The 1093041-nt window shown below is 52.3% G+C and overlaps 2 protein-coding genes across 2 annotated transcripts; both read left to right on the forward strand.

The window, feature by feature from the left end:
* The first annotated feature begins 82020 nt into the window (after window positions 1–82020).
* Window positions 82021–168803, forward strand: LOC138517053 (zinc finger protein 615-like). Its single transcript, XM_069632565.1, has 3 exons — window positions 82021–82404; window positions 116389–116452; window positions 165788–168803. Exon 3 carries the CDS (start codon window positions 166525–166527, stop codon window positions 168154–168156), a length of 1632 nt encoding a protein of 543 aa, XP_069488666.1. The 5' UTR covers window positions 82021–82404; window positions 116389–116452; window positions 165788–166524; the 3' UTR covers window positions 168157–168803.
* Window positions 168804–360080: 191277 nt separating this feature from the next.
* On the forward strand, window positions 360081–974869 carry LOC138517058 (zinc finger protein 585A-like). Its single transcript, XM_069632568.1, has 5 exons — window positions 360081–360935; window positions 362769–362835; window positions 402780–402856; window positions 406214–407998; window positions 970563–974869. Exons 4-5 carry the CDS (start codon window positions 406813–406815, stop codon window positions 972182–972184), a joined length of 2808 nt encoding a protein of 935 aa, XP_069488669.1. The 5' UTR covers window positions 360081–360935; window positions 362769–362835; window positions 402780–402856; window positions 406214–406812; the 3' UTR covers window positions 972185–974869.
* Window positions 974870–1093041: the final 118172 nt, after the last annotated feature.

Below are 1093041 nucleotides of genomic sequence, written 5' to 3' on the forward strand. Positions count from 1 at the left end.
TGGTACCTCAGGGTTTGGGCGCACAACAAATGCAATAAATAAAATAAATAAATAAAATATGGGTCCCTATGGCCGGGGTGCTGCTTCAGAGCATCATATAGCGCCATATGTTAGGGGTGCTGTTGTTAGGTAGAATTACATGCAGTACCCTTTGGGAACACTACACTCAATTAAGACTAAAAGTGTGAGTACAATTTCACCTTTGGTACAAGCCTGTACTACACAGTAAAGTGGTAGCGATGGCTGAGCAGCCAGACTTATCTCAAGGAAAGTGAGCAGTAGAACAGGTTACACAAATGACTAGCAATCATAGTTGTTCAACCAAACACTCAAGGTTTCTTGGTAAACCAATATTCATTTATTTACACATTCATTTAGAAAACATTCCACTAGCAATAAGCAGCTCAATATCACACTATAATACACTCCAGTAGCAAACCAATAAGTTTCTGAACAAGTTAGGCTCCCCTGAAGTGGGAGCAAAATGGCACTTCCGTAACATTAAAAAGGGGTAAAAAGACACAGGTTATAAGAATTAAACACAAATACTTTCATAGGCAGGGCAAGTAGTGTCAGTTCACTACAACCAGCAATTCAATTCAATAGACTTGGGCCAAAGTCAATGGTTCAGAGTCTTGGATAGGATAGCACAGTTCTGGTAGTAACGGTTAAGTCTTTGCCAATGTTCTTAGAAGTGGTTTGCACAAAAAAGAGTTATATGTCGGATTAGAAGCGAACAAAACTCCAAAGTTTGGGAAATGTTAACATGGATTTCTGAACTCTGACCTGGAGGGGCAGAGGTTCAGAAGGCCAGCCTAGTTTCTTGGAACAGGGTAACCTCTGGACAAACCAGACCAATCAAGGGTGCTATGGCAGGCGGTCAAGAATAAGAGCCTCTTTCCTAGTAGGGCGGTAAGGAGTTAACGGCGCCGGTAAGGATGCCGGTGCCGTTAACCCCTTACCAACCTTAATCCGAGGTCCTTCAGTGGGTCCCGCCCTTAGCGGGAGCCGCTAAAGGGACAGGGAGCTAAAAACGGGCCTGTTATTAGCTCCCTCCCCATTCCCATTGAGCCCTATGGGGGCTCGAGTGGGAATGAAGATGGCTTCCGTGAATGGGGAAATACCGGGTCCTCAAAGGTTGGAATGACCCAGTAAGTCCCCATTCAGGGAACCCGGACCCGAGTTTGGAAGAAGCCATGCCGCAAATAGCGGCATTCCTACCTCCAAACTCGTAATGAGGCCCAAAGTCTCAGGAGGGGTGAGGGTGACTGAAAGACCTCAATGAGTACACAAAGCAAAGACACTTACAAATTACTCCCAGACAGGTGTTATATCAAAAATATAGACACATTTATTACAAGGCCTTTGTAACTCAGACCATAGCAAAAGAATCACAACAATACTAAGTAAATCAACACAACACTATCAATACAATATATTACATGGCCACGGTAGTGGCCATGTAATTATGGTTAAGTTGCTGTTTCCATAGAAAGAGCACTTTTTGGGCTGCTTATAACTTCGCTCTCCCTGGACGGATCCTCACCAAACTTTGCAAAAAAAGTAGTTGGGTCACTCTGAATTTCTTTGCAAAGTTTGGTGAGGATTCGTCCAGGGGGGGAAAAGTTATACTTTGCGCACGGCTACAGTCCGAACCGCTGGACGGATTTACACCAAATTTGCGGCAGGAGCGGCGGCATGGTCCCAAAAGCGTGCTTTTGTAAATTTGGTGTAAATCTGTCCAGTAGTTTATTTAAAAATGACCAAAATGTAAGGCAAAAAAATTAGTGATATCTGCGTTCGCTTCGCGGACGGACTTCCCTGTTCGCTCCGCGGACAGCACCCTGATTGGCCCATGGGCTTGCGTCATGTCCGCGGACATGGGACGTGTTCGCTGATTGGACGGCGAGGGGCGTGGAGCGCATCAGATTTTCTGTGGCGCCCGCCATCTTGTATTCGCAGTCGACCGCGTACAGCGCAGTGAAACGTGGATAAAAAATTGTATTTAGTGCCGTGTGTTGGTGTGTAAGAGTGTTTGGGGAGGGTGGGGGACTATGAGATAGGTTCAATGTTTTGTTTTTTTATGTGCTAGACCTTTTTGTTGCGTTCGATTTGTCCGCGGAGAACACGGCTGTTCTGACATTTTGTAAATAAACTAAATGGTGGGGTGTTTAGAGGACAGAGTATGTGTCATTTTTGTTCGCAAGGAAGGTAAAAATGAGCTATGAACACTCGCGGTGTACTTAATTGTTCGTAAATACACAAACTGGGGGTGTCCTCAGGACGCTGTCCGTATTGTAATCTGTCTAGTTGAATGTGTCCCGAAATGGTTGCAATTACACAAAATGGGGGTGTTCTGAGAACGTTGTTTGTATTGTTCGTTGTCAGGGTGAAAGTGTTTTAAGAGCACTCCTTTTGTTCGCTAATAGTACAATTTCCTAGGGGCGTCAACCGACTTTTTGTCCACTAAAGAAACGATAAATCCGGCTGGTGTGCGCCGACATTATGTGATAATCCTATGACTGGCGCTATTGACCTGGCTGACTTGCTTTTGCAACACTAAATCATATCTCCCGCCCCTAAGCCTGATATTATCAAAGCATTCATATTCCCCGCCTTTCTCCATGACGTTACAGGGTGCGTAATGAAACGCGCCCAGTCGTCTCCAGTATTACGCGACTTTACACAGAACCCGGAAGACAACACACATTATGTCACAACACAACACAGAGACTGTCCTGAGCTGACCAGAGCCCAGGGCCACCCCCCTGCCTGTCTCCTATGAGGTGTGAGTAATCTTGTCTCACCTACCTTCCACCTCAGCATTTTAAATCGACTGCTTTTTGGCCCTATCTGCAAAAATCGAACCTAGGTATTCCTGAACTATGCATTTGAACTTATGCCCTCTGCAGTGATTTATGTTGCGCCCTATGGTCGCTAATGGACTTCATTTGATTTATGTTGCACCCTATAGTCGCTAATGGACTACATTTGATTTATGTTGCACCCTATGTTGCACCCTATGGTCTCTAATCGACTACATTTGATTAATGTTGCACCCTATAGTCGCTAATGGACTACATTTGATCTATGTTGCACCCTATAGTCGCTAATGGACTACATTTGATGTATGTTGCACCCTATGGTCGCTAATGGACTACATTTGATTTATGTTGCACCCTATAGTCGCTAATGGACTACATTTGATCTATGTTGCACCCTATGGTCGCTAATGGACTACATTTGATCTATGTTGCACCCTATGGTCGCTAATGGACTACATTTGATTTATGTTGCACCCTATGGTCGCTAATGGACTACATTTGATTTATGTTGCACCCTATGGACTACATTTGATCTATGTTGCACCCTATGGTCGCTAATGGACTACATTTGATCTATGTTGTACCCTATGGTCGCTAATGGACTACATTTGATCTATGTTGCACCCTATGGTCGCTAATGGACTACATTTGATTTATGTTGCACCCTATAGTCGCTAATGGACTACATTTGATTTATGCTGCACACTGTTTTTGTTCACTGTTTTTGCCCCATTGCTGGATTTTCAAACCCAGGTAAGCCGCAATAGCTGCCTCAATCCACCTACACATTGCTCTGTACCCTTTTTATGACCTCCTCACTGAGTTAACAAAATGTTCCTCCCAGGCATCTATTCAATTCTGCTGAGAATCATTCTCCACCTCTTCAAATCCGCATGCCCGCATAGCTCTGCCCCCAGCACTGTCTGCCCAGACTACACCTTACCCCACCTCATAGAGCCCAGCAACACCTTCATGCCTCCACAATTCTTTCCTCCACGCCTATCAGATAGGCTCACTAGATTACGGTCCAGACTACCTAGACGACACGAGCCCCGAGCCAGAGATTCCACCCAACCCAACCTCACCAACCCAACCACCATCAGCACATGCGCCAACCACACACTAAAAAACTCACACTAAAAAACTCAAACCTCAGTCACTCAACGCTATTACTAGCAAAAACAAAGCACGCATTACAGCGACTACCCCCACCCCTACAAAAACCACCACACCTCTGATTAAAGGGGCCCTCATCAATGCACGTTCCATAATTGCCCATGCAACGGACATCGCAGACCTCATCATAGCCGAAGACCTAGACTTCCTAGCCATAACAGAGTCCTGGCTCCATGCAGCCGCAGGCCCTGCCCTATCGCTAGCCATCCCCAAAGACTATACCATCATCCGAGCAGATAGAACTGAATCTAGAGGCGGAGGCCTGGCCATCATCGCCAAAACCTACCTCAACATCAGACTAGACTCCGCTTCACACCTTCCATCATGCGAAGCACTCACAGCCAAGCTACCCACTGCTAACTCGCAAACAATATCCATTCACCTACTTTATAGACCACCTGGACGCCTGGGATCCTTCGAGGAAGACCTCAGTGCTATCCTCACCGATAACCTAAAAAAATCCTCGCAATGCCTCCTCCTAGGAGATTTTAACCTAGGCTACAAAGACCCCAAAGACCACCAGGCCACCGTCATTAACAACACCTTGTCCGAACTAGGTTTCACACAAAAAGTATCCAGCCCTACCCACAACAAAGGAAGAACCCTCGACTGGGTAGCAGACCATAACAGCGCTGCACTCATCACCAATAACTCACCTCAATCTTGGTCTGACCATCACCTCCTCTCCTTCTCGCTTGAAGCCTCAAGCCCCATAACCAACTTAACATTAGCCGAAGCCATCCCCACGAGAAGCAAAAAAAATATCACAGCGGAAAAACTGATCCCACTCATCCTCCCCACGGTCAACCGACAGATGGCTTTACACAGAATGTTGCAAAGTAAGAATTTATGCTCGTTCACAGTGAAGGTCAGCTGCTTCCATTTTTTTTCTCGGGCCCCGGAGAGGCTCACGAAGCGGATACACTTCCCTGTTCGCTCCGCGGAAAGTGTCCTGATTGGCCAATCGTCTTGCGTGATGTTCGCGGACATGCAAAGTGTTTGCTGATTGGACGGCGTGGAGCATGAAGCGTGTCAGATTTTTTGGTAGCGCCCGCCATATTGGATTCGCGGACGTCCCCGGACAGCGCAGTGAAACTTTGTTCAAAATGTGTATTTTGTAGAGTGTGTTGGTGTGTAGGAGTGTTTGGGGAGGGTGGGAGTGTATGAGATAGGATGAAAGTTGTGTTTTTTATGTGTTAGACGTTCTTTTTGTGTTCGATTTGTTTGCGGCCATCACGGGTGTTCTGAAATGTTCTAAATAAACTGACTACGGGGTGTTCTAAGGAGTCAATATGTGTCCGTTTTGTTCGCAAGCAAAGTGATACTGTTCTAAGAACACTTGCAGTGTCCGGGGAGTGTTCGTAGGTGGTGTCCTGAGGACGCTGTCCGCATTGTTCTCTGTCAAGTTGAATGTGTTCTAAGAACACGCGCGGTGTCCTGAAATGTTCGCAAATAAACAAAATGGGGGTGTTCTGAAGACGTTTTTGAGAACACTCCCGGTGTCCTGAAATGTTTGTAGGGGTTGTTCTGAGGACGCTGTCCGTATTGTTCTCTGTCAAGTTGAATGTGTTCTAAGAACACTCGCGGTGTCCTGAAATGTTCGCAAATAAACAAAATGGGGGTGTTCTGAAGACGCTTCTAAGAACACTCGCGGTGTCCGGGGAGTGGTCGTAGGGGGTGTCCTAAGGACGCTGTCCGTATTGTTCTCTGTCAAGTTGAATGTGTCCTAAGAACACTCGCGGTGTCCTGAAATGTTCGCAAATAACAAAATGGGGGTGTTCTGAAGACGCTTCTAAGAACACTCGCGGTGTCTGGGGAGTGTTCGTAGGGGGTGTCCTGAGGACGCTGTCCGTATTGTTCTTTGTCAAGTTGAATGTGTCCTAAGAACACTCGCGGTGTCCTGAAATGTTCGCAAATAAACAAGATGGTGGTGTTCTGAAGACGCTTCTAAGAACACTCCCGGTGTCCGGGGAGTGTTCTTAGGGGGTGTCCTGAGGACGCTGTCCGTATTGTTCTTTGTCAAGTTGAATGTGTCCTAAGAACACTCGCGGTGTCCTGAAATGTTCGCAAATAAACAAGATGGTGGTGTTCTGAAGACGCTTCTAAGAACATTCCCGGTGTCCTGGAATGTTCGTAGGGGGTGTCCTTAGGACGCTGGCTGTATTGTTCGTTGTTAAGTTGAAAGTGTTGTAAGAACTATCGCATTGTTCTGAAATGTTCGTAGGGGGTGTCCTGAAAACGGTGTCCGTATTGTTCGCTGGCAAGTTCAAAGAGTTCTAAGAACACTCACATTGTTCGCGGACATTAAAAGTTTCCCATAGATCATAGTTGAAATGTTTGACTCTATGGATGTGATATGCTGCCGTGGTTGTTGCCAGGGCATAGAGTCTTGGGTGCATGGCCATTTGGCCATGCACCCAAGATTGTATGCCCTGGCAACAACCACCGCAGCATATCACATTCATATTTGCTTATAACTTTGGGTGAAAAACAAATGTATAAGGAACAAAGGTATTAGATACTATGGATGTGATATGCTGCTATGGTTGTCCTTATTATTGTATACTTACTGTTTGGTCTAGTAATGGGAGTCCATGTTTTTCTTCTTAATTTCTGTGATAAAAGAAAATAGCATGTTAGTATTAGTATTTTGTAATGATTTATTACATTGTATAAGCAATATACTTTTATTTTTTTTCGACCCTCATATTTAGTAGAGTACAAATCAGAGTACTGTGCAATTTGCTCAGTTTCTGTATTTGTTGCTAAAATCATTGGGTCTGTGGGAGAAAAAAATCCATGTTGGATTAAAAAAAAAAAACTTTTTCTGTTATGCTACAGTTTATTTGTTTGTTTGTTTTCAGTGTTCACTTGTTGTTTCTGGCTAATGCTTTATACTTTGCTTTGTTGTATTTTTTTTTTGGAGCAGTAACAGATTCTTCATTTGTTTTGATATTATAAAATTTTGGAGCAGTTAGATACTAATTGGCATATTCTAACTGTCTATTTTTCTAATATATTTTAGTGGTTTTGATTTACCTATTTGGATATTGTTAAATTTTGGGACAGTTAGATACCAATTGGCGTATTCTAACTGTGTATTTTTTGGCCTAATTAGTGGTATTCATTTATCTGATTAGTTGTAGAATCTTTGAGCTGTTAGATAGCTTTTGGAGTATTCTAACAGTTTATATTATTTTAACACAAATGTATAATTTTGGGACAGTTAGATACTAATTGGCATATTCTAACTGTGTATTTCTTGGTCTAATTTAGTGGTATTCATTTATCTGATTAGTTGTTGTAGAATCTTTGAGCAGTTAGATAGCTTTTGGGGTATTCTAACAGTTTATATTTTTGTAACACAAATTTACTTAAAGGTTTAAATACAGTTTATTTATCAAATTTTGGTTTTAAGAACATCAAATACGCATTTGTAAGATTTGCTGGTAATCTCTGCTTTAGAGTAACGGTACTATCATTACATTCAAACCATCCACATTTCTTTTTTATGTATGCAGTGTAGTGCCCTGAATTGGTTGTGGCTCCTGCGTGGTAGATTATACCTATTGTTGTGAAGGTTTTCTTACCAAGTGATATTTGACCATGTGTGAATCCAGTCAGCTTGCAGTTGTTTTTGGTACCATCTGCATTGTAACGTAGAAGCATTAGTATTACGTATTTACTATGTGTTTGTATTACTAACATGGAGCGATTATCTGAATTACAGGTAGAGCATAATCTACCATGGTTTGCATTTTGTACAAGTTGGTGAAATGGAATGGATTCACAATTTGGTATTGATATATATATGAAGCGTTCATTGGGGATTTCTTCTTGTGTCACATTGTTGCAGAGAGTGCATGTATGTTTCCACATGTATGAAATCTGAAAGATTTCATTTATAGTTATGTTTTTGTTTTCCAGTACTTGTAGTAAGTACATTAGAAATTCTTGTGGATCTTCCTGTGAGTTTATAGTGAATTTCACCATTCCAGCACAGTAGTCCAATTGTCGTCTTATTCCAAAAACACTATGGGGGTAATTCATAGAATTCAGCACACAAGTGGCGCACGCAGCTGGCGCACAGTGTGCGCGTGCAAATCCCTGCGCCAGCCGCGTGCGCTAAAATCCATTTCCGCGCACAGCGTATTCATGGATTCCAGCCACCAAAACCAGCCGTGGCGCACAGTGGCGCAGCGACCCTGCAGCAGCGCCAGTTACGCCCCCAAGAACACCTCTCGCGCAGGGAAAAGCCATCAATATACCCAATCCAGCGCAAAGGGCTGCGCTAACCCTGTACCAGCACGGCAAGCGGGCTACGTGTATCACTGGTGTGCGCGGGAAGTTCCTCACGCGATTGGCCCCGTGCGAGCAGGGTACGCATATTTCAGGGGTGCGCGGGAAGTTCCACGCGCGATTTCCACAGGGTACGCGTATCTCAGGGGTGCGCGGGAAGTGCCACACGCGATTTCAGCAGGGTACATGTTTTTCAGGGGTGCGCGTGAAATTCCACACGCGATTGGGCCCGTGCGAGCAGGGTACGCGTATCTCAGGGGTGCGCGGGAAGTGCCACACGCGATTTCAGCAGGGTACGTGTATTTCAGGGGTGCGCGGGAAATTCCACACGTGATTGGGCCCGTGCGAGCAGGGTACGCATATCTCAGGGGTGCGCGGGAAGTGCCACACGCGATTGCAGCAGGGTACGTGTATTTCAGGGGTGCGCGTGAATTTCCACACGCGATTTCATCATGGTACGTGTATTTTGGGGTGCAGGGGAAGTTTCACACGCGACACCAGCAGGGCATGTGTATTTCAGGGGTGCGCGGGAAGTTCCACACGCGATTCCATCAGGGTACGTGTATTACAGGGGTGTGCGGGGAGCACCACACGTGAATTGCACGTGTGGGTCCTCCCAGGTGTTCCCTCTACACCCTCGACGGCCCCTGCAGGTGGCTCACACCACAGGGGCCTACCCTGCACATGTCCTGCAGGCACACCATCCACCATGGCCATGACCCCCAGCCAACCCACATGTGAACTTGCTCTACTGCCCACCAACGCATGTCCCCCTGCACACCCAGTCACCAGGGGCAGCCTCCACCAGGCACCCACCCATGTCTCCCACCATCCCCACCCCCCTAGCACTGTGGGGCACCCACCACCAGGCCTCCACCCATGTCTCCCAGCACCCCACACCCCAGCAGTGCAGGGGCAGCCTCCACCAGGCCCCAACCCATGTCTCCCAGCACCCCCACCCCCCAGCCACCAGGGGCAGCCTCCACCAGGCCCCCACCCATGTCTCCCAGCACCCCCACCCCCCAGCAGTGCAGGGGCAGCCTCCAGCAGGCCCCCACCCATGTCTCCCACCACCTTCACCCCCCAGCACTGTGGGGCACCTGCCAGCAGGCCCCCACCCATGTGCAACTCATGTTCCCCAGCCAACATGTCATCACAATCTAGATCCCTGGTCCCTATGGTCAGCCTCCAAATGCAAAACACCCACCCGAGTATTGCATCCACCCACTCATAATTTGCAATTACATCACAGAACACCAATTGCAAGTTCCGAAACAAACACATTTCCCTCACATACACCCAATGGGTGTCAGTGAATCTCAAAACACATATCATGAAATGCATGAAACCAATGAGATACCACACATTGAAGTTCACCAAAAAAAATATGTATTAAAGGAAACATAAATAGAATCAAACATGAAGAAACAGAAATGTGAATGTACAAAAATTAAAAGAAGCATGTCCGTGAAAAAAAGCAAAACCAAAAATAAAATTCCAAAGTAATGTTGTCCAAAGTCAATGTCCACAAAACAAAATCCAATGGGAAATAAAAAAGAAAGCCATTGCTCCATGGTTAAAATGTGAAAAAATAAATACAATCCAACAGTGAACTATGTACATGGGAAGAAGCCAGGGTCCATTATCCCAACAAAAGAAAGGAAACCTATCTAACTACACTAACTAATAAAATAAACTATATACAAAAATGTGGCCAATGTCCGAAAGGTCCAAATAAAATCAAAACAAAAATGAAACCTAACACTACCTACATAACTATGTACAAGGGCAGCGGGCTAGTTTCACAGCTCACTTGTGGATGTCCCGGGCCAGGGCATCATCGAACTCCTCCTCAATGTCCCGGAGGCGGTCCTCCTCCATGGCCCTGAGGGTCCGCAGGGCCGTCGACGTGTCCACCTCCAAACCCCTGCGGATTGCCTCGAGGCACTCTGCCCGCCTCAGGGCCCTGCGCATGGAGTTCTCCGCCCTGATCATTGTGAGCCGTGCCTCTTCCGCCCGCTGCCGCTCTGCATCTATGGCGTGGCCCAACCGCTGCCACACGGAAGACACTCTCTGTCCTGGGTCCTCCTGCCCTCCGGCCGATGCCTGCCCCTCTGATGTTGAAGGCCCCGAGCCTTCATGGCTCCCACCACGTTGCTGCTGCTGCTGTGCCTCTGCCCGTGCACTGCCTCCTGCTGCCTGCACATCCTCCACCGGTTGGGGTGCAGTCGTAGATGTGGCCACCCCTGCTGGACGTCCGACTCCCGACTGTGGCAGGGATGCCTCCTCCACCAGCCTGGCCGCACCGTCAGAGGCAGCTCCACAGGGCACCCAGGTGACTGATGGGTGGGAAGATGGCACGGAGGACGACTGGTGCGTAGGGGGTCCAGTTGAGGAGGGGGTCGTAGCAAGCCCCATCAGACGGAGGAATCCGGCCTGGGTGACCTGTCCCAGCAGGCTGACGTGGTCAACGAGCCATTCGAGATGACGTGCAGTCTCCTCATGAAAAGACTGCAGGTCACCTCACATGGCCCGTTGACGCAACGCCACACCAGCCAGGACAGGCTCAACCCGGACCCGGATAGCCACGTCCGCAGGCAGAGGAAGGCCAGTTGACGTGAGCTCATCCCCTGCCTGAAAACGAGTCTGGACGTAGGCATCCCTGCTGGTGCAAGATGATGCAGGGACAGGATCAGGTGTGCTGCCTCCTGTCCCTGGTCCTGCACTGCACCACTAGCACCAGTGGGATCCCCACCTCCAGACCCCGTCTCTGGTGCTTGCACGGCCTCCTCCTCCACCAAACCCCCCACCAACAACCTGGATGACTCTGTGCCATCTTCCCCTGTTGGGCGCAGTGGGGTCCCAGCTGCCCCTTCTGCTGCCGAGGAGTCCAACTCCAACCTCCGCCTCTTGGACCTCCCCCCGACAGCTGCGGCCTGGGACACGGCACCGGACTCCTCACTCCCCGACGAGATCACAACATGGGAGGGGAGCCGGGCCTTGCGTCTCCGGCTGGCGGTGGGATCCCCGCCGCTGTGCTCCACAGCACCTTCTCCGCCCTCTTCATTAGTTGACGCTGCAGACAGGGAGAAACAGAACACAGGCATCAGGGCACTGTACAATGGACACATTGTCACAAGTGCTGGGATATAACGAAGAATCCTCCAAATCAGATAAGTCTATGTCCACCTCCCCTTTCTCCTCACCTGTCTCTTCCAGAAGACTTCCTCGTCTGTAGGACTTGTCCTTTGGTTTTTTCTTCTTTGTGAAGAGATACGGTCGTCCGCGGGAAGAAGCCACCCTGATTCCCTGATAAACAGGGAAGCAGTCGGCCCCTGTCCCGAAGATGCCAGGTAGAGAGGAAAAAAGCAGCCGCTTAAAAAAAACCTCTCACTGGATGTTGTTGTCAGTGCCGGAGGAGTTGACTGGTGAGTCCGGAATGCAGGTGAAAACAGGAAAGTCTTTCCGATGAAGTCAAAGCTGTAGTATTAGTCCGGGATAGTAGAAGTTGAAGCAGGAGAAGCCCGAGGAACCGGGATGGAAGTACACACCACTGCCAGATACCGGAACGAGATCCGGAAAACAGGAAGGGATATAGGAGCCCCGAAAGGCACGGGAACCGATAGAACGGAAAAAACAGGGAAATTCAAGGAAGGGAAAGAAGCAGTAGAAAGGAATACTGCTTTAGGTACTGAGTAAATCAGGCAAAAGGCAAAAGTACTGGAAACACAGCAGCACGGCAACAAAGTGAAAGACACAAAGTTGCAACGCACAGAGCCCAGAGAGGGGCGTGGTTAAATACGGAAACAAGAGAAAAGGCTAGACCGTTAAACCAGGAAGTGAAAAGAAAGACACACAGAAGAAAAAGACTAGACCGCCAAACCAGGAAGTGAAAGAAAAAACACACAGAACTTCTAATGGCGCCGCCAACGCCAAGCCTTCCATAACCGCCAGCGACCACCAAAAGACGGCGGCATGACACACATACACACATGACAGTTGTACATGAGTGGCATTGGCAAACCTCAGACATGTCATCACAATCCCCAACACACATGTCATTTCAACTCGCACATATGAGCCATACCACAGCCATATCACAACTGCCAGCACCATCCATACACATACAACAGCATGAGCAGTCAAAGGTGAGCCAGACATCACATGCAACACAGGAAGTGCACCACACATGTACACACACCACCACACTTGCATGCATGTGTACACCTCTGCCAAGTGTCGCAGTGTTCAGACGGGCATCCATGTCACATCTGCCAATCAGGCTTCCACATACCGCTGTCACATGCATCCATGTTGCATCACTGTTGCACCCTTGTCAAATACACACACATGCACATGTACACAGTGCTGATACATGCAGCCGAAAACAGCATACATGCGTGACATCACGGACATGTCTACTTACATACACATTCATCCAAACATGTGTGCCCACACAACTGCATTTGGCATGCAAGTCTACACACACAAGCACCATCCATGTCTCGCACATACCAGCCCTCGCATGTGTTAGCCCCACGGCCCTGTACACCCCCACCCATACTCGACCCCATACAAACAGATGTGCAACCTGCACACTACTGAATAATCACCACACGCACTGCTCACAATCAGGAAGCATGTACACTCACCGCTCGACTCCAGACGGGTCTGCCTCTCAAGGACCTGGACGTGGAGCGCTGGGGATATGCGTTCCAGGACCCTCATCTGTTCTTCCGACAAGTGGCCCCGGCGCCCCTTGGCATCCGCTGCCTTCAAGAGGCGCCGGGCCTTGTTCAGGGTCCTGGACCTGAAGTCCTCCCAGTGCTTTTTGACATGTTGTAAGTCGTGGACTGCCACCCCCTTCCGCGTTGATGGCAGTCACGATGTCAGTCGAGATCCGAGTCCGTCCTTCCTTGTCGGCGCGGGAACTTCCGAAGAGGGCATCATACTGCCCCAGGACTTGCTCCACCAGGACACCAACTTCGGTGGCACTGAAGCTGGTGCCCCTCTGCCTCTCTGGCCGGGGGTTGTCAGTGGTCTCAGATGGTGTTTGCCCCGACATGACAACCCCAGAGGCAGGAGTGGGTGGGCAACTGGGTCCTGGGGCTGGGCTGTTGGGCGATGGAATCCCAGTCGGGAGTCTTCGGTTCCAGCAGGGGTGGTCACAGCAACAGCACCCCTGGCTGATGTGCAGGCAGCAAATGGCAGGGCACGTGGGCAGCAGGCAGTCAGGCAGCAGCAGATGGCAGGTGGGAGCGTGCTCGGGGCTCTGGGGGGCAGTAGTTCGGCCTTCTGGGCAGGAGCGTGGTCTTCCGTGTGCTTACGCGTGGCCAGCTTGATACGGAGTGATTTGGCACGTGAAAAATCTGCACGTCAGCATGTAATTCGAGGAAAGGCCCTTAGCGCGTAAGCGCGTCTGCACGCATACGCATTTTCATTGGACAGAAGGCCCCTCAAGCGCAAGCGCCCTGTGACGTGACGCGTACACACGTGCATGGGCATTTCAGCGTGCGTGAAAAACTGCACGTCCGCGTGTAATACGAGGAAAGGGCCCATGCGCGTAAGCGCGCATGGAAAACTGCACATCCGCGTGCAATACGAGGAAAGGGCCTATGCGCATAAGCGTGCGTGGAAAACTGCACGTCCGCGTGTAATACGAGGAAAGTGCCCATGCGCGTAAGTGACGTGACGCGCGCGTGCATTTCCCTCAGCACGGGTTAAAGGTGAGCGGGCCCAGCAGTTCGCTGTACGTGCCTTTCGTGGAGACCGACGTGTGTTGCTGCTTCCTGTTGTTTTGCGCGCCATCACAACTTCACAGCTATCAAGGACGTATCTCTTCTTTTGGCGGGGGTATTGGCTACGTGTGTTTTTCTGCATCGCGCTAGTCAGACGGTGAGTCGCACACGCTCTTTTTTCCACTGCGGGTGCCCCTGTGTATCGCACCCATTTTCGATGTCACAGTAGCCTGCGTGTCCCACGCGTACGCGTTATTCGTGTTACTGGGTGCCACCGCGTACTGCGGGAGGTTGAATCCACGCACGTAGGCTGCAGGGTTGCGTGCACGGTTTTACTGCAGTTTTGGGGTGCCTGAGCGTTGCGTGACCCGTCACCACATCACCGGGGTAACATACAGCCTTGCAGGTGCAGGGGGGCTGTTAACATCTTGCTTCCCACCCCCTTCACCCCAATTGCCCAGGTCAATTGTGGTGTACACCTCCCATTGGCACCACTCCATCTGTGCCAGCACTACTACATCTGTGCCATGGTTGGGAGGCCACCAAAGGTGAGGGGCGCCTCAGCTGGGCGTCTTCCTCGTGGCAGGCGTGGTCGGGGACGTGGCCATGGTGACCAGGGAGTAGGGGGACTCCAGGGTGTCCAGGGCAGCCACAGAGGGGGAAGAGGCAGGGGTGCGCCACTTGAGCACAATGTTGTGCCATGTGTCGGTGCAGCCATGCCACCACCCCCTGTGGTTCCGGGGGATGCAGCTCCTGCATCTGGCACTGGCACCGGCACCCGTATGACCCGGCAGTCCGTTCCATCGACTGCCACGGGCCCAAGGGTAGTGGTAGCTGCAGGTGCAGCTGTGGACACCGCCACCCAGGCTCAGGGTCTGCCAGCGCAGGCTGCATTGGCACTTGAAGAGCCCTTGGTAGATCTCCAACAGGCCAGGGGGGAAACCATAGGGGCACGCCGGGCTGCTCAGACCAAGACATGTGTCCCTGGGGCAGTCATGTCATCTGCTGCCCGAACAGCCGGGTGTTGGCAAGTGCAGGGGCAGATGCACCCAACAGCACCCCGGTTGTGAGTCTGCCAACCAGGACCGTTGCGGTCAATGACCCTGCCACAGCTGATGTGTCTGCGCAGGGTCCATTAGTGGGCACCCAGCTGCCACTGACACAAGTCAGGCCTTTGGTCATCCCTCCACCTGCCACTCCCTTGGCTCAATCCACCGAACCCACTGGCCATACTGGTCAGGGCGACATTAGCCAGCCAGGGTCTGCGCCACAGTCCAAGAGGAGGAAGGTTGCACCTGCAGCACAGGCTGGGACCCCACACACAGCCACGACCTCCTGCACGTCGAGGAAGAAGCCTTTCTGTAAGCAGGAACTGGACTTCCTCGTGGACTACGTGCGGGGCCACAGCCGTGACATGCTAGTGGGTGCCAATAGTCAGACTACGGCTGACCAACGTGACACCCACTGGAAGCATGTTGCGGAACATGTCAGTTCATACGGCCATGAGGTGCGCACAGCGCAGGAGTGCAAAAAGCGTTGGAATGACATCAAGCGCAGCACTAAGGCTAAGCGTGCCTCAAATTACAACTTGACTCTGGTGACTGGCGGTGGGCCTGCACCAGAGGAGGAAGAACTCACTCCGCATGAGGCTCTCGTTGCGGAGTTCATACCACCTGAATTGGTCGAAGGAGTGGGAGAGATGCTGGAGTTTGATGCCTAGTCCAGTGAGTGTTGATGCGTGTTTGTTGAGGACGTGTTTGTTTCACTTGTGGGATGTGTTGTGCATGATTGCTGCTACATGTGACGTGTACATGGTTCTGATGTGTAAGTAATGCAATGCTACCGTCATGCATGTCTCCTCTGCCTGCATGCGGCACTCCATGTGGGCATGCTCCCTTGCCCCTCCTCCGCCACTCTGCACCCCAGTTCCACCTTTGCACTGGTCTGCTTCAATCTTGCCAATGTGTAGTTTCTTGTTCATGTGTCCTGTGTAGATGCTAACTTCCAGCGTAGAAACTGCCAGACATATGCCGTGTGGTACAGCCTTAGTACTCGATGCAGGGTATCCCACTTGTACTGTGCGTGGGTCAGATGTCCCGCAGGGACATGAGTGCCCATTCATGCTCCATGTGCATTGCACGCATGCCCCTATGTGTCCTTGACTGGATGATCACTGTAATATGAGTCCTTGGTTACATACATTGCCTGCCATCTCATCGGCCTCCCCATGTCAACTGTGGCTCAGTCCTGCGTTGCACACATGTTTAGGCTCTGACAATCTGTGTGGCTCACAGGCCTCAGCCTGTTCAATGGCCAATGACTCTGTCCAACTCTTGTTGTGTCTTCTTCACACGTGGGCGGCCTCCGGAGTTTTCATCATGTGTCCTGCCCACAGTCCCAGCATCATTTGCAGTGTTGTAATTTGAATCACATTAAGCTGTTGATGCCAGTCAACACTGCCTGTCAATACACAGGTGTATGGTCAGCCTTTTGATACCATGCTATGCATTCCTACTTTGTTACTAGGATGGAGAGATGCTAGGCTTGTAGACATGGTATATATTGAATGCACAATGCACGTGATGTGTGAATTTGACATTGCACTGCCTTCACATTTCCTGGCACACACCATGGAGTGCTTGTACATGTAGGTAGTGAGTGGCGTACACATTTTCTGCACTGCATAGACCCAATTCCATTGAAACTGCCACCTTTCAACATGTCTGATCACATAAGCTATTCAAAGTAGACCCAGCATGCATGCCAGGTCATATGTTGTGTGTCACATGTATTCTGGATGCCTTTGCTGTCGGTGTGTGTGTGTCGTGTGCTTCTGACATGTGTAGTGACCTTTTTCTCTCTATTTTTCAGGTGATGACGCAATGGAGGCGGAGGATGGTGTTGTCATGCCAGACACAGGGTTGGTAAGACCACATCCACCCGGCACTAGTGGGGATCGTGGGGTGGTAGGCCACGAAAACCCCCATGTGCTGCAGTCCATCTTGTCTCTGGCTGCCTATGAGTCCAGCCTTGATGACGACTCTGACGTCTATGTTGAGTTGGATGAGCATCAAGTCCATGTGTCAGGGGTGAGTGATTCTGATGTGGACACTCCTCTGTTTGCGACACCTGCACTGAGGAATCAGACAGTCTTGGTTCCTCCGCCCGTGGTGGATCGGGACGCAGGGTCACCCTCCACACCAGTCACTGATGTGCCTGGGACATCACGTCGACGGGGGCATGTAGTTGTGCAGCCGCAGGCGGTGCCAACACAGCGAGGACCCCCGGTCCTTGGGTCCCGCAGGGGTCAAGCCCGGCAATGCGGTCGCTGCGCGCAACCGCTGTATACTGAGTGGGAGCAAGACATGACTGCCAATTCCGAACGGCAGGGGGCAGCAATGGAGAACATCGCTGAGAGCATGGAGCGTGTGGCCCGATCTGTGCTCCCCCCTGCTAGGCAGGTGCTTCTCCAGCAGCAGGCGGCACGGTCCACGGCCCGCTCGCTCAGGCTGGGCATGGCGGCCTCAGACAGGGCACGCCAGGCTGAAATGTCGTCTCTGCGTCAAGCAATTGCTGCTCACGCAGAGGCGCACATGGATGCCCTGAGGGAGGAGTATGCCTCCCTCAGATCCACTCTGGGTGTCCTTATGATGTCCCAGAGGCAGCAGGCAGAGGAGAGGTTTGCACAGCTTGAGCGTACCATCTCGGCTGAGCTACAGGCTTGCCGGGAGGTGCAGCGGTTGTCCAGCCAGGCCTTGCAGGAGGAACTCTGTGTTACACGTGATACCTTGCAAGAGGAAGCACGTGTATCACGTGAGGTTCTGCATGCAGACCTATGTCACATCGCCACACAGAACCAGGCTCACCCGTCCGGCAGACTTGCTGCCGACGAGGGGCAAGCTGCGGCTAGGCATGGCCAGGCTACTGTGCCACGTCCTCCTTTACAGGATGAGCCAGACTCGGACGACCATCTGTCTCCCACATAGGTCGGGCTGTGCAGGCGTTGAGCCCATGGAGGATTTTTTTTTTGGCTCAGCATCATCGCATGTGGATGTTGAGCAGCACCCTGTACCTCCCCCCTCCTGGGTGCCTCCCCTCCCCCCGGGTCGTATGTGGCCATTTTTGATTTTTCTTTTAGTTTAGTTAGTTAAGTTTCTGTTTGATAGTTAGTTTAAATAGGTAATGTAGGTTTTCCATTGTTAGTGTAATTAGTTAATAGTTGAGTTACTTTAAAATTGCTAGTCTATTGTGCTTTCATGTGACGGTGCGGTGCTTTGTGGCTTTTGAAGGCATCCACTGTCTGTTCCAGCTGGGCCCTTCATGGTTGTCTTGTGTATGTGTTTGCTGCTTGGGGTCCTTGACTCACATATGCCACTCCTGCCTCCCTTATCCATGGGCTCGCAAGGATGGTTCGGTGTTACAGAATATTACACAAGGGCTTTGGACTGTCATATCTGTGGCATGTCTGGTGCTGTGTGACTTGTGTTGACACCCCTAGTGGGGATGATTTAGGTGTCATTGTCCACTGTTCAGCTTTTGCTAGATGGGTTGTGTCATGATTAATGTGTACATTGATTGCTATGCATTGTGTAGTATGTTTCATATCTTTCCTGTACACGTGTTTGTTGCAATTCATGCTGTAGATAGTGTTCCACACTTTGGAGGTGAAAGACGGACTGATGGTGTGATTTGTGATGTGACTCTCTGACATGGTCAAGTAATGAGATGCCTGATGAGACACACACAGATGACTTTGAAGCATTAATCATGTGTTTCATGCCCTTTCTGCAGGGGCATGAGCCTCCAGAGCACCTTTGCCAGCAGACATGGCCCATTGGACGACGGAATTCTGGACCCGTTTGTTGGTGCCCACATGCACATGTGTGCACAAGCAGATGCACAGTGATTGCAGACCCACATCCTAGAACTGCTGACATGTTCCAAGGAACTCCAGGCAAGGTGAGCATCACAGGGGGGCCACGACACAGCAAAGCTTGCACCAGGCGAGTTGCACATGCAGGCTTAGTCACAGCACTGAGGGTGAGCTTAGACGAATATTGGTGTTGAAGCACACAATGCAGCTCAGATGTGTTTGTGGACTGATGGCTGTTGATAGTAGGGTTGTCTGGGACACCTGCAGGGGCAGTGGCACATACCTTCCGGTACACCAAGGTCCATTGAGGCACTTGTATCAACCATGTAGCCTTCCGAGACATGGAAAGGGGCAGCTCACAGGGACATACAGCAAGGGACATACTCGGGTGCAGTGCATGTCTTTTCCACGTACTTCATGCTAAATGCACTGCCAACTTTGTTTCGGTCATGGTGGTACGCAACTTGCTCTGTAGTCATGGCTTGCTATATGGGTCTGTCTGCTTACCCAGGGAACATTGCATGTTGTGTGAATTGTGACACATTGGTGTTCCATTTGCCACGCACCCACCAGCGGCTGACTTACTGCATTGACTGTGTATGACCCGTCACAGGGGTGATGTTATATATGGGCACGAAGCATCGACCACAGATTGTCTGTTTGTAGAGTAGTTTGTTGCTATGGGGCATGTTTGGTGTTGTGTTTTTGTGTAATTGGCACGTACAGGTTGTTGACTGTGGCTCTCTTTGCAGCATTGCAGTGCTCCTGTAACCGGACCTGAGAGTGCGCAGGCAGGAGGCCAGCACCCAAAACCAGAGCTAAGTGTCTTGTTGTTTTTCTTTCGAACTGCTCTGCATAGGCTTGCTGGGGAGTGTACTGATGCATGGATGTATGTGTGGTTCAATTTGGTATGTTTTTTCTCCCTAATCACCCGTGTTCCTATGCAATTTTGAAACCTGTACCCTCTACCCAGTGTTCCTGCTTCCCATACCTATCCAAGCAACGTTCCCTGACCCTCTTTCCCCACTGGGGTTGCGGATGCCTGTGTAAGCCCCGAACTTGCAGGCGCCAAAACCCTAGAGGGGGTGGTTGGTTCGTACCACTCCTGAGCCTGGACTACAGAAGGCCATGACAATGATGTCCAAGTTTGTTTGGATTGTGTATGTGTTCATGCAGGTTGTACATTTTCGTGCATTCTCTAGTTTCATGTGTCATTCCTCCTCCCCTCTCCTGCCACTCATTCCAGTCATCCAGTGTGTCAACACCTGTCCCGACTGCATATCCCTGAACCTCCTTCCCCACCAGGGTCTCAGGGGCCTGTGTGAGTTTGACCTTGCAGGCACCCTGCACATGGTGGGGGTGGTTGTTTCGTGACACTCCCGTGCCTGTACAGGGGACCTGTGACAGTACACATCCATTCATGGTGCATCATCCTATGTCATGTACCACACATGTCTCACATCCTGTCGTGACATTGTTTTGCTGTGCTACCTTGGTTGTTGCATCATTGTGGTAGTACTTGGCCTTTGTGAGGTACTGCTACGTCAAGTCATCTACTGGAGGGTGTTCGGGTTCGTTTTTATGCCTTGGATTTTGTGATTTTGGAAATGAGTGTGGATTCTGAGGGTTCAGGCATCTTTTTACACACAAGGTGGGAGATGGTGACGAAGGGTAAAGGTGATCCTGTGGCCAGGTGGAATTGAGGTTTGGAGGCTCCATGCCCCAGGTGCAGTTGTTCAGTGGGTCATGGTCATTTGTGAGGGAGGGGGGGTTGTTGTTGATAGTTGCCTTGCCCTGCAGTGTGATGGGAACTCTGACATAGTAATGGTGGTATCCTATGTACATGTTGTGTTCTGCTGATCAATGCCTGTTCATGTGTTGTGTTTTCCTTTCAGGTGCGAGGGGATAGTTGTGGTTTGACATGCTGGGGTGTACACATGGTGGATGTTCACATGTGATGTGTAGGTCACTTGAGTGCACATGCATATGTGGAGTGCATGTCCTTGCAGAACCACACACTTGCACTCTGATGCACTACATGTACTCCCACCCTTGCATATCCACGTATACACTGTTTGCCTTCTGGTGCCCACTGTGTCCCGGCAGCACATGTTCTGTGACCGATTATGGATCCAGTACATGCCTTATTTGATGTTTGATGTGGTCTGTCACTTAGATGTGATGCTCAGGGTGTGCATCACACACAATGGCTGTTCACTGTGCAGCGCGCTGAGCAGTGTGATGCAGGAGTAGGACACTGCACACATGAGCTGCAGTGTTGATTTTGCAATGCATAATGTGCATGTAGACAGGCATTCATTGTTATGTTACGTCTACGTCTATGGGTGGGAAATTTTGTTGGTCTGTCATATCATCTGATTCCGGGTCAGGCATCATTGTCCGATGCCACTGTACATTTAGGACATGGCAATGTGTAGCTTATCGTTACTGTGTTGGTGTATGGGTATTGCTTGCCATGTCATGTTGATGTTTGGGAGGGTTTGAGTGACATGACAGTGATGGCCATGGCCTGTTTTGCAGGTGTGTGTGATGCACACCTTGCATGTCCGGGTCATCCGCTTCTCAGAGCAACTAGCTGGGGGTAGATTTCTCTCCGCAGCAGGGCCCTCCCCCTGGAACAGACTTCCTGCCTGACTTGAACTTGAGGGGAACCATCTCCAGTTCTGGAAGCACCTCAAGACCTTCCTGTTTGCTTCTGCTTACTCTCTGCCTCTCCCTTGCAGAATTCTTCACTGGAACTGCACAGGAGCTGCAACTGGGCCACTCTCACCGACCTCGGTCCCTGGCCCAGCCACTCTCCACTTGCACTGTCTCCCTGGAAACCCCTGCACTGCAGTACTGTCTCTCTATCCCTACAGCCCTCCCTTCCCAGCACTTGTCTGCACTTACCTTTGCAGTTGCCACCAGCCGACCTATGTATTATTTTTTGGGGCTACTTCCCCTGTACTGGACTCCCCCCCACCCTTCCCCTTGCACTTTTCCCTTCCCCCTACCCCTGCACTTGCACAATCTCAATGACACCTGGCCTAGTAGTACCGTTGTCTGTCTTCCCTTGTTCCCCCCTCCCTGCCTCATTGCGCCTTGAAATACTTGTGTATGGCCCATATCATGTCATATGTCATATGTGTGCCTTTTGGTCACACAGGATAGCTTGTGTTTAAGTAGCTAGGGATGCAGACGATGTGGCACTTCCATGGCAACTATCTCAGGGTGGTAGGGTTGTGACAGTTGACTGTCTCTTTGTCATCATCGATTGTCACCTGGTATGTGCCAGGCCGGTGTGCACTCCGCAGGGGTGGGAGTTTAGGTGAAAAATGTGGCCACAAGCTGGGTCCGGGCTTCCTTGCCACGTGCCCTGTCCCCTCCCATGGGCAGCGCCTGTGCCTGTGGTTGGGGATGTGGGGGCACCACCATGTCCACCGGGACGCCCTGCCGTGTTGCAATATTGTGCAGGACACATGCTGCCACAATGATCCTGCACACTACTGGTGGTGCATAGAGTAGTTGCCCACCAGAGCGGTCAAGGGAGCAGAAACTTGACTTGAGCACTCCGAATGTGCGCTCCACTATGCCCCTGGTTGCAATGTGGGCGGCGTTGTATCTTACCTGGGGTGGTGTGGTGGGGTTCCGGATTGACGTCATCATGTGGTTGCTCAGAGGGTAGGCACTGTCCCCTGGGGAGGTGATAATAGTTGAGATCATTAGGGTTTGGATATTTGTCTGTGTGTGACTTGCATGCATGTGCAAGGGCATTTGTACTGACCTAGGAGCCATGTGTCGCCATGCTGCCCAGCTTCCAGGGCCCGGCTCAGGGCGGACATTCTGTATATGAAACTGTCATGGGTGGAGCCAGGGTAGTTTGCATAGACAGAGGTGATGATTCCCTTTGCATCACATACCACCTGTACATTGATGGAATGCCAGTGCTTGCGGTTTCGGTAGATGTGCTCAATGGCCCTAGGTGGACGTAGGGCCACATGGGTGCAATCTATGGCACCGAGCACTTTGGGGAAGTGTGCCACCCTGAAAAAATCCAGGACAACGGCCTGCCTTTCTGCGGGTGTTCTGGGCATGCATATGTGCCTGCGGATTTAGGGGCGCGCTGTCATGATTGCCAGTACCTGGTGTAGGCAGCGTGACTGCGTGGCCTGTGAGACCCCCCCCCACTATGGCAGTGGTCCGCTGAAATGACCCAGTGGCCAAAAAATGCAGGACATTGAGCAGCTTCTTCAAGGGGCTCAATGCTTGGGAGCAAAGGGTGGGGGATGTGAGGTCGTCTTCCCACTCCCTGACCAGGTCTAGGATGATATGGGGTGGAAACCTATACCTGCCGTAGACCTGGTTGTCAGGCATCCCAAAAAGGCTTGTCCGTAGTGCGAAAATGCGTGCCCTGGCTATTCTCCGCCTCCTGCGGTGTCCCACGATCAGTGCAGCGACAAATGGGGCATTCATCGTAGCTGTATATACGCATTTGTTGTTTGCGCGCACTTTTATGCTGTGCGCGGGGACGCCTCCGCCTGCCTTCGTGTGGGCGGACGCGTTGACGCCTGTGCACGTCTTTTGCCGTGCGCGGATTTCCCGTATTCGGATACGTGGTAAGACTGTAGGTCCGAGTGTCATCGTGTGTGATCGGAGGGGAGTGAGCGTACACGCGATTGGCCTGGGTACGTGTGTTTCGGGGTGCGCGGGAAGTTCCACACGCGATTAGCCTGGGTACGTGTGTTCCGGGGTGCCGGGAACTTTCACACGCGATTGGTGGAAATCCACGTGTGTTCTGTCATTACGTGCAATGAGGGAAACACCTGCGCGCGTCACGTCACAGACGCGCTCACGCGCTAAGGGCCTTTGGTCCAATGAAATCGCATATGCGTGCTGCCGTGCATACGCGCTAAGGGCCTTTCCTCGTATTACACGCGGACGTGCAGTTTTTCACGCGCGCTGAAATGCCCATGCACGTGTGTACGCGTCACGTCACAGGGCGCTTGCGCTTGAGGGGCTTCTGTCCAATGAAAATGCGTATGCGTGCAGACTCGCTTACGCGCTAAGGGCCTTTCCTCGAATTACACGCTGACGTGCAGATTTTTCACGTGCCAAATCACTCCGTATCAAGCTGGCCACGCGTAAGCACACGGAAGACCACGCTCCTGCCCAGAAGGCCGAACTACTGCCCCCCAGAGCCCCGAGCACCCTCCCACCTGCCATCTGCTGCTGCCTGACTGCCTGCTGCCCACGTGCCCTGCAATTTGCTGCCTGCACATCAGCCAGGGGTGCTGTTGCTGTGACCACCCCTGCTGGAACCGAAGACTCCCGACTGGGATTCCATCGCTCCACAGCCCAGCCCCAGGACCCAGTTGCCCACCCACTCCTGCCTCTGGGGTTGTCATGTCGGGGCAAACACCATCTGAGACCACTGACAACCCCCGGCCAAAGAGGCAGAGGGGCACCAGCTTCAGTGCCACCGAAGTTGGTGTCCTGGTGGAGCAAGTCCTGGGGCAGTATGATGCCCTCTTTGGAAGTTCCCGCGCCGACAAGGAAGGACGGACTCGGATCTGGACTGACGTCGTGACTGCCATCAACACGGAGGGGGTGGCAGTCCGCGACTTACAACATGTCAAGAAGCGCTGGGAGGACTTCAGGTCCAGGACCCTGAACAAGGCCCGGCGCCTCTTGAAGGCAGCGGATGCCAAGGGGCGCCGGGGCCACTTGTCAGAAGAACAGATGAGGGTCCTGGAACGCATATCCCCAGCGCTCCACGTCCAGGTCCTTGAGAGGCAGTCCTGTCTGGAGTCGAGCGGTGAGTGTACATGCTTCCTGATTGTGAGCAGTGCGTGTGGTGATTATTCAGTAGTGTACAGGTTGCACATCTGTTTGTATGGGGTCGAGTATGGGTGGGGGTGTACAGGGCCGTGGGGCTAACACATGTGAGGGCTGGTATGTGTGAGACATGGATGGTGCTTGTGTGTGTAGACTTGCATGCCAAATGCAGTTGTGTGGGCACACATGTTTGGATGAATGTGTATGTAAGTAGACATGTCCGTGATGTCACGCATGTATGTTGTTTTCGGCTGCATGTATCAGCACTGTGTACATGTGCATGTGTGTGTATTTGACAAGGGTGCAACAGTGATGCAACATGGATGCATGTGACAGCGGTATGTGGAAGCCTGATTGGCAGATGTGACATGGATGCCCGTCTGAACACTGCGACACTTGGCAGAGGTGTACACATGCATGCAAGTGTGGTGGTGTGTGTACATGTGTGGTACACTTCCTGTGTTGCATGTGATGTCTGGCTCACCTTTGGCTGCTCATGCTGTTGTATGTGTATGGATGGTGCTGGCAGTTGCGATATGGCTGTGGTATGGCTCATGTGTGCGAGTTGAAATGACATGTGTGTTGGGGATTGTGATGACATGTCTGAGGTTTGCCAATGACACTCATGTACAACTGTCATGTGTGTATGTGTCCATTGTACAGTGCCCTGATGCCTGTGTTCTGTTTCTCCCTGTCTGCAGCGTCAACTGATGAAGAGGGCGGAGAAGGTGCTGTGGAGCACAGCGGCGGGGATCCCACCGCCAGCCGGAGACGCAAGGCCCGGCTCCCCTCCCATGTTGTGATCTCGTCTGGGAGTGAGGAGTCCGGTGCCATGTCCCAGGCCGCAGCTGCCGGGGGGAGGTCCAAGAGGCGGAGGTTGGAGTTGGACTCCTCGGCAGCAGAAGGGGCAGCTGGGACCCCACAGGGCCCAACAGGGGAAGATGGCACAGAGTCATCCAGGTTGGTGGGGGGTTTGGTGGAGGAGGAGGCCGTGCAAGCACCAGAGACGGGGTCTGGAGGTGGGGATCCCACTGGTGCTAGTGGTGCCTATGTGCAATCCTGTCCCTGCATCATCTTGCACCAGCAGGGATGCCTACGTCCAGACCCGTTTTCAGGCAGGGGATGAGCTCACGTCAACTGGCCTTCCTCTGCCTGCGGACGTGGCTATCCGGGTCCGGGTTGAGCCTGTCCTGGCTGGTGTGGCGTTGCATCAACGGGCCATGCGAGGTGACCTGCAGTCTTTTCATGAGGAGACTCCACGTCATCTCGAATGGCTCGTTCACCACGTCAGCCTGCTGGGACAGGTCACCCAGGCCGGATTCCTCCATCTGATGGGGCTTGCTACGACCCCATCCTCAACTGGACCTCCTACGCGCCAGTCGTCCTCCGTGCCATCTTCCCACCCATCAGTCACCTGGGTGCCCTGTGGAGCTGCCTCTGACGGTGCGGCCAGGCTGGTGGAGGAGGCATCCCTGCCACAGTCGGGAGTCGGACGTCCAGCAGGGGTGGCCACATCTTCGACTGCACCCCAGCCTGCGGAGGATGTGCAGGCAGCAGGAGGCAGTGCACGGGCAGAGGCACAGCAGCAGCAGCAATGTGGTGGGAGCCATGAAGGCTCGGGGCCTTCAACATCGGAGGGGCAGGCATCGGCCGGAGGGCAGGAGGACCCAGGACAGAGAGTGTCTTCCGTGTGGCAGCGGTTGGGCCACGCCATAGATGCGGAGCGGCACCGGGCGGAAGAGGCACGGCTCACAATGGTCAGGGCGGAGAACTCCATGCGGAGGGCCCTGAGGCGGGCCGAGTGCCTCGAGGCAATCCGCAGGGGTTTGGAGGTGGACACGTCGATGGCCCTGCGGACCCTCAGGGCCATGGAGGAGGACCGCCTCCGGGACATTGAGGAGGAGTTTGATGATGCCCTGGCCCGGGACATCCACAAGTGAGCCGTGAAACTAGCCCGCTGCCCTTGTACATAGTTATGTAGGTAGTGTTAGGTTTCATTTTTGTTTTGATTTTATTTGGACCTTTCGGACATTGGCCACATTTTTGTATATAGTTTATTTTATTAGTTAGTGTAGTTAGATAGGTTTCCTTTCTTTTGTTGGGATAATGGACCCTGGCTTATTCCCATGTACATAGTTCACTGTTGGATTGTTTTTTTTTTTCACATTTTAACCATGGAGCAATGGCTTTCTTTTTTATTTCCCATTGGATTTTATTTTGTGGACATTGACTTTGGACAACATTACTTTGGAATTTTATTTTTGGTTTTGTTTTTTTTCACGGACATGCTTCTTTTAATTTTTGTACATTCACATTTCTGTTTCTTCATTTTTGATTCTATTTATGTTTCCTTTAATACATATTTTTTTTGGTGAACTTCAATGTGTGGTATCTCATTGGTTTCATGCATTTCATGATATGTGTTTTGAGATTCACTGACACCCATTGGGTGTATGTGAGGGAAATGTGTTTGTTTCGGAACTTGCAATTGGTGTTCTGTGATGTAATTGCAAATTATGAGTGGGTGGATGCAATACTCGGGTGGGTGTTTTGCATTTGGAGGCTGACCATAGGGACCAGGGATCTAGATTGTGATGACATGTTGGCTGGGGAACATGAGTTGCACATGGGTGGGGGCCTGCTGGCAGGTTCCCCACAGTGCTGGGGGGTGGGGGTGGTGGGAGACATGGGTGGGGGCCTGCTGGAGGCTGCCCCTGCACTGCTGGGGGGTGGGGTGCTGGGAGAAATGGGTGGGGGCCTGGTGGTGGGTGCCCCTGGTGGCTGGGGTGTGGGGGTGGTGGGAGACATGGGTGGGGGCCTGGTGGAGGCTGCCCCTGGTGACTGGGGGGTGGGGGTGGTGGGAGACATGGGTGGGGGCCTGCTGGAGGCTGCCCCTGGTGACTGGGGGGTGGGGGTGGTGGGAGACATGGGTGGGTGCCTGGTGGAGGCTGCCCCTGGTGACTGGGGGGTGGGGGTGGTGGGAGACATGGGTGGGGGCCTGCTGGAGGCTGCCCCTGGTGACTGGGGGGTGGGGGTGGTGGGAGACATGGGTGGGTGCCTGGTGGAGGCTGCCCCTGGTGACTGGGGGGTGGGGGTGGTGGGAGACATGGGTGGGGGCCTGGTGGAGGCTGCCCCTGGTGGCTGGGGTGTGGGGGTGCTGGGAGACATGGGTGGGTGCCTGGTGGTGGGTGCCCCTGGTGGCTGGGGGGTGGGGATAGTGGGAGACATGGGTGGGGGCCTGGTGGAGGGTGCCCCTGGTGGCTGGGGGTGCAGGGGGACATGCGTTGGTGGGCAGTAGTGCAAGTTGACATGTGGGTTGGCTGGGGGGCATGGCCATGGTGGATGGAGTGCCTGCAGGACATGTGCAGGGTAGGCCCCTGTGGTGTGAGCCACCTGCAGGGGCCGTGGAGGGTGTAGAGGGAACACCTGGGAGGACCCACACGTGCAATTCACGTGTGCTGCTCCCCGCGCACCCCTGTAATACAGGTACCCTGATGAGATCGCGTGTGGAACTTCCCGCGCACCCCTGTAATACACGTACCCTGATGGAATTGCGTGTGGAACTTCCCGCGCACCCCTGGAATACACGTACCCTGCTGATGTTGCGTGGGATACTTCCCCCGCACCCCGAAATACACGTACCCTGATGAGATCGCGTGTGTAACTTCCCGCAAACCCCCAAAATACACGTACCCTGATGTGATCGCGTGTGTAACTTCCCGCGCACCCCCGAAATACACGTACCCCGCTCAATCGCGTGTGTAACTTCCCTCGCACCCCCGAAATACACATACCCCGCTTAATCGCGTGTGTAATTTCCCACGCACCCCCGAAATACACATACCCCGCTCAATCGCGTGTGTAACTTCCCGCGCACACCTGAAATACACGTACCCCGCTCAATCGCGTGTGTAACTTCCCGCGCACCCCTGAAATACACGTACCCAGCTCAATCGCGTGTGTAACTACACCCGCACCCCCGAAATACACGTACCCCGCTCAATCGCATGTGTAACTTCCCGCGCACCCCCGAAATACACGTACCCCGCTCAATCGCGTGTGTAACTTTCCGCGCACCCCCGAAATACATGTGCCCCGCTCGCACAGGCCCAATTGCTGTATGTTGCAACTTTTGTGATGCGCTGAGACTCTACCGCCTGCCTTCGTGTGGCGGACGTGTTTCAGCTTGTGCGTGTCTTTGGCTGTGCGTGGCTTTGCCCTATTCGATCCATGAATACGTGTGGTTTGAGTGCGTGTGGGCGTTCCGTCTGCTTCCCTGCAGTACATCCCCAGTTACGCCCTTATTTTCGCGCGTTGTTCCCCATTCCGCGCGTTACGCCCCGTGTCCCGCCCACTTTCTGGTGTAAGCGCCGAGGTTGTGCGCTTTCACTGTGCACGTCGCGCACGCCTTTCGGGATGTTGCAGTGACTTGTGCGCCATGCACGGGTTTGGCGCACATCCCGAGGTGAACACGCGCAGGGACTTCCATGAATCGCATGTGCGCCTGTTTTTTTCCGCTTGCGCCTGCTTGCGCGAAGATTTTCGGCGCACGTTTGTTCCATGAATCGGCCCCTATATGTGTTGTCAGGATTGCTTGCTGCATTTCTGTGAAGTACTAACATTTGCAAACACAATGGGTCTGTACTGTGTGATTAAATGTTGTCAACAATTGGTGGTAATTGACATAGAATATTCATTGCTACATTTGCATAGCAACTTACACCAACTATATTTGAGAATTTAAATGGTCCAGGTAGTTCTGTATCTAACTGCTTTTTTTGGAGTTTGTTTACCTTCTTTAAAGAAGTACCTGGTTTACTTTCTCTAATTGATTCTTTTTTGTTTGTGGTACTTGATGAAGTATTAGTTTCTTTTACTCTCTTTAGAGGATTTGCAGTGACGTCCTGTTGCATTTCTGTTTGATTTAGTTTTCTTTTACAACGTTTTAGTTTTTGTGGAACAGAATATGTGTTTGGATGGGGGGTGTATAGTGAGCGAAGTCTATTATATTTTAAAATGCAAGGAATATCAGCGTTTACTTTACTTGCATCAAAGTTGATTAGAAATAGACCGTCAAGTGTACGTAAGCGTGATAGTGCTACGTAGCTCATGCCTTCTTTAAAGACTGTGTTACCAATATCTATCATTGCTTTGTCTAGGGTAAGACCTTGTGATTTATGAATTGTGACTGCGTATGCAAGAGTTAGAGAAAATTGTTCTCTGCGTACATACATATCTTTGAAGAGAAGGAATCGAGCTGCTGAGCGTCCTATCCGTTTTACTTCTGAAAGTTTGTCAAAGAGTATATTGACAAACTGAATTGTGTTGTCATGTGGGTATGTTTGAAAGCCAACAACTGTACCCAGTGCTCCATTAACTAGTCCTTGGTCCACGTCAAGGTTACGTTTCAGCATTACTCTGCAATTTAAGGATCATTTTAATATCTTTACCAAGCCTGCTGTGTTTGAGATTGATTTTTCTAAACTATTTGGGGGCCGATTCATGGAACAAACGTGCGCCGAAAATCTACGCGCAAGCAGGCGCAAGTAGGCGCAAGCAGGGGCAAGCGGAAAAAAAGAGGCGCACTGCGCACGCGTGCGATTCATGGAAGTCCCTGCGCGTGTCTTCCTCGGGATGTGCGCCAAACCCGTGCATGGCGCACACGTAACTGCAACATCCCGAAAGACGTGCGCGACGCGCACAGTGAAAGCGCACAACCTCTGCGCATACACTAGAAAGTGGGCGGAACACAGGGCGTAACGCGCGGAATGGGGAACAACTCGCGAAAACAAGGGCGTAACTGGGGATGTACTACAGGGAAGCAGACGGAACGCCCACACGCACCCGAACCACACGTATTCATGGAATCGAATAGGGCAAAGCCACGCACAGCGAAAGACACGCACAAGCCCAAACACGTCCGCCACACGAAGGCAGGCGGTAGCGTCCCTGCGCATTACAAAAGTGGCAACATACAGCAATAGTGCCTGTGCGAGCGGGGCACGTGTATTTCGGGGTTGTGCGGGAAGTTACACACGCGATCGGGCCTGGGGGAGCGGGCTACGTGTATTTCAGGGGTTCGCGTGAAGTTTCTCACGAGATCGGGCCTGGGGGAGCGGGCTACGTGTATTTCAGGGGTTCGCGTGAAGTTTCTCACGCGATCGGGCCTGGGGGAGCGGGCTACGTGTATTTCAGGGGTTCGCGTGAAGTTTCTCACGCGATCGGGCTGGGGGAGCGTGCTACGTGTATTTCAGGGGTTCGCGTGAACTTTTTCACGCGATCGGGCCTGGGGGAGCGTGCTACGTGTATTTCAGGGGTTCGCGTGAACTTTTTCACGCGATCGGGCCTGGGGGAGCGTGCTACGTGTATTTCAGGGGTTCGCGTGAACTTTTTCACGCGATCGGGCCTGGGGGAGCGTGCTACGTGTATTTCAGGGGTTCGCGTGAAGTTTCTCACGCGATCGGGCCTGGGGGAGCGGGCTACGTGTATTTCAGGGGTTCGCGTGAACTTTTTCACGCGATCGGGCCTGGGAGAGCGTGCTACGTGTATTTCAGGGGTTCGCGTGAACTTTTTCATGCGATCGGGCCTGGGGGAGTGTGCTACGTGTATTTCAGGGGTTCGCGTGAACTTTTTCACGTGATCGGGTCTGGGGGAGCGTGCTACGTGTATTTCAGGGGTTCGCGTGAAGTTTCTCACGCGATCGGGCCTGGGGGAGCGGGGTACCACTCACCGTCTGCCTTGCGTGTAGAAGAACGCGTAGCCAACACCTGCTGTGAAGTAATAGCGTGTGAACCCCAACGGATGGAAAACACACGCACCGCACGAAAAGCACGTACAGAACATAAAGGCACGCGGGATCTCCAAGCCCTGCCAGGGCAACGCCCGTGCGCAAAACATCACAGACGCGCTTACGCTGTAAGGGCCTTTGGTCCAATGAAATCGCGTACGCATGCTGACGCGCTTACGCGCTAAGGGCCTTTCCTCGATTTTCACGCTGACGTGCAGGATTTTCACGTGCCAAATCACTCCGTATCAAGCTGGCCACGCGAAAACACACAGAAGACCACGCTCCTGCCCAGAAGGCCGAATTACTGCCCCCCAGTGCCCCGAGCAGCCTCCCACGTGCCATCTGCTGCTGCCTGCCTGCCTGCTGCCACCGTGCCCTGCCATTTGGTGCCTGCACATCAGCCATCTGCAGGTGTCCAGTTGCTGTGTCCACCCCTGCTGGAACAGAAGACACCCGACTCGGATAACATCGCTCCACAGCCCAGCCCCAGGACCCAGTTGCCCACCCACTCCTGCCCCTGGGGTTGCCATGTCGGGCACATCAACATCTGGCACCAGTGGCAACCCCCGGCCAGAGGGGCAGAGGGGCACCAGCTTCACTGCCACCGAAGTTGGTGTCCTGGTGGAGCAAGTCCTGGGGCAGTATGATGCCCTCTTCGGATCGTCCCGCGCCAACAGGGAAGGACGGGAGAGGATCTGGGCCGACTGTGTGGTTGCCATCAACGCGGAGGGGGTGGCAACCCGCACCATCCAGAAGGTCAAGAAGCGCTGGGAGGACTTGAGGTCCAGGACCCTCATGAAGGCCCGGCGCCTCGTGGAGGGGGGCCGGGGCCGCATGAGTTCCATCCAGTTGAGGGTCCTGGAACACGCACACCCAGCGCTCCACGCCCAGGTCCTTGAGAGGGAGACCCGTCTGGAGTTGAGCGGTAAGTGGCCAAGCATTGCTGTGTGAGACAGGGCATGTTGCAGTGTGCTGGTTGTCTGATACTTGCCTGCATGTGTGACATAGGCCATGTACGCATGTATGTGTGCAGGGACATCATGGGAATGCATGTGCGACCTGTAATGTGTGAACCGCACGGTTGTTGCATGTGTTTGAATGCGACATGGGGAGCCCTGTGCAGATTGCACACATGAGAGCATGGCAGTCTCTGTTCCTGGACATGGGTGGGGGCGAGGGATGGGTGCTGATGCCAGATACATATGTGGTATCCATGTCTGTGTGCCTGACCTGCGTGTCTGTGACTTGTGAGTGCCATGGATGCATGACACATGTCTGTGACAATGCACAGATTCACTGATGCAGCCTAGTCATCCTTGTATGCACTGTGATTGGGGTGTACGGGGCCAGATGGATGTGACTGAGGTGAAGTGTGTGCATGTGATATGCATGACCCATGATGCATGTGAGTCCCATTACATTGTATGATTCGAGAGTCCATTGGACATGCATTGAAATGTCCATGGCACGCACCATGACTGTCACTGTGTGTGTTTTGCCTGGACTGACACATGTGTTGTGGTGTGACATGATGGAAGTGTACTTTGACAGTGGCACTCATCTGCTATTGCTTCCTGTCTAGGGGACCATTGTACAGTACCCTGATGCTTGCGTTCTATGTCTCCCTCTACGCAGCGGCTAGTGAAGGAGAGGGCGGAGACGGCGCTGTGGAGCAAGGCGGCGGGGATGCCCCCACGGCTGCAGCGGAAGGGGTGGGTGAGCCCCCACAGGGGCCTGCTACGGCGGTAGACGGCGAGGAGCCATCCAGGTTGGTGGTTTCCACAGAGGAGGAGGAGGCCACCACTGAGGCGCACATGGGGCCTGGTGGGGGCATCCCTGCTGGTGCAAGTGGTGCAGTCCAGGGGCAGGGGCAGGAGGCAGCACAGGTCACCGTGGAGGGGCCTGTGCATGTCGCTGTCCCTGAACCTGTGGGTGCACCACCTTGTACCAGCAGGGATGCCCCGTCCCAGGCCCGTCCGCAGGTAGAGGGGATGTCCATGTCATCTGACTCCCCTCCACCTGCGGACGATGGGACCCCTGGCCGTGTGGAGAAGGTCCTGATTGGGGTCGCGATGCGCACGGCTGTGATTCGTGATGCCGTGCGTGCTTCCCAGGAGGAGCACGCACGTCATCACGAAGAGCACCGTGCCGACGTGGCCCAATTGGGATTGGCCATGTTCGGGGGTTTCCTGCATGTGTCGGCCAATCTGGCGGCCCTCTCCTCCTCTGTGGAGACTATACGCCAGTTGTTCTCCTTGCCGTCTTCCGGCCCAGATGCCACCAGGGCCCCCTGTGGACCTGCCCTGACCAATGCAGCCAGCTCGGTGGGGATCCCATCCCTGCCACAGTCGGGAGTCAGAGGTCCAGCAGGGGTGGACAACACAGAAACTGGACCCCAGCAGATGGAGGATGTGACGGCATCATCGGGCAGGGCACGTGCACAACGGCGTTGGTGGTTTCCATCATCCTGGATGCCGTCGTGCTGGCAGAGGCAGTGGCGTCGGAGGCAGCAGCAGGCTCGACGTGGGAGGCATCATGGCTCGGGGCCATCAAGATCAGAGGGGCAGGCATCGGCCGGAGGGCAGGAGAACCCTGAGATGGTAGTGTCTTCCGTGTGGGAGCAGTTGGTCCAGCGGATAGGTGCGGAGCGGCAGCAGGCGGAAGAGGAGCGGCTCACCATGGTCAGGGCAGAGTTCTCCATGCGTCGGGCGTTGAGGCGGGCTGAGTGCCTCGAGGAAGCTCGCAGGGAGATTGAGGTGAACATGGGGTTATCCCTGCGAGACCTCGGGGCCAGGACAGAGTCCCGCCTCCAGGACATCGACATGGAGTTCGATGATGCCGTGGCCGGCAACATCACAGAGTGAGCCGCAGGACTTGCCCGCTGCCATTGTATATAGTTCTTTAGTTAGTTAGTGTTAGGTTTCCTTTATTTTTGGAGATTTTTTTGGACCGCTCGGACAATGGCCACTTTTCTGTATATAGTTTTTTTATTAGGTAGTAGTAGGTTTCATTTATAGTGTTGGGCTCATGGACCCTGGAATATTCTTGTGTATAGTTGGATTTTTTAAAATACATTTTTTTGATTCATATTTGTGTTCACCATGAGGCAATGGTTTTTCCTTATTTTTTTTCACCATGATTTTGCTTTGGACAACATTAGTTTTTGGATTCCTTTGTTTTTTGGATTTTTACATTTGTTCTCGGACATGGACAATTTATTTTGTTATCCCCATTGTTGTATGTTTGATTAGTTTACTTCATTTTCTTCGAGAATACATGTTTTTCTAACTTTCTTTTGTGGTATTTTCTCATTGGTTTCATGCATGTCATGATATGGGTTTTGACATTCACTTGCACCCATTGTGTATGTGTGTGTGACGGACATGTGTTCATTTACATACTTGCCATTGGGGTTGTATCATGTAATTGCATTTGCTATGTGGGTGGATGCAATCCTTGGCTGGGTGTTTGTGCTGGGTATGCTGCCCATTACTGCCATGATTGTGTATCGTCAGGACCTGGGGCAGGGGGACATGGTTGGGGGCCTGCTGGCAGGTGCCCCACAGTGCTGGGGGGTGGGGGTGCAAGGGGACATGAGTGGGACATGAGTGGGGGCCTGCTGGCAGGTGCCACACAGTGCTGGGGGGTGGGGGTGGTGGGAGACATGTGTTGGACATGGGTGGGGGCCTGCTGGCAGGTGCCCCACAGTGCTGGGGGGTGGGGGTGGTGGGAAACAAGGGTGGGGGCCTGGTGGAGGCTGCCCCTGGTGACTGGAGGGGTGGGGGGTGCTGGGAGACATGGGTGGGGGCCTGGTGGAGGCTGCCCCTGGTGACTGGGGGGGTGGGGCTGGTGGGCGACATGGGTGGGGGCCTGGTGGAGGCTGCCCCTGGTGACTGGGGGGGGTGGGGGTGCTGGGAGACATGGGTGGGGGCCTGCTGGCAGGTGCCCCGCAATGCTGGGGGTGGGGGTGCAAGGGGACATGAGTTGGTGATCATTGGTGCAAGGAGACATGTGCCTTTGCTGGGGGGCATGCCCATGTTGGGTGGGCTGCCTGCGGGACATGACCAGGGATGCAGGGTAGTCCCCTGTGGTGTGGGCTGCCTGCAGGGGCCGTGGAGGGTGTACAGGGAACACCTGGGAGGACCCACACTGGCAAATCACATGTAGGACTCCCCGGCACCCCTGAAATACACGTACCCTGCTGAAATCGCGTGTAAAACTTCGTGCGCACCCCTGTAATACCCGCACGCAGCCCAATCGCGTGTAAAACTTTGCGCGCACCCCTTTAATACCCGCACGCAGCCCAATCGCGTGTGAAAATGTGCGTGCACCCCTGTAATACCCGCACGCAGCCCAATCGCGTGTAAATCTTCGCGCGCACCCCTAATACCCGCACGCAGCCCAATCGCGTGTGAAACTTTGCGTGCACCCCTGTAATACCCCACGCAGCCCAATCGCGTGTAAATCTTCGCGCGCACCCCTAATACCCGCACGCAGCCCAATCGCGTGTGAAACTTTGCGCGCACCCCTAATACCCGCACGCAGCCCAATCGCGTGTGGAACTTCCCGCGCACCCCTGAAATACATGCGCCCAGGCCAATCGCGTGTGGAACTTCCCGCGCACCCCTGAAATACACGCGCCCAGGCCAATCGCGTGTGGAACTTCCCGCGCACCCCTGAAATACACGCGCCCAGGCCGATCGCGTGTGGAACTTCCCGCGCACCCTTGAAATACACGCGCCCAGGCCAGCAGGCCAATCGCGTGTGGAACTTCCCGCGCACCCCTGAAATACACGCGCCCAGGCCAATCGCGTGTGGAACTTCCCGCGCACCCCTGAAATACACGCGCCCAGGCCAATCGCGTGTGGAACTTCCCGCGCACCCCTGAAATACACGCGCCCAGGCCAATCGCGTGTGGAACTTCCCGCGCACCCCTGAAATACACGCGCCCAGGCCAATCGCGTGTAGAACTTCCCGCGCACCCCTGAAATACACGCGCCCCGGCCAATCGCGTGTGGAACTTCCCGCGCACCCCTGAAATACACGCGCCCAGGCCAATCGCGTCTGGAACTTCTCACGCACCCCTGAAATACACGTAGCCTGCTCCCCCAGGCCCGATCGCGTGAGAAACTTCACGCGAACCCCTGAAATACACGTAGCCCGCTCCCCCAGGCCCGATCGCGTGAAAAAGTTCACGCGAACCCCTGAAATACACGTAGCACGCTCCCCCAGGCCCGATCGCGTGAAAAAGTTCACGCGAACCTCTGAAATACACGTAGCACGCTCCCCCAGGCCCGATCGCGTGAGAAACTTCACGCGAACCCCTGAAATACACGTACCCCGCTCCGCCAGGCCCGATCGCGTGAGAAACTTCACGCGAACCCCTGAAATACACGTAGCCCGCTCCCCCAGGCCCGATCGAGTGAGAAACTTCACGCGAACCCCTGAAATACACGTAGCCCGCTCCCCCAGGCCCGATCGCGTGAGAAACTTCACGCGAACCCCTGAAATACACGTAGCCCGCTCCCCCAGGCCCGATCGCGTGAAAAAGTTCACGCGAACCCCTGAAATACACGTAGCACACTCCCCCAGGCCCGATCGCGTGAAAAAGTTCACGCGAACCCCTGAAATACACGTAGCCCGCTTGCCGTGCTGGTACAGGGTTAGCGCAGCCCTTTGCGCTGGATTGGGGATTTTGATGGCTTTTCCCTGCGCGGAAGGCTTTCTTGGGGGCATAACTGGCGCTGCTGCAAGGTCGCTGCGCCACTGTGCGCCACGGCTGGTTTTGGTGGCTGGAATCCATGAATACGCTGTGCGCGGAAATGGGTTTTGGCACACGCGGCTGGCGCAGGGATTCGCACGCGCACACTGTGCGCCAGCCGCGTGCGCCACTTGTGCGCTGAATTCTATGAATTACCCCCTTATTCTTGTTGTGGCTTGGTCACACAGGGGTAGTGTCACACCATGTACATCTAGTTTGTCTGTGGCGCTAATTTCCATTATTGGTTGCATTTCTTTACTTAGCATGGTTTCATTGAATTTGAAACAGCTTGCAAGAGTTGGCATTAAGGCCATACAATTGACATTTTTGTGGGCTAATTGTTCCATAACATCTGTAGCACATGCATTATCGCCATAAAGTGCATTAATGTGCCGGGTTTTCAATGTTGCTTCTGCTTCTTTAGAAAGTATACCAACTCTCAAACTTTTTAAAATGTTGGCATAAGTTAGATCTGCAGATTGGCGCATGTTTTCTGTTAATTCTCTGTATTGGAAATGTTGCCAAAGGTTGACATTTCCAATGCTGCCAACAGTTTTACGGCAGAGTTTGTGCCCTAATGTTTTAAAAATAGGTTCACCTTTTACTGGTGTTAATTGAAGCAGATCTCCAAAAACAATAATGTGTTTTCCTGCAAAGAGCTCTTCATAGTCTGTTTTGAGTACTTCTTGTAATCTGAGGTGAATCAAAGCTAACATCAGGTTGGAGACCATGCTCACTTCATCTATTAGTAGCATTTTCATTTGTTTCAATACTCTGCGTAATTCCATTGCAGCTTCTGCAGAAAGTTTGTAATAGTCTAATTTGTTCTGGTGTTCTACTGGTAATAGTGTCAGGATTAATCAGGTGAGTACAAAGGCAGCGAATATGGCAAGGGAAATGTGCACAAAATCGCGCAGTGAATAACCTTGAATCAAACAACGTGCACACAAGAACCACGACTCATAATACCAAAACCCAGGAGTGCAGATAGAGTGAAACACAAATACCTATATATGAAAAGGGATGTGGGGTAAGCACTTAGAACCTCCTTATGACTGAAAGGAAAGTTGGCACACTCCTTACCCACTATGCTCTTTCAGATACTGACAGCGCTAAGCCCACGTAGAGGGCAAGCAAGGACATGATCTGTGTGCTGACACTCTGGATGATACTGAATAAGGAACTTAGAAACAGTACTCATGAGAACCGGAAAGACCACTTGAATGTCAGTAAACCCACAAACCCAGTTGATCAAACAAGGACCCAGAAGGCTATAACAGCAATGGGTGGAGGATAACTAAATACCTAAGACCTAAGTCAAGGAGCAAGTAGGAATTGTGATTAAAGAAATAGTGAGGAAAACAAAAGGCATTCACACAGGGACTAGTTACTAAAGCACCCCACACCTAAATAATCAAATGGGAAATAAATGCAGAAGTGAAATGGAAAACATGGCATGGATCCCAATAGGAAGTAAGGATCAGGAGCAGGGAAAATGATATCACAAAAGGAAACCTTACCCACCCATCCAAGGAGAAAAGGCAGGAAACTAAATCTAAAAAAGGAAAGACTAATGCATCAAGTTTTTCAGTAGCAAAGGACAGCATCAAAGAAATAGAAAACACAGGCAAATTGGGCTGCATCAAAGGGTAAAGCACAGAGAAAGGCTGCCTGCAGACAGAGGAAGACAGAAAGGGAAATCCAGAAAGCAGGAATCAATTAAGCACATGAATCTGAAATCCAGGGCGGAGGAACAAGAAACAGGAACTAGGAACTAGGCACAAAAGCTAGGAACAAGGAACAAGGGACTAGTCACAACAGGAACACTGCAACGATGACCAGCGCTGGACTGAAGTAAACTGAGGCTTTTAAAGCTGGTTAACGAGCACACCCCTCAGGTGTGCCGCCTGCTGCACCTGCAGCCACAGGTGTTGCCTATCCTCCACCCAACCTTGTCCTGCAAGGGAGGAGGTGAAGCAGTGAGCCAGGCATTCTGGGAAGCATAGTCATTTGAGTAAAGTAGCATGCTGGCTGCCAAAAACCTGGAATGGATCCGGAAGGGAAGTAACTTGGAAAATAAGGTTTTAACACTCCCAATTCATCACAGCACTGTAGCATTAGGTTCGGAGGAAATGTCCAGTAGGGAATAAACCCCAAAACATGCCCCCAAGTGGCGGGAACGGGAGCGAAGGGAGCGAGTCGTGACAGTATACCCCCTTCCACGGCCGTCTCCAGGCGACCGTCACCCGCACAAAACATCTTCCTTCTATGATAGGAGCGCTTTGTCTTTGGAGGTGGCACTAATGGAAACAGTGGCCTGTGGGCAAAAGCAGATGGACTGGAATGAATAGAATCAAGCTGCAGTCTAGAAGAGTCATAGGCAGGCTTCTGGTGAGGAAGAGACTCATGGTTCGAAGAAAGGCATGAAGGACTTGCAGGACCTGAAGCAGAGTTGGAAGGTCCAGGAAGCTCAGTCACTGGGAGTGGACACTTATAAGTCTTTGAGGAGGGAAACAGGCTGGTGTAACATGCCTTAGACAGTGGTAGAAGCCCTGTTAGCCCTTCTGCCGAGAGTGGACACGCAGGAGATGAGGAAACTGCAGGTTTCAGGAAATGTTTATGTTCAGAAAAAGAAGGTGGCGGCCGAGGTAGAGGTTCGGATCCTCTTCTGTCATCCATCTGGGAAAAGGCTTGTGGTTGAAAGTGACTAAGGTTTGACTGCATATGTTCCATGCCTTGGAGGCCTGGAAGTCCTATGGGTTGTTCAAGGCTGGCACTCCCGGTGACAGTCGTGTAGCCACCTTGTTGCACGTGGGATACAGCCGCAGGGACGTTTGGCATACTGATAGGAGTGATAGACGCAGTACTTAGTACATCAGGCACACTCACAGCAGGAGCAATAACAGGCACATCTTGAACTGCAGCAGTCATTCCCTTCCTTTGGCTACTTGCACCCGACTGGTGCTGCTGCTGGGGGGCTGTGCCCGTCCCCTCCCTCAGGCTCATGTGTGATCCGGCAAAAAAAAGCTGTCAAGCAGCTGATCCAAACCGGCCCCCAAATGCAAACCATCCAGCCCGCTATCCTGGTCGGCTACTTGTTCGGTGACTGGGCCGAGGCGGATGGTATCCGTCTCCCTCTCGTAACACTCCAGGCAAGTCCAATGGCCTCGCATGTAAGGCTCTCCCGAGTCGTGATCCAGCTTGATGTTTCTGAAGTGAGAGCTGGCAGAAGTTTCAAACTCAGATGTTGCATATTCGGGAGGCTCTGATGCTACAGTCAAGCAGTTGGGAGAATCGTCTTGTGTAAAAGGCAGGCATTCTGGTGATCCCCCTGAAGCATAAGAAAGGCACGCTGGACGTTCATCGGTAATAAATGGTTGGGATTCAGGAGGAATCTCTGAAGTAGAAGAATATGCAGCAGGATCTGACAGTGTAGACAGGTACGCCTCCGATATTGGCCGCGAGGCTGAGCAGGATACAGGTCTCTCATGAACTGAAGCCAAACTAGCAGTAGGCTCTGGGACCGAAGACATGCACTCAGGATGTGCTACCGGAGGCTCCATGGCTGAAGGATAATCTGCTGGATGAGTCACTGTAGCCGAATACAGGCATGCCAGAGGAAATTCTGAGGTTGAAGGCATGCAAGCTGGAGCCATCTCGTTAGCTGAAGACAAACTTGTCAAGGTATTTGGCACTGACCACGTACATGGTGAAGGCTCTTGAGTGAATGGCAGACATGGCAGTTGTTCATTGATTGAAGACACGTGTGTCAAAGATGACTGCAGAGCTGTGGACTGGATAATAGAATAGTCAATGGTTGTAGGAGGACAGACTGAAGTCCCATAAGTCGACAGACACATTTGTGGCTCAGGAATGGAAAACACCTTTAGGGCAGTTGACTCCTTGGCACCAGTAATCAAAGATTGAGCTGTACCCCTGCAGTCCCTCTCCTTAGTGGATGGCACAGAGTCTCTTCCTTTGTAGAAGTCAATATCAACCAGAGGTATCACCATAGTAAAGTCTCTGTTAATCAGGATTTCGTCAATTGTCCATTCCTCTGTCTTAGCTTCTGAAAGTGGCAGATTAACAATGAACAGTTCAGGAATCGTCTGCCAGGTTTTTGGTTCAGTATACTGTGGAATGAGTCCATCAAAATCTGAAATCTGTACTGTCTCTGACTGTTCGTTGTGACAAAAATTGGCAGAAGGAAGAGCGAACACAGAGGTAGCATCGTTTTCCACATCAACTTGAACGTCTACTTCAGTCTCAGCAGCAAGATCAAGGGCAGAACCTAAGCCTACAGTAGTAGCTGATTCTGTGTATGTCACCATTGTGGATTGTGTTTGGAAATCAGAAGCATGTATGTGTTCAAGCTCAGAATTATGACAAACTGCTACACAGGAAATTTTAGGTAAAGGAGTGGCTTGTAAATCTTCAGCTAACTGCAATCCCTGACAAACAGCAGAACAATTGTCAGAAACTGTGCCCAGATTAAGCGCTGTGCTAGAGGAAAGACTTTCACTCCCAATAGATCTAACATATTGACAAATATGGTTTACCAAAGTCTTTGCACTCAGGGGCTGAACAGTGTTCACTTCATCAACATCAACGGATAAAGTCTGAGGTGTATTCAGTAAAGAGTGCAAGGTCTTATTCTCTTCTTGTAAAGAAATGAATTCTTGTCTTAACTCCTCAAGCTTAGCTCTTAGCATGCCCTGCATTAACTGTACATCACTATCAGTAGGCACATGGGGAGGCATAGTGGCATCAGGGCTGGATCCTGCACTAGCAATCTGGATGTGCACCGATTGTCATCTACTGCTTGCAGGTTCTGAGATTTATACTTTCTCTTACCAACTTGGTCTGTGTTTCCCTTAAGCAAACTATTGACATTAGACCTCTTGGCATTAGGGACTACAGTATGTACTTGTGCAAAGGAGTATGCTTTAGACTGAGGGTAGAAAACAGAAGTTATGCAAGGAACCCCTCCATTCTTTATGTTTGTACCATGAAACTGTTCAATCTGAGGTGAAGCACAACTGGAATCATGGGGTTCAACAACAGAGGTACTCTTGTATAATAAGTCTAACAGTGTGTTGTTTTCTGCTGCTAAGGCTTGTGCTGACATAGAATCTGGATCAGAATAAAAGACAGAACTAGGATCAGGCAATGTAAGATGTGCCATCCTGTGGGAAAAATACTCTGCGCGTAAACGCCCATTCGTGACAAGGAGTTCATTCAAGCCAGGACTAGTGATTTGATTGTCACAGGTAAATGTAGGGGAAGCTTTCTGTACAAATTTGTTAGAGGCCTTGCTGCCTTTCTTTCTTAAACTTGCCATATTCAATGGGAATTTAGGGCTGGTCATTCTGTCAGGATTAATCAGGTGAGTACAAAGGCAGCGAATATGGCAAGGGAAATGTGCACAAAATCGCACAGTGAATAACCTTGAATCAAACAACGTGCACACAAGAACCATAACTCATAATACCAAAACCCAGGAGTGCAGATAGAGTGAAACACAAATACCTATATATGAAAAGGGATGTGGGGTAAGCACTTAGAACCTCCTTATGACTGAAAGGAAAGTCGGCAAACTCCTTACCCACTATGCTCTTACAGATACTGACAGCGCTAAGCCCACGTAGAGGGCAAGCAAGGACATGATCTGTGTGCTGACACTCTGGATGTTACTGAATAAGGAACTTAGAAACAGCACTCATGAGAACCGGAAAGACCACTTGAATGTCAGTAAACCACCGAACCCAGTTGATCAAACAAGGACCCAGAAGGCTATAACAGCAATGGGTGGAGGATAACTAAATACCTAAGACCTAAGTCAAGGAGCAAGTAGGAATTGTGATTAAAGAAATAGTGGGGAAAACAAAAGGCAGTCACACAGGGACTAGTTACTACAGCACCCCACACCTAAATAATCAAATGGGAAATAAAAGCAGAAGTGAAATGGAAAACATGGCATGGATCCCAATAGGAAGTAAGGATCAGGAGCAGGGAAAATGATATCACAAAAGGAAACCTTACCCACCCATCCAAGGAGAAAAGGCAGGAAGCTAAATCTAAAAAAGGAAAGACTAATGCATCAAGTTTTTCAGTAGCAAAGGACAGCATCAAAGAAATAGAAACACAGGCAAATTGGGCTGCATCAAAGGGTAAAGCACAGAGAAAGGCTGCCTGCAGACAGAGGAAGACAGAAAGGGAAATCCAGAAAGCAGAAATCAATTTAGCACATGAATCCGAAATCCAGGGCGGAGGAACAAGAAACAGGAACTAGGAACTAGGCACAAAAGCTAGGAACAAGGAACAAGGGACTAGTCACAACAGGAACACTGCAACGATGACCAGCGCTGGACTGAAGTAAACTGAGGCTTTTAAAGCTGCTTAACGAGCACACCCCTCAGGTGCACCTGCAGCCACAGGTGTTGCCTATCCTCCACCCAACCTTGTCCTGCAAGGGAGGAGGTGAAGCAGTGAGCCAGGCATTCTGGGAAGCATAGTCATTTGAGTAAAGTAGCATGCTGGCTGCCAAAAACCTGGAATGGATCCGGAAGGGAAGTAACTTGGAAAATAAGGTTTTAGAGCTCCCAATTCATCACAGCACTGTAGCATTAGGTTCGGAGGAAATGTCCAGTAGGGAATAAACCCCAAAACATGCCCCCAAGTGGCGGGAACGTGAGCGAAGGGAGCAAGTCGTGACAAATAGTAGTAATCGGTGTAATGTAACACCACCTGTGTTGTAGGCAGCTAAACCTGTGGGGGCAGTGACAACAGCTGACAGTTTGTTGTTTGTCAATTGTTGAAGGAACTTACTAATGATTTTGATTAGGAATGTTTTGCCAGAACCAGCTTCACCACTGATGTACAGTAGTATAGGTTTATAATTATGGCAGGAACATTCTTTATTTTCATGTTTTACACCATGTGCAATTTGTTTTGTTACTTCTTGAAAAATGCTACTTTGGCCATTGTTTAGTTTTGATTGTAGTATAGTTAAGTCTTCCTTATCTTCATACTGACACATGGTGTTTTCTACTTCTATCATAGCTAATTCTGCCTCATTTGTTATTAGTGGTTCTCCCAGTGGTTCTTGGCTTCCTGTTACAGAAGGTTGACTACTGTCAGGAGTATTCTTATCTAGTTGGCCTTGGAGTTCTTCTTCATGTTGCTGTTCATTGTGCAACATTGTTTTGTACTGTGTAAAGTTTACATCATTTATAGTGCTTTCATTTGCTTTGAAAGCATCCTCATATGAGTCACAGTTATCTAGTAATTGTTCTTTTATTCTCCATGGTTTGAAGAGTTGTAGCAGGGACATGTAATATACTTCTTTATGTTGAGGAGTCTTCAATGACAATTTGATATGATTAATTAAATTTGGTTTAGTGAGTTTAACTAAGCTGCCTTCACAGTCTGTCACTCTATATTTACCTTTTTTTTCATCGGGTTTCATATTATTTTTGTATGTGTAGTTTTGGGCTATTTGGTATAGACACATGTTTTCCAAAGTATTACTTCTGTTTGGGTAGTATGTGTCCAATAAATTGTTTTTTAAAATGGCTGTTGGGATCATGTTTGGCTATTGTTTCTATATCTTCATATGATTTTAGAACTCTTTTTCTAGATTTAGCTGGACCAAGATTTAGCCATACTATATTTTCAGATTTACCATACAATGAAGTACCAGTTAAACGATCAGCTGCTTCATAAGATCCACATTCTCTATGGGTGAGCATTTTTATGCCCAAGCTGTATCATTTCTGAGGTACTGTTTTATCTGATGACAGGTCATTCCAGAGGTCTTGGAGCTCTGTCTTTTCTGCTTTAGTTAAGTATGCTGTGACATATCGTGCAACTGCAGTAGAATTGTCTGCAATGTACTGCACATCTATTTTTGCATTCCATAAGTGGCCAATGATTGCATTATAATCATTGATATATATTTCTTCTTCTTTTCTTTTTATGTAATATGTATTTTTAGGTGACTTTCCTTTAACAGTATGTCTAACTGAAGACATGAGGTTGTTTACTTGAACTGTATTTGTAACTGGTCTAGGGAAACCAAATCGGCATTTGGTGTAGTATTTGCCTTTGTTTTTGTATTTGCGACGACAATATTTTCCACATTTGTGTCTTTGAATTGTAAAATTTGTGCACGAAGATCACTATTTGTGGCTTCTGATGGAATTTCACAAGTGACATATTTTTCAATAAACTGTAAAACAGTGGCATCACTGTCTTGACCAAATTTAGGAGCATCTTTAATCCATAAAAGCATGTGGATATGTGGTGCTCCTATGGCTTGGTATTCTTTTCTCCAAAAGAAGTGTTGCACTTCTCCAAGGGGAGGAACAGTTTTATTACAAATAAAATGTAGCATAGCAATGTAGCGATGGTGAAAATATCTTGAAACATTAACAGGATCCAAAGAACAAAGTTCTCCAGGTGTTAGAATATCTATGTTTGTTTTGTTTTTATTTGATATGCGTAGGAAATCATGTAAATCTTCCCATGCATATTCTGCACAACTTAATGTACCAAAAAGTGGGTGGGCCAAGGTTTCTGATCATACAACGTACATCTCCATGACGTCGAAACCAGTACTCTTTAGTACCACGCATATTTGCTAATAGATTTGTAATATTTGATTGTAAAACCTCATCCTTTTGTTGCACTTTCTCTAATAATTGTGTAGTTGTCATATTTTGAAAGTGTGATCCTGATTTTAATATGTGTGCAACTCCGTAACATAAAGTTGCTAGTTCACTTTCCAAGAGTAGGTGGAATATGTATTCCACATTTTGTCCAAATCTGGGATCTTCAGAATACATCCGTAATGAGCGGTATTCTGAAGCTAATATTTGAATAGGTCTATCATCATACCTTCCTCCTTTGCCAGTAGGAAAGAGTAGAGGAAAAGCACGTGCTTCTATACTTTTTTCCCATATACTGATTGGCGATCCTTTTGTTTGACGCATTTGGTAAGTTTCTAGTACATCTTGTACGGTGTCATTACAGTGCAAAGGATGAATTGTATAATGGTCTTAAGTATTTGATATTGTAGCAGGATCTAGTAGCTCAAATTGACCAGCTTCTTGTGTTTCTTGAATTATTTCAGTTGTATCTTTCAGGTTTTCTTCAATATTAATTTCTATGTAAAATTCATTATTCTCTTTAAGATATTGGAAGGCTTGTCTAACTTTATATAAATCTACCAGCTGTTGCCATATTTTTTTGTCTTTTGTAGGTACTCCATTTACTAATATAATTAAAGATTGCTGCATTGGACGTTGCACTCCTAGAGTATGCACATTTTTCTTTTAGATTTAATGGTAAATAAACTACTTTTCCACAAATGCCTTTTACCAATTCAGAGGGAGGTAATTTTGCTGTTTTTGGTTGAAGGCGTATTATTGCTTGAAATGTGTGTACTGTTTGAATTATGATGCTCTCATATAAATTAAGTTGTTGTAGAGATTTTGGTACTGGGTATAATTTCAAATTATTTGTGATAGAACGTGAAGGAGTTTGGTTGTTGTCAAGTTTTGTAGGGCAATAACTGCAAAGTATTAAGGGCTCAGTTATTTCATATTTGTTTTCTGCTAGAAGGTAGAGAGCTAATTCAAACCATTTAGAATCTTCATTGTCTTCTATTTTGTATGATAGGTCCACAGTTTTTGTGTTACTTTTATAAAAAATTCTACGGCAACATACACATACATGGTTTGGTACTTCAGCTGATGTACTTTTAAATTTTAGTATTTCTTTTTTGTATGTGTTTAGCAAAAGGTTGCCATGTGTAGAATTGTTGCTTAATTGGTTTAAAGCTATTTCATTCTGTAAATGGCTTTCACTTAAAATATATTTTCTGGATATAGTGAATTTCTTCAAGTAGGTCTTTTGCTGTACCATGTAGAAGGATGTTATTTAACTTTGCTAGTGCTAAAGCAGGACTTTTAGCATAGTACAGTTTATAGACTAGATTTCTTATAGTTGAATGATGTGTTGATATCCTTTTGATATTATGGAAAGTGGTTTTACAAGTAGGTCCTGTAATGCAGGCCAATGAATGTCCTTGTAGTCCTGTGTACTTGCGCACTGGACAGGTATCTATATTTTGCAGTAATTTAATTTTGATTTTGTCTTTGCTTTTTACATATTTATTGAGGAATTGGTGTAAAGATTTGAAACCTTGTTTGGGAATGTTACACATTGACGTGCATGGCCATTTGTACACTAGACGTTCTGATTCAGTTGAATGGAGGGGTAATTCTAAGTTTTCAGGGCATATTTTTGTAAGGAGTACTTCTTGTTCCATTATGGTATTATTCACTTTTTCATAACCTCGACCACTGCTATTTATGGCAATTGTATTCGTTTGCTTTTGTTTGTACGCTTCTTCATTAAAATATGGTTCTGTGCTCGTAGTGTGATTCCATTCACCTCCGCAGATACTTAAGAAGTTCTTTCTGTTGACATTTTGCTTATTGAGAAGTCTTTTTTGTAATTTAGTTATTAGTTTTGTTAGTGGTTTCATTTTGTTTAACAGCAAAATAAATACATTTCTTTTGAGAAGAATTGCACTGTCCATCAATGCTTCTAAGATTAATTTCCTATGATAGGTTTTAAGCTTTGAACCTGATTTCTCTCCTGTTTTTATAAGATTTTGAAGGACTTTGTGACGGTATATTTTGGCTAAAATACTTTTCTTGGTATGCTTACTTTGCACTATATTAAAATTTGAAGAAGTCATTTTATCTGTACTGATAGCTGATTTTCTGTTAATAGTTTTTTGGTTTGTTTTACATTTTGATAGAGGAAGCGAAGTTGTTGTACTTGAAACTTCTTGTGTTTCACTAAAAGATTGTATTAGCTGTTTTGTTTCAACTTTTTTTTACAAATTCTGCTAGAGATGGATGCTTATGTTGGACACCTTTATTTTCATTTGCTCTAATTTTGTGTTGCTGTCTACGGAGTTGTCTTTTGGTAGGCATTCTTCAGGGTCTGTTGAAAGAAATAAAGAAGATATGGGTTGGGGTGTTCTGGAATGTATGTGTGCTGTGTGCATGAGTGTTTGAGTAAGATGATAAAGATGTAAGTAATGGTGTGTGATTGTGCATTGGGAACTAAAACTAGTAGGGATAGGTATTCTTGAATTTATGTGTTACTAAACTGGGGTTCAGATGACAAAAAAAAGTAAGCTAGTGGTGTGGAAAAGTACAAATAGTAAATCTAATGTATACAATTAAAACAGTTGTTTGTTCTATAATATGTAAATTGTAGTGGTTCAGTTGGCTAATTTGTGTGTCCAAAAATAGAAATTTGTGGGCCATTCTGGTTGTAAATCGCTGTTTACGACATGGAAATTTTTGGACAAAATGGTACAAAATCTCTATTTTAAGAAACCAAAATAGCTGGTATTAATGTTACAGTATATTTGATTAATAATATAAATATTATGGTGATATTTTACTTACTTTTTTTTTTAAATTAACAGGTAACTTCTTAGTTTTTCTTTCTTCTTCGAATTCGACTGCTTCTTTTCAGGAAACTGGTCTTCACTGCAACTGTAAAAGCTTCAAATTAGTAACTTTGTTTGTATATAGCACTGTTTTTAATTTAGATATTGATTTTTTTAATTGAAATCCTCAGTGCCTTCTGTAAAACCATTAAACTAATTTATTTACATAAGATACATTGCATCAGTTCAGTACATATGATATGTTCTTAATGAACAAATTGTATTGAATGACTAACTGTAGCAAAAATAAAATATCTTTACTATGTCTTGTGAAATTTATAATATATTAGTGAATACTACTATTTCTGTAAGTAAACTGTTCTAGGTAATAGTGCCTCAATGTCATGTCTGATATAAAGTAATTAAGTAAATAAATAAATAAAAACAAAAAATATGAAATTGTATAAGTATTTTTATAAAGGTTTAAACATAGATTGTGTTTGCATGCAATTTTGTTTGAATATATGTAGTCTATATATTTCATTGAAAAAATGTTAGTTTAACATGATTTGAGTGTGTGTGTTTAAAGAAAGTAAAAAGTATAAAGGTGTATAAGTGATAGTTGATTTTAGGAAATTGAAAAAAGTACAGTAAATTCATTTTACAGATTTTACAAGGTAAAAGTCTGTTTGAAAATGTGTTCATCTACCATAGCTCTCAACTCACACGCTTTTGGCGGGTGTCACACGCCTTGTAAAGGGCAGACTCACCCGCCAAGCCTCCTGCACGCCCATTCATTCCAATGGGCGTCTCACCCGCCAAAAACAAAATCGGGTGATTTCACCCGCCTGTAAAACAAAAATGGTTGAGAGCTATGTCATGTACTATACAGAAAATATGCATACCTGAAGTTTGTGTTCATGCATATGGATATGCATGGAGCTGCAAGTAGAAATCTTGAAGACTTGTACAGTATTTCTGGTAGATGCTGCTTGCCAATGATATGACACTTGTACGCAGAGAGATTCAGAGTACATTTGCAGTGCTGATCTATGATGATGCAGTTAGATGTAGAGGTCTTGAATGCTATTGGTGCATGGTCATGTGATTTTTGAGGTACATCCAATGAGGGAATGGCAGAGAGATAGTGTAGTGGAAATGGTAGAAGGGCTGTTCATGTTACGATATGTCCGCGGACATGGCGGTAGTTCCCGGACATCGGGAGTTACATCCGGGGATTTTTGGGTTCAGAAGTCATGCAAATGAGAATAAGCACTGAAAGGGATTGGTCAGGAAAGTTTGGTGGGTGTGTTGTGCCAGGAGAGATTTTCTGAGATACTCTTTTTGCTGAGAGAAGAAAAGATAGCTCTGGGGGTGTGTTTCAGAAAACAGATTGTTTGGGTTTTAGGAGATTTGTGGATAAATTGGTTGAAGGTGCATGCAGAAAGCTGTGGAGTAGCTGTAGATCTTGGATTCCCACATGTGGAAGTACACTGGCATGGAGTACGTGGAATGAAGTGGTTGGATTTGCTACCTCTCTGTGCTACTTTGGAGACAGAGCAACATCCAGACATAATTGTAATTCATTGTGGAGGGAACAGTTTAGGGCATGTGACTGGAATTGTTTTGCAATTTGCTATGAAAGAAGGACTGAGGAAGGTTATGGACATGTTTCCTAATTCTCAAGTGATATTTTCACGGATTGCGCAGAGACAAATGTAGCTTCGTTCTTCTTCATTTGGTCCACAAATGGAAAAAGCAAGGCGCAATGTTAATAAGGCTGTTTGTGGCTTTCTAAGAGATTTTGGCATGTCTTCTTTTCACAATGAAAATATTATGTTTTGTAGTACATACATTTTTCGCAGAGATGGAGTCCATTTTACTTATGCTGGCAATCAGATTTTTCTGAGAAATGTACAAAATGCATTGCGACCTTTTTTGGAATTACAACAACGATTTTGAAGTAGATGTTAAGCATTTACAATTTTTGACTTACAAACACCACCCAAAGGCTCTTTTCAGAGCCACCACTTCTTTCCAGAGAAAATTACAATGTTTGTGATGGAGTAGTAACCCGATTTTTTTAATGTTCGCGAACTGTCCGCGGACTTCTAAAAAATACAAAGAGCCCTGCTTCATTATTTTCACAATTTTTTAACTGGGAAAGGCGGCTCTGAAAAGAGCCTTATTTTTTTTTGATTTTTGTAATTTTGTATTTTTTTTGGTTTTTCAGACACGACACACTAGGAGAGGAGGGTAAAGGAGGGTAAAGGTGGGGACACCAACCACAGGGATAAGAAAGGGCGAGCTGAGAGAGGAAGATGTAGAGTGGGTTTTATTTGGGTAGTGAGCAGGTCTTCTCGTGCTCTGAGACGATAGTCTCAAAAGCACTCCGAAGTCGCTCCCCCCTGCAGAGTACTGTGTCACAGTACATACATACAACTGTGATCCTCGAAAGGTAAGGGTCATCAGCATTCTGTATGGCCTGTGAGGCAGCTTGAGAAAGACGCTGTCCCACAGAGGTGGTCCTTGTGGTGACAGGATCAGAAACAGAGGATGAAGTAGAGGAAATCAACCTGCTACGTTCTTCGCAAGGTACAACCCTGCGAATAGCCCCAGAGTGAAATGACCTCAGGTGTCGCTTCCTAGTAGTGGTCCCAAAGCTGAAGTTACCGTGCTTCCCGCGACTGAGTATCATTTTGCACTCATTGCAGGTAACATGGTTCGCACGAGCCTTAGGACCATTCCCATGAATGGTAAATAACCGCCACACCCAAGACTCAGGCCTAGTGCGGGTAGTAGGGTTTTCCTCTGCCTCATTCTCATCATCCTCTTCTTCCTCCTCCGCATCCTCAGTCCTGTTCCCCTCTTCAGGCCCTTGGGGAGGTGGTGGTGGTGGAGGGGGTGGTGGTGGTGCTGAAGCAGGTGCAGCACCAAGTGGCAGTTCAGCAGCCAAGGATGCCATGTCGATGATGGTGTAGTCTGCAGGTGGCAGCAAAAATCACTGTGTTCTGAAGAATAACCAGAAACACAATGGGAATAAGCTCTTGGGCGTGGTCTTTTATTGGGGTGCTTGTGCGCGGTCCGCGGACATGCGCACTGTGCGCAGACAGATCGAACACAAAAAAAGGATCGGAAAGTTTCAAAAGGTATATAGAAACTCAAGATTGCTATGTGGGACTTGTGGCATGGTGAGATTTTATTGAAAAATATTATGGATTAACTGAAAATGTACTTTTAAATTGTTCGGGGACACGAACAGTGTCCGCATTTCAGGACACACGATGAGCGTGGGCACGGTCATATGATCTGTTTGCGAACTAGTCTGCGAAGGAAGCAACTGTCCGCAGGACACCAAGTGCACGGAGATTGGTTAGCGCATGCGCATTGATGTCCTACGGACACTGTTCGGGTTCTGAAGTAATTAAAAGTGCGTCACACGTGAAACGAATATTTCAGGACACCGCGTGTGTTCTTAGAACAGTTTAAACTTAGTAGCGAACAGTAAGGACAGATATAGTGTTCTTCAGGACACGTGTAATTTAGTTTATGTACGAACATTTCAGGACACCAATTGTGTTCTTAGAACACTTTCAATTGGGTAGCGAACACTACGAACAGTTGTACTGTTGTTCAGGACACATCATTTTGTTTATTTACGAACATTTCAGGACACCAATTGTGTTCTTAGGACAGTTTTAAGTTGATAGCGAACATTACGGACAGATATAGTGTTCTTTAGAACACTTTAATTTTTGTTTCTTTACGAACATTTCAGGACACTACGAGTGTTCTTAGTACATTTTGAACTTGCATGAGAACATTACGGACAGATGTAGTGTCCTCAGGACAGTTACATTCTAGTTTCTTTACAAACATTTCCGAACAACCGCGGTGTCCGTGGACACCTAAATTGGTTTTATTACAAGGAACTGAAAGTAATTACAACACAATATAAAAAAGTAACTTTATTAAACATATATAAACAATTTATGACTGAGAAGATGGGGCAGAAACGGAAACAAAAACAGGAGAATTAGGGTTTTCAATATTGGTGGGATCAGGTGAAGAAGGGATGCAAATCTCATCAAAACGTTGTGGTCCATGGAGAGAGTTTGGGGATAAATGAATGGGATATGGTGAGGGGAGACAAGTACAGGTGGGACAATGGTATGTTGTTGGTGGTTTTAGGTGATCTTCCACAAAGTTCTTTAAATCCATAAAATTTGCCATAAGTTGGTCAATTTTGTGGGTAATGTGTTCAAGAGTGTTATCCACCACTTCTTTTTCTTTGGAAGTTGCAATTTTTGTAGGGTCTGTAAAAAAAAATGTATATGTTGAATGTATACAAAATAATATTTATCAATTGGTTTATACAGTAAAGTGTGTACCATTAGGTGGACTATCTTCTAACATTTCGTCTCGTGGGAAATGGTCCTCTAGCCAGTCCAGAGTACTACACATTTCTGTGAGAAAACAAAGAAGTGATATGTTTTTTTTTCTAATATAGAAAGTTTATAAATATATGAGTAAAAAGAAGTGCACTTACTATGTCTGGTGAGATATGTAATCAGTAGTGTATACGTCTGGTCTTGCTGTTGGTTGTGGAGCGTCTGTGAGGTAATTATGGTGGAAACCACTTTATCTTCTTTTGGTATATTCCATTTTAAAACATATTGTATTTACATGAATGGTTAGTGTGTTACATATATGGGTAACATTTTTTAAGTATTACTACATATACTTTGTATGTGTGCTGCTTTGTGAATTTGATAAATGTTCCTATGTTATGATATAACTATTACACATCATACCTCCCCAGAGTTTTTAGGTGGTGGTACTGTTCTCCGAACATGTCCGCGAACATTAAATAAGTTCGCGGACATCAAGTTCATAAGAAGAGATCTAGTCAGTTCCATATGACATGTATATAAAGTCAAAGTCATTATTGTTAAGTTGTGCTACTAAAAAACTATGAAATTCAGTGAAAAAACTTTGTTAAAGGGACGTTATGGTTAAGTTGCGCTACTAAAAACCTATGAAATTCAGTGAAAAAAACTTTGTTAAAGGGACGTTATGGTTAAGTTGCGCTACTAAAAACCTATGAAATTCAGTGAAAAAACTTTGTTAAAGGGACGTTATGGTTCCAAGTAAAACCAAAAAACCCTTGAAATTCGCCAGTTATGGTAAGCTAAGCAACCATAACTCACGCCACCACCGTGCACTGCTAAGACTAACACCCAGGACATCAAAGATGACATCACAAATGTCATTGATGACATCACTGATGACATCACATGTCTGGCTCACTATTTTTTCTTTTGCTGACATATCTAGGCCACATGGTTTTCTTCAGTAACAGTCAAAAACTAAGAATTTTATTTTATTTGTAGACGTATCCTTCTAGTAGGTTCTTACAGTAATTCCCTTAGAGTACAGTCACATCATATGAAACATATACATATGGGAAAACACAAGCTTGAAAGACAGCAATCCTTTTTGTGCATAAAGATAATCACTAGACTTATGAGCACTTCCTGATAGTTCTGTTGTTTTTTTTTTTTATGGCTGTACTTTCCCTGTGGGTCCAATCACATCAAGTGATACATATACATAGGGTAAATAGCAGCTTTGAAACAGAGCAATCATTTATTTGCATGAAACTAATCAGTTAAGTTATGAATTGTTTCTGCTACTACTTGTGCTTTTTTGCTAACTTCACTTTCCCTGTATATACCCATATTGGTATGTGTTCTTGTGTCTTTGTGTTTTGTCTATAGTAATGCAATTATGTAATACATGGGTTTTATTAGCTACTTATTACATATTTCACAGTACACAAAAATCTATTAAGAAAACAATTATCATTTCATTATTCAACATATTAACATTACGAATATCATACTTTCATCTTGTGCGCTGCACACAATGTTATGTTTCTGTATGAGTAGCTTAGTATACTAGATAGAACCCCATAATAGGATGCTATTTATATCAATGCATCGTTCAATGCACTTATTAGGGTATATTTCTTGCAATGATTCTTGACACAGGTGGTTCTCATCCTCCCCCCACCCCCGCTCATGCCATGTTTGTCTCTCTCCCTCCCCTCCACCCCCACACATGCCCTGTCTCTCTCTCCCCTTCCCAGCACCTCCCGCTCATGCCCCGTGTGTCTCGCTCCCTCCCCCCACCCCCGCTCATGCCCCGTGGGTCTCTCCCCCTCCTGCCCGCCCACCCCCCGCTCATGCCCCGTGTGTCTCTCTCCCCTTCCCCCCCACCCCCCGCTCATGCCCCATGTGTCTCTTTACCCTATGTATATGTATCACTTGATGTGATTGGATCCTAAGGAAAGTAGTGTGAGTACAATGTATACAAATATGACCATATACAGGGAAAGTACAGCCATAAAAAAAACACAGAACTTTCAGAAAGTGCTCATAAGTCTAGTGATTATCTTTATGCACAAAAAGGATTGCTGTCTTTCAAGCTTGTGTCTTCCCGTATGTATATGCTTCATATGATGTGACTGTACTCTAAGGGAATTACTGTAAGAACCTACTAGAAGGATACGTCTACAAATAAAATAAAATTCTTAGTTTTTGACTGTTACTGAAGAAAACCATGTGGCCTAGATATGTCAGCAAAAGAAAAAATAGTGAGCCAGACATGTGATGTCATCAGTGATGTCATCAATGACATTTGTGATGTCATCTTTGATGTCCTGGGTGTTAGTCTTAGCAGTGCACGGTGGTGGCGTGAGTTATGGTTGCTTAGCTTACCATAACTGGCGAATTTCAAGGGTTTTTCGGTTTTACTTGGAACCATAACGTCCCTTTAACAAAGTTTTTTCACTGAATTTCATAGGTTTTTAGTAGTGCAACTTAACCATAACGTCCCTTTAACAAAGTTTTTTTCACTGAATTTCATAGGTTTTTAGTAGCGCAACTTAACCATAACGTCCCTTTAAGAAAGTTTTTATATATACAAGACCATTGGGGTCTAAAGAGTTAAATGCACGAAATATGTCGACAACCTAGATGGGAAGGAAACAGGCAGTGCAGGTAGTCTTTAGGCCCCTTCGACATCAGCAACACACCTAAGAGGCAGTCCAAGCCCTACGAAGAGAGGAGCCTTGTGCTCAATAGTACTTGCACACGGTTGTTCCAATGGGCAAAACGGGGTCTCTTCAGGGGTCTCTTGCAGCTCAGGAAGGACTAGCACATGCATCCCTGAACACTGACACAGGTGGTGCAGAGGACTAGCACATGTATCCCTGAATACTGACACAGGTGCCTTAGAGGACTAGCGCATGCATCCCTGAATACTGACACAGGTGGTGCAGAGGACTAGCACATGCATCCCTAAACACTGACACAGGTGTCTCAGAGGACTAGCACATGCATCACTGAATACTGACACAGGTGGTGCAGAGGACTAGCACATGCATCCCTGAATACTGACACAGGTGGCTAAGGACTAGCACATGCATCCCTGAATACTGACACAGGTGGCAGAGGACTAGCACATGCATACCTGAACACTGACACAGGTGGCTCAGAGGACTAGCACATGCATCCCTGAATACTGACACAGGTAGCTCAGAAGACTAGCACATGCATCCCTGAATACTAACACAGGTGGCTCAGAGGACTAGCACATGCATCCCTGAATACTGACACAGGTGGTGCAGAGGACTAGCACATGCATCCCTGAATATGATATGATATGATATGATATGGCATTTGTAACGTGCCTATACACAAGTGTTTCAAGGCGCGACGAGGCAGGGAGGGGGGAACAGGGGGAAGACAGACAACGATCCTACTAGGCCAGGTGTCATTCAGATCACGCAAGTGCAGGGGTAGGGGGAAGGGAAGAAGTGCAAGGGGTCAGGGGGGAAGTGCAAGGGGGGAGGGGGAAGTGCAGTACAAGGTAAGTAGAATAAAATAAATAATAAATAAATAAATAAGGAGGGCCAGCTGGTGGCAAGTGCAAGGTAAGTGCAGGTAAGTGCTGGGATGGGGGGGCTGGAGGGATACAGAGACAGTCCCGCAGTGCAGGGGTTGCCAGGGAGGCAGTGCAAGTGGAGAGTGGCTGGGCCCAGGGTCGGGGAGAGTGGCCCAGTTGCAGATTCAGTGCAGTTTCAGCGAAGAATTAGCAGGGGAGAGGGAGAGAGAAAGCAGAAGCAAAGAGGAAGGTTTTGAGGTGCTTCCTGAACCGGAGATGGATCTCCTAAAGTTTCAGGGAGGCAGGAAGGCTGTTCCAGAGGGAGTCCCCTGCCGCAGAGAGAGATCTACCCCCAGCACGTTGCTTCGAGAAGCGGCTGACCCTGAGGGAGTTGGAGACGGATGAGCGAAGGGATCGGGAAGGAAGATATTTAGGAAGAGAGAGTTGAAGGTATTTAGGCCCCAGGCCCCAGAAGGCCTTGTGGACAATGCAGAGGGTTTTGAACTTTATCCTCGCAGCCACTGGGAGCCAGTGTAGAGATTTCAGTCCTCGAGAGATACGGTCCCTGGGCTTGAGGCCAAGGACAAGTCTCGCAGCTCTGTTCTGGATGAGTTGCAGAGGGCGGATAGTGGAGGCAGGCAGATTAAGATAGAGGCTGTTACAGTAGTCCAGCTTCGAGAGAACCAGGGCTCGGGAGACAGTGAGCTTCTGGGGGAAGGAGAGGAAGGGAAGAATACCTCTGAGGAGGTGCAGCTGGTAGTGTGACTTCTTAGAGATGTCGGATATATGCGGACAGAAGGAGAGTGTGGAGTCGAAGATAACCCCGGGGTTTTTTGCCTTGCAGGTAGGAACAGGAAGAGGGCCAAGAGAGGCCGGCCACAGAGCTGCAGGGAAGGAGGGGGTGGGTCTGCCGATGAGTAGATTCTCAGTCTTACTGGCATTAAGGCAGAGGTCATTGGCGGCACACCATTCCTGGATAGCAGACAGACTGTCAGAGATGAGGGAAGGAGAGGAGGAGGCCGAGGGTAGCCTGAAAATGAGCTGGGTATCGTCCGTATAGCACTGAAAGTTGGGGCAGAGAGCGGCGATGAAGTGGGTAAGGAGTGCCAGATACTGGTTGAACAGCCAGGGAGAAAATTTAGATCCCTGGGGGACACCACAGGTTGAGAAAAAGATGTCAGAGAGGAAGGACCCCAGTTGGACCTGGGAGGGTCGATTGGAGAGGAAAGAAGTCAGCCACGCCAGAGCCTGACCAGTGATACCCAGATTATCAAGGAGACGGTTGAGCAGGATGGCATGGTTGACAGTGTCAAAGGCAGAGGAGAGATCGAGCAGGATGAGAACACACGGAGTGTTGGAGTCGAGATTCAAGAGCAGGTCCTCACGGATGTTCAGGAGAGCAGTTTCCGTGCTTCTGGCAGCTCTGAAGCCAGATTGATGGTCATGAAGACTTCCAACAGATTCAGCATGGAGGTTAAGCTGACACAGGTGGCAGAGGACAAGCACATGCATCCCTGAATACTGACAAGGTGGCTCAGAGGACTAGCACATGCATCCCTGAATAATGACACAGGTGGCTTGGAGGATCAGCACATGCATCCCTGAATACTGACACAGGTGGCTCAGAGGACTAGCACATGCATCTCTGAATTCTGACACAGGTGGCTCAGAGGACTGGCGCATGCATCCCTGAATACTGACACATGTGGCTCAGAGGACTAGCACATGCATCCCTGAATACTGACACAGGTGGCTCAGAAGACTAGCACATGCATCCCTGAATACTGACACAGGTGGCTCAGAGGACTAGCACATGCATCCCTGAATACGGACACAGGTGGTGCAGACGACTAGCACATGCATCCCTGAATACTGACACAGGTGGCTCAGAGGACTAGCACATGCATCCCTGAATACTGACACTGGTGGCTGAGGACTAGCGCATGCATCCCTGAATACTGACACAGGTAGCTCAGAGGACTAGCACATGCATCCCTGAATACTGACACAGGTGATTCAGAGGACTAGCACACGCATCCCTGAATACTGACGCAGGTGACTCAGAGGACTAGCACATGCATCCCTGAATACTGACACAGGTGTCTCAGAGGACTAGCACATTCATCCCTGACTACTAACACGTGTGGGTCAGAGGACTAGCACATGCATCCCTGAACACTGACACAGGTGGTGCAGAGGACTAGCACATGCATCCCTGAACACTGACACAGGTGTCTCAGAGGACTAGCACATGCATCACTGAATACTTACACAGGTGGTGCAGAGGACTAGCACATGCATCCCTGAATACTGACACAGGTGGCTCAGAGGACTAGCACATGCATCCCTGAATACTGACACAGGTGGCTCAGAGGACTAGCGCATGCATCCCTGAATACTGACACATGTGGCTCAGAGGACTAGCACATGCATCCCTGAATACTGACACAGGTGGCTCAGAGGACTAGCACATGCATCCCTGAATACTGACACAGGTGGCCGAGGACTAGCACATGCATCCCTGAATACTGACCCAGGTGGCTCAGAGGACTAGCACATGCATCCCTGAATACTGACACAGGTGGCTCAGAGGACTAGCACATGCATCCCTGAATACTGACACAGGTGGCTCAGAGGACTAGCACATGCATCCCTGAATACTGACACAGGTGGCTCAGAGGACTAGCACATGCATCCCTGAATACGGACACAGATGGTACAGAGGACTAGCACATGCATCCCTGAATACTGACACAGGTGGCTCAGAGGACTAGCACATGCATCCCTGAATACTGACACAGGTGGCTGAGGACTAGCGCATGCATCCCTGAATACTGACACAGGTAGCTCAGAGGACTAGCACACCCATCCCTGAATACTGACACAGGTGACTCAGAGGACTAGCACATGCATCCCTGAATACTGACACAGGTTGCTCAGAGGACTAGCACATGCATCCCTGAATACGGACACAGATGGTGCAGAGGACTAGCACATGCATCCCTGAATACTGACACAGGTGGCTCAGAGGACTAGCACATGCATCCCTGAATACTGACACAGGTGGCTGAGGACTAGCGCATGCATCCCTGAATACTGACACAGGTGGCTCAGAGGACTAGCACACCCATCCCTGAATTCTGACACAGGTGACTCAGAGGACTAGCACACCCATCCCTGAATACTGACACAGGTGACTCAGAGGACTAGCACATGCATCCCTGAATACTGACACAGGTGGCTCAGAGGACTAGCACATGCATCCCTGAATACGGACACAGATGGTGCAGAGGACTAGCACATGCATCCCTGAATACTGACACAGGTGGCTCAGAGGACTAGCACATGCATCCCTGAATACTGACACAGGTGGCTGAGGACTAGCGCATGCATCCCTGAATACTGACACAGGTGGCTCAGAGGACTAGCACACCCATCCCTGAATACTGACACAGGTGACTCAGAGGACTAGCACATGCATCCCTGAATACTGACACAGGTGGCTCAGAGGACTAGCGCATGCATCCCTGAATACTGACACAGGTAGCTCAGAGGACTAGCACACCCATCCCTGAATACTGACACAGGTGACTCAGAGGACTAGCACACGCATCCCTGAATACTGACACAGGTGGCTCAGAGGACTAGCACATGCATCCCTGAACACTGACACAGGTGGTGCAGAGGACTAGCACATGTATCCCTGAATACTGACACAGGTGCCTTAGAGGACTAGCGCATGCATCCCTGAATACTGGCACAGGTGGCGCAGAGGACTAGCGCATGCATCCCTGAATACTGGCACAGGTGGCGCAGAGGACTAGCACATGCATCCCTGAACACTGACACAGGTGTCTCAGAGGACTAGCACATGCATCCCTGAATACTGACACATGTGGCTCAGAGGACTAGCACATGCATCCCTGAATACTGACACAGGTGGCTCAGAGGACTAGCACATGCATCCCTGAATACTGACACAGGTGGCCGAGGACTAGCACGTGCATCCCTGAATACTGACCCAGGTGGCTCAGAGGACTAGCACATGCATCCCTGAATACTGACACAGGTGGTGCAGAGGATTAGCACATGCATGCCTGAATACTGACACAGGTGGCAGAGGACAAGCACATGCATCCCTGAATACTGACACAGGTGGCTCAGAGGACTAGCACATGCATCCCTGAATACTGACACAGGTGGCTCGGAGGACCAGCACATGCATCCCTGAACACTGACACAGGTGACACAGAGGACTAGCACATGCATCCCTGAATACTGACACAGGTGGCTTGGAGGACCAGCACATGCATCCCTGAATACTGACACAGGTGACTCAGAGGACTAGCACATGCATCCCTGAATACTGACACAGGTGGCTCAGAGGACTAGCACATGCATCCCTGAATACTGACATAGGTGGCTCAGAGGACTAGCGCATGCATCCCTGAATACTGACACAGGTGGCTCAGAGGACTAGCACATGCATCCCTGAATACTGACACAGGTGGCCGAGGACTAGCACATGCATCCCTGAATACTGACCCAGGTGGCTCAGAGGACTAGCACATGCATCCCTGAATACTGACACAGGTGGTGCAGAGGACTAGCACATGCATGCCTGAATACTGACACAGGTGGCAGAGGACAAGCACATGCATCCCTGAATACTGACACAGGTGGCTCAGAGGACTAGCACATGCATCCCTGAATACTGACACAGGTGGCTCGGAGGACCAGCACATGCATCCCTGAACACTGACACAGGTGACACAGAGGACTAGCACATGCATCCCTGAATACTGACACAGGTGGCTCAGAGGACTAGCACATGCATCCCTGAATACTGACACATGTGGCTCAGAGGACTAGCGCATGCTTCCCTGAATACTGACACATGTGGCTCAGAGGACTAGCACATGCATCCCTGAATACTGACACAGGTGGCTCAGAGGACTAGCACATGCATCCCTGAATACTGACACAGGTGGCCGAGGACTAGCACATGCATCCCTGAATACTGACCCAGGTGGCTCAGAGGACTAGCACATGCATCCCTGAATACTGACACTGGTGGTGCAGAGGACTAGCACATGCATGCCTGAATACTGACACAGGTGGCAGAGGACAAGCACATGCATCCCTGAATACTGACACAGGTGGCTCAGAGGACTAGCACATGCATCCCTGAATACTGACACAGGTGGCTCGGAGGACCAGCACATGCATCCCTGAACACTGACACAGGTGACACAGAGGACTAGCACATGCATCCCTGAATACTGACACAGGTGGCTTGGAGGACCAGCACATGCATCCCTGAATACTGACACAGGTGACTCAGAGGACTAGCACATGCATCCCTGAATACTGACACAGGTGGCTCAGAGGACTAGCACATGCATCCCTGAATACTGACACAGGTGGCTCAGAGGACTAGCGCATGCATCCCTGAATACTGACACAAGTGGCTCAGAGAACTAGCACATGCATCCCTGAATACCGACACAGGTGGTGCAGAGGACTAGCACATGCATCCCTGAATACTAACACAGGTGGCTCAGAGGACTAGCACATGCTTCCCTGAATACCGATACAGGTGGCTCAGAGGACTAACACATGCATCCCTGAATACTGACACAGGTGGCTCAGAGGACTAGCACATGCATCCCTGAATACGGACACAGGTGGTGCAGAGGACTAGCACATGCATCCCTGAATACTGACACAGGTGGCTCAGAGGACTAGCACATGCATCCCTGAATACTGACACAGGTGGCTGAGGACTAGCACATGCATCCCTGAATACTGACACAGGTAGCTCAGAGGACTAGCACATACATCCCTGAATACTGACAGAGGTGGCTCAGAGGACTAGCACTCCCATCCCTGAATACTGACACAGGTGGCTCAGAGGACTAGCACATGCATCCCTGAATACTGACACAGGTGGCTCAGAGGACTAGCACATTCATCCCTGACTACTGACATATGTGGCTCAGAGGACTAGCACATGCATCCCTAAACACTTACACAGGTGGTGCAGAGGACTAGCACATGTATCCCTGAATACTGACACAGGTGGTTCAGAGGACTAGCGCATGCATCCCTGAATACTGGCACAGGTGACGCAGAGGACTAGCGCATTCATCCCTGAATACTGGCACAGGTGGCGAAGAGGACTAGCGCATGCATCCCTGAATACTGGCACAGGTGGCGCAGAGGACTAGCGCATTCATCCCTGAATACTGGCACAGGTGGCGAAGAGGACTAGCGTATGCATCCCTGAATACTGACACAGGTGGCTCAGAGGACTAGCACATGCATCCCTGAACACTGACACAGGTGGCACAGAGGACTAGCACATGCATCACTGAACACTGACACAGGTGGCGCAGAGGACTAGCACATGCATCCCTGAATACTGACACAGGTGGCTCAGAGGACTAGCACATGCATCCCTGAATACTGACACAGGTGGCCGAGGAGTAGCACATGCATCCCTGAATACTGACCCAGGTGGCTCAGAGGACTAGCACATGCATCCCTGAATACTGACACAGGTGGTGCAGAGGACTAGCACATGCATGCCTGAATACTGACACAGGTGGCAGAGGACAAGCACATGCATCCCTGAATACTGACACAGGTGGCTCAGAGGACTAGCACATGCATCCCTGAATACTGACACAGGTGGCTCGGAGGACCAGCACATGCATCCCTGAACACTGACACAGGTGACACAGAGGACTAGCACATGCATCCCTGAATACTGACACAGGTGGCTTGGAGGACCAGCACATGCATCCCTGAATACTGACACAGGTGACTCAGAGGACTAGCACATGCATCCCTGAATACTGACACAGGTGGCTCAGAGGACTAGCACATGCATCCCTGAATACTGACACAGGTGGCTCAGAGGACTAGCGCATGCATCCCTGAATACTGACACAAGTGGGTCAGAGAACTAGCACATGCATCCCTGAATACCGACACAGGTGGTGCAGAGGACTAGCACATGCATCCCTGAATACTAACACAGGTGGCTCAGAGGACTAGCACATGCTTCCCTGAATACCGATACAGGTGGCTCAGAGGACTAGCACATGCATCCCTGAATACTGACACAGGTGGCTCAGAGGACTAGCACATGCATCCCTGAATACGGACACAGGTGGTGCAGAGGACTAGCACATGCATCCCTGAATACTGACACAGGTGGCTCAGAGGACTAGCACATGCATCCCTGAATACTGACACAGGTGGCTGAGGACTAGCACATGCATCCCTGAATACTGACACAGGTAGCTCAGAGGACTAGCACATACATCCCTGAATACTGACAGAGGTGGCTCAGAGGACTAGCACTCCCATCCCTGAATACTGACACAGGTGGCTCAGAGGACTAGCACATGCATCCCTGAATACTGACACAGGTGGCTCAGAGGACTAGCACATTCATCCCTGACTACTGACATATGTGGCTCAGAGGACTAGCACATGCATCCCTAAACACTTACACAGGTGGTGCAGAGGACTAGCACATGTATCCCTGAATACTGACACAGGTGGTTCAGAGGACTAGCGCATGCATCCCTGAATACTGGCACAGGTGACGCAGAGGACTAGCGCATTCATCCCTGAATACTGGCACAGGTGGCGAAGAGGACTAGCGCATGCATCCCTGAATACTGGCACAGGTGGCGCAGAGGACTAGCGCATTCATCCCTGAATACTGGCACAGGTGGCGAAGAGGACTAGCTTATGCATCCCTGAATACTGACACAGGTGGCTCAGAGGACTAGCACATGCATCCCTGAACACTGACACAGGTGGCACAGAGGACTAGCACATGCATCACTGAACACTGACACAGGTGGCGCAGAGGACTAGCACATGCATCCCTGAATACTGACACAGGTGGCTCAGAGGACTAGCACATGCATCCCTGAATACTGACACAGGTGGCTCAGAGGACTAGCGCATGCATCCCTGAATACTGACACATGTGGCTCAGAGGACTAGCACATGCATCCCTGAATACTGACACAGGTGGCTCAGAGGACTAGCACATGCATCCCTGAATACTGACACAGGTGGCTGAGGACTAGCACATGCATCCCTGAATACTGACCCAGGTGGCTCAGAGGACTAGCACATGCATCCCTGAATACTGACACAGGTTGTGCAGAGGACTAGCACATGCACCCCTGATTACTGACACAGGTGGCGGAGGACTAGCACATGCATCCCTGAATACTGACACAGGTGGCACAGAGGACTAGCACATGTATCCCTGAATACTGACACAGGTGGCTCGGAGGACCAGCACATGCATCCCTGAATACTGACACAGGTGGTTCAGAGGACTGGCACATGCATCCCTGAATACTGACACAGGTGGCTCAGAGGACTAGCGCATGCATCCCTGAATACTGACACAGGTGGCTCAGAGGACTAGCACATGCATCCCTGAATTCTGACACAGGTGGTTCAGAGGACTTGCACATGCATCCCTGAATACTGACACAGGTGGCTCAGAGGACTAGCGCATGCAACCCTGAATACTGACACAGGTGGCTGAGGACTAGCACATGCATCCCTGAATACTGACACAGGTGTCTCAGAGGACTAGCACATGCATCCCTGAATACTGACACAGGTGGCTCAGAGGACTAGCACATGCATCCCTGAATACTAACACAGGTGGCTCAGAGGACTAGCTAGCACATGCATCCCTGAATACTGACACAGGTGGCTCAGAGGACTAGCACATGCATCCCTGAATACTGACACAGGTGGCTCAGAGGAGTAGCACATGCATCCCTGAATACTGACACAGGTGGCTCAGAGTAGAATAATAGACTTCAAAAATAGACTCCAACATTACAAGATTCCTCAAACCTTCATAAATTTTCACTTTGTAACCCTTAACCCAACCATCTAAGTTTTTCAAACATTCACACACCCAGGTAGCCCAAGGGGTACCATCATGCTTTTTGAGGGTTCTAAACCTCCTAAGATACTGGGAAGGGGTCTTCCCAAATCTAGCTATTAATGCTAGCTTCACACACTCATAATCCTGCTTATCCTCCTCCCCCAACTCCATTACAGCATCACTAGCAACAGGGGGGAACCTAGAGAAAAGCCAAGGAATCAGCTGATTCCCTGAGATACCTTGAATCCCATGATTGTACTCAAACATTGCTAACCAATCCAAAACATCAGGTTTAGTCTCATACATACTAATCATTTCCTTTGGCATACGGGGTCTCTTAGGGCTGGCAGACCTAGAAGACTATGGGAGAGTACCATTTTCCACAGACAATTTCTTCATCTCTAGTTCATGATTCAGCTCCATTTCTCTGAGCCTTAATTCCTTATGTTTCATGGCAGTTTGTGCATCAATACGTTTCACTTCTAATTCAAGTCTCATTTTCTCAAGTGCAATAAATTAAGGAGTAAGTGTAGGACCTGTGGGGGTCCAGGTGGTTGTGCTTTCTGAGCAAGCAAAGGAGTTGTAGGGTTACCTAACAAGGACTTATCTACTTCTTCCAAATCAACACTCTCAGAATCAGAAACATCAGTATCCACATTTGCATGAGGGGTAGGCCCTTATGACCCACTCTCCAGACTTTGTTTTCCTATTAACTTTGCAATCAATTCAGATGTATTTCCTTTACCAGAGAGACTCCTCTCTCTACACATGGTTCTCAAAGCCTCAGCAGTGTAGTTCAAGAGACCCTCTTCAGTGTAGCTTTCCATATTTGACATGATTTCTCAGTAAAATAGAATTTAGTGGTGTTAGCCTTGTGGTTAGTTGAACCCAAGCAATAGCAGCACTCTAAGTGTACTCACTCTACTTCCAAATCCTCACCGCTGTACACCAGTGTTAGGCAGAATCCTGTGCAGTGCCCTTAGGGACCACTACACACAATTAAGACTACATGTGGCAATACAAGTTTTACCTTTGGTACAAGCCAGTAGTACTATGTTAAAGTGGTAGCGGGAGCGGAGCATCCAGGCTTATCCCAAGAGTATATGAGCAGTAGAAGAGATTACACAAAGGAAAGGGACCACAGTTACTGTGACTCAAGCAAACACTGACTCAAGGTTTCAGGTAGAAAAATATAAGTACATTTATTTTAAAACCATTCGTTATCAACACAACACTTCTATTAAATTTTAAACCACAAGTTAAGTACACTACAACTGACCAATTCACTTTGTACGGTAGGAATCAAGGTAAGTACCCTGTGTTTGAGAGAACCGGTATTATGGAACAATACACGTTACCGTGAATACTATTGCGATCACTTTTTGACAGTTTGGTCTACTAAATAAATGCGTATTCACGACAAGAAATGCTACCGGGGCAAAAACACACTTAGCACCTGAGATACCCAGAGAGAGTTGGGGGCAAAAATCATAGGCAATATGTTAGTTAGGCAAACAGAATCAAAGAACACTCATGGACAGAAATGCAAGAGTCAAGAGGCCAGAGCCAGTGTCAAGTGGAACCGGGTTCGATGCCCAGACATTTCATCGAAAACAATTGGTCGACAGGACATTTGGTCGACGTAATTTTGTCGAAAACCAAATGGTCGAATTTTTTTTTTAATTTATATATTTATTTTTAAGGTTGTAGTTTAGGGGGACAAAAAGGGTTTTTTAGAAAAAAAAGGGGGTTGGGGGGGCCCAAGAAAATAAAAGGGGTAAAAATAAAAAAATTAAAAAATTCGACCATTTGGTTTTTGACGAAATTGGTTCGACCATTTGTCCAGTCGACCAATTTTTTTCAATGAAATGTCTGGTAACCACCGGGTTCCTGTGTCGAGGATCACGCATTGGATAGTTCGCAATTCAAAGTTGCCAAGAGTACTTTAGATATTGTCAAATGTTCGGAAGCAAAAGTTATAAGAAGGAGGGAAAAATAAGGGCAAGCCATATAAGCGAGAAATAGGGATTTCACCCAAGATTCCTCAAGCAGGACACAGTACCTTTTCAAAGAAGAAGCTGGTGCCACGGCAGTTGTTCCTGGTAGTTTCCTGTAGACCCACGATTCCTGGCTTCGGCACGAAGAAGGACGATGAAGGGGATCTACACCACACAGGGATGAGGCCGGCAGCAGCGACGATGAATAAAAGTTGTGCTCCTTAAAAACAGGAGAGGCTCTTCGGGTGGCTATCCAGACCACTATAGCAGTGTGCAGCGATTTCGACCACGAAAGGGACCTCTGGCTGAAGAAGATGAGCTGGTTATCCCCACCAGGCTCAAGGGAAGAAGACTCCGGACTGGATCTTCTCTTAGTCGTTGAAGGTTAGATAGCTCAGGACTGCAGCAGGGCTTCACCGTGATGGGATAGTTGCAGCAGTCGACCTCTCCTCCACTTCTCTTCAGTTCCTTGTAGTTCCAGTGGCAACTCTCTGACTTCCAGCCCAAGAGACCTGCCTTTTATGTGAAAATCCCGCATTCACACTGTTAGGCAGAACCCTGTGCAGTTCCCTTAGGGACCACTGAAAAAGACTTAGGACTACGGGTGTTGGCAGTAAACCCAATTGGTAGCAGTCCGCACCACCCAGATTTACCTGGTAGCTGTGGCTGAGCAGTCAGACTTCTATCAAGAAGAGTTAGACAGTATATAGAGTATACACATTAGGTATCAAAGTACAGCAGCACAAGCAAACACTGACAAGAGCTTTGGTATAAAAGTATATAATTATTTATTTAAAAACACACTTGTAAAAATACACTAACACTAATATGGCAAGCAAGTTCAAAACACAGTCACTATCAATATATATACATCCCTGATTACTTATTGAACAAGTGTTAGTTAAAACACCACTTATTTGCAGACAGAGGTGAGCGCTCAACCTAAGATGGCACTCCAATAAGTTAATTAAAAAGGGAGGGAAAAGGCAGAATTAGAAAGAACACAATACCAACACTTTAAAGAGAACCACAGCAAGGCAAGAAAGGCGGAGTCTACTGTAGAGCAAGAATGAGTCCAAGATCACACAGTTGAATTGTACTTTAAAAGTCTTTGCTGATAGTTCAAAAAGGAGTTGGGTCAGTTCGGAAAACGTTAGTTAGCAGGTCCCAGGTCACCCCAGGATAGAGAGTCAAGGATTTATGGGACACCTTGAACAGTCTGTTGCAAGGGAGACCAGGCGGGATGCAGTACCTGAAATGGTGAGGAAGCTACAATGGGGGCAGTTGTTCCTGGCAGCGGGTGCAAGTCGGTGCTTCATCCAGGGGAAGAGAAGATCTCGACGTGGAGGAAAGCTGGAGGTCGTTGCACTGCCAGGGAAGAAACCAGCCGCAGAGTTTCCAGATTAAAAGGTACGATCCTTTCATTCGCGGTAGTGGTGAAGCGTGGCTATCCGGCTGCCGGGGTGCTTGGCACGGTTGATTCGACCACAGGACGATCCAGGAGGCAAAAAAGAGGCGAACTGGTTAACCCCACCAGTTCAAAGGAAGAAGACTCTCCGGGATGAAGATCTTCTCTGTCATTGGGAAATGGTGAGACGGTTCAGCAGGTCTCCACCGGTGGTATTGTCGTTGCAGGTCGGCTCTACTTCTCCCTCTTTGGATTCTTTAGGTCCTGTGGTGACTTCTGAAGTTCCAGTCCCCAAAGCCCTACTTTTATGCAGAAAACCCCCATTCACCAGTCCTAGCTGTCAATCAAACATTCTAAGTGGTAAGCCGGGCGGCTCACCACTGGGCCAATCACACAAGGTGTGAATTGAGTTGCCAAGGCAACTCAGTCCAGGGTGCCTAAACCCCCCTCCCACACATCCTGTAGACCCAGACAGAGTGGCACCACTTGTGGAGGCTTCTGTGCAGAAGCCTGCCAAAAGTGGAACAAAGGGCTCGACTTGGGTTGGAGTAACAGAGGCGAACACAAACGCCATTTTAAAACCGACTCCTGGCAAAAAGATCCAACCGGGGAATAATTATTAAATAAATAACCCGGCAGTATCTTTAACATTGCACCAAAAAGTGGTGCGCTTTAAAATGAATGGGAAAATCCCATAGTAAATATTCTTAAGGAATATTTTGCGTGGTAACCACTGCCACCAGCCAGAAACTCGACAAGGGGGGACTGCACAGTGCCCCCTTGAAAACAGAACCAGGGGTAATCTAATTAACCCCTTGCAGTACTTCCACAATATGATGGTTTGTACTGGTTCTGTTCACAAATTTGGACTAATAAAGCCAGTGGTGACTTTACATGCCCTGGGAGACAGTAGTCAGTCCAGGGTATGGAGTCTATGTTTGGGGGTCACTATGACACCCCTGTGTTACTGCACTGAGGGTGCTGTGTAACACACATGCAAAAACACACATGAAGCCCTATGGAGTAAAAGACCCCATAGCCCATAAAACATATACAAAGTCAAAGGACATTCTCAAATCATGCCTAAGAGTGGGAGAAAAAGAGTCTCACTCTTATCAGGAGAAAAAAATAAACCCCAAAAATCCAGCAAAGCTGCTGGGGGACTCACTAGATTTGGAAAATTAGCCTTAACAAAGAATTCTCCCTAACACACCCCCTCCCGGACTAAGGGACAGGAGGATTTAATCCACTCCTGGGTGAATCTCATACCTCTAGTCGGTCATAAACACCCTAGAGAGACCATCAGCATTTTGGTGGAGACACCCTTACTTGTGTCTCATGGTCACACCAAAGATTTTCCTTTGTAAGCTATATGACCTACAAACCCTTTGAGGAACATCAGTCTGTTTAAAGTTATAGGGGATCTGGTTGACCAGTCCCTCAGAAGTTGGTACAACTCCTGAACCTGTGTTAGGCTTTTTCAAGGGGTCCTTATAAAGGATTCCCTTAGATCTAGAGGGGCCTCCAGAGGTCCTCACCACCTCTCTGTTGGGAGAAGGTTGGGTTTTAGGCCTCTTGGTTGGGGGTGATGGAGATAGGCAAGGCCCATGCTTCTCCTTCCTCTTAGATCTATCCTTACCTATTTTAGGAGTTTCCCGTTAAGACTAGGAATTGAGTTGGAGCCTTCTGTGGAAGGTCCAACAGTCTGAAGGTTTTTGGCCTCAGACTTTTCTTTTCTGGTTTTCCACCAGCACTGAGACTTACCAGTTCTCTTAGGCCCAGTTAGGGGTCTAGTAGGTCTATCCACCTCTTCCTCAGAAGCAGGGGGAGTCAAAGACTCTAAAAATGGGGGTACAATGATGGAGCTTGGTTGGGGCTCCCATTTCCCTAACATTTTATCCTGAAATGTGCTGAGTCAGAGGTCAACTTACCAACACCAGGGCTTGTAGTGGGGTTCTCAGTAGAGGTTCCCATAGGCTTAGAGTGGTTCCTTAAGGTGGCCTCTCTAGCTTATTTGGTTTGGTTCTGGGTCTCCATACTGGGAGGCCTGGGCTACTGGATACTACTCCTAGAGTTTTTAGATCATTCCCCAACAGGACTCTCCCAGGCACCTCAGTCTGAACACTGACAGGAATCAACACTGTCCTGTCATTACACTGAATGAGGGCTGGTAGAATTGGAACCATTTGGACAGGGCCTCCAGACATCTTAGTGGGACCTTTGGGTGCCTTAGCAACATCCTCAGGCCTGAAAAAGCTTTCATCCACTACTGTTCTGCTGGCCCCAGAGTCTCGCCTGGCAGGAGTATCCTGGCCACTGACAAGAACACTGTCCACAAAATAAACTTTAGAGTTTTCTTGTATGGAGGCATACACACTCCTATTCTGATCACTATCCCGATCCATGGACTCTACTGTTACACTTGCTTGAAACCCAAAGGTTCTTCAGCAAAGACTTCAAAGTGAGCACTAGACATTTGGACTTCCTCCTCAGGAGTGAAGGCTAAGGAGACTGTGCTGATCCCTGTAGGTTTACCCTTACATTTTGGATCTCCTTTGATATGGTCAGTTGCCCCACAGAGATAGCATGTTCCAAATGCTCTCTGGAAGGGTGGCTTGGTCTGACCTCCTTCTGATTTGTGACCAGAAGGTACATTAGCCTGTTGTGGTTACCCTTGGGACTTACCCTGGTTATTTTGTTGTTTGGGGCCCTCTTTGGGTTGGGAGGTATCAGAAATCTATTGGTTCCCTTTTGGTGGCTGCTCTCCCTCATCCTTTTTCTGAGTGACCCCTGAATCCTTGTGAGTGGCCCTGTTGGCAACCCACAAGTCAGCAGCCTTAGCTAGCTTCCTGGAATCCAATTCCTTTGAATCAGCCAAGTGCTGTCTGAGCTCAGGAGAGCAGGTATCATAAATCATTCCCTCATAGGCGTTCACCTTGTAACCCTTAATCTATCCCTCTACGTTTTTCAAACTTTCACTCACCCAGATAGCCCAAGAGGATCCATCATTCTTTTTGAGGGTCCTAAACCTCTTAAGGTACTGGGAAGGGGTCTTCCCAAATCTAGCTATCAAAGCTAGCATCACACATTAATAATCCTTCCTATCCTCCTCCCCCAACTCCATTACCACATCAGTTGCAACAGGGGGAGCCTAGAGAACAACCAGGAAAGTAACTCATTTCCTGTGATGTTCTGGAGCCCATGATTATATTCAAACAGACTCAACCAATCCAACACATCCAACTTAGGCTCATACATCCCCACCAACTCCTTAGGCATCCGGGGTCTTTTGAGACTGGAACTCCTAGAGGATCTGGAGAGAGAAGCATTTGCAACAGACAATTTCTTCATCTCTAGCTCATGATTGAGCTCCATTTCTCTGAGCCTTAGTTCTTTTTCTGTTTGAGCATTAATTCTTTGGATTTCTAGTTCTTGGTGCCTTTGTTCTGTTTGCGAATTAAGTCTCTTAAACTCCAATTCAAGCTTCATTTTCTCTAGTTCAATACTTTGAGGACTAGGTGTGGGACCTGGCAAAGGTCCAGTAGGTACAGCTGGTAGAGCAGATAGAGGCCCAGGGGGGACAGTTACAACAGCCTTACCCTCCTCTTCCGACTCTACCTCAAGACTTTCAATACTTTGGTTCATATCAACATCATCACTGTTATCTACATTTGCTGGAGTGGTAGGTTCCTCTATACCAAAATCCAGACTTTGGTTTGCTAACAACCTTTCTATTAGCTCAATTTTCTTGCCTTTAGTCAGGAGATTCTTATGCTTACAGAGAACTCTTAATCAGCAGTTTTTGTAGCAAGGGACTCTTGACTATAACTTTCCATAGTTGACAGGTTTAGAAAATAAACTTTTTAGTGTTAAGCTTTGTGGTTAGTTGCACTAAGGTATCTATAAGCACACTAAAATGCATACTCAATACAAATCCCACCGCTGTACACCAGTGTTAGGCAGAAACCTGTGCAGTTCCCTCGGGGACCACTGCAAAAGGCTTAGGACTACAGGTGTTGGCAGTAAACCCAATTGGTAGCAGTCCGCACCACCCAGATTTACCTGGTAGCTATGGCTGAGCAGTCAGACTTCTCTCAAGAAGAGTTAGACAGTATATAGAGTATACACATTAGGTACCAAAGTACAGTAGCACAAGCAAACACTGACCAGAGCTTTGGTATAAAAGTATATAATTATTTATTTAAAAACACACTTGTAAAAATACACTAACACTAATATGGCAAGAAAGTTCAAAACACAGTCACTATCAATATATATACATCCCTGATTACTTATTGAACAAGTCTTAGTTAAAACACCACTTATTTGCAGACAGAGGTGAGTGCTTAACCTAAGATGGCACTCCAATAAGTTAATTAAAAAGGGAGGGAAAAGGCAGAATTAGAAAGCTCACAATACCAACACTTTAAAGAGAACCACAGCAAGGCAAGAAAGGCAGAGTCTACTGTAGAGCAGGAATGTGTCCAAGATCACACAGTTGAATTGTACTTTAAAAGTATTTGCAGATAGTTCAAAAAGGAGTTGGATCACTTCAGAAAAAGTTAGTTAGCAGGTCCCAGGTCACCCCAGGATAGAGCGTCAAGGATTTACGGGACACCTTGAACAGTCTGTTGCAATGGAGACCAGGGGGGACACAGTACCTGAAATGGTGAGGAAGCTCCAGCGGGGGCAGTTGTTCCTGGCAGCGGGTGCAGGTCAGTGCTTCATCCAGGGGAAGAGAAGATCTGAACGTGCAGGAAAGCTGGAGGTCGTTGCACTGCCAGGGAAGAAACCAGCCGCTGAGTTTCCAGATTAAAAGGTACAATCCTTTTATTCGCAGTAGTGGTGAAGCGTGACTATGCGGCCGCCGGGGTGCTTGGCACGGGTGATTCGACCAGGGGACGATCCAGGAGGCAAAAAAGCGGCGAACTGGTTAACCCCACCAGTTCAAAGGAAGAAGACTCTCCGGGATGAAGATCTTCTCAGTCGTTGGTAAGTGGTGAGACGGTTCAGCTGGGCTCCACCGGTGGTGTCGTCATTGCAGGTCGGCTCTGCTTCTCCCTCTTCAGATTCTTTAGGTACTGTGGCGACTATTGAAGTTCCAGTCCCCAAAGCCCTGCTTTTATGCAGAAAACCCCCATTCACCAGTCCTAGCTGTCAATCAAACATGCTAAGTGGTGAGCCGGGCGACTCACCACTGGGCCAATCACACAAAAGTGCGACTTGAGTTGCCAAGGCAACTCAGTCCAGGGTGCCTAAACCCCCTCCCACATATCCTGTAGACCCAGACGGAGTGGCACCACTTTTGGAGGCTTTTGTGCAGAAGCCCGCCAAAAGTGGAACAAAGGGCTCGACTTGGGTTGGAGTTACAGAGGCAAACACAAACGCCATTTTAAAACTGAGTCCTGGCAAAAAGACCCAACTGGGAAATAAATATTAAATAAATAACCCAGCGGTATCTTTAACATTGCACCAAAAAGTGGTGCGCTTTAAAATGAATGGGAAAATCCCATAGTAAATATTCTTAAGGAATATTTTGCGTGGTAACCACTGCCACCAGCCAGAAACTCGACAAGGGGGGACTGCACAGTGCCCCCTTGAAAACAGACCCAGGGGTAATCTAATTAACCCCTTCCAGTACTTCCACAATATGATGGTTTGTACTGGTTCTGTTCACAAATTTGGACTAATAAAGCCAATGGTGTCTTTACATGCCCTGGGAGACAGTAGTCAGTCCCAGGGTATGGAGTCTATGTTTGGGGGTCACTATGACACCCCTGTGTTACTGCACTGAGGGTGCTGTGTAACACACATACAAAAAAAACACATGAAGCCCTATGGAGTAAAAGACCCCATAGCCCATACAACACATACAAAGTCAAAGGACATTCTCAAATCATGCCTAAGAGTGGGAGAAAAAGAGTCTCACTCTTATCAGGAGAAAAAAATAAACCCCAAAAATCCAGCAAAGTTGATGGGGGACTCACTAGGTTTGGGAAATTAGCCTTAACAGAGAATTCTCCCTAACACACACAGCCTGGCTGTCAATCCCCCAGCAGGGGGCTTGTCCAGCCCGGACAACCACCTCAGCCAATCATGAAAAAGTACGACTTGGGTTTCCTAGGATACCCTGTGCAGGGGGTGACTACATCCCTCCCTCACATTCAGCCCACCTAGACACCCAGGCGCCTTGAGGAGGGCTTCTTGGCAGAAGCCCGCCATAAGACAGTGAACAAAGAAGGCAAACCTGGTTTGCCGCACAAAATAAAACACAAGAAGGAGTTTAACAAAAAGAAATGGCGAATAAACTGCACCGGAGCCAAAAGAAAAAGTATTTGGTCAAGCGGGTTTAAGTTCGAGGCTAATACGATAGCCTACAATATTACCATGGTTATATAAGATAACCGCGGTAGATAATTAGGGTAGATACCACTGCCATCAGCCGTGTCTAAATGTTAAAAGATGCTCTAGGAGGTACAGATAAAAAGGGCTAAGAGTTAACCCTTCCAGTACTCCATGTAAAATGGGGTGTACTGGATCTGTGGTTAATTTGACTAAGTAAAGTTAATGGTAGCTTTACCCTTTTCGGGGGGGGGGGGCAGTAGGCAACCTCAGAAATGGAGTGGGTGGGAAATCTGAACGACAACCCTGTGTCACTACACAGAACGTGCTGGGTTACACACAAGAGAAGGGGGCTACTTAAGTGGTGTACTCCAGAGTCCACAATCACCAACAACAGGTAAAAACACATAGCAAAACACAAGTAAGTGTGGGGGAAAAGCTCACACTCTTACCAAGTGGAAAGAACTAACTCCAGAGATCCAGCAAAGCTGATGAGGGACTCACTAGGTAAGGGAAATTAGCCATAAAATGAGAATTCTCCCTAACAAGGTGGCTGCCTGTGGGGGTGTCACAGTTGAGGGGAGCTGAGGGGTGGTGTCCAGTCTGGATGGGGCTGGCGGTGGTGTCCGGTCTGGAGGGTGCTGTCTGGGGGGGTCACAGGTGAGGGGGATTGGGGTTAGTGTCCAGTCTAGAGAGGGCTGGCTGAGAAGGGTCACGGGTGAGGGGGGCTGGGGATTGGTATCCCGTTTGTGGGGTCTGGGGGGTGTCTAGTCTGGTGGGGGTTGCCTGGGGGGTGTCACAGGTGAGGGGGGCTGGTGTACAGTCTGAAGGGGGTTGGGGGTTGTGTCGAGTCTGGAGGGGGCAGCCTGGGGGGTTGTCACAGGTAAGGGGCCTGGAGGGCAGTGTCCAGCCTGGAGGGTGCTTCCTGGGGGGGTAACACAGGTGATGGGGGTTGGGGTTAGTGTCCCGTACAGAAGGGGCTGCCTGGGGGGTGTCACAGGTGATGGGGCTGGGGCTGGTGTCCAGTCTGGAGGGGGCTGCCTGGGGGCTTCACAGGTGATGGGGGTTGGGGGATAGTGTCCAGTCTGGAGGGGGCTACCTTGACGGGTGTCACAGGTGAGGGGGGCTGGGGGTGGTGTCCAGTCTGAGGGTGCAGCCTGGGCTTGCATGGGAGGGCCTGTGTTTTCACTGGGGTGCAGCCGGGGCTTGTGAGGTGAGGTGTGCAATTTTGCTCGGGTGCAATCTGGCTTTGCGAGGGTGGGCCTGCATTTTTCACTGTGGTGCAGTCTGGGCTTGCAATGTGAGATGCACGATTTAGCAGGGGTGCAACCTGGGTTTACGGGACAGGGCGTGCCTTCTCACAGGGGTACTGGATGGTGGTTCAGAGGTGGACACGGAGGCTTGCGCCTGGTGTGGACTTTAGATTGCTTTTTGTTGTGTGTGGGGGCGTGTTGTGAACGTTCTGCGCTCAGCTTGTTTTTAATTGCACGACTAGTAATGCACCTTTGAATCCATGAATACGCAGGAGGCGCAATAGTTTTTCTGCGCCACGGCTCGCGGAGGGTCCTTCTCGGCACTCGGGCCTTGCAGCATTTCTGCGCCTCATTCCATGAATCAGGCAGGTTCTTAACCCAAGGACTGGTTTTAATGGAAGAACCAGCTATATCAAAAGCAGCATATCTAGGATCCATTTTTATTTGCGGACAGCCCAGCGCTCCCTCCGCATCCACCTTTCACTTTCCAACTGCTGCCCTCATCACCACATCCCCCGTTCTACTCACTCATTCCAATCATAACATTCTCAGCATCCGCACTCTGAAGGGAGTGCCAGCCCAACATAAGGAATAACAATGAGAGTACAACAGGATCCATAACAATTTTTATTAATGTGTAGTGACACTCATCAATACACAAGGACCTGCATCTATGAGAGATCAGTGTGTCTCGGATGATGACCGGAGTCCCGATCAGTTCTAAAGATCTGATAGCCACTGGGTACAGCGGTGGCAGCAGCGTGAGAGCCACGTCTCAGTAAGGCATAATACATCAAGAGGCTGAGTAAGATAAGGTCAGAAACCTCGCCTGCATGTTTCAACAGGGAGCGGGTGTTCAGAAGCCCAACATGCAAGCCAGGAGAAACAAAGCCTTTATCCCCAGCGCAATGGACAAAAGGAGAGTTATTAATACTCGCTAGTAGTTTCCGGCCGTACAAAGGAGGATGTAATAGCAAAGTGACTGGAAATTATGACAATCGAGATCATTTGAAAAACAGCTATTAAGTGGCTAAGGCAAAGGTAGCTGAGAAGGCGGGGAGTAATCAGGACAATAGCGAGACTACTAAGATGCTTGCAGAAAGGCTACAGCCAGAGACACCTGGGCAAAGGTGCCAAGGGCTATAGCCAGCGACACCTGGGCATAGGTGCCAAGGCTACAGCCAGCGACACCTGGGCATAGGTGTCAAGGCTACAGCCAGCCACACCTGGGCAAAGGTGCCAAGGCTACAGCCAGCGACACCTGGGCATAGGCCCTAAGGCTACAGCCAGCCACACCTGGGCATAGGTGCCAGGGTTACAGCCAGTAGCATCTGGGCATAGGTGCCAGGGGTTATAGCCAGCGACACGTGGGGATAGGTGCCAAGGCTACAGCCAGTGACACCTGGGCATAGGTGCCAGGGGCTACAGCCCGTGACACCTAGTGTTAGGGAGAATTCTCTGTTTAGGCTGAATTTCCTAACCTAGTGAGTCCCCCAGCAGCTTTGCTGGATTTCTGGAGTTTGTTTTTTTCATCCTGCCAAGAGTGAGACTCTTTTTCTCCCACTCTTGGACATGATTTGTGGAATTTCTTTGAATGTTAATGTGTTCTATGGGCTCTTTTACTCCATAGGGTTTCATGTGTTTTGCTATGTGTGTTACACAGCACCCTCTGTGCCGTAACACTGGGGTGTCCTAGGTGACCCCCACCATAGACTCTATACCCTGGGACTGACTACTGTCTCCCAGGGCATGTAAAGTCACCATTGGCTTTACTAGACCTAAATTTACTAACAGAACCAGTACAAACCATCCTATTGTGGACGTACTGGTAGGGGCAATTCGATTACCCCTGGATCTGTTGTTCGAGGGGGCAATGTCCCGTCCCCCCTCGTCGAGTTTTGGCTGGTGGCAGTGGATACTACTTTTTTATATTTGACCGCAAATATATTCCTATGGGATTTTCCCATTGTTCGAGGCTAATGCTTTTTCTATGTAGCCTGGGTGTGGGAGGGGGTTTATGCACCTGAACTGAGTTGCCTTGCCAACTCAAGTCACACTCTGGTGTGATTGGCCCAAGTAGTGAGCCGCCCCGCTCACCACTTATCATGTTTGATTGACAGCTAGGCTGAATGAATGGGGGTTTTCTGCAAAAAAGCAGGGCTTTGGGGACTGGAACTTCAGAAGTCACCACAGGGCCTAAGAATCCGACGAGGGAGAAGCTGAGCCGACCTGTGGAGCCCTGCTGTACTGACTCACCACTTCCCAATGACAGAGGAGATCTCCCTGCTGGAGCCCTGCTGTACCGACTCACCGCTTCCCAACGACAGAGGAGATCTCCCTGCTGGAGAGTCTTCTCCCCTTTGACTGGTGGGAACAACCAGTGCCTTGCTTTTTCTTCGCTTCCAGGACGTCTAGTTGTCGAATTGCCCGTGCTGAGCACCCCGGCATCGGGATAGCCACTAACCACTGTACCGCGATCAAAAGGTGGTGCCTTGTGACTGAGCACTCCGCGGCTGGTCTCTTCCCCGGTGGTGCAACTATCTTCAACTTTCCTCTACGACGAGATCATCTCTTCTTCTGGCAAAGCCCCGACTTGCATCCACCACCAGAAACAACTGCCCCCGCCGGAGCTGTCTCTTCACTTTCAAGGTACTGTGTCCGCCTGGCTTCCCTTGTGACGGTTAGCGTGAGGTGTCTTAAATCCTTACCTTTCCACTGGGTCGCCTCCAGACCTTCTTAACTTTTGTTCTAAAACTGGTCCAACCTTTCTGTGACATTTTGCTACAAAGACTTGAAGTGCATTTCCACTGTGGTATTTTTGGGACATACTGCCTTGCCTCTCTCCGAGTGGGCCTGGCCTCTGAACTTTGTGATCTACAGTAGACCCTGCCTTGCTTGCCTTGCATTTGCTTCGTAAAAGTGTTGGTACTGAGTTGGTTTCATACCCTGCCTTTTTCTCTCCCTCTCTAACAAATACTAAAGTGCCATCTAGGTTAAGCACTCACCTCTGTCTGCAAATAAGTGGTGTCTTTGAACCTAGACTTGTCGAAATATTGTTATGGGATTGATATATACTTATAGTAACTGTGATTGAAGTTGTTTGCCATATTAGTGCCAGTGTGTTTTTCATAGATGTGTTTTTAAATAAATAATTATATATCTTTACCCCCAAGCACTGATCCGTGTCTGCTTGTTCTACTGTGTAAATTGCCCTATCTTGTATACTCTATATACTGCCTAACTCGTCTTGAGAGAAGTCTGACTGCTCATCCACAGCTACCAGGTAAATCTGGGTGGTGCAGACTGCTACCAATTGGCTTTACTGCTAACTCCTGTAGTCTTAAACTTTTTGCAGTGGTCCCAGAGGGAACTGCACAGGTTTCTGCCTAACACCTGGGCATAGGTGCCAGGAGTTATAGCCAGAGACACGTGGACATAGGTGCCAAGGCTACAGCCAGCGACACCTGGGCATAGGTGCCAGGGGCTACAGCCAGCGACAGCTGGGCATAGGTGCCAGGGGTTATAGCCAGAGACACATGGGCATAGGTGCTAAGGCTACAGCCAGAGACATCTGGGCATAGGCGCCAGGGGCTACAGCCAGCAACACCTGGGCATACATGCCATGGCTACAGCCAGCGACACCTGGGCATAGGTGCCAGGGGTTATAGCCAGAGACACGTGGGCATAGGGGCCAACGCTACAGCCAGCGACACCTGGGCATAGGTGACAGGGACTACAGCCAGCGACACCTGGGCATGGATGCCAGGTGCTACAGCCCGCGACACCTGGGCATACGTGCCATGGCTACAGCCAGCGACACCTGGGCATATGTGCCTGGGCTACAGTCAGCGACACCTGGGCATAGGTGCCAAGGCTACAGCCAGCGACACCTGCACATAGGTGCCATGGCTACAGCCAGCGACACCTGCGCATAGGTGTCATGGCTACAGCCAGCGACACCTGGGCATAGGTGCCAGGGTTTATAGCCAGAGACACATGGGCATAGGTGCCAAGGCTACAGCCAGAGACATCTGGGCATAGGCGCCAGGGGCTACAGCCAGCAACACCTGGGCATACATGCCATGGCTACAGCCAGCGACACCTGGGCATAGGTGCCAGGGGTTATAGCCAGAGACACATGGGCATAGGGGCCAACGCTACAGCCAGCGACACCTGGGCATAGGTGACAGGGACTACAGCCCGCGACACCTGGGCATGGGTGCCAGGGCTACAGCCAGCGACACCTGGGCATACATGCCATGGCTACAGCCAGCGACACCTGGGCATATGTGCCTGGGCTACAGTCAGCGACACCTGGGCATAGGTGCCAGGGCTACAGCCAGCAGCACTTGGGCATAGGTGCCATAGCTACAGCCAGCGACACCTTGGCATATGTGCCTGGGCTACAGCCAGCGACACCTGGGCATAGGTGCCAGGGACATAATGTGCAAGGAGGCTGCATGCCAGTACTGCAACAAGCAAGACCTGCAGGATCTGAATAATATGACCAAATATGCGAATGATTCTGTGGACATTGCAATACTTGCTTTTATTTTAGTCATTCAAATAAGAAATGATTGTGTTGGGGACTCCTCGCTGAGCATCAGCGATTTATAATTTTCTAGGTCTGCCTTGGGGGTAGATTCTAACTGCGCATGCGCAAGTACGTTTACTGTCTGCACATGCTCTCTAGAGTTCCCGTATCATCACGTGCTATTCGTCACCTCGTGCTCTTTCCGCTATCCCTCCTATGCGCATGCTCTGTTTCCTCTCTGCGCATGCTCTCTAGAGTCCCCCGTCCGTGCCTGCTGTCTCCGGTATCATTCCTCTGCGCATGCTCTGGTTCCTCTCTGCGCATGCTCTCTAGAGCCTGCCTAAGGGCGCGCTGTTCGTCACCTCGTCACCTCGTTCTGTTTCCGGTATCCCTCCTATGCGCATGCGTTCGCTCCTGTCTGCGCATGCTCTCTAGAGTCCCCCGTCAGTGCCTGCTGTCTCCGGTATCCCTCCTCTGCGCATGCTCTCTAGAGGTACCGCGTCACGCGTGGAATCTCCACCGTCCCTCTTCTGCGCATGCTCCCAGAATCAGTGCCTTACAGGGCCCGTGTCTGTACCGGCTCTGCAGCCCGGCTCCAGTGATTGGGGCTGATCGCTCAGGCATATTCAGTCACTCTGGGGAGTTCTGAGAGCGCTCTCCGGGGGTCCGAGTGATGGACGTGTAAACTAAATCCTCATTCCTGTTCTGTCCACGTTGGGAGCACTTCTTCATTGCGCATGCTCATTCCTGTCCGCAAGCCCTGTCCCGGTACCTCCTTAATGCGCATGCTCCTATAACCAGTGTCTCTTCACTGCGCATGTGCAGCCCGGATTCCACTCATCCCAGAGCTCGACCACCACCAGTCTTTCTGCAGGGCCCTGAGTGATGGTGGAGGTGCTCCTGGGGGGCCCTGAGTGATGGTGGAGGTGCTCCTGGGGGGCCCTGAGTGATGGTGGAGGTGTTCCTGGGGGCCCTGAGTGATGGTGGAGGTGCTCCTGGGGGGCCCTGAGTGATGGTGGATGTGCTCCTGGGGGGCCCTGAGTGATGGTGGAGGTGTCCCCGGGGGCCCTGAGTGATGGTGGAGGTGTCCATGGGGGGCCCTGAGTGATAGTGGAGGTGCTCCTGGGTCTCCCCTCGGTCTCTCACTTATTTACTGAAATGGAAAACGCCCCCCAGACGATGCAGTGCTCATGCCATAATGTACTGCAGGTGAGTGACAGGTGATGTTCCTCTCTCTGAAGCTTTTAATGTCTCCTGTGCATGGGGGGGTGGGTTTTGGTGGTGGGGGCTGGAGACGGGGGGGGGGGGGGGAATCGGCAGCTCCTCCTTTGCACTTTGATGTTGTTTCCTGGTGGCAGTTGGAGACCAAACACAGACCAGCTGTGGAGCCAGGTGTATAAAAGCCAGGTAAGCTTTATTCACTTATCACCTTGCTTGGGGTCCAGTTACTCTTGAGGTGTTTGCAACCGGGCGCATACTCTTAACAACATGTTACAATAAACAGTAATTACACAGTAAGTTTACACAAATATACAGCATATATACATATACAGAAGGGTACCATTAGCAGAATATAGTACAAGTCCAGAGCGAGGTGAATATATATGTCCTATATCACATAGGGAGACTAGACTGGGTGAGGGTCTCATAGTTCTTGGGAGAACAGCCATGTTTTAGCATTGTTCTTGAAGGGGTGGAACAAAGGTTCAGTTCTGATGGGCGTGGGCAGAGTGTTCCAAAGTTTGGAAGCTAGGACAGGGAAGCTCACCCCGCCAGCTTTTTGGAGTTTGTATCTAGGCACAGTGAGGCTGTATGTTTGGGCTGATCTAATGGGTCGAGAGGATGTGTGGAGTGTGAGGCGAGCGGACAGGTAAGGTGGGGCATTGTTGTTCAGGCATTTGTGAGTCAAGGCTAGTGTTTTCAGGGCAATTCTTTCTTTTACTGGGAGCCAACGTAAGTCCGATCTGACAGAGGAGATATGGGAACGTCTCGGGATGTTTAAGGCTGCCCTTAAGGCATTATTTTGTACAGTTTGCAATTTATTAAGGTTCGACTGGCTGGTCCCTAGGTAGAGAGCATTGCAGTAGTCGATTTTGGCCATAACGAGTGTTCTTGCGAGGGTGATGCAGTTGGTAGAGTGTAGGAAGGGTCTACAGGCGCTGATAAGTTTGCAAGTATAGGCAGATGCCAACCTAACTGCATTTGTTTGTCTGTTCAGGGAGAGCGTGGAGTCGAGATAGACACCTAGAGTCTTAGTGTCTTTGGAGACTTTAATATTGTTGCCGTCGATAATGAAGGACTTGTAAGCTTGATCTAAATTGTTAAGCCGATGGTTTGATCCTAGAAGTAGGAGCTCGGTCTTATCATCGTTAAGGCAAAGTTTGTGATGTGCCATCCAGGCCTGAATGACCAAGTAGACGCCGTTGAGGGCTTTGGTGTCAGCTGTGTAGTCTCCCGTGATAGGGCTGAGTATCCGGGTGTCATCCGCGTAGTTGGTGTAGGAGACACCCAGATAGTCAAGCACATCGAAGAGGGGCTTAGTGAATACCTTATACAACGTAGGGGATACACACGAGCCTTGAGGAACGCCACAATGAATGGGGGAGGGGTCTGCTGAAGCCGTAGGTGAGAAGACTCTCATAGATCTGTTGCTCAGGAATGAATGGATCTAGGCATTGGCAGAGTCAGAGAAGTGGGCTGCAGATTTGAGATGTTGGCAGAGTATTTGGTGGTTGACCAAATCAAAAGCCGCGGAGAGGTCGAGGAGAAAGAGAAGAGCTAACTTCCCCTTGTCCTTTAGTGTCTCCATCTGTGTTTTCAGGTCAATCAGGGCTGATTCCGTGCTGTGTTTAGGGCAGAACCCTGATTGTCTTAAGCCTAGAAGATTGTTTAGTTCAAGATAATCCTGAATCTGCAAGTAAGCTGCACGGTCCAGAATCTTGAGCAGGAATGGGACTGTAGTGATTGGTCTGAAGTTTGTCGGGATATTAGGGTCAAGGGAGGGTTTTTTGAGGAGTGGGATAATCCATGCATCCTTTAGGTTATCAGGGACATTACCCATCTTGAAAGAAGCATTTATGAATGCTGTGATGAACGGGGCTAAATTGTGAGGTGCTTCCTTGATAATAGGTGCTGGGCAAGGGTCACCTTGACAGTTGGATGGTTTTAAGTTGTTTATGATGCCTTCTACTTGGAGGGTGGTGAGCGGGGAGAAGGAGAAAGGTTTATGAGAGGGATTGGCTTGGTGAGTATTAAGTGTGGGGGTGTCGGTGGTTGGTCGGGCTGTAGGGATTTCTGTTTGTCTCTGATTTTAGATTGGAGGGTGGCATAGTTCTGAAATCATGTGGGTTACAGAACTATGAGGAGTTGTGAGCTGAGGCTATAAGAGGGTGCACCCACCTGGGGGCTCTCATTAAATAAATGCTGGAAAATTAATAAGTCATTTTGAGTCGAGTGATGCTTTATAACAAATTGGTGACGAGGAAAACTACTACTGATGAGAGCCCTCAACAAGAATCCAAGGACATGAGAACCTACGCGACTACCTATATGGCTGTTTCGTATGACAGAGCGCAACATAAAAGGACAGAGAACTGTCAGTGCGGACATCGAAGAAGAGAGGAATTTGTCCCACGGGCACCAAGACTTCATAAAGTTACAGTGGGAGTTTGATATCCAAAGGGAAATTAAACATATACATCTGTGCGCATTTTTGCATTTTATAAAAGCCACAACGTGCACAGGCAACGGCAGCTGATGATCGTAGAGGTAAGGACCTTAAAAAACATCCTCTACATTGCATCCATATTGTTGATCAGTGGAAAGTTACCAAGGCAATCGTCTATAGAGAGATGCACCGAACAGAAAGAATTTCTTTGTTTGCAACAATGTTAACAGTGATGTAGATTGATGCGAAACAGCAATTGAACACCAGGGGGAGAGCAAAGTTGTTACTTTAGCAAGGTTAGACATTTTTTTACAAACTGTTGTCCATGCAAATCATTCGGTACGATAAATGGATGCAGTTCATAACAATAAAAACATTGAATGAGGGTGATTATCCACAACTCCTACCCATAGCAATGACTTAAAGAATGGAAATGAACAAGAAAATATCATTTTTTTTGTTTAAAGGCACAAGACTGTGCATCCATACAGCACATAACAACAATGAAAAGACTCAAGAAATCCAAAGACATTGTCGAAGGAGCATTATAGTAGTGATCATACATCATGCAAAACACTTCAGCACTGATTCATTTTCTTCCAAACCCGGAAAATCCCACCAACTCGTGGGAACAATGGATAGATGGGTTTCAGGTATATTTAAGAGCAATAGGAGGTGCTAAATTCAATGACGATTTAAAGGAGGCTACGGTACAGAAGCTCTTCAAATATTTCGCACACTACCTGATCAGAATGATACAGATGGGAGTTCAGGAGATTCGACTGGCCCTTGCAGTGGTAGAAGATATGAGAATTCTCTAAATAAGATACCTAAACATTTTGGAAATAAAACTAACATTGTCCTTGAAAGATACCATTTCTTCTCCAGACGCCAGAACAAGGGAGAATCTGTAGATGCTTACATTGCGGTGCTGAGAGGCCGAATTTCAACATGAACATTTACAGAAGTTGCTGATGAATATCTGAGGGACCAATTAGTACTACATATTGCAGATCCCTGCATACAATAGAGGTTATGGCAAGCCAAAGACCCGACTTTGGAACAGGCAATTGAATTAGCTAGAACAATGGAACTAGGTGATACATTTATGAGAGAGATTCAAAGCAGGACTGAGATTAAAGAAATTAGATCTGTTGAAGTTAAGAAAGAAGAGAACAAGGAGGAGACACTCATAGCGTTAGTGAAGAAAATGACAATGAACAACATCAAACAGAACCCCAGGAAAGAGTGGGATCCTGCCAACAAAATACAAGGCCGATGTTACAGTGTGGTAGGAGCAGACATATAAACGTAGAGAGAGAATGCCCAGCATATTCTGCAGAGTGTTTCAAATGTGGCTACACATGACATTTTAGCAAGGCTTGCCAACATGTCAGAGACAGAGGAAGGTTTGGGTCACACCCTGCCAACAGAATGCAGAATGAAGGAAATTGTCTTACAAGTGCAAATAGCACAAATACCAAGGCATTGGAAGAAATTGGGGGCCTGAGTAGTTTATTATCACAGATGAGATAGAGGAGGAAGTCCAGATATTAGCTATCACATGACGTGCGAAGAATCAAGGACCTTGGGTGCCCATGGAAATAAATGGAGTGCAGTTGCAAGTCATGGCGGATACAGGATCACCATACACCATGGTGGATGCAGAGACTTATGTCAAGGATTTGAAAGGCAGGAGGGAAGATTTACAAATCACAAGAGTGAGGGCCACGGGATATGGCAAGACTAGCTTCACTGGCTAAAAATTGAAGATAGGGTGCACATCAAGACCCTAACTATTGTCCATAAATGCATCCACAGAAAAGCACCAACATACCTAAAAACGAGAATCAGACCATACGTTCCAAATAGAACACTGAGATCATCTCAACTCGGCAAAATTGCAATAGCCCCACATAAAATTAAAAGCGGCCTAGGCAGAGCCTTTCCGTCCCTCGCAGCCAATCTCTGGAACAACCTCCCGGACCACCTAAGAATAGAGCCTAATTACATCCGCTTCCGCAAATCGCTAAAAACCCACATCTTCAAATTAATTACCATATGTCCAAATTCCAGCTGGAGTAATCTCTGCATGTTTCTGTCCCGTCTCTGCTGTTTGTTCTTGTCCGTCTGTCTATCGTGTTCTTGTCTATGCGCCCCGAGGCTTGCGAGCTACCGGCGCAATACAAATATTAAATAAAATAAAATAAAATAAATATACCTGGGTACATCTATGTTTTGAAGGAAGGAAAACATACTGCAAGCTGTATGTTGCAGGAAACGGCTCATCCATCGTAGGGTGGTGGGAGCAAGCTGCATTACAAGTCTGAATACATCCTGGAGAAAATATTCCCATTCTGAGCATATCTGAAGGCAGATGTGATACGGGTGAGAAGCCTGCCAAGAGTTTTCCCAGAGTGTTCAACAAGACCATTGGTGTATTAAAAGTTTTCAAACACAGAATCATATTGAAAAAGGGGGCCAGGCCAGTTTCGAACAGAGTAAGAAATATTCCTATAGGGACAAGAGAAGCATTACAGAAAGAACGTACAAGGCTTTGTGAACAAAATGTCATTGAACCAATTGAAAGTTCATAGTGGCTTTCCCCGATTGTGATCGTGCGCAACAGATCGGTCCATTAGAATGTGTGTGGATCTAAAGGAGTTGAATGCAAACATTTGGGTGGACAGACACCCTCTACCTAACATCGGAGAGATGTTGGCAACAATGAAACCAGCAACATTTTTTACAACTCTCGATTTATCTTCAGCTTATCATCAGGTTATGTTAGATGAGGAATCGAGACACCTCACTTCTTTTGTCACACCTCTGGGAGCTTTCAGATACAAAAGGTTGCTGTTTGGTTTAGCATCAGCGGCAGCTGTATTTCAAAGGCTAATGCATCAATTGTTTGGTGGTCTCAAGGGTGTCTACTATTTTCAAGATGACATTTTGATTTCAGTGTTGACAGAGGAAGAGCACAATGCAAAATTATTGGGATTGCTGCATGCTAGGCCGAAACCTGTGCAGTTCCCTTTGGGAACACTGCAAACGATTTAGGACTACAGCTGTTAGCAGTAAACCCACTTGGTAGCAGTCTGTACCACCCAGATTTACCTGGTAGCTGTGGCTGAGCAGTCAGACTTCCCTCAATAATAGTTAGGCAGTATGCAAAGTCTACACAATAGGCACTCAGATACAATAATACAAGCAAACACTGACCAGAGCTTTGGTATCAAAGTATATAATTATTTATTTAAAAACACACTGTTTGAAACACTCCAGCACTCTTATTGTAAAACACTCTAAACACAGTTACTATTATAATATATACATCCCTTATTCCTTATCAGATAAGTCTTAGTTAACACCACTTATTTCCATACAGAGGTGAGCGCTTAACTATAGATGGCACTCCAATAAGTTCATGAAGAAGGGAGGGAAAAAGACAGAATATGGAAAGATACACCACTCTAAGATTTAGGAACACTATTAGCAAGGCAGAAGAGCAAAAGTCACTTGTGAGCCAAAGTCCATAGGCTGGGCCCACTCTTAGGGAGAGCATAGCACAAATGCGCCCAAGATCACACAGTTACACTAGGCTTAGAAAGTCTTGCAGAGAGTTCGAAAAGAGCTTAGAGAGGCTCAGAAAAGTTTAGCCAGGGTGTCCCAGGCAAAGCCAGGTTCGAAAGCCGGGGGCTAAATCTACCCTGTACAGTCTGTGGCAAGGGAAGCCAGGCGGGACATGGTACCTTAAGTGGGAAGGATCCTCCAGCGGTGGCAGTTGTTCCTGGCAGCGGGTGAAAGTCTCGTCGTCGTCCAGGGGAAGAGAAGATCTCGACTTGGAGGAAAGATGAAGGTCATTGCACTGCCAGGGAAGAAACCAGCCACAGAGTTTTCTGGTTAAAGGTATTACCCTTTATGTCGTGGTAAAATGTGGTATTCCGGTTGCCGGGGTGCTTGGCACAGGGAAGGCGGCCACGAGATGCGTCGGGAAGGTGAAAAGACGGTGAAACTGGTTATCCCCAAAAGTCAAAGGCAGAAGACTCTCCGGCGGGAGATCTCCTCTGTCGTTGGGAAAAGTGGTGAGACGGGAAAAGTGGTGAGACGGTCCAGCAGGGCTCCACCGGTGGTGTCATCGTGGCAGGTTGGCTCAGCTTCTACCTCGTCGGATTCTTAGGTCCTGTGGCGACTTCTGAAGTTCAAGTCCCCAAAGCCCTGCTTTTATGCAGAAAACCCACATTCACTCAGCCTAGCTGTCACTCAAACATGCTAGGTGGTGAGCCGGCCAGCTCACCATTTGGGCCAATCAGGACGGAGTGCGACTTGAGTTGCCTAGGCAACTCAGACCAGGGTGCCTAAATCCCCTCCACCCCTCCTAAGTACCCCAGACAGAGTGGCACCACTTTGGAGGGCTTCTGTGGAGAAGTGGAAAAAAGTGGAACAAAGGGCTCGACTTGGGTTGGAGTCACAGAAGAGAACACAAACGCCATTTTAGAACCGAGTTTTGGCAAAAAAATACCAACCAGAGAATTAATAATAATTAAATAAACCGGCGGTATGTTCGAGGCTATCGTAATTAAATAAATATAGTAGCCTCGAACAATGGGAAAATCCCATAGAGAATTATTCGCGGTTGAATATAAAAAGTAGTATCCATTGCCACCAGCCAAAACTCGATCAGGGGGGACGGAGACATGCCCCCTCGACTAACAGACAAAAGTTGTAAGTTCTTAGTAGTGATGTAATAGCAAGGTTGTGGGTTGGCATAGTTCTGGAATCATGGGTGTTCCAGAACTATGTGGAGTTGTGAGCTGAGGCTATAAGAGGGTGCACCCAACTGGGAGCTCTAGTTAAATAAATACTGAAATACTACACTCAAAGTCACCAACATTCAGTGTGCACAGATTACCAGCAGGACATGGCAAGACAATATTAAGACTTCACAATAGTTTACATTACCTCCACGTCCCTCTTCCTCATCACAGTACTCCCCAATGAGGCCCGCCTCCACTACAGTAACTTCTTCCTCCCCAGAGGTATAACCTCCCACTTACCCACAATACACCTGTTCATTTTCACCCGTCTCCGACAGGGTCTGGTTATTCCTGGAGTGGATCTCTGGGGGACGTCGTCGGGAGAGTCTTCCATTGTGGCTTTCTCCTGCAGGGCAGTGGCGTGAACCCAGTAAGATGCGGCCTCCCTCCGCGGGTGGGGCCCGGTTGAGCAGTTCTTTCTGGTGAGGACCTCCTGCGGGGCTTGGGGTCCTTCTGCCTCTTGGTTTCTTTGTTGTGCCGCTCAGCCGCCTTTTTCTTTGGCTTTGCCGCTCCCCATGTTTTGTGTCCTCCAGCCCCCTCCCCTCTTCCAGGGGTGCCTGATTGAGGGCAGGGTTTTTTCCTCTCCTTGTTCAGGCTACTGGGAATTTGATGGCCTGACTGGGTGGGGGCTTTTTTTTCTGTGTGGATTTCCGCATCTCTGTGTTTTTTCTTCCTTTGAGGCTCTGTTGCTTGGTAATGGCGTCCGCTACATTGGGCTGCATTCTGCTTGGGTTTCAGCGTTTCCGATGCTGTAAGAGAGTATGGGCAAGCAGTCTGAGAAGAGGAGCCATGCAAACTCTCCTGATTCTAGGAGTCCTGAACGTCGCATGCCAGGAAAAAACACAAGAAACCCATAGCTTTGAAGTTTTCCTTGTTGCAGAAGGAGATCAGTGTCCTTATGATGCAGGCCATTGATGAGCATGAGTGTTCTAGGGGCAGGCACAGCCATAGGGCCTGTCCCTCCTCTTCGGCTTCTTCTTCCTCTGTCATGATCTCTGCTTCCAAAAGGTCAGGGTTTTCCCAACTCCCTTGGAAGCAGATCCATAACCCAGGTTCCGAGTGCCAACCAGTCCCAATTGGGACCTTTTGGACCCAGTCCTGGCGCCAGTGGCACCAGGCTCATAAATATGCCCAGTCCCAGCGCTGGAAGCGCCGGGCTCATAATGCTTGGGTGGACTTACCTGCAGCAGACCATGCTGCTTACTTGCCTGCCAGTTGAGCCTCTGATCCTCTTCTGTTTGGAACTACTTTTCCTGTTGGGTGGGGCAGGAGCCACTCCCTAGATTCAGAACACTGGAACTCGTCTGGAAAGCAGGAACTCTTTTCTTACCTAGGCGTGGCTGTGGAAGGAGACACCTAAGCAGGAGGCTATTTAAACCACATCCGATGGATGAATCTTGCTTTGCGTTATTCTGCATCCTCTGCAGCAGAACGCTCATCGTGTCTTCTGCATCTGATCCTGGGCCTAAGGAAAAAGGCTTACCATCCTGAATCCAGTCTTCAGCAACACCTATAAAGACAAGAAAGAACAGGTTAGCATTACGGTCTTCAGTGACAGCTCTTCACTTACCTGGTCCATCGGCTGTCACCAACGCCTAGCGCTGCATTCCGGCATCTGAAAGACAAAAGCTTACCAACTCTTCGCACGCTCCGGAGGCCTTCGGCGCTGCATCACGCATCTGAAAGACAAAACAAGGTGCGTTTAAAGACATTGGGGAACTTTAATACTCACGTGCCATTACTCCTTTCCACATCTAACCCAGTGGGTATTCCGGCACCCTGCAGCCGCTCCGAACTTGTACCTGCAAAATAAAAAGACAGTTAGAGCGCATCGTGAAGCAGGCAACAAGCGCTTACTTACGTGCTTCCAGGCGCTTCTATTCATCACACGGGCTCCATCTTCAACTCACTTCAGCCCGTCATCCGCCATCGCCGGAACCCTGCAAAACAAGAAACATCATTACTAAAGACTTTAAAGACATTAGAATTACTCGAAACTTACCGTTTGTGCAGTAAACGACGGACAGCAGTCCTCTGAAGTCAAGAGGCCTGCTCCCCTTATCCAGTGAAGAAACTGGTTACAGCACCCTGCCCTGAGGCAGATGGAGAGCACGGCGTTCACTTACCTAAGGTGAGAGCGTTAACCTTTGGGGTTCTACAGGAGAAGAGAAAGGGAAGAAGAGAGAGACATTCAATAACCCAGTTCCTTAATCCCATGTTTTCTATCTGCAGACATCTTACCCTTCGAGTCAGACATACAGTGCACAGAGGTCCAGCCCAAAGAGCCAGCCGTGTGTTACACATCACCTTTGAAGATACGGTATACGCCCAGTCAAGACCGGCGCCTCTACGGGAATCAGGTGAGCGTTACAGAACGCAAAGCCTACCACAAAACTCCCGTCCAGGCGCTATGGAAACCTCGGATACCGACCAGCTAGCCCAGTTACTTGGGGAACTAAGGGCAGAAGTGCATGCAGCCCGTCAGGAAACGAACGCTCTAAGAAGGGAACTGATTATTTCCAAGGAGCGAACAGATGATCTCGCTAGACAATTGCTACAGTCACAAGCCGGACAGACCCTGTTACCTGCATCTGGGGGAAATCTTCCTTCTACATCCTCTATGAATCCAGTGCAGATCAACCTACCTGGGAATGTACCTCTGGCTCCGCCCGAACGATTTTCTGGTGACCCAAAGAGGTTTGCAGTATTTATCAATCAGTGCCGGTTGCATTTCTTATGCCGGCCAGCAGCCTTTCCAACTGATCAAGCTAAAGTAGCTTTTGTGCTTTCGTACCTTAGTGGCAATGCGGCAGACTGGTCGATCCCTCTAGTAAATCAAGATGATCCGGTCCTCCATGATTTTCAAGCTTTTCAGCTCAGTATGGAAAAACTGTTCTCCAGACATTCACAGGGGCAGGCCTTGGACAATGAGCTTCTTTTGTTGCGACAAGGTAATCAAGACCTTTTGGCTTATATTGCGTCTTTCAACAGACTGATAGTGGAAACTCAATGGCCTGAGGACAAAAGGATTACGCTGTTTTATAGAGGTCTACGTGGAGAGCTCAAAGATTTGTTAGCCCAAGTAGTGAATCCCCACAAGATTGTTCAGACTATATAGACTTAGTTGTTCAAATAGATCACAGACTGCAGAACAGGAAGGCCGATCGTTCCAAGTTTGATGCTCGAGTATTTTCCAAACCGCCAACTCCTTCCAAAGGAGTAGACTCCGGGGAACCCATGCAAATAGGGGGTCTGAAAGGTCCTCTAACACAAAAGGAGCGGGAAAGGAGAAAACAGTTGCAATTATGCCTCTATTGCGGAAACTCAGGGCACTTTCTTCGAGACTGTCCGGTGAAACCTGCCAAGAAGGCAGTAGGAGCTGCAGTTACCAAAGTTACAAACTCTGAGCAGGGAAACGACCTCGCCCGACAAGAATAGAGGTCCTCTTGCCGAGCGTGAAAACCAGTTCCGTGACCTCGCATTTCGTGATACCTATGGTCCTCATTAGCCCTGATAATCCGGATCGATTACATGCAATTGAAGCTTACGTCAACAGCGGTGCCATCGGCAATTATGTGGATCATGAAATGGTTTTGAGGATGAATCTAACTCTTTGTCCCAAGGCTGTAAAGGACGTCATTACTACGGTGGATGGTACGGAGATAGCCTCCGGGCCAGTAACGCATACCACTCAAGAGGTGACGCTAGTAAGTCAAGATGGACACCATGAGAAGATCGTGTTCGATGTGATCAAGGCCCCTCAGTTTCAGATTATTCTAGGAATACCTTGGTTAGAGAAACACAATCCTCTGATCGATTGGCGAGCAAGAACGGTCCAGTTTCCAGAATGTGTCTCTACTTGTCACCCTCCACCTGGTGTTGCACTGGCAGCAATTTCTTCAGAGACTCCCCAGTTACCTCCCGAATACCAAGATGTTTTCCGGAAGGATCAGGCTAACTCTCTACCTCCTCATAGGTCTTATGACTGCCAGATAGACCTGATACCTGGATCTACTCCTCCTTGTAGTAGAATTTATGCCCTCACCGAGCCTGAGAACCTTCACCTTCGACAATACCTGGATCAATACCTGGCAAATGGGTTTATTCGTCCTTCCAAGTCCCCTGCTTCTTCAGCTTTGTTCTTCATTCCAAAAAAGGAAGGAGACCTTAGAACTTGTATAGATTATCGCTCCCTGAACCAGATCACCGTTAAGAATAGATATCCGTTACCTTTGATCCCTGAACTCCTGGACCAAGTCAGAAAAGCATGCATATATACAAAGCTGGATCTTAGAGGAGCTTACCACTTGGTACGAGTAAAAGAGGGCGATGAATGGAAGACGGCCTTCCGCACCAAGTATGGGCTATTTGAATATCAGGTCATGCCCTTCGGACTTTGCAATGCCCCGGCCACCTTTCAATATTTTATGAACGATGTCCTCAGAGAGCTCATAGATGTGTGTGTTGTTGTTTACATTGACGACATCCTCGTTTATTCTTCATCGGAATCTGAACATCGGAAACACGTGAAAATGGTCCTCGAAAGATTGCGTCAACACAAACTTTTCGCTAAATTGGAAAAATGTGTTTTCAACGTGACTGAAGTTGAATTCTTGGGATTCATATTATCACCTGGCGGAGTGCGTATGGATTCAAAGAAGGTCGATGCAGTTCTCAAATGGCCATCACCATCCTCCGTAAAAGGTGTGCAAAGCATGTTAGGCTTCGCTAACTTTTACCGCAGGTTTATCCCCGAATTCTCTCGAATAGTCCAGCCCATCACTGCCTTCTTAAAGAAAAACAAACGTTTTGAATGGTCTACCGAGGCGGAACAAGCTTTCCAGGATTTGAAGACTAAATTTATCTCTGCACCAATCTTAAAACACCCTCGCCCCGAACTCCCCTACATCGTGGAAACTGATGCTTCAAGCCTTGCCATGGGGGCAGTTCTATCACAAAAGGACCCGGTAACCAATCAGTTGCATCCCGTGGCATTTTGGTCCCGCAAATTCTCGCCTCCAGAAATCAATTACACGATTACTGACAAGGAACTTCTGGCTATCAAGTCTGCCTTTAAGGCTTGGCGGCATTATCTGCTGGGGGCCCGACACACCGTTACTGTGATTACGGATCACCAAAACCTGCAATATTTGAAAACCGCAAAAGCCTAATCCTCTAGACAACTCCGTTGGGCATTATTCTTTGCCGAGTTTGACTTCATAATTACCTATCGACCTGGTAATAAGAACGGTAAAGCTGATGCCCTTTCTCGGATGGGAGTGGAAGAACACTTGATCAACCCTAAACCTGTACCAATCATTCCCGAACAAAGAATTCTGGGTGTAATCGCCACAGAATCCATAGAGGAAGTTAAGGATAAAACCAGGCAACTTGTAACTCCAGCAGACATACAGAATTGGCATCTGCAGGGAAAGGACTTTGCAGTAAAGGACAACTTATTGTATTTCCAAGAACGATTATACCTACCCAGCACAGATTTACAGAAAAAAGTAATCTCTTGTTATCACGATTCTTTAATGGAAGGACATCCCGGTATGGCCAAGACCTCAGAAAAGATCAAGCGCTACTTCTGGTGGCCGTCTTGGAAAAAAGATATCAGAGACTTTATAATGTCCTGTGGAGTATGCGCCCAAAACAAGAGTCAAAAGGAAAGACCAGCAGGCCTCTTACGCCCTATTGACATCCCACCTCGCCCTTGGCATACGCTTTCTATGGACTTCATCACCGATCTACCTCCATGCTCCGGATACAATACGATTCTAGTAATCGTGGACTTATTCTCCAAGATGGCGCATTTCTTTCCGCTCAAAGGCTTGCCAACAGCAGCAACTCTGGCCCGAGAATTTCTCGAAAACATCGTCCGACTGCACGGTTTTCCTTCGGTTTTAATTTCGGATCGAGGTAGTCAATTTATTTCTCATTTTTGGCGAAGTTGCTGTCGGTCGGCTCAAATTGATGTGAGACTATCGACGAGTCACCACCCTCAGACCGACGGACAAACCGAGAGGACCAATCAAACTCTGGAACATATCATATCATATCATATCATATCATATTTACGCTGCATGCTGCAACAAACTGAAAACACTTGGAAAGACATCCTTTGGATAGCCGAATATGCCTACAATAACTCTGTCCATTCGGGAACTGGGAAAACCCCGTTTTTTCTTTTGTACGGCAGTCACCCTCGAACCTCGGAGTTGGATCCCCTCCAAGATCTTGAAACACCAGCAGTAGACTACCTGCATTCTACAATCACCCAAGCCTTTAAGGAAGCTGTTTCTCACCTTCAAAGGGCTAAAGAACAATACAAGAAAGGAGCAGATCAACATCGGAAGGAAGCCCCTCAATATCAAGTAGGGGATCAAGTCTGGTTATCCACCAAATATCTACCTCTAAAAGGGCCACGCACATTCAACCCAAGATACCTTGGTCCCTATTCCATCACTACCATAGTAAACCCAGTAGCGGTCAAGTTGGACTTGCCCACGCACATGAAGATACATCCGGTCTTCCACGTCTCTCTATTAAAACCCGCGCAACCTTAAACCCGACTAACTAAATCTCCAAAACCTATCCTAGTTGATGGAGAACTATAGTTTGAAGTCAAAAGCATTCTGGACTCCAAGATCTCCAAATCTAAACTATTTTACCTAATTGACTGGAAAGGCTACGGCCCCCAAGAGAGATCCTGGGAACCTGCTGAATATGTCCACGCTCCTCGCCTAATCAAAAGATTTCACCGAACATTTCCTGACAAGCCAAAACCCCCGGAGAAGCCCGGTTTGGGAGGGGCCTTGAGGGGGGGTACTGTCATGATCTCTGCTTCCAAAAGGTCAGGGTTTTCCCAACTCCCTTGGAAGCAGATCCATAACCCAGGTTCCGAGTGCCAACCAGTCCCAATTGGGACCTTTTGGACCCAGTCCTGGCGCCAGTGGCACCAGGCTCATAAATATGCCCAGTCCCAGCGCTGGAAGCGCCGGGCTCATAATGCTTGGGTGGACTTACCTGCAGCAGACCATGCTGCTTACTTGCCTGCCAGTTGAGCCTCTGATCCTCTTCTGTTTGGAACTACTTTTCCTGTTGGGTGGGGCAGGAGCCACTCCCTAGATTCAGAACACTGGAACTCTTCTGGAAAGCAGGAACTCTTTTCTTACCTAGGCGTGGCTGTGGAAGGAGACACCTAAGCACTACAGGAGGCTATTTAAACCACACCCAATGGATGAATCTTGCTTTGCGTTATTCTGCATCCTCTGCAGCAGAACGCTCATCGTGTCTTCTGCATCTGATCCTGGGCCTAAGGAAAAAGGCTTACCATCCTGAATCCAGTCTTCAGCAACACCTATAAAGACACAGGTTAGCATTACGGTCTTCAGTGACAGCTCTTCACTTACCTGGTCCATCGGCTGTCACCAACGCCTCGCGCTGCATTCCGGCATCTGAAAGACAAAGGCTTACCTACTCTTCGTGCGCTCCGGAGGTCTTCACACTGCATTCCGGCATCTGAAAGACAAAAGCTTACCAACTCTTCGCACGCTCCGGAGGCCTTCGGCGCTGCATCCCGCATCTGAAAGACAAAACAAGGTGCGTTTAAAGACATTGGGGAACTTTAATACTCACGTGCCATTACTCCTTTCCACATCTAACCCAGTGGGTATTCCGGCACCCTGCAGCCGCTCCGAACTTGTACCTGCAAAATAAAAAGACAGTTAGAGCGCATCGTGAAGCAGGCAACAAGCGCTTACTTACGTGCTTCCAGGCGCTTCTATTCATCACACGGGCTCCATCTTCAACTCACTTCAGCCCGTCATCCACCATCGCCGGAACCCTGCAAAACAAGAAACATCATTACTAAAGACTTTAAAGACATTAGAATTACTCGAAACTTACCGTTCGTGCAGTAAACGACGGACAGCAGTCCTCTGAAGTCAAGAGGCCTGCTCCCCTTATCCAGTGAAGAAACTGGTTACAGCACCCTGCCCTGAGGCAGATGGAGAGCACGGCGTTCACTTACCTAAGGTGAGAGCGTTAACCTTTGGGGTTCTACAGGAGAAGAGAAAGGGAGAAGAGAGAGACATTCAATAACCCAGTTCCTTAATCCCATATTTTCTATCTGCAGACATCTTACCCTTCGAGTCAGACATACAGTGCACAGAGGTCCAGCCCAAAGAGCCAGCCGTGTGTTACACATCACCTTTGAAGATACGGTATACGCCCAGTCAAGACCGGCGCCTCTACGGGAATCAGGTGAGCGTTACATCCTCGTCCTCCTCCTCGGCCTCCACTGCCTCTGCCCGTTCTTCGATGGTGTCTGACTCTGATGATGAGGCTGAAGGCAACTATCTCCCGGGATGAGGTTGAGACTATGATTTCTCTGGTTTGGGCCTCCATGGGGTTCTCTGTCCTGGTGGAGGGGGAGTGCTCCTCCTCTGACCCCAAGGCAAGACACTTTAAGCACACCCCAAAGGTGGGGCTCCCCTGATCCCTGATATTAAGATGAAGGTGCTCTGTGAGTGGAAAGAGCCGGAGCACGTTTCCATGACACTCTTCATGGCACGTTTCTATCCTCTAAAAGGTGCTGTGGATTTTTTCACGGACACAGTGGATGATAACCTGTCCAGTTTGTTGGGCCATTTCTCCATGGCTGCTGAGGATGCTGCCCTTCGGGACCCGGTGGACCATAAATCTAATGCTGCTTTTCTAGGGTTCTCATCTTGCACTCCAGGCCAATGTCTATGGTTCTTATACACCTGAGACGGTTTGGGGGATTTCCAGCTTGTCCATAAGGCAATGGAAGAAGGGTCGGGTGGTGCTCCTTTGCTTTATGAAATGCAGCGCCTGGTCCAACTCCTTTCTGATCTTTTTTATGATGGCGTCAGGGGCACCACCATGGCCAGGGGTGGTTGCATTTCTGCTCGTCGTCAGCTTCATCTGTGGGACTGGAAGTCCAACAACTCCCAGAAAGCTGCCACTATTCAGCTTCCATTTATGGGCGGTAAGCATTTTGGGGACTCTCTGGAGTACAAGGTTCATCAGGTGTCCCGGGCCGACATGCACGCTGACAGGTTGCGGCATAAGCCTGCTCCTCCGGTTCGGCGACCTTTCGGGAGCAGTGGTTTGGAGCTGTGTGTGTGGGGGCAGGCATGGCCCATTTTATTGTTCCTGGGGCTTCTGTCCCAGGCTAGGGGGTCCTAAGCCAGCGGAAGGCCATCAGAAGTCCTGACAATCACTGTGGGCCAGTAGGGGGCCATCTCCAGCATTATTTTCCCTGTGTAGGAGCAGTGGTTCTCCGATGCTTGGGTCCTGAAGATTGCCCGGGAGGGTTACCGGGTGGACTTTCTGTCTCCTACTCTTCAACAGTCCTGGATCATGACTACGCTACCCAGGGACTCTGCCAAGAGAGCGGCCATAACCTCAGCCATTTCTGAGCTTCTGTCCCAGGGGGGCCATAGTGGCCATGCCCCGGCTTCAGTGGGGACTGGGGTTCTACTCTCGGGTGTTCTTGGTACCGAAACCTCAGGGGAAATTTCATCTTATCCTGGATTAGAAGCTGCTGAATGCCTTTGGCAGCAGTGTTTTATTTCGGATTGAGTCTTTGCAGAAAATTATTCCTCTGGTCCAGCGCGGGCACTGGATGGTCTCCCTGGATCTGCAGAATGCCTATTATCATGTATTTGTATTTGTATTTTGTTGATTTATATTGCGCAGCCTGCCCAAGGGCATCAGGGCGCATGTTTGGAAAGGTGGTTACAGGAAAGTGTTACAGAAGGCAGTTACAGATTACAGATTATATATACAAAGACATCATATATACATACAATTTACAAGGGGCTGTTGGTCAGATACAGAAAGAACAAGGTAATCGAGAAGGCGCAGCAGGCAGCAAGTGTCACAGAAGGGGGTCGGGAACATCGTCTTGCTCATAGAGCCATTGTTTAGTTCTGTTTTTGAAGGATTGGAGGGATGGGACATTCCTAAGATCATTTGGTAAGGAGTTCCAAAGCTTCGCTGCCAGGACTGGGAAGCTTGAGCCTCTAGCAGTTTGCAGTTTGTAGCTGGGAATGATGAGTGTGTGCGCTTGTGCAGATCTTATAGGTCTGGATGCTTTGTGTCGCGTGAAGCGCGCTGACAGGTAGGCCGGAGCCGCATTTTTCTGTGCTTTGTGGCTTAACACAAGTGTTTTAAGGGCAATACGCCGTGAGATGGGAAGCCAGTGTATGTTGCGTCTGACGGATGAGATATGGGCACGCCTGGGTATGTTAAGAGCGGCCCAGATATCGTTATTCTGGGTTACCTGGAGCTTGTCAATGTTTCTTTGGCTCGTTCCGAGGTAGAGGGCATTGCAGTAATCAATTTTTGATAAGATGAGGGTTCTGGCGAGGATCAAGCAGTTGTCCGTTGTTAAGAAGGGACGGCAAGCTGTGATTAATTTGCATGTATACGCAGATGCTGAGACTACTGAATTGGTTTGTCTGTTGAGAGAGAGGGTGGAGTCTAGGTAGATTCCGAGGGTTTTAGTGACCTTGGTGACCTTGATGATGTTGCCATCAATGATGAAGGCCTCATATTTCTTGTCAAGTTTAGAGAGTTTTGCCTGAGAACCTAGGATGAGTAACTCAGTTTTCTCATCGTTGAGGCAGAGCCCGTGGTGGGCCATCCACGCCTGGATGACGGCGTAGACTGCATTGAGTGCTTTGACGTCCGTTACATAATCACCTGTGATAGGGATGAGTATCTGGGTGTCATCCGCATAATTTGTGTAGGTGACACCCAGATGGTCAAGAATATCAAAGAGTGGTTTAGTAAACACGTTATATAGCGTAGGAGATACACACGAACCTTGTGGGACTCCACATGGGACGTGAGATGGGTCAGCGGTGGCAAGCGGTGAAAAGACCCTCATGGATCTGTTTGCAAGGAATGAGCTGATCCAGGAGGTAGCTGCTTCAGAAAAGTGGGCGGCAATTTTGAGGTGCTGGCACAGGATTTGGTGGTCAACCAGATCGAAAGCCGCGGAAAGATCCAGTAAAAGTAGGAGCGCTTGTTTGCCCTTGTCTTTCAGATCCTCAATTTGAGTTTTTAGATCTATCACGGCTGTCTCTGTGCCATGTCTCGCCGGAAGCCAGATTGCCTGAGTCCTAATAAGTTGTTAGTGTCGAGATAATCTTGAATTTGGAGATATGCAGCAGGGTCCAAAATTTTAAGGAGGTAAAGCAGTGTGGTGATAGGCCTATAGTTGGTAGGGTTGCTAGGGCCTAAGTTAGGTTTCTTGATTAGGGGGATTACCCAAGCATCCTTGAGGTTGTTTGGTACTATGCCAGATTTAAAGGAGAAGTTGATAAAGGAGGTGATGGAAGGAGCGAGGTCAGTCGCTGCTTCCTTTACAACCTTTGCTGGGCAGGCGTCACCTTGACAATTGGATGGTTTTAACTTCAGGATGATATTTTCCACTTCCTTAATGGTGAGTGGTGAGAAGCTGAAGGGTTTGAAGGAATGTTTGTGGGATGGTATGTTGTAGGATTGGGTATTACCTGCTGAGTCCAGGCGATAGTTTTTTTTAGTATTGATTTTAGCCTGTAGTGTGGTAATTTTGTTTAGTAGTGCTTTTTGTATGTTGGCACACACATCGGAGTCTGGGGTACATGAGTCAAGGGGGGCGACAGGAGACTCTAGTTCCTTGAGGATTTTAAAGAGTTCCTTAGTATTAGATTGTGCTTGTATGATCCTGTTATTATAAACTTCTTTTATGCCCATTCACCCATTGCATCAGCAGGTCCTCTGTGGGGCAGGGTGCCATTATCAGTTCCAGGTCCTTCCTTTTGGTTTCAAGACTGCACCACAAGTGTTTATGATCGTGGTGGCTCTGTTGGTGGCTCATTTACATCTGCGGGGGGTCCAGCTGTTCTCATACTTGGGACGACTGGCTTATTAAGGCGTATCTCCACTGCACTGTCCAATCTCACCTTCTCTTTGACTGTCAGTCGCTTCTGCAGTGGGGTTTCCTGATCAACTGGGGGAAGTCTCAGTTGGCACCTTCCCAGGACCTGGTGTTCATAGGGGCGTGATTTTGACCCTGGAGGGGGAAGGTTCTTCTGCCCAGGGCCAGGGCACTCTGGCTCCAGACGCTCCTTCGCAAGGTCCTTCACTGTGCTTTTGCTCGGGAGCTGCTGGTGGTCCAGGGGCACATGGCCTCTTGTGTTTTCCTGTTTCCGTGGGCTTGCCTCCATCTGTGTCTCCTGGTGCGTCATCCTCTGCTTCACTGGTCCCCCTCCTTGCAGTCTCTCGAGCTGCTGATCCTGATTTTGTGTGACCTTTGGGTTTCTGTGGGTAGGTGGTTGAGAAGTTCCTCCCTTCTGATGGGGGTGGATTTGGATCATCCTTCTCGGGTGGTTCTGACCACCGACGCCAGTGGCTTGGGGTGGGGGGACTCCCTGGGGTCTCTTTCTGCTGAAGAGCAGTGGGGTGGGGAGGTTCTCCATCGTTCCTTGAATTGGAGGGAGTTGGCGGCCATTCATCAGGCTCTCCTGTGGTTTTGCGGGGCTGGACTGTTGGTTCAGACAGACGATTCCTCTGTCAACAATCAAGGGGGTTCAGGGTCCAGGGCCCTGAATTCTCTGGGAGGTTGCATCAGGGTTTGGGCCGAACAGCATTTGCTTTTCCTGGAGGCGGTACACATTCGGGGGCGGAGAATGTGGTTGCCGATCGTCTCAGTTGGGTGTTCCTGCCTGCCCGGAGTTGATGTCTGATAAGGTGTTTAATGCCGATTCAGAACACTAGTGTTGGATCTGTTTGCTTCCCCCTCCTCTGGCAAGGTTCCCAGGTTTTGCTCGGTTGCTGTCGTTTAGGGTGTGGGGGAAGGACACCTTTAATATAGAGTGGCCGGGGTCTCCAATAAGCTTTCCCTCCTCTTGCTCACATTTCTCAGGTGGTTCCAAAAATCCACCAGAGTTCTTCTCTGATGGTTTTGTTGGTTCCCTTTTGGCCTTGCAGGGGGTGGTACCAGTTGCTCATGGATCTACAGTTGCTGGAGGTGTGGAGGATTCCCAGTTGGCCATGCCCTCTACAGGGGTTCTGGGGGTGGAGGTGACTGTGATCTGCTGATCAGCTTGGCTCCTGAGAGGGCAAGGTTTTTGAGTTTGGGTTTCTCGGCTCCGGTCGTGGAGACCATGTTCCATTCCAGGCGGCCTAGTATATTGAAGGCCTATGATATAGGCATTGGGTACATTTTCTCATCTGGTGTGGTGTGGCCGGTATTTCCCCCCAACAATTCACAACTCAAAATCCCTCGATACAAAAGAGAGAAATCGGGGGGGGGGGCTCAAGCAGCTTCAAAGTCCTTCCTCCTAGACACTGGAACTCCCTACCTACCAATATCAAGAATGAAACATCCTACCCACAATGCAAAAAATCACTGAAAACTTGGTTATTCAATCAATATTAAACTGAACAAAGACCCCAACCTGCCTGACTAGACCTCCACCTTCCGTTGTATATACACCGTATGTATACACTGCCATTGTTTTATTGTATTCTCGTATTATAATATAAAGATTGTATTTACCCATTGTCTGTAACTACGTTGTGATACCTCCGGGTCTGGGCGTATTATAAATGTAATAAATAAATAAAATAAATAAGGTTGTGGTGTCCCGGGGTTGTTGCAGCATGGTTTCAATAAATGGTTGGCAGTGGGGACTGTGAGAAACCTGAAGGTGTCTCGGTAACTACTCCCCAGGGATCTGCCTTCCTGGTGGCCAGCACACAGCCATCACTATTGGATCCAGTTCCTGGGGGTGGACCAGTGGGGGAGGATCACCTGGATGGGGGGTCTTCGGGGAGTGGAAGTGGGACACTGACAGGTGAGATGCGGTATCCCCCTTCCTATAACTCCTTTTTACCATTCTGCCACGTAGGATATTCCGAAACACTGCCTGCCCTTTTCCAACACAAACACTTTCACACACGACAGACAACGGTCTAACACTGAACCGTTTGCCTGACATGTCCCAACACAAGGGTCAGGCAAAGTCAGGCAAAAGGTTTTGACCAACAAGTAAAGGAAAGCTAAGGGTAACAAATCCTGCATGGCAAAAGAAAAGATTGGCAAATAGTGAACACGGAAGAGGGATGCCGATGAAAAGGGACGAAGCCTAATGCCTCAAGGAACATTTTGTGTTAACAAGAGTGAACCCGTGGAAGAGAGGTTCACAGTGAATTATTTAAAAAGACATTAAGAATTGTGAATGTGAAGAAAGTTACAGTGAACCTGAACGAGGGCTGCCGACATATGGGGGCCAAAGTCTAAGTCACGAAATACAGTGTATTGACAAGAATGAACCCGGCAGAGGGATGTCCACAGTGAACTGTACAAAAGACATTTTACAAAAGTCACTAGATAGGTTGCATTGAAAAACATAGTGTACCCAATCGAGGGAGGTGAACAGTTAAGTAAGATCTGAGCCCGGAAGAGGGGGATCCAAGGGTGAAAAGACAACACCCACGACCTGTGACCGTAACAAATCAAAATACAAGAGGGGTCTGAGCCCAGAAGAGGGAAACCCAGGGGTGAAGAACTATCACCCATATACAGTGAAGAGCTTTTGTTGTACATTTTGTTTGATTATTTGAACTATCAGATCCTCGGAAGCAGGAGAGACAACCTCTGAAGTTCCTGATATTGATTCAAACTTTCTAAGGATCTGCACCTAGAAGAGGGGGATCCAGAGGTGAAAGATATCACCTGATGTATCCGTGAAAAGGACCTCTTTGCTTATTATTTGCATATATCAGGCCGACGGCGGCAAGAGACCTTTGATAGAAAATAGACTTAACCACCGAGTGCCCAGATTGCTGAAAGCGGAACTGTTAACTTGAGCTGGGGAAAGCTCGAGCGTGTGCTGTGCTCCAAAGTCCTCCCTTGTCCAGTGCTGAAAACGTGTGGAAGGTAGACCTCCAGTACTGCATCCTAACTTATCATTTGTGAACACTTCCTTCTTTCTTAAGAACATTATCCCACACTTCTTTTTGAATTTAGCGTAAGGATTAGCAATAGGTTTTTCTTAGTATAGGCCCTTTCATTTTTGACACAACACCATTAGTACTGCCTTATTATGATTTGATGGTCGAAACTTGCTCCCATCTTAGATTTAGGTTTATTTATTTATTCATTCATTCATTTATAGAGCGCTCAAAGCCCAAAGGCAACTAGGCGCTGATACAAACTTATGAAGATGGTTACAGGTTTTTTAGAACATAGCGTCATAGTTACAGAGTCGCATGATTGCACATTACATATACACATTTATATACACAAGTAGTACAGATATTCAACCAAGGCCTATGAAGCTACTGTGGTGTATCTGTCTTAAAGAGGAGGGTTTTTAGATTTTTTCTAAATGACCAGAAGGAGGTGTCGTTTCTGAGGTGGGTGGGGAGGGCATTCCACGATTGAGGAGCTATTGTAGGGAAACCTGATCCTCCTGCTTTCTCTCTTCTGTACTTGGGGGTGATGAGCAAGTTGGTGTACGGGGAGCGGCTTGGTCTGTTAGATTGGACTTTGTGGATAAGGATACGGAGGTATAGGGGGGCCTTGTTTGCAGTGCGTTTGTGAGAGAGCGTGAGGATTCTGAAGTTGATTCTGTCCTGGACATGGAGCCAGTGGATCTTCCTCCTGATGGTAGAAATGTGTTCGTGTCTAGGAATGTTTAAGATAGCTCTGATGGCGTTGTTTTGAACAACCTGTCATTTTTTTATATTTCTTGAGCTGGTTTCTGCAAGTAGTGAGTTGCAGTAGTCGATCCTGGATAACATCAAGGCTCTGGCCAGTGTGATAGAGATATCCGTGGAGAGGAACAGTCTGCTGGCTCTTACCAGTTTGGCCATGTAGGCTGCTGAGGAGACGACAGCATTGACCTGTCTATATAAGGTAAGAGAGGAGTCGATATACACCCCCAATGTTTTTATTTCATTAGCGACTGAGATAGTGTTACCATCACGGTATGAATGGTTTGTATGTCTGGGGGAGGTTACTGAGTTTAGTTTTGTTTCCAATGAGGATTAGCTCAGTCTTATCTTCGTTAAGACACAATTCATTGAGTGCTATCCAAGCCTGGATGGCCAGGTCACAGGGATTGGAAGGGCTGCAGAGTTGTCAGAAAAGACCCTCATGGTTCAATTGGTCAGAAATGATTTAATCCATTTGATGGAATCTGATGAGAATTGGGAAGCAGTCTCAAGGTGTTGGCACAGAATGTCGTGATTGACCAGATCGAAGGCTGCAGAGTGATTTAGGAGAAGGAAGATGGACAGTTTCCCTTTGTCTTTGTATTGATCCATTTGTGTTTTCAAATCTAATACAGCGGTCTCTGTGCCATGATCTGGTCTGAAGCCTGATTGTCTAGACCCAGGAGGTGATTATCTTACACATGTTTTTGGATCTGCAAATAGGCTGCACGATGGAGTATTTCTTTTTTTTTAAACTTTGGTTTTATTGGTAATTTTTCAGAAAAAGAAACAATGACAACACCGGGAGCAGTATGATTATCACATTTAGCATCATCATCAAACCCCCGTAGTCTCCTCCCCTCCTAACCCCCCTCCGCACTCCAACCCTCCCCCCAGATCAGTGTCCTTTTGTGAAACCAATTGCAGGGGTCATCATCAGTACTCGTAGTTCGGTGCCTTGGAGCCGTGCTATGCGTTCCCTTAATAGCTGGCTTAGGCGAATCCGCTGTCTCGCGGGCCGTGGGCTACACCATTGTTCTTGAGTGGTTCTCTCTGGGCTCCATCGCCCTCACGCTTCGTGTTGTTCACATAATGTCAGTGGGCCTCCCACCCCATGCCTGGTAAACCCCATACCAATTTGCCTGGAAGGTGCTCGATTCATTGTTTACCATGGCCGTCAGTTTGTCCATGAGGAACATGTTCTTCAGCTTTTTTAGCCAGTCTTCCTTAGAGGGGTCTCTGGGCTTTTCCACCTTTCCACTAGGGCCACCCTTGCTGCTCGCAACATGCTCTCCCACATTCTTGGGTACCTATTATATTTCCGCCTCCTCCGGTGGGAGGCCCAGTAACATCGTCAGTGGATTGAGTGGGAGTAGTTCCTCGATGACCTCCGCCATCCATCCCCGTACCTTCTCCCAGAACCCCTGTACCTTAGGGCAGAACCATCACATGTGACCCCTCGTCCCCACTTGGCCGCATCCTCTTGGGCATCTGGGGGACACCCCCGAGAACATCTTGGACAACTTCAAAGGGTCTCTATGCCAACCCTGTAAAATCTTAAAGTTGTGCTCCATGTCCGACGTGAACAGGTTCCCATGGAAAGCTATTTTAAACACCCTGGACCATGCGTCCTCCGAGAGAGCCTCTCCTGCCAGGTCATTCCAGAACCCACGAAACCCTCTCCTCCCTTCCAAGTTCACAGTGTTCAATATTTGGTACATTTTAGATACTACCCCATTTCTCGTTGTGGCTGTGTCTAATAACTTTTCAAAGGGGGTCAGCTGTCTCCGCAGATTCAGGCCCCAAGTCTGGTCACAGAGGATGCCCTTCAGGCGCAAATATTCAAAGACTGAAAGAGACCCCCGCCCAAGCGCATCTCGCAGCTCCTCGTATTCGAGGAACTCGCCCTCCTTGAACAGCTGCCCCGCCCATTCCAGCCCCCCATCCGACCAGGACTGGGCATTCCTGAATCCCCTGCTACCTAGTTTGAGCGGGTGGCCCCAGAGCGAAGACATCGGGGAGGGCCATGAAGTAAAGTGTGTGGTTGTGGGTCCTTCTTTGCAGATCGACCATAGTATTCCCAGGGTTGGGTGAGTCTGCAGTCTATTTGGGATGTGTTTACGCGGCAGCCACAGAAGGTCGCACACTTTCAGATGGTGGGCATCCATGTCCTCCAGATAAGACCAATAGGTGCCCATCCCCTCCCTCATATGTTCCAACAGGACCCTTAGTTGGGCGCCCGGTAGTAGAGAAGGAAGTCCGGCAGCCCGAAACCACCCTCCTCCCTTGGTAACGTTAGAATGGCCTTCCCTATCCTCGGGTTCCGCCCTTGCCAAACAAACTCTCGGACTGCCCTCTGTAGGTCTCGAAACATCTGGTCGGGGACCCCCGTTGGGAGTGCCGTGAAAAGATACAGCAGTCTTGGGAGGATGTTCATTTTCACCGCTGTCATGTGCCCGTACCAGGACAGGATCATACCTCCCAAACTCCTCAGGTCTGATTTTATCTCTGCCATAATGGGCCCAGAATTCGCCGAAGCAAGTTTTGAGAGATCCCTCGTGAGGAGTACACCCAAGTACCTGATGGAGTCACCCCCCACCACAATCCCCGCACACCTATCCCGGTGGTCCAGCCCCGGGTCCCGAACCCTCATTGGTAGTAATACTGATTTTGATGCGTTTATTTTCAGCCCTGAGAATTGCCCGAAGGTCGTCATCAGGGACAGGAGGTGGGGGGGGCGAGGTGCTGGGCTCCACCAGGTATGCTAGAATGTCGTCAGCCAACAGGGAGAGCTTGAACTCCACCTCTCCTCTTTTAATCCCTTGGATGTTGGGGTGAGCTCGGACCGCTATGGCCAGGGGCTCCATCGTCAGGACATATATTAAAGGGGAGAGTGGGCATCCCTGCCGCGTCCCCCACGTGAGAGGGAATGAGTCGGAAAGTTCTCCATTCACCTGCACTCCCGCCATTGGGGCCCGTATAGGGCGGAAACCCAGTTCCTGATGTGAGCCCCGAAGCCCATTCGACAGAGGAGGAGTTGCATGTACCTCCACTCCACCCTGTCAAAAGCTTTCTCGGAGTCCAGGCAAAGCAGACTTGCCTCGAGGTCTGATTCTTGGGCATGGTGGATTAGGTCTATCGTCTTCCTGATGTTATCAGAGCCTTGCCTGCCCCCTATAAACCCCACTTGGTCCCTGTGAACCAGCTTGGGCATTATCCCCTTCATCCGTTTGCCTATCACCTTGGCCAGGATCTTAACATCTATATTGAGGAGGGAGATTGGTCGATAGGAGGAGCATTCAGTGGGGTCTTTGCCCTCTTTGGGCAGGACCACAATTATGGCCCTCATCATGGTATCCGGCAGGGAGCCCCCCTCTAACACCCCGTTAAATGCCCTCACCAGATATGGGGCTAGGATAGCCCGCAACCTCTTGTAGAAGTACACAGAGAAGCCGTCTTCCCCCGGGGACGTTCCCACCTTCATCCCACTGATCGCGTGCTCCACCTCCTCTTCCGTCACCCAGCCCTCTAGACCCTCCGCCATTTCACCTGTCAAGGACGGGATCTGGATAGAGTCCAGGAAACCCTCAATCTGAGTGTCATCCCCATCATATTCTGACGAGTATAGCCTTTCATAATAACGGCGAAAGGCTGCCCCGATGTTGGGGGTGTCGTGATCTAAGGATCCCCGATCATTCTTCACTGCTTTCACCGTTCTGTTCCTTTGAATCTCTCTGAGTTTCCAGGCCAGGATTTTGTCAGCTCTGTCCCCCTTCTCATAATATCTCTGTTTCACTAGCTGGAGGCTTCGCTCGGTCTTATGAAACAGGAGGTCTTTCAACTGGAGTTTATAGTTTTCCAGGGACGCAATCTGATCTCTTTCCAGGGGAGCCTGCGGGAGGTCACCCGGCTGGAGGTGGGCTATCTTTTCCCGCAGGGACTTTTCCTGTGCCTCCCTCTCCCTCTTTTTCTGGGCTCCCATTCTAATGAGGACACCGCGTAAGGTCGCCTTGAAGGCGTCCCACAGCACGTGTGTGCCCACCTCGCCGTTGTCGTTCAACTCGAAGTACTCCAAGATCGCGTCCTGCACTTCCTGTACTAGAACTTCGTCCTTCAGCAGGGAGTCATTACACTTCCATCGCCCTCTACTGCCACTCCGCCATCCCCCTACTATGGTGGTGCGGACCAAGTCGTGGTCTGACCAAGGAACCGGGTCAACCCTGTGGCCAGAGACATGTGGAAGGAGGGGTTCGTCTACCAGGATATAGTCTATACGGGAGTATGATGTGTGGATTGCTGAGTAGTATGTGAAGGAGGGGAGGCCTGTCCTGGGAGTTGGGATGGTGTCCACAAGGCCCAGCTCCGCGTTGACCCTCTGGAATATACGGGCCATGGTTTCATCTGCGGCCCTGGTGAGCTGAGGCCCCAGGCGTTTTCTATCCGCGGTTGGGTCTAGGACCATATTGAAGTCCCCCCCACCACCAACATCCTGTGAACAAACAATTTCAATTTGTCCTTCACTCCCTCCCAGAATTGCGCCGGGCCTTCGTTAGGGCCGTACATGACTGCCAGAGTCAGGGGGGGACCCCGCAAAGAACCCTTTGCCAGCAGATAACGGTCCTCTGGGTCCTTCACCGTGGCTTCCACTTCAAAGCCAACATCCCTTGCTAGCAGTATGGCTACCCCCCTTTTCTTGGTTCTGTGGGATGCGCTAAGGACCTCCCCGATCCCGCCCCCTTGCAATTTCGGTACCTTCCCCCAGGCCCAGTGTGTTTCCTGAAGAAAGAGCAGGTCAAGCTTTGCCCTCCTAAATTCCCTGCAGACCAAGGATCTCTTGGTTGGGGTGTTCAACCCCCGCATGTTAACGGAACCCATGCCCAGGGCAGGCAGATCCTCAGCCATTGTCTAGAATCAACATTTTACTGGGTAGCTGACTCGTGGCACTTTTCCTTTCCTGCTCCTTTTGTGTTATAACCTGATCTCCCCTACCCCCTTCCCCCTCCCCCCAGGTGGGCCTTAAACCTGTTCCCAACTGTCCCCTGGTCCCACCTCTGAACTGAACAACCCCAACTGTTCCTTCAACCCCCACCCCCCACCCCGGCGTCCAGCCAAATAGTTCCACCATTGCTGGTAATTGGCCGGACCACCAGCCTACCGCCTCCGGCTGGGCTGATGTCGAAAATCACTCCTCCTTGAGCCCCCCCTTTAACCCCCCTGCCCCCCCCCCCACCAGGCCCCCGTCCCCAAGCAACCGGTATACTTGCTGTTCTGGGGGGCCCCTTACGTGCTTAGACCCCATAGTCCTGGGAATCTACTCGTCCTTGGGCCGGGCCGGACATTGTGATCATGCATTGAGTTCTTTGCCCGGTTTGCCCATACCCTTTTGCACTTCCGGATTAGTTTTCCAGCTACCAGGCTACCCCAGGTTCGACCGGCCCGCTCCTCCATGACCGGGGTCGGCGTCTTCCCTGTCCGTCGTCGGGGACGGCGGGTTCAGTTTCTTAAATTTCCGTGGACCCGTCTTCTTTCTCCTCTCTCCTTGTGACCTGCGTTCCCTGGCTCCTTCCGCTGCAAATCCCGTGGGTTCTCTCCAAGGGGCCGGGTCTGACACATACTCTTGGATGGCTCCCCTTATGTCCTCCTCTGTAATCAGGGTCGACTGTTGACCCTCGTACTCGAACGAGAGGGAGAAGGGATACCCCCATCTATAGCGCACCCCCTTCTCTTTTAGCATTTGTGTCAGAGGGCGGCACATCCTGCGTTTGGCCAGCGTGTATGAAGAGAGGTCCTGGAAAATGGACACTTGTGCTTTGTTATAAGTTATCTCTCGTGTCTTTCTGGCCTCCTCCAGAACCTTCGCCTTCTCGGTGTAGTAATGAAAGCGGACCAGGATCGACTGTGGGCCCCCAGCTCTGCCCCCCGCTCTGTGGACCCGGTCGAACGTTGGTTCGGTCGTCATCTCGTCCGAGAAAAGGAGGGTCATGTCTCTCACCAGCCGGTTCAGTTCTCTTTCCGTTTCTCCCTCCGACTCCGGGACCCCAAAAATTCTGAGGTTGTTCCTCCGTTCCCTATTTTCGAAGTCATCCATTTGTCTGGCCCTCTCCTTGTCTCTTTTTTCTAGAGCAGCTATTCTCATGTACATGTCCATCTCTTGGGTCATTGTTGAGGACTGGTTGGTCTCCAACTGCAACAGTCTGTCCTCCACCTTGTCCACCCTGCGGTCCATGTTCTCCATTTTCTGGGCAATGTCCGCCCGCATGTCTCTAATCTCCTGCAGGACCGAGGCAAAGCCCTTTTCCATTGTAAGGAAGGGCGGGGGCGAGGTCTCGGGCTGGAATATTCTAGTCGTCCGAACCAGGCCGCTAATCTCCCTTCTGGCGTCCTGGTAACGATACTCCTGGAGGGTTTGGCGCCAGCTCATCCGATCTCCCTATCTCTCCCTCCGGCCGGTGGTCTCCGGGGGCCAAGAGCGAGGATCCTGCTGGGCGACCGCCCTCACTCCTCCGGGCAAAACCGCTCCACGTGGGGCTATCTTTGAGCAGGCACACGCCCCGCCAGTCTCCGGCGGGGGCCTCTCACTCTCTACACACCCTTTTCCCGCTGCTTGTGGTCGTCTGTCCCTGTGTTGGGGGGGTGGCGACGATGAGTAGCAAATTGTAGTCGAATGAGGGTCCAGACTAGGCTTGCTGGTTAGGTACTATCGGCCATGTTTCCTTCTGAGTTCGTCTCCGGGCGGGCACTCGCCCTGGGACGGAGCCCAGGGGCCACCACCTGTAGTAGTCCCTCACCTCCTTCTCCGGCCGTGCTCCGCTATTGTTCGCGGTACACTGCTCTGGTGGCCCTCGTCAGGGACCGTTGGTCGGGGTCCCGGCACCCCTGTTGTTCGACTCTGTGATCGAGAGCTCGGGTCAAGCGGGCTGCCTCTCTTCTGGTGGATTTGGGATCGCGGCTCGAGTCACCACCACCAGGGGCTTCCGCTCTGGGCTGGTCGGTCCTCCCGTGCCGCGGGGCCCCAACGGTGGAGTCCCCGCCGAAGCGCCGGCGTGTTCGGTGGCCGGGGTAGAGTGGAGGGGTCAGGCGCGCTTACAGGCCTCAACAGCTACTGTGTATCACCACTCCCCGCGCAGCTCTGGTAGCGGGCGGGGCCTCCCGCGTATTCTCTCGTTGGGCCGCGGGGCCTCGTTCTTGGGCTTCCGAGGGTCTTTCGGTGTCGCTCTTTCGCCCAGGGGGTCCCCCGGGGTTCGCCGCCACTGAGAACCGCAGCTATTTCGTGGTGGTCGCGGGGGGGGCTCAATCCCTCAACATGGCCCAGTTTCGGCGGGAGCGGCGTCTTCAGGCAGCCATCGCCTGTGCGCCCCCTGGTGGCCTCCACGATGGAGTATTTTTAATAAGAACGGTACAGTAGCGATGGGATGGAAATTAGTGGGGATGTTGGGGGCTAGTGTTTTTTAATAGGGGTAGACCCGAATCTGTTTTTAGATCTTTCGGTGCTGTATTAGAGGCACATGAGCTGTTGAAGAGGCTGGTGCCAAAGGGTGCAAGTTCTGATGCACATTCTTTTACCAGGGTTGCCGGGCAGATGTCAACCTTTGCATCTAGAAGGTTTTAAGCTTTTGATAATATTAATAGTATCAGAGATGGAAAGTGGTGAGAATGAGAATTTGTTAGCCTCCATTGAGGGAGGTGAGGTTGGCTGTGTTTGGATAAGGCAACGTTTAGATTTCTTTTCTTCTATTTTTCGTTGAAGTGAAGAGACTTTCTCTGCTAAGACATTTTGAATGTTGGAGCACCATTGTTCTTCTTTGACAGTATGAACCGGAGTGGGTGCTGGGGATTCTAATTCACGGAGAATGGTGAATTGTTCTCTGGTGTTGGATTGGGCATTGGATATTCTCTGGTTATAAACTTCACTTTTGGCTGAGAGGATTTCTTTTTTGTAGTTATTCGCTGCTGCCTGAAAAGGCTTTTGTTCTGTATAGTTGGTGATTTGCGCTAGTTATTTTCTGCAGATCTTTTGGAACCACGCATTGTTCTGAGTTCTGGGGTGAACCAGGGGTTAATATGTGCTGAGCATTTGGGTTTTTTTCTTTTTAGGGGAGCAACTTTTTCAATAACATCTGACATGATTTTGTTGTATTGACATATTAGAGTTGATGAGTCATTGTCTAGATGCGTCCAGTCGAGAAAGGGCGTTAGGAGAGGTAGCATGTTGTCTTTATTCATATTCTTACAGCTTCTAGAAGGAGCCATAAGTGCTGGTGATGGAAGGATATGATTTTTTAGTAATAATAGTGGAGGTGAGGATTATGGTGTTGTGGTCTGACCAGGGTGTGGGGATATGATATGATAGGTTATTTATAACAGGCTTAATACCCAGAGGTTTCTAAGCGCGGACCCGGGGATCAAACCTGTGGTGCTCCGTGTCGTAATGCTTCCAAGGCGAGCACGTTGTCCCTGAGCTATCCTCCTTAGACGTAATATTAGATTGTATGTTAGTGGTACAGTTAGTTCCGCTAACCAAGCCAAAGTACATCCTTTTTTCGTCGGTAGGGGCATAGATCCTTTGGGTGAACCATTGGGCTTCCATAGATTTGGCTTAGAGGTCTGCGTGGATGTCTGAAGGGTCATTCAAACCGAAGTTGAAATCACCCATGATAATTGCTTTGGAGTGAGGTTTCATGTTGTGTACCAGAAGTGACGTAATGTCATCTTCGAAGGTGGAGATGGCGCCAGGGGGCCTGTAGAAGATGTGAAGAGTGAGTGTGCAGGAGGGTGTAAGGGATATTTTTAAGGTGATGACATCACCTGCACTGAAGGGGAGATCGGAGGAGATCCATATATTTAGCGTGTCCTTAGCTAGTTCGGCTACTCCTCCTCCTCCTGATGTATCATTATCCTTTCTAAAGATGGTGTACCCCTCTGGGATGTCTAGGGAGAGCTGTGGTGAATGTAGCCAATTTCTGTAGCTGCTAAGAAGTCAAGGTCGTTGGATGTGATAACGTCTGCGATATCCAGAGCGTGCGCAGTGATGGATCTGGCGTTGATGAGTGCCCCTTTTTATTGTGGTTGCATTCATGCTGGCAGAGGCCTGACTAGAGGTTGCTTTGTGGAGTTGAGTCATTTGGTCTGTGTGGGAGTGGTGTGACAAGGTTGGTGGCGGTGAGGATAGGTGATTGATTTGACCGTAGGTGTGAGCGTGAGGAGAGTCTGTGCTCTCATCAGTCCCATGGTGGGACGTGAGTGCAGAGGAGTGGTGGTGGCTGGGAAGTCTGTATACAGGGAGTTCTGTGTGTAATGGATTGAGGTATCATATGCGTGTCTCTGCCCTGTTCTTGCAGAAAGACGGTAAAGAAGGTTCATCTGGGGGCAATGCAGTTAATGGGAGGTCATTGGTGTGGGATAGTGGTCTAGTCAAGCCTTTGATGGAAGAGCAGATGTTAGTGGGAGGTGAGATGAAGGGAAAGGTGCAATTTTGTTGAGGAAAGGAGTAGGGCAAGGGATAGGGTAATGACAGGTGCAACGTAAGCGGGCTATGCCCTTTCCTAATTGGATATAGTTTAGATTAGGTTTTTTCCAACTTACCTTGTTTAATAAAAAACCCTTGAACTGTAATCACTTGTCTGTCTATTCTTGATACCATGCCTTCCTTACAGTACTTTGCGGGCTCAGTGGGCTGCGTTGAGGGTTGTGGTGTTCCTCTGTTGGATTTGGGTCTGGTGGGCCAGTTCCTTAGGAGCCTAGCGTCTTCTAGTCCTCATGTGTGTTCGGGTTCCCCTTCATGGGTTCTGCCCCTGGTTTTACGCTTTATTCAGTCAGCTCCTTTTGAACTGATTGGGCTTATGGATCTTAAACACCTTACGCTCAAGACAGCCTTTCTGGGTGCAATCTCCTCTGCGGTGTGGCTGGGGGAGATTGGGGCTCTCTTGTGCCGTTCTCACTTTCTTTGTGTCTTGCCTGACTGCTTGCTTTTGAGGTGTGATCCACGGTTCTTGCCCAAAGTTGCCTCTAAGCTCCATCTGACTTAGGAAGTGTTCCTCTTGTTTTTTTTCCTGACCCTTTGTCCCCAGAGGAGGTGTCTTGGCACTCCCTTGATGTGCGTTGTACGGTCCTGGAGTACCTGACCAGAACGAAAACTGTTTAGCGTTCAGACAGTCTTCTGGTTACCTTTGGTGCGGCTGGGGCGGGAATAAGGCTTTGGTTGTTTCCATTAGTAGCTGTATCAAGTTGGTGATCGCTGTGGCATATTTGTCCTCCGGTCTTTCTGTCCCTTTGGGTTGTCAAGGGTGCTCGTCCAGGGGTATGGCTGCTTCCGTGGCAGATGCTTAGGGTGTTCAGTTGCATGAGATTTGCAGAGCCGCTATCTCGGTGGATCCCAATACCTTTATTACACATTATAGGCTTAATGTGGGCAGTTCTAGGGATAGTTCTTTTGGTGTGGGGCTGCTGTCCGGGGCCCAGCTGTGATGTTCTGTTGATCAATTGCTCATTAAACCTGGTATGTTTTCATTGATCCTGGGTGTCCTCTTGCTTCCTGCTTTCCTTTGGGCCCTTCCACTTGGTTTGGCTTGGGTATGCTTCATTGGTGAGTACTGGGATGAGGAAGAGGGACGTGGAGGTAATGCTCAGATTACGTACCGGTAATCTTCATTACTCCTAGTCCAACTTTCCTCATCACAGTACTACCGACCCTCTGCGCCCTCCCGTGGTGTGGAAGGTCCCAGTGTCTGTACAGGCTTGCAAAGTACTGGTGTATTGTGGGAAAGTGGGAGGTTATACCTCCGCGGGAGCGGGGCCTCATTGGTGAGTACTGTGACGAAGCATAGGACTAGAAGTAATGAAGATTACCAGTAAGTAATCTTAGCATTATACATTTTCTCTTCTTGTCATGTAACTGCTGGAAGTATTTAATTTAGATCACTCCTGTTGTAGATTATTTAATCATATGATAATGTTTGCTTTCTCCAGACCTGAATACATTATTGGTGTGTCCTCGTGTTCAGCAAAAAATAAGGAGCAAAGGCTACAAAAGGTAAATAAATGCTGTGATATATGTATGCCTCTCTGCACACGTTGTTCTTTGCTTCTGTCTCCCAACCTGCGTACCCATGTCCTCCCTGTACTTTCTTCTCTTTCTCTACTCTTTTTCCTCCCCTTGTGGCCAGGCGTGGACTAGGAACCATAAATGCCCTGGAAAAAGTTGTTAAAGTGGCCATATGTTGCACTGATCAATGAGGGATAACAAGCGACCCCCAAACCCTCAACAGAGAGTAATAAGGATTGCAAGCAACCCCATCCCCTCAACAGAGAGCAAGAAGGATAGCAAGCACCCATATCCCCTCAAAAGAGAGCAAGGAGGATAGCAAGCAACCCCAACCACTCAACAGAGAGCAGCAAGCAACCCCAACCCCTCATCAGAGAGCAGCAAGCAACCCCAACCCCTCACCAGAGAGCAGCAAGCAACCCCAACCGCTCAACAGAGAGCAACAAGCAACCCCAACCGCTCAACAGAGAGCAACAAGCAACCCCAACCCATCAACCGAGAGCAGCAAGCAACCCCCAACCCCTTAACAGAGAGCATGGACTAAGGTAAACGTGTGGATTTTATAGTACGTTTACCTATAAAGCATGATTAAAAAGTCACGTTTGAAACTTTTTCAACGATCCTGTACATATACATTTGCCTTATCATCCAATCAAAAGAAATGTAGAAATCCAAGAATCTCTGTTCTCAAACCCTTTCACAATCCATTGCTTAATAAGATGAACTGACAGTAATCAAAACGAGCCCACTGGGAGTCCCCTGAACCCCTCACCCATGCTGGACACAGAATAATGAACAGATTACTTTTCAAGGGCAACCATAGCATTCCACAATGAGGGTATGTGCCTTCTAGCATAGGCACAGGACCCGGTCTAATAATGGCAGGTACAAGGCAGATGTGCAGGCGGTAGTATAGCTGTAGGGCACAGCGCAGGTACACCTTCCCCTGCTTAGGCACATCCTCAAGGAATGTTTAAGTGCAACGTGGAAGATACACATACCATGGCATAAGTAGAGGATATGGCAGCAACATGGAAGATATGCATGCAGTAGCACAAGTAGAAGGATATGGCAGCAACATGGAAGATGCACATACCGCAGCATAAGTGGAGGCTATGGCAGCAGCATGTATGAAACACATACCATGGCATAAGTAGAGGATATGGCAGCAACATGGAAGATGCACATACCGTAGCATAAGTGTGGGATATGGCAGCATCATGAAAGATATGCATGCAGTAGCACAAGTAGAAGGATATGGCAGCAACATGGAAGATGCACATACCGTAGTATAAGTACAGGCTATGGCAGCATCATGAAAGATACACATGCCATACCTCAGACATCCCCCTCTCTAACCCTCTCACCACTCCTCTGTCTTGGATGGACCAAGTTCTACTCTCCTCTCATCTGAAACTCTCTATCCCTCAGGCAAAGCTCCCCTCCCCCTGCCCCAGCACTCTTCTCTGTCATTCACCGCATGAAGCGCGTGTCAGTGGATGCCTTTGCTTCTAGTTTCTCTGCTCCTCCTACTCATGCGCTGACTTGCACCCTGACACAGCCCTTTCCAACTGCATCTTTCTATTTCCAACACCCTGGACATCCTTGCCCCTGTCATGAGAATCCGGCTGAAGCCTACATCCAAGTGCAACTCTTGGTATGATTCCGACCTCGCTGTCCTGAAAAACAAGTGCCGGGTGGCTGAGAGGAAGTGAGGGCTTCGAGTGCATCCTCTGACAAACTGGCCTGCTGCCTGCTCCAAAGGCAACACACACTCTCTCAGCAGAGAAGAGAAGCACACATTCAATCCCACATCTCTGCGGCCTCTAACAACAAGGCCAAACTTTTTAAAATCTGCAAGGAACTAGCCAATCCTGTTGCAGTCTTTACATCTCCTGTTCCCTCCAAGGCTCTCTGTACCGCTCTGGCCTCTCATTTCTCAGCTAAAACCCAGGACATCCTATCCTTTATCTCCTCTTCCTCTCTCTGCCAACCTTTGACCATCTCTCACTCTCCTCCTCCTTTCTCATCTTTCTCTCTGACCTCACCTGGCGAGGTTGCTAGACAAGTCCGATCTATGAAAGTGTCGTCAAAACAGGTGCTCCCCTGCTCCTCCAGAACCATCAAGCAGCCTGATTGACAACCTCGCTCCAACCTTGGGTGATTTCTGTAATCACTCTGTCGCCACTGAAACTTTCCACTCTCCCCTTAAGCACTCACTTGTTTAGCCCCTGCTCAAGAAGCCGTCTGCCGATCCTACCCGCCCGGGAAAACCTTCGCCCAATCTCCATCACGTCTTTCCCGGGCAAACTCTTGGAAAAGCTGACCATCTCCCAGCTTACTCTCCACACTGAATCTGTTTGTTGTCTCCATGACCATCGGTCTGGCTTCACAGCTTCCTGAGGCACGGAACCTGCTCTCCAGAACACCTTTGAAGATCTGCTCTCTAATCTTGATTCTAGCAATCCTTCTGTCCTCCTCCTCCTTGATCTTTCCTCTGCTTTCGACACAGTCAGCCACGCCATCCTGATCAATTTTCTCTGTGAGAACCTGGGCATCACGGATAATGCCCTGGAGTGGCTGACCTCCTTCCTCTTGGACCGCCCATCCCAGGTCCAACTTGGTCCCTTTCTCTCAGCCACCTCTCTCTCTATCTGTGGCATTCCCCGGGCTCTATACTATCACTCTGGTTTTTCAATGTCTACTTGGTCCCTTTGGCCCACCTGATCTCTACCTTCTCCTCTAACTTTCAGTGTTATGAAGATGGCACTCAGCTTTCCTTCAGGCTCCCCTCAGCCTCCTCTCCTCCCTGCTCATTCCTGACTGTCTACCCGCAATACAGGATTGGTGCGCCATCAACGATCTCTGCCATAATGTCAGTAACATGGAGATCCTCCTCATTGGGACCCCTGCTCCTGCTTTCCCTCTCTCACTCTGGCCGCCCTCCTTGGTCCCTCTTCCTTCGCCTTCCTGCGAAGAAATAAACCTTGGTGTTATCTTTGACTCTACTCTCTCTTTCTCTCCTCATATCTCTGACGTCGCCAAGAAGTCCCACTACCAGTTGCACCGCCTCGAAGGGTCCCTTCCCTTTCTCACTTTCCCCCAGAAGCTCACTGTCTCCAGAACCATGGTTCTCTCTAGGCTGGACTACTGCAACAGATTCGGTCTCAATCTGCCTTCCTCTACTTTCCACCCTCTTCAACTAATCCAGAACAGGATTGCAAAACGTATCCTTGGCCTCAAGCCCAGAGACCGTATTTCTCCAGCCCTGAAATCTCTCCACTGGCTCCCGGTGGCTGCAATGATCAAGTACAAGACCCTTTGCACTACATCCAACGCTCCCTTCCAAAATGCCTTCCTTCTCGAGCCCTTCGCTCATCTACCTCCAACTCTCTAAGGGTTAGACGCTTCTCCGGGCAGAGAGTGGGGGGCAGATCTATCTCCTCTGCAGGCGCCTCCCTCCGGAATGGACTCCCTGCCCCTCTGTAAGGAACACATGGTGGCAACAGTAAAGACTGACACAAGTGATCAGGGTGTTTATTAAACTGGAAATGCCGGGTGGAAAAACACCTAATCTAAATCTAAGGTAGGAGCAAGCTTCGACCGTCAAAGGAAAAATAAGGCAGTCCTTGTGGCAGCGTGTCAAAACAAAAGGGCCCCTACTAAGAAAAACGTATTGTCAATTCCTTACAACTAATTACACAAAGAGTGTGGGATAAGGGTTCAATAAAGAAAGAAGTGTTCACAAATAATAAGTCAGGATGTGATTGCCAGGGGCCTGCCTTCCCGACGTTTTCAGCCCAGGATAAGGTGGGACCTTCGAGCACAGCACAGGTTCGAGCTTTCTCAGCACGAGCTAACAGTTCTGTTCCAGCTATCAGGTTCTTTGATGGTTAAGTCTCTTTTTAATAAGTCTCTTGCTTTCGAGGGCTTTATGTATTCAACAAAAAAACAAAAGGTTCTGTCCCACGTATGGCTTTGGGTGACGGCTTCACCCTTGGGTCCCCCTCTTCCGAGAGCAAACCCCTCTAAAAAATCATATTCGACAAATCAACTAAACAGTTCCTTTTTCAATGAACTTTGGGGGATAACTTTCCACCTCTGGATCTCCCTCTTTCGGGTTCAGACCCCTTTCAGACGTCAGCCTCCCTCCTACGGGTTCGCTATGGCCTTTCTTGCTTTCACGGGTCTTAATGTCTTTTAAACAGTTCTTCAGGCTTTGTTCCTGATTTTCGGCTTCCCTCTAGGGGTTCACTCTCGCCAACTGTTATAGACAGTTGATCGGGTTTACATTGCTCCACACACTATTCGGGTTGTTAGCTTCCCTCTCACCAACTGTGATGCTGGAAATGCTTTGGAGGGACAGAGCCGCCCTGTCCTTGTCCTGTAGACCTTTTTCATATGTGTTCTTTGATAATTTCTGCACAGGAGTCCATGTGGGACTCCTGGCAGTGCAGCTCCTCCTATTTTTGGTCATGGTGAACAGACCCATGGGATACCCTTATGGCACCCATGGGTGGGGGTACCACCGTGTACCCCTAGTGTATGTTTTTGGGCCCCTATGGGTGGCCCACAGAGCAGGGTATGGGCTGGTGGCAGCTCCATGCTGAATTTGACAGGTGCTCTGAGTATCCTCTTTTTTGGGATACCCAGGCCCTGCCATTGGAATCTGTTAATTCCTGATAGGAAACAAGATGGCCCTGTGGCCTATTGCTTTCTATTTCCTGTTACCTTGTATTCCCAAAGTCCTAGGAAGCCCTGACTCTGTCCCTTCCCGTGACTGGCTGTTGGGCGGAAGTTCCCTATATGGTAGTGCCCTCTGACTGGCTGTTGGGTGGAAGTTCCCTATATGGTAGTGCCCTCTGACTGGCTGTTAGGTGGAATCTCCATATATGGTGTTGTGGGAAAGTCCAGGCCAGACCGGCTGGAGCCTTCCCAGTGACTGTATGTTGTGGGTACACCCTTGGGGTGGCACCTGGTTCAATGGAGTGTGTGACCAATATGCACTTCTTGTTGTGGATGTCTAGTTTCTGGTATGTGACACAAAGAATGAGACAGCCCTGGCCAAAACTGGCATGAATGCAGTGTTTATTGCTGAATGGCTGGCTTCTTGTCCCAATACACATTCCTTGTTGTGAGTGTCTGAGAGGGAGGCGAATGGCCTGAATGCACTGTGCACCTTATTGGCTGCCTGCCTGCCTGAATGCCCTTCTGAGTGATTGGTTGCCCGAGTGTGACCCAGCAGAATGAACGAGAGACAGAACAGTATATTTGGGAGCCTCTCACTGCTAGAAATCATTCAGAAGCTGAAGTTGATACTTGATGCTCATCCTGAAGCCCAGCTGGAAGAAGAAGACTTGCTGTTGCGTTTGGCTTTGACCTGATCCAAAAGCAGGCGAGTTTGTCGAGGACTGATCCGAGAGAGGACCTGCTAAGGAGACCTCTGCCCGAGCTATGAGAGAACATCGTGCAAACCGCCAATCTTCGTGTTGCCCAGAAGCGAGAACCGCTTGACGCCGTTCCGCTGACAACCAGAGCCGCAATGCTCCACAATTAAGAACATTTGAATCTAAGAACTCCCTTGTCCACACCGTCAACCGCTTTGTCCCGCAGGAGAAAGTCGAGGATGCCGATGCACCAAGGTGAATCCGCCGGTGTGTTTCCTGCCACCCGAAGACCACAAAGACCCTGACGGCCTTTCTAGGCCAAAGTTCTTCAGTAACTTTTGCGGCAATGAACCATCATCGTCGAGGTGCACTGTACGCCTCATCCTTGCAGGATGTCCCCGACCATTGGCCGACTAGATCTGTCTGGATCGAAGCTGCTGCCTCAACGCCATCAAACTGTTCATCGAGGCCTCTTGGAGCCAGGTTCACCTTCTTTGACGACTATCAACGATCCGTGCCTTAAAGGGGGCCACTCAAGAAGGATCCATCGACGCCTCTTCGAAGAATTCTGCCATTCCAGGTACATTGGGGTTGTAGAACTATTTAGAAGGAAATAAGACTCATATTGAACAATATATGGACTGGGCTTGTAGTATATATTTATTTACATGTTTCCCAGGTGGGGGGATCCTCATACTGAACTGTCCCTAGTGGTAGGGGCTCAGGATTCTTTTTTTATTTTTTTTCTTAGTTTTTAGTTTGTCAGCACATATTTACAACACTTAAAACACATCTTGTTTTTCATGTATACAAAAACAATCATATAGCATAACAGATTTACATCACATGAATTATCGAATTTAATTTCAAACATATACCCAATTTTACAGTTTTTCAGTTTTATACAATTTGTTTTCAAAGTTCATTTGACCTCCTCAATTGCCAGCATATGAGTCAGCCTTCTTTCTATTAAGTACTCACTTTTTTTTAGTACTTTCTACTAAGTTATGTTATCTCATATAATTCATGATGGCAGAGCCCTACTTCAATTTCACACTATAAGTTATCTCTAGATTCATCTAGAAAATGATAGAATTTCATTTTAGACTTCTTTAGAAATCGCCATCAACTGTAATTTAATTGCAAGTTCCTAGTTGATTTTACCAAGTGTTATAAGATGCGTCACGAGAGCTTAAATTACCTTTCCTTACTGGAGAGCGCTGAGTTGAGGCTGCCAGTATGTCGATGAATCACAGCCGAGGAAAGTGCAACGCTAGGAACCGACCCAACCCCCTCCTGACGATTAACGAGAGGATGGGACTGAATCAGCTCCCAACGCCACGAGGGGTCCTTCTCTGTATTAGCGTGACGTTGAGACAGTGTTACCACTGACAGAGAAGGCCAAGCAGAGTCCAGTAAGCAGATCCAAAAGCGAGTCTTCAGAACTCCTCCGGAAGGTAGAGCACAGATACCGGCAGGGCACAGCACAGGCAGAAGGAGGCAGGAAGAACAGCCCACCCAGGGAAGAAAACTCCAAGAAGAGGGAGCAGGGGAAGGAAGACCCAGACAGGCCAGCTAGAACCCCAGTAATAGAATCAGGGGGCAGGCAAGGGGTAGAGGAAGGGCAGTAGGCAGGAAGGACTGGGACTGGGGACCCAAGAAGAATACAGAGAAGCAGGCTAGGCAGGTAAGCACAATCAGGAAGGGAACTGGAGGCAGAGACAAGCAAGGCTCCAGCAGCGTACACACGGAAGAATCACGTTGAGACGCAAGTCTCCGTGTGTACGGAGCCTCTTTAAAGTTCCGGGCCAAGACGAGGCTTGGAACGCAAGCACCCGCTACTGCGCATGCGCGGAACGTCGGATACTGACGATCCGCGCATGCGCAGAACATTCAAGATGGCCGCGCCCATGGAGCCGACCCGGACCGCGGGGCGTCGCGAGGGAAGACGCCAGCGCGGATACAGTCTCCACGAGGGAGACCCTCGTGGCCGAAGAACCGGGACCCCAGAACAGGTAAGTGGCGCGCGCGAGCGTAGCGTGACACCAAGTAGCCGTGTTAACAGAAAAATAACCTTGTTTTGCAATCCCCACGTACATGTATTCCACAACCATTCCCTAGCTGGGACAGTATCACCTAGTCACTCACTGCCAAATATCTGAATACAAAGATGTTCAAAGTAAGGACAATAAATGATTAAATGTTTTGCTGTTTCTTTCAGCGTCACAACCCTACAAAATCTACAGTAGCTCTTATCAAAATTTCTTAAATCGGAATACCAATTCTTAATTCGCTCCAGTGTTGGAGTTTGGTTCAGTTTGAATCTTAGGTAACTACCCGTATTTTACTACACGAAAATTGGAGTATATACAATTGGCGGGTAAACGTTTTGTTATGAATTTTGTGTTTTCTTTGTAAGAAGCCAATGAGGCAATTCAATCCGTAGTGTGACACCAATCAAGTTCAAAGAGTTTTTGCTTAACATGACCAAGCCTGTATTCCAAATCCTCTGGCTTCAGCCCCATTTCCCATAATATAGCTACCATTCTGTCATAGTAGTTGGCAACTGAAGGGGGGTTGCGCTCCCTTATCATATCTCCCATATTCTCATATAATGAGTTGGCCGGTGGATACAACATCTTGGCCAAATTTGCTAGGGAACGCTAATGGAACCTCGCTGATAAAGATTAAAGGCCCAACCCATGCCTGAGAATTACATTTGGTAGCACATTTGCTAATCTTAGAGTATGTTTCCACAACCCCCCCTTTAATTGATTAAGTATGTTGTCTATCTGTGTTAGACATGTATCCAACCCATACAGGATGACTGCCTCTACCTTGAGTGTATAGAACTCAATGAAGGGTACTAGTGAATATTTGCAGTACTTAAGATAGTCTATATGCATCCGACTATTTAAAGAAATCGCCTTTTCTTTCAGCACAGCTTTCCACATTTTTGCAGAATTGCAGTCAACAAATTGTCCCCCAGATATTTTGTACATACAGCACGTGGTATACATATTTCATTTATTGACCATCGATGCACATGCATTTTTTCTTCAGGTTACGAAATATAATCGCCCTAGATTTTTTGGCGTTAAATTGTAGGTTGTGGGCCTGTGCAAATAGGTTCAGCTTAGCCTGAAGACCAAAATGCGTTCTATCAAATATCAAGATGTCGTCTGCAAAGGCGAGCCACTGCAGCTTCAGATGACCAATCCGTGCAGGAACGCTGATACCCTGCGCCCATATATCATCAATATTACAGAGGTATAAGTGAACAGGGTTGCAGCCAAGTTGCAACCCTGTTTAACTCCAACCCCCGTCGGTATTGGATCAGTCGTTGCCCCATTCTGATTCACTCTTACCAGGTTAGCAGTTTCCTGATGTAGTTTTGCAATAAGAATAATCAGATGCGATGGAATACCCAACCGGGCCATGTTATCCCAGAGCAGCATGCGGATTACACAGTCAAATGCCACTGTGAGATCTATAGAGGGGCCAGCATTACGCACGTTTGTTTGTACAAGAAGATGGGCCAATCTGATTGCATTTAAGGTTGTTCCCATCTGGGCGTGAAAACCGATCTGAAATCATGACATGATGTTCTTGTGGTTTACATGTGCTTGTAGGTCTCTCAAAAGCAAGATGGAAAATACTTTGGCGGCTGCATCTAGCAGTGCAATTGGTCGAAAGTTGCGGGGATCTGCAGGACTCCCTTTTTAAAATATCGCAACCACTATCGAGTGTAGCCATGATGCAGGTAGTTTTTATGTTTGCATGATGTTATCAAATTACGTTTTTAGAATTTTAACCCAAAATTGTGGATTTCGTTTTAGCACACAGGGCGGTATGTGGTCAGAGCCGGCTCCTTTAGAATAATTCAAAGATCGTATTGCTTGTTCGATTGCCACTAGAGACCATGGTGCTGTAATGCCAGGTAACAATAATGAACTCCACGGACTTGTGGAAACAAAAGCACTGGGTAACAGAAATTTGCTAGAAAAAAATAATTTCCATGTTTCTGCAGATATGTTTACAGATGGTTTTTACTGTGTTTTGTTGTATCAGCCCTGAGCATAGCCCATATGGATCGGCGATCATTGCGACATAAGTTGGCAATCATTTTTTGTTATTCCGATTATGAATTATATGCTTGAGTTTGATACAGCTATTTCGATAGGCATTGCAAATCATTTTTTTCTTCATAGAGAACTCTTAGATAGGTGTACTTTTAGATTTAAATTTTCTCCGTTCCCGATTTTTCTCTCACTTTGCAGCTGCCATCTCATTACTATAATTTGGCAAGTGATTTGCTTTTCTTAATTCATAAAAGTTTGCTAGTTTTGTGAGTTCATTTCGAATTATAATAATATGCCTATTTGCTCTTTGTTGTAATGTGCCGAAAGATAGGCCCCTTGCTGTATCATACTCCAATTGTTTAACAATCATAGTATTTAATTTGTCGCAAAGAAAGGTGCTCCATCGCAGGGAAATGCCCAGGTGGTCACTTTCTAAAAATACTTGATTAGAATCATTTGCCAGGGCCACGACCCTCTGTTCGGTTGTCAGACAGATCATAAGGTGGTCACCAACACCAGGCTCGGTGGTCGTTACCTGGCTACAAAGACCCAGCAGGTTTGAAGATGCTGCAAAGAAATTGATACGCAAACTTCTTGTGCCACTTCTCCATGTGACCTGCAGAGTTAACTGATCAAAGCCCACAAACGAGATGCCCCAGTGAGGCAAGTACTCCGCCCAATGCTTCCCTCAAATGGTATTTGTAGCATAGTCATCCAGGGCATAGATAGAGGATGAAGTATCATGAAGTTTGATACACCATGCGTTAAGGTCACCTCCTATGATTATTCTGCATTCAGGGTTATGACTTAACACCTCTTCAACAAGGAGTGCGATGAGATTAAACCTGGTATTCAGCGGGACGCTAGCCGGGCTCTAATGCATTGATATTACACGATAGGATTCATGAGCTCCATCATGAATGCCAGAAGTAGAAAGGAATTTTGTACAATATAGGTTTTCACATCAAGATTAGTATTAACAAAGATTGCAATACCACCACTGGTAATCGTGCCGGAAATCGGCAAATTTGCCGCGGATTTGCCCCCAGCTAATAGCTGGGGGGAAATCCGCCAAAGCCATGATCTGGCGGACCCTTAAATGCAGCGGTAATAGCGCTACCACCGCATTTAAGGGTTACCGCCAGACTCGTGATGAGGCTCCTAGTAAAACATCAATGAATTTATGAGATTTAGGAATGGACAGCTTCCGTTCCTGAGTGTGCTCGCTCAAAAAAACCTTTTCCGAGTTTTATCTGGTTTTTCAATCCATTTGTTTGCTTAATTCCAATATTTTTTGTAGTGTAATCATTGATTCACAATTCTATATATGATTATTCAAGTGTTATTCTTTATTCCTGACTCCTCAATGTCGCATCATTGTTCGCCAATGCATTTCGGACTTCCGTCCATCGTCAGGGCTATTGACACTGTCAATTGTTTAACATTACTGATTCAATAATTCCACATAAATATACAAATACAAATCAATCCCCAGTGACCATCATTTTGTGAGTTTCAACAATAAGTAAATCATGAGAACACATACCCAGTAGTAGTTGTAGTCCAAGGTGAGATCTGGGGAAAAAGACAAACAAAAAAGGAGAATTCATTCTAATGCATTGTCATGTAAGTTATTGACTGTTGTATAATCATATAATTGGGATCTAAGATTGGCGACCTGTTGTGCTTCAATCAGCCAGAGATTCCCGAGTATTTCAATCTGCACACAAGCCCTCTTGAGCAGCTTGCACATTCTGTCGGGTTAAAGCACTTTCAATGAGTTCCCCATTCTGCTCTGCAGGCCTTTCTTATATCATGGTCACTGTTCTCTTCCACCTCTTCCCTCCACTTCTCTGGACCGCGTGTCCTAACACTGATCTTCTTGCGCATGCGCGTAGCGTTCCTCGCTTGCTTTTTTAATTCTGACCTCCGTTGTTAATATATGTGTATACATACTCATTGATCTTATACCTACCTCCTAGGTTGTCGATATGTCCTTCCTGCCTCCAAATTAGGGACTTTTTGGACAATTACACTAATTTCGCAGGATGATGTTTAGAGCGTATGCGCGCCCATTGTGTATTACTCGTTTGGCATCTGCGCATGCGTGCGAACCAAAATTGTAGTGTCACCTATTGCCTCATCATTTCTACATGTTCCATTTATCAATGCTGCGGTCTCTCGTTACATTGACAATTAATTTGCATGTGACTCGTATTCTGCATGTTAAGCAACGTACATGCGCGCGTGCTGATAATAGTGTTGTGTATTGGCATTTATAAAAATATTCCACCTATTTCTACATCTAACATACTCTGGGTTATAGTTATTAATTTGTCATGCTATCTCTCAAATTTAATAATCCATTCTCCATAGTGCCATCTTTATTATAGTCTGTGAGATCTTAATGTCAATTATAAACCTTATTATATATAGAAAGATGGATTGCTATGCCCCCCATCTTCCGGGACTTTGTATAGCATGCATATTTTTTCAGTTCATCAAGTTAACCACCTCCTTTATTTGCGTTGCCGCAGTCAACCGTCAATCAAGTTCCACATATCGGCAGTGTTCCCACTGCCTTGCGTCCCACAGGGCATTTTTACACCACGCATACAAATTGGAGAATCCTCAAGAGTTCCATGAGGCAATCCTTAGCAAAGATTTGTCACTATGTTAGGTTAGATTTCTGGCGAGGGTTCAGACTAACCGCAAGCGAGGTTAACCATGACCAGTCTTTGCTAATATTTGACAGAGCCACCAATTGCGTAATTACTGACTGGTCAAGAGGGCCGCCCCTTGGTAGACTACCTACCCCGAGGTCTCCCGGTGCTATAACAGCTTCCTGTGTTTCATTGAAAGAGATTGCCTCTTCAATCGTGTCAAATATATAAGGTGTAAACCCAATACATTTTAAATCACTCTTGTGTTTCATCACCAATTTTGTGATAATTATGGATTCAAATATCCACACCATCCAGTGATTATTTATTGCCGGTAACGTGATCCAATCAATATCACGTGAGATGAGTGTTCTAAGTGCCGGCATTCTATGAAAAGCCTGTAAGACAAATGATAGATTAAGCCTTTTGTTCCCATTTATCTCGGCATTACTGACCCATCAATCCAGAGAGATGCCATGGAGAAATGGAGATGCCATTTGTTGATTTTCGTTGGTGCTGAACTGTTAGTCTTTCACAGCACCAACAAATACTTGTGGTAAATTCACTGTGTTATTATTTGGAGGGTTAACCCCTGTTATTAATGGATAACTTTTTGATTGCTCTATTGAAGGTTGTGCAGCTATGGGCAGCTTTAGTTGGCTAGTGGGGCTGCTCCCTTTTTGTTGCTCGGTTTCCCGTTCAAATCCTCCCATGTTTGTTTTTTTTTTATTTCCCATCTGTTTATAAAACATAGACAATTGGGTTTGCTGCGGGGTGACCACATTATTATTGGATTCGATATGTTTCACAGAATTTGGGACTGCCACCTTAATATCAAGTTAGTTAAATTAGTAGCCGGTGTTGTCCCCTCATCAGCAGCTTGACCAACCGGGCCTGTCAATGTCAATTTAGTAACCAGCCTTTTAGCAAGGTGTAACGCTTTTTTACTTTCTTCTGAAAGTTCAGTTAGGTCAATGATTGCCTCTATGTTTTCAGGTGTGCCCGTTCCATTTATATTTCCCCCCATTCATTTTTTATTTTGTATCTAGTGGTTTTTTGGGTTTGTTGGCCATCGCCTGTTGAGCTACCAATCGGTTGGCTTTGCATTTTAGAGCACGTAGGTGCATTTGTTTGTCTTTCCTTGATACAAACTGGACTCCCGTGTCAGGACTACTGGTCGCCCCGCAACACGCAGTCTTCACTTGTTGCGTAGGTCTACATTGCGCCTCAGCTTCAATTAAATTGGTGAGGGCTGCCGGACTATTATGTTGTACCGCTATTAGGATAACTGAATTTAGAGAGTCGGGTGGCTGCTGTGCCCTGAGTAGGATTTTCTTCCTGAATAAAGAACTGGATTTGATCCATTATTTCACTGTTTTCAATTAATTTATGCTGTAATTGCACATAGTCCATTGTGTGGAGATCATTAGGAACTCCATTTGCCCCTGGGACATGCACGTAGGTTCTAAACGGGATATTTAGAGGAGGTGGTATGCTCTATGCTTGTGTAGTTTGATCAATGTTGATTGTGGTATCTGTTTGTAAGCCAATTGATTTTCTTATTAGAAGTGGCCAAGATGGGGCTTGTAAAACAACCACCCTCCTGCCTCTATTTCTCAGCAAATATATATCCTTCTAATTTGTTTAATTTTGACAGAACCTCAGATAAAGATGTTTTTATGTCTCTTAATTCGTAGTGAGTGTAATCATGCCCCTTATCCAGCAAATGTAACACCTTTGATAACACTGGGTGTGAGGCCTCTAATTGTAATAAGTCCTCAGTTGGATTTAATTGAGCCGCCAGCGAGAGGGAAGTGCCATTCATTTGGGAGGAACTCTGTGATGGTTCCTCAACGGTCTCAATATTCATGTCATCATTTATAGTAGGACTGCTACTAGGTGAACGTGCTGAGGGCATGGACATCATCTGCTTTCTTGGGGCAGTTTTGTCATGGAAGGGGTGCGATCCACTAACACTGGGAGCGTCTCCAAAATGCAAGTGGACATTTTCTGTTTTGCCCGCTGCTGCTGTGGCTGGTGTGGAAGGTCCCACTGATAGTCGTACACGTTTTTCCAGTACCGCCATCACAGCAGGGGCAAGAATTGAGATGGCCGAAGGAGGCCCTTTACAGCTTTCCACACTTTCATTCACTCATGTACCCATTAAGTTATCACATATGCTTAGGAAACTTTTTATGGGCCTATTCTTGTAGTCACCCATCTCCTCTTTTTCTATATCCTGTAAGCCCAATCGCGCTGGTGAACACTGTTCTTTCTGCGCTTTGAGGTGTATAAGCGTTTCATCGTGGCCAAGGACGTTTACATCAGGCTGAATAGATAACTTTAAATAAACATACGATCCGTCATTCACCAGCGAGCCGGGTATGTAATTTAAGGCACTATCAATTTGTTTTGATTCTAAAGTGCCATAGTCATTAAGAATCGATGTGGTAGTCTGTTGTTGTTTCTTCGTTTTTGCTACCCGCCCGCTTCTCGGGTTGGAAGCCATATTCCTATTGCTAAAATAGCAATAGACAGAATTCAGTTACTACAAAAATAACATGTATGCTTCTTGTATATACATGTGGTGGTAGGCACAATATACTTCTATTTTATGGCAACCACCAGTCGAAATTATTTCACAATATGCACACCACCGTCAATCACTCCTAGCAGAGGTGAAAACCACCGTTATGGTAACCCTCACATCTACTGTGCGTCGTTAGCAGAAATGAGTCCACAGATCAATGACTGTACCACAACAGCTATGTTAAAGCTTATTCGTGTGCCCAAAGAAACAAATTACCTCAACAGAACTTGTCCCTATAATACACTTACAAGTATGTGTTCAGGGGTGGCTCACCACTCGCACCCGAACAGCCAAGCAGTCAGTGCACTTCCAACTCACTTTACATGCGCGTGCACAGGAGCTGAAATAGAGGCTGCTAGGTTCAGGTGGGCGGAGCTAGAGCACACTAACCAACAGGAAACCAAGTGATAAAGAAAGGGACCTTAGTTAATCGTCACCAACAAGGCCCACAGAGTCAAAGGACTCAAGACAACCATATATAAGTCCTCATGGATAATTACTTGCAGTAACTCCATTGGCATTTCGCCATGTAGTAGATGAAAATCTTCCTCTTGCACATGCAATGTCCACTTTGGCATTCAGGTGAAGCAGGAAGTAGCAAGGTAAAGACCCACACCAGGTTCAGCACGACCAGAGCACCCAGCCAAACAGCCAGTGCACTTCCAGCGCACTTCAGGATTCTGCCAATTGTTCTAACCAACTGCTTTCCATCTATGTATATTGTTGGTTCCCTTTATTAAATGATTTGTGTGCCATTTGACTACTGTACAGTTGATGCACTTTAATAAAACCTGATGGTAATTGTGGTACCACGTAGAACTGTGTATATTTGCCATTGTAGATTAACTGAGCACAATGTAAGTTATTGTGTTTGTGTATATAACCTTGCACCTTAATTATATAAAGACTGTGTTTTCACTAATACAGTGTATGGACATTCCTTTGGGGGTGCTTGGGGACTACACTGTACTTAAGAACCAGCCTGCATTACCTCCTGAGAGCTAGTCCATGATTGCTCGCCCACGTTTACCAAATAGAGAACCTGGCTGGGGTCCTCTGTGCCTCTCCTCTGCCATATAGAGAGCAGGAGTACAGATACCCCCCTCCAGTCTTTACACTGGTGGAAGCGGTGTGATGCTAATGGTTTTAAGAATCAGCGTGTAACCTTGCCACTTACAAAATATCTACACTTTGTTGAATTGAGGTTTTTAGTTGTGTACTAGATAACTACATCACAAGCAATGGAGTATATTGCAAATGGTAAATTGACTACGATGAGCTTAGAGGCTCTCCAGAGTGCTTGTGAAGCCAGTGAGTTAGACTTTGAGGATAAGTCTAGGTCTGAGCTGATAGCTGCCCTGGTGGACTACCAGACTGATTGTAAAGCTCTTGAAGGGGGGGATGTAACCAATGAGGGCCCTACCCCTGGGGGTGCTGTTGAATCTGATTCTGGGAATGACGCCATTCCTGCTGCCTCTGTCCTGAATCCCAGCACTGCTCTTCAGGAGGAAGCCCTGAAGATTGAACTTTTAAAATTGGAGCTACAACAGGAACAGTTAGCCTTTCAATCCAAAAAGTTGGAAACAGAAGCAGAGTTGAAGAAAGAGGTGTTTGCGCAACCAGTGATACTCAAGGATAGGGACATTGAGCACCAGAAAATTCAGCTGGAGAGAGCTAGAGTGGAGACTTCAGCAAAACCAGTTGAGAGTGTAAGGTCCCCAGCCACCAAGTTTATGAAAGATTTGGTTGGTGTGTATGCAGAGGGTTCTGATATCCTCCAATGGATTGAAGCGTTTGAGATGGCTTGTGCAATTCATGATGTTGATAAAAGAGATAGGGCTAAGTGTTTGTTAAGCAGAGTGCCTCAGACCGGGTATGACTTCAGGATTCTGCCTCTCAGTATTCTCAGTTTTTGAAACTGAGTGTGGAAGAAAGGGGTCAGTATGAGTGCATTAAGTCTGCTTTGATAGACAAGTTTGGCAAGACCTCTACCCAATACCTGAAAAGGTTCAGAGAATTTAAGAAGAGAGAGCATGTGTCTTGGGTTGACTGGGTGAGTGCTGCACATATGAACATGATGGGGTGGATTGATGGTTACAAAGTGAAAACGTTCGTTGAATTGTCCCACCTTTTTGTTTTTTGAGCATTTATCTGAAGCCTGTTCACCAGAGCTGCGTCAGTATGTTGCTAACCAGAACATTTTGGATCCCTTTAAGCTGGCCAGGCTGGCTGATAAGTGGTTCTCCCACCGGGTGACCCCTTGGAGCCCAGTGGGAAGGACAAGGATAAAGAAAAGGGGACCTCTCAGAAGGCTGAGTCGTCCCAGAACCAATCACAGTCGAGTAAACCAAAACCTTCCTCTCCTAAGACCCATAAATCTAGTGGGAGTAAGAGTAGTGGTCCACCTGCTGCAAAGCAGGCTCCAAGTGGTTCCAGTATTGTACCCCGAATTCCTGGCACTTGTTGGGACTGTGGGGCTCTGGATCACAAATAGGGTGACCCCAAGTGTAAAGTTAAGGCACTTGGAGTCCAGGCTGTCCGCCTGACCTACCCTTACCCCATGCCTGAGGTGGAGGCCACTGTCCTCCCCTCCTCTACAAGGATCACATTCGGTGCTCCCGTGGAGATTTCCCTAGTGTCCCTTGGGGCCTGGGACCAATACACAGAAGTACTGGCGACAATCCCACAGAACTCCCGTAGGTTTTTTAGAAGTGTTCTCCTGAATGGCCAGCCTTCTACTGGTTTGAGAGACACTGGGGCAAGCATGACAGTGGTGGACAGGACCCTGCTCAAGCCAGAGGACTATGTAGGTGCTCCTCTGAGAACTATCAGGTTATCTGGTGGGCCTCCCAAATTATCGCCTGTAGCTTTAGTCAACATTACAATTGGAGACAAGACAGCAAAGCTTCCTGTCCTGGTACTTAGATGACATTTCCTTCTACAGTTCCACCTGGGAAGAGCTTTTGACACATCTGGATAAAGTGTTGCAGGCCTTTAAAAAGGGCTAGCCTCACTATCAAGGCCGCTAAGTGCCAGATAGCTTAGGTGTAAGTCACTTATCTTGGTCATGAGGTAGGAGGGGGTCAAATGCAACCTCTTTCCAGTAAAGTACATGACTGGACGACTCCCACTACTCAAACCCAGGTGAGAGCCTTTTTGGGCCTCACTTGGTATTACCGCAACTTCATGGCAGACTATGGAACTATAGCTGCCCCCCTGACAGCGCTGACTTCACCCAAACAACCAAGAAAGGTTAATTGGACTGAAGACTGTCAGAGGGCCTTTGATGGCTTGAAAGAAAGTCTAAGTAGGGCACCTGTGTTATGTGTGCCTGATTACAGCAAACCCTTTATCGTCCAGACGGTTGCCTGCGACACCGGAATTGGAGCTGTCTTGTCCCAGTTAGATGACAAAGGGAGGGAACATCCAATCGTATTCATCAGTAGACAACTCAAGGGTAGAGAACTTAGGTGGGCTACAGTTGAAAAGGAATGTTTCAGCATAGTTTGGACCCTTAGGCATTTTAGGCCCTACTTTACAGGGTCTACCTTTTAAGGTCCAAACAGACCATTAGCCCCTGAAGGGGCTTATGCAGATGAAGGGTGAACATCTGAAACTGCTCTGGTGGTCCATTAGCCTGCAAGGGCTAGACTTCACCATTGAGCATAGACCCGGGAAGAGCCATTATAATGCAGATGGCCTTTCCAGAAGGCATGTTGACTGTCTGGATGAGAGTGTCAATCTTGTGGGAGATTAGACACCCTAACCTCAGTCTGGGGGGGGCGACTGTGATGCTGGAAATGCATTGGAGGGACAGGTCCTCCCTGTCCTTTTCATGTAGTTTTTTCAAATGTGTTCTGTGATATGTCCTGCACAGGAATCCATATGGGACGTCTGGCAGTGCAGTTCTTCCTATTTTTGGCCATGGTGAACAGACCCATGGGATACCCTTATGGCACCCGTGGGTGGGGGTACAACCCTGTACCACTAGTGTGTGTTTTTGGGCACATGCGTATGGCCCACATAGGAGGGTATGGGATGGTGACAGCTCCATGCTGAATTTGACAGGTGCTCTGTGTATCCTCCATTTTGGGATACCAAGCCCCTGCCCGAAACGGGTATGAATGCATTGTGGAGTGCTGAATGGCTGGGTACTTGTCCCAATCCACATTCCTTGTTGTGGGTGTCTGAGAGGGAGGAGTATAGCATGAATGCACTGTATGCCTGATTGGCTGACTGACTGCATGAATGCCCTTCTGAATGATTGGTTGCCTGAGTGTGACCCAGCAAAATGAATGAGACAGAACCGTATATAACGGGGGGCTCTCACTGCTAGAAATCATTCAGAAGCTGAAGTTGATACTTGATGCTCAACCTTGAAGCCCAGCTGGAAGACGAAGACTTGTGGTTGCATTTGGCTTTGACCCGATCCAAAAGCTGTTGAGTTTGTCGAGGACTGATCCGAGAGAGGACCTGCTAAGAAGACCTCTCCCCGAGCTACGAGGGAACATCGTGCAGACTGCTATTCTTCGCCGAAGCTCCCTCGAAGTCAGACCCTCAAAAGGCTGCCGACCAGGGACGGGGACCGCCGAGGAGAACGAAGAGAAGCGCTGGACATTCCGTCCAGCTGGGTCGCCCAGAAGCGGGAACCGCTTGACGCTGTGCCGCCAACAACCGGAGATGCAACACTCCACCTTTGCCTAAGAACATTTGAATCCAAGGACTCCCTTGTCTGCACCTTCAACCACTTTGTCCCGCCGGACGATAGAAGAACTGATATACACAGGGGCCTCCTTACAGAAAACATAAAAATGACCAGATCATGTCTACATGCTAAGCGGAACGCTGGTCTGGCCGTTCACCAGTGATCAATAGGAACTTCCTGCCAGCTCCACCACCTTTATAGAAACAGCAATACATGAATATCCTAGATTAGGGTCCTTTCACCCCATGTGTAACCTTACACGTGAGATGATGTGTTTAATGAGTTGAGGCTCCCAGAGATAATCCTCTAGCAACAAGAAAGTATATGATTAGTAAACAGCATATTCCAAGGTGTCCCCGAGTGTTGAGGTTCATTGATTGTAGAATTAATATGGGTTCCTCCGGTTATTCCTGAGAGATCGTATTCCCTGAGAAGGACTTTTAACCTTTTTAGAGTCTGGCTTTCGGATCACGGGAACTAGTTCATCTAGCGCCCCCTGCACCCCAACTATGACTAGGTGTGCCAGAGCCACCAGTATGTCTTTGGGAAGGTCTTAGCAGAGGTGAGGTAGCAGTGGTGAGGTCTCAGGAATGGGAGAGTGTCTCCCTTCTTCTCTGAAACTTCTTTTTCTCTGACCCTTAATTACTGAATCTGACCCAACTTTTATTGGGCCTCATTACGAGTCTGGCGGTAGCCGTGTCTGTAATACAGGCACAGCTGCTGCCGGTAATCATCTTTTTCCGGCGCCCAGAAAAGGGCAATTACCGGGTCATTACGGCCTGGCCGGACCCGGTAATTTCTCTTTTCTGGGCGCTGGAAAAAAAATGCCCCCCATTCCCATTTGCGCCCATAGTTAATATTGAACTGCAGGAAAGTCGCTCTTTCAGTGAAAACAAGTGAATGAACTGAACGAGCTTTTACTTGATTAGATCACAAAGTGCTGAAAAGTCTATGAACATTTTGAGTCAATTACACATATCAAGTAACACACTGCTAGAAAAGCACCATTAAAACAAGATGAGGGCCGTATGATGAAAGTGAAGAGTTGTTTATTGAATAGTACTGAGCATTATATCTGGGGAGACTTATGGTTGTGCAACCTGTGATGGGTGGACCGCGCGGTGTGACACCTGGGCCTATGCCAGGACGTTTATTACTATAAAACCCTGCTCCTGGTTATTGCGTATTGAACTATACAAAGACAACTCCTATATATTGAATAATGAACTGCTAGAGGAGAATTCAAGGTCCCTGGTTGCGTGACCTGTGATGGGTGGCCCGTGTAGTCTAATACCTATGCTAGGACCAGAGAACCCCTATATGCTAACAAGGAAACCTGCTATTATGTAGAAAGGGAAACTACTATCGGTGCCTATGACACTTGGGGAAGGGAACCCTGAGCTGTGAAGAATGTTTAAAGTCAGTCTCGGGTGGATAGCTCAGGGGCCACATGCTCGTCTTGGAAGCAAGACGACACGGAGCAACATAGGTTCAATCCCCAGGTCAGCGCTTAGAAACCTCTGGGTATTAAGCGCATTATAAATAACTTATCATATCATAAAGACAAAGCTTCAAGATACTTCTTTTTGTGACATCTTTTGATATTGAGCTTGGGGAAGGTAACCCTGAAACGTGCTGCCCTGCAACTATATATAGGGCGTTCTGACATTTATAAAGGTGTGGATCTCTATTTCCTAACTTTAAATCCAAAAGAAGGTAACCTGAACATTGGGCCTCATTACAAGTTTTCCAGTCCGGTTGTTAGCCCACGTACATGGAAATAAGGCACAATAACCATATACCCAATGTCACGTCAGTCGTGAAGTTCGATTTCCAAACAAGTCTGGTTTTATTCAAAGTATTTCAGTCGGCCGACTGGGTCTCACCGCCTCACGACGTGTGTTCCCAGACACCGTTAGATGCGAGAGAGAGCGGGCAGCGCTCAAGCAGACATATATAAATATATATATATTTATATATATATATTACATGTAGTTATGGTTAAGTTGCTGTTTCCATAGGAAGAGCACTTTTTGGGCGGCTTATAACTTCGCTCCCCCTGGACGAATCCTTTTGAGGATTCGTCCAGGGGGGGGCAAAGTTATAGGTGGGGTCCCAAAACTTTTTTTTTTCCATAGACATAATGGGAAAAAACTGTGCTCACGCCTACAGCCCAAACCGCTGGATGGATTTACACCAAATGTGCGGCAGGAGCGGCGGCTTGGTCCCGAAAGCGTGCTTTGCTTTATTTGGTGTAAATCCGTCCAGTAGTTTTTTAAAAAATGACAAAAATGTAAGTGAAAATAATTAGTGATATCTGTGTTCGCTTCACGGACACACTTTCCTGTTCGCTCCGCGGACAGGACGGTGATTGGGCAAGCAGCTTGCGTGATGTCCGCGGACATCTGACGTGCTCTCTCATTGGATGCGGTGAAAGCGTGCAGTGCGTCTGGCTTCAGAGACGCCTGCCTTCTTTGTTCCTCGCATGAGAGGCTTTGTATCCCGCCTGCACAGTAAGTCCCCCACCCCCGCTCATGCCCGTGTCTGTCTCGTGTTCCTCCCACCCCCCCACCCCCATCATGCCCCGTGTGTCCTTCTTGCCACCGGCCACCCCCGCTCATGTCCGTGTGTCTTTCTCCCTCCCGCCCACCCCCCGCTCATGTCCGTGTGTCTTTCTCCCTCCCGCCCACCCCCCACTCATGCCCGTGTGTCTTTCTCCCTACCGCCCACCCCCCGCTCATGCCCCGCTTGCCTCGCCCACCCCCCGCTCATGCCCCGCTCGTCTCTCCCACCCGCCCACCCCCCGCTCATGTCCGTGTGTCTATCCCCTCCCGCCCACCCCCCGCTTATGTCCCGTGTGTCTCTCCCCACCTGCTGCCCACCTCCCGCTCATGTCCCGTGTGTCTCTCAACTAACCGCCGCCCACCCCCCGCTCATGTCCCATGTGTCTCTCCTCCTCCCCCACCCCCGCTCATGCCCCGTGTCTCTCCCCCTCCCGCCCACCTCCCGCTCATGCCCCGTGTGTCTCTCCCCCTCCCGCCCACCCCCGCTCATGTCCGTGTGTCTCTCCCCTCCCGCCCACCCCCGCTCATGTCTGTGTGTCTCTCCCCTCCCGCCCACCCCCCGCTTATGTCCATGTATCTCTCCCCACCCGCCGCCCACCCCCCGCTCATGTCCCGTGTGTCTCTCCCCACCCCCGCTCATGCCCTGTGTGTCTCTCCCTCCCCCGCTCATGCCCTGTGTGTCTCTCTCCCCCCACCCCCGCTCATGTCCCGTGTGTCTCTCCCCACCCCCGCTCATGCCCTGTGTGTCTCTCTCCCTCCCCCCACCCCCGCTCATGCCCCGTGTGTCTCTCTCCCCCCCACCCCCGCTCTTACCCCGTGTCTTTCCCCCTCCCGCCCACCCCCGCTCTTGCCCCGTGTCTTTCGCCCTCCCGCCCACCCCCGCTCTTGCCCCGTGTCTTCCCCCCTCCCGCCCACCCCTGCTCTTGCCCCGTGTCTTCCCCCCTCCCGCCCACCCCTGCTCTTGCCCCGTGTCTTCCCCCCTCCCGCCCACCCCTGCTCTTGCCCCGTGTCTTCCCCCCTCCCGCCCACCCCTGCTCTTGCCCCGTGTCTTTCCCCTCTCACCCACCCCCACTCTTGCCCTGTCTTCCCCCCTCCCGCCCACCCCCGCTCTTGCCTCGTGTCTTCCCCCGCTCATGCCCCGCTCGTCTCTCCCACCCGCCCACACCCCGCTCATGCCCCACTCGTCTCTCCCACCCGCCCACCCCCGCTCATGTCCCGTGTGTCTCTCCACCCCCCGTGTGTCTCTTCCCTCCCGCCCACCCCCCGCTCATGTCCGTGTGTTTCTCGCCGCCCACCCCCCGCTCATGTCCGTGTGTCTCTCCCCACCCGCAGCCCACCCCCCGCTCATGCCCCGTGTGTCTCTCCCCCCCACCCCCGCTCATGCCCCGTGTGTCTCTCTCTGCTTCCCCCCACCCCCCGCTCATGCCCTGTGTGTCTCTCCCCCTCCCGGCCACCTCCCGCTCATGCCCAGTGTGTCTCTCCCCCTCCCGCCCACCCCCCGCTCACGCCCCGTGTGTCCCTCCACCTCCCGCCCACCCCCCGCTCATGCCACGTGTCTCTCCACCTCCCGCCCACCCCCTGCTCATGCCCCGTGTGTCCCTCTCCCTCCCCTCCACCCCCACTCATGCCCCGTGTCTCTCTCCCCTTCCCCCCACCCCCCGCTCATGCCCCATGTGTCTTTCCTCCTCCCGCCCACCCCGACTCTTGCCCCGTGTGTCTTTCCTCCTCCCGCCCACCCCGGCTCTTGCCCCGTGTGTCTTTCCTCCTCCCGCCCACCCCCGCTCTTGCCCCGTGTGTCTTTCCTCCTCCCGCCCACCCCCGCTCTTGCCCCGTGTGTCTTTCCCCCTCCCGCCCACCACCGCTCTTGCCCTGTGTGTCTTTCCCCCCTCCCACCCACCCCCGCTCTTGCCCCTGTGTCTTTGCCCCTCCAGCCCTCCAGCCCACCCCTGCTCTTGCTGCGGGGCTTCCCCCTCCCGCCCACCTCCGCTCTTGCCCCGTGTCTTCCCCCTCCCGCCCACCCCCGCTCTTGCCCCGTGTCGTCCCCCTCCCACCCACCCCCGCTCTTGCCCCTGTGTCTTTCCCCCTCCCGCCCACCCCCGCTCTTGCCCCGTGTCTTCCCCCTCCCGCCCACCCCCGCTCTTGCCCTGTGTCTTCCCCCTCCCGCCCACCCCGCTCTTGCCCGTGTCTTTCCCCTCCCGCCCACCCCCGCTCTTGCCCCGTGTCTTCCCCCTCCCACCCCTGCTTTTGCCCTGTGTCTTCCCTCTCCCGCCCACCCCCGCTCTTGCCCTGTGTCTTCCCCCTCCCGCCCACCCCCGCTCTTGCACTGTGTCTTCCCCCCTCCCGCCCACCCCCGCTCTTGCCCCGTGTCTTCCCCCTCCCGCCCACCCCCGCTCTTGCCCCGTGTCTTCCCCCCTCCCGCCCACCCCCGCTCTTGCCCCATGTCTTCCCCCTCCCGCCCACCCCCGCTCTTGCCCCGTGTCTTCCCCCCTCCCGCCCCTGCTCTTGCCCCATGTCTTCCCCCCTCCCGCCCACCCCTGCTCTTGCCCCGTGTCTTCCCCCCTCCCACCCCCGCTCTTGCCCCGTGTGTCTCTCCCCCTCCCGCCCACCCCCTGCTCATGCCTCATGTGTCTCTCTCCCTCCCGCTCACGCCCCGTGTGTCTCCCTCCCGCCCACCCCCCGCTCATGCCGCGTGTGTCTCCTGTTCTCCCCACCCCCCGCTCATGCCCAGTATCTGTCTCCTGTTCCCCTCATGTGCTGTGTCTGTCTCCTGTTCTCCCCACCCCCCGCTCATGCCCCGTGTCTGTGTCCTGTTCCCCCCAACCCCCGCTCATGCCCTGTGTCTGTCTCCTGTTCCCTCCCACCCGCTCATGCCCGTGTCTGTCTCCTGTTCCTCCACCCGCTCATGCCCCGTATCTCTCTTTTTGCCCCAACCGCCCGCTCATGCCCCGTGTCTGTCTCCTGTTGCCCCCCACCCCTCGCTCATGCCCCATGTCTCTCCTGTTGCCCCCCACCCCAGCTCATGCCCCGTGTCTGTCTCCTGTTGCCCCCACCCCCGCTCATGCCCCGTGTCTGTCTCCTGTTCTCCCCACCCCCGCTCATGCTCCGTGTGGCCTAGATATGTCAGCAAAAGAAAAAAGAGTGAGCCAGACAAGTGATGTCATTAGTGATGTCATCAATGACATTTGTGATGTCATCTTTGATGTCCTGGGTGTTAGTCTTAGCAGTGTACGGTGGTGGCGCGAATTATGGTTGTTTAGCTTACCATAACTGGCGAATTTCAAGGGTTTTTCGATTTTACTTGGAACCATAACGTCCCTTTAACAAAGTTTTTTTCATTACGTCCCGCCCTTATACATGTCATTCAGGCTAGGGTTCAGTGATTGACAGTTTATGACACGTCTACATTTAGTCTAAACATTAGTTATTCTAGCAAAGGCTGCAGAGACACTTTTCTGTTATGAGGAACATGGAGCACTGTCACAGAAAGCATATCTTGTTCTTAGCACAGAAACATTCCATACAACGGTATCTGTTTGCCGCGGCTCGTGAGCTAAGTGTCAAACAGTTCTGAGGCAGAAATACCATTCTTCGTGAAGGAGCAACCGTTAGTTGCATATAATTCATGTTTAACTGCCTTTTACAACAGAGCTTGCAAGACAAACCAGCACCAGGGCTACTGATTAGGCGTGGCTCTCGCACGGCTTCAAGGCCTCAGTGAGATGGAAAACAATATATTTCTGCATGGCTCTACATTCCTGCCCACGTTAGTATTTCAGAGTTCAAGCTGTGGCCTCGCACCGTGTGTACATAAAATATACTTTGCAAAGCATTTTACAAAAAAGAAAAACAAAATGGCCGGCATTTACAAAATGGACTCCCTATGGTCACATTCAGGTTTCTTGGTTTACGAAGTTTATCACATGATGCGATTGGCTTATGGCCCGTGTGTCTTTCCCCCTCCCGCCCACCCCCGCTCTTGCCCCGTGTGTCTTTCCCCCTCCCGCCCACCCCCGCTCTTGCCCCGTGTGTCTTTGCCCCTCCATCCCACCCCCGCTCTTGCCCCGTGTCTTCCACCCCCGCTCTTGCCCCGTGTCTTCCCCCTCCCGCTCACCCCCGCTCTTGCCCCGTGTCTTCCCCCCTCCCGCCCACCCCCGCTCTTGCCCCGTGTCTTCCCCCCTCCCACCCGCCCCCGCTCTTGCCCCGTGTGTGTCTCCCCCTCCCGCCCACCCCCCGCTCATGTCCCATGTGTCTCTCCCCCTCCTGCTCATGCCCCGTGTGTCTCTCTCCCTCCCGCCCACCCCCCGCTCATGCCCGGTGCGTCTCTCTCCCCCCCGCTCATGCCCCGTGTGTCTCCCTCCCACCCACCCCCCGCTCATGCCCCGTGTGTCTCCCTCCTGCCCACCCCCCGCTCATGCCCCGTGTCTCTCCCTCCCGCCCACCCCCGCTCATGCCCTGTGTCTCTCCCCCTCCCGCCCATCCCCTGCTCATGCCCCGTGTGTCTCTCCCTCCCGCCCACCCCCTGCTCATGCCTCGTGTGTCTCTCTCCCTCCCGCTCATGCCCCGTGTGTCTCCCTCCTGCCCATCCCCCGCTCATGCCCCGTGTGTCTCCCTCCCGCCCACCCCCCGCTCATGCCGCGTGTGTCTCCCTCCCGCCCACCCCCCGCTCATGCCGCGTGTGTCTCCTGTTCTCCCCCCCCCGCTCATGCCCAGGATCTGTCTCCTGTTCCCCTCATGTGCCGTGTCTGTCTCCTGTTCCCCCCACCCCCCGCTCATGCCCTGTGTCTATCTCCTGTTGCCCCCACCCCCGCTCATGCCCTGTGTCTCTCTCTCTCCCTCCCGCCCACCCCCTGCTCATGCCCCGTGTGTCTCTCTCCCTCCCGGTCATGCCCAGTGTGTCTCCCTCCTGCACACCCCCCACTCATGCCCCGTGTGACTCCCTCCCGCCCACCCCTCGCTCATGCCCCGTGTCTCTCTCTCCCTCCCGCCCACCCCCCGCTCATGCCGCGTGTGTCTCCTGTTCTCCCCACCCCCCGCTCATGCCCAGTATCTGTCTCCTGTTCCCCTCATGTGCCGTGTCTGTCTCCTGTTCTCCCCACCCCCCGCTCATGCCCCGTGTCTGTGTCATGTTCCCTCCACCCCCCTCGCTCATGCCCCGTGTCTGTCTCCTGTTGCCCCCCACCCCTCGCTCATGCCCCGTGTCTGTCTCCTGTTCCCCCCACCACCCGCTCATGCCCCGTGTCTCTCCATTTATCATTCTGGGAGGAGGTTTCACAATCATTGCACTAATTGTTTGTACACATTCATTTGTGATCATGGAGTAAATGGCGGGCAAGCATTGTCTGAAACAGCAGAATATGAGGATACCGAATATCATAAGAAAAAGATGTATCCAAACATAACCCGCAGCGTTGCATCGCTGTCGGAAGCGGCTGCCTTTGACGTTGAACGCGGCAGTGCGGCTTGACAACGGTGTATGCGTTCGGAAAGTCTCTTCCTCTAACGCTTCCAGAGGACCAGCGTTTGTTGCCGACAGAGACCGGGGCTAAGGCTTCTCGGAGTCAGAGGCGGAGGTGCTAAAACACGGGAGACGCTGGTAGATGCTGGCAGACAATTCAGCGGTCTCTGCGTCACCACAACACGTGAGTTGCAAAAGGGAGCAGCGGCTGGCTCACTGGTGTGCTGGTGTGCAAGTCTACTTCCTGGACTGGAGGTGAAGTAGAGTGGGGCAGTGGCTTGGCGTTTCCTCCCTTCCCTGCATTACCTGTATTTTCTTCCAGCATAAGTACTGGTGTATTGGCACTTTGGCGGTGAGGTGATTGGACTGGGGGCACCGTTTGATTACTTCTGTTGGCCTTGGACTGCTGTGGTGGCTGGGCGTTCGGTGTAGGGTGTCTCATTTCTGTATTTGCCCCTTCTGGGCGGCTGGTCACCTAGTTGCCACGACCCCTGGTTGTGACTGCGGGCATATTTGCCTTTGAGCAACCAGGGTGTGGCATACTCCTGTATTTGTCCTTGTAGGGTGGTGGGTCACCTGTTCCATTGAATCCTGGTTGTCACTGTGGGATTATTAATCTTGGAGCAACCAGGTCTCTTATCTGGTATATGGTGTGATACCTCTGGCACCTCGGAACCTAGTTGTGAGGGTCGGCGAGTGAAGTCATTCACCATAAGGTGCCTCACTCCAGAGTGAGGAAGTGTAAGACCTGGAATAAGTGGGGCCTCCAGCCATAATAGGGGGACCGTACTTGGACTACGCCTGGTGTACTTGTGATAGCACTGTGTGAAAGGGTGCCAGTAAGGCTCAGTTGGGGGTGTGCTATTACCGCTATTCATAGGAGCGCACAGGGGTGTGTTCTGTACGCACTCTAACTCAATAAACTGACCCAGAATGCCGTCAGGGGGGGAAAAACCCACACAAAGTAAATATAATCTGCGTAAGACAAGGAAGCAACTGGATGCAGATGGCTTGCAGAGTAAGGAGACGGGCATCTTAAAGGATAACAACAAGAAGAATGCCAAGAAGTCTGTCCTCCCTGGACAAGGAACAATTACTGGCTTCTTTCCCCCGAATCCCATACCGGAAATTAATTCCATGATTATTGAGGAATAGGTACTGCCGGATGTTGGTGGAGGAGACCCTATGAGTACCTCAAAATATGACGATATTGATAATTCACTGTTAGAACTTTGCCTGAGCATACAGAGAGGGCTGACTCCCCGGATTCCCAGGCTGTCCGTAGACATTGGTTTGACTCAGGGAAATAATCCATTGGCCTCCCCTGTTAGCGCTCCGGTTCATTCAGCTCCCACAAGTAGACTGTCTGCCTCCCCAAATATGGTAATGATCTCTATGGAAGATGCGCCGGACACAGAGGAAGAAGATTTCACCTCTTCATTCCCGGGGGCAAATGAAATAGCAGAGATTCAATCTTCAGTGGCTTCCCTACAATTTGCCCTAAAGATACTGCTCCAAATGACAGGGTGCATTTTAGCAAACACTAATTCACTGACTGATTGGCTGCTGTAACTACGACTACAACCATTGGCCGCCGGCTGGCAAAGCCGGCCCTCTCACACCAAGGCCCTCGGTAACAAGGCTGGAGCCTGTTCTCTGCCGCGAGTATTTGCAGAACTTCAGCCGATGAGCAGGAGCTCCACCCTCGAGGCCCCGACACTGCAGGAGCAGCGGGCCGGCCCAGGAAAGCATCCCCGGTAAGCGCTGCCATATTGCGCTACGTCCTGCCTTCCATGGTCAATCTTGGAAATTTTGTGCGCATTTACACCTAATTGCCCAGAAGTACGTATGAGGAATCTGAGCCCCTTTTCAGCCCTATACTGGCCCTGTATCCGAAAGAGCATGTTCTTGTGCCTACCTCAGCATTGAGGTACACAACACGATGCGCCCTTCAAAGATGGCCGCCGCTTCCATGCCTGTTTCAAGGTGTGCACCATCAGGCACCCAGCAGTAGCCTCGGCCCTGCTGATTGACTGCTGTAACTACGACTACAGCCATTGGCCGCCGGCTGGCGAAGCCGGCCCTCTCACACCAAGGCCCTCGGGAACAAGGCTGGAGCCTGTTCTCTGCCCACTCTGCCATCTGCCAGAACCCCTGGCCCTCCACAGATGCCTGTTAAGGTAACTTTTTGTGCCTGCTGCTCTGCTGAGAGTACCACTATTCAGTGCCTTCACAACATACTCTGATGCATCTACCTTCATCCTGCACTTAAGCTAATAGACATACTTCAGCCTTGATGTTGCTGTTGATTCCTGTACTTGGCTCTCGTGCACAACGTGGTGAAGTCTACTTGCACCTCACTGTTTTCATATTACTAGCTATCACTTATATTTAGTTATACATTGACTGCATGTCTACATTGTTAACTCTAGTATACTTACCTCCCCTCTTGCCTGATTGATGCCTACCACGTATAATTTGATGTGTCTGCCGTGTTGCACTAACACACTACACTACACTACTCTTGATCATTCACCCGGTCACTTGCTCTCTAGCAGACTATCTGCATCTGTCTGCAAAATGCTCTCCCTACACCCACTGTGATTTTCAAAACTAGAGGTTCTAGTACCCCCATTGTGAAGTTCGAATTTAGGTGCCCCACCGCATCTGTTGAAAATGCTTTTCCAGCGCTCATTATGATTCTCGAACTTAGGTGTCTAGTGACCCACCACATGTTACTTTGCCTCTGCCTGCTAATGTGTACCGTGCAATACTCAGACCGCTATGTCTCACATTATCCACGTTGCCTCGCTCCTTACCTCCCCCGCCTAGCTTTGAGGCAAGCGCCAGTGTACCTGTAGAGCCCAGTTTTTGTGTGTTTCTTGGTCGCTAACAAACCACATCTGATTGTGTTGTGCCTTACGGTGGCTAACAGACCACATTTGATTGTGTTGTGCCTTACGGTCGCTAACAGACCATACTTGATTGTGTTGTGCCTTACGGTAGCTAACAGACCACATTTGATTGTGTTGTGCCTTACAGTCGCTAACAGACCATACTTGATTGTGTTGTGCCTTACGGTAGCTAACAGACCACATTTGATTGTGTTGTGCCTTACGGTCGCTAACAGACCATACTTGATTGTGTTGTGCCTTACGGTAGCTAACAGACCACATTTGATTGTGTTGTGCCTTATGGTAGCTAACTGACCACATTTGAATGTGTTGTGCCTTACGGTCGCTAACAGACCATACTTGATTGTGTTGTGCCTTACGGTAGCTAACAGACCACATTTGATTGTGTTGTGCCTTACAGTCGCTAACAGACCATACTTGATTGTGTTGTGCCTTATGGTAGCTAACTGACCACATTTTGTTGTGCTGTGCCTTATGGTCGCTAACAGACCACATTTGATTGTGTTTTGCCTTATGGTCACTAGCTAGCTGTTACCTTAAATTCACCCGTTAGCCGTGCCATTTACAAGCCACCTTGCAAGCCATATCTGAACTATGCCAGCCTGGCTAGTACTCATCATGTTCCCTTTCTGCATTATGCCCGATTGCACGCCTTGTAGCAGAAATAGTTATACCCCATTTAGTAATGGACTCGCCAAGCTTGGCTTCCCAGACACCACCCCATTCCCTGCCCCACCCCCTTCCTCCCTTCCCGGCCTCCTTACCCCCATAGGGCACCCACAGACAACAGTACTAAAATCAACGTTACTTTTGGTAACCCTCCATATAACATCGTCTCAGATGACCATTCTGACAATATCCAGAACTCACGCAACATCCTAGAGCATCGCCCCACAGCCTACCCTAACCTCATGACCCGGAACGACAGACTAGGCTGTAGACTCCCCACTTTACTTAACAAAATGACCAATAATCCTACAACTAAAGCTACCAATAAAAACATCATTGCAAACAATATGCCACTAAAAGGAGCCTTACTTAATGTTATTTCCATCGTGGCCCACCCCACGGAAATTGCCGACATCATCTGCTCAGCAAACCTGGATTTACTCGCCACCACAGAAACCTGGCTTCACGCCGCAGTAGGTCCCTCCCTAACCCTCGCGGTTCCAGACAATTACTCTATCCTCAGGGCCGACAGACCTAATGCCCGTGGAGGAGGTGTAGCACTCATATTCAAATCCTCGCTTGACATTAGATCTGTGACCTCCCTTCCTCTAAATTCCTGTGAACACTTATCCATTAAAATTCAAACCACCCCTAAGAATACTATCACCCTGGAACTAATATACAAACCCCCGGGTCCCATAGGTTCCTTCGAGGAAGATATAACTTCCCTCATAGCTAGAAAATCTAAACCTTTATCACAGAATATTATTCTTGGCGACTTTAACTTGGGATACAACGATCCTCACGACACTCCAGCATCCTCCATTGCTAATGCACTTTGCATACAGAACTACATTCATCTTAACACCCTACCCACACATCAGAAAGGCAGAACCTTAGACTGGCTCGCTGCCCACAACTGTAACATTATCTGCAAGGACCCCCAACCACTTATATGGACCGACCACTTCCTACTTTCATTTGACATTAGCATTAATAACCCACACTATATACAGTGCCCACCTGTACCAGCATGTCTGACAAGAAATAAGCGGAACATCACTGCTGAACCCATCATCCCACTGGTTCTACCCACTCTAAATATGGTCCCCAACTCATTGGACCTTAATTTACTAGTAGACGCCTACAATAACGCCATGACCAAAGCTATCGACCTTGTGGCCCCTCTAAAACTACGCAAAGGCAAACCCAAAGCACATCTTAACTCCTAGTACACTCCAGAACTTAAAATACTTAGAAACAAAAAGTCCAAAATGGAAACCCTTTGGAAAATGAACCCATCAGAGGAACATAAAATTAATCTCACTAATGCATCCTCCCTTTATAAAAAGAAATAATTTGCACCAAAAAGGAAGCCTACAACATAAGAATAAGTAATGCTAGTTCCAGTACCAAAGAACTATTCACCATCCTGAAGGAGTTAGAACACCCCAATCCACCTACGGACACGTCCGTAAAGGACCAACTCTGGTGTACTAGTATCCAAGATGCCCTTTCGAACAAAATCACTGGCCTACAAACAAAAATTGACAATAAAAGACTACAACTTTCCAATAGTAGCCCCACCCTTAGCCCCCTATCCCTAGCCCACCCACCACCCCTAACACTAACTATGACTTCACCTTCAAAAAAGTAACCGCACTAGAAGTGCAACAAATCATAACCTCAGTTCAAACCGTCAAACTGCAAAGGGGACAGTTGCCCTGCACAGATTATAAAAGATGCAGCAAGAGAGGCCTATTACAACCGTTCCCTTCCTGCTAAAAATCCTCGACAGAGTTGCTTACTTGCAAATTCAGTATTACCTAGAGTCCAACCAATTACTCGGATTGCGTCAGTCTGGCTTCCGGCCTCAACATGGAACAGAAACCGCCCTTGTTGATCTTAAAAGTCAGATCGAACATAAGGGCAAGGCTGCCATCCTACTCCTCTTAGATCTCTCAGCAGCCTTCCACCTGGTTGACCATAAGATTCTCTGCAACCACCTCTCCTCTGCCGCCCACTTTTCCCCAGGATCAATGATATGATATGATATGATATGGCATTTGTAACGCGCCTATACACAAGTGTTTCAAGGCGCGACGAGGCAGGGAGGGGGGAACAGGGGGAGGACAGACAACGATCCTACTAGGCCAGGTGTCATTCAGATCGCGCAAGTGCAGGGATAGGGGGAAGGGAAAAGTGCAGTACAAGGTAAGTAGAATAGAAATAAATAAATAAATAAATAAATAGGGCCAGCTGGTGGCAAGTGCAAGGTAAGTGCAGACAAGTGCTGGGAAGGGAAGACAAGTGCAATGAAATCTTCTCTGTCATTCAGGCATGGATGGCCACACATGGCCACTACCTGAATGACGAGAAGACTGAACTGCTCATTGTTGGCTCACCGAATAACTTATAAAACTAAGTCCCAACTACTCCAACATCATAATTGATGGCAATACAATCCCGGTCGCCAAAAACGTGAAAACACTTGGCTTCTATCTCAATGCCAATATTAACCTCACTGTTAGGCAGAAACCTGTGCAGTTCCCTCTGGGACCACTGAAAAAGATTTAAGACTACAGGTGTTTCGCAGTAAACCCACTTGGTAGCAGTCTGTACCACACAGATTCACTTGGTAGCTGTGGCTGAGCAGTCAGACTTCCCTCAAGAAGAGTTAGGCAGTATACAGAGTATTCACGATAGGTCAAAAGAACACAGTAGAACAAGTAAACACTGACCAGGGCTTGGTGTAAAAGAGATATTATTATTTATTTAAAACCACATATAGAAAACCACACAGGCACCAATAGTAAGCAATTCAAAAACACGGTCACTAAAAGATATACACTCCCTTAGAAGAATATTAGACAAGTCTTAAGTAAAGCCCCACTTATTTTCAGACAGCGGTGAGTACTTAACGCAGATGGCACTCTAATAATTCATTTTAAAAGGGAGAGAAAAGCAGAGAATAACTTGAAACAGATCCCTACACTTTTACAAGAACACAACAACAGAGGAAGGCAAAGTAAAACCGTGAAGTTAGAGTTCAGTAGGCCGGATTCACCTTAAGGGGATCAAAACGAAATGTGTCCAAGGTCACACGGTTGCAGTGCACAAAAGTCTTGAAACGGTTCAAAAAAGAGTTGGACCAAAGAAAGGGACCAGTTCGAATGTCAAGGCGGCCAGCCCAGTCCATAAGGTTAAGGGGTTATTATTACCTTGTAGCAATCTTTAGAAAGAGAGGCCTGGCGGACACGGTACCTTAAAGTGGTGAGAATACTCCAGCGGGGGCAGTTGTTCCTGGCAGCGGATGTAAGTCAGTGCTTCGTCCGGTTGAAGAGAGGAACTCGTCGGGGAGGAAGACAGGAGTCCATTGCACTGCCAGGGAAGAAACCAGCCGCGGAGTTCTCAGGTAAAAGGAGCGGTCCTTTTATTCGCGGTCTAGTGGTAAGTGGCTATCCGGTTGCCGGGGTGCTTGGCACAGGCAATTCGACCACAAGACAGTCTGGGGTGCGAAGAGAAGAAGTTAAACTGGTTGTGCCCACCAGTCAGGGGAAGAAGCCTCTCCAGCCGGGAGATCTTCTCTGTCGTCGGGAAGTGGTGAGTTGGTTCCGCAGGGCTCCATCGGTGGTGTTGTCGTGGCAGGTCGGCTCAGCTTCTCCCTCGTCGGATTCTCAGGTCCTGAGGCGACTTCTGAAGTTCCAGTCCCCAAAGCCCTGCTTTTATGCAGCACACCCCCATTCACTCAGCCTAGCTGTGAATCAAACATGCTAAGTGGTGAGCCGGCCGGCTCACCACTTGGGCCAATCACACAAGAGTGCGACTGGAGTTACCAAGGTAACTCAGTCCAGGGTGCCTAAACCCCCTCCCTCACCCCCTGTGGTACCCAGACAGAGTGGCACCACTTTTGGAGGCTTCTGTGGAGAAGCCCGCCAAAAAGTGGAACAAAAGGCTCGACTTGGGTTGGAGTCACAGAAGAGAACACAAACGCCATTTTAGAATCGAGTCCTTGCAAAAAATACCAACCGGCGAATCAATATTAAATAAATAAACCGGCGGTATGTTCGAGGCTATGAGAATTAAATAATTAAAGTTGGTAGCCTCGAACAATGGGAAAATCCCATAGGAATATATTCACGGTCGAATATAAAAAGTAGTATCCACTGCCACCAGCCAAAACTCGATCAGGGGGGACGGAGACATGCCCCCTCGACTAACAGACCCCGGGGCAATCAAATTGCCCCGACCAGTACGTCCACAATATGATGGTTTGTACTGGTTTCTGTTAATAATTTGGGACTAGTAAAGCCAATGGTGACTTTACATGCCCTGGGAGACAGTAGTCAGTCCCAAGGTATGGAGTCTATGGTGGGGTGTCACTATGACACCCCTGTGTTACTGCACGGAGGGTGCTGTGTAACACACATAGTAAAAACACATGAGACCATATGGAGTAAAGGACCCCATAACCCATGAAACACATTAACAGTGAAAGGAACACCATAAATCATGTCCAAGAGTGGGAGAAAAAGAGTCTCATTCTTGGCAGGAGAAGAAACAAACTCCAGAAATCCATCAAAGCTGCTGGGGGACTCACTAGGTTAGGAAATTCAGCCTAAAGAGAGAATTCTCCCTAACACTCACTAAACAAGTCAAATCGACCGCTTCAGCCATTGCCTATACTGGAAAACTAATTAGGGCCTGTAGACCATTTCCATTTCTTTCCTCTAATAGTTGCCTCACGCTAGCTAGAGCTCTTATATAATCTAAGTTAGACTATTGCAACAGCCTCTACTTAGGTGCTAACCAAGCGATAATTAGTAAACTCCAAGTCCTTCAAAACAATGCACTACGGGCAGCACTAAACATTCCCAGGCGTGAGCACATCTCTGCCACTAGAAATACATGCAAATGGCTCACCATCCAACATAAAATCGATCTAAAGACCCTCTGCCTTACTTACAAAGCTCTCAACCATCTGCCCCCCCACCTTACTAACAAATTCACCATGAAATCATCCATCAGAACCACGAGATCCTTCAATAGCTTATGTCTTATTGTACCTAGATTTACCTCCAAAAGAGCCGGAGGCTCGAGCTTCACTGTCCTCGCCTCCCAGCTCTGGAACACCCTGCCACTGAATATCAAGTCTTCCAAATCCTTCCATTCATTCAGGAAACTTGCTATTGGGTGGCTTCTGACAAAAAGTCAACCTTTAAGTTAGACCTAGCTATAAACTGTACATATTGCACGTCTTATTTTGTCATTATTGGTTGCCATTACCTCTACTGTCTGTATATTTTGTATATATCTGTTGCTCTAATATTACTGCTTATGACCATGTACTGTGCCTTGTAACTTGTACTAAGCGCCCTTTTACTCCCGGGTCCGGAGCGCTATAGAAATAAAATGAACAAACAAACAAACTGACTATGGTCCGGGTACATGCAAATACTGAGGAAGTGGAAGCTGAAGTTGATCCCTCTGAAGCCATTGTTATTGCAGGGGAGATTAATAATATTCAGGATAATGAAGCCTCTGTAATTATGGACCAGAGTAAAGTGGTCTCCTACTCCCGAAAGCAGTGTAAAATGGCGAGGAAGGCCCAAAAGACCTGGAAAACCATCACGCAGGTCTTGGTAGAGGGAGAATCAGAGTTAGTTGGTAATCGCTCAAAGAAAGCTAAAAAAAGGGCGGCCAGAGCCAAGAAAAAGAATAGCTCTGGAGATGGTTGTTTGACCAGCTGGATGATCACCGATCAAGATAAGAAGAAAGAATGGTCCAAAGAGGTGGATCGACCAGGGAGGAATGATCAGAGGGTAGAGGGAAGGACAGATACCCACCACAGAAGAAATGGAAGAACAGGTAGCAGAGTGGGAGCAATTTGAGAGGGAAGTTCAAATCGAGCAAGAAAGATAAGCCTTGAGCCCTGAGAAATCTTCACTTCCCCTGCATACCACTAATGGAGTCAGTAATCCACCAATGAAATCGGGAAAGGTTGGGACTGATATTTCAGACAATAGGATCTGTCTGATTAAGGACCTTTATAAAGACAGTAACCGTAGATGTCCGCTCCGAGTTTCTGATCCGATTGCACTCTGTACCTGAACTACTTGTTTTGAAATCTGATGACTTCCAGTTTGTGGAGCCACTGAAAAGCCCGAATCCCTGTGTCTCTGCTCTCCATTGTACATTCATATCGACTGCCCAGATGATTAGGAAATTTCGGGTTGAGTTGTGGGCAGTGGATGTTGAAATCGACGCTGATCTGAAGGAAATTGACTCCAGTTTCAAATATGAGGATGTAAATGGTCCGGCAAAAGTGAACATTTCCACCCAGCGCTGTCTACACTCTCCTCTGCTGCTCACTTGCACCCTCTATTCTCGTATGGTGAGCGTTACAGAGGTTTACTGTGCTCATCGGCAGCCTCAGTGTTTGCTTCCCCCGCACGCCGATGCTGTATTGTTCCACTGTATTCTGTCACGTAAGCTCCTAAGGCATTATACGAGCGGCTGGCGGGAGCAGGAGTTTGTTTAGACATACTGAGTTATTGGTATTGAACAGCCTGCTTGTATTTGTTGGACTTGCTGGTATTGCTGGACCCGAACTGACAGAATTCCTCGAAAGGGGCGACGAAGGCGGCGTGAGTAATAAAGGCAAAAGTAAAGACAAAGGACATGGTCAAAAGGAGAGCCGAGGGTTTGACTGTAGGGGGCAGCAGACATAACACATTTTCCTGCATGTTTAAGCCAATTTCTGATGTCAATATATTAATCATGGAAATTAAGAACCTACTGTATGAGGCAGTGCGAGGGCAACTGGACATGCAGGAGCTTGGGCCTGAGTTCAGAGGGTGACCATGTGACGAGTGCTTGGAGCAGTCGGGTGCATCAGCAGGGGAGAGGAAGAGAGAAAGCGGAAGTGAAAAGGAAGGTCTTGAGTTGTTCTGGAACCGGAGGTGTTTCTGCTCAAGTTTGAGAAAGGCAGGGAGGCTGTTCCAGAGGGAGGCCCTAGCCGAGGAGATAGATCTGCCCCCAACTCTCTGCTTGGAGAAGCGTCTGACCCTCAGAGAGTTGGAGGTGGGTGAGCAGAGAGCTCGAGAAGGAAGATGTTTTGGAAGAGAAAGTTGGATGTAGTCTGGTTCCCGGCCCCAGAAAGCCATGTGAACGATGCAGAGGTTCTTGAACTTGATCCTTGCAGCCCCAGGGAGCCAGTGAAGAGATTTCAGAGCTTATGTACGCCCTTTTGTATCTTTTGTATCTAACCATGTTGGTTGCAATCATAGGGGAAAAACAAATGTGGTTACATCGAGTTTATTTATTTATTTATTTTATTTATTCATTTGTTAAGCGCACCAAGCCCATATGGTTACAGATTACATTACGAGTAGGACAGAGCATTGCATGTTAAGACATTGAAGAGTCAAATGTACAGTCGTTTTATGCCCAGTAGTTACACAGTACATTGCATGTTGGAACATTAAGCAATAAGTTTACATTGGTTTCAGAAACAGACATTCCATGCTTTTACATATTTGTATATCGAAGCGGTTCTCATCATAGTTTGTATTAGCTTGGGGCTAGGAGACTATTATAAAATGTCCGATCTGAAGAGCAGTTTTGTAAGGTTTCTTCTAAATGACCAGAATGCAGTATAATTTCTCAATTACGGGGGGAATGGCACCTCCAATGCACCAGGCACTATACTATCCCCTGCCCCACGCCATTCCTTAACAAGATTGCCCCTTATCCTCACCTCTCTCCACCACTCAATATTATATCCCTTAACAAGAATGTTACCAATTCTAACCTTCCACCATTTGACCGCCCTCTCTCCTCATAGTCACCAAATGGACCTACTAGACTCATTAAAAGGTGCCCTTACGACTGCTAGATCCATCACAGCTCATGCGTTAGATATCGCAGATGCTATAAAACCAAATGACCAAGATTTCCTAGCAGTAACCGAAACATGGCTCCACACAGCTTCAGGGCCCCTCCTGTCTTTAGCAATCACAGATCCTCCACAAGAGGAGGTGGAGCAGCCCTAATAGCCAAAGAGGCTCTGAACATAAGAATATCCCCTGAACTACCATTTACCTCCGGAGAAGTCACCCTGGCACCTCCTTGCACACGTACAAGTCACATCATCTATAGACCCCAAGGCCCTATCGCTACCTTTGATGATGACGTCACAACACTCTTGGCACAGCATATGCAACCGCATTCTAAAATGATCATTATGGGCGACTTCAACCCAGGCCTAAATGACCCTCCAGACACCTATGCTAGTCTCATGGCGAACTCCATTGGAGCCCAAGGATTTACTCAAAGAATCACTGCACCTACCTATGATAAAGGACGCTCCTTAGATCGGTTAGCTGATACGAACTGCTCCACTAACATCCAAACTAACACCCCATTACCATGGTCTGATCATAACAATATAACATTCACTACCGTCATTAATACCAAGACAGTGAAACAACCTCAACATACACCCTTGGCCCCCTCTAGAACCCCTAAAAATATCAACCGAGACAGTGAATCTAAGTGGGCCTCATTACAACTATGGTTGTACGGTATGAACGGTGCCGGTATGGCACCGGCACCGTTCATACCGTACCGCCATAATATGCGTTTACCTCGCGGGTACCTGACAGCCCGCCAGGTATTCTAATACTAGACAGCTATTTAGCATCCTCCGAGAATTGGAATCTCCAGCGGCCACCCCAGATCACACGGCCAAAGACGAACAATGGTGCTCTAACATTCGGAATGCCCTTGCCGACAAAATCTCTTTACTACAAAGTAAAATAGAACTAAAACAATCTAAACTCAACCTTATCTCATCAACCTCATCGACCACACACCCACACCCTGAAGGCAACCTCTCGCGACCTCAGACACCCATCTAGATGCATTGGGTGATATCTGCCCCGCAGCGTTGGTTAAAGATTGTGCGCTTGAACTTGCACCTTTTGTCATCAGCCTCATTAATAACTCATTTGCCTCCAACACAGTCCCCAATGACCTAAGAACAGCCTGGTCCTACCTTTACTCAGAAAACCAACCTTACATCCCAATATCCCCACTATCTTCTGCCCTAACACCACAGTTCCCGTTTTACTTAAAATACTAGATCGTGCAGCCTATTTACAGATCCAAAAACATTTGGAGGACAATCTCCTGGGATTAAGACAAGTCGGTAAAAAATGTTTCTTAGACTCAGTGGTGTGACTGAGAGCTATTAGCTATTAGCGTTGGGTGGTATGCCGGCAGTACTACTGCCGGGATACCACCCAACTCATTATGAGGCTGATTGTTTTTGTTATATCTGTTGATTGAAAAGTATACCGTTTTAAATAAAATGCACCTCTATGCTGCCTTCCTAGATTTAAAGACTGCATTCGACTCTATGGAAGTCTTAAGACAAATTATGTTGGCACGCCATGCCCCTGTTGATTTGGTTTCTGTTATTTCTGCCTTGTATTCCAGCAACAAGTCCAAAGTTTGTTACGGGTTGGAAGGTGAAATGACACAGAAGTTTGACGTCTGCATGGGCATCAGGCAGGGTTGCGTCCTGGCACCCCTCCTCTTTAACATCTATATTCAAGAAATCTTTGCATTAGAGGAGGGGTGTCTGAACCCGTCTGATTTGGCTTCTGATAAATACCCGTTCTCCAAAAAGTGATGTATATCCCCAAGTGTAGTGGCATTGTCATTGAGCGAGTTTCATGTTATGATTATTTGGGTGTGCGCTAGATCAGCACTACCTTGGGGCAGTACAGTGGTGGCATTTTCTCGTTCTTCTACAAGCACGGGAGCGGTGCTATATCACCGGCCCAGGACTTGTTGAAGAAGCACGCTTTAACAGTGGCCCTTTATGGTTCAGAATTGTGGGGCCCCATTAACTTAAATTAATTGAAGTAAATTAAGTGTCTGTGAAAAACATTTCTTAAACTACTTTAGCTTCCTGTGAGTGCCCCGTCGGCCATCCTTTATCTGGAACCACATTATTTGCCGGTAATAACTCAGGCCTCACTTAAACCTGCCTTATATTGGCTTAAGGTTTGGAATTCTGAGCATTTGGTTGACGTTTGTGAATGGTTATTACTCTTTAGGAGTTTAGCGGGTGGAAGGAGTCTCAAATGGCTGGCACATGTTAAAGCAATTCTTTTGAATTTGGATAGACCGGACCTTTGGGAAAACCCACGGGTGCACTCTATTCAGGGAACTAAGCAGCTGAAAGCGTGTATGACACAGAGAGCTCTGGAAAATCTAATTATGGATGTTGTGTGAGAAACCAGAGGGTCTCTCACCCACTAGTCCCCCGGGGATCTATCTGTCAGGTGGCCAGGGCACAGCCATTGCCTTTGGATCCAGGCCCTGAGGGTGAACTAGTATGGGTGGATCACCTGGGCAAGGGGTCTTCGGGGAGTGGGGGTGAGGCAGCCGATGGTGAAATGCGGTTTTCCCCCATTTTGTGTTCATCTACCCCATCCTATTTTGTAGGATACTCCAAAGTCCCAACCCACCTCCTTTTTACACAAACACTGGGCAAAGGAAGAGAGTGACTGAGAATAACAAGACTAACTCTCGTCCATCATACTGGACATGTCCCATTAATCGAGTCAGGCGAAGACATGTACTTGACGGCAAGTGCATACACCTGATACCCACTCGCTCTCCTCATACGGATAAAAGGCAACACCTAAAGACACACTCTGAGCAAGGCGGAATACAAGTGCGAGCAGAACTTCTGGGACAATGGCACATCTACTGGAACAGAGTGACAGGCCAAGGGACGAGAGCTGCGGGTAGCAAACCACAAGGGTTCCCTACTGAAGGTTGTTGCCTCCGACAGGCCACAAAAGACACATGGAGAAGACCAGATCACACAACTTAAGAATGCATTTTGTTGTAAGTTCACCAGCGACCCTCCCGGGTGGACGGCAGGGTTGGGGAGGCGAGACCAATTCTGTGGTACCAACCTTGACTCGGAAAATACAAATCGCAACACCCAGAAAAAGATGCTAACAGGCAGTGAGTTGGCAAGCGACCTGAGAGACAGTTGTGGGTTAACGTTAGAAATAGAAACAGTATATCGCAAGTGAAGGCTGCACATGTATGGTTAAGACATGAAGAAAGGCAGACCTGTGAGTGAACTTTGATGTAAAGGCTAGCTGTGGAATCAGCGATACTAAGTGCCGAAGTTGTCTGGTGAAAAAAAGTAGCCCACTCAAAAGTCTCTGTGAAAGGTACTTTGTTTAAAGCAAGAAAACGAATGAACAGCAAAGGTGAAATAAAGAAGATTATTTCCTAGAGAAAGGAAGAGTGAAAGTTAAACCGTGAACTTTGAGTCGAAGTGTACCTGCGGTGGTCTGTAAAAGGAAGCCACGCACATTCGAAAGACTTTGACATCCAAAAGTGGTCCGAGCCCGACAGAAGGAGACCCGGTATAGTAAGCTTGGGGAAGGGAGCCACCTTGAAAGTTTGTGTTGAACTTTATCGAGAGAGGTCTGAGCCTGACAGAGGGGGACCTACGAGAACTTTGTGGTGAAAGATCTGAGCGTGACAGAGGGGGACCTACGAGTACTGTGTGGTGAAAGATCTGAGTGCGACAGAGGGGGACCTACGAGTACTGTGTGGTGAAAGATCTGAGTGCGACAGAGGGGGGACCTACGAGTACTGTGTGGTGAAAGATCTGAGTGCGACAGAGGGGGACCTACGAGTACTGTGTGGTGAAAGATCTGAGTGCGACAGAGGGGGACCTACGAGTACTGTGTGGTGAAAGATCTGAGTGCGACAGAGGGGGACCTACGAGTACTGTGTGGTGAAAGATCTGAGTGCGACAGAGGGGGACCTACGAGTACTGTGTGGTGAAAGATCTGAGTGCGACAGAGGGGGACCTACGAGTACTGTGTGGTGAAAGATCTGAGTGCGACAGAGGGGGACCTACGAGTACTGTGTGGTGAAAGATCTGAGTGCGACAGAGGGGGACCTACGAGTACTGTGTGGTGAAAGATCTGAGTGCGACAGAGGGGGACCTACGAGTACTGTGTGGTGAAAGATCTGAGCGCGACAGAGGGGGACCTACGAGTACTGTGTGGTGAAAGATCTGAGCGTGACAGAGGGGGACCTACGAGTACTGTGTGGTGAAAGATCTGAGCGCGACAGAGGGGGACCTACGAGTACTGTGTGGTGAAAGATCTGAGCGCGACAGAGGGGGACCTACGAGTACTGTGTGGTGAAAGATCTGAGTGCGACAGAGGGGGACCTACGAGTACTGTGTGGTGAAAGATCTGAGTGCGACAGAGGGGGACCTACGAGTACTGTGTGGTGAAAGATCTGAGTGCGACAGAGGGGGACCTACGAGTACTGTGTGGTGAAAGATCTGAGTGCGACAGAGGGGGACCTACGAGTACTGTGTGGTGAAAGATCCGAGTGCGACAGAGGGGGACCTACGAGTACTGTGTGGTGAAAGATCCGAGTGCGACAGAGGGGGACCTACGAGTACTGTGTGGTGAAAGATCTGAGCGTGACAGCGGGGGATGTTTTCGTTGAAACATTATTTTTAAATGTCAGAGAAAGTGACTTTATCGTGGAAGGCCAGGCTGGCCTCGATCCACGGTTTTGAACTGTGTATTGTGTTGGAAGCCGCGCCAGAGTGTGTCATCCTGCCTACAGAGACCGACCTTACTCCGTGAGGTTTAACGTGGGAAAGAGAACTGGTTCAACCACATTATCATTTGAACACTGATTTTTCCTTTTGCATACATTTTCTCCTTTACACACTTTCTTTGTACAAGAGATAGGGCAGGCATTAGGTTCTGTTAGCATAGGCCATTTTGTTTTGACGGTCTGCACTAGGACTGCGTTATTTATTATTTGATTGTCAAGAATACGCCCATCCTTGTTATAGGGCAAAATAGGAGTTTCTCCAGCCCCAACAATTTCAATAATACAAATTGTATCCATTGTGTCACTGTCATACTTGTGATACCATGCCTTCCCCACAGTTGCTTCCCTAAAACTCGGCCCAGATTATTTGGAATCCAGATTGGAGTATGGGCCTAAGGCTTATATAGGGCCTCATTATGACTTTCGAGGTAGCCATGCCACAATTTGCGGCATGGCTGCACCCAAAATCGGGTCTGGGTCCGGGTTCCCTGAATGGGGAATTACCGGGCCATTCCGAGTATGGAGGGCCCGATAATTCCTCCTACAGGTAACCCAGGCCGGACCTTCTCCATTCCCATTTCAGCCCCCATAGGGCTCAATGGGAATGGGGGAGGGAGCTAACAACGGGCCGATTACGACCGGCCCGTTGTTGGCTCCCTGGTCCCCTAGCGGGACCCGCTCTGCATGTCTGGTAAACCCAGACGTGCAGATCGGGTCCCGCGAGGGGACCTCGTAATATTGCGGAACGGGTTTAGTGGGTCTGCCACCTTTAGCGGAGCCCGTTAACCCGTTCCGCAATTGTCATAATGAGGCCCATAGAAACGGTCTCCCCACCGCTAGAGCGATCTCTGTACCTTCGGTTTAGATTGGGCATTTTACCTGTATCCGCTTTTACTCTAGCATGGAGACAAGATGCTTCGGTGAGATGCCCCTTGTGTGGCCTTTTTAATGAAACACTTGTGCATTTTAGGAAAAACATGGTGGCTCTGGATTGCTGCGCTAGCCTAAATAGACATGATTTAAATGATCATACGTTTCATTAGCAAGATAAATGTTTGTAGAATTGGTTGACTGCAGTTTTATTCTGTATGATTCAACAGTTCAGCCGTTCAGCCCACAAGTGTTTCATCAATATGTATTTTTCAAGGCTTGTTGATATAATTTTCAGGGTCATTTTCAGTGATTAATAGCGTTCTCACGATTGAAGTAGCTCTCCTGAACATCTGTGAAGACCTGCTCTCTAACCTTGATTCTAATGTCCCCTCTTCCTCATCCTACTTGATCTCTCCTCTGCATTTGACACAGTTAATCATGCCATCCTGCTCAACCAGCTCTGTGATAATTTGGGTATCACTGATCAGGCTCTGGCCTGGTTAACTTCTTTCCTCTCTGACTGACCCTCTAAGGTCCAACTAGGGTCCTTCCTCTCCTCTCTCTCTACACCTGCGGTGTTCCCGAGGGTCTAAACTGTCTCCCTGGTTGTTCAACCAATACCTAGCACCTCTCGCCCACTGCATTGCTGCATTCTGCACCAACTTCCAGTGCTATGCGGATGACACCCAGCTCGCTTTCAGGCTCCCCACAGCCGCCTCTTCTCCTTCTCTCATCCTGGATTGTCTCTCTGCAATCCAAGAGTGTTGCGCCACCAATGATCTCTGCCTGAATGCCGGCAAGACAGAGATCCTCCTCATTGGCACACCTGCACCCGTCTTTCCACTCATTCTCTAGCTGGCCTCCCGTCACCCTCCTCCTGCTCCCACCTGCGAGGCTATGAACCTAGGGCTTATCTTCGACTCCACACTCTCCTCCTCTCCCCACATCTCCGATGTCTCTAAAAAGTACTACCAGCTGCATCTCCTCAGAGGTATTCTCCCTCTCCTCTCCATCCCACAAAAGCTCACTTTTTCTAGAGCTCTGGTCTCTCTAGATTTGACTACTGTAACAGTCTCTTTTTTAAATCTGCCTGCCTCTACTCTCTGTCCTTTGCAACTCAACCAGAACAGGACTGCATGACTTGTCCTTGCCCTCAAGCCTAGGGATCGTATCTCTTCAGCACTGAACTCCCTCCATTGGCTCCCAGTGACTGATAGGATCAAATTCAAGACCCTTTGCATTGTCCACAAGACCTTCTGGGGCCTGGGACCAAAATATCTCCAGCTTTCTCTTCTGAAATATCTTCCTACTCGAGCCCTTTGCTCATCCACCTCCAACTCCTTGAGGGTCAAGTGCTTTTCCAAGCAGCGAGCTGGGAGCAGATCTCTCTCTTCGGCAGGTGTCTCCCTTTGGAACAGCCTCCCTGCCTTTCTGAAACTTGAGCAGAACCATCTCTGGTTCCGTACGCAGCTCAAGACTTTCTTCTTTGCGTCTGCCTTCTTTCTTCCGCTTTCCTGCTGATCTCCTGTTGGATACTGCATTGGTTACCTGGCTACCCTCTGAACCACGGGCCCAGGTCCCTGCCCCTGCCCCCAGCTGCACACCTGCACTGCATCCTGGCAACTCTGCACTTGGGGCAGTATCTGTAACACTACAGTTCCCCTACCTGCACTATATAACACTTGCGTTTTTGCACTTAACCTTGCACTGCCAACTGTTGGCCGCCCTTCTTGTTTCTTGATGTTTAGATCCTATGTCCTGCATTTGCTCCTCCTCCCCTTCCCTCAGCACTTTTCCCCTTTCCTCTCCTCTGCACTTGCGCGATCTCATTGACACTGGGCCTAGTAAGATCGTTGTCTTGTCCCCCTCTGTTCCCCTCCCCTGCCTTGTCGCGCTTTAAAACACTTATGGGCGCAGTATAAATAAAATATATCATATCATATCATATATATGGAGCCCCGAGGCTTATTTGTACAATTCAATTTGAGTATTCAATGGCACAGTGGGCCTCTTTACAACTTTGACGGTCCAGAAACAACAGTGCCGGAAAGGTTACTGGCACCGTTGTTTCCGGACCAGCAAAGTACAAGTCTGCCTGCCGGAGCCGATGTGCCCAACAGGTCAGACCCTGCCCGGCACAGCGGCCACGGTAGGCAGACTGTCACGAAAGCACCGGCAACGGTGCAGGTGCTTCCGTGGTCCCCATTCCCTTGGAATAGGGCGGTAATTCCCCTTTCCACCAAGGCGGTGCCGGTAATTTACCGGCATGGTCCAGGGTGCTAATAGCACCCTGGATTACCGCCTTCCGTGTAATGAGGCCCATATTGTCGAAACACTTGTTGGCTGAAGGGCTGAACTGTTGAATCATACAGAACAAAATTGCAGTCAACCAATTCTACAAAATTTTATCTTGCTAACAAAACTTTTGATCATTTAAATCATGTATATTTAGGCTAGCCCAACAATCCAGAGCCACCCTGTTTTTCCTTATTATTCTCTTGAGGTTAGGAGTAGATCCTCTAGGATAGCCTTGAGGTTAGGGGTAGGTCCTCTAGGATAGCCTTGAGGTTGGGAGTAGATCCTCTAGGTTAGTCTAGAGGTTAGGAGTAGGTCCTCTAGGATATCCTTGAGGTTAGGAGTAGATCCTCTAGGATAGTCTTGAGGTTAGGAGTAGGTCCTCTAGGATAGCCTTGAGGTTAGGAGTAGGTCCTCTAGGATAGCCTTGAGGTTAGGAGTAGGTCTTCTAGGATAGCCTTGAGGTTAGGAGTAGGTCTTCTAGGATAGCCTTGAGGTTAGGAGTAGGTCCTCTAGGATAGCCTTGAGGTTGGGAGTAGAGCCTCTAGGCTCTGGCTGTGCAGCAAGCCCCATTCAACGTTAGGACATCAAGCGCACTGAGAGTCGGATCTACTCACTTCTCTTTAACTGGTGCATTTTATGTTGACATGCGAAAAACTCTTCGTTTGAGGTGTCTATATTTGCGCCAAATCTTTATCGATAAGGGAATTTATCAAGCTGCTTGTGCGTTGAAGTCTTTAAGTCAATGTTTAGCTCCACATGTCACTTATGCAACTGCACGCTATATTTAAAGAGCTTGGTGGCAGAGCAACAAGGCCTTGAATTATGATAAGGTGGGAACCAGGACTGTGCAATATATTTGACTTAAGTTGTCTTATTTTTATGTCACTTTGAAGTATTTTATATTTTAAAGTTTTTAGATACTGTGATTTCTGGAAATTATTGATTTTTAGTAAGGTTTCTTAATTGTATACGAATTTGATTATTTTAGAATGTGTAACTATTGGAATAGAATTGTATTGTCTTGTGAACTTTTATGGGTTTTTTTAGGCGAAATAAAGTATTTTGCCTTAGTGGCTATTGCTTATTTTACTCCTCTGTACCCTCCCGTGTATTGTCTTGGCCAGCCTTGGATTGTTTCAAGCAATTTGCTTCCATCCGCCTTGGGACAGTGTCAAGGGTATGCTTCCCTCGGGGAGAGCCCCCTCGTGTGGGCAGCTCTAGAGCAAAGGCCGAGCAGCCCGGTAACTCCCCAGTGGTCAGATCAGACGGGATCAGACTGGAAATACCAGAATTCTCGTAGGCTTGTATATTCTGTTGCACAATGAATAACCTAGGACTGACAGTCTAACAGACAGGGGGACAGAAGGGGTCCTGAACATCCTGGGCTGACTATGCATACTATTCACACGTACATAAATCATATTCCAGGATCAATGCATATGGGACACAAACAATGTGTGTGATCAATAAATGGTGGCAATCCCTTCTTGGATATAAACAATGTGGGGCTGCATTCCCATTGGTTACTGGCGATGTCATGAAAGCAATCCTTGCCCACAGTAGAGAGGGTACAGGGGCATGTGCAGAGGTTGCCGGGGCATGCCTGAGATGCAACCTAGGGTGCATTGATCAGAAGCCACAGAAAAGGGGTGTGGATCGGGTTATGGGAAACTGGCAAGTAACAGACCCATTTACACCCACTCAACAATAAAACAGAGTGTGGCCCCCTCCTGAACATTACACAGTGGGATATTGAAAAGGGCAACACAAGTGGTATCCCTTTTTGGCCAATTACCTTCAGTGCAAGGCAATCGGGCACATGTATAAGCAATAAGGATGGCAAATGGGACGATGTTGGGTTGTTTGGGGGTCTCACATACACTTATTGACAAAAATGTCATTCCATCTGTCTCTGTGTTTGGGGCAATATACATTTGGCTAAATGTAATGAAGTCATCCGTGATTACTAAATACAAAGGTCAAACATGTGTCCGATTTGTGACAAACTGCTGACCTAGTGCCAAAAACCTTCCTTTATCATTTGTATATGGAAATGTTGAGCTTTCAAGCTAGTTTAGTAATTTCTGAAGAAATTAATTAGTAGAACATATATGCACGGCCCTGCTGCTTAAAATGTTTGGTTGCCCATCCTGTATGTCTCATACTCGTGGATACGAAAATAGTCTTAATAAAAATGAGTCCCACTATTCCTGCTGCATATGGCCTCTAACACTTTATAATGTATCATTGAGAACCACTGAACTGCCACCATTAGGGTGCTTGTCCCCAATAGATGGCTCATGAACGCCTTGTAAGTTACGATGTTAGATAACAATCCCGTCACTACTACTGAGAACCAGTCGCCTGTTACATGTGAGGCCTAAGATTATGAACGCGTTGAAACTTACAATGTGCATCTTCTTTTGTTTTAACAGGTGATTGACGCCCCAGAAATGCAACAACAGTGATTGTTAGATTATCTGGAAAAATGTAGAGAAAAGCTTCAGTGTTAAGAATATTTGCACACACCTTTAGAAGTGTTCACATTCGGGCTCCGGTTGTTTCTTCAGAGTATTCAGGACTGAGACTGAAAAGCCTTTTGGCTACCAGATGGCTTCCGTCCATGCAACCCCTTTGTGGTAACATTCAGTAACCAAGCTTGGTCTTTCTGTCAATCCTGGGGGAGTGGGATATCTGGCATGGAAATGGCAATGTTTCATGTGGAGTAAGAGAAGCATTTTTGTTTTTGCTCTTACTCCTGATAGAAGATATGTGAATGTTATTTTATAGACATTCTGAATGTAAAGGTAGTTTCTTTAAAGCATTTTGTGAAACACTTGTAAATGTCAATGGAAAAAGTGTATCCTTGCGCTGAATATTTTAAAAGCTTTGATCAGAGGAAAAATCGTGTTTCTCACCAGAAATGATCTTCACACGAGAAAGCTAATTTGTGCTCTGAATTTGGGAAAAGATTCAGTGAAATGTGTCCTCTTATTAAGCACCTGACACAATAACCTGACGAAAAACCTTACACATGCACAGAATCTGGCTAGAGTTGCCATTTCAAGAACATACTTATTGCCGACATGAGAACATAGGTAAAAACCCTTATCAGTGCAGTGCATTTTAGAATAGTGTCCATTTGCATGATACACTTGTCCGCCCCCCAAAAATGCATTCAGGTGAGAAACGTCATGTGTGCACTGATTGTGGGAAAGGGTTTGCTCGGAAGGGTCATCTTACTGGCCACCTGAGAACACATACAGGTGAGAAACCTCATGAGTGCACTGAATGTGGGAAAGGGTTTGCTCAGAAGGGAGATCTTAATATCCACCAGAGAACACATACAGGTGAGAAACCTCACATGTGCACTGAATGTGGGAAAAGGTTTTCTGATAAGAGGGATCTTGCTAAACACCAGAGAACACATACAGGTGTGAAACCTCACGTGTGCACTGAATGTGGGAAAGGGTTTGCTCAGAAGGGACCGCTCACTGGCCACCTGAGAACACATACAGGTGAGAAACCTCATGAGTGCACTGAATGTGGGAAAGGATTTGCTCAGAAGGGCCATCTTATTAACCACCAGAGTACACATACAGGTGCGAAACCTCACGTGTGCACTGAATGTGGGAAAGGGTTTGCTCAGAAGGGACAGCTTACTTGCCACCTGAGAACACATACAGGTGTGAAACCTCATGAGTGCACTGAATGTGGGAAAGGGTTTGCTCAGAAGGGCCATCTTATTAACCACCAGAGAAGACATATAGATGAGAAACCTCATGAGTGCACTGAATGTGTGAAAGGGTTTGCTGAGAAGGGAAAGCTTGCTATTCACCAGAGAACACATACAGGTGAGAAACCTCATGAGTGCACTGAATGTGGGAAAGGGTTTGCTGAAAAGGGGCCGCTTACTATCCACGAGAGAACACATAGAGGTGAGAAACCTCATTTGTGTACTGAATGTGGGAAAAGGTTTGCTGTAAAGCATCATCTTACTGGCCACTTGAGAACACATACAGGTGAGAAACCTCATGTGTGTACTGAATGTGGGAAAGGGTTTGCTAAGAAGGGAAATCTTACTAGCCACCTCAGAACACATACAGGTGAGAAACCTCATGAGTGCACTGAATGTGGGAAAGGGTTTGCTGAAAAGGGGTCGCTTACTATCCACGAGAGAACACATAGAGGTGAGAAACCTCATGTGTGCAGTGAATGTGGGAAAGGGTTTGCTCGGAAGTGGCAGCTTACTAGCCACCTGAGAACACATACAGGTGAGAATCCTCATGTGTGCACTGAATGTGGGAAAGGGTTTGCTGATAAGGGACAGCTTATTGGCCACCTGAGAACACATACAGGTGTGAAACATCATGTGTGCACTGAATGTGGGAAAGGGTTTGCTCAGAAGGGACAATTTACTGCCCATCTGAGAACACATACAGGTGAGAAACTTCATGTGTGCACTGAATGTGGGAAAGGGTTTGCTTGGATCGGACCTCTTATTCACCACCAGAGAACACATACAGGCGAGAAACCTCATGTATGCACTGAATGTGGGAAAGGGTTTGCTCAGAAGGGAGATCTTACTATCCACCAGAGAACACATACAGGTGAGAAACCTCATGTGTGCACTGAATGTGGGAAAGGGTTTGCTGAGAACGGAAAGCTTACTATCCACCAGAGAACACATACAGGTGAGAAACCTCATGTGTGCACTGAATGTGGGAAAGGGTTTGCTCAGAAGGGAAACCTTACTAGCCACCAGAGAACACATACAGGTGTGAAACCTCATGTCTGCACTTGATGTGGTAATGGGTTTGCTCAGAAGCGACATTGTATTAGCCACAAAAAAACACACACAGGGGGGAAACCTCATCTGTGCACTGATTGTGGGAAAGGGTTTGCTCAGAAGGGAGATCTTACTATCCACCAACGAACGCATACAGGTGAGGAACCTCATGTGTGCACTGATTGTGGGAAAGGGTTTGCTCAGAAGGGAGATCTTACTAACCACCAGCGAACGCATACAGGTGAGGAACCTCATGTGTGCACTGAACATGGGAAAGGGTTTGCTCAGAAGGGAGATTTTACTATCCACCAGCGAACGCATACAGGTGAGGAACCTCATGTGTGCACTGAATGTGGGAAAGGGTTTGCTCCGAAGGGACAACTTAATAGCCACAAGAGAACACATACAGGTGAGAAACCTCATGTATGCGTTGGCTGTGCAAATTTGGAAATAAAATGCGGCCTTTCTGTCTGAAATGAAAGTCTTGTGGTGTAATGATATAATTGCCGTTATCTCTGAATTCCAAGATGGAATAGTGTATATAAATTATTCCAAAATTAAATTGATCCTGGATAAGCTGACATGTCAAATTTAACTTTACCAACCTGAGTTCATAAACTGTATGAAATACTGATTAAAAGAATATTGAGCTCCTGACAAAATGTCACTGTGTTCTATTGAAAATATATTCTTAGTTGTATCCCCATTCGTATGTTAAGTCTATCTCTTTTTTCTGGCCTCACTCTGGAGTAAACTGCTTCCTGGAGCAGAGGAGATTCATTTGTTTTAAGTAGTGGGTGAGGTCTCAATTTCTCTTTTATGTTGGAATGAATGTGATTTTCACCTTAAAGTTCCTTCTCTTATGTTTGTTATTCCATGAAATGTCCTTGATGTTACACCACTCTGACCACAGCAGGACTAATTGTGGACCCGCAAACAACAATGCTTCTCATGTCACACACCAACCACTGGAACTTGATCCCGGTATTGGCTAAGAATGCCCCCACAGATTGCCAATTCTGCAAATCTGAGAAAACCTTGCTGACCAAGGACTAGTCCCATTAGAAGCACATACCGATGCAAAGACCTCAGCTAACAGTACTGCGCTGTTGTTAAAAGATGCCCGCCCAAACACTGGCCACACAAACATCGTACCGCACTCTGCTTCTCTCAAGCTCGGTCCATGCTTTAAACAATAACATAAAAAAGTTCCAAGGCAGGTAGCAAAAAATATAAATTGAATTACATGTCAAGGTTTTAAATATTCCAATTGAACTTAAAAAAGAGCTGCCCTCAATTACACCAAACTGCACTTCAGTTCATCATGAGCTTTAGGGAATGCCTGATTTACGGAATGCTGTCATTGCTCACTTCTGGTCAAACCGTTGAGACTGTTGAGAACTTTACTGTTTTATATTGTTTTCCATAAAAGTGAGTGCAGACATTGATGGTCTGGCATCTTATACAAGTTACGACTCTCTTCCGTTGACCAACTCTTAATTTTAGTTGGTTGGTTCTGTAATCTCAGGGTTACCGCGGGACTCGGAATGATACCGTATGAACCAGCCCATATACCCGCAAGGCTTTGTCACAAGGTCATGTTGAGAAGGGAGCAAGCCCATCCCACCCCCCTAGGTGCTTTAAGGTGAGACGAACCCCATTGAAAGAACTATAATTGACCGGGGGTGGTCCTAGAAGTCCCTGCACAATCATAATATTGCATGCAATTTAGACATTCAGACATAGTGCATGTATATAAGCGAATGCCATTTTGTAGATATTATTAACCATAGCCAAAGCACAGGGCCTGAAGGGCCATGCAGTATTTAAGGTTTTAGGCACAGGACACAAGTCTGAAAGGGAAATCTGCATAGGCCCAAGCGCTGATGAGAGAGACCCACGCCATCGACTTCCACAGAAACCCTTCTTTGCTTGAAGGTTGTTGCCAATATGTGTATTTTAAAAAGAATGTGCTCTGCAAAGCCAAGAGACAGAGCTGGGCGCCGTGGTATATGTGTTATCACAAACAGGCTGAAGCAGGCCTCCAACCCCCACCCAGCTAACTTCAAGTTATAGCGCCTACAACTGCCCTAGCCCTGAGACCTCTGAATTACCAGTTGACCCCAGACCATCGACCATTAACCAATCAACCAAAAAGATCTGAGAGTATGGTCGCCCCACCTTTTATATCATTTTGAAATGGTTTGTAGTGCGAGGTACAGGAAGGGACACTGTCAGGAATCTGTGGAAAGGCCGAGTACGGCGCTTAGTGCTTGGCAGGAGGAGATAAACTACATTTCCCATTAGGCTTTAGGAAGAGTGTAGTTCTCCTCTATCGCGCGCGGCACCAGCTGCTCATTAGCAGCAACTGTTAAAACCCGCCGCCGCCCGTGCATCGGTGCAGGTAATTACTGATTATCAGCATGGGCGGCAGCAGTGTTGGAGCAGGCATGTGGGAGCATATCTGACGCCGAAGGACTTATTGAGCTTCCCTTCTCCCCGGGCCTCGACGGTAACGCTGAAGAACACAAGAAAGTCTGTCGCGGGCTGCGGCGGTGAAGCGGTTCTTACTACCCGGTGTTGGGCATCGCTCTTCAGGGTCCGGATGTCCTCGTGAGGCATCCGGGCCATCAGTTAAGTGTTTTTGGACCACGTTGCTTACATACGTGGATGTTTATGTATTGATTTATTATCCATTATGCAGTGAGTGTGTGAGGTAACACGCTCTGGGACACACGTCCCGCTTGATACACGCCATGTGAGAGGAGACATGTTATAAGAACTCAGGTCTTTGGAGTCCACTTATCACAAGGGGCCAGTTATGTGTTATGTTTGGTCCCAAAACTCTGTTTGTGGTTTCATTGTGCCCAACGGGCCATGTGTTTTGTATCTTCATGAAAGGGACAACCCTTGTTTGTGCCATTTTGCGCCTAAACCATCTTCTGTGTTTTCATACATTATTGTCCCCAGTAACATGTTACGTTCCAGGTCTGTGTTCTAGGTTATGTTTGTGATATGCAAAGGGAATACATGTAAAGCTACCATGGTTATAATTTAGCAGGTTTACTTCAGGAATAAGAGATTAGGCTAGGTGATTTAGAATTACGGTTTCAGGTACAGGAGGATTTGCTGTTGTATGTATTGGTTTGTTATGTTCCCCTCCTTCCCTTTGTCTCTCCATCCCCTTTCCCTAATCCCATCTTCCCCCCATTGGCTGCCACGTGGCTCCCTGTGATATACGTTCAGGCGCCCGTGCCAACCACGGTGGGAGGGGTCAATCTATTTGGCTTCTGTGGTTCGGAGGAGGGGATCGAGATCCCTACTCTCTATAAGTTTGACAGACACATTATAGTTCAAAAGCGAGGGTGGAAGCCTTGGGAGCTGATGACACGATCGGGAATGAGTGAAGTATGTGTGGGGCAGTTTAACCTCGAGACTCGTCTTGTGCCAGTCCGCGAGCCTACCAGGTGCAATGTATAATGATAGAGTAGCATTGTTCACAAATGTAGCTAATTGCTCCTTCGGCCTTGGTTCTTTGGAGAAGATGAGCCCAGCAGAACGTGATGGAAGGCGAATGGACTGGGCTCAGACCAATGACCTGGCATCCCCTATGGAGCAGGCCGACCATGTATAAGGTTTCACCAACCAGCCAAATGGGTTTTCACTGTATACAATGACGTCACCTATGACAATGTGTCTCCTTATAAGATTCTGCTTGTACATATTTTGGACGAATGTTCCGTGCCAGCCGAGTTCTTTGCTGAGGCAACTATTTTTTTAGAAATAAATACTTGAAAGTGGAGCAAGAGAATGTTTGGCCTTTTTCCCTAGCAGGTTTTATTTTTCTGGTGTGAGCATTTCGGAGCATGCCTTCATTTGTATCCCCAATGTGATGCCAGTGCCCCCCATGCCTGCAGAGGCTTCCAGGCCACTTCTCTGGACGGGCCATGCCCAACTCCGTGACCAGTCCCGAAAAATGCATATTCTCAACAGGTTTTACAGGAGCCGTCTTTGCAGAATTTCTGTCTGCTTTTGGAGCGGTGTGTTCTGAGGAGAGTGCAGGCTCATACTATTGGGACTCCATAACGGAGGAGTTCGGGTGAACACACACATATAAGTATATTCTAGCAAGTGATAACAAGTAGGTGACAGGTATATGGGAAAGTGTGAAGGTTGTGAGCACGCTGGATTTGAGGTTGTTGGTGTGGCGTCGATGTGGTTTGATTTATTTTTTGTATAATGAATTTTTTAAGGAGAATATTGAGGGAAAGGAAAACGGAATGTTGGGGAGCCTTCCCGAGTGAGGGGAGAAGGTGGTACCACTTATATTGTGTAACAGAGGAAAAAGGAAACAAGTAGGCGCCATGCATAATTAGTGGGCTTAGGAATATCAGCTGGTCTTATTTTAGCTTGTTTTGTTTGTGTTTTTATTGAGTAGGGTGGAGGCCAGAGGAGGGGCGGCGTGTAAGTAGTAGTGTGTTTTGAGTATGTGGAGTGTGAGGGTGGGTGTGTGGGAAGGAAAAGGGGTGGTATTTTTGATGGGAGGAGGGGATGAAGGGCTGACTTTTTTGACTGGCAGCTGCAGCGTGCGCGGTGCGCTAGCAAAGGCGTTAAGGCAGTAAGGTGCAAGGACCATTATAAAGGGAAAAGAAACACCCATTGAGTATATGTATAAGGCCCTGCCACTATATCATGACAGAATCGAGAAGTATCACAAGCAATGGGTGGTAGAAACAAGAGGGGTGGATGCGCCGCTCATGGCCAGAACAGGGCTCCCACAATAAGGGTATTCTGGAACATATTTTTGACAGCCAAATATAAGGGGAAACAGTTGCAAAAGAGGAGCGAAATATTAGAACTCTGGAAAATGTTCCAAGATCCAGACGATTCTGAGGAAGGAGGAGTGCAAAATGATAGCCGAGGCGACTGTCCAAGAAAGGAGGGCGAGGCACCAGTGGAACACAGGCGAATATATCCATTGACAGCTCACCCTGCAGTAGGTTATACTAACATGACTTATGTGTCCACCAAAGTGACAGCCTCACCTCCCCCATATGTATCCCCTCCGGATGACCCAGAGCATGCTGATCTCAATAAAAGAGACATAGGGCCTCATTACACGGTAGGCGGTGAGCCATGGCGCTATTAGCGCCATGGCTCATGCCGGTAAAATACCGGCACCGCCTTGGCGGAAAGGGGATTTACCGCCCCATCCCAAGGTTGGAGGGGCGGTAAATCCCCCTTCCGCCATTGCCCTTCCCCATTCCCATTTCTGCCCCATAGGGCTCTATGGGAATGGGGAAGGCGCTAATTACGGCACCGCAATTTTGCGGTGCCGTAATTAGCTCCGAGGTCCCTTAGCGGGTTGGTATTTAACGCCTGCAAAAAGCACTCGTAGTAACTCGTAGTAAGGCGGCAGGGATTTACCGGTACCGGTATTTTACCGGTGCCGGTAAATCCCTACCGCCTACCGTGTAATGAGGCCCATAGAAGTTGCAGTGGCATCGGCACAAACCGAACTGACCAGGTTGTGGACAGCACAGAGTGAATTAAAGACCAACAAGCCAGCAGAGCAAGAACTAGATGGGTGGAAAACAGGAGACTTTTTGTTCAGAATAGATAGCACAGCCATAAAGAACGGGCATATAGAGAAGGAAGGAGGAGGGGGTGAGTGGGTGGACAGCCTCGACTACGAGAATTTAAGATCTTGCAGGGAGGGAGAGGAAAGACGGGTGGAGTACAATTGATGAGTTTGAGGATGATGAGGAAGAGGAGGCAGAGCAAGCGCCAGAACATACTCCCCGGGTGGAGAGTTTGCGGGATGGTAGGTTAAGGAGCAGGATTGGCCGGATCGCAGTAGCAAAGAAAAAAGGACGTGGAAAAAGGATTGAGAGGTATAGGGCAAAGATGCAGATGCCCCTTATACCTAAAGGACCCGGCAGGCCGCAGTTTGTGCCATGGGCGCAGATGGATAAAAATCATTTGATAAAGGTGCTCCCGCCCCTCACGGCGGGAGCGGGTAGGTGGATATATGGATTCAAAAAGCAGAAAGCCGGGGTACCCCTGGTGGTCGGTGACATGAAAAGCTTATTGGTAGCGTCTATTGGTGACCAGGTTGGGGATGTCTGGCTGAAAGCAGGATATCCAGGTGTGAATTTGGGGAACGATGGAGCATTGTTTAACAAGAGTCAGACACAGATATGGGACGCGCTGCGGCAAGCGTTCCCTGACACACCTGACCTACAATCGATAATGCAATGTACTATGGGCGATGACGCAGAACCCTCCAAGTTTATTCTTAAAGTTCAGAAGATGTGGAGAGCGGAGATGGGTGACTCGTGGGACCGGTCAATACCCTTTTTCTATTTCGGTTTTAAAAAGGACCTACCAAAAGTTTCAGGATTCTCAAACATAGGTGTTTTTTCCCCCCTGTCTTAAAATGTGCATTTGGATAGTTCTTTAATCCTGAGTGTTGTCGTCTTGTCCTATTGTCAAACTTCTTGCCTCTCGCTGTCTCATCTGCCTGCACCCTGCCCGGTGTCCTTCCCTAGTGTTCCCCCTCTCCCATCCACCACTCTCCTCTCCCCTCCTACTCGATGGTGCTCTCTGTCTCTCCTATCTTTTCTAAATGCTTCTCTATTGACTAGCCTGCCCTCCTCACTAAATCTGGTAGGAAGAAGTTTAAAAAGGATATCCTGCTCTGAAACCCAGGCTGACACCTATACCAGGGCCTCCTCCAAGGACACTCTCACCGACATCCTCTTTGTCTTTCCCTCGCCAGTCCTATGGACCCTACATATGGTCTCCTTTCTCTTCTTCTCCCATTAATGCCAGCACCCGGTGGGATGCCCTCCTGGCCTCCTTCCATTGCTCTAAAGTCATCATTAATGTTTATTCAAATGGGACCATCCTGGTCCAAGGCCCTCAAACCAACCTTCACCACTTTGATAGACGCTTCCCATGCCTCATCAATTTCCTTTCTTCTCCTGCTGTCCCCTCTCCCCCTCACCCGTCTACTGACTCCTTGCCTCCCCCTGCTGCCTCCTCCTCGGCTACCTTGCCCTCTCATTCCCTCTCTGCCCTCCTCGGGCTCCTTCCACACCTCCGCAGGGCATACCTTTGATCTGTACCCCTCCCCGGAAGTCCTTCAAGGATGGCAACCTTCTCCACATTGCCACTCTTAACGATCGCTCAGCTGTCAAGCACTCCTCTGACATCTGCCGCCTTCTGGAAGAACTTGACCTCGATGTCCTCGGTCTCACCGAGACATGGTTCACAGCCAGCTCTGTCACAAGCTTTGACACGCTCCTCCCTGATGGCTAAAAGATCTTCTCTGTGCCCAGGTCCACCCACTCCGGAAGGGGTGTAGCCCTGATCTTCCCCGAGTGGATTCCTACCTCTTTCATTCCTACAAAGGCCTACTCCTCTTTTGAATGCCTCGTCTGCAGGCTCTCTCTCTCCCCTAGCCATTTCCTTACTGTGGCTACAATCTATCGGCCACCTGGTCAGATTTCCTTCTTCCTCTCTGAGTGGGCGGACCTCTCCTCACTCCTGGCCTCGACCACTCAACTCCTCCTTCTTGGAGACTTCAACATCCACCTGGATGCCTCCTGTCCTCCCTCTGGACTCTTTTGCGACCTCTGCGACTCTCTCTCACTCACTATTTTACCCTGGCCCGACTCACTCTGCAGGGCCCACTCTGGATGTTCTGATCTCCTTAGACCTTCCCCTTTCCATCCCTCTCACCACTCCTCTCTCCTGGAGTGATCACTTTCTCCTTTCCTCCCATCTCACCCTCTCTACCCCACAGGCCAAGCCACTTCCATCACTGCCACTCACCTTCTCGGTCATCCGACCCATGAAGCGCGTATCAGGTGAGGCTTTTGCAGCCACTTTCTTACCCCCCTCCCCCTTTGGCTGACTCTCACCCTGACACAGCTCTCCCCACGCTCCACTCTGCTATATCTGATACTCTTGATATCCTTTCCCCTGTCACGAGGATACGCCTGAAGCCCAAAGCCAAGTGCAACTCCTGGTATGACTCGGACCTCGTCACCCTTAAACGCAAGTGCGGGGTGACCGAGAGGAAATGGCATGCTTCTTGTACATCCTCTGACAAACTGGCCTGCCACCTGCTCCAAAGGCAATACTGGCTCTCTGTCCTCACCAAGAAGAGAGCTCATATCCAAACCCGCGTCTCGGTGGCATCTAACAACTCGGCTGAAATCTTTAAAATCTGCAATGAACTGGCCAATCCTGCCGCAGACTCTACCTCTCCTGTCCCTTCCCGAGCCTTCTGCACGGCACTGGCTTCTCACTTCATCTCTAAAACACAGGACATCCTGTCCTCATTCTCCTCCTTTCCCCTCCCTCCCTATACTCCCTGTTCTTCCCCTGGCCCTTCTGCAGCCACCTCTACTCCCTCCTTCTCTGCCTTTCCCCTGTTCTCTGCAGACGAGTTTTCTAGACAAGTCTGATCTATGAAAGTCACGTCAAAACAGGTTCACCCCTGTGCCTCTAAAATTATCAAGGACCACATTGACACCCTGGCTCCTGCCCTGGCTGACTTCCGCAACCACTCCTTCACCACTGGAGTCTTCCCATCCCCCCAGAAGCACTCCCTTGTGCACCCTCTTTTTAAGAAACCCTCTGCCGATCTCTCCTGCCCGGCTAACTATCACCCAATCTCCATCACTCCTCCCTGGGCAAGCTCCTGGATTAACTGACCATCTCCCAGCTTAATCTCCACAGTGAATCCGTAGGTTGTCTTCATGACCATCAGTCTGGTTTCAGAGCTGCCAGATGCACGGAAACTGCTCTCCTGAACATCTGTGAAGACCTGCTCTCCAACTTTGACTCTAACACCCCCTCTGTCCTCATCTTGCTTGATCTCTCTTCTTCCTTTGACACTGTCAACCATGCCATCTTGCTAAATTGTCTCCTTGTTAACCTAGGTATCACTGGTCAGGCCCTGGCGTGGCTGACTTCCTTCCTCTCTGACCGACCCTCCCAGGTCCAACTTGGGTCCTTCCTCTCTGCTATCTTTTTCTGTACCTGTGTTGTCCCCCAGAGGTCTAACCTCTCTCCCTGGCTGTTCCACCAATACCTGGTACTCCTTGCCCACCGCACTGCTGATCTCTGCCCCAACTTTCAGTACTATGTGGACAACACGCAGCTCATTTTCAGGCTACCTTCGGCCACCTCTTCTCTGCCCCTCATCTCTGACTGTCTGCTATCCAGGAGTGGTGTGCCGCCAATGACCTCTGCCTTAATACCAGTAAGACTGAGATTCTCCTCATCAGCACACCCACTCCCTCCTTTCCTCTTTATAAATCTGCATGCTTCTACTCTCTGCCCTCTGCAACTCATCCAGAACAGGACTGCAAGACTTGTCCTTGGCCTCAAGCCCAGGGATCGTATCTTTCCAGGACTGAAATCTCTGCACTGGCTCCCAGTGGCTGCGAGGATTAAGTTCAAAACCCTCTGCATTGTCCACAAGGCCTTCAGGGGCCTCAATACCTTCAACTCTCTCTTCCTAAATATCTTCTTTCTCGAGCTCTTTGCTCATCCGCCTCCAACTCCCTCAGGGTCAGTCGCTTCTGCAAGCAGCAAGTTGGTGGTAGATCTCTCTCTTCGGCTGTGGCCTCCCTCTGGAACAGCCTCCCTACCTCCCTGAAACTTGAGGAGAACCATCTTCGGTTCCGGAAGCACTTTAAAACCTTCCTCTTTGCTTCTACTTTCTCTCCCCTTTCCCCTGCTGAAGTCCTGGCTGATACCGAGATTGCACTGGTTACCTGGCCACCCATCTAATCTCGAGCCCAAGCCCTGCCAGTTGCACGTCTGCACTGCCTCCCTGGCAACCCCTGCACCTGGGGACTGTTTTCTGTATCCCTATAGTTCCCCCTCCAGCACTTATGTCTGCACTCAACTTATTTTATTATCCCATGTACTGCACTTTCCCCTTCCCCTTCCCCCTGCAAATTTATTTTCCCCCTTCACTTGCAGGATCTGAATAACACCTGGCCTAGTAAGATCGCTCTCTGTCTTCCCTCTGTTCCCCCTCCCTTGCCTCATCGCGCCTTGAAACACTTGTGTATAGGCGCGTTATAAATGCCATATCATAATATATCAAAAGAGGTGCAATAAGCATTAGCCATTGAGGCTAATGGGTGGGCCGAAATACAGAGCATAATAATACACCATTGTGAGAGAATAAAAGAGCATGACAAGGAAACAGCCCAGAGGCGGCAAGCAGAGGAAGCAAAGCTAGTACAAAACAAATTAGCTAAAATTGCCCTAGAGGCGTCAGTGTCCATGCCAGTGCAGATGGAGATGGCAGGAAATGCCTAGGAGTTCGCAAACACTAGAATAGCTGCTGTTTGGTCAGGAGGAGGGCAAGGACTGTGGGCCGGGGATCCACAGTACTCTGGCCCACAGTGGCAACAAGGAGGACAGCAGAGAGGAAGAGGTGGGTTCTGAGGAGCAGGGGAGTTTTCTTTGGAGGAATGGGGCCCAGAGGGTGATGTTTGGAGCCTTCACAATGTTGGAACTGTGGGAAGTGGGGGCATTTTTCAAGAGAATGCAGGAGCAGACCAGAGATGGGGTATAACTATTGAAAGCAAGCGTCCCCAAACAGCACGATCCTCCCCGCAATGAGAGACAATGAAGGACTCTCCCAAAATGGGAATAAGGCCAGGACAGAGTGCGGGTGAGCGTAAATGGGAGTTTATCAATCAGAATTGGGCATGCAAAGAACTCTGCAAACTCCGAGAGCGCTCTGTCTGACAATAGCAAAGACAGGCGTATATATTTACAAAAAACGTCATCAAAACCTACATACTATAGGGGGCACAAGTTCATTGGGATTGGGTGGCGACGACTAACTATAGGTGCTGCTGCGGTGTGGTTGGTCTTGGCTGGAGGACGTCACTGGTCACCCTCGTGGGTTGGGCTGGGCCTGGCAGGTCGGCTTGAGTTCATCCGGGCGGTGTTGGTGTGCTGAGGCGGCCTGTGGCAGAGATGAATGCCTTTCCTGACTTACTTGCCCTCTGCCATGCACCCCGCAGTCATTCAGTCATTTACAGTTCTATTCTCTTTTAGTAAATCTTTCAATAGGTTAAGGCAACACAGGAGGAATGCACCTTGTGAGGGGTCTGGAGATAATATATCGAGGCCTGGTTACTTGTGATCTGTTGACCGGGACCGTAGGTCGAGGGGCTAAGCTTCGGGGACTGGGGCGGGTGGTACAGGTCTTTCTGTCTTGTTAGAAGTGGTTATAGATGTTTCGCTGTGTGTCGTCAAAGTGTTGGGTGTCCTGGTTGCACAGGGCCATAAGTCTGAGACAGTCCGGTGGGTTGTGGGGTTTACAAGGGGACGCTTGAGTTTAAACTAAGGTTTACTGCTATGCTGTAAATGATGCAGGTGGCTGGCCGCGGCCTTGGGTGCTGCAGTGGGGTTACAAGTCTTTGAAGCGGCTCCAGTCAGGTCGGGGGAGGCGTGATAGCGCAGAGCGGGGCTCTGTTCTCATGTCTTGGCAGCCTTCTGAGGGAGGGAGGGGGATACATCGAGACCTTGTACGCTTTCACAAAGGTATCTCCCTCGTGTGTTGCCAAATATAGGTAAAGACATCGCAAACATTTGAATACTTTCTATAATACTTATTTAAAATCACTTCAAAACATGCATTTAACCTTGGCTGGGTGCGTTTCCATTATACCCAGTCCGAGCACCATTTTTGTACATTATATTCTAGCAGCTACAGTGTTTTAGTTACATGCATATACATTTGCAGTAAATGAGGTAGTGGTTAGATCAGTGGAGTACATAGAAAACGATCCGCCCCTGTACGTGACGGTGGTAGCATATGAGGGGCTCAGACATTCACACATGATAAGTGCACTCTTGCGCATTCTTGACATGAGTTCATAGTATAGTTGCATCCGCTTTCTCGCGTACTCTAGCAGCATTAGTTTTAGTTATGGCGCGAAACCATGTGAGGTAGGCTGCCCAGTGATACACGCAACGAACAGATCCCTGGAGCGTCCCTTTATCATTAGCATCCACCTGTAATGGTGCGGGCTCGCTATAGCTTATATCATGGGAGCATACTCTCTCATTTTAATACATTCTACAGGCGTGTATATTTTGTGGAAGAAAGAAATAATGCAAGAGGACTTGACATTCATATATACATATATATGTAAAGACTGTCTGCCATCAGAGGACCATTTTGCTGTTCATTTCACTGTTCAGGCCTGCTGGCTGGGTCATGCTGATAGTGATGGTACACTGCGGGAGGTGAACTGTTACAATGTTAGCGTATTTCGCTAGCTCATGTCCGTCTTGTTCGTGGGAACGTGCTCGCAGCGGATCTGCCAGGGTGCTGCGGCAACAGGGATGTTCTCCAAGGGTGGGGGCCGCGCTACAGTGCGCTGAGCTCACACCATCTTTACCGGGCAGAGAATGGTTTTTGGGCCTAACTAAATTTGTGTTGTAATCAATACATGTGGGCATTCGATACATGCGGGCAATGTCTCCAGTGGGTGAGCCCTCCACCACCTGGGCCCGGGTGGCATGAGGGAACGCCCAATGGGCCATAGCCCTCACCTGGGGAAGAAACGCAGGCGAGAGGGGTCTCCTGGACCAGTCCTCCCCTACATTTCCCCCCTTTCGTTACTAAAGTAACGAATTCTTTAACTCCTCTATCCTCCTACACTCTGCTTCGTCCATCACCGCCTCATCCCATGCAGGAGTTCCTTTGATAGGCATCCATGCTCTGCACACCCCCCTTAAACTCTCACCTCTCCTGGCGTATTCATCTGGAGTACACGTAAGATATATGCACCCACCATCTCCTTCCAAATCTACCCACACTTCCTCGTACCATTCTAGTATGCGGGGCTCTTTGATGGTGGTGTGCCAAAGCTTATCTACAATATCCTTGTCATGGTACATGGGCACCAATTGGTACCTTGGTGTGTTGTCTACCCCTGTTTGTACTTGTGCTTCTTGCACCGTTTTTATTGTACCGTGTGAGTTGCCCATTGTCACCACCATCATTGCACCATTTGGTACTGCGTTAGCACAGACTCGAAGACCCACCTGGCATAGGCAGAAAATCAATAGGAGGAACACCACAGCTGGCATCAAAAATTTCATCGTTGTTCCAAGCCATGAGGGGACCCAGGAGAAGAGGTTATCGAACCATGTACTATCTTCTGCTCCGCCTTCCATCTTCATTTTTTCTCCTAGGTTGTGGACTGCTTCGATCACATGGGACAGGGAGCCGTTTTCTGTGTCTTCAGAAGGTACGAAAGTGCAGCAGGCACTTCCTATTTTTCGGCAAACACCGCCGTCCATCGCCGTCAACAGGTCCAGGACATACCTGTTTTGCATGGTCATCAGTCGCAAGGCTCTTAGTTCGACCTTTATTATGTTAAAACCTCCTTCAGTGTCGTTCACCAGCTGAATTAATTCCCAGCGTGTTATCTGGAGCCATTTTGCGTTAGCCCTTGCTTGGACACTTGATACGAGCGAGGCAAAGAATGTTTCTGCTGAGCTGAATAATCGATATTTGTCTGGGATCTGGGCCAATAGTTCTGATGATGCCTTCGATATATAGTTTGATGCTCGTCTGTTGCGGGTCAGCACCTCTTCCTTGCTTCCAGAAGACAGGACATACATTCGTGGTTCTGCAGTTGGTTGGCCCACACTCTGTTGTGTGCGTTCCTGTGTCCTTTTGCTTCCATCGATGTGGCTTTCTGGTATCACCATTAGAGCTGAGTGCAGAGTGGCCATTGAGCAGCTGCCACTCCACGACGGGGGGAGGTGTAGGTATGCCTGGTTTCCACATACCCAATACGTGTCCATAAGGGCCGCAGTCCCTTTTCTTAGGTCTGGGATAGTGAGGGTTTTGTTGCACTTCTTGTTCGTCCCCATGGACGTTCTCCCCTCTCCTTTGAAACATAGTTCATAGTCTATTTCATTCTGCAACTTGAAAGGCTTTTCAATTGGCGTGACCCAGGTTAGTTTTGAAATGTGTTCTCTCCATACGGGTGTGCATGTTTCTTTTATCCATTGCAATTTCTCCGGTGCCACACCCCTCAGTGCTTCAGCTTTACACATTACTTCTTCATTCTTCCACTTGTTATCAGAAAAAAGTGTCCCTTCGATTGCAAAAAATGGTTCTTTCAGACATACAACCCCTGTCGGTTTTGGGTAGCACGTTTTCTCGTTCTGCAGCATTTGAAAAGTCACTTCATGTGCCTGGAAAGTGTTCTTAATTCTGCACAACGTGAGATGAAGGAGACATTGGGCATCTATAATCGGCAACTCTTTGGGTAACAGTACTTTGGGTGTACCTGATGCGTGAGGGATGAGGGAGCAAACATAACAGCTCTCGTTTGTTGTTTGTTTAGCTGTGGCACTCATATCTGCATACCACTTATTTGTTTGGTGGGGGTGTCGTGGGTCTTCCATCTTATCTAGGCCTAGCCCATAGTACTCATCATACTTCCTCCTCCCTGCTTCCCTCTTCCGTCTATTGTTCTTATTCCTCATATTCTTCCCGATTCCCTGGGCACGAGACAAACTAGACCCCCCTTTCTCATTCGCGCCCCCCTTCACCCAGTCATCATATAATATTTCATGTGTTTCTCTCATTCTTTGATTCTCTATGGTCGTGGGGGCAGGTTGGCTGGTGGGGGTATTATACAACCATGATATGGCAGAGGGATTTCGGTCGTTTAAACTGTGAGCATTGTAATTAGACATCTCAGGTGGGGACAGTGTGTTGTTTTGTCTTTCACTTTTTGGCCCTCCATCGTGTGAGATGACAACATTGGGTGACGTAGTATAGTAGCCCCACACAAGTTTAGTTCCATCCCATATCAAAAAATCACCTTCCCTTGTAGTTGCGTTGACACTTGCAGTTGTATTGGTCCCAATAGTTGTGTTGCTCCCTCCCCCCTCGTTCATCTCGATAGAGATGAACGCTATGAACCAGTATGTAACCAGACCAAATAATAATGTAAAAAACAATATAATGCACGCAGATAGTCCACATTCATATGAATATATACATTTCACAGTTAACCATTCTCTAATTCTAGTAAATTTATCCGTTGCAGGCCGCCCGTTAGATGCCATGGAAGCTCCTGTTTTAGGATATAAAAGTGCATTGAGTGCATACATGTAAACATTTTTGTTGGCACCATCAGTGCCAATATACATGTGACGGGGAATGGAAGCGGGTGGGGATGCGGGGAGGGGTATTCACAGACAAGGGTGTATACACGCTCATAGTTTGGCATTCCATTTAATATATGTATATGATATATTCATACTCAACAAGATCAAAGTTAAAACAAAATTTTCCCCCTTTTTTTTTTTTTTTTTTTGCATCTTTATCAGTTGTGCATTTCTTCAAATTCAGTACCAGCACATACACGCAAGTTCATATTCAGTCATTCTGCTCAGTTGCAGCATTTGCTGTTGTCTGTGCCTCCCCATCTACCTCCTCTTGTACGTTGCTATATGCCTTCCGTACATCGGTCAAGTGCACCCAGTACCTCAACCCTTTGACCTTTACCGCCGTAGGCGTGCAAAATATTACTTCATATGGGCCATGGAATCGTGGTGCATTCCACCGACAAACAAAACTTCTGACATATATCCAGTCGCCTGGCGTTAGCTGTAGTTGTTGCTCTGGCTCCGTGACAGCGCCTGTTACATTTCCCTCTTCTCTAGTGAAGGGTGGGGACAATTGCTTTGCTATCACGCGCGCTGCCCTTGTCAGTTTCTTTAAATAGTCTGTGAACTCATCTCCCAATATCGCGGCGCTTCTGTGAGCGTCTGAGTGTTCGCGCAGTGGTGAATGTGCTGTGTTCATCCGTCTCCCAGTCACGATCTCGTGCGGGGACAAATGGTGGTCTTTGCTTGGCTGGTTTCGCAACTCAAATAGCGCAAGCGGTAGGCAGTAAATCCAATTCTTTTTTAATGAGAAGCATAGTTTTGATAACCTGCCCTTCAACAGTCCGTTCATCTTTTCCACTACGCCATTACTTTGAGGATGATAAATTGAGCATAATTTATGTTTTATTCCCAGCAATGTAGTCACTTCCTTAAAAAGCTCATTCACAAAATGAGTGCCATTGTCTGAGCGGATCATGTCACAAATTCCCCAGCGCGGGAATACTTCCCTTACTAGGAACTTGGCGGCGCTCTTGGCATCGGGTCGCGCGCAGGGTCCTGCTTCCACCCACCTTGAAAATGGGCACACGACCACAATCATGTACCGTGCACCATGACACCTTTCCCCCATGTCTGCGTAATCTATGTGTAGTTCCTTGAATGGGCCAATGGGTTTAGGGATTGTTCCCCGGAGAGTGCGTAATGTCATCCCTGAATTGTATATTTGGCATGTTGTACATTCCATTGCCAACCGAGACACATGCTCCTGAAGACAGGGCACGAACCATTCTTCCTGTATTTCTGCTGCGATGTGTTGTTTGGTGTTATGCGCAGGGAAGTGTAGCTGTTGAAATGCAATCTCTAGTAGCTGAATTGGCATTACCACCTTCCCCGAGTTATTTTGCCTCCACAGCAGGTCTGTTCCTGACTTGCTGCACCCTCGCTTTGTCCACAATAGTTTTTCCTCTGCACTGGCTCCTTCCTGTAATTCTATTATTTGTGGTATGGGCATGATATTATATCCCTCTGGGGGCTCTTCGTTTGTTTTGTCCTTAAGCATGTACTCACCTGTGTCATTTTTCTGAAAATAGGAAGCCTCCTTGGCGGCCGCGTCCGCTGCCGCGTTCCCTAAAGACACAACATCTGTGTTGGACGTATGTGCTTGGCACTTTACTATTGCTACTGCAGTGGGGTTTTGCAGGGCCTCAATTAACTCTTTTAACAATTCTGCATGCTGGACATCTGCCCTCCTAAAGCCCCTCCGCCCCCATCTTGCTAGGCCTCCATGTACTGTCGTTGTCATGTAAGCTGAGTCTGTGTATATCGTCACTGCACAACCCTTTGCTGCATGTAGTGCTTCTATGAGTGCAATCAGTTCTGCTGCCTGCGCGGAGTAATGTGATGGGAGACGATATTGTACCAGTGTTTCATACTCACCGTCTTCTAACCTCACCACTGCCATGCCAACGTGTTTTTCTCCCGTGTCCGCGTCAATTGATGCGGACCCATCCACAAAGTACACTTCCCCTTCGCTTAGAGCGTTCTCACACACCACTGTCTCCTCCCCGCTTCCTCCTGTGTAGGTTGCGCAATCGTGGTTCTGCATGTCTTCGAGCGTGCACGCTTCTGTAATGAATGTGGCGGGGTTCACTGTCTTGCATCTCACTATATGGATGTTGGCACTGGACAGTATAACCTCGTAGGCGGTCGCCCGCTGTGTGGTCAGTGTGCTTTTTGATCTCTCGAGTATTGCAAATAATGAATGTTCCACAAACAATGTCACAGGGCAACCCATTACTATTGTGGCACTTTCCTCAATCGCGAACGCGGCTGCAGCGAGTGATTGCTCGCACGCGAAATGGCCCTGCATCACAGCATCTAAAGTGCCACTATAGTAAGCCAATGGCTTGTGTCCCAAAGATGTTTTTTGTGTCAGGACTGCTGTCATCAGTGTTTCCTTGCAGTGTGAGAATAGGTACAACTCGCGTCCATAATCAGGGTTTGCGAGTACTGGGGTGCTTGAAATCAACTCTTTTAGTGTTTGGAAGGAGGAACTCATCTCTTCTGTCCATTCCATCTTCCTGTTCTCCTGTTGGGCCACCTTTAATGCTTGTAATAAGGGCCTGGTGTATGCCGCATAATCTAATATCCATGCTCGGCAATAATTGCACATTCCCAAAAATGTCTGCATGTCTTTTACTGTTGTGGGTTCTTGTACTGATCTTATGGCTTCTACCCTGTCTGGTATTATTCTTTTCCCATCTCTTGAAATCAGCTGCCCTAGGTACAGGACCTCTGTCAGACAGTACTGTAGCTTTCCCTTGTCCACTTTGTACCCCTTGTTGGCCAGCAAGGTCAACAATGTTACGGAATCTGCTCTGCATGTCTTTTCGTTTCGTGCGCAAACTAGCAAATCGTCTACGTACTGAATAATGGTGCTCTCAACTGATAGGTTTCCTAGGTCTTCATGTAATACACGATTGAAGATGCTCGGGCTCTCGCAGTAACCCTGTGGTAATCTGCAATGCTCATACCTTTTACCCCCCAGTGTGAAGGCGGTAAATTATCTACTCTCTTCAGCCAGGGGTATAGAGAAAAATGCGTTTTTCAAATCCACTACTGTGAAATGTGATGCCTCTTTCGGGATGCTGCATAGTATTGATGCGGGGTTCGGGACTAGAGGGAACTCCTTCTGAATTACATCATTGAGGGGGCGTAGGTCTTGTATCATCCTCCACGACCCCCCTTTTGCTTTTTTGATCGGATAAATGCAAGTATTACATGGGGAGTTTGAAGGCACTATTATCCCTTGTGCTAGTAGGGCATTTATTGTCTCTTTTATCCCTTCTTCAGCTTCACGAGACAGAGGATACTGTTTAACTCGTGGTAAAATTGCTCCTTGCTTTAGCTTTATTACCACAGGCTGTACCCCATGCAACAGTCCCACATCATGGGGGCCTGTCGTCCATAAGCTGTTTGGTACGAGCCTCATGTCGTCATCAAAAAACGACGGTGGTGCTCCTACCACCGTCATCAATTGGACGGGAGTCTCCCTTGCTTGTATTAAAATATCACAGGGCATCGCTATTTCCATCACTATTTCACCATCCCCTTCTGAGTCTGAGAAGAGATCCTCATTTGTTACCTCTCGCAGGGCGATGTTGGCGTTTGTGCATAGCACTGTGCGCCACTCACACCCTTCCTCGTCCACTCCGATCACAGCTATTCTTTTTGCTGACACTTGCACAGCGTGCAAATCTAACGATACCACTGATCCTGGTGCTGCGTTGGGGCATGCTATGGGGCGGAAGAGGAACTCCGCCGGGATCCTCCAGTCCATGCTTCTCAGCTCGGGAATTATGAGGGCCAGAGTCTTCAGCCCTTTGATAAACATTTCCTCATTTTGTGGCAGTCCTCGTATTTCCTGCGTGGTTGTGTAGGCTTGCACTACCAACATTGCACGCAAGGGGCATATCCCGGGTGTGGAACACACTATCCCTCTCTCGGTAAATGATATGGTCATGTTGAGTTTACTCAGGAGATCCCTCCCTAGCAAGTTAATTGGGGAATGTTCGTAATACAATAAGGGTGCCTTCTCAGTCTTACCCCCCACTGTTACATCCAAAGCTTCTGTATAAGGAACTTCAACTACAGCCCCAGAGAACCCCTGCGTCTCTAACTTCCTGTTAGATAACGGGAATCGGCCCTCTCTGATACATGATTTCTCCGCTCCCGAATCAACCATGAATATAAATTGCTTGTCTCCTATCTGCGCCCCTACCAATGGTTCCTCTGCTGCATTGTAGGTGGTGGATAGAACTGGACACGCAAGTGTTCTGTGTGGGCTGTCCTATGCGGGGTATCTCGTCGCCCCTCCCTCATTAAAGACATTTCCGGAAACTACCGACATGCCGCTGTAAGGCGCTGGCGCGGGGGCCCCGTTTGCTGTTGTCGCGAAAGGGTTACCTGGCGTGTATTGCATGCTGTCATTGTTTTGGGGGTGGTTCTGTGTCCTATACTGGTGTCCTTGTTGCTGGCCCGTGGTACCCTGGCCAGGGTTCCTTAGCTGCTGTTGTCCCATTGGGAGACCGTATGGGCTTCCCGGGTGTGGATGACCATAAGCCTCCCCCTCCTGGAACCCATTGTTTTGTCTACTTCTGCATTCCCTGGAGTAATGTCCCCATCTTCCACAGTTCCAGCAACTCCCTTGGGGGCCCCTGGGACCCTGCCATCCATTTCCTCCCATTCCTCCATACCCCTGTCCGCCTCCTCTCCGGCCCCTGTACCCACCTCGTCCCCCTCGAGGGGTCCACTCTTGCCACTGCGGGCTTCCACCTTGCTCTTGCTCAGTCCACTGCCGCTGTGCTGGTCCTGCCCAATTAGTTGCCACCCTTCCTTGGAGTGCTATCAGCCCCTCCTCCTCCTCATCTCCCTCCCTACTATGTGGGAGCGCGGCTACTGCTGCTGCAACCTTCACTAACTTTGACTGTACTAACTTCGCCTCGTCTGCCAATCTTTTCTGCGCCACCTCCGTCTCCCTCTCCTTTATTCTTTTACAATGGTGTACTATTATGCTTTGAATTTCTGGCCATCCTTTTGCTTCAATACCTGCTATCTTGTCAAGCGCCTTCTGCACTTCCTTTGGGAGCCCTCTCTTTATAATAAAATAAAATAAAGATGTCGATTGATACCAGGGCGTGCCCGTTTCTGCTCTCCACATCTCTTGGACCCGGAAAATATAATCATTAGCCTCTTCCCCGTCATTCATTGTACACTGCATCACTGACTGCAAGTCCGGTGTGTCTGGGAATGTTTCGCGTAAGGCATCCCACACCCTGGCACGCACCGTGTTAAATGATGCCCCATCATGGCGGTCACAGTCTAACGTTACTCCCGGGAAACCGGCCTTAACCCATACCCTTTCAGCCTGGTCACCTACCGCTGATACGAGTAGACTTTTCACATCTCCTATGGCTAGGGGTACCCCGGCAGTATGTTTCTCAAAGGCATATATCCACTTACTTGCCCCTCCTGACAACGGGGGCAATAGCTTTAATAAATTGGCTTTATCCATCTGTGCCCATGGGATATAGTTAGGCCTCCCTCCTCCCCTGTGTATCAACGGGAGCTGTAGCCTTCCTTTTGTCGTTCCGTCCGGACCCGTTTGAGCTGTTGATGTCCCCAGTGATGCCATTTTTCCCACTCTGTTCCTTAGTCAGCCCGTCCACTCATCATCCAGGGTTCTCAGCGAACACGTACCTTCCTCCCCCTCGCTTCCCCCTCCTATTGCCATACTCAACCTGTCGCTTTCTTCTACCTCGTCCCTTATATCACACAGCAACTCCTCTCTAAGTCCCCCCCGCCTTTCCTCGCTTGCACCATCTCCCTCTCCGGGCCCTACTTCTATTATTCGCGTTGGTTCTTCCTCAATTCTGAACAAAATCTCGCCCTTTTTCCACCCCTCTTCAGGCTTTCTATTTTCACCTAGCGCTCTGGACGTGCGCCCTGATCTAGTTGCATCTAGTGCTGTCCGTTCGCATATGTCTTTTATCCTCGAGAGCTCATCCTTTGCTATCGTCAGTCTTGATTCTAAATCATCTGTGAGCTTCTCTATATCCACCCTTTGTGCGCCTGCCTGGGCTCGCTCCCTCGTGCTTTCGTATGGCGGAGGTGCCGTGGGCCGGAGGGGTGTAGTATCTCTCGGGGGAGGTATGTAAGTGGGATCACTGTACCCCTCTGCGGGCACAGGCTTCTTTATTATCGGGTACAAGCTTATTACCTCTACTGGTGGCGCTACACTTGAACCTTCTTTGACATCTCTTTGTATTAGCAGTGGATTGTCTGTGGTGGACGGGAGATCAGTATTTAGTACTGGTGTCTTAGGCGGTGGTATCTCTTCAAATAACCTCCAAAGATCTAATATTTCCCTCCTATTTTGCAGCTGCTTTCCTTTGTATTTTAGATAAATGCATGTGGCCACTGTATCCAGGACACTTTTATCAAACAACCCTCCCTCGGGCCAAATCTGAGGTAACCCCTCCCCCTTTAGCTCGGTCACCCATTGGTCATGATATTTTTTAATCCGCTCCACGTATCCCGGGAGATTCTTACAAATATGTGATAAGGGTGTTTCAGCCCCCATCTCTGTGCCCTCCTAGTGCTGATGTGCCTTGTGTGTTTGCAACTACAATGTAACTGTCGTATCAATATTATTCTTTATATATTACCTCACATTCAATGCTGGGTCCCTTTGGGCTCTCCCCCTCCCTGACTGCACAATACAAAACTGGCCGTGCACAATGCCTATTATGTTCTTTTTGAGGGGCACATACAAGAGCAACCCATCCTTTAGTTTGACAATGTCAGACTGGAAATCAAAAAGGTACTCACTCACTCCACTATATTGGCGTTTTCTGAAGAGAGAAAAAACTTTTATCCGACCACACTTATTATGACCATTTAACTATTATGCACTTCCAATCGTTCACACATTCACAACGTCAAAATCTCCTCTAGCACATACGAGGTGCACACACCTCTTGGCACCATTCACCATTCAAGCTGCCCTCCCTTTCCTCCCTAGCCGGCTGTCCCTAATCGCCTTATTTGAGTATCTAGATGCGCATATATATATATATAGATATTAACCTGTTTTCCCCTCCTTCTAATAGGACTTTGTTTCTCTTACTGTCTCCCCAAGTCTGTGCTAATCACAGTTCTTTATTCTCCCCCCTACCCTTAAGAAAAGGAAAAAAGTAATAGCGGTCACTAATGTACTCTCAGTGTCCCCTTTTGCTGAACACTTTTATTTTATACTCCACTTCTTCATATATTCCCAGTACTAGTTAAGATAGCACTATGCGGCGCCGCCTTCCACCCCCTTTCGGAGCTAGGTTCCCGTCACTTTTATCTCTTATTCATCTCTTAATCCTAATGGCCATATGCAAAGAAAAAGCAAGGAAATTTTAAGATGATCTTTAGTAGATCTGCGTACCCCCTCTTTGTTTCCTGTCCTACACTTCACTCCCCACTCCCCTTAAGATCGCTCGCACTCAGTACTCACGTGCCCGTCTTGAACCGATACTCTCCGAAACTGGGTCCGTCCAGGCAGTGTCGCCGTCAGCTCAACAGTCAGCCCCGGCTCCGGCGAGCGGTACTCAAAGGGGATTTTTCAACCGGGATCCCGTACCCCCTCTCTATTGAGTGCGCACTTCTTAGTGTGCCGGTCGCCGTTGGCGGGCCGCCTCCAGGAGCCGGCTCACCGTGCGTATCCCTTTTCGACCGGAGATTCTCGTGCCAAACGGGGACGGTTAGAAGGAGTTTAGGAAGAAATAAAAATCACGCTATCGGGGTGAAAGCAAGCGTCCCCAAACAGCACGATCCTCCCCGCAATGAGAGACAATGAAGGACTCTCCCAAAATGGGAATAAGGCCAGGACAGAGTGCGGGTGAGCGTAAATGGGAGTTTATCAATCAGAATAGGGCATGCAAAGAACTCTGCAAACTCCGAGAGCGCTCTGTCTGACAATAGCAAAGACAGGCGTATATATTTACAAAAAACGTCATCAAAACCTACATACTATAGGGGGCACAAGTTCATTGGGATTGGGTGGCGACGACTAACTATAGGTGCTGCTGCGGTGTGGTTGGTCTTGGCTGGAGGACGTCACTGGGCCTGGCAGGTCGGCTTGAGTTCATCCGGGCGGTGTTGGTGTGCTGAGGCGGCCTGTGGCAGAGATGAATGCCTTTCCTGACTTACTTGCCCTCTGCCATGCACCCCGCAGTCATTCAGTCATTTACAGTTCTATTCTCTTTTAGTAAATCTTTCAATAGGTTAAGGCAACACAGGAGGAATGCACCTTGTGAGGGGTCTGGAGATAATATATCGAGGCCTGGTTACTTGTGATCTGTTGACCGGGACCGTAGGTCGAGGGGCTTTCAATAAGTTAAGGCAACACAGGAGGAATGCACCTTGTGAGGGGTCTGGAGATAATATATCGAGGCCTGGTTACTTGTGATCTGTTGACCGGGACCGTAGGTCGAGGGGCTAAGCTTCGGGGACTGGGGCGGGTGGTACAGGTCTTTCTGTCTTGTTAGAAGTGGTTATAGATGTTTCGCTGTGTGTCGTCAAAGTGTTGGGTGTCCTGGTTGCACAGGGCCATAAGTCTGAGACAGTCCGGTGGGTTGTGGGGTTTACAAGGGGACGCTTGAGTTTAAACTAAGGTTTACTGCTATGCTGTAAATGATGCAGGTGGCTGGCCGCGGCCTTGGGTGCTGCAGTGGGGTTACAAGTCTTTGAAGCGGCTCCAGTCAGGTCGGGGGAGGCGTGATAGCGCAGAGCGGGGCTCTGTTCTCATGTCTTGGCAGCCTTCTGAGGGAGGGAGGGGTATACATCGAGACCTTGTACGCTTTCACAAAGGTATCTCCCTCGTGTGTTGCCAAATATAGGTAAAGACATCGCAAACATTTGAATACTTTCTATAATACTTATTTAAAATCACTTCAAAACATGCATTTAACCTTGGCTGGGTGCGTTTCCATTATACCCAGTCCGAGCACCATTTTTGTACATTATATTCTAGCAGCTACAGTGTTTTAGTTACATGCATATACATTTGCAGTAAATGAGGTAGTGGTTAGATCAGTGGAGTACATAGAAAACGATCCGCCCCTGTACGTGACGGTGGTAGCATATGAGGGGCTCAGACATTCACACATGATAAGTGCACTCTTGCGCATTCTTGACATGAGTTCATAGTATAGTTGCATCCGCTTTCTCGCGTACTCTAGCAGCATTAGTTTTAGTTATGGCGCGAAACCATGTGAGGTAGGCTGCCCAGTGATACATGCAACGAACAGATCCCTGGAGCGTCCCTTTATCATTAGCATCCACCTGTAATGGTGCGGGCTCGCTATAGCTTATATCATGGGAGCATACTCTCTCATTTTAATACATTCTACAGGCGTGTATATTTTGTGGAAGAAAGAAATAATGCAAGAGGACTTGACATTCATATATACATATATATGTAAAGACTGTCTGCCATCAGAGGACCATTTTGCTGTTCATTTCACTGTTCAGGCCTGCTGGCTGGGTCATGCTGATAGTGATGGTACACTGCGGGAGGTGAACTGTTACAATGTTAGCGTATTTCGCTAGCTCATGTCCGTCTTGTTCGTGGGAACGTGCTCGCAGCGGATCTGCCAGGGTGCTGCGGCAACAGGGATGTTCTCCAAGGGTGGGGGCCGCGCTACAGTGCGCTGAGCTCACACCATCTTTACCGGGCAGAGAATGGTTTTTGGGCCTAACTAAATTTGTGTTGTAATCAATACATGTGGGCATTCGATACATGCGGGCAATGTCTCCAGTGGGTGAGCCCTCCACCACCTGGGCCCGGGTGGCATGAGGGAACGCCCAATGGGCCATAGCCCTCACCTGGGGAAGAAACGCAGGCGAGAGGGGTCTCCTGGACCAGTCCTCCCCTACACTATGCCCCATCACCCCAGGGACCCCCATAAGGGCAGATGCCCAGAATTACCTCTACACCCTAGGAGATATATTAGGCATATCTCCAGTTACCCCCACAGATAGCTGGTCCACCCCTTTTCATTTACCAGGACAGACCCATATCCTGCAGGCCCTGCTTCAGGAATGTTCATCTGGGTGGGCCAGGGTTGTGATCAGGGGGGGCCCACATTCCATTGGGTGTGGGTCTATGTGCACCCTAAACAAAGTGCTGGTGCTGATCCATATTTCCCAGATCCAGGATCCAGTAAAACATGTCTTCCCAGATCTGCGAAAGTACATTTGCACCCCTCTATAAAAAAAAACTGCACATAGCAAAAGGGAAGTAAGGAAAATAGTGTTGCAACATCAGTCTAGCTATCTTCCCTTCCCATCTGATCTCCCCTTTCTGTTATATCTGATCCTCCTTCACCTTTCACCGCCCAGTCACCTTCCCTCAACTGCCCTAACCACCATTCCCATTTACCTCCCCTCCCACCTTTTCACACCAGAACCCAGCATGCCTTTCCTGGACTGGCTTGGGAGAATTGAGAGTGATGCCTCCTCCTCCTCTGATAGGGCTGAGCAGTGAGGCCCCCAGTCTTTGTACCATCTCAGATGGTGTCCGCCCAACAATACCTTCCTGAGCACTGTGGCTGCTCCCAGCAAGCCCCGGAGGACATGCTTGTGGTCCCTCCATCTTGTTGTGAAAGATAGACCCACCACCCAGAATACTGAAGCAAGGAATAGGAGATTTTATTTCCTACAAAATTACCTTTCTTTCAAACTTCTTTAAATTTCAAGAACAGTACATACCATGTCCAATCAATACAGATACTCTTGTTGATCTTAACAATATTTTGAGCACAACAACCTCCAATAACATACTCGTGTATACAATCCTCCCTTCACCCACCCATTCCACAACCTCCTCCCCCCTTTCCAACTGAACCCATAGAGTAGTCCCATTCTGAATGTCTCCCATCAATGGTTCATGTCCAAAATTACATTTTAAACACAAAATGTTATTTTTTGTTGCATTTTCGCAGCACATTTTAGTTGCGTTGAGAGGGCAAGGGAGTACTAGAGTTGTAAGGGCCGCATCAGGAGGCAGGCAGTGCAGGATGAGGGGTTTGTGATCTCCTGGTATCGCTCCTGGTGGGGCGTGCCCCTCTACCTCATTGTCTGGTACATACTGTTTACATACTGGTTATAATAACCAATTGTCCATGATGACTCTTTGTTTGATGTGTTTACTTTGATTTGCTATTGAATGAAACAATTGTGTTAAGTAAATGTGGCCTGGATATTTTCAAAGTTAGATGTGTGTGTGTCCTAATCCCTGTGCTGCCATCTATCAAACCATGAGTGAGGCTTTTTGGAATAGCTTATAATGCAAAATGAATCACTTCTAGGGGCACCTAATTTTAACAGGTAAGGCATAGAAAAATTTAAAAATATACCCAGGGTCACACACATCGGTCAAGTGGTAAAGCCATAATTTGAACCTAGCCTGAAATTTAGATACTTGACCACGCATCTTCCGAGCTCAAGTTGATACAAATATGTGTTGAAGTTTGGCTTTGAATACCTAAAATAATACTAAATTGTATACAGATTACTTAAATCATGCACAAGTCACATGATAAACCAACCTGACTATGTATTCATCATTGTAGAAACATGTTGATGAAAAGATTAAGGGGGGCATTTTGTTTTGAATCCTAAATTGCACAGATCGGAATTCTCCTGTTTGCACTTTTTTGCAAAAGGGACCATTCATTAATTGTAATTGTTTCCACCAAGTACTGGAAAAGTAAAGAGTAAAACACAGGTGAAAATCGCCTTTGCTCTTTACTTTACCACTTTATGTCTGGAAAAGTGTAAATCACTTCCACAATTAATGACTGTGGGAGCCACCCACCATGGATTCCTTTGGACTCTGCCTGCTTTTTCCAGGTGTAAAAGTCAGGCAGGTCCCATAGGAATCTATTGGTTTTCCACCAACGTAAAAATACATGCTGGTGGAATACCAATCGGATTGGACAGGGGGACCCTGTTACGTCCGATCTGCTCTCCAACTTCGCCTGCCAAATCATACAAAATCCTGCAGCTCATAAAAAGTGGAGCTACATGCATTTAGCGCCACTTCTTCAACTCCGCTTGACCTGGAAAACAATCTCCTAAGACTGTATCTTTATTTTCCCCATCCTGAATGGAAGCCTACAAGCTCCAGCACAGCAATTAATGAGAACTTACAAAAAATCTCATACAGACTCAAAGTGAAATGAAATGCATATCAAGGTTATTGTTTCACACAGTGTGTTCTGTATCCCTATGCTCACTCCCGCCCATTCTAGCTCATCACCATAGTGAGGCCTATGCTCACCCCCCCCCACCCATTCTAGCCCTTCACCATAGTGATGGCACGAAGCACACATCACCCAACCATTCCCCCTAGTCTGCCGGGCACAAGTGCATCTCTTGGTACGACTTCAACCTCGCCATCCTCAAACGCAAGTGCAGGTTGGCAGAGAGGAAGTGGAGGGCTACAGGTGCACCCTCTGACAAACAGGTCTGCCGCCTGCTCCAAAGGCAGTACAGACTCTCTGTCCTCACCAAGAAGAGAGCTCATATCCAAGCCTGCGTCTCTGCGGCATCCTACAAATCGGTTGAACTCTTTAAAATCTGCAAGGAGCTGGCGAATCCTGCTGCAGTCTCTACCTCTCCTGTTTCCTCCCAGGCTCTCTGCAAGGCCTTGGCCTGTCATTTCTTCACTAAAACTGAAGGCATCCTGTCCACCCTCTCTTCTTCCTCCTCCACCCCTGGCCTGCCTGTGGCCCCCTCGCCCCCTTCCTTCTCTTCCTTTCCCTTCAGCCCAGACAATGTTTCTAGACAAGTCCGATCTATGAAAGTCTTGTCAAAACAGGTTCTTCCAGAATGAATAAGGACCACATTGACACCCTCGCTCCTGCCCTAGCAGATTTTTTGCAATCACTCGTTTGCCACTGGAAACTTCCCCTCCCCCCAAAGCACTCCATTGTGCACCCCCTCATTAAGAAGCCCTCTGCCAATCCTTCCCCTGCGGCTAACTACCACCCGCTCTCTATCACTCCTTTCCTTGGCATATTCTTGGAAAAACTGGCCATCTCCCAGCTTAACTTTTATACTGAATCTGTTGGTTGTCTCCATGACCATGAGTCTGGCTTCAGAGCAGACAAATGCACGGAAACCGCTCTCCTGAACATCCGTGAAGACCTGCTCTTCAACCTTGTCTGTAACTTTCCTTCTGTCCTCATTCTCTTTGATCTTTCTTCTGCTTTTGACACCCTGCATCATGCCAACCTGCTCAAGAGCCTCTGTGATAACCTGGACATCACTGATCAGGCCCTGGCCTGGCTGACCTCCTTTCTCACTGACCAACCCTCCCAGGTCCAACTGGGGTCCTTCCTCTCTTCTATCTCTCTCTACCTATGGTGTTCCCCAGGGGTCCAAACTCTCTCCCTGGCTATTCAACCAATACATGAACACCTCTCACCCACCGCTTCGCTGCTCTCAGTGTTATGCGGATGACCCCAGCTCTCTTTCAGGCTCCCCTCAGCCGCCTCTACTCCTACTCTCCTTCCTGACTGTCCGTCTGCAGTCCAGGAGTGGTGTGCCACTAATGATATCTGCCTTAATGCCAGTAAGACGGAGATCCTCCTTATCGGAACACCCACTCCCTCCTTTCCTCTCTCTCTCTCTGGCCGCCCTCTCTGGGGATTCCATGTGATATTTTCGCTGCAAAAATATCGCGATGCAAAAATATAGCCATATTTTAGCGGCGAAAATAACACATGGACCCTGCCGGGGACACCCCCGACACCCCCGCTCCTAATATTTTCGCCACCAAATATATTGCCTATGGCCGTTCCCGACGACCATATGTACGGCGATAGTTTTGGTGGCAAAAATATTACCTGATACCCTCTCTGGGTCCTCTTCCTGCTCCTATATGTGAGGCTAAGAACCTTCTGTTCATCTTTGAATCCACCCTCTCCTTCTCTCCTCACATCTCCGACGTCTCTAAGAAGTCAAACTATCAGCTGCACCTCCTCAGAGGTATTTTTCCTTTCCTCACTTTCCCCAGATGCTCACTGTCTCTGGAGCTCTGGTCCTCTCAAGGCTTACCTACTGCAACAGTCTCTTTATAAATCTTCCTGCCTCTACTCTCCATCCTCTGTTTTCACAGCCCCGGTATAGACCCCCATGGGTGCTCATTTTACCAAAGCGTCCCCTGTCATCTTTTTATGCCATATTGGCGCGCCTTGTCCTTTCTTTTATCTTCCCCTGCCCTCAGGGTGGGAAGGTCCTTTGTATGATTTCTATCTTCGGTGGGAGATCTCGGTCAAGCCTGCCCCAGCTCCAGAGTGTCTGTGAAGGCAGGAATTGAGTCCACAACACTGCAACTCTTTGTCTTCCAGCCTCCCTGCGAGAATCCAGTATGGTGTACTTTCCTACAACCCTCTCTTCCTCCTAAAATAAGCCTGGCTGCTCTGTCTACACGACCATATACTCTGGTGGTACAGTCTTATACTCAGAGTGGAGTCTTGTACTGTCTCAGTTTAATGGTTTTACTAAGCCCTTAGTCGGACTTCAGAAAAACTGTTGAAAGATCCTGATATCCCAATTTGATGTTCAAAGAGGCAGCACTTGAAGTAGCCTGCAGCATTGGATTGATTGATTGAGCTGAACAGGTGATGTGCTCTGTAGTGTCAGGGCTAGTATGCCCTCTTTGGGTGCAGCCCTTGAGCTGAACAGGTGATGTGCTCTGCAGTGTCAGGGCTAGTATGCCCTCTTTCGGTGCAGCCCTTGAGCTGAACAGGTGATGTGCTCTGCAGTGTCAAGGCTAGTATGTCCTCTTTGGGTGCAGCCCTTGAGCTGAACAGGTGATGTGCTCTGCAGTGTCAAGGCTAGTATGCTCTCTTTGTGTGCAGCCCTTGAGCTGAACAGGTGATGTGCTCTGCAGTGTCAAGGATAGTATCGCCTACTAGCCCTCTTTGGGTGCAGCACTTGAGCTGAAAAGGCGATGTGCTCTGCAGTTTCAAGGCTAGTATGCCCTCTTTGGGTGCAGCCCTTGAGCTGAACAGGCGATGTGCTCTGCAGTGTCAAGGCTAGTATGCCCTCTTTGGGTGCAGCCCTTGAGCTGAACAGGCGATTTGCTCTGCAGTGTCAGGGCTAGCATGCACTCTTTGGGTGCAGCCCTTAAGGCGAACAGGTGATGTGCTCTGCAGTGTCAGGGCTAGTATGCCCTCTTTGGGGGCAGCCCTTGAGCTGAACAGGTGATGTTCTCTGCAGTGTCAGGGCTAGTATGCCCTCTTTGGGTGCAGCCCTTGAGCTGAACAGGTGATGTGCTCTGCAGTGTCAGGGCTTATATGCCCTCTTTGGGTGCAGCCCTTGAGCTGAACAGGTGATGTGCTCTGTAGTGTCAGGACTAGTAAGCCCTCTTTGGGTGCAGCCATTGAGGTGAACAGGTGATGTGCTCTGCAGTATCAGGGCTAGTATGCCCTCTTTGGGTGCAGCCCTTGAGCTGAACAGGTGATGTGCTCTGCAGTGTCAGGGCTAGTATGCCCTCTTTGGGTGCAGCCCTTGAGCTGAACAGGTGATGTGCTCTGCAGTGTCAGGGCTAGTATGCCCTCTTTGGGTGCAGCCCTTGAGCTGAACAGATGATGTGCTCTGCAGTGTCAGGGCTAGTATGCCCTCTTTGGGGGCAGCCCTTGAGCTGAACAGGTGATGTGCTCTGCAGTGTCAGGGCTAGTATGCCCTCTTTGGGTGCAGCCCTTGAGCTGAACAGGTGATGTGATCTGCAGTGTCGAGGCTAGTATGCCCTCTTTGGGTGCAGCACTTGAGCTGAACAGGTGATGTGCTCTATGCCCTCTTTGGGTGCAGCCCTTGAGCTGAACAGGCGATGTGCTCTGCAGTGTCAGGGCTAGTATGCCCTCTTTGGGTGCAGCCCTTGAGCTGAACAGGCGATGTGCTCTGCAGTGTCAAGGCTAGCATGCCCTCTTTCGGTGCAGCCCTTGAGCTGAACAGGCGATGTGGTCTGCAGTGTCAGGGCTAGCATGCCCTCTTTGGGTGCAGCCCTTGAGCTGAACATGTGATGTGCTCTGCAGTGTCAGCGCTAGCATGTCCTCTTTGGGTGCAGCCCTTGATCTGAACAGGTGATGTGCTCTGCAGTGTCAAGGCTAGCATGTTCTCTTTGTGTGCAGCCCTTGAGCTGAACAGGTGATGTGCTCTGCAGTGTCAAGGCTAGTATGCCCTCTTTGGGTGCAGCCCTTGAGCTGAACAGGTGATGTGCTCTGCAGTGTCAGAGGTAGTATGCCCTCTTTGGGTGCAGCCCTTGAGCTGAACAGGTGATGTGCTCTGCAGTGTCAGGGCTAGTATGCCCTCTTTGGGTGCAGCCCTTGAGGTGAACAGGTGATGTGTTCTGCAATGTCAGGGCTAGCATGCCCTCTTTGGGTGCAGCCCTTGAGCTGAACAGGTGATGTGCTCTGCAGTGTCGTGGCTAGCATGCCCTCTTTGGGTGCAGCCCTTGAGCTGAACATGTGATGTGCTCTGCAGTGTCAGGGCTAGCATGCACTCTTTGGGTGCATCCCTTGAGCTGAACAGGTGATGTGCTCTGCAGTGTCAGGGCTAGCAAGCCCTCTTTGGGTGCAGCCCTTGAGCTGAACAGGTGATGTGATCTGCAGTGTCGAGGCTAGTATGCCCTCTTTGGGTGCAGCACTTGAGCTGAACAGGTGATGTGCTCTGCAGTGTCTTTGGGTGCGGCCATTTAGCTGAACAGGTGATGTGCTCTGCAGTGTCAAGGCTAGTATTCCCTCTTTGGGTGCAGCCCTTGAGCTGAACAGGCGATTTGCTCTGCAGTGTCAGGGCTAGTATGCCCTCTTTGGGTGCAGCCCTTGAGCTGAACATGCGATGTGCTCTGCAGTGTCAGCGCTAGTATGCCCTCTTTGGGTGCAGCCCTTGAGGTGAACATGCGATGTGCTCTGCAGTGTCAAGTCTAGTATGCCCTCTTTGGGTGCAGCCCTTGAGCTGAACAGGTGATGTGCTCTGCAGTGTCAGGGCTAGTATGCCCTCTTTGGGTGCAGCCCTTGAGCTGAACAGGTGATGTGCTCTGAAGTGTCAGGGCTAGTATGCCCTCTTTGGGTGCAGCCCTTGAGCTGAACAGGTGATGTGCTCCGCAGTGTCAGGGCTAGTATGCCCTCTTTGGGTGCAGCCCTTGAGCTGAACAGGTGATGTGCTCCGCAGTGTCAGAGGTAGTATGCCCTCTTTGGGTGCAGCCCTTGAGCTGAACAGGTGATGTGCTCTGCAGTGTCAGGGCTAGTATGCCCTCTTTGGGTGCAGCCCTTGAGGTGAACAGGTGATGTGTTCTGCATTGTCAGGGCTAGCATGCCCTCTTTGGGTGCAGCCCTTGAGCTGAACAGGTGATGTGCTCTGCAGTGTCATGGCTAGCATGCCCTCTTTGGGTGCAGCCCTTGAACTGAACAGGTGATGTGCTCTGCAGTGTCAGAGCTAGCATGCCCTCTTTGGGTGCATCCCTTGAGCTGAACAGGTGATGTGTTCTGCAGTGTCAGGGCTAGCAAGCCCTCTTTGGGTGCATCCCTTGAGCTGAACAGGTGATGTGCTCTGCAGTGTCAGGGCTAGCAAGCCCTCTTTGGGTGCATCCCTTGAGCTGAACAGGTGATGTGCTCTGATGTGTCAAGGCTAATATGCCCTCTTTGGGTGCAGCCCTTGAGCTGAACAGGTGATGTGCTCTGCATTGTCAGGGCTAGTATGCCCTCTTTGGGTGCAGCCCTTGAGCTGAACAGGTGATGTGCTCTGCAGTGTCAGGGCTAGTATGCCCCCTTTGGGTGCAGCCCTTGAGCTGAACAGGTGATGTGCTCTGCAGTGCCAAGGCTAGTATGCCCTCTTTGGGTGCAGCCCTTGAGCTGAACAGGTGATGTGCTCTGCAGTGCCAGGGCTAGTATGCCCTCTTTGGGTGCAGCCCTTGAGCTGAACAGGTGACGTGCTCTGCAGTGTCAGGCCTAGCATGCCCTATTTGGGTGCATCCCTTGAGCTGAACAGGTGATGTGCTCTGCAGTGTCAGGGCTAGCAAGCCCTCTTTGGGTGCATCCCTTGAGCTGAACAGGTGATGTGCTCTGCAGTGTCAGGGCTAACATGCACTCTTTGGGTGCATCCCTTGAGCTGAACAGGTGATGTGCTCTGCAGTATCAAGGCTAGTAAGCCCTCTTTGGGTGCATCCCTTGAGCTGAACAGGTGATGTGCTCTGCAGTGTCAGGGCTAGTATGCCCTCTTTGGGTGCAGCCCTTGAGTTGAACAGGTGATGTGCTCTGCAGTGTCAAGTCTAGTAAGCCCTCAGGTGATGTGCTATGACGTGTCAAGGCTAGTATGCCCTCTTTGGGTGCAGCCCTTGAGCTCAACAGGTGATGTGCTATGCACTCTTTGGGTGCGGCCCTTGAGCTGAACAGGTAATGTGCTCTGCAGTGTCTTTGGGTGCGCCCCTTGAGCTGAACAGGTGATGTGCTCTGCAGTGTCAAGGCTAGTATGCCCTCTTTAGGTGCAGCACTTGAGGTAAACAGGTGATATGCTCTACAGTGTCAGGGCTAGTATGCCCTCTTTGGGTGCAGCCCTTGAGCTGTACAGGTGATGTGCTCTGCAGTGTCAAGTCTAGTATGCCCTCTTTGGGTGCAGCCCTTGAGCTCAACAGGTGATGTGCTCTGCAGTGTCAAGACTAGAATGCCCTCTTTGGGTGCAGCCCTTGAGGTGAACAGGTGATGTGCTCTGCACTGTCAGTGCTAGTATGCCCTCTTTGGGTGCAGCCCTTGAGCTCAACAGGTGATGTGCTCTGCAGTGTCAGGGCTAGTATGCCCTCTTTGGGTGCAGCCCTTGAGCTGAACAGGTGAGGTGCTCTGCAGTGTCAGGGCTAGTATGCCCTCTTTGGGTGCAGCCCTTGAGCTGAACACGTGAGGTGCTCTGTAGTGTCAGGGCTAGTATATGCCCTCTTTGGGTGCAGCCCTTCAGGTGAACAGGTGATGTGCTATGACGTGTCAAGGCTAGTATGCCCTCTTTGGGTGCAGCCCTTGAGCTGAACAGGTGATGTGCTCTGCACTCTTTGGGTGCGGCCCTTGAGCTGAACAGGTGATGTGCTCTGCAGTGTCTTTGGGTGCGACCCTTGAGCTGAACAGGTGGTGTGCTCTGCAGTGTCAAGGCTAGTATGCCCTCTTTAGGTGCAGCACTTGAGGTGAACAGGTGATGTGCTCTGCAGTGTCAGGGCTAGTATGCCCTCTTTGGGTGCAGCCCTTGAGCTGAACAGGTGATGTGCTATGACGTGTCAAGGCTAGTATGCCCTCTTTGGGTGCAGCCCTTGAGCTGAACAGGTGATGTGCTCTGCACTCTTTGGGTGCGGCCCTTGAGCTGAACAGGTGATGTGCTCTGCAGTGTCTTTGGGTGCGGCCCTTGAGCTGAACAGGTGATGTGCTCTGCAGTGTCAAGGCTAGTATGCCCTCTTTAGGTGCAGCACTTGAGGTGAACAGGTGATGTGCTCTGCAGTGTCAGGGCTAGTATGCCCTCTTTGGGTGCAGCCCTTGAGCTGTACAAGTGATGTGCTCTGCAGTGTCAAGTCTAGTATGCCCTCTTTGGTGCAGCCCTTGAGCTCAACAGGTGATGTGCTCTGCGGTGTCAAGACTACAATGCCCTCTTTGGGTGCAGCCCTTGAGCTGTACAAGTGATGTGCTCTGCAGTGTCAAGTCTAGTATGCCCTCTTTAGGTGCAGCACTTGAGGTGAACAGGTGATGTGCTCTGCAGTGTCAGGGCTAGTATGCCCTCTTTGGGTGCAGCCCTTGAGCTGTACAAGTGATGTGCTCTGCAGTGTCAGGGCTAGTATGCCCTCTTTGGGTGCAGCCATTGAGCTGAACAGGTGATGTGCTCTGTAGTGTCAGGACTAGTAAGCCCTCTTTGGGTGCAGCCATTGAGGTGAATAGGTGATGTGCTCTGCAGTATCAGGGCTAGTATGCCCTCTTTGGGTGCAGCCCTTGAGCTGAACAGGTGATGTGCTCTGCAGTGTCAGGGCTAGTATGCCCTCTTTGGGTGCAGCCCTTGAGCTGAACAGATGATGTGGTCTGCAGTGTAAGGGCTAGTAAGCCCTCTTTGGGTGCAGCCCTTGAGTTGAACAGGTGATGTGCTCTGCAGTGTCAAGTCTAGTAAGCCCTGAGGTGATGTGCTATGACGTGTCAAGGCTAGTATGCCCTCTTTGGGTGCAGCCCTTGAGCTGAACACGTGATGTGCTATGCACTCTTTGGGTGCGGCCCTTGAGCTGAACAGGTGATGTGCTCTGCAGTGTCTTTGGGTGTGGCCCTTGAGCTGAACAGGTGATGTGCTCTGCAGTGTCAGGGCTAGTATGCCCTCTTTGGGTGCAGCCCTTGAGCTGTACAGGTGATGTGCTCTGCAGTGTCAAGTCTAGTATGCCCTCTTTGGGTGCAGCCCTTGAGCTCAACAGGTGATGTGCTCTGCAGTGTCAAGACTAGAATGCCCTCTTTGGGTGCAGCCCTTGAGGTGAACAGGTGATGTGCTCTGCAGTGTCAGGGCTAGTATGCCCTCTTTGGGTGCAGCCCTTGAGGTGAACAGGTGATGTGCTCTGCAGTGCCAGGGCTAGTATGCCCTCTTTGGGTGCAGCCTTTGAGCTGAACAGGTGATGTGCTCTGTAGTGTCAGGACTAGTGAGCCCTCTTTGGGTGCCGCCATTGAGGTGAAAAGGTGATGTGCTCTGCAGTGTCAGGGCTAGTATGCCCTCTTTGGGTGCAGCCTTTGAGCTGAACAGGTGATGTGCTCTGCAGTGTCAGGACTAGTAAGCCCTCTTTGGGTGCAACCATTGAGCTGAATATGTGATGTGCTCTGCAGTATCAGTGCTAGTATGCCCTCTTTGGGTGAAGCCCTTGAGCTGAACATGTGATGTGCTCTGCAGTGTCAAATCTAGTATGCCCTCTTTGGGTGCAGCCCTTGAGCTCAACAGCTGATGTGCTCTGCAGTGTCAGGGCTAGTATGCCCTCTTTGGGTGCAGCCCTTGAGCTGAACAGGTGAGGTGCTCTGCAGTGTCAGGGCTAGTATGCCCTCTTTGGGTGCAGCCCTTGAGCTGAACAGGTGAGGTGCTCTGTAGTGTCAGGGCTAGTATATGCCCTCTTTGGGTGCAGCCCTTCAGGTGAACAGGTGATGTGCTATGACGTGTCAAGGCTAGTATGCCCTCTTTAGGTGCAGCACTTGAGGTGAACAGGTGATGTGCTCTGCCGTGTCAGGGCTAGTATGCCCTCTTTGGGTGCAGCCCTTGAGCTGAACAGGTGATGTGCTATGACGTGTCAAGGCTAGTATGCCCTCTTTGGGTGCAGCCCTTGAGCTGAACAGGTGATGTGCTCTGCACTCTTTGGGTGCGGCCCTTGAGCTGAACAGGTGATGTGCTCTGCAGTGTCTTTGGGTGCGGCCCTTGAGCTGAACAGGTGATGTGCTCTGCAGTGTCAAGGCTAGTATGCCCTCTTTGGGTGCAGCCCTTGAGCTCAACAGGTGATGTGCTCTGCGGTGTCAAGACTACAATGCCCTCTTTGGGTGCAGCCCTTGAGCTGGACAAGTGATGTGCTCTGCAGTGTCAGGGCTAGTAAGCCCTCTTTGGGTGCATCCCTTGAGCTGAACAGGTGATGTGCTCTGCAGTGTCAGGGCTAGTAAGCCCTCTTTGGGTGCATCCCTTGAGCTGAACAGGTGATGTGCTCTGCAGTGTCAGGGCTAGTATGCCCTCTTTGGGTGCCCTCTTGAGCTGAACAGGTGATGTGCTCTGGAGTGTCAAGTCTAGTAAGCCCTCTTGGGTGCAGCCCTTGAGCCGAACAGGTGATGTGCCCTGACGTGTCAAGGCTATTATGCCCTCTTTGGGTGCAGCCCTTGAGCCGAACATCTGATGTGCTATGCACTCTTTGGGTGCGGCCCTTGAGCTGAACAGGTGATGTGCTCTGCAGTGTCTTTGGGTGCGGCCCTTGAGCTGAACAGGTGATGTGCTCTGCAGTGTCAAGGCTAGTATGCCCTCTTTAGGTGCAGCAGGTGAGGTGAATAGGTGATGTGCTCTGCAGTGTCAAGGCTAGTATGCCCTCTTTAGGTGCAGTAGTTGAGGTGAATAGGTGATGTGCTCTGCGGTGTCAGGGCTAGTATGCCCTCTTTGGGTGCATCACTTGAGGTGAACAGGTGATGTGCTCTGCAGTGTCAGGGCTAGCATGGCCTCTTTGGGTGCAGCCCTTGAGGTGAACAGGTGATGTGCTCTGCAGTGTCAGGGCTTATATGCCCTCTTTGGGTGCAGCCCTTGAGCTGAACAGGTGATGTGCTCTGTAGTGTCAGGACTAGTAAGCCCTCTTTGGGTGCAGCCATTGAGGTGAACAGGTGAGGTGCTCTGCAGTATCAGGGCTAGTATGCCCTCTTTGGTTGCAGCCCTTGAGCTGAACAGGTGATGTGCTCTGCAGTGTCAGGGCTAGTATGCCCTCTTTGGATGCAGCCCTTGAGCTGAACAGGTGATGTGCTCTGCAGTGTCAGGGCTAGTATGCCCTCTTTGGGTGCAGCCCTTGAGCTGAACAGGTGATGTGCTCTGCAGTGTCAGGGCTAGTATGCACTCTTTGGGTGCAGCCATTGAGCTGAACAGGTGATGTACTCTGCAGTGTCAGGGCTAGTATGGACTCTTTGGGTGCAGCCCTTAAGGTGAACAGGTGATGTGCTCTGCAGTGTCAGGGCTAGTATGCCCTCTTTGGGGGCAGCCCTTGAGCTGAACAGGTGATGTGCTCTGCAGTGTCAGGGCTAGTATGCCCTCTTTGGGTGCAGCCCTTGAGCTGAACAGGTGATGTGATCTGCAGTGTCGAGGCTAGTATGCCCTCTTTGGGTGAGCACTTGAGCTGAACAGGTGATGTGCTCTGCAGTGTCTTTGGGTGCAGCCATTTAGCTGAACAGGTGATGTGCTCTGCAGTGTCAAGGCTAGTATGCCCTCTTTGGGTGCAGCCCTTGAGCTGAACAGGTGATGTGCTCTGCAGTGCCAGGGCTAGTATGCCCTCTTTGGGTGCAGCCCTTGAGCTGAACAGGCGATGTGCTCTGCAGTGTCAAGGCTAGCATGCCCTCTTTGGGTGCAGCCCTTGAGCTGAACAGGTGATGTACTCTGCAGTGTCAGGGCTAGCATGCACTCTTTGGGTGCAGCCCTTAAGGCGAACAGGTGATGTGCTCTGCAGTGTCAGGGCTAGTATGCCCTCTTTGGGGGCAGCCCTTGAGCTGAACAGGTGATGTTCTCTGCAGTGTCAGGGCTAGTATGCCCTCTTTGGGTGCAGCCCTTGAGCTGAACAGGTGATGTGCTCTGCAGTGTCAGGGCTTATATGCCCTCTTTGGGTGCAGCCCTTGAGCTGAACAGGTGATGTGCTCTCTAGTGTCAGGACTAGTAAGCCCTCTTTGGGTGCAGCCATTGAGGTGAACAGGTGATGTGCTCTGCAGTATCAGGGCTAGTATGCCCTCTTTGGGTGCAGCCCTTGAGCTGAACAGGTGATGTGCTCTGCAGTGTCAGGGCTAGTATGCCCTCTTTGGGTGCAGCCCTTGAGCTGAACAGGTGATGTGCTCTGCAGTGTCAGGGCTAGTATGCCCTCTTTGGGTGCAGCCCTTGAGCTGAACAGATGATGTGCTCTGCAGTGTCAGGGCTAGTATGCCCTCTTTGGGGGCAGCCCTTGAGCTGAACAGGTGATGTGCTCTGCAGTGTCAGGGCTAGTATGCCCTCTTTGGGTGCAGCCCTTGAGCTGAACAGGTGATGTGATCTGCAGTGTCGAGGCTAGTATGCCCTCTTTGGGTGCAGCACTTGAGCTGAACAGGTGATGTGCTCTATGCCCTCTTTGGGTGCAGCCCTTGAGCTGAACAGGCGATGTGCTCTGCAGTGTCAGGGCTAGTATGCCCTCTTTGGGTGCAGCCCTTGAGCTGAACAGGCGATGTGCTCTGCAGTGTCAAGGCTAGCATGCCCTCTTTCGGTGCAGCCCTTGAGCTGAACAGGCGATGTGCTCTGCAGTGTCAGGGCTAGCATGCCCTCTTTGGGTGCAGCCCTTGAGCTGAACAGGGGATGTGCTCTGCAGTGTCAGGGCTAGCATGCCCTCTTTGGGTGCAGCCCTTGAGCTGAACATGTGATGTGCTCTGCAGTGTCAGCGCTAGAATGTCCTCTTTGGGTGCAGCCCTTGATCTGAACAGGTGATGTGCTCTGCAGTGTCAAGGCTAGTATGCTCTCTTTGTGTGCAGCCCTTGAGCTGAACAGGTGATGTGCTCTGCAGTGTCAAGGCTAGTATGCCCTCTTTGGGTGCAGCCCTTGAGCTGAACAGGTGATGTGCTCTGCAGTGTCAGAGGTAGTATGCCCTCTTTGAGTGCAGCCCTTGAGCTGAACAGGTGATGTGCTCTGCAGTGTCAGGGCTAGTATGCCCTCTTTGGGTGCAGCCCTTGAGGTGAACAGGTGATGTGTTCTGCAATGTCAGGGCTAGCATGCCCTCTTTGGGTGCAGCCCTTGAGCTGAACAGGTGATGTGCTCTGCAGTGTCGTGGCTAGCATGCCCTCTTTGGGTGCAGCCCTTGAGCTGAACATGTGATGTGCTCTGCAGTGTCAGGGCTAGCATGCACTCTTTGGGTGCATCCCTTGAGCTGAACAGGTGATGTGCTCTGCAGTGTCAGGGCTAGCAAGCCCTCTTTGGGTGCATCCCTTGAGCTGAACAGGTGATGTGCTCTGCAGTGTCGAGGCTAGTATGCCCTCTTTGGGTGCAGCACTTGAGCTGAACAGGTGATGTGCTCTGCAGTGTCTTTGGGTGCGGCCATTTAGCTGAACAGGTGATGTGCTCTGCAGTGTCAAGGCTAGTATTCCCTCTTTGGGTGCAGCCCTTGAGCTGAACAGGCGATGTGCTCTGCAGTGTCAGTGCTAGTATGCCCTCTTTGGGTGCAGCCCTTGAGCTGAACAGGCGATTTGCTCTGCAGTGTCAGGGCTAGTATGCCCTCTTTGGGTGCAGCCCTTGAGCTGAACATGCGATGTGCTCTGCAGTGTCAGCGCTAGTATGCCCTCTTTGGGTGCAGCCCTTGAGGTGAACATGCGATGTGCTCTGCAGTGTCAAGTCTAGTATGCCCTCTTTGGGTGCAGCCCTTGAGCTGAACAGGTGATGTGCTCTGCAGTGTCAGGGCTAGTAGGGCTAGCATGCACTCTTTGGGTGCATCCCTTGAGCTGAACAGGTGATGTGCTCTGCAGTGTCAGGGCTAGCAAGCCCTCTTTGGGTGCATCCCTTGAGCTGAACAGGTGATGTGCTCTGCAGTGTCAGGGCTAGCAAGCCCTCTTTGGGTGCATCCCTTGAGCTGAACAGGTGATGTGCTCTGATGTGCCAAGGCTAATATGCCCTCTTTGGGTGCAGCCCTTGAGCTGAACAGGTGATGTGCTCTGCATTGTCAGGGCTAGTATGCCTTCTTTGGGTGCAGCCCTTGAGCTGAACAGGTGATGTGCTCTGCAGTGTCAGGGCTAGTATGCCCCCTTTGGGTGCAGCCCTTGAGCTGAACAGGTGATGTGCTCTGCAGTGCCAAGGCTAGTATGCCCTCTTTGGGTGCAGCCCTTGAGCTGAACAGGTGATGTGCTCTGCAGTGCCAGGGCTAGTATGCCCTCTTTGGGTGCAGCCCTTGAGCTGAACAGGTGACATGCTCTGCAGTGTCAGGCCTAGCATGCCCTATTTGGGTGCATCCCTTGAGCTGAACAGGTGATGTGCTCTGCAGTGTCAGGGCTAGCAAGCCCTCTTTGGGTGCATCCCTTGAGCTGAACAGGTGATGTGCTCTGCAGTGTCAGGGCTAACATGCACTCTTTGGGTGCATCCCTTGAGCTGAACAGGTGATGTGCTCTGCAGTGTCAAGGCTAGTAAGCCCTCTTTGGGTGCATCCCTTGAGCTGAACAGGTGATGTGCTCTGCAGTGTCAGGGCTAGTATGCCCTCTTTGGGTGCAGCCCTTGAGTTGAACAGGTGATGTGCTCTGCAGTGTCAAGTCTAGTAAGCCCTCAGGTGATGTGCTATGACGTGTCAAGGCTAGTATGCCCTCTTTGGGTGCAGCCCTTGAGCTGAACAGGTGATGTGCTATGCACTCTTTGGGTGCGGCCCTTGAGCTGAACAGGTGATGTGCTCTGCAGTGTCTTTGGGTGCGCCCCTTGAGCTGAACAGGTGAATGTGCTCTGCAGTGTCAGGGCTAGTATGCCCTCTTTGGGTGCAGCCCTTGAGCTGTACAGGTGATGTGCTCTGCAGTGTCAAGTCTAGTATGCCCTCTTTGGGTGCAGCCCTTGAGCTCAACAGGTGATGTGCTCTGCAGTGTCAAGACTAGAATGCCCTCTTTGGGTGCAGCCCTTGAGGTGAACAGGTGATGTGCTCTGCAGTGTCAGGGCTAGTATGCCCTCTTTGGGTGCAGCCCTTGAGGTGAACAGGTGATGTGCTCTGCACTGTCAGTGCTAGTATGCCCTCTTTGGGTGCAGCCCTTGAGCTCAACAGGTGATGTGCTCTGCAGTGTCAGGGCTAGTATGCCCTCTTTGGGTGCAGCCCTTGAGCTGAACAGGTGAGGTGCTCTGCAGTGTCAGGGCTAGTATGCCCTCTTTGGGTGCAGCCCTTGAGCTGAACACGTGAGGTGCTCTGTAGTGTCAGGGCTAGTATATGCCCTCTTTGGGTGCAGCCCTTCAGGTGAACAGGTGATGTGCTATGACGTGTCAAGGCTAGTATGCCCTCTTTGGGTGCAGCCCTTGAGCTGAACAGGTGATGTGCTCTGCACTCTTTGGGTGCGGCCCTTGAGCTGAACAGGTGATGTGCTCTGCAGTGTCTTTGGGTGCGGCCCTTGAGCTGAACAGGTGATGTGCTCTGCAGTGTCAAGGCTAGTATGCCCTCTTTAGGTGCAGCACTTGAGGTGAACAGGTGATGTGCTCTGCAGTGTCAGGGCTGGTATGCCCTCTTTGGGTGCAGCCCTTGAGCTGAACAGGTGATGTGCTATGACGTGTCAAGGCTAGTATGCCCTCTTTGGGTGCAGCCCTTGAGCTGAACAGGTGATGTGCTCTGCACTCTTTGGGTGCGGCCCTTGAGCTGAACAGGTGATGTGCTCTGCAGTGTCTTTGGGTGCGGCCCTTGAGCTGAACAGGTGATGTGCTCTGCAGTGTCAAGGCTAGTATGCCCTCTTTAGGTGCAGCACTTGAGGTGAACAGGTGATGTGCTCTGCAGTGTCAGGGCTAGTATGCCCTCTTTGGGTGCAGCCCTTGAGCTGTACAAGTGATGTGCTCTGCAGTGTCAAGTCTAGTATGCCCTCTTTGGTGCAGCCCTTGAGCTCAACAGGTGATGTGCTCTGCGGTGTCAAGACTACAATGCCCTCTTTGGGTGCAGCCCTTGAGCTGTACAAGTGATGTGCTCTGCAGTGTCAAGTCTAGTATGCCCTCTTTAGGTGCAGCACTTGAGGTGAACAGGTGATGTGCTCTGCAGTGTCAGGGCTAGTATGCCCTCTTTGGGTGCAGCCCTTGAGCTGTACAAGTGATGTGCTCTGCAGTGTCAGGGCTAGTATGCCCTCTTTGGGTGCAGCCATTGAGGTGAATAGGTGATGTGCTCTGCAGTATCAGGGCTAGTATGCCCTCTTTGGGTGCAGCCATTGAGCTGAACAGGTGATGTGCTCTGTAGTGTCAGGACTAGTAAGCCCTCTTTGGGTGCAGCCATTGAGGTGAATAGGTGATGTGCTCTGCAGTATCAGGGCTAGTATGCCCTCTTTGGGTGCAGCCCTTGAGCTGAACAGGTGATGTGCTCTGCAGTGTCAGGGCTAGTATGCCCTCTTTGGGTGCAGCCCTTGAGCTGAACAGATGATGTGGTCTGCAGTGTAAGGGCTAGTAAGCCCTCTTTGGGTGCAGCCCTTGAGTTGAACAGGTGATGTGCTCTGCAGTGTCAAGTCTAGTAAGCCCTGAGGTGATGTGCTATGACGTGTCAAGGCTAGTATGCCCTCTTTGGGTGCAGCCCTTGAGCTGAACACGTGATGTGCTATGCACTCTTTGGGTGTGGCCCTTGAGCTGAACAGGTGATGTGCTCTGCAGTGTCTTTGGGTGCAGCCCTTGAGCTGAACAGATGATGTGGTCTGCAGTGTAAGGGCTAGTAAGCCCTCTTTGGGTGCAGCCCTTGAGTTGAACAGGTGATGTGCTCTGCAGTGTCAAGTCTAGTAAGCCCTGAGGTGATGTGCTATGACGTGTCAAGGCTAGTATGCCCTCTTTGGGTGCAGCCCTTGAGCTGAACACGTGATGTGCTATGCCCTCTTTGGGTGCAGCCCTTGAGCTGTACAAGTGATGTGCTCTGCAGTGTCAAGGCTAGTATTCCCTCTTTAGGTGCAGCACTTGAGGTAAACAGGTGATATGCTCTACAGTGTCAGGGCTAGTATGCCCTCTTTGGGTGCAGCCCTTGAGCTGTACAGGTGATGTGCTCTGCAGTGTCAAGTCTAGTATGCCCTCTTTGGGTGCAGCCCTTGAGCTCAACAGGTGATGTGCTCTGCAGTGTCAAGACTAGAATGCCCTCTTTGGGTGCAGCCCTTGAGGTGAACAGGTGATGTGCTCTGCAGTGTCAGGGCTAGTATGCCCTCTTTGGGTGCAGCCCTTGAGGTGAACAGGTGATGTGCTCTGCAGTGTCAGGGCTAGTATGCCCTCTTTGGGTGCAGCCTTTGAGCTGAACAGGTGATGTGCTCTGTAGTGTCAGGACTAGTGAGCCCTCTTTGGGTGCCGCCATTGAGGTGAAAAGGTGATGTGCTCTGCAGTGTCAGGGCTAGTATGCCCTCTTTGGGTGCAGCCTTTGAGCTGAACAGGTGATGTGCTCTGCAGTGTCAGACTAGTAAGCCCTCTTTGGGTGCAACCATTGAGCTGAATATGTGATGTGCTCTGCAGTATCAGTGCTAGTATGCCCTCTTTGGGTGAAGCCCTTGAGCTGAACATGTGATGTGCTCTGCAGTGTCAAATCTAGTATGCCCTCTTTGGGTGCAGCCCTTGAGCTCAACAGCTGATGTGCTCTGCAGTGTCAGGGCTAGTATGCCCTCTTTGGGTGCAGCCCTTGAGCTGAACAGGTGAGGTGCTCTGCAGTGTCAGGGCTAGTATGCCCTCTTTGGGTGCAGCCCTTGAGCTGAACAGGTGAGGTGCTCTGTAGTGTCAGGGCTAGTATATGCCCTCTTTGGGTGCAGCCCTTCAGGTGAACAGGTGATGTGCTATGACGTGTCAAGGCTAGTATGCCCTCTTTAGGTGCAGCACTTGATGTGAACAGGTGATGTGCTCTGCCGTGTCAGGGCTAGTATGCCCTCTTTGGGTGCAGCCCTTGAGCTGAACAGGTGATGTGCTATGACGTGTCAAGGCTAGTATGCCCTCTTTGGGTGCAGCCCTTGAGCTGAACAGGTGATGTGCTCTGCACTCTTTGGGTGCGGCCCTTGAGCTGAACAGGTGATGTGCTCTGCAGTGTCTTTGGGTGCGGCCCTTGAGCTGAACAGGTGATGTGCTCTGCAGTGTCAAGGCTAGTATGCCCTCTTTGGGTGCAGCCCTTGAGCTCAACAGGTGATGTGCTCTGCGGTGTCAAGACTACAATGCCCTCTTTGGGTGCAGCACTTGAGCTGTACAAGTGATGTGCTCTGCAGTGTCAAGTCTAGTATGCCCTCTTTAGGTGCAGCACTTGAGGTGAACAGGTGATGTGCTCTGCAGTGTCAGGGCTAGTATGCCCTCTTTGGGTGCAGCCCTTGAGCTGTACAAGTGATGTGCTCTGCAGTGTCAGGGCTAGTATGCCCTCTTTGGGTGCAGCCATTGACCTGAACAGGTGATGTGCTCTGTAGTGTCAGGACTAGTAAGCCCTCTTTGGGTGCAGCCATCGAGGTGAATAGGTGATGTGCTCTGCAGTATCAGGGTTAGTATGCCCTCTTTGGGTGCAGCCCTTGAGCTGAACAGGTGATGTGCTCTGCAGTGTCAGGGCTAGTATGCCCTCTTTGGGTGCAGCCCTTGAGCTGAACAGGTGATGTAGTCTGCAGTGTAAGGGCTAGTAAGCCCTCTTTGGGTGCAGCCATTGAGGTGAACAGGTGATGTGCTCTGCAGTGTCAGGGCTAGCATGCCCTCTTTGGGTGCAGCCCTTGAGATGAACAGGTGATGTGCTCTGCAGTGTCAGGGCTAGCATGCACTCTTTGGGTGCATCCCTTGAGCTGAACAGGTGATGTGCTCTGCAGTGTCAGGGCTAGTAAGCCCTCTTTGGGTGCATCCCTTGAGCTGAACAGGTGATGTGCTCTGCAGTGTCAGGGCTAGTATGCCCTCTTTGGGTGCCCTCTTGAGCTGAACAGGTGATGTGCTCTGGAGTGTCAAGTCTAGTAAGCCCTCTTGGGTGCAGCCCTTGAGCCGAACAGGTGATGTGCCCTGACGTGTCAAGGCTATTATGCCCTCTTTGGGTGCAGCCCTTGAGCCGAACGTGTGATGTGCTATGCACTCTTTGGGTGTGGCCCTTGAGCTGAACAGGTGATGTGCTCTGCAGTGTCTTTGGGTGCGGCCCTTGAGCTGAACAGGTGATGTGCTCTGCAGTGTCAAGGCTAGTATGCCCTCTTTAGGTGCAGCAGGTGAGGTGAATAGGTGATGTGCTCTGCAGTGTCAAGGCTAGTATGCCCTCTTTAGGTGCAGTAGTTGAGGTGAATAGGTGATGTGCTCTGCGGTGTCAGGGCTACAATGCCCTCTTTGGGTGCAGCACTTGAGCTGTACAAGTGATGTGCTCTGCAGTGTCAAGTCTAGTATGCCCTCTTTAGGTGCAGCACTTGAGGTGAACAGGTGATGTGCTCTGCAGTGTCAGGGCTAGTATGCCCTCTTTGCGTGCAGCCCTTGAGCTGTACAAGTGATGTGCTCTGCAGTGTCAGGGCTAGTATGCCCTCTTTGGGTGCAGCCATTGACCTGAACAGGTGATGTGCTCTGTAGTGTCAGGACTAGTAAGCCCTCTTTGGGTGCAGCCATCGAGGTGAATAGGTGATGTGCTCTGCAGTATCAGGGTTAGTATGCCCTCTTTGGGTGCAGCCCTTGAGCTGAACAGGTGATGTGCTCTGCAGTGTCAGGGCTAGTATGCCCTCTTTGGGTGCAGCCCTTGAGCTGAACAGGTGATGTAGTCTGCAGTGTAAGGGCTAGTAAGCCCTCTTTGGGTGCAGCCATTGAGGTGAACAGGTGATGTGCTCTGCAGTGTCAAGGCTAGCATGCCCTCTTTGGGTGCAGCCCTTGAGATGAACAGGTGATGTGCTCTGCAGTGTCAGGGCTAGCATGCACTCTTTGGGTGCATCCCTTGAGCTGAACAGGTGATGTGCTCTGCAGTGTCAGGGCTAGTAAGCCCTCTTTGGGTGCATCCCTTGAGCTGAACAGGTGATGTGCTCTGCAGTGTCAGGGCTAGTATGCCCTCTTTGGGTGCCCTCTTGAGCTGAACAGGTGATGTGCTCTGGAGTGTCAAGTCTAGTAAGCCCTCTTGGGTGCAGCCCTTGAGCCGAACAGGTGATGTGCCCTGACGTGTCAAGGCTATTATGCCCTCTTTGGGTGCAGCCCTTGAGCCGAACATGTGATGTGCTATGCACTCTTTGGGTGCGGCCCTTGAGCTGAACAGGTGATGTGCTCTGCAGTGTCTTTGGGTGCGGCCCTTGAGCTGAACAGGTGATGTGCTCTGCAGTGTCAAGGCTAGTATGCCCTCTTTAGGTGCAGCAGGTGAGGTGAATAGGTGATGTGCTCTGCAGTGTCAAGGCTAGTATGCCCTCTTTAGGTGCAGTAGTTGAGGTGAATAAGTGATGTGCTCTGCGGTGTCAGGGCTAGTATGCCCTCTTTGGGTGCATCACTTGAGGTGAACAGGTGATGTGCTCTGCAGTGTCAGGGCTAGCATGGCCTCTTTGGGTGCAGCCCTTGAGGTGAACAGGTAATGTGCTCTGCAGTGTCAGGGCTTATATGCCCTCTTTGGGTGCAGCCCTTGAGCTGAACAGGTGATGTACTTTGCAGTGTCAGGGCTAGTATGGACTCTTTGGGTGCAGCCCTTAAGGTGAACAGGTGATGTGCTCTGTAGTGTCAGGACTAGTAAGCCCTCTTTGGGTGCAGCCATTGAGGTGAACAGGTGAGGTGCTCTGCAGTATCAGGGCTAGTATGCCCTCTTTGGTTGCAGCCCTTGAGCTGAACAGGTGATGTGCTCTGCAGTGTCAGGGCTAGTATGCCCTCTTTGGATGCAGCCCTTGAGCTGAACAGGTGATGTGCTCTGCAGTGTCAGGGCTAGTATGCCCTCTTTGGGTGCAGCCCTTGAGCTGAACAGGTGATGTGCTCTGCAGTGTCAGGGCTAGTATGCACTCTTTGGGTGCAGCCATTGAGCTGAACAGGTGATGTACTCTGCAGTGTCAGGGCTAGTATGGACTCTTTGGGTGCAGCCCTTAAGGTGAACAGGTGATGTGCTCTGCAGTGTCAGGGCTAGTATGCCCTCTTTGGGGGCAGCCCTTGAGCTGAACAGGTGATGTGCTCTGCAGTGTCAGGGCTAGTATGCCCTCTTTGGGTGCAGCCCTTGAGCTGAACAGGTGATGTAGTCTGCAGTGTAAGGGCTAGTAAGCCCTCTTTGGGTGCAGCCATTGAGGTGAACAGGTGATGTGCTCTGCAGTGTCAGGGCTAGCATGCCCTCTTTGGTTGCAGCCCTTGAGATGAACAGGTGATGTGCTCTGCAGTGTCAGGGCTAGCATGCACTCTGTGGGTGCATCCCTTGAGCTGAACAGGTGATGTGCTCTGCAGTGTCAGGGCTAGTAAGCCCTCTTTGGGTGCATCCCTTGAGCTGAACAGGTGATGTGCTCTGCAGTGTCAGGGCTAGTATGCCCTCTTTGGGTGCCCTCTTGAGCTGAACAGGTGATGTGCTCTGGAGTGTCAAGTCTAGTAAGCCCTCTTGGGTGCAGCCCTTGAGCCGAACAGGTGATGTGCCCTGACGTGTCAAGGCTATTATGCCCTCTTTGGGTGCAGCCCTTGAGCCGAACATGTGATGTGCTATGCACTCTTTGGGTGCGGCCCTTGAGCTGAACAGGTGATGTGCTCTGCAGTGTCTTTGGGTGCGGCCCTTGAGCTGAACAGGTGATGTGCTCTGCAGTGTCAAGGCTAGTATGCCCTCTTTAGGTGCAGCAGGTGAGGTGAATAGGTGATGTGCTCTGCAGTGTCAAGGCTAGTATGCCCTCTTTAGGTGCAGTAGTTGAGGTGAATAGGTGATGTGCTCTGCGGTGTCAGGGCTAGTATGCCCTCTTTGGGTGCATCACTTGAGGTGAACAGGTGATGTGCTCTGCAGTGTCAGGGCTAGCATGGCCTCTTTGGGTGCAGCCCTTGAGGTGAACAGGTGATGTGCTCTGCAGTGTCAGGGCTTATATGCCCTCTTTGGGTGCAGCCCTTGAGCTGAACAGGTGATGTACTCTGCAGTGTCAGGGCTAGTATGGACTCTTTGGGTGCAGCCCTTAAGGTGAACAGGTGATGTGCTCTGTAGTGTCAGGACTAGTAAGCCCTCTTTGGGTGCAGCCATTGAGGTGAACAGGTGAGGTGCTCTGCAGTATCAGGGCTAGTATGCCCTCTTTGGTTGCAGCCCTTGAGCTGAACAGGTGATGTGCTCTGCAGTGTCAGGGCTAGTATGCCCTCTTTGGATGCAGCCCTTGAGCTGAACAGGTGATGTGCTCTGCAGTGTCAGGGCTAGTATGCCCTCTTTGGGTGCAGCCCTTGAGCTGAACAGGTGATGTGCTCTGCAGTGTCAGGGCTAGTATGCACTCTTTGGGTGCAGCCATTGAGCTGAACAGGTGATGTACTCTGCAGTGTCAGGGCTAGTATGGACTCTTTGGGTGCAGCCCTTAAGGTGAACAGGTGATGTGCTCTGCAGTGTCAGGGCTAGTATGCCCTCTTTGGGGGCAGCCCTTGAGCTGAACAGGTGATGTGCTCTGCAGTGTCAGGGCTAGTATGCCCTCTTTGGGTGCAGCCCTTGAGCTGAACAGGTGATGTGATCTGCAGTGTCGAGGCTAGTATGCCCTCTTTGGGTGAGCACTTGAGCTGAACAGGTGATGTGCTCTGCAGTGTCTTTGGGTGCAGCCATTTAGCTGAACAGGTGATGTGCTCTGCAGTGTCAAGGCTAGTATGCCCTGTTTGGGTGCAGCCCTTGAGCTGAACAGGTGATGTGCTCTGCAGTGCCAGGGCTAGTATGCCCTCTTTGGGTTCAGCCCTTGAGCTGAACAGGCGATGTGCTCTGCAGTGTCAAGGCTAGCATGCCCTCTTTGGGTGCAGCCCTTGAGCTGAACAGGTGATGTACTCTGCAGTGTCAGGGCTAGCATGCACTCCTTGGGTGCAGCCCTTAAGGCGAACAGGTGATGTGCTCTGCAGTGTCAGGGCTAGTATGCCCTCTTTGGGGGCAGCCCTTGAGCTGAACAGGTGAGGTACTCTGCAGTGTCAGGGCTAGTATGCCCTCTTTGGGTGCAGCCCTTGAGCTGAACAGGTGAGGTGCTCTGTAGTGTCGGGGCTAGTATATGCCCTTTTTGGGTGCAGCCCTTTGGGTGAACAGGTGATGTACTGTGCAGAGTCTAGGCTAGTAAGCCCTCTTTGGGTGCAGCCCTTGAGCTGAACAGGTGATGTGCTCTGCAGTGTCAGGGCTATTATGCCCTCTTTGGGTGCACCCCTTGAGTTGAACAGGTGATGTGCTCAGCAGTGTCAAGTCTAGTAAGCCCTCAGGTGATGTGCTATGACGTGTCAAGGCTAGTATGCCCTCTTTGGGTGCAGCCCTTGAGCTGAACAGGTGATGTGCTATGCACTCTTTGGGTGCGGCCCTTGAGCTGAACAGGTGATGTGCTCTGCAGTGTCTTTGGGTGCGGCCCTTGAGCTGAACAGGTGATGTGCTATGCCCTCTTTAGGTGCAGCACTTGAGGTAAACAGGTGATATGCTCTACAGTGTCAGGGCTAGTATGCCCTCTTTGGGTGCAGCCCTTGAGCTGAACATGTGATGTGCTCTGCAGTATCAGTGCTAGTATGCCCTCTTTGGGTGGAGCCCTTGAGCTGAACATGTGATGTGCTCTGCAGTGTCAAATCTAGTATGCCCTCTTTGGGTGCAGCCCTTGAGCTCAACAGGTGATGTGCTCTGCAGTGTCAGGGCTAGTATGCCCTCTTTGGGTGCCCTCTTGAGCTGAACAGGTGATGTGCTCTGGAGTGTCAAGTCTAGTAAGCCCTCTTGGGTGCAGCCCTTGAGCCGAACAGGTGATGTGCCCTGATGTGTCAAGGCTATTATGCCCTCTTTGGGTGCAGCCCTTGAGCCGAACATGTGATGTGCTATGCACTCTTTGGGTGCGGCCCTTGAGCTGAACAGGTGATGTGCTCTGCAGTGTCTTTGGGTGCGGCCCTTGAGCTGAACAGGTGATGTGCTCTGCAGTGTCAAGGCTAGTATGCCCTCTTTAGGTGCAGCAGGTGAGGTGAATAGGTGATGTGCTCTGCAGTGTCAAGGCTAGTATGCCCTCTTTAGGTGCAGTAGTTGAGGTGAATAGGTGATGTGCTCTGCGGTGTCAGGGCTAGTATGCCCTCTTTGGGTGCATCACTTGAGGTGAACAGGTGATGTGCTCTGCAGTGTCAGGGCTAGCATGGCCTCTTTGGGTGCAGCACTTGAGGTGAACAGGTGATGTGCTCTGCAGTGTCAGGGCTTATATGCCCTCTTTGGGTGCAGCCCTTGAGCTGAACAGGTGATGTACTCTGCAGTGTCAGGGCTAGTATGGACTCTTTGGTTGCAGCCCTTGAGCTGAACAGGTGATGTGCTCTGCAGTGTCAGGGCTAGTATGCCCTCTTTGGATGCAGCCCTTGAGCTGAACAGGTGATGTGCTCTGCAGTGTCAGGGCTAGTATGCCCTCTTTGGGTGCAGCCCTTGAGCTGAACAGGTGATGTGCTCTGCAGTGTCAGGGCTAGTATGCACTCTTTGGGTGCAGCCATTGAGCTGAACAGGTGATGTACTCTGCAGTGTCAGGGCTAGTATGGACTCTTTGGGTGCAGCCCTTAAGGTGAACAGGTGATGTGCTCTGCAGTGTCAGGGCTAGTATGCCCTCTGTGGGGGCAGCCCTTGAGCTGAACAGGTGATGTGCTCTGCAGTGTCAGGGCTAGTATGCCCTCTTTGGGTGCAGCCCTTGAGCTGAACAGGTGATGTGCTCCGCAGTATCAGGGCTAGTATGCCCTCTTTGGTTGCAGCCCTTGAGCTGAACAGGTGATGTGCTCTGCAGTGTCAGGGCTAGTATGCCCTCTTTGGATGCAGCCCTTGAGCTGAACAGGTGATGTGCTCTGCAGTGTCAGGGCTAGTATGCCCTCTTTGGGTGCAGCCCTTGAGCTGAACAGGTGATGTGCTCTGCAGTGTCAGGGCTAGTATGCACTCTTTGGGTGCAGCCATTGAGCTGAACAGGTGATGTACTCTGCAGTGTCAGGGCTAGTATGGACTCTTTGGGTGCAGCCCTTAAGGTGAACAGGTGATGTGCTCTGCAGTGTCAGGGCTCGTATGCCCTCTGTGGGGGCAGCCCTTGAGCTGAACAGGTGATGTGCTCTGCAGTGTCAGGGCTAGTATGCCCTCTTTGGGTGCAGCCCTTGAGCTGAACAGGTGATGTGATCTGCAGTGTCGAGGCTAGTATGCCCTCTTTGGGTGAGCACTTGAGCTGAACAGGTGATGTGCTCTGCAGTGTCTTTGGGTGCAGCCATTTAGCTGAACAGGTGATGTGCTCTGCAGTGTCAAGGCTAGTATGCCCTGTTTGGGTGCAGCCCTTGAGCTGAACAGGTGATGTGCTCTGCAGTGCCAGGGCTAGTATGCCCTCTTTGGGTTCAGCCCTTGAGCTGAACAGGCGATGTGCTCTGCAGTGTCAAGGCTAGCATGCCCTCTTTGGGTGCAGCCCTTGAGCTGAACAGGTGATGTACTCTGCAGTGTCAGGGCTAGCATGCACTCTTTGGGTGCAGCCCTTAAGGCGAACAGGTGATGTGCTCTGCAGTGTCAGGGCTAGTATGCCCTCTTTGGGGGCAGCCCTTGAGCTGAACAGGTGATGTTCTCTGCAGTGTCAGGGCTAGTATGCCCTCTTTGGGTGCAGCCCTTGAGCTGAACAGGTGATGTGCTCTGCAGTGTCAGGGCTTATATGCCCTCTTTGGGTGCAGCCCTTGAGCTGAACAGGTGATGTGCTCTGTAGTGTCAGGACTAGTAAGCCCTCTTTGGGTGCAGCCATTGAGATGAACAGGTGATGTGCTCTGCAGTATCAGGGCTAGTATGCCCTCTTTGGGTGCAGCCCTTGAGCTGAACAGGTGATGTGCTCTGCAGTGTCAGGGCTAGTATGCCCTCTTTGGGTGCAGCCCTTGAGCTGAACAGGTGATGTCCTCTGCAGTGTCAGGGCTAGTATGCCCTCTTTGGGTGCAGCCCTTGAGCTGAACAAATGATGTGCTCTGCAGTGTCAGGGCTAGTATGCCCTCTTTGGGGGCAGCCCTTGAGCTGAACAGGTGATGTGCTCTGCAGTGTCAGGGCTAGTATGCCCTCTTTGGGTGCAGCCCTTGAGCTGAACAGGTGATGTGATCTGCAGTGTCGAGGCTAGTATGCCCTCTTTGGGTGCAGCACTTGAGCTGAACAGGTGATGTGCTCTATGCCCTCTTTGGGTGCAGCCCTTGAGCTGAACAGGCGATGTGCTCTGCAGTGTCAGGGCTAGTATGCCCTCTTTGGGTGCAGCCCTTGAGCTGAACAGGCGATGTGCTCTGCAGTGTCAAGGCTAGCATGCCCTCTTTCGGTGCAGCCCTTGAGCTGAACAGGCGATGTGCTCTGCAGTGTCAGGGCTAGCATGCCCTCTATGGGTGCAGCCCTTGAGCTGAACAGGGGATGTGCTCTGCAGTGTCAGGGCTAGCATGCCCTCTTTGGGTGCAGCCCTTGAGCTGAACATGTGATGTGCTCTGCAGTGTCAGCGCTAGCATGTCCTCTTTGGGTGCAGCCCTTGATCTGAACAGGTGATGTGCTCTGCAGTGTCAGGGCTAGTATGCTCTCTTTGTGTGCAGCCCTTGAGCTGAACAGGTGATGTGCTCTGCAGTGTCAAGGCTAGTATGCCCTCTTTGGGTGCAGCCCTTGAGCTGAACAGGTGATGTGCTCTGCAGTGTCAGAGGTAGTATGCCCTCTTTGGGTACAGCCCTTGAGCTGAACAGGTGATGTGCTCTGCAGTGTCAGGGCTAGTATGCCCTCTTTGGGTGCAGCCCTTGAGGTGAACAGGTGATGTGTTCTGCAATGTCAGGGCTAGCATGCCCTCTTTGGGTGCAGCCCTTGAGCTGAACAGGTGATGTGCTCTGCAGTGTCGTGGCTAGCATGCCCTCTTTGGGTGCAGCCCTTGAGCTGAACAGGTGATGTGATCTGCAGTGTCGAGGCTAGTATGCCCTCTTTGGGTGCAGCACTTGAGCTGAACAGGTGATGTGCTCTGCAGTGTCTTTGGGTGCGGCCATTTAGCTGAACAGGTGATGTGCTCTGCAGTGTCAAGGCTAGTATTCCCTCTTTGGTTGCAGCCCTTGAGCTGAACAGGCGATGTGCTCTGCAGTGTCAGGGCTAGTATTCCCTCTTTGGGTGCAGCCCTTGAGCTGAACAGGCGATTTGCTCTGCAGTGTCGGGGCTAGTATGCCCTCTTTGGGTGCAGCCCTTGAGCTGAACATGCGATGTGCTCTGCAGTGTCAGCGCTAGTATGCCCTCTTTGGGTGCAGCCCTTGAGGTGAACATGCGATGTGCTCTGCAGTGTCAAGTCTAGTATGCCCTCTTTGGGTGCAGCCCTTGAGCTGAACAGGTGATGTGCTCCGCAGTGTCAGAGGTAGTATGCCCTCTTTGGGTGCAGCCCTTGAGCTGAACAGGTGATCTGCTCCGCAGTGTCAGGGCTAGTATGCCCTCTTTGGGTGCAGCCCTTGAGGTGAACAGGTGATGTGTTCTGCATTGTCAGGGCTAGCATGCCCTCTTTGGGTGCAGCCCTTGAGCTGAACAGGTGATGTGCTCTGCAGTGTCATGGCTAGCATGCCCTCTTTGGGTGCAGCCCTTGAGCTGAACAGGTGATGTGCTCTGCAGTGTCAGGGCTAGCATGCACTCTTTGGGTGCATCCCTTGAGCTGAACAGGTGATGTGCTCTGCAGTGTCAGGGCTAGCAAGCCCTCTTTGGGTGCATCCCTTGAGCTGAACAGGTGATGTGCTCTGCAGTGTCAGGGCTAGCAAGCCCTCTTTGGGTGCATCCCTTGAGCTGAACAGGTGATGTGCTCTGATGTGTCAAGGCTAATATGCCCTCTTTGGGTGCAGCCCTTGAGCTGAACAGGTGATGTGCTCTGCATTGTCAGGGCTAGTATGCCCTCTTTGGGTGCAGCCCTTGATCTGAACAGGTGATGTGCTCTGCAGTGTCAGGGCTAGTATGCCCCCTTTGGGTGCAGCCCTTGAGCTGAACAGGTGATGTGCTCTGCAGTGCCAAGGCTAGTATGCCCTCTTTGGGTGCAGCCCTTGAGCTGAACAGGTGATGTGCTCTGCAGTGCCAGGGCTAGTATGCCCTCTTTGGGTGCAGCCCTTGAGCTGAACAGGTGACGTGCTCTGCAGTGTCAGGCCTAGCATGCCCTATTTGGGTGCATCCCTTGAGCTGAACAGGTGATGTGCTCTGCAGTGTCAGGGCTAGCAAGCCCTCTTTGGGTGCATCCCTTGAGCTGAACAGGTGATGTGCTCTGCAGTGTCAGGGCTAACATGCACTCTTTGGGTGCATCCCTTGAGCTGAACAGGTGATGTGCTCTGCAGTGTCAAGGCTAGTAAGCCCTCTTTGGGTGCATCCCTTGAGCTGAACAGGTGATGTGCTCTGCAGTGTCAGGGCTAGTATGCCCTCTTTGGGTGCAGCCCTTGAGTTGAACAGGTGATGTGCTCTGCAGTGTCAAGTCTAGTAAGCCCTCAGGTGATGTGCTATGACGTGTCAAGGCTAGTATGCCCTCTTTGGGTGCAGCCCTTGAGCTGAACAGGTGGTGTGCTATGCACTCTTTGGGTGCGGCCCTTGAGCTGAACAGGTGATGTGCTCTGCAGTGTCTTTGGGTGCGCCCCTTGAGCTGAACAGGTGATGTGCTCTGCAGTGTCAAGGCTAGTATGCCCTCTTTAGGTGCAGCACTTGAGGTAAACAGGTGATATGCTCTACAGTGTCAGGGCTAGTATGCCCTCTTTGGGTGCAGCCCTTGAGCTGTACAGGTGATGTGCTCTGCAGTGTCAAGTCTAGTATGCCCTCTTTGGGTGCAGCCCTTGAGCTCAACAGGTGATGTGCTCTGCAGTGTCAAGACTAGAATGCCCTCTTTGGGTGCAGCCCTTGAGGTGAACAGGTGATGTGCTCTGCAGTGTCAGGGCTAGTATGCCCTCTTTGGGTGCAGCCCTTGAGGTGAACAGGTGATGTGCTCTGCACTGTCAGGGATAGTATGCCCTCTTTGGGTGCAGCCTTTGAGCTGAACAGGTGATGTGCTCTGCAGTGTCAGGGCTAGTATGCCCTCTTTGGGTGCAGCCATTGAGGTGAACAGGTGATGTGCTCTGCAGTGTCAGGGCTAGTATGCCCTCTTTGGGTGCAGCCTTTGAGCTGAACAGGTGATGTGCTCTGTAGTGTCAGGACTAGTAAGCCCTCTTTGGGTGCAGCCATTGAGCTGAACATGTGATGTGCTCTGCAGTATCAGTGCTAGTATGCCCTCTTTGGGTGCAGCCCTTGAGCTGAACATGTGATGTGCTCTGCAGTGTCAAATCTAGTATGCCCTCTTTGGGTGCAGCCCTTGAGCTCAACAGGCGATGTGCTCTGCAGTGTCAGGGCTAGCATGCACTCTTTGAGTGAAACCCTTGAGCTGAACATGTGATGTGCTCTGCAGTGTCAACGCTAGCATGCCCTCTTTGGGTGCAGCCCTTGAACTGAACATGTGATGTGCTCTGCAGTGTCAAATCTAGTATGCCCTCTTTGGGTGCAGCCCATGAGCTCTACAGGTGATGTGCTCTGCAGTGCCAGGGCTAGTATGCCCTCTTTGGGTGCAGCCCTTGAGCTGAACAGGTGAGGTACTCTGCAGTGTCAGGGCTAGTATGCCCTCTTTGGGTGCAGCCCTTGAGCTGAACAGGTGAGGTGCTCTGTAGTGTCGGGGCTAGTATATGCCCTTTTTGGGTGCAGCCCTTTGGGTGAACAGGTGATGTACTGTGCAGAGTCTAGGCTAGTAAGCCCTCTTTGGGTGCAGCCCTTGAGCTGAACAGGTGATGTGCTCTGCAGTGTCAGGGCTATTATGCCCTCTTTGGGTGCAGCCCTTGAGTTGAACAGGTGATGTGCTCAGCAGTGTCAAGTCTAGTAAGCCCTCAGGTGATGTGCTATGACGTGTCAAGGCTAGTATGCCCTCTTTGGGTGCAGCCCTTGAGCTGAACAGGTGATGTGCTATGCACTCTTTGGGTGCGGCCCTTGAGCTGAACAGGTGATGTGCTCTGCAGTGTCTTTGGGTGCGGCCCTTGAGCTGAACAGGTGATGTGCTCTGCAGTGTCAAGGCTAGTATGCCCTCTTTAGGTGCAGCACTTGAGGTAAACAGGTGATATGCTCTACAGTGTCAGGGCTAGTATGCCCTCTTTGGGTGCAGCCCTTGAGCTGAACATGTGATGTGCTCTGCAGTATCAGTGCTAGTATGCCCTCTTTGGGTGAAGCCCTTGAGCTGAACATGTGATGTGCTCTGCAGTGTCAAATCTAGTATGCCCTCTTTGGGTGCAGCCCTTGAGCTCAACAAGTGATGTGCTCTGCAGTGTCAGGGCTAGTATGCCCTCTTTGGGTGCAGCCCTTGAGCTGAACAGGTGAGGTGCTCTGCAGTGTCAGGGCTAGTATGCCCTCTTTGGGTGCAGCCCTTGAGCTGAACACGTGAGGTGCTCTGTAGTGTCAGGGCTAGTATATGCCCTCTTTGGGTGCAGCCCTTCAGGTGAACAGGTGATGTGCTATGACGTGTCAAGGCTAGTATGCCCTCTTTGGGTGCAGCCCTTGAGCTGAACAGGTGATGTGCTCTGCACTCTTTGGGTGCGGCCCTTGAGCTGAACAGGTGATGTGCTCTGCAGTGTCTTTGGGTGCGGCCCTTGAGCTGAACAGGTGATGTGCTCTGCAGTGTCAAGGCTAGTATGCCCTCTTTAGGTGCAGCACTTGAGGTGAACAGGTGATGTGCTCTGCAGTGTCAAGGCTAGTATGCCCTCTTTAGGTGCAGCACTTGAGGTAAACAGGTGATATGCTCTACAGTGTCAGGGCTAGTATGCCCTCTTTGGGTGCAGCCCTTGAGCTGTACAGGTGGTGTGCTCTGCAGTGTCAAGTCTAGTATGCCCTCTTTGGGTGCAGCCCTTGAGCTCAACAGGTGATGTGCTCTGCAGTGTCAAGACTAGAATGCCCTCTTTGGGTGCAGCCCTTGAGGTGAACAGGTGATGTGCTCTGCAGTGTCAGGGCTAGTATGCCCTCTTTGGGTGCAGCCCTTGAGGTGAACAGGTGATGTGCTCTGCACTGTCAGGGCTAGTATGCCCTCTTTGGGTGCAGCCTTTGAGCTGAACAGGTGATGTGCTCTGCAGTGTCAGGGCTAGTATGCCCTCTTTGGGTGCAGCCATTGAGGTGAACAGGTGATGTGCTCTGCAGTGTCAGGGCTAGTGTGCCCTCTTTGGGTGCAGCCTTTGAGCTGAACAGGTGATGTGCTCTGTAGTGTCAGGACTAGTAAGCCCTCTTTGGGTGCAGCCATTGAGCTGAACATGTGATGTGCTCTGCAGTATCAGTGCTAGTATGCCCTCTTTGGGTGCAGCCCTTGAGCTGAACATGTGATGTGCTCTGCAGTGTCAAATCTAGTATGCCCTCTTTGGGTGCAGCCCTTGAGCTCAACAGGTGATGTGCTCTGCAGTGTCAGGGCTAGCATGCACTCTTTGGGTGCAGCCCTTGAGCTGAACATGTGATGTGCTCTGCAGTGTCAACGCTAGCATGCCCTCTTTGGGTGCAGCCCTTGAACTGAACATGTGATGTGCTCTGCAGTGTCAAATCTAGTATGCCCTCTTTGGGTGCAGCCCTTGAGCTCTACAGGTGATGTGCTCTGCAGTGCCAGGGCTAGTATGCCCTCTTTGGGTGCAGCCCTTGAGCTGAACAGGTGAGGTACTCTGCAGTGTCAGGGCTAGTATGCCCTCTTTGGGTGCAGCCCTTGAGCTGAACAGGTGAGGTGCTCTGTAGTGGCGGGGCTAGTATATGCCCATTTTGGGTGCAGCCCTTTGGGTGAACAGGTGATGTACTGTGCAGTGTCTAGGCTAGTAAGCCCTCTTTGGGTGCAGCCCTTGAGCTGAACAGGTGATGTGCTCTGCAGTGTCAGGGCTATTATGCCCTCTTTGGCTGCAGCCCTTGAGTTGAACAGGTGATGTGCTCTGCAGTGTCAAGTCTAGTAAGCCCTCAGGTGATGTGCTATGACGTGTCAAGGCTAGTATGCCCTCTTTGGGTGCAGCCCTTGAGCTGAACAGGTGAAGTGCTATGCACTCTTTGGGTGCGGCCCTTGAGCTGAACAGGTGATGTGCTCTGCAGTGTCTTTGGGTGCGGCCCTTGAGCTGAACAGGTGATGTGCTCTGCAGTGTCAAGGCTAGTATGCCCTCTTTAGGTGCAGCACTTGAGGTAAACAGGTGATACGCTCTACAGTGTCAGGGCTAGTATGCCCTCTTTGGGTGCAGCCCTTGAGCTGTACAGGTGATGTGCTCTGCAGTGTCAAGTCTAGTATGCCCTCTTTGGGTGCAGCCCTTGAGCTCAACAGGTGATGTGCTCTGCAGTGTCAAGACTAGAATGCCCTCTTTGGGTGCAGCCCTTGAGGTGAACAGGTGCTGTGCTCTGCAGTGTCAGGGCTAGTATGCCCTCTTTGGGTGCAGCCCTTGAGGTGAACAGGTGATGTGCTCTGCAGTGTCAGGGCTAGTATGCCCTCTTTGGGTGCAGCCTTTGAGCTGAACAGGTGATGTGCTCTGTAGTGTCAGGACTAGTAAGCCCTCTTTGAGTGCAGCCATTGAGGTGAAAAGGTGATGTGCTCTGCAGTGTCAGGGCTAGTATGCCCTCTTTGGGTGCAGCCTTTGAGCTGAACAGGTGATGTGCTCTGCAGTGTCAGGACTAGTAAGCCCTCTTTGGGTGCAGCCATTGAGCTGAACATGTGATGTGCTCTGCAGTATCAGTGCTAGTATGCCCTCTTTGGGTGAAGCCCTTGAGCTGAACATGTGATGTGCTCTGCAGTGTCAAATCTAGTATGCCCTCTTTGGGTGCAGCCCTTGAGCTCAACAGGTGATGTGCTCTGCAGTGTCAGGGCTAGTATGCCCTCTTTGGGTGCAGCCCTTGAGCTGAACAGGTGAGGTGCTCTGCAGTGTCAGGGCTAGTATGCCCTCTTTGGGTGCAGCCCTTGGGCTGAACACGTGAGGTGCTCTGTAGTGTCAGGGCTAGTATATGCCCTCTTTGGGTGCAGCCCTTGAGCTGAACAGGTGATGTGCTCTGCACTCTTTGGGTGCGGCCCTTGAGCTGAACAGGTGATGTGCTCTGCAGTGTCTTTGGGTGCGGCCCTTGAGCTGAACAGGTGAGGTGCTCTGCAGTGTCAGGGCTAGTATGCCCTCTTTGGGTGCAGCCCTTGAGCTGAACACGTGAGGTGCTATGACGTGTCAAGGCTAGTATGCCCTCTTTGGGTGCAGCACTTGAGGTGAACAGGTGATGTGCTCTGCACTCTTTGGGTGCGGCCCTTGAGCTGAACAGGTGATGTGCTCTGCAGTGTCTTTGGGTGCGGCCCTTGAGCTGAACAGGTGATGTGCTCTGCAGTGTCAAGGCTAGTATGCCCTCTTTAGGTGCAGCACTTGAGGTGAACAGGTGATGTGCTCTGCAGTGTCAGGGCTAGTATGCCCTCTTTGGGTGCAGCCCTTGAGCTGAACAGGTGATGTGCTATGACGTGTCAAGGCTAGTATGCCCTCTTTGGGTGCAGCCCTTGAGCTGAACAGGTGATGTGCTCTGCACTCTTTGGGTGCGGCCCTTGAGCTGAACAGGTGATGTGCTCTGCAGTGTCTTTGGGTGCGGCCCTTGAGCTGAACAGGTGATGTGCTCTGCAGTGTCAAGGCTAGTATGCCCTCTTTAGGTGCAGCACTTGAGGTGAACAGGTGATGTGCTCTGCAGTGTCAGGGCTATTATGCCCTCTTTGGGTGCAGCCCTTGAGCTGTACAAGTGATGTGCTCTGCAGTGTCAAGTCTAGTATGCCCTCTTTGGTGCAGCCCTTGAGCTCAACAGGTGATGTGCTCTGCGGTGTCAAGACTACAATGCCCTCTTTGGGTGCAGCCCTTGAGCTGTACAAGTGATGTGCTCTGCAGTGTCAAGTCTAGTATGCCCTCTTTAGGTGCAGCACTTGAGGTGAACAGGTGATGTGCTCTGCAGTGTCAGGGCTAGTATGCCCTCTTTGGGTGCAGCCCTTGAGCTGTACAAGTGATGTGCTCTGCAGTGTCAGGGCTAGTATGCCCTCTTTGGGTGCAGCCATTGAGCTGAACAGGTGATGTGCTCTTTAGTGTCAGGACTAGTAAGCCCTCTTTGGGTGCAGCCATTGAGGTGAATAGGTGATGTGCTCTGCAGTATCAGGGCTAGTATGCCCTCTTTGGGTGCAGCCCTTGAGCTGAACAGGTGATGTGCTCTGCAGTGTCAGGGCTAGTATGCCCTCTTTGGGTGCAGCCCTTGAGCTGAACAGATGATGTGGTCTGCAGTGTAAGGGCTAGTAAGCCCTCTTTGGGTGCAGCCCTTGAGTTTAACAGGTGATGTGCTCTGCAGTGCCAAGTCTAGTAAGCCCTGAGGTGATGTGCTATGACGTGTCAAGGCTAGTATGCCCTCTTTGGGTGCAGCCCTTGAGCTGAACACGTGATGTGCTATGCACTCTTTGGGTGCGGCCCTTGAGCTGAACAGGTGATGTGCTCTGCATTGTCAAGGCTAGTATTCCCTCTTTAGGTGCAGCACTTGAGGTAAACAGGTGATATGCTCTACAGTGTCAGGGCTAGTATGCCCTCTTTGGGTGCAGCCCTTGAGGTGAACAGGTGATGTGCTCTGCAGTGTCAAGGCTAGTATGCCCTCTTTAGGTGCAGCACTTGAGGTAAACAGGTGATATGCTCTACAGTGTCAGGGCTAGTATGCCCTCTTTGGGTGCAGCCCTTGAGCTGTACAGGTGATGTGCTCTGCAGTGTCAAGTCTAGTATGCCCTCTTTGGGTGCAGCCCTTGAGCTCAACAGGTGATGTGCTCTGCAGTGTCAAGACTAGAATGCCCTCTTTGGGTGCAGCCCTTGAGGTGAACAGGTGATGTGCTCTGCAGTGTCAGGGCTAGTATGCCCTCTTTGGGTGCAGCCCTTGAGGTGAACAGGTGATGTGCTCTGCACTGTCAGGGATAGTATGCCCTCTTTGGGTGCAGCCTTTGAGCTGAACAGGTGATGTGCTCTGCAGTGTCAGGGCTAGTATGCCCTCTTTGGGTGCAGCCATTGAGGTGAACAGGTGATGTGCTCTGCAGTGTCAGGGCTAGTATGCCCTCTTTGGGTGCAGCCTTTGAGCTGAACAGGTGATGTGCTCTGTAGTGTCAGGACTAGTAAGCCCTCTTTGGGTGCAGCCATTGAGCTGAACATGTGATGTGCTCTGCAGTATCAGTGCTAGTATGCCCTCTTTGGGTGCAGCCCTTGAGCTGAACATGTGATGTGCTCTGCAGTGTCAAATCTAGTATGCCCTCTTTGGGTGCAGCCCTTGAGCTCAACAGGCGATGTGCTCTGCAGTGTCAGGGCTAGCATGCACTCTTTGAGTGCAGCCCTTGAGCTGAACATGTGATGTGCTCTGCAGTGTCAACGCTAGCATGCCCTCTTTGGGTGCAGCCCTTGAACTGAACATGTGATGTGCTCTGCAGTGTCAAATCTAGTATGCCCTCTTTGGGTGCAGCCCATGAGCTCTACAGGTGATGTGCTCTGCAGTGCCAGGGCTAGTATGCCCTCTTTGGGTGCAGCCCTTGAGCTGAACAGGTGAGGTACTCTGCAGTGTCAGGGCTAGTATGCCCTCTTTGGGTGCAGCCCTTGAGCTGAACAGGTGAGGTGCTCTGTAGTGTCGGGGCTAGTATATGCCCTTTTTGGGTGCAGCCCTTTGGGTGAACAGGTGATGTACTGTGCAGAGTCTAGGCTAGTAAGCCCTCTTTGGGTGCAGCCCTTGAGCTGAACAGGTGATGTGCTCTGCAGTGTCAGGGCTATTATGCCCTCTTTGGGTGCAGCCCTTGAGTTGAACAGGTGATGTGCTCAGCAGTGTCAAGTCTAGTAAGCCCTCAGGTGATGTGCTATGACGTGTCAAGGCTAGTATGCCCTCTTTGGGTGCAGCCCTTGAGCTGAACAGGTGATGTGCTATGCACTCTTTGGGTGCGGCCCTTGAGCTGAACAGGTGATGTGCTCTGCAGTGTCTTTGGGTGCGGCCCTTGAGCTGAACAGGTGATGTGCTCTGCAGTGTCAAGGCTAGTATGCCCTCTTTAGGTGCAGCACTTGAGGTAAACAGGTGATATGCTCTACAGTGTCAGGGCTAGTATGCCCTCTTTGGGTGCAGCCCTTGAGCTGAACATGTGATGTGCTCTGCAGTATCAGTGCTAGTATGCCCTCTTTGGGTGAAGCCCTTGAGCTGAACATGTGATGTGCTCTGCAGTGTCAAATCTAGTATGCCCTCTTTGGGTGCAGCCCTTGAGCTCAACAGGTGATGTGCTCTGCAGTGTCAGGGCTAGTATGCCCTCTTTGGGTGCAGCCCTTGAGCTGAACAGGTGAGGTGCTCTGCAGTGTCAGGGCTAGTATGCCCTCTTTGGGTGCAGCCCTTGAGCTGAACACGTGAGGTGCTCTGTAGTGTCAGGGCTAGTATATGCCCTCTTTGGGTGCAGCCCTTCAGGTGAACAGGTGATGTGCTATGACGTGTCAAGGCTAGTATGCCCTCTTTGGGTGCAGCCCTTGAGCTGAACAGGTGATGTGCTCTGCACTCTTTGGGTGCGGCCCTTGAGCTGAACAGGTGATGTGCTCTGCAGTGTCTTTGGGTGCGGCCCTTGAGCTGAACAGGTGATGTGCTCTGCAGTGTCAAGGCTAGTATGCCCTCTTTAGGTGCAGCACTTGAGGTGAACAGGTGATGTGCTCTGCAGTGTCAAGGCTAGTATGCCCTCTTTAGGTGCAGCACTTGAGGTAAACAGGTGATATGCTCTACAGTGTCAGGGCTAGTATGCCCTCTTTGGGTGCAGCCCTTGAGCTGTACAGGTGGTGTGCTCTGCAGTGTCAAGTCTAGTATGCCCTCTTTGGGTGCAGCCCTTGAGCTCAACAGGTGATGTGCTCTGCAGTGTCAAGACTAGAATGCCCTCTTTGGGTGCAGCCCTTGAGGTGAACAGGTGATGTGCTCTGCAGTGTCAGGGCTAGTATGCCCTCTTTGGGTGCAGCCCTTGAGGTGAACAGGTGATGTGCTCTGCACTGTCAGGGCTAGTATGCCCTCTTTGGGTGCAGCCTTTGAGCTGAACAGGTGATGTGCTCTGCAGTGTCAGGGCTAGTATGCCCTCTTTGGGTGCAGCCATTGAGGTGAACAGGTGATGTGCTCTGCAGTGTCAGGGCTAGTATGCCCTCTTTGGGTGCAGCCTTTGAGCTGAACAGGTGATGTGCTCTGTAGTGTCAGGACTAGTAAGCCCTCTTTGGGTGCAGCCATTGAGCTGAACATGTGATGTGCTCTGCAGTATCAGTGCTAGTATGCCCTCTTTGGGTGCAGCCCTTGAGCTGAACATGTGATGTGCTCTGCAGTGTCAAATCTAGTATGCCCTCTTTGGGTGCAGCCCTTGAGCTCAACAGGTGATGTGCTCTGCAGTGTCAGGGCTAGCATGCACTCTTTGGGTGCAGCCCTTGAGCTGAACATGTGATGTGCTCTGCAGTGTCAACGCTAGCATGCCCTCTTTGGGTGCAGCCCTTGAACTGAACATGTGATATGCTCTGCAGTGTCAAATCTAGTATGCCCTCTTTGGGTGCAGCCCTTGAGCTCTACAGGTGATGTGCTCTGCAGTGCCAGGGCTAGTATGCCCTCTTTGGGTGCAGCCCTTGAGCTGAACAGGTGAGGTACTCTGCAGTGTCAGGGCTAGTATGCCCTCTTTGGGTGCAGCCCTTGAGCTGAACAGGTGAGGTGCTCTGTAGTGTCGGGGCTAGTATATGCCCATTTTGGGTGCAGCCCTTTGGGTGAACAGGTGATGTACTGTGCAGTGTCTAGGCTAGTAAGCCCTCTTTGGGTGCAGCCCTTGAGCTGAACAGGTGATGTGCTCTGCAGTGTCAGGGCTATTATGCCCTCTTTGGCTGCAGCCCTTGAGTTGAACAGGTGATGTGCTCTGCAGTGTCAAGTCTAGTAAGCCCTCAGGTGATGTGCTATGACGTGTCAAGGCTAGTATGCCCTCTTTGGGTGCAGCCCTTGAGCTGAACAGGTGATGTGCTATGCACTCTTTGGGTGCGGCCCTTGAGCTGAACAGGTGATGTGCTCTGCAGTGTCTTTGGGTGCGGCCCTTGAGCTGAACAGGTGATGTGCTCTGCAGTGTCAAGGCTAGTATGCCCTCTTTAGGTGCAGCACTTGAGGTAAACAGGTGATATGCTCTACAGTGTCAGGGCTAGTATGCCCTCTTTGGGTGCAGCCCTTGAGCTGTACAGGTGATGTGCTCTGCAGTGTCAAGTCTAGTATGCCCTCTTTGGGTGCAGCCCTTGAGCTCAACAGGTGATGTGCTCTGCAGTGTCAAGACTAGAATGCCCTCTTTGGGTGCAGCCCTTGAGGTGAACAGGTGATGTGCTCTGCAGTGTCAGGGCTAGTATGCCCTCTTTGGGTGCAGCCCTTGAGGTGAACAGGTGATGTGCTCTGCAGTGTCAGGGCTAGTATGCCCTCTTTGGGTGCAGCCTTTGAGCTGAACAGGTGATGTGCTCTGCAGTGTCAGGACTAGTAAGCCCTCTTTGGGTGCAGCCATTGAGCTGAACATGTGATGTGCTCTGCAGTATCAGTGCTAGTATGCCCTCTTTGGGTGAAGCCCTTGAGCTGAACATGTGATGTGCTCTGCAGTGTCAAATCTAGTATGCCCTCTTTGGGTGCAGCCCTTGAGCTCAACAGGTGATGTGCTCTGCAGTGTCAGGGCTAGTATGCCCTCTTTGGGTGCAGCCCTTGAGCTGAACAGGTGAGGTGCTCTGCAGTGTCAGGGCTAGTATGCCCTCTTTGGGTGCAGCCCTTGGGCTGAACACGTGAGGTGCTCTGTAGTGTCAGGGCTAGTATATGCCCTCTTTGGGTGCAGCCCTTGAGCTGAACAGGTGATGTGCTCTGCACTCTTTGGGTGCGGCCCTTGAGCTGAACAGGTGATGTGCTCTGCAGTGTCTTTGGGTGCGGCCCTTGAGCTGAACAGGTGAGGTGCTCTGCAGTGTCAGGGCTAGTATGCCCTCTTTGGGTGCAGCCCTTGAGCTGAACACGTGAGGTGCTATGACGTGTCAAGGCTAGTATGCCCTCTTTGGGTGCAGCCCTTGAGCTGAACAGGTGATGTGCTCTGTACTCTTTGGGTGCGGCCCTTGAGCTGAACAGGTGATGTGCTCTGCAGTGTCTTTGGGTGCGGCCCTTGAGCTTAACAGGTGATGTGCTCTGCAGTGTCAAGGCTAGTATGCCCTCTTTAGGTGCAGCACTTGAGGTGAACAGGTGATGTGCTCTGCAGTGTCAGGGCTAGTATGCCCTCTTTGGGTGCAGCCCTTGAGCTGAACAGGTGATGTGCTATGACGTGTCAAGGCTAGTATGCCCTCTTTGGGTGCAGCCCTTGAGCTGAACAGGTGATGTGCTCTGCACTCTTTGGGTGCGGCCCTTGAGCTGAACAGGTGATGTGCTCTGCAGTGTCTTTGGGTGCGGCCCTTGAGCTGAACAGGTGATGTGCTCTGCAGTGTCAAGGCTAGTATGCCCTCTTTAGGTGCAGCACTTGAGGTGAACAGGTGATGTGCTCTGCAGTGTCAGGGCTATTATGCCCTCTTTGGGTGCAGCCCTTGAGCTGTACAAGTGATGTGCTCTGCAGTGTCAAGTCTAGTATGCCCTCTTTGGTGCAGCCCTTGAGCTCAACAGGTGATGTGCTCTGCGGTGTCAAGACTACAATGCCCTCTTTGGGTGCAGCCCTTGAGCTGTACAAGTGATGTGCTCTGCAGTGTCAAGTCTAGTATGCCCTCTTTAGGTGCAGCACTTGAGGTGAACAGGTGATGTGCTCTGCAGTGTCAGGGCTAGTATGCCCTCTTTGGGTGCAGCCCTTGAGCTGTACAAGTGATGTGCTCTGCAGTGTCAGGGCTAGTATGCCCTCTTTGGGTGCAGCCATTGAGCTGAACAGGTGATGTGCTCTGTAGTGTCAGGACTAGTAAGCCCTCTTTGGGTGCAGCCATTGAGGTGAATAGGTGATGTGCTCTGCAGTATCAGGGCTAGTATGCCCTCTTTGGGTGCAGCCCTTGAGCTGAACAGGTGATGTGCTCTGCAGTGTCAGGGCTAGTATGCCCTCTTTGGGTGCAGCCCTTGAGCTGAACAGATGATGTGGTCTGCAGTGTAAGGGCTAGTAAGCCCTCTTTGGGTGCAGCCCTTGAGTTGAACAGGTGATGTGCTCTGCAGTGTCAAGTCTAGTAAGCCCTGAGGTGATGTGCTATGACGTGTCAAGGCTAGTATGCCCTCTTTGGGTGCAGCCCTTGAGCTGAACACGTGATGTGCTATGCACTCTTTGGGTGCGGCCCTTGAGCTGAACAGGTGATGTGCTCTGCAGTGTCAAGGCTAGTATTCCCTCTTTAGGTGCAGCACTTGAGGTAAACAGGTGATATGCTCTACAGTGTCAGGGCTAGTATGCCCTCTTTGGGTGCAGCCCTTGAGGTGAACAGGTGATGTGCTCTGCAGTGTCAGGGCTAGTATGCCCTCTTTGGGTGCAGCCCTTGAGGTGAACAGGTGATGTGCTCTGCAGTGTCAGGGCTAGTATGCCCTCTTTGGGTGCAGCCTTTGAGCTGAACAGGTGATGTGCTCTGTAGTGTCAGGACTAGTGAGCCCTCTTTGGGTGCCGCCATTGAGGTGAAAAGGTGATGTGCTCTGCAGTGTCAGGGCTAGTATGCCCTCTTTGGGTGCAGCCTTTGAGCTGAACAGGTGATGTGCTCTGCAGTGTCAGGACTAGTAAGCCCTCTTTGGGTGCAACCATTGAGCTGAATATGTGATGTGCTCTGCAGTATCAGTGCTAGTATGCCCTCTTTGGGTGAAGCCCTTGAGCTGAACATGTGATGTGCTCTGCAGTGTCAAATCTAGTATGCCCTCTTTGGGTGCAGCCCTTGAGCTCAACAGCTGATGTGCTCTGCAGTGTCAGGGCTAGTATGCCCTCTTTGGGTGCAGCCCTTGAGCTGAACAGGTGAGGTGCTCTGCAGTGTCAGGGCTAGTATGCCCTCTTTGGGTGCAGCCCTTGAGCTGAACAGGTGAGGTGCTCTGTAGTGTCAGGGCTAGTATATGCCCTCTTTGGGAGCAGCCCTTCAGGTGAACAGGTGATGTGCTATGACATGTCAAGGCTAGTATGCCTTCTTTAGGTGCAAACTTGAGGTGAACAGGTGATGTGCTCTGCCTTGTCAGGGCTAGTATGCCCTCTTTGGGTGCAGCCCTTGAGCTGAACAGGTGATGTGCTATGACGTGTCAAGGCTAGTATGCCCTCTTTGGGTGCAGCCCTTGAGCTGAACAGGTGATGTGCTCTGCACTCTTTGGGTGCGGCCCTTGAGCTGAACAGGTGATGTGCTCTGCAGTGTCTTTGGGTGCGGCCCTTGAGCTGAACAGGTGATGTGCTCTGCAGTGTCAAGGCTAGTATGCCCTCTTTGGGTGCAGCCCTTGAGCTCAACAGGTGATGTGCTCTGCAGTGTCAGGGCTAGTATGCCCTCTTTAGGTGCAGCACTTGAGGTGAACAGGTGATGTGCTCTGCAGTGTCAGGGCTAGTATGCCCTCTTTGGGTGCAGCCCTTGAGCTGTACAAGTGATGTGCTCTGCAGTGTCAGGGCTAGTATGCCCTCTTTGGGTGCAGCCATTGACCTGAACAGGTGATGTGCTCTGTAGTGTCAGGACTAGTAAGCCCTCTTTGGGTGCAGCCATCGAGGTGAATAGGTGATGTGCTCTGCAGTATCAGGGTTAGTATGCCCTCTTTGGGTGCAGCCCTTGAGCTGAACAGGTGATGTGCTCTGCAGTGTCAGGGCTAGTATGCCCTCTTTGGGTGCAGCCCTTGAGCTGAACAGGTGATGTAGTCTGCAGTGTAAGGGCTAGTAAGCCCTCTTTGGGTGCAGCCATTGAGGTGAACAGGTGATGTGCTCTGCAGTGTCAGGGCTAGCATGCCCTCTTTGGGTGCAGCCCTTGAGATGAACAGGTGATGTGCTCTGCAGTGTCAGGGCTAGCATGCACTCTTTGGGTGCATCCCTTGAGCTGAACAGGTGATGTGCTCTGCAGTGTCAGGGCTAGTAAGCCCTCTTTGGGTGCATCCCTTGAGCTGAACAGGTGATGTGCTCTGCAGTGTCAGGGCTAGTATGCCCTCTTTGGGTGCCCTCTTGAGCTGAACAGGTGATGTGCTCTGGAGTGTCAAGTCTAGTAAGCCCTCTTGGGTGCAGCCCTTGAGCCGAACAGGTGATGTGCCCTGACGTGTCAAGGCTATTATGCCCTCTTTGGGTGCAGCCCTTGAGCCGAACATGTGATGTGCTATGCACTCTTTGGGTGCGGCCCTTGAGCTGAACAGGTGATGTGCTCTGCAGTGTCTTTGGGTGCGGCCCTTGAGCTGAACAGGTGATGTGCTCTGCAGTGTCAAGGCTAGTATGCCCTCTTTAGGTGCAGCAGGTGAGGTGAATAGGTGATGTGCTCTGCAGTGTCAAGGCTAGTATGCCCTCTTTAGGTGCAGTAGTTGAGGTGAATAGGTGATGTGCTCTGCGGTGTCTGGGCTAGTATGCCCTCTTTGGGTGCATCACTTGAGGTGAACAGGTGATGTGCTCTGCAGTGTCAGGGCTAGCATGGCCTCTTTGGGTGCAGCCCTTGAGGTGAACAGGTGATGTGCTCTGCAGTGTCAGGGCTTATATGCCCTCTTTGGGTGCAGCCCTTGAGCTGAACAGGTGATGTGCTCTGTAGTGTCAGGACTAGTAAGCCCTCTTTGGGTGCAGCCATTGAGGTGAACAGGTGAGGTGCTCTGCAGTATCAGGGCTAGTATGCCCTCTTTGGTTGCAGCCCTTGAGCTGAACAGGTGATGTGCTCTGCAGTGTCAGGACTAGTATGCCCTCTTTGGATGCAGCCCTTGAGCTGAACAGGTGATGTGCTCTGCAGTGTCAGGGCTAGTATGCCCTCTTTGGGTGCAGCCCTTGAGCTGAACAGGTGATGTGCTCTGCAGTGTCAGGGCTAGTATGCACTCTTTGGGTGCAGCCATTGAGCTGAACAGGTGATGTACTCTGCAGTGTCAGGGCTAGTATGGACTCTTTGGGTGCAGCCCTTAAGGTGAACAGGTGATGTGCTCTGCAGTGTCAGGGCTAGTATGCCCTCTTTGGGGGCAGCCCTTGAGCTGAACAGGTGATGTGCTCTGCAGTGTCAGGGCTAGTATGCTCTTTGGGTGCAGCCCTTGAGCTGAACAGGTGATGTGATCTGCAGTGTCGAGGCTAGTATGCCCTCTTTGGGTGAGCACTTGAGCTGAACAGGTGATGTGCTCTGCAGTGTCTTTGGGTGCAGCCATTTAGCTGAACAGGTGATGTGCTCTGCAGTGTCAAGGCTAGTATGCCCTCTTTGGGTGCAGCCCTTGAGCTGAACAGGTGATGTGCTCTGCAGTGCCAGGGCTAGTATGCCCTCTTTGGGTGCAGCCCTTGAGCTGAACAGGCGATGTGCTCTGCAGTGTCAAGGCTAGCATGCCCTCTTTGGGTGCAGCCCTTGAGCTGAACAGGTGATGTACTCTGCAGTGTCAGGGCTAGCATGCACTCTTTGAGTGCAGCCCTTAAGGCGAACAGGTGATGTGCTCTGCAGTGTCAGGGCTAGTATGCCCTCTTTGGGGGCAGCCCTTGAGCTGAACAGGTGATGTGCTCTGCAGTGTCAGGGCTAGTATGCCCTCTTTGGGTGCAGCCCTTGAGCTGAACAGGTGATGTGCTCTGCAGTGTCAGGGCTTATATGCCCTCTTTGGGTGCAGCCCTTGAGCTGAACAGGTGATGTGCTCTGTAGTGTCAGGACTAGTAAGCCCTCTTTGGGTGCAGCCATTGAGGTGAACAGGTGATGTGCTCTGCAGTATCAGGGCTAGTATGCCCTCTTTGGGTGCAGCCCTTGAGCTGAACAGGTGATGTGCTCTGCAGTGTCAGGGCTAGTATGCCCTCTTTGGGTGCAGCCCTTGAGCTGAACAGGTGATGTGCTCTGCAGTGTCAGGGCTAGTATGCCCTCTTTGGGTGCAGCCCTTGAGCTGAACAGATGATGTGCTCTGCAGTGTCAGGGCTAGTATGCCCTCTTTGGGGGCAGCCCTTGAGCTGAACAGGTGATGTGCTCTGCAGTGTCAGGGCTAGTATGCCCTCTTTGGGTGCAGCCCTTGAGCTGAACAGGTGATGTGATCTGCAGTGTCGAGGCTAGTATGCCCTCTTTGGGTGCAGCACTTGAGCTGAACAGGTGATGTGCTCTATGCCCTCTTTGGGTGCAGCCCTTGAGCTGAACAGGTGATGTGCTCTGCAGTGTCAGGGCTAGTATGCCCTCTTTGGGTGCAGCCCTTGAGCTGAACAGGCGATGTGCTCTGCAGTGTCAAGGCTAGCATGCCCTCTTTCGGTGCAGCCCTTGAGCTGAACAGGCGATGTGCTCTGCAGTGTCAGGGCTAGCATGCCCTCTTTGGGTGCAGCCCTTGAGCTGAACAGGGGATGTGCTCTGTGTTAGGGAGAATTCTCTGCTTAGGCTGAATTTCCTAACCTAGTGAGTCCCCCAGCAGCTTTGCTGGATTTCTGGAGTTTGTTTTTTCCATCCTGCCAAGAGTGTGACCCTTTTCCTCTCACTCTTGGAAATGTATGTGTGTAATTCCTTTGAGCCGTCAATGTGTTTCGATGGGCTATGGGGTCTTTTACTCCATAGGGTCTCATAAGTTTTTCTATGTGTGTCACTCTGCACCCTACGTGTCGTGACACGGGGGCGCCCTAGCAGGTCCCCCCACCATAGACTCCATACCCGGGGACTGACTACTGTCTCCCCGGGCATGTAAAGTCACCATTGGCTTTACTAGACCTAAATTTGCTAACAGAACTAGTACCAACCATCTTATTGTGGACGTGCTAGTAGGGGTAATACGATTACTCCTGGATCTGTTACTCGAGGGGGCACTGTCCCGTCCCCCCTCGTCGAGTTTTGGCTGGTGGCAGTGGAAACTACTTGTTATGTTCGGCCCCGAGCATAACCCTATGGGATTCGTCCCATTGTTGAAGATTGATACTGTTTTTCGTTAATCTCCAACGTACCACCGATCTACTTATCTTAAATAGGTTTATCGAGTGGTATTTTCTGCCAGAACTCGGGTTGTAAAATGGCGTCTGTGTTTTTCTCTGTGACTCCTAAACCAAAGGTTGAGCCCTTTGTTCCACTTTTGGCGGGCCTCTGGACAGAGACCCTCGAAGGTGGCGCCATTCTGTCTGGGTTACCTCAGGGGTGTGGGAGGGGGTTTAGACCCCCTGGACCGAGTTGCCTTGCCAACTCAGGTCGCACTCTGAAGTGATTGGCCCAGGTGGTGAGCCTTCCCGCTCACCACTTAGCATGTGTTGATTGACAAGCTAGGCTGAATGAATGGGGGACGTCTGCATAAAAGCAGGGTCTTTGGGACTGGATCTTCAGGAAGTCGCCACTGGACCTAAAGAATCCGACGAGGGTAACGCTGAGTCGACCTGCACGACAACACCTCCGGTGAAGCCCTGCGGAATCGTCTCACAATCTCCCGACGACAGAAGAGATCTCCCTGCCGGAGAGTCTCTTTCCCTGGCTGGTGGGAACAACCAGTCTTCTTCTTCTTTGTGCTTTTTGGTCGCCCAGGACGCAGTGGTCGAATTGCCCGTGCAGAGCACCCGGCAACCGGATAGCCACTACTCCTGCACCGTGATCGAAAGGTGGTGCCTTGTGACGGAGCACTCCGCGGCTGGTTTCTTCCCTGGTGGTGCACCGGACATCTTCTCTTCGACGACGAGAGCATCTCTTCTCTTGGCCAAGACCCGTCGTGCATCCACCACCGGGAACAACTGCCCCCGTCGGAGCTGTCTTCCACAACAAGGTACCGTAACCGCCTGGCTTCCCTTTTCGATCGGTTCGTGTGAGGGATCTGATTCCTCTCCGTTCCGTTGGGTTGCCTCCAAGCTTTATTCACTCTTTGTTCTGAACTGGTTCAACCTGTCGCTAACCAATTTGCTAAACAAGACTTGAATGCATCATCCGTAGAGACTTTCCAGGACATCGTGCCTCGCCTCTCACCGAGTGGGCCTGGCCGCCGAACTGTATGATCTAGTGTGATTAATGCCTTCTTGCCTTGCATTTTTACCCGCTTCAGTACGAACCATGTTGACTTCATTACCTGCCTTTCGCTTCCCTCCCTTCCTCACTAAATATTCGAGTGTCATCTGGGTTGAGGTATACACCTCTGTCTGAAAATAAGTGGTGCCGTAGAACCTAGAGTTGTCGATATTGTGTTTCGGGGGGTTGAGCTTTATTCCATTCTGCAGAGTAATTGTATTTTGAGTTGTTTGCCGTGATTCGCTTTAGTATTTTTCGTAGACGTTCTGTTATCAATAAATAACTTACTATCTTTATACTAAAGCCTGGTTGCGTGTTTACTCGTTTTGCTGCGAAGAATTACCCTATCTTGTATACTCCCTATACTGACCAACTTTTCTTGAGAGAAGTCTGACTGCTCAGCCACAGCTACCAATTGAATCTGTGTGGTACAGACTGCTACCAAGTGGGTTCATCGCAACACCTGTAGTCCTAAATCTTTTGCAGTGGTCCCAGAGGGAACTGCACAGGTTTCCGCCTAACACTGGTGCACAGCGGTGGGATTAGTATCGAGTATACAGTTTAGAGTGTTTTTCGACGCTGTAGGACGACTAACCACAAAACTTTACAAAAGCAACTTTCAAAAAACATGTCTATGATGGAAATTTACAGCCAAGAGTCTTTGTCGGATAAAAATACTGAGAGTCTGCGAGCTCTCTGTAGACAAGAGAATCTTTCTGTAAAAGGCAAGAAGTTAGAACTAATAGAGAGATTGCTGGCGAACCAAAGTCTGGGTACTGGTTCAGAGGAACCAAACTCTCCAGCAACTGTAGATAACAGTAATGGTGTTGATCTGAATCGTAATTCTGATGATAGCGATGAAGAGGCTGACGAGGACGGCGAGGCTAGCGAAACGGTCTCCCCCGCTCCTCTATCTGCCTTACCAACTGTGCCTACGGGGCCCATACCAGGTCCCACAAGTAACCCTGCTTATTTTGAACTTGAAAAAATGAAGCTCGAATTAGAATATAAACGGTTCTTGGCTCAAGCTGAACGAAACCAAGAGCTCGAGTTCAGACGAATGAATGCCCAGGCTGAGCAGAAACAAGCTGAGTTAAGACTCAGGGAAATAGAGCTTAATCATGAGTTACAAATGAAAAAGTTGTCTATGGAAAATGCTTCTCTCTCCTCTGGTTCCTCTAGGAGCTCCAGTCCCAAAAGACCCCGGATGCCGAAGGAATTAGTGGGTATGTACGAACCGAGATTGGATGTGTTGGATTGGTTGAAACTGTTTGAATACAATCATGGGCTCCAGGACATCACCGGGAATGCGTTGCTTCCCTGGTTGTTCTCTAGGCTTCCTCCTGTTGCGACTGATGTGGTAATGGAATTGGGGGAGGTGGATAAGACGGATTACGAAAGTTTGAAACTAGCTTTGATAGCTAGATTCGGGAAGACCCCTTCCCAGTATCTTAAGAGGTTTAGAACCCTCAAAAAGCATGATGGTACCCCTTGGGCTACCTGGGTGAGTGAAGGGTTGAAAAACTTAGAGGGATGGGTTAAGGGTTACAAAGTTGACACTTACGAGGGTATGCGAAATCTTTTTATGTTGGAGTCGATTTATGATGCCTGTTCTCCTGAGCTCAGACAGCACTTGGCTGATTCGAAGGAATTAGATTCCAGGGCTCTAGCTAAGGCTGCTGACTTGTGGGTTGCCAACAGGGCTACTCACAAGGATTCTGGGGCAACTCAGAAAAAGGACGAGGGAAAACAGCCTAAAAAAGACTCAAAGGAGAATTCGAATAACTCACATTCCAAAGAGGGCCCCAAACAAAACCAGAAGGGTAAGCCACCGGGAAAACCACAGCAGAATAGTGTGTCTTCTGGTGCCAAACCGGAAGGAGGTCAGAACAAGCCACCATTCCAGAAAGCATTCGGGAAATGCTTTGTTTGTGGCTCGACTGATCACGTGAAAGGAGATCCCAGATGTAAGGGTAAACCTTCAGGGGTCCAGCTTGTCTCCTTAGCCTTCGCTCCAGAGGAGGAAGTCCAAATGGCAAGTGGAAACTTTCTACTGCTAGCTGACGAACCCATTGGAGTCTCAGCCAGCGTTTCTTTAGTATCTCTGGGGTTGTGGGAACAACAGAATTTAGATGTCTATAATTCTATCCCCGATAATACTAAAGAGTATTATAAGGACAGTGTCCAGGTGAATGGTCAGGAGACGCCTGCCATTAGGGACACTGGGGCCAGCATAACTGTGGTGGATAAATCGTTTTTTCAGGCTGAGGATGTTGCTAAGGCACCCAAACGCCTCACCAAGTTAGCTGGAGGGCCTGTGCAGATGCTTCCCCAATTACCAGTTCTCATCCAGTGTAACGACATGACTGTAAAGATACCTGTCAGCATACAGAGTGAGGTACCAGGACGCGTACTGTTGGGTAACGATTTGAAAACTCTCGGAGTTGTATCGCATACTCCCAGACCTCCTAGTAAACGGTTACAGGAGCTAACCAGACCTGCAAGAGAGAGGACCCTGCGCGGTACTCTCGGGGAGATGATGAAGAAAGAAATCACTCCTGCTCCATTGGAAATGGCGGCCGCTGTCTCTAGGAACACAGAAGTCAAAGGGAAACCTAAAACTTCTAAACCGAAACCAACAGCCCACATTCCGATGCAGCCGACACGGACTTCCCCGCGGTTGTCCAACGTCACACCCGTAACTCCACCTCCAGCTGAGGCTGAGGGGGAAGTACAACCCTGTATGGTAGAATTAGACTCTGAAGAAGAGCTAATGGAAGGCCAGGAACTCATTGGAGATCTGGATCCTGTTGACCATCCTGAGCTGCAGTCGTTACTGGCAGAAGGTGGACCCAGCAGGGCAGACTTCAGTAAGGGACAGAGAGAATGTCCAACTCTGGAAGGTCTTCGCCGTCAGGCAGAAACTCAGGCTGAAGGGCAAGAGCCTGGGAAACATAGGTTGCACTGGGAAGATGGCCTCTTCTATAGTGAACCGACCGAGTCTGCACCTGGAGACTACAAACGCCTTGTAGTACCCCAAGAGAACAGACCACAGTTCTTGCAGTTAGCCCACGAGATTCCTTTGGCTGGTCACTTGAGTTTCAAGAAGACTAAGGAACGGCTCTCACTCTACTTCTATTGGCCAAAAATGGGGGCCGAAGTAGAAAAACACTGCAGAAGCTGCCATACCTGCCAGATCTCTGGTAAGGTTGGGTCCAAGAATGTGGCACCGTTAGTGCCTCTTCCCGTTGTGGGAGTCCCATTTGAGAGAGTAGGGATTGATATCGTTGGTCCCCTTGATCCTCCAACCTCCTCAGGCAACAGGTTTATACTTGTTGTAGTAGACCATGCTACTAGGTATCCAGAGGCAATTCCTATGAGGACTGTTACAGCTCCGGCTGTGGCTAAGGCCCTCCTTGGTATTTTTACTAGGGTCGGATTTCCTAAGGAAGTTATCTCTGACAGGGGGTCAAATTTTATGTCCCACTACATGAAAGCCATGTGGAAAACCTGCGGGGTAACTTACAAGTTCTCAACGGCTTACCACCCACAAACCAATGGGTTGGTAGAACGGTTCAACCGAACCATGAAGAGCATGATAGGTGCTCTAGAAGAACCCCTTAAGCGTAAGTGGGACCTTCTATTGCCATGCCTTCTTTTTTCTTATAGAGAAGTCCCTCAGGAGGGAATAGGCTACTCTCCCTTCGAACTGCTCTATGGTCATCCCGTCAGAGGTCCATTGGCCCTGATTAAGGAGGGGTTGGAGAGTGCTCCTTCCCCCAAGCCAGTCAGAGTGACTGACTACGTGATAGGTCTCCGGAGGAGAATGTCGCACCTGATGACAGAAGCAAGCGCTAACTTGAAAGCTGGACAAGCATTGGTCAAGCACTGGCACGATCAAAAGGCTAACATGGTTGAGTTCGCTCAAAACCAGCTTGTTCTTGTTATGATCCCCACAAGGCAGAGGGCCTTGCAAGATAAATGGATGGGACCCTACCGAGTAGTGGGTAAGCTCGGTGAGGTTAACTATCTGGTGGACTTGGGCAACCCCAAGGAGGCTCCGACAGTCTTTCACACCAACCGACTTAAAGCGTATGTCTCACGACCTGACGTAGGAGCGTTGCTTCTAGCATCGGCCGAGGAAGAAGAAGAGAGTGAAGCTCTTCCGGATCTCCTCAGAGGCTTACCTTTAGATGAAAAAATTGAAGGAGTAAATCTCTCCTCCAATCTGACACCCGAGCAACAAGAAGAGTGCAAGTCTATGTTGAATCAGTTTGCCTCTCTGTTCTCGCTCTCACCAGGCTTGACCCCTTGGGGCCAGCACGAGATACTCACTGGTGACTGTCTGCCTGTCAAAAGCAGAGGATATCGCATGTCAGAAAACGTAAGAACCCACATCAAAGGTGAGGTCAGCAAGATGCTTGATCTCGGGGTAATAGAGCCCTCTACTAGTCCATGGTCTAGCCCAGTTGTGTTAGTACCAAAGGCCGGATCTAAAGAACTTAGATTCTGCGTGGATTATAGAGCTCTTAACGCAGTCACCACGACTGATGCCCATCCTTTGCCAAGAACAGATGAGTTGGTGGATAAACTTGGCGCCGCCAAGTTCCTCAGCACATTTGACTTGACGTCAGGCTATTGGCAAATAGCCCTGACCAACCATGCCAAGGAGAAAACTGCATTTTCTACCCCCGTTGGTTTATACCAGTTTACGGTAATGCCTTTCGGACTAAAAAATGCACCTGCTACGTTTCAACGGATGGTAAACCAGGTTCTAACCGGGATGGAGGACTTCTGCATGGCATACTTGGATGACATAGCAGTGTTCAGCAATTCCTGGGACGAACATGTAACCCACCTGAGAGATGTTTTGCAGGCTCCTGGACGAGCCAATCTGACCATAAAGGCGAGTAAATGCCAAATTGGACAGAGTACGGTAGTCTACCTTGGGCATGAGGTAGGCGGTGGAGAAATAAGGCCTTTGCTCAGTAAGATTGAAGCTGTGCAAAATTGGACAACACCGACTACTCAGACTCAGGTGAGAGCCTTCCTAGGCCTCACCGGGTATTACAGGAATTTCATAGAGAACTATGGGACCATAGCTTCTCCACTGAATGTCATCTCCTCGCCCAAATTCCCTAAAAAGGTTAAATGGAACGAGGAGTGCAATCAGGCTTTTGAAAACCTGAAAAAGGCTCTTTGCCAAGCCCCAGTACTCAGAGCTCCTGATTACCGCCAACACTTCATTGTGCAGACAGACGCTTCCAATGTAGGGATAGGTGCCGTACTCAGTCAACTGGATGGGAAAGGTAGGGAGCACCCCGTTTGCTACATCAGCCGCAAGCTGAAGGATCCTGAAACAAGGTGGGCAACAATCGAAAGAGAATGCTTTGCTATCGTGTGGGCTCTGAAGAAGTTTAGGCCGTACTTGTATGGTTCTACTTTTGTTATTCAGACTGACCACCAACCCTTGAGATGGTTAATGCAAATGAAAGGGGAAAACCCAAAACTACTGAGATGGTCGATCTGCCTGCAAGGGTTCGATTTCACCATTGAGCACAGGTCAGGGTGTCACCACCAAAATGCTGATGGTCTCTCTAGGATGTATATCATCGACTAGAGGTATGAGATTCATCCAGGAGTGGATTAAATCCTCCTGTCCCTTAGTCTAGGGGGGGGCGAGTGTTAGGGAGAATTCTCTGCTTAGGCTGAATTTCCTAACCTAGTGAGTCCCCCAGCAGCTTTGCTGGATTTCTGGAGTTTGTTTTTTCCATCCTGCCAAGAGTGTGACCCTTTTCCTCTCACTCTTGGACATGTATGTGTGTAATTCCTTTGAGCCGTCAATGTGTTTCGATGGGCTATGGGGTCTTTTACTCCATAGGGTCTCATAAGTTTTTCTATGTGTGTCACTCTGCACCCTACGTGTCGTGACACGGGGGCGCCCTAGCAGGTTCCCCCACCATAGACTCCATACCCGGGGACTGACTACTGTCTCCCCGGGCATGTAAAGTCACCATTGGCTTTACTAGACCTAAATTTGCTAACAGAACTAGTACCAACCATCTTATTGTGGACGTGCTAGTAGGGGTAATACGATTACTCCTGGATCTGTTACTCGAGGGGGCACTGTCCCGTCCCCCCTCGTCGAGTTTTGGCTGGTGGCAGTGGAAACTACTTGTTATGTTCGGCCCCGAGCATAACCCTATCGGATTCGTCCCATTGTTGAAGATTGATACTGTTTTTCGTTAATCTCCAACGTACCACCGATCTACTTATCTTAAATAGGTTTATCGAGTGGTATTTTCTGCCAGAACTCGGGTTGTAAAATGGCGTCTGTGTTTTTCTCTGTGACTCCTAAACCAAAGGTTGAGCCCTTTGTTCCACTTTTGGCGGGCCTCTGGACAGAGACCCTCGAAGGTGGCGCCATTCTGTCTGGGTTACCTCAGGGGTGTGGGAGGGGGTTTAGACCCCCTGGACCGAGTTGCCTTGCCAACTCAGGTCGCACTCTGAAGTGATTGGCCCAGGTGGTGAGCCTTCCCGCTCACCACTTAGCATGTGTTGATTGACAAGCTAGGCTGAATGAATGGGGGACGTCTGCATAAAAGCAGGGTCTTTGGGACTGGATCTTCAGGAAGTCGCCACTGGACCTAAAGAATCCGACGAGGGTAACGCTGAGTCGACCTGCACGACGAAACCTCCGGTGGAGCCCTGCGGAATCGTCTCACAATCTCCCGACGACAGAAGAGATCTCCCTGCCGGAGAGGCTCTTTCCCTGGCTGGTGGGAACAACCAGTCTTCTTCTTCTTTGTGCTTTTTGGTCGCCCAGGATGCAGTGGTCGAATTGCCCGTGCAGAGCACCCGGCAACCGGATAGCCACTACTCCTGCACCGTGATCGAAAGGTGGTGCCTTGTGACGGAGCACTCCGCGGCTGGTTTCTTCCCTGGTGGTGCACCGGACATCTTCTCTTCGACAACGAGAGCATCTCTTCTCTTGGCCAAGACCCGTCGTGCATCCACCACCAGGAACAACTGCCCCCGTCGGAGCTGTCTTCCACAACAAGGTACCGTAACCGCCTGGCTTCCCTTTTCGATCGGTTCGTGTGAGGGATCTGATTCATCTCCGTTCCGTTGGGTTGCCTCCAAGCTTTATTCACTCTTTGTTCTGAACTGGTTCAACCTGTCGCTAACCAATTTGCTAAACAAGACTTGAATGCATCATCCGTAGAGACTTTCCAGGACATCGTGCCTCGCCTCTCACCAAGTGGGCCTGGCCGCCGAACTGTATGATCTAGTGTGATTAATGCCTTCTTGCCTTGCATTTTTACCCGCTTCAGTACGAACCGTGTTGACTTCATTACCTGCCTTTCTCTTCCCTCCCTTCCTCACTAAATATTCGAGTATCATCTGGGTTGAGGTATACACCTCTGTCTGAAAATAAGTGGTGCCGTAGAACCTAGAGTTGTCGATATTGTGTTTCGGGGGGTTGAGCTTTATTCCATTCTGCAGAGTAATTGTATTTTGAGTTGTTTGCCGTGATTCGCTTTAGTATTTTTCGTAGACGTTCTGTTATCAATAAATAACTTACTATCTTTATACTAAAGCCTGGTTGCGTGTTTACTCGTTTTGCTGCGAAGAATTACCCTATCTTGTATACTCCCTATACTGACCAACTTTTCTTGAGAGAAGTCTGACTGCTCAGCCACAGCTACCAATTGAATCTGTGTGGTACAGACTGCTACCAAGTGGGTTCATCGCAACACCTGTAGTCCTAAATCTTTTGCAGTGGTCCCAGAGGGAACTGCACAGGTTTCCGCCTAACACTCTGCAGTGTCAGGGCTAGCATGCCCTCTTTGGGTGCAGCCCTTGAGCTGAACATGTGATGTGCTCTGCAGTGTCAGCGCTAGCATGTCCTCTTTGGGTGCAGCCCTTGATCTGAACAGGTGATGTGCTCTGCAGTGTCAAGGCTAGTATGCTCTCTTTGTGTGCAGCCCTTGAGCTGAACAGGTGATGTGCTCTGCAGTGTCAAGGCTAGTATGCCCTCTTTGGGTGCAGCCCTTGAGCTGAACAGGTGATGTGCTCTGCAGTGTCAGAGGTAGTATGCCCTCTTTGGGTGCAGCCCTTGAGCTGAACAGGTGATGTGCTCTGCAGTGTCAGGGCTAGTATGCCCTCTTTGGGAGCAGCCCTTGAGGTGAACAGGTGATGTGTTCTGCAATGTCAGGGCTAGCATGCCCTCTTTGGGTGCAGCCCTTGAGCTGAACAGGTGATGTGCTCTGCAGTGTCAGAGGTAGTATGCCCTCTTTGGGTGCAGCCCTTGAGCTGAACAGGTGATGTGCTCTGCAGTGTCAGGGCTAGTATGCCCTCTTTGGGAGCAGCCCTTGAGGTGAACAGGTGATGTGTTCTGCAATGTCAGGGCTAGCATGCCCTCTTTGGGTGCAGCCCTTGAGCTGAACAGGTGATGTGCTCTGCAGTGTCGTGGCTAGCATGCCCTCTTTGGGTGCAGCCCTTGAGCTGAACATGTGATGTGCTCTGCAGTGTCAGGGCTAGCATGCACTCTTTGGGTGCATCCCTTGAGCTGAACAGGTGATGTGCTCTGCAGTGTCAGGGCTAGCAAGCCCTCTTTGGGTGCAGCCCTTGAGCTGAACAGGTGATGTGCTCTGCAGTGTCAGGGCTAGCAAGCCCTCTTTGGGTGAAGCCCTTGAGCTGAACAGGTGATGTGATCTGCAGTGTCGAGGCTAGTATGCCCTCTTTGGGTGCAGCACTTGAGCTGAACAGGTGATGTGCTCTACAGTGTCTTTGGGTGCGGCCATTTAGCTGAACAGGTGATGTGCTCTGCAGTGTCAAGGCTAGTATTCCCTCTTTGGGTGCAGCCCTTTAGCTGAACAGGCGATGTGCTCTGCAGTGTCAGGGCTAGTATGCCCTCTTTGGGTGCAGCCCTTGAGCTGAACAGGCGATTTGCTCTGCAGTGTCAGGGCTAGTATGCCCTCTTTGGGTGCAGCCCTTGAGCTGAACATGCGATGTGCTCTGCAGTGTCAGCGCTAGTATGCCCTCTTTGGGTGCAGCCCTTGAGGTGAACATGCGATGTGCTCTGCAGTGTCAAGTCTAGTATGCCCTCTTTGGGTGCAGCCCTTGAGCTGAACAGGTGATGTGCTCTGCAGTGTCAGGGCTAGTATGCCCTCTTTGGGTGCAGCCCTTGAGCTGAACAGGTGATGTGCTCTGAAGTGTCAGGGCTAGTATGCCCTCTTTGGGTGCAGCCCTTGAGCTGAACAGGTGATGTGCTCCGCAGTGTCAGGGCTAGTATGCCCTCTTTGGGTGCAGCCCTTGAGCTGAACAGGTGATGTGCTCCGCAGTGTCAGAGGTAGTATGCCCTCTTTGGGTGCAGCCCTTGAGCTGAACAGGTGATGTGCTCAACAGTGTCAGGGCTAGCAAGCCCTCTTTGGGTGCATCCCTTGAGCTGAACAGGTGATGTGCTCTGATGTGTCAAGGCTAATATGCCCTCTTTGGGTGCAGCCCTTGAGCTGAACAGGTGATGTGCTCTGCATTGTCAGGGCTAGTATGCCCTCTTTGGGTGCAGCCCTTGAGCTGAACAGGTGATGTGCTCTGCAGTGTCAGGGCTAGTATGCCCCCTTTGGGTGCAGCCCTTGAGCTGAACAGGTGATGTGCTCTGCAGTGCCAAGGCTAGTATGCTCTCTTTGGGTGCAGCCCTTGAGCTGAACAGGTGATGTGCTCTGCAGTGCCAGGGCTAGTATGCCCTCTTTGGGTGCAGCCCTTGAGCTGAACAGGTGACGTGCTCTGCAGTGTCAGGCCTAGCATGCCCTATTTGGGTGCATCCCTTGAGCTGAACAGGTGACGTGCTCTGCAGTGTCAGGGCTAGCAAGCCCTCTTTGGGTGCATCCCTTGAGCTGAACAGGTGATGTGCTCTGCAGTGTCAGGGCTAACATGCACTCTTTGGGTGCATCCCTTGAGCTGAACAGGTGATGTGCTCTGCAGTGTCAAGGCTAGTAAGCCCTCTTTGGGTGCATCCCTTGAGCTGAACAGGTGATGTGCTCTGCAGTGTCAGGGCTAGTATGCCCTCTTTGGGTGCAACCCTTGAGCTGAACAGGTGATGTGCTCTGCAGTGTCAAGTCTAGTAAGCCCTCTTGGGTGCAGCCCTTGAGCTGAACAGGTGATGTGCTCTGACGTGTCAAGGCTATTATGCCCTCTTTGGGTGCAGCCCTTGAGCTGAACAGGTGATGTGCTATGCAATCTTTGGGTGCGGCCCTTGAGCAGAACAGGTGATGTGCTCTGCAGTGTCTTTGGGTGCGGCCCTTGAGCTGTACAGGTGATGTGCTCTGCAGTGTCAAGTATAGTATTCCCTCTTTGGGTGCAGCCCTTGAGCTAAACAGGTGATGTGCTCTGCAGTGTCAAGACTAGTATGCCCTCTTTGGGTGCAGCCCTTGAGGTGAACAGGCGATTTGCTCTGACGTATCAATGGCTAGTATGCCCTCTTTGGGTGCAGCCCTTGAGCTGAACAGGTGATGTGCTATGCATTGTCAGGGCTAGCATGCACTCTTTGGGTGCATCCCTTGAGCTGAACAGGTGATGTGCTCTGCAGTGTCAGGGCTAGCTAGCCCTCTTTGGGTGCATCCCTTGAGCTGAACAGGTGATGTGCTCTGCAGTGTCAGGGCTAGTATGCCCTCTTTGGGCGCAGCCCTTGAGCTGAACAGGCGATTTGCTCTGACGTGTCAAGGCTAGTATGCCCTCTTTGGGTGCAGCCCTTGAGCTGAACAGGTGATGTGCTCTGCAGTGTCAAGGCTAGTATGCCCTCTTTGGGTGCAGCCCTTGAGCTGAACAGGCGATTTGCTCTGACGTGTCAAGGCTAGTATGCCCTCTTTGGGTGCAGCCCTTGAGCTGAACAGGTGATGTGCTCTGCAGTGTCATGGCTAGCATGCCCTCTTTGGGTGCAGCCCTTGAGCTGAACAGGTGATGTGCTCTGCAGTGTCAGGGCTAGTATGCACTCTTTGGGTGCATCCCTTGAGCTGAACAGGTGATGTGCTCTGCAGTGTCAGGGCTAGCAAGCCCTCTTTGGGTGCATCCCTTGAGCTGAACAGGTGATGTGATCTGCAGTGTCAGGGCTAGCAAGCCCTCTTTGGGTGCATCCCTTGAGCTGAACAGGTGATGTGCTCTGCAGTGTCAAGGCTAGCATGCCCTCTTTGGGTGCAGCCCTTGAGCTGAACAGGCGATTTGCTCTGACGTGTCAAGGCTAGTATGCCCTCTTTGGGTGCAGCCCTTGAGCTGAACAGGTGATGTGCTCTGCATTGTCAGGGCTAGTATGCCCTCTTTGGGTGCAGCCCTTGAGCTGAACAGGTGATGTGCTCTGCATTGTCAGGGCTAGTATGCCCCCTTTGGGTGCAGCCCTTGAGCTGAACAGGTGATGTGCTCTGCAGTGTCAAGGCTAGCATGCCCTCTTTCGGTGCAGCCCTTGAGCTGAACAGGCGATGTGCTCTGCAGTGTCAGGGCTAGCATGCCCTCTTTGGGTGCAGCCCTTGAGCTGAACAGGGGATGTGCTCTGCAGTGTCAGGGCTAGCATGCCCTCTTTGGGTGCAGCCCTTGAGCTGAACATGTGACGTGCTCTGCAGTGTCAGCGCTAGCATGCCCTCTTTGGGTGCAGCCCTTGAGCTGAACAGGTGACGTGCTCTGCAGTGTCAAATCTAGCATGCCCTCTTTGGGTGCAGCCCTTGAGCTCAACAGGTGACGTGCTCTGCAGTGTCAGGGCTAGCATGCCCTCTTTGGGTGCAGCCCTTGAGCTGAACAGGTGAGGTGCTCTGCAGTGTCAGGGCTAGTATACCCTCTTTGGGTGCAGCCCTTGAGCTGAACAGGTGATGTGCTCTGCAGTGTCAGGGCTAGTATGCCCCCTTTGGGTGCAGCCCTTGAGCTGAAAAGGTGATGTGCTCTGCAGAGTCAGGGCTAGCATGCCCTCTTTGGATGCAGCCCTTGAGCTGAACAGGTGAGGTGCTCTGCAGTGTCAGGGCTAGTATACCCTCTTTGGGTGCAGCCCTTGAGCTGAACAGGTGATGTGCTCTGCAGTGTCAGGGCTAGTATGCCCCCTTTGGGTGCAGCCCTTGAGCTGAAAAGGTGATGTGCTCTGCAGAGTCAGGGCTAGCATGCCCTCTTTGGATGCAGCCCTTGAGATGAACAGGTGATGTGCTCTGCAGTTTCAGGGCTAGCATGCACTATTTGGGTGCATCCCTTGAGCTGAACAGGTGATGTGCTCTGCAGTGTCAGGGCTAGCAAGCCCTCTTTGGGTGCATCCCTTGAGCTGAACAGGTGATGTGCTCTGCAGTGTCAGGGCTAGCATGCACTCTTTGGGTGCATCCCTTGAGCTGAACAGGTGATGTGCTCTGCAGTGTCAGGGCTAGTAAGCCCTCTTTAGGTGCATCCCTTGAGCTGAACAGGTGATGTGCTCTGCAGTGTCAGGGCTAGTATGCCCTCTTTGGGTGCAGCCCTTGAGCTGAACATGTGATGTGCTCTGCAGTGTCAAGTCGAGTAAGCCCTCTTGGGTGCAGCCCTTGAGCCGAACAGGTGATGTGCTCTGACGTGTCAAGGCTATTATGCCCTCTTTGGGTGCAGCCCTTGAGCTGAACAGGTGATGTGCTATGCACTCTTTGGGTGCGGCCCTTGAGCTGAACAGGTGATGTGCTCTGCAGTGTCTTTGGGTGCGGCCCTTGAGCTGTACAGGTGATGTGCTCTGCAGTGTCAAGTCTAGTATATCCTCTTTGGGTGCAGCCCTTGAGCTAAACAGGTGATGTGCTCTGCAGTGTCAAGACTCTTATGCCCTCTTTGGGTGCAGCCCTTGAGCTGAACAGGTGATGTGCTCTGCATTGTCAGGGCTAGCATGCACTCTTTGGGTGCATCCCTTGAGCTGAACAGGTGATGTGCTCTGCAGTGTCAGGGCTAGCAAGCCCTCTTTGGGTACATCCCTTGAGCTGAACAGGTGATGAGCTCTGCAGTGTCAGGGCTAGTATGCCCTCTTTGGGTGCAGCCCTTGAGCTGAACAGGCGATTTGCTCTGACGTGTCAAGGCTAGTATGCCCTCTTTGGGTGCAGCCCTTGAGCTGAACAGGTGATGTGCTCTGCAGTGTCAGGGCTAGTATGCCCTCTTTGGGTGCAGCCCTTGAGCTGAACAGGCGATTTGCTCTGACGTGTCAAGGCTAGTATGCCCTCTTTGGGTGCAGCCCTTGAGCTGAACAGGTGATGTGCTCTGCAGTGTCAGGGCTAGCATGCCCTCTTTGGGTGCAGCCCTTGAGCTGAATAGGCGATGTGCTCTGCAGTGTCAAGGCTAGCATGCCCTCTTTCGGTGCAGCCCTTGAGCTGAACAGGCGATGTGCTCTGCAGTGTCAGGGCTAGCATGCCCTCTTTGGGTGCAGCCCTTGAGCTGAACAGGGGATGTGCTCTGCAGTGTCAGGGCTAGCATGCCCTCTTTGGGTGCAGCCCTTGAGCTGAACAGGTGATGTGCTCTGCAGTGTCAGGGCTAGCATGCACTCTTTGGGTGCATCCCTTGAGCTGAACAGGTGATGTGCTCTGCAGTGTCAGGGCTAGCAAGCCCTCTTTGGGTGCATCCCTTGAGCTGAACAGGTGATGTGCTCTGCAGTGTCAGGGCTAGCAAGCCCTCTTTGGGTGCATCCCTTGAGCTGAACAGGTGATGTGCTCTGATGTGTCAAGGCTAATATGCCCTCTTTGGGTGCAGCCCTTGAGCTGAACAGGTGATGTGCTCTGCATTGTCAGGGCTAGTATGCCCTCTTTGGGTGCAGCCCTTGAGCTGAACAGGTGATGTGCTCTGCAGTGTCAGGGCTAGTATGCCCCCTTTGGGTGCAGCCCTTGAGCTGAACAGGTGATGTGCTCTGCAGTGCCAAGGCTAGTATGCCCTCTTTGGGTGCAGCCCTTGAGCTGAACAGGTGATGTGCTCTGCAGTGCCAGGGCTAGTATGCCCTCTTTGGGTGCAGCCCTTGAGCTGAACAGGTGACGTGCTCTGCAGTGTCAGGCCTAGCATGCCCTATTTGGGTGCATCCCTTGAGCTGAACATGTGATGTGCTCTGCAGTGTCAGGGCTAGCAAGCCCTCTTTTGGTGCATCCCTTGAGCTGAACAGGTGATGTGCTCTGCAGTGTCAGGGCTAACATGCACTCTTTGGGTGCATCCCTTGAGCTGAACAGGTGATGTGCTCTGCAGTGTCAAGGCTAGTAAGCCCTCTTTGGGTGCATCCCTTGAGCTGAACAGGTGATGTGCTCTGCAGTGTCAGGGCTAGTATGCCCTCTTTGGGTGCAGCCCTTGAGCTGAACAGGTGATGTGCTCTGCAGTGTCAAGTCTAGTAAGCCCTCTTGGGTGCAGCCCTTGAGCTGAACAGGTGATGTGCTCTGACGTGTCAAGGCTATTATGCCCTCTTTGGGTGCAGCCCTTGAGCTGAACAGGTGATGTGCTATGCACTCTTTGGGTGCGGCCCTTGAGCAGAACAGGTGATGTGCTCTGCAGTGTCTTTGGGTGCGGCCCTTGAGCTGTACAGGTGATGTGCTCTGCAGTGTCAAGTCTAGAATACCCTCTTTGGGTGCAGCCCTTGAGCTAAACAGGTGATGTGCTCTGCAGTGTCAAGACTAGTATGCCCTCTTTGGGTGCAGCCCTTGAGGTGAACAGGCGATTTGCTCTGACGTGTCAAGGCTAGTATGCCCTCTTTGGGTGCAGCCCTTGAGCTGAACAGGTGATGTGCTATGCATTGTCAGGGCTAGCATGCACTCTTTGGGTGCATCCCTTGAGCTGAACAGGTGATGTGCTCTGCAGTGTCAGGGCTAGCAAGCCCTCTTTGGGTGCAGCCCTTGAGCTGAACAGGTGATGTGCTCTGCAGTGTCAAGGCTAGTATGCCCTCTTTGGGTGCAGCCCTTGAGCTGAACAGGCGATTTGCTCTGACGTGTCAAGGCTAGTATGCCCTCTTTGGGTGCAGCCCTTGAGCTGAACAGGTGATGTGCTCTGCAGTGTCATGGCTAGCATGCCCTCTTTGGGTGCAGCCCTTGAGCTGAACAGGTGATGTGCTCTGCAGTGTCAGGGCTAGTATGCCCTCTTTGGGTGCATCCCTTGAGCTGAACAGGTGATGTGCTCTGCAGTGTCAGGGCTAGCAAGCCCTCTTTGGGTGCATCCCTTGAGCTGAACAGGTGATGTGCTCTGCAGTGTCAGGGCTAGCAAGCCCTCTTTGGGTGCATCCCTTGAGCTGAACAGGCGATTTGCTCAGACGTGTCAAGGCTAGTATGCCCTCTTTGGGTGCAGCCCTTGAGCTGAACAGGTGATGTGCTCTGCATTGTCAGGGCTAGTATGCCCTCTTTGGGTGCAGCCCTTGAGCTGAACAGGTGATGTGCTCTGCATTGTCAGGGCTAGTATGCCCCCTTTGGGTGCAGCCCTTGAGCTGAACAGGTGATGTGCTCTGCAGTGCCAAGGCTAGTATGCCCTCTTTGGGTGCAGCCCTTGAGCTGAACAGGCGATGTGCTCTGCATTGTCAAGGCTAGCATGCCCTCTTTCGGTGCAGCCCTTGAGCTGAACAGGCGATGTGCTCTGCAGTGTCAGGGCTAGCATGCCCTCTTTGGGTGCAGCCCTTGAGCTGAACAGGGGATGTGCTCTGCAGTGTCAGGGCTAGCATGCCCTCTTTGGGTGCAGCCCTTGAGCTGAACATGTGACGTGCTCTGCAGTGTCAGCGCTAGCATGCCCTCTTTGGGTGCAGCCCTTGAGCTGAACAGGTGATGTGCTCTGCAGTGTCAAATCTAGCATGCCCTCTTTGGGTGCAGCCCTTGAGCTCAACAGGTGACGTGCTCTGCAGTGTCAGGGCTAGCATGCCCTCTTTGGGTGCAGCCCTTGAGCTGAACAGGTGAGGTGCTCTGCAGTGTCAGGGCTAGTATACCCTCTTTGGGTGCAGCCCTTGAGCTGAACAGGTGATGTGCTCTGCTGTGTCAGGGCTAGTATGCCCCATTTGGGTGCAGCCCTTGAGCTGAAAAGGTGATGTGCTCTGCAGAGTCAGGGCTAGCATGCCCTCTTTGGGTGCAGCCCTTGAGATGAACAGGTGATGTGCTCTGCAGTTTCAGGGCTAGCATGCACTATTTGGGTGCATCCCTTGAGCTGAACAGGTGATGTGCTCTGCAGTGTCAGGGCTAGCAAGCCCTCTTTGGGTGCATCCCTTGAGCTGAACAGGTGATGTGCTCTGCAGTGTCAGGGCTAGCATGCACTCTTTGGGTGCATCCCTTGAGCTGAACAGGTGATGTGCTCTGCAGTGTCAGGGCTAGTAAGCCCTCTTTAGGTGCATCCCTTGAGCTGAACAGGTGATGTGCTCTGCAGTGTCAGGGCTAGTATGCCCTCTTTGGGTGCAGCCCTTGAGCTGAACAGGTGATGTGCTCTGCAGTGTCAAGTCGAGTAAGCCCTCTTGGGTGCAGCCCTTGAGCCGAACAGGTGATGTGCTCTGACGTGTCAAGGCTATTATGCCCTCTTTGGGTGCAGCCCTTGAGCTGAACAGGTGATGTGCTATGCACTCTTTGGGTGCGGCCCTTGAGTTGAACAGGTGATGTGCTCTGCAGTGTCTTTGGGTGCGGCCCTTGAGCTGAACAGGTGATGTGCTCTGCAGTGTCAAGGCTAGTATGCCCTCTTTGGGTGCAGCCCTTGAGCTCAACAGGTGATGTGCTCTGCAGTGTCAGGGCTAGTATGCCCTCTTTAGGTGCAGCACTTGAGCTGAACAGGTGATGTGCTCTGCAGTGTCAAGACTAGTATGCCCTCTTTGGGTGCAGCCCTTGAGGTGAACAGGCGATTTGCTCTGACGTGTCAAGGCTAGTATGCCCTCTTTGGGTGCAGCCCTTGAGCTGAACAGGTGATGTGCTCTGCATTGTCAGGGCTAGCATGCACTCTTTGGGTGCATCCCTTGAGCTGAACAGGTGATGTGCTCTGCAGTGTCAGGGCTAGCAAGCCCTCTTTGGGTGCATCCCTTGAGCTGAACAGGTGATGAGCTCTGCAGTGTCAGGGCTAGTATGCCCTCTTTGGGTGCAGCCCTTGAGCTGAACAGGCGATTTACTCTGACGTGTCAAGGCTAGTATGCCCTCTTTGGGTGCAGCCCTTGAGCTGAACAGGTGATGTGCTCTGCAGTGTCAGGGCTAGTATGCCCTCTTTGGGTGCAGCCCTTGAGCTGAACAAGCGATTTGCTCTGACGTGTCAAGGCTAGTATGCCCTCTTTGGGTGCAGCCCTTGAGCTGAACAGGTGATGTGCTCTGCAGTGTCAGGGCTAGCATGCCCTCTTTGGGTGCAGCCCTTGAGCTGAATAGGCGATGTGCTCTGCAGTGTCAAGGCTAGCATGCCCTCTTTCGGTGCAGCCCTTGAGCTGAACAGGCGATGTGCTCTGATGTGTCAAGGCTAATATGCCCTCTTTGGGTGCAGCCCTTGAGCTGAACAGGTGATGTGCTCTGCATTGTCAGGGCTAGTATGCCCTCTTTGGGTGCAGCCCTTGAGCTGAACAGGTGATGTGCTCTGCAGTGTCAGGGCTAGTATGCCCCCTTTGGGTGCAGCCCTTGAGCTGAACAGGTGATGTGCTCTGCAGTGCCAAGGCTAGTATGCCCTCTTTGGGTGCAGCCCTTGAGCTGAACAGGTGATGTGCTCTGCAGTGCCAGGGCTAGTATGCCCTCTTTGGGTGCAGCCCTTGAGCTGAACAGGTGACGTGCTCTGCAGTGTCAGGCCTAGCATGCCCTATTTGGGTGCATCCCTTGAGCTGAACATGTGATGTGCTCTGCAGTGTCAGGGCTAGCAAGCCCTCTTTTGGTGCATCCCTTGAGCTGAACAGGTGATGTGCTCTGCAGTGTCAGGGCTAACATGCACTCTTTGGGTGCATCCCTTGAGCTGAACAGGTGATGTGCTCTGCAGTGTCAAGGCTAGTAAGCCCTCTTTGGGTGCATCCCTTGAGCTGAACAGGTGATGTGCTCTGCAGTGTCAGGGCTAGTATGCCCTCTTTGGGTGCAGCCCTTGAGCTGAACAGGTGATGTGCTCTGCAGTGTCAAGTCTAGTAAGCCCTCTTGGGTGCAGCCCTTGAGCTGAACAGGTGATGTGCTCTGACGTGTCAAGGCTATTATGCCCTCTTTGGGTGCAGCCCTTGAGCTGAACAGGTGATGTGCTATGCACTCTTTGGGTGCGGCCCTTGAGCAGAACAGGTGATGTGCTCTGCAGTGTCTTTGGGTGCGGCCCTTGAGCTGTACAGGTGATGTGCTCTGCAGTGTCAAGTCTAGTATACCCTCTTTGGGTGCAGCCCTTGAGCTAAACAGGTGATGTGCTCTGCAGTGTCAAGACTAGTATGCCCTCTTTGGGTGCAGCCCTTGAGGTGAACAGGCGATTTGCTCTGACGTGTCAAGGCTAGTATGCCCTCTTTGGGTGCAGCCCTTGAGCTGAACAGGTGATGTGCTATGCATTGTCAGGGCTAGCATGCACTCTTTGGGTGCATCCCTTGAGCTGAACAGGTGATGTGCTCTGCAGTGTCAGGGCTAGCAAGCCCTCTTTGGGTGCAGCCCTTGAGCTGAACAGGTGATGTGCTCTGCAGTGTCAAGGCTAGTATGCCCTCTTTGGGTGCAGCCCTTGAGCTGAACAGGCGATTTGCTCTGACGTGTCAAGGCTAGTATGCCCTCTTTGGGTGCAGCCCTTGAGCTGAACAGGTGATGTGCTCTGCAGTGTCATGGCTAGCATGCCCTCTTTGGGTGCAGCCCTTGAGCTGAACAGGTGATGTGCTCTGCAGTGTCAGGGCTAGTATGCCCTCTTTGGGTGCATCCCTTGAGCTGAACAGGTGATGTGCTCTGCAGTGTCAGGGCTAGCAAGCCCTCTTTGGGTGCATCCCTTGAGCTGAACAGGTGATGTGCTCTGCCGTGTCAGGGCTAGCAAGCCCTCTTTGGGTGCATCCCTTGAGCTGAACAGGTGATGTGCTCTGCAGTGTCAAGGCTAGTATGCCCTCTTTGGGTGCAGCCCTTGAGCTGAACAGGTGATGTGCTCTGCATTGTCAGGGCTAGTATGCCCTCTTTGGGTGCAGCCCTTGAGCTGAACAGGTGATGTGCTCTGCATTGTCAGGGCTAGTATGCCCCCTTTGGGTGCAGCCCTTGAGCTGAACAGGTGATGTGCTCTGCAGTGCCAAGGCTAGTATGCCCTCTTTGGGTGCAGCCCTTGAGCTGAACAGGCGATGTGCTCTGCAGTGTCAAGGCTAGCATGCCCTCTTTCGGTGCAGCCCTTGAGCTGAACAGGCGATGTGCTCTGCAGTGTCAGGGCTAGCATGCCCTCTTTGGGTGCAGCCCTTGAGCTGAACAGGGGATGTGCTCTGCAGTGTCAGGGCTAGCATGCCCTCTTTGGGTGCAGCCCTTGAGCTGAACATGTGACGTGCTCTGCAGTGTCAGCGCTAGCATGCCCTCTTTGGGTGCAGCCCTTGAGCTGAACAGGTGACGTGCTCTGCAGTGTCAAATCTAGCATGCCCTCTTTGGGTGCAGCCCTTGAGCTCAACAGGTGACGTGCTCTGCAGTGTCAGGGCTAGTATGCCCTCTTTGGGTGCAGCCCTTGAGCTGAACAGGTGAGGTGCTCTGCAGTGTCAGGGCTAGTATACCCTCTTTGGGTGCAGCCCTTGAGCTGAACAGGTGATGTGCTCTGCAGTGTCAGGGCTAGTATGCCCCCTTTGGGTGCAGCCCTTGAGCTGAAAAGGTGATGTGCTCTGCAGAGTCAGGGCTAGCATGCCCTCTTTGGGTGCAGCCCTTGAGATGAACAGGTGATGTGCTCTGCAGTTTCAGGGCTAGCATGCACTATTTGGGTGCATCCCTTGAGCTGAACAGGTGATGTGCTCTGCAGTGTCAGGGCTAGCAAGCCCTCTTTGGGTGCATCCCTTGAGCTGAACAGGTGATGTGCTCTGCAGTGTCAGGGCTAGCATGCACTCTTTGGGTGCATCCCTTGAGCTGAACAGGTGATGTGCTCTGCAGTGTCAGGGCTAGTAAGCCCTCTTTAGGTGCATCCATTGAGCTGAACAGGTGATGTGCTCTGCAGTGTCAGGGCTAGTATGCCCTCTTTGGGTGCAGCCCTTGAGCTGAACAGGTGATGTGCTCTGCAGTGTCAAGTCGAGTAAGCCCTCTTGGGTGCAGCCCTTGAGCCGAACAGGTGATGTGCTCTGACGTGTCAAGGCTATTATGCCCTCTTTGGGTGCGGCCCTTGAGCTGAACAGGTGATGTGCTATGCACTCTTTGGGTGCGGCCCTTGAGCTGAACAGGTGATGTGCTCTGCAGTGTCTTTGGGTGCGGCCCTTGAGCTGTACAGGTGATGTGCTCTGCAGTGTCAAGTCTAGGATATCCTCTTTGGGTGCAGCCCTTGAGCTAAACAGGTGATGTGCTCTGCAGTGTCAAGACTAGTATGCCCTCTTTGGGTGCAGCCCTTGAGGTGAACAGGCGATTTGCTCTGACGTGTCAAGGCTAGTATGCCCTCTTTGGGTGCAGCCCTTGAGCTGAACAGGTGATGTGCTATGCACTCTTTGGGTGCGGCCCTTAAGCTGAACAGGTGATGTGCTCTGCAGTGTCTTTGGGTGCGGCCCTTGAGCTGAACAGGTGATGTGCTCTGCAGTGTCAAGGCTAGTATGCCCTCTTTGGGTGCAGCCCTTGAGCTCAACAGGTGATGTGCTCTGCAGTGTCAGGGCTAGTATGCCCTCTTTAGGTGCAGCACTTGAGCTGAACAGGTGATGTGCTCTGCAGTGTCAAGACTAGTATGCCCTCTTTGGGTGCAGCCCTTGAGGTGAACAGGCGATTTGCTCTGACGTGTCAAGGCTAGTATGCCCTCTTTGGGTGCAGCCCTTGAGCTGAACAGGTGATGTGCTCTGCATTGTCAGGGCTAGCATGCACTCTTTGGGTGCATCCCTTGAGCTGAACAGGTGATGTGCTCTGCAGTGTCAGGGCTAGCAAGCCCTCTTTGGGTGCATCCCTTGAGCTGAACAGGTGATGAGCTCTGCAGTGTCAGGGCTAGTATGCCCTCTTTGGGTGCAGCCCTTGAGCTGAACAGGCGATTTGCTCTGACGTGTCAAGGCTAGTATGCCCTCTTTGGGTGCAGCCCTTGAGCTGAACAGGTGATGTGCTCTGCAGTGTCAGGGCTAGTATGCCCTCTTTGGGTGCAGCCCTTGAGCTGAACAGGTGATGTGCTCTGCAGTGTCAGGGCTAGTATGCCCTCTTTGGGTGCATCCCTTGAGCTGAACAGGTGATGTGCTCTGCAGTGTCAGGGCTAGCAAGCCCTCTTTGGGTGCAGCCCTTAAGCTGAATAGGCGATGTGCTCTGCAGTGTCAAGGCTAGCATGCCCTCTTTCGGTGCAGCCCTTGAGCTGAACAGGCGATGTGCTCTGATGTGTCAAGGCTAATATGCCCTCTTTGGGTGCAGCCCTTGAGCTGAACAGGTGATGTGCTCTGCATTGTCAGGGCTAGTATGCCCTCTTTGGGTGCAGCCCTTGAGCTGAACAGGTGATGTGCTCTGCAGTGTCAGGGCTAGTATGCCCCCTTTGGGTGCAGCCCTTGAGCTGAACAGGTGATGTGCTCTGCAGTGCCAAGGCTAGTATGCCCTCTTTGGGTGCAGCCCTTGAGCTGAACAGGTGATGTGCTCTGCAGTGCCAGGGCTAGTATGCCCTCTTTGGGTGCAGCCCTTGAGCTGAACAGGTGACGTGCTCTGCAGTGTCAGGCCTAGCATGCCCTATTTGGGTGCATCCCTTGAGCTGAACATGTGATGTGCTCTGCAGTGTCAGGGCTAGCAAGCCCTCTTTTGGTGCATCCCTTGAGCTGAACAGGTGATGTGCTCTGCAGTGTCAGGGCTAACATGCACTCTTTGGGTGCATCCCTTGAGCTGAACAGGTGATGTGCTCTGCAGTGTCAAGGCTAGTAAGCCCTCTTTGGGTGCATCCCTTGAGCTGAACAGGTGATGTGCTCTACAGTGTCAGGGCTAGTATGCCCTCTTTGGGTGCAGCCCTTGAGCTGAACAGGTGATGTGCTCTGCAGTGTCAAGTCTAGTAAGCCCTCTTGGGTGCAGCCCTTGAGCTGAACAGGTGATGTGCTCTGACGTGTCAAGGCTATTATGCCCTCTTTGGGTGCAGCCCTTGAGCTGAACAGGTGATGTGCTATGCACTCTTTGGGTGCGGCCCTTGAGCAGAACAGGTGATGTGCTCTGCAGTGTCTTTGGGTGCGGCCCTTGAGCTGTACAGGTGATGTGCTCTGCAGTGTCAAGTCTAGTATACCCTCTTTGGGTGCAGCCCTTGAGCTAAACAGGTGATGTGCTCTGCAGTGTCAAGACTAGTATGCCCTCTTTGGGTGCAGCCCTTGAGGTGAACAGGCGATTTGCTCTGACGTGTCAAGGCTAGTATGCCCTCTTTGGGTGCAGCCCTTGAGCTGAACAGGTGATGTGCTATGCATTGTCAGGGCTAGCATGCACTCTTTGGGTGCATCCCTTGAGCTGAACAGGTGATGTGCTCTGCAGTGTCAGGGCTAGCAAGCCCTCTTTGGGTGCAGCCCTTGAGCTGAACAGGTGATGTGCTCTGCAGTGTCAAGGCTAGTATGCCCTCTTTGGGTGCAGCCCTTGAGCTGAAAAGGCGATTTGCTCTGACGTGTCAAGGCTAGTATGCCCTCTTTGGGTGCAGCCCTTGAGCTGAACAGGTGATGTGCTCTGCAGTGTCATGGCTAGCATGCCCTCTTTGGGTGCAGCCCTTGAGCTGAACAGGTGATGTGCTCTGCAGTGTCAGGGCTAGTATGCCCTCTTTGGGTGCATCCCTTGAGCTGAACAGGTGATGTGCTCTGCAGTGTCAGGGCTAGCAAGCCCTCTTTGGGTGCATCCCTTGAGCTGAACAGGTGATGTGCTCTGCCGTGTCAGGGCTAGCAAGCCCTCTTTGGGTGCATCCCTTGAGCTGAACAGGTGATGTGCTCTGCAGTGTCAAGGCTAGTATGCCCTCTTTGGGTGCAGCCCTTGAGCTGAACAGGTGATGTGCTCTGCATTGTCAGGGCTAGTATGCCCTCTTTGGGTGCAGCCCTTGAGCTGAACAGGTGATGTGCTCTGCATTGTCAGGGCTAGTATGCCCCCTTTGGGTGCAGCCCTTGAGCTGAACAGGTGATGTGCTCTGCAGTGCCAAGGCTAGTATGCCCTCTTTGGGTGCAGCCCTTGAGCTGAACAGGCGATGTGCTCTGCAGTGTCAAGGCTAGCATGCCCTCTTTCGGTGCAGCCCTTGAGCTGAACAGGCGATGTGCTCTGCAGTGTCAGGGCTAGCATGCCCTCTTTGGGTGCAGCCCTTGAGCTGAACAGGGGATGTGCTCTGCAGTGTCAGGGCTAGCATGCCCTCTTTGGGTGCAGCCCTTGAGCTGAACATGTGACGTGCTCTGCAGTGTCAGCGCTAGCATGCCCTCTTTGGGTGCAGCCCTTGAGCTGAACAGGTGACGTGCTCTGCAGTGTCAAATCTAGCATGCCCTCTTTGGGTGCAGCCCTTGAGCTCAACAGGTGACGTGCTCTGCAGTGTCAGGGCTAGTATGCCCTCTTTGGGTGCAGCCCTTGAGCTGAACAGGTGAGGTGCTCTGCAGTGTCAGGGCTAGTATACCCTCTTTGGGTGCAGCCCTTGAGCTGAACAGGTGATGTGCTCTGCAGTGTCAGGGCTAGTATGCCCCCTTTGGGTGCAGCCCTTGAGCTGAAAAGGTGATGTGCTCTGCAGAGTCAGGGCTAGCATGCCCTCTTTGGGTGCAGCCCTTGAGATGAACAGGTGATGTGCTCTGCAGTTTCAGGGCTAGCATGCACTATTTGGGTGCATCCCTTGAGCTGAACAGGTGATGTGCTCTGCAGTGTCAGGGCTAGCAAGCCCTCTTTGGGTGCATCCCTTGAGCTGAACAGGTGATGTGCTCTGCAGTGTCAGGGCTAGCATGCACTCTTTGGGTGCATCCCTTGAGCTGAACAGGTGATGTGCTCTGCAGTGTCAGGGCTAGTAAGCCCTCTTTAGGTGCATCCATTGAGCTGAACAGGTGATGTGCTCTGCAGTGTCAGGGCTAGTATGCCCTCTTTGGGTGCAGCCCTTGAGCTGAACAGGTGATGTGCTCTGCAGTGTCAAGTCGAGTAAGCCCTCTTGGGTGCAGCCCTTGAGCCGAACAGGTGATGTGCTCTGACGTGTCAAGGCTATTATGCCCTCTTTGGGTGCGGCCCTTGAGCTGAACAGGTGATGTGCTATGCACTCTTTGGGTGCGGCCCTTGAGCTGAACAGGTGATGTGCTCTGCAGTGTCTTTGGGTGCGGCCCTTGAGCTGTACAGGTGATGTGCTCTGCAGTGTCAAGTCTAGTATATCCTCTTTGGGTGCAGCCCTTGAGCTAAACAGGTGATGTGCTCTGCAGTGTCAAGACTAGTATGCCCTCTTTGGGTGCAGCCCTTGAGGTGAACAGGCGATTTGCTCTGACGTGTCAAGGCTAGTATGCCCTCTTTGGGTGCAGCCCTTGAGCTGAACAGTTGATGTGCTCTGCATTGTCAGGGCTAGCATGCACTCTTTGGGTGCATCCCTTGAGCTGAACAGCTGATGTGCTCTGCAGTGTCAGGGCTAGCAAGCCCTCTTTGGGTGCATCCCTTGAGCTGAACAGGTGATGAGCTCTGCAGTGTCAGGGCTAGTATGCCCTCTTTGGGTGCAGCCCTTGAGCTGAACAGGCGATTTGCTCTGACGTGTCAAGGCTAGTATGCCCTCTTTGGGTGCAGCCCTTGAGCTGAACAGGTGATGTGCTCTGCAGTGTCAGGGCTAGTATGCCCTCTTTGGGTGCAGCCCTTGAGCTGAACAGGCGATTTGCTCTGACGTGTCAAGGCTAGTATGCCCTCTTTGGGTGCAGCCCTTGAGCTGAACAGGTGATGTGCTCTGCAGTGTCAGGGCTAGCATGCCCTCTTTGGGTGCAGCCCTTGAGCTGAATAGGCGATGTGCTCTGCAGTGTCAAGGCTAGCATGCCCTCTTTCGGTGCAGCCCTTGAGCTGAACAGGCGATGTGCTCTGCAGTGTCAGGGCTAGCATGCCCTCTTTGGGTGCAGCCCTTGAGCTGAACAGGGGATGTGCTCTGCAGTGTCAGGGCTAGCATGCCCTCTTTGGGTGCAGCCCTTGAGCTGAACAGGTGATGTGCTCTGCAGTGTCAGGGCTAGCATGCACTCTTTGGGTGCATCCCTTGAGCTGAACAGGTGATGTGCTCTGCAGTGTCAGGGCTAGCAAGCCCTCTTTGGGTGCATCCCTTGAGCTGAACAGGTGATGTGCTCTGCAGTGTAAGGGCTAGCAAGCCCTCTTTGGGTGCATCCCTTGAGCTGAACAGGTGATGTGCTCTGATGTGTCAAGGCTAATATGCCCTCTTTGGGTGCAGCCCTTGAGCTGAACAGGTGATGTGCTCTGCATTGTCAGGGCTAGTATGCCCTCTTTGGGTGCAGCCCTTGAGCTGAACAGGTGATGTGCTCTGCAGTGTCAGGGCTAGTATGCCCCCTTTGGGTGCAGCCCTTGAGCTGAACAGGTGATGTGCTCTGCAGTGCCAAGGCTAGTATGCCCTCTTTGGGTGCAGCCCTTGAGCTGAACAGGTGATGTGCTCTGCAGTGCCAGGGCTAGTATGCCCTCTTTGGGTGCAGCCCTTGAGCTGAACAGGTGACGTGCTCTGCAGTGTCAGGCCTAGCATGCCCTATTTGGGTGCATCCCTTGAGCTGAACATGTGATGTGCTCTGCAGTGTCAGGGCTAGCAAGCCCTCTTTTGGTGCATCCCTTGAGCTGAACAGGTGATGTGCTCTGCAGTGTCAGGGCTAACATGCACTCTTTGGGTGCATCCCTTGAGCTGAACAGGTGATGTGCTCTGCAGTGTCAAGGCTAGTAAGCCCTCTTTGGGTGCATCCCTTGAGCTGAACAGGTGATGTGCTCTGCAGTGTCAGGGCTAGTATGCCCTCTTTGGGTGCAGCCCTTGAGCTGAACAGGTGATGTGCTATGCAGTGTCAAGTCTAGTAAGCCCTCTTGGGTGCAGCCCTTGAGCTGAACAGGTGATGTTCTCTGACGTGTCAAGGCTATTATGCCCTCTTTGGGTGCAGTCCTTGAGCTGAACAGGTGATGTGCTATGCACTCTTTGGGTGCGGCCCTTGAGCAGAACAGGTGATGTGCTCTGCAGTGTCTTTGGGTGAGGCCCTTGAGCTGTACAGGTGATGTGCTCTGCAGTGTCAAGTCTAGTATACCCTCTTTGGGTGCAGCCCTTGAGCTAAACAGGTGATGTGCTCTGCAGTGTCAAGACTAGTATGCCCTCTTTGGGTGCAGCCCTTGAGGTGAACAGGCGATTTGCTCTGACATGTCAAGGCTAGTATGCCCTCTTTGGGTGCAGCCCTTGAGCTGAACAGGTGATGTGCTATGCATTGTCAGGGCTAGCATGCACTCCTTGGGTGCATCCCTTGAGCTGAACAGGTGATGTGCTCTGCAGTGTCAGGGCTAGCAAGCCCTCTTTGGGTGCATCCCTTGAGCTGAACAGGTGATGTGCTCTGCAGTGTCAGGGCTAGTATGCCCTCTTTGGGCGCAGCCCTTGAGCTGAACAGGCGATTTGCTCTGACGTGTCAAGGCTAGTATGCCCTCTTTGGGTGCAGCCCTTGAGCTGAACAGGTGATGTGCTCTGCAGTGTCAAGGCTAGTATGCCCTCTTTGTGTGCAGCCCTTGAGCTGAACAGGCGATTTGCTCTGACGTGTCAAGGCTAGTATGCCCTCTTTGGGTGCAGCCCTTGAGCTGAACAGGTGATGTGCTCTGCAGTGTCATGGCTAGCATGCCCTCTTTGGGTGCAGCCCTTGAGCTGAACAGGTGATGTGCTCTGCAGTGTCAGGGCTAGCATGCACTCTTTGGGTGCATCCCTTGAGCTGAACAGGTGATGTGCTCTGCAGTGTCAGGGCTAGCAAGCCCTCTTTGGGTGCATCCCTTGAGCTGAACAGGTGATGTGCTCTGCAGTGTCAGGGCTAGCAAGCCCTCTTTGGGTGCATCCCTTGAGCTGAACATGTGATGTGCTCTGCAGTGTCAAGGCTAGCATGCCCTCTTTGGGTGCAGCCCTTGAGCTGAACAGGCGATTTGCTCTGACGTGTCAAGGCTAGTATGCCCTCTTTGGGTGCAGCCCTTGAGCTGAACAGGTGATGTGCTCTGCATTGTCAGGGCTAGTATGCCCTCTTTGGGTGCAGCCCTTGAGCTGAACAGGTGATGTGCTCTGCAGTGTCAGGGCTAGTATGCCCCCTTTGGGTGCAGCCCTTGAGCTGAACAGGTGATGTGCTCTGCAGTGCCAAGGCTAGTATGCCCTCTTTGGGTGCAGCCCTTGAGCTGAACAGGCGATGTGCTCTGCAATGTCAAGGCTAGCATGCCCTCTTTCGGTGCAGCCCTTGAGCTGAACAGGCGATGTGCTCTGCAGTGTCAGGGCTAGCATGCCCTCTTTGGGTGCAGCCCTTGAGCTGAACAGGGGATGTGCTCTGCAGTGTCAGGGCTAGCATGCCCTCTTTGGGTGCAGCCCTTGAGCTGAACATGTGACGTGCTCTGCAGTGTCAGCGCTAGCATGCACTCTTTGGGTGCAGCCCTTGAGCTCAACAGGTGACGTGCTCTGCAGTGTCAGGGCTAGTATGCCCTCTTTGGGTGCAGCCCTTGAGCTGAACAGGTGAGGTGCTCTGCAGTGTCAGGGCTAGTATACCCTCTTTGGGTGCAGCCCTTGAGCTGAACAGGTGATGTGCTCTGCAGTGTCAGGGCTAGTATGCCCCCTTTGGGTGCAGCCCTTGAGCTGAAAAGGTGATGTGCTCTGCAGAGTCAGGGCTAGCATGCCCTCTTTGGGTGCAGCCCTTGAGATGAACAGGTAATGTGCTCTGCAGTTTCAGGGCTAGCATGCACTATTTGGGTGCATCCCTTGAGCTGAACAGGTGATGTGCTCTGCAGTGTCAGGGCTAGCAAGCCCTCTTTGGGTGCATCCCTTGAGCTGAACAGGTGATGTGCTCTGCAGTGTCAGGGCTAGCATGCACTCTTTGGGTGCATCCCTTGAGCTGAACAGGTGATGTGCTCTGCAGTGTCAGGGCTAGTAAGCCCTCTTTAGGTGCATCCCTTGAGCTGAACAGGTGATGTGCTCTGCAGTGTCAGGGCTAGTATGCCCTCTTTGGGTGCAGCCCTTGAGCTGAACAGGTGATGTGCTCTGCAGTGTCAAGTCGAGTAAGCCCTCTTGGGTGCAGCCCTTGAGCCGAACAGGTGATGTGCTCTGACGTGTCAAGGCTATTATGCCCTCTTTGGGTGCAGCCCTTGAGCTGAACAGGTGATGTGCTATGCACTCTTTGGGTGCGGCCCTTGAGCTGAACAGGTGATGTGCTCTGCAGTGTCTTTGGGTGCGGCCCTTGAGCTGAACAGGTGATGTGCTCTGCAGTGTCAGGGCTAACATGCACTCTTTGGGTGCATCCCTTGAGCTGAACAGGTGATGTGCTCTGCAGTGTCAAGGCTAGTAAGCCCTCTTTGGGTGCATCCCTTGAGCTGAACAGGTGATGTGCTCTGCAGTGTCAGGGCTAGTATGCCCTCTTTGGGTGCAGCCCTTGAGCTGAACAGGTGATGTGCTCTGCAGTGTCAAGTCTAGTAAGCCCTCTTGGGTGCAGCCCTTGAGCTGAACAGGTGATGTGCTCTGACGTGTCAAGGCTATTATGCCCTCTTTGGGTGCAGCCCTTGAGCTGAACAGGTGATGTGCTATGCACTCTTTGGGTGCGGCCCTTGAGCAGAACAGGTGATGTGCTCTGCAGTGTCTTTGGGTGCGGCCCTTGAGCTGTACAGGTGATGTGCTCTGCAGTGTCAAGTCTAGTATACCCTCTTTGGGTGCAGCCCTTGAGCTAAACAGGTGATGTGCTCTGCAGTGTCAAGACTAGTATGCCCTCTTTGGGTGCAGCCCTTGAGGTGAACAGGCGATTTGCTCTGACGTGTCAAGGCTAGTATGCCCTCTTTGGGTGCAGCCCTTGAGCTGAACAGGTGATGTGCTATGCATTGTCAGGGCTAGCATGCACTCTTTGGGTGCATCCCTTGAGCTGAACAGGTGATGTGCTCTGCAGTGTCAGGGCTAGCAAGCCCTCTTTGGGTGCAGCCCTTGAGCTGAACAGGTGATGTGCTCTGCAGTGTCAAGGCTAGTATGCCCTCTTTGGGTGCAGCCCTTGAGCTGAAAAGGCGATTTGCTCTGACGTGTCAAGGCTAGTATGCCCTCTTTGGGTGCAGCCCTTGAGCTGAACAGGTGATGTGCTCTGCAGTGTCATGGCTAGCATGCCCTCTTTGGGTGCAGCCCTTGAGCTGAACAGGTGATGTGCTCTGCAGTGTCAGGGCTAGTATGCCCTCTTTGGGTGCATCCCTTGAGCTGAACAGGTGATGTGCTCTGCAGTGTCAGGGCTAGCAAGCCCTCTTTGGGTGCATCCCTTGAGCTGAACAGGTGATGTGCTCTGCCGTGTCAGGGCTAGCAAGCCCTCTTTGGGTGCATCCCTTGAGCTGAACAGGTGATGTGCTCTGCAGTGTCAAGGCTAGTATGCCCTCTTTGGGTGCAGCCCTTGAGCTGAACAGGTGATGTGCTCTGCATTGTCAGGGCTAGTATGCCCTCTTTGGGTGCAGCCCTTGAGCTGAACAGGTGATGTGCTCTGCATTGTCAGGGCTAGTATGCCCCCTTTGGGTGCAGCCCTTGAGCTGAACAGGTGATGTGCTCTGCAGTGCCAAGGCTAGTATGCCCTCTTTGGGTGCAGCCCTTGAGCTGAACAGGCGATGTGCTCTGCAGTGTCAAGGCTAGCATGCCCTCTTTCGGTGCAGCCCTTGAGCTGAACAGGCGATGTGCTCTGCAGTGTCAGGGCTAGCATGCCCTCTTTGGGTGCAGCCCTTGAGCTGAACAGGGGATGTGCTCTGCAGTGTCAGGGCTAGCATGCCCTCTTTGGGTGCAGCCCTTGAGCTGAACATGTGACGTGCTCTGCAGTGTCAGCGCTAGCATGCCCTCTTTGGGTGCAGCCCTTGAGCTGAACAGGTGACGTGCTCTGCAGTGTCAAATCTAGCATGCCCTCTTTGGGTGCAGCCCTTGAGCTCAACAGGTGACGTGCTCTGCAGTGTCAGGGCTAGTATGCCCTCTTTGGGTGCAGCCCTTGAGCTGAACAGGTGAGGTGCTCTGCAGTGTCAGGGCTAGTATACCCTCTTTGGGTGCAGCCCTTGAGCTGAACAGGTGATGTGCTCTGCAGTGTCAGGGCTAGTATGCCCCCTTTGGGTGCAGCCCTTGAGCTGAAAAGGTGATGTGCTCTGCAGAGTCAGGGCTAGCATGCCCTCTTTGGGTGCAGCCCTTGAGATGAACAGGTGATGTGCTCTGCAGTTTCAGGGCTAGCATGCACTATTTGGGTGCATCCCTTGAGCTGAACAGGTGATGTGCTCTGCAGTGTCAGGGCTAGCAAGCCCTCTTTGGGTGCATCCCTTGAGCTGAACAGGTGATGTGCTCTGCAGTGTCAGGGCTAGCATGCACTCTTTGGGTGCATCCCTTGAGCTGAACAGGTGATGTGCTCTGCAGTGTCAGGGCTAGTAAGCCCTCTTTAGGTGCATCCATTGAGCTGAACAGGTGATGTGCTCTGCAGTGTCAGGGCTAGTATGCCCTCTTTGGGTGCAGCCCTTGAGCTGAACAGGTGATGTGCTCTGCAGTGTCAAGTCGAGTAAGCCCTCTTGGGTGCAGCCCTTGAGCCGAACAGGTGATGTGCTCTGACGTGTCAAGGCTATTATGCCCTCTTTGGGTGCGGCCCTTGAGCTGAACAGGTGATGTGCTATGCACTCTTTGGGTGCGGCCCTTGAGCTGAACAGGTGATGTGCTCTGCAGTGTCTTTGGGTGCGGCCCTTGAGCTGTACAGGTGATGTGCTCTGCAGTGTCAAGTCTAGTATATCCTCTTTGGGTGCAGCCCTTGAGCTAAACAGGTGATGTGCTCTGCAGTGTCAAGACTAGTATGCCCTCTTTGGGTGCAGCCCTTGAGGTGAACAGGCGATTTGCTCTGACGTGTCAAGGCTAGTATGCCCTCTTTGGGTGCAGCCCTTGAGCTGAACAGTTGATGTGCTCTGCATTGTCAGGGCTAGCATGCACTCTTTGGGTGCATCCCTTGAGCTGAACAGCTGATGTGCTCTGCAGTGTCAGGGCTAGCAAGCCCTCTTTGGGTGCATCCCTTGAGCTGAACAGGTGATGAGCTCTGCAGTGTCAGGGCTAGTATGCCCTCTTTGGGTGCAGCCCTTGAGCTGAACAGGCGATTTGCTCTGACGTGTCAAGGCTAGTATGCCCTCTTTGGGTGCAGCCCTTGAGCTGAACAGGTGATGTGCTCTGCAGTGTCAGGGCTAGTATGCCCTCTTTGGGTGCAGCCCTTGAGCTGAACAGGCGATTTGCTCTGACGTGTCAAGGCTAGTATGCCCTCTTTGGGTGCAGCCCTTGAGCTGAACAGGTGATGTGCTCTGCAGTGTCAGGGCTAGCATGCCCTCTTTGGGTGCAGCCCTTGAGCTGAATAGGCGATGTGCTCTGCAGTGTCAAGGCTAGCATGCCCTCTTTCGGTGCAGCCCTTGAGCTGAACAGGCGATGTGCTCTGCAGTGTCAGGGCTAGCATGCCCTCTTTGGGTGCAGCCCTTGAGCTGAACAGGGGATGTGCTCTGCAGTGTCAGGGCTAGCATGCCCTCTTTGGGTGCAGCCCTTGAGCTGAACAGGTGATGTGCTCTGCAGTGTCAGGGCTAGCATGCACTCTTTGGGTGCATCCCTTGAGCTGAACAGGTGATGTGCTCTGCAGTGTCAGGGCTAGCAAGCCCTCTTTGGGTGCATCCCTTGAGCTGAACAGGTGATGTGCTCTGCAGTGTCAGGGCTAGTATGCCCTCTTTGGGTGCAGCCCTTGAGCTGAACAGGTGATGTGCTCTGCAGTGTAAGGGCTAGCAAGCCCTCTTTGGGTGCATCCCTTGAGCTGAACAGGTGATGTGCTCTGATGTGTCAAGGCTAATATGCCCTCTTTGGGTGCAGCCCTTGAGCTGAACAGGTGATGTGCTCTGCATTGTCAGGGCTAGTATGCCCTCTTTGGGTGCAGCCCTTGAGCTGAACAGGTGATGTGCTCTGCAGTGTCAGGGCTAGTATGCCCCCTTTGGGTGCAGCCCTTGAGCTGAACAGGTGATGTGCTCTGCAGTGCCAAGGCTAGTATGCCCTCTTTGGGTGCAGCCCTTGAGCTGAACAGGTGATGTGCTCTGCAGTGCCAGGGCTAGTATGCCCTCTTTGGGTGCAGCCCTTGAGCTGAACAGGTGACGTGCTCTGCAGTGTCAGGCCTAGCATGCCCTATTTGGGTGCATCCCTTGAGCTGAACATGTGATGTGCTCTGCAGTGTCAGGGCTAGCAAGCCCTCTTTTGGTGCATCCCTTGAGCTGAACAGGTGATGTGCTCTGCAGTGTCAGGGCTAACATGCACTCTTTGGGTGCATCCCTTGAGCTGAACAGGTGATGTGCTCTGCAGTGTCAAGGCTAGTAAGCCCTCTTTGGGTGCATCCCTTGAGCTGAACAGGTGATGTGCTCTGCAGTGTCAGGGCTAGTATGCCCTCTTTGGGTGCAGCCCTTGAGCTGAACAGGTGATGTGCTATGCAGTGTCAAGTCTAGTAAGCCCTCTTGGGTGCAGCCCTTGAGCTGAACAGGTGATGTTCTCTGACGTGTCAAGGCTATTATGCCCTCTTTGGGTGCAGTCCTTGAGCTGAACAGGTGATGTGCTATGCACTCTTTGGGTGCGGCCCTTGAGCAGAACAGGTGATGTGCTCTGCAGTGTCTTTGGGTGAGGCCCTTGAGCTGTACAGGTGATGTGCTCTGCAGTGTCAAGTCTAGTATACCCTCTTTGGGTGCAGCCCTTGAGCTAAACAGGTGATGTGCTCTGCAGTGTCAAGACTAGTATGCCCTCTTTGGGTGCAGCCCTTGAGGTGAACAGGCGATTTGCTCTGACATGTCAAGGCTAGTATGCCCTCTTTGGGTGCAGCCCTTGAGCTGAACAGGTGATGTGCTATGCATTGTCAGGGCTAGCGTGCACTCCTTGGGTGCATCCCTTGAGCTGAACAGGTGATGTGCTCTGCAGTGTCAGGGCTAGCAAGCCCTCTTTGGGTGCATCCCTTGAGCTGAACAGGTGATGTGCTCTGCAGTGTCAGGGCTAGTATGCCCTCTTTGGGCGCAGCCCTTGAGCTGAACAGGCGATTTGCTCTGACGTGTCAAGGCTAGTATGCCCTCTTTGGGTGCAGCCCTTGAGCTGAACAGGTGATGTGCTCTGCAGTGTCAAGGCTAGTATGCCCTCTTTGTGTGCAGCCCTTGAGCTGAACAGGCGATTTGCTCTGACGTGTCAAGGCTAGTATGCCCTCTTTGGGTGCAGCCCTTGAGCTGAACAGGTGATGTGCTCTGCAGTGTCATGGCTAGCATGCCCTCTTTGGGTGCAGCCCTTGAGCTGAACAGGTGATGTGCTCTGCAGTGTCAGGGCTAGCATGCACTCTTTGGGTGCATCCCTTGAGCTGAACAGGTGATGTGCTCTGCAGTGTCAGGGCTAGCAAGCCCTCTTTGGGTGCATCCCTTGAGCTGAACAGGTGATGTGCTCTGCAGTGTCAGGGCTAGCAAGCCCTCTTTGGGTGCATCCCTTGAGCTGAACATGTGATGTGCTCTGCAGTGTCAAGGCTAGCATGCCCTCTTTGGGTGCAGCCCTTGAGCTGAACAGGCGATTTGCTCTGACGTGTCAAGGCTAGTATGCCCTCTTTGGGTGCAGCCCTTGAGCTGAACAGGTGATGTGCTCTGCATTGTCAGGGCTAGTATGCCCTCTTTGGGTGCAGCCCTTGAGCTGAACAGGTGATGTGCTCTGCAGTGTCAGGGCTAGTATGCCCCCTTTGGGTGCAGCCCTTGAGCTGAACAGGTGATGTGCTCTGCAGTGCCAAGGCTAGTATGCCCTCTTTGGGTGCAGCCCTTGAGCTGAACAGGCGATGTGCTCTGCAATGTCAAGGCTAGCATGCCCTCTTTCGGTGCAGCCCTTGAGCTGAACAGGCGATGTGCTCTGCAGTGTCAGGGCTAGCATGCCCTCTTTGGGTGCAGCCCTTGAGCTGAACAGGGGATGTGCTCTGCAGTGTCAGGGCTAGCATGCCCTCTTTGGGTGCAGCCCTTGAGCTGAACATGTGACGTGCTCTGCAGTGTCAGCGCTAGCATGCACTCTTTGGGTGCAGCCCTTGAGCTCAACAGGTGACGTGCTCTGCAGTGTCAGGGCTAGTATGCCCTCTTTGGGTGCAGCCCTTGAGCTGAACAGGTGAGGTGCTCTGCAGTGTCAGGGCTAGTATACCCTCTTTGGGTGCAGCCCTTGAGCTGAACAGGTGATGTGCTCTGCAGTGTCAGGGCTAGTATGCCCCCTTTGGGTGCAGCCCTTGAGCTGAAAAGGTGATGTGCTCTGCAGAGTCAGGGCTAGCATGCCCTCTTTGGGTGCAGCCCTTGAGATGAACAGGTAATGTGCTCTGCAGTTTCAGGGCTAGCATGCACTATTTGGGTGCATCCCTTGAGCTGAACAGGTGATGTGCTCTGCAGTGTCAGGGCTAGCAAGCCCTCTTTGGGTGCATCCCTTGAGCTGAACAGGTGATGTGCTCTGCAGTGTCAGGGCTAGCATGCACTCTTTGGGTGCATCCGTTGAGCTGAACAGGTGATGTGCTCTGCAGTGTCAGGGCTAGTAAGCCCTCTTTAGGTGCATCCCTTGAGCTGAACAGGTGATGTGCTCTGCAGTGTCAGGGCTAGTATGCCCTCTTTGGGTGCAGCCCTTGAGCTGAACAGGTGATGTGCTCTGCAGTGTCAAGTCGAGTAAGCCCTCTTGGGTGCAGCCCTTGAGCCGAACAGGTGATGTGCTCTGACGTGTCAAGGCTATTATGCCCTCTTTGGGTGCAGCCCTTGAGCTGAACAGGTGATGTGCTATGCACTCTTTGGGTGCGGCCCTTGAGCTGAACAGGTGATGTGCTCTGCAGTGTCTTTGGGTGCGGCCCTTGAGCTGTACAGGTGATGTGCTCTGCAGTGTCAAGTCTAGTATATCCTCTTTGGGTGCAGCCCTTGAGCTAAACAGGTGATGTGCTCTGCAGTGTCAAGACTAGTATGCCCTCTTTGGGTGCAGCCCTTGAGGTGAACAGGTGATGTGCTCTGCATTGTCAGGGCTAGTATGCCCTCTTTGGGTACAGCCCTTGAGCTGAACAGGCGATTTGCTCTGACGTGTCAAGGCTAGTATGCCCTCTTTGGGTGCAGCCCTTGAGCTGAACAGGTGATGTGCTCTGCATTGTCAGGGCTAGTATGCCCCCTTTGGGTGCAGCCCTTGAGCTGAACAGGTGATGTGCTCTGCAGTGCCAAGGCTAGTATGCCCTCTTTGGGTGCAGCCCTTGAGCTGAACAGGCGATGTGCTCTGCAGTGTCAAGGCTAGCATGCCCTCTTTCGGTGCAGCCCTTGAGCTGAACAGGCGATGTGCTCTGCAGTGTCAGGGCTAGCATGCCCTCTTTGGGTGCAGCCCTTGAGCTGAACAGGGGATGTGCTCTGCAGTGTCAGGGCTAGCATGCCCTCTTTGGGTGCAGCCCTTGAGCTGAACATGTGACGTGCTCTGCAGTGTCAGCGCTAGCATGCCCTCTTTGGGTGCAGCCCTTGAGCTGAACAGGTGACGTGCTCTGCAGTGTCAAATCTAGCATGCCCTCTTTGGGTGCAGCCCTTGAGCTCAACAGGTGACGTGCTCTGCAGTGTCAGGGCTAGTATGCCCTCTTTGGGTGCAGCCCTTGAGCTGAACAGGTGATGTGCTCTGCAGTGTCAGGGCTAGTATGCCCCCTTTGGGTGCAGCCCTTGAGCTGAACAGGTGATGTGCTCTGCAGTGTCAGGGCTAGTATGCCCCCTTTGGGTGCAGCCCTTGAGCTGAAAAGGTGATGTCCTCTGCAGAGTCAGGGCTAGCATGCCCTCTTTGGGTGCAGCCCTTGAGATGAACAGGTGATGTGCTCTGCAGTTTCAGGGCTAGCATGCACTATTTGGGTGCATCCCTTGAGCTGAACAGGTGATGTGCTCTGCAGTGTCAGGGCTAGCAAGCCCTCTTTGGGTGCATCCCTTGAGCTGAACAGGTGATGTGCTCTGCAGTGTCAGGGCTAGCATGCACTCTTTGGGTGCATCCCTTGAGCTGAACAGGTGATGTGCTCTGCAGTGTCAGGGCTAGTAAGCCCTCTTTAGGTGCATCCCTTGAGCTGAACAGGTGATGTGCTCTGCAGTGTCAGGGCTAGTATGCCCTCTTTGGGTGCAGCCCTTGAGCTGAACAGGTGATGTGCTCTGCAGTGTCAAGTCGAGTAAGCCCTCTTGGGTGCAGCCCTTGAGCCGAACAGGTGATGTGCTCTGACGTGTCAAGGCTATTATGCCCTCTTTGGGTGCAGCCCTTGAGCTGAACAGGTGATGTGCTATGCACTCTTTGGGTGCGGCCCTTGAGCTGAACAGGTGATGTGCTCTGCAGTGTCTTTGGGTGCGGCCCTTGAGCTGTACAGGTGATGTGCTCTGCAGTGTCAAGTCTAGTATATCCTCTTTGGGTGCAGCCCTTGAGCTAAACAGGTGATGTGCTCTGCAGTGTCAAGACTAGTATGCCCTCTTTGGGTGCAGCCCTTGAGGTGAACAGGTGATGTGCTCTGCATTGTCAGGGCTAGCATGCACTCTTTGGGTGCATCCCTTGAGCTGAACAGGTGATGTGCTCTGCAGTGTCAGGGCTAGCAAGCCCTCTTTGGGTGCATCCCTTGAGCTGAACAGGTGATGAGCTCTGCAGTGTCAGGGCTAGTATGCCCTCTTTGGGTGCAGCCCTTGAGCTGAACAGGCGATTTGCTCTGACGTGTCAAGGCTAGTATGCCCTCTTTGGGTGCAGCCCTTGAGCTGAACAGGTGATGTGCTCTGCAGTGTCAGGGCTAGTATGCCCTCTTTGGGTGCAGCCCTTGAGCTGAACAGGCGATTTGCTCTGACGTGTCAAGGCTAGTATGCCCTCTTTGGGTGCAGCCCTTGAGCTGAACAGCTGATGTGCTCTGCATTGTCAGGGCTAGCATGCACTCTTTGGGTGCATCCCTTGAGCTGAACAGGTGATGTGCTCTGCAGTGTCAGGGCTAGCAAGCCCTCTTTGGGTGCATCCCTTGAGCTGAACAGGTGATGAGCTCTGCAGTGTCAGGGCTAGTATGCCCTCTTTGGGTGCAGCCCTTGAGCTGAACAGGCGATTTGCTCTGAAGTGTCAAGGCTAGCATGCCCTCTTTGGGTGCAGCCCTTGAGCTGAACAGGTGATGTGCTCTGCAGTGTCAGGGCTAGTATGCCCTCTTTGGGTGCAGCCCTTGAGCTGAACAGGCGATTTGCTCTGACGTGTCAAGGCTAGTATGCCCTCTTTGGGTGCAGCCCTTGAGCTGAACAGGTGATGTGCTCTGCAGTGTCAGGGCTAGCATGCCCTCTTTGGGTGCAGCCCTTGAGCTGAATAGGCGATGTGCTCTGCAGTGTCAAGGCTAGCATGTCCTCTTTCGGTGCAGCCCTTGAGCTGAACAGGCGAGTGCTCTGCAGTTTCAGGGCTAGCATGCCCTCTTTGGGTGCAGCCCTTGAGCTGAACAGGGGATGTGCTCTGCAGTGTCAGGGCTAGCATGCCCTCTTTGGGTGCAGCCCTTGAGCTGAACAGGTGATGTGCTCTGCAGTGTCAGGGCTAGCATGCACTCTTTGGGTGCATCCCTTGAGCTGAACAGGTGATGTGCTCTGCAGTGTCAGGGCTAGCAAGCCCTCTTTGGGTGCATCCCTTGAGCTGAACAGGTGATGTGCTCTGCAGTGTAAGGGCTAGTATGCCCTCTTTGGGTGCAGCCCTTGAGCTGAACAGGTGATGTGCTCTGCAGTGTCAAGTCTAGTAAGCCCTCTTGGGTGCAGCCCTTGAGCTGAACAGGTGATGTCCTCTGACGTGTCAAGGCTATTATGCCCTCTTTGGGTGCAGCCCTTGAGCTGAACAGGTGATGTGCTATGCACTCTTTGGGTGCGGCCCTTGAGCAGAACAGGTGATGTGCTCTGCAGTGTCTTTGGGTGCGGCCCTTGAGCTGTACAGGTGATGTGCTCTGCAGTGTCAAGTCTAGTATACCCTCTTTGGGTGCAGCCCTTGAGGTGAACAGGCGATTTGCTCTGACGTGTCAAGGCTAGTATGCCCTCTTTGGGTGCAGCCCTTGAGCTGAACAGGTGATGTGCTATGCATTGTCAGGGCTAGCATGCACTCTTTGGGTGCATCCCTTGAGCTGAACAGGTGATGTGCTCTGCAGTGTCAGGGCTAGCAAGCCCTCTTTGGGTGCATCCCTTGAGCTGAACAGGTGATGTGCTCTGCAGTGTCAGGGCTAGTATGCCCTCTTTGGGCGCAGCCCTTGAGCTGAACAGGCGATTTGCTCTGACGTGTCAAGGCTAGTATGCCCTCTTTGGGTGCAGCCCTTGAGCTGAACAGGTGATGTGCTCTGCAGTGTCAAGGCTAGTATGCCCTCTTTGGGTGCAGCCCTTGAGCTGAACAGGCGATTTGCTCTGACGTGTCAAGGCTAGTATGCCCTCTTTGGGTGCAGCCCTTGAGCTGAACAGGTGATGTGCTCTGCAGTGTCATGGCTAGCATGCCCTCTTTGGGTGCAGCCCTTGAGCTGAACAGGTGATGTGCTCTGCAGTGTCAGGGCTAGTATGCACTCTTTGGGTGCATCCCTTGAGCTGAACAGGTGATGTGCTCTGCAGTGTCAGGGCTAGCAAGCCCTCTTTGGGTGCATCCCTTGAGCTGAACAGGTGATGTGCTCTGCAGTGTCAGGGCTAGCAAGCCCTCTTTGGGTGCATCCCTTGAGCTGAACAGGTGATGTGCTCTGCAGTGTCAAGGCTAGTATGCCCTCTTTGGGTGCAGCCCTTGAGCTGAACAGGCGATTTGCTCTGACGTGTCAAGGCTAGTATGCCCTCTTTGGGTGCAGCCCTTGAGCTGAACAGGTGATGTGCTCTGCATTGTCAGGGCTAGTATGCCCTCTTTGGGTGCAGCCCTTGAGCTGAACAGGTGATGTGCTCTGCAGTGTCAGGGCTAGTATGCCCCCTTTGGGTGCAGCCCTTGAGCTGAACAGGTGATGTGCTCTGCAGTGCCAAGGCTAGTATGCCCTCTTTGGGTGCAGCCCTTGAGCTGAACAGGCGATGTGCTCTGCAGTGTCAAGGCTAGCATGCCCTCTTTCGGTGCAGCCCTTGAGCTGAACAGGCGATGTGCTCTGCAGTGTCAGGGCTAGCATGCCCTCTTTGGGTGCAGCCCTTGAGCTGAACAGTGGATGTGCTCTGCAGTGTCAGGGCTAGCATGCCCTCTTTGGGTGCAGCCCTTGAGCTGAACATGTGACGTGCTCTGCAGTGTCAGCGCTAGCATGCACTCTTTGGGTGCAGCCCTTGAGCTGAACAGGTGACGTGCTCTGCAGTGTCAAATCTAGCATGCCCTCTTTGGGTGCAGCCCTTGAGCTCAACAGGTGACGTGCTCTGCAGTGTCAGGGCTAGTATGCCCTCTTTGGGTGCAGCCCTTGAGCTGAACAGGTGAGGTGCTCTGCAGTGTCAGGGCTAGTCTACCCTCTTTGGGTGCAGCCCTTGAGCTGAACAGGTGATGTGCTCTGCAGTGTCAGGGCTAGTATGCCCCCTTTGGGTGCAGCCCTTGAGCTGAAAAGGTGATGTGCTCTGCAGAGTCAGGGCTAGCATGCCCTCTTTGGGTGCAGCCCTTGAGATGAACAGGTAATGTGCTCTGCAGTTTCAGGGCTAGCATGCACTATTTGGGTGCATCCCTTGAGCTGAACAGGTGATGTGCTCTGCAGTGTCAGGGCTAGCAAGCCCTCTTTGGGTGCATCCCTTGAGCTGAACAGGTGATGTGCTCTGCAGTGTCAGGGCTAGCATGCACTCTTTGGGTGCATCCCTTGAGCTGAACAGGTGATGTGCTCTGCAGTGTCAGGGCTAGTAAGCCCTCTTTAGGTGCATCCCTTGAGCTGAACAGGTGATGTGCTCTGCAGTGTCAAGTCGAGTAAGCCCTCTTGGGTGCAGCCCTTGAGCCGAACAGGTGATGTGCTCTGACGTGTCAAGGCTATTATGCCCTCTTTGGGTGCAGCCCTTGAGCTGAACAGGTGATGTGCTATGCACTCTTTGGGTGCGGCCCTTGAGCTGAACAGGTGATGTGCTCTGCAGTGTCTTTGGGTGCGGCCCTTGAGCTGTACAGGTGATGTGCTCTGCAGTGTCAAGTCTAGTATATCCTCTTTGGGTGCAGCCCTTGAGCTAAACAGGTGATGTGCTCTGCAGTGTCAAGACTAGTATGCCCTCTTTGGGTGCAGCCCTTGAGGTGAACAGGCGATTTGCTCTGACGTGTCAAGGCTAGTATGCCCTCTTTGGGTGCAGCCCTTGAGCTGAACAGGTGATGTGCTCTGCATTGTCAGGGCTAGCATGCACTCTTTGGGTGCATCCCTTGAGCTGAACAGGTGATGTGCTCTGCAGTGTCAGGGCTATCAAGCCCTCTTTGGGTGCATCCCTTGAGCTGAACAGGTGATAAGCTCTGCAGTGTCAGGGCTAGTATGCCCTCTTTGGGTGCAGCCCTTGAGCTGAACAGGCGATTTGCTCTGACGTGTCAAGGCTAGTATGCCCTCTTTGGGTGCAGCCCTTGAGCTGAACAGGTGATGTGCTCTGCAGTGCCAGGGCTAGCATGCCCTCTTTGGGTGCAGCCCTTGAGCTGAACAGGCGATGTGCTCTGCAGTGTCAGGGCTAGCATGCCCTCTTTGGGTGCAGCCCTTGAGCTGAATAGGCGATGTGCTCTGCAGTGTCAAGGCTAGCATGCCCTCTTTCGGTGCAGCCCTTGAGCTGAACAGGCGATGTGCTCTGCAGTGTCAGGGCTAGCATGCCCTCTTTGGGTGCAGCCCTTGAGCTGAACAGGGGATGTGCTCTACAGTGTCAGGGCTAGCATGCCCTCTTTGGGTGCAGCCCTTGAGCTGAACAGGTGACCTAATCTGCAGTGTCAGCGCTAGCATGCCCTCTTTGGGTGCAGCCCTTGAGCTGAACAGGTGACGTGCTCTGCAGTGTCAAATCTAGCATGCCCTCTTTGGGTGCAGCCCTTGAGCTCAACAGGTGACGTGCTCTGCATTGTCAGGGCTAGTATGCCCTCTTTGGGTGCAGCCCTTGAGCTAAACAGGTGATGTGCTCTGACGTGTCAAGGCTAGTATGCCCTCTTTGGGTGCAGCCCTTGAGCTGAACAGGTGATGTGCTCTGACGTGTCAAGGCTAGGGCTAGCATGCCCTCTTTGGGTGCAGCCCTTGAGATGAACAGGTGATATGCTCTGCAGTGTCAGGGCTAGCATGCCCTATTTGGGTGCATCCCTTGAGCTGAACAGGTGATGTGCTCTGCAGTGTCAGGGCTAGCAAGCCCTCTTTGGGTGCATCCCTTGAGCTGAACAGGTGATGTGCTCTGCAGTGTCAGGGCTAGCATGCACTCTTTGGGTGCATCCCTTGAGCTGAACAGGTGATGTGCTCTGCAGTGTCAGGGCTAGTAAGCCCTCTTTGGGTGCATCCCTTGAGCTGAACAGGTGATGTGCTCTGCAGTGTCAGGGCTAGTATGCCCTCTTTGGGTGCAGCCCTTGAGCTGAACAGGTGATGTGCTCTGCAGTGTCAAGTCTAGTAAGCCCTCTTGGGTGCAGCCCTTGAGCTGAACACGTGATGTGCTCTGACGTGTCAAGGCTATTATGCCCTCTTTGGGTGCAGCCCTTGAGCTGAACAGGTGATGTGCTATGCACTCTTTGGGTGCGGCCCTTGAGCTGAACAGGTGATGTGCTCTGCAGTGTCTTTGGGTGCGGCCCTTGAGCTGTACAGGTGATGTGCTCTGCAGTGTCAAGACTAGCATGCCCTCTTTGGGTGCAGCCCTTGAGGTGAACAGGCGATTTGCTCTGACGTGTCAAGTCTAGCATACCCTCTTTGGGTGCAGCCCTTGAGCTAAACAGGTGATGTGCTCTGCAGTGTCAAGACTAGCATGCCCTCTTTGGGTGCAGCCCTTGAGGTGAACAGGCGATTTGCTCTGACGTGTCAAGGCTAGTATGCCCTCTTTGGGTGCAGCCCTTGAGCTGAACAGGTGATGTGCTCTGCATTGTCAGGGCTAGCATGCCCTCTTTGGGTGCAGCCCTTGAGCTGAACAGGTGATGTGCTCTGCATTGTCAGGGCTAGTATGCCCTCTTTGGGTGCAGCCCTTGAGCTGAACAGGTGATGTGCTCTGCAGTGTCAGGGCTAGTATGCCCCCTTTGGGTGCAGCCCTTGAGCTGAACAGGTGATGTGCTCTGCAGTGCCAAGGCTAGTATGCCCTCTTTGGGTGCAGCCCTTGAGCTGAACAGGCGATGTGCTCTGCAGTGTCAAGGCTAGCATGCCCTCTTTCGGTGCAGCCCTTGAGCTGAACAGGCGATGTGCTCTGCAGTGTCAGGGCTAGCATGCCCTCTTTGGGTGCAGCCCTTGAGCTGAACAGGGGATGTGCTCTGCAGTGTCAGGGCTAGCATTCCCTCTTTGGGTGCAGCCCTTGAGCTGAACATGTGACGTGCTCTGCAGTGTCAGCGCTAGCATGCCCTCTTTGGGTGCAGCCCTTGAGCTGAACAGGTGACGTGCTCTGCAGTGTCAAATCTAGCATGCCATCTTTGGGTGCAGCCCTTGAGCCCAACAGGTGACGTGCTCTGCAGTGTCAGGGCTAGTATGCCCTCTTTGGGTGCAGCCCTTGAGCTGAACAGGTGAGCTGCTCTGCAATGTCAGGGCTAGTATACCCTCTTTTGGTGCAGCCCTTTAGCTGAACATGTGATGTGCTCTGCAGTGTCAGGGCTAGTATGCCCCCTTTGGGTGCAGCCCTTGAGCTGAAAAGGTGATGTGCTCTGCAGAGTCAGGGCTAGCATGCCCTCTTTGGGTGCAGAACTTGAGATGAACAGGTAATGTGCTCTGCAGTGTCAGGGCTAGCATGCACTATTTGGGTGCATCCCTTGAGCTGAACAGGTGATGTGCTCTGCAGTGTCAGGGCTAGCAAGCCCTCTCTGGGTGCATCCCTTGAGCTGAACAGGTGATGTGCTCTGCAGTGTCAGGGCTAGCATGCACTCTTTGGGTGCATCCCTTGAGCTGAACAGGTGATGTGCTCTGCAGTTTCAGGGCTAGTAAGCCCTCTTTGGGTGCATCCCTCGAGCTGAACAGGTGATGTGCTCTGCAGTGTCAGGGCTAGTATGCCCTCTTTGGGTGCAGCCCTTGAGCTGAACAGGTGATGTGCTCTGCAGTGTCTTTGGGTGCGGCCCTTGAGCTGTACAGGTGATGTGCTCTGCAGTGCCAAGTCTAGTATACCCTCTTTGGGTGCAGCCCTTGAGCTGAACAGGCGATGTGCTCTGCAGTGTCAAGACTAGTATGCCCTCTTTGGGTGCAGCCCTTGAGGTGAACAGGCGATTTGCTCTGACGTGTCAAGGCTAGTATGCCCTCTTTGGGTGCAGCCCTTGAGCTGAACAGGCGATGTGCTCTGCAGTGTCAGGGCTAGTATGCCCTCTTTGGGTGCAGCCCTTGAGGTGAACAGGCGATTTGCCCTGCATTGTCAGGGCTCGTATGCCCTCTTTGGGTGCAGCCCTTGAGCTGAACAGGCGATGTGCTCTGCAGTGTCAGGGCTAGTATGCCCCCTTTGGGTGCAGCCCTTGAGCTGAACAGGCGATGTGCTCTGCAGTGCCCCTCAATGTGCTCTGCAGTGCCAGGGCTAGTATGCCCTCTTTGGGTGCAGCCCTTGAGCTGAACAGGCGATGTGCTCTGCAGTGCCAGGGCTAGTATGCCCTCTTTGGGTGCAGCCCTTGAGCTGAACAGGCGATGTGCTCTGCAGTGCCAGGGCTAGTATGCCCTCTTTGGGTGCAGCCCTTGAGCTGAACAGGCGATGTGCTCTGCAGTGCCAGGGCTAGCATGCCCTCTTTGGGTGCAGCCCTTGAGCTGAACAGGCGATGTGCTCTGCAGTGTCAGGGCTAGCATGCCCTCTTTCGGTGCAGCCCTTGAGCTGAACAGGCGATGTGCTCTGCAGTGCCAGGGCTAGCATGCCCTCTTTGGGTGCAGCCCTTGAGCTGAACAGGCGATGTGCTCTGCAGTGTCAGGGCTAGCATGCCCTCTTTGGGTGCAGCCCTTGAGCTGAACAGGCGATGTGCTCTGCAGTGTCAAGGCTAGCATGCCCTCTTTGGGTGCAGCCCTTGAGCTGAACAGGCGATGTGCTCTGCAGTGTCAGGGCTAGCATGCCCTCTTTGGGTGCAGCCCTTGAGCTGAACAGGCGATGTGCTCTGCAGTGTCAGGGCTAGCATGCCCTCTTTGGGTGCAGCCCTTGAGCTGAACAGACGATGTGCTCTGCAGTGTCAAGGCTAGCATGCCCTCTTTTGGTGCAGCCCTTGAGCTGAACAGGCGATGTGCTCTGCAGTGTCAGGGCTAGCATGCCCTCTTTGGGTGCAGCCCTTGAGCTGAACAGGGGATGTGCTCTGCAGTGTCAGGGCTAGCATGCCCTCTTTGGGTGCAGCCCGTGAGCTGAACATGTGATGTGCTCTGCAGTGTCAGGGCTAGCATGCACTCTTTGGGTGCATCCCTTGAGCTGAACAGGTGATGTGCTCTGCAGTGTCAGGGCTAGCAAGCCCTCTTTGGGTGCATCCCTTGAGCTGAACAGGTGATGTGCTCTGCAGTGTCAGGGCTAGCAAGCCCTCTTTGGGTGCAGCCCTTGAGCTGAACAGGTGATGTGATCTGCAGTGTCGAGGCTAGTATGCCCTCTTTGGGTGCAGCACTTGAGCTGAACAGGTGATGTGCTCTGCAGTGTCTTTGGGTGCGGACATTTAGCTGAACAGGTGATGTGCTCTGCAGTGTCAAGGCTAGTATGCCCTCTTTGGGTGCAGCCCTTGAGCTGAACAGGTGATGTGCTCTGCAGTGCCAGGGCTAGTATGCCCTCTTTGGATGCAGCCCTTGAGCTGAACAGGCGATGTGCTCTGCAGTGTCAAGGCCTGTATGTGTCATGATCTCTGCTTCCAAAAGGTCAGGGTTTTCCCAACTCCCTTGGAAGCAGATCCATAACCCAGGTTCCGAGTGCCAACCAGTCCCAATTGTGACCTTTTGGACCCAGTCCTGGCGCCAGTGGCACCAGGCTCATAAATATGCCCAGTCCCAGCGCTGGAAGCGCCGGGCTCATAATGCTTGGGTGGACTTACCTGCAGCAGACCATGCTGCTTACTTGCCTGCCAGTTGAGCCTCTGATCCTCTTCTGTTTGGAACTACTTTTCCTGTTGGGTGGGGCAGGAGCCACTCCCTAGATTCAGAACACTGGAACTCTTCTGGAAAGCAGGAACTCTTTTCTTACCCAGGCGTGGCTGTGGAAGGAGACACCTAAGCACTACAGGAGGCTATTTAAACCACACCCGATGGATGAATCTTGCTTTGCGTTATTCTGCATCCTCTGCAGCAGAACGCTCATCGTGTCTTCTGCATCTGATCCTGGGCCTAAGGAAAAAGGCGTACCATCCTGAATCCAGTCTTCAGCAACACCTATAAAGACAAGAAAGAACAGGTTAGCATTACGGTCTTCAGTGACAGCTCTTCACTTACCTGGTCCATCGGCTGTCACCAACGCCTCGCGCTGCATTCCGGCATCTGAAAGACAAAGGCTTACCTACTCTTCGTGCGCTCCGGAGGTCTTCACACTGCATTTCCGGCATCTGAAAGACAAAAGCTTACCAACTCTTCGCACGCTCCGGAGGCCTTCGGCGCTGCATCCCGCATCTGAAAGACAAAACAAGGTGCGTTTAAAGACATTGGGGAACTTTAATACTCACGTGCCATTACTCCTTTCCACATCTAACCCAGTGGGTATTCCGGCACCCTGCAGCCGCTCCGAACTTGTACCTGCAAAATAAAAAGACAGTTAGAGCGCATCGTGAAGCAGGCAACAAGCGCTTACTTACGTGCTTCCAGGCGCTTCTATTCATCACACGGGCTCCATATTCAACTCACTTCAGCCCGTCATCCGCCATCGCCGGAACCCTGCAAAACAAGAGACATCATTACTAAAGACTTTAAAGACATTATAATTACTCGAAACTTACCGTTCGTGCAGTAAACGACGGACAGCAGTCCTCTGAAGTCAAGGGGCCTGCTCCCCTTATCCAGTGAAGAAACTGGTTACAGCACCCTGCCCCGAGGCAGATGGAGAGCACGGCGTTCACTTACCTAAGGTGAGAGCGTTAATCTTTGGGGTTCTACAGGAGAAGGGAAAGGGAAGAAGAGAGAGACATTCAATAACCCAGTTCTTTAATCCCATATTTTCTATCTGCAGACATCTTACCCTTCGAGTCAGACATACAGTGCACAGAGGTCCAGCCCAAAGAGCCAGCCGTGTGTTACACATCACCTTTGAAGATACGGTATATGCCCAGTCAAGACCGGCGCCTCTACGGGAATCAGGTGAGCGTTACAGAACGCAAAGCCTACCACAAAACTCCCGTCCAGGCGCTATGGAAACCTCGGATACCGACCAGCTAGCCCAGTTACTTGGGGAACTAAGGGCAGAAGTTCATGCAGCCCGTCAGGAAACGAAGGCTCTAAGAAGGGAACTGATTATTTCCAAGGAGCGAACAGATGATCTCGCTAGACAATTGCTACAGTCACAAGCCAGACAGACCCCGTTACCCGCATCTGGGGGAAATCTTCCTTCTACATCCTCTATGAATCCAGTGCAGATCAACCTACCTGGGAATGTACCTCTGGCTCCGCCCGAACGATTTTCTGGTGACCTAAAGAGGTTTGCAGTATTTATCAATCAGTGCCGGTTGCATTTCTTATGCCAGCCAGCAGCCTTTCCAACTGATCAAGCTAAAGTAGCTTTCGTGCTTTCGTACCTTAGTGGCAATGCGGCAGACTGGTCGATCCCTCTAGTAAATCAAGATGATCCGGTCCTCCATGATTTTCAAGCTTTTCAGTTCAGTATGGAAAAACTGTTCGCAAGACATTCACAGGGGCAGGCCTTGGACAATGAGCTTCTTTCGTTGCGACAAGGTAATCAAGACCTTTTGGCTTATATTGCGTCTTTCAACAGACTGATAGTGGAAACTCAATGGCCTGAGGACAAAAGGATTACGCTGTTTTATAGAGGTCTACGTGGAGAGCTCAAAGATGTGTTAGCCCAAGTAGTGAATCCCCCACAAGATTGTTCGGACTATATAGACTTAGTCGTTCAAATAGATCACAGACTGCAGAACAGGAAGGCCGATCGTTCCAAGTTTGATGCTCGAGTATTTTCCAAACCGCCAACTCCTTCCAACGGAGTAGACTCCGGGGAACCCATGCAAATAGGGGGTCTGAAAGGTCCTCTAACACAAAAGGAGCGGGAAAGGAGAAAACAGTTGCAATTATGCCTCTATTGCGGAAACTCAGGGCACTTTCTTCGAGACTGTCCGGTGAAACCTGCCAAGAAGGCAGTAGGAGCTGCAGTTACCAAAGTTACAAACTCTGAGCAGGGAAACGACCTCGCCCGACAAGAATAGAGGTCCTCTTGGTGAGCGTGAAAACCAGTTCCGTGACCTCGCATTTCGTGATACCTATGGTCCTCATTAGACCTGATAATCCGGATCGATTACATGCAATTGAAGCTTACGTCGACAGCGGTCCAATTGGCAATTATGTGGATCATGAAATGGTTTTGAGGATGAATCTAACTCTTTGTCCCAAGGCTGTAAAGGACGTCATTACTACGGTGGATGGTACGGAGATAGCTTCCGGACCAGTAACGCATACCACTCAAGAAGTGATGCTAGTAAGTCAAGATGGACACCATGAGAAGATCGTGTTTGATGTGATCAAGGCCCCTCAGTTTCAGATTATTCTAGGAATACCTTGGTTAGAGAAACACAATCCTCTGATCGATTGGCGAGCAAGAACGGTCCAGTTTCCAGAATGTGTCTCTACTTGTCACCCTCCACCTGGTGTTGCACTGGCAGCAATTTCTTCAGAGACTCCCCAGTTACCTCCCGAATACCTAGAATACCAAGATGTTTTCCGGAAGGATCAGGCTAACTCTCTACCTCCTCATAGGTCTTATGACTGCCAGATAGACCTGATACCTGGATCTACTCCTCCTTGTAGTAGAATTTATGCCCTCACCGAGCCTGAGAACCTTCACCTTCGACAATACCTGGATCAATACCTGGCAAATGGGTTTATTCGTCCTTCCAAGTCCCCAGCTTCTTCAGCTTTGTTCTTCGTTCCAAAAAAGGAAGGAGACCTTAGAACTTGTATAGATTATCACTCCCTGAACCAGATCACCGTTAAGAATAGATATCCGTTACCTTTGATCCCTGAACTCCTGGACCAAGTCAGAAAAGCATGCATATATACAAAGCTGGATCTTAGAGGAGCTTACCACTTGGTACGAGTAAAAGAGGGCGATGATTAGAAGACGGGCTTCCGCACCAAGTATGGGCTATTTGAATATCAGGTCATGCCCTTCGGACTTTGCAATGCCCCGGCCGCCTTTCAATATTTTATGAACGATGTCCTCAGAGAGCTCATAGATGTGTGTGTTGTTGTTTACATTGAGGACATCCTCGTTTATTCTTCATCGGAATCTGAACATCGGAAACACGTGAAAATGGTCCTCGAAAGATTGCGTCAACACAAACTTTTCGCTAAGTTGGAAAAATGTGTTTTCAACGTGACTGAAGTTGAATTCTTGGGATTCATATTATCACCTGGCGGAGTGCGTATGGATTCAAAGAAGGTTGATGCAGTTCTCAAATGGCCATCACCATCCTCCGTAAAAGGTGTGCAAAGCATGTTAGGCTTCGCTAACTTTTACCGCAGGTTTATCCCCAAATTCTCTCGAATAGTCCAGCCCATCACTGCCTTGTTAAAGAAAAACAAACATTTTGAATGGTCTACCGAGGCGGAACAAGCTTTCCAGGATTTGAAGACTAAATTTATCTCTGCACCAATCTTAAAACACCCTCGCCCCGAACTCAACTACATCGTGCAAACTGATGCTTCAAGCCTTGCCATGGGGGCAGTTCTATCACAAAAGGACCTGGTAACCAATCAGTTGCATCCCGTGGCATTTTGGTCCCGCAAATTCTCACCTCCTGAAATCAATTACACGATTACTGACAAGGAACTTCTGGCTATCAAGTCTGCCTTTAAGGCTTGGCGGCATTATCTGCTGGGGGCCCGACACACCGTTACTGTGATTACGGATCACCGAAACCTGCAATATTTGAAAACCGCAAAAGCCCAATCCTCTAGACAACTCCGTTGGGCATTATTCTTTGCCGAGTTTGACTTCATAATTACCTATCGACCTGGTACAAAGAACGGTAAAGCTGATGCCCTTTCTCGGATGGGAGTGGAAGAACACTTGATCAACCCTAAACCTGTACCAAACATTCCCGAACAAAGAATTCTGGGTGTAATCGCCACAGAATCCATAGAGGAAGTTAAGGATAAAGCCAGGCAACTTGTAACTCCAGCAGACATACAGAATTGGCATCTGCAGGGAAAGGACTTTGCAGTAAAGGACAACTTATTGTATTTCCAAGAACGATTATACCTACCCAGCATAGATTTACAGAAAAAAGTAATCTCTTGTTATCACGATTCCTTAATGGAAAGACATCCCGGTATGGCCAAGACCTCAGAAAAGATCAAGCGCTACTTCTGGTGGCCGTCTTGGAAAAAAGATATCAGAGACTTTATAATGTCCTGTGGAGTATGCGCCCAAAACACGAGTCAAAAGGAAAGACCAGCAGGCCTCTTACGCCCTATTGACATCCCACCTGGCCCTTGGCATACGCTTTCTATGGACTTCATCACCGATCTACCTCCATGCTCCGGATACAATACGATTCTAGTAATCGTGGACTTATTCTCCAAGATGGCGCATTTCATTCCGCTCAAAGGCTTGCCAACAGCAGCAACTCTGGCCCGAGAATTTCTCGAAAACATCGTCCGACTGCACGGTTTTCCTTCGGTTCTAATTTCGGATCGAGGTAGTCAATTTATTTCTCATTTTTGGCGAAGTTGCTGTCGGTCGGCTCAAATTGATGTGAGACTATCGACCAGTCACCACACTCAGACCGACGGACAAACCGAGAGGACCAATCAAACTCTGGAACAGTATTTACGCTGCATGCTGCAACAAACTGAAAAAACTTGGAAAGACATCCTTTGGATAGCCGAATATGCCTACAATAACTCTGTCCATTCGGGAACTGGGAAAACCCCGTTTTTTCTTTTGTACGGCAGTCACCCTCGAACCTCGGAGTTGGATCCCCTCCAAGATCTTGAAACACCAGCAGTAGACTACCTGCATTCTACAATCACCCAAGCCTTTAAGGAAGCTGTTTCTCACCTTCAAAGGGCTAAAGAACAATACAAGAAAGGAGCAGATCAACATCGGAAGGAAGCCCCTCAATATCAAGTAGGGAATCAAGTCTGGTTATCCACCAAATATCTACCTCTAAAAGGGCCACGCACATTCAACCCAAGATACCTTGGTCCCTATTCCATCACTACCATAGTAAACCCAGTAGCGGTCAAGTTGGACTTGCCCCCGCACATGAAGATACATCCGGTCTTCCACGTCTCTCTATTAAAACCCGTGCAACCTCAAACCCGACTAACTAAATCTCCAAAACCTATCCTAGTTGATGGAGAACTCGAGTTTGAAGTCAAAAGCATTCTGGACTCCAAGATCTCCAAATCTAAACTATTTTACCTAATTGACTGGAAAGGCTACGGCCCCCAAGAGAGATCCTGGGAACCTGCTGAACATGTCCACGCTCCTCGCCTAATCAAAAGATTTCACCGAACATTTCCTGACAAGCCAAAACCCCCGGAGAAGCCCGGTTTGGGAGGGGCCTTGAGGGGGGTACTGTCATGATCGCTGCTTCCAAAAGGTCAGGGTTTTCCCAACTCCCTTGGAAGCAGATCCATAGCCCAGGTTCCGAGTGCCAACCAGTCCCAATTGGGACCTTTTGGACCCAGTCCTGGCGCCAGTGGCACCAGGCTCATAAATATGCCCAGTCCCAGCGCTGGAAGCGCCGGGCTCATAATGCTTGGGTGGACTTACCTGCAGCAGACCATGCTGCTTACTTGCCTGCCAGTTGAGCCTCTGATCCTCTTCTGTTTGGAACTACTTTTCCTGTTGGGTGGGGCAGGAGCCACTCCCTAGATTCAGAACACTGGAACTCTTCTGGAAAGCAGGAACTCTTTTCTTACCTAGGCGTGGCTGTGGAAGGAGACACCTAAGCACTACAGGAGGCTATTTAAACCACACCCGATGGATGAATCTTGCTTTGCGTTATTCTGCATCCTCTGCAGCAGAACGCTCATCGTGTCTTCTGCATCTGATCCTGGGCCTAAGGAAAAAGGCTTACCATCCTGAATCCAGTCTTCAGCAACACCTATAAAGACAAGAAAGTACAGGTTAGCATTACGGTCTTCAGTGACAGCTCTTCACTTACCTGGTCCATCGGCTGTCACCAACGCCTCGCGCTGCATTCCGGCATCTGAAAGACAAAGGCTTACCTACTCTTCGTGCGCTCCGGAGGTCTTCACACTGCATTCCGGCATCTGAAAGACAAAAGCTTACCAACTCTTCGCACGCTCCGGAGGCCTTCGGCGCTGCATCCCGCATCTGAAAGACAAAACAAGGTGCGTTTAAAGACATTGGGGAACTTTAATACTCACGTGCCATTACTCCTTTCCACATCTAACCCAGTGGGTATTCCGGCACCCTGCAGCCGCTCCGAACTTGTACCTGCAAAATAAAAAGACAGTTAGAGCGCATCGTGAAGCAGGCAACAAGCGCTTACTTACGTGCTTCCAGGCGCTTCTATTCATCACACGGGCTCCATCTTCAACTCACTTCAGCCCGTCATCCGCCATCGCCGGAACCCTGCAAAACAAGAGACATCATTACTAAAGACTTTAAAGACATTAGAATTACTCGAAACTTACCGTTCGTGCAGTAAACGACGGACAGCAGTCCTCTGAAGTCAAGAGGCCTGCTCCCCTTATCCAGTGAAGAAACTGGTTAAGGCACCCTGCCCCGAGGCAGATGGAGAGCACGGCGTTCACTTACCTAAGGTGAGAGCATTAACCTTTGGGGTTCTACAGGAGAAGAGAAAGGGAAGAAGAGAGAGACATTCAATAACCCAGTTCCTTAATCCCATATTTTCGATCTGCAGACATCTTACCCTTCGAGTCAGACATACAGTGCACAGAGGTCCAGCCCAAAGAGCCAGCCGTGTGTTACACATCACCTTTGAAGATACGGTATACGCCCAGTCAAGACCGGCGCCTCTACGGGAATCAGGTGAGCGTTACAGTATGCCCTCTTTGGGTGCAGCCCTTGAGCTGAACAGGTGACGTGCTCTGCAGTGTCAAATCTAGCATGCCCTCTTTGGGTGCAGCCCTTGAGCTCAACAGGTGACGTGCTCTGCAGTGTCAGGGCTAGTATGCCCTCTTGGGGTGCAGCCCTTGAGCTGAACAGGTGAGGTGCTCTGCAGTGTCAGGGCTAGTATACCCCCTTTGGGTGCAGCCCTTGAGCTGAACAGGTGATGTGCTCTGACGTGTCAAGGCTAGTATGCCCTCTTTGGGTGCAGCCCTTGAGCTGAACAGGTGATGTGCTCTGCAGTGTCAGGGCTAGTATGCCCTCTTTGGGTGCAGCCCTTGAGCTGAACAGATGATGTGCTCTGCATTGTCAGGGCTAGTATGCCCTCTTTGGGTGCAGCCCTTGAGCTGAACAGGTGATGTGCTCTGCAGTGTCAGGGCTAGTATGCCCCCTTTGGGTGCAGCCCTTGAGCTGAAAAGGTGATGTGCTCTGCAGAGTCAGGGCTAGCATGCCCTCTTTGGGTGCAGCCCTTGAGATGAACAGGTGATGTGCTCTGCAGTGTCAGGGCTAGCATGCACTATTTGGGTGCATCCCTTGAGCTGAACAGGTGATGTGCTCTGCAGTGTCAGGGCTAGCAAGCCCTCTTTGGGTGCATCCCTTGAGCTGAACAGGTGATGTGCTCTGCAGTGTCAGGGCTAGCATGCCCTATTTGGGTGCAGCCCTTGAGATGAACAGGTGATGTGCTCTGCAGTGTCAGGGCTAGCATGCACTCTTTGGGTGCATCCCTTGAGCTGAACAGGTGATGTGCTCTGCAGTGTCAGGGCTAGCAAGCCCTCTTTGGGTGCATCCCTTGAGCTGAACAAGTGATGTGCTCTGCAGTGTCAGGGCTAGTATGCCCTCTTTGGGTGCAGCCCTTGAGCTGAACAGGTGATGTGCTCTGCAGTGTCAAGTCTAGTAAGCCCTCTTGGGTTCAGCCCTTGAGCCAAACAGGTGATGTGCTCTGACGTGTCAAGGCTATTATGCCCTCTTTGGGTGCAGCCCTTGAGCTGAACAGGTGATGTGCTCTGCAGTGTCTTTGGGTGCGGCCCTTGAGCTGTACAGGTGATGTGCTCTGCAGTGTCAAGTCTAGTATATCCTCTTTGGGTGCAGCCCTTGAGCTAAACAGGTGATGTGCTCTGCAGTGTCAAGACTAGTATGCCCTCTTTGGGTGCAGCCCTTGAGGTGAACAGGTGATGTGCTCTGCAGTGTCAGGGCTAGTATGCCCTCTTAGGGTGCAGCCCTTGAGGTGAACAGGTGATGTGCTCTGCAGTGTCAGGGCTTATATGCCCTCTTTGGGTGCAGCCCTTGAGCTGAACAGGTGATGTGCTCTGTAGTGTCAGGACTAGTAAGCCCTCTTTGGGTGCAGCCATTGAGGTGAACAGGTGATGTGCTCTGCAGTATCAGGGCTAGTATGCCCTCTTTGGGTGCAGCCCTTGAGCTGAACAGGTGATGTGCTCTGCAGTGTCAGGGCTAGTATGCCCTCTTTGGGTGCAGCCCTTGAGCTGAACAGGTGATGTGCTCTGCAGTGTCAGGGCTAGTATGCCCTCTTTGGGTGCAGCCCTTGAGCTGAACAGGTGATGTGCTCTGCAGTGTCAGGGCTAGTATTCACTCTTTGGATGCATCCCTTGAGCTGAACAGGTGATGTGATCTGCAGTGTCAAGGCTAGCATGCCCTCTTTGGGTGCAGCCCTTGAGCTGAACAGGCGATGTGCTCTGCAGTGTCAGGGCTAGTATGCCCTCTTTGGGTGCAGCCCTTGAGCTGAACAGGCGATGTGCTCTGCAGTGTCAAGGCTAGCATGCCCTCTTTGGGTGCAGACCTTGAGCTGAACAGGCGATGTGCTCTGCAGTGTCAGGGCTAGTATGCCCTCTTTGGGTGCAGCCCTTGAGCTGAACAGGCGATGTGCTCTGCAGTGTCAAGGCTAGTATGCCCTCTTTGGGTGCAGCCCTTGAGCTGAACAGGCGATTTGCTCTGCAGTGTCAGGGCTAGTATGCCCTCTTTGGGTGCAGCCCTTGAGCTGAAAATGTGATGTGCTCTGCAGTGTCAGCGCTAATATGCCCTCTTTGGGTGCAGCCCTTGAGGTGAACATGTGATGTGCTCTGCAGTGTCAAGTCTAGTATGCCCTCTTTGGGTGCAGCCCTTGAGCTGAACAGGTGATGTGCTCTGCAGTGTCAGGGCTAGTATGCCCTCTTTGGGTGCAGCCCTTGAGCTGAACAGGTGATGTGCTCTGCAGTGTCAGGGCTAGTATGCCCATTTTGGGTGCAGCCCTTGAGCTGAACAGGTGATGTGCTCTGCAGTGTCATAGCTAGTATGCCCTCTTTGGGTGCAGCCCTTGAGCTGAACAGGTGATGTGCTCTGCAGTGTCTTTGGGTGCGGCCATTGAGCTGAACAGGTGATGTGCTCTGCAGTGTCAGGGCTAGTATGCCCTCTTTGGGTGCAGCCCTTGAGCTGAACAGGTGATGTGCTCTGCAGTGCCAGGGCTAGTATGCCCTCTTTGGGTGCAGCCCTTGAGCTGAACAGGCGATGTGCTCTGCAGTGTCAAGGCTAGCATGCCCTCTTTGGGTGCAGCCCTTGAGCTGAACAGGCGATGTGCTCTGCAGTGTCAGGGCTAGCATGCCCTCTTTGGGTGCAGCCCTTGATCTGAACAGGCGATGTGCTCTGCAGTGTCAGGGCTAGTATGCCCTCTTTGGGTGCAGCCCTTGAGCTGAACAGGCGATTTGCTCTGCAGTGTCAGGGCTAGTATGCCCTCTTTGGGTGCAGCCCTTGAGCTGAACATGCGATGTGCTCTGCAGTGTCAGCGCTAATATGCCCTCTTTGGGTGCAGCCCTTGAGGTGAACATGTGATGTGCTCTGCAGTGTCAAGTCTAGTATGCCCTCTTTGGGTGCTGCCCTTGAGCTGAACAGGTGATGTGCTCTGCAGTGTCAGGGCTAGTATGCCCTTTTTGGGTGCAGCCCTTGAGCTGAACAGGTGATGTGCTCTGCAGTGTCAGGGCTAGTATGCCCATTTTGGGTGCAGCCCTTGAGCTGAACAGGTGATGTGCTCTGCAGTGTCATGGCTAATATGCCCTCTTTGGGTGCAGCCCTTGTGTTCTGCATTGTCAGGGCTAGCATGCCCTCTTTGGGTGCAGCCCTTGAGCTGAACAGGTGATGTGTTCTGCATTGTCACGGCTAGCATGCCCTCTTTGGGTGCAGCCCTTGAGCTGAACAGGTGATGTGCTCTGCAGTGTCACGGCTAGCATGCCCTCTTTGGGTGCAGCCCTTGAGCTGAACAGGTGATGTGCTCTGCAGTGTCAGGGCTAGCATGCCCTCTTTGGGTGCATCCCTTGAGCTGAACAGGTGATGTGCTCTGCAGTGTCAGGGCTAGCAAGCCCTCTTTGGGTGCATCCCTTGAGCTGAACAGGTGATGTGCTCTGCAGTGTCAGGGCTAGCAAGCCCTCTTTGGGTGCATCCCTTGAGCTGAACAGGTGATGTGCTCTGCAGTGTCAGGGCTAGCAAGCCCTCTTTGGGTGCATCCCTTGAGCTGAACAGGTGATGTGCTCTGCAGTGTCAGGGCTAGCAAGCCCTCTTTGGGTGCATCCCTTGAGCTGAACAGGTGATGTGCTCTGCAGTGTCAGGGCTAGCATGCCCTCTTTGGGTGCATCCCTTGAGCTGAACAGGTGATGTGCTCTGCAGTGTCAGGGCTAGCATGCCCTCTTTGGGTGCAGCCCTTGAGCTGAACAGGCGATGTGCTCTGACGTGTCAAGGCTAGCATGCCCTCTTTGGGTGCAGCCCTTGAGCTGAACAGGCGATGTGCTCTGCAGTGCCAGGGCTAGCATGCCCTCTTTGGGTGCAGCCCTTGAGCTGAACAGGCGATGTGCTCTGACGTGTCAAGGCTAGCATGCCCTCTTTGGGTGCAGCCCTTGAGCTGAACAGGCGATGTGCTCTGCAGTGCCAGGGCTAGCATGCCCTCTTTGGGTGCAGCCCTTGAGCTGAACAGGCGATGTGCTCTGCAGTGCCAGGGCTAGCATGCCCCCTTTGGGTGCAGCCCTTGAGCTGAACAGGCGATGTGCTCTGCAGTGCCAAGGCTAGCATGCCCCCTTTGGGTGCAGCCCTTGAGCTGAACAGGCGATGTGCTCTGCAGTGCCAAGGCTAGCATGCCCTCTTTGGGTGCAGCCCTTGAGCTGAACAGGCGATGTGCTCTGCAGTGCCAGGGCTAGCATGCCCTCTTTGGGTGCAGCCCTTGAGCTGAACAGGCGATGTGCTCTGCAGTGCCAGGGCTAGTATGCCCTCTTTGGGTGCAGCCCTTGAGCTGAACAGGCGATGTGCTCTGCAGTGTCAAGGCTAGCATGCCCTCTTTCGGTGCAGCCCTTGAGCTGAACAGGCGATGTGCTCTGCAGTGTCGGGGCTAGCATGCCCTCTTTCGGTGCAGCCCTTGAGCTGAACAGGCGATGTGCTCTGCAGTGTCGGGGCTAGCATGCCCTCTTTGGGTGCAGCCCTTGAGCTGAACAGGGGATGTGCTCTGCAGTGTCAGCGCTAGCATGCCCTCTTTGGGTGCAGCCCTTGAGCTGAACAGGTGACGTGCTCTGCAGTGTCAGCGCTAGCATGCCCTCTTTGGGTGCAGCCCTTGAGCTGAACAGGTGACGTGCTCTGCAGTGTCAAATCTAGCATGCCCTCTTTGGGTGCAGCCCTTGAGCTGAACAGGTGACGTGCTCTGCAGTGTCAGGGCTAGCATGCCCTCTTTGGGTGCAGCCCTTGAGCTGAACAGGTGAGGTGCTCTGCAGTGTCAGGGCTAGCATGCCCTCTTTGGGTGCAGCCCTTGAGCTGAACAGGTGAGGTGCTCTGCAGTGTCAGGGCTAGCATGCCCTCTTTGGGTGCAGCTCTTGAGCTGAACAGGTGATGTGCTCTGACGTGTCAGGGCTAGCATGCCCTCTTTGGGCGCAGCCCTTGAGCTGAACAGGTGATGTGCTCTGCAGTGTCAGGGCTAGTATGCCCTCTTTGGGCGCAGCCCTTGAGCTGAACAGGTGATGTGCTCTGCATTGTCAGGGCTAGTATGCCCTCTTTGGGTGCAGCCCTTGAGCTGAACAGGTGATGTGCTCTGCAGTGTCAGGGCTAGTATGCCCTCTTTGGGTGCAGCCCTTGAGATGAACAGGTGATGTGCTCTGCAGTGTCAGGGCTAGTATGCCCCCTTTGGGTGCAGCCCTTGAGCTGAAAAGGTGATGTGCTCTGCAGAGTCAGGGCTAGCATGCCCTCTTTGGGTGCAGCCCTTGAGATGAACAGGTGATGTGCTCTGCAGTGTCAGGGCTAGCATGCACTATTTGGGTGCATCCCTTGAGCTGAACAGGTGATGTGCTCTGCAGTGTCAGGGCTAGTAAACCCTCTTTGGGTGCATCCCTTGAGCTGAACAGGTGATGTGCTCTGCAGTGTCAGGGCTAGCATGCCCTCTTTGGGTGCAGCCCTTGAGATGAACAGGTGATGTGCTCTGCAGTGTCAGGGCTAGTATGCCCATTTTGGGTGCACAGGTGATGTGCTCTACAGTGTCAGGGCTAGTATGCCCTCTTTGGGTGCAGCCCTTGAGGTGAACAGGTGATGTGTTCTGCATTGTCAGGGCTAGCATGCCCTCTTTGGGTGCAGCCCTTGAGCTGAACAGGTGATGTGCTCTGCAGTGTCAAGTCTAGTAAGCCCTCTTTGGGTGCATCCCTTGAGCTGAACAGGTGATGTGCTCTGCAGTGCCAAGGCTAGTATGCCCTCGTTGGGTGCAGCCCTTGAGCTGAACAGGCGATGTGCTCTGCAGTGCCAAGGCTAGTATGCCCTCTTTGGGTGCAGCCCTTGAGCTGAACAGGCGATGTGCTCTGCAGTGCCAGGGCTAGTATGCCCTCTTTGGGTGCAGCCCTTGAGCTGAACAGGTGATGTGCTCTGCAGTGCCAGGGCTAGTATGCCCTCTTTGGGTGCAGCCCTTGAGCTGAACAGGTGATGTTCTCTGCAGTGTCAGGGCTAGCATGCCCTCTTTGGGTGCAGCCCTTGAGCTGAACAGGCGATGTGCTCTGCAGTGTCAAGGCTAGCATGCCCTCTTTGGGTGCAGCCCTTGAGCTGAACAGGCGATGTGCTCTGCAGTGTCGGGGCTAGCATGCCCTCTTTCGGTGCAGCCCTTGAGCTGAACAGGCGATGTGCTCTGCAGTGTCGGGGCTAGCATGCCCTCTTTGGGTGCAGCCCTTGAGCTGAACAGGGGATGTGCTCTGCAGTGTCAGCGCTAGCATGCCCTCTTTGGGTGCAGCCCTTGAGCTGAACATGTGACGTGCTCTGCAGTGTCAGCGCTAGCATGCCCTCTTTGGGTGCAGCCCTTGAGCTGAACAGGTGACGTGCTCTGCAGTGTCAAATCTAGCATGCCCTCTTTGGGTGCAGCCCTTGAGCTGAACAGGTGACGTGCTCTGCAGTGTCAAATCTAGCATGCCCTCTTTGGGTGCAGCCCTTGAGCTGAACAGGTGACGTGCTCTGCAGTGTCAAATCTAGCATGCCCTCTTTGGGTGCAGCCCTTGAGCTGAACAGGTGATGTGCTCTGCAGTGTCGGGGCTAGCATGCCCTCTTTGGGTGCAGCCCTTGAGCTGAACAGGGGATGTGCTCTGCAGTGTCAGCGCTAGCATGCCCTCTTTGGGTGCAGCCCTTGAGCTGAACAGGTGACGTGCTCTGCAGTGTCAGCGCTAGCATGCCCTCTTTGGGTGCAGCCTTTGAGCTGAACAGGTGACGTGCTCTGCAGTGTCAAATCTAGCATGCCCTCTTTGGGTGCAGCCCTTTAGCTCAACAGGTGACGTGCTCTGCAGTGTCAGGGCTAGCATGCCCTCTTTGGGTGCAGCCCTTGAGCTGAACAGGTGAGGTGCTCTGCAGTGTCAGGGCTAGTATGCCCTCTTTGGGTGCAGCTCTTGAGCTGAACAGGTGATGTGCTCTGACGTGTCAGGGCTAGTATGCCCTCTTTGGGCGCAGCCCTTGAGCTGAACAGGTGATGTGCTCTGCAGTGTCAGGGCTAGTATGCCCTCTTTGGGCGTAGCCCTTGAGCTGAACAGGTGATGTGCTCTGCATTGTCAGGGCTAGTATGCCCTCTTTGGGTGCAGCCCTTGAGCTGAACAGGTGATGTGCTCTGCAGTGTCAGGGCTAGTATGCCCCCTTTGGGTGCAGCCCTTGAGCTGAAAAGGTGATGTGCTCTGCAGATTCAGGGCTAGTATGCCCCCTTTGGGTGCAGCCCTTGAGCTGAAAAGGTGATGTGCTCTGCAGAGGCAGGGCTAGCATGCCCTCTTTGGGTGCAGCCCTTGAGATGAACAGGTGATGTGCTCTGCAGTGTCAGGGCTAGCATGCACTATTTGGGTGCATCCCTTGAGCTGAACAGGTGATGTGCTCTGCAGTGTCAGGGCTAGTAAGCCCTCTTTGGGTGCATCCCTTGAGCTGAACAGGTGATGTGTTCTGCAGTGTCAGGGCTAGCATGCCCTCTTTGGGTGCAGCCCTTGAGATGAACAGGTGATGTGCTCTGCAGTGTCAGGGCTAGTATGCCCATTTTGGGTGCACAGGTGATGTGCTCTACAGTGTCAGGGCTATTATGCCCTCTTTGGGTGCAGCCCTTGAGGTGAACAGGTGATGTGCTCTGCATTGTCAGGGCTAGCATGCCCTCTTTGGGTGCAGCCCTTGAGCTGAACAGGTGATGTGCTCTGCAGTGTCAGGGCTAGCATGCCCTCTTTGGGTGCAGCCCTTGAGCTGAACAGGTGATGTGCTCTGCAGTGTCAGGGCTAGCATGCCCTCTTTGGGTGCATCCCTTGAGCTGAACAGGTGATGTGCTCTGCAGTGCCAAGGCTAGCATGCCCTCGTTGGGTGCAGCCCTTGAGCTGAACAGGCGATGTGCTCTGCAGTGCCAAGGCTAGCATGCCCTCTTTGGGTGCAGCCCTTGAGCTGAACAGGCGATGTGCTCTGCAGTGTCAGGGCTAGCATGCCCTCTTTGGGTGCAGCCCTTGAGCTGAACAGGCGATGTGCTCTGAAGTGTCAAGGCTAGCATGCCCTCTTTGGGTGCAGCCCTTGAGCTGAACAGGCGATGTGCTCTGCAGTGCCAGGGCTAGCATGCCCCCTATGGGTGCAGCCCTTGAGCTGAACAGGCGATGTGCTCTGCAGTGCCAGGGCTAGCATGCCCCCTTTGGGTGCAGCCCTTGAGCTGAACAGGCGATGTGCTCTGCAGTGCCAAGGCTAGCATGCCCTCTTTGGGTGCAGCCCTTGAGCTGAACAGGCGATGTGCTCTGCAGTGCCAAGGCTAGGATGCCCTCTTTGGGTGCAGCCCTTGAGCTGAACAGGCGATGTGCTCTGCAGTGCCAAGGCTAGTATGCCCTCTTTGGGTGCAGCCCTTGAGCTGAACAGGCGATGTGCTCTGCAGTGCCAGGGCTAGTATGCCCTCTTTGGGTGCAGCCCTTGAGCTGAACAGGCGATGTGCTCTGCAGTGCCGGGGCTAGTATGCCCTCTTTGGGTGCAGCCCTTGAACTGAACAGGCGATGTGCTCTGCAGTGCCGGGGCTAGTATGCCCTCTTTGGGTGCAGCCCTTGAGCTGAACAGGCGATGTCTCTGCAGTGCCGGGGCTAGTATGCCCTCTTTGGGTGCAGCCCTTGAGCTGAACAGGCGATGTGCTCTGCAGTGCCGGGGCTAGTATGCCCTCTTTGGGTGCAGCCCTTGAGCTGAACAGGCGATGTGCTCTGCAGTGCCGGGGCTAGTATGCCCTCTTTGGGTGCAGCCCTTGAGCTGAACAGGCGATGTTCTCTGCAGTGTCGGGGCTAGCATGCCCTCTTTGGGTGCAGCCCTTGAGCTGAACAGGCGATGTGCTCTGCAGTGTCGGGGCTAGCATGCCCTCTTTGGGTGCAGCCCTTGAGCTGAACAGGGGATGTGCTCTGCAGTGTCAGCGCTAGCATGCCCTCTTTGGGTGCAGCCCTTGAGCTGAACAGGTGACGTGCTCTGCAGTGTCAGCGCTAGAATGCCCTCTTTGGGTGCAGCCCTTGAGCTGAACAGGTGACGTGCTCTGCAGTGTCAGCGCTAGAATGCCCTCTTTGGGTGCAGCCCTTGAGCTGAACAGGTGACGTGCTCTGCAGTGTCAAATCTAGCATGCCCTCTTTGGGTGCAGCCCTTGAGCTCAACAGGTGACGTGCTCTGCAGTGTCAGGGCTAGCATGCCCTCTTTGGGTGCAGCCCTTGAGCTGAACAGGTGAGGTGCTCTGCAGTGTCAGGGCTAGCATGCCCTCTTTGGGTGCAGCTCTTGAGCTGAACAGGTGATGTGCTCTGACGTGTCAGGGCTAGCATGCCCTCTTTGGGCGCAGCCCTCGAGCTGAACAGGTGATGTGCTCTGCAGTGTCAGGGCTAGTATGCCCTCTTTGGGCGCAGCCCTTGAGCTGAACAGGTGATGTGCTCTGCATCGTCAGGGCTAGTATGCCCTCTTTGGGTGCAGCCCTTGAGCTGAACAGGTGATGTGCTCTGCAGTGTCAGGGCTAGTATGCCCCCTTTGGGTGCAGCCCTTGAGCTGAAAAGGTGATGTGCTCTGCAGATTCAGGGCTAGCATGCCCTCTTTGGGTGCAGCCCTTGAGATGAACAGGTGATGTGCTCTGCAGTGTCAGGGCTAGCATGCCCTCTTTGGGTGCATCCCTTGAGATGAACAGGTGATGTGCCCTGCAGTGTCAGGGCTAGCAAGCCCTATTTGGGTGCATCCCTTGAGCTGAACAGGTGATGTGCTCTGCAGTGTCAGGGCTAGTAAGCCCTCTTTGGGTGCAGCCCTTGAGCTGAACAGGTGATGTGCTCTGCAGTGTCAGGGCTAGCATGCCCTCTTTGGGTGCAGCCCTTGAGATGAACAGGTGATGTGCTCTGCAGTGTCAGGGCTAGTATGCCCATTTTGGGTGCACAGGTGATGTGCTCTACAGTGTCAGGGCTAGTATGCCCTCTTTGGGTGCAGCCCTTGAGGTGAACAGGTGATGTGTTATGCATTGTCAGGGCTAGCATGCCCTCTTTGGGTGCAGCCCTTGAGCTGAACAGGCGATGTGCTCTGCAGTGTCGGGGATAGCATGCCCTCTTTCGGTGCAGCCCTTGAGCTGAACAGGCGATGTGCTCTACAGTGTCGGGGCTAGCATGCCCTCTTTGGGTGCAGCCCTTGAGCTGAACAGGGGATGTGCTCTGCAGTGTCAGCGCTAGCATACCCTCTTTGGGTGCAGCCCTTGAGCTGAACATGTGACGTGCTCTGCAGTGTCAGCGCTAGCATGCCCTCTTTGGGTGCAGCCTTGAGCTGAACAGGTGACGTGCTCTGCAGTGTCAAATCTAGCATGCCCTCTTTGGGTGCAGCCCTTGAGCTGAACAGGTGACGTGCTCTGCAGTGTCAAATCTAGCATGCCCTCTTTGGGTGCAGCCCTTGAGCTGAACAGGTGACGTGCTCTGCAGTGTCAAATCTAGCATGCCCTCTTTGGGTGCAGCCCTTGAGCTGAACAGGTGACGTGCTCTGCAGTGTCAAATCTAGCATGCCCTCTTTGGGTGCAGCCCTTGAGCTGAACAGGTGAGGTGCTCTGCAGTGTCAGGGCTAGTATGCCCTCTTTGGGTGCAGCTCTTGAGCTGAACAGGTGATGTGCTCTGACGTGTCAGGGCTAGTATGCCCTCTTTGGGTGCAGCCCTTGAGCTGAACAGGTGATGTGCTCTGCAGTGTCAGGGCTAGTATGCCCTCTTTGGGTGCAGCCCTTGAGCTGAACAGGTGATGTGCTCTGCATTGTCAGGGCAAGTATGCCCTCTTTGGGTGCAGCCCTTGAGCTGAACAGGTGATGTGCTCTGCAGTGTCAGGGCTAGTATGCCCCCTTTGGGTGCAGCCCTTGAGCTGAAAAGGTGATGTGCTCTGCAGAGTCAGGGCTAGCATGCCCTCTTTGGGTGCAGCCCTTGAGATGAACAGGTGATGTGCTCTGCAGTGTCAGGGCTAGCATGCACTATTTGGGTGCATTCCTTGAGCTGAACAGGTGATGTGCTCTGCAGTGTCAGGGCTAGTAAGCCCTCTTTGGGTGCATCCCTTGAGCTGAACAGGTGATGTGCTCTGCAGTGTCAGGGCTAGCATGCACTCTTTGGGTGCATTCCTTGAGCTGAACAGGTGATGTGCTCTGCAGTGTCAGGGCTAGTAAGCCCTCTTTGGGTGCATCCCTTGAGCTGAACAGGTGATGTGCTCTGCAGTGTTAGGGTTAGTAAGCCCTCTTGGGTGCAGCCCTTGAGGCGAACAGGTGATGTGCTCTGACGTGTCAAGGCTATTATGCCCTCTTTGGGTGCAGCCCTTGAGCTGAACAGGTGATGTGCTATGCACTCTTTGGGTGCGGGCCTTGAGCTGAACAGGTGATGTGCTCTGCAGTGTCTTTGGGTGCGGCCCTTGAGCTGAACAGGTGATGTGCTCTGCAATGTCAAGGCTAGTATGCCCTCTTTAGGTGCAGCAGGTGAGGTGAATAGGTGATGTGCTCTGCGGTGTCAGGGCTAGTATGCCCTCTTTAGTTGCAGCCCTTGAGCTGTACAGGTGATGTGCTCTGCAGTGTCAAGTCTAGTATACCCTCTTTGGGTGCAGCCCTTGAGCTAAACAGGTGATGTGCTCTGCAGTGTCAAGACTAGTATGCCCTCTTTGGGTGCAGCCCTTGAGGTGAACAGGTGATGTGCTCTGCAGTGTTAGGGCTAGTATGCCCTCTTTGGGTGCAGCCCTTGAGGTGAACAGGTGATGTGCTCTGCAGTGTCAGGGCTTATATGCCCTCTTTGGGTGCAGCCCTTGAGCTGAACAGGTGATGTGCTCTGTAGTGTCAGGACTAGTAAGCCCTCTTTGGGTGCAGCCATTGAGGTGAACAGGTGATGTGTTCTGCAGTATCAGGGCTAGTATGCCCTCTTTGGGTGCAGCCCTTGAGCTGAACAGGTGATGTACTCTGCAGTGTCAGGGCTATTATGCCCTCTTTGGGTGCAGCCCTTGAGCTGCACAGGTGATGTGCTCTGCAGTGTCAGGGCTAGTATGCCCTCTTTGGGTGCAGCCCTTGAGCTGAACAGGTGATGTGCTCTGCAGTGTCAGGGCTAGTATGCCCTCTTTGGGTGCAGCACTTGAGCTGAACAGGTGATGTGCTCTGCAGTGTCTTTGGGTGCGGCCATTGAGCTGAACAGGTGATGTGCTCTGCAGTGTGGAGGCTAGTATGCCCTCTTTGGGTGCAGCCCTTGAGCTGAACAGGTGATGTGCTCTGCAGTGCCAGGGCTAGTATGCCCTCTTTGGGTGCAGCCCTTGAGCTGAACAGGCGATGTGCTCTGCAGTGTCAAGGCTAGCATGCCCTCTTTGGGTGCAGCCCTTGAGCTGAACAGGCGATGTGCTCTGCAGTGTCAAGGCTAGCATGCCCTCTTTCGGTGCAGCCCTTGAGCTGAACAGGGGATGCTCTCTGCAGTGTCAGGGCTAGCATGCCCTCTTTGGGTGCAGCCCTTGAGCTGAACATGTGATGCGCTCTGCAGTGTCAGCGCTAGTATGTCCTCTTTAGGTGCAGCCCTTGAGCTGAACAGGTGATGTGCTCTGCAGTGTCAAGGCTAGTATGCTCTCTTTGTGTGCAGCCCTTGAGCTGAACATGTGATGCGCTCTGCAGTGTCAGCGCTAGTATGCTCTCTTTGTGTGCAGCCCTTGAGCTGAACAGGTGATGTGCTCTGCAGTGTCAAGGCTAGTATGCCCTCTTTGGGTGCAGCCCTTGAGCTGATCAGGCGATTTGCTCTGCAGTGTCAGGGCTAGTATGCCCTCTTTGGGTGCAGCCCTTGAGCTGAACATGTGATGTGCTCTGCAGTGTCAGCGCTAGTATGCCCTCTTTGGGTGCAGCCCTTGAGGTGAACATGTGATGTGCTCTGCAGTGTCAAGTCTAGTATGCCCTCTTTGGGTGCAGCCCTTGAGCTGAACAGGTGATGTGCTCTGCAGTGTCAGGGCTAGTATGCCCTCTTTGGGTGCAGTCCTTGAGCTGAACAGTTGATGTGCTCTGCAGTGTCAGGGCTAGTATGCCCTCTTTGGGTGCAGCCCTTGAGCTGAACAGGTGATGTGCTCTGTAGTGTCAGGGCTAGTATGCCCTCTTTGGGTGCAGCCCTTGAGCTGAACAGGTGATGTGCTCTGCAGTGTCAGACCTAGTATGCCCTCTTTGGGTGCAGCCCTTGAGCTGAACAGGTGATGTGCTCTGCAGTGTCAGGGCTAGTATGCCCTCTTTGGGTGCAGCCCTTGAGGTGAACAGGTGATGTGTTCTGCATTGTCAGGGCTAGCATGCCCTCTTTGGGTGCAGCCCTTGAGCTGAACAGGTGATGTGTTCTGCAGTGTCACGGCTAGCATGCCCTCTTTGGGTGCAGCCCTTGAGCTGAACAGGTGATGTGCTCTGCAGTTTCAGGGCTAGCATGCCCTCTTTGGGTGCAGACCTTGAGCTGAACAGGCGATGTGCTCTGCAGTGTCAAGGCTAGTATGCCCTCTTTGGGTGCATCCCTTGAGCTGAAAAGGCGATTTGCTCTGACGTGTCAAGGCTAGTATGCCCTCTTTGGGTGCAGCCCGTGAGCTGAACAGGTGATGTGCTCTGCAGTGTCAGGGCTAGCATGCCCTCTTTGGGTGCAGCCCTTGCGCTGAACATTTGACGTGCTCTGCAGTGTCAGCGCTAGCATGCCCTCTTTGGGTGCAGCCCTTGAGCTGAACAGGTGAGGTGCTCTGCAGTGTCAGGGCTAGCATGCCCGCTTTGGGTGCAGCCCTTGAGCTCAACAGGTGATGTGCTCTGCAGTGTCAGGGCTAGCATGCCCTCTTTGGGTGCAGCCCTTGAGCTGAACAGGTGAGGTGCTCTGCAGTGTCAGGGCTAGTATGCCCTCTTTGGGTGCAGCCCTTCAGGTGAACAGGTGATGTGCTCTGCAGTGTCAAGGCTAGTAAGCCCTCTTTGGGTGCAGCCCTTGAGCTGAACAGGTGATGTGCTCTGCAGTGTCAGGGCTATTATGCCCTCTTTGGGTGCAGCCCTTGAGTTGAACAGGTGATGTGCTCTGCAGTGTCAAGTCTAGTATGCCCTCGGGTGATGTGCTATGACGTGTCAAGGCTAGTATGCCCTCTTTGGGTGCAGCCCTTGAGCTGAACAGGTGATGTGGTATGCACTCTTTGGGTGCGGCCCTTGAGCTGAACAGCTGATGTGCTCTGCAGTGTCAAGGCTTATATGCCCTCTTTAGGTGCAGCACTTGAGGTAAACAGGTGATATGCTCTACAGTGTCAGGGCTAGCAAGCCCTCTTTGGGTGCATCCCTTGAGCTGAACAGGTGGTGTGCTCTGCAGTGTCAGGGCTAGCATGCCCTCTTTGGGTGCATCCCTTGAGCTGAATAGGTGATGTGCTCTGCAGTGTCAGGGCTAGCAAGCCCTCTTTGGGTGCATCCCTTGAGCTGAACAGGTGATGTGCTCTGCAGTGTCAAGGCTAGCATGCCCTCTTTGGGTGCATCCCTTGAGCTGAACAGGCGATTTGCTCTGACGTGTCAAGGCTAGCATGCCCTCTTTGGGTGCAGCCCTTGAGCTGAACAGGCGATTTGCTCTGACGTGTCAAGGCTAGCATGCCCTCTTTGGGTGCAGCCCTTGAGCTGAACAGGCGATGTGCTCTGCATTGTCAGGGCTAGTATGCCCTCTTTGGGTGCAGCCCTTGAGCTGAACAGGCGATGTGCTCTGCAGTGTCAGGGCTAGTATGCCCCCTTTGGGTGCAGCCCTTGAGCTGAACAGGCGATGTGCTCTGCAGTGCCAAGGCTAGTATGCCCCCTTTGGGTGCAGCCCTTGAGCTGAACAGGCGATGTGCTCTGCAGTGCCAAGACTAGTATGCCCTCTTTGGGTGCAGCCCTTGAGCTGAACAGGCGATGTGCTCTGCAGTGCCAGGGCTAGTATTCCCTCTTTGGGTGCAGCCCTTGAGCTGAACAGGCGATGTGCTCTGCAGTGCCAGGGCTAGTATGCCCTCTTTGGGTGCAGCCCTTGAGCTGAACAGGTGATGTGCTCTGCAGTGTCAATGCTAGCATGCCCTCTTTGGGTGCAGCCCTTGAGCTGAACAGGCGATGTGCTCTGCAGTGTCAGGGCTAGCATGCCCTCTTTGGGTGCAGACCTTGAGCTGAACAGGCGATGTGCTCTGCAGTGTCAGGGCTAGCATGCCCTCTTTGGGTGCAGCCCTTGAGCTGAACAGGGGATGTGCTCTGCAGTGTCAGGGCTAGCATGCCCTCTTTGGGTGCAGCCCTTGAGCTGAACATGTGCCGTGCTCTGCAGTGTCAGCGCTAGCATGCCCTCTTTGGGTTCAGCCCTTGAGCTGAACAGGTGAGGTGCTCTGCAGTGTCAGGGCTAGCATGCCCTCTTTGGGTGCAGCCCTTGAGCTCAACAGGTGATGTGCTCTGCAGTGTCAGGGCTAGCATGCCCTCTTTGGGTGCAGCCCTTGAGCTGAACAGGTGAGGTGCTCTGCAGTGTCAGGGCTAGCATGCCCTCTTTGAGTGCAGCCCTTGAGCTGAACAGGTGAGGTGCTCTGCAGTGTCAGGGCTAGTATATGCCCTCTTTGGGTGCAGCCCTTCAGGTGAACAGGTGATGTGCTCTGCAGTGTCAAGGCTAGCAAGCCCTCTTTGGGTGCAGCCCTTGAGCTGAACAGGTGATGTGCTCTGCAGTGTCAGGGCTATTATGCCCTCTTTGGGTGCAGCCCTTGAGTTGAACAGGTGATGTGCTCTCCAGTGTCAAGTCTAGTATGCCCTCAGGTGATGTGCTATGACGTGTCAAGGCTAGTATGCCCTCTTTGGGTGCAGCCCTTGAGCTGAACAGGTGATGTGGTATGCACTCTTTGGGTGCAGCCCTTGAGCTGAACAGGTGATGTGCTCTGACTTTTCAAGGCTAGTATGCCCTCTTTGGGTGCAGCACTTGAGCTGAACAGGTGATGTGCTCTGCAGTGTCAGGGCTAGTATGCCCTCTTTGGGTGCAGCCCTTGAGGTGAACAGGTGATGTGCTCTGCAGTGTCAGGGCTAGTATGCCCTCTTTGGGTGCAGCCCTTGAGCTGAACAGGTGATGTGTTCTGCAGTGTCAAGTCTAGTAGGCCCTCTTTGGGTGCAGCCCTTCAGGTGAGCAGGTGATGTTCTCTACAGTGTCAGGGCTAGTATGCCCTCTTTGGGTGCAGCCCTTGAGCTGAACAGGTGAGGTGCTCTGATGTGTCAAGGCTAGTATCCCCTCTTTGGGTGAAGCCCTTGAACTGAATAGGTGATGTACTCTGCAGAGTCAGGGCCAGTATGCCCTCTTTGGGTGCAGCCCTTGAGCTGAACAGGTGAGGTGCTCTGATGTGTCAAGGCTAGTATCCCCTCTTTGGGTGCAGCCCTTGAGGTGAACAGGTGATGTGCTCTGCAGAGTCAGGGCCAGTATGCCCTCTTTGGGTGCAGCCCTTGAGCTGAACAGGTGATATGCTCTGCAGTGTCCTGCTGATGGACTCTCTAGGATGTATGTCATCGAGTAGAGGTATGAGCTTCATCCAGGAGTGGATTAAATCCTCCTGTCCCTTAGTCTGGGGGCGGCGAGTGTTAGGGAGAATTCTCTGTTTAGGCTGAATTTCCAAACCTAGTGAGTCCCCCAGCAGCTTTGCTGGATTTTTGGGGTTCATTTTTTTCTCCTGCCAAGAGTGAGACTCTTTTCCCCTCACTCTTGGGCATGATTTGAGTGTGTTTCTTTGACTCTAGATGTGTTTAATGGGCTATGGGGTCTTTTACTCCATAGGGCTTCATGTGTTTTTGTGATGTGTGTTACACAGCACCCTCAGTGCAATAACACAGGGGTATCATAGTGACCCCCCTGTATAGACTCCATACCCCGGGACTGACTACTGTCTCCCAGGGCATGTAAGGTCACCATTGACTTTACTAGTGTTAAATTCTGAACAGAACCAGTACAAACCATCATATTGTGGACGTACTGGCTGGGGAAATTCGATTGCCCCAGGGTCTGTTAGTCGAGGGGGCACGTCTCCGTCCCCCCTGATTGAGTTTTGGCTGGTGGCAGTGGATACTACTTTTTATATTCAACCGCGAATATTTTCCTATGGGATTTCCCATTGTTTTAGGCTACTATCTTTATTTAATTATTTACGGTAGCCTCGAACATACCGCCGGTTTATTTATTTAATGTTAATTCTCCGGTTGGTATTTTTTGCCAAAACTTGATTCTAAAATGGTGTTTGTGTTCTCTTCTGTGACTCCAACCCAAGTCGAGCCCTTTGTTCCACTTTTTGGTGGGCTTCTACACAGATGCCCTCCAAGGTGGTGCCACTCTGTCTGGGGTACTTAGGAGAGGTGGAGGGGAATTTAGGCACCCTGGACTGAGTTGCCTAGGCAACTCAAGTCGCACTCCATCCTGATTGGCCCAAGTGGTGAGCCGGCCGGCTCACCACTTAGCATGTTTGAGTGACAGCTAGGCTGAGTGAATGGGGGTTTGCTGCATAAAAGCAGGGCTTTGGGGACTGGAACTTCAGAAGTCGCCACAGGACCTAAGAATCCGACGAGGGAGAAGCTGAGCTGACCTGCCACGACACCACCACCGGTGGAGCCCTGCTGGACTGCCTCACCACTTTTCCCAACGACAGAGGAGATCTCCCGCCGGAGAGTCTTCTTCCTTTGACTGGTGGGGATAACCAGTTTCACCGTCTTTTCGCTTTCCCGACGTACCTCGTGGCCGCCTTGCCTGTGCCAAGCACCCCGGCAACCGGGATACCACGTTTTACCACGACCGCAAAACCAAGGTACCACCTTTAACCAGAATACTCCGCGGCTGGTTTCTTCCCTGGTAGTGCAACGACCTTCATCTTTCCTCCAAGTCGAGATCTTCTCTTCGCCTGGACGACGACGCAACTTGCACCCACTACCAGGAACAACTGCCACCGCTGGAGGATCCTTCCCACTTAAGGTACCGTGTCCCGCCTGGCTTCCCTTGCTACCGACTGTACGGGGTAGATTTAGCCCCCGGCTTTCGAACCTGGGTTAGCCTGGGACACCCTGGCTAAACTTTTCTAAGCCTCTCTAAACTCTTTTTGAACCCTCTGCAAGACTTTCTAAGCCTAGGGTAACTGTGTGAATTTGGGCGCATTTGTGCTCTGCTCCCTCTAAGAGTGGGCCCAGCCTTTGGACTTTGGCTCACCAGTGACTCTTTGCTCTCTGCCTTGCTAACAGTGTTCCTGAATCATAGAGTGGTGTACCTCTTCATATTCTGTCTTTTTCCCCCCCTTTCTCACAAACTTATTAGAGTGCAATATAGTTAAGCGCTCACCTCTGTATGAAAATAAGTGGTGTTTTACTGTGATTTATCTGATAGGGAAAAAGGGGTGTATATATCATAATAGTAACTGTGTTTAGAATATTTTACAATAAGAGTGCTGCAGTGTTTCAACTGTGCGTTTTTAAATAAATAATTATATACTTTGATACCAAAGCTCTGGTCAGTGTTTGCTTGTATTATTGTGTCTGAGTGCCTATTGTGTAGTCTTTGCATACTGCCTAACTCTTCTTGAGGGAAGTCTGACTGCTCAGCCACAGCTACCAGGTAAATCTGGGTGGTGCAGACTGCTACCAAGTGGGTTTACTGCTAACACCTGTAGTCTTAAATCTTTTGCAGTGTTCCCTAAGGGAACTGCACAGGTTTCTGCCTAACAGAGAGCACAGCCAGAACGGACGCAAACCCAAAACCAGCCCCAGAACCTGAACCCAGGCAAATTGGAACCTTTCGTGGACCCATATCACCTCAAGAAAGATTGAGAAGGATCCATACGGGTTTGTGTATGTATTGTGCTTCAGACAAACATTTGGTCAGGGAATGTCCTCTGGCACCTCCTCAGCGTTTGGGAAACGCCAGCTCCCGATCTTAAATGGAGCAGAGATTCGGGAGAGAGATGTTTGCTCCACATCAATTCCATCCTTGAACTCTCCTGGACAAAACAGTTTGGTGATACTACAGGCCTTCCTGCCGCCCTCCAAAGAGAAGACCTATCCCAATCTGGCCTTGATGGACTGCGGAGCTATGGGAATTTTCATTGATCAAGACTGGGTTGTTAGTCATCATATTCCATACGAGACACGAAACACCATGCAGCCGGTGGAATCAATTGACGGAAGACCCCTCTCTTCAGGACCCATAAGCCTGCAGACTAAAGAGATCCAACTTTCCAGAAACCATCATCTAGAGCAGAATACATTCGACATCATTAAGTCAGCCCATTACCCCATGGTTTTGGGAATGCCCTGGTTACAAAAGCACAAACCGTATATCAATTGGACAGCAGGATCATTATTCCTGGGCTCAGAGTTCTGTATGTCCCACTGTCTATCCCTGGACCCCTCCTCAGTAACTTCTAAAGAACCACCAAGAGACCAAGAAACACCACTCATGGTACCAATATCATACAAGTTCCAGAGGCCTATCAGGGATATGCTGATGTATTTTCTGCTGCCATAGTCCAAGCCTTACCCCCTCACAGGCCCGAAGACTGTGCCATAGATACGGATCCCTCAGCTGTAATTCTCTTCTGCAGAATGTTCATTCTTTCCGAACCTGAAAAAAAGGCCCTTCGGGAATACCTAGACACTAATCTTGAAAACGGCACCATAAGACCCTCGAAATCTCCAGCGGGTGCTTCGTTGTTCTTCGTTCCCAAGAAGGATACCAAGGAACTCAGACCTTGCCTCGACTATAGAGGCTTAAATCAATGCACCCTCAAGGATCGGTACCCACTGCCCATGATCTCGGATATCCTGGAAGCTCTGAGAGGAGCAGTAATATTCAACAAATTCGGATCTCAGGGGTGCCTACCATCTGACCCGTATCTGGGAAGGAGACGAGTGGAAGACCACCTTTAGAACACCGTTTGGCCACTACGAGTACCTGGTCATGCACTTTGGACTAGCCAATGCCCCAGCAGTATTCCAACGTTTTATGTATAGGGTGTTCTCTGATATGTTGTTTCTCTTCGTCATTGTCTATCTGGACGACATATTGATTTTTTCCAAGGACCCTCTGAAGCATGAAGGACATGTTAAGGCAGTTCTACAAAGACTCCGGGAACATCACCTCTTAGCCAAGCCTGAAAAATGTTTGTTTCACGTTACCTCTGTGCACTATCTGGGATTTATCCTTAGTCCAGAGGGGATTGGCATGGATCCTTCAAAAGTAAAGGCCATTCTCTCCTGGCCTACTCCCACATCCGTGAAACAAATCCAATCCTTCCTAGGACTAGCAAATTTCTACCGAAAGTTCATAGCCACTTTTTCCGAGATTGTACAACCTATAGTGGCTCTGCTAAAGAAGGACATCCCATTTGTCTGGTCAACATTACAAGAAACTGCATTCCAGCGTTTGAAGACCGAGTCCACACAAGCTCCCATTTTGGCTCAACCCGATACAAGTCGACCCTTTTTAGTGGAAACGGATGCTTCTAATTATGCTATAGGATCAGTGTTGAAGCAGAAAATGGAGGACGATTTGGAACACCCCTTTCAAGAACCTTAACTCCTAGTGAAACACACTACTCCGTCCTGGAAAAAGAACTCTTAGCCATTCGCCAAGCCTTCACTGAATGGCAACACCTACTTCTGGGAGCCAGACATCCTGTCCAAGTCCGTACTGATCATCAAAACCTTCAGATTCTAGTCACTGGAGTGCAGGAACAGTCGTCAGGCACGTTGGGCCTACTTTTTTGCCCAGTATCAGTTCCACATTACCCATGCCCCTGGATCACAGAACCTGATCGCTGACGCCTTGTCTCGCCGTCCTGACTACGTGAGCACTGAAGATAAGGCATTTCCTAAAATGTTTTCTCCCACGATCTTCGTAGCCCAATCAGTTGATCTCCTGGAAGAGGTCCGATCACAAACCCAATCCTCAGAAATATGGAAGGACATTTCAACAAGAAATCACTGGAAATTAAGAGCCAAGGAAGGCTACTTATTCAAGGACAATGCTCTACTCATTCCTACACGGAAGTTACAGCAAAAAATAATAAACCTTTGTCATGACACACTCCATTCCAGGCACCGGGGTATCACCAACATCCTCCGCCTTATACAGAGACAGTTCTGGTGGCTTAAAATGAAGTCTGACGTACATCAATACATCCAGGCTTGTATAACCTGTGCCCAAAATAAACATGATAACAAAAGACCGGCGGGTCTTCTTCTGAAGCCCACTCTACCCTCTAAACCATGGGAAATTATTGCTACAGACGTCATAGTGGAGTTACCACCTTCCCGAGGATATACTACCATCATGGTCACCATAGATTTGTTTACCCATATGGCCCATTTTACGCCACTGATGAAACTAGCCTCCTCTTCAGAGCTAGCTGGAATATTTCTGGAACACATATTCCGCATACATGGGCTTCCTTCCAAGATCTTATCTGACCGGGGTCCCCAATACATTTCACAATTCTGGAAACACCTCTGTCGGGTACTAGTAATCCAACGTGCCCTCTCTTCAGGTTATCACCCCCAACCGAACGAAGCCACAGAACGTGCAAATCAGAACCTGGAACAATATCTCCGATGTTTCTCCACCAAGGTCCAGGATGACTGGTCTCTCCTGAGACCCATTGCGGAATTCGCCTACAACAACTCCGAACACTCAGCGCTACAGTCCAGCCCTTTTTATTGTAGTCAGGTGTTCCATCCATCGGTTTTACCCTCGGTTCTTCCTTACCCTACACCAGTACCTATTGTTGACTCCTGGATCGAAACTCTTATCAACATTCACCGGGAGGCTAAAGAACACTTAGAGAAAGTCAGATTACAGACCAAGAGGTATGCAGATTCCAAGAGAAGACCAGGTCCTTCCTATACGGTCGGTGACTGAGTGTGGTTGTCATCAAAACTACTCCCCCGACCCTTGCGACCAAACAAGCTGGCTCCCCGCTACTATGGTCCATTTCCCATCAAGGAGATTATCAATCCTGTCTCATATCGAATCAAGCTACCTGACTCCTGGAAAAGAATTCATCCAGTTTTTCACACATCCCTATTGAAGCCCTACATCCAATCCTCTCGAAAATCTAGTAGACCTCCTCCTCTACTGGTTGACAACCAACTGGAATATGAGGTGTCCCGGATTTGTGACTCCAGGTATAAGCGGAGCCATCTTCAATATCTAGTGGAGTGGAAAGGATATCCTCCTAGAGAAAGGACCTGGGAACCTGTTTCAAATATCAAGGCTCCTCGGTTGGTCAGAAGATTTCACCTAATACACCTGGGCAAACCTGGAGGGAAAGGCCTTCAGAGGAGGCATGCTGTCATGAACTTCAGATCACGCCCCTTTTGGACCTCCTGGTCCTTGTCTCAACGGGGCTTACACTCCGTACTACTTCCAACATGGCCGTCCAGAGCTGAAGCCCTTGTTCGCTCCATGAGCTGAACGCGGCATGATCTATTTATAGACCACACCTTCCGCGGCTCCGCGCCTCTCAATGCTATTGCAGAGTAGCCTCAGACGTGTGTTCATAGCTCACTGTATTGTTTCCTTTGTCCCAGTGCTATTACCCGCTCCTGACCCTTTCCCCCTTCCTGGTTCCGAGCATTACTAGCCTTTCCCAGACTCCCGGATTCCTGGACTCCGCGCTCCCGGAACTAAACGCAACCTGGAACCAGACGAGACTCGAGCAGCGCTGTTCAAGACCAGAAGCGTTCGCAAGAAGCAGCGATCAAAGACACGGGCAAACACCGGACCGAGGTGAGAAGAGGGGAACTCCTTGACAGTTGTAGGAAATATTCATACATGCAAAATGTCAATCAAATTCCCAATACGGTACCATTGTAGTGAGCAAGGGCAGCAGGGATTGTGGGGGTGTCCCCCACACCCTTGTTCACTATAATGGTACCGGGGGGTGTCCCCCAATTCATGTACATAAAAATGTACAACAAAAAAAAGAGGACCCTGCGGCTCCGGCTTCCAACCACGTAAGTGTAGGGAACCAGCGTCGCAGGGAGATGGGGGAGTCGGCAGCACTCAATGAGGTGTGATACTAACAGGTAAGTCGAGGGGCAGGTGGGGGCTGGGGTAGAGGAATGCACCTGAAATCATGTATGGCTTCACCGAAGCGCGCATTTTGAATTCAGCCTTTTCGAATGTGAGGTTTGGAGCTCTTCAGTGAACCAAGAGTTTGAGTGGAAAGACTTTTTTTCCTTCTTTTCTTCTAGTGGGTCAATGGTGTTGACTCCGTGAGCAAAGCGAAATGTGCCCAGGATCACACGGTTTAAAGTGCACTGAAAGATTTTGCAGAGTATTCAAAAGAGGTTGGGGTGAGTCAAAAGATATAGTTAGAAGGCCTGGAGCCAACCCAGTTTAGAAGCAAAGGATTTAAGGGTCACCTTTATTAATCTGTAGAAAGGGAGGGCAGGCAGGACACAGCACCTTGTAGAGAAAGGAAGCTCCAGCGGGGGCAGTTGTTCCTGGCAGTGGTTGAAGTTCAGTTTTCCGACCAGGGGAAGAGAAGATCTCGTCGAGGAGGAAACTTGGAGTCGTTGCACTGCACAGGGATGAAACCAGCCGCGGTGTTCCAATTAAAAGGTGCAGTCCTTTTATTCGCGGTCAAAAGTGGTGAGCTTGGCTATCCGGCCGCCGGGGTGCTTGGCACAGGCGATTCGACCAAGTAACGTCTTTGGAAGTGAAAAAGAGCGAACTGGTTGGTCCTACCCGCTCAAAGGGAGAAGACTCTCCAGCAGAAGATCTTCTCTTGTCGTTGGAAAAGTGGTGAGTTCGTTGCAGCAGGACTTCACCAGTGGTGTCGTGGGTTGCAGGTGGCTCAGCTTCTCCCCTCTTCGGATTCTTAGGTCCTGTGGCGACTTCTGAAGTTATATCCCAAAGGCCCTGCTTTTATGCAGAAAAAAACCCATTCATCAGCCTAGCTGTCGATTACACATACTAAGTGGTGAGCCGGGCGGCTCACCACTGGGCCAATCAGAGTAGAGTGCAACTTGGGTTGCCGAGGCGATGCTGTCCAGGGTGCCTAGTCCCCCCTCCACCCCTCCTGTGGAACCCAGACAGAGTGGCACCATTTGGAGGGCTTCTGTGGAGAAGCCCGCCAAAAAGTGAAACAAAGGGCTCGACCTTGGTCAGAGTTACAGAGACGAACATAAACGCCATTTTAGGTTTGAGTTCTGGCAAAAAGACCCATCCGGGGATTTAATATTAAATAAATAAACCAGAGGTATCTTTAACATTGCACCAAAAAGTGGTGCGTTTAAAATCAATGGGAAAATCCCATAGAGAATATTTCGGTGGAATATTTTGCGTGGTAACCACTGCCACCAGCCAGAAACTCGACGAGGGGGGATGGGACAGTGCCCCCTCAAAAACAGACCCAGGGGCAATCGAATTACCCCTTACCAGTACTTCCACAATATGATGGTTTGTACTGGTTCTGTTCACAATTTTGGACTAGTAAAGCCAATGATGACTTTACATGCCCTGGGAGACAGTAGTCAGTCCCAGGGTATGGAGTCTATGTTTGGGGGTCACTGTGACACCCCTGTGGTACTGCACTAAGGGTGCTGTGTACCACACATACAGAAAAACAGGTGATACCCTATGGAGTAAAAACAAACCCCATAGCCCATAAGCACATAGCAAGTCAAAGACATACCTCAAATCATGCCTAAGAGTGGGAGTAAGAGAGTCTCACTCTTGGCAGGAGAAAAAAACAAACCCCAAAAATCCAGCAAAGCTGCTGGGGGACTCACTAGGTTTGGGAAATTAGCCTTTTAAGAGAATTCTCCCTAACACTCGCCGCTCCCCCCCCCCAGACTAAAGGACAGGAGGATTGAATCCACTCCTGGATGAATCGCATACCTCTAGTCGGTTACAAACATCCTAGAGAGACCATCAGCATTTTGGTGGTGACATCCTGACCTGTGCTCAATGGTGAAATCAAACCCTTGAAGGCAGATTGACCATCTCAATAGTTTTGGGTTTTCCCCTTTCATTTGCATTAACCATCTCAAGGGTTGGTGGTCAGTCTGAATAACGAAAGTAGAACTATACAAGTATGGCCTAAACTTCTTCAGAGCCCAAACAATAGCAAAACACTCTCTTTCAATGGTTGCCCACCTTGTTTCAGGATCCTTCAGTTTTCTACTGATGAAGCAAATGGGGTGTCCCCTACCTTTCTCATCCAGTTGGCTAAGGACTGCACCTATACTTGCATTAGAAGCATCAGTTTGTACAATGAAAGTTTGGTGATAGTCAGGAGCTCTGAGTACTGGAGCTTGACAAAGGGCTTTCTTCAGGTTTTCAAAGGCCTGATTGCACTCCTCATTCCATTTGACCTTTTTAGGGAACTTAGGAGAGGAGATCACATTCAGTGGAGAAGCTATGGTCCTATAGTTCTCTATGAAATTCCTGTAGTACCCAGTGAGGCCTAGGAAGGCTCTCACCTGGGTTTGAGTAGTAGGTGTTGTCCAATTTTACACAGCTTCAATTTTACTAGGCAAAGGCCCAATTTGGGTGGTTGTGAAAAGGCAATTTAATGAAATATGCATATTTCACATTGAACTGCAAATTTTTGATGTCACATCACATTACAACAAAGTTTACCTTTTTGACATGTGGGCGGAGCCATGTGAAAATGGGTGGAGTTTTGTGTGACTGTGGGTGGGACATAAATCTCCAGAATTTTGATTTTCAAATGTAGGCAGGTATACATTAGCTCCCTTCAACTTACATGAAAACGAATACACATTTTCTTCGTTTGTCACGCACCTGGCTCCAGCCTGCTTTCTGTACATGTGCAATCATATTAAATATCATAGCGCTGACTATTTGCAGCTTCTAAAATCAGTTTTCGATACCACATTTCCATTGTTTTCATTCTTGAACGCCAGCTGTCATGCACACACTCAGAGGCCGATTCATGGAATAATTAGCGCGGCGCAAGTGGCCAAAAACGTGCGAATCGCAGTGGAATAGCGAAAATCGCAGTGCAAGTGCGAAAATCGTACGAAAAGCAGCACACATCGATTCATGGAAGGCCGTGCGCGAGAAAACCATCGGATGTGCGATAAAAAAGTGCGCGGCGCACGTTGGCGCACAGGCCATCTAACTGCGTGCGCCAGGTCACAGGCCACAGCGAAAATCGCACATAGCGCGGCGCACGCAACAAAAGTAGGCGGAACACGGGGCGTAACACTCGGAATGGGGAACAACTTGCCAAAATGTGGGCATCACGGGGGAAGTACAGGGTACAAGTGCGCGGAACGCCCACACGCTCGCCTACAACACGTATTCATGGAATAGAATAGGGCAAAAAAGCGCACGCTCAAACCAGCGCACAGGCACAAACACGACTGCCACAAGAAAGCAGGCGGTAGCGTCTCTGCGCCTGTAAGAAATGTGCGCCAAAAGGTGCGGCAAAAAATAGCACCTATATACTGCCATGATGAATGTCCCATACTGTGGCCCTCCAGGACAAATGACGTGCAAAGGGGTACCCACAAACACGGACACCCGCTGACAAAAAATATGTGTGCGTGTATACCGGGGTGCGCGGGAAGTCTCACATGCGAATTGGCAGGGCATGTGAATTCCAGGGGTTTGCGGGAAGTTCCACACGCGATTTGTCAGGGTGCGTGGATTACAGGGGTGCGCGGGAAGTTCCACACGCGATTTGGCCGTGTACGTGGATTTCAGGGGTGCGCGGGAAGTTCCACACGCGAATTGGCCGGGTACGTGGATTTCAGGGGTGCGCGGGAAGTTCCACACGCGATTTGTCAGGGTACGTGGATTTCAGTGGTGCGCGGGAAGTTCCAGAAGCGATTTGGCCGTGTACGTAGATTTCAGGGGTGCGCGGGAAGTACCACATGCGATTTGGCCGGGTACGTGGATTTCAGGGGTGCGCGGGAAGTTCCACACGCGATTTGTCAGGGTACGTGATCAGTGGTGCGCGGGAAATTCTACAAACGATTTGGATGTGTGCTCCCAGGTATTCCCTGTACACCCTCCACGGCCCCTGCAGGCAGCACACACCACAGGGGACTACCATGCACACCTGCTCATGTCACCCAGCACCCCCACCCCCCAGCAGTGCAGGGGCACCCTCCACCAGGCCCCCACTCATTTCTCCCACCACCCCCACCCCCCAGCAGTGCAGGGGCACCCTCCACCAGGCCCCCACTCATGTCTCCCACCACCCCCACCCCCCAGCAGTGCAGGGGCAGCCTCCACCAGGCCCCCACTCATGTCTGCCACCACCCCCACCCCCCAGCCACCAGGGGCAGCCTCCACCAGGCCCCCACTCATGTCCCCTATCACCCCCACCCCCCAGCATCCAGGGGCACCCTCCACCAGGCCCCCACTCATGTCTCCCACCACCCCCACCCCCCAGCCACCATGGGCAGCCACCACCAGGCCCCCACTCATGTCCCCTATCACCTCCACCCCCCAGCATCCTGGGGCACCCTCCACCAGGCCCCCACTCATGTCTCCCACCACCCCCACCCCCCAGCAGTGCAGGGGCAGCCTCCACCAGGCCCCACTCATGTCTACCACCACCCCCACCCCCCAGCCACCAGGGGCACCCTCCACCAGGCCCCCACTCATGTCTCCCACCACCCCCACCCCCCAGCAGTGCAGGGGCACCCTCCACAAGGCCCCCACTCATGGCCCCTATCACCCTCACCCCCCAGCAGTGCAGGGGCAGCCTCCACCAGGCCCCCACCCATGTCTCCCACCACCCCCACCCCCCAGCAGTGCAGGGGCACCCTCCACCAGGCCCCCACTCATGTCTCCCACCACCCCCACCCCCCCGCAGTGCAGGGGCAGCCTCCACCAGGCCCCCACTCGTGTCTCCCAACACCCCCACCCCCCAGCCAACAGGGGCAGCCTCCACCAGGCCCCCACTCATGTCTCCCATCCACCCCCACCCCCCAGCCACCATGGGCAGCCCCCACCAGGCCCCCACTCATGTCCCCTATCACCCCCACCCACCAGCATCCAGGGGCACTCTCCACCAGGCCCCCACTCATGTCTCCCACCACCCCCACCCCCCAGCAGTGCAGGGGCAGCCTCCACCAGGCCCCCACTCATGTCTCCCACCACCCCCAACCCCCAGCATCCAGGGGCACCCTCCACCAGGCCCCCACTCATGTCTCCCACCACCCCCACCCCCCAGCAGTGCAGGGGCAGCCTCCACCAGGCCCCCACTCATGTCTCCCACCACCCCCACCCCCCAGCCACCAGGGGCAGCCCCCACCAGGCCCCCACTCATGTCTCCCACCCACCCCCAACCCCCAGCCACCATGGGCAGCCCCCACCAGGCCCCCACTCATGTCCCCTATCACCCCCACCCCCCAGCAGTGCAGGGGCACCCTCCAGCAGACCCCCACTCATGTCCCCCTGCACCCCCACCCCCCAGCATCCAGGGGCACCATCCACCAGGCCCCCACTCATGGCCCCTATCACCCCCACCACCCAGCATCCTGGGGCACCCTCCACCAGGCCCCCACTCATGTCTCCCACCACCCCCACCCCCCAGCAGTGCAGGGGCAGACTCCACCAGGCCCCACTCATGTCTACCACCACCCCCACCCCCCAGCCACCAGGGGCACCCTCCACCAGGCCCCCACTCATGTCTCCCACCACCCCCACCCCCCAGCAGTGCAGGGGCACCCTCCACAAGGCCCCCACTCATGGCCCCTATCACCCTCACCCCCCCGCCACCAGGGGCAGCCTCCACCAGGCCCCCACCCATGTCTCCCACCACCCCCACCCCCCAGCAGTGCAGGGGCACCCTCCACCAGGCCCCCACTCATGTCTCCCACCACCCCCACCCCCCCGCAGTGCAGGGGCAGCCTCCACCAGGCCCCCACTCATGTCTCCCAACACCCCCACCCCCCAGCCACCAGGGGCAGCCTCCACCAGGCCCCCACTCATGTCCCCTATCACCCCCACCCCCCAGCAGTGCAGGGGCAGCCTCCACCAGGCCCCCACTCATGTCTCCCACCACCCCCACCCCCCAGCCACCAGGGGCAGCCTCCACCAGGCCCCCACTCATGTCCCCTATCACCCCCACCCCCCAGCATCCAGGGGCTCCCTCCACCAGGCCCCCACTCATGTCTCCCACCACCCCCACCCCCCAGCCACCATGGACAGCCCCCACCAGGCCCCCACTCATGTCCCCTATCACCCCCACCCCCCAGCATCCAGGGGCACCCTCCACGAGGCCCCCACTCATGTCTCCCACCACCCCGATCCCCCAGCAGTGCAGGGGCAGCCTCCACCAGGCCCCCACTCATGTCTACCACCACCCCCACCCCCAGCCACCAGGGGCACCCTCCACCAGGTCCCCACTCATGTCTCCCACCACCCCCACCCCCCAGCCACCAGGGGCACCCTCCACCAGGCCCCCACTCATGTCTCCCACCACCCCCACCCCTCAGCAGTGCAGGGGCACCCCCCACCAGGCCCCCACTCATGTCCCCTATCACCCCCACCCCCCAGCAGTGCAGGGGCACCCTCCACCAGGCCCCCACTCATAATCCCCCTGCACCCCCACCCCCCAGCATCCAGGGGCACCCTCCACCAGGCCCTCACTCATGGCCCCTATCACCCCCACCCCCCCTCCACCAGGGGCAGCCTCCACCAGGCCCCCACCCATTTCTCCCACCACCCCCACCCCCCAGCAGTGCAGGGGCACCCTCCACCAGGCCCCCACTCATGTCTCCCACCACCCCAACCCCCCAGCCACCAGGGGCAGCCTCCACCAGGCCCCCACTCATGTCTCCCACCACCCCCAACCCCCAGCCACCAGGGGCACCCTCCACCAAGCCCCCACTCATGTCTCCCACCACCCCCACCCCCCAGCAGTGCAGGGGCACCCTCCACCAGGCCCCCACTCATGTCTCCCACCACCCCCACCCCCCAGCAGTGCAGGGGCAGCCTCCACCAGGCCCCCACTCATGTCTCCCACCACCCCCACCCCCCAGCAGTGCAGGGGCAGCCTCCACCAGGCCCCCACTCATGTCTCCCACCACCCCCACCCCCCAGCCACCAGGGGCAGCCTCCACCAGGCCCCCACTCATGTCTCCCATCACCCCCACCCCCCAGCCACAAGGGGCAGCCTCCACCAGGCCCCCACTCATGTCTCCCACCAACCCCCACCCCCCAGCCACCATGGGCAGCCCCCACAAGGCCCCCACTCATGTCCCCTATCACCCCCACCCCCCAGCAGTGCAGGGGCAGCCTCCACCAGGCCCCCACTCATGTCTCCCACCACCCCCACCCCCCAGCCACCAGGGGCAGCCTCCACCAGGCCCCCACTCATGTCCCCTATCACCCCCACCCCCCAGCATCCAGGGGCTCCCTCCACCAGGCCCACACTAATGTCTCCCACCACCCCCACCCCCCAGCCACCATGGACAGCCCCCACCAGGCCCCCACTCATGTCCCCTATCACCCTCACCCCCTAGCATCCAGGGGCACCCTCCACGAGGCCCCCACTCATGTCTCCCACCACCCCCATCCCCCAGCAGTGCAGGGGCAGCCTCCACCAGGCCCCCACTCATGTCTCCCACCACCCCCATCCCCCAGCAGTGCAGGGGCAGCCTCCACCAGGCCCCCACTCATGTCTCCCACCACCCCCATCCCCCAGCAGTGCAGGGGCAGCCTACACCAGGTCCCCACTCATGTCTCCCACCACCCCCAGCCACCAGGGGCACCCTCCACCAGGCCCCCACTCATGTCTCCCACCACCCCCACCCCCCAGCAGTGCAGGGGCACCCTCCACCAGGCCCCCACTCATGGCCCCTATCACCCCTACCCCCCCGCCACCAGGGGCAGCCTCCACCAGGCTCCCACCCATGTCTCCCACCACCCCCACCCCCCAGCAGTGCAGGGGCACCCTCCACCAGACCCCCACTCATGTCTCCCACCAACCCCACCCCCCAGCAGTGCAGGGGCAGCCTCCACCAGGCCCCCACTCATGTCTCCCAACACCCCCACCCCCCAGCCACCAGGGGCAGCCTCCACCAGGCCCCCACTCATGTCTCCCACCCCCACCCCCCAGCCACCATGGGCAGCCCCCACCAGGCCCCCACTCATGTCCCCTATCACCCCCACCCACCAGCATCCAGGGGCACTCTCCACCAGGCCCCCACTCATGTCTCCCACCACCCCCACCCCCCAGCAGTGCAGGGGCAGCCTCCACCAGGCCCCCACTCATGTCTCCCACCACCCCCACCCGCCAGCATCCAGGGGCACCCTCCACCAGGCCCCCACTCATGTCTCCCACCACCCCCACCCCCCAGCAGTGCAGGGGCAGCCTCCACCAGGCCCCCACCATGTCTCCCAACCACCCCCACCCCCCAGCCACCATTGGCAGCCCCCACCAGGCCCCCACTCATGTCCCCTATCACCCCCACCCCCCAGCAGTGCAGGGGCACCCTCCACCAGGCCCCCACTCATGTCCCCCTGCACCCCCACCCCCCAGCATCCAGGGGCACCCTCAACCAGGCCCCCACTCATGGCCCCTATCACCCCCACCCCCCCGCCACCAGGGGCAGTCTCCACCAGGCCCCCACCCATGTCTCCCACCACCCCCACCCCCCAGCAGTGCAGGGGCACCCTCCACCAGGCCCCCACTCATGTCTCCCACCACCCCACCCCCCAGCCACCAGGGGCACCCTCCACCAGGTCCCCACTCATGTCTCCCACCACCCCCACCCCACAGCAGTGCAGTGGCAGCCTCCACCAGGCCCCCACTCATGTCTACCACCACCCCCACCCCCCAGCCACCAGGGGCACCCTCCACCAGGCCCCCACTCATGGCCCCTATCACCCCCACCCCCCCCGCCACCAGGGGCAGCCTTCACCAGGCCCCCACCCATGTCTCCTACCACCCCCACCCCCCAGCAGTGCAGAGGCACCCTCCACCAGGCCCCCACTCATGTCTCCCACCACCCCCACCCCCCAGCATCCAGGGGCAGCCTCCATCAGGCCCCCACTTGTGGAAATCGATATAATATTATGACCCCAATCGCATCGTTTAAATATATGTTGGCCTACGCCAAGCTGTCTAAAGGATACTATGTACATAGGTTCCGCGGCAAGGTCTTGACCTTAATGTATTGTGTAAGCCGCCATCTTGAATCTAGCCGCCATTTTAGGTACTCTTGCAGTGTGGAAGTCACCCTGAATCACAAAATGGAGGCCGAATGACATTTCGAGTAAGACTTCGGCCATGGTGACCTCCGCACACGTGAATGAATAATATGTCCGCAGGCTACTTGTTAGGGTCATGAACTAAGACCCTGTCCTCTGTTTAACCTATGTGTAAATATGTAACCGTATCAGCGGAACTGATCTAATGTATGGAAATTGTGTGTTCGACCTGGCTACGAACCCTAGCCATGGTTCCAGAAATGGTTAACTTGTAAGAGGGCTGGCCAATGCAGTACTAAATGTATAAAAACCCAAGCATCCCGATGATCGGTCTCTCCCACTTTCAGTGCGAACCTAACGTTGAAGGTTCGTGTGTTAGTCAGAGGGCCGAATAGCTATTCGCATGTCAATTGACTTTGGTAACTTTGTAACTTTGAAATAAAGCGCTTTGTATGTCCTTTGTAACCTGTGTTGGTGTGTTTCCTTTTGGGCTTCCCGGCCTCATGTCAATTTCTCTGTTTCCACACACTCATGTCTACCACCACCCCCACCCCCCAGCCACCAGGGGCAGCCCCCACCAGGCCCCCACTCATGTCTCCCACCCACCCCCACCCCCCAGCCACCATGGGCAGCCCCCACCAGGCCCCCACTCATGTCCCCTATCACCACCACCCCCCAGCAGTGCAGGGGCACCCTCCACCAGGCCCCCACTCATGTCCCCCTGCACCCCCACCCCCCAGCATCCAGGGGCACCCTCCACCAGGCCCCCACTCATGGCCCCTATCACCCCCACCCCCCAGCAGTGCAGGGGCACCCTCCACCAGGCCCCCACTCATGTCTCCCACCACCCCCACCCCCCAGCCACCAGGGGCAGCCTCCACCAGGCCCCCACTCATGTCTCCCCCCACCCCCCAGCCACCAGGGGCACCCTCCACCAGGCCCCCACTCATGTCTCCCACCACCCCCACCCCCCAGCAGTGCAGGGGCACCCTCCACCAGGCCCCCACTCATGTCTCCCACCACCCCCACCCCCCAGCAGTGCAGAGGCAGCCTCCACCAGGCCCCCACTCATGTCTCCCACCACCCCCACCCCCCAGCAGTGCAGGGGCAGCCTCCACCAGGCCCCCACTCATGTCTCCCACCACCCCCAGCCACCAGGGGCAGCCTCCACCAGGCCCCCCCTCATGTCTCCCACCACCCCCACCCCCCAGCAGTGCAGGGGCAGCCTCCACCAGGCCCCCACTCATGTCTCCCACCACCCCCATCCCCCAGCATCCAGGGGCACCCTCCACCAGGCCCCCACTCATGTCTCCCACCACCCCCACTCCCCAGCAGTGCAGGGGCAGCCTCCACCAGGCCCCCACTCATGTCTACCACCACCCCCACCCCCCAGCCACCAGGGGCAGCCCCCACCAGGCCCCCACTCATGTCTCCCACCCACACCCACCCCCACCCCCCAGCCACCATGGGCAGCCCCCACCAGGCCCCCACTCATGTCCCCTATCACCCCCACCCCCCAGCAGTGCAGGGGCACCCTCCACCAGGCCCCCACTCATGTCCCCCTGCACCCCCACCCCCCAGCATCCAGGGGCACCCTCCACCAGGCCCCCACTCATGGCCCCTATCACCAATACCCCCCCGCGACCAGGGGCAGCCACCTCCAGGCCCCAACCCATGTCTCCCACCACCCCCACCCCCCAGCAGTGCAGGGGCACCCTCCACCAGGCCCCTACTCATGTCTCCCACCACCCCCACCCCCCAGCCACCAGGGGTAGCCTCCACCAGGCCCCCACTCATGTCTCCCACCACCCCACCCCCCAGCCACCAGGGGCACCCTCCACCAGGCCCCCACTCATGTCTCCCACCACCCCCACCCCCCAGCAGTGCAGGGGCACCCTCCACCAGGCCCCCACTCATGTCTCCCACCACCCCCACCCCCCAGCATCCAGGGGCAGCCTCCACCAGGCCCCCACTCATGTCTCCCACCCCCCAGCCACCATGGGCAGCCCCCACCAGGTTCCCACTCATGTCCCCTATGACCCCCACACCCCCGCCACCAGGGGCAGCCTCCACCAGGCCCCCACCCATGTCCCCCTGCACCCAGGTCCTCACAATCACCAACCATGTGCGTAATGGTCAGCCTCCACAGCCAAAAGGCCCTACCAAGTAACCCATTCACCCACATGGAAATGAAAATTACATGTTACACCCCCAACGTACATAAAGCAAATGAACCCATGTCTGTCACACACAATGGTTGCAAATGAATTTGAAAACACCCAACATGACATGCATGAAACCAATGAGATGATACCACACAGTGAAGTATGAAAACAAAATTGTATTAACAAAAATATGAATGCAAATGAAATTAAACGAACTACAATGCCAATGAAAAAAGAAAAGGTGCATGTCCGTCCCAAAAAATGAAAAACACCAAATCCAAAAAAAATGTACTCCAAAGTCACATTAAAAATGAAATCAATCTGACAGAAAAAAAATAAAATCCAAACACCATTGCTCCATGGAGAAGAAAAAATAAAATTAAGAAATAAAACAATCCAATGAAGAACTATGTACAAAATATCCAAGGGTCCATGAGCCCAACTGAACAAAGGAAACCTACAAAAAACCCTAACAAAAATGCAACTATATACAAAAAGTGGAGCTGTGTCCGTCGACTCCAAATCATAAGAATAAACAAATGAAACCTAAAACTAAAGAACTATATACAAAGGCGGCGGGCAAGTCCAGCGGCTCACTCCGTAGTGTTCCGGGCCAGGGCATCATCAAACTCCTCGTCTATGTCCCGGAGGCAGTCCTGTTCCATGGCCCCGAGGGTCCGCAGGGACGACGCCATCTGCTCCTCCAACCCCCTGCGGATTGCCTCGAGGCACTCGGCCCGCCTCAGGGCCCTCCGCATGGAGTTCTCCGCCCTGACCATCGTGAGCAAATCCTCTTCCGCCCGCCGCCGCTCCGCACCTATCTGCTGGCCCAACCGCAGCCACACGGAAGACACTTCCTGTCCTGGGTCCTCGTGCCCTCCGGCCGATGCCTACCCCTCCGATGTTGATGGCCCCGAGCCATGATGCCTCCCACGTTGACTCTGCTGCTGCCTCCGACGTAACTGCCTCTGCCAGCACGACGGCATCCAGGCTGATGGAATCCGCCAACGCCGTCGTGCACGTGCCCTGCCTGATGATGCCGGCACATCCTCCATCTGCTGGGGTACAGTTGCTGTGGTGTCCACCCCTGCTTGACCTCCGACTCCCGACTGTGGCAGGGATGGGATCCCCACCGAGCTGGCTGCATAGGTCAGGGCAGGTCCACAGGGGGCCCTGGTGGCATCTGGGCCGGAAGACGGCAAGGAGAACGACTGGCGTATAGCCTCCACAGAGGAGGAGAGGGCCGCCAGATTGGCCGACACATGCAGGAAACCCCCGAACATGGAAGATCCCAATTGGGCCACGTTGGCACGGTGCTCTTCGTGATGATGTGCATGCTCCTCCCGGGAAGCACGCACGTCATCACGAATTGCACCCGCGCGCATCGCAAGCCCAATCAGGACCTTCTCCATACGGACACGGGTCCCCTCGTCCGCAGGTGGAGGGGAGTCAGGTGACATGGACATCCCCTCTACCTGTGGACGGGCCTGGGACGGGGCAACCCTGCTGGTGCATGGTGGTGCACTCACAGGGTCAGGGACAGCACATGCACAGGCCCCTCCACGGTGACCTGTGCTGCCTCCTGCCCCTGGCCCTGGACTGCACCACTTGCACCAGCAGGGATGCCCCCACCAGGCCCCATGTGTGCCCCTGTGGCGGCCTCCTCCTCCTCTGTGGAAACCACCAACCTGGATGGCTCCTCACCGTCTTCCACCGTAGCAGGCCCCTGTGGGGGCTCACCCACCCCTTCCGCTGCAGCCGTGGGGGCATCCCCGCCGCCTTGCTCCACAGCGCCGTCTCCGCCCTCTTCTTCACTAGCCGCTGCGTAGAGGGAGACAAAGAACACAAGCATCAGGGTACTGTACAATGGTCCCCTAGACAGGAAGCAATAGCAGATGAGTACCACTGTCAAAGTACACTTCCATCATGTCCCTCCACAACACATGGGTCAGTCCAGGCAAAACACACACAGTAACAGGCATGGTGCATGCCATGGACATTTCCATACATGTCCAATGGACTCTTGAAACATACAATGATATGGAACTCACATGCATCATGGGTCATGCCTATCACATGCACACACTTCACCTCAGTCACATCCATCTGGCCCCATACACCCCAAACACAGCGGATACAAGGGTAACTAGGCTGCATCAGTGAATCTGTGCATTGTCACACACATGTGTCATGCATCCATGGCATGCACAAGTCACAGACACGCAGGTCAGGCACACAGACATGGCTACCATATATGTACCTGCCATCAGCACCCATCCCTCACCCCCACCCATGTCCAGGAACAGAGACTGGCATGCTCTCATGTCTAAAATCTGCATAGGGCTCCCCATGTGGCATTTAAACACATGCAACAACCATGTGGTTCACACATCACTGGTCGCACATGCATTACCATGATGTCCCTGCACACATACATGCATACATGGCCTATGTCACACATACAGGCAAGTATCAGAGAACCAGCACACCGCAACCTGCCCTGTCTCACACAGCAATGCTTGGACACTTACCGCTCAACTCCAGACGGGTCTCTCTCTCAAGGATCTGGGCGTGGAGCGCTGGGCGTACGCGTTCCAGGACCCTCATCTGGATGGAACTCATGCGGCCCCGGCCCCCCTCCACGAGGCGCCGGGCCTTCACGAGGGTCCTGGACCTCAAGTCCTCCCAGCGCTTCTTGATCTTCTGGACGTCGCGGGTTGCCACCCCCTCCACGTTGATGGCAACCACACAGTCGGCCCAGATCCTCTCCCGTCCTTCCTTGCTGGCACGGGACGATCCAAAGAGGGCATCATACTGCCCCAGGACATGCTCCACCAGGACACCAACTTCGGTGTCAGTGAAGCTGGTGCCCCTCTGCCCCTCTGGCCTGGGGTTGCCACTGGTGCCAGATGTGGAAGTGCCCGACATGGCAACCCCAGAGGCAGGTGTGGGTGGGCAACTGGGTCCTGGGGCTGGGCTGTGGAGCGATGTAATCCCAGTCGGGAGTCTTCAGTTCCAGCAGGGGTGGACACAGCAACTGGACCCCTGCAGATGGCTGATGTGCAGGCACTAAATGGCAGGGCACGGTGGAAGCAGGCAGGCAGGCAGGCAGCAGCAGATGGCATGTGGGAGGCTGCTCAGGGCACTGGGGGGCAGTAATTCGGCCTTCTGGGCAGGAGCGTGGTCTTCTGTGTGTTTTCGCGTGGCCAGCTTGATACGGAGTGATCTGGCACGTGAAAATCCTGCACGTCAGCGTGAAATTCGAGGAAAGGCCCTTAGCGCGTAAGCGCGTCAGCACGCATACGCGATTCTATTGGACCAAAGGGCCTCAGCGCGTAAGCGCGTCTGTGACGTGACCCGCACGGGTGTTTCCCACACAGCACGTGATGACAGAGCACACGTGGAAAGACTGCACGTCAGAGTGTCATCGCGTGTAATTGGACAGCACGTCAGAGTGTCATCGCGTGTAATTGGACAAAAGTGCGCGTACACGCGATTGGCCTATGTACGTGTATATCAGGGGTGCGCGGGCACTTACACACGCAAGTACGTCAGCGCACCTGTATCCCGGGGTGCGCGGGAATTTCCACACGCTATTGGACTGGGTACTGGATTTCAGGGGTGCGCGAGTCACACGCTCGCCTACAACACGCGCAACGCATAAATTTGCGCGCTAACAAAATAACAAGCTCAGACCCAGGATGAACATACCGTTCCTAGCAGCAGTGGGCGTGGGCTACCAAAGGAGGAGGAGGAGGATAGTCAGGGCCAGAATATTCACACCCAGAACCAGCCTTTTCGGGATGCCTGATGACCAGGTGTATGGGAGGTACAGGTTTCCACCACACATAATACTGGACCTGGTGAGTGAGTGGGAGGATGACCTCACATCACCCACCCTGTGCTCCCAAGCACTCAGCCCCCTGGGTAAGGTCCTCAATGTACTGCGCTTCTTAGCCACTGGATAATTTCAGCGGACAAGTGCCATAGTGGGTGGGGTATCACAGACCACCCAGTCACGCTGCCTACACCAGGTCTTGAACATCATCACTGCACGCCCATCAGTCCGCAGGCACATATACCTGCCCAGAACACCTGCAGAAAGGCATGCTGCCGCCCTGGATTTTTACGGTGTGGCACGATTCCCCAAAGTGCTAGGTGCCATCGACTGCACCCATGTGGCTCTACGTCCCCCCAGGGCATCAGAGCACATCTATAGGAACCGCAAGCACTGGCATTCCATCAACGTGCAGGTAGCATGTAATGCCAAGGGAATCATGACCTCAGTATATGCCAACTATCCCGGGTCCACCCACGACAGCTTCATTTACCGAATGTCCACCCTAAGCCGGGACCTAGAAGCTGGGCGGCATGGCGATACATGGCTGCTTGGTGAGTATGAATGCCACAGCACATGCATGCATGTCAGATACTGAGCAAGGTCACAACCCCACCAATGATACCAATCACCACCTCCACAGGGGACAGTGCCTACCCTCTCAGCCCCCACATGATGACGCCAATTCGGAACCCCACCACGCCACCCCAGGTAAGATATAACACAGCCCACATAACAACCCGGGGCATAGTGGAGCACACATTCGGAGTGCTAAAGTCACGCTTTCGCTCCCTTGACCGTTCTGGCGGGCAGCTGTTGTACGCTCCCCCAGTAGTGTGCAGGATCATAGTGGCAGCATGTGTCCTGCACAACGTTGCAACACGCCGGGGCCTGGCCGTGGACATGGTGGTGGCCCGACATCCCCAACCACATGCACAGCCGCTGCGCATGGGAGGGGAAAGGGCACGGGGGGAGGCAGCCCGTACACAGCTAGTGGCTAATTACTTCACATAGAAATCACACCCCTGTGGAGTGCACACTGCCCTGGCACATTCCATCTGACAATCAATGATGACTCAACCTGACACTGATCCTGAATGTCTGGAGAATCAACCGTGAAAACCATATCAGCCTGAGATTGTTCACCTGGAAGTGTTACAATGTGTGCATCCCTACCCACACAGACACCACCAATGCAGTTTTGTGAAGAAACACATTCAAGCAGCTAAAATGAATACCCACTTGCAAAATGCAACAAGAGGACAGTGCCATGTCAGCCAACCCATCCCCAGCACCGCCACACGACACACCGTGCCATGTCATGCTATTTGCAGGTAAACAAAGTAATCCCCACAACATGACACTAGTGTCACAATGTACAGTGTCCCTAATTGAAACTTGCAACACCTGAAATGCTCACAGTAATGCAGGACCAACAACAAACTTAACATGACATCACAAATGTAATAAATTAGTAGTCTCACCACCTGGAAATGCCTGCACTCCCACCACTACCAACTGTGCAGTTTTGGCGCCATGTAGAGTTGTAGGTGCACTGCTGCCAACATGGACCCCATCTCCAAACTAGAGGGCCTTTTGTAGACATGAGGAAGGGACCTGCAAATTGGGTGGTAGACACAGATGATGAGTTACACATCAATGCAACATGCAGTGTACAAGACAACAGCAATATGCACTAGGAATGTATACACAGTATTGACTAGACTACCCACACATGTAGTGGGAGTCCAATGTCACCATGTACGTCAATGACACTTGGGCACACCCTTTGCAAGCCCATGGAAACGGGAAGCAGGAGGGGTGTGTGTGACTCAAACCCAAGCATCTGAACCAAATACATGACAAGCCTGCATGTGCCCAGCCACAATGCAGCGTATGCCCACAGGAACCACGGAAGGCAACAAATTGTCCCAAAAAAATTGGGAAAAAAATAATTAAAAATAAAAATTAAAATTAAAATAAAAATTAAAATAAAAATAAAAAAAATAAAAAATGGCCATTGATGGGCCCGGGGGGGGTTGGGGAGGCCACCCAGGAGGTCCAAGGACAGGGTGCACACCAAAACCCACCTGTGTGGATCCTGGGAAAAAAAACACCTCCATGGGCTCATGGCCCACACGGCTACCCTATTGTGGGAGTATCACTGCTGTCGCTATTATCACCCTGTGCAGCTGCATCCGAATGTGGTTGCACTATGGGAGGCAGCCCACGCAAGGCCCTAGTCTGCTCCTCCATGGCTGCAAGCATGCGGGTGTGGTAGGTCTCGTTCTGGAGGATGAGTGTGCGGAGGTCCCCATGCAACAACTCACGGGATGCCCGGACCTCCGCCCTCGTTACCTGCATCTCAGCTGAGAGCGTACGGGTGAGATGCTCCAGCTGCTGTTCTGTCCTTTGGTGTGTTGAAGCCTCAAGCTCAACAAGAGTCGTCCTGAGGTGAAGGAGCTCCTGCCTCAGGGATTCCCTGTGGCCCTGGGACTCTATGGAGATGGCCTCCTGCAGAGTCGCCAGTGCCGCCCGCCTGTCCCTGTTGGACGCCAACATGTCCTCCCTGTGTGACTGGCAGATGGAGTTGGTTGCCTGCTGTAGTCGCTCCATCAGCCTTTCAGGGGGGACAATGGAAGTGGCCACCCTATCCATGGCCTGAGCCATCATCTCGGATGATGCTGCCTGTTGGGTTGCCATACCGTAAATGGATTGCTCCCATGCGGTATTGCCAGGTGGCGTACGGCCACCATGTCGGCGGGCACCACACCTGTCTGGGGCAAGGCAAACTGTGCCTTGCTGTGCCGGCACTGCCTGAGGCTGCAGGACTGCATTCCCCCTCTGATCTGCTGGCCCAGGAACAGGATCAGATGTCGCGGAGTGTGACCCTGCATCCGTAACCACCAAAGGCATAGCTGCCAACACTGACATCCCCATTGAGGGTTCTGACCCTGGTGCAGGTGGGTGGGACAGAACAGAATCCCTCCCTGGAACACTCACCTGCGACGGCACGTAGGTCTCATCATCCGAATCAACACCTGAGTACAGCTCGGGGGAGGTGCAGCCAGAGACACCCCTTGAGAGCACGACCTGCAGCACTTGTGGGTTCTCACCCACAACCACACCACGTCCCTCACTGGTGGTTGGTCGGCCCTCGGACCCCTCCTGGGTCTGCACCATCTCCACAACCCCAGCAGTATCAGGTGCGTCTTCCCCTGCAAAGACATAAGAACAAAGAAATGGAAACAGGCATTAGCACCATGGCACACAATGAGGGCTGAGAAGCAAGAGAACCAGTACTTGATTGACACATGTCCCACATGACTAAAACCCTCCCATGCATGCACCCTCACTGCATATGAAGGGCAGGCAAATGGCACACACTGATGACACCGAGAAGGAAGATGAACACATTTTCTGCATGCTGCCTGGCAGTGGCATCACACATTGGCCTGTGATTGCCAGGTAAAACACACATGCCATCACACAGATGGCATGTACCATTGCTATTGAGTGAAGATGGAGAGGAGGGCAGCACCTATTCATTCAGTCCAGTTCCCGCATGTAATAGCTTTTCTAATTCAAACAGGTCAGATTTTTCACCTGGAGCTGCCAGTCCAAAATGGTCCAATTGCACAGGGACATGTGTGAACAAATGATTTCCAGGTAACAAAGTCACTCCACTTTACCATAGCCATGTCAGACATGTGACTAGAGGAATGCGAAATGCCTAGTAAAAGTGGTGGAATGCAAACAATCTGACTGAATGAACAGTGAAAAATAAGCAACAATGTTGTGGCAAGGTGACACTTCAAGGGCAACTGGCGTGCAGTTGGGCTAGATGTCTACTGTTGGCAGAAGGGATACTGCTATGGCCAAATGCAGCTGCGCAGGATGTATTGCATGAAGCACATGGCTGACCCATACGACTCAGGCGCACACACTCTCACCTGGCACACAAACAGAAGCCCTCACACACACACCATGCACATGGATGACACACACATGCATGTGCACTCACCGGACAATGCCTCGTAATCAGGCAGATCTCCCACGCCTTGGATCTGTTCCTCCGTGACGTAGGTCCCAGCGACTGACTCATGTGGAGTGAGTTCCATGTCTACTACTGGAGACCCACCTCCAGTCACTAGAGTTGCGGCATGACTTGAGGCCAGCTTACTCTTTGCCCTGTGCTTTAGGTCATTCCAGCGCTTATAGCAATCATTGGCTGTGCGCCTCACGATTCCAAGGGCACCTACGATGTCCGCAACGGTCTGCCAGTGTGCCTGGCGTTGTGCAGGTGTGGTCTTGGATCCTGCAACAATGACCATCTCATTATCATGTGCGGACACATACTCGACAAGTGCATTCAGTTCGTCATCCGTGAAGCTGGGCTTCCTCAACGGGCCGGACTGTGTAGCCGTGTCTGGGGCATCAGCCTGTGCCGGACGAGCACTCTTCCTCTTCCGCTTGGAAGGTGGTGGTGATCCTGAGTGTCCTGCGCCGCTCTGGACACTAGGGGCAGGAGCCCTGGTGGACTCTGTATCAGGAGTGTGGGATTGCACACTCAGCATGGGAGTTGGTGCAGGCATTGGCTCAAGTGTAATGGTGTCAGGGGGAATGTCAGCAGGATGGACTAGGACCGACACTGTCCTGGCTGGGTGTGTGAGAGCTGGGGTGGATGGAGCCGCAGCTGCCCCTGCAGCCTCTCCGCCCTGCCTACTTGGGGCAGCAGATGACCTTGCTGCCCCAGATGCACGTGGCATGATGACATCAACGTGCACCAGCGCACGTGTCATAGGCCTGCTGACCTGGAAGTCAGCCATGGAGTCAGCCAGGTCTGGTGCCACAATGGGCTGGTCCAACAAGGGCTGAGCATGGATGGTGTCAGCCACATCAGCCTCAACGGGAGGGGGGGGTTATGGGTGCCCTTGACTGGTCCTCCACACATGGGGGGACAGGCTCACCCTGCAAGTAACGACCACGTCCCCTACCGGATCCACCACGGCCACCACTTGTGGCTCTTCCACCTTTGCCACCCTTACGGAATCCTCACCTCCCAGCCATGGCACTGATGTTAATGTGCGTATGGGAGTGGCTGTAAACTATTGTCCTGGACAATTGGGGGTCAAAGGGGTTGGGTACCAGATGGTAATTGTACCCTAGTGCTCTAGCAAGGCTGAATGTAACCCCTGGGGAAAGATGACGGGTCACGCTACGCACAGGAGCCCCAAAAAAGGGAGATGACGTGCACGCAACCCCTCCTAGACCACGTGTGCAGAAAGAAAAACTGGCACTATGCTGTGGCACCCAGTAACACAAGAATGAACGTATGCGTGTCACACGCAGCCTAGAATGACCTCTGAAGGGGTAGGCTACACACGGGGCTAGCACAGATGTTAGATACGTGCGTGACTCACCGTCTGCCAGGTAAAAGAGCGTGAAAAAGGAGCGTGTTTGGTTGGCAACACCCCCGCCAAAAGAAGATTTGTACGCTGTCTGAGGAGACATGACAACAGTAGAAGGGAACACTGTTTGAGGGAACAGGCCCAGGTAAACCAGTAAAAGAGAAAAAAGAGAAAAAGCTGTCAGAGGTAACAGGGAATACGAACTTGAAACGCCATGAAGTAAATCGCGTGTGAAACGACAAGAAGTACAGAATTCACCCACTCGCTCTCCACGAAAAGCACGTACAAGGAAATGGTGTTCTACACGTACCTTTTATACAGGCCCACACGTCCAGCGTCACTTACGCGGCGTGTACGCGCTAGGGCCATTTCCACCAATTACACGCTTTGTCACTTCTGCGTGTAGGGCCATTTCCACCAATTACACGCTTTGTCACTTCTGCGTGTAGGGCCATTTCCACCAATTACACGCTTTGTCACTGCCGCATGTACGCGCTAGGCCCATTCCCACCAATTACACGCTTTGACACTCGGACGTGTCTTTCATTTTTTTCACACGCAACATTTTCAAACGTGTGCCCAATTCAACGTGCACGTGACTTCATAGACGCGCATACGCTGGCGACGCGTTTACGCGCTAAGGGCCTTTCCTCGAATTACACGCAGACGTGTTGGATTTTTCACGTGCCAAATCACTCCGTATCAAGCTGGCCACGCGTAAGCACACGGAAGACCACGCTCCTGCCCAGAAGGCCGAACTACTGCCCCCCAGAGCCCCGAGCACGCTCCCACCTGCCATCTGCTGCTGCCTGACTGCCTGCTGCCCACGTGCACTGCCATTTGCTGCCTGCACATCAGCCAGGGGTGCTGTTGCTGTGACCACCCCTGCTGGAACCCTAGACTCCCGACTGGGATTCCATCGCTCCACAGCCCAGCCCCAGGACCCAGTTGCCCACCCACTCCTGCCTCTGGGGTTGTCATGTCGGGGCATACAACATCTGTGACCACTGACAACCCCCGGCCAGAGAGGCAGAGGGGCACCAGCTTCAGTGCCACCGAAGTTGGTGTCCTGGTGGAGCAAGTCCTGGGGCAGTATGATGCCCTCTTCGGAAGTACCCGCGCCGACAAGGAAGGACGGACTCGGATCTGGACTGACATTGTGACTGCCATCAACGCGGAGGGGGTGGCAGTCCGCGACTTACAACATGTCAGGAAGCGCTGGGAGGACTTCAGGTCCAGGACCCTGAACAAGGCCCGGCGCCTCTTGAAGGCAGCGGATGCCAAGGGGTGCCGGGGCCACTTGTCGGAAGAACAGATGAGGGTCCTGGAACGCATATCCCCAGCGCTCCACGTCCAGGTCCTAGAGAAGCAGACTCGTCTGGAGTCGAGCGGTGAGTGTACATGCATCCTGATTGTGAGCAGTGCGTGTGGTGATTATTCGGTAGTGTGCAGGTTGCACATCTGTTTGTATGGGGTCGAGTATGGGTGGGGGTGTACAGGGCCGTGGGGCTGACACATGCGAGGGCTGTAATGTGTGAGACATGGATGGTGCTTGTGTGTGTAGGCTTGCATGCCAAATGCAGTTGTGTGGGCACACATGTTTGGATGAATGTGTATGTGAGTAGACATGTCCGTGATGTCACGCATATATGTTCTTTTCGGCTGCATGTATGAGCACTGTGTACATGTGCATGTGTGTGTATTTGACAAGGGTGCAACAGTGATGCAACATGGATGCATGTGACAGTGGTATGTGGAAGCCTGATTGGCAGATGTGACATGGATGCCCGTCTGAACAGTGCGACACTTGGCAGAGGTGTACACATGCATGCAAGTGTGGTGGTGTGTGTACATGTGTGGTGCACTTCCTGTGTTGCATGTGATGTCTGGCTCACCTTTGGCTGCTCATGCTGTTGTATGTGTAGGGATGGTGGTGGCAGTTGCGATATGGCTGTGGTATGGCTCATTTGTGCGAGTTGTAATGACATGTCTGAGGTTTGCCAATGCCACTCATGTGCAACTGTCATGTGTGTATGTGTCCATTGTACAGTGCCCTGATGCCTGTGTTTTGTTTCTCCCTGTCTGCAGCGTCAACTGATGAAGGCCCGGCTCCCCTCCCGTGTTGTCATCTCGTCGGGGAGTGAGGAGTCTGGTGCCGCGTCCCAGGCCGCAGCTGCCGGGGTCCAAGAGGCGGAGGTTGGAGTTGGACTCCTCGGCAGCAGAAGGGGCAGCTGGTACCCCACAGGGCCCAACAGGGGAAGATGGCACGGAGTCATCCAGGTTGGTGGGGGGTTTGGTGGAGGAGGAGGCCGTGCAAGCACCAGAGACGGGGTCTGGAGGTGGGGATCCCACTGGTGCTAGTGGTGCAGTGCAGGACCAGGGACAGGAGGCAGCACAGGCCGCCGCGGAGGTGCCTGTGTGCAATCCTGTCCCCGATCCTGTCCCTGCATCATCTTGCACCAGCAGGGATGCCTACGTCCAGACCCGTTTTCAGGCAGGGGATGAGCTGACGTCAACTGGCCTTCCTCTGCCTGCGGACGTGGCTATCCAGGTCCGGGTTGAGCCTGTCCTGGCTGGTGTGGTGTTGCGTCAACGGGCCATGCGAGGTGACCTGCAGTCTTTTCATGGAGAGACTGCACGTCATCTCGAATGGCTCGTTGACCACGTCAGCCTGCTGGGACAGGTCACCCAGGCCGGATTCCTTCGTCTGATGGGGCTTGCTCCGACCCCCTCCTCAACTGGACCCCCTATGCGCCAGTCGTCCTCTGTGCCATCTTCCCACCCATCAGTCACCTGGGTGCCCTGTGGAGCTGCCTCTGACGGTGCGGCCAGGCTGGTGGAGGAGGCATCCCTGCCACAGTCGGGAGTCGGACGTCCAGCAGGGGTGGCCACATCAACAACTGCACCCCAGCCGGCGGAGGATGTGCAGGCAGCAGGAGGCAGTGCACGGGCAGAGGCACAGCAGCAGCAGCAACGTGGTGGGAGCCATGAAGGCTCGGGGCCTTCAACATCGGAGGGGCAGGCATCGGCCGGAGGGCAGGTTGACCCAGGACGGGGTGTGTCTTCTGTGTGGCAGCGGTTGGGCCAGCAGATAGGTGCGGAGCGGCGGCGGGCGGAAGAGGCGCGGCTCACAATGGTCAGGGCGGAGAACTCCATGCGGAGGGCCCTGAGGCGGGCCGAGTGCCTCGAGGCAATCCGCAGGGGGTTGGAGGAGGACGCGCCGTCGTCCCTGCGGACCCTCGGGGCCATGGAACAGGACCGCCTCCGGGACATCGAACAGGAGTTCGATGATGCCCTGGCCCGGAACACCACGGAGTGAGCCGCTGGACTTGCCCGCCGCCTTTGTATATAGTTCTTTAGTTTTAGGTTTCCTTTGTTTGTTCTTATGATTTGGCGTCGACGGACACTGCTCCACTTTTTGTATATAGTTGCATTTTAGTTAGGGTTTTTTGTAGGTTTCCTTTGTTCAGTTGGGCTCATGGACCGTTGGATGTTTTGTACATAGTTCTTCATTGGATTGATTTTATTTTTCATTTGACTTTGAACAACATTTTTTTGGATTAGGATTTGGTGTTTTTATGCAGCTTATCTTTTTTTCATTGCCATTGTAGTTTGTTTCATTTCTTTTGCATTTTTATTTTTTTTTAATACAATTTTGTTTTCATACTTCACTGTGTGGTATCATCTCATTGGTTTCATGCATGTCATGTTGGGTGTTTTCACATTCAATTGCAACCATTGTGTGTGACGGACATGGGTTCATTACCTTTATGAACATTGGGGGTGTAACATGTAATTTCCATTTCCATGTGGGTGAATGGGTTACTTGGTAGGGCTTTTTGGCTGTGGAGGCTGACCATAACGCACATGATTGGGGATTGTGAGGACCTGGTGGAGGGTGCCCATGGTGGCTGGGGGGTGGGGGTGGTGGGAGACATGAGTGGGGGCCTGGTGGAGGCTGCCCCTGGTGGCTGGGGGGTGGGGGTGGTGGGAGACATGAGTGGGGGCCTGGTGGAGGCTGCCCCTGCACTGCTGGGGGGTGGGGGTGATAGGGGACATGAGTGGGGGCCTGGTGGGGGCTGCCCATGGTGGCTGGGGGGTGGGGGTGGGTGGGAGACATGAGTGGGGGCCTGGTGGAGGCTGCCCCTGGTGGCTGGGGGTGGGGGTGGTGGGAGACATGAGTGGGGGCCTGGTGGAGGCTGCCCCTGCACTGCTGGGGGGTGGGGGTGGTGAGAGACATGAGTGGGGGCCTGGTGGAGGGTGCACCTGCACTGCTGGGGGGTGGGGGTGGTGGGAGACATGAGTGGGGGCCTGGTGGAGGCTGCCCCTGGATGCTGGGGGGTGGGGGTGGGTGGGAGACATGAGTGGGGGCCTGGTGGGGGCTGCCCCTGCACTGCTGGGGGGTGGAGGTGCAGGGGGACATGAGTGGGGCCTGGTGGGGGCTGCCCCTGCACTGCTGGTGGGTGGGGGTGCAGGGGAACATGAGTGGGGGCCTGGTGGGGGCTGCCCATGGTGGCTGGGGGGTGGGGGTGGGTGGGAGACATGAGTGGGGGCCTGGTGGAGGGTGCCCCTGGTGGCTGGGGGGTGGGGGTGGTGGGAGACATGAGTGGGGGCCTGGTGGAGGGTGCCCCTGGATGCTGGGGGGTGGGGGTGATAGGGGACATGAGTGGGGGCCTGGTGGGGGCTGCCCATGGTGGCTGGGGGGTGGGGGTGGGTGGGAGACATGAGTGGGGGCCTGGTGGAGGCTGCCCTTGGTGGCTGGGGGGTGGGAGACATGAGTGGGGGCCTGGTGGAGGCTGCCCCTGCACTGCTAGGGGGTGGGGGTGGTGGGAGACATGAGTGGGGGCCTGGTGGAGGGTGCCCCTGGTGGCTGGGGGGTGGGGGTGGTGGGAGACATGAGTGGGGGCCTGGTGGAGGCTGCCCCTGCACTGCTGGGGGGTGGGGGTGGTGGGAGACATGAGTGTGGGCCCAGTGGAGGGTGCCCCTGGATGCTGGGGGTGGGGGTGCAGGGGGACATGAGTGGGGGCCTGGTGGGGGCTGCCCATGGGGGGTGGGGGTGGGTGGGAGACATGTGTGGGGGCCTGGTGGAGGGTGCCCCTGGTGGCTGGGTGGTGGGGGTGGTGGGAGACATGAGTGGGGGCCTGGTGGAGGCTGCCCCTGGATGCTGGGGGGTGGGGGTGCAGGAGGACATGAGTGGGGGCCTGGTGGGGGCTGCCCCTGCACTGCTGGGGGGTGGGGGTGCAGGGGGACATGAGTGGGGGCCTGGTGGGGGCTGCCCCTGCACTGCTGGGGGGTGGGGGTGCAGGGGGACATGAGTGGGGGCCTGGTGGGGCTGCCCATGGTGGCTGGGGGTGGGGGTGGGTGGGAGACATGAGTGTGGGCCTGGTGGGGGCTGCCCATGGTGGCTGGGGGGTGGGGGTGCGTGGGAGACATGAGTGGGGGCCTGGTGGAGGGTGCCCCTGGTGGCTGGTGGGTGGGGGTGGTGGGAGACATGAGTGGGGGCCTGGTGGAGGCTGCCCCTGAATGCTGGGGGGTGGGGGTGCAGGGGGGCATGAGTGGGGGCCTGGTGGAGGGTGCCCCTGGTGGCTGGGGGGTGGGGTGGTGGGAGACATGAGTGGGGGCCTGGTGGAGGGTGCCCCTGGATGCTGGGGGGTGGGGGTGGTGGGAGAAATGAGTGGGGGCCTGGTGGAGGCTGCCCCTGGATGCTGGGGGGTGGGGGTGCAGGGGGACATGAGTGGGGGCCTGGTGGAGGGTGCCCCTGGTGGCTGGGGGGTGGGGTGGTGGGAGACATGAGTGGGGGCTTGGTGGAGGGTGCCCCTGGATGCTGGGGGGTGGGGGTGCAGGGGGACATGAGTGGGGGCCTGGTGGAGGGTGCCCCTGCACTGCTGGGGGGTGGGGGTGATAGGGGACATGAGTGGGGGCCTGGTGGGGGCTGCCCATGGTGGCTGGGGGGTGGGGGTGGTGGGAGACATGAGTGGGGTCCTGGTGGAGGGTGCCCCTGCACTGCTGGGGGGTGGGGGTGGTGGGAGACATGAGTGGGGGCCTGGTGGAGGGTGCCCCTGGATGCTGGGGGGTGGGGGTGGTGGGAGACATGAGTGGGGGCCTGGTGGAGGGTGCCCCTGGATGCTGGGGGGTGGGGGTGGTGGGAGACATGAGTGGGGGCCAGGTGGAGGCTGCCCCTGCACTGCTGGGGGGTGGGGGTGGTGGGAGACATGAGTGGGGGCCTGGTGGAGGGTGCCCCTGGATGCTGGGGGGTGGGGGTGATAGGGGACATGAGTAGGGGCCTGGTGGAGGCTGCCCCTGGTGGCTGGGGGGTGGGGGTGGTGGGAGACATGAGTGGGGGCCTGGTGGAGGCTGCCCCTGGTGGCTGGGGGGTGGGGGTGGTGGGAGACATGAGTGGGGGCCTGGTGGAGGGTGCCCATGGTGGCTGGGGGGTGGGGGTGTTGGGAGACATGAGTGGGGGCCTGGTGGAGGCTGCCCCTGGTGGCTGGGGGGTGGGGTGGTGGGAGACATGAGTGGGGGCCTGGTGGAGGCTGCCCCTGGTGGCTGGGGGGTGGGGGTGGTGGGAGACATGAGTGGGGGCCTGGTGGAGGCTGCCCCTGCACTGCTGGGGGGTGGGGGTGCAGGGGGACATGAGTGGGGGCCTGGTGGGGGCTGCCCCTGCACTGCTGGGGGGTGGGGGTGCAGGGGGACATGAGTGGGGACCTGGAGGGGGCTGCCCCTGCACTGCTGGGGGGTGGGGGTGCAGGGGAACATGAGTGGGGGCCTGGTGGGGGCTGCCCATGGTGGCTGGGGGGTGGGGGTGCAGGGGAACATGAGTGGGGGCCTGGTGGGTGCTGCCCTATGGACGGCTGGGGGGTGGGGGTGGGTGTGAGACATGAGTGGGGGCCTGGTGGGGGCTGCCCATTGTGGCTGGGGGTGGGTGGGAGACATGAGTGGGGGCCTGGTGGAGGGTGCCCCTGGTGGCTGGGGGGTGGGGGTGGTGGGAGACATGAGTGGGGGCCTGGTGGAGGGTGCCCCTGGATGCTGGGGGGTGGGGGTGCAGGGGGACATGAGTGGGGACCTGGTGGGGGCTGCCCATGGTGGCTGGGGGGTGGGGGTGGGTGGGAGACATGAGTGGGGGCCTGGTGGAGGCTGCCCCTGGTGGCTGGGGGTGGGGGTGGTGGGAGACATGGGTGGGGGCCTGGTGAGGGTGACCTGGTGGCTGGGGGTGGTGGGAGACATGAGTGGGGGCCTGGTGGAGGCTGCACCTGCACTGCTGGGGGTGGGGGTGGTGGGAGACATGAGTGGGGGCCTGGTGGAGGGTGCCCCTGGATGCTGGGGGGTGGGGGTGATAGGGGACATGAGTGGGGGCCTGGTGGGGGCTGCCCATGGTGGCTGGGGGGTGGGGGTGGTGGGAGACATGAGTGGGGGCCTGGTGGAGGCTGCCCCTGCACTGCTGGGGGGTGGGGGTGGTGGGAGACATGAGTGGGGGCCTGGTGGAGGGTGCCCCTGCACTGCTGGGGGGTGGGGGTGGTGGGAGACATGAGTGGGGGCCTGGTGGAGGCTGCCCCTGGATGCTGGGGATGGGGGTGGGTGGGAGACATGAGTGGGGGCCTGGTGGGGGCTGCCCCTGCACTGCTGGGGGGTGGGGTGGTGGGAGACATGAGTGGTGGCCTGGTGGAGGCTGCCCCTGCACTGCTGGGGGGTGGGGGTGGTGGGAGACATGGGTGGGGGCCTGGTGGAGGCTGCCCCTGGTGGCGGGGGGGTGGGGGTGATAGGGGCCATGAGTGGGGGCCTGGTGGAGGGTGCCCCTGGATGCTGGGGGGTGGGGGTGCAGGGGGACATGAGTGGGGGCCTGGTGGAGGGTGCCCCTGCACTGCTGGGGGGTGGGGGTGATAGGGGACATGAGTGGGGGCCTGGTGGGGGCTGCCCCTGGATGCTGGGGGTGGGGGTGGGTGGGAGACATGAGTGGGGGCCTGGTGGAGGCTGCCCCTGGTGGCTGGGGGTGGGGGTGGTGGGAGACATGAGTGGGGGCCTGGTGGAGGGTGCCCCTGCACTGCTGGGGGGTGGGGGTGGTGGGAGACATGGGTGGGGGCCTGGTGGAGGCTGCCCCTGGTGGCGGGGGGGTGGGGGTGATAGGGGCCATGAGTGGGGGCCTGGTGGAGGGTGCCCCTGGATGCTGGGGGGTGGGGGTGCAGGGGGACATGAGTGGGGGCCTGGTGGAGGGTGCCCCTGCACTGCTGGGGGGTGGGGGTGATAGGGGACATGAGTGGGGGCCTGGTGGGGGCTGCCCATGGTGGCTGGGGGGTGGGGGTGGTGGGAGACATGAGTGGGGGCCTGGTGGAGGGTGCCCCTGGTGGCTGGGGGTGGGGGTGGTGGTTGACATGAGTGGGGGCCTGGTGGAGGCTGCCCCTGCACTGCTGGGGGGTGGGGGTGGTGGGAGACATGAGTGGGGGCCTGGTGGAGGCTGCCCCTGCACTGCTGGGGGGTGGGGGTGGTGGGAGACATGAGTGGGGGCCTGGTGGAGGCTGCCCCTGCACTGCTGGGGGGTGGGGGTGGTGGGAGACATGCATTGTTGATCAGTAGTGCAAGGTGACATGTGGGTTGGCTGGGGGGCATGCCCATGGTGGATGGGCTGCCTGCGGGACATGAGCAGGGGTGCAGGGTAGTCCCCCGTGGTGTGGGCTGCCTGCAGGGGCCGTGGAGGTTGTGGAGCGTACACCTGGGAGGACCCACACGGCCAATTCACGTGTAGTACTCCCCAGAACCCCTGAAATACACGTACCCTGCTGAAATCGCGTGTGGAACTTCCCGCGCACCCCTGGAATACACGTACCCTGCTGAAATTGCGTGTGGAACTTCCCGCGCACCCCTGAAATACACGTACCCTGCTTGCACGGGGCCAATCGCGTGTGGAACTTCCCGCGCACCCCTGAAATACACGTACCCTGCTGAAATCGCGTGTGGAACTTCCCGCGCACCCCTGAAATACACGTACCCTGCTGAAATCGCGTGTGGAACTTCCCGCGCACCCATGGAATACACGTACCCTGCTCGCACTGGGCCAATCGCGTGTGGAACTTCCCGCGCACCCCTGGAATACACGTACCCTGCTTGCACGGGGCCAATCGCGTGTAGAACTTCCCGCGCACCCCTGAAATACACGTACCCTGCTCGCACTGGGCCAATCGCGTGTGGAACTTCCCGCGCACCCCTGAAATACACGTACCCTGATGAAATCGCATGTGGAACTTCCCGCGCACCCCTGAAATACACGTACCCTGCTTGCACGGGGCCAATCGCATGTGGAACTTCCCGCGCACTCCTGAAATACACGTTCCCCGCTTGGCGTTTGCTGTTTGCCAGCCCGGTGAACTGGTCCAGGGTTAGCGCAGCCATTTGCGATGATTTAGCGATTTTGATGGCTTTTCCTTGCGCGAGGGCGTTCTTGGGGGCGTTACTGGCGCTGCTGCAGGGTCGCTGCGATTCTCTGCGCCACGGCTGGTTTGGGAGCCTAAAATCCATGAATACGCTGTGCCCGGAAATCGGTTTTAGCGCACGTGCCTGGCGCAGACAATCGCACGCGGACACTCTGTGCCAGCCGCTTGCGACACTTTTCTGCGAAATTCTATGAATTACCCTGAAAGTTTGTTAAATAGGGTTTTCTTTTAGCCTTCGTCGCGCCTTCAGCATTAGCCAAATTCGTCAGCACACGCCATTCCAACACTAATAAAAAGATGGCAGAACGAGGGCTGTGCCAGCTCCGACTAGGAGCACTTGTGGTCTGCATCCATAATGGGCTGTATAACAAACGGGGTCAGTCAAGTAGCAAAACATCCACACAGCAGCAGAGGTGATGACTGAAAGACACAAGGTAAAAAGTCAGAAGGCGGGGTGTGCGAAAGAGGCAGCCCGAGTCCATGAAACTAAAAGGCGGGGTAAAAATTGTCCTGTGAGAAAATGTCATGTAAAGTAAACACGTTTGGAGCATCTTTTCAAACTCTAAGCACTGCAGTACAGAACCCATGCTTCAATTTTGTCTTGCACATCTGAAACGCATTAAGGCCTTCAGATTGCAATGATTTCGGCAAATGAGCGGTTTGCAAATGCCATTTTTAAACCTAAAAATGACAATCAGACCCAACGCAAATCTCCAGTGCTCAAAGGGATACATTAAAGACTGCTCCACCCGGGCTCCACTGATAAGAAAGGAGCAGAGATATGGGGAACCGTCGGTGCCGCGGTAAATCTCTGGTTCACAGCTGGGCTATGTGCCTGCTTGTGTTAACGGGTTGTTACTCGAGCTGCGCTGCTCTGGATGCTCATCTCCTGAATTCCTCCCTCACCCTCCCTAGGGCCTCCAACAGGTCCGGGGGATCCTTCTTTGTTCCCGACCTGACACAGCTGGCTTAGATGCAGTCAGCTTTTGTTTTCCCGTGTCTCCCCGCCATGCCCCTCGATATTCTCGGAGTGCAGTGCTCACTGCTCCAGAGAGACGAGATCCCAAAACGCTCACATAAATAAGGGTGTCCTAAAACGTGTGCGCTCCCACCTACCTCTTCTATGGATTTATCCAGTTTTTTGTGCCCATCGGGAGCACAGCCACTTTCTTCTTCCGCTGCCATTGCTGCCCACGTTGCCAGGTCCAAGGAAAAAAAGGCTGAATGAATGCCCCTGCAAAACTAGCCCAAAACAAACCGACTCCAACCAAAACAAGCGGAAAGAAAGAGCACTCGCTTAAAATGCTGTGGTTAGGTCTCAAAAGTAAAACCTTTAACAGAATAGCATAACTATACATACAACATAGTGTTAAAATAAAAATATTTTACTATAATCTGCTGCTCACCAAACAAATTTAACCCCACTTTCCTCAGAAACACTATTTTTTAAAAACACCCTTTGTTATGAACAGCACAGTTAAATGAAATCTCGTTTATTAACCAGCTGCACGCCTCTGTCAAACAATGCCTAAAAATAGGTGACCTTATTATCACAAAGGTTATGTTTGTCAGCTTGGTTTATCATGTAATTTGCATACTTTTTAAACCATCTCCATCAAAACCCAAACATGTCCTCTAACTGTAGCTGGGAAGATATGTGGTTAAGTACTTCAATTACAAGACTGGACTCCAGTGATTTCACCACTTCCCTAAAGCGTGTTATCATGGGAAAATCATTTTGATCTTGCTGTCCCTAGTCTGACAACATTTGAGGTCCCTGGGAGTGATTTGTTTCGCAGGGAAGGCAATTCTAAAAAGGCCTCAGTCATGATATTGCTCCAAATGTTTCCATGTCTCCCCTAGGGTCCTGATATCTCCCTTTCCAGTGCAGGGAACCACACATGGGGACATTCTGGGTTCATGTGTGGGGTTTTTCAGTCCCGATGGTGGACAATTTGCTATCAGGTAAGGGCAATGCTGCATATGCCAGTTGTAATACAATGGGAGGAAAGTATTCTTAAATAAATGCGTTATTCTGGCATGGTGAAGTTTGAGTTTTTTCCACAACGAACATAGAATAGCTGGGTGCCTGCTTTTGACTGGGATGGCAAAGGATTCTCACCCACGGGGGCATGCTATGTTTAGGCAAGTGGCTTCCATTTTTGCCAACATGGTGTCAAGCTTTACATCAAGGACTCAACCCATTTTTTTACAACTCTTGAACAGAACTCCATTCAATTGCAATAACATCTGCTTTACCATTGATGATAAAAGTCTCTACACATCGATCCCCCACGATCTAGGGGGTGAGGCGGTGGAATGGATGCTACTCAATGCTGAAGAGATACCAGCTCAGAAAGAATTCATAATGGTACTTCTGGAGTTTATTAGCAATAACTTGTATTTCCGATATAAGGACGACTACTATCTCCAAGTGGCTGGGACAGCCATGGGAGCCACTATGGCCCCTCCCTATGCTAACTCATTCATGTACAAATTCGAATTTGAAAACATACTACAGAATGAACACTGGTACACCAAACTGGGCCTTTGGATTAGGTATATTGATGATATATTTGGAGTATGGAAAGACACGGAAGAATAACTGCTTAACTTCTTTACATATCTCAACAGAATAGATGCCCGCATCCAATTTACTCAGGAACACTCCCTAACTAACATCCATTTTCTGGACGTAGACATTAAGATTACCAATATAGGCTATCAGACCACCATCTTTCGAAAACCTACAGATCGGAACAATCTATTACAACGCCTCAGCTTCCATCAACCGAGTCTTATAAAAAACCTTCCATATAGCCAGATGCTCATGGTAAAAAGATTGGTAAGTGACCCAGAAGACTACAAGATAGCCATCCAAGAGATGGGGAAGAAGTTCCTGGATAGGGGATATTCGGAAGAAGAAATAAACACAGCTCAATCACGAGTAGCCACACAAAGCAGAGAAGACTTATTGAAGATAAAGACTAAGCAAGAGTCGGCTCCCACACTGGTCTTTGTGTCCAAATACTCACGTCAAAGCAACCGCATTAAGTGCATTATCAAAAAACATTGGAACACATTATTATGTGATCAAAGAGTAGAACACTTGTTTAAGGAAGTACCCACATTCGCCTACCAGCGGAGTCAAAACCTAAAAGATAGACTAGTTCAAACCAAACCAGCACTTAGGAAGAAACTCACAGAAAGAATTGGAACATTTCCTTGTTTGAATTGTAGCAATTGTGGCTATGTGATGAAAGGAGAAACAGTAAAACATCCCCATACAGGAAAGACAATCAGATTGAAAGATTTTGCTACATGTGACTCTATTAACGTGATTTATGCCATCAAGTGTCCGTGTGGACTGTACTATGTGGGTCAGACATTGCGAGTAGCAAAAATTTGATGGAATGAACATAGATCATGCATAAGGAATCACAATTCGAACTCAGCGGTGTCAAGACATTGGGATGAGAGGAAACACAACCTGGCTCAGATCCGCTTTGTAATTCTAGAAGTGGTTTCTAAAAGAGACACCCACGAGAACTTCCAAAGGAAAATGGACCAAAGAGAAACCTTTTGGATAGACCATCTGAGTTCTCTCACTCCAAGAGGGCTCAATGAAGAAAGAAACTATATGTGTTTCTTGTAAAATAATTTTTGTAGAACTGAACTAACTTTGTATTTTATTTATAGAATATTGACATTTTTCCATGTAAACGTGGAGCTTCTGTTCTTAGCCATCCGTTTTTATGGCTCCGCTATATAACTGCACTTTACAATTTTTGCCGTAATTTTTTATGATTGGACTATACCTGGGTTGATTTCTTCATAATAGTGGAATGCTCTGAACTCATTGCTTAAATGACATCATAGCGATCGATGCACAATTATCAGAATACATGTCCATGTGATGGATTACACTGGATCAACTAATTCCTCCATACGCTCTACTTCCTATATTTAGTCGCTGGTTCAATGCGGACCCATAGTCTTTAATACATCATTGCGATCCATGCAAAGAATACACATTTCTATTACCCTTCCTGGACAAGTAACTGCGCCTTTAAGGCTTCGAAGACACGAGATTACAATCACGCGCATTGAATCCCAAAGCGACGGTCACGAGTGGGTGGGCCTGGAGATAGATTGGGAGGGTGGGGCGAGAGGCGTACGTGCTCCAGTTGGACCACGACGCCTCGCACCGTCTCCATGGTAACCTTTAAAACGAAAGGTAAACTAACGCGAGCGCGTTGCAAGCGGCTCACTCTGCGGTCACGGCTTGTGAACAGCAGATGCTTAGTAAGTACAGCATTAACAATTAGGCTTTACATGCCTCACTTACTGAAGTTCATGGGGATGACTCGGTATTATTGTTTAACTTTCTTGTAGATCTTGTTGTACTACCGTACAGCACCACGATCCAAGCGTTCGGCATGACCAAGGTAGGACATGCACATATAGTTTAAAGATAGAAAGAAAATGCACATTTACTTCAGTTAAGTAATTGGGATGCCGTTTTGTTTTATTTTTGTTCATTATCTCTTCAAATGGACGTGGCTCGCGGATTGGTATGTGCTTTTGTAATTACCTTTAAATAATGGCTTTTATGTGTATACATATACTGTTAAGAATGATGAAATATAAGTCATGCTATATAATTTGTTTTTTGCTATAATAAAGCCCTGATGAAGGTGTTATCTGAGGCATTGGCACCAGTATTATGAGCAATTTGAGATTCAAACTCATTGTGTGATTTACAAAGACAAACTTTAGCGGCAAATATTACAGGAATGTGAATTAAACAATTGCTGCCAAGAATCAAACAATTCTTTTAATTTCATTACTTTCATATCGAAAACTTGATACTTAATTTACAGCATACTGAATATTAGCAACCTAACTGGGGCTAACTGTGAAGCGCCTTTCCTAACAAAGTGGAGTCACTTTGTTTCCTGGAAGCTTTACCCCTGCCACATTGGGGATTTTGAGGGTGCTGGATGCCAGCTTTTGACTGGGATGGCAAAGGATTCTCACCTAGGAGGGCATGCTATGTTTAGGCCTGTGGCTTCCATTTTTGCCCAACATGGTCTCCAGCTTTACCCCTGCCACATTGGGGATTTTGAGGGTGCTGGGTGCCTGCTTTTGACTGTGATGGCATAGGATTCTCACCCTGGGGGTGCGTGCTATGTTTAGGCCTGTGGCTTCCATTTTTGCCCAACATGGTCTCCAGCTTTACCCCTGCCACATTGGGGATTTTGAGGGTGCTGGGTGCCTGCTTTTGACTGTGATGGCATAGGATTCTCACCCTGGGGGTGCGTGCTATGTTAAGGCCTGTGGCTTCCATTTTTGCTGACCATACTCTCAAGCTTTACCCTTGTCACATTGGGGATTTTGAGGGTGCTGGATGCCAGCTTTTGCCTGGGATGGCAAAGGATTCTCACACACGGGGTGCCTGCTATGTTTAGGCTTGTGGCTTCCATTTGCCCAACATGGTCTCCAGCTTTAACCCTGCCTCGTTGGGGATTTTGAGGGTGCTGGGTGCTAACTTTTGACTGTGATAGCAAAGGATTCTTACCCAGGAGGTGCATGCTATGTTTAGGCCTGTGGCTTCCATTTTCGCCAGCATAGTCAAAAAGGTGTGCTTAGCAAAGCATTGGAAATCATTCAGCACAGGTGCAACTAAGCAAAAGCTGAATGACAATCAGTATTAGTCCGCAAATCATCCAACAAACTCTGTGATGCTCTGAAGTAATCAGTAAGCCATCCCCAAATCATCAAGAACAAATATGTTTCATGGTGATGCTCTTGAAGTAATCGGCAAGTCATCCTAAAATCATCAGGAACAAAGAGTTTCCTAAAATAGGGATGATGTTGGCATCATCAGTAAGTCATCCTAAACTCATACCCAAATCATCACCCACCATTCTGAGACATTTGCTGATGACTTTAACAGCCTGATGACTTCTGATGATGTGGGAATGACTTCAAATGTAGTTCGATGATCATCGGATAACTTCAGGATGATCTCTAAAGTCATCTTTTTAGACCAGGGTGGGTACGGCGGGGCAGCAGCGTGAGAGTCACATCTCAGTAAGGCATAATACATCAAGAGGCTGAGTAAGGATAAGGTGAGAAACTTTGTCTGCATTTTTCAACAGGGAGTGGGTGCTCAGAAGCCCAACATGCAAGCCAGGAGAAAGAAAGCCTTTATCCTCAGCGCAATGGACAAAAGGAGAGTTATTAATACTTGCTAGTAGTTTCCGGCCGTACAAAGGAGGATGTAATAGCAAAGTGACTGGAAATTATGACAATCGAGATCGTTTGAAAAACAGCTATTAAGTGGCCAAGACAAAGGTAGCTGAGAAGGCGGGGAGTAATCAGGACAATAGCGAGACTACTAAGATGCTTGCAGAAAGGCTACAGCCAGACATCTGGGCATAGGTGCCAAGGCTACAGCCAGCGACACCTGGGCATAGGTGCCAGGGCTAGAGCCAGCAACACCTGGGCATAGGTGCCAAGGGCTACAGCCTGCGACACCTGGGCATGGGTGCAAAGGCTACAGCCAGCCACACCTGGGCATAGGTGCCAGGGCTACAGCCAGCAACACCTGGACATAGGTGCCAAGGCTACAGCCAGCGACACCTGGGAATAGGTACCATGGCTACAGCCAGCCACACCTGGGCATAGGTGCCAGGGGTTATAGCCAGAGACATCTGGGCATAGGCACCAGGGGCTACAGCCAGCGACACCTGGGAATAGGTGTCAGGGCTACAGCCAGCTACACCTGGGCATAGGTGCCAGGGACTAAAGCCAGCGACACCTGGGCATAGGTGCCAGGGGCTAAAGCCAGCGACACCTGGCCATAGGTGCCATGGCTATAATTAGCAACACCTGGGCATAGGTGCCATGGCTACAGCCAGCGACACCTGGGCATAGGTGCCAGGGCTACAGCCAGCGACACCTGGGCAAAGGTACAAAGGGTTACAGTCAGCGAGACCTGGGTATAGGTACCAGGGCTATGGCTAGCGACACCTGGGCATAGGTGCCAAGGCTACACCCAGCGACACCTGGGCATAGGTGCCAGGGCTACAGCACATGAAACCTGGCATAGGTGCCAGGAGCTACAGCCCGCGACACCTGGGCATAGGTGGAAGGGCTAGAGCCAGAGACACCTGGGCATATGTGCCAAGACTACAGCCAGAGACACCTGGGCATAGGGTCCAGGGCTAGAGCCAGCGACACCTGGGAATAGTTGCCAAGGGCTACAGCCAGAGACACCTGGGCATAGCTGCAAAGGCTACAGCCAGCCACACCTGGGCATAGGTGCCAGGGCTACAGCCAGTGACACCTGGGCATAGGTGCCAAGGCTACAGCCAGCGACACCTGGGAATAGGTGTCATGGCTACAGCCAACCACACCTGGGCATAGGTGCCAGGGGTTATAGCCAGAGACACCTGGGCATAGGTGCCATGGCTACAGCCAGCGACACCTGGGCATGGGTGCCAGAGCTACAGCCAGCAACACCTGGGCATAGGTGCCAGGAGCTACAGCCCGCGACACCTGGGCATGGGTGCCAGGGGCTACAGCCAGCAACACCTGGACATAGGTGCCAGGGCTACAGCCAGCGACACCTGGGCATAGGTACCAGGGGCCACAGCCCGCGACACCTGGGCCTGGGTTCCAGGGGCTACAGCCAGCGACACCTGGGCATAGATGCCAGGGCTACAGCCAGCGACACCTGACATAGGTGCCAAGGCTACAGCCAGCGACACCTGGGCATAGGTGCCAGGGGTAACAGCAGGCGACACCTGGGCATAGGTGCCAGGGCTACAGCCAGCGACACCTGGGCATAGGTGCCAGGGGCTACAACCTGCGACACCTGTGCATGGGTGCTGTTATGTATGCCCCGGGGACCCACACACACAGGCATCCATGCAGGCACACAAGGAGTACGCGGGACGCGATGTTAGTTCGTCCGCGTCCCGGCGGGAACTGCCGCACGGGCGCACTTTATTGCCGCCGCGCATGCGCGGGCCACAACGAGGCTCGCGCATGCGCGCTATACATAACTCGGGACGTCACATCCCTTTTCAACTTTAACTAAAATAGAACATAAACTTGTGGGGTGCCTGGTCCCCAATGCAATTGATGGCTTTGAACACAGCCTTTGGCAATTACACTTACGTCCCATCAGGTCCCTTCGGCTTAGTCTCCCGAGTCCAAGACATAGTCCTTGAGATATCCTGGCAGCCTCCGCTCTCGGCGGACTGGATATCGCGGTGGGGTCTCAGGCCGCGTGGGACAGCCGAGCCCGGCTCCCGCTGGGGCTTGGTGCCCGCTCTCGCCGTGATCGGTGTGTGGTTCTTCCGTGTTTGTGTCTTCCTCCGGTGCTCCATTCTCGACGGGGTTTTCAACTCTCTTGAAGAATGACCGGTTGCGTGTAACAGTCCCCCGATCACAGGCCGCCGTTACCACCGTGCCCTTCACGTGTGTTACCTTCCACGGGCGTGGCTCAAATGGGAGGGACAGTTTGCCTTCCGGGTGTCGATTCCTGACCAGCATCGTGTCCCCTACCCGCACTTCTTTTTCCTGTAGCCCTCGTCGTTCACTTTCTTTTTCGTTGCGCCTGATTCGCTCTTCCCGAACCTTCTCATTGTCAATAACTCCGGGTGTTCGACCTTCCTCCTCCGGTAGCAGTCCTCTTGGGCATCGTCCAAATAGTGCTTCCGCGGGAGCCACTCCCGTGGACTGGTGAGGTGTCGTGCGGTATTCCCTAAGAAATTCCACAAGCTTTTTCTCCAGGTCAGCCCCGCTGCTGGCGGATATTCGTAGGACTTTATTGAGGGTCCGCATCATCCTTTCGGCTTCCCCGTTGGCCCGTGGCCAGAGTGGGGACACCCTGCGATGTTGAATTCCTCTTTCTTTGAGATAGGAGGCGAACTGGTTGCCCGTGAATGGCGGGCCGTTGTCCGAGCATATGAGGTCTGGGAACCCGTGTGTGGCAAACATCTTGTCTAGTGCCTTAGTTGAGAATTCAGTCGCCGTTGATTCAACTATCTCAACCTCGGGGTACCGTGACCATTGGTCCACCGCTACAAGAAAGTACATGCCCCGTCCTGTTGACCCGAAGTCTACATGTACCGTCCCCCATGGTTTTTGGCTGCGTTCCATGGACTGGATCGGCGGAGCTCTGTCGCCGGGGGTCGCGGCCTGACACGCTAGACATCTTTTCACAAAGTTCTCTACCATTGTCTCCAAATCCGGGAACCATACTTTGGCTCTTAATCGTGCCTTTGTTTTGACCACTCCCTGGTGGCCGACGTGCGCTAGCTCTAACATCCGGGTCCTCAGCGTCCTTGGCACGACGATTTGGTGGCCTCTCAGTATGAGTCCGTCGTCTGAGATGGAGAGGTCCTCTCGCACCCTCCACAGCGCTTGGAGGTCTCTCTGGGCCGCTTCTTGTCGGCGCGAATTGTCCCGCAGCACCTCTTTCCAGTCACCGCTCCTTATTGCCCTTCGGACGATGTTGAAGACCTCGTCGTTGGTCGATTCCGTCGATACGACTGCCCTCGATATCGCCGTCGGAAGAGATCCTTCCACCACTTGACACAGCAGTCCGTGACAGTCGCTCGCGCCAATGTCCGTATCCGGATCCTCTTTGTTGGGGTGACGTGATAGATAGTCTGCCGGATTGTTTGTGCCTGGCCTGTATATCAGTCTCACCCCATACTCCATCAGCGCCAGCATCCACCGTTCGATCCTGGGTGGTGGTTTCGATGACACACCGGCTAGTATCGGTAACAATGGCTTGTGGTCCGTCACGACCACAACAGGTTTGCCCAAAATCTATAGGCGGAAATGGCGGCAGCCCCACAGGATGGCTAGTGCTTCCCTTTCGATTTGTGAGTATTTCATTTCAGTGGTGGAGAGGGCCTTGCTCGCATATGCAATAGGACGCATATTGCCACGCTCTTCCGGTTGCAGTAGTACCGCCCCAACCCCTACCGGGCTCGCATCTACCACCACCTCGGATTCCACCCTAGGGTTGAAATACGCCATGGTGTCGCCATCGGACAGGGCGGTCTTCAGGGTCTGGAATGCCTCTTGCTCCTCGGTGCCCCATTTCCAGGCTGTGTCGTTCCTCGTCAGCGCCCTGAGCGGCTCTGCCGTTGACGCTAGCCCTTTGATGAACCGCCCACAGTATGTTACCATCCCCAAGAAACTTCTCACCTCGGTGGGGGATTGTGGGGCGGCAGCGTTCCTGATGTCCTTGATTTTGGCTGGGTCGGGGGATACACCCGCTGCATGGAAGATGAAGCCAAAGAAACCTACGCGGTCCTTGAAGAACTCACATTTTTGCCGATGTAATGTGAGGCCTAAACTTTTCAGCCTTTGGAGAGTGCTTTCCAGCCTCTTCACGTGTTCCGATTCCGAGGTCGCGAACACCAGGATGCCGTCGCTCATGTTCAACACGCCTTTGAGACCTGCTAGGGCCCCTCGGATGGTATTTTGAAATACTTCGGCGGCTGACGAGACCCCGAAGCTTAGGCGTTTGAATTGGTAAAGGCCATTGTGCATCGTGAATGTTGTTATATATCTCGAGTCAGGGTGGAGCTCGAGCTGATGGTACCCTGCTCTCAGGTCCAGTTTGGAGAAGACCTTGGCACCTTGTAGTTCTCCAATGATGTCATCGAGGGTCGGTGTTATATGTCTTTCCCTCTTGATCGCTGCATTGGGCAGTCGCATGTCCACACATATTCTGACCGCCCCGGGTTGTTTCGGTTTGGGCGTCACCACAATCGGGGAGACCCATGGCGTCGGCCCCTCTACTCTCTCGATGATGTCCATGCTGACGAGAGATCGGAGTTCTTCCTCCACCTTTTCCCTGAGGTGGAAAGGTATCCGCCGGTGTTTCAGGGCTGTGGGCCTGATTGATTCGTCGATGTGGAGACGCACCGGGGGCGCTTTCAATTTCCCAATTCCCTCGAAGATGCCTGAGAATTTGTTCAACAGTGTCTCAATGTCTATCTGATACACCTCGTATGCGAAGTGGACGAGGTTTAGTGCCTCAGATGCGGCGCAACTGAGTATGGAGTGTGGGCTGACATCTGTGACGAAGAATCTGGCCTTGATCGAGACTTCCCCCTTTGACACTGGTGACACAAATACCCCTTTGAGAGGCAACGGGGTATCCCCCCCGAACGTGAACATTTTTGCCATGGACTTGTCCAGTGTTGGAGGGCCTGGGAGTCTCACGTAGTGTTCCTCCGCGAGGACACACACTGATGCCCCTGTATCGATGAGAATTTGAGTTGGCACCCCCAGTATGTTCACTTCGCACTTGGGCTGTCTTTTCCGTTTGCTCGCCGATGCAATATTCGAGATGAAGAAGACCTCGTCTTCCTCTTCTTCGTCTTCTTCCTCTTCCTCGGCGAGCTGTAGCTTTTGGATTTCTAGCTCCAGCGCCGCGATACTCCGCTGTCTCCTGAAGCCGCTACCTCGTACTCTCGCGGGTCCCCTTTGCGCCGGCACAGGAGCGGGGGCACGGCACATGCGTGCATAGTGTCCTGGTTCGTTGCACCTTCCGCAGGACCTACCCTTGGCTGGGCACTCCTCCGTATGTGGCAGGTCATATCCACAGTACCTGCAGGAAGATCCAGAAGTGGTAGGGGTGTTGTTTCCGGATGACTTTGGGGTCCATTTGTCTCTTGACTTGGGCCATTTGTTCATGGCATATGCTACATCCCGTGTGCTGGGATGAACTGCTGCGTCCATGGTCGCCCCTCTGGACTCTGCCAGCTCATAGGTTCGGCCACTGTCTTGGATTTGTTGCAGTGACCATCCTGGCTCCCTCAATATTTGCCGTCTCAGCTTGCCTGAGCTGCAGCCCTGGATGACCTGGTGTCGTATCATCGACTCTTCGTTGTCCCAGCGACATGCGCTAGCCATTAGTGTCAGCCTTGCACAGAATTGGTCAAGGGATTCCTCCTCCCGCTGTTTCTCCTTGGAAAACAGGAATCTTTCATAGTCTATATTTGACTGGGGAATAAAGTGATTCTCCAATGCAGTCTTTACTGTTGCGTATGTGACTATACGCAGGTTGAGTGATTCATATATGCGCATCACCTCCAGCCCCGCTGAATATAGGAGCGTCGCTCTTTTCGAGTCATCATCGGTGGTCCCTGTGGCTGTAAAATACATTTCCAGTTTCTTCACCCATAGTAGCCACCGGGGTCCTAGCTTGGACGGGGGGCCGGAGGTATCAAATTCCTGCATGGGCAGTAGCGACCCCTGTTGAGTCCTTATCACTCGTGTCGCAGTTTCTGGTTCCCCATCACTTTCCGCCATCCTCACAGGTCGCACAGGCACCTCTCAGTAATTTGGAGGCCGCAAACCTGACTGGGTGGGGTTCCACGTACCTCAGACTGCTGTTTTCCAGGTCCTTGGTCTCTGCGCAACCGTGTTGTGCTGTCTGCGTCGTTGTGATCGTCCACAGATTATTGGGGGCGGTCGGAGTTCCAAAAATTCGTCGTGTTTTCTTGAAGTGGCAGCGCACGAGCACCTTCTCAGGCCGCTACTGCCACTCCACGTGGAGTTTTGCCGCTGGGTCCGCTCCGTGTCACTGCGTAGCAACGCGGATTTGTTGTTCCTCTGCACCCACGTGCTGGGCGCACGTTGCGGCAGTGATCCCGCCTCGTCGCCAGTTGTTATGTATGCCCCGGGGACCCACACACACAGGCATCCATGCAGGCACACAAGGAGTACGCGGGACGCGATGTTAGTTCGTCCGCGTCCCGGCGGGAACTGCCGCACGGGCGCACTTTATTGCCGCCGCGCATGCGCGGGCCACAACGAGGCTCGCGCATGCGCGCTATACATAACTCGGGACGTCACAGGTGCCAGGGGTTACAGCCTGCGACACCTGGGCATAGGTGCCAGGGCTACAGCCAGCGACACCTGGGCATAGGTGCCAGGGGCTACAGCCAGCGACACCTGGGCATGGGTGCCAGGGACTCCAGCCAGCGACGCCAGGGCATAGGTGCCAGGGCTACATTCAGCGACACCTGGGCATAGGTGCCAGGGACATAACAAGCAAGCCCGGCAGGATATGAACATTTGACCAAATATGATAATGATTGTCTGGACTTTGCAATGCTTGCTTTTATTTTAGTCATTCAAATAAGAAATGATTGTGTTGGTGACTCCTCGCTGAACATCAGCAATTTATGCATTTCTGGGTCTACATTGGGGGGGGGGGTAGATCTTCACTGCGCATGCGGAAGGCACGAATCCTCTCTGCGCATGCTCTCTAGAGTCCGCTCGTCACGGCTCCTGTCTCCGGCTCTCCTCTCTGCGCATGCTCTCTAGAGCCCGCCTCAGCGCGCGCTGTTCGTCACCTCGTTCTGTTTCCGGTATCCCTCCTATGCGCATGCTCTGTTTCCTCTCTGCGCATGCTCTCTAGAGGTATCGCTTCACGCGTGGTATCTCCATTGTCCCTCCTCTGCGCATGTGGTGTTTCTCGGCTGCGCATGCTCTTTAGAGTCCCCGGTCAGCGCCTCGTGTCTCCGGCTCTCCTCCTCTGCGCATGCTCTTTAGAGTCCCCCGTCAGGGCCTGCTGTCTCCAGAATCCCTCCTCTGCGCATGCTCTCTAGAGGTACCGCGTCACGCGTGGTATCTCCATTGCCCCTCTTCTGCGCATGCTCCCAGGATCAGTGCCTCACAGGGCCCGTGTCTGTACCGGCTCTGCAGCCCGGCTCCAGTGATTGGGGCTGATCTCTCAGGCATATTCAGTCACTCTGGGGAGAGCGCTCTCCGAGGTTCCGAGTGATAATAGTGTAACTATTGTGTTTTGAGTCCATCTTGGAAGTATATCCTCATTGCGCATGCTCATTCCTGCTACACGTTTTACGCACACTACATCTAGTACCTCCTTTCTGTCCATGCTCCCAGGAAAACGTCTCGTCAGTGCGCATGTGCAGCTCGGGCTGCACTGACTCCGGAGCTCAGCCATCCCCATTCTCTCTGTGAAGGCCCTGAGTGATGGTGGATGTGTTCCTGGGGGGCCCAGAGTGATGGTGGATGTGCTCCTGGGGGACCCTGAGTGATGGTGGATGTGCTCCTGGGGGCCCTGAGTGATGGTGGAGGTATCCCTGGGGGGCCCTGAGTGATGGTGGAGGTGCTCCTGGGGGACCCTGAGTGATGGTGGATGCGTTCCTGGGGGGCCCTGAGTGATGGTGGATGCGTTCCTGGGGGGCCCTGAGTGATGGTGGCGGTGTCCCTGGGGGGCTCTGAGTGATGGTGGATGTGCTCCTGGGGGGCCCTTAGTGATGGTGGAGGTATCCCTGGGGGGCCCTGAGTGATGGTGGAAATGTCCCTGGGGGGCCCTGAGTGATGGTGGAAATGTCCCTGGGGGGCCCTGAGTGATGGTGGAAATGTCCCTGGGGGGCCCTGAGTGATGGTGGCTGCGTTCCCGGGGGGCCCTGAGTGATGGTGGATGTGCTCCTGGGGGGCCCTGAGTGATGGTGGATGTGCTCCTGGGGGCCCTGAGTGATGGTGTATGTGCTCATGGAGGGCCTGAGTGATGGTGGATGTGCTCCTGGGTCTCCCCTCGCCATCTCACTCATTTACACCAAGAGGATGCAGTGCTCATGGCATAATGTAATGCAGGTGAGTGACAGGTGCTGTTCCTCTCTCTAAAACTTTTAGTGTCTCCTGTGCATGGGGGGCGGGTTATGATGGTGGGGGCTGGAGACGGGGTGGGGGTGACTCCTGTGCATGGGGTGGACGGGTTGTTGTATAATATCTTCACATAAGACAGGAGGCGTCTTATCTTCTTAGATGCCTTTATTTTCACAGCATGCAATAACGTTGCTTTTACTTGCATTAAAGAATAATGTCAAAGGGCAACAGGCCCTACAACTGTGGCCATAACTAGCACATGCTGCATAAGTCTTTATGTGTGCTCTGGGGCCCGTGCTTGGAAGGAGCACACAGGACACGTCCTGCTCCCGTTGCTGCTCCGCTCGTAATTCGCTCGTAATCCACGCTCGGAGCACGGAGGCGGCACTTCCGGCCGCGGGCGAGATCTCGCGAGACTCGCGGGTCTCGCGATATCTCTACACGGGTTATGGTGGTGGGGGCTGGAGACGGGGTGGGGGTGACTCCAGACATGCCAACATTCCAACTCACCTGGGCGGGAGATTTCATCAGAGAAATAGGGAGTCGCACATTTTCCCATAGGGACGCATTGGGCTAGAAGTATTTTAGGCGGGAGAACGTGAAAAATAGCAATATTTTTTTCACAAAAAGTCGGGAGTCTCCCGCCTAAATTGGGAGGGTTGGCATGTATGTGACTCCTGTGCATTCGGTGGGGGGGTTATGGTGGTGGGGGCTGGAGACTGGGTGGGGTGACTCCTGTGCATGGGGGGGCAGGTTATGGTGGTGGGGGCTGGAGACGGGGTGGGGGTGACTCATGCGCATGGGGTGGGCAGGTTATGGTGGTGGGGGCTGGAGACGTGGTGGGGGTGACTCCTGTGCATGGGGTGAGCGGGTTATGGTGGTGGGGGCTGGAGACGGGGTGGGGGTGACTCCTGTGCATGGGGTGGGCGGGTTATGGTGGTGGGGGGGTTATGGTGGTGTCTCGACCATGCACATCAAACTCCAGTTCCAAAGCAGGTATTCCCTTTAAAACTGGTTTTAAATTCAATCCAGTAGCATATACATATACACAAACAACGCTGCAAGGCTAACGTAATCAGAAAAGTGTTAAATTATGCAACTGGAAATTTAAAGTTGGTGTTAGAACAACAAGGTCAACTTTCATATATTCACGTATGTTAATAGCCAATAAGTCATAATGTACACATATACTAGTTCAATTGAAAGTGCCAGTACAGTATTCAAGCATTTCCCACCATTAAGGTGCATACATATCTTAATAATAATAATAATAATAATAATAATAATAATAATTATTATTATTATTAAGATAGCCCAAAAGATGGCCGACAGGTTCATGGCAACTAAGGAAGGACTACCTTGTTGCCATGATACCTGCCAACAAGATGAACACTGAGGTTTTACAAAAGTAGCAGCGCCGAGAGGATGTGGGTTGATCCATACTGCGCTGCACGGTAAGCCTGTTTTTCCCTTCCTCATGTTTCAGACAAGAAATACTTAGCACAGGCGCACTTGCCGTAATAGACGGCCTTTCAGCATTACATGCGAGTGATACGAGAAACGCGAGCAAACGTTTAAAAATTACGCGATCAGTTAGCCTGCAACAATGTCCTTAAAAAATGCTAAATAAGCATACCATAATGCAACAAGAGCACCAGGCTTTGAGGAGGTAAGAGACTGCATAGTCACTGTAATTTATTTAAGGCAAAAGATGCATGACATGAAACACTAAAAAATACAAAAATGCCACGTAGCAATTTAACATTAGCCAGCAATAAATTAGTTATATCGACGATTAATTAGAATCATCTCCTTTTTTAGGGATTTAACCCGATTACCACATTGAAAACAGACGGCAAGTTATCATCACGTTGTATCAAGCTAACAGGTAACATCATCATAACATAAGAACGAATGGTGTTGTGTGTTGTTCTGTTTATTTTTGGGTTAGAGTTATTGGTACCCTGTGTCCTTTGAGACACGTACAAACTATATTTGATTAATTTACATACTATTACTTGAAATTCAGGTGGAACAATTGCACAGAAAGCGCAAAATGAAAATCTAGGTAGCAGTTTGTGACTGTATTGAAGTCAGTTATTTCTAATATGAGTTTTAGAACATGGTAATAGCTTGGAAAAATGTGCAAAATGTGTTAGAACTATCAGGCATAATCATGATTCTCATTATTATTTTCTATTTCTATTTATCTCTTTCTTTGTGCATACTCTCTACCTCAAATATCCTCCCCTTCACCCACCCCTTGTCTTCTATGTCTATCAACAAACTCGTGACATGTACAATAATTTTGTTGGAAAATGTGGAAATTGAATGCCCATGTACGCTATTGTTTTTTATTATTATTTGTGCACTTGACAATGTATTATGTTTAATTTGTCAACTCACCCAACAGCCCTGGTTTCAAAAAAGGCACTTAGGTGTTGCCGAAACACGTGTTACCATGAAGGGCATCTGTAAATAAATCTCAATTTTGGAGGCACCATTTGACCTAGTTTGGCGCATTTGTATGAAGGAGAGGTACAATATCACATTATCTCATCATAGAGGTGGGGCGTGTACCTCTATCTCTCCTGCCAAATGCAACATTTACACTGATGTATGTGAATCTATTATCAGGTCGCAGAATGTGAAGGTCGGCGTGAAACCACTCCATTTCCTGTGTTCATCACTGAAGACCACTTGCCCTGTTAATCCTGCACTGAGAACCAAGTCCTATTCTAGCCAATCACCCGCACTGACAGGCAGAGGCCGGCAAGCGGGAGAAGGCTAGGGGACAAGGGTGCTGTTTGCCGCTGTTCGCCAAAGGAGCCGGAAAGATTCTAAAAACCTCAGGGGACAGGGAAGCTGTTGCAGTGGAGTGGGCAGGAGCCCCTCCTTAGCCAATCCCCTCGAGCACCAACTCTTAAGAGCAGCGCTCTGCTCGCCTTGACTCCATCAGGAGAACCTGAGATGAGGAGCCCCCTCACCTGCTCACAGCAACTGATGCTCGATGAGCTCCGCTATTTGTTTTGCCCTCGATCAGATGCTCGACACCAGTGCCCAGGGCCAGAACCCCCGGCCGTCTCAGCTGATCTAACAACAAGAATCCTGGTAAGCTGTTTAGTAGTAACCTGCCCTTTGTTGACATTCTACCTGACTTTTTCATCCCTCCTGGAACCCTCTGGTGATTTCGGCCTGCTGAACATTCCCTGTACCCTGGGTTGATTATACATCTAAATCATACCTTTAATGTATGACAGGGAAGCACCAGCAAATCTCAGATGAAACCAGGAAGTAGTTTGTGTATATACTTTCCTCTAACGAGGTCTCTGTTTTGGTTCCCTAGGAAACGAAGGGTGATGACGAGGATGGGGAACCCAATGGTTTCAGCTGGGCATATTGAGCAGCTGAGAAACGGAGACCGCTGTTGGGCTGTTGTTGTGCCGTTGCACATACGTTAACTCTGAAGTTCATGTTTAAAAAGTTAATATTAGCAGTCGGGTGAGGCTGCCGAAAGAAACAAAGCGAACAGCGCCGTTGCGCTCCGTGAGGTGGTGAGGAGAAGGCAACCGTTGTTGCGATTCCCAAAGGGGAGGGAGAGACGCACCCACCTCACACGGAGGCTGTATCGAGGTGAACGAGTGAAACCGGGGAGCGGAGGCGACACCCGAACTAAGAATGGGGTGCGCTAAAACCCATAGCTTCAAAGAGGGAAAACGCGATCTCAGGAGAGGTGGGCGGAGTCATCGGCAGTCGTCGGACGTAAGAGGGAAAACGAGCCAGCTGCCGCGCCGCAGAGAACAGTAAAGTATTTCCCTTCCGATGCTACATAGAGGCGAAAGAGAGATCGCTGAGTGAGCCCTGGCGGAATGGAGGGATGTGGCTGAATTTAGCACCTGTGGAGAGAAACGCTGAGCGCACAGCCAGAGAGAGACGTTTTAGAGAAAAGTGAAAGTGAGAAGTAATACTAAAGGAGTGAAAGATAAAAAAGGACTTGACAGGAAGACTGCCAAGCCAAAGAGGTGGTCCCAGATATCCTGCTAACTAAGAAGAAAGTTTAGAAATAAACAACATCATCTAAATGATGAGGATAAGAGCAACCAAACTCCTTAAAGCCTGAACATTTTCTTTGTCACAGTAGCAAAGAGTAGAAAGAGTAGAGTTCCTTATTAAGAAAGATAGAGAGAAGTAAGAAAGATAAAGACAAGTGAAGTACCAAATGTACTTTAAAGACAGCTGAAAACCAAACACCAAGGAAGGGAAGAACTAGAACTATTTATTAAGAAGAAATACGACAAAAGAGTCAAAAAGAGAGAGAGCACAATTTGAAGGAACAATCTTACCCTAGGAACTTACCTGTTTGCATCAAGCTTGATACCACGCTGACACGAGTTATGTCCTGAAGTCCGGGGAAGCTGAAGAAGACGTATCCTTTTTCATGTTACCTAAAGAAACGAAAAACCCATATTTATGAACAATAAAATAATTGGGCTCTCTTTTAGTCCAAACAAACTACTTATTGGCTATGGTCTCATTTTTTTTAAAACACAACACTTGTAGAACATCACAGAGCCCCCCTCACCTGCTCACAGCAACTGATGCCCGATGAGCTCCGCTATTTGTTTTGCCCTCGATCAGATGCTTGACACCAGTGCCCAGGGCCAGAACCCCCGGCCGTCTCAGCTGATCTAACAACAAGAATCCTGGTAAGCTGTTTAGTAGTAACCTGCCCTTTGTTGACATTCTACCTGACTTTTTCATCCCTCCTGGAACCCTCTGGCGATTTCGGCCAGCTGAACATTCCCTGTACCCTGGCTGTGCCCACAACCTCATAGATGATTGACCTCTTGCTCAATCATTGTTAGCACTAGCCGCGGCACACCTCCGTCCGGATTGTCACTACATGCTGCATATCATTCTTCCGATGCAGGCATCACAACGCCATTGTCTGTATCCTCAAAAGCCACCCCCTCCATTGTTGACCCCCTGTTCACCACCCTCATGTTAACACGTGCCTGTACCCATTCTTTGCATGCATTCTGCCTCATCTCAACACGAGGTGTACTGAATGTAGCATTTGATCGTTACACATTTGAATTGTGTTGTGCCTTATGATCGCCTTCAAACCACATTTGAACTGTGCTGTGCCCTATGGTCGCCTTCAGACCACATTTGAATTGTGTGGTGCCTTATGGTCGCCTTCATACCACATTTGAACTGTGCTGTGCCCTATGGTCACCTTCAGACCACATTTGAATTGCGTTGTGCCTTATGGGCGCTCCCAGACCACACTTGAACTGTGTTGTGCCCTATGGTCGCTATCAGACCACATTTGAATTGTGTGGTGCCTTATGGTCGCCTTCATACCACATTTGAATGTGTTGTGCCTTATGGTCGCTCCCAGACCACACTTGAACTGTGTTGTGCCTTATGGTCGCCTTCAGACCACATTTGAATTGTGTGGTGCCTTATGGTCAACTTCATACCACATTTGAACTGTGTTGTGCCCCATAGTCGCCATCAGACCACATTTGAACTGTGTTGTGCCCTATGGTCGCCTTCAGACCACATTTGAATTGTGTTGTGCCTTATGGTCGCTCCCAGACCACATTTGAACTGTGTTGTGCCTTATGGTCGCTCATCTGCGATCCTGCTGGTGCCTCCTGCTGCGCCTAAACCACACTGATACCTCCTAGTACCCTAGGATGCTTTTTAGCCCACTCTGAACCTATCCCCTCCTGCCTACCTCAGGCTAGGTCCACCCAACCTGACTGTGTCCCCCTCCACACACAGCCCCGCCCAGCATACAATAATGCCCATAGCGTCCTGCAAGCTCACCGTTGCCACCACCACGCTGCTCACTCTCCTCGCAACACTCACTGCTCTCCAAATCTATACTCCTATCCATCTCATCATACCTACACCATTAAGCCCACTCCCCTACCCCAAGCATCTCGCTACCACGGATACCACACAAACCCTGCCACCTCGCACACACTGTGTCGTAATTATAGAGCTCGCACACAGACCACAGAATTTAGCACACTACCCCTTCCCACAGAATACAGAAACTATAGACTGAGTTTCCGCACCACTTCCAAACGCTGCCCCCGCATGGGACACCCACTCTCCCACAGTCCACCACCCACTAACCACACCACACCCTACAATACCACCTCACTTAACATATCAGATACGACCACCACTCGCACTTCCACAAACAAACCACACACACCTCACATCAAATGTGCCCTCCTCAATGTCCGATCACTCCAGGCTCATATATCTGATATTCATGACCTCATAACCATTAACCTATTGGCCATCACTGAAACATAGTTACATGAAGCATCAGGCCCCGCTGTTGCACTTGCACTACCACCTGGCTTCACCATACTCAGACAAGACAGGCCAGATCGTATAGGAGGCGGAGTAGCCCTCATCTTCAAGGAGAACCTCCAGCTCCGACCTATCAGTCACCCCTCGACCAACAACTCTAACCTCTTATCGGCCAAACTCACACTGTCACCCAACAGCACTATCAACATTCACCTACTATACCGCACCCCAGGCAACACCCCAGACTCCCAGGATAACATCATTCACATCCTCAGCAATAATATCAAAAGCTCCACCAAAACCCTTCTACTAGGAGACCTCAATCTCGGATTCAATGATACTAAGGACAAATCTGCAGCCACTCTCACCAAGGAACTTAATAACTTGGGCTGCACCCAAAAAGTAGAAAGTCCTACTCACGCCAAAGGCCGCATTCTTGATTGGATTGCAGACCATAACTGCCTCACCACTATCACCTCTAACTCCTCACTGCCCTGGACTGACCACAACTGCATCGCGTTCTCTATTCCTATCACCAAAAACCACAAAACTCTGACCCCTGCTAGCGCTGCACAAGTCAGAAGCTCAAAAAACACATAGAGGATAACCTGCGCCCATACCCCAATACCCCCGAGTTAGCTCCCCCATTCGCCAATGACCCCAATATCCTAGCAGACATCTACAAAGATGTCATCACCAAAGCTATCAACGAAATAGCACCACTCAAATGGAAAAAAGAGAAGAAATCCCTACACACCAACTCATGGTTTACTGAAGAACTTCACTCAATGCGCTCCCACAAAAGAGCAGCACTAAAGAACTGGCAATATGACCCCTGCGACAGCACCAAAAACAAATTCAATTTAATCCCCCACCAATACAGGATAGCTATCACCGATGCCAAAGCCGACGCTTTCAATACACAGATCTCTAATGCCAAATCACACTCTATAGAGATCTTCGCCATTTTTAATGAGGTCATCTCCCCCCGCCCCCAATACACCGGACGAAATAATCAAAGATGAAGCATGGTGTACCAGCATTCAAGCTGCCATGCTACACAAAATTGACCTTCTCCAAAAGAAAATCAAAGACCACTGCAAAGCTCTTCCTCAACAGACAGGAACTAAACCTACCAACACCCCACCCACCTCATCCAAGCCCACCATACCTGACGTCTCCTTTAGAGACGTCACTGAATCGGAAGTTATCAACCTACTAAAAAATCTCAAACCCTCCCCATGCACAGGCGATATTTGCCCACCAAAACTCATCAAAGACTGCGCAGACTGCTTTGCGCCGCTATTTGCGCCCTGGGTCCGGCCTCTCCTAAAAAAACCTACTCTCGACCCCTTACAAACAAACAACTACAGACCAATAACCACAGTGACATTACTCCTGAAATTACAGGACAAAGCCGCACACTTTCTGGAAACCCACTCCATCCTCAGGACTAGGCAATCAGGCTTCCGGAAAGGACATGGGACAGAAACAGCCTTGGTGGATCTGAGGAGTCAGATCCCCCAAATCATGGACAAAGGCAAGCCTGCTCTTCTGCTCCTTCTATATCTCTCAGCCGCTTTTGATCTGGTTGATCACAAGACTCTCACTTCACACCTCACACACTCAGCCAACTTCTCTAAAGAATCAGCTCTCTGGATCACCTCCTTCCTAAAGGGAAAAGCCATGAAAGTCTTCTCGGACATCGCAAACGCCACTCCCACGAAAATCAACTGCGGGGTCCCTCAAGGATCATGCACTGCACCCACATTCTACAACTTGTTCACCAATCCCCTCTTTGACAAACTCAACTCATACGGCATCACATACACGAACTACACGGACGACAGACAAGTACCTCTACCCCTTTCAGGATCATAAAACGAAGACGCCAAGGCACTCCACACAATCGACTCCATCATCAAGGCATGGATGGCAGTTAATGGCCTTTGCCTCAATGGATACACGACTGAAATCATGATATTAGGTCAACAGAACACCCTAGACAAACTTGACAAACTGTACGCTAATATCTCCATTGACAACTCCATCATCCCCGTATCCACAGCCATAAAGACACTCGGAGTATATCTTGGCTCTTCACTATCTATGACTAGACAAGTAAGCGCAAACACTTCCTCATCTGCGCACACCACCAAACTCATAAACGCCATCAAGCCTTACTTCTCTAAACCCAACTGTCTCTCTATAGCGAGAGCAACCATTGGAGCCAAACTGGACTACTGCAATGCACTCCTAGCAGGCACATCAGCCAAAACCTAAACAGACTACAAGTTACGCAGAACAATGCTCTCTGGGCCGCTCTTCGTATCCCAAGAAGAGCATATCACCCATGCCAGGCACTAAGCCCAATGGCTCCCGGTCAAAGAGCGGATCACTCTCAAAATCCTCACCCTCACTCACAAATGCCTCTCTCTCTCCGCCCCGTCCTGTCTATCAGAAACCATCTTCAAACCATCCTCCTCCCGTCCCACCAAGACGCAATACTCCAACCTACTCTGCATCCCACGCATCAAAAAAGCCAAAGCCGGAGGTCTAAGTTTCCCCTACATTGCAGCCAAGACCTGGAACGCTCATCCTGCAGACATTAGAGTGGAAAACTCGCTCCCTATTTTTCGCAGGAAACTGAAAACCTCATTCCTTGCAAAATAATAGGAAACTCTCAGGAATCCATGTAAATATACTGCATTGCTAAGGTGTACACATCTACTGTAAATATTGTATCCTATGTAACTAAGATATTGGGCCTCATTACGAGTCCGGCGGTAACAGAGGCAGTAAAACCGCCTGGTTACCGCCGGACTCGTACTACCATTCCGCCTCCGTGATTCCCAGAATTACCGGGGCATTACAACCCCGGTTTCCCGGGAATCACAGAGGCGGAATGGTGTTAATCCCCATTCCCATTGAGTCTTATGGGACTCAATGGGAATGGGGATCATGGAAACACCGGCAGCATCTCGTAATGCTGCCGGTGTTTCCTCGGCCGCCTGCAAGCGGGCGGTGTTAAACCCGCCAGGTCAAACCTGGCGGGAACATCACCTCCCGCCTGCAGGAATCGAGATCAGGCGGTCCGGAAACAACAGTGGCGGCGGGTTTATCGCCACTTTATTTCCGGACCGCCTGATTTGTAAAGAGGCCCATTGTCTGTAACAAGCGCCACAATGCCCCCGGGCTGACGTGCGCTCTACAAATCTGAATAAAATAAAAAAATTAAAAAAATGCCATGATGCAGAAATGGACGCAGAGAAAGAGAGCAGGATCATGCAACAATAAACACAGAGACACAAACCCAACTGTCCCCATTAGAAGCAACATCAAATGCAGGAAACACGCCGCCAGACAACATTATCATCAGAACAAACACTAAGAGAAACATTGTTATATCTTACACCATGCCTCACGACAACCACAAAGCCTCGATACCTCAATGACACTGACATCTCGAGACAAACAAAGAATCACCCCAAACAGCCAGAGAAAAAGACAGGAGTACCCTAGAAGAGAGCGGGAAGACTCCAACCTCCTCACTCCGTTCATCACAAGAACAGAAGATCACTATTGATATCCACAACAGACCACACAGGATGAGGAAGCTCTAGTAATCACAAACCTAACCATTAACCTAATGGACCGATTCAATGAAGAAGAAGCCTTCGCTGATCTTCATCTTCATTCAGTCAACGTCAATACAGAAAGACCCCGACTGAACAACTATAAATCAAAACAAGGAACCATCAATAAACAAAAGGACACAAAAAGATCCACTGCAATTTAATCAACCTGATGTCAATGTCCAGACATGCCAGCAAAATCTACCTACTTCTAGGTGACGCAGGTATTGATATCCTATATGTAACTGAAACATGGCTAGACGACACAAGATCACCTCAACAACTGCCTGCCTGATAATTTCAAATGCGTCCAAGCAAACAGAAAAACCAAAATACCTGGGCGACTGGCAATCATCCACAAGGAACACCTGGCTCTCAAACTGATAGACCCACTAAACGTCGATAAATGCAAATCCTTGATCCTACGCCTATCAGTAAACCCCAAAACAAACCTGATATTCATAATGATATACAGACCACCAACCTACGATGCAACCTTCGTAGACGCCATCCTAGCCACCAAACACAATCATCTTATCATCCTCAGTGATTTGAAGATCTGGTTCGATGAAGAAACCACAACCACACAGAAATCGCTAACCGGCCAAATAGCAGCAATGAATCTACATCAACTAGTCAAAGGAGCAACCCACTCTACTGGGCACACACTTGACAAAATGTCACCAATAAAAAACTCATTACCACAGCACCCCCAATTCAAATACTCTAGAATGACCACCTCATCCTACCCTTCGTAATCACACTAACCATTCCAACAAACAAGCGACAAGACAAATTACCAATCACCATGAAAAGAAATTGGAAACCCATAAAAAACGCCGACCTAACTGAACTTCTGTAATTCAGTAAACCACAAACAACAATTATGGAAGAAGCCGACCTGGACAAAAAAGTAACCTTACTCCACAACTGGATCACATCAACGATCGATGAAATCGCCAAAGAAAACCTTTCAACCCTTCATGTAAAAGAGCAACGGCAAAATGGTACACCCCACTACTCAGAACCATGAAAAGAAAGAACCGAAAGCTAGAACTGGAATGGAGGCCAACAAATGACACAGGAAATAAATTAAAATTTCAACAACATATCCGCTACTACAAAAATGAAATATTACGACAACCGAATCTTCAAAGCACCAAACACCCAAAAAGAACTCTTCAAAAACATAAATGAACTAAATAATCCCCCAGGCTGCAACAACACGCCAATACCATCGATGAAACTATGCAATGACCTAGCAGACCACTTCAAAAACAAAATCACCACCATCCAACAAGCCATACAAAACCGACCATGTGATTGAACTACGGAACCCACCTACCCCTACGAGAAACACCCCAAAATATCAGTGGAGACTTTTGTCAAATTAATAAATCAAAGCTACAAAACAGACTCTCGTGAGGATCCCTGCCACCCGGACATATACAAATCAATCCTCACACAAGGTACTCCCATGGAAAACCACAGGAATGTCCTCAACCTTTCAATCTCAACAGGGAAAGTGCTACAATCCTTCAAATCAGCTTACATCAGACTCAAAGATACAGCTGCAAATGTAGAGGACCTCTCCAACTACAGGCACATCTCCAACATCCCAAATACAGCTAAATTGCTCGAAACGTACATACACAAAACAACCCAAGAATTCATAGAAGAGCACTGCCTACTAGACCAGTCACAAGTTGGTTTCAGACCAATGAGAGGAACGGAAGCAGCTCTCCTTTCAGTATGGGGTGACCTAAAATCAAAAGCAGACTCGGACAACAGCACCGCCTTGATACTTCTAGACCTCTTGGCGGCATTCGACACAGTTAACCACGACATCCGCATCACGAGACTAAAGGATTGGGAATAACAGATACCGCCCTACAGTGGATAAAATTCTTCCTAACAAACAGAACAGAAACTGTATGGATGAAACCTTTCAAATCCAACACAAGAGAAACCACATGCTGCGCACATCAACGATCATCCTTCTCCTCGTTATTATTCAACATCTACCTTTCTTTGCTGATCAAAAGACATGGCCTCACCTGCTACAACTACGCCGACGATACACAAATGGTATTCAAAATACAAAACCCTCAAGAAGAAAAAACAACACTTGAGAACTGCCTTTGTGATGTATTCAACTGGATGGACTCTACCTCAAACTCAACCCAGGCAATACAGAAATAATGATCATCACAAAAAACGGGGGAGGCAACCACTACATCCCCTGGCCAAGGGAACTCGGTGCAAACCCAGCCCCATTGTCGACTTTAAAAAACCTGGGAGTCGGATGGACAACAAACGTACCCTCGAACCACAAGTAAATGATATACTCAAGAACTACTTTTCTACTGCGTGCAGCAAAAAGGATCCTACCGTTCCTGTCATTTGCCAACAAAACATTAACCATCATCGCTCTCGTCATGTCCAGAGTAAATTACGCCAATAGCCTATATCTGGGTATGCCTGAACGACTTGTAAAAAATCTACAACACATACAAAATGGTTCAGCCAGACTGCTTCTCAAAATATCCCGAAGAGAACACATCACACCTGCGCTAAAAATGCTACATTGGCTACCAAGAAAACAACAAATCAAATTCAAATCAATGTGCATCACACACAGAGCGGTACACAACCAAGGCACAGAATTCCAGAGACAAATTACAGCTACATCACCCAACTAGAACGCTCAGATCAAGCAACAACATCTGCCTGGAACCAAAATCCTACAACAAGAGAAATCTCGGAGGATCTTCTTTCTCTCACCTCGCACAAAAAATGTGGAATGACCTACCAAAGAACATACGCTACACAAAAACCACCTACTATTCAGAAAACTGCTCAAATCTTGGCTCTTTGCCGCATAACTAGAAAGACGCCCACAAGGGCACACACATACCTGGTAACAATGATGAGTGAAGATACCGATCCCTGACCCCAACAATCATTCAACTACAAACAGAATCTAAGGAAGTCATTCCACGACGTATCAGACTACAAACAGAGAGATAGCTATAATAGGACGACACTAATGACCAAATCCATAGTTAAACCAAGACGAAAGGTCCAGGACAATTTATCAATTGTACCCTGACCCCGAATCACGCCCACGCCCAGCAGACTACCGTCAATATAGATAGTGAGGGAATAGCGGAAGGCCAATCCACAACACCAACACCAGAGGGGGGACTAGACACAACCAGCCCCACCAGCCTACGATCCGTACAACACAACCAGGAATGCGCCGTGCCATCTAACCTAACAGATAGATGGCCAAGACATGTAACCAGCTACTAAGCGTACCCAAAGAAATGCTATTTAAATAGAACAAGATCGGCTAGAACCAGGACATACAACCCACTAACCCAATTTCAAATCTCTACATACCTAATTCACCCGAAAACTCACACAACCATTTCTCAACCAGCAATCCGCATTCACTTCACCACACTGAATCAACAATAAACAGCACATAAACCGCATCAACAGTACACAAGGTCTCTCTCCGGTCCGATACTCACACCAAAGCTCAGCGCACGGTGGAAACCGAACTGAAGCCGCCAACAGCAAATCACTTCTCTCACTCTCCTACTCCCTCTTTTTATCCGACTAACCTAACCCGCCCGCCCTCTTATTACAGATCCGCCAGAGCGCCTGTGAATCAACTCGGTTGGTGACGGTGCACAATATAAATACCTTTAACATTTAACATATATACATTCTCTTAAACCTTTATACATTTTAGATGCTTAGAATTGATTATACGCTGGCCAAAATGGGAGTCACAAATGAGCCTGCACAGAAAGACAAGTGGGTGCCCACCATCTGGAGAGGAGTTTGCCTCTTTCCTCATGTCTAGCGCACATAGTCAAGGAGGGCTGGGGCAAGGAACTGCACAATAAATCACCAGTGATGTCGATTAGAGAACTAAGGAGCTATCAATGAATGTTGAACGAAAAGTAGCGAACGGCTAATTGAACTTTGAAAGCCTAAAAAGTGATTGATGAGAAAAGGGGGACACCAGCAACAGAGGAGTCCAGCACCACGTGGGTGCTCACTCAGGAAACGTTGGGCGATTACCCGATTATTGAAATTACCAGAACCAGAAGGTCTGTACAGTCGAAAGTCTTTGACCAACAGATGATTGTGAAGCTAAGGGAAATGAATCCTGCATCGTAAGAGTTGAATGAGAAAAGGTACTATTGACAGATTGGCAAATGTGAACCCGAACAAGGGATGCCGACAAAGAGGGGAAAAAGTCTAAAGTCTTGAAATACAGTGTGTCAACAAGAATGAACCCGAACGAGGGATGCCGACTAAGGCCCTCATTACAACCCCAGCGCTAAACCATGGCGCTATTAGCACCATGGTTGGTGCCGGTATTGTAACAAGTCCGCCATGGTGGAATGGGGAAATACCGCCCCATTCCAAGGTTGGCAGGTCGGTATTTCCCCATTTCACTATGGCCCTTCCCCATTCCCATTTTCGCCCCATAGGGCTCAATGGGACTGGGGAAGGCGCTAAGTACGGTACCGCAGATTGCGGTACCATAATTAGCACCGAGGTCCCTTTGCGGCACCCTACTTTAACGGCTGGTAAAGCCTCTTAATCAGGCGTTAAGGGTTTAATGGCGCCAACACCTTTTACGGCGCCGTTACACCCTTAACGCCAGGGTCATAATGACCCCCTACGTCCCAAAATACAGTGGGCCTCATTACAAGTTTGCCGGTCTGGGAACTACGGTATCGGTAAGCTTGCCGGTACCGTAGTTACCGGACCAGCAAACTACGAGTTCTGCTCGTCGGTGTCTTTTCACCCACTAAGTCTGAACTGGTGAGCGGAACAACACCCGTGAGCAGAGCCTGTAGGATGCACCGCTGTCATGATGCCTACCCCCGGAGCACCAGGCCAGGCCCAGCACCCCCGGGAGCAGGCATCACGCCCCCGGTTAAAAGCCCAGCGGCCCTTTATAGGGGCTCTTTGGACTCTGTCCTGGCGCCGTTGGCGCCAGACTCATGCAGGACATCAGTCCTGGCGCCATAGACGCCAGGCTCATATGGGGAAGTGTTTGGGTGCACTTACCTGAAGCAGACCATGCTGCACACTCACTTGATGCAGACCATGCTGCATGAAGAACCAAGCCAAATGAGGCTTAGGATGGACTATTTTTCTGAAGGAACTATTTTGTTATTTGGGTGGGTCTGTGGAAGAACACTCACCTGGAACTTCTTCCAAGGCTATTTAAGCCACGCCTGGACAGCCACACGTGCTTCGCGTTGTTCTGCATCCCAGCAGCTGAACGCTCACCGTTTCTGCTCCTGCACATGGACACCAGCCACGCCCACCTCGAACCTGGAACACCTGTAAGGAAAGAAGAGAAGAGAAAGGTGAAAACCAAGAACTTATTCAACCTTCTTACCTGCATCCGGAATCTTCACGCCAGCATTCCTGAAGGAAGACTTCCATTTAAAAGCACCGCGTTGCTCGCTGCAGCGCCGCGCTTCACTCACCTGTTCCCGAGACGCCGCCTGGCTCCATCGCGGCTCTCAGCACCAGTCACCACATCTCTGCACCTAGGGGAGAGAAGAAGAGACAAAAGGTGAGCAAGGGAACACAGGAGGAAAGCCGAATTTTCAGCCATATTACTTACCGGCTTCTCTTGGTGAACCATTCCACATCTCGGGTCGGCGCCGCATCTTTGGCAGGTACCGCACCCCGGCCCCTATGGGGAAAGGACAAAAGACATTACTGGGGAATTATAAAGACATTTAGAGGGGTCGCCCTCAGCACTAACTCACCAGATTTTACCACCGGCAATTTAACCCCTCAACGCATCGCCTTTGTTCTGCACCTGAAATAAAGGACAGATCACAGGTTAGGAAAAACAACATAAAAGGAGGCTCACACTTGAACTTTTGCATCTTCATACTTACCGCGTATCGCTCAGAAAAGTCAAGAGGATTTGCCAGCGCCATTCTGAAAACCAGTGAAGTAACTGGACGAACGCGCGCCCCTGGACCAGAAGCAGGATGGAGAGTTCATCCTTCCAAACCATAAGGTGAGCTTAAACCGGGGGTTTGGAGGAAGTCAGAGAAGAACGAAGGGGGGAAGGGAGGAGCAAGCACACTATTCAGCAGACAGTTAATCCCCTTTCTCATCTGCAGAAGGATATTCCTACGGGCCAGACAAGCAAGATTTGGGGGTCCTGTTCAATCGGTGGTCCGAATTCTGCGCATCACGCTTGAAGAGGCCACAGGAACCCAGACCAGCGCCTCCGTGGGAGCCAGGTGAGCGTTACAGAACGCAAAGCCTTCCTACAAATTCCCACCCAGGCGCTATGGAAACTTCTGAGACTGACCAGTTGCCCCAACTACTGGGGGAATTACGGGCCGAAATACACGCCGCTCGTCAAGAGACTAATGCTCTCAGGAGGGAAGTGATTGTAACAAAGGAAAGAGCTGATGACCTGGCTAGACAGCTTTTGCAAGGTCAAGCTGGACAAACTCCTTTACCCGGTTCCGGAGGGAACCCCGCTCCTGTGCTTTCCAGTAACCCGGTGCAGATTAATCTACCTGGTAACATGCCGCTGGCCCCACCCGAACGCTTTGCTGGGGACCCCAAACGATTCGCCGTATTCATGAATCAGTGTCGTTTGCATTTCCTGTGCAGACCTGGGGCCTTCCCTATTGACCAGACCAAGGTAGCCTTTGTATTGTCATATCTCAGCGGCAGTGCTGCCGATTGGTCAGTTCCACTGGTAACTCAAGATGACCCGATTCTTCGTGATTTTCAAGGATTTCAAGCAAGCATGGAAAGGTTATTTGCTCGTCACTCCCAGGGGCAGGCTCTAGATGACGAACTTCTATCTCTGCGACAGGGCAATCAAGACCTCCTTTCCTACATTGCAACCTTTAATAGACTAATTGTGGAAACTGGGTGGCCAGAGGATAAAAGAATCACGTTATTTTATTGAGGTCTACACGGAGAACTTAAAGATGTCCTGGCCCAAGTTGTAAATCTGCCCCAAGAATGCTCAGAATATATAGAATTAGTGGTCCAATTGGATCACAGACTGCAAAACAGAAAAGCAGATCGGTCCAAGTTTGAGACCCGGGTGTTAGTCAAGACCCACGCTAACCTCAAGGGGGCTGAAGCCTCTGAGCCAATGCAAATCGGAGGAGTTAAAGGACCTTTAACTCAAAAGGAACGTGAAAGAAGACGGCAGATGCACTTATGTCTTTATTGTGGTTCCTCTGGACACTTTCTACGAGATTGCCCGGCAAGGCCGCCCAGGAAGGTGGTAGGAGCCGCTGATAAAATCCATGAAACCTCTGTATCGGGAAACGACCCCGCCCGACAAGCGTAGGGGTCCGCATGCCGAGCTTGAAAACAAACTCTCAGACCTCGCATTTCATTGTGCCAATGGTCCTCGTAGATCCGGAACAGCCTAAGCGGTTGCATGCAATAAAGGCATACATCGATAGTGGGGCTATAGGAAACTACGTGGATCATGAATTGGTCTCCAGGATTAACCTCCCTCTGCGTCCTAAAACCAGCAAAGATGTCATTACCACAGTTGATGGTACCGAAATTGCCTCGGGACCGGTAACACATTCCACAGCTGAGGTGACACTTGTAGGTCCGGGCGGCCATCGGGAGGCAGTTGTGTTTGATGTAATCAAGGCTCCACAGTTTCAGGTTATTCTCGGAATCCCTTGGTTAGAGACGCATAATCCTCGAATTGATTGGCGAGCAAATAGAATAACCTTTCCGGAGTGTGCACAAACCTGCTACCCAGAAAATCTGAAGATCAGTCTAGCATCAGTAACCTCTGTCTCCATGCAACTAGCTCCGGAATACCAAGACTTTCAGGACGTCTTCCAAAAGGAACAGGCCAACACATTACCTCCTCACAGATCGTACGATTGCCAAATCGATCTGGTGCCCGGTGCACAACCCCCTTGTAGCAGGATTTATGCCCTTACTGAGCCGGAAAATCTGCATTTGAGACAATATTTAGATCAATACCTAGCCAATGGTTTCATTCGCCCGTCAAAGTCTCTGGCATCCTCGGCTTTGTTGTTCGTGCCAAAAAAAGAAGGCGACCTTAGAACTTGTATCGATTACCGCGCATTGAACCAGATAACTGTTAAAAATCGTTACCCTCTGCCTTTGATCCCTGAACTCCTTGACCAGGTGAAGGACGCTTGCATATACACCAAGTTAGATCTCCGGGGGACTTATCATCTGGTACGAGTAAAAGAAGGCGACGAATGGAAAACGGCCTTCCGTACAAAATATGGACTATTCGAATACCAGGTGATGCCTTTCGGGTTGTGCAACACGCCTGCTGCCTTCCAATTATTCATGAACGATGTCCTTTGGGAACTCATCAATTTCTGTCTTGTCGTGTATATCAATGACATTCTGGTGTACTCCTCTTCGGAATCAGATCACAGAAAACATGTCAGGGCCATCCTTGAGAAATTGCGCCAGCACAAACTGTTTGCAAAACTGGAAAAATGCGTTTTCCATACCACCGAGGTTGAGTTTCTTGGATTCATCCTGACACCTAAAGGGGTCCGAATGGACTCACGGAAAGTGGATGCCATCCTCAAATGGCCATCACCTAGTTCGGTGAAAGGTGTCCAAAGCATGCTTGGTTTTGCCAATTTTTATCGCAGGTTTATCCCGGAATTTTCACGGGTGGTGCAACCCATCACTGCACTCTTGCGGAAGAATAAACGTTTTGAATGGACCGAGGAAGCTGAACAGGCCTTTCAGGAATTAAAAGCTAAATTTACGTCCGCACCTATTTTGAAACACCCGTGTCCTGATCTCCCATATATAGTCGAAACCGACGCATCCAGCTTAGCCATGGGAGCTGTCCTGTCTCAGAGAGACCCCGAAACCAACCAACTGCACCCCGTAGCATTTTGGTCCAGAAAGTTCTCGCCGCCGGAGATAAATTATGCAATCACCGATAAGGAATTATTAGCCATTAAGTCCGCCTTTAAGGCTTGGCGGCATTATCTTCTTGGCGCCAGGCATACCATCACCGTGATCACTGATCACCGAAATTTACAATATTTAAAAACTGCCAAGGCTCAGTCTTCACAACAGCTCCGATGGGCTTTATTCTTTGCCGAGTTCGATTTTGTAATCACTTACCGTCCCGGCTGTAAGAATGGCAAAGCGGATGCGCTATCTCAAATTGGAATGGGAGAAATGGACACAAACTCAGAACCTGTGCCGATAATTCCCGAACAAAGAATCTTTGGGATAACCACTTTACAAACCCTTGAAGACATTCAAGCACGGGTAAAACTATTCCTGGACTCTTCAGCCTTGCAGGATTGGATCAAAAGGGGGTCTGACTTTTCAATCAACGATGGCTTACCTTACTTCCAAGGACGTTTATTTTTACCAGAAAAGGAATTGCAAGAACTGGTTATTTCCCGTCATCACGATACTCTGATGGAAGGACATCCTGGCATTGCCAAAACAGAGGAAAAAATGAAACGACAATTCTGGTGGCCGTCCTGGCGAAAGGCTATTAAATCTTTTGTGATGTCCTGTGGAGTTTGCGCCCAAAACAAAGGTCAAAAAAGAAAACCCGCCGGTCTTCTTCAACCCTTAGACATTCCACCAGCACCTTGGCACACCTTGTCACTAGATTTTATCACGGACCTGCCCTCTTGTAATGGATACAATCCTATTCTGGTTGTGGTGGATTTATTTTCCAAGATGGCCCATTTTATTCCGTTGAAAGGATTACCTTCAGCTTTTGTTCTTGCCAAGGAATTCCTCGAAAATATCATCCGTCTGCATGGATTCCTGTCCATACTAATCTCCGATCGGGGAAGCCAGTTTATTTCTCATTTTTGGAAAAAGTGTTGTCAACTGGCACAAATCGACGTAAGACTCTCAACCAGCCACCACCCACAGACCGATGGTCAGACGGAGAGAACAAACCAGACCCTTGAACAATATCTACGATGTATGTTGCACCAATCGGAGGGTAATTGGAAGGATATTTTATGGGTGGCTGAATATGCATACAATAACTCGATGCACTCTGGAACTGGTCATTGCCCCTTTTATACCCTATATGGACAACACCCTCGTACTTCAGACTTGGACTCACCTTTGAGCCTCGAAATGCCCGCAGTGGACCATTTGCATTCTACGATTACTCAAGCCTTCAAGGATGTTACTGCACACTTACAACATGCGAAAGTGAAATACAAAAAGAATGCGGATCTGTATCGAAAGGAGGCGCCTCCATACCAAATAGGGGATCAAGTATGGTTGGCTACCAAACACTTATCGCTCAAGGGACCTCAGACTTTTAATCCAAGGTATTTAGGCCTTTATTCGATCAAAGCTATAATTAACCCAGTGGCAGTCAAGCTAGATCTACCAGCTAACATGCGGATTCACCCCATTTTTCATGTGTCGCTTTTGAAACCAGTGCAACCAGGAACCAGATTAATAAAGCCACCAGAACCAATCCAGATAGATGGGGAGCCTGAATTCGAGGTGAATAACGTTTTGGACTCTAAGATCTCAAAATCAAAACTTTTCTATCTAATTGATTGGAAGGGGTACGGCCCTCAGGAAAGATCTTGGGAACCCAGCGACCACGTACATGCACCTCGGCTAGTAAAAAGGTTCCATCGGAATTTCCCGAACAAACCGAAACCTCCTGAGGGAACGACCTTGGGAGGGGCCTTGGGGGGGAGTGCTGTCATGATGCCTACCCCCGGAGCACCAGGCCAGGCACAGCACCCCCGGGAGCAGGCATCACGCCCCCGGGTAAAAGCCCAGCGGCCCTTTATAGGGGCTCTTTGGACTCTGTCCTGGCGTCGTTGGCGCCAGGCTCATGTTGGACATCAGTCCTGGCGCCATAGGCGCCAGGCTCATATGGGGAAGTGTTTGGGTGCACTTACCTGAAGCAGACCATGCTGCACACTCACTTGATGCAGACCATGCTGCATGAAGAACCAAGCCAAATGAGGCTTAGGAGGGACTATTTTTCTGAAGGAACTATTTTGTTACTTGGGTGGGTCTGTGGAAGAACACTCACCTGGAACTTCTTCCAAGGCTATTTAAGCCACGCCTGGACAGCCACATGTGCTTCGCGTTGTTCTGCATCCCAGCAGCTGAACGTTCACCGTGTCTGCTCCTGCACCTGGACTCCAGCCACGCCCGCCTCGAACCTGGAACACCTGTAAGGAAACAAGAGAAGAGAAAGGTGAAAACCAAGAACTTATTCAACCTTCTTACCTGCATCCGGAATCTTCACTCCAGCATTCCTGAAGGAAGACTTCCATTTAAAAGCACTGCGTTGCTCGCTGCAGCGCCGCGCTTCACTCACCTGTTCCCGAGACGCCGCCCGGCTCCATCGCGGCTCTCAGCACCGGTCGCCACATCTCTGCACCTAGGGGAGAGAAGAAGAGACAAAAGGTGAGCAAGGGAACACAAGAGGAAAGCCGAATTTTCAGCCATATTACTTACCGGCTTCTCTTGGTGAACCATATCTCGGGTCGGCGCCGCATCTTTGGCAGGTACCGCACCCCGGCCCCTATGGGGAAAGGACAAGATATTACTGGGGAATTATAAAGACATTTAGAGGGGTCGCCCTCAGCACTAACTCACCAGATTTTACCACCAGCAATTTATCCCCTCAACGCATCGCCTTTGTTCTGCACCTGAAATAAAGGACAGATCACAGGTTAAGAAAAACAACATAAAAGGAGGCTCACACTTGAACTTTTGCATCTTCATACTTACGGCGTATTGCTCAGAAAAGTCAAGTGGATGTGCCAGCGCCATTCTGAAAACCAGTGAAGTAACTGGACGAACGCGCGCCCCTACACCAGAAGCAGGATGGAGAGTTCATCCTTCTAAACCATAAGGTGAGCTTAAACCGGGGGTATTGGAGGAAGTCAGAGAAGAACGAAGGGGGAAAGAGGGAGCAAGCACACTATTCAGCAGACAGTTAATCCCCTTTCTCATCTGCAGAAGGATATTCCTACGGGCCAGACAAGCAAGATTTGGGGGTCCTGTTCAATCTGTGGTCCGAATTCTGCACATCACGCTTGAAGAGGCCACAGCAACCCAGACCAGACCAGCGCCTCCGTGGGAGCCAGGTGAGCGTTACAACCGCCACCATTCTGAATGGTGCCGGTGCATCCAACCTCCCCATTCCCATTGAGTCCTATGGGCCTCAAATGGGAAAGTGGAGTAAAAGTTTCTGGCCCCTGACAATGGGGAAATAGAGGGTCCACCAGGGTTGTAATGGCCCTATATTTCCCCATTGCCAGGGTCTGGAAAAATTTGCTACCGCCAAACTTGTATTGAGGCCCAATGTGTTGACAAAAGTGATTCCAGCAGAGGGATATCCACAGTGAACTGTACAAAAAGACATTTGACGAAAGTCACCAGATAAGTTGCATTGAAAGCCATAGTGTACCCGATCGAGGGAGGCAAACGGTCAAGTCAGAACTGAGCCCGGAAGAGTGGGATCCAAGGAGTGAGAAGCCAACACCCACCGACCTGTGACTGCAACAAATCAAAACACAAGAGGGAACAGCCTTTTGAATGCATCATATGTCCGAGAGAACCCGATAAACGGAAGTAATAATGGAGAGGGAGCTGAGCCGGAAGAAGGTGAACCCGGCAGTGAAGAACTATCACTCAAGTACAGAGAAGAGCTTTTGCTGAACTTTTTCTTTGATTATTTGAACTATCAGATCCTCAGAAGCAGGAGAAACAACGTCCGGAGATCCTGATATTAATTGGAACTTTCTAGGGATCTGCGCCCGGAAGAGGGGGATCCAGAGGTGAAAGACCTAACCCGATGTATCTGTGAAAAGGACCTCTTTATTTATTATTTGAATACATCAGTCAGACGGCATCAAGAGACTTTTTGATAGAAAAGAGACTTAACTACCGAGTGCCGTGTTTGCTGAAAGTGGAACTGTTAGCTCATGCGGGGAAAGCTCAAGCGTATGCTGTGCTCCAAAATCCGTCCTTGTCCCGTGCTGAAAACGTGGGAAAGGGAGACGTCAAGTACCGCATCCTGACTTATCATTTGTGAACACTTGCTTCTTTCTTAAGAACATTAATCCACACTTCATTTTGTAACAAGTGATCACAGTTCAAGGGTGTTTATTAAACTGTATGGGTAGGGTGGAAAAACGCCTAATCTAAACCTAAGTCTAAGATGGGAGCAAGCTAAGACCATCAAATCAAAATAAGGCAATCCTAGTCGTGTCTTGTCAAATAAAAAGGCCTATACCAAGAAAAACCTATTGCCAATCCTTACAATAAATACAAAAGAAGTGTGGGATAGGGCTCATAAGAAATAAAGAAGTGTTCACAAACAATATGTCAGAATGCCGTAGTCATGATCTCCTTACCTCATGTTTTGAGCATGGGATAAGGCAGGACTCTGGAGCACAGAACACCCTTGAGCTTTCTCACCACGAGACAACAGTTCCGTTTTAGCTATCAGGATCTTCGATGGCCAAGTCTCTTGCTCTATAAAAAGTATCTTGCCTTTGAGGGCCTGATGCGTTCAGAATAACAACTAAGGTTCTTTCTGGCTGCACGTTGGTTGATGCTTTCACCCTGGGTCCCCCTCTTCTCGGCTCAGTCCCCGCAAACAGTTCCTATCAATACTAGGATCTTCGGAAGTTGTCTCTCCTGCTTCCGAGGATCTGATAGTTCAAATAATCAAACAAAAAGTTAATTCAGATTGCACTTTGGGTGATGATTCTTCACCCTTGGGTCCTCCTCTTCCAGGCGCAGACCCCTCTTGAATATCAGCCTCCTGTTGGGATCACTTTGGCTTTCTTTCCTCACTCTTCCATTTGCTTAGTGCCAAGGGGGACAATCCACGTCCCCTGGTCTTTCACAAACCCCTTCTCCTGTTGTACTTCACAGGTATTAAAGTATTTTTAAACAACACACTGTTGGACGCCCCTCTGTCGGGTTCACGCTTGCCCCATGTTAGGCAGAATCCTTGGCAGTTCCCTTAGGGAGCACTACACAAGATTAGGACTACAGGTGAGAGCAATACATCCCCTTTGGTATCAGTCTGTACCACAAAGTTTTAGTTGGTAGCTGTGGCTGAGCAGTCAGACTTATCTCAAGAGGGAGATGAGCAGTATTCAGGGTTTACACATTAGGCCTACAGTACTATGGCACAAGGAAACACTGACCAAAGCTTTGTAGTTAAAAAGTAGATGAATATTTATTTCATACACTTGTAATCAAGCACATGTATCACAAGTATCAAGCAAGTTAAATTAAGTCAAGGAAAAATATTCACACTCCCTATTTGAATTGTAGACCAAGTGAACCAGAGTGAAAACTGAGCAAAACGGCACAGTGACAACTACACACAAGGGATCCTCTAACAATTCCTCACAAGGGAGGGAAAGCACAAGTTATTCAGAAATAGGCTCTTATATACCCTAACAACACTTCCCATCAGTTGTCAACCAGTACCGCAAGACTGTGGCCCTCATTACAACACTGGAGCTAAACCATGGCGCTATTAGCACCATGGTTGGTGCCGGTGTTGTAAGGGGTCCGCCATGGTTCAATGGGGAATTACAACCCCATTCCAAGGTTGGCGGGGCGGTAATTCCCCATTGAACCATGGCCTTTCCCCATTCCCATTTTCGCCCCATAGGGCTCAATGGGACTGGGGAAGGTTCTAAGTACGGTACCGTACTTAGCACCAAGGTCCCTTTGTCAGTCCCTAAAGGTCATGTCCCGCAAAGGGACCTCGTAGTAAGGCGTTAAGGGTTTAACGGCGCCGACACCTTTTACGGCACCGTTAAACCCTTAACGCCAGAATGAAAACTGAGCAAAATTGCACTTCTCAATGATTATACAGTGGGAAGAAAGAGTAGTTATAAGAAATGGGTGCACCACACAGTTCGAATGGAGAATCAATCTCGAGAAGGCAGGTCTAACAAATTTGATAATAGGCATGTGCCAAAGTTAGTGGTACTGGGCAAGGGCCCAGGAGCAAAATGTTCTCGTAGCTGCAGTCAAGTCTTTGGTTAACGATATTTGAAATGGTGGCTGCGAAAGTTTGAAAAGACAATATTAAGAGAGGGAGGGGCGGCCAACCCAACAGGTAGGTAAAGGATTTAAAACACCTTTAGTACTACCGCAGAGAAAGGGCGGCCTGGCAGAACAATGTACCTTGAAAATGAAGAAGTGGCTTCTGCAGTGGTGGTAGAGGCTCTTGTCGTGGAGGAAGGTTCGAGGTACTGCACTACCCAGGGATGAAACCAGCCACGGTGCTGCCAAACAAAGTTTAAAAGGTACTCTCCTTTTAATCGCGGTCTGTGTCGATAGCTGCCTGGCTATCCGGTCTCCAAGTGCTGGGCACTGGTGATTTGACCACGGCAGGTTCGGGAAGATGATTGGCAAACTGGTCGGCCCCACCATCTCAAGGGAAGAAGGCTCTTTCAGATGAAGATCTCCTCTCGTCGTGTGGAGAAAAGTGGTGAGACGCTGCAGCAGGGCTTCACTGGTGGTTCAGTCGTTGCAGATGTCTTTGGCTTCTCTCCTCTTCGGGTTCTAAGTTCCAGTGGTGACGTCTTGCTCTTCCAGTCCTCAGGACCCTGCTTTTATGCTAAAATATTCCCATTCATACAGCCTAGCTGTCACTCACACAGTAGAGTGGTCATCTTGGCGGGAGACCCTCAAGCCTATCAGGATAGGGTGCAACCTGGGTTCTGAAGGCAACCCTGTCCAGGGGTCCTACTCCCCCTTCCACACAATGGACCCCCCCAGACTCAGTGGCGCCAGAAGGAAGGCTTCTGGGCAGAAGCCCGCCAAACAAATTATCACTGACCTGGGTTAGGATTATAGAGAAAGACACGAGAAAGAAGTTATATAAAAGTTCTGGCAATAAAAACCCACCGGAGCAAAGTTAATATTAAAATGCACCGGCGGTATGTTAGAGGCTGTCAGAAAAAGTGGTTGCCTCGAACAATGGGAAAATCCCTTAGAGAAATATTCGCGGTCAAATATTTATGGTAGTAACCACTGCCAAAAGCCAGAAACCTTTGAGAGAGGGACTTTAGGGTACCCTCTCGAAAATGAACATAGGGGAAAAACTATTAACCCCTTCCAGTTCTTCCATATTAAGATGGGTTGTACTGGTTTAAGTTCTTAAAAATTGACTAGTAAAGTCTATTGGGACTTTACCTGCCCTGGGAGACAGTAGTCAGTCCCAGGGTATGGAGTCTATGTTTGGAGGTCGCTACGACACCCCTGTGTCACTGCACGGAGGGTGCTGTGTAACACATGTGAATAAAGATGGTTCCTTTGGGGGTGAGAAAATCCCATAGGCATTAAACTCAAAAATAGCCTAGAACACACATAGCAAAAATGCCTAAGAGTGGGAAAAAGAGTCTCAGTCTTAGCAGGTAAAAAGAAACAAACCCTTCAAATCCAGCAAAGCTGCTGGGGGACTCTATAGTTAAGGGAAATTAGCCATAGAACGAGAATTCTCCCTAACACTCGCCCCCCCCCCAGACTAAGGGACAGGAGGATCTAATCCACTCCTGGATGAGTCTCTTACCTCTAGTCGGTTATAAACATCCTAGAGAGACCATCAGCATTTTGGTGGTGACATCTTGACCTGTGCTCAATGCAATGGTAAAATCAAACCCTTGGAGGTAGAGTGACCATCATAGCAGTTTTGGGTTTCCCCTTTCATTTGCATTAACCATCTCAAGGGTTGGTGGTCTGTTTGAATGATGAAAGTAGATCCATACAAGTATAGTCTAAACGTCTTCAAAGCCCACACAATGGCAAAACAGCAGAGTTGGTGAGGAGAGTTGAGTCTGCAGGAGTCCGCGGGAGTCAGCGGGTGAAATGGACCCGACTCAGAAATCCTCGAGGCTCTCATGCCACCAAGATCGAAAAGGCGCCAGAAACGAGCGACTTGAAGAAACTGTCGCAGAACCAGACACGGTCCAAGGCTGGCATCGTCTAAGGAGCAATAAAACACCAGTTAAGAGGCTGAAGGCAAAGATTTTCGCCAGGGAAGAAGTAGTTTATGAAACGTGCGAAGAATCCCAAGCTCTCATGTTGCAGCAAAACAACATGATGATCACGGAGGACGCTTTAAATGCCTCAGCCCTGTTAGATCAAACTCAAGGCGAAGATGCACAAGACATGCAAATGGAACTAAGCGCCAAGGAAAACGACTTACCCAATCACGAGGTGTGCAGCGCCCTGTATACCGCTGGTTTGGCGAGTGGGTCTCCGGCAGGGGCGGTCAAAGGGCGGCCACTGACGGACCCTCTGCGGGAGCGCTGCAGGGCTGAGGCGCGGGAGTCAAGAAGCGACGTGGAGTCAGCAACGAAACTCCTCGCCGGCACTCCGGGCTCGTCTGAACTGGATACAAACGGTGGTAGCCCGATGCAGAAGGAGACGTGGAAGGAGAACGAAGAGGGGCACGACCACGAGAGAAGCCGAAGTGTGTCGGGCAGCCCCAAAGGACGTGAAGGAGCAGACTCGGCAACAAAAACATCAAAGAGCCTGAAAACAGGACGCAAAAGCGCAGCCGTGGACGGGGAGAAAGCAGCCCAAGAAAAAGACGGCAGAAACCGGATGGAAGGTGTCCAAGGGAAGGAAACTACAACGTCGGTTCAGGCGATGGTACACAGGGAGACAGAGCCAGTAGAGGAGTCAGGTAGAAAGCAAGCGCCGAACAGCATGAACTAAACCGAAAAGACAGTAACCCGAACCAGGTCATGAAGAAGATGGTTACCATACAGGTGAAGAGAGTGGAAACGAAAATGATATGAGGGAAAGTGAAAATTTAATATCAGATACTGAGTCGGACTCGGAGAAAATGGCGTCTTCGCCAAAAACAAAAAAAAGAAAAGACATCAGCAAAACAACAAACCAAAGGAAAAACCAAGAAAAGATTAGTCAACTGAAATCAGTAAAAAACAAACAAGAGAATGGTGGCTCAAAACCAGTAAAAGGGAAAGTGGCAGCAGTGAATAGGAGCTTGAAATCACAGAAAAGAAACAAATTACTGCCCAAAGGACTGCCACCTCCAACGCTGTCAGGAACATTAAAAGCATTCTTTTTAAACCATCAGAAACGAAAAGTAGACTTGGATAATGAACTATCTGATGCAGAAATCCTAGAAGCAGTTCAAGAGAGCATCCCTGCGAACAAACACTGGAGAACGGACACGGAAGGGGACCAAGAAGGTAACAAAGGCCCCCAGGAAGCAGGTCTTGCACAGATCCTATTGGAAAAAAGAAATGCGGCAAAAGCGATCCGACTGCAAAGAGAGGAAAGAGAAGAAAGTCGGAGGCTGAGCTCCTTGAAAGAACAACATGCCGTGGCCACACAAGGGCTAAGGAGCCCACAGAGGTATGAAGAAGTCTTACAAAGGCAAGAGCAGGCAAAGTGTCTCCCAAAGCTGCAGAACGTGTCACGAATCCCCCAAGAGAAAACATCACAAGAAGGATTTGGCCAGCCAAAACAGATGAGGCAATCACAAGACACCTGCCAAAACGCCCCTCGAAGTACCCCGGTGAAAGAGAGAGAGCAGTACGATATTAACCAACGGATTGATGGCCACAAAGGACTGCCCATGCAAACAATGTCAGAAGGGTAACTACAAGGCACCCGGTCGAGCAACAGTTTGTTCATAGAAGCATTGTCAACTTTGGGCAAAGCAGGGAGCACGCCAAAATCACCAAAAAACAAAAGGTTAAGCGACATAGCCACACTATCACAAAAATAGTCACCAGGGAAAAAATCTGATCTCTTAACCATCATGTCTGCCATTACGATTGCACTAGCCCCATTCTGCAAATTGTACGAGGCATTAAAAGACGGCATACAAGACAATACATCGATCTTGGCAACTATGTCCTCAAAAATGACACACATAGAAGGTTACATTACAGCATTAGAAGAAAGGAACAACAAACGCCAGCAAGGGTGGGAAAAAGAGGTAGAGGAGCTGAAAAAGCAAGTTGTGCTTCTACAAACAGAGAAAGCGAAGGAGTCAGGGAGACATAAAAACAACCAGGCCGGAAGCCTGATGGGAGAAGGTCTGGAAAAATCAGAGGCAAGTCAAGAGATAAAGGAAACAAGTGGAGATCGAGTGAAACCCGCACAACTTTACCCAATCAAGTCGGGCTTGCTAAAAAAGCCCACGAGTAAACCCTCAGTGGTACTAAAAATATCTAAGAAAGATTTGCCGCAGAAGTCTACATCAGGGGTGAAGGGGTATCAGCAGGAACCAACTAGGTCAAAGGAAAAAAAAGCAAAGAAAAATAAGGATATGCAAGAAAATACACCGAGACCTACAAACAGGGAGGAGAGGAGGAGTTCTCCGAGATCTGTAGAAGACTTCATGAGTGACACAAACTTGATGAATCTCTCCCAACATTGGGAGACGGTCTCCATTAGCTCAGAGAACGAGGAGTGCATAGAACAACAAACAAATGAAAAAAAATCACAAGATCCAGAATCAAATCCTACCGAAAAGCAAAAAGTGCAAAAAAAGACCAGAAAATCAAAACGGAAATGAGATCCTAGAGATCGTATCACCCAAGGATCATAAAAAGACGAGACTGAGGAGCGAGGCGGACATGAATCCAAGTGGGAAAGGAACAAATGGGCAGTTTACGCCTCAGCGAACAGACGTCCCCAAAATTGCAGATGAGCACCGAAGCAAAAAAACTATAAGCGCAGAACATGTGGAACGCATATTCAAAGTGGAACAAATAGACTCAAAAGCAGGGTATATGATCCTTAATAGGAAGACGATCCTGAAGATAATGAGTAAAACAAATTTGTTGAAAAGCATAAAAACAACAAACATTGAGCTAGTGGAACCTTACCACAGAGGAAAGATTGCAAAGGCTTATGTTCACGTTAAGCCGTTAAGACTGCAGCCTATGGACAACAGCGCAGTGAGAGAAATGGAGAAAAAGGGGTTTTGGTTGACTGAAATAAAACGAGAAACTCTAAGGGAGAAAAAAGCATACTCCCACAACGAGCAGGTTGAAAGGCAATATCATTATACATCGAGAACAGAAGAACGATATCGAAACAACAGGATCGGTAAAGGGCAGGGTGAAAAAACATATGGGCGAGAAAGGGAGTATGCTTGACCAGATGACAAAAACCCTGGCCAAAATTGGTAAAGCTATGAGAAGAAAAGCAACAATAGGCAAGAAAGGAGTGAACGACAGGAAACAGTCACGGAGAAACACAAGTCTCGGCCAGTAGGGGAAGACTGTCATAAACATCGGCAGTGCACTCCAGAGCGTAGTGCAAGCAGGCACCAAATCGAGAGGGGTCCGAACCCAGTTCCAATGCAAAAAAATGAACATGCCAGCAGGCAGGGGCCCATGGGCATGGTTAAAATCAAATTGAATCTCAACACAGAAAACTAGCAATTAATAATGACCCAGAGATCCACAAACAGTGAACATTCCAACTTAGGACACGAAGGATGTAAGCAAAGTTTTCTCATGGGATCGTGGAACACTAGGGGTCACGTCCATTTTACCAGACCTGGCGATGTCGATTTCAGGTGTACTGGACATCATATGCCTACAAGAGACCTGGCTTCAAGACAAACCGAGCATAGACGGGTTTGTAGTAGAAACATCGCTGGCATGCAAGGGCCTATTAGGCCGTCCGTCGTCAGGTCTCTTGACAGCAATAAAAATGAGCGTAGGCTTGACAACCCCTACAAAGTAACACGAATCATATGAGATGCTGGTCACCCTGACGGCATAGACAGATCAACCGTCCTGATGAGGAAGGTGGAGAAAAAACAAGTCATCATAATAAATACTTACTGGAATCCACAAAGAACGACAATCAAAGCATATTGGACAAAAATGACGGATATATTAGACTCGATCGATGCAAAGTATGAGAATGCGGATGTCATAGTGTGTGGAGACTTGAATGCAGATTGCAACAATTGGAACGAGGAAACGAAGGAGAGTGGGCCACATGGAACAACAGGGAAACGAGGAAAAGCATGGGGTGCGATGACTAAACCAAGAAATCTGCACAATATTGCGACAGTATTCCCACAACAAAGGAACATCCTGACATGGGAGCATTTGAATTCCAAAGCGACTTTGGATTACATCTATGTGTCAACCAGTCTTTTATCCAGGATCCAAGAGTATAAAGTGCAAAGAACCATGCACAGCGATCACAATCTCCTGACATGCGCATGGCAAGGAAGACAAATACAGAGACAGGAATACAAATACAATGTTGAGTCGAACAACCAACAATCAAGGCTACGTCTGTCGGAAGAAGATGTACTAAGGATAACGGAAAAATACACACTTCCAGACGCAACAACGACTCAAGTGCCCGCAAATCGACCAAATTACCTACCGTTACTTATCCCGTACAGAAAACCTGTGTGAGGCCAGCCACTGAAAAACGCGGGTTATAAACATGTTTACGATAGCCTGGTTGTGGAAAAAAGAAAAGTTGTCAGGAGATGGAGGAAAATCGCAAACAAAACAAATAACAAGGAAACGTGGGAAAAATGGCGCAGGGAATCAAAGGCATATAATCAGTGGCTAAAACAACATAGGCTACAGTTGTACCAACAAGACGCTGAAAAAATGTTAAGAAGTCTTAGCTCCAAAAAATCTAGTGACTTTTGGGCAACAATAAAAACAGCAAACCCGCCTAGACCAATAGAAATGGTAAATGCGGTCTCTGAGACAAAATGGAAAACATATTTAACGGCACAATTTGAGCTTACAAAAACACAAGCGACCAAAGAAAAACCTGAAACTACAACATCTTGGGTGGACGTTGCCAACGTGGATGATATTGAAATAGCCATCAACAAATTGAAATCATCGAGGGCCCCAGGCCCAGATGGCCTGACTAATATGGATTTGAAGCAGTCATCGAAAGCATGGGCCGAAATTATCAGTAAAATCTTCACCCATTGTGGCCAAACAAAAATGGTTCCCGAAACATGGTTAAACGCCATAATTGTACCGGTGTACAAAAAAGGCGGAAGAGAAAATCCAGAAAGTTACAGACCGATTGCCCTCTTGGACATTGTGGGAAAAATATACGAAACGCAGCTGTTGAACCACTTTAGAATTTGGGCAAAAAACGCACCATGTTTTGACATCTTTCAGAAAAACAGAACCACGGCAATAAACATATTTATGATAAATATCCTCAAAGCGAAAGTAAGAGAAGGAGCACCCAGAGTCTATTAGGCATTTGTAGATCTATCGAAAGCATTCGATAAGATAGACCGAGCGAAACTGTGGCACAAACTAAGCAATTGGAAATGCCCAACATAGGCCTGATAAAAGCACTCCACGCCCAAACGAAGATCAGGGTGAAATTGAGTAAACAAGTGGTACTGTCGGAGGAGATGCTAGTCAAGTGGGGCGTGAAACAAGGGTGCCCTTTAGCCCCAGCCCTGTTTATCGCTTTCCTTGGGGACTACCAGAACGACGAGGAGAAAATAAAAATTGCGAAGTCTACCATCTCGCGACTTCTCTACGCAGACAACGCCATAATCATTGATCAAACCCAAATTGGCTTGCAACGGAAACTAACAAATTTGGCAAGATATAAAAAAAATAATAATTTGTAAATCAATACAGCAAAAACAAAAGTTCTTGTTTTAGACAAAACTATGAATAGGTTGTCTAAGCAGCATAAGTGGTATCTGGAGGAAACCAAGCTTGAAGTAGCCACCCAGTTTAAATATCTAGGGGTGACCATGGACGGTTCTTCAGTTGACAAAGCAATGCAAGATCAGCTATGGGACAAAGTAAAAAGACTAACGGCGCAAAGAAGAGTGGTAGACAAGAAATATGGGAAATTCTCCATCCTGCCGGCGATAAATTTTTACAAGGCCAAAGTCGTACCGGCCGTTATTTATGGTATGGAAGCTTTGCTAAACATGCCGAGTGTGATATGGCAGAAACTTGAAGGACATGTGTGGAAATCGGTTTTGGGTCTCCCAAAGTCGACATCCATGGCAGCAATCAGACGGGAGCTGGGCCTGGTCTCCCTTTCATCGCTGGTAGAACAGAGCAAGATGAGACTCTACAGAAAGATTGGAATGGCAGAGTCTTTGCCAATCTACGCTATTATTGCAGAAGAGCTCAAAAGTGGCCCCTGTAAGGCTCTCAACAAGTGGGCGAGAACAGTACAATACAGTCTTAGCGAAGTATTGTGCTCGGAAGAAGATCTAAAATCCAACCCAGACCGAGTGAAAAGAAAAATGGAACTCATGGACTGGATTAGGATGATTGATACTGCTAGTACAAACAAGCTACTTTCGCACCTCCCACCGACCTTTAACAAAGTGAAAACACCACTGAATTACTGCACAAAATTTCTGAATAAAAATATGTGAGGAACTTTTTTGAAAGCCAGATTAAATCTGCTGAGGACTCATGAAATTCTGATAATTAGAACACCAAAGATGGACAATAGATGCCGTCTGTATAAAGACAAAGAGGAAGTGGAAACTCTAAACCATCTAGTGCTAAAATGTTCAAAGACAAGACAAAACAGAGATAAATACCTGCATTCCTGCCTCCAAGGGGCGGTCACTCTAGACGAAGAGGCTGTGTGGAATAGGCTAATCTCAGGAGAAACAACAAGATGGACAATTACAATGGTGAAGTTAATAGAACTAGCCTTGAAAGCAATCACCAACTCATTAAGTGAACAGGCTGAACTACGAATAACAGCAGTGGAGGGGGTTGAGCTATCGATACCTCATCAATCAGCCTAGTAATAGATGTACGTCTACGTGATCCAAACCTGAGACCAAAGTTCGAGCTTCATCTTTTGTCCACACAGCTAAAGAAATACGGAATTTGCACTGATGGGTCTGCAAAAAAAAAAGTCCTTGTAAAAATCGTTAAAATCTTTTCGATTAAAGTCAAGTAAATAAAAAAATAAATAAAAAATAGTTGCCCACCTTGTTTCAGGTTGCTACAGTTTCCTACTGATGAAGCAAATGGGGTGCTCCCAACCTTTCTCATCCAGTTGACTGAGTACTGCACCTATACCTATATTGGAAGCATCTGTTTGTACAATAAAGGGTTGGTGGTAGTCAGGAGCTCTGGGAACTGGAGCTTGACAAAGGGCTTTGTTTAGGCTTTCAAAGGCCTGATTGCACTCCCCATTCCATTTGATCTTTTTAGGGAACTTTGGAGAAGAGATTACATTCAGTGAATAAGCTATGGAACCATAGTTCTTAATTAAATTCCTGTAATACCCAGTGAGGCCTAGGAAAGCTCTCACCTGGGTTTGAGTATAAAGGGTTGTCCAATTTTGCACAGCTTCAATCTTGCTGAGCAAAGGCCTTATTTCACCACCTCCTACCACTTTACTCTGACCAATTTGACATTTGCTTGCCTTTATGGTCAGATGGGCCTGTTCCAGAGCCTGCAAAACATATCCTAGGTGGTCAACATGTTCTTTCCAAGTAGGGCTGAACACTGCAATGTCATCCAAGTATGCCATGCAGAAGTCCTCCATCCCATTCAGAACCCGATTAACCATCCTTTGGAATGTAGCAGGTGCATTCTTTAATCCAAAAGGCATAACCTTAAACTGGTATAAGCCAACTGGGGTGGAGAATGCAGATTTCTCCTTGGCATGGTCAGTCAGGGCTATTTGCCAATAGCCTGACTTGAGATCAAATGTACTGAGGTACTTGGCTGAACCAAGTTTGTCCACCAGCTCATCTGTCCTTGGCAAAGGATGGGCATCATTCTTAGTGACTGCATTTAGAGCTCCATAGTCCACACAGAATCTCAACTCCTTGGATCCTGCCTTTGGTACTAATACAACTGGGCTAGACTATGGACTAGTAGAGTGCTGTATTACCCCAAAATCAAGCATCTTGTTGACCTCTCCTTTGATGTGGGTTGTTACATTTTCTGATATCCTGTAGCCCCTGCTTTTGACAGGTAAACAGTCATCAGTTTGAATATCATGCTGGCCCCAAGGGTCAAGCCTGGTGCTAGAGAAAACGGGGGAAAATTGATTCAACAAAACTTTGCACTTCTCCTGTTGCTCAGGTGTCAAATTAGAAGAGAGATTAACTCCTTCTATTTTCTCATCCATAGGTTTGCCTCTGAGGAGGTCAGGTAGAGGTTCACTCTCTCCTCCTCTTGAGCTGACGCTAGAAGCAAAGCTCCCAGTTCTGGTCTCGAGACATAAGCTTTTAGACGGTTGATGTGAAAGACTCTAGGAGTCTCCTTAGGATTGCCTAGGTCCACCAGATAGTTTACCACTCCAAGTTTTCCCACAACCTTGAAGGGTCCCATCCATTTGTCCTGTAAGGCCCTCTGCCTTGTTGGGACCATAACAAGAACTAGCTGGTCTTGAGCGAACCCAACCATGTTGGCCTTCTGGTCATGCCAATGTTTGACCAGAGCCTGACCTGCTTTCAAGTTATCACTTGCCTCAGCCATCATGTGTGACATTCTCCTCCGGAGTCCTATCACATAGTCAGTGACTCTGACTGGCGTGGGGGAAGGAGCACTCTCCAACCCCTCCTTGATCAGGGCCAATGGACCTCTGACCGGATGGCCATAGAGAAGTTCAAGGGGACTGTAACTTACTCCCTCATGAGGGACTTATCTATATGCAAAAAGAAGGCATGGCAGTAGAAGAGCTCACCTTTTCTTAAGAGGGTCTTCTAAAGCTCCTATCATGCTCTTCATGGTTCCGTTGAACCTTTCTACCAACCCATTTGTCTGAGGGTGGTATGCTGCTGAGAACTTGTAGGTAACTCCACAGTTTTTCCAGATGGCCTTCATGCAGTGGGACTTAAAATTTGACCCCCTGTCAGATATTACCTCCTTAGGAAACCCAACCCTGGTAAAAATACCAAGGAGGGCCTTAGCCACAGCCGGAGCTGTAGCAGTCCTCATAGGAATTGCTTCAGGGAACCTAGTAGCATGGTCTACTACAACAAGTATAAACCTGTTGCCTGAAGAAGTTGGAGGATCAAGGGGACCAACAATGTCAATTCCTACCCTCTTAAATGGTACTCCCACCACAGGAAGAGGCACTAGAGGTGCCACTTTCTTGGAGCCACTTTTACCAGAGGTTTGGCAAGTGTGGCAACTCTTGCAATATTTCTCTACCTCAGCCCCATTTTAGGTCAATAAAAGTAGAGAGAGAGCCTTTCCTCGGTCTTCTTGAAGCTCAAGTGACCAGCAAAAGGTATCTCATGGGCTAGTTGCAAGAAGTGGAGTCGGTTTGCTTGGGGAACTACAAGTCTTTTGTAGTCCCCAGGGAGTGACTCTGTTGGTTCACTATAGAAGAGGCCATCTTCCCAGTGTAACCTGTACTTCCTAGGCTCTTGCCCTTCAAACTGAGAAGCTGCCTGGTGGCGAAGACCTTCCATAGTTGGACATTCTCTTTGTCCCTTACTGAAGTCTGCCCTTTGGGGTCCACCTTCTGCCAGTAAAGACTGCAGCTCCGGATGATCCACAGGGTCAAGATCTCCAATGAGTTCCTGGCCTCCTACTAGATCTGAATCTTCAGGCTCTAGTTCACCCACACAGGGTTGTACCTCACTCTCAGCCTCAGCTGGAGGAGGAATCACAGGTGTGACTTTGGACAACATAGGAGATTTCCTGGTTGGCAGCACTGGAGTGCTTTCTGCTGGTTTCTTCCTTGAAGTCTTGGGGTTCCCCTTTGCTTCTGGTTGCTTTGAAATAGCAGTTAGTAATTCCAGTGGAGTAGAAGTGATTTCCTTTTCTATCATCTCCTCAGGATAGCCCCTCAAGGTCCTCTCCCTTGCAGGTCTGGTAAGCTCCTGTAATCTCTTACTAGGAGGTCTGGGAGTACTTGATACTATGCTCTGGTCTTTCAGATCATTGACCAATAGCACCCTTCCTGGTACTTCAGATTATACGTTCACAGGTATCCTAACAGTCATTTCATTGCACTGGATGAGAGCTGGTAATTGGGGAAGCATCTGCACAGGCCCTTCAGCTAACTTGGTGAGGCATTTGGGTGCCTTAGCAACATCCTCAACCTTGAAAAAAGATTTGTCCACCACAGTTATGCTGGCCCCAATGTCTCTAATGGCAGGGGTTTCCTGACCATTTACTAGGACACTGTCTTTATAATACTCTTTAGTATTAGGAGGGATAGAATTATACACATCTAAATTCTGTTGTTCCCACAACCCAAGAGATACTAAAGATACACTAGCTGAGACTCCAATGGGATCATCAGCCAGTAGTTGAAAGTTTCCACTGACCATATGTATTTCCTCCTCTGGAGCGAAGGCTAAGGAGACAGTGTGGACCCCTGAAGGTTTACCCTTACATCTGGGATCCCCTTTCTCATGATCAGTAGAGCCACAAACATAACATTTCCCAAATGTATTTACGAATGGTGGCTTGTTCTGACCTCCTTCTGGTCTCGGACCAGAAGGTACACTAGCCTGATTTGGTTTCCCTTGTGGCTTACCCTTAGAATTTTGTTTGGGGCCCTCTTTGGAATTGGAATTATTTGAATTTTCTTTGTCGTCTTTCTTTGGCTGCTTTCCCTCATCCTTTTTCTGAGTTACCCCTGAATCCTTGTGAGTGGCCCTGTTGGCATCCCACAAGTCAACAGCCTTAGCTAGTTTCTCAGAATTTAATTCTTTGGAATCAGCCAAGTGCTGTCTGAGCTCAGGAGAGGAGGCATCATAGATAGACTCCATCATGACAAGATTTCCAATTCCGTCATAAGTGTTAACTCTATAACCCTTAACCCATCCCTCTAAGTTCTTCAAACACTCATTCACCCAAATAGCCCAAGGGGTACTATCATGCTTTTTGAGGGTCCTAAACCTCTTAAGGTACTGGGAAGGAGTCTTCCCAAATCTAGCTATCAAAGCTAGCTTTACACATTCATAATCCATCCTATCCACCTCCTCCAACTCCATTACCATATCAGATGCAACATAACCTGGGGATCAACTGATTCCCTGTAATATCCTGGAGCCTATGATTGTATTCAAACATAGCAAGCCAATCTAATACCTCCAACTTAGGTTCATACATACCCACAATCTCTTTAGGCATCCGGGGTCTTTTTGGACTGGAAGATCTAGAAGATTCGGGGAGAGAAGCATTTTCCAAAGACAATGGGCCTCATGACGACCCTTGCGGTCCGGAAATAACGGTGGCGGTAAACCCGCCGCCACCGTTGTTTCCGGACCGCCTGATCCCGACCCCTGCAGGCGGGAGGTGATGTTCCCGCCAGGTCTGACCTGGCGGGTTTAACACCGCCCGCCTGCAGGCGGACGAGGAAACACCGGCAGCATTACAAGATGCTGCCGGTGTTTCCATGATCCCGATTCCCATTGAGTCCCATAGGACTCAATGGGAATGGGGATTTACACCATTCCGCCTCCGTGATTCCCGGAAAGCCGGGGTTGTGATGCCCCGGTAATTCCGGGAATCACGGAGGCGGAATGGTAATACGAGTCCGGCGTTAACCAGGCGGTTTTACCGCCTCGGTTAACGCCGGACTCGTAATGAGGCCATGTCTTCATCTCAAGCCCATGGTTGAGCTCCATTTCTTTGAGACTTAGTTCTTGATGTCTCTGTTTAGTTTGGGCAGTAATTCTTTTGAATTCAATTTCAAGTCTCATTTTTCTAGAGAGATAAATTCAGGACCTAATGTGGGACCTGGTAAGTGTCCAGTAGCCACAGTCTGAGGCCTTTGAGCGGGCAGAGGACCAGAGGGGGTCACATTGTTATCCTTCTCTTCCTCATCTGGCTCAACAATAACATCTTCAACATTATCCTCATTACTGTTTGCTTACATGGGGTAGTGGGCACTACAGCACCCCTATCCAGACTTTGTTTCTCTAACAGTCTATCAATCATTTCTGATTTCTTGCCTTTGACAGGAAGACATTTCTGTCTACACAGATCCCTTAAAAAATCAGCAGTATTAGTAAGAAGGGTCTCCTGGCTGTAATTTTCCATATTCTTGACTTTACTTTTAAAATAAACTTTTTTGTGATAGTTAGCCTTGTGGTTATTTGAACCAAAGCACTAGCAGAACTCTAAAATGTAAATCCAATACTTTTATCCTCACCGCTGTACACCTTTGTTAGGCAGAATCCTGTGCAGTTCCCTTAGGGAGCACTACAGAAGATTAAGACTACAGGCGAGAGCAATAAATCCCCTTTTGTATCAGTCTGTAACTCAAAGATTTAGTTGGTAGCTGTGGCTGAGCAGTCAGACTTATCTCAAGAGGGAGATGAGCAGTATTCAGGGTTTACACAATAGGCCTACAGTACTATGGCACAAGGAAACACTGACCAAAGTTTTGTATTAAAAAAGTAGTTATATATATATTTCTTTATACACTTCTAGAAAAATACATTTATCACAGTCATCAAGCAAGTTAAATTAAGTCAAGGAAAAATATACACACTCCCTATATGAATTGTAGACCAAGTGAACCAGAGTGAAAACTGAGCAAAACGGCACAGTGACAACTACACACAAGGGATCCTCTAACAATTCCTCACAAGGGAGGGAAAGCACAAGTTATTCAGAAATAGGCTCTTATATACCCTAACAACACTTCCCATCAGTTGTGAACCAGTTCGGCAAGACAGTGCATCAATATAAGCAATACTTAGGCCCTCATTACAACTCAGGCGTTAAGGGTTTAACGGCGACTTCGGCGCCGTTAAACCCTTAACGCCTGATTACAAGTGTCCCTTTGCGGGTTGGTGTTTAACGCCTGCTTCTAGCAGGCGTTAAAAATCTAACCCGCAAAGGGACTTTGGAGCTAATTACCGCACCGTAATTTACGGTGCCGTAATGAGCGCCTTCCCCATTCCCATTATGCCCTATGGGGGCAAAAATGGGAATGGGGAAGGGCAAATGGTGAATGGGGAATTACCGCCCCACTCACCTTGGAATGGGGCGGTAATTCTGCCATCCACCATGGCGGAATCGTAACCTTAGCGGCATGGACCATGGTGCTAATAGCACCATGGTCCTCCGCCAAGTTTGTAATGAGGGCCTTAGAATGAAAACTGATCAAAATTGCACTTCACAATGATTATACAGTGGTAACAAAGAGTAGTTATAAGAAAGGGGTGCATTACACAGTTCGAATGGAGATTCAATCTCGAGAAGGCAGGTCTAACAAATGTGACCAGAGTCAATAGGCCTGTGCCAAAGTTAGTGGTACTGGGCAAGGGCCCAGGAGAAAAATCTTCTCGTAGCTGCAGTCATGTCTTTGGTTAACGGTATTTGAAATGGTGGTTGCGAAAGTTTGAAAAGACAATGTTAAGAGAGGGGGGCGGCCAACCCAACAGGTAGGTAAAGGATTTAAAACACCTTTAGTACAACCGCGAAGAAAGGGCAGCCTGGCGGAACAATGTACCTTGAAAATGAAGAAGTGGCTCCTGTGGTGGCGGTTGTTCCTGGTAGTTCCTGCAGTTCGGGGGATCTAGCAGAGGAAGAGAGGCTCTCGTCGTGGAGGAAGGTTCGAGGTACTGCACTACCCAGGGATGAAACCTGCCGCGGTGCTGCCAAACAAAGTTTAAAAGGTAGGCTCCTTTTAATCGCGGTCCGGGTCAAAAGCTGCCTGGCTATCTGGTCTCCAAGTGCTGGGCACTGGCGATTCGACCACGGCAGGTTCGGGAAGGCGATTGGCAAACTGGTTGGCTCCACCAGCTCAAGGGAAGAAGGCTCTTTCAGATGAAGATCTCCTCACGTCATGTGGAGAAAAGAGTTGTGAGACACTGCTGCAGGGCTTCTCTGGTGGTTTAGTCGTTGCAGATGTCTTTGGCTTCTCTCCTCTTCGGCTTCTTAGTTCCAGTGGCGACGTCTTGCTCTTTCAGTCCTCAGGACCCTGCTTTTATGCAAAAAGATTCCCATTCATACAGCCTAGCTGTCACTCACACAGTCGAGTGGTCATCTTGGCGGGAGACCCTCAAGCCTATCAGGATAGAGTGCAACCTGGGTTGCGAAGGCAACCCTGTCCAGGGGTCCTACTCCCCCCTCCCACACAATGGACCCACCCCAGACTCAGTGGAATGGAAGGAAGGCTTCTGGGCAGAAGCCCGCCAAACGGATGAACAAAGGATCTCCGACCTGGGTTAGGATCTTAGAGAAAGTCATGAGAAAGAATTTACATAAACATTCTGGCAAATAAAACCTACCAGAGTAAAGTTAGTATAAAAATAAACCGGCGGTATGTTAGAGGCTGTCAGTAAATGTGGTAGCCTCGAACAATGGGAAAATCCCATAGGGAAATATTTGCGGTTGATACATTTGGTAGTAACCACTGCTACCAGCCAGAAACTTTTGAGAGAGGGACTGTACGGTACCCTCTCGAAAATTAACATAAGGGAAAAACTATTAACCCATGCCAGTACCTCCATAGTAAGATGGGTTGTACTGGTTTTGTTCATCAAGATTGACCAGTGAAGTCAATGGGGACTTTACATGCCCTGGGAGACAGTAGTCAGTCCGAGGGTATGGAGTCTATGTTTGGGGGTCGCTACGACACCCCTGTGTTACTGCACTGAGGGTGCTGTGTAACACATGTGCATAAAGATGGTTCCTAAGGGGGAGAGAAAGATCCCATAGGCATTAAACTCAAAAATAGCCTAGAACACAATATTACAGTTCTCTTATCAATGTACAATAAATAGACTGAGCCAGTTAGTAAGTGTATGGATTACGAAGAGAACCCAAATCTTTTATTAACAACTGTTTCTCTTATTTATTTCTAGGATTAAGGTAAATGATAGGTCTTCAAGGTGATTCCTCTATATTATGCAGCCGTATACATAGTTCCTGTTATATGCAGGTAAGTTCTATATCACTTTTAATGTTCATATGTTCAACAGTTTATTATTCCCTGCTTGAGTTTCTTCTTTTGGATGGGTTCTAGCTCTGTTTCTTTTTTTCACTTTCAACAGTCCTTAGGTTCTGTAACCCTGTTTCTCTCCTCCTACATAACGTTTCAGCAAAGCCTCAACACGATCCTTATTATATGATGAGGAGGTTCTCTGTAACATTAGAATGACCAGAGTACTACTAAGTCTTCATTTCAACAACCCATCTTGCTGGAATGTGATGTTAGAGTTGGTTCAGGCTTTTAAAACAACACTCAATCTCGTCTCTCAGGGTGGAGCAGAAGTTATTCTGAATCCTTTTCATTCCTTTCTTTTATCCATATGGATTTACTTGCCAATTCCATTTGAGGGTCACTTTGTTACTAGAGTTATCCTTATCCCTCTACCCCTTATGTTGCACTCTTGAGCTTCTGTGTCTTGTTAGAGGCCCGTCTCACTGCGGCTACTCCCACTTCAATTCGTAGTGTCCCGTCTTCACCGTAGCTTTATATATGAAGGTTTACCTTCAGCTTTGCTTGCCTTCGCACTGACAGGCCTCCCCTTTCACATCCGTTTGGTTCGTGTTTTCCCTTTCGTAGTCATATGCCTTAATTCCCTCGCACAGTTAAATCAGGTCTTTATCCTGCTACCAGCGCAACGGCGCTGTCACTCACAGTCTCAGCTGCAAATGATATATCGATCGCCTGCCTCCAATAACTTTCCACTCTCATCAAGCACTACGGCGCTGCCTTCCAGTATTCGTCAGGGGACAACGGTCGCCCGTATCATTCACACTATAATTCTTTATAGTACGCAACGGCACATTTACTCACTCTAACTGGTAGGCGACAATGATCGCCTAGTGATTTATATATGCCAAACTTCTTCTGTTAGTGCAACGGCGCAATCAGCTCATCCACTGTCAGCTGGTTAACTCTTCACCACTCCCCTTCAATACGCCCATCTGTAACGGTCAATCTCTTCTTCTTCTGCCTCGTTCCCTGTCTCCTAGCAACGTCAAGCAGAGAGTCAAGCTTATTAGAGGAAAGTCCCTACTACAGGTTCTTCCTGTATGTAAACACTATAGGACTGTATTTCATAGTAAATAGAACTTTCTATGTGTTTCAGTGTGAAAGGACTGTAGATGGAATTGCCCACTTCGTCACACACACATAGCAAAAATGCCTAAGTGTGGGGAAAAAGAGTCTCACTCTTAGCAGGTAAAAAGAAACAAACCCTTCAAATCCAGCAAAGCTGCTGGGGTACTCTATAGGTAAGGGAAATTAGCCATAGAATGAGAATTCTCCCTAACACCCCACAGTGCTTTCCTTCGTTCTTATTAAGCAGGATTTTTTCCCCTCAGTGTTTCACTAGTATTAATTCAATGTGCACCACCCTCTGCCCGGTTCACTCTAGTCAACACACTGTTCCTTTGGGACATTAGACTTTGCCCTTTTCATCGGCATCCCTCCTTCGGGTTCACTCTTGCCAATCTCACAGTTCCTTTTACTTACTTACGATGGGGGATTCACTTCCCTTATTCACAATCATCTGCAAGTCAAAGACTTTCTATTGTACAGATGATTTCACTAGACCCTGTATGACCACCTTGACCCTCTTCTGGCCTTTCCCAAGGCCTTTTGGTAATAGTAGTTTCAACAATCGGGTAATCACCAAGAGTTTCTCTAGTGAGCACCCACGTGGTGCCTGGCTCATCTACAGCTGGCTTTCCTCTTTTTTATCAACAGTTCTTTGTACATTCTATCAGCCATTTACTACTTTTGTTTGTGTTAGGCAGAATTGCATGCAGTACCGTTTGGGAACAATACACACAATTAAGACTACAGGTGTAAGCACAATCTCACCCTTTGGTATACGTTTGTACCACACAGTTTGTTGGTAGCGAGGCAGAGCAGCCATGCTTACCTCAATGTGAGCAGAACCAGTTATTACACAAAGGACTTTCAAATACAGTGATTCAAGCAAACACTTACTCAAGGTTTCTTGGTAAAACAATATTCATTTATTTACACACTTAGTTAGAAAACATTACACTACAATAAGCAGCTCAATGTCAATAATATACTCCAAAACTAGACCCACAAATATCTGAGCAAGTTTAGGCTCCACCAAGATGAGAGCAAAATGACACTTCATTATTTCAACAATGGGAATAAAAAGACAAGGGTTATAAGAATAAGCATAATTACTTTCTTCAAGCAGGACAAAGAGTTCAGTTCAATAGGCCTGGGCCAAAGTCAATGGATCAGTGTCTTGGATAGGACAGCACTATTCACATGTACATAAATCATATTGCAGGATCGATGCATATGGGACACAAACAATGTGTGTGATCAATAAATGGTGGCAATCCCTTCTTGGATATTAACAATGCTGGGGCTGCATTGCCATTGGCTACTCGAGATGTCATGAAAGTAATCCTTGCCCACGTAGAGAGGGTTCCGGGGCATGTGCAGAGGTTGACGAGCCATACTGAGATGCAACCTAGGGTGCAATTATCAGAATCCACAGAAAAGGGGTGTGGCTCGGGTTATGGGAAACTGGCAAGTAACAGACCCATTTACACCCACTCAACAATAAAACAGAGTGTGCCCCCCTCCTGAACATTACGCAGTGGGATTTTGAAAAGGGCAACACAAGTGGTATCTCTTTGGCCAATTAACTTCAGTACATGGCAATAGGGCACATGTATAAGCAATAAGGACGGCAAATGGGACGATGTTGGGGAGTTGGGGGTCTCCCGTACACTTGTCTTATTGACAAAAATTGCATTCCATCTGTCTCTGTTTGGGTCAATATACATTTGCCTAAATGTAATGAAGTCAGCCGTTATTACTAAATACACAGGTCAAGCATGTGTCTAATTTGTGACAAAATGCTGACCTAGTGCCGGAAACGTTCCTTTATCGTTTGTATTTGGAAATGTGGAGCTATCAAGCTAGTTTAGTCATTTATGAAGAAATTAATTAGTAGAGCGTGTATGCGCGGCCCTGATGCTTAAAATGTGTTTGCCCATCCTGTGTTTTATGTCTCATACTCTTGGATACGAAAATGGTCTTTATAAAAATGAGTCCCACTATTCCTGCTGCATATGGCCTCTAGCACTTTATAATGTATCATTGAGAACCACTGATCTGCCACCCATTAGGGTGCCTGTCCCCAATAGATGGCTCATCAAAGTCTTGTAAATTACTACGTGAGTTAATAATCACGTCACTACTACTGAGAACCAGTCACCTGTTACATGTGAGGCCTAAGATTATGAACGCGTTGAAACTAATAATGTGAATCTCCTTTTGTTTTAACAGGTGAATGATGCCCCAGAAATGCAACAACAGTGATTGTTAGATTCTCCGGACTGATGTAGAGAAAAGCTTCAGTGTTAAGAATATTTGCAAGCATCTTAGAAGTGTTCAGAAGTGTTCAGGAACTGAGACTGAGAAGCCTTTTGGCTACCAGATGGCTTCCGTCCTGCAACCCCTTTGTGGTAACCAAGCTTGGTCTTTCTGTCACTCCTGCGGCAGCGGGATATCTGGCATGGAAATGGCAATACTTGATGTGGAGTAAGAGAAGCATTTTTATTTTTGTTCTTACTCCTGATAGAAGATATGTGAATGTTATTTTAAAAACATTCTGAATGTTAAGGTTGTTTCTTTAAAGTAATTTGTGAAACATTTGTAAATGTCAATGGACAAAGCGTATCCTTGCGCTGAATATTTTAAAAGCTTTGATAGGAGGAAGAAATCGTGTTTCTCACCAGAAATGATCTGCGCACAAGAACGGTCATTTGTGCTCTGAATATGGGAAAAGATTCAGTGGAACGTGTGCTCTTATTAAGTACCTGACACAATAACCTGCCGAAAAACCTTACACATGCACAATTGATAAAATTGTCTGCCCCCAAAAAATGCCTACAGGTGAGAAACCTCATGAGTGCACTGAATGTGGGAAAGGGTTTGCTAAGAAAGGATATCTTACCATCCACCTGAGAACACATACAGGTGAGAAAACTCATGTGTGCACTGACTGTGGGAAAGGGTTTGCTCAGAAGGGGCAGCTTACTGACCACCTGAGAACACACACAGGTGAGAAACCTCATTTGTGCACTGAATGTGGGAAAGGGTTTGCTAAGAAAGGACATCTTACCATCCACCTGAGAACACATACAGGTGAGAAACCTCATTTGTGCACTGAATGTGGGAAAGGGTTTGCTCAGAAGGGAGATCTTGCTATCCACCAGAGAACACATACAGGTGAGAAACCTCATTTGTGCACTGAATGTGGGAAAGGGTTTGCTCAGAAGGGACATCTTATTTGCCACCTCAGAACACATACAGGTGAGAAACCTCATGAGTGCAGTGAATGTGGGAAAGGGTTTGCTCAGAAGGGGCCGCTTACTATCCACCAGAGAACACATAGAGGTGAGAAACCTCATATGTGCACTGAATGTGGGGAAGGGTTTGCTCAGAAGGGACATCTTATTCACCACCAGAGAACACATACAGGTGAGAAACCTTATTTGTGCACTGAATGTGGGAAACAGTTTGCTCGGAAGGGAGATCTTACTATCCACCAGAGAAGACATACAGGTGAGAAACCTCATGTGTGCACTGAATGTGGGAAAGGGTTTGCTGAGAAGAAAAAGCTTACTATCCACCAGAGAACACATACAGGTGAGAAACCTCATGTGTGCACTGAATGTGGGAAAAGGTTTGCTCACAAGGGAGATCTATCTATCCACCAGAGAACACATACAGGTGAGAAACCTCATGTGTGCACTGAATGTGGGAAAGGGTTTGCTCACAAGGGAGATCTATCTATCCACCAGAGAACACATACAGGTGAGAAACCTCATGTGTGCACTGAATGTGGGAAAGGGTTTGCTCGGAGGTGGCAGCTTACTGACCACCTGAGAACACACACAGGTGAGAAACCTCACTTGTGCACTGAATGTGGGAATGGGTTTGCTAGGAAGGGAAATCTTGCTACCCACCAGAGAACACATACAGGTGAGAAACCTCATGTGTGCACTGAATGTGGGAAAGGGTTTGCTGAGAAGGGAAAGCTTACTAGTCACCTGAGAACACACACAGGTGGGAAAACTCATGTCTGCACTGGATGTGGTAATGGGTTTGCTCAGAAGGGACAACTTAATAGCCACAAGATAACACATACAGGTGAGAAACCTCATGTATGTGTTGATTGTGCAAATTCGGAAATAAAATGGGGCCTTTCTTTCTGAAAGGAAAGTGTTTTGGAGTAGTGATGTCATTGCTGTTATCTCTGAATTCCAAGAAGGAATAGTGGATATGAATGATTCCAAAATTAAATTGATCCTGGATAAACTGACATGTCAAATTTAAAACTTACCCACGTGAGTTCATAAACTGTATAAAATACTAATTAAAAGAATATTGAGCTCCTGCCAAAATGCCCCTGTGTTTTATTGAAAATATATTCTTAGTTGTATCTCCATTTGTATGTTAAGTCTATTTCTTTTTTCTGGCCTCACTCTGGGGTAAACTGCTTCCTGGAGCAGAGGAGATTCATTTGTTTTAAGTAGTGGGTGACGTTGTGATTTCACTTTTATGTTGGAATAAATGTGATTTTCACCTTCCTAAAGTTCCTTCTCTTAGGTTTGTTATTCCCTGCAATGTCCTTGATGTTACACCACTCTGACCACAGCAGGACTAATTGTGGACCCGCAAACAACAATGCTTCTCATGTCACACACCAACCACTGTAACTTGATCCCGGTATTGGCTAAGAATGCCCCCACAGTTTGCCAATTCTGCAAATCTGAGAAAACCTTGGACTAATCCCATTAGAAGCACATACCGATGCAAAGACCTCAGCTAACAGTACTGCGCTGTTGTTAAAAGATGCCCTCCCAAACGCTGGCTACAAGAACTCTGTACCCAACTCTGCTTCTCTCAAGCTAGGTCCACGCTTTAAACAATAAAATAAAAAAGCTCCAAGGCAGGTAGCAAAAAATATAAATTGAATTACATGTCAAGGTTTTAAATATTCCAATTGAACTTAAAAAAGAGCTGACCTCAATTACACCAAACTGCACTTCAGTTCATCATGAGATTTAGGGAATGACTGATTTACGGAATGGTGTCCTTGCTCACGTCTGGTCAAACCGATGAGACTGTTGAGAACTTTACTGTTTTATATTATTTTACATAAAAGTGCAGACATTGATGGTCTGGCATCTTAAACAAGTTACGACTCTCTTCCGTTGACCAACTCTTAATTTTAGTTGGTTGGTTCTGTAATCTCAGGGTTACCGCCGGACTCGAAATGATACTGAATGTACCCAGTGCATATACCCACAAGGCTTTGTCACAAGGTCATGTTGAGAAGGGAGCAAGCCCATCCCACCCCCCTAGGCATTTTAAGGTGAGACAAGCCCCATTGAAAGAACTATAATTGACCGGGGAGTTGTATATACTTTTCCTTGACTGAATTTTAACTTACTTTATCAACTGTGATTTATGTGCCTAGCTAGATGTGTATAAAATAAATATATATTCTCTTTTTAATACAAAGCTTTGGTCAGTGTTTCCTTGTTCCATAGTGCTGTAATACCTTTTGTGTCAACCCTGAATACTGCTCATCTCCCTCTTGAGATAAGTCTGACTGCTCAGCCACAGCTACCAACTAAATCATTGTGGTACAGACTGATACCAAAGGGGGTTTATTGCTCTCACCTGTAGTCCTAATACTGGGTAGTGGTCCCTGAGGGAACTGCCTGGGATTCTGCCTAAGAGGGGGCGTCCGAGAAGTCCCCGCACAATCATAATATTGCATGCAATTTAGACATTCAGACATAGTGCACGTATATAAGCGAATGCCATTTTTGTAGATATTATTAGCCATAGCCAAAGCACAGGGCCTAAAGGGCCATGCAGTATTTAAGGTTTTAAGCACAGGCCGCTAGTCTGAAGGGGAAGTCTGCATAGGCCCAAGCGCTGATGAGAGAGACCCACGCCACCGACTGCCACAGAAACCCTTCTTTGCTTGAAGGTTGTTGCCAATATGTGTGTTTTAAAAAGAATGTGCTCTGCAAAGCCAAGAGACAGAGCTGGGCGCCGTGGTATATGTGTTATCAAAAACAGGCTGAAGCAGGCCTCCTCCCCCACCCAGCTAACTACAAGTTATAGTGCCTACAACTGCCCTAGTCCCGAGACCTCTGAATTCCAAGATACCAGTTGACCCCAGACCACCGACCATAAACCAATCAACCATAAAGATCTGAGAGTATGGTCGCCCTACCTTTATATCATATTGAAATGGTTTGTAGTGCGAGGTACAGGGAGGGATACATTATAGTTCAAAAGCGAGGGTGGAAGCCTTGGGAGCTGATGACGCGATCGGGAATGAGTGAAGTATGTGTGGGTCGGTTTAACCCTGAGACTCCTCCTGTGCCAGTCCGCAAGCCTACCAGGTGCACTGTATAATGATAGTGTAGCATTGTTTACAAATGTAACTAATTGCTCCTTCGGCCTTGGTTCCATGGAGTTGATGAACCGAGCAGAACCCACGTGATGGAAGGCGAACGGACTGGGCTCAGACCAATGACCTGGCATCCCCTATGGAGCAGGCCGACCATGTGTAAGGTTTCACCAACCAGCCAAACAGGTTTTCACCGTATACAATGATGTCACCTATGACAATGTGTCTCCTTATAAGATTCTGCTTGTACACGTTTTGGCAGAATGTTCCGTTGCAGCCGAGTTCTTTGCTGAGGCATCTATTTTTGTAGAAATAAATACTTGCTCCACTTGCTAGAGAATTTTGGGCCTTTTTCCCTAGTAGGTTTTATTTTTTTCTGGTGTGAGCATTTAGGAGCATGCCTTCATTTGATTCCCCAACGTGATCCCAGTGGATCTCTGGATGGGCCGCGCACACCTCCATGACCAGTCCCGAAAAATGCATATTCTCAACAGGTTTTACAGGAGCCGTCTTTGCAGAATTTCTGTCTGCTTTTGGAGCGGTGTGTTCTGATGAGAGTGCAGGCTCATATTATTGGGACCCCATGACGGAGGAGTTCGGGTGAACACACACATGTAAGTATATTCTAGCAAGTGATAACAAGTAGGTGACGGGTATAAGTGTGAAGCTTGTGAGCATGCTGAAACTGAGGTTGTTGGTGTGACGTCGATGTGGTTTGATTTATTTTTAGTATTATTAATTTGTTAATAAGAATATTGAGGAGAAAGTAAAACGGAATGTTGGGGAGCCTTCCCGAGTGAGGGGAGAAAGTGGTACCACTTATATTGTTTAACAGAGGAAAAAGGGAACAAGTAGGAGCCCAGCATAATTTGTGGGCTCAGGAATATTAGCTGGTCCTATTTTAGCTTGTTATTTTAGCTTGTTTTGTTTGTGTTTTTATTGAGTAGGGTGGAGGCCTGAGGAGGGGCGTGTGTAAGTAGTAGTGTGTTTTGAGTATGTGGAGAGTAAGGGTGGGTGTGTGGGAAGGAAAAGGGGTGGTATTTCTGTTGGAAGGAGGGGATGAAGGACTGACTTTTTTGACGGGCAGCAGCAGCGTGCATGGTGCGCTAGCAAAGGCGTTAGGGCAGTAAGGTGCAAGTACCATTATAATGGGTTGAGAACCACCCATCAAGTATATGTATAAGGCCCTGCCACTATATTGTGACAGAATCGAGAAGTATCACGAGCAATGGGTGGTAGAAACAAGAGGGGTGGATGCGCCGCTCATGACCAGGACAGGGCTCCCACAATAAGGGTATTCTGGAACATATTTTTGACAGCCAAATATAAGGGGAAACAGTTGCAAAAGAGGAGTGAAATATTAGAACTCTGGAAAATGTTCCAAGATACAGACGATTCTGAGGAAGGAGGAGCGCAAAATGATAGCTGAGGCGACTGTCCAAGAAAGGAGGGCGGGGCACCAGTGGAACACGGGGGAATATATCCATCGACAGCTCACCCTGCAGTAGGTTATACTAACCCTACTTATGTGTCCACCACAGTGACAGCCTCACCACCCCATATGTATCCCCTCCGGATGTCCCAGAGCATGCTGATATCAACAAAAGAGATCTAGAAGTTGCAGTGGCATCGCCACAAACAGAACTGACCAGGTTGCGGACAGCACAGAGTGAATTAAAGACCAACAAACCAGCAGAGCAAGAACTAGATGGGTGGAAAACAGGAGGCTTTTTGTTCAGAATAGATAGCACAGTCATAAAGAACGTGAATATAGAGAAGGAAGGAGGAGGGGGTGAGTGGGTGGACAGCTTCGGCTACGAGAATTTAAGATCTCGCAGGGAGGGAGAGGAAGACGGGTGGAGTACAATTGATGAGTTTGAGGATGATGAGGAAGAGGAGGCAGAGCAAGCGCCTGAACATACTCCCCGGGTGGAGAGTTTGTGGGATGGTAGGTTAAGGAGCAGGATTGGCTGGATGGCTGTAGCAAATAAAAAAGGAAGTGGAAGAAGGATTGAGAGGTGTAGGGCAAAGACGCAGATGCCCCTTATACCTAAAGGACCCGGCAGGCCACAGTTTGTGCCATGGGCGCAGATGGATAAAAATAATTTGATAAAGGTCCTCCTGCGCCTCATGGTGGGAGCGGGTACGTGGATTTGTGGATTCAAAAAGCAGACAGCCGGGGTACCCCTGGTGGTCGGTGACATGAAAAGCTTATTGGTAGCGTCTATTGGTGACCAGGCTGGGGATGTCTGGGTAAAAGCTAGATATCCAGGAATGAATTTGGGGACCGATGCACACGATGGAGCATTGTTTAACAAGATTCGGGCACAGATATGAGACGCGCTGCGGTAAGCGTTCCCTGACACACCTAACCTACAATCGATAATGCAATGTACTATGATAGATGATGCAGATCCCTCTAAGTTTATTCTTAAAGTTCAGAAGAAGTGGAGAGTGGAGTCGGGTGACTCGTGGGACCGGTCAATACCCTTTTTCTATTTCGGTTTTAAAAAGGACCTACCAAAAGTTTCAGGATTCTCAAACTTGGGTGGTTTTTTCCCCTTGTCTTAAAATGTGCATTTGGATAATTCTTTAATCCTAAGTATTGTTGTCTTGTCCTATTGTCAAACTTCTTGCCTCTCGCTGTCTCGTCTGCCTACACCCTGCCCGGTGTCCTTCCCTAGTGTTCCCCCTCTCCCGTCCACCTCTCTCCTCTCCCCTCCTACTCTATGATGCTCTCTGTCTCTCCTATCTTTTCTAACTGCTTCTCTATTAACTATCCTGCCCTCCTCACTAAATCTGGTAGGAAGAAGTATAAAAAAGATATCCTGGTCTCCAACACCAGTGCCTCCTCCAAGGACACTCTCACCGACATCCTCTTTGTCGTTACCTTGCCAGACCTATGGACCCTACATATGGTCTCTGTTCTATCTCCTTTCTCTTCTTCTCCCATTAATGGCAGCACCAGTGAGATGCCCTCCTGACCTCCTTCCATTCCTCTAAGGTCATCATATATGTTTATTCAAATGGGACCGTCCTGGTCCAAGGCCCTCAGGCCAACCTTCACCTCTTGAATAGACGCTTCCCATGCCTCATCAATTTCCTTTCTTCTCCTGCTGTCCCCTCTCCTCCCTCCATGGCCTCCTCGCCTCCCCCTGCTGCCTCCTCCTCGGTTAACTTGCCCTCTAATTCCCTTTCTCCCCCCCTTGGTCTCCTTCCACACCTCTGCAGGGTGTACCTCTGATTTGTACCCCTCCCCGGAAGTCCTTCAAGGATGGCAACCTTCTCCATGTTGCCACTCTTAACTCTCGCTCAGCTGTTAAAAACTCCTCCGATATTTGCCACCGTCTGGAAGAACTTGACCTCTATGTCCTCGGTCTCACCGAAACATGGTTCATGGCCAGCTCTGTCACAAGCTTTGACACGCTCCACCCTGATGGCTACAAGATCCTCTCCGTGCCACTCTGGAGGGGTGTAGCCCTGATCTTCCCCGAGTGGATTCCTACCTCTTTCATTCCTACACAGGCTACTCCTCTTTTCAATGCCTCGTCTGCAGACTCTCTCTCTCCTGGCCATTCCCTTATTGTGGCTACAATCTATCGGCCACCTGGTCAGATTTCCTCCTTCCTCTCTGAGTGGGCAGACCTCCCCTCCTCACTCCTGGCTCAACCATTCAACTCCTCCTTCTTGGAGACTTCAACATCCACCTGGATGCCTCCTGTCCTCCCTCTGGACTCTTTCGCGACCTCTGTGACTCTCTCTCACTCACTATTTTCCCTTCTGGCCCGACTCACTCTGCAGGGCACACTCTGGATGTTCTAATCTACTCAGACCTTCCCCTTTCTGGCCCTCTCACCACTCCTCTCTCCTGGAGTGATCACTTTCTCCTTTCCTCCCATCTCGCCCTCTCTACCCCACAGGCCAAGCCACTTCCATCATTGCCACACACCTTCTCGGTCATCCGACCCATGAAGCGCGTATCAGTTGAGGCTTTTGCTGCCACTTTCTCACCCCTCAATCCCACTTTGGCTGACTCTCACCCTGACACAGCCCTCTCCATGCTCCACTCTGCTATATCTGATACTCTTGATATCCTTTCCCCTGTAATGAGGATCCACCTGAAGCCCAAAGCCAAGTGCAACTCCTGGTACGTCTCAGACCTTGTCACCCTTAAACGCAGGTGCGGGGTGGGCGAGAGGAAATGGCGTGCTTCTTGTACATCCTCTGACAAACTGACTTACCACCTGCTCCAAAGGAAATACTGGCTCTCTGTCCTCACCGAGAAACACTTGTGTATAGGCGCGTTACAAATGCCATATCATATCATATCAAGAGAGCTCATATCCAAGGCTGCGTCTCGGCGGCATCTAACAACTCGGCTGAACTCTTTAAAATCTGCAAGGAAGTGGCCAATCCTGCCACAGTCTCTACCTCTCCTGTCCCTTCCCAGGCCATCTGCACAGCGTTGGCTTCTCACTTCATCTCTAAAACACAGGACATCCTGTCCTCACTCTCCTCCTTTCCCCTCCCTCCCTATACTCCCTGATCTTCCCTGGACCCTTCTGCAGCCACCTCTCCTCACTCCTTCTCTGCCTTACCCCTGTTCTCTGCACACAAGGTTTCTAGACTAGTCAGATCTATGAAAGTCACGTCAAAACAGGTTTACCCCTGTTCCTCCAAAACCATCAAGGACCACATTGACACCCTGGCGTCTTCCCTGGCTGACTTCTGCAACCACTCCTTCACCACTGGAGTCTTCCCATCCCCCCAGAAGCACTCCCTTGTGCACCCTCTTCTTAAGAAACCCTCTGCCGATCCCTCCTGCCCGGCTAACTATCGACCAATCTCCATCACTCCCTCCCTGGGCAAGCTCCTGAATTAACTGGCCATCTCCCAGCTTAATCTCCACACTGAATCTGTAGGTTGTCTTCATGACCATCAGTTTGGCTTCAGAGCTGCCAGAAGCACGGAAAATGCTCTCCTGAACATCCTTGAAGACCTGCTCTCCAACCTTGACTCTAACACCCCCTGTGCCCTCATCTGGCTTGATCTGTCTTCTGCCTTTGACACTGTCAACAATGCCATCCTGCTAAATTGTCTCCTTGTTAACCTAGGTATCACACACCGGTCAGGCCCTGGCGTGGCTGACTTCCTTCCTCTCTGACCGACCCTCCCAGATCCAACTTGGGTCCTTCCTCTCTGCTATCTTTTTCTATACATGTGTTGTCCCCCAGAGGTCTAACCTCTCTCCCTGGTTGTTTCACCAATACCTTGCACTCCTTGCCCTCCTCATTGCCGCTCTCTGCCCAACTTTCAGTGCTATGCGGACAACACGCAGCTCATTTTCAGGCCACCTACGGCCACCTCTTCTCTGCCCCTCATCTCTGACTGTCTGTCTGCTATCCAGGAGTGGGGTGCCACCAATGACCTCTGCCTTAATTCCAGTAAGACTGAGATTCTCCTCATCGGCACACCCACTCCCTCCTTTCCTCTTTATACATCTGCATGCTTCTACTCTCCGCCCTCTGCAACTCAACCAGAACAGGACTGCGAGACTTGTCCTTGGCCTCAAGCCCAGGGATCGTATCTTTCCAGGACTGAAATCTCTGCACTGGCTCCCAGTGGCTGCGAGGATTAAGTTCAAAACTCTCTGCATTGTCCACAAGGACCTCAATACCTTCAACTCTCTCTTCCTAAATATCTAAATATTCCTAAATATCTTCCTTCTCGTGCTCTTTGCTCATCCGCCTCCAACTCCCTCAGGGTCAGTCGCTTCTCCAAGCAACAAGTTGGTGGTAGATATCTCTCTTCGGCTGGAGCATCCCTCTGGAACAGCCTCCCTGCCTCCCTGAAACTTGAGGAGAACCATCTTTGGTCCCGGAGGCACCTTAAAACCTTCCTCTTTGCTTCTGCTATCTCTCCCCTTCTCCCTGCTGAAGTCCTGGCTGATACTGAGACTGCACTGGTTAACTGGCCACCCATCTAATCTCGGGCCCAAGCCCTGCCAGTTGCACGCCTGCACTGCCTCCCTGGCAACCCCTGCACCTGGGGACTGCTTTCTGTATCCCTACAGTTCCCCCCACCAGCACTTATCTCTGCACTCACGCTGCCCTTGCCACCAGCTGGCCGTCCTTTATTTATCTTGTTATTTTATTATCCCATGTACTGCACTTTCTCCTCCCACTCCCCCCCGCACCTTCCCCCTTCACTTGCACAATCTGAATAACACCTGGCCTAGTAAGATCGCTGTCTGTCTACCCTCTGGTCCCCCTCCCTTGCCTCATCACGCCTTGAAACACTTGTGTATAGGCGCATTATAAATGCCATATCATATCATAATATATCAAAAGAGGTGCAATAAGCATTAGCCATTGAGGCTAATGGGTGGGCCGAAATACAGAGCATAATAATACACCATTGTGAGAGAATAAAAGAGCATGACAAGGAAACAGCCCAGAGGCGGCAAGCAGAGGAAGCAACAAAAGTACAAAACAAATTAGCTAAAATTGCCCTAGAGGCGTCAGTGTCCACGCCAGTGCAGATGGAGATGGCAGGAAACGCCTAGGAGTTCGCAAACACTAGAATAGCTGCCGTTTTGTCAGGAGGAGGGCAAGGACTGAATCCACAGTACTCTGGCCCACAGTTGCAACAAGGAGGACATCAGAGTGGAAGAGGTGGTTTCTGAAGAACAGGTGAGTTTCTTTGGAGGAATGGGGCCCAGAGGGTGAGGTTTGGAGCCTTCACAATGTTGGAACTGTGGGAAGTGGGGGCATTTTTCAAGAGAATGCAGGAGCAGGCCAGAGATGGGCTATAACTATGCCCCATCACCCCAGGGACCCCCACAAGGGCAGATGACGAGAATTACCTCTACACCCTAGGAGATACATTAGGCCTATCTCCAGTTACCCCCACAGATACCTGGTCCACCCCTTTTAATTTCCCAGGACAGACCATATCCTGCAGGCCCTGCTTCAGGAATGTTCTTCTGGGTGGGCCAGGGTTGTGATCAGGGGGGCCCACATTCCATTGGGTGTGGGTCTGGGTGCACCCTAAACAAAGTGCTGGTAAAACATGTCTTCCCAGATCTGCGAAAGTACATTTGCACCCCTCTATAAAAAAAAACTGTACATAGCAAAAGGGAAGTAAGCAAAATAGTGTTGCAACACAGTCTACCTATCTTCCCTTCCCATCTGCTCTCCCCTTTCTGATCCTCCTTCATCTTTCACCGTCCAGTCACCTTCCTTCAGCTGCCCTAACCACCATTCCCATTTACCTCCCCTCCCACCTTTTCACACCAGAACCCAGCATGCCTTTCCTGGACTGGCTTGGGAGAATTGAGGGTGATGCCTCCTCCTCCTCTGAGAGGGCTGAGCAGTGAGGCCCCCAGTCTTTGTACCATCTCAGATGGTGTCCGCCCACCAATAGCTTCCTGAGCACTGTGGCTCTTCCCAGCAGGCCCCGGAGGGCATGCTTGTGGTCCCTCCATCTTGTTGTGAAAGAAAGACCCTCCCCCTACCCAGAATACTGAAGCAAGGAATAGGAGATTTTGTTTCCTACAAAATTACATTTCTTTTAAACTTCTTTAAATTTCAAGAACAGAACATACCATGTCCAATCAATACAGGTAGTCGTGTTGATCTTAATAATATATTAAGCACAACAACAACCTCCAATAACATACACATGTATATAATCCTCCCTTCACCCACCCATTCCACAACCTCCTCCCCCCTCCTTTCCAACTGAACCCATACAGTAGTCTCATTCTGAATGTCTCCCATCAAATGGTTCATGTCCAAAATTACATTTTAAACCCAAAATGGTATTTTTTGTTGCATTTTCGCAGCACATTTTAGTTGAGTTGAGAGTTCAAGGGAGTGCTAGGGCTGTGTAAGGGCCGCATCAGGAGGCAGACAGTGCTGATTGAGGGGTTTGTGGTCTCCTGGTATCGCTCCTGGTGGGCATGCCCCTCTACCTCATTGGGCCTCATTACGACCCTGGCGCTGAGCGAAAAACGATGATGGTAAATGATTGATCGTAGTCAACGCTGCCGCTATCTGCGCCAAGGATGCGCGCACGCGACCTCCCACACCGTACTTAGCGCCATGGCGGAAAGGTACGCGAATGCCAACCCAAGCGGACATGCACCTAACACCATCACCCAGCCCGTTAAGTACATTACCGCCATGGCGCTAAGTACGCCATTGCGAACCAACCGTAAATGGCCATGTAAAGTGAATCCAGCTGCCACAGGTGCACAGAAACAGCACAGGTGGAGGCAATACAGACTCAGGAAGTACAAAAAGAGCACACTCCACCCCTTCCCACACCCAGTCACACTCCACAATGATACCAATACGACTTGCAATGTTGGGGCTGGAGGACCTGATAGCAATGCAAGTGCTACTACAACAACAACAACAACAACAACAGGCAGCACAGAGGAGACGCAGGAGGAGAAGGAGGGCAAGGCAGGGCCACCAAGCCCCACCAGCACAGCCAGTACCACCACGCAGGCAGCCCCCAATCCCACGCATCAGAGCCAGTCCATTCAACCTCACTGCTGAGCAGATCCACAGCCTGTACCGTTTGGACGGGGACACCATCAATGCCATCGTAGACATGGCACACAACAACATCGTCAGCATGATAGAAAGTCCAACCGCCATCCCACCCCTACTGAAGGTAGTGTCTGTACTCCACTTCCTGGCCACAGGCACCTACCAGCACACAGTGGGGCACTTGCATGGCATTTCACAACCATTATTCTCACGTACACTTATCCAAGTGCTCGATGCCCTCCTCAAGCACACAGACAACCACATCTCATTACCACGGACTGCCCAGGAGATTGCAAACACCAAAGTGGGTTTCCATGCACTAGCCGGCATACCTGGTTGCATTGGTGCCATTGACTGCACCCATGTGGAATTGGTGGTTCCACGTGCCATGGAGGTACCGTACCGCAACCGGAAACAATTCCACTCAATCAACGTGCAAATGGTCTGTGACTCCAACAAGATCATCACACATTGTTGTGCCCAATTCCCCGGATCAACCCATGATTCGATGGTCCTGAGGAACTCCACAATACCACGCTACATGGAGCGACATGCAGGCCCAAGATCCTGGCTACTCGGTGAGTCCAATGTCATGACCATGGAAATGTGAAGTGGGTAGGTGAACGACGTACCAATGCATACTCCACCTGGCTGAAAGGGGGGGGGGGAAATGATGCATACTCCACCTGGCTGAAAGGGGGGGGATGATGCATACTCCACCTGGCTGAAAGGGGGGGAATGATGCATACTCCACCTGGCTGAAAGGGGAGGAATGATGCATACTCCACCTGGCTGAAAGGGGGGGGGGAATGATGCATACTCCACCTGGCTGTGAGTAGCAGAGAGAACGGAGACAGATGATACCCTAAAGCAACCCAAACTCCACCCAACACCAGTAAAGCCAATACCCAATGTATGCAGCTCTACCATGTGAATGAGGTTGTGTCCCAACCATGACACAACCATCTGCAAGTGCATTCTACCAATTCAGACCACATTGTCAACAATGAAATGCACCTACATGCACGTCACCAAACACCATCAACCGATAGGCCTGTCCCCCATAACTGGCCACGAAGGAGGCACATGACGGACAGAAACATCAACACACCATTACACAGACAGCAGGGCCCCCAAAATGTCCCTGTCTACATCAGCATTGCTCACTGGGGTCATGATGAGGCCCACAGCAATGTTGCAATGATGTGCGCATTGACATCACAGGACACGTGCCAGGCCAACAAAACAAACGGCATGAACGGACACAGTGGATGGGCACTCACAATGCACTCCACCCCTCTGCATACATTGGGTGATGGCATGCAAAACAGGCCATGAGAGCCATGAGCATATACTGGTTGCATTGTGTGAATCAATTAGTGCATGTAGAAGTGAGCCGAAGTAACAGTTGGATGCACGCCATGGTGGCACATCATGTTCTTGATCAGACGTCATGACTGACACATACATTCTCGCCTACATACAGGTGATGCAGGCTATCCCCTGAAGAGGTGGCTCCTTACACCAGTCCGGAACCCGCAGAACCAGCACGAGGAGGACTTCAACCGTGCACATACACGTACTCGTGTGGTCATAGAGCAGACATTCGGCCTATTGAAGGCACGGTTTCGATGCCTCAGCAGGTCTGGTGGGGCACTCCTGTACCGCCATGAGAAGGTGGCAAAGATGGTCATGGCATGTGTCATGCTACACAATATGTGCGTCAGACGAAATGTGCCCCTGCCCCCTGACACAGAACTGCAACCACCTGACGATGAGGATGAGGAGGGTGCAGATGGGGCCGCACCTCATGGAGGAGACGATGCACAGGAGGGGCGTGAAATGCGTCAAAATATCATCGACCAATGCTTCTAGCACACACGGCTGGTGTGTATCACATGGAGACGGCACTTGGGGCACTGTGTGTCTCTGGGACATGCACACTGTGGACTGTACACCAATAAAGCACACATATGCAATGAAAATGTCCACACATTTCATTTCGGAAAAAGGAAAAAGTGTATTTTAATCATAAATTGTCGTGACACACACCCTCCCCCCTCCCTCCTGCACACCCCAATACACCCCCTCCACCCTGCACACCCCAACACACCCCCTGTGAGTGTCTACAGATGCCTGTAACAGTGGGCACAGGCTATTACAAGCCCCCTCTCCCGGCCCCCGGGGCACCCCTGCCTGTGGAGCGCAGGTTCCGTCCGGAACGTCGGACGGGGCTGCTCTGGGCAGAACTGGCAGCGGAGGATGTCCCTGCCTGCTCCCGTGCATGCATGTCCTGTAGGGTGTGGTAGAGCTCTGAGAGCACACGGCGCACCCCGGCAAGTTCGCCACAAATGTCCCTTGACATGGACTGCATTGCATCCCTCAGGGTGTCAGTGCTCCGTGCAATTTCGGCTCTTAGGGTCTCCGTAGCCTGTTCGATGGCTGCCCTAGCCCCCACACATTCCGCAGCATGCTCGGTGAGTAGCGTGGACAGCTGTTGCTGCCGTTGAATGATGTCCTCAAGGGACTGTTTCCCCTGCTGGGCCATGGCCATTGCCGGTGGTGTGATGGAGGGGCTGCTCCCCTCCTGTGGACTTAGAGCTGGGCATGGGGTAGATGGCCACTCCTCTTCCTCTGCGTGCCCCTGTGTGGGATCCTCATGGGGCTGGCATGGGACAAACAGGGGGGATGTGGAAGGTCAGTGGGGCGTCTGACGTCATGCTCCTCAATGTCGGAGTCTGAGCATGCTGCAATGGCAGCTGATTCTCCAATGGTGCTGCTGGCCGCAGAACCGGTGCCTTCTGTGGCAGGCAATGTTGGAACAGGTGGTGCTGCTGCTGCTGGCCTGCTGCCTATTGGGGTGCTTGCCGGTGGGCCGTCCTGTTTGCTGGCAGTGGATTGTGCTTGCTGTGGGGTCTGGCTCACTGCAGCTGAGGTTGAGGGTGCGGGGATGGTATTATTGGCCTTCTTTTCATTGCAGGGGTGTCCTGGTCCTCGGGGTGTGATTCTGTGCCTGTGGTGGAGCAAAGGAGGGAGAGCCTTATTGATGGGTCTGCGGACATTGGAATGACAATGATTGACATGATTCTGGTCAGTAGATGAGGCACATTTGAGGCAGGGGCATGCAGGTTGTCTCCTTTTTGTGTGGAATGAGGATGGAGGTATGTGGGTGCCGGCAGATAGGGTGTGCATGCTACATGAGAATCCGCCTGAAGCCCAAAGCCAAATGTAACTCCTGGTATGACTTGGATCTCGCCACCCTAAAACACAAGTGCAGGGTTGCAGAGAGGAAATGGCGTGCTTCAAGTTCATCCTCTGACAAACTGGCCTGCCGCCTGCTCCAAAGGCAGTACCGGCTCTCCGTTCTCACCAAGAAGAGAGCCCTTATCCAAGCCCGCATCTCTGCGGCATCAAACAACTCCGCCAAACTCTTTAAAATCTGCAAGGAGCTGGCCAACCCTGTTGCAGTCTCTACCTCTCCTGTCCCCTCCCAGGCCCTCTGCACTGCACTGGCCTCTCACTTCATCTCTAAAACTCAGGACATCCTGTCCTCGCTCTCCTCCTTTCACCTCCCTCCCTCCCTACCCGACCCTTCCTCTGGCCCTTCTGCGGTCACCCCTTCTCCCTTTTTCTCTGCCTTTCCACCTTTCTCTGCTGACGAGGTTTCCAGACAAGTCTGATCTATGAAAGTCTCGTCTAAACAGGTTCACCCCTGTTCCTCCAAAACTATCAAGGACCACATCGACTCCCTGGCTCCTGCCCTGGCTGACTTTTGCAACCACTCCTTCGCCTCTGGAGTCTTCCCTTCCCCCCTCAAGCACTCCCTTGTGCACCCTCTTCTCAAGAAACCCTCTTCCGACCCCTCCTGCCCGGCTAACTATCGCCCTATCTCCATCACTCCCTTCCTGGGCAAGCTCCTGGAGAAACTGGCCATCTCCCAGCTTAACCTCCATGCTGAATCTGTTGGTAGTCTTCATGACCATCAATCTGGCTTCAGAGCTGCCAGAAGCACGGAAACTGCTCTCCTGAACATCCGTGAAGACCTGCTCTTGAACCTCGATTCCAACACTCCGTGTGCTCTCATTCTGCTCAATCTCTCCTCTGCCTTTGACACTGTCAACCATGCCATCCTGCTCAACCGTCTCCGGGAAAACCTGGGTATCACTGGTCAGGCTCTGGCGTGGTTGACCTCTTTCCTGTCAAATCGACCCTCCCAGGTCCAACTGGGGTCCTTCCTCTCCGACATCTTTTTCTCCACCTGTGGTGTCCCCCAGGGATCTAATCTCTCTCCCTGGCTGTTCAACCAGTATCTGGCACTCCTTGCCCACCGCATCGCCGCTCTCTGCCCTAATTTCCAGTGCTATGCGGACGATACCCAACTCATCTTCAGGCTACCCTCAGCCTCCCCCTCTCCTTCCCTCATCTCTGACTGTCTGTCTGCTATCCAAGAATGGTGTGCCGCCAATGACCTCTGCCTTAATGCCAGTAAGACTGAGATCCTACTCATCGGTACTCCCACTCCCTCCTTCCCTGTAGCTCTCTGGCCTGCCTCCTTTGGCCCCCTCCCTGCTCCTACCTGCAAGGCAAAAAACCTTGGGGTCATCTTCGACTCCACACTCTCCTTCTCTCCTCATATTTCTGACGTCGCCAAGAGGTCACACTACCAGCTGCACCTCCTCAGAGGTATTCTTCCCTTCCTCTCCTTCCCCCAGAAGCTCACTGTCTCCCGAGTCCTGGTTCTCTCGAAGCTGGACTACTGTAACAGCCTCTATCTTAATCTGCCTGCCTCCACTCTGCGCCCTCTGCAACTCATCCAGAACAGAACTGCGAGACTTGTCCTTGGCCTCAAGCCCAGGGACCGTATCTCTCCAGGACTGAAATCTCTACACTGGCTCCCAGTGGCTGCGAGGATAAAGTTCAAAACCCTCTGCATTGTCCACAAGGCCTTCTGGGGCCTGGGTCCTAAATACCTTCAACTCTCTCTTCCCAAATATCTTCCTTCCCGAGCCCTTCGCTCATCCGCCTCCAATTCCCTCAGGGTTAGCCGCTTCTCAAAGCAACGAGCTGGGGGTAGATCTCTCTCCGCGGCAGGGGCCTCCCTCTGGAACAGCCTTCCTGCCTCCCTGAAACTTGAGGAGAACCATCTCCGGTTCCGGAAGCACCTCAAAACCTTCCTCTTTGCTTCTGCTTTCTCTCTCCCTCTCCCCTGCTGAACAGCTAATTTAATTCCTCACTGAAACTGCACTGATCCTGCAACTGGACCACTCTAAACGGCCTCGGCCCTGGGCCCTGCCACTCTCCACTTGCACTGATGCCCTGGAACCCCTTTGCACTGCGGGACTGTCTCTGTATCCCTACAGCCCCCCCCCAGCACTTGTTCTGCACTTACCTCACACTTGCCACCAGCTGGCCCTATTTATTTATTTATTACGTTACGCCACTTACCTTGTACTGCACTTCCCCCCCTCCCCTTCCCCTTGCACTTTTCCCCCTCCCCCACCCCTGCACTTGCGCGATCTGAATGACACCTGGCCTAGTAAGATCGTTGTCTGTCTCCCCTTGTCCCCCCCTCCCTGCCTCGTCGCGCCTTGAAACACATGTGTATAGGCGCGTTACAAATACCATATCATATCATATCATATCATGTATACAGGGTGGAGCTCGCATGTGGCTGTGGGCAGTGTCCAGCTAATGTGTTGCATTTACACTCTAGGGAAACATTGTGCTACACATGAATGGACTTCAGTGACTATGGCATGTCTTGATTTGAGGCACCTACCTTCATCGCCTGATGTCGGTACTCCTCTTTCCATCCCTCTGACGCCTTCAATGCCTTCCATGCCTATCGTGCTGGCACATATTTCCTCCCACGGTTGGAGTTTCAGTGGGGTTTCAGAACCTCCACCGGTAGCCAGGGCAAGGTTGCGGTTGGCAGAGATGATGCTTCTTACACGTAGCCTAAGGTCATCCCACCGCTTCCTGCACTGCTGTGGGGTGCGGGGTACGGTCCCCACCGCGCTGACACGCTCTGCCACCAGGGCCCATATGGCCTTCTTTTTGGCTATCGCCGGCCTGGTCATTTGCGGCGAAAAAACAACGGCTGCATTGTTTTGTAGAGTCTCTGCGAGCATGCTCAGTTCCTCCCGGGAGAATCTGTCCTGGCGCTGGCGGTCGCATGCCTTCTTGACAATTTTGGGCATTTTTGGGTGGTTAAGTGGGTGGGTGATGGGTTGGGACAGGTGTCAGGGTTGGATCTGGTGTTGTTGGGAAGGATGGCAATGGATTGTGTTTTTAAAGATGGCCGCCGTGCTGTTTCCCGTTCCGCCGTGATGACGCTATTTCCGGTTCCGCTTTTTACGGTGACCGCTAATTGCGGCCACCGCTGATTACGGTGGCCGCTAATTACGGTGGCCGCTGAGATGGGTGGCGGACGTGCACCTTGCGCGGCCTACGATGCCGGTAGGGGCCCTTTCCGCCATGGCGTTATTTACATTACCGCCATGGCGTAATGCTCGTGCGCGATGGGTCAGAATGTGGCGCTCTTTCCGCCATCGGTCCACGGCGTAAACGTTCATTACGCCATGGCGGTAATGTCGGCTACTTACCGCCAGGGTCGTAATGGGCCCATTGTCTGGTGCATACTGTTTACATACTAGTTATAATATGCAATTGTCCATGATTACTCTTTGTTTGATGTGTTTACTTTGATTTGCTATTGAATGGCACATTTGTGTTAAATAAATGTGGACCAGATATTTTCAAAGTTAGATGTGTGTGTGTCCTAATCCCTGTGCTGCCATCTATTAAACCATGAGTGAGGCTTTTTGGAATAGCTTATAATGCGAAATGAATCACTTCTAGGGGCACCTCATTTTAACAGGTAAGGCATAGAAAATTTTAAAAATATGCCCAGGATCACACACTTTGGCCAAGTGGTAAAGCCATCATTTGAGCCTAACCTGACATTTTGATCCTTGACCACACATCTTCCGAGCTCAAGTTGATACAAATATGTGTTGAAGTTTGGCTTTGAATACCTAAAATAATACTAAATTGAATACAGATTTCTTTAAAAATGCACAAGTCACATGATAAACCAACCTGACAATGTATTCATCATTGTAGAAACATGTTGATGAAAAGATTAAGGGGGGGGGCATTTTGTTTTTAATTCTAAATTGTACAGATGGGAATTCTCCTGTTTGCAGTTTTTTGCAAAAGGGGCCATTCATTAATTGTAATTGTTTCCACCAAGTACTGGAAAATTAAAGAGTAAAACACAGGTGACAGTCGCCTTTGCTCTTTATTTTACCACTACGTGTCTGGAAAATTGTAAATCACTTCCACAATTAATGATTGTGGGAGCCATCCACCATGGATTCCTTTGGACTCTGCCTGCTTTTTCCAGGTGTAAAAGTCAGACGAGTCCCAAAGGAATCTATTGGTTTTCCGCCAACGTAAAAATACATGCTGGTGGAATACCAATCGGATTGGACAGGGGGACCCTGTTAAGTCCGATCAGCTCTCCAACTTTGCCTGCCAAATCATACAAAATCCTGCAGCTCATAAAAAGTGGAGCTACATACATTTAGCGCCACTTCTTCCACTCCGCTTGACCTGGAAAACGATCTCCTAAGACTGTAGCTTTATTTTCCCCATCCTGAATAGAAGCCTACAAGCTCCAGCACAGCAATTAATGAGAATTTACAAAAATTCTCAGACAAAGTGAAGTGAAATGCATGACAAGGATATTGTTTCACACAGCTCGTTCTGTATCCCCTTACTTACTAATCACCCAACAAACACACTTAAATAGCTTCTTAAAACACTATATATATATATTTTTTTAAAGTGCCACAGCAATGGTCACTGCCTTTTTACCTTTTCTCATATCTAATCACTTCCTGTTGTAAATAATCTGCCTCTGAGACACGTTAACAAGGTAAGATCTCACTGGTCGGGCCTGATCAGCCCTGCTGTCTGTATTTGGGGGGAGAGAGTAGAGCGGGGGGAGGGGTCGTGGCCATGGGTATTTGTCCCTTGTCAAAATGTTAAATCCACCTCTGATTGCACTCTTTAGAAAATATTTAAATGCTGCTTTTAGTTATAACAAATGTACACCTTTTATACTTTGCCCGCAACATTATAGAAAACGCTCTTCTTTTTTGTTATTTTACGGTGTTCATGTTTCATTTCCAGCACTGCCTAAACACCAAGCATCCAGAATTTACATCATACTTTCCAAACAAATCCCACAACACACATGACGTATTCTGTTTGCATGGTTTGCATGCACACTCTGTAAAGTTACTCTAACAGAATGAGGTTATCAAGTCAGTACTTATCAGTTTGATTCATGAAACGTTCTGACTGAGTAGACTAGGCTTCCAAACAAAGATACACTGTTAAGTATCTATGAGAAGATCTGAAACTGGTCAATATTTCCCAACCTAGCCTTATCATGTTCAGGTAGGGTCTTGTTGGACCAGCTCAGTGAGGTGCAGCTTGATTCCCTAGGTGTAGCAAGCAAGACACTCACATCTGTGCATTCACACATTCACTTAGGGAGACAAACAGAAGCCAACATGCTTGGCAAAGCCAACAGCTTGGGCTTTTGATTAGGCTTGGATAGGCATTTGCCAGACACTGACATAAGGGTACCACCTGGCCATAAAATGGAAACAGCTGGAAAATGGTGTAAGTAACTGGGCATATGATGGCATTGCTTGGGTAATAACTATACACAAGCCAAAACTGCTGGCTTTGTGATTGCTTGTTTAAACATGACTTCAGTGCAAGTCAGAGAGGCGTTGACAAATATATTGCTTATAAAATAAACTGTCTGAAGACACCCATTAAGAGAATTGTACTACACCAGGAGCTCATTTACAGAGGCCATTAAGTAATTACACACTCAAAAGAATGCTTAGATATAACACTGGCAGGCCCTATACAACACATGTTTGGTGTTACTTTGTGCTAGAGCTTGCTCAAAGAGTTCTAGAAAGGTTAGGTTTTGGTGGTGAGGCCTTGACATAGCCATGGCTAGCCGTTAGTTTGGTAAATGACCAGACACACCCATAGGATGTGTGTTTCTCCTCACATTTTATTGCCATCCTATCTGCGCTCCACAGCATGTGTTCTGGTTGTACCTAATGGATAAAAAGTCATTGTTCACACTACGCGTCTGTCTTACAGGAAATAATTCCGATATGGTGTTTTTTAAAGTGGAAGCTGTTACGATATATTCAATATTCATTGTTAAAGCCTCAGTCAGAGCCAAATGGTTGGGTGTTGACACTGTTGCTACAACCATTCCATTTGCCGCCATTTCCCTAATTCCTGAACCTGTGGGAATTTGATCGTCCGCAGAAAAGTTGCTTTCAGAGGGATGAAATCGGTAGCAATCCAACAGCTGGGGTTTAAATATCGATTTAGGCAATTTTACTGATTTTTCTTTTCCGGCCATATGGTTTCATCCAATCCTGGTGATCGTAGGTCATCCCCTAGCCCCCGCTTCTCAAATTATATATGCGGGACATCTTTGGGACTTATCTGATGGCATGCAGAGCATAACTCTCAGCTTGCAGTAGATGTAACAAAAAGGCGTGGTAGACCCACCCTGTAAATTGCAAGTCCAAAAATGAGGGCGGAGGGCCGAGTATTTTCAAATTAGCAGCTCAAAGGCAGAACTAGCCCACAGTCACTGCTAATGACAAAAGAAAGGACAGGTTGCCCAATAAAAACAAATAAAGTCTTCTTTTTCACAGTCTGGCGATTCAAGGAAACAAGAGGACCCACCTGGGAAGCCCAAAGTGTTATGAACACAATTTGAGTCACTCAAAGGCCCGGACTGGGAAGGTTCATGGACCCAATGATCCAGTGTAATGTACATAGTTCTATTGGAGTCCAAAGTGCAAAAAACAATCATTTCTGGGTGGGCAGATTGTGTCTCTGTCACATGATCGTAAATGCTAATTCTTTTACTGTATATAAAAGATTTAACTTCGAGAGCGGTTCTTTGACAGCACCCTTTCAAATTGTTCTGTTTCGCGTTCTGTTTGAATTTGCTGTCCCAGCTACGTCTGGGCCCTTGAATAAAATTGCGTTACTTCTTGCACCGGCGTACACTCCTTTTTAACTACTTTTGTCATTTTTTTGTGATTGCCTCGAGGCGACCCCCGATACAGCTTTGGAGGCGCCAGCGAGATATCTTTGCCGTTCAACCGAGGCGTGAAGAATTCCCGCCGTGCTTCCGTAGGAGTGCGGGTTAGCATCAGTTGGCCAAAAGAGCTCAAGAGAGGTTTGTGGATGGCACTTCCCAAAGGTCCGCAAGAACTGGCTCTGCCTTCACTCTGACTGAAAGTGAAGGCCTTTAAGGGGAGACTTCAAGGTCTAAAGAAGTGGAGAATCTCCCAAAAGCATGTCTGAGTGTACCCGTGTATGAAAGCACTAGACTCTTGTTACGATGTATAGGGCACACTCTCGTTAAGTGGTGAAGAGGACGATTAACCGTGTTAGAGTTAGATATTAGGTCTGCTGTTCCAATAGGGAGTAAGTAGACTGTGGCACATCTGCATTAGAGCAGAGGGTTACGTAGTAAGTGGCATTATTAGACAAGAGTTGCACGTAACAAAGGCAATTGGTATAGTTGTGTCATTTCTTTTTCTTTGGGAAGAGCGTATTTGGGTATATGCACGCAAGGATTTGATTGTAGCAGCATTCCATTTTTCAGTGTTGTAAAAAGTGATCGTAGTGTTAATTGTATGTGGTTGTGGAAGGAGCAGAAGAGCCAGAACAAAATTTAAGTGTACATAGCGCAAAGCAGCGTAGCGCAAGTTGCTGATTTAGTTCAGCAAGGAGAAAAGTAAAAAGTAAAAACTTTTTCTAACTCACTAATAAAGGACATTATTGTTAAGGCGGTGGGCCTGTGTAGAAGGCCACTGCGTGTAAGTGTTGAATGTGAGATGTGAAAGGGCAAGGCCTGTGGAGAAGGCTGGAGTGGACGAAACTATGGCGAATGAATGGGAATGGGGAAGGCGCTAATTACGGCACCGTAATTAGCTCCTAGGTCCATTTGTGGGTTGATTTTTTAACGCTTGCTAAAAGCAGGCGTTAAAGTGCAACCCGCAAAGGGACCTCGTAATCAGGCGTTAAGGGTTTAACAGCGCCGACACCTTTTACAGCACCGTTAACCCCTTAACGCCTGGGTTGTAATGAGGCCCATTGATTATTAGTGTGCAGCACAACAGAAGAAGAGTGTAGAAAGGACTCAGTGATACAATGCGTTAATTATTAGTGTGCAGCACAACAGAAGAAGAGCGTAGAAAGGACTCGGTGATACAATGCGTTGATTATTAGTTTGTAGCACACAGAAGAAGAGTGTAGAAAGGATTCAATGATACAATACATTGGCCCTCATTACGACCCAGGCGGTAATGGGTTAACGGCGCTGTAAAAGGCGGCGGTGCCGTTAAACCATTACCGCCTGATTACAAGGTCCCTTTGCGGGACCCGTACTGGTGTAGACCAGCCGTTAAAGTGGGTGCCGCAAAGGGACCTTGGCGATAATTACGACAACCGCTATTAGCGGTGCCGTAATTATGGCCTTCCCCATTCCCATTATGCCCTATTGGGGCAAAATGGGAATGGGGAAGGGCAAATGGTGAATGGGGAATTACCGCCCCCGCCAACCTTGTGATGGGGACGGTAATTCCGCCATCCACCATGGCGGAGACCGGCATGGACCATGGTGCTAATAGCACCATGGTCCAACGCCAGGGTCGTAATGAGGGCCATTGATTATTAGTGTGCAGCACAACAGAGGAGGAGTGTAGAAAGGACTCAGTGATACAATACATTGATTATTAGTGTGTAGCACAACAGAAGAAGAGTGTAGAAAGGACTCAGTGATACAATACATTGATTATTAGTGTGCAGCACAACAGAAGAAGAGTGTAGAAACGACAGTGATATAATACATTGATTATTAGTGTGAAGCACAACAGAAGAAGAGTGTAGAAACGACTCAGGGATACAATACATTGATTATTAGTGTGCAGCACAACAGAAGAAGAGTGTAGAAAGGACTCAGTGATACAATGCATTGATTATTAGTGTGCAGCACTACAGAAGAAGAGTGTAGAAAGGACTCAGTGATGCAATACATTGATTATTAGTGTACAGCACAACAGAAGAAGAGTGTAGAAAGGACTAAGTGATACAATACATTGATTGTTAGTGTGCAGCACTACAGAAGAAGAGTGTAGAAAGGACTCAGTGATGCAATACATTGATTATTAGTGTGCAGCACTACAGAAGAAGAGTGTAGAAAGGACTCAGGGATACAATACATTGATTACTAGTGTGCAGCACAACAGAAGAAGAGTGTAGAAAGGACTCAGTGATACAATATGTTGATTATTAGTGTGCAGCACAACAGAAGAAGAGTGTAGAAAGGACTCAGGGATACAATACTTTGATTATTAGTGTGCAGCACAACGGAGGAAGAGTGTAGAAAGGGCTCAGTGAAACAATACATTGATTATTAGTATGCAGCACAACAGAGGAAGAGTGTAGAAAGGGCTCAGTGATGCAATACATTGATTATTAGTGTGCAGCACTACAGAAGAAGAGTGTAGAAAGGACTCAGTGATGCAATACATTGATTATTAGTGTACAGCACAACAGAAGAAGAGTGTAGAAAGGACTAAGTGATACAATACATTGATTGTTAGTGTGCAGCACTACAGAAGAAGAGTGTAGAAAGGACTCAGTGATGCAATACATTGATTATTAGTGTGCAGCACTACAGAAGAAGAGTGTAGAAAGGACTCAGGGATACAATACATTGATTACTAGTGTGCAGCACAACAGAAGAAGAGTGTAGAAAGGACTCAGTGATACAATATGTTGATTATTAGTGTGCAGCACAACAGAAGAACACTGTAGAAAGGACTCAGGGATACAATACTTTGATTATTAGTGTGCAGCACAACAGAAGAAGAGTGTAGAAAGGACTCAGTGATACAATACTTTGATTATTAGTGTGCAGCACAACAGAAGAAGAGTGTAGAAAGGACTCAGTGCTACAATACGTTGACTTATTAGTGTGCAGCACAACAGAAGAAGAGTGTAGAAAGGACTCAGTGCTACAATACGTTGACTTAGTGTGCAGCACAACAGAAGAAGAGTGTAGAAAGGACTCAGTGCTACAATACGTTGACTTATTAGTGTGCAGCACAACAGAAGAAGAGTGTAGAAAGGACTCAGTGCTACAATACGTTGACTTATTAGTGTGCAGCACAACAGAAGAAGAGTGTAGAAAGGACTCAAGGATGCAAGGTGGACAGGGAGAAGGTGCAATACTGTCAAAAAGCACTAAATGAAGCACAGAAAAACTAAACACACACAAAATGGATGGCCGAAATGGGCGAGCATTTTGATGAGTTGAAAAATGAACTAGTACATGCACCAGTGTTAGCAACTCACAATTACAAGGAAAAATTAGACCTATTTTCAAATTCAGATGGAAAAGTAATGACAGCAGTACTGACACAGAAAAAGGGACAGGGACGCAAGCCACTTGCATATTACAGTGGGTCACTGGACACAGTTATGGAAGCACACTTCCCATGTGCCATGGTCAAAAAGTCAGGGGAAGAGGCATGCAGGGATCGCATGCACAGGAGACCTGGGTGGACACTGTCCCGGCGCCTTTGGCACCAGGCTCATGAACAAAAGTAAACACGAACATCCATTTAACACCAAAAAGCGTTTATTGTGGACATAGCACTTCAGATGCATTAACCTTGAACATTCCATCCATTAAGCACTTCAGATGCATTAAGCTTGAACATTCCATCCATTAAGCACTTCAGATGCATTAACCTTGAACATTCCACCCATTAAGCACTTCAGATGCATTAACCTTGGACGTTCCATCCATTAAGCACTTCAGATGCATTAACCTGGAGCATTCCATCCATTAAGCACTTCAGATGCATTAACCTTGAACATTCCATCCATTAAGCACTTCAGATGCATTAACCTTGAACATTCCATCCATTAAGAACTTCAGATGCATTAACCTTGAACATTCCATCCATTAAGAGCTTCAGATGCATTAACCTTGAACATTCCATCCATTAAGCACTTCAGATGCATTAACCTTGAACATTCCATCCATTAAGCACTTCAGATGCATTAAGCTTGAACATTCCATCCATTAAGCACTTCAGATGCATTAACCTTGAACGTTCCATCCATTAAGCACTTCAGATGCATTAACCTTGGACGTTCCATCCATTAAGCACTTCAGATGCATTAACCTGGAGCATTCCATCCATTAAGCACTTCAGATGCATTAACCTTGAACATTCCATCCATTAAGCACTTCAGATGCATTAAGCTTGAACATTCCATCCATTAAGCGCTTCAGATGCATTAACCTTGAACATTCCATCCATTAAGCACTTCAGATGCATTAACCTTGAACATTCCATCCATTAAGCACTTCAGATGCATTAACCTTGAACATTCCATCCATTAAGAGCTTCAGATGCATTAACCTTGGACGTTCCATCCATTAAGCACTTCAGATGCATTAACCTGGAGCATTCATTCCATTAAGCACTTCAGATGCATTAACCTTGAACATTCCATCCATTAAGCACTTCAGATGCATTAACCTTGGACGTTCCATACATTAAGCACTTCAGATGCATTAACCTGGAGCATTCCATCCATTAAGCACTTCAGATGCATTAACCTTGAACATTCCATCCATTAAGCACTTCAGATGCATTAACCTTGAACATTCCATCCATTAAGCACTTCAGATGCATTAACCTTGAACATTCCATCCATTAAGAGCTTCAGATGCATTAACCTTGAACATTCCATCCATTAAGCACTTCAGATGCATTAAGCTTGAACATTCCATCCATTAAGCACTTCAGATGCATTAACCTTGAACATTCCATCCATTAAGCACTTCAGATGCATTAACCTTGAACATTCCATCCATTAACCACTTCAGATGCCTTAACCTTGAACATTCCATCCATTAAGCACTTCAGATGCCTTAACCTTGAACATTCTATCCATTAAGCACTTCAGATGCATTAACCTTGAACATTCCATCCATTAAGCAGCCCCAAGTGTATTCTTGGGTGTGGCTGCTAATGGATTCACAGCTATATAAGCTACCCTGATCCTCAAGACATACGCTTCGCGTTATTCTGCACTTACCAGCAGCGTAACGCTCACCTGAGGTCAGACCTGCTTACCTTTGAAGACCCTGCTTTCTAGACATCCTGCTTCCTGCCAGCATACTTACCATCTGGGGGAAGCTGTTCTTACATGTACATCTCTTCGGCAAACCGAGCATTCATCTTTACACTTTGCGGAACGCTGAAATCTTCATCTTGGCACCGCAGCACGACATGCTCCATCGTCGACAGCAGCGCCTGCAAGGAAAAACAGAAGACAAGGTTAGACATCGAAAAAACTGTCAGTTTAACATTGCGCTTCACCATACTTTGCACTTTTCCTTAAACCATCACTTACCTGCTGTCGAACGTTGCGGTAGCATCAATCTTCCTTCCGGCCGCGTCTCACAGCTGCATTAAGACCGCATTTCCATCTAAGGAAAGAAAACAGAAGAGAGACATTATTGCGGGCATAAGGAGCAACATATAAAGATATTAAACAGAACGAACAGAATCACAAGAGCTCAAGAGACACTTACGAATCATAAGGAGAATCATAGTCCCAGCTGGACTGGAATAATCCTTATCAGGGATCAGTGAAGGAACTAGATCCCATTCAATGCGCCCCTGCCAGAAGTAGCAGGACGGAGAGCTTACCTTCCATAATTCACTGGTGAGCTTTATGGGCCGGCGTATGCTCACAGAAACCGTACTTTGGGGAGAAGGGTTCGAGAGGTACAACCATCACAGATTGGCACACTCACGCACTCTTATCTCCACGCAGGAGCAGTATCACCACGTACCACTGCTCACTGCTTTTCTACCAAGGGGGAGGCCTGAATGGGGGTGACTCAAGTTCATGGAGGGCTGCAATCGTGCCCCAACGCCTACGCAGAGAGCAGGTGAGTGTAACACCATGTGAGCAGGCACTTGCTGCTGCTGCATTCGCTAATGACAAGTTTTCCACAAAAACCATGTGGTGCCCGGTAATTTTGTATGTGGAACATGCATTATTTGCAATACTAGAGAAAACTAAACCAACACTGACAGCTCAGAGATCTACAGGGTATGAGGTAATACTAACCGACCCAGTAGTAGAAGTGTTGAGGTGCAGAACAATAAACCCAGAAGAGTTCATTTCAGGAAAAGTAGAAGATGGAGACTGTGTGCATGACTGTGTAGCATGCATCGACAGGAGCAAAGGTAACCCCCTAGTTAAGGAAAAAGTGATCAAAGGGGGGCATGATGTTAATTGACAGAAGTTCCAGCATTGATAAAACTGTGGGACAGAGGCAGTCAGGGTGTGCAGTAGTGGGGTACGGAATGGGAGTGCAAAAGGGGGAGGAGTTAATAGTGTACTCACAAACACAATTACCAAATCATTATTCTACACAAGCAGCTGAATTAGCGGCTCTAATTGGAGCACTAAACATGTCAGAGGGCCAAGCAGTGAACATCTTCTCAGACCCTGCTTATGTCACCTCCACAGTGCTCTCAGGACTTGCAAGATATGGAAGGAGAGGGTTTAAAAGAAGTCAGAGTACCCCTGTTCAAGTTGCAGCATTGTTGAGAGACATTTGGAAATGTTACCACTCCCAGTAGAATTAGCATTAATAAAGTGCAAAGCCGATACAGGAGGGCAATATTTTATCTTGCTAGAAACGAAAGAACAGACAGAGCAGCGAAAGAAGCAGCATATCTGCCAGAGGGATCAAATGTGCTGCACCCTGGCGAGGAAGAAAAACATATCCCTAATAGCAGTCCTGAAAGTGAGCAAAGAGAAGGATGCATTGCCAGAGAGTTTTAAAGCAATTCCGATGTTACGAAGAATTGAGCTGCAAGGGGAAGCATCAGACGCTGGTAAAGATCTGTGGAAGAGGAGAGGATCCTCTCTGTCTCCGACTGATCGGGTTTGGTGATATGATAGCACAGGAAAGGTTGTCATGACGAAGAAATTGTTGCAATTTGCTTTGGAACAGCTTCACTATCCTTCGCATGTATCGAAAGAGCATGTGGCTGCATGGATAAGTGGAGACTAGTTTGTGCCAAACTTGAATGAATTTGTTTATGAGTATGTGAGCAATTGTATGGTGTGTCAGAAGTATTTACCAGGTCACACATTAAGAGTTGTACAGGGAACATTTCCACGACCAGAGGGCCCCTTCTTGCACTTTCATATTGATTACCTGGATATGCAAGAGAGGTGTACTTCATACAAGTACCTGCTTGCGGTATCGTGTCCATTCTCACATTGGCTTGAGGCAGGTCCCTGTGTCCATAACGATGCTCGCTCTGTGGTAACATTCTGGGTGAGGGATGTGTTCCTGAGGTGGGGACATCCAGATGAAATTCACTCTGATAATGGGCAGCACTTCGTTAATGAATTAATTATGAAAATTACAACTCTCATGGGGATCAGACAGAAGCAATACACGGTTCACCATCTTCAAGCTAATGTTTTGGTAGAGAAAATGAAGGGACTGCCGAAAATTTGACTGGCAAAGTTTATGCAAACGCTTAAAAAATCATGAGTGCCCTGCTTGACGCTTGCTTTATTTGCCTTGTGGAATACAACTGGAGGAGATCATGAGATTGTTACAGGGTGAGAATGCATGCACCACATCTGCTGTCACGGATAATCTCTAATGCTCTTTCTACTTCTGCTGTTATGGATCAGTATCTCAAAGAATTTGCCAAGTCCATTAAATACATATCATTACAGAAAAGGCCTAAACATCAATGCGAACCAGCAAGTGATGCAAACAGACAATTTCCTAAACCAGTACCTCTTTTTCCTGGAGACCAAGTGTTAATGAAAAACCATATACAGAAGTGGAAAGAAGAGGGTTTAACAAGCCCGCATACCGTTGTCTACTCGATACCACAACAGTCAAGCTAGAAGGACGGCACGGATATGTCCATATAACAGACGTTTGCAGAGACAAAGGGACTGTCTCCCAAAGCACAACATGAGGAGAAGTATTACCGAAATGTCCTTTCATTTTCTTACTCCATTGAGCTTTTTTCAGAAGCCAGCAAAAGAGGGAGCAGAAGAGGGTTGAGCTGTAAAAAAGATGGCCAAGAAAAATACATTTTCCTCTTTTTGGAGTTTTATGATGTTAATATGTTTAGTAAAGCATTGTTTTTTTTATTTTACTTGTTTTTCAAAGGAAAAAGTGGAACACAGTTGAATGGAGAATGGGAAAGAGGAGTTTGAAAAAGGGGGAGGTGAAGGCAAGCGTCCCCAACCAGCACGATCCTCCCCGCAATGAGAGACGATGAAGGACTCTCCCAGGATGGGAATAAGGCCAAGACAAAGTTCGGTGAGCGTAAATGGGAGTTTATCAATCAGAATAGGGCATGCAAAGAACTCTGCAAACTCCGAGAGCGCTCTGTCTGACAATAGCAAAGACAGGCGTATATATTTACAAAAAACGTCATCAAAACCTACACACTATAGGGGGCACAAGTTCAATGGGATTGGGTGGCGACGACTAGCTATAGGTGCTGCTGTGATGTGGTTGGTCTTGTCTGGAGGACGTCACTGGTCAGCCTCGTGGGGTGGGCTAGGCCTGGCGGGTCAGCTGGGTCCATCTGGGCGGTGTTGTTGTGCCATTGTGGCCAGTGTCAGAGATGAATGTCTTTTCCTGACTTCTTTGCCCTAGGCCATGCACACCGCAGTCATTCAGTCATTGCAATATTATCTTCTTTAGTAAATCTTCCAATAGGTTATTCTACAGGTTAATGCAACATAGGAGGAATGTACCTTGTGAGGGGTGCGATGGCGATTCATCAGTACATGGTTACCAGTGTCCTGTTGACCGGGTGCCATAGGTCGTGGGGCTAGGTCTCAGGGCATGGGACAGGCGGTACATGTCCTCCTGTCTTGTTAGAAGTCGTTATGAATGTGCTGCTGGGATGTTACCATAATATTGGGTGTCCTAATTTTACAGGGGCCATTAACTTAAGGTGATCCGGTGGGTTGTGGGGTTTAAGAGGGGGCGCCTCTGGGTTTGTGTATTCAGGCGGGGGTTTACTGCCGGGCTGTAAATAATGCAGGTGGCGGGCCGTGGCCTTGGGTGCTGCAGAGGGAACTACAAATCTTTGAAGCGGCTCCAGCCTAGTTGGGGGAGGTGGAGCAGCGCGGCACGGGCCTCTGCTCTCTCGTCTGGCAGGCTTTGCAGGGAGGGAGGGGGAATGGCCTTGCACATATTCACAAAAGGTATCTTCCTCATGTGTTACCGATTTTAGGTGAAAGCATCATAAACATTCGAATACTATACAATACTCATTGAATCATTCCAAAGCTTACATTTTAACTTTGCTAAATGCCTCTCAAATATAGCCAGTCCGAGCACATTATTTGTACACTATGTTTTAACAACTACAACATTTTGTTATATGCATATACATTTGCAGTAAGTGAGGTAGTAGTGAGGTTGGTGGAGCACATGGAAAACGACTCGCCACCGTACGTGACGGTAGTGGCACATAAGGGGCTTGGACATACACACATGGGGGGTGCATTCCCGCGGGTCCTTCACATGAGCCCTCAGTATGGTTGCATTTGTCTTTCTTTGCACTCTAGCAGCATTAGTTCGGTTATGGCGCGGGACCGTGGGGTGTAAACATTTCAATGATACGCATAACAAATAACCCCCCGAGATGCTTCTACTATTTGTACATAACTGCAGTGGTGTGGGTGCTTCATTGTTAATGCCATGTGAACATGTATTGTGCTATATCTGTACATTTTACAGGTTTTCTTAATCAAAGAGGTTTGTGGAGAAAATACGCCCATTGCAGGTAGTTTTAGCATTAGTATTCGGGAACTTCTGCTTTTATCTGATGGCCATTTTACAGTTCTTTTTCCACCCAGGCTCTGCTGGCCGGGTCATGTTGGGAGCAGTGATACACTGCGGAAGGTGAAATGTTACAGTGTTGGTATCTTACACTAGCTCATGTCCGTCTTGTTCGTGGGAACGGGCTCACAGCGGATCTGCCAGGGAGCTGCGGCCAAAGGGATAATTGAAACTCTCCAAAGGTGGGGGCCGTGCTGCAGTGCGCCGAGCTCACACCATCTTTATTAGACAAAATGGTTTCTGAGGCCTAGCTAAATTCAATGCGTTTGGGCAATGTCTTCAGCAGGTGAGCCATCCACCACCTGGGCCCTGGTGGTAAGGAGGGGACCCCTGATGAGCCATGGCCCTTACCTGGGGAGGGGATGTAGGCAAGGGGGTCTTTTGGACCAATCCTCCCCTACAGAGGGCATACACCACAACACAGAGGAAGGCTGGCCTAACTGCTAATCCAGCCAAATGCAGACTGGCCCGGTTAGCCGTAAAATACCTTGGCTTCTTTGTAGGGAATGGTAGTGTACAGCCTCAACATCAGAAGGTGAAAGCTGACCTAGATACACCAACACCAGAGACGGGTTAATAGGATATCACCGTAGGCTTAACCCTAACTCTTTGGACAAATCAGCTAGGCTGACAGACAAACTCAAGAATGCAAACTCCAGAAACCTCATTGCAACAACGAGGATTGTATATATTATAACACTCTATGATATATGATTGTTTATTTGTATCGTGCTAATACACAAGTGTTTCAGAGAGCGACAAGGCAGGGGAGGGGAACAAGGGAGAACAAAAACAACTCTCTTACTAGGCCCAGTGACATTGAGAATGCGCAAGTTCAGGGGAGAAGGAAGAGGGAGAGTGTGGGGGGGAAGGGAGAAATGGAAATTGCTGAGCAAAGGATAAAAATAAAAAACAAGTGGTAGCGCAACCAGCAAGTGGCAAGTGCTAGGTTGAAGGCACAGGCAAGGGGTGTCTTGTTAGTGCAGAAAAGAGGGGTCTGTAGGGTTACAGTAATGATTAATATGTTTGTAGCAATCATAATGTGCCAACTACTGCTACCAATCCTGTATCCCCTGTAACTAAGTTCCTGCAAGTAACAGCGCCACAATGCCCCTGGGCTGTCTGTGCGCTATATAAATATAAATAAACAGATACAGACACAAGTGCAAGGGTTGCCAGGAGGCAGTGCGGGTGAGTGCCAGGGTACCTGGGCCCAGAAATCAGAGGGTAACCAGGTGCAAGATGCCAAGCAGAACAGATCAGCAGGGGAGAGGAGGAGAGAAGGCAGAAGCAAAGAGGAAGGTCTTGAGGTGCTTCCGGAACTGGAGATGGTTCTCCTCAAGTTTCAAAGTGGCAGAGAGGCTGTTCTAGAGGGAGGCCCCAGCTAAAGAGAGATATCTACCCCCAGCTCGTTTCTTTGAGAAATGACTGACCCTGAGGGAGTTGGAGGTGGAGGAGAGAAGAGCTCGAGAGGGAAGGTATTTACGGATGGAGAGTTGAAGGTATTTTGGGCCAAGGCCCCAGAAGCCTTGTGGACAATGCAAAGGGTCTTGAATTAATCCTTGCAGCCACTGGGAGCCAATGATGACATTTCAGGGCTGGAGAGCTACGATCCCAGGGCTTGAGGCCAAGGAAATGTCTTGCAGTCCTGTTCTGGATGAGTTGCAAAGGTTGGAGAGTAGAAGCAGGTAGATTTAGAAAGAGGCTCTAAAACAAACTCTGTGCCAGAACCCAATCCTGAAGGTAGTAGACTTCTCTAAAGAGTTTATATTACAGAGAGATGCCTCCATTACAGGCTTAGTAGTACTGTCCCAAGTTTGCGATGGATTAGAACACCATATCTTATTTGCAAGTCGTAAGCTCTTCCCACGTGAAGAAAATGACTCTGTGCTGGAACCAGAGGCCCATTATCCATCTTAGATACCCATGTATGGGATTGTGATTACTCTAGTGCTTTTTTGCATGGAAGATTGCATTACCTTCACATGGTGATCCACCTGCTGATGGAATTTATGCCCAAAAATGTTTTAACCTCCTTCCTCATTCAGGGCATAACAACATTGAGCCTACCCAGAAAGCACCTGTTTTCTGTAGCTCCATATTGGAGTCAGACAGATCCCTCCAGCTTCTGAGTCGTGCGGAACGTGAACGTGTTATGGAGGAAGGAAAGAGACCGGGAGTTGAGGAATGGCACTGGGGATAGAATACCTAGGTTTTGGAGAAATTGAGTATCAGGTGGTGAATTTCAATTCAGTGATGATTGGTAGAGAGTGTGGTAGCTCAGAAGTACACAGACAGCTTTCTGGCATTTTAAACAATATTTTTATTAAAATGAGAATAAGGCCTCACTATCCCTATTCTATGGGTTTCCCAACTTACTAGGGTGCTTGTCGTCAATAATGAAGTCCAAAATGTATAAGTCCGTCCTCCGTCCCAAAGCTAATCTAATCTGTCCCTACCACTAAGAGAAAACAACAAAAAGTCCAAGAGAATGACTCCCTTCTGCAGGATAGGCTTCCCGAGCATTAATATAGAAAGCCTAGGAGAATGACTACCTTCTCCTGGATAGACATCCCCAGCCTCAGTATAGAAAGACCAGGAGAATGACTCCCTTCTCCTGGATAGGCTCCCCCAGCCTCAGTATAGAAAGTCCAGGAGAATGACTCCCTTCTCCTGGATAGGCGTCCCCAGCCTCAGTGTAGAATGTCCAGGAGAATGACTCCCTTCTCCTGGATAGGCTCCCCCAGCCTCATTATAGAAAGTCCAGGAGAATGACTCCCTTCTCTTGGATAGGCTTCCCCAGCCTCTGTATAGAAAGTCCAGGAGAATGACTCCCTTCTCCTGGATAGGCACCCCCAGCCTCAGTATAGAAAGTCCAGGAGAATGACTCCCTTTTCCTGGATAGGCTCCCCGAGCTGCAGTAAAGAAAGGCCATAAAAATGACTCCCTTCTGGATAGGCTTCCCCAGCCTTATTATAGAAAGCACAGTAGATTGACTCTTCTCCTGGACAGGCTTCCCCAGCCTCCGTAGAGAAAGCCCAGGAGAATGACTCCCTTCTCATGGATAGGCTCCCCCAGCCTCAGTATAGAAGGTCCAGGAGAATGACTCCCTTCTCCTGGATAGGCTTCCCTAGCCTCAGTATAGAAAGGCCAGAAGAAATATTCCCTTCTGTATAGGCTTCCCCAGCCTTATTATAGAAAGCACAGGAGAATGACTCTTCTCCAGGATAGGCTTCCCCAGCCTCATTATAGAAAGCCCAGGAGAATTACTCTCTTCTCCTGGATATGCTTCCCCAGCCTCAGTAGAAAAGGCCCAGGAGAATGACTCCCTTCTCCTGGATAGGCTTCCCCAGCCTCTGTGTAGAAAGTCCAGGAGAATGACTTCCTTCTCCTGGATAGGCTCCCCCAGCCTCAGTATAGAAAGTCCAGGAGAATGACTCCCTTCTCCTGGATAGGCTGCCCAAGCCACAGTAAAGAAAGGCCAGAAAAATTACTCCCTTCTGGATAGGCTTCCCCAGCCTTATTATAAAAAGCACAGTAGAATGCCTCTTCTCCTGGACAGGCTTCCCCAGCCTCAGTAGAGAAAGCCCAGGAGAATGACTCCCTTCTCCTGGATAGGCTCCCCCAGCCTCAGTATAGAAAGGCCTGAAGAATTACTCCCTTCTGGATAGGCTTCCCAGCCTTATTATAGAAAGCACAGGAGAATGACTCTTCTCCAGGTTAGGCTTCCCCAGCCTCATTATAGAAAGCCCAGGAGAATGACTCTCTTCTCCGGGATAGGCTTCCCCAGACTCAGTAGAGAAAGCCCAGGAAAATGACTCCCTTCTCCTGGATAGGCTTCCGCAGCCTCAGTATAGAAAGTCCAGGAAAATGACTCCCTTCTTCTGGATAGGCATCCCCAGCCTCAGCATAGAAAGCCCGGGAGAATGACTCCCTACTCCTGGACAGGCTTCTCCAGCCTCAGTATAGAAAGCCCAGAAGAATGACTCTTCTCCTTGATAGACTTCCCAGCCTCAGTCTAGAAAGCCAAGGGGAATGACTCCAGTCTTTGCTATTTCCTATACCAGTTCAAGCAGTTCATCAAGGGGGCTTTTTCCCCCTTTCGGTACCCTGGTACTTCACCTCGATAATATTCCTCCTATGGCTATTTTAAGGTTTTGGCCCCTTGGATTTACAGTCTCTGTAATGTTCACCCTTTCGGATATCTTCAGGGAACTTGGGTTCTTCTCTATTGGAGTATTTCTGTGTCCTTCTGACTCTATACTTCCTTCAGAACAATGTTCCTAGTACCACTCTTTTCTTGACGACCTTTGGCTGTTACAGGTCTTCACCACTCACTGGGACGAGTATGAGGAGTCCATGAGGGTTCTTCCCTCTTCTGTAGCTTTAACCCTTCACTGATATCAATATGAAGGGCCTCTGAGTGCTCTTTACTCTTCTGTATCTTTAACCACTCACTGGGATGTGTATGAGGGGTCCCTGAGTGCACTTCACTCGTTTGTTTCTTTACCACTCACTGGGATGAGTATGAGGTGTCCCTGAATGGTGCTTACTCTCGAGTTGCCTCCCGGGTCTCCCGCTGTTCCCTTTACCCTGGTTTTAATGGTTAGGCATCTCTGGGCACAGCTGCTTCCTTGTTCTTCTTCTTTCCATTTGTGGCTCTGTGAAGCCACAGCTGCTGCGGTTTCCGCATTGTTCATAGACTGCACTGTCCACCCTCTACAGGTCATGCCACCGTTCTTTCTTATGTCCTTCTTCTGGGGTTCTCCTCCTCTGCACGGGATGGCCCTCTGCTCTTCCCATGCTTCCAGCCTCCTCCAGTAGGCTTGCTCTTCCAAACGGAGGATTCCCCAGTTTCCTTCAGCGTCCACACACCTGCTGCTTTGAAACTCCTGGGTTTCAAGTCTCTCCCTCTTTAGTCCTTCGTTTTTTATATTGTACTGCTGGGCCCTCCCTAATATCATAGTGTCATGATTCGTCCTCACTTGAAGTTATGGGAACAATGGAGGAAGGGATGAGCCATCCCCGCTACCGTGGAAGCTAGTGCAGCATTCTAGTGTTTGATTCCTTTTTTGGTGACTTGTTTAAATAAGCGTCGGAAGTTTCACTCGGCGCGTTGCAACCCTGCGCTTTCCTTCAGTTTTACACGCTGCTCGAGTGTTCTGTCCCTACACGCTTTCACTCCCTCCTCTGTTCTTACTCTGTTCCTCTTCCTTTTGTCTTTCCTGCTGTTCCTTCTGTTCCTTCTGCTCCTGATCCGCCCTCCCCGCGTTGCTTTGAACGCCTTCTTCGTGCTCAGAAGCGGTTACGGTTGCTGGAGTTCGATACTGCCTACATTTCTCTGTGCTTACTTACTTGACAGTATATTCCTCTACCTACCTTCCGGATCCCTTTGCTGTTGTTCATGACTGGCTCTGGTTTCCCTGTTGGTCCGTATACTCCTCATCATCCACGTCACCTGTCTCCAGTGCATCTTGGGAGCTGTAGTACCTACAATTAAAAAGGAACCCAGAACAGGAGAGAAGACTGTTATTACCTGGAATTCAAGATACGATCAATAGTAGGTCTACTTCAGGGTTTTTCGGCAAAGCTTTTCCCTGAAAGTGGGGTGGACTCACTGGAGGCCCCTACTTATTGCCATTAGGCAGTGTGGCTTCCAGAAGAGCTCATCCTAAAAGCTACAAAGAAAAGCCTAACAACACCTGGTGAGAAAGAAGGGACATATCCTCCAAAAGCACATCCGACAAAGTGTCCACAGGTGAGGAGGAGGAGGTGGGAGAAACTAATTGTGAATCATCAGATTATTCTAGAGTTGATAATACAGCAATGAGGCAGCAGTTACATCAGAGAGAGGAAGTCAGGGGAGACCTTCACTTGTTGTCTTTACCGTGTGGGAAATACAACAGTAATCCAAGAAGAATCAAAGAGTTCCTGGATGCATGTGTAATATATTTCACATTCCGCCCGAAGACATACGAACTTGACAAAGCAAAGGTTGGTTTCCAACTTAGTGGGTAATGCTCTAGCATGGGTTACTCCGTTGGTGACGGGTTCAGATCATGTGCTGAATGATTATGGACTGTTTACAGGGCAGTTTCGGAATTGGTTCGAAAGACCCGAAGTACAGTACTCATCTTATGAAAACGTATTGGACACAAGACAAAGTTCCTCTGATGTACAAACATACGTATCCAACTTTCAGAGATTAACACAAGAAACCGGATGGTCGGATTCCGACAAACAAACTCTATTCAGGAGAGGACTGCAGGATGAAATCAAAGATGAGTTGGCAAGAGTTGCCAGACCCATCACATTTCAGGACTTGTTTACACTGGCCCTGCAGATCGGGTACCATCTCTCAGAGAGGCGAGCAGAGAAGAGAAAACCCAAGTATTTCCCTCTGTTGCCTTCCAGCCTCCCGATCACTTCAGAAAAGGTTCCTTTAACGTCCAGGATCGAAGAACCCATGCAGATCGGATCGACTAGAGGACCCTTGACAGAGGCTGAGAGAAAACGACGTAAGGATCTAAGCCTTTGTTTGTATTCCGGTTCAGAAAAACACCTGCTCCGTGACTGTCCTGAGGTTCCTCCCCAGAGAGCGGGAAACGCAAGACCCCGACCCTGAGCAGGTACAAGCAAGGGGTTTCAACTGTCAATCCCTGTTTACCCACACCATCTGTTACCTTGGACATCTCACACCATTTTATGGTCTTTAAGGTGGTTCTCAAATGGGCTAATCATCCGGGAGTAGAATGTCTTGCTATGCTTGACTGTTGCGCGGCTGGTAACTTTATGGACGACCAGTGGGCAAGAGCAAAATCAGTACCAAGAAAAGAAAAACTCACAACCCATACCTGTTGAATGTGTTGACGGCACACCTTTGACTTCAGGACCCATCATCGAAGAAACTCAGGAATTAACAGTGCGGATGCATTCCCACCAAGAAAAACTGGGTTTTAATCTAATAAATGCTGCACATTTTCCCGTTATCTTGGGGATCCCCTGGCTTAGAAAGCACAACCCTCTCATAAACTGGGAGACTAATACAGTGGAGTTCCGTTCAGACTTTAGTTCCCACTCTTGTTTAAACCCTAAGGAGAAACCATTGACTCAAGGAGAACTGGTACCTATTCACAGTGTGAATATCATTCCCAGGGCATACAGAGAATTCACTGATGTTTTTCTGGACAAACAACCCCAACCTTTACCTCCTCACAGACAGGAGGACTGTAAAATAGATCTGTTACCAGGTGCAGTGGTTCCATTTGGACGGATGTTCCTGTTGTCTCTCCCAGAGAACGAAGCCTTAAGGGATTACCTAAACACCAACCTTCAAAATGGTTTAATTCAAGAATCAACCTCCTCAGCTGGTTCATCGCTGTTCTTTATTTCCAAGAAAGGAACCACAGAGCTCAGCACCCTGTGTACATTACAGGGGCCTCAATAGCTCGACCATCAGAGATAGATATCCTATTCCTCTCATTAAGGATATCATGGAAGCAGTACAGGGGGCCAAATGGTTCACCAAACTAGATCTAAGGGGTGCGTATCATCTGCTCAGAATACAAAAAGGGGGCGAGTGGAAAACAGCATTCAGGACACCCCTAGGGCATTATGATTATCGGGTAATGCCCTTTGGTTTGGTCAACGCCCCAGCTCAGTTTCAATGATTCATGGACAAAGTGTTTGCAGATCTACTATTCACATCTGTGATAGTATATTTGGACAAAATCGTGATTTATTCGAACACACTGGAAACCCATCGTCAACACGTCAGAGAGGTGCTTCTGAGACTACGTCAAAACAGCCTTCTAGCCAAACCTGAAAAATGCATTTTTGAAGGGTCTACTGTTCCATACTTAGGATTCATCCTAAGTGCCAATAGGATTGAGATGGACCCACACAAAACAGAAGCTATAACTAAATGGCCCACACCCGGTTATCAAGTATGTATGTTTCCTGAGTCTAGCAAATTTTTACAGAAAGTTTATCAGCGGGTTCTCTTAGAGGGTCCTACCCATCACGGCTTTACTGAAAAAAGGGGTAAAGTTCAATTGGAGTCCAGAAGCCGATCAAGCGTTCAACCAACTGAAAGAGGCGCGTTAGTCTCAGCACCAGTACTCAGACAGCCAGACCAAACACTACCTTTCATTGTAGAGACCGACGCCTCCCACGGAAGAAGATCACTTAGAACACCCAATTGCATAATATTCAAGAACTCTAAATCCGAGTGAAAGGAACTATTCAGTACTAGAAAAGGAGCTTCTTGTATCAGACCAGCCTGTCAGGAATGGAGGCATCTGCTGCAGGGGGCATCCTTTTTGTGTATGTACCGATCACAGGAATCTGAGTATTCTGCAACAAATGGAGTGCCGGAATTCACGTCATGCAAGGTGGGCATATTTCTTTTCTCAATTTGACTTCGAGCTCACCTATGTGCCAGGAAAAGACAATCAACTAGCTGATGCCCTTTCTCGGAGTTATGGAGAGGAATCAGGAAAATATACAGGACAAGATGAAACTCTGCGAGGACCTTGGAGACCACTTCAAAAACAAAATAACCTCCATCCAACACACCATTCAAAACAGACCAAGCGATCACAGCGCAAACCCCACCGACACCGTCGAGGAACACGCAAACAAGCTACGAAACTTACCAGAAATATCAGTTGAGGCTTTCGTCAAACTGGTAAACCAAAGCAACAAATCAGGCTCTCCTGAAGACCCCTTCCCCCCGGACATATACAAAACAATTCTCAAACAAGGAACCCCCATGGAATACCACAGGAACCTCCTCAACCTCTCAATCTCAACAGGTAAAGTACCACAGGCCTTCAAATCAGCCTACATCAAGCCGCTACTCAAAGACACAACAGGAAACGTAGAGGATTTATCTAACTATAGACCCATCTCCAACATACTTTACTTAGCCAAACTGTTAGAAACGTACGTCTACCAAACAACCCAATAATTCATAGAAGAGCATTGCCTACTAAACCAGGCACAAGTTGGTTTCAGACCAATGAGAGGAACAGAATCAGCTCTCCTCTCAATATGGGACGACCGAAAAATAAATGCAGACTCGGACAACAGTACCACCCTGATTCTCCTTGATCTGTCTGCAGCTTTCGACACTGTCAACCACACCATCCTAATAAAGAGATTAGAAGGACTAGCGATAGCAGACACTGCCCTACTATGGATCAAATCCTTCCTAACAAACAGAACAGAAACAGTATGGATGAAACCTTTTAAATCCAAACCAAGAGAATCCACGTGTGGAGTACCCCAAGGTTCATCCTTCTCCCCGCTTCTATTCAACATCTACATGTACCTACTAATCAAACTCATCAAAAAACACGGCCTCACATGCTACAACTACGCCGACGATACTCAAATAATCTTCAACATACCAGATACCAGAGAAGAAAACCCCACATTAGAGAACTGCCTTCGTGACATATTCAACTGGATGAACCTCAACCATCTCAGAATCAACCCAGGCAAAACAGAGATAATGATCGTTTCAAAAAAGGGAGGAGACATAAACTACATCCCCTGGCCAATGGAGCTCGGCACCACACCAGAACCATCATCAAGTGTAAAAAATCTAGAGGTCCTGATGGATAACAATTTCACTCTAGAACCACAAGTAAACTCGGTAATCAAGAAATGTTATTCCTCCTGCGAGCAGCAAAAAGGATCCTACCGTTCCTGTCGTTCGCCAACAAAACACTTACCATCATCGCTCTGATCATGTCCAGAATAGACTATGCCAACAGCCTATGCCTGGGCTTGCCCGAATGACTTCTAAAAAAACTGCAACGCATACAAAATGCAGCAGCCAGACTCCTCCTCAAGCTACCCTGAAGAGAACACATCACACCTGCGCTAAAAATAATAATAATTTGGCACTTATATAGCGCTACGAATCCTCAGGTATCTGAGCGCTGCTTATTATTACCCACGGTGTGTGGTGCTCATTTATCGACCTCGGAAGGATGAAAGGCTGAGTTTGGCCCTGCCGGGATTCGAACCTGTGTTAGCAAGCTCTAGCACGGATGTCAAAGTGAGCGCTCTACTCGCTGTGCCACTTGACCGGCTGGCTACCCCTAAAACAAGGAATAAAGTTCAAGTCCATGTGCATCATGCACAGAGCAATACATAAACAAGGCGCAGAATTCCTAAGCGACAAACTACGCCTACATCAACCGAAAAGAACACTAAGATCAAGCACCGGCATACGCCTCGAACCAAAACCCTACAACAGAAAAGGCACCCAAAACCTGGAATGACCTACCTAAGAATATACGGAACACAACAAACCACCTAGCATTCCGGAAACTCCTCAAATCATGGCTCTTCACAGGGTAACCACAACGGAGACGCAGCAGAATGTCCAGACATTAAAACAACGATGGAAATAACCCCAATCCCGGCCACTCTCAATCTGGACAAACACTCAGACCAAAGAACTAAACTCCCGACAGAGCATAAGATATCATGGAAATAGCCACAAAGGAAGGCTCCAGAGATGGAACACATACTTAGACACAGGCGAAAGTCCTCAAGTGACTCGCCCACTCGCACGTACCGGACGCACCATATCCAGACCGGCAGACACATCTGGATAGAATTGAGAATATTAGCATGGACACACCTGGAAGGAGTTGTGGAAATTGGCCTACGTCTCATCGAGAGGAAACTTTGAATGCTAGCATGCCCGCCCTAGATGGAGTGGTGAATATTAGCATGTCTACATTTGGACAGACGGAGAATGTCAGCCTGCATCTCATATAGATAGGACCATGAGCGCACCTAGGTGAAAGCTGAAGACTAGCCCAGGCCACACCTGGAATTGTGGACATTAGCCTGCGTCACATATAGACGGATCAATTGAAGGATAGCAAGCCCGTGCCTGGATGAAACTTGAGTGTTGACGTGTGTCACACTTGGAATTGCAAACACCAGCCAGCAAAGCATCCGGATGGGGTTGCGAATGATAGCATGCCCACACCTGGACAGATTTCTGGACGCTAGCTTACGCCGCATCTGGACGGGACTGTGAATTGTTGGCTTGCCCATACCCAGGAAGAATTCTGGACATTGGCCCGCGCCGCATCCGGATAGAGCTGTGGGGACCAGCTGGTGCCACACTGGGACAGAACTGCAATGCTAGCATGCCAAAGGTCAGGTAACCCACTAACCAATATAAGCTCAAACTCTGCATACTTATCTCACTCAAACTCACACAACCATCTCTCGCACAACAAGCCACACGCACTTCACAACACTGCAACAACACATAAACCGGACCAACAGCACACGTGGCCTATCACAGACCCGATACCAGCACCAAAGCTCAGCATCTGGTGTATACCGAGTTGAAGCTGCCAACAGAACACCACTCCTCTCACTATCCTACTCCCTCTTCACCTTACTAACCCACCCCACCCCCTTATCATTTACAGATCCGCCAAGCGCCTGGGGTTCAATTCCGTTGGTGACGGTGCGCGGTACAAATACCTTTAACATTTAATAAGAGCTCTTGTTATCCGGAAAGAGATTCATAGGCACTGTTAACTTGTTTCTCCAACAGGTATATAATGCTCAGAAGGACACTCTATACCACTGGAAAGGTCTATAAACAAGAAGGGTAAATATTGGTTTATAGAGAATCAGCTGTATCTACCTACGCAGGAACTCCAAACCAAGGCTTTATCATGGTGTCATGACTCACCACAGCAGGGCACAAGGGTCAAGCCGCCTCACTGGAGTTAATAAGATGACACTTTTGGTGGCCTACTGTAGTCAGAGATACCAACGAATACGTTTCTTCCTGCCCCACGTGTGCTTAGAATTAATACAGTACAGCCAAACCTTTGGGACTCTTACAACAAGATGAGCCTCCAACCGGGCCCTGGCAGCATATTTCGATGGACTTCATTGTTGAGTTACCCAACTCCAAGGACCATACAGCTATCATGGTAGTAGTGGACTTGTTTAGTAAGCTGGCTCATTTTTCTGCATTGAATGGAACACCTTCAGCTTCAGTCCCTGCAGAAGTATTCCTTCAAGATGTGGTCCGACTCCATGGTGTACCCCTAACTATTGTGTCGGATTGAGGAACACAATTCACTTCCAAGTTCTGGAACTCTCTTTGCAAACAGCTTCGAATTCAGAGGGCCATGTCATCAGGATTCCACCCAGAAAGTAATAGACAAACAGAGCGTTTGAACGCTACTCTTGAGCAATACTTAAGATGCTTCTGCAATCAGGCACAAGATAATTGGTACCAGCTCCTGCCAATCGCCGAATTTTCATACAACAACACCATTCACTCAGCTATAGGCATGAGTCCGTTCAGATGTACCTATGGGTATCAACCCAGACACTTGTCCTTCTCTGATATTCAGACTACCAAGGTACCGACCCTTGATCAGGTATTGAACACCCTAAAGGAAACCCATAAAAAGGCACAAGAGACCCCGTTGATTAGCTGTCAAGGGTCCAAGAGATGGGCCGATCCTGGAAGGCGATCGAATCCAGAATGGCAGGTCAGAACTAAGGTTTGGCTCGCTACTAAATTTCTACCCAAGTGGGTTCATCCAGGGAAATTCGCTCCAAGGTACATTGGTCCGTTCTCAAAGTACTTAGAGGGAAATCAGGTATAACAATAGGTTACAAGGGAGCAAACCTGACATATCTTATAACAACACTCAACAAAAAGGCTCCCGCACCTAGTATAGGTTTAGACACATAATTCATTGGATAAAAGGAAATTATCACACTGACAAAGTTCTAGACAATAATGTGTGGAAGTTCATGGAAAATACAACCTGACTTCAACATTGATACTGTTAAAATGGTATTTAATGTAAAACAAAACAATGTTAAAAGCTTGTACAAAAAAGTTAATACATACAAAAGTGACTAGTGCTTCCTAAAAAGTGCTACGTGCTAGTCACCAAAAGGCTAACAAAGTGCAAAGTACGCAATTAAACTGTATCACTTCCTAGGATACAAGAGAAAATATTCACGTATACATATGAACAAATATATAACAGTGCAATCTTCAAATAAATTCAACCTTAGACTGTTAGTAGGCAAAAACCACACAAAATATAAAGGATGAGACCTTCATTATTCTTAAACGTCTCTAAGCAGGGTGTCTTGGTCAGAGCATACCTCAAAAGTACACCAACGGAGGTTTATGTCCTTAGCCAAATACTATACATTAGTATCTGTAGTAGCCCTACATGTTTCATTCCTATAGTCCTGTGAGTTGTTGTGAGGAACTTCTTCAGGGGAGTGTGGGGGACTGGGGTAGCAAGAACCACCCTCAGCCTGACTAGTAATGGTAACTTGGCAGATTTGTAACTAGTTGAACTTATCGTCGCAGTGTGCAGTCCTTGATAAAGTATTCCTACTGGGCAATACAGAGAAGTCTATGCCCACACAATCTTGTGCTTGATACAAGAGAGTAGATCCAGGCCAAACCTAATTAAAATAAATCAAAACCACATCTCAATTAGTGTGGTTGTTCAATCAAATACATCATTAATAAGTGTTATTTGAGAATGCGCTTAATGACGGACTTACCGTCTCTTAATGTCGGTAAATAATTCTCAGGTACTGTGTAGATTCAAAGTGTCTCAGTGCCTGGAAGAGTCCCTGTAGACATACAAAAACATAACACAACCTCCTATAATCACTGTGTGCTGAAACACTTCCTTGTAAAAGTGTACAAAGTGCTAGTTATTAATATCTAAACTTAAAGTCAAGTTTAGAGACTTAAATGGACTTACTTCAGATAGCATTCTGTATAGAATTGGCGCTTAAATATGTTGTGTCAAGCAGTCATAATTTCAGTACTGATGTCGCTGGTCTGAAGTCCAAGTCAAAACCCTACAATCAAAATGTAGAATACTTAATCAAAAAAAGAACCTGATAAAAATGGTCAAGGTAGGCTCAAACCTATCCACTAAATCATAGACTATATTGGTAGATAGATATTGTAGTCTATGTAATCAGATTGCAGGGCAGAAAAGATAATAATGAACATAACCCTTGCTGAGCTGGGTCCTCCGAGGGGGCGAGTTTGTTAATAATATGAAGCCGGTTGACAAAGAAAAATGGACACTCGTGACGCACTAGTATAAGTCGAGTGATATTGCGCACAATCAAACATAAATAAGCTATTATACCTGCTTATCTGATAGTAGTGTAAGGTTGAAAAGAACAGAAATAAAAGGAATCTCTGCCAAAAATACCTTCAGTTCGGGAATTGGGTGAACACCGAAACGACTAGGTTTCTCCTTCGTTCTGCACACCAGGATTCAGGCAGCCGTTGCTATGGTGACCATATATACTGTGAGCCGTATGTAAAAAATGCACTGCACATGTGCAATAGGCAGGAATACTACCTCGTACGGCAATGAATGCTCTAAACAATTAAGTCCGACCGCAGTAGTATGGAAGATACACGTGAATTGTTGCGAGAGCTGAGGACAATATTAACTCAAAAATGTAATAGATTGCATGAAATGATGGATCCCGAAGGGAGACGGAAACATCACGGTCACTTCCGTAAGTAGGATCCTAAAGCGCATGAATCGGAGATCTGGTTATGGAAATGATTTCACACGATACTGCGCATATGTGTTAAAGGAATAAACTGGTTCCAAGTGCTTCATGTGTTACTCATCAAAGTCATATAAATTACAGATCGAAAGGTAACGTTGTAAATATGGCTGAGGAAAAAATAAAGCCTAAATAGAAGCAATAGAAGTATTTATTACTTAAGCCTACTGAAGTCTCTAAATAAAGAGGCCGAACAACAGCTGATCAGTGAATAATTTAAATACTGCTGTGAAGTACAGGGAATCTCACTAAAAAGAAAAATGCATCAAAGTGGAAATGAAAAAAATATATCTATCTAACATGACACAAGATCCTAGGTGGTAGTACGAGCTATGAACTGAAGAGAGTGATCTTTAGGGAGCAGAATATAACTAATAAGTTCACCAGAGTGTGTACATATATGTGCATATATACCCATTGTCGGTAGAGATAGACTATCTACTTTAGAGAAATATGCTAAGTGTATAGCAGGACTATATGGATTGGTAGATGGCAACTTATGTATAGGTATGGTCTGTCCTCATAGGTTGTATTATTTAATAAATACACTCCAGTCAATGTTTTCATTAGGTCCTTGTGGATAGCTTTCACAAGATCAGTGTTTGTTTTTGTACACTCAACACATGTCTATCTTTATTGAGATCTTGGGTTTGTTCAATTTTCATGACTACTGTCCACCTCAGGTCTTCAGGTTTGTGTCCTTGGCTTGTGAAATGGCCCACTAACGGTGCATTAATCGTGTTGGTCCTGATACAACTTTTTTGCTCACCTATTCTGACCTTAACATTGGTCCATTCACCATAACTGAACAAATCAACCCAGTAGCTTTCAAGTTATCTTTACCACAGTCATTACGCAGAATACATCCAGTGTTCCACTCCTCATAACTCAAAGAATACAAACCTGATCCCTTTAATAGGAGACTCAAGAAGGAGACATCAAGAACAATCCCTCAGCAAGAGTATGAAGTTTCCTGCATTCTGGACTCAAGATACAGACAGGGAGCACTTCAATACCTTGTACTCTGGAAAGGGTATCCATGGTCAGAAAGAACCTGGGAACCAGCAAGGAATCTCAAGGCCCCTTGACTTCTACGTCTTTTTCATAGAGTACATCCCGGTAAACCAGGAGGAGTGCCACTGAAAAGGGGTCATACTGTCATGATTCATCCTCACTGGAAGTTATGGGAACAATGGAGGAAGGGATGAGCCATCTCCGCTTCCGTGGAAGCTAGTGCAGCATTCTAGTGTGTGATTCCTTTTTTGGTGACATGTTTAAAAACGCGTCAGAAGTTTCACTCGGAGCGTTGCAACCATGCGCTTTACTTCGGATTTACACACTGCTCGAGTGTTCCGTGCCTGCACGCTTTCACTCCCTCCTCCGTTCTTACTCTGTTCCTCTTCCTTTTGTCTTTCCCGCTGTTCATTCTGCTCTTGAGCCGCCCCCCCCCCACGTTGCCTTTGAACACCTTCTTCGTGCTCAGAAGTGGTTACGGTTGCCGGAGTTCGGTACCACCTACTTTTCTCTGTGCTTACTTACTTGTCAGTATATTCCTCTACCTATCTTCCGGATCCCTTTGGTGTTGTCCGGAGACTGGCTCTGGTTTCCCTGTTGGTCCGTATGCTCCTCATCATCCACGTCACCTGTCTCCAGTGCATCTTGGGAGCTGTAGTACCTACAATCAAAAAAGGAAGCCAGAACAGGAGAGAAGACTATTATTACCTGGAATTCAAGATATCATCAATAGTAGGTCTACTTCAGTTTTTTTTTTCTGGCAAAGCTTTTCCCTGAAAGTGGGGTGGACTCACTGGAGGCCCCTACTGCCGGCGTATTGCCATTAGGCAGTGTGGCTTCCAGAAGAGCTCATCCTAAAAGCTACAAAGAAAAGCCTAACAACAACTGGGAAGAAAGAAGGGACATATCCTTCGAAAGCACGTCTGACGAAGTGCCCACAGGTGAGGAGGAGGAGGTGGGAGAAACTAATTGTGAATCACCCGATTATTCTAGAGTCTGAGACAGTCCTTTCGCTTTCACTAGTGGGCAAACTTTATTGCTTGATTGTTCTTATTCATCACAGTTTCGTTGCCATCCAACCATGGAGTAATCTGTATTCCTCGCTCCCCTTTCTTCTTCTTCTCAGTGTTACTTCACATTGAACATTGAGGTTTTATTACAATAACAAACATTGGTTTGTTCTGGTAGACTCATCCAAAGCCCTGATGGTAATGTTGGCCCAGGAGAAAGGGTTATAAGGAGTTTTCCTACGGAACAGGAGTCCTTGTCCCCAGAAGGGGAGTCTCTCCCTGTGAGGACCCTCTTACCACCCCCTACGGGGAATATTGCATAGCGTTTTACCACCCTAGCCTCACAAGGGAGAAGTGATGAGATCCCCTGATCCATCACAAAAATGAACACTTTCTATATCGTACAGGCCTTGCCAAGAATGATCCCGAAGAGGTTCATACAAGATTTACAGGCTTATGTTTTTCAATTCATCTGGGCTAGACGGTTGGCTAGGGTCTCCCTACGTACAATGGTGGCCACCAAGGAAAATTGGGGTCTGGAGGTGCCGGATTTGGAAAGTTATTTTTATGCAACGCAATTAGCCCCACTTTTAGATAGTAAAACAGTAGGTTTGGGTGGCAAGCACTGGGTAGGCATAAAGCAGGGCGGACGGGGGTCCTGGTGCTCTCCCAGTGCTAGGCAAGGCTGTGTTACAATGATCCAGTTGATGAAGGTGACAATGACGCTTAGAGAGAGGGCAGTAAAGAAATGCACTCTCACAACATTTCCGTCACCTCTTACTCCGTCTGGTGGAATCCGGATTTCCTGCAAGGGCTACATACTGGCTGGTGTAACCAATGTGTGGGTGGTGGTTTACAGCATTTAGGCCAACTATTGAGGGGGCACTTCTATTTCTTTTGATGGGTGCAAACAAACTTCTTTGTTGATGATGCCATATACACAACTTAGCCATTGGATTAGTAATATTTGAACAGCTAGACATTCTAGTAGGGACTCAACAAAGTTGGAGGAGGCATTTTTGAGAGACCCACTGGCTCGGCAGGTCTCATTATTAAATAATATACTTACTAGTAAGTAGTTTGGACCGCCACACAAATGGGAAGAGGAGATTGGGTTTCCGATCGACAATATGGTGTGGTCCAATATAATAACAATTGGTTATTTATAACGCGCTTAATACCGAAGAGGTTTTTAAGCGCATACCCGGGATTCCAACTTGTGTTGCTCTGCGTGGTCTTACTACCAAGACGAGCGCTTTGCCACTGAGATATATTACCCATATTAACATCTGGTCTAGGGCTTCAAAGTCATCAAATTGCATTCAGTTGAAGGAGAATTTGTAAAAGATAATGTTGCGTTGGTATCTCACCCTGAAGAGGATCCACCAGATTAACCCAGCAGTTCCCGCATCTTGCTGGAGAAGTGGATGGGAGATAGGCTTGTTATTCCATATATGGTGGGAGTGTATACTCATCCAACCCTATTGGAGGGGGAGGTGTTCACTCATATTAAGTCTACATCTAGGGCCGACCTACTGCTTCATCCGTTGGTAATTTTATTAGGTAATGAGGATGCGGAGGGTCAGTACAAGCTGTTGGCCAAAACGTCTACATTGATTACCCATTTATTAGTGGCAGCCTGGGTCGTCGTAGCTTGGAATTGGAAGTCTAATGTTACTCTGGATACTCGAGAGCTGTGGGGCTAGAATCTGGTTTGAGGCTGCAATGAGTAAATTTGAGGCCTCGCTGAGGGGTGAGATGCCACGGTATCTGGGGACTCGGGGTCCTTTCATTCAGTTTGTCCAATTGCATGATTACCCAGGGATACTTCACAAAGCCCAGAATTTGGAGACCTTTACGCTGTTATAATTAGGCGAGACGGGGATCTTTGCGTTCATTGTGTAGGTTGATGATCATTCCTGTACTGTACGAATGCCTTGGAATTTTATTGGCAGATATTCAGAGTGTAATGATGTAATTTACGGTGTAGAAGAAATTTGTAAAAGGTTTCTGTAATATGCTTGTTTCAAAGCATGCAGCATTATGTATGATTACTGTGACCAATAAAGAAATCTGAATGATAAAACAAAAAGAAATAGTATATTTCTATATATGGGCCCTGCTTTCCAGAAATTGTAGTTCAACTCTTTCCAACATATTCTCTTTTACATATTATGTGCCCTACTTGTTTCTCTGTCTCTCAGGGCATAGAACTCTCTTTTATGTTGCACTCTTTCCACGTTGAATCAAGGGGTATTTTCCTTTCGTCCCAGGGTAGGGGCTTCCAAGCCATACTGATTTCCCTCTCAGGGTTTTCTGTGATTCTCTCTTTCTTGATTAGCTTTGGTTTTGGTCTCCTGGTCTTCCGGTTCTCCCCATTGCCTTCGATCTTCCAGGGGAATGTCGCTGGGATCCGTATCTGCTTGGGACCTTCTGTTATGTTCCTGTGCATGGGAGGCTTGCTTTGGCCAGCGTCCTCTCCTTGCGATTCTCTTTCATTCCCTGTCTCTCAGCAGCTGTATTTATTTATTTTATTTATTTGCATTTGTATAGCGCACTTGAAGACCAGGGGCATCGAGGCGCTGTTACAGGGATCTTGTAGGAAATTTTGATTTCAAGTAACAGGGCGACCAGAGGTCTCTTGGTTACAGAAACAGGCTGTATGATGTGCAGATGTTTACAGAGTTAATACAAATGATTATTAATGGAGTTACATACAGAAGAGTAATACATGCTGACGTTTACATGTTAATGGTGGTGATTTTCAGTCAAACAAAGAGTTTGGTTTTGATAGCTTTGCAGTAGGCTTGGTGGGACTCAATCGTTTGCATGTGGGTGGGTAAAGCGTGTCAGTGGGTGGCGGCAAGTGTAGGAAAGCTGGAACCCCCGGCGCAGACTTTGCAAGTTTTAGGCGTGACAATCTTGTTGGAGTAGCCCTTCCTGAGAGGTCTTGTGTATGGATAACTGACTGTCTGCTCTTTCTTTGGTCGCGTAGTGTTGGCATAGTTGGATGGTTAGGCTACCCACCATGAACTCCTTATGGTCACATAACTTCTGGCTCTCACTCTCACATACGCTGGTTTTCCAGTGTCTCCTTCCGCCATCTAGAGCTGACCTGCATGTTGCGTTCTGTGTGGTACCCCTAGGCTCCACCTCCATCTGTTGTTATGCTTCCAGGGGTGCTACCCCGTCTGTATATGCGTTCCTCTCTTTCCTCTCTCAAAGCCTCCTCCTGTGGGTACTCCTTCAACCTACTAGTTCCAGTTAATTGGATGTTTTTATTTAAAGGGGCAATGTCATTTACTTCTTTATAATGTTATAAGTACATTTTTCTTCAGTCAAGTCTCTGGATGTGAAACCACTTTGTATATTAGACAGTCCCATGTATGCAGGTTCTCTCTCTCCTAGTCATTCCCTTACTGTGGCTACTATCTATCAACCACCTGGTCAGATCTCCTCCTTCCTCTCTGAATGCGCGGACCTCTCCTCTTCCCTCCTGGTCTTGTCCTCTCAACTCCTCCTTCTGGGAGATTTTCACATCCTCCTGGATGCCCCCTGTCCTCCCTCTGGACTCTTCTGTGACTTCTGCGACTCTCTCTCACTCTCTATTCTCCCATCTGGCCCATCTCACTCTGCAGGGCACACTCTGGATGTTCTGATCTCTTCACACCTTCCCCTCTCTGCCTCTCTTACCACTCCTCTCTCCTGGAGTGATCACTTTCTCTTTTCCTCCCATCTCACGCCCTCTACTCCTCAGGCCAAGCCACTTCCTTCACTGCCACCCACCTTCTCGGTCATCCGACCCATGAAGCACGTGTCAGTTGAGGCTTTCGCCACCACTTTCTCACCCCCCTACCCCCTTTGACTGACTCTCACCCTGTCACAGCCCTCTCCACGCTCCACTCTGCTATATCTGATACTCTTGATATCCTTGCCCCTCTCATGAGGATCTACCTGAAGCCCAAAGCCAAGTGCAACTCCTCGTACGACTCAGTCCTCGTCACCCTTAAACGCAAGTGTAGGGTGGCTGAGAGGAAATGCTGTGCTTCATGTACATCCTCTGACAACCTGGCTGCCGGCTGCTCCAAAGGCAATACGGCTCTCTGTCCGCACTAAGAAGAGAGCTCACATCCAAGCCTGCGTCTCAGAGGCATCCAACAACTCGGCTGAACCCTTTAGAATCTGCAAGGAACTGGCCGATCCTGCCACAGTCTCTACCTCTCCTGTCCCTTCCCAGGCTCTCTGCACAGCACTGGCTTCTCATTTCATCTCTACAACTCAGGACATCCTGTCCTCTCTCTCCTCCTCTCCCCTTCCGCCCTTTGCTCCCTGCTCTTCTTCTGTCCCTTCTTCGGCCTCCTCTCCCCACTCCTTCTCTGTCTTTCCCCTGTTCTCCCCAGACGAGGTTTCCAGACAAGTCCAATCTATGAAAGTCTTGTCAAAACACATTCAGCCCTTTTCCCCCAAAACCACCAAGGACCACATTGACTCCCTGGCTCCTGCCCTGGCTGACTTCTGCAACCACTCCTTTACCACTGGAGTCTTCCCTTCTCCCCTGAAGCACTCCCTTGAGCACCCTCTTCTTAAGAAACCCTCTGCCAACTCATCCTGCCTGGCTAACTATCACCCAAACTCCATCACTCCTTTCCTGGGAAATCTCATGGAAAAACTGGCCATCTCCCAGCTCAGTCTTCACACTGAATCTGTTGGTTGTCTCCATGATCATCAGTCTGGCTTCAGAGCTGCCAGAAGCACAGAAACTTCTCCCCTGAACATCCATGAAGAACTGCTCTCCAACCTTGATTCAAACACCCCCTGTGTCCTCATCCTACTTGATCTCTCTTCTGCTTTCGACACGGTCAACCATGCCATCCTGCTCAACCATCTCTGTGATAACCTGGGGATCACCAGTCTGGCCCTGGTGTGGCTGACTTCTTTTCTCTCTGATCAACCCTCCTAGGTTCAACTTGGTTCCTTCCTTTCCTCTGTCTTTATCTCTACCTGTGGTGTTCCCTAGGGGTCTAACCTCTCTCCCTGGCTTTTCAACCAATACTTGCCACTTCTTGCCCACTGCATTGCCCCAAATTCCAGTGCTATGCGGATGACACTCAGCTTATTTTCAGGCTACCATCAGCCTCCTCATCTCCCTCTCTCATCTCCGACTGTCTGTACGCCATACAGGAGTGGTGTGCCGCCAATGATCTCTGCCTTAATGCCAGTAAGACCGAGATTCTCCTGATCGGCACACCCTCTGGTTCTCTCTAGGCTGGACTATTGCAACAGCATCTTTCTAAATCTGCCTGCTTCTACTCTCCGCCCTCTGCAACTAATCGAGAAAAGGACTGCAAGACTTGTCCTTGGCCTCAAGCCCAGGGATCGTATCTCTCCAGGACTGAAATCTCTACACTGACTCCCAGTGGCTGCGAGGATTAAGTTCAAAACCCTCTGCATTGTTGACAAGGCCTTCTGGGGCATGGGGCCTAAATACCTTCAACTCTCTCTTCCTAAATATCTTCCTTCTCAAGCTCTTTGCTCTTCCATCTCAAACTCCCTCAGGGTCAGTCGCTTCTCCAAGCAACAAGTTGGTGATAGATCTCTCTCTTCGGCTGGGGTCCCCCTCTGGAACAGCCTCCCTGCCCCCTTGAAACTTGAAGAGAACCATCTCCGGTTCCGGAAGCACCTCAAAACCTTTCTCTTTGCTTCTGTGCTCTCTTCTCTTCTCCCCTGCTGATTTCCTGGTTGAAACTGCACTGGTTACCTGGAAACCCTCTCATCTCGGCCCAGGTCCCCGACCTTGCCAGTCGCACACCTGCACTGCCTTCCTGGCAACCCCTGCACTGGGGACTGTTTCTGTATCCCTACAGTCCCACTACCAGCACTTGTCATCCGATGACTGCACTTACCCTTCACCCCTGCACTTGCCACCTGCTGGCCGTACTAACTATAACGCTCACCTGATTCCCACGGAGGCGCGGGTCTGGGCCGGAAGCTGTCTGTGACTCGAAAAGTGATGTGTAGGACTCGATTGGCTTCTGGGGTCGAACCTCTTCGCACTGTGTGGCGGACTCGAAGAGTGAGATTTCTGCAGGCGAAAGAATATGAGGGTTAATGGTCGGGGTTGTCGGATGTCCCTCTCTCTCTCTCTCGCTTCCCAGCTTTTTCGTAGAGCCCCCTCCCCTGGGTTAACGTGCTCACCTTATATAGGTGAATGCTGGGCTCTCCATCTGCGTCTGGTGCAGGGTGCCGTTGCCAGTTTCTTCACTGGTGTAACATAGGCCTCTTGAATTCAGAGGATGGTTGCCGTCGTTATCTTCACGAGCGGTGAGTTTCTGGACACCTTTTGTCCTTATAGTCTTTAATGCTTTTCCCCTTACGTATTGCAGGGTTCCAGAGATGGAGAATGAATTGAAGCGCTTAGAAGTTCGTAAGTATGGCCAGCGCTTTAACTGTCTTTTTCCTTGCAGCTTAGTTCGTGTTACGCCGGAGAATTCGCAGGCGTTTTATGGCGAAGAGCGTGATGGACGTAAGTAAATACCTGTTTAATGTCTTTCTTTTGTCTTGCAGATGTTGATTGCAGCGCCGGCGTTTGCGGAATACCAGTAAGTTGTTAACGATGCTTTGTCTTCACAGGTGACGATGCGGAACGAAGAAATCCGGAATTTCCAGCGTGCCGGTGAGTATGACAATGCTTTTGTCTTTGCAGGTGGAGATGCGGCGTGAAGAAGCGGCCGCCGCCGATGAATCAGGTAAGTAAGCACTGTGTGTTAAGTTCGTCTTGCTAACCTGTTGTTTCTGTTCTTTACAGATGCTGATGTTGGCTGGATTCCAAAATGGTAAGTTGAATTCTTGCAGGTTCAGGATCGGAAGATGAAGGGCCGGAGCAGACTCGGTGAGCGTTCTGCTGCAGATGCAGTATAACGCGAAGCACGCTTCATCTATCGGGTGTGGTTTAAATAGCCTAGGAGTGATGAGGCGTCTTCTTCCCTGGCCCCGCCTAGGTAAGAAAAGAGTTCCAGTTTCCAGAAGAGTTCCAGTGCTGTATCCAGGGAGTGGAGCTGCCCCACCCAGGTAAGAAAGTAGTTCCTGTTCACAGATGACTACTAAGAGGCTGGTAAGTAAGCAGCATGGTCTGCTGCAGGTAAGTCCACCCAAGCACTCTCACACCTATTATGAGCCCGGCGCTTCCAGTGCCGGGACCAACGGTTTTGATGAGCCTGGTGCCACCGGCGCCAGGACAAGGTCCAAAAGGTCCCAGTGGGGACCGGCTGGTGCCTGGAATTAGGGTTAGTGGCCTGCTTCCAAGGACGTTGGGCTGGTCCTGGCTCCTTGGAAGCAGTGATCATGACAGTACCCCCCCTCAAGGCCCCTCCTAAGTGTGTCTTCTCTGGGGGTTTTGGCTTGTCGGGTGATTCAGATGGAATTTCTTGACCAGACGAGGGGCATGGACATATTCTGAAGGTTCCCAAGACCTTTCCTGGGGGCCGTAACCTTTCCAGTCAACCAAATAATACAACTTAGATTTTGAGATTTTGGAGTCTAGGATGTTCTTTACTTCGAATTCAAGTTCTCCATCCACTAAAACTGGTTCTGGGAGTTCAGTCCATCGGGTTTTAGGTTGTACTGGTTTTAATAAGGAGACATGGAATACTGGGTGTATTTTCATATGCGTAGGTAACTCCAATTTGACAGCCACCGGATTGATTATGGCAGATATACGATAGGGTCCAAGGTATCTTGGGATGAAGGTGCGGGGTCCTTTTAGAGGCAGGTGCTTAGTGGATAGCCAAACCTGATCTCCTACAGCGTAGTGAGGAGCCTCTTTACGGTGTCGATCTGCTCCTTTTTTGAATTGAGCTTTAGCTCTTTGCAGATGGGCAGAGGCTTCTTTAAGAGCACGGGTGATCTCCGAGTGCAAGTGATCCACAGCAGGTGCTTCGAATTCTTGGGGTGGATCCAGGTTAGAGGTTCTGGGATGGTGTCCGTATAACAGAAAGAAGGGAGTCTTCCCTGTTCCCGAATGAATCGAATTATTGTAAGCGTACTCAGCGATCCAAAGAATATCCTTGCAGGGGTTTTCAGTTTGTTGGAGCATGCAACGTAGATATTGTTCTAGAGTTTGATTTGTCCTCTCGGTTTGTCCATCAGTTTGGGGATGGTGACTAGTTGAAAGTCTTACATCAATTTGGGCTAGACGACAGCAACTGCGCCAGAAGTGGGAGATGAATTGACTTCCTCTATCGGAGACTAAAACCGACGGAAAACCGTGTAGTCGAACAATGTTTTCTAAGAATTCTCGGGCCAATATTGAGGCTGATGGTAGACCCTTTAGGGGAATGAAGTGAGCCATCTTGGAGAATAGATCCACAACTACTAAAATGGTAGTATACCCCGAGCATGGAGGTAAGTCCGTGATGAAATCCATGGACAGGGTATGCCATGGACAGGGAGGGATGTCTAGTGGCTGTAATAGGCCGGCTGGTTTCTCTTTCTGGCTTTTATTCTGGGCACACACACCGCAGGAAATTACAAAGTCTCTAACATCTTTTTTCCATGACGGCCACCAGAAATGTCTTTTAATCTTTTCCATGGTCTTGGTAATGCCAGGGTGACCCTCCATTAGAGAGTCGTGGTAACAGGAGATGACTTGTTTTTGTATTTTCTCACAGGGTAAATGCAGTCATCCTCGGAAATAAGTAGGTCTTGCTCCACTGAGAATTCTTTCCCTTTTAATTGCCAATTTTGCAAATCACCTGGATTTAGGAGTGACTTAACCATGGTCTTGATGTCTTCAAAAGATTGAGCATTGACCAAACCCAAAATTCTTTGTTCAGGAATTATGGGTATTGGTTCTGGATTGATTAAATGTTCATCTACTCCCATCCGGGAAAGGGCATCTGCTTTTCCATTCTTACTGCCTGGTCGATAAGTAATTATAAAGTCAAATTCCGCTAGAAACAGAGCCCAGCGAAGAGGTCTGGAGGACTGAGCTTTGGCTGTCTTTAAATATTGTAAGTTGCGGTGATCAGTCATGACTGTGTGTCTGGCTCCTAGGAGATAATGCCGCCAGGCTTTAAGGCCGATCTGATAGCCAAAAGTTCCTTGTCTGTAATTGAATAGTTGATCTCGGGAGGCGAGAACTTGCGGGACCAAAAGGCAACAGGATGAAGTTGGTGTGTGTCTGGATCTCTTTGCGATAAAACTGCCCCAATAGCAAGACTAGAAGCATCCGTTTCCACGATGTAGGGGAGTTCAGGGCGAGGATGTTTTAAAACAGGTGCAGAAATGAATTTAGCTTTTAAGTCCTGAAAAGCCTGTTCTGCTTCAGAAGACCACTCAAAACGTTTGTTCTTTTTCAACAGGGCGGTGATGGGCTGGACTATCCGAGAAAATTCAGGAATGAATCTGCGATAAAAGTTAGCGAAACCTAACATGCTCTGAACTCCTTTTACAGAGGTTGGTGAGGGCCACTTGATGATTGCATCAACTTTCTTTGAATCCATGTGGACTCCGTTAGGTGACAATATGAATCCTAGGAATTCGACTTCTGTTACGTTGAAAACGCATTTCTCAAGCTTAGCGAAAAGATTATGTTGTCGCAACCTCTCGAGAACCTTTTTAACGTGTCTCCGATGTTCCTCTTCAGATGATGAATAGACGAGGATGTCATCAATGTAGACAACAACACACACATCTATGAGTTCTCTAAGGACATTGTTCATAAAATATTGGAAGGCAGCAGGAGCATTGCACAGTCCAAAGGGCATCACTTGATATTCGAATAGCCCGTACTTGGTGCGGAAGGCCGTTTTCCATTCATCGCCCTCTTTTATCCGTACCAAGTGGTAGGCTCCTCTGAGATCCAACTTGGTGTATATACATGCGTCTTTGACTTGGTCCAGGAGTTCAGGGATCAAAGGTAACGGGTATCTATTTTTAACGGTGATCTGATTCAGGGCGCGGTAATCTATGCAAGTTCTAAGGTCTCTTTGCTTTTTCGGAACGAAGAACAAAGCCGATGAAGCTGGTGATTTCGAAGGACGGATAAACCCGTTAGCTAGGTATTGGTCCAGGTATTGTCTGAGATGAAGATTCTCCGGTTCGGTGAGGGCATAAATCCTGCTGCAAGGAGGAGTTGTTCCAGGTATCAGATCTATTTGACAGTCATAGGACCTATGAGGAGGCAGGGTGTTAGCTTGATCCTTCCGGAAGACGTCTTGGAATTCCTGGTATTCGGGAGGAACTTCCTCAGAAGAGATTGCAGCCAGAGAAACATCAGACCTAGGATAACAAGTGGTTAAACACTCTGGAAACTGAACCGTCTTTGCTCGCCAATCGATCTGAGGATTGTGCTTCTCTAACCAAGGAATTCCCAGAATGATCTGGAACTGAGGGGCCTTGATCACATCGAACACGATCTTCTCCCGGTGTCCATCTTGACTCACTAACGTCACTTCTTGGGTGACATGCGTTACTGGTCCGGAGGCTATCTCCGTGCCATCCACAGTAGTGATGACGTCCTTTATTGCCTTAGGGACAAGGGGTAGATTCATCCTTGATACCATTTCATGGTCCACATAGTTACTGATTGCTCCGCTGTCAATGTAAGCTTCAATTGCATGCAAACGATCCAGACGTTCAGGACTAATGAGGACCATGGGTATGACGAAATGCGAGGTCACGGGACAGATCTTAACGCTCGGCAAGAGGACCTCTACTCTTGTCGGGCGAGGGCGTTTCCGTGCTCAGGATTTGTAGTACAGGTATCCGCGGCTCCTACAGTCTTCTTAGCTGGCTTCACTGGACAGTCCCGAAGAAAATGTCCTGAGTTTCCGCAATAGAGGCATAATTGCAGCTGTCTTCTTCTTTCTCGCTCTTTCTGGGTTAAAGGTCCTTTCAGCCCCCCGATTTGCATGGGTTCTACAGTGTCAGCTCCCTTATTTGAAGTCTGTGGTTTGGAAAACACTCGGGTATCAAATTTAGAACGATCTGCCTTCCTGTTCTGCAGTCTATGGTCCAATTGGACAACTAAATCAATATAGTCAGAACATTCTTGTGGAGGATTCACAACTTGCGCTAACACATCCTTGAGCTCTCCACACAGGCCTCTATAGAAAAGTGTTATTCTCTTGTCCTCGGGCCATTGTGTTTCCACTATGAGTCTATTGAAGGAGGCTATATAAGTCAAGAGATCTTGATTGCCCTGTCGTAATGAAAGAAGTTCGTTGTCCAAAGCCTGCCCCTGTGCATGGCTAGCGAACAGTTTCTCCATGCTGGATTGGAAGGCCTGAAAATCATGCAAAACCGGATCATCCTGGGTGACTAAAGGGATCGACCAATCTGCGGCGCTACCGCTGAGATAAGAAAGTACAAAAGCCACCTTGGTCTGGTCTGTTGGAAATGCTGCTGGCCGACATAAGAAGTGTAGGCGGCACTGGTTGATGAATACTGCGAATTTCTTTGGGTCACCAGAAAAACGTTCGGGCGGAGCCAAGGGTACATTACCGGGCAGATTGATTTGCACTGGATTTGAAGATAATGCAGAAGGATAACTTCCTCCTGGAACAGGCAAAGGTGTCTGTCCTGCCTGCGTTTGTAACAACTGCCTAGCAAGGTCCTCTGTTCGCTCCTTGGAAATTATCAGTTCTCTTCTTAGAGAGTTCGTTTCCTGACGAGCTGCATGCACCTCTGCTCTTAATTCCCCAAGCAACTGGGCTAGCTGATCGGTGTCTGAGGTTTCCATTGCGCCTGGGTAGGAGTTTTGTGGTGGGCTTCGCGTTCTGTAACGCTCACCTGATTCCCACGGAGGCGCGGGTCTGGGCCGGAAGCTGTCTGTGACTCGAAAAGTGATGTGTAGGACTCGATTGGCTTCTGGGGTCGAACCTCTTCGCACTGTGTGGCGGACTCGAAGAGTGAGATTTCTGCAGGCGAAAGAATATGAGGGTTAATGGTCGGGGTTGTCGGATGTCCCTCTCTCTCTCTCTCGCTTCCCAGCTTTTTCGTAGAGCCCCCTCCCCTGGGTTAACGTGCTCACCTTATATAGGTGAATGCTGGGCTCTCCATCTGCGTCTGGTGCAGGGTGCCGTTGCCAGTTTCTTCACTGGTGTAACATAGGCCTCTTGAATTCAGAGGATGGTTGCCGTCGTTATCTTCACGAGCTGTGAGTTTCTGGACACCTTTTGTCCTTATAGTCTTTAATGCTTTTCCCCTTACGTATTGCAGGGTTCCAGAGATGGAGAATGAATTGATGCGCTTAGAAGTTCGTAAGTATGGCCAGCGCTTTAACTGTCTTTTTCCTTGCAGCTTAGTTCGTGTTACGCCAGAGAATTCGCAGGCGTTTTATGGCGAAGAGCGTGATGGACGTAAGTAAATACCTGTTTAATGTCTTTCTTTTGTCTTGCAGATGTTGATTGCAGCGCCGGCGTTCGCGGAATACCAGTAAGTTGTTAACGATGCTTTGTCTTCACAGGTGACGATGCGGAACGAAGAAATCCGGAATTTCCAGCGTGCCGGTGAGTATGACAATGCTTTTGTCTTTGCAGGTGGAGATGCGGCGTGAAGAAGCGGCCGCCGCCGATGAATCAGGTAAGTAAGCACTGTGTGTTAAGTTCGTCTTGCTAACCTGTTGTTTCTGTTCTTTACAGATGCTGATGTTGGCTGGATTCCAAAATGGTAAGTTGAATTCTTGCAGGTTCAGGATCGGAAGATGAAGGGCCGGAGCAGACTCGGTGAGCGTTCTGCTGCAGATGCAGGATAACGCGAAGCATGCTTCATCTATCGGGTGTGGTTTAAATAGCCTAGGAGTGATGAGGCATCTTCTTCCCCGGCCCCGCCTAGGTAAGAAAAGAGTTCCAGTTTCCAGAAGAGTTCCAGTGCTGTATCCAGGGAGTGGAGCTGCCCCACCCAGGTAAGAAAGTAGTTCCTGTTCACAGATGACTACTAAGAGGCTGGTAAGTAAGCAGCATGGTCTGCTGCAGATAAGTCCACCCAAGCACTCTCACACCTATTATGAGCCCGGCGCTTCCAGTGCCGGGACCAACGGTTTTGATGAGCCTGGTGCCACCGGCGCCAGGACAAGGTCCAAAAGGTCCCAGTGGGGACTGGCTGGTGCCTGGAATTAGGGTTAGTGGCCTGCTTCCAAGGACGTTGGGCTGGTCCTGGCTCCTTGGAAGCAGTGATCATGACACTAAGTTATTGTTATTTATTCTATTATTCCATGTACTGCACTGTCGCTTCCAGCCGCACTTTCCCCTTCCCCCTTCCCATGCACTTGCGTGATCTGAAAGACACCTGACCTAGTAGGATCATTGTCTGTCTTACCTCTGTTCCCTCTCCCTTGCCTCGTCATGCCTTGAAACACTTGTGTATAGGCGCGTTATAAATGCCATATCATATTATATCATTATATCATGCCATCATGTGAATTGGTTTCGGGAGTTCCTCACAGGAACGGGAGTCCTTGTCCCCTAAGTGGGAGTCTCTCTCAGTGAGGTCCCACTTCCCTCCGCCCCTAGGGAGGTTGTTGCAAAGTGGTTTCACCTGCCTAGACTCACAGAGGGGGTCTCTCCCTTGGGGAGAAGGGACACATTCCCTCGATTCGTCACACATGTCACTCGAGTTTAGTGTTTAGTTTTCCCCACAGGAATTCCCCTGCAGACAGAAAGGCATCACTGCACCTGTTAACAGCTATGTACACTGCAAAAGTGAGGAAGGGACAGATAACTGGGGACTCAGATAGACCTGCTACATGCAATAATGATAGACCTCCATCTCACGCAACACTTTATTAAGTGCTCTTCATCATACGGCCATCAGTGTCCTGCTGAAAAAGTGGAAAGTTTCCACAGCATGAAGGTTTGTCAGAGCTGTCTGCCATATGTCTAGGAACTGCCAAGCCCTGCCCCCCTGCAGGAGTTTCAGAGCTGTCTGCCATATGACTAGGGACTGCCAAGCCCTGCCCCCCTGCAGGAGTTTCAGAGCTGTCTGCCATATGACTAGGGACTGCCAAGCCTTGCCCCCCTGCAGGAGTTTCAAATCTGTCTGCCATATGACTAGGGACTGCCAAGCCTCGCCCAGCCTGCAGGCGTTTCAGAGCTGTCTGCCATGTGAATAGGGACTGCCAAGCCTTGCCCAGCCTGCAGGAGTTACAGATCTGTCTGCCTTATGAATAGGGACTGCCAAGCCCTGCCCCCCTGCAGGAGTTTCAGAGCTGTCTGCCATATGACTAGGGACTGCCAAGCCTTGCCCCCCTGCAGGAGTTTCAAATCTGTCTGCCATATGACTAGGGACTGCCAAGCCTCGCCCAGCCTGCAGGCGTTTCAGAGCTGTCTGCCATGTGAATAGGGACTGCCAAGCCTTGCCCAGCCTGCAGGCGTTTCAGATCTGTCTGCATTGTGACTAGGGACTGCCAAGCCTTGCCCAGCCTGCAGGAGTTTCAGAGCTGTCTGCCATATGACTAGGTACTGCCAAGCCTTGCCCAGCCTGCAGGCATTTCAGATCTGTCTGCCATATGAATAGGGACTGCCAAGCCTTGCCCAGCCTGCAGGAGTTTCAGAGCTGTCTGCCATATGACTAGGGACTGCCTAGCCTCGCCCAGCCTGCAGGCGTTTCAGATCTGTCTGCATTGTGACTAGGGACTGTCAAGCCTTGCCCAGCCTGCAAGAGTTTCAGAGCTGTCGGCCCTATGAATAGGGACTGCCAAGCCTTGCCCTGCCTGCAGGCGTTTCAGATCTGCCTGCAATGTGAATAGGGACTGCCAATCCTTGCACAGCCTGCAGGCGTTTCAGATCTGTCTGCCATATGAATAGGGACTGCCAAGCCTTGCCGAGCCTGCAGACGTTTCAGATCTGTCTGCATTGTGACTAGGGACTGCCAAACCTTGCCCAGCCTGCAGGAGTTTCAGAGCTGTCTGCCATATGACTAGGGACTGTCAAGCCTTGCACAGCCTGCAGGGTTTCAGAGCTGTCTCATATGACTAGGGTCTGCCAAGCCTTGCCCAGCCTGCAGGAGTTCCAGAACTGTCTGCCATATGACCAGGGACTGCCAAGCCTTATCCAGACTGCAGGCATTTCAGAGCTGTCTGCCATATGACTAGTGTTAAGGTGTGCGTCACGTGAATGCGGCGTACCTGTATTTCCAGGAGATGTTCGTACTGGAGAAGCCAGACTGGTTGATCAGGGAGCCGGATGAAGAGAATGTGACGCAAGGAAGCAATCCTGACCCAGTCCTGATGATACAGGTATGGATGGGTCCAACTCCTGATGCCACGGAGACACTTCCCTACAGATTTACGTGACATCAAGACAGTGCAAGCACTGACAGGGAAGGTAGGTGGAACTGTAGACAAGTCCAAGGAAGTCCAAGGAAACTGACTTGAGATGACAAAGGCTCCTTATTGTACACTTGGAAGGCAGAGGTAGGAACTCACTTAGGAACTTGCAGATTGGAGACACAGTTCAGGCAAGAATATCAAGGGTGGCACCCAGGAGCAGGTATCCAGATGGAGCAAGTATGAAGCTGGTACTGAAGTCAGGTCAAGAGCTGGTACCCAGGCTAGGCAAGCCAGGACAAGAGAACCACAGGCCAGCCAGAGAACAAGGACCCCCAAGGGAGAGACTGGAACCCAAGGAAAAGGCAGGAAACCTAGGGAGAGCCAGACCCAAGGGAGAAACTGGGACCAAAGGGGAAATTGGAACCCAAGGGAGAAGCTGGGACCCAAGGGAGAAGACCCCAGAACAATCAAGGAACCCAGACCCAGAAGGAAGGCAGGACCAGAGGGGGAAGGGCAGGTCAAGGAACAAAGCAGCAAAGGGAGGGGAAACAAGGCAGGAACTGGAGCAAACACGAGGCAATAGCGCAGCGGCGAGTCAGGAACAAACCGCGTTAAGACGCGACCCGTTTTGGCCTTCGGACGCTATTTGAAGCATACGGCATGAAACCGAGGCTTGAAGCGCATGCTGACCCACGCACGTGCCGTGGCCATGCCAGGACAGGAACGAGGCTTGGCACGCAAGCCTGCACCGCCACTCGCAGCTCTCCGTGGCGCATGCGCATGCCCACGATTAGAAATCAAAAGCATAATTGCCCGTCGGGAAACAACCCTCCTGGCGAGCCAATATCATGGATAAAGCTGCCAGGCCCAGGAACGTCCTCCAGCAGCCAACCATTTAGGTGCCTAACAACTAGGGACTACCAAGCCTTGCCCCCCTGCAGGAGTTTCAGATCTGTCTGCAATATGAATAGGGACTGCCAAGCCTTGCCCCCCTGCAGGCTTTTCAGACCTGTCTGTCATGTGAATAGGGTCTGCCAAGCCTTGCCCAGCCTGCAGGCATTTCAGAGTTGTCTGCCATGTGAATAGGGACTGCCAAGCCTTGCCCAGCCTGCAGGAATTTCAGATCTATGTGCCATGTGAATAGGGACTGCCAAGCCTTGCCCCTCTGCAGGAGTTTCAGAGCTGTCTCATATGACTAGGGTCTGCCAAGCCTTGCCCAGCCTGCAGGTGTTTCAGATCTGTCTGCCATATGACCAGGGACTGCCAAGCCTTGCCCAGCCTGCAGGAGTTTCAGATCTGTCTGCCATGTGACTAGGGTCTGCCAAGCCTTGTCCAGCCTGCAGGCGTTTCAGATCTGTCTGCCATATGACTAGGGACTTCCAAGCCTTGCCCAGCCTGCAGGAGTTTCAGATCTGTCTGCCATGTGACTAGGGTCTGCCAAGCCTTGCCCAGCCTGCAGGTGTTTCAGATCTGTCTGCCATATGACCAGGGACTGCCAAGCCTTGTCCAGCCTGCAGGAGTTTCAGATCTGTCTGCCATGTGACTAGGGTCTGCCAAGCCTTGCCCAGCCTGCAGGCGTTTCAGATCTGTCTGCCATATGACTAGGGACTTCCAAGCCTTGCCCAGCCTGCAGGAGATTCAGATCTGTCTGCCATGTGAATAGGGAGTGCCAAGCCTTGCCCAGCCTGCAGGCGTTTCAGAGCTGTCTGCCATATGACTAGGGACTGTCAAGCCTTGCCCAGCCTGCAGGGGTTTCAGAGCTGTCTCATATGACTAGGGTCTGCCAAGCCTTGCCCAGCCTGCAGGAGTTCCAGAGCTGTCTGCCATATGACCAGGGACTGCCAAGCCTTGTCCAGCATGCGGGAGTTTCAGATCTGTCTGCCATATGACTAGGCACTGCCAAGCCTTGCCCAGGCTGCAGGAGTTTCAGAGCTGTCTGCCATGTGAATAGGGACTGCCATGCCTTGCCCCCCTGCATGCGTTTCAGAGCTGTCCATATGACTAGGGTCAGCCAACCATTGCCCAGGCTGCAGGAGTTTCAGAACTGTCTGCCATATGACCAGGGACTGCCAAGCCTTGCCCAGCCTGCAGGCATTTCAGACCTGTCTGCCACATGAATAGGGACTGCCAAGCCTTGCCCAGCATGCAGGTGTTTCAGAGCTGTCTGCCATATGACTAGGGTCTGCCAAGCCTTGCCCAGCCTGCAGGCATTTCAGACCTGTCTGCCAAATGAATAGGGACTGCCAAGCCTTGCCCAGCATGCAGGTGTTTCAGAGCTGTCTGCAATATGACTAGGGTCTGCCAAGCCTTGCCCAGCCTGCAGGCGTTTCAGAGCTGTCTGCCATATGACTAGGGACTGGCAAGCCTTGCCCAGCCTGCAGGGGTTTCAGAGCTGTCTCATATGACTAGGATCTGCCAAGCCTTGCCCAGGCTGCAGGAGTTCCAGAGCTGTCTGCCATATGACCAGGGACTGCCAGGCCTTGCCCAGCCTGCAGGAGTTTCAGAGCTGTCTGCCATATACTAGGGACTGCCAAGCCTTGCCCAGCCTGCAGGCATTTCAGAGCTGTCTGCCATATGACTAGGGACTGCCAAGCCTTGCCCAGCCTGCAGGCGTTTCAGAGCTGTCTGCCATATGAATAGGGACTGCCAAGCCTTGCCCGGCCTGCAGGAGTTTCAGAGCTGTCTGCCATATGACTAGGGACTGCCAAGCCTTGCCCAGCCTGCAGAAGTTTCAGATCTGTCTGCCATGTGAATAGGGACTGCCAAGCCTTGCCGAGCCTGCAGACGTTTCAGATCTGTCTGCATTGTGACTAGGGACTGCCAAACCTTGCCCAGCCTGCAGGAGTTTCAGAGCTGTCTGCCATATGACTAGGGACTGCCAAGCCTTGCCCAGCCTGCAGGCGTTTCAGATCTGTCTGCCTTATGAATAGGGACTGCCAAGCCTTGCCCCCCTGCAGGAGTTTAAAATCTGTCTGCCATATGAATAGGGACTGCCTAGCCTCACTCCGCCTGCAGGCGTTTCAGATCTGTCTGCATTGTGACTAGGGACTGCCAAGCCTAGCCCAGCTTGCAGGAGTTTCAGAGCTGTCTGCCATGTGAATTGGGACTGTCAAGCCCTGCCCAGCCTGCAGGCGTTTCAGATCTGTCTGCCATGTGAATAGGGACTGCCAAGCCTTGCACAGCCTGCAGGCGTTTCAGATCTGTCTGCCATATGAATAGGGACTGCCAAGCCTTGCCCAGCCTGCAGGAGTTTCAGAGCTGTCTGCCATGTGAATAGGGACTGCCAAGCCTTGCCCAGCCTGCAGGCGTTTCAGATCTGTCTGCCATGTGAATAGGGACTGCCAAGCCTTGCCCGCCTGCAGGTGTTTCAGAGCTGTCTGCCATATGAATAGGGACTGCCAAGCCTTGCCCAGCCTGCAAGAATTTCAGAGCTGTCTGCCATATGACTAGGGACTGCTAAGCCTTGCCCAGCCTGCATGAGTTTCAGATCTGTCTGCCATGTAAATAGGGACTGCCAAGCCCTGCCCAGCCTGCAGGCGTTTCAGAACTGTCTGCCATGTGAATAGGGACTGCCAAGCCTTATCCAGACTGCAGGCATTTCAGAGCTGTCTGCCATATGACTAGTGTTAAGGTGTGCGTCACGTGAATGCTGCGTACCTGTATTTCCAGGAGATGTTCATACTGGAGAAGCCAGACTGGTTGATCAGGGAGCCGGATGAAGAGAATGTGACGCAAGGAAGTAATCCTGACCCAGTCCTGATGATACAGGTATGGATGGGTCCAACTCCTGATGCCACGGAGACACTTCCCTACAGATTTACGTGACATCAAGACAGTGCAAGCACTGACAGGGAAGGTAGGTGGAACTGTAGACAAGTCCAAGGAAGTCCAAGGAAACTGACTTGAGATGACAAAGGCTCCTTACTGTACACTTGGAAGGCAGAGGTAGGAACTCACGTAGGAACTTGCAGATTGGAGACACAGTTCAGGCAAGAATATCAAGGGTGTCACCCAGGAGCAGGTATGGTACCCAGTCTAGGCAAGCCAGGACAAGGGCACCACAGGCCAGCCAGAGAACAAGGACCCCCAAGGGAGAGACTCGAACCCAAGGAAAAGGCAGGGAACCTAGGGAGAGCCAGACCCAAGGGAGAAACTGGGACCAAAGGGGAAACTGGAACCCAAGGGAGAAGCTGGGACCCAAGGGAGAAGACCCCAGAACAATCAAGGAACCCAGACCCAGAAGGAAGGCAGGACCAGAGGGGGAAGGGCAGGTCCAGGAACAAAGCAGCAAAGAGAAGGGAAACAAGGCAGGAACTGGAGCAAACACGAAGCAAGAGCGCAGCGGCGAGTCAGGAACAAAACTCGTTAAGACGCGACCCGTTTTGGCATTCGGACGCTATTTGAAGCATATGGCATGAAACCGAGGCTTGAAGCGCATGCTGAGCCACGCACGTGCCGTGGCCATGCCAGGACAGGAACGAGGCTTGGCACACAAGCCTGCACCGCCACTCGCAGCTCTCTGTGGCGCATGCGCATGCCCACGATTAGAAATCAAAAGCATAATCGCCCGTTAGGAAACAACCCTCCTGGCGAGCCAATATCATGGATAAAGCTGCCAGGCCCGGGAACGTCCTCCAGCAGCCACCCAGGTAGGTGCCCAATCACCATGACTCCCCTTAGAAAGGCCAGGAGCACCCAGTTTCCAGGGATGACAGGAATAAAACTCTCTCACCAAATGGCGAGCATGAACATTACCCTCAGGTTCCCAAGTGCGATCACAGGCAGGATAGCCCTTCCATTCTACCAAAAATTGTAACTTTCCCCAATGATAACGGGAGTCACAAATCTCCTGGACCTCAAATTCAGGCGTACCCTTGACATCAATGGCTGCGGGTCGAGAGCAGGAACGACCATAGGGATCAGGCAGATAGGCTTTCAGCAGGGAAACATGAAACACCAGGTGAACCCGCCAAGATGCAGGTAGAGCTAGCCGAAAGGCCACCGGGGATACCTGTTTAGTAATGCGAAAAGGGCCAAGGAATCTAGGAGCCAGTTTTAGTGGAAGGTTCCGGGCTGGCAAATTCTTGGATGATAACCACACTAAACTCCCCACCCGAAATGAAGGGTCAAGACAACGATGTTTATCGGCAGTCTTCTTCATACTCTCCCGTGCCTGAGCCAGGGTACCAGCAGCTCGATGGTGAAGACCTTGAATCTCGGAGACCAAATGATCAGCAGAAGGAACAATACTAAGGTGCATAGGAGGAAGAAGCAGTAACTTGGGGTGAAGATCAGAAGAACAGAAAAAGGGACTCAATCCGGTTGCAGAGTGAACAGAATTGTTGTATGCCACTTCGGCCAAGGCAAGATGCGACATCCAGTCAGATTGAGAGGCATTGGTGAAACAGCGCAAATACTGTTCCAAGGTTTGATTGGTTCTTTCGGTCTGTCCATTGGTTTGTGGGTGGTGACCAGAACTGAGAGCCCGATGGATACCTAAATGTTGGCAAAGCTGACTCCAAAAAGATTAAACAAACTGAGAACCCCGATCAGATATTATCTTTTCCAGTAAGCCATGTAAGCGAAAGATGTTATACAAAAAGGATCGTCCCATTTGAACAGCCGTAGGAATCTTCTCAAAGGGAATGAAGTGAGCCATCTTGGTAAAGCAGTCCACCACTACCATTATACAAGTGTGGCCTTCGGAGAGTGGGAGGTCCACAATAAAGTCTGTGGCAATTGTGTGCCAAGGGTATGGCGGTATCTCCATAAGGTTGCAACAAGCAGAAGGGTCTCTTACACAGGGTCTTGAATTGGGCACAGACAGGGCAGCACTCTACGTAATGCTTGACTTGATTAGCCCGTCCTGGCCACCAAAATTGGAGGGGCAATGAGTTCTTGCGTTGATCGAATGCCACGATGACCTCCTATCTTGGAATCATGAAAACCTTGCAATATGGTCTTACGGAGGTCCTCCGTGGGCAGCTATAACTTACTCCGGAAAAAGAGCAGAGCATCCTTTTCTCTTACTTGAGGGTGTTTCATGAATGTAGATTGTCTAGGATCAGCTGAGGTTTCTTGAGCAACTTTCTGTAGATAGGGTACGAGAGCCAGGAGGAAATGCTTCGGGACTAACACAGGCTGATTCCGACCTTCTTGCTTAATGTCATCCTCCAATGAGCGGGATAATGCATCTACTTTCACATTTCTAGTGTTAGGAACGTAGGTGATGTTAAAGTCATAGGCCCTCATTACGACCCTGGCGGATTTTTTCCGCCATCGACGGACTTTCCGGCCATGGCGCAAAGTCCCTTTACGCCATGGCGGATGGCGGACTTACCGCCCCATTCCGAGGTCGGCGGGGCGGTAAGTCCCCATTGACCCATTTACCCTTCCCCATTCCCATTTCGGCCCCATAGGGCTCAATGGGAGTGGGGAAGGAGTTAATTACGCCACCGTAAAATACGGTGGCGTAATTAACACCAAGGTCCCAGAGCGCCATGGATTTTTCCGCCCGCAAAAAGCGGGCGGAAAAATGACCATGGCGCTCCAGGAACTCGTAGTTGGCGGTAAGGGGTCCGCGCAGCTAACGCTGGCGCAGACCCCTTAGCGCCAGGGTCGTAATGAGGCCCATAGTGTGAAAAGAAAAAGGCCCACTGAGCCTGTCGAGAGGTTCTGCACTGAAGAGAACGCAGGAATTGTAGGTTATGATGGTCTGTGCGTACCTACACAGGAAACCGGACCCCCAGGAGATGATGTTGCCATTCCTCAAAGGCGGTCTTAATGGCCAGGAGTTCTTTCTCTTTAACCGGAAAGTTCCGTTCACTAGCTGTAAGTTTCCTGGAGTAATATGCCACAGGGAATTCCATCTCCAATCTTGGGTCATGCTGTAGTAAAACGGCCCAGACTGCGAAATGTGAAGCGTCGGCTTCCACAATGAATGGCCTTTCATCCTGAGGATGATGAAGTATTGGAGAAGTACTGGAAGCTTCCTTCAGTTGTTCAAAAGAGGCGGCGGACTCCGACCCCCAAACAAAGGGTTTCTTGGTACTGGTCAAACTAGATAGAGGGGCGGTCAGCTTGGAAAAGGATGGAATGAAGCGACGGTAAAAATTGATGAAACCAAGGAAACGTTGAAGAGATCGCGGCCACTAGGAGGTTTCCATTACAGGATGGCAGGTACTTTAGCCGGATCCATATGTATGCCTGAAGCACTAATTACGTATCCAAGAAATTCAATATGGTCTTGATGAAAAAGACACTTCTCAGCTTTGGCGTATATGTTGTTCTGATGTAACCATCTGAGAACCTCCTTCACATGAGTTATGTGTTACTTGAAATTTTTGGAAAATACCAAAATATCATCTAAATACACCCTGACAGATATCCCAATTAAATCCGCAAAAACATGGTCCATGAGTCGCTGGAAGACTGAGGGGGCGTTGCATAACCCAAAAGGCAAAACTCTATATTCATAGTGCCCTGATGGTGTCTTGAATGCCGTCTTCCATGCATCGCCGGGTTTTATGCGCACCAGATGATAGGCCCCTCGAAGATCGAACTTGGTAAACACTCAGGCATTATGTAAGGATTCCATTATAGTTCGTATCAAAGGTAGTGGATATCTGTCGTTCCCGGTGATGTCGTTCAGTTGCCTGTAATGAACACATGGCCGTAGGGTACCCTCTTTCTTCTTGACAAAAAATAAGGGAAATCCCGTGGGAGAATTGGAAGGTGAAATATATCTTTTCTGGAGACATTCCTCTAGATACTCCTGCAACACCTCCTTCTCATGTGTGGTTAGAGAATATACCTTGCCATGTGGTATCACGGAGTCTGGTAATAGATCAATGGAACAATCAAAGGTTCTATGAGGAGGTACTGGAATGTCCTTAGGTTCAGGAAAGACCTCTTGAAATTCTGAATACTCAGATGGTATTAAAGCAACAGAGTATAGGCGAGACATGCCATTTCCATCAGTCTGAGTAGAGATAGACACAGTCATAGAAGAGGGCTCAGCACCACAGCACTCCTGTACACAACAGTCCGAACAGAACACTAATGTCTGAGTCACCCAATTGATGTTAGTATTGTGATATAACAACCAAGGTAAACCCAAGATTATGGGATACGAGGGTGTCTTGATAACATCCAAGGATATCTGTTATAGATGTCCCTCAATCTGTAATCTCAGAGTCCCGGTGTGTTGATGGACCGGACCAGAAGACAAAGGAGTTCCATCTATAACCTCCACCATTGAAGCACAATTCTTCTCTAACAAGGTTGTACCATACTTGAAAGCAAAGTCGCCATCAATATAATTGCCAGAAGCACCGCAATCCAACAACCCCAAGACCTCAATGGGCTCTTTATCTGTCCAGGAGACCTTGATGCACAAGGCCATGAGTATCACCGGCTGCATGGTTTGTCGGACGTGTTTAGAATCCGGAAGGACTGAAGAAGAAGAAGGGTCCGTCGTTGCCTTCCCTATACACGACAGGCCATTTCGTTTTCCGACTTCCGGAGTGGCTGTAGAGGACAGGTGCTGAGATAATGCCCGGAGGCCTCACAAAATAGACACAATCGGAGGTCTCTTCTTCGTTTCTTCTCAGCGTCAGATAAAGGGCCTCTGACTGCTCCCAATTGCATTGGTTCAGAAGTTGACTCAGAGGAATCAGAAGCCTTGACTGGTGCTGGCAAAAATTTTGGAATTGGTCTCACCGAACGACGCCTCTCGCTCTGTCTCTCAGCCAACCTATGGTCAATTCGTAGAACCTGTTCCTGAAGAGATTGCAGAGTGTCTGGTTCAGGGATATGAAGCAACTCATACTTGTATTCCTCCCTCAGTCCCTGTCTTCTGAGTGACTTCAGGTCATTGGGAATTGGTGGCCAGTTAACAAAAACGACGTATATAGGTAATGATATCACTCGATCCCTGTCTTAAATCTATGTGCTGATTCTAAGCTGCCGCAGTGAGATTAGGTGATTGGAATACTTCTCAAAAGCAACAAAATCCTCCAAAACCGGACTCTTGGCCACCACCAAGGGTGTAGCCCAGGCCAACGCATTTTTCCGTCAGGTTTCCCAAAATATATCCTATCTTAGCCTTTACTGGTTGAAGTGCATTGGGCGACACAGGAAATTAATCCTACAATGGTTACAAAACTCAGCCACCCGCTGAGGATCACCATCAAATTTTACCGGACTGGTTTGAGCCATCACAGATTCAGCCAAAGTACTTGAACTGGCTCCTTGAGCCACCCTCTGACGTAAGGTAAGGTTTTCTTGATGTAATGCCATCATCTCGGTGTGTAAGGCCCTGATCTCATTCCTTAAATCTTGGGTGTCTTCCATCTCCGAATCAGAACCAGTAGTTAGGCGTGTTAATCTGTTAAGGTGTGCGTCACGTGAACGCTGTGTACCTGTATTTCTAGGAGATGTTCGTACTGGAGAAGCCAGACTGGTTGAACAGGCTGCGGGGTGAAGAGAACGTGATGCAAGTAAGCAATCCCAACCCAGTCCTGATGATACAAGTATGGATGGGGACCAACTCCTGAGACACTTCCCTGCGGATTTACGTGACGTCAAGACAGTGCAAGCACTGACAGGGAAGGTAGGTGGAACTGTAGACAAGTCCAAGGAAGTCCAAGGAAACTGACTTGAGATGACGAAGGCTCCTTACTGTACACTTGGAAGGCAGAGGTAGGAACTCACGTAGGAACTTGCAGATTGGAGACACAGTTCAGGCAAGAATATCAAGGGTGGCACCCAGGAGCAGGTATCCAGATGGAGCAAGTATGAAGCTGGTACTGAAGTCAGGTTAAGAGATGGTAGCCAGGCTAGGCAAGCCAGGACAAGGGAACCACAGGCCAGCCAGAGAACAAGGACCCCCAAGGGAGAGACTGGAACCCAAAGAAAAGGCAGGGAACCTAGGGAGAGCCAGACCCAAGGGAGAAACTGGGACCAAAGGGTAAAATGGAACCCAAGAGAGAAGCTGGGACCCAAGGGAGAAGTTGGGACCCAAGGGAGAAGCTGGGACCAAGGGAGAAGACCCCAGAACAATCAGGGAACCCAGACCCAGAAGGATGGCAGGACCAGAGGGGGAAGGGCAGGTCCAGGAACAAAGCAGCAAAGGGAAGGGAAACAAGGCAGGAGCCTGAGTAAACATGAGGCAAGAGCGCAGCAGCGAGTCAGGAACAAACCGCGTTAAGACGCGACCCGTTTCTGCACTCGGACGCTATTTGAAGCATATGGAATGAAACCGAGGCTTGAAGCGCATGCCGAACCACGCATGCGCCGTGGCCGTGCCGGGACAGGAACGAGGCTTAGCACACAAGCCTGCACCGCCGCTCGCAGCTCTCCACAGCGCATGCGTATGCCCTCGATTAGACATCGAAAGCATAATCGCCAGTCGGGAAACAACCCCCTGGCGAGCAGATATCGTGGATATGGCTGCCAGGCCTGGGAACGTCCTCCAGCAGCCAACCATTTAGGTGCCCTAACAACTAGGGACTACCAAGCCTTGCCCCCCTGCAGGAGTTTCAGATCTGTCTGCAATATGAATAGGGACTGCCAATCCTTGCCCAGCCTGCAGGTGTTTCAGAGCTGTCTGCCATATGACCAGGGACTGCCAAGCCTTGCCCAGCCTGCAAGCGTTTCAGATCTGTCTGCCATGTGACTATGGTCTGCCAAGCCTTGCCCAGCCTGCAGGCATTTCAGAGTTGTCTGCCATGTGAATAGGGACTGCCAAGCCTTGCCCAGCCTGCAGGCATTTCAGATCTGTGTCCCATGTGAATAGGGACAGCCAAGCCTTGCCCCCCTGCAGGAGTTTCAGAGCTGTCTGCCATATGACTAGGGACTGCCAAGCCTTGTCCATCCTGCAGGTGTTTCAGATCTGCCTGCCATATGACCAGGGAATGCCAAGCCTTGCCCAGCCTGCAGGAGTTTCACATCTGTCTGCCATGTGACTAGGGTCTGCCAAGCCTTGCCCAGCCTGCAGGCGTTTCAGATCTGTCTGCCATATGACTAGGGACTTCCAAGCCTTGCCCAGCCTGCAGGCATTTCAGATCTGTCTGCCATGTGACTAGAGACTGTCAAGCCTTGCCCAGCCTGGAGGCGTTTCAGATCTGTCTGCCATGTGAATAGGGAGTGCCAAGCCTTGTCCAGCCTGCAGGCGTTTCAGACCTGTCTGCATTATGACTAGGGACTGCCAAGCCTTGCCCAGGCTGCAGGAGTTTCAGAGCTGTCTGCCATATGACCAGGGACTGTCAAGCCTTGCCCAGCCTGCAAGCATTTCAGACCTGTCTGCCATATGAATAGGGACTGCCAAGCCTTGCCCACCATGCAGGTGTTTCAGAGCTGTCTGCCATATGACTAGGGTCTTTCAAGCATTGCCCAGCCTGCAGGGGTTTCAGGGCTGTCTCATATGACTAGGGACTGGCAAGCCTTGCCCATCCTGCAGGCGTTTCAGAGCTGTCTGCCATATGACTAGGGACTGCCAAGCCTTGCCCAGCCTGCAGGCGTTTCAGAGCTGTCTGCCATATGACTAGGGACTTTCAAGCCTTGCCCAGCCTGCAGGGGTTTCAGAGCTGTCTCATATGACTAGGATCTGCCAGGCCTTGCCCAGCCTGCAGGAGTTTCAGAGCTGTCTACCATATACTAGGGACTGCCAAGCCTTGCCCAGCCTGCAGGCGTTTCAGAGCTGTCTGCCATATGACTAGGGACTGCCAAGCCTTGCCCAGCCTGCAGGTGTTTCAGATCTGTCTGCCATATGAACAGGGACTGCCAAGCCTTGCCCAGCCTGCAGTTGTTTCAGAGCTGTCTGCCATATGACTAGGAATTGCCAAGCCTTGCCCAGCCTGCAGGTGTTTCAGAGCTGTCTGCCATATGACTAGGAAGTGCCAAGCCTTGCCCAGCCTGCAGGCATTTCAGAGCTGTCTGCCATATGACTAGGGACTGTCAAGCCTTGCCCAGCCTGCAGGGGTTTCAGGGCTGTCTCATATGACTAGGGACTGCCAAGCCTTGCCCAGCCTGCAAGCGTTTCAGATCTGTCTGCCATGTGACTATGGTCTACCAAGCCTTGCCCAGCCTGCAGGCATTTCAGAGTTGTCTGCCATGTGAATAGGGACTGCCAAGCCTTGCCCAGCCTGCAGGCATTTCAGATCTGTGTGCCATGTGAATAGGGACAGCCAAGCCTTGCCCCCCTGCAGGAGTTTCAGAGCTGTCTGCCATATGACTAGGGACTGCCAAGCCTTGTCCATCCTGCAGGTGTTTCAGATCTGCCTGCCATATGACCAGGGAATGCCAAGCCTTGCCCAGCCTGCAGGAGTTTCACATCTGTCTGCCATGTGACTAGGGTCTGCCAAGCCTGGCCAGCCTGCAGGCGTTTCAGATCTGTCTGCCATATGACTAGGGACTTCCAAGCCTTGCCCAGCCTGCAGGCATTTCAGATCTGTCTGCCATGTGACTAGAGACTGTCAAGCCTTGCCCAGCCTGGAGGCGTTTCAGATCTGTCTGCCATGTGAATAGGGAGTGCCAAGCCTTGTCCAGCCTGCAGGCGTTTCAGACCTGTCTGCATTATGACTAGGGACTGTCAAGCCTTGCCCAGCGTGCAGGGGTTTCAGAGCGGTCTCATATGACTAGGGTCTGCCAAGCCTAGCCCAGCCTGCGGGAGTTTCAGATCTGTCTGCTATATGACTAGGGACAGCCAAGCCTTGCCCAGGCTGCAGGAGTTTCAGAGCTGTCTGCCATATGACCAGGGACTGTCAAGCCTTGCCCAGCCTGCAAGCATTTCAGACCTGTCTGCCATATGAATAGGGACTGCCAAGCCTTGCCCACCATGCAGGTGTTTCAGAGCTGTCTGCCATATGACTAGGGTCTTTCAAGCATTGCCCAGCCTGCAGGGGTTTCAGGGCTGTCTCATATGACTAGGGACTGGCAAGCCTTGCCCATCCTGCAGGCGTTTCAGAGCTGTCTGCCATATGACTAGGGACTGCCAAGCCTTGCCCAGCCTGCAGGCGTTTCAGAGCTGTCTGCCATATGACTAGGGACTGTCAAGCCTTGCCCAGCCTGCAGGGGTTTCAGAGCTGTCTCATATGACTAGGATCTGCCAGGCCTTGCCCAGCCTGCAGGAGTTTCAGAGCTGTCTACCATATACTAGGGACTGCCAAGCCTTGCCCAGCCTGCAGGCGTTTCAGAGCTGTCTGCCATATGACTAGGGACTGCCAAGCCTTGCCCAGCCTGCAGGCGTTTCAGATCTGTCTGCCATATGAACAGGGACTGCCAAGCCTTGCCCAGCCTGCAGTTGTTTCAGAGCTGTCTGCCATATGACTAGGAATTGCCAAGCCTTGCCCAGCCTGCAGGTGTTTCAGAGCTGTCTGCCATATGACTAGGAAGTGCCAAGCCTTGCCCAGCCTGCAGGCATTTCAGAGCTGTCTGCCATATGACTAGGGACTGTCAAGCCTTGCCCAGCCTGCAGGGGTTTCAGGGCTGTCTCATATGACTAGGGACTGCCAAGCCTTGCCCAGCCTACAGGCGTTTCAGAGCTGTCTGTCATATGACTAGGGAATGTCAAGCCTTTCCCAGCCTGCAGGGGTTTCAGAGCTGTCTCATATGACTAGGCTCTACCAAGCCTTGCCCAGCCTGCAGGAGTTCCAGAGCTGTCTGCCATATGATCAGGGACTGCCAAGCCTTGCCCAGCCTGCGGGAGTTTCAGATTTGTCTGCCAAATGACTAGGGACTGCCAAGCCTTGCCCAGGCTGCAGGAGTTTCAGAGCTGTCTGCCATGTGAATAGGGACTGCCAAGCCTTGCCCAGGCTGCAGGAGATTCAGAGCTGTCCAGATGACTAGGGTCTGCCAAGCCTTGCCCAGCCTGCAGGAGTTTCAGAGCTGTCCATATGACTAGAGACTGTCAATCCTTGCCCAGTCTGCAGGAGTTTCAGATCTGTCTGACATGTGAATAGGGACTGCCAAGCCTTGCCCAGCCTGCAGGCATTTCAGATCTGTCTGCCATATGAATAGGGTCTGCCAAGCCTTGCCCAGGCTGCAGGAGTTCCAGAGCTGTCTGCCATATGACCAGGGACTGCCAGGCCTTGCCCCCCTGCAGGCGTTACAGAGCTGTCCATATGACTAGGGTCAGCCAAGCATTGCCCAGGCTGCAGGAGTTTCAGAACTGTCTGCCATATGACCAGGGACTGCCAAGCCTTGCCCAGCCTGCAGGCATTTCTGACCTGTCTGCCATATGAATAGGGACTGCCAACCCTTGCCCAGCATGCAGGAGTTTCAGAGCTGTCTGCCATATGACTAGGGTCTGCCAAGCCTTGCCCAGCCTGCAGGCATTTCAGAGCTGTCTGCCATATGACTAGGGACTGTCAAGCATTGCCCAGCGTGCAGGGGTTTCAGGGCTGTCTCATAAGACTCGGGACTGCCAAGCCTTGCCCAGCCTGCAGGCGTTTCAGAGCTGTCTGCCATATGACTAGGGACTGTCAAGCCTTGCCCAGCCTGCAGGGGTTTCAGAGCTGTCTCATATGACTAGGATCTGCCAAGCCTTGCCCAGGCTGCAGGAGTTCCAGAGCTGTCTGCCATATGACTAGGGACTGCCAAGCCTTGCCCAGCCTGCGGGAGTTTCAGATCTCTCTGCTATATGACTAGGGACTGCCAAGCCTTGCCCAGGCTGCAGGAGTTTCAGAGCTGTCTGCCATGTGAATAGGGTCTGCCAAGCCTTGCCCCCCTGCAGGCGTTTCAGAGCTGTCCATATGACTAGCGTCAGCCAAGCATTGCCCAGGCTGCAGGAGTTTCAGAACTGTCTGCCATATGACCAGGGACTGTCAAGCCTTGCCCAGCCTGCAAGCATTTCAGACCTGTCTGCCATATGAATAGGGACTGCCAAGCCTTGCCCAGCATGCAGGTGTTTCAGAGCTGTCTGCCATATGACTAGGGTCTTTCAAGCATTGCCCAGCCTGCAGGGGTTTCAGGGCTGTCTCATATGACTAGGGACTGGCAAGCCTTGCCCAGCCTGCAGGCGTTTCAGAGCTGTCTGCTATATGACTAGGGACTGCCAAGCCTTTCCCAGCCTGCAGGCGTTTCAGAGCTGTCTGCCATATGACTAGGGACTGTCAAGCCTTGCCCAGCCTGCAGGGATTTCAGAGCTGTCTCATATGACTAGGATCTGCCAGGCCTTGCCCAGCCTGCAGGCGTTTCAGATCTGTCTGCCATATGAACAGGGACTGCCAAGCCTTGCCCAGCCTGCAGGTGTTTCAGAGCTGTCTGCCATATGACTAGGAAGTGCCAAGCCTTGCCCAGCCTGCAGGCGTTTCAGAGCTGTCTGCCATATGACTAGGGACTGTCAAGCCTTGCCCAGCCTGCAGGAGTTTCAGGGCTGTCTCATATGACTAGGGACTGCCAAGCCTTGCCCAGCCTACAGGCGTTTCAGAACTGTCTGTCATATGACTAGGGACTGTCAAGCCTTATCCAGCCTGCAGGGGTTTCAGAGCTGTCTCATATGATTAGGCTCTACCAAGCCTTGCCCAGCCTGCAGGAGTTCCAGAGCTGTCTGCATATGATCAGGGACTGCCAAGCCTTGCCCAGCCTGCGGGAGTTTCAGATCTGTCTGCCATATGACTAGGGACTGCCAAGCCTTGACCAGGCTGCAGGAGTTTCAGAGCTGTCCAGATGACTAGGGTCTGCCAAGCCTTGCTCAGCCTGCAGGAGTTTCAGAGCTGTCCATATGACTAGAGACTGTCAATCCTTGCCCAGCCTGCAGGAGTTTCAGATCTGTCTGACATGTGAATAGGGACTGCCAAGCCTTGCCCAGCCTGCAGGCATTTTAAATCTGTCTGCCATATGAATAGGGACTGCCAAGCCTTGCCCAGGCTGCAAGAGTTCCAGAGCTGTCTGCCATATGACCAGGGAATGCCAGGCCTTGCCCCCATGCAGGTTTTTCAGAGCTGTCCATATGACTAGGGTCAGCCAAGCATTGCCCAGGCTGCAGGAGTTTCAGAACTGTCTGCCATATGACCAGGGACTGCCAAGCCTTGCCCAGCCTGCAGGCATTTCAGACCTGTCTGCCATATGAATAAGGACTGCCAACCCTTGCCCAGCATGCAGGTGTTTCAGAGCTGTCTGCCATATGACTAGAGTCTGCCAAGCCTTGCCCAGCCTGCAGGCATTTCAGAGCTGTCTGCCATATGACTAGGGACTGTCAAGCATTGCCCAGCCTGCAGGGGTTTTAGGGCTGTCTCATAAGACTCGGGACTGGCAAGCCTTGCCCGGCCTGCAGGCATTTCAGAGCTGTCTGCCATATGACTAGGGACTGCCAAGCCTTGCCCAGCCTGCAGGTGTTTCAGAGCTGTCTGCCGTATGACAAGGGACTGTCAAGCCTTGCCCAGCCTGCAGGGGTTTCAGACCTGTCTCATATGACTAGGATCTGCCAAGCTTTGCCCAGGCTGCAGGAGTTCCAGAGCTGTCTGCCATATGACTAGGGACTGCCAAGCCTTGCCCAGCCTGCAGGCATTTCAGATCTGTCTGCCATATGAACAGGGACTGCCAAGCCTTGCCCAGCCTGCAGGTGTTTCAGAGCTGTCTGCCATATGACTAGGAAGTGCCAAGCCTTGCCCAGCCTGCAGGCGTTTCCGAGCTGTCTGCCATATGACTAGGGACTGTCAAGCCTTGCCCAGCCTGCAGGGGTTTCAGGGTTGTCTAATATGACTAGGGACTGCCAAGCCTTGCCCAGCCTGCAGGCATTTCAGAGCTGTCTGCCGTATGACTAGGGACTGTCAAGCCTTGCCCAGCCTGCAGGGGTTTCAGAGCTGTCTCATATGACTAGGATCTGCCAGGCCTTGCCCAGGCTGCAGGAGCTCCAGAGCTGTCTGCCATATGACTAGGGACTGCCAAGCCTTGCCCAGCCTGCGGGAGTTTCAGATCTGTCTGCTATATGACTAGGGTCAGCCAAGCATTGCCCAGCCTGCGGGAGTTTCAGATCTGTCTGCTATATGACTAGGGTCAGCCAAGCATTGCCCAGCCTGCAAGCATTTCAGACCTGTCTGCCATATGAATAGGGACTGCCAAGCCTTGCCCAGCATGCAGGTGTTTCAGAGCTGTCTGCCATATGACTATGGTCTTTCAAGCATTGCCCAGCCTTCAGGGGTTTCAGGGCTGTCTCATATGACTAGGGACTGGCAAGCCTTGCCCAGCCTGCAGGCGTTCCAGAGCTGTCTGCCATATGACTAGGGACTGCCAAGCCTTGCCCAGCCTGCAGGCGTTTCAGAGCTGTCTGCCATATGACCAGGGACTGTCAAGCCTTGCCCAGCCTGCAGGGATTTCAGAGCTGTCTCATATGACTAGGGACTGCCAAGCCTTGCCCAGCCTGCAGGCGTTTCAGATCTGTCTGCCATATGAACAGGGACTGCGAAGCCTTGCCCAGCCTGCAGGTGTTTCAGAGCTGTCTGCCATATGACTAGGAAGTGCCAAGCCATGCCCAGCCTGCAGGCGTTTCAGAGCTGTCTGTCATATGACTAGGGACTGTCAAGCCTTGCCCAGCCTGCAGGGGTTTCAGGGCTGTCTCATATGACTAGGGACTGCCAAGCCTTGCCCAGCCTACAGGCGTTTCAGAACTGTCTGTCATATGACTAGGGACTGTCAAGCCTTGCCCAGCCTGCAGGGGTTTCAGAGCTGTCTCATATGACTAGGCTCTACCAAGCCTTGCCCAGCCTGCAGGAGTTCCAGAGCTGTCTGCCATATGACTAGGGACTGCCAAGCCTTGCCCAGCCTGCAGGCGTTTCAGAGCTGTCTGCCATATGACTAGGGACTGCCAAGCCTTGCCCAGCCTGCAGGCGTTTCAGATCTGTCTGCCATATGAACAGGGACTGCCAAGCTTTGCCCAGCCTGCAGGTGTTTCAGAGCTGTCTGCCATATGACTAGGAAGTGCCAAGCCTTGCCCAGCCTGCAGGCGTTTCAGAGCTGTCTGCCATATGACTAGGGACTGTCAAGCCTTGCCCAGCCTGCAGGGGTTTCAGGGCTGTCTCATATGACTAGGGACTGCCAAGCTTTGCCCAGCCTACAAGGCGTTTCAGAACTGTCTGTCATATGACTAGGGACTGTCAAGCCTTGCCCAGCCTGCAGGGGTTTCAGAGCTGTCTCATATGACTAGGCTCTACCAAGCCTTGCCCAGCCTGAAGGAGTTCCAGAGCTGTCTGCCATATGACTAGGGACTGCCAAGCCTTTCCCAGGCTGCAGGAGTTTCAGAGCTGTCTGCCATGTGAATAGGGACTGCCAAGCCTTGCCCAGGCTGCAGGCGTTTCAGAGCTGTCCAGATGACTAGGGTCTGCCAAGCCTTGCTCAGCCTGCAGGAGTTTCAGAGCTGTCCACATGACTAGACACTGTCAATCCTTGCCAAGCCTGCAGGAGTTTCAGATCTGTCAGACATGTGAATAGGGACTGCCAAGCCTTGCCCAGCCTGCAGGCGTTTTAGATCTGTCTGCCATATGACTACGGTCAGCCAAGCATTGCTCAGGCTGCAGGAGTTTCAGAACTGTCTGCCATATGACCAGGGACTGCCAAGCCTTGCCCAGCCTGCAGGCATTTCAGACCTGGCTGCCATATGAATAAGGACTGCCAACCCTTGCCCACCATGCAGGTGTTTCAGAGCTGTCTGCCATATGACTAGGGTCTGCCAAGCCTTGCCCAGCCTGCAGGCATTTCAGAGCTGTCTGCCATATGACTAGGGACTGTCAAGCATTGCCCAGCCTGCAGGGGTTTCAGGGCTGTCTCATAAAACTCGGGACTGGCAAGCCTTGCCCGGCCTGCAGGCATTTCAGAGCTGTCTGCCATATGATTAGGGACTGCCAAGCCTTGCCCAGCCTGCAGGCGTTTCAGAGCTGTCTGCCGTATGACTAGGGACTGTCAAGCCTTGCCCAGCCTGCAGGGGTTTCAGACCTGTCTCATATGACTAGGATCTGCCAATCTTTGCCCAGGCTGCAGGAGTTCCAGAGCTGTCTGCCATATCACTAGGGACTGCCAAGCCTTGCCCAGCCTGCAGGCGTTTCAGATCTGTCTGCCATATGAACAGGGACTGCCAAGCCTTGCCCAGCCTGCAGGTGTTTCAGAGCTGTCTGCCATATGACTAGGAACTGCCAAGCCTTGCCCAGCCTGCAGGCGTTTCAGAGCTGTCTGCCATATGACTAGGGACTGTCAAGCCTTGCCCAGCCTGCAGGGGTTTCAGGGCTGTCTCATATGACTAGGGACTGCCAAGCCTTGCCCAGCCTGCAGGCGTTTCAGAGCTGTCTGCCATATGACTAGGGACTGTCAAGCCTTGCCCAGCCTGCAGGGGTTTCAGAGCTGTCTCATATGACTAGGATCTGCCAAACCTTGCCCAGGCTGCAGGAGTTCCAGAGCTGTCTGCCATATGACTAGGGACTGCCAAGCCTTGCCCAGCCTGCGGGAGTTTCAGATCTGTCTGCTATATGACTAGGGACTGCCAAGCCTTGCCCAGGCTGCAGGAGTTTCAGAGCTGTCTGCCATGTGAATAGGGACTGCCAAGCCTTGCCCCCCTGCAGGCGTTTCAGAACTATCCATATGACGAGGGTCAGCCACGCATTGCCCAGGCTGCAGGAGTTTCAGAACTGTCTGCCATATGACCAGGGACTGTCAAGCCTTGCCCAGCCTGCAAGCATCTCAGACCTGTCTGCCATATGAATAGGGACTGCCAAGCCTTGCCCATCCTGCAGGCGTTTGAGAGCTGTCTGCCATATGACTAGGGACTGCCAAGCCTTGCCCAGCCTGCAGGCGTTTCAGAGCTGTCTGCCATATGACTAGGGACTGTCAAGCCTTGCCCAGCCTGCAGGGATTTCAGAGCTGTCTCATATGACTAGGATCTGCCAGGCCTTGCCCAGCCTGCAGGAGTTTCAGAGCTGTCTGCCATATACTAGGGACTGCCAAGCCTTGCCCAGCCTGCAGGCGTTTCAGAGCTGTCTGCCATATGACTAGGGACTGCAGAGCCTTGCCCAGCCTGCAGGCGTTTCAGATCTGTCTGCCATATGAACAGGGACTGCCAAGCCTTGCCCAGCCTGCAGGTGTTTCAGAGCTGTCTGCCATATGACTAGGAAGTGCTAAGCCTTGCCCAGCCTGCAGGCGTTTCAGAGCTGTCTGCCATATGACTAGGGACTGCCAAGCCTTGCCCAGCCTGCAGGCGTTTCAGATCTGTCTGCCATATGAACAGGGACTGCCAAGCCTTGCCCAGCCTGCAGGTGTTTCAGAGCTGTCTGCCATAGGACTAGGAAGTGCCAAGCCTTGCCCAGCCTGCAGGCGTTTCAGAGCTGTCTGCCATATGACTAGGGACTGTCAAGCCTTGCCCAGCCTGCAGGGGTTTCAGGGCTGTCTCATATGACTAGGGACTGCCAAGCCTTGCCCAGCCTACAGGCGTTTCAGAACTGTCTGTCATATGATTAGGGACTGTCAAGCCTTGCCCAGCCTGCAGGGGTTTCAGAGCTGTCTCATATGACTAGGCTCTACCAAGCCTTGCCCAGCCTGCAGGAGTTCCAGAGCTGTCTGCCATATGATCAGGGACTGCCAAGCCTTGCCCAGCCTGCGGGAGTTTCAGATCTGTCTGCCATATGACTAGGGACTGCCAAGCCTTGCCCAGGCTGCAGGAGTTTCAGAGCTGTCTGCAATGTGAATAGGGACTGCCAAGCCTTGCCCAGGCTGCAGGAGTTTCAGATCTGTCTGCCATATGAATAGGGACTGACAAGCCTTGCCCAGGCTTCAAGAGTTCCAGAGCTGTCTGCCATATGACCTGGGAATGCCAGGCCTTGCCCACATGCAGGTGTTTCAGAGCTGTCCATATGACTAGGGTCAGCCAAGCATTGCCCAGGCTGCAGGAGTTTCAGAACTGTCTGCTATATGACCAGGGACTGCCAAGCCTTGCCCAGCCTGCAGGCATTTCAGACCTGTCTGCCATATGAATAAGGACTGCCAACCCTTGCCCAGCATGCAGGTGTTTCAGAGCTGTCTGCCATATGACTAGGGTCTGCCAAGCCTTGCCCAGCCTGCAGGCATTTCAGAGCTGTCTGCCATATGACTAGGGACTGTCAAGCATTGCCCAGCCTGCAGGGGTTTCAGGGCTGTCTCATAAGACTCGGGACTGGCAAGCCTTGCCCGGCCTGCAGGCGTGTCAGAGCTGTCTGCCATATGACTAGGGACTGCCAAGCCTTGCCCAGCCTGCAGGCGTTTCAGAGCTCTCTGCCATATGACTAGGGACTCTCAAGCCTTGCCCAGCCTGCAGGGATTTCAGAGCTGTCTCATATGACTAGGATCTGCCAGGCCTTTCCCAGCCTGCATGAGTTTCAGAGCTGTCTGCCATATACTAGGGACTGCCAAGCCTTGCCCAGCCTGCAGGCGTTTCAGAGCTGTCTGCCATATGACTAGGGACTGCCATGCCTTGCCCAGCCTGCAGGCGTTTCAGAGCTCTCTGCCATATGACTAGGGACTCTCAAGCCTTGCCCAGCCTGCAGGGATTTCAGAGCTGTCTCATATGACTAGGATCTGTCAGGCCTTTCCCAGCCTGCATGAGTTTCAGAGCTGTCTGCCATATACTAGGGACTGCCAAGCCTTGCCCAGCCTGCAGGCGTTTCAGAGCTGTCTGCCATATGACTAGGGACTGCCAAGCCTTGCCCAGCCTGCAGGCGTTTCAGATCTGTCTGCCATATGAACAGGGACTGCCAAGCCTTGCCCAGCTTGCAGGTGTTTCAGAGCTGTCTGCCATATGACTAGCAAGTGCCAAGCCTTGCCCAGCCTGCAGGCGTTTCAGAGCTGTCTGCCATATGACTAGGGACTGTCAAGCCTTGCCCAGCCTGCAGGGGTTTCAGGGCTGTCTCATATGACTAGGGACTGCCAAGCCTTGCCCAACCTACAGGCGTTTCAGAACTGTCTGTCATATGACTAGGGACTGTCAAGCCTTGCCAAGCCTGCAGGGGTTTCAGAGCTGTCTCATATGACTAGGCTCTACCAAGCCTTGCCCAGCCTGCAGGAGTTCCAGAGCTGTCGGCCATATGATCAGGGACTGCCAACCCTTGCCCAGCCTGCAGGAGTTTCAGATCTGTCTGCCATATGACTAGGGACTGCCAAGCCTTGCCCAGGCTGCAGGAGTTTCAGAGCTGTCTGCCATGTGAATAGGGACTGCCAAGCCTTGCCCAGGCTGCAGGAGTTTCAGAGCTGTCCAGATGACTAGGGTCTGCCAAGCCTTGCTCAGCCTGCAGGAGTTTCAGAGCTGTCCATATGACTAGAGACTGTCAATCCTTGCCCAGCCTGCAGGAGTTTCAGATCTGTCTGACATGTGAATAGGGACTGCCAAGCTTTGCCCAGCCTGCAGGCGTTTTAGATCTGTCTGCCATATGAATAGGGACTGCCAAGCCTTGCCCAAGCTGCAAGAGTTCCAGAGCTGTCGGCCATATGACCAGGGAATGCCAGGCCTTGCCCCCATGCAGGCGTTTCAGAGCTGTCCATATGACTAGGGTCAGCCAAACATTGCCCAGGCTGCAGGAGTTTCAGAACTGACTGCCATATGACTAGGGACTGCCAAGCCTTGCCCAGCCTGCAGGCGTTTCAGAGCTGTCTGCCATATGACCAGGGACTGTCAAGCCTTGCCCAGCCTGCAGGGATTTCAGAGCTGTCTCATATGACTAGGGACTGCCAAGCCTTGCCCAGCCTGCAGGCGTTTCAGATCTGTCTGCCATATGAACAGGGACTGCGAAGCCTTGCCCAGCCTGCAGGTGTTTCAGAGCTGTCTGCCATATGACTAGGAAGTGCCAAGCCATGCCCAGCCTGCAGGCGTTTCAGAGCTGTCTGTCATATGACTAGGGACTGTCAAGCCTTGCCCAGCCTGCAGGGGTTTCAGGGCTGTCTCATATGACTAGGGACTGCCAAGCCTTGCCCAGCCTACAGGCGTTTCAGAACTGTCTGTCATATGACTAGGGACTGTCAAGCCTTGCCCAGCCTGCAGGGGTTTCAGAGCTGTCTCATATGACTAGGCTCTACCAAGCCTTGCCCAGCCTGCAGGAGTTCCAGAGCTGTCTGCCATATGACTAGGGACTGCCAAGCCTTGCCCAGCCTGCAGGCGTTTCAGAGCTGTCTGCCATATGACTAGGGACTGCCAAGCCTTGCCCAGCCTGCAGGCGTTTCAGATCTGTCTGCCATATGAACAGGGACTGCCAAGCCTTGCCCAGCCTGCAGGTGTTTCAGAGCTGTCTGCCATATGACTAGGAAGTGCCAAGCCTTGCCCAGCCTGCAGGCGTTTCAGAGCTGTCTGCCATATGACTAGGGACTGTCAAGCCTTGCCCAGCCTGCAGGGGTTTCAGGGCTGTCTCATATGACTAGGGACTGCCAAGCTTTGCCCAGCCTACAGGCGTTTCAGAACTGTCTGTCATATGACTAGGGACTGTCAAGCCTTGTCCAGCCTGCAGGGGTTTCAGAGCTGTCTCATATGACTAGGCTCTACCAAGCCTTGCCCAGCCTGCAGGAGTTCCAGAGCTGTCTGCCATATGATCAGGGACTGCCAAGCCTTGCCCAGCCTGCGGGAGTTTCAGATCTGTCTGCCATATGACTAGGGACTGCCAAGCCTTGCCCAGGCTGCAGGAGTTTCAGAGCTGTCTGCCATGTGAATAGGGACTGCCAAGCCTTGCCCAGGCTGCAGGCGTTTCAGAGCTGTCCAGATGACTAGGGTCTGACAAGCCTTGCTCAGCCTGCAGGAGTTTCAGAGCTGTCCACATGACTAGGCACTGTCAATCCTTGCCAAGCCTGCAGGAGTTTCAGATCTGTCTGACATGTGAATAGGGACTGCCAAGCCTTGCCCAGCCTGCAGGCGTTTTAGATCTGTCTGCCATATGACTATGGACTGCCAAGCCTTGCCCAGGCTGCAAGAGTTCCAGAGCTGTCTGCCATATGACCAGGGAATGCCAGGCCTTGCCCCCATGCAGGCGTTTCAGAGCTGTCCATATGACTAGGGTCAGCCAAGCATTGCTCAGGCTGCAGGAGTTTCAGAACTGTCTGCCATATGACCAGGGACTGCCAAGCCTTGCCCAGCCTGCAGGCATTTCAGACCTGGCTGCCATATGAATAAGGACTGCCAAGCCTTGCCCAGCCTGCAGGCGTTTCAGAGCTGTCTGCCATATGACCAGGGACTGTCAAGCCTTGCCCAGCCTGCAGGGATTTCAGAGCTGTCTCATATGACTAGGGACTGCCAAGCCTTGCCCAGCCTGCAGGCGTTTCAGATCTGTCTGCCATATGAACAGGGACTGTGAAGCCTTGCCCAGCCTGCAGGTGTTTCAGAGCTGTCTGCCATATGACTAGGAAGTGCCAAGCCATGCCCAGCCTGCAGGCGTTTCAGAGCTGTCTGTCATATGACTAGGGACTGTCAAGCCTTGCCCAGCCTGCAGGGGTTTCAGGGCTGTCTCATATGACTAGGGACTGCCAAGCCTTGCCCAGCCTACAGGCGTTTCAGAACTGTCTGTCATATGACTAGGGACTGTCAAGCCTTGCCCAGCCTGCAGGGGTTTCAGAGCTGTCTCATATGACTAGGCTCTACCAAGCCTTGCCCAGCCTGCAGGAGTTCCAGAGCTGTCTGCCATATGACTAGGGACTGCCAAGCCTTGCCCAGCCTGCAGGCGTTTCAGAGCTGTCTGCCATATGACTAGGGACTGTCAAGCCTTGCCCAGCCTGCAGGCGTTTCAGATCTGTCTGCCATATGAACAGGGACTGCCAAGCCTTGCCCAGCCTGCAGGTGTTTCAGAGCTGTCTGCCATATGACTAGGAAGTGCCAAGCCTTGCCCAGCCTGCAGGCGTTTCAGAGCTGTCTGCCATATGACTAGGGACTGTCAAGCCTTGCCCAGCCTGCAGGGGTTTCAGGGCTGTCTCATATGACTAGGGACTGCCAAGCTTTGCCCAGCCTACAGGCGTTTCAGAACTGTCTGTCATATGACTAGGGACTGTCAAGCCTTGTCCAGCCTGCAGGGGTTTCAGAGCTGTCTCATATGACTAGGCTCTACCAAGCCTTGCCCAGCCTGCAGGAGTTCCAGAGCTGTCTGCCATATGATCAGGGACTGCCAAGCCTTGCCCAGCCTGCGGGAGTTTCAGATCTGTCTGCCATATGACTAGGGACTGCCAAGCCTTGCCCAGGCTGCAGGAGTTTCAGAGCTGTCTGCCATGTGAATAGGGACTGCCAAGCCTTGCCCAGGCTGCAGGCGTTTCAGAGCTGTCCAGATGACTAGGGTCTGCCAAGCCTTGCTCAGCCTGCAGGAGTTTCAGAGCTGTCCACATGACTAGGCACTGTCAATCCTTGCCAAGCCTGCAGGAGTTTCAGATCTGTCTGACATGTGAATAGGGACTGCCAAGCCTTGCCCAGCCTGCAGGCGTTTTAGATCTGTCTGCCATATGACTATGGACTGCCAAGCCTTGCCCAGGCTGCAAGAGTTCCAGAGCTGTCTGCCATATGACCAGGGAATGCCAGGCCTTGCCCCCATGCAGGCGTTTCAGAGCTGTCCATATGACTAGGGTCAGCCAAGCATTGCTCAGGCTGCAGGAGTTTCAGAACTGTCTGCCATATGACCAGGGACTGCCAAGCCTTGCCCAGCCTGCAGGCATTTCAGACCTGGCTGCCATATGAATAAGGACTGCCAACCCTTGCCCACCATGCAGGTGTTTCAGAGCTGTCTGCCATATGACTAGGGTCTGCCAAGCCTTGCCCAGCCTGCAGGCATTTCAGAGCTGTCTGCCATATGACTAGGGACTGTCAAGCATTGCCCAGCCTGCAGGGGTTTCAGGGCTGTCTCATAAAACTCAGGACTGGCAAGCCTTGCCCGGCCTGCAGGCATTTCAGAGCTGTCTGCCATATGATTAGGGACTGCCAAGCCTTGCCCAGCCTGCAGGCGTTTCAGAGCTGTCTGCCGTATGACTAGGAACTGTCAAGCCTTGCCCAGCCTGCAGGCGTTTCAGATCTGTCTGCCATATGAACAGGGACTGCCAAGCCTTGCCCAGCCTGCAGGTGTTTCAGAGCTGTCTGCCATATGACTAGGAACTGCCAAGCCTTGCCCAGCCTGCAGGCGTTTCAGAGCTGTCTGCCATATGACTAGGGACTGTCAAGCCTTGCCCAGCCTGCAGGGGTTTCAGGGCTGTCTCATATGACTAGGGACTGCCAAGCCTTGCCCAGCCTGCAGGCGTTTCAGAGCTGTCTGCCATATGACTAGGGACTGTCAAGCCTTGCCCAGCCTGCAGGGGTTTCAGACCTGTCTCATATGACTAGGATCTGCCAATCTTTGCCCAGGCTGCAGGAGTTCCAGAGCTGTCTGCCATATCACTAGGGACTGCCAAGCCTTGCCCAGCCTGCAGGCGTTTCAGATCTGTCTGCCATATGAACAGGGACTGCCAAGCCTTGCCCAGCCTGCAGGTGTTTCAGAGCTGTCTGCCATATGACTAGGAACTGCCAAGCCTTGCCCAGCCTGCAGGCGTTTCAGAGCTGTCTGCCATATGACTAGGGACTGTCAAGCCTTGCCCAGCCTGCAGGGGTTTCAGGGCTGTCTCATATGACTAGGGACTGCCAAGCCTTGCCCAGCCTGCAGGCGTTTCAGAGCTGTCTGTCATATGACTAGGGACTGTCAAGCCTTGCCCAGCCTGCAGGGGTTTCAGAGCTGTCTCATATGACTAGGATCTGCCAGGCCTTGCCCAGCATGCAGGCGTTTCAGAGCTGTCTGCCATATACTAGGGACTGCCAGACCTTGCCCAGCCTGCGGGAGTTTCAGATCTGTCTGCTATATGACCAGGGACTGTCAAGCCTTGCCCAGCCTGCAAGCATCTCAGACCTGTCTGCCATATGAATAGGGACTGTCAAGCCTTGCCCAGCCTGCAGGCGTTTCAGATCTGTCTGCCATATGAACAGGGACTGCCAAGCCTTGCCCAGCCTGCAGGTGTTTCAGAGCTGTCTGCCATATGACTAGGAAGTGCCACGCCTTGCCCAGCCTGCAGGCGTTTCAGAGGTGTCTGCCATATGACTAGGGACTGTCAAGCCTTGCCCAGCCTGCAGGGATTTCAGAGCTGTCTCATATGACTAGGATCTGCCAGGCCTTGCCCAGCATGCAGGCGTTTCAGAGCTGTCTGCCATATGACTAGGGACTGCCAAGCCTTGCCCAGCCTGCAGGCGTTTCAGAGCTGTCTGCCATATGACTAGGGACTGTCAAGCCTTGCCCAGCCTGCAGGGATTTCAGAGCTGTCTCATATGACTAGGATCTGCCAAGCCTTGCCCAGCCTGCAGGCGTTTCAGAGCTGTCTGCCATATGACTAGGGACTGTCAAGCCTTGCCCAGCCTGCAGGGATTTCAGAGCTGTCTCATATGACTAGGATCTGCCAGGCCTTGCCCAGCCTGCAGGAGTTTCAGAGCTGTCTGCCATATACTAGGGACTGCCAAGCCTTGCCCAGCCTGCAGGTGTTTCAGAGCTGTCTGCCATATGACTAGGAGGTGCCAAGCCTTGCCCAGCCTGCAGGCGTTTCAGAGCTGTCTGCCATATGACTAGGGACTGCCAAGCCTTGCCCAGCCTGCAGGCGTTTCAGATCTGTCTGCCATATGAACAGGGACTGCCAAGCCTTGCCCAGCCTGCAGGTGTTTCAGAGCTGTCTGCCATAGGACTAGGAAGTGCCAAGCCTTGCCCAGCCTGCAGGCGTTTCAGAGCTGTCTGCCATATGACTAGGGACTGTCAAGCCTTGCCCAGCCTGCAGGGGTTTCAGGGCTGTCTCATATGACTAGGGACTGCCAAGCCTTGCCCAGCCTACAGGCGTTTCAGAACTGTCTGTCATATGACTAGGGACTGTCAAGCCTTGCCCAGCATGCAGGGGTTTCAGAGCTGTCTCATATGACTAGGCTCTACCAAGCCTTGCCCAGCCTGCAGGAGTTCCAGACCTGTCTGCCATATGAATAAGGACTGCCAACCCTTGCCCAGCATGCAGGTGTTTCAGAGCTGTCTGCCATATGACTAGGGTCTGCCAAGCCTTGCCCAGCCTGCAGGCATTTCAGAGCTGTCTGCCATATGACTAGGGACTGTCAAGCATTGCCCAGCCTGCAGGGGTTTCAGGGCTGTCTCATAAGACTCGGGACTGGCAAGCCTTGCCCGGCCTGCAGGCGTTTCAGAGCTGTCTGCCATATGACTAGGGACTGCCAAGCCTTGCCCAGCCTGCAGGCGTTTCAGAGCTGTCTGCCATATGACTAGGGACTGTCAAGTCTTGCCCAGCCTGCAGGGATTTCAGAGCTGTCTCATATGACTAGGATCTGCCAGGCCTTGCCCAGCCTGCATGAGTTTCAGAGCTGTCTGCCATATACTAGGGACTGCCAAGCCTTGCCCAGCCTGCAGGCGTTTCAGAGCTGTCTGCCATATGACTAGGGACTGCCAAGCCTTGCCCAGCCTGCAGGCGTTTCAGGGCTGTCTCATATGACTAGGGACTGCCAAGCCTTGCCCAACCTACAGGCGTTTCAGAACTGTCTGTCATAAGACTAGGGACTGTCAAGCCTTGCCAAGCCTGCAGGGGTTTCAGAGCTGTCTCATATGACTAGGCTCTACCAAGCCTTTCCCAGCCTGCAGGAGTTCCAGAGCTGTCTGCCATATGATCAGGGACTGCCAAGCCTTGCCCAGCCTGCAGGAGTTTCAGATCTGTCTGCCATATGACTAGGACTGCCAAGCCTTGCCCAGGCTGCAGGAGTTTCAGAGCTGTCTGCCATGTGAATAGGGACTGCCAAGCCTTGCCCAGGCTGCAGGAGTTTCAGAGCTGTCCAGATGACTAGGGTCTGCCAAGCCTTGCTCAGCCTGCAGGAGTTTCAGAGCTGTCCATATGACTAGAGACTGTCAATCCTTGCCCAGCCTGCAGGAGTTTCAGATCTGTCTGACATGTGAATAGGGACTGCCAAGCTTTGCCCAGCCTGCAGGCGTTTTAGATCTGTCTGCCATATGAATAGGGACTGCCAAGCCCTGCCCAGGCTGCAAGAGTTCCAGAGCTGTCGGCCATATGACCAGGGAATGCCAGGCCTTGCCCCCATGCAGGCGTTTCAGAGCTGTCCATATGACTAGGGTCAGCCAAACATTGCCCAGGCTGCAGGAGTTTCAGAACTGACTGCCATATGACCAGGGACTGCCAAGCCTTGCCCAGCCTGCAGGCATTTCAGACCTGTCTGCCATATGAATAAGGACTGCCAACCCTTGCCCAGCATGCAGGTGTTTCAGAGCTGTCTGCCATATGACTAGCGTCTGCCAAGCCTTGCCCAGCCTGCAGGCATTTCAGAGCTGTCTGCCATATGACTAGGGTCTGTCAAGCATTGCCCAGCCTGCAGGGGTTTCAGGGCTGTCTCATAAGACTCAGGACTGGCAAGCCTTGCCCAGCCTGCAGGCGTTTCAGAGCTGTCTGCCATATGACTAGGGACTGCCAAGCCTTGCCCAGCCTGCAGGCGTTTCAGAGCTGTCTGCCATATGACTAGGGACTGTCAAGCCTTGCCCAGCCTGCAGGGGTTTCAGAGCTGTCTCATATGACTAGGATCTGCCAAGCCTTGCCCAGGCTGCAGAAGTTCCAGAGCTGTCTGCCATATGACTAGGGACTGCAAAGCCTTGCCCAGCCTGCGGGAGTTTCAGATCTGTCTGCTATATGACTAGGGACTGCCACGCCTTGCCCAGGCTGCAGGAGTTTCAGAGCTGTCTGCCATGTGAATAGGGACTGCCAAGCCTTGCCCCCCTGCAGGCATTTCAGAGCTGTCCATATGACTAGGGTCAGCCAAGCATTGCCCAGGCTGCAAGCATTTCAGACCTGTCTGCCATATGAATAGGGACTGCCAAGCCTTGCCCAGCATGCAGGTGTTTCAGAGCTGTCTGCCATATGACTACGGTCTTTCAAGCATTGCCCAGCCTGCAGGGGTTTCAGGGCTGTCTCATATGACTAGGGACTGGCAAGCCTTGCCCAGCCTGCAGGCGTTTCAGAGCTGTCTGCCATATGACTAGGTACTGCCAAGCCTTGCCCAGCCTGCAGGCGTTTCAGAGCTGTCTGCCATATGACTAGGGACTGTCAAGCCTAGCCCAGCCTGCAGGGATTTCAGAGCTGTCTCATATGACTAGGATCTGCCAGGCCTTGCCCAGCCTGCAGGAGTTTCAGAGCTGTCTGCCATATACTAGGGGCTGCCAAGCCTTGCCCAGCCTGCATGCGTTTCAGAGCTGTCTGCCATATGACTAGGGACTGCCAAGCCGTGCCCAGCCTGCAGGCGTTTCAGAACTGTCTGTCATATGACTAGGGACTGTCAAGCCTTGCCCAGCCTGCAGGGGTTTCAGAGCTGTCTCATATGACTAGGCTCTACCAAGCCTTGCCCAGCCTGCAGGAGTTCCAGAGCTGTCTGCCATATAAACAGGGACTGCCAAGCCTTGCCCAGCCTGCAGGTGTTTCAGAGCTGTCTGCCATATGACTAGGAAGTGCCAAGCCTTGCCCAGCCTGCAGGAGTTTCAGAGCTGTCTGCCATATGACTAGGGACTGTCAAGCCTTGCCCAGCCTGCAGGGGTTTCAGAACTGTCTGTCATATGACTAGGGACTGTCAAGCCTTGCCCAGCCTGCAGGGGTTTCAGAGCTGTCTCATATGACTAGGCTCTACCAAGCCTTGCCCAGCCTGCAGGAATTCCAGAGCTGTCTGCCATATGATCAGGGACTGCCAAGCCTTGCCCAGCCTGCGGGAGTTTCAGATCTGTCTGCCATATGACTAGGGACTCCCAAGCCTTTCCCAGGCTGCAGGAGTTTCAGAGCTGTCTGCCATGTGAATAGGGACTGCCAAGCCTTGCCCAGGCTGCAGGAGTTTCAGAGCTGTCCAGATGACTAGGGTCTGCCAAGCCTTGCTCAGCCTGCAGGAGTTTCAGAGCTGTCCATATGACTAGAGACTGTCAATCCTTGCCCAGCCTGCAGGAGTTTCAGATCTGTCTGACATGTGAATAGGAACTGCCAAGCCTTGCCCAGCCTGCAGGCGTTTTAAATCTGTCTGCCATATGAATAGGGACTGCCAAGCCTTGCCCAGGCTGCAAGAGTTCCAGAGCTCTCTGCCATATGACCAGGGAATGCCAGGCCTTGCCCCCATGCAGGCGTTTCAGAGCTGTCCATATGACTAGGGTCAGCCAAGCATTGCCCAGGCTACAGGAGTTTCAGAACTGTCTGCCATATGACCAGGGACTGCCAAGCCTTGCCCAGCCTGCAGGCATTTCAGACCTGTCTGCCATATGAATAAGGACTGCCAACCCTTGCCCAGCATGCAGGTGTTTCAGAGCTGTCTGCCATATGACTAGGGTCTGCCAAGCTTTGCCCAGCCTGCAGGCATTTCAGAGCTGTCTGCCATATGACTAGGGACTGTCGAGCATTGCCCAGCCTGCAGGGGTTTCAGGGCTGTCTCATAAGACTCGGGACTGGCAAGCCTTGCCCGGCCTGCAGGCATTTTAGAGCTGTCTGCCATATGACTAGGGACTGTCAAGCATTGCCCAGCCTGCAAGGGTTTCAGGGCTGTCTCATAAGACTCGGGACTGGCAAGCCTTGCCCAGCCTGCAGGCGTTTCAGAGCTGTCTGCCATATTACTATGGACTGCCAAGCCTTGCCCAGCCTGCAGGCGTTTCAGAGCTATCTGCCATATGACTAGGGACTGTCAAGCCTTGCCCAGCCTGCAGGGATTTCAGAGCTGTCTCATATGACTAGGATCCGCCAGGCCTTGCCCAGCCTGCAGGAGTTTCAGAGCTGTCTGCCATATACTAGGGACTGCCAAGCCTTGCCCAGCCTGCAGGCGTTTCAGAGCTGTCTGCCATATGACTAAGGACTGCCAAGCCTTGCCCAGCCTGCAGGCGTTTCAGATCTGTCTGCCACATGAACAGGGACTGCCAAGCCTTGCCCAGCCTGCAGGTGTTTCAGAGCTGTCTGCCATATGACTAGGAAGTGCCAAGCCTTGCCCAGCCTGCAGGCGTTTCAGAGATGTCTGGTATATGACTAGGGACTGTCAAGCCTTGCCCAGCCTGCAGGGGTTTCAGGGCTGTCTCATATGACTAGGGACTGCCAAGCCTTGCCCAGCCTACAGGCGTTTCAGAACTGTCTGTCATATGACTAGGGACTGTCAAGCCTTGCCCAGCCTGCAGGCGTTTCAGAGCTGTCTGCCATATGACTAGGGACTGTCAAGCCTTGCCCAGCCTGCAGGGATTTCAGAGCTGTCTCATATGACTAGGATCTGCCAGGCCTTGCCCAGCCTGCAGGAGTTTCAGAGCTGTCTGCCATATACTAGGGACTGCCAAGCCTTGCCCAGCCTGCAGGCGTTTCAGAGCTGTCTGCCATATGACTAAGGACTGCCAAGCCTTGCCCAGCCTGCAGGCGTTTCAGATCTGTCTGCCATATGAACAGGGACTACCAAGCCTTGCCCAGCCTGCAGGTGTTTCAGAGCTGTCTGCCATATGACTAGGAAGTGCCAAGCCTTGCCCAGCCTGCAGGCGTTTCAGAGCTGTCTGGTATATGACTAGGGACTGTCAAGCCTTGCCCAGCCTGCAGGGGTTTCAGGGCTGTCTCATATGACTAGGGACTGCCAAGCCTTGCCCAGCCTACAGGCGTTTCAGAACTGTCTGTCATATGACTAGGGACTGTCAAGCCTTGCCCAGCCTGCAGGGGTTTCAGAGCTGTCTGCCATATGACTAGGGACTGTCAAGCCTAGCCCAGCCTGCAGGGATTTCAGAGCTATCTCATATGACTAGGATCTGCCAGGCCTTGCCCAGCCTGCAGGAGTTTCAGAGCTGTCTGCCATATACTAGGGGCTGCCACGCCTTGCCCAGCCTGCATGCGTTTCAGAGCTGTCTGCCATATGACTAGGGACTGCCAAGCCGTGCCCAGCCTGCAGGCGTTTCAGAACTGTCTGTCATATGACTAGGGACTGTCAAGCCTTGCCCAGCCTGCAGGGGTTTCAGAGCTGTCTCATATGACTAGGCTCTACCAAGCCTTGCCCAACCTGCAGGAGTTCCAGAGCTGTCTGCCATATGAACAGGGACTGCCAAGCCTTGCCCAGCCTGCAGGTGTTTCAGAGCTGTCTGCCATATGACTAGGAAGTGCCAAGCCTTGCCCAGCCTGCAGGAGTTTCAGAGCTGTCTGCCATATGACTAGGGACTGTCAAGCCTTGCCCAGCCTGCAGGGGTTTCAGGGCTGTCTCATATGACTAGGGACTGCCAAGCCTTGCCCAGCCTATAGGCGTTTCAGAACTGTCTGTCATATGACTAGGGACTGTCAAGCCTTGCCCAGCCTGCAGGGGTTTCAGAGCTGTCTCATATGACTAGGCTCTACCAAGCCTTGCCCAGCCTGCAGGAATTCCAGAGCTGTCTGCCATATGATCAGGGACTGCCAACCCTTGCCCAGCCTGCGGGAGTTTCAGATCTGTCTGCCATATGACTAGGGACTGCCAAGCCTTTCCCAGGCTGCAGGAGTTTCAGAGCTGTCTGCCATGTGAATAGGGACTGCCAAGCCTTGCCCAGGCTGCAGGAGTTTCAGAGCTGTCCAGATGACTAGGGTCTGCCAAGCCTTGCTCAGCCTGCAGGAGTTTCAGATCTGTCTGACATGTGAATAGGAACTGCCAAGCCTTGCCCAGCCTGCAGGCGTTTTAGATCTGTCTGCCATATGAATAGGGACTGCCAAGCCTTGCCCAGGCTGCAAGAGTTCCAGAGCTCTCTGCCATATGACCAGGGAATGCCAGGCCTTGCCCCCATGCAGGCGTTTCAGAGCTGTCCATATGACTAGGGTCAGCCAAGCATTGCCCAGGCTACAGGAGTTTCAGAACTGTCTGCCATATGACCAGGGACTGCCAAGCCTTGCCCAGCCTGCAGGCATTTCAGACCTGTCTGCCATATGAATAAGGACTGCCAACCCTTGCCCAGCATGCAGGTGTTTCAGAGCTGTCTGCCATATGACTAGGGTCTGCCAAGCTTTGCCCAGCCTGCAGGCATTTCAGAGCTGTCTGCCATATGACTAGGGACTGTCGAGCATTGCCCAGCCTGCAGGGGTTTCAGGGCTGTCTCATAAGACTCGGGACTGGCAAGCCTTGCCCGGCCTGCAGGCATTTTAGAGCTGTCTGCCATATAACTAGGGACTGTCAAGCATTGCCCAGCCTGCAGGGGTTTCAGGGCTGTCTCATAAGACTCTGGACTGGCAAGCCTTGCCCAGCCTGCAGGCGTTTCAGAGCTGTCTGCCATATGACTATGGACTGCCAAGCCTTGCCCAGCCTGCAGGCGTTTCAGAGCTGTCTGCCATATGACTAGGGACTGTCAAGCCTTGCCCAGCCTGCAGGGGTTTCAGACCTGTCTCATATGACTAGGATCTGCCAATCTTTGCCCAGGCTGCAGGAGTTCCAGAGCTGTCTGCCATATCACTAGGGACTGCCAAGCCTTGCCCAGCCTGCAGGCGTTTCAGATCTGTCTGCCATATGAACAGGGACTGCCAAGCCTTGCCCAGCCTGCAGGTGTTTCAGAGCTGTCTGCCATATGACTAGGAACTGCCAAGCCTTGCCCAGCCTGCAGGCGTTTCAGAGCTGTCTGCCATATGACTAGGGACTGTCAAGCCTTGCCCAGCCTGCAGGGGTTTCAGGGCTGTCTCATATGACTAGGGACTGCCAAGCCTTGCCCAGCCTGCAGGCGTTTCAGAGCTGTCTGCCATATGACTAGGGACTGTCAAGCCTTGCCCAGCCTGCAGGGGTTTCAGAGCTGTCTCATATGACTAGGATCTGCCAAACCTTGCCCAGGCTGCAGGAGTTCCAGAGCTGTCTGCCATATGACTAGGGACTGCCAAGCCTTGCCCAGCCTGCGGGAGTTTCAGATCTGTCTGCTATATGACTAGGGACTGCCAAGCCTTGCCCAGGCTGCAGGAGTTTCAGAGCTGTCTGCCATGTGAATAGGGACTGCCAAGCCTTGCCCCCCTGCAGGCGTTTCAGAACTGTCCATATGACTAGGGTCAGCCACGCATTGCCGAGGCTGCAGGAGTTTCAGAACTGTCTGCCATATGACCAGGGACTGTCAAGCCTTGCCCAGCCTGCAAGCATCTCAGACCTGTCTGCCATATGAATAGGGACTGCCAAGCCTTGCCCAGCATGCAGGTGTTTCAGAGCTGTCTGCCATATGACTAGGGACTGGCAAGCCTTGCCCAGCCTGCAGGCGTTTCAGAGCTGTCTGCCATATGACTAGGGACTGCCAAGCCTTGCCCAGCCTGCAGGCGTTTCAGAGCTGTCTGCCATATGACTAGGGACTGTCAAGCCTTGCCCAGCCTGCAGGGATTTCAGAGCTGTCTCATATGACTAGGATCTGCCAGGCCTTGCCCAGCCTGCAGGAGTTTCAGAGCTGTCTGCCATATACTAGGGACTGCCAAGCCTTGCCCAGCCTGCAGGCGTTTCAGATCTGTCTGCCATATGAACAGGGACTGCCAAGCCTTGCCCAGCCTGCAGGTGTTTCAGAGCTGTCTGCCATATGACTAGGAGGTGCCAAGCCTTGCCCAGCCTGCAGGCGTTTCAGAGCTCTCTGCCATATGACTAGGGACTGCCAAGCCTTGCCCAGCCTGCAGGCGTTTCAGATCTGTCTGCCATATGAACAGGGACTGCCAAGCCTTGCCCAGCCTGCAGGTGTTTCAGAGCTGTCTGCCATAGGACTAGGAAGTGGCAAGCCTTGCCCAGCCTGCAGGCGTTTCAGAGCTGTCTGCCATATGACTATGGACTGTCAAGCCTTGCCCAGCCTGCAGGGGTTTCAGGGCTGTCTCATATGACTAGGGACTGCCAAGCCTTGCCCAGCCTACAGGCGTTTCAGAACTGTCTGTCATATGACTAGGGACTGTCAAGCCTTGCCCAGCCTGCAGGGGTTTCAGAGCTGTCTCATATGACTAGGCTCTACCAAGCCTTGCCCAGCCTGCAGGAGTTCCAGACCTGTCTGCCATATGAATAAGGACTGCCAACCCTTGCCCAGCATGCAGGTGTTTCAGAGCTGTCTGCCATATGACTAGGGTCTGCCAAGCCTTGCCCAGCCTGCAGGCATTTCGGAGCTGTCTGCCATATGACTAGGGACTGTCAAGCGTTGCCCAGCCTGCAGGGGTTTCAGGGCTGTCTCATAAGACTCGGGACTGGCAAGCCTTGCCCGGCCTGCAGGCGTTTCAGAGCTGTCTGCCATATGACTAGGGACTGCCAAGCCTTGCCCAGCCTGCAGGCGTTTCAGAGCTGTCTGCCATATGACTAGGGACTGTCAAGTCTTGCCCAGCCTGCAGGGATTTCAGAGCTGTCTCATATGACTAGGATCTGCCAGGCCTTGCCCAGCCTGCATGAGTTTCAGAGCTGTCTGCCATATACTAGGGACTGCCAAGCCTTGCCCAGCCTGCAGGCGTTTCAGAGCTGTCTGCCATATGACTAGGGACTGCCAAGCCTTGCCCAGCCTGCAGGCGTTTCAGATCTGTCTGCCATATGAACAGGGACTGCCAAGCCTTGCCCAGCTTGCAGGTGTTTCAGAGCTGTCTGCCATTTGACTAGGAAGTGCCAAGCCTTGCCCAGCCTGCAGGCGTTTCAGAGCTGTCTGCCATATGACTAGGGACTGTCAAGCCTTGCCCAGCCTGCAGGGGTTTCAGGGCTGTCTCATATGACTAGGGACTGCCAAGCCTTGCCCAACCTACAGGCGTTTCAGAACTGTCTGCCATATGATCAGGGACTGCCAAGCCTTGCCCAGCCTGCAGGAGTTTCAGATCTGTCTGCCATATGACTAGGGACTGCCAAGCCTTGCCCAGGCTGCAGGAGTTTCAGAGCTGTCTGCCATGTGAATAGGGACTGCCAAGCCTTGCCCAGGCTGCAGGAGTTTCAGAGCTGTCCAGATGATTAGGGTCTGCCAAGCCTTGCTCAGCCTGCAGGAGTTTCAGAGCTGTCCATATGACTAGAGACTGTCAATCCTTGCCCAGCCTGCAGGAGTTTCAGATCTGTCTGACATGTGAATAGGGACTGCCAAGCTTTGCCCAGCCTGCAGGCGTTTTAGATCTGTCTGCCATATGAATAGGGACTGCCAAGCCCTGCCCAGGCTGTAAGAGTTCCAGAGCTGTCGGCCATATGACCAGGGAATGCCAGGCCTTGCCCCCATGCAGGAGTTTCAGAGCTGTCCATATGACTAGGGTCAGCCAAACATTGCCCAGGCTGCAGGAGTTTCAGAACTGACTGCCATATGACCAGGGACTGCCAAGCCTTGCCCAGCCTGCAGGCATTTCAGACCTGTCTGCCATATGAATAAGGACTGCCAACCCTTGCCCAGCATGCAGGTGTTTCAGAGCTGTCTGCCATATGACTAGCGTCTGCCAAGCCTTGCCCAGCCTGCAGGCATTTCAGAGCTGTCTGCCATATGACTAGGGTCTGTCAAGCATTGCCCAGCCTGCAGGGGTTTCAGGGCTGTCTCATAAGACTCAGGACTGGCAAGCCTTGCCCAGCCTGCAGGCGTTTCAGAGCTGTCTTCCATATGACTAGGGACTGCCAAGCCTTGCCCAGCCTGCAGGCGTTTCAGAGCTGTCTGCCATATGACTAGGGACTGTCAAGCCTTGCCCAGCCTGCAGGGGTTTCAGAGCTGTCTCATATGACTAGGATCTGCCAAGCCTTGCCCAGGCTGCAGAAGTTCCAGAGCTGTCTGCCATATGACTAGGGACTGCCAAGCCTTGCCCAGCCTGCGGGAGTTTCAGATCTGTCTGCTATATGACTAGGGACTGCCACGCCTTGCCCAGGCTGCAGGAGTTTCAGAGCTGTCTGCCATGTGAATAGGGACTGCCAAGCCTTGCCCCCCTGCAGGCGTTTCAGAGCTGTCCATATGACTAGGGTCAGCCAAGCATTGCCCAGGCTGCAGGAGTTTCAGAACTGTCTGCCATATGACCAGGGACTGTCAAGCCTTGCCCAGCCTGCAAGCATTTCAGACCTGTCTGCCATATGAATAGGGACTGCCAAGCCTTGCCCAGCATGCAGGTGTTTCAGAGCTGTCTGCCATATGACTACGGTCTTTCAAGCATTGCCCAGCCTGCAGGGGTTTCAGGGCTGTCTCATATGACTAGGGACTGGCAAGCCTTGCCCAGCCTGCAGGCGTTTCAGAGCTGTCTGCCATATGACTAGGTACTGCCAAGCCTTGCCCAGCCTGCAGGCTTTTCAGAGCTGTCTGCCATATGACTAGGGACTGTCAAGCCTAGCCCAGCCTGCAGGGATTTCAGAGCTGTCTCATATGACTAGGATCTGCCAGGCCTTGCCCAGCCTGCAGGAGTTTCAGAGCTGTCTGCCATATACTAGGGGCTGCCTAGCCTTGCCCAGCCTGCATGCGTTTCAGAGCTGTCTGCCATATGACTAGGGACTGCCAAGCCGTGCCCAGCCTGCAGGCGTTTCAGAACTGTCTGTCATATGACTAGGGACTGTCAAGCCTTGCCCAGCCTGCAGGGGTTTCAGAGCTGTCTCATATGACTAGGCTCTACCAAGCCTTGCCCAGCCTGCAGGAGTTCCAGAGCTGTCTGCCATATGAACAGGGACTGCCAAGCCTTGCCCAGCCTGCAGGTGTTTCAGAGCTGTCTGCCATATGACTAGGAAGTGCCAAGCCTTGCCCAGCCTGCAGGAGTTTCAGAGCTGTCTGCCATATGACTAGGGACTGTCAAGCCTTGCCCAGCCTGCAGGGGTTTCAGGGCTGTCTCATATGACTAGGGACTGCCAAGCCTTGCCCAGCCTACAGGCGTTTCAGAACTGTCTGTCATATGAACAGGGACTGTCAAGCCTTGCCCAGCCTGCAGGGGTTTCAGAGCTGTCTCATATGACTAGGCTCTACCAAGCCTTGCCCAGCCTGCAGGAATTCCAGAGCTGTCTGCCATATGATCAGGGACTGCCAAGCCTTGCCCAGCCTGCGGGAGTTTCAGATCTGTCTGCCATATGACTAGGGACTGCCAAGCCTTTCCCAGGCTGCAGGAGTTTCAGAGCTGTCTGCCATGTGAATAGGGACTGCCAAGCCTTGCCCAGGCTGCAGGAGTTTCAGAGCTGTCCAGATGACTAGGGTCTGCCAAGCCTTGCTCAGCCTGCAGGAGTTTCAGAGCTGTCCATATGACTAGAGACTGTCAATCCTTGCCCAGCCTGCAGGAGTTTCAGATCTGTCTGACATGTGAATAGGAACTGCCAAGCCTTGCCCAGCATGCAGGCGTTTTAGATCTGTCTGCCATATGAATAGGGACTGCCAAGCCTTGCCCAGGCTGCAAGAGTTCCAGAGCTCTCTGCCATATGACCAGGGAATGCCAGGCCTTGCCCCCATGCAGGCGTTTCAGAGCTGTCCATATGACTAGGGTCAGCCAAGCATTGCCCAGGCTACAGGAGTTTCAGAACTGTCTGCCATATGACCAGGGACTGCCAAGCCTTGCCCAGCCTGCAGGCATTTCAGACCTGTCTGCCATATGAATAAGGACTGCCAACCCTTGCCCAGCATGCAGGTGTTTCAGAGCTGTCTGCCATATGACTAGGGTCTGCCAAGCTTTGCCCAGCCTGCAGGCATTTCAGAGCTGTCTGCCATATGACTAGGGACTGTCGAGCATTGCCCAGCCTGCAGGGGTTTCAGGGCTGTCTCATAAGACTCGGGACTGGCAAGCCTTGCCCGGCCTGCAGGCATTTTAGAGCTGTCTGCCATATGACTAGGGACTGTCAAGCATTGCCCAGCCTGCAGGGGTTTCAGGGCTGTCTCATAAGACTCGGGACTGTCAAGCCTTGCCCAGCCTGCAGGCGTTTCAGATCTGTCTGCCATATGAACCGGGGCATGACAAGCCTTGCCCAGCCTGCAGGTGTCTCAGAGCTGTCTGCCATATGACTAGGAACTGCCAAGCCTTGCCCAGCCTGCAGGCGTTTCAGAGCTGTCTGCCATATGACTAGGGACTGTCAAGCCTTGCCCAGCCTGCAGAGGTTTCAGGGCTGTCTCATATGACTAGGGACTGCCAAGCCTTGCCCAGCCTGCAGGCGTTTCAGAGCTGTCTGCCATATGACTAGGGACTGTCAAGCCTTGCCCAGCCTGCAGGGGTTTCAGAGCTGTCTCATATGACTAGGATCTGCCAAACCTTGCCCAGGCTGCAGGAGTTCCAGAGCTGTCTGCCATATGACTAGGGACTGCCAAGCCTTGCCCAGCCTGCGGGAGTTTCAGATCTGTCTGCTATATGACTAGGGACTGCCAAGCCTTGCCCAGGCTGCAGGAGGTTCAGAGCTGTCTGCCATGTGAATAGGGACTGCCAAGCCTTGCCCCCCTGCAGGCGTTTCAGAACTGTCCATATGACTAGGGTCAGCCACGCATTGCCCAGTCTGCAGGAGTTTCAGAACTGTCTGCCATATGACCAGGGACTGTCAAGCCTTGCCCAGCCTGCAAGCATCTCAGACCTGTCTGCCATATGAATAGGGACTGCCAAGCCTTGCCCAGCATGCAGGTGTTTCAGAGCTGTCTGCCATATGACTAGGGTCTTTCAAGCATTGCCCAGCCTGCAGGGGTTTCAGGGCTGTCTGCCATATGACTAGGGACTGCCAAGCCTTGCCCAGCCTGCAGGCGTTTCAGAGCTGTCTGCCATATGACTAGGGACTGCCAAGCCTTGCCCAGCCTGCAGGCGTTTCAGAGCTGTCTGCCATATGACTAGGGACTGTCAAGCCTTGCCCAGCCTGCAGGGATTTCAGAGCTGTCTCATATGACTAGGATCTGCCAGGCCTTGCCCAGCCTGCAGGAGTTTCAGAGCTGTCTGCCATATACTAGGGACTGCCAAGCCTTGCCCAGCCTGCAGGCGTTTCAGATCTGTCTGTCATATGAACAGGGACTGCCAAGCCTTGCCCAGCCTGCAGGTGTTTCAGAGCTGTCTGCCATATGACTAGGAGGTGCCAAGCCTTTCCCAGCCTGCAGGCGTTTCAGAGCTGTCTGCCATATGACTAGGGACTGCCAAGCCTTGCCCAGCCTGCAGGCGTTTCAGATCTGTCTGCCATATGAACAGGGACTGCCAAGCCTTGCCCAGCCTGCAGGTGTTTCAGAGCTGTCTGCCATAGGACTAGGAAGTGCCAAGCCTTGCCCAGCCTGCAGGCGTTTCAGAGCTGTCTGCCATATGACTAGGGACTGTCAAGCCTTGCCCAGCCTGCAGGGGTTTCAGGGCTGTCTCATATGACTAGGGACTGCCAAGCCTTGCCCAGCCTACAGGCGTTTCAGAACTGTCTGTCATATGACTAGGGACTGTCAAGCCTTGCCCAGCCTGCAGGGGTTTCAGAGCTGTCTCATATGACTAGGCTCTACCAAGCCTTGCCCAGCCTGCAGGAGTTCCAGACCTGTCTGCCATATGAATAAGGACTGCCAACCCTTGCCCAGCATGCAGGTGTTTCAGAGCTGTCTGCCATATGACTAGGGTCTGCCAAGCCTTGCCCAGCCTGCAGGCGTTTCAGAGCTGTCTGCCATATGACTAGGGACTGCCAAGCCTTGCCCAGCCTGCAGGCGTTTCAGATCTGTCTGCCATATGAACAGGGACTGCCAAGCCTTGCCCAGCCTGCAGGTGTTTCAGAGCTGTCTGCCATAGGACTAGGAAGTGCCAAGCCTTGCCCAGCCTGCAGGCGTTTCAGAGCTGTCTGCCATATGACTAGGGACTGTCAAGCCTTGCCCAGCCTGCAGGGGTTTCAGGGCTGTCTCATATGACTAGGGACTGCCAAGCCTTGCCCAGCCTACAGGCGTTTCAGAACTGTCTGTCATATGACTAGGGACTGTCAAGCCTTGCCCAGCCTGCAGGGGTTTCAGAGCTGTCTCATATGACTAGGCTCTACCAAGCCTTGCCCAGCCTGCAGGAGTTCCAGACCTGTCTGCCATATGAATAAGGACTGCCAACCCTTGCCCAGCATGCAGGTGTTTCAGAGCTGTCTGCCATATGACTAGGGTCTGCCAAGCCTTGCCCAGCCTGCAGGCATTTCAGAGCTGTCTGCCATATGACTAGGGACTGTCAAGCATTGCCCAGCCTGCAGGGGTTTCAGGGCTGTCTCATAAGACTCGGGACTGGCAAGCCTTGCCCGGCCTGCAGGCGTTTCAGAGCTGTCTGCCATATGACTAGGGACTGCCAAGCCTTGCCCAGCCTGCAGGCGTTTCAGAGCTGTCTGCCATATGACTAGGGACTGTCAAGTCTTGCCCAGCCTGCAGGGATTTCAGAGCTGTCTCATATGACTAGGATCTGCCAGGCCTTGCCCAGCCTGCATGAGTTTCAGAGCTGTCTGCCATATACTAGGGACTGCCAAGCCTTGCCCAGCCTGCAGGCGTTTCAGAGCTGTCTGCCATATGACTAGGGACTGCCAAGCCTTGCCCAGCCTGCAGGCGTTTCAGATCTGTCTGCCATATGAACAGGGACTGCCAAGCCTTGCCCAGCTTGCAGGTGTTTCAGAGCTGTCTGCCATTTGACTAGGAAGTGCCAAGCCTTGCCCAGCCTGCAGGCGTTTCAGAGCTGTCTGCCATATGACTAGGGACTGTCAAGCCTTGCCCAGCCTGCAGGGGTTTCAGGGCTGTCTCATATGACTAGGGACTGCCAAGCCTTGCCAAACCTACAGGCGTTTCAGAACTGTCTGTCATATGACTAGGGACTGTCAAGCCTTGCCAAGCCTGCAGGGGTTTCAGAGCTGTCTCATATGACTAGGCTCTACCAAGCCTTGCCCAGCCTGCAGGAGTTCCAGAGCTGTCTGCCATATGATCAGGGACTGCCAAGCCTTGCCCAGCCTGCAGGAGTTTCAGATCTGTCTGCCATATGACTAGGGACTGCCAAGCCTTGCCCAGGCTGCAGGAGTTTCAGAGCTGTCTGCCATGTGAATAGGGACTGCCAAGCCTTGCCCAGGCTGCAGGAGTTTCAGAGCTGTCCAGATGACTAGGGTCTGCCAAGCCTTGCTCAGCCTGCAGGAGTTTCAGAGCTGTCCATATGACTAGAGACTGTCAATCCTTGCCCAGCCTGCAGGAGTTTCAGATCTGTCTGACATGTGAATAGGGACTGCCAAGCTTTGCCCAGCCTGCAGGCGTTTTAGATCTGTCTGCCATATGAATAGGGACTGCCAAGCCCTGCCCAGGCTGCAAGAGTTCCAGAGCTGTCGGCCATATGACCAGGGAATGCCAGGCCTTGCCCCCATGCAGGCGTTTCAGAGCTGTCCATATGACTAGGGTCAGCCAAACATTGCCCAGGCTGCAGGAGTTTCAGAACTGACTGCCATATGACCAGGGACTGCCAAGCCTTGCCCAGCCTGCAGGCATTTCAGACCTGTCTGCCATATGAATAAGGACTGCCAACCCTTGCCCAGCATGCAGGTGTTTCAGAGCTGTCTGCCATATGACTAGCGTCTGCCAAGCCTTGCCCAGCCTGCAGGCATTTCAGAGCTGTCTGCCATATGACTAGGGTCTGTCAAGCATTGCCCAGCCTGCAGGGGTTTCAGGGCTGTCTCATAAGACTCAGGACTGGCAAGCCTTGCCCAGCCTGCAGGCGTTTCAGAGCTGTCTGCCATATGACTAGGGACTGCCAAGCCTTGCCCAGCCTGCAGGCGTTTCAGAGCTGTCTGCCATATGACTAGGGACTGTCAAGCCTTGCCCAGCCTGCAGGGGTTTCAGAGCTGTCTCATATGACTAGGATCTGCCAAGCCTTGCCCAGGCTGCAGAAGTTCCAGAGCTGTCTGCCATATGACTAGGGACTGCCAAGCCTTGCCCAGCCTGCGGGAGTTTCAGATCTGTCTGCTATATGACTAGGGACTGCCACGCCTTGCCCAGGCTGCAGGAGTTTCAGAGCTGTCTGCCATGTGAATAGGGACTGCCAAGCCTTGCCCCCCTGCAGGCGTTTCAGAGCTGTCCATATGACTAGGGTCAGCCAAGCATTGCCCAGGCTGCAGGAGTTTCAGAACTGTCTGCCATATGACCAGGGACTGTCAAGCCTTGCCCAGCCTGCAAGCATTTCAGACCTGTCTGCCATATGAATAGGGACTGCCAAGCCTTGCCCAGCATGCAGGTGTTTCAGAGCTGTCTGCCATATGACTACGGTCTTTCAAGCATTGCCCAGCCTGCAGGGGTTTCAGGGCTGTCTCATATGACTAGGGACTGGCAAGCCTTGCCCAGCCTGCAGGCGTTTCAGAGCTGTCTGCCATATGACTAGGTACTGCCAAGCCTTGCCCAGCCTGCAGGCGTTTCAGAGCTGTCTGCCATATGACTAGGGACTGTCAAGCCTAGCCCAGCCTGCAGGGATTTCAGAGCTGTCTCATATGACTAGGATCTGCCAGGCCTTGCCCAGCCTGCAGGAGTTTCAGAGCTGTCTGCCATATACTAGGGGCTGCCAAGCCTTGCCCAGCCTGCATGCGTTTCAGAGCTGTCTGCCATATGACTAGGGACTGCCAAGCCGTGCCCAGCCTGCAGGCGTTTCAGAACTGTCTGTCATATGACTAGGGACTGTCAAGCCTTGCCCAGCCTGCAGGGGTTTCAGAGCTGTCTCATATGACTAGGCTCTACCAAGCCTTGCCCAGCCTGCAGGAGTTCCAGAGCTGTCTGCCATATGAACAGGGACTGCCAAGCCTTGCCCAGCCTGCAGGTGTTTCAGAGCTGTCTGCCATATGACTAGGAAGTGCCAAGCCTTGTCCAGCCTGCAGGAGTTTCAGAGCTGTCTGCCATATGACTAGGGACTGTCAAGCCTTGCCCAGCCTGCAGGGGTTTCAGGGCTGTCTCATATGACTAGGGACTGCCAAGCCTTGCCCAGCCTACAGGCGTTTCAGAACTGTCTGTCATATGACTAGGGACTGTCAAGCCTTGCCCAGCCTGCAGGGGTTTCAGAGCTGTCTCATATGACTAGGCTCTACCAAGCCTTGCCCAGCCTGCAGGAATTCCAGAGCTGTCTGCCATATGATCAGGGACTGCCAAGCCTTGCCCAGCCTGCGGGAGTTTCAGATCTGTCTGCCATATGACTAGGGACTGCCAAGCCTTTCCCAGGCTGCAGGAGTTTCAGAGCTGTCTGCCATGTGAATAGGGACTGCCAAGCCTTGCCCAGGCTGCAGGAGTTTCAGAGCTGTCCAGATGACGAGGGTCTGCCAAGCCTTGCTCAGCCTGCAGGAGTTTCAGAGCTGTCCATATGACTAGAGACTGTCAATCCTTGCCCAGCCTGCAGGAGTTTCAGATCTGTCTGACATGTGAATAGGAACTGCCAAGCCTTGCCCAGCCTGCAGGCGTTTTAGATCTGTCTGCCATATGAATAGGGACTGCCAAGCCTTGCCCAGGCTGCAAGAGTTCCAGAGCTCTCTGCCATATGACCAGGGAATGCCAGGCCTTGCCCCCATGCAGGCGTTTCAGAGCTGTCCATATGACTAGGGTCAGCCAAGCATTGCCCAGGCTACAGGAGTTTCAGAACTGTCTGCCATATGACCAGGGACTGCCAAGCCTTGCCCAGCCTGCAGGCATTTCAGACCTGTCTGCCATATGAATAAGGACTGCCAACCCTTGCCCAGCATGCAGGTGTTTCAGAGCTGTCTGCCATATGACTAGGGTCTGCCAAGCTTTGCCCAGCCTGCAGGCATTTCAGAGCTGTCTGCCATATGACTAGGGACTGTCGAGCATTGCCCAGCCTGCAGGGGTTTCAGGGCTGTCTCATAAGACTCGGGACTGGCAAGCCTTGCCCGGCCTGCAGGCATTTTAGAGCTGTCTGCCATATGACTAGGGACTGTCAAGCATTGCCCAGCCTGCAGGGGTTTCAGGGCTGTCTCATAAGACTCGGGACTGGCAAGCCTTGCCCAGCCTGCAGGCGTTTCAGAGCTGTCTGCCATATGACTATGGACTGCCAAGCCTTGCCCAGCCTGCAGGCGTTTCAGAGCTGTCTGCCATATGACTAGGGACTGTCAAGCCTTGCCCAGCCTGCAGGGATTTCAGAGCTGTCTCATACGACTAGGATCTGCCAGGCCTTGCCCAGCCTGCAGGAGTTTCAGAGCTGTCTGCCATATACTAGGGACTGCCAAGCCTTGCCCAGCCTGCAGGCGTTTCAGAGCTGTCTGCCATATGACTAAGGACTGCCAAGCCTTGCCCAGCCTGCAGGCGTTTCAGATCTGTCTGCCATATGAACAGGGACTGCCAAGCCTTGCCCAGCCTGCAGGTGTTTCAGAGCTGTCTGCCATATGACTAGGAAGTGCCAAGCCTTGCCCAGCCTGCAGGCGTTTCAGAGCTGTCTGGTATATGACTAGGGACTGTCAAGCCTTGCCCAGCCTGCAGGGGTTTCAGGGCTGTCTCATATGACTAGGGACTGCCAAGCCTTGCCCAGCCTACAGGCGTTTCAGAACTGTCTGTCATATGACTAGGGACTGTCAAGCCTTGCCCAGCCTGCAGGGGTTTCAGAGCTGTCTGCGATATGACTAGGGACTGTCAAGCCTAGCCCAGCCTGCAGGGATTTCAGAGCTATCTCATATGACTAGGATCTGCCAGGCCTTGCCCAGCCTGCAGGAGTTTCAGAGCTGTCTGCCATATACTAGGGGCTGCCAAGCCTTGCCCAGCCTGCATGCGTTTCAGAGCTGTCTGCCATATGACTAGGGACTGCCAAGCCGTGCCCAGCCTGCAGGCGTTTCAGAACTGTCTGTCATATGACTAGGGACTGTCAAGCCTTGCCCAGCCTGCAGGGGTTTCAGAGCTGTCTCATATGACTAGGCTCTACCAAGCCTTGCCCAACCTGCAGGAGTTCCAGAGCTGTCTGCCATATGAACAGGGACTGCCAAGCCTTGCCCAGCCTGCAGGTGTTTCAGAGCTGTCTGCCATATGACTAGGAAGTGCCAAGCCTTGCCCAGCCTGCAGGAGTTTCAGAGCTGTCTGCCATATGACTAGGGACTGTCAAGCCTTGCCCAGCCTGCAGGGGTTTCAGGGCTGTCTCATATGACTAGGGACTGCCAAGCCTTGCCCAGCCTATAGGCGTTTCAGAACTGTCTGTCATATGACTAGGGACTGTCAAGCCTTGCCCAGCCTGCAGGGGTTTCAGAGCTGTCTCATATGACTAGGCTCTACCAAGCCTTGCCCAGCCTGCAGGAATTCCAGAGCTGTCTGCCATATGATCAGGGACTGCCAAGCCTTGCCCAGCCTGCGGGAGTTTCAGATCTGTCTGCCATATGACTAGGGACTGCCAAGCCTTTCCCAGGCTGCAGGAGTTTCAGAGCTGTCTGCCATGTGAATAGGGACTGCCAAGCCTTGCCCAGGCTGCAGGAGTTTCAGAGCTGTCCAGATGACTAGGGTCTGCCAAGCCTTGCTCAGCCTGCAGGAGTTTCAGATCTGTCTGACATGTGAATAGGAACTGCCAAGCCTTGCCCAGCCTGCAGGCGTTTTAGATCTGTCTGCCATATGAATAGGGACTGCCAAGCCTTGCCCAGGCTGCAAGAGTTCCAGAGCTCTCTGCCATATGACCAGGGAATGCCAGGCCTTGCCCCCATGCAGGCGTTTCAGAGCTGTCCATATGACTAGGGTCAGCCAAGCATTGCCCAGGCTACAGGAGTTTCAGAACTGTCTGCCATATGACCAGGGACTGCCAAGCCTTGCCCAGCCTGCAGGCATTTCAGACCTGTCTGCCATATGAATAAGGACTGCCAACCCTTGCCCAGCATGCAGGTGTTTCAGAGCTGTCTGCCATATGACTAGGGTCTGCCAAGCTTTGCCCAGCCTGCAGGCATTTCAGAGCTGTCTGCCATATGACTAGGGACTGTCGAGCATTGCCCAGCCTGCAGGGGTTTCAGGGCTGTCTCATAAGACTCGGGACTGGCAAGCCTTGCCCGGCCTGCAGGCATTTTAGAGCTGTCTGCCATATGACTAGGGACTGTCAAGCATTGCCCAGCCTGCAGGGGTTTCAGGGCTGTCTCATAAGACTCGGAACTGGCAAGCCTTGCCCAGCCTGCAGGCGTTTCAGAGCTGTCTGCCATATGACTATGGACTGCCAAGCCTTGCCCAGCCTGCAGGCGTTTCAGAGCTGTCTGCCATATGACTAGGGACTGTCAAGCCTTGCCCAGCCTGCAGGGATTTCAGAGCTGTCTCATATGACTAGGATCTGCCTGCAGGCTTGCCCAGCCTGCAGGAGTTTCAGAGCTGTCTGCAATATACTAGGGACTGCCAAGCCTTGCCCAGCCTGCAGGCGTTTCAGAGCTGTCTGCCATATGACTAAGGACTGCCAAGCCTTGCCCAGCCTGCAGGCGTTTCAGATCTGTCTGCCATATGAACAGGGACTGCCAAGCCTTGCCCAGCCTGCAGGTGTTTCAGAGCTGTCTGCCATATGACTAGGAAGTGCCAAGCCTTGCCCAGCCTGCAGGCGTTTCAGAGCTGTCTGGTATATGACTAGGGACTGTCAAGCCTTGCCCAGCCTGCAGGGGTTTCAGGGCTGTCTCATATGACTAGGGACTGCCAAGCCTTGCCCAGCCTACAGGCGTTTCAGAACTGTCTGTCATATGACTAGGGACTGTCAAGCCTTGCCCAGCCTGCAGGGGTTTCAGAACTGTCTCATATGACTAGGCTCTACCAAGCCTTGCCCAGCCTGCAGGAGTTCCAGATCTGTCTGCCATATGACTAGGGACTGCCAAGCCTTGCCCAGGCTGCAGGAGTTTCAGAGCTGTCTGCCATGTGAATAGGGACTACCAAGCCTTGCGAAGGCTGCAGGATTTTCAGAGCTGTCCAGATGACTAGGGTCTGCCAAGCCTTGCTCAGCCTGCAGGAGTTTCAGAGCTGCCCATATGACTAGAGACTGTCAATCCTTGCCCAGCCTGCAGGAGTTTCAGATCTGTCTGACATGTGAATAGGGACTGCCAAGCCTTGCCCAGCCTGCAGGCGTTTTAAATCTGTCTGCCATATGAATAGGGACCGCCAAGCCTTGCCCAGGCTGCAAGAGTTCCAGAGCTGTCTGCCATATGACCAGGGAATGCCAGGCCTTGCCCCCATGCGGCCGTTTCAGAGCTGTCCATATGACTAGGGTCAGCCAAGCATTGCCCAGGCTGCAGGAGTTTCAGAACTGTCTGCCATATGACCAGGGACTGCCAAGCCTTGTCCACCCTGCAGGCATTTCAGACCTGTCTGCCATATGAATAAGGACTGCCAACCCTTGCCCAGCATGCAGGTGTTTCAGAGCTGTCTGCCATATGACTAGGGTCTGCCAAGCCTTGCCCAGCCTGCAGGCATTTCAGAGCTGTCTGCCATATGACTAGGGACTGTCAAGCATTGCCCAGCCTGCAGGGGTTTCAGGGCTGTCTCATAAGACTCGGGACTGGCAAGCCTTGCCCGGCCTGCAGGCATTTCAGAGCTGTCTGCCATATGACTAGGGACTGCCAAGCCTTGCCCAGCCTGCAGGCGTTTCAGAGCTGTCTGCCGTATGACTAGGGACTGTCAAGCCTTGCCCAGCCTGCAAGGGTTTCAGGGATGTCTCATATGACTAGGATCTGCCAAGCTTTGCCCAGGCTGCAGGAGTTCCAGAGCTGTCTGCCATATGACTAGGGACTGCCAAGCCTTGCCCAGCCTGCAGGCGTTTCAGATCTGTCTGCCATATGAACAGGGACTGCCAAGCCTGGCCCAGCCTGCAGGTGTTTCAGAGCTGTCTGCCATATGACTAGGGACTGCCAAGCCTTGCCCAGCCTGCAGGCGTTTCAGAGCTGTCTTCCATATGACTAGGGACTGTCAAGCCTTGCCCAGCCTGCAGGGATTTCAGAGCTGTCTCATATGACTAGGATCTGCCAGGCCTTGCCCAGCCTGCAGGAGTTTCAGAGCTATCTGCCATATACTAGGGACTGCCAAGCCTTGCCCAGCCTGCAGGCGTTTCAGAGCTGTCTGCCATATGACTAGGGACTGCCAAGCCTTGCCCAGCCTGCAGGCGTTTCAGATCCGTCTGCCATATGAACAGGGACTGCCAAGCCTTGCCCAGCTTGCAGGTGTTTCAGAGCTGTCTGCCATATGACTAGGAAGTGCCAAGCCTTGCCCAGCCTGCAGGCGTTTCAGAGCTGTCTGCCATATGACTAGGGACTGTCAAGCTTTGCCCAGCCTGCAGGGGTTTCAGGGCTGTCTCATATGACTAGGGACTGCCAAGCCTTGCCCAACCTACAGGCGTTTCAGAACTGTCTGTCATATGACTAGGGACTGTCAAGCCTTGCCCAGCCTGCAGGGGTTTCAGAGCTGTCTCATGTGACTCGGCTCTACCAAGCCTTGCCCAGCCTGCAGGAGTTCCAGAGCTGTCTGCCATATGATCAGGGACTGCCAAGCCTTGCCCAGCCTGCAGGAGTTTTAGATCTGTCTGCCATATGACTAGGGACTGCCAAGCCTTGCCCAGGCTGCAGGAGTTTCAGAGCTGTCTGCCATGTGAATAGGGACTGCCAAGCCTTGCCCAGGCTGCAGGAGTTTCAGAGCTGTCCAGATGACTAGGGTCTGCTAAGCCTTGCTCAGCCTGCAGGAGTTTCAGAGCTGTCCATATGACTAGAGACTGTCAATCCTTGCCCAGCCTGCAGGGGTTTCAGGGCTGTCTCATAAGACTCGGGACTGGCAAGCCTTGCCCGGCCTGCAGGCGTTTCAGAGCTGTCTGCCATATGACTAGGGACTGCCAAGCCTTGCCCAGCCTGCAGGCGTTTCAGAGCTGTCTGCCATATGACTAGGGATTGTCAAGCCTTGCCCAGCCTGCAGGGATTTCAGAGCTGTCTCATATGACTAGGATCAGCCAGGCCTTGCCCAGCCTGCAGGAGTTTCAGAGCTGTCTGCCATATACTAGGGACTGCCAAGCCTTGCCCAGCCTGCAGGCGTTTCAGAGCTGTCTGCCATATGACTAGGGACTGCCAAGCCTTGCCCAGCCTGCAGGCGTTTCAGATCTGTCTGCCATATGAACAGGGACTGCCAAGCCTTGCCCAGCTTGCAGGAGTTTCAGAGCTGTCTGCCATATGACTAGGAAGTGCCAAGCCTTGACCAGCCTGCAAGCGTTTCAGAGCTGTCTGCCATATGACTAGGGACTGTCAAGCCTTGCCCAGCCTGCAGGGGTTTCAGGGCTGTCTGCCATATGACTAGGGACTGCCAAGCCTTGCCCAACCTACAGGCATTTCAGAACTGTCTGTCATATGACTAGGGACTGTCAAGCCTTGCCCAGCCTGCAGGGGTTTCAGAGCTGTCTCATATGACTAGGCTCTACCAAGCCTTGCCCAGCCTGCAGGAGTTCCAGAGCTGTCTGCCATATGATCAGGGACTGCCAAGCCTTGCCCTGCCTGCAGGAGTTTCAGATCTGTCTGCCATATGACTAGGGACTGCCAATCCTTGCCCAGGCTGCAGGAGTTTCAGAGCTGTCTGCCATGTGAATAGGGACTGCCAAGCCTTGCCCAGGCTGCAGCAATTTCAGAGCTGTCCAGATGACTAGGGTCTGCCAAGCCTTGCTCAGCCTGCAGGAGTTTCAGAGCTGTCCATATGACTAGAGACTGTCAATCCTTGCCCAGCCTGCAGGAGTTTCAGATCTGTCTGGCATGTGAATAGGGACGGCCAAGCTTTGCCCAGCCTGCAGGCGTTTTAGATCTGTCTGCCATATGAATAGGGACTGCCAAGCCTTGCCCAGGCTGCAAGAGTTCCAGAGCTGTCAGCCATATGACCAGGGAATGCCAGGCCTTGCCCCCATGCAGGCGTTTCAGAGCTGTCCATATGACTAGGGTCAGCCAAACATTGCCCAGGCTGCAGGAGTTTCAGAACTGACTGCCATATGACCAGGGACTGCCAAGCCTTGCCCAGCCTGCAGGCATTTCAGACCTGTCTGCCATATGAATAAGGACTGCCAACCCTTGCCCAGCATGCAGGTGTTTCAGAGCTGTCTGCCATATGACTAGGAAGTGCCAAGCCTTGCCCAGCCTGCAGGCGTTTCAGAGCTGTCTGCCATATGACTAGGGACTGTCAAGCCTTGCCCAGCCTGCAGGGGTTTCAGGGCTGTCTCATATGACTAGGGACTGCCAAGCCTTGCCCAACCTACAGGCGTTTCAGAACTGTCTGTCATATGACTAGGGACTGTCAAGCCTTGCCCAGCCTGCAGGGGTTTCAGAGCTGTCTCATGTGACTAGGCTCTACCAAGCCTTGCCCAGCCTGCAGGAGTTCCAGAGCTGTCTGCCATATTATCAGGGACTGCCAAGCCTTGCCCAGCCTGCAGGAGTTTCAGATCTGTCTGCCATATGACTAGGGACTGCCAAGCCTTGCCCAGGTTGCAGGAGTTTCAGAGCTGTCTGCCATGTGAATAGGGACTGCCAAGCCTTGGCCAGGCTGCAGGAGTTTCAGAGCTGTCCAGATGACTAGGGTCTGCCAAGCCTTGCTCAGCCTGCAGGAGTTTCAGAGCTGTCCATATGACTAGAGACTGTCAATCCTTGCCCAGCCTGCAGGGGTTTCAGGGCTGTCTCATAAGACTCGGGACTGGCAAGCCTTGCCCGGCCTGCAGGCATTTCAGAGCTGTCTGCCATATGACTAGGGACTGCCAAGCCTTGCCCAGCCTGCAGGCGTTTCAGAGCTGTCTGCCATATGACTAGGGACTGTCAAGCCTTGCCCAGCCTGCAGGGATTTCAGAGCTGTCTCATATGACTAGGATCTGCCAGGCCTTGCCCAGCCTGCAGGAGTTTCAGAGCTGTCTGCCATATACTAGGGACTGCCAAGCCTTGCCCAGCCTGCAGGCGTTTCAGAGCTGTCTGTCATATACTAGGGACTGCCAAGCCTTGCCCAGCCTGCAGGCGTTTCAGAGCTGTCTGCCATATGACTAGGGACTGCCAAGCCTTGCCCAGCCTGCAGGCGTTTCAGATCTGTCTGCCATATGAACAGGGACTGCCAAGCCTTGCCCAGCTTGCAGGTGTTTCAGAGCTGTCTGCCATATGACTAGGAAGTGCCAAGCCTTGCCCAGCCTGCAAGCGTTTCAGCGCTGTCTGCCATATGACTAGGGACTGTCAAGCCTTGCCCAGCCTGCAGGGGTTTCAGGGCTGTCTGCCATATGACTAGGGACTGCCAAGCCTTGCCCAACCTACAGGCGTTTCAGAACTGTCTGTCATATGACTAGGGACTGTCAAGCCTTGCCCAGCCTACAGGGGTTTCAGAGCTGTCTCATATGACTAGGCTCTACCAATCCTTGCCCAGCCTGCAGGAGTTCCAGAGCTGTCTGCCATATTATCAGGGACTGCCAAGCCTTGCCCAGCCTGCAGGAGTTTCAGATCTGTCTGTCATATGACTAGGGACTGCCAAGCCTTGCCCAGGTTGCAGGAGTTTCAGAGCTGTCTGCCATGTGAATAGGGACTGCCAAGCCTTGCCCAGGCTGCAGGAGTTTCAGAGCTGTCCAGATGACTAGGGTCTGCCAAGCCTTGCTCAGCCTGCAGGAGTTTCAGAGCTGTCCATATGACTAGAGACTGTCAATCCTTGCCCAGCCTGCAGGGGTTTCAGGGCTGTCTCATAAGACTCGGGACTGGCAAGCCTTGCCCGGCCTGCAGGCATTTCAGAGCTGTCTGCCATATGACTAGGGACTGCCAAGCCTTGCCCAGCCTGCAGGCGTTTCAGAGCTGTCTGCCATATGACTAGGGACTGTCAAGCCTTGCCCAGCCTGCAGGGATTTCAGAGCTGTCTCATATGACTAGGATCTGCCAGGCCTTGCCCAGCCTGCAGGAGTTTCAGAGCTGTCTGCCATATACTAGGGACTGACAAGCCTTGCCCAGCCTGCAGGCGTTTCAGAGCTGTCTGTCATATACTAGGGACTGCCAAGCCTTGCCCAGCCTGCAGGCGTTTCAGATCTGTCTGCCATATGAACAGGGACTGCCAAGCCTTGCCCAGCTTGCAGGTGTTTCAGAGCTGTCTGCCATATGACTAGGAAGTGCCAAGCCTTGCCCAGCCTGCAAGCGTTTCAGCGCTGTCTGCCATATGACTAGGGACTGTCAAGCCTTGCCCAGCCTGCAGGGGTTTCAGGGCTGTCTGCCATATGACTAGGGACTGCCAAGCCTTGCCCAACCTACAGGCGTTTCAGAACTGTCTGTCATATGACTAGGGACTGTCAAGCCTTGCCCAGCCTACAGGGGTTTCAGAGCTGTCTCATATGACTAGGCTCTACCAATCCTTGCCCAGCCTGCAGGAGTTCCAGAGCTGTCTGCCATATGATCAGGGACTGCCAAGCCTTGCCCAGCCTGCAGGAGTTTCAGATCTGTCTGCCATATGACTAGGGACTGCCAAGTCTTGCCCAGGCTGCAGGAGTTTCAGAGCTGTCTGCCATGTGAATAGGGACTGCCAAGCCTTGCCCAGGCTGCAGGGGTTTAGAGCTGTCCAGATGACTAGGGTCTGCCAAGGCTTGCTCAGCCTGCAGGAGTTTCAGAGCTGTCCATATGACTAGAGACTGTCAATCCTTGCCCAGCCTGCAGGAGTTTCAGATCTGTCTGACATGTGAATAGGGACTGCCAAGCTTTGCCCAGCCTGCAGGCGTTTTAGATCTGTCTGCCATATGAATAGGGACTGCCAAGCCTTGCCCAGGCTGCAAGAGTTCCAGAGCTGTCAGCCATATGACCAGGGAATGCCAGGCCTTGCCCCCATGCAGGCGTTTCAGAGCTGTCCATTTGACTAGGGTCAGCCAAACATTGCCCAGGCTGCAGGAGTTTCAGAACTGACTGCCATATGACCAGGGACTGCCAAGCCTTGCCCAGCCTGCAGGCATTTCAGACCTGTCTGCAATATGAATAAGGACTGCCAACCCTTGCCCAGCATGCAGGTGTTTCAGAGCTGTCTGCCATATGACTAGGAAGTGCCAAGCCTTGCCCAGCCTGCAGGCGTTTCAGAGCTGTCTGCCATATGACTAGGGACTGTCAAGCCTTGCCCAGCCTGCAGGGGTTTCAGGGCTGTCTCATATGACTAGGGACTGCCAAGCCTTGCCCAACCTACAGGCGTTTCAGAACTGTCTGTCATATGACTAGGGACTGTCAAGCCTTGCCCAGCCTGCAGTGGTTTCAGAGCTGTCTCATGTGACTAGGCTCTACCAAGCCTTGCCCAGCCTGCAGGAGTTCCAGAGCTGTCTGCCATATTATCAGGGACTGCCAAGCCTTGCCCAGCCTGCAGGAGTTTCAGATCTGTCTGCCATATGACTAGGGACTGCCAAGCCTTGCCTAGGTTGCAGGAGTTTCAGAGCTGTCTGCCATGTGAATAGGGACTGCCAAGCCTTGCCCAGGCTGCAGGAGTTTCAGAGCTGTCCAGATGACTAGGGTCTGCCAAGCCTTGCTCAGCCTGCAGGAGTTTCAGAGCTGTCCATATGACTAGAGACTGTCAATCCTTGCCCAGCCTGCAGGGGTTTCAGGGCTGTCTCATAAGACTCGGGACTGGCAAGCCTTGCCCGGCCTGCAGGCGTTTCAGAGCTGTCTGCCATATGACTAGGGACTGCCAAGCCTTGCCCAGCCTGCAGGCGTTTCAGAGCTGTCTGCCATATGACTAGGGACTGTCAAGCCTTGCCCAGCCTGCAGGGATTTCAGAGCTGTCTCATATGACTAGGATCTGCCAGGCCTTGCCCAGCCTGCAGGAGTTTCAGAGCTGTCTGCCATATACTAGGGACTGCCAAGCCTTGCCCAGCCTGCAGGCGTTTCAGAGCTGTCTGCCATATGACTAGGGACTGCCAAGCCTTGCCCAGCCTGCAGGCGTTTCAGATCTGTCTGCCATATGAACAGGGACTGCCAAGCCTTGCCCAGCTTGCAGGTGTTTCAGAGCTGTCTGCCATATGACTAGGAAGTGCCAAGCCTTGCCCAGCCTGCAAGCGTTTCAGCGCTGTCTGCCATATGACTAGGGACTGTCAAGCCTTGCCCAGCCTGCAGGGGTTTCAGGGCTGTCTGCCATATGACTAGGGACTGCCAAGCCTTGCCCAACCTACAGGCGTTTCAGAACTGTCTGTCATATGACTAGGGACTGTCAAGCCTTGCCCAGCCTACAGGGGTTTCAGAGCTGTCTCATATGACTAGGCTCTACCAATCCTTGCCCAGCCTGCAGGAGTTCCAGAGCTGTCTGCCATATGATCAGGGACTGCCAAGCCTTGCCCAGCCTGCAGGAGTTTCAGATCTGTCTGCCATATGACTAGGGACTGCCAAGTCTTGCCCAGGCTGCAGGAGTTTCAGAGCTGTCTGCCATGTGAATAGGGACTGCCAAGCCTTGCCCAGGCTGCAGGAGTTTCAGAGCTGTCCAGATGACTAGGGTCTGCCAAGGCTTGCTCAGCCTGCAGGAGTTTCAGAGCTGTCCATATGACTAGAGACTGTCAATCCTTGCCCAGCCTGCAGGAGTTTCAGATCTGTCTGACATGTGAATAGGGACTGCCAAGCTTTGCCCAGCCTGCAGGCGTTTTAGATCTGTCTGCCATATGAATAGGGACTGCCAAGCCTTGCCCAGGCTGCAAGAGTTCCAGAGCTGTCAGCCATATGACCAGGGAATGCCAGGCCTTGCCCCCATGCAGGCGTTTCAGAGCTGTCCATTTAACTAGGGTCAGCCAAACATTGCCCAGGCTGCAGGAGTTTCAGAACTGACTGCCATATGACCAGGGACTGCCAAGCCTTGCCCAGCCTGCAGGCATTTCAGACCTGTCTGCCATATGAATAAGGACTGCCAACCCTTGCCCAGCATGCAGGTGTTTCAGACCTGTCTGCCATATGACTAGGGTCTGCCAAGCCTTGCCCAGCCTGCAGGCATTTCAGAGCTGTCTGCCATATGACTAGGGACTGTCAAGCATTGCCCAGCCTGCAGGGGTTTCAGGGCTGTCTCATAAGACTCGGGACTGGCAAGCCTTGCCCAGCCTGCAGGCGTTTCAGAGCTGTCTGCCATATGACTAGGGACTGCCAAGCCTTGCCCAGCCTGCAGGCGTTTCAGAGCTGTCTGCCATATGACTAGGGACTGTCAAGCCTTGCCCAGCCTGCAGGGGTTTCAGAGCTGTCTCATATGACTAGGATCTGCCAAGCCTTGCCCAGGCTGCAGGAGTTCCAGAGCTGTCTGCCATATGACTTGGGACTGCCAAGCCTTGCCCAGGCTGCGGGAGTTTCAGATCTGTCTGCTATATGACTAGGGACTGCCAAGCCTTGCCCAGGCTGCAGGAGTTTCATAGCTGTCTGCCATGTGAATAGGGACTGCCAAGCCTTGCCCCCCTGCAGGCGTTTCAGAGCTGTCCATATGACTAGGGTCAGCCAAGCATTGCCCAGGCTGCAGGAGTTTCAGAACTGTCTGCCATATGACCAGGGACTGTCAAGCCTTGCCCAGCCTGCAAGCATTTCAGACCTGTCTGCCATATGAATAGGGACTGCCAAGCCTTGCCCAGCATGCAGGTGTTTCAGAGCTGTCTGCCATATGACTACGGTCTTTCAAGCATTGCCCAGCCTGCAGGGGTTTCAGGGCTGTCTCATATGACTAGGGACTGGCAAGCCTTGCCCAGCCTGCAGGCGTTTCAGAGCTGTCTGCCACATGACTAGGTACTGCCAAGCCTTGCCCAGCCTGCAGGCGTTTCAGAGCTGTCTGCCATATGACTAGGGACTGTCAAGCCTAGCCCAGCCTGCAGGGATTTCAGAGCTGTCTCATATGACTAGGATCTGCCAGGCCTTGCCCAGCCTGCAGGAGTTTCAGAGCTGTCTGCCATATACTAGGGTCTGCCAAGCCTTGCCGAGCCTGCAGGCGTTTCAGAGCTGTCTGCCATATGACTAGGGACTGCCAAGCCTTGCCCAGCCTGCAGGCGTTTCAGAACTGTCTGCCATATGACTAGGGACTGCCAAGCCTTGCCCAGCCTGCAGGGGTTTCAGAGCTGTCTCATATGACTAGGCTCTACCAAGCCTTGCCCAGCCTGCAGGAGTTCCAGAGCTGTCTGCCATATGAACAGGGACTGCCAAGCCTTGCCCAGCCTGCAGGTGTTTCAGAGCTGTCTGCCATATGACTAGGTAGTGCCAAGCCTTGCCCAGCCTGCAGGCGTTTCAGAGCTGTCTGCCATGTGAATAGGGACTGCCAAGCCTTGCCCAGGCTGCAGGAGTTTCAGAGCTGTCCAGATGACTAGGGTCTGCCAAGCCTTGCTCAGCCTGCAGGAGTTTCAGAGCTGTCCATATGACTAGAGACTGTCAATCCTTGCCCAGCCTGCAGGAGTTTCAGATCTGTCTGACATGTGAATAGGAACTGCCAAGCCTTGCCCAGCCTGCAGGCGTTTTAGATCTGTCTCCCATATGAATAGGGACTGCCAAGCCTTGCCCAGGCTGCAAGAGTTCCTGAGCTCTCTGCCATATGACCAGGGAATGCCAGGCCTTGCCCCCATGCAGGCGTTTCAGAGCTGTCCATATGACTAGGGTCAGCCAAGCATTGCCCAGGCTGCAGGAGTTTCAGAACTGTCTGCCATATGACCAGGGACTGCCAAGCCTTGCCCAGCCTGCAGGCATTTCAGACCTTTCTGCCATATGAATAAGGACTGCCAACCCTTGCCCAGAATGCAGGTGTTTCAGAGCTGTCTGCCATATGACTAGGGCCGGCCAAGCTTTGCCCAGACTGCAGGCATTTCAGAGCTGTCTGCCATATGACTAGGGACTGTCAAGCATTGCCCAGCCTGCAGGGGTTTCAGGGCTGTCTTATAAGACTCAGGACTGGCAAGCCTTGCCCGGCCTGCAGGCATTTCAGAGCTGTCTGCCATATGACTAGGGACTGCCAAGTCTTGCCCAGCCTGCAGGCATTTCAGAGCTGTCTGCCATATGACTAGGGACTGTCAAGCATTACCCAGCCTGCAGGGGTTTCAGGGCTGTCTCATAAGACTCGGGACTGGCAAGCCTTGCCCAGCCTGCAGGCGTTTCCGAGCTGTCTGCCATATGACTAGGGACTGCCAAACCTTGCCCAGCCTGCAGGCGTTTCAGAGCTGTCTGCCATATGACTAGGGACTGTCAAGCCTTGCCCAGCCTGTAGGGATTTCAGAGCTGTCTCATATGACTAGGATCTGCCAGGCCTTGCCCAGCCTGCAGGAGTTTCAGAGCTGTCTGCCATATACTAGGGACTGCCAAGCCTTGCCCAGCCTGCAGGCGTTTCAGAGCTGTCTGCCATATGACTAGGGACTGCCAAGCATTGCCCAGCCTGCAGGCGTTTCAGATCTGTCTGCCATATGAACAGGGACTGCCAAGCCTTGCCCAGCCTGCAGGTGTTTCAGAGCTGTCTGCCATATGACTAGGAAGTGCCAAGCCTTGCCCAGCCTGCAGGTGTTTCAGAGCTGTCTGGCATATGACTAGGGACTGTCAAGCCTTGACCAGCCTGCAGGGGTTTCAGGGCTGTCTCATATGACTAGGGACTGCCAAGCCTTGCCCAGCCTACAGGCATTTCAGAACTGTCTGTCATATGACTAGGGACTGTCAAGCCTTGCCCAGCCTGCAGGGGTTTCAGAGCTGTCTCATATGACTAGGCTCTACCAAGCCTTGCCCAGCCTGCAGGAGTTCCAGAGCTGTCTGCCATATGATCAGGGACTGCCAAGCCTTGCCCAGCCTGCGGGAGTTTCAGATCTGTCTGCCATATGACTAGGGACTGCCAAGCCTTGCCCAGGCTGCAGGAGTTTCAGAGCTGTCTGCCATGTGAATAGGGACTGCCAAGCCTTGCGAAGGCTGCAGGAGTTTCAGAGCTGTCCAGATGACTAGGGTCTGCCAAGCCTTGCTCAGCCTGCAGGAGTTTCAGAGCTGCCCATATGACTAGAGACTGTCAATCCTTGCCCAGCCTGCAGGAGTTTCAGATATGTCTGACATGTGAATAGGGACTGCCAAGCCTTGCCCAGCCTGCAGGCGTTTTAGATCTGTCTGCCATATGAATAGGGACTGCCAAGCCTTGCCCAGGCTGCAAGAGTTCCAGAGCTGTCTGCCATATGACATGGGAATGCCAGGCCTTGCCCCCATGCAGGCGTTTCAGAGCTGTCCATATGACTAGGGTCAGCCAAGCATTGCCCAGGCTGCAGGAGTTTCAGAACTGTCTGCCATATGACCAGGGACTGCCAAGCCTTGCCCAGCCTGCAGGCATTTCAGACCTGTCTGCCATATGAATAAGGACTGCCAACCCTTGCCCAGCATGCAGGTGTTTCAGAGCTGTCTGCCATATGACTAGGGTCTGCCATGCCATGCCCAGCCTGCAGGCATTTCAGAGCTGTCTGCCATATGACTAGGGACTGTCAAGCATTGCCCAGCCTGCAGGGGTTTCAGGGCTGTCTCATAAGACTCGGGACTGGCAAGCCTTGCCCGGCCTGCAGGCATTTCAGAGCTGTCTGCCATATGACTAGGGACTGCCAAGCCTTGCCCAGCCTGCAGGCATTTCAGAGCTGTCTGCCGTATGACTAGGGACTGTCAAGCCTTGCCCAGCCTGCAGGGGTTTCAGGGATGTCACATATGACTAGGATCTGCCAAGCTTTGCCCAGGCTGCAGGAGTTCCAGAGCTGTCTGCCATATGACTAGGGACGGCCAAGCCTTGCCCAGCCTGCAGGCGTTTCAGAGCTGTCTGCCATATGACTAGGGACTGTCAAGCCTTGCCCAGCCTGCAGGGGTTTCAGGGCTGTCTCATATGACTATGGACTGCCAAGCCTTGTCCAGCCTGCAGGCGTTTCAGAGCTGTCTGCCATATGACTAGGGACTGTCAAGCCTTGCCCAGCCTGCAGGGGTTTCAGAGCTGTCTCATATGACTAGAATCTGCCAAGCCTTGCCCAGGCTGCAGGAGTTCCAGATCTGTCTGCTATATGACTAGGGACTGCCAAGCCTTGCCCAGGCTGCAGGAGTTTCAGAGCTGTCTGCCATGTGAATAGGGACTGCCAAGCCTTGCCCCCCTGCAGGCGTTTCAGAGCTGTCCATATGACTAGGGTCAGCCAAGCATTGCCCAGGCTGCAGGAGTTTCAGAACTGTCTGCCATATGACCAGGGACTGTCAAGCCTTGCCCAGCCTGCAAGCATTTCAGACCTGTCTGCCATATGAATAGGGACTGCCAAGCCTTGCCCAGCATGCAGGCGTTTCAGAGCTGTCTGCCATATGACTAGGGACTGCCAAGCCTTGCCCAGCCTGCAGGCGTTTCAGAGCTGTCTGCCATATGACTAGGGACTGTCAAGCCTTGCCCAGCCTGCAGGGATTTCAGAGCTGTCTCATATGACTAGGATCTGCCAGGCCTTGCCCAGCCTGCAGGAGTTTCAGAGCTGTCTGCCATATACTAGGGACTGCCAAGCCTTGCCCAGCCTGCAGGCGTTTCAGAGCTGTCTGCCATATGACTAGGGACTGCCAAGCCTTGCCCAGCCTGCAGGCGTTTCAGATCTGTCTGCCATATGAACAGGGACTGCCAAGCCTTGCCCAGCCTGCAGGTGTTTCAGAGCTGTCTGCCATATGACTAGGAAGTGCCAAGCCTTGCCCAGCCTGCAGGCGTTTCAGAGCTGTCTCATATGACTAGGCTCTACCAAGCCTTGCCCAGCCTGCAGGAGTTCAAGAGCTGTCTGCCATATGATCAGGGACTGCCAAGCCTTGCCCAGCCTGCGGGAGTTTCAGATCTGTCTGCCATATGACTAGGGACTGCCAAGCCTTGCCCAGGCTGCAGGAGTTTCAGAGCTGTCTGCCATGTGAATAGGGACTGCCAAGCCCTGCCCAGGCTGCAGGAGTTTCAGAGCTGTCCAGATGACTAGGGTCTGCCAAGCCTTGCTCAGCCTGCAGGAGTTTCAGAGCTGTCCATATGACTAGAGACTGTCAATCCTTGCCCAGCCTGCAGGAGTTTCAGATCTGTCTGACATGTGAATAGGGACTGCCAAGCCTTGCCCAGCCTGCAGGAGTTTTAGATCTGTCTGCCATATGAATAGGGACGGCCAAGCCTTGCCCAGGCTGCAAGAGTTCCAGAGCTGTCTGCCATATGACCAGGGAATGCCAGGCCTTGCCCCCATCCAGGCGTTTCAGAGCTGTCCATATGACTAGGGTCAGCCAAGCATTGCCCAGGCTGCAGGAGTTTCAGAACTGTCTGCCATATGACCAGGGACTGCCAAGCCTTGCCCAGCCTGCAGGCATTTCAGACCTGTCTGCCATATGAATAAGGACTGCCAACCCTTGCCCAGCATGCAGGTGTTTCAGAGCTGTCTGCCATATGACCAGGGACTGCCAAGCCTTGCCCAGCCTGCAGGCATTTCAGACCTGTCTGCCATATGAATAAGGACTGCCAACCCTTGCCCAGCATGCAGGTGTTTTAGAGCTGTCTGCCAGATGACTAGGGTCTGCCAAGCCTTGCCCAGCCTGCAGGCATTTCAGAGCTGTCTGCCATATGACTAGGGACTGTCAAGCATTGCCCAGCCTGCAGGGGTTTCAGGGCTGTCTCATAAGACTCGGGACTGGTAAGCCTTGCCAGGCCTGCAGGCATTTCAGAGCTGTCTGCCATATGACTAGGGACTGCCAAGCCTTGCCCAGCCTGCAGGCGTTTCAGAGCTGTCTGCCGTATGACTAGGGACTGTCAAGCCTTGCCCAGCCTGCAGGGGTTTCAGGGATGTCTCATATGACTAGGATCTGCCAAGCTTTGCTCAGGCTGCAGGAGTTCCAGAGCTGTCTGCCATATGACTAGGGACTGCCAAGCCTTGCCCAGCCTGCAGGCGTTTCAGATCTGTCTGCCATATGAACAGGGACTGCCATGCCTTGCCCAGCCTGCAGGTGTTTCAGAGCTGTCTGCCATATGACTAGGAACTGCCAAGCCTTGCCCAGCCTGCAGGCGTTTCAGAGCTGTCTGCCATATGACTAGGGACTGTCAAGCCTTGCCCAGCCTGCAGGGGTTTCAGGGCTGTCTCATATGACTAGGGACTGCCAAGCCATGCCCAGCCTGCAGGCGTTTCAGAGCTGTCTGCCATATGTCTAGGGACTGTCAAGCCTTGCCCAGCCTGCAGGGGTTTCAGAGCTGTCTCATATGACTAGAATCTGCCAAGCCTTGCCCAGGCTGCAGGAGTTCCAGAGCTGTCTGCCATATGACTAGGGACTGCCAAGCCTTGCCCAGCCTGCGGGAGTTTCAGATCTGTCTGCTATATGACTAGGGACTGCCAAGCCTTGCCCAGGCTGCAGGAGTTTCAGAGCTGTCTGCCATGTGAATAGGGACTGCCAAGCCTTGCCCCCCTGCAGGTGTTTCAGAGCTGTCCATATGACTAGGGTCAGCCAAGCATTGCCCAGGCTGCAGGAGTTTCAGAACTGTCTGCCATATGACCAGGGACTGCCAAGCCTTGCCCAGCCTGCAAGCATTTCAGACCTGTCTGCCATATGAATAGGGACTGCCAAGCCTTGCCCAGCATGCAGGTGTTTCAGAGCTGTCTGCCATATGACTAGGGTCTTTCAAGCATTGCCAAGCCTGCAGGGGTTTCAGGGCTGTCTCATATGACTAGGGACTGGCAAGCCTTGCCCAGCCTGCAGGCGTTTCAGAGCTGTCTGCCATATGACTAGGGACTGCCAAGCCTTGCCCAGCCTGCAGGCGTTTCAGAGCTGTCTGCCATATGACTAGGGACTGTCAAGCCTTGCCCAGCCTGCAGGGATTTCAGAGCTGTCTCATATGACTAGGATCTGCCAGGCCTTGCCCAGCCTGCAGGAGTTTCAGAGCTGTCTGCCATATACTAGGGACGGCCAAGCCTTGCCCAGCCTACAGGCGTTTCAGAGCTGTCTGCCATATGACTAGTGACTGCCAAGCCTTGCCCAGCCTGCAGGAGTTTCAGATCTGTCTGCCATATGAACAGGGACTGCCAAGCCTTGCCCAGCCTGCAGGTGTTTCAGAGCTGTCTGCCATATGACTAGGAAGTGCCAAGCCTTGCCCAGCCTGCAGGCGTTTCAGAGCTGTCTCATATGACTAGGCTCTACCAAGCCTTGCCCAGCCAGCAGGAGTTCCAGAGCTGTCTGCCATATGATCAGGGACTGCCAAGCCTTGCCCAGCCTGCGGGAGTTTCAGATCTGTCTGCCATATGACTAGGGACTGCCAAGCCTTGCCCAGGCTGCAGGAGTTTCAGAGCTGTCTGCCATGTGAATAGGGACTGCCAAGCCTTGCCCAGGCTGCAGGAGTTTCAGAGCTGTCCAGATGACTAGGGTCTGCCAAGCCTTGCTCAGCCTGCAGGAGTTTCAGAGCTGTCCATATGACTAGAGACTGTCAATCCTTGCCCAGCCTGCAGGAGTTTCAGATCTGTCTGACATGTGAATAGGGACTGCCAAGCCTTGCCCAGCCTGCAGGCGTTTTAGATCTGTCTGCCATATGAATAGGGACTCCCAAGCCTTGCCCAGGCTGCAAGAGTTCCAGAGCTGTCTGCCATATGACCAGGGAATGCCAGGCCTTGCCCCCATGCAGGCGTTTCAGAGCTGTCCATATGACTAGGGTCAGCCAAGCATTGCCCAGGCTGCAGGAGTTTCAGAACTGTCTGCCATATGACCAGGGACTGCCAAGCCTTGCCCAGCCTGCAGGCATTTCAGACCTGTCTGCCATATGAATAAGGACTGCCAACCCTTGCCCAGCATGCAGGTGTTTCAGAGCTGTCTGCCATATGACTAGGGTCTGCCAAGCCTTGCCCAGCCTGCAGGCATTTCAGAGCTGTCTGCCATATGACTAGGGACTGTCAAGCATTGCCCAGCTGCAGGGGTTTCAGGGCTGTCTCATAAGACTCGGGACTGGAAAGCCTTGCCCGGCCTGCAGGCGTTTCAGAGCTGTCTGCCATATGACTAGGGACTGCCAAGCCTTGCCCAGCCTGCAGGCGTTTCAGAGCTGTCTGCCATATGACCAGGGACTGTCAAGCCTTGCCAAGCCTGCAGGGATTTCAGAGCTTTCTCATATAACTAGGATCTGCCAGGCCTTGCCCAGCCTGCAGGAGTTTCAGAGCTGTCTGCCATATACTAGGGACTGCCAAGCCTTGCCCAGCCTGCAGGCGTTTCAGAGCTGTCTGCCATATGACTAGGGACTGCCAAGCCTTACCCAGCCTGCAGGCGTTTCAGATCTGTCTGCCATATGAACAGGGACTGCTAAGCCTTGCCCAGCCTGCAGGTGTTTCAGAGCTGTCTGCCATATGACTAGGAAGTGCCAAGCCTTGCCCAGCCTGCAGGCGTTTCAGAGCTGTCTGCCATATGACTAGGGACTGTCAAGCCTTGCCCAGCCTGCAGGGGTTTCAGGGCTGTCTCATATGACTAGGGACTGCCAAGCCTTGCCCGGCCTACAGGCGTTTCAGAACTGTCTGTCATATGACTATGGACTGTCAAGCCTTGCCCAGCCTGCAGGGGTTTCAGAGCTGTCTGCCATATGACTAGGCTCTACCAAGCCTTGCCCAGGCTGCAGGAGTTTCAGAGCTGTCCAGATGACTAAAGTCTGCCAAGCCTTGCTCAGCCTGCAGGAGTTTCAGAGCTGTCCATATAACTAGAGACTGTCAAGCCTTGCCCAGCCTGCAGGGGTTTCAGAGCTGTCTCATATGACTAGGCTCTACCAAGCCTTGCCCAGCCTGCAGGAGTTCCAGAGCTGTCTGCCATATGATCAGGGACTGCCAAGCCTTGCCCAGCCTGCAGGAGTTTCAGATCTGTCTGCCATATGACTAGGGACTGCCAAGTCTTGCCCAGGCTGCAGGAGTTTCAGAGCTGTCTGCCATGTGAATAGGGACTGCCAAGCCTTGCCCAGGCTGCAGGAGTTTCAGAGCTGTCCAGATGACTAGGGTCTGCCAAGGCTTGCTCAGCCTGCAGGAGTTTCAGAGCTGTCCATATGACTAGAGACTGTCAATCCTTGCCCAGCCTGCAGGAGTTTCAGATCTGTCTGACATGTGAATAGGGACTGCCAAGCTTTGCCCAGCCTGCAGGCGTTTTAGATCTGTCTGCCATATGAATAGGGACTGCCAAGCCTTGCCCAGGCTGCAAGAGTTCCAGAGCTGTCAGCCATATGACCAGGGAATGCCAGGCCTTGCCCCCATGCAGGCGTTTCAGAGCTGTCCATTTAACTAGGGTCAGCCAAACATTGCCCAGGCTGCAGGAGTTTCAGAACTGACTGCCATATGACCAGGGACTGCCAAGCCTTGCCCAGCCTGCAGGCATTTCAGACCTGTCTGCCATATGAATAAGGACTGCCAACCCTTGCCCAGCATGCAGGTGTTTCAGACCTGTCTGCCATATGACTAGGGTCTGCCAAGCCTTGCCGAGCCTGCAGGCATTTCAGAGCTGTCTGCCATATGACTAGGGACTGTCAAGCATTGCCCAGCCTGCAGGGGTTTCAGGGCTGTCTCATAAGACTCGGGACTGGCAAGCCTTGCCCAGCCTGCAGGCGTTTCAGAGCTGTCTGCCATATGACTAGGGACTGCCAAGCCTTGCCCAGCCTGCAGGCGTTTCAGAGCTGTCTGCCATATGACTAGGGACTGTCAAGCCTTGCCCAGCCTGCAGGGGTTTCAGAGCTGTCTCATATGACTAGGATCTGCCAAGCCTTGCCCAGGCTGCAGGAGTTCCAGAGCTGTCTGCCATATGACTTGGGACTGCCAAGCCTTGCCCAGGCTGCGGGAGTTTCAGATCTGTCTGCTATATGACTAGGGACTGCCAAGCCTTGCCCAGGCTGCAGGAGTTTCATAGCTGTCTGCCATGTGAATAGGGACTGCCAAGCCTTGCCCCCCTGCAGGCGTTTCAGAGCTGTCCATATGACTAGGGTCAGCCAAGCATTGCCCAGGCTGCAGGAGTTTCAGAACTGTCTGCCATATGACCAGGGACTGTCAAGCCTTGCCCAGCCTGCAAGCATTTCAGACCTGTCTGCCATATGAATAGGGACTGCCAAGCCTTGCCCAGCATGCAGGTGTTTCAGAGCTGTCTGCCATATGACTACGGTCTTTCAAGCATTGCCCAGCCTGCAGGGGTTTCAGGGCTGTCTCATATGACTAGGGACTGGCAAGCCTTGCCCAGCCTGCAGGCGTTTCAGAGCTGTCTGCCACATGACTAGGTACTGCCAAGCCTTGCCCAGCCTGCAGGCGTTTCAGAGCTGTCTGCCATATGACTAGGGACTGTCAAGCCTAGCCCAGCCTGCAGGGATTTCAGAGCTGTCTCATATGACTAGGATCTGCCAGGCCTTGCCCAGCCTGCAGGAGTTTCAGAGCTGTCTGCCATATACTAGGGTCTGCCAAGCCTTGCCGAGCCTGCAGGCGTTTCAGAGCTGTCTGCCATATGACTAGGGACTGCCAAGCCTTGCCCAGCCTGCAGGCGTTTCAGAACTGTCTGCCATATGACTAGGGACTGCCAAGCCTTGCCCAGCCTGCAGGGGTTTCAGAGCTGTCTCATATGACTAGGCTCTACCAAGCCTTGCCCAGCCTGCAGGAGTTCCAGAGCTGTCTGCCATATGAACAGGGACTGCCAAGCCTTGCCCAGCCTGCAGGTGTTTCAGAGCTGTCTGCCATATGACTAGGTAGTGCCAAGCCTTGCCCAGCCTGCAGGCGTTTCAGAGCTGTCTGCCATGTGAATAGGGACTGCCAAGCCTTGCCCAGGCTGCAGGAGTTTCAGAGCTGTCCAGATGACTAGGGTCTGCCAAGCCTTGCTCAGCCTGCAGGAGTTTCAGAGCTGTCCATATGACTAGAGACTGTCAATCCTTGCCCAGCCTGCAGGAGTTTCAGATCTGTCTGACATGTGAATAGGAACTGCCAAGCCTTGCCCAGCCTGCAGGCGTTTTAGATCTGTCTCCCATATGAATAGGGACTGCCAAGCCTTGCCCAGGCTGCAAGAGTTCCTGAGCTCTCTGCCATATGACCAGGGAATGCCAGGCCTTGCCCCCATGCAGGCGTTTCAGAGCTGTCCATATGACTAGGGTCAGCCAAGCATTGCCCAGGCTGCAGGAGTTTCAGAACTGTCTGCCATATGACCAGGGACTGCCAAGCCTTGCCCAGCCTGCAGGCATTTCAGACCTTTCTGCCATATGAATAAGGACTGCCAACCCTTGCCCAGCATGCAGGTGTTTCAGAGCTGTCTGCCATATGACTAGGGTCGGCCAAGCTTTGCCCAGACTGCAGGCATTTCAGAGCTGTCTGCCATATGACTAGGGACTGTCAAGCATTGCCCAGCCTGCAGGGGTTTCAGGGCTGTCTTATAAGACTCAGGACTGGCAAGCCTTGCCCGGCCTGCAGGCATTTCAGAGCTGTCTGCCATATGACTAGGGACTGCCAAGTCTTGCCCAGCCTGCAGGCATTTCAGAGCTGTCTGCCATATGACTAGGGACTGTCAAGCATTACCCAGCCTGCAGGGGTTTCAGGGCTGTCTCATAAGACTCGGGACTGGCAAGCCTTGCCCAGCCTGCAGGCGTTTCCGAGCTGTCTGCCATATGACTAGGGACTGCCAAACCTTGCCCAGCCTGCAGGCGTTTCAGAGCTGTCTGCCATATGACTAGGGACTGTCAAGCCTTGCCCAGCCTGTAGGGATTTCAGAGCTGTCTCATATGACTAGGATCTGCCAGGCCTTGCCCAGCCTGCAGGAGTTTCAGAGCTGTCTGCCATATACTAGGGACTGCCAAGCCTTGCCCAGCCTGCAGGCGTTTCAGAGCTGTCTGCCATATGACTAGGGACTGCCAAGCATTGCCCAGCCTGCAGGCGTTTCAGATCTGTCTGCCATATGAACAGGGACTGCCAAGCCTTGCCCAGCCTGCAGGTGTTTCAGAGCTGTCTGCCATATGACTAGGAAGTGCCAAGCCTTGCCCAGCCTGCAGGTGTTTCAGAGCTGTCTGGCATATGACTAGGGACTGTCAAGCCTTGACCAGCCTGCAGGGGTTTCAGGGCTGTCTCATATGACTAGGGACTGCCAAGCCTTGCCCAGCCTACAGGCATTTCAGAACTGTCTGTCATATGACTAGGGACTGTCAAGCCTTGCCCAGCCTGCAGGGGTTTCAGAGCTGTCTCATATGACTAGGCTCTACCAAGCCTTGCCCAGCCTGCAGGAGTTCCAGAGCTGTCTGCCATATGATCAGGGACTGCCAAGCCTTGCCCAGCCTGCGGGAGTTTCAGATCTGTCTGCCATATGACTAGGGACTGCCAAGCCTTGCCCAGGCTGCAGGAGTTTCAGAGCTGTCTGCCATGTGAATAGGGACTGCCAAGCCTTGCGAAGGCTGCAGGAGTTTCAGAGCTGTCCAGATGACTAGGGTCTGCCAAGCCTTGCTCAGCCTGCAGGAGTTTCAGAGCTGCCCATATGACTAGAGACTGTCAATCCTTGCCCAGCCTGCAGGAGTTTCAGATATGTCTGACATGTGAATAGGGACTGCCAAGCCTTGCCCAGCCTGCAGGCGTTTTAGATCTGTCTGCCATATGAATAGGGACTGCCAAGCCTTGCCCAGGCTGCAAGAGTTCCAGAGCTGTCTGCCATATGACATGGGAATGCCAGGCCTTGCCCCCATGCAGGCGTTTCAGAGCTGTCCATATGACTAGGGTCAGCCAAGCATTGCCCAGGCTGCAGGAGTTTCAGAACTGTCTGCCATATGACCAGGGACTGCCAAGCCTTGCCCAGCCTGCAGGCATTTCAGACCTGTCTGCCATATGAATAAGGACTGCCAACCCTTGCCCAGCATGCAGGTGTTTCAGAGCTGTCTGCCATATGACTAGGGTCTGCCATGCCATGCCCAGCCTGCAGGCATTTCAGAGCTGTCTGCCATATGACTAGGGACTGTCAAGCATTGCCCAGCCTGCAGGGGTTTCAGGGCTGTCTCATAAGACTCGGGACTGGCAAGCCTTGCCCGGCCTGCAGGCATTTCAGAGCTGTCTGCCATATGACTAGGGACTGCCAAGCCTTGCCCAGCCTGCAGGCATTTCAGAGCTGTCTGCCGTATGACTAGGGACTGTCAAGCCTTGCCCAGCCTGCAGGGGTTTCAGGGATGTCACATATGACTAGGATCTGCCAAGCTTTGCCCAGGCTGCAGGAGTTCCAGAGCTGTCTGCCATATGACTAGGGACGGCCAAGCCTTGCCCAGCCTGCAGGCGTTTCAGAGCTGTCTGCCATATGACTAGGGACTGTCAAGCCTTGCCCAGCCTGCAGGGGTTTCAGGGCTGTCTCATATGACTATGGACTGCCAAGCCTTGTCCAGCCTGCAGGCGTTTCAGAGCTGTCTGCCATATGACTAGGGACTGTCAAGCCTTGCCCAGCCTGCAGGGGTTTCAGAGCTGTCTCATATGACTAGAATCTGCCAAGCCTTGCCCAGGCTGCAGGAGTTCCAGATCTGTCTGCTATATGACTAGGGACTGCCAAGCCTTGCCCAGGCTGCAGGAGTTTCAGAGCTGTCTGCCATGTGAATAGGGACTGCCAAGCCTTGCCCCCCTGCAGGCGTTTCAGAGCTGTCCATATGACTAGGGTCAGCCAAGCATTGCCCAGGCTGCAGGAGTTTCAGAACTGTCTGCCATATGACCAGGGACTGTCAAGCCTTGCCCAGCCTGCAAGCATTTCAGACCTGTCTGCCATATGAATAGGGACTGCCAAGCCTTGCCCAGCATGCAGGCGTTTCAGAGCTGTCTGCCATATGACTAGGGACTGCCAAGCCTTGCCCAGCCTGCAGGCGTTTCAGAGCTGTCTGCCATATGACTAGGGACTGTCAAGCCTTGCCCAGCCTGCAGGGATTTCAGAGCTGTCTCATATGACTAGGATCTGCCAGGCCTTGCCCAGCCTGCAGGAGTTTCAGAGCTGTCTGCCATATACTAGGGACTGCCAAGCCTTGCCCAGCCTGCAGGCGTTTCAGAGCTGTCTGCCATATGACTAGGGACTGCCAAGCCTTGCCCAGCCTGCAGGCGTTTCAGATCTGTCTGCCATATGAACAGGGACTGCCAAGCCTTGCCCAGCCTGCAGGTGTTTCAGAGCTGTCTGCCATATGACTAGGAAGTGCCAAGCCTTGCCCAGCCTGCAGGCGTTTCAGAGCTGTCTCATATGACTAGGCTCTACCAAGCCTTGCCCAGCCTGCAGGAGTTCAAGAGCTGTCTGCCATATGATCAGGGACTGCCAAGCCTTGCCCAGCCTGCGGGAGTTTCAGATCTGTCTGCCATATGACTAGGGACTGCCAAGCCTTGCCCAGGCTGCAGGAGTTTCAGAGCTGTCTGCCATGTGAATAGGGACTGCCAAGCCCTGCCCAGGCTGCAGGAGTTTCAGAGCTGTCCAGATGACTAGGGTCTGCCAAGCCTTGCTCAGCCTGCAGGAGTTTCAGAGCTGTCCATATGACTAGAGACTGTCAATCCTTGCCCAGCCTGCAGGAGTTTCAGATCTGTCTGACATGTGAATAGGGACTGCCAAGCCTTGCCCAGCCTGCAGGAGTTTTAGATCTGTCTGCCATATGAATAGGGACGGCCAAGCCTTGCCCAGGCTGCAAGAGTTCCAGAGCTGTCTGCCATATGACCAGGGAATGCCAGGCCTTGCCCCCATCCAGGCGTTTCAGAGCTGTCCATATGACTAGGGTCAGCCAAGCATTGCCCAGGCTGCAGGAGTTTCAGAACTGTCTGCCATATGACCAGGGACTGCCAAGCCTTGCCCAGCCTGCAGGCATTTCAGACCTGTCTGCCATATGAATAAGGACTGCCAACCCTTGCCCAGCATGCAGGTGTTTCAGAGCTGTCTGCCATATGACCAGGGACTGCCAAGCCTTGCCCAGCCTGCAGGCATTTCAGACCTGTCTGCCATATGAATAAGGACTGCCAACCCTTGCCCAGCATGCAGGTGTTTTAGAGCTGTCTGCCATATGACTAGGGTCTGCCAAGCCTTGCCCAGCCTGCAGGCATTTCAGAGCTGTCTGCCATATGACTAGGGACTGTCAAGCATTGCCCAGCCTGCAGGGGTTTCAGGGCTGTCTCATAAGACTCGGGACTGGTAAGCCTTGCCAGGCCTGCAGGCATTTCAGAGCTGTCTGCCATATGACTAGGGACTGCCAAGCCTTGCCCAGCCTGCAGGCGTTTCAGAGCTGTCTGCCGTATGACTAGGGACTGTCAAGCCTTGCCCAGCCTGCAGGGGTTTCAGGGATGTCTCATATGACTAGGATCTGCCAAGCTTTGCTCAGGCTGCAGGAGTTCCAGAGCTGTCTGCCATATGACTAGGGACTGCCAAGCCTTGCCCAGCCTGCAGGCGTTTCAGATCTGTCTGCCATATGAACAGGGACTGCCATGCCTTGCCCAGCCTGCAGGTGTTTCAGAGCTGTCTGCCATATGACTAGGAACTGCCAAGCCTTGCCCAGCCTGCAGGCGTTTCAGAGCTGTCTGCCATATGACTAGGGACTGTCAAGCCTTGCCCAGCCTGCAGGGGTTTCAGGGCTGTCTCATATGACTAGGGACTGCCAAGCCATGCCCAGCCTGCAGGCGTTTCAGAGCTGTCTGCCATATGTCTAGGGACTGTCAAGCCTTGCCCAGCCTGCAGGGGTTTCAGAGCTGTCTCATATGACTAGAATCTGCCAAGCCTTGCCCAGGCTGCAGGAGTTCCAGAGCTGTCTGCCATATGACTAGGGACTGCCAAGCCTTGCCCAGCCTGCGGGAGTTTCAGATCTGTCTGCTATATGACTAGGGACTGCCAAGCCTTGCCCAGGCTGCAGGAGTTTCAGAGCTGTCTGCCATGTGAATAGGGACTGCCAAGCCTTGCCCCCCTGCAGGTGTTTCAGAGCTGTCCATATGACTAGGGTCAGCCAAGCATTGCCCAGGCTGCAGGAGTTTCAGAACTGTCTGCCATATGACCAGGGACTGCCAAGCCTTGCCCAGCCTGCAAGCATTTCAGACCTGTCTGCCATATGAATAGGGACTGCCAAGCCTTGCCCAGCATGCAGGTGTTTCAGAGCTGTCTGCCATATGACTAGGGTCTTTCAAGCATTGCCAAGCCTGCAGGGGTTTCAGGGCTGTCTCATATGACTAGGGACTGGCAAGCCTTGCCCAGCCTGCAGGCGTTTCAGAGCTGTCTGCCATATGACTAGGGACTGCCAAGCCTTGCCCAGCCTGCAGGCGTTTCAGAGCTGTCTGCCATATGACTAGGGACTGTCAAGCCTTGCCCAGCCTGCAGGGATTTCAGAGCTGTCTCATATGACTAGGATCTGCCAGGCCTTGCCCAGCCTGCAGGAGTTTCAGAGCTGTCTGCCATATACTAGGGACGGCCAAGCCTTGCCCAGCCTACAGGCGTTTCAGAGCTGTCTGCCATATGACTAGTGACTGCCAAGCCTTGCCCAGCCTGCAGGCGTTTCAGATCTGTCTGCCATATGAACAGGGACTGCCAAGCCTTGCCCAGCCTGCAGGTGTTTCAGAGCTGTCTGCCATATGACTAGGAAGTGCCAAGCCTTGCCCAGCCTGCAGGCGTTTCAGAGCTGTCTCATATGACTAGGCTCTACCAAGCCTTGCCCAGCCAGCAGGAGTTCCAGAGCTGTCTGCCATATGATCAGGGACTGCCAAGCCTTGCCCAGCCTGCGGGAGTTTCAGATCTGTCTGCCATATGACTAGGGACTGCCAAGCCTTGCCCAGGCTGCAGGAGTTTCAGAGCTGTCTGCCATGTGAATAGGGACTGCCAAGCCTTGCCCAGGCTGCAGGAGTTTCAGAGCTGTCCAGATGACTAGGGTCTGCCAAGCCTTGCTCAGCCTGCAGGAGTTTCAGAGCTGTCCATATGACTAGAGACTGTCAATCCTTGCCCAGCCTGCAGGAGTTTCAGATCTGTCTGACATGTGAATAGGGACTGCCAAGCCTTGCCCAGCCTGCAGGCGTTTTAGATCTGTCTGCCATATGAATAGGGACTCCCAAGCCTTGCCCAGGCTGCAAGAGTTCCAGAGCTGTCTGCCATATGACCAGGGAATGCCAGGCCTTGCCCCCATGCAGGCGTTTCAGAGCTGTCCATATGACTAGGGTCAGCCAAGCATTGCCCAGGCTGCAGGAGTTTCAGAACTGTCTGCCATATGACCAGGGACTGCCAAGCCTTGCCCAGCCTGCAGGCATTTCAGACCTGTCTGCCATATGAATAAGGACTGCCAACCCTTGCCCAGCATGCAGGTGTTTCAGAGCTGTCTGCCATATGACTAGGGTCTGCCAAGCCTTGCCCAGCCTGCAGGCATTTCAGAGCTGTCTGCCATATGACTAGGGACTGTCAAGCATTGCCCAGCTGCAGGGGTTTCAGGGCTGTCTCATAAGACTCGGGACTGGAAAGCCTTGCCCGGCCTGCAGGCGTTTCAGAGCTGTCTGCCATATGACTAGGGACTGCCAAGCCTTGCCCAGCCTGCAGGCGTTTCAGAGCTGTCTGCCATATGACCAGGGACTGTCAAGCCTTGCCAAGCCTGCAGGGATTTCAGAGCTTTCTCATATAACTAGGATCTGCCAGGCCTTGCCCAGCCTGCAGGAGTTTCAGAGCTGTCTGCCATATACTAGGGACTGCCAAGCCTTGCCCAGCCTGCAGGCGTTTCAGAGCTGTCTGCCATATGACTAGGGACTGCCAAGCCTTACCCAGCCTGCAGGCGTTTCAGATCTGTCTGCCATATGAACAGGGACTGCTAAGCCTTGCCCAGCCTGCAGGTGTTTCAGAGCTGTCTGCCATATGACTAGGAAGTGCCAAGCCTTGCCCAGCCTGCAGGCGTTTCAGAGCTGTCTGCCATATGACTAGGGACTGTCAAGCCTTGCCCAGCCTGCAGGGGTTTCAGGGCTGTCTCATATGACTAGGGACTGCCAAGCCTTGCCCGGCCTACAGGCGTTTCAGAACTGTCTGTCATATGACTATGGACTGTCAAGCCTTGCCCAGCCTGCAGGGGTTTCAGAGCTGTCTGCCATATGACTAGGCTCTACCAAGCCTTGCCCAGGCTGCAGGAGTTTCAGAGCTGTCCAGATGACTAAAGTCTGCCAAGCCTTGCTCAGCCTGCAGGAGTTTCAGAGCTGTCCATATAACTAGAGACTGTCAATCCTTGCCCAGCCTGCAGGAGTTTCAGATCTGTCTGCCATATGAATAGGGACAGCCAAACATTGCCCAGCCTGCAGGAGTTTCAGAACTGACTGCCATATGACCAGGGACTGCCAAGCCTTGCCCATCCTGCAGGCATTTCAGACCTGTCTACCATATGAATAAGGACTGCCAACCCTTGCCCAGCATGCAGGTGTTTCAGAGCTGTCTGCCATATGACTAGGGTCTGCCAAGCCTTGCCCAGCCTGCAGGCATTTCAGACCTGTCTGCCATATGACTAGGGTCTGCCAAGCCTTGCCCAGCCTGCAGGCATTTCAGAGCTGTCTGCCATATGACTAGGGACTGGCAAGCCTTGCCCGGCCTGCAGGCATTTCAGAGCTGTCTGCCATATGACCAGGGACTGCCAAGCCTTGCCCAGCCTGCAGGCATTTCAGAGCTGTCTGCCATATGACTAGGGACTGTCAAGCATTGCCCAGCCTGCAGGGGTTTCAGGTCTGTCTCATAAGACTCGGGACTGGCAAGCCTTGCCCAGCCTGCAGGCGTTTCAGAGCTGTCTGCCATATGACTAGGGACTGTCAAGCCTTGCCCAGCCTGCAGGGATTTCAGAGCTGTCTCATATGACTAGGATCTGCCAGGCCTTGCCCAGCCTGCAGGAGTTTCAGAGCTGTCTGCCATATACTAGGGACTGCCAAGCCTTGCCCAGCCTGCAGGCGTTTCAGAGCTGTCTGCCATATGACTAGGGACTGCCAAGCCTTGCCCAGCCTGCAGGCGTTTCAGATCTGTCTGCCATATGAACAGGGACTGCCAAGCCTTGCCCAGCCTGCAGGTGTTTCAGAGCTGTCTGCCATATGACTAGGAAGTGCCAAGCCTTGCCCAGCCTGCAGGCGTTTCAGAGCTGTCTGGCATATGACTAGGGACTGTACAGCCTTGCCCAGCCTGCAGGGGTTTCAGGGCTGTCTCATATGACTAGGGACTGCCAAGCCTTGCCCAGGATACAGGCGTTTCAGAACTGTTTGTCATATGACTAGGGACTGTCAAGCCTTGCCCAGCCTGCAGGGGTTTCAGAGCTGTCTCATATGACTAGGCTCTACCAAGCCTTGCCCAGCCTGCAGGAGTTCCAGAGCTGTCTGCCATATGATCAGGGACTGCCAAGCCTTGCCCAGCCTGCAGGAGTTTCAGATCTGTCTGCCATATGACTAGGGACTGCCAAGCCTTGCCCAGGCTGCAGGAGTTTCAGAGCTGTCTGCCATGTGAATAGGGACTGCCAAGCCTTGCGAAGGCTGCAGGAGTTTCAGAGCTGTCCAGATGACTAGAGTCTGCCAAGCCTTGCTCAGCCTGCAGGAGTTTCAGAGCTGCCCATATGACTAGAGACTGTCAATCCTTGCCCAGCCTGCAGGAGTTTCAGATTTGTCTGACATGTGAATAGGGACTGCCAAGCCTTGCCCAGGCTGCAGGCGTTTTAGATCTGTCTGCCATATGAATAGGGACTGCCAAGCCTTGCCCAGGCTGCAAGAGTTCCAGAGCTGTCTGCCATATGACCAGGGAATGCCAGGCATTGCCCCCATGCAGGCGTTTCAGAGCTGTCCATATGACTAGGGTCAGCCAAGCATTGCCCAGGCTGCAGGAGTTTCAGAACTGTCTGCCATATGACCAGGGACTGCCAAGCCTTGCCCAGCCTGCAGGCATTTCAGACCTGTCTGCCATATGAATAAGGACTGCCAACCCTTGCCCAGCATGCATGTGTTTCAGAGCTGTCTACCATATGACTAGGGTCTGCCAAGCCTTGCCCAGCCGCCAGGCATTTCAGAGCTGTCTGCCATATGACTAGGGACTGGCAAGCCTTGCCCGGCCTGCAGGCATTTCAGAGCTGTCTCACATGACTAGGCTCTACCAAGCCTTGCCCAGCCTGCAGGAGTTCCAGAGCTGTTTGCCATATGATCAGGGACTGCCAAGCCTTGCCCAGCCTGCGGGAGTTTCAGATCTGTCTGCCATATGACTAGGGACTGCCAAGCCTTGCCCAGGCTGCAGGAGTTTCAGAGCTGTCTGCCATGTGAATAGGGACTGCCAAGCCTTGCCCAGGCTGCAGGAGTTTCAGAGCTGTCCAGATGACTAGTGTCTGCCAAGCCTTGCTCAGCCTGCAGGAGTTTCAGAGCTGTCCATATGACTAGAGACTGTCAATCCTTGCCCAGCCTGCAGGAGTTTCAGATCTGTCTGACATGTGAATAGGGACTGCCAAGCCTTGCCCAGCCTGCAGGCATTTTAGATCTGTCTGCCATATGAATAGGGACTCCCAAGCCTTGCCCAGGCTGCAAGAGTTCCAGAGCTGTCTGCCATATGACCAGGGAATGCCAGGCCTTGCCCCCATGCAGGCGTTTCAGAGCTGTCCATATGACTAGGGTCAGCCAAGCATTGCCCAGGCTGCAGGAGTTTCAGAACTGTCTGCCATATGACCAGGGACTGCCAAGCCTTGCCCAGCCTGCAGGCATTTCAGACCTGTCTGCCATATGAATAAGGACTGCCAACCCTTGCCCAGCATGCAGGTGTTTCAGAGCTGTCTGCCATATGACTAGGGTCTGCCAAGCCTTGCCCAGCCTGCAGGCATTTCAGAGCTGTCTGCCATATGACTAGGGACTGTCAAGCATTGCCCAGCTGCAGGGGTTTCAGGGCTGTCTCATAAGACTCGGGACTGGCAAGCCTTGCCCGGCCCGCAGGCGTTTCAGAGCTGTCTGCCATATGACTAGGGACTGCCAAGCCTTGCCCAGCCTGCAGGCGTTTCAGAGCTGTCTGCCATATGACTAGGGACTGTCAAGCCTTGCCCAGCCTGCAGGGATTTCAGAGCTGTCTCATATGACTAGGATCTGCCAGGCCTTGCCCAGCCTGCAGGAGTTTCAGAGGTGTCTGCCATATACTAGGGACTGCCAAGCCTTGCCCAGCCTGCAGGCGTTTCAGAGCTGCCTGCCACATGACTAGGGACTGCCAAGCCTTGCCCAGCCTGCAGGCGTTTCAGATCTGTCTGCCATATGAACAGGGACTGCCAAGCCTTGCCCAGCCTGCAGGTGTTTCAGAGCTGTCTGACATATGACTAGGAAGTGCCAAGCCTTGCCCAGCCTGTAGGCGTTTCAGAGCTGTCTGCCATATGACTAGGGACTGTCAAGCCTTGCCCAGCCTGCAGGGGTTTCAGGGCTGTCTCATATGACTAGGGACTGCCAAGCCTTGCCCAGCCTACAGGCGTTTCAGAACTGTCTGTCATATGACTAGGGACTGTCAAGCCTTGCCCAGCCTGCAGGGGTTTCAGAGCTGTCTCATATGACTAGGCTCTACCAAGCCTTGCCCAGCCTGCAGGAGTTCCAGAGCTGTCTGCCATATGATCAGGGACTGCCAAGCCTTGCCCAGCCTGCAGGAGTTTCAGATCTGTCTGCCATATGACTAGGGACTGCCAAGCCTTGCCCAGGCTGCAGGAGTTTCAGAGCTGTCTGCCATGTGAATAGGGACTGCCAAGCCTTGCCCAGGCTGCAGGAGTTTCAGAGCTGTCCAGATGACTAGGGTCTGCCAAGCCTTGCTCAGCCTGCAGGAGTTTCAGAGCTGTCCATATGACTAGAGACTGTCAATCCTTGCCCAGCCTGCAGGAGTTTCAGATCTGTCTGACATGTGAATAGGGACTGCCAAGCCTTACCCAGCCTGCAGGCGTTTTAGATCTGTCTGCCATATGAATAGGGACTGCCAAGCCTTGCCCAGGCTGCAAGAGTTCCAGAGCTGTCGGCCATATGACCAGGGAATGCCAGGCCTTGCCCCCATGCAGGCGTTTCAGAGCTGTCCATATGACTAGGGTCAGCCAAACATTGCCCAGCCTGCAGGAGTTTCAGAACTGACTGCCATATGACCAGGGACTGCCAAGCCTTGCCCAGCCTGCAGGCATTTCAGACCTGTCTGCCATATGAATAAGGACTGCCAACCCTTGCCCAGCATGCAGGTGTTTCAGAGCTGTCTGCCATATGACTAGGGTCTGCCAAGCCTTGCCCAGCCTGCAGGCATTTCAGAGCTGTCTGCCATATGACTAGGGACTGTCAAGCATTGCCCAGCCTGCAGGGGTTTCAGGGCTGTCTCATAAGACTCGGGACTGGCAAGCCTTGCCCAGCCTGCAGTCGTTTCAGAGCTGTCTGCCATATGACTAGGGACTGTCAAGCCTTGCCCAGCCTGCGGGAGTTTCAGATCTGTCTGCTATATGACTAGGGACTGCCAAGCCTTGCCCAGGTTGCAGGAGTTTCAGAGCTGTCTGCCATGTGAATAGGGACTGCCAAGCCTTGCCCCCCTGCAGGCGTTTCAGAGCTGTCCATATGACTAGGGTCAGCCAAGCATTGCCCAGGCTGCAGGAGTTTCAGAACCGTCTGCCATATGACCAGGGACTGTCAAGCCTTGCCCAGCCTGCAAGCATTTCAGACCTGTCTGCCATATGAATAGGGACTGCCAAGCCTTGCACAGCATGCAGGTGTTTCAGAGCTGTCTGCCATATGACTAGGGTCTTTCAAGCATTGCCCAGCCTGCAGGGGTTTCAGGGCTGTCTCATATGACTAGGGACTGGCAAGCCTTGCCCAGCCTGCAGGCGTTTCAGAGCTGTCTGCCATATGACTAGGGACTGCCAAGCCTTGCCCAGCCTGCAGGCATTTCAGAGCTGTCTGCCATATGACTAGGGACTGCCAAGCCTTGCCCAGGCTGCAGGAGTTTCAGAGCTGTCTGCCATGTGAATAGGGACTGCCAAGCCTTGCCCAGGCTGCAGGAGTTTCAGAGCTGTCCAGATGACTAGGGTCTGCCAAGCCTTGATCAGCCTGCAGGAGTTTCAGAGCTGTCCAAGCCTTGCACAGCATGCAGGTGTTTCAGAGCTGTCTGCCATATGACTAGGGTCTTTCAAGCATTGCCCAGCCTGCAGGGGTTTCAGGGCTGTCTCATATGACTAGGGACTGGCAAGCCTTGCCCAGCCTGCAGGCGTTTCAGAGCTGTCTGCCATATGACTAGGGACTGCCAAGCCTTGCCCAGCCTGCAGGCATTTCAGAGCTGTCTGCCATATGACTAGGGACTGCCAAGCCTTGCCCAGGCTGCAGGAGTTTCAGAGCTGTCTGCCATGTGAATAGGGACTGCCAAGCCTTGCCCAGGCTGCAGGAGTTTCAGAGCTGTCCAGATGACTAGGGTCTGCCAAGCCTTGATCAGCCTGCAGGAGTTTCAGAGCTGTCCATATGACTAGAGAATGTCAATCCTTGCCCAGCCTGCAGGAGTTTCAGATCTGTCTGACATGTGAATAGGGACTGCCAAGCCTTGCCCAGCCTGCAGGCGTTTTAGATCTGTCTGCCATATGAATAGGGACTGCCAAGCCTTGCCCAGGCTGCAAGAGTTCCAGAGCTGTCTGCATATGACCAGGGAATGCCAGGCCTTGCCCCCATGCAGGCGTTTCAGAGCTGTCCATATGACTAGGGTCAGCCAAGCACTGCCCAGGCTGCAGGAGTTTCAGAACTGTCTGCCATATGACCAGGGACTGCCAAGCCTTGCCCAGCCTGCAGGCATTTCAGACCTGTCTGCCATATGAATAAGGACTGCCAACCCTTGCCCAGCATGCAGGTGTTTCAGAGCTGTCTGCCATATGACTAGGGTCTGCCAAGCCTTGCCCAGCCTGCAGGCATTTCATAGCTGTCTGCCATATGACTAGCGACTGTCAAGCATTGCCCAGCCTGCAGGGGTTTCAGGGCTGTCTCATAAGACTCGGGACTGGCAAGCCTTGCCCGGCCTGCAGGCATTTCAGAGCTGTCTGCCATATGACTAGGGACTGCCAAGCCTTGCCCAGCCTGCAGGGGTTTCAGGGCTGTCTCATATGACTAGGATCTGCCAAGCTTTGCCCAGGCTGCAGGAGTTCCAGAGCTGTCTGCCATATGACTAGGGACTGCCAAGCCTTGCCCAGCCTGCAGGCGTTTCAGATCTGTCTGCCATATGAACAGGGACTGCCAAGCCTTGCCCAGCCTGCAGGTGTTTCAGAGCTGTCTGCCATATGACTAGGAACTCCCAAGCCTTGCCCAGCCTGCAGGCGTTTCAGAGCTGTCTGCCATATGACTAGGGACTGTCAAGCCTTGCCCAGCCTGCAGGGGTTTCAGTGCTGTCTCATATGACTAGGGACTGCCAAGCCATGCCCAGCCTGCAGGCGTTTCAGAGCTGTCTGACATATGACTAGGGACTGTCAAGCCTTGCCCAGCCTGCAGGGGTTTCAGAGCTGTCTCATATGACTAGAATCTGCCAAGCCTTGCCCAGGCTGCAGGAGTTCCAGAGCTGTCTGACATATGACTAGGGACTGCCAAGCCTTGCCCAGCCTGCTGGAGTTTCAGATCTGTCTGCTGTATGACTAGGGACTGCCAAGCCTTGCCCAGCCTGCAGGAGTTTCAGAGCTGTCTGCCATGTGAATAGGGACTGCCAAGCCTTGCCCCCCTGCAGGCGTTTCAGAGCTGTCCATATGACTAGGGTCAGCCAAGCATTGCCCAGGCTGCAGGAGTTTCAGAACTGTCTGCCATATGACCAGGGACTGTCAAGCCTTGCCCAGCCTGCAAGCATTTCAGACCTGTCTGTCATATGAATAGGGACTGCCAATCCGTGCCCAGCATGCTGGTGTTTCAGAGCTGTCTGCCATATGACTAGGGTCTTTCAAGCATTGCCCAGCCTGCAGGGGTTTCAGGGCTGTCTCATATGACTAGGGACTGGCAAGCCTTGCCCAGCCTGCAGGCATTTCAGAGCTGTCTGCCATATGACTAGGGACTGCCAAGCCTTGCCCAGCCTGCAGGCGTTTCAGAGCTATCTGCCATAAGACTAGGGACTGTTAAGACTTGCCCAGTCTGCAGGGATTTCAGAGCTGTCTCATATGACTAGGATCTGGCAGGCCTTGCCCAGCCTGCAGGAGTTTCAGAGCTGTCTGCCATATACTAGGGACTGCCAAGCCTTGCCCAGCCTGCAGGCGTTTCAGAGCTGTCTGCCATATGACTAGGGACTGCCAAGCCTTGCCCAGCCTGCAGGCGTTTCAGATCTGTCTGCCATATGAACAGGGACTGCCAAGCCTTGCCCAGCCTGCAGGTGTTTCAGAGCTGTCTGCCATATGACTAGGAAGTGCCAAGCTTTGCCCAGCCTGCAGGCGTTTCAGAGCTGTCTCATATGACTAGGCTCTACCAAGCCTTGCCCAACCTGCAGGAGTTCCAGAGCTGTCTGCCATATGATCAGGGACTGCCAAGCCTTGCCCAGCCTGCGGGAGTTTCAGATCTGTCTGCCATATGACTAGGGACTGCCAAGCCTTGCCCAGGCTGCAGGAGTTTCAGAGCTGTCTGCCATGTGAATAGGGACTGCCAAGCCTTGCCCAGGCTGCAGGAGTTTCAGAGCTGTCCAGATGACTAGGGTCTGCCAAGCCTTGCTCAGCCTGCAGGAGTTTCAGAGCTGTCCATATGACTAGAGACTGTCAATCCTTGCCCAGCCTGCAGGAGTTTCAGATCTGTCTGACATGTGAATAGGGACTGGCAAGCCTTGCCCAGCCTGCAGGCGTTTTAGATCTGTCTGCCATATGAATAGGGACTGCCAAGCCTTGCCCAGGCTGCAAGAGTTCCAGAGCTGTCTGCCATATGACCAGGGAATGCCAGGTCTTGCCCCCATGCAGGCGTTTCAGAGCTGTCCATATGACTAGGGTCAGCCAAGCATTGCCCAGGCTGCAGGAGTTTCAGAACTGTCTGCCATATGACCAGGGACTGCCAAGCCTTGCCCAGCCTGCAGGCATTTCAGACCTGTCTGTCATATGAATAAGGACTGCCAACCCTTGCCCAGCATGCAGGTGTTTCAGAGCTGTCTGCCATATGACTAGGGTCTGCCAAGCCTTGCCCAGCCTGCAGGCATTTCAGAGCTGTCTGCCATATGACTAGGGACTGTCAAGCATTGCCCAGCCTGCAGGGGTTTCAGGGCTGTCTCATAAGACTCGGGACTGGCAAGCCTTGCCCGGCCTGCAGGCGTTTCAGAGCTGTCTGCCATATGACTAGGGACTGCCAAGCCTTGCCCAGCCTGCAGGCGTTTCAGAGCTTTCTGCCATATGACTAGGGACTGTCAAGCCTTGCCCAGCCTGCAGGGATTTCAGAGCTGTCTCATATGACTAGGATCTGCCAGGCCTTGCCCAGCCTGCAGGAGTTTCAGAGCTGTCTGCCATATACTAGGGACTGCCAAGCCTTGCCCAGCCTGCAGGCGTTTCAGAGCTGTCTGCCATATGACTAGGGACTGCCAAGCCTTGCCCAGCCTGCAGGCGTTTCAGATCTGTCTGCCATATGAACAGGGACTGCCAAGCCTTGCCCAGCCTGCAGGTGTTTCAGAGCTGTCTGCCATATGACTAGGAAGTGCCAAGCCTTGCCCAGCCTGCTGGCATTTCAGAGCTGTCTGCCATATGACTAGGGACTGTCAAGCCTTGCCCAGCCTGCAGGGGTTTCAGGGCTGTCTCATATGACTAGGGACTGCCAAGCCTTGCCCAGCCTACAGGCGTTTCAGAACTGTCTGTCATATGACTAGGGACTGTCAAGCCTTGCCCAGCCTGCAGGGGTTTCAGAGCTGTCTCATATGACTAGGCTCTACCAAGCCTTGCCCAGCCTGCAGGAGTTCCAGAGCTGTCTGCCATATGATCAGGGACTGCCAAGCCTTGCCCAGCCTGCAGGAGTTTCAGATCTGTCGGCCATATGACTAGGGACTGCCAAGCCTTGCCCAGGCTGCAGGAGTTTCAGAGCTGTCTGCCATATACTAGGGACTGCCAAGCCTTGCCCAGCCTGCAGGCATTTCGGAGCGGTCTGCCATTTGACTAGGGACTGCCAAGCCTTGCCCAGCCTGCAGGCGTTTCAGATCTGTCTGCCATATGAACAGGGACTGCCAAGCCTTGCCCAGCCTGCAGGTGTTTCAGAGCTGTCTGCCATATGACTAGGAAGTGCCACGCCTTGCCCAGCCTGCAGGCGTTTCAGAGGTGTCTGGCATATGACTAGGGACTGTCAAGCCTTGCCCAGCCTGCAGGGGTTTCAGGGCTGTCTCATATGACTAGGGACTGCCAAGCCTTGCCCAGCCTGCAGGCGTTTCAGAGCTGTCTGCCATATGACTAGGGACTGTCAAGCCTTGCCCAGCCTGCAGGGGTTTCAGAGCTGTCTCATATGACTAGGATCTGCCAAGCCTTGCCCAGCCTGCAGGAGTTTCAGAGCTGTCTGCCATATACTAGGGACTGCCAAGCCTTGCCCAGCCTGCAGGCGTTTCAGAGCTGTCTGCCATATGACTAGGGACTGCCAAGCCTTGCCCAGCCTGCAGGCGTTTCAGATCTGTCTGCCATATGAACAGGGACTGCCAAGCCTTGCCCAGCCTGCAGGTGTTTCAGAGCTGTCTGCCATATGACTAGGAAGTGCCAAGCTTTGCCCAGCCTGCAGGCGTTTCAGAGCTGTCTCATATGACTAGGCTCTACCAAGCCTTGCCCAACCTGCAGGAGTTCCAGAGCTGTCTGCCATATGATCAGGGACTGCCAAGCCTTGCCCAGCCTGCGGGAGTTTCAGATCTGTCTGCCATATGACTCGGGACTGCCACGCCTTGCCCTGGCTGCAGTAGTTTCAGGGCTGTCTGCCATGTGAATATGGACTGCCAAGCCTTGCCAAGGCTGCAGGAGTTTCAGAGCTGTCCAGATGACTAGGGTCTGCCAAGCCTTGCTCAGCCTGCAGGAGTTTCAGAGCTGTCCATATGACTAGAGACTGTCAATCCTTGCCCAGCCTGCAGGAGTTTCAGATCTGTCTGACATGTGAATAGGGACTGCCAAGCCTTGCCCAGCCTGCAGGCGTTTTAGATCTGTCTGCCATACGAATAGGGACTGCCAAGCCTTGCCCAGGCTACAAGAGTTCCAGAGCTGTCTGCCTTATGACCAGGGAATGCCAGGCCTTGCCCCCATGCAGGCGTTTCAGAGCTGTCCATATGACTAGGGTCAGCCAAGCATTGCCCAGGCTGCAGGAGTTTCAGAACTGTCTGCCATATGACCAGGGACTGCCAAGCCTTGCCCAGCCTGCAGGCATTTCAGACCTGTCTGTCATATGAATAAGGACTGCCAACCCTTGCCCAGCATGCAGGTGTTTCAGAGCTGTCTGCCATATGACTAGGGTCTGCCAAGCCTTGCCCAGCCTGCAGGCATTTCAGAGCTGTCTGCCATATGACTAGGGACTGTCAAGCATTGCCCAGCCTGCAGGGGTTTCAGGGCTGTCTCATAAGACTCGGGACTGGCAAGCCTTGCCCGGCCTGCAGGCGTTTCAGAGCTGTCTGCCATATGAACAGGGACTGCCAAGCCTTGCCCAGCCTGCAGGTGTTTCAGAGCTGTCTGCCATATGACTAGGAACTGCCAAGCCTTGCCCAGCCTGCAGGCGTTTCAGAGCTGTCTGCCATATGACTAGGGACTGTCAAGCCTTGCCCAGACTTCAGGGGTTTCAGGGCTGTCTCATATGACTAGGGACTGCCAAGCCTTGCCCAGCCTGCAGGCGTTTCAGAGCTGTCTGACATATGACTAGGGACTGTCAAGCCTTGCCCAGCCTGCAGGGGTTTCAGAGCTGTCTCATATGACTAGAATCTGCCAAGCCTTGCCCAGGCTGCAGGAGTTCCAGAGCTGTCTGACATATGACTAGGGACTGCCAAGCCTTGCCCAGCCTGCGGGAGTTTCAGATCTGTCTGCTGTATGACTAGGGACTGCCAAGCCTTGCCCAGCCTGCAGGAGTTTCAGAGCTGTCTGCCATGTGAATAGGGACTGCCAAGCCTTGCCCCCCTGCAGGCGTTTTAGAGCTGTCCCTATGACTAGGGTCAGCCAAGCATTGCCCAGGCTGCAGGAGTTTCAGAACTGTCTGCCATATGACCAGGGACTGTCAAGCCTTGCCCAGCCTGCAAGCATTTCAGACCTGTCTGTCATATGAATAGGGACTGCCAATCCTTGCCCAGCATGCAGGTGTTTCAGAGCTCTCTGCCATATGACTAGGGTCTTTCAAGCATTGCCCAGCCTGCAGGGGTTTCAGGGCTGTCTCATATGACTAGGGACTGGCAAGCCTTGCCCAGCCTGCAGGCGTTTCAGAGCTGTCTGCCATATGACTAGGGACTGCCAAGCCTTGCCCAGCCTGCAGGCGTTTCAGAGCTGTGTGCCATATGACTAGGGACTGTTAAGCCTTGCCCAGCCTGCAGGGATTTCAGGGCTGTCTCATATGACTAGGGACTGCCAAGCCTTGCCCGGCCTACAGGCGTTTCAGAACTGTCTGTCATATGACTATGGACTGTCAAGCCTTGCCCAGCCTGCAGGGGTTTCAGAGCTGTCTGCCATATGACTAGGCTCTACCAAGCCTTGCCCAGGCTGCAGGAGTTTCAGAGCTGTCCAGATGACTAAAGTCTGCCAAGCCTTGCTCAGCCTGCAGGAGTTTCAGAGCTGTCCATATAACTAGAGACTGTCAATCCTTGCCCAGCCTGCAGGAGTTTCAGATCTGTCTGCCATATGAATAGGGACAGCCAAACATTGCCCAGCCTGCAGGAGTTTCAGAACTGACTGCCATATGACCAGGGACTGCCAAGCCTTGCCCATCCTGCAGGCATTTCAGACCTGTCTACCATATGAATAAGGACTGCCAACCCTTGCCCAGCATGCAGGTGTTTCAGAGCTGTCTGCCATATGACTAGGGTCTGCCAAGCCTTGCCCAGCCTGCAGGCATTTCAGACCTGTCTGCCATATGACTAGGGTCTGCCAAGCCTTGCCCAGCCTGCAGGCATTTCAGAGCTGTCTGCCATATGACTAGGGACTGGCAAGCCTTGCCCGGCCTGCAGGCATTTCAGAGCTGTCTGCCATATGACCAGGGACTGCCAAGCCTTGCCCAGCCTGCAGGCATTTCAGAGCTGTCTGCCATATGACTAGGGACTGTCAAGCATTGCCCAGCCTGCAGGGGTTTCAGGTCTGTCTCATAAGACTCGGGACTGGCAAGCCTTGCCCAGCCTGCAGGCGTTTCAGAGCTGTCTGCCATATGACTAGGGACTGTCAAGCCTTGCCCAGCCTGCAGGGATTTCAGAGCTGTCTCATATGACTAGGATCTGCCAGGCCTTGCCCAGCCTGCAGGAGTTTCAGAGCTGTCTGCCATATACTAGGGACTGCCAAGCCTTGCCCAGCCTGCAGGCGTTTCAGAGCTGTCTGCCATATGACTAGGGACTGCCAAGCCTTGCCCAGCCTGCAGGCGTTTCAGATCTGTCTGCCATATGAACAGGGACTGCCAAGCCTTGCCCAGCCTGCAGGTGTTTCAGAGCTGTCTGCCATATGACTAGGAAGTGCCAAGCCTTGCCCAGCCTGCAGGCGTTTCAGAGCTGTCTGGCATATGACTAGGGACTGTACAGCCTTGCCCAGCCTGCAGGGGTTTCAGGGCTGTCTCATATGACTAGGGACTGCCAAGCCTTGCCCAGGATACAGGCGTTTCAGAACTGTTTGTCATATGACTAGGGACTGTCAAGCCTTGCCCAGCCTGCAGGGGTTTCAGAGCTGTCTCATATGACTAGGCTCTACCAAGCCTTGCCCAGCCTGCAGGAGTTCCAGAGCTGTCTGCCATATGATCAGGGACTGCCAAGCCTTGCCCAGCCTGCAGGAGTTTCAGATCTGTCTGCCATATGACTAGGGACTGCCAAGCCTTGCCCAGGCTGCAGGAGTTTCAGAGCTGTCTGCCATGTGAATAGGGACTGCCAAGCCTTGCGAAGGCTGCAGGAGTTTCAGAGCTGTCCAGATGACTAGAGTCTGCCAAGCCTTGCTCAGCCTGCAGGAGTTTCAGAGCTGCCCATATGACTAGAGACTGTCAATCCTTGCCCAGCCTGCAGGAGTTTCAGATTTGTCTGACATGTGAATAGGGACTGCCAAGCCTTGCCCAGGCTGCAGGCGTTTTAGATCTGTCTGCCATATGAATAGGGACTGCCAAGCCTTGCCCAGGCTGCAAGAGTTCCAGAGCTGTCTGCCATATGACCAGGGAATGCCAGGCATTGCCCCCATGCAGGCGTTTCAGAGCTGTCCATATGACTAGGGTCAGCCAAGCATTGCCCAGGCTGCAGGAGTTTCAGAACTGTCTGCCATATGACCAGGGACTGCCAAGCCTTGCCCAGCCTGCAGGCATTTCAGACCTGTCTGCCATATGAATAAGGACTGCCAACCCTTGCCCAGCATGCATGTGTTTCAGAGCTGTCTGCCATATGACTAGGGTCTGCCAAGCCTTGCCCAGCCTGCAGGCATTTCAGAGCTGTCTGCCATATGACTAGGGACTGGCAAGCCTTGCCCGGCCTGCAGGCATTTCAGAGCTGTCTCACATGACTAGGCTCTACCAAGCCTTGCCCAGCCTGCAGGAGTTCCAGAGCTGTTTGCCATATGATCAGGGACTGCCAAGCCTTGCCCAGCCTGCGGGAGTTTCAGATCTGTCTGCCATATGACTAGGGACTGCCAAGCCTTGCCCAGGCTGCAGGAGTTTCAGAGCTGTCTGCCATGTGAATAGGGACTGCCAAGCCTTGCCCAGGCTGCAGGAGTTTCAGAGCTGTCCAGATGACTAGTGTCTGCCAAGCCTTGCTCAGCCTGCAGGAGTTTCAGAGCTGTCCATATGACTAGAGACTGTCAATCCTTGCCCAGCCTGCAGGAGTTTCAGATCTGTCTGACATGTGAATAGGGACTGCCAAGCCTTGCCCAGCCTGCAGGCATTTTAGATCTGTCTGCCATATGAATAGGGACTCCCAAGCCTTGCCCAGGCTGCAAGAGTTCCAGAGCTGTCTGCCATATGACCAGGGAATGCCAGGCCTTGCCCCCATGCAGGCGTTTCAGAGCTGTCCATATGACTAGGGTCAGCCAAGCATTGCCCAGGCTGCAGGAGTTTCAGAACTGTCTGCCATATGACCAGGGACTGCCAAGCCTTGCCCAGCCTGCAGGCATTTCAGACCTGTCTGCCATATGAATAAGGACTGCCAAACCTTGCCCAGCATGCAGGTGTTTCAGAGCTGTCTGCCATATGACTAGGGTCTGCCAAGCCTTGCCCAGCCTGCAGGCATTTCAGAGCTGTCTGCCATATGACTAGGGACTGTCAAGCATTGCCCAGCTGCAGGGGTTTCAGGGCTGTCTCATAAGACTCGGGACTGGCAAGCCTTGCCCGGCCCGCAGGCGTTTCAGAGCTGTCTGCCATATGACTAGGGACTGCCAAGCCTTGCCCAGCCTGCAGGCGTTTCAGAGCTGTCTGCCATATGACTAGGGACTGTCAAGCCTTGCCCAGCCTGCAGGGATTTCAGAGCTGTCTCATATGACTAGGATCTGCCAGGCCTTGCCCAGCCTGCAGGAGTTTCAGAGGTGTCTGCCATATACTAGGGACTGCCAAGCCTTGCCCAGCCTGCAGGCGTTTCAGAGCTGCCTGCCACATGACTAGGGACTGCCAAGCCTTGCCCAGCCTGCAGGCGTTTCAGATCTGTCTGCCATATGAACAGGGACTGCCAAGCCTTGCCCAGCCTGCAGGTGTTTCAGAGCTGTCTGACATATGACTAGGAAGTGCCAAGCCTTGCCCAGCCTGCAGGCGTTTCAGAGCTGTCTGCCATATGACTAGGGACTGTCAAGCCTTGCCCAGCCTGCAGGGGTTTCAGGGCTGTCTCATATGACTAGGGACTGCCAAGCCTTGCCCAGCCTACAGGCGTTTCAGAACTGTCTGTCATATGACTAGGGACTGTCAAGCCTTGCCCAGCCTGCAGGGGTTTCAGAGCTGTCTCATATGACTAGGCTCTACCAAGCCTTGCCCAGCCTGCAGGAGTTCCAGAGCTGTCTGCCATATGATCAGGGACTGCCAAGCCTTGCCCAGCCTGCAGGAGTTTCAGATCTGTCTGCCATATGACTAGGGACTGCCAAGCCTTGCCCAGGCTGCAGGAGTTTCAGAGCTGTCTGCCATGTGAATAGGGACTGCCAAGCCTTGCCCAGGCTGCAGGAGTTTCAGAGCTGTCCAGATGACTAGGGTCTGCCAAGCCTTGCTCAGCCTGCAGGAGTTTCAGAGCTGTCCATATGACTAGAGACTGTCAATCCTTGCCCAGCCTGCAGGAGTTTCAGATCTGTCTGACATGTGAATAGGGACTGCCAAGCCTTACCCAGCCTGCAGGCGTTTTAGATCTGTCTGCCATATGAATAGGGACTGCCAAGCCTTGCCCAGGCTGCAAGAGTTCCAGAGCTGTCGGCCATATGACCAGGGAATGCCAGGCCTTGCCCCCATGCAGGCGTTTCAGAGCTGTCCATATGACTAGGGTCAGCCAAACATTGCCCAGCCTGCAGGAGTTTCAGAACTGACTGCCATATGACCAGGGACTGCCAAGCCTTGCCCAGCCTGCAGGCATTTCAGACCTGTCTGCCATATGAATAAGGACTGCCAACCCTTGCCCAGCATGCAGGTGTTTCAGAGCTGTCTGCCATATGACTAGGGTCTGCCAAGCCTTGCCCAGCCTGCAGGCATTTCAGAGCTGTCTGCCATATGACTAGGGACTGTCAAGCATTGCCCAGCCTGCAGGGGTTTCAGGGCTGTCTCATAAGACTCGGGACTGGCAAGCCTTGCCCAGCCTGCAGTCGTTTCAGAGCTGTCTGCCATATGACTAGGGACTGTCAAGCCTTGCCCAGCCTGCGGGAGTTTCAGATCTGTCTGCTATATGACTAGGGACTGCCAAGCCTTGCCCAGGTTGCAGGAGTTTCAGAGCTGTCTGCCATGTGAATAGGGACTGCCAAGCCTTGCCCCCCTGCAGGCGTTTCAGAGCTGTCCATATGACTAGGGTCAGCCAAGCATTGCCCAGGCTGCAGGAGTTTCAGAACCGTCTGCCATATGACCAGGGACTGTCAAGCCTTGCCCAGCCTGCAAGCATTTCAGACCTGTCTGCCATATGAATAGGGACTGCCAAGCCTTGCACAGCATGCAGGTGTTTCAGAGCTGTCTGCCATATGACTAGGGTCTTTCAAGCATTGCCCAGCCTGCAGGGGTTTCAGGGCTGTCTCATATGACTAGGGACTGGCAAGCCTTGCCCAGCCTGCAGGCGTTTCAGAGCTGTCTGCCATATGACTAGGGACTGCCAAGCCTTGCCCAGCCTGCAGGCATTTCAGAGCTGTCTGCCATATGACTAGGGACTGCCAAGCCTTGCCCAGGCTGCAGGAGTTTCAGAGCTGTCTGCCATGTGAATAGGGACTGCCAAGCCTTGCCCAGGCTGCAGGAGTTTCAGAGCTGTCCAGATGACTAGGGTCTGCCAAGCCTTGATCAGCCTGCAGGAGTTTCAGAGCTGTCCAAGCCTTGCACAGCATGCAGGTGTTTCAGAGCTGTCTGCCATATGACTAGGGTCTTTCAAGCATTGCCCAGCCTGCAGGGGTTTCAGGGCTGTCTCATATGACTAGGGACTGGCAAGCCTTGCCCAGCCTGCAGGCGTTTCAGAGCTGTCTGCCATATGACTAGGGACTGTCAAGCCTTGCCCAGCCTGCAGGCATTTCAGAGCTGTCTGCCATATGACTAGGGACTGCCAAGCCTTGCCCAGGCTGCAGGAGTTTCAGAGCTGTCTGCCATGTGAATAGGGACTGCCAAGCCTTGCCCAGGCTGCAGGAGTTTCAGAGCTGTCCAGATGACTAGGGTCTGCCAAGCCTTGATCAGCCTGCAGGAGTTTCAGAGCTGTCCATATGACTAGAGAATGTCAATCCTTGCCCAGCCTGCAGGAGTTTCAGATCTGTCTGACATGTGAATAGGGACTGCCAAGCCTTGCCCAGCCTGCAGGCGTTTTAGATCTGTCTGCCATATGAATAGGGACTGCCAAGCCTTGCCCAGGCTGCAAGAGTTCCAGAGCTGTCTGCATATGACCAGGGAATGCCAGGCCTTGCCCCCATGCAGTCGTTTCAGAGCTGTCCATATGACTAGGGTCAGCCAAGCACTGCCCAGGCTGCAGGAGTTTCAGAACTGTCTGCCATATGACCAGGGACTGCCAAGCCTTGCCCAGCCTGCAGGCATTTCAGACCTGTCTGCCATATGAATAAGGACTGCCAACCCTTGCCCAGCATGCAGGTGTTTCAGAGCTGTCTGCCATATGACTAGGGTCTGCCAAGCCTTGCCCAGCCTGCAGGCATTTCATAGCTGTCTGCCATATGACTAACGACTGTCAAGCATTGCCCAGCCTGCAGGGGTTTCAGGGCTGTCTCATAAGACTCGGGACTGGCAAGCCTTGCCCGGCCTGCAGGCATTTCAGAGCTGTCTGCCATATGACTAGGGACTGCCAAGCCTTGCCCAGCCTGCAGGGGTTTCAGGGCTGTCTCATATGACTAGGATCTGCCAAGCTTTGCCCAGGCTGCAGGAGTTCCAGAGCTGTCTGCCATATGACTAGGGACTGCCAAGCCTTGCCCAGCCTGCAGGCGTTTCAGATCTGTCTGCCATATGAACAGGGACTGCCAAGCCTTGCCCAGCCTGCAGGTGTTTCAGAGCTGTCTGCCATATGACTAGGAACTCCCAAGCCTTGCCCAGCCTGCAGGCGTTTCAGAGCTGTCTGCCATATGACTAGGGACTGTCAAGCCTTGCCCAGCCTGCAGGGGTTTCAGTGCTGTCTCATATGACTAGGGACTGCCAAGCCATGCCCAGCCTGCAGGCGTTTCAGAGCTGTCTGACATATGACTAGGGACTGTCAAGCCTTGCCCAGCCTGCAGGGGTTTCAGAGCTGTCTCATATGACTAGAATCTGCCAAGCCTTGCCCAGGCTGCAGGAGTTCCAGAGCTGTCTGACATATGACTAGGGACTGCCAAGCCTTGCCCAGCCTGCTGGAGTTTCAGATCTGTCTGCTGTATGACTAGGGACTGCCAAGCCTTGCCCAGCCTGCAGGAGTTTCAGAGCTGTCTGCCATGTGAATAGGGACTGCCAAGCCTTGCCCCCCTGCAGGCGTTTCAGAGCTGTCCATATGACTAGGGTCAGCCAAGCATTGCCCAGGCTGCAGGAGTTTCAGAACTGTCTGCCATATGACCAGGGACTGTCAAGCCTTGCCCAGCCTGCAAGCATTTCAGACCTGTCTGTCATATGAATAGGGACTGCCAATCCGTGCCCAGCATGCTGGTGTTTCAGAGCTGTCTGCCATATGACTAGGGTCTTTCAAGCATTGCCCAGCCTGCAGGGGTTTCAGGGCTGTCTCATATGACTAGGGACTGGCAAGCCTTGCCCAGCCTGCAGGCATTTCAGAGCTGTCTGCCATATGACTAGGGACTGCCAAGCCTTGCCCAGCCTGCAGGCGTTTCAGAGCTATCTGCCATAAGACTAGGGACTGTTAAGACTTGCCCAGTCTGCAGGGATTTCAGAGCTGTCTCATATGACTAGGATCTGGCAGGCCTTGCCCAGCCTGCAGGAGTTTCAGAGCTGTCTGCCATATACTAGGGACTGCCAAGCCTTGCCCAGCCTGCAGGCGTTTCAGAGCTGTCTGCCATATGACTAGGGACTGCCAAGCCTTGCCCAGCCTGCAGGCGTTTCAGATCTGTCTGCCATATGAACAGGGACTGCCAAGCCTTGCCCAGCCTGCAGGTGTTTCAGAGCTGTCTGCCATATGACTAGGAAGTGCCAAGCTTTGCCCAGCCTGCAGGCGTTTCAGAGCTGTCTCATATGACTAGGCTCTACCAAGCCTTGCCCAACCTGCAGGAGTTCCAGAGCTGTCTGCCATATGATCAGGGACTGCCAAGCCTTGCCCAGCCTGCGGGAGTTTCAGATCTGTCTGCCATATGACTAGGGACTGCCAAGCCTTGCCCAGGCTGCAGGAGTTTCAGAGCTGTCTGCCATGTGAATAGGGACTGCCAAGCCTTGCCCAGGCTGCAGGAGTTTCAGAGCTGTCCAGATGACTAGGGTCTGCCAAGCCTTGCTCAGCCTGCAGGAGTTTCAGAGCTGTCCATATGACTAGAGACTGTCAATCCTTGCCCAGCCTGCAGGAGTTTCAGATCTGTCTGACATGTGAATAGGGACTGGCAAGCCTTGCCCAGCCTGCAGGCGTTTTAGATCTGTCTGCCATATGAATAGGGACTGCCAAGCCTTGCCCAGGCTGCAAGAGTTCCAGAGCTGTCTGCCATATGACCAGGGAATGCCAGGTCTTGCCCCCATGCAGGCGTTTCAGAGCTGTCCATATGACTAGGGTCAGCCAAGCATTGCCCAGGCTGCAGGAGTTTCAGAACTGTCTGCCATATGACCAGGGACTGCCAAGCCTTGCCCAGCCTGCAGGCATTTCAGACCTGTCTGTCATATGAATAAGGACTGCCAACCCTTGCCCAGCATGCAGGTGTTTCAGAGCTGTCTGCCATATGACTAGGGTCTGCCAAGCCTTGCCCAGCCTGCAGGCATTTCAGAGCTGTCTGCCATATGACTAGGGACTGTCAAGCATTGCCCAGCCTGCAGGGGTTTCAGGGCTGTCTCATAAGACTCGGGACTGGCAAGCCTTGCCCGGCCTGCAGGCGTTTCAGAGCTGTCTGCCATATGACTAGGGACTGCCAAGCCTTGCCCAGCCTGCAGGCGTTTCAGAGCTTTCTGCCATATGACTAGGGACTGTCAAGCCTTGCCCAGCCTGCAGGGATTTCAGAGCTGTCTCATATGACTAGGATCTGCCAGGCCTTGCCCAGCCTGCAGGAGTTTCAGAGCTGTCTGCCATATACTAGGGACTGCCAAGCCTTGCCCAGCCTGCAGGCGTTTCAGAGCTGTCTGCCATATGACTAGGGACTGCCAAGCCTTGCCCAGCCTGCAGGCGTTTCAGATCTGTCTGCCATATGAACAGGGACTGCCAAGCCTTGCCCAGCCTGCAGGTGTTTCAGAGCTGTCTGCCATATGACTAGGAAGTGCCAAGCCTTGCCCAGCCTGCTGGCATTTCAGAGCTGTCTGCCATATGACTAGGGACTGTCAAGCCTTGCCCAGCCTGCAGGGGTTTCAGGGCTGTCTCATATGACTAGGGACTGCCAAGCCTTGCCCAGCCTACAGGCGTTTCAGAACTGTCTGTCATATGACTAGGGACTGTCAAGCCTTGCCCAGCCTGCAGGGGTTTCAGAGCTGTCTCATATGACTAGGCTCTACCAAGCCTTGCCCAGCCTGCAGGAGTTCCAGAGCTGTTTGCCATATGATCAGGGACTGCCAAGCCTTGCCCAGCCTGCGGGAGTTTCAGATCTGTCTGCCATATGACTAGGGACTGCCAAGCCTTGCCCAGGCTGCAGGAGTTTCAGAGCTGTCTGCCATGTGAATAGGGACTGCCAAGCCTTGCCCAGGCTGCAGGAGTTTCAGAGCTGTCCAGATGACTAGTGTCTGCCAAGCCTTGCTCAGCCTGCAGGAGTTTCAGAGCTGTCCATATGACTAGAGACTGTCAATCCTTGCCCAGCCTGCAGGAGTTTCAGATCTGTCTGACATGTGAATAGGGACTGCCAAGCCTTGCCCAGCCTGCAGGCATTTTAGATCTGTCTGCCATATGAATAGGGACTCCCAAGCCTTGCCCAGGCTGCAAGAGTTCCAGAGCTGTCTGCCATATGACCAGGGAATGCCAGGCCTTGCCCCCATGCAGGCGTTTCAGAGCTGTCCATATGACTAGGGTCAGCCAAGCATTGCCCAGGCTGCAGGAGTTTCAGAACTGTCTGCCATATGACCAGGGACTGCCAAGCCTTGCCCAGCCTGCAGGCATTTCAGACCTGTCTGCCATATGAATAAGGACTGCCAAACCTTGCCCAGCATGCAGGTGTTTCAGAGCTGTCTGCCATATGACTAGGGTCTGCCAAGCCTTGCCCAGCCTGCAGGCATTTCAGAGCTGTCTGCCATATGACTAGGGACTGTCAAGCATTGCCCAGCTGCAGGGGTTTCAGGGCTGTCTCATAAGACTCGGGACTGGCAAGCCTTGCCCGGCCCGCAGGCGTTTCAGAGCTGTCTGCCATATGACTAGGGACTGCCAAGCCTTGCCCAGCCTGCAGGCGTTTCAGAGCTGTCTGCCATATGACTAGGGACTGTCAAGCCTTGCCCAGCCTGCAGGGATTTCAGAGCTGTCTCATATGACTAGGATCTGCCAGGCCTTGCCCAGCCTGCAGGAGTTTCAGAGGTGTCTGCCATATACTAGGGACTGCCAAGCCTTGCCCAGCCTGCAGGCGTTTCAGAGCTGCCTGCCACATGACTAGGGACTGCCAAGCCTTGCCCAGCCTGCAGGCGTTTCAGATCTGTCTGCCATATGAACAGGGACTGCCAAGCCTTGCCCAGCCTGCAGGTGTTTCAGAGCTGTCTGACATATGACTAGGAAGTGCCAAGCCTTGCCCAGCCTGCAGGCGTTTCAGAGCTGTCTGCCATATGACTAGGGACTGTCAAGCCTTGCCCAGCCTGCAGGGGTTTCAGGGCTGTCTCATATGACTAGGGACTGCCAAGCCTTGCCCAGCCTACAGGCGTTTCAGAACTGTCTGTCATATGACTAGGGACTGTCAAGCCTTGCCCAGCCTGCAGGGGTTTCAGAGCTGTCTCATATGACTAGGCTCTACCAAGCCTTGCCCAGCCTGCAGGAGTTCCAGAGCTGTCTGCCATATGATCAGGGACTGCCAAGCCTTGCCCAGCCTGCAGGAGTTTCAGATCTGTCTGCCATATGACTAGGGACTGCCAAGCCTTGCCCAGGCTGCAGGAGTTTCAGAGCTGTCTGCCATGTGAATAGGGACTGCCAAGCCTTGCCCAGGCTGCAGGAGTTTCAGAGCTGTCCAGATGACTAGGGTCTGCCAAGCCTTGCTCAGCCTGCAGGAGTTTCAGAGCTGTCCATATGACTAGAGACTGTCAATCCTTGCCCAGCCTGCAGGAGTTTCAGATCTGTCTGACATGTGAATAGGGACTGCCAAGCCTTACCCAGCCTGCAGGCGTTTTAGATCTGTCTGCCATATGAATAGGGACTGCCAAGCCTTGCCCAGGCTGCAAGAGTTCCAGAGCTGTCGGCCATATGACCAGGGAATGCCAGGCCTTGCCCCCATGCAGGCGTTTCAGAGCTGTCCATATGACTAGGGTCAGCCAAACATTGCCCAGCCTGCAGGAGTTTCAGAACTGACTGCCATATGACCAGGGACTGCCAAGCCTTGCCCAGCCTGCAGGCATTTCAGACCTGTCTGCCATATGAATAAGGACTGCCAACCCTTGCCCAGCATGCAGGTGTTTCAGAGCTGTCTGCCATATGACTAGGGTCTGCCAAGCCTTGCCCAGCCTGCAGGCATTTCAGAGCTGTCTGCCATATGACTAGGGACTGTCAAGCATTGCCCAGCCTGCAGGGGTTTCAGGGCTGTCTCATAAGACTCGGGACTGGCAAGCCTTGCCCAGCCTGCAGTCGTTTCAGAGCTGTCTGCCATATGACTAGGGACTGTCAAGCCTTGCCCAGCCTGCGGGAGTTTCAGATCTGTCTGCTATATGACTAGGGACTGCCAAGCCTTGCCCAGGTTGCAGGAGTTTCAGAGCTGTCTGCCATGTGAATAGGGACTGCCAAGCCTTGCCCCCCTGCAGGCGTTTCAGAGCTGTCCATATGACTAGGGTCAGCCAAGCATTGCCCAGGCTGCAGGAGTTTCAGAACTGTCTGCCATATGACCAGGGACTGTCAAGCCTTGCCCAGCCTGCAAGCATTTCAGACCTGTCTGTCATATGAATAGGGACTGCCAATCCGTGCCCAGCATGCTGGTGTTTCAGAGCTGTCTGCCATATGACTAGGGTCTTTCAAGCATTGCCCAGCCTGCAGGGGTTTCAGGGCTGTCTCATATGACTAGGGACTGGCAAGCCTTGCCCAGCCTGCAGGCATTTCAGAGCTGTCTGCCATATGACTAGGGACTGCCAAGCCTTGCCCAGCCTGCAGGCGTTTCAGAGCTATCTGCCATAAGACTAGGGACTGTTAAGACTTGCCCAGTCTGCAGGGATTTCAGAGCTGTCTCATATGACTAGGATCTGGCAGGCCTTGCCCAGCCTGCAGGAGTTTCAGAGCTGTCTGCCATATACTAGGGACTGCCAAGCCTTGCCCAGCCTGCAGGCGTTTCAGAGCTGTCTGCCATATGACTAGGGACTGCCAAGCCTTGCCCAGCCTGCAGGCGTTTCAGATCTGTCTGCCATATGAACAGGGACTGCCAAGCCTTGCCCAGCCTGCAGGTGTTTCAGAGCTGTCTGCCATATGACTAGGAAGTGCCAAGCTTTGCCCAGCCTGCAGGCGTTTCAGAGCTGTCTCATATGACTAGGCTCTACCAAGCCTTGCCCAACCTGCAGGAGTTCCAGAGCTGTCTGCCATATGATCAGGGACTGCCAAGCCTTGCCCAGCCTGCGGGAGTTTCAGATCTGTCTGCCATATGACTAGGGACTGCCAAGCCTTGCCCAGGCTGCAGGAGTTTCAGAGCTGTCTGCCATGTGAATAGGGACTGCCAAGCCTTGCCCAGGCTGCAGGAGTTTCAGAGCTGTCCAGATGACTAGGGTCTGCCAAGCCTTGCTCAGCCTGCAGGAGTTTCAGAGCTGTCCATATGACTAGAGACTGTCAATCCTTGCCCAGCCTGCAGGAGTTTCAGATCTGTCTGACATGTGAATAGGGACTGGCAAGCCTTGCCCAGCCTGCAGGCGTTTTAGATCTGTCTGCCATATGAATAGGGACTGCCAAGCCTTGCCCAGGCTGCAAGAGTTCCAGAGCTGTCTGCCATATGACCAGGGAATGCCAGGTCTTGCCCCCATGCAGGCGTTTCAGAGCTGTCCATATGACTAGGGTCAGCCAAGCATTGCCCAGGCTGCAGGAGTTTCAGAACTGTCTGCCATATGACCAGGGACTGCCAAGCCTTGCCCAGCCTGCAGGCATTTCAGACCTGTCTGTCATATGAATAAGGACTGCCAACCCTTGCCCAGCATGCAGGTGTTTCAGAGCTGTCTGCCATATGACTAGGGTCTGCCAAGCCTTGCCCAGCCTGCAGGCATTTCAGAGCTGTCTGCCATATGACTAGGGACTGTCAAGCATTGCCCAGCCTGCAGGGGTTTCAGGGCTGTCTCATAAGACTCGGGACTGGCAAGCCTTGCCCGGCCTGCAGGCGTTTCAGAGCTGTCTGCCATATGACTAGGGACTGCCAAGCCTTGCCCAGCCTGCAGGCGTTTCAGAGCTTTCTGCCATATGACTAGGGACTGTCAAGCCTTGCCCAGCCTGCAGGGATTTCAGAGCTGTCTCATATGACTAGGATCTGCCAGGCCTTGCCCAGCCTGCAGGAGTTTCAGAGCTGTCTGCCATATACTAGGGACTGCCAAGCCTTGCCCAGCCTGCAGGCGTTTCAGAGCTGTCTGCCATATGACTAGGGACTGCCAAGCCTTGCCCAGCCTGCAGGCGTTTCAGATCTGTCTGCCATATGAACAGGGACTGCCAAGCCTTGCCCAGCCTGCAGGTGTTTCAGAGCTGTCTGCCATATGACTAGGAAGTGCCAAGCCTTGCCCAGCCTGCTGGCATTTCAGAGCTGTCTGCCATATGACTAGGGACTGTCAAGCCTTGCCCAGCCTGCAGGGGTTTCAGGGCTGTCTCATATGACTAGGGACTGCCAAGCCTTGCCCAGCCTACAGGCGTTTCAGAACTGTCTGTCATATGACTAGGGACTGTCAAGCCTTGCCCAGCCTGCAGGGGTTTCAGAGCTGTCTCATATGACTAGGCTCTACCAAGCCTTGCCCAGCCTGCAGGAGTTCCAGAGCTGTTTGCCATATGATCAGGGACTGCCAAGCCTTGCCCAGCCTGCGGGAGTTTCAGATCTGTCTGCCATATGACTAGGGACTGCCAAGCCTTGCCCAGGCTGCAGGAGTTTCAGAGCTGTCTGCCATGTGAATAGGGACTGCCAAGCCTTGCCCAGGCTGCAGGAGTTTCAGAGCTGTCCAGATGACTAGTGTCTGCCAAGCCTTGCTCAGCCTGCAGGAGTTTCAGAGCTGTCCATATGACTAGAGACTGTCAATCCTTGCCCAGCCTGCAGGAGTTTCAGATCTGTCTGACATGTGAATAGGGACTGCCAAGCCTTGCCCAGCCTGCAGGCATTTTAGATCTGTCTGCCATATGAATAGGGACTCCCAAGCCTTGCCCAGGCTGCAAGAGTTCCAGAGCTGTCTGCCATATGACCAGGGAATGCCAGGCCTTGCCCCCATGCAGGCGTTTCAGAGCTGTCCATATGACTAGGGTCAGCCAAGCATTGCCCAGGCTGCAGGAGTTTCAGAACTGTCTGCCATATGACCAGGGACTGCCAAGCCTTGCCCAGCCTGCAGGCATTTCAGACCTGTCTGCCATATGAATAAGGACTGCCAAACCTTGCCCAGCATGCAGGTGTTTCAGAGCTGTCTGCCATATGACTAGGGTCTGCCAAGCCTTGCCCAGCCTGCAGGCATTTCAGAGCTGTCTGCCATATGACTAGGGACTGTCAAGCATTGCCCAGCTGCAGGGGTTTCAGGGCTGTCTCATAAGACTCGGGACTGGCAAGCCTTGCCCGGCCCGCAGGCGTTTCAGAGCTGTCTGCCATATGACTAGGGACTGCCAAGCCTTGCCCAGCCTGCAGGCGTTTCAGAGCTGTCTGCCATATGACTAGGGACTGTCAAGCCTTGCCCAGCCTGCAGGGATTTCAGAGCTGTCTCATATGACTAGGATCTGCCAGGCCTTGCCCAGCCTGCAGGAGTTTCAGAGGTGTCTGCCATATACTAGGGACTGCCAAGCCTTGCCCAGCCTGCAGGCGTTTCAGAGCTGCCTGCCACATGACTAGGGACTGCCAAGCCTTGCCCAGCCTGCAGGCGTTTCAGATCTGTCTGCCATATGAACAGGGACTGCCAAGCCTTGCCCAGCCTGCAGGTGTTTCAGAGCTGTCTGACATATGACTAGGAAGTGCCAAGCCTTGCCCAGCCTGCAGGCGTTTCAGAGCTGTCTGCCATATGACTAGGGACTGTCAAGCCTTGCCCAGCCTGCAGGGGTTTCAGGGCTGTCTCATATGACTAGGGACTGCCAAGCCTTGCCCAGCCTACAGGCGTTTCAGAACTGTCTGTCATATGACTAGGGACTGTCAAGCCTTGCCCAGCCTGCAGGGGTTTCAGAGCTGTCTCATATGACTAGGCTCTACCAAGCCTTGCCCAGCCTGCAGGAGTTCCAGAGCTGTCTGCCATATGATCAGGGACTGCCAAGCCTTGCCCAGCCTGCAGGAGTTTCAGATCTGTCTGCCATATGACTAGGGACTGCCAAGCCTTGCCCAGGCTGCAGGAGTTTCAGAGCTGTCTGCCATGTGAATAGGGACTGCCAAGCCTTGCCCAGGCTGCAGGAGTTTCAGAGCTGTCCAGATGACTAGGGTCTGCCAAGCCTTGCTCAGCCTGCAGGAGTTTCAGAGCTGTCCATATGACTAGAGACTGTCAATCCTTGCCCAGCCTGCAGGAGTTTCAGATCTGTCTGACATGTGAATAGGGACTGCCAAGCCTTACCCAGCCTGCAGGCGTTTTAGATCTGTCTGCCATATGAATAGGGACTGCCAAGCCTTGCCCAGGCTGCAAGAGTTCCAGAGCTGTCGGCCATATGACCAGGGAATGCCAGGCCTTGCCCCCATGCAGGCGTTTCAGAGCTGTCCATATGACTAGGGTCAGCCAAACATTGCCCAGCCTGCAGGAGTTTCAGAACTGACTGCCATATGACCAGGGACTGCCAAGCCTTGCCCAGCCTGCAGGCATTTCAGACCTGTCTGCCATATGAATAAGGACTGCCAACCCTTGCCCAGCATGCAGGTGTTTCAGAGCTGTCTGCCATATGACTAGGGTCTGCCAAGCCTTGCCCAGCCTGCAGGCATTTCAGAGCTGTCTGCCATATGACTAGGGACTGTCAAGCATTGCCCAGCCTGCAGGGGTTTCAGGGCTGTCTCATAAGACTCGGGACTGGCAAGCCTTGCCCAGCCTGCAGTCGTTTCAGAGCTGTCTGCCATATGACTAGGGACTGTCAAGCCTTGCCCAGCCTGCGGGAGTTTCAGATCTGTCTGCTATATGACTAGGGACTGCCAAGCCTTGCCCAGGTTGCAGGAGTTTCAGAGCTGTCTGCCATGTGAATAGGGACTGCCAAGCCTTGCCCCCCTGCAGGCGTTTCAGAGCTGTCCATATGACTAGGGTCAGCCAAGCATTGCCCAGGCTGCAGGAGTTTCAGAACCGTCTGCCATATGACCAGGGACTGTCAAGCCTTGCCCAGCCTGCAAGCATTTCAGACCTGTCTGCCATATGAATAGGGACTGCCAAGCCTTGCACAGCATGCAGGTGTTTCAGAGCTGTCTGCCATATGACTAGGGTCTTTCAAGCATTGCCCAGCCTGCAGGGGTTTCAGGGCTGTCTCATATGACTAGGGACTGGCAAGCCTTGCCCAGCCTGCAGGCGTTTCAGAGCTGTCTGCCATATGACTAGGGACTGCCAAGCCTTGCCCAGCCTGCAGGCATTTCAGAGCTGTCTGCCATATGACTAGGGACTGCCAAGCCTTGCCCAGGCTGCAGGAGTTTCAGAGCTGTCTGCCATGTGAATAGGGACTGCCAAGCCTTGCCCAGGCTGCAGGAGTTTCAGAGCTGTCCAGATGACTAGGGTCTGCCAAGCCTTGATCAGCCTGCAGGAGTTTCAGAGCTGTCCAAGCCTTGCACAGCATGCAGGTGTTTCAGAGCTGTCTGCCATATGACTAGGGTCTTTCAAGCATTGCCCAGCCTGCAGGGGTTTCAGGGCTGTCTCATATGACTAGGGACTGGCAAGCCTTGCCCAGCCTGCAGGCGTTTCAGAGCTGTCTGCCATATGACTAGGGACTGTCAAGCCTTGCCCAGCCTGCAGGCATTTCAGAGCTGTCTGCCATATGACTAGGGACTGCCAAGCCTTGCCCAGGCTGCAGGAGTTTCAGAGCTGTCTGCCATGTGAATAGGGACTGCCAAGCCTTGCCCAGGCTGCAGGAGTTTCAGAGCTGTCCAGATGACTAGGGTCTGCCAAGCCTTGATCAGCCTGCAGGAGTTTCAGAGCTGTCCATATGACTAGAGAATGTCAATCCTTGCCCAGCCTGCAGGAGTTTCAGATCTGTCTGACATGTGAATAGGGACTGCCAAGCCTTGCCCAGCCTGCAGGCGTTTTAGATCTGTCTGCCATATGAATAGGGACTGCCAAGCCTTGCCCAGGCTGCAAGAGTTCCAGAGCTGTCTGCATATGACCAGGGAATGCCAGGCCTTGCCCCCATGCAGTCGTTTCAGAGCTGTCCATATGACTAGGGTCAGCCAAGCACTGCCCAGGCTGCAGGAGTTTCAGAACTGTCTGCCATATGACCAGGGACTGCCAAGCCTTGCCCAGCCTGCAGGCATTTCAGACCTGTCTGCCATATGAATAAGGACTGCCAACCCTTGCCCAGCATGCAGGTGTTTCAGAGCTGTCTGCCATATGACTAGGGTCTGCCAAGCCTTGCCCAGCCTGCAGGCATTTCATAGCTGTCTGCCATATGACTAACGACTGTCAAGCATTGCCCAGCCTGCAGGGGTTTCAGGGCTGTCTCATAAGACTCGGGACTGGCAAGCCTTGCCCGGCCTGCAGGCATTTCAGAGCTGTCTGCCATATGACTAGGGACTGCCAAGCCTTGCCCAGCCTGCAGGGGTTTCAGGGCTGTCTCATATGACTAGGATCTGCCAAGCTTTGCCCAGGCTGCAGGAGTTCCAGAGCTGTCTGCCATATGACTAGGGACTGCCAAGCCTTGCCCAGCCTGCAGGCGTTTCAGATCTGTCTGCCATATGAACAGGGACTGCCAAGCCTTGCCCAGCCTGCAGGTGTTTCAGAGCTGTCTGCCATATGACTAGGAACTCCCAAGCCTTGCCCAGCCTGCAGGCGTTTCAGAGCTGTCTGCCATATGACTAGGGACTGTCAAGCCTTGCCCAGCCTGCAGGGGTTTCAGTGCTGTCTCATATGACTAGGGACTGCCAAGCCATGCCCAGCCTGCAGGCGTTTCAGAGCTGTCTGACATATGACTAGGGACTGTCAAGCCTTGCCCAGCCTGCAGGGGTTTCAGAGCTGTCTCATATGACTAGAATCTGCCAAGCCTTGCCCAGGCTGCAGGAGTTCCAGAGCTGTCTGACATATGACTAGGGACTGCCAAGCCTTGCCCAGCCTGCTGGAGTTTCAGATCTGTCTGCTGTATGACTAGGGACTGCCAAGCCTTGCCCAGCCTGCAGGAGTTTCAGAGCTGTCTGCCATGTGAATAGGGACTGCCAAGCCTTGCCCCCCTGCAGGCGTTTCAGAGCTGTCCATATGACTAGGGTCAGCCAAGCATTGCCCAGGCTGCAGGAGTTTCAGAACTGTCTGCCATATGACCAGGGACTGTCAAGCCTTGCCCAGCCTGCAAGCATTTCAGACCTGTCTGTCATATGAATAGGGACTGCCAATCCGTGCCCAGCATGCTGGTGTTTCAGAGCTGTCTGCCATATGACTAGGGTCTTTCAAGCATTGCCCAGCCTGCAGGGGTTTCAGGGCTGTCTCATATGACTAGGGACTGGCAAGCCTTGCCCAGCCTGCAGGCATTTCAGAGCTGTCTGCCATATGACTAGGGACTGCCAAGCCTTGCCCAGCCTGCAGGCGTTTCAGAGCTATCTGCCATAAGACTAGGGACTGTTAAGACTTGCCCAGTCTGCAGGGATTTCAGAGCTGTCTCATATGACTAGGATCTGGCAGGCCTTGCCCAGCCTGCAGGAGTTTCAGAGCTGTCTGCCATATACTAGGGACTGCCAAGCCTTGCCCAGCCTGCAGGCGTTTCAGAGCTGTCTGCCATATGACTAGGGACTGCCAAGCCTTGCCCAGCCTGCAGGCGTTTCAGATCTGTCTGCCATATGAACAGGGACTGCCAAGCCTTGCCCAGCCTGCAGGTGTTTCAGAGCTGTCTGCCATATGACTAGGAAGTGCCAAGCTTTGCCCAGCCTGCAGGCGTTTCAGAGCTGTCTCATATGACTAGGCTCTACCAAGCCTTGCCCAACCTGCAGGAGTTCCAGAGCTGTCTGCCATATGATCAGGGACTGCCAAGCCTTGCCCAGCCTGCGGGAGTTTCAGATCTGTCTGCCATATGACTAGGGACTGCCAAGCCTTGCCCAGGCTGCAGGAGTTTCAGAGCTGTCTGCCATGTGAATAGGGACTGCCAAGCCTTGCCCAGGCTGCAGGAGTTTCAGAGCTGTCCAGATGACTAGGGTCTGCCAAGCCTTGCTCAGCCTGCAGGAGTTTCAGAGCTGTCCATATGACTAGAGACTGTCAATCCTTGCCCAGCCTGCAGGAGTTTCAGATCTGTCTGACATGTGAATAGGGACTGGCAAGCCTTGCCCAGCCTGCAGGCGTTTTAGATCTGTCTGCCATATGAATAGGGACTGCCAAGCCTTGCCCAGGCTGCAAGAGTTCCAGAGCTGTCTGCCATATGACCAGGGAATGCCAGGTCTTGCCCCCATGCAGGCGTTTCAGAGCTGTCCATATGACTAGGGTCAGCCAAGCATTGCCCAGGCTGCAGGAGTTTCAGAACTGTCTGCCATATGACCAGGGACTGCCAAGCCTTGCCCAGCCTGCAGGCATTTCAGACCTGTCTGTCATATGAATAAGGACTGCCAACCCTTGCCCAGCATGCAGGTGTTTCAGAGCTGTCTGCCATATGACTAGGGTCTGCCAAGCCTTGCCCAGCCTGCAGGCATTTCAGAGCTGTCTGCCATATGACTAGGGACTGTCAAGCATTGCCCAGCCTGCAGGGGTTTCAGGGCTGTCTCATAAGACTCGGGACTGGCAAGCCTTGCCCGGCCTGCAGGCGTTTCAGAGCTGTCTGCCATATGACTAGGGACTGCCAAGCCTTGCCCAGCCTGCAGGCGTTTCAGAGCTTTCTGCCATATGACTAGGGACTGTCAAGCCTTGCCCAGCCTGCAGGGATTTCAGAGCTGTCTCATATGACTAGGATCTGCCAGGCCTTGCCCAGCCTGCAGGAGTTTCAGAGCTGTCTGCCATATACTAGGGACTGCCAAGCCTTGCCCAGCCTGCAGGCGTTTCAGAGCTGTCTGCCATATGACTAGGGACTGCCAAGCCTTGCCCAGCCTGCAGGCGTTTCAGATCTGTCTGCCATATGAACAGGGACTGCCAAGCCTTGCCCAGCCTGCAGGTGTTTCAGAGCTGTCTGCCATATGACTAGGAAGTGCCAAGCCTTGCCCAGCCTGCTGGCATTTCAGAGCTGTCTGCCATATGACTAGGGACTGTCAAGCCTTGCCCAGCCTGCAGGGGTTTCAGGGCTGTCTCATATGACTAGGGACTGCCAAGCCTTGCCCAGCCTACAGGCGTTTCAGAACTGTCTGTCATATGACTAGGGACTGTCAAGCCTTGCCCAGCCTGCAGGGGTTTCAGAGCTGTCTCATATGACTAGGCTCTACCAAGCCTTGCCCAGCCTGCAGGAGTTCCAGAGCTGTCTGCCATATGATCAGGGACTGCCAAGCCTTGCCCAGCCTGCAGGAGTTTCAGATCTGTCGGCCATATGACTAGGGACTGCCAAGCCTTGCCCAGGCTGCAGGAGTTTCAGAGCTGTCTGCCATATACTAGGGACTGCCAAGCCTTGCCCAGCCTGCAGGCATTTCGGAGCGGTCTGCCATTTGACTAGGGACTGCCAAGCCTTGCCCAGCCTGCAGGCGTTTCAGATCTGTCTGCCATATGAACAGGGACTGCCAAGCCTTGCCCAGCCTGCAGGTGTTTCAGAGCTGTCTGCCATATGACTAGGAAGTGCCACGCCTTGCCCAGCCTGCAGGCGTTTCAGAGGTGTCTGGCATATGACTAGGGACTGTCAAGCCTTGCCCAGCCTGCAGGGGTTTCAGGGCTGTCTCATATGACTAGGGACTGCCAAGCCTTGCCCAGCCTGCAGGCGTTTCAGAGCTGTCTGCCATATGACTAGGGACTGTCAAGCCTTGCCCAGCCTGCAGGGGTTTCAGAGCTGTCTCATATGACTAGGATCTGCCAAGCCTTGCCCAGCCTGCAGGAGTTTCAGAGCTGTCTGCCATATACTAGGGACTGCCAAGCCTTGCCCAGCCTGCAGGCGTTTCAGAGCTGTCTGCCATATGACTAGGGACTGCCAAGCCTTGCCCAGCCTGCAGGCGTTTCAGATCTGTCTGCCATATGAACAGGGACTGCCAAGCCTTGCCCAGCCTGCAGGTGTTTCAGAGCTGTCTGCCATATGACTAGGAAGTGCCAAGCTTTGCCCAGCCTGCAGGCGTTTCAGAGCTGTCTCATATGACTAGGCTCTACCAAGCCTTGCCCAACCTGCAGGAGTTCCAGAGCTGTCTGCCATATGATCAGGGACTGCCAAGCCTTGCCCAGCCTGCGGGAGTTTCAGATCTGTCTGCCATATGACTCGGGACTGCCACGCCTTGCCCTGGCTGCAGTAGTTTCAGGGCTGTCTGCCATGTGAATATGGACTGCCAAGCCTTGCCAAGGCTGCAGGAGTTTCAGAGCTGTCCAGATGACTAGGGTCTGCCAAGCCTTGCTCAGCCTGCAGGAGTTTCAGAGCTGTCCATATGACTAGAGACTGTCAATCCTTGCCCAGCCTGCAGGAGTTTCAGATCTGTCTGACATGTGAATAGGGACTGCCAAGCCTTGCCAAGCCTGCAGGCGTTTTAGATCTGTCTGCCATACGAATAGGGACTGCCAAGCCTTGCCCAGGCTGCAAGAGTTCCAGAGCTGTCTGCCTTATGACCAGGGAATGCCAGGCCTTGCCCCCATGCAGGCGTTTCAGAGCTGTCCATATGACTAGGGTCAGCCAAGCATTGCCCAGGCTGCAGGAGTTTCAGAACTGTCTGCCATATGACCAGGGACTGCCAAGCCTTGCCCAGCCTGCAGGCATTTCAGACCTGTCTGTCATATGAATAAGGACTGCCAACCCTTGCCCAGCATGCAGGTGTTTCAGAGCTGTCTGCCATATGACTAGGGTCTGCCAAGCCTTGCCCAGCCTGCAGGCATTTCAGAGCTGTCTGCCATATGACTAGGGACTGTCAAGCATTGCCCAGCCTGCAGGGGTTTCAGGGCTGTCTCATAAGACTCGGGACTGGCAAGCCTTGCCCGGCCTGCAGGCGTTTCAGAGCTGTCTGCCATATGAACAGGGACTGCCAAGCCTTGCCCAGCCTGCAGGTGTTTCAGAGCTGTCTGCCATATGACTAGGAACTGCCAAGCCTTGCCCAGCCTGCAGGCGTTTCAGAGCTGTCTGCCATATGACTAGGGACTGTCAAGCCTTGCCCAGACTTCAGGGGTTTCAGGGCTGTCTCATATGACTAGGGACTGCCAAGCCTTGCCCAGCCTGCAGGCGTTTCAGAGCTGTCTGACATATGACTAGGGACTGTCAAGCCTTGCCCAGCCTGCAGGGGTTTCAGAGCTGTCTCATATGACTAGAATCTGCCAAGCCTTGCCCAGGCTGCAGGAGTTCCAGAGCTGTCTGACATATGACTAGGGACTGCCAAGCCTTGCCCAGCCTGCGGGAGTTTCAGATCTGTCTGCTGTATGACTAGGGACTGCCAAGCCTTGCCCAGCCTGCAGGAGTTTCAGAGCTGTCTGCCATGTGAATAGGGACTGCCAAGCCTTGCCCCCCTGCAGGCGTTTCAGAGCTGTCCCTATGACTAGGGTCAGCCAAGCATTGCCCAGGCTGCAGGAGTTTCAGAACTGTCTGCCATATGACCAGGGACTGTCAAGCCTTGCCCAGCCTGCAAGCATTTCAGACCTGTCTGTCATATGAATAGGGACTGCCAATCCTTGCCCAGCATGCAGGTGTTTCAGAGCTCTCTGCCATATGACTAGGGTCTTTCAAGCATTGCCCAGCCTGCAGGGGTTTCAGGGCTGTCTCATATGACTAGGGACTGGCAAGCCTTGCCCAGCCTGCAGGCGTTTCAGAGCTGTCTGCCATATGACTAGGGACTGCCAAGCCTTGCCCAGCCTGCAGGCGTTTCAGAGCTGTGTGCCATATGACTAGGGACTGTTAAGCCTTGCCCAGCCTGCAGGGATTTCAGAGCTGTCTCATATGACTAGGATCTGCCAGGCCTTGCCCAGCCTGCAGGAGTTTCAGAGCTGTCTGCCATATACTAGGGACTGCCAAGCCTTGCCCAGCCTGCAGGCGTTTCAGAGCTGTCTGCCATATGACTAGGGACTGCCAAGCCTTGCCCAGCCTGCAGGCGTTTCAGATCTGTCTGCCATATGAACAGGGACTGCCAAGCCTTGCCCAGCCTGCAGGTGTTTCAGAGCTGTCTGCCATATGACTAGGAAGTGCCAAGCTTTGCCCAGCCTGCAGGCGTTTCAGAGCTGTCTCATATGACTAGGCTCTACCAAGCCTTGCCCAACCTGCAGGAGTTCCAGAGCTGTCTGCCATATGATCAGGGACTGCCAAGCCTTGCCCAGCCTGTGGGAGTTTCAGATCTGTCTGCCATATGACTAGGGACTGCCAAGCCTTGCCCAGGCTGCAGGAGTTTCAGAGCTGTCTGCAATGTGAATAGGGACTGCCAAGCCTTGCCCAGGCTGCAGGAGTTTCAGAGCTGTCCAGATGACTAGGGTCTGCCAAGCCTTGCTCAGCCTGCCGGAGTTTCAGAGCGGTCCATATGACTAGAGACTGTCAATCCTTGCCCAGCCTGCAGGAGTTTCAGATCTGTCTGACATGTGAATAGGGACTGGCAAGCCTTGCCCAGCCTGCAGGCGTTTTAGATCTGTCTGCCATATGAATAGGGACTGCCAAGCCTTGCCCAGGCTGCAAGAGTTCCAGAGCTGTCTGCCATATGACCAGGGAATGCCAGGCCTTGCCCCCATGCAGGCGTTTCAGAGCTGTCCATATGACTAGGGTCAGCCAAGCATTGCCCAGGCTGCAGGAGTTTCAGAACTGTCTGCCATATGACCAGGGACTGCCAAGCCTTGCCCAGCCTGCAGGCATTTCAGACCTGTCTGTCATATGAATAAGGACTGCCAACCCTTGCCCAGCATGCAGGTGTTTCAGAGCTGTCTGCCATATGACTAGGGTCTGCCAAGCCTTGCCCAGCCTGCAGGCATTTCAGAGCTGTCTGCCATATGACTAGGGACTGTCAAGCATTGCCCAGCCTGCAGGGGTTTCAGGGCTGTCTCATAAGACTCGGGACTGGCAAGCCTTGCCCGGCCTGCAGGCGTTTCAGAGCTGTCTGCCATATGACTAGGGACTGCCAAGCCTTGCCCAGCCTGCAGGCGTTTCAGAGCTTTCTGCCATATGACTAGGGACTGTCAAGCCTTGCCCAGCCTGCAGGGATTTCAGAGCTGTCTCATATGACTAGGATCTGCCAGGCCTTGCCCAGCCTGCAGGAGTTTCAGAGCTGTCTGCCATATACTAGGGACTGCCAAGCCTTGCCCAGCCTGCAGGCGTTTCAGAGCTGTCTGCCATATGACTAGGGACTGCCAAGCCTTGACCAGCCTGCAGGCGTTTCAGATCTGTCTGCCATATGAACAGGGACTGCCAAGCCTTGCCCAGCCTGCAGGTGTTTCAGAGCTGTCTGCCATATGACTAGGAAGTGCCAAGCCTTGCCCAGCCTGCTGGCATTTCAGAGCTGTCTGCCATATGACTAGGGACTGTCAAGCCTTGCCCAGCCTGCAGGGGTTTCAGGGCTGTCTCATATGACTAGGGACTGCCAAGCCTTGCCCAGCCTACAGGCGTTTCAGAACTGTCTGTCATATGACTAGGGACTGTCAAGCCTTGCCCAGCCTGCAGGGGTTTCAGAGCTGTCTCATATGACTAGGCTCTACCAAGCCTTGCCCAGCCTGCAGGAGTTCCAGAGCTGTCTGCCATATGATCAGGGACTGCCAAGCCTTGCCCAGCCTGCAGGAGTTTCAGATCTGTCGGCCATATGACTAGGGACTGCCAAGCCTTGCCCAGGCTGCAGGAGTTTCAGAGCTGTCTGCCATATACTAGGGACTGCCAAGCCTTGCCCAGCCTGCAGGCGTTTCGGAGCTGTCTGCCATATGACTAGGGACTGCCAAGCCTTGCCCAGCCTGCAGGCGTTTCAGATCTGTATGCCATATGAACAGGGACTGCCAAGCCTTGCCCAGCCTGCAGGTGTTTCAGAGCTGTCTGCCATATGACTAGGAAGTGCCAAGCCTTGCCCAGCCTGCAGGCGTTTCAGAGGTGTCTGGCATATGACTAGGGACTGTCAAGCCTTGCCCAGCCTGCAGGGGTTTCAGGGCTGTCTCATATGACTAGGGACTGCCAAGCCTTGCCCAGCCTGCAGGCGTTTCAGAGCTGTCTGCCATATGACTAGGGACTGTCAAGCCTTGCCCAGCCTGCAGGGGTTTCAGAGCTGTCTCATATGACTAGGATCTGCCAGGCCTTGCCCAGCCTGCAGGAGTTTCAGAGCTGTCTGCCATATACTAGGGACTGCCAAGCCTTACCCAGCCTGCAGGCGTTTCAGAGCTGTCTGCCATATGACTAGGGACTGCCAAGCCTTGCCCAGCCTGCCGGCGTTTCAGATCTGTCTGCCATATGAACAGGGACTGCCAAGCCTTGCCCAGCCTGCAGGTGTTTCAGAGCTGTCTGCCATATGACTAGGAAGTGCCAAGCCTTGCCCAGCCTGCAGGCATTTCAGAGCTGTCTGGCATATGACTAGGGACTGTCAAGCCTTGCCCAGCCTGCAGCGGTTTCAGGGCTGTCTGTCATATGACTAGGGACTGTCAAGCCTTGCCCAGACTGCAGGGGTTTCAGAGCTGTCTCATATGACTAGGCACTACCAAGCCTTGCCCAGCCTGCAGGAGTTCCAGAGCTGTCTGCCATATGATCAGGGACTGCCAAGCCTTGCCCAGCCTGTGGGAGTTTCAGATCTGTCTGCCATATGACTAGGGACTGCCAAGCCTTGCCCAGGCTGCAGGAGTTTCAGAGCTGTCTGCCATGTGAATAGGGACTGCCAAGCCTTGCCCAAGCTGCAGGAGTTTCAGAGCTGTCCAGATGACTAGGGTCTGCCAAGCCTTGCTCAGCCTGCAGGAGTTTCAGAGCTGTCCATATGACTAGAGACTGTCAATCCTTGCCCAGCCTGCAGGAGTTTCAGATCTGTCTGACATGTGAATAGGGACTGCCAAGCCTTGCCCAGCCTGCAGGCGTTTTAGATCTGTCTGCCATATGAATAGGGACTGCCAAGCCTTGCCCAGGCTGCAAGAGTTCCAGAGCTGTCTGCCATATGACCAGGGAATGCCAGGCCTTGCCCCCATGCAGGCGTTTCAGAGCTGTCCATATGACTAGGGTCAGCCAAGCATTGCCCAGGCTGCAGGAGTTTCAGAACTGTCTGCCATATGACCAGGGACTGCCAAGCCTTGCCCAGCCTGCAGGCATTTCAGACCTGTCTGCCATATGAATAAGGACTGCCAACCCTTGCCCAGCATGAAGGTGTTTCAGAGCTGTCTGCCATATGACTAGGGTCTGCCAAGCCTTGCCCAGCCTGCAGGCATTTCAGAGCTGTCTGCCATATGACTAGGGACTGTCAAGCATTGCCCAGCCTGCAGGGGTTTCAGGGCTGTCTCATAAGACTCGGGACTGGCAAGCCTTGCCCGGCCTGCAGGCATTTCAGAGCTGTCTGCCATATGACTAGGGACTGCCAAGCCTTACCCAGCCTGCAGGCGTTTCTGAGCTGTCTGCCGTATGACTAGGGACTGTCAAGCCTTGCCCAGCCTGCAGGGGTTTCAGGGCTGTCTCATAAGACTCGGGACTGGCAAGCCTTGCCCGGCCTGCAGGCATTTCAGAGCTGTCTGCCATATGACTAGGGACTGCCAAGCCTTGCCCAGCCTGCAGGCGTTTCTGAGCTGTCTGCCGTATGACTAGGGACTGTCAATCCTTGCCCAGCCTGCAGGCGTTTCAGATCTGTCTGCCATATGAACAGGGACTGCCAAGCCTTGCCCAGCCTGCAGGTGTTTCAGAGCTGTCTGCCATATGAACAGGGACTGCCAAGCCTTGCCCAGCCTGCAGGTGTTTCAGAGCTGTCTGCCATATGACTAGGAACTGCCAAGCCTTGCCCAGCCTGCAGGCGTTTCAGAGCTGTCTGCCATATGACTAGGGACTGTCAAGCCTTGCCCAGCCTGCAGGGGTTTCAGGGCTGTCTCATATGACTAGGGACTGCCAAGCCTTGCACAGCCTGCAGGCGTTTCGGAGCTGCCTGCCATATGACTAGGGACTGTCAAGCCTTGCCCAGCCCGCTGGGGTTTCAGAGCTGTCTCATATGACTAGGATCTGCCAAGCCTTGCCCAGGCTGCAGGAGTTCCAGAGCTGTCTGCCATATGACTAGGGACTGCCAAGCCTTGCCCAGCCTGCGGGAGTTTCAGATCTCTCTGCTATATGACTAGGGACTGCCAAGCCTTGCCCAGGCTGCAGGAGTTTCAGAGCTGTCTGCCATGTGAATAGGGACTGCCAGGCCTTGCCCCCCTGCAGGCGTTTCAGAGCTGTCCATATGACTAGGGTCAGCCAAGCATTGCCCAGGCTGCAGGAGTTTCAGAACTGTCTGCCATATGAATAGGGACTGCCAAGCCTTGCCCAGCATGCAGGTGTTTCAGAACTGTCTGCCATATGACTAGGGTCTTTCAAGCATTGCCCAGCCTGCAGGGGTTTCAGGGCTGTCTCATATGACTAGGGACTGGCAAGCCTTGCCCAGCCTGCAGGCGTTTCAGAGCTGTCTGCCATATGACTAGGGACTGCCAAGCCTTGCCCAGCCTGCAGGAGTTTCAGAGCTGTCTGCCATATGACTAGGGACTGTCAAGCCTTGCCCAGCCTGCAGGGATTTCAGAGCTGTCTCATATGACTAGTATCTGCCAGGCCTTGCCCAGCCTGCAGGAGTTTCAGAGCTGTCTGCCATATACTAGGGACTGCCAAGCCTTGCCCAGCCTGCAGGGATTTCAGAGCTGTCTCATATGACTAGTATCTGCCAGGCCTTGCCCAGCCTGCAGGCGTTTCAGATCTGTCTGCCATATGAACAGGGACTGCCAAGCCTTGCCCAGCCTGCAGGTGTTTCAGAGCTGTCTGCCATATGACTAGGAAGTGCCAAGCCTTGCCCAGCCTGCAGGCGTTTCAGAGCTGTCTGGCATATGACTAGGGACTGTCAAGCCTTGCCCAGCCTGCAGGGGTTTCAGGGCTGTCTCATATGACTAGGGACTGCCAAGCCTTGCCCAGCCGACAGGCGTTTCAGAACTGTCTGTCATATAACTAGGGACTGTCAAGCCTTGCCCAGCCTGCAGGGGTTTCAGAGCTGTCTCATATGACTAGGCTCTACCAAGCCTTGCCCAGCCTGCAGGAGTTCCAGAGCTGTCTGCCATATGATCAGGGACTGCCAAGCCTTGCCCAGCCTGCGGGAGTTTCAGATCTGTCTGCCATATGACTAGGGACTGCCAAGCCTTGCCCAGGCTGCAGGAGTTTCAGAGCTGTCTGCCATGTGAATAGGGACTGCCAAGCCTTGCCCAGGCTGCAGGAGTTTCAGAGCTGTCCAGATGACTAGGGTCTGCCAAGCCTTGCTCAGCCTGCAGGAGTTTCAGAGCTGTCCATATGACTAGAGACTGTCAATCCTTGCCCAGCCTGCAGGAGTTTCAGATCTGTCTGACATGTGAATAGGGACTGCCAAGCCTTGCCCAGCCTGCAGGCGTTTTAGATCTGTCTGCCATATGAATAGGGACTGCCAAGCCTTGCCCAGGCTGCAAGAGTTCCAGAGCTGTCTGCCATATGACCAGGGAATGCCAGGCCTTGCCCCCATGCAGGCGTTTCAGAGCTGTCCATATGACTAGGGTCAGCCAAGCATTGCCCAGGCTGCAGGAGTTTCAGAACTGTCTGCCACATGACCAGGGACTGCCAAGCCTTGCCCAGCCTGCAGGCATTTCAGACCTGTCTGCCATATGAATGAGGTTTGCCAACCCTTGCCCAGCATGCAGGTGTTTCAGAGCTGTCTGCCATATGAGTAGGGTCTGCCAAGCCTTGCCCAGCCTGCAGGCATTTCAGAGCTGTCTGCCATATGACTAGGGACTGTCAAGCATTGCCCAGCCTGCAGGGGTTTCAGGGCTGTCTCATAAGACTCGGGACTGGCAAGCCTTGCCCGGCCTGCAGGCATTTCAGAGCTGTCTGCCATATGACTAGGGACTGCCAAGCCTTGCCCAGCCTGCAGGCGTTTCAGAGCTGTCTGCCGTATGACTAGGGACTGTCAAGCCTTGCCCAGCCTGCATGGGTTTCAGGGCTGTCTCATATGACTAGGATCTGCCAAGCTTTGCCCAGGCTGCAGGAGTTCCAGAGCTGTCTGCCATATGACTAGGGACTGCCAAGCCTTGCCCAGCCTGCAGGCGTTTCAGATCTGTCTGCCATATGAACAGGGACTGCCAAGCCTTGCCTAGCCTGCAGGTGTTTCAGAGCTGTCTGCCATATGACTAGGAACTGCCAAGCCTTGCCGAACCTGCAGGCGTTTCAGGGCTGTCTCATATGACTAGGGACTGCCAAGACTTGCCCAGCCTGCAGGTGTTTCAGAGCTGTCTGCCATATGACTAGGGACTGTCACGCCTTGCCCAGCCTGCAGGGGTTTCAGAGCTGTCTCATATGACTAGGATCTGCCAAGCCTTGCCCAGGCTGCAGGAGTTCCAGAGCTGTCTGCCATATGACTAGGGACTGCCAAGCCTTGCCCAGCCTGCGGGAGTTTCAGATCTGTCTGCTATATGACTAGGGACTGCCAACCCTTGCCCAGGCTGCAGGAGTTTCAGAGCTGTCTGCCATGTGACTAGGGACTGCCAAGCCTTGCCCCCCTGCAGGCGTTTCAGAGCTGTCCATATGACTAGGGTCAGCCAAGCATTGCCCAGGCTGCAGGAGTTTCAGAACTGTCTGCCATATGACCAGGGACTGTCAAGCCTTGCCCAGCCTGCAAGCATTTCAGACCTGTCTGCCATATGAATAGGGACTGCCAAGCCTTGCCCAGCCTGCAGGTGTTTCAGAGCTGTCTGCCATATGACTAGGGTCTTTCAAGCATTGCCCAGCCTGCAGGGGTTTCAGGGCTGTCTCATATGACTAGGGACTGGCAAGCCTTGCCCAGCCTGCAGGCGTTTCAGAGCTGTCTGCTGTATGACTAGGGACTGCCAAGCCTTGCCCAGCCTGCAGGCGTTTCAGAGCTGTCTGCCATATGACTAGGGACTGTCAAGCCTTGCCCAGCCTGCAGGGATTTCAGAGTTGTCTCATATGACTAGGATCTGCCAGGCCTTGCCAAGCCTGCAGGAGTTTCAGAGCTGTCTGCCATATACTAGGGACTGCCAGGCCTTGCCCAGCCTGCAGTTGTTTCAGAGCTGTCTGCCATATGACTAGGGACTGCCAAGCCTTGCACAGCCTGCAGGCGTTTCAGATCTGTCTGCCATATGAACAGGGACTGCCAAGCCTTGCCCAGCCTGCAGGTGTTTCAGAGCTGTCTGCCATATGACTAGGAAGTGCCAAGCCTTGCCCAGCCTGCAGGCGTTTCAGAGCTGTCTGGCATATGACTAGGGACTGTCAAGCCTTGCCCAGCCTGCAGGGGTTTCAGGGCTGTCTCATATGACTAGGGACTGCCAAGCCTTGCCCAGCCTACAGGCGTTTCAGAACTGTCTGTCATATGACTAGGGACTGTCAAGCCTTGCCCAGCCTGCAGGGGTTTCAGAGCTGTCTCATATGACTAGGCTCTACCAAGCCTTGCCCAGCCTGCAGGAGTTCCAGAGCTGTTTGCCATATGATCAGGGACTGCCAAGCCTTGCCCAGCCTGCGGGAGTTCCAGATCAGTCTGCCTTATGACTAGGGACTGCCAAGCCTTGCCCAGGCTGCAGGAGTTTCAGAGCTGTCTGCCATGTGAATAGGGACTGTCAAGCCTTGCCCAGGCTGCAGGAGTTTCAGAGCTGTCCATATGACTAGAGACTGTCAATCCTTGCCCAGCCTGCAGGAGTTTCAGATCTGTCTGACATGTGAATAGGGACTGCCAAGCCTTGCCCAGCCTGCAGGCGTTTTAGATCTGTCTGCCATATGAATAGGGACTGCCAAGCCTTGCCCAGGCTGCAAGATTTCCAGAGCTGTCTGCCATATGACCAGGGAATGCCAGGCCTTGCCCCCATGCAGGCGTTTCAGAGCTGTCCATATGACTAGGGTCAGCCAAGCATTGCCCAGGCTGCAGGAGTTTCAGAACTGACTGCCATATGACCAGGGACTGCCAAGCCTTGCCCAGCCTGCAGGCATTTCAGACCTGTCTGCCATATGAATAAGGACTGCCAACCCTTGCCCAGCATGCAGGTTTTTCAGAGCTGTCTGCCATATGACTAGGGTCTGCCAACCCTTGCCCAGCATGCAGGTTTTTCAGAGCTGTCTGCCGTATGACTAGGGACTGTCAAGCCTTGCCCAGCCTGCAGGGGTTTCAGGGCTGTCTCATATGACTAGGATCTGCCAAGCTTTTCCCAGGCTGCAGGAGTTCCAGAGCTGTCTGCCATATGACTAGGGACTGCCAAGCCTTGCCCAGCCTGCAGGCATTTCAGAGCTGTCTGCCATATGACTAGGGACTGTCAAGCCTTGCCCAGCCTGCAGGGGTTTCAGGGCTGTCTCATATGACTAGGGACTGCCAAGCCTTGCCCAGCATGCAGGCGTTTCAGATCTGTCTGCCATATGAACAGGGACTGCCAAGCCTTGCCCAGCCTGCAGGTGTTTCAGAGCTGTCTGCCATATGACTAGGAAGTGCCAAGCCTTGCCCAGCCTGCAGGCGTTTCAGAGGTGTCTGGCATATGACTAGGGACTGTCAACCCTTGCCCAGCCTGCAGGGGTTTCAGGGCTGTCTCATATGACTAGGGACTGCCAAGCCTTGCCCAGCCTGCAGGCGTTTCAGAGCTGTCTGCCATATGACTAGGGACTGTCAAGCCTTGCCCAGCCTGCAGGGGTTTCAGAGCTGTCTGCCATATACTAGGGACTGCCAAGCCTTGCCCAGCCTGCAGGCGTTTCAGAGCTGTCTGCATTATGACTAGGGACTGCCAAGCCTTGCCCAGCCTGCAGGCGTTTCAGATCTGTCTGCCATATGAACAGGGACTGCCAAGCCTTGCCCAGCCTGCAGGAGTTTCAGAGCTGTCTGGCATATGACTAGGGACTGTCAAGCCTTGCCCAGCCTGCAGGGGTTTCAGGGCTGTCTCATATGACTAGGGACTACCAAGCCTTGCCCAGCCTGCAGGCGTTTCAGAGCTGTCTGCCATATGACTAGGGACTGTCAAGCCTTGCCCAGCCTGCAGGGGTTTCAGAGCTGTCTCATATGACTAGGATCTGCCAAGCCTTGCCCAGGCTGCAGGAGTTCCAGAGCTGTCTGCCATATGACTAGGGACTGCCAAGCCTTGCCCAGCCTGCAGGAGTTCCAGAGCTGTCTGCTATATGACTAGGGACTGCCAAGCCTTGCCCAGGCTGCAGGAGTTTCAGAGCTGTCTGCCATGTGAATAGGGACTGCCAGGCCTTGCCCCCCTGCAGGCGTTTCAGAGCTGTCCATATGACTAGGGTCAGCCAAGCATTGCCCAGGCTGCAGGAGTTTCAGAACTGTCTGCCATATGACCAGGGACTGTCAAGCCTTGCCCAGCCTGCAAGCATTTCAGACCTGTCTACCATATGAATAGGGACTGCCAAGCCTTGCCCAGCATGCAGGTGTTTCAGAGCTGTCTGCCATATGACTAGGGTCTTTCAAGCATTGCCCAGCCTGCAGGGGTTTCAGGGCTGTCTCATATGACTAGGGACTAGCAAGCCTTGCCCAGCCTGCAGGCGTTTCAGAGCTGTCTGCCATATGACTAGGGACTGCCAAGCCTTGACCAGCCTGCAGGCGTTTCAGAGCTGTCTGCCATATGACTAGGGACTGTCAAGCCTTGCCCAGCCTGCAGGGATTTCAGAGCTGTCTCATATGACTAGGATCTGCCAGGCCTTGCCCAGCCTGCAGGAGTTTCAGAGCTGTCTGCCATATACTAGGGACTGCCAAGCCTTGCCCAGCCTGCAGGCGTTTCAGAGCTGTCTGCCATATGACTAGGGACTGCCAAGCCTTGCCCAGACTGCCGGCGTTTCAGATCTGTCTGCCATATGAACAGGGACTGCCAAGCCTTGCCCAGCCTGCAGGTGTTTCAGAGCTGTCTGCCATATGACTAGGAAGTGCCAAGCCTTGCCCAGCCTGCAGGCGTTTCAGAGCTGTCTGGCATATGACTAGGGACTGTCAAGCCTTGCCCAGCCTGCAGCGGTTTCAGGGCTGTCTGTCATATGACTAGGGACTGTCAAGCCTTGCCCAGCCTGCAGGGGTTTCAGAGCTGTCTCATATGACTAGGCACTACCAAGCCTTGCCCAGCCTGCAGGAGTTCCAGAGCTGTCTGCCATATGATCAGGGACTGCCAAGCCTTGCCCAGCCTGTGGGAGTTTCAGATCTGTCTGCCATATGACTAGGGACTGCCAAGCCTTGCCCAGGCTGCAGGGGTTTCAGAGCTGTCTGCCATGTGAATAGGGACTGCCAAGCCTTGCCCAGGCTGCAGGAGTTTCAGAGCTATCCAGATGACTAGGGTCTGCCAAGCCTTGCTCACCCTGCAGGAGTTTCAGAGCTGTCCATATGACTAGAGACTGTCAATCCTTGCCCAGCCTGCAGGAGTTTCAGATCTGTCTGACATGTGAATAGGGACTGCCAAGCCTTGCCCAGCCTGCAGGCGTTTTAGATCTGTCTTCCATATGAATAGGGACTGCCAAGCCTTGCCCAGGCTGCAAGAGTTCCAGAGCTGTCTGCCATATGACCAGGGAATGCCAGGCCTTGCCCCCATGCAGGCGTTTCAGAGCTGTCCATATGACTAGGGTCAGCCAAGCATTGCCCAGGCTGCAGGAGTTTCAGAACTGTCTGCCATATGACCAGGGACTGCCAAGCCTTGCCCAGCCTGCAGGCATTTCAGACCTGTCTGCCATATGAATAAGGACTGCCAACCCTTGCCCAGCATGAAGGTGTTTCAGAGCTGTCTGCCATATGACTAGGGTCTGCCAAGCCTTGCCCAGCCTGCAGGCATTTCAGAGCTGTCTGCCATATGACTAGGGACTGTCAAGCATTGCCCAGCCTGCAGGGGTTTCAGGGCTGTCTCATATGACTAGGATCTGCCAAGCCTTGCCCAGCTTGCAGGCGTTTCAGATCTGTCTGCCATATGAACAGGGACTGCCAAGCCTTGCCCAGCCTGCAGGTGTTTCAGAGCTGTCTGCCATATGAACAGGGACTGCCAAGCCTTGCCCAGCCTGCAGGTGTTTCAGAGCTGTCTGCCATATGACTAGGAACTGCCAAGCCTTGCCCAGCCTGCAGGCGTTTCAGAGCTGTCTGCCATATGACTAGGGACTGTCAAGCCTTGCCCAGCCTGCAGGGGTTTCAGGGCTGTCTCATATGACTAGGGACTGCCAAGCCTTGCCCAGCCTGCAGGCGTTTCAGAGCTGCCTGCCATATGACTAGGGACTGTCAAGCCTTGCCCAGCCTGCAGGGGTTTCAGAGCTGTCTCATATGACTAGGATCTGCCAAGCCTTGCCCAGGCTGCAGGAGTTCCAGAGCTGTCTGCCATATGACTAGGGACTGCCAAGCCTTGCCCAGCCTGCGGGAGTTTCAGATCTGTCTGCTATATGACTAGGGACTGCCAAGCCTTGCCCAGGCTGCAGGAGTTTCAGAGCTGTCTGCCATGTGAATAGGGACTGCCAGGCCTTGCCCCCCTGCAGGCGTTTCAGAGCTGTCCATATGACTAGGGTCAGCCAAGCATTGCCCAGGCTGCAGGAGTTTCAGAACTGTCTGCCATATGACCAGGGACTGTCAAGCCTTGCCCAGCCTGCAAGCATTTCAGACCTGTCTGCCATATGAATAGGGACGGCCAAGCATTGCCCAGCATGCAGGTGTTTCAGAACTGTCTGCCATATGACTAGGGTCTTTCAAGCATTGCCCAGCCTGCAGGGGTTTCAGGGATGTCTCATATGACTAGGGACTGGCAAGCCTTGCCCAGCCTGCAGGCGTTTCAGAGCTGTCTGCCATATGACTAGGGACTGCCAAGCCTTGCCCAGCCTGCAGGAGTTTCAGAGCTGTCTGCCATATGACTAGGGACTGTCAAGCCTTGCCCAGCCTGCAGGGATTTCAGAGCTGTCTCATATGACTAGTATCTGCCAGGCCTTGCCCAGCCTGCAGGAGTTTCAGAGCTGTCTGCCATATACTAGGGACTGCCAACCTTGCCCAGCCTGCAGGTGTTTCTGAGCTGTCTGCCATATGACTAGGGACTGCCAAGCCTTGCCCAGCCTGCAGGCGTTTCAGATCTGTCTGCCATATGAACAGGGACTGCCAAGCCTTGCCCAGCCTGCAGGTGTTTCAGAGCTGTCTGCCATATGACTAGGAAGTGCCAAGCCTTGCCCAGCCTGCAGGCGTTTCAGAGCTGTCTGGCATATGACTAGGGACTGTCAAGCCTTGCCCAGCCTGCAGGGGTTTCAGGGCTGTCTCATATGACTAGGGACTGCCAAGCCTTGCCCAGCCGACAGGCGTTTCAGAACTGTCTGTCATATAACTAGGGACTGTCAAGCCTTGCCCAGCCTGCAGGGGTTTCAGAGCTGTCTCATATGACTAGGCTCTACCAAGCCTTGCCCAGCCTGCAGGAGTTCCAGAGCTGTCTGCCATATGATCAGGGACTGCCAAGCCTTGCCCAGCCTGCGGGAGTTTCAGATCTGTCTGCCATATGACTAGGGACTGCCAAGCCTTGCCCAGGCTGCAGGAGTTTCAGAGCTGTCTGCCATGTGAATAGGGATGCCAAGCCTTGCCCAGGCTGCAGGAGTTTCAGAGCTGTCCAGATGACTAGGGTCTGCCAAGCCTTGCTCAGCCTGCAGGAGTTTCAGAGCTGTCCATATGACTAGAGACTGTCAATCCTTGCCCAGCCTGCAGGAGTTTCAGATCTGTCTGACATGTGAATAGGGATTGCCAAGCCTTGCCCAGCCTGCAGGCGTTTTAGATCTGTCTGCCATATGAATAGGGACTGCCAAGCCTTGCCCAGGCTGCAAGAGTTCCAGAGCTGTCTGCCATATGACCAGGGAATGCCAGGCCTTGCCCCCATGCAGGCGTTTCAGAGCTGTCCATATGACTAGGGTCAGCCAAGCATTGCCCAGGCTGCAGGAGTTTCAGAACTGTCTGCCATGTGACCAGGGACTGCCAAGCCTTGCCCAGCCTGCAGGCATTTCAGACCTGTCTGCCATATGAATGAGGTTTGCCAACCCTTGCCCAGCATGTAGGTGTTTCAGAGCTGTCTGCCATATGAGTAGGGTCTGCCAAGCCTTGCCCAGCCTGCAGGCATTTCAGAGCTGTCTGCCATATGACTAGGGACTGTCAAGCATTGCCCAGCCTGCAGGGGTTTCAGGGCTGTCTCATAAGACTCGGGACTTACAAGCCTTGCCCGGCCTGCAGGCATTTCAGAGCTGTCTGCCATATGACTAGGGACTGCCAAGCCTTGCCCAGCCTGCAGGCGTTTCAGAGCTGTCTGCCGTATGACTAGGGACTGTCAAGCCTTGCCCAGCCTGCAGGGGTTTCAGGGCTGTCACATATGACTAGGATCTGCCAAGCTTTGCCCAGGCTGCAGGAGTTCCAGAGCTGTCTGCCATATGACTAGGGACTGCCAAGCCTTGCCCAGCCTGCAGGCGTTTCAGATCTGTCTGCCATATAAACAGGGACTGCCAAGCCTTGCCCAGCCTGCAGGTGTTTCAGAGCTGTCTGCCATATGACTAGGAACTGCCAAGCCTTGCCCAGCCTGCAGGCGTTTCAGAGCTGTCTGCCATATGACTAGGGACTGTCAAGCCTTGCCCAGCCTGCAGGGGTTTCAGGGCTGTCTCATATGACTAGGGACTGCCAAGCCTTGCCCAGCCTGCAGGTGTTTCAGAGCTGTCTGCCATATGACTAGGGACTGTCAAGCCTTGCCCAGCCTGCAGGGGTTTCAGAGCTGTCTCATATGACTAGGATCTGCCAAGCCTTGCCCAGTGTCACGATTGTCGGTTATGTCTTCTTCTTCTGATGAGATGACAAGTTCTCCCCCTTCCCCCAACTCCTCACCTTCCTCTTTTTGCTTTATCCTTCCGTCCTTATGTCGTGGAGGCTTCTCTTTTTTCTTGTGAAGATAAGGACGCCCTCGATAGGATGCCACCGTGCCACTAAGATAGGGGCAACGGGGGTTATCCTACCGAGAACGCCTCACAGGGGGAAAAAAGCCGGAAGGCACAAAAAAAACCCTAGACGTAGTATTGCAGGTGGAGGATCCCAGAAGATGAGTCGCTGAAGTGAGTGCAATCCGATGAGCAGGCACCGAATCTGGAATAAGGTAGATCCAACGGACTCAGGGGAAAATCACAGGCAGTCCAGTAGGCAGGCAAAAGGTCTGGCAACAGGTAAGTTCAAGGAGATACTAAGAATAATCACAGGCAGTCCAGTAGGCAGGCAGGGGTCTGGCAACAGGTAGAATCAAGTAGATACCGGGGATAATCACAGGCAGTCCGGTAGGCAGGCAGGGGTCTGGCAACCGGTAGATTCAATTTGAAAAGAAGGAAAATTTAGCAAGGAGACAAGGAAGGAAAAGGAAAATAAGGAGAAAAAGGCTAGACAAGGACGAGACCAAGCACTGGGCAGGGTGGAAATCAGCTGAGTGGAAAACAGCGAAACTAAATGCAGAAAGTCAAGAATATCACCGGGAGATGGAGCGACAGCAACACAGGAGGAAACCCGGAAACGTTGCAACGCGTATGCGACCCGGAAGTGAGGATTTTTATACTTCCGGGTCACGGACGCGTACAACGACTAGAGCGGTAAACGGAAGACGAGGAGCGGAATGCTACGGCGGACAGAACCGCCAGCGATTCCACTTCCGCTAACCCTGCCGCGGCATGACAGTATGCCCCCTCCTATGGAGACCTCCCCCCGGTTTCCCCAGATGAGAGCGAAAAAACTTGCGGACCAACAGTGGGGCATGTACCTGAGAGGCTGGTTCCCAAGAGTTTTCCGACCAGTGATACCCCTTCCACCGTATAAGGAATTCCAACCTTCCCCGGCGATACCGGGAGTCACAGATTTGGGCTACCTCAAATTCCTCCTGGGTCGAAGTAGCAGGCAAGGGGGTCTTCTTACTTTTGCGAGACCAGAGGTCTGCAAGAAAAGGTTTGAGTTGTGAGGCATGAAACACCGGGTGGACTCTTTGAAGGCTTTTGGGTAATTTTAGACGAAAGGCCACCGGGTTGATGACTTGTGTGACTTCGTATGGGCCCAGAAATTTAGGGGAGAGTTTGGAAGGGTGTGCCCATCCTGGTAGATACCGTGTGGACAACATGACCTGAGATCCTACACCCCAGTCAGGCACCGCTTTTCGATGTTTGTCGGCCTGGTCCTTATATCTCATTTGAGCCTTGCTAAGATTGTGCTTAGCCTGTAGGTGGACGTCTTTCAACAAGGCGAGAGTGGAGTCAACTGTGGGTAAAGAGGTGGAAACATTAGAGACCGGTAGTATAGCCCGGGGATGGTAGCCATAGTTACAGAAAAAAGGGGTGAAACCGAGAGTGGATTGGAAAGAGTTATTGTAGGAGAACTCTGCCAGGGGTAGTAGAGAAACCCAGTTGTCCTGTTGAAGGTTCACACAACATCGTAGGTACTGTTCTAGGGTGGCATTTAAACGTTCCGTCTGTCCGTTTGACTGAGGGTGGAAACCTGATGTTAGAGCTCTCTCTATACTCAAACGGTTGCAGAGATGTTTCCAGAAACGAGAAGTGTACTGGCTACCTCGATCTGAGATGATCTTCTTTGGTATTCCATGGAGACGAAAGACGTCTTTGATGAATGTCTCGGCCATGGCTGCTGCTGTTGGTACCCCTGGTAATGGGGAGAAGTGAGCCATTTTTGTGAAGTAATCGATCACCACCATGATGCATGTGCTTCCTTCAGAAGGAGGTAAGTCCACGATTAAATCAGTAGATACAACTTCCCAAGGACCGTCGGGAACAGGATTAGGCCTCAAAAGGCCCAAAGGTCTTAGACGAGAACTCTTGCTGCGAAGACAGGTCACACAGGATTGTACGTAACTGGCCACGTCTTGGCGCATCACTGGCCAATAAAAGTGCCTCTGTAGAAATTCCAATGTGCCCTTAATGCCTCGATGACCCGCCAACTTGGAGTCGTGACACCATTTTAATGCCAATCTCCGAAATTCTGAAGTGGGTAAATATAGTTTTCCTTTCACAAAGTAGAGTCCTTCCTTGACTTCATAGACGAGGTCTTGTGGGTGACTCTCCGACTCAAAATCCCCCTTTGAAGCTTCTTTCACTTGTCTCAAGAAAGTGGACAGAACCCCTATTCTCCTCGTCAAGGAGAACATAAGATCCGGCGTCCTGTCGGTTTCGGTCACATAGTCTCCTCTGCGAGACAAAGCATCCGCGACTATATTCTGTGGCCCTGGGATGTAGGTAATGTTGAAATCGAACTGGGCAAAGAAGTGAGCCCAGCGGGCCTGTCTTGTGTTGTAGCACTCGAACTGTCGCAGAACTTGTAGATTTCTGTGATCTGTTCTGATGGAGAATGGGTGTTTACCTCCTTGTAGGAGATGACGCCACTCTAAACAGGCTGACTTCATGGCCAATAATTCACGCTCTATGACTGAGTAGTTCCTTTGGCTGTCATTTAGTGTCTTGGAGAAATAGGAGACTGGATGTTCCTCACCTTGATGTTCCTGCAAAAGAACTGCCCCCATAGCTGATGAAGATGCATCTGTCTCGACGATGAAAGGCCGGTCTTGATCTGGCTGCTGAAGGATGGGGGCGGTACAGAAGGCTTCCTTGAGATTGTGGAAGCTATCCTCAGCTTCGCTGGACCAAAAGAATGGTTTGGAGCTCTTCTTAAGTAGCGTGGTAATAGGTACAATCCGGTGGGAAAAGTTGGATATGAATTTCCGGTAAAAGTTTGCCAGACCTAAAAATCTTTGTACCTCCTTGATGGATTTAGGTGACGGCCATTCCAAAATGGCAGAAACTTTGCGGGGATCCATGGCGACACCCTGACTTGATAATATGAAACCCAAATATGGGATAGATGTTGCAGAAAAAACACACTTGTCTATTTTGACTGAGAGGTGATTTTCTCTTAGTCTCTGGAAGACCTCTTTGACATGGACAACATGTTCCTCCGGAGTTCTTGAATAAACCAGTATGTCATCGAGATAGACAATCGTGGTCTGACACAGCAGGTCCGAAAAAAGCCGGTCCATAAAGCGCTGGAACACAGATGGGGCATTCACAAGCCCAAAGGGCATCACTTGGTATTCGTACAACCCATAAGGGGTCCTAAACGCGGTCTTCCATTCATCCCCTTGGTGGATCCGGAGGAGATGGTATGCATTCCGAAGATCCAATTTTGTGAAGATAGTGGCGCCATGAACAGCTTGAATAATTTAGGTGATAAGAGGCATGGGATATCTGTCCATTATGGTCAACTTGTTTAGACGCCTGTAGTCAATACAGGGTCTCAGTTCTTGTGTGTCCTTCTTCGGGATGAAAAACAGTGAAGCTCCAGCTGGTGACTTTGAAGGTCTTATAAGTCCGTTGGCCAGGTTGTTATCCAAATATTCCCGGAGGAAGTGTTTTTCTCTGAGGGATAAAGGGAACATCCTACCAAACGGTACCAGTGCATCAGGAACAAGATCCAGACAACAGTCTTCTGGTCTGTGTGGAGGAAGATCACTAGGCGTCTTTTCTGTTACTACCTCTGTATATTCTTGTAGATGGCGTGGAAGACAATGGATGAGTCTGGAGTCATAAACATTGGTAGTTTGTACTGTCTCAAACTTTGGTTCAGGCAGACATTCGGATCTACAAAAGGTGGACTGAAAACAGAGTACGTTCTTTGCCCAATCAATGTGAGGGTTGTGCTTTCGTAGCCAGCTTATCCCTAGTATGATCGGAAAATGGGCTGCTCGGGTTATGTCAAACGAGATCCTTTTGGTATGTTGCTGGATACGTAGTTGTAATTCCTCAGTGGTATGCGTGATCATGCCGGAAATCAAAGGTTCCCCATCCACTCCTTCGACTTTCTGATCCTCCTGTTTGGCCAGACGAGTTATACCTTTTTGCTTAGCCCACAAGGTATCTATGAAGTTGCCGGCTGCACCACAGTCTAGTAAAGCCTGAGTTGGGACTTCGGTCCTGCCTACAGTAAGAGTGACTGACAGAACCATCAACCTAGAATCCTCTAGTAAACCAGAAGAGGCTATTGACAAAGTTGCATAAGGACTAGGAATGGCCCCTCGGGAGTGCGTCCCCATACTCACCGAGGGCGCTCGTTTCCCGAACGCCTCGGAGGAACGTTAGGACAGTTCCGTAACAGATGGTCAGAGGCTCCACAATACATGCACATGTTGCCATCCCGTCGTCTCTTCCGTTCTTCCGGGGTGAGTGGTGCACGAGCAGTACCGATCTGCATCGGTTCTTCTTTGCCTTGGCGTGAAGGTGGTGGAGAAGATGGTATCTGGGCTTCTAAGGGAGGGAGACTGTAGGGTTTGTTCTTCTTTCTTTCTGACCGTCGTTCCGAGAGTCGGAAATCGATCCGAAGAGAGGCCGTGATGAGATCTGAAAAGGAGGATGGACGGTCGATACGAGCTAGTTCGTCCTTGAGTTCCTCTCTCAACCCTCGACGGAAGATGGCATATTGGGCTTGTTCCTGCCAGCCAGCTTCGGCGGCTATCTGTTTGAACGTAGTGATATAGGAGAGAAGATCTGTGTTTCCCTGGCGGATATCTAAGAGGTCCTCCGTGGCCATAAAAGTACTTTCTGTGCGTAGAAATGTTTGCTGCAGCAGGGTCTTGAAATCATTGTAGTTCTGCAGCACAGGATCTGGCTGATTTACCAAAGGGGTGGCCCACGCCAGGGCATTACCCTTCATATGGGTAATCATGAATCCTACTTTGGCATGATCTGATGTGAAGGTCTGCGGACGGAAGAAAAAGTGAAGATTGCAGGCATCTAAGAACTCCTTGACTCGTTTCGGTGATCCATCAAACTTGCCTGAAACCAAAGGGTATGAAGGTAGGTCTGCAGAGGGTCGCTCCCGTTCATTCATTCTTAGTTGCAATGCTGCGTTGGTTGTCTTAAGATTCTGGACCTCCAAATTAAGGTTTTGGACTGCAGCTACTAGTTCCTGAACTTGTTGGGGGGTAGCCATCTCAGTTTCTTGTTGGCGTTGCAAACTGTCACGATTGTCGGTTATGTCTTCTTCTTCTGATGAGATGACAAGTTCTCCTCCTTCCCCCAACTCCTCACCTTCCTCTTTTTGCTTAATCCTTCCGTCCTTATGTCGTGGAGGCTTCTCTTTTTTCTTGTGAAGATAAGGACGCCCTCGATAGGATGCCACCGTGCCACTAAGATAGGGGCAACGGGGGTTATCCTACCGAGAACGCCTCACAGGGGGAAAAAAGCCGGAAGGCACAAAAAAAACCCTAGACGTAGTATTGCAGGTGGAGGATCCCAGAAGATGAGTCGCTGAAGTGAGTGCAATCCGATGAGCAGGCACCGAATCTGGAATAAGGTAGATCCAACGGACTCAGGGGAAAATCACAGGCAGTCCAGTAGGCAGGCAAAAGGTCTGGCAACAGGTAAGTTCAAGGAGATACTAAGAATAATCACAGGCAGTCCAGTAGGCAGGCAGGGGTCTGGCAACAGGTAGAATCAAGTAGATACCGGGGATAATCACAGGCAGTCCGGTAGGCAGGCAGGGGTCTGGCAACCGGTAGATTCAATTTGAAAAGAAGGAAAATTTAGCAAGGAGACAAGGAAGGAAAAGGAAAATAAGGAGAAAAAGGCTAGACAAGGACGAGACCAAGCACTGGGCAGGGTGGAAATCAGCTGAGTGGAAAACAGCGAAACTAAATGCAGAAAGTCAAGAATATCACCGGGAGATGGAGCGACAGCAACACAGGAGGAAACCCGGAAACGTTGCAACGCGTATGCGACCCGGAAGTGAGGATTTTTATACTTCCGGGTCACGGACGCGTACAACGACTAGAGCGGTAAACGGAAGAAGAGGAGCGGAATGCTACGGCAGACAGAACCGCCAGCGATTCCACTTCCGCCAACCCTGCCACGGCATGACACCCAGGCTGCAGGAGTTCCAGAGCTGTCTGCCATATGACTAGGGACTGCCAAGCCTTGCCCAGCCTGCGGGAGTTTCAGATCTGTCTGCTATATGACTAGGGACTGCCAACCCTTGCCCAGGCTGCAGGAGTTTCAGAGCTGTCTGCCATGTGAATAGGGACTGCCAAGCCTTGCCCCCCTGCAGGCGTTTCAGAGCTGTCCATATGACTAGGGTCAGCCAAGCATTGCCCAGGCTGCAGGAGTTTCAGAAATGTCTGCCATATGACCAGGGACTGTCAAGCCTTGCCCAGCCTGCAAGCATTTCAGACCTGTCTGCCATATGAATAGGGACTGCCAAGCCTTGCCCAGCCTGCAGGTGTTTCAGGGCTGTCTGCCATATGACTAGGGTCTTTCAAGCATTGCCCAGCCTGCAGGGGTTTCAGGGCTGTCTCATATGACTAGGGACTGGCAAGCCTTGCCCAGCCTGCAGGCGTTTCAGAGCTGTCTGCCGTATGACTAGGGACTGCCAAGCCTTGCCCAGCCTGCAGGCGTTTCAGAGCTGTCTGCCATATGACTAGGGACTGTCAAGCCTTGCCCAGCCTGCAGGGATTTCAGAGTTGTCTCATATGACTAGGATCTGCCAGGCCTTGCCCAGCCTGCAGGAGTTTCAGAGCTGTCTGCCATATACTAGGGACTGCCAGGCCTTGCCCAGCCTGCAGGCGTTTCAGAGCTGTCTGCCATATGACTAGGGACTGCCAAGCCTTGCCCAGCCTGCAGGCGTTTCAGATCTGTCTGCCATATGAACAGGGACTGCCAAGCCTTGCCCAGCCTGCAGGTGTTTCAGAGCTGTCTGCCATATGACTAGGAAGTGCCAAGCCTTGCCCAGCCTGCAGGCGTTTCAGAGCTGTCTGGCATATGACTAGGGACTGTCAAGCCTTGCCCAGCCTGCAGGGGTTTCAGGGCTGTCTCATATGACTAGGGACTGCCAAGCCTTGCCCAGCCTACAGGCGTTTCAGAACTGTCTGTCATATGACTAGGGACTGTCAAGCCTTGCCCAGCCTGCAGGGGTTTCAGAGCTGTCTCATATGACTAGGCTCTACCAAGCCTTGCCCAGCCTACAGGAGTTCCGAGCTGTTTGCCATATGATCAGGGACTGCCAAGCCTTGCCCAGCCTGCGGGAGTTCCAGATCAGTCTGCCTTATGACTAGGGACTGCAAAGCCTTGCCCAGGCTGCAGGAGTTTCAGAGCTGTCTGCCATGTGAATAGGGACTGCCAAGCCTTGCCCAGGCTGCAGGAGTTTCAGAGCTGTCCATATGACTAGAGACTGTCAATCCTTGCCCAGCCTGCAGGAGTTTCAGATCTGTCTGACATGTGAATAGGGACTGCCAAGCCTTGCCCAGCCTGCAGGCGTTTTAGATCTGTCTGCCACATGAATAGGGACTGCCAAGCCTTGCCCAGGCTGCAAGATTTCCAGAGCTGTCTGCCATATGACCAGGGAATGCCAGGCCTTGCCCCCATGCAGGCGTTTCAGAGATGTCCATATGACTAGGGTCAGCCAAGCATTGCCCAGGCTGCAGGAGTTTCAGAACTGACTGCCATATGACCAGGGACTGCCAAGCCTTGCCCAGCCTGCAGGCATTTCAGACCTGTCTGCCATATGAATAAGGACTGCCAACCCTTGCCCAGCATGCAGGTTTTTCAGAGCTGTCTGCCATATGACTAGGGTCTGCCAACCCTTGCCCAGCGTGCAGGTTTTTCAGAGCTGTCTGCCGTATGACTAGGGACTGTCAAGCCTTGCCCAGCCTGCAGGGGTTTCAGGGCTGTCTCATATGACTAGGATCTGCCAAGCTTTGCCCAGGCTGCAGGAGTTCCAGAGCTGTCTGCCATATGACTAGGGACTGCCAAGCCTTGCCCAGCCTGCAGGCGTTTCAGATCTGTCTGCCATATGAACAGGGACTGCCAAGCCTTGCCCAGCCTGCAGGTGTTTCAGAGCTGTCTGCCATATGACTAGGAACTGCCAAGCCTTGCCCAGCCTGCAGGCGTTTCAGAGCTGTCTGCCATATGACTAGGGACTGTCAAGCCTTGCCCAGCCTGCAGGGGTTTCGGGGCTGTCTCATATGACTAGGGACTGCCAAGCCTTGCCCAGCCTGCAGGCGTTTCAGAGCTGTCTGCCATATGACTAGGGACTGTCAAGCCGTGCCCAGCCTGCAGGGGTTTCAGAGCTGTCTCATATGACTAGGATCTGCCAAGCCTTGCCCAGGCTGCAGGAGTTCCAGAGCTGTCTGCCATATGACTAGGGACTGCCAAGCCTTCCCAGCCTGCGGGAGTTTCAGATCTGTCTGCTATATGACTAGGGACTGCCAAGCCTTGCCCAGGCTGCAGGAGTTTCAGAGCTGTCTGCCATGTGAATAGGGACTGCCAGGCCTTGCCCCCCTGCAGGCGTTTCAGAGCTGTCCATATGACTAGGGTCAGCCAAGCATTGCCCAGGCTGCAGGAGTTTCAGAACTGTCTGCCATATGACCAGGGACTGTCAAGCCTTGCCCAGCCTGCAAGCATTTCAGACCTGTCTGCCATATGAATAGGGACTGCCAAGCCTTGCCCAGCATGCAGGTGTTTCAGAGCTGTCTGCCATATGACTAGGGTCTTTCAAGCATTGCCCAGCCTGCAGGGGTTTCAGGGCTGTCTCATATGACTAGGGACTGGCAAGCCTTGTCCAGCCTGCAGGCGTTTCAGAGCTGTCTGCCATATGACTAGGGACTGCCAAGCCTTGCCCAGCCTGCAGGTGTTTCAGAGCTGTCTGCCATATGACTAGGGACTGTCAAGCCTTGCCCAGCCTGCAGGGATTTCAGAGCTGTCTCATATGACTAGGATCTGCCAGGCCTTGCCCAGCCTGCAGGAGTTTCAGAGCTGTCTGCCATATACTAGGGACTGCCAAGCCTTGCCCAGCCTGCAGGCGTTTCAGAGCTGTCTGCCATATGACTAGGGACTGCCAAGCCTTGCCCAGCCTGCAGGCGTTTCAGATCTGTCTGCCATATGAACAGGGACTGCCAAGCCTTGCCCAGACTGCAGGTGTTTCAGAGCTGTCTGCCATATGACTAGGAAGTGCCAAGCCTTGCCCAGCCTGCAGGCGTTTCAGAACTGTCTGTCATATGACTAGGGACTGTCAAGCCTTGCCCAGCCTGCAGGGGTTTCAGAGCTGTCTCATATGACTAGGCACTACCAAGCCTTGCCCAGCCTGCAGGAGTTCCAGAGCTGTCTGCCATATGATCAGGGACTGCCAAGCCTTGCCCAGCCTGCGGGAGTTTCAGATCTGTCTGCCATATGACTAGGGACTGCCAAGCCTTGCCCAGGCTGCAGGAGTTTCAGAGCTGTCTGCCATGTGAATAGGGTCTGCCAAGCCTTGCCCAGGCTGCAGGAGTTTCAGAGCTGTCCAGATGACTAGGGTCTGCCAAGCCTTGCCCAGCCTGCAGGAGTTTTAGAGCTGTCCATATGACTAGAGACTGTCAATCCTTGCCCAGCCTGCAGGAGTTTCAGATCTGTCTGACATGTGAATAGGGACTGCCAAGCCTTGCCCAGCCTGCAGGCGATTTAGATCTGTCTGCCATATGAATAGGGACTGCCAAGCATTGCCGAGGCTGCAAGAGTTCCAGAGCTGTCTGCCTTATGACCAGGGAATGCCAGGCCTTGCCCCCATGCAGGCGTTTCAGAGCTGTCCATATGACTAGGGTCAGCCAAGCATTGCCCAGGCTGCAGGAGTTTCAGAACTGTCTGCCATATGACCAGGGACTGCCAAGCCTTGCCCAGCCTGCAGGCATTTCAGACCTGTCTGCCATATGAATAAGGACTGCCAACCCTTGCCCAGCATGCAGGTGTTTCAGAGCTGTCTGCCATATGACTAGGGTCTGCAAGCCTTGCCCAGCCTGCAGGCATTTCAGAGCTGTCTGCCATATGACTAGGGACTGTCAAGCATTGCCCAGCCTGCAGGGGTTTCAGGGTTGTCTCATAAGACTCGGGACTGGCAAGCCTTGCCCGGCCTGCAGGCATTTCAGAGCTGTCTGCCATATGACTAGGGACTGCCAAGCCTTGCCCAGCCTGCAGGCGTTTCAGAGCTGTCTGCCGTATGACTAGGGACTGTCAAGCCTTGCCCAGCCTGCAGGGGTTTCAGGGCTGTCTCATATGACTAGGATCTGCCAAGCTTTGCCCAGGCTGCAGGAGTTCCAGAGCTGTCTGCCATATGAACAGGGACTGCCAAGCCTTGCCCAGCCTGCAGGTGTTTCAGAGCTGTCTGCCATATGACTAGGAACTGCCAAGCCTTGCCCAGCCTGCAGGCGTTTCAGAGCTGTCTGCCATATGACTAGGGACTGTCAAGCCTTGCCCAGCCTGCAGGGGTTTCAGGGCTGTCTCATATGACTAGGGACTGCCAAGCCTTGCCCAGCCTGCAGGCGTTTCAGAGCTGTCTGCCATATGACTAGGGACTGCCAAGCCATGCCCAGCCTGCGGGAGTTTCAGATCTGTCTGCTATATGACTAGGGACTGCCAAGCCTTGCCCAGACTGCAGGAGTTTCAGAGCTGTCTGCCATGTGAATAGGGACTGCCAAGCCTTGCCCCCCTGCAGGCTTTTTAGAGCTGTCCATATGACTAGGGTCAGTCAAGCATTGCCCAGGCTGCAGGAGTTTCAGAACTGTCTGCCATATGACCAGGGACTGTCAAGCCTTGCCCAGCCTGCAAGCATTTCAGACCTGTCTGCCATATGAATAGGGACTGCCAAGCCTTGCCCAACCTGCAGGTGTTTCAGAGCTGTCTGCCATATGACTAGGGTCTTTCAAGCATTGCCCAGCCTGCAGGGGTTTCAGGGCTGTCTCATATGACTAGGGACTGGCAAGCCTTGCCCAGCCTGCAGGCGTTTCAGAGCTGTCTGCCATATGACTAGGGACTGCCAAGCCTTGCCCAGCCTGCAGGGATTTCAGGGCTGTCTCATAAGACTCGGGACTGGCAAGCATTGCCCGGCCTGCAGGCATTTCAGAGCTGTCTGCCATATGACTAGGGACTGCCAAGCCTTGCCCAGCCTGCAGGTGTTTCAGAGCTGTCCGCCGTATGACTCTGGACTGTCAAGCCTTGCCCAGCCTGCAGGGGTTTCAGGGCTGTCTCATATGACTAGGATCTGCCAAGCTTTGCCCAGGCTGCAGGAGTTCCAGAGCTGTCTGCCATATGACTAGGGACTGCCAAGCCTTGCCCAGCCTGCAGGCGTTTCAGATCTGTCTGCCATATGAACAGGGACTGCCAAGCCTTGCCCAGCCTGCAGGTGTTTCAGAGCTGTCTGCCATATGACTAGGAACTGCCAAGCCTTGCCCAGCCTGCAGGCGTTTCAGAGCTGTCTGCCATATGACTAGGGACTGTCAAGCCTTTCCCAGCCTGCAGGGGTTTCAGGGCTGTCTCATATGACTAGGGACTGCCAAGCCTTGCCCAGCCTACAGGCGTTTCAGAGCTGTCTGCCATATGACTAGGGACTGTCAAGCCTTGCCCAGCCTGCAGGGGTTTCAGAGCTGTCTCATATGACTAGGATCTGCCAAGCCTTGCCCAGGCTGCAGGAGTTCCAGAGCTGTCTGCCATATGACTAGGGACTGCCAAGCCTTGCCCAGCCTGCGGGAGTTTCAGATCTGTCTGCTATATGACTAGGGACTGCCAAGCCTTGCCCAGGCTGCAGGAGTTTCAGAGCTGTCTGCCATGTGAATAGGGACTGCCAAGCCTTGCCCCCCTGCAGGCATTTCAGAGCTGTCCATATGACTAGGGTCAGCCAAGCATTGCCTAGGCTGCAGGGGTTTCAGAACTGCCATATGACCAGGGACTGTCAAGCCTTGCCCAGCCTGCAAGCATTTCAGACCTGTCTGCCATATGAATAGGGACTGCCAAGCCTTGCCCAGCCTGCAGGCGTTTCAGAGCTGTCTGCCATATGACTAGGGACTGTCAAGCCTTGCCCAGCCTGCAGGGATTTCAGAGCTGTCTCATATGACTAGGATCTGCCAGGCCTTGCCCAGCCTGCAGGAGTTTCAGAGCTGTCTGCCATATACTAGGGACTGCCAAGCCTTGCCCAGCCTGCAGGCGTTTCAGAGCTGTCTGCCATATGACTAGGGACTGCCAAGCCTTGCCCAGCCTGCAGGCATTTCAGATCTGTCTGCCATATGAACAGGGACTGCCAAGCCTTGCCCAGCCTGCATGTGTTTCAGAGCTGTCTGCCATATGACTAGGAAGTGCCAAGCCTTGCCCAGCCTGCAGGCGTTTCAGAGCTGTCTGGCATATGACTAAGGACTGTCAAGCCTTGCCCAGCCTGCAGGGGTTTCAGGGCTGTCTCATATGACTAGGGACTGCCAAGCCTTGCCCAGCCTACAGGCGTTTCAGAACTGTCTGTCATATGACTAGGGACTGCCAAGCCTTGCCCAGCCTGCAGGCGTTTTAGATCTGTCTGCCATATGAATAGGGACTGCCAAGCCTTGCCCAGTCTGCAAGAGTTCCAGAGCTGTCGCCCATATGACCAGGGAATGCCAAGCCTTGCCCCCATGCAGGCGTTTCAGAGCTGTCCATATGACTAGGGTCAGCCAAACATTGCCCAGGCTGCAGGAGTTTCAGAACTGACTGCCATATGACCAGAAACTGCCAAGCCTTGCCCAGTCTGCAGGCATTTCAGACCTGTCTGCCATATGAATAAGGACTGCCAACCCTTGCCCAGCATGCAGGTGTTTCAGAGCTGTCTGCCATATGACTAGGGTCTGCCAAGCCTTGCCCAGCCTGCAGGCATTTCAGAGCTGTATGCCATATGACTAGGGACAGTCAAGCATTGCCCAGACTGCAGGGGTTTCAGGGCTGTCTCATAAGACTCGGGACTGGCAAGCCTTGCCCAGCCTGCAGGCGTTTCAGAGCTGTCTGCCATATGACTAGGGACTGCCAAGCCTTGCCCAGCCTGCAGGCGTTTCAGAGCTGTCTGCCATATGACTAGGGACTGTCAAGCCTTGCCCAGCCTGCAGGGATTTCAGAGCTTTCTCATATGACTAGGATCTGCCAGGCCTTGCCCAGCCTGCAGGAGTTTCAGAGCTGTCTGCCATATACTAGGGTCTGCCAAGCCTTGCCCAGCCTGCAGGTGTTTCAGAGCTGTCTGCCATATGACTAGGGACTGCCAAGCCTTGCCCAGCCTGCAGGTGTTTCAGAACTGTCTGTCATATGACTAGGGACTGTCAAGCCTTGCCCAGCCTGCAGGGGTTTCAGAGCTGTCTCATATGACTAGGCTCTACCAAGCCTTGCCCAGCCTGCAGGAGTTCCAGAGCTGTCTTCCATATGAACAGGGACTGCCAAGCCTTGCCCAGCCTGCAGGTGTTTCAGAGCTGTCTGCCATATGACTAGGAACTGCCAAGCCTTGCCCAGCCTGCAGGCGTTTCAGAGCTGTCTGCCATATGACTAGGGACTGTCAAGCCTTGCCCAGCCTGCAGGGGTTTCAGGGCTGTCTCATTTGACTAGGGACTGCCAAGCCTTGCCCAGCCTACAGGGGTTTCAGAGCTGTCTCATATGACTAGGCTCTACCAAGCCTTGCCCATCCTGCAGGAGTTCCAGAGCTGTCTGCCATATGATCAGGGACTGCCAAGCCTTGCCCAGGCTGCAGGAGTTTCAGAGATGTCTGCCATGTGAATAGGGACTGCCAAGCCTTGCCCAGGCTGCAGGAGTTTCAGAGCTGTCCAGATGGCTAGGGTCTGCCAAGCCTTCCTCAGCCTGCAGGAGTTTCAGAGCTGTCCATATGACTAGAGACTTTCAATCCTTGCCCAGCCTGCAGGAGTTTCAGATCTGTCTGCCATATGACTAGGGACTGTCAAGCATTGCCCAGCCTGCAGGGGTTTCAGGGCTGTCTCATAAGACTCGGGACTGGCAAGCCTTGCCCAGCCTGCAGGGGTTTCAGGGCTGTCTCATATGACTAGGGACTGCCAAGCCTTGCCCAGCCTGCAGGTGTTTCAGAGCTGTCTGCCATATGACTAGGGACTGTCAAGCCTTGCCCAGCCTGCAGGGGTTTCAGAGCTGTCTCATATGACTAGGATCTGCCAAGCCTTGCCCAGGCTGCAGGAGTTCCAGAGCTGTCTGCCATATGACTAGGGACTGCCAAGCCTTGCCCAGCCTGCGGAAGTTTCAGATCTGTCTGCTATATGACTAGGGACTGCCAAGCCTTGCCCAGGCTGCAGGAGTTTCAGGGCTATCTGCCATGTGAATAGGGACTGCCAAGCCTTGCCCCCCTGCAGGTGTTTCAGAGCTGTCCATATGACTAGGGTCAGTCAAGCATTGCCCAGGCTGCAGGAGTTTCAGAACTGTCTGCCATATGACCAGGGATTGTCAAGCCTTGCCCAGCCTGCAAGCATTTCAGACCTGTCTGCCATATGAATAGGGACTGCCAAGCCTTGCCCAACCTGCAGGTGTTTCAGAGCTGTCTGCCATATGACTACGGTCTTTCAAGCATTGCCCAGCCTGCAGGGGTTTCAGGGCTGTCTCATATGACTAGGGACTGGCAAGCCTTGCCCAGCCTGCAGGCGTTTCAGAGCTGTCTGCCATATGACTAGGGACTGCCAAGCCTTGCCCAGCCTGCAGGTGTTTCAGAGCTGTCTGCCATATGACTAGGGACTGTCAAGCCTTGCCCAGCCTGCAGGGATTTCAGGGCTGTCTCATAAGACTCGGGACTGGCAAGCCTTGCCCGGCCTGCAGGCATTTCTGAGCTGTCTGCCATATGACTAGGGACTGCCAAGCCTTGCCCAGCCTGCAGGTGTTTCAGAGCTGTCTGCCGTATGACTCCGGACTGTCAAGCCTTGCCCAGCCTGCAGGGGTTTCAGGGCTGTCTCATATGACTAGGATCTGCCAAGCTTTGCCCAGGCTGCAGGAGTTCCAGAGCTGTCTGCCATATGACTAGGGACTGCCAAGCCTTGCCCAGCCTGCAGGCGTTTCAGATCTGTCTGCCATATGAACAGGGACTGCCAAGCCTTGCCCAGCCTGCAGGTGTTTCAGAGCTGTCTGCCATATGACTAGGAACTGCCAAGCCTTGCCCAGCCTGCAGGCGTTTCAGAGCTGTCTGCCATATGACTAGGGACTGTCAAGCCTTTCCCAGCCTGCAGGGGTTTCAGGGCTGTCTCATATGACTAGGGACTGCCAAGCCTTGCCCAGCCTGCAGGAGTTTCAGAGCTGTCTGCCATATGACTAGGGACTGTCAAGCCTTGCCCAGCCTGCAGGGGTTTCAGAGCTGTCTCATATGACTAGGATCTGCCAAGCCTTGCCCAGGCTGCAGGAGTTCCAGAGCTGTCTGCCATATGACTAGGGACTGCCAAGCCTTGCCCAGCCTGCGGGAGTTTCAGATCTGTCTGCTATATGACTAGGGACTGCCAAGCCTTGCCCAGGCTGCAGGAGTTTCAGAGCTGTCTGCCATGTGAATAGGGACTGCCAAGCCTTGCCCCCCTGCAGGCATTTCAGAGCTGTCCATATGACTAGGGTCAGCCAAGCATTGCCTAGGCTGCAGGGGTTTCAGAACTGTCTGCCATATGACCAGGGACTGTCAAGCCTTGCCCAGCCTGCAAGCATTTCAGACCTGTCTGCCATATGAATAGGGACTGCCAAGCCTTGCCCAGCCTGCAGGTGTTTCAGAGCTGTCTGCCATATGACTAGGGTCTTTCAAGCATTGCCCAGCCTGCAGGGGTTTCAGGGCTGTCTCATATGACTAGGGACTGGCAAGCCTTGCCCAGCCTGCAGGCGTTTCAGAGCTGTCTGCCATATGACTAGGGACTGCCAAGCCTTGCCCAGCCGGCAGGCGTTTCAGAGCTGTCTGCCATATGACTAGGGACTGTCAAGCCTTGCCCAGCCTGCAGGGATTTCAGAGCTGTCTCATATGACTAGGATCTGCCAGGCCTTGCCCAGCCTGCAGGAGTTTCAGAGCTGTCTGCCATATACTAGGGACTGCCAAGCCTTGCCCAGCCTGCAGGCGTTTCAGAGCTGTCTGCCATATGACTAGGGACTGCCAAGCCTTGCCCAGCCTGCAGGCATTTCAGATCTGTCTGCCATATGAACAGGGACTGCCAAGCCTTGCCCAGCCTGCATGTGTTTCAGAGCTGTCTGCCATATGACTAGGAAGTGCCAAGCCTTGCCCAGCCTGCAGGCGTTTCAGAGCTGTCTGGCATATGACTAAGGACTGTCAAGCCTTGCCCAGCCTGCAGGGGTTTACAGGGCTGTCTCATATGACTAGGGACTGCCAAGCCTTGCCCAGCCTACAGGCGTTTCAGAACTGTCTGTCATATGACTAGGGACTGCCAAGCCTTGCCCAGCCTGCAGGCGTTTTAGATCTGTCTGCCATATGAATAGGGACTGCCAAGCCTTGCCCAGTCTGCAAGAGTTCCAGAGCTGTCGCCCATATGACCAGGGAATTCCAAGCCTTGCCCCCATGCAGGCGTTTCAGAGCTGTCCATATGACTAGGGTCAGCCAAACATTGCCCAGGCTGCAGGAGTTTCAGAACTGACTGCCATATGACCAGGGACTGCCAAGCCTTGCCCAGTCTGCAGGCCTTTCAGACCTGTCTGCCATATGAATAAGGACTGCCAACCCTTGCCCAGCATGCAGGTGTTTCAGAGCTGTCTGCCATATGACTAGGGTCTGCCAAGCCTTGCCCAGCCTGCAGGCATTTCAGAGCTGTATGCCATATGACTAGGGACAGTCAAGCATTGCCCAGCCTGCAGGGGTTTCAGGGCTGTCTCATAAGACTCGGGACTGGCAAGCCTTGCCCAGCCTGCAGGCGTTTCAGAGCTGTCTGCCATATGACTAGGGACTGCCAAGCCTTGCCCAGCCTGCAGGCGTTTCAGAGCTGTCTGCCATATGACTAGGGACTGTCAAGCCTTGCCCAACCTGCAGGGGTTTCAGAGCTGTCTCATATGACTAGGATCTGCCAAGCCTTGCCCAGGCTGCAGGAGTTCCAGAGCTGTCTGCCATATGACTAGGGACTGCCAAGCCTTGCCCAGGCTGCAGGAGTTTCAGAGCTGTCTGCCATGTGAATAGGGCCTGCCCCCCTGCAGGCTTTTCAGAGCTGTCCATATGACTAGGGTCAGCCAAGCATTGCCGAGGCTGCAGGAGTTTCAGAACTGTCTGCCATATGACCAGGGACTGTCAAGCCTTGCCCAGCCTGCAAGCATTTCAGACCTGTCTGCCATATGAATAGGGACTGCCAAGCCTTGCCCAGCATGCAGGGATTTCAGAGCTTTCTCATATGAGTAGGATCTGCCAGGCCTTGCCCAGCCTGCAGGAGTTTCAGAGCTGTCTGCCATATACTAGGGTCTGCCAAGCCTTGCCCAGCCTGCAGGCGTTTCAGAGCTGTCTGCCATATGACTAGGGACTGCCAAGCCTTGCCCAGCCTGCAGGTGTTTCAGAACTGTCTGTCATATGACTAGGGACTGTCAAGCCTTGCCCAGCCTGCAGGGGTTTCAGAGCTGTCTCATATGACTAGGCTCTACCAAGCCTTGCCCAGCCTGCAGGAGTTCCAGAGCTGTCTTCCATATGAACAGGGACTGCCAAGCCTTGCACAGCCTGCAGGTGTTTCAGAGCTGTCTGCCATATGACTAGGAACTGCCAAGCCTTGCCCAGCCTGCAGGCGTTTCAGAGCTGTCTGCCATATGACTAGGGACTGTCAAGCCTTGCCCAGCCTGCAGGGGTTTCAGGGCTGTCTCATTTGACTAGGGACTGCCAAGCCTTGCCCAGCCTACAGGCGTTTCAGAACTGTCTGTCATATGACTAGGGACTGTCAAGCCTTGCCCAGCCTGCAGGGGTTTCAGAGCTGTCTCATATGACTAGGCTCTACCAAGCCTTGCCCAGCCTGCAGGAGTTCCAGAGCTGTCTGCCATATGATCAGGGACTGCCAAGCCTTGCCCAGGCTGCAGGAGTTTCAGAGATGTCTGCCATGTGAATAGGGACTGCCAAGCCTTGCCCAGGCTGCAGGAGTTTCAGAGCTGTCCAGATGACTAGGGTCTGCCAAGCCTTCCTCAGCCTGCAGGAGTTTCAGAGCTGTCCATATGACTAGAGACTTTCAATCCTTGCCCAGCCTGCAGGAGTTTCAGATCTGTCTGCCATATGACTAGGGACTGTCAAGCATTGCCCAGCCTGCAGGGGTTTCAGGGCTGTCTCATAAGACTCGGGACTGGCAAGCCTTGCCCAGCCTGCAGGCGTTTCAGAGCTGTCTGCCATATGTCTAGGGACTGCCAAGCCTTGCCCAGCCTGCAGGCGTTTCAGAGCTGTCTGCCATATGACTAGGGACTGTCAAGCCTTGCCCAGCCTGCAGGGGTTTCAGAGCTGTCTAATATGACTAGGATCTGCCAAGCCTTGCCCAGGCTGCAGGAGTTCCAGAGCTGTCTGCCATATGACTAGGGACTGCCAAGCCTTGCCCAGCCTGCGGGAGTTTCAGATCTGTCTGCTATATGACTAGGGACTGCCAAGCCTTGCCCAGGCTGCAGGAGTTTCAGAGCTGTCTGCCATGTGAATAGGGACTGCCAAGCCTTGCCCCCCTGCAGGCGTTTCAGAGCTGTCCATATGACTAGGGACTGCCAAGCCTTGCCCAGCCTGCAGGCGTTTCAGAGCTGTCTGGCATATGACTAAGGACTGTCAAGCCTTGCCCAGCCTGCAGGGGTTTCAGGGCTGTCTCATATGACTAGGGACTGCCAAGCCTTGCCCAGCCTACAGGCGTTTCAGAACTGTCTGTCATATGACTAGGGACTGCCAAGCCTTGCCCAGCCTGCAGGCGTTTTAGATCTGTCTGCCATATGAAAAGGGACTGGCAAGCCTTGCCCAGTCTGCAAGAGATCCAGAGCTGTCGCCCATATGACCAGGGAATGCCAAGCCTTGCCCCCATGCAGGCGTTTCAGAGCTGTCCATATGACTAGGGTCAGCCAAACATTGCCCAGGCTGCAGGAGTTTCAGAACTGACTGCCATATGACCAGGGACTGCCAAGCCTTGCCCAGTCTGCAGGCATTTCAGACCTGTCTGCCATATGAATAAGGACTGCCAACCCTTGCCCAGCATGCAGGTGTTTCAGAGCGGTCTGCCATATGACTAGGGACTGTCAAGCATTGCCCAGCCTGCAGGGGTTTCAGGGCTGTCTCATAAGTCTCGGGACTGGCAAGCCTTGCCCAGCCTGCAGGCGTTTCAGAGCTGTCTGCCATATGACTAGGGACTGCCAAGCCTTGCCCAGCCTGCAGGCGTTTCAGAGCTGTCTGCCATATGACTAGGGACTGTCAGGCCTTGCCCAGCCTGCAGGGGTTTCAGAGCTGTCTCATATGACTAGGATCTGCCAAGCCTTGCCCAGGCTGCAGGAGTTCCAGAGCTGTCTGCCATAAGACTAGGGACTGCCAAGCCTTGCCCAGGCTGCAGGAGTTTCAGAGCTGTCTGCCATGTGAATAGGGACTGCCAAGCCTTGCCCCCCTGCAGGCGTTTCAGAGCTGTCCATATGACTAGGGTCAGCCAAGCATTGCCCAGGCTGCAGGAGTTTCAGAACTGTCTGCCATATGACCAGGGACTGTCAAGCCTTGCCCAGCCTGCAAGCATTTCAGACCTGTCTGCCATATGAATAGGGACTGCTAAGCCTTGCCCAGCATGCAGGTGTTTCAGAGCTGTCTGCCATATGACTAGGGTCTTTCAAGCATTGCCCAGCCTGCAGGAGTTTTAGGGCTGTCTCATATGACTAGGGACTGGCAAGCCTTGGCCAGCCTGCAGGCGTTTCAGAGTTGTCTGCCATATGACTAGGGACTGCCAAGCCTTGCCCAGCCTGCAGGCGTTTCAGAGCTGTCTGCCATATGACTAGGGACTGTCAAGCCTTGCCCAGCCTGCAGGGATTTCAGAGCTTTCTCATATGACTAGGATCTGCCAGGCCTTGCCCAGCCTGCAGGAGTTTCAGAGCTGTCTGCCATATACTAGGGTCTGCCAAGCCTTGCCCAGCCTGCAGGCGTTTCAGAGCTGTCTGCCATATGACTAGGGACTGCCAAGCCTTGCCCAGCCTGCAGGTGTTTCAGAACTGTCTGTCATATGACTAGGGACTGTCAAGCCTTGCCCAGCCTGCAGGGGTTTCAGAGCTGTCTCATATGACTAGGCTCTACCAAACCTTGCCCAGCCTGCAGGAGTTCCAGAGCTGTCTTCCATATGAACAGGGACTGCCAAGCCTTGCCCAGCCTGCAGGTGTTTCAGAGCTGTCTGCCATATGACTAGGAAGTGCTAAGCCTTGCCCAGCCTGCAGGCGTTTCAGAGCTGTCTGCCATATGACTAAGGACTGTCAAGCCTTGCCCAGCCTGCAGGGGTTTCAAGGCTGTCTCATATGACTAGGGACTGCCAAGCCTTGCCCAGCCTACAGGCGTTTCAGAACTGTCTGTCATATGACTAGGGACTGTCAAGCCTTGCCCAGCCTGCAGGGGTTTCAGAGCTGTCTCATATGACTAGGCTCTACCAAGCCTTGCCCAGCCTGCAGGAGTTCCAGAGCTGTCTGCCATATGATCAGGGACTGCCAAGCCTTGCCCAGGCTGCAGGAGTTTCAGAGATGTCTGCCATGTGAATAGGGACTGCCAAGCCTTGCCCAGGCTGCAGGAGTTTCAGAGCTGTCCAGATGACTAGGGTCTGCCAAGCCTTCCTCAGCCTGCAGGAGTTTCAGAGCTGTCCATATGACTAGAGACTTTCAATCCTTGCCCAGCCTGCAGGAGTTTCAGATCTGTCTGCCATATGACTAGGGACTGTCAAGCATTGCCCAGCCTGCAGGGGTTTCAGGGCTGTCTCATAAGACTCGGGACTGGCAAGCCTTGCCCAGCCTGCAGGCGTTTCAGAGCTGTCTGCCATATGACTAGGGACTGCCAAGCCTTGCCCAGCCTGCAGGAGTTTCAGATCTGTCTGCTATATGACTAGGGACTGGCAAGCCTTGCCCAGCCTGCAGGCGTTTCAGAGCTGTCTGACATATGACTAGGGACTGCCAAGCCTTGCCCAGCCTGCAGGCGTTTCAGAGCTGTCTGCCATATGACTAGGGACTGTCAAGCCTTGCCCAGCTTGCAGGGATTTCAGAGCTGTCTCATATGACTAGGATCTGCCAGGCCTTGCCCAGCCTGCAGGAGTTTCAGAGCTGTCTGCCATATACTAGGGTCTGCCAAGCCTTGCCCAGCCTGCAGGCGTTTCAGAGCTGTCTGTCATATGACTAGGGACTGTCAAGCCTTGCCCAGCCTGCAGGGGTTTACAGGGCTGTCTCATATGACTAGGGACTGCCAAGCCTTGCCCAGCCTACAGGCGTTTCAGAACTGTCTGTCATATGACTAGGGACTGCCAAGCCTTGCCCAGCCTGCAGGCGTTTTAGATCTGTCTGCCATATGAATAGGGACTGCCAAGCCTTGCCCAGTCTGCAAGAGTTCCAGAGCTGTCGCCCATATGACCAGGGAATGCCAAGCCTTGCCCCCATGCAGGTGTTTCAGAGCTGTCCATATGACTAGGGTCAGCCAAACATTGCCCAGGCTGCAGGAGTTTCAGAACTGACTGCCATATGACCAGGGACTGCCAAGCCTTGCCCACTCTGCAGGCATTTCAGACCTGTCTGCCATATGAATAAGGACTGCCAACCCTTGCCCAGCATGCAGGTGTTTCAGAGCTGTCTGCCATATGACTAGGGTCTGCCAAGCCTTGCCCAGCCTGCAGGCATTTCAGAGCTGTATGCCATATGACTAGGGACAGTCAAGCATTGCCCAGCCTGCAGGGGTTTCAGGGCTGTCTCATAAGACTCGGGACTGGCAAGCCTTGCCCAGCCTGCAGGCGTTTCAGAGCTGTCTGCCATATGACTAGGGACTGCCAAGCCTTGCCCAGCCTGCAGGCGTTTCAGAGCTGTCTGCCATATGACTAGGGACTGCCAAGCCTTGCCCAACCTGCAGGGGTTTCAGAGCTGTCTCATATGACTAGGATCTGCCAAGCCTTGCCCAGGCTGCAGGAGTTCCAGAGCTGTCTGCCATATGACTAGGGACTGCCAAGCCTTGCCCAGGCTGCAGGAGTTTCAGAGCTGTCTGCCATGTGAATAGGGACTGCCAAGCATTGACCTCCTGCAGGCGTTTCAGAGCTGTCCATATGACTAGGGTCAGCCAAGCATTGCCGAGGCTGCAGGAGTTTCAGAACTGTCTGCCATATGACCAGGGACTGTCAAGCCTTGCCCAGCCTGCAAGCATTTCAGACCTGTCTGCCATATGAATAGGGACTGCCAAGCCTTGCCCAGCATGCAGGTGTTTCAGAGCTGTCTGCCACATGACAAGGGTCTTTCAAGCATTGCCCAGCCTGCAGGAGTTTCAGGGCTGTCTCATATGACTAGGGACTGGCAAGCCTTGCCCAGCCTGCAGGCGTTTAAGAGCTGTCTGCCATATGACTAGGGACTGCCAAGCCTTGCCCAGCCTGCAGGCGTTTCAGAGCTGTCTGCCATATGACTAGGGACTGTCAAGCCTTGCCCAGCCTGCAGGGATTTCAGAGCTTTCTCATATGACTAGGATCTGCCAGGCCTTGCCCAGCCTGCAGGAGTTTCAGAGCTGTCTGCCATATACTAGGCTCTGCCAAGCCTTGCCCAGCCTGCAGGCGTTTCAGAGCTGTCTGCCATATGACTAGGGACTGCCAAGCCTTGCCCAGCCTGCAGGTGTTTCAGAACTGTCTGTCATATGACTAGGGACTGTCAAGCCTTGCCCAGCCTGCAGGGGTTTCAGAGCTGTCTCATATGACTAGGCTCTACCAAGCCTTGCCCAGCCTGCAGGAGTTCCAGAGCTGTCTTCCATATGAACAGGGACTGCCAAGCCTTGCCCAGCCTGCAGGTGTTTCAGAGCTGTCCGCCATATGACTAGGAACTGCCAAGCCTTGCCCAGCCTGCAGGCGTTTCAGAGCTGTCTGCCATATGACTAGGGACTGTCAAGCCTTGCCCAGCCTGCAGGGGTTTCAGGGATGTCTCATTTGACTAGGGACTGCCAAGCCTTGCCCAGCCTACAGGCATTTCAGAACTGTCTGTCATATGACTAGGGACTGTCAAGCCTTGCCCAGCCTGAAGGGGTTTCAGAGCTGTCTCATATGACTAGGCTCTACCAAGCCTTGCCCAGCCTGCAGGAGTTCCAGAGCTGTCTGCCATATGATCAGGGACTGCAAAGCCTTGCCCAGGCTGCAGGAGTTTCAGAGATGTCTGCCATGTGAATAGGGACTGCCAAGCCTTGCCCAGGCTGCAGGAGTTTCAGAGCTGTCCAGATGACTAGGGTCTGCCAAGCCTTCCTCAGCCTGCAGGAGTTTCAGAGCTGTCCATATGACTAGAGACTTTCAATCCTTGCCCAGCCTGCAGGAGTTTCAGATCTGTCTGCCATATGACTAGGGACTGTCAAGCATTGCCCAGCCTGAAGGGGTTTCAGGGCTGTCTCATAAGACTCGGGACTGGCAAGCCTTGCCCAGCCTGCAGGCATTTCAGAGCTGTCTGCCATATGACTAGGGACTGCCAAGCCTTGCCCAGCCTGCAGGCGTTTCAGAGCTGTCTGCCATATGACTAGGGACTGTCAAGCCTTGCCCAGTCTGCAGGGGTTTCAGAGTTGTCTCATATGATTAGGATCCGCCAAGCCTTGCCCAGGCTGCAGGAGTTCCAGAGCTGTCTGCCATATGACTAGGGACTGCTAAGCCTTGCCCAGCCTGCGGGAGTTTCAGATCTGTCTGCTATATGACTAGGGACTGCCAAGCCTAACCCAGGCTGCAGGAGTTTCAGAGCTGTCTGCCATGTGAATAGGGACTGCCAAGCCTTGCCCCCCTGCAGGCGTTTCAGAGCTGTCCATATGACTAGGGACTGCCAAGCCTTGCCCAGCCTGCAGGCGTTTCAGAGCTGTCTGGCATATGACTAAGGACTGTCAAGCCTTGCCCAGCCTGCAGGGGTTTCAGGGCTGTCTCATATGACTAGGGACTGCCAAGCCTTGCCCAGCCTACAGGCGTTTCAGAACTGTCTGTCATATGACTAGGGACTGCCAAGCCTTGCCCAGGCTGCAGGCGTTTTAGATCTGTCTGCCATATGAAAAGGGACTGGCAAGCCTTGCCCAGTCTGCAAGAGTTCCAGAGCTGTCGCCCATATGACCAGGGAATGCCAAGCCTTGCCCCCATGCAGGCGTTTCAGAGCTGTCCATATGACTAGGGTCAGCCAAACATTGCCCAGGCTGCAGGAGTTTCAGAACTGACTGCCATATGACCAGGGACTGCCAAGCCTTGCCCAGTCTGCAGGCATTTCAGACCTGTCTGCCATATGAATAAGGACTGCCAACCCTTGCCCAACATGCAGGTGTTTCAGAGCTGTCTGCCATATGACTAGGGTCTGCCAAGCCTTGCCCAGCCTGCAGGCATTTCAGAGCTGTATGCCATATGACTAGGGACTGTCAAGCATTGCCCAGCCTGCAGGGGTTTCAGGGCTGTCTCATATGACTAGGCTCTACCAAGCCTTGCCCAGCCTGCAGGAGTTCCAGAGCTGTCTGCCATATGATCAGGGACTGCAAAGCCTTGCCCAGGCTGCAGGAGTTTCAGAGATGTCTGCCATGTGAATAGGGACTGCCAAGCCTTGCCCAGGCTGCAGGAGTTTCAGAGCTGTCCAGATGACTAGGGTCTGCCAAGCCTTCCTCAGCCTGCAGGAGTTTCAGAGCTGTCCATATGACTAGAGACTTTCAATCCTTGCCCAGCCTGCAGGAGTTTCAGATCTGTCTGCCATATGACTAGGGACTGTCAAGCATTGCCCAGCCTGCAGGGGTTTCAGGGCTGTCTCATAAGTCTCGGGACTGGCAAGCCTTGCCCAGCCTGCAGGCATTTCAGAGCTGTCTGCCATATGACTAGGGACTGCCAAGCCTTGCCCAGCCTGCAGGCGTTTCAGAGCTGTCTGCCATATGACTAGGGACTGTCAAGCCTTGCCCAGCCTGCAGGGGTTTCAGAGCTGTCTCATATGACTAGGATCCGCCAAGCCTTGCCCAGGCTGCAGGAGTTCCAGAGCTGTCTGCCATATGACTAGGGACTGCTAAGCCTTGCCCAGCCTGCGGGAGTTTCAGATCTGTCTGCTATATGACTAGGGACTGCCAAGCCTAACCCAGGCTGCAGGAGTTTCAGAGCTGTCTGCCATGTGAATAGGGACTGCCAAGCCTTGCCCCCCTGCAGGCGTTTCAGAGCTGTCCATATGACTAGGGACTGCCAAGCCTTGCCCAGCCTGCAGGCGTTTCAGAGCTGTCTGGCATATGACTAAGGACTGTCAAGCCTTGCCCAGCCTGCAGGGGTTTCAGGGCTGTCTCATATGACTAGGGACTGCCAAGCCTTGCCCAGCCTACAGGCGTTTCAGAACTGTCTGTCATATGACTAGGGACTGCCAAGCCTTGCCCAGCCTGCAGGCGTTTTAGATCTGTCTGCCATATGAAAAGGGACTGGCAAGCCTTGCCCAGTCTGCAAGAGTTCCAGAGCTGTCGCCCATATGACCAGGGAATGCCAAACCTTGCCCCCATGCAGGCGTTTCAGAGCTGTCCATATGACTAGGGTCAGCCAAACATTGCCCAGGCTGCAGGAGTTTCAGAACTGACTGCCATATGACCAGGGACTGCCAAGCCTTGCCTAATCTGCAGGCATTTCAGACCTGTCTGCCATATGAATAAGGACTGCCAACCCTTGCCCAACATGCAGGTGTTTCAGAGCTGTCTGCCATATGACTAGGGTCTGCCAAGCCTTGCCCAGCCTGCAGGCATTTCAGAGCTGTATGCCATATGACTAGGGACAGTCAAGCATTGCCCAGCCTGCAGGGGTTTCAGGGCTGTCTCATAAGACTCGGGACTGGCAAGCCTTGCCCAGCCTGCAGGCGTTTCAGAGCTGTCTGCCATATGACTAGGGACTGCCAAGCCTTGCCCAGCCTGCAGGCGTTTCAGAGCTGTCTGCCATATGACTAGGGACTGTCAGGCCTTGCCCAGCCTGCAGGGGTTTCAGAGCTGTCTCATATGACTAGGATCTGCCAAGCCTTGCCCAGGCTGCAGGAGTTCCAGAGCTGTCTGCCATATGACTAGGGACTGCCAAGCCTTGCCCAGGCTGCAGGAGTTTCAGAGCTGTCTGCCATGTGAATATGGACTGCCAAGCCTTGCCCAGCCTGCAGGGGTTTCAGAGCTGTCTCATATGACTAGGATCTGCCAAGCCTTGAAAAGGCTGCAGGAGTTCCAGAGCTGTCTGCCATATGACTAGGGACTGCCAAGCCTTGCCCAGCCTGCAGGAGTTTCAGATCTGTCTGCTATATGACTAGGGACTGGCAAGCCTTGCCCAGCCTGCAGGCGTTTCAGAGCTGTCTGACATATGACTAGGGACTGCCAAGCCTTGCCCAGCCTGCAGGCGTTTCAGAGCTGTCTGCCATATGACTAGGGACTGTCAAGCCTTGCCCAGCCTGCAGGGATTTCAGAGCTGTCTCATATGACTAGGATCTGCCAGGCCTTGCCCAGCCTGCAGGAGTTTCAGAGCTGTCTGCCATATACTAGGGTCTGCCAAGCCTTGCCCAGCCTGCAGGCGTTTCAGAGCTGTCTGTCATATGACTAGGGACTGTCAAGCCTTGCCCAGCCTGCAGGGGTTTACAGGGCTGTCTCATATGACTAGGGACTGCCAAGCCTTGCCCAGCCTACAGGCGTTTCAGAACTGTCTGTCATATGACTAGGGACTGCCAAGCCTTGCCCAGCCTGCAGGCGTTTTAGATCTGTCTGCCATATGAATAGGGACTGCCAAGCCTTGCCCAGTCTGCAACAGTTCCAGAGCTGTCGCCCATATGACCAGGGAATGCCAAGCCTTGCCCCCATGCAGGCGTTTCAGAGCTGTCCATATGACTAGGGTCAGCCAAACATTGCCCAGGCTGCAGGAGTTTCAGAACTGACTGCCATATGACCAGGGACTGCCAAGCCTTGCCCACTCTGCAGGCATTTCAGACCTGTCTGCCATATGAATAAGGACTGCCAACCCTTGCCCAGCATGCAGGTGTTTCAGAGCTGTCTGCCATATGACTAGGGTCTGCCAAGCCTTGCCCAGCCTGCAGCCATTTCAGAGCTGTATGCCATATGACTAGGGACAGTCAAGCATTGCCCAGCCTGCAGGGGTTTCAGGGCTGTCTCATAAGACTCGGGACTGGCAAGCCTTGCCCAGCCTGCAGGCGTTTCAGAGCTGTCTGCCATATGACTAGGGACTGCCAAGCCTTGCCCAGCCTGCAGGCGTTTCAGAGCTGTCTGCCATATGACTAGGGACTGCCAAGCCTTGCCCAACCTGCAGGGGTTTCAGAGCTGTCTCATATGACTAGGATCTGCCAAGCCTTGCCCAGGCTGCAGGAGTTCCAGAGCTGTCTGCCATATGACTAGGGACTGCCAAGCCTTGCCCAGGCTGCAGGAGTTTCAGAGCTGTCTGCCATGTGAATAGGGACTGCCAAGCATTGACCCCCTGCAGGCGTTTCAGAGCTGTCCATATGACTAGGGTCAGCCAAGCATTGCCGAGGCTGCAGGAGTTTCAGAACTGTCTGCCATATGACCAGGGACTGTCAAGCCTTGCCCAGCCTGCAAGCATTTCAGACCTGTCTGCCATATGAATAGGGACTGCCAAGCCTTGCCCAGCATGCAGGTGTTTCAGAGCTGTCTGCCACATGACTAGGGTCTTTCAAGCATTGCCCAGCCTGCAGGAGTTTCAGGGCTGTCTCATATGACTAGGGACTGGCAAGCCTTGCCCAGCCTGCAGGCGTTTAAGAGCTGTCTGCCATATGACTAGGGACTGCCAAGCCTTGCCCAGCCTGCAGGCGTTTCAGAGCTGTCTGCCATATGACTAGGGACTGTCAAGCCTTGCCCAGCCTGCAGGGATTTCAGAGCTTTCTCATATGACTAGGATCTGCCAGGCCTTGCCCAGCCTGCAGGAGTTTCAGAGCTGTCTGCCATATACTAGGCTCTGCCAAACCTTGCCCAGCCTGCAGGCGTTTCAGAGCTGTCTGCCATATGACTAGGGACTGCCAAGCCTTGCCCAGCCTGCAGGTGTTTCAGAACTGTCTGTCATATGACTAGGGACTGTCAAGCCTTGCCCAGCCTGCAGGGGTTTCAGAGCTGTCTCATATGACTAGGCTCTACCAAGCCTTGCCCAGCCTGCAGGAGTTCCAGAGCTGTCTTCCATATGAACAGGGACTGCCAAGCCTTGCCCAGCCTGCAGGTGTTTCAGAGCTGTCCGCCATATGACTAGGAACTGCCAAGCCTTGCCCAGCCTGCAGGCGTTTCAGAGCTGTCTGCCATATGACTAGGGACTGTCAAGCCTTGCCCAGCCTGCAGGGGTTTCAGGGATGTCTCATTTGACTAGGGACTGCCAAGCCTTGCCCAGCCTACAGGCATTTCAGAACTGTCTGTCATATGACTAGGGACTGTCAAGCCTTGCCCAGCCTGAAGGGGTTTCAGAGCTGTCTCATATGACTAGGCTCTACCAAGCCTTGCCCAGCCTGCAGGAGTTCCAGAGCTGTCTGCCATATGATCAGGGACTGCAAAGCCTTGCCCAGGCTGCAGGAGTTTCAGAGATGTCTGCCATGTGAATAGGGACTGCCAAGCCTTGCCCAGGCTGCAGGAGTTTCAGAGCTGTCCAGATGACTAGGGTCTGCCAAGCCTTCCTCAGCCTGCAGGAGTTTCAGAGCTGTCCATATGACTAGAGACTTTCAATCCTTGCCCAGCCTGCAGGAGTTTCAGATCTGTCTGCCATATGACTAGGGACTGTCAAGCATTGCCCAGCCTGCAGGGGTTTCAGGGCTGTCTCATAAGACTCGGGACTGGCAAGCCTTGCCCAGCCTGCAGGCATTTCAGAGCTGTCTGCCATATGACTAGGGACTGCCAAGCCTTGCCCAGCCTGCAGGCGTTTCAGAGCTGTCTGCCATATGACTAGGGACTGTCAAGCCTTGCCCAGCCTGCAGGGGTTTCAGAGTTGTCTCATATGATTAGGATCCGCCAAGCCTTGCCCAGGCTGCAGGAGTTCCAGAGCTGTCTGCCATATGACTAGGGACTGCTAAGCCTTGCCCAGCCTGCGGGAGTTTCAGATCTGTCTGCTATATGACTAGGGACTGCCAAGCCTAACCCAGGCTGCAGGAGTTTCAGAGCTGTCTGCCATGTGAATAGGGACTGCCAAGCCTTGCCCCCCTGCAGGCGTTTCAGAGCTGTCCATATGACTAGGGACTGCCAAGCCTTGCCCAGCCTGCAGGCGTTTCAGAGCTGTCTGGCATATGACTAAGGACTGTCAAGCCTTGCCCAGCCTGCAGGGGTTTCAGGGCTGTCTCATATGACTAGGGATAGCCAAGCCTTGCCCAGCCTACAGGCGTTTCAGAACTGTCTGTCATATGACTAGGGACTGCCAAGCCTTGCCCAGCCTGCAGGCGTTTTAGATCTGTCTGCCATATGAAAAGGGACTGGCAAGCCTTGCCCAGTCTGCAAGAGTTCCAGAGCTGTCGCCCATATGACCAGGGAATGCCAAGCCTTGCCCCCATGCAGGCGTTTCAGAGCTGTCCATATGACTAGGGTCAGCCAAACATTGCCCAGGCTGCAGGAGTTTCAGAACTGACTGCCATATGACCAGGGACTGCCAAGCCTTGCCCAGTCTGCAGGCATTTCAGACCTGTCTGCCTTATGAATAAGGACTGCCAACCCTTGCCCAACATGCAGGTGTTTCAGAGCTGTCTGCCATATGACTAGGGTCTGCCAAGCCTTGCCCAGCCTGCAGGCATTTCAGAGCTGTATGCCATATGACTAGGGACTGTCAAGCATTGCCCAGCCTGCAGGGGTTTCAGGGCTGTCTCATATGACTAGGCTCTACCAAGCCTTGCCCAGCCTGCAGGAGTTCCAGAGCTGTCTGCCATATGATCAGGGACTGCAAAGCCTTGCCCAGGCTGCAGGAGTTTCAGAGATGTCTGCCATGTGAATAGGGACTGCCAAGCCTTGCCCAGGCTGCAGGAGTTTCAGAGCTGTCCAGATGACTAGGGTCTGCCAAGCCTTCCTCAGCCTGCAGGAGTTTCAGAGCTGTCCATATGACTAGAGACTTTCAATCCTTGCCCAGCCTGCAGGAGTTTCAGATCTGTCTGCCATATGACTAGGGACTGTCAAGCATTGCCCAGCCTGCAGGGGTTTCAGGGCTGTCTCATAAGTCTCGGGACTTGCAAGCCTTGCCCAGCCTGCAGGCATTTCAGAGCTGTCTGCCATATGACTAGGGACTGCCAAGCCTTGCCCAGCCTGCAGGCGTTTCAGAGCTGTCTGCCATATGACTAGGGACTGTCAAGCCTTGCCCAGCCTGCAGGGGTTTCAGAGCTGTCTCATATGACTAGGATCCGCCAAGCCTTGCCCAGGCTGCAGGAGTTCCAGAGCTGTCTGCCATATGACTAGGGACTGCTAAGCCTTGCCCAGCCTGCGGGAGTTTCAGATTTGTCTGCTATATGACTAGGGACTGCCAAGCCTAACCCAGGCTGCAGGAGTTTCAGAGCTGTCTGCCATGTGAATAGGGACTGCCAAGCCTTGCCCCCCTGCAGGCGTTTCAGAGCTGTCCATATGACTAGGGACTGCCAAGCCTTGCCCAGCCTGCAGGCGTTTCAGAGCTGTCTGGCATATGACTAAGGACTGTCAAGCCTTGCCCAGCCTGCAGGGGTTTCAGGGCTGTCTCATATGACTAGGGACTGCCAAGCCTTGCCCAGCCTACAGGCGTTTCAGAACTGTCTGTCATATGACTAGGGACTGCCAAGCCTTGCCCAGCCTGCAGGCGTTTTAGATCTGTCTGCCATATGAAAAGGGACTGGCAAGCCTTGCCCAGTCTGCAAGAGTTCCAGAGCTGTCGCCCATATGACCAGGGAATGCCAAGCCTTGCCCCCATGCAGGCGTTTCAGAGCTGTCCATATGACTAGGGTCAGCCAAACATTGCCCAGGCTGCAGGAGTTTCAGAACTGACTGCCATATGACCAGGGACTGCCAAGCCTTGCCTAGTCTGCAGGCATTTCAGACCTGTCTGCCATATGAATAAGGACTGCCAACCCTTGCCCAACATGCAGGTGTTTCAGAGCTGTCTGCCATATGACTAGGGTCTGCCAAGCCTTGCCCAGCCTGCAGGCATTTCAGAGCTGTATGCCATATGACTAGGGACAGTCAAGCATTGCCCAGCCTGCAGGGGTTTCAGGGCTGTCTCATAAGACTCGGGACTGGCAAGCCTTGCCCAGCCTGCAGGCGTTTCAGAGCTGTCTGCCATATGACTAGGGACTGCCAAGCCTTGCCCAGCCTGCAGGCGTTTCAGAGCTGTCTGCCATATGACTAGGGACTGTCAGGCCTTGCCCAGCCTGCAGGGGGTTTCAGAGCTGTCTCATATGACTAGGATCTGCCAAGCCTTGCCCAGGCTGCAGGAGTTCCAGAGCTGTCTGCCATATGACTAGGGACTGCCAAGCCTTGCCCAGGCTGCAGGAGTTTCAGAGCTGTCTGCCATGTGAATAGGGACTGCCAAGCCTTGCCCCCCTGCAGGCGTTTCAGAGCTGTCCATATGACTAGGGTCAGCCAAGCATTGCCCAGGCTGCAGGAGTTTCAGAACTGTCTGCCATATGACCAGGGACTGTCAAGCCTTGCCCAGCCTGCAAGCATTTCAGACCTGTCTGCCATATGAATAGGGACTGCCAAGCCTTGCCCAGCATGCAGGTGTTTCAGAGCTGTCTGCCATATGACTAGGGTCTTTCAAGCATTGCCCAGCCTGCAGGAGTTTCAGGGCTGTCTCATATGACTAGGATCTGCCAGGCCTTGCCCAGCCTGCAGGAGTTTCAGAGCTGTCTGCCATATACTAGGGTCTGCCAAGCCTTGCCCAGCCTGCAGGCGTTTCAGAGCTGTCTGCCATATGACTAGGGACTGCCAAGCCTTGCCCAGCCTGCAGGTGTTTCAGAACTGTCTGTCATATGACTAGGGACTGTCAAGCCTTGCCCAGCCTGCAGGGGTTTCAGAGCTGTCTCATATGACTAGGCTCTACCAAGCCTTGCCCAGCCTGCAGGAGTTCCAGAGCTGTCTTCCATATGAACAGGGACTGCAAAGCCTTGCCCAGCCTGCAGGTGTTTCAGAGCTGTCTGCCATATGACTAGGAAGTGCTAAGCCTTGCCCAGCCTGCAGGCGTTTCAGAGCTGTCTGCCATATGACTAGGGACTGTAAAGCCTTGCCCAGCCTGCAGGGGATTCAAGGCTGTCTCATATGACTAGGGACTGCCAAGCCTTGCCCAGCCTACAGGCGTTTCAGAACTGTCTGTCATATGACTAGGGACTGTCAAGCCTTGCCCAGCCTGCAGGGGTTTCAGAGCTGTCTCATATGACTAGGCTCTACCAAGCCTTGCCCAGCCTGCAGGAGTTCCAGAGCTGTCTGCCATATGATCAGGGACTGCCAAGCCTTGCCCAGGCTGCAGGAGTTTCAGAGATGTCTGCCATGTGAATAGGGACTGCCAAGCCTTGCCCAGGCTGCAGGAGTTTCAGAGCTGTCCAGATGACTAGGGTCTGCCAAGCCTTCCTCAGCCTGCAGGAGTTTCAGAGCTGTCCATATGACTAGAGACTTTGAATCCTTGCCCACGCTGCAGGAGTTTCAGAACTGACTGCCATATGACCAGGGACTGCCAAGCCTTGCCCAGTCTGCAGGCATTTCAGACCTGTCTGCCATATGAATAAGGACTGCCAACCCTTGCCCAACATGCAGGTGTTTCAGTGCTGTCTGCCATATGACTAGGGTCTGCCAAGCCTTGCCCAGCCTGCAGGCATTTCAGAGCTGTATGCCATATGACTAGGGACTGTCAAGCATTGCCCAGCCTGCAGGGGTTTCAGGGCTTTCTCATAAGACTCGGGACTGGCAAGCCTTGCCCAGCCTGCAGGCGTTTCAGAGCTGTCTGCCATATGACTAGGGACTGCCAAGCCTTGCCCAGCCTGCAGGCGTTTCAGAGCTGTCTGCCATATGACTAGGGACTGTCAGGCCTTGCCCAGCCTGCAGGGGTTTCAGAGCTGTCTCATATGACTAGGATCTGCCAAGCCTTGCCCAGGCTGCAGGAGTTCCAGAGCTGTCTGCCATATGACTAGGGACTGCCAAGCCTTGCCCAGGCTGCAGGAGTTTCAGAGCTGTCTGCCATGTGAATAGGGACTGCCAAGCCTTGCCCCCCTGCAGGCGTTTCAGAGCTGTCCATATGACTAGGGTCAGCCAAGCATTGCCCAGGCTGCAGGAGTTTCAGAACTGTCTGCCATATGACCAGGGACTGTCAAGCCTTGCCCAGCCTGCAAGCATTTCAGACCTGTCTGCCATATGAATAGGGACTGCCAAGCCTTGCCCAGCATGCAGGTGTTTCAGAGCTGTCTGCCATATGACTAGGGTCTTTCAAGCATTGCCCAGCCTGCAGGAGTTTCAGGGCTGTCTCATATGACTAGGGACTGGCAAGCCTTGCCCAGCCTGCAGGAGTTTCAGAGTTGTCTGCCATATGACTAGGGACTGCCAAGCCTTGCCCAGCCTGCAGGCGTTTCAGAGCTGTCTGCCATATGACTAGGGACTGTCAAGCCTTGCCCAGCCTGCAGGGATTTCAGAGCTTTCTCATATGACTAGGATCTGCCAGGCCTTGCCCAGCCTGCAGGAGTTTCAGAGCTGTCTGCCATATACTAGGGTCTGCCAAGCCTTGCCCAGCCTGCAGGCGTTTCAGAGCTGTCTGCCATATGACTAGGGACTGCCAAGCCTTGCCCAGCCTGCAGGTGTTTCAGTACTGTCTGTCATATGACTAGGGACTGTCAAGCCTTGCCCAGCCTGCAGGGGTTTCAGAGCTGTCTCATATGACTAGGCTCTACCAAGCCTTGCCCAGCCTGCAGGAGTTCCAGAGCTGTCTTCCATATGAACAGGGACTGTAAAGCCTTGCCCAGCCTGCAGGTGTTTCAGAGCTGTCTGCCATATGACTAGGAAGTGCTAAGCCTTGCCCAGCCTGCAGGCGTTTCAGAGCTGTCTGCCATATGACTAGGGACTGTAAAGCCTTGCCCAGCCTGCAGGGGTTTCAAGGCTGTCTCATATGACTAGGGACTGCCAAGCTTGCCCAGCCTACAGGCGTTTCAGAACTGTCTGTCATATGACTAGGGACTGTCAAGCCTTGCCCAGCCTGCAGGGGTTTCAGAGCTGTCTCATATGACTAGGCTCTACCAAGCCTTGCCCAGCCTGCAGGAGTTCCAGAGCTGTCTGCCATATGATCAGGGACTGCCAAGCCTTGCCCAGGCTGCAGGAGTTTCAGAGATGTCTGCCATGTGAATAGGGACTGCCAAGCCTTGCCCAGGCTGCAGGAGTTTCAGAGCTGTCCAGATGACTAGGGTCTGCCAAGCCTTCCTCAGCCTGCAGGAGTTTCAGAGCTGTCCATATGACTAGAGACTTTGAATCCTTGCCCAGCCTGCAGGAGTTTCAGATCTGTCTGCCATATGACTAGGGACTGTCAAGCATTGCCCAGCCTGCAGGGGTTTCAGGGCTGTCTCATAAGACTCGGGACTGGCAAGCCTTGCCCAGCCTGCAGGCGTTTCAGAGCTGTCTGCCATATGACTAGGGACTGCCAAGCCTTGCCCAGCCTGCAGGCGTTTCAGAGCTGTCTGCCATATGACTAGGGACTGTCAAGCCTTGCCCAGCCTGCAGGGGTTTCAGAGCTGTCTCATATGACTAGGATCTGCCAAGCCTTGAAAAGGCTGCAGGAGTTCCAGAGCTGTCTGCCATATGACTAGGGACTGCCAAGCCTTGCCCAGCCTGTGGGAGTTTCAGATCTGTCTGCTATATGACTAGGGACTGGCAAGCCTTGACCAGCCTGCAGGCGTTTCAGAGCTGTCTGCCATATGACTAGGGACTGTCAAGCCTTGCCCAGCCTGCAGGGATTTCAGAGCTGTCTCATATGACTAGGATCTGCCAGGCCTTGCCCAGCCTGCAGGAGTTTCAGAGCTGTCTGCCATATACTAGGGTCTGCCAAGCCTTGCCCAGCCTGCAGGTGTTTCAGAGCTGTCCGCCATATGACTAGGAACTGCCAAGCCTTGCCCAGCCTGCAGGCGTTTCAGAGCTGTCTGCCATATGACTAGGGACTGTCAAGCCTTGCCCAGCCTGCAGGGGTTTCAGGGATGTCTCATTTGACTAGGGACTGCCAAGCCTTGCCCAGCCTACAGGCATTTCAGAACTGTCTGTCATATGACTAGGGACTGTCAAGCCTTGCCCAGCCTGAAGGGGTTTCAGAGCTGTCTCATATGACTAGGCTCTACCAAGCCTTGCCCAGCCTGCAGGAGTTCCAGAGCTGTCTGCCATATGATCAGGGACTGCAAAGCCTTGCCCAGGCTGCAGGAGTTTCAGAGATGTCTGCCATGTGAATAGGGACTGCCAAGCCTTGCCCAGGCTGCAGGAGTTTCAGAGCTGTCCAGATGACTAGGGTCTGCCAAGCCTTCCTCAGCCTGCAGGAGTTTCAGAGCTGTCCATATGACTAGAGACTTTCAATCCTTGCCCAGCCTGCAGGAGTTTCAGATCTGTCTGCCATATGACTAGGGACTGTCAAGCATTGCCCAGCCTGCAGGGGTTTCAGGGCTGTCTCATAAGACTCGGGACTGGCAAGCCTTGCCCAGCCTGCAGGCATTTCAGAGCTGTCTGCCATATGACTAGGGACTGCCAAGCCTTGCCCAGCCTGCAGGCGTTTCAGAGCTGTCTGCCATATGACTAGGGACTGTCAAGCCTTGCCCAGCCTGCAGGGGTTTCAGAGTTGTCTCATATGATTAGGATCCGCCAAGCCTTGCCCAGGCTGCAGGAGTTCCAGAGCTGTCTGCCATATGACTAGGGACTGCTAAGCCTTGCCCAGCCTGCGGGAGTTTCAGATCTGTCTGCCATGTGAATAGGGACTGCCAAGCCTTGCCCAGCCTGCAGGCATTTCAGAGCTGTCTGCCATATGACTAGGGACTGCCAAGCCTTGCCCAGCCTGCAGGCGTTTCAGAGCTGTCTGGCATATGACTAAGGACTGTCAAGCCTTGCCCAGCCTGCAGGGGTTTCAGGGCTGTCTCATATGACTAGGGACTGCCAAGCCTTGCCCAGCCTACAGGCGTTTCAGAACTGTCTGTCATATGACTAGGGACTGCCAAGCCTTGCCCAGCCTGCAGGCGTTTTAGATCTGTCTGCCATATGAAAAGGGACTGGCAAGCCTTGCCCAGTCTGCAAGAGTTCCAGAGCTGTCGCCCATATGACCAGGGAATGCCAAGCCTTGCCCCCATGCAGGCGTTTCAGAGCTGTCCATATGACTAGGGTCAGCCAAACATTGCCCAGGCTGCAGGAGTTTCAGAACTGACTGCCATATGACCAGGGACTGCCAAGCCTTGCCCAGTCTGCAGGCATTTCAGACCTGTCTGCCATATGAATAAGGACTGCCAACCCTTGCCCAACATGCAGGTGTTTCAGAGCTGTCTGCCATATGACTAGGGTCTGCCAAGCCTTGCCCAGCCTGCAGGCATTTCAGAGCTGTATGCCATATGACTAGGGACTGTCAAGCATTGCCCAGCCTGCAGGGGTTTCAGGGCTGTCTCATATGACTAGGCTCTACCAAGCCTTGCCCAGCCTGCAGGAGTTCCAGAGCTGTCTGCCATATGATCAGGGACTGCAAAGCCTTGCCCAGGCTGCAGGAGTTTCAGAGATGTCTGCCATGTGAATAGGGACTGCCAAGCCTTGCCCAGGCTGCAGGAGTTTCAGAGCTGTCCAGATGACTAGGGTCTGCCAAGCCTTCCTCAGCCTGCAGGAGTTTCAGAGCTGTCCATATGACTAGAGACTTTCAATCCTTGCCCAGCCTGCAGGAGTTTCAGATCTGTCTGCCATATGACTAGGGACTGTCAAGCATTGCCCAGCCTGCAGGGGTTTCAGGGCTGTCTCATAAGTCTCGGGACTGGCAAGCCTTGCCCAGCCTGCAGGCATTTCAGAGCTGTCTGCCATATGACTAGGGACTGCCAAGCCTTGCCCAGCCTGCAGGCGTTTCAGAGCTGTCTGCCATATGACTAGGGACTGTCAAGCCTTGCCCAGCCTGCAGGGGTTTCAGAGCTGTCTCATATGACTAGGATCCGCCAAGCCTTGCCCAGGCTGCAGGAGTTCCAGAGCTGTCTGCCATATGACTAGGGACTGCTAAGCCTTGCCCAGCCTGCGGGAGTTTCAGATCTGTCTGCTATATGACTAGGGACTGCCAAGCCTAACCCAGGCTGCAGGAGTTTCAGAGCTGTCTGCCATGTGAATAGGGACTGCCAAGCCTTGCCCCCCTGCAGGCGTTTCAGAGCTGTCCATATGACTAGGGACTGCCAAGCCTTGCCCAGCCTGCAGGCGTTTCAGAGCTGTCTGGCATATGACTAAGGACTGTCAAGCCTTGCCCAGCCTGCAGGGGTTTCAGGGCTGTCTCATATGACTAGGGACTGCCAAGCCTTGCCCAGCCTACAGGCGTTTCAGAACTGTCTGTCATATGACTAGGGACTGCCAAGCCTTGCCCAGCCTGCAGGCGTTTTAGATCTGTCTGCCATATGAAAAGGGACTGGCAAGCCTTGCCCAGTCTGCAAGAGTTCCAGAGCTGTCGCCCATATGACCAGGGAATGCCAAGCCTTGCCCCCATGCAGGCGTTTCAGAGCTGTCCATATGACTAGGGTCAGCCAAACATTGCCCAGGCTGCAGGAGTTTCAGAACTGACTGCCATATGACCAGGGACTGCCAAGCCTTGCCTAGTCTGCAGGCATTTCAGACCTGTCTGCCATATGAATAAGGACTGCCAACCCTTGCCCAACATGCAGGTGTTTCAGAGCTGTCTGCCATATGACTAGGGTCTGCCAAGCCTTGCCCAGCCTGCAGGCATTTCAGAGCTGTATGCCATATGACTAGGGACAGTCAAGCATTGCCCAGCCTGCAGGGGTTTCAGGGCTGTCTCATAAGACTCGGGACTGGCAAGCCTTGCCCAGCCTGCAGGCGTTTCAGAGCTGTCTGCCATATGACTAGGGACTGCCAAGCCTTGCCCAGCCTGCAGGCGTTTCAGAGCTGTCTGCCATATGACTAGGGACTGTCAGGCCTTGCCCAGCCTGCAGGGGTTTCAGAGCTGTCTCATATGACTAGGATCTGCCAAGCCTTGCCCAGGCTGCAGGAGTTCCAGAGCTGTCTGCCATATGACTAGGGACTGCCAAGCCTTGCCCAGGCTGCAGGAGTTTCAGAGCTGTCTGCCATGTGAATAGGGACTGCCAAGCCTTGCCCCCCTGCAGGCGTTTCAGAGCTGTCCATATGACTAGGGTCAGCCAAGCATTGCCCAGGCTGCAGGAGTTTCAGAACTGTCTGCCATATGACCAGGGACTGTCAAGCCTTGCCCAGCCTGCAAGCATTTCAGACCTGTCTGCCATATGACTAGGGACTGCCAAGCCTTGCCCAGCATGCAGGTGTTTCAGAGCTGTCTGCCATATGACTAGGGTCTTTCAAGCATTGCCCAGCCTGCAGGAGTTTCAGGGCTGTCTCATATGACTAGGATCTGCCAGGCCTTGCCCAGCCTGCAGGAGTTTCAGAGCTGTCTGCCATATACTAGGGTCTGCCAAGCCTTGCCCAGCCTGCAGGCGTTTCAGAGCTGTCTGCCATATGACTAGGGACTGCCAAGCCTTGCCCAGCCTGCAGGTGTTTCAGAACTGTCTGTCATATGACTAGGGACTGTCAAGCCTTGCCCAGCCTGCAGGGGTTTCAGAGCTGTCTCATATGACTAGGCTCTACCAAGCCTTGCCCAGCCTGCAGGAGTTCCAGAGCTGTCTTCCATATGAACAGGGACTGCAAAGCCTTGCCCAGCCTGCAGGTGTTTCAGAGCTGTCTGCCATATGACTAGGAAGTGCTAAGCCTTGCCCAGCCTGCAGGCGTTTCAGAGCTGTCTGCCATATGACTAGGGACTGTAAAGCCTTGCCCAGCCTGCAGGGGTTTCAAGGCTGTCTCATATGACTAGGGACTGCCAAGCCTTGCCCAGCCTACAGGCGTTTCAGAACTGTCTGTCATATGACTAGGGACTGTCAAGCCTTGCCCAGCCTGCAGGGGTTTCAGAGCTGTCTCATATGACTAGGCTCTACCAAGCCTTGCCCAGCCTGCAGGAGTTCCAGAGCTGTCTGCCATATGATCAGGGACTGCCAAGCCTTGCCCAGGCTGCAGGAGTTTCAGAGATGTCTGCCATGTGAATAGGGACTGCCAAGCCTTGCCCAGGCTGCAGGAGTTTCAGAGCTGTCCAGATGACTAGGGTCTGCCAAGCCTTCCTCAGCCTGCAGGAGTTTCAGAGCTGTCCATATGACTAGAGACTTTGAATCCTTGCCCACGCTGCAGGAGTTTCAGAACTGACTGCCATATGACCAGGGACTGCCAAGCCTTGCCCAGTCTGCAGGCATTTAAGACCTGTCTGCCATATGAATAAGGACTGCCAACCCTTGCCCAACATGCAGGTGTTTCAGTGCTGTCTGCCATATGACTAGGGTCTGCCAAGCCTTGCCCAGCCTGCAGGCATTTCAGAGCTGTATGCCATATGACTAGGGACTGCCAACCCTTGCCCAACATGCAGGTGTTTCAGTGCTCTCTGCCATATGACTAGGGTCTGCCAAGCCTTGCCCAGCCTGCAGGCATTTCAGAGCTGTATGCCATATGACTAGGGACTGTCAAGCATTGCCCAGCCTGCAGGGGTTTCAGGGCTGTCTCATAAGACTCGGGACTGGCAAGCCTTGCCCAGCCTGCAGGCGTTTCAGAGCTGTCTGCCATATGACTAGGGACTGCCAAGCCTTGCCCAGCCTGCAGGCGTTTCAGAGCTGTCTGCCATATGACTAGGGACTGTCAGGCCTTGCCCAGCCTGCAGGGGTTTCAGAGCTGTCTCATATGACTAGGATCTGCCAAGCCTTGCCCAGGCTGCAGGAGTTCCAGAGCTGTCTGCCATATGACTAGGGACTGCCAAGCCTTGCCCAGGCTGCAGGAGTTTCAGAGCTGTCTGCCATGTGAATAGGGACTGCCAAGCCTTGCCCCCCTGCAGGCGTTTCAGAGCTGTCCATATGACTAGGGTCAGCCAAGCATTGCCCAGGCTGCAGGAGTTTCAGAACTGTCTGCCATATGACCAGGGACTGTCAAGCCTTGCCCAGCCTGCAAGCATTTCAGACCTGTCTGCCATATGAATAGGGACTGCCAAGCCTTGCCCAGCATGCAGGTGTTTCAGAGCTGTCTGCCATATGACTAGGGTCTTTCAAGCATTGCCCAGCCTGCAGGAGTTTCAGGGCTGTCTCATATGACTAGGGACTGGCAAGCCTTGCCCAGCCTGCAGGAGTTTCAGAGTTGTCTGCCATATGGCTAGGGACTGCCAAGCCTTGCCCAGCCTGCAGGCGTTTCAGAGCTGTCTGCCATATGACTAGAGACTGTCAAGCCTTGCCCAGCCTGCAGGGATTTCAGAGCTTTCTCATATGACTAGGATCTGCCAGGCCTTGCCCAGCCTGCAGGAGTTTCAGAGCTGTCTGCCATATACTAGGGTCTGCCAAGCCTTGCCCAGCCTGCAGGCGTTTCAGAGCTGTCTGCCATATGACTAGGGACTGCCAAGCCTTGCCCAGCCTGCAGGTGTTTCAGTACTGTCTGTCATATGACTAGGGACTGTCAAGCCTTGCCCAGCCTGCAGGGGTTTCAGAGCTGTCTCATATGACTAGGCTCTACCAAGCCTTGCCCAGCCTGCAGGAGTTCCAGAGCTGTCTTCCATATGAACAGGGACTGTAAAGCCTTGCCCAGCCTGCAGGTGTTTCAGAGCTGTCTGCCATATGACTAGGAAGTGCTAAGCCTTGCCCAGCCTGCAGGCGTTTCAGAGCTGTCTGCCATATGACTAGGGACTGTAAAGCCTTGCCCAGCCTGCAGGGGTTTCAAGGCTGTCTCATATGACTAGGGACTGCCAAGCTTGCCCAGCCTACAGGCGTTTCAGAACTGTCTGTCATATGACTAGGGACTGTCAAGCCTTGCCCAGCCTGCAGGGGTTTCAGAGCTGTCTCATATGACTAGGCTCTACCAAGCCTTGCCCAGCCTGCAGGAGTTCCAGAGCTGTCTGCCATATGATCAGGGACTGCCAAGCCTTGCCCAGGCTGCAGGAGTTTCAGAGATGTCTGCCATGTGAATAGGGACTGCCAAGCCTTGCCCAGGCTGCAGGAGTTTCAGAGCTGTCCAGATGACTAGGGTCTGCCAAGCCTTCCTCAGCCTGCAGGAGTTTCAGAGCTGTCCATATGACTAGAGACTTTGAATCCTTGCCCAGCCTGCAGGAGTTTCAGATCTGTCTGCCATATGACTAGGGACTGTCAAGCATTGCCCAGCCTGCAGGGGTTTCAGGGCTGTCTCATAAGACTCGGGACTGGCAAGCCTTGCCCAGCCTGCAGGCGTTTCAGAGCTGTCTGCCATATGACTAGGGACTGCCAAGCCTTGCCCAGCCTGCAGGCGTTTCAGAGCTGTCTGCCATATGACTAGGGACTGTCAAGCCTTGCCCAGCCTGCAGGGGTTTCAGAGCTGTCTCATATGACTAGGATCTGCCAAGCCTTGAAAAGGCTGCAGGAGTTCCAGAGCTGTCTGCCATATGACTAGGGACTGCCAAGCCTTGCCCAGCCTGTGGGAGTTTCAGATCTGTCTGCTATATGACTAGGGACTGGCAAGCCTTGACCAGCCTGCAGGCGTTTCAGAGCTGTCTGCCATATGACTAGGGACTGTCAAGCCTTGCCCAGCCTGCAGGGATTTCAGAGCTGTCTCATATGACTAGGATCTGCCAGGCCTTGCCCAGCCTGCAGGAGTTTCAGAGCTGTCTGCCATATACTAGGGTCTGCCAAGCCTTGCCCAGCCTGCAGGCGTTTCAGAGCTGTCTGTCATATGACTAGGGACTGTCAAGCCTTGCCCAGCCTGCAGGGGTTTCAGATCTGTCTCATATGACTAGGCTCTACCAAGCCTTGCCCAGCCTGCAGGAGTTCCAGAGCTGTCTGCCATATGATCAGGGACTGCCAAGCCTTGCCCAGGCTGCAGGAGTTTCAGAGCTGTCTGCCATGTGAATAGGGACTGCCAAGCCTTGCCCAGGCTGCAGGAGTTTCAGAGCTGTCCAGATGACTAGGGTCTGCCAAGCCTTCCTCAGCCTGCAGGAGTTTCAGAGCTGTCCATATGACTAGAGACTTTCAATCCTTGCCCAGCCTGCAGGAGTTTCAGATCTGTCTGACATGTGAATAGGAACTGCCAAGCCTTGCCCAGCCTGCAGGCGTTTTAGATCTGTCTGCCATATGAATAGGGACTGCCAAGCCTTGCCCAGGCTGCAAGAGTTCCAGAGCTGTCTGCCATATGACCAGGGAATGCCAGGCCTTGCCCCCATGCAGGCGTTTCAGAGCTGTCCATATGACTAGGGTCAGCCAAGCATTGCCCAGGCTGCAGGAGTTTCAGAACTGTCTGCCATATGACCAGGGACTGCCAAGCCTTGCCCAGCCTGCAGGCATTTCAGACCTGTCTGCCATATGAATAAGGACTGCCAACCCTTGCCCAGCATGCAGGAGTTTCAGAGCTGTCTGCCATATGACTAGGGTCTGCCAAGCTTTGCCCAGCCTGCAGGCATTTCAGAGCTGTCTGCCATATGACTAGGGACTGTCAAGCATTGCCCAGCCTGCAGGGGTTTCAGGGCTGTCTCATAAGACTCGGGACTGGCAAGCCTTGCCTGGCCTGCAGGCATTTCAGAGCTGTCTGCCATATGACTAGGGACTGCCAAGCCTTGCCCAGCCTGCAGGCGTTTCAGAGCTGTCTGCCGTATGACTAGGGACTGTCAAGCCTTGCCCAGCCTGCAGGGGTTTCAGGGCTGTCTCATATGACTAGGATCTGCCAAGCTTTGCCCAGGCTGCAGGAGTTCCAGAGCTATCTGCCATATGACTAGGGACTGCCAAGCCTTGCCCAGCCTGCAGGCGTTTCAGATCTGTCTGCCATATGAACAGGGACTGCCAAGCCTTGCTCAGCCTGCAGGTTTTTCAGAGCTGTCTGCCATATGACTAGGAACTGCCAAACCTTGCCCAGCCTGCAGGCGTTTCAGAGCTGTCTGCCATATGACTAGGGACTGTCAAGCCTTGCCCAGCCTGTAGTGGTTTCAGGGCTGTCTCATATGACTAGGGACTGCCAAGCCTTGCCCAGCCTGCAGGCGTTTCAGAGCTGTCTGCCATATGACTAGGGACTGTCAAGCCTTGCCCAGCCTGCAGGGGTTTCAGAGCTGTCTCATATGACTAGGATCTGCCAAGCCTTGCCCAGGCTGCAGGAGTTCCAGAGCTGTCTGCCATATGACTAGGGACTGCCAAGCCTTGCCCAGCCTGCGGGAGTTTCAGAGCTGTCTGCCATGTGAATAGGGACTGCCAGGCCTTGCCCCCCTGCAGGCGTTTCAGAGCTGTCCATATGACTAGGGTCAGCCAAGCATTGCCCAGGCTGGAGGAGTTTCAGAACTGTCTGCCATATGACCAGGGACTGTCAAGCCTTGCCCAGCCTGCAAGCATTTCAGACCTGTCTGCCATATGAATAGGGACTGCCAATCCTTGCCCAGCATGCAGGTGTTTCAGAGCTGTCTGCCATATGACTAGGGTCTTTCAAGCATTGCCCAGCCTGCAGGGGTTTCAGGGCTGTCTCATATGACTAGGGACTGGCAAGCCTTGCCCAGCCTGCAGGCGTTTCAGAGCTGTCTGGCATATGACTAGGGACTGCCAACCCTTGCCCAGCCTGCAGGCGTTTCAGAGCTGCCTGCCATATGACTAGGGACTGTCAAGCCTTGCCCAGCCTGCAGGGATTTCAGAGCTGTCTCATATGACTAGGATCTGCCAGGCCTTGCCCAGCCTGCAGGAGTTTCAGAGCTGTCTGCCATATGACTAGGGACTGCCAAGCCTTGCCCAGCCTGCAGGCGTTTCAGATCTGTCTGCCATATGAATAAGGACTGCCAACCCCTGCAGGGGTTTCAGGGCTGTCTCATATGACTAGGATCTGCCAAGCTTTGCCCAGGCTGCAGGAGTTCCAGAGCTGTCTGCCATATGACTAGGGACTGCCAAGCCTTGCCCAGCCTGCAGGCGTTTCAGATCTGTCTGCCATATGAACAGGGACTGCCAAGCCTTGCCCAGCCTGCAGGTGTTTCAGAGCTTTCTGCCATATGACTAGGAACTGCCAAGCCTTGCCCAGCCTGCAGGCGTTTCAGAGCTGTCTGCCATATGACTAGGGACTGTCAAGCCTTGCCCAGCCTGCAGGGGTTTCAGGGCTGTCTCATATGACTAGGGACTGCCAAGCCTTGCCCAGCCTGCAGGCGTTTCAGAGCTGTCTGCCATATGACTAGGGACTGTCAAGCCTTGCCCAGCCTGCAGGGGTTTCAGAGCTGTCTCATATGACTAGGATCTGCCAAGCCTTGCCCAGGCTGCAGGAGTTCCAGAGCTGTCTGCCATATGACTAGGGACTGCCAAGCCTTGCCCAGCCTGCGGGAGTTTCAGATCTGTCTGCTATATGACTAGGGACTGCCAAGCCTAGCCTTGATCAGGCTGCAGGAGTTTCAGAGCTGTCTGCCATGTGAATAGGGACTGCCAAGCCTTGCCCAGCCTGCAGGTGTTTCAGAGCTGTCTGCCATATGACTAGGGTCTTTCAAGCATTGCCCAGCCTGCAGGGGTTTCAGGGCTGTCTCATATGACTAGGGTCTGGCAAGCCTTGCCCAGCCTGCAGCTGTTTCAGAGCTGTCTGCCATATGACTAGGGACTGCCAAGCCTTGCCCAGCCTGCAGGGATTTCAGAGCTGTCTCATATGACTAGGATCTGCCAGGTCTTGCCCAGCCTGCAGGAGTTTCAGAGCTGTCTGCCATATACTAGGGACTGCCAAGCCTTGCCCAGCCTGCAGGCGTTTCAGAGCTGTCTGCCATATGACTAGGGACTGCCAAGACTTGCCCAGCCTGCAGGCGTTTCAGATCTGTCTGCCATATGAACAGGGACTGCCAAGCCTTGCCCAGCCTGCAGGTGTTTCAGAGCTGTCTGCCATATGACTAGGAAGTGCCAAGCCTTGCCCAGCCTGCAGGTGTTTCAGAGCTGTCTGGCATATGACTAGGGACTGTCAAGCCTTGCCTAGCCTGCAGGGGTTTCAGGGCTGTCTCATATGACTAGGGACTGCCAAGCCTTGCCCAGCCTACAGGCGTTTCAGAACTGTCTGTCATATGACTAGGGACTGTCAAGCCTTGCCCAGCCTGCAGGAGTTCCAGAGCTGTCTGCCATATGATCAGGGACTACCAAGCCTTGCCCAGCCTGCGGGAGTTTCAGATCTGTCTGCCATATGACTAGGGACTGCCAAGCCTTGCCCAGGCTGCAGGAGTTTCAGAGCTGTCTGCCATGTGAATAGGGACTGCCAAGCCTTGCCCAGGCTGCAGGAGTTTCAGAGCTGTCCAGATGACTAGGGTCTGCCAAGCCTTGCTCAGCCTGCAGGAGTTTCAGAGCTGTCCATATGACTAGAGACTGCCAATCCTTGCCCAGCCTGCAGGAGTTTCAGATCTGTCTGACATGTGAATAGGGACTGCCAAGCCTTGCCCAGCCTGCAGGCGTTTTAGATCTGTCTGCCATATGAATAGGGACTGCCAAGCCTTGCCCAGGCTGCAAGATTTCCAGAGCTGTCTGCCATATGACCAGGGAATGCCAGGCCTTGCCCCCATGCAGGCGTTTCAGAGCTGTCCATATGACTAGGGTCAGCCAAGCATTGCCCAGGCTGCAGGCATTTCAGACCTGTCTGCCATATGAATAAGGACTGCCAACCCTTGCCCAGCATGCAGGTGTTTCAGAGCTGTCTGCCATATGACTAGGGTCTGCCAAGCCTTGCCCAGCCTGCAGGCATTTCAGAGCTGTCTGCCATATGACTATGGACTGTCAAGCATTGCCCAGCCTGCAGAGGTTTCAGGGCTGTCTCATAAGAATCAGGACTGGCAAGCCTTGGCCAGCCTGCAGGCGTTTCAGAGCTGTCTGCCATATGACTATTGACTGCCAAGCCTTGCCCAGCCTGCATGCGTTTCAGAGCTGTCTGCCATATGACTAGGGACTGTCAAGCCTTGCCCAGCCTGCAGGCTTTTCAGAGCTGTCTCATATGACTAGGATCTGCCAAGCTTTGCCCAGGCTGCAGGAGTTCCAGAGCTGTCTGCAATATGACTAGGGACTGCCAAGCCTTGCCCAGCCTGCGGGAGTTTCAGATCTGTCTGCTATATGACTAGGGACTGCCAAGCCTTGCCCAGGCTGCAGCAGTTTCAGAGCTGTCTGCCATGTGAATAGGGACTGACAATCCCTGCCCCCCTGCAGGCGTTTCAGAGCTGTCCATATGACTAGGGTCAGCCAAGCATTGCCCAGGCTGCAGGAGTTTCAGAACTGTCTGCCATATGACCAGGGACTGTCAAGCCTTGCCCAGCCTGCAAGCATTTCAGACCTGTCTGCCATATGAATAGGGACTGCCAAGCCTTGCCCAGCATGCAGGTGTTTCAGAGCTGTCTGCCATGTGACTAGGGTCTTTCAAGCATTGCCCAGACTGCAGGGGTTTCAGGGCTGTCTCATATGACTAGGGACTGGCAATCCTTGCCCAGCCTGCAGGCGTTTCAGAGCTGTCTGCCATATGACTACAGACTGTCAAGCCTAGCCCAGCCTGCAGGGATTTCAGAGCTGTCTCATATGACTAGGATCTGCCAGGCCTTGCCCAGCCTGCAGGAGTTTAAGAGCTGTCTGCCATATAATAGGGACTGCCAAGCCTTGCCCAGCCTGCAGGCGTTTCAGAGCTGTCTGCCATATGACTAGGGACTGCCAAGCCTTGCCCAGCCTGCAGGCGTTTCAGATCTATCTGCCATATGAACAGGGACTGCCAAGCCTTGCCCAGCCAGCAGGTGTTTCAGAGCTGTCTGCCATATGACTAGGAAGTGCCAAGCCTTGCCCAGCCTACAGGCATTTCAGAGCTGTCTGCCATATGACTAGGGACTGTCAAGCCTTGCCCAGCCTACAGGCGTTTCAGAACTGTCTGTAATATGACTAGGGACTGTCAAGCCTTGCCCAGTCTGCAGGGGTTTCAGAGCTGTCTCATATGACTAGGCTCTACCAAGCCTTGCCCAGCCTGCAGGAGTTCCAGAGCTGTCTGCCATATGACTAGGGACTGCCAAGCCTTGCCCAGCCTGCGGGAGTTTCAGATCTGTCTGCCATATGACTAGGGACTGTCAAGCCTTGCCCAGCCTGCAGGGGTTTCAGGGCTGTTTCATATGACTAGGGACTGCCAAGCCTTGCCCAGCCTACAGGCGTTTCAGAACTGTCTGTCATATGACTAGGGACTGTCAAGCCTTGCCCAGCCTGCAGGGGTTTCAGAATTGTCTCATATGACTAGGCTCTACCAAGCCTTGCCCAGGCTTCAGGAGTTTCAGAGCTGTCCAGATGACTAGGGTCTGCCAAGCCTTGCTCAGCCTGCAGGAGTTTCAGAGCTGTCCATATGACTAGAGACTGTCAATCCTTGCCCAGCCTGCAGGAGTTTCAGATCTGTCTGACATGTGAATAGGGACTGCCACGCCTTGCCCAGCCTGCAGGCGTTTTAGATCTGTCTGTCATATGAATAGGGACTGCCAAGCCTTGCCCAGGCTGCAAGAGTTCCAGAGCTGTCTGCCATATGACCAGGGAATGCCAGGCCTTGCCCCCATGCAGGCGTTTCAGAGCTGTCCATATGACTAGGGTCAGCCAAGCATTGCCCAGGCTGCAGGAGTTTCAGAACTGACTGCCATATGACCAGGGACTGCCAAGCCTTGCCCAGCCTGCAGGCATTTCCGACCTGTCTGCCATATGAATAAGGACTGCCAACCCTTGCCCAGCCTGCAGGCTTTTCAGAGCTGTCTGCAATATGACTAGGGACTGCCAAGCCTTGCCCAGCCTGCAGGCGTTTCAGAGCTGTCTGCCAGCTGTCTGCTGCTGTCTGCCAGGTGTCTGCAGCTGAGCTGTCTGCCAGCTGTCTGCTGCTGCTGTCTGCCAGCTGTCTGCAGCTGAGCTGTCTGCCAGCCTGCAGGGGTTTCAGGGCTGTCTCATAAGACTCGGGACTGGCAAGCCTTGCCCGGCCTGCAGGCATTTCAGAGCTGTCTGCCATATGACTAGGGACTGCCAAGCCTTGCCCAGCCTGCAGGTGTTTCAGAGCTGTCTGCCGTATGACTAGGGACTGTCAAGCCTTGCAAAGCCTGCAGGGGTTTCAGACCTGTCTCATATGACTAGGATCTGCCAAGCTTTGCCCAGGCTGCAGGAGTTCCAGAGCTGTCTGCCATATGACTAGGGACTTCCAAGCCTTGCCCAGCCTGCAGGCGTTTCAGATCTGTCTGCCATATGAACAGGGACTGCGAAGCCTTGCCCAGCCTGCAGGTGTTTCAGAGCTGTCTGCCATATGACTAGGAACTGCCAAGCCTTGCCCAGCCTAAAGGCGTTTCAGAGCTGTCTGCCATATGACTAGGGACTGTCAAGCCTTGCCCAGCCTGCAGGGGTTTCAGGGCTGTCTCATATGACTAGGGACTGCCAAGCCTTGCCCAGCCTGCAGGCGTTTCAGAGCTGTCTGTCATATGACTAGGGACTGTCAAGCCTTGCCCAGCCTGCAGGGGTTTCAGAGCTGTCTCATAGGACTAGGCTCTACCAAGACTTGCCCAGCCTGCAGGAGTTCCAGAGCTGTCCGCCATATGACCAGGGACTGCCAAACCTTGCCCAGACTGCAGGAGTTTCAGAGCTGTCCATATGACTAGAGACTGTCAATCCTTGCCCAGCCTGCAGGCGTTTCAGATCTGTTTGCCATATGAATAGGGTCTGCCAAGCCTTGCCAGGCTGCAATATTTCCAGAGCTGTCTGCCATATGACCAGGGACTGCCAGGCCATGCACAGCCTGCAGGAGTTTCAGAGCTGTCTGCCATATACTAGGGACTGCCAAGCCTTGCCCAGCCTGCAGGCGTTTCAGAGCTGTCTGCCATATGACTAGGGACTGCCAAGCCTTGCCCAGCCTGCAGGCGTTTCAGATCTGTCTGCCATATGAATCGGGACTCCCAAGCCTTGCCCAGCCTGCAGGTGTTTCAGAGCTGTCTGCCATATGACTAGGGACTGCCAAACCTTGGCCAGCCTGCAGGCGTTTCAGAGCTGTCTGCCATTTGACTAGGGACTGTCAAGCCTTGCCCAGCCTGCAGGGGTTTCAGGGCTGTCTTATATGACTAGGGACTGCCAAGCCTTGCCCAGCCTGCAGGCGTTTCAGAGCTGTCTGCCATATGACTAGGGACTGCCAAGCCTTGCCCAGCCTGCAGGTGTTTCAGATTGTCTGCCACGTGACTAGGGACTGCCAAGCCTTGCCCCCCTGCAGGCATTCCAGAGCTGTCCATATGACTAGGGTCTGCCAAGCATTGCCCAGGCTGCAGGAGTTTCAGAGCTGTCTGCCATATGACCAGGGACTGCCAGGCCATGCACAGCCTGCAGGAGTTTCAGAGCTGTCTGCCATATACTAGGGACTGCCAAGCCTTGCCCAGCCTGCAGGCGTTTCAGAGCTGTCTGCCATTTGACTAGGGACTGCCAAGCCTTGCCCAGCCTGCAGGCGTTTCAGACCTGTCTGCCATATGAATAGGGACTGCCAAGCCTTGCCCAGCCTGCAGGTGTTTCAGAGCTGTCTGCCATATGACTAGGGACTGCCAATCCTTGCCCAGCCTGCAGGCATTTCAGATCTGTCTGCCATATGACTAGGGACTGTCAAGCCTTGCCCAGCCTGCAGGGGGTTCAGGGCTGTCTCATATGACTAGGGACTGCCAAGCCTTGCCCAGCCTGCAGGCTTTTCAGAGCTGTCTGCCATATGACTAGGGACTGCCAAGCCTTGCCCAGCCTGCAGGCGTTTCAGAGCTGTCTGCCATATGACTAGGGACTGTCAAGCCATGCCCAGCCTGCAGGGCTTTCAGAGCTGTCTCATATGACTAGGGTCTGCCAAGCCTTGCCCAGGCTGCAGGAGTTCCAGAACTGTCTGCCATATGACCAGGGACTGCCAGGCCTTGCCCAGCCTGCAGGAGTTTCAGAGTTGTCTGCCATATGACTAGGGACTGCCAAGCCTTGCCCAGCCTGCAGGCGTTTCAGATCTGTCTGCCATATGAATAGGGACTGCCAAGCCTTGCCAAGCCTGCAGGTGTTTCAGAGCTGTCTGCCATATGACTCGGGACTGCCAAGCCTTGCCCAGCCTGCAGGCGTTTCAGAGCTGTCTAACATATGACTAGGGACTGTTAAGCCTTGCCCAGCCTGCAGGAGTTCCAGAGCTGTCTGCCATATGACCAGGGACTGCCAAGCCTTGCCCAGCCTGCAGGAGTTTCAGATCTGTCTGCCATATGACTAGGGACTGCCAAGCCTTGCCCAGCCTGCAGGAGTTTCAGATCTGTCTGCCTTGTGAATAGGGACTGCCAAGCCTTGCCCAGCCTGCAGGCGTTTCAGATCTGTCTGCCATATGACTAGGGACTGCCAAGCCTTGCCCAGGCTGCAAGAGTTCCAGAGCTGTCTGCCATATGACTAGGGACTGCCAAGCCTTGCCCAGGCTGCAGGAGTTTCAGAGCTGTCTGCCATATGAATAGGGACTGTCAAGCCTTGCCCAGCCTGCAGGAGTTTCAGAGCTGTCCAGATGACTAGGGTCTGCCAAGCCTTGCTCAGCCTGCAGGAGTTTCAGAGCTGTCCATATGACTAGAGACTGTCAATCCTTGCCCAGCCTGCAGGAGTTTCAGATCTGTCTGACATATGAATAGGGACTGCCAAGCCTTGCCCAGGCTGCAAGAGTTCCAGAGCTGTCTGCCATATGACCAGGGACTGTCAGGCCTTGCCCAGCCTGCAGGAGTTTCAGAGCTGTCTGCCATATGACTAGGGACTGCCAAGCCTTGCCCAGCCTGCAGGCGTTTCAGATCTGTCTGCCATATGAATAGGGACTGCCAAGCCTTGCCAAGCCTGCAGGTGTTTCAAAGCTGTCTGCCATATGACTCGGGACTGTTAAGCCTTGCCCAGCCTGCAGGAGTTCCAGAGCTGTCTGCCATATGACCAGGGACTGCCAATCCTTGCCCAGCCTGCAGGAGTTTCAGATCTGTCTGCCATATGACTAGGGACTGCCAAGCCTTGCCCAGCCTGCAGGAGTTTCAGAGCTGTCCATATGACTATGGACTGCCAAGCCTTGCCCAGCCTGCAGGAGTTTCAGATCTGTCTGCCTTGTGAATAGGGACTGCCAAGCCTTGCCCAGCCTGCAGGCGTTTCAGATCTGTCTGCCATATGACAAGGGACTGCCAAGCCTTGACCAGGCGACAGGAGTTTCAGAGCTGTCTGCCATGTGAATAGGGACTGCCAAGCCTTGCCCAGGCTGCAGGAGTTTCAGAGCTGTCCAGATGACTAGGGTCTGCCAAGCCTTGCTCAGCCTGCAGGAGTTTCAGAGCTGTCCATATGACTAGCGACTGTCAATCCTTGCCCAGCCTGCAGGAGTTTCAGATCTGTCTGACATGTGAATAGGGACTGCCACGCCTTGCCCAGCCTGCAGGCGTTTTAGATCTGTCGGCCATATGAATAGGGACTGCCAAGCCTTGCCCAGGCTGCAAGAGTTCCAGAGCTGTCTGCCATATGACTAGGGACTGCCAAGCCTTGCCCAGGCTGCAGGAGTTTCAGAGCTGTCTGCCATATGAATAGGGACTGCCAAGCCTTGCCCAGGCTGCAGGAGTTTCAGAGCTGTCCAGATGACTAGGGTCTGCCAAGCCTTGCTCAGCCTGCAGGAGTTTCAGAGCTGTCCATATGACTAGAGACTGTCAATCCTTGCCCAGCCTGCAGGAGTTTCAGATCTGTCTGACATGTGAATAGGGACTGCCACGCCTTGCCCAGCCTGCAGGCGTTTTAGATCTGTCTGCCATATGACCAGGGAATGCCAGGCCTTGCCCCCATGCAGGCGTTTCAGAGCTGTCCATATGACTAGGGTCAGCCAAGCATTGCCCAGGCTGCAGGAGTTTCAGAACTTACTTCCATATGACCAGGGACTGCCAAGCCTTGCCCAGCCTGCAGGCATTTCCGACCTGTCTGCCATATGAATAAGGACTGCCAACCCTTGCCCAGCATGCAGGTGTTTCAGAGCTGTCTGCCATATGACTAGGGTCTGCCAAGCCTTGCCCAGCCTGCAGGCATTTCAGAGCTGTCTGCCATATGACTAGGGACTGTCAATCATTGCCCAGCCTGCAGGGGTTTCAGGGCTGTCTCATAAGACTCGGGACTGGCAAGCCTTGCCCGGCCTGCAGGCATTTCAGAGCTGTCTGCCATATGACTAGGGACTGCCAAGCCTTGCCCAGCCTGCAGGTCTTTCAGGGCTGTCTGCCGTATGACTAGGGACTGTCAAGCCTTGCAAAGCCTGCAGGGGTTTCAGACCTGTCTCATATGACTAGGATCTGCCAAGCTTTGCCCAGGCTGCAGGAGTTCCAGAGCTGTCTGCCATATGACTAGGGACTGCCAAGCCTTGCCCAGCCTGCAGGCGTTTCAGATCTGTCTGCCATATGAACAGGGACTGCGAAGCCTTGCCCAGCCTGCAGGTGTTTCAGAGCTGTCTGCCATATGACTAGGAACTGCCAAGCCTTGCCCAGCCTGCAGGGGTTTCAGGGCTGTCTCATATGACTAGGGACTGCCAAGCCTTGCCCAGCCTGCAGGCGTTTCAGAGCTGTCTGTCATATGACCAGGGACTGCGAAGCCTTGCCCAGCCTGCAGGTGTTTCAGAGCTGTCTGCCATATGACTAGGAACTGCCAAGCCTTGCCCAGCCTGCAGGCGTTTCAGAGCTGTCTGCCATATGACTAGGGACTGCCAAGACTTGCCCAGCCTGCAGGCGTTTCAGATCTGTCTGCCATATGAACAGGGACTGCCAAGCCTTGCCCAGCCTGCAGGTGTTTCAGAGCTGTCTGCCATATGACTAGGAAGTGCCAAGCCTTGCCCAGCCTGCAGGTGTTTCAGAGCTGTCTGGCATATGACTAGGCACTGTCAAGCCTTGCCTAGCCTGCAGGGGTTTCAGGGCTGTCTCATATGACTAGGGACTGCCAAGCCTTGCCCAGCCTACAGGCGTTTCAGAACTGTCTGTCATATGACTAGGGACTGTCAAGCCTTGCCCAGCCTGCAGGAGTTCCAGAGCTGTCTGCCATATGATCAGGGACTGCCAAGCCTTGCCCAGCCTGCGGGAGTTTCAGATCTGTCTGCCATATGACTAGGGACTGCCAAGCCTTGCCCAGGCTGCAGGAGTTTCAGAGCTGTCTGCCATGTGAATGGGGACTGCCAAGCCTTGCCCAGGCTGCAGGAGTTTCAGAGCTGTCCATATGACTAGGGTCAGCCAAGCATTGCCCAGGCTGCAGGCATTTCAGACCTGTCTGCCATATGAATAAGGACTGCCAACCCTTGCCCAGCATGCAGGTGTTTCAGAGCTGTCTGCCATATGACTAGGGTCTGCCAAGCCTTGCCCAGCCTGCAGGCATTTCAGAGCTGTCTGCCATATGACTAGGGACTGTCAAGCATTGCCCAGCCTGCAGGGGTTTCAGGGCTGTCTCATAAGAATCGGGACTGGCAAGCCTTGCACAGCCTGCAGGCGTTTCAGAGCTGTCTGCCATATGGCTAGGGACTGCCAAGCCTTGCCCAGCCTGCATGCGTTTCAGAGCTGTCTGCCATATGACTAGGGACTGTCAAGCCTTGCCCAGCCTGCAGGATTTTCAGAGCTGTCTCATATGACTAGGATCTGCCAAGCCTTGCCCAGGCTGCAGGAGTTCCAGAGCTGTCTGCCATATGACTAGGGACTGCCAAGCCTTGCCCAGCCTGCGGGAGTTTCAGATCTGTCTGCTATATGACTAGGGACTGCCAAGCCTTGCCCAGGCTGCAGGAGTTTCAGAGCTGTCTGCCATGTGAATAGGGACTGACAAGCCCTGCCCCCCTGCAGGCGTTTCAGAGCTGTCCATATGACTAGGGTCAGCCAAGCATTGCCCAGGCTGCAGGAGTTTCAGAACTGTCTGCCATATGACCAGGGACTGTCAAGCCTTGCCCAGCCTGCAAGCATTTCAGACCTGTCTGCCATATGAATAGGGACTTCCAAGCCTTGCCCAGCATGCAGGTGTTTCAGAGCTGTCTGCCATATGACTAGGGTCTTTCAAGCATTGCCCAGCCTGCAGGGGTTTCAGGGCTGTCTCATATGACTAGGGACTGGCAAGCCTTGCCCAGCCTGCAGGCGTTTCAGAGCTGTCTGCCATATGACTAGGGACTGCCAAGCCTTGCCCAGCCTGCATGCGTTTCAGAGCTGTCTGCCATATGACTAGGGACTGTCAAGCCTTGCCCAGCCTGCAGGCTTTTCAGAGCTGTCTCATATGACTAGGATCTGCCAAGCCTTGCCCAGGCTGCAGGAGTTCCAGAGCTGTCTGCCATATGACTAGGGACTGCCAAGCCTTGCCCAGGCTGCAGGAGTTTCAGAGCTGTCTGCCATGTGAATAGGGACTGACAAGCCCTGCCCCCCTGCAGGCGTTTCAGAGCTGTCCATATGACCAGGGACTGTCAAGCCTTGCCCAGCCTGCAAGCATTTCAGACCTGTCTGCCATATGAATAGGGACTGCCAAGCCTTGCCCAGCATGCAGGTGTTTCAGAGCTGTCTGCCATATGACTAGGGTCTTTCAAGCATTGCCCAGCCTGCAGGGGTTTCAGGGCTGTCTCATATGACTAGGGACTGGCAAGCCTTGCCCAGCCTGCAGGGATTTCAGAGCTGTCTCATATGACTAGGATCTGCCAGGCCTTGCCCAGCCTGCAGGAGTTTCAGAGCTGTCTGCCATATAATAGGGACTGCCAAGCCTTGCCCAGCCTGCAGGCGTTTCAGAGCTGTCTGCCATATGACTAGGGACTGCCAAGCCTTGCCCAGCCTGCAGGCGTTTCAGATCTGTCTGCCATATGAACAGGGACTGCCAAGCCTTGCCCAGCCAGCAGGTGTTTCAGAGCTGTCTGCCATATGACTAGGAAGTGCCAAGCCTTGCCCAGCCTGCAGGCGTTTCAGAGCTGTCTGCAATATGACTAGGGACTGTCAAGCCTTGCCCAGCCTGCAGGGGTTTCAGGGCTGTCTCATATGACTAGGGACTGCCAAGCCTTGCCCAGCCTACAGGCGTTTCAGAACTGTCTGTCATATGACTAGGGACTGTCAAGCCTTGCCCAGCCTGCAGGGGTTTCAGAGTAGTCTCATATGACTAGGCTCTACCAAGCCTTGCCCAGCCTGCAGGAGTTCCAGAGCTGTCTGCCATATGACTAGGGACTGCCAAGCCTTGCCCAGCCTGCGGGAGTTTCAGATCTGTCTGCCATATGACTAGGGACTGCCAAGCCTTGCCCAGGCTGCAGGAGTTTCAGAGCTGTCTGCCATATGAATAGGGACTGCCAAGCCTTGCCCAGGCTGCAGGAGTTTCAGAGCTGTCCAGATGACTAGGGTCTGCCAAGCCTTGCTCAGCCTGCAGGAGTTTCAGAGCTGTCCATATGACTAGAGACTGTCAATCCTTGCCCAGCCTGCAGGAGTTTCAGATCTGTCTGACATGTGAATAGGGACTGCCACGCCTTGCCCAGCCTGCAGGCGTTTTAGATCTGTCTGCCATATGAATAGGGACTGCCAAGCCTTGCCCAGGCTGCAAGAGTTCCAGAGCTGTCTGCCATATGACCAGGGAATGCCAGGCCTTGCCCCCATGCAGGAGTTTCAGAGCTGTCCATATGACTAGGGTCAGCCAAGCATTGCCCAGGCTGCAGGAGTTTCAGAACTGACTGCCATATGACCAGGGACTGCCAAGCCTTGCCCAGCCTGCAGGCATTTACGACCTGTCTGCCATATGAATAAGGACTGCCAACCCTTGCCCAGCCTGCAGGCTTTTCAGAGCTGTCTGCCATATGACTAGGGACTGCCAAGCCTTGCCCAGCCTGCAGGCGTTTCAGAGCTGTCTGCCAGCTGTCTGATGCTGTCTGCCAGGTGTCTGCAGCTGAGCTGTCTGCCAGCTGTCTGCTGCTGCTGTCTGCCAGCTGTCTGCAGCTGAGCTGTCTGCCAGCCTGCAGGGGTTTCAGGGCTGTCTCATAAGACCCGGGACTGGCAAGCCTTGCCCGGCCTGCAGGCATTTCAGAGCTGTCTGCCATATGACTAGGGACTGCCAAGCCTTGCCCAGCCTGCAGGTGTTTCAGAGCTGTCTGCCGTATGACTAGGGACTGTCAAGCCTTGCAAAGCCTGCAGGGGTTTCAGACCTGTCTCATATGACTAGGATCTGCCAAGCTTTGCCCAGGCTGCAGGAGTTCCAGAGCTGTCTGCCATATGACTAGGGACTGCCAAGCCTTGCCCAGCCTGCAGGCGTTTCAGATCTGTCTGCCATATGAACAGCGACTGTGAAGCCTTGCCCAGCCTGCAGGTGTTTCAGAGCTGTCTGCCATATGACTAGGAACTGCCAAGCCTTGCCCAGCCTGCAGGCGTTTCAGAGCTGTCTGCCATATGACTAGGGACTGTCAATCCTTGCCCAGCCTGCAGGGGTTTCAGGGCTGTCTCATATGACTAGGGACTGCCAAGCCTTGCCCAGCCTGCAGGCGTTTCAGAGCTGTCTGTCATATGACTAGGGACTGTCAAGCCTTGCCCAGCCTGCAGGGGTTTCAGAGCTTGCTCATAGGACTAGGCTCTACCAAGACTTGCCCAGCCTGCAGGAGTTCCAGATCTGTCTGCCATATGACTAGGGACCGCCAAGCCTTGCCCAGGCTGCAGGAGTTTCAGATCTGTCTGCCATGTGACTAGGGACTGCCAATCCTTGCCCAGCCTGCAGGCATTTCAGATCTGTCTGCCATGTGAATAGGGACTGCCAAGCCTAGGCTGCAGGAGTTTCAGAGCTGTCCAGATGACTAGCGCCTGCCAAGCCTTGCCCAGACTGCAGGAGTTTCAGAGCTGTCCATATGACTAGAGACTGTCAATCCTTGCCCAGCCTGCAGGCGTTTCAGATCTGTTTGCCATATGAATAGGGTCTGCCAAGCCTTGCCAGGCTGCAATATTTCCAGAGCTGTCTGCCATATGACCAGGGACTGACAGGCCATGCACAGCCTGCAGGAGTTTCAGAGATGTCTGCCATATACTAGGGACTGCCAAGCCTTGCCCAGCTTGCAGGTGTTTCAGAGCTGTCTGCCATATGACTAGGGACTGCCAAGCCTTGCCCAGCCTGCAGGCGTTTCAGATCTGTCTGCCATATGAATAGGGACTGCCAAGCCTTGCCCAGCCTGCAGGTGTTTCAGAGCTGTCTGCCATATGACTAGGGACTGCCAAACCTTGGCCAGCCTGCAGGCGTTTCAGAGCTGTCTGCCATTTGACTAGGGACTGTCAAGCCTTGCCCAGCCTGCAGGGGTTTCAGGGCTGTCTTATATGACTAGGGACTGCCAAGCCTTGCCCAGCCTGCAGGCGTTTCAGATCTGTCTGCCATATGAATAGGGACTGCCAAGCCTTGCCAAGCCTGCAGGTGTTTCAGAGCTGTCTGCCATATGACTAGGGACTGCCAAGCCTTGCCCAGCCTGCAGGCGTTTCAGAGCTGTCTAACATATGACTAGGGACTGTTAAGCCTTGCCCAGCCTGCAGGAGTTCCTGTGCTGTATGCCATATGACCAGGGACTGCCAAGCCTTGCACAGCCTGGGGGAGTTTCAGATCTGTCTGACATATGACTAGGGACTGCCAAGCCTTGCCCAGCCTGCAGGCGTTTCAGAGCTGTCTGCCATATGACTAGGGACTGCCAAGCCTTGCCCAGCCTGCAGGCGTTTCAGACCTGTCTGCCATATGAATAGGGACTGCCAAGCCTTGCCCAGCCTGCAGGTGTTTCAGAGCTGTCTGCCATATGACTAGGGACTGCCAATCCTTGCCCAGCCTGCTGGCATTTAAGATCTGTCTGCCATATGACTAGGGACTGTCAAGCCTTGCCCAGCCTGCAGGCGTTTTAGATCTGTCTGCCATATGAATAGGGACTGCCAAGCCTTGCCCAGGCTGCAAGAGTTCCAGAGCTGTCTGCCATATGACTAGGGACTGCCAAGCCTTGCCCAGGCTGCAGGAGTTTCAGAGCTGTCTGCCATATGAATAGGGACTGCCAAGCCTTGCCCAGGCTGCAGGAGTTTCAGAGCTGTCCAGATGACTAGGGTCTGCCAAGCCTTGCTCAGCCTGCAGGAGTTTCAGAGCTGTCCATATGACTAGAGACTGTCAATCCTTGCCCAGCCTGCAGGAGTTTCAGATCTGTCTGACATGTGAATAGGGACTGCCACGCCTTGCCCAGCCTGCAGGCGTTTTAGATCTGTCTGCCATATGACCAGGGAATGCCAGGCCTTGCCCCCATGCAGGCGTTTCAGAGCTGTCCATATGACTAGGGTCAGCCAAGCATTGCCCAGGCTGCAGGAGTTTCAGAACTGACTTCCATATGACCAGGGACTGCCAAGCCTGCCCAGCCTGCAGGCATTTCCGACCTGTCTGCCATATGAATAAGGACTGCCAACCCTTGCCCAGCATGCAGGTGTTTCAGAGCTGTCTGCCATATGACTAGGGTCTGCCAAGCCTTGCCCAGCCTGCAGGCATTTCAGAGCTGTCTGCCATATGACTAGGGACTGTCAATCATTGCCCAGCCTGCAGGGGTTTCAGGGCTGTCTCATAAGACTCGGGACTGGCAAGCCTTGCCCGGCCTGCAGGCATTTCAGAGCTGTCTGCCATATGACTAGGGACTGCCAAGCCTTGCCCAGCCTGCAGGTCTTTCAGAGCTGTCTGCCGTATGACTAGGGACTGTCAAGCCTTGCAAAGCCTGCAGGGGATTCAGACCTGTCTCATATGACTAGGATCTGCCAAGCTTTGCCCAGGCTGCAGGAGTTCCAGAGCTGTCTGCCATATGACTAGGGACTGCCAAGCCTTGCCCAGCCTGCAGGCGTTTCAGATCTGTCTGCCATATGAACAGGGACTGTGAAGCCTTGCCCAGCCTGCAGGTGTTTCAGAGCTGTCTGCCATATGACTAGGAACTGCCAAGCCTTGCCCAGCCTGCAGGCGTTTCAGAGCTGTCTGCCATATGACTAGGGACTGTCAAGCCTTGCCCAGCCTGCAGGGGTTTCAGGGCTGTCTCATATGACTAGGGACTGCCAAGCCTTGCCCAGCCTGCAGGCGTTTCAGAGCTGTCTGTCATATGACCAGGGACTGCGAAGCCTTGCCCAGCCTGCAGGTGTTTCAGAGCTGTCTGCCATATGACTAGGAACTGCCAAGCCTTACCCAGCCTGTAGGCGTTTCAGAGCTGTCTGCCATATGACTAGGGACTGCCAAGACTTGCCCAGCCTGCAGGCGTTTCAGATCTGTCTGCCATATGAACAGGGACTGCCAAGCCTTGCCCAGCCTGCAGGTGTTTCAGAGCTGTCTGCCATATGACTAGGAAGTGCCAAGCCTTGCCCAGCCTGCAGGTGTTTCAGAGCTGTCTGGCATATGACTAGGGACTGTCAAGCCTTGCCTAGCCTGCAGGGGTTTCAGGGCTGTCTCATATGACTAGGGACTGCCAAGCCTTGCCCAGCCTACAGGCGTTTCAGAACTGTCTTTCATATGACTAGGGACTGTCAAGCCTTGCCCAGCCTGCAGGAGTTCCAGAGCTGTCTGCCATATGATCAGGGACTGCCAAGCCTTGCCCAGCCTGCGGGAGTTTCAGATCTGTCTGCCATATGACTAGGGACTGCCAAGCCTTGCCCAGGCTGCAGGAGTTTCAGAGCTGTCTGCCATGTGAATAGGGACTGCCAAGCCTTGCCCAGGCTGCAGGAGTTTCAGAGCTGTCCAGATGACTAGGGTCTGCCAAGCCTTGCTCAGCCTGCAGGAGTTTCAGAGCTGTCCATATGACTAGAGACTACCAATCCTTGCCCAGCCTGCAGGAGTTTCAGATCTGTCTGACATGTGAATAGGGACTGCCAAGCCTTGCCCAGCCTGCAGGCGTTTTAGATCTGTCTGCCATATGAATAGGGACTGCCAAGCCTTGCCCAGGCTGCAAGATTTCCAGAGCTGTCTGCCATATGACCAGGGAATGCCAGGCCTTGCCCCCATGCAGGCGTTTCAGAGCTGTCCATATGAATAGGGTCAGCCAAGCATTGCCCAGGCTGCAGGCATTTCAGACCTGTCTGCCATATGAATAAGGACTGCCAACCCTTGCCCAGCATGCAGGTGTTTCAGAGCTGTCTGCCATATGACTAGGGTCTGCCAAGCCTTGCCCAGCCTGCAGGCATTTCAGAGCTGTCTGCCATATGACTAGGGACTGTCAAGCATTGCCCAGCCTGCAGGGGTTTCAGGGCTGTCTCATAAGAATCGGGACTGGCAAGCCTTGCCCAGCCTGCAGGCGTTTCAGAGCTGTCTGCCATATGACTAGGGACTGCCAAGCCTTGCCCAGGCTGCATGCGTTTCAGAGCTGTCTGCCATATGACTAGGGACTGTCAAGCCTTGCCCAGCCTGCAGGATTTTCAGAGCTGTCTCATATGACTAGGATCTGCCGAACCTTGCCCAGGCTGCAGGAGTTCCAGAGCTGTCTGCCATATGACTAGGGACTGCCAAGCCTTGCCCAGCCTGCGGGAGTTTCAGATCTGTCTGCTATATGACTAGGGACTGCCAAGCCTTGCCCAGGCTGCAGGAGTTTCAGAGCTGTCTGCCATGTGAATAGGGACTGACAAGCCCTGCCCCCCTGCAGGCGTTTCAGGGCTGTCCATATGACTAGGGTCAGCCAAGCATTGCCCAGGCTGCAGGAGTTTCAGAACTGTCTGCCATATGACCAGGGACTGTCAAGCCTTGCCCAGCCTGCAAGCATTTCAGACCTGTCTGCCATATGAATAGGGACTGCCAAGCCTTGCCCAGCATGCAGGTGTTTCAGAGCTGTCTGCCATATGACTAGGGTCTTTCAAGCATTGCCCAGCCTGCAGGGGTTTCAGGGCTGTCTCATATGACTAGGGACTGGCAAGCCTTGCCCAGCCTGCAGGCGTTTCAGAGCTGTCTGCCATATGACTAGGGACTGCCAAGCCTTGCCCAGCCTGCATGCGTTTCAGAGCTGTCTGCCATATGACTAGGGACTGTCAAGCCTTGCCCAGCCTGCAGGATTTTCAGAGCTGTCTCATATGACTAGGATCTGCCAAGCCTTGCCCAGGCTGCAGGAGTTCCAGAGCTGTCTGCCATATGACTAGGGACTGCCAAGCCTTGCCCAGCCTGCGGGAGTTTCAGATCTGTCTGCTATATGACTAGGGACTGCCAAGCCTTGCCCAGGCTGCAGGAGTTTCAGAGCTGTCTGCCATGTGAATAGGGACTGACACGCCCTGCCCCCCTGCAGGCGTTTCAGAGCTGTCCATATGACTAGGGTCAGCCAAGCATTGCCCAGGCTGCAGGAGTTTCAGAACTGTCTGCCATATGACCAGGGACTGTCAAGCCTTGCCCAGCCTGCAAGCATTTCAGACCTGTCTGCCATATGAATAGGGACTGCCAAGCCTTGCCCAGCATGCAGGTGTTTCAGAGCTGTCTGCCATATGACTAGGGTCTTTCAAGCATTGCCCAGCCTGCAGGGGTTTCAGGGCTGTCTCATATGACTAGGGACTGGCAAGCCTTGCCCAGCCTGCAGGGATTTCAGAGTTGTCTCATATGACTAGGATCTGCCAGGCCTTTTCCAGCCTGCAGGACTTTCAGAGCTGTCTGCCATATAATAGGGACTGCCAAGCCTTGCCCAGCCTGCAGGCGTTTCAGAGCTGTCTGCCATATGACTAGGGACTGCCAAGCCTTGCCCAGCCTGTAGGCGTTTCAGATCTGTCTGCCATATGAACAGGGACTGCCAAGCCTTGCCCAGCCAGCAGGTGTTTCAGAGCTTTCTGCCATATGACTAGGAAGTGCCAAGCCTTGCCCAGCCTGCAGGCATTTCAGAGCTGTCCGCCATATGACTAGGGACTGTCAAGCCTTGCCCAGCCTGCAGGGGTTTCAGGGCTGTCTCATATGACTAGGGACTGCCAAGCCTTGCCCAGCCTACAGGCGTTTCAGAACTGTCTGTCATATGACTAGGGACTGTCAAGCCTTGCCCAGCCTGCAGGGGTTTCAGAGCTGTCTCATATGACTAGTCTCTACCAAGCCTTGCCCAGCCTGCAGGCGTTCCAGAGCTGTCTGCCATATGACTAGGGACTGCCAAGCCTTGCCCAGCCTGCGGGAGTTTCAGATCTGTCTGCCATATGACTAGGGACTGCCAAGCCTTGCCCAGGCTGCAGGAGTTTCAGAGCTGTCTGCCATATGAATAGGGACTGCCAAGCCTTGCCCAGGCTGCAGGAGTTTCAGAGCTGTCCAGATGACTAGGGTCTGCCAAGCCTTGCTCAGCCTGCAGGAGTTTCAGAGCTGTCCATATGACTAGAGACTGTCAATCCTTGCCCAGCCTGCAGGAGTTTCAGATCTGTCTGACATGTGAATAGGGACTGCCACGCCTTGCCCAGCCTGCAGGCGTTTTAGATCTGTCTGCCATATGAATAGGGACTGCCAAGCCTTGCCCAGGCTGCAAGAGTTCCAGAGCTGTCTGCCATATGACCAGGGAATGCCAGGCCTTGCCCCCATGCAGGCGTTTCAGAGCTGTCCATATGACTAGGGTCAGCCAAGCATTGCCCAGGCTGCAGGAGTTTCAGAACTGACTGCCATATGACCAGGGACTGCCAAGCCTTGCCCAGCCTGCAGGCATTTCCGACCTGTCTGCCATATGAATAAGGACTGCCAACCCTTGCCCAGCCTGCAGGCTTTTCAGAGCTGTCTGCCATATGACTAGGGACTGCCAAGCCTTGCCCAGCCTGCAGGCGTTTCAGAGCTGTCTGCCAGCTGTCTGCTGCTGTCTGCCAGGTGTCTGCAGCTGAGCTGTCTGCTTCTGCTGTCTGCCAGCTGTCTGCAGCTGAGCTGTCTGCCAGCCTGCAGGGGTTTCAGGGCTGTCTCATAAGACCCGGGACTGGCAAGCCTTGCCCGGCCTGCAGGCATTTCAGAGCTGTCTGCCATATGACTAGGGACTGCCAAGCCTTGCCCAGCCTGCAGATGTTTCAGAGCTGTCTGCCGTATGACTAGGGACTGTCAAGCCTTGCAAAGCCTGCAGGGGTTTCAGACCTGTCTCATATGACTAGGATCTGCCAAGCTTTGCCCAGGCTGCAGGAGTTCCAGAGCTGTCTGCCATATGACTAGGGACTGCCAAGCCTTGCCCAGCCTGCAGGCGTTTCAGATCTGTCTGCCATATGAACAGGGACTGTGAAGCCTTGCCCAGCCTGCAGGTGTTTCAGAGCTGTCTGCCATATGACTAGGAACTGCCAAGCCTTGCCCAGCCTGCAGGCGTTTCAGAGCTGTCTGCCATATGACTAGGGACTGTCAAGCCTTGCCTAGCCTGCAGGGGTTTCAGGGCTGTCTCATATGACTAGGGACTGCCAAGCCTTGCCCAGCCTACAGGCGTTTCAGAACTGTCTGTCATATGACTAGGGACTGTCAAGCCTTGCCCAGCCTGCAGGAGTTCCAGAGCTGTCTGCCATATGATCAGGGACTGCCAAGCCTTGCCCAGCCTGCGGGAGTTTCAGATCTGTCTGCCATATGACTAGGGACTGCCAAGCCTTGCCCAGGCTGCAGGAGTTTCAGAGCTGTCTGCCATGTGAATAGGGACTGCCAAGCATTGCCCAGGCTGCAGGAGTTTCAGAGCTGTCCAGATGACTAGGGTCTTCCAAGCCTTGCTCAGCCTGCAGGAGTTTCAGAGCTGTCCATATGACTAGAGACTACCAATCCTTGCCCAGCCTGCAGGAGTTTCAGATCTGTCTGACATGTGAATAGGGACTGCCAAGCCTTGCCCAGCCTGCAGGCATTTTAGATCTGTCTGCCATATGAATAGGGACTGCCAAGCCTTGCCCAGGCTGCAAGATTTCCAGAGCTGTCTGCCATATGACCAGGGAATGCCAGGCCTTGCCCCCATGCAGGCGTTTCAGAGCTGTCCATATGACTAGGGTCAGCCAAGCATTGCCCAGGCTGCAGGCATTTCAGACCTGTCTGCCATATGAATAAGGACTGCCAACCCTTGCCCAGCATGCAGGTGTTTCAGAGCTGTCTGCCATATGACTAGGGTCTGCCAAGCCTTGCCCAGCCTGCAGGCATTTCAGAGCTGTCTGCCATATGACTAGGGACTGTCAAGCATTGCCCAGCCTGCAGGGGTTTCAGGGCTGTCTCATAAGAATCGGGACTGGCAAGCCTTGCCCAGCCTGCAAGCGTTTCAGAGCTGTCTGCCATATGACTAGGGACTGCCAAGCCTTGCCCAGGCTGCATGCGTTTCAGAGCTGTCTGCCATATGACTAGGGACTGTCAAGCCTTGCCCAGCCTGCAGGATTTTCAGAGCTGTCTCATATGACTAGGATCTGCCGAACCTTGCCCAGGCTGCAGGAGTTCCAGAGCTGTCTGCCATATGACTAGGGACTGCCAAGCCTTGCCCAGCCTGCGGGAATTTCAGATCTGTCTGCTATATGACTAGGGACTGCCAAGCCTTGCCCAGGCTGCAGGAGTTTCAGAGCTGTCTGCCATGTGAATAGGGACTGACAAGCCCTGCCACCCTGCAGGCGTTTCAGGGCTGTCCATATGACTAGGGTCAGCCAAGCATTGCCCAGGCTGCAGGAGTTTCAGAACTGTCTGCCATATGACCAGGGACTGTCAAGCCTTGCCCAGCCTGCAAGCATTTCAGACCTGTCTGCCATATGAATAGGGACTGGCAAGCCTTGCCCAGCATGCAGGTGTTTCAGAGCTGTCTGCCATATGACTAGGGTCTTTCAAGCATTGCCCAGCCTGCAGGGGTTTCAGGGCTGTCTCATATGACTAGGGACTGGCAAGCCTTGCCCAGCCTGCAGGCGTTTCAGAGCTGTCTGCCATATGACTAGGGACTGCCAAGCCTTGCCCAGCCTGCATGCGTTTCAGAGCTGTCTGCCATATGACTAGGGACTGTCAAGCCTTGCCCAGCCTGCAGGATTTTCAGAGCTGTCTCATATGACTAGGATCTGCCAAGCCTTGCCCAGGCTGCAGGAGTTCCAGAGCTGTCTGCCATATGACTAGGGACTGCCAAGCCTTGCCCAGCCTGCGGGAGTTTCAGATCTGTCTGCTATATGACTAGGGACTGCCAAGCCTTGCCCAGGCTGCAGGAGTTTCAGAGCTGTCTGCCATGTGAATAGGGACTGACAAGCCCTGCCCCCCTGCAGGCGTTTCAGAGCTGTCCATATGACTAGGGTCAGCCAAGCATTGCCCAGGCTGCAGGAGTTTCAGAACTGTCTGCCATATGACCAGGGACTGTCAAGCCTTGCCCAGCCTGCAAGCATTTCAGACCTGTCTGCCATATGAATAGGGACTGCCAAGCCTTGCCCAGCATGCAGGTGTTTCAGAGCTGTCTGCCATATGACTAGGGTCTTTCAAGCATTGCCCAGCCTGCAGGGGTTTCAGGGCTGTCTCATATGACTAGGGACTGGCAAGCCTTGCCCAGCCTGCAGGGATTTCAGAGTTGTCTCATATGACTAGGATCTGCCAGGCCTTTTCCAGCCTGCAGGACTTTCAGAGCTGTCTGCCATATAATAGGGACTGCCAAGCCTTGCCCAGCCTGCAGGCGTTTCAGAGCTGTCTGCCATATGACTAGGGACTGCCAAGCCTTGCCCAGCCTGTAGGCGTTTCAGATCTGTCTGCCATATGAACAGGGACTGCCAAGCCTTGCCCAGCCAGCAGGTGTTTCAGAGCTTTCTGCCATATGACTAGGAAGTGCCAAGCCTTGCCCAGCCTGCAGGCATTTCAGAGCTGTCTGCTATATGACTAGGGACTGTCAAGCCTTGCCCAGCCTGCAGGGGTTTCAGGGCTGTCTCATATGACTAGGGACTGCCAAGCCTTGCCCAGCCTACAGGCGTTTCAGAACTGTCTGTCATATGACTAGGGACTGTCAAGCCTTGCCCAGCCTGCAGGGGTTTCAGAGCTGTCTCATATGACTAGGCTCTACCAAGCCTTGCCCAGCCTGCAGGAGTTCCAGAGCTGTCTGCCATATGACTAGGGACTGCCAAGCCTTGCCCAGCCTGCGGGAGTTTCAGATCTGTCTGCCATATGACTAGGGACTGCCAAGCCTTGCCCAGGCTGCAGGAGTTTCAGAGCTGTCTGCCATATGAATAGGGACTGCCAAGCCTTGCCCAGGCTGCAGGAGTTTCAGAGCTGTCCAGATGACTAGGGTCTGCCAAGCCTTGCTCAGCCTGCAGGAGTTTCAGAGCTGTCCATATGACTAGAGACTGTCAATCCTTGCCCAGCCTGCAGGAGTTTCAGATCTGTCTGACATGTGAATAGGGACTGCCACGCCTTGCCCAGCCTGCAGGCGTTTTAGATCTGTCTGCCATATGAATAGGGACTGCCAAGCCTTGCCCAGGCTGCAAGAGTTCCAGAGCTGTCTGCCATATGACCAGGGAATGCCAGGCCTTGCCCCCATGCAGGCGTTTCAGAGCTGTCCATATGACTAGGGTCAGCCAAGCATTGCCCAGGCTGCAGGAGTTTCAGAACTGACTGCCATATGACCAGGGACTGCCAAGCCTTGCCCAGCCTGCAGGCATTTCCGACCTGTCTGCCATATGAATAAGGACTGCCAACCCTTGCCCAGCCTGCAGGCTTTTCAGAGCTGTCTGCCACATGACTAGGGACTGCCAAGCCTTGCCCAGCCTGCAGGCGTTTCAGAGCTGTCTGCCAGCTGTCTGCTGCTGTCTGCCAGGTGTCTGCAGCTGAGCTGTCTGCTTCTGCTGTCTGCCAGCTGTCTGCAGCTGAGCTGTCTGCCAGCCTGCAGGGGTTTCAGGGCTGTCTCATAAGACCCGGGACTGGCAAGCCTTGCCCGGCCTGCAGGCATTTCAGAGCTGTCTGCCATATGACTAGGGACTGCCAAGCCTTGCCCAGCCTGCAGATGTTTCAGAGCTGTCTGCCGTATGACTAGGGACTGTCAAGCCTTGCAAAGCCTGCAGGGGTTTCAGACCTGTCTCATATGACTAGGATCTGCCAAGCTTTGCCCAGGCTGCAGGAGTTCCAGAGCTGTCTGCCATATGACTAGGGACTGCCAAGCCTTGCCCAGCCTGCAGGCGTTTCAGATCTGTCTGCCATATGAACAGGGACTGTGAAGCCTTGCCCAGCCTGCAGGTGTTTCAGAGCTGTCTGCCATATGACTAGGAACTGCCAAGCCTTGCCCAGCCTGCAGGCGTTTCAGAGCTGTCTGCCATATGACTAGGGACTGTCAAGCCTTGCCTAGCCTGCAGGGGTTTCAGGGCTGTCTCATATGACTAGGGACTGCCAAGCCTTGCCCAGCCTACAGGCGTTTCAGAACTGTCTGTCATATGACTAGGGACTGTCAAGCCTTGCCCAGCCTGCAGGAGTTCCAGAGCTGTCTGCCATATGATCAGGGACTGCCAAGCCTTGCCCAGCCTGCGGGAGTTTCAGATCTGTCTGCCATATGACTAGGGACTGCCAAGCCTTGCCCAGGCTGCAGGAGTTTCAGAGCTGTCTGCCATGTGAATAGGGACTGCCAAGCATTGCCCAGGCTGCAGGAGTTTCAGAGCTGTCCAGATGACTAGGGTCTTCCAAGCCTTGCTCAGCCTGCAGGAGTTTCAGAGCTGTCCATATGACTAGAGACTACCAATCCTTGCCCAGCCTGCAGGAGTTTCAGATCTGTCTGACATGTGAATAGGGACTGCCAAGCCTTGCCCAGCCTGCAGGCATTTTAGATCTGTCTGCCATATGAATAGGGACTGCCAAGCCTTGCCCAGGCTGCAAGATTTCCAGAGCTGTCTGCCATATGACTGTTACCCGGGACTCAAGGGGTTAACGCTCGTGAGCCCCCTCCGTTGTAAAGGCGGAGTTTGACTGGGCAAGGGGGTTATGGGGCACGTGCGCTGCGAGTGCCAGTTCCAGTTTGGTTGTGAAAGAATAAAGAAGTTCCTCTTATCTCTCCGTGTGTGCGTCCTTCATTTGGGCCTAGATCCCTAGGCAACATTTGGCGACGAGGATCTCTCCCGCGCACCGGAGTCCTCCTCCTACGGCAGTCCGCCTGTGGTGGCCGATCCAGCGAGCCCCCTCCTCCTGCTCCACCTCCGCGCAACACGGCACTCCGCCGAATCCGCCTTGCCGGACCTCCTCCGTCGAACCTCCGCGGAAGCGACCCCGCCCGCGCACCCGTGGGCCTTCTCTCCCAGGCGCCATGAGCACCTCCAACCCGGGGTCCAGCCAGGGCTCGCCTCAACTGCCACGGGTGGCGAAGTCGATTCAACTACGACTGCCCCCGCCGTTCACTATGACTCCTCAGGCCACCAAAGGCCCCAGATGGACCGACTGGATGGACGATTTTCGACACTTCGTGAGAGGTTCCGGCGACGGGGACTCCCCCAATATGAGAGACATTTTCCTTAACCTGGTAGGGGGAGAGATCAAAACGGTCGTCAAGGCCATTCCGCCCACAGACCAGGACACTTTTCCCAAGCTGATCGGCGCTTTGGACAAACTGCTTATCATCGAAGTCAATCGGGACTATGAAAGATACCTGTTCAATCAATGCACCCAACTCCCGCAAGAGACCGTCGACGAATTCATCACACGTCTACGGGTGAAAGGGGCGAACTGCCAATTTGATGCGTTCTCGTTAGAGGAAGCTATCCGGCTGAGGGTGATCGAGGGATGCCTCTCCCCCGCACTCAAGAAACAGCTCCTCAAGAAACCGCTCACCATGCCCGAGGTCAGTGAACTCGCCCGCATCCACGAGAGGGTGGATGCGCAGGCCTCAGCCATGGGCCATTCCAACAACGCGAAAGTGGACTCAGGGGAATTCGTGGCCGCCATACTGCCCCCCCGTCAAGGCGACAGGGGCCCTCAGCCATATAGACCACCGATTGCCCCGTCGATGTCAACCCCGCGTCTGCAAAGACAGTGCTACCGCTGCGGGATGTCCTTCCCCCACTCAGGGTCTTGCCCAGCACATGCGAAGCCCTTCAGAGTGCCGGCCTCACGCTCAACATATCAAAATGCCGGTTCAGCAGAACAAAACTCAAGTTCTTTGGACATATCTTCTCCAAGGACGGCATGCTGCCTGACCCTGAGAAGGTCGAGACGATCACCAACCTCGCCGAGCCCCGACAAGTGGCGGACGTCCGCTCGTTCCTTGGCATGGCAGGATACTGTGCGAGGTACATCCCCCACTATGCCTCCATCACAGACCCGCTGAGGAAACTGCTACAGAAGGAGTCGCCGTTTGAATGGACACAGGCCTGCCAACAGGCTTTCGCGGACATCAAGCAAGCCCTCGCCGAGGCTCATCGCCTCGCATATTTTAACCCACAGTGGCACACCGAGGTGGTAGTCGACGCCAGCCCCGTAGGCCTCGGCGCCATTCTGGCCCAAACCAGTGGCGCGGATGTTAACCCCAGACACGTGATTGCATACGCGAGCCGAGCGCTATCAACACCTGAACTAGCCTACTCCCAAGCCGAGAAGGAGAGCTTGGCAGCCGTCTGGGCGTGTGAGCATTTTCATAACTTTATAATCGGAAAGAAGTTTACGCTGATCACCGATCATCAGGCACTCCTCTCATTGTTTGGGAACCCGCATACCAAGATGCCACCGAGGATCGAGAGGTGGGGCATCCGCCTCCAGGAATATGATTACGATATCGTACACCGCCCGGGGGGCGACCTTAACCCCGCTGACTACCTCTCCCGACACCCAGTAGGGGCCCCGCTGGCACGGAAGGGTGACGTTGCGTATGTGCAATATGTGGCGGCTCAGGCGCTGCCCCCGGCACTATCACTTGAAAGGGTAGCGGCCGCATCGGCAGCCGATCCCACGACAGCCCTGGCGATCAGCCTCACGACGGCCAACAAGTGGAAAGATCACCAGAGAGCCACCCTAGCTCACCCGGGCGTGAACAAGCAAGAAATCGAACGGCTAGCCAGGGTCCATGGTGAACTGGCGGTAAAGGACGATAACATTCTGCTCAGAGGGTGCAGGATCGTCATCCCTGCCACACTCAGGAGCGAGGTGGTCAGCATAGCGCACGAAGGTCACAGGGGAGCGGAGAACACAAAGAAGCAGCTCAGATGCCATGTGTGGTTCCCCTTCCTGGACGCAGCTGTGGACGAGTGGGTGAAGAACTGCCACGCCTGTCAGTGCACAGCCCCTGCAGAACGTCCGCCCCCGCTCCAACACACTCAAATACCTGAGCACCCATGGGAACGAGTAGCCATGGATTTTTACGGGCCCACTGAAGCGGGCGACTACATTCTGCTCTTCGTGGATGAACACTCAAGATTCCCGATTGCCAAGAGAGTCAGTTCCACAGCGTTCTCTCAAGTTGCGGCAACGATAGAAGAGGTCTTTAGTGAGTGGGGGATCCCCAAGTGGGTCAAATCCGACAACGGACCACCGTTCTGTGGACACGAATTTGGGACATTGGCAGAGCACCTGGGGTTCAGGCACATGAAGATCACACCACGTCACCCCCAGGCTAATGGAATGGCGGAGCGATTTATGGGATCGATTAAGAAGACCATTCAGAGGGCACGGCTGGACGCCGTTGATACACACCAAGCGCTATGCCGCTTGTTAAGAGACTACAGGAACACTCCTCACGAGGTCACAAATAAGACGCCTGCAGAGCTCATGTTCAGATATGTGGTGCGAACTCGCATCCCGAGGAGTACGGTGCAGGCTGAGCCGGCCGACCAAGATCTGCTCCAGAGAGATGCGGTGGCAAAAGAGGTTGCGAGGCGTCGCACCGATGCACGAAGAGGAGCGGTGCTGCCGGAGCTCCAGGTGGGAGACGAAGTCCTGGTACAGCAGCCGGCAAGCAGGAAGACAGACCCGCGGTTTGCTCCAAGCCCCATGAGGATTGTTGCCATGAAAGGCACGATGGTGACGGCGGAAGATGAGAACAGGACCATCACCAGAAACTGTCAGCAGTTCAGGCCATATACAAGGAGAGAGCCCACGGAAGGAACCCAAAGGGCACTTTCACCGGAACCACGGATGCCGAGGGATGATGAGTGGTTTCCCCCGGAAGGGGACCCCCGGGACATGGCCCAGAGTGAAGTGATTGAAGAGGAGCCTGATCTGGGGACTCGAGGTGAGAGGCCGAGACGGCTCATAAAGAAGCCGATGAGACTTGTTGAAGAGTGTTGAGTTATTTGTTGAGACACAGCGTGTCAAGTTGATGTTTGGACATATTGTCCGGGGGTAGTGTTACCCGGGACTCAAGGGGTTAACGCTCGTGAGCCCCCTCCGTTGTAAAGGCGGAGTTTGACTGGGCAAGGGGGTTATGGGGCACGTGCGCTGCGAGTGCCAGTTCCAGTTTGGTTGTGAAAGAATAAAGAAGTTCCTCTTATCTCTCCGTGTGTGCGTCCTTCATTTGGGCCTAGATCCCTAGGCAACAATGACCAGGGAATGCCAGGCCTTGCCCCCATGCAGGCGTTTCAGAGCTGTCCATATGACTAGGGTCAGCCAAGCATTGCCCAGGCTGCAGGCATTTCAGACCTGTCTGCCATATGAATAAGGACTGCCAACCCTTGCCCAGCATGCAGGTGTTTCAGAGCTGTCTGCCATATGACTAGGGTCTGCCAAGCCTTGCCCAGCCTGCAGGCATTTCAGAGCTGTCTGCCATATGACTAGGGACTGTCAAGCATTGCCCAGCCTGCAGGGGTTTCAGGGCTGTCTCATAAGAATCGGGACTGGCAAGCCTTGCCCAGCCTGCAGGCGTTTCAGAGCTGTCTGCCATATGACTAGGGACTGCCAAGCCTTGCCCAGGCTGCATGCGTTTCAGAGCTGTCTGCCATATGACTAGGGACTGTCAAGCCTTGCCCAGCCTGCAGGATTTTCAGAGCTGTCTCATATGACTAGGATCTGCCGAACCTTGCCCAGGCTGCAGGAGTTCCAGAGCTGTCTGCCATATGACTAGGGACTGCCAAGCCTTGCCCAGCCTGTGGGAATTTCAGATCTGTCTGCTATATGACTAGGGACTGCCAAGCCTTGCCCAGGCTGCAGGAGTTTCAGAGCTGTCTGCCATGTGAATAGGGACTGACAAGCCCTGCCCCCCTGCAGGCGTTTCAGGGCTGTCCATATGACTAGGGTCAGCCAAGCATTGCCCAGGCTGCAGGAGTTTCAGAACTGTCTGCCATATGACCAGGGACTGTCAAGCCTTGCCCAGCCTGCAAGCATTTCAGACCTGTCTGCCATATGAATAGGGACTGGCAAGCCTTGCCCAGCATGCAGGTGTTTCAGAGCTGTCTGACATATGACTAGGGTCTTTCAAGCATTGCCCAGCCTGCAGGGGTTTCAGGGCTGTCTCATATGACTAGGGACTGGCAAGCCTTGCCCAGCCTGCAGGCGTTTCAGAGCTGTCTGCCATATGACTAGGGACTGCCAAGCCTTGCCCAGCCTGCATGCGTTTCAGAGCTGTCTGCCATATGACTAGGGACTGTCAAGCCTTGCCCAGCCTGCAGGATTTTCAGAGCTGTCTCATATGACTAGGATCTGCCAAGCCTTGCCCAGGCTGCAGGAGTTCCAGAGCTGTCTGCCATATGACTAGGGACTGCCAAGCCTTGCCCAGCCTGCGGGAGTTTCAGATCTGTCTGCTATATGACTAGGGACTGCCAAGCCTTGCCCAGGCTGCAGGAGTTTCAGAGCTGTCTGCCATGTGAATAGGGACTGACAAGCCCTGCCCCCCTGCAGGCGTTTCAGAGCTGTCCATATGACTAGGGTCAGCCAAGCATTGCCCAGGCTGCAGGAGTTTCAGAACTGTCTGCCATATGACCAGGGACTGTCAAGCCTTGCCCAGCCTGCAAGCATTTCAGACCTGTCTGCCATATGAATAGGGACTGCCAAGCCTTGCCCAGCATGCAGGTGTTTCAGAGCTGTCTGCCATATGACTAGGGTCTTTCAAGCATTGCCCAGCCTGCAGGGGTTTCAGGGCTGTCTCATATGACTAGGGACTGGCAAGCCTTGCCCAGCCTGCAGGGATTTCAGAGTTGTCTCATATGACTAGGATCTGCCAGGCCTTTTCCAGCCTGCAGGACTTTCAGAGCTGTCTGCCATATAATAGGGACTGCCAAGCCTTGCCCAGCCTGCAGGCGTTTCAGAGCTGTCTGCCATATGACTAGGGACTGCCAAGCCTTGCCCAGCCTGTAGGCGTTTCAGATCTGTCTGCCATATGAACAGGGACTGCCAAGCCTTGCCCAGCCAGCAGGTGTTTCAGAGCTTTCTGCCATATGACTAGGAAGTGCCAAGCCTTGCCCAGCCTGCAGGCATTTCAGAGCTGTCTGCCATATGACTAGGGACTGTCAAGCCTTGCCCAGCCTGCAGGGGTTTCAGGGCTGTCTCATATGACTAGGGACTGCCAAGCCTTGCCCAGCCTACAGGCGTTTCAGAACTGTCTGTCATATGACTAGGGACTGTCAAGCCTTGCCCAGCCTGCAGGGGTTTCAGAGCTGTCTCATATGACTAGGCTCTACCAAGCCTTGCCCAGCCTGCAGGAGTTCCAGAGCTGTCTGCCATATGACTAGGGACTGCCAAGCCTTGCCCAGCCTGCGGGAGTTTCAGATCTGTCTGCCATATGACTAGGGACTGCCAAGCCTTGCCCAGGCTGCAGGAGTTTCAGAGCTGTCTGCCATATGAATAGGGACTGCCAAGCCTTGCCCAGGCTGCAGGAGTTTCAGAGCTGTCCAGATGACTAGGGTCTGCCAAGCCTTGCTCAGCCTGCAGGAGTTTCAGAGCTGTCCATATGACTAGAGACTGTCAATCCTTGCCCAGCCTGCAGGAGTTTCAGATCTGTCTGACATGTGAATAGGGACTGCCACGCCTTGCCCAGCCTGCAGGCGTTTTAGATCTGTCTGCCATATGAATAGGGACTGCCAAGCCTTGCCCAGGCTGCAAGAGTTCCAGAGCTGTCTGCCATATGACCAGGGAATGCCAGGCCTTGCCCCCATGCAGGCGTTTCAGAGCTGTCCATATGACTAGGGTCAGCCAAGCATTGCCCAGGCTGCAGGAGTTTCAGAACTGACTGCCATATGACCAGGGACTGCCAAGCCTTGCCCAGCCTGCAGGCATTTCCGACCTGTCTGCCATATGAATAAGGACTGCCAACCCTTGCCCAGCCTGCAGGCTTTTCAGAGCTGTCTGCCATATGACTAGGGACTGCCAAGCCTTGCCCAGCCTGCAGGCGTTTCAGAGCTGTCTGCCAGCTGTCTGCTGCTGTCTGCCAGGTGTCTGCAGCTGAGCTGTCTGCTTCTGCTGTCTGCCAGCTGTCTGCAGCTGAGCTGTCTGCCAGCCTGCAGGGGTTTCAGGGCTGTCTCATAAGACCCGGGACTGGCAAGCCTTGCCCGGCCTGCAGGCATTTCAGAGCTGTCTGCCATATGACTAGGGACTGCCAAGCCTTGCCCAGCCTGCAGATGTTTCAGAGCTGTCTGCCGTATGACTAGGGACTGTCAAGCCTTGCAAAGCCTGCAGGGGTTTCAGACCTGTCTCATATGACTAGGATCTGCCAAGCTTTGCCCAGGCTGCAGGAGTTCCAGAGCTGTCTGCCATATGACTAGGGACTGCCAAGCCTTGCCCAGCCTGCAGGCGTTTCAGATCTGTCTGCCATATGAACAGGGACTGTGAAGCCTTGCCCAGCCTGCATGTGTTTCAGAGCTGTCTGCCATATGACTAGGAACTGCCAAGCCTTGCCCAGCCTGCAGGCGTTTCAGAGCTGTCTGCCATATGACTAGGGACTGTCAAGCCTTGCCCAGCCTGCAGGGGTTTCAGGGCTGTCTCATATGACTAGGGACTGCCAAGCCTTGCCCAGCCTGCAGGCGTTTCAGAGCTGTCTGTCATATGACTAGGGACTGTCAAGCCTTGCCCAGCCTGCAGGGGTTTCAGAGCTGTCTCATAGGACTAGGCTCTACCAAGACTTGCCCAGCCTGCAGGAGTTCCAGAGCTGTCCGCCATATGACCAGGGACTGCCAAGCCTTGCCCAGCCTGCGGGAGTTTCAGATCTGTCTGCCATATGACTAGGGACCGCCAAGCCTTGCCCAGGCTGCAGGAGTTTCAGATCTGTCTGCCATGTGACTAGGGACTGCCAATCCTTGCCCAGCCTGCAGGCATTTCAGATCTGTCTGCCATGTGAATAGGGACTGCCAAGCCTAGGCTGCAGGAGTTTCAGAGCTGTCCAGATGACTAGCGCCTGCCAAGCCTTGCCCAGACTGCAGGAGTTTCAGAGCTGTCCATATGACTAGAGACTGTCAATCCTTGCCCAGCCTACAGGCGTTTCAGATCTGTTTGCCATATGAATAGGGTCTGCCAAGCCTTGCCAGGCTGCAATATTTCCAGAGCTGTCTGCCATATGACCAGGGACTGTCAGGCCATGCACAGCCTGCAGGAGTTTCAGAGCTGTCTGCCATATACTAGGGACTGCCAAGCCTTGCCCAGCCTGCAGGTGTTTCAGAGCTGTCTGCCATATGACTAGGGACTGCCAAGCCTTGCCCAGCCTGCAGGCGTTTCAGATCTGTCTGCCATATGAATAGGGACTGCCAAGCCTTGCCCAGCCTGCAGGTGTTTCAGAGCTGTCTGCCATATGACTAGGGACTGCCAAACCTTGGCCAGCCTGCAGGCGTTTCAGAGCTGTCTGCCATTTGACTAGGGACTGTCAAGCCTTGCCCAGCCTGCAGGGGTTTCAGGGCTGTCTTATATGACTAGGGACTGCCAAGCCTTGCCCAGCCTGCAGGCGTTTCAGATCTGTCTGCCATATGAATAGGGACTGCCAAGCCTTGCCAAGCCTGCAGGTGTTTCAGAGCTGTCTGCCATATGACTTGGGACTGCCAAGCCTTGCCCAGCCTGCAGGCGTTTCAGAGCTGTCTAACATATGACTAGGGACTGTTAAGCCTTGCCCATCCTGCAGGAGTTCCAGAGCTGTCTGCCATATGACCAGGGACTGCCAAGCCTTGCCCAGCCTGCGGGAGTTTCAGATCTGTCTGTCATATGACTAGGGACTGCCAAGCCTTGCCCAGCCTGCAGGCGTTTCAGACCTGTCTGCCATATGAATAGGGACTGCCAAGCCTTGCCCAGCCTGCAGGTGTTTCAGAGCTGTCTGCCATATGACTAGGGACTGCCAATCCTTGCCCAGCCTGCAGGCATTTCAGATCTGTCTGCCATATGACTAGGGACTGTCAAGCCTTGCCCAGCCTGCAGGCGTTTTAGATCTGTCTGCCATATGAATAGGGACTGCCAAGCCTTGCCCAGGCTGCAAGAGTTCCAGAGCTGTCTGCCATATGACTAGGGACTGCCAAGCCTTGCCCAGGCTGCAGGAGTTTCAGAGCTGTCTGCCATATGAATAGGGACTGCCAAGCCTTGCCCAGGCTGCAGGAGTTTCAGAGCTGTCCAGATGACTAGGGTCTGCCAAGCCTTGCTCAGCCTGCAGGAGTTTCAGAGCTGTCCATATGACTAGAGACTGTCAATCCTTGCCCAGCCTGCAGGAGTTTCAGATCTGTCTGACATGTGAATAGGGACTGCCACGCCTTGCCCAGTCTGCAGGCGTTTTAGATCTGTCTGCCATATGACCAGGGAATGCCAGGCCTTGCCCCCATGCAGGCGTTTCAGAGCTGTCCACATGACTAGGGTCAGCCAAGCATTGCCCAGGCTGCAGGAGTTTCAGAACTGACTTCCATATGACCAGGGACTGCCAAGCCTTGCCCAGCCTGCAGGCATTTCCGACCTGTCTGCCATATGAATAAGGACTGCCAACCCTTGCCCAGCATGCAGGTGTTTCAGAGCTGTCTGCCATATGACTAGGGTCTGCCAAGCCTTGCCCAGCCTGCAGGCATTTCAGAGCTGTCTGCCATATGACTAGGGACTGTCAATCATTGCCCAGCCTGCAGGGGTTTCAGGGCTGTCTCATAAGACTGGGGACTGGCAAGCCTTGCCCGGCCTGCAGGCATTTCAGAGCTGTCTGCCATATGACTAGGGACTGCCAAGCCTTGCCCAGCCTGCAGGTCTTTCAGAGCTGTCTGCCGTATGACTAGGGACTGTCAAGCCTTGCAAAGCCTGCAAGGGTTTCAGACCTGTCTCATATGACTAGGATCTGCCAAGCTTTGCCCAGGCTGCAGGAGTTCCAGAGCTGTCTGCCATATGACTAGGGACTGCCAAGCATTGCCCAGCCTGCAGGCGTTTCAGATCTGTCTGCCATATGAACAGGGACTGTGAAGCCTTGCCCAGCCTGCAGGTGTTTCAGAGCTGTCTGCCATATGACTAGGAACTGCCAAGCCTTGCCCAGCCTGCAGGCGTTTCAGAGCTGTCTGCCATATGACTAGGGACTGTCAAGCCTTGCCCAGCCTGCAGGGGTTTCAGGGCTGTCTCATATGACTAGGGACTGCCAAGCCTTGCCCAGCCTGCAGGCGTTTCAGAGCTGTCTGTTATATGACCAGGGACTGCGAAGCCTTGCCCAGCCTGCAGGTGTTTCAGAGCTATCTGCCATATGACTAGGAACTGCCAAGCCTTGCCCAGCCTGCAGGCGTTTCAGAGCTGTCTGCCATATGACTAGGGACTGCCAAGACTTGCCCAGCCTGCAGGCGTTTCAGATCTGTCTGCCATATGAACAGGGACTGCCAAGCCTTGCCCAGCCTGCAGGTGTTTCAGAGCTGTCTGCCATATGACTAGGAAGTGCCAAGCCTTGCCCAGCCTGCAGGTGTTTCAGAGCTGTCTGGCATATGACTAGGGACTGTCAAGCCTTGCCTAGCCTGCAGGGGTTTCAGGGCTGTCTCATATGACTAGGGACTGCCAAGCCTTGCCCAGCCTACAGGCGTTTCAGAACTGTCTGTCATATGACTAGGGACTGTCAAGCCTTGCCCAGCCTGCAGGAGTTCCAGAGCTGTCTGCCATATGATCAGGGACTGCCAAGCCTTGCCCAGCCTGCGGGAGTTTCAGATCTGTCTGCCATATGACTAGGGACTGCCAAGCCTTGCCCAGGCTGCAGGAGTTTCAGAGCTGTCTGCCATGTGAATAGGGACTGCCAAGCCTTGCCCAGGCTGCAGGAGTTTCAGAGCTGTCCAGATGACTAGGGTCTGCCAAGCCTTGCTCAGCCTGCAGGAGTTTCAGAGCTGTCCATATGACTAGAGACTACCAATCCTTGCCCAGCCTGCAGGAGTTTCAGATCTGTCTGACATGTGAATAGGGACTGCCAAGCCTTGCCCATCCTGCAGGCGTTTTAGATCTGTCTGCCATATGAATAGGGACTGCCAAGCCTTGCCCAGGCTGCAAGATTTCCAGAGCTGTCTGCCATATGACCAGGGAATGCCAGGCCTTGCCCCCATGCAGGCGTTTCAGAGCTGTCCATATGACTAGGGTCAGCCAAGCATTGCCCAGGCTGCAGGCATTTCAGACCTGTCTGCCATATGAATAAGGACTGCCAACCCTTGCCCAGCATGCAGGTGTTTCAGAGCTGTCTGCCATATGACTAGGGTCTGCCAAGCCTTGCCCAGCCTGCAGGCATTTCAGAGCTGTCTGCCATATGACTAGGGACTGTCAAGCATTGCCCAGCCTGCAGGGGTTTCAGGGCTGTCCCATAAGAATCGGGACTGGCAAGCCTTGCCCAGCCTGCAGGCGTTTCAGAGCTGTCTGCCATATGACTAGGGACTGCCAAGCCTTGCCCAGCCTGCATGCGTTTCAGAGCTGTCTGCCATATGACTAGGGACTGTCAAGCCTTGCCCAGCCTGCAGGATTTTCAGAGCTGTCTCATATGACTAGGATCTGCCAAGCCTTGCCCAGGCTGCAGGAGTTCCAGAGCTGTCTGCCATATGACTAGGGACTGCCAAGCCTTGCCCAGCCTGCGGGAGTTTCAGATCTGTCTGCTATATGACTAGGGACTGCCAAGCCTTGCCCAGGCTGCAGGAGTTTCAGAGCTGTCTGCCATGTGAATAGGGACTGACAAGCCCTGCCCCCCTGCAGGCGTTTCAGAGCTGTCCATATGACTAGGGTCAGTCAAGCATTGCCCAGGCTGCAGGAGTTTCAGAACTGTCTGCCATATGACCAGGGACTGTCAAGCCTTGCCCAGCCTGCAAGCATTTCAGACCTGTCTGCCATATGAATAGGGACTGCCAAGCCTTGCCCAGCATGCAGGTGTTTCAGAGCTGTCTGCCATATGACTAGGGTCTTTCAAGCATTGCCCAGCCTGCAGGGGTTTCAGGGCTGTCTCATATGACTAGGGACTGGCAAGCCTTGCCCAGCCTGCAGGCGTTTCAGAGCTGTCTGCCATATGACTAGGGACTGCCAAGCCTTGCCCAGCCTGCATGCGTTTCAGAGCTGTCTGCCATATGACTAGGGACTGTCAAGCCTTGCCCAGCCTGCAGGCTTTTCAGAGCTGTCTCATATGACTAGGATCAGCCAAGCCTTGCCCAGGCTGCAGGAGTTCCAGAGCTGTCTGCCATATGACTAGGGACTGCCAAGCCTTGCCCAGCCTGCGGGAGTTTCAGATCTGTCTGCTATATGACTAGGGACTGCCAAGCCTTGCCCAGGCTGCAGTAGTTTCAGAGCTGTCTGCCATGTGAATAGGGGCTGACAAGCCCTGCACCCCTGCAGGCGTTTCAGAGCTGTCCATATGACTAGGGTCAGCCAAGCATTGCCCAGGCTGCCGGAGTTTCAGAACTGTCTCCCATATGACCAGGGACTGTCAAGCCTTGCCCAGCCTGCAAGCATTTCAGACCTGTCTGCCATATGAATAGGGACTGCCAAGCCTTGCCCAGCATGCAGGTGTTTCAGAGCTGTCTGCCATATGACTAGGGTCTTTCAAGCATTGCCCAGCCTGCAGGGGTTTCAGGGCTGTCTCATATGACTAGGGACTGGCAAGCCTTGCCCAGCCTGCAGGGATTTCAGAGCTGTCTCATATGACTAGGATCTGCCAGGCCTTGCCCAGCCTGCAGGAGTTTCAGAGCTGTCTGCCATATAATAGGGACTGCCAAGCCTTGCCCAGCCTGCAGGCGTTTCAGAGCTGTCTGCCATATAACTAGGGACTGCCAAGCCTTGCCCAGCCTGCAGGCGTTTCAGATCTGTCTGCCATATGAACAGGGACTGCCAAGCCTTGCCCAGCCAGCAGGTGTTTCAGAGCTGTCTGCCATATGACTAGGAAGTGCTAAGCCTTGCCCAGCCTGCAGGCGTTTCAGAGCTGTCTGCCATATGACTAGGGACTGTCAAGCCTTGCCCAGCCTGCAGGGGTTTCAGGGCTGTCTCATATGACTAGGGACTGCCAAGCCTTGCCCAGCCTACAGGCGTTTCAGAACTGTCTGTCATATGACTAGGGACTGTCAAGCCTTGCCCAGCCTGCAGGGGTTTCAGAGCTGTCTCATATGACTAGGCTCTACCAAGCCTTGCCCAGCCTGCAGGAGTTCCAGAGCTGTCTGCCATATGACTAGGGACTGCCAAGCCTTGCCCAGCCTGCGGGAGTTTCAGATCTGTCTGCCATATGACTAGGGACTGCCAAGCCTTGCCCAGGCTGCAGGAGTTTCAGAGCTGTCTGCCATATGAATAGGGACTGCCAAGCCTTGCCCAGGCTGCAGGAGTTTCAGAGCTGTCCAGATGACTAGGGTCTGCCAAGCCTTGCTCAGCCTGCAGGAGTTTCAGAGCTGTCCATATGACTAGAGACTGTCAATCCTTGCCCAGCCTGCAGGAGTTTCAGATCTGTCTGACATGTGAATAGGGACTGCCACGCCTTGCCCAGCCTGCAGGCGTTTTAGATCTGTCTGCCATATGAATAGGGTCTGCCAAGCCTTGCCCAGGCTGCAAGAGTTCCAGAGCTGTCTGCCATATGACCAGGGAATGCCAGGCCTTGCCCCCATGCAGGCGTTTCAGAGCTGTCCATATGACTAGGGTCAGCCAAGCATTGCCCAGGCTGCAGGAGTTTCAGAACTGACTGCCATATGACCAGGGACTGCCAAGCCTTGCCCAGCCTGCAGGCATTTCCGACCTGTCTGCCATATGAATAAGGACTGCCAACCCTTGCCCAGCCTGCAGGCTTTTCAGAGCTGTCTGCCATATGACTAGGGACTGCCAAGCCTTGCCCAGCCTGCAGGCGTTTCAGAGCTGTCTGCCAGCTGTCTGCTGCTGTCTGCCAGGTGTCTGCAGCTGAGCTGTCTGCTTCTGCTGTCTGCCAGCTGTCTGCAGCTGAGCTGTCTGCCAGCCTGCAGGGGTTTCAGGGCTGTCTCATGAGACCCGGGACTGGCAAGCCTTGCCCGGCCTGCAGGCATTTCAGAGCTGTCTGCCATATGACTAGGGACTGCCAAGCCTTGCCCAGCCTGCAGATGTTTCAGAGCTGTCTGCCGTATGACTAGGGACTGTCAAGCCTTGCAAAGCCTGCAGGGGTTTCAGACCTGTCTCATATGACTAGGATCTGCCAAGCTTTGCCCAGGCTGCAGGAGTTCCAGAGCTGTCTGCCATATGACTAGGGACTGCCAAGCCTTGCCCAGCCTGCAGGCGTTTCAGATCTGTCTGCCATATGAACAGGGACTGTGAAGCCTTGCCCAGCCTGCAGGTGTTTCAGAGCTGTCTGCCATATGACTAGGAACTGCCAAGCCTTGCCCAGCCTGCAGGCGTTTCAGAGCTGTCTGCCATATGACTAGGGACTGTCAAGCCTTGCCTAGCCTGCAGGGGTTTCAGGGCTGTCTCATATGAATAGGGACTGCCAAGCCTTGCCCAGCCTACAGGCGTTTCAGAACTGTCTGTCATATGACTAGGGACTGTCAAGCCTTGCCCAGCCTGCAGGAGTTCCAGAGCTGTCTGCCATATGATCAGGGACTGCCAAGCCTTGCCCAGCCTGCGGGAGTTTCAGATCTGTCTGCCATATGACTAGGGACTGCCAAGCCTTGCCCAGGCTGCAGGAGTTTCAGAGCTGTCTGCCATGTGAATAGGGACTGCCAAGCATTGCCCAGGCTGCAGGAGTTTCAGAGCTGTCCAGATGACTAGGGTCTTCCAAGCCTTGCTCAGCCTGCAGGAGTTTCAGAGCTGTCCATATGACTAGAGACTACCAATCCTTGCCCAGCCTGCAGGAGTTTCAGATCTGTCTGACATGTGAATAGGGACTGCCAAGCCTTGCCCAGCCTGCAGGCATTTTAGATCTGTCTGCCATATGAATAGGGACTGCCAAGCCTTGCCCAGGCTGCAAGATTTCCAGAGCTGTCTGCCATATGACCAGGGAATGCCAGGCCTTGCCCCCATGCAGGCGTTTCAGAGCTGTCCATATGACTAGGGTCAGCCAAGCATTGCCCAGGCTGCAGGCATTTCAGACCTGTCTGCCATATGAATAAGGACTGCCAACCCTTGCCCAGCATGCAGGTGTTTCAGAGCTGTCTGCCATATGACTAGGGTCTGCCAAGCCTTGCCCAGCCTGCAGGCATTTCAGAGCTGTCTGCCATATGACTAGGGACTGTCAAGCATTGCCCAGCCTGCAGGGGTTTCAGGGCTGTCTCATAAGAATCGGGACTGGCAAGCCTTGCCCAGCCTGCAGGCGTTTCAGAGCTGTCTGCCATATGACTAGGGACTGCCAAGCCTTGCCCAGGCTGCATGCGTTTCAGAGCTGTCTGCCATATGACTAGGGACTGTCAAGCCTTGCCCAGCCTGCAGGATTTTCAGAGCTGTCTCATATGACTAGGATCTGCCGAACCTTGCCCAGGCTGCAGGAGTTCCAGAGCTGTCTGCCATATGACTAGGGACTGCCAAGCCTTGCCCAGCCTGCGGGAATTTCAGATCTGTCTGCTATATGACTAGGGACTGCCAAGCCTTGCCCAGGCTGCAGGAGTTTCAGAGCTGTCTGCCATGTGAATAGGGACTGACAAGCCCTGCCCCCCTGCAGGCGTTTCAGGGCTGTCCATATGACTAGGGTCAGCCAAGCATTGCCCAGGCTGCAGGAGTTTCAGAACTGTCTGCCATATGACCAGGGACTGTCAATCCTTGCCCAGCCTGCAAGCATTTCAGACCTGTCTGCCATATGAATAGGGACTGGCAAGCCTTGCCCAGCATGCAGGTGTTTCAGAGCTGTCTGCCATATGACTAGGGTCTTTCAAGCATTGCCCAGCCTGCAGGGGTTTCAGGGCTGTCTCATATGACTAGGGACTGGCAAGCCTTGCCCAGCCTGCAGGCGTTTCAGAGCTGTCTGCCATATGACTAGGGACTGCCAAGCCTTGCCCAGCCTGCATGCGTTTCAGAGCTGTCTGCCATATGACTAGGGACTGTCAAGCCTTGCCCAGCCTGCAGGATTTTCAGAGCTGTCTCATATGACTAGGATCTGCCAAGCCTTGCCCAGGCTGCAGGAGTTCCAGAGCTGTCTGCCATATGACTAGGGACTGCCAAGCCTTGCCCAGCCTGCGGGAGTTTCAGATCTGTCTGCTATATGACTAGGGACTGCCAAGCCTTGCCCAGGCTGCAGGAGTTTCAGAGCTGTCTGCCATGTGAATAGGGACTGACAAGCCCTGCCCCCCTGCAGGCGTTTCAGAGCTGTCCATATGACTAGGGTCAGCCAAGCATTGCCCAGGCTGCAGGAGTTTCAGAACTGTCTGCCATATGACCAGGGACTGTCAAGCCTTGCCCAGCCTGCAAGCATTTCAGACCTGTCTGCCATATGAATAGGGACTGCCAAGCCTTGCCCAGCATGCAGGTGTTTCAGAGCTGTCTGCCATATGACTAGGGTCTTTCAAGCATTGCCCAGCCTGCAGGGGTTTCAGGGCTGTCTCATATGACTAGGGACTGGCAAGCCTTGCCCAGCCTGCAGGGATTTCAGAGTTGTCTCATATGACTAGGATCTGCCAGGCCTTTTCCAGCCTGCAGGACTTTCAGAGCTGTCTGCCATATAATAGGGACTGCCAAGCCTTGCCCAGCCTGCAGGCGTTTCAGAGCTGTCTGCCATATGACTAGGGACTGCCAAGCCTTGCCCAGCCTGTAGGCGTTTCAGATCTGTCTGCCATATGAACAGGGACTGCCAAGCCTTGCCCAGCCAGCAGGTGTTTCAGAGCTTTCTGCCATATGACTAGGAAGTGCCAAGCCTTGCCCAGCCTGCAGGCATTTCAGAGCTGTCTGCCATATGACTAGGGACTGTCAAGCCTTGCCCAGCCTGCAGGGGTTTCAGGGCTGTCTCATATGACTAGGGACTGCCAAGCCTTGCCCAGCCTACAGGCGTTTCAGAACTGTCTGTCATATGACTAGGGACTGTCAAGCCTTGCCCAGCCTGCAGGGGTTTCAGAGCTGTCTCATATGACTAGGCTCTACCAAGCCTTGCCCAGCCTGCAGGAGTTCCAGAGCTGTCTGCCATATGACTAGGGACTGCCAAGCCTTGCCCAGCCTGCGGGAGTTTCAGATCTGTCTGCCATATGACTAGGGACTGCCAAGCCTTGCCCAGGCTGCAGGAGTTTCAGAGCTGTCTGCCATATGAATAGGGACTGCCAAGCCTTGCCCAGGCTGCAGGAGTTTCAGAGCTGTCCAGATGACTAGGGTCTGCCAAGCCTTGCTCAGCCTGCAGGAGTTTCAGAGCTGTCCATATGACTAGAGACTGTCAATCCTTGCCCAGCCTGCAGGAGTTTCAGATCTGTCTGACATGTGAATAGGGACTGCCACGCCTTGCCCAGCCTGCAGGCGTTTTAGATCTGTCTGCCATATGAATAGGGACTGCCAAGCCTTGCCCAGGCTGCAAGAGTTCCAGAGCTGTCTGCCATATGACCAGGGAATGCCAGGCCTTGCCCCCATGCAGGCGTTTCAGAGCTGTCCATATGACTAGGGTCAGCCAAGCATTGCCCAGGCTGCAGGAGTTTCAGAACTGACTGCCATATGACCAGGGACTGCCAAGCCTTGCCCAGCCTGCAGGCATTTCCGACCTGTCTGCCATATGAATAAGGACTGCCAACCCTTGCCCAGCCTGCAGGCTTTTCAGAGCTGTCTGCCATATGACTAGGGACTGCCAAGCCTTGCCCAGCCTGCAGGCGTTTCAGAGCTGTCTGCCAGCTGTCTGCTGCTGTCTGCCAGGTGTCTGCAGCTGAGCTGTCTGCTTCTGCTGTCTGCCAGCTGTCTGCAGCTGAGCTGTCTGCCAGCCTGCAGGGGTTTCAGGGCTGTCTCATAAGACCCGGGACTGGCAAGCCTTGCCCGGCCTGCAGGCATTTCAGAGCTGTCTGCCATATGACTAGGGACTGCCAAGCCTTGCCCAGCCTGCAGATGTTTCAGAGCTGTCTGCCGTATGACTAGGGACTGTCAAGCCTTGCAAAGCCTGCAGGGGTTTCAGACCTGTCTCATATGACTAGGATCTGCCAAGCTTTGCCCAGGCTGCAGGAGTTCCAGAGCTGTCTGCCATATGACTAGGGACTGCCAAGCCTTGCCCAGCCTGCAGGCGTTTCAGATCTGTCTGCCATATGAACAGGGACTGTGAAGCCTTGCCCAGCCTGCATGTGTTTCAGAGCTGTCTGCCATATGACTAGGAACTGCCAAGCCTTGCCCAGCCTGCAGGCGTTTCAGAGCTGTCTGCCATATGACTAGGGACTGTCAAGCCTTGCCCAGCCTGCAGGGGTTTCAGGGCTGTCTCATATGACTAGGGACTGCCAAGCCTTGCCCAGCCTGCAGGCGTTTCAGAGCTGTCTGTCATATGACTAGGGACTGTCAAGCCTTGCCCAGCCTGCAGGGGTTTCAGAGCTGTCTCATAGGACTAGGCTCTACCAAGACTTGCCCAGCCTGCAGGAGTTCCAGAGCTGTCCGCCATATGACCAGGGACTGCCAAGCCTTGCCCAGCCTGCGGGAGTTTCAGATCTGTCTGCCATATGACTAGGGACCGCCAAGCCTTGCCCAGGCTGCAGGAGTTTCAGATCTGTCTGCCATGTGACTAGGGACTGCCAATCCTTGCCCAGCCTGCAGGCATTTCAGATCTGTCTGCCATGTGAATAGGGACTGCCAAGCCTAGGCTGCAGGAGTTTCAGAGCTGTCCAGATGACTAGCGCCTGCCAAGCCTTGCCCAGACTGCAGGAGTTTCAGAGCTGTCCATATGACTAGAGACTGTCAATCCTTGCCCAGCCTGCAGGCGTTTCAGATCTGTTTGCCATATGAATAGGGTCTGCCAAGCCTTGCCAGGCTCTAATATTTCCAGAGCTGTCTGCCATATGACCAGGGACTGTCAGGCCATGCACAGCCTGCAGGAGTTTCAGAGCTGTCTGCCATATACTAGGGACTGCCAAGCCTTGCCCAGCCTGCAGGTGTTTCAGAGCTGTCTGCCATATGACTAGGGACTGCCAAGCCTTGCCCAGCCTGCAGGCGTTTCAGATCTGTCTGCCATATGAATAGGGACTGCCAAGCCTTGCCCAGCCTGCAGGTGTTTCAGAGCTGTCTGCCATATGACTAGGGACTGCCAAACCTTGGCCAGCCTGCAGGCGTTTCAGAGCTGTCTGCCATTTGACTAGGGACTGTCAAGCCTTGCCCAGCCTGCAGGGGTTTCAGGGCTGTCTTATATGACTAGGGACTGCCAAGCCTTGCCCAGCCTGCAGGCGTTTCAGATCTGTCTGCCATATGAATAGGGACTGCCAAGCCTTGCCAAGCCTGCAGGTGTTTCAGAGCTGTCTGCCATATGACTTGGGACTGCCAAGCCTTGCCCAGCCTGCAGGCGTTTCAGAGCTGTCTAACATATGACTAGGGACTGTTAAGCCTTGCCCATCCTGCAGGAGTTCCAGAGCTGTCTGCCATATGACCAGGGACTGCCAAGCCTTGCCCAGCCTGCGGGAGTTTCAGATCTGTCTGTCATATGACTAGGGACTGCCAAGCCTTGCCCAGCCTGCAGGCGTTTCAGACCTGTCTGCCATATGAATAGGGACTGCCAAGCCTTGCCCAGCCTGCAGGTGTTTCAGAGCTGTCTGCCATATGACTAGGGACTGCCAATCCTTGCCCAGCCTGCAGGCATTTCAGATCTGTCTGCCATATGACTAGGGACTGTCAAGCCTTGCCCAGCCTGCAGGCGTTTTAGATCTGTCTGCCATATGAATAGGGACTGCCAAGCCTTGCCCAGGCTGCAAGAGTTCCAGAGCTGTCTGCCATATGACTAGGGACTGCCAAGCCTTGCCCAGGCTGCAGGAGTTTCAGAGCTGTCTGCCATATGAATAGGGACTGCCAAGCCTTGCCCAGGCTGCAGGAGTTTCAGAGCTGTCCAGATGACTAGGGTCTGCCAAGCCTTGCTCAGCCTGCAGGAGTTTCAGAGCTGTCCATATGACTAGAGACTGTCAATCCTTGCCCAGCCTGCAGGAGTTTCAGATCTGTCTGACATGTGAATAGGGACTGCCACGCCTTGCCCAGTCTGCAGGCGTTTTAGATCTGTCTGCCATATGACCAGGGAATGCCAGGCCTTGCCCCCATGCAGGCGTTTCAGAGCTGTCCACATGACTAGGGTCAGCCAAGCATTGCCCAGGCTGCAGGAGTTTCAGAACTGACTTCCATATGACCAGGGACTGCCAAGCCTTGCCCAGCCTGCAGGCATTTCCGACCTGTCTGCCATATGAATAAGGACTGCCAACCCTTGCCCAGCATGCAGGTGTTTCAGAGCTGTCTGCCATATGACTAGGGTCTGCCAAGCCTTGCCCGGCCTGCAGGCATTTCAGAGCTGTCTGCCATATGACTAGGGACTGCCAAGCCTTGCCCAGCCTGCAGGTCTTTCAGAGCTGTCTGCCGTATGACTAGGGACTGTCAAGCCTTGCAAAGCCTGCAAGGGTTTCAGACCTGTCTCATATGACTAGGATCTGCCAAGCTTTGCCCAGGCTGCAGGAGTTCCAGAGCTGTCTGCCATATGACTAGGGACTGCCAAGCCTTGCCCAGCCTGCAGGCGTTTCAGATCTGTCTGCCATATGAACAGGGACTGCAAAGCCTTGCCCAGCCTGCAGGTGTTTCAGAGCTGTCTGCCATATGACTAGGAACTGCCAAGCCTTGCCCAGCCTGCAGGCGTTTCAGAGCTGTCTGCCATATGACTAGGGACTGTCAAGCCTTGCCCAGCCTGCAGGGGTTTCAGGGCTGTCTCATATGACTAGGGACTGCCAAGCCTTGCCCAGCCTGCAGGCGTTTCAGAGCTGTCTGTTATATGACCAGGGACTGCGAAGCCTTGCCCAGCCTGCAGGTGTTTCAGAGCTGTCTGCCATATGACTAGGAAGTGCCAAGCCTTGCCCAGCCTGCAGGTGTTTCAGAGCTGTCTGGCATATGACTAGGGACTGTCAAGCCTTGCCTAGCCTGCAGGGGTTTCAGGGCTGTCTCATATGACTAGGGACTGCCAAGCCTTGCCCAGCCTACAGGTGTTTCAGAACTGTCTGTCATATGACTAGGGACTGTCAAGCCTTGCCCAGCCTGCAGGAGTTCCAGAGCTGTCTGCCATATGATCAGGGACTGCCAAGCCTTGCCCAGCCTGCGGGAGTTTCAGATCTGTCTGCCATATGACTAGGGACTGCCAAGCCTTGCCCAGGCTGCAGGAGTTTCAGAGCTGTCTGCCATGTGAATAGGGACTGCCAAGCCTTGCCCAGGCTGCAGGAGTTTCAGAGCTGTCCAGATGACTAGGGTCTGCCAAGCCTTGCTCAGCCTGCAGGAGTTTCAGAGCTGTCCATATGACTAGAGACTACCAATCCTTGCCCAGCCTGCAGGAGTTTCAGATCTGTCTGACATGTGAATAGGGACTGCCAAGCCTTGCCCAGCCTGCAGGCGTTTTAGATCTGTCTGCCATATGAATAGGGACTGCCAAGCCTTGCCCAGGCTGCAAGATTTCCAGAGCTGTCTGCCATATGACCAGGGAATGCCAGGCCTTGCCCCCATGCAGGCGTTTCAGAGCTGTCCATATGACTAGGGTCAGCCAAGCATTGCCCAGGCTGCAGGCATTTCAGACCTGTCTGCCATATGAATAAGGACTGCCAACCCTTGCCCAGCATGCAGGTGTTTCAGAGCTGTCTGCCATATGACTAGGGTCTGCCAAGCCTTGCCCAGCCTGCAGGCATTTCAGAGCTGTCTGCCATATGACTAGGGACTGTCAAGCATTGCCCAGCCTGCAGGGGTTTCAGGGCTGTCCCATAAGAATCGGGACTGGCAAGCCTTGCCCAGCCTGCAGGCGTTTCAGAGCTGTCTGCCATATGACTAGGGACTGCCAAGCCTTGCCCAGCCTGCATGCGTTTCAGAGCTGTCTGCCATATGACTAGGGACTGTCAAGCCTTGCCCAGCCTGCAGGATTTTCAGAGCTGTCTCATATGACTAGGATCTGCCAAGCCTTGCCCAGGCTGCAGGAGTTCCAGAGCTGTCTGCCATATGACTAGGGACTGCCAAGCCTTGCCCAGCCTGCGGGAGTTTCAGATCTGTCTGCTATATGACTAGGGACTGCCAAGCCTTGCCCAGGCTGCAGGAGTTTCAGAGCTGTCTGCCATGTGAATAGGGACTGACAAGCCCTGCCCCCCTGCAGGCGTTTCAGAGCTGTCCATATGACTAGGGTCAGTCAAGCATTGCCCAGGCTGCAGGAGTTTCAGAACTGTCTGCCATATGACCAGGGACTGTCAAGCCTTGCCCAGCCTGCAAGCATTTCAGACCTGTCTGCCATATGAATAGGGACTGCCAAGCCTTGCCCAGCATGCAGGTGTTTCAGAGCTGTCTGCCATATGACTAGGGTCTTTCAAGCATTGCCCAGCCTGCAGGGGTTTCAGGGCTGTCTCATATGACTAGGGACTGGCAAGCCTTGCCCAGCCTGCAGGCGTTTCAGAGCTGTCTGCCATATGACTAGGGACTGCCAAGCCTTGCCCAGCCTGCATGCGTTTCAGAGCTGTCTGCCATATGACTAGGGACTGTCAAGCCTTGCCCAGCCTGCAGGCTTTTCAGAGCTGTCTCATATGACTAGGATCAGCCAAGCCTTGCCCAGGCTGCAGGAGTTCCAGAGCTGTCTGCCATATGACTAGGGACTGCCAAGCCTTGCCCAGCCTGCGGGAGTTTCAGATCTGTCTGCTATATGACTAGGGACTGCCAAGCCTTGCCCAGGCTGCAGTAGTTTCAGAGCTGTCTGCCATGTGAATAGGGACTGACAAGCCCTGCACCCCTGCAGGCGTTTCAGAGCTGTCCATATGACTAGGGTCAGCCAAGCATTGCCCAGGCTGCAGGAGTTTCAGAACTGTCTGCCATATGACCAGGGACTGTCAAGCCTTGCCCAGCCTGCAAGCATTTCAGACCTGTCTGCCATATGAATAGGGACTGCCAAGCCTTGCCCAGCATGCAGGTGTTTCAGAGCTGTCTGCCATATGACTAGGGTCTTTCAAGCATTGCCCAGCCTGCAGGGGTTTCAGGGCTGTCTCATATGACTAGGGACTGGCAAGCCTTGCCCAGCCTGCAGGGATTTCAGAGCTGTCTCATATGACTAGGATCTGCCAGGCCTTGCCCAGCCTGCAGGAGTTTCAGAGCTGTCCGCCATATAATAGGGACTGCCAAGCCTTGCCCAGCCTGCAGGCGTTTCAGAGCTGTCTGCCATATAACTAGGGACTGCCAAGCCTTGCCCAGCCTGCAGGCGTTTCAGATCTGTCTGCCATATGAACAGGGACTGCCAAGCCTTGCCCAGCCAGCAGGTGTTTCAGAGCTGTCTTCCATATGACTAGGAAGTGCTAAGCCTTGCCCAGCCTGCAGGCGTTTCAGAGCTGTCTGCCATATGACTAGGGACTGTCAAGCCTTGCCCAGCCTGCAGGGGTTTCAGGGCTGTCTCATATGACTAGGGACTGCCAAGCCTTGCCCAGCCTACAGGCGTTTCAGAACTGTCTGTCATATGACTAGGGACTGTCAAGCCTTGCCCAGCCTGCAGGGGTTTCAGAGCTGTCTCATATGACTAGGCTCTACCAAGCCTTGCCCAGCCTGCAGGAGTTCCAGAGCTGTCTGCCATATGACTAGGGACTGCCAAGCCTTGCCCAGCCTGCGGGAGTTTCAGATCTGTCTGCCATATGACTAGGGACTGCCAAGCCTTTCCCAGGCTGCAGGAGTTTCAGAGCTGTCTGCCATATGAATAGGGACTGCCAAGCCTTGCCCAGGCTGCAGGAGTTTCAGAGCTGTCCAGATGACTAGGGTCTGCCAAGCCTTGCTCAGCCTGCAGGAGTTTCAGAGCTGTCCATATGACTAGAGACTGTCAATCCTTGCCCAGCCTGCAGGAGTTTCAGATCTGTCTGACATGTGAATAGGGACTGCCACGCCTTGCCCAGCCTGCAGGCGTTTTAGATCTGTCTGCCATATGAATAGGGACTGCCAAGCCTTGCCCAGGCTGCAAGAGTTCCAGAGCTGTCTGCCATATGACCAGGGAATGACAGGCCTTGCCCCCATGCAGGCGTTTCAGAGCTGTCCATATGACTAGGGTCAGCCAAGCATTGCCCAGGCTGCAGGAGTTTCAGAACTGACTGCCATATGACCAGGGACTGCCAAGCCTTGCCCAGCCTGCAGGCATTTCCGACCTGTCTGCCATATGAATAAGGACTGCCAACCCTTGCCCAGCCTGCAGGCTTTTCAGAGCTGTCTGCCATATGACTAGGGACTGCCAAGCCTTGCCCAGCCTGCAGGCGTTTCAGAGCTGTCTGCCAGCTGTCTGCTGCTGTCTGCCAGGTGTCTGCAGCTGAGCTGTCTGCCAGCTGTCTGCTGCTGCTGTCTGCCAGCTGTCTGCAGCTGAGCTGTCTGCCAGCCTGCAGGGGTTTCAGGGCTGTCTCATAAGACCCGGGACTGGCAAGCCTTGCCCGGCCTGCAGGCATTTCAGAGCTGTCTGCCATATGACTAGGGACTGCCAAGCCTTGCCCAGCCTGCAGGTGTTTCAGAGCTGTCTGCCGTATGACTAGGGACTGTCAAGCCTTGCAAAGCCTGCAGGGGTTTCAGACCTGTCTCATATGACTAGGATCTGCCAAGCTTTGCCCAGGCTGCAGGAGTTCCAGAGCTGTCTGCCATATGACTAGGGACTGCCAAGCCTTGCCCAGCCTGCAGGCATTTCAGATCTGTCTGCCATATGAACAGGGACTGTGAAGCCTTGCCCAGCCTGCAGGTGTTTCAGAGCTGTCTGCCATATGACTAGGAACTGCCAAGCCTTGCCCAGCCTGCAGGCGTTTCAGAGCTGTCTGCCATATGACTAGGGACTGTCAAGCTTTGCCCAGCCTGCAGGGGTTTCAGGGCTGTCTCATATGACTAGGGACTGCCAAGCCTTGCCCAGCCTGCAGGCGTTTCAGAGCTGTCTGTCATATGACTAGGGACTGTCAAGCCTTGCCCAGCCTGCAGGGGTTTCAGAGCTGTCTCATAGGACTAGGCTCTACCAAGACTTGCCCAGCCTGCAGGAGTTCCAGAGCTGTCCCCCATATTACCAGGGACTGCCAAGCCTTGCCCATCCTGCGGGAGTTTCAGATCTGTCTGCCATATGACTAGGGACCGCCAAGCCTTGCCCAGGCTGCAGGAGTTTCAGATCTGTCTGCCATGTGACTAGGGACTGCCAATCCTTGCCCAGCCTGCAGGCATTTCAGATCTGTCTGCCATGTGAATAGGGACTGCTAAGCCTAGGCTGCAGGAGTTTCAGAGCTGTCCAGATGACTAGCGCCTGCCAAGCCTTGCCCAGACTGCAGGAGTTTCAGAGCTGTCCATATGACTAGAGACTGTCAATCCTTGCCCAGCCTGCAGGCGTTTCAGATCTGTTTGCCATATGAATAGGGTCTGCCAAGCCTTGCCAGGCTGCAATATTTCCAGAGCTGTCTGCCATATGACCAGGGACTGCCAGGCCATGCACAGCCTGCAGGAGTTTCAGAGCTGTCTGCCATATACTAGGGACTGCCAAGCCTTGCCCAGCCTGCAGGTGTTTCAGAGCTGTCTGCGATATGACTAGGGACTGCCAAGCCTTGCCCAGCCTGCAGGCGTTTCAGATCTGTCTGCCATATGAATAGGGACTGCCAAGCCTTGCCCAGCCTGCAGGTGTTTCAGAGCTGTCTGCAATATGACTAGGGACTGCCAAACCTTGGCCAGCCTGCAGGCGTTTCAGAGCTGTCTGCCATTTGACTAGGGACTGTCAAGCCTTGCCCAGCCTGCAGGGGTTTCAGGGCTGTCTTATATGACTAGGGACTGCCAAGCCTTGCCCAGCCTGCAGGCGTTTCAGATCTGTCTGCCATATGAATAGGGACTGCCAAGCCTTGCCAAGCCTGCAGGTATTTCAGAGCTGTCTGCCATATGACTCGGGACTGCCAAGCCTTGCCCAGCCTGCAGGCGTTTCAGAGCTGTCTAACATATGACTAGGGACTGTTAAGCCTTGCCCAGCCTGCAGGAGTTCCAGAGCTGTCTGCCATATGACCAGGGACTGCCAAGCCTTGCCCAGCCTGCGGGAGTTTCGATCTGTCTGCCATATGACTAGGAACTGCCAAGCCTTGCACAGCCTGCAGGCGTTTCAGAGCTGTCTGCCATATGACTAGGGACTGCCAAGCCTTGCCCAGCCTGCAGGCGTTTCAGACCTGTCTGCCATATGAATAGGGACTGCCAAGCCTTGCCCAGCCTGCAGGTGTTTCAGAGCTGTCTGCCATATGACTAGGGACTGCCAATCCTTGCCCAGCCTGCAGGCATTTCAGATCTGTCTGCCATATGACTAGGGACTGTCAAGCCTTGCCCAGCCTGCAGGGGGTTCAGGGCTGTCTCATATGACTAGGGACTGCCAAGCCTTGCCCAGCCTGCAGACTTTTCAGAGCTGTCTGCCATATGACTAGGGACTGCCAAGCCTTGCCCAGCCTGCAGGCGTTTCAGAGCTGTCTGCCATATGACTAGGGACTGTCAAGCCATGCCCAGCCTGCAGGGCTTTCAGAGCTGTCTCATATGACTAGGGTCTGCCAAGCCTTGCCCAGGCTGCAGGAGTTCTAGAACTGTCTGCCATATGACCAGGGACTGCCAGGCCTTGCCCAGCCTGCAGGAGTTTCAGAGCTGTCTGCCATATGACTAGGGACTGCCAAGCCTTGCCCAGCCTGCTGGCGTTTCAGATCTGTCTGCCATATGAATAGGGACTGCCAAGCCTTGCCAAGCCTGCAGGTGTTTCAGAGCTGTCTGCCATATGACTCGGGACTGCCAAGCCTTGCCCAGCCTGCAGGCGTTTCAGAGCTGTCTAACATATGACTAGGGACTGTTAAGCCTTGCCCAGCCTGCGGGAGTTCCAGAGCTGTCTGCCATATGACCAGGGACTGCCAAGCCTTGCACAGCCTGCGGGAGTTTCAGATCTGTCTGCCATATGACCAGGGACTGCCAGGCCATGCACAGCCTGCAGGAGTTTCAGAGCTGTCTGCCATATACTAGGGACTGCCAAGCCTTGCCCAGCCTGCAGGCGTTTCAGAGCTGTTTGCCATATGACTAGGGACTGCCAAGCCTTGCCCAGCCTGCAGGCGTTTCAGATCTGTCTGCCATATGAATAGGGACTGCCAAGCCTTGCCCAGCCTGCAGGTGTTTCAGAGCTGTCTGCCATATGACTAGGGACTGACAAACCTTGGCCAGCCTGCAGGCGTTTCAGAGCTGTCTGCCATATGACTAGGGACTGCCAAGCCTTGCCCAGCCTGCAGGCGTTTCAGACCTGTCTGCCATATGACTAGGGACTGTCAAGCCTTGCCCAGCCTGCAGGGGTTTCAGAGCTGTCTCATAGGACTAGGCTCTACCAAGACTTGCCCAGCCTGCAGGAGTTCCAGAGCTGTCCCCCATATTACCAGGGACTGCCAAGCCTTGCCCATCCTGCGGGAGTTTCAGATCTGTCTGCCATATGACTAGGGACCGCCAAGCCTTGCCCAGGCTGCAGGAGTTTCAGATCTGTCTGCCATGTGACTAGGGACTGCCAATCCTTGCCCAGCCTGCAGGCATTTCAGATCTGTCTGCCATGTGAATAGGGACTGCTAAGCCTAGGCTGCAGGAGTTTCAGAGCTGTCCAGATGACTAGCGCCTGCCAAGCCTTGCCCAGACTGCAGGAGTTTCAGAGCTGTCCATATGACTAGAGACTGTCAATCCTTGCCCAGCCTGCAGGCGTTTCAGATCTGTTTGCCATATGAATAGGGTCTGCCAAGCCTTGCCAGGCTGCAATATTTCCAGAGCTGTCTGCCATATGACCAGGGACTGCCAGGCCATGCACAGCCTGCAGGAGTTTCAGAGCTGTCTGCCATATACTAGGGACTGCCAAGCCTTGCCCAGCCTGCAGGTGTTTCAGAGCTGTCTGCGATATGACTAGGGACTGCCAAGCCTTGCCCAGCCTGCAGGCGTTTCAGATCTGTCTGCCATATGAATAGGGACTGCCAAGCCTTGCCCAGCCTGCAGGTGTTTCAGAGCTGTCTGCAATATGACTAGGGACTGCCAAACCTTGGCCAGCCTGCAGGCGTTTCAGAGCTGTCTGCCATTTGACTAGGGACTGTCAAGCCTTGCCCAGCCTGCAGGGGTTTCAGGGCTGTCTTATATGACTAGGGACTGCCAAGCCTTGCCCAGCCTGCAGGCGTTTCAGATCTGTCTGCCATATGAATAGGGACTGCCAAGCCTTGCCAAGCCTGCAGGTATTTCAGAGCTGTCTGCCATATGACTCGGGACTGCCAAGCCTTGCCCAGCCTGCAGGCGTTTCAGAGCTGTCTAACATATGACTAGGGACTGTTAAGCCTTGCCCAGCCTGCAGGAGTTCCAGAGCTGTCTGCCATATGACCAGGGACTGCCAAGCCTTGCCCAGCCTGCGGGAGTTTCGATCTGTCTGCCATATGACTAGGAACTGCCAAGCCTTGCACAGCCTGCAGGCGTTTCAGAGCTGTCTGCCATATGACTAGGGACTGCCAAGCCTTGCCCAGCCTGCAGGCGTTTCAGACCTGTCTGCCATATGAATAGGGACTGCCAAGCCTTGCCCAGCCTGCAGGTGTTTCAGAGCTGTCTGCCATATGACTAGGGACTGCCAATCCTTGCCCAGCCTGCAGGCATTTCAGATCTGTCTGCCATATGACTAGGGACTGTCAAGCCTTGCCCAGCCTGCAGGGGGTTCAGGGCTGTCTCATATGACTAGGGACTGCCAAGCCTTGCCCAGCCTGCAGACTTTTCAGAGCTGTCTGCCATATGACTAGGGACTGCCAAGCCTTGCCCAGCCTGCAGGCGTTTCAGAGCTGTCTGCCATATGACTAGGGACTGTCAAGCCATGCCCAGCCTGCAGGGCTTTCAGAGCTGTCTCATATGACTAGGGTCTGCCAAGCCTTGCCCAGGCTGCAGGAGTTCTAGAACTGTCTGCCATATGACCAGGGACTGCCAGGCCTTGCCCAGCCTGCAGGAGTTTCAGAGCTGTCTGCCATATGACTAGGGACTGCCAAGCCTTGCCCAGCCTGCTGGCGTTTCAGATCTGTCTGCCATATGAATAGGGACTGCCAAGCCTTGCCAAGCCTGCAGGTGTTTCAGAGCTGTCTGCCATATGACTCGGGACTGCCAAGCCTTGCCCAGCCTGCAGGCGTTTCAGAGCTGTCTAACATATGACTAGGGACTGTTAAGCCTTGCCCAGCCTGCGGGAGTTCCAGAGCTGTCTGCCATATGACCAGGGACTGCCAAGCCTTGCACAGCCTGCGGGAGTTTCAGATCTGTCTGCCATATGACCAGGGACTGCCAGGCCATGCACAGCCTGCAGGAGTTTCAGAGCTGTCTGCCATATACTAGGGACTGCCAAGCCTTGCCCAGCCTGCAGGCGTTTCAGAGCTGTTTGCCATATGACTAGGGACTGCCAAGCCTTGCCCAGCCTGCAGGCGTTTCAGATCTGTCTGCCATATGAATAGGGACTGCCAAGCCTTGCCCAGCCTGCAGGTGTTTCAGAGCTGTCTGCCATATGACTAGGGACTGACAAACCTTGGCCAGCCTGCAGGCGTTTCAGAGCTGTCTGCCATATGACTAGGGACTGCCAAGCCTTGCCCAGCCTGCAGGCGTTTCAGACCTGTCTGCCATATGAATAGGGACTGCCAAACCTTGCCCAGCCTGCAGGTGTTTCAGAACTGTCTGCCATATGACTAGGGACTGCCAAACCTTGGCCAGCCTGCAGGCGTTTCAGAGCTGTCTGCCATATGACTAGGGACTGCCAAGCCTTGCCCAGCCTGCAGGCGTTTCAGACCTGTCTGCCATATGAATAGGGACTGCCAAACCTTGCCCAGCCTGCAGGTGTTTCAGAGCTGTCTGCCATATGACTAGGGACTGTCAAGCCTTGCCCAGCCTGCAGGGGTTTCAGGGCTGTCTTATATGACTAGGGACTGCCAAGCCTTGCCCAGCCTGCAGGCGTTTCAGATCTGTCTGCCATATGAATAGGGACTGCCAAGCCTTGCCAAGCCTGCAGGTATTTCAGAGCTGTCTGCCATATGACTCGGGACTGCCAAGCCTTGCCCAGCCTGCAGGCGTTTCAGAGCTGTCTAACATATGACTAGGGACTGTTAAGCCTTGCCCAGCCTGCAGGAGTTCCAGAGCTGTCTGCCATATGACCAGGGACTGCCAAGCCTTGCCCAGCCTGCGGGAGTTTTGATCTGTCTGCCATATGACTAGGAACTGCCAAGCCTTGCCCAGCCTGCAGGCGTTTCAGAGCTGTCTGCCATATGACTAGGGACTGCCAAGCCTTGCCCAGCCTGCAGGCGTTTCAGAGCTGTCTGCCATATGAATAGGGACTGCCAAGCCTTGCCCAGCCTGCAGGTGTTTCAGAGCTGTCTGCCATATGACTAGGGACTGCCAATCCTTGCCCAGCCTGCAGGCATTTCAGATCTGTCTGCCATATGACTAGGGACTGTCAAGCCTTGCCCAGCCTGCAGGGGGTTCAGGGCTGTCTCATATGACTAGGGACTGCCAAGCCTTGCCCAGCCTGCAGACTTTTCAGAGCTGTCTGCCATATGACTAGGGACTGCCAAGCCTTGCCCAGCCTGCAGGCGTTTCAGAGCTGTCTGCCATATGACTAGGTACTGTCAAGCCATGCCCAGCCTGCAGGGCTTTCAGAGCTGTCTCATATGACTAGGGTCTGCCAAGCCTTGCCAGGCTGCAGGAGTTCTAGAACTGTCTGCCATATGACCAGGGACTGCCAGGCCTTGCCCAGCCTGCAGGAGTTTCAGAGCTGTCTGCCATATGACTAGGGACTGCCAAGCCTTGCCCAGCCTGCAGGCGTTTCAGATCTGTCTGCCATATGAATAGGGACTGCCAAGCCTTGCCAAGCCTGCAGGTGTTTCAGAGCTGTCTGCCATATGACTCGGGACTGCCAAGCCTTGCCCAGCCTGCAGGCGTTTCAGAGCTGTCTAACATATGACTAGGGACTGTTAAGCCTTGCCCAGCCTGCAGGAGTTCCAGAGCTGTCTGCCATATGACCAGGGACTGCCAAGCCTTGCACAGCCTGCGGGAGTTTCAGATCTGTCTGCCATATGACCAGGGACTGCCAGGCCATGCACAGCCTGCAGGAGTTTCCGAGCTGTCTGCCATATACTAGGGACTGCCAAGCCTTGCCCAGCCTGCAGGCGTTTCAGAGCTGTCTGCCATATGACTAGGGACTGCCAAGCCTTGCCCAGCCTGCAGGCGTTTCAGATCTGTCTGCCATATGAATAGGGACTGCCAAGCCTTGCCCAGCCTGCAGGTGTTTCAGAGCTGTCTGCCATATGTCTAGGGACTGCCAAACCTTGGCCAGCCTGCAGGCGTTTCAGAGCTGTCTGCCATATGACTAGGGACTGCCAAGCCTTGCCCAGCCTGCAGGCGTTTCAGACCTGTCTGCCATATGAATAGGGACTGCCAAACCTTGCCCAGCCTGCAGGTGTTTCAGAGCTGTCTGCCATATGACTAGGGACTGCCAATCCTTGCCCAGCCTGCAGGCATTTCAGATCTGTCTGCCATATGACTAGGGACTGTCAAGCCTTGCCCAGCCTGCAGGGGGTTCAGGGCTGTCTCATATGACTAGGGACTGCCAAGCCTTGCCCAGCCTGCAGGCTTTTCAGAGCTGTCTGCCATATGACTAGGGACTGCCAAGCCTTGCCCAGCCTGCAGTCGTTTCAGAGCTGTCTGCCATATGACTAGGGACTGTCAAACCATGCCCAGCCTGCAGGGCTTTCAGAGCTGTCTCATATGACTAGGGTCTGCCAAGCCTTGCCCAGGCTGCAGGAGTTCCAGAACTGTCTGCCATATGACCAGGGACTGCCAGGCCTTGCCCAGCCTGCAGGAGTTTCAGAGCTGTCTGCCATATGACTAGGGACTGCCAAGCCTTGCCCAGCCTGCAGGCGTTTCAGATCTGTCTGCCATATGAATAGGGACTGCCAAGCCTTGCCAAGCCTGCAGGCGTTTCAGAGCTGTCTAACATATGACTAGGGACTGTTAAGCCTTGCCCAGCCTGCAGGAGTTCCAGAGCTGTCTGCCATATGACCAGGGACTGCCAAGCCTTGCCCAGCCTGCGGGAGTTTCAGATCTGTCTGCCATATGACCAGGGACTGCCAGGCCATGCACAGCCTGCAGGAGTTTCAGAGCTGTCTGCCATATACTAGGGACTGCCAAGCCTTGCCCAGCCTGCAGGCGTTTCAGAGCTGTCTGCCATATGACTAGGGACTGCCAAGCCTTGCCCAGCCTGCAGGCGTTTCAGATCTGTCTGCCATATGAATAGGGACTGCCAAGCCTTGCCCAGCCTGCAGGTGTTTCAGAGCTGTCTGCCATATGACTAGGGACTGCCAAACCTTGGCCAGCCTGCAGGCGTTTCAGAGCTGTCTGCCATTTGACTAGGGACTGTCAAGCCTTGCCCAGCCTGCAGGGGTTTCAGGGCTGTCTTATATGACAAGGGACTGCCAAGCCTTGCCCAGCCTGCAGGCGTTTCAGAGCTGTCTGCCATATGACTAGGGACTGCCAAGCCTTGCCCAGCCTGCAGGCGTTTCAGATTGTCTGCCATGTGAATAGGGACTGCCAAGCCTTGCCCCCCTGCAGGCATTCCAGAGCTGTCCATATGACTAGGGTCTGCCAAGCATTGCCCAGGCTGCAGGAGTTTCAGAGCTGTCTGCCATATGACCAGGGACTGCCAGGCCATGCACAGCCTGCAGGAGTTTCAGAGCTGTCTGCCATATACTAGGGACTGCCAAGCCTTGCCCAGCCTGCAGGCGTTTCAGAGCTGTCTGCCATATGACTAGGGACTGCCAAGCCTTGCCCAGCCTGCAGGCGTTTCAGACCTGTCTGCCATATGAATAGGGACTGCCAAGCCTTGCCCAGCCTGCAGGTGTTTCAGAGCTGTCTGTTATATGACTAGGGACTGCCAATCCTTGCCCAGCCTGCAGGCATTTCAGATCTGTCTGCCATATGACTAGGGACTGTCAAGCCTTGCCCAGCCTGCAGGGGGTTCGGGGCTGTCTCATATGACTAGGGACTGCCAAGCCTTGCCCAGCCTGCAGGCTTTTCAGAGCTGTCTGCCATATGACTAGGGACTGCCAAGCCTTGCCCAGCCTGCAGGCATTTCAGAGCTGTCTGCCATATGACTAGGGACTGTCAAGCCATGCCCAGCCTGCAGGGCTTTGAGAGCTGTCTCATATGACTAGGGTCTGCCAAGCCTTGCCCAGGCTGCAGGAGTTCCAGAACTGTCTGCCATATGACCAGGGACTGCCAGGCCTTGCCCAGCCTGCAGGAGTTTCAGAGCTGTCTGCCATATGACTAGGGACTGCCAAGCCTTGCCCAGCCTGCAGGCGGTTCAGATCTGTCTGCCATATGAATAGGGACTGCCAAGCCTTGCCAAGCCTGCAGGTGTTTCAGAGCTGTCTGCCATATGACTCGGGACTGCCAAGCCTTGCCCAGCCTGCAGGCGTTTCAGAGCTGTCTAACATATGACTAGGGACTGTTAAGCCTTGCGCAGCCTGCAGGAGTTCCAGAGCTGTCTGCCATATGACCAGGGACTGCAAAGCCTTGCCCAGCCTGCGGGAGTTTCAGATCTGTCTGCCATATGACTAGGGACTGCCAAACCTTGCCCAGCCTGCAGGAGTTTCAGAGATGTCCATATGACTAGGGACTGCCAAGCCTTGCCCAGCCTGCAGGAGTTTCAGATCTGTCTGCCTTGTGAATAGGGACTGCCAAGCCTTGCCCAGCCTGCAGGTGTTTCAGATCTGTCTGCCATATGACTAGGGACTGCCAAGTCTTGACCAGGCTGCAGGAGTTTCAGAGCTGTCTGCCATGTGAATAGGGACTGCCAAGCCTTGCCCAGCCTGCGGGAGTTTCAGATCTGTCTGCCATATGACTAGGGACTGCCAAGCCTTGCCCAGGCTGCAGGAGTTTCAGAGCTGTCTGCCATATGAATAGGGACTGCCAAGCCTTGCCCAGGCTGCAGGAGTTTCAGAGCTGTCCAGATGACTAGGGTCTGCCAAGCCTTGCTCAGCCTGCAGGAGTTTCAGAGCTGTCCAAATGACCAGAGACTGTCAATCCTTGCCCAGCCTGCAGGAGTTTCAGATCTGTCTGACATGTGAATAGGGACTGCCACGCCTTGCCCAGCCTGCAGGCGTTTTAGATCTGTCTGCCATATGAATAGGGACTGCCAAGCCTTGCCCAGGCTGCAAGAGTTCCAGAGCTGTCTGCCATATGACTAGGGAATGCCAGGCCTTGCCCCCATGCAGGCGTTTCAGAGCTGTCCATATGACTAGGGTCAGCCAAGCATTGCCCAGGCTGCAGGAGTTTCAGAACTGACTGCCATATGACCAGGGACTGCCAAGCCTTGCCCAGCCTGCAGGCATTTCCGACCTGTCTGCCATATGAATAAGGACTGCCAACCCTTGCCCAGCCTGCAGGCTTTTCAGAGCTGTCTGCCATATGACTAGGGACTGCCAAGCCTTGCCCAGCCTGCAGGCGTTTCAGAGCTGTCTGCCAGCTGTCTGCTGCTGTCTGCCAGGTGTCTGCAGCTGAGCTGTCTGCCAGCTGTCTGCTGCTGCTGTCTGCCAGCTGTCTGCAGCTGAGCTGTCTGCCAGCCTGCAGGGGTTTCAGGGCTGTCTCATAAGACCCGGGACTGGCAAGCCTTGCCCGGCCTGCAGGCATTTCAGAGCTGTCTGCCATATGACTAGGGACTGCCAAGCCTTGCCCAGCCTGCAGGTGTTTCAGAGCTGTCTGCCGTATGACTAGGGACTGTCAAGCCTTGCAAAGCCTGCAGGGGTTTCAGACCTGTCTCATATGACTAGGATCTGCCAAGCTTTGCCCAGGCTGCAGGAGTTCCAGAGCTGTCTGCCATATGACTAGGGACTGCCAAGCCTTGCCCAGCCTGCAGGCGTTTCAGATCTGTCTGCCATATGAACAGGGACTGTGAAGCCTTGCCCAGCCTGCAGGTGTTTCAGAGCTGTCTGCCATATGACTAGGAACTGCCAAGCCTTGCCCAGCCTGCAGGCGTTTCAGAGCTGTCTGCCATATGACTAGGGACTGTCAAGCTTTGCCCAGCCTGCAGGGGTTTCAGGGCTGTCTCATATGACTAGGGACTGCCAAGCCTTGCCCAGCCTGCAGGCGTTTCAGAGCTGTCTGTCATATGACTAGGGACTGTCAAGCCTTGCCCAGCCTGCAGGGGTTTCAGAGCTGTCTCATAGGACTAGGCTCTACCAAGACTTGCCCAGCCTGCAGGAGTTCCAGAGCTGTCCCCCATATGACCAGGGACTGCCAAGCCTTGCCCATCCTGCGGGAGTTTCAGATCTGTCTGCCATATGACTAGGGACCGCCAAGCCTTGCCCAGGCTGCAGGAGTTTCAGATCTGTCTGCCATGTGACTAGGGACTGCCAATCCTTGCCCAGCCTGCAGGCATTTCAGATCTGTCTGCCATGTGAATAGGGACTGCCAAGCCTAGGCTGCAGGAGTTTCAGAGCTGTCCAGATGACTAGCGCCTGCCAAGCCTTGCCCAGACTGCAGGAGTTTCAGAGCTGTCCATATGACTAGAGACTGTCAATCCTTGCCCAGCCTGCAGGCGTTTCAGATCTGTTTGCCATATGAATAGGGTCTGCCAAGCCTTGCCAGGCTGCAATATTTCCAGAGCTGTCTGCCATATGACCAGGGACTGCCAGGCCATGCACAGCCTGCAGGAGTTTCAGAGCTGTCTGCCATATACTAGGGACTGCCAAGCCTTGCCCAGCCTGCAGGTGTTTCAGAGCTGTCTGCCATATGACTAGGGACTGCCAAGCCTTGCCCAGCCTGCAGGCGTTTCAGATCTGTCTGCCATATGAATAGGGACTGCCAAGCCTTGCCCAGCCTGCAGGTGTTTCAGAGCTGTCTGCCATATGACTAGGGACTGCCAAACCTTGGCCAGCCTGCAGGCGTTTCAGAGCTGTCTGCCATTTGACTAGGGACTGTCAAGCCTTGCCCAGCCTGCAGGGGTTTCAGGGCTGTCTTATATGACTAGGGACTGCCAAGCCTTGCCCAGCCTGCAGGCGTTTCAGATCTGTCTGCCATATGAATAGGGACTGCCAAGCCTTGCCAAGCCTGCAGGTATTTCAGAGCTGTCTGCTATATGACTCGGGACTGCCAAGCCTTGCCCAGCCTGCAGGCGTTTCAGAGCTGTCTAACATATGACTAGGGACTGTTAAGCCTTGCCCAGCCTGCAGGAGTTCCAGAGCTGTCTGCCATATGACCAGGGACTGCCAAGCCTTGCCCAGCCTGCGGGAGTTTCGATCTGTCTGCCATATGACTAGGAACTGCCAAGCCTTGCCCAGCCTGCAGGCGTTTCAGAGCTGTCTGCCATATGACTAGGGACTGCCAAGCCTTGCCCAGCCTGCAGGCGTTTCAGACCTGTCTGCCATATGAATAGGGACTGCCAAGCCTTGCCCAGCCTGCAGGTGTTTCAGAGCTGTCTGCCATATGACTAGGGACTGCCAATCCTTGCCCAGCCTGCAGGCATTTCAGATCTGTCTGCCATATGACTAGGGACTGTCAAGCCTTGCCCAGCCTGCAGGGGGTTCAGGGCTGTCTCATATGACTAGGGACTGCCAAGCCTTGCCCAGCCTGCAGACTTTTCAGAGCTGTCTGCCATATGACTAGGGACTGCCAAGCCTTGCCCAGCCTGCAGGCGTTTCAGAGCTGTCTGCCATATGACTAGGGACTGTCAAGCCATGCCCAGCCTGCAGGGCTTTCAGAGCTGTCTCATATGACTAGGGTCTGCCAAGCCTTGCCCAGGCTGCAGGAGTTCTAGAACTGTCTGCCATATGACCAGGGACTGCCAGGCCTTGCCCAGCCTGCAGGAGTTTCAGAGCTGTCTGCCATATGACTAGGGACTGCCAAGCCTTGCCCAGCCTGCAGGCGTTTCAGATCTGTCTGCCATATGAATAGGGACTGCCAAGCCTTGCCAAGTCTGCAGGTGTTTCAGAGCTGTCTGCCATATGACTCGGGACTGCCAAGCCTTGCCCAGCCTGCAGGCGTTTCAGAGCTGTCTAACATATGACTAGGGACTGTTAAGCCTTGCCCAGCCTGCAGGAGTTCCAGAGCTGTCTGCCATATGACCAGGGACTGCCAAGCCTTGCACAGCCTGCGGGAGTTTCAGATCTGTCTGCCATATGACCAGGGACTGCCAGGCCATGCACAGCCTGCAGGAGTTTCAGAGCTGTCTGCCATATACTAGGGACTGCCAAGCCTTGCCCAGCCTGCAGGCGTTTCAGAGCTGTCTGCCATATGACTAGGGACTGCCAAGCCTTGCCCAGCCTGCAGGCGTTTCAGATCTGTCTGCCATATGAATAGGGACTGCCAAGCCTTGCCCAGCCTGCAGGTGTTTCAGAGCTGTCTGCCATATGACTAGGGACTGCCAAACCTTGGCCAGCCTGCAGGCGTTTCAGAGCTGTCTGCCATATGACTAGGGACTGCCAAGCCTTGCCCAGCCTGCAGGCGTTTCAGACCTGTCTGCCATATGAATAGGGACTGCCAAACCTTGCCCAGCCTGCAGGTGTTTCAGAGCTGTCTGCCATATGACTAGGGACTGCCAAACCTTGGCCAGCCTGCAGGCGTTTCAGAGCTGTCTGCCATATGACTAGGGACTGCCAAGCCTTGCCCAGCCTGCAGGCGTTTCAGACCTGTCTGCCATATGAATAGGGACTGCCAAACCTTGCCCAGCCTGCAGGTGTTTCAGAGATGTCTGCCATATGACTAGGGACTGTCAAGCCTTGCCCAGCCTGCAGGGGTTTCAGGGCTGTCTTATATGACTAGGGACTGCCAAGCCTTGCCCAGCCTGCAGGCGTTTCAGATCTGTCTGCCATATGAATAGGGACTGCCAAGCCTTGCCAAGCCTGCAGGTATTTCAGAGCTGTCTGCCATATGACTCGGGACTGCCAAGCCTTGCCCAGCCTGCAGGCGTTTCAGAGCTGTCTAACATATGACTAGGGACTGTTAAGCCTTGCCCAGCCTGCAGGAGTTCCAGAGCTGTCTGCCATATGACCAGGGACTGCCAAGCCTTGCCCAGCCTGCGGGAGTTTCGATCTGTCTGCCATATGACTAGGAACTGCCAAGCCTTGCCCAGCCTGCAGGCGTTTCAGAGCTGTCTGCCATATGACTAGGGACTGCCAAGCCTTGCCCAGCCTGCAGGCGTTTCAGACCTGTCTGCCATATGAATAGGGACTGCCAAGCCTTGCCCAGCCTGCAGGTGTTTCAGAGCTGTCTGCCATATGACTAGGGACTGCCAATCCTTGCCCAGCCTGCAGGCATTTCAGATCTGTCTGCCATATGACTAGGGACTGTCAAGCCTTGCCCAGCCTGCAGGGGGTTCAGGGCTGTCTCATATGACTAGGGACTGCCAAGCCTTGCCCAGCCTGCAGACTTTTCAGAGCTGTCTGCCATATGACTAGGGACTGCCAAGCCTTGCCCAGCCTGCAGGCGTTTCAGAGCTGTCTGCCATATGACTAGGGACTGTCAAGCCATGCCCAGCCTGCAGGGCTTTCAGAGCTGTCTCATATGACTAGGGTCTGCCAAGCCTTGCCCAGGCTGCAGGAGTTCTAGAACTGTCTGCCATATGACCAGGGACTGCCAGGCCTTGCCCAGCCTGCAGGAGTTTCAGAGCTGTCTGCCATATGACTAGGGACTGCCAAGCCTTGCCCAGCCTGCAGGCGTTTCAGATCTGTCTGCCATATGAATAGGGACTGCCAAGCCTTGCCAAGCCTGCAGGTGTTTCAGAGCTGTCTGCCATATGACTCGGGACTGCCAAGCCTTGCCCAGCCTGCAGGCGTTTCAGAGCTGTCTAACATATGACTAGGGACTGTTAAGCCTTGCCCAGCCTGCAGGAGTTCCAGAGCTGTCTGCCATATGACCAGGGACTGCCAGGCCATGCACAGCCTGCAGGAGTTTCAGAGCTGTCTGCCATATACTAGGGACTGCCAAGCCTTGCCCAGCCTGCAGGCGTTTCAGAGCTGTCTGCCATATGACTAGGGACTGTTAAGCCTTGCCCAGCCTGCAGGAGTTCCAGAGCTGTCTGCCATATGACCAGGGACTGCCAAGCCTTGCCCAGCCTGCAGGTGTTTCAGAGCTGTCTGCCATATGACTAGGGACTGCCAAACCTTGGCCAGCCTGCAGGCGTTTCAGAGCTGTCTGCCATATGACTAGGGACTGCCAAGCCTTGCCCAGCCTGCAGGCGTTTCAGACCTGTCTGCCATATGAATAGGGACTGCCAAACCTTACCCAGCCTGCAGGTGTTTCAGAGCTGTCTGCCATATGACTAGGGACTGCCAATCCTTGCCCAGCCTGCAGGCATTTCAGATCTGTCTGCCATATGACTAGGGACTGTCAAGCCTTGCCCAGCCTGCAGGGGGTTCAGGGCTGTCTCATATGACTAGGGACTGCCAAGCCTTGCCCAGCCTGCAGACTTTTCAGAGCTGTCTGCCATATGACTAGGGACTGCCAAGCCTTGCCCAGCCTGCAGTCGTTTCAGAGCTGTCTGCCATATGACTAGGGACTGTCAAACCATGCCCAGCCTGCAGGGCTTTCAGAGCTGTCTCATATGACTAGGGTCTGCCAAGCCTTGCCCAGGCTGCAGGAGTTCCAGAACTGTCTGCCATATGACCAGGGACTGCCAGGCCTTGCCCAGCCTGCAGGAGTTTCAGAGCTGTCTGCCATATGACTAGGGACTGCCAAGCCTTGCCCAGCCTGCAGGCGTTTCAGATCTGTCTGCCATATGAATAGGGACTGCCAAGCCTTGCCAAGCCTGCAGGTGTTTCAGAGCTGTCTGCCATATGACTCGGGACTGCCAAGCCTTGCCCAGCCTGCAGGCGTTTCAGAGCTGTCTGCCATATGACTAGGGACTGTCAAGCTTTGCCCAGCCTGCAGGGGTTTCAGGGCTGTCTCATATGACTAGGGACTGCCAAGCCTTGCCCAGCCTGCAGGCGTTTCAGAGCTGTCTGTCATATGACTAGGGACTGTCAAGCCTTGCCCAGCCTGCAGGGGTTTCAGAGCTGTCTCATAGGACTAGGCTCTACCAAGACTTGCCCAGCCTGCAGGAGTTCCAGAGCTGTCCCCCATATGACCAGGGACTGCCAAGCCTTGCCCATCCTGCGGGAGTTTCAGATCTGTCTGCCATATGACTAGGGACCGCCAAGCCTTGCCCAGGCTGCAGGAGTTTCAGATCTGTCTGCCATGTGACTAGGGACTGCCAATCCTTGCCCAGCCTGCAGGCATTTCAGATCTGTCTGCCATGTGAATAGGGACTGCCAAGCCTAGGCTGCAGGAGTTTCAGAGCTGTCCAGATGACTAGCGCCTGCCAAGCCTTGCCCAGACTGCAGGAGTCTCAGAGCTGTCCATATGACTAGAGACTGTCAATCCTTGCCCAGCCTGCAGGCGTTTCAGATCTGTTTGCCATATGAATAGGGTCTGCCAAGCCTTGCCAGGCTGCAATATTTCCAGAGCTGTCTGCCATATGACCAGGGACTGCCAGGCCATGCACAGCCTGCAGGAGTTTCAGAGCTGTCTGCCATATACTAGGGACTGCCAAGCCTTGCCCAGCCTGCAGGTGTTTCAGAGCTGTCTGCCATATGACTAGGGACTGCCAAGCCTTGCCCAGCCTGCAGGCGTTTCAGATCTGTCTGCCATATGAATAGGGACTGCCAAGCCTTGCCCAGCCTGCAGGTGTTTCAGAGCTGTCTGCCATATGACTAGGGACTGCCAAACCTTGGCCAGCCTGCAGGCGTTTCAGAGCTGTCTGCCATTTGACTAGGGACTGTCAAGCCTTGCCCAGCCTGCAGGGGTTTCAGGGCTGTCTTATATGACTAGGGACTGCCAAGCCTTGCCCAGCCTGCAGGCGTTTCAGATCTGTCTGCCATATGAATAGGGACTGCCAAGCCTTGCCAAGCCTGCAGGTATTTCAGAGCTGTCTGCTATATGACTCGGGACTGCCAAGCCTTGCCCAGCCTGCAGGCGTTTCAGAGCTGTCTAACATATGACTAGGGACTGTTAAGCCTTGCCCAGCCTGCAGGAGTTCCAGAGCTGTCTGCCATATGACCAGGGACTGCCAAGCCTTGCCCAGCCTGCGGGAGTTTCGATCTGTCTGCCATATGACTAGGAACTGCCAAGCCTTGCCCAGCCTGCAGGCGTTTCAGAGCTGTCTGCCATATGACTAGGGACTGCCAAGCCTTGCCCAGCCTGCAGGCGTTTCAGACCTGTCTGCCATATGAATAGGGACTGCCAAGCCTTGCCCAGCCTGCAGGTGTTTCAGAGCTGTCTGCCATATGACTAGGGACTGCCAATCCTTGCCCAGCCTGCAGGCATTTCAGATCTGTCTGCCATATGACTAGGGACTGTCAAGCCTTGCCCAGCCTGCAGGGGGTTCAGGGCTGTCTCATATGACTAGGGACTGCCAAGCCTTGCCCAGCCTGCAGACTTTTCAGAGCTGTCTGCCATATGACTAGGGACTGTTAAGCCTTGCCCAGCCTGCAGGAGTTCCAGAGCTGTCTGCCATATGACCAGGGACTGCCAAGCCTTGCCCAGCCTGCGGGAGTTTCGATCGGTCTGCCATATGACTAGGAACTGCCAAGCCTTGCCCAGCCTGCAGGCGTTTCAGAGCTGTCTGCCATATGACTAGGGACTGCCAAGCCTTGCCCAGCCTGCAGGCGTTTCAGACCTGTCTGCCATATGAATAGGGACTGCCAAGCCTTGCCCAGCCTGCAGGTGTTTCAGAGCTGTCTGCCATATGACTAGGGACTGCCAATCCTTGCCCAGCCTGCAGGCATTTCAGATCTGTCTGCCATATGACTAGGGACTGCCAAGCCTTGCCCAGCCTGCAGGCGTTTCAGAGCTGTCTAACATATGACTAGGGACTGTTAAGCCTTGCCCAGCCTGCAGGAGTTCCAGAGCTGTCTGCCATATGACCAGGGACTGCCAAGCCTTGCACAGCCTGCGGGAGTTTCAGATCTGTCTGCCATATGACCAGGGACTGCCAGGCCATGCACAGCCTGCAGGAGTTTCAGAGCTGTCTGCCATATACTAGGGACTGCCAAGCCTTGCCCAGCCTGCAGGCGTTTCAGAGCTGTCTGCCATATGACTAGGGACTGCCAAGCCTTGCCCAGCCTGCAGGCGTTTCAGATCTGTCTGCCATATGAATAGGGACTGCCAAGCCTTGCCCAGCCTGCAGGTGTTTCAGAGCTGTCTGCCATATGACTAGGGACTGCCAAACCTTGGCCAGCCTGCAGGCGTTTCAGAGCTGTCTGCCATATGACTAGGGACTGCCAAGCCTTGCCCAGCCTGCAGGCGTTTCAGACCTGTCTGCCATATGAATAGGGACTGCCAAACCTTGCCCAGCCTGCAGGTGTTTCAGAGCTGTCTGCCATATGACTAGGGACTGCCAAACCTTGGCCAGCCTGCAGGCGTTTCAGAGCTGTCTGCCATATGACTAGGGACTGCCAAGCCTTGCCCAGCCTGCAGGCGTTTCAGACCTGTCTGCCATATGAATAGGGACTGCCAAACCTTGCCCAGCCTGCAGGTGTTTCAGAGATGTCTGCCATATGACTAGGGACTGTCAAGCCTTGCCCAGCCTGCAGGGGTTTCAGGGCTGTCTTATATGACTAGGGACTGCCAAGCCTTGCCCAGCCTGCAGGCGTTTCAGATCTGTCTGCCATATGAATAGGGACTGCCAAGCCTTGCCAAGCCTGCAGGTATTTCAGAGCTGTCTGCCATATGACTCGGGACTGCCAAGCCTTGCCCAGCCTGCAGGCGTTTCAGAGCTGTCTAACATATGACTAGGGACTGTTAAGCCTTGCCCAGCCTGCAGGAGTTCCAGAGCTGTCTGCCATATGACCAGGGACTGCCAAGCCTTGCCCAGCCTGCGGGAGTTTCGATCGGTCTGCCATATGACTAGGAACTGCCAAGCCTTGCCCAGCCTGCAGGCGTTTCAGAGCTGTCTGCCATATGACTAGGGACTGCCAAGCCTTGCCCAGCCTGCAGGCGTTTCAGACCTGTCTGCCATATGAATAGGGACTGCCAAGCCTTGCCCAGCCTGCAGGTGTTTCAGAGCTGTCTGCCATATGACTAGGGACTGCCAATCCTTGCCCAGCCTGCAGGCATTTCAGATCTGTCTGCCATATGACTAGGGACTGTCAAGCCTTGCCCAGCCTGCAGGGGGTTCAGGGCTGTCTCATATGACTAGGGACTGCCAAGCCTTGCCCAGCCTGCAGACTTTTCAGAGCTGTCTGCCATATGACTAGGGACTGCCAAGCCTTGCCCAGCCTGCAGGCGTTTCAGAGCTGTCTGCCATATGACTAGGGACTGTCAAGCCATGCCCAGCCTGCAGGGCTTTCAGAGCTGTCTCATATGACTAGGGTCTGCCAAGCCTTGCCCAGGCTGCAGGAGTTCTAGAACTGTCTGCCATATGACCAGGGACTGCCAGGCCTTGCCCAGCCTGCAGGAGTTTCAGAGCTGTCTGCCATATGACTAGGGACTGCCAAGCCTTGCCCAGCCTGCAGGCGTTTCAGATCTGTCTGCCATATGAATAGGGACTGCCAAGCCTTGCCAAGCCTGCAGGTGTTTCAGAGCTGTCTGCCATATGACTCGGGACTGCCAAGCCTTGCCCAGCCTGCAGGCGTTTCAGAGCTGTCTAACATATGACTAGGGACTGTTAAGCCTTGCCCAGCCTGCAGGAGTTCCAGAGCTGTCTGCCATATGACCAGGGACTGCCAGGCCATGCACAGCCTGCAGGAGTTTCAGAGCTGTCTGCCATATACTAGGGACTGCCAAGCCTTGCCCAGCCTGCAGGCGTTTCAGAGCTGTCTGCCATATGACTAGGGACTGCCAAGCCTTGCCCAGCCTGCAGGCGTTTCAGATCTGTCTGCCATATGAATAGGGACTGCCAAGCCTTGCCCAGCCTGCAGGTGTTTCAGAGCTGTCTGCCATATGACTAGGGACTGCCAAACCTTGGCCAGCCTGCAGGCGTTTCAGAGCTGTCTGCCATATGACTAGGGACTGCCAAGCCTTGCCCAGCCTGCAGGCGTTTCAGACCTGTCTGCCATATGAATAGGGACTGCCAAACCTTACCCAGCCTGCAGGTGTTTCAGAGCTGTCTGCCATATGACTAGGGACTGCCAATCCTTGCCCAGCCTGCAGGCATTTCAGATCTGTCTGCCATATGACTAGGGACTGTCAAGCCTTGCCCAGCCTGCAGGGGGTTCAGGGCTGTCTCATATGACTAGGGACTGCCAAGCCTTGCCCAGCCTGCAGGCTTTTCAGAGCTGTCTGCCATATGACTAGGGACTGCCAAGCCTTGCCCAGCCTGCAGTCGTTTCAGAGCTGTCTGCCATATGACTAGGGACTGTCAAACCATGCCCAGCCTGCAGGGCTTTCAGAGCTGTCTCATATGACTAGGGTCTGCCAAGCCTTGCCCAGGCTGCAGGAGTTCCAGAACTGTCTGCCATATGACCAGGGACTGCCAGGCCTTGCCCAGCCTGCAGGAGTTTCAGAGCTGTCTGCCATATGACTAGGGACTGCCAAGCCTTGCCCAGCCTGCAGGCGTTTCAGATCTGTCTTCCATATGAATAGGGACTGCCAAGCCTTGCCAAGCCTGCAGGTGTTTCAGAGCTGTCTGCCATATGACTCGGGACTGCCAAGCCTTGCCCAGCCTGCAGGCGTTTCAGAGCTGTCTAACATATGACTAGGGACTGTTAAGCCTTGCCCAGCCTGCAGGAGTTCCAGAGCTGTCTGCCATATGACCAGGGACTGCCAAGCCTTGCCCAGCCTGCGGGAGTTTCAGATCTGTCTGCCATATGACCAGGGACTGCCAGGCCATGCACAGCCTGCAGGAGTTTCAGAGCTGTCTGCCATATACTAGGGACTGCCAAGCCTTGCCCAGCCTGCAGGCGTTTCAGAGCTGTCTGCCATATGACTAGGGACTGCCAAGCCTTGCCCAGCCTGCAGGCGTTTCAGATCTGTCTGCCATATGAATAGGGACTGCCAAGCCTTGCCCAGCCTGCAGGTGTTTCAGAGCTGTCTGCCATATGACTAGGGACTGCCAAACCTTGGCCAGCCTGCAGGCGTTTCAGAGCTGTCTGCCATTTGACTAGGGACTGTCAAGCCTTGCCCAGCCTGCAGGGGTTTCAGGGCTGTCTTATATGACTAGGGACTGCCAAGCCTTGCCCAGCCTGCAGGCGTTTCAGAGCTGTCTGCCATATGACTAGGGACTGCCAAGCCTTGCCCAGCCTGCAGGCGTTTCAGATCTGTCTGCCATATGAATAGGGACTGCCAAGCCTTGCCAAGCCTGCAGGTGTTTCAGAGCTGTCTGCCATATGACTCGGGACTGCCAAGCCTTGCCCAGCCTGCAGGCGTTTCAGAGCTGTCTAACATATGACTAGGGACTGTTAAGCCTTGCCCAGCCTGCAGGAGTTCCAGAGCTGTCTGCCATATGACCAGGGACTGCCAAGCCTTGCCCAGCCTGCGGGAGTTTCAGATCTGTCTGCCATATGACCAGGGACTGCCAGGCCATGCACAGCCTGCAGGAGTTTCAGAGCTGTCTGCCATATACTAGGGACTGCCAAGCCTTGCCCAGCCTGCAGGCGTTTCAGAGCTGTCTGCCATATGACTAGGGACTGCCAAGCCTTGCCCAGCCTGCAGGCGTTTCAGATCTGTCTGCCATATGAATAGGGACTGCCAAGCCTTGCCCAGCCTGCAGGTGTTTCAGAGCTGTCTGCCATATGACTAGGGACTGCCAAACCTTGGCCAGCCTGCAGGCGTTTCAGAGCTGTCTGCCATTTGACTAGGGACTGTCAAGCCTTGCCCAGCCTGCAGGGGTTTCAGGGCTGTCTTATATGACTAGGGACTGCCAAGCCTTGCCCAGCCTGCAGGCGTTTCAGATCTGTCTGCCATATGAATAGGGACTGCCAAGCCTTGCCCAGCCTGCAGGCGTTTCAGACCTGTCTGCCATATGAATAGGGACTGCCAAACCTTACCCAGCCTGCAGGTGTTTCAGAGCTGTCTGCCATATGACTAGGGACTGCCAATCCTTGCCCAGCCTGCAGGCATTTCAGATCTGTCTGCCATATGACTAGGGACTGTCAAGCCTTGCCCAGCCTGCAGGGGGTTCAGGGCTGTCTCATATGACTAGGGACTGCCAAGCCTTGCCCAGCCTGCAGGCTTTTCAGAGCTGTCTGCCATATGACTAGGGACTGCCAAGCCTTGCCCAGCCTGCAGTCGTTTCAGAGCTGTCTGCCATATGACTAGGGACTGTCAAACCATGCCCAGCCTGCAGGGCTTTCAGAGCTGTCTCATATGACTAGGGTCTGCCAAGCCTTGCCCAGGCTGCAGGAGTTCCAGAACTGTCTGCCATATGACCAGGGACTGCCAGGCCTTGCCCAGCCTGCAGGAGTTTCAGAGCTGTCTGCCATATGACTAGGGACTGCCAAGCCTTGCCCAGCCTGCAGGCGTTTCAGATCTGTCTGCCATATGAATAGGGACTGCCAAGCCTTGCCAAGCCTGCAGGTGTTTCAGAGCTGTCTGCCATATGACTCGGGACTGCCAAGCCTTGCCCAGCCTGCAGGCGTTTCAGAGCTGTCTAACATATGACTAGGGACTGTTAAGCCTTGCCCAGCCTGCAGGAGTTCCAGAGCTGTCTGCCATATGACCAGGGACTGCCAAGCCTTGCCCAGCCTGCGGGAGTTTCAGATCTGTCTGCCATATGACCAGGGACTGCCAGGCCATGCACAGCCTGCAGGAGTTTCAGAGCTGTCTGCCATATACTAGGGACTGCCAAGCCTTGCCCAGCCTGCAGGCGTTTCAGAGCTGTCTGCCATATGACTAGGGACTGCCAAGCCTTGCCCAGCCTGCAGGCGTTTCAGATCTGTCTGCCATATGAATAGGGACTGCCAAGCCTTGCCCAGCCTGCAGGTGTTTCAGAGCTGTCTGCCATATGACTAGGGACTGCCAAACCTTGGCCAGCCTGCAGGCGTTTCAGAGCTGTCTGCCATTTGACTAGGGACTGTCAAGCCTTGCCCAGCCTGCAGGGGTTTCAGGGCTGTCTTATATGACTAGGGACTGCCAAGCCTTGCCCAGCCTGCAGGCGTTTCAGAGCTGTCTGCCATATGACTAGGGACTGCCAAGCCTTGCCCAGCCTGCAGGCGTTTCAGATCTGTCTGCCATATGAATAGGGACTGCCAAGCCTTGCCAAGCCTGCAGGTGTTTCAGAGCTGTCTGCCATATGACTCGGGACTGCCAAGCCTTGCCCAGCCTGCAGGCGTTTCAGAGCTGTCTAACATATGACTAGGGACTGTTAAGCCTTGCCCAGCCTGCAGGAGTTCCAGAGCTGTCTGCCATATGACCAGGGACTGCCAAGCCTTGCCCAGCCTGCGGGAGTTTCAGATCTGTCTGCCATATGACCAGGGACTGCCAGGCCATGCACAGCCTGCAGGAGTTTCAGAGCTGTCTGCCATATGAATAGGGACTGCCAAGCCTTGCCCAGCCTGCAGGTGTTTCAGAGCTGTCTGCCATATGACTAGGGACTGCCAAACCTTGGCCAGCCTGCAGGCGTTTCAGAGCTGTCTGCCATTTGACTAGGGACTGTCAAGCCTTGCCCAGCCTGCAGGGGTTTCAGGGCTGTCTTATATGACTAGGGACTGCCAAGCCTTGCCCAGCCTGCAGGCGTTTCAGAGCTGTCTGCCATATGACTAGGGACTGCCAAGCCTTGCCCAGCCTGCAGGCGTTTCAGATTGTCTGCCATGTGAATAGGGACTGCCAAGCCTTGCCCCCCTGCAGGCATTCCAGAGCTGTCCATATGACTAGGGTCTGCCAAGCATTGCCCAGGCTGCAGGAGTTTCAGAGCTGTCTGCAATATGACCAGGGACTGCCAGGCCATGCACAGCCTGCAGGAGTTTCAGAGCTGTCTGCCATATACTAGGGACTGCCAAGCCTTGCCCAGCCTGCAGGCGTTTCAGAGCTGTCTGCCATATGACTAGGGACTGCCAAGCCTTGCCCAGCCTGCAGGCGTTTCAGACCTGTCTGCCATATGAATAGGGACTGCCAAGCCTTGCCCAGCCTGCAGGTGTTTCAGAGCTGTCTGTTATATGACTAGGGACTGCCAATCCTTGCCCAGCCTGCAGGCATTTCAGATCTGTCTGCCATATGACTAGGGACTGCCAAGCCTTGCCCAGCCTGCAGGGGGTTCGGGGCTGTCTCATATGACTAGGGACTGCCAAGCCTTGCCCAGCCTGCAGGCTTTTCAGAGCTGTCTGCCATATGACTAGGGACTGCCAAGCCTTGCCCAGCCTGCAGGCATTTCAGTGCTGTCTGCCATATGACTAGGGACTGTCAAGCCATGCCCAGCCTGCAGGGCTTTCAGAGCTGTCTCATATGACTAGGGTCTGCCAAGCCTTGCCCAGGCTGCAGGAGTTCCAGAACTGTCTGCCATATGACCAGGGACTGCCAGGCCTTGCCCAGCCTGCAGGAGTTTCAGAGCTGTCTGCCATATGACTAGGGACTGCCAAGCCTTGCCCAGCCTGCAGGCGTTTCAGATCTGTCTGCCATATGAATAGGGACTGCCAAGCCTTGCCAAGCCTGCAGGTGTTTCAGAGCTGTCTGCCATATGACTCGGGACTGCCAAGCCTTGCCCAGCCTGCAGGCGTTTCAGAGCTGTCTAACATATGACTAGGGACTGTTAAGCCTTGCGCAGCCTGCAGGAGTTCCAGAGCTGTCTGCCATATGACCAGGGACTGCCAAGCCTTGCCCAGCCTGCGGGAGTTTCAGATCTGTCTGCCATATGACTAGGGACTGCCAAACCTTGCCCAGCCTGCAGGAGTTTCAGAGATGTCCATATGACTAGGGACTGCCAAGCCTTGCCCAGCCTGCAGGAGTTTCAGATCTGTCTGCCTTGTGAATAGGGACTGCCAAGCCTTGCCCAGCCTGCAGGTGTTTCAGATCTGTCTGCCATATGACTAGGGACTGCCAAGTCTTGACCAGGCTGCAGGAGTTTCAGAGTTGTCTGCCATGTGAATAGGGACTGCCAAGCCTTGCCCAGTCTGCAGGAGTTTCAGAGCTGTCCAGATGACTAGGGTCTGCCAAGCCTTGCTCAGCCTGCAGGAGTTTCAGAGCTGTCCATATGACTAGAGACTGTCAATCCTTGCCCAGCCAGCAGGAGTTTCAGATCTGTCTGACATGTGAATAGGGACTGCCACGCCTTGCCCAGCCTGCAGGCGTTTTAGATCTGACTGCCATATGAATAGGGACTGCCAAGCCTTGCCCAGGCTGCAAGAGTTCCAGAGCTGTCTGCCATATGACTAGGGACTGCCAAGCCTTGCCCAGGCTGCAGGAGTTTCAGAGCTGTCTGCCATATGAATAGGGACTGTCAAGCCTTGCCCAGCCTGCAGGAGTTTCAGATCTGTCTGACATGTGAATAGGGACTGCCACGCCTTGCCCAGCCTGCAGGCGTTTTAGATCTGTCTGCCATATAATTAGGGACTGCCAAGCCTTGCCCAGGCTGCAAGAGTTCCAGAGCTGTCTGCCATATGACCAGGGACTGTCAGGCCTTGCCCAGCCTGCAGGAGTTTCAGAGCTGTCTGCCATATGACTAGGGACTGCCAAGCCTTGCCCAGCCTGCAGGCGTTTCAGATCTGTCTGCCATATGAATAGGGACTGCCAAGCCTTGCCAAGCCTGCAGGTGTTTCAAAGCTGTCTGCCATATGACTCGGGACTGCCAAGCCTTGCCCAGCCTGCAGGCGTTTCAGAGCTGTCTAACATATGACTAGGGACTGTTAAGCCTTGCCCAGCCTGCAAGAGTTCCTGAGCTGTCTGCCATATGACCAGGGACTGCCAAGCCTTGCCCAGCCTGCAGGAGTTTCAGATCTGTCTGCCATATGACTAGGGACTGCCAAGCCTTGCCCAGCCTGCAGGAGTTTCAGAGCTGTCCATATGACTATGGACTGCCAAGCCTTGCCCAGCCTGCAGGAGTTTCAGATCTGTCTGCCTTGTGAATAGGGACTGCCAAGCCTTGCCCAGCCTGCAGGCGTTTCAGATCTGTCTGCCATATGACAAGGGACTGCCAAGCCTTGACCAGGCGACAGGAGTTTCAGAGCTGTCTGCCATGTGAATAGGGACTGCCAAGCCTTGCCCAGGCTGCAGGAGTTTCAGAGCTGTACAGATGACTAGGGTCTGCCAAGCCTTGCTCAGCCTGCAGGAGTTTCAGAGCTGTCCATATGACTAGCGACTGTCAATCCTTGCCCAGCCTGCAGGAGTTTCAGATCTGTCTGACATGTGAATAGGGACTGCCACGCCTTGCCCAGCCTGCAGGCGTTTTAGATCTGTCTGCCATATGACTAGGGACTGCCAAGCCTTGCCCAGGCTGCAGGAGTTTCAAAGCTGTCTGCCATATGAATAGGGACTGCCAAGCCTTGCCCAGGCTGCAGGAGTTTCAGAGCTGTCCAGATGACTAGGGTCTGCCAAGCCTTGCTCAGCCTGCAGGAGTTTCAGAGCTGTCCATATGACTAGAGACTGTCAATCCTTGCCCAGCCTGCAGGAGTTTCAGATCTGTCTGACATGTGAATAGGGACTGCCACGCCTTGCCCAGCCTGCAGGCATTTTAGATCTGTCTGCCATATGACTAGGGAATGCCAGGCCTTGCCCCCATGCAGGCGTTTCAGAGCTGTCCATATGACTAGGGTCAGCCAAGCATTGCCCAGGCTGCAGGAGTTTCAGAACTGACTTCCATATGACCAGGGACTGCCAAGCCTTGCCCAGCCTGCAGGCATTTCCGCCCTGTCTGCCATATGAATAAGGACTGCCAGCCCTTGCCCAGCATGCAGGTGTTTCAGAGCTGTCTGCCATATGACTAGGGTCTGCCAAGCCTTGCCCAGCCTGCAGGCATTTCAGAGCTGTCTGACATATGACTAGGGACTGTCAATCATTGCCCAGCCTGCAGGGGTTTCAGGGCTGTCTCATAAGACTCGGGACTGGCAAGCCTTGCCCGGCCTGCAGGCATTTCAGAGCTGTCTGCCATATGACTAGGGACTGCCAAGCCTTGCCCAGCCTGCAGGCGTTTCAGATCTGTCTGCCATATGAATAGGGACTGCCAAGCCTTGCCAAGCCTGCAGGTGTTTCAAAGCTGTCTGCCATATGACTCGGGACTGCCAAGCCTTGCCCAGCCTGCAGGCGTTTCAGAGCTGTCTAACATATGACTAGGGACTGTTAAGCCTTGCCCAGCCTGCAGGAGTTCCTGAGCTGTCTGCCATATGACCAGGGACTGCCAAGCCTTGCCCAGCCTGCAGGAGTTTCAGATCTGTCTGCCATATGACTAGGGACTGCCAAGCCTTGCCCAGCCTGCAGGAGTTTCAGAGCTGTCCATATGACTATGGACTGCCAAGCCTTGCCCAGCCTGCAGGAGTTTCAGATCTGTCTGCCTTGTGAATAGGGACTGCCAAGCCTTGCCCAGCCTGCAGGCGTTTCAGATCTGTCTGCCATATGACAAGGGACTGCCAAGCCTTGACCAGGCGACAGGAGTTTCAGAGCTGTCTGCCATGTGAATAGGGACTGCCAAGCCTTGCCCAGGCTGCAGGAGTTTCAGAGCTGTACAGATGACTAGGGTCTGCCAAGCCTTGCTCAGCCTGCAGGAGTTTCAGAGCTGTCCATATGACTAGCGACTGTCAATCCTTGCCCAGCCTGCAGGAGTTTCAGATCTGTCTGACATGTGAATAGGGACTGCCATGCCTTGCCCAGCCTGCAGGCGTTTTAGATCTGTCTGCCATATGACTAGGGACTGCCAAGCCTTGCCCAGGCTGCAGGAGTTTCAAAGCTGTCTGCCATATGAATAGGGACTGCCAAGCCTTGCCCAGGCTGCAGGAGTTTCAGAGCTGTCCAGATGACTAGGGTCTGCCAAGCCTTGCTCAGCCTGCAGGAGTTTCAGAGCTGTCCATATGACTAGAGACTGTCAATCCTTGCCCAGCCTGCAGGAGTTTCAGATCTGTCTGACATGTGAATAGGGACTGCCACGCCTTGCCCAGCCTGCAGGCATTTTAGATCTGTCTGCCATATGACCAGGGAATGCCAGGCCTTGCCCCCATGCAGGCGTTTCAGAGCTGTCCATATGACTAGGGTCAGCCAAGCATTGCCCAGGCTGCAGGAGTTTCAGAACTGACTTCCATATGACCAGGGACTGCCAAGCCTTGCCCAGCCTGCAGGCATTTCCGACCTGTCTGCCATATGAATAAGGACTGCCAACCCTTGCCCAGCATGCAGGTGTTTCAGAGCTGTCTGCCATATGACTAGGGTCTGCCAAGCCTTGCCCAGCCTGCAGGCATTTCAGAGCTGTCTGCCATATGACTAGGGACTGTCAATCATTGCCCAGCCTGCAGGGGTTTCAGGGCTGTCTCATAAGGCTCGGGACTGGCAAGCCTTGCCCGGCCTGCAGGCATTTCAGAGCTGTCTGCCATATGACTAGGGACTGCCAAGCCTTGCCCAGCCAGCAGGTCTTTCAGAGCTGTCTGCCGTATGACTAGGGACTGTCAAGCCTTGTAAAGCCTGCAGGGGTTTCAGACCTGTCTCATATGACTAGGATCTGCCAAGCTTTGCCCAGGCTGCAGGAGTTCCAGAGCTGTCTGCCATATGACTAGGGACTGCCAAGCCTTGCCCAGCCTGCAGGCGTTTCAGAGCTGTCTGTCATATGACCAGGGACTGCGAAGCCTTGCCCAGCCTGCAGGTGTTTCAGAGCTGTCTGCCATATGACTAGGAAGTGCCAAGCCTTGCCCAGCCTGCAGGTGTTTCAGAGCTGTCTGGCATATGACTAGGGACTGTCAAGCCTTGCCTAGCCTGCAGGGGTTTCAGGGCTGTCTCATATGACTAGGGACTGCCAAGCCTTGCCCAGCCTACAGGCGTTTCAGAACTGTCTGTCATATGACTAGTTACTGTCAAGCCTTGCCCAGCCTGCAGGAGTTCCAGAGCTGTCTGCCATATGATCAGGGACTGCCAAGCCTTGCCCAGCCTGCGGGAGTTTCAGATCTGTCTGCCATATGACTAGGGACTGCCAAACCTTGCCCAGGCTGCAGGAGTTTCAGAGCTGTCTGCCATGTGAATAGGGACTGCCAAGCCTTGCCCAGGCTGCAGGAGTTTCAGAGCTGTCCAGATGACTAGGGTCTGCCAAGCCTTGCTCAGCCTGCAGGAGTTTCAGAGCTGTCCATATGACTAGAGACTACCAATCCTTGCCCAGCCAGCAGGAGTTTCAGATCTGTCTGACATGTGAATAGGGACTGCCAAGCCTTGCCCAGCCTGCAGGCGTTTTAGATCTGTCTGCCATATGAATAGGGACTGCCAAGCCTTGCCCAGGCTGCAAGATTTCCAGAGCTGTCTGCCATATGACCGGGGAATGCCAGGCCTTGCCCCCATGCAGGCGTTTCAGAGCTGTCCATATGACTAGGGTCAGCCAAGCATTGCCCAGACTGCAGGCATTTCAGACCTGTCTGCCATATGAATAAGGACTGCCAACCCTTGCCCAGCAAGCAGGTGTTTCAGAGCTGCCTGCCATATGACTAGGGTCTGCCAAGCCTTGCCCAGCCTGCAGGCATTTCAGAGCTGTCTGCCATATGACTAGGGACTGTCAAGCATTGCCCAGCCTGCAGGGGTTTCAGGGCTGTCTCATAAGAATCGGGACTGGCATGCCTTGCCCAGCCTGCAGGCGTTTCAGAGCTGTCTGCCATATGACTAGGGACTGCCAAGCCTTGCCCAGCCTGCATGCGTTTCAGAGCGGTCTGCCATATGAATAGGGACTGCCAAGCCTTGCCCAGCCTGCAGGCTTTTCAGAGGTGTCTCATATGACTAGGATCTGCCAAGCCTTGCCCAGGCTGCAGGAGTTCCAGAGCTGTCTGCCATATGACTAGGGACTGCCAAGCCTTGCCCAGCCTGCGGGAATTTCAGATCTGTCTGCTATATGACTTGGGACTGCCAAGCCTTGCCCAGGCTGCAGGAGTTTCAGAGCTGTCTGCCATGTGAATAGGGACTGACAAGCCCTGCCCCCCTGCAGGCGTTTCAGAGCTGTCCATATGACTAGGGTCAGCCAAGCATTGCCCAGGCTGCAGGAGTTTCAGAACTGTCTGCCATATGACCAGGGACTGTCAAGCCTTGCCCAGCCTGCAAGCATTTCAGACCTGTCTGCCATATGAATAGGGACTGCCAAGCCTTGCCCAGCATGCAGGTGTTTCAGAGCTGTCTGCCATATGACTAGGGTCTTTCAAGCATTGCCCAGCCTGCAGGGGTTTCAGGGCTGTCTCATATGACTAGGCACTGGCAAGCCTTGCCCAGCCTGCAGGCGTTTCAGAGCTGTCTGCCATATGACTAGGGACTGTCAAGCCTAGCCCAGCCTGCAGGGATTTCAGAGCTGTCTCATATGACTAGGATCTGCCAGGCCTTGCCCAGCCTGCAGGAGTTTCAGAGCTGTCTGCCATATAATAGGGACTGCCAAGCCTTGCCCAGCCTGCAGGCGTTTCAGAGCTGTCTGCCATATGACTAGGGACTGCCAAGCCTTGCCCAGCCTGCAGGTGTTTCAGATCTGTCTGCCATATGAACAGGGACTGCCAAGCCTTGCCCAGCCAGCAGGTGTTTCAGAGCTGTCTGCCATATGACTAGGAAGTGCCAAGCCTTGCCCAGCCTGCAGGCGTTTCAGAGCTGTCTGCCATATGACTAGGGACTGTCAAGCCTTGCCCAGCCTGCAGGGGTTTCAGGGCTGTCTCATATGACTAGGGACTGCCAAGCCTTGCCCAGCCTACAGGCGTTTCAGAACTGTCTGTCATATGACTAGGGACTGTCAAGCCTTGCCCAGCCTGCAGGGGTTTCAGAGCTGTCTCATATGACTAGGCTCTACCAAGCCTTGCCCAGCCTGCAGGAGTTCCAGAGCTGTCTGCCATATGACTAGGGACTGCCAAGCCTTGCCCAGCCTGCGGGAGTTTCAGATCTGTCTGCCATATGACTAGGGACCGCCAAGCCTTGCCCAGGCTGCAGGAGTTTCAGAGCTGTCTGCCATATGAATAGGGACTGCCAAGCCTTGCCCAGGCTGCAGGAGTTTCAGAGCTGTCCAGATGACTAGGGTCTGCCAAGCCTTGCTCAGCCTGCAGGAGTTTCAGAGCTGTCCATATGACTAGAGACTGTCAATCCTTGCCCAGCCTGCAGGAGTTTCAGATCTGTCTGACATGTGAATAGGGACTGCCACGCCTTGCCCAGCCTGCAGGCGTTTTAGATCTGTCTGCCATATGAATAGGGACTGCCAAGCCTTGCCCAGGCTGCAAGAGTTCCAGAGCTGTCTGCCATATGACCAGGGAATGCCAGGCCTTGCCCCCATGCAGGCGTTTCAGAGCTGTCCATATGACTAGGGTCAGCCAAGCATTGCCCAGGCTGTAGGAGTTTCAGAACTGACTGCCATATGACCAGGGACTGCCAAGCCTTGCCCAGCCTGCAGGCATTTCCGACCTGTCTGCTATATGAATAAGGACTGCCAACCCTTGCCCAGCCTGCAGGCTTTTCAGAGCTTTCTGCCATATGACTAGGGACTGCCAAGCCTTGCCCAGCCTGCAGGCTTTTCAGAGCTGTCTGCCAGCTGTCTGCTGCTGTCTGCCAGGTGTCTGCAGCTGAGCTGTCTGCCAGCTGTCTGCAGCTGAGCTGTCTGCCAGCCTGCAGGGGTTTCAGGGCTGTCTCATAAGACTCGGGACTGGCAAGCCTTGCCCGGCCTGCAGGCTTTTCAGAGCTGTCTGCCATATGACTAGGGACTGCCAAGCCTTGCCCAGCCTGCAGGTGTTTCAGAGCTGTCTGCCGTATGACTAGGGACTGTCAAGCCTTGCAAAGCCTGCAGGGGTTTCAGACCTGTCTCATATGACTAGGATCTGCCAAGCTTTGCCCAGGCTGCAGGAGTTCCAGAGCTGTCTGCCATATGACTAGGGACTGCCAAGCCTTGCCCAGCCTGCAGGCGTTTCAGATCTGTCTGCCATATGAACAGGGACTGCCAAGCCTTGCCCAGCCTGCAGGTGTTTCAGAGCTGTCTGCCATATGACTAGGAACTGCCAAGCCTTGCCCAGCCTGCAGGCGTTTCAGAGCTGTCTGCCATGACTAGGGACTGTCAAGCCTTGCCCAGCCTGCAGGGGTTTCAGGGCTGTCTCATATGACTAGGGACTGCCAAGCCTTGCCCAGCCTACAGGCGTTTCAGAACTGTCTGTCATATGACTAGGGACTGTCAAGCCTTGCCCAGCCTGCAGGAGTTCCAGAGCTGTCTGCCATATGATCAGGGACTGCCAAGCCTTGCCCAGCCTGCGGGAGTTTCAGATCTGTCTGCCATATGACTAGGGACTGCCAAACCTTGCCCAGGCTGCTGGAGTTTCAGAGCTGTCTGCCATGTGAATAGGGACTGCCAAGCCTTGCCCAGGCTGCAGGAGTTTCAGAGCTGTCCAGATGACTAGGGTCTGCCAAGCCTTGCTCAGCCTGCAGGAGTTTCAGAGCTGTCCATATGACTAGAGACTACCAATCCTTGCCCAGCCAGCAGGAGTTTCAGATCTGTCTGACATGTGAATAGGGACTGCCAAGCCTTGCCCAGCCTGCAGGCGTTTTAGATCTGTCTGCCATATGAATAGGGACTGCCAAGCCTTGCCCAGGCTGCAAGATTTCCAGAGCTGTCTGCCATATGACCAGGGAATGCCAGGCCTTGCCCCCATGCAGGCGTTTCAGAGCTGTCCATATGACTAGGGTCAGCCAAGCATTGCCCAGGCTGCAGGCATTTCAGACCTGTCTGCCATATGATAAGGACTGCCAACCCTTGCCCAGCAAGCAGGTGTTTCAGAGCTGCCTGCCATATGACTAGGGTCTGCCAAGCCTTGCCCAGCCTGCAGGCATTTCAGAGCTGTCTGCCATATGACTAGGGACTGTCAAGCATTGCCCAGCCTGCAGGGGTTTCAGGGCTGTCTCATAAGAATCGGGACTGGCATGCCTTGCCCAGCCTGCAGGCGTTTCAGAGCTGTCTGCCATATGACTAGGGACTGCCAAGCCTTGCCCAGCCTGCATGCGTTTCAGAGCTGTCTGCCATATGACTAGGGACTGTCAAGCCTTGCCCAGCCTGCAGGCTTTTCAGAGGTGTCTCATATGACTAGGATCTGCCAAGCCTTGCCCAGGCTGCAGGAGTTCCAGAGCTGTCTGCCATATGACTAGGGACTGCCAAGCCTTGCCCAGCCTGCGGGAATTTCAGATCTGTCTGCTATATGACTAGGGACTGCCAAGCCTTGCCCTGGCTGCAGGAGTTTCAGAGCTGTCTGCCATGTGAATAGGGACTGACAAGCCCTGCCCCCCTGCAGGCGTTTCAGAGCTGTCCATATGACTAGGGTCAGCCAAGCATTGCCCAGGCTGCAGGAGTTTCAGAACTGTCTGCCATATGACCAGGGACTGTCAAGCCTTGCCCAGCCTGCAAGCATTTCAGACCTGTCTGCCATATGAATAGGGACTGCCAAGCCTTGCCCAGCATGCAGGTGTTTCAGAGCTGTCTGCAATATGACTAGGGTCTTTCAAGCATTGCCCAGCCTGCAGGGGTTTCAGGGCTGTCTCATATGACTAGGCACTGGCAAGCCTTGCCCAGCCTGCAGGCGTTTCAGAGCTGTCTGCCATATGACTAGGGACTGTCAAGCCTAGCCCAGCCTGCAGGGATTGCAGAGCTGTCTCATATGACTAGGATCTGCCAGGCCTTGCCCAGCCTGCAGGAGTTTCAGAGCTGTCTGCCATATAATAGGGACTGCCAAGCCTTGCCCAGCCTGCAGGCGTTTCAGAGCTGTCTGCCATATGACTAGGGACTGCCAAGCCTTGCCCAGCCTGCAGGTGTTTCAGATCTGTCTGCCATATGAACAGGGACTGCCAAGCCTTGCCCAGCCAGCAGGTGTTTCAGAGCTGTCTGCCATATGACTAGGAAGTGCCAAGCCTTGCCCAGCCTGCAGGCGTTTCAGAGCTGTCTGCCATATGACTAGGGACTGTCAAGCCTTGCCCAGCCTGCAGGGGTTTCAGGGCTGTCTCATATGACTAGGGACTGCCAAGCCTTGCCCAGCCTACAGGCGTTTCAGAACTGTCTGTCATATGACTAGGGACTGTCAAGCCTTGCCCAGCCTGCAGGGGTTTCAGAGCTGTCTCATATGACTAGGCTCTACCAAGCCTTGCCCAGCCTGCAGGAGTTCTAGAGCTGTCTGCCATATGACTAGGGACTGCCAAGCCTTGCCCAGCCTGCGGGAGTTTCAGATCTGTCTGCCATATGACTAGGGACTGCCAAGCCTTGCCCAGGCTGCAGGAGTTTCAGAGCTGTCTGCCATATGAATAGGGACTGCCAAGCCTTGCCCAGGCTGCAGGAGTTTCAGAGCTGTCCAGATGACTAGGGTCTGCCAAGCCTTGCTCAGCCTGCAGGAGTTTCAGAGCTGTCCATATGACTAGAGACTGTCAATCCTTGCCCAGCCTGCAGGAGTTTCAGATCTGTCTGACATGTGAATAGGGACTGCCACGCCTTGCCCAGCCTGCAGGCGTTTTAGATCTGTCTGCCATATGAATAGGGACTGCCAAGCCTTGCCCAGGCTGCAAGAGTTCCAGAGCTGTCTGCCATATGACCAGGGAATGCCAGGCCTTGCCCCCATGCAGGCGTTTCAGAGCTGTCCATATGACTAGGGTCAGCCAAGCATTGCCCAGGCTGTAGGAGTTTCAGAACTGACTGCCATATGACCAGGGACTGCCAAGCCTTGCCCAGCCTGCAGGCATTTCCGACCTGTCTGCTATATGAATAAGGACTGCCAACCCTTGCCCAGCCTGCAGACTTTTCAGAGCTGTCTGCCATATGACTAGGGACTGCCAAGCCTTGCCCAGCTTGCAGGCGTTTCAGAGCTGTCTGCCAGCTGTCTGCTGCTGTCTGCCAGGTGTCTGCAGCTGAGCTGTCTGCCAGCTGTCTGCAGCTGAGCTGTCTGCCAGCCTGCAGGGGTTTCAGGGCTGTCTCATAAGACTCGGGACTGGCAAGCCTTGCCCGGCCTGCAGGCTTTTCAGAGCTGTCTGCCATATGACTAGGGACTGCCAAGCCTTGCCCAGCCTGCAGGTGTTTCAGAGCTGTCTGCTGTATGACTAGGGACTGTCAAGCCTTGCAAAGCCTGCAGGGGTTTCAGACCTGTCTCATATGACTAGGATCTGCCAAGCTTTGCCCAGGCTGCAGGAGTTCCAGAGCTGTCTGCCATATGACTAGGGACTGCCAAGCCTTGCCCAGCCTGCAGGCGTTTCAGATCTGTCTGCCATATGAACAGGGACTGCCAAGCCTTGCCCAGCCTGCAGGTGTTTCAGAGCTGTCTGCCATATGACTAGGAACTGCCAAGCCTTGCCCAGCCTGCAGGCGTTTCAGAGCTGTCTGCCATGACTAGGGACTGTCAAGCCTTTCCCAGCCTGCAGGGGTTTCAGGGCTGTCTCATATGACTAGGGACTGCCAAGCCTTGCCCAGCCTGCAGGCGTTTCAGAGCTGTCTGTCATATGACTAGGGACTGTCTAGCCTTGCCCAGCCTGCAGGGGTTTCAGAGCTGTCTCATAGGACTAGGCTCTACCAAGACTTGCCCAGCCTGCAGGAGTTCCAGAGCTGTCCGCCATATGACCAGGGACTGCCAAGCCTTGCCCAGCCTGCGGGAGTTTCAGATCTGTCTGTCATATGACTAGGGACCGCCAAGCCTTGCCCAGGCTGTAGGAGTTTCAGATCTGTCTGCCATGTGACTAGGGACTGCCAATCCTTGCCCAGCCTGCAGGCATTTCAGATCTGTCTGCCATGTGAATAGGGACTGCCAAGCCTAGGCTGCAGGAGTTTCAGAGCTGTCCATATGACTAGAGACTGTCAATCCTTGCCCAGCCTGCAGGCGTTTCAGATCTGTTTGCCATATGAATAGGGTCTGCCAAGCCTTGCCAGGCTGCAATATTTCCAGAGCTGTCTGCCATATGACCAGGGACTGCCAGGCCATGCACAGCCTGCAGGAGCTTCAGAGCTGTCTGCCATATGACTAGGGTCTGCCAAGCCTTGCCCAGCCTGCAGGCATTTCAGAGCTGTCTGCCATATGACTAGGGACTGTCAAGCATTGCCCAGCCTGCAGGGGTTTCAGGGCTGTCTCATAAGAATCGGGACTGGCATGCCTTGCCCAGCCTGCAGGCGTTTCAGAGCTGTCTGCCATATGACTAGGGACTGCCAAGCCTTGCCCAGCCTGCATGCGTTTCAGAGCTGTCTGCCATATGACTAGGGACTGCCAAGCCTTGCCCAGCCTGCATGCGTTTCAGAGCTGTCTGCCATATGACTAGGGACTGTCAAGCCTTGCCCAGCCTGCAGGCTTTTCAGAGCTGTCTCATATGACTAGGATCTGCCAAGCCTTGCCCAGGCTGCAGGAGTTCCAGAGCTGTCTGCCATATGACTAGGGACTGCCAAGCCTTGCCCAGCCTGCGGGAGTTTCAGATCTGTCTGCTATATGACTAGGGACTGCCAAGCCTTGCCCAGGCTGCAGGAGTTTCAGAGCTGTCTGCCATGTGAATAGGGACTGACAAGCCCTGCCCCCCTGCAGGCGTTTCAGAGCTGTCCATATGACTAGGGTCAGCCAAGCATTGCCCAGGCTGCAGGAGTTTCAGAATTGTCTGTCATATGACATGGGACTGTCAAGCCTTGCCCAGCCTGCAAGCATTTCAGACCTGTCTGCCATATGAATAGGGACTGCCAAGCCTTGCCCAGCATGCAGGTGTTTCAGAGCTGTCTGCCATATGACTAGGGTCTTTCAAGCATTGCCCAGCCTGCAGGGGTTTCAGGGCTGTCTCATATGACTAGGGACTGGCAAGCCTTGCCCAGCCTGCAGGCGTTTCAGAGCTGTCTGCCATATGACTAGGGACTGTCAAGCCTAGCCCAGCCTGCAGGGATTTCAGAGCTGTCTCATATGACTAGGATCTGCCAGGCCTTGCCCAGCCTGCAGGAGTTTCAGAGCTGTCTGCCATATAATAGGGACTGCCAACCCTTGCCCAGCCTGCAGGCGTTTCAGAGCTGTCTGCCATATGACTAGGGACTGCCAAGCCTTGCCCCGCCTGCAGGCGTTTCAGATCTGTCTGCCATATGAACAGGGACTGCCAAGCCTTGCCCAGCCAGCAGGTGTTTCAGAGCTGTCTGCCATATGACTAGGAAGTGCCAAGCCTTGCCCAGCCTGCAGGCGTTTCAGAGCTGTCTGCCATATGACTAGGGACTGTCAAGCCTTGCCCAGCCTGCAGGGGTTTCAGGGCTGTCTCATATGACTAGGGACTGCCAAGCCTTGCCCAGCCTACAGGCGTTTCAGAACTGTCTGTCATATGACTAGGGACTGTCAAGCCTTGCCCAGCCTGCAGGGGTTTCAGAGCTGTCTCATATGACTAGGCTCTACCAAGCCTTGCCCAGCCTGCAGGAGTTCCAGAGCTGTCAGCCATATGACTAGGGACTGCCAAGCCTTGCCCAGCCTGCGGGAGTTTCAGATCTGTCTGCCATATGACTAGGGACTGCCAAGCCTTGCCCAGGCTGCAGGAGTTTCAGAGCTGTCTGCCATATGAATAGGGACTGCCAAGCCTTGCCCAGGCTGCAGGAGTTTCAGAGCTGTCCAGATGACAAGGGTCTGCCAAGCCTTGCTCAGCCTGCAGGAGTTTCAGAGCTGTCCATATGACTAGAGACTGTCAATCCTTGACCAGCCTGCAGGAGTTTCAGATCTGTCTGACATGTGAATAGGGACTGCCACGCCTTGCCCAGCCTGCAGGCGTTTTAGATCTGTCTGCCATATGAATAGGGACTGCCAAGCCTTGCCCAGGCTGCAAGAGTTCCAGAGCTGTCTGCCATATGACCAGGGAATGCCAGGCCTTGCCCCCATGCAGGCGTTTCAGAGCTGTCCATATGACTAGGGTCAGCCAAGCATTGCCCAGGCTGTAGGAGTTTCAGAACTGACTGCCATATGACCAGGGACTGCCAAGCCTTGCCCAGCCTGCAGGCATTTCCGACCTGTCTGCCATATGAATAAGGACTGCCAACCCTTGCCCAGCCTGCAGGCTTTTCAGAGCTGTCTGCCATATGACTAGGGACTGCCAAGCCTTGCCCAGCCTGCAGGCGTTTCAGAGCTGTCTGCCAGCTGTCTGCTGCTGTCTGCCAGGTGTCTGCAGCTGAGCTGTCTGCCAGCTGTCTGCTGCTGCTGTCTGCCAGCTGTCTGCAGCTGAGCTGTCTGCCAGCCTGCAGGGGTTTCAGGGCTGTCTCATAAGACTCGGGACTGGCAAGCCTTGCCCGGCCTGCAGGCATTTCAGAGCTGTCTGCCATATGACTAGGGACTGCCAAGCCTTGCCCAGCCTGCAGGTGTTTCAGAGCTGTCTGCCGTATGACTAGGGACTGTCAAGCCTTGCAAAGCCTGCAGGGGTTTCAGACCTGTCTCATATGACTAGGATCTGCCAAGCTTTGCCCAGGCTGCAGGAGTTCCAGAGCTGTCTGCCATATGACTAGGGACTGCCAAGCCTTGCCCAGCCTGCAGGCGTTTCAGATCTGTCTGCCATATGAACAGGGACTGCCAAGCCTTGCCCAGCCTGCAGGTGTTTCAGAGCTGTCTGCCATATGACTAGGAACTGCCAAGCCTTGCCCAGCCTGCAGGCGTTTCAGAGCTGTCTGCCATGACTAGGGACTGTCAAGCCTTGCCCAGCCTGCAGGGGTTTCAGGGCTGTCTCATATGACTAGGGACTGCCAAGCCTTGCCCAGCCTGCAGGCGTTTCAGAGCTGTCTGTCATATGACTAGGGACTGTCTAGCCTTGCCCAGCCTGCAGGGGTTTCAGTGCTGTCTCATAGGACTAGGCTTTACCAAGACTTGCCCAGCCTGCAGGAATTCCAGAGCTGTCCGCCATATGACCAGGGACTGCCAAGCCTTGCCCAGCCTGCGGTAGTTTCAGATCTGTCTGTCATATGACTAGGGACCGCCAAGCCTTGCCCAGGCTGCAGGAGTTTCAGATCTGTCTGCCATGTGACTAGGGACTGCCAATCCTTGCCCAGCCTGCAGGCATTTCAGATCTGTCTGCCATGTGAATAGGGACTGCCAAGCCTAGGCTGCAGGAGTTTCAGAGCTGTCCAGATGACTAGCGCCTGCCAAGCCTTGCCCAGACTGCAGGAGTTTCAGAGCTGTCCATATGACTAGAGACTGTCAATCCTTGCCCAGCCTGCAGGCGTTTCAGATCTGTTTGCCATATGAATAGGGTCTGCCAAGCCTTGCCAGGCTGCAATATTTCCAGAGCTGTCTGCCATATGACCAGGGACTGCCAGGCCATGCACAGCCTGAAGGAGTTTCAGAGCTGTCTGCCATATACTAGGGACTGCCAAGCCTTGCCCAGCCTGCAGGCGTTTCAGATCTGTCTGCCATATGAATAGGGACTGCCAAGCCTTGCCCAGCCTGCAGGTGTTTCAGAGCTGTCTGTCATATGACTAGGGACTGCCAAACCTTGGCCAGCCTGCAGGCGTTTCAGAGCTGTCTGCCATTTGACTAGGGACTGTCAAGCCTTGCCCAGCCTGCAGGGGTTTCAGGGCTGTCTTATATGACTAGGGACTGCCAAGCCTTGCCCAGCCTGCAGGCGTTTCAGAGCTGTCTGCCACATGACTAGGGACTGCCAAGCCTTGCCCAGCCTGCAGGCGTTTCAGATTGTCTGCCATGTGAATAGGGACTGCCAAGCCTTGCCCCCCTGCAGGCATTCCAGAGCTGTCCATATGACTAGGGTCTGCCAAGCATTGCCCAGGCTGCAGGAGTTTCAGAGCTGTCTGCCATATGACCAGGGACTGCCAGGCCATGCACAGCCTGCAGGAGTTTCAGATCTGTCTGCCATATACTAGGGAATGCCAAGCCTTGCCCAGCCTGCAGGCGTTTCAGAGCTGTCTGCCATATGACTAGGGACTGCCAAGCCTTGCCCAGCCTGCAGGCGTTTCAGACCTGTCTGCCATATGAATAGGGACTGCCAAGCCTTGCCCAGCCTACAGGTGTTTCAGAGCTGTCTGCCATATGACTAGGGACTGCCAATCCTTGCCCAGCCTGCAGGCATTTCAGATCTGTCTGCCATATGACTAGGGACTGTCAAGCCTTGCCCAACCTGCAGGGGGTTCAGGGCTGTCTCATATGACGAGGGACTGCCAAGCCTTGCCCAGCCTGCAGGCTTTTCAGAGCTGTCTGCCATATGACTAGGGACTGCCAAGCCTTGCCCAGCCTGCAGGCGTTTCAGAGCTGTCTGCCATATGACTAGGGACTGTCAAGCCATGCCCAGCCTGCAGGGCTTTCAGAGCTGTCTCATATGACTGGGGTCTGCCAAGACTTGCCCAGGCTGCAGGAGTTCCAGAACTGTCTGCCATATGACCAGGGACTGCCAGGCCTTGCCCAGCCTGCAGGAGTTTCAGAGCTGTCTGCCATATGACTAGGGACTGCCAAGCCTTGCCCAGCCTGCAGGCGTTTCAGATCTGTCTGCCATATGAATAGGGACTGCCAAGCCTTGCCAAGCCTGCAGGTGTTTCAGAGCTGTCTGCCATATGACTCGGGACTGCCAAGCCTTGCCCAGGCTGCAGGAGTTTCAGAGCTGTCTGCCATATGAATAGGGACTGCCAAGCCTTGCCCAGGCTGCAGGAGTTTCAGAGCTGTCCAGATGACTAGGGTCTGCCAAGCCTTGCTCAGCCTGCAGGAGTTTCAGAGCTGTCCATATGACTAGAGACTGTCAATCCTTGCCCAGCCTGCAGGAGTTTCAGATCTGTCTGACATGTGAATAGGGACTGCCACGCCTTGCCCAGCCTGCAGGCGTTTTAGATCTGTCTGCCATATGAATAGGGACTGCCAAGCCTTGCCCAGGCTGCAAGAGTTCCAGAGCTGTCTGCCATATGACCAGGGAATGCCAGGCCTTGCCCCCATGCAGGCGTTTCAGAGCTGTCCATATGACTAGGGTCAGCCAAGCATTGCCCAGGCTGTAGGAGTTTCAGAACTGACTGCCATATGACCAGGGACTGCCAAGCCTTGCCCAGCCTGCAGGCATTTCCGACCTGTCTGCCATATGAATAAGGACTGCCAACCCTCGCCCAGCCTGCAGGCTTTTCAGAGCTGTCTGCCATATGACTAGGGACTGCCAAGCCTTGCCCAGCCTGCAGGCGTTTCAGAGCTGTCTGCCAGCTGTCTGCTGCTGTCTGCCAGGTGTCTGCAGCTGAGCTGTCTGCCAGCTGTCTGCTGCTGCTGTCTGCCAGCTGTCTGCAGCTGAGCTGTCTGCCAGCCTGCAGGGGTTTCAGGGCTGTCTCATAAGACTCGGGACTGGCAAGCCTTGCCCGGCCTGCAGGCATTTCAGAGCTGTCTGCCATATGACTAGGCACTGCCAAGCCTTGCCCAGCCTGCAGGTGTTTCAGAGCTGTCTGCCGTATGACTAGGGACTGTCAAGCCTTGCAAAGCCTGCAGGGGTTTCAGACCTGTCTCATATGACTAGGATCTGCCAAGCTTTGCCCAGGCTGCAGGAGTTCCAGAGCTGTCTGCCATATGACTAGGGACTGCCAAGCCTTGCCCAGCCTGCAGGCGTTTCAGATCTGTCTGCCATATGAACAGGGACTGCGAAGCCTTGCCCAGCCTGCAGGAGTTTCAGAGCTGTCCATATGACTAGAGACTGTCAAGCCTTGCCCAGCCTGCAGGCGTTTCAGATCTGTTTGCCATATGAATAGGGTCTGCCAAGCCTTGCCAGGCTGCAATATTTCCAGAGCTGTCTGCCATATGACCAGGGACTGCCAGGCCATGCACAGCCTGCAGGAGTTTCAGAGCTGTCTGCCATATACTAGGGACTGCCAAGCCTTGCCCAGCCTGCAGGTGTTTCAGAGCTGTCTGCCATATGACTAGGGACTGCCAAACCTTGGCCAGCCTGCAGGCGTTTCAGAGCTGTCTGCCATTTGACTAGGGACTGTCAAGCCTTGCCCAGCCTGCAGGGGTTTCAGGGCTGTCTTATATGACTAGGGACTGCCAAGCCTTGCCCAGCCTGCAGGCGTTTCAGATTGTCTGCCATGTGAATAGGGACTGCCAAGCCTTGCCCCCCTGCAGGCATTCCAGAGCTGTCCATATGACTAGGGTCTGCCAAGCATTGCCCAGGCTGCAGGAGTTTCAGAGCTGTCTGCCATATGACCAGGGACTGCCAGGCCATGCACAGCCTGCAGGAGTTTCAGAGCTGTCTGCCATATACTAGGGACTGCCAAGCCTTGCCCAGCCTGCAGGCGTTTCAGAGCTGTCTGCCATATGACTAGGGACTGCCAAGCCTTGCCCAGCCTGCAGGCGTTTCAGACCTGTCTGCCATATGAATAGGGACTGCCAAGCCTTGCCCAGCCTGCAGGTGTTTCAGAGCTGTCTGCCATATGACTAGGGACTGCCAATCCTTGCCCAGCCTGCAGGCATTTCAGATCTGTCTGCCATGTGACTAGGGACTGTCAAGCCTTGCCCAGCCTGCAGGGGGTTCAGGGCTGTCTCATATGACGAGGGACTGCCAAGCCTTGCCCAGCCTGCAGGCTTTTCAGAGCTGTCTGCCATATGACTAGGGACTGCCAAGCCTTGCCCAGCCTGCAGGCGTTTCAGAGCTGTCTGCCATATGACTAGGGACTGTCAAGCCATGCCCAGCCTGCAGGGCTTTCAGAGCTGTCTCATATGACTAGGGTCTGCCAAGCCTTGCCCAGGCTGCAGGAGTTCCAGAACTGTCTGCCATATGACCAGGGACTGCCAGGCCTTGCCCAGCCTGCAGGAGTTTCAGAGCTGTCTGCCATATGACTAGGGACTGCCAAGCCTTGCCCAGCCTGCAGGCGTTTCAGATCTGTCTGCCATATGAATAGGGACTGCCAAGCCTTGCCAAGCCTGCAGGTGTTTCAGAGCTGTCTGCCATATGACTCGGGACTGCCAAGCCTTGCCCAGCCTGCAGGCGTTTCAGAGCTGTCTAACATATGACTAGGGACTGTTAAGCCTTGCCCAGCCTGCAGGAGTTCCAGAGCTGTCTGCCATATGACCAGGGACTGCCAAGCCTTGCCCAGCCTGCGGGAGTTTCAGATCTGTCAGCCATATGACTAGGGACTGCCAAGCCTTGCCCAGCCTGCAGGAGTTTCAGAGCTGTCCATATGACTAGGGACTGCCAAGCCTTGCCCAGCCTGCAGGAGTTTCAGATCTGTCTGCCTTGTGAATAGGGACTGCCAAGCCTTGCCCAGCCTGCAGGCGTTTCAGATCTGTCTGCCATATGACTAGGGACTGCCAAGCCTTGACCAGGCTGCAGGAGTTTCAGAGCTGTCTGCCATGTGAATAGGGACTGCCAAGCCTTGACCAGGCTGCAGGAGTTTCAGAGCTGTCCAGATGACTAGGGTCTGCCAAGCCTTGCTCAGCCTGCAGGAGTTTCAGAGCTGTCCATATGACTAGAGACTGTCAATCCTTGCCCAGCCTGCAGGAGTTTCAGATCTGTCTGACATGTGAATAGGGACTGCCACGCCTTGCCCAGCCTGCAGGCGTTTTAGATCTGTCTGCCATATGAATAGGGACTGCCAAGCCTTGCCAAGCCTGCAGGTGTTTCAGAGCTGTCTGCCATATGACCAGGGACTGCCAAGCCTTGCCCAGCCTGCGGGAGTTTCAGATCTGTCAGCCATATGACTAGGGACTGCCAAGCCTTGCCCAGCCTGCAGGAGTTTCAGAGCTGTCCATATGACTAGGGACTGCCAAGCCTTGCCCAGCCTGCAGGAGTTTCAGATCTGTCTGCCTTGTGAATAGGGACTGCCAAGCCTTGCCCAGCCTGCAGGCGTTTCAGATCTGTCTGCCATATGACTAGGGACTGCCAAGCCTTGACCAGGCTGCAGGAGTTTCAGAGCTGTCTGCCATGTGAATAGGGACTGCCAAGCCTTGACCAGGCTGCAGGAGTTTCAGAGCTGTCCAGATGACTAGGGTCTGCCAAGCCTTGCTCAGCCTGCAGGAGTTTCAGAGCTGTCCATATGACTAGAGACTGTCAATCCTTGCCCAGCCTGCAGGAGTTTCAGATCTGTCTGACATGTGAATAGGGACTGCCACGCCTTGCCCAGCCTGCAGGCGTTTTAGATCTGTCTGCCATATGAATAGGGACTGCCAAGCCTTGCCAAGCCTGCAGGTGTTTCAGAGCTGTCTGCCATATGACTCGGGACTGCCAAGCCTTGCCCAGCCTGCAGGCGTTTCAGAGCTGTCTAACATATGACTAGGGACTGTTAAGCCTTGCCCAGCCTGCAGGAGTTCCAGAGCTGTCTGCCATATGACCAGGGACTGCCAAGCCTTGCCCAGCCTGCGGGAGTTTCAGATCTGTCTGCCATATGACTAGGGACTGCCAAGCCTTGCCCAGCCTGCAGGAGTTTCAGATCTGTCTGCCTTGTGAATAGGGACTGCCAAGCCTTGCCCAGCCTGCAGGCGTTTCAGATCTGTCTGCCATATGACTAGGGACTGCCAAGCCTTGACCAGGCTGCAGGAGTTTCAGAGCTGTCTGCCATGTGAATAGGGACTGCCAAGCCTTGACCAGGCTGCAGGAGTTTCAGAGCTGTCCAGATGACTAGGGTCTGCCAAGCCTTGCTCAGCCTGCAGGAGTTTCAGAGCTGTCCATATGACTAGAGACTGTCAATCCTTGCCCAGCCTGCAGGCATTTCAGATCTGTCTGCCATGTGAATAGGGACTGCCAAGCCTTGCCCAGGCTGCAGGAGTTTCAGAGCTGTCCAGATGACTATCGCCTGCCAAGCCTTGCCCAGACTGCAGGAGTTTCAGAGCTGTCCATATGACTAGAGACTGTCAATCCTTGCCCAGCCTGCAGGAGTTTCAGATCTGTCTGACATGTGAATAGGGACTGACACGCCTTGCCCAGTCTGCAGGCGTTTTAGATCTGTCTGCCATATGAATAGGGACTGCCAAGCCTTGCCCAGGCTGCAAGAGTTCCAGAGCTGTCTGCCATATGACTAGGGACTGCCAAGCCTTGCCCAGGCTGCAGGAGTTTCAGAGCTGTCCAGATGACTAGGGTCTGCCAAGCCTTGCTCAGCCTGCAGGAGTTTCAGAGCTGTCCATATGACTAGAGACTGTCAATCCTTGCCCAGCCTGCAGGAGTTTCAGATCTGTCTGACATGTGAATAGGGACTGCCACGCCTTGCCCAGCCTGCAGGCGTTTTAGATCTGTCTGCCATATGAATAGGGACTGCCAAGCCTTGCCCAGGCTGCAAGAGTTCCAGAGCTGTCTGCCATATGACCAGGGACTGTCAGGCCTTGCCCAGCCTGCAGGAGTTTCAGAGCTGTCTGCCATATGACTAGGGACTGCCAAGCCTTGCCCAGCCTGCTGGCGTTTCAGATATGTCTGCCATATGAATATGGACTGCCAAGCCTTGCCAAGCCTGCAGGTGTTTCAGAGCTGTCTGCCATATGACTTGGGACTGCCAAGCCTTGCCCAGCCTGCAGGCGTTTCAGAGCTGTCTAACATATGACTAGGGACTGTTAAGCCTTGCCCAGCCTGCAGGAGTTCCAGAGCTGTCCGCCATATGACCAGGGACTGCCAAGCCTTGCCCAGCCTGCAGGAGTTTCAGATCTGTCTGCCATATGACTAGGGACTGCCAAGCCTTGCCCAGCCTGCAGGAGTTTCAGAGCTGTCCATATGACTATGGACTGCCAAGCCTTGCCCAGCCTGCAGGAGTTTCAGATCTGTCTGCATTGTGAATAGGGACTGCCAAGCCTTGCCCAGCCTGCAGGCGTTTCAGATCTGTCTGCCATATGACAAGGGACTGCCAAGCCTTGACCAGGCTACAGGAGTTTCAGAGCTGTCTGCCATGTGAATAGGGACTGCCAAGCCTTGCCCAGGCTGCAGGAGTTTCAGAGCTGTCCAGATGACTAGGGTCTGCCAAGCCTTGCTCAGCCTGCAGGAGTTTCAGAGCTGTCCATATGACTAGCGACTGTCAATCCTTGCCCAGCCTGCAGGAGTTTCAGATCTGTCTGACATGTGAATAGGGACTGCCACGCCTTGCCCAGCCTGCAGGCGTTTTAGATCTGTCTGCCATATGAATAGGGACTGCCAAGCCTTGCCCAGCCTGCAGGAGTTTCAGATCTGTCTGCCTTGTGAATAGGGACTGCCAAGCCTTGCCCAGCCTGCAGGCGTTTCAGATCTGTCTGCCATATGACAAGGGACTGCCAAGCCTTGACCAGGCTACAGGAGTTTCAGAGCTGTCTGCCATGTGAATAGGGACTGCCAAGCCTTGCCCAGGCTGCAGGAGTTTCAGAGCTGTCCAGATGACTAGGGTCTGCCAAGCCTTGCTCAGCCTGCAGGAGTTTCAGAGCTGTCCATATGACTAGCGACTGTCAATCCTTGCCCAGCCTGCAGGAGTTTCAGATCTGTCTGACATGTGAATAGGGACTGCCACGCCTTGCCCAGCCTGCAGGCGTTTTAGATCTGTCTGCCATATGAATAGGGACTGCCAAGCCTTGCCCAGGCTGCAGGAGTTTCAGAGCTGTCTGCCATGTGAATAGGGACTGACAAGCCCTGCCCCCCTGCAGGCGTTTCAGAGCTGTCCATATGACTAGGGTCAGCCAAGCATTGCCCAGGCTGCAGGAGTTTCAGAACTGTCTGCCATATGACCAGGGACTGTCAAGCCTTGCCCAGCCTGCAAGCATTTCAGACCTGTCTGCCATATGAATAGGGACTGCCAAGCCTTGCCCAGCATGCAGGTGTTTCAGAGCTGTCTGCAATATGACTAGGGTCTTTCAAGCATTGCCCAGCCTGCAGGGGTTTCAGGGCTGTCTCATATGACTAGGCACTGGCAAGCCTTGCCCAGCCTGCAGGCGTTTCAGAGCTGTCTGCCATATGACTAGGGACTGTCAAGCCTAGCCCAGCCTGCAGGGATTTCAGAGCTGTCTCATATGACTAGGATCTGCCAGGCCTTGCCCAGCCTGCAGGAGTTTCAGAGCTGTCTGCCATATAATAGGGACTGCCAAGCCTTGCCCAGCCTGCAGGCGTTTCAGAGCTGTCTGCCATATGACTAGGGACTGCCAAGCCTTGCCCAGCCTGCAGGTGTTTCAGATCTGTCTGCCATATGAACAGGGACTGCCAAGCCTTGCCCAGCCAGCAGGTGTTTCAGAGCTGTCTGCCATATGACTAGGAAGTGCCAAGCCTTGCCCAGCCTGCAGGCGTTTCAGAGCTGTCTGCCATATGACTAGGGACTGTCAAGCCTTGCCCAGCCTGCAGGGGTTTCAGGGCTGTCTCATATGACTAGGGACTGCCAAGCCTTGCCCAGCCTACAGGCGTTTCAGAACTGTCTGTCATATGACTAGGGACTGTCAAGCCTTGCCCAGCCTGCAGGGGTTTCAGAGCTGTCTCATATGACTAGGCTCTACCAAGCCTTGCCCAGCCTGCAGGAGTTCTAGAGCTGTCTGCCATATGACTAGGGACTGTCAAGCCTTGCCCAGCCTGCAGGAGTTTCAGAGCTGTCCATATGACTAGAGACTGTCAATCCTTGCCCAGCCTGCAGGAGTTTCAGATCTGTCTGACATGTGAATAGGGACTGCCACGCCTTGCCCAGCCTGCAGGCGTTTTAGATCTGTCTGCCATATGAATAGGGACTGCCAAGCCTTGCCAAGCCTGCAGGTGTTTCAGAGCTGTCTGCCATATGACTCGGGACTGCCAAGCCTTGCCCAGCCTGCAGGCGTTTCAGAGCTGTCTAACATATGACTAGGGACTGTTAAGCCTTGCCCAGCCTGCAGGAGTTCCAGAGCTGTCTGCCATATGACCAGGGACTGCCAAGCCTTGCCCAGCCTGCGGGAGTTTCAGATCTGTCTGCCATATGACTAGGGACTGCCAAGCCTTGCCCAGCCTGCAGGAGTTTCAGATCTGTCTGCCTTGTGAATAGGGACTGCCAAGCCTTGCCCAGCCTGCAGGCGTTTCAGATCTGTCTGCCATATGACTAGGGACTGCCAAGCCTTGACCAGGCTGCAGGAGTTTCAGAGCTGTCTGCCATGTGAATAGGGACTGCCAAGCCTTGACCAGGCTGCAGGAGTTTCAGAGCTGTCCAGATGACTAGGGTCTGCCAAGCCTTGCTCAGCCTGCAGGAGTTTCAGAGCTGTCCATATGACTAGAGACTGTCAATCCTTGCCCAGCCTGCAGGCATTTCAGATCTGTGTGCCATGTGAATAGGGACTGCCAAGCCTTGACCAGGCTGCAGGAGTTTCAGAGCTGTCCAGATGAATATCGCCTGCCAAGCCTTGCCCAGACTGCAGGAGTTTCAGAGCTGTCCATATGACTAGAGACTGTCAATCCTTGCCCAGCCTGCAGGAGTTTCAGATCTGTCTGACATGTGAATAGGGACTGACACGCCTTGCCCAGTCTGCAGGCGTTTTAGATCTGTCTGCCATATGAATAGGGACTGCCAAGCCTTGCCCAGGCTGCAAGAGTTCCAGAGCTGTCTGCCATATGACTAGGGACTGCCAAGCCTTGCCCAGGCTGCAGGAGTTTCAGAGCTGTCCAGATGACTAGGGTCTGCCAAGCCTTGCTCAGCCTGCAGGAGTTTCAGAGCTGTCCATATGACTAGAGACTGTCAATCCTTGCCCAGCCTGCAGGAGTTTCAGATCTGTCTGACATGTGAATAGGGACTGCCACGCCTTGCCCAGCCTGCAGGCGTTTTAGATCTGTCTGCCATATGAATAGGGACTGCCAAGCCTTGCCCAGGCTGCAAGAGTTCCAGAGCTGTCTGCCATATGACCAGGGACTGTCAGGCCTTGCCCAGCCTGCAGGAGTTTCAGAGCTGTCTGCCATATGACTAGGGACTGCCAAGCCTTGCCCAGCCTGCAGGCGTTTCAGATATGTCTGCCATATGAATATGGACTGCCAAGCCTTGCCAAGCCTGCAGGTGTTTCAGAGCTGTCTGCCATATGACTTGGGACTGCCAAGCCTTGCCCAGCCTGCAGGCGTTTCAGAGCTGTCTAACATATGACTAGGGACTGTTAAGCCTTGCCCAGCCTGCAGGAGTTCCAGAGCTGTCCGCCATATGACCAGGGACTGCCAAGCCTTGCCCAGCCTGCAGGAGTTTCAGATCTGTCTGCCATATGACTAGGGACTGCCAAGCCTTGCCCAGCCTGCAGGAGTTTCAGAGCTGTCCATATGACTATGGACTGCCAAGCCTTGCCCAGCCTGCAGGAGTTTCAGATATGTCTGCCTTGTGAATAGGGACTGCCAAGCCTTGCCCAGCCTGCAGGCGTTTCAGATCTGTCTGCCATATGACAAGGGACTGCCAAGCCTTGACCAGGCTACAGGAGTTTCAGAGCTGTCTGCCATGTGAATAGGGACTGCCAAGCCTTGCCCAGGCTGCAGGAGTTTCAGAGCTGTCCAGATGACTAGGGTCTGCCAAGCCTTGCTCAGCCTGCAGGAGTTTCAGAGCTGTCCATATGACTAGCGACTGTCAATCCTTGCCCAGCCTGCAGGAGTTTCAGATCTGTCTGACATGTGAATAGGGACTGCCACGCCTTGCCCAGCCTGCAGGCGTTTTAGATCTGTCTGCCATATGAATAGGGACTGCCAAGCCTTGCCCAGGCTGCAGGAGTTTCAGAGCTGTCTGCCATGTGAATAGGGACTGACAAGCCCTGCCCCCCTGCAGGCGTTTCAGAGCTGTCCATATGACTAGGGTCAGCCAAGCATTGCCCAGGCTGCAGGAGTTTCAGAACTGTCTGCCATATGACCAGGGACTGTCAAGCCTTGCCCAGCCTGCAAGCATTTCAGACCTGTCTGCCATATGAATAGGGACTGCCAAGCCTTGCCCAGCATGCAGGTGTTTCAGAGCTGTCTGCAATATGACTAGGGTCTTTCAAGCATTGCCCAGCCTGCAGGGGTTTCAAGGCTGTCTCATATGACTAGGCACTGGCAAGCCTTGCCCAGCCTGCAGGCGTTTCAGAGCTGTCTGCCATATGACTAGGGACTGTCAAGCCTAGCCCAGCCTGCCGGGATTTCAGAGCTGTCTCATATGACTAGGATCTGCCAGGCCTTGCCCAGCCTGCAGGAGTTTCAGAGCTGTCTGCCATATAATAGGGACTGCCAAGCCTTGCCCAGCCTGCAGGCGTTTCAGAGCTGTCTGCCATATGACTAGGGACTGCCAAGCCTTGCCCAGCCTGCAGGTGTTTCAGATCTGTCTGCCATATGAACAGGGACTGCCAAGCCTTGCCCAGCCAGCAGGTGTTTCAGAGCTGTCTGCCATATGACTAGGAAGTGCCAAGCCTTGCCCAGCCTGCAGGCGTTTCAGAGCTGTCTGCCATATGACTAGGGACTGTCAAGCCTTGCCCAGCCTGCAGGGGTTTCAGGGCTGTCTCATATGACTAGGGACTGCCAAGCCTTGCCCAGCCTACAGGCGTTTCAGAACTGTCTGTCATATGACTAGGGACTGTCAAGCCTTGCCCAGCCTGCAGGGGTTTCAGAGCTGTCTCATATGACTAGGCTCTACCAAGCCTTGCCCAGCCTGCAGGAGTTCTAGAGCTGTCTGCCATATGACTAGGGACTGCCAAGCCTTGCCCAGCCTGCGGGAGTTTCAGATCTGTCTGCCATATGACTAGGGACTGCCAAGCCTTGCCCAGGCTGCAGGAGTTTCAGAGCTGTCTGCCATATGAATAGGGACTGCCAAGCCTTGCCCAGGCTGCAGGAGTTTCAGAGCTGTCCAGATGACTAGGGTCTGCCAAGCCTTGCTCAGCCTGCAGGAGTTTCAGAGCTGTCCATATGACTAGAGACTGTCAATCCTTGCCCAGCCTGCAGGAGTTTCAGATCTGTCTGACATGTGAATAGGGACTGCCACGCCTTGCCCAGCCTGCAGGCGTTTTAGATCTGTCTGCCATATGAATAGGGACTGCCAAGCCTTGCCCAGGCTGCAAGAGTTCCAGAGCTGTCTGCCATATGACCAGGGAATGCCAGGCCTTGCCCCCATGCAGGCGTTTCAGAGCTGTCCATATGACTAGGGTCAGCCAAGCATTGCCCAGGCTGTAGGAGTTTCAGAACTGACTGCCATATGACCAGGGACTGCCAAGCCTTGCCCAGCCTGCAGGCATTTCCGACCTGTCTGCTATATGAATAAGGACTGCCAACCCTTGCCCAGCCTGCAGGCTTTTCAGAGCTGTCTGCCATATGACTAGGGACTGCCAAGCCTTGCCCAGCTTGCAGGCGTTTCAGAGCTGTCTGCCAGCTGTCTGCTGCTGTCTGCCAGGTGTCTGCAGCTGAGCTGTCTGCCAGCTGTCTGCAGCTGAGCTGTCTGCCAGCCTGCAGGGGTTTCAGGGCTGTCTCATAAGACTCGGGACTGGCAAGCCTTGCCCGGCCTGCAGGCTTTTCAGAGCTGTCTGCCATATGACTAGGGACTGCCAAGCCTTGCCCAGCCTGCAGGTGTTTCAGAGCTGTCTGCTGTATGACTAGGGACTGTCAAGCCTTGCAAAGCCTGCAGGGGTTTCAGACCTGTCTCATATGACTAGGATCTGCCAAGCTTTGCCCAGGCTGCAGGAGTTCCAGAGCTGTCTGCCATATGACTAGGGACTGCCAAGCCTTGCCCAGCCTGCAGGCGTTTCAGATCTGTCTGCCATATGAACAGGGACTGCCAAGCCTTGCCCAGCCTGCAGGTGTTTCAGAGCTGTCTGCCATATGACTAGGAACTGCCAAGCCTTGCCCAGCCTGCAGGCGTTTCAGAGCTGTCTGCCATGACTAGGGACTGTCAATCCTTGCCCAGCCTGCAGGGGTTTCAGGGCTGTCTCATATGACTAGGGACTGCCAAGCCTTGCCCAGCCTGCAGGCGTTTCAGAGCTGTCTGTCATATGACTAGGGACTGTCTAGCCTTGCCCAGCCTGCAGGGGTTTCAGAGCTGTCTCATAGGACTAGGCTCTACCAAGACTTGCCCAGCCTGCAGGAGTTCCAGAGCTGTCCGCCATATGACCAGGGACTGCCAAGCCTTGCACAGCCTGCGGGAGTTTCAGATCTGTCTGTCATATGACTAGGGACCGCCAAGCCTTGCCCAGGCTGTAGGAGTTTCAGATCTGTCTGCCATGTGACTAGGGACTGCCAATCCTTGCCCAGCCTGCAGGCATTTCAGATCTGTCTGCCATGTGAATAGGGACTGCCAAGCCTAGGCTGCAGGAGTTTCAGAGCTGTCCAGATGACTAGCGCCTGCCAAGCCTTGCCCAGACTGCAGGAGTTTCAGAGCTGTCTGTCATATGACTAGGGACTGTCTAGCCTTGCCCAGCCTGCAGGAGTTCCAGAGCTGTCCGCCATATGACCAGGGACTGCCAAGCCTTGCCCAGCCTGCGGGAGTTTCAGATCTGTCTGTCTTATGACTAGGGACCGCCAAGCCTTGCCCAGGCTGTAGGAGTTTCAGATCTGTCTGCCATGTGACTAGGGACTGCCAATCCTTGCCCAGCCTGCAGGCATTTCAGATCTGTCTGCCATGTGAATAGGGACTGCCAAGCCTAGGCTGCAGGAGTTTCAGAGCTGTCCATATGACTAGAGACTGTCAATCCTTGCCCAGCCTGCAGGCGTTTCAGATCTGTTTGCCATATGAATAGGGTCTGCCAAGCCTTGCCAGGCTGCAATATTTCCAGAGCTGTCTGCCATATGACCAGGGACTGCCAGGCCATGCACAGCCTGCAGGAGTTTCAGAGCTGTCTGCCATATGACTAGGGTCTGCCAAGCCTTGCCCAGCCTGCAGGCATTTCAGAGCTGTCTGCCATATGACTAGGGACTGTCAAGCATTGCCCAGCCTGCAGGGGTTTCAGGGCTGTCTCATAAGAATCGGGACTGGCATGCCTTGCCCAGCCTGCAGGCGTTTCAGAGCTGTCTGCCATATGACTAGGGACTGCCAAGCCTTGCCCAGCCTGCATGCGTTTCAGAGCTGTCTGCCATATGACTAGGGACTGCCAAGCCTTGCCCAGCCTGCATGCGTTTCAGAGCTGTCTGCCATATGACTAGGGACTGTCAAGCCTTGCCCAGCCTGCAGGCTTTTCAGAGCTGTCTCATATGACTAGGATCTGCCAAGCCTTGCCCAGGCTGCAGGAGTTCCAGAGCTGTCTGCCATATGACTAGGGACTGCCAAGCCTTGCCCAGCCTGCGGGAGTTTCAGATCTGTCTGCTATATGACTAGGGACTGCCAAGCCTTGCCCAGGCTGCAGGAGTTTCAGAGCTGTCTGCCATGTGAATAGGGACTGACAAGCCCTGCCCCCCTGCAGGCGTTTCAGAGCTGTCCATATGACTAGGGGCAGCCAAGCATTGCCCAGGCTGCAGGAGTTTCAGAACTGTCTGCCATATGACATGGGACTGTCAAGCCTTGCCCAGCCTGCAAGCATTTCAGACCTGTCTGCCATATGAATAGGGACTGCCAAGCCTTGCCCAGCATGCAGGTGTTTCAGAGCTGTCTGCCATATGACTAGGGTCTTTCAAGCATTGCCCAGCCTGCAGGGGTTTCAGGGCTGTCTCATATGACTAGGGACTGGCAAGCCTTGCCCAGCCTGCAGGCGTTTCAGAGCTGTCTGCCATATGACTAGGGACTGTCAAGCCTAGCCCAGCCTGCAGGGATTTCAGAGCTGTCTCATATGACTAGGATCTGCCAGGCCTTGCCCAGCCTGCAGGAGTTTCAGAGCTGTCTGCCATATAATAGGGACTGCCAACCCTTGCCCAGCCTGCAGGCGTTTCAGAGCTGTCTGCCATATGACTAGGGACTGCCAAGCCTTGCCCAGCCTGCAGGCGTTTCAGATCTGTCTGCCATATGAACAGGGACTGCCAAGCCTTGCCCAGCCAGCAGGTGTTTCAGAGCTGTCTGCCATATGACTAGGAAGTGCCAAGCCTTGCCCAGCCTGCAGGCGTTTCAGAGCTGTCTGCCATATGACTAGGGACTGTCAAGCCTTGCCCAGCCTGCAGGGGTTTCAGGGCTGTCTCATATGACTAGGGACTGCCAAGCCTTGCCCAGCCTACAGGCGTTTCAGAACTGTCTGTCATGTGACTAGGGACTGTCAAGCCTTGCCCAGCCTGCAGGGGTTTCAGAGCTGTCTCATATGACTAGGCTCTACCAAGCCTTGCCCAGCCTGCAGGAGTTCCAGAGCTGTCAGCCATATGACTAGGGACTGCCAAGCCTTGCCCAGCCTGCGGGAGTTTCAGATCTGTCTGCCATATGACTAGGGACTGCCAAGCCTTGCCCAGGCTGCAGGAGTTTCAGAGCTGTCTGCCATATGAATAGGGACTGCCAAGCCTTGCCCAGGCTGCAGGAGTTTCAGAGCTGTCCAGATGACTAGGGTCTGCCAAGCCTTGCTCAGCCTGCAGGAGTTTCAGAGCTGTCCATATGACTAGGGACTGTCAATCCTTGACCAGCCTGCAGGAGTTTCAGATCTGTCTGACATGTGAATAGGGACTGCCACGCCTTGCCCAGCCTGCAGGCGTTTTAGATCTGTCTGCCATATGAATAGGGACTGCCAAGCCTTGCCCAGGCTGCAAGAGTTCCAGAGCTGTCTGCCATATGACCAGGGAATGCCAGGCCTTGCCCCCATGCAGGCGTTTCAGAGCTGTCCATATGACTAGGGTCAGCCAAGCATTGCCCAGGCTGTAGGAGTTTCAGAACTGACTGCCATATGACCAGGGACTGCCAAGCCTTGCCCAGCCTGCAGGCATTTCCGACCTGTCTGCCATATGAATAAGGACTGCCAACCCTTGCCCAGCCTGCAGGCTTTTCAGAGCTGTCTGCCATATGACTAGGGACTGCCAAGCCTTGCCCAGCCTGCAGGCGTTTCAGAGCTGTCTGCCAGCTGTCTGCTGCTGTCTGCCAGGTGTCTGCAGCTGAGCTGTCTGCCAGCTGTCTGCTGCTGCTGTCTGCCAGCTGTCTGCAGCTGAGCTGTCTGCCAGCCTGCAGGGGTTTCAGGGCTGTCTCATAAGACTCGGGACTGGCAAGCCTTGCCCGGCCTGCAGGCATTTCAGAGCTGTCTGCCATATGACTAGGGACTGCCAAGCCTTGCCCAGCCTGCAGGTGTTTCAGAGCTGTCTGCCGTATGACTAGGGACTGTCAAGCCTTGCAAAGCCTGCAGGGGTTTCAGACCTGTCTCATATGACTAGGATCTGCCAAGCTTTGCCCAGGCTGCAGGAGTTCCAGAGCTGTCTGCCATATGACTAGGGACTGCCAAGCCTTGCCCAGCCTGCAGGTGTTTCAGATCTGTCTGCCATATGAACAGGGACTGCGAAGCCTTGCCCAGCCTGCAGGTGTTTCAGAGCTGTCTGCCATATGACTAGGAACTGCCAAGCCTTGCCCAGCCTGCAGGCGTTTCAGAGCTGTCTGCCATGACTAGGGACTGTCAAGCCTTGCCCAGCCTGCAGGGGTTTCAGGGCTGTCTCATATGACTAGGGACTGCCAAGCCTTGCCCAGCCTGCAGGCGTTTCAGAGCTGTCTGTCATATGACTAGGGACTGTCTAGCCTTGCCCAGCCTGCAGGGGTTTCAGAGCTGTCTCATAGGACTAGGCTTTACCAAGACTTGCCCAGCCTGCAGGAATTCCAGAGCTGTCCGCCATATGACCAGGGACTGCCAAGCCTTGCCCAGCCTGCGGTAGTTTCAGATCTGTCTGTCATATGACTAGGGACCGCCAAGCCTTGCCCAGGCTGCAGGAGTTTCAGATCTGTCTGCCATGTGACTAGGGACTGCCAATCCTTGCCCAGCCTGCAGGCATTTCAGATCTGTCTGCCATGTGAATAGGGACTGCCAAGCCTAGGCTGCAGGAGTTTCAGAGCTGTCCAGATGACTAGCGCCTGCCAAGCCTTGCCCAGACTGCAGGAGTTTCAGAGCTGTCCATATGACTAGAGACTGTCAATCCTTGCCCAGCCTGCAGGCGTTTCAGATCTGTTTGCCATATGAATAGGGTCTGCCAAGCCTTGCCAGGCTGCAATATTTCCAGAGCTGTCTGCCATATGACCAGGGACTGCCAGGCCATGCACAGCCTGCAGGAGTTTCAGAGCTGTCTGCCATATACTAGGGACTGCCAAGCCTTGCCCAGCCTGCAGGCGTTTCAGATCTGTCTGCCATTTGACTAGGGACTGTCAAGCCTTGCCCAGCCTGCAGGGGTTTCAGGGCTGTCTTATATGACTAGGGACTGCCAAGCCTTGCCCAGCCTGCAGGCGTTTCAGAGCTGTCTGCCACATGACTAGGGACTGCCAAGCCTTGCCCAGCCTGCAGGCGTTTCAGATTGTCTGCCATGTGAATAGGGACTGCCAAGCCTTGCCCCCCTGCAGGCATTCCAGAGCTGTCCATATGACTAGGGTCTGCCAAGCATTGCCCAGGCTGCAGGAGTTTCAGAGCTGTCTGCCATATGACCAGGGACTGCCAGGCCATGCACAGCCTGCAGGAGTTTCAGATCTGTCTGCCATATACTAGGGACTGCCAAGCCTTGCCCAGCCTGCAGGCATTTCAGAGCTGTCTGCCATATGACTAGGGACTGCCAAGCCTTGCCCAGCCTGCAGGCGTTTCAGACCTGTCTGCCATATGAATAGGGACTGCCAAGCCTTGCCCAGCCTGCAGGTGTTTCAGAGCTGTCTGCCATATGACTAGGGACTGCCAATCCTTGCCCAGCCTGCAGGCATTTCAGATCTGTCTGCCATATGACTAGGGACTGTCAAGCCTTGCCCAACCTGCAGGGGGTTCAGGGCTGTCTCATATGACGAGGGACTGCCAAGCCTTGCCCAGCCTGCAGGCTTTTCAGAGCTGTCTGCCATATGACTAGGGACTGCCAAGCCTTGCCCAGCCTGCAGGCGTTTCAGAGCTGTCTGCCATATGACTAGGGACTGTCAAGCCATGCCCAGCCTGCAGGGCTTTCCGAGCTGTCTCATATGACTGGGGTCTGCCAAGACTTGCCCAGACTGCAGGAGTTCCAGAACTGTCTGCCATATGACCAGGGACTGCCAGGCCTTGCCCAGCCTGCAGGAGTTTCAGAGCTGTCTGCCATATGACTAGGGACTGCCAAGCCTTGCCCAGCCTGCAGGCGTTTCAGATCTGTCTGCCATATGAATAGGGACTGCCAAGCCTTGCCAAGCCTGCAGTTGTTTCAGAGCTGTCTGCCATATGACTCGGGACTGCCAAGCCTTGCCCAGGCTGCAGGAGTTTCAGAGCTGTCTGCCATATGAATAGGGACTGCCAAGCCTTGCCCAGGCTGCAGGAGTTTCAGAGCTGTCCAGATGACTAGGGTCTGCCAAGCCTTGCTCAGCCTGCAGGAGTTTCAGAGCTGTCCATATGACTAGAGACTGTCAATCCTTGCCCAGCCTGCAGGAGTTTCAGATCTGTCTGACATGTGAATAGGGACTGCCACGCCTTGCCCAGCCTGCAGCCGTTTTAGATCTGTCTGCCATATGAATAGGGACTGCCAAGCCTTGCCCAGGCTGCAAGAGTTCCAGAGCTGTCTGCCATATGACCAGGGAATGCCAGGCCTTGCCCCCATGCAGGCGTTTCAGAGCTGTCCATATGACTAGGGTCAGCCAAGCATTGCCCAGGCTGTAGGAGTTTCAGAACTGACTGCCATATGACCAGGGACTGCCAAGCCTTGCCCAGCCTGCAGGCATTTCCGACCTGTCTGCCATATGAATAAGGACTGCCAACCCTTGCCCAGCCTGCAGGCGTTTCAGAGCTGTCTGCCAGCTGTCTGCTGCTGTCTGCCAGGTGTCTGCAGCTGAGCTGTCTGCCAGCTGTCTGCTGCTGCTGTCTGCCAGCTGTCTGCAGCTGAGCTGTCTGCCAGCCTGCAGGGGTTTCAGGGCTGTCTCATAAGACTCGGGACTGGCAAGCCTTGCCCGGTCTGCAGGCATTTCAGAGCTGTCTGCCATATGACTAGGGACTGCCAAGCCTTGCCCAGCCTGCAGGTGTTTCAGAGCTGTCTGCCGTATGACTAGGGACTGTCAAGCCTTGCAAAGCCTGCAGGGGTTTCAGACCTGTCTCATATGACTAGGATCTGCCAAGCTTTGCCCAGGCTGCAGGAGTTCCAGAGCTGTCTGCCATATGACTAGGGACTGCCAAGCCTTGCCCAGCCTGCAGGCGTTTCAGATCTGTCTGCCATATGAACAGGGACTGCGAAGCCTTGCCCAGCCTGCAGGCGTTTTAGATCTGTCTGCCATATGAATAGGGACTGCCAAGCCTTGCCCAGCCTGCAGGCGTTTCAGATCTGTCTGCCATATGAACAGGGACTGCGAAGCCTTGCCCAGCCTGCAGGTGTTTCAGAGCTGTCTGCCATATGACTAGGAACTGCCAAGCCTTGCCCAGCCTACAGGCGTTTCAGAGCTGTCTGCCATGACTAGGGACTGTCATGCCTTGCCCAGCCTGCAGGGGTTTCAGGGCTGTCTCATATGACTAGGGACTGCCAAGCCTTGCCCAGCCTGCAGGCGTTTCAGAGCTGTCTGTCATATGACTAGGGACTGTCTAGCCTTGCCCAGCCTGCAGGGGTTTCAGAGCTGTCTCATAGGACTAGGCTCTACCAAGACTTGCCCAGCCTGCAGGAGTTCCAGAGCTGTCCGCCATATGACCAGGGACTGCCAAGCCTTGCCCAGCCTGCGGGAGTTTCAGATCTGTCTGTCATATGACTAGGGACCGCCAAGCCTTGCCCAGGCTGCAGGAGTTTCAGATCTGTCTGCCATGTGACTGGGGACTGCCAATCCTTGCCCAGCCTGCAGGCATTTCAGATCTGTCTGCCATGTGAATAGGGACTGCCAAGCCTAGGCTGCAGGAGTTTCAGAGCTGTCCAGATGACTAGCGGCTGCCAAGCCTTGCCCAGACTGCAGGAGTTTCAGAGCTGTCCATATGACTAGAGACTGTCAATCCTTGCCCAGCCTGCAGGCGTTTCAGATCTGTTTGCCATATGAATAGGGTCTGCCAAGCCTTGCCAGGCTGCAATATTTCCAGAGCTGTCTGCCATATGACCAGGGACTGCCAGGCCATGCACAGCCTGCAGGAGTTTCAGAGCTGTCTGCCATATACTAGGGACTGCCAAGCCTTGCCCAGCCTGCAGGCGTTTCAGATCTGTCTGCCATATGAATAGGGACTGCCAAGCCTTGCCCAGCCTGCAGGTGTTTCAGAGCTGTCTGCCATATGACTAGGGACTGCCAAACCTTGGCCAGCCTGCAGGCGTTTCAGAGCTGTCTGCCATTTGACTAGGGACTGTCAAGCCTTGCCCAGCCTGCAGGGGTTTCAGGGCTGTCTTATATGACTAGGGACTGCCAAGCCTTGCCCAGCCTGCAGGCGTTTCAGAGCTGTCTGCCATATGACTAGGGACTGCCAAGCCTTGCCCAGCCTGCAGGCGTTTCAGATTGTCTGCCATGTGAATAGGGACTGCCAAGCCTTGCCCCCCTGCAGGCATTCCAGAGCTGTCCATATGACTAGGGTCTGCCAAGCATTGCCGAGGCTGCAGGAGTTTCAGAGCTGTCTGCCATATGACCAGGGACTGCCAGGCCATGCACAGCCTGCAGGAGTTTCAGAGCTGTCTGCCATATACTAGGGACTGCCAAGCCTTGCCCAGCCTGCAGGCGTTTCAGAGCTGTCTGCCATATGACTAGGGACTGCCAAGCCTTGCCCAGCCTGCAGGCGTTTCAGACCTGTCTGCCATATGAATAGGGACTGCCAAGCCTTGCCCAGCCTGCAGGTGTTTCAGAGCTGTCTGCCATATGACTAGGGACTGCCAATCCTTGCCCAGCCTGCAGGCATTTCAGATCTGTCTGCCATATGACTAGGGACTGTCAAGCCTTGCCCAGCCTGCAGGGGGTTCAGGGCTGTCTCATATGACGAGGGACTGCCAAGCCTTGCCCAGCCTGCAGGCTTTTCAGAGCTGTCTGCCATATGACTAGGGACTGCCAAGCCTTGCCCAGCCTGCAGGCGTTTCAGAGCTGTCTGCCATATGACTAGGGACTGTCAAGCCATGCCCAGCCTGCAGGGCTTTCAGAGCTGTCTCATATGACTAGGGTCTGCCAAGCCTTGCCCAGGCTGCAGGAGTTCCAGAACTGTCTGCCATATGACCAGGGACTGCCAGGCCTTGCCCAGCCTGCAGGAGTTTCAGAGCTGTCTGCCATATGACTAGGGACTGCCAAGCCTTGCCCAGCCTGCAGGCGTTTCAGATCTGTCTGCCATATGAATAGGGACTGCCAAGCCTTGCCAAGCCTGCAGGTGTTTCAGAGCTGTCTGCCATATGACTCGGGACTGCCAAGCCTTGCCCAGCCTGCAGGCGTTTCAGAGCTGTCTAACAAATGACTAGGGACTGTTAAGCCTTGCCCAGCCTGCAGGAGTTCCAGAGCTGTCTGCCATATGACCAGGGACTGCCAAGCCTTGCCCAGCCTGCGGGAGTTTCAGATCTGTCAGCCATATGACTAGGGACTGCCAAGCCTTGCCCAGCCTGCAGGAGTTTCAGAGCTGTCCATATGACTAGGGACTGCCAAGCCTTGCCCAGCCTGCAGGAGTTTCAGATCTGTCTGCCTTGTGAATAGGGACTGCCAAGCCTTGCCCAGCCTGCAGGCGTTTCAGATCTGTCTGCCATATGACTAGGGACTGCCAAGCCTTGACCAGGCTGCAGGAGTTTCAGAGCTGTCTGCCATGTGAATAGGGACTGCCAAGCCTTGACCAGGCTGCAGGAGTTTCAGAGCTGTCCAGATGACTAGGGTCTGCCAAGCCTTGCTCAGCCTGCAGGAGTTTCAGAGCTGTCCATATGACTAGAGACTGTCAATCCTTGCCCAGCCTGCAGGAGTTTCAGATCTGTCTGACATGTGAATAGGGACTGCCACGCCTTGCCCAGCCTGCAGGCGTTTTAGATCTGTCTGCCATATGAATAGGGACTGCCAAGCCTTGCCAAGCCTGCAGGTGTTTCAGAGCTGTCTGCCATATGACTCGGGACTGCCGAGCCTTGCCCAGCCTGCAGGCGTTTCAGAGCTGTCTAACATATGACTAGGGACTGTTAAGCCTTGCCCAGCCTGCAGGAGTTCCAGAGCTGTCTGCCATATGACCAGGGACTGCCAAGCCTTGCCCAGCCTGCGGGAGTTTCAGATCTGTCTGCCATGTGACTAGGGACTGCCAAGCCTTGCCCAGCCTGCAGGAGTTTCAGATCTGTCTGCCTTGTGAATAGGGACTGCCAAGCCTTGCCCAGCCTGCAGGCGTTTCAGATCTGTCTGCCATATGACTAGGGACTGCCAAGCCTTGACCAGGCTGCAGGAGTTTCTGAGCTGTCTGCCATGTGAATAGGGACTGCCAAGCCTTGACCAGGCTGCAGGAGTTTCAGAGCTGTCCAGATGACTAGGGTCTGCCAAGCCTTGCTCAGCCTGCAGGAGTTTCAGAGCTGTCCATATGACTAGAGACTGTCAATCCTTGCCCAGCCTGCAGGCATTTCAGATCTGTCTGCCATGTGAATAGGGACTGCCAAGCCTTGCCCAGGCTGCAGGAGTTTCAGAGCTGTCCAGATGACTATCGCCTGCCAAGCCTTGCCCAGACTGCAGGAGTTTCAGAGCTGTCCATATGACTAGAGACTGTCAATCCTTGCCCAGCCTGCAGGAGTTTCAGATCTGTCTGACATGTGAATAGGGACTGACACGCCTTGCCCAGTCTGCAGGCGTTTTAGATCTGTCTGCCATATGAATAGGGACTGCCAAGCCTTGCCCAGGCTGCAAGAGTTCCAGAGCTGTCTGCCATATGACTAGGGACTGCCAAGTCTTGCCCAGGCTGCAGGAGTTTCAGAGCTGTCCAGATGACTAGGGTCTGCCAAGCCTTGCTCAGCCTGCAGGAGTTTCAGAGCTGTCCATATGACTAGAGACTGTCAATCCTTGCCCAGCCTGCAGGAGTTTCAGATCTGTCTGACATGTGAATAGGGACTGCCATGCCTTGCCCAGCCTGCAGGCGTTTTAGATCTGTCTGCCATATGAATAGGGACTGCCAAGCCTTGCCCAGGCTGCAAGAGTTCCAGAGCTGTCTGCCATATGACCAGGGACTGTCAGGCCTTGCCCAGCCTGCAGGAGTTTCAGAGCTGTCTGCCATATGACTAGGGACTGCCAAGCCTTGCCCAGCCTGCAGGCGTTTCAGATATGTCTGCCATATGAATATGGACTGCCAAGCCTTGCCAAGCCTGCAGGTGTTTCAGAGCTGTCTGCCATATGACTCGGGACTGCCAAGCCTTGCCCAGCCTGCAGGCGTTTCAGAGCTGTCTAACATATGACTAGGGACTGTTAAGCCTTGCCCAGCCTGCAGGAGTTCCAGAGCTGTCCGCCATATGACCAGGGACTGCCAAGCCTTGCCCAGCCTGCAGGAGTTTCAGATCTGTCTGCCATATGACTAGGGACTGCCAAGCCTTGCCCAGCCTGCAGGAGTTTCAGAGCTGTCCATATGACTATGGACTGCCAAGCCTTGCCCAGCCTGCAGGAGTTTCAGATCTGTCTGCCTTGTGAATAGGGACTGCCAAGCCTTGCCCAGCCTGCAGGCGTTTCGGATCTGTCTGCCATATGACAAGGGACTGCCAAGCCTTGACCAGGCTACAGGAGTTTCAGAGCTGTCTGCCATGTGAATAGGGACTGCCAAGCCTTGCCCAGGCTGCAGGAGTTTCAGAGCTGTCCAGATGACTAGGGTCTGCCAAGCCTTGCTCAGCCTGCAGGAGTTTCAGAGCTGTCCATATGACTAGCGACTGTCAATCCTTGCCCAGCCTGCAGGAGTTTCAGATCTGTCTGACATGTGAATAGGGACTGCCACGCCTTGCCCAGCCTGCAGGCGTTTTAGATCTGTCTGCCATATGAATAGGGACTGCCAAGCCTTGCCCAGGCTGCAAGAGTTCCAGAGCTGTCTGCCATATGACTAGGGACTGCCAAGCCTTGCCCAGGCTGCAGGAGTTTCAGAGCTGTCTGCCATATGAATAGGGACTGCCAAGCCTTGCCCAGGCTGCAGGAGTTTCAGAGCTGTCCAGATGACTAGGGTCTGCCAAGCCTTGCTCAGCCTGCAGGAGTTTCAGAGCTGTCCATATGACTAGAGACTGTCAATCCTTGCCCAGCCTGCAGGAGTTTCAGATCTGTCTGACATGTGAATAGGGACTGCCACGCCTTGCCCAGCCTGCAGGCGTTTTAGATCTGTCTGCCATATGACCAGGGAATGCCAGGCCTTGCCCCCATGCAGGCGTTTCAGAGCTGTCCATATGACTAGGGTCAGCCAAGCATTGCCCAGGCTGCTGGAGTTTCAGAACTGACTTCCATATGACCAGGGACTGCCAAGCCTTGCCCAGCCTGCAGGCATTTCCGACCTGTCTGCCATATGAATAAGGACTGCCAACCCTTGCCCAGCATGCAGGTGTTTCAGAGCTGTCTGCCATATGACTAGGGTCTGCCAAGCCTTGCCCAGCCTGCAGGCATTTCAGAGCTGTCTTCCATATGACTAGGGACTGTCAATCATTGCCCAGCCTGCAGGGGTTTCAGGGCTGTCTCATAAGACTCGGGACTGGCAAGCCTTGCCCGGCCTGCAGGAATTTCAGAGCTGTCTGCCATATGACTAGGGACTGCCAAGCCTTGTCCAGCCTGCAGGTCTTTCAGAGCTGTCTGCCGTATGACTAGGGACTGTCAAGCCTTGCAAAGCCTGCAGGGGTTTCAGACCTGTCTCATATGACTAGGATCTGCCAAGCTTTGCCCAGGCTGCAGGAGTTCCAGAGCTGTCTGCCATATGACTAGGGACTGCCAAGCCTTGCCCAGCCTGCAGGCGTTTCAGAGCTGTCTAACATATGACTAGGGACTGTTAAGCCTTGCCCAGCCTGCAGGAGTTCCAGAGCTGTCCGCCATATGACCAGGGACTGCAAAGCCTTGCCCAGCCTGCAGGAGTTTCAGAGCTGTCTGTCATATGACTAGGGACTGTCAAGCCTTGCCCAGCCTGCAGGAGTTTCAGAGCTGTCCATATGACTATGGACTGCCAAGCCTTGCCCAGCCTGCAGGAGTTTCAGATCTGTCTGCCTTGTGAATAGGGACTGCCAAGCCTTGCCCAGCCTGCAGGCGTTTCAGATCTGTCTGCCATATGACAAGGGACTGCCAAGCCTTGACCAGGCTACAGGAGTTTCAGAGCTGTCTGCCATGTGAATAGGGACTGCCAAGCCTTGCCCAGGCTGCAGGAGTTTCAGAGCTGTCCAGATGACTAGGGTCTGCCAAGCCTTGCTCAGCCTGCAGGAGTTTCAGAGCTGTCCATATGACTAGCGACTGTCAATCCTTGCCCAGCCTGCAGGAGTTTCAGATCTGTCTGACATGTGAATAGGGACTGCCACGCCTTGCCCAGCCTGCAGGCGTTTTAGATCTGTCTGCCATATGAATAGGGACTGCCAAGCCTTGCCCAGGCTGCAAGAGTTCCAGAGCTGTCTGCCATATGACTAGGGACTGCCAAGCCTTGCCCAGGCTGCAGGAGTTTCAGAGCTGTCTGCCATATGAATAGGGACTGCCAAGCCTTGCCCAGGCTGCAGGAGTTTCAGAGCTGTCCAGATGACTAGGGTCTGCCAAGCCTTGCTCAGCCTGCAGGAGTTTCAGAGCTGTCCATATGACTAGAGACTGTCAATCCTTGCCCAGCCTGCAGGAGTTTCAGATCTGTCTGACATGTGAATAGGGACTGCCACGCCTTGCCCAGCCTGCAGGCGTTTTAGATCTGTCTGCCATATGACCAGGGAATGCCAGGCCTTGCCCCCATGCAGGCGTTTCAGAGCTGTCCATATGACTAGGGTCAGCCAAGCATTGCCCAGGCTGCAGGAGTTTCAGAACTGACTTCCATATGACCAGGGACTGCCAAGCCTTGCCCAGCCTGCAGGCATTTCCGACCTGTCTGCCATATGTATAAGGACTGCCAACCCTTGCCCAGCATGCAGGTGTTTCAGAGCTGTCTGCCATATGACTAGGGTCTGCCAAGCCTTGCCCAGCCTGCAGGCATTTCAGAGCTGTCTTCCATATGACTAGGGACTGTCAATCATTGCCCAGCCTGCAGGGGTTTCAGGGCTGTCTCATAAGACTCGGGACTGGCAAGCCTTGCCCGGCCTGCAGGAATTTCAGAGCTGTCTGCCATATGACTAGGGACTGCCAAGCCTTGTCCAGCCTGCAGGTCTTTCAGAGCTGTCTGCCGTATGACTAGGGACTGTCAAGCCTTGCAAAGCCTGCAGGGGTTTCAGACCTGTCTCATATGACTAGGATCTGCCAAGCTTTGCCCAGGCTGCAGGAGTTCCAGAGCTGTCTGCCATATGACTAGGGACTGCCAAGCCTTGCCCAGCCTGCAGGCGTTTCAGATCTGTCTGCCATATGAACAGGGACTGTGAAGCCTTGCCCAGCCTGCAGGTGTTTCAGAGCTGTCTGCCATATGACTAGGAACTGCCAAGCCTTGCCCAGCCTGCAGGCGTTTCAGAGCTGTCTGCCATATGACTAGGGACTGTCAAGCCTTGCCCAGCCTGCAGGGGTTTCAGGGCTGTCTCATATGACTAGGGACTGCCAAGCCTTGCCCAGCCTGCAGGCGTTTCAGAGCTGTCTGTCATATGACTAGGGACTGTCAAGCCTTGCCCAGCCTGCAGGGGGTTCAGAGCTGTCTCATAGGACTAGGCTCTACCAAGACTTGCCCAGCCTGCAGGAGTTCCAGAGCTGTCCGCCATATGACTAGGGACCGGCAAGCCTTGCCCAGGCTGCAGGAGTTTCAGATATGTCTGCCATATGACTAGGGACTGCCAATCCTTGCCCAGCCTGCAGGCATTTCAGATCTGTCTGCCATGTGAATAGGGACTGCCAAGCCTTGCCCAGGCTGCAGGAGTTTCAGAGCTGTCCAGATGACTAGCGCCTGCCAAGCCTTGCCCAGACTGCAGGAGTTTCAGAGCTGTCCATATGACTAGAGACTGTCAATCCTTGCCCAGCCTGCAGGCGTTTAAGATCTGTTTGCCATATGACTAGGGTCTTCCAAGCCTTGCCAGGCTGCAATATTTCCAGAGCTGTCTGCCATATGACCAGGGACTGCCAGGCCATGCACAGCCTGCAGGAGTTTCAGAGCTGTCTGCCATATGACTAGGGACTGCCAAGCCTTGCCCAGACTGCAGGCGTTTCAGATCTGTCTGCCATATGAATAGGGACTGCCAAGCCTTGCCCAGCCTGCAGGTGTTTCAGAGCTGTCTGCCATATGACTAGGGACTGCCAAACCTTGCCCAGCCTGCAGGCGTTTCAGAGCTGTCTGCCATTTGACTAGGGACTGTCAAGCCTTGCCCAGCCTGCAGGGGTTTCAGGGCTGTCTTATATGACTAGGGACTGCCAAGCCTTGCCCAGCCTGCAGGCGTTTCAGAGCTGTCTGCCATATGACTAGGGACTGGCAAGCCTTGCCCAGCCTGCAGGCGTTTCAGATTGTCTGCCATGTGAATAGGGACTGCCAAGCTTGCCCCCCTGCAGGCATTCCAGAGCTGTCCATATGACTAGGGTCTGCCAAGCATTGCCCAGGCTGCAGGAGTTTCAGAGCTGTCTGCCATATGACCAGGGACCGCCAAGCCTTGCCCAGCCTGCAGGCATTTTAGACCTGTCTGCCATATGAATAGGGACTGCCAAGCCTTGCCCAGCCTGCAGGTGTTTCAGAGCTGTCTGCCATATGACATGGGACTGCCAATCCTTGCCCAGCCTGCAGGCATTTCAGATCTGTCTGCCATATGACTAGGGACTGTCAAGCCTTGCCCAGCCTGCAGGGGGTTCAGGGCTGTCTCATATGACTAGGGACTGCCAAGCCTTGCCCAGCCTGCAGGCTTTTCAGAGCTGTCTGCCATATGTCTAGGGACTGCCAAGCCTTGCCCAGCCTGCAGGCGTTTCAGAGCTGTCTGCCATATGACTAGGGACTGTCAAGCCATGCCCAGCCTGCAGGGCTTTCAGAGCTGTCTTATATGACTAGGGTCTGCCAAGCCTTGCCCAGCCTGCAGGAGTTCCAGAACTGTCTGCCATATGACCAGGGACTGCCAGGCCTTGCCCAGCCTGCAGGAGTTTCAGAGCTGTCTGCCATATGACTAGGGACTGCCAAGCCTTGCCCAGCCTGCAGGCGTTTCAGATCTGTCTGCCATATGAATAGGGACTGCCAAGCCTTGCCAAGCCTGCAGGTGTTTCAGAGCTGTCTGCCATATGACTCGGGACTGCCAAGCCTTGCCCAGCCTGCAGGCATTTCAGAGCTGTCTAACATATGACTAGGGACTGTTAAGCCTTGCCCAGCCTGCAGGAGTTCCAGAGCTGTCTGCCATATGACTAGGGACTGCCAAGCCTTGCCCAGCCTGCAGGCGTTTCAGAGCTGTCTGCCGTATGAGTAGGGTCTGTCAAGCCATGCCCAGCCTGCAGTGGTTTCAGATCTGTCTCATATGACTAGGATCTGCCAAGCATTGCCCAGCCTGCAGGCGTTTCAGATCTGTCTGCCATATGAACAGGGACTGCCAAGCCTTGCCCAGCCTGCAGGTGTTTCAGAGCTGTCTGCCATATGACTAGGAACTGGCAAGCCTTGCCCAGCCTGCAGGCGTTTCAGAGCTGTCTGCCATATGACTAGGGACTGTCAAGCCTTGCCCAGCCTGCAGGGGTTTCAGGGCTGTCTCATATGACTAGGGACTGCCAAGCCTTGCCCAGCCTGCAGGCGTTTCAGAGCTGTCTGTCATATGACTAGGGACTGTCAAGCCTTGCTCAGCCTGCAGGGTTTTCAGAGCTGTCTCATAGGACTAGGCTCTGCCAAGCCTTGCCCAGCCTGCAGGAGTTCCAGAGCTGTCCTCCATATGACCAGGGACTGCCAAGCCTTGCCCATCCTGCGGGAGTTTCAGATCTGTCTGCCATATGACTAGGGACTGCCAAGCCTTGCCCAGGCTGCAGGAGTTTCAGATCTGTCTGCAATTTGACTAGGGACTGCCAAGCCTTGCCCAGTCTGCCGGCATTTCAGATCTGTCTGCCATGTGAATAGTGACTGCCAAGCCTTGCCCAGGCTGCAGGAGTTTCAGAGCTGTCCAGATGACTAGGGTCTGCCAAGCCTTGCCCAGCCTGCAGGAGTTTCAGAGCTGTCCATATGACTAGAGACTGTCCATCCTTGCCCAGCCTGCAGGAGTTTCAGATCTGTCTGCCATATGAATAGGGTCTGCCAAGCCTTGCCAGGCTGCAAGATTTCCAGAGATGTCTGCCATATGACCAGGGACTGCCAGGCCATGCCCAGCCTGCGGGAGTTTCAGAGCTGTCTGCCATACACTATGGACTGCCAAGCCTTGCCCAGCCTGCAGGCGCTTCAGAGCTGTCTGCCATATGACTAGGGACTGCCAAGCCTTGCCAGCCTGCAGGGGTTTCAAGGCTGTCTTATATGACTAGGGACTGCCAAGCGTTACCGAGCCTGCAGGCGTTTCAGAGCTGTCTGCCATTTGACTAGGGACTGTCAAGCCTTGCCCAGCCTGCAGGGGTTTCAAGGCTGTCTTATATGACTAGGGACTGCCAAGCCTTGCCCAGCCTGCAGGCGTTTCAGAGCTGTCTGCCATATGACTAGGGACTGCCAAGCCTTGCCCAGCCTGCAGGCGTTTCAGATTGTCTGCCATGTGAATAGGGACTGCCAAGCCTTGCCCCCCTGCAGGCGTTCCAGAGCAGTCCATATGACTAGGGTCTGCCAAGCATTGCCCAGGCTGCAGGAGTTTCAGAGCTGTCTGCCATATGACCAGGGACCGCCAAGCCTTGCCCAGCCTGCAGGCATTTCAGACCTGTCTGCCATATGAATAGGGACTGCCAAGCCTTGCCCAGCCTGCAGGTGTTTCAGAGCTGTCTGCCATAAGACTAGGGACTGCCAAGCCTTGCCCAGCCTGCAGGCATTTCAGAGCTGTCTGCCATGTGACTAGGGACTGCCAAGCCGTGCCCAGCCTGCAGGTGTTTCAGAGCTGTCTGCCATATGACTAAAGACTGCCAAGCCTTGCCCAGCCTGCAGGCATTTCAGAGCTGTCTGCCATGTGACTAGGGACTGTCAAGCCTTGCCCAGCCTGCAAGGGGGTTCAGGGCTGTCTCATATGACTAGGGACTGACAAGCCTTGCCCAGCCTGCAGGCGTTTCAGAGCTGTCTGCCATATGACTAGGGACTGCCAAGCCTTGCCCAGCCTGCAGGCGTTTCAGAGCTATCTGCCATATGACTAGGGACTGTCAAGCCATGCCCAGCCTGCAGGGCTTTCAGAGCTGTCTCATATGACTAGGGACTGCCAAGGCTTGCAGGTGTTTCAGAGCTGTCTGCCATATGACTAGGGACTGCCAAGCCTTGCCCAGCCTGCAGGCGTTTCAGAGCTGTCTGTCATATGACTAGGGACTGTCAAGCCTTGCCCAGCCTGCAGGGGTTTCAGAGCTGTCTCATATGACTAGGCTCTACCAAGCCTTGCCCAGCCTGCAGGCGTTTCAGAGCTGTCTGCCATATGACTAGGGACTGCCAAGCCTTGCCCAGGCTGCAGGAGTTCCAGAGCTATCTGCCATATGACCAGGGACTGCCAGGCCTTGCCCAGCCTGCAGGAGTTTCAGAGCTGTCAGCCATATCCAAGGGACTGCCAAGCCTTGCCCAGCCTGCAGGCATTTCAGAGCTGTCTGCCATATGACTAGGGACTGCCAAGCCTTGCCCAGCCTGCAGGCATTTCAGATCTGTCTGCCATATGAATAGGGACTGCCAAGCCTTGCAGGTGTTTCAGAGCTGTCTGCCAGATGACTAGGGACTGCCAAGCCTTGCCCAGCCTGCAGGCGTTTCAGAGCTGTCTGTCATATGACTAGGGACTGTCAAGCCTTGCCCAGCCTGCAGGGGTTTCAGAGCTGTCTCATATGACTAGGCTCTACCAAGCCTTGCCCAGCCTGCAGGAGTTCCAGAGATGTCTGCCATATTACCAGGGACTGCCAAGCCTTGCCCAGCCTGCGGGAGTTTCAGATCTGTCTGCCATATGACTAGGGTCTGCCAAGCCTTGCCCAGGCTGCAGGAGTTTCAGATCTGTCTGCCATATGACTAGGGACTGCCAAACCTTGCCAGCCTGCAGGCATTTCATATCGGTCTGCCATGTGAATAGGGACTGCCAAGCCTTGCCCAGGCTGCAGGAGTTTCAGAGCTGTCCAGATGACTAGGGTCTGCCAAGCCTTGCCCAGCCTGCAGGAGTTTCAGAGCTGTCCATATGACTAGAGACTGTCAATCCTTGCCCAGCCTGCAGGCGTTTCAGATCTGTCTGCCATATGAATAGGGTCTGCCAAGCCTTGCCCAGGCTGCAAGAGTTCCAGAGCTGTCTGCCATATGACCAGGGACTGCCAGGCCATGGCCAGCCGGCAGGACTTTCAGAGCTGTCTGCCATATACTAGGGACTGCCAAGCATTGCCCAGCCTGCAGGCGTTTCAGAGCTGTCTGCCATATGACTAGGGACTGCCAAGCCTTGCCCAGGCTGCAGGCGTTTCAGATCTGTCTGCCATATGACTAGGGACTGCCAAGCCTTGCCCAGCCTGCAGGTGTTTCAGAGCTGTCTGCCATATGACTAGGGACTGCCAAGCCTTGCCCAGCCTGCAGGCGTTTCAGAGCTGTCTGCCATTTGACTAGGGACTGGCAAGCCTTGCCCAGCCTACAGGGGTTTCAGGGCTGTCTTATATGACTAGGGACTGCCAAGCCTTGCCCAGCCTGCAGGCGTTTCCGAGCTGTCTGCCATATGATTAGGGACTGCCAAGCCTTGCCCAGCCTGCAGGCGTTTCAGATTGTCTGCCATGTGAATAGGGACTGCCAAGCCTTCCCCCCCTGCAGGCGTTCCAGAGCTGTCCATATAACTAGGGTCTGCCAAGCATTGGCCAGGCTGCAGGAGTTTCAGAGCTGTCTGGCATATGACCAGGGACCACCAAGCCTTGCTAGACTGCAGGCATTTCAGAGCCGTCTGCCATATGACTAGGGACTGCCAAGCCTTGCCCATGCTGCAGGAGTTTCAGAGCTGTCTGCCATATGACTAGGGACTGCCAAGCCTTGCCCAGCCTGCAGGTGTTTCAGAGCTGTCTGCCATAAGACTAGGGACTGTTAAGCCTTGTCCAGCCTGCAGGAGTTCCAGAGCTGTCTGCCATATGACCAGGGACTGCCAAGCCTTGCCCAGCCTGCAGGTGTTTCAGAGCTGTCTGCCATATGACTAGGTACTGCCAAGCCTTGCCTAGCCTGCAGGTGTTTCAGAGCTGTCTGCCATATGACTAGGGACTGTTAAGCCTTGTCCAGCCTGCAGGAGTTCCAGAGCTGTCTGCCATAGGACCAGGGACTGCCAAGCCTTGCCCAGCCTGCAGGTGTTTCAGAGCTGTCTGCCATATGACTAGGGACTGCCAAGCCTTGCCCAGCCTGCAGGCGTTTCAGAGCTGTCTGTCATATGACTAGGGACTGTCAAGCCTTGCCCAGCCTGCAGGGGTTTCAGAGCTGTCTCATATGACTAGGCTCTACCAAGCCTTGCCCAGCCTGCAGGAGTTCCAGAGATGTCTGCCATATGACCAGGGACTGCCAAGCCTTGCCCAGCCTGCGGGAGTTTCAGATCTGTCTGCCACATGACTAGGGTCTGCCAAGCCTTGCCCAGGCTGCAGGAGTTTCAGATCTGTCTGCCATATGACTAGGGACTGCCAAGCCTTGCCAGCCTGCAGGCATTTCATATCGGTCTGCCATGTGAATAGGGACTGCCAAGCCTTGCCCAGGCTGCAGGAGTTTCAGAGCTGTCCAGATGACTAGGGTCTGCCAAGCCTTGCCCAGCCTGCAGGAGTTTCAGAGCTGTCTGTATGACTAGAGACTGTCAATCCTTGCCCAGCCTGCAGGCGTTTCAGATCTGTCTGCCATATGAATAGGGTCTGCCAAGTCTTGCCCAGGCTGCAAGAGTTCCAGAGCTGTCTGCCATATGACCAGGGACTGCCAGGCCATGGCCAGCCTGCAGGACTTTCAGAGCTGTCTGCCATATACTAGGGACTGCCAAGCATTGCCCAGCCTGCAGGCGTTTCAGAGCTGTCTGCCATATGACTAGGGACTGCCAAGCCTTTCCCAGCCTGCAGGCGTTTCAGATCTGTCTGCCATATGACTAGGGACTGCCAAGCCTTGCCCAGCCTGCAGGTGTTTCAGAGCTGTCTGCCATATGACTAGGGACTGCCAAGCCTTGCCCAGCCTGCAGGTGTTTCAGAGCTGTCTGCCATTTGACTAGGGACTGGCAAGCCTTGCCCAGCCTACAGGGGTTTCAGGGCTGTCTTATATGACTAGGGACTGCCAAGCCTTGCCCAGCCTGCAGGCGTTTCAGAGCTGTCTGTCATATGACTAGGGACTGTCAAGCCTTGCCCAGCCTGCAGGGGTTTCAGAGCTGTCTCATATGACTAGGCTCTACCAAGCCTTGCCCAGCCTGCAGGCGTTTCAGAGCTGTCTGCCATATGACTAGGGACTGCCAAGCCTTGCCCAGGCTGCAGGAGTTCCAGAGCTATCTGCCATATGACCAGGGACTGCCAGGCCTTGCCCAGCCTGCAGGAGTTTCAGAGCTGTCAGCCATATCCAAGGGACTGCCAAGCCTTGCCCAGCCTGCAGGCATTTCAGAGCTGTCTGCCATATGACTAGGGACTGCCAAGCCTTGCCCAGCCTGCAGGCATTTCAGATCTGTCTGCCATATGAATAGGGACTGCCAAGCCTTGCAGGTGTTTCAGAGCTGTCTGCCAGATGACTAGGGACTGCCAAGCCTTGCCCAGCCTGCAGGCGTTTCAGAGCTGTCTGTCATATGACTAGGGACTGTCAAGCCTTGCCCAGCCTGCAGGGGTTTCAGAGCTGTCTCATATGACTAGGCTCTACCAAGCCTTGCCCAGCCTGCAGGAGTTCCAGAGATGTCTGCCATATTACCAGGGACTGCCAAGCCTTGCCCAGCCTGCGGGAGTTTCAGATCTGTCTGCCATATGACTAGGGTCTGCCAAGCCTTGCCCAGGCTGCAGGAGTTTCAGATCTGTCTGCCATATGACTAGGGACTGCCAAACCTTGCCAGCCTGCAGGCATTTCATATCGGTCTGCCATGTGAATAGGGACTGCCAAGCCTTGCCCAGGCTGCAGGAGTTTCAGAGCTGTCCAGATGACTAGGGTCTGCCAAGCCTTGCCCAGCCTGCAGGAGTTTCAGAGCTGTCCATATGACTAGAGACTGTCAATCCTTGCCCAGCCTGCAGGCGTTTCAGATCTGTCTGCCATATGAATAGGGTCTGCCAAGCCTTGCCCAGGCTGCAAGAGTTCCAGAGCTGTCTGCCATATGACCAGGGACTGCCAGGCCATGGCCAGCCGGCAGGACTTTCAGAGCTGTCTGCCATATACTAGGGACTGCCAAGCATTGCCCAGCCTGCAGGCGTTTCAGAGCTGTCTGCCATATGACTAGGGACTGCCAAGCCTTGCCCAGGCTGCAGGCGTTTCAGATCTGTCTGCCATATGACTAGGGACTGCCAAGCCTTGCCCAGCCTGCAGGTGTTTCAGAGCTGTCTGCCATATGACTAGGGACTGCCAAGCCTTGCCCAGCCTGCAGGCGTTTCAGAGCTGTCTGCCATTTGACTAGGGACTGGCAAGCCTTGCCCAGCCTACAGGGGTTTCAGGGCTGTCTTATATGACTAGGGACTGCCAAGCCTTGCCCAGCCTGCAGGCGTTTCCGAGCTGTCTGCCATATGATTAGGGACTGCCAAGCCTTGCCCAGCCTGCAGGCGTTTCAGATTGTCTGCCATGTGAATAGGGACTGCCAAGCCTTCCCCCCCTGCAGGCGTTCCAGAGCTGTCCATATAACTAGGGTCTGCCAAGCATTGGCCAGGCTGCAGGAGTTTCAGAGCTGTCTGGCATATGACCAGGGACCACCAAGCCTTGCTAGACTGCAGGCATTTCAGAGCCGTCTGCCATATGACTAGGGACTGCCAAGCCTTGCCCATGCTGCAGGAGTTTCAGAGCTGTCTGCCATATGACTAGGGACTGCCAAGCCTTGCCCAGCCTGCAGGTGTTTCAGAGCTGTCTGCCATAAGACTAGGGACTGTTAAGCCTTGTCCAGCCTGCAGGAGTTCCAGAGCTGTCTGCCATATGACCAGGGACTGCCAAGCCTTGCCCAGCCTGCAGGTGTTTCAGAGCTGTCTGCCATATGACTAGGTACTGCCAAGCCTTGCCCAGCCTGCAGGTGTTTCAGAGCTGTCTGCCATATGACTAGGGACTGTTAAGCCTTGTCCAGCCTGCAGGAGTTCCAGAGCTGTCTGCCATAGGACCAGGGACTGCCAAGCCTTGCCCAGCCTGCAGGTGTTTCAGAGCTGTCTGCCATATGACTAGGGACTGCCAAGCCTTGCCCAGCCTGCAGGCGTTTCAGAGCTGTCTGTCATATGACTAGGGACTGTCAAGCCTTGCCCAGCCTGCAGGGGTTTCAGAGCTGTCTCATATGACTAGGCTCTACCAAGCCTTGCCCAGCCTGCAGGAGTTCCAGAGATGTCTGCCATATGACCAGGGACTGCCAAGCCTTGCCCAGCCTGCGGGAGTTTCAGATCTGTCTGCCACATGACTAGGGTCTGCCAAGCCTTGCCCAGGCTGCAGGAGTTTCAGATCTGTCTGCCATATGACTAGGGACTGCCAAGCCTTGCCAGCCTGCAGGCATTTCATATCGGTCTGCCATGTGAATAGGGACTGCCAAGCCTTGCCCAGGCTGCAGGAGTTTCAGAGCTGTCCAGATGACTAGGGTCTGCCAAGCCTTGCCCAGCCTGCAGGAGTTTCAGAGCTGTCTGTATGACTAGAGACTGTCAATCCTTGCCCAGCCTGCAGGCGTTTCAGATCTGTCTGCCATATGAATAGGGTCTGCCAAGCCTTGCCCAGGCTGCAAGAGTTCCAGAGCTGTCTGCCATATGACCAGGGACTGCCAGGCCATGGCCAGCCGGCAGGACTTTCAGAGCTGTCTGCCATATACTAGGGACTGCCAAGCATTGCCCAGCCTGCAGGCGTTTCAGAGCTGTCTGCCATATGACTAGGGACTGCCAAGCCTTGCCCAGCCTGCAGGTGTTTCAGAGCTGTCTGCCATATGACTAGGGACTGCCAAGCCTTGCCCAGCCTGCAGGCGTTTCAGAGCTGTCTGCCATTTGACTAGGGACTGGCAAGCCTTGCCCAGCCTACAGGGGTTTCAGGGCTGTCTTATATGACTAGGGACTGCCAAGCCTTGCCCAGCCTGCAGGCGTTTCAGAGCTGTCTGTCATATGACTAGGGACTGTCAAGCCTTGCCCAGCCTGCAGGGGGTTCAGAGCTGTCTCATAGGACTAGGCTCTACCAAGACTTGCCCAGCCTGCAGGAGTTCCAGAGCTGTCCGCCATATGACCAGGGACTGCCAAGCCTTGCCCAGCCTGCGGGGGTTTCAGATCTGTCTGCCATATGACTAGGGACCGGCAAGCCTTGCCCAGGCTGCAGGAGTTTCAGATCTGTCTGCCATATGACTAGGGACTGCCAATCCTTGCCCAGCCTGCAGGCATTTCAGATCTGTCTGCCATGTGAATAGGGACTGCCAAGCCTTGCCCAGGCTGCAGGAGTTTCAGAGCTGTCCAGATGACTAGCGCCTGCCAAGCCTTGCCCAGACTGCAGGAGTTTCAGAGCTCTCCATATGACTAGAGACTGTCAATCCTTGCCCAGCCTGCAGGAGTTTCAGATCTGTCTGACATGTGAATAGGGACTGACACGCCTTGCCCAGTCTGCAGGCATTTCAGATCTGTCTGCCATGTGAATAGGGACTGCCAAGCCTTGCCCAGGCTGCAGGAGTTTCAGAGCTGTCCAGATGACTAGCGCCTGCCAAGCCTTGCCCAGGCTGCAGGAGTTTCAGAGCTGTCCAGATGACTAGGGTCTGCCAAGCCTTGCTCAGCCTGCAGGAGTTTCAGAGCTGTCCATATGACTAGAGACTGTCAATCCTTGCCCAGCCTGCAGGAGTTTCAGATCTGTCTGACATGTGAATAGGGACTGCCACGCCTTGCCCAGCCTGCAGGCGTTTCAGAGCTGTCTGCCATATGACTAGGGACTGTTAAGCCTTGTCCAGCCTGCAGGAGTTCCAGAGCTGTCTGCCATAGGACCAGGGACTGCCAAGCCTTGCCCAGCCTGCAGGTGTTTCAGAGCTGTCTGCCATATGACTAGGGACTGCCAAGCCTTGCCCAGCCTGCAGGCGTTTCAGAGCTGTCTGTCATATGACTAGGGACTGTCAAGCCTTGCCCAGCCTGCAGGGGTTTCAGAGCTGTCTCATATGACTAGGCTCTACCAAGCCTTGCCCAGCCTGCAGGAGTTCCAGAGATGTCTGCCATATGACCAGGGACTGCCAAGCCTTGCCCAGCCTGCGGGAGTTTCAGATCTGTCTGCCACATGATTAGGGTCTGCCAAGCCTTGCCCAGGCTGCAGGAGTTTCAGATCTGTCTGCCATATGACTAGGGACTGCCAAGCCTTGCCAGCCTGCAGGCATTTCATATCGGTCTGCCATGTGAATAGGGACTGCCAAGCCTTGCCCAGGCTGCAGGAGTTTCAGAGCTGTCCAGATGACTAGGGTCTGCCAAGCCTTGCCCAGCCTGCAGGAGTTTCAGAGCTGTCTGTATGACTAGAGACTGTCAATCCTTGCCCAGCCTGCAGGCGTTTCAGATCTGTCTGCCATATGAATAGGGTCTGCCAAGTCTTGCCCAGGCTGCAAGAGTTCCAGAGCTGTCTGCCATATGACCAGGGACTGCCAGGCCATGGCCAGCCTGCAGGACTTTCAGAGCTGTCTGCCATATACTAGGGACTGCCAAGCATTGCCCAGCCTGCAGGCGTTTCAGAGCTGTCTGCCATATGACTAGGGACTGCCAAGCCTTTCCCAGCCTGCAGGTGTTTCAGATCTGTCTGCCATATGACTAGGGACTGCCAAGCCTTGCCCAGCCTGCAGGTGTTTCAGAGCTGTCTGCCATATGACTAGGGACTGCCAAGCCTTGCCCAGCCTGCAGGCGTTTCAGAGCTGTCTGCCATTTGACTAGGGACTGGCAAGCCTTGCCCAGCCTACAGGGGTTTCAGGGCTGTCTTATATGACTAGGGACTGCCAAGCCTTGCCCAGCCTGCAGGCGTTTCAGAGCTGTCTGTCATATGACTAGGGACTGTCAAGCCTTGCCCAGCCTGCAGGGGGTTCAGAGCTGTCTCATAGGACTAGGCTCTACCAAGACTTGCCCAGCCTGCAGGAGTTCCAGAGCTGTCCGCCATATGACCAGGGACTGCCAAGCCTTGCCCAGCCTGCGGGAGTTTCAGATCTGTCTGCCATATGACTAGGGACCGGCAAGCCTTGCCCAGGCTGCAGGAGTTTCAGATCTGTCTGCCATATGACTAGGGACTGCCAATCCTTGCCCAGCCTGCAGGCATTTCAGATCTGTCTGCCATGTGAATAGGGACTGCCAAGCCTTGCCCAGGCTGCAGGAGTTTCAGAGCTGTCCAGATGACTAGCGCCTGCCAAGCCTTGCCCAGACTGCAGGAGTTTCAGAGCTCTCCATATGACTAGAGACTGTCAATCCTTGCCCAGCCTGCAGGAGTTTCAGATCTGTCTGACATGTGAATAGGGACTGACACGCCTTGCCCAGTCTGCAGGCGTTTTAGATCTGTCTGCCATATGAATAGGGACTGCCAAGCCTTGCCCAGGCTGCAAGAGTTCCAGAGCTGTCTGCCATATGACTAGGGACTGCCAAGCCTTGCCCAGGCTGCAGGAGTTTCAGAGCTGTCCAGATGACTAGGGTCTGCCAAGCCTTGCTCAGCCTGCAGGAGTTTCAGAGCTGTCCATATGACTAGAGACTGTCAATCCTTGCCCAGCCTGCAGGAGTTTCAGATCTGTCTGACATGTGAATAGGGACTGCCACGCCTTGCCCAGCCTGCAGGCGTTTTAGATCTGTCTGCCATATGAATAGGGACTGCCAAGCCTTGCCCAGGCTGCAAGAGTTCCAGAGCTGTGTGCCATATGACCAGGGACTGTCAGGCCTTGCCCAGCCTGCAGGAGTTTCAGAGCTGTCTGCCATATGACTAGGGACTGCCAAGCCTTGCCCAGCCTGCAGGCGTTTCAGATATGTCTGCCATATGAATAGGGACTGCCAAGCCTTGCCAAGCCTGCAGGTGTTTCAGAGCTGTCTGCCATATGACTCGGGACTGCCAAGCCTTGCCCAGCCTGCAGGCGTTTCAGAGCTGTCTAACATATGACTAGGGACTGTTAAGCCTTGCCCAGCCTGCAGGAGTTCCAGAGCTGTCCGCCATATGACCAGGGACTGCCAAGCCTTGCCCAGCCTGCAGGAGTTTCAGATCTGTCTGCCATATGACTAGGGACTGCCAAGCCTTGCCCAGCCTGCAGGAGTTTCAGAGCTGTCCATATGACTATGGACTGCCAAGCCTTGCCCAGCCTGCAGGAGTTTCAGATCTGTCTGCCTTGTGAATAGGGACTGCCAAGCCTTGCCCAGCCTGCAGGCGTTTCAGATCTGTCTGCCATATGACAAGGGACTGCCAAGCCTTGACCAGGCTACAGGAGTTTCAGAGCTGTCTGCCATGTGAATAGGGACTGCCAAGCCTTGCCCAGGCTGCAGGAGTTTCAGAGCTGTCCAGATGACTAGGGTCTGCCAAGCCTTGCTCAGCCTGCAGGAGTTTCAGAGCTGTCCATATGACTAGCGACTGTCAATCCTTGCCCAGCCTGCAGGAGTTTCAGATCTGTCTGACATGTGAATAGGGACTGCCACGCCTTGCCCAGCCTGCAGGCGTTTTAGATCTGTCTGCCATATGAATAGGGACTGCCAATCCTTGCCCAGGCTGCAAGAGTTCCAGAGCTGTCTGCCATATGACTAGGGACTGCCAAGCCTTGCCCAGGCTGCAGGAGTTTCAGAGCTGTCTGCCATATGAATAGGGACTGCCAAGCCTTGCCCAGGCTGCAGGAGTTTCAGAGCTGTCCAGATGACTAGGGTCTGCCAAGCCTTGCTCAGCCTGCAGGAGTTTCAGAGCTGTCCATATGACTAGAGACTGTCAATCCTTGCCCAGCCTGCAGGAGTTTCAGATCTGTCTGACATGTGAATAGGGACTGCCACGCCTTGCCCAGCCTGCAGGCGTTTTAGATCTGTCTGCCATATGACCAGGGAATGCCAGGCCTTGCCCCCATGCAGGCGTTTCAGAGCTGTCCATATGACTAGGGTCAGCCAAGCATTGCCCAGGCTGCAGGAGTTTCAGAACTGACTTCCATATGACCAGGGACTGCCAAGCCTTGCCCAGCCTGCAGGCATTTCCGACCTGTCTGCCATATGAATAAGGACTGCCAACCCTTGCCCAGCATGCAGGTGTTTCAGAGCTGTCTGCCATATGACTAGGGTCTGCCAAGCCTTGCCCAGCCTGCAGGCATTTCAGAGCTGTCTTCCATATGACTAGGGACTGTCAATCATTGCCCAGCCTGCAGGGGTTTCAGGGCTGTCTCATAAGACTCGGGACTGGCAAGCCTTGCCCGGCCTGCAGGAATTTCAGAGCTGTCTGCCATATGACTAGGGACTGCCAAGCCTTGTCCAGCCTGCAGGTCTTTCAGAGCTGTCTGCCGTATGACTAGGGACTGCCAAGCCTTGCCCAGCCTGCAGGCATTTCAGAGCTGTCTGTTATATGACTAGGGACTGCCAAGCCTTGCCCAGCCTGCAGGCATTTCAGAGCTGTCTGTCATATGACTAGGGACTGTCAAGCCTTGCCCAGCCTGCAGGGGGTTCAGAGCTGTCTCATAGGACTAGGCTCTACCAAGACTTGCCCAGCCTGAAGGAGTTCCAGAGCTGTCCGCCATATGACTAGGGACCGGCAAGCCTTGCCCAGGCTGCAGGAGTTTCAGATATGTCTGCCATATGACTAGGGACTGCCAATCCTTGCCCAGCCTGCAGGCATTTCAGATCTGTCTGCCATGTGAATAGGGACTGCCAAGCCTTGCCCAGGCTGCAGGAGTTTCAGAGCTGTCCAGATGACTAGCGCCTGCCAAGCCTTGCCCAGACTGCAGGAGTTTCAGAGCTGTCCATATGACTAGAGACTGTCAATCCTTGCCCAGCCTGCAGGAGTTTCAGATCTGTCTGCCTTGTGAATAGGGACTGCCAAGCCTTGCCCAGCCTGCAGGCGTTTCAGATCTGTCTGCCATATGACAAGGGACTGCCAAGCCTTGACCAGGCTACAGGAGTTTCAGAGCTGTCTGCCATGTGAATAGGGACTGCCAAGCCTTGCCCAGGCTGCAGGAGTTTCAGAGCTGTCCAGATGACTAGGGTCTGCCAAGCCTTGCTCAGCCTGCAGGAGTTTCAGAGCTGTCCATATGACTAGCGACTGTCAATCCTTGCCCAGCCTGCAGGAGTTTCAGATCTGTCTGACATGTGAATAGGGACTGCCACGCCTTGCCCAGCCTGCAGGCGTTTTAGATCTGTCTGCCATATGAATAGGGACTGCCAAGCCTTGCCCAGGCTGCAAGAGTTCCAGAGCTGTCTGCCATATGACTAGGGACTGCCAAGCCTTGCCCAGGCTGCAGGAGTTTCAGAGCTGTCTGCCATATGAATAGGGACTGCCAAGCCTTGCCCAGGCTGCAGGAGTTTCAGAGCTGTCCAGATGACTAGGGTCTGCCAAGCCTTGCTCAGCCTGCAGGAGTTTCAGAGCTGTCCATATGACTAGAGACTGTCAATCCTTGCCCAGCCTGCAGGAGTTTCAGATCTGTCTGACATGTGAATAGGGACTGCCACGCCTTGCCCAGCCTGCAGGCGTTTTAGATCTGTCTGCCATATGACCAGGGAATGCCAGGCCTTGCCCCCATGCAGGCGTTTCAGAGCTGTCCATATGACTAGGGTCAGCCAAGCATTGCCCAGGCTGCAGGAGTTTCAGAACTGACTTCCATATGACCAGGGACTGCCAAGCCTTGCCCAGCCTGCAGGCATTTCCGACCTGTCTGCCATATGAATAAGGACTGCCAACCCTTGCCCAGCATGCAGGTGTTTCAGAGCTGTCTGCCATATGACTAGGGTCTGCCAAGCCTTGCCCAGCCTGCAGGCATTTCAGAGCTGTCTTCCATATGACTAGGGACTGTCAATCATTGCCCAGCCTGCAGGGGTTTCAGGGCTGTCTCATAAGATTCGGGACTGGCAAGCCTTGCCCGGCCTGCAGGAATTTCAGAGCTGTCTGCCATATGACTAGGGACTGCCAAGCCTTGTCCAGCCTGCAGGTCTTTCAGAGCTGTCTGCCGTATGACTAGGGACTGTCAAGCCTTGCAAAGCCTGCAGGGGTTTCAGACCTGTCTCATATGACTAGGATCTGCCAAGCTTTGCCCAGGCTGCAGGAGTTCCAGCGCTGTCTGCCATATGACTAGGGACTGCCAAGCCTTGCCCAGCCTGCAGGCGTTTCAGAGCTGTCTGCCATATGACTAGGGACTGTCAAGCCTTGCCCAGCCTGCAGGGGTTTCAGGGCTGTCTCATATGACTAGGGACTGCCAAGCCTTGCCCAGCCTGCAGGCGTTTCAGAGCTGTCTGTCATATGACTAGGGACTGCCAAGCCTTGCCCAGCCTGCAGGCGTTTCAGAGCTGTCTGTCATATGACTAGGGACTGTCAAGCCTTGCCCAGCCTGCAGGGGGTTCAGAGCTGTCTCATAGGACTAGGCTCTACCAAGACTTGCCCAGCCTGCAGGAGTTCCAGAGCTGTCCGCCATATGACTAGGGACCGGCAAGCCTTGCCCAGGCTGCAGGAGTTTCAGATATGTCTGCCATATGACTAGGGACTGCCAATCCTTGCCCAGCCTGCAGGCATTTCAGATCTGTCTGCCATGTGAATAGGGACTGCCAAGCCTTGCCCAGGCTGCAGGAGTTTCAGAGCTGTCCAGATGACTAGCGCCTGCCAAGCCTTGCCCAGACTGCAGGAGTTTCAGAGCTGTCCATATGACTAGAGACTGTCAATCCTTGCCCAGCCTGCAGGCGTTTAAGATCTGTTTGCCATATGAATAGGGTCTTCCAAGCCTTGCCAGGCTGCAATATTTCCAGAGCTGTCTGCCATATGACCAGGGACTGCCAGGCCATGCACAGCCTGCAGGAGTTTCAGAGCTGTCTGCCATATGACTAGGGACTGCCAAGCCTTGCCCAGACTGCAGGCGTTTCAGATCTGTCTGCCATATGAATAGGGACTGCCAAGCCTTGCCCAGCCTGCAGGTGTTTCAGAGCTGTCTGCCATATGACTAGGGACTGCCAAACCTTGCCCAGCCTGCAGGCGTTTCAGAGCTGTCTGCCATTTGACTAGGGACTGTCAAGCCTTGCCCAGCCTGCAGGGGTTTCAGGGCTGTCTTATATGACTAGGGACTGCCAAGCCTTGCCCAGCCTGCAGGCGTTTCAGAGCTGTCTGCCATATGACTAGGGACTGGCAAGCCTTGCCCAGCCTGCAGGCGTTTCAGATTGTCTGCCATGTGAATAGGGACTGCCAAGCTTGCCCCCCTGCAGGCATTCCAGAGCTGTCCATATGACTAGGGTCTGCCAAGCATTGCCCAGGCTGCAGGAGTTTCAGAGCTGTCTGCCATATGACCAGGGACCGCCAAGCCTTGCCCAGCCTGCAGGCATTTTAGACCTGTCTGCCATATGAATAGGGACTGCCAAGCCTTGCCCAGCCTGCAGGTGTTTCAGAGCTGTCTGCCATATGACATGGGACTGCCAATCCTTGCCCAGCCTGCAGGCATTTCAGATCTGTCTGCCATATGACTAGGGACTGTCAAGCCTTGCCCAGCCTGCAGGGGGTTCAGGGCTGTCTCATATGACTAGGGACTGCCAAGCCTTGCCCAGCCTGCAGGCTTTTCAGAGCTGTCTGCCATATTTCTAGGGACTGCCAAGCCTTGCCCAGCCTGCAGGCGTTTCAGAGCTGTCTGCCATATGACTAGGGACTGTCAAGCCATGCCCAGCCTGCAGGGCTTTCAGAGCTGTCTTATATGACTAGGGTCTGCCAAGCCTTGCCCAGCCTGCAGGAGTTCCAGAACTGTCTGCCATATGACCAGGGACTGCCAGGCCTTGCCCAGCCTGCAGGAGTTTCAGAGCTGTCTGCCATATGACTAGGGACTGCCAAGCCTTGCCCAGCCTGCAGGCGTTTCAGATCTGTCTGCCATATGAATAGGGACTGCCAAGCCTTGCCAAGCCTGCAGGTGTTTCAGAGCTGTCTGCCATATGACTAGGGACTGCCAAGCCTTGCCCAGCCTGCAGGCGTTTCAGATCTGTCTGCCATATGAATAGGGACTGCCAAGCCTTGCCCAGCCTGCAGGCATTTCAGAGCTGTCTAACATATGACTAGGGACTGTTAAGCCTTGCCCAGCCTGCAGGAGTTCCAGAGCTGTCTGCCATATGACTAGGGACTGCCAAGCCTTGCCCAGCCTGCAGGCGTTTCAGAGCTGTCTGCCGTATGACTAGGGTCTGTCAAGCCATGCCCAGCCTGCAGTGGTTTCAGATCTGTCTCATATGACTAGGATCTGCCAAGCATTGCCCAGCCTGCAGGCGTTTCAGATCTGTCTGCCATATGAACAGGGACTGCCAAGCCTTGCCCAGCCTGCAGGTGTTTCAGAGCTGTCTGCCATATGACTAGGAACTGCCAAGCCTTGCCCAGCCTGCAGGCGTTTCAGAGCTGTCTGCCATATGACTAGGGACTGTCAAGCCTTGCCCAGCCTGCAGGGGTTTCAGGGCTGTCTCATATGACTAGGGACTGCCAAGCCTTGCCCAGCCTGCAGGCGTTTCAGAGCTGTCTCTCATATGACTAGGGACTGTCAAGCCTTGCTCAGCCTGCAGGGGTTTCAGAGCTGTCTCATAGGACTAGGCTCTGCCAAGCCTTGCCCAGCCTGCAGGAGTTCCAGAGCTGTCCTCCATATGACCAGGGACTGCCAAGCCTTGCCCATCCTGCGGGAGTTTCAGATCTGTCTGCCATATGACTAGGGACTGCCAAGCCTTGCCCAGGCTGCAGGAGTTTCAGATCTGTCTGCAATTTGACTAGGGACTGCCAAGCCTTGCCCAGTCTGCCGGCATTTCAGATCTGTCTGCCATGTGAATAGTGACTGCCAAGCCTTGCCCAGGCTGCAGGAGTTTCAGAGCTGTCCAGATGACTAGGGTCTGCCAAGCCTTGCCCAGCCTGCAGGAGTTTCAGAGCTGTCCATATGACTAGAGACTGTCCATCCTTGCCCAGCCTGCAGGAGTTTCAGATCTGTCTGCCATATGAATAGGGTCTGCCAAGCCTTGCCAGGCTGCAAGATTTCCAGAGATGTCTGCCATATGACCAGGGACTGCCAGGCCATGCCCAGCCTGCAGGAGTTTCAGAGCTGTCTGCCATACACTATGGACTGCCAAGCCTTGCCCAGCCTGCAGGCGCTTCAGAGCTGTCTGCCATATGACTAGGGACTGCCAAGCCTTGCCAGCCTGCAGGGGTTTCAAGGCTGTCTTATATGACTAGGGACTGCCAAGCGTTACCGAGCCTGCAGGCGTTTCAGAGCTGTCTGCCATTTGACTAGGGACTGTCAAGCCTTGCCCAGCCTGCAGGGGTTTCAAGGCTGTCTTATATGACTAGGGACTGCCAAGCCTTGCCCAGCCTGCAGGCGTTTCAGAGCTGTCTGCCATATGACTAGGGACTGCCAAGCCTTGCCCAGCCTGCAGGCGTTTCAGATTGTCTGCCATGTGAATAGGGACTGCCAAGCCTTGCCCCCCTGCAGGCGTTCCAGAGCAGTCCATATGACTAGGGTCTGCCAAGCATTGCCCAGGCTGCAGGAGTTTCAGAGCTGTCTGCCATATGACCAGGGACCGCCAAGCCTTGCCCAGCCTGCAGGCATTTCAGACCTGTCTGCCATATGAATAGGGACTGCCAAGCCTTGCCCAGCCTGCAGGTGTTTCAGAGCTGTCTGCCATAAGACTAGGGACTGCCAAGCCTTGCCCAGCCTGCAGGCATTTCAGAGCTGTCTGCCATGTGACTAGGGACTGCCAAGCCGTGCCCAGCCTGCAGGTGTTTCAGAGCTGTCTGCCATATGACTAAAGACTGCCAAGCCTTGCCCAGCCTGCAGGCATTTCAGAGCTGTCTGCCATGTGACTAGGGACTGTCAAGCCTTGCCCAGCCTGCAAGGGGGTTCAGGGCTGTCTCATATGACTAGGGACTGACAAGCCTTGCCCAGCCTGCAGGCGTTTCAGAGCTGTCTGCCATATGACTAGGGACTGCCAAGCCTTGCCCAGCCTGCAGGCGTTTCAGAGCTATCTGCCATATGACTAGGGACTGTCAAGCCATGCCCAGCCTGCAGGGCTTTCAGAGCTGTCTCATATGACTAGGGTCTGCCAAGCCTTGCCCAGGCTGCAGGAGTTCCAGAGCTATCTGCCATATGACCAGGGACTGCCAGGCCTTGCCCAGCCTGCAGGAGTTTCAGAGCTGTCAGCCATATCCAAGGGACTGCCAAGCCTTGCCCAGCCTGCAGGCATTTCAGAGCTGTCTGCCATATGACTAGGGACTGCCAAGCCTTGCCCAGCCTGCAGGCATTTCAGATCTGTCTGCCATATGAATAGGGACTGCCAAGCCTTGCAGGTGTTTCAGAGCTGTCTGCCATATGACTAGGGACTGCCAAGCCTTGCCCAGCCTGCAGGCGTTTCAGAGCTGTCTGTCATATGACTAGGGACTGTCAAGCCTTGCCCAGCCTGCAGGGGTTTCAGAGCTGTCTCATATGACTAGGCTCTACCAAGCCTTGCCCAGCCTGCAGGAGTTCCAGAGATGTCTGCCATATTACCAGGGACTGCCAAGCCTTGCCCAGCCTGCGGGAGTTTCAGATCTGTCTGCCATATGACTAGGGTCTGCCAAGCCTTGCCCAGGCTGCAGGAGTTTCAGATCTGTCTGCCATATGACTAGGGACTGCCAAACCTTGCCAGCCTGCAGGCATTTCATATCGGTCTGCCATGTGAATAGGGACTGCCAAGCCTTGCCCAGGCTGCAGGAGTTTCAGAGCTGTCCAGATGACTAGGGTCTGCCAAGCCTTGCCCAGCCTGCAGGAGTTTCAGAGCTGTCCATATGACTAGAGACTGTCAATCCTTGCCCAGCCTGCAGGCGTTTCAGATCTGTCTGCCATATGAATAGGGTCTGCCAAGCCTTGCCCAGGCTGCAAGAGTTCCAGAGCTGTCTGCCATATGACCAGGGACTGCCAGGCCATGGCCAGCCGGCAGGACTTTCAGAGCTGTCTGCCATATACTAGGGACTGCCAAGCATTGCCCAGCCTGCAGGCGTTTCAGATCTGTCTGCCATATGACTAGGGACTGCCAAGCCTTGCCCAGCCTGCAGGTGTTTCAGAGCTGTCTGCCATATGACTAGGGACTGCCAAGCCTTGCCCAGCCTGCAGGCGTTTCAGAGCTGTCTGCCATTTGACTAGGGACTGGCAAGCCTTGCCCAGCCTACAGGGGTTTCAGGGCTGTCTTATATGACTAGGGACTGCCAAGCCTTGCCCAGCCTGCAGGCGTTTCCGAGCTGTCTGCCATATGATTAGGGACTGCCAAGCCTTGCCCAGCCTGCAGGCGTTTCAGATTGTCTGCCATGTGAATAGGGACTGCCAAGCCTTGCCCCCCTGCAGGCGTTCCAGAGCTGTCCATATAACTAGGGTCTGCCAAGCATTGGCCAGGCTGCAGGAGTTTCAGAGCTGTCTGGCATATGACCAGGGACCGCCAAGCCTTGCCCAGACTGCAGGCATTTCAGAGCCGTCTGCCATATGACTAGGGACTGCCAAGCCTTGCCCATGCTGCAGGAGTTTCAGAGCCATCTGCCATATGACTAGGGACTGCCAAGCCTTGCCCATGCTGCAGGAGTTTCAGAGCTGTCTGCCATATGACTAGGGACTGCCAAGCCTTGCCCAGCCTGCAGGTGTTTCAGAGCTGTCTGCCATATGACTAGGGACTGTTAAGCCTTGTCCAGCCTGCAGGAGTTCCAGAGCTGTCTGCCATATGACCAGGGACTGCCAAGCCTTGCCCAGCCTGCAGGTGTTTCAGAGCTGTCTGCCATATGACTAGGTACTGCCAAGCCTTGCCCAGCCTGCAGGTGTTTCAGAGCTGTCTGCCATATGACTAGGGACTGTTAAGCCTTGTCCAGCCTGCAGGAGTTCCAGAGCTGTCTGCCATAGGACCAGGGACTGCCAAGCCTTGCCCAGCCTGCAGGTGTTTCAGAGCTGTCTGCCATATGACTAGGGACTGCCAAGCCTTGCCAAGCCTGCAGGCGTTTCAGAGCTGTCTGTCATATGACTAGGGACTGTCAAGCCTTGCCCAGCCTGCAGGGGTTTCAGAGCTGTCTCATATGACTAGGCTCTACCAAGCCTTGCCCAGCCTGCAGGAGTTCCAGAGCTGTCTGCCATATGACCAGGGACTGCCAGGCCATGGCCAGCCGGCAGGACTTTCAGAGCTGTCTGCCATATACTAGGGACTGCCAAGCATTGCCCAGCCTGCAGGCGTTTCAGAGCTGTCTGCCATATGACTAGGGACTGCCAAGCCTTGCCCAGGCTGCAGGCGTTTCAGATCTGTCTGCCATATGACTAGGGACTGCCAAGCCTTGCCCAGCCTGCAGGTGTTTCAGAGCTGTCTGCCATATGACTAGGGACTGCCAAGCCTTGCCCAGCCTGCAGGCGTTTCAGAGCTGTCTGCCATTTGACTAGGGACTGGCAAGCCTTGCCCAGCCTACAGGGGTTTCAGGGCTGTCTTATATGACTAGGGACTGCCAAGCCTTGCCCAGCCTGCAGGCGTTTCCGAGCTGTCTGCCATATGATTAGGGACTGCCAAGCCTTGCCCAGCCTGCAGGCGTTTCAGATTGTCTGCCATGTGAATAGGGACTGCCAAGCCTTGCCCCCCTGCAGGCGTTCCAGAGCTGTCCATATAACTAGGGTCTGCCAAGCATTGGCCAGGCTGCAGGAGTTTCAGAGCTGTCTGGCATATGACCAGGGACCGCCAAGCCTTGCCCAGACTGCAGGCATTTCAGAGCCGTCTGTCATATACCTAGGGACTGCCAAGCCTTGCCCATGCTGCAGGAGTTTCAGAGCCGTCTGCCATATGACTAGGGACTGCCAAGCCTTGCCCATGCTGCAGGAGTTTCAGAGCTGTCTGCCATATGACTAGGGACTGCCAAGCCTTGCCCAGCCTGCAGGTGTTTCAGAGCTGTCTGCCATATGACTAGGGACTGTTAAGCCTTGTCCAGCCTGCAGGAGTTCCAGAGCTGTCTGCCATATGACCAGGGACTGCCAAGCCTTGCCCAGCCTGCAGGTGTTTCAGAGCTGTCTGCCATATGACTAGGTACTGCCAAGCCTTGCCCAGCCTGCAGGTGTTTCAGAGCTGTCTGCCATATGACTAGGGACTGTTAAGCCTTGTCCAGCCTGCAGGAGTTCCAGAGCTGTCTGCCATAGGACCAGGGACTGCCTAGCCTTGCCCAGCCTGCAGGTGTTTCAGAGCTGTCTGCCATATGACTAGGGACTGCCAAGCCTTGCCCAGCCTGCAGGCGTTTCAGAGCTGTCTGTCATATGACTAGGGACTGTCAAGCCTTGCCCAGCCTGCAGGGGTTTCAGAGCTGTCTCATATGACTAGGCTCTACCAAGCCTTGCCCAGCCTGCAGGAGTTCCAGAGATGTCTGCCATATGACCAGGGACTGCCAAGCCTTGCCCAGCCTGCGGGAGTTTCAGATCTGTCTGCCATATGACTAGGGTCTGCCAAGCCTTGCCCAGGCTGCAGGTGTTTCAGAGCTGTCTGCCATAAGACTAGGGACTGCCAAGCCTTGCCCAGCCTGCAGGCATTTCAGAGCTGTCTGCCATGTGACTAGGGACTGCCAAGCCGTGCCCAGCCTGCAGGTGTTTCAGAGCTGTCTGCCATATGACTAAAGACTGCCAAGCCTTGCCCAGCCTGCAGGCATTTCAGAGCTGTCTGCCATGTGACTAGGGACTGTCAAGCCTTGCCCAGCCTGCAAGGGGGTTCAGGGCTGTCTCATATGACTAGGGACTGACAAGCCTTGCCCAGCCTGCAGGCGTTTCAGAGCTGTCTGCCATATGACTAGGGACTGCCAAGCCTTGCCCAGCCTGCAGGCGTTTCAGAGCTATCTGCCATATGACTAGGGACTGTCAAGCCATGCCCAGCCTGCAGGGCTTTCAGAGCTGTCTCATATGACTAGGGTCTGCCAAGCCTTGCCCAGGCTGCAGGAGTTCCAGAGCTATCTGCCATATGACCAGGGACTGCCAGGCCTTGCCCAGCCTGCAGGAGTTTCAGAGCTGTCAGCCATATCCAAGGGACTGCCAAGCCTTGCCCAGCCTGCAGGCATTTCAGAGCTGTCTGCCATATGACTAGGGACTGCCAAGCCTTGCCCAGCCTGCAGGCATTTCAGATCTGTCTGCCATATGAATAGGGACTGCCAAGCCTTGCAGGTGTTTCAGAGCTGTCTGCCATATGACTAGGGACTGCCAAGCCTTGCCCAGCCTGCAGGCGTTTCAGAGCTGTCTGTCATATGACTAGGGACTGTCAAGCCTTGCCCAGCCTGCAGGGGTTTCAGAGCTGTCTCATATGACTAGGCTCTACCAAGCCTTGCCCAGCCTGCAGGAGTTCCAGAGATGTCTGCCATATTACCAGGGACTGCCAAGCCTTGCCCAGCCTGCGGGAGTTTCAGATCTGTCTGCCATATGACTAGGGTCTGCCAAGCCTTGCCCAGGCTGCAGGAGTTTCAGATCTGTCTGCCATATGACTAGGGACTGCCAAACCTTGCCAGCCTGCAGGCATTTCATATCGGTCTGCCATGTGAATAGGGACTGCCAAGCCTTGCCCAGGCTGCAGGAGTTTCAGAGCTGTCCAGATGACTAGGGTCTGCCAAGCCTTGCCCAGCCTGCAGGAGTTTCAGAGCTGTCCATATGACTAGAGACTGTCAATCCTTGCCCAGCCTGCAGGCGTTTCAGATCTGTCTGCCATATGAATAGGGTCTGCCAAGCCTTGCCCAGGCTGCAAGAGTTCCAGAGCTGTCTGCCATATGACCAGGGACTGCCAGGCCATGGCCAGCCGGCAGGACTTTCAGAGCTGTCTGCCATATACTAGGGACTGCCAAGCATTGCCCAGCCTGCAGGCGTTTCAGATCTGTCTGCCATATGACTAGGGACTGCCAAGCCTTGCCCAGCCTGCAGGTGTTTCAGAGCTGTCTGCCATATGACTAGGGACTGCCAAGCCTTGCCCAGCCTGCAGGCGTTTCAGAGCTGTCTGCCATTTGACTAGGGACTGGCAAGCCTTGCCCAGCCTACAGGGGTTTCAGGGCTGTCTTATATGACTAGGGACTGCCAAGCCTTGCCCAGCCTGCAGGCGTTTCCGAGCTGTCTGCCATATGATTAGGGACTGCCAAGCCTTGCCCAGCCTGCAGGCGTTTCAGATTGTCTGCCATGTGAATAGGGACTGCCAAGCCTTGCCCCCCTGCAGGCGTTCCAGAGCTGTCCATATAACTAGGGTCTGCCAAGCATTGGCCAGGCTGCAGGAGTTTCAGAGCTGTCTGGCATATGACCAGGGACCGCCAAGCCTTGCCCAGACTGCAGGCATTTCAGAGCCGTCTGCCATATGACTAGGGACTGCCAAGCCTTGCCCATGCTGCAGGAGTTTCAGAGCCGTCTGCCATATGACTAGGGACTGCCAAGCCTTGCCCATGCTGCAGGAGTTTCAGAGCTGTCTGCCATATGACTAGGGACTGCCAAGCCTTGCCCAGCCTGCAGGTGTTTCAGAGCTGTCTGCCATATGACTAGGGACTGTTAAGCCTTGTCCAGCCTGCAGGAGTTCCAGAGCTGTCTGCCATATGACCAGGGACTGCCAAGCCTTGCCCAGCCTGCAGGTGTTTCAGAGCTGTCTGCCATATGACTAGGTACTGCCAAGCCTTGCCCAGCCTGCAGGTGTTTCAGAGCTGTCTGCCATATGACTAGGGACTGTTAAGCCTTGTCCAGCCTGCAGGAGTTCCAGAGCTGTCTGCCATAGGACCAGGGACTGCCAAGCCTTGCCCAGCCTGCAGGTGTTTCAGAGCTGTCTGCCATATGACTAGGGACTGCCAAGCCTTGCCAAGCCTGCAGGCGTTTCAGAGCTGTCTGTCATATGACTAGGGACTGTCAAGCCTTGCCCAGCCTGCAGGGGTTTCAGAGCTGTCTCATATGACTAGGCTCTACCAAGCCTTGCCCAGCCTGCAGGAGTTCCAGAGCTGTCTGCCATATGACCAGGGACTGCCAGGCCATGGCCAGCCGGCAGGACTTTCAGAGCTGTCTGCCATATACTAGGGACTGCCAAGCATTGCCCAGCCTGCAGGCGTTTCAGAGCTGTCTGCCATATGACTAGGGACTGCCAAGCCTTGCCCAGGCTGCAGGCGTTTCAGATCTGTCTGCCATATGACTAGGGACTGCCAAGCCTTGCCCAGCCTGCAGGTGTTTCAGAGCTGTCTGCCATATGACTAGGGACTGCCAAGCCTTGCCCAGCCTGCAGGCGTTTCAGAGCTGTCTGCCATTTGACTAGGGACTGGCAAGCCTTGCCCAGCCTACAGGGGTTTCAAGGCTGTCTTATATGACTAGGGACTGCCAAGCCTTGCCCAGCCTGCAGGCGTTTCCGAGCTGTCTGCCATATGATTAGGGACTGCCAAGCCTTGCCCAGCCTGCAGGCGTTTCAGATTGTCTGCCATGTGAATAGGGACTGCCAAGCCTTGCCCCCCTGCAGGCGTTCCAGAGCTGTCCATATAACTAGGGTCTGCCAAGCATTGGCCAGGCTGCAGGAGTTTCAGAGCTGTCTGGCATATGACCAGGGACCGCCAAGCCTTGCCCAGACTGCAGGCATTTCAGAGCCGTCTGTCATATACCTAGGGACTGCCAAGCCTTGCCCATGCTGCAGGAGTTTCAGAGCCGTCTGCCATATGACTAGGGACTGCCAAGCCTTGCCCATGCTGCAGGAGTTTCAGAGCTGTCTGCCATATGACTAGGGACTGCCAAGCCTTGCCCAGCCTGCAGGTGTTTCAGAGCTGTCTGCCATATGACTAGGGACTGTTAAGCCTTGTCCAGCCTGCAGGAGTTCCAGAGCTGTCTGCCATATGACCAGGGACTGCCAAGCCTTGCCCAGCCTGCAGGTGTTTCAGAGCTGTCTGCCATATGACTAGGTACTGCCAAGCCTTGCCCAGCCTGCAGGTGTTTCAGAGCTGTCTGCCATATGACTAGGGACTGTTAAGCCTTGTCCAGCCTGCAGGAGTTCCAGAGCTGTCTGCCATAGGACCAGGGACTGCCTAGCCTTGCCCAGCCTGCAGGTGTTTCAGAGCTGTCTGCCATATGACTAGGGACTGCCAAGCCTTGCCCAGCCTGCAGGCGTTTCAGAGCTGTCTGTCATATGACTAGGGACTGTCAAGCCTTGCCCAGCCTGCAGGGGTTTCAGAGCTGTCTCATATGACTAGGCTCTACCAAGCCTTGCCCAGCCTGCAGGAGTTCCAGAGATGTCTGCCATATGACCAGGGACTGCCAAGCCTTGCCCAGCCTGCGGGAGTTTCAGATCTGTCTGCCATATGACTAGGGTCTGCCAAGCCTTGCCCAGGCTGCAGGAGTTTCAGATCTGTCTGCCATATGACTAGGGACTGCCAAGCCTTGCCAGCCTGCAGGCATTTCATATCGGTCTGCCATGTGAATAGGGACTGCCAAGCCTTGCCCAGGCTGCAGGAGTTTCAGAGCTGTCCAGATGACTAGGGTCTGCCAAGCCTTGCCCAGCCTGCAGGAGTTTCAGAGCTGTCTGTATGACTAGAGACTGTCAATCCTTGCCCAGCCTGCAGGCGTTTCAGATCTGTCTGCCATATGAATAGGGTCTGCCAAGTCTTGCCCAGGCTGCAAGAGTTCCAGAGCTGTCTGCCATATGACCAGGGACTGCCAGGCCATGGCCAGCCTGCAGGACTTTCAGAGCTGTCTGCCATATACTAGGGACTGCCAAGCATTGCCCAGCCTGCAGGCGTTTCAGAGCTGTCTGCCATATGACTAGGGACTGCCAAGCCTTGCCCAGCCTGCAGGCATTTCAGATCTGTCTGCCATGTGAATAGGGACTGCCAAGCCTTGCCCAGGCTGCAGGGGGTTCAGAGCTGTCTCATAGGACTAGGCTCTACCAAGACTTGCCCAGCCTGCAGGAGTTCCAGAGCTGTCCGCCATATGACCAGGGACTGCCAAGCCTTGCCCAGCCTGCGGGAGTTTCAGATCTGTCTGCCATATGACTAGGGACCGGCAAGCCTTGCCCAGGCTGCAGGAGTTTCAGATCTGTCTGCCATATGACTAGGGACTGCCAATCCTTGCCCAGCCTGCAGGCATTTCAGATCTGTCTGCCATGTGAATAGGGACTGCCAAGCCTTGCCGAGGCTGCAGGAGTTTCAGAGCTGTCCAGATGACTAGCGCCTGCCAAGCCTTGCCCAGACTGCAGGAGTTTCAGAGCTGTCCATATGACTAGAGACTGTCAATCCTTGCCCAGCCTGCAGGCGTTTCAGATCTGTTTTCCATATGAATAGGGTCTGCCAAGCCTTGCCAGGCTGCAATATTTCCAGAGCTGTCTGCCATATGACCAGGGACTGCCAGGCCATGCACAGCCTGCAGGAGTTTCAGAGCTGTCTGCCATATGACTAGGGACTGCCAATCCTTGCCCAGCCTGCAGGCGTTTCAGATCTGTCTGCCATATGAATAGGGACTGCCAAGCCTTGCCCAGCCTGCAGGTGTTTCAGAGCTGTCTGCCATATGACTAGGGACTGCCAAACCTTGCCCAGCCTGCAGGTGTTTCAGAGCTGTCTGCCATTTGACTAGGGACTGTCAAGCCTTGCCCAGCCTGCAGGTGTTTCAGGGCTGTCTTATATGACTAGGGACTGCCAAGCCTTGCCCAGCCTGCAGGCGTTTCAGAGCTGTCTGCCATATGACTAGGGACTGGCAAGCCTTGCCCAGCCTGCAGGCGTTTCAGATTGTCTGCCATGTGAATAGGGACTGCCAAGCTTGCCCCCCTGCAGGCATTCCAGAGCTGTCCATATGACTAGGGTCTGCCAAGCATTGCCCAGGCTGCAGGAGTTTCAGAGCTGTCTGCCATATGACCAGGGACCGCCAAGCCTTGCCCAGCCTGCAGGCATTTTAGACCTGTCTGCCATATGAATAGGGACTGCCAAGCCTTGCCCAGCCTGCAGGTGTTTCAGAGCTGTCTGCCATATGACATGGGACTGCCAATCCTTGCCCAGCCTGCAGGCATTTCAGATCTGTCTGCCATATGACTAGGGACTGTCAAGCCTTGCCCAGCCTGCAGGGGGTTCAGGGCTGTCTCATATGACTAGGGACTGCCAAGCCTTGCCCAGCCTGCAGGCTTTTCAGAGCTGTCTGCCATATGTCTAGGGACTGCCAAGCCTTGCCCAGCCTGCAGGCGTTTCAGAGCTGTCTGCCATATGACTAGGGACTGTCAAGCCATGCCCAGCCTGCAGGGCTTTCAGAGCTGTCTTATATGACTAGGGTCTGCCAAGCCTTGCCCAGCCTGCAGGAGTTCCAGAACTGTCTGCCATATGACCAGGGACTGCCAGGCCTTGCCCAGCCTGCAGGAGTTTCAGAGCTGTCTGCCATATGACTAGGGACTGCCAAGCCTTGCCCAGCCTGCAGGCGTTTCAGATCTGTCTGCCATATGAATAGGGACTGCCAAGCCTTGCCAAGCCTGCAGGTGTTTCAGAGCTGTCTGCCATATGACTCGGGACTGCCAAGCCTTGCCCAGCCTGCAGGCATTTCAGAGCTGTCTAACATATGACTAGGGACTGTTAAGCCTTGCCCAGCCTGCAGGAGTTCCAGAGCTGTCTGCCATATGACTAGGGACTGCCAAGCCTTGCCCAGCCTGCAGGCGTTTCAGAGCTGTCTGCCGTATGACTAGGGTCTGTCAAGCCATGCCCAGCCTGCAGTGGTTTCAGATCTGTCTCATATGACTAGGATCTGCCAAGCATTGCCCAGCCTGCAGGTGTTTCAGATCTGTCTGCCATATGAACAGGGACTGCCAAGCCTTGCCCAGCCTGCAGGTGTTTCAGAGCTGTCTGCCATATGACTAGGAACTGCCAAGCCTTGCCCAGCCTGCAGGCGTTTCAGAGCTGTCTGCCATATGACTAGGGACTGTCAAGCCTTGCCCAGCCTGCAGGGGTTTCAGGGCTGTCTCATATGACTAGGGACTGCCAAGCCTTGCCCAGCCTGCAGGCGTTTCAGAGCTGTCTGTCATATGACTAGGGACTGTCAAGCCTTGCTCAGCCTGCAGGGGTTTCAGAGCTGTCTCATAGGACTAGGCTCTGCCAAGCCTTGCCCAGCCTGCAGGAGTTCCAGAGCTGTCCTCCATATGACCAGGGACTGCCAAGCCTTGCCCATCCTGCGGGAGTTTCAGATCTGTCTGCCATATGACTAGGGACTGCCAAGCCTTGCCCAGGCTGCAGGAGTTTCAGATCTGTCTGCAATTTGACTAGGGACTGCTTAGCCTTGCCCAGCCTGCCGGCATTTCAGATCTGTCTGCCATGTGAATAGTGACTGCCAAGCCTTGCCCAGGCTGCAGGAGTTTCAGAGCTGTCCAGATGACTAGGGTCTGACAAGCCTTGCCCAGCCTGCAGGAGTTTCAGAGCTGTCCATATGACTAGAGACTGTCCATCCTTTCCCAGCCTGCAGGAGTTTCAGATCTGTCTGCCATATGAATAGGGTCTGCCAAGCCTTGCCAGGCTGCAAGATTTCCAGAGATGTCTGCCATATGACCAGGGACTGCCAGGCCATGCCCAGCCTGCAGGAGTTTCAGAGCTGTCTGCCATACACTATGGACTGCCAAGCCTTGCCCAGCCTGCAGGCGCTTCAGAGCTGTCTGCCATATGACTAGGGACTGCCAAGCCTTGCCAGCCTGCAGGGGTTTCAAGGCTGTCTTATATGACTAGGGACTGCCAAGAGTTACCGAGCCTGCAGGCGTTTCAGAGCTGTCTGCCATTTGACTAGGGACTGTCAAGCCTTGCCCAGCCTGCAGGGGTTTCAAGGCTGTCTTATATGACTAGGGACTGCCAAGCCTTGCCCAGCCTGCAGGCGTTTCAGATTGTCTGCCATGTGAATAGGGACTGCCAAGCCTTGCCCCCCTGCAGGCGTTCCAGAGCAGTCCATATGACTAGGGTCTGCCAAGCATTGCCCAGGCTGCAGGAGTTTCAGAGCTGTCTGCCATATGACCAGGGACCGCCAAGCCTTGCCCAGCCTGCAGGCATTTCAGACCTGTCTGCCATATGAATAGGGACTGCCAAGCCTTGCCCAGCCTGCAGGTGTTTCAGAGCTGTCTGCCATAAGACTAGGGACTGCCAAGCCTTGCCCAGCCTGCAGGCATTTCAGAGCTGTCTGCCATGTGACTAGGGACTACCAAGCCGTGCCCAGCCTGCAGGTGTTTCAGAGCTGTCTGCCATATGACTAAAGACTGCCAAGCCTTGCCCAGCCTGCAGGCATTTCAGAGCTGTCTGCCATGTGACTAGGGACTGTCAAGCCTTGCCCAGCCTGCAAGGGGGTTCAGGGCTGTCTCATATGACTAGGGACTGACAAGCCTTGCCCAGCCTGCAGGCGTTTCAGAGCTGTCTGCCATATGACTAGGGACTGCCAAGCCTTGCCCAGCCTGCAGGCGTTTCAGAGCTATCTGCCATATGACTAGGGACTGTCAAGCCATGCCCAGCCTGCAGGGCTTTCAGAGCTGTCTCATATGACTAGGGTCTGCCAAGCCTTGCCCAGGCTGCAGGAGTTCCAGAGCTATCTGCCATATGACCAGGGACTGCCAGGCCTTGCCCAGCCTGCAGGAGTTTCAGAGCTGTCAGCCATATCCAAGGGACTGCCAAGCCTTGCCCAGCCTGCAGGCATTTCAGAGCTGTCTGCCATATGACTAGGGACTGCCAAGCCTTGCCCAGCCTGCAGGCATTTCAGATCTGTCTGCCATATGAATAGGGACTGCCAAGCCTTGCAGGTGTTTCAGAGCTGTCTGCCATATGACTAGGGACTGCCAAGCCTTGCCCAGCCTGCAGGCGTTTCAGAGCTGTCTGTCATATGACTAGGGACTGTCAAGCCTTGCCCAGCCTGCAGGGGTTTCAGAGCTGTCTCATATGACTAGGCTCTGCCAAGCCTTGCCCAGCCTGCAGGAGTTCCAGAGATGTCTGCCATATTACCAGGGACTGCCAAGCCTTGCCCAGCCTGCGGGAGTTTCAGATCTGTCTGCCATATGACTAGGGTCTGCCAAGCCTTGCCCAGGCTGCAGGAGTTTCAGATCTGTCTGCCATATGACTAGGGACTGCCAAACCTTGCCAGCCTGCAGGCATTTCATATCGGTCTGCCATGTGAATAGGGACTGCCAAGCCTTGCCCAGGCTGCAGGAGTTTCAGAGCTGTCCAGATGACTAGGGTCTGCCAAGCCTTGCCCAGCCTGCAGGAGTTTCAGAGCTGTCCATATGACTAGAGACTGTCAATCCTTGCCCAGCCTGCAGGCGTTTCAGATCTGTCTGCCATATGAATAGGGTCTGCCAAGCCTTGCCCAGGCTGCAAGAGTTCCAGAGCTGTCTGCCATATGACCAGGGACTGCCAGGCCATGGCCAGCCGGCAGGACTTTCAGAGCTGTCTGCCATATACTAGGGACTGCCAAGCATTGCCCAGCCTGCAGGCGTTTCAGAGCTGTCTGCCATATACTAGGGACTGCCAAGCATTGCCCAGCCTGCAGGCGTTTCAGAGCTGTCTGCCATATGACTAGGGACTGCCAAGCCTTGCCCAGGCTGCAGGCGTTTCAGATCTGTCTGCCATATGACTAGGGACTGCCAAGCCTTGCCCAGCCTACAGGGGTTTCAGGGCTGTCTTATATGACTAGGGACTGCCAAGCCTTGCCCAGCCTGCAGGCGTTTCCGAGCTGTCTGCCATATGACTAGGGACTGCCAAGCCTTGCCCAGCCTGCAGGCGTTTCAGATTGTCTGCCATGTGAATAGGGACTGCCAAGCCTTGCCCCCCTGCAGGCGTTCCAGAGCTGTCCATATAACTAGGGTCTGCCAAGCATTGGCCAGGCTGCAGGAGTTTCAGAGCTGTCTGGCATATGACCAGGGACCACCAAGCCTTGCCCAGACTGCAGGCATTTCAGAGCCGTCTGCCATATGACTAGGGACTGCCAAGCCTTGCCCATGCTGCAGGAGTTTCAGAGCTGTCTGCCATATGACTAGGGACTGCCAAGCCTTGCCCAGCCTGCAGGTGTTTCAGAGCTGTCTGCCATATGACTAGGGACTGTTAAGCCTTGTCCAGCCTGCAGGAGTTCCAGAGCTGTCTGCCATATGACCAGGGACTGCCAAGCCTTGCCCAGCCTGCAGGTGTTTCAGAGCTGTCTGCCATATGACTAGGTACTGCCAAGCCTTGCCCAGCCTGCAGGTGTTTCAGAGCTGTCTGCCATATGACTAGGGACTGGTAAGCCTTGTCCAGCCTGCAGGAGTTCCAGAGCTGTCTGCCATAGGACCAGGGACTGCCAAGCCTTTCCCAGCCTGCAGGTGTTTCTGAGCTGTCTGCCATATGACTAGGGACTGCCAAGCCTTGCCCAGCCTGCAGGCGTTTCAGAGCTGTCTGTCATATGACTAGGGACTGTCAAGCCTTGCCCAGCCTGCAGGGGTTTCAGAGCTGTCTCATATGACTAGGCTCTACCAAGCCTTGCCCAGCCTGCAGGAGTTCCAGAGATGTCTGCCATATGACCAGGGACTGCCAAGCCTTGCCCAGCCTGCGGGAGTTTCAGATCTGTCTGCCATATGACTAGGGTCTGCCAAGCCTTGCCCAGGCTGCAGGAGTTTCAGATCTGTCTGCCATATGACTAGGGACTGCCAAGCCTTGCCAGCCTGCAGGCATTTCATATCGGTCTGCCATGTGAATAGGGACTGCCAAGCCTTGCCCAGGCTGCAGGAGTTTCAGAGCTGTCCAGATGACTAGGGTCTGCCAAGCCTTGCCCAGCCTGCAGGAGTTTCAGAGCTGTCTGTATGACTAGAGACTGTCAATCCTTGCCCAGCCTGCAGGCGTTTCAGATCTGTCTGCCATATGAATAGGGTCTGCCAAGTCTTGCCCAGGCTGCAAGAGTTCCAGAGCTGTCTGCCATATGACCAGGGACTGCCAGGCCATGGCCAGCCTGCAGGACTTTCAGAGCTGTCTGCCATATACTAGGGACTGCCAAGCATTGCCCAGCCTGCAGGCGTTTCAGAGCTGTCTGCCATATGACTAGGGACTGCCAAGCCTTGCCCAGGCTGCAGGCGTTTCAGATCTGTCTGCCATATGACTAGGGACTGCCAAGCCTTGCCCAGCCTGCAGGTGTTTCAGAGCTGTCTGCCATATGACTAGGGACTGCCAAGCCTTGCCCAGCCTGCAGGCATTTCAGAGCTGTCTGCCATTTGACTAGGGACTGGCAAGCCTTGCCAAGCCTACAGGGGTTTCAGGGCTGTCTTATATGACTAGGGACTGCCAAGCCTTGCCCAGCCTGCAGGCGTTTCCGAGCTGTCTGCCATATGACTAGGGACTGCCAAGCCTTGCCCAGCCTGCAGGCGTTTCAGATCTGTCTGCCATATGAATAGGGACTGCCAAGCCTTGCCAAGCCTGCAGGTGTTTCAGAGCTGTCTGCCATATGACTCGGGACTGCCAAGCCTTGCCCAGCCTGCAGGCATTTCAGAGCTGTCTAACATATGACTAGGGACTGTTAAGCCTTGCCCAGCCTGCAGGAGTTCCAGAGCTGTCTGCCATATGACCAGGGACTGCCAAGCCTTGCCCAGCCTGCGAGAGTTTCAGATCTGTCTGCCATATGACTAGGGACTGCCAAGCCTTGCCCAGCCTGCAGGAGTTTCAGAGCTGTCCATATGACTAGGGACTGCCAAGCCTTGCCCAGCCTGCAGGAGTTTCAGATCTGTCTGCCTTGTGAATAGGGACTGCCAAGCCTTGCCCAGGCTGCAGGCGTTTCAGATCTGTCTGCCATATGACTAAGGACTGCCAAGCCTTGACCAGGCTGCAGGAGTTTCAGAGCTGTCTGCCATGTGAATAGCGACTGCCAAGCCTTGCCCAGGCTGGAGGAGTTTCAGAGCTGTCCAGATGACTAGGGTCTGCCAAGCCTTGCTCAGCCTGCAGGAGTTTCAGAGCTGTCCATATGACTAGAGACTGTCAATCCTTGCCCAGCCTGCAGGAGTTTCAGATCTGTCTGACATGTGAATAGGGACTGCCAAGCCTGGTCCAGCCTGCAGGCGTTTCAGATCTGTCTGCCATATGAATAGGGTCTGGCAAGCCTTGCCCAGGCTGCAAGAGTTCCAGAGCTGTCTGCCATATGACCAGGGACTGCCAGGCCTTGCCCCCCTGCAGGCGTTTCAGAGCTGTCCATATGACTAGGGTCAGCCAAGCATTGCCCAGGCTGCAGGTGTTTCAGAACTGTCTGCCATATGACCAGGGACTGCCAAGCCTTGCCCAGCCTGCAGGCATTTCAGACCTGTCTGCCATATGTATAGGGACTGCCAACCCTTGCCCAGCATGCAGGTGTTTCAGAGCTGTCTGCCATATGACTAGGGACTGTCAAGCATTGCCCAGCCTGCAGGGGTTTCAGGGCTGTCTCATAAGACTCGGGACTGGAAAGCCTTGCCCAGCCTGCAGGCGTTTCAGAGCTGTCTGCCAAATGACTAGGGACTGCCAAGCCTTGCCAGGCCTGCAGGCGTTTCAGAGCTGTCTGCCGTATGACTAGGGTCTGTCAAGCCATGCCCAGCCTGCAGTGGTTTCAGATCTGTCTCATATGACTAGGATCTGCCAAGCCTTGCCCAGGCTGCAGGAGTTCCAGAGCTGTCTGCCATATGACTAGGGACTGCCAAGCATTGCCCAGCCTGCAGGCGTTTCAGATCTGTCTGCCATATGAACAGGGACTGCCAAGCCTTGCCCAGCCTGCAGGTGTTTCAGAGCTGTCTGCCATATGACTAGGAACTGCCAAGCCTTGCCCAGCCTGCAGGCGTTTCAGAGCTGTCTGCCATATGACTAGGGACTGTCAAGCCTTGCCCAGCCTGCAGGGGTTTCAGGGCTGTCTCATATGACTAGGGAATGCCAAGCCTTGCCCAGCCTGCAGGCGTTTCAGAGCTGTCTGTCATATGACTAGGGACTGTCAAGCCTTGCTCAGCCTGCAGGGGTTTCAGAGCTGTCTCATAGGACTAGGCTCTGCCAAGCCTTGCCCAGCCTGCAGGAGTTCCAGAGCTGTCCTCCATATGACCAGGGACTGCCAAGCCTTGCCCATCCTGCGGGAGTTTCAGATCTGTCTGCCATATGACTAGGGACTGCCAAGCCTTGCCCAGGCTGCAGGAGTTTCAGATCTGTCTGCAATTTGACTAGGGACTGCCAAGCCTTGCCCAGCCTGCCGGCATTTCAGATCTGTCTGCCATGTGAATAGTGACTGCCAAGCCTTGCCCAGGCTGCAGGAGTTTCAGAGCTGTCCAGATGGCTAGGGTCTGCCAAGCCTTGCCCAGCCTGCAGGAGTTTCAGAGCTGTCCATATGACTAGAGACTGTCCATCCTTGCCCAGCCTGCAGGAGTTTCAGATCTGTCTGCCATATGAATAGGGTCTGCCAAGCCTTGCCAGGCTGCAAGATTTCCAGAGATGTCTGCCATATGACCAGGGACTGCCAGGCCATGCCCAGCCTGCAGGAGTTTCAGAGCTGTCTGCCATATACTATGGACTGCCAAGCCTTGCCCAGCCTGCAGGCGCTTCAGAGCTGTCTGCCATATGACTAGGGACTGCCAAGCCTTGCCAGCCTGCAGGGGTTTCAAGGCTGTTTTATATGACTAGGGACTGCCAAGCGTTACCCAGCCTGCAGGCGTTTCAGAGCTGTCTGCCATTTGACTAGGGACTGTCAAGCCTTGCCCAGCCTGCAGGGGTTTCAAGGCTGTTTTATATGACTAGGGACTGCCAAGCCTTGCCCAGCCTGCAGGCGTTTCAGAGCTGTCTGCCATATGACTAGGGACTGCCAAGCCTTGCCCAGCCTGCAGGCGTTTCAGATTGTCTGCCATGTGAATAGGGACTGCCAAGCCTTGCCCCCCTGCAGGCGTTCCAGAGCAGTCCATATGACTAGGGTCTGCCAAGCATTGCCCAGGCTGCAGGAGTTTCAGAGCTGTCTGCCATATGAATAGGGACCGCCAAGCCTTGCCCAGCCTGCAGGCATTTCAGACCTGTCTGCCATATGAATAGGGACTGCCAAGCCTTGCCCAGCCTGCAGGTGTTTCAGAGCTGTCTGCCATAAGACTAGGGACTGCCAAGCCTTGCCCAGCCTGCAGGCATTTCAGAGCTGTCTGCCATGTGACTAGGGACTGCCAAGCCGTGCCCAGCCTGCAGGTGTTTCAGAGCTGTCTGCCATATGACTAAAGACTGCCAAGCCTTGCCCAGCCTGCAGGCATTTCAGAGCTGTCTGCCATGTGACTAGAGACTGTCAAGCCTTGCCCAGCCTGCAAGGGGGTTCAGGGCTGTCTCATATGACTAGGGACTGCCAAGCCTTGCCCAGCCTGCAGGCGTTTCAGAGCTATCTGCCATATGACTAGGGACTGTCAAGCCATGCCCAGCTTGCAGGGCTTTCAGAGCTGTCTCATATGACTAGGGTCTGCCAAGCCTTGCCCAGGCTGCAGGATTTCCAGAGCTATCTGCCATATGACCAGGGACTGCCAGGCCTTGCCCAGCCTGCAGGAGTTTCAGAGCTGTCAGCCATATCCAAGGGACTGCCAAGCCTTGCCCAGCCTGCAGGCATTTCAGAGCTGTCTGCCATATGACTAGGGACTGCCAATCCTTGCCCAGCCTGCAGGCATTTCAGATCTGTCTGCCATATGAATAGGGACTGCCAAGCCTTGCAGGTGTTTCAGAGCTGTCTGCCATATGACTAGGGACTGCCAAGCCTTGCCCAGCCTGCAGGCGTTTCAGAGCTGTCTGTCATATGACTAGGGACTGTCAAGCCTTGCCCAGCCTGCAGGGGTTTCAGAGCTGTCTCATATGACTAGGCTCTACCATGCCTTGCCCAGCCTGCAGGAGTTCCAGAGATGTCTGCCATATGACCAGGGACTGCCAAGCCTTGCCCAGCCTGCGGGAGTTTCAGATCTGTCTGCCATATGACTAGGGTCTGCCAAGCCTTGCCCAGGCTGCAGGAGTTCCAGATCTGTCTGCCATATGACTAGGGACTGCCAAACCTTGCCAGCCTGCAGGCATTTCATATCGGTCTGCCATGTGAATAGGGACTGCCAAGCCTTGCCCAGGCTGCAGGAGTTTCAGAGCTGTCCAGATGACTAGGGTCTGCCAAGCCTTGCCCAGCCTGCAGGAGTTTCAGAGCTGTCCATATGACTAGAGACTGTCAATCCTTGCCCAGCCTGCAGGCGTTTCAGATCTGTCTGCCATATGAATAGGGTCTGCCAAGCCTTGCCCAGGCTGCAAGAGTTCCAGAGCTGTCTGCCATATGACCAGGGACTGCCAGGCCATGGCCAGCCTGCAGGACTTTCAGAGCTGTCTGCCATATACTAGGGACTGCCAAGCATTGCCCAGCCTGCAGGCGTTTCAGAGCTGTCTGCCATATGACTAGGGACTGCCAAGCCTTGCCCAGGCTGCAGGCGTTTCAGATCTGTCTGCCATATGACTAGGGACTGCCAAGCCTTGCCCAGCCTGCAGGTGTTTCAGAGCTGTCTGCCATATGACTAGGGACTGCCAAGCCTTGCCCAGCCTGCAGGCGTTTCAGAGCTGTCTGCCATTTGACTAAGGACTGGCAAGCCTTGCCCAGCCTACAGGGGTTTCAGGGCTGTCTTATATGACTAGGGACTGCCAAGCCTTGCCCAGCCTGCAGGCGTTTCCGAGCTGTCTGCCATATGACTAGGGACTGCCAAGCCTTGCCCAGCCTGCAGGCGTTTCAGATTGTCTGCCATGTGAATAGGGACTTCCAAGCCTTGCCCCCCTGCAGGCGTTCCAGAGCTGTCCATATAACTAGGGTCTGCCAAGCATTGGCCAGGCTGCAGGAGTTTCAGAGCTGTCTGGCATATGACCAGGGACCGCCAAGCCTTGCCCAGACTGCAGGCATTTCAGAGCCGTCTGCCATATGACTAGGGACTGCCAAGCCTTGCCCATGCTGCAGGAGTTTCAGAGCTGTCTGCCATGTGAATAGGGAGTGCCAAGCCTTGCCCCCCTGCAGGTGTTTCAGAGCTGTCTGCCATATGACCATGGACTGTTAAGCCTTGTCCAGCCTGCAGGAGTTCCAGAGCTGTCTGCCATATGACCAGGGACTGCCAAGCCTTGCCCAGCCTGCGGGAGTTTCAGATCTGTCTGCCATATGACTAGGGACTGCCAAGCCTTGCCAAGCCTGCAGGTGTTTCAGAGCTGTCTGCCATATGACTAGGGACTGCCAAGCCTTGCCCAGCCTGCAGGCGTTTCAGAGCTGTCTGCCATTTGACTAGGGACTGGCAAGCCTTGCCCAGCCTACAGGGGTTTCAGGGCTGTCTTATATGACTAGGGACTGCCAAGCCTTGCCCAGCCTGCAGGCGTTTCAGAGCTGTCTGCCATATGACTAGGGACTGCCAAGCCTTGCCCAGCCTGCAGGCGTTTCAGATTGTCTGCCATGTGAATAGGGACTGCCAAGCCTTGCCCCCCTGCAGGCGTTCCAGAGTTGTCCATATAACTAGGGTCTGCCAAGCATTGCCCAGGCTGCAGGAGTTTCAGAGCTGTCTGGCATATGACCAGGGACCGCCAAGCCTTGCCCAGACTGCAGGCATTTCAGAGCCGTCTGCCATATGACTAGGGACTGCCAAGCCTTGCCCAGCCTGCAGTGGTTTCAGGGCTGTCTCATATGACTAGGGACTGCCAAGCCTTGCCCAGCCTGCAGGCGTTTCACAGCTGTCTGCCATATGACTAGGGTCTGCCAAGCCTTGCCCAGCCTGCAGGCGTTTCAGAGCTGTCTGCCATATGACTAGGGACTGTCAAGCCTTTCCCAGCCTGCAGGGCTTTCAGAGCTGTCTCATATGACTAGGGTCTGCCAAGCCTTGCCGAGGCTGCAGGAGTTCCAGAGCTGTCTGCCATATGACCAGGGACTGCCAGGCCTTGCCCAGCCTGCAGGAGTTTCAGAGCTGTCGGCCATATCCTAGGGACTGCCAAGCCTTGCCCAGCCTGCAGGTGTTTCAGAGCTGTCTGCCATATGACTAGGGACTGTTAAACCTTGTCCAGCCTGCAGGAGTTCCAGAGCTGTCTGCCATATGACCAGGGACTGCCAAGCCTTGCCCAGCCTGCGAGAGTTTCAGATCTGTCTGCCATATGACTAGGGACTGCCAAGCCTTGCCCATGCTGCAGGAGTTTCAGAGCTGTCTGCCATATGACTAGGGACTGCCAAGCCTTGCCCAGCCTGCAGGTGTTTCAGAGCTGTCTGCCATATGACTAGGGACTGCCAAGCCTTGCCCAGGATGCAGGCGTTTCAGATCTGTCTGCCATATGACTAGGGACTGCCAAGCCTTGCCCAGCCTACAGGGGTTTCAGGGCTGTCTTATATGACTAGGGACTGCCAAGCCTTGCCCAGCCTGCAGGCGTTTCCGAGCTGTCTGCCATATGACTAGGGACTGCCAAGCCTTGCCCAGCCTGCAGGCGTTTCAGATTGTCTGCCATGTGAATAGGGACTGCCAAGCCTTGCCCCCCTGCAGGCGTTCCAGAGCTGTCCATATAACTAGGGTCTGCCAAGCATTGGCCAGGCTGCAGGAGTTTCAGAGCTGTCTGGCATATGACCAGGGACCACCAAGCCTTGCCCAGACTGCAGGCATTTCAGAGCCGTCTGCCATATGACTAGGGACTGCCAAGCCTTGCCCATGCTGCAGGAGTTTCAGAGCTGTCTGCCATATGACTAGGGACTGCCAAGCCTTGCCCAGCCTGCAGGTGTTTCAGAGCTGTCTGCCATATGACTAGGGACTGTTAAGCCTTGTCCAGCCTGCAGGAGTTCCAGAGCTGTCTGCCATATGACCAGGGACTGCCAAGCCTTGCCCAGCCTGCAGGTGTTTCAGAGCTGTCTGCCATATGACTAGGTACTGCCAAGCCTTGCCCAGCCTGCAGGTGTTTCAGAGCTGTCTGCCATATGACTAGGGACTGGTAAGCCTTGTCCAGCCTGCAGGAGTTCCAGAGCTGTCTGCCATAGGACCAGGGACTGCCAAGCCTTTCCCAGCCTGCAGGTGTTTCAGAGCTGTCTGCCATATGACTAGGGACTGCCAAGCCTTGCCCAGCCTGCAGGCGTTTCAGAGCTGTCTGTCATATGACTAGGGACTGTCAAGCCTTGCCCAGCCTGCAGGGGTTTCAGAGCTGTCTCATATGACTAGGCTCTACCAAGCCTTGCCCAGCCTGCAGGAGTTCCAGAGATGTCTGCCATATGACCAGGGACTGCCAAGCCTTGCCCAGCCTGCGGGAGTTTCAGATCTGTCTGCCATATGACTAGGGTCTGCCAAGCCTTGCCCAGGCTGCAGGAGTTTCAGATCTGTCTGCCATATGACTAGGGACTGCCAAGCCTTGCCAGCCTGCAGGCATTTCATATCGGTCTGCCATGTGAATAGGGACTGCCAAGCCTTGCCCAGGCTGCAGGAGTTTCAGAGCTGTCCAGATGACTAGGGTCTGCCAAGCCTTGCCCAGCCTGCAGGAGTTTCAGAGCTGTCTGTATGACTAGAGACTGTCAATCCTTGCCCAGCCTGCAGGCGTTTCAGATCTGTCTGCCATATGAATAGGGTCTGCCAAGTCTTGCCCAGGCTGCAAGAGTTCCAGAGCTGTCTGCCATATGACCAGGGACTGCCAGGCCATGGCCAGCCTGCAGGACTTTCAGAGCTGTCTGCCATATACTAGGGACTGCCAAGCATTGCCCAGCCTGCAGGCGTTTCAGAGCTGTCTGCCATATGACTAGGGACTGCCAAGCCTTGCCCAGGCTGCAGGCGTTTCAGATCTGTCTGCCATATGACTAGGGACTGCCAAGCCTTGCCCAGCCTGCAGGTGTTTCAGAGCTGTCTGCCATATGACTAGGGACTGCCAAGCCTTGCCCAGCCTGCAGGCATTTCAGAGCTGTCTGCCATTTGACTAGGGACTGGCAAGCCTTGCCAAGCCTACAGGGGTTTCAGGGCTGTCTTATATGACTAGGGACTGCCAAGCCTTGCCCAGCCTGCAGGCGTTTCCGAGCTGTCTGCCATATGACTAGGGACTGCCAAGCCTTGCCCAGCCTGCAGGCGTTTCAGATCTGTCTGCCATATGAATAGGGACTGCCAAGCCTTGCCAAGCCTGCAGGTGTTTCAGAGCTGTCTGCCATATGACTCGGGACTGCCAAGCCTTGCCCAGCCTGCAGGCATTTCAGAGCTGTCTAACATATGACTAGGGACTGTTAAGCCTTGCCCAGCCTGCAGGAGTTCCAGAGCTGTCTGCCATATGACCAGGGACTGCCAAGCCTTGCCCAGCCTGCGGGAGTTTCAGATCTGTCTGCCATATGACTAGGGACTGCCAAGCCTTGCCCAGCCTGCAGGAGTTTCAGAGCTGTCCATATGACTAGGGACTGCCAAGCCTTGCCCAGCCTGCAGGAGTTTCAGATCTGTCTGCCTTGTGAATAGGGACTGCCAAGCCTTGCCCAGGCTGCAGGCGTTTCAGATCTGTCTGCCATATGACTAAGGACTGCCAAGCCTTGACCAGGCTGCAGGAGTTTCAGAGCTGTCTGCCATGTGAATAGCGACTGCCAAGCCTTGCCCAGGCTGGAGGAGTTTCAGAGCTGTCCAGATGACTAGGGTCTGCCAAGCCTTGCTCAGCCTGCAGGAGTTTCAGAGCTGTCCATATGACTAGAGACTGTCAATCCTTGCCCAGCCTGCAGGAGTTTCAGATCTGTCTGACATGTGAATAGGGACTGCCAAGCCTGGTCCAGCCTGCAGGCGTTTCAGATCTGTCTGCCATATGAATAGGGTCTGGCAAGCCTTGCCCAGGCTGCAAGAGTTCCAGAGCTGTCTGCCATATGACCAGGGACTGCCAGGCCTTGCCCCCCTGCAGGCGTTTCAGAGCTGTCCATATGACTAGGGTCAGCCAAGCATTGCCCAGGCTGCAGGTGTTTCAGAACTGTCTGCCATATGACCAGGGACTGCCAAGCCTTGCCCAGCCTGCAGGCATTTCAGACCTGTCTGCCATATGTATAGGGACTGCCAACCCTTGCCCAGCATGCAGGTGTTTCAGAGCTGTCTGCCATATGACTAGGGACTGTCAAGCATTGCCCAGCCTGCAGGGGTTTCAGGGCTGTCTCATAAGACTCGGGACTGGAAAGCCTTGCCCAGCCTGCAGGCGTTTCAGAGCTGTCTGCCAAATGACTAGGGACTGCCAAGCCTTGCCAGGCCTGCAGGCGTTTCAGAGCTGTCTGCCGTATGACTAGGGTCTGTCAAGCCATGCCCAGCCTGCAGTGGTTTCAGATCTGTCTCATATGACTAGGATCTGCCAAGCCTTGCCCAGGCTGCAGGAGTTCCAGAGCTGTCTGCCATATGACTAGGGACTGCCAAGCATTGCCCAGCCTGCAGGCGTTTCAGATCTGTCTGCCATATGAACAGGGACTGCCAAGCCTTGCCCAGCCTGCAGGTGTTTCAGAGCTGTCTGCCATATGACTAGGAACTGCCAAGCCTTGCCCAGCCTGCAGGCGTTTCAGAGCTGTCTGCCATATGACTAGGGACTGTCAAGCCTTGCCCAGCCTGCAGGGGTTTCAGGGCTGTCTCATATGACTAGGGAATGCCAAGCCTTGCCCAGCCTGCAGGCGTTTCAGAGCTGTCTGTCATATGACTAGGGACTGTCAAGCCTTGCTCAGCCTGCAGGGGTTTCAGAGCTGTCTCATAGGACTAGGCTCTGCCAAGCCTTGCCCAGCCTGCAGGAGTTCCAGAGCTGTCCTCCATATGACCAGGGACTGCCAAGCCTTGCCCATCCTGCGGGAGTTTCAGATCTGTCTGCCATATGACTAGGGACTGCCAAGCCTTGCCCAGGCTGCAGGAGTTTCAGATCTGTCTGCAATTTGACTAGGGACTGCCAAGCCTTGCCCAGCCTGCCGGCATTTCAGATCTGTCTGCCATGTGAATAGTGACTGCCAAGCCTTGCCCAGGCTGCAGGAGTTTCAGAGCTGTCCAGATGACTAGGGTCTGCCAAGCCTTGCCCAGCCTGCAGGAGTTTCAGAGCTGTCTGTATGACTAGAGACTGTCAATCCTTGCCCAGCCTGCAGGCGTTTCAGATCTGTCTGCCATATGAATAGGGTCTGCCAAGTCTTGCCCAGGCTGCAAGAGTTCCAGAGCTGTCTGCCATATGACCAGGGACTGCCAGGCCATGGCCAGCCTGCAGGACTTTCAGAGCTGTCTGCCATATACTAGGGACTGCCAAGCATTGCCCAGCCTGCAGGCGTTTCAGAGCTGTCTGCCATATGACTAGGGACTGCCAAGCCTTGCCCAGGCTGCAGGCGTTTCAGATCTGTCTGCCATATGACTAGGGACTGCCAAGCCTTGCCCAGCCTGCAGGTGTTTCAGAGCTGTCTGCCATATGACTAGGGACTGCCAAGCCTTGCCCAGCCTGCAGGCATTTCAGAGCTGTCTGCCATTTGACTAGGGACTGGCAAGCCTTGCCAAGCCTACAGGGGTTTCAGGGCTGTCTTATATGACTAGGGACTGCCAAGCCTTGCCCAGCCTGCAGGCGTTTCCGAGCTGTCTGCCATATGACTAGGGACTGCCAAGCCTTGCCCAGCCTGCAGGCGTTTCAGATCTGTCTGCCATATGAATAGGGACTGCCAAGCCTTGCCAAGCCTGCAGGTGTTTCAGAGCTGTCTGCCATATGACTCGGGACTGCCAAGCCTTGCCCAGCCTGCAGGCATTTCAGAGCTGTCTAACATATGACTAGGGACTGTTAAGCCTTGCCCAGCCTGCAGGAGTTCCAGAGCTGTCTGCCATATGACCAGGGACTGCCAAGCCTTGCCCAGCCTGCGGGAGTTTCAGATCTGTCTGCCATATGACTAGGGACTGCCAAGCCTTGCCCAGCCTGCAGGAGTTTCAGAGCTGTCCATATGACTAGGGACTGCCAAGCCTTGCCCAGCCTGCAGGAGTTTCAGATCTGTCTGCCTTGTGAATAGGGACTGCCAAGCCTTGCCCAGGCTGCAGGCGTTTCAGATCTGTCTGCCATATGACTAAGGACTGCCAAGCCTTGACCAGGCTGCAGGAGTTTCAGAGCTGTCTGCCATGTGAATAGCGACTGCCAAGCCTTGCCCAGGCTGGAGGAGTTTCAGAGCTGTCCAGATGACTAGGGTCTGCCAAGCCTTGCTCAGCCTGCAGGAGTTTCAGAGCTGTCCATATGACTAGAGACTGTCAATCCTTGCCCAGCCTGCAGGAGTTTCAGATCTGTCTGACATGTGAATAGGGACTGCCAAGCCTGGTCCAGCCTGCAGGCGTTTCAGATCTGTCTGCCATATGAATAGGGTCTGGCAAGCCTTGCCCAGGCTGCAAGAGTTCCAGAGCTGTCTGCCATATGACCAGGGACTGCCAGGCCTTGCCCCCCTGCAGGCGTTTCAGAGCTGTCCATATGACTAGGGTCAGCCAAGCATTGCCCAGGCTGCAGGTGTTTCAGAACTGTCTGCCATATGACCAGGGACTGCCAAGCCTTGCCCAGCCTGCAGGCATTTCAGACCTGTCTGCCATATGTATAGGGACTGCCAACCCTTGCCCAGCATGCAGGTGTTTCAGAGCTGTCTGCCATATGACTAGGGACTGTCAAGCATTGCCCAGCCTGCAGGGGTTTCAGGGCTGTCTCATAAGACTCGGGACTGGAAAGCCTTGCCCAGCCTGCAGGCGTTTCAGAGCTGTCTGCCAAATGACTAGGGACTGCCAAGCCTTGCCAGGCCTGCAGGCGTTTCAGAGCTGTCTGCCGTATGACTAGGGTCTGTCAAGCCATGCCCAGCCTGCAGTGGTTTCAGATCTGTCTCATATGACTAGGATCTGCCAAGCCTTGCCCAGGCTGCAGGAGTTCCAGAGCTGTCTGCCATATGACTAGGGACTGCCAAGCATTGCCCAGCCTGCAGGCGTTTCAGATCTGTCTGCCATATGAACAGGGACTGCCAAGCCTTGCCCAGCCTGCAGGTGTTTCAGAGCTGTCTGCCATATGACTAGGAACTGCCAAGCCTTGCCCAGCCTGCAGGCGTTTCAGAGCTGTCTGCCATATGACTAGGGACTGTCAAGCCTTGCCCAGCCTGCAGGGGTTTCAGGGCTGTCTCATATGACTAGGGAATGCCAAGCCTTGCCCAGCCTGCAGGCGTTTCAGAGCTGTCTGTCATATGACTAGGGACTGTCAAGCCTTGCTCAGCCTGCAGGGGTTTCAGAGCTGTCTCATAGGACTAGGCTCTGCCAAGCCTTGCCCAGCCTGCAGGAGTTCCAGAGCTGTCCTCCATATGACCAGGGACTGCCAAGCCTTGCCCATCCTGCGGGAGTTTCAGATCTGTCTGCCATATGACTAGGGACTGCCAAGCCTTGCCCAGGCTGCAGGAGTTTCAGATCTGTCTGCAATTTGACTAGGGACTGCCAAGCCTTGCCCAGCCTGCCGGCATTTCAGATCTGTCTGCCATGTGAATAGTGACTGCCAAGCCTTGCCCAGGCTGCAGGAGTTTCAGAGCTGTCCAGATGACTAGGGTCTGCCAAGCCTTGCCCAGCCTGCAGGAGTTTCAGAGCTGTCCATATGACTAGAGACTGTCCATCCTTGCCCAGCCTGCAGGAGTTTCAGATCTGTCTGCCATATGAATAGGGTCTGCCAAGCCTTGCCAGGCTGCAAGATTTCCAGAGATGTCTGCCATATGACCAGGGACTGCCAGGCCATGCCCAGCCTGCAGGAGTTTCAGAGCTGTCTGCCATATACTATGGACTGCCAAGCCTTGCCCAGCCTGCAGGCGCTTCAGAGCTGTCTGCCATATGACTAGGGACTGCCAAGCCTTGCCAGCCTGCAGGGGTTTCAAGGCTGTTTTATATGACAAGGGACTGCCAAGCGTTACCCAGCCTGCAGGCGTTTCAGAGCTGTCTGCCATTTGACTAGGGACTGTCAAGCCTTGCCCAGCCTGCAGGGGTTTCAAGGCTGTTTTATATGACTAGGGACTGCCAAGCCTTGCCCAGCCTGCAGGCGTTTCAGAGCTGTCTGCCATATGACTAGGGACTGCCAAGCCTTGCCCAGCCTGCAGGCGTTTCAGATTGTCTGCCATGTGAATAGGGACTGCCAAGCCTTGCCCCCCTGCAGGCGTTCCAGAGCAGTCCATATGACTAGGGTCTGCCAAGCATTGCCCAGGCTGCAGGAGTTTCAGAGCTGTCTGCCATATGACCAGGGACCGCCAAGCCTTGCCCAGCCTGCAGGCATTTCAGACCTGTCTGCCATATGAATAGGGACTGCCAAGCCTTGCCCAGCCTGCAGGTGTTTCAGAGCTGTCTGCCATAAGACTAGGGACTGCCAAGCCTTGCCCAGCCTGCAGGCATTTCAGAGCTGTCTGCCATGTGACTAGGGACTGCCAAGCCGTGCCCAGCCTGCAGGTGTTTCAGAGCTGTCTGCCATATGACTAAAGACTGCCAAGCCTTGCCCAGCCTGCAGGCATTTCAGAGCTGTCTGCCATGTGACTAGAGACTGTCAAGCCTTGCCCAGCCTGCAAGGGGGTTCAGGGCTGTCTCATATGACTAGGGACTGCCAAGCCTTGCCCAGCCTGCAGGCGTTTCAGAGCTATCTGCCATATGACTAGGGACTGTCAAGCCATGCCCAGCTTGCAGGGCTTTCAGAGCTGTCTCATATGACTAGGGTCTGCCAAGCCTTGCCCAGGCTGCAGGATTTCCAGAGCTATCTGCCATATGACCAGGGACTGCCAGGCCTTGCCCAGCCTGCAGGAGTTTCAGAGCTGTCAGCCATATCCAAGGGACTGCCAAGCCTTGCCCAGCCTGCAGGCATTTCAGAGCTGTCTGCCATATGACTAGGGACTGCCAATCCTTGCCCAGCCTGCAGGCATTTCAGATCTGTCTGCCATATGAATAGGGACTGCCAAGCCTTGCAGGTGTTTCAGAGCTGTCTGCCATATGACTAGGGACTGCCAAGCCTTGCCCAGCCTGCAGGCGTTTCAGAGCTGTCTGTCATATGACTAGGGACTGTCAAGCCTTGCCCAGCCTGCAGGGGTTTCAGAGCTGTCTCATATGACTAGGCTCTACCATGCCTTGCCCAGCCTGCAGGAGTTCCAGAGATGTCTGCCATATGACCAGGGACTGCCAAGCCTTGCCCAGCCTGCGGGAGTTTCAGATCTGTCTGCCATATGACTAGGGTCTGCCAAGCCTTGCCCAGGCTGCAGGAGTTCCAGATCTGTCTGCCATATGACTAGGGACTGCCAAACCTTGCCAGCCTGCAGGCATTTCATATCGGTCTGCCATGTGAATAGGGACTGCCAAGCCTTGCCCAGGCTGCAGGAGTTTCAGAGCTGTCCAGATGACTAGGGTCTGCCAAGCCTTGCCCAGCCTGCAGGAGTTTCAGAGCTGTCCATATGACTAGAGACTGTCAATCCTTGCCCAGCCTGCAGGCGTTTCAGATCTGTCTGCCATATGAATAGGGTCTGCCAAGCCTTGCCCAGGCTGCAAGAGTTCCAGAGCTGTCTGCCATATCACCAGGGACTGCCAGGCCATGGCCAGCCTGCAGGACTTTCAGAGCTGTCTGCCATATACTAGGGACTGCCAAGCATTGCCCAGCCTGCAGGCGTTTCAGAGCTGTCTGCCATATGACTAGGGACTGCCAAGCCTTGCCCAGGCTGCAGGCGTTTCAGATCTGTCTGCCATATGACTAGGGACTGCCAAGCCTTGCCCAGCCTGCAGGTGTTTCAGAGCTGTCTGCCATATGACTAGGGACTGCCAAGCCTTGCCCAGCCTGCAGGCGTTTCAGAGCTGTCTGCCATTTGACTAAGGACTGGCAAGCCTTGCCCAGCCTACAGGGGTTTCAGGGCTGTCTTATATGACTAGGGACTGCCAAGCCTTGCCCAGCCTGCAGGCGTTTCCGAGCTGTCTGCCATATGACTAGGGACTGCCAAGCCTTGCCCAGCCTGCAGGCGTTTCAGATTGTCTGCCATGTGAATAGGGACTTCCAAGCCTTGCCCCCCTGCAGGCGTTCCAGAGCTGTCCATATAACTAGGGTCTGCCAAGCATTGGCCAGGCTGCAGGAGTTTCAGAGCTGTCTGGCATATGACCAGGGACCGCCAAGCCTTGCCCAGACTGCAGGCATTTCAGAGCCGTCTGCCATATGACTAGGGACTGCCAAGCCTTGCCCATGCTGCAGGAGTTTCAGAGCTGTCTGCCATGTGAATAGGGAGTGCCAAGCCTTGCCCCCCTGCAGGTGTTTCAGAGCTGTCTGCCATATGACCATGGACTGTTAAGCCTTGTCCAGCCTGCAGGAGTTCCAGAGCTGTCTGCCATATGACCAGGGACTGCCAAGCCTTGCCCAGCCTGCGGGAGTTTCAGATCTGTCTGCCATATGACTAGGGACTGCCAAGCCTTGCCAAGCCTGCAGGTGTTTCAGAGCTGTCTGCCATATGACTAGGGACTGCCAAGCCTTGCCCAGCCTGCAGGCGTTTCAGAGCTGTCTGCCATTTGACTAGGGACTGGCAAGCCTTGCCCAGCCTACAGGGGTTTCAGGGCTGTCTTATATGACTAGGGACTGCCAAGCCTTGCCCAGCCTGCAGGCGTTTCAGAGCTGTCTGCCATATGACTAGGGACTGCCAAGCCTTGCCCAGCCTGCAGGCGTTTCAGATTGTCTGCCATGTGAATAGGGACTGCCAAGCCTTGCCCCCCTGCAGGCGTTCCAGAGTTGTCCATATAACTAGGGTCTGCCAAGCATTGCCCAGGCTGCAGGAGTTTCAGAGCTGTCTGGCATATGACCAGGGACCGCCAAGCCTTGCCCAGACTGCAGGCATTTCAGAGCCGTCTGCCATATGACTAGGGACTGCCAAGCCTTGCCCAGCCTGCAGTGGTTTCAGGGCTGTCTCATATGACTAGGGACTGCCAAGCCTTGCCCAGCCTGCAGGCGTTTCACAGCTGTCTGCCATATGACTAGGGTCTGCCAAGCCTTGCCCAGCCTGCAGGCGTTTCAGAGCTGTCTGCCATATGACTAGGGACTGTCAAGCCTTTCCCAGCCTGCAGGGCTTTCAGAGCTGTCTCATATGACTAGGGTCTTCCAAGCCTTGCCGAGGCTGCAGGAGTTCCAGAGCTGTCTGCCATATGACCAGGGACTGCCAGGCCTTGCCCAGCCTGCAGGAGTTTCAGAGCTGTCGGCCATATCCTAGGGACTGCCAAGCCTTGCCCAGCCTGCAGGTGTTTCAGAGCTGTCTGCCATATGACTAGGGACTGTTAAGCCTTGTCCAGCCTGCAGGAGTTCCAGAGCTGTCTGCCATATGACCAGGGACTGCCAAGCCTTGCCCAGCCTGCGAGAGTTTCAGATCTGTCTGCCATATGACTAGGGACTGCCAAGCCTTGCCCATGCTGCAGGAGTTTCAGAGCTGTCTGCCATATGACTAGGGACTGCCAAGCCTTGCCCAGCCTGCAGGTGTTTCAGAGCTGTCTGCCATATGACTAGGGACTGTTAAACCTTGTCCAGCCTGCAGGAGTTCCAGAGCTGTCTGCCATAGGACCAGGGACTGCCAAGCCTTGCCCAGCCTGAGGGAGTTTCAGATCTGTCTGCCATATGAATAGGGACTGCCAAGCCTTTCCAAGCCTGCAGGTGTTTCAGAGCTGTCTGCCATATGACTAGGGACTGCCAAGCCTTGCCCAGCCTGCAGGTGTTTCAGAGCTGTCTGCCATATGACTAGGGACTGTTAAGCCTTGTCCAGCCTGCAGGAGTTCCAGAGCTGTCTGCCATATGACCAGGGACTGCCAAGCCTTGCCCAGCCTGCGGGAGTTTCAGATCTGTCTGCCATATGACTAGGGACTGCCAAGCCTTGCCCATGCTGCAGGAGTTTCAGAGCTGTCCAGATGACTAGGGTCTTCCAAGCCTTGCCCAGCCTGGAGGAGTTTCAGAGCTGTCCATATGACCAGGGACTGCCAAGCCTTGCCCAGCCTGCAGGAGTTTCAGATCTGTCTCCCTTGTGAATAGGGACTGCCAAGCCTTGCCCAGCCTGCAGGCGTTTCAGATCTGTCTGCCATATGAATAGGGAGTGCCAAGCCTTGCCCAGGCTGCAGGAGTTTCAGAGTTGTCTGCCATATGACCAGGGACTGCCAAGCCCTGCCCAGCCTGCAGGCATTTCAGATCTGTCTGCCATATGAATAGGGACTGCCAAGCCTTGCCTAGCCTGCAGGCGTTTCAGAGCTGTCTGGCATGTGACTAGGGACTGCCAAGCCTTGCCCAGCCTGCAGCAGTTTCAGATCTGTCTCATATGACTAGGGTCTTCCAAGCCTTGCCCAGGCTGCAGGTGTTTCAGAGCTCTCTGCCATTTGACTAAGGGCTGCCAAGTCTTGCCCAGCCTTCAGGCGTTTCATATCTGTCTGCCACATGAATAGGGACTGCCAAGCCTTGCCCAGCCTGCAGGGGTTTCAGGGCTGTCTCATATGACGAGGGACTGCCAAGTCTTTCCCAGCCTGCAGGCGTTTCAGAGCTGTCTGCCATATGACTAGGGACTGCCAAGCCTTGCCCGGCCTGCAGGCGTTTCAGAGCTGTCTGCCATATGACTAGGGACTGTCAAGCCTTGCCCAGCCTGCAGGGGTTTCAGAGCTGTCTCATATGACTAGGGTCTGCCAAGCCTTGCCCAGCCTGCAGGAGTTCCAGAGCTGTCTGCCATATGACCAGGGACTACCAAGCATTGCCCAGCCTGTGGGAGTTTCACATCTGTATGCCATATGACTAGGGACTGCCAAGCCTTGCCCAGGCTGCAGGAGTTTCAGAGCTGTCCATATGACTATGGTCTGTCAAGCCTTTCCCAGCCTGCAGGAGTTTCAGAGCTGTCCATATGACTAGGGACTGCCAAGCCTTGGCCAGCCTGCAGGAGATTCAGATCTGTCTGCCATGTGAATAGGGACTGCCAAGTCTTGCCCAACCTGCAGACGTTTCAGATCTGTCTGCCATATGAATAGGGAGTGCCAAGCCTTGCCCAGGCTGCAGCAGTTTCAGAGCTGTCTGCCATATGACCAGGGACTGCCAAGCCTTGCCCAGCCTGCAGCCATTTCAGATATGTCTGCCATGTTACTAGGGACTGCCAAGCCTTGCCCAGCCTGCAGGCGTTTCAGATCTGTCTGCCATGTGAATAGAGACCGTCAAGCCTTGCCCAGCCTGAAGGCATTTCAGATCTATCTGCCATGTGCCTAGCGACTGCCAAGCCTTGCACCCCTGCAGGCGTTTCAGAGCTGTCTGCCATGTGACTAGGGTCTGCCAAGCCTTGCCCAGCCTGCAGGCGTTTCAGAGCTGTCTGCCATATGACTAGGGACTGTCAAGCCTTGCCCAGCCTGCAGGGCTTTCAGAGCTGTCTCAAATGACTAGGGTCTGCCAAGCCTTGCCGAGGCTGCAGGAGTTCCAGAGCTGTCTGCCATATGACCAGGGACTGCCAGGCCTTGCCCAGCCTGCAGGAGTTTCAGAGCTGTCGGCCATATCCTAGGGACTGCCAAGCCTTGCCCAGCCTGCAGGTGTTTCAGAGCTGTCTGCCATATGACTAGGGACTGTTAAGCCTTGTCCAGCCTGCAGGAGTTCCAGAGCTGTCTGCCATATGACCAGGGACTGCCAAGCCTTGCCCAGCCTGCGGGAGTTTCAGATCTGTCTGCCATATGACTAGGGACTGCCAAGCCTTGCCCATGCTGCAGGAGTTTCAGAGCTGTCTGCTATATGACTAGGGACTGCCAAGCCTTGCCCAACCTGCAGGTGTTTCAGAGCTGTCTGCCATATGACTAGGGACTGTTAAACCTTGTCCAGCCTGCAGGGCTTTCAGAGCTGTCTCAAATGACTAGGGTCTGCCAAGCCTTGCCGAGGCTGCAGGAGTTTCAGAGTTGTCTGCCATATGACCAGGGACTGCCAAGCCCTGCCCAGCCTGCAGGCATTTCAGATCTGTCTGCCATATGAATAGGGACTGCCAAGCCTTGCCTAGCCTGCAGGCGTTTCAGAGCTGTCTGGCATGTGACTAGGGACTGCCAAGCCTTGCCCAGCCTGCAGCAGTTTCAGATCTGTCTCATATGACTAGGGTCTTCCAAGCCTTGCCCAGGCTGCAGGTGTTTCAGAGCTCTCTGCCATTTGACTAAGGGCTGCCAAGTCTTGCCCAGCCTTCAGGCGTTTCATATCTGTCTGCCACATGAATAGGGACTGCCAAGCCTTGCCCAGCCTGCAGGGGTTTCAGGGCTGTCTCATATGACGAGGGACTGCCAAGTCTTTCCCAGCCTGCAGGCGTTTCAGAGCTGTCTGCCATATGACTAGGGACTGCCAAGCCTTGCCCGGCCTGCAGGCGTTTCAGAGCTGTCTGCCATATGACTAGGGACTGTCAAGCCTTGCCCAGCCTGCAGGGGTTTCAGAGCTGTCTCATATGACTAGGGTCTGCCAAGCCTTGCCCAGCCTGCAGGAGTTCCAGAGCTGTCTGCCATATGACCAGGGACTACCAAGCATTGCCCAGCCTGTGGGAGTTTCACATCTGTATGCCATATGACTAGGGACTGCCAAGCCTTGCCCAGGCTGCAGGAGTTTCAGAGCTGTCCATATGACTATGGTCTGTCAAGCCTTTCCCAGCCTGCAGGAGTTTCAGAGCTGTCCATATGACTAGGGACTGCCAAGCCTTGGCCAGCCTGCAGGAGATTCAGATCTGTCTGCCATGTGAATAGGGACTGCCAAGTCTTGCCCAACCTGCAGACGTTTCAGATCTGTCTGCCATATGAATAGGGAGTGCCAAGCCTTGCCCAGGCTGCAGCAGTTTCAGAGCTGTCTGCCATATGACCAGGGACTGCCAAGCCTTGCCCAGCCTGCAGCCATTTCAGATATGTCTGCCATGTTACTAGGGACTGCCAAGCCTTGCCCAGCCTGCAGGCGTTTCAGATCTGTCTGCCATGTGAATAGAGACCGTCAAGCCTTGCCCAGCCTGAAGGCATTTCAGATCTATCTGCCATGTGCCTAGCGACTGCCAAGCCTTGCACCCCTGCAGGCGTTTCAGAGCTGTCTGCCATGTGACTAGGGTCTGCCAAGCCTTGCCCAGCCTGCAGGCGTTTCAGAGCTGTCTGCCATATGACTAGGGACTGTCAAGCCTTGCCCAGCCTGCAGGGCTTTCAGAGCTGTCTCAAATGACTAGGGTCTGCCAAGCCTTGCCGAGGCTGCAGGAGTTCCAGAGCTGTCTGCCATATGACCAGGGACTGCCAGGCCTTGCCCAGCCTGCAGGAGTTTCAGAGCTGTCGGCCATATCCTAGGGACTGCCAAGCCTTGCCCAGCCTGCAGGTGTTTCAGAGCTGTCTGCCATATGACTAGGGACTGTTAAGCCTTGTCCAGCCTGCAGGAGTTCCAGAGCTGTCTGCCATATGACCAGGGACTGCCAAGCCTTGCCCAGCCTGCGGGAGTTTCAGATCTGTCTGCCATATGACTAGGGACTGCCAAGCCTTGCCCATGCTGCAGGAGTTTCAGAGCTGTCTGCCATATGACTAGGGACTGCCAAGCCTTGCCCAACCTGCAGGTGTTTCAGAGCTGTCTGCCATATGACTAGGGACTGTTAAACCTTGTCCAGCCTACAGGAGTTCCAGAGCTGTCTGCCATAGGACCAGGGACTGCCAAGCCTTGCCCAGCCTGCGGGAGTTTCAGATCTGTCTGCCATATGAATAGGGACTGCCAAGCCTTTCCAAGCCTGCAGGTGTTTCAGAGCTGTCTGCCATATGACTAGGGACTGCCAAGCCTTGCCCAGCCTGCAGGTGTTTCAGAGCTGTCTGCCATATGACTAGGGACTGTTAAGCCTTGTCCAGCCTGCAGGAGTTCCAGAGCTGTCTGCCATATGACCAGGGACTGCCAAGCCTTGCCCAGCCTGCGGGAGTTTCAGATCTGTCTGCCATATGACTAGGGACTGCCAAGCCTTGCCCATGCTGTCGGAGTTTCAGAGCTGTCCAGATGACTAGGGTCTTCCAAGCCTTGCCCAGCCTGCAGGAGTTTCAGAGCTGTCCATATGACCAGGGACTGCCAAGCCTTGCCCAGCCTGCAGGAGTTTCAGATCTGTCTGCCTTGTGAATAGGGACTGCCAAGCCTTGCCCAGCCTGCAGGCGTTTCAGATCTGTTTGCCATATGAATAGGGAGTGCCAAGCCTTGCCCAGGCTGCAGGAGTTTCAGAGTTGTCTGCCATATGACCAGGGACTGCCAAGCCTTGCCCAGCCTTCAGGCGTTTCATATCTGTCTGCCACATGAATAGGGACTGCCAAGCCTTGCCCAGCCTGCAGGGGTTTCAGGGCTGTCTCATATGACGAGGGACTGCCAAGTCTTTCCCAGCCTGCAGGCGTTTCAGAGCTGTCTGCCATATGACTAGGGACTGCCAAGCCTTGCCCAGCCTGCAGGCGTTTCAGAGCTGTCTGCCATATGACTAGGGACTGTCAAGCCTTGCCCAGCCTGCAGGCGTTTCAGATCTGTCTGCCATGTGACTAGGGACTGCCAAGCCTTGCCCAGCCTGCAGGGGTTTCAGAGCTGTCTCATATGACTAGGGTCTGCCAAGCCTTGCCCAGCCTGCAGGAGTTCCAGAGCTGTCTGCCATATGACCAGGGACTACCAAGCATTGCCCAGCCTGTGGGAGTTTCACATCTGTATGCCATATGACTAGGGACTGCCAAGCCTTGCCCAGGCTGCAGGAGTTTCAGAGCTGTCCATATGACTATGGTCTGTCAAGCCTTTCCCAGCCTGCAGGAGTTTCAGAGCTGTCCATATGACTAGGGACTGCCAAGCCTTGGCCAGCCTGCAGGAGATTCAGATCTGTCTGCCATGTGAATAGGGACTGCCAAGTCTTGCCCAGCCTGCAGGCGTTTCAGATCTGTCTGCCATATGAATAGGGAGTGCCAAGCCTTGCCCAGGCTGCAGCAGTTTCAGAGCTGTCTGCCGTATGACCAGGGACTGCCAAGCCTTGCCCAGCCTGCAGGCATTTCAGATGTGTCTGCCATATGAATAGGGACTGCCAAGCCTTGCCCAGCCTGCAGGCATTTCAGAGCTGTCTGGCATGTGACTAGGGACTGCCAAGCCTTGCCCAGCCTGCAGCCATTTCAGATCTGTCTGCCATGTTACTAGGGACTGCCAAGCCTTGCCCAGCCTGCAGGCGTTTCAGAGCTGTGTGCCATGTGAATAGAGACCGTCAAGCCTTGCCCAGCCTGAAGGCGTTTCAGATCTATCTGCCATTTGACTAGCGACTGCCAAGCCTTGCACCCCTGCAGGCGTTTCAGAGCTGTCTGCCATGTGACTAGGGTCTGCCAAGCCTTGCCCAGCCTGCAGGCGTTTCAGAGCTGTCTGCCATGTGACTAGAGACTGTCAAGCCTTGCCCAGCCTGCAGGAATTTCAGATCTGTCTGCCATGTGACTAGCGACTGCCAAGCCTTGCCCCCCTGCAGGCGTTTCAGATCTGTCTGCCATGTGACTAGGGTCTGCCAAGCCTTGCCCAGCCTGCAGGCATTTCAGATCTGTCTGCCATGTGACTAGCGACTGCCAAGCCTTGCCCCCCTGCAGGCGTTTCAGATCTGTCTGCCATGTGAATAGGGAGTGCCAAGCCTTGCCCCCCTGCAGGCGTTTCAGATCTGTCTGCCATGTGAAGAGGGAGTGCCAAGCCTTGCCCCCCTGCAGGCGTTTCACAGCTGTCTGCCATATGACCATGGACTGCCAAGCCTTGCCCAGCCTGCAGGTGTTTCAGATCTGTCTGCCATATGAATAAGGCGTGCCAAGCCTTGCCCAGGCTGCAGGAGTTTTAGAGTTGTCTGCCATATGACAAGGGGCTGCCAAGCCTTGCCCCATTGCAGGTGTTTCAGAGCTGTCTGCCATGTGACTAGGGACTGGCAAGCCTTGCCCCCCTGCAGGCGTTTCAGACCTGTCTGCCATGTGAATATGGAGTGCCAAGCCTTGCCCACCTCATAGCTCTCAACCATTTGTGTTGCAAAGGCGGGTGAAATCACCCGATTTTGTTTTTGGCGGGTGAGACACCCATTGGAATGAATGGGCGTGCAGGATGCTTGGGAGGTGAGTCAGCCCTTTACAAGGCGGGTGACACCCGCCAAAAGCGTGTGAGTTGAGAGCTATGCCACCTGCAGGCGTTTCAGAGCTGTTGCCATGCCAATATGGAGTGCCAAGTCTTGCCCAGCCTGCAGCCGTTTCAGTGCTGTCTGCCATATGACCAGGGACTGCCAAGCCTTGCCCAGCCTGCAGGCGTTTCAGACCTGTCTGCCATATGACTAGGGAGTGCCAAGCCTTGCCCAGCCTGAAGCCATTTCAGAGCTGTCTACTGTTAGGCAGAATCCAGTGCAGTTCCATTAGGGAGCACTACACCAGATTGGGACGACAGGTGAGAGCAATAAATCCCCTTTGGTATCAGTCTGTACCACAAATATGTAGTTGGTAGCTGTGGCTGAACAGTCAGACGTATATCAAGAGGGTGATGAGCAGTATTCAGGGTTTAAACAATAGGCCTACTGTACTATGGCACACTAATGAAACACTGACCAACGCTTTGTAGTTAAAAAATAGGGATACATTTATTGTGTACACTTCTAAGACAGCACGTGTATCACAAGTCATAAGCAAGTTTAATTAAGTCAATAGAAAAATATACACACTCCCTATATAAATTGTAGACCAAGTGAACCAGAGTGAAAACTGAGCAAAACGGCACAGTGACAACTACACACAAGGTATCCTCTAGCAATTTCTCACAGGGGAGGGAAAGCACAAGTTATCTGGAAATAGGCTCTTATACACCCTAGCATCCCTTCCCATCAGTTGTGAACCAGTTCAGCAAGACAGTGCATCAGTATAAGCAATACTTCAAATGAAAACTGAGCAAAATGGCATTTCACAATGATTATGCAGTGGGAAGGAAAGGGTAGTTATAAGAAAGAGTTGCACCACACAGTTCGAATAGAGAATCAATCTCGAGAAAGCAGGTCTAACAAATGTGACCAGAGTCAGTAGGCATGTGCCAGAGTCAGTGGAACAGGGCAAGGGCCCAGGAGCAAAATGTTCTTGCAGCTGCAGTCAAGTCTTTGGTTAACGATGTTGAAAAGGTGGATTCAGAAGGTGAAAAGACAATGTTAAAAGAGAGGGGCGGGCAACCCAACAGGTAGGTAAAGGATTTAAAACACCTTTAGTACTACTGTGAAGAAAGGGCGGCCTGGCGGAACAATGTACCTTGAAAATGAAGAAGTGGCTCCTGTGGTGGCGGTTGCTCCTGGTAGTTCCTGCAGTTCGGGTGATCCAACAGAGGAAGAGAGGCTTTCATCGTGGAGGAAGGTTTGAGGTACTGCACTACCCAGGGAAGAAACCAGCCGCGGTACTGCCAAATGAAGTTTAAAGGTATGCTCCTTTTAATCGCGGTCCGGGTCGATAGCTGCTTGTCTATCCAGTCTCCATGTGCGGGGCAGTGGCGATTCGACCTCATCAGGTCCAGGAAGGCGATGGGCAAACTGGTTTGCCCCACCAGTTCAAGGGAAGAAGGCTTTTGTACTTGAAGATCTCCTCTCGTCATGTGGAGAAAAGTGGTGAGACGCTGCAGCAGGGCTTCACCGGTTGTGGGAGTCGTTGCAGATGTCTTTGGCTTCTCTCCTCTTCGGTTCCGTAGTTCCAGTGGCAACGTCTTGCCCTTCCAGTCCTCAGGACCCTGCTTTTATGCAGAAAGAGACCCATTCATACAGCCTAGCTGTCACTCACACAGTGGAGTGGTCATCTTGGCGGGAGACCCTCCAGCCTATCAGGATAGAGTGTGACATGGGTTGCTGAGGCAACCTGTCCAGGGGTCCTACTCCCCCCACACAATGGACCCACCCCAGACTCAGTGGCGCCGAAAGGAGGGCCTCTCGCAGAAGCCAGCCAAAAGGACGAACAAAGGATCCCCGACATGGGTTAGGATTGTAGAGAAAGACACGAAAAAGAAGTTATATCAAAGTTCTGGCAATAAGAACCTACCGGAGTAAAGTTAATATGAAAATACACCGGCGGTATGTTAGAGGCTATCACTAAATGTGGTAGCCTCGAACAATGGGAAAATCCCATAGAGAATTATTTGCGGTCAAATATTTTTGGTAGTAACCACTGCCACCAGCCAGAAACTTTCTGGTGTTTCAGAGCTGTCTGCCATATGACTAGGGACTGTCAAACCTTGCCCAGCCTGCAGGAGTTTCAGATCTGTCTGTCATATTACCAGGGACTGCCAAGCCTTGCCCAGCCTGCGGTAGTTTCAGAGCTGTTTGCCATGTGAATAGGGACTGCCAAGCCTTGCCCAGCCTGCAGGCGTTTCAGATCTGTCTGCCATATGAATAGGGCGTGCCAAGCCTTGCCCAGCCTGCAAGCGTTTCAGAGCTGTCTGCCATATGAATAGGGAGTTCCAAGCCTTACCCAGCCTGCAGACGTTTCAGAGCTGTCTGCCATATGACTAGGGACTGTCAAGCCTTGCCCAGCCTGCAGGGGTTTCAGGGCTGTCTCATATGACTAGGGACTGCCAAGCCTTGCCCAGCCTGCAGGCGTTTCAGAGCTGTCTGCCATATGACTAGGGACTGTCAAGCCTTGCCCAGCCTGCGGTAGTTTCAGAGCTGTCTGCCATGTGAATAGGGAGTGCCAAGCCTTGCCCAGCCTGCAGGCGTTTCAGAGCTGTCTGCCATATGAATAGGGAGTGCCAAGCCTTGCCCAGCCTATATACGTTTCAGAATTGTCTGCCATATGGCTAGGGACTGCCAAGCCTTGCCCAGCCTGCAGGTGTTTCAGAGCTGTCTGCCATATGACTAGGGACTGTCAAGCTTTGCCCGGCCTGCAGGGGTTTCAAGGCTGTCTCATATGACTAGGGACTGCCAAGCCTTGCCCAGCCTGCAGGCGTTTCAGAGCTGTCTGCCATATGACTAGTGACTGTCAAGCCTTGCCCAGCCTGCGGTAGTTTCAGAGCTGTCTGCCATTTGAATAGTGACTGTCAAGCCTTGCTCCCCTGCAGGCGTTTCAGAGCTGTCCTTCTTATTACTTCTGATTGTGAGGCTTTGCCCAGCAGTAGTCGTGGAGCCTAGTAGCAACACTAGGCTCCAAAGCCACAGCAGTAGTAGTCGAGCCTAGTAGTAGCAGTAGACTCAAAAACAGGTTCATCCCTGTTCCTCCAAAGCCATCAAGGACCACATTGACACCCTCGCTCCTGCCCTTGCTGATTTTTGCAACCACTTGTTTGCCTCAGGATCCTTCCCCTCCCCTCTGAAGCACTCCCTTGTGCATCCTCTTCTCAAGATACCCACAGCTGATCCTTCCTGTCCGGCAAACTATCGCCCAATTTCCATCACCCCCTTTCTGGGCAAACTCCTGGAAAAGCTGTCCATTTCTCAGCTTAACCTTCATTCTGATTCTGTTGGTTATCTCCTTGACCACCAGTCTGGCTTCAGAGCGGCCAGAAGCACGTAAACTGCTCTCCTCAATATCCATGAAGATCTGCTCTCCAACCTTGATTCTAACATTCCCTCTGTCCTCATCCTTCTTGATCTCTCTTCTGCCTTCGACACGGTCAACCACACCATCCTGCTCAACCATCTCCGTGATAATCTGGGTATCACTGATCAGGCTCTGGCCTGGCTGACCTTTTTCTTCTCTGATCGACCCTCCCAGGTCCAACTGGGGTCTTTCCTATCATCTATCTGCCTCTCCACCTGTGGGGTTCCCCAGGGGGTCTAACCTCTCACCCTGGCTTTTCAACCAATACCTGGCAACTCTTGCTCACTGCATTGCCATTTTCTGCTCAAATTTTCAGTGCTATGCTGATGACACTCAACTCATTTTCCAGCTGCCCTCGGCCAACTCCTCTCCCACTCTCATCTCTGACTGCCTAACTGCCATTCAGAATTGGTGCGCCGCCAATGATCTTTGTCTGAATGCCAGCAAGACGGAGATCCTCCTCATTGGCACACCATCTCCATCCTTTTCCCTCACTCTCTGGCCGGCCTCCCTTGGCCCTCCTCCTACCCCTACCCGCGAGGCTAAGAACCTTGGCGTCATCTTTGACTCCACACTTTCTTTCTCGGCCCATATCTCTGATGTCTCTAAAAAGTCAAACCTCCGACTGCACCTCCTCAGAGGTATTCTGCCTTTCCTCTCCTTCCCCCAGAAGCTCATGGTATCCCAAGCTCTGGTTCTCTCTAGCTTGGACTATTTTAACAGCCTCTTTCTAAATCTACCTGCCTCTACTCTCTGCCCTCTACAACGTATCCAGAACAGGACTGCAAGACTTTTCCTTGGCCTCATGCCCTAGGATCGTATCTCTCCAGCTTTGAAATCTCTCCATTGGCTCCCAGTGGATGCAAGGATTAAATTCAAAACCCTCTGCATTGTCCACAAGGCTTTCTGGGGCCTGGGTCTAAAATACCTTCAGCTATCCCTCTGCAAATACCTCCCATCTCGAGCTCTTCGCTCCTCTACCTCTAACTCCCTCAGGGTCAGTCGTTTTTTAAAGAAACGTGCCGGGGGTAGTTCTCTATCTTCGGCGGGGGCCTCCCTCTGGATCAGCCTCCCTGTCACTCTAAAACTTGAGGAGAACCATCTCTGGTTCCGGAAGCACCTCAAGACCTTCCTCTTTGCTTCTGCCTTCACTCCCCCTCTCCCCTGCTGATCTGCTCTCTTGGAACTGTGCACCTGGCCACCCTGTGTCCCCTGGGCCCAGGTACCTGCTCACCCTGATACCTTCCTGCACTGCCTCCTGGCCACCCCTTGCACTGGGGACTGTATCTGTACCCATACAGCGCCCCCCATTTTTCTTCTTTTTCTGCACTTAGTCAGACTTACCCAGTCTGCTGCCTTAAACACAGCACTTGCCACTTGCTGGCTGCACTACCACAGTTTGCCTTAATTTTCAATTTATTTTATTTATCTGCACTCCTCGGCTTCTGCACTTTCCACTCTCCCCCTTCCATCCACTTTTTCCCTTTCCCTTTCCCATGCACTTGCGCGTTTTCAATGTCACTGGGCCTAGTAAGATCGTTTTTATGTTGTACTGTGTTCTCCCTTGTTCCCCTCCCTTGCCTAGTCGCGCTCTGAAACACTTGTGTACGAGCGAGATACAAATAAAATATCACATCATATCATATCAAAGCCTGAGCAGAAGTAGTAGAGCCTAGTAGCAGCATTAGGATCCAAAGCCACAGCAGTAGTAGTAGGGCATAGTAGCAGCACTAGGATCCAAAGCCTCAGCAGTAGTAGTAGAGCATAGTAGCAGCATTAGGCTCCAAAGCCGCAGCAATAGTAGTAGAGCATAGTAGCAGCATTAGGCTCCAAAGCCTCAGCAGTAGCAGTAGAGCATAGTAGCAGCACTAGGATCCAGAGCCTCAGCACTAGTAGTAGAGCATAGTAGCAGCACTAGGATCCAAAGCCTCAGCAGTAGTAGTAGAGCTTAGTAGCAGCATTAGGCTCCAAAGCCTCAGCAGTAGTAGTAGGGCATAGTAGCAGCACTAGGATCCAAAGCCTCAGCAGTAGTAGTAGGGTATAGTAGCAGCACTAGGATCCAGAGCCTCAGCAGTAGTAGTAGGGCATAGTAGCAGCACTAGGATCCAAAGACTCAGCAGTAGTAGTAGGGCATAGTAGCAGCACTAGGATCCAGAGCCTCAGCAGTAGTAGTAGGGCATAGTAGCAGCACTAGGATCCAGAGCCTCAGCAGTAGTAGTAGGGCATAGTAGCAGCACTAGGATCCAGAGCCTCAGCAGTAGTAGTAGGGCATAGTAGCAGCACTAGGATCCAGAGCCTCAGCAGTAGTAGTAGAGCATAGTAGCAGCACTAGGATCTAGAGCCTCAGCAGTAGTAGTAGGGCATAGTAGCAGCATTATGCTCCAAAGCCGCAGCAGTAGTAGAGCATAGTAGCAGCACTAGGCTCCAGAGCCACAGTAGTAGTAGAGCATAGTAGCAGCACTAGGATCCAAAGCCTCAGCAGTACTAGTAGGGCATAGTAGCAGCACTAGGATCCAGAGCCTCAGCAGTAGTAGTAGAGCATAGTAGCAGCACTAGGATCTAGAGCCTCAGCAGTAGTAGTAGAGCATAGTAGCAGCATTAGGATCTAGAGCCTCAGCAGTAGTAGTAGGGCATAGTAGCAGCACTAGGATCCAAAGCCTCAGCAGTAGTAGTAGAGCATAGTAGCAGCATTAGGCTCCAAAGCCGCCGCAGCAGTAGTAGTAGAGCATAGTAGCAGCACTAGGATCCAGAGCCTCAGCAGTAGTAGTAGAGCATAGTAGCAGCATTAGGCTCCAAAGCCTCAGCAGTTGTAGTAGAGCATAGTAGCAGCATTAGGCTCCAAAGCCTCAGCAGTAGTAGTAGGGCATAGTAGCAGCACTAGGATCCAGAGCCTCAGCAGTAGTAGTAGGGCATAGTAGCAGCACTAGGATCCAAAGCCTCAGCAGTAGTAGTAGAGCATAGTAGCAGCATTAGGCTCCAAAGCCACCGCAGCAGTAGTAGTAGAGCATAGTAGCAGCACTAGGATCCAGAGCCTCAGCAGTAGTAGTAGAGCATAGTAGCAGCACTAGGATCCAGAGCCTCAGCAGTAGTAGTAGAGCATAGTAGCAGCATTAGGCTCCAAAGCCGCCGCAGCAGTAGTAGTAGAGCATAGTAGCAGCACTAGGATCCAGAGCCTCAGCAGTAGTAGTAGGGCATAGTAGCAGCACTAGGATCCAAAGCCTCAGCAGTAGTAGTAGAGCATAGTAGCAGCATTAGGCTCCAAAGCCGCCGCAGCAGTAGTAGTAGAGCATAGTAGCAGCACTAGGATCCAGAGCCTCAGCAGTAGTAGTAGAGCATAGTAGCAGCACTAGGATCCAGAGCCTCAGCAGTAGTAGTAGGGCATAGTAGCAGCATTAGGATCCAAAGCCGCTGCAGCACTAGTAGTAGGGCATAGTAGCAGCACTAGGATCCAAAGCCTCAGCAGTAGTAGTAGAGCATAGTAGCAGCATTAGGCTCCAAAGCCTCAGCAGTTGTAGTAGAGCATAGTAGCAGCATTAGGCTCCAAAGCCTCAGCAGTAGTAGTAGAGCATAGTAGCAGCACTAGGATCCAGAGCCTCAGCAGTAGTAGTAGAGCATAGTAGCAGCACTAGGATCCAGAGCCTCAGCAGTAGTAGTAGAGCATAGTAGCAGCACTAGGATCCAGAGCCTCAGCAGTTGTAGTAGAGCATAGTAGCAGCATTAGGCTCCAAAGCCTCAGCAGTAGTAGTAGAGCATAGTAGCAGCACTAGGATCCAAAGCCTCAGCAGTAGTAGTAGAGCATAGTAGCAGCACTAAGCCCCAAAGCCACAGCAGCAGTAGTCAAGTCTAGTAGCAGCACTAGGCTCCAAAGGGAATCATTACAGGGAATCAGTTGCTTCCCTGGCTCTTCTCTAGGCTACCCCCTGCTGCATCTGATGTTGTAATGGAAGTGGGCGATGTGGATAGACAATATTATGAGTGTGTGAAGCTAGCTTTAATTGCTAGATTTAGGAAGACCCCTTCCCAGTACCTTACGAGGTTTAGGACCCTCAAAAAGCAAAATGGTACCCCTTGGGCTACCTGGGTATGTGAGTGTTTGAAAAACTTAGATGGTTGGAAAAAGGGTTACAGAGTAAACACTTATGAAGGAATGAGAAATATTGTTATGTTGGAGTCTATTTTTGATGTCCGCTCTCCTGAGCTCAGACAGCACTTGACTGATTCTGAGGAGATAGATCCAAAGAAGCTGGCTAAGGCTGCTGACTTGTGGGTTGCCAACAGGGCTACTCACAAGGATTCTAGGGCTACTCAGAAAAAGGATGAGGAGAAACAGCCAAAGAAAGACAACAAAGAGAATTCTAATACCTCCAATCCAAAAGAGGGCCACAAATAACATCATAAGGGTAAACCACAAGGGAAACCAAATCAGGCTAGTGTATCATCTGGACCCAAACCAGATGGAGGTCAGAACAAACCCCCATTCATAAAAACATTTGGGAAATGTTATGTTTGTGGGTCACCTGACTATGTGAAAGGGGATCCCAGATGCAATGGTAAACCTTCAGGGGTCTATAGTGTTTCCTTAGCCTTCTCCCCAGAGGAAGAAGTACTTATGGCAAGTGGAAACTTTCATCTACTGGCTGATGAACCCATGAGAGTCTCAGCTAGTGTTTTTTTAGTGTCCCTGGGCTTGTGGGAACAACAGAATTTAGATGTCTACAATTCCATCCCAGATAATACTAAAGAGTATTATAAAGATAGTGTTCTTGTGAATGGTCAGGAAACCCCTGCCATCAGAGACACTGGAGCCAGTATAACTGTGGTGGATGAATCATTTTTCAAGGTGGAGGATGTTGCTAAGGCACCCAAACGCCTCACCAAGTTAGCTGGAGGCTTCCCTAGTTACCAGCTGTCATCCAGTGTAATGATATGACTGTCAAGATACCTGTTAGTGTGCAGAGTGAAGTGCCTGGGAGAGTCCTGTTGGGTAATGACCTGAAAACTCTTGGAGTTGTGTCAAGCACCCCCAGGCCTCACAGTAAAAGGAAACATGAGCTCACAAGGTCTGCAAGGGAGAGAACCTTGAGAGGCTCTCCAGAGGAGATGATAGAGGAAACTATCACCCCCACTCCACAGGAGTTGATCACTGCTATTTCTAGGAAAACAGAGATAAAGGGGAAACCCAAGACCTCAGAAAAAAATCAGATAGCACCCCTTTGCTACCAACAGGGACATCTCCAAGATTGACTAAAGTCACATCTGTGACTCCTCCACCTGCTGAGGCAGAGTGTGAGGTGCAACCTTGTGTGGTTGAGCCAGTATCTGAAGAATCAGATCTGGAAGAAGACACTGGGCCTCATTACGAGATTGGCGGTAGTCATGCCACTATTTGGGGCATGACCACCGCCAATAACGGGACCGTGTCCGCCCTCATTCAATGGGGATTTACCGGTCCATTCTGACCTTTGCTGGACGGTAAGTCCCCATTGAAAATGCCACTCCCCATTCCCATTTGAGCCCCCATAGGGCTCAATGGGAAGGGGGAAGACAGCAGTAACGGTACCGCAAATTGCGGTATCGTTATTGACCCCAGAGTCCTTTTGCAGGTCCCGTCCTTAATGCCTGCTAAAAGCAGACATTAAGGAAGGACCTGCAAAGGGAACTCGGAATAGGGCGGTAAAGGTTTAACGGCACTGGTCTCATTACCGGTGACCGTTAACCCTTACCACCCTACTTGTAATGAGGCCCACTGTCTTAGTTGGAGATCTTGACCCTGTTGACCATCCTGAGCTGCAGTCTTTACTGGAAGAAGGTGGACCCAACAGGGCAGACTTCAGCAAAGGACAGAGAGAGTGTCCTACTCTCGAGGGTCTTCGACAACAGGCTGCTAACCAACTTGATGGGAAAGAAGTTGGAAAGCACAGATTAAGCTGGGAAGATGGTCTCTTCTACAGTGAACCGATTGAGTTTATCCCTGGGGACTGCAAACAAAGTGTAGTGCCCCTTGCCAACAGACTCCAGTTCCTACAGTTAGCCCATGAGATACCTTTGGCTGGTCATTTGAGTTTCAAAAAGACCAAGGAAAGCCTCTCCTTATACTTCTACTGGCCTAAGATGAGTTCAGAAGGTGAAAAATTCTGTAGGAGCTGTCATACTTGCCAAACCTCTGTCAAGAGTGGAGCCAAGAATGTGGCACCCCTGGTGCCTATCCCATTGGTGGGAGTTCCTTTTGAGAGGGTGGGCATTGACATTGTCGGTCCCCTTGACTCTCCTACATCTTCAGGGAACAGGTTTATCCACGTTGTAGTACACCATGCTACAAGATACCCAGAAACCATACCTATGAGAACTGTTACAGCTCGGGCTGTGGCTAACGCTCTACTTGGTATTTTTACCAGACTAGGGTTTCCTAAGGAAGTGTTATCTGACAGGGGATCCAATTTTATGTCCCACTACATGCAAGCAATGTGGAAAAACTGTGGTGTAACTTACACGTTCTCTACAGCCTACACTCCACAGACAAATGGATTGGTAGAGAAGTTTAATTGTACTATGAAGAGCATGATAGGTGCTCTAGAAGAACCCCTTAAAAGAAAGTGGGACCTTTTACTGCCATGCCTTCTCTTTGCATATAGAGAAGTCCCTCAGGAGGGAGTTGGTTACAGTCCTTTTGAACTTCTCTATGGCCATCCAGTCAGAGGTTCATTGGCCCTGATCAAGGAGGGGTTGGAGAGGGCTCCTTCCCCCAAGCCAGTCAGAGTAACTGACTATGTGATAGGTCTCTGGAGGAGAATGACGGTGGTCGGTCAAAAAAACGAAAAAAAATATCGAATTACAAAAATCTCGAATTGAAAATCTCGAGAAAAAAAAATCTCGAATTATTTATTTATTTATTTATATGTATTTGTGGGTTCAGGTAAGTATAAAAAAAGGGTAAAATAAAAAAAATGAAAAAAGGGGGGTTGGGGGAAACCCCCCCCCATTTCAAAATAAAAACGTATTAAAAAAAAAATTGAGATTTTTTTTCTTCGAGATTTTCAATTCGATATTTTTTTTCGAGATTTTTTTATTCGGTTTTTTGACTATAAACCGAGAATGACACACATGATGGCAGAAGCAAGTGATAACTTAAAAGCAGGTCAGGCTCTGGTCAAACATTGGCATGACCAGAAGGCCAACATGGTTGAGTTTACTCAAGACCAGCTGGTATTAGTTATGGTGCCAACAGGGCAGAGGGCCTTGCAGGACAAATGGATAGGACCCTTCAAGGTTGTGGGCAAACTTGGAGAGGTGAACTATTTGGTGGACTTAGGCAGACCTAAGGAGGGTCCCAGAGTCTTTCACACCAAACGTTTAAAGTATTAGGTCTCGAGACCAGAAGTGGGAACTTTGCTTCTAGCTTCAGCTCAAGATGAGGAGGAGAGTGAACCTCTACCTGACCTCTTGGGAGGCTAACCTTTGGATGAGAAAATAGAAGGAATCAATCTTTCTTCTCAACTGACATCTGAACAACAGGAGGAGTGCAAAGTTCTGTTAAATCAGTTTGCCTCCCTGTTTTCACTTTCACCAGGCTTGACCCCTTGGGGCCAGCATGACATAAACACTGGTGACTGTTTACCTGTCAAAAGCAGGGGTTACAGGATGTCAGAAAATGTAAGAACCCACATCAAAGGAGAGGTCAACAAGATGCTTGATCTCGGGGTAATAGAACCCTCTACTAGTCCAGTATGCAGCCAACCTGGTATTGTTATCCCAAACATGTTACACAAACTTGATGATTATACCAAAGAAAACAACCTAATAATAAATACAAGTAAATCACAAATAGTAGTTTGTAACAACACCTCTAAGCAAAGGAAAAAGAGGTATTCATGATCATTACAAGAAAAGGTACTTGTAGTGGTCGATCAATATAAATATCTAGGCGTCACCTTCACAAACTCGAACACCCCAGCACTGCAGAAGTGGGAATTGAAATGTAAACTACAAGCCCTTACCTCACAGGCCAAATTACTTGTGTTCAGATTTGGCAAATTCTCACTTAAACATATACTATACTTTTTTCAAATGAAAGTGGTGCCCATACTGGTGTATGGGGTGGAGGTAGGATGTCCAAGAAATCGAGAATACTGGGACAAAGTGGAGTCCACATTTTGTAAACAGGTCCTGCAATTACCCAACTGCACCCTGTTGCCAATGATCGTTTTGAGTTAGGCTCATTGGGTCTCATTATAATTGAGGCATTAAGGGGTTAATGGCACCGGTAAAGGTGCCGGCGCCATTAACCCCGTACCGCCTCATTATGAGGTCCCTTCGCGGGACCCGCTCTTCACGTCCGGTTTCAACAGGCATGCAGAGCGGGTCCCCTGAGGGGAAGAGGGAGCAAACAACGGGCCGTTCGTAATCAGCCCGTTGTTTGCTCCCTCTCCCATTCCCATGGGGGCTGAAATGGGAATGGGGACGGTCCGGGCCCGGGTTACTGGAGGGAGGAATTACTGTGCCCTCCGAACTCGGAATGGCCCGGTAATTCCCCATTCTGGGAACCCAGACCCGATTTTGGCGGATTGGCTACCGCCAAAATCGTAATGAGGCCCATTGTCTCTGTACTCGCAAGCATTGTGGAAAATGTGTGCTCTGCTGCGTAAGTGTTTACTAGGCATAAATGTACCTAATGTAATGAGTATAGTAGTGCAGCATCTTCTGTCAACTACAAGTGGTTTTTCCAATAAGTGGTGTAAATTCCTGTTTAGTGCCTTGGCTGATGCTTCTATAAGCATCGAGTTGTTATTTTCCAATCCTGAGCGAGCGAAAAAAAAAATCTTTGAATACGATTGGATAACTAACCTAGCGGTTTGTGAAACCTATAAAGATTTTGATATCTTACTCTTTGGGACTAAAAGGTATAGAGATATGGCAGAATATTTAATCAAATGCCGCTCGCCTCACATTCAAAGGCAATACATGTGATTTAGGTTACACCTATGGCACACACGAGAGGTGTTACATAGGAGAAAACAAAGTCTGCCAAAACAAAATTTCTGTCACTACTGTCTAAATGAACAACAAAGAGAATCTCTGCAACATTTGAAAGTTTCATGTCCTGGTTTGAGCATGCTTTGTAAGAAGTTCTTTCAACACGTTTTCACATTACATAGTGATTTAGATGAGGTGGTAATTTGGAAGTTAATCTTTTAAAGCCCAAGACTGGCCATAAAAGTTGCCATAGTACACTTCCTCGAAACAGCAGTGCCTGATTTTGAGTCTGGAAAAGGCAAGTCCTAAAAATTCGGCAGGAAATGAAAATATGATTGTAAATGTTTATATGGGGTAACATACGACCCATGAGTGGAAAGGAGTTATGTATATTTATATTCAGTAAAAAAACTTTGTTAAAGGGAAGTTATAGTTAAATTGTGCTACTAAAAACCTATGAAATTCAGTAAAAAGACTTTGTTAAAGGGACGGTATGGTTCAAAGTAAAACCGAAAAACCCCTGAAATTCTCTAGTTATGGTAAACTAAGTAACCATAACTAGCGCCACCACCGTTCATTGCTAAGACTAACACCCAGGACATCAAAGATGACATCACAAATATCATTGATGACATCACTGATGACATCACATGTCTGGCTCCCTCTTTTTTCCTTTAGTGATATATCTTAGCCAGTAATACTTAGGAACAAAAAAATCAAAAGGTACTATATTTTTAGACTTATATTTCAAATATGTTCTTAAAGTAATTCACTTAGGGTCCACTCACAGCATATGAAACATATACCTAGGGAGAATACACACTTGAAAGAGCACAATGCTTTCTGTGTATGAAGACAATCAGCAAGGTTATCAACACTCTCTTATTGTTCTGCTGTTTTTTTATTTCTGTACTCTTTCCGGATATGCTCATATTTGTACTTTCTTTGGGGTGCAGTCACATCATGTGATAGTTATACATAGAGAGGTAGTAGGTTTGAAACAGAACAATCATTTCTGTGCATAAAGATAATCAGTTAGGTTATGAACACTTTTTGGTTCTACTGCTGCTTGTTTGCGTACTTCACTTTCCCTGTATATGTTGTTGTGTCTTTGTTTTTTGTATGTAATGATTAAATTATATAGTAAGGGGGTTGCATTAGCTACTTATTACATGTTGCACAGTATGCAAACCTCTAATAAGAAAGCATTTATCATTTCACTATTCAACATGGGAAGATTATGAATATTGCACCTCCATCATGTATGCTGCACACAATGCTTATATTTATACACAAGTAGCTTATTATACTGCAAAGAACTTCATAATACATTGCTATTGGTTAAAGCTCTACATAGTTCATGACATCTATTCCAATGATCCTTGACACTTTTTTTGTCATCATTATAATAAGAATCCCTTGTACAGACTTTTCATCAAAAGTAAATGCACATGTGATGTCATCAGTGATGTCATCAATGACATTTGTGATGTCATCTTTGATGTCCTGGGTGTTAGTCTTAGCAATGCACAGTGGTGGTGTGAGTTATGGATGCTTAGCTTACCATAACTAGCGAATTTCAGAGGGTTTTTGGTTTTACTTTGAACCATACCGTCCCTTTAACAAAGTTTTTTTACAGAATTTCATAGGTTTTTAGTAGCGCAACTAAACCATAACCTCCCTTTAACAAAGTTTTTTTTACTGAATTTCATATTCATAGTGTGAATTTGATACATGTTTACTAGGATTCCCTTACTTTATATACATGTAACATAGAACATACTGAACCCCCTGCTAGTGATTTTGATGTCCGTGGACAGTGCGTATGTCCGCGGACGGACACAAACAACATCAACACTACTTGGGAATTTGGAAACATGATCATGACCTTCCCAAGTCCTTCTTTAATTGCAAATTGCAAAGAAATCTCACACACATATCCTAAACTGTTCCGTCCACAATGAATAATAACTATGTTTGGATGATGCTCCAAAGTAGCACAGAGAGGTACCAAGTCCAGCCACTTCATTCCACACACTCCATGCCAGTTCACTTCCACATGAGGGAATCCAAGATCTTCAGCTACTCCACAGCATTCTGCATGCACCTCCAACCAATGTATCCATGAGTCTCCCAAAATCCAGATAATCTGTTTTCTAAAACACACAGCCATAGCTATCTGTTCTTCTCTCAGGAAAAAGACTTCCTGACAAACTCTCTCCTTACACAACACACCCAGTAAACTTTATTGATCAATCCCTTGCTCTACTCTTTCTCATTTGCATGCCTCTCCACCCCATAATTCCTGTATGTAATACGCGGTGTCTGCGGACTACTGCCATGTCCACAGACATATTGAAAATCTGAGCGTGGTGAATTTATATTTAAATAGTGTGCCCATTTCCCCTTTGAAGTTGGCTCTTAAAAGTGCCATTATCTGGGGTTTTTTACAGATCCTTGACAGTTACTTTGTAAAAAATGTTTCTTTTTATTTTCTTACTTTACTTCTATAATCTTCACGTAACCTTCTCCAAAGCAACCCTTACATTCCAAAACAGCATGGCATTTCCCGTAAAAGATAAAGAAATGCCATTTTCTTTCAAATCAACAGCATTACTGGAATCAATATTCTCATTATTACAGAAGAACCTACCAGCTCTAAGCATGAAAGCACACATGCCTCGGTTGATTGCACACCTAGCAATATTTTGCTGAGGACAAAAAACAGAACTATTGTCCCATATTGCCCTAGGTACTAATCCAGAAAAAATAACATTGGCTTTTCAAAGGATGTTCATTACTGCTTGAACCAAGTGTTCCAAATCTGCCAACAAAGTAGGGGCACTGACATAGCCCAAATGGAAAGCACCACAGTGCAAAATTACAAAATGGGGACTGTTCATCCTGCCCATATCTTCACAAACTTGTACAATTCCCTGTACATTGCAATTAGGCACAGTGCTCCACACCACCTCCACTCCTTTGACATCAACATTGTTTGCCACATGCCTGCATTGAGCATACTGCTGTAAACCATGCAAAAACATATCTCCAACCAACAACACCTTGACTTTCTCCACCTCTGCCATCTTCACTACACACAGCCTCTTTAAACACAAATCCACAACCTCAACACCTGATTGGCTAATCCCTACAGTCCCCTTTCCATGCTGGATTTGCTGGAAAACCATGGATGTAGCACGCCCTGACTCTTAGACAGTCCTTCTACCCTTTCCACTTCACTCTCTGTGCCATTCCCTCATTGGATACAGCTAAGCAGTCACACAACCATCAACCAATCACATTTAAGACCTCTACATCTAACTCCAAAATCAGAGTTCATCACTTCAAATGTCTTCTCATATCATTGGAAAGCACCTACTATAAAAACTACTGCACAAGTCTCCAAGATTTCTACTTGCAGCTGCATGTATATCCACATGCATGAATAAAAATTACAGTTATGCATATTTTATGTAGAGTACATGTACAACTCTTATAAATGCATATAAACAGAGTAACTGCCACTTAACCTGTATAACCTATAAAAAGAATTTACTGTTATGTTTCCCATTTGCTATGATCAACTGTCACTTCCAAACCTGTCTGCTATCTAAATTCTTTTTTTACACACACAACTATCTAAAAAATTATAATATTTAAAGATGGGAGAAATAACAGTATAATTGTAGAAGAACACTTAGTAGTGTATTATAAAATTACACACAGCCAGGATAAGTTCATGCATCTCTATACACTCACACAGATAGACACTATCATTGAAAAGCTCCAAGCTGAAATAACACCACTACCTGTACGTCACATCCTTCTGCTTTATTACCCACACCTTCACAAATGCATACATTCTATGCTTTTCTATACAGGTTCTGCCATTTACCTTATAAAAATTGCAAAGTAAGTATATCATCATTTCTTCTATCTCCTAACATGCAATAACACAGCCTTAAGAAACCAAGTGAGTTTCATACACTTACAGGCCGATTCATGTAATTCCCCTCAAAAGTGTCTCACACGGCTGGCGCACAGCGTGCCCGTGCGAATGTCTGCGCCAGCCGCGTGCGATAAAACCAATTCCCGCGCACAGCGTATTCATGGATTCTCGCCTCCAAAAGCAGACGTGGCGCAGAGTATCGCAGCGACCCTGCAGCAGCGCCAGTTACGCCCCCAAGAACGCCCTCGCGCAAGGAAAAGCCATCAAGATCGCAAAACCATCGCAAAGGGCTGCGCCAACCCTGTACCAGTGCGAGAAGTAACACACGTGACCTGGGGGAGTGTGTGCATGTATTAGAGGGGTGCGCGAGAAGTTCCACACACGATTGGCTTGGGCGCGTGTATTTCAGGAGCTCGCGGGTGGTTTCACATGCGATCGGGCCTGGGGGAGCGTGTGCGTGTAATTCAGGGGTGCGCGAGAAGTTCCACAAGCGATTGGCCTGGGCACGTGTATTTCAGGGGCTCGCGGGTGGTTTCACACGCGATCGGGCCTGGGGGAGCGTGTGCGTGTAATTCAGGGGTGCGCGAGAAGTTCCACACGCGATTGGCCTGGGCGCGTGTATTTCAGGGGCTCGCGGGTGGTTTCACACGCGATCGGGCCTGGGGGAGCGTGTGCGTGTAATTCAGGGGTGCGCGAGAAGTTCCACACGCGAATGGCCTGGGTGCGTGTATTCCAGGGGTGCGCGAGAAGTTCTACACGTGAATGGCCTGGGTGCATGTATTTCAGGGGCTCGCGGGTGGTTTCACACGCGATCGGGCCTGGGGGAGCGTGTGCGTCTATTTCAGGGGTGCGCGAGAAGTTCCACACGCGATTGGCCTGGGCGCGTGTATTTCAGGGGCTCGCGGGTGGTTTCACACGCGATCGGGCCTGGGAGAGTGTGTGCGTGTAATTCAGGGGTGCGCGAGAAGTTCCACACGCGAATGGCCTGGGTGCGTGTATTCCAGGGGTGCGCGAGAAGTTCTACACGCGAATGGCCTGGGTGCATGTATTTCAGGGGCTCGCGGGTGGTTTCACATGCCATCGGGCCTGGGGGAGCGTGTGCGTGTATTTCAGGGGTGCGCGAGAAGTTCCACACGCGATTGGCCTGGGCGCGTGTATTTCAGGGGCTCGCGGGTGGTTTCACACGCGATCGGGCCTGGGGGAGCGTGTGCGTGTATTTCAGGGGTGCGCGAGAAGTTCCACACGCGATTGGCCTGGGCGCGTGTATTTCAGGGGCTCGCGGGTGGTTTCACACGCGATCGGGCCTGGGGGAGTGTGTGCGTGTAATTCAGGTGTGCGCGAGAAGTTCCACATGCGAATGGCCTGGGTGCGTGTATTCCAGGGGTGCGCGAGAAGTTCTACATGCGAATGGCCTGGGTGCATGTATTTCAGGGGCTCGCGGGTGGTTTCACACGCGATCGGGCCTGGGGGAGCGTGTGCGTGTATTTCAGGGGTGCGCGAGAAGTTCCACACGCGAATGGCCTGGGTGCGTGTATTCCAGGGGTGCGCGAGAAGTTCTACACGCGAATGGCCTGGGTGCATGTATTTCAGGGGCTCGCGGGTGGTTTCACACGCGATCGGGCCTGGGGGAGCGTGTATTTCAGGGGCTCGAGAGTGGTTTCACATGGGATCGGGCCTGGGGGAGCGTGTGCGTGTATTTCAGGGGTGCGCGGAAAGTTTTACACGCGATTTCAGCAGGGTACGTGTATTTCAGGGGTGCCGGGGAGTCCTACATGTGATTTGCCAGTGTGGGTCCTCCCAGGTGTTCCCTGTACACCCTCCACGGCCCCTGCAGGCAGCCCACACCACAGGGGACTACCCTGCATCCCTGGTCATGTCCCGCAGGCAGCCCACCCAACATGGGCATGCCCCCCAGCAAAGGCACATGTCTCCTTGCACTAATGATCACCAACTCATTTTCCCCACCACCCCCACCCCCCAGCAGTGCAGGGGCACCCTCCACCAGGCCCCCACCCATGTCTCCCACCACCCCCACCCCCAGCACTGTGGGGCACCTGCCAGCAGGCCCCCACCCATGCCCAACTCATGTTCCCCACCACCCCCACCCCCCAGCACTGTGGGGCACCTGCCAGCAGGCCCCCACCCATGTCCAACTCATGTTCCCCACCACCCCCACCCCCCAGCACTGTGGGGCACCTGCCAGCAGGCCCCCACCCATGTCCAACTCATGTTCCCCACCACGCCCACCCCCCAGCACTGTGGGACACCTGCCAGCAGGTCCCCACCCATGTCCAACTCATGTTCCCCACCACCCCCACCTCCCAGCACTGTGGGGCACCTGCCAGCAGGCCCCCACCCATGTCCAACTCATGTTCCCCACCACCCCCACCCCCCAGCACTGTGGGGCACCTGCCAGCAGGCCCTCACCCATGTCCAACTCATGTTCCCCACCACCCCCACCCCCCAGCACTGTGGGGCACCTGCCAGCAGGCCCCCACCCATGTCCAACTCATGTTCCCCACCACGCCCACCCCCCAGCACTGTGGGACACCTGCCAGCAGGTCCCCACCCATGTCCAACTCATGTTCCCCACCACCCCCACCTCCCAGCACTGTGGGGCAACTGCCAGCAGGCCCCCACCCATGTCCAACTCATGTTCCCCACCACCCCCCAGCAGTGCAGGGGCACCCTCCACCAGGCCCTCGCCCATGTCCCATCCATGCCCCCCTGCACCTGGGTCCCAACAATCCCCAACCATGTCCGTAATGGCCATCCTCCCCTGCCAAAAGGCCCAACCAACTATCACATCCACCCACATATCAAAGGCAATTACATGTTACACACCCAATGTAAATAATGCAAATGAACACATGTCTGTCACACACAATGGCTGCAAGTGAATGTTAAAACACCCAACATGACATGCATGAAAGCAATGAGATGATACGACACATTGAAGGATGAAAATAAAAATGTATTGAAAATCAACTTGAATGGAAATGAAATGAGAAAAACCACAAAGCAAAACAACCAAAAGAAGATGAATGTCCATGAAAAAATCAAAAAAAAAATAAAATCCATTGAAGAACTATTTACAAGATAATCCCGGGTCCATGAGCCCAACCAAATGAAACCTAACTATGACAACTAACTAAAAACTGTACTATATACAGAAATGTGGCGCATTGTCCAATCGCAACCAAATAAAAAAAAAAATTAAAGGAAACCTAACACTAACTATACAACTATATACAAAGGCAGCGGGCTAGTCCGACGGCTCACTGGTTGTTGTCATGGGCCAGGGCATCATCGAACTCCTGTTCAATGGCTTGGAGGCGGGCATGTTCCCTGGCCCCGAGGTCCCGCAGGGATAATGCAGTGTCCAGCTCCAACTCCCTGCGAAGACCCTCGAGGCACTCAGCCCGCCTCAGCGCCCTCCGCATGGAGTTCTCCGCCCTGACCATTGTGAGCCGTTCCTCCTCTGCCCGCTGCTGCTCTGCACCTATCTGCTGGCACAACCGCTCCCACACGGAAGCCACTCCCATTCCAGGGTTCTCCTGCCCTCCGGCCGATGCCTGCACCCCTGATGTTGATGGCCCCGAGCCATGATGCCTCCCACGTTGAGCCTGCTGCTGCCTCCGACGCAACTGCCTGTGCCAGAATGACGGCATCCAGGCTGATGGAAACCACCAACGCCGTCGTGCACTTGCCCTGCCCGATGATGCCGTCACATCCTCCATCTGCTGGGGTCCAGTTGCTGTGGTGTCCACCCCTGCTGGACCTCTGACTCCCGACTGTGGCAGGGATTGGATCCCCACCGAGCTGGCTGCATTGGTCAGGGCAGGTCCACAGGGGGCCCTGGTGGCATCTGGGCCGGAAGATGGCAAGGAGAACGACTGGCGTATAGTCTCCACAGAGGAGGAGTGGGCCGCCAGATTGGGCGACACATGCAGGAAAACCCCGAACATGGACGATCCCAATTGGGCCACGTTGGCACGGTGCTCTTCGTGATGACGTGCGTGCTCCTCCTGGGAAGCACACATGGATTCACGAATCACAGCTGTGCGCATCGCGACCCCAATCAGGACCTTCTCCATACGGCCAGGGGTCCCCTCGTCCGCAGGTGGAGGGGAGTCAGATGACATGGACATCCCCTCTACCTGCGGACGGGCCTGGGACGGGGCATCCCTGCTGGTGCATGGTGGTGCACCCACAGGGTCAGGGACAGGGACATGCACAGGCCCCTCCACGGTGACCTGTGCTGCCTCCTGCCCCTGGACTGCACCACTTGCACCAGCAGGGATGCCCCCACCAGGCCCCATGTGCGCCTCAGTGGCGGCCTCCTCCTCCTCTGTGGAAACCACCAACCTGGATGGCTCCTCACCGTCTACCGCCGTAGCAGGCCCCTGTGGGGCTCACCCACCCCTTCCGCTGCAGCCATGGGGGCATCCCCGCCGCCTTGCTCCACAGCGCCATCTCCGCCCTCTTCTTCACTAGCCGCTGCGTAGAGGGAGACATGAAACACAAGCATCAGGGTACTGTACAATGGTCCCCTAGACAGGAAGCAATAGCAGATGAATGCCACTGTCAAAGTACACTTCCATCATGTCACTCCACAACACATGTGTCAGTCCAGGCAAAACACACACAGTGACAGTCATGGTGCATGCCATGGACATTTCCATACATGTCCAATGGAGTCTCGAAACATACAATGTAATGGTACTCACATGCATCATGGGTCATGCCTATCACATGCACACACTTCACCTCAGTCACATCCATCTGGCCCCGTACACCCCAATCACAGTGCATACAAGGATGACTAGGCTACATCAGTGAATCTGTAAATTGTCACAGACATGTGTCATGCATCCATGGCATTCACAAGTCACAGACACGCAGGTCAGGCACACAGACATGGATACCATACATGTACCTGGCATCAGCACCCATCCCTCACCCCCACCCATGTCCAGGAACAGAGACTGCCATGCTCTCATGTGTGCAATCTGCACAGGGCTCCCCATGTCGCATTTGAACACATGCAACAACCGTGCGGTTCTCACATTACTGGTCGCACATGCATTACCATGATGTCCCTGCACACATACATGCGTACATGGCCTATGTCACACATGCAGGCAAGTATCAGACAACCAGCACACTGCAACATGCCCTGTCTCACACAGCAATGCTTGGCCACTTAACGCTCAACTCCAGACGGGTCTCCCTCTCAAGGACCTGGGCGTTGAGCGCTGGGTGTACGCGTTCCAGGACCTCCATCTGGATGGAACTCATGCAGCCCCGGCCCACCCCCACGAGGCGCCGGGCCTTTATGAGGGTCCTGGACCTCAAGTCCTCCCAGCGCTTCTTGACCTTCTGGATGGTGCGGGTTGCCACCCCCTCCACGTTGATGGCAACCACACAGTCGGCCCAGATCCTCTCCGGTCCTTCCTTGTTGGCGCGGGACGATCCGAAGAGGGCATCATACTGCCGCAGGACTTGCTCCACCAGGACACCAACTTCGGTGGCAGTGAAGCTGGTGCCCCTCTGCCCCTCTGGCCGGGGGTTGCCACTGGTGTCAGATGTTGATGTGCCCGACATGGCAACCCCAGGGGCAGGAGTGGGTGGGCAACTGGGTCCTGGGGCTGGGCTGTGGAGCGATGTTATCTGAGTCGGGAGTCTTCTGTTCCAGCAGGGGTGGACACAGCAACTGGACCCCTGCAGATGGCTGATGTGCAGGCACCAAATGGCAGGGCACGGTGGCAGCAGGCAGGCAGGCAGGCAGCAGCAGATGGCACGTGGGAGGCTGCTCGGGGCACTGGGGGGCAGTGATTCGGCCTTCTGGGCAGGAGCGTGGTCTTCCGTGTGTTTTCGCGTGGCCAGCTTGATACGGAGTGATTTGGCACGTGAAAATCCTGCACGTCAGCATGAAATTCGAGGAAAGGGCCTTAGCGCGTAGGCGCGTCAGCACGCGTACGCGATTTCATTGGACCAAAGGCCCTTACAGCGTAAGCGCGTCTGTGGAGTTTCGCGCACGGGCGTTGCCCTGGCAGGGCTTCTCTGTACGTGCTTTTCGTGCGGTGCGTGTGTTTTCCATCCGTTGGGGTTCACACGCTATTACTTCACAGCGGGTGTTGGCTACGCGTTCTTCTACATGCAAGGCAGACGGTGAGTGGTACCCCAGTCCCCCCCAGGCCCGATCACGTGAAAAACTTCACGCGCACCCCTGGATTACACGCACACGCTCCCCCAGGCCCGATCGCATGTAAAAACACCCGCAAGCCCCTGGAATACACGTACCCCGCTCCCCCAGGCCCGATCGCGTGTAAAACTTTGCGCGCACCCCTGAAATACCCGCACGCAGCACAATCGCGTGTGGAACTTCACGCGCACCCCTGAAATACACGCGCCCAGGCCAATCGCGTGTGGAACTTCACGCGCACCCCTGAAATACACGCGCCCAGGCCAATCGCGTGTGGAACTTCACGCGCACCCCTGAAATACACGCGCCCAGGCCAATCGCGTGTGGAACTTCACGCGCACCCCTGAAATACAGGCGCCAGGCCAATCGCGTGTGGAACTTCACGCGCACCCCTGAAATACACGCACACGCTTTCCTAGGCCAGATCGCATGTAAAACTTTGCGCGCACCCCTGAAATACACGCACACGCTTCCCCAGGCCAGATCACGTGTAAAACTTCACGCGCACCCATGAAATACATGCACACGCTCCCCCAGGCCCGATCGCGTGTAAAACTTCATGCGCACCCCTGAAATACACGCACCCAGGCCAATCGCGTGTGAGAAGCTTCTCGCGCACCCCTGAAATACCCGCACGCAGCCCAATCGCGTGTGGAACTTCACGCGCACCCCTGAAATACACGCACACACTCCCCCAGGCCGATCGCCCAGGCCCGATCGCGTGTGGGCCTTCTCGCGCGTGTAGGACTTTGGCACACATTTTTTTCCTGCGCAGGGACGCTACCGCCTGCTTTCGTGTGGCGGACATGTATGGGCCTGTGCGCGTCTTTGGCCGTGCGCTCTTTTTCCATATTCGATTCCATGAATACGTGTTGTAGGCGAGCGTGTGGGCGTTCTGCGCACTTGCCTCCTGTACTTCCCCCGTGACACCCACATTTTCACGAGTTGTTCCCCATTCTGCGTGTGACGCCCCGTGTTACAGCTACTTTTGTTATGTGCGCCGCGCTATGTGCGAATTCGCTGTGGCCTTATCGCACGCTGTTCGATGACCTGTGCGCCAGCGTGCGCCAGCGTGCGCCAGCGTGCGCCAGCGTGCGCCGCGCACTTTCTCAGCGCACATCCCACATTTCGCGCTTGCACGGGCTTCCATGAATTGATGTGCGATGTTTTCATGCGATAATCGCACTTGCACTGCGATTTTCGCTGTTTCTCTGCGAATCGCACGTTTTCGCACGCGTGCGCCGTTTTTTCGGCGCACGTTGATTCCATGAATCGGCCTGTATGTATTCTACTCATTTTGTAAAGCATGTTGAACTAACATATTGTAAGTAAAATATAAAGGCTGCACATAGTCAAATGAAACTGCATGCACACACTAAACAAAAAAATCAATGTCTAAATTAACATCAGTGCTATAAACACACAAAATGACTAACTTCTTTCTTGTACAATTGCAGTGAAGACAACTCTCCTGAAAAGCACTAGCATCTGAAGTACAAACAACAACTCAGAAGAAACCTGCTCATTCCAAACAAAAAAAGTAAGTACAATGCTACCTTTATATTCTTACTGTTCCTCAAAGAGACTGCGGGGTAGATTCATGGAATTTATGCACCGAAAAACAGGGATTTGTGCACCATTCTGCAAACAAATCCCCATTTGTGAAACAAGAATTTGCAGGCAGAATGGCACACACATGCCCATTTTTCGGTGCACAAATTACATACCTCAGCCCCTAGAATATTACTATTGCAGAACAAAGAACTGTTTTAATTCTATACCATTAGATTTAGTATTAGTGCTTCTCCTCACCACTAGCTTACTTTCTACTGTCATATGAACCCCAATATATTAACACACAAATACAAGAATAGCCTTCCCAACTAGTTGTTGCTGCCCAATGCACAATCTCACACCACCACATACATCCTTACCATCATACTCGGACACTCATGCACAAAGCACACATACATTGCAGAACAGCCCAACCCATGCCTTCTTTTTTTTCAACAGACCCCAAAGAATGCCTACCAAAAAGCAAGTCCGTAGAAAGCAACGCAGAAGTAGAGCAAATGAAAATAAAAGTGTCCAAAATAAGTATCCATCTCTAGCAGAATTTGTGCAAAAAGTTCAAACAAAAGATCTAATAGAGTCATTAAGTGAAACAAAACAAACTTCCAGTACAAAAACATTGCCTTCTCTTTCAAAATGTAAAACAAAACAGAAAGTGATTAACAAGAATTCAGCTACCGCTACTGCTGACACTGCTCCTATAAATCTTGATGTAGTGGCAAGTAACCATACCAAAAAAAGTATTTTATAAAAAATGTTCCGCCACAGAGTCCTTCAGAATCTTATAAAAACAGGAGAGAAATCATGCACAACCCTTAAAACCTTAGAAGCTCTCATAGACAGGTTATTTATTTTAGTGTTAAACAGAATTAAACCACTAACAAAACTAACTACTAAATTACAAAAAAAGACTTCTCAATAAACAGAATGTAAACAAAAATAACTTCTTAAATATCTGTGGAGGTGAATGGAGTGACACCACGAGCACAGAACCATATTTCAATGAAGAAGCATACAAACAAAATCAAACAAACACAATTGTCATACATAGCAGTGGACGAGGGTATGAAAAACTTAATAATACCATTATGGCACAAGAAACACTGCTCACAAAAATATCCCCAGAAAACTCTGTATCACCTCTCCATCTGACTGAACCAAAATGTCCAGTGTACAAATCTTTCAAATCTTTACGCCAGTTCCTCAATAAATATGTAAAAGGCAAAGAAAAATTCAAAATGAAACTTCTACAAAATATGGATACCTGTCCAGTGCACAAACACACAGGACTACAAGGACATTCATTAGCCTGCATTTCAGGACCTAATTGCAAAAGCACCTTCCATCATATCAAAATGATATCAACACATCATTCAACTATAAGAAATCTAGTCCATAAACTGTACTCTGCTAAAAGTCCAGCCTTAGCATTAGACAATTTAAATAACAATTGTCTACATGGTACAGCCAAATACCTACTCGAATAAATAGAGCATATCCAGAGAAAATATTTTGGAAGTGAAAGCCACTTACAAAATGCAATAGCTTTACAACAGACTATGAACAATTCTACAAATGGCAAACTTCTACTACACACATACAAAAAAGAAAAACTAAAATTTAAAAGTACATCCGCTGAAGTACCAAACCATGTGTGTGTGTGTTGCTGCAGAACTTTTTTTTATAATTATAAAAGTAGCACGAAAGCTGTAGAAATGACATACAAAATAGAAGACAATGAAGATTCCAAATGGTTTGAATTAGCTCTCTACCTTATAGCAGAAAACAAATACGAAATAAATGACCCCTTAATACTTTGCAGTTACTGCACTGCAAAACTTGACAACAACCAAAATCCTTCACGTGCTATCATAAATAACTTAGAATTATTCCCACTACCAAAACCCTTGCAACAACTCAATTTATATGAGAGCATCATGATTCAAACAGTGCATCCATTTCAAGCAATAATACTTCTTCAACCAAAAACAGCAAAATTATCTCCCTTAGAATTTGTGAAAGGCATTTGTGGCAAAGTAGTTTATTTACCATTAGATCTGAAAGAAAATGTACGCACTCTAGGAGTGCAACGTCCAATAGAGCAATCTTTAATTGTCTTAGTAAATGGTGTACCTACAAAAGACAAAACAAATTGGCAACAACTCGTAGACTTACGTAAAGTTAGACAAGCCTTGCAACATCTGAAAGACAACAATGACTACTACAAAGAAATGAATATTAAAGAAAACCTCAGGGAAATGACTGAAATAATTCAAGAGTCATCAGAAACTGGTCCATTTAAACTTCTAGATCCTGCTACAGTAGCCAATATTTTAGACCATTATACAATTCATCCATTACACTCTAGAGACACCATAGATGATGCACTAGAAACATACCAAATGTGACAAACCAAAAGATCACCAATTAGCATATGGGAAAAAAGTATAGAAGTACGTGATTTTCCTCTACTCTTTCCTACTGGGTTGTGCAGAATATACATGGGAAGATTTACATGATTTCCTATGTATATCAAACAAAAACAAAACAAACATAGATATACTAACACCTGGAGAACTTTGCTCTCTAGATCCCGTTAATGTTTCAAGATGTTTCCATCATCGCTTTATTGCTATGCTACACTTTATTTGTAATAAAACTCTTCCTCCCCTCAGAGAAGCGCAACACTTCTTTTGGAGACAAGAATGCCAAGCCAGAGGAGCACCAGATTTCCACATGCTTTTATCGATTAAAGATGATCCTAAATTTGGTCAAGACAGTGATGCCACTGTTTTACAGTTTATCGAAAAATATGCACTTGTGAAATTCCATCAGAAGCAACAAATAGTGATCTTCATGTACACATTTTACAATTTCAAAGACGTAAATGTGGGAAATATTGTCGTTGCAAATACAAAAACTAATGGAAATACTACACCAAATGCCGCATTGGTTTCCCTAGACCAGTTACAACAACAGGTCAAGTAAACAACTTTATGTCTTCAGTTAGACATTGTGTTAAAGGTAAATCACCTAAGAACAAATATTACATAAAAAGAACAGAAGAAGCTAAATATATCAATGATTACAATGCAATCATTGCCCTCTTATGGAATGCATACATAGATGTGCAGTACATTGCAGACAATTCCACTGCAGTTGCACGATATGTTACAGCCTACTTAACCAAAGCAGAAAAAACAGAGCATCAAGACCTCTGGGATGACCTATCATCGGACAAAACACTGTCTTAGAAATTGTAGAGCTTAGGCATAAAAATGCTCTCTCATGGAGAATGTGGGTGCTATGAAGCAGCAGATTGTTTACTTGGTACTGCTTTGTATGGAAAATCTGAGAATATAGTATGGCTAAGTCTTGGTCCTGCTAAATCTAGAAAAAGAGTTATTAAATCATACAACGACATAGAAACAATAGCCAAAAATGATCCCAACAGCCAAGACATTTTGAAAAACAATTTGCTAGACACATACTACCCAAACAGGAGTACCACTTTGGAAACCATGGGCCTCATTATGAGTCAGGCGTTAAGGGGTTAACGGCGCCGTAAAAGCCGCCGACCCTTAACACCTGATTACAAGGTCCCTTAGCGCCATGGTGATTTTAACGCCTGCTTTTTGCAGGCGTTAAAATCCATGGCGCTAAGGGACCATGGTGCTAATTACGCCACCGTAATTTACGGTGGCGTAATTAGCGCCTTCCCCACTCCCATTATGCCCTATGGGGCAAAAATGGGAATGGGGAAGGGTAAAATGGGAAATGGGGATTTACCGCCCCACTCACCTTGGAATGGGGCAGTAAATCCGCCATCCACCATAGTGTAAACATAGGTGGTGTCACTTTACACCGATTACTACTCCTTCCAGTAGAACATCAAAACAAATTAGAATGTTACAAACTTTCTACAGAAGCTGCAATGGAACTATGCAGAGTGTTAAAAGAAATGAAAATGCTACTAATAGATGAAGTGAGCATAGTCTCCAACCTAATGTTAGCTTTGTTTCACCTCAGATTACAAGTACTCAAAGCAAACTACGAAGAGTTCTTTGGAGGAAAACACATTATTGTTTCGGAGATCTTCTTCAATTGACACCAGTGAAAGGTGAACCTATTTTTAAAACCTTCGGACACAAACTATGCCATAAAACTGTTGGCAGCATAGGAAATGTCAACCTTTGGCAACATTTCCAATACAGAGAATTAACAGAAAACATGTGCCAGTCTGCAGACCTCACATACGCCAACATTTTTAAAAGTATTAGAGTTGGTGTACTACCTCAAGAAGCACAATCAATTTTCAAAAACCAGCTTATCCATGCACTGTATGACCATAACTCATGTGCTACTGATGTCATGGAAACATTAGCACACAAAAATGTCAATTGTATGTCCTTGATGCCAACACTTGCAAGCTGTTCAAAATTCAATGAAACAATGTTGAAAAAAGAAATGCAACCAATAATTGAAATTTACTCCACAGACAAACTGGACGTACATGGTATGACACTACCCATGTGTCAACAAGCCACAACAAGACTAAATACCTTAGAAAACTCTATCTCCAACACAGCTGGTTTCGAGAAAATATTAAAATTATCTTTAAACTGTAGAATAATGTTTAAATGTAACCTTGACGTGGAACAAGGCTAGTTAATGGAACACTTGGTACAGTTGTTGGCTTTCAAACATACCCACATGACAACAACATTCAGTTTGTCAATATTCTCTTTGACAAACCATCAGAAGTAAAAAGGATAGGATGCTCAACAGCTCGATTCCTTCTTTTCAAAGACATGTATGTATGCAGAGAGCAATTTTCTCTAACTCTAGCATACTCAGTCACCATTCACAAATCACAAGGCCTTACCCTTGATAATGAATTGATAGATATTGGGAACACAGTCTTTAAAGAAGGCATGAGCTACGTGGCACTATCACGCTTACATACACTTGACGGTCTATTTCTAATCAACTTTGATGCAAGTAAAGTGAACGCTGATATTCCTTGCATTTTAGAATACAATAGACTACGTTCACTGTACACCCCCCATCTAAAAACCTATCCTGTTCCACAGAAAGGAAAAGGTTGTAAAAGAAAACTACTTCAAACAGAAATGCAACAGGATCTCACTGCAATTCCCCCAAAGAGAGTAAAAGAATCTAATACTTCATCAATTACTGCAACCAAAGAAGAATCTCCTACTAAAAGTAACTCAGGTACTTCTTCAAAGAAGCAACACACACTCCGGAGAAATGACTTGGACACAGAACTATCTGGTCCATTCACATTTTCAAATATAACTTGTGTAAATTGTTATGCAAATGTAGCAATAAATGTTCTATTCCAATTGCCACCAATTGTTGACAACATTTACCTGCACAATACAGACCAATTGTGTTTGCAAAAAAATGTTAGTCCTTCATAGAAATGCAAGCAACAATCCTGACAACACATACAGTGTTCATGGAATAAGACAAGAATTGGACTACTGTGCTGGAATGGTGAAATTCACTATAAACTCACAAGAAGATCCACAAAAATGTCTAATGTACTTACTACAAGTACTGGAAAACAAAAACATACCTATAAATGGAATCTTCCAGATTTCATACATGTGGAAACATACATGCACTCTCTGCAACTATGTGGCACAGGAACAAATCCCTAATGAACGCTTCGTGTATGTATCCATACCTAACTGTGAATCCGTTTCATTTCAGCAACTTGTACAAAATGCAAACCTTGGCAGATTATATACTACCTGCAATTCAGATAGTCGCTCCACCTTATAAATGCAAACATATAGTAAATACGTAATACTAATGCTTTTACGTTACATTGCAGATGGTACCAAAAACAACTGCAAACTGACTGGATTCACACATGGTCAAATATCACTTGGTAAGAAACCCTTCACAACAATAGGTATAATCTAACACGCAGGAGCCACAACCGATACAGGTCACTAAACTGCATATATAAAAAGAAATTGTGGATGGTTCAAATGTAATGATAGTACCATTACTCTAAAGTAGAGATTACCAGCAAATCTTATAAACGTTTATTTAATATTCTCAAAACCAAAATGTAATAACTAATCTGTGCATAAACATTAATAAAACTTCAATTAGAAAACTATAAACAGTTAGAATACGCCAACAGGTATCTAACTGCCCAGAAATCTGCAACAACCCAACAGATAGATGAGTAACTTGAAAATATAAATAAAAAACTATAACCAGTTAGAATACGCCAACAGATATCTAACTGCCCCAAAATTCTGCAACAACCAAACAGATAAATCAATACCACTAAAATATAAGAAATAAACAGTTCGAATTCGCCAAAAGGTATCTAACAACCTGCAACAAGCCAACAGATAGAACATTAGCCAGAAACAACAAATACGCGCTGAAAACAAAAAAAAGAAATCTACTGTACCATAACAAAAAAAGGTTTTTTTTTAATCCACCATGGATTTTCTTTCTCCCAAAGATCCAATGATTTAAGAAACAAACACAGAAACTGAGCAAATTGCATAGTACACTGGTTTGTATAATACTAAATATGAGGGTCGAAATAATGCAGAAATGTCTATTATGCAATGCAATAACTCTTTATAAACTACCTACACTTATCACAGAAATTGAAAAAGAATATCTGCTCCAGTTACCCAAGTCATGAAAAAAATAAATCCAATCACAAAAAAATTTAACAGTAAGTATATTATAATTCAAGTCACAAATACTCTTCCATAACACAACCATTGAAGCAAACATCTAACCATACACCACAATCCAAAATGTTTACTTCCATGGATATCTTGTACTGCAGTGCATGTTACCAAACTCTACAATCATAATTACATGACGTATCAAAAACTTCACATACAAACTATGCAAATCAAACAGTACACAAACTGTAGATTTCCGGATATTTGATAGATGTTTGATTCTATGGGTTTGATCTATGGATGCAATATGCTGCAGTGGTTGTGGCCAGGGCCTAGATTCTTGGGTGCATACGGCCTAGGGCATTCGGCCAGGCACCCAAGACTCTTGACCCTGGCCACAACCACTGCAGCATATCACACCCATAGATCACACCCATAGAATCAAACATTTTAACTGTGCTATATGGGCTACTGCATTTTTTATGTTCGCGGACATCCGCGATGACCGCGGACATGACGAACACATTAGGGGCACCTGCTACCTAACCAAATACAGCATTTGACCCATCACTTACTCCCCCACCCTTACACTCTTACACACGAACACACTCCCCAAAGTTGTATTTCTCCCCCGTTCAGCGCTGCGCTGTCCGCGGATGGCCCGGATCCAAGATGGCGGGCGCATCAAAACAATACAACACACATCACGCTTCATTCCAGCCAATCAGCGAACACGTCACATGTCCACGGACATGACGCAAGCCGATTAGCCAATCGGTGTCCTGTCTGCTGAGCGTACAGGGAAATGTAATTTGTGACCTACTTTTTAGTTTTAGTTGTTTAAAAAAAAACTACTTGACGGATTGTCACCAAATCTACAAAAGCACGCTTTTGGAACCAGGCCGATGCTCCTGCCGCAAATCTGGTGAAAATCCGTCCAGCGGTTTGGGCTCTAGGCGTGAGCAAAGTTCTTTACCCATTCAGTCTATTGGAAAAAAAGAAATGTTGGGACCCCCCCTATAACTTTGCCCCCATGGACCAAACCTCACCAAACTTTGCAAATTCAGAGTAGGCCATATACTTTTTTTGCAAAGTTTGGTGAGGATTCGTCCAGGGAGAGAGAAGTTATAAGTCACCCAAAAAGTGCTCTTCCTATGGGATTAGCAATTTAACCATAACTACACGGTAACTACCGTGGGCAGTGTAATGGTTCTGTGTTTTTGTCAAAAATGAAGAGGACTAGTTACCTCAAATAGTGCTTATCAATGATTTTATTTTACTTTATGTATCATAATTTATTTGTGTTTTTCAAACTTTTCATATACTGTGATAAAGCCATTTTTCTGTTTTTTTTCTCTTTTTCTAGAATGTGAATGTTAAAGATTTGAAAAGTTGATTTTATCAACTGGCCAAATAAAAAAAAGTAAAGTTAAATTGGCATCACTAGTCTTTTTACATTCTTAGACTCAACACACCCTGACTTACAACAGAGTGTTGGAGGGGTTATCTAGTATCCCCTATGTCTAGATACTCATGGATCAGCCAAATGCTACCCTTTCCTCTTACAATGGCTGGTGGTAGTGGTTTTACAATGAACTACCGTGATTTTTCCCGTGAACTATTCGTAGCTCCAGTAGCTTAAAATCACAGGAGCAATGTTTTTCAAGATGGCGTCTGGACCCCCTCTGTTTAGACAGGTCCTGGTTCTCTTTTTTTGCTGTTTCTTTTTGGAAAGGTCCTTCTAGAGTTTGTCTCTGCACGCCAAACCAGGTTTGGTCCCTTTGTTCCATCACCTTTGGAGGGCTTCAGGAATGAATACCGCCTCTGGCACGTGAGTGTCTGGGGTGGGCAGCAAGTGAGGGAGGTACTCTGTGTGTTTAGTCTCCTAGGAGACCCAAATGCACTCTGGCATGATTGGCTGGCTGACTCCCCTGCTGGGTGAGTGGCAGCTAGGCTGGAATGAATGGGAGGAAACTGGATAAAAGGCAAGTCTCAAGGCTTTGAAGGCAGAGTCGACCACTGGAACGAAATAACCGAAGACAAGCTTGAAGAGGACAGCTGCTGCAACTCCTGGACCGTTGGTTTGCCCAGTGAAGCCCTGCTACAGAACCAAATCGATGAGTTCATCTCAACAGAGAAGCCCTGCAAGGATGACTTCTCCCTTTGAGTTGGTGGGACCAATCAACTCATAAGCCACCTGGACACTGGCCCTCATTATGAGGTGGGCGGTAAGGGATTACTTGTACCGGTAAGGGCACCGGTACTGGTAATCCCTTACCGCCCTACTACGAGTTCCCTTTGCGGGTCCCTCCCTTAACACCTGATTTTACCAGGGGTTAAGGACAGGACCCGCAAAGGGACTTTGGAGCTATTAACGGTACCGCAAGTTGCGGTACCGTTATTAGCGCCTTCCCCATTCCCATTGTGCCCTAAGGGGGCTCAAATGGGAATGGGAAGGGCCCTGGTGAAAGGGGAATTACCGGTCCCGCAACCTTGGAATGGGCCAGTAATTTCTCCATTCACCAGGGCGGAGTCGGTAAGGTTTTGGAGGCAGCCATGGCGCTAATCGAGGGACGTCCGTATGTCCGGGGGGAGCCCTCAAACCAATGTGTGGTAAAACACTGGGATCCTGACAACCCAGGATTCTTTATTCTCTAGCGACCACATCTCTTATTTCTGTTATATATATTCTGAGGGGTCTTCTTCTGGTTTCATCTTGCGTGCCAATATGGCCCAAATGTCCGATTTGTCGGGATACCATTTTCATAACACTTGCCACATGTCTGTGTGTGACAGTTATTAAAAGGCACCCCATCGTGTACATTGCTACTCAGCTTGACTCCGTTATATCCCATGCAGAGGAGCCCCTCAATGCTCACAACAGAAAATATATGACCCACTTTGCTTTCAGAGGGCATTCTGTGCCTCGCTCTTCTGTCCTCCCTCTTCTCCCTCCCTGGCATTTTTCTATACCCTGTCAGCCGCGTATACCATTTAGGCTTTTTCTCCTTCCTCTACTACTTTCCTTCACTTCCTTTTGTTCGTTCAGTTTGGTACCTCCTCTACTGCTATTTTTATTTGGTCCTTAGTTATCTTCTTTGTTTGCCTCCGTTCCCTCTCTGGTTCTTCAGTTTGGTTCTTGGGACCACCACCTCTCTGGTCCTCTCCACCAGCTTGTGTCTCACTAGCATTTGGATACCTGGCCCTCCATCAGCACGGAAAGCAACAGCCTCTGGAAACCTTTTCTACCATAGCCCAGAGAGGGTTTTTTTGTGCCATCAGGCTTTTTCCCCAAATTGTTTGTTCCGGAAGAGGGCCCCCCTAGACCTCTCTGCCTTAAGGTCAGGGTGGCTTCCTTCCGGGGCAGACTTTACCTGCTAACTAAAAAAAAGGCTCTGTGAAAGAAGAAATGTGTGCGCCCGGTGGACTCTGAGACTTCAGGTGAGGAGGAGGGGGAGTGGTTTGACCCGGACCCGGGGACTACCACTGTAGGCATTGACAGTTTCCCCTACACTATGCAACGTGTTTACAAAACCTCTCTTCGACATACTGGACCATTTGGGTGTCATCTACATGAATTACGCAGATGACACTCAAATACTTATCCCACTAACGGGCGATTACTCCACCGACAACATTATATTCAACAATATTTACTCTATTATCCAAGAATGGATGGCCAAACACGGCCTCTGCATCAACGACGACAAGACCGAGCTTCTTCTCCTAGGCTCCCAATCCAGACTCAGTAAACTCGACAAACTTTACCAGACATTTACCATTGATGGCAACAACATATCTGTCTCCAATAGCGTCAAAACTTTGGGGATTTACCTTGAATCCTCCCTTACACTGACAAGACAAATCAACGCCATATCATCCGCCACCACTTACACATGTAAGCTCATCAATGCCAGTAGACCTTACCTCTCGACTTCGAACTGCACAACCCTAGCCAGAGCATTAGTGCTCTCTAAAGTCAACTATTGTAATGCTCTTTACCTGGGCACCAGCCAAAACAATATCAACAAGCTCCAAGTTATCCAAAATAACGCACTAAGAGCAGCTGTGAACATACCCAAACATGAGCACATCTCCGACACCAGACACTCCTGTCAATGGCTATCCATACCACAAATAATCGAATATAAAACACTATCCCTCACACACAAATGCTTATCCAACCAAGCACCTAGATACCTCTCGGACAATTTCACACACCACGCCCCATCTCGTCCAACGAGATCAGCCCAATCACACTGTTTAAATATCCCCAGATTTAAGCTCCAAAAATGCAGGCGGCACAAGCTTTCCTATGCTTGCCGCCAAGATCTGGAATTCACTACCAGCCGATCTCAGAGCTGAACCATCCTTTCACCGTTTTAGACACAACACCAAAACTTAGCTTTTGACCAATGAAGCCTAACACGCCATCCTAACACCGCAATAATGTATATATTGCCTGTACAAACTGTATAATTTCAAGTCTGTAAATACTTTTATAATGTGTATAATGCCAGTAACAGTTAATATAATGTCTATACCATGCTTGCAATGTTTTGGCTACTCTGTAACCATGCCAAGCGCCTGGATGCCCCTGGGCCAGGCAGTGCTATATAAATAATAAACTGAACTATACTAAACACTCTTTCAAAATTAGCGTAAGGATTGGCAATCGGTTTTTCAACCCTTCCTATACAGTTTAATAAACACCCTTGAACTGTGATCATTTGTGTCTGTCTATTCTTGATACCATGCAATCCTTGCAGATGACACTAGGGATGTTACGGGGCACCTTGACCCGCCCTACTTGGCTGCTCTGTGAGTTACACATAGATTATGCCGACATGGGTGAGCATTATAATGGCTCTAGGTACATCATTGGAGTAGTTTGTCCTTTCTCAAGGTGGGTGGAAGCAGGGCTTTGTGCACATCTGGATGCCAAGTGTGCTGCTTGATTTTTAGTACATGAGGTGTTTCCTCGATGGGGGTATGCGCGAGGTATAAGGTCAGACAATGGCACATATTTTGTCAATGCCTTATTTCAGCACTTCACAGCATTACTTGGCATCAAGCACCGGATGTGCTCAATTTACTACCCACAGGCCAGTGGTGTTGTGGAGAGAATAAACAGGCTTCTCAAAATCAAGTTATCCAAACTGTGTACCATGTTGAAAAAGAACTGGGTGCACTGCTTGCCCCTTGCCCTCTTCAGTGTATGCACGCAGCCAAGCAAAGACCACCATTTGTCACCTCACGAGGTGGTCACTGGCCGGTGTATGCATACCCCCATATCCCCTGTAAGAAGAGCAACAGATGCACATGGGGCAGCAGTGGTGCTAGGCGATGTGTTCAAAGAGTATTTGACCACACTAACTAGGGCAATTAAATGTGTCTCCTGACAGATTGCACAGCCTAGGATTGAGACGACAGCGACACCTGTCGTCACAACCACTATGGCGACAGATCCCGAGCAAAGGACCACACAATCGTTGCTGCTGCCTGGTGACTCTATATACGTCCACAATTTTGTGCGCATGTGGAACAACCGTCAGTACCACGGGCCCTACGAGGTGGTATTTTGCATATCCCTAGCAGTAAAAGTGAAGGGGTGGTGCTATTGGGTCCCCCTCTCTGATGTTCGTAGGGCACCTCCACATAGTACACTGGTACACCAGTTATCTTAAAAACAAGGGGTAACAGTACCTGTACCCCATCTACCTTACTGGCCTGTCCAGGGAGCAATAGGCGTGCGGTAGCACGCTCCTGTGGTGGGCCAAAGCTCAGATGCTAGTTCTGTATCTTTCTTTTTTCAGGAGCACTTTCTTCCCTTCTTTCTTTCTCTCTATCTTGCTATCTCTCTTTTTCTTTCTCTTTCCTTTTCTCGCTCCCTCTTTCTTTCTCTTTCTCTCTTTTTCTCTTTCTTTGTGAAAAAACTACATCTTGTACATCTTTCCTTTTTGTTGTCTTGTGTGTCTATGGGCCTCATTCCGAGTCGGGCGGTAGGGGATACCGGGCACCGTTAAGGAGACCGGTGCCGGTATTCCCCTACCGCCCGATTCCGAGGTCCCCCAACGGGACCCGTAAGGTACCTTTGGTTGAACCAAACGTACCTTACAGGTCCCGTTAGGGGACCAGGGCACAAATAACGGGCTTGCCATTCGCGAGCCCGTTATTTGCGACCTCCCCATTCCCATTGAGCCCTATGGGGGCTCAAATGGCAATGGGGAATGGTTTGGTAAATGGGGACTTACTAGTCCCTCCAAGGGGTTCCATGTAATAATGTCGCCACAAAAATCTCGCCATGCAAGATTTATTTTTTTGCCCCTGTCCCCATATATATGGTCACCCATATAATATCGCTGCAACCTTTTCCCGGCGATATTATTTACGGCGACCATATATATGGGGATAATATTACCTGATACCCTCCAAGGTCGGAATGGACCGGTAAGTCCCCATTCACCAACAGCGGTGCCGGACCCGTTATTGGTGGCAGTCATGGCACAAATAGCTCCCTATCCCGTATGGAGATGAAGTTGATCATCTATACCACACTATCATTTCTCCACCCCCTGATCTAGAAAATTACACAGAGGTTTGGGTGGATCTGGGGGGGGGGTAAGGAAGGTGCATCTATATGACTTCCCCACCTGAAGAGTACACGCGCAGAAAGAGAGTTAGCGGTCAGTGTGCAGGGCCTGGTTGCCAATAAAGGGAACTCAGTCATATGTGGAAGCAGAGAGGAGGAGGGAACAGGAGCACAGAGGTATAGCAGAGTTTGTCATACTTGCCAACATTCTCTGACCAAAAAGATGTAGGATTTTTCAAGTTTTAAAAGTAATAATTTGTGAGGTCCTTAGGGCTGTGCTCCAGCTCCGTTACCACTCAGTGAAGGCCCCAAAACGGGTGCTTACTGTTTAATTAAAAAACATGGCATTTGACCTAATGGCATCACAGGAAATTACATCACCTGGTATATGGTGGTGAAAAGGTCACAGGAAAGGACTAATTGGCATGGTGTACCCCAACTACTCTGACCCATAGTGAGAGATCATATTACCAAATTATAATTATAATTGTTTTTTTATAACGCACTTAATACCGAAGACGTTTCTAAGTGTGAACCCAGGATTCAAACCTCTGTTGTTCTGCGTCGTCTTGCTTCCAATATGAGCATGTGGCCACTGAGCTATACTGCCTGTGCTTACGGGTAATGAGTGACCTGTGAGTCCTCTGGCTAGTTTTTAATATGTATTAATAATATTTCATGGTACACTCTCAGCATTATGCGCCAGCAAGAAGGAGAATCAAGTGGGAACTGTAGAGGCATGCACGCTCCACATGAGCCACTCCAGTCCTTGCAACTAGTACTCTGACTAAACCTACACAGAAAAAGTTTTCACCGATTCAGAAGGCACTATAATAGTTATCCACTGCCCTAAGAGCAGGTGAACAGTATTTATGTATTTTTTTTATGGGGGCCGTCCCCCCCGAACCTCTTGTTTTCTTTATTAAAAATATTTTTAACCAACCAAAACTAAAAAAATATATATAAATAAATAAATAAAACATTCAACCTTTTTTTTTCCGACCATTTGACTGTCGATCAAATGGTCATTCGATCTTTTATTTTCAACCATTTGACCGGTCACCACCAATTACAGTGGCCTTACGGGACTGGACTTCACCAGACACATGTCAAGTGACAACAACCCCTCAAGTTTAAAAGTAATTATGTTACCTTTGATTACGACAACCAGCGTTTGCAGAGCAGCTAGCAAGCTGTATGTACTATAGTAGAGCTCAGCTGAATTCGATGGAATAGCTGCTCACCCAGTGCGAGTGCAGTCGTACAAGACACCTGGCTGGCAGCTGAGAGGCACAGGATCTCACGGCAGCATCACGCTGATGCTCTGACACTAGACTGCCTGGAACCGGGGTGCGCAGGGCAGAGTGTCTGTTTCATGCAGGCCCGGCCAGGCACACGCTCACTGTCATTAATCAAAATGATGAGATGGGCCATTAACATGCCCCTTGGAGATGCTGCAGTGCTCTGCTCTCTGGACCTCAGGGAGACAGGCCTGTAAACTCCGTAGTATTGACAGGAAAGTCGGTAGGCGGTAGGACTGCTTAAAAAGCGGTATCCTACCGCCTAAATCGGGAGGGTTGGCAAGTATGGTTTGTTACTGTAGATATAACAAAAGGGTGGAATGCTGGTAAGGGGGCAGCCCAAACCCCCCCCCCCCCACCCTCCAGGTGCTTTAGAATGAGATGAGATGCTTTCAAAGCACTATGATGGGTGTTGGGGAGAATTCTCATTCTATGGCTAATTTCCCTTACCTATAGAGTACCCCAGCAGCTTTGCTGGATTTGAAGGGTTTGTTTCTTTCCTCCTGCTAAGAGTGAGACTCGTTTTCCCACTCTTAAGCATTTTTGCTATGTGTGTTCTAGGCTATTTATGTGTTTAATGTCTATGGGGTTTTTCTCACCTCCATAGGAACCATCTTTATTCACATGTGTTACACAGCACCCTCCATGCAGTGACACAGAGGTCTCATAGCGACCCCCAAACATAGACTCCATTGGCTGGAGGGTCTCCCGCCAAGGATGACCACTCCACTGTGTGAGTGACAGCTAGGCTGTATGAATGGGGCTCTTTTTGCATGAAAGCAGGTTCCTGAGGACTTGAAGAGCAAGACGTTGCCACTGGAACTAAGAAGCCGAAGAGGAGAGAAGCCAAAGACCCCTGCAACGACTGAACCACCGGTGAAGCCCTGCTGCAGCGTCTCACCACTTTTCTCCACACGACGAGAGAAGATCTTAATCTGCAAGAGCCTTCTTCCCTTGAGCTGGTGGGGCCAAACAGTTTGCCAATCGCCTTCCTGGACCTGCCCTGGTCGAATCGCCAGTACCCTGTACTCGGAGGCCCGATAGCCAGGCACCAGTCCACCCGGACCGCGATTTAAAGGAGCGTACCTTTTATTTGTCGGGCAGCACCTCGGCTGGTTTCATCCCTGGGTAGGGCAGTATCGAACCTTTCTCCACGACGAGAGCCTCTCTTCCTTTGCTGGATCACCCGAACTGCAGGAACTACCAGGAACAACCGCCACCGCAGGAGCCTCTTCTACATTTCAAGTTACTTTGTTCCGCCAGACCCTCCTTTTCGTGTGGTAGTGCCAAAGGTGCTTTAAATCCTTTACCTACCTGTTGGGTTGGCCGCCCCTGTCTCTTAACATGGTCTTTCACCTTCTGCATACACCTTTTCAAAATCATTAACCAAAGACTTGACTGCAGCTACAAGAACATTTTGTTCCTAGGCCCTTGCCCTGTACCACTGACTCTGGCACAGGCCTACTGACTATGGCTACATTTGTTAGAACTGCCTTCTTTAGATTGATTCTCAACTAGAACTGTGTTGGTGCATCTACTTCTTAGAACTACCCTTTTCTTTCCCTTTCTAAACCTTGTGAAATGCTGTTTTGCTCAGTTTTCATTTAAGTATTTTCTATACTGATGCACTGTCTTGCTTAAATCTGGTTCATAAACTTATGGGAATTATTGCTAGGGTGTATAAGAAGCTATTTCCCGATAACTTGTGCTTCCCCCCCTGTGAGAAATTGCTGGAGTATCCCTTGTGTGTGGTTTCACTGTGCCGTTTTGCTCAGTTTTCACTCTGGTTCACTTGGTCTACAATTTAACTAGGGAGTGTGTATATTTTTCCTTGACTTAATTTTAACTTGCTTGATAACTGTGATAAATGTGTAGAAGTCCCGCTTTACCCGGAGACTCTCCTTTGCTGCTGCTGGACTTTTGTCAACCGTGAACTTTCCTTTTTTCAATACGACTCCATCTACCCGGAGCCTTTACTGCTGCTGGGAGGCGGCCTATAAGTACAGGAACGCGCACGCAGCGCGCGTGTGCACCCGAGGAAGCCCCGTTAAAGTCCCGCTTTACCCGGAGACTCTCCTTTGCTGCTGCTGGACTTTTGTCAACCGTGAACTTTCCTTTTTTCAATACGACTCCATCTACCAGGAGGTGAAGCTTAAGTGGATATAGTTTATTCACTTTGCTTTCAAGTGAATATATACGCCTAAAACCTATCTTTTATTTTTTTTTGCACAGCCTTTACTGCTGCTGGGAGGCGGCCTATAAGTACAGGAATGCGCGCGCATCGCACGCGCGCACCCGAGGAAGCCCCGTAGAAGTCCTGTGTTGCCGCTTCGCCACGCTCGTTGTGGCGTGTGGCGTTCTTTTACTTTCGTTTTCCTTTATATTTTGTTTTCTTTTAAAGTTTTATTTCATCTATATTTACCACTTTCATTTTTTCTTTGCACCCTATTCTCTCATTTTTTCTTTTCTGGGTTTTTGGTGAAAATGAAACGAGGTATCTCCACTCTAAAAACAGGAATGCCTCAAATTTCAGCTGCTCACTTTGTAAATGGTGAAAAATCACCTGCTGCTAAAAGAAAACCTCGTTTGAGTTCCACACCTCGAGTAGATAATTCAAAATTAAAAATGGACACAAGAACAATAAACCGTCTAGGTATGGACATTCGTCCCTTCGGCAGTGACCAAAGTACGGTATTTTCTGTGGAAAATAGAACTGGATATAACAAATTAACACCATGTGGTCAGGATGACCAAAGTGCCCCTGTTCCACAAAAGGACTCACAAAATGGACACGCAGCCAAGAACATCATGGTGGAAGACAAAAATGAAGATATGGTAAAATCTGGCCCTGGTGGCCCAACAACTGTCTCTTTTGCAAATGAAAATGTCTCTTTGTCTGACAGTATTTTGTTAAAAAATGTATTAACTGGCGTCGTTATTCACCCCATCGTAACACCAGACCAGCATGCAATCTCCATTAGCAATTCTTCAAATTCAAAAATTTCAAACTTCGGTGACATGCCGGTAATAGATATTGGGCCTCATTACGACCCTGGCGGTAAGGGGTTAACGCCAGCGTTAGCTGCGCCGACCCCTTACCGCCAATTACGAGGTCCCCTAGCGCCATGGTGCTTTTAACACCTGCTTTTAGCGGGTGTTAAAATCCATGGCGCTAAGGGACCATGGAGTTAATTACGCCACCGTAATTTACGGTGGCGTAATTAACGCCTTCCCCACTCCCATTATGCCCTATGGGGCAAAAATGGGAATGGGGAAGGGTAAATGGGGATTGGGGACTTACCGCCCCGCCAAGGTCGGAATGGGGCGGTAAGTCCGCCAACCACCATGGCGTAAACGTAGTTTACGCCATGGTGGTAAAGTCACGGCCCAGGCGGTAACTTACCGCCTGGGTCGTAATGAGGCCCATTGACATAAATGACACGCTTAGCTCTACTCATACTCTTCCTGAAAATGTATTTAAATCTCCCATTTTATTTACTAACATCAGTGCTGCAGATTCCGTAGTTAATTTGTCATTTGCTGCTCCTACTGCACGCAAATCAAATGCACACTGTAATGCTGATCTGGGACTGGTGGAATCGCATAGTTTCCAAACTGCAATAGCTCTCACCTCAATGAATACCGCTATCTTGGCCTTAGCCAAACTTTTTGAGGTCTTAGCTACGAAGGCTGATTTACATTCCAATCAATTAAATCAAGTTCTGGCAGAGCATCTTACGCTTACCAATAAGTTAGAACGTTTGAGACCTCCTCTTAGTCCCCCAAACATTAGGAGGTCCATAGCTTCTCAGACCTCCTCTTTGCTGATAACCTCCTCAAAAGAATATCAGTCTATCCCGTGCTTTCCTAAACCCATTACAGATCCCATGAGTGTTGTACAAAACTTTCCTTTAGATCAGCAAATAAAATCATCGAAAATAACGTACTCATTATTTGATGGAAAATCAATTTCTGTGGATTGTGCTAAATTAGATCTGAAACAGACCACTCCTAGCAAAAAATACAAAAATATTAAATCTGTCGTTAAACGCGGCAGTCAAATCAAAGCTTTTGTTAAAAACATCTCTGTACCTGCCGCCACTACTATTGCTGCGGCCAAAGTAGTTGCAAAAAAATATTCTTTGCAGTCACTTAATCGGAAAGAGAGGGTTCCGTCAGTGTCAGTGGACCACAGCCCTCTAAATGATCTAATACGAGTGGCGACTGATATGTCCAAAAGTACACACATTAATCACATAACTGATGATTTTGCACATAAAGTAGATTTGTTGAATGGCCCTGCAGATAAAGATACACGACTTAAAGATTTAAGGAAAGCAATTGATGATTACATGTCATCTAAATCTGCCACCAAAAAATTGATCTTTCCCCTATCTAATTCTCTGCCCACAAAAGAAACTTTTGTTTTGTCGTCGCAATATGTACAAAAATCCTCACAACAATTGGCAAACGCTGTGTCCACTCAATCTGCTCCACAGACTGTTTCTACCCAGCCCTCACAAACAGCGCTTCCAGATGGTTTTAAGGCTTTTCCACCTCAAATTAGTTCCCAGGTGGCTGTACAGTCCACGGCGCCTGGATCTGTGGCTGAGACTATCTCTACTAGAGACATAGAAAGACTGATTCATTTGTCTGTGAACAAGTTCTTTGAGAACTCTATCCATGTAAAACCCAATGTAGCTAGTGCACCTCTGCAAATGGCTAAAGCTCTCCCATTGTCACTAAAACATAAACGTTCGACTGGAGGCAATAAACGACCAGCGATTCATGCTTTAACTCTTACTTGCATGCCTCCTCCAGCCAAACAATATAAACTCAATCGTGCTTCCATTCTTGCAATTTTTAGTGAAATTCCCGAATTAGATGATATCGGATCTATTGATATCGAGCTTGTGGAATTTTTTAACAAACCAAATTGTTCAACTGTAAATCTCTGGATAAACTCAAGAATTGTGGTAAACTCTATTTGGGTGGTTAAACATCAACTTTCTAATTTGGGTTTCACGCTTCAAACAATGTCAGAGATTTCGGATTCGTCATCAAAATGTCCACAGGCTTTTCCTCTCACTCAATCTTCAAACAAAACACAAGTGGTAAGTACATGCACTTGCTCGTGTGATCTCAAAAGTAGCCAACATTAGCTTGACAAACTTGTAATTTGCTCTTCGTCTTTCGTTAGCTGGAATTCACGAGGAAATGGTCATTTACTAAATAATAACAAAGCACAGCTATTGGGTCGTGATGTTATAATGTTGCAAGAATCTTGGTTCACGAGCGTTCCATCTTGGAACAACTATGATGTGCTTTTGAATCCAGCTGAGAAAGGTTCCCGGCGGTGTCCTACATCGGGTCTGTTGACTGCAGTGAAACAATCTTCTTTGTTAAAAATTGAACCATGGTTTTCCCCTAGCCCCTTTTTACAAATGTCAAAAATCATGGGTAAAATTTTTTCTTGTGCGGCGATAAATGTTTATTGGAATCCCTTCGGAATTCATGATAATTGTTTTCTTAAATCTGTTACTAAGGCCTTGGACATAGTCATGTTCGAGGGCCTTACTGGTTTCATCTTATTAGCTGGCAATTTAAACTTGCATTGTTTGAGTTTTCCAGGTAATGCTGAAAACGTTTGCATGCAGAAGTGGGCGAGTCTTGTTCATTCCCGAAATCTGTTTATGCTAAATGGAGAGTTTCCTCAGGATATTCCACCCAGAGCTACCTGGCACGGTGGTCGGAGTCAAGGTATCATTGATTTTATGTATGTAAATGCAAGTTTGCTAAACAACATTTCAGCATTTGAAATAATAGATACAGAAGCTAGTGATCACAATATCCTAAATATGACGTGGTCCTTAAACTTTCATACACCTAATTTGGAACCCATTTATACTATGGGTCCCATTAAAGTTAATCCTGCGAGGAACAGACTGTTATGGTCGGAAACATCACTTACGGCTTTTAGGGACTGCTATCACGCAAAATTGATTAGTTTTTCACCTGGTGATGTCATTTATCATGACTTGATGCAATTGTTCCAAGCAAGCTCTTCTCTGCACAAACGGAAACAGACACCTCATTTACATCTATCTGACCAGGAAATTAGAGCCAAAAAAGCCATCATGAGGGCAGATAGGAGAGCCGCCCTCAAATTGCCAGTAGATATGCGCTCACCCCTCTTGTCCTAAATTAGAACAAAGTACAGAAACTGGGTGAGGAGTATGAGGGCTAAACGTTATCAAACTGATGGAAATTCTATGTTAAAGGCCTTAGCAGCGAAGAATTCAGCTCAATCTTGGAATATTATTCATCAGGTTACAGCGGGACATAAGGTGGTTGTCCAAGCTAATGATGTGACGGAATCTATGTGGATTCAGCATTATTCAACCTTATTTGCAGATCCCCCGTCAAATGTAGATTTAGCAGTTCCAGTGGCTTTACCACCACTGCATTTGGCCTTCGATAGAGATGACATATTGTACTTTATAAAACAGGCAAGCAATTCTAGAGCCCCTGGTACGGATGGTTTGGCCAATACACATTTCGAAAAATTTCCAGACATCTGGGCAGATATTTTGTGCCTCCTGTTTGAATCTATCAATGTTTCACAAACGATTCCAATGTCGTGGAAACAATCAATCGTCATCCCTACAGAAGGGAGATCGAGCCAACCCTGCCAGCTATCGGCCCATCTCCCTTCTTGATGTACCGGGCAAGATATACTCACGTATAATTCTTAGAGAATTAAAAAAGTGGTCGAAGGAATGATCAAAAATGGATCCTTTACAATCAGGCTTTGTCGCTGGTCTTGGCTCCTTACCTAACATGATCTCACTGAACATGCTCAAGTCACAATATGCAGCACGCAATCAACCATTATATCTTGCTTTTATTGATTTTCGTTCTGCTTTTGATTCTATCAATCGGAATTTGTTATTTCATAAGTTACATTCACTTGGTTGTCCGTCCTCTCTGTTATCCTTAATCATTCAATTACATTCAGAAACTTCTATGCGTGTCAGACTTTCCACAGAAGGTTCATTATCTGAATCTTCTGCCACATTTTTAGGACTCAAACAGGGGTGTATTCTGGCTTAATTTCTATTCAATTTGTTTATTCTTGACTTAGGCTTCGCTTTTCATCGCATTTCATCGGATGCGCATGAATTGGGTGGCCAGCGAATACCTTGGCTTCTTTATGCTGATGACCTGGTCTTGGTTTTGCAGACGCCTAAGGGCCTCCAGAATATGTTATCAGCGCTGTCTGACTATGCCCTGAAGAACCAATTAATAATAAATTTGGAAAAATCACAAATCATGATATGCAGACCTAAGGGTAGATGTAAGAACCAAAATGTAGTTTGGAATCTCCACTTGAACCAAATAGTTTCTGAATACAAATATTTGGGCTTGTTATCCAAAATACTATTGGGGATCCCAAATATTTGTGAATGTTACAGTCCAAACTTCTATCCTTGGGGTCACAAGCCAAAATACTTGTCTATAGATACGGCAAATTCACTTTAAAGCATTTATTTATGTTCTACGAACAAAAAGTGATTGCTAGTCTCCTATATGGCACTGAGTCAAAACTTTACGTAAATGATCAATTATGGAATAAACTTGAAGCTGCTTTTTGGAAAAAGGTGCTACACTTACCCAATTGTGTGCCTTTGCCTATACTACGTTTTGAATTGGGCATCAACTCTCTAGCGAGTAGAGTTAAATGGAGAATGTGTGCCTTTTTCCGAAAATGCTTGATGGGTGTGACAAACAACAATTTTTTGAGCACAGTTGCCCGTTATTTACCACCTCTGTCCTAAACTTTCCTGCGAAATGGCGAACTTTTGTTCTAAAAATTCTTGTGGAGGCAAATATCTCCTTACAGTTCTTAATTGATAGCCCAACCAGTGCTAAGAAACTCTTTTATCAATGGGCTTGGATTAAGAACTATGAGCTCTGCATTAATTACAGAGACTTTGATACCAGAATTTTTGGTAATAAGCGAATGGGTCAAGCGGCAAGTTATTTCATGAAATGCCCCTCAGCAAAAATTAGAAATCAATATTTACGTATAAGGTTGAACTTATGGCCTACGAGAGAGCAGCTAGTGAGGCGTCAAATTGTTTCCGCTGACTTAAATTTTTGTCGATTTTGTGAAATACTCTCTGTAAGGGAAACACTACAACATGTGGTAGTATCGTGCCCTAAATTGAAAGATATCAGAAACAAATACTTTTCAAACTTGTTAGACCTGCATATGGAAAGGAATGAAATTGAGACTTGGAGCATTTTATTTAATAGTCCCAGGTTTGTGGTGATTAAAGACCTGGTACAATTTCTTGAAAATATTTTACCAACTAAAATGATGTTATAGTTAAGTAGAACTGAGGCAATTTACAAAAGTTGCTGTTATTAAATGACAATGGCCCTCATTACGACCCTGGCGGAAAGGGGAAAACGATGGCGGAAATGCAATACCGCCATCGAATAGCGCTCGGTGCGACTATGACCCGTCACCGCAAAGTACGAAGCCATTAGCGACACCGTAGTGAACGCCAACGCTAACTGCACTAAGCACGCGCGCGCGCGCCATGCCAAACCGCAAACACCACCATGGTGCAACGGTACGCCAATTCCGACCCCAGCGGACATGTACCTAACGCCATCAGGCATGGCGGAATGGACCATTCCGCCATGGCGAGAAGTACGGCATCGCGAATCAACCGTAAACGGCCCCACTGAGTGCCTGTACACCGCTCCCTGCCCACAAAGTACAACTCCCTGTAGGTGCAATGAAGTCACAATGCAACCAGTGAAATGTACAAAGCACCCATGCATGCCAACGAACAAAAGCAACACAAGAGGGGCCAATGGGAGCTGCAGGTCACAGATGGCACGAATACAGAAGCCATCCCAATGGACATGACCACAGTCCCCCACCAAGAAACGCACGCAAACACAGGCACCTGTGACCAGCAACATTCCGAAAATCACATCATTCCACCAGTCCACCTGGCTGACCGCCATCTGTCACACAAAATCCAATCCCCCGCCCCTGAGCATGACAACATCCAAACTGTCATATAGGCAGCCCCCATCCCTGACCTCACGGGCTCAGTAGGCAAACGCGCCCAGCACAGTACCACGCAACTAAACCCCGAAGCAGGAACCCAATGCAGATCTCCTCACAATACATCGCCCCACATATAGGCACATGCCACATCACTTGCAAAGAAAAACGCTACACGGGCCAAATCAGAATAGAAATTTAATGCACAACAAAATCACCAAGCCCATACAGCCATCAGCCCATGAACTCCAAAACACATTTCACCATTGTGGGCTGCATCCGCAAGAAATGACCAGCCACTACTTGTGTGACGCCCTGTCCCATCATGGTACACAGAGCCACAATCACGTACGAAAAGGCAAAAAGGAAGCGCACACAACCGCAGGGCCGTCCCAATGGGGAGGCACTAGTCCAGCTGAAAGGCCAAAATGTTGCTCCGAGCCACCAGTACTGCGTAAGGGCATGTGGGCCACTGGCGATCGTCCCATAAGATCGTAATGCTGCTCCACCGATTAACACGAAGCAGCAGGTGTCGGGAGTAAAATCCATCTGCAGGAGTGGCATACAGATGGCAGTGGCAAAAGGGGAGGAGATACCTGTCAACCAAAAGAAAAGAACAAGAACAGAATGGCCATCAGAACTACATTCGAACAACTCACTTCAATGAGCACACGAAATCCACAGCCATATGCATGCTAGCCCACTCCAAAGGATCATCACCACCCCAAAGCCACTTGCGACTCATAACCATCTATACCTAGGTGTAAACACCATCACGAACGAGTGTACCTGTGCATGCGTCTGCCAAAACAGAACCCATCAGATGGGAATGTTAACGTGCATGGACACAAGTGTCTGAGGGCGCGTCGAGACAGGGAGGGCTCAACAAGGCCAGATAGACGATGGTCCCACTATGGCAGCCCTGCATCACATAGCGTAGGGGAGGCGGATAGATCCCAAGAAGCCCTGTACATGGCAAACTCTGCATCAAATCACCTGCCCATGCATCCATTCATCATTCCCTCATCCCGGGATCAAAACGCCTGAATAATTACTCACATGACATTAGAAACGTCCATTGAGTCTGTGCGTAATGCAGCCTGCTAAATCCACAGTGCCCCAGCCCGTAAATCCAGTGTTGTGAAGTAACATGTATTTGGGAATGGCCGGCCTCATCGCCCACGTAGCTATTGCGCATCCCAAACTATTCATATCAATCATTGCTCCCTCGCCATGGGCCCTGTCTCAAGGACATAGAACAATAGAACGTTATATTTTCAGTCAGACCTGTGGGCATCTCCTCGCCGCTAGCTGGAAACCGAAAGCGCCGCCCTTCGAATTCCTCATTTGCAACATCACGTCGAGAAGGCATCTGTGGCCGTTTGAAATCACTAATTATTCCATCGAGTGCGGCTGTGTGTGAAAATGGCAACTGCCTTCACCCACAAATGGGACGCCCCGCCCGTCGTTGCAACTCGGTACAGTGATGCATGAGGGCCCACCGTTACTCGAGTACTACGTTCCACTGACCCTTCACAAGTCCGTTCGCGACTGCACAGATAGTATGGGAAACAATGGGACCACAGCAGAATGAACATATCAACCAATCTTACACGCCCATCGGGTAAAAATACATGATTGCAATAGCAAGATACCATTCCCCGAATTGCAGCGTAGTGCGCGGGACGTGCTCGGCCAAAGGGGAGAGCAGTTTGCACAGGTGGAATCAATCACCACAGGTGGAGGCCATACAGCCTGGAAACACATAAATTGCACAGCCAGTCTCCTCCCACAACCACAGCGAAATGCTACCGGCAGGACTCGCGATGTTGGCCCTGGGGGACCTGATAGCACTGCAAGTGCTCCGACTCCAAGAAGAAGACGAACAACAACTACAACCAGCCGCACGGAGGAGACGCAGGAGGAGGAGGAGGCCAAGGCAGGGCCAGCAAGGCCCAGCAGCACAGCCACTACCACCACGCAGGCAGCCCGCAATCCCACGCCTCCGAGCACATCCGTTCAACCTCACTGATGAGCAGATCCACACCCTCTACCGTCTGGACCGGGACACCATAGCCGCCATTGTGGACATGACACAGGCTGACCTAGTCAGCATGATAGATAGCCCAACCGCAATCCCACCCCTACTGAAGGTGGTGTCTGTACTCCACTTCCTGGCCACAGGCACCTACCAGCACACAGTCGGACAGTTGCATGGCATTTCTCAGCCACTGTTCTCACGGACACTATTCCAAGTGCTCGATGCCCTCCTGCAGCACGCAGACGACTACATCTCCCTACCACGCTCGGAGCAGGAAATAACCAACACATAAGTGGGATTCCATGCACTTGCCGGCATACCGGGTTGCATTGGTGCCATCGACTGCACCCATGTTGAATTGGTCGTGCCACATGCCATGGAGGCCCAGTACCGCAACCGAAAACAATTTCATTCCCTGAATGTACAAATGGTGTGTGACTCCAACAGGATCTTTACGCATTGTTGTGCCCGATTCCCTGGATCAACCCATGATTCCATGGTCTTGAGGAACTCTACCATACCACGCTACATGGAGCGACACGCAGGGAACAGATCCTGGCTACTCGGTGAGTCTCATTGCATGCATGATGATGTGGGGTATGTGATTTGGCAATGTACTGGCAGGAAGGGGGGGGGTGTGCGTACGTATCAATGGCATCCCACATCCTACGTTTCTCGTCCACATACAGGTGATGCTGGATATCCACTGAAGAGATGGCTCCTCACACCAGTCCGGAACCCACGGGACCAGCATGAGGAGGACTACAACCATGCCCACTCACGTACCCGTGTAGTCATTGAGCAGACATTCGGCCTACTGAAGGGCCGTTTCCGCTGCCTCAGCAGGTCTGGCGGGGCACTCCTGTACCGCCATGTGAAGGTTGCAAAGATTGTGATGGCATGTGTCATGCTCCACAACATGTGCGTACGTAGAAATGTGCCCATGCCCCCTGACGCAGAACTGCAAGCACCGGATGATGGTCATGATGAGGGTGGGGATGTGGCAGCACCTCAAGGAGTCTGCGAGGCACAGGAGGCCCGTGACATTCGTCAGCATCTCATTGATGTATGCTTCTAGCACTCATGCCTGGTGGCTGATACATGGACACGGGACACGTGGCACTGTGTGTGTCTGGAACATGCACGAAATGGACTGTACGCCTATGATGGCCTAGTACACAAAGATCAATGTCCACACATCTCATTGGTTGATCGTGCACTGTTTATGGCATATGTGATATAATGTTGTACACCCTATCGACCCGCCACCCAAGTGAGCCCAACACACCCCCTCCACCCTCCTACCTCCCCCCCGAACACCAGTGTTCAAAGATGCTCATTGTCAGTGGGCTGTCGCTATTGCATGCCCCCTCTGCGGGTATCAGGGGCACCCCTGCCTGTGGAGCGCCGGGTCCTCCCAGATCTACGTTGGGGGCTGCCCTGGACGGAACTTGCAACGGATGATGTGTCTGCCTGCTCACGTCCATGCATGTCCCTAAGGGTTTGTGAGAGCTCAGTGAGCACACGGCGCACTGCGGCAAGTTCGGCACATACGTCTTTGGACGTCGCATGCAGTTCCCCCCTCAGGCTCTCGGTGCTTCTCTCAATTTGTGCCCTTAGTGTCTCTGTGCCTCTCTCCATTTCTGCCCTAAGTGTCTCAGTTGATGTTTCTATGTCTGCCTTGGTGCCCCCACATTCATCGGCATGGTCCTTGAGGAGTTTGGCCAGTTGCTGCTGTTGTTCGATCAACTGGTCGAGGGACTGTTGCCTCTGCTGGGCCATGGCCATTTGCGGGGGTGTCGCAGAGGGGCTGTTGACCTCATGTTGCCTTCCCACAGGGCTTGGGGGGGATGGCCAGTCGTCGTCTTGTGGGTGCCCCTGCGTGGTATCCTCATGTTGTATGGAATGGGACAGACAGGGGGATTGGGACAGGTCATGGATGGATCTGACTTCGGCATCCCCGTTTTCTGTGTCCGAGCATGCTGCCATCAATGGGGTGTCACCTATGGTGCTGCTGCCACCAGAGGCAGTGCCTTCTGTGGCATCCATTGGGGGGACCTGTGGTGGTGGTGTTGTGGGCATGCTGGCTGCTGGGGTGCCTGTTGATGTTCCCTCCTCTGTGCTGCCACCTGATTTGTGCTGCTGCCGTGTCTTGATGCGTGCAGCTGAGGTGGAGGGTCTCTGGCCGTTGGTCTTGGCCCTCTTTGCAGGTGTGCTGGTAGGGGTGTCCTGTTGCTCGTCGTTTGGATCGGACCCTGTGGTGGAGTAAAGGAGAGCGAGGGTCATTGATGGGTCTGTGGGAATTGGAATGGCATAGTATCACATGCTTTGGGGTGGTACCTGAGGGTGATTTGGGTCGGGGCCTTGGAGGTGCTTTGATTTGTGTGTGGAGTGAGGGTGCAGTTGTTTGGCAGCCTGCAGTTAGGGTGTGCCTGCTGCACGTGTAGTGCGTGTTTTAGGGGTTTTTAATTATTTATGTATTTATTGTGGTTTTTAACGTGCGCTATCAGGCCGATGTGTGTGGACGTTCTCCTGGACATGTGTTTCTGTTGCACTATGTGGACGCATGGTACTTCACATGGATGGACTGTGTGGATTGTTTTATCTGGCCCACCTACCTGATTCTTCGGATGTCTGCACTCCTTTCTCCATCCCTCCGACTCCCTCAATGCTCTCCATTCCGATGGTGGAGGCACAGATTTCTTCCCAGGGGGTCAACTTGATGGGTGATTCAGGACCTCCCCCGGTGGCTGTGGCAATGTTGCGGTTGGCAGAGAGTATGCTGCGGACGCGTATCCGCAGGTCGTCCCATCGCTTGCGGCATTGCTGTGGGGTGCGGGGTGCGGTCCCCACCGCACTTACCCGCTGTGCAACCAGAGCCCATATGGCCTTCTTGTTTGCAAGTGCCGTCCTGGTCATTTGCGTGGAGAAGACCACGGCAGCATTCTCCTGGAGGGTCTCTGTTTGCACGGTGAGTTCCTCACGGGAGAAGTGGACCTGCCGCTTGCGGTCGCACGCTTTCTTCGCAGCTTTTCCCATTTTTCTTGGTTTCGCTAGGGTGGTTGACGGGGTGGGGTGTGTCTCAGGGTAGTGTTTTTAGTGGTTGTGTGGTTTTAGTGTATTTATAGCTGTACGCCGGGATGTTTCCCGTTCCGGGCCCGTGTTTTAACTCCCGTTTCCGTATATTTCCGGCCACCGTACTTTCCGGTAGGCGCACACTGCGGTGACCGCTAAGAGGGGTGGCGGTATTGCACCTGGGGCGCCGTACGGCGGCGGTGTGGGCCGTTTTGGGGTCTTTTCTGCCATCGCGGACTTTGCACTTCCGCCATGCCGTGGTGCTCGTGCCCGATGGGTCGGAATGGGCCGCACTTTGCTCCTTCGTGCAATGGCGGAAACGCTATTTACGCTGTGGCGCTCCGGTCAGTCGATTTCCGCAAGGGTCGTAATGAGGGCCAATATGAGTTTAGAATTAAGATGTTCTTATCTGTTCATATCAGTTTTTTATCTTTTGGCTGAGTACCAGCTTTTTAGTGACTTTATCTTCTTTTATTTTCTTTCCTTTTGCTCCTTTATGTCTCGTTAAGTTTTTATGTGAAATTGTAAGTGAACTTGTGTCAAAAATTGTAACTGAAATGGATCTTGTAATGTTATGTCTATATTTATGTAATTTTGAAAAGTTGATTGATTTCAGCTGTATCAAAATAAAATAAAAAATATATACTTTTTGATACAAAGCTTTGGTCAGTGTTTCCTTGTGCCATAGTGCTGTAGGCCTATTGTGTAAACCCTGAATACTGCTCATCTCCCTCTTGAAATAAGTCTGACTGCTCAGCCACAGCTACCAACTAAATCTTTGTGGTACAGACTGATACCAAAGGGGATTTATTGCTCTCACCTGTAGTCTTAATCTTCTGTAGTGCTCCCTAAGGGAACTGCACAGGATTCTGCCTAACAATGGGCCAAGGAGAAGGAGATGGTGAGAGGATCACCTCTCAATACCAAAGGATCCCACCCTAATATAACCTAATATAGCCTATCCTCAAAAGGATAGCTTAGGGCACGCAGAGCATTGCTATTTTGTGTAGATATTAGTAACCATAGGTAGAAGGGAACGCCTGCAGGGCGAAAGCGGCATTACATGCACTAAAACTGCGAGACAAGGGAAATCTTCATCTATGCTCAAGCTCCCATGAGGACAGCCCACATCCCCAAATGCCACAATACCTATTCCTTGTTCTAACAGTGTTGGAAAGATGTTCGAGAGGAATGTGCCCTACAAGGCTATGATCACAGACTGGCACCCGGGTGTGCATGTTACACCCACACCATTTTACTGGCCAAAGCATGACCCGGCCCATCCCCAGGAGACCACGAGTTATAGCCCATATAATGACTAAAACTTAAGACCTCTGAATTCCATGGCACCAGGTGCCCTTTGATCACCAACCCCAAAGTAACAAGTTCTGAAATGTTCAAAGAGGACCGACAGGGCACATTGTTGAAGCAACAATTGTGTGATTTGTATTGCGAGATGCTGGGAGGGATAAATTATAGTTCAAAACGAGGGTGGAGACCTTGGAGCCAGATGGCGCAGAAGGGAGTGAGTGAAATATGCGTGTGAACGTTAGAGGGCCCCAGAACCTTTGTGCCCATCTTAAGACCTGACAGTATGGGTGATAAAGTAGTCGTATGGTAGGAGTATATTTAATTTGTTCTTCGACCTTCGGTGTTAGAAGAAGATGATCACGGCAGCACATACGTGGCAGAAGACGGACGGAAGGGGCTGGTAGCAATGGCCTGGCATTTCTTATGGAGCAGGTGGATCATGTATAGGTACCCACCAACCAGCCACGCAGGATGTTACTATATACATTGTGTCATGTATGAAGATGTGTTTCCTTATTCCAACTGTGCCAACTCCACTTAAGCTGCCTGCAAAGCTTCTTTTTGTTCCTTCTCGGGTTTTCTATCTGAGGGTGCTGCAGTGCTGGCGTTCATTTGGTATGGGGGTGGTGCTGAAGCAGGTGAAGGCACATACATTGGGTTGGTATATCCTGTGCCATGATAAGTAGTGAGCGGGTAAAGCCCTACTTGGGGTAGGGGTGTTTGTGCCCTTCCAGGTACTGTTGGTTTATCTACACTCGGGGCTGGGTTGCTGTCGCACTAGGGCTTGCATCCATCAGTATCCACTATGCCCTCTACTATTTTCCATAACTTTGAGATCTCTTTCCTCCTTTGAACTTGTTTTACCTGTATATTTAGCAGCTAAACACATGTACATGTGTTCCAATATCCCTCTGTCATTTGTACCCTGCTCTGGCCATCGGCGGAACATTCCCCATTGTGTCTCTACCACCCACTGCCTGTGATATTTCTCAATCTTTTCTTTATACAACGGCAAGGCACTGCACATGTACTCCAGCAGAGTCACCACCCCCATGTTGACAGCTTTTATATTAAACAAATACTAGCTTATAAAATAAAAACAGTTGGTTACGATTAGGCCGAATAACGAATAGTTTATCTAAGGATTGAGCCGGAGCCGAATAGTGACTGTATAGTAGATTACTACTGGAAATGTGTCAAGATATGCATAACAAGCCAAAACTGCTGGCTTTGCCAATGCTTGTTTTAACAGGACTTCAGTGAAGGACATGCAGATTGCTTATAAATAGATCGTAGATGTAACTAAGCTTGTGCAGAGATGAGTCTGTTCTGACGCTGTTTCTGTGTCTTATTTTAAAGATTGTGAAATGTTCTATTAGAGCTTTGTTATGGGGCGTGTGGGATATTCTTGGAGTGGGGCACTGAGCAACGGTGGGGCTCGTTCACTGACACCCACTTTTCAGATGCCCTTGCAGCACTCAGCAATGAAGGGGGCACTGGCGTGGTTTGAGATCCTGCAGAGAGATATTGCTGGGCATAGTAGATTGCAAATTGAATTATTTTCCCCTGTACGTAAGTTTAAAGAAACTGACATGAATGACCCAGTGAGAACTGGCCTCCTTTGGAAACCTGTGGCCCCTGTGGCACCACCTGTAAACAACACACAATGGGCCTTATTACGAGGCTGGCGGCCGTGGAATGAACGGTGTGGGTAAGGGACCAGCACTGTTCATTTCAGGCCGCCACATTAGGAGGTCTGCAGCGGGTCCTGCTCCGGACATCTGGCCAGACCAGATGTGCAGAGCGAGACCCCCTAGCAGACCAGGATGCTAACAACGGGCTCGTCATTAATGGGCCCATTGTTAGCATCCTCCCCATTCCCATTGAGCCCTATGGGGCTCAAATGAGAATGGGGATGTACTGGGTCTGGGTCCCGAGAATGGGAATTACCGGGCCTGCTAAAGTCAGCATGGCCCGTTAAATCCCTATTTTTGGGACCCGGTACCCGGTTTGGTGGTAGCCATGCCGGTAAGAATGGCATGGCTACCTCCAAACTCTTATGGACACAGTCCCCAGCCCACTGGCAAGGCTACAGTGCCGCAAGGGAATTGCCACCTGCGTGAAGTGCCAGCTTGCACAGATTCTGGCACTAGTCACGCCGAAGAGACTCTTTTAGTCCAGCAGGCACGACATGAGTAACAAAAAGCAGGTTTAACGATCCACAGTGCCCAGGTTTATAATTAAATTAGTTGGTCAGTATCTTTGAGCTACTGACCTTAAAGGCAGGCTGCCAGAAAAACATTTAGTAAAAAATTCCGTTATAAATTTGATATTTTAGCATGTTATGCGATTTCGGCTGCCTGGAAAGTTAGAGCATGCTTAGAACTGCTGTGCTCTGGGAAATCCCCATAGCCACGATGCCTTCAGTTATCCGGGAGCAGAGCAAACTGCACCCAGAGAGAGAGTGTGCTTCTGTGTGACCTCTGCCCACTGGTTACCTCATCAGGTAAGGTAGCACCGGACAGGACTTGGCACCTCTGTGTAAAGTTCCTTTGATACCGCCGACAGGAAGCTGTGCGGTTGGACAGGTTTCTCTGTGGTTTCCCGGATTGTACAATATGGCGATTGTTTGTCCCTGGCCAACACCGAACATTTGCCATTCATAATCCAAAGGCAAGACATTTGGAAACCTGCAGAGTTGCCCAGGAAAGACCCAGACGCAGAGGTGAGCCGCACACTATCGTATTGGTTATCTTTTTCCGTCCCAGTGGGGGCTCCGTGCAGTTATTTGGTGAGGTTAATATCCGGTCTGGGGGGTGGTAGCAGTGAAGGACTTTGCATTATTTTGAAATTAAAGGGGAGGCAGGAGGCCAACGAGAGGTTTGTTAGGGGGGGGTGAGGTGAGGAGTGAATGGGCAGTGAACAACACCCCCCTGAGTTGAGTCATTGCTGCCAAGATACCCAGGCCAAACCATGCACTATTAATGAGCCCCACCCTAGTATTTACCTCTAAAGATGCTTCACACAGCCTGGCTGTGTTTCCTAAGTGCCCACTAATGGGTCACTCAGGGGGGCACAGCACTCATGAATGTCCCACCACACCGATGATGATGTGATATGAATGGCATTTAAACCGCGCCTATATACAAGTGTTTCAAGGTGCTATGAGGCAAGGGGGAGACAGAGGGAAGACAGAGACACCGATCTTACTAGGCCAGGTGACATTGAGATACCTGGGCAAAGGTGCCAAGGCTACAGCCAGCGACACCTGGGCATAGGTGCCAAGGGCTATAGCCGGCAACACCTGGGCATAGGTGCCAGGGCTACAGCCCGCGACACCTAGGCATAGGTGCCAGGGCTACAGCCAACGACGCCTGGGCATAGGTGCTGTGATATTCTTCAACGTGGACCGCCTCACGCTAGGTCATCGATCACTCAATCATTCACACAATGATTAGGCCGACACGGAGCTGAGGTGCAACACGTCTTTACTGCATCACAGTCAGACTCGAACTGCCCTTGGGGCGGTAACCCCGCCCCTTAACCCACGTGGGTCGCAGCCCACCAAAGAACAGAAATAGACAGAGGACTCGGCCTCTAATAGCAGGTAAGAGTGGCGACACCACACCCTCCCGTCACTAAACTTTATGTCCCGCCCTCAGTTCATTTCTTCAATGAGGCGATGGGGTTTCTTTCTCGTTCTCGTTGGTCGACACTATGCTCGGACCGGCGGATCAGGCCAGGTCTCTGGTGCTATGTCGCCTTCAGAGTCTTCTCTGTCTCCTTCATAGGGAGCATCCCATGGCGTGAACTCGTCACTCTGTTTTTTGTCGCCCATGACTGGGACTCCCGGCATCCGTCTGAAGTGAGACGAGTTTCTCGTTATGGACCTGCGGTCTCCCTCCACAGTGATGAGTGACCCCTTCCTTTTGACGATGATGAGTGGTTCCTCGCTGAACGGTGCTATGCTTTTCCGCTGCTGCGGTTGGCGGACCACCACCAGGTCTCCTGGTGCTAAGTCGTTCACTTTGGCTCGTCGGGTGGCGTCCGCGTTCCGTTTCATGTTCTCTTTCATGTATTCGTCTTTCTTTCTCATTTCTGTGTCCTTGTCATATTTATCTTCATCAACTGCCACATGTGGTAATCGTGTCCTAATCGTTCGCCCAAACATCACTTCCAATGGTGTCCTCCCAGTGGTGCTGTGTGGCGTGTTTCTGTAGTCCCGCATGAGTTGGTATAACAGTTTCTCGACTGGCTCACCAGTGATGCGTGCAATTTGTGTTGTGCACTTAATGTTGCTCATAAATCTTTCTACTGTGCCATTTGCTTGTGGCCACAGGAGTGTCACTTTTCTGTGTTGAAAACCCATGTATTATGCAAATATTTGGACGTCTTGCCCTGTGAATGGAGGTCCATTGTCTGACTTTACTACCTTGGGTACTCCGTAGGTAGCAAAAATCTGATCTAGGGCGGGTATGGTGTGATATGCTGATGTGGACGGGACTATCTGTAGATCGGGGTATCTTGAATATTCGTCCACTACCATCAGAATGTATTCTCCCACTTCCATGGGCCCAAAATGGTCGACAGCTATTTCCTCCCATGTTCCTTCAGGCAGTGCGGTCATGTTCAGGGGTTCAGGGGATGTGTGTGGCTTTACAAGCGCACAGGTAGGGCAGTCTTGCAGTAGTTCTCCCACAGAGGTGTCTAGTTGCGGAAACCATCATTTCTGCCTTAGCATTCTTTTGGTAGATACGATCCCTCGGTGTCCTTCATAGGCAAGTTCTAGTACCTTCTGCCGCAGGCTGCGTGGAATTATGAGTTTGGTGCCCTTTAGCAGCAGCCCTTCGTCTGATTTTGAGAGTTCCTCCTTCACGGCTAGAAAGCATGTGATGTCCTGCTTCACGTCCTCATTCATTGTCTCTCGAATCTGTTTGGCATGTTTCCATCGCCCTGTTTCTAGGCATCGTAGAATTACATGTATCCCTTGGTCAGAGTTGGACTCACGAGTTATGTGATCCATGTCAAGTCCTTGTGGCGTGTTGCTGTGGATAACATATCTTATGTACTGGTCGGCTATGGAGTGCTCTGGACCGCATGTGTCCTTTGGGTGTCTTGAGAGAAAATCTGCCGGGTTCTGCTCTTTCCCTGGCCTGTGTGTGATGGTAAATTGATAGTCTTGTAATCGAAGTGCCCATCGAGCTATCCTGGGCGGCATTTTTGCCTGGGGGTTGCCATATATGAAGATGAGGGCCTGGTGGTCCGTTACGACTACAAAAGGCTTACCATACAGGAACAAATGGAAATGTTCGCAGGCCCAGACCACAGCCAGACCTTCCTTTTCTGCCTGAGAGTAGGCTTGCTCTGTTTTGGAGAGGCTTCGACTGGCATAGGATATTATGTGCCTTCCGCTTTCCTCTCTGTCATCCAGTTGGGTTAGAATGGCTCCTAGGCCAACCGGACTGGCATCAACGATGAGTTCTGTGGTCTTCTTGGGGTCGAAGTATGCCATATTCCGGGCGTCGGAGATGCGGTCCTTGATGATTTCAAACGCTTCTTGGCATTGAGGTGACCAGACGAATTCGGTGTTGAGCTTAGTGAGAGCTCGGAGAGGTTCGCTGTTGGAGGCGAAATCTCTTATATATCTGGTGCAGTAACTTGGAAGTCCCAAGAATGACCTGAGGTCTGAGGTGGTGGTGGGCGGCTTGGCTTCTCGGAGCGCACTAACTTTCTCTGGGTCTGGTGTCATGCCCTTCTCCGAAAATATGTGCCCAAAGAAACAGAGTGTTTTCTTGCGAAATTCACATCTCTTCTTGTTTAATGTAAGCCGTGCGTCTTCCAAAGCCATGCACACTCTCATCAGCGTGTCATCGTGTTGCTCTTGATTTTGGCCGAAGACCAAGATGTCGTCACTGTAGTTCAAACAGTTTGGCACGTGCTTGATGACATTGTGAATCTCTGCTTGAAAAATTTCGGCTGCGGACGACACCCCAAAGCTTAGTCACTTGTAGCGAAAAAGTCCCAGGTGGGTAGCGAACGTTGTTATATAGCGAGAGCTTTTGCAGAGCTCCAGCTGGTGATATCCTTTGTTTAGGTCCAGTTTTGAGAACACGGTCACCCCATTCAAGAGATGCACCATGTTTGTTATTCGAGGGGCTTGGTGGCGTTATCTTAGAATGGCCTCATTCGGTCTCCTCATGTCCACGCATATTCTGATGTCTTGGGAGTCTCTCTTTGGCACCGGCACGATGGGAGAGACCCATGGGGTGGGGCCTTCCGCTGGCTCAATGATGTCTGCCTCCAGCAATTTGGTCAGTTCGTTTTCAACTTGTTTTTGAATGTTGATGGGGATTCCCCGGTAATGTTGGGCTACGGGTGGGACACTGGTGTCGATATGGAGCTCGATCTGTCTGTCCTTTAATTTGCCAAGACCCTTGAATAGTGATGGAAAGACTTGGTCTATGCTTGCTGTGGGGTCTAGGTATTTGTGTACCATGAGGCGATATAATATGTGGATGAGTCCCATCTCTATGGCAGCTTGATAGCTTAGTATGCATCCGCTCTCAGTGGCCGCTTCCAGCACGTGCATGGGGATATCTTTCTTGTGCTCTTTATATCGACACGAAGCTATGAAGAATCATTTGAATGCCAAGGGGGTCTTTGAGCCGTATGGATAAATAAGTGTTCGAGCTGGTTGTAGGCGAGGGGCGTTTGGTATGCTTTCATAGACTTTCTCACTGATTACATTCACGGTCGCCCCTGTGTCAATTAGAAATTCAGCCGCCGTCTGGTTCACCTGTATTCAGAGTATCGGGCTATGTTCTTTTGCCGTACTATTTCCTAGTGCGTATAAATATCCCTTTTTCCATGGCATTTCAGGTTGTCTTTCGAGTCGATGGGCTCTCTCATCTGATGATGCGCTCGACACACTGTCAGACTGTGACTGCTCAATGAGGCACCGTACATATCTTCGGGGTCTTCTCCTGGTTTTTGATGGTAGGGTCTTGCTCTCCCTCCAGTCTCTTCTGTCTTGCCTTCTTTCTGGTTGTTCGTGGCGCCCTTGTTCGTGGGGCTGGTATGCTCCCCGATGGTAGTGGGGTGTCGGCTGGTTTTGATCCGGTTCTGCTATGGGTTTGTTGCTTCTCCCCCCTCCTCTCATTTTGCTGCGGAATATAAAACACACAGCCTTGTAATGGTTTTCCCCGCCGCACGCGGAGCAGTTCTGACCCATTGCAGGGCACGTTCCTTCGTGGGGGTATTCGTGTCCACACCGGTAACAGAAAAGGTCACTGTTTCTTGCCGTCCCTTCTAGCTTGTTGATGCTCTCGTGCTTTCTGTGGGTGATCTTTATGTCATCTAGGCCTTCGACTTGTGCGGCGAGAGCAGCATCAGATCTCGCCAGGCGTAGGGTTTCTTCTAGGCTGCGCGGCTGTTGCAGCAATTGTTTGCGGAAGTCGGCGCTTTCGCACCCCACTATTATTTGTGATCTGAGAGCCTCCTCGTTGGAGTAGTTGTTGAAATCACAGTGTTTCATTTTTGCTCGAAGTCTCATGACAAATGCATCTATGGTTTCACCTTTATTCTGTTTGGTAGTGTGGAATATTTGTCGTTCATAGTCCACATTTGTGTGGGGTGTGAAGTATTCTGTGAGCGTTGTCTTCAGCTTATTGTATGTGTCTATTTTGCCTTCCGGTATTTCCTCAAGGATGTCTCGCACGTTCGGTCCCACGGCATGGTTTAACAGGTTGAGCTTCTGTTCATCCTCCAATGTACCTGCCACTTTTAAACACACTTCAAAATCCCTCAGCCACCTATTCCACCTTGATCCGAGGGTGCCGGTGTCAGTGAGGTCGAAGTTTGCTGGCAGCTGTGTTAGTAGGCTGTCTGTCATTTTCTGGTGTTCTGTCCTGTCTGGAGTCACAGGAACTGTTAATGATTCTCCTTCTGAGCCGCTCATGAAGTGACGTTACACTTGAGTTTTCCTATGAATGTGCTGGATGGAAGTCTCTTTGATCTAGTGCGGTGGGGCCTTGGCGCCACAAGGGGGCGCCGCTCTGGTTTGCAGGTAGCTTGCAGGCGCTTTCCCGCCTTGTGCGTTGTGATTTTGCGCGCCAACCGGGGGGGGGGCGCTGTGCCGCATGTTGGCAGGCTTGTGAGGCCTAGTGTCTTGCTGGGGGCCCTGATCTGCAGCCGTGGTGTTGCGTGCGCTGTTGGGCATTGTGGAGGTGAAGATAGGAAACGAAGGAAAGGGGGCGCTTGTGCTTACCCTTTGATGTGCTCTCGTTGTAGCGGGAGGTTCGCGCCTCCACCACTCGTCTTTGCTCGTTGCCGTCGGCGGGATGCCAGTGCTCCTCCACCGCCCAGAATGCGTGAGCAGGGAGTTACTGCTTTACCTGCCAGTGTTTCAGCGTGCGCAGCAGGCCTCGCTGTCGTTGCCGTTGGTGGGAGAAAATCTGTTCTCCACCGCCCTGATGATCCGCCACGCGGGGAGCCGTCGCAGTTGCTCCACCCGCGGGAAGTTTGTGCGCCGGAGCTCGGGAGATGTTCGCGCAGGGGGGTTTGTCCCGTTGGTGGGGAGTCTTCGCGCTCCAACCCACTGAATCAGACTTCCCCGACAGGTGCGGTCCTGCGCTTCCAGTGGTGTTAGGCAGTACACCACGAGCGTGGTGGACCTGATGAAGGCAGGCACGGAGGGATCTCGTGTCTGCCTCGTCGCCAATGTGATATTCTTCAACGTGGACCGCCTCACGCTAGGTCATCGATCACTCAATCATTCACACAATGATTAGGCCGACACGGAGCTGGGGTGCAACACGTCTTTACTGCATCACAGTCAGACTTGAACTGCCCTTGGGGCGGTAACCCCGCCCCTTAACCCACGTGGGTCGCAGCCCACCAAAGAACAGAAATAAACAGAGGACTCAGCCTCTAATAGCAGTTAAGAGTGGCGACACCACAGGTGCCAAGGGCTATAGCCAGCGACACCTGGGCATAGGTGCCATAGCTACAGCCAGCGACACCTGGGCATAGGTGCCATAGCTACAGCCAGCGACACCTGGGCATAGGTGCCAGGGACATAATGAGCAAGGAGGCTGCATGCTAGTACTGCAGCAAGCAAGACCGGCAGGATCTGAATAATATGACCAAATATGATAATGATTCTCTGAAATTTGAAATACTTGCTTTTATTTTAGTCATTCAAATAAGAAATGATTGTGTTGGTTGGTGACTCCTCACTGAGCATCAGCGATTTATTGATTTCTAGGTCTACCTCAGGGGTAGATCCTTACTGCGCATGCGGAAGCACGGCAACTCTCTGCGCATGCTCTGTGCTCTTTAGCATTGTCACTTCACGCGTGCTGTTTCCAGTATCCCTCCTATGCGCAATCCCAGGATCCTTCCCGCGCATGTTCTCTAGAGCGACCCCGTGCGAGAAGTTTCCTGTATCCCTCCTATGCGCATGCGCCAATTTCTGTCTGCGCATGCTTTCTAGAGTCATCACGTCAGTGCGTGCTCTCCGGTATCCCTCCGATACGCATGCGCTCGTTCCTGTCTGCGCATGCTCTCTAGAGTCCCCTCGCCATCGGCTCCTGTCTCCGGCTCTCCTCTCTGCGCATGCTCTCTAGAGCCCGCCTCACGCGCGCAGTTTCCAGTATCCCTCCTGTGCGCAAGCCCAGGATCCTTCCTGCGCATGCTCTCTAGAGCGACCTCCATGCGAGCTGTTTCCTGTATCCCACCTATGCGCATGCGCTAATTCCTGTCTGCGCATGCTCTCTAGAGTCTCCCGTCCGTGCCTGCTTTCTCCGGTATCCCTCCTCTGCGCATGCTCTCTAGAGGTACCGCGTCACGCGTGGTATCTCCACTGTCCCTCTTATGCGCATGCTCCCCGGATCAGTGTCTGTACCGGCTCTGCAGCCCAGCTCCAGTGATTGGGGCTGATCGCTCAGGCATATTCAGTCACTCTGGGGAGAGCGCTCTCCGAGGTTCCGAGTGATAATAGTGTAACTATTGTGTTTTTAGTTAAGAGTGGCGACACCACAGGTGCCAAGGGCTACAGCCAGCAATACCTGGGCATTTGAGTCCATCTTGGAAGTATATCCTCACTGCGCATGCTCATTCCTGCTACACGTTTTACGCACACTACTTCTAGTACCTCCTTTCTGTCCATGCGCCCAGGATCCATCTCGTCAGTGCGCATGTGCAGCTCTGGCTGCACTGACTCCAGAGCTCAGCCATCCCAATTCTCTCTGTGAAGGCCCTGAGTGATTGTGGATGTGTTCCTGGGTGGCCCTGAGTGATTGTGGATGTGTTCCTGGGGGGCCCTGAGTGATTGTGGATGTGTTCCTGGGGGGCCCTGAGTGATTGTGGATGTGTTCCTGGGGGGCCCTGAGTGATGGTGGAGGTGCTCCTGGGGGGCCCTGAGTGATGGTGGATGTGCTCCTGGGGGACCCTGAGTGATGGTGGATGTGCTCCTAGGGGGCCCTGAGTGATGGTGGATGTGCTCCTGGGGGGCCCTGAGTGATGGTGGATGTGCTCCTGGGGGCCCTGAGTGATGGTGGATGTGCTCCTGGGGGCCCTGAGTGATGGTGGAGGTATCCCTGGGGGGCCCTGAGTGATGGTGGCTGCGTTCCCAGGGGGCCCTGAGTGATGCTGGAGGTGTCCTTGGGGGGCCCTGAGTGATGGTGGCTGCGTTCCTGGGGGGGCCCTGAGTGATGTTGGAAATGTCCCTGGGGGGCCGTGAGTGATGGTGGCTGCGTTCCCAGGGGGCCCTGAGTGATGGTGGCTGCGTTCCTGAGGGGCCCTGATTGATGGTGGAGGTGTCCCTGTGGGGCCCCGAGTGATGGTGTGTGTTTTCCTGGGTCTCACCTCGGTCTCTCACTCATTTACACCTCGAAATGGAAAACGCCTCCCAGACGATGCAGTGCTCATGGCATAATGTACTGCAGGTGAGTGACAGGTGCTGTTCCACTCGCTTAAGCTTTTAGTGTCTCCTGTGCATGGGGGGTGGGTTGACTCCTGTGCATGGGGTGGGGGGGGTTATAGTGGTGGGGGCTGGGGGTGGGGTGACTCCTGTGCATGGGGTGGGGGCGGGTTATGGTGGTGGGGGTTGGAGACAGGGTGGGGGTGACTCCTGTGCATGGGGTTGGGTTGACTCCTGTGCATGAGGTGGGGAGGTTATGATGGTGGGGGCTGGAGACGCGGTGGGAGTGTTATGATGGTGGGGGCTGGAGACAGGGTGGGGGTGACTCCTGTGCATGGGGGGGCGGGTTATTTTTTTTTAAATTATTTGTTTTGGCTACACAGTAACCTTTACAAAAAATAGAAATCTCAATTTACGTTACAGAAAATTTCAGTGAATAAAATTTAATACATATTAAATATATCTAAAAACAAGCAAGCATGTCATTACACATTATTCCACAGAATATTTACAGTTGAAACGTAAACATCACTTTTCCTTCCATGACGTTTTTTGCATAACTAATAAATTTAACAGTTTTAACATTGAGATAATTCAAATCTTCCTATTTGTTTACCGCATAACGCCAAGATAATGACTTTCTTAACACTCAGACAAATTGGATGACCAAATTCTACCCTTACACTATGAACCCATGACCCAAATCATCCTTGCAGTTCGCATTTAGTTTTTAAAAAGCATAACACTGCCAGTTGCACTTTGACCCTGGAGCCGTGTAGCCTATCCATCCAGAGTGCTTCGAGGTTAACACATTCGGGGTTAGGCACATATTTAAGAAAGTATTCAATGCGTGCTTGTCTAAGTCCCATGCATTGTGTCTGCAAATGTTCCAGTGTTACTTCCCTGGCATCTAAATTACAAAATCGGCATTCTGCCGAAGGAGCAAGCAAACCCCGTTTTATACTCATTATTTGGCCAGTTGCCAAAACATTGAAACAGAATCTCATACATTCCTGTCTAAGCGCTTTGTTGGGGAATTTTATGAGATAAGGTTTCGTGGTATCCATTTTTTTATTGTTGTTTACAAGATGCGCAAACAGCTTTTTACTGTGAATTAGACTGTCAAATTCCAGTCCGCATGTTGCAGGAGTCTCTTTACCTTCATGGGATTCATGAAGAGAAGTTGGTTAGAGACACCAACTTCAGCGAGGGCTTCCTTTACCTCCCTTTCCAATTCCCGCAATACTGAGGACAAATCCTCGCCCACCGCCAAGCACCGTCCCAGGATTCCGTACATAGAGGAGACCTTACCCACAAGCAATTTCCTGTACAGCGATACTCTACGCCAGACAATTATACTTAATAATGAAAACAGCCCAGGTTCGTAGCATATCGCCGCAAGTGGGACGCACTTCGAAGGTACCAGACTAATGACCTCAGCAGGCGAGCCTCATATTTAGAAAACCAGGAGGGGAAACATTCCATCCCATAGCATAACTGTGCAATAGATTTGCTACAATACACTTTTAAACATGGTAACATCACACATTTTCCATATTTATTATCGATTTTGCGTAGTTGGGAGATCAATGGAGAGATTTTTTTTATCCAAATAAGTACGTAGGTTTGCCCTAGTTACAAACTCAAATATGGGATAGCCCAGATAGCAGAAGGCATGTCATATTGAGAGTTTGACATGATCTAAAAACCAAGCAAATCTAATTGCACATTTCCTGTAGCTTAGTCGCATGATGAAAGTTTTTGTTCGTTTAATGGCTAATGAATTTTCAACAGTATATTTCCTAAAAGAGCAGAGCACACGTTGCAAGCCTATGAGTGTCAGATCAAAAAGAAGAACGTTGTCGGCATAGGCAGTCCAGACAATCTTGGTGCCTTCCACTTTAGGAGCAGCAAAGGAAGCACCTTCCAAAAACGTGCCAACATCAGATAGATAAAGATTAAAAATAGTAGGCGCGAATATACAACCCTGCCTAAAACCATTGCTCGTAGAGATTTCCTCCGAGAGGATACCCTCAGTATTAAGACGGATCCTAATTTTAGTTTCAAGATGGAGATGATAAATAACAGTTAGCAACTGTGCGGGCATATCAAGAGCAAATAGTTTGCGCCACAATGTTGCTCTATTTACCATGTCAAAGGCAGAGCACAGATCAATTGACTCCAAGTATATTGGTTGGCTGACTCTTAACCTAGTCTGGTGCTGCATAATTGACAAGAGAAGACCCTCAGCATCTGTACCCACTGCTTTCCTAAAACCAAATTGCTGGGGTGAGAGTATTCATCCATCCAGGAGTGGATGTGTTCCAAGACTAAAGATGCAAACATTTTAGAATCAGCGTCCAACAGGGCGATAGGTCTATAACTAGATGGTACAGACCTATCGCCCTGGGTACCACATACGACATGTGCCAACTGGTTGGAAAAACCCTGGATATAATGATGTACTTAAATAATAGCAACACAATCTTTGCCCACAGATTCGGATTGCCCTTAAACAGAACATTAGCAAGCATGTTTGGCCTGGGGGCCCGTGAAGACGAGCTTCTTGCGATATGTCTTTGTATATCTTACAGTGTAAAGGGATATCCCATTGACATGTAAGGATAGTCGCAGGCACCAGCCAAACAGAGGTCGGTGGAAGATATAGGGAGCCAAAGTGCCCTTGCCATACAGCAGACGAGATACAAACTCCTTGTTCTCTAGGTTGAATTTCACCTCTCCTGTTGACCAGAGTCCAGAAGTTTCTCGTATTGGTTTTGGATAGTGCTGCTAATATACTTTCCGCGTCCGGCTGGAAGATTTTTACTTTTAGGGCACGTGCTTTAGTTTTCCATTTATTTTTTGCCTTTTTTATCGCTTTCCCCAGTACGGGAGTAAATGGGTGCTTTACTAGATTACGAATCTCACAATTCCTTTCTTTTTTGAGGAGGTACATAGTGGGATCAAAGAAATGGGTATGGGGCGGATCCCGATTCTTGGGTCTCCTTATCCCTTGGGGCCCATAGATGACACCCTTAATGTAGCGATTGAAATCCCCGTGTGTATACATTCTGATTTTTTTTATCACAGCCATTTTTATCGTAGTCCTGAAAGAATATCTTATTTACTTTCTCAATGTTCTCACAGTGCCAATTAATTCTATTCCCCACAATGTTGTGCTCCATCATCAGTGGATATACATCCTTAGGAGCAGCCTCAGTTTGCGCCTGCAGGGTCAGTTTAAGTATACTTTGATCACTAACCATAGAGGGAAATACTATAAACTTGGACATAAAATTGATTAGATGCGTGCTTACAAAAATATTGTCTATAGTGGAAAACTCACATCCATTTGTCCAGGTGTAGCAGGACACATCATTACCCAAGCAATCATTAACAAAGTTTAAGCCCCAGCTCAACAAAAAATAAATCCAGAGCAAACCCTGCCTTTGTTTTCTGGAGGAACCAAAATTCTTGGGGCAAAGCGTAGACTCTCCAAGTGCCCCCTTAGATCTTAAACCTGCTTCAGAATTAAAATCGCCCATCACCATGATATTCAAAACTTTACATAATATTTGGCACTTCTGTATAATCCCATCGATCAGGTTGATAAATCCTTTAAATCGAGTTCAGGGCTCCAGTAAACATTAATTATCAGCAGTTGGCCGAAGGGAACGGGGTGAGAGAAATGCAGCAACATAGCAATACAGCCCTTATGAGGTGAAAAGAGTTTGAGACACTTGAAGGGCAGTGAAATTCTCACTGCAATAAGCATGCCCCCAGCCGGTCTTCCTCTAGATTATTTTACTGCTGGTACTTGATGCAAGCAGTACCCATCCAGCACCAGAGGAGAAAGTGACCAAGTCTCTTGGAGACAAAAAATACTTGCTTCGAATAGATAGCAAATGCTGTCAGACGCCATCCTCATAACTTTATTACCCTGTGTATTCCAAGATACAACTGTGTAAGCTAATGGAGTCTATGGTTTCCCATTTAGGGCCGGAATTTTAGCTAGTGATTCGCTCAATGTTTGTACCAGCCATTTAAGTTAGCTTTCTGGAGTTTGACTTTGTGCAGTTACCCCCTCAGTCTCTTTTGAGTGTATATAACATACTCTTGACGAGGTCCTGATACTTTATTATGGTTGGGGGTTCGTTCTATATTGTCATTTCTTTCAGTAGAGTAATCAGTTGCATCAGTCCAATTATGGGTGACCGGAAGTCTTACACCCTGCCTGCTAGAATCTTCCAACAACTTTTTAAGGCCTGTTCTACCAAGAGTTTGATATCCTCACTAGGAACCGGGGAGGTTTCCGGTGACAGCGACAGGTTCCCCTCCACAGTCCTTCCGATTATGACTCCTGGGGCATTGGGTTCCCCTAAGTTATTAGCATCCCCTGCGTTGGGGGGCCCTCACCCCTTAACACTCTCGTTGATAAGTCCCCAACCTCAGCCTTCTCTCTGTATACAGGGGTTGGATTTCTCATTACATTTGTTGGGAGTATAGACTGTGTGACACGAAGAGTAACCTTATTCTCCTCAGGAGGACTGGGCATCATCACTACGTTTGAGGCCCTGAGGGGTCGGTCTTCCCAGTTGTCCCTTTTCCATTGTTTGTACATTTTTTTTTAACATTTACTTTTTTATTTGTTTACATATCCGAGTATGACCCTTGTGACTCATGGCCTCAATCAAAGTATCCGATGCGTCTCCATAGTCGCCCTTCTCCGGTTCTATAGGGTCCGCTGAACACAGGACATGGTCGTCAATTACTTCTAGATTGATTTTTTTTTTGAGTCCCCATTTCTTTCAGTTCTAACGCTTTTTAACTTTCCTCATCTAGTTGTGACAAATCAATGCCACCTTCAGCAGAGAGTCCACGTATGTCTTTTAGATTGGCGTTGGTGTTGGCAATTTTGAGGGCAGGTAAGTTCTTGCTTTTTTCCCCCGGATTTATCACAGAAGTGTGAGCACTGGCTGCCCTGCGCCGGATGGCCCTAGCCCTAATTTTTGTCTCCCTACGGGAGGGGTGCTGATTGTTGATAATTTCACATTCTGGGGCTGAGCCCCTTACCCCGGATCCCCTTTCATCACCATCCGGATCCCCTCCTTCCTCCATTACCTTTAGGAGTGCCGAGGGACTATCTGTACTGGAGGCTATCTGCTGGGCTTCAGAGTAGCTATCGCCAGTTACCAACTTCTCTTCAAGTCTTGAGAAATCTGTGTGCATTACACCAATGTTCTCCTCCAGGTTTTTAATCTGGGTACCGTTTGAGGACACCAGAGCTTTAAGTTCTGCCAGGCTGTTCAGTAACGCTGGCAATGTGTCCTTATTCCCCTTTGTAAGAGCCTCTGCATAAGATTTTGGGCAAGCCACAATCTCATATTCTGTTTGCACGGTCTGATCATGACAGTAAATTCGACTTTGAGCTTTGACATGCCCCCCCAAAATTACACATCTTTCCATAGCCAAAAGATAGCCCTCCACTTTACAGATCTTCTCGTTATTGACTAATATCAGGGATCTGAGTTCTTGGATCCATGACCCTTGTCCAAAAGATTTAGGATCCTTGTTAAGAACGGAAATGTGGCTTATGTAGTGGCCGTGTCCCCTGGATTAATGCCATCAAAAAGCGGTTCTATGAGAGGATCAGTTATGCCAAATGATTGATTTTGTATAGGGGAAGTGGGGGTAGTGGGGCCTGAAGATTTTATAGGGTTAGCATCCTGGCTGCCAAGCCCCTCTTTGTCCCTATTATGTGAGCCTTATACCTAGGTATAAGCGGGGGGGAGGAAATAGATCCTCATCAGGGGCTTCATGCAAAGCCCCCAGCTCGGGGCCTCGCAGGGGTTGACAGCCCTTTTGACAAGCAGACCCTTCTGTCTAGTTCTGCCCGTACCGCAGGCGCCAGGAGTGAAGTGTCAGCCCCCTTTTCGGTCTGGCTCTCTCCTCTATTTGCCCTACTGAACATCTGCCCAGATTTTCATGTACACTTAACAAGCTCTTTTGAGTGGGGACAGTAATTTGGCCTGAATTTATATTTCCATCCCCTGTGGAGGATAAGCAGCACCTGCAGTGTTCATCATACCATTAACCAGAGGAAGCTGTTCCCTTAATTCGCTGTGGTCGTTTGAAACCTCTTTCAATGAAGGGTCAGATAGTTGACCTCCATTCGGAGGGCCATCCATATTAAACACAAAGACAGGTTTGGCCAAAGAGTATGTTTTTTTTCACTATCTGAATAGGTCTAACAGATTTACTGTTGCGAAGCGTGCCGACCATGCTCCAGCAAAGCAGCCAGTAACTGTACTTGCTCAGCCAGGAGCCTTGAGTGCACACTCCACACAACAAAGACACCTTACTGCTCAGATATCAAATACCAAGGTCCATGGAAAATAAACTTGAATACCAAAACGTAGTCCGGCAATACCTCATCACCCCAGACAACCTTCCGGCACTCCGTCCCATTCAGAATCAAAAAAAAAAAAAAAAAAAAGGGGGTCCAAGCACAAAACAGATATTCTTTAGTTACGGTACTCACACAATTTCCTGGATGAAATTCTCTTAGAGCCAGGGGGGGTTAATCTACAGATGTACTCATTCGGGCCAGAAGAGCACATAAATCATTAACTCCGCCACCCCTGCATCCCGCGCCGCGCACCGTGAACTGTAAACAGTACTTATAGTACTTGCGGGTGCGCTGCTTTCTGGGCTTATGTCTTGGTCGGGCGTGGGGGCGGCAGGCACCCGGGGGGCGGAGTCAGCGTGTGCCCGAACCTTAAGAAAAATAAAAAAATTTTAAAAAATTCAGCGCACAGTCACAATGATAGAGAGGTCCACTATATGACACCAGAATGATCACAACGTGCACAGACGTGCACAAAACAGTCACCTTCTTTGCTTTCGATTAGCCAGGCAAGTCGGTGCAGCATGAAAACACGTCCTCCCGGCGGACATTCGCTTGCTCAGCAATGAAGGAAATGAGAAGTTCCCAGCTCTGGCGAAATGAAGCGAGATAAAGCTCTCAGTCCACTCGAGCTCAGCCCTCCGCACCAGTAAACGGTACTTATAGTACTTGTGGGTGCGCACGCGGGTGCGCTGCTTTCTGGGTCTTGGGCAGAGGGGGCAGAGGCACCTGGGGGGCAGAGTCAGCGTGTGCCCTAACCTTCTTTGCTTTCGATTAGCCAGGCAAGTCGGTGCAGCATGAAAAGATGTCCTGCTGGTGGACGTTCGCTTGCTCAGCAATGAAGGAAATGAGAGGGGGGCGGGTTATGATGCTGGGGGCTGGAGACGGCGTGGGGGTGACTCCTGTGCATGGGGGGGTGGGTTATGATGGTGGGGGCTGGAGACAGGGTGGGGTGACTCCTGTGCATGGGGTAGGGGCGGGTTATAATGGTGGGGGCTGGAGACGGGGTGGGGGTGACTCCTGTGCATGGGGGGGCGGGTTATGATGGTGGGGGCTGGAGACGGGGTGGGGATGAGTCCTGTGCATGGGGGTGGGTTATGATGGTGGGGGCTGGAGACGGGGTGGGGTTACTCCTGTGCATGGGGTGGGGACCAGGTTATGATGGTGGGGGCTGGAGACGGGGTGTGGAGACTCCTGTGCATGGGGTGGGGGGATGGGTTATGGTGGTGGGGGCTGGAGACGGGGCGGGGTGACTCCTGTGCATGGGGTGTGGGCGGGTTATGATGGTGGGGGGTGGAGATGGGGTGGGGGTGACTCCTGCATGGGGTGGGGGGCGGGTTATGATGGTCCGGGCTGGAGACGGTGTGGGATTGTGTCCCCCAGCCCCTTCCCCTCTTCTGGCGGGTGCCTGGTTGAGGGGTGGGATTTTCCTCTCCTTATCCAGGCTACTAGGAGGTTTGATGGCCTGACTGGTGGTGGGGCTGCTTTCCTCTTCTGTGTGGATTGCTGCGTCTCTGTGTTTCTGCTTCCTGTGAGGCTCTCTTGCTTGCTAATGGCTTCTGCTGCATTGGGTGGATTGCTGCGTCTCTGTGTTTCTGCTTCCTGTGAGGCTCTCTTGCTTGGTAATGGCTTCTGCTGCATTGGGTGGATTGCTGCGTCTCTCTGTGAGAGGGAGGAGCCGGAGCACGTTTCCATGACTCTTCATGGCACGTTTCTATCCTCTAAAAGGTGCTGAGGATTTTCTCCCGGACACAGTGGATGATATCCTGTCTAGTTTGGTGGGCCGTTTCTCCATGGCTGCTGAGGATGCTGCCCTTGGTGATCTAATGCCGACTTGAAGAAGGCTCATGTGGGTTGTCCTCTTGCAATGCAGGCCAATGTCTATGGTTCTTATACGGTCTGGTAGCACAGCGAGTAGAGCGCTCGCTTTGACATCTGTGCAGAGCCTGCTGACGCAGGTTCGAATCCCGGCAAGGCCAAACTCAGCCTTTCATCCTTCTGAGGTCGATTAATGAGCACCACACACCGTGGGTAATAATAAGCAGCGCTCAGATACCTGAGGGTTCGTAGCGCTATATAAATGCTAAATAATTATTATACACCTGAGACGGTTCTGGGGGATTTCACGCTTCTCCATAAGGCAATGGAAGAAGGGTCGGACTGTGCTCCTTTGCTTTATGAAATGCAGCGCCTGGTCCAACTCCTTTCTGATCTTTTTTATGATGGCATCAGGGGCACCACTGTTAAGAAGGATTTCTGAACTCTGACCTTATGTATACTTTCCTTGACTAAATTTAACTTGCTTTATTAACTGTAATTTATGTGTTGAACATTATCCCACACTTCTTTTTGAAATTAGCATAAGGATTGGCAATAGGTTTTTCTTAGTATAGGCCCTTTTAATTTTTGACACAACACCGTTAGTACTGCCATATTATTATTTAATGGTCGAAACTTGGCTCCCATCTCAGATTTATTTATTCATTCATTCATTTATAGAGCGCTCAAAGGCAACTAGGCGCTGATACAAACTTATGAAGATGATTACAGGTTTTTTAGAACATAGCGTCATAGTTACAGAGTCGCATGATTGCACATTACATATACACATTTATATACACAAGTAGTACAGATATTCAACCAAGGCCTATGAAGCTACTGTGGTGTATCTGTCTGAAAGAGAAGGGTTTTTAGATATTTCTAAATGACCAGAAGGAGGTGTCGTTTCTGAGGTGGGTGGGGAGGGCATTCCACGATTGAGGAGCTATTGTAGGGAAACCTGATCCTCCTGCTTTCTGTCTTCTGTACTTGGGGGTGATGAGCAAGTTGGTGTACGGGGAGCGGCTTGGTCTGTTAGACTGGACTTTGTGGATAAGGATACGGAGGTATAGGGGGGCCTTGTTTGCAGTGCGTTTGTGAGAGAGCGTGAGGATTCTGAAGTTGATTCTGTCCTGGACATGGAGCCAGTGGATCTTCCTCCTGGTGGAGGAAATGTGTTTGTGTCTAGGAATGTTTACGGTAGCTCTGATGGCGTTGTTTTGAACATCCTGTCATTTTTTTATATTTCTTGAGCTGGTTTCTGCAAGTAGTGAGTTGCAGTAGTCGATCCTGGATAATATCAAGGCTCTGGCCTGTGTGATAGAGATATCCGTGGAGAGGAACGGTCTGCTGGCTCTTATCAGTTTGGCCGTGTAGGCGGCTGAGGAGACGACAGCATTGACCTGTCTATATAAGGTAAGAGAGGAGTCGATATACACCCCCAATGTTTTTATTTCATTAGCGACTGAGATAGTGTTACCATCGATATTGAACGGATGGTATGTCTGGGGGAGGTTACTGAGTTTAGTTTTGTTGTCCAATGAGGATTATCTTCGTTAAGACACAATTCATTGAGCGCCATCCAAGTCTGGATGGCCAAGTGTATCTTGTGTAAGTTTTTGGAATCGGTGTCGTGCCATCCAGTAATGGGAATTAGTATTTGCATATCATCCACATAGTTTGTATATGTGATACCCATATTGTCAAGTTTGTCAAATAGGAGCTTAGTGAAGGCCTTATATAGTGGGGTGACACGCAGGAGCCTTGCGGTACGCCACGGGTCACAGGGATTGGAAGGGCTGCCGAGTTGTCAGAAAAGACCCTCATGGGATGATTGGTAAGAAATGATTTAATCCATTTGATGAAATCTGATGAGAATTGGGAAGCAGTCTCAAGGTGTTGGCACAGAATGTCGTGATTGACCAGATCGAAGGCTGCAGAGTGATTTAGGAGAAGAAAGATGCTCAGTTTCCCTTTGTCTTTGTATTGATCCATTTGTGTTTTCAAATCTAATACGGTGGTCTCTGTGCCGTGACCTGGTCTGAAGCCTGTTTGTCTTAGACCCAGGAGGTTATTATCTTACAAATGTTTTTGGATCTGCAAATAGGCTGCACGATCGAGTATTTTTAATAAGAACGGTACAGTAGTGATGGGACGGAAGTTAGTGGGGATGTTGGGGGCTAGTGTTTCTTTTATAATAGGGGTAGACCCCAAGCTGTTTTTAGATCTTTCGGTACTGTATTAGAGGCACATGAGCTGTTGAAGAGGCTGGTGACAAAGGGTGCAAGTTCTGATGCACATTCTTTTACCAGGGTTGCCGGGCAGATGTCACCTTGGCATCTAGAAGGTTTTAAGCTTTTGATAATATTAATAGTATCAGAGATGGAAAGTGGTGAGAATGAGAATTTGTTGGCCTCTATTGAGGGAGGTGAGATTGGCTGTGTTTGGATAAGGCAACGTTTAGATTTTCTTTCTTCTATTTTTCGTTGAAGTGAAGAGATTTTCTCTGCTAAGGCATTTTGAATGTTGGAGCACCATGGTTCGTCTTTGACAGTATTTATTTATTTTTTATTTATTTTGCATTTTAAAGCGCTCACGCAGCCCGTGGGTTTCGAGGCGCTGTTACGGGAATTGTTTGTTTTTGAGATGCGTAGTTGTTTTTTTTTGTCTTAGTTGCGTTATAACTCGCTTAAACACCCACAGGCTTCTAAGCGCGGACCCGGGCATCGAACCTGTGTTGCTTCGTGTCGTCTTGCTTCCAAGGCGTGCACGTTGCCGCTGAGCTATCCTCCCGGCACAATCCAGTATGATCCGGAGAGGGTGCTGGGGATTGTAATTCGCGGAGAATGGTGAATTGTTCTCTGGTGTTGGATTGGGCATTGGATATTCTCTGGTTATAAACTTCACTTTTGGCTGGGAGGATTTCTTTTTTGTAGTTATTTGTTGACACCTGAAAAGGGTTTTGTTTTGTATAGTTGGTGATTTGCGCCAGTTATTTTCTGCAGATCTTTTTGAAGCACGCATTGTTCTGAGTTCTGGTGTGAACCAGGGGTTAATATGTACTGAGCGTTTGGGTTTTTTTCTTTTTAGGGGAGCAACTTTTTCAATAACTTCTGACATGATTTTGTTGTATTGACATATTAGAGTTGATGGGCCATTGTCTAGATGCGTCGAGTCGAGAAAGGGCATTAGAGAGTGTGAGGCAGAACCCTGTGCAGTTCCCTTATGGAGCACTACAGAAGATTAAGACTACAGGTATGAGCAATAAATCCCCTTTGTTATCAGCCTGTACCACAAAGATTAAGGGGGTAATTCATAGAATTCACCGCACAAGTAGCGCACGCGGCTGGCGCACAGCGTGCGCCAGTCTGCTCCAGCCGCGTGCGCCAAAATCCATTTCCGCGCACAGCGCATTTATTATTTATTTATTTATTTATTTATTCAGATTTGTAGAGCGCACGTCAGCCCGTGGGCATCGTGGCGCTTGTTACAGACAGTGTCTTAGTTATGTAGGATGCAATATTTACATCAATTACAATATTTACAGTAGACATGTACATATTAGCAGAGCAGTATATTTACAAGGATTCCTGTAAGTTTCCTATTATTTTGCAAGGAATGAGGTTTTCAGTTTCCTGCGAAAAACAGAGAGTGAGTTTTCCGCTCTAATGTCTGCAGGAAGTGCTTTCCAGGTCTTGGCTGCGATTTAGGGGAAGCTTAGACCTCCGGCTTTGGCTTTTTTGATGCGTGGGATGCAGAGTAGGTTGGAGTATTGCGTCCTGGTGGGACAGGAGGAGGATGGTTTGAGGATGGTTTCTGATAGGACGGGGCGGAGGCATTTGTGTGTAAGTGTGAGGATTTTGAGCGTGATCCGCTCTTTGACCGGGAGCCATTGGGCTGAGTGCCTGGCATGGGTGATATGTTCTCTTCTTGGGATAATGAGAGCGGCCCGGAGAGCATTGTTTTGCCTGACTTGTAATCTGTTTAGGTTTTTGGCTGAGGTGCCTGCTAGGAGTGCATTACAGTAGTCCAGTTTGGCTCCAATGGTTGCTCTCGCTATAGAGTGGCAGTTGGGTTTGGAGAGGTAGGGCTTGATGGCGTTTATGAGTTTGTTGGTGTGCGCAGATGAGGAAGTGATTGCGCTGACTTGTCTAGTCATAGATAGTGAGGAGTCAAGGTATACTCCCAGAGTCTTTACGGTAGTGGATACGAGGATGATGGAGTTGTCAATGGAGAAGTTAGCGTACAGTTTGTCAAGTTTGTCTAAGGTGTTCTGTTGACCTAATATCATGATTTCAGTCTTGTCTCCATTGAGGCAAAGGCCATTAACTGCCATCCATGCCTTGATAGTGGAATAGATTGTGTGGAGAGCCGTAGCGTCTTCGTTGTATGATCCTGATAGAGGTAGAAGTACTTGTGTGTCGTCTGCATAGTTTGTGTATGTGATGCCGTAAGAGTTGAGTTTGTCAAAGAGGGGCTTGGTGAATAAGTTGTAGAGTGTGGGTGCAGTGCATGATCCTTGAGGGACCCCGCAGTGGATTGTCGTAGGGGTGGCGTTGGCGATATCCAAGAAGACTTTCATGGCTTTTCTCTCTAGGAAGGAGGTGATCCAAAGAGCTGACTCTTTAGAGAAGTTGGCTGAGTGTGTGAGGTGTGAAGTGAGAGTCTTGTGATCAACCAGATCGAAAGCGGCTGAGAGATCTAGAAGGAGCAGGCTTGCCTGTGTCAATAATTTGGGTGATCTGGCTCTTTAGATCCACCAGAGCTGTTTCTGTGCCGTGTCCTTTTCGGAAGCCTGATTGCCTAGTCCCGAGGATGGAGTGGGTTTCCAGGAATTGTTGGATTTGGCAATGTGCGGCTTTGTCTAGTAATTTCAGGAGGAATGGCACTGTAGTTATAGGTCTGTAGTTGTTAGGTTGTAAGGGATCGAGAGGCCGTTTTTTTTCAGAGAGGCCGTACCCAGGCGTCTTTGAGCTTAGCTGGGATGATGCCGGTTTTAAAGGACGCATTGATGAATGCTGTGAAGAGCGGCGCAAAGCAGTCTACGCAGTCTTTGATGAGTTTAGGTGGGAAAATATCGCCTTTACATGGGGAAGGTTTGAGATTTTTCAGTAGGTTGATGACTTCTGATACAGTGACGTCTCTGAAGAAGTCAGGTATGGTGGGCTTGGGCGAGGTGGGTGGGGTGTTGGTGGGTTTGGTTTCTGTCTGTTTAGGAAGTGCTTTGCAGTGGTCTTTGATTTTTTTTTGGAGGAGGTCAATTTTGTGTAGCATGGCAGCTTGAATGCTGGTACACCAGGCTTCATCTTTGATTAGTTTGTCTGGTGTACTGGGGGGTGGATAAGCTCATTAAAAATGGCGAAAATCTCTTTAGAGTGTGATTTGGCATTAGAGATTTAGGTGTTGAAAGCGTTGGCTTTGGCCTTGGTGATAGCTATCTTGTATTGGTGGGAGATTAGATTGAAATTGTTTTTGGTGCTAGTGCATGGGTCAGCTTGCCAGTTTTTTAGTGCTGCTCTTTTGTCGGATTGCATAGATTGCAGATCTTCAGTAAACCAAGAGTTGGCATGTAGAGATTTCTTTTCTTTTTTCCATTCGAGTGGTGCTATTTCATTGATAGCTTTGGTGATGACATCTTTGTAGATGTCTGCTCGAACATTGGGATCATTAGCGAATGGGGGAGCTATCTCGGGGGTATTGAGGTAAGGACGCAGGTTATCCTCTGAGTTTTTTAGAGCTTCTGACTTGTGCAGCGCTAGCAGGGGTCAGAGTTTTGTGGTTTTTGGTGATGGGAATAGAGAACTCGATGCAGTTGTGGTCAGTCCAGGGCAATGGGAAGTTAGAGATGATAGTGGAGAGGCAGTTGTGGTCTGCAATCCAATCAAGGATGCAGCCTTTGGCGTGAGTAGGACTTTCTACTTTTTGGGTGAAGCCCGGGTCGATAAGTTCCTTGGTAAGAGTGGCTGCAGATTTGTCTTTAGTATCGTTGAATCCGAGATTGAGGTCCCCTAGTAGGAGGGTTTTGGTGGAGTTTTTGATGTTATTGCTGAGGATGTGAATTATGTTATCCTGAGCGTATTCATGGATTTCAACATCCATTACCAGCCGTGGCGCAGAGTAGCGTAGCGAACCTGCAGCAGCGCCAGTTACGCCCCCAACCCCTCCCTGTGCGCCATGTACAGCACACAAATCCCGTACATGGCGCACAGGCCCCCAACCAGGAAAACGCCTGTAAAACTCCCCGTGTTCACCTCCGAATACGCATACCCTGCTGCGTGGGTAGTTTCACACGCGATTGTCCCTGTGCGAGCGGGGTACGTCTATTACTGGGGCGCGCGGGAAGATTCACACGCGATTGGGCCTGTGCGAGCGGGGTACGTGTATTACTGGGGTGCGCGGGAAGTTTCACACGCGATTGGCCCTGTGCGAGCGGGGTACGTGTATTTCGGGGGTACGTGTGAAGTTTCACATGCGATTGGCACTGTGTGAGCGGGGTACGTGTATTTTGGGGGTACGCGGGAAGTTTCACATGCGATTGTCCCTGTGTGAGCGGGGTACGTGTATTACTGGGGTGCGTGGGAAGATTCACATGCGATTGGCCCTGTGCGAGCGGGGTACATGTATTTCGGGGGTACGCGGGAAGTTTCACATGCGATTGGCCCTGTGCGAGCGGGATACGTGCACTTCGGGGGTACGCAGGAAGTTTCACACGCGATTGTCCCTGTGTGACAGGGGTACGTGTAATACTGGGGTGCGCGGGAAGATTCACACGCGATTGGGCCTGTGCGAGCGGGGTACGTGTATTACTGGGGTGCGTGGGAAGTTTCACACGTGATTGACCCTGTGCGAACGGGGTACGTGTATTTCGGGGGTACGCGGGAAGTATCTCACGCGATTGTCCCTGTGCGAGCGGGGTACGTGTATTACTGGGGTGCGTGGGAAGATTCACACGCAATTGGGCCTGTGCGAGCGGGGTACCTAGTGGGGTGCGTGGGGGGTCCCACATGTGAATTGGCAGTGTGGGTCCTCCCAGGTGTGCCCTCTACCCCCTCCACGGCCCCTGCAGGCAACCCACACCACAGGGGACTACCCTGCACCCCTGGTCATGTCCCGCAGGCAGCCCATTCACCACGGGCATGCCCCCCAGCCAGCCCACATGTCACCTTCCACTTGTGATCACCAACTCATGTCCCCCAGCACCCCCACCCCCCAGCAGTGAGGGGCACCTGCCAGCAGGCTCCGACTCATGTCCCCCAGCACACTCACCCACCCAGCATTGACAGGCACCTGCTAGCAGGCCCCGACTCATGTCCCCCAGCACCCCCACGCCCCAGCATTGACGAACACCTGCTAGCAGGCCCTGACTCATGTCCCCCAGCACCCCCACCCCCCAGCAATGAGGGGTACCTGCCAGCAGGCCCCGACTCATGTCCCCCAGCACCCCCACCCACCCAGCATTGACGGGCACCTGCCAGCAGGCCCCGACTCATGTCCCCCAGCATCCCCATCCACCCATCAGTGAGGGGCACCTGCCAGCAGGCCCGGCTCATGTCCCAACAAACAACATGTTCTAACAAAACAGACCCATGTCCCTAAAGCCAACCCTAATCCCCCTTGCCCCCCAATTCAAGCATGCAACCATCCACAGAACCCACTCCCAAATTACCCATGCCATGATAGTCTAAATGAACCACCGTGTCCATGCAGGAATACACAACGGAGCCACACAGTGGCAACACATGACTGAGTAAATGTTCAATGAGACATGCACAAAACCAATGACAGAGCACAACACCAATTCAGAAGTTATAAAAAATGTATTAAAAACATAATGAACTGACTTGGAGGAATATTAAAATGAAAATCAATGTACAGTGACCGATTTAGAAAAAAAAATATTGTAAATCCAATGAGGTTAAAAAAAAAGAAAAATCATGTACAATAAAAAAGTGATCCATTGCCAATGTCCATAATAAAATTATAATCCAAATAAAAAATAACCATTGATCCATGGGACTATAGAAAAAGAAAGTATGTACAAGTCTGCAACTATATACAATGGAAGTCCAAATGGTCCATGATCCACAAACAAAAGGAAACCTACAAAAAAGTCCTATGAAGAAAAAACTATATACACACGAAGTGGAGCAATGTCCATTAACTTCAAATTAAAAGAAAAACAAAGGAAACCTAACACTATCTAACCATATACAATGGCGGCGGGCAAGTCCTGCGGCCCACTCTGTGATGTCCCGGGCCAGGGCATCATCGAACTCCATGTCGATGTCCCGGAGGCGGGACTCTGCCCTGGCCTCGAGGTCTCGCAGGGATGCACTCATGGCCTGTTCCAACTCCCTGCGAGTTGCCTTGAGGCACTCTGCCCGCCTCAATGCCCGACGCATGGAGAACTCCGCCCTGACCATGGTGAGCCGTGCCTCTTCCGCCCGCTGCAGCCTCCGCATCTATACGCTGGCCCAACCGCAGCCACACGGAAGGCACACCCATTCCAGGGTCCTCCTGCCCTCTGGCCGATGCCTGCCCCTCTGATAATGATGACCCCGAGCCATCATTGCTCCCCACCTAGAGCCTGCTGCTGTTGCTGCTGTCCATGTGCCCTGTCCGATGCCTGTACATCCTCCACCCCTGCTGGACCGCCGACTCCCGACTGTGGCAGGGATGGGATCTCCACCAAGCTGGCTGTGTTGGTCAGGCCAGGTCCACAGGGGGCCTGGTGGAATCTGGGCCGGAAGACGGCAGGGAGAACGACTGGCGCATAGTCTCCACAGAAGAGGAAGAGGAGCGGTCCGCCAGAGTGCGCGATACATGTAGGAACCCACGGACCAGGGCCCCTCCCAACAGTGCCACGTCGCAACGCTGCTGTTCGTGATGGTGTGCGTGCTCCGCCCAGGAAGCACGCACGTCATCACGAATGTCACGCGTGCGATATGCGAAACCAACCAGGACGGAGCCCATACGGTTGTGGGACCCCTCGTCCGCAGGTAGTGGAGAGGCAGATGACGTGGCACTCCCCCCTACCTGCGGACAGGCCTGGGACGGGGCATCCCTGCTGGTGCATGGTGGTGCAGTCACAGGGTCAAGGACAGCCACATGCACAGGCCCCTCCGCAGTGACCTGTGCTGCCTCCTGACCCTGGCCCTGTACTGCACCACTTGCACCAGTGGTACTACCCCCACCAGGCCCCATGTGCGGCTCAGTAGCGGGCTCCTCCTCCTCTGTGGAGACCACCAACCTGGATGTCTCCGCACCATCTTCCGCCATTGGAAGCCCTTGTGGGGGCTCACCTGGTCCTTCCGCTACAGCCGTAGTGGAAGACGCAGCACCAGACCCCTCGCTCCCGGATTATGGCAATTCCTGGGAGGGTGGCTGGGCCTTGTGTCGCTGCCCGGTGGAGGCATCCCCGCCGCTTGGCTCCACAGCGCCATCTCTGCCCTCTTCTTCACTTGACGCTGCGTAGAGGGAGACATAGAATACAAGCATCAGGGTACAGTACAATATTACCCTAGACAGGAAGCAATAACACATGAGTGGCACTGTCAAATGTCACTTCCATCCTGTCCCTCCACAACACATGGGTGAATGCATGCAACACACATGCAGAAACAGTCCTGGCGCCTGCAATCAACATCAGCAACCATGTACAAGGGCCACTGTTAACCAAAATGTTGCCTTCAAACTCACATGCATCATGGCTCACACTGATCCCATGCATTTACTTCACCGGAGGGTCATGCATCATGGCTTGTACACCACAGACACAGTGGATAGACACAGTGGATACAACGGTGACCGCACTGCATGAGTGAATCTACACATCATCACGGACATGTGTCATGCATCCATAGCGTTTCAAAGTCACACACACACTTCTCAGACACACACACATGTGCACCACACATGTACATGAGAGCAGCACCCATCCCTCACCCCCCTCCATGTCCAAGAACAGAGACTGGCATGCATTCATGTGTGCATTCCGCATACAGCTCCCCATGTTGCATTGTCGGTGTGATTTTAGGTGAAGTAATTAGCCACCAGCTGCGTACGGGCTGTCTCACCACGTGCCCATTCCCCTCCCATGCGCAGTGGCCGTGCATGTGGTTGGGGATGTGGGGGCACCACCATGTCCACCGGCAGGCCCCGGCATGTTGCAACGTTGTGCAGGACACATGCTGCCACTATGATCCTGCACACTACTAGGGGCGCGTATAGCAGCTGCCCACCAGAGCGGTCAAGGGAGAGAAAGCGTGACTTGAGCACTCCGAATGTGCACTCCACTATGCCCCGGGTTGCAAGATGGGCTGTGTTGTATCTTACCTCGGGTGGTGTGGTGGGGATCCGAATCAGCATCATCATGTGGGTGCTCAGAGGGTAGGCACTGTCCCCTGGGGAGGTGATGATGGGTATCATTAGTGAGGTTGTGACATTACTCAGTATCTGACATGAATGCATGTGCAGGGGCATTTATACTCAACAAGCAGCCATGTATCGCCATGCCGCCCAGCTTCTAGGTCCCGGTTTAGGGGTGACATTCTAAAAATGAAACTGTCATGGGTGGACCTTGGATAGTTCGCATATACTGAGGTGATGATTCCCTTGGCATCACATACTACCTACACGTTGATGGAATGCCAGTGCTTGCAGTTTCTATAGATATGCTCAGTTGCCCTAGGAGGACGTAGAACCACATGGGTGCAATCAATGGCACCTAGCACTTTGCGGAAGTGTGCCACCCCGTAAAATTGCTGGACAACAGCCTGCCTTTCTACAGGTGTTCTGGGCATGTACATGTGCCTGCGGACTGAAGACCGTGCAGTCATGATGGTCAACACCTGGTGTAGGCAGCGTGACTGCGTGGCCTGTGACACCCCCCCACTATGGCACTTGTCCGCTGAAATGAACCAGTGGCCAAGAAGTGCAGTACATTGAGCACCTTTTCCAAGGGGCTCAGTGCTTGGGAGCACAGGGTGGGTGATGTGAGGTCATCCTCCCACTCACTCACCAGGTCGATTATTATGTGTGGTGGGAATCTGTACCTCCCATACACCTGGTCATCAGGCATCCCAAAAAGGCTGGTCCTGGGTGTAAAAATTCTGGGCCTGGCTATCCTCCTCCTCCTGCGATGTCCCACCACCACTACTGCAAGGAATGGTATATTCATTGTAGCGTCTGACCTTGTTTGTTGTTTGCACGCACTTTTATGCTGCGTGGGGCCATGTACGCCTGCTTCCTGCTGGCGTACGTGTTTCCAGATTAGAGCGTCTTTTTTGGCGCACGCGTTTGCCCTGTTCGATTCCATGAATACGTGTTGTAGGCGCGCGTGTGGGCGTTCCGTGCATTTGCCTCCTGTACTTCCCCCGTAACGCCCACATTTTCACGAGTTGTTCCCCATTCCGCGTGTTAAGCCCCGTGTTCCGCCTACTTTTGCTATGTGCGCCGCGCTATGTGTGCTTTCACTGTGAGTGTAGCGCACACCGTTTGATGACGTGTGCACCCCCGTGCGCCACGCAGGATTTTAGCGCACATCCCAGGATTTACACACGCACGGACTTCCATGAATCGATGTGCGCAGCTTTCGCACGCTTGCGCTGCGATTTTCGCACTTGCGCTGTGATTCGCACGCTTTCGCACGCTTGCGCTGAGATTTCCGGCGCACATTAATTCCATGAATCGACCTGTAAATTGGTAGCTGTGGCCAAGCAGTCAGACTTATCTCAAGAGGGAGATGAGCAGTATTCAGGGTTTACACAATAGGGCTACAGCACTTATGGCACAAGGAAACACTGACCAAGGCTTTGTATTAAAAAGAATATATATATTTATTTTGCAGACTTCTAGTTCAACACATTAATCACAATTAATAAAGCAAGTTAAAATAAGTCAAACGTATACACAACTCCCTAGTTAAATTGTAGACAAGTTTGAGCAAGAGTGAAAACTGAGCAAAACGGCACAGTGAAAACCAAACCCAAATGACACTCTAGCAATTTCTCACAAGGGAGGGAAAGCACAAGTTATACAGGAATATCTTCTTACAAACCCTAGCAACACTTCCCATAAGTCTGTGAACAGATTTAGGCAAGGCAGTACTTTAGCATAGAGAATACTTAAATAAAAACCGAGCAAAATGGCACTTCACAAGTTTAAAAAGTGGGAAGGAAAAGGTGGTTATAAGAAGTAGGTGCACCAACACAGTTCTAGTTGAGAAGGAATCTAGAGAAGGCAGTTCTAACAAATTTAGCCAGAGTCAATAGGCCTGTGCCAGAGTCAGTGGTACAGGGCAAAGGGCCCAGGAGCAAAATGTTCTTGTAGCTGCAGTCAAGTCTTTGGTTAACAATTTCGAAAAGGTGGATGCAGAAGGTGAAAGACAATGTTAAGAAGATAGTGGTGGCCAACCCAACAGGTAGGTAAAGGATTTAAAACACCTTTAGCACTACCACGCGAAAAGGGCGGCCTGGCGGAACAATGTACCTTAATATGAAGAAGAGGCTCCTGCAGTGGCGGTTGTTCCTGGTAGTTCCTGCAGTTTGGGTGATCCAGCAGAGGAAGAGAGGCTCTCGTCGTGGAGGAAGGTTCGAGTTACTGCATTACCCAGGGATGAAACTAGCTGCGGTGCTGCCCGACGAATAAAAGGTACGCTCCTTTAAATCGCGGTCCGGGTAGACGGGTGCCTGGCTATCCGGTCTCCGAATACAGGGTATAAAGGGTACTGGCGATTGGACCAAGCTAGGTCCAGGAAGGCAATTGGCAAACTGGTTGGCCCCACCAGCTCAAGGGAAGAAGGCTCTTGTAGATGAAGATCTTCTCTCGTCGTGTGGAGAAAAGTGGTAAGACGCTGCAGCAGGGCTTCACCGGTAGTTCAGTTGTTGCAGGTGTCTTTGGCTTCTCTCTTCTTCGGCTTCTTAGTTCCAGTGGTGACGTCCTGCTCTTCCAGTCCTCAGGACCCTGCTTTTATGCAATAAAATCCCCATTCATACAACCTAGCTGTCACTCACACAGTGGAGTGGTCTGGCAAATAAAACCTACCGGAGTAAAGGTAATATTAAAATATACCGGTGCTATGTTAGAGGCTGTCAGAAAATGTTGTAGCCTCGAACAATGGGAAAATCCCATAGGGAAATATTCGCTGTCGAATATTTATGGTAGTAACCACTGCCACCAGCCAGAAACCTTTGAGAGAGGGACTGTATGGTACCCTCTCGAAAATGAACACCATGGAAAAACTATTAACCCTTCCCAGTACCTCCATAGTAAGATTGGTTGTACTGGTTTAGTTCATAAAAATTGACTAGTAAAGTCAATGGGGACTTTACATGCCCTCGGAGACAGTAGTCAGTCCCAGGGTATGGAGTCTATGTTTGGGGGTCACTACGGCACCCCTGTGTCACTGCACGGAGGGTGCTGTGTAACACATGTGCATAAAGATGGTTCCTATGGGTATGAGAAAATACCATAAGCATTAAACACAAAAATAGCCTAGAACACACATAGCAAAAATGCCTAAGAGTGGGAAAAAGAGTCTCACTCTTAGCAGGAGAAAAAAAAAACCCTTCAAATCCAGCAAAGCTGCTTGGGGACTCTATAGGCAAGGGAAATCAGCCATACAATGCGAATTCTCCCTAACACTGAGGTAGCATGTTGTCTTTATTCATATTCTTACAGCTTCTAGAAGGAGGTGAAGATTATGGTGTTGTGGTCTGAACAGGGTGTGGGGATATGATATGATAAGTTATTGTTAGGCGATCCTCTGCACACCAGGCCACGACACATCAGAACACTGCCCACATTCCCCCAACATCTCCTCCCAAGCTTCGAGGCTCAAGTGATTCGGTGAACCCACAGAACCGAAAGCTCCGTACCAGTGTACGGGCTCGATTGCAACCCTTTCTGCATTGGCAACTGCCTTGGAGAACGTATAGCAGTAAGGGCGGCCTTACGTCTTCCCGCCAGTCACGTGATACACTACGGCGTTCCCCATGTGATCTTGGTGGACGTCACATGATCCAGAGAAGTCACATGACCCAGGGGCGATCAGTATAAAGGTCTGAGAGACAGAACGCTCATTGCTTCTCAGCTGGCTTCGGACACTGTTTGGCGTTACAACTTGCTCCTTGTTACCTTGATCACGGAACTCTATCTCGGACTCCCTCGGACACCCCTTGGTACTTTTGCTTGGAACTGTTTACCCGTTGCCGGATTTTTGGACTGCACCTCGACTTGTCTTTGGATCATCCCTTGGTACCTTGCTGATCTTCTACGCCTTCTTCCCCACTGGGGATTCAAGTCAAGCCCTAACTCCCACAGGTGGCTACTCTTCATCCACGCTGAACCTGCGGTTCTACCACTCCAAGGATCGCCGCATCTAATGAGCCTCGAACCTCCATACTAGGTCACCTGGGTCTCCATTACACCAGATAGGTAAGACACTTTAGTTACTTGTCTTCTTCATTGTATTGTGCTTGCCTGGTACTTAACCTCATTCCCCCTTGACAGCAGCATCGGTGTTCCAAGAGGCTCCGTGGATCCGAGAAGACATCTCTCACCTGTGGCCTCAAGGGTCGTACAGCGGGTTTCTATTTAGTTCCCCTGTGCGTCACTTGGGGACGGAGGTCTCATCGGTCTACACGACACTCAAGTCAGAACAGACTGAGAAGCCGTATAGTCGTGTCAGACGATGCAGGGATCCACGGATGAACCCATAGCTGCTTTAGTTCAGGCAATTACAATATTAAGGGCAGATATGGCCACCGCAAACACTGTGATCCATCAAAGGTTAGATTCCATACAAAGTGTTCAACATTCCCTTTCTGCAGATCCTGAGTTTGGCGATACCGGCTCCTCCACTACACCCTCTCCCGTTACTGCTCCTGTAGTCCCGACTCCGATGATACTCCCAACTCCTTCCCCCTTAGCTGCTCCTGAACGCTATCAAGGGGATCCCAAGAAGTTCAGAACCTTTATTAATCAGTGCAAGTTACATTTCCTATGCAGACCTTTGGCTTTTCCCACCACCACTGCTAAAGCTGCCTTCGCCCTTTCCCATTTGGCCGGAACAGCAGCTGCTTGGGCTAATCCCCTGTTAGAGAACAATAGCCCAGTTCTTTATGACTTTGATTTGTTGGTCCTAGAAATGGCCCGAGTATTCGATACCCGACACAAGGTACAGTCTAGGGATTTGGAGTTGTTGGAATTGACTCAGGGTAAAAGGTCTCTGATAGATTACATCACCCGATTCAATCAGCTAGTTGCGGAAACATCATGGCCAGAAAACAAGAGGGCGGTGGTTTTCTATAGGGGGTTGAGTAACACCATGAAAGATGCATTAGCAGTGATCCCTTCTATGCCTACTCAGTATCAGGAATTGGTTGATCTGGTCTTGCAGGTAGATGCACGACGATCGGAGCGTAGAGCTGAAATAGGGGCCTCTTCCTCTCCCACTCTTGTTGGCACACCTGCTTCCAGTACCGAAGAACCTATGCAAGTGGGAGGGTTACGTAGTCCCATTACAACATCTGAGAGAGAACGTAGAAGGGTGGATAATGCATGCTTTTATTGTGGTACCACTGGACATTTCGTGAAAGAGTGTCCTCGACGGCCCAGGAAGAGTCAGGTTTTTCGGACGGCTCGACCTTAGAACCGGAGAACAGGTCGAGTGTTCCGTCATCTTCTCCGGGTACCTCCCTTGCCTTTACTCGTGTTCAACCCATTTCTGTAAAGGCTACCCTATGTCCCTCTACAGGCCTTCTTCATGCAGTCAATATCATTATTGATTCAGGTGCCACTGGTAATTACATAGATATTGATTTGGCCCATTCCCTCAACCTACCTTTAGTGGTGAAAACACGACCGGAACACGTCCAAGCCGTAGACGGCTCTGCACTGGTTTCTGGTCCTGTCAGACATCAAACCGCACCCCTCCTGTTAACCATACAAGAAGTACACACCGAAACCCTGAGTTTTGATTTGATCACCACACCCCAATTCGGCATCATACTAGGGATTCCATGGTTACATGAACATAATCCATTGATCAATTGGCAGTCAGGTACTGTAGTCTTTGAGTCTGATATCTGTCAGAATTATTGTCTTCCGGTCCATCAAGCCCCTGACACACCTTCTCGGGCCTTGGGGGCCTTAGCCCAACTCACACTGACTGTCGACGATCCAGAGCTTGTGCATACACATACTGTTGGGGGATTGGTATCTGGGATTCCGCTAGAATACAGAGAATTCGAAACAGTGTTCGACCGGGGCTCGTCTGAGGTACTCCCTCCACACAGACCATATGACTGCCCAATCGAACTGCTTCCCGATTCCAATATTCCTTCGGGCAGGATCTATTCTTTGTCCCCTTCGGAGGAACTGGCGCTGAAAGACTATGTACAGAACGCCCTACGATTAGGACACATCCGCCCCTCCACTTCACCCGCGGCAAGTCCTATCTTCTTTGTACCCAAGAAGGAGGGGGATTTACGCCCTTGTGTAGATTACCGGCGTCTTAACGCTATCACAAAAAAGGATAGGTATCCCATCCCGTTAATCACTCCACTTCTAGACCATTTAACACACGCTTCCATTTTCACTAAGCTCGACCTACGCGGCGCATACAACTTAGTACGCGTCCGCGAGGGAGACGAGTGGAAGACCGCCTTCTGCACTCGGTATGGCCTGTACGAATATCTGGTCATGCCCTTTGGCCTATGTAACGCCCCGGCCACTTTCCAACGATTCATGAACGACATATTCAGGGATATACTGGATGTATATATGGTTGTGTACTTGGACGATATCTTAATCTTTTCTCGTGATCTTGACGAACACGTGAACCATGTCCGAGAAATATTGACCCGTTTGAGAGAACACTCCTTGTTTGCCAAACCTGAGAAATGTCAGTTCCATAAGACAACTGTTGAGTTTTTGGGTTTCCACATCACCCCTGGGGCGTTATCCATGAATGAATCTAAGGTCAAAGCAGTATTAGATTGGCCAGTACCTCAAACACTCAAATCCTTGCAGGCTTTTTTAGGGTTCGCCAACTTTTACAGACGTTTCATTTCTTCCTTCTCCACAATTGTAGCCCCGCTTACGGCCCTGACTAGTCCTCAGGTATCTTATCAATGGCAGAGAGAACAGCAGGAGGCCTTTGAGGCTTTGAAAACCGCCTTTACTACCGCACCGGTACTCCAACATCCAAATCCTGATCTTCCGTTCATAGTAGAGGCGGATGCCTCTTCCTTTGCCCTCGGTGCGGTATTATCACAAACATGTCCAAATACAGGCAAATTACATCCAGTTGCATATCATTCCCGTAAGTTTTCCAGTACTGAGTCTCATTATACCGTTACGGAGAAGGAACTCTTGGCTGTCATGGATGCTTTCCGTGTCTGGCGTCATCATCTTCTGGGGGCTAGGCATCCCATCACGGTATACTCCGATCATCGGAACTTACAGGATCTGGCTTCTTTGAAATGCATTAATAGCAGACAGGTCCGATGGCATCTTTTCTTTTCCGCCTTTGATTTCCATATCATGCACCGTCCTGGCACTTCACATGGGAAGGCGGATGCCTTGTCACGTTCTCCGGGAGGGGTCCAGTTGCCTACATTCCCCGACACTGTTCTCGGTAAGAGCCATGTGATTTGTCTCTGTACACCCTCATTGTCACTATTGGATTCGGTCCGGTCCTGGACTAGCATTCATTCTGACCAGTTGCGAGAATGGGATCCTGTATATTCTGATGGTTTACCCTTCGTACATGAACGCCTGTTTCTTCCTACACCTGATACACGTAACCTAGCTCTTGAGTGGTCTCATGACGCTCCCTTCAATGCCCATCCCGGACAAGAGCGCACTTTAGATCTACTCAAGCGTTGGTGTTGGTGGCCTTCTATGAAGCGCGATGTGGAGTGTTATGTCAGGTCTTGTGCGGTATGTGCTCAGGCTAAACATCAAAGGGGTCGACCGGTTGGATTGTTGCTTCCGCTTCCGGTACCTCCCAGGCCCTGGCATACGTTAACAATGGATTTCGTTACCGATCTCCCCAAGTCAAAAGGCTTTGACACCGTCTGGGTAGTGGTGGACACATTCACTAAAATGGCCCGTTTTGTTCCTTGTAGGGGTATCCCTTCGGCCCCTGTCTTGGCGGACTTGTTTTTTGAACATGTGTTTATGCTATTCGGCCTCCCTTCGGTCATAGTTTCCGATCGAGGTTCACAGTTCACCTCTCGGTTTTGGAGGGCCTTGACGAAACTATTGGGCATCGATACGAGGTATTCTTCGGCCTATCATCCGGAGACCGATGGTCAGACCGAAAGGACGAATCAATCGATGGAACAATACCTTCGTTGCCTCATATTGCAACATCAGTCCTCTTGGTTGGCCGTTTTGCGGCTTGCGGAGTTCGCGTATAACAACGCGGCTCATTCAGCTACTGGTTATTCTCCTTTTTACGCCCTCCATGGTCAACATCCCAAGGTCTTGCCGGTCCCTGATGCCTCTGGTTCTTTGAATCCTGCGGCCACGACGTGTCTTAGGGATCTTTCTGCTATTCATGCGAGTACAGTGGTTCATCTCACTGAAGCAAAGGCCTCTATGAAGGCCCGTGTGGATGGCAAGCGTCGTGCTGCTCCCCCCCTGGTGGTGGGTTCTAGGGTCTGGTTATCTTCCCGACATCTTCGCCTGGTGGGTTGCCGGAAATTGCTGCCTCGCTTTGTCGGACCGTATGTGATCTCGCAGGTTGTTAATCCGGTGGCTTTCCGTCTAGTTCTTCCCAGCTCTTGGCGTATCCATCCTGTGTTTCATGTCTCCCTCCTCAAACCCTGTCCTGACTCAGTCCGTCTTCGTACACCTGTTGCGCCGGTGTCCTTGACCTCTCCTGATGTTTTTGAGGTGTCGGCCATTTTGGGTTCCAGGTGGTTTAGGGGTAGGCTCCAGTATCTGGTGGATTGGACGGGTTACGGCCCGGAGGAGCGTTCGTGGGTTTCCGCATCTGATGTGAACGCCCCGCGGTTGGTAGCCCGCTTCCATAGGGATCATCCGTCCTGCCCACGGGGTCGTGGGCCGTTGGGGGGGGGCTATGTTAGGCGATCCTCTGCACACCAGGCCACGACACATCAGAACACTGCCCACATTCCCCCAACATCTCCTCCCAAGCTTCGAGGCTCAAGTGATTCGGTGAACCCACAGAACCGAAAGCTCCGTACCAGTGTACGGGCTCGATTGCAACCCTTTCTGCATTGGCAACTGCCTTGGAGAACGTATAGCAGTAAGGGCGGCCTTACGTCTTCCCGCCAGTCACGTGATACACTACGGCGTTCCCCATGTGATCTTGGTGGACGTCACATGATCCAGAGAAGTCACATGACCCAGGGGCGATCAGTATAAAGGTCTGAGAGACAGAACGCTCATTGCTTCTCAGCTGGCTTCGGACACTGTTTGGCGTTACAACTTGCTCCTTGTTACCTTGATCACGGAACTCTATCTCGGACTCCCTCGGACACCCCTTGGTACTTTTGCTTGGAACTGTTTACCCGTTGCCGGATTTTTGGACTGCACCTCGACTTGTCTTTGGATCATCCCTTGGTACCTTGCTGATCTTCTACGCCTTCTTCCCCACTGGGGATTCAAGTCAAGCCCTAACTCCCACAGGTGGCTACTCTTCATCCACGCTGAACCTGCGGTTCTACCACTCCAAGGATCGCCGCATCTAATGAGCCTCGAACCTCCATACTAGGTCACCTGGGTCTCCATTACACCAGATAGGTAAGACACTTTAGTTACTTGTCTTCTTCATTGTATTGTGCTTGCCTGGTACTTAACCTCATTCCCCCTTGACAGCAGCATCGGTGTTCCAAGAGGCTCCGTGGATCCGAGAAGACATCTCTCACCTGTGGCCTCAAGGGTCGTACAGCGGGTTTCTATTTAGTTCCCCTGTGCGTCACTTGGGGACGGAGGTCTCATCGGTCTACACGACACTCAAGTCAGAACAGTTATTTATAACACGCTTAATACCCAGAGGTTTCTAAGCGCGGACCCGGGGATCAAACCTGTGGTGCTCCGTGTCGTAATGCTTCCAAGGCGAGCACGTTGTCCCTGAGCTATCCTCCTTAGACGTAATATTAGATTGTATGTTAGTGGTACAGTTAGTTCCGCTAACCAAGCCAAAGTACATCCTTTTTCGTCGGTAGGGGCATAGATCCTTTGGGTGAACCCTTGGGTTCCATAGATTTGGCTAAAAGGTCTGCGTGGATATCTGAGGGGTCATTCAAACCTAAGTTGAAATCGCCCATGATAATTGCTTTGGAGTGAGGTTTCATGTTGTGTATCAGAAGGGACGTAATGTCATCTTCGAAGGTGGAGATGGCACCAGGGGGCCTGTAGACGATGTGAAGAGTGAGTGTGCAGAATGGGTGTAAGGGATATTTTTAAGGTGATGACATCACCTGCACTGAAGGGGAGATCGGAGCAGATCCTTATATTTAGCGTGTTCTTAGCTAGTACGGCTACTACTCCTCCTCCTGATGTATCAATATCCTTTCTAAAGATGGTGTACCCCTCTGGGATGGCTAGGGAGAGCTGTGGGCCTGAGGCTGAATGTAGCCAATTTATGTAGCTGCTAAGAAGTCAAGGTCGTTGGATGTGATAACGTCTGCGATATCCAGAGCGTGTACAGTGATGGATGTGGTGTTGATGAGTGCCCCTTTTTATTGTGGTTGCATTCATGCTGGCAGAGGCCCGACTAGAGGTTGCTTTGTGGAGTTGAGTCATTTGGTGTGTGTGGGAGTGGTGTGACAAGGTTGGTGGCGGTGAGGATAGGTGATTTATTTGACCGTACGTGTGAGCGTGAGGAGAGTCTGTGCTCTCATCAGTCCCATGCTGGGATGTGAGTGCAGAGGAGCAGTGGTGGCTGGGGAGTCTGTATACAAGGAGTTCTGTGTGTAATGGATTGAGGTATCATATGCGTGTCTGCCCTGTTCTTGCAGAAAGACGGTAAAACAGGTTCATCAGGGGGCAATGCAGTTAATGGGAGATCATTGGCGTGGGATAGTGGTCTAGTCAAGCCTTTGATGGGAGAGCAGATGTTAGTGGGAGGTGAGAGTTTGTTGAGGAAAGGAGTAGGGCAAGGGATAGGGTAATGACGGGTGCAACGTAACCGGGCTAGGCCCTTTCCTAATTGGATATAGTTTAGATTAGATTTTTTCCAACTTACCTTTACAGTTTAATAAAAACCCTTGAACTGTAATCACTTGTCTGTCTATTCTTGATACCATGCCTTTCTTACAGTACTTTGCGGGCTCAGTGGGCTGCGTTGAGGGTTGTGGTGTTCCTCTGTTGGATTTGGGTCTGGTGGGCCAGTTCCTTAGGAGCCTAGCATCTTCTAGTCCTCATGTGTGTTCGGGTTCCCCTCCATGGGTTCTGCCCCTGGTTTTACGCTTTATTTAGTCAGCTCCTTTTGAACTGATTGGGTTTATGGATCTTAAACACCTTACGCTCAAGACAGCCTTTCTGGTTGCAATCTCCTCTGCGGTGTGGCCGGGGGAGATTGGAGCTCTCTTGTGCCGTTCTCACATTCTTTGTGTCTTGCCTAACTTCTTTCTTTTGAGGTGTGATCCACGGTTCTTGCCCAAAGTTGCCTCTAAGCTCCATCTCACTTAGGAAGTGTTCCTCTCGTTTTTTTTTCCTGACCCTTTGTCCCCAGAGGAGGTGTCTTGGCACTCCCTTGATGTGCGTTGTACGGTCCTCGAGTACCTGGCCAGAACGGAGACTGTTTTGCGTTCCGACAGTCTTCTGGTTACCTTTGGTGCGGCTGGTGCGGAGAGTAAGGCTTTGGTTGTTTCCATTAGTCGCTGGATCAAATTGGTGATCTCTGTGGCATATTTGTCCTCTAGTCGTTCTGTCCCTTTGGGTGTGCAGGGTCATTCTACCAGGGGTAAGGCTGCTTCCTCGGCAAATGCTCAGGGTGTTCCGTTACATGAGATTTGCGGAGACGCTAGCTGGGTGGATCCCAATACCTTTATTACACATTACAGGCTTAATGTGGGCAGTTCTAGGGATGGTTCATTTGGTGTGGGTCTGCTGTCCGTGGCCCAGCTGTGATGTTCTGTTGATAAATTGCTCATTAACCCTGGTATGTTTGCATTGATCCAGGGTGTCCTCTTGCTTCCTGCTTTCCTTTGGGCCCTTCCACTTGGTTTGGCTTGGGTATGCCTCATTGGTGAGTACTGGGATGAGGAAGAGGGACGTGGAGGTAATGCTCAGATTACTTAACGGTAATCTACATTACTCCTAGTCCAACTCTTCCCCTGACCCTCTGCGCCCTCCCGTGGTGTGGAAGGGCCCAGTGTCTGTACAGGTTTGCGAAGTACTGATGTATTGTGGATAAGTGGGAGGTTATACTTCCGGGGGAGCAGGGCCTCATTGGTGAGTACTGTGACGCAGCATAGGACTAGGAGTAATGAAGATTACCAGTAAGTAATCTTAGCATTATACATTTTCTCTTCTTGTCATGTAAATGCTAGACGTATTTAATTTAGATCATTCCTGTTGTAGATTATTTAATCATATGATAATGTTTGCTTTATCCAGACTTGAATACATTATTGGTGTGTCCTCGGGTTCAGCAAAACATAAGGAGCAAAGGCTACAAAAGGTAAATAACTGCTCTGATATATGTATGCCTCTCTGCAGACGTTGTTCTTTGCTTCTGTCTCCCGACCTGCGTACCCATGTCCTCCCTGTACTTTCTTCCCTTTCTCTACTCTTTTTCCTCCCCTCGTGGCCAGGCGTGGACCATAAATGCCCTGGAAAAAGTTGTTATAGTGGCCGTATGTTGCACTGAGCAAAGAAGGATATCAAGCGACCCCAACCCCTCAACAGAGAGCAAGAAGGATAGCAAGCAACCCAAACCAACCCCTCAACAGTGAGCAAGAAGGATAGCAAGCAACCCCAACCAACCCCTCAACAGAGAGCAAGAAGGATAGCAAGCAACCGCAACCCCTCGACAGAGAGCAAGAAGGACAGCAAGCAACTCCATCCCCTCAACAGAGAGCAAGACATAGTGCAAGCAACCCCAACCCCTCAACAGAGAGCATGAAGGATAGCAGGCAACCCCAACCCCTCAACGGAGAGCAAGAAATAGCAGGCAACCCCAACCCCTCAACAGAGAGCAAGAAGGATAGCAAGCAACCCCATACCCTCAACAGAAAGCAAGAAGGATAGCAAGCAACCTCATCCCCTCAACAGACAGCAAGGAGGATAGCAAGCAACCCAACCCCTCAACAGAGAGCAAGAAGGATAGCAAGCAACCCTCACACCTCAACAGAGAGCAAGAAGGATAGCAGGCAACCCCATCCCCACAACAGAGAGCAGGAAGGATAGCAAGCAACCCCATCCCCTCAACAGAGAGCAAGGAGAATAGCAAGCAACCCCATCCCCTCAACAGAGAGCAAGAAGTATATCAAGCGACCCCAACCCCTCAACAGAGAGCTAGAAGGTTAGCAAGCAACCCCATCCCTTCAACAGAGAGCAAGAAGGATAGCAAGCAACCCCATCTCCTCAACAGAGAGCAAGAAGGATAGCAAGCAACCCCACCCCCTCAACAGAGAGCAAGAAGGATATCAAGCGACCCCAACCCCTCAATATAGAGCAAGAAGGATAGCAAGCAACCCCAACCACTCAACAGAGAGCAAGACGGATAGCAAGCAACCCAAACCACTCAACAGAGAGCAAGAAGGATATCAAGCAATCCTCACACCTCAACAGAGAGCAAGAAGGATAGCAAACAACCCCAACCAACCCTTCAACAGAGAGCAAGAAGGATAGCAAGCAACCCCAACCCCTCAACAGAGAGCAAGAAGGATAGCAAGCAACCCCATCCCCTCAACAGAGAGCAAGAAGGATAGCAAGCAACCCCATCCCCTCAACAGAGAGCAAGAAGGATAGCAAGCAACCCCAACCCCTCAACAGAGAGCAAGAAGGATAGCAAGCAACCCCATCCCCTCAACAGAGAATAAAACTGATTGCAAGCAACCCCATCCCCTCAACAGACAGCAAGGAGGATAGCAAGCAACCCCATCCCCACAACAGAGAGCAAGAAGGATATCAAGCCACCCCAACCGCTCAACAGAGTAGCAACAAGCAACCCCAACCCCTCAACAGAGAGTAGCAAGCAACCCCAACCTATCAACAGAGAGCAGCAAGCAACCCCAACCCCTCAGCAGAGAGCATGGACTAGGGTAAACGTGTGGATTTTATAGTATGTTTACCTATAAAGCGTGATTAAAAAGTCACGTTTGAAACCTTTACCGGTCCTGTACATACACATTTGCCTTATCATCCAATCAAAAGAAATGTAGCAATCCAAGAATCTTCATTCACCAACCCCCTTCACACCTTCACAGCCTGTTGCATAATACACTGACCTGGCAGCAAAGAAAACCAGCCCCCTGGGAGTCCCCTGACCCCCCCCCCTCACCCATGCTGGACACAGAATAATGAACAGTTTACTTTTCAAGGAAAACTGTAGCATTCCACAATGAGAGTATGTGCCTTCTAGCATAGGCACACGACCCGGTCTAATAATGGCAGGTACGAGGCAGATGTGCGGGCGGTAGTATAGCTGTAGGGCACAGAGCAGGTACACCTTCACCCGCAGAGGCACATAACTCATCGTCATGGAATGTTTAAGTGCCCAAGCATGGATACAAGAGACATAGTGGCAGCAACATGGAAGATGCACATACCATAGCATAGGTATAGGATATGGCAGCAACATGGAAGATACACATACCATGGCATAAGTAATGGATAGGCAGCAACATGGAAGATGCACATACCTTAGCATACGTAGAGGATATGGCAGCAACATGGAAGATACACATACCATAGCATACGTAGAGGATATGGCAGCAACATGGAAGATACACATACCATGGCATAAGTAATGGATAGGCAGCAACATAGAAGGTGCACATACCCGAGCATAAGTATGGGCCCTGGCAGCATCATGAAAGATATGCATACAATAGCATAAGTAGAGGATATGGCAGCATCATGAAAGATACACATGCCATACCTCAGACATCCCTCTCTCTAACCCTCTCACCACTCCTCTCTCTTGGACGGACCACTTTCTACTCTCCTCTCATCTGAAGCTCTCTATCCCTCAGGCAAAGCTCACCCCCCCAGCTCTACCACCTACCTTCTCTGTCATTCAGCCCATGACGCGTGTGTCAGTGGATGCCTTTGCCTCTAGTTTCTCTGCTCCTCCTACTCATGCGCTGACTTGCATCCTGACACAGCCCTTTCCAATCTGCATCTTTCTATTCCCAACACCCTGGACATCCTTGACCTGTCATGAGAATCCGGCTGAAGCCTACCTCCAAGTGTAACTCTTGGTTTGATTCCAACCTCAGCATCCTGAAACGCAAGTGCAGGGTGGCTGAGAGGAAGTGGAGGGCTTCGGGTGCATCCTCTGACAAACTGGCCTGCCGCCTGCTCCAAAGGCAACACACACTCTCTCAGCAGAGAAGAGAAGCACACATTCAATCCCACATCTCTGCGGCCTCTAACAACAAGGCCAAACATTTTAAAATCTGCAAGGAACTGGCCAATCCTGTTGCAGTCTTTACATCTCCTGTTCCCTCCGAGGCTCTCTGTACCGCTCTGGCCTCTCATTTCTCAGCTAAAACCCAGGACATCCTATCATTTATCTCCTCTTCCTCTCTCTGCCACTCTTTGACCATCTCTCCCTCTCCTCCTCCTCCTTTCTCAGCTTGCTCTCTGACCTCGCCTGACGAGTTTACTAGACAAGTCCGATCTATGAAAGTGTCGTCCAAACAGGTGCTCCCTGCTCCTCCAGAACCATCAAGGGGCCAGATTGACACCCTCGCTCCATCCTTGGGTGATTTCTGTAATCACTCTGCCGCCACTGAAACTTTCCACTCCCCCCTTAAGCACTCACTTGTGTAGTACCTGCTCAAGAAGCCGTCTGCCGATCCTACCCTCCCGGGAAAACCTTCGCCCAATCTCCATCACGCCTTTCCCAGGCAAACTCTTGGAAAAGCTGACCATCTCCCAGCTTACTCTCCACACTGAATCTGTTTGTTGTCTCCATGACCATCAGTCTGGCTTCAAAGCTTCCCAAGGCACGGAACCTGCTCTCCAGAACACCTGTGAAGATCTGCTCTCTAATCTTGATTCTAGCAATCCTTCTGTCCTCCTCCTCCTTGATCTTTCCTCTGCTTTCGACACAGTCAGCCACGCCATCCTGATCAATTTTCTCTGTGAGAACCTGGGCATCACGGATCATGCCCTGGAGTGGCTGACCTCCTTCCTCTTGGACCGCCCATCCCAGGTCCAACTTGGTCCCTTTCTCTCAGCCACCTCTCTCTCTCTCTATCTGTGGCATTCCCCAGGGCTCTATACTATCACCCTAGTTTTTCAATGCCTACTTGGTCCCTTTGGCCCACCTGATCTCTAGCTTCTCATCTAACTTTCAGTGTTATGAGGATGGCACTCAGCTTTCCTTCAGGCTCCCCTCAGCCTCCTCTCCTCCCTCGCTCATTCCTGACTGTCTATCCGCAATTCAGGATTGGTGCACCTCCAACGATCTCTGCCTAAATGCCATTAAGATGGAGATCCTTCTCATTGGGACCCCTGCTCCTGCATTCCCTCTCTCACTCTCTCTCTCACTCTGGTCGCCCTCCTTGGTCCCTCTTCCTTTGCCTTCCTGTGGGGAAAACAACTTTGCTGTTATCTTTGACTCTACTCTCTCTTTCTCTCCTCACATCTCAGACGTTGCCAAGAAGTCCCACTACCAGTTGCACCTCCTCAAAGGGTCTCTTCCCTTTCTCACTTTCCCCCAGAAGCTCACTGTCTCCAGAACCGTGGTTCTCTCTAGGCTGGACTACTGCAACAGATTCTTTATCAATCTGCCTTCCTCTACTTTCCACCCTCTGCAACTAATCCAGAACAGGATTGCAAAACTTCCTTGGCCTCAAGCCCAGAGACCGTATTTCTCCAGCCCTGAAATCTCTCCACTGGCTCCCGTTGGCTGCAAGGATCAAGTACAAGATCCTTTGCATTGTCCACAAGGCTTTCCGGGACCGGGGCCCACACTACATCCAACTCTCCCTTCCAAAATGCCTTCCTTCTCGAGCCCTTCGCTCATCTACCTCCAACTCTCTAAGTGTTAGATGCTTCTCCGGGCAGAGAGTGGGGGGCAGATCTCTCTCTCCTCTGCAGGCGCCTCCCTCTGGAATGGACTCCCTGTACCTCTGTAAGGAACTCATGGTGCAACACTAAAGACAAACACAAGTGATCAGGGTGTTTATTAAACTGTAAATGCAGGGTGGAAAAACACCTAATCTAAACCTAAATCTAAGATAGGAGCAAGCTTTGACCGTCAAAAGAAAAAAAAGGCAGTCCTTGTGGCGGCGTGTCAAAACAAAAGGGCCCCATACTAAGAAAAACCTATTGCCAATTCCTTACAACTAATTACACAAAGAGTGTGGGATAAGGGTTCAATAAAGAAAGAAGTGTTCACAAATAATAAGTCAGGTCTGACTGGTCGAGAGGGCCGCCCCTTGGTAGACTATCTACCCCGAGGTCTCCCGGTGCTACAACATCTTCGTGTGTTTCATTGAAAGAGATTGCCTCTTCAATCGTGTCAAATATATAAGGTGTATGCCTGATACATTTTAGATCACTCTTGTGTTTCATCACCTTTTTTGTGATAATTATGGATTCAAATAGGCACACCATCCAGTGATTATTAATTGCCGGTAACGTGATCTAATCAATATCACGTGAGATGAGTGTTCTAAGTGCCGGCATTCTATGAAAAGCCTGTAAGACAAATGATCGATTAAGCCTTTTGTCCCGATTTATCTCGGCATTACTGACCCATCTATTGAGCTTTCATCATCAATCCCCCCGTGATTAGGAGATGCCATTTGTTGATTTTCGTTGGTGCTGAACTGTTAGTCTTTCACAGCACCAACAAATACTTGTGGTAAATTCACTGTGTTATTATTTGGAGGGTTAACCCCTGTTATTAATATATAACGTTCTGATTGTTCTATTGAAGGGTGTGCTGCTATGGGCAGCTTTAGTTGGCTAGTGGGGCTGCTCCCTTTTTGTTGCTCGGTTTCCCGTTCAAATCCTCCCATGTTTGTTTTTTTTTATTTCCCCTCTGTTTATAAAACATAGACAATTGGGTTTGCTGCGGGGTGACCACATTATTATTGGATTCGATATGTTTCACAGAATTTGGGACTGCCACCTTAATATCAAGTTAGTTAAATTAGTAGCCGGTGTTGTCCCCTCATCAGCAGCTTGACCAACCGGGCCTGTCAATGTCAATTTAGTAACCAGCCTTTTATCAAGTTGTAACGCTTTTTTACTTTCTTCTGAAAGTTCAGTTAGGTCAATGATTGCCTCTATGTTTTCAGGTGTGCCAGTTCCATTTATATTTCCCTTCATTAATTTTCTATTTTGTATCTAGTGGTTTTTTGGGTTTGTTGGCCATCGCCTGTTGAGCTACCAATCGGTTGGCTTTGCATTTTAGAGCACGTAGGTGCATTTGTTTGTCTTTCCTAGATACAAACTGGACTCCCGTGTCGGGACTACTGGTCGCCCCGCAACACGCAGTCTTCACTTGTTGCGTAGGTTTACATTGCACCTCAGCTTCAATTAAATTGGTGAGGGCCGTCGGACTATTAAGTTGTTCTGCTACTAGGATAACTGAATTTAGAGAGTCGGTTGGCTGCTCTGTGCCCTGAGTAGGATTTTATGCCTGAATAAAGAACTGGATTTGATACATTTTTTCACTGTTTTCAATTAACTTATGCTGTAATTGCACATAGTCCATTGTGTGGAGATAATTAGGACCTCCATTTGCCCCTGGGACATGCACGTAGGTTCTAAACGGGATATTTAGAGGAGGTGGGATGCTCTATGCTTGTGTAGTTTGATCAATGTTGATTGTGGTATCTGTTTGTAAGCCAATTGATTTTTTTATTAGAAGTGGCCAAGATGGGGCTTGTTAAACAACCACCCTCCTTCTGCCTTTATTTCTCAGCAAATATATATCCTTCAAATTTGTTTAATTTTGACAGAACCTCAGATAAAGATGTTTTATGTCTATTAATACGTAGTGATTGTAATCATGCCCCTTATCCAGCAAATGTAACACCCTTGATAACACTGGGTGCAAGGCCTCTAATTGTAATAAGTCCTCAGTTGGATTTAAATTGAGCCGCCACCGAAAGGGAAGTGCCATTCATTTGGGAGGAACTCTGTGATGGTTCCTCGACGGTCTCAATATTCATGTCATCATTTATAGTAGGACTGCTGCTAGGTGAACTTGCTGAGGGCATGGACATCTGCTTTCTTGGGGCAGTTTTGTCATGGGAGGGGTGCGATCCACTAACACTGGGAGCGTCTCAAAAATGCAAGTGGAAATTTTCTGTTTTGCCCGCTGCTGCTGTGGCTGGTGTGGAAGGTCCCACTGATAGTCGTACACGTTTTTCCAGTACTGCCATCACAGCAGGGGCAAGAATTGAGATGGTGGAAGGAGGCCCTTTACCACTTTCCACAATTTCGTTCATTGATGTACTCATTAAGTTATCATGTATGCTTAGGAAACTTTTTATAGGCCTATTCTTGTAGTCACCCATCTCCTGATTTTCTATATCCTGTGAGCCCAATTGCGCTGGTGAATACTGTTTGTTCTGTTCTTTGAGGTCTATAAGTGTTTCATCGTGGCCAAGGACGTTTACATCAGGCTGAATAGATAACTTTAAATAAACATACGATCCGTCATTCACCAGCGAGCCGGGTATGTTATTTGAGGCACTATCAATTTTTTTTTTATTCTAGCCTGCAAGGGCTAGACTTCACCATTGAGCATATAGCAGTGAAGAGTCACTATAATGCAGATGGCCTTTCCAGAAGGCATGTTGACCGTCTGGATGAGAGTGTCAATCTCGTGGGAGATTAGACGCCCTAACCCCAGTCTGGGGGGGGGGGCACTGTGATGCTGGAAATGCATTGGAGGGTCAGGTCCTCTCTGTCCTTGCCCTGTAGTTTTTTTCAAATGTGTTCTGTGATATGTTCTGCACAGGAGTCCATGTGGGACTCCTGGCAGTGCAGCTTTTCCTATTTTTGGTCATGGTGAACAGACCCATGGGATACCCTTATGGCACCCATGGGTGGGGGTACCACCCTGTACCCCTACTGTATGTTTTAGGGCACATGCGGGTTGGCCCACATAGCACGGTATGGGATGGTGGCAGCTCCATGCTGAATTTGACAGGTGCTCTGAGTATCCTCCATTTTGGGATACCCAGGCCCTGCCATTGGAATCATTTGATTCCTGATATGAGACAAGATGGCCCCTGTGGCCTCTTGCTTTCTATTGCCTGTTACGTTGTATTCACAAAGTCCTGGGAAGCCCTGACTCTTTCCCTTTCCCTTACTGGCTGTTGGGTGGACGTTCCCTATATGGTAGTGCCCTCTAACTGGCTGTTGGGTGGAAGCTCCATATATGGTTTTGTGGGGAAGTCCAGGCCAGACCGGCCGGAACCTTACCAGTGACTGTATGTTTTGGGTACACCCTTGGGGTGGGACCTGGGTGAATGGAGTGAGGGACCAATATGCACTTCTTGTTGTGGATGTCTAGTTTCTGGTATGTGACACAAAGACTGAGACAGCCCTGCCCGAAACTGGCATGAATGCAGTGTGTAGTGCCGATTGGCTGGGTACTTGTCCCAATACACATTCCTTGTTCTGAGTGTCTGAGAGGGGGGAGAATGGCCTGAATGCACTGTGCGCCTGATTGGCTGCCTGACTGCCTGAATGTCCTTCTGAGTGATTGTTTGCCTGAGTGTGACCCAGCAGAGTGAACGAGAGACAGAACAGTATATATGGGGGCCTCTCACTGCTGGAAATCTTTCAGAAGCTGAAGTTGATACCTGATGCTCATCCTTGAAGCCCAGCTGGAAGAGGAAGACTTGCCGTTGCATTTGGCTTTGACCCGATCCAAAAGCTGTCGAGTTTGTCGAGAACTGATCCGAGAGAGGACCTGCTGAGGAGACCTCTCCCCGAGCTACGAGGGAACATCGTGCAGACTGCTAATCTTCGCCGAAGAATCCAAGGACTCCCTTGTCAGCACCTTCGACCACTTTGTCCCACCGGACGATAGAAGGACTGATATACAGAAGGGCTTCCTTACAGAAAACATCAAAATGACCAGATCATGTCTACATGCTAAGCGGAACGCTGGTCTGGCCGTTCACCAGTGATCAATAGGAACTTCCTGCCAGCTCCACCACCTTTATAGAAACAGCAATACATAAATATCCTAGATTAGGGTCCTTTCGCCCCATGTGTAACCTTACACGTGAGATGATGTGTTTGTTTAACGAGTTGAGGCTCCCAGAGATAATCCTCCAGCCAGTATATGATTAGTAAACAGCATATTCCAAGGTGTCCCCGAGTGTTGAGGTTCATTGATTGCAAATTCCCATCTGTAAAATTAATGTGGGTTCCTCCGGTTATTCCTGAAAGATCGTATTCCCTGAGAAGGACTTTTAACCTTTTAAAAGTCTGGCTTTCGGATCACGGGAAATAGTGCGTCTAGTGCCCCCTGCACTCCGACTATGACTAGGTGTGCCAGAGCCACCAGTATGTCTTTGGGAAGGTCTTAGCAGTGGTGAGGTAGTAGTGGCGAAGTCTCAGGAACGGGAGAGTGTCTCCCTTCTTCTATGAAACTTTTTTCTGTGACCCCTAATTACTGAATCTGACCCAACTTATTGGGCCTCATTACGAGTCTGGCGGTAGCCGTTTCAGTAATACAGACACAGCTGCCGCCGGTAATCATTTTTTTCCGGCGCCCAGAAAAGGGCAATTACCGGTCATTATGGCCTGGCCGGACCCGGTAATTTCTTTTTTCTGGGCGCTGGAAAAAAAATGCTCCCCATTCCAATTCGGCCCCATAGGGCTCAACGGGAATGGGGAGGTCGGATGCACCGGCACCGTTAATAACGGTGCCGGTGCATCTGACATGCTATGCTCGCGGGTCAGACCTGGCGGGCTGACAGGTACCCACGAGCACAGCTCGTAGTATGGCGGTCCGGGAACTACGGTACCGGAATGCTTACCAGTACCGTATTTCCCGGACCGCCATACTTATTATGGGGCCCATTCTCTTTAATTTCTTGTTCAAATCTAGGGTTATTAATTGTAATGTTCACATGTTGCTTACTTTGTACCGGTTGTTCCATAGATTCAGTCAGACTAGCCTGACTAGTCTTGAACGTTTGAGTCTTGAAGGCCACCGAGTATAAGAAGACGATAGTTGTACACACGGTGGTGGTGAAGAAAGGCTGATCAGACACTTCTTCACTAACAACACATATAATATCTCCTGGAGCGCATAGAGGGGCAGTACGGTGTGCTACCTCAAAAGCTTTGAACTGGGGTAAAGACACTGGACACGACATTGGGCGTACCCGTGTTACTGCCGCATTCATGGGCTACCGCCCAACTCATGATGAGGCCCTTTGTATACTTGAATACTTCCTCCAACCCTTGCAAAGTCGTCTGGATATCTGTAATTCAGCCTCATTACAAGTTTGGCGGTAGCCTTGCCGGTAAAACCAGCAGGCTGCCAACAAACTTGTGAATTTTTCTGGCACCGAGGAATGGGCAATTACCTGGGTATTACAACCCCGGCAGACCCGGTAATTGCCCATTCCTGGGCGCCAGAAAATATTCTTCCCCATTCCCATTTTAGCCCCATAGGGCTCATTGGGAATGGGGAAGCCGGATGCACCGGCACCATTTGTGAATGGTGCCGGTGCATCCGACATGCTCTGCTCGCGGGTACACCTGCCAGGTCAGACCGGGCTAGCGAAAAGGCACCCGCAAGCAGAATTCGTAGTTTGCTGGTCCAGTAACTATGGTACCGGCAAGCTTACCGGTACCGTGTTAATGAACCAGCAAACTTGTAATGAGGCCCATTTGGGCCTCATTACAAGCATGGCGGTCCAGGAACTACGGTACCAGTAAGCATGCCGGTTCTGTAGTTCCCAGACTGCCATACTTGCTCGCGGGTGCCATCTCACCCGCCAGATTTTTCCTGGTGGGTGTAACGCCACCCGCGAGCGGAGCACGTCGGATGCACCGGCACAACTCTGAATGTGCCGGTGCATCCGACATCCCCATTCAGCCCTATGGCGCCCTACACCTTCTTTACACAGACCACAGCTTCTGTCTGTTGTATGATCTCTAAAGCATTGAAGCATAATGTGCTGTAGTGATTGTCCTAGATCCTCTTTACACAGGCCACAGCTACTATCTATTGTATGATCTCTAAAGCATTGAAGCACAATGCTCCTTAGTGACTGCCCTACACCTTCTTTACACAGGCCACAGCTACTATCTATTGCATGATCTCTAAAGCATTGAAGCATAATGTGCTGTAGTGACTGCCCTACACCTTCTTTACACAGGCCACAGCTACTATCTATTGTATGATCTCTAAAGCATTGAAGCACAATGCTCCTTAGTGACTGCCCTACACCTTCTTTACACAGGCCACAGCTACTATCTATTGTGTGATCTCTAAAGCATTGAAGCATAATTTGCTGTAGTGACTGCCCTACACCTTCTTTACACAGGCCACAGCTACTATCTATTGTGTGATCTCTAAAGCATTGAAGCATAATGTGCTGTAGTGACTGTCCTACACCTTCTTTACACAGGCCACAGCTACTATCTATTGCATGATCTCTAAAGCATTGAAGCACAATGCTCCTTAGTGACTGCCCTACACCTTCTTTACACAGGCCACAGCTACTATCTATTGTATGATCTCTAAAGCATTGAAGCACAATGCTCCTTAGTGACTGCCCTACACCTTCTTTACACAGGCCACAGCTACTATCTATTGCATGATCTCTAAAGCATTGAAGCACAATGCTCCTTAGTGACTGCCCTACACCTTCTTTACACAGGCCACAGCTACTATCTATTGTGTGATCTCTAAAGCATTGAAGCATAATGTGCTGTAGTGACTGTCCTACACCTTCTTTACACAGGCCACAGCTACTATCTATTGCATGATCTCTAAAGCATTGAAGCACAATGCTCCTTAGTGACTGCCCTACACCTTCTTTACACAGGCCACAGCTACTATCTATTGCATGATCTCTAAAGCATTGAAGCATAATGTGCTGTAGTGACTGTCCTACACCTTCTTTACACAGGCCACAGCTACTATCTATTGCATGATCTCTAAAGCATTGAAGCACAATGCTCCTTAGTGACTGCCCTACACCTTCTTTACACAGGCCACAGCTACTATCTATTGCATGATCTCTAAAGCATTGAAGCATAATGTGCTGTAGTGACTGCCCTACACCTTCTTTACACAGGCCACAGCTACTATCTATTGCATGATCTCTAAAGCATTGAAGCATAATGTTATGTAGTGACTGTCCTCCACCTTCTTTACACAGGCCACAGCTACTATCTATTGTATGATCTCTAAAGCATTGAAGCACAATGCTCCTTAGTGACTGCCCTACACCTTCTTTACACAGGCCACAGCTACTATCTATTGCATGATCTCTAAAGCATTGAAGCATAATGTGCTGTAGTGACTGCCCTACACCTTCTTTACACAGGCCACAGCTACTATCTATTGTGTGATCTCTAAAGCATTGAAGCATAATGTGCTGTAGTGACTGTCCTACACCTTCTTTACACAGGCCACAGCTACTATCTATTGTATGATCTCTAAAGCATTGAAGCACAATGCTCCTTAGTGACTGCCCTACACCTTCTTTACACAGGCCACAGCTACTATCTATTGCATGATCTCTAAAGCATTGAAGCATAATGTGCTGTAGTGACTGCCCTACACCTTCTTTACACAGGCCACAGCTACTATCTATTGTGTGATCTCTAAAGCATTGAAGCATAATGTGCTGTAGTGACTGTCCTACACCTTCTTTACACAGGCCACAGCTACTACCTATTGTATGATCTCTAAAGCATTGAAGCACAATGCTCCTTAGTGACTGCCCTACACCTTCTTTACACAGGCCACAGCTACTATCTATTGCATGATCTCTAAAGCATTGAAGCATAATGTGCTGTAGTGACTGCCCTACACCTTCTTTACACAGGCCACAGCTACTATCTATTGTATGATCTCTAAAGCATTGAAGCATAATGTGCTGTAGTGACTGCCATACACCTTCTTTACACAGGCCACAGCTACTATCTATTGTATGATCTCTAAAGCATTGAAGCACAATGCTCCTTAGTGACTGCCCTACACCTTCTTTACACAGGCCACAGCTTCTATCTATTGTATGATCTCTAACGCATTGAAGCACAATGCTCCTTAGTGACTGCCCTACACCTTCTTTACACAGGCCACAGCTACTATCTATTGTATGATCTCTAAAGCATTGAAGCACAATGCTCCTTAGTGACTGCCCTACACCTTCTTTACACAGGCCACAGCTACTATCTATTGCATGATCTCTAAAGCATTGAAGCACAATGCTCCTTAGTGACTGCCCTACACCTTCTTTACACAGGCCACAGCTACTATCTATTGCATGATCTCTAAAGCATTGAAGCATAATGTGCTGTAGTGACTGCCCTACACCTTCTTTACACAGGCCACAGTTACTATTTATTGTATGATCTCTATCCCTTGCAACCAAGATTTCTCCTGGTGGGACAAGATTTAGCCGGAGTCTTAGAAATTCTGCTCTCCATCTTGATTTGAGAAAATTGATGGAAGAATACCATGTGGTTTGTCTAGAATGTACTGGGTGTACATCTAGCTCCTCAAGTTTTTGAGAGCACTCATCCAGAATTGAGCACACTATTCCTTCCAGTTTACTGTAACGCTTACCTGGACTCCTCGGGAGCGTAATGCCTTCTCAGCCTGTGAACCTGCACTTGGGCACTTTTTGGATTCCTTTTCTGTAGAAAATGATAATAACAATAATAGAATGGCTATAACATCTATTTCTGAGAAGGTGCTGCCTTAAAATATATACTGTGGTAATTCTCCCCTCTCACCTGTGATTATTATGTGGCTCTCCATCCTGGTTTCTACAGGGGCGCGTTGAAATGGAATACAATAGAGTCTTGGAATGCTGAGGGCTCAACAGTTGTTGGTCTTGAAAATGCCTATTCTTTTCCAGAAAATGGGCCTCATTACAACACTGGCGGTAGCGGCACGGCTGCCGCTGGAGTTGCATTTTTTCTGGCACCCGTGAATGGGCAAGAACCGGGTCATGCTGAGTTCGTCGGACCCGGTACTTGGCCATTTTCGGGTGCCAGAATCAAGGGCCTCCTTATCCCCATTCTGCCCCATAGGGCTGAATAGGGATGGGGACGTTGGATGCACCTGCACATGCAGAGTTGTGCCGGAGCATCTGACGTGCTGTACTCGCGGGTGCTGGTCAGCCCGCCAGGAAAAACCTGGTGGGCTGTCAGGCACCCATGAGCACAGCCCGTAGTATGGCGGCCCGGGAACTATGTTACCGGCATGCTTACCGGTACCGTAGTTCCCGGACCACCATGGGGCCCAATGTCTTTGGGTAAGTATCTTAGTAAAAAAACACTTTATTCTTTAATCTTGTAACTATCCCTACGTTGGTTAGATCTCGATTTATAACAATTAACCCTTTTCTTTAGCAGATTCCCAAAATTTGGAAAAGTTTATGGCTGCGAAAGACTATGAACTTACTTAGGCTGAGGAAACGTTCAACAACGTAAGTTAGCCAATGCCGAATAACTACAGTCAGAGAAAGCACGGAACAAACTGTGCTCAGAGATACTTGCAATACTTCAGGTACGTAAGCTTATTTAACTTTCTTTTGTATCTTTCTATTCAGTTCTTTAGTTAATTAAATACCTCTGTTTTTATCTGCAGATTTGCAGAAAGCTGAGCAAAATCCTGAAACTTCTGACTGAAGATGCTGCGGGTTTGGAGAAAACTGCAGTTGGAAGATGCTGCGGCTGTGAGAGAAACTTCTGACAGGAGCTGCTGCGGTAATAAACAACCACTGCTGACTGAAGATACTGTTTCGAAGAAAACTACGGTTCGGTAAGTTTTTTCAATAAACTGGTCAGACCACGCATGCAGTCCGGCACCGGCAAGCAGAACTCGTAATGTGGCGGAGAGGTAACAACGGCACTGGTAGCACTAACGGCGTAGTTGTTGCCTTTCCGCCACATTCGTAATGATGCCCATTGAGATGCTGTTGTCTTTTTTCTGTGAAACTAATGTTTTTATATTTCTCTCCTTTTGACAGGTTCTGTGAGGAGAAAGCGTTGATAGCGTTACCCGCTGTCAGCGGAGAAGACATGAAGCGAGCGCTTCAGCAGAGGCGGGGCTTAAGTAGCTCCCTCTGCAATATCAATGGAACGCGCTGTCAGATATGAATCGGATCATGCGGCAGCCATGTTTGGAGTAAGGCCAATGTAAACACTATGAAGGTCTATGGAAACGGATGCTGGGAGTGGTGCAAATGCCAGGTATGCCAGGCTAACGCCCACTTCTGACCCACTGACTGGGGTCATGTTCCTGGCTTATCTGAGAGGCCTGAATGTACACTGCGCTCATTGGCTGGGATCATGACACTTACACAGGAATTCATTTCTCTGTCCAGTTCTAACTCCCAATGTCCCCTATCCTTCCGTTCCCAGGCATCACCTGATGGGTTCTTATAAAGGTCCCTAATTGAGAGGACCAGACATTTTTGGTCACTGAATTGCTTAGTAAATCAAGAGGGTGGGGCACAGGTTGAGTGGCAAAGGCCCAGAAATTCAAGAGTTCTTTGTTATAAGGATACCCAGCACTTCTCAGTGTGTCACCCTGTCCCAATTGCAGCCTGCCCACAGACCAGGAAGTATCAGAGGAGCTATTGGTTTCCCATTTCTCTAGTCTTTTAATACCCAAAATAAAGCAGGCGAAACAAGAGAAAAACCCTTAGTCGTAGAGTGGTCCTGTCATATAGAAAAGCAGGACATCATAGCTATTATAAAAATGCAAGCAGCTCCCGAGCATCAGGCCCTGATGGGATCACGAATGCCATGATGAAAAAGAATCTGATTTATGGGTAGATTTCCTGTTATTGCTATTTAAGCAAGTGATGAAACGGGGGAAATGCCTCTATCATGGAAGACGGTCATAATTGCCCCAATGCTTAAAAAGGGCAATAGGGCTGATCCTAAAAACGATCGCCCTACTGCTCTTTTGGATATGGCAGGCAACATTTTCACCTCATTCCACTTGGCTAAATGGTGTGAGAAACCTGAGGGTATTCTCCCTCCTATTCCCCTTGGATCCTCTATGCAGGTGTCTAGAGAAAGGCCATCATTTGTGGATCCTGACCATGGGGGTGGACATTCGAGAGAGAATCACCTGGGTGGAGGGTCTCTGGGGATTGAGAGTTTGGACCTTTTGGTGAGACGTGGTATCCCCTTATCCTAGTGACACCCAGTCTAACCCTGCCCCGACCTGTATGGGTTACTGTATATCAGTGCCCCTTTCTTCCCCTCTTGGGGTAATTGAACATACTGAGAAGTAGGAGTAGTGCAGAGTTCCTATTATAATTACAATAAATACCACTCTGGTACTGGGATGAAGAAGAGTGGTCTGGAGGCAGGTAGAAATGAAGATCAGGCAAGTCACACTAATAGGCTTCAGCAGGGTCAGGCAATTGAGCATACCTCGTTTCACCTGCAGCCTGTTAGTGATAGAGGAGAGTGTACGAGGTGGAAATCGGAAGCAAAAAGGAGAGAGAATCAAGGATCTGCAGTGACGCCAACAAAGATCCCAGGAGTCCTGCTGATGGGAATGTGCAGGACTGGGAATCCATGAAAGGGAAGGCAGTTAGCAGGTGCTGTCATGGAGCAGAGGTGGAGATGAGCACAGAGGCCGGCGTGTGATAAACGAAACACCTGGCGAACTGGCCAGTTGGTTTTCCTGCTTGTGGTGAAGCCACCAAGAAGAGCTGCAGAGACCCTGTAATTGTCAGAGGATACTTGAAATACTCGAGCGCTCCAAGGGACCGTGGATTCTGTAACAGTCCACGAATGTAAGAAAGTCTTGCATCCATTGAATGCCCACCCAATGAGGTGCCATTCATGGTTATGACTACTTCTGATCACTTGTTTGTACCTTTTCATATGCTATGTTGTAAATGTCCACTGTATACGACCTACTTGTAACCATTGGTCGCCTCACACGACACTGTTCCTGTTTCTATTTATCTATGTATGTAAGTACTAAGTTGTCCAGCGCCCAGTTACCTTAGGGTTCGGCGCACAATATAAATAATAAACACATACAAATACAAATGCCGAACTGAACGAAAACTGCTATCCAAGTGAGCATAACTAATTATTCTGTTTATTGAATACCAAACTGAATGAAAGGCGCTATTTAAATTTGCACAACTTAAATCAGCATATATTGAAAACTGGAGTGAGTGAAAGGCATTATCCTGATAAATACAAAGCAACATTGCATTTACCGAATATTGAACTGCAGGAAAGTGTCTCTTTCAGTGAAAACAAGTGAATGCTATACTTAAGGAATGTTGAACTGAACGAGCGTTTACTTGATTAGATCACAAAGTGCTGAAAAGTATATGAACATTTTGAGTCAATTACACATATCAAGTACCACACTGCTAGAAAAGCACCATTAAAACAAGATGAGGGACTTATGATGAAAGTGAAGAGTTGTTTATTGAATAGTTCTGAGCATCATATCTGGGGAGACTTATGGTTGTGTAACCTGTGATGGGTGGACCGTGCGGTGTGACACCTGCGCCTATACCAGGACGTTTATTACTATAAAACCCTTCTCCTGGTTATTGCGTATTGAACTACACAAAGACAACTCCTATATATTGAATAATGAACTGCTAGAGGAGAATTCAAGGTTCCTGGTTGCGTGACCTGTAATGGGTGGCCCGTGTAGTCTAATACCTATGCCAAGACCAGAGAACCCCTATATGATAACAAGGAAACCTGCTATTATGTAGAAAGGGAAACTACTATTGGTGCCTATGACACTTGGGGAAGGGAACCCTGAGCTGTGAAGAATTTTAGCTGTGAAGAATGTTTAAAGTCAGTCTCGGGTGGATAGCTCAGGGGCAACATGCTCGTCTTGGAAGCAAGACGACACGGAGCAACATAGGTTCAATCCCCAGGTCAGCGCTTAGAAACCTCTGGTTATTAAGCGCATTATAAATAACTTATCATATCATAAACACAAAGCTTCAAGATACTTCTTTTTGTGACATCTTTTGATATTGAGCTTGGGGAAGGTAACCCTGAAACGTGCTGCCCTGCAACTATATTGCACTTGGGGAAGGGCGTTCTGACATATATAAAGGTGTGGACCTCTATTTCTTAACTTTAAATCCAAAAGAAGGTAACCTGAAAATTGGGCCTCATTACAAGTTTGCTAGTCCGGTTGTTAGCCCACATACATGGAAATAAGGCACAATAACCATATACCCAATGTCACGTCAGTCGTGAAGTTCGATTTCCAAACAAGTCTGGTTTTATTCAAAGTATTTCAGTCGGCCGACTGGGTCTCAACGCCTCACGACGTGTGTTCCCAGACACCGTGAGATGCGAGAGAGAGCGGGCAGTGCTCAAGCAGACATATATACATAATACATCATCATTTGTTAATCCGGTACATCCCGCCCTTATACATGCCATTCAGGCTAGGGTTCGGTTATTGACAGTTCATGACACGTCTACATTTAGTCTAAACATTAGTTATTCTAGCAAAGGCTGCAGAGACACTTTTCTGTTATGAGGAACATGGAGCGCTGGCACGGGAAGGATATCTTGTTCTTAGCAGAGAAACATTCCATACAACGTTATCTGTTACCCGCAGCTCATGAGCTAAGGGTCAGACAGTTCTGAGGCGGATATACCATTCTTCGTGAAGGAGCACCGTTAGTTGCATATAATTCATGTTTAACTGCCTTTTACAACAGAGCTTGCAAGACAAACCGGCACCTGGACTACTGATTAGGCGCGGCTTCTGCACAGCTTCAAGGCCTCAGTGAGAGGGAAAACAATATATTTCTGCATGGCTCTACATTCCTGCCACGTTAGTATTTCAGAGGTCAAGCTGTGGCCTTGCACCGTGTGTGAGTCTAAAGCAAATAATATACTTTGCAAAGTGTTTTACTAAAAAGAAAAACAAAATGGCCGGCATTTACAAAATGGACTCCCTATGGTCACATTCAGGTTTCTTGGTTTACAAAGTTTATCACATGATGCGATTCGCCTATAGCCAACATACTATTCATATCATTCGGGCTATGTGATTACTTTACCTTACCTTAAGCCAATGGCATCATTGTCCATACATCTCCTCTTCATCGGACCAGGTGTCCATTTCTGAACTACCCATGTCACTATCATCATCAGAAATCTTGATTTCCATAAATTCCTTAATAATTTCATTCTCATCTTTTGGACCATCATTTATCATTCTGGGAGGAGGTTTCACAATTGTTGCACTAATTGTTTGTACACATTCATTCGAAATTATGGAACAAATGGCTGGCAAGCATTTAATGCAACAGCAGAATATGAGGATACCGAATATCATAATAAAAATTGCAATTAGTTTCCATCCCCAGGATCGTAACAGTTCCCAGAACCATGAATCTATGTTTAAATTCCAGCCACATGCGGCAACATGAATTTCAGAAGTTAGGACATGTCATTTCTTAATTACTTCAAATATTGTAGGGGAGGAGTCACTTACAAATACACAGCACGCTGACCCCACTAATTTACATACACCTCCACGGTCAGCCAAAATAATATCAAGAACCATTCTATTTTGCAGTGCAACTAGTCTGATTGCTTTTTGTTCCAATGTCATATTGTAAAGTATGTCAGTGGTTCCATTTATTGTTTTCTCTAACACCCTGGACAGTTTTCTTATATTCCATGAGTTTATTGCTTGTCCCCAGAAAGGTATAAACGATTTTGCTATGTCCCCAAAGATTTGCCCAGCAGTATCATCTTGTTGTGGGCGAGAACTAGATATTTTTGCTATTTCAGGAGTTTTGGAAAAGAACACACCAGGTACGAGTATCCCTAAATAACAGGTCCCTTCCCAGTTTCTAGGTAACCATGGATACGCTTGGTCTCCACACACAAAATAGACAGAACCTCCTATATATAACGGTTTCTCTTCTTGCTCAAGTACAGCAGTATTAATACACCTAGTAAATGTTCCCACCGGGTGGGAGCCTTTTTTACGCAAGCAAAATGGAACAGAATGTGGACTGTGATTAATAGTATAGGAGGGAGGCATGGCATCCTTGTTTCCAACCGGAGCGATTTTGAAAGTAATCAGGGACTGGTAAGGCCTAGACAGTCTATCTATAGGACTAGTCGATGCAATGGTCATTTTACTTTGGTTTGTGAACACAGAACAACCTAGCGGGATTAATACCAATTTTTTGAATTCATTTATATTTGTTCCATCAAAGTTTCCAGTGACACTATCGTTCCATTTTCTAAAAAAATAACGCTCTTAATAATGCATAACAGGCAGTATTAAGCAGTAACGTATGTATATACCAACCCATTCCTCTTTTTCCGTGCTGGGGTAAATGAGAGCAAACCCAGCAATTGGATCTATTCAAAATAGCATGGGTCATATTCATAATCAGCAATAAAGTGTTATTGTCATATCCTTTTCGGTTTGTCACATCTCGTGACGGAAGAGTGTAAGAAAGCACATGAGCTGGGGTAAACGTAGTGGGAGCATTTATAGTTGGCAATAGAATGTTCAAGGGATGCATAGTTTCCAAATACCAAAACATTGGGGTCAATGTAACCACTATACAAATAGGTATGGTAATCAGGAGCAGATTAATCTTTGTAGACCAAGTCTTTCTTAATGCAGGCTTAATGTCAGTGGGGATCATTACAAGTGAGGCAGTAAGGGGTTAACGGCACCGGTAAAGGTGCCGGAACCGTCAAATTCTTACCGCCTCATTACAAGTCTGATCGCGGGAACCCGCTATGGGCACTTAGCGGGTCCCGTGAGCAGACCAGGGTGCTAACAACAGGCCCATTATTAAAGGGCCTTTTGTTAGCACCCTCCCCATTCCCATTGAGCCCTGTGGAGGCTCGAATGGGAATGTGGATGTACCGGGTCCGGGTTCCTTGAATGAGGAATTACCGGGCCCTCCAAGGTTGGAATGGCCCAGTAATTCCTCATTTAAGGAACCCGGACCTGGTACCCGGTAAGGGGGTAGCCATGCCGCTCTTAGCGGCATGGTTACCTCCTACCGTGTAATGACCCCCAATGTCTATATGTCTATCAATGGCAGCATCAGTACAGGTGGCAGCAGGAGTGAATACAGGCATGATCGAAGAAAGCTTCTCAGTGTCCGTCGGAAAAAGTTTTCCACAGCAACACACGTTTGCAGCAAAGTTCAAACGAGTTCGGTTCAGCCTGCTTATGGTGGCAGCAAGATGGTGTTTACCTCGACAGCTCCAAAAAGGCAGCAGCAAGTATCAATTTTATAGTGTCGGTACCATTTGCCCCCGCTTGTCCACGCAAGGTTGCAAAGGCCTTCACTTTCAATGCTAGCACCGGAAAACCATGTGTCAGAGTTCTCATCTGATACAGCGCATACGCTCCCTTTCCCTAGGCCTCCATTCCCAGCTCTATCCGTGAGCTAGAAACAAAGGCGAAACAAAAGCTGCTAATTACTTCTGATTTTGTGAACGCAGATTGTACCTTACAGCTCCAGGCACGGTATGATCAATGAACAATGCACTGTCGTTGTTTGCAGTAGATGCAAAGATAGTGCCAGTCGGTGATGCAATTCGTGATGATGAGGCAGCAGTCGAACAATGTTGAGGTAATACTGCTGTGTCAATTTTCGTTGCAATCTCCCCAGGCCCTTTCTCGGGCATAGGAATGACTTCTGGCTGAAATTCGGCGATGTCTTTGTGATCGATCATGGCTGTCTTACTTTCGACGTCAGGATTATCGATCTCTTTTTCATGTGGCAAAGGAAACAGGATTATTTTTGTGTGTGTTGCTTGGATCCAATGCTTTCGACCATTCACTCGGACCGAAGTCTGTGTAGCCAACAACACCTGATAAGGCCCCTTCCGGCGCGGTGCAAGCAAAGAATTTCTTTCAAAGTTCTTAACCAGGGTCCAGTCTCCTGGTTGCAGACAATGGGCCTCATTACGAGTATGGCGGTAAGGCAACAACAGCGCTGGTATTGCTACTGGCACCATTGCTACCGTACCGCCATACTAGGAGTTCTGCTCGCGGGTGCCCTTGCAGCCACCAGGTTTGATCTGGTGGCCGTGCTGGCACTCGCTTGCAGAACTTGATGGTAGCATCTGTACCGTTAATAACGGCACCATTGCTACCACCCTTCCTATTCCCATTGAGCACTATGGGGCTCAAATGGGAATGGGGAATAATTTTTACCGGCGCCCAGAAAAGGGCAATTAACAGGTGCAGCAAGGTCGTAATGACCCGGTAATTGCCCTTTTCTGGGCGCCGGAAAGAAATTAATACCAGCGGCAGCAGTGCCTGTACTACAGGCATGGTTACTGCCAGCCTCGTAAGAGGCCCAATGTCCTGGGCCTGTATATCTGACAGGAAGAGCCTCCTGTACCTGCTGATGAATCAAACGCAACTTTTGAGTCAATTGTTTACAATAGTCAATGAGCAATGGATATTCAACATCCTTCAAACTTTTTGGACGTGGCTCCAGACATTCACTGGTCTCCCCATTATTATTTCATATGGGGAGAGGCCAGTACTTGCCTGCACAGATGTACGCATACATAGCAAAGCTAGTGGCAATGCATCTGGCCATTTCAAATAGCTTCTGGCGCAAATTTTCGCTAATTTGTTTTTCATAATGCCGTTTTCGCATTCTACCAAACTGGCACTCATCGGGTGTCTGGCTGAATGGAATCGCTTATCGATTCGGAGACCTGTACAAATTTGTAATCTCACGTCCGCTATAAAATGCAGGCCATTGTCAGACCATATGACACGGGACAGCCCCAGTCGGGGAAAATACTAAATTTGAATCTAGTGAGGTACGGCATAGAGTGTATATATTTGCAATTCTCCGAATAGACCTGCCTGAGTGCAAAGTGTTATTATTTATATGTGTATATATTTATTATTGCACCTTATTTCATATAAGGAAGCTGTGTTATCACCTAACCAAGTATGTGGACATTCCTTTGTGGGGGCTTTGGGGATTCAATGTACTTAAGAACCTGCCTGCACCACCTCCTGAGAGCTTAAGCCTTGGTTGCCTGACCATTAGCTGGGGTCTTCTGTGCCTTTACCCTACCATATAGGGGACAGAGGTACAGACACCCCCCTCCAGTCTTTACAGCCAATTATTGTATATTATATGTTCTGCATATATACTGTCTTTTAAAAGCTTTAAACATTTCAGATGCTTAGGGCCTCATTACAACTCCGGTGGTAGCCTTGCCGGTAAAAACTGCAGGCTGCCTCCCAGACTCAATGGGAATGGGGATGATGGAAGCACCGGCACCATTTTTACCGGACTGGCACACTTGATTATATGCTGGCCAAAATGGGGGTCTCAGATGAGCTTGCACAGACCCTCACCCTTTCAAACCCTAATCTGTAGATGAATGTCAGAAAGGCAAGTGGATGTGGATCATCGGGACTGGAGAGGAGTCTGCCTCTTTCCTCATGCATAGCGCACATAGGCAAGGAGGGCTGGGGCATGCAACTGCACACTAGATCACTAGAGAGGCTGAGGAGAGAACTAAGGAGCTATCAATATCTAGGCTTCACAGAGTCCTCCCACCAACCTGTTGCTCAAGCTTCCTGCAGTTTCAGGCCTACTATGGTGGCACGATCCGTGGGCAGCCCACCTGGGAAAGGGACGCATTGACGATGACAGCCAGGCATTAGAGTACAGAGAGATGGGCATGGCTGAAGGCAGCAGGAATGGGTGGTTGAAAAGACCAAGCTATGGTAGCCAGTCATTTACAGGATCATGGCAAGCCGGGGTCATGTGAAGGCTTTACTCCTGCTAGAATTACATTGCAAACTTGTGGGAGTATATTCAGCCGTAGGTTACCGAAAGCCCTGCTGGAAGCCGTCCCCTAACGTGTGGAACAATGCAAGGATCAGTGAAATAACTTTCTAAACTGAATGAATACATTGGGCCTCATCATGAGTTTGGCGGTAACCCTTAAATCTGGCAGTAGCGTTGTTACCGCCAGATTTAAAGGTCTGCCAAATCAGGGCTTTGGCAGATTTCTCCCCAGCTCGGACCTGGGGGGAAATCCGCTGAAAATTCGCGCTCATACCGGCGGCCAGAAATCCGCCAGCGGTATGAGCGCAAAATATCCCCATTGAGCCCAATGGGGAATGGGGCATTCCCGAATGGGCTCAATGGGGAATGGGGACTTCCAAACCCGTTACCAGGTGCTAATAGCGCTGGTGGGTTTGTCGGTAGGGAAGATAGCGCCAGCGCTATTAGCGCCAGCGCTATTAGCGCTGCCGTTACCGCCCAACTCGTGATGAGGCCCATTGACTTTAGTATGTTGGGAGGGGGGCTGGTGCAAGGGCAGGGTTGTAGCTCTTGCTGCTTCTGAGAAAAGAACCTCAATAATAATTATAATAATAATAATTTGCATTTATATAGCGCTATGAACCCTCAGGCATCTGGGCACTGCTTATTATTACCTACGGTGTGTGGTGCTCATTTATCAACCTCGTAAGGATGAAAGGCTGAGTTTGGCTCTGCCGGGATTCGAACCTGCATCCGCAGGCTCTGCACGGATGTCAAAGTGAGCACTCTTCTCGCTGTGCTATCTGACCGGATCAATGATGGAGTTTTTGATGCTTTTTCACTCAAGTTAAGACACAATCATTGAGAAACTAGGATTGAAGATGTTGAGGTACAGCAGGGCATTCTACTTTTTATAGCAATTTCTATACACGCTGCACAAGTAAATGGTTAGACTCTGGTTGTTAAATGTTGTGGGCCTTGAAACCCTAAAAAAGAGTGGGTGCTACTGGCGGGGGATTTGGCTCACACAGCCTAAGGTGGTGGCTGCACAGAAGACAGACACACCTGAGCACAGATGAGGGGAAGGTTGGCTTCTGGGATTATCCACTCAGAACATGGCAGCACTCACGAAAAAGGGCTGGTTTGGCTGTGAAGACACGCCCCTAAATGCTCACACCAGAGAGAATATAACCCGCTAGGGAAGAAAGGCCCAAGTCGATCTTGTAAGGATAACAAGTTTTAATCTCACACGCAGATGAGAGCAACAGCAAAGAACTCTGCTGCCAAGAACATTCTGCCGAAAAGTAATACAAGCAGAATCTTATAAAGCAAAACATTGTCATACATGATGCAATACATACTCTACCTTTACCCGTAAGGGGTGCCAGTCTATTGGTCCCAGACTGTCCGTCTTCTATCACGTGTGCATTGCGGGGTTCACCTTCTTACGTTGAAGGTCACAAAACAATGTAATTTTACTCCTACCATACGTATATTTTATCACTCACGCTGTACACGTGGCAGGCCGTAAAACGGACACAAAGGAGGTTCTGGGGCACTCTAACGTTCACACACACACACCTCACTCCCCTCCACACCATCCGGCTCCAAGGTCTCCACCTCATTTTGCACTATAATTTATCCCTCCCAGCACCTCGCAATACAAATCACACGATTGTCGCTTCAACAATATGCCCTGTCCGTCCTCTTTGAACATTTCAGGACTTGTTTCTTTGGGGTTGGTGGTCAAAGGGCACCTGGTGCCATGGAAGTCATGGATCTTAAGGTTTAGTCAGTTATATGAGCTATAACTCGTGGTCGCCTGTGGATGGGCCTGGTCATGCTTTGGCCAGTGTGAGATAACATGCACGCCTTGTAAGGCACATTCCTCTTTGGTGAAAAACACATCTTTGCAACACTTTTGGAACAATGAATAGACGTTGTGGTGGTTGGGGGTATGAGCTGTCCACAGGCGAACTCAGGCATGGCTGGGGATTTCTGTGGTCAAGCGAACTTGGGCCTAGTGCATGCAGTGCTACATTTACAGCGCACGCCTCCCCTTCTACCTATGATTACTAATATCTATGCAGAAATAGCAATACTGCTCGCGCTTTGGACTAGATTATGTAGTTAGACTAGAGTTGGGTTATATTAAAATATGGGTCCTATGAGACGGGACGGCTTCCCTCTCACTGTCTCCCCTACCCCTGGACAATCACAGTGCCTCAAATGTATCTCGCCTCACTTTAAAGCGCTTAGTGGGTGGGACGGGGCTGTCCCCTTCCCAACAGCTGTCCTGTTATACAGAAATGTGGACTTGTGATATTTCTGCATTTTGAAGGCCGAACACAAAAAAGACTGATCTATTTCGCCTGATTTTGTGAGCCTTCAAAATCTGGAATTATCAAACTTCTGGTGTTGGGTGCACCACCCTGCCAAACCCACCGGAAGTCGATAACTCCCATCCCCAGCCTTTTGCACGATGGGATTTCTTAGGAATGACTGGTATTCATCCCCGTATCACCTTCCACCCCAACCACATACATACTCACGACGACACACAAGTATGCAATCACACTCGCATTTACGCAAGCCCTCCCTTCCCCGCAACAAACATTCTCCCTCCTCCCACACACAGACATATAAATGGACAGCCACACACACACACACACTTGCACACCCTTACCTGAGCATCCCCAACTTCCCTCTGCCGGCCTGTCTGCGCCTGTCATCTTCTGCACGCACTCTTGTTCAACTTAGAAAGACTGCTCTGAGCACGCTCTCTAAATCAATGTTTTTTTCCATTTAATTTTAAATAAAACCAAATATTCACTGTGGACTGAAATTTCATCTGTACTCTTGATCGACCTTTTAGCTGACCATAAGTGCAGGTAAGCCCTGGATGGAGTGTGTAAAGGAAACCAGCCTTCCTGCCCCATTTTCAAAACTCATATTTTCTCTACTTCCTTCCATCTCCCCCTCCCCTGCTAATTTCCCCACTGCCGCTGTGACTTGCGGCCTGTTCCTTCATAAGTCTTATAGGTACCAGGCCTTCTGTCTAGTCGACACCAGCACCCAACCCCCCTCAGCACTGCCCATTGGGCCCCCTGCAGGGCATTTATGCTTCCCCCTCCCTGGGACACCTCCGCCCTAGCACTTAGCCAGTGGCCTTCTCCCTGGCACCCCCTAGCACATTCCCTCCTGGCTTCCATTAGCACTTGCCCATACCTTGTTCTCTCCTCCCCCCCCAACCTCCCTCTCTTGCATTTCTTGTCACTGCACTTGCATGTTCCGAAAGTCACACGGCCTAGTAGGACCGCGTTTTTTTATTTGCTGCTATTGCAGGAAGGGCGGACAAGGGCAGTCCCTGCAGGAAACCCTTGGTCTGTTTGGAGGAAGACGAGGAGCCACTACCACTTTCCACCTTGCTCTTCATTAAAGCATGGCTCCCGGCAAAGCCGCAGCGAAAGGCGGGCAAGGGCAGTCTCTGTAGGAACCCTTGGTCTGTTTGGAGGAAGAAGAGGAGCCACTACCACTTTCCACCTTGCTCTCCATTAAAGCATGGCCCCCGGCAAAGCCGCAGCGAAAGGCGGGCAAGGGCAGTCTCTGTAGGAACCCTTGGTCTGTTTGGAGGAAGAAGAGGAGCCACTACCACTTTCCACCTTGCTCTCCATTAAAGCATGGCCCCCGGCAAAGCCGCAGCGAAAGGCGGGCAAGGGCAGTCTCTGTAGGAAACCCTTGGTCTGTTTGGAGGAAGAGGAAGAGCCTCTACCACTTTCCATCTTGCTCTCAATTAAAGCACGGTCCCCAGCGAAGCCGCGGCCAAGGGGCGGACAAGCACAGTCTCTGCAGTCTGGGCTGCTGGCAGCAGGCTGTAGGCAGTGCCCTAGGATTACCACCACACGTTGAACGTGTGTTCCCCTCAAACTGCTCAGGTTGACTAAGCTCATGTATCGTATTGTATTGTTTGTTTGTTTACTGAATTTCTAATGCACACTAGACCCAGAGGTAGCAGGGCGCAGCAAAAAGAATGTGCAAAGCTTACAAGTTACATAATGAGAATTGCAGTGGCATGATAGTAAGTACATAAGACATAAAGGTAGGTACATTAGCATGTAGATACAATGGTTACAATCATAGTTTTAGTTAGAGAAGAGGTGGCATATCAAATTTACAAAAGCAGACAAGTAGAGTGATAGGGAGTTATGTGGTAATCGCGTTGTCACGTAGGCAGTAATGCCTTTTGGTTGAAACAAAACCTTTTGGTTGAGGAGGGCGATGTAGTTCTTTCTAAAGTGAAGGTAGGGTTGGTCGGCTCTTAACTCGTGAGGTAGGGAGTTCCAGAGTTTAGCGGCCTTCACCGGGAAACTATTGCCACCAATCGTGGTGGATTTGAACCTGGGTACCACAAGACAATTGGCATTGATATTTCTAGTGGGCCTGGAGGAGGATTTTCTCGACTGATTAGGTAGATAGGGGCAGCATTGTGTAAAGCTTTGTGAGTTAAAGAAGCAATTTTTAGTTGTATCCTGTCTTGTGTGGAAAGCCATTTGTGTTGGTGTCTAATGGGGGTCATATGTGCTCTTTTCTTGATGCCTAATGCTGCTCTTAGAGCAATATTTTGTAGGATTTGGAGTTTATGGATATTGGTTTTGTTAGTGCCGCATTAGAGGGCATTACAATAATCTATTCTTGATAAGATTAGTGCTCTGGCCAGAATAATGCAGTTGTCGTTAGATAGGAACAGCTTGCCCGCTCTGATCAGCTTGCATGTTTATGCTGTAGTAGAGGCCAGGGATTTCACTTGTCTATTGAAGGACATAGTTGCATCCAGATAGAATCCCAGGGTTTTTACTTCCTTAGAGACTTTGATATTGTTCCCATCAATGATGAATGAGGAATATGCGGGGCCTAGTTTGATGATATTTAAAGGGGTGCCCAAGATTATCAACTCTGTTTTATCATCATTCAGGCAGAGACCGTGAGTGGCCATCCATGCCTGAATGATGAGATATATTCTATTCACCAACGCCACGTCCTTGTCATGATCCCCAGAAAGCGGGAGGAGAATCTGAGTATCATCAGCATAGTTAGTGTAGGTGATACCCAGAAGGTCCAGATCGTCAACCAGAGGCTTGGTGAACATATTGTAGAGGGTAGGCAACACGCAGGAGCCCTGAGGCACTCCACAGGTCATCGGGGACGGGTCAGGAATTATTCTATCCACCCAACCGCTTCGGCGGAGAAGTGGGCTGCTGAGTCCAGATGCCTGCAGAGGATCTTGTGGTCCACCAAGTCGAATGCTGCTGAGAGGTCTAGTAGTAGGATGAGGGCAGTCTTCCCACTGTCTCTCAGCTCATCGACTTGGGTTTTTAAGTCTATCAGTGCTGTTTCCGTCCCGTGTAATGGTCGGAAGCTTGATTGTCTAACACCTAGGAGGTTATGGAGCTCGAGGTATTTTTGTATCTGCATGTAGGCAGCTTTGGCCAGGATTTTTAGAAGAAATGGTAGTTAGTAGCGATGAGGGTCTAGTATTTTCTTTTTCAGCAGTGGGAGTACCCAGGATTGTTTGAGGTTGGCTGGGACCATTCCAGTAGAGAATGAGCTATTCATAAGTTTAGAAATGAAAGGGGAAAGGTCTCTGGCCGCATCTTTTATAATGTGTGCTGGGCAGACATCACCCTTGCAGTTCGAGGGTTTGAGTGATAGAATGATTTTTTCTACCTCAAGAACGGATATTTTAGTGAAGCAGAAGCTGATGTTTTGTACATGTATTGTGTCATTAGGTGGCAAGGAGTTAATCGGCTGTGCTAGTTTTAAATCCTCTTTTTTCAATTGTATTTGGTTGATTTATATAATTCTCTTTCTCCATTTGTATGGCCTCAATGTGCTTTGTAGTTGGAACGCCCTTGGTGACCGTAGTCAATGTGTTGGAGGTTCTAAGAGTTTTAGATTAGAAGATGCATGTGTGCATTTTCGCCGGACTAGGGGCTGGGCTCCACTTAGTAGCCCAAAAAGGTCAGGCACGTGTGTGGGTGCTGTTGGTGGTTTGCAATAGAGGGCTATTGTTAAGAGAGTCAATGTGTGGCCAGCTATACCGAGTTCCTTTCCGTTGGTAGTCGCTGTATGCTAGTGGCAGAGGTGTTGAGGTACGTCAGGTTTTTCAGTCTGGCCGGCTATATGCGATGCTAGACCAGAAGAACGTAGCCATAGCAGCATTCTAGGGTGCATGGATGCTTGGCCGTGCCTGCAGACTGTGTCCACAGAGGTGGTGTGAGATATACGTACCGTAGGTTTCAAAATTGTTCGGCTGGAGCGATCTTTGTCCTGTACTGCAGAGAGGATGGCGTGGTCTCATTAGTCATGGTCTCTCTGGTGCGAGGGTCTGGGCAGTGAGGGTGGGTGAGTTTGTTGTGGTGAGCCACAGCAAAGGCTGCTGGATTCCCTAGTGTATGCGATTATATAAGGAATGTTGTTGTGCGTCAGGTGAGCCACTGCGAATACTACCAGACTCTTAATGTAATTGGTCTAGGGGAATTTTGGGTTTGGCAGTGTGGTTTCGGGGGGGAGGGGTTCAGGGGGATATTATGGGAAGAGCCAGGATTTTAGGGCCTTTCGAACTTCAGGTGGTTTTCAGTGTTGCAAATGTGTAGGGGTAGGGAGTTCCAAATGATTGGGGCTTGGACGGAGAAAGAGGATACACCCAGCCTTGAGGAGTTGTGAGGTGGGACTACTAGGCCAAATGCTGTGCGGGATCTGAAATTCCTTGAGGGTTAGTAGGGAACGATTTTGCCTCAAAGGAATTCCGGTCCGTTGTTGTGACGGCGCAGTGGGTGATGCACATTGCTTTAAAGTTAGTGCGTCAACCAATTGGTAGCCAATGGAGGACTTTTAGGGGGTAATTCATAGAATTCAGCGCACAAGTGGCGCACGCGGCTGGCGCACAGTGTGCGCGTGCGAAAACCTGCGCCAGCCGCGTGCGCTAAAATCCATTTCCGCACACAGCGTATTCATGGATTCCAGCCACCAAAACCAGCCGTGGCGCACAGTGGCGCAGCGACCCTGCAGCAGCGCCAGTTACGCCCCCAAGAAAGCATCTCGCGCAGTGAAAAGCCATCAATATACCCAATCCAGCGCAAAGGGCTGCGCTAACCCTGTACCAGCACGGCAAGCGGGCTACGTGTATCACTGGGGTGCGCGGGAAGTACCTCACGCGATTGGCCCTGTGCGAGCAGGGTACGCGTATTTCAGGGGTGCACGGGAAGTTCCACACGCGATTTCCGCAGGGTACGCGTATTTCAGGGGTGCGCGGGAAGTTCCACACGCGATTTCCGCAGGGTACGCGTATCTCAGGTGTGCGCGGGATGTGCCACACGCGATTTCCGCAAGGTACGCGTATTTCAGGGGTGCGCGGGAAGTTCCACACGCGATTTCCGCAGGGTACGCGTATCTCAGGGGTGCGCGGGAAGTGCCACACGCGATTTCAGCAGGGTACGTGTATTTCAGGCGTGCGCGGGAAATTCCACACGCGATTTCATCATGGTACGTGTATTTTAGGGTGCGGGGGAAGTTTCACACGCGACATCAGCAGGGCACGTGTATTTCAGGGGTGCGCGGGAAATTCCACACGCGATTTCATCATGGCACGTGTATTTTGGGGTGCGGGGGAAGTTACACACGCGACATCCGCAGGGCACGTGTATTTCAGGGGTGCGCGGGAAGTTCCACACGCGATCTCATCAGGGTACGTGTATTCCGTGGTGCGGGGGAAGTTTCACACGCGACATCAGCAGGGTACGTGTATTCCAGGGGTGCGCTGGAAGTTCCACACGTGATTCCATCAGGGTATGTGTATTCCAGGGGTGCGCGGGAAGTTCCACACGCGATACCATCAGGGTACGTGTATTACAGGGGTGCGCGGGGAGCACCACACGTGAATTGCACGTGTGGGTCCTCCCAGGTGTTCCCTCTACACCCTCCACGGCCCCTGCAGGTGGCTCACACCACAGGGGCCTACCCTGCACATGTCCTGGAGGCACACCATCCACCATGGCCATGACCCCCAGCCAACCCACATGTCAACTTGCACAACTACCCAACAACGCATGTCCCCCTGCACCCCCAGTCACCAGGGGCACCCTCCACCAGGCCCCCACCCATGTCTCCCAGCACCCCCACCCCCCAGCAGTGCAGGGGCACCCACCACCAGGCCCCCACCCATGTCTCCCAGCACCCCCACCCCCCAGCAGTGCAGGGGCAGCCTCCACCAGGCCCCCACCCATGTCCAACTCATGTCTCCCACCACCCCCACCCCCCAGCCACCAGGGGCACCCACCACCAGGCCCCCACCCATGTCTCCCACCACCCCCACCCCCCAGCAGTGAAGGGGCAGCCTCCACCAGGCCCCCACCCATGTCTCCCACCACCCCCACCCCCCAGCCACCATGGCCCCCACCACCAGGCCCCCACCCATGTCTCCCAGCACCCCCACCCCCCAGTCACCAGGGGCAGCCTCCACCAGGCCCCCACCCATGTCTCCCAGCACCCCCACCCCCCCAGCCACCAGCGGCAGCCTCCACCAGGCCCCCACCCATGTCTCACACCACCCCCACCCCCCAGCCACCAGGGGCACCCACCACCAGGCCCCCACCCATGTCTCCCACCACCCCCACCCCCCCAGTCACCAGGGGCAGCGTCCACCAGGCCCCCACCGATGTCTCCCAGCACCCCCACCCCCCGCAGTGCAGGGGCAGCCTCCACCAGGCCCCCACCCATGTCTCCCACCACCCCCACCCCCCAGCCACCAGGGGCACCCACCACCAGGCCCCCACCCATGTCTCCCAGCACCCCCACCCCCCAGCAGTGCAGGGGCAGCCTCCACCAGGCCCCCACCCATGTCCAACTCATGTCTCCCACCACCCCCAGCCACCAGGGGCACCCACCCATGTCCAACTCATGTCTCCCACCCCCCAGCCACCAGGGGCACCCACCACCAGGCCCGCACCCATGTCTCCCACCACCCCCACCCCCCAGCAGTGCAGGGGCAGCCTCCACCAGGCCCCCACCCATGTCTCCCACCACCCCCACCCCCCAGCCACCAGGGGCACCCACCACCAGGCCCCCACCCATGTCTCCCACCACCCCCACCCCCCAGTCACCAGGGGCAGCCTCCACCAGGCCCCCACCCATGTCTCCCACCACCCCCACCCCCCAGCACTGTGGGGCACCTGCCAGCAGGCCCCCACCCATGTCTCCCACCACCCCCAGCCACCAGGGGCAGCCTCCACCAGGCCCCCACCCATGTCTCCCAGCACCCCCACCCCCCAGCCACCAGGGGCACCCACCACCAGGCCCCCACCCATGTCTCCCACCACCCCCACCCCCCAGTCACCAGGGGCAGCCTCCACAAGGCCCCCACCCATGTCTCCCAGCACCCCCACCCCCCAGCCACCAGGGGCAGCCTCCACCAGGCCCCCACCCATGTCTCCCACCACCCCCACCCCCCAGCAGTGCAGGGGCAGCCTCCACCAGGCCCCCACCCATGTCTCCCACCACCCTCACCCCCCAGCCACCAGGGGCAGCCTCCACCAGGCCCCCACCCATGTCTCCCACCACCCCCACCCCGCAGCCACCAGGGGCAGCCTCCACCAGGCCCCCACCCATGTCTCCCAGCACCCCCACCCCCCCAGCCTCCAGGGGCATCCACCACCAGGCCCCCACCCATGTCTCCCACCACCCCCACCCCCCCAGTCACCAGGGGCAGCCTCCACCAGGCCCCCACCCATGTCTCCCAGCACCCCCACCCCCCAGCAGTGGAGGGGCACCCACCACCAGGCCCCCACCCATGTCTCCCACCACCCCCACCCCCCAACCACCAGGGGCACCCACCACCAGGCCCCCACCCATGTCTCCCAGCACCCCCACCCCCCAGCAGTGCAGGGGCAGCCTCCACCAGGCCCCCACCCATGTCCATCTCATGTCTCCCACCACCCCCCAGCCACCAGGGGCACCCACCACCAGGCCCCCACCCATGTCTCCCACCTCCCCCACCCCCCAGCAGTGCAGGGGCAGCCTCCACCAGGCCCCCACCCATGTCTCCCACCACCCCCCAGCCACCAGGGGCACCCACCACCAGGCCCCCACCCATGTCTCCCACCACCCCCACCCCCCAACCACCAGGGGCACCCACCACCAGGCCCCCACCCATGTCTCCCAGCACCCCCACCCCCCAGCAGTGCAGGGGCAGCCTCCACCAGGCCCCCACCCCCCCCCAGCCACCAGGGGCACCCACCACCAGGCCCCCACCCATGTCTCCCACCTCCCCCACCCCCCAGCAGTGCAGGGGCAGCCTCCACCAGGCCCCCACCCATGTCTCCCACCACCCCCCAGCCACCAGGGGCACCCACCACCAGGCCCCCACCCATGTCTCCCACCACCCCCACCCCCCAGTCACCAGGGGCAGCCTCCACCAGGCCCCCACCCATGTCTCCCAGCACTCCCACCCCCCAGCCACCAGGGGCAGCCTCCACCAGGCCCCCACCCATGTCTCACACCACCCCCCAGCCACCAGGGGCACCCACCACCAGGCCTCCACCCATGTCTCCCACCACCCCCAGCCACCAGGGGCACCCACCACCAGGCCCCCACCCATGTCTCCCACCACCCCCACCCCCCCAGTCACCAGGGGCAGCCTCCACCAGGCCCCCACCCATGTCTCCCAGCACCCCCACCCCCCAGCCACCAGGGGCAGCCTCCACCAGGCCCCCACCCATGTCTCCCACCACCTCCACCCCCCAGCCACCAGGGGCACCCACCACCAGGCCCCCACCCATGTCTCCCACCACCCCCACCCCCCAGCAGTGCAGGTGCAGCCTCCACCAGGCCCCCACCCATGTACAACTCATGTCTCCCACCACCCACAGCCACAAGGGGCAGCCTTCACCAGGCCCCCCACCCATGTCTCCCACCACCCCCAGCCACCAGGGGCACCCACCACCAGGCCCCCACCCATGTCTCCCACCACCCCCACCCCCCAGCCACCAGGGGCACCCACCACCAGGCCCCCACCCATGTCTCCCACCACCCCCACCCCCCCAGTCACCAGGGGCAGCCTCCACCAGGCCCCCACCCATGTCTCCCAGCACCCTCACCCCCCAGCCACCAGGGGCACCCACCACCAGGCCCCCACCCATGTCTCCCAGCACCCCTACCCCCCAGCAGTGCAGGGGCAGCCTCCACCAGGCCCCCACCCATGTCCATCTCATGTCTCCCACCACCCCCCAGCCACCAGGGGCACCCACCACCAGGCCCCCACCCATGTCTCCCACCTCCCCCACCCCCCAGCAGTGCAGGGGCAGCCTCCACCAGGCCCCCACCCATGTCTCCCACCACCCCCCAGCCACCAGGGGCACCCACCACCAGGCCCCCACCCATGTCTCCCACCACCCCCACCCCCCAGTCACCAGGGGCAGCCTCCACCAGGCCCCCACCCATGTCTTCCAGCACCCCCACCCCCCAGCCACCAGGGGCAGCCTCCAGCAGGCCCCCACCCATGTCTCACACCACCCCCCAGCCACCAGGGGCACCCACCACCAGGCCTCCACCCATGTCTCCCACCACCCCCAGCCACCAGGGGCACCCACCACCAGGCCCCCACCCATGTCTCCCACCACCCCCACCCCCCCAGTCACCAGGGGCAGCCTCCACCAGGCCCCCACCCATGTCTCCCAGCACCCCCACCCCCCAGCCACCAGGGGCAGCCTCCACCAGGCCCCCACCCATGTCTCCCACCACCCCCACCCCCCAGCCACTAGGGGCACCCACCACCAGGCCCCCACCCATGTCTCCCACCACCCCCACCCCCCAGCCATCAGGGGCACCCACCACCAGGCCCCCACCCATGTCTCCCAGCACCCCCACCCCCCAGCAGTGCAGGGGCAGCCTCCACCAGGCCCCCACCCATGTCCAACTCATGTCTCCCACCACCCCCACCCCCCAGCCACCAGGGGCACCCACCACCAGGCCCCCACCCATGTCTCCCACCTCCCCCACCCCCCAGCAGTGCAGGGGCAGCCTCCACCAGGCCCCCACCCATGTCTCCCACCACCCCCCAGCCACCAGGGGCACCCACCACCAGGCCCCCACCCATGTCTCCCACCACCACCACCCCCCCAGTCACCAGGGGCAGCCTCCACCAGGCCCCCACCCATGTCTCCCAGCACCCTCACCCCCCAGCCACCAGGGGCAGCTTCCACCAGGCCCCCACCCATGTCTCACACCACCCCGACCCCCCAGCCACCAGGGGCACCCACCACCAGGCCCCCACCCATGTCTCCCACCACCCCCAGCCACCAGGGGCACCCACCACCAGGCCCCCACCCATGTCTCCCACCACCCCCACCCCCCCAGTCACCAGGGGCAGCCTCCACCAGGCCCCCACCCATGTCTCCCAGCACCCCCACCCCCCAGCCACCAGGGGCAGCCTCCACCAGGCCCCCACCCATGTCTCCCACCACCCCCACCCCCCAGCCACCAGGGGCACCCACCACCAGGCCCCCACCCATGTCTCCCACCACCCCCACCCCCCAGCAGTGCAGGGGCAGCCTCCACCAGGCCCCCACCCATGTACAACTCATGTCTCCCACCACCCACAGCCACCAGGGGCAGCCTTCACCAGGCCCCCCACCCATGTCTCCCACCACCCCCAGCCACCAGGGGCACCCACCACCAGGCCCCCACCCATGTCTCCCACCACCCCCAGCCACCAGGGGCACCCACCACCAGGCCCCCACCCATGTCTCCCAGCACCCCCACCCCCCAGCAGTGCAGGGGCAGCCTCCACCAGGCCCCCACCCATGTCCAACTCATGTCTCCCAGCCACCAGGGGCACCCACCACCAGGCCCCCACCCATGTCTCCCACCTCCCCCACCCCCCAGCAGTGCAGGGGCAGCCTCCACCAGGCCCCCACCCATGTCTCCCACCACCCCCCAGCCACCAGGGGCACCCACCACCAGGCCCCCACCCATGTCTCCCACCACCCCCACCCCCCCAGTCACCAGGGGCAGCCTCCACCAGGCCCCCACCCATGTCTCCCAGCACCCTCACCCCCCAGCCACCAGGGGCAGCCTCCACCAGGCCCCCACCCATGTCTCACACCACCCCCACCCCCCAGCCACCAGGGGCACCCACCACCAGGCCCCCACCCATGTCTCCCACCTCCCCCAGCCACCAGGGGTACCCACCACCAGGCCCCCACCCATGTCTCCCAGCACCCTCACCCCCCAGCCACCAGGGGCAGCCTCCACCAGGCCCCCACCCATGTCTCACACCACCCCCACCCCCCAGCCACCAGGGGCACCCACCACCAGGCCCCCACCCATGTCTCCCACCACCCCCAGCCACCAGGGGCACCCACCACCAGGCCCCCACCCATGTCTCCCACCACCCCCACCCCCCAGCAGTGCAGGGGCAGCCTCCACCAGGCCCCCACCATGTCCAACTCATGTCTCCCACCACCCCCAGCCACCAGGGGCACCCACCACCAGGCCCCCACCCATGTCTCCCACCACCCCCACCCCCCAGCAGTGCAGGGGCAGCCTTCACCAGGCCCCCACCCATGTCTCCCACCACCCCCACACCCCAGCCACCAGGGGCACCCGCCACCAGGCCCCCACCCATGTCTCCCACCACCCCCACCCCCCAGTCACCAGGGGCAGCCTCCACCAGGCCCCCACCCATGTCTCCCACCACCCCCACCCCCCAGCCACCAGGGGCACCCACCACCAGGCCCCCACCCATGTCTCCCACCACCCCCACCCCCCCAGTCACCAGGGGCAGCCTCCACCAGGCCCCCACCCATGTCTCCCAGCACCCCCACCCCCCAGGCCCCCACCCATGTCTCACACCACCCCCACCCCCCAGCCACCAGGGGCACCCACCACCAGGCCCCCACCCATGTCTCCCACCACCCCCACCCCCCAGCCACCAGGGGCAGCCTCCACCAGGCCCCCACCCATGTCTCCCACCACCCCCACCCCCAGCCACCAGGGGCACCCATCACCAGGCCCCCACCCATGTCTCCCACCACCCCCACCCCCCCAGTCACCAGGGGCAGCCTCCACCAGGCCCCCACCCATGTCTCCCAGCACCCCCACCCCCCAGCCACCAGGGGCAGCCTCCACCAGGCCCCCACCCATGTCTCCCACCACCCCCACCCCCCAGCCACCAGGGGCACCCACCACCAGGCCCCCACCCATGTCTCCCACCACCCCCACCCCCCAGCCACCAGGGGCATTCACCACCAGGCCCCCACCCATGTCTCCCACCACCCCCACCCGCCAGCAGTGCAGGGGCAGCCTCCATCAGGCCCCCACCCATGTCTACCACCACCCCCCAGCCACCAGGGGCACCCACCACCAGGCCCCCACCCATGTCTCCCACCACCCCCACCCCCCCAGTCACCAGGGGCAGCCTCCACCAGGCCCCCACCCATGTCTCCCACCACCCCCACCCCCCAGCACTGTGGGGCACCTGCCAGCAGGCCCCCACCCATGACTCCCACCACCCCCACCCCCCAGCCACCAGGGGCAGCCTCCACCAGGCCCCCACCCATGTCTCCCACCACCCCACCCCCCAGCACTGTGGGGCACCTGCTAACAGGCCCCCACCCATGTCTCCCATCACCCCCACCCCCCAGCCACCAGGGGCACCCACCACCAGGCCCCCACCCATGTCTCCCAGCACCCCCACCCCCCAGCAGTGGAGGGGCACCCACCACCAGGCCCCCACCCATGTCTCCCACCACCCCCACCCCCCAGCCACCAGGGGCGCCCACCACCAGGCCCCCACCCATGTCTCCCAGCACCCCCACCCCCCAGCAGTGTAGGGGCAGCCTCCACCAGGCCCCCACCCATGTCCAACTCATGTCTCCCACCACCCCCACCCCCCAGCCACCAGGGGCACCCACCACCAGGCCCCCACCCATGTCTCCCACCTCCCCCACCCCCCAGCAGTGCAGGGGCAGCCTCCACCAGGCCCCCACCCATGTCTCCCACCACCCCCCAGCCACCAGGGGCACCCACCACCAGGCCCCCACCCATGTCTCCCACCACCCCCACCCCGCAGTCACCAGGGGCAGCCTCCACCAGGCCCCCACACATGTCTCACACCACCCCCCAGCCACCAGGGGCACCCACCACCAGGCCCCCACCCATGTCTCCCACCACCCCCAGCCACCAGGGGCACCCACCACCAGGCCCCCACCCATGTCTCCCACCACCCCCACCCCCCCAGTCACCAGGGGCAGCCTCCACCAAGCCCCCACCCATGTCTCCCAGCACCCCCACCCCCCAGCCACCAGGGGCAGCCTCCACCAGGCCCCCACCCATGTCTCCCACCACCCCCAGCCACCAGGGGCACCCACCACCAGGCCCCCACCCATGTCTCCCACCACCCCCACCCCCCAGCAGTGCAGGGGCAGCCTCCACCAGGCCCCCACCCATGTCCAACTCATGTCTCCCACCACCCCCAGCCACCAGGGGCAGCCTTCACCAGGCCCCAACCCATGTCTCCCACCACCCCCAGCCACCAGGGGCACCCACCACCAGGCCCCCACCCATGTCTCCCACCACCCCCACCCCCCAGCCACCAGGGGCACCCACCACCAGGCCCCCACCCATGTCTCCCAGCACCCCCAGCCCCCAGCAGTGCAGGGGCAGCCTCCACCAGGCCCCCACCCATGTCCAACTCATGTCTCCCACCACCCCCACCCCCCAGCCACCAGGGGCACCCACCACTAGGCCCCCACCCATGTCTCCCACCTCCCCCACCCCCCAGCAGTGCAGGGGCAGCCTCCACCAGGCCCCCACCCATGTCTCCCACCACCCCCCAGCCACCAGGGGCACCCACCACCAGGCCCCCACCCATGTCTCCCACCACCCCCACCCCCCCAGTCACCAGGGGCAGCCTCCACCAGGCCCCCACCCATGTCTCTCACCACCCCCACCCCCCAGCCACCAGGGGCAGCCTCCACCAGGCCCCCACCCATGTCTCACACCACCCCCACCCCCCAGCCACCAGGGGCACCCACCACCAGGCCCCCACCCATGTCTCCCACCACCCCCAGCCACCAGGGGCACCCACCACCAGGCCCCCACCCATGTCTCCCACCACCCCCCAGTCACCAGGGGCAGCCTCCACCAGGCCCCCACCCATGTCTCCCAGCACCCCCACCCCCAGCCACCAGGGGCAGCCTCCACCAGGCCCCCACCCATTTCTCCCACCACCCCCACCCCCCAGCAGTGCAGGGGCAGCCTCCACCAGGCCCCCACCCATGTCCAACTCATGTCTCCCACCACCCCCAGCCACCAGGGGCAGCCTTCACCAGGCCCCCCACCCATGTCTCCCACCACCCCCAGCCACCAGGGGCACCCACCACCAGGCCCCCACCCATGTCACCCACCACCCCCACCCCCCAGCCACCAGGGGCACCCACCACTAGGCCCCCACCCATGTCTCCCAGCACCCCCACCCCCCAGCAGTGCAGGGGCAGCCTCCACCAGGCCCCCACCCATGTCCAACTCATGTCTCCCACCACCCCCACCCCCCAGCCACCAGGGGCACCCACCACCAGGCCCCCAACCATGTCTCCCACCTCCCCCACCCCCCAGCAGTGCAGGGGCAGCCTCTACCAGGCCCCCACCCATGTCTCCCACCACCCCCCAGCCACCAGGGGCACCCACCACCAGGCCCCCACCCATGTCTCCCACCACCCCCACCCCCCCCCAGTCACCAGGGGCAGCCTCCACCAGGCCCCCACCCATGTCTCCCAGCACCCCCACCCCCCCAGCCACCAGGGGCAGCCTCCACCAGGCCCCCACCCATGTCTCCCACCACCCCCACCCCCCCAGTCACCAGGGGCAGCCTCCACCAGGCCCCCACCCATGTCTCCCACCACCCCCAGCCACCAGGGGCACCCACCACCAGGCTCCCACCACCCCCACCCCCCAGCAGTGCAGGGGCAGCCTCCACCAGGCCCCCACCCATGTCCAACTCATGTCTCCCACCACCCCCAGCCACCAGGGGCACCCACCACCAGGCCCCCACCCATGTCTCCCACCACCCCCACCCCCCAGCAGTGCAGGGGCAGCCTCCACCAGGCCCCCACCCATGTCTCCCACCACCCCCACACCCCAGCCACCAGGGGCACCCGCCACCAGGCCCCCACCCATGTCTCCCACCACCCCCACCCCCCCAGTCACCAGGGGCAGCCTCCACCAGGCCCCCACCCATGTCTCCCACCACCCCCACCCCCCAGCCACCAGGGGCACCCACCACCAGGCCCCCACCCATGTCTCCCACCACCCCCACCCCCCCAGTCACCAGGGGCAGCCTCCACCAGGCCCCCACCCATGTCTCCCAGCACCCCCACCCCCCAGGCCCCCACCCATGTCTCACACCACCCCCACCCCCCAGCCACCAGGGGCACCCACCACCAGGCCCCCACCCATGTCTCCCCCCACCCCCCAGCCACCAGGGGCAGCCTCCACCAGGCCCCCACCCATGTCTCCCACCACCCCCACCCCCAGCCACCAGGGGCACCCACCACCAGGCCCCCACCCATGTCTCCCACCACCCCCACCCCCCCAGTCACCAGGGGCAGCCTCCACCAGGCCCCCACCCATGTCTCCCAGCACCCCCACCCCCCAGCCACCAGGGGCAGCCTCCACCAGGCCCCCACCCATGTCTCCCACCACCCCCACCCCCCAGCCACCAGGGGCACCCACCACCAGGCCCCCACCCATGTCTCCCACCACCCCCACCCCCCAGTCACCAGGGGCAGCCTCCACCAGGCCCCCACCCATGTCTCCCACCACCCCCACCCCCCAGCACTGTGGGGCACCTGCCAGCAGGCCCCCACCCATGACTCCCACCACCCCCACCCCCCAGCCACCAGGGGCAGCCTCCACCAGGCCCCCACCCATGTCTCCCACCACCCCCACCCCCCAGCACTGTGGGGCACCTGCTAACAGGCCCCCACCCATGTCTCCCATCACCCCCACCCCCCAGCCACCAGGGGCACCCACCACCAGGCCCCCACCCATGTCTCCCAGCACCCCCACCCCCCAGCAGTGGAGGGGCACCCACCACCAGGCCCCCACCCATGTCTCCCACCACCCCCACCCCCCAGCCACCAGGGGCACCCACCACCAGGCCCCCACCCATGTCTCCCAGCACCCCCACCCCCCAGCAGTGCAGGGGCAGCCTCCACCAGGCCCCCACCCATGTCCAACTCATGTCTCCCACCACCCCCACCCCCCAGCCACCAGGGGCACCCACCACCAGGCCCCCACCCATGTCTCCCACCTCCCCCACCCCCCAGCAGTGCAGGGGCAGCCTCCACCAGGCCCCCACCCATGTCTCCCACCACCCCCCAGCCACCAGGGGCACCCACCACCAGGCCCCCACCCATGTCTCCCACCACCCCCACCCCGCAGTCACCAGGGGCAGCCTCCACCAGGCCCCCACCCATGTCTCACACCACCCCCCAGCCACCAGGGGCACCCACCACCAGGCCCCCACCCATGTCTCCCACCACCCCCAGCCACCAGGGGCACCCACCACCAGGCCCCCACCCATGTCTCCCACCACCCCCACCCCCCAGTCACCAGGGGCAGCCTCCACCAAGCCCCCACCCATGTCTCCCAGCACCCCCACCCCCCAGCCACCAGGGGCAGCCTCCACCAGGCCCCCACCCATGTCTCCCACCACCCCCAGCCACCAGGGGCACCCACCACCAGGCCCCCACCCATGTCTCCCACCACCCCCACCTCCCAGCAGTGCAGGGGCAGCCTCCACCAGGCCCCCACCCATGTCCAACTCATGTCTCCCACCACCCCCAGCCACCAGGGGCAGCCTTCACCAGGCCCCCACCCATGTCTCCCACCACCCCCAGCCACCAGGGGCACCCACCACCAGGCCCCCACCCATGTCTCCCACCACCCCCCAGCCACCAGGGGCACCCACCACCAGGCCCCCACCCATGTCTCCCAGCACCCCCAGCCCCCAGCAGTGCAGGGGCAGCCTCCACCAGGCCCCCACCCATGTCCAACTCATGTCTCCCACCACCCCCACCCCCCAGCCACCAGGGGCACCCACCACTAGGCCCCCACCCATGTCTCCCACCTCCCCCACCCCCCAGCAGTGCAGGGGCAGCCTCCACCAGGCCCCCACCCATGTCTCCCACCACCCCGCAGCCACCAGGGGCACCCACCACCAGGCCCCCACCCATGTCTCCCACCACCCCCACCCCCCCCCCAGTCACCAGGGGCAGCCTCCACCAGGCCCCCACCCATGTCTCCCACCACCCCCCAGCCACCAGGGGCAGCCTCCACCAGGCCCCCACCCATGTCTCACACCACCCCCACCCCCCAGCCACCAGGGGCACCCACCACCAGGCCCCCACCCATGTCTCCCACCACCCCCAGCCACCAGGGGCACCCACCACCAGGCCCCCACCCATGTCTCCCACCACCCCCACCCCCCAGTCACCAGGGGCAGCCTCCACCAGGCCCCCACCCATGTCTCCCAGCACCCCCACCCCCAGCCACCAGGGGCAGCCTCCACCAGGCCCCCACCCATGTCTCCCACCACCCCCACCCCCCAGCAGTGCAGGGGCAGCCTCCACCAGGCCCCCACCCATGTCCAACTCATGTCTCCCACCACCCCCAGCCACCAGGGGCAGCCTTCACCAGGCCCCCCACCCATGTCTCCCACCACCCCCAGCCACCAGGGGCACCCACCACCAGGCCCCCACCCATGTCACCCACCACCCCCACCCCCCAGCCACCAGGGGCACCCACCACTAGGCCCCCACCCATGTCTCCCAGCACCCCCCCCCCCAGCAGTGCAGGGGCAGCCTCCACCAGGCCCCCACCCATGTCCAACTCATGTCTCCCACCACCCCCACCCCCCAGCCACCAGGGGCACCCACCACCAGGCCCCCAACCATGTCTCCCACCTCCCCCACCCCCCAGCAGTGCAGGGGCAGCCTCCACCAGGCCCCCACCCATGTCTCCCACCACCCCCCAGCCACCAGGGGCACCCACCACCAGGCCCCCACCCATGTCTCCCACCACCCCCACCCCCCCCAGTCACCAGGGGCAGCCTCCACCAGGCCCCCACCCATGTCTCCCAGCACCCCCACCCCCCCAGCCACCAGGGGCAGCCTCCACCAGGCCCCCACCCATGTCTCACATCACCCCCACCCCCCAGCCACCAGGGGCACCCACCACCAGGCCCCCACCCATGTCTCCCACCACCCCCAGCCACCAGGGGCACCCACCACCAGGCCCCCATCCATGTCTCCCACCACCACCACCCCCCCAGTCACCAGGGGCAGCCTCCACCGGGCCCCCACCCATGTCACCCAGCACCCCCACCCCCCAGCCACCAGGGGCAGCCTCCACCAGGCCCCCACCCATGTCTCACACCACCCCCACCCCCAGCCACCAGGGGCACCCACCACCAGGCCCCCACCCATGTCTTCCACCACCCCCACCCCCCAGCAGTGCAGGGGCAGCCTCCACCAGGCCCCCACCCATGTCCAACTCATGTCTCCCTCCACCCCCAGCCACCAGGGGCAGCCTTCACCAGGCCCCCCACCCATGTCTCCCACCACCCCCAGCCACCAGGGGCACCCACCACCAGGCTCCCACCCATGTCTCCCACCACCCCGACCCCCCAGTCACCAGGGGCAGCCTCCACCAGGCCCCCACCCATGTCTCCCAGCACCCCCAGCCACCAGGGGCAGCCTCCACCAGGCCCCCACCCATGTCTCCCACCACCCCCACCCCCCAGCCACCAGGGGCACCCACCACCAGGCCCCCACCCATGTCTCCCTCCACCCCCACCCCCCAGCAGTGCAGGGGCAGCCTCCACCAGGCCCCCACCCATGTCCAACTCATGTCTCCCACCACCCCCACCCCCCAGCCACCAGGGGCACCCACCACCAGGCCCCCACCCATGTCTCCCACCACCCCCACCCCCCAGCAGTGCAGGGGCAGCCTCCACCAGGCCCCCACCCATGTCTCCCACCACCCCCACACCCCAGCCACCAGGGGCACCCACCACCAGGCCCCCACCCATGTCTCCCACCACCCCCACCCCCCCAGTCACCAGGGGCAGCCTCCACCAGGCCCCCACCCATGTCTCCCACCACCCCCACCCCCCAGCACTGTGGGGCACCTGCCAGCAGGCCCCCACCCATGTCTCCCACCACCCCCACCCCCCAGCCACCAGGGGCAGCCTCCACCAGGCCCCCACCCATGTCTCCCAGCACCCCCACCCCCCAGCCACCAGGGGCACCCACCACCAGGCCCCCACCCATGTCTCCCACCACCCCAGTCACCAGGGGCAGCCTCCACCAGGCCCCCACCCATGTCTCCCAGCACCCCCAGCCACCAGGGGCAGCCTCCACCAGGCCCCCACCCATGTCTCCCACCCCCCCACCCCCCGCAGTGCAGGGGCAGCCTCCACCAGGCCCCCACCCATGTCTCCCACCACCCCCACCCCCAGCCACTAGGGGCAGCCTCCACCAGGCCCCCACCCATGTCTCCCAGCACCCCCACCCCCCAGCCACCAGGGGCACCCACCACCAGGCCCCCACCCATGTCTCCCACCACCCCCACCCCCCCAGTCACCAGGGGTAGCCTCCAGCAGGCCCCCACCCATGTCTCCCAGCACCCCCACCCCCCAGCAGTGCAGGGGCACCCACCACCAGGCCCCCACCCATGTCTCCCACCACCCCCACCCCCCAGCCACCAGGGGCACCCACCACCAGGCCCCCACCCATGTCTCCCAGCACCCCCACCCCCCAGCAGTGCAGGGGCAGCCTCCACCAGGCCCCCACCCATGTCCAACTCATGTCTCCCACCACCCCCACCCCCCAGCCACCAGGGGCACCCACCACCAGGCCCCCACCCATGTCTCCCACCACCCCCACCCCCAGTCACCAGGGGCAGCCTCCACCAGGCCCCCACCCATGTCTCCCAGCACCCCCAGCCACCAGGGGCAGCCTCCACAAGGCCCCCACCCATGTCTCCCACCACCCCCACCCCCCGCAGTGCAGGGGCAGCCTCCACCAGGCCCCCACCCATGTCTCCCACCACCCCCACCCCCAGCCACCAGGGGCAGCCTCCACCAGGCCCCCACCCATGTCTCCCAGCACCCCCAGCCACCAGTGGCACCCACCACCAGGCCCCCACCCATGTCTCCCACCACCCCCACCCCCCAGTCACCAGGGGTAGCCTCCAGCAGGCCCCCACCCATGTCTCCCAGCACCCCCACCCCCCAGCCACCAGGGGCACCCACCACCAGGCCCCCACCCATGTCTCCCAGCACCCCCACCCCCCAGCAGTGCAGGGGCAGCCTCCACCAGGCCCCCACCCATGTCCAACTCATGTCTCCCACCACCCCCAGCCACCAGGGGCACCCACCACCAGGCCCCCACCCATGTCTCCCACCACCCCCACCCCCCAGCAGTGCAAGGGCAGCCTCCACCAGGCCCCCACCCATTTCTCCCACCACCCCCACCCCCCAGCCACCAGGGGCACCCACCACCAGGCCCCCACCCATGTCTCCCACCACCCCCACCCCCCCAGTCACCAGGGGCAGCCTCAACCAGGCCCCCACCCATGTCTCCCACCACCCCAGCCACCAGGGGCACCCACCACCAGGCCCCCACCCATGTCTCCCACCACCCCGACCCCCCAGTCACCAGGGGCAGCCTCCACCAGGCCCCCACCCATGTCTCCCACCACCCCCACCCCCAGCCACCAGGGGCAGCCTCCACCAGGCCCCCACCCATGTCTCCCAGCACCCCCACCCCCCAGCCACCAGGGGCACCCACCACCAGGCCCCCACCCATGTCTCCCACCACCCCCACCCCCAGCCACCAGGGGCAGCCTCCACCAGGCCCCCACCCATGTCTCCCACCACCCCCAGCCACCAGGGACACCCACCACCAGGCCCCCACCCATGTCTCCCATCACCCCCACCCCCTAGTCACCAGGGGCAGCCTCCACCAGGCCCCCACCCATGTCTCCCAGCGCCCCCACCCCCCAGCCACCAGGGGCAGCCTCCACCAGGCACCCACCCATGTCTCCCACCACCCCCACCCCCCAGCCACCAGGGGCACCCACCACCAGGCCCCCACCCATGTCTCCCACCACCCCCAGCCACCAGGGGCAGCCTCCACCAGGCCCCCACCCATGTCTCCCAGCACCCCCACCCCCCAGCCACCAGGGGCAGCCTCCACCAGGCCCCCACCCATGTCTCCCACCACCCCCACCCCCCAGCCACCAGGGGCACCCACCACCAGGCCCCCACCCATGTCTCCCACCACCCCCACCCCCCAGCCACCAGGGGCAGCCTCCACCAGGCCCCCACCCATGTCTCCCACCACCCCCACCCCCCATGTCTCCCACCACCCCCACCCCCCCAGCCACCAGGGGCACCCACCACCAGGCCCCGACCCATGTCTCCCACAACCCCCACCCCCCCAGTCACCAGGGGCAGCCTCCACCAGGCCCCCACCCATGTCTCCCAGCACCCCCACCCCCCAGCCACCAGGGGCAGCCTCCACCAGGCCCCCACCCATGTCTCCCACCACCCCAACCCCCCAGCCACCAGGGGCACCCACCACCAGGCCCCCACCCATGTCTCCCACCACCCCCACCCCCCAGCCACCAGGGGCAGCCTCCACCATGCCCCCACCCATGTCTCCCACCACCCCCACCCCCCAGGGGCACCCACCACCAGGCCCCCACCCATGTCTCCCACTACCCCCAGCCACCAGGGGCAGCCTCCACCAGGCCCCCACCCATGTCTCCCAGCACCCCCACCCCCCAGCCACCAGAGGCAGCCTCCACCAGGCCCCCACCCATTTCTCCCACCACCCCCACCCCCCAGCACTGTGGGGCACCCACCACCAGGCCCCCACCCATGTCTCCCACCACCCCCACCCCCCAGCCACCAGGGGCACCCACCACCAGGCCCCGACCCGTGTCTCCCACCACCCCCACCCCCCAGTCACCAGGGGCAGCCTCCACCAGGCCCCCACCCATGTCTCCCAGCACCCCCACCCCCCAGCCACCAGGGGCAGCCTCCACCAGGCCCCCACCCATGTCTCCCACCACCCCCACCCCCCAGCCACCAGGGGCACCCACCACCAGGCCCCCACCCATGTTTCCCACCACCCCCACCCCCCAGCCACCAGGTGCAGCCTCCACCAGGCCCCCACCCATGTCTCCCAGCACCACCACCCCCCAGCCACCAGGGGCAGCCTCCACCAGGCCCCCACCCATGTCTCCCACCACCCCCACCCCCCAGCCACCAGGGGCAGCTTCCACCAGGCCCCCACCCATGTCTCACACCACCCCCACCCCCCAGCCACCAGGGGCACCCACCACCAGGCCCCCACCCATGTCTCCCACCACCCCCAGCCACCAGGGGCACCCACCACCAGGCCCCCACCCATGTCTCCCACCACCCCCACCCCCCAGTCACCAGGGGCAGCCTCCACCAGGCCCCCACCCATGTCTCCCAGCACCCCCACCCCCAGCCACCAGGGGCAGCCTCCACCAGGCCCCCACCCATGTCTCCCACCACCCCCACCCCCCAGCAGTGCAGGGGCAGCCTCCACCAGGCCCCCACCCATGTCCAACTCATGTCTCCCACCACCCCCAGCCACCAGGGGCAGCCTTCACCAGGCCCCCCACCCATGTCTCCCACCACCCCCAGCCACCAGGGGCACCCACCACCAGGCCCCCACCCATGTCACCCACCACCCCCACCCCCCAGCCACCAGGGGCACCCACCACTAGGCCCCCACCCATGTCTCCCAGCACCCCCACCCCCCAGCAGTGCAGGGGCAGCCTCCACCAGGCCCCCACCCATGTCCAACTCATGTCTCCCACCACCCCCACCCCCCAGCCACCAGGGGCACCCACCACCAGGCCCCCAACCATGTCTCCCACCTCCCCCACCCCCCAGCAGTGCAGGGGCAGCCTCCACCAGGCCCCCGCCCATGTCTCCCACCACCCCCCAGCCACCAGGGGCACCCACCACCAGGCCCCCACCCATGTCTCCCACCACCCCCACCCCCCCCAGTCACCAGGGGCAGCCTCCACCAGGCCCCCACCCATGTCTCCCAGCACCCCCACCCCCCAGCCACCAGGGGCAGCCTCCACCAGGCCCCCACCCATGTCTCACATCACCCCCACCCCCCAGCCACCAGGGGCACCCACCACCAGGCCCCCACCCATGTCTCCCACCACCCCCAGCCACCAGGGGCACCCACCACCAGGCCCCCATCCATGTCTCCCAGCACCCCCACCCCCCAGCTACCAGGGGCAGCCTCCACCAGGCCCCCACCCATGTCTCACACCACCCCCACCCCCCAGCCCCCAGGGGCACCCACCACCAGGCCCCCACCCATGTCTCCCACCACCCCCAGCCACCAGGGGCACCCACCACCAGGCCCCCATCCATGTCTCCCAGCACCCCCACCCCCCAGTCACCAGGGGCAGCCTCCACCAGGCCCCCACCCATGTCTCCCAGCACCCCCACCCCCCAGCTACCAGGGGCAGCCTCCACCAGGCCCCCACCCATGTCTCACACCACCCCCACCCCCCAGCCACCAGGGGCACACACCACCAGGCCCCCACCCATGTCTTCCACCACCCCCACCCCCCAGCAGTGCAGGGGCAGCCTCCACCAGGCCCCCACCCATGTCCAACTCATGTCTCCCTCCACCCCCAGCCACCAGGGGCAGCCTTCACCAGGCCCCCCACCCATGTCTCCCACCACCCCCAGCCACCAGGGGCACCCACCACCAGGCTCCCACCCATGTCTCCCACCACCCCGACCCCCCAGTCACCAGGGGCAGCCTCCACCAGGCCCCCACCCATGTCTCCCAGCACCCCCACCCCCCAGCCACCAGGGGCAGCCTCCACCAGGCCCCCACCCATGTCTCCCACCACCCCCAGCCACCAGGGGCACCCACCACCAGGCCCCCACCCATGTCTCCCACCACCCCACCCCCCAGCAGTGCAGGGGCAGCCTCCACCAGGCCCCCACCCATGTCCAACTCATGTCTCCCACCACCCCCACCCCCCAGCCACCAGGGGCACCCACCACCAGGCCCCCACCCATGTCTCCCACCACCCCCACCCCCCAGCAGTGCAGGGGCAGCCTCCACCAGGCCCCCACCCATGTCTCCCACCACCCCCACACCCCAGCCACCAGGGGCACCCACCACCAGGCCCCCACCCATGTCTCCCACCACCCCCACCCCCCCAGTCACCAGGGGCAGCCTCCACCAGGCCCCCACCCATGTCTCCCACCACCCCCACCCCCCAGCACTGTGGGGCACCTGCCAGCAGGTCCCCACCCATGTCTCCCACCACCCCCACCCCCCAGCCACCAGGGGCAGCCTCCACCAGGCCCCCACCCATGTCTCCCAGCACCCCCACCCCCCAGCCACCAGGGGCACCCACCACCAGGCCCCCACCCATGTCTCCCACCACTCCCACCACTCCCACCACCCCAGTCACCAGGGGCAGCCTCCACCAGGCCCCCACCCATGTCTCCCAGCACCCCCAGCCACCAGGGGCAGCCTCCACCAGGCCCCCACCCATGTCTCCCACCCCCCCACCCCCCGCAGTGCAGGGGCAGCCTCCACCAGGCCCCCACCCATGTCTCCCACCACCCCCACCCCCAGCCACAAGGGGCAGCCTCCACCAGGCCCCCACCCATGTCTCCCAGCACCCCCACCCCCCAGCCACCAGGGGCACCCACCACCAGGCCCCCACCCATGTCTCCCACCACCCCCACCCCCCCAGTCACCAGGGGTAGCCTCCAGCAGGCCCCCACCCATGTCTCCCAGCACCCCCACCCCCCAGCAGTGCAGGGGCACCCACCACCAGGCCCCCACCCATGTCTCCCACCACCCCCACCCCCCAGCCACCAGGGGCACCCACCACCAGGCCCCCATCCATGTCTCCCAGCACCCCCACCCCCCAGCAGTGCAGGGGCAGCCTCCACCAGGCCCCCACCCATGTCCAACTCATGTCTCGCACCACCCCCACCCCCCAGCCACCAGGGGCACCCACCACCAGGCCCCCACCCATGTCTCCCACCACCCCCACCCCCAGCCACTAGGGGCAGCCTCCACCAGGCCCCCACCCATGTCTTCCACCACCCCCACCCCCCGCAGTGCAGGGGCAGCCTCCACCAGGCCCCCACCCATGTCTCCCACCACCCCCACCCCCAGCCACCAGGGGCAGCCTCCACCAGGCCCCCACCCATGTCTCCCAGCACCCCCAGCCACCAGTGGCACCCACCACCAGGCCCCCACCCATGTCTCCCACCACCCCCTTCCCCCCAGTCACCAGGGGTAGCCTCCAGCAGGCCCCCACCCATGTCTCCCAGCACCCCCACCCCCCAGCAGTGCAGGGGCACCCACCACCAGGCCCCCACCCATGTCTCCCACCACCCCCACCCCCCAGCCACCAGGGGCACCCACCACCAGGCCCCCACCCATGTCTCCCAGCACCCCCACCCCCCAGCAGTGCAGGGGCAGCCTCCACCAGGCCCCCACCCATGTCCAACTCATGTCTCCCACCCCCCAGCCACCAGGGGCACCCACCACCAGGCCCCCACCCATGTCTCCCACCACCCCCACCCCCCAGCAGTGCAGGGGCAGCCTCCACCAGGCCCCCACCCATGTCTCCCACCACCCCCACCCCCCAGCCACCAGGGGCACCCACCACCAGGCCCCCACCCATGTCTCCCACCACCCCCACCCCCCAGTCACCAGGGGCAGCCTCCACCAGGCCCCCACCCATGTCTCCCACCACCCCAGCCACCAGGGGCACCCACCACCAGGCCCCCACCCATGTCTCCCACCACCCCGACCCCCCAGTCACCAGGGGCAGCCTCCACCAGGCCCCCACCCATGTCTCCCACCACCCCCACCCCCAGCCACCAGGGGCAGCCTCCACCAGGCCCCCACCCATGTCTCCCAGCACCCCCACCCCCCAGGGGCACCCACCACCAGGCCCCCACCCATGTCTCCCACCACCCCCACCCCCAGCCACCAGGGGCAGCCTCCACCAGGCCCCCACCCATGTCTCCCACCACCCCCACCCCCCAGCCACCAGGGACACCCACCACCAGGCCCCCACCCATGTCTCCCATCACCCCCACCCCCTAGTCACCAGGGGCAGCCTCCACCAGGCCCCCACCCATGTCTCCCAGCGCCCCCACACCCCAGCCACCAGGGGCAGCCTCCACCAGGCCCCCACCCATGTCTCCCACCACCCCCACCCCCCAGCCACCAGGGGCACCCACCACCAGGCCCCCACCCATGTCTCCCACCACCCCCAGCCACCAGGGGCAGCCTCCACCAGGCCCCCACCCATGTCTCCCAGCACCCCCACCCCCCAGCCACCAGGGGCTGCCTCCACCAGGCTCCCACCCATGTCTCCCACCCCCCAGCCACCAGGGGCACCCACCACCAGGCCCCCACCCATGTCTCCCACCACCCCCACCCCCCAGCCACCAGGGGCAGCCTCCACCAGGCCCCCACCCATGTCTCCCACCACCCCCACCCCCCATGTCTCCCACCACCCCCACCCCCCCAGCCACCAGGGGCACCCACCACCAGGCCCCGACCCATGTCTCCCACCACCCCCACCCTCCCAGTCACCAGGGGCAGCCTCCACCAGGCCCCCACCCATGTCTCCCAGCACCCCCACCCCCCAGCCACCAGGGGCAGCCTCCACCAGGCCCCCACCCATGTCTCCCACCACCCCCACCCCCCAGCCACCAGGGGCACCCACCACCAGGCCCCCACCCATGTCTCCCACCACCCCCACCCCCCAGCCACCAGGGGCAGCCTCCACCAGGCCCCCACCCATGTCTCCCACCACCCCCACCCCCCAGGGGCACCCACCACCAGGCCCCCACCCATGTCTCCCACCACCCCCAGCCACCAGGGGCAGCCTCCACCATGCCCCCACCCATGTCTCCCAGCACCCCCACCCCCCAGCCACCAGAGGCAGCCTCCACCAGGCCCCCACCCATTTCTCCCACCACCCCCACCCCCCAGCACTGTGGGGCACCCACCACCAGGCCCCCACCCATGTCTCCCACCACCCCCACCCCCCAGCCACCAGGGGCACCCACCACCAGGCCCCGACCCGTGTCTCCCACCACCCCCACCCCCCAGTCACCAGGGGCAGCCTCCACCAGGCCCCCACCCATGTCTCCCAGCACCCCCACCCCTCAGCCACCAGGGGCAGCCTCCAACAGGCCCCCACCCATGTCTCCCACCACCCCCACCCCCCAGCCACCAGGGGCACCCACCACCAGGCCCCCACCCATGTTTCCCACCACCCCCACCCCCCAGCCACCAGGTGCAGCCTCCACCAGGCCCCCACCCATGTCTCCCAGCACCCCCACCCCCCAGCCACCAGGGGCAGCCTCCACCAGGCCCCCACCCATGTCTCCCACCACCCCCATCCCCCACCCCCCAGCCACCAGGGGCACCCACCACCAGGCCCCCACCCATGTCTCCCACCACCCCCCAGCCACCAGGGGCAGCCTCCACCAGGCCCCCACCCATGTCTCCCAGCACCCCCACCCCCCAGCCACCAGAGGCAGCCTCCACCAGGCCCCCACCCATTTCTCCCACACCCCCCACCCCCCAGCACTGTGGGGCACCTGCCAGCAGGCCCCCACCCATGTCTCCCACCCCCCAGCCACCAGGGGCAGCCTCCACCAGGCCCCCACCCATGTCTCCCAGCACCCCCACCCCCCAGCCACCAGGGGCACCCACCACCAGGCCCCCACCCATGTCTCCCAGCACCCCCACCCCCCCAGTCACCAGGGGCAGCCTCAACCAGGCCCCCACCCATGTCTCCCACCACCCCTACCACCCAGCACTGTGGGGCACCTGCCAGCAGGCCCCCACCCATTTCTCCCAGCACCCCCACCCCCCAGCACTATGGGGCACCTGCCTGCAGGCCCCCACCCATGTGCAACTCATGTTCCCCAGCCAACATGTCATCACAATCTAGATCCCTGGTCCCTATGGTCAGCCTCCAAATGCAAAACACCCACCCGAGTATTGCATCCACCCACTCATAATTTGCAATTACATCACAGAACACCAATTGCAAGTTCCGAAACAAACACATTTCCCTCACATACACCCAATGGGTGTCAGTGAATCTCAAAACACATATCATGAAATGCATGAAACCAATGAGATACCACACATTGAAGTTCACCAAAAAAAATATGTATTAAAGGAAACATAAATAGAATAAAAAATGAAGAAACAGAAATGTGAATGTACAAAAATGAAAAGAAGCATGTCCGTGAAAAAAAGCAAAACCAAAAATAAAATTCCAAAGTAATGTTGTCCAAAGTCAATGTCCACAAAACAAAATCCAATGGGAAATAAAAAAGAAAGCCATTGCTCCATGGTTAAAAAGTGAAAAAAAAATACAATCCAACTGTGAACAATGTACATGGGAACAAGCCAGGGTCCATTATCCCAACAAAATAAAGGAAACCTATCTAACTACACTAACTAATAAAATAAACTATATACAAAAATGTGGCCAATGTCCGAAAGGTCCAAATAAAATCAAAACAAAAATGAAACCTAACACTACCTACATAACTATGTACAAGGGCAGCGGGCTAGTTTCACGGCTCACTTGTGGATGTCCCGGGCCAGGGCATCATCGAACTCCCCCTCAATGTCCCGGCGGCGTTCCTCCTCCATGGCCCCCAGGGTCCGCAGGGCCGTCGACGTCTCCACCTCCAAACCTCTGCGGATTGCCTCGAGGCACTCGGCCCGCCTCAGGGCCCTCCGCATGGAGTTCTCCGCCCTGACCATTGTGAGCCGTGCCTCTTCCGCCCGCTGCCGCTCCGCATCTATGGCGTGGCCCAACCGCTGCCACACGGAAGACACTCTCTGTCCTGGGTCCTCCTGCCCTCCGGCCGATGCCTGCCCCTCCGATGTTGAAGGCCCGAGCCTTCATGGCTCCCACCACGTTGCTGCTGCTGCTGTGCCTCTGCCCGTGCACTGCCTCCTGCTGCCTGCACATCCTCCGCTGGCTGGGGTGCAGTCGTAGATGTGGCAACCCCTGCTGGACGTCTGACTCCCGACTGTGGCAGGGATGCCCCCTCCACCAGCCTGTCCGCACCGTCAGAGGCAGCTCCACAGGGCACCCAGGTGACTGATGGGTGGGAAGATGGCACAGAGGACGACTGGCGCGTAGGGGGTCCAGTTGATCAGGGGGTCGTAGCAAGCCCCATCAGACAGAGGAATCCGGCCTGTGTGACCTGTCCCAGCAGGCTGACGTGGTCAACGAGCCATTTGAGATGACGTGCAGTCTCTTCATGAAAAGACTGCAGGTCACCTCGCATGGCCCGTTGACGCAACGCCACACCAGCCAGGACAGGCTCAACCCGGACCTGGATAGCCACGTCCGCAGGCAGAGGAAGGCCAGTTGACGTGAGCTCATCCCCTGCCTGAAAACGGGTCTGGACGTAGGCATCCCTGCTGGTGCAAGATGATGCAGGGACAGGATCAGGGACAGGATTGCACACAGGCACCTCCGCGGCGGCCTGTGCTGCCTCCTGTCCCTGGTCCTGCACTGCACCACTAGCACCAGTGGGATCCCCACCTCCAGACCCCGTCTCTGGTGCTTGCACGGCCTCCTCCTCCACCAAACCCCCCACCAACCTGGATGACTCCGTGCCATCTTCACCTGTTGGGCCCTGTGGGGTCCCAGCTGCCCCTTCTGCTGCCGAGGAGTCCAACTCCAACCTCCGCCTCTTGGACCTCCCCCCGGCAGCGGCGGCCTGGGATGCGGCACCAGACTCCTCACTCCCCGACGAGATGACAACATGGGAGGGGAGCCGGGCCTTGCGTCTCCGGCTGGCGGTGGGATCCCCGCCGCTGTGCTCCACAGCACCTTCTCCGCCCTCTTCATCAGTTGACGCTGCAGACAGGGAGAAACAAAACACAGGCATCAGGGCACTGTACAATGGACACATACACACATGACAGTTGTACATGAGTGGCATTGGCAAACCTCAGACATGTCATCACAATCCCCAACCCACATGTCATTACAACTCGCACACATGAGCCATACCACAGCCATATCGCAAATGCCACCACCATCCATACACATACAACAGCATGAGCAGCCAAAGGTGAGCCAGACATCACATGCAACACAGGAAGTGCACCACACATGTACACACACCACCACACTTGCATGCATGTGTACACCTCTGCCAAGTGTCGCAGTGTTCAGACGGGCATCCATGTCACATCTGCCAATCAGGCTTCCACATACCGCTGTCACATGCATCCATGTTGCATCACTGTTGCACCCTTGTCAAATACACACACATGCACATGTACACAGTGCTGATACATGCAGCCGAAAACAACATACATGCGTGACATCACTGATATGTCTACTTACATACACATTCATCCAAACATGTGTGCCCACACAACTGCATTTGGCATGCAAGCCTACACACACAAGCACCATCCATGTCTCACACATTACAGCCCTCGCATGTGTCAGCCCCACGGCCCTGTACACCCCCACCCATACTCGACCCCATACAAACAGATGTGCAACCTGCACACTACTGAATAATCACCACACGCACTGCTCACAATCAGGATGCATGGACACTCACCGCTCGACTCCAGACGGGTCTGCTTCTCAAGGACCTGGACGTGGAGCGCTGGGGATATGTGTTCCAGGACCCTCATCTGTTCTTCCGACAAGTGGCCCCGGCGCCCCTTGGCATCCGCTGCCTTCAAGAGGCGCCGGGCCTTGTTCAGGGTCCTGGACCTGAAGTCCTCCCAGCGCTTCTTGACATGTTGTAAGTCGCGGACTGCCACCCCCTCCGCGTTGATGGCAGTCACGATGTCAGTCCAGATCCGAGTCCGTCCTTCCTTGTCGGCGCGGGAACTTCCGAAGAGGGCATCATACTGCCCCAGGACTTGCTCCACCAGGACACCAACTTCGGTGGCACTGAAGCTGGTGCCCCTCTGCCTCTCTGGCCGGGGGTTGTCAGTGGTCCCAGATGGTGTTTGCCCCGACATGACAACCCCAGAGGCAGGAGTGGGTGGGCAACTGGGTCCTGGGGCTGGGCTGTGGAGCGATGGAATCCCAGTCGGGAGTCTTCGGTTCCAGCAGGGGTGGTCACAGCAACAGCACCCCTGGCTGATGTGCAGGCAGCAAATGGCAGGGCACGTGGGCAGCAGGCAGTCAGGCAGCAGCAGATGGCAGGTGGGAGCGTGCTCGGGGCTCTGGGGGGCAGTAGTTCGGCCTTCTGGGCAGGAGCGTGGTCTTCCGTGTGCTTACACGTGGTCAGCTTGATACGGAGTGATTTGGCACGTGAAAAATCTGCACGTCAGCGTGTAATTCGAGGAAAGGCCCTTAGCGCGTAAGCGCGTCTGCACGCATACGCATTTTCATTGGACAGAAGGCCCCTCAAGCACAAGCGCCCCTGTGACGTGACGCGTACAGACGTGCATGGGCATTTCAGCGCGTGTGAAAAAATGCACATCTGCGTGTAATACGAGGAAAGGGCCCAGGCGCGTAAGCGCGCGTGAAAAAATGCACGTCCGCGTGTAATACGAGGAAAGGGCCCATGCGCATAAGCGTGCGTGGAAAACTGCACGTCCGCGTGTAATACAAGGAAAGGGCCCATGCGCGTAAGCGCGCGTGAAAAACTGCACGTCCGCATGTAATACGAGGAAAGGGCCCATGCGCGTAAGTGACGTGACACGCGCGTGCGTTTCCCTCAGCACGGGTTAAAGGTGAGCGGGCCCAGCAGTTCGCTGTACGTGCCTTTCGTGGAGACCGACGTGTGTTGATGCTTCCTGTTGTTTCGCGCGCCATCACAACTTCACAGCTATCAAGGACGTATCTCTTCTTTTGGCGGGGGTATTGGCTACGCGTGTTTTTCTGCATCGCGCTAGTCAGACGGTGAGTCGCACACGCTCTTTTTCCCACTGCGGGTGCCCCTGTGTATCGCACCCATTTTCGATGTCATAGTAGCCTGCGTGTCCCACGCGTACGCGTTATTCGTGTTACTGGGTGCCACCGCGTACTGCGGGAGGTTGAATCCACGCACGTAGGCTGCAGGGTTGCGTGCACGGTTTTACTGCAGTTTCGGGGTGCCTGAGCGTTGCGTGACCCGTCACCACATCACCGGGGATACATACAGCCTTGCAGGTGCAGGGGGTCTGTTAACATCTTGCTTCCCACCCCCTTCACCCCAATTGCCCAGGTCAATTGTGCTGTACACCTCCCATTGGCACCACTCCATCTGTGCCAGCACTACTACATCTGTGCCATGGTTGGGAGGCCACCAAAGGTGAGGGGCGCCTCAGCTGGGCGTACTCCTCGTGGCGGGCGTGGTCGGGGACGTGGCCGTGGTGACCAGGGAGTAGGGGGACTCCAGGGTGTCCAGGGCAGCCACAGAGGGGGAAGAGGCAGGGGTGCGCCACTTGAGCACAATGTTGTGCCATGTGTCGGTGCAGCCATGCCACCACCCCCTGTGGTTCCAGGGGATGCAGCTCCTGCATCTGGCACTGGCACCCGTATGACCCGGCAGTCCGTTCCATCGACTGCCACGGCCCAAGGGTAGTGGTAGCTGCAGGTGCAGCTGTGGACACCGCCACCCAGGCTCAGGGTCTGCCAGCGCAGGCTGCGTTGGCACTTGAAGAGTCCTTGGTAGATCTCCAACAGGCCAGGGGGGAAACCATAGGGGCACGCCGGGCTGCTCAGACCAAGACACGTGTCCCTGGGGCAGTCATGTCATCTGCTGCCCCGAACAGCCGGGTGTTGGCAAGTGCAGGGGCAGATGCACCCAACAGCACCCTGGTTGTGAGTCTGCCAACCAGGACCGTTGCGGTCAATGACCCTGCCACAGCTGATGTTGCTGCGCAGGGTCCATTAGTGGGCACCCAGCTGCCACTGACACAAGTCAGGCCTTTGGTCATCCCTCCACCTGCCACTCCCTCGGCTCAATCCATCGAACCCACTGGCCATACTGGTCAGGGCGGCATTAGCCAGCCAGGGTCTGCGCCACAGTCCAAGAGGAGGAAGGTTGCACCTGCAGCACAGGCTGGGACCCCACACACAGCCACGACCTCCTGCACGTCGAGGAAGAAGCCTTTCTGTAAGCAGGAACTGGACTTCCTCGTGGACTACGTGCGGGGCCACAGCCGTGACATGCTAGTGGGTGCCAATAGTCAGACTACGGCTGCCCAACGTGACACCCACTGGAAGCATGTTGCGGAACATGTAAGTTCATTCGGCCATGAGGTGCGCACGGCGCAGGAGTGCAAAAAGCGCTGGAATTACATCAAGCGCAGCACTAAGGCTAAGCGTGCCTCAAATTACAACTTGACTCTGGTGACTGGCGGTGGGCCTGCACCAGAGGAGGAAGAACTCACTCCGCATGAGGCTCTCGTTGCGGAGTTCATACCACCTGAATTGGTTGAAGGAGTGGGAGAGATGCTGGACTTTGATGCCCAGTCCAGTGAGTGTTGATGCGTGTTTGTTGAGGACGTGTGTGTTTCACTTGTGGGATGTGTTGTGCATGATTGCTGCTACATGCGATGTGTACATGGTTCTGATGTGTAAGTAATGCAATGCTACCGTCATGCATGTCTCCTCTGCCTGCATGCGGGACTCCATGTGGGCATGCTCCCTTGCCCCTCCTCCGCCACTCTGCACCCCAGTTCCACCTTTGCACTGGTCTGTTTCAATCTTGCCAATGTGTAGATTCTTGTTCATGTGTCCTGTGTAGATGCTAACTTCCAGCGTAGAAACTGCCAGACATATGCCGTGTGGTACAGCTTTAGTACTCGATGCAGGGTATCCCACTTGTACTGTGCATGGGTCAGATGTCCCGCAGGGACATGAATGCCCATTCATGCTCCATGTGCATTGCACGCATGCCCCTATGTGTCCTTGACTGGATGATCACTGTAATATGAGTCCTTGGTTACATACATTGCCTGCCATATTATCGGCCTCCCCATGTCAACTGTGGCTCAGTCCTGCGTTGCACACATGTTTAGGCTCTGACAATCTGTGTGGCTCACAGGCCTCAGCCTGTTCAATGGGCAATGACTCTGTCCAACTCTTGTTGTGTCTTCTTCACACGTGGGCGGCCTCCGGATTTTCCATCATGTGTCCTGCCCACTGTCCCAGCATCATTTGCAGTGTTGTAATTTGAATCACATTAAGCTGTTGATGCCAGTCAACACTGCCTGTCAATACACAGGTGTATGGTCAGCCTTTTGATACCATGCTAGGCATCCCTGCTTTGATACTGGGGTGGAGGGGTGCTTGGCTTCTAGACATGGTACACATTGAATGCACAATGCACGTGATGTGTGAATTTGACATTGCACTGCCTTCACATTTCCTGGCACACACCATGGAGTGCTTGTACATGTAGGTAGTGAGTGGCGTACACATTTTCTGCACTGCATAGACCCACTTCCATGGAAACGAGCGGCTGGCGGGAGCGGGAGTTTGTTTAGGCATACCGAGTTATTGGTATTGAACAGCCTGCTTGTAGTTATTGGACTTGCTGGTTTTGCTGGACCCGAACCGACAGAATTTCTCGAAAGGGGTGATGAAGGCGGCGTGAGTAATAAAGGCAAAAGTAAAGACAAAGGACATGGTCAGTAGGAGAGCCGAGGGCTTGACTGTAGGGGGCGGCAGACAAAACAACATTTCCTGCATGTTTAAACCAATTTCTGATGTCAATATATTAATCACGGAAATTAAGAACCTTCTCTATGACGTGGATGGGCTGAATCCTGGGCGTGGGAGTGGAGAATGTGCCCCCTGTTATCAAAGTCTAAGAATGTATTCGCCACTGTTGGTTCCAGTTGTGTTTCCTCTGTATGTGATGATTTCATTTCATTTTGTGATCCTAGTGCGATTGGTAATGTCCCTAGGACAGGCCTGGGCCCTAGTATCATCAAGGAAGACCATTGGGCGCGATTTGAGGTGGCGAAGAATAGTAACCAAGATAGTGCAAGAAAGATTGTTTATCAGGCAAACAGCAGCCATAGTGCTGCAGGCGAGTGTGTTCCTGATATAGTCGAAATGTATCCTCAGTCGGCTATAGCTTGTTTTCCCCCCACCCCTCTTTTCACTGAGTCTACAGCCTGGGAGGCTGTTTGTGATGTTAATATTCCAACATTGTCCCTGGCTGAGGAGCAGGAGGGACTCACTCACCAGGACAGAGTGCACTTGGTCACATGTTTGTTACCTTTACTAAGCCATTATGAGCCCTTGGCTAATTGTACTCTGGCTACCGATTCTCCAGAGGAGGATCGTAATTGGCAAATTGGGGCCTGCAAAAGACGAAGAACACTCCTTAAAGGTGCCCCGTTGAAGAGGAAGAGGGGGTTGGTTCCTTATGGTAGGCTTCCCTCAACTTGTGAGGTGGGTGTTCCGACCAGTCCTTTGGAGATGGAATTCCTACCTGTTGGTAGTAGTAATTCTGTGATCTTTGGAGGCTCCGCTTATAGCTGTTGTTGAGCAGTTGTCCTGGCAACCGAGTTCAAACCAATTGAGGACGAGTTGGTGGTGTTGGCAGGGAGACTGGGCGGTCTATTATCCTGTCCCCCTCTTGGCGGTTCTAGTGGAAGTGTCCAACATGCTTCTATCCATTCCTCTGCCTGCATGGTCAAACCTCTGGGCTGGCTAACTTAGATAGTATAAATAAATATGAAAGTAGAGGTTTAAATACAGCTTTACCCCTGTTGCGGTGGAGCTCAACCCCAAATGAAGAGCTGAGCCCTTGCAACCGCACACTGACTCCTTATCTGTCAGGCGCAAATCTAACCTCACTGGGATGCCAGCCAGACTCATATTGGTCCACAGAGAAGTGGTGGGGGGTGATCCGGCCATCTGTAGTGAGGATCAATGTTCCAAAGCTCGCCTTGAATGCTTTTGAGGATACAGAAACCCTAAAATTAAATCCATTTTTTGATCCGCAATACAAGGGGTTGCTTGTCAATCATGATATGATGTGGCATTTATAACACGCGTGTACACAAGTCTTTCTAGGTGTGACAAGACAAGGAGGGTGAAACAAAGGGAGGGCAAAATAATGATCTTACTAGGCCTTGGGCCTCATTCCGACCCTGGCGCTCCCGTAATGAAGGGTACCGGTACGGGACCGGCACCATTCATTACAGGATGCCCTATTACGAGGTCCCCTTGCAGGACCCGGTAAGGACGCCTGGTCAGACCAGACGTCCTTTGCGGGTCCCACAATGGGACCAGGGAGCTTATAATGGGCCCTTTATTAACGGGCCCGTTATTAGTTCCCTCCCCATTCCCATTGAGCCCTATGGGGGCTCAATGGGAATGGGGATGGGTTCCTTCAAGGGGGAATGATCAGGTCCTCCAAGGTTGGAATGACCCGGTAATTCCTCATTGAAGGAACCCGGTCCTGGAACCCGGTATGGAGGCAGCCATGCCCATAAGGGCATGGCTACCTCCTTACTCGTAATGAGGCCCTTTGTGTCATTCAGATCATGCAAGTGGGAGGAAGAGGGATGGGGCGAAGTGCCAGGGGGAGGGGAAGGGGGAAGTGCAGTTAACCACAAGTGCAGCCAGCGGGTGGCTCATAAGTGCAAAGAGAAGGGACTGTAGTGTTGCAGATACAGACCCTTAAGTGCTGGGAGCCCGGAGGCAGCGCAAGGGCAACTGTACATGCAGGAGCCTGGTCCTGAGTTCGAGGGTAACCAGTTGACAAGTGCATGAAGCAGTCAGGTGCATCAGTAGGAGAGAGGAAGTGTGAAAGCAGAAGCGAAACGGAAGGTCTTGAGTTGCTTCTGGAACCAGAGGTGGTTCTGCTCAATTTTGAGAGAAGCAGCGAGGCTGTTCCAGAGAGAGGCCTCAGCCGAGGAGATAGATCTGCCCCCAACTCTCTGCTTGGAGAAGAGTCTGACCCTCAGAGAGGTGGAGGTGAATGAGTGGAGAGCTCGAGAAGGAAGATGTTTTAGAAGAGAAAGTTGGAGGTAGGGCAGTCCCAGGCCCCAGAAAGCCTTGTGGATGATGCAGAGGGTCCTGAACTTGATTCTTGCCGCCCCAGAGAGCCAGTGAAGAGATTTTGGAATGTATGTACGCCGTTTTGTTTCTTTTGTCATATCCATGTTGGTTACAATAATAGGGGAGGAACAAATGTGGTTACATCAAGTTTGGACTCAGTGGTGTGACTGAGAGCTATTAGCGTTGGGCTGTTTCCTGGCGGTATTACTGCCGGGATACCTCCCAACTTGCGTTGAGGGCGATTGTGTTTTTGTTATATCTGTTGATTGAAAAGTATACAGTTTAAAATAAAATGCACCTCTATGCTGCCTTCCTATATTTAAAGACTACATTCAACTCAGTCCCTATGGAGGTTTTATGGGAAATGCCATGACCCTATTGATTTGGTTTCTATTATTTCTGCCCTGTATTCCAGCAACAAGTCCAAAGGTCATTATAGGTTGGGAGGTGAAATAACACAGAAGTTTGACGTCTGCATGGGCATCAGGCAGGGTTGCGTCCTGGCACCCCTCCTCTTTAACATCTATATTCAAGAAATCATTGTATTAGAGGAGGAGTGTCTGAACCCGTCTAAACTGGCTTCTGATAAATACCCGTTCTCCAAAAAGAGATGTAAATCCCCAAGTGCTAGTGGCATTGTCATTGAGCGAGTTTTATGTTATCACTATTTGGGTGTGCGCTTCCAAGAGAATGGTGGGTGGGGTGCACAAATTGCTAGATCAGCAATTACCTTGCAGAAGTAGTGGTGGCATATTCTCGTTCTTCTGCAAGCACGGGAGCGGTGCTATATCATATATCTTTAACAGCAGCCCTTTATGGTGCAGAATTTTGGGGCCATATCAAGTTAAATTAATGAAAGTAAATGAAGTGTCTGTGAAATTATTTTTCTTAAACTACTATTGCTACCTGTGAGTGCCCCCTCTACCATCCTTTATCTAGAACCACAGGATAGCTCTGTGGCAACACGTGAGTCTTGGAAGCAAGACCATGCTGAGCAGACACAGGATTCGAATCCCAGAACGCTATTAACCACTGAAAACGACCCAGAAATTATATCAACAAGCCTTGACAAAGACATATTGTCGAAACACGTGTTGGCTGAAGGGCTGAACTGTTGAATCATACAGAACAAAATTGCAGTCAACCAATTCTACAAACCTTTATCTTGCTAACAAAACGTTTGATCATTTAAATCATGTATATTTAGGCTAGCCCAACAATCCAGAGCCACCCTGTTTTTCCTTATTATTCTCTCGAGGTTAGGAGTAGAGCCTCTAGGATAGCCTTGAGGTTAGGAGTAGAGCCTCTAGGATAGCCTTGAGGTTAGGAGTAGAGCCTATAGGATAGTCTTGAGGTTAGGAGTAGAGCCTCTAGGATAGTCTTGAGGTTAGGAGTAGATCCTCTAGGATAGTCTTGAGGTTAGGAGTAGGTCCTCTAGGATAGCGTTGAGGTTAGGAGTAGGTCCTCTAGGATACCCTTGAGGTTAGGAGTAGGTCCTCTAGGATAGTCTTGAGGTTAGGAGTAGATCCTCTAGGATAGTCTTGAGGTTAGGAGTAGATCCTCTAGGATAGCCTTGAGGTTAGGAGTAGGTCCTCTAGGATAGCGTTGAGGTTAGGAGTAGGTCCTCTAGGATACCCTTGAGGTTAGGAGTAGGTCCTCTAGGATAGTCTTGAGGTTAGGAGTAGATCCTCTAGGATAGTCTTGAGGTTAGGAGTAGGTCCTCTAGGATAGCCTTGAGGTTAGGAGTAGAGCCTCTAGGATAGTCTTGAGGTTAGGAGAAGGTCCTCTAGGATAGCCTTGGGGTTAGGAGTAGATACTCTAGGCTCTGGCTGTGCAGCAAGCCCCATTCCACGTTAGGACATCAAGCGCACTGAGAGTCGGATCTACTCACTTCACTTTAACTGGTGCATTTTATGTTGACATGCGAAAAACACTTGGTTTGAGGTGCCTATATTTGTGCCAAATCTTTACTGATAAGGGAATCTATCAAGCTGCTCTTGTGTTGAAGTCTTTAAGTCAAGGGGCCTCATTACAAGTTTGGAGGTAGCCTTGCCGGTAAAACCAGCAGGCTGCCACCACACTTGCAATTTTTTCTGGCACCCGCGAATGGTTAATTACCGTGTGGTTGCGGCCCTGCCGGACCTGGTAATTGCCCATTTACGGGCACCGGAAAAAAGATGCTCCCCATTCCCTCCCCTGTTTTGTCTTGTGGCATCTGGAAACACTACGTGTTGTATAGGCGCCTTATAAATACTCAATAATAAAAGAAAAAAAAGAAAATACCGGCTTGTATATTCTGTCACACAATGAATAACCTAGGACTGACAGTCTAACAGACAGGGGGACAGAAGGGGGCAGCACATCCTGGGCTGACTATGCACACTATTCACACGTACATAAATCATATTCCAGGATCAATGCATATGGGACACAAACAATGTGTGTGATCAGTAAATGGTGGCAATCCCTTCTTGGATATTAGCAATGCTGGGGCTGCATTCCCATTGGCTACTCGAGATGTCATGAGAGTAATCCCTGCTCACAGTGCAGCGGGTGCCGGGGCATGTGCAGCGGGGGCAGGGGCATGTGCAGCGGCATGTGCAGCGGGTGCAGGAGCATGTGCAGCGGGGCGCCGGGGGAATGCAGCATGTGCAGGGGCATGTGCAGCATGTGCAGCGGGCGCCGGGGGAGGAATGCAGCATGTGCAGGGGCATGTGCAGCGGGCGCCGGGGGAATGCAGCATGTGCAGGGGCATGTGCAGCGGGTACAGGGGCATGTGCAGCGGGTGCAGGGGCATGTGCAGAGGGTACAGGGGCATGTGCAGCGGGTGCAGGGGCATGTGCAGCGGGCGCCGTGGCATGTGCAGCGGGCGCCGTGGCATGTGCAGCGGGTGCTGGGGCATGTGCAGCGGGCGCCGTGGCATGTGCAGCGGGTGCAGGGGCATGTGCAGAGGGTGCAGGGGCATGTGCAGCGGGTGCAGGGGCATGTGCAGCGGGTGCAGGGGCATGTGCAGAGGGTGCAGGGGCATGTGCAGAGGGTACAGGGGCTTGTGCAGCGGGTGCAGGGGCATGTGCAGAGGGTGCAGGGGCATGTGCAGAGGGTGCAGGGGCTTGTGCAGAGGGTGCAGGTGCATGTGCAGAGGGTGCAGGGGCTGCTGAGATTCAACCTGGGGGCAGTAATCAGAACCCTCAAAAAAGGGGTGTGGATCGGGTTATGGGAAACTGGCAAGTAACAGACCAATTTACACCCACTCAACAATAAAACAGAGTGTGCCCCCCCCTCCTGAAAATTACGGAGTGGGATTTTGAAAAGGGCAACACAAGTGGTATCCCTTTGGACAATTAACTTCAGTACATGGCAATAGGGCACATGTATAAGCAATAAGGATGGCAAATGGGACGATATTGGGGAGTTTGGGAGCCTCACGTACACTTTTTCTTATTGACAAAACAGTCATTCCATTTGTCTCTGTGTTTGGGGCAATATACATTTGCCTAAATGTAATGAAGTCATCAGTGATTACTAAATACACAGGTCAAACATGTGTCCGATTTGTGACAAACTGCTGACCTAGCGCCAAAAACCTTCCTTTATTGTTTGTATATGGAAATGTGGAGCTTTCAAGCTAGTTTAGTCATTTCTGAAGAAATAAATTAGTAGAATTTACATGCACGGCCCTCATGCTTAAAATGTTTGTTTGCCCAACCTGAGTTGTATTCCTCATACTCGTGGATACTAAAAGGGTCTTAATAAAAATGAATCCCACTATTCCTGCTGCATATTGCCTCTATCACGTTATAATGTATCATTGAGAACCACTAATCTGCCACCCATTAGGGTGCCTGTCCCCAATAGATGGCTCATCAAAGTCTTGTACGTTACTACGTGAGTTAACAATCACATCACTACTGCTGAGAACCAGTCGACTGGTACATGTGAGGCCTAAAATTATGAACGCGTTGAAACTCATAATGCGCATCTCCTTTTGTTTTAACAGGTGATTGACGCCCCAGAAATGCAGCAACAGTGATTGTTAGATTCTCTGGACTGATGTAGAGAAAAGCTTCAGTGTTGAGAATATTTGCACGCATCTTGGAACTGTGCATGTTTGGGGTCCAGTTGTCTCTTCAGCTTATTCAGGAACTGAGATTGAGAAGCCTGTTGGCTACCAGATGGCTTCCGTCCATTCAACCCCTTTGTGGTAACATCCAGTAACCAAGCTTGGTCTTTCTGTCAATCCAGGGGGAGCAGGATATCTGGCGTGAAAACGACCATACACACTCTGAATGTAAAGGCGGTTTCTTTAAAAGCTTTGATCGGAGGAAAAAGGATGTTCACACGAGAAAGCTCATTTGTGCTCTGAATTTGGGAAAAGATTCAGTGGAACGTGTCCTCTTATTAAGCACATGACACAATTAACTGAGGAAAAACCTTACACATGCACAATTGATACAATTGTCTGCCCCCAAAAATTGCATACAGTTGAGAGACCTCGTGTGTGCACTAAATGTGGCAAAGGGTTTGCACAGAAGGGACTTTTTATTCGCCACCAGAGAATGCATACAGGCGAGAAACCTCATGTGTGCACTGAATGTGGGAAAGGGTTTGCTCAGAAGGGAGATCTTACTATCCACCAAAGAACACATACAGGCGAGAAACCTCATGTGTGCACTGAATGTGGGAAAGGGTTTGCTCAGAAGGGAGATCTTACTATCCACCAAAGAACACATACAGGTGAGAAACCCCACGTGTGCATTGAATGTGGGAAAGGGTTTGCTCGCAAGGCTCATCTTATTGGCCATCTGAGAACACATACAGGTGAGAAACCTCATGGGTGCACTGGATGTGGTAAAGCGTTTGCTCAGAAGGGAGATCTTAATATCCACCAGAGAACACATACAGGTGAGAAACCCTATGAGTGCACTGAATGTGGAAAAGGGTTTGCTCAGAAGGGACAGCTTACTCTCCACCTGAGAACACATACAGGTGAGAAACCTCATTTGTGCACTGAATGTGGGAAAGGGTTTGCAGTGAAGGGTCCTCTTACTAGCCACCTGAGAAAACATACAGGTGAGAAACCTCATGCGTGCACTGAATGTGGGAAAGGGTTTGCAGTGAAGGGTCCTCTTACTAGCCACCTGAGAACACATACAGGTGAGAAACCTCATGAGTGCACTGAATGTGGGAAAGGGTTTGCAGTGAAGGGTAATCTTACTAGCCATCTGAGAACACATACAGGTAAGAAACCTCATGAGTGCACTGGATGTGGTAAAGGGTTTGTTCAGAAGGGAGATCTTACTAATCACCAGAGTACACATAGAGGTGAGAAACCTCATGTGTGCACGGAATGTGGGAAAGGGTTTGCTTGTAAGGGATTTCTTACTAGCCACCTGAGAACACATACAGGTGAGGAGCTTCACGAGTGCAGTGAATGTGGGAAAGGGTTTGTTTGGAAGTGGCAGCTTACTCACCACCTGAGAAAACATACAGGTGAGAAACTTCATGTGTGCACTGAATGTGGGAAAGGGTTTGCTTGGATGGGCCCTCTTATTCGGCACCAGAGAACACATACAGGTGAGAAACCTCATGTGTGCACTGAATGTGGGAAAGGGTTTGCTGAAAAGGGAAATCTTGCTATCCACCAGAGAACACATACAGGTGTGAAACCGCATGAGTGCAGTGAATGTGGGAAAGGGTTTGCTGTGAAGCATCATCTTACTGGCCACCAGAGAACACATACAGGTGAGAAACCGCATGTGTGCACTGAATGTGGGAAAGGGTTTGCCAAGAAGGGAAATCTTGCTATCCACCAGAGAACACATACAGGTGAGAAACCGCATGAGTGCAGTGAATGTGGGAAAGGGTTTGCTGTGAAGCATCATCTTACTGGCCACCAGAGAACACATACAGGTGAAAAACCTCATGAGTGCAGTGAATGTGGGAAAGGGTTTGCTGAGAAGGGAAGGCTTACTATCCACCAGAGAACACATACAGGTAGGAAACCTCATGTGTGCACTAAATGTGGGAACGGGTTTGCTTGGAAGTGGCAGCTTACTCGCCACCAGGGAACACATAAAGGTGAAAAACCTTATCAGTGCACTTAATGTGGCATAGGGTTTGCTCAGAATAGACATTTTATCCGCCACAAGAAAACACATACAGGCAAGAAACCTCATGTATATGTTGAATGTGGGAAGGGTTTGCTAAGAAGGGATCTCTTACTATGCACTAGAGAATGCATACAGGCTTAAGGTGCTTTGTCTAGGTGATTGTGCACACACACACACCTCTTTCCTACAGTCCATCTTCCACCCTTGGCCTCCATGTTCCATTAGTTCTAGCCCTTCAGGTGAAGATTTCCTGTTTCAGAAGTTAGCCGGTTGGTTTTAGCTCTCTATATATGAAAAGCCCTCGGTCTAAGAATGCATGCCACCACAGACCATGTGACCATCACATGCTTGCTGAGACACATCTATTCTGGTTTGTATTTCCTTCATTTTGATGGATTTTTATGTTTTCATGCCCACCTGCTGTCTGAACCCATAAACCCATAAAAGAGAATGCATTTAAAAACCAAAGAAGGCAGCTCTTAATCCCAGCCCTACAGATTAGCGGTGTATTGATCACTTGTACTGGCCAAGTATTTGCAAATACTCCCATCAAAAAAGTAGTAGTACTCCAGAACTACAAAATTGAAAGCAATGGACACATAGGTGCCGGCCTTCCTGCTCTCACCCCTCAGCACCATGGATATGTTCAGCCCAGTGGTGCCAGCCATGCAGTGCCAATGGCAGGTGTTCTACAGGTATCAATGACTGATCTATAGAGGAACTGTAAAATAAAAATGCATATTTTATTTTACATGATTTGCTAGACACAAAGAAGCAAAACAGTTAAAATATGTTTCTATTTATGTAAAAAATGCCTCTACTGGGTATGAGAAATATATTTAATTTCCCCTGGAAATAAATGTACTTTCAACTTCAAACCCTCAGAATAAAAACCTTCTAGCTTTATATTACCTGGAGACCTCCTTAATACAGTGGGATAAAGTTGCATTCTCACGTGGCTAATTACACTATGTTTGGCAACACCCATGTGAAAAGGCAATGTTCCTCAAGGGGAAAACCTGGAGTATGTAATCCATGAACTGGAATCTCCAATATTACTTCAGAAGTCAGTTTCCAAGGAATGCATCATCTCACCTCGAACACCCTCCTCATTGAACACTGAAACACCACAGTCTCTTGTTTCCCTTTCAGGATCCCCTCTAGTGTATTACACTATTGCCTTTCTCTAGTGGAACACTCTTCTCCTCAGGATCCTTTCTAGTGTTTTACACTATTGCCGATCTCTAGTGGAACACTATTCCCCCTGGATCCCCTCTAGTGTATTACACTATTGCCTATCTCTAGTGGAACACTCTTCTCCTCAGGATCCTTTCTAGTGTTTTACACTATTGCCGATCTCTAGTGAAACACTATTCCCCCTGGATCCCCTCTAGTGTATTACACTATTGCCTATCTCTAGTGGAACACTCTTCCCCTCGGGATCCCCTCTAGTGTCTTACACTATTGCCTATCTCTAGTGGAACCCTCTTCTCCTCAGGATCCCCTCTAGTGTATTACACTATTGCCTATCTCTAACGGAACACTCTTCTCCTCAGCATCCTCTCTAGTGTATTACACTATTGCCTTTCTCTAGTGGAACACTCTTCTCCTCAGGATCCTTTCTATTGTTTTACACTATTGCCGATCTCTAGTGGAACACTATTCCCCCTGGATCCCCTCTAGTGTATTACACTATTGCCTATCTCTAGTGGAACACTCTTCCCCTCGGGATCCCCTCTAGTGTCTTACACTATTGCCTATCTCTAGTGGAACCCTCTTCTCCTCAGGATCCCCTCTAGTGTATTACACTATTGCCTATCTCTAACGGAACACTCTTCTCCTCAGCATCCTCTCTAGTGTATTACACTGTTGCCTATCTCTACTTCTCAGGATCCCCTCTAGTGTGTTACACTATTGCCTATCTCTAACGGAACACTCTTCTCCTCAGGATCGCCTCTAGTGTATTACACGATTGCCTATCTCTAGTGGAACACTCTTCTCCTCAGGATCCCTCTAGTGTATTACACTATTGCCTATCTCTAGTGGAACACTCTTCTCCTCAGGGCCCCCTCTAGTGTATTACACTGTTGCCTCTCTCTAGTGGAACACTCTTCTCCTCAGGAACCCCCTCTAGTGTATTACACTGTTGCCTCTCTCATTTGGGCCAGGGTAAGATTAGTAGAGTGTTCCCTGGCCTAGGGTCCGCATGTGGAGGTACTTTTGCATTAGGGAGGATGGAGGTCCACTGCTAAAGAACCATCTGATAAGAACTTGGTTTGGTGTGAAAGGCTTGGAGAAGATGCCAAGTGTTCCATTAAATGATATGGAAATGTTTTTGAAAGAAAATGACATTTTATTAATAGATTAATAAGGTCAAATGGAATAGAAATATTCACTGAGCTGTGAGGTAATAACACGTGTGAAAATCTAGAAATAAAATGGGACCTTTCTGTCTGAAATGGAAGTGTTGTGGTGTAATGAAATCATCTGAATTCCAAGAAGGAATAGTGGATATAAATGATTCCCAAATTAAATTGATCCTGGATAAACTGACATGTCAAATTTAAACCTTACCCACGTGAGTTCATAAACTGAATGAAATACTGATTTAAAGAATATTGAGCTCCAGACAAAATGTCACTGTGTTATATTGAAAATATATTCTTAGTTGTACCTCCATTTGTATGTTAAGTCTATCTCTTTTTTCTGGCCTCACTCTGGAGTAAACTGCTCCCTGGAGCAGAGGAGATTCATTTGGTTTAAGTAGTGAGTCGACGTCTTGATTTCACTTTTATGTTGGAATGAATGTGATTTTCACCTTAAAGTTCCTTCTCTTATGTTTGTTATTCCATGAAATGTCCTTGATGTTCCACCGCTCTGACCACAGAAGGACTAATTGTGGACCCGCAAAAAACAATCCTTCTCATGTCACACACCAACCACTGGAACTTGATCCCGGTATTAGCTAAGAATGCCCCCACAGATTGCCAATTCTGCAAATCTGAGAAAACCTTGCTGACCAAGGACTAGTCCCATTAGAAGCACATACCGATGCAAAGACCTCAACTAACAGTACTGCACTGTTGTTAAAAGATGCCCGCCCAAACACTGGCCACTCAAACATCGTACCGCACTCTGCTTCTCTCAAGCTCGGTCCACACTTTAAACAATAAAATAAAAAAGCTGGAAGGCAGGTAGCAAAAAATATAAATTGAATTACATGTCAAGGTTTTAAATATTCCAATTGAACTTAAAAAAGAGCTGCCCTCAATTACACCAAATTGCACTTCAATTCATCATGAGCTTTAGGGAATGCCTGATTTACGGAATGGTGTCCTTGCTCACAACTGGTCAAACCGATGAGACTGTTGAGAACTTTACTGTTTTATATTATTTTACATAAAAGTGCAGACATTGATGGTCTGGCATCTTATACAAGTTACGACTCTCTTCCGTTGACCAACTCCTAATTTTAGTTGGTTGGTTCTGTAATCTCAGGGTTACCGCCGGACTCAGAATGATACCGAATGTACCCAGTGCATATACCCGCAAGGCTTTGTCACAAGGTCATGTTGAGAAGGGAGCAAGCCCATCCCACCCCCCTGGGCACTTTAAGGTGAGACGAGCCCCATTGAAAGAACTATAATTGACCGGGGGGGCGTCCTAGAAGTCCTCGTGCAATCATAATATTGCATGCAATTTAGACATTCAAACATAGTGCATGTATATAGGCAAATGCCATTTTGTAGATATTATTAACCATAACCAAAGCACAGGGCTTGAAGGGCCATGCAGTATTTAAGGTTTTAGGCACAGGCCGCTAGTCTGAAGGGAAAATCTGGATAGGCCCAAGCACTGATGAGAGAGACCCACGCCATCGACTTCCACAGGAACCCTTCTTTGCTTGAAGGTTGTTGCCAATATGTGTGTTTTAAAAAGAATGTGCTCTCCAAAGCCAAGAGACAGAGCTGGGTGCTGTGGTATGTGTTATCACAAACAGGCTGAAGCAGGCCTCCTCCCCCACCCAGCTAACTACAACTTATAGCGCCTACAACTGCCCTAGCCCCGAGACCTCTGAATTCCAAGATACCAGTTGACCCCAGACCATCGACCATAAACCAATCAACCATAAAGATCTGAGAGCATGGTCGCCCCACCTGTATATCATTTTGAAATGGTTTGTAGTGTGAGGTACAGGAAGGGATACATTATAGTTCAAAAGCGAGGGTGGAAGCCTTGGGAGCTGATGACGCGATCAGGAATGAGTGAAGTAAGTGTGGGTCGGTTTAACCTCGAGACTCCTCCTGTGCCAGTCCGCGAGCCTCCCAGGTGCATTGTGTAATGATAGAGTAGCATTGTTCACAAATGTAGATAATTGCTCCTTCGGCTTTCATTCCTTGGAGATGATGAGCCCAGCAGAAATCAAGTGATGGAAGGCGAATGGACTGGGCTCAGACCAATGACGGTACGACGTCCTTTCGTCGCGGGAGATTTTTTTCACGGTGTTCTTTACCGTGAATTTCTTTTTGAAAAAAACCATCACATTTTTTAGAAAGTGGGGGATTTTGTGGGGGGTATTATTTATTATAAAAAAAATAATAACTCGATGGGTTTTTTCGGGAAACAAATGCAGTAAAAAAAAACCCTCGAAAAAATATCCCGCGATGAAATGATATGAAACCCCAATGACCTGGCATCCCCTTTGGAGCAGGCCGACCATGTTATAAGGTTTCACCAACCAGCCACATGGGTTTTCACTGTATACAATTACGTCACCTATGACAATGTGTCTCCTTATAAGATTCTGCTTGTACACATTTTGGCAGAATGTTCTGTGGCAGCCGAGTTCTTTGCTGAGGCATCTATTTTTGTAGAAATAAATACTTGCAAGTGGAGCAAGAGAATTTTTGGCCTTTTTCCCTAGCAGGTTTTATTTTTCTGGTGTGAGCATTTAGGAGCATGCCTTCATTTGTATCCCCAACGTGATGCCAGTGCCCCCACATGCCTGCAGAGGCTTCCAGGCCACTTCTCTGGACGGGCCGCGCCCACCCCAATGACCAGTCCCAAAAAATGCATATTCGCAACAGGTTTTACAGGAGCCGTCTTTGCAGAATTTCTGTCTGCTTTTGGAGCGGTGTGTTCTGAGGAGAGTGCAGGCTCATGTTATTGGGACCCCATGACGGAGGAGTTCGGGTGAACACACACATATAAGTATATCCTAGCAAGTGATAACAAGTAGGTGACAGAAGACCGAGTGACAGGTGCAGGAGACTGAGAGAGGGCAGGAGCCCTTCTCACCCTGCATCTGCCTCCCCCTCCGTAGCACGAGGCACGTGAGGATCAAGGCTCTGTTCCGGTGGAGCTGCTTCTGAACGCTGCGGTAAGCCCGCGAGCAGCCCCTGTTCCGCCTCGCATTCCCCGCTACAGCTGATGTTGCTGTAGCCCCATGATCAGCTGTGGATCGTAATTCGTGCCTGATCAGCTGTGAATCTTGCTGCGCCTGGTCCCAAAATGGCAGGCGCTAAAGGTCTTCAAACCGAGACTCGCATTGGTTGCTGAGCAACCATACACTACATCCACGACGTACATCCGCCGGCAGGCGGAAGGAAGCCGGCCATTCGGAAAAGGCCAGGGAAAAAGGCCTTGTTTGCCGTTGTTCGCCGCGGGCCGCCCGGTCCGCCCTCAAAGGTACTTGTTCACCGACACTTTTAACTCTATGCCCATCTTGCATGCAGACACGATCCAGCATCGGATCATCCCTATCCCCTTGCCGAGTTAATGCCTTGGGTAGCCTGCAAACCTATGCTGAACATTGCCCACTGCCTCTGCCTATGCTGGACATTGCCTCTGTGTAACTTAGCTACTACTTATGACATTCTATGCATACTGCGCCTTTGTGCAATCTACCCATCGCCTATGCTGATGGCCGCCTCTGTGTAATTTAGTCATTGCCCATGCTGATCCATGGCCCCAGTGTCCCTGTGTAACGTAGTCATTGCCTATGCTGATCTATGCTCACTGTGCCTCTGTGCAACTTAGTCACTGCTTATGCTGATCTATGCTCACTGTGCCTCTGTGCAACTTAGTCACTGCTTATGCTGATCTATGCTCACTGTGCCTCTGTGCAACTTAGTCACTGCTTATGCTGATCTATGCTCACTGTGCCTCTGTGCAACTTAGTCACTGCCTATACTGATCTATGCTAATTTAGGTGCTGCCATGTGTATTGTAGCCTGCCCTTGATACCCAAACCTAGATACTGCCCTGTACATATTAGCTTAATTGTACTGCCTCGTGATGCCCTGCGTTGATTCCAATTTAGGTGCTGCCATGTGTATTGTTGTCTGCCTTGATGCCCAAATCTAGATGTTGCTTGTGCATTCCAACTTAATTGTGCCTTGTGACGCCCCACTCAAGTATATAGACATATTAGCCCTGACTAAAACAGTCAAACCTTGGTGCTAAAGCAGCTGCATAACTGTATTGCAGTCCCTACTGGGTCAGCCCAATTTACTTGTCTCTGTGTCCCCATCGCCCAACATGCGCACCCTCCAGACCAGCCTCTTATATACATCCTGGTCCTTAGCCTGGACTACTCTAACCATCACCACAATAATGGCCCTCACCAACCTCTCCCCTTGCAACCTACAAGAAAGAAACTTGCGACTGAGAGCTAGGCTGCCACGACTTTACGACACTAAAAACAAAAGAACCAGCCCACCAGTACCTACACGAACCACTACCGCCATTAAGCCTAGCATCCTAGCCTCAGCGACGATAAATCGTCCCGAACCACAAGGTGACCTATACTACAAACAGTGGAGACCCAACCACCCCAATCCCGGATCTGCCAAAGATACCATTACTACTCCTACATTATCAGGAGCCCTTATTAATGCTAGGTCCCTTATAGCACACAATACTGAAATAGCAGATATACTGGCTATGGATAACTTAGATATCCTGTCTGTTTCTGAAACCTGGCTCCATGATGCAGCCGGCCCTGCCCTCATGACTGCCATACCGGACAATTACAACATCCTAAGAGTCGACCGGCCTAACACTAGAGGAGGCGGCCTGGCCATCATAACCAAAACGCAGCTAGCTGCTAGACTTACCCCACACCCAGCAATCACATCGTGCGAACTTCTCTCAGCCTAAATACCTATCTCAAACAATAGCACACTAACGATACTTCTAGTGTACAGACCACCAGGCCCACTAGGCAATTTTGAGGAAGACCTATCTAGTCTCCTTACTAACAGCATTAAAGACTCCACCCAGCTACTTTTACTAGGTGACTTTAACCTGGGCTTTAATGACGCTGAAGACAAACAAGCCCAATATAGCCAATCCATTCTAGCCAACCACGACATCACTCAAAATGTCCTAGCTCCTACACGCACAAAAGGACGCACACTAGACTGGATAGCTAACCATAACTGCGAGATCACCATTTCTAGTATTCTACCTCAAATATGGACGGACCACTATCTCATATGCTTTACAGCCAGCATCGAGCTTCCGAAACCCAACAAGAATAAAATAGCACCCCCCATTCCAACGAGATGCAAAAGAGAAATTACAGCGGAAAAATTACTCCCACTACTCCTACCAGCTCTCACCGCCAGATCCAATGATTCCAACCCTAGCGAGCTAGTTGAGTCATTTAACAAGTCCATGACCAAAGCTCTAGACTTGATCGCCCCTATCAAACTTCACAAAAGTAAACGTGAAGCTCACCTTAATTCATGGTTCACTCCCCATCTCAAAGAAATACGCATCCAAAAACGCAAACTCCAAGCTATCTGGAGGCATACTCCCTCCGCTGACAACAAAACCTCACTTGCCAACTTTGCCAATAGATACAAGAAGGAAATAATTAAAAACTAAAAAAGATTCATTCAATGATAGAATTAGTAAAGCCAACTCGAACTCCAAAGAGCTCTTCACTATTCTCCGAGAATTGGAAAATCCAATTCCCCCTACAGACAATGTCCCCAAGGACAAATCCTGGTGCACTAGCATCCAAAATGCCCTAGCAAATAAATTTACAACCCTTCAATCTAAAATCACTAAGAAAAAAGCCTCCTTGAGCCCTAGCGGAACTCATACCACCCCATGGAAAGAAACACCGAGCACACCCACCCAAAGCAACTGTAAAACCTTCAGGTTTACTAACATCTCTATATTGGAAACTGAAAAGGTCATTCTATCCCTTAAACCATCGAACTGTCAAGGCGACAGCTGCCCTGCGCAAAGCATCAAGGATGCAGCCAGAGATTTAGCACCCTTCATCTCGAAACTTATAAACGCCTCCTTTAATTCGAGCACTGTACCTACAAACCTTAAAGAATCTTGGGTATTGCCCCTACTCAAAAAACAGACACTTGACCCAGCAATCCCCACTAACTACAGGCCCATTACTACCGTCCCATTTCTCCTTAAAATCATCGACAGAGTAGCCTACCTCCAAATCCAAAACTATTTAGAGACACACCAACTACTAGGTTCACGACAATCTGGCTTCAGACCACTTCACGGTACTGAAACGGCCCTTATTGACCTCAAGACGCAAATCGACGAGTTGAAGGATAAAGGTACTACAGATATGCTCCTCCTCCTTGACTTATCAGCGGCCTTTGACCTGGTGGATCATGCAGTATTATGCAACCACTTAGCGTCTGCCGCCCATTTCTCAAGTGAAGCTATAGCATGGGTACAATCCTTCCTAGCTAACCGTACGATGAGTGTTCTCCCCTGTAGCGGCAGCGGACCCAATCCATATCACTTGTGGTGTCCCACAAGGTTCCTGTGAATCCCCAACTATGTATAATATATTTACTAAGCCACTCTTTGACAAACTTGACAGATTAGGGGTAATTTACACCAATTATGCGGACGATACGCAGATTCTCATACCACTATCTGGCAACTTTGTCGAAGACACAGCTTTAGTTAACAAAATGTACCTCCTCATTCAGGCATGGATGGCCTCCCACGGCCTCTGTCTAAATGACGACAAAACAGAGATACTGATCTTGGGTTCCGACTCCAATCTAAAAAAACGTAGTCCCAACTATAGCAATTTCAACATAGATGGCAACGTAATCAAGGTGGAAACCAAGGTAAAAACTCTAGGTTTTTACCTCGATTCCACTCTATCCCTCAAAAAACAAGTTAACTCCTTGGCATCCTCTACAGCGTACACCTGCAAACTAATCAGGACCTGCAGACCGTACCTCTCCAAAACTAACTGCATCACCATAGCTAACGCATTAGTAATGTCCAAGCTGGACTATTGCAATGCTCTCTATGCAGGAGCTAATAAAACCATCACAAATAAAATACAAATCCTTCAAAATAACGCTATTAGAGCAGCCCTTGACATACCCCTTAGAGATCATATTTCCAACATCAGGAAAGACCTCCATTGGCTTAAAATCAGCGACAGAGTCCTTCTTAAGACACTATCGCTCACCCACAAAGGGCGCAACAACACAGCACCCCCCTACATTTCGCCAGACTGACCAGAAAAACGTCCAGACACCACACTAGGGCTACCAACCACTTCCTACTTGAAACCCCCAGATTCAGACGATCCAAAGCGAGCGGAGCTAGTTTCCCTGTCAGAGCTGCCCAGGCGTGGAACGCATTGCCTACTGCATTAAGGGCCAACCTACCCTACACCAACTTCAGATGTAAGGTAAAAAACTGGCTCTGGTCCAACGACAACTAATTCGCGCAGCACTTACGGCCATGATACCCCTGAAACCAGTCCATGACTATTCTGATTTTACCCATTCACCTTTTGTATACACCTTCAATACTGTAACATGTTACTCTTTCATTTTCAACTGTTTGTATTGACATGTATGCACTGTATTGTTATGCTTTTTATCCTCTGTATGTAACCTAAGCTCAAGTAACCTTGTACCTGCTGTGCCCGGCTACCCCTGGGTTTTGTGCGCATTATCAAGTAATAAACATAAACATAAACATATGGTAAAGTGTGAAGGCTGTGAGCAGGCTGAAATTGAGGTTGTTGGTGTGGCGTCGATGTGGTTTGATTTATTTTTTGTATTATTAATTTTTTAAGGAGAATATTGAGGAGAAAGGAAAACAGAATGTTGGGGAGCCTTCCCGAGTGAGGGGAGAAGGTGGTACCACTTATATTGTGTAACAGAGGAAAAAGGAAACAAGTAGGAGCCCTGCATAATTAGTGGGCCCAGAAATATCAGCTGGTCTTATTTTAGCTTGTTTTGTTTGTGTTTTTATTGAGTAGGGTGGAGGCCCGAGGAGGGGCGGTGTGTAAGTAGTAGTGTGTTTTGAGTATGTGGAGTGTGAGGGTGGGTGTGTGCGAAGGAAAAGGGGTGTTATTTTTGATGGGAGGAGGGGATGAAGGACTGACTTTTTTGACTGGCAGCAGCGTGTGCGGTGCGCTAGCAAAGGCGTTAATGCAGTAAGGTGCAAGGACCATTATAGAGGGAAGAGAAACACCCATTGAGTATATATATAAGGCCCTGCCACTATATCATGACAGAATCAAGAAGTATCATAAGCAATGGGTGGTAGAAACAAGAGGGCTGGATGCGCCACTCATGGCCAGAACAGGGCTCCCACAATAAGGGTATTCTGGAACATATTTTTGACAGCCAAATATAAGGGGAAACAGTTGCAAAAGAGGAGCGAAATATTCGAATTCTGGAAAATGTTCCAAGATACAGACGATTCTGAGGAAGGAGGAGCGCAAAATGATAGCCAAAACGACTGTCCAAGAAAGGAGGGTGGGGCACCAGTGGAACACAGGGGAATATATCCATTGACAGCTTACCCTGCAGTAGGTTATACTAACACGACTTATGTGTCCACCACAGTGACAGCCTCACCAGCCCCATATGTATCCCCTCCGGATGGCCCAGAGCATGCTGATCTCAATAAAAGAGACATAGAAGTTGCAGTGGCATCGGCACGAACAGAACTGACCAGGTTGCGGACAGCACAGAGTGAATTGAAGGCCAACAAGCCAGCAGAGCAAGGACTAGATGGGTGGAAACAGGAGACTTTTTGTTCAGAATAGATAGCACAGCCATAAAGAATGGGCATATAGAGAAGGAAGGAGGAGGGGGTGAGTGGGTGGACAGCTTCGGCTAAGAGAATTTAAGATCTCGCAGGGAGGGAGAGAAAGACGGGTGGAGTACAATTGATGAGTTTGAGGATGATGAGGAAAAGGAGGCAGAGCAAGCGCCTGAAGATACTCCCCGGGTGGAGGTTTGTGGGATGGTAGGTTAAGGAGCAGGATTGGCCGGATGGCAGTAGCAAATAAAAAGAAGTGGAAGAAGGATTGAGAGGTGTAGGGCAAAGACGCAGATGCCCCTTATACCTAAAGGACCCGGCAGGCCACAGTTTGTGCCATGGGCGCAGATGGATAAAAATAATTTGATAAAGGTGCTCACGCCCCTCACTGCAGGAGCGGGTAAGTGGATATATGGATTCAAAAAGCAGACAGCCGGGGTACCCCTGGTGGTCGGTGACATGAAAAGCTTATTGGTAGCGTCTATTGGTGACCAGGTTGGGGATGTCTGGGTAAAAGCAGGATATCCAGGAGTGAATTTGGGGAATGATGCACACGATGGAGCATTGTTTAACAAGAGTCAGGCACAGATATGGGACGCGCTGCGGCAAGCGTTCCCTGACACACCTGACCTACAATCGATAATGCAATGTACTATGGGCGATGACGCAGAACCCTCTCAGTTTATTCTTAAAGTTCAGAAGATGTGGAGAGCAGAGACGGATGACTCGTGGGACCGGTCAATACTCTTTTTCTATTTTGGTTTTAAAAAAGACCTACCAAAAGATTCAGCATTCTCATACTTAGGTGTTTTTTTCCCCCTGTCTTAAAACGTGCATTTGGATAGTTCTTTAATCCTGAGTGTTGTCGTCTTGTCCTATTGTCAAACTTCTTGTCTCTCGCTGTCTCGTCTGCCTGCACCCTGCCCGGTGTCCTTCCCTAGTGTTCCCCCTCTCCCATCCACCTCTCTCCTCTCCCCTCCTACTCTATGGTGCTCTCTGTCTCTCCTATCTTTTCTAAATGCTTCTCTATTGACTATCCTGCCCTCCTCACTAAATCTGGTAGGAGGAAGTTTAAAAAGCATCTTCTGGTCTCCAAACATGCTGACACCTATACCAGTGCCTCCTCCAAGGACACTCTCACCGACATCCTCTTTGTCGTTCCCTCGCCAGTCCTATGGACCCTACATATGGTCTCTGTTCTATCTCCTTTCTCTTCTTCTCCCATTAATGGCGGCACCCGGTGGGATGCCCTCCTGGCCTCCTTCCATTCCTCTAAGGTCTTCATTAATGTTTATTCAAATGGGACCGTCCTGGTCCAAGGCCCTCAGGCCAACCTTCACCACTTTGATAGACGCTTCCCATGCCTCATCAATTTCCTTTCTTCTCCTGCTGTCCTCTCTCCCCCCTCTATGGACTCCTTGCCTCCCCCTGCTGCCTCCTCCTCGGCTACCTTGCCCTCTCATTCCCTCTCTGCCCTCCTCGGGCTCCTTCCACACCTCTGCAGGGCGTACCTCTGATCTGTACCCCTCCCCGGAAGTCCTTCAAGGATGGCAACCTTCTCCACATTGCCACTCTTAACGCTCGCTCAGCTGTCAAGCACTCCTCTGACATCTGCTGCCTTCTGGAAGAACTTGACCTCGATGTCCTCGGTTTCACCGAGACATGGTTCACGGCCAGCTCTGTCACAAGCTTTGACACGCTCCTCCCTAATGGCTACAAGATCCTCTCTGTGCCCAGGTCCACCCACTCCGGAAGGGGTGTGGCCATGATCTTCCCCGAGTGGATTCCTACCTCTTTCATTCCTACGCAGGGCTACTCCTCTTTTGAATGCCCCGTCTGCAGGCTCTTTCTCTCCCCTTGCCATTCCCTTACTGTGGCTACAATCTATCGGCCACCTGGTCAGATTTCCTCCTTCCTCTCTGAGTGGGCGGACCTCTCCTGACTTCTGGCCTCGACCACCCAACTCCTCCTTCTTGGAGACTTCAACATCCACCTGGATGCCTCCTGTCCTCCCTCTGGACTCTTTTGCGACCTCTGTGACTCTCTCTCACTCACTATTTTCCCCTCTGGCCCGACTCACTATGCAGGGCCAACTCTGGATGTTCTGATCTCCTTAGACCTTCCCCTTTCTGTCCCTCTCACCACTCCTCTCTCCTGGAGTGATCACTTTCTCCTTGCCTCCCATCTCACCCTCTCTACCCCACAGGCCAATACACTTCCATCACTGCCACCCACCTTCTCGGTCATACGACCCATGAAGTGCGTATCAGTTGAGGCTTTTGTAGCCACTTTCTCACCCTATCCCCCTTTGGCTGACTCTCACCCTGACACAGCCCTCTCCACGCTCTACTCTGCTATATCTGATACTCTTGATATCATTGCCCCTGTCATGAGGATCCGCCTGAAGCCCAAAGCCAAGTGCAACTCCTGTTATGACACAGACCTCGTCACCCTTAAACACAAGTGCGGGGTGACCGAGAGGAAATGGCGTGCTTCTTGTACATCCTTTGACAAACTGGCCTGCCACCTGCTCCAAAGGCAATACTGGCTCTCTGTCCTCACCAAGAAGAGAGCTCATATCCAAACCCGCGTCTCGGCGGCATCTGACAACTCAGCTGAAATCTTTAAAATCTGCAAGGAACTGGCCAATCCTGCCGCAGTCTCTACCTCTCCTGTCCCTTCCCAGGCCCTCTGCATGGCACTGGCTTCTCACTTCATCTCTAAAACACAGGACATCCTGTCCTCACTCTCCTCCTTTCCCCTCCCTCCCTGTACTCCCTGCTCTTCCCGTGGCCCTTCTGCAGCCACCTCTACTCCCTCCTTCTCTGCCTTTCCCCTGTTCTATGCAGACGAGGTTTCTAGACAAGTCCGATCTATGAAAGTCACGTCAAAACAGGTTCACCCCTGCGCCTCTAAAATCATCAAGGACCACATTGACACCCTGGCTCCTGCCCTGGCTGACCTCTGCAACCACTCCTTCACCACTGGAGTCTTCCCATACCCCCAGAAGCACTCCCTTGTGCACCCTCTTCTTAAGAAACCCTCTGCCGATCCCTCCTGCCCGGCTAACTATCACCCAATCTCCATCACTCCTCCCTGGGAAAGCTCCTGGATTAACTGGCCATCTCCCAGCTTAGAGGCCGATTCATGGAATAATTAGCGCGGCGCAAGTGGGCAAAAACGTGCGAATCGCAGTGGAATAGCGAAAATCGCAGTGCAAGTGCGAAAATCGCACGAAAAGCAGCGCACGTCGATTCATGGAAGGCCGTGCGCGAGAAAACCAGCGGATGTGCGATAAAAAAGTGCGCGGCGCACGTTGGCGCACAGGCCATCTAACAGCGTGCGCCAGGTCACAGCGAAAATCGCACAGGCCACAGCGAAATTCACACATAGCGCGGCGCACGCAACAAAAGTAGGCGGAACACGGGTGTAACACTCGGAATGGGGAACAACTTGCCAAAACGTGGGCGTCACGGGGGAAGTACAGGGCACAAGTGCGCGGAACGCCCACACGCTCGCCTACAACACGTATTCATGGAATAGAATAGGGGAAAAAAGCGCACGCTCAAACCAGCGCACAGGCACAAACACGACCGCCACAAGAAAGCAGGCGGTAGCGTCTCTGCGGCTGTAAGAAATGTGCGCCAAAAGGTGCGCCAACAAATAGCACCTATATACTGCCATGATGAATGTCCCATACTGTGGCCCTCCAGGAAAAATGACGTGCAAAGGGGTACCCACAAACACGGACACCCGCTGACAAAAAATACGTGTGCGTGTATACCGGGGTGCGCGGGAAGTCTCACACGCGATTTCAGCAGGGTACGTGCATCACAGGGGTTCGCGTGAAGTAATTCACGCGATCGGGCCTGGGGGAGCGGGCTACGTGTATTTCAGGGGTTCGCGTGAAGTTTCTCACGCGATCGGGCCTGGGGGAGCGTGCTACGTGTATTTCAGGGGATCGCGTGAAGTTTCACACGCGATCGGGCCTGGGGGAGCGGGCTACATGTATTACAGGGGTTCGCGTGAAGTTCCTCACGCGATCGGGCCTGGGGGAGCGTGCTACGTGTATTTCAGGGGTTCGCGTGAAGTTTCACACGCGATCGGGCCTGGGGGAGGTGGCTACGTGTATTACAGGGGTTCGCGTGAAGTTCCTCACGCGATCGGGCCTGGGGGAGCGGGCTACGTGTATTCCAGGGGTGCGCGGGAAGTTCCACACGCGAATAGCCTGGGCGCGTGTATTTCAGGGGTGCGCGGGAAGTTCCACACGCGAATAGCCTGGGCGCGTGTATTTCAGGGGTGCGCGGGAAGTTCCACACGCGAATAGCCTGGGCGCGTGTATTTCAGGGGTGCGCGGGGAGTTCCACACGCGAATAGCCTGGGCGCGTGTATTTCAGGGGTGCGCGGGAAGTTCCACACACGAATAGCCTGGGCGCGTGTATTTCAGGGGTGCGCGGGAAGTTCCACACGCGAATAGCCTGGGCGCGTGTATTTCAGGGGTGCGCGGGAAGTTTTACACGCGAATAGCCTGGGCGCGTGTATTTCAGGGGTGCGCGGGAAGTTCCACACGCGAATAGCCTGTGCGCGTGTATTTCAGGGGTGCGCGGGAAGTTTTACACGCGATTTCTGCACGGTACGTGTATTTCAGGGGTGCCGGGGAGTCCCACACGCGAATAGCCTGGGCGCGTGTATTTCAGGGGTGCGCGGGAAGTTCCACACGCGAATAGCCTGGGCGCGTGTATTTCAGGGGTGCGCGGGAAGTTTTACACGCAAATAGCCTGGGCGCGTGTATTTCAGGGGTGCGCGGGAAGTTCCACACGCGAATAGCCTGGGCGCGTGTATTTCAGGGGTGCGCGGGAAGTTTTACACGCGATTTCTGCACGGTACGTGTATTTCAGGGGTGCCGGGGAGTCCCACATGTGATTTGACAGTGTGGGTCCTCCCAGGTGTACCCTGTACACCCTCCACGGCCCCTGCAGGCAGCCCACACCACAGGGGACTACCCTGCATCCCTGGTCATGTCCCGCAGGCAGCCCACCCAACATGGGCATGCCCCCCAGCAAAGGCACATGTCTCCTTGAACTAATGAACACCAACTCATGTCCCCTTGCACCCCCACCCCCCAGCACTGTGGGGCACCTGCCAGCAGGCCCCCACTCATGTCACCCACCACCCCCACCCCCCAGCCACCAGGGGCACCCTCCACCAGGCCCCCACTCATGTCTCCCACCACCCCCACCCCCTAGCAGTGCAGGGTCACCCTCCACCAGGCCCCCACTCATGTCTCCCACCACCCCCACACCCCAGCAGTGCAGGGGCAGCCTCCACCAGGCCCCCACTCATGTCTCCCACCACCCCCACCCCCCAGCCAACAGGGGCACCCTCCACCAGGCCCCCACTCATGTCTCCCACCACCCCCACACCCCAGCAGTGCAGGGGCAGCCTCCACCAGGCCCCCACTCATGTCTCCCACCACCCCCACCCCCCAGCCACCAGGGGCACCCTCCACCAGGCCCCCACTCATGTCACCCACCACCCCCACCCCCCAGCCACCAGGGTCACCCTCCACCAGGCCCCCTCCCAAGTCTCCCACCACCCCCACCCCCCAGCCACCAGGGGCACCCTCCACCAGGCCCCCATTCATGTCTCCCACCACCCCCACACCCCAGCAGTGCAGGGGCACCCTCCACCAGGCCCCCACCCATGTCTCCCACCACCCCCACCCCCCAGCCACCAGGGTCACCCTCCACCAGGCCCCCACTCATGTCTCCCACCAGCCCCACACCCCAGCAGTGCAGGGCCACCCTCCACCAGGCCCCCACTCATGTCTCCCACCACCCCCACACCCCAGCAGTGCAGGGGCAGCCTCCACCAGGCCCCCACTCATGTCTCCCACCACCCCCACACCCCAGCAGTGCAGGGGCAGCCTCCACCAGGCCCCCACTCATGTCACCCACCACCCCCACCCCCCAGCCACCAGGGGCACCCTCCACCAGGCCCCCACTCATGTCACCCACCACCCCCAGCCACCAGGGTCACCCTCCACCAGGCCCCCACCCATGTCTCCCACCACCCCCACCCCACAGCCACCAGTGGCACCCTCCACCAGGCCCCCACTCATGTCTCCCACCACCCCCACCCCCCAGCCACCAGGGGCACCCTCCACCAGGCCCCCACTCATGTCACCCACCACCCCCACCCCCCAGCCACCAGGGGCACCCTCCACCAGGCCCCCACTCATGTCTCCCACCACCCCCACCCCCCAGCCACCAGGGGCACCCTCCACCAGGCCCCCACTCATGTCACCCACCACCCCACCCCCCAGCCACCAGGGTCACCCTCCACCAGGCCCCCACCCATGTCTCCCACCACCGCCACCCCCCAGCCACCAGGGGCACCCTCCACCAGGCCCCCACTCATGTCTCCCACCACCCCCACACCCCAGCAGTGCAGGGGCACCCTCCACCAGGCCCCCACCCATGTCTCCCACCACCCCCACCCCCCAGCCACCAGGGTCACCCTCCACCAGGCCCCCACTCATGTCTCCCACCACCCCCACACCCCAGCAGTGCAGGGCCACCCTCCACCAGGCCCCCACTCATGTCTCCCACCACCCCCACACTCCAGCAGTGCAGGGGCAGCCTCCACCAGGCCCCCACTCATGTCTCCCACCACCCCCACACCCCAGCAGTGCAGGGGCAGCCTCCACCAGGCCCCCACTCATGTCACCCACCACCCCCACCCCCCAGCCACCAGGGGCACCCTCCACCAGGCCCCCACTCATGTCACCCACCACCCCCACCCCCCAGCCACCAGGGTCACCCTCCACCAGGCCCCCACTCATGTCTCCCACCACCCCCACACCCCAGCAGTGCAGGGGCACCCTCCACCAGGCCCCCACTCATGTCTCCCACCACCCCCACACCCCAGCAGTGCAGGGCCACCCTCCACCAGGCCCCCACTCATGTCTCCCACCAACCCCACACCCCAGCAGTGCAGGGGCAGCCTCCACCAGGCCCCCACTCATGTCTCCCACCACCCCCACACCCCAGCAGTGCAGGGGCAGCCTCCACCAGGCCCCCACTCATGTCTCCCACCACCCCCACCCCCCAGCCACCAGGGTCACCCTCCACCAGGCCCCCACCCATGTCTCCCACCACCCCCACCCCCCAGCCACCAGGGGCACCCTCCACCAGGCCCCCACTCATGTCTCCCACCACCCCCACACCCCAGCAGTGCAGGGGCACCCTCCACAAGGCCCCCACCCGTGTCTCCCACCACCCCCACACCCCAGCAGTGCAGGGGCAGCCTCCACCAGGCCCCCACTCATGTCTCCCACCACCCCCACACCCCAGCCACCAGGGTCACCCTCCACCAGGCCCCCACCCATGTCTCCCCCCACCCATGTCTCCCACCACCCCCACCCCCCAGCCACCAGGGGCACCCTCCACCAGGCCCCCACTCATGTCTCCCACCACCCCCACACCCCAGCAGTGCAGGGGCACCCTCCACCAGGCCCCCACTCATGTCTCCCACCACCCCCACACCCCAGCAGTGCAGGGGCAGCCTCCACCAGGCCCCCACTCATGTCACCCACCACCCCCACCCCCCAGCCACCAGGGTCACCCTCCACCAGGCCCCCACCCATGTCTCCCACCACCCCCACCCCCCAGCCACCAGGGGCACCCTCCACCAGGCCCCCACTCATGTCTCCCACCACCCCCACACCCCAGCAGTGCAGGGGCACCCTCCACCAGGCCCCCACCCATGTCTCCCACCACCCCCACCCCCCAGCCACCAGGGTCACCCTCCACCAGGCCCCCACTCATGTCTCCCACCACCCCCACACCCCAGCAGTGCAGGGCCACCCTCCACCAGGCCCCCACTCATGTCTCCCACCACCCCCACACCCCAGCAGTGCAGGGGCAGCCTCCACCAGGCCCCCACTCATGTCTCCCACCACCCCCACACCCCAGCAGTGCAGGGGCAGCCTCCACCAGGCCCCCACTCATGTCACCCACCACCCCCACCCCACAGCCACCAGGGTCACCCTCCACCAGGCCCCCACCCATGTCTCCCACCACCCCCACCCCCCAGCCACCAGGGGCACCCTCCACCAGGCCCCCACCCATGTCTCCCACCACCCCCAGCCACCAGGGTCACCCTCCACCAGGCCCCCACCCATGTCTCCCACCACCCCCCCCCCAGCCACCAGGGGCACCCTCCACCAGGCCCCCACTCATGTCTCCCACCACCCCCACCCCCTAGCCACCAGGGGCACCCTCCACCAGGCCCCCACTCATGTCTCCCACCACCCCCACACCCCAGCAGTGCAGGGGCAGCCTCCACCAGGCCCCCACTCATGTCACCCACCACCCCCACCCCCCAGCCACCAGGGGCACCCTCCACCAGGCCCCCACTCATGTCACTCACCACCCCCACCCCCCAGCCACCAGGGTCACCCTCCACCAGGCCCCCGCCCATGTCTCCCACCACCCCCACCCCCCAGCCACCAGGGGCAACCTCCACCAGGCCCCCACTCATGTCTCCCACCAGCCCCACCCCCCAGCCACCAGGGGCACCCTCCACCAGGCCCCCACTCATGTCACCCACCACCCCCACCCCCCAGCCACCAGGGGCACCCTCCACCAGGTCCCCACTCATGTCTCCCACCACCCCCACCCCCCAGCCACCAGGGGCACCCTCCACCAGGCCCCCATTCACGTCACCCACCACCCCCACCCCCCAGCCACCAGGGTCACCCTCCACCAGGCCCCCACCCATGTCTCCCACCACCCCCACCCCCCAGCCACCAGGGGCACCCTCCACCAGGCCCCCACTCATGTCTCCCACCACCCCCACACCCCAGCAGTGCAGGGGCAGCCTCCACCAGGCCCCCACTCATGTCTCCCACCACCCCCACACCCCAGCCACCAGGGTCACCCTCCACCAGGCCCCCACCCATGTCTCCCACCACCCCCACCCCCCAGCCACCAGGGGCACCCTCCACCAGGCCCCCACTCATGTCACCCACCACCCCCACACCCCAGCCACCAGGGGCACCCTCCACCAGGCCCCCACTCATGTCTCCCACCACCCCCACACCCCAGCAGTGCAGGGGCACCCTCCACCAGGCACCCACACATGTCCCCCTGCCCCCAGGTCCTGATGATACTCAATCATGGCAGTAATGGGCAGCATACCCAGCACAAACACCCAGGCAAGGATTGCATCCACCCACATAGTGAATGCAATTACATGATACAACCCCAATGGCAAGTCTGTAAATGAACACATGTCCGTCACACACACATACACAATGGGTGCAAGTCAATTTCAAAACCCATATCATGACATGTATGAAACCAATGAGAAAATACCACAAGTGAAAGTTAAAAAGAACATGTATTAAAGATGAAAAATAAGTAAAAAAATCAAACATACAACAATGGGGATAACAAAATAAATGGTCCATGTCCGAGAACAAATGTAAAAATAAAAAAAACAAAGTAATCCAAAAACAAATGTTGTCCAAAGCCAAATCATGTGGAAGTAAAATAATGAAAAACCATTTCCTCATGGTGAACACAATAATTAATAAAAAAAATGTTTCTTCAAAAAGCAAACTATATACACGAAAATTCCAGGGTCCATGAGCCCAACACCATAAATGAAACCTACTACTACCTAATGAAAATAATATATACCAAAAAGTGGCCATTGTCCGAGCGGTCCAAAAAAACAAAAATTAATAAAGGAAACCTAACACTAACTAACTAAATAACTATATACAAAGGCAGCGGGCAAGTCCTGCGGCTCACTCGGTGATGTTGCTGGCCAGGGCATCATCGAACTCCATGTCGATGTCCTGGAGGCGGGACTCTGTCCTGGCCCCGAGGTCTCGCAGGGATAACCCCATGTCCAGCTCAAACTCCCTGCAAGCTTCCTCGAGGCACTCAGCCCGCCTCAACGCCCGACGCATGGAGAACTCCGCCCTGACCATGGTGAGCCGCTCCTCTTCCGCCCGCTGCCGCTCCGCACCTATCCGCTGGACCAACTGCTCCCACACGGAAGACACCACCATCCCAGGGTTGCCCTGCCCTCCGGCCGATGCCTGCCCCTCTGATCTTGAAGGCCCCGAGCCATGATGCCTCCCACGTCGAGCCTGCTGCTGCCTCCGACGCCACTGCCTCTGCCAGCACGACGGCATCCAGGCTGATGGAAACCACCGACGCCGTCGTGCACGTGCCCTGCCTGATGATGCTGTCACATCTTCCACATGCTGGGGTCCAGTTGCTGTGTTGTCCACCCCTGCTGGACCTCCGACTCCCAACTGTGGCAGGGATGGGATCCCCACCGAGCTGGCTGCATTGGTCGGGGCAGGTCCACAGGGGGCCCTGGTGGCATCTGGGCCGGAAGACGGCAAGGAGAACGACTGGTGTATAGCCTGCACAGAGGAGGAGAGGGCCGCCAGATTGGACAACACATGCAGAAAACCCCCGAACATGGCCGATCCCAACTTGGCCACGTCGGCACGGTGCACTTCGTGATGACGTGCGTCGTCCTCCCGGGAAGCACGCACGGCATCACGAATCACAGCCGTGCGCATCGCGACCCCAATCAGGACCTTCTCCACACGGCCAGGGGTTCCCACGTCCGCAGGTGGAGGGGAGTCAGGTGACATGGACATCCCCTCTACCTGCGGACGGGCCTGGGACGGGGCATCCCTGCTGGTGCATGGTGGTGCACTCACAGGGTCAGGGACAGCGAAATGCACAGGCCCCTCCACGGTGACCTGTGCTGCCTCTTGCCCCTGGCCCTGGACTGCACCACTTGCACCAGCAGGGATGCCCCCACCAGGCCCCATGTGTGCCCCAGTGGCGGCCTCCTCCTCCTATGTGCAAACCACCAACCTGGATGGCTCCTCACCGTCTCCCACCGTAGCAGGCCCCTGTGGGGGCTCACCCACCCCTTCCGCTGCAGCCGTGGGGGCATCCCCGCCGCCTTGCTCCACAGCGCCGTCTCCGCCCTCTTCTTCACTAGCCGCTGCGTAGAGGGAGACAAAGAGCACAAGCATCAGGGCACTGTACAATGGTCCCCTAGACAGGAAGCAATAGCAGATGAGCACCACTGTAAAAGTACACTTCCATCATGTCCCTCCACAACACATGGGTCAGTCCAGGCAAAACGCACACAGTAACAGGCATGGTGCATGCCATGGACATTTCCATGCATGTCCAATGGACTCTTGAAACATTCAATGATATGTAACTCACATGCATCATGGCTCATGCCTATCACATGCACACACTTCACCTCAGTCACATCCATCTGGCCCCAAACACACCAAACACAGCGGATACAAGGGTAATTTGGCTGCTTCACTGAATCTGTGCATTGTCACACACATGTGTCATGCATCCATGGCATGCATAAGTCACAGACACGCAGGTCAGGCACACAGACATGGCTACCATATATGTACCTGGCATCAGCACCCATCCCTCACCCCCACCCATGTCCAGGTACAGAGACTGGCATGCTCTCATGTTCAAAATCTGCATAGGGCTCCCCATGCGGCATTTGAACACATGCAACAACCATGTGGGTCACACATCACTGGTCGCACATGCATTACCATGATGTCCCTGCACACATACATGCATACATGGCCTATGGCACACATACAGGCAAGTATCATAGAACCAGCACACCGCAACATGCCCTGTCTCACACAGTAATGCTTGGACACTTACCGCTCAACTCCAGACGGGCCTCCCTCTCAAGGATCTGGGCGTGGAGCGCTGGGCGTACGCGTTCCAGGACCCTCATCTGGATGGAACTCATGCGGCCCCGGCCCCCCTCCACGAGGCGCCGGGCCTTCACAAGGGTCCTGGACCTCAAGTCTTCCCAGCGCTTCTTGATCTTCAGGACGTTGCGGGTTGCCACCCCCTCCGCGTTGATGGCAACCACACAGTCGGCCCAGATCTTCTCCCGTCCTTCCTTGCTGGCGCGGCACGATCCAAAGAGGGCATCATACTGCCCCAGGACATGCTCCACCAGGACACCAACTTCGGTGGCAGTGAAGCTGGTGCCCCTCTGCCCCTCTGGCCTGGGGTTGCCACTGGTGCCAGATGTGGAAGTGCCTGACATGGCAACCCCAGAGGCAGGTGTGGGTGGGCAACTGGGTCCTGGGGCTGGGCTGTGGAGTGATGTAATCCCAGTCGGGAGTCTTCAGTGGCAGCAGGGGTGGACACAGCAACTGGACCCCTGCAGATGGCTGATGTGCAGGCACCAAATGGCAGGGCACGGTGGCAGCAGGCAGGCAGGCAGGCAGGCAGCAGCAGATGGCACGTGGGAGGCTGCTCGGGGCACTGGGGGGCAGTAACGGCCTTCTGGGCAGGAGCGTGGTCTTCCGTGTGTTTTCGCGTGGCCAGCTTGATACGGAGTGATTTGGCACGTGAAAATCCTGCACGTCAGCGTGAAATCCGAGGAAAGGCCCTTAGCGCGTAAGCGCGTCAGCACGCATACGCGATTCTATTGGACCAGAGTCCCTCAGCGCGTAAGCGCGTCTGTGACGTGACCCGCACGGGTGTTCCCCACTCAGCACGTGATGACGGGGCACACGTGGAAATACTGCACGTCAGAGTGTCATCGCGTGTAATTGGACAAAAGTGCGCGTACACGCGATTGGCCTATGTACGTGTATTTCATGGGTGCGCGGGCACTTATACACGCAAGTACGTCAGCGAACCTGTATCCCGTGGTGCGTGTGAATTTCCACACGCTATTGGACTGGGAACTGGATTCCAGGGGTGCGCGGGTCACACGCTCGCCTAGAACACGCGCAAAGCATAAATTTGCACACTTTAACAATAACAAGCGCAGACACCAGGATGAACATACCGTTCCTAGCAGCAGTGGCAGTGGGCTACCAAAGGAGGAGGAGGAGGATAGTCAGGGCCAGAATATTCACACCCAGAACCAGCCTTTTCGGAATACCTGATGACCAGGTGTATGGGAGGTACAGGTTTCCACCACACATCATACTGGACCTGGTGAGTGAGTGGGAGGATGACCTCACATCACCCACCCTGTGCTCCCAAGCACTCAGCCCCCTGGAGAAGGTCCTCAATGTACTGCACTTCTTAGCCACTGGATCATTTCAGCGGACAAGTGCCATAGTGGGTGGGGTGTCACAGGCCACCCAGTCACGCTGCCTACACCAGGTCTTGAACATCATGACTGCACGCCCATCAGTCCGCAGGCACATATACCTGCCCAGAACACCTGCAGAAAGGCATGCTGCCGCCCTGGATTTTTACGGTGTGGCACGATTCCCCAAAGTGCTAGGTGCCATCGACTGCACCCATGTGGCTCTACGTCCCCCCAGGGCATCTTAGCACATCTATAGGAACCGCAAGCACTGGCATTCCATCAACGTGCAGGTAGCATGTAATGCCAAGGGAATCATCACCTCAGTATATGCCAACTATCCCGGCTCCACCCACGACAGCTTCATTTACCGAATGTCCACCCTAAGCCGGGACCTAGAAGCTGGGCGGCATGGCGATACATGGCTGCTTGGTGAGTATGTATGCCACTGCACATGCATGCATGTTGGATACTGAGCAAGGTCACAACCCCACCAATGATACCAATCACCACCTCCACAGGGGACAGTGCCTACCCTCTCAGCCCCCACATGATGACGCCAATTCGGAACCCCACCACGCCACCCGAGGTAAGATATAACACAGCCCACATTACGACCCGGGGCATAGTGGAGCGCACATTCGGAGTGCTAAAGTCACGCTTTCGCTCCCTTGACCGTTCTGGCGGGCAGCTGTTATACGCTCCCCCAGTAGTGTGCAGGATCATAGTGGCAGCATGTGTCCTGCACAACGTTGCAACACGCCGAGGCCTGGCCGTGGACATGGTGGTGACCCCACATCCACAACCACATGCACAGCCGCTGCGCATGGGAGGGGAAAGGGCACGGGGGGAGGCAGCCCGTACACAGCTAGTGGCTAATTACTTCACATAGAAATCACACCCCTGTGGAGTGCACACTGGCCTGGCACATTCCATCTGACAATCAATGATGACTCAACCTGACACTGATCCTGAATGTCTGGAGAATGAACCGTGAATACCATATCAGCCTGAGATTGTTCACCTGGAAGTGTCACAATGTGTGCATCCCTACCCACACAGACACCACCAATGCAGTTTTGTGAAGTTACACATTCAAGCAGCTAAAATGAATACCCACTTGCAAAATGCAACAAGAGGACAGTGCCATGTCAGCCAACCCAACCCCAGCACCGCCACACGACACACCGTGCCATGTCATGCTAATTGCAGGTAAACAAAGTAATCCCCACAACATGACACTATTCTCACTATGTTCAGTGTCCCTATTAGAAACCTGCAACACCTGAAATGCTCACAGCAATGCCAGACCAACAACATACTTGAGCACGTAGTACCATTAACATGACATCACAAATGTTACATATTAGTAGTCTCACCACCTGGAAATGCCTGCACTCCCACCACTACCAACTGTGCAGTGTTGGCGCCATGTAGAGTTGTAGGTGCACTGCTGCCAACATGGACCCCATCTCCAGACTAGAGGTCCTTGTGTAGACATGAGGAAGGGACCTGCAAATTGGGAGGTAGACACAGAAGAAGAGTTACACATCAATGCAACATGCAGTGTACAACACAACAGCAATATGCACTAGGAATGTATACACAGTATTGACTACAGACTGGCCACACAGCTCATGGGAGTCCAACATCACTGTGTAATTCACTGTCACTTGGGCACACCCTTTGCAAGCCCATGGAAACGGGAAGCAGGAGGGGTGTGTGTGACTCAAACCCAAGCATCTGAACCAAATACATTACAAGCCTGCATGTGCCCAGCCACAATGCAGCGTATGCCCACAGGAACCACGGAAGCCAACAAATCGTCCCCAAAAAATTGGGAATAAAAGAAATCAAAATAAAAATAAAAATAAGAAACAATCAAAAATGGCCATTGATTGGCCCGGGGGGGTTGGGGAGGCCACCCAGGAGGTCCGAGGACAGGATGCACACCAGAACCCACCTGCGTGGATCCTGGGAAGATAAAACACCTCCATGGGCTCATGGCCCACACGGCTACCCTATTGTGGGAGTATCACTGCTGTCGCTATTATCACCCTGTGCAGCTGCATCCGGAGGTGGTTGCACTATGGGAGGCAGCCCACGCAAGGCCCTAGTCTGCTCCTCCATGGCTGCAAGCATGCGGGTGTGGTAGGTCTGGTTCTGGAGGATGAGTGTGCGGAGGTCCCCATGCAACAACTCACGGGATGCCCGGACCTCCGCCCTCGTTGCCTGCATCTCAGCTGAGAGCGTACGGGTGAGACGCTCCAGCTGCTGTTCTGTCCTTTGGTGTGTTGAAGCCTCAAGCTCAACAAGAGTCGTCCTGAGGTGAAGGAGCTCCTGCCTCAGGGCTTCCCTGTGGCCCTGGGACTCAATGGAGATGGCCTCCTGCAGAGTCGCCAGTGCCGCCCGCCTGTCCCTGTTGGACCCCAACATGTCCTCCCTGTGTGACTGGCAGATGGAGTCGGTTGCCTGCTCTAGTCGCTCCATTAGCCTTTCTGGGGGGACAATGGAAGTGGCCACCCTATCCATGGCCTGAGCCATCATCTCGGATGATGCAGCCTGTTGGGTTGCCATACCGTAAATGGATTGCCCCCATGCGGTATTGCCGGGTGGCGTACGGCCACCACGTCGGCGGGCACCACACCTGTCTGGGGCAAGGCGAACTGCGCCTTGCTGTGCCGGCACTGCCTGAGGCTGCAGGACTGCATTCCCCCTCTGATCTGCTGGCCCAGGAACAGGATCAGATGTCGCGGAGTGTGACCCTGCATCCGTAACCACCGAAGGCGTAGCTGCCAACACTGACATCCCCATGGAGGGTTCTGACCCTGGTGCAGGTGGGTGAGACAGAACAGAATCCCTCCCTGGAACACTCACCTGCGACGGCACGTAGGTCTCATCCGAATCAACACCTGAGTACAGCTCGGGGGAGGTGCAGCCAGAGACACCCCTTGAGAGCACGACCTGCAGCACTTGTGGGTTCTCCCCCACCACCACACCACGTCCCTCACTGGTGGTTGGTCGGCCCTCGGACCCCTCCTGGGTCTGCACCATCTCCACAACCCCAGCAGTATCAGGTGCGTCTTCCCCTGCAAAGACATGAAAACAAAGAAATGGAAACAGGCATTAGCACCATGGCACACAATGAGGGCTGAGAAGCAAGAGAACCAGTACTTGATTGACACATGTCCCACATGACTGAAACCCTCCCATGCATGCACCCTCACTGCGTATGAAGTGCAGGCAAATGGCACACACTGATGACACCAAGATGGAAGATGAACACATTTTCTGCATGCTGCCTGGCAGTGGCATCACACATTGGCCTGTGATTGCCAGGTGATACACACATGCCATCACACAGATGGCATGTACCATTGCTATTGAGTGAAGATGGAGAGGAGGGCAGCACCTATTCATTCAGTCCAGTTCCCGCATGTAATCGCTTTTCTAATTCTAACAGGTCAGAATTTTCACCTGGAGCTGCCAGTCTGAAATGGTCCAATTGCACAGGGACATGTGTGTACAAATGATATCCAGGTAACAAAGTCACTCCACTTTACCATAGCCATGTCAGACATGTGACTAGTGGACAGCGACATGCCTGGTGAAAGTGGTGGAATGCAAACAAACTGACTGAATGAACAGTGAAAAATAAGCAACTATGTTGTGGCAAGGTGACACTTCAAGGGCAACTGGCGTGCAGTTGGGCTAGATGTCTACTGTTGGCAGAAGGGATACTGCTATGGCCAAATGCAGCTGCGCAGGAAGTATTGCATGAAGCACATGGCTGACCCATACGACTCAGGCGCACACACTCTCACCTGGCACACAAACAGAAGCCCTCACACACACACCATGCACATGGATGACACACACATGCATGTGCACTCACCGGACAATGCCTCGTAATCAGCCAGATCTCCCACGCCTTGGATCTGTTCCTCCGTGACGTAGGTCCCAGCGACTGACTCATGTGGAGTGAGTTCCATGTCTACTACTGGAGACCCACCTCCAGTCACTAGAGTTGCGGCATGACTTGAGGCCAGCTTACTCTTTGCCCTGCGCTTTAGGTCATTCCAGCGCTTATAGCAATCATTGGCTGTGCGCCTCACGATTCCAAGGGCACTTACGATGTCCGCAACGGTCTGCCAGTGTGCCTGGCGTTGTGCAGGTGTGGTCTTGGATCCTGCAACAATGACCATCTCGTTGTCATGTCCGGACACATACTCGACAAGTGCATTCAGTTCGTCATCCGTGAAGCTGGGCTTCCTGGATGGGCCGGACTGTGTAGCCATGTCTGGGGCATCAGCCTGTGCCGGACGAGCACTCTTCCTCTTCCGCTTGGAAGGTGGTGGTGATCCTGAGTGTCCTGCGCCGCTCTGGACACTAGGGGCAGGAGCCCTGGTGGACTCTGTATCAGGAGTGTGGGATTGCACACTCAGCATGGGAGTTGGTGCAGGCATTGGCTCTAGTGTGATGGTGTCAGGGGGAATGTCAGCAGCATGGACTAGGACCGACACTGTCCTGGCTGGGTGTGTGAGGGCTGGGGTGGATGGAGCCGCAGCTGCCCCTGCAGCCTCTCCGCCCTGCCTCCTTGGTGCAGCAGATGACCTTGCTGGCCCAGATGCACGTGGCATGGTGACATCAACGTGCACCAGCGCACGTGTCATAGGCCTGCTGACCTGGAAGTCAGCCATGGAGTCAGCCAGATCTGGTGCCACAATGGGCTGGTCCAACAAGGGCTGAGCATGGATGGTGTCAGCCACATCAGCCTCAACGGGAGGGGGGGGGGATTATGGGTGCCCTTGACTGGTCCTCCACACATGGGGGGACAGGCTCACCCTGCAAGTAACGACCACGTCCCCTACCGGATCCACCACGGCCACCACTTGTGGCTCTTCCACCTTTGCCACCCTTACGGAATCCTCGCCTCCCAGCCATGGCACTGATGTAAATGTGCGTATGGGAGTGGCTGGAAACTATTGTCCTGGGCAATTGGGGGTCAAAGGGGTTGGGTACCAGATGGTAATTGTACCCTAGTGCTCTTGCAAGGCTGATTGTAACCCCTGGGGAAAGATGACGGGTCACGCTACGCACAGGAGCCCCAAAAAAGGGAGATGACGTGCACGCAACCCCTCCTAGACCACGTGTACAGAAAGATAAACCTGCACTACGCTGTGGCACCCAGTAACACAAGAATGAACGTATGCGTGTCACACGCATACTGCCTAGAATGACCTCTGAAGGGGTAGGCTACACACGGGGCAAGCACAGATGTTAGATACGTGCGTGACTCACCGTCTGCCTGGTAAACGAGCGTGTAAAAGGAGCACGTTTGGTTGGCAACACCCCCGCCAAAAGAAGATTTGTACGCTGTCTGAGGAGACAGGCAACAGTAGAAGGGAACACTGTTTGAGGGAACAGGCCCAGGTAAACCAGTAAAAGCGAAAAAAGAGAAAAAGCTGTCAGAGGTAACAGGGAATACGAACTTGAAACGCTGTGAAGTAAATCGCGTGTGAAACGACAAGAAGTACAGAATTCACCCACTCGCTCTCCACGAAAAGCACGTACAAGGAAAACGTGTTCTACACATACCTTTTATACAGGGCCACACTTCCAGCGTCACTTACGCGGCGTGTACGCGCTAGGGCCATTTCCACCAATTACACGCTTTGTCACTTCTGCGTGTAGGGACATTTCCACCAATTACACGCTTTGTCACTTCTGCGTGTAGGGCCATTTCCACCAATTACACGCTTTGTCACTTCTGCGTGTAGGGCCATTTCCACCAATTACACGCTTTGTCACTTCTGCGTGTAGGGCCATTTCCACCAATCACACGCGATGAGACTCTGACGTGCAGTCTTTCCACGTGTGCTCTGTCATCACGTGCTGTGTGGGAAACACCCGTGCGGGTCACGTCACAGACGCGCTTACGCGCTGAGGGCCTTTGGTCCAATAGAATCGCGTATGCGTGCTGACGCGCTTACGCGCTAAGGGCCTTTCCTCGATTTTCACGCTGACGTGCAGGATTTTCACGTGCCAAATCACTCCGTACCAAGCTGGCCACACGTAAGCACACGGAAGACCACGCTCCTGCCCAGAAGGCCGAACTACTGCCCCCCAGAGCCCCGCGCACGCTCCCACCTACCATCTGCTGCTGCCTGACTGCCTGCTGCCCACGTGCACTGCCATTTGCTGCCTGCACATCAGCCAGGGGTGCTGTTGCTGTGACCACCCCTGCTGGAACCGAAGACTCCCGACTGGAATTCCATCGCTCCACAGCCCAGCCCCAGGACCCAGTTGCCCACCCACTCCTGCCTCTGGGGTTGTCATGTCGGGGCAAACACCATCTGTGACCACTGACAACCCCCGGCCAGAGAGGCAGAGGGGCACCAGCTTCAGTGCCACCGAAGTTGGTGTCCTGGTGGAGCAAGTCCTGGGGCAGTATGATGCCCTCTTCGGAAGTTCCCGCGCCGACAAGGAAGGACGGACTCGGATCTGGACTGACATCGTGACTGCCATCAACGCGGAGGGGGTGGCAGTCCGGGACTTACAACATGTCAGGAAGCGCTGGAAGGACTTCAGGTCCAGGACCCTGAACAAGGCCCGGCGCCTCTTGAAGGCAGCGGATGCCAAGGGGCGCCGGGGCCACTTGTCGGAAGAACAGATGGGGGTCCTGGAACGCATATCCCCAGCGCTCCACGTCCAGGTCCTGGAGAAGCAGACCCGTCTGGAGTCGAGCGGTGAGTGTACATGCATCCTGATTGTGAGCAGTGCGTGTGGTGATTATTCGGTATTGTGCAGGTTGCACATCTGTTTGTATGGGGTTGAGTATGGGTGGGGGTGTACATGGCCGTGGGGCTGACACATGCGAGGGCTGTAATGTGTGAGACATGGATGGTGCTTGTGTGTGTAGGCTTGCATGGCAAATGCAGTTGTGCGTGCACACATGTTTGTATGTATGTGTATGTAAGTAGACATGTCCGTGATGTTACGCATGTATGTTGTTTTGGGCTGCATGTATGAGCACTGTGTACATGTGCATGTGTGTGTATTTGACAAGGGTGCACAGTGATGCAACATGGATGCATGTGACTGCGGTATGTGTAAGCCTGATTGGCAGATGTGACATGGATGCCCGTCTGAACAGTGCGACACTTGGCAGAGGTGTACACATGCATGCAAGTGTGGTGGTGTGTGTACATGTGTGGTGCACTTCCTGTGTTGCATGTGATGTCTGGGTCACCTTTGGCTGCTCATGCTGTTGTATGTGTATGGATGGTGGTGGCAGTTGCGATATGGCTGTGGCATGGCTCATGTGTGCGAGTTGCAATGACATGTGTGTTGGGGATTGTGATGACATGTCTGAGGTTTGCCAATGCCACTCATGTGCAACTGTCATGTGTGTATGTGTCCATTGTACAGTGCCCTGATGCCTGTGTTTTGTTTCTCCCTGTCTGCAGCGTCAACTGATGAAGAGGGCGGAGAAGGTGCTGTGGAGCACAGCGGCGGGGATCCGACCGCCAGCCGGAGACGCAAGGCCCGGCTCCCCTCCCGTGTTGTCATCTCGTCGGGGAGTGAGGAGTCCGGTGCCGCGTCCCAGGCCGCAGCTGCCGGGGGGAGGTCCAAGAGGCGGAGGTTGGAGTTGGACTCCTCGGCAGCAGAAGGGGCAGCTGGGACCCCACAGGGCCCAACAGGGGAAGATGGCACGGAGTCATCCAGGTTGGTGGGGGGTCTGGTGGAGGAGGAGGCTGTGCAAGCACCAGAGACGGGGTCTTGAGGTGGGGATCCCACTGGTGCTAGTGGTGCAGTCCAGGACCAGGGACAGGAGGCAGCACAGGCCGCCGCGGAGGTGCCTGTGTGCAATCCTGTCCCCGATCCTGTCCCTGCATCATCTTGCACCAGCAGGGATGCCTACGTCCAGACCCGTTTCCAGGCAGGGGATGAGCTGACGTCAACTGGCCTTCCTCTGCCTGCGGACGTGGCTATCCAGGTCCGGGTTGAGCCTGTCCTGGCTGGTGTGGCGTTGCGTCAACAGGCCATGCGAGGTGACCTGCAGTCTTTTCATGGAGAGACTGCACGTCATCTCGAATGGCTCGTTGACCACGTCAGCCTGCTGGGACAGGTCACCCAGACCGGATTCCTGCGTCTGATGGGGCTTGTTCCGACCCCCTCCTCAACTGGACCCCCTACGCGCCAGTCGTCCTCTGTGCCATCTTCCCACCCATCAGTCACCTGGGTGCCCTGTGGAGCTGCCTCTGACAGTGCGGCCAGGCTGGTGGAGGAGGCATCCCTGCCACAGTCGGGAGTCGGACGTCCAGCAGGGGTGGCCACATCAACAACTGCACCCCAGCCGGCGGAGGATGTGCAGGCAGCAGGAGGCAGTGCACGGGCAGAGGCAGAGCAGCAGCAGCAACATGGTGGGAGCCTTGAAGGCTCGGGGCCTTCGACATCGGAGGGGCAGGCATCGGCCGGAGGGCAGGAGGACCCAGGACAGAGAGTGTCTTCCGTGTGGCAGCGGTTGGGCCACGCCATAGGTGCGGAGCGGCGGCGGGCGGAAGAGGCGCGGCTCACAATGGTCAGGGCGGAGAACTCCATGCGGAGGGCCTTGAGGCGGGCCGAGTGCCTCGAGGCAATCCGCAGGGGGTTGGAGGAGGACACGGCATCGTCCCTGCGGACCCTCGGGCCATGGAACTGGACCGCCTCCGGGACATCGAACAGGAGTTCGATGATGCCCTGGCCCGGAACACCACGGAGTGAGCCGCTGGACTTGCCCGCCGCCTTTGTATATAGTTCTTTTGTTTTAGGTTTCCTTTGGTTTTTCTTATGATTTGGAGTCGACGGACACTGCTCCACTTTTTGTATATAGTTGATATTTAGGTAGGTTTTTTAGGAGGTTTCCTTAGTTCAGTTGTGATGATGGACCCTTGTTATTTTTGTACATAGTTCTTTGTTGCATGGAGAGTTTTTACATTTCACTTTGGGCAAAATTTTTTGGATTTGATTTTCTAGTTTTGTGTTTTTATGCGGACATGCAGCTTATTTTTTCACATTTACATTGTAGTTAGTTTTCTTTCTTTAGCATTTGTATTTTTTTCCAATACATTTTTTTTTCCATTGTTCACTGTGTGGTTTCATCTCATTGGTTTCATGCATGTCATGTTGTGTGTTTTCCCATTCAATTGGAAAATATGTGTGTGACGGACATGGGTTCATTTGCTTCATGAACATTGGGGGTGTAACATGTGATTTCCATTTCCATGTGGGTGAATGGGTTACTTGGTAGGGCTTTTTGGCTGTGGAGGCTGACCATTACGCACATGATTGGGGATTGTGAGGACCTGGTGGGGGCTGCACATGGTGGCAGGGGGGTGGGGGTGGTGGGAGACATGAGTGGGGGCCTGGTGGAGGTTGACCCTGCACTGCTGGGGGTGGGGGTGGTGGGAGACATGAGTGGGGGCCTGGTGGGGGCTGCCCATGGTGGCAGGGGGGTGGGGGTGGTGGGAGACATGAGTGGGGGCCTGGTGGAGGCTGCCCCTGCACTGCCGGGGGGTGGGGGTGGTGGGAGACATGAGTGGGGGCCTGGTGGAGGGTGACCCTGGATGCTGGGGTGTGGGGGTGCAGGGGGACATGAGTGGGGGCCTGGTGGAGGTTGACCCTGCACTGCTGGGGGGTGGGGGGGTGGGAGACATGAGTGGGGGCCTGGTGGAGGCTGCCCCTGCACTGCTGGGGGTTGGGGGTGGTGGGAGACATGGGTGGGGGCCTGGTGGAGGGTGCCCCTGCACTGCTGGGGGGTGGGGGTGGTGGGAGACATGAGTGGGGGCCTGGTGGAGGTTGACCCTGCACTGCCAGGGGGTGGGGGTGTTGGGAGACATGAGTGGGGGCCTGGTGGAGGGTGACCCTGGATGCTGGGGTGTGGGGGTGCAGGGGGACATGAGTGGGGGCCTGGTGGAGGTTGACCCTGCACTGCTGGGGGGTGGGGGTGGTGGGAGACATGAGTGGGGGCCTGGTGGAGGCTGCCCCTGCACTGCCGGGGGGTGGGGGTGCAGGGGGACATGAGTGGGGGCCTGGTGGAGGCTGCCCCTGCACTGCTGGGGGTTGGGGGTGGTGGGAGACATGGGTGGGGGCCTGGTGGAGGGTGCCCCTGCACTGCTGGGGGTTGGGGGTGGTGGGAGACATGGGTGGGGGCCTGGTGGAGGGTGCCCCTGCACTGCTGGGGGGTGGGGGTGGTGGGAGACATGAGTGGGGGCCTGGTGGAGGTTGACCCTGCACTGCCGGGGGGTGGGGGTGGTGGGAGACATGATTGGGGGCCTGGTGGAGGGTGACCCTGGATGCTGGGGTGTGGGGGTGTAGGGGGACATGAGTGGGGGCCTGGTGGAGGTTGACCCTGCACTGCTGGGGGTTGGGGGTGGTGGGAGACATGGGTGGGGGCCTGGTGGAGGGTGCCCCTGCACTGCTGGGGGTTGGGGGTGGTGGGAGACATGGGTGGGGGCCTGGTGGAGGGTGCCCCTGCACTGCTGGGGGGTGGGGGTGGTGGGAGACATGAGTGGGGGCCTGGTGGAGGTTGACCCTGCACTGCCGGGGGGTGGGGGTGGTGGGAGACATGAGTGGGGGCCTGGTGGAGGGTGACCCTGGATGCTAGGGTGTGGGGGTGCAGGGGGACATGAGTGGGGGCCTGGTGGAGGTTGACCCTGCACTGCTGGGGGTGGGGGTGGTGGGAGACATGAGTGGGGGCCTGGTGGAGGCTGCCCCTGCACTGCCGGGGGGTGGGGGTGCAGGGGGACATGAGTGGGGGCCTGGTGGAGGCTGCCCCTGCACTGCCGGGGGGTGGGGGTGGTGGGAGACATGAGTGGGGGCCTGGTGGAGGGTGACCCTGGATGCTGGGGTGTGGGGGTGCAGGGGGACATGAGTGGGGGCCTGGTGGAGGTTGACCCTGCACTGCTGGGGGGCGGGGGGGTGGGAGACATGGGTGGGGGCCTGGTGGAGGCTGCCCCTGCACTGCTGGGGGGTGGGGGTGCAGGGGGACATGAGCAGGTGTGCAGGGTAGTCCCCTGTTTTGTGGGCTGCCTGCAGGGGCCGTGGAGGGTGTACAGGGAACACCTGTGAGGACCCACCCAGCCTAATTGCGTGTGATAATTCCCGCACACCCCTGTAATACACGTACCTGGCCAAATCGCATGTGAGAATTCCCGCGCACCCCTGTGATACACGTACCCAGCCGAATCGCGTGTAGAACTTCCCGTGTACCCCTGTAATACACGTACCCAGCCAAATCGCGTGTGATAATTCCCACGTACCCCTGTAATACACGTACCCTGACCAATCGCGTGTAGAACTTCCCACGCACCCCTGTAATACACATACCAAGCCAAATCGCGTCTGATAATTCCCGCGCACCCCTGTAATACACGTACCTGGCCAAATCGCATGTGAATATTCCCGCGCACCCCTGTAATACACGTACCCAGCCGAATCGCGTGTAGGACTTCCCGTGTACCCCTGTAATACACCTACCCAGCCAAATCGCGTGTGATGATTCCCGCGCACCCCTGGAATACACGTACCCAGCCAAATCGCGTGTGATAATTCCCGCGCACCCCTGTAATACACGTACCCAGCCAAATCGGGTGTGATAATTCCCGCGCACCCCTGTAATACACGTACCCAGCCAAATCGTGTGTGATAATTCCTGCGTACCCCTGTGATACACGTGCCCTGGCTAATCGCGTGTGAAACTTCACGCGTACCCCTGTAATACACGTACCCTGGCTAATCGCGTGTATAACTTCACGCGTACCCCTGATATGCACGTTACCCGCTTTGCGTTCCTTGTTTGGCAGCCCTGTGGACTGGTCCAGGGTTAGCGCTGCCCTTTGCGATGATTTAGCGATTTTGATGGCTTTTCCTTGCGCGAGGGCGTTCTTGGGGGCGTTACTGGCGCTGCTGCAGGGTCGCTGCGATACTCTGCGCCACGGCTGGTTTGGGAGCCTAAAATCCATGAATACGCTGTGCGCGGAAATCAGTTTTAGCGCACGTGCCTGGCGCAGACAATCGCACGCGGACACTCTGCGCCAGCCGCTTGCGACACTTTTCTGCGAAATTCTATGAATTACCCTGTCAATCTCCACACTGAATCTGTAGGTTGTCTTCATGACCATCAGTCTGGCTTCAGAGCTGCCAGAAGCACGGAAACTGCTCTCCCAAACATCCGTGAAGACCTGCTCTCCAACCTTGACTCTAACACCCCCTGTGTCCTCATCTTGCTTGATCTCTCTTCTGCCTTTGACACTGTCAACCATGCCACCTTGCTAAATTGTCTCCTTGTTAACCTAGGTATCACCGGTCAGGCCAAGGCGTGGCTGAATTCCTTCCTCTCTGACTGACCCTCCCAGGTCCAACTTGGGTCCTTCCTCTCTGCTATCTTTTTCTCTACCTGTGTTGTCCCCCAGAGGTCTAACCTCTCTCCCTGGCTGTTCCACCAATACCTGGCACTCCTTACCCACTGCATTGCCGCTCTCTGCCCCAACTTTCAGTACTATGTGGACAACACGCAGCTCATTTTCAGGCTACCTTCGGCCACATCTTCTCCGCCCCTCATCTCTGACTGTCTGCTATCCAGGAGTGGTGTGCCGCCAATGACCTCTGCCTTAATGCCAGTAACACTGAGATTCTCCTCTTCAGCACACCCACTCCCTCCTTTCCTCTTTATAAATCTGCATGCTTCTACTCTCCGCCCTCTGCAACTCATCCAGAACAGGACTGCGAGACTTGTCCTTGGCCTCAAGCCCAGGAATCGTATCTTTCCAGGACTGAAATCTCTGCACTGGCTCCCAGTGACTGCGAGGATTAAGTTCAAAACCCTCTGCATTGTCCACAAGTCCTTCAGGGGCCTCAATACCTTCAACTCTCTCTTCCTAAATATCTTCCTTCTTGAGCTCTTTTCTCATCCGCCTTCAACTCCCTCAGGGTCTGTCGCTTCTCCAAGCAACAAGTTGGTGGTAGATCTCTCTCTTTGGCTGGGGCATCCCTCTGGAACAACCTCCCTGCCACCCTGAAACTTGAGGAGAACCATCTTCGGTCCCGGAAGCGCCTTAAAACCTTCCTCTTTGCTTCTGCTTTCTCTCCCCTTTCCCCTGCTGAAGTCCTGGCTGATACTGAGACTGCACTGGTTACCTGGCCACCCATCTAATCTCGGGCCTAAGCCCTGCCAGTTGCACGCCTGCACTGCCTCCCTGGCAACCCCTGCACCTGGGGACTGTTTTCTGTATCCCTATAGTTCCCCCTCCAGCACTTATGTCTGCACTCAACTTATTTTATTATCCCATGTACTGCACTTTCCCCTTCCCCTTCCCCCTGCAATATTCTTTTCCCCCTTCACTTGCACGATCTGAATAACAACTGGCCTAGTAAGAACGCTGTCTGTCTTCCCTCTGTTCCCCCTCCCTTGCCTCGTCGCGCCTTGAAACACTTGTGTATAGGCGCATTATAAATGCATTATCCTAATATATCAAAAGAGGTGCAAAAAGCATTAGCCATTGAGGCTAATCGGTCGGCCAAAATAAAGAGCATAATAATACACCATTGTGAGAGAATAAAAGAGCATGACAAGGAAACAGCCCAGAGGCGGCAAGCAGAGGAAGCAAAGCTAGTACAAAACAAATTAGCTAAAATTGCCCTAGAGGCGTCAGTGTCCACGCCAGTGCAGATGGAGATGGCAGGAAACGCCTAGGAGTTCGCAAACACTAGACTAGCTGCCGTTTGGTCAGGAGGAGGGCAAGGTCAGTGGGCCGGGGATCCACAGTACTCTGGCCCACAGTGGCAACAAGGAGGACAGCAGAGAGGAAGAGGTGGGTGTTAGGGAGAATTCTCTGTTTAGGCTGAATTTCCTAACCTAGTGAGTCCCCCAGCAGCCTTGCGGGATTTCTGGAGTTTGTTTTTTTCCATCCTGCCAAGAGTGGGGCTCTTTTCTCCCGCTCTTGGACATGTATGTGTGTAATTCCTTTGAATGTCAATGTGTTCTATGGGCTATGGGGTCTTTTACTCCATAGGGTCTCATATGTTTTTCTATGTGTGTTACACCGCACCCTACGTGCCGTAACACGGGGATGTCCTAGCGGACCTCCACCATAGACTCCATACCCGGGGACTGACTACTGTCTCCCCGGGCATGTAAAGTCACCATTGGCTTTACTAGACCTACATTTACTAACAGAACTAGTACAAACCATCTTATTGTGGACGTGCTAGTAGGGGTAATTCGATTACTCCTGGATCTGTTACTCGAGGGGGCACTGTCCCGTCCCCCCTCGTCGAGTTTTGGCTGGTGGCAGTGGAAACTACTTGTTATGTTCGACCCCGAACCTAACCCTATGGGATTCATCCCATTGTTGGAGATTGATACTTTTTCTCGTTAATCTCTAACGTACCACCGATCTACTTATCTTAAATAAGTTTATCGGATGGTATTTTCTGCCAGAACTCGGTTTGTAAAATGGCGTCTGTGTTTGTCTCTGTAACTCCTAAACCAAAGGTCGAGCCCTTTGTTCCACTTTTTGGCGGGCTCTGTACAGAGACCCTCCAAAGTGGTGCCATTCTGTCTGGGTTACCACAGGGGTGTGGGAGGGGGTTTAGGCACCCTGGACCGAGTTGCCTTGCCAACTCCGGTCGCACTCTGGAGTGATTGGCCCAAGTGGTGAGCCTCCCCGGTCACCACTTAGCATGTGTTGATTGACAGCTAGGCTGAATGAATGGGGGTTTTCTGCATAAAAGCAGGGCTTTTTGGGACTGGATCTTCAGAAGTCGCCACAGGACCTAAGAATCCGACGAGGGTAACGCTGAGCCGACCTGCAACGACGACACCTCCGGTGGAGCCCTGCTGAGCCGACTCACCACTTCCCGACGACAGAGGAGATCTCCCTGCCGGAGAGTCTCTTCCCCTGACTGGTGGGAACAACCAGTCCCCTTTGCTTTTTATTCGTCTCAGGACGCAGTGGTCGAATTGCCCGTGCAGCGCACCTCGGCAACCGGATAGCCACCACCCCTGTACCGCGACCAAAAGGTGGTGCCTTGTGACGGAGCACTCCGCGGCTGGTCTCTTCCCTGGTGGTGCACCGGACTTCACTTTTCTTCGACGACGAGATCATCTCTACTCTTGACAAAGACCCGACGTGCATCCACCACCAGGAACAACTGCCCCTGCCGGAGCTGCCCTCCACAACAAGGTACCGTGTCCGCCTGGCCTCCCTTTCAATCGGTTCGAGTGAGGTGTCTTAATCCTCTCCTTTCCGTTGGGTCACCTCCAAGCTTTTCTCATTTATGGTTCTGAAACTGGTTCAATCTGCCGATAACAATTTGCTACAAAGACTGGAATGCATCTCCACTAGAGACTTTTTGGGACATATCGCCTTGCCTCTCTCCGAGTGGGCCTGGCCTCTGAACTTTACAATCTATTGTGATTCTTGCCTTCCTGCCTTGCATTTTACCCGTGAATTATTGAACTGTGTTGATTTCGTAACCTGCCTATCTTTTTCTCTCCCGTCCTAACTAATATTAGAGTGCCATCTAGGTTGAGGTATACACCTCTGTCTGTAAATAAGTGGTGCCGGTAGAACCTAGACTTGTCGAAATATTGCTAGTTGGATTGATCGTTTCTTCTTCGTAGAGTAATTGTGTTTGATTTGTTTGCCGTGAAAGTTCCATAGTGTTTTTGATAGATGTTTCGTTATAAATAAATACCTTAATATCTTTACACTAAGCCTCGTTGCGTGTTTGCTTGTCTTGCTGTGAAGAATTGCCCTATTTTGTATACTCCACATACTGCTCAACTCTTCTTGAGGGAAGTCTGACTGCTCAGCCACAGCTACCAAGTGAATCTGTGTGATACAGACTGCTACCAAGTGGGTTCACCGCCAAACACCTGTAGTCCTAAATCTTTTGCAGTGGTCCCAGAGGGAACTGCACAGGTTTCCGCCTAACAGTGGGTTCTGAGGAACAGGTGAGTTTCTTTGGAGGAATGGGGCCCAGAGGGTGAGGTTTGGAGCCTTCACAATGTTGGAACTGTGAGAAGTGGGGGCATTTTTCAAGAGAATGAAGGAGCAGACCAGTGATGGGGTATAACTATGCCCCATCACCCCAAGGACCCCCACAAGAGCAGATGCCCAGAATTACCTCTACACCCTAGGAGATACATTAGGCCTATCTCCAGTTACCCCCACAGATACCTGGTCCACCCCTTTTCATTTCCCAGGACTGACCCATATCCTGCAGGCCCTGCTTCAGGAATGTTCATCTGGGTGGGCCAGGGTTGTGATCAGGGGGGCCCACATTCCATTGGATGTGGGTCTATGTGCACCCTAAACAAAGTGCTGGTGCTGATCCATATTTCCCAGATCCAGGATCCAGTAAAACATGTCTTCCCAGATCTGCGAAAATACATTTGCACCCCTCTATTAAAAACTGTACATAGCAAAAGGGAAGAAAAATAGTGTTGCAACATCAGTCTACCTATCTTCCCTTCCCATCTGCTCTCCCCTTTCTGTTATATCTGATCCTCCTTCACCTTTCACCGCCCAGTCACCTTCCCTCAACTGCCCTAACCACCATTCCCATTTACCTCCCCTCCCACCTTTTCACACCAGAACCCAGCATGGCCTTCCTGGACTGGCTTGGGAGAATTGAGAGCTCGATGCTGTCATGACCCGGCGAAATTGCCCCTTCTGGACCTCATGGTCATTGTCACGAAGGGCTTGTACTCCTTGTTCCTCCCAACATGGCCGTACCAAGCTCCGTGCTACGCACTAGCTTTCACGTCGTGGCACGTACTATAAATTGGTCACGCCCCTGCGGGTCCGCGCATCTCAACGCTATCTTCGGTAGTGACCCGATGTGTGCTTACTCTCTACATTGGTTTCCTTTGATCCTCTTACTTCCTTCCTTGCCTTTTATCCTGTTCCTGGATTTCCCCCCCTACTTACTCGTTCATCGCTAATCCTGGATACCCTGGAACCACAAACTTCCCGGAACTCTGAACGCGTCCTGCAACCTGACGAGGCTCGGACGAGCCTATTCAAGACCCGAACGATCCACAGGAAGAGTCCTGCGGCCGAACAAGGGAGATCCCGATCACAGGTGAGACGGGGGAGATTTACGACAGTTTGAGACGCCAAACGATCAATACGGAATCTACCATGGAGAATGCTATTCAGGACCTGATGCGCGGAATGCAAGAACTTTCCACAGAGATGCAGAATTTAAAAGCCGAGATTGCGGCGCTAAGACAGCTTGTCTTGTCACGTGACTCCGCGAACAAGGACAGCGTATTATTGGGAGGAGTGGTTGATAAATACGACGGTTCAAAGACCTTACTTGGATTCCTGGATTCTTGTTTGGTACATTTTACCTTCAAGCCCTACTATTTCTCAACTCCTAGGGCTAAGGTGGGCTTCATAATATTGCATCTTTCCGGTAATGCCCTTACATGGGCCACTCCTTTACTCAATTCAGGGGATGCTCTCCTGGATGATTATGAAGGGTTAATCGCGGAACTCAAGACCATGTTCGAACGTCCAGAGCTGGTCCACGGTGCTCAAGAGAAGTTACTTGACTTTCAACAAGGATCCCAAGACATGTTGACCTATGTTACCAGATTCAAACAGCTAGCCAAAGAGGCGGACTGGCCCCTGGAAGCCAGTTTTACCTTGTTTCGCAGAGGTCTAAATGAAGAGATTAAGGACGAGTTAGCCAGTTCATTCCAGGCCCTCCTGGATTTGTCTATGCAAATAGACTTCAGAATCCAAGAAAGAAAGGCCGAAAAGAAAAAGAATAAAGTATCAATTCAAAGAAACTCCCCAGAGAATACTACAAGGACCGAATCTGCCAAGAGTCCGAGCACTGATTCTGAACCCATGCAACTTGGAGCCTTTCGTGGACCAATTTCCCCGCAGGAAAGGTTAAGAAGGATACACACAGGCTTATGCATGTATTGTGCCTCAGATAAACATCTAGTTAAAGAGTGTCCTCTGGCTCCTCCCCGACGCTTAGGAAACGCCAGCTCCCGATCCTAAATGGAGCAAGGTTTCGGGAGAGCGATGTTTGCTCCACATCAATTCCATCCTTGAACTCTCCTGGACAAAACAAATTGGTGATATTACAGGCTTTTTTATCGCCATCCAAGGACAAGGTCTACCCCATACTGGCCTTGGTGGATTGCGGAGCAATGGGAATCTTCATTGATCAAGATTGGGTCAGAAGTCATAACATTCCATATGAAGCAAGAAGTTTTTCACAGCCAGTGGAAGCAATTGACGGAAGACCTCTTTCCTCAGGACCCATAAGTCTGCAAACAAGGGAGATCCATCTTTCCATAAATCATCATCAAGAAAGGATTGTGTTTGACATTATAAAATCAGCCCATTACCCCTTGGTTCTGGTCATGCCCTGGTTACAAAGGCACAATCCATATATTAACTTGATGGCCGGATCCTTATTCCTGGGCTCGGAGTTCTGTATGAACCATTGTTTAAACCTGGATACCTCAGTCACAGCTCCTATAAGTCTACCAAGGTGTCCAGAGACACCACTCATGGTTTCTGTTAGGCGGAAACCTGTGCAGTTCCCTCTGGGACCACTGCAAAAGATTTAGGACTACAGGTGTTGCGATGAACCCGCTTGGTAGCAGTCTGTACCACACAGATCCAATTGGTAGCTGTGGCTGAGCAGTCAGACTTCTCTCAAGAAAAGTTGGTCAGTATAGGGAGTATACAAGATAGGGTAATTCTTCGCAGCAAAACGAGTAAACACGCAACCAGGCTTTAGTATAAAGATAGTAAGTTATTTATTAATAACAGAATGTCTACGAAAAATACTAAAGTGAACCACGGCAAACAAATCAAAATACAATTACTCTGCAGGGTGGAATAAAGCTCAACCCCCCGAAACACTATATCGACAACTCTAGGTTCTACGGCACCACTTATTTTCAGACAGAGGTGTATACCTAAACCCAGATGACACTCGAATATTTTTAGTGAGGAAGGGAGAGAAGAGAAAGGCAGGTAACGAAGTCAACACGGTTCGTACTGAAGCGGGTAAAAATGCAAGGCAAGAAAGCATTAATCACACTAGATCATACAGTTCGGGGGCCAGGCCCACTCGGTGAGAGGCAAGGCACGATGTCCTGGAAAGTCTCTACGGATGATGCACTCAAGTCTTGTTTAGCAAATTGTTTAGCGACAGGTTGAACCAGTTCAGAACAAAGAGTGAATAAAGATTGGAGGCAACCCAACGGAACGGAGAGGAATCAGATACCTCACACGAACCGATCAAAAAGGGAAGCCAGGCGGTTTACGGTACCTTGTGGGGGAAGACAGCTCCGACGGGGGCAGTTGTTCCTGGTGGTGGATGCACGACGGGTCTTGGCCAAGAGAAGAGATGCTCTCGTCGTCGAAGAGAAGATGTCCGGTGCACCACCAGGGAAGAAACCAGCCGCGGAGTGCTTCGTCACAAGGCACCACCTTTCGATCACGATGCAGGAGTAGTGGCTATCCGGTTGCCGGGTGCTCTGCACGGGCAATTCGACCACTGCGTCCTGGGCGACCAAAAAGCGCAAAGAAGAAGAAGACTGGTTGTTCCCACCAGCCAGGGAAAGAGCCTCTCCGGCAGGGAGATCTCTTCTGTCGTCGGGAGATTGTGAGACGATTCCGCAGGGCTCCACCGGAGGTTTTGTCGTGCAGATCGGCTCAGCGTTACCCTCGTCGGATTCTTTAGGTCCAGTGGCGACTTCCTGAAGATCCAGTCCCAAAGGCCCTGCTTTTATGCAGACGTCCCCCATTCATTCAGCCTAGCTTGTCAATCAACACATGCTAAGTGGTGAGCGGGAAGGCTCACCACCTGGGCCAATCACTCCAGAGTGCGACCTGAGTTGGCAAGGCAACTCGGTCCAGGGTGTCTAAACCCCCTCCCACACCCCTGAGGTAACCCAGACAGAATGGCGCCACCTTCGCGGGTCTCTGTCCAGAGGCCCGCCAAAAGTGGAACAAAGGGCTCAACCTTTGGTTTCGGAGTCACAGAGAAAAACACAGACGCCATTTTTCAACCCGAGTTCTGGCAGAAAATACCACTCGATAAACTTATTTAAGATAAGTAGATCGGTGGTACGTTGGAGATTAACGAAAAACAGTATCAATCTTCAACAATGGGACGAATCCCATAGGGTTATGCTCGGGGCCGAACATAACAAGTAGTTTCCACTGCCACCAGCCAAAACTCGACGAGGGGGGACGGGACAGTGCCCCCTCGAGTAACAGATCCAGGAGTAATCGTATTACCCCTACTAGCACGTCCACAATAAGATGGTTGGTACTAGTTCTGTTAGTAAATTTAGGTCTAGTAAAGCCAATGGTGACTTTACATGCCCGGGGAGACAGTAGTCAGTCCCCGGGTATGGAGTCTATGGTGGGGGGACCTGCTAGGGCGCCCCCGTGTCACGACACGTAGGGTGCAGAGTGACACACATAGAAAAACTTATGAGACCCTATGGAGTAAAAGACCCCATAGCCCATCGAACACATTGACACCTCAAAGGAATTCCACACATACATGTCCACGAGTGAGAGGAAAAGGGTCACACTCTTGGCAGGAGGGAAAAAACAAACCCCAGAAATCCAGCAAAGCTGCTGGGGGACTCACTAGGTTAGGAAATTCAGCCTAAACAGAGAATTCTCCCTAACACTCGCCCCCCCCAGACTAAGGGACAGGAGGATTTAATCCACTCCTGGATGAATCTCATACCTCTAGTCGATGATATACATCCTAGAGAGACCATCAGCATTTTGGTGGTGACACCCTGACCTGTGCTCAATGGTGAAATCGAACCCTTGCAGGCAGATCGACCATCTCAGTAGTTTTGGGTTTTCCCCTTTCATTTGCATTAACCATCTCAAGGGTTGGTGGTCAGTCTGAATAACAAAAGTAGAACCATACAAGTACGGCCTAAACTTCTTCAGAGCCCACACGATAGCAAAGCATTCTCTTTCGATTGTTGCCCACCTTGTTTCAGGATCCTTCAGCTTACGGCTGATGTAGCAAACGGGGTGCTCCCTACCTTTCCCATCCAGTTGACTGAGTACGGCACCTATCCCTACATTGGAAGCGTCTGTCTGCACAATGAAGTGTTGGCGGTAATCAGGAGCTCTGAGTACTGGGGCTTGGCAAAGAGCCTTTTTCAGGTTTTCAAACGCCTGATTGCACTCCTCGTTCCATTTAACCTTTTTAGGGAATTTGGGCGAGGAGATGACATTCAGTGGAGAAGCTATGGTCCCATAGTTCTCTATGAAATTCCTGTAATACCCGGTGAGGCCTAGGAAGGCTCTCACCTGAGTCTGAGTAGTCGGTGTTGTCCAATTTTGCACAGCTTCAATCTTACTGAGCAAAGGCCTTATTTCTCCACCGCCTACCTCATGCCCAAGGTAGACTACCTTACTCTGTCCAATTTGGCATTTACTCGCCTTTATGGTCAGATTGGCTCGTCCAAGAGCCTGCAAAACATCTCTCAGGTGGGTTACATGTTCGTCCCAGGAATTGCTGAACACTGCTATGTCATCCAAGTATGCCATGCAGAAGTCCTCCATCCCGGTTAGAACCTGGTTTACCATCCGTTGAAACGTAGCAGGTGCATTTTTTAGTCCGAAAGGCATTACCGTAAACTGGTATAAACCAACGGGGGTAGAAAATGCAGTTTTCTCCTTGGCATGGTTGGTCAGGGCTATTTGCCAATAGCCTGACGTCAAGTCAAATGTGCTGAGGAACTTGGCGGCGCCAAGTTTATCCACCAACTCATCTGTTCTTGGCAAAGGATGGGCATCAGTCGTGGTGACTGCGTTAAGAGCTCTATAATCCACGCAGAATCTAAGTTCTTTAGATCCGGCCTTTGGTACTAACACAACTGGGCTAGACCATGGACTAGTAGAGGGCTCTATTACCCCGAGATCAAGCATCTTGCTGACCTCACCTTTGATGTGGGTTCTTACGTTTTCTGACATGCGATATCCTCTGCTTTTGACAGGCAGACAGTCACCAGTGAGTATCTCGTGTTGGCCCCAAGGGGTCAAGCCTGGTGAGAGCGAGAACAGGGAGGCAAACTGATTCAACATAGACTTGCACTCTTCTTGTTGCTCGGGTGTCAGATTGGAGGAGAGATTTACTCCTTCAATTTTTTCATCTAACGGTAGGCCTCTGAGGAGATCTGGAAGAGCTTCACTCTCTTCTTCTTCCTCGACCGATGCTAGAAGCAACGCTCCTACGTCAGGTCGTGAGACATACGCTTTAAGTCGGTTGGTGTGAAAGACTGTCGGAGCCTCCTTGGGGTTGCCCAAGTCCACCAGATAGTTAACCTCACCGAGCTTACCCACTACTCGGTAGGGTCCCATCCATTTATCTTGCAAGGCCCTCTGCCTTGTGGGGATCATAACAAGAACAAGCTGGTTTTGAGCGAACTCAACCATGTTAGCCTTTTGATCGTGCCAGTGCTTGACCAATGCTTGTCCAGCTTTCAAGTTATCGCTTGCTTCTGTCATCAGGTGCGACATTCTCCTCCGGAGACCTATCACGTAGTCAGTCACTCTGACTGGCTTGGGGGAAGGAGCACTCTCCAACCCTTCCTTAATCAGGGCCAATGGACCTCTGACGGGATGACCATAGAGCAGTTCGAAGGGAGAGTAGCCTACTCCCTCCTGAGGGACTTCTCTATAAGCAAAAAGAAGGCATGGCAATAGAAGGTCCCACTTACGCTTAAGGGGTTCTTCTAGAGCACCTATCATGCTCTTCATGGTTCGGTTGAACCGTTCTACCAACCCATTGGTTTGTGGGTGGTAAGCCGTTGAGAACTTGTAAGTTACTCCGCAGGTTTTCCACATGGCTTTCATGTAGTGGGACATAAAATTTGACCCCCTGTCAGAGATAACTTCCTTAGGAAATCCGACCCTAGTAAAAATACCAAGGAGGGCCTTAGCCACAGCCGGAGCTGTAACAGTCCTCATAGGAATTGCCTCAGGATACCTAGTAGCATGGTCTACTACAACAAGTATAAACCTGTTGCCTGAGGAGGTTGGAGGATCAAGGGGACCAACGATATCAATCCCTACTCTCTCAAATGGGACTCCCACAACGGGAAGAGGCACTAACGGTGCCACATTCTTGGACCCAACCTTACCAGAGATCTGGCAGGTATGGCAGCTTCTGCAGTGCTTTTCTACTTCGGCCCCCATTTTTGGCCAATAGAAGTAGAGTGAGAGCCTTTCCTTAGTCTTCTTGAAACTCAAGTGACCAGCCAAAGGAATCTCGTGGGCTAACTGCAAGAACTGTGGTCTGTTCTCTTGGGGTACTACAAGGCGTTTGTAGTCTCCAGGTGCAGACTCGGTTGGTTCACTATAGAAGAGGCCATCTTCCCAGTGCAACCTATGTTTCCCAGGCTCTTGCCCTTCAGCCTGAGTTTCTGCCTGACGGCGAAGACCTTCCAGAGTTGGACATTCTCTCTGTCCCTTACTGAAGTCTGCCCTGCTGGGTCCACCTTCTGCCAGTAACGACTGCAGCTCAGGATGGTCAACAGGATCCAGATCTCCAATGAGTTCCGGGCCTTCCATTAGCTCTTCTTCAGAGTCTAATTCTACCATACAGGGTTGTACTTCCCCCTCAGCCTCAGCTGGAGGTGGAGTTACGGGTGTGACATTGGACAACCGCGGGGAAGTCCGTGTCGGCTGCATCGGAATGTGGGCTGTTGGTTTCGGTTTAGAAGTTTTAGGTTTCCCTTTGACTTCTGTGTTCCTAGAGACAGCGGCCGCCATTTCCAATGGAGCAGGAGTGATTTCTTTCTTCATCATCTCCCCGAGAGTACCGCGCAGGGTCCTCTCTCTTGCAGGTCTGGTTAGCTCCTGTAACCGTTTACTAGGAGGTCTGGGAGTATGCGATACAACTCCGAGAGTTTTTAAATCGTTACCCAACAGTACGCGTCCTGGTACCTCACTCTGTATGCTGACAGGTATCTTTACAGTCATGTCGTTACACTGGATGAGAACTGGTAATTGGGGAAGCATCTGCACAGGCCCTCCAGCTAACTTGGTGAGGCGTTTGGGTGCCTTAGCAACATCCTCAGCCTGAAAAAACGATTTATCCACCACAGTTATGCTGGCCCCAGTGTCCCTAATGGCAGGCGTCTCCTGACCATTCACCTGGACACTGTCCTTATAATACTCTTTAGTATTATCGGGGATAGAATTATAGACGTCTAAATTCTGTTGTTCCCACAACCCCAGAGATACTAAAGAAACGCTGGCTGAGACTCCAATGGGTTCGTCAGCTAGCAGTAGAAAGTTTCCACTTGCCATTTGGACTTCCTCCTCTGGAGCGAAGGCTAAGGAGACAAGCTGGACCCCTGAAGGTTTACCCTTACATCTGGGATCTCCTTTCACGTGATCAGTCGAGCCACAAACAAAGCATTTCCCGAATGCTTTCTGGAATGGTGGCTTGTTCTGACCTCCTTCCGGTTTGGCACCAGAAGACACACTGTTCTGCTGTGGTTTTCCCGGTGGCTTACCCTTCTGGTTTTGTTTGGGGCCCTCTTTGGAATGTGAGTTATTCGAATTCTCCTTTGAGTCTTTTTTAGGCTGTTTTCCCTCGTCCTTTTTCTGAGTTACCCCAGAATCCTTGTGAGTAGCCCTGTTGGCAACCCACAAGTCAGCAGCCTTAGCTAGAGCCCTGGAATCTAATTCCTTCGAATCAGCCAAGTGCTGTCTGAGCTCAGGAGAACAGGCATCATAAATCGACTCCAACATAAAAAGATTTCGCATACCCTCGTAAGTGTCAACTTTGTAACCCTTAATCCATCCCTCTAAGTTTTTCAACCCTTCACTCACCCAGGTAGCCCAAGGGGTACCATCATGCTTTTTGAGGGTTCTAAACCTCTTAAGATACTGGGAAGGGGTCTTCCCGAATCTAGCTATCAAAGCTAGTTTCACACTTTCGTAATCCGTCTTATCCACCTCCCCCAATTCCATTACCACATCAGTCGCAACAGGAGGAAGCCTAGAGAACAACCAGGGAAGCAACGCATTCCCGGTGATGTCCTGGAGCCCATGATTGTATTCAAACAGTTTCAACCAATCCAACACATCCAATCTCGGTTCGTACATACCCACTAATTCCTTCGGCATCCGGGGTCTTTTGGGACTGGAGCTCCTAGAGGAACCAGAGGAGAGAGAAGCATTTTCCATAGACAACTTTTTCATTTGTAACTCATGATTAAGCTCTATTTCCCTGAGTCTTAACTCAGCTTGTTTCTGCTCAGCCTGGGCATTCATTCGTCTGAACTCGAGCTCTTGGTTTCGTTCAGATTGAGCCAAGAACCGTTTATATTCTAATTCGAGCTTCATTTTTTCAAGTTCAAAATAAGCAGGGTTACTTGTGGGACCTGGTATTGGCCCCGTAGGCACAGTTGGTAAGGCAGGTAGAGGAACAGGTGAGACAGTTTCGTTAGCCTCGCCGTCCTCGTCAGCCTCTTCATCGCTATCATCAGAATTACGATTCAGATCAACACCATTACTGTTATCTACAGTTGCTGGAGAGTTTGGTTCCTCTGAACCAGTACCCAGACTTTGGTTCGCCAGCAATCTCTCTATCAGTTCTAACTTCTTGCCTTTTACAGGAAGATTCTCTTGTCTACAGAGAGCTCGCAGACTCTCAGTATTTTTATCCGACAAAGACTCTTGGCTGTACATTTCCATTGTAGACATGTTTTTTGAAAGTTGCTTTTGTAACGTTTTGTGGTTAGTCGTCCTACAGCGTCGAAAAACACTCTAAACTGTATACTCGATACTAATCCCACCGCTGTACACCAGTGTTAGGCGGAAACCTGTGCAGTTCCCTCTGGGACCACTGCAAAAGATTTAGGACTACAGGTGTTGCGATGAACCCGCTTGGTAGCAGTCTGTACCACACAGATCCAATTGGTAGCTGTGGCTGAGCAGTCAGACTTCTCTCAAGAAAAGTTGGTCAGTATAGGGAGTATACAAGATAGGGTAATTCTTCGCAGCAAAACGAGTAAACACGCAACCAGGCTTTAGTATAAAGATAGTAAGTTATTTATTAATAACAGAATGTCTACGAAAAATACTAAAGTGAACCACGGCAAACAAATCAAAATACAATTACTCTGCAGGGTGGAATAAAGCTCAACCCCCCGAAACACTATATCGACAACTCTAGGTTCTACGGCACCACTTATTTTCAGACAGAGGTGTATACCTAAACCCAGATGACACTCGAATATTTTTAGTGAGGAAGGGAGAGAAGAGAAAGGCAGGTAACGAAGTCAACACGGTTCGTACTGAAGCGGGTAAAAATGCAAGGCAAGAAAGCATTAATCACACTAGATCATACAGTTCGGCGGCCAGGCCCACTCGGTGAGAGGCAAGGCACGATGTCCTGGAAAGTCTCTACGGATGATGCACTCAAGTCTTGTTTAGCAAATTGTTTAGCGACAGGTTGAACCAGTTCAGAACAAAGAGTGAATAAAGATTGGAGGCAACCCAACGGAACGGAGAGGAATCAGATACCTCACACGAACCGATCAAAAAGGGAAGCCAGGCGGTTTACGGTACCTTGTGGGGGAAGACAGCTCCGACGGGGGCAGTTGTTCCTGGTGGTGGATGCACGACGGGTCTTGGCCAAGAGAAGAGATGCTCTCGTCGTCGAAGAGAAGATGTCCGGTGCACCACCAGGGAAGAAACCAGCCGCGGAGTGCTTCGTCACAAGGCACCACCTTTCGATCACGATGCAGGAGTAGTGGCTATCCGGTTGCCGGGTGCTCTGCACGGGCAATTCGACCACTGCGTCCTGGGCGACCAAAAAGCGCAAAGAAGAAGAAGACTGGTTGTTCCCACCAGCCAGGGAAAGAGCCTCTCCGGCAGGGAGATCTCTTCTGTCGTCGGGAGATTGTGAGACGATTCCGCAGGGCTCCACCGGAGGTTTTGTCGTGCAGGTCGGCTCAGCGTTACCCTCGTCGGATTCTTTAGGTCCAGTGGCGACTTCCTGAAGATCCAGTCCCAAAGGCCCTGCTTTTATGCAGACGTCCCCCATTCATTCAGCCTAGCTTGTCAATCAACACATGCTAAGTGGTGAGCGGGAAGGCTCACCACCTGGGCCAATCACTCCAGAGTGCGACCTGAGTTGGCAAGGCAACTCGGTCCAGGGTGTCTAAACCCCCTCCCACACCCCTGAGGTAACCCAGACAGAATGGCGCCACCTTCGCGGGTCTCTGTCCAGAGGCCCGCCAAAAGTGGAACAAAGGGCTCAACCTTTGGTTTCGGAGTCACAGAGAAAAACACAGACGCCATTTTTCAACCCGAGTTCTGGCAGAAAATACCACTCGATAAACTTATTTAAGATAAGTAGATCGGTGGTACGTTGGAGATTAACGAAAAACAGTATCAATCTTCAACAATGGGACGAATCCCATAGGGTTATGCTCGGGGCCGAACATAACAAGTAGTTTCCACTGCCACCAGCCAAAACTCGACGAGGGGGGACGGGACAGTGCCCCCTCGAGTAACAGATCCAGGAGTAATCGTATTACCCCTACTAGCACGTCCACAATAAGATGGTTGGTACTAGTTCTGTTAGTAAATTTAGGTCTAGTTAAGCCAATGGTGACTTTACATGCCCGGGGAGACAGTAGTCAGTCCCCGGGTATGGAGTCTATGGTGGGGGGACCTGCTAGGGCGCCCCCGTGTCACGACACGTAGGGTGCAGAGTGACACACATAGAAAAACTTATGAGACCCTATGGAGTAAAAGACCCCATAGCCCATCGAACACATTGACACCTCAAAGGAATTCCACACATACATGTCCACGAGTGAGAGGAAAAGGGTCACACTCTTGGCAGGAGGGAAAAAACAAACCCCAGAAATCCAGCAAAGCTGCTGGGGGACTCACTAGGTTAGGAAATTCAGCCTAAACAGAGAATTCTCCCTAACAGTTTCCAACATTGTACAAGTTCCAGAGATCTATCAAGGGTATGCTGATGTATTCTCTACTGCCATTGTTCAAGCCTTACCTCCACATAGACCCGAAGACTGTGCCATAGATACTGAACCCTCAGCAGTGATTCCCTTTGGCAGGATGTTTATCCTTTCAGAACCCGAAAAGAGAGCCCTCCGGGAATACCTAGACACTAATCTTGAGAACGGCACCATAAGACCTTCAAAATCACCAGCTGGTGCTTCATTGTTCTTCGTTCCAAAAAAGGATACCAAAGAGCTCAGACCTTGCCTGGACTATCGGGGCCTAAATCAATACACCCTGAAAGACAGATACCCACTACCCCTGATCTCGGATATCCTTGAAGCTGTGAGAGGTGCAGTGTTATTTACGAAACTGGGTCTCCGAGGTGCTTACCATTTGATCTGTATCCGGGAAGGAGATGAATGGAAAACAGCCTTTAGAACACCCTTTGGTCACTTTGAATACCTAGTCATGCCCTTTGGTCTGACTAATGCTCGCGCAGTCTTCCAGCGTTTTATGGATAGGGTGTTCTCTGACATGTTATTTCTCAATGTTATCGTCTACTTGGATGACATATTGATCTTCTCCAAGGACTCCTTGAAACATGAAGAACATGTAAAAGCAGTACTTCAACGTCTCCGTGAAAATCAACTCTTAGCCAAACCAGAAAAATGTTTGTTTCATGTTACATCAGTTCACTATCTGGGATTTGTCCTTAGTTCAGGAGGAATTAGTATGGACCCTTCAAAGGTGAAGGCCATACTGGCTTGGCCCGCCGCAACATCTGTTAAGCAAATACAATCCTTCCTGGGGCTTGCCAACTTCTACTGGAACTTCATTCCCACCTTTTCCGAGATTGTTCAACCCATTGTTAATCTCCTGAAGAAAGACGTTCCATTTAACTGGTCTATACCACAAGACAAGGCATTCCAACGCTTGAAAGAAGAATTCACTCAGGCCCCCATCCTGGCCCAACCTGACATAAATCGTCCTTTTCTAGTGGAAACTGATGCCTCCAATTACGCCATTGGAGCAGTTTTAAAACAAGAATCCGATGATAAGTTGGAACATCCCATTGCTTATCTCTCACGGACCCTGACCACCAGTGAGACTCACTACTCAGTTTTGGAGAAGGAGTTATTGGCTATTCGTCATGCCTTCACTGAATGGAGACATTTACTCCTGGGTGCTAAATATCCAGTTCAAGTCCGTACTTATCATCGAAATCTTCAGGTCCTATAATCCATAAAGTGCAGGAACAGTAGACAAGCTCGATGGGCCTACTTCTTTGCTCAATATCAATTTCAAATTTCACATGTTCCTGGATCGCAAAACTTGATTGCCGATGCCCTTTCTCGGCATCCCGACTACGTTCCCTTGGAGGATAAGATCTATCCTAAAATGTCTCCACCCACAATCTTTGGAGCTCAAGCGATCAATCTCCTGGAAGAAATCAGAGCACAGACTCAATTATCTGAACTCTGGAAGGACATATCGAAGAAAAATCCCTGGCGTCTGACAATCAAGGAAGGATATTTATTCAAGAACAATTCAGTGGTCATTCCGACAAAAGAACTTCAACAGAAGGTAATGAATCTATGCCATGATACTCTTCACTCCGGCCATCGAGGAGTAACCAACACCTTCCGTCTTATACAAAGACAGTTCTGGTGGCCAGGGATGAAGTCCAGTGTAGTTCAATACATCAAGACCTGTGCTATTTGTAGTCAGAACAAATACGATAATCAGAGGCCGGCGGGTCTGCTTCTACAACCTACGTTGCCAACCAGACCCTGGGAAGTTATTGCCACTGACTTCATTGTTGAATTACCACCTTCCCTAGGATATACAACCATCATGGTAACCATTGACTTGTTCACTCATCTAGCTCATTTTACACCATTGTATAAACTACCATCTTCCTCAGAACTTGCTGGAATTTTCCTGGAACATATTTTTCGTCTTCATGGCCTTCCTTCCAAGATTATTTCGGATCGTAGACCTCAGTATATTTCACAATTCTGGAAACATCTCTGTCGTGTTCTAGGAATCCAACGTGCCCTTTCTTCAGGCTATCATCCACAAACCAATGGGGCAACGGAACGAGTAAATTAAACCATGGAACAATATCTTCGTTGTTTTGCCACCAAGGTTCAAGATGATTGGTCTCTCCTTATACCTTTAGCCGAATTCTCCTACAATAACTCAGATCATTCAGCTCTCAAGATCAGCCCTTTCTATTGCAGCAAGGTTATCACCCGTCTGTTTTACCATCAGTTCTTCCAGAATCTACTCCGGTACCTACCCTTGACTCTTGGATTCAGACGCTGATCGACTTACAAAGAGAGGCAAAGGATCAGTTAGAACAGGCCCAGACTCGAACCAAAAGATATGCAGACTCTAAGAGAAGACCATCACCTTCCTATTCAGTTGGCGATCAAGTCTGGTTAGCCTCGAAAATGTTACCTCGACATCTACGACCAAACAAATTAGCTCCTCGCTATTATGGTCCATTTTCTATAAAGGAGATCATCAATCCTGTCTCCTTCCGACTTAAGCTCCCGGATTCCTGGAAGAAGATAAATCCTGTCTTCCATACTTCCCTGTTGAAACCCTACGTTAGTTCTACTCGAAAACCCTTCAAACCCACACCTGTTGTTGTGGACGACCAGTTGGAATATGAGGTGTCCGGGATATGTGATTCCAGGTATAGGAGGGGTCGACTACAATATCTGGTCGAGTGGAAAGGCTACCCCCCTAGCGAGAGAACATGGGAATTTAAAGACCCCTCGTTTGCTCAGAAGATTCCATCTAATTCACCCAGGCAAGCCTGGAGGAACCAATCTTCGGAGGGGGCATGCTGTCATGACCCGGCGAAATTGCCCCTTCTGGACCTCATGGTCATTGTCACGAAGGGCTTGTACTCAGTGTTCCTCCCAACATGGCCGTACCAAGCTCCGTGCTACGCACTAGCTTTCACGTCGTGGCACATACTATAAATTGGTCACGCCCCTGCGGGTCCGCGCGTCTCAACGCTATCTTCGGTAGTGACCCGACGTGTGCTTACTCTCTACATTGGTTTCCTTTGATCCTCTTACTTCCTTCCTTGCCTTTTATCCTGTTCCTGGATTTCCCCCTCTACTTACTCGTTCATCTCTAATCCTGGATACCCTGGAACCACGAACTTCTCGGAACTCTGAACGCGTCCTGCAACCTGACGAGGCTCGGGCGAGCCTATTCAAGACCCGAACGATCCACAGGAAGAGTCCTGCGGCCGAACAAGGGAGATCCCGATCACAGGTGAGACGGGGGAGATTTACGACAGATGCCTCCTCCTCCTCTGAGAGGGCTGAGCAATGAGGCCCCCAGTCGTTGTACCATCTCAGATGGTGTCCGGCCAACAATACCTTCCTGAGCACTGTGGCTACTCCCAGCAGGCCCCGGAGGACATGCTTGTGGTCCCTCCATCTTGTTGTGAAAGATAGACCCGCCACCCAGAATACTGAAGCAAGGAATAGGAGATTTTATTTCCTACAAAATTGCATTTCTTTCAAACTTCTTTAAATTTCAAGAACAGTAAATACCATGTCCAATCAATACAGATAGTCTTGTTGATCTTAACAATATTTTGAGCACAACAACAACCTCCAATAACATACACATGTATACAATCCTCCCTTCACCCACCCATTCCACAACCTCCTCCCCCTCTTTCCAACTGAACCCCTAGAGTAGTCCCATTCTGAATGTCTCCCATCAATGGTTCATGTCCAAAATTACATTTTAAACACAAAATGTTATTTTTTGTTGCATTTTCGCAGCCCATTTTAGTTGAGTTGAGAGTTCAAGGGAGTGCTAGGGCTGTAAGGGCCGCATCAGGAGGCAGACAGTGCTGATTGAGGGGTTTGCAGTCTTTTGGTATTGCTCCTGGTGGGGCGTGCCCCTCTACCTCATTGTCTGGTACATACTGTTTACATACTGGTTATAATAAGCAATTGTCCATGATGACTCTTTGTTTGATGTGTTTACTTGGATTTGCTATTAAATGACACAATTGTGTTAAATAAATGTGGCGGGGATAGTTTCAAAGTTAGATGTGTGTGTGTCCCAATCCCTGTGCTGCCATCTATTAAACCATGAGTGAGGCTTTTTGGAATAGCTTATAATGCGAAATGAATCACTTCTAGGGGCACATAATTTTAACAGGTAAGGCATAGAAAAATTTAAAAATATGCCCAGGATCACACACTTTGGTCAAGTGGTAAAGCCATAATTTGAACTTAGCCTGAAATTTAGATACTTGACCACACATCTTCCGAGCTCAAGTTGATACAAATATGTGTTGAAGTTTGGCTTTGAATACCTAAAATAATACTAAATTGTATACAGATTACTTAAATAATGCACAGGTCACATGATAAACCAACCTGACTATGTATTCATCATTGTAGAAACATGTTGATGAAAAGATTAACAGGCCGATTCATGGAATAAATGTGCGCCGAAAATTCCGGCGCAGAGGGGCCTATACGTGCGCTGCGCCGAAAAATAGCGAAAAGCGCAGGGAAACCAGCGCACGTCGATTCATGGAAGTCCGTGCGTAAGAAAAGCATAGGACGTGCGCTGAAAAAGTGCGCGGCGCACGCCGGCGCACAGGTCAACCAACGGCGTGCGCCACGGCCACTGCGCTATCACTCCGAGCGCAGCGCACAGCTCTAAAGTAGGCGGAACACAGGGCGGGACACTCGAATGGGGAATAAAATGGGGCACAACACTCGGAATGGGGAAGAATGTGGGCGGCACGGGGAAGTACAGGAGGCAAGTGCGCGGAACGCCCACACGCTCTCCGGCAACACGTATTCATGGATTCCAACAGGGCAAAACAGCGCTCGATCAAACCAGAGCACAGGCCCAAAAACGTACGCCACAAGTAAGCAGGCGGTAGCGTCCCGACGCACTTAACGAAAGTGCGCCAAAACCTGCGCCAACAAATACCACCCACATACAGCAATGGGCCATACCATGACCCCAAAGGACAAATGAGGTGCAAAGGTGTACGCCATTAACACGGACACCCACTGTTCAACAATTCGCGCGTGTGTGTACAACGGGTTGGGCGAGAAGTCACTCGCACGATTGCCCTGGGTACGTGTATCCCGGGGTGCGGGGAAGTCCCACACACGATTGCCCTGGCCACGTCGATATCAGGGGTGCGTGTGAAGTTCCACACGCGAAAAGCCAGGGTACGTCAATTACAGGGGTGCGTGGGAAGTTTCACACGCGAAAAGCTAGGCTACGGGAATTCCAGGGGTGCGCGTGAAATCCTACACGCGAAAAACTAGGGTACGTCATTTACAGGGGTGCGCGGGAAGTTTCACACGCGAATAGGCTGGGCGCGTGTATTACAGGGGTGCGCGGGAAGTCCCACACGCGAATAGGCTGGGCGCGTGTATTTCAGGGGTGCGCGGGAAGTCCCACACGCGATTACAGCAGGGTACGTGTATTTCAGGGGTGCGCGGGGATTTCCACACGCGAATAGCCTGGGCGCGTGTATTTCAGGGGTGCGCGGGAAGTCCCACACGCGATTACAGCAGGGTACGTGTATTTCAGGGGTGCGCGGGAATTTCCACACGCGAATAGGCTGGGCGCGTGTATTTCAGGGGTGCGCGGGAATTTCCACACGCGAATAGCCTGGGCGCGTGTATTTCAGGGGTGCGCGGGAATTATCACACGCGATTTGGCTTGGTACGTGTATTACAGGGGTGCGTGCGAAGTTACACACGCGATTAGGCTGGGTGGGTCCTGTCACCCTCGACGGCCCCTGCAGGCAGCCCACAAAACAGGGGACTACCCTGCACACCTGCTCATGTCTCCCACCACCCCCACCCCCACCATCCAGGGGCACCCTCCACCAGGCCCCCACTCATGTCTCCCACCACCCCCACCCCCCACCATCCAGGGGCACCCTCCACCAGGCCCCCACTCATGTCACCCACCACCCCCACCCCCCAGCAGTGCAGGGGCACCCTCCACCAGGCCCCCACTCATGTCTCCCACCACCCCCACCCCCCCGCCACCAGGGGCACCCTCCACCAGGCCCCCACTCATGTCTCCCACCACCCCCACCCCCCCGCCACAAGGGGCAGCCTCCACCAGGCCCCCACCCATGTCTCCCACCACCCCCACCCCCCAGCAGTGCAGGGGCACCCTCCACCAGGCCCCCACTCATGTCTCCCACCACCCCCACACCCCCGCCACCAGGGGCACCCTCCACCAGGCCCCCACCCATGTCTCCCACCACCCCCACCCCCCAGCAGTGCAGGGGCACCCTCCACCAGGCCCCCACTCATGTCTCCCACCACCCCCACCCCCCAGCAGTGCAGGGTCAACCTCCACCAGGCCCCCACTCATGTCCCCCTGCACCCCCACCCCCCAACAGTGCAGGGGCACCCTCCACCAGGCCCCCACTCATGTCACCCACCACCCCCACCCCCCCAGTCACCATGTGCACCCTCCACCAGGCCCCCACTCATGTCTCCCACCACCCCCACCCCCCCGCCACCAGGGGCAGCCTCCACCAGGCCCCCACCCATGTCTCCCACCACCCCCACCCCCCAGCAGTGCAGGGGCACCCTCCACCAGGCCCCCACTCATGTCAACAACCACCCCCACCCCCCCAGTCACCATGTGCACCCTCCACCAGGCCCCCATTCATGTCTCCCACCACCCCCACCCCCCCGCCACCAGGGGCACCCTCCACCAGGCCCCCACCCATGTCCCCTATCACCCCCACCCCCCAGCAGTGCAGGTGCACCCTCCACCAGGCCCCCACTCATGTCTCCCACCACCCCCACCACCCCAGTCACCATGTGCACCCTCCACCAGGCCCCCACTCATGTCTCCCACCACCCCCACCCCCCCGCCACCAGGGGCAGCCTCCACCAGGCCCCCACCCATGTCTCCCACCACCCCCACCCCCCAGCAGTGCAGGGGCACCCTCCACCAGGCCCCCACTCATGTCTCCCACCACCCCCCAGCAGTGCAGGGTCAACCTCCACCAGGCCCCCACTCATGTCCCCCTGCACCCCCACCCCCCAGCAGTGCAGGGGCACCCTCCACCAGGCCCCCACTCATGTCACCCACCACCCCCACCCCCCCAGTCACCATGTGCACCCTCCACCAGGCCCCCACTCATGTCTCCCACCACCCCCACCCCCCCGCCACCAGGGGCACCCTCCACCAGGCCCCCACCCATGTCCCCTATCACCCCCACCCCCCAGCAGTGCAGGGGCAGCCTCCACCAGGCCCCCACTCATGTCCCCTATCACCCCCACCCCCCCGCCACCAGGGGCACCCTCCACCAGGCCCCCACTCATGTCACCCACCACCCCCACCCCCCCAGTCACCAGGGGCAGCCTCCACCAGGCCCCCACTCATGTCTCCCACCACCCCCACCCCCCACCATCCAGGGGCACCCTCCACCAGGCCCCCACTCATGTCACCCACCACCCCCACCCTCCACCAGGCCCCCACCCATGTCTCCCACCACCCCCACCCCCCAGCAGTGCAGGGGCACCCTCCACCAGGCCCCCACCCATGCCCCCCACCACCCCCACCCCCCCGCCACCAGGGGCAGCCTCCACCAGGCCCCCACTCATGTCTCCCACCACCCCCACCCTCCCGCCACCAGGGGCAGCCTCCACCAGGCCCCCACTCATGTCTCCCACCACCCCCACCCCCCCGCCACCAGGGGCAGCCTCCACCAGGCCCCCACCCATGTCTCCCACCACCCCCACCCTCCCGCCACCAGGGGCAGCCTCCACCAGGCCCCCACCCATGCCCCCCACCACCCCCACCCCCCCGCCACCAGGGGCACCCTCCACCAGGCCCCCACTCATGTCTCCCACCACCCCCACCCCCCAGCACTGTGGGGCACCTGCCAGCAGGCCCCCACTTATGTCCCACTCATGCCTCCCACCACACCCACCCCCCAGCACTGTGGGGCACCTGCCAGCAGGCCCCCACCCATGTCCCACTCATGCCTCCCACCACCCCCACCCCCCAGCACTGTGGGGCACCTGCCAGCAGGCCCCCACCCATGTCCCACTCATGCCTCCCACCACCCCCACCCCCCAGCACTGTGGGGCACCTGCCAGCAGGCCCCCACTTATGTCCCACTCATGTCTCCCACCACACCCACCCCCCAGCACTGTGGGGCACCTGCCAGCAGGCCCCCACTTATGTCCCACTCATGCCTCCCACCACACCCACCCCCCAGCACTGTGGGGCACCTGCCAGCAGGCCCCCACTTATGTCCCACTCATGCCTCCCACCACACCCACCCCCCAGCAGTCATGGGGCACCCTCCACCAGGCCCCCACTTATGTCCCACTCATGCCTCCCACCACCCCCACCCCCCAGCACTGTGGGGCACCTGCCAGCAGGCCCCCACCCATGTCCCACTCATGCCTCCCACCACACCCACCCCCCAGCACTGTGGGGCACCTGCCAGCAGGCCCCCACTTATGTCCCACTCATGCCTCCCACCACACCCACCCCCCAGCAGTCATGGGGCACCTGCCAGCAGGCCCCCACTTATGTCCCACTCATGCCTCCCACCACCCCCACCCCCCAGCACTGTGGGGCACCTGCCAGCAGGCCCCCACCCATGTCCCACTCATGCCTCCCACCACCCCCACCCCCCAGCACTGTGGGGCACCTGCCAGCAGGCCCCCACTTATGTCCCACTCATGTCTCCCACCACACCCACCCCCCAGCACTGTGGGGCACCTGCCAGCAGGCCCCCACTTATGTCCCACTCATGTCTCCCACCAACCCCACCCCCCAGCAGTCATGGGGCACCCTCCACCAGGCCCACACAGATGTTCCCCTGCCAATAGGAAATCACAATACAGATCCCAGGATCCCATGGGCAACCACATCCCACCCCATGTCACCCCAGTCCATACACACATCCAAGGTACACATCCATTCAAAAATCAAATACCCATTACATGATACATAACCAATGAGCAGTATGCGCATGAGTCCAAGTCCGTCAGACTCACACAATGGCAACACATGACTGTGAAAACCCAGATTGTGACAGTCAACAAACCAATGAGAGAAGTCCACACAATAGAATCAAAAGAACAATGTATTAAAATGTAAGAAGGAAAAAAAAAGAAACACCTAAATGAATACACAAAGTAACAGGTAAAAAACAAAAAAAATCTAATGAAAGGTGAAATCCAAAAGAACGGGTGCAAAGTCAATCAAAATGGAAATCAAAATCAAACACATTGCCCCATGGTCCAAATAATAAAATCGAAAATATCCACAAACTATGTACAAAGATGATTGTCCGGGTCCAATATCCCTAAAAACCATAAAATGAAACCTACCCAAAACCTAACTAATGCTAACTATATACAAAAAACGTGGGCCATTGTCCAATCAACCCAAATAATAAATTAAAATAAAGGAAACCTACTATCTACATAACTATATACAAAGGCGGCGGGCCAGTCCTGCGGCTCACTGAGAGATGTTATGGGCCAGGGCATCATCGAACTCCCTTTCTATCTCCCCGAGGCGTTCATCCTCAATGGCCCCGAGGGCCCGCAGGGCTGACGCAGTGTCCACCTCCAAGCCCCTGCGGATCTCCTCGAGGCACTCGGCACGCCTCAGGGCCCTCTGCATGGAGTCCACCGCCCTGACCATAGCGAGCCGCCCCTCTTCTGCCCGCCGCCTCTCCGCATCTATTGCGTGGCCTAACCGCTGCCACACGGAAGACACATTCTGTCCAGGGTCCTCCTGCCCTCCAGCCGATGGCTGCCCCTCCGATGTTGATGGCCCCGAGCCATGACGCCTCCCACGTCGCTGCCGCTGCCTCTGCAGCCACTGCCTCTGCCAGCACGACGGCATCCAGGCTGATGGTATCCACCGACGCCGTCGTGCACGTGCCCTGCCTGATGATGCCGGCACATCCTCCACCTGCAGGGGTCCAGTTGCCATGGTGTCCACACCAGCTGGACCACCGACTCCCGACTGTGGCAGGGATGGGATCCCCACTGAGCCGGCTGCATTGGTCGGGGCAGGTCCACAGGGGGCCCTGGTGTCAACTGGGCCGGAAGACGGCAAGGAGAACGACCGGCACATACTTTCCACAGAGGAGGAGATGCCCGACACATTGGCCATCACCTGCAGAAAACCCGCGGCAATGGCAGATCCCAACTGGGCCACGTCGGCACGGTGCTCTTCGTGATGATGTGCGTGCTCCTCCCGGGAAGCACGCACGTCATCACGAATGACCCCCGTGCGCAACGCGACCCCAATCAGGACCTTTTCCATGCGCCCACGGGTCCCCTCGTCCGCAGGTGGAGGGGAGTCAGATGACATAGACACCCCCTCCACCTGCGGACGGGCCTGGGACGGGGCATCCATGCTGGTGCATGGTGGTGCACTCACAGGGTCAGGGACAGCGACATGCACAGGCCCCTCCACGGCGACCTGTGCTGCCTCCTGCCCCTGGCCCTGGACTGCACCACTTGCACCAGCAGGGATGCCCCCACCAGGCCTCAGGTGTGCCTCAGTCTCGGCCGCCTCCTCCTCTGTAGAAACCACCAACCTGGATGGCTCCTTGCCCTCTTCCGCTGTAGCTGGCCCCTGTGGGGGCTCACCCACCCCTTCTGCCGCAGCCGTGGGGGCATCCCCGCCGTCTACCTCCACAGCGCCGTCTCCGCCCTCTCCATCACTAGCCGCTGCATAGAGGGAGACATAGAACACAAGCATCAGGGCACTGTACAATGGTCCCCTACACAGGAAGCAATATCAGATGACTGGCAATGGTAAAGTACACTTCTATCATGTCCCTCCACAACACATGGGTCAGGCAATACACACACGCAACACCCATGGTCCATGGCATGCACATCAACATACATGTCCACTGCACTCTTCTAAAGTACGATGTCATGGAACTCACATGCATCATTGGTCATGCAAATCACACGCACACACTTCACCTCTGTCACATCCATGTGGCCTCGTACATCACAAACACAGTGGATACAAGGATGATTAGGCAGCATCAGTGAATCTGTACAGTATCACAGACATGTGTCATGCATCCATGCCATTCAAAAGTCACAGACATGCAGGTCAAGCACACCGACCTCGACACCATACATGTACCTGGCATCAGCATCCATCCCTCACCCACACCCATGTCCACGAACATACACTTGCATGCTCACATGTGTCCAATCTGCATAGGCCTCCTCAGGTTGCATAGCAACACATACAACAACCATGTGATCCACAAATTACTGGTCGCACATGCATCGCCATGACAACACTGCACACATACATGCCTACAAGGCCCATTCCACACATACAGCATCACACAACCAGCACACTGCAACATGCACTGTCTCACACAGCAATGCCTGCACACTTACCGCTCAACTCCAGACGGGTCTCCCTCTCAAGGACCTGGGAGCGGAGCGCTGGGTGTATGCGTGCCAGGACCCTCATTTGGATCGAACTCATGTGGCCCCGGCCCCCCTCCACGAGGCGCCGGGCCTTTGAGAGGGTCCTGGACCTGCAGTCCTCCCAACGCTTCCTGACATGTCGGTTGTCGCGGACTGCCACCCCCTCCGCGTTGATGGCAGTCACGATGTCGTCCCAGATCCGAGTCCGTCCTTCATAGTTGGCGCGGCTACTTCCGAAGAGGGCATCATACTGCCCCAGGACTCGCTCCACCAGGACCCCAACCTCGGTGACACTGAAGCTGGGGCCCCTCTGCCTCTCTGGCTGGGGGTTGCCAGTGGTGCCAGATGTTTCAGTGCCCGACATGGCAACCCCAGAGGCAGGAGTGGGTGGGCAACTTGGTCCTGGGGCTGGGCTGTGGAGTGGTGTTCTTCCAGTCGGGAGTCTTCAGTTCCAGCAGGGGTGGACACAGCAACTGTACGCCTGCAGATGGCTGATGTGCAGGCACCAAATGGCAGGGCACGGTGGCAGCAGGCAGGCAGGCAGGCTGCAGCAGATGGCACGTGGGAGGCTGCTCGGGGCACTGGGGGGCAGTAACTCGGCCTTCTGGGCAGGAGCGTGGTCTTCCGTGTGTGAACGCGTGGCCAGCTTGATACGGAGTGAATTGGCACGTGAAAATCATGCACGTCTGCGTGGAATCCGAGGAAAGGCCCTCAGCGCGTAAGCACGTCAGCACGCGTACGCGATTTCGTTGGTCCAAAGGGCCAGGCGCGTAAGCGCGCCTATGACGCACGGGTGTTTCCCAACCCACGTGAAAAAAAATACACGTGCCGCGCGAGCGCGTCAGCACGCGTACCCGATTTCATTGGTCCAAAGGGCCAGGCGCGTAAGCGCGCCTATGACGCACGGGTGTTTCCCAACCCACGTGAAAAAAAATACACGTGCCGCGCGAGCGCGTCAGCACGCGTACCCGATTTCATTGGTCCAAAGGGCCAGGCGCGTAAGCGCGCCTATGACGCACGGGTGTTTCCCAACCCACGTGAAAAAAATACACGTGCTGCGCGAGCGCGTCAGCACGCGTACCCGATTTCATTGGTCCAAAGGGCCAGGCGCGTAAGCGCGCCTATGACGCACGGGTGTTTCCCAACCCACGTGAAAAAAATACACGTGCCGCGCGAGCGCGTCAGCACGCGTACCCGATTTCATTGGTCCAAAGGCACACAGCGAGTAATCGCATATTCAACAGCGCGCGTGAAAAACGCCCGGTTACCATTTACATCTGAATACAATTACAATATAAATAACGTACATTTAACCTGGTAAACCTCGAGCATGTAGTCACACACGCTCGGCCACGACACGTGCAAAATTACAACAGGCAATACGGAAAGACGTACGCCTGCAGGAAGCAGGCGTACGTGACCCGGCACGTCTAAATATTCACGTGAAAACATCCTACAAGCTCAGTGCAAAGATGAACATACCGTTCCTAGCAGCAGTGGCTGTGGGTTACCAAAGGAGGAGGAGGAGGAGAGTCAGGGCCAGAATTTTCTCACCCAGAACCAGCCTATTCGGGATGCCTGATGACCAGGTGTATGGGAGGTACAGGTTTCCAGCACACATCATACTGGACCTGGTCAGTGAGTGGGAGGATGACCTCACATCACCCACCCTGTGCTCCCAAGCACTCAGCCCCCTGCAGAAGGTCCTGAATGTACTGCACTTCTTGGGCACTGGATCTTTTCAGCGGACAAGTGCCATAGTGGGTGGTGTGTCACAGGCCACGCAGTCACGCTGTCTACACCAGGTCTTGAACATCATCACTGCACGGCCATCAGTCCGCAGGCACATATATCTCCCCAGGACTCCTGCAGAAAGGCGGGCGTGCATCCAGGAATTCTATGGTGTGGCTCAATTCCCCAAAGTGCTTGGTGCAATTGACTGCACCCATGTGGCTCTACGTCCCCCCAGGGCAACAGAGCACATCTATAGAAACCGCAAGCACTGGCATTCCATCAACGTGCAAGTTGTATGCAATGCCAAGGGAATCATCACATCAGTATATGCCAACTATCCCGGGTCCACCCACGACAGCTTCATCTACAGAATGTCTACCCTAAGCCGGGACCTAGAGGCTGGCCGGCATGGAGATACATGGCTGCTTGGTGAGCATGAATGCCACTGCACATGCATGCATGTCAGATACAGGGTCATGTCACAACACCACTAATGATACCCATCACCACCTCCGCAGGGGACAGTGCCTACCCTATCAGCCCCCACATGATGACCCCAATCCGGAACCCCACCACGCCACCCGAGGTAAGGTACAACACAGCCCACATTGCAACACGGGGCATAGTGGAGCGCACATTCGGAGTGCTGAAGTCACGCTTTCGCTCCCTTGACCGTTCTGGCGGGCAGCTGTTATATGCTCCCCCACTAGTGTGCAGGATCATAGTGGCAGCATGTGTCCTGCACAACGTTGCAACACGCCGGGGCCTGCCCGTGGACATGGTGGTGCCCCCACATCCACAACCACATGCACGCCCGCTGCGCATGGGAGGGGAAAGGGCACGGGGGGAGGCAGCCCGTACGCAACTGGTGGCCAACTTCTTCACCTAGGAATCACAGTGCTGGCTAGTGCACACTGCTCTGGCACATACCATCTGACGATCAATGATGACACTACCTGACAATGTCACAAAATTTCTTGACAATAAACTGTCAGAAACACATCAGCCTGAGATTGTTAACATGGAAGTGTCACTATGTGTGCACCCCTACCTACACATACACCAGCAATGCATAACTATGAAAAGACACAACTCCATTCATCAAATATGCATTGGCACAGGCGAATTGCTACATGACAACATTGCCATGTCACCCAATCCCTTCACAGTCCCGCCACAGAGGACACCATGTCATGGTATGTGAGAGCAAACAAACTGACCCTCACAACATGACACCGGTGTCACAAATTGCAGTGCCCCAAATGGAACATAGCCGCACTTGAACAGCTAACCGTGATGGAGGCACTACTACACACCTGTGTAAGAGTCATTTCAATCAAATTACACACCAACCCACCCTGAAGCCCACCAAAACAAGACACAATGCATTTAATCAATGGTAGTCTCAATACCTGATTGTGCTGGTATGTCCACACCGTCCAGATGTACAGTGATGGCGCCACGCAAAAGTGTCACTGCACATCTACCGACATGTAGTCTGACTCCAGAGAGTATGCCCGTGTGAAGAACTGTGTGAAATACCTGCAAAACATGAGTAACATATGTAAGTTGAGGCACATATCAAACCATCATGCATAGTTAGGTGCAACAACAATGTACACTATGAATGTCTACACAGTATTGACTATGGACTGCCCAACAGCTCATGGGAGTCCAATGTCACCGTGTAATTTGCTGTCACTTGGGCACACCCTTTGCAAGCCCATGGAAACGGAAGCAGGAGGGGTGTGGATGCCAGGTACCCAAGCATCGAAACCAAACTCAGGACAAGCCTGCATGTGCCCAGCCACAATACAGTGTATGCCCAGGTACCCACACAAGGCAACACACTTGAAAAAAAAAAATATGATAAGAAAAAATGGCCATGAAAGGGCCGGCGGGGAGGGGGGGCCACCCATGAGGTCCGAGGACAGGATGCACGCCACAATCCACCTGTGTGGATCATGGGAAGTAAAAACACCCCATAGGCTCGTGGCCCACACGGCTACTCTGTTGTGGGAGATGAGTCGCTATGGCTCTGGCCAGACCCTGCAGCTGACTCAGGAGGTGGGGGAGCTGCCTCAGAAGATGGTGTGACAATGGGAGGCAGCCCACGCAAAGCCCGAGTTTGCTCCTCCATGGCTGCAAGCAGGCGGGTCTGGAAGGTCTGGTTCTGGATTATAATCATGCGGAGGTCCCCATGCAGTAACTTCCGGGATGACCTGACCTCCGCACGAGTTGCCTGCATCTCGGCCGAGAGTGTCCGTGTCAGACGCTCCAGCTGCTCCTCTGTCCTTCTATGGGATGAAGCCTCAAGCTCCAACAGGGTCGACCTGAGGTGATGGAATTCTTCCCTCAGGCCTTCCCTGTGGCGCTGGGACTCCATGGAAAGTGATTCCCGCAGAGTCGCCAGTCCCGCCCGCCTGTCCATGTTGGACGCCAACATGTCCTCCCTGTGTGCCTGGCAGATGGACTCTGTAGCCTGCTCCAGTCGCTCCATCAGCCTTTCTGGGGGGACAATGGAAGTGGCCACCCTATCCATGGCCTGTGCAATCATCTCGGATGATGCTGCCTGTTGGGTGGCCATACCGTAGATGGATTGCTCCCAAGCGGTATTGCCAGGTGGCATACGGCCACCACGTTGGCGGGCACCACACCTGCCTGGGGCAAGGCGGACTGCGCCTTGCTGTGCCAGCAAAGCCTCAGGCTGCAGGACTGCATTCCCTCTCTGATCTGCAGCCCCAGGAACAGGATCAGAGATTGTGTGGTGTGGCCCTGCATCCGTAACCACCGGAGGCTGAGCTGCCGACACTGACATCCCCATTGAGGGCAATAACCCGGCTGCAGGTGGGTCGGACAGAGGAGATTCTCTCCCAAGAACACTCACCTGCGACTGCACATAGGTGTCATCCTCCGAGTCTACACCTGAATACTGCTCGGGGGAGGAACCCCCAGAGACACCCCTCGACAGCACGACCTGCAGCACTTGTGGGTTTTCACCCACAAACACACCACGTCCCTCACTTGTGGAAGGTCGGCCCGGGTTGCCCTCCTGGGACGGCTCCACCACCACATCCCCAGCATCAACAAGTGCGTCGTCCCCTGCAAAGACATGAAAGAGAGAAATGGAAACAGGCATTAGCACCATGGCATACAACAAGGGCTGATGAACAACAGAGCCAGTAGTTCAATGACACATGTCCCACATGACTGGGAAACCTCCTATGCATTCACCATCACTGGGTCTGGAGAGGAGGCTCAGGGCACACAATGATGACACAGAGAATGGAGAGCAACGCCTGCTCCCCATGCTGCCTAGCACTGGCATCACACATTGGCCGGTGATTGCCATGTCAAATGCACATGCCATCACACACATGGCATGTGACATAGCCACCAAGTGAAGAGGGAGAGGAGGGCAACTAATTTGGATTTTGGCCACTCTGGTCCTGACATTGCTTCATCACATCAAGAAGTTAACATGTTGGACATGGATCTGCTAGTCCCAATTGGCCACGATGCACAGTGCCTTGTCAACATTAACAAAATGCAGTAAACAATGAGATTCCACCTCCCCATCACCTGTAATGGATTCATATAGCATTCGTGAAGCACCTGTACAGAAATGTATGAAGGTACAGCGGAGCACTGAGGGGTGGTGGGGCAGAAGGGGATGCCATTCAACAATCCTACTGGTGCTGGTGTCATTCATGTAACGCAAGTGCAGAGGTGGGTGGCACAATGAAGTGCAAGGGGAAGTTGCGGCTGGAAGTGCTGGACAAGGTAAGTAGGACTTAACGTCGAGGGCAGATGGTGGTAGGCGCAGACAAGTGCTGGGGGGGTGGCCTATAGGGGTACAGAGACAGTCATGCAGTGCTGTGGGCTCGGAGGGGACAGGGGAGGTACACACTGCATCTGGCTCGGCAAGGTCCTTGCAGATTTCAATGTGTCCTGCAGAGTTGTCAGATGCCGCAGATATGTGCCCTTGGATTGGGGCTCTCATCTTGGTGAGAAGGGTGAGACGCTATTGCCTTTGGAGCAGGCGGCAGGCCAGTTTGCCAGAGGATGAGCATGATGCAGGCCATTTCCTCTCTGCCACCCGGCACCTGTGTTTTGGGTTCACAAGATCCGAGTCATGCCAGGAGTCAGCATTGGCATGGGGCTTCAGGCGGATTGTCATGACCGTGGCAAAGACATCCAGTGTACCTGACATAGAGTGGAGCATGGAGTGGGCCCTGTCAGGATGGGAGTGAGCCTAAGGGGGAGCTGGATGGGGGGGAGATTTTGGCAGCATAAGCCTCGACTGACACACACTTCATGGGTTGGAATACCAAGAAGGTGTGTGACAGTGGTGAGGGTGGCTTTGCCTGTGGGGTGGTGAGGGTGAGGTGGGAGGAGAGGAGAAAGTGATCACTCCAGGAGAGAGGAGTGCAGAGAGGGATGGAGAGGGGAAGGTCAGATGAGATCAGAGCATCAAGAGTGTGCCCTGCAGAATGAGTAGGGACAGACGGGAGTTTAGAGGGTGATAGGGAGTTGCTGAGGTCACGGAAAAGTCACGTGGGGGGGACAACAAGCATGCAGGTGGATGCGTACATCACCAAGGAAGAGGATTTCAGTGTCTGGGGACATGAGTGAGGAGGAGAGGTGAGGCCACTCGGAAAGGAAGTAGTACATTTGACCAGTTTTCCGATACACAGTACGCACAGTTTGTGAATGTCGAGGTGAGATGGAGAGAGACGTCACACAAGCCATTCCAGAGGGGAGTAGGTCTACGTAGGAGTGACAGTGGCAGGAATACCCTCAGGGAAGGCAAGGGCACCCCCCCCCCTGCACAGTAGTGCCGGGCCAAGGAGAGGATCTCCTGAACGTCAGGTAGGAGTGTGTCAAAGATGCAGACAGAGCTGGCCGTCAGACATGTTTCCATGAGACCAAGGATGTCAAGGTGCATTACCTCATGTAAGTGACATATATTGGAGGAATGCCTGATGCAGCGGCAGAGTAAGGAGTGTAAATGTGGAGGAGGTTGACAGCCTTGTAGGACTTACGGGGAGTGCTACAGATCAGAGGTGCAGCATGTGTAGGAGTTGGAGTGGGAGGCGGAGAAGGATCATGGGAGGGTGCAGGGAGGCAGTGCAGGATAGATGAGGAGAGAGGAGGGGGGACAGCAGGAGAGGAAAGGAAGTTGATGAGATGTGGGTAGCATTTGTCAAGGAGAATAAGGTTGGCCTGAGGGCCTTGGACTGAGATGCTCCCATTACCATACACATCAATTGTGGCCTCTGAGGATTGGAAGGAGGCCAAGAGTACACCCCAACGGGTCACACCATTGATGGTGGAAGAGGAGCAAGGAGAGAGGACTGGGACCATGTGAAGGGTCCATGGGACAGGCAAAGGCATGTATGAGCAGATGTCAGTGAGAGTTAACCTTGAGTAGGCTCAGATGTACTTGTCAGCAATAGGGTGGGTCGCATTGGAGGGCAGGGTGCCCTCATTTGACTGTTTGCAAGCAGGTGTTGTGAGTAGGGCACGATGGTCTGAACAGTAGAAGTCAGGGAAGATAGACCATGAAGAGCAGCATGGAGTGTGAGGGAATGGGGCTTGAAACCAGACGGAACAAGAGCACACAGGTAGGAGGTGGGTGTCAAGGCAAATTCCAGAGTATGACAGCATGTTGAGTGCCATGTATTTACAGAGGACGCATTAGCATGTGGTATCATTGCATGTCAGGCATGTGACGATGGAACTTGAATGGCTGGGGGAAAGTGTAGGAATGGTATGTAAGACATAAGATGAATAGACAGGGGAGAATGAGCAACAATGTCGTGACAAAATGACAATTCAAGGGGAACTTCCATGGTGTAGGGCCATATGTGCACTGTTGGCAGTAGGGATAGTGCTGTGGGCACATGGTGTTGCACTGAACATACTGGATGAGGCACATGGGTGACACTATCAACTCTGCCACACACCCCCTTGACAGGCACCCAACATGAAGGCTTCGCACACACACCATGCACATGGATATAACACACATGCATGTGCACTCACCGGATGATGCCTCGTAATCAGGGAGATCTCCCACACCTTGGAGTTGTCCCTCGGTGACGTAGGATCCAGCTACGGACTCGTGTGGTGTGAGCTCTATTTCCTGTGCTGGGGACCCACCTCCAGTCACCAAGGTTGCGGCATGACTTGAGGCCAGCTTATCCTTTGCCCTGCGCTTAAGGTCATTCCAGCGCTTCTGGCAATCACTAGCTGTGCGCCTCACTACTCCAAGGGCACTTATTTTGTCAGCAATGGTCTGCCAGTGTGCCTGGCGTCTGGCATGTGTGGTCTTGGACCCTGCAACGATGACCATTTCCCTATCATGGTCTGACACATACTGAACAAGTGCATTCAGTTCGGCTTCTGTGAAGCTGGGCTTCCTTGATGGGCCGGACTGTGCAGCCGTGCCTGGGGCATCAGCCTGTGCCGGACGTGCACTCTTCCTCTTCCGCTTGGAAGGGGGTGGGGATCCAGATTGTCCTACGCCGCTGTGGACACTAGGGGCAGGAGCCGTGGTGGACTCAGTACTGGGTGTGTGGGATTGCACACTCAGCATGGGAGTAGGTGCAGGCATTGGGGGTAGAGGGATAGGGTCAGGCCTGATCTGAGGTGCATGAACTAGGACCGACACAGTCTTGGCAGGGTGTATGAGAGGTGGGGTGGATGGAGCCACACCCTGCCCACGGGGGGCAGCAGATGACCTATCTGGCATAGATGCGCGTGTCCTGATGACACCAATGTGCACCGGTGCACGTGCAGTGGACCTGCTGACCTGGATGTCAGCGATGGAGTCACCCTCGGACAGGTCTGGTGCCACAATGGGCTGGTCCAACAAGGGCTGATCAGGGTTGGTATCAGCCACATGACCCTCAACCTGGGGGGCGGGGGGGCATGGGTGTCCCTGACTGGTCCTCCAGACTGGGGGGGACAGGGGCACCCTGCAAGTCACAACCACGTCCCCTAGTGGATCCTCCACAGCCACCACGTGTGGCTCGGCCACCTTTGCCACCCTTACGGCTTGCACGCCTCCCAACCATGGCACTGATGTTATTGTGCGTATGGGAGTGGGTGTGCACAATTGTCCTGGGCAATTGGGTGTCAAAGGGGTTGGGTACCAGATGGTATTCGTACCCTAGTGCAGTGGCAAGGCTATATGACACCCCTGGGGAAAGATGACGGGTCACGCAACGCACAGGCACCCCAAAAAAGTTAAGGAACGTGCACGATACCCCTCCTAGACCACGTGTGCGTATAAAAAACCCTGCACTACGCTGTGGCATCCAGTAACACAAGAATGAACGTATGCGTGTCACACGCAGCCTAGATTGACCTCTGAAGAGGTACGTGACACACGGGGCAAGCACAGATGATAGATGCGTGCGCAACTCACCGTCTGCCAGGGAGAAATGCGTCAAAAAGACGCGCGTGTGCGCGTTGGCAACACCCCCGCCAAAAGAAGAATGGGACGCTGTCTGAGGAGACAGGACAACAGTAGAAGGGAACGCTGTGTGAGGAAACAGGCCCAGGAAAAAGAGCAAAAGAGAAAAAGCTGTCAGAGGTAACAGGGAGTACGACCTTTGAACGCCGTGAAGTAAATCGCGTGTCAACTGACAAGAAGTACAGAATACACCAACTCGCTCTCCACGAAAAGCACGTACAAGGAAATGGCGTTCTACATGTACCTTTCATGCAGGCCCACAGGTCCTGCGTCACTTCCGCGTGTAGGCGCTGAAGGGCCAGCCTCCAATCACAGGCATTGACACTGGCTTGTGTTTCTTTCACGCGGGATGGGAAACGGCCGTGCGTTATAGACGCGCTTACGCGCCTGGCCCTTTGGACCAATCACGCGGGTTGGGAAACGGCCGTGCGTTATAGACGCGCTTACGCGCCTGGCCCTTTGGACCAATGAGATCGCGTACGCGTGCTGACGCGCTCGCGCGGGAGGTTTATTTCTTCACGCGGGTTGGGAAACGGCCGTGCGTTATAGACGCGCTTACGCGCCTGGCCCTTTGGACCAATGAAATCGCGTACGCGTGCTGACGTGCTTACGCAGCCTTTCCTCGGATTCCACGCAGACGTGCATGATTTTCACGTGCCAATTCACTCCGTATCAAGCTGGCCACGCGTTCACACACGGAAGACCACGCTCCTGCCCCGAAGGCCGGAATCCTTCCCCCCAGAGCCCCGAGCACGCTCCCACCTGCCATCTGCTGCTGCCTGACTGCCTGCTGCCCACGTGCCCTGCTGTTTGCTGCCTGCACATCAGCCAGGGGTGCAGTTGCTGTGACCACCCCTGCTGGAACCAAAGACTCCCGACAGCCATACCATCGCTCCACAGCCCAGCCCCAGGACCCAGTTGCCCACCCACTCCTGCCTCTGGGGTTGCCATGTCAGGGAGCACAACATCTGGCACGACTGGCAACCCCCAGTTGGTGTCCTAGTGGAGCGAGTCCTGGGGCAGTATGATGCCCTCTACGGACGGATGCGCCTCGACAAGGAAGGACGGACCAGGATCTGGACGGACATTGTGACTGCCATCAACGCAGAGGGGGTGGCAGTCCGAGAATTCCATCAAGTCAAGAAGCGCTGGGAGGACTACAGGTCCAGGACCCTGAACAAGGCCCGGCGCCTCGTGAAGGCAGTGGATGCCAAGGGGCGGCGGGGCCACTTGTCGCAAGATGAACTTCGGGTCCTGGAACGCATATCCCCAGCGCTCCATGTCCAGGTCCTTGGGAGGCAGACCCGTCTGGAGTCGAGCGGTGAGTGTACATGCATACTGATTGTAAGCTGTGTGTGTGGTGGTGTGCCAGGAGTGTGCATGTTGCACATGTCTTTGTGTGGCCATGTATAAATGTGTGTGTGCAGGGCTGTGAGACAAGCACATGTGTGCCTGTGATGTGTGAGACAAGGATGGTGCATGTGTGTGTGTGTGTGCTTGCAGTGCAAATGCTTGTGTGTGGGCACATGTGTTTGACTGTGCATGTGAGTTGGCATGCTTGTGGTGTGACACATGGATGTTGATTCCAGGTGCATTAGTCTGCAGCGTGTGCGTGTGTGTAGTTGTGAAGGGTGCAACAGTGTTGCTACATGGATGCAGGTGACACTGTCATGTTGGAGAGTGAATTGCAAATGTGACATGGATGTTCATCTCATGACTGACAGTTTGCGGAGTGGTACACATGCTTGGATGTGTGCTTTGCATGTGTGCATGTGTATTTGAGTCCGTGTGTATCATGTGATGTGTGGCTCACCTTTGTCTGCTCATGCTGCTGTATGTGAATGTATGTAGCGGGCTGTAGCAATATGGCTGTTGAATGACTCATGTGTGTGCGTTGAGGAGACAAGTGTGTTGGGGATTGTGATGCCAGGTCTGGAGTATGACAATGCCACTCTTGTACAACTGTTATGTGTGTGAGTCAATTGTACAGTGTCCTGATGCCTGTCTCCTGTCTCTCCCTGCCTGCAGCGTCATCTGATGTGGAGGGCGGAGAAGGTGCTGTGGAGCACAGCGGCAGGGATGCCACCACCAGCCGGAGACGCAAGGCCCGGCTCCCCTCCCCTGTTGTCATCTCGTCGGGGAGTGAGGAGTCCGGTGCTGTGTCCCAGGTCGCAGCTGCCGAGGGGAGGTCCAGGAGGCGCAGGAGGAAGTTGGACTCCTCGGCAGCAGAAGGGGCAGCTGAGACCCCACAGGGTTCCGCGGCGGAAGATGGCAGGGAGTCATCCAGGTTGGTGGTGGGTTTGGTGGAGGAGGAGGCCGTGCAAGGGACTGAGATGGGGTCTGGAGGTGGGCATTCCACTGGTGCTAGTGGTGCAGCACAGGGGCAGGGACAGGAGGCAGCACAGGCCGCCGCGGAGGTGCCTGTGTGTAATCCTGTCCCCGGTCCTGTGTCTGCATCATCTTGCACCAGCAGGGTTGCCCACGTCCGGACCCATTCTCAGGGAGACCAGGCTGTGTTCCTCCATACACTGGGCCTTGTTCCGACCCCCTCCTCACCTGAACCCCCTATGCGCCAGTCGTCCTCCGTGCCATCTTCCTACCCACCTGTCACCTGGGTGCCCTGTGGAGCTGCCTCTGACGATGGGGCCAGGCTGGTGGAGGACACATCCCTGCCCCAGTCGGGAGTCGTGAGTCCAGCAGGGGTGGCCACCGCAACAACAGCACCCCAAACAATGGAGGATGTGCAGGCAGCAGGTGTCAGGGCACCGGCACCAGCACGTCAGCAGCAGGAGGAAGAAGGTGGGAGCCTTGATGGCTCGGGGCCATCACCATCAGAGGGGCAGGCATCAGCCGGAGGGCAGGAGGACCCTGGACGTCAAGTGGCTTCCGTGTGGCAGCGGTTGGGCCATGCCATAGATGCGGAGCGGCGGCGGGCGGAAGAGGCGCGGCTCGCTATGGTCAGGGCGGAGAACTCCATGCGGAGGGCCCTGAGGCGGGCCGAGTGCCTCGAGGCCATCCGCAGGGAGTTGGATTTGGGTACATCGGCGTCCCTGCGGACCCTCGGGGCTGTGGAACGGGGCCGCCTCCGGGACATCGAGCGGGAGTTCGATGATGCCCTGGCCCGGAACAACAATCAGTGAGCCGCAGGACTTGCCCGCCGCCTTTGTATATAGTTCTGTAGTTTAGTTGTAGTTAGGTTTCCTTTGTTTTAATGTTATTATTTGGTTGCCAAAGGACAATGCACCACATTTTTGTATATAGACATTTTCTTACTTAGTGTAAATAGTTAGGTTTCATTTATTAGGGCTCATGGTCCCGGATCATCATGTTGATAGTTTGAGGGATGTTAATATTTGTTTTAATTTTTCACATGAGGCAATGTGTTTCTTCTTTCATTTGTACTTGGATTTAATTTTGGACTTTGACTTTGGACCCCTATTTTACTTTATTTTTGTTAATTAGTGTTCCTGATTTTTTTGGTTGTACTTTTTTATTATTTAGTTTGCATTGCATGTTTATTGTTATTTTTTATTTTTACCATCCTTGTTTATTTTTAATACATTTTCATTTGATCCTTCAATGTGTTGTATCATCTCATTGCTTTCATGCATGACATGTGGGGTGTTTGGACATTCACTTGCAACATCTGTGTGTGACAGACATGTGTTCATTCATATGATATACATTGGGTGTGTCACATGTCATTGTGTTTGATATGTGGGTGGATGGGATAGTTGTTTGGGAATTCTTGCAGGGCAGACTGTCCATTACGGTCATGATTGTGTGGGGTTGTGACCCAGGTGAAGGTGGACATGGATGGTACATGGGTGGGGGCCTTCTGGTAGGTGCCCCTGACTGCGGGGGGGTGGGGGTGGTGGTAGACATGGGTGGGGGCCTTCTGGCAGGTGCCCCTGACTGCGGGGGGGGGGTGGGGGTGGTGTTAGACATGGGTGGGGGCCTGCTGGAAGGTGCCCCTGACTGCTGGGGGCGTGGGGGTGGTGGGAGGCATGGGTGGGGGCCTGGTGGAGGCTGCCCCTGCACTGCTGGGGGGTGGGGGTGGTGGGTGACATGAGTGGGGGCCTGGTGGAGGGTGCCCCTGGTGGCGGGGGGGTGGGGGTGATAGGGGACATGAGTGGGGGCCTGGTGGAGGCTGCCCCTGGTGGCGGGAGGGTGGGGGTGGTGGGAGACATGAGTGGGGGCCTGGTGGAGGCTGCCCCTGGTGGCGGGGGGGTGGGGGTGGTGGGGGGCATGGGTGGGGGCCTGGTGGAGGCTGCCCCTGGTGGCGGGGGGGTGGGGGTGGTGGGAGACATGAGTGGGACACAAGTGGGGGCCTGGTGGAGGGTGCCCCATGACTGCTGGGGGGTGGGTGTGGTGGGAGGCATGAGTGGGACATAAGTGGGGGCCTGCTGGCAGGTGCCCCACAGTGCTGGGGGGTGGGGGTGGTGGGAGGCATGAGTGGGACATGGGTGGGGGCCTGGTGGAGGGTGCCCCACAGTGCTGGGGGGTGGGTGTGGTGGGAGGCATGAGTGGGACATAAGTGGGGGCCTGCTGGCAGGTGCCCCACAGTGCTGGGGGGTGGGTGTGGTGGGAGACATGAGTGGGACATAAGTGGGGGCCTGCTGGCAGGTGCCCCACAGTGCTGGGGGGTGGGGGTGGTGGGAGGCATGAGTGGGACATGGGTGGGGGCCTGCTGGCAGGTGCCCCACAGTGCTGGGGGGTGGGTGTGGTGGGAGGCATGAGTGGGACATGGGTGGGGGCCTGCTGGCAGGTGCCCCACAGTGCTGGGGGGTGGGTGTGGTGGGAGGCATGAGTGGGACATAAGTGGGGGCCTGCTGGCAGGTGCCCCACAGTGCTGGGGGGTGGGGGTGGTGGGAGGCATGAGTGGGACATGGGTGGGGGCCTGGTGGAGGGTGCCCCATGACTGCTGGGGGGTGGGGTTGGTGGGAGACATGAGTGGGACATAAGTGGGGGCCTGCTGGCAGGTGCCCCACAGTGCTGGGGGGTGGGGGTGGTGGGAGGCATGAGTGGGACATGGGTGGGGGCCTGGTGGAGGGTGCCCCATGACTGCTGGGGGGTGGGGTTGGTGGGAGACATGAGTGGGACATAAGTGGGGGCCTGCTGGCAGGTGCCCCACAGTGCTGGGGGGTAGGGGTGGTGGGAGGCATGAGTGGGACATGGGTGGGGGCCTGCTGGCAGGTGCCCCACAGTGCTGGGGGGTGGGGGTGGTGGGAGGCATGAGTGGGACATAAGTGGGGGCCTGGTGGAGGGTGCCCCATGACTGCTGGGGGGTGGGTGTGGTGGGAGGCATGAGTGGGACATAAGTGGGGGCCTGCTGGCAGGTGCCCCACAGTGCTGGGGGGTGGGGGTGGTGGGAGGCATGAGTGGGACATGGGTGGGGGCCTGGTGGAGGGTGCCCCATGACTGCTGGGGGGTGGGAGTCATGAGCAGGTGTGCAGGGTAATCCCCTGTGGTGTGGACTGCATGCAGGGGACATGGAGGCTGTACAGGGAAGACCTGTGAAGACCCAACGATCGGAGTAGCGTGTTCAACTATCCACGCCCCCCTGAAATGGACGTAGCCTGGGATTTCGCGTGTGAAACGTTCCCGCGCACCCCTGAAATGGAAGTAGCCTGGGATTTCGTGTGTGAAACTTCCCCGCGCACCCCTGTAATGGACGTACCCTGGCTTTTCGCGTGTGGGACTTCCCGCGCACCCCTGGAATTCCCGTAGCCTAGCTTTTCGCGTGTGAAACTTCCCACGCACCCCTGTAATGGACGTACCCTGGCTTTTCGCGTGTGGGACTTCCCGCGCACCCCTGGTATTCCCGTAGCCTAGCTTTTCGCGTGTGAAACTTCCCGCGCACCCCTGTAATGGACGTACCCTGGCTTTTCGCGTGTGGGACTTCCCGCGCACCCCTGGTATTCCCGTAGCCTAGCTTTTCGCGTGTGAAACTTCCCGCGCACCCCTGTAATGGACGTACCCTGGCTTTTCGCGTGTGGGACTTCCCGCGCACCCCTGGAATTCCCGTAGCCTAGCTTTTCGCGTGTGAAACTTCCCGCGCACCCCTGTAATGGACGTACCCTGGCTTTTCGCGTGTGGGACTTCCCGCGCACCCCTGCAATTCCCGTAGCCTAGCTTTTCGCGTGTGAAACTTCCCGCGCACCCCTGTAATGGACGTACCCTGGCTTTTCGTGTGTGGGACTTCCCGCGCACCCCTGGTATTCCCGTAGCCTAGCTTTTCGCGTGTGAAACTTCCCGCGCACCCCTGTAATGGACGTACCCTGGCTTTTCGCGTGTGGGACTTCCCGCGCACCCCTGGTATTCCCGTAGCCTAGCTTTTCGCGTGTGAAACTTCACGCGCACCCCTGTAATGGACGTACCCTGGCTTTTCGCGTGTGGGACTTCCCGCGCACCCCTGGAATTCCCGTAGCCTAGCTTTTCGCGTGTGAAACTTCCCGCGCACCCCTGTAATGGACGTACCCTGGCTTTTCGCGTGTGGGACTTCCCGCGCACCCCTGCAATTCCCGTAGCCTAGCTTTTCGCGTGTGAAACTTCCCGCGCACCCCTGTAATGGACGTACCCTGGCTTTTCGCGTGTGGGACTTCCCGCGCACCCCTGGTATTCCCGTAGCCTAGCTTTTCGCGTGTGAAACTTCCCGCGCACCCCTGTAATGGACGTACCCTGGCTTTTCGCGTGTGGGACTTCCCGCGCACCCCTGGTATTCCCGTAGCCTAGCTTTTCGCGTGTGAAACTTCACGCGCACCCCTGTAATGGACGTACCCTGGCTTTTCACGTGTGGGACTTCCCGCGCACCCCTGGAATTCCCGTAGCCTAGCTTTTCGCGTGTGAAACTTCCCGCGCACCCCTGTAATGGACGTACCCTGGCTTTTCGCGTGTGGGACTTCCCGCGCACCCCTGCAATTCCCGTAGCCTAGCTTTTCGCGTGTGAAACTTCCCACGCACCCCTGAAATGGACGTAGCCTGGGATTTGACGTGTGAAACTTCCCGCGCACCCTTGAAAATCGCATGGGCCGCTTGCCGTGATGGTCCAGGGTTAGCGCAGCCCCTTGCGCTGGTTTGGGATTTTTATGAGATTTCCCAGCGCAAGGGGCGTTCCTGGGGGCGTAACTGGCGCTGCAGCGAGTCGCTGCGCCACTGTGCGCCACGGCTGCCTGGGGAAGCTAAAATCCATGAATACGCTGTGCGCCGGATTCGGTTTTGGCGCACGCGGCTGGCGCAGACTATCGCACGCGCACGCTGTGCGCCAGCCGCGTGCGCTACTTGTGCGCTGAATTCTATGAATTACCCTGTAAGGGCGGCATTTTGTTTTGAACCCTAAATTGCACAGATCGGAATTCTCCTGTTTGCACTTTTTTGCAAAGGGGCCATTCATTAGTTGGAATTGTTTCCACCAAGTACTGGAAAATTAAAGAGTAAAACACAGGTGAAAATCACCTTTGCTCTTTACTTTACCACTACGTGTCTGGAAAAGTGTAAATCACTTCCACAATTAATGATTGTGGGAGCCACCCACCATGGATTACTTTGGACTCTGCCCGCTTTTTCCAGGTGTAAAAGTCAGGCAGGTCCCATAGGAATCTATTGGTTTTCCACCAACGTAAAAATACATGCTGGTGGAATACCAATCGGATTGGACAGGGGGACCCTGTTACATCCGATCTGCTCTCCAACTTCGCCTGCCAAATCATACAAAATCCTGCAGCTCATAGAAAGTGGAGCTACATGCATTTAGCGCCACTTCTTCCACTCCGCTTGACCTGGAAAATGATCTCCTAAGACTGTAGCTTTATTTTCCCGTCCTGAATAGAGTCTACAAGCTCCAGCATAGCAATTAATGAGAACTTACAAACAATCTCATACAGACACAAAGTGAAATGAAATGCATGACAAGGTTATTGTTTCACACAGCTCCTTCTGTATCCCCTTACTTACGAATCACCCAACAATCACACTTAAATAGCTTCTTAAAACCCTATATAATTATGTTTTTTAAAGTGCCACAGCAATGGTCACTGCCTTTTTACCTTTTCTCATATCTAATCACTTCCTGTTGTAAATAATCTGCCTCTGAGACATGTTAAAAAGGTAAGATCTCACTGGTAGGGCCTGATCAGCCCTGCTGTCTGTATTTGAGGGGAGAGAGTAGAGCGGGGGGGAGAGGTCATGGGCATGGGTTTTTGTCCCTTGTCAAAATGTTAAATCCACCTCTGATTGCACTCTTTAGAAAATATTTAAATACTGCTTTTTAGTTATAAAAGATGTACACCTTTTATACTTTGCCCGCAACATTATAGAAAACGCTCTTCTTTTTTGTTATTTTACGGGTGTTCATGTTTCATTTCCAGCACTGCCTAAACACCCAGCACCCAGGATTTACATCACACTTTCCAAACCAATCCCACAATACACATGACATATTCTGTTTGCATGGTTTGCATGCACACTCTGTAAAGTTACTCTAACAATGAGGTTATGAAGTCAGTACTTATCAGTTTGATTCATGAAACGTTCTGGCTGAGTAGACTAGGCTTCCAAACAAAGATACATTCTATTTAGGTCGGAGCCCCACTGGTAAGTATGCATGAGAAGATCTGAAACTGGTCAATATTTCCCAACCTCGCCTTATCATGTTCAGGTAGGGCCTTGTTGGACCAGCTCAGTGAGGTGCAGCTTGATTCCCTAGGCATAGCAAGCAAGACACCCACATCTGTGCATTCACACATTCACTTAGGGAGACAAACGGAAGCCAACATGCTTGGCAAAGCCATCAGCTTGGGCTTTTGATTAGGCATGGATAGGCATTTGCCAGGCACTGACATAAGGGTACCACCTGGCCATAAGATGGGAACAGCTGAAAAATGGTGTAAGTAACTGGGCATATGATGGCATTGCTTGGCTAATACCTATGCACAAGCCAAAACTGCTGGCTTTGTGATTGCTTGTTTAAAAGAGGACTTCAGTGCAAGTCACAAAGGCATTGACAAATATATTGCTTATAAAATCAACTGGCTGAAGACACACATTAAGAGAATGTTATTTCACCATTTACAGAGGCAATTAAGTAATTACACACTCAAAAGAATGCTTAGATATAACACTGGCAGGCCCTATACAGCAACATGTTTGGTGTTACTTTGTGCTAGAACTTGCTCAAAGAGTTCTAGAAAGGTTAGGTTTTGGTGGTGAGGCCTTGACATAGCCATGGCTAGTCTTTAGGTTGGTAAATGGCCAGACACACCTTTATGATTTGTGTTTCTCCTCACATTTTATTGCCATCCTATCTGTGCTCCACAGCATGTGTTCTGGTGGTACCTAATAGGTAAAAAGTCATTGTTCACACTACGAGTCTGTCTTAAGGGAAAGAATTCCGATATGGTGTTTTTTAAAGTGGAAGCTGTAACGATATATTCAATATTCATTGTTAAAGCCTCAGTCAGTCTGTGGGAATTTGATCGTCCACAGAAAAGTTGCTTTCAGAGGGATGAAATCGGCAGCAATCCAACAGCTGGGGTTTAAATATCGATTTAGGCAATTTTACTGATTTTTCTTTTCCGGCCATATGGTTTCATCCAAACCTGGTGCTCGTAGGTCATCCCCTAGCCCCCGCTTCTCAAATTATATATGCAGGAAATCTTTGGGACTTTTCTGATGGCATGCAGAGTATAACTCTCAGCTCGCAGTAGATGTAACGAAAAGGCGTGGCAGGCCCATGCTGTAAATTGCAAGTCCAAAAATGAGGGCAGAAGGCTGAGTATTTTCAAATTAGCAGCTCAAAGGCAAAACTAGCCCACAGTCACTGCTAATGACAAAAGAAAGGACAGGTTGCCCAATTAAAAAAAAGAACGTTTTCTTTTTCACAGCCTGGCGATTCAAGGAAACAAGAGGACCCACCTGGGAAGCCCAAAGTGGTATGAACACAAATTGAGTCACTCAAAGGCCCGGACTGGCCGACAGTCACGACAGTGAGGCCTATGCTCACCCCCTCCGCCCATTGTAGCCCATCACCATAGTGATGCCTATGCTCCCCCCTCCCCCCCACCCCGCCCATTCCAGCCCATCACCATAGTGAGGCCTATGCTTACCCCCCGCCCATTCCAGCCCATCACCGTAGTGAGGCCTATGCTCACCCCGCCCTTTCCAGCCCATCACCATAGTGAGGGCTATGCTCACCCCCCCCATTCCAGCCCATCACCATAGTGAGGCCTATGCTCACCCTCCCCTGCCCATTCCAGCCCATCACCCTCTCTTCCTCCTCCTCCTCCTCCTCCCCTGGCCTGCCTGTCGCCCCCTCACCCCTTCCTTCTCTTCCTTTCCATTCAGTCCAGACAATGTTTCTAGACAAGTCCGATCTATGAAAGTCTCGTCAAAATAGGTTCTTCCCTATTCTTCCAGAATCATTAAGGACCACATTGACACCCTCGCTCCTGCCCTGGCAGATTTCTGTAATCACTCTTTTGCCACTGGAAACTTCCCCTCCCCCTGAAGCACTCCATTGTGCACCCCCTCATTCAGAAGCCCTCTGCTGATTCCTGCTCTCCGGCTAACGACCAATCTCTATCACTCCTTTCCTGGGCGAACTCTTGGAAAAGCTGGCCATCTCCAAGCTTAACCTTCATACTGAATCTGTTGGTTGTCTCCATGACCATGAGTCTGGCTTCAGAGCGCCCAAATGCACGGAAACTGCTCGCCTGAACATCCGTGAAGACCTGCTCTCCAACCTTGACTGTAACTTTCCTTCTATCCTCATTCTCCTTGATCTTTCTTCTGCTTTTGACACAGTCAACCATGCCAACCTGCTCAAGAGCCTCTGTGATAACATGGACATCACTGATCATGCACTGGCCTGGCTAACAACCTTTCTCACTGACCGACCCTCCCAGGTCCAACTGGGGCCCTTCCTCTCTTCTATCTCTATCTCTACCTTTGGTGTTCCCCAGGGGTCCAACCTCTCTGCCTGGCTGTACAACCAATACCTGGCACCTCTCGCCCACTGCATCGCTGCTCTCAGTGTTATGCGGATGACCCCAGCTCTCTTCCAGGCTCCACTCGGCCGCCTCTACTCCTAGTCTCCTTCCTGACTCTCTGTCTGCCATCCAGGAGTGGGGTGCCGCTAATGATCTCTGCCTTAATGCCAGTAAGATGAAGATCCTCCTCATTGGAACACCAGCTCCCTGCTTTCCCCTCTCTCTCTCTCTCTCTCTCTCTCTCTCTCGCCGCTCTCTCTCGCCGCTCTCTCTCGCCGCTCTCTCTGGGTCCTCTTCCTGCTCCTACCTGTGAGGCGAAGAACCTCAGGGTCATCTTCAACTCCACCCTCTCCTTCTCTCCTCACATTTCTGACATTTCTAAGAAGTCAAACTATCAGCTGCACCTCCTCAGAGGTATTCTTCCTTTCCTCACTTTCCCCCAGAGGCTCACTGTCACCAGAGCTCTGGTCCTTTTAAGGTTGACCTACTGCAACAGTCTCTTTCTAAACCTTCCTGCCTCTACTCTCCGTCCTCTGTTTCCACAGCCCAGGTATAGGCCCCCATGGGTGCTCATTTTACCAAAGCGGCCCCTGTCTTCTTTTTATGCCATATTGGCATGCCTTGTCCTTTCTTGTATCTTCCCCTGCCCTAAGGGTGGGAAGGTCCTTTGTATGATTTCTATCTTCGGTGGGAGATCTCGGTCAAGCCTGCCCCAGCTCCAGAGTGTCTGTGAAGGCAGGAAATGAGTCCACAACACTGCAGCTCTTTGTCTTCCAGCATGCCTGCGAGAATCCAGAACTGCGTACTTTCCTACAGCCCTCTCTCCCTCCTAAGATAAGCCTGGCTGCTCTGTCTACGCGACCATATACTCTGGTGGTACAGTCTTATACTCAGAGTGGAGTCTTGTACTGTCTCAGTTTAATGGTTTTACTAATCCCTTAGTTGGACTTCAGAAAAACTGTTGAAAGGTCCTGAGAGATTCGAAGCTGTGATCCTGATATCCCAATTTGATGTTCAAAGAGGCGTCACTTGAAGTAGCCTGCAGCGTTGGATTGATTGATTGAGCTTTTTGCAAAAGCGCTGTTGTACAAGGGCTGTCTGCGGATGGAGACACTGCGCTTCTTGTGCCTTTCCTGCTGAATGACGGAGGATTATCGTGACTATTGCAGTGACTTTGGGGAAATGATCCCCGCCCACAACTCCGCCACATTGCCCAGAAGCCATTTAGGAAGGAAATCCCACGCTTTATGCGCGTGCGCTTTTTGTGAAAGCGCTGTTGTACAAGGGCTGTCGAGGGCTGGAGACGCTGCGCTTCTTGTGCCTTTCCTGCTGAATGACGGAGGATTATCGGTATGGACTAACTGCATGAGAAGCCATTTCAACACAACAAATTGCAGTGACTTTCAGTTATTAACATCCATTGTCTGCATTCAACTATTCTGGAATGTGTTGTTTGAGCAGTTTAGGAGTGGGGAGTGAAATGCAGCGTGTACTTCCGACGCTAAAATCAGGCATGCCCCCCCCATAAAAACAGTAAAGAATAATTTGCTAAATTCATGGTCTTCAGCTCGTATTAGCCAAAGACCTATATCTAAGGCAACAAGCTCGACGCCAATTAGCCGGCTCACACCCAAAACAAAGAAATCTATTTCCAAGGTGGAGGTTATAGCCAACATTCGCAAGTACTGTAAAGATTTCTCACCAGTACTAGAGATACAGTCAGACTTGGCAACTGCGACATGTGAGCCCTCCATAGCATCCATGCCTCACACAATACCAATGTCGGCTGTTTTGCCAAGTCTCACTGAAGCAAGTAAACCCACGGCCATTTCAGTGGAAGAACCAGCCGTGATTGTGCACCCATCGCCATCTGATAGCGTTATGTTGAATAATGTATGTGAAGTATGTGAACGCCCCGAGGTATCACCTCCAGTGTTGATAGCGCCACAAATTACAGAAGAACAGGTGGTGATTGATATAGATGCACCTAGTACTAGCCATGCAGAAGGCGGTACACACCGCAATCCATCACATTCCTCTATCAGCTCAATAGCCTCCTATACGGACCCAACACCCCGTAACTTAAAGAATGCGGGGGAGGTATTTAACAATTACCAACCTGACCCAATTACAAAAGTGCTGGAAATTACATTTACCACAATGAATCTAGTTCTGCAAACAATGACAAAAATGTTTGAATCACTAGAAGGTAAAATGTCTATGCAGCACACAGATGGAGCAAATACTGCGTTTGTAGGCGGAGACATCTGCGGTGTTACAGAATAGAAAATGCATGTGTCATAAAAAACATGTAAGTGAACAGAAGAATTTTGTGACAAAATCATCTCAAACGATGTTAATATCGGTAAAAAATATGGATATGCTTAGTGTTGTACCTTCCATACATGGGCCAATCTATGAAGTGTTTGAAAAACCTAATCACTCAAAACCACCGAATGCGCAGGAAACATCGACACATCATCCGGAATCAAAGCTTAATTGTGTGGTTATAGATTCACAATCAAATTCATTAAGTCCACCCAGCAACAACAATAATAATAATAAAAAAGCAGCATACACTATCTTTTCGAAAACAAAAGCTACAGCTACGAAAGTACCGAATCAAAGCAAGCTATTCAAAAATCAAAAAGCACCTCCAAAGAATATTGGATCTACGTCCAAACAATTCTTTAAAGCATTATCTATGCCAAAACCAGTAAAAAATACTATCTTGCTTTCCAAAGCAATCTCGAAAAAATACCAAAAACTTGACAAGACAAAGAAATCAGCCTCTCTTTGTAACCCTGATGTGGGCAGAGCTATTACTTCCTACGCCCCATTAGACAACTTGGATGAAATGACAGAGAAACACAATAAACAAGTTGCTCAAAAAGATATTAAAATGCAGTCTGTTGATAATAAAGTTTTACAACAAAGAGAGATTCGAGAAGCGGTGGACGCTTACATGGCCGAACGTGTTCCCATCAAAACCCCTTTTAGTAGTCATTCTCTAAGTACTGCAAAGACTGTCACAACTCAAATGTGTGGTGATTGTACCAAACAAATTCCTACACAGCAGGGCAATAATGGGCCATTCCCATGTAATCCAAATGCTAGCATGTCTAAAACTGCGTAAAAAACGAACCAGAGTAAATTACTAAATAAGAAAACTGAGCCTGAACTCACTCAATTACCAGAAATAGATTCCTGCCCGACAGATAATTCCTGTCCGTAGAATGGTAATAAGATTGCACAAGCACCGATGAGTTCAATGCAAGCAATACAACTCTTACAGACGGCGCTTGGAGGTCTTCTACCATTAGAAGCCCAAGAGACTCAATTAATATCTAATGTTAAGAAACCAGTTTCATCTCAAGCCAAACTATTTCCAACTGGCATAAAGCGACCAGCGGTGTATTCACTGATTCTATCATGCCGTCCAGCACCATTTCCACAGTATGATATCAACAGACATAGTGCTTTAGCTATATTCTCTGATCTACCACAACTAGAGGATATTTTGTCCACTGACATTGCTCTAGTTGAATTCCCCAAAAACAAATTAGCTACTACAGTGAAACTCTGGATGGAATCGAGAGTAGTGCAAAACACAATATGGTTGGCGAAAGAGGCACTTTACAATCTGGGTTTTGTCATTACAACAGAGGATTTACAGAAACCGATTCCAAGTACAAAACACACTACGCCCAGTAACAAACCCTACAAGGCCTTCAGCCAAGAGCAAATGGTGTCTGAAGAGAAAGTAACTAACAATCATTACATGACCTCTCATACACAGAATTAGCTAGGCCCTGAGTTCTCATCCGATACACTTGCCTTAATTAGTTGGAATACAAGAGGTTTCAAGCATTTAATTCCAAACTTTAGTGATCTTGTTAAGTATGATGTGATTATGCTTCAAGAAACGTGGTTACAAGTTGCACCAATGATAGATGGCTACGATGTATGCTTAAACCCGGCCCACAAATCTGAAAATGGTCGTCCCACATCAGGTCTTCTCATTGCAATTAAAACTGTCCCGGGTACTGTTACTGAACCATGCTCCAATCCAAATAGATTTATGCAAATTATCAAAGTTATAACACCTGAGCACTCATTTGCAGTCATCAATTTGTATTGGAATCCGGCTGGCATTTTGGAGACACATTTCATTGAGGATCTGACCGATCTAATGCTAAGGATTTCCCGAGACAAATTTATATTGCATATCATCATAGGAGGTGATTTGAATTTGAACTGTTTATGTGCTAAATCTTTGAAGTCCCAACCGAGACTTCGATCATGGAATCAATTCATAAAATGTCATAATCTTGTGATGCTTAATGATTCATGCGCCTCCGACATGCCAGCTCAACCAACATGAAGCCGGGGGAAAAACAGCAGCTCTAATTGATTATATTTATGTGAGTGCCTCGCTATTCCCATTTATTGTTGATTTTTGCATTGTGCAATCCAACTTTAGTGATCATGATCAGTTGACTGTAAAATGGACAACTTGCACACCACCCAGGCAGATAGATAGGGCGCACTCCCTAACAAATCTGACTACAAATGCGAGAAGTACCAGACTATGATGTTCAGATAAGCAGCTGCATGAATTCCATGATTACATACAGAATTGTGTGGGTTTGACCAAACAGGGTGAGCCGTCGCACAATCGCTGTTATGCAATGATGCCTTATTTTCTTGATGATAAGAGAAGAAAATTGAGATCCATGAAACCATCTATGCATACTTATAATGATGAAGTGAAAAAGCGAAAAACTGTGTTCCGGATGGAAAAAAGAAATGCTGCAAAACTACCTATGGTATTAAGAGAGCCCACATTGATTAAGATTAAGATTCATTATAAAAACTGGTTAAGAGCTAGGTGGGCAAATTTATACCATATAGATGGTCAAAATATGCTCAGACTAATACAATCTAAAAATTCTTCAAGAACATGGGCAATCATGAATGGTGTTGTAAGTGAACCGCAAGGATTTATCCAAGCTAATAGCGTTATGGAGTCTGACTGGATATCTTATTTTTCTAATCTGTACGCTCAACCAACAAATAATGCAAGTTTGGAGCTAGTCAATTTTCCAACCAAATTCAATTTAGAATTCGATCTCTTAGACATCCAGTTATGCATCAAATCTATAAGTCGGTCGAGAGCGTGCAGCCCAGATGGTCTATCCAATAAGACATAAAGACAGAGCCCTCAGATGTGGGCCCACATTCTTTATAATATCTTTACCCTGGTGAATGAATCTCAAACCATTCCCCAGTCGCGGAGACACCCGATCACCGTGCCGATTTATAAAAAGGGTAACCGTCAGGCTTCAAATAGCTATCGCCCCATAGCATTACTAGACGCTCCAGGGAAGATCTTTATGCGTCTCATCCTAAAAAAGCTCAAATATTGGGCTCGAAACAAACACTTGCTAGATAGCAGGTTTTGCTACTGGAGTGGGCACTATGCCTAATATAATGATCCTGAACATAATCAAGGATAAGTATGCAAAACCTGGTCAATCAATTTACCTCGCATTTGTTGACTTCAAAATAGCCTTTGATTCTGTGGACCGATTGCTTCTATATCAGAAATTAAGGCATTATAATTGTCCAGATACTCTATTGGCTCTGATTTGGTTGCTCCACTCAAATACTTATATGCAAGTGAGACTGACTCTAAATGGCATACTATCTGCCTATATTCGTACACAGAGAGGTTTAAAACAGGGATGCATTCTAGCGTCAACACTGTTCAATCTTTTCATTTTAGACATTGGTCTTGCTTTTCTAAATATAATTTGTGACGCTCCAGAATTGGCTCCCATTTGTTTAATTATCTGCTTTATGCAGATGATCTTATTCTCCTATCTAAAAGCCCCAGTGGACTACAAAATATGTTAAACACATTAAATCTGTATGTATCCAAAAACAACCTTGGGATTAATACAGCTTAAATGCAAATACAAGTCTGTAAACCAAAAACGCTGTTAAAGGTCAATTCATATCAATGGTACCTGGGAAGTGAACAACTTGAAAAAGTTAACATGTATAAATACCTGGGTGTTATTATCTCCAACTCTCTAAGAAAAAATTTTACTGAGTCTGGAATTACTCAGAAAGTACTTCCTCTGATCACCCAGGCGAGGTTAATAACGCATAATGCGAAGTTTTCTTACTCCCATATACTGCTATTTTACAAACAAAAAGTGATTCCCATCCTTATGTATAGGGTTGAAACTACACCACCTAAACAACGTAATATTTGGGACACGATGGAATCTAAGTTCTGGAAAGAATTCTAAGTCTCCCTATGTCTATGTCAAAAGCAATACTGCGGTATGAATTGGGTTTGACATCTATTTTTTCACAAGATCAATGGAAATTTGGGAAATGCCTGCTAAATATCGGTTCTTCAAATGTAGTTGGAATATTAGCTTTTATCTGGCAACTACAAATGATTCCTATTCCAAGACATGGACGCAGAATATTTTAAATATTCTAGCAGATTCCAATATTTTCTTAGATATGTTGCTACACTGTTGCTACACAATCCTGTTAGAGCGAAATTGAAGTTATTCCAAATGTATTGGATTGTCACGATTGAGGAAAGCTCCAGAATGAAAGACTTTGATATAACCACATTTGGTCACAAAAAATTGGGAACCATGGCTGGTTATTTACAGAAATATCCATCACCGCATATGCGCAACCAATACCTGCGCTTTAGATGCAACCAGTCTTGGCAAGAAGAAAGCTAATACCAGAGAATGGAAATTATTGTAGATGGTGTAGAATACAATCCCAAAAGGAAATCTTGAAGCACTGTATAATAGAAAGTCCAAATCTTGATGATTTGCAAAAGAAATATTTTTCCAGAATCACATCTGTATTACTCCCTATGAAGCACTCTGACGCATGGAAATGGTTATTCTTGACCAATAAGATATCGGTACAAATTGCTACTGTTCAATTTCTGAAGGAATTGTTCAAATCAAAAGATGTTCAAATAAGCAAATCTATTAAGAAATAAGGAGATCAAAACTGAATGGGAAATGATATTGTAGATATGATGTAGATATGATGTGGCAAGTACATATTTGATAATTGCTCCTTTTAAGGAAATGTTAAGATGAAATTAAGAGCATATAACTATTTTTTCACTATATTGTATAGATATATTGCTTTTAAGTTACCTCAGAATATGTAAAATGTGTTAATTAGTTGATTTTATGTTGTAAAATTTGAAAGGTACAATGAATTGAACTAACCAAATAAAAAATAAAAAACGTAAATAAAAAGAAATTGATTGAGCTGAACAGGTGATGTGCTCTGTAGTTCCAATTCTAGTATGCCCTCTTTGGGTGCAGCCCATGACCTGAACAGGTGATGTGCTCTGCAGTGTCAAGTCTAGTATGCCCTCTTTGGGTGCAGCCCTTGAGCTGAACAGGTGATGTGCTCGGCAGTGTCAGAGCTAGTATACCCTCTTTGGGTGCAGCCCTTGAGGTGAACAGGTGATGTGCTCTGCAGTGTCAAGTCTAGTAAGCCCTCTTTGGGTGCAGCCCTTGAGCTGAACAGGTGATGTGCTCTGCAGTGTCAGGGCTAGTAAGCCCTCTTTGGGTGCAGCCCTTGAGCTGAATAGGGGATTTGCCCTGCAGTGTCAGGGCTAGTATGCTCTCTTTGGGTGCTGCCCTTGAGCTGAACAGGTGATGTGCCCTGCAGTGTCAGGGCTATGTGCTCTGCAGTGTCAGGGCTAGTATGCCCTCTTTGGGCGCAGCCCTTGAGCTGAACAGGTGATGTGCTCTGCAGTGTCAGGGGTAGTATGCCCTCTATGGGTGCAGCCCTTGAGCTGAACAGGTGATGTGCTCTGCAGTGTCAGGGCTAGTAAGCCCTCTTTGGGTGCAGCACTTGAGCTGAACAGGGGATTTGCCCTGCAGTGTCAGGGCTAGTATGCTCTCTTTGGGTGATGCCCTTGAGCTGAACAGGTGATGTGCCCTGCAGTGTCAGGGCTAGCATGCCCTCTTTGGGTGCAGCCCTTGAGCTGAACAGGTGATGTGCTCTGCAGTGTCAGGGCTAGCATGCCCTCTTTGGGTGCAGCCCTTGAGCTGAACAGGTGATGTGCTCTGGAGTGTCAGGGCTAGTATGCCCTCTTTAGGTGCAGCCCTTGAGCTGAACAGGTGATGTGCTCTGCAGTTTCAGGGCTAGTATGCCCTCTTTGGGTGCAGCCCTTGAGCTGAACAGGTGATGTGCTCTGCAGTGTCAGGGCTAGTATGCCCTCTTTGGGTGCAGCCCTTGAGCTGAACAGGTGATGTGCTCTGCAGTGTCAGGGCTAGCATGCCCTCTTTGGGTGCAGCCCTTGAGCTGAACAGGTGATGTGCTCTGCAGTGTCAGGGCTAGTATGCCCTATTTGGGTGCAGCCCTTGAGCTGAACAGGTGATGTGCTCTGCAGTGTCAGGGCTATTATGCCCTCTTTGGGTGCAGCCCTTGAGCTGAACAGGTGATGTGCTCTGCAGTGTCAGGGCTAGTATGCCCTATTTGGGTGCAGCCCTTTCGACACCGGCCATTTTGGCGCTTCATGCACACATTTGTTGATGTGTCCTGCAAACATGAGCAACCAATGTGTGCATGGTGTGTTCAGTTACAGTGCAGCTTCAAGCACTGAGTGTGTAGAGTTTGCGAGATTCAGCGCAATGACCTACGTAGTGTGGGTGGTGTGAGAAGCGCTGCAGGTGAAAGTAGGGGTGGGGACTTGCCACGTCCTACCACAAATGGAACAGAGAAAGATTGTTTTTACAAACACACTGCGCACACACACAGATTAGATTAAAGTTGGTGTATATTTAATCCGCAAAAACGGTAGCCTGACACGTGTTTAGAGCAACATGCTCTTCTACTGAGGCTGTTAATGGGGTACCCTTTGAAACACGTGTTTCGAGCAACATGCTCTTCTACTGAGGCTGTTAATGGGGTACCCTTTGAATTGGAAGCAGGGGTATGTATAGAAGCAAAAATATTTAGAAGTTCTATATTCATATATTTTTGCTTCTATCAGCTGGACCCACCTGCTGCAGGAGCAGCTAGATGTGAACGTGAGCCGAGCTGCTCAGCGTTCGCTATCTATGAGCCCCATAGCCTCAGCTGATCAAGGTTACCAGGAAGATGTCCACCAGCTTCCTTTGGCTCCATTTTGATCAGCGCCATTATTCACGTGGAAGCCAATGGCCGCTGCTTTGTTTACCTGCTTTGTTGACTTTGGTTGCTAGGCAACCACTACAGCCATGCTTAGAGGCCGTAACAGGCGACCGTAAGGCGCAAGCTGGGCCCATCACGATGAATGCCCATGAGAAAAAGGCCCTACCTGTCTGGACCTGTCTTGCCCGGAAGGGCTACCGAGTCTTTTTGGGAGGCTCTTCTGAGACTGTTCTAGTCACGCCTCACATCTCTGTACCCCGCTTGGCCTACACCTTTTGTCAGTGGGTAAGAACTGTGCTCTGACACAACCGTATGCTGTCTCGCTAGTCTCCGCATTTGTATTTTACCTAGCACAACGTATATATGCATCTTCCATCGTGCATCTTCCATCGTGCATGTCCCTTTACGTTGTATTACATACATTGTAATTATACCTGCCTAGTACCCACAGATCTCTCACTGTTTGAATTAATTCTGCTGTTCTGGACATGTTTGTGCCCAAATGCACAACTGGCTTGTAATTGCCATCACCCTGAGCCCATCTAGCCAGGGAGCGCACATTGGGCTATCTGCCTGTTAGTCCATAGTAGCCTACGTGGCTTTCTATGTCATCACCTCGCTTCACTATTGCAATAACTTGCTGCTACCACTATGTACTTCTGGCTAAGCGTGTCCGCCTTGAGTGCTCTCCCTATCTTTGACGTGACACGGTCACGTAGCATTCATTACATAAATTGTATATTTACCACTGCTCACCTATCTCAATTAGACAACAGTACTTCACTCAACAACATTAGTCATGTTAGATTACTCCTACCAAGTTCGTTGCAGTATTAGCGTTACGCTGCTATCTTACTCCACCTAAGCTAGTGGGTCAAATGACAAACTGTAAGATTACACTTCTAACACCAATAGTTGGACGAAAAACCCTCAACAACATGAATATTACTCCACGCCCGAGCACTAGACTACTACCTCAATCCCACCAAATTAGACCTACGCACTTCCTGCCGCCACTCGCCCCTACACAGGACAAAGTCACCTTGTTGCACTATACTACCGAAACACCATCCAACCCTTTGACCCCTTTACAATGGATTCAGCATTTCGCCACCGGACCTAAACCTAATCAACCATGCCCTAGCATTCTCAGAAATCTTAGGCTATAATCTAGACTTAACAAACTCTCCTCGCCTACTGTCTCCCTTTGCAACTCCTTGTATCTTCCAAAGCCTTGCAAAATAAATACTAAACCTAAATCCAATATAGACACCATTCTGCCATCCTCCCCCTCATCACAGCCTAGCCACACCAATGGCCCAAACAAGACATCTTTAATCCTCAAAGGCGTCCTTATTAATGCCAGATCACTAGTTGCCCATGCCATTGATATTGCCGATCTCATCATGACTAATCAGCTAGACTTTTTAGCCATCACCGAGACTTGGCTCCATCCAGCTGCAGGACCTGCCCTGTCCCTAGCAATCCCGAGAACTTCTTGATCCTTAGACAAGATAGAGAAACTTCCAGAGGCGGGGACATCGCCTTCATTACCAAATACTACCTGGGAATGGGATCCATTCAGCACCTACCTTTCCTACCGTCGAACTCCTCTCAGTTAAACTACCTCTATCAGCCTCCCGTACTATCATTATGCACCTTGTATACAGGCTGCCTGGCCCTATCTTAACGTTCGAGGAAACTATAACTGCTTTACTTAATACTAACTCCAAACCTGGCTCCCAAACTATATAACTTTGAGACTTCAACCTTGGCTTGAATGACCCAAACGATGCACATGCAACCACCATTGCCAATACCATCTCTGAGGCTGGCCTTACTCTCAAGATCAACAAGCCGACTCGTATTAAAGACTGCACCCTGGATTGGATTGCAGACATACATTGCTCAACCTCCATAACTTCCATTGAGCCTTGATCACCACTTGATCTCCATTAATATCCAAGATAACATGCAAAACAACTCAACTACTTTAATTCCCCCCCAGCCCTAGTTAGAAACAAACAAAATATTACCCTCAATAACCTTCGACCTCTCCTCCATCCCATTACCAATATGGCTAATCCTTACACTGACCCAACAGCGCTAGTCAATTTATACAACATGACTCTTAACCAAGCTATTGATAGAATTGCACCGTTAAAACTCAGCAAAGGCAAACCACGAGCTCACCTGAACTCATGGTTCACTCCCAGCCTCAAAGCTACATGCCATGCAAAAAGACAAGTGGAAGCCATACGGAAATAAAAAAAAACCCTTCAGATCAGAATAAGAACAATCTCACTATCCTACTAAAAAAGATTCCTTTAATGAAAGAATCACAAAAGCAGGTTCCAGAGAATTAGAGTTCCAGGACACCCCTTATGATACGTGCATCAAACATACCAATATCCAAGACGCCCTGTGGAATAAAATGTCGATCACAGGACGCCATATCTTAGGAAGCCTCTGATCACCAAACTAAAATGACCAACCAGTCTCCAGCCCTGAAGTCGAAAAGATCATTACTTCACTCAAACCTTCCAGATGTCTTGGTGACTCGGGTCCAGCGTCAACTATTAACCCTTTAAGTGCCATGGGTATTCCCCCCGTGCCAAGGACTTTTTTGGTGATTTCGGTATGTGGCCATTCAATGCCTTGTAATTATTTTGTTACATTGAATATCTCAGCCTTTTTTTTCCCCACATGTAGGCGGTCGTAACGCCACACAGGAATCCAAGGTTGCTGTAGGGGGGTGAGAGAAAATAACCAAAAAGGGCGAAAATGTTGTGTTTTTTCAAAAAATGCTAATGAAATGATGTACAAAGAAGCCTGTGGTTTTTTCCTTGTAAGAGATAGGAACAAATGGTTTGCTGTGCTGAATTCCCCAATTTCCTGGCTTTCAAGAACAGGTTGATTGGAAACGAAAAATAGATTATTTTGATGTGGTTATCAACCATTTTGTGAGAGGTAGGCAATTTTGGCCATTTTTGCCAATTGGACATGCATGGACGGAATGGAAGAAAAGGGTAGGAAAGCCGAATTGGAGGACAGAACGGCATATATTTCTGAAAAGTAGACAAAATTCCAAGTTTAGGAAGGGGTGATTTGCATAGGTCGGGCAACAACTAGGTAGGGGAAAATGCCATAGATTGGGGAAAAAGCGGGAAAATTACAGAAAAAAAAGGTCTGGGGTGGACATGGTTGGCTTGGTACGGCAATGGCTTCTATGAAGTTTGAGAAAAACAATGTTCCACTAGATTCCCCCGACTCTTGCAGTTAGGAAAGCACACATTTTATGTAGTGTTTCACAAAGCAAGAAATACCACAAGCCAAACACTGAGCCATGGTACACAGGAGTTTTATGCTTACGGCCTGAACAGACGTATTTAGCATGTGTAAATCAGGAAAAAAAATGTGGTGAGGAACGGCAAGCATACATTTTTTGAAAGAGCACAGGCAGTCCTTTTCAAGGGTAGGTGACTTGTGCAGGTTACAAAAGTGGATGGTGCCTAAAGCAGCGACTAAATGTAGGGCACATTTGGGAAATGAAAGGGTTGTGTGACAAAAGGCACCAGGAAATGGGTCAAAACTTTATGAAAACCCCACAAACGCAACAAATGTCATACCTTCCCACGTTCCCACATGTGTCCCGATGAAAACGGTACCTCACATGTGTGGGTGCACCTACCTGGGTGCCAAGGGGAAAGCCGAACACACCCCTAACCCGTAGTCTTTTCCGACATCTGAATTTCACGATTTTTCCAGACGGGCACACCATACAGATATTGGCCTCGGCTGTCCAAGCCACCAAGGAAAACAGGGAACCCCATGCATTTCCGAAAAGAGGACACCCGTGGGAATCCGTAGAGGTCTGACTTGCGCAAATTGGCCCAGAATGTATTACCCAGACACCCCTGCAAAGTCTGAAATTAGGTGAAAAAACACAAATTTTCCGCACATTTGACTCGGCTCACCCACCGAAACACGCCACCACCAACACATGGCCCACTGTCCCGCGTTCCCACAGGTGTCCCAATGAAAACAGTACCTCATGTGTGGGTGCACCTACCTGGGCGCCAAGGGGAAAGCCTAAAACACAGGTAACCCCAAGTCTGTTCTGACAACTGAATTTCACACTTTTTTCAGACGGGCACACCATACAGATATGGGCCTCGGGTGTCCAAGTCACCAAGGAAAACCGGGAACCCATGCATTTCTGAAAAGAGGACACCCATGGGAATCAGCAGAGGAATCCCACAGGTGTCCTCTTTTGGGAAATGCATGGGGTTCCCTATTTTCCTTGCTGGCTTCGACACCCCAGGCCCAAATCGGTAGGTTGCCCACATTAACAAAATGTGCTGTGCCGAAAGGCCTAGGGTTCCCAGTGGGTTACCCTTTTCCTTTTGCGCCCCAGTAGGTGCACCCACACATGTGAGGTACCGTTTTCGTCGGGACACCTGTGGGAATGAGAGAAGGTATGACATCTGTTGTTGGCGACGTGTTTCGATGAGTAAACACAGGGAAATGACTCTGAAATTGGCTGGAAATGAAGACAATTCACAGACATTTCGCTCTGGCCACCCCATGAAACACACCGCCAGCAACACATGGCTAATCTTCCCGCAGTGTGCCAATACCTCCCCGAACGTAAACGCTGTAATGCAGCCCAGCCGCAACTCCAGGACGGTTGGAAGTGATGTCCCTGGCCTTGGACATCCATGTACCATGTCCCCTAAGCACAGCAGCAGCCCTGGCAGGATCCTCATTCCTCCCCGGAGGTGACATCTGTAACGTAGCACAGCCAGAGGTGGAGCCTGAGCTTGCAGACGGACAACCCACATGGGAGGGATCAGCTCCCAGGGAAACTCCAATGTTCTGCTGGCATGGGGGGCACTTTGTGGCCTGCCCCTGCAATTGTGTCCCAGCCCACCAACATATCTACCCAGACGGCCCATTCCTACCCACACCACCAACAATCCAGCCCCAGTCTCACCCACCCCACTGACAGTGGGCCCTAACCATAGAATAATAAAAAACAGTACTCGCATAACGTTGCAGCCGCTCGCGTAGAGAAAGCTGTAAACAAAACAAAAAACATGTGTTACCTACGGTCGCACCAGCAGAAACAAATAAATCATTTTCAAACATGCCCCCCCTTGCAAGCCATCCCCGGTGGTCTACTAAACCTCACCCCCCCAGTGAAACCCCATTTGCCCCTTCCTACGGGCAGATATCTGCCTCCAGGCAGGCCTGCATGAGGTACTCCTGCCACCTATTTTGGGCGAGGGGGGAGATGGCCCCCAAAAATTGTGGGACAGGCCCCCCAGTGGGTGGGGCAGTAAGGCTTAGGCACCCCGGGCCAGATTGGCACACCAATGTGCCCCTCTGCACCAAGGCAAGTTTAGTAAACAAAGAAAAAAATTCAAAATATTTGGCAGGCTGCCCTTTAGTGGGGGCTGAAGGGCCCCCTACACTGCTGGGGAATTTTCTAATGTGAAGGGGGGTGCACCTCTTCACGCCACCCCAATTGGACCTGGCGACCAGTGCGGCGCCGTGAGCACAACTGGTGCATGCATCACATGTAGCCCTCCCCGGGGGCAGATAAGGAGGGGGGCTGTCCTGCACTCCTCCCTGGGCTCAGGTGTCCATTCCTAGGAGCAGATATCTGGTCCCAGGGAGGGCTGCATGACATGGCACCCACTCCGTTGCGGGTGGGTGGGGCTTCACCGCCCCATCCCATTACAAAATTCCCCGTCGCTTTGGGGTGCCGCACAGCCCCCCTTAAAATGCGTTCCACCATTTTCACTTTTTTCCTTTGGTAACCCAAAGCCCCTTGGCACTCTGCCAATCTGGCCCCGGGGTGTGTTAGGCAGAATCCTGTGCAGTTCCCTTGGGGATCACTGCAAGAAGATTAAGACTACAGGAGTAAGCAGTAAACCCAATTGGTAGCAGTCTGCACCACCCAGATTTACCTGGTAGCTGTGGCTGAGCAGTCAGACTTCTCTCAAGAAGAGTAGGGCAGTATTTAGAGTATACACAATAGGGCTAAAAACACAGTAGAGCAAACAAACACTGACCAGAGCTTTGTATCAAAAGTATATAATTATTTATTTAAAACACACTTTAGGAAATACACTAGCCCTCTAAATCAAAAGTAAGTTAAAACCCAGTCAGGTAAAGTATACACACCTCCCTTCATAACTATTAGACAGACAAGTCAGAGTTAAAACACCACAATTTGTTAAAACAGATGTGAGCGCGTAACTTAGATGGCACTCCAATAGTTAAGTTAAAGGGAGAGAAAAAGGCAGGGCATAAAAAAAAAGTTCAAAGCAAGTAAGTGAAGGCAGTATACACTGTAGAGCCAAAGTTCATAGACCAGGCCCACTTTAAATGGAGCAAAGCGAAATGTGCCCAAGATCACACAGTTTAAAATGCACTAAAAGTCTTTGCAGTATGTTCAAAAGAGGTTGGGGTGATTCAAGAAGTAAAGTTAGAAGGTCTGGGGCCAACCCAGTTGGAAAGCCAAGGATTTAAGGGTCACCTTTAGCAAACCGTGGAAAGGGAGGCCAAGTGGAACACAGTACCTTTTAAAGTTGAGGAAGCTCCAGCGGTGGCAGTTGTTCTTGGCAGTGGTTAAAGTTTGTGGTTCCGACCAGGGAAGAGAAGATCTCGTCAAGGAGGAAACTTGGAGTCGATGCACTGCACAGGGATGAAAACAGCCGCGGAGTTTGTCGGTTTAAAGGTGCGTTCCTTTTATTCGCGGTCAAAGTGGTGAAGCTTGGCTATCCAGCTGCCAGGGTGCTTGGCACAGGCGATTCGACCAAGAGACGTCCTTGAAGGCGAAATGGCGAACTGGTTGATCCCACCAACTCAGAGGAAGAAGACTCTTTCAGCAGAAGATCTTCTGTTGTCGTCGGGAAAGTGGTGAGGTCTTTGCAGCAGGGCTCCACCGGTGGTGTCGTCGGTTGCAGATGGCTTCAGCTTCTCCCCTCTTTGGATTCTTAGGTCCTGTGGCGACTTCTGAAGTTCCAGTCCCAAAGGCCCTGCTTTTATGCAGAAAAACCCCCATTCAACAGTCTAGCTGTCACTCACACATGCTAAGTGGTGAGCCGGGCGGCTCACCACTGGGCCAATCGGAATAGAGTGCGACTTGGGTTGCTAAGGCAACGCAGTCCAGGGTGCCAATTCCCTTCCCCACACATCCTGTGGAACCCAGACAGAGTGGCACCAGTTGGAGGGCTTCATTGGAGAAGCCCGCCAAAAAGTGGAACAAAGGACTTGACCTTGGTTAGAGTTACAGAGACGGACACAAACGCCATTTTAGAAAAGAGTTCTGGCAAAAAGACCCAACCAGGGCATTTATATTAAATAAATAAACCAGCGGTATCTTTAACATTGCACCAAAAAAGTGGTGCGTTTAAAATCAATGGGAAATCCCATAGGAAATATTCCGGTGGAAATATCCCACCTGGGATGTACATAATCTTGACCTGGTGTAAAGAACTGTAACCTGTAACTTGTTATGCGCCCAGATACCTCAGGGTTCGGAGCGCCATATAAATGAATAAACAAAAAACAAACAACTAACAAACTCTGTTTAATGTTTACCTGATCCCTTTCCTGCTTCTGTTAATCAGCCTTGGTGTTTATGCTGACGATACACAGGTGACTGTGAAATGGTCAGGTTCTTATAACCATTTATAAAGCCATCCATTCTTGGATGGTAGAAAACTCTTTGGCCTTAAATGCCAAAAAAACAGAACTTTTAATTGTTCAACTACATCAAGGTCGAGGTCCCTGCCAGCCGAGTATGGTCAGTTTCTTTTCCTGGGTACGTTAATCCCAGTGGCAGCGAGGATAAAAACCCTTGAGTAGTCTTGGACGCCGAACTATCCATGTCACATAGGTCGCGTTGATTCGGTCCGCGTGTGGGTTGATCACAAAGCTTCTCTGGAACATCCGTCCTTTTCTTGATGCATGAGAACTTAGCCACGTTGGCTTCTGTTCTCATTAATACACACTTGGATTACTGTATTAGCCTGCTCAGTGGTTGTGCTCATTTTTCCATAGCAACCCTACATGTCTCCCAGAATGGGGCAGTGAGGGCAGTTTCCGGGCTTACTAGGCGAGCGCATGTTACAGTTGCAAGGCGCAGCTTTCATTGGTTACCTGTTAGGCTCAGAATAAGACACAAAGTTCTGACCCTCACACATAAATGTGTGACGAGTATGTCACCCCAGTGCCTAGGAGCCTGCCTTCAACTCCATATTTCCTCCCGTCCACTCAGGCCCCAGTAACGTTTGAGGCTGGTTAAACCCAGATTCAAACTGGTAAAGGCTGATGGGTGCAGTTTCAGTTCAGTGTGCAAGGTCCTGATCTCTGGAATGTGCTTCTGCTTGAGTTTAGAATTGTGGACACTACAATTAAGTTTAAAAAAGAGCTGAAGCTGTTCCTGTTCAACCTTCTGCCCAACCAGACGTTCACTGCCTTCCTATGTGACTCAGAGTTCTGTCTTGTATTCCCCCCCTCGCATCGTTCCATTGCTATCTGTTTAGGCTGTTTGTCTGTGTCTTTTATGTGCGCGCCCTGAGGCCTGCGGGCGTGTGGCACGATGATTTAAGAATTTCGGCTCTGTCTTCACCAGATAACCCTAAGGAGGAATCTATGCAGGTTGGAGCAGCCAGAGATCCTCTCTCCCCTGCAGAAAGGAAGAGGAAAGGGATTATGCTCAGGGGAACATCTTCTTCGCACATGCCCGGAGGTGCCACCTCAGCGTTTGTAAAATGACCAAAACTGGTACTAGGAGGGACCAGCTACAAGGGGACTGAAGTAGGTCACGCGAATACTCTTACGTCATGTTCCGCTCAAACCGACACCAGACTCATGGTAGTACGATCCAAGTTATCTTTGAAAAAAGGGTCGTAGACACCCTTGCCCTTATGGACAGCGGTGCAGCCGTAAATTTCATTGACATAGTGTGGGCAGAGAAAGAACTAAATGCAATTTTAGCAACGATATTCGGGATCTTCCTGACATGTTGTTGTGGCTTACACTGCCTGCCAATTATTTGCTCTGAAATAAGTGATGAATGCATACACATGATAACAGAGAAAAGAACTCCCAAAGTGGATACAAATGCAAATAGTGAAACACAACTATGAAAGAGTTTATGTCAATTGATATCCATGATGACGATTACAGTAGTATGCATAGTTCAGAATTAGATACATGGTCAGAGGAAGATGCAATGTATGGTTGATGCGTTTGGCTTACGGCCAAGAGGGGGGGTTTGTTAGTCTAGAAAATACCCTACCATAGCATAGATGGTATGTTATGTTGGCCGAAAACCAACTGCATCATATGCCCAGCATTGCCAGTTACAGAGTCGTCTACAGAGTCGTCAGCATAACCATAGAGCGTCCATTTTAATACCCACAGGATCCGCCATTTTCCTTTCTCTTGCTTTTCTGTTCAAATGCTTTGCAAAAATTAATTTTATTTCTTAGTTCTGCTCCTGCACAGAGCGAGGCCACACAAAGAGAGGCAGTAATAACAGGAGGTGGGGTACAGAAAAGGAGGTGGTAATCTATCCAGAGGAGGGAGAGGCAGTAATAACAGGAGGTGGGATACAGAAAAGGAGGTGATAAACTATCCAGAGGAGGGGAGGTAGTAATAACAGGAGGTGGGATACAGAAAAGAGGTGGTAATCTATCAAGAGGAGGGGGAGCAGGAGATGGGGATACGTTCAGGCGCGGGTGGGGGGAGAGATGAATATGGAGGAGTTGGTAATAATAACAGGAGGTGGGATACAGAAAAGGAACTGGTAATCTATCAAGAGGAGCGGGAGGTAGTGATAACAGGAGGTGGGATACAGAAAAGGAGGTGGTAATCTATCCAGAGGAGGAGAGGTAGTAATAACTGGAGGTGGGATACAGAAAAATAGGTGGTAATCTATCCAGAGGAGGAGAGGTAGTAATAAAAGGAGGTGGGATACAGAACAGAAGTAGGTAATCTACCAAGAGAAGGGAGAGGCAGTAATAACAGGAGGTGGGATACAGAAAAGGAGGTGATAATCTATCCAGAGGAGGGGAGGTAGTAATAACAGGAGGTGGGATACAGAAAAGGAGGTGGTAATCTATCCAGAGGAGGAGAGGTAGTAATAACAGGAGGTGGGATACAGAACAGAAGTAGGTAATCTATCAAGAGAAGGGAGAGGCAGTAATAACAGGAGGTGGGATACAGAAAAGGAGGTGATAATCTATCCAGAGGAGGGGAGGTAGTAATAACAGGAGGTGGGATACAGAAAATAGGTGGTAATCTATCAAGAGGAGGGGGAGTAGGAGGTGGGGATGCGTTCAGGCGAGGGTGAGGGGGGAGATGAACATGGAGGAGGTGGTAATAAAAACAGGAGGTGGGATACAGAAAAGGAGGTGGTAACCTATCAAGAAAGAGGGGGAGGTAGTAATAACAGGAGGTGGCATACAGAAAAGGAGGTGGTACTCTATCAAGAGGAGCGGGAGGCAGTAATAACAGGAGGTGGGATACAGAAAAGGAGGTGGTAATCTATCAAGAGGAGGGAGAGGCAGTAATAACAGGAGGTGAGATAAAGAAAAGAGGTGGTAATCTATCAAGAGGAGGGGGAGCAGGGGGTGGGGATGCGTTCAGGCGAGGTTGAGGGGGGAGATGAACATGGAGGAGGTGGTAATAAAAACAGGAGGTGGGATACAGAAAAGGAGGTGGTGATCTATCATGAGGAGGGGAGGCAGTAATAACAGGAGGTGGGATACAGAAAAGGAGGTGGTAATCTATCATGAGGAGGGGAGTTAGTAACACCATGAGGTGAGATACAGAAAAGGAGCTGGTAATCTATCATGAGGAGGGGGAGGTAGTAATAACAGGAGGTGGGATACAGAAAAGGAGGAAGTAATCTATCATGAGGAGGGGAGATAGTAATACCATGAGGTGGGATACAGAAAAGGAGGTGGTAATCTATCAAGAGGAGGGAAAGGCAGTAATAACAGGAGGTGGGATACAGAAAAGGAGGTGGTAATTTATCAAGAGGATGGGAGGCAGTAGTAACAGGAGGTGGGATACAGAAAAGGACGTGGTAATCTATCCAGAGGAGGAGAGGTAGTAATAACAGGAGGTGGGATACAGAAAAGGAGGTGGTAATCTATCAAGAGGAGGGAGAGGCAGTAATAACAGGTGGTGGGATATAGAAAAGGAGGTGGTAATCTATCAAGAGGAGGCGGAGGCAGTAATAACAGGAGGTGGGATACAGAAAAGGATGTGGTAATCTATCCAGAGGAGGAGAGGTAGTACTAACAGGAGGTGGGATACAGAAAAGGAGGTTGTAATCTATCATGAGGAGGAGAGGTAGTAATAACAGGAGGTGGGATACAGAAAAGGAGGTTGTAATCTATCAAAAGGAAGAGAGGTAGTAATAACAGGAGGTGGGACACAGAAAAGGAGGGTGTAATCTATCAAGAGGAGGGGGAGGTTGTAATAACCAGAGGTGAGATACAGAAAAGGACGTGGGAATCTATCAAGAGGAGGGAGAGGCAATAATAACAGGAGGAGGTCGTAATCTATGAAAAGGAGGGGAGGTAGTAATAACAGGAGGTGGGACACAGAAAAGGAGGTGGTAATCTATCATGAGGAGGGGAGGAGGAGGAGGTGGTGATAGGTTTGGCGAGGATGAGGGGAGAGATGAACATTGAGGAGGTGGTAGTGACAGGAGGTGGGATAAAGAAAGGAGGTGGTAAACTATCAATAGAAGGGGGCAGTAGTAATAAGTTCAGGCGAGGAGGAGGTGGTGATAAAAGGAGCTAAACTGGAGTGGTAAGCAAAGGATTGAAAGAACATGTTTTGCAGGCTCTTGAGCAGGCCCATCTGACCATAAAGGCAAGAAAATTTCAAATTGACTCAGAGTAAAGTGGTCTACCTTGGTCATGAGGTAGGAGGAGGTGAGATAAGGCCATTGCCCAGCAAAGTACAAGCTGTGCAAAACTGGGCCACACCTACCACTCAAACCCAAGTGAGAGCTTTCCTAGGTCTGACTGGGTACAAACACAGTCCTCAGTCTTAATGTTAAGGGCACGGCTACCGCCAGAGTTGTAATGAGGCCCCATGTCTCCAGAAGCAAAGTATCTTTAGAAACATTCTGTCAAACAGCCTCTTGATCAGGTTTTCTGGGATTATCCCACCGCCAGGGATAAACCAAGAGCCCTCCTATGGAAATTGGATAGACGATGGGCTTCTTCAGCCCTGGTTGTTTTCTCTTTTATTCATCGCAGGCCGATTACCCTTCCAGCCCCGGGGAAATGAGGGCCATAGGCATCTTTCCTGTGGTTTGTTTCTCCGGTCTGTTCACCCCTTGGTAGGTTAGTCCATAGATTAGCTCCACCTGCGTTACTGGCTTGTCAAGCCCTGTCAATTCCTGTTTTCTGCTTATGGCCTATGGACTTCCCTAGCCCAGTCGAGGCTTCAGTTTTATTGGCCATTTCTCAGGGTAGTCCTTTGTTTCGCCCCTGTCAGGCCACTGACCTTTCTCATCCTGCCACAGCTTTGGTTTCTGTGGCCACTTCTCAGGGTATTGCTTTTGTTTCGCCCCTGTCAGGCCACTGACCTTTCTCATCCTGTCACAGCTTTGGTTTCTTTGGCCTCTTCTCGGGGTGTTGCTTTGCTGTCACAGCTTTGGTTTCTTTGGCTTCTTCTCAGGGTGTTGCTGCATTGATGTTCTTCATAGTAGGTTGCGCACAGTGAACAGATGGAGTATCATCTTTTGTTTTCTTGGATTTGCATTTATTGGGGGCACAGGTATCTCAACCAGAAACAGGAATAACAGTAATTGTTGCATTCCTGAAGCAGGTCCCATACATGAGAGTAAGCATTGATGAGCTATTGATGTTCAGGAATAGATGGTACGTGGGCCAGGGATGGGACAAGACACACAAAAGTGTTTACTCCATGGGATTTATTTATGTTATTGGTTTTTTATAAAGCGTCTAATACCTGCTGGAGTTCCGTTTCTAAGCGCGGATCTGGGTTTTGAACCTCTGTTGCTCTGCGTGGTCTTGCTTCCAAGACCAGGGCGTTGCCCCAGTGCTATCCTCCATTCACAATTAGAAATGTACACAGTTGGACATATAGGGCCTCATTAGGAGTTTGGAGGTAGCCATGCCGTTCTTAGCGGCATGGCTACCCCCAAACCGAGTACCAGGTCTGGGTCCCAAAAATAGGGAATTACCGGGCCATGCCGACTTTAGCGGCCCCGGTAATTCCCATTGTCGGTACCCGGACCTGGTACATGCCCATTCCCATTTGAGCCACAAAGTGCTCAATGGAAATGGGGAGGATGCTAACAACAGGGCCGTTAATGACGGGCCCGTTGTTAGCATCCTGGTCTGCTAGCGGATCCTGCTCTGCACGTCTGGTCTGTCGAGGTGTCCAGAGTGCGACCCACTGCAGACCTCGTAATGTGGCGGCCCGGAATGAACGGTGCTGGTCCCTTACCGGCACCGTTCATTTCCACGGCCACCTTCCTCGTAATGAGGCCCATAGTGTTGCCAGGCACAGTGTTTTCTGGGGGCAGGGGGTGATGTATAGGGGCATTGAGGGGGCTTCTTCTTGACTCAGACGGTGGAGTTGTAGTGCAAATGAAGAGAGAGGATGGTAGTGCTGTATTTGACACAGGGTACTACATCGCAGTGGTGAGGGCAATGAGGGATAAGGAATGAAAGGGGCTAGAAGCACAGGTGGATTGGGGAATTGAGAGACCAAGCAGGTTGTTAGAGCAGAGGTTGTGGTTAGGAGAATAGCAAAAGTGTCAGTCGAGTAGATTTGGGCAGGTCAATGGATGCATTTGCATACAAGCAGTAGCAATTTGGAAAGGGGTTGACTTGTTAAAGAGCGCCTACATTTCGTTGGTACTCAGTTAACACTCAATGGGCCTCATTCCGAGTTTGGAGGTAATTATCGGTCATTACCGGCATGGAGCAAATAACGTGTCCGAGCTGGTAATAGACCGCTAAAAGCAGCCTATTACGACTTCGCAGACACAAGCTTTGCACCATGTTGGTAATGTACCTAGCGCCATGCCGCAAAAGGGCCCTTACCGGCATTGCCCGAAGAGCAGGTGGCTCCACCGCCATCCATGCCACGGGCATTAGCGGTCACCGTTATAAGCGGAACCGGAAGTAGCGTCATCGCACAGGAACGGGAAAGAGCACGGCGGCCATCTTTAAAAACACAATCCATTGCCATCCTCTGTAACCAGGACCCATATCACCACCACACCTGTTCCAACAGAGACCTGCAGCATATCACAATGCCCAAGGCACTAAAAAAAAGTGCTCAGCTCTTGCGCAAGGAGCGCTTCTCACAAGAGGAACTTAACATGCTAGCAGAGACGCTGGCAGAAAAAGTGGATGTTGTATTCTCCAATAACATGCAATGACCTGCAGTGCAGCGGAAAAAAGAGATATGGGCGGAGGAGGTGCAGAAAGTGAGTGCCGTTGTCACCATCCCGCGCACAGTGAAAGACATCCACAAGCGCTGGGACGACCTGCGCTTACGGGTCAACAACATCATCTCTGCTAACCGTAAACAGGGGATGCCAACAGGTGGTGGTGGGGCCTCCCCCATAAAGATGCAACCCTAGGAGGAGATCTGTGCGAGCACCATCGGGATGGAGGCAATAGAGGGAGTGTGGGTTATGGAGCGTGGAGCCCCGTCATCGGCTGATGCAGGTAGGTGTCCCAAATTAAACACTGTAAAGAACAACAGCATGGTGTCCCCCTGAACTGACAGTGCAATGATGGAAAGCAGGGTCCACCAGACACATTTCTGCAAGACTGCCTACAGGCAGTGCACAGCACCATCCTGTCCACATGCATGATGCACCCCATATATGTTTCATCCCAGACGCATCCCTGCATAACCCACCCAAAAGGCAAGCAACCCGCATGTCACTACCGCAATGCCATTCACCTGCCATTCCATAACTCCCTCTCTTGGTCCCCCACAGGCACACATTCTGAGAGTGAAGATCAGGACCGCAGGGAGGATGCAGCGACACCAGCCAAGAGGTCCAGGGGCATGGCGCAAACAAACCATCCCTCAACATCCAGGGGAAGAGGGCAACCTGGATTACTGCACAAGCCCAACACAATGCAGGATCCAACAGCACAAATTTGCATCACTGACACCACCACAGCACCCCCACCTGCCACATACACACAGGAGCCATTGGCTGAAGGCACGGTATCCACTGCAAGCAGTACCGTTGGGGACACAGCTGCCACGGCAGCTGTGTCCGATGATGAACAATACACTCCAACACCCGAACACCTACTGCTACAGGCCCCCAGCAGTCACCCCAACACTCCCACCCAGCAATCAGTATGCCAGCAGTCATGAGCTGTCCGCGGTGGAGTCCTGGCCAGGGAGCTTCAGCCCCATGGGGATCATGCGTGAGGCCCCAACCATTCTGCATGCACCAACAACATCTGCCAGTGTCCGGGACAGGCAGGAGGGCATCAGGGCAATACAACAGCGCCAGGAGGAGCTGACAGTGCTGCTGACCCAGCACATCACCGAATGTGGCCATGCAAGGGAGGAAATGAGGGAATGCACAGCATCCCTCAAATCTGCCATTGAGTCCACTTCCAAAGACATATGTAGCGAAATGGCGGCTGTGAGGCAGGTCCTCACCCAAATGGTGTCAGCATTGGAGGCCCTGCGTCCCACACAGGTGGTACAACAACCCGAGACCTCCTCAAATGGCAGCTCCAGAGAGACCAGCCCCCTGCTTAGGTCTGGCCTGAATGTGCACAAGTCAGAGAGGGGTCCACCCGATGCTGCCAGTGGAAAAGGGGTGTAGGTGCAGCCTGGCAATCCAAACTCCTGAACACTAATGGTGCATGCAAGTGCACACCATGTGTGGGGAAGTTGAGGGTGGAGGGGGAAATGGAGAGAGGGTGTGTGGGGAAATTGAGGGGGGAGGTGGAAGGGGAAGAGGGTGTGTAGGGAAGTTGAGGGGGAGAGGGTGTGTAGGGAAGTTGAGGGGGAGGGGGGAGAGGGTGTGTGGGGTGCAGGGCTTGTGCACTTAATATGTTACATTTATTCAATGCACCTGTTGTGAAATCAGAATTCACATGAGCGGACATTGTTTATTGTGTACGTGTGCTTTATTGGTGAACAGTCTACAGTGTCCATGTCCCTGACACACCCAGTGCCCTGAGTCCCACCTCCATGTCACACTCCACATCCATGTGTGCTAGAAACACTGTTAATCAGAGTCTGACACATGGCACGTCCCTCCTGTGCATCGCTGCCTCCCTGAAGTGCAGCCCCATCTCCACCCTCCTCATCCTCATCGTCAGGTGGTTGCAGTTCAGGGTCAGGGGGCAGAGGCACATTCCGTCTGATGCACATATTGTGTAGCATGACACATGCCATGACGATCTTGCCCACCTTCACATGCCCGTACAGGAGTGCCCCACCTGACCCGCTGAGGCAGCAAAAACGTGCCTTCAAAAGGCCAAATGTCTGCTCAATCACCACACGGGTACATGTATGCGCACAATTGTAGTGCTCTTCGTGCTTGTTCTGCGGGTTCCGGACTGGGGTAAGGAGCCACCTCTTCAAGGGATAGCCTGCATCACCTGCATGGGTGCAACAATGGTTATGTGTAAGTGATCACATCATATGGGACCTGTATCAATGACACCATAGCATGCATTTATTTCCAGTTTGCACCCACATATCCATGCATGAATAGAGCCTTATGATGTAACTGCAATGTGTGTATTCATCTGATCGACAGGTGTGCGTGGCATCATCTAGTGGGCGCCGGGGTGTCCTATTCCTTGTGAGTGCCCATGCACTGTGGTAGGCCATGCCGATTGTTCCCATGATCTGGGTGCTGTGTAGTCAATTGTGTGCTTTCATCCTGTCACTGTTAATGGCAGACTCATGATTATCTCACTCTGCACAACAGATGTTGACGTGCTGTTTTGGTGTAGGGGTGTGTTCATGTATTTTGCCCTCATGTGACTCCTTTGTACGCAGTAATGGAGAACTGTCCTTTTTAATGATAGTATTTGGTGCTGTGCATTGGCCATCCTAATTGCTTGTCGCTGCATTGTGTTGCGGGGGCTACGGTCTGATTATGTGCAGTGTACATGTTGATGGCTATGGAATGGTTGTTTTCGTGGTAGGGCAGCATACGTCTTGCATTTTGGGGTCAGGTGTCGGGTCAAGTCTGGTCTGCTTTGGGGTATGAGCATGGTCCATCCTCTCAGGTACTCTCAGCCAGGTGAAGTATGCATCCCCCCCTCTCAGCCAGGTGAATTATGCATCTCCCCCCCCCCTCAGCCAGGTGAAGTATGCATCTCGCCCCACCCCGCATCTCAGCCAGGTGAAGTATGCATCTCTCCCCACCCCCCATCTCAGCCAGGTGAAGTATGCATCTCCCCCCCATCTCAGCCAGGTGAAGTATGCATCTCTCCCCGCCCCTCTCAGCCAGGTGAAGTATGCATCCCCCGCATCTCAGCCAGGTGAAGTATGCATCTCCCCCCCTCAGCCAGGTGAAGTATGCATCTCTCCCCCCCATCTCAGCCAGGTGAAGTATGCATCTCGCCCCCCCCATCTCAGCCAGGTGAAGTATGCATCCCCCCCTCTTAGCCAGGTGAATTATGCATCTCCCCCCCCTCAGCCAGGTGAAGTATGCATCTCGCCCCACCCCGCATCTCAGCCAGGTGAAGTATGCATCTCTCCCCACCCCCCATCTCAGCCAGGTGAAGTATGCATCTCTCCCCCCCCTCTCAGCCAGGTGAAGTATGCATCTCTCCCCACCCCCCCTCTCAGCCAGGTGAAGTATGCATCTCCCCCCCATCTCAGCCAGGTGAAGTATGCATCTCTCACCCACCCTCTCAGCCAGGTGAAGTATGCATCTCTCACCCCCCCTCTCAGCCAGGTGAAGTATGCATCTCCCCCCACATCTCAGCCAGGTGAAGTATGCATCTCTCCCCATCTCAGCCTGGTGAAGTATGCTTCTCTCACCCCCCCTCTCAGCCAGGTGAAGTATGCATCTCCCCCCCATCTCAGCCAGGTGAAGTATGCATCTCTCACCCACCCTCTCAGCCAGGTGAAGTATGCATCTCTCACCCCCCCTCTCAGCCAGGTGAAGTATGCATCTCCCCCCCCCCATCTCAGCCAGGTGAAGTATGCATCTCTCCCCCATCTCAGCCAGGTGAAGTATGCATCTCCCCCCCATCTCAGCCAGGTGAAGTATGCACCCCCCCCCATCTCAGCCAGGTGAAGTATGCATCTCTCCCCCATCTCAGCCAGGTGAAGTATGCATCTCCCCCCCATCTCAGCCAGGTGAAATATGCATCTCCCCCCCATCTCAGCCAGGTGAAGTATGCATCTCTCCCCCCTCTCTCAGCCAGGTGAAGTATGCATCTCTCCCCCCTTCTCAGCCAGGTGAAGTATGCATCTCTCCCCCCCTCTCAGCCAAGAGATGTATGCATCTCTACCCCCCCATCTCAGCTAGGTGAGGTATAAATCTCTCCCCCCTCTCTCAGCCAGGTGAAGTATGCATCTCCCCCCTCTCTCAGCCAGGTGAAGTATGCATCTCTCCCCCCCCTCTCAGCCAGGTGAAGTATGCATCTCTCCCCCCCATCTCAGCCAGGTGAAGCATGCATTTCTCCCCCCCTCTCAGCCAAGTGATGTATGCATCTCTACCCCCCCATCTCAGCCAGGTGAGGTATACATCTCTCCCCCCTCTCTCAGCCAGGTGAAATATGCATCTCCCCCCTCTCTCAGCCAGGTGAAATATGCATCTCTCCCTCCCCCATCTCAGCCAGGTGAAGTATGCATCTCTCCCCCCATCTCAGCTAGGTGAAGTATGCATCTCTCCCCCACCCCCATCTCAGCCAGGTGAAGTATGCATCTCCCCCCGTCTCAGCCAGGTGAAGTATGCATCTCTCCCCCACCCCCATCTCAGCCAGGTGAAGTATGCATCTCTTCCCCCTCTCAGCCAGGTGAAGTATGCATCTCTCCCCCCATCTCAGCCAGGTGGTGTATGCATCCCCCCCCCTCTCAGCCAGGTGAAGTATGCATCTCTCCCGCCCATCTCAGCCAGGTGAAGTATGCATCTCCCCCCCATCTCAGCCAGGAAAAGTATGCACCCCCCCCATCTCAGCCAGGTGAAGTATGCATCTCTTCCACCCCCCTCTCAGCCAGGTGAAGTATGCATCTCTCCCCCCATCTCAGCCAGGTGAAGTATGCATCTCTCCCCCCCTCTCAGCCAGGTGAAGTATGCATCTCTCCCCCCCTCTCAGCCAAGTGATGTATGCATCTCTACCCCCATCTCAGCCAGGTGAGGTATGCATCTCTCCCCCCTCTCTCAGCCAGGTGAAGTATGCATCTCCCCCCTCTCTCAGCCAGGTGAAGTATGCATCTCCCCCCACTCTCAGCCAGGTGAAGTATGCATCTCTCCCCCTCTCTCAGCCAGGTGAAGTATGCATCTCCCCCCCTCTCAGCCAGGTGAAGTATGGATCTCTCCCCCCCCCATCTCAGCCAGGTGAAGTATGCATCTCCCCCCCATCTCAGCCAGGTGAAGTATGCATCTCTCCTCCCCCATCTCAGCCAGGTGAAGTATGCATCTCTCCCCCCCATCTCAGCCAGGTGAAGTATGCATCTCTATCCCCCCATCTCAGCCAGGTGAAGTATGCATCTCTCCCCGCCCCTCTCAGCCAGGTGAAGTATGCATCTCTCCCCCCCATCTCAGCCAGGTGAAGCATACATCTCTCCCCCCATCTCAGCCAGGTGAAGTATGCATCTCTCCCCCCCCTATCACAGCGAGGTAAAGTATGCATCTCTCCCCCCCATCTCAGCCAGGTGAAGTATGCATCTCTCCCCGCCCCTCTCAGCCAGGGGAGGTATGCATCTCCCCCCCATCTCAGCCAGGTGAAGTATGCATCTCTCCCCCCCCCATCTCAGCCAGGTGAAGTATGCATCTCTCCCCCCTCTCTCAGCCAGGTGAAGTATGCATCTCCCCCCCCATCTCAGCCAGGTGAAGTATGCATCTCCTCCCCCCCATCTCAGCCAGGTGAAGTATGCATCTCTCCCACCATCTCAGCCAGGTGAAGTATGCATCTCCTCCCCCCCATCTCAGCCAGGTGAAGTATGCATCTCTCCCCCCCCATCTCAGCCAGGTGAAGTATGCATCTCTTCCTCCCCCATCTCAGCCAGGTGAAGTATGCATCTCCCCCCCCCCATCTCAGCCAGGTGAAGTATGCATCCCCCCCCACCTCAGCCAGGTGAAGTATGCATCTCTCCCCCCATCTCAGCCAGGTGAAGTATGCATCTCTCCCCCCCCATCTCAGCCAGGTGAAGTATGCATCTCTCCCCCCTCTCTCAGCCAGGTGAAGTATGCATCTCCCCCCCCATCTCAGCCAGGTGAAGTATGCATCTCCTCCCCCCCATCTCAGCCAGGTGAAGTATGCATCTCTCCCACCATCTCAGCCAGGTGAAGTATGCATCTCCTCCCCCCCATCTCAGCCAGGTGAAGTATGCATCTCTCCCCCCCCATCTCAGCCAGGTGAAGTATGCATCTCTCCCCCCTCTCTCAGCCAGGTGAAGTATGCATCTCCCCCCCCATCTCAGCCAGGTGAAGTATGCATCTCCTCCCCCCCATCTCAGCCAGGTGAAGTATGCATCTCTCCCACCATCTCAGCCAGGTGAAGTATGCATCTCCTCCCCCCCATCTCAGCCAGGTGAAGTATGCATCTCTCCCCCCCCATCTCAGCCAGGTGAAGTATGCATCTCTTCCTCCCCCATCTCAGCCAGGTGAAGTATGCATCCCCCCCCCCCATCTCAGCCAGGTGAAGTATGCATCCCCCCCACCTCAGCCAGGTGAAGTATGCATCTCCCCCCCCCATCTCAGCCAGGTGAAGTATGCATATCCCCCAATCTCAGCCAGGTGAAGTATGCATCTCCCCCCCCCATCTCAGCCAGGTGAAGTATGCATCCCCCATCTCAGCCAGGTGAAGCATGCATCTCTACCCCCCCATCTCAGCCAGGTGAAGTGTGCATCTCCCCCCCCATCTCAGCTATGTGAAGTATGCATCTCTCCCCCCTCTCTCAGCCAGGTGAAGTATGCATCTCCCCCCATCTCAGCCAGGTGACGTATGCATCGCTCCCCCTCTCTCAGCCAGGTGAAGTATGCATCTCCCCCCTCTCTCAGCCAGGTGAAGTATGCATCTCCCCCCTCTCAGCCAGTTGAAGTATGCATCTCCCCCCCCTCTCAGCCAGGTGAAGTATGCATCTCCCCCCCCTCTCAGCCAGGTGGCCAGGTGAATTATGCATCTCTCCCCGCCCCTCTCAGCCAGGTGAAGTATGCATCTCTTCCTCCCCCATCTCAGCCAGGTGAAGTATGCATCACTCCCCGCCCCCATCTCAGCCAGGTGAAGTATGCATCTCTACCCTCCCATCTCAGCCAGGTGAAGTATGCATCTCCCCCCCATCTCAGCCAGGTGAAGTATGCATCTCCCCCCCCCCATCTCAGCCGGGTGAAGTATGCATCTCTCCCCCCTCTCTCAGCCAGGTGAAGTATGCATCTCTCCCCCCATCTCAGCCAGGTGAAGTATGCATCTCCCCCCCATCTCACCCAGGTGAAGTATGCATCTCTCCCCCATCTCAGCCAGGTGAAGTATGCATCTCTCCCCGCCCCTCTCAGCCAGGTGAAGTATGCATCTCTCCCCCCCCTCTCAGCCAGGTGAAGTATGCATCTCCCCCCCATCTCAGCCAGGTGAAGTATGCATCTCTCCCCCCATCTCAGCCAGGTGAAGTATGCATCTCTCCCCCCACCCCATCTCAGCCAGGTGAAGTATGCATCTCCCCCCATCTCAGCCAAGTGAAGTATGCATCCACCCCATCTCAGCCAGGTGAAGTATGCATCTCCCCCCCCATCTCAGCCAGGTGAAGTATGCATCACTTCCTCCCCCATCTCAGCCAGGTGAAGTATGCATCTCTCCCCCCCCGCATCTCAGCCAGGTGAAGTATGCATCTCCCCCCCATCTCAGCCAGGTGAAGTATACATCTCTCCCCCCTCTCTCAGCCAGGTGAAATATGCATCTCCCCCCTCTCTCAGCCAGGTGAAGTATGCATCTCTCCCTCCCCCATCTCAGCCAGGTGAAGTATGCATCTCTCCCCCCATCTCAGCTAGGTGAAGTATGCATCTCTCCCCCACCCCCATCTCAGCCAGGTGAAGTATGCATCTCTCCCCCCCATCTCAGCCAGGTGAAGTATGCATCTCTCCCCCACCCCCATCTCAGCCAGGTGAAGTATGCATCTCTTCCCCCTCTCAGCCAGGTGAAGTATGCATCTCTCCCCCCATCTCAGCCAGGTGGTGTATGAATCTCTCCCCCCCCTCTCAGCCAGGTGAAGTATGCATCTCTCCCCCCCATCTCAGCCAGGTGAAGTATGCATCTCCCCCCCCATCTCAGCCAGGTAAAGTATGCACCCCCCCATCTCAGCCAGGTCAAGTATGCATCTCTTCCACCCCCCATCCCAGCCAGGTGAAGTATGCATCTCTCCCCCCCATCTCAGCCAGGTGAAGTATGCATCTCTCCCCCCCATCTCAGCCAGGTGAAGTATGCATCCCCCCCATCTCAGCCAGGTGAAGTATGCATCTCTCCCCCATCTCAGCCAGGTGAAGTATGCATCTCTCCCCCCCTCTAAGCCAGGTGAAGTATGCATCTCTCCCCCCCATCTCAGCCAGGTGAAGTATGCATCTCTCCCCCCCTCTCAGCCAGGTGAAGTATGCATCTCTCCCCCCTCTCAGCCAAGTGATGTATGCATCTCTACCCCCATCTCAGCCAGGTGAGGTATGCATCTCTCCCCCCTCTCTCAGCCAGGTGAAGTATGCATCTCCCCCCTCTCTAAGCCAGGTGAAGTATGCATCTCCCCCCACTCTCAGCCAGGTGAAGTATGCATCTCTCCCCCTCTCTCAGCCAGGTGAAGTATGCATCTCCCCCCCTCTCAGCCAGGTGAAGTATGCATCTCTCCCCCCCCATCTCAGCCAGGTGAAGTATGCATCTCCCCCCCATCTCAGCCAGGTGAAGTATGCATCTCTCCTCCCCCATCTCAGCCAGGTGAAGTATGCATCCCTCCCCCCCATCTCAGCCAGGTGAAGTATGCATCTCTATCCCCCCATCTCAGCCAGGTGAAGTATGCATCTCTCCCCGCCCCTCTCAGCCAGGTGAAGTATGCATCTCTCCCCCCCATCTCAGCCAGGTGAAGCATGCATCTCTCCCCCCATCTCAGCCAGGTGAAGTATGCATCTCTCCCCCCCCCATCACAGCGAGGTAAAGTATGCATCTCTCCCCCCCATCTCAGCCAGGTGAAGTATGCATCTCTCCCCGCCCCTCTCAGCCAGGGGAGGTATGCATCTCCCCCCCATCTCAGCCAGGTGAAGTATGCATCTTTCCCCCCCCATCTCAGCCAGGTGAGGTATGCATCTCTCCCCCCTCTCTCAGCCAGGTGAAGTATGCATCTCCCCCCCATCTCAGCCAGGTGAAGTATGCATCTCTCCCCCCATCTCAGCCAGGTGAAGTATGCATCTCCTCCCCCCCATCTCAGCCAGGTGAAGTATGCATCTCTCCCCCCCCCCATCTCAGCCAGGTGAAGTATGCATCTCTTCCTCCCCCATCTCAGCCAGGTGAAGTATGCATCTCCCCCCCCCCCCATCTCAGCCAGGTGAAGTATGCATCCCCCCCACCTCAGCCAGGTGAAGTATGCATCTCCCCCCCCCATCTCAGCCAGGTGAAGTATGCATATCCCCCAATCTCAGCCAGGTGAAGTATGCATCTCCCCCCCCATCTCGGCCAGGTGAAGTATGCATCCCCCATCTCAGCCAGGTGAAGTATGCATCTCTACCCCCCCATCTCAGCCAGGTGAAGTGTGCATCTCCCCCCCCCATCTCAGCTATGTGAAGTATGCATCTCTCCCCCCTCTCTCAGCCAGGTGAAGTATGCATCTCCCCCATCTCAGCCAGGTGACGTATGCATCGCTCCCCCTCTCTCAGCCAGGTGAAGTATGCATCTCCCCCCTCTCTCAGCCAGGTGAAGTATGCATCTCCCCCCTCTCTCAGCCAGGTGAAGTATGCATCTCCCCCCTCTCAGCCAGGTGAAGTATGCATTTCCCCCCCCTCTCAGCCAGGTGAAGTATACATCTCCCCCCCCTCTCAGCCAGGTGGCCAGGTGAATTATGCATCTCTCCCCGCCCCTCTCAGCCAGGTGAAGTATGCATCTCTTCCTCCCCCATCTCAGCCAGGTGAAGTATGCATCTCTCCCCGCCCCCATCTCAGCCACGTGAAGTATGCATCTCCCCCCCATCTCAGCCAGGTGAAGTATGCATCTCCCCCCCATCTCACCCAGGTGAAGTATGCATCTCTCCCCCATCTCAGCCAGGTGAAGTATGCATCTCTCCCCGCCCCTCTCAGCCAGGTGAAGTATGCATCTCTCCCCCCCCCTCTCAGCCAGGTGAAGTATGCATCTCCCCCCCATCTCAGCCAGGTGAAGTATGCATCTCTCCCCCCATCTCAGCCAGGTGAAGTATGCATCTCTCCCCCCACCCCATCTCAGCCAGGTGACGTATGCATCTCCCCCCCATCTCACCCAAGTGAAGTATGCATCCCCCCCATCTCAGCCAGGTGAAGTATGCATCTCCCCCCCATCTCAGCCAGGTGAAGTATGCATCTCTTCCTCCCCCATCTCAGCCAGGTGAAGTATGCATCTCTCCCCCCCATCTCAGCCAGGTGAAGTATGCATCTCCCCCCATCTCAGCCAGGTGAAGTATGCATCTCCCCCCCCATCTCAGCCAGGTGAAGTGTGCATCTCCCCCCCCTCTCAGCCAGGTGAAGTATGCATCTCTCCCCCATCTCAGCCAGGTGAAGTATGCATCCTCCCCCCCATCTCAGCCAGGTGAAGTATGCATCTCTCCCCCCATCTCAGCCAGGTGAAGTATGCATCTCTTCCTCCCCCATCTCAGCCACTTGAAATATGCATCTCCCCCCCCCATCTCAGCCAGGTGAATTATGCATCTCCCCCCCATCTCAGCCAGGTGAAGTATGCATCTCTCCCCCCTCTCTCAGCCAGGTGAAGTATGCATCTCTCCCCCCATCTCAGCCAGGTGAAGTATGCATAACTCCCCCCCCATCTCAGCCAGGTGAAGTATGCATCTCCCCCCCCCCATCTCAGCCAGGTGAAGTATGCATCTCTCCCCCCATCTCAGCCAGGTGAAGTATGCATCTCTCCCCATCTCAGCCAGGTGAAGTATGCACCCCCCCCCATCTCAGCTAGGTGAAGTATGCATCTCCCCCCCCCTCTCAGCCAGGTAAGTATGCATCCACCCTGCCCCCATCTCAGCCAGGTGAAGTATGCATCTCCCCCTCCCCCATCTCAGCCAGGTGAAGTATGCATCTCTCCCCCCCATCTCAGCCAGGTGAAGTATGCATCTCTCCACCCCCCCATCTCAGCCAGGTGAAGTATGCATCTCTCCCCCCATCTCAGCCAGGTGAAGTATGCATCCCCCCCCATCTCAGCTAGGTGAAGTATGCATCTCTTCCTCCCCCATCTCAGCCAGGTGAAGTATGCATCTCTCCACCCCCCCATCTCAGCCAGGTGAAGTATGCATCTCTCCACCCCCCCATCTCAGCCAGGTGAAGTATGCATCTCTCCCCAATCTCAGCCAGGTGAAGTATGCATCCCCCCCCCATCTCAGCTAGGTGAAGTATGCATCTCTTCCTCCCCCATCTCAGCCAGGTGAAGTATGCATCTCTCCACCCCACCATCTCAGCCAGGTGAAGTATGCATCTCTACCCCCCCATCTCAGCCAGGTGAAGTATGCATCTCTCCCCCGCATCTCAGCCAGGTGAAGTGTGCATCTCCCCCCCATCTCAGCCAGGTGAAGTATGCATCTCCCCCATCTCAGCCAGGTGAAATAAGCATCTCCCCCCCCCTCTCAGCCAGGTGAAGTATGCATCTCTCCCCCCTCTCTCAGCCAGGTGAAGTATGCATCTCTCCTCCCTCTCTCAGCCAGGTGAAGTATGCATCTCCCCCCCATCTCAGCCAGGTGAAGTATGCATCTCCCCCCCATCTCAGCCAGGTGAAGTATGCATCGCTCCCCCTCTCTCAGCCAGGTGAAGTATGCATCTCCCCCCCTCTCTCAGCCAGGTGAAGTATGCATCTCTCCCCCCTCTCTCAGGCAGGTGAAGTATGCATCTCTCCCCCCTCTCTCAGCCAGGTGAAGTATGCATCGCTCCCCCCTCTCTCAGCCAGGTGAAGTATGCATCTCTCCCCCCATCTCAGCCAGGTGAAGTATGCATCACTCCCCGCACCTCTCAGCCAGGTGAAGTATGCATCCCCCCCATCTCAGCCAGGTGAAGTATGCATCTCCCCCCCATCTCAGCCAGGTAAAGTATGCATCTCCCCCTCCATCTCAGCCAGGTGAAGTATGCATCTCTCCCCCCTCTCAGCCAGGTGAAGTATGCATCTCCCCCCCATCTCAGCCAGGTGAAGTATGCATCTCTCCCCCCATCTCAGCCAGGTGAAGTATGCATCTCCCCCCCCTCTCAGCCAGGTGAAGAATGCATCTCTCCCCCACCATCTCAGCCAGGTGAAGTATGCATCCCCCCCCCATCTCAGCCAGGTGAAGTATGCATCTCTCCCCCCTCTCAGCCAGGTGAAGTATGCATCTCCCCCCCATCTCAGCCAGGTGAAGTATGCATCTCTCCCCCCTCTCAGCCAGGTGAAGTATGCATCTCCCCCCCATCTCAGCCAGGTGAAGTATGCATCTCTCCCCCACCATCTCAGCCAGGTGAAGTATGCATCCCCCCCATCTCAGCTAGGTGAAGTATGCATCTCTTCCTCCCCCATCTCAGCCAGGTGAAGTATGCATCTCTCCACCCCCCCATCTCAGCCAGGTGAAGTATGCATCTCTACCCCCCATCTCAGCCAGGTGAAGTATGCATCTCTCCCCGCCCCTCTCAGCCAGGTGAAGTATGCATCTCTCCCCCCCATCTCAGCCAGGTGAAGTATGCATCTCCCCACCATCTCAGCCAGGTGAAGTGTGCATCTCCCCCCCATCTCAGCCAGGTGAAGTATGCATCTCTCCCCCATCTCAGCCAGGTGAAGTATGCATCTCTCCCCCTCTCTCAGCCAGGTAAAGTATGCATCTCCCCCATCTCAGCCAGGTGAAGTATGCATCTCTCCCCACCCCCATCTCAGCCAGGTGAAGTATGCATCTCCCCCCCCTCTCAGCCAGGTGAAGTATGCATCCCTCCCCCCCATCTCAGCCAGGTGAAGTATGCATCTCCCCCCATCTCAGCCAGGTGAAGTATGCATCTCTCCCCCCCATCTCAGCCAGGTGAAGCGTGCATCTCCCCCCATCTCAGCCAGGTGAAGTATGCATCCCCCCCATCTCAGCCAGGTGAAGTATGCACCCCTACATCTCAGCCAGGTGAAGTATGCATCTCTCCCCCATCTCAGCCAGGTGAAGTATGCATCTCTCCTCCCTCTCTCAGCCAGGTGAAGTATGCATCTCCCCCCCATCTCAGCCAGGTGAAGTATGCATCTCCCCC

The sequence above is a fragment of the Ambystoma mexicanum genome, chromosome 6q, assembly GCF_040938575.1.
Source record: "Ambystoma mexicanum isolate Mex_15411 chromosome 6q, UKY_AmexF1_1, whole genome shotgun sequence".
Taxonomy (NCBI): Eukaryota; Metazoa; Chordata; class Amphibia; order Caudata; family Ambystomatidae; genus Ambystoma; species Ambystoma mexicanum.

Bases quoted from the DNA above. Each gene is read 5' to 3' on its own strand.
- LOC138517053 (XM_069632565.1), top strand. From the start codon at position 166,525: ATGCATTCAGGTGAGAAACGTCATGTGTGCACTGATTGTGGGAAAGGG.
- LOC138517058 (XM_069632568.1), top strand. From the start codon at position 406,813: ATGCCTACAGGTGAGAAACCTCATGAGTGCACTGAATGTGGGAAAGGG. The intron at 407,999-970,562 runs GTGGGAAAACTC...AATTGCATACAG, and splicing joins TCACCTGAGAACACACACAG to TTGAGAGACCTCGTGTGTGC.